General features: G+C 33.4%; 3 protein-coding genes and 3 non-coding genes across 14 annotated transcripts; 2 read left to right on the top strand and 4 right to left on the bottom strand.

The window, feature by feature from the left end:
• Positions 1-170,470: 170,470 nt before the first annotated feature.
• Positions 170,471-349,081, bottom strand: da (transcription factor daughterless). Of its 6 annotated transcripts, none has more exons than XM_035353356.2 (19): positions 348,951-349,081; positions 332,144-332,208; positions 331,857-331,965; positions 329,511-329,536; positions 329,315-329,353; positions 239,449-239,533; positions 235,208-235,362; positions 225,129-225,365; positions 224,938-225,016; positions 224,776-224,858; positions 221,733-221,792; positions 211,585-211,782; positions 211,406-211,496; positions 205,696-205,942; positions 192,420-192,503; positions 189,225-189,370; positions 186,257-186,402; positions 181,341-181,476; positions 170,471-172,935 (listed from the first exon to the last, which is right to left on the bottom strand). In XM_035353356.2, the coding sequence occupies exons 1-18, from the start codon at positions 349,030-349,032 to the stop codon at positions 181,390-181,392; spliced, it is 2,019 nt and encodes a 672-aa protein (XP_035209247.1). In that variant the 5' UTR covers positions 349,033-349,081; the 3' UTR covers positions 170,471-172,935; positions 181,341-181,389. The 6 variants fall into 6 exon arrangements, with proteins under 6 accessions (XP_035209247.1, XP_085663995.1, XP_085663996.1 ...); XM_085807869.1 differs by having other exon boundaries at positions 211,585-211,779; XM_085807870.1 differs by lacking the exon at positions 221,733-221,792.
• A 29,294-nt stretch (positions 349,082-378,375) lies between these two features.
• On the top strand, positions 378,376-603,002 carry LOC118182316 (uncharacterized). Its single transcript, XM_035351660.2, has 10 exons — positions 378,376-378,787; positions 388,283-388,363; positions 391,935-392,009; positions 400,267-400,413; positions 511,795-512,001; positions 590,781-591,260; positions 591,495-591,760; positions 594,180-594,260; positions 596,853-597,024; positions 599,692-603,002. Exons 1-10 carry the CDS (start codon positions 378,590-378,592, stop codon positions 599,896-599,898), a joined length of 1,914 nt encoding a protein of 637 aa, XP_035207551.1. The 5' UTR covers positions 378,376-378,589; the 3' UTR covers positions 599,899-603,002.
• On the bottom strand, positions 536,488-536,560 carry TRNAA-CGC (transfer RNA alanine (anticodon CGC)). Its single transcript has one exon. It is a non-coding gene; the product is annotated as a tRNA-Ala (tRNA).
• On the bottom strand, positions 536,727-536,799 carry TRNAT-CGU (transfer RNA threonine (anticodon CGU)). Its single transcript has one exon. It is a non-coding gene; the product is annotated as a tRNA-Thr (tRNA).
• Positions 559,813-559,885, top strand: TRNAA-CGC (transfer RNA alanine (anticodon CGC)). Its single transcript has one exon. It is a non-coding gene; the product is annotated as a tRNA-Ala (tRNA).
• Positions 603,003-611,770: 8,768 nt separating the features above from the next.
• On the bottom strand, positions 611,771-1,107,220 carry LOC118182303 (uncharacterized). Of its 4 annotated transcripts, XM_085807736.1 has the most exons (35): positions 1,106,781-1,107,220; positions 963,034-963,168; positions 956,256-956,365; positions 905,567-905,683; positions 851,587-851,709; positions 843,339-843,461; positions 838,520-838,645; positions 826,776-826,898; positions 810,790-810,912; positions 727,225-727,344; positions 725,531-725,668; positions 717,743-717,865; positions 694,610-694,735; positions 670,700-670,867; positions 667,402-667,544; positions 656,999-657,128; positions 654,198-654,400; positions 652,112-652,298; positions 649,792-649,917; positions 646,923-647,051; positions 638,760-638,888; positions 638,251-638,379; positions 636,457-636,714; positions 634,989-635,114; positions 631,403-631,531; positions 630,334-630,462; positions 630,005-630,133; positions 626,431-626,559; positions 623,553-623,681; positions 623,179-623,304; positions 622,954-623,082; positions 620,531-620,659; positions 618,797-618,922; positions 617,066-617,200; positions 611,771-612,242 (listed from the first exon to the last, which is right to left on the bottom strand). In XM_085807736.1, exons 1-35 carry the CDS (start codon positions 1,106,885-1,106,887, stop codon positions 612,193-612,195), a joined length of 4,662 nt encoding a protein of 1,553 aa, XP_085663862.1. In that variant the 5' UTR covers positions 1,106,888-1,107,220; the 3' UTR covers positions 611,771-612,192. The 4 variants fall into 4 exon arrangements, with proteins under 4 accessions (XP_085663862.1, XP_085663865.1, XP_085663864.1 ...); XM_085807739.1 differs by lacking the exon at positions 634,989-635,114; XM_085807738.1 differs by lacking the exon at positions 810,790-810,912.
• Positions 1,107,221-1,153,433: the final 46,213 nt, after the last annotated feature.

Genomic DNA, 1,153,433 nt, shown 5'->3' with positions numbered 1-1,153,433 from the left:
GGGTTTTATTTCCTCTAACCTATGGGTGTGCAACGAAGCTGGATTTCCAGACCATTACATAACAACATGCCTACTCACAGAGGAGTGGGGCATTAGGTTGCCAGACACTGATGACCCTGATTATTCATGAAACAGCCGGCCTTCCTTAAGAACTTAAGAAGTATAATAGAAAAACTAGAGGCAGGGCAGGATCTGTCATACAGTTTAGTATGCACCAGTTTATTGATTATGTATTTGTATGCTGTCTATGCAGTATCTATATATCTATGTATTACGCAATATCTGTGCATCTGTGTAACGTCTGCATAATGTATAGTGTCCGAATCAGTACTTTGTATCTGTGTAGTATGTAGGAATGTATTTAGGCTCTATGTTTCTGCGTTCTGTCTTGTATTGGTATTTAGTATTTGTGTCTGCATTCGTATTAAAAATCTGAATAGTATGTTTAATATCTGTACAGTTTGTATAGTGTAGTTTAATGTTTGTGTATTCGTATTTAATATTTGTACAATAGTGTAATTAGTATCTGTATACATGCTTTCTTTCGTCATTTATCGAACCTGTATGTCTGTGTTAGTATATGTATATCTGCGTAATGTCTTGCATTAGTATTTGGAATATGTGTCTGCATAGTATCTATGTAGCAATGTGTAAAATGTATAGACTAATGTCTTCTTCAGCATATTTCTAGCATCTTAATAAACTCCCCATGCTTTCCTTGTGGGGCACCAGGGGTGTTTACTAAACAGTTGCTGGATCCGGACAATACCCGATTAGTCTATGTAAGCCACCCGGGTGTCCGGCCCCACTTTCATCTGTCACCTGTGACTTGCGACTGTGTTTGAAATAAACTGAGAAATTGCTATTTCCTTTATATAGCATTCATATGACTTATTTTAACTGCAGTTTATAAAATAATTCTAAGTAGTAAGAAATATCTATGTTAAATTGTGCCTATATGTTTCTACTCTTTCTTAAATTTATTAATTTGATATAATTTTATCTTTCTGCAGAATCAGCAGATTGTTAAAAGCCTTTGAAATCAACTCTTGTTTTATGAAAGCATGTATATATGCAGTAGTATCTCCCAGTGCGGGACACCTCTATTTAAGGCATAATTAAGTTGGTCTAAATAGGGATCTAAATGTATTTACCTCTTATTAAGAGACACTCTATTTAAGGGACTCTGAAAATTAATTTCAAAAACAAGATTGAAGTAAAGAAATAAATTAAAATAGAAATACTCTTTGTTAGTAATCGTTTGAGGTTTCACAGGCAAGTTCGTGCTCAGTGAAAGATACTTTTGTAGCAAGAGAAAAAAGATGTGAAAACTTAATCCCTCTATTTTGAAAACTGTTTTCAGAAGGGAAAAGGGGAACAATATATTGGGGAAAAGGAAGTTATGGTAGAAACAAAAGGATATTTCATTCACAGAATTCAAAGTCCAGTTATTCTTGATACAGTTCTCAGTAGGGGCAAGGAAAGAGTGTTAGCAAGTTGCATATCAATCAAAGGCAACAACTAGTGCGAAAGAAATGGTGGTGTTGCGATTGGACCACCTGCCAAGGACAGGGATTTCATAATGTGAATAGAGTAAAAATTTCTACCATTCTTAGTTCTTGCTAAGACTGGGAAACCAAAGAAATGTAGTTTTGTACCTGCGTGTTATTTTTATATAGGTTATTTATCATGGTTTTAAAAAGGAAAAGCCTGACATTAAAACAAAAAGTTGATTTAATTCATGTAGAAGAAACTGAAAAGCATAGTTTGAGAGATTTAGGGCAGAAATTTGGAATAAGTGACTAATTAAAAACCAAGTAAGTCATGTGAATAAAATTACTATGGATTACTAATGTAAACGAACATTCCAAGACTGTAAAATTCAGAAAACCTGAAGCATGTGAAACTAATACATTAGTGTTCAACTGGTTTTATTCTGTAATAGCAAATAACTTCAAATCAGCTTTTATTTGTAAATGGTTGGTTAGACAAATTTATGCAAAGACATTACGTTACTATTTGTGGTGAATAAATATCAGTAGATGTGCAATATATAGCAAACTGGATAAAATTGCTAAATAAAATTTGTGAGGGATGCGAGGCTAAAAATATTTAGCAGATGAAACTGGATTATTTTATCGAATAAAACTCTATGCTTCAAAGGAGAAAAATGTACTGGTAAAAGCTCCAACGAACGTCTCATTTTGTTGTAACATAGAAGGAGAGTTTGAGCAACAACTTGTAACTGGAAAAGCTAAAAAACCAAGATGCTTCAAACACATCAATCAAAATCTTTATCGGTTCGTCGGCATCACAATAAAAAATCGTGGATTATGTAAAGTATAATGTTAGGATGGTTGATTGCTCTTGATAAAACAATGTCTAAAAAAACAAGAAGATTCTGCTATTTCTTGACAAGTCGCCAGCACACCCACCAAATGTAAAACTGAGATCAGTGAAAATTAGTGTTTTTCCCACATAACACATCAGCATTTCAACCTTTGGACCAAGGTATACTTAAAAGCTTTAAGGTTCATTACAGAAAAATGTTTTTACGGCATGTTCTTTGTCAAGCTGCTTGCGGAAACACGATTAGCTAGCAAAACGTCTCAATGTATCGAATGCCATTCAGTAGATAACAAAAGCTGTTAGTTCCATATCACAAAGTTGTGTTCAGTACTGTTTTAAGAAAGCAGGCTTTGAAATTTCAGTTTCGAGTGCCCTCATGAAAATGAAAATACTAACCAAAACGAATTGTTTGAACTTTTCAAAATCTGTGGCCTTGTTCAAATGCAAGAGTATTTAGTGTGTGTGATTATGGCAAATCCGTTAGTGTGTGTATCATGGCAATATCCGTATGGAAAAAAATGCTTCCAATTCACAGATTTTCAAACGAACCCGTGTAACGGATTATTTTCGATAAATTTTTATAAGTACAAAACTTTATTGTTCATTTCATACATTTTTGCAATAATTAAACTTTTTTAATTAAGAATTTTCATTTTTCATTGATTTCAAATTTAAATAAATGCCTATGACTATGTTATTTATTTATATATCATTTATTTTAAGCTTGATACAACCTGAATTTCTAAATAAATTACATATTTTTAATATGTATCCTCTGAAGAAGGGACACCTCTGCTTAAGGGACAAAATATCTGATCTGGTGGCTGTCTCTTACTGAGAGGCACTACTGTAATTTATAAATCGATTTGGTATTTTATTGTCTTTTTTTATCACGTGTTTATAAAATTTTACAGCATTTTCATTTGCTTATTTTAACGAAGATTTATTTTTTATCGCTGTTACATGAAAATCTCTAAACTTGTTTTAATATTACAGCCAGGACTTACTATTTAAAATTAGAAATGCTGGAACTCTACCGAAAGCCATTAACAACAAGAGCATAAACTAATTAAAAAATAATAGATAAAGCAATAAGCAGTGAATAATTAAATAAAATATAAAGGGACAAAATATTAATAACTTAAGTTATTAATAATGAAGTAAATAATGAATTAAAATAACCTAAAAGTTAAATGAAAATGAGTAAATTATTAACAAATTTAAAATAAAGACTAAACTTTTAAGAAAAATAATTAAACAAATGAAAATTAATTAAATTTATAATAACAAGGCCTAATACAGAAGATAAAAGCTATGTTTTCTCCCTCTGCTTCCTCAGTGACCAGATACTTACTTCTCAGGCATTAGGAATAGCCGAATCGATCAGTCATTTAGCTGTCTATTTAACAAGAACGTTGCACGGGTTTGATATTACGTCAGAATCCTAAAGGACACATAAATAACTCAGGCCTGCACAGGATTCCAAGCCTAACGGAATCCGCTACGAGGGACTTGACGTCGAAAGGGGCAATTCTCAGAACCCGCACATTACCAGAAAACCCACGTAGCTAGGTTACCATTTTCACTTACTACAAAGACCTGAATGCCAAACAGGAATCGGTTATCGCTCAGATAACCGATTATCGATCAGATTATCACTCAAATCATCACTCGATTATCGATCAGGCGCGTGATCCTTCAGAAGCAGAACTTTCGTCTGATTGGTTGACCTCTACACTGGACAAAGCTGCAGGCGAAGCACTTTCGGCGAGGTTTTAAAAAATCCCGCGTAGTCGGTACATCATTTCCTAGCTAGGCGGAACTACGCTTCCAGCGGAGCTCTTTTTTCTAGGAATCCTCCCGTTTAAACCAGTGCTACCAAAATCGCGTTTCTTAGAAAAGTCTCGTTTAGCAGGGACCGTCGCTAGATGTGATAAGGACCTAAGGTGCTCAAGGCTGCGACAGGTATACCTTGCGTTCCTTGTGACGTGGAATTCCGTGGGCTTGGGCTGATGTTACTGACAAGTGAGCATTAGTAACACCAACAACATTTGAGACTACCAGACAAACTCTCCTAACCACTATGCAGTCAAAGCAGGCAATAGATTAAAAAAGTAAATATTCTTGTTTGTATTCATTCGCTAGAGATAAAAGCTTCTTATTTTGGCTTCAAATCCGCTTAAAGATATTTTGATCAAATGAATATGGCCTATAAAATTCTTCTTCCTGATGGAATTTGATAAGGCGGATTTTTTCTCCTCAGTTGCTGAAGTTTTTCCACGCATTTTGTTCTTCCCAGTGAAATGAAGTCGTTCATTCCGTATCAGTATTTATATCAGTTTTACGAATTACTAAACAAAATACGGCATTTGTATTGTACTCTCTTACTTAAAGCTCATGTGCACCCTGGGTAGGATTATGATTTTACTCAAAAAAATTAGAAGTACCGAAACCGGACATCGGCTGAATTCAAGACTTTAAGTTAACCAGTTTTCTTGCATTTTGTAATTTGTATATGTGGGGTGTTTTAAACTTATATATTACTGCATATGCTCGTTAAGTTTCATTGTTTTGAAGTAATTTTTATTTTTCAGAGGACAATCAAAATATAAGCATCGGTTGAATTTACGCTCTTTAAAAGTACTTCTGTTTAGTTTTCAGTCACGCTTCTAAAATTTCTTCATTATCATACGGAACTATACAGAAGCCCAGAAATAAAAGTAAACATCATTAAAGTAAGCCAGCTTTAAAGTTAAATACACAGTACAATGTATACTTCGAAGCAGAAAACTCACTTTTGCATTACGATAAATTCATAATAATAATGCCTAAAACGTAATAGTAAATTAAGCCTAATTTAATAGTTAAAAACAAACACTTGATGCGGTAAGCGCACCGTTTGTAGACAGGTAAAAATTTGGCCCCTTTTTCTCGTTGCGGGAGGACAGAAGGAAAATGGTTTCTCTTTGACCTTGTAAAATGTATTATTTCGTAAATGATGCCGGTATCTACACAGAAAATCGGCACGATAGCGAGCAATTCTTGTTCTTTTAACTTTCTGATTTTAAATAAAATCAATGACGCAATGCGAAAATTGCTTCATCATTACATTTAAAGTAATTAATAAAGATTTTATTATAAAAATGAGTTAAAAATAATAATTCTTTTTTCACAGTTTCAGATTTATAATCATGGGTCTCATACATAACATGGCCTAAGCATGCATCGCATGCATCGACACCCCTGTCATCAAGTATTTTTATTCATGTGTCAATTTATTACAAGTTTATTTACAATATCAGCCATATTTTCGAAGATGATTTTCGTTTAGATTTAGCATATATAGTAGTTTTTACCTCAATTAAATACTTGTTTTTCAGTCCCGAGGAAAGCTATTAATATTTAAATTTTCTTTAAACTGATCTAAAGGCAACTGGTTTTTGAGCTCTGTTTCTGAACAGAAAGTTAACGAACTGAACAATATCGGAACTCGTAAAGACACCGCCCAGTACTAGTACTTTATTCTTTGTTCAGAAAATCTGCATTTGCTTTAAAAATTTACTATACTGTGTGAAGTTCTTGTTTGCTTTAAGGGATCTGTTTGTATAATTCCATTTCTTATATCAATGTGTTTTCAAAAGCTGTTCAGGAGAATTTTCTTAAAATTTTTTATTAACATTAGGAATGGGAATACAGTATTTTTGTAAAATCTGGATGAACAGTTTTGCTTTGTCTTCATCATACATTTTCTTTTTTTAGGATGAGATGGATCTGTGTATGTAAATCACTGAAATGCTTATTTTCAAATTGCTGCATACGATCCAAAATCAATTCCACAGCAAATTTTTTACTATTTTCTGCGGATGATAAAACACTTATTGCTGCAGGAATCAGGAAAACTAAGGAAGTGTCACCTTTTTGAACCAAAAGACGTCTCTTCTAAAATATACATACCTTTTTTATCAACTAGTTTCCAGGTTCTTAATTTAAATAGAATTTTACCAGCAAATAAAATCTGTGAAATGTGACTAAAATTAATGCTTTATTACTAATTTGGGAACCGTATACAGCCCCAAACAAACACTTTCAAAGATTACAGTCAAGGTATTCTATTAGGTATTCTTATTTTTTCTGTTATTTTCAAAATTTGGTTTTTTTCCCCTCGGGGTGTCAAATACTGAAATGTATGCTAAATTTTATTTACACAGCTGCCCCAGATCATCGAATTTCCGGATATTTTCTTTTAACTTATTTTTTTATAAGCCTTCTAATAACTCGGGAACAAATTTTACCAAATAGTTATGTTGGTTGATTTAATAAATATGGCACGTGTTTGGAAGATTCCGCTTCAACAACACTAGCACTTAAACAAGAATATTTGAAAGAAAATGGAATCCTTTGTATGTTACAGTGATCGCTTAATCTCTGATTTATTCGCAGGTAGCCACACTTCACGTGGACTTTGATCCTTTTCTTTAAGTTATAACAATCACTGCTATATATTACTATAGACTTAAAGAAACATTATGTACTATTTATTCCTATTTCATGAGTAGCATCTCATTATTTTCAAATATTTAGCATGTTTTAATTTAAAATTACTAAGAGAATAAAATATATTACTTTGAAAAATGTTTCTCTTCGACTCAAACATTACTTCTTTTACCCTTAGAAAACCAAAGGCTTAGCTAAACTGTATGCTTAAAATACTGAAACGTCCGAAATTCTTTTCGAGATTCACATTAATTTCTTATCCTCCCCGCACAAAGAAGTGAGCAAATGACATCATTTTTACTTCCTAATAAAGAAGCTTCCATTAGCCTTTTAGAATAAGCTGGCTGCACTGAACTAATACAATGCATTTGGGGAAACTGCGCATGCTACTGCATACCTTAAGAGGAGGGAAGAAAACAACATCGCAATTTTGGCCATTTCGAGAGATTGTGATCGTTTGGATGATAGGCCGTCTCGGGCGCTTTGGGCTTCAAAAGGTTGACACATTCGAAACGCACAGTTAAACCTAAAGTTAGTTATGGTTAACTGTTTCGAATTTCATTGTACTGCACTGGTGGAGAAAGACCATGTTTTAAATTTTTATTATCCTTTATGCAAATATTTGAAAAATGTCATGTTTTTCCTTCTATCTGCACACTTTCAAGCAGTATTTCACTAGCATACAGAGCTCTTTATCGTGCTTTTTAGAGAAATCTTAAAGACTAAATTAAATGTTTCATTACTAATTTGGAAGGTTTTTAACTACATTCTGCTCAAAAGAAAATATTAGCAATTTATAATTCAGATAATTTATAGGTTATTTTTCAGACTACTTGCTTACGTATGACATTTGATTTTTAGTCAATAATTAGTTAAAATGATTACTAACTTTCGCTTTTCCAATGCATTTCGTAGTCACAATACGCTCAGCACACAAACTTAGCTATCAGTATTGAAAACAAAATAGATGTGAATATTTTCTAACGTTCTATAGTCCTATATATAATGTTCTGCAGCGTTTTTGGTTTTTTTATATGAAATATATATGAGCATTCACATGCAATCATGTATAAATTTACTTTCCCACATAACAATAGCATCTTCGTACGTAAGATTTTAAACGTTTTTATGTTCCACGAAGTTTATGAATTTGTGATGTCGTTATGTTTTCACAAAAGTTTTGAGGACTGCATTCTCGGTAGGCTTTTAGGTATTTAGAAATATTTTCTCTTTGCTATCATTGCACGTCAACCGTAAATTTTTCGGTTTACGGTATCTGACAAATGCTATTGATCGTTTATGCTGGTTACTCGGATGTTGAGAATAAGTATTCATTTTGCTCATGTGAATGCAATTAATAATTTCTTTAAATTTTGATTGTTCAGAGTATTAGTCAATCTACGACAAAAGTATGGATTTGCTATCATTATTCAAAAGAAATTCAGAATTCCAAAACTTTCGCGTAGTGGTAATAATTTTTGGCAATAATTAAAAGATAAGTGGAGTAAATGCAGGATATATAGGACATGAAGATAAAATTTTAAAGTTAAAAAAGTTTTGCAGCTATAGGAAAGCAAGGTTGTTCACATGGACACGTTAAATTTACAAGAAGGGAAAAAACGGACGACACCTGCTCTGCTTCTAAAACTGATTATTTTGCTATTTGTCTATAAAGGCCTGTTCTAACAAAGATAATATACTTGCAATAACTTATTACTTCTTTGTCTAAATACTGGCTCTCCAATATATCTTCTGTCCCACTAGCGCCTCCCCCCCCGGGGGTTGACTCAGGAGAATTCCTGTGAAGTACTGGCTAGAATCTGTACTTAGGCAGTCTCAACCACAGCGGCACAAAATCAGTCTTCACAGCACTAGAACCGCCGATTATTAGGTGGTAGGTTTAGGCTCGGCAGGGAGCATACTGGTATTGTCTTGTCCGCTTTGTTGGCCGTGGTCTTGCGCTATATGGTGGATGGCAGCGGCGGTTCGAAGTAGGAATATTTCTGCCCGGCTCACGATTGGGTTTCTGCCCATCACATGGCCAAATGCATTACAGAAAAGAAGACCGTATTCGTATGTGATATTCTTTGAGCGACCGGTTGCAAAGGTGTCTCTGCTGGACTTTGTTAAGCCCCGCACCAAAGTGGTGGACCGTCTGCTGGGGCAGTCTTCGATATATTTGTCACGGTCATGGGGTCGCGGACCTCCTTTCGAATGCTAAACCGTAAGGGCTGCGACTATCTGATCGTCCTCGGCGGGTGGCTGGTATCCAAGTTAAGGTTGATTATTCACGTAGGCTTTGGGCCTCCGGCTGAGCTTATCTATCCCACTAGCGGCCGAGCAAATAAAACCTCTAAAAGTTCGATCTGAGCTCAAATCCCAGAAAATGAGCCAGCTGCACGGATGTTTTCGCGACTTTCCCAATACATGACGAGAATATGATTCAGTTTTCCTTCGAAAATCTACCGCGAAGGCACCCCTTCCCTCGTATATAGCTGTAGTGTGCTTTGTTATAAACTGGTGAACCCAATCCAATCTAATATACCCTTTAGTGCCGTAGAATTTCGAATGTGGGAAAAAAAAAAATGCAAACTTTTAAAACAAAAAGCGAAATATACTAAAGACTCCTGGAATTTATATTTTGATCCACTCTTGACACTACGAGCTTATAAGAATTAAATAGCTACATTAAGTTCATACGTGAATTCAGAAATGTATTAAAACTAAGACACGTCGGAAGGCTAAATTACATACATGGAACGTGATTTAAGTCAGTGAACTGCAATGAAATGAATCATAACAACAAGTTTATCAGTTATACCAATAATTAAAAAAAAAAAAAAAAAAAACACTGTTAGGTTCATTCTTACCTCTATAAACAAAATATAAGAGTGCTTCAGATTTTATTTTCCTCAGCATGACAGTGCATATTCTTTCACCTTTAGATATTAAACTCTCTCAAATCTGTTGCTAATAGTTGCTAGTTAATCAGTTTCTTGCTGTGTGTATGAATATATAAAAAATGTCTTAAAGCAAAATGAGCGCAAAATATAAATTAGTGAAATAAATAAAACATCTAAAATAATTTAGTTCCGTGTAATTAAGTTCAGATAAACTACTGCTTTCATTAATAAGGAAGGAAAATGTTTTTAATTTTCGAATAAATTTATACAGTCGCCGACGTCAGATGCATTGAAATGACACCAATGTTATGCTGTAATTGAGATAGACGTCTTAACTTGGAGACTCAATGTTGTAATTATGTTCTGCAGAGCCCACATTAGTTGGAAATGATCCATTAGTTGGTTCCGCCAACCTAAAGATCGTTAACAATGCGTGGCCGAGAACACGCCTTAAGGCTGCCACCTTAACTACTTTTCAGGCATTCAACACAAATGAAGCAATTTCTCCTAGCAATTTACTCCTAGCCTGCTACGCAACGGACTGCAAAAAATCGGAAGTATTATTTAATATCTCATTTCTAGACATGTAAAGAGGATAAAGTAAAGAACTAATAGAAAATGGATTTTTAGATGAGTATAACGATAAGCATTCATTCTAGATGATCATCTATAGCACTAGCACAGCTGCTGTTACTTGATATTTTTTCTATTTCGTTAAACTTTTTTATTAAATTTAAGTAAATATTAATTACATAAGAAAAAAGTAACGGTTTCCAAAAGATTATTGTTTTTTCGAGAAATTAATCATCATCAGTGGACAGATATTATTTCTGGACTTCAATAAATGATTCTATTCTATTATGAACCAATAAACAGAAAAACCTCATAAAATAAAACGGCAGAACTGGCTTAAGAAATATTAAAAAAGTAAATAATTTCTGCAATGAAGTTTATTTTTATATATATTAATTTTCAAGAAAACAGATCGAGAAAATCAAAGGAGAGTGCATTTCTGATATTTGGAATAAACAGAAAAGCCAGTAAGAGAGAACTTCTATTGTTTTGAAACAGTATGAGATAAAATTAAAAGCTGTTCATAACAGAGGTTATTCCCAAAGGGTTTTTGATCCACCAGCCGAGCGGCAAAATAGCTGAACACTGGTTAGTTCTGACTTAAGTTCGAATCCAGCCGAACGGGCTGTCTGTATTGACATTTTTGTGGTTTTTCCCATGTGTAACGTGTATACGAGTCAGTTTCTTTCAGAAGGACCTCCACGAAGGCATTCCTCCCCTTACACAGATAGTGAGTATGTTTTGTCACAATAAAGCTAAACCAAAGGGGTTAGAGCCGTTTCGACCCTTCCCGTTTCATCTCCAGCTCGAAATATCGCCGTTTAATCAGCTGCCTTCCCCTCTCCCCGATTTCCTCCTTCCCGTTTCATCCGCTATTCGAAAATTCCTTTCTCTATAAAGTGAACACTTGTTTCCGTGAGTTAAAACCGTTTAAGTGAGATGGCCCTTACCACATTCACCTCACTTAGCATTCGATTTCTTAAAATATTTATAAAATATTTCCTCTAGACCAGCGTTTCTCAGTCTTTTTACAGGCGCACGCCTTGGCCTATCATCACTGCTCCCCGCATACCCACATTACATATAATTACTGACATCTACATGTACAGGTGCAGTAATAACACTAAAACACGTAGACAGTTTATTTTTACCAGTTACGAAAAATAAATATACGCATTGAAATTAGATTTAAAATGCACTGGTGAAATAAGTTAAGAGAATTTGCATATTTTATCGAATTGCATGAAAAGAAATGAACTGAAGGAGAAACCACTGCTTCTAGATAAAAATGCAAATCTTGTACGGTAAATGCGTAAACGTATACGTATGTGTAGGCGGAGCCAGCTGAAAAACAGGCTTTATAAGCGCGTGGAAGATAAGACGAGTTGCGTTCGCTAGCACACCTCGGCGAATTTCTTGGTGTTATCTCGCAGCAATTGGTTAAATTCACATCGGAACAGTAAAAATGAGTAACCACCAACGTTTAGATGATGGAATGAGGTGACGAATTGTGGATAGGCTAGAGGCAGGCCAATCGAAAGTCCAGATATGCAGAGAGTTAATTTAACGCTCAGCGGCGTGTGTAACCTATGGAAACAGTTCCCGGATACTGGATCCATCGAGAGAAAGCTTGGGCAAGGTCGTCTAAGAGCCACGACGGCCAAAGAAGATCGCTATTTGTGCATTTTAAAGAGGCGTAACTGAGGGGCTACAGCTTCTCAGCTCTCTCGGGACCTCTTTGCAGCCACAGGAACCCGTGTAACAAGGGTGACTGTTTCCAAAAGACTGAATGAGAGAGGGTTGTTTGCCAGAAGACCGGCTGTTTGCGTCCCGCTCACGTCTACAGCCAGGAGAGTCCGATTAGCATGGTGCAAGCAGCATAGTGATTGGAGTACGGAGCAATGGGCGACTGCTCTGTTCACCGACGAATCCCGTTTTAGACTAAACACCGATTCTCGCCGTACTTTCATATAGAGAGAGCCTGGGACCCGCTACCTACTGTCCAATGTCCGCGAAATCAATAATTATGGCGGTGGCATGCTGGATGGCCGCACACCTCTCCACGTCTTTGACAGAGGCTCTGTGACTGGTGTGAGGTATAGGGATGAGCCTTTGAGCCCTATGTTCACCTTTTCTGAGGTGCAGTGGGCCCCGATTTCATCTTACAGGACAATAACGCGAGGCCACGTAGAGCTCTTCTTGTCGACGAATTTCTCGACAGTGAGGATATTCGCCGAATGGATTGGCCAGCCAGGCTCCAGACATCGACCCTATAGAGTATGTCTGGGAAGCTCTGGGGAGGACAACTGCACCTCGCAACCCCACTCCGAAAACCATCCAGGAACTGAAAGCAGCGTTGCTGAATGAGTGCGACCATTTGCCACAGGCACTGATAAACTGCCTTATTTCCAGTATGACATCGCGCTGCGAGACCTGTATGGCTGTAAGAGGGGACCATACCCCCTATTAACGCTGTTTCAGACATTTAGACTCCCATGTATTTTACACACGAACTTGTGTGCCTATTATAACTGTTGAATGTTTATTTTGTTTGTATTATATCAACCTATGTTCACACCAAATTTTATTAAAATATGTCCAGTAGTTCTCGAGATCTTAAATCAAATATGAAAATTCTCCTAATTTATTTCACGAGTGTCTTTACATTTATGTGGAGGCAGATTCTTCGACTACTTCTACTTCTACTTCTATCCAGCAAGCAATGACGTCATCACAGCTTAGCGCAGCTTGCAGAACGGCAGACGAACGCTGGAAGTGCTGAGATTAAGAGCTGTTCTACGCGCAGAGGTGGCTTCGAGATGGAGTGGAAGCAGGCAGATGGCCTGCAGATCCTCCAAGATGCTTATATCGAGTTAGCCGTATGAGGGTAAGACATGCCCCTTGAATGTAGTTATTGAGGATTAATAGTGTGTGAGAAATATTAGTCACCGTTACATTAATCGAATCTTGTAGAACTGTTTGGACTGAGTATAATTATTGTGAGACTACCAGCTAAACTATTAACTTTTACCTATCTTTTATTTCATATTAGTAAAATAAAGCAATTAATTATACTTAAGTTGTGTTCTACTGTGTTCTTATTGAAAGGTAATCCAACATATATATGAGCACATTTAATGGGAACCTTGAAGTTGTTTTGCAGCATTCAGTAATTTAAAATCCTGAGAGGAAGATGATAAGTACAGTCTCAAATCTGAACTTACGCTGAAAAATCTGTTCCTGTACTTATTTTTTAAGTAAGTATAGGACAAGAGAGCCCTCTCCACGAATACAGTGCTTGTGAACGGTAGTAAAATTGTAACTGCTTTGTTGAACAGTTCAAGAAACTCTTTCGTCAAGTCCGTCCAGAATGAGCCGAAGGATTTCTTTCGAATTGTAATTTAAGCGACAACAGTTTTTTTTATCTTTTCTCTACTGTTCAATCCATCTATCAATTTCCTCCATTACAACTTTTTTTTTTTTTTTTTCCACCTATTCCCGAGACTATGTCAGGCACCTGTGAGAAATAGCGCACCACAGGCTGAGAAAGTTCATTAAAGAAAATAACAATGTAACAAATGCATAATTAATATACGTGCTTTATTGAAAGTACAGTGAGTCCTCTAACTATACAGAAGAGACAACTCTCCGTGAAGCTAGTTGCACAAGAAGTGATTTCCTCTCCTCAGATATCAAGTATATTAGCACCTTCAAAAAAAAAAAAAAAGGATTTTAAATTCCCCCTTCCTTTTTTTAAAAAATTAATGGGTACAATTAAAATCTTCTTTCTGATGCCAAATTCTAACAAAAGAGCAAAACAGGAAAATCTTAATCGAATATAATCTTACTTGAATTAAAATCACTTTCTAGCAACTCTGGTTTAAGCTATTATATTTACTTGTGAATACGGAGATAACGAAACGACTTTTGCATGGGTGATTTTAAATTTAAGAAAACTGAGTTATTTCCCAACTATATTAGAGCTTTTAACTCATCATTTTGCTCGCCTTCCCAGTTTATAAAAATTGAGAAGGTGAATGAAATATCCCAACTGTAGCAAAGCTTACAATTTTATTCTATTCATGAGACCTCGTATTCATTTTCAATGGCGGGATATGGACATTGACGTTCTTTGGAATTCTGTTTATGGTCATTGTCATCAGGTTTTTATTTTTCAAAACATTAAGATCTCTCCCAAAGTAAGCTACTCATCTGAGTTAGAGTCTCCCTCTTACTTTGATTCCCACGGTTCGATTCCCGCCGAAGGCTTTGTTAATTTTTCATCTTTCCTGCTTCCCCCCCCCAAAAAAAATACCTAATGTCTCTGCAGTGGCGCCCGAACTAAAAGGGTGTTGAATGCTGATTCTCCTCACCCAGGATTTGGCGAATGAGTCCCCTCAAAACGCCAGTCGCCCTTTAAAAGGGTGAGTATATAAGGTATTTCTCTTGCCTTTCTAGCGTGCCTTCGTGGTGTAGTGGTTCTGCACGCTGGGCCGGTATCCAGAGGTCCGTGGTTCGATTTCTGGCGAAGGTTGTTGCTAATTTTTCATCTAGCCTGCTTACAAAAAAATACCCAATATCTGATATTATAAGATAAGCCAACATAAGCAGAAGATGTGCCAAAAGTTATCAAGTCATATTTATGACGACTTCATAACTTTTGGCATATCTTTTGCTTATGTTGCGTTAATTATGTGTTTAATTTTCTCAAAATATATATTCTCAAGCCTGTCTAAATTATTCATAAATTTTCTTCTTATTTTTTAAAAATTAAACTGTTTTTTTAATTTGAGAGATTTTACAAAATATTCTCTGTTATATATTTGTTTACAAAGAATCTAATATGTTTAACGGGGTTTAGCTTTTTGTGGTAATAGAATAAGTTTGATTTTCTTCTCTTGTTCGTATACAACACTTGCAGGAGTTCTAGCAATGGAATTAGTCATACAAACTAAATTATTTTTCGTTGCTCGTTACCTTTATTGTTGAAGATAAATATTTTCAAAATGTATAGTTAATAATCTGCTATATAAGGAGATAAAATAAGTTAATATCATAAGGCTGTCTTGAAGAGGGCTCACTAGCGGTCGAGCGGTAAAATCGCTGAATACTGGTATTTCCGGCCTGGGCTCGATTCCTTGCGAACGGGCTGGATATGTGGGAATTTTGTGGGTTTTCCCTTGTGTAAAGTGTATACGAGCCAGGTTCTTTTAGAAATCTTCCACAAAGGATCCTTCCCGTAGGCAGATAGCCCTAATGTGCTTTGCCGTAATCAACTAAACCTAACTGTCTTGAAAAGAATGAAATAATTCTGTTATTTCTACTATTTTGCTGCAAATGTTCCAGAACTCTCCAAAAACAGCAAATTATGTGACAATAGCTAACAGAGGAGAATTTGAGACTTTTCATTTTGAGACATTTGATACAAAGCATTTTTTTTTTTTTTTTTCAAATTCAGTATGCTCAAATATAGAATAAGTTTTAGACTGATTAAAAAACCGGAATTATTAAGCCCTAGTAAAACTGAAGCATAATTCTTTGAAAAGACTATAAAAATCAACAAAATATTGGGTTCTAATTTTGTGGTAAAGGAAAGAAAAGTACGTTTTCAGTCTTTGTCTGGTTATATGATTATAAGATATAAAGCATATATGATATAAGCATATAAGATATAAAGTTATATGATATAAAGCATTCTTTAGAATGCTTAGTTTTTACGTCTTTTAGAATGTGTATGAGAATGCTTCATTAAACGACTGAAACTATTAATAGATAAATAGAAGAGATATCACTTTATGTCAAACTTTTAATAAAAATAAGAAACTAAAACAACAGCTTAAAACAAAGCATTGTCAATGAATAATTGTGAACAGACAGTTATAAGAAGTGCATTTAGCTTTGCTTTACTATGATCATAAACATAGATTACGTATTATGGAATGAGATATCGTTACATCAATAGTAATTAAATAGCACGTTAAAAACAATTAACATTTGATAATCCTCATAACTCTTTCCTAAGCTATATAATTTCAAAATTCTATTAAAATACACTAAATTTGGGCTGTAGTATATCATCAATCATTAATTAAATGACGATGGTTAAAACAATGTTTCTTTCACACTTTAAGGAGACAAGCAAAATCTCTCTCATAACAAATATCTACATCTCTAGTGTTAGGAAGTAAGTGCAATGTATGCAAACTGAATAATAAATAATACTTTATCAAGGTAATCAGACCATACTTTAAAAGTAATTCTAATAAACTTAATGTCTCACTTGAGAAATTTTTTTTTTTTTTTTTAAGTCTAACATTTTATGTGCGTGCGTAATAAAGTAACCGTATTTGAAACATCTTCAATCACGCCGGCTAATAAGGTTTCCAGTAAATCTGATGTACTTTTCAACTGCAATTATTTCCTCTTCATTTAACATTTCATCATTATATCAGTGTCATCATCTTATCAGGTTGCAATGCCAAGCTACCAATTTCTCTGTCCGTAGACAGAGGACAGCCGAAGTATCATTATCTGCATTCAGACATTCCATGCTTCTTCTGCTGATAATTTTTCTTCCTGACATGTTGTTTCCTTAACATATTTCAACCAGTCACTCACAACTTGTTTTTCAAGTAAGCAAATCTCAGAGGACTAAGGGAGGTATCATGGAATAATGTGCAAAACTAACAAAAAGGACCGCGAATTCTAACAACTCAGACATTGTTCATAAACGTTAGGCTTCTAAGATTGTGAAACTGGATGTACTATAGCTAACTAAAAAAAATTACCTAGCATAACCAAAGAAAACATTTCCATTATTAAAGTACGAAGCAGTATTAAAATATCTCTTCTCAAGTTCATAATAACTAGCGCACAGACAATATTACTACTAAACAAATAATGGATAGTTGGTTGTGAAATAACCAAAAAGTAATTACAAAATCATTTAAGAAATTCTTCTGCTCCTGTTCAGATGCAAGCTTAGTATCTATGCTTTGGATTATACAGAAGCTTAGTATCTATGCTCTGGATTATACAAAAGCTTAGTATCTATGCTCTGGATTAAACAGAAGCTTAGTATCTATGCTCTGGATTATACAGAAGCTTAGTATCTATGCTCTGGATTATACAGAAGCTTAGTATCTATGCTCTGGATTATACAGAAGCTTAGTATCTATACTCTGGATTATACAGAAGTTAAAAGCTTCGTATTTTATTTCAGAAATAATGTATTGTTCATTTACGTCAAGTGCTTACTAACACGCGCTTTAGTGCAAAGTTAGCAGACAGAGTGTTTCGGAATATCTGAACACCAAAGCAAGATTGCTGCAGTAATCTTTCTTTTGTATTCAGCAATTCAGGTTGGCTAAAACAACTTTATTTTTTTTTCCTATCTGAAATAGATGTTTAACTATATAAAAAGGAATTTTAATTCTGTATGCTACGTATTATATTTTAATCAGTTTTTCGGGCAAATTATGTAGCATAATTATACTAGTTATCACTTATTTTCAGATCCTTGATTCTAGCTATCAATAGTTACTCTTTTAAGATTTAAAAGTAAAACATGTTACTTCACCTGTCATATTTACAAATACAAATGCAGAAAACCATCCTGGAAAGTAAAATGGGAATGCATTTATCAAGCACTAATTTCTATTCATACTTTGATGGTTAATTATAGATGTCTGTTCTGCCATGCGCAGAGGACCAGTTTAACAAACTTTAAACACAGTTAGATACATTCCACATTGTTTTTCAAGGAAACAAGCTTATGTAACTTGGGTGGATGTCAGAGTGAAAAAGCTTAATCAGGTTGCAGAGCGACTATAAGTATTTTTCGAGCATGTTAACCTGAAAAATTAGCAGTCACCAAGATTCGAACTTTGCAGCTCCCATTAGCTAGCCGGACACGCAACCAATTCCACCACTAAGTAAAGGATAAAAGTAAAGACAATTCTTTACAAAAATTTTAAGATTTGAGGGCTGCAAACAATCGCTTTGCGACTGCGTTTTAGAAATTATTCACAAGTGAAAATAAAGGGGCTACATAAGTCGCCATTTGATGATATTTGAAAATTAATTTTACTTTTTTATTAAATAGCTATGAATTTTTCAAGCATTTTCACTAATTTAAGGATTTATTCAACATCTGTTTTATAAATTGTTCTGAGTTAAGAATAACTATTAAGCCTGAGGAAACAAAGAGTGTGAAAGAGATTTTTAACTCTTTGTTTTGTTGCATTCAGTGTGTAAAAAAAAGAAACATAAATACATACATATGTGTTACTTGAGAATAACAGCATGATTAAAAAAAAGGGGGGAGAAGAAAGAAAAGAAATTATCTTCATTAATACAGTTTTTTCAATACTGTATCAAAACTACTTTTTTTCTTCAGAAACGTAAGGCCGTCAGAAATTTCTGCAGCAATTTTTTCTTGGTGCTAATTTGGCCATTGGAGAAATTTTATTCAGGATTTGGGTTAATAGCCTAGCAGAAATGCCAATAATTTTACAATAATATACTAAAACTAGACATAATTTTTCCTGGAGTTGCATCATAATGCATACAATATAGCTATATGCTTTGCGTTTTGTTTGTAACCATTATTGCCAACATCATATTTAGAAAAACGACGTTTTGATGCTAGGATGCTATTCACATTATGCCTAGCTCATCTCTCCCATTGCTTTAGTTTGTTTGATTACGGCAAAGCCCACTAGGGCTATATGCCTAAGAGTAGGGATGCTTTCGTGGAGGAATTTGCAAAGGAACTGGCTCATTTCCATGCTACACATGGGGAGAACCCAGAAAACACCTATGCAGCTAGCCGGTTCACAGAGGTTTGAGCCTGAGTCGAATTACTAGTGTTTAGCCGTTTTACCGCTCAGCCACTAGTGAATCCGTCCATTCCATAGATTTAAATGCCAAAATATTATTGTTGTTCTAGTAATGCCAACAATACTGTATTGTACGTTTTTACTATTCGTGATAGCTTGTGTTATATATAATTTTTATTACAAAGAAATCAACACATTTTTTACTTATGTTGGTAATTTTCGTAAAGAAGTAATTAATGTTTAATAGTTCAATCTTTTAAAAGAAATTAATTAACTTTAATTAAATTCAATAATTAAACAAAATTATATTATTATATTTCAATAATGCATTTAATTAATATCAATGAAAAATAACTACACATATAATGCTTAGAAATGAGCATAGAAATAAAGAATAATAAAAATCTACTAACAGTGGCAAGCTATTTAACATGAAAAAAGCAAAAACCGAATAACTTAAAACATAAATCTCGAAATAAATCCAAAAAGAGAATATAAATGATATATATGTGTATATATACACATACAATACAAATTGATAATTCTTTTGTCGTTGCCAAGGAGCAGCCAAGAGAATCATAAGTAGAATAACGTTTCTGAATTCGTCCACGTATCTAGAATTTTATAATCATAATTTTACACGATATTAATAGTTTTTAATTAAATATTTTCCAAATATTGATCTCTCTTTTTTTATTCATATAAATGAGTAGGTGCAGAAATATTTCAAATAACGATTGGTGACTCCAAACAGTATGAGAAAGAATGGTCTGTAGTATATACAGTCGTCAAATAGCTGCTTGTGAGCTGCATGTGGCTTATTGTCTTGTTAAATACGCCTCACACTATTTTTATAAGCGGTGGCTTTTTTTTATATAAAGTTTTCCTTTTAAACATATATCGTTCCACAAACTCTTTTTAATTAAGTTTTGAATGCAATAATTTCAAAACACACGGCTTTCGCTATCTTCAAAGTAATAAACAAAAAACATATAATTCCCTTTAAATGAGCTACTGCTATAGTATTACCATTCTTAGAACAGGTGGTAGCTATCTGAATAGCAGAAAAGACAAATACATTGCCAATACGTTGCTTTAATATTATACCTTAACTCTTACGGAAACATATTACAAATATACATAGCTGTTACTTGCATCGAAATTGGAAAAATCAAAACATATCTAATGATTTAGTTCGTATATAATGAATAAATTCGTTAACTTACAATTATATGTAACGAATGTTTTTTTCACATTAATTATAAGTTGAAAAACCTGAGTTGTTATTTTTCGTACAGAAAGCTAGCTAAAGGTGATAGTTTAGTTTAAAAAATAAAATCGTATTTTAATTGTAATTTTGTCGCAGCGTGGGCTTTACACGTACTTTTATTCTTTCCAGAGAAAGACATACGTATTTCGATTAAAGAAAATTTCTTGTTTGCTTGTCTTTATTTTTCAAATTACTGCGCTATTTTTCAATGTAAAGAAAAACATTTCACATTATTGTAAACATCACTGTTTTAGTTTACTCCTATAAAAACCAGATCAAGTTCTTATTGTTAATAACTATAATAATTCGCTTTATAACAGAAAAGCTTATAATTTTTATGCATGGGGATTTATTTTCCTGAATACAGAATAACAGCATTAATATAGATTTATTCATGATTATAAGTAACCACACTTAAAAACTGCAAAATGCTTGTTAATTTATTTTAAACGTTTCTTTCCAGTCAAAAATTTTTCTGCTACTATTTTCTGTACGCTATAACTATTCGGTTGGCACTCTTAAAAAACCTAATTCCTGGTTGTATAAAATTTAATTGTGGCTCTTAAATACCTCTTAAATCTAACATGCGGCTCCTATTGAGAAAAAGTTTGGTTTCTTCTATTCTGCAGTATTCAATTGTCTAATTTTCCTCACTGCCCTCCCCCCTCCCAATCACGTTTCGTTTTGCTGCCAGACCACTGCCCACTCGTTTAATCAGAAGCGTGGCCTGGTAAAATGCAGACTCGAGGACCTGTTTTAACTATTGTTATTCCATATCGCATTAAAATTTTAGCTCATTTTTCAGATTATAAAAATGTATTATTTATCTCAAATCTACGAGGGTAAGTTGAAAAATAAGTTTCCTCTGTCGACTGTGGTCAGAGTTGTGTATGAAAGTCAGAAAATAGAATGAGGCATTAAAGATATGACATACCTTTATTTTTCCACATAGGTACCAAGTACATTGAGACATTTGTCATATCGCTTGATAAGCTTCAAAAAGGCCATCCAGGAAAAAATCAGGGCTTTGCATATGGAAGAAGCGTTGAACGGCTTGTTTCACTTCAGTATTGCTTCCAAAGCGCCTTTCCCCGAGATTTTTCTTCAAAGCCTGAAACAGATGGAAGTCGCTTGGTGCGAGATCAGGAGTGTATGGCGGATGGTGTAGGCGCTCCCAACCCAGAGTTGCAATATGGTTTTGCATTGCCGTCGCCGAATGTGGTCTGGCATTGTCATCCAACAGCAGAACGCCAGATGTGAGAAGGCCAGGCCGCTTTTTCCGAATCGCCTCTTTCAATTTCGACAGGGTGTCACAGTAGCACGTAGCATTGATGGTTCCAACCTCCAAAACGTCCAGCAAGAAAACTCCATGGGCGTCCCAGACTTCTTTTGGACAGGTGATGACGGATGTTTCCACTCCATAGATGCGGTTTTCGATTCTGGCGTGAAATGGTGGACCCATGTTTCATCCCCCGTCACAATCCGAAACAGAAAGTCATTGCTATCTTCATTGTAATGCACGAGATGTTCCAGGCTGACCCCCATGCGGACCCCCAATCTCGGGTGAAGGCGCTTTGGAAGCAATACTGAAGTGAAACAAGCCGTTCAACGCTTCTTCCATATGCAAAGCCCCGATTTTTTCCTGGATGGCTTTTTGAAGCTTATCAAGCGATATGACAAATGTCTCAATGTACTTGGTACCTATGTGGAAAAATAAAGGTATGTCATATCTTTAATGTCTCATTCTATTTTTTGACTTTCATACACAACTCTGACCACAGTCGACAGGGGAAACTTATTTTTCAACTTACCTACGTATTTAAAATTAACATACATGCTTTTTAATTATATTGATTGCATTATAACGTCAGTATAATTAAAAAAGAAATTTCTGAAGACGCAGATTAAGGATTTTCGCATCAGAATTTATGGTTTTAAATGTAAAAATATTCTCTACATTTTATTTTGCAAAAATTGCAAGATATTTCCCCAGTTTAGACTTTGCGAAAACTATTTAAGTAAATATTTTGCTATGTAAAATTCAAATGATTTAAACAATGAGGGGAATTAGCCAGAATTCGAATGATATTTTAACAATGATATTTAATGAGCTATGATGCATTAACAGTTATAATTAAATACGGAAACTTTAAATACTTATATCGAGCCAAAAGTACAAAATATTTACGCACGGCTCTATAAACGTCTAAAAAACAGAAGTAACTGTCTGATGCAAGCAAGTGATCATGATATTAAGATATGATGCATAGTTATTTTTAAAATATTGGTATGCTATAGAAGTGTCTTAACCTATGAACATTCTGTGTATAAAGAAATATCAAGAAACAGATTGAAAAAATTGTAAATAAAAGTGAATTATGTGCATATGTTACGGTGAAACACCGAAATCTGGAGAATGTCGACTTTCACCGGTGAATGTCAACATTCACGTAGTCGCTTGGTGTATGTCCGAAATATTTTCCAAATACCCTTATTTCTGACTTACACCGGTGAATGTCGACATTCACCATGTACTAATGGTGAATGTTGAACATATAAGAATATTATATTTTCTTCTCCGTCAATTCAGTCGCGAAAAAACGCACTTGAGACTTAAAATAAGAACTTAAGAATATAAGAACTTAAAACACACAGTACATTCAAAATGAGAAAAAAGAAAATAATAGAAGTTAAAAACTTACTAAATTATGTGATTCAAATCTTATTTATTGCAACAACTTAAACTATTATGACACTTTGAATTGCACAAGAGGCCCTTGCTTTTACAACTGCATTTATTTGTGGAACACTTCCTTTTGGAATGGCAGCGTGTACATATACTCCTCTCATTCCGACCTACACCAGAGCATATCTGTGATTGTCGACATACACCGGTGAGGGTCCGAATGTACAAGAATGTAAAGAAATGTTCTATCTTTCACCGACGTATTTGGTGAATGTTGACATTCTCCAGTGAATGTCGACATTCTCCAATTTCAATCTTTCACGGTAACACATATAAAAATTTATTGAAATGGTTTCAGAGACATTAAATATTATTAATTCGAACAACTTTCAAAAGTCATTTTTGGTAATAATAATTTTTTTTAGTATAAAACACTAACTGTATAAGAACCCTAATGGTATAGTTCGATCATCCTTTGAGCCGCTTTCAAAGTTACAGTAAATGATCTGTTGTTTTACATCTTTAACATATTGTCATAGCCCCTTTGTTCCCTATTACATAACACCTGAAAGATAATGTGATAATACAGAGGATCAAATAAAGTACACAATCAAAGGATTTAAAATGTACATTGAAAAAAAGCAATATAAAAAGACTCACTATAAAATGAACACAGAAAGATGTTACTTATTCCACAATTCCAACAAATGTTAATTATCTCCGTAAACAGACTACTATAATTTGTGCAAAGATGGAAATAATATAAGTACTTTCTTCATCCCTCCCCATTTGGCCTTGATAATCTTTGTTCATAATGAATGCTGTAACGCCTTGGAAAAACAACGCAAGGCTGATACGTCGTCGTACAAAACATAGTGGGAGAAAAGAAGACATGGAGAAAACATCGTGCCACAAAATATTGTCATCGAAAATAAAGCGGTTCAGAAACTTGCCAATTTAAAACATCGTCGTCGAAAATAGCGTGGGGAAAGAATAAAGCAACTGCAAATCATCTAGGGACGATAACATCGCAGATAAGTATTATTCAGGCTTTAAAAGTTGTAAATACATATTGGCATAATGATTTGTGAAAGCAAGAAGGAAGGAGGATTATTTTTACTTTTATATTTCATTTTTTAATTAACTAAGGAATTTTTTCTGGAAAACTGGGAAAGGAATTTAAGCATTCAAAAGCTGTAAATGAGTACAGTTAGCAGAGTTTTAAGCTTAAATAATTAACTAATAAATGTCGTTAATTAATTAATCTCTTTTATAAAGTTTTACTGGTAATTTTTTGTTAAAAATATTATCTAAAAATGTTTAGAAAAAAGACGATAAGTAATTGCATGAGGTTACCTCTAATTATTTTCTTTCACCTTTGTTAATCTGACGTTCTTTTAAATGAAAATTAAGTCTTATTTTGTTTCAGTTTATCGTATTCTTAAAGCGTCATTAACGTATCCTATAAACAGCGTGCAATTAATCGTTTGGATGTCGGCTTGTTAGTTATGATGAAAAATGTCATACACATAATATTTTAGAAGGGGATTTAAATTCTTTCAACTGCTATAAGTAGCGTTTATTTTCTATCCATTTTCAGTTTTTTAATGCTTTTCTTTTCTTATTTTTTCAGCAAAAATTTATCAGTTAATCCAGAAAAATGAAATATAAAAATAAAAATATTCCTCACTCCTTCTTGTGCTCAGAAATCATGATGCGAATATGCATTTACAACGTTTAAAACCTGAAAAATGCATATTTGCGTTGTAATCGTCATGCGATGTTTTAATTTTTTTTTACGATATTTCGACGACGATGTTTATAAACTGCCAAGTTTTTTAACAGCTTTTCAGAGACCGATGTTTTATACCACGATGTTTTAGAAATGCAATGTTTTTCTCCTTGCCTTCTTTTCTCCTACGATGTTTTTTGTACGACAACATTTTCGCCTTGCGTTGTTTTCTCTGCCACGTTTTCGGCGGCACCTTACAAGTGCCATATTTTAATATTAGAAACATTTAAATACTTACTTTTTTCCCAATTACTCTAACCGATGTACTTTGATACGCATTTAATTTATGACATACATTTAATTAATAAAATCTGATAATTATGAACATCTGCAGCAATTTGATAAATAATAAAAAAAATTCGAACTACCTTATATTACTATCTTGGGATTTTTAATTCCGTTTTCATTCATTTCTTTTTAACTCCACGTCATATATTATATGCGTATATTTTTGTATTGTATTCATGCCAATTTATATTTAAATAACATTTTTTTAAACTTTTGCATCATAATTCTAGCTAATGGAAGATGTTTCTAACGGTATGTTCAGATTAATGTTCAGCATGTAGCTAATTTTCCAATCTAGTTTGAGGCTTCAATGAAATTATTTGTAAAGACATTTGGTAACTAAATTACGCTAATAATATTTCTAGTTGTAATTTATAACACAACGAGTTCATGTGATTTACAATATACCTCAGTTATAATTTTTATAAAATTTTTCAGCAGAGTTCGAATTAGTAGCAGGTACTCTTATTGCTACAGATTTAGGTTATAATGGTTTTGATTGCATTTCCTTCTTCATTGATATTTTTATGTTATATTCGTAATGTTCTATAATGGAGTACAGATACATTTAACTCACTTACAAAACATATAAATCTTATAATATAGTATACTTTTGTGTCTACTAGTATCAAAACTTATATTTTCTTTAATATATAAACACATAGCACATTAGACTAATTTCAAGAAATCTTCAGCCCACCAGCGACCAGCGGTAAAGTCCTTAAACATTGACCCGGGTTCAAATCCCGGTGAACAAGCTGGCTCAATAAGTTTTCGTTGTTTTCCCTCATGCGGTTTCCCATAAAATTTCCTCCACAAAAGCATCCCTTACCGTAAGCACAGAGCCTTCTTTTGATTCGCCATGATTCAAATTAAGAACTATTATTTTTTCATTACATAGCTTAGCTAATTTCAACAATTTAAAAGCAAAATGCATTTTAGTTTATTTTTAATACCACCGCTAATGTAATTTATAACATATCTAGCTCGTAATAAACAAATATATCTAAGTGATAATTTCTACGACATTTACATGCTAGCACACTTTTAACATATACTTTGATATCGAATAATCGTTTGCACGCCGCTTAACTGTATTCACTTTTCCAGTCTAGTTCATACTTCATTACAATTATATGGTTAAAGAACGATGTTAAATTAATAATAGCATTAAGTGATGCAATTTATAAGAAATATAATTTATATGTTTTATAATAATCTAAATTATAACATTATTATAATACTGTTTGCTCTAATATTTTAATTAATGAAATATGTTTTAAATGCTAATATTTGTGTTTACTAATAACTTTTATTTTCTTTGTTTGCTATCTCTTGCATTACTTACTGTTATTCAAGTAATTAGCCTACTTATTAGCTATTTTTTACTTGTTCGTAGGATACGTAATTCTATTTTTCTGTTTTTCATTTGTTTTTGCTGTTATTTAAAAATAAAATTCAGTAGAAAACCCTTCAGTTTTCTGAAAGGGGGGGCTTGTCAAATGTCTTTTTCGGAAAACGTGAAGACTTCAGAAAATGTGAAGAAATTAGAGAATGTGTCTAAGGGGAGAGCAAAACTTCTTTCGCTTTATGAGATGGTTAAATTCCCTGGGCAAATGGATCACCCCCCTTGATTCGCGCAGTTGAGCTATACCGTTTGTAGTGTCATTAGGGTTTTTGAAGCAGGAAGCGTGAAAAATGAACTATGCCCTCACTGAGACTCGAACCTGGACCTCTCGAATACGCGCCGAGCGTGCTACCATTACACCATGAAGGCATGCTGGAAGTTTGAAGAAAATACCAGGGGACCCAAATGGCCAAATCCTTGTGGTGACGAATTATCGTCCACCTTTCAATTCGAGTGCCACTGTAGAGTCATTAGGGTGAAAGAGAAAGTCACTGTAGGGCAGTGGTGCCCAACCTTTGGTTTCTCGTGAGCACATTTTGGCCTATCGCGAGCACATTTCCAAAACATCAACATTTTTGTTAAACATATTTCCAATCTTATGTGATACATCTGAAATATTAATTTCGGAAAGTGGATTTGAGATTAATAATAATATTGGTTGAACTTAATGGAAATCAGAGAAGCTGAGTTCAAAATTATTTTTCAGTGCATTTAGGTTTTCCGAGTATTTCTCTTTTCAATTGCCTTGTGGTTATTAATATGGCTTGATAAATTCTGAAAAATGGGTGAAATATTTATTTTTCATCTGATTTATCCACAAATTTAACTTTATCTGAAAAGCAGTTACAGTACCAGTCAATTGAAAAAGGGTTTTTTTCTTTTCCCTGGAGATCTTCGTTCAGTTTGTTTAGTTTAGCTGTTATATACGTGAGAAAATACAGATCGGATAATTATTATCGTCCAATTCTTTATAACTTTCGTTTCCGGATTCCAAAAACTGCTTTATTGGCGAAAGAAATGGTACAAACCGTTGAAGTACTTTTCCCCTGCTGAGCCATCTAAACGTTGGAATGAAGCAATAAGATTCCATGTTCGCTATCAAGTTCTTCAATCAGCAATCAATTATTTTATAACGTCTTGCAAGATATCTCTTATGGCTATAAATGCTTACCATATGTTAACAATTAAGAAATATAAATGAATGGTTGTTTTAAAAATATTTTTTGTTCGTAGTGCCTAATCGGGCTGACGAGCACAAGGTCGGGCACCGCTGCTGGAGAGTCATTAAAGCAGGAAACGTGAAAAATGAGCAATGCCTTCGAACTTGGACTCCTCGAATACGCGCCGAGTGTGCTACCATTACACCACGAAGGCATGCTGGAAGGAGGGAAAAAGTACCTTATACATTAATCCCAAATGCTTTTAAAACAAAACCAAGCAACAGCAGTTACTTTTAAATTAGTTTCATATTTGGGCTACATGATTATATCTCTGCTTTAGAAATAAATTTTTGAGTTAACATGTAAACCAAATAAAAACATCATTTAAAAATTTCCTCAGAATGCTTTAATTTTGTTCCCTTTTTAGATACAGCCTCACGAAAACCAACTGATTTCCTATAATCTATTTTCCTTACACTAGACAAAACTGCAACCGAAATATATAAAACTGCAATGCTATTATCACCCCCTAGAGTTGCTTTATTGGCGGCAAGCTGTAGAGTTTGACAAGGCCACTCACTGATAGAGATGTCTATGTTACGATCGGCAGTCAGGCTTGGCCACACTTACAAAACAGCCCACCTCTCCTCGCGAAGCTGCAGCAATTACGGGCACGAAAACTACTTCTAAGCTGTAATCTTGATGCCGCAAGAATCAGTCTTCTTGGGCCGCGTTCACAAATACACACATATTATTCGCTGAGGAGGATTATCACGAGTCGACTGCTCTAACCACAGGTACTCGCTTCACGGATATATCCAGTCCCCACTCCCTCCCTTCCTTTACTTGAAACCAGGGTAGGGCTGAGTGAATTAAATTCTGCTTCTTGGAGATTTCTTTTGAATTATTCCCTGCCCCTTTTAATGAATGCTACAGAAGGCTTAGGATGCAGAACTGGACATTTAATGCACGTGATAATCAGGATAAAAGGATTAATTTGGAGAGGAAATTATCGGGGAAATTTGATGCTCTCAAAATGCCTAGAAAGAAGCTTCTTAATCTTTTCTTATCCCCCCCCAATGTAAGATGTAATATGAAAAATCTTCAAGCAAATTAGAAAGCTAAATTAGTGCAAGTAAGCATCTAAGGTCAAATAGTATATTGTTTGAATTTGATTCTGTCTTTAAGTTAAACAATAATCACTGAAGCAGATACCTAGCTTGTATTTTAAAATTATAAAAATGGTTTCTGTCTAAAAGTTCTTATAGACTTATCATTTTAAACTTAGTATTTCTGACTAGTTTAATCATAAATTCATAACGTTTTTAAGCAACGTTTACGTATCTATTGATATCAGCGAAGAAGTGATATTTTTTATGCTTCGATTTAGTTAAAAAGAGCTTTGATGTTTCACAGGATTTTAAAGCTTAAGAATGCATTTGCACGTTTCGATTATTATATTGCTTTAGGGAAGTTCCAAATGCCCAATACTGTGTGGAACAGAAAGAATAATAGAAAAATAATATAGTTCAAATGCCAGTTACTGTATAGACTAATAATAATAAATCACCTAGTGTAGATAGTAATTTTCATTGATGTAAATTTATCGAAGTTGCTAAATTCTCTTCTTTAATTACTCCAAACTTGCGAGTCGTTTCAATTACAATGTAATGATACTGTCAATGGATGATACTGTCAATGGAGTCAAGTAATGGTCAAGTAAATGATACTGTCAATGGAGGAGGGATCAGGAATTTGGAGTTCATCGTGGGAATATTTTTTTATGATTTACTCAATGCGTTTGTTAAAATTACAGCCTTCCAATTGTCTAATTTTTTTCGATGTGAGAAACTATTTCAAATGCTTTTCTAAAATGATGGTCAATCTGTGTGTAATTATAAGGATTCGTTTTTCAGTGCATCGAATAATAAAGTTTTCAGTTTAAAAAAAAAATATTGTTTAGCAATTTTTTTTTTTTTTTTTTTTTTTTTTTTTTGTCCGATTTGATATTTCATCAACACAAAAAAGTAATTTCTGAGCTAATTTGGGCATATAATAGGAATTCAGATGCTGCTGCCTGGTATTTACGACTTAAGTGACTAATTTAATGATCTTTTTGTTTCTTGCTTGATAGAATTCCTGAACTATAAATCCGCAGTGTCCAATGTATCTGCCATTAAGTATTTTAGATATTGAACTACTATAACAAAGTATAAACTCAAGAATTTATCGGCAGCGGCACTTTGGCGTCGATCCCCTTTTGTGCCTCTCCCAGCTCCTATTTCACCCCTTGCTACGTTGAGTTCCCCCCACAGCAACCTCTGGTATCCGCCCAGTTCCCTTTACCCTCCAGCAATAAGCAGCGGGGGAAAAAGATGGAGAAGAAACCTCATACGCACACCGTGCATGAAAAACAGTAGGCGACTTTAGAAGTATGGGTGAAAATGACGGCTGAAACACTTGGCATGTCTGCCTTTGATAGAATTGTCAAGTGGTAATTGTTGGGCTATGTTGCAGTCACGCGAATTCGACCTCCAAAGAAGATAGCTTTTTTCGAGTTATTATTATTGTTATTGTAATTATTATTATTATTATGCTCCGTACCTCAGCTTGCGTCATTAATTCGACAAAACCGCAATCCTAACGCGGTATGTACTGCTCATTTATTAGGTCTAGCTTTAGTGTTTCAAGTGCCCCCCTTTTCTTTGAGAGTTTTTTTTTTTTTTTTTTTTTTTTTTTTTTTTTAATTGTTCGCAACAACCGTTGTTCTATTGTGTAAAACTTTGGAGCCCCCTGCTAACAGATACTGTGAATACCATCAAAAGGTTCACATCCGCGATTTCGTCGTAATAAATGAACACAATAATTCGAAGATTCAAGTGAATAATGTTCTTTGAACGCAACTGAAATAAATAAATTAAGTTTTTACAAAATTTTTTCTTTGTTAAATCAGCAGTATGATGTGATGGGTAATCGAAACAAAAAAAAAAAAAAAAAAAAAAAAAAAACTATTTTTAACTTTTGATCATACACTTATTGACAATTAATTATTCATCAACCTAAAAAGTAATTTAATATCTAACGAAAAATGCATAACTGTATTCTGATTAATTTGAAAATTCCTTATTTATTTCTTTCAGTTCATCTTCCACACTTTTATCCACATATCTTTTTTTTCTTTCTTTTTTTTTTTTCTTTTTTCTTTTTTTTTTTTTTTTCCTTTTTTTTTTTTTTTTTTTTTTTTTTGTTGTTGTTGTTCTTTGAAAAGTAATGATCTTTTCAGGATTTATAATAATGATATATTTTCTTTTACCTTGATTAAACCGTATGAGTCAAACAAGTTTGTACGAAATGTATTGCTGTAAAAAAATTCATAAAGTGAGTTATACGTACGGTGACCAGACGTCCTTTATTTCAGAGGACAGTCCTTTATTTGAAGGCTCTGTCCTCTAACTTTATTTATTTCCTGAAATAAGCATATTGTCCTTTATTTTGAGAAATTTTTAGTACATTACAAGCCAGCATAGCTGTAAAATTTAACTTTGAAATGAATTGCCTTGAATTTCACGACTTTTTGAAGCGTGAACCGGCACTTTTGCGAAAAATCTATACATCTGGAAAGTATGAGCAATAAATTATTTAATATGCTATATTTACATATTACATTATTTAAAACTCGTTGAACATATTAATGTCTGCTTCTATTGTTTTAATAAACCTTTTGAATTACTAAGTTTTTTGGAGTTTTTTTTTATCAGGAGGTGTCCATAAATGATCGCAATATTTGGGATAATTTTGACCCTGCCCATCCCCAATCCCCATGTCACAATTTGTCACACCTTGGAAGACCCCAAATTAACATTTGTGACGTCACACGAACGCACGAACCCCCACCCCTAACACAAAATTATTGAGCACGAATTTAAATTACCATAACCCCCCCCCCCTCATGTCACGTTACAAGTGTCCTTTATTTTCTCCGAAAAAATATGGTCACCGTAGTTATACGGCTTCTAATTGCTTTCATTTTTTTTTTTTTTCTCCTTTTCTTTTCATGTTTCAGAACCCAAACTAATTGCTTAATAAATGACTATTCTTTGCAATGTCAGTGCTCAAGCAGAAGGACGTTAACTACAAGCAGTTCCCCTATCCGGGTTCGAACTCAGGCGAACGAGCTGATTACATATTTGTTTTTCGTGGATTTCTCCATGTGTGACATGAACACAAGTCAGTTTCCATTGCAAAACTTTTTAAGAAGACATTCCTTCCCTTAGGTAGATAGCCTTTGCATGGTTTAACATATTTAAATAACATATTGCAACGTGAGATCCACTGGAATAAATTTATAGCTGTCATCCTACTTCTTATTAGCATGGCCTATTTTGTCTGCTTTATGCAAAGATAATTCCAACCGAGGTAAGTTCACTTGAATTTCGGAAGTTAGGCAATACAAAAACTGAAGATGTATTGCTAGATTTGTATAACTTTCAATAATTAAAAGATGGCTAAGAAATGATTTTCTGTTTTAGAATTCAATTTAAATTCGGCTGCTCAGTTTCCTATCTTCAGTCATTGAATTAATAATCCTCGATCCTTTTTTTTTAAATAAAATCTTAAATTTCGCTGTTATATCGTCCAGTTAAAATTTCATCTTTAAACTCTCAAATGCGCGTAAAGAATCACATTTCTTGTTATACAGTAAACTCTTAAATGCGGAATATAAATGTTAAAAATTTAACATACTAATGCAGTCAAATTATTTTAATGAACTGAACAGTTACTAAACAAGCTGCTTCACGAGATTTCCTTTCCCCTTTTACTGCCGTCTCCAAAACAAACAAGCAAAAAAATATATCCAAGAAATTTACAGTATCCTCATTATTTCTGGTTCAGTCGTTAGAGGGGTTTAAGGTTTTGTTCCCCTTTCAGCACTGTTTCTTCCCTTTTCCCCTCCTAATTTCCGTTTCAGGGCACGTCGGCAATAACAGTTCTCGCGTCAAGTGCAAGGAAAACCTGTTAACACCAAATACTGGTATGGCGGAAACCCAGTCCCTCAAAAATGCGAGACTGATTCCTTAAACGCCGTGTTAACGCCTCCTTGTGTGGCTTCGCAAACAATAATTGTCCTCTCCGACCACATTACTCACTACACTAATTCCCAGAATTCATCAGCTACGGAATACAAATAATTGGGCTTGTACCGAAAAGTTGAAACAAATTGCAAACCAATGGACTTGTTTACCACAGTGGTTGCAACAAAGGAATCGCTGCAGGTGGCTATTGGCGGGTAATGATGTGGTCAATGATATGAAGTGTAACATTTCGAACCAAGGAGGTGCTGCATAAACCGCGGAATGAATTGCTTTTTCACTGTATATGATACTGCTTCCGGCTGAAAAAAATTATTCTAACTAGCTTAGTGACAGCTCTATTTCTCTCCATATTTCTCTCATGAGTTGAAGCCTATTCTTACAGTCTTCTTTAGCATTAATTTTGCCAGAGTGTTGATTTCTAATTTCTTACTGCTGAAGTGCGAATTTGTAAATTATACTGTAACGAGGATTTCTCAAAGTATTTATTTTGTTCTTAAATAACGGAAAAATTGAAGAAAGAAAACCGTCTATTAACGCGATAACTACTTTTAGGTACGTTATTATTTCAATTTCTTGCATTAAAGGGAGAAAAATAATTTTTTTAAGCGCTTTTAGTTTCATTTTAAGCAGTAAATCCTACTGTGATCAACACTCGTATGCTACTGCCGAAAGAAACTGTTTCTGATACATGAAAATGAAAAATTATTATTTAAAATCATCTTATAAATATATTTTATTATAAAGCACTAACAATTAACGCCAAAATAGTCTGATAAAAGTTTTACATGACATAAAGCCTGAAAGTAATCTTATATATTCATTATGAAGCAAACCATAACTTTAAGTAATCTTTTGAAAATCGAGTAGTAAAAAAAAAAAAAAAAAAAAAAAAAAAAAAATGAAAAATATAGCAATTTTAAAATAAGCATATAATGTGCCGTTACTAATTTACTTTTAGAGTTCCCTATTTTTGACAACATATCTTCATTTGTTCAGTCTTTGCGGAAAAAAGACTCTTGGAATAAATTTTAAAAATGAAAATAAAATTTATAGAATGTTTTATTTTGCAATATACTTAGCTAAAATAATTAGGGAAAAAATTGAGGGAAAATAACTTGAAAGCTCATTGCATCATTTCTGCTTTTACTGACTCGTCATTCTACTACATTTTCTAATGCTTTACTTCATAGGCGACAGCCTAACGTTTTGTTCAGGCATTATGTTACCGTCAGTGTGCATCTGTAGAGTATTTTCAATTACTTCCGTAACTTTCATCTGCAGGCTTACACAAAGCATACACAAAGGCTAACCCAATTTTCAGAATAATTATTTCAGTTTTATTGCGCTAGGAATCTATTTAATTACTTTATGTAATTACTGTATAATTTATTTCTAATACTAATTACTAATTTAATTTATTTATAATTACTTTATTATTTATTTCTATTTAATTACTTTATATCGCGAATTCCAGAGATCAAGAATGGCGGATATAAAGCGAAATATTTTCAGTGACACTCAGAATATGATACAATAACTAGTTTATTTTTTCTATTCAATTCATTGTCTTATTTCTCCCACTTCCCTAGCGTGCCTTCGTGGTGTAACGGTAGCACGCTGGCCGGTATTCCAGAGGTCCGTGATTCGATTCCCGGCGAAGGCGGTTGCATATTTTTCATCTTTTCTGCTTCTTATTAACCTAATGACTCTACAATACAATAAAATCCTGGATTTAGTATGATTTCTGTCTAAAACTACTTTACTGTCTTAAGATTCTAAAGATGTACTGAAAAGAAGAGGAGAAATAATGGAAAAGGATTTACAAACTTTACTGAATTCCCTTTTCATCCTGAATAAATGATCCTCGAGTTCTAATCCGTTTAACTCTATGCACTTTAACCACCTTTTAATTTGATTCTCCCCCGAACGGCAGGCACTATTTTGTCATTTTTCGACACTGGCCCCTGCCCAGGCCAAAATTGGTGGCCATTTTATTGTGAAGGCAGCTAACAGGCGGTCCTTGTTACCTCCTATTAAAGGACGGATAGTTACAACCATGCCTTCTCCGGGATTCAAACCCGGTCCCTTCGGTACCGTAGTCTGCTCTTCTAACCGCAATATCGTCTGCGCGGCTTTCATTTGAATAGGGCTCAGAAGAGTTATCTGTTTCAGGAAAAGGATGCCTTCCTGAAGGACTTTCCAAACGAAACTGTCTCTTATTCACGTTACATATGGGGAAACTACGAAAACCAGCCATGCAACCACCGCATTTGCCTTTATTCGAACCCGGGGCGAACTACCAGTATACAGTATTCAGTTATGCCAACCACTCGTCCCACTGGTCGAGCAATAAAAAGATATACTACTCTTTATTTCACATTAGATCTAAAATGTGTCCCATTCGAGCATTTTTGGACATTTCTACCTATTTCATAAACTTCAAAAACGCTGACTTGCCTCAGAGAAGAAAGCAGTCGGGTATTAAAAAAAATTAGGATACAAATGTTATTGCAATATTTTGCTCAATAAGCCTATTTTCTACTCCCTCAACTTCATAGCATTTAGTGCAATATGTTATTCATTAAGCATATACACAATATAATACCTTTTACTAATCAATGTAGATATCATTTTTCCATTTGCACAACTGTAATATGGATATATTGCAAGAAATTTCATTCTTTTTACACCTTACAGCAGGGCTTAATTTCTAAAGGTAGAAGGGCCGGAGCCTTATGGAAGCCAGTTAGGAAAGCAAACAAGAGTAAATAAATAAATAAAATGACTATTAAAATCATTAATAATTTAAAATTAAATAGTTAATGATTATAAAATAATTTAATAATTATTTAATTGATATTAATTTTTATTAATCATTGTTTAATTGATAATTATTATTTAATTAATTCATAATTAATTGTTATTATTTATTTAAATAATTACAGATTAAAATAATTAAATAATTAAAATTAAATAAAACGTAAAGAGATAAATTAAAATTTAATTAGCGATTTTTAATATAATTTTATTGCTAAAAATAAACTTTTCGAAATCAAATTTCTACTGAAATTGTTGTTCCGTTACATAAAAGAAGTGCCGAGGGCTCCAGCTAGAATTGGAATTTATCCCAAAAACTAAGAAGTACCGGAGCCGTACTCCTATGGGCTCCGGCGCAATTTAAGTTCTGCCTTACAGAGTATATTATTAGAATTACAATGAGATTGTAACTGTAAGTTCCTAACTTAGATATTAAACATTTTTTAAATTAATTAATATCTAGCCATGATTTTAAATTTTTGTATCATGTCTCCAATATGTATGAAATACAGATTAATTATTCTATTAATTATTAAGGCGGTTGTATTTCAAATTCTTTAAAATACTTCAGATACTTAGTTAAGTTACGTGCGGCTGACTGTAAGAAAAAGAAGTATATTCAGATGTGTTGGAAAAATTATGCATTCTGATATAGCAGATTGAATTTTAAGTTAAGGTTAAATTCAATTCCTGAGCCTGTGATCTACAGTCATTTTGCATTCTTCGTTCAGTAAAGAAAATCTTGGTTGCTCAGGTGTTAAAAATAATTCACTTGACTGCCTGAACACGAAAGAAATAGTTCTCTGATAGCCGAGAAAGAACCGCTGACGTTGTTAATAAAAGTAAGAAAAATACCTGGATGAGTGAAAAGCCCTTAGGGTAAGTGAGCAAGGTTATCTCAAATCCTTTCTTTGATAACGTCGTCAAGAAAGTACCTTGGCTTAATTATTTGGGTGTGACGAATGGGGGACTCTCAAAGACCCCTTATCAGCAACCTCCTAATCTGTCTTTAACTCCCCTTTGCCCCCCTTTGGTTTTGATTTGAAAGTTTTTCTATTGCTGTGATTTGGAGATGGATTTGTCTGTTCGTAGAAATTATTTCTGGTACTTAAAATTTTTTTCTTTTTGGTTCTTCCTTTTTCCCTTCCCAAAAACGGGCACTATATTTTCTTGCCATTTATATCTAAAAGCTTTTTTCTTGTAAAAGAGGATGTTCCTTTCGGAATTTCTTCCTTGTTTTTTCTGCTAGTGAATTACTCCTTGTGGATCTCCCCCCCCCCGTCCTCAAACTTACCAAATCAGCCCTCTTGCTATAGAGCTTATAGCCTGGCTACGTAAAATATGGGAAAATAAGAAATCCTTTGATATGTATGTGTTGTTGTTGTGGCTAATCTAACTTGTTTGTCCTAATTAGAACAAGAAATTTAATTGGAGATGGATTTGTCTGTTCGTAGAAATTATTTCTAGTACTTAAAACATTTTTCTTTTTGGTTCTTATTTTTCCCTTCCGAAAAACGGGTACTATATTTTCTTGCCATATATATCTGAAAGTTTTTTTCTTGTAAAAGAGGATGTTCCTTTCGGAATTTCTTCCTTGTTTTTTCTGCTAGTGAATTACTCCTTGTGGATCTCCCCCCCCCGGTCCACAAACTTACCAAATCAGCCCTCTTGCTATAGAGCTTCTAGCCTGGCTACGTAAAATATGGGAATTAATAATATAGGCTACGTAAAATATGGGAAAATAAGAAATCCTTTGATATGTATGTGTTGTTGTTGTGGCTAATCTAACTTGTCTGTCCTAATTAGAACAATTTTACCTTGGAAAGTAGTTCGAGATTCGAACTTGGACCCATCGCTACGGTAATCAGATTATTAACCACTACCCACTGACTTAGTATGTATATCAGACTCATTAATATACTGTTACGGATTTTGTATTTATTTAGCTATTTTTTAGTAGAATTTATAATTAAAATTGTTTTATATTCCGGTGCAATGCAGCACGAGACTTATTTGAAGAGAAAGCTACGCCGGAAAAAATAAAATACTGGAGCACGCGCATATAAGATTTTAATAAATAAATATCTCGTAATTGTACTATTTTGCTATCCAGAAAAATCGAGGAAATACCAGATTGTTCTCGTGCTGGATTTGAAAAGCTTATAAAAGCTGGAGGAAAACATCTCAATTCAGTAGTTGTTTACTTGGTTCTTGTTGTTGATTGTAGCGAATTCGCGCTGAGATCGGATTTTTGAATTGAGTTCTTTTTTTTGCTTTGAATTGAGTTCTATTCAACGTTGTAGTAGTTTAAAATATAGCTACTGTGAGATATTGCGATACTGTACGAATATCTCTGAGGAAATTTCAGTAGCTTATTTTATTTGTTGTGATAAGAAGAAATTTTATTCACTTTTCATCGGACTTGTGCATTCAATTTATTACAAACCCGTACGCACTTATACATTCAGAATACTTATATATTCAGAATAGGCGTTGAGCTTACGCCATTAAAATCGGAGAGGATGATATAAAATTCAAATGAAGATTACAGTTTACCTTAAGAATTTTAATGCGAATTTCTTTCACGTTCTTAATCGTGTAGGTTGTTCTTGGAAAGCTGTTGTCTCCATGGAAACTGTAGAATGTTCTACCATCAAACTGAAGAAATTTATTTTATACCTTATCCGAATCAAAGACAAGAAATTTTTATAAAAATTCAGGATACATGATGTGCACATATATCGTGCATGCTTTACGGACACGCCGCCCCGACAGTAAAGTCGTTAGTGACTCTGACTGCCGCAACAAAGGGCCCGGGTTCGAGTCCGAAGAAGGTTAGGTTATTTAATTACGGCAAAGCCTCGAGGGCTATCTGCCTAAGGGGAGGGATGCCTTCGTGGAGGACTTTCTAAGGGAAACTGGCTCGTATACACGTTACACACGGGGAAAACCGCGAAAACACCCATGCAGCCAGCCCGTTCGCGGGATTCGAACTTCGGACCGAACTACCAGTGTTCAGCGACTTTACCGCTCGGCCGCTGGTGGCCGAGTCCGAAGAAGGCATAGATGTAAATTATTTGTCCCTTCACAAGGTGCAACGATGGACTTATTAGGTGCCTCCATAATAAAGTGGACGCCGCTTCCGCCCTTAGTAGTGGTCAACCCAATAATGATTAGTTCCCGCCACTGGCGGGGGAAAAAAAATACTTTACTGACTTATCCTGCGAATATTTAGTTATTAAAAATATTGGAGTCTGCAATTAAATTCGGCAAGAAATTTCTGCCGAATAAACAAAAATTCAGAGCAGAAAGTAAATATTTTAGCATATCAAGACACACAATTATAGTTTTAATATACAGTAATAATTTAAACACAAAAGACATTCATTTACCCCTTACGAGTAAATTAGGTCAAATTTCCGAATTTTTAAAATCTTACCGAGTTTGAAGTTATGTTGTACGTTATGCTTACACACTAAATCTTGTATTTTTATACTGCGTTTCGGTTTTACATTGTTTAAGATAAATAACTTTATAAGGTATTTCTCCCGTCTTCCTAACATGACTTCGGGGTGTGGTGGGCTGCACGCTGGGCGCGTATTCCAGAGGTCCGCGGTTCGATTCTCGGCAGAGGCGTTGCTCATTTTTCATGACTTCTGCTTCCCAAAAATACCTAATGTCTCTACAACTTAAATAATTCTAACATATTTATACATGGGGCAAAGCATCTTTGAATTTACTTGCAAAGCATCTTTGAAAGAAATTACATCCTATAATTCATTGTTTAAGTCATAAGAGGTCTAACAAGCGGGTTGATAAATGTTTTATAAAATTGGACAAGTAAAGATTTAGAATGAAATCTTATAACTTTCATTCTTTAAAATTGCATTTAGTTTGAAGGAGCAAAATATGAGAATCTATTCATCCATTTTCTAATTGCATAATACTTCATAATATTTATATTTTATTACCTGAAATTTATTGGTTAAATAAAGTAACTTTTTTTTTTTTAATATATGTATATATATACACTCTTAGACAGAAACAAAAACGGCGCACCAAGAAGGAGTTATCCGAATGGGACGAAAATCGGTAGAAGTGATGTACATGCACAGGAAAACAAATGATTACATTTTTGAGAAAAATTGGATGATTTATTGAAGTCATAGAGCTTCAAAAAGTGAAAAAGTCAGTAACGCATTGTCCACCTCTGGCCCTTATGCAAGCAGTTATTCGGCTTGGCATCGATTGATAGAGGTTGCGGATGTCCTCCTGATGGATATCGTGCCAAATTCTGTTCAACTGGAGGGTTAGATCGTCAACATTCTGAGCTGGTTGGAGGGCCCTGCCCTTAATGCTCCAAACGTGCTCAATAGGAGAGAGATCCGGCAAGCTTGCTGGCCAAGATAATGTTCGGCAAGCACTAAGGCAAGCTGTAGAAACATGTGCAATGTGAGGGCGGGCATTATCTTGCTGAAATGTAACCCCAGGGTGGCGTGACATGAAGGGCAACACAGCGGGCCTTAGAACTTCGTCGACGTACCGCTGTGCTGTAAGGTTGCGACGGATGTCAACCAAAGGGGTCCTACTATGAAATGAAATGGCACCCCAGACCATCACTCCTGATTGTCGGCCTGTCTACCGGAAGACAGTCAAGTTGGTATCACACCGCTGTCCGGGGCGTCCCCAGACTCGCCTTCGCTGGTCATCGGGTCTTAGTTCCAAGCGGGACTCATCACTGAAGACTATTCTACTCCAGTCAGTGGCATTCCAGTGAGAATGAGCCCGACACCACTGCAAACGGGTCACACTTCAAACGTTGTACAGGGGTCAATAGTAGTCGGCGCAAGGGGCGCCGTGACTTCAGCCCCCTTTCTGTGAGCCGTCTATGAATGGTCCTTGCGCTCACTGAAGCACTAGTTGCATGTACAATCGATGATAATGATGCATCTGGGACTGTGAGTGCCGCTCTGAGGATTGCTCGGTCTTCACATTCCGTCGTTTCTCTAGGCCTACCGCTTCCTTCTTGACGCTGTGTGCGGCCATGGTTCACCTACTCCTGCCAATATGGTCTAATAATGGCATCGCTCCTGCTCAAATGTCGAGCTATTCGCCGATAAGGCCAACCAGCTTCTTTCAGCCCAACTACACAACCTCTCTCAAATTCTAACATCTGCTCATATCGTTCGCGCACCTGTATGCGAGGCATAGTTACTGTCTACCAGAGTACACGGAATGAAATTCGTGAAGAATTCATGACCTTGAATCGTAATTTCTCCTCTTAAATATCCTGCCAGTTGCGCAGATCAGATGCGCTGTAGGGACAGCCGTTCATTCATTGGCAGCCAAAATGTAAAATTTTGCATTTTCCATCGAAACCTGTATGCATATCAATTTGTGTCCAATTTGCTTTATATCTTCTCTGTGCTTTATAATGCGTCTCTCTTTTTTTTTTTTTTTTTTGTCTAAGAGTGTATATTTATCATTGCGTTCATTATCGTAAGTTATTGCTCACAGCAGTGAAATTGTGATATACAGTGTGTCTAAAAGTCTTATAGGATATTAGTTATCACCAGCATTTCATAAAAGGTATTTTCGCTATATTAATATATTCTACTGCAATTAAAAGCAATTAGTTTCCGCAAAATTGCATTTAAATCTACTTATATGGGCATATGAAGTCGACGAGAGTTAATTTTCGTTAAAGGCAATGGCATTAAATTTCTGTTATATAAGTGTCTTTGAATAAACGATTTTCGTGGCGGTAATTTAATTCATGTCACGAAAAATAAATTCCGTCGTCAAAACACTCTAAATGAGCATATAAATTACGAAAAATGAGCATATTCAGAGAATAGCTTGCATCGCAAGCTGTTTAATCTCGAATTTACATTCTGAAACACGTATGATAAAAGTGCTTTTACATTCCTTAGACAGAACGCAAGCTCTTTATGATCAGTTTATAAAAGAGCAAGAAAACTGTATTTTAAATAAAGTGCAAAAAACTGATGTCATGACTCTAAAATAAATTTTCTTTATGCTACAAAAACGTTTCATTCCGCTTCTTGTTCATTTTGTATACCCTAATCTGTGTAAAAATTTCTTTACAATATCTTGTTTCTGCTCCTGAACTGTACATTTGAAAGTGACTTAAAGCATGAGATAATGTTTAAAATAACAATTCTTCTTCTCTAATTTCTATTGTCGTATTCAATTAAAGCAGCCCATAAGAAGATCAGAAATTCATGTATTGCTGCTGAGAAGAAAAAATGATCACATTTTAGCGCAGTATGTATTTTAACACGTATATCTATTTTATATCTGATGTGAATGTCAGCTTCTAGTTGTAAATTCATTGCTTAAAGCGGAATGCATTCTGATGATGATTTCTGAATTAGTTACAATTCGTGCGAAGTTTTCTTATTTAGATTGGATTATTATACATAGAAGAATGATTACAAGAAAAAAAATCTTTTAAAGCTGAAAAGTAGAATTCTTCAATTCAAGAAATTCTCTAAACAGATTTAAACAGTACTTGTTGTCATTTTTACCCCAAAACTAGGTGAAAATTAAAAAAATTAAATGGGTAAAATATTACTAGTCACAAAAATAATCTGCAAAAGCTAATCAGACTCTAAGTGTCAGTACGTTTTTATGATGACATAAAACTGTTTTTATTTTAATACATTTTTTGGAGTTTCAAACAAAAGAAGAAGAGAATATTAGGGTTGTAGGAAATGGAAAACATGAAAAATCAACTAAACCGTAGGAAAACAGACCCTCTAATATAGACGACCTCCTTCTAGGTAGCTGATGTTACCACGAACGCACGTAAGGTGGTAATGAGATAAAAAATTTTAAAGTATCTGCGGTAATTATACAGTATGATCTGTTCTTTTTAAATAATTGCAGGTTGATTTTTTTAATATCTTTCGAAGATACAAAAGTAAATTTTTGTTACGAAAGTAATTCGCTTGTACATTTTACTTAAGCATTTAGAACTAAATAATATATTTTTAGTCTTCGGGTCATGGATTACTTATGTCTATTTAGCGAGCTTACTTGAACTACAGAGCAGTTTATCTATATAGATGAAGAATTATTTGTACTGAAGATTTCTTATTCATTATTCCACATCTATTCATCTTACGTTCTTCATATGAGTATAATGCATCCTATTTCCGGTGATATGGTTGTCAGCATATCATGCGTTGGTTTTCCTCTCCTGAAAGACAAGATGTAAGATAAACAATTCACATTCGTATATTTTTTATACTTGTTTAGTTTTATTCGTACAACTTCACATATTTACAGTTTTCTGTTTGTTTGATCAAGACTGTTCTTATGTCATTTGTTGTTGACTCCTATTCCCAAAAAATTGGATTGTTGGATGGTATACGTATATTTTATTTGATTTGAATTAATTTATATAAACCCTGCTGGCCATTTAAAATGCATCACCATAGAAAAAAAAAACATAATAATAGCCAAACCATGTTTACTGAACAAATAACCTAAGATAAAAGGATGAAGTGACTAAATTTACAGCCCTCTTTCTACTAGCGGAATATGAAAGAAATCAGTGCTTTGAGTAGCTGCCATGGCTGTAAATAAATATTGCAACAAGCCACAGCTATGAAAATATGAAGCTTTGGAATGTCAGTGCATGCTATTACGACACGTTGCCAACGATTATCTGGCGTAGTCATGGATGGTGCGTGCGGAACCACTCGTCTACCGATCGTTGGCCTCACGTATTTGATGGTATTCTATGGAAGAATGGCCAAGCCAAGGTAGTAGACATGGTGGTTAATGAAGAATTGTTAAACTTTGCGTGCCACATTTGATCGCATATTGTCTTGTTGAAACTTGGCTTTAGGTACGCTTGGAGATTATGGGAAGATAACATACTTCAAATTGTCAGACACACAGCAGAGGCTGTTGAGCGTGCTTTCAGTGCACATGTGGGCACAGGAGTAAAATCAGTCGCACTTCAGATAAAGAAGGTGATATGGCAATGCTTAATGCATGAGTTATGTTGTCTATCGCCACAGTGCCGCTAGACTCGGATACGATCATCGTGGTGTTGTAGGCGGAACTGGGATTTCTCTGAAAAGATATTGTCATGCTATTCGTTTGTCCGTATCTGACGTTCAGCTCATTATTTCAGCCACGTACACCAATGGTAATAAAATCAATGGTAGTTGCAGCAATGCACGCCTTGCAAAAATGTCTCTTCTGTGCAAATCATATCAAATGATACGTGTTGACAGTGACTTTTGTGCAACAGATGTTAATTCTTGTGCTATAATTCATAATAGAATTCACACTACATGCATATCCCCTTTCTCATTGGTGCAACGAAGCTGGTGCAATCATTCTTGTCATTCGATCTGTGCCTCCTGCGTCTACCGGTTCCATAGTCACATCACTGTGACTTAATTTCATTCAACACAAGCATCGATTTCTCGAGAGGATATTCTGAAATTCTTTAAGTCACAATTCTTCCTCCGTCAAATTGGGAAACTTGTTCAAACGATAGCTGTTTCATCCGATGAGGCATATTGAAAGTTCTCAAGCAACGGAATAGAAGGAAAATATAAAATTCCAGTATCTAAAACAGTTTCCATTTTTATAGTGCTTCTGGGTAATGTTATTGGCCCATATGATTTATATATGCTACAATTCAATGGTAATTATTTACATATACTATCGACGTCTAAGCATGGAGAAAATTTCAAGCCTATTAGATGTTCAACAAAAATAAATGATAATATATAACTCCCTGTAAAACGTGCTTTATACATATGTGCATATAGGAGTTTCTCCGTTTAAGAACTGCTTAACATTCGAATTTTTCGAGATACGAAATTTATTACATGATATGTTTTCCTTCAGATACGAACTTCTTTTCAAAATACGAGATTCTTTTGTATCCCATTTTGGTCTTCAGATTTGAAGAGCCAGAAGATTATAGGCCAGAATAGAGTTCAACGTGATGAAACTGATCTTTTCTCGGGAGGGGGGGGGGTAATACTTAACATTCATTATTTAAAGAGGAAATCAAATTTCCAGGACTGAGGCCAATAAAAGATACTTTTTTTGTGTGGGCGCGTATGTTAATGAGAATGGTGATTTGAAGATTAAACCTCTGCTGGTCTATCACTCTGAAAATCCTCTAGTCTTCAGGATCTACGAAAAAATGTCCACCCGAGAAAGTTCTTATAAAGGATCCACCACAGCTGAAGAAGATTCGGATTAGAGTTTAATTTTATCAAAATTAAGTTCTTGCTTCCTAATATTGCATCAGGTCTTACAAAACATTATCGATAATTTACAAAACTTTATATTAAATCTCTTTCCAAAAAATGTTTCGAGTTCCACTGACATTATCCACCAAGGAATTATGGAAAAGCCATTCAAAACATTCTTCATTGTTTGCGTATTATTATTAACCAGGTATAGGATGATGTTCTATGCGAATACTAAAATCAGTTTGGAAAAAGCCATGGCCTGACTACAGAATTACTTTGGAAGGATTTGAAAGGGAGCCTGACCTTGCACATATTGCTGTCTCCTTAGGTACAACCATGCATTTGGTAGTTAAAAAAGCAGATGTGGAGGAATTGGTAGAGAAACACAACATTGAATTGACTACTGGAAAACTACAAAAGTTAAGACGGGAATTGGAAAAAAAAATACGAAGAAAAGCAAATGTCTTCAGAGAATGAAGAAGTTAGTAGCAAAAAGGAAGCAATTAAAACTAGTCATGTGAAGTAAATCTTGCAGCACTGGAGAGAATTAGAACTGATTGTAGAGTCGTTAGTTTTATTTCAGACCAGGAAAGAGGAAAATCAGCAATGCCTAATTGAACATGCTTCCAGTTATACCACAAAGGCACGTATTAAGGAAGGCAAAATGAATGTATTTGCTTCCACTTATAGGGTGACTAGAACCCAGCCGCCAAATCCAGGTGGTGATGAATTACTGTCTATCACATGTTTGTTCTGGCGCCACTTGTAGAATCATATACAATTCTTTTGAAGCCAGGAAACAGGAAGAATCAGCTGTACCTTTTTCCGGGATTCGAGCAGCTCTGGGCCTCCCGATTGTTAGCCGAATGTGCTTCCAATTACACCAAAAAATTTTAGTTTTGGCAGTCAGTTTTATCTGGTAGATATAATTCAACTTCTTTTATTTTTAATATTAAAAGATAATATGAAAAACGAGTATATTTTATGCATTTTATTGCAGTACTTTGCATTATACTCTGCTATTATTCAAAATTAATTTCACAAATTAATTACATGACAAATGATGCCATACTTCTATAACCAGGTTCTAGTTATATATAATACGTTTTTATAATTATTGGAATTTTACAAAGGGCATATTGCTTTTCAATGCTGAACATTTTTACATGTTTCTTTCTTGTACATCTCTGAAATTATTTCTAAATTTACTATATTAGTTCTTTGGCTTTGCGAGGGACTTTTTAAGAGAAACTAGCTTGTATTCAAGTTACATATTAAGAAAATCATGGAAACCAAACATGCATCAACCATTACTTGAAAGATTAAAGTAATAAACTTTATTAAATTTTTAAATAGTAATCAATTATTTAAATTGCAACAATATAAAAATAAGGAATTTACATTTCATTGGTTACTTACATAGGAATGAAGTTAAAACCTCACAGGTGACTAAAGAGTGTAAATTAATATTAATTCGTGCCCAAAAATTCAAAATACTTCATTTTGTAAAGAATTTGAATTTAAAACTGTATTTGAACAGAATTTAACACATTGCAGAAAATTTTATAAATGTAATGAAAATTACTGTAAATCGAAATGTATATTTATATCACGCTGACAAATTTTATCCGAAATAATAATTTTATTTTAAATGAATGTATCTCGTTTCTGCAAACAAGATATTTCATTTGGAGAAGAAAAAATGGTATTAAAAGCCAAACAATTAAAAAAAAAGTACTGCAAGCCAAATAGGCCAATAAAAGTTTTTTAAACAATTATTCGAATCACCTCTCGAGAAATTATACAAAAGACCTCCCAGATAGGAAACGTACAGTTTTCAAATGATTTAATCGAATCAGATTCACGACAAATCGTATGGAAGATCGCTCTGGTATTACAAGTTATTTCACGGCCCTTGGTAATAGTAATAATAATAATAATAAAAAATTACGAAAACTCAACAAGTAAACTCACGAATTCAGTGACGAAAACGAAGCATGGTTGTTTGCAAGCACTTTTTTTCTGTCTTAAGATGAAGTAAAGAAGATACGTTTTTGCAATGAATTATGAGTGTGGATGAGAAGTGGATATTCTGCGAAAATCATAGCCATTTCCTTGCATTGACTAGAAACGAAAGACGCTCCAGGAAGTACTCCAAAAGCACTTTTCCATCCAAAGATTTTGCTTATTTGGTGATGGTCTTCTGCTGATGTTATTCACTTTTCTTTCCACTAGATGGAATTATAAATTCAGTTGGATATGCGAAAAATGCTTGAGAAATTGTGCCATAAACAACCAGTACTTGTGAAGAAACATGGAGTACTTTTTCTACAGGATAACGTCCGATCACATACGGTATTGTCAACAATCTAGAATAACGAAATTGTGCGTCGTCATCTATAATCTCCTTGCATTTTCCCGACAGATTATCATTTATCAGGCACTCAAGTCATTTTTTTTGTCCAAACAGTACTTTCCCATTGGCGCATCAATTTATCGGGCAGTGGAGAATTTCTTCACTTCCAGAGGCACTCATTTTTACAAACGTAGTACAAAGAACCTTGAGACATGTTAGCAACAAAGCACTAATGTTCAATTTACTTTTATTAAGCAGGTATTTTTCTCTTTTTTACTACCTTCTTCCCCTACTGTCCTTAAACATCGGAATTTCATGTGCAGCAAGCACGTAATGAAGTATCTGCTCTCAATTTATGCATTTACAGCGTATCTATCTTAAACACTTTTTTTTTTTTTTTTTGATACTTGTAAGTTTCGTGATTTGTCTGATATTACCCCCTGCTCCTCAAATTACTATAAATCTTCAAAAAAATTTAAATACTTTAGCTGAAAAAAAAATAAACTTGCACATAAGGAGAACGATGTATTTTAAATAAGCCTACTTCAAAGAATCATATGGCTTGTTAAAATACAGATTAGGATTAGAAATCAAATACCGAATTTATAGAGATTATTTTTCTTATCAATTTTTATATCGTCCTTAATTAATCTTATTTCATTTATTTAAACGGTTCTATAATTACACTGCTGGACAACTGCTAGGTATGGACAACATAATCAACCACAGCAACCACAAAATAAAAGGAAGCAAAATGTGAAAAATAATCAGTAAGTATGGGGTTATAGTAAGAAAAGGTGTGCATATGCAAATTTTCATTTCCTCAGCTGTTTATCATGTGGTAGCGCTGATAAACGATTGAGAGCATTTAATGCTTGCGAGCAGCTATTGTACCCATGGACCTTATAAGAGATTCTTATAATGGTACATGGGTACAACCTTATAAGAGATTCTCATAAGGTCCATGGTTGTACCAAGCAGGGCTTAATTTCTAAAATTAGAAGTACCAGAGTCCAATGGAAGATTGTGAGGAAGAAAAGAAAAAAAAAAAAAAAAAGCTAAAAATTAACATAATTAAACAATAAATTTAAATTAAGATGAATCAATTAATTATAATCAAAATTAGTTAATTAAAATTAAAATGAATTAATTAATTACCAATTCAGAAGTCAAACAACAAAAATCAGCGTTATATTTACCAAATTTTCACAGGACTAGTTTCGATGGTTTTACTTAACCAGCATCCTCAGCTGCAAAACCGCAAATGAACAAGATAGGAAATAATGATTAGATAAGATAAGAAAGCCTGGACAAGAATAAGCAAGTGGCGCATGTGTTGGTGAAACCAGAACTAAAACATAATTTCTTTAAAGGCCGAAGGCAAATTTGGATTGTAATTAGGATCGTTAACTAGAACAGAAAGATTTTTATGAATGTGAAATGCCTCTAGAAAATCCAGTTCTCCAATGGAAGATGTTTTTTGAATAATTTTGGCAGCAGAAAAATTGAAAGTGTGATTTTCGGACCAACAATGTTGAGCAACAGAAGACTTCTGTGTTTCCTTTTTTCTAACATATGCCTCATGTTCCTTGACGTGAAATTTTAAGGCTCTCTTAGTTTGGCCAATGTAAATTAAACCACACTGGCAAGGAATCCTATAAATACCCCAGGAATTCATATCCGGAATGGGGTCCTTGAGTATGGAACTCGGAATTTTATTGATGGGAGAATAATTGATGGGAGAATTTCCTATCTTGTTCATTTGCGGTTTTGCAGCTGAGGATGGTGGTTCGGTAAAACCATCGAAACTAGTCCTGTGAAACTTTTGTAAATATAACGCTGATTTTTGTTGTTTGACTTCTGAATTGGTATTTGTTCGGCGTGTTATTGTGTCTTAATTATAAATAAAATTTAACTAATTATAATTAATTAATTAAAATTAATGTTAATTAATTAATTTACTTATTTAAATTAAGAAAAATGTAAAGAAAGAAAGAGAAATCTAATAAATTTTAAAATTAATTTTAAATAATTAAATAGAAAAAAAAAGTATCGGACCTTGCCTTATTTGGGCATCGGCTTGAATTCAGTTCCACTTAGATGCTTTGAAGCAGCTCAGCCGATTTCTGTCTGAGTTTAAAAAGTGATTATACGTATATGTTCTATTCTAAGGGATGACAGATACCACTCTTTTTTTGCAGCACACCAAGAATAAAGGATTGGATTGTATTATTTAATTATGGCAAAGCACACGAGGGCTATCTGCCTAAAGGGAGGGATGCCTTCGTGGAGGACTTTGTAAGGGAAACTGGCTCGTATACTCGTTACACATGGGGAAAACCACTAAAACGCCCATGCAGCCAGCCCGTACGCGGGATTCGAACTACCAATGTTCAGCGTCTTTACCGCTCGGTCGCTGGTAGGCCCCCAAGAATAAAGGACAAAACGATTAAAAGCAAAATGACTACCTTTTTACTCTTTATTTTCAAAGCTACATTCTTCCGTTACATTTCTTTCCATATCCTCATCCTCTAGAATTCTCACTATTCTGCTTAGTAGAGCTTGAATCTTGAAACTATTGGGGAATCTGTAGGCTGTGACCGGAAGGCCTTTACTACCATAACTTACGATTTCGGTGACAAATTTCTTTCTATGGACTGCAAAGCACCATACCATTGAATACTCGCTGTTCAGGAGTAATTAGACAGCGAAAGTATTCAACGCCTTGTACGACCAGCAAAGCCATTCTCTAGATCTAAATCACAATGAAAATGTTTGGGATACTGTGGGAAGGTGATTTGTTTGTCGAAAATATCCTCTAACGAACAAGAATATTCTCATCTGGGCAACGATAGAGGAGTGAGATCAATACCGTCATAAGCTGCTTGATAATGTTGCGCAAAATATGCGTAACGTGTGGAAAGTTGCATACCAATACACGGCAGACATACTGTTCCTCACTGATTCTTTCTCATTCTGCCGTCGTTCATATGCATTTTTACCTTTGGATGTTTCAAACATTTCTCTGTTTTCCTGACTAATAAATGTCCTTTATTCTATTCTTCAAACAGTGTCGCAACACTGTTTTATTCTGCTTATTAAGCTCCACTTAATGTTATACTATCTTGCAATTTGAGATCCGTCCTTAGCAATTGTTCAACAGTATAGAAATTTTAAGAAATTGACATGGCTGAAAAATATTATCTGTAATGCTGCACTAGCGTTTCTTCTCTCTCTCTCTTTTTTAAGAAGCAAAAGATAAAAGTGAGTAGTGCCCGTTGTTTAAAAGAAATAAACGAGTTACAGCAAAACTGTGCTAGGAATATTTAAACCCTCTTCTAATAACTGTTCATGGCCGATGGGTATCCGTTAGTTTCTTTAAAGTACTTCATTAAGTGCACAAGCCTTACCTATTACCATTTCTAATGCAGTTTATATAGACTTCGCTGGAATCGTGATGACTTTATTCACAACTCTGAATAAGTAGCCATATAATTTTCGTTATCAGCATCAGTTTCATTGCGTGCCAGTTAAGATAACCTTTTCCCACCTCATAATACAATTTTTTACGCTCGCAACTCGTGCATCAATCTTGTTACGCATCGTTTCCGAAGTTAAAAAAAAAAAAAAAAAAATGACTTCATCAATCCGCAGGTCGTAACTTATCGTATGGTTGACTTGTTCCAAGAAGTTGCCTATTTTACGCTTCGTAGAGGATGGAATGGTATATTTCCACAATCAATATAACGGGGGTCTAAACTCAATCCGAAATCTCAGAAAAAAATTATTTTTGAAAAATCAGACCTATTTTTTTTTTACTCTGCTAAAGAACTTGAATTCTGATGAGTTTAAAATTTTTTTAGAAATATGCAGGGAGTATTTTAGTACACTATAAAATAACGTAAAAAAATTCAGGGATTTTTTTTTTCTCACTCATACATCTACAAAATTTTCGCCTTTGTTTTATATCAGCTTTTCTGATATTCTTCGGTTTACTTTCTCATGAGATTTTTATAACTGTTAAAACAGGAGAGAATCCACACTTAGAAGCAGCTAAAGAATAATAAATATATGACAATTATAGCTATTATGTAATAAAAGGAACATGATTGTTTTATATAAAATAGAATATCACGTTTAAGAAATATATGTAGTCGCACGTGCGATGCTCATATACTTCCTAAATGGTTGAGCACTTGCGGATTAGCTAGTAAAATGGCCAATCACATAGGTCATTTAACCACTTCAGCAGCGTTAAACACTACTCAAGGTGAATCGCAGAAATATTACTTACATTACCACCCATAAGGAGGGACTTGGTTGGTAATAACACTTTATTCGCAATTCCCAATCTAAACCTACCGCTAATATGATTCCACTAATAACAAAATCGACTAGTATCGCTTTTTTCATGTTTAAACAGTTGGAAAATTATATGCTCATTTACAGAGCTGCTTCAGTTCTCATGTTATTTTATGACGAGAATTAATAAAATTTTTTAAAACCATTTGTCGGCAAAAGCAAGAGATTATGTATTTTAAAATTATCAATAATAAGCTGTTTAAGGTACATTAAACATAACTTTACAGTTCTGCTTTTAAATCAGTATTTAATCATTAAAATGCCTGTGGTAATTAAATGACGACGTGTGACGTAATCAAAATATAGACAAAAGTGATCACATTTTGATCATCTTTCTTCTGTTTCAGTGTTCAAAGTTTTGATTTAGATACTTTCATGTAAGATTGAAATTACCTCTTGTAAAATTTGAATAACAATGTTTTGAAATTCGATTTCTATTTTCTTCGTATAGTTTTAGAGATTAAACTAGCTTCCATTCTTTTGTTCCAGAAAAGATATATTTCAGAGCCCTGATTCATTTCACTCTCTTCCCATATTTATTTTTAAATTATATAATTAATTCTTCATTGATGAAAAGGGAGCAAAATATCAAAGAAAGGAGTTAGACTAAATGATGCATTCTGGATGCTGAATTTATAATAAGCAACAATAATGACACTGACCCTGTATTTTAAATCATCTCCGACCACATTTTAAAATGCCTCAGAATGGTAAAGCTTATTAATATTCAGCTTCATTTTAATTAACTAGAAGAAAATATCCATGCTTTCTATCTTTGTCTCGAGAATGTCTGTGGAAGTCTATGATATTAGTCACATTTTTGTAATCTCAGCAAATAACTGATGTTATAGAGTCATTAGGTTATTTTGAAGCAGAAGACATGAAAAATGAGCATTGCCCTAGCCGGGACTCGAACCTGGACCTCTCGAATACGCACATGTAGCACACTCGGCAGTGTGCTACACTGTTACACCACGAAGACATACAGAAAGGAGAGAGAAAATACCTTATTAAACCCCTTATTAAAAGGCGAAAATACCTTATTAAAGGGCGACTGAGGATTTGGGAACCCAATCGCCAAATCCTGGTGGTGATGAATTATCGTCTACCACCTTTTTTAGTTCGGGCGCTATAGTGTTGTTAGGTTTTATGTTTTTTGATGCAGGAGACTTGGAAAATGAGCAATGCCCTCGCCAAGACATCGCGAACTGGACCACTCGAATACGCGCCGCTGTGTGCTATCGTTACACCACGAAGGCAGGCTGAAAGGAGGGAGAAAATGCCTTATAATGTGAGCAGTGAAAAATGGAAATACTCGATTATAGAAGAAATAAAATCCATTTTCCATTTGTAAAGTTTCTGAATCCAATACAGTAAATTTTATAAAGGAGCTTCAATAATATGGACAGGAGGACTGCATAAATATAAATCTTAACTTTTTATGCAGTCCCTGAAGAGAAAAAATTCTGGAAAGTATTATGTTTAACAGGCTTTCATAAACTGAATGCAAAGGCCCACCAGCAACCGAGCTGTGGCTGGTGGGCTTTTGCATTCAGTTTGCATTGGTAGTTTGACATGAGTTCAAAACTTGGCGAATGAGCTTGGGTTTTTTCGTGTTTTTCTCATGCATAAGATGAATGTGAGGCAGCTTCGTTTAAAATATCCTCCAGGAAGGCATCCTTCTCCACAAGCAGACAGCCTTCTAGTTGCTTTCTTAAACTGTTAATCTAATCTAACCAAGGTGAATGCCAAAAAATTCTGCCCCTTTACGAACAAATTGCACAGAGAAAAGATAATATCGGAATCAGCAATAAATTTAATAGTGAATGCTGTTTTATCGAAAACAGAATCCGTAATCACCAAAACAGGCAACTTTGGCTCTTCAATTCCTTCTAAAATTTCGATCAGTAATAGCGTAAAGTCATGGCTACCGGCTGCACGTAGCTCACTTTCGGCATTTTCTCTGAAAGACTGGATATGGTTAGCTTAATCTCATCTGCCCATTCGAAATAGTGAATAGCGACGTAGACTGCCGTACCGAAGGGCCCAGGTTTCAATCCCGGAGAAAGCATAGATTTTTGTAAAATGAGCAGTGTCTGTGCGTCATGGGGCACTCTAAGAAGGGTGAGAGATCCTCGGATTCGTCCTCCCCTTCATCAAAATTGGGGGCGGAAATGAGCAAAGTCCTGTTGTCGCTTGGATAGGACTTAGGACTCTTGGCAACAACAGGAACAATCTTGCACTCCTTTCCACGATGAATTTCGTGGGCTTGCTCTGATGTTACTGTCAGACAAGTGAGATAAATCACAACAGTTTAACTTCAGCAGTCCGCGTGCTTGCACTGAAAGCTCATGTGGGGTCCAAAGGTCATGTGGAGTATACACCTAGCTTTTCAGATTTTAAATGGACTGCCGGGAAATTTTACCTCTCTCTTTTGTATGCGCATGTGTAAGATTATCAAGAATTTTTTGCACAAGTAGATATTGCAATGTTCAGCAGTTTTTTGTTAATTTTTCATTCAATTTTTAAACGTTTTTGTGACAAATCATTTTTTTTTATCGGACCAGATGTAGCAAACAAAACTTCCATTTTCGATCGTGGAATTCCCACTGCAAGATCAAAAGTTTCTACCAACTCCTAAACTCTTAAACTTAGAATGTATGGGATATCAGCACGTGTATTGAAATAAGACTTTCACCCCCCCTCTTTTTTTTTTTAATCTTGGGTTCTGAAAAATTTTTTCACCTAAATGCAACTAACAGGTAAATTATTGCAATCAATATGCCTTTTCGCCCAATGACGTTACGTCCAAATTCCTTCCCACAATAACGGGTAAGAATTCGACCTCCCTTTGATGATTCTCTCTCTTCCCCTTTGCTATTCTTTCGCCCAAATCACTTCTACTCCCCTTCATTTCGATATATACCACTCCCGAGCTGTGACTCCGAGCGTGTTGGACGCACTTTGGTTTACTGCTCAATTTATTACGAACTGACCCAGTCCCGTAGGCGGTCAGTGAGTTTACTTTTAGTCCTACTGAGTATATTTTAGACTTCGGCGAGTGATCCCTTAGGGTTTCACGGCAAGTATGTCCTTTTTTAGGGCAGTAAATACGGATGAGGAAGCTAGTGACTGCACGGATTCTGGACTATCGACTTTGTCTCTGCCATCTACTTCAAAACGGGAGGAATTTTTAAAACACCCTAGACTCAGGAAAAAAAGAAAACCAAAAAGGAGAATGTGAATTCGGAGAAGGAAATTACGAATGCGGAAAGAGTCAGAGATGAAAAAATACAGAAACTTATTCAGGAATTCAGAGCTGCCTATCTGACACATCACTTGGAATTCGAACAACGACTAAAGGAAGCTAAAACCCCCGAAAAACAGAGCAAACTCACGTTGAAATGTGCAAGGAAAACTAGCCAACTCTTCAGCAAGAGGCAACGAACGGAGCAAATCGCCACTATCCCTGATAATGAAAGATTTTCGATTACTCCAAAGAAGACTGCTAAAATTCAGGAAAAGCCGATACCGATGGAGATACCGCATTTGAACCACTTTCAATTACTCAGGAAAATCGCCAAGGAAAACCCCGAAGGAGGAGCCAACGCTGACAACCTGTCCCCACCTATTGTATTTTCAGAAGACGAAATCGATTGGATGACTCTGGATGAAATGTTCACGATGATTGTACAGATCCCCACGAATGCCAAATGAGAGAAAAATCCATCTTGGTATACACTAAAAACTTGAAAGATTACAGCGCGATGAATGAACTTGAAATAAAGATTCCCTATCACTCCTACCAGTAAGAATTCGAAAAACCGATTTGGGTCATTACGAAGAATCTCCCCGCTACTATCAAAGAAGGTGCCACACATCAAAACCTTAAACTGAGGAACTATACAGTCGAAAACGTTAAGCAGTTTTCCAAAAATCATGAAGAACAAAAAAATTAAGCTTCCCATCTACATACTGGAACTAAAAAGATCCCCCGAAGGAAATAAGATTTACCAGCTTAATAATATGTTCAGTTTCAACGTCACCATAGAAAAACTCAACCCCAAGAAAAGGCCAGTCCAGTGCTACCGCTGCCAGCAATTCAGTCATACTCAATTCTGTTGCAGTAATCCTATTAGATGTGTGAAGTGCGGGCAACAACATCGAAGCAATCAATGGACCATGAAACCCGAAGATAAGCCAAAATGTATTTTCTGCGGACTCTGTCACGTGAGCAGTTATAGAGGTTGCAGTGAGTATAAGAAAAAATCTGAAAAGAAAGGCAGCCCACCCCAGCCTAAAGTTCCCGAACACTCTGAGGAAAACTTCCCTAGCTCAAAGACTGCCTTGATCCCAGCGCAGAAAAATCCCCTTCAAGCCACATACAGCGAGAAACTGAAAGGAAAAATTACTCCGCCACCGAAAGACCTAAACGATGTTATTAAATGGATCCAAGATGAAAAAACGCGTTCCTAAGGTAAAACTTCTAATTTAGTCACTTTTGATTGCGAAGAGATCGTAGGCGCTTGATGCATGGCCCATTCAGTTTCCGAAATCATCAGAGGGCTAGGATTTTCAAAATCGAGAGTGTCAAGAGTATACTGAGAATACACGGATGGTGTGGAAAAAACTAGCGATCGGGCTAACTGCAAAGGACAACTAGCCTTGAACAAGCGTAATGAAAGACGGGTCAGCCGTATTGTAGATAGCCAGTGAAGCCAAACATTAACACATATTAACACCGAGCTGACTCAGCCATATAGCAGCAGTCATATAGTCAGTAAGCAGATTATTCAACTCTTCGCTTCACCATATGGGCTGCGGGAACCGTAGACCCACTAGACTAACCGTAGACACATAACCGTAGACCATTGCTCAATGCATGCCATCGAGATGCACGTCTTACCTGGGCAAGAGAACAGAGAGAATGGACTCTGTGGACTAGAAACGAGCAGCATGGAGTGATGAGTCTCGATTCCGACTACTTAACACTTATGGAAGCCTGAGAATATGGTGAAAGGCTCATGATGCCATAGATCCTGCATGCCAGGTTGGAACTGTACAAGGCCATGGCGGTTCGATCATGGTCTGGGGTGTTTTCTCTTGGTACTGTCAGGGATTTTTGGTAGTTGTACCAACCTCCCTCAATATGATTCGGTACGTAGAGTTGTTGGGTGGTCATTCCATCCATTTACGTTGTCCTGTTATTCACACGAAAATGGAGTATTCCAACTAGACAACTGCATCTCTAATAGCTCCCAGTTGGCTACTGTCTGATTGTATGAGCATTCCTCTGACTTCTCTGTCATGAACTGGCTACCAAGAAACCCTGACTTAAATCCTACTGAGCACCTTTCGGATATTTTCGAGAAAGGTATGAAAAGATATCACACAACACTAACGACCCTTTCTAAGTTATGGATAGCTCTATCTGATGTTTGACAAGCCATTTCCGTAGAATGCTTCCGCAAACTTATTGAATCTATACATTGTCGTGTGGCAGCCATTATCAAGGTCACAGGAGACCCATCTCGTTATTGACTTTCTATCTCTAATTCAGTGGCACTTCAGTATTTGAAAATAAGCATTATTTTATGTATGTTTGTATATACAAGCTTAATTTGTGAAACTAATGGATGATTTAAAATTGTGCAAACTATATAAATAAATAAATGTCTAAACTAAAGTTAAAATTGTTATGTTCAAAGTATTAAAATATTTATGCTAAAAAAGCCTTTTTCTGCTATACTATGTTACAAAATCAAGTAAAGTTTGAAAACTGCATATATAAAGTTATGACATGAAGCTAAAAAATAACTTCATTTAACATTTCAATATTTAGGCTTCTAAATGAACGTAGCTCACAATACCGATATAATTTTTTAACAAAATTTCATTGCATAATAATTTTTCTTTTACATTTTTAAATTTTTCATTTAATCTCTACTATTAAATAATGAAGAATCTATATGTTCCTCGCACTGCGGAAAAACAGCGAAAATCTAGAGCTTCCTTCACTCTAATATGCACACCTCGAAGCCAGAATTTTGGATTTCGAACTTGTTTTTGATTTATTTAATATTTTGTACGAATGAATTTTTATAGTCTTTCATTTAGTTCAATCATCGTGTTTCACTGTTTGTGGTATTTTGTCATCGATTTTTAACCTACTTCCTAAAAAGCTATCGAGATAAAATTTTGTACATACACTGTTTCTCGATAACAATGCACTATGGTGAAAAGATTTTTTTTTTTTTTTTTTTTTTTTTTTTTTTTTCAAAATTCAATTTAGATTTTTTTTAATGTAATGTTTAAAGGATTTTTCGCACATATCTTCGTTCAACTAACAAATATAAATATCGGAATTTTACCGTTTGCACCATAGAATGTAGCGGGCGAAAAAAAATCTCTTCAATGAAATTTGCATGAAAATTATAACTTAATTTTTTAATTTTTGCAATTTATTCAAAATCGCTCAATAAAGTTTTGAAATTTTCCCAGATTATAAAACAAACTTTTCGCAATCTTTTAAAACAAGAATGTTAAAAAAATATTAATTGAACAATTTTCTTAATTTTTTAAATGTGTTGCAGTCTGAAGTAGACGGAATTAAAAAGCCTTTTGAGTTTGCCATCTCTGCGCATTTAATGACGAATTCGCGATATTCGTTCTTTTATTTTAGCTTTAAATAATATTTTGTTTTAACACTGTTATCACTCCAGTTTCCGAAACAGATTATTCAAAGCTATTTCTTCATTCACTGACTGGCGTTATTTTTCTTTATTTCATAATTTTCTTATTTATTGCTAGTGTTTTGCTAATGACAAAAAATTTTATCATTGACAACGTGTAATAGACACTAAAAAAGAACAAAAAATAAAATACAATGAAAACAAGGTTTTTGCACAATAAGCTTTTGTTTAAAATGTATATGATAACTGGTACACTAAAAGGAGAAAAACAATTAATCATACATTTTAATGGGAGTAATACGTAGATTAAATAATTCTATTTACAGAATTCATCTACAATTTTATATCGCGAGTAATAAATGCGTGCGACGTCTAAATAATGAATCTATTAATTTAATTGCATTGTCAAATGTATCATTTACAATATCTTTTTAAATTTATCATAGGCGACCCACACTTATATTATTTGCGATATAAAATTGTAGATACCTTCCAGATGGGAAAGTGGTTAGTGACTCTGACTGCTGTACCGAAGGGCACGGGCTCGAATCCCGCAGAAAACATGAATTACCTGTTCGTTCAGAGGAGGCAACGGGTGACCCTCCTATTAGGTGCCTCCATAAGAAACTGACCACCGGTGCTTGACTTAGTAGTGGCCAAAGCCTATGATGGCTAGTGCCCGTCAATGCAGGGGAAAAAATATAGATGAATTCTGTAAATAGAATTATTTAATTTATTATTTCCATTATATTTTATGATAAATTATTTTTTCTTTCAGTGCCTTAATTAATATTTTAAATATAAGTTTATTGCACAAAAAACTTTTTTTAAATTTGTATTTCATTAATAAACTCAGTGGACTACTAGAGGCCGAACGGTAAAGTCGCTGAACACTGGTAGTTCGGTGCGAGGGTCGAATCCCGCGAACGGGATGGCTGCATGGGCGTTTTCGTGATTTTCCTCATGTGTAACGCGTATACGAGCCAAGTTCCCTTGGAAATTTCTCCACGAAGGCGTCCGTTCTCTTAGCCAGTTAGCCCTCTAATACTTTACCATAATCAAATAAACCGAAACCGTCAAATCAAGTAATTTTGAAAGCGAACTGTGGGAAATCCGTTCGAAATAAAGCATTTTTATCTCCAGCGAGCGAGACTGTTGCCATTCGGTAAAATGTAAGACATAAGGCTTTCAATTTTTATGCATGTTTGCATGTTCCTCGCATTTTGTAAAAACGGCGACTCTCAGAGCTACTAAATTTTGAACATAGGTACTCCCCCACCTGACACATATACTTCTCGAAGTCCAAATTTTGAATTTCAAATTTGTCTATGTATTCTGCATTTTGAACGCATTTAATGAATATTTGATAAACTCAGTGATTTGGATTTGAAAGCCAGCAGTGGCAACAGTGATCGAAATAAAGCATTTTTATCTCCAGCGAGCTAGGCTCCTGCCATTCAACAAAATGTAAGATATATTAATCTTCCAGTCTTAATCAATAAACTCGGCTACTGAAATGCACTGCTTAAAAAAAAAAGTACTTTTATTTTCCGCGCACCATTGCGTTGCCATTTAAATAGATAGAATACCTTACATACTCCCCCTTTTAAAATATATACCTTACATTACCGGGAGAAATACCTTACATACTCCCCCTTTTAAAGAAGGGCCAATGGGGTTTTTAGGGGACCTAATCGCCAAATCCTGGGTGAGGAGAATCATCATCCAACACCCTTTTAATAAGATAGATATAAATCTGAAAGTAACCTAAACTATGTTACTTTCAGATTTATATCTATCTGCTATAGTATAATAAACTAAGGGATTCAAACGCAATAAACGCGGCTCATTTTTTATTTATTTATTTATTTATTTTCCTATTTTTCTACCTATTTCTATTTCTACCTATTTTCTATTTTTTTATCAGATTAATTTAAATGAAGATTCATATAAATCATAAGTTGTCTTCTTAGAAATATTAAATACTTTTATGAAATTACCCTGGCTAGTCTCATTAAAAATCCGTATATATATGGGAGCTTTTTTTTTTTAATACAACTGTTTTAGGCGACTGGCAGCTGAAGCAACTAGTTCTCTTTATTTCACTTGTAATCTCCGTGGTTTATTGTCGCAGCTTAGCATCAGTCAACATGACTGATTTATTTTCTGCTTGGTCTTGCTACAGAAGGTTGGATCAATGAAAAGTACGTTTAAATGGAGATGGGCATGTTTTTTATTTAACTCGAAATGCCACCCTTTAATGTGATTATTAGTTCTGGCTCCAACATTTGAGAAGTGCCATTTTCGAAAAAAAAAAAAAAAAAAATTCTCTGAAAGCTTTCAGATTTTACATTACGCCCAAAGGGGCGTTTTCTAAAGTTTTGCGTGTTACCTTTATTTATTAAATATCATGTTCTTCACACTTAAACCATAAAATTCAGTTCAACAGCAATATCGCAAAATAATTTTAAAAGGAGCATATTTTTAGAATTTTCGATACATAGTTTCGCGCGCTGGAGATAAAAATGCCTTTTATTCGTATGTAGAATCATTAGGTTAATTGAAAGCAGGCAAGATGAAAAATATGCAACTGCCTTCGCCGGGGATCGAACCACGGACCTCTGGAATATTGGCCCGGCGTGTAGAACCACTACACCACGAAGGTACGCTAAGAAGGCGGGAGAAATACCTTACATACTCCCCCTTTTAAAGAAGGGCCAATGGGGTTTTTAGGGGACCTAATCGCCAAATCCTGGGTGAGGAGAATCATCATCCAACACCCTTTTAATTCGGGCGCCTGTGTAGAGTCATTAGGTAATTTTTGGAAACAGGCAAGATGAAAAATGAGCAATCGCCTTCGCCGGGGATCGAACCACGGATCTCTGGAATACCGGCCCAGCGTGCTGACCACCACACCACGAAGGCATGCTAGGAAGGAGGCAGAAATATTTTATATACTCCCCCCCTTTTAAAGGGCGACTGGGGTTTTTAGGGGACCCAATCGCCAAATCCTGGGTGTGGAGAATTATCATCCACCACCCTTAGTTCGGGCGCCACTGTAGAAACATTAGGATTTATTTTAAAGCCGAAGAGATGAAAAATGAACAATCGCCTTCACCGGGAATCGAACCACGAACATCAGGAATACCGGCACAGCGTGCAGACCAGCACATTACACGCTAGGAAGGCCGGGAGAAATACCTTACACGTACAGTGTTGCCATTTCTCGTTTTGAAGTCGTTGAGTTTCTGAATCAAAAATTGTTTAATGTCTGAAAAGATATGAAATAGGTAATAAAACAAATTCCAAATTAGGGCATCCAGATGCCCATATTCGCTGGAGGATTACGTTGTCCAAAATTTGATGGCGCTAGGTACCGTTGTGTAGGTACCGTTGTTTTATCACAATGCGAGAAACATACATACATTTATGCAGATTCTTCATTATTTATTTAATTTCTTTGAATATAACACAGGGATTTAATAGCTGGTGGCAACAGTTTGACAAGTAAATCGACGCAAAATGCCAAAACGAAATTAATAGCCCTTCTGGGATAATGCCCTTTGGGCTAATAACATTAAACTTCATTTACATTTTTTTTTTTTTCATGTAGAACACTTGTGCCATTTTTAGTTAATGCAAATACTTTTAATTAATGAAAGATTTTCCTAACTCCATATATTACGTACCATCATACAGAATAATTCTTAATAATTTTTTTTAAGTTCACTAAATTATTTTTAATTACAACTGAATGAAAATTAAGTGATATATGTACTCACCATCTGTCATCTGGAGTTAAGATTAGGAAGACGAGGGGGGGGGAGGAATTAGATAAAAGACACTGCGCCGCCGTTGATGGGGGAGGGAAGAAAAATTGGCCGAAACATCATTTGGACGAAAAGACATAAGCCGAAATCAAAGTCTTGTGAAACAATACTGCATTTTCTGAAATTTTAGATTAGTTCAGTTTCATTTGTTTTTCAGCAAATATGATATCAGCATATTAAATTTCAGCGAATATGATATTATTGTATTGATAAAAGAGTTTGATTTTCCATGTTGTTCTGTTAATTCAATCACATTTGGATTTCATCAGGACGCTCGAAGCGAGACCTTTCAGAAATAATTAATATTCTTCCACATCCACGACAATAATAAACCAAAATTCTTAACTTTTTACGTGTTTACTGAGTCAAGAGCATTGAAGCGTGAAATTTTCAGAGTTATTAAGAGAAACTTTGCTATCTGCAAGTTGTATTAAACAGTGACGTCAATTTCAAGTTTCTTGGGAAATTCGTTGTTTCTTACTCCTTCTATCATGTTTTCACTTTTCTTCGTTCCATACTTCCATTATTCATTTCACGCATCTCTAGTTGTACCAAGAAATGCTCAGACGTGATAACATTTTGTCATAATTATACCCTTTACAGACCAATTTCAAATACCTTAGAAAAAGAAAAAGTCCAATACCAAGAAATGGACTTTGTATTCCCTTTCTAATTCTATAAAAAAAGAAAAGAAAAAATTCCGTAAAAGTAATACAAATATTTATCGTGTTTTCTTCTCTCCCTTTTTTTCCCTTTCTTTTTTCCCTAGCATTAGGCAAATAAAATAATGAGAGCAGCCTCCATAAGCGAGTGTATGGAATAGATGAGTGATGTCAGCAACTTTACATTCTAAAGACACTACAGACAGCTTGTCAGTAAATAAACATAAGTTTTTCCAGTCACGTTCTTTAAGGATTTTTTTATGCTCACAGGTGTTCGACACAGAATGTGATGCACATCCTCCCAAATATGTTAGAAAGCTTACTTATACTTGTTTGGCAAAAAGGAAAGATCCATAAAGTCAGCCATTTTCCAAACCAATTTCAATGGGATGATGAAGTCTTGAGAAAAATTTTGTGTTTGATGGCTTTATAAAACAAAACACCAACACGCTACCAGCATTTTTATATACAAACACTTTATCATCGTTCTTTTTGTCTACTGAGTGTTTAATAATGCATAGTCAACATTAAATGTGAATAACTCAGGAATGGCTTAGTATAAACCATTCAACTTTGTTATAACATTCCAAAAGACTCAAAAGAAGATAAAAACAATGACTAGTTTATTTCGTGATCAGTTTCAAAAATCGGTTATTGTGGACCTGATCGAGCGTTTTCAGTTAAAATATAGTATTGCTGCGATGAATTTCAAACTGAAACACTAAGCAAATGGTCAACAAAAAAAAAAAAAAAAAAAAAAAAAGAATATAAGTCACGACATTTTGGCTCCTACTTACCTTGATTCGAAAACTCGAAACAGGTTTGGTTTTCGATCGAATGAAAAGACGTATTGGTGTACCACTTACATAACACTAAACAAATGCCATCTCTCCACCTCCATTATCAAGCAGTTTGGGACAAATATCTTCGCTTATGTTTAATCAGCTCCTAAGTCCACTGAAGATTTGTATACAAAGAAAATCTATTAAAAATAGCCTTCAAACTCTTAGAGTTCTCAAAAGTGATCTCAATCTGCGATGCATATCAAGCAACTGCATGTGAAAGGTTGGTCAACATATACGAATTTTTTAAACCAGTTATCGCCATGACGACAACTGGTTTACATGCATAGTGTTATTGCCCACTGATGGCAAGCACTTCAAGAATCTTATAATTTAACTGAGAGTCCCACCAGTGGCCGAGTAGTTAAGAACGCCACATACTGGTAGTTCGACCTAGCTTGGGTTGGATCCCAGGCGAATGGGCTTTCTGCAGGGTTGTTTTTCGTAGTTTTACCCATGTGTAACGTGAATGCGAGCCAGTTTCCCGTAGAAAGTCCTCCACGAAGGCATCCCTCCTCTTACTCAGATAGCGCTCGGGGCTTTGTAATATTCAAATAGCCTAACCTAACCTATAATTTAACTCTCGAAGGGCGGTGGTTGTAACCACCTTTTCTATTGAACGTCTTACTCACTCGTGGGAGTGGTTTTCAAGACTGACCGTTTCTGAAGCTCTCTTGTGGCTCAGTACATGGCAATCAAGAAACATAAGCCAGTAGTTGATGCAGCAATTCATCTTCAAGAAAATAAGCATCAGACAACATCACGACGATGTGCACTCTGCAGCCCCAAGAAAAAGCCTGTAAGAACAGTGTGGGAATGCAGCACATGCAAAGTTACACCCTGCTTGAAAAAGAAAAACTGTTTCCATGAATTCAATAGAGACTGTTTTGTCGGGATCGATCTGTGGGCGGTGGTCACTGACACTAACCACCAGAAGTGTTATATGTAGGACAAAATATGTGTAATTGTCGCAAATAATTTCGTTATAACGCCTGATATAGTAAATAACACAAGAGTTTTGCTGAAAAATTTAATTGCCTTTTCCTGCCCCTCAAAGAGTTAACTAAGTTTTACAGACACTTTTGAATCAAAGCAACCAGCCTGAGTTGCTCCGCTTGCCTCCATATATACATCTTCTGACATTGTATATTTTAAATCCAGCTTAAAAATACGATTTTTATCTAGCAACATTGTCAGGAAAAATTTAGGGATTTTTTTTGGCTTTGTTTTGTTTGTTTGTTTTGTTTGTGTGTGTGTGTATTAGAAACGTTTATATTGCAGGTACATGCACGATGTTTCCGTGCTTATTACCGCTATATGAGCACGGTAACTACAGCCCTTGTTATTTCCAAAAGAATTTATCAAACTATAAATTACTCTTTTTTTTCTTTAAAGCTTACAAATTCGTCAGCAAAATTAAAAGGAGAGGGCTCCTAAAAATAATTTATGCAGTGATATTTTTGTCAATGGGTTGGATAAAAAAAACTTTAATATCTTATTGTATAGCAATAATAAACCATAATTATTGCGTAAAAGTGCCGGATTTTTTAAGTATTTTTATTTGATGGGAGGTAGATAAAAGCAGCCACCCCCCACCCTTTGAACAAACTTCTAGGAAATGACATGTTTATTAAAAGGGGCTGGTCTTTCTCAAGGCTCGTAAAACAGGGTGTGAGTTTTGTAAGGTGACCTGGCAGACGTAATATGAGTAAAGTAATAATATTGTGCGAAATCCTTTTGTCTCCGTAATGGAGGAAAGTTGAAAATTAGTACTATGTTTTTAAGGGTTTAATAAGTTCAAAGCCAATAACAGCATAATGGACTGTAAAAATGTTAAATCCTTATTCACAAGTAAATTAACATGAACATCATACACTCACGTTTAATGTTTCTTGACAAAAATCTTGAACTTTATTAGTCTTTTGAAACATAACTCTTTGAATTCACATTATTATAAGTCTTTTCTATGGAAGAAAAGGATGCATAAAGTCACTTAAATTCAAGTTATTACTTTGTATATTCATGCTGAATTATGTTGGTTCTCTGTAACAGAAATGGATTTTTAACTTGTTAACATGAAGAACGTTGTACGAATTTTTAATATTCATTGATCAAATGACTTAAATTTAGTTTTCAGTGAAAATATTCTAAATATTCTTTTAATGTTGTTATTGTGCTAGTTCGAAGAGAAGTTTTTTTTCTTTTTTTTTAACTAAACGCAAATATGAAACAGCGTTTTGGAATAATCTGCAAGGAAACTGTCTTACAGCCGTTCGAGAACTAAGTAGCAATCGAATGCTTTGCCTAAATTCGAGTAACCTAAATTTCAAAATCTGTCATGTTAATAGTAGACAAATATAAATTAATGAACCATAAACTTTTCATTGATTACACCTACCAGTGGCCGAGTGTATAAAATTCGTTGCACATTAGTAGTTCGGCACGGATTCAAATCTCAGGGAACAAGCTGGCTGCATGCGCATTTTCGTGATATTCCCATGTGTAAAATGAAGACAAACAATTTTGCCTGAGAAAGTCTTAGACGAGAGCATCTCTTCAAGCTTCTCAAACGGATAACTATGGCGTGCTTTGCCACAGTCGATTAAACATCCAAACAAATATATATTTGTGAAGTATAAATTAAGAATATAATATATGTTTAGAAATAGTGAAGATCAAATACTCTGCAAAATCTGGACGATAATTATGCAAAATTAATTATATTGCAATATACTGGCAGTCTCCCGAACCTTTAAATGGGCATCTGATTTTCGCTGTTACAAAAATTTTAGTAGAATTGTAAATGCTAGGTAAGAGCAAAGATCAAATGCCCACATAAAGTTTCAAGTGACTGCCAGCATATTTCTTTTGCTGGAATTACCTTTTATGAAAAATTGGTCATCAATATTTTCTTTAGTTACTATTATGTCGTCCAGACAAATAAAGGTTGATTTTTCAAGGACAGGTTTTAAAATAACACCCAGTGCGATATGGAAGGTCGCCGGGGTTCCACACAAGCTGAAAAGCATTCTGAGAAAGGCATAAGTGTCTAATTTTGTTATGAATGCTGTTTTGAACATCCTTGGGTTTCATAGCCATTTGAAAATATCCTGGGAAAGATCTAACGTAGTCAGGTATTTAGTTGATTTTATCTTCCTTATAATTCCTTAAGATTTAACGAGGTCATGTATTTAGTTGATTTTATCTTTCTTATAATTTCTTCGATCATAGGCAGTGGATAAACGAGATATTTCGCTAAGCTATTTAGCTTCCTATAGTCAGTAGCAAATCGCCAAGCTCGAAATTTGTGGGTGGTGTGGTGTATTTAATTATGGCAAAGCACACGAAAGCCATCTGCCTAAGGGAAGGGATGCCTTCGTGGACGAAATTTGTGGGAGGTGAATCATTCTTTTTTCGGCATAACACTACCGGATTAGCATACGGACTGATGATAAGAATAATTATTTTATTTTTTAACATGTCCTCAGTATATTTTTCAATTACCTGTTCTTTTAATCTGTCATATCTATAGGGTTTTACTTTGCAGGGGCCGTTGTCCTTTAATTCTATTTCGGCTTGCACAATTTGTTAATTCTTGGTATATCAGAAAATAAACCAGAAAAATTTCTTACCACGTCTCGTAGTTTCTTCTTGTCTTCAGTTTGCCCATATGGTCCTATTTCCAAAACTGGTGGTGGCTCTACTTCCTCGGGCTTGGCTTGTATTTGTAACTTCAAAGTTTTATCCTGCAAGTCTATTTCTGCTCTGGCTGTTTTCAGGAATTCCCTGCTTTAAATTACTGAAGCCTGGAAATTTCTGACAATAAAGAATATAGTTTTTTGGGACTCGTTTTTGACTTGAACATTAAGCGTTGCTTTACCTATACACGTGTAATGTTTTCTTCGAGTGGCCAAAAACCTGTGTATTTTATACACTAAATAGTCGTAAACTTTTAAAATTTTTTCGAAAACATTTTCAGAAATACAATTTGCTTGCACCCCTTTCTCTAGCAAAGCCTCTGTTGGCACATTATATAGCAAAATCTGAATGAGCGGCAAGGTTAAATTTTTATGGCCGCAGTTTTAGCAGTAATTTAGAGAGATTTCTATACGAGCGGAGTAGTTACACCCTCCTTTCATCAGCACCCCGGGTTACCCCGGGTTGTAAGCGTACTCTCGGCCACCCTCGGACTTTCCAATTCAACAAAATCTTGTAATTGGGAAAATAGTAGGGGCAAAATAATCTGAATTATTTCATTATCTTGCCTTTTCCAGAACAGTAAATTGATGACTTGAATTTTCTTAAAATAAATTCTGTTAACTACTCGACTTTATTTTTATACTTGCTGAACAATTCAGCTTCTAACTTTCCTCTGTCTTTGACCACAGGAAAGATTTTAGAAGAGCGGTTTTGAATCTTTCAAATATATACGCCTTACTGCCCATTTTTCTTAGTAAACATTTACAGATCTCTTTGCTCCAGCTTAAAGCTTGTCCTCGACGGGCGGTGGTCGCTATGGTCATTCTTCGAACTTCTGGGACCGGGTACAGCAAAAAGTGGTTGCTCCAGCTGTTCTAAAAAATTAGTGACCGTTGTTCTTCCATCGGATGTCACTGCGGGTTTCATGAAGGACCGCGTTGTATCCATTAAGAAGCCAAACCTTTCCATTGGGTTTGTTGGAGCCGGTGGGGTCTGCGACGTTGGTGGGGCTAGCGAGAATGTGGGTTGATCTTCGTCCACTTGTCCGGATTTAATCGGGAGCCAGCTGGAAGATCTAGTTTGCTTAGTTATCATAAAATGTGACTAGATCTACTTAAGTGTTGATCTTTGAGAATTCTCTCACAGGCTTGAAGATGAATACAACCAGGGGAAAGATGTAAACGATCCTTTTATTGAATGCAATATAGTTAACAGACGGCATGGACTTACACTTTGTACCCCAAGTAGCCTAAACACCGACCACTTGCAGTGTAAACTTAAAAGTTAGCATAACACTAAATTTAGAGGCAAAGAGTAGTGCAAGACTGCACAATTCGGTTTAAGCTAAGAGGTTAACTCAGTAAATAGACTGCCAAAATAACTAGGCGACAAGGATGCGTAGCCGATATTAAATTAACAGCTGGAAGGAACTAGCAACGTGAACTCCCAATAGCGAAATCACGCTCTGTCTAACCTTTTCCCTCCAACAGTTGAAATGCTCTCGTTCACCCTAACTCATTGGGTATAATCGGCTCTTTCTCTTAAATTCTTATCTGGGAAGGGGAGGAGAGGTTAGCTGTAATTGAATATTTTTATAGATCTCTTTACCTGAGCACATCGGTTTTTATTCGCTATCTTTAACGTATGCTCTTTCTTATCCATTTGATATTTTATTAACGAAAATGTGGAGGTAATTCCCTTTAATTGCAGAGGTACTCCGTAGCAAAACGCCTTGGTCCTTAATTCATTTGCATCCTGGCGAGGAAAAGCTAGGGGAATAAGAGAAAGCAGGAAAGATTCACAAATTATTAAAAAAAAAAAAAAAAAAAAAAAAAAAAGAAGAAGAAGAAGAAGAACTGTTAGTAAAGATAAATAAAACCCTACATCTTTCCCCGCCAGAATTTATATATTGTCACTAAAAGGTCTTAAATGACCTTGAAAAAGATAATTAAATTATAATCCTAACCCTGAGTCAACCTTCACAAATTTTTGTGTCTTAGGATTAATTTTATTTTACAGACGAATTTCTGCCTTCCATTACATACAAAGCCTTCTTCTTATAGCTGTTATACCTCTGGAGGGGTCTGGAAGGAAAATAGTTTAGAAAACGGTCGCATACGTTTAATATAGTCACATAAATTTTAAAGGTTTTACATAATTAGATTTATTTTCATTTAATATCACACGGGGAAGCGTTTGCTCATCAGATTCTTTCCAAATTTGAAATCTCACTCCTGCTTTAAAGCAAGTTGTATTGATACAAGAGCGCGTGTTCATGTAAAACGTGTCCCACGCTCCCATCTAACCAACATACTGAATGTTACAATTTAGACATACGAGACCTCAGAAATGCACCCTACATTCAATTCTCAGCCCTCAGGCGCCAATTCTAATGAAAAATTAACTTAATATTGGCCGGAAAGCCTAACTTTAATTTTCATGCATTCTCAAGCTAGTTTTTCACTTTTAACGTAAATTCTACTGTTAGCTTGACTTTAACTCTTTCATCTACACACTTTTATTTCTGTTTACAAGCATGCAAAAATACTTTTAGCTTTAACACATATTTCACAAAACATTATATTCACAAAATGTTCTAGTTTAAAGAGTAACGAAGTTACTTCACTTAGTTGAAAACATGCAAACATTTCCTAAACTCAGTCTTTGAGACTAAAAGTGAACATTTCGTTCTTATTTTATCTTGGCGAGGCGAGGAAACATCCTGGCGAGGAAACATCCTAACTATACTGCTAGAAATGATTAAAGCTTCTTACTCATCTTGCTTCATCTCTTCTTTCTTCTTGCTTAATCGGCACATTTCTTTTGCACGTCGCTGTTTTTTCCCAAGCCACATACCTCTGGCGTTGACTCGAGCTTATAGTTGCTGGCCGCTTCTGGGCTCTCACCTTCGACGTTTCTTGTTCTGTGCAGGAACTGCTGACCTGGTTCATCTGAGGATTCCACTGCTTCCAAATACTTTCTTGCGCTGGGGAAGGTTGTTCCTCCAACCACGGCTTCCGTTGTCGAATCTGCTCTACCATCCGGTCGATGCCTTCTTTTTGTTATGTCGCGTATTTTAATTATTAATATGTGTTTTAAGTTATTATTATTCTAATATTTTTATTTGTATTCATGTGTATTTTAATCTGGAAAAAAGTATTCTTAAGCTCTTAAGGTTTTATTTAACTCGTTATTCTTGAGTAAGAATTGTAACAAAGGCAAGAAACGGTTGCAAGGAAACACATCTGGTTTATTGGGTTATAGCCTTTTTACTAACAATGGAGGCAGTAGGGTGTGTGTTGTCGCCTTTTAGCTAATGGCGTTTGAAACGGAAATTGTCTTGCTTTCGCTTTGTTAAAGTTGCAGTTTTGCTTACTTCAAGACAGGGGGGTGTGCTAAGTTTAGGTAATTGGATTCTCGTAAAGCTTAGTTTCGCTTGTTATTTGGGGGGTCCATTTTGTTTTCTCACGTTGTGTGTACAGATGTTTTTCGGACTGCATTGTCAGATTTTCTGGTGTTTGATTCGTCATGGGTGTGTCATTTCTCAGTTTAGATAACGTAAAATTCCGGCATTGGTGTAATTTTAATTTTATGATTTTTGAAAGCCTATGAATTCACAAAGGCGGAGAAACCGAGATTTCCTGGGTGCTTGCAGCAGGCTAGAGTTCATAATTCCTGATTCTGATTTTGAAGCGAAGAGTAAAAGGAGAAAGAATGGCGGGGCTTGACCCCTGCGGGTCTTCCTCTCGCGAGCGCCGTGTACCAGCGGGCTGCGGACTTGAATTTCTGTCGGCTTTCAGCTGATGAGAATTTTGCTCGAGTTGAGACAAAGGGCTCTATGCAAAATATAGCTGTGCTGCTTCTTCGTTATATTTTTCCAAGAATTTTAATTAGACCTTCTCGAAGTTACCTTAATACAGGTGTTCGTCCCGGATCTCCATACCTTTTCCTAATACCAGTATTTTTTCCTGGGGGTCTTGAATTTATTGAAGTGTTCTTGATTTAAAAGAAGCATCTCGATACCTGTGTTTTCCTTGAGTCTTGATTTTGTTGAAGCGTTAGCGTTCCTGATAAAGACTGTTCCTGGTTTAAAAGAAGCATCCTGATACCTGTGTTTTCCTTGGGTCTTGATTTTGTTGAAGGCGTTAGCGTTCCTGATTTAAAAGCAGCTGGACTATCGGTTGAACTATATAAAACTCCGTATTAATCAGTCGATGATGGCATTCTCGATTTCTTCGAAGGATCAACGAAATGAGTTGGACGATCTGTTGAGCAATTAACACTCCCTATTAATCAGTCGATGATGGCACTCCCGATTTCTTTGAGGGGTCAACTAAATGAGTTGGACGATCTGTTGAACTATTACACTCTGATCAGTTTACCGAGTTGTCATATGTTTGAATATTCTAGAAATTAATAAATGTGTTTGATATATATTCTATGTCTCATTTGCTTAATTTAGTGTATAAGTTACTGTGGTCTGTAATGTCCCTCCATTTGTTTGAGCCGGGAGGCTTTTAAGAAACATGGAGTTTAATTGAATTGGGGTTATTGATATTTCCTTTTTCATAGGTTTCTCACAACGCGAACCTAAAAGTTAAATTGTACTACCACTATACGAATGTTTATAAGAATGTCGATATGATATATGAATGTTTTGAATTATTTGATATTTGAGTATTTTGTCCGGCACCATGAATCAAAGTTTAAAGTTTAAAAAATATATAAAACGATAATTTTCAGATATTTAACACTTTTTTCGATACTTCCAATCCGGATCACTGGTTCCTTGACTGGCGTTGTTGTCCTTCATCCGCTCGCTATATCTTATAGGTGGCTTGCTTCCGTTTCTCGTCGACTTGCTCTTCTTTCGTGCTGAATCCGGCCTGTTCATGCTGTTTCCTTTGAACTTCTCATGCCTGCATCTTTTAACTTTTGTTTCCCCCATTCTGGCCTCCTTTCGCTTCTTTTCTGGAATCACCATCTTTGACGTAGGAGGCCCATCTTTAGTCTCTGGCATTGTTGCTTCCTTTCTGCCAGAAGTTGATTCCTGCAAAATGTTTTTAAACATTATATATCAAAGCGGTCGTAATATTTTTTCATTTGGTCTACGTTCGCAGAAATATTTTCGCCTTTATTTCCTTTAAAGTAACATACGGTACTACAAATTCTTTGTATAATGAACTGCCCTTCAAATCTTCAAATTTTGGACAGAATTTAGGCACTTTTCTTGCGACGCGTAAGACAACGAATGTTTTATCTTAAAATCTTTGTCCCCGGGTTTTAAAGTCCAAATCCTTTCCTTTCCGGTGGTAATATAATTTTTGTTTTGCTCTTGCAATATCCAAATTTACTATTAATGTAATTATGTAATTATTTTCCTCCGCAAAAATAGTTCTGCTGGCGTTTTTCCGGTAGTGTCGTGTTTGGCTGCTCTTAGGACAAAAACCAATTCGTTTACGAATTCATCCCAGCGTCGGTAGTATCCTTTCACATAGCTACGAATAATTTTAACTATATTCCTGTTTACGCTTTCGCAGTATTCGATTGTGGTCGATGAGGAACCATCTTTAAATGGAGTATGCCAGCTTTTCACATAGATCTTCGAAAATTTGGCTGATAAACTGGGGTGAGTTGTTTGATATAACCTTAAGTGGCGCACTATATTTTAAGACAGATTGATTTAAAAAGAATCAAGATACAATTTTAGCTGAGGCTCTTTTAAAGGAAACTATTTCTACCCGCTTTGAAAAATGATTGACAATAACGAACAAATATCTATTTTTATTACTTTCACTATGTGAGTATGGGCCTAACAAATCTGTTCTATAAATTCGCTTGGAAAAGTAGCTCTTGTGCTATTTAGATACCCGGCAGGGCTTTGAAATACATCGTTAACTAATTAACACATATGGCAGGACCTGACACATTCCGTAACAATTTTTTATTAATAGATCTATGGTACTAAATGATAAAGTTAATTTCATCAATAATGCAACAAAGATAAATTGCGTTAATAATATTGTATCGGGTTTTAACGAAAGTTTACCGCCACCGTAAATATCGGCTGCACAAACAGTTTGCCTTGGCGTGTTTAATCATATTTTTGCAAACGATTTTTGGTGTTTGAAAGAAAGAGACTTGCTTACGACACTGTGTTGTGAGATTTGTAAAAAATATATCGTTGCCTTTAAGTACAAGGTGTCTGAAATGGAACTATCAAGCTACCGCATTAGAACCATCACTTATTTCCAGTTTTGCTGCAAAAAGTCAGCTACAGAATGTCATTAAGTCATGTACACAGCTTTAGGTACTAATGTTGTATCATATGACACTGTGAAGGTTTAGTACAGAAAGTTCAAAACAAGGACTACGACATTCAAAAAAGGAGAGCGCTCTGGCCGGCCTACTGATGTTGATGTGGTCCGTCTGCGGGAGCTTGTGGAAGAGATCAGTATGCAACCACTCGAGAGCTTGCTAAGGAGACTTTAGTGCCCTGTCATTTAGTCGTGCTATGCATTGCATAAACTTGACGTGCAAACTTTATCGCTGTGTGCCACATGAACTCACTCAAGCAGATGAGAGCAGACGTGTTAGGGCCTGCACTAATCTACTCGACTATCAACGCAAGAGAGATCAACGAAAGAGAGATCAACGCAAGATAAGAACTACAAAATTCTGGATCAGATCGTCGCTTGTGATGAGAAGCGGATTTACTTCAACAACACAGGCCGAAAAGGGGGGGGTCTACGCCCAATGAGCGCGTCGGCAGCGTTGCAAAGAAAAATTTGACTAAAAGGCGCATGCTTTCTGTCTGGCGGGGTTGCCGTGGTATTATCCGCAAAGGGTATTTGGAAAAAGTAAAACTTTGGACAGTAAGTTGTACAGCGAGGCTAGTCCGTGTTGACGCTGCTATCAAGGAAATACGTCGAACTGAGTTTCAGCGCAAAAAGATAATGTTTCATCAAGATAATGCGATACCACATGTGCCTGCATTCACCGACTGAACTCTGTACGGACTCAAATTGGATCTTTTGCCACACTCACCATATAGCCCCGACATCGCTCCTTCTTGCATCTACCTTTTTTCGCAGCTGCAGCTACACCTTGCTGGTGTTATCTTCCATTCTCCACAAGATGTCCGAAATGAGGTTTATCTGTTTTTGGACTCGCTATCACCAAGTTTCTGGGCCGAAGGCTTTGAAAAACTACCAAATCATTGACAGAAAATCATAGATTTGGGTGATGATTACCACCTGCGCTAAAGGTATTAGCTTTCATGTATTCCCCCTAACTTTATTAAGAACTGTTTTGGCGGAAAACTTTCGTTATAATCAGATATTTCATTAATGATGTAATTTATTTTATTAATGAATTTATCATTAATTACATTAATGATAAAATAAGTTACATAAGTAGTTTATTACATTATATGTCTTCATGATGTACCCTTTTTTTAAAGCTTATATTTGGAAGCTACGTGGTTTATTGACTTGTTTTGCAAATGCCTGCAAATCTTGAAATGTAAGGATTCCGCTTTTAAATGGCCCCGCTGAATGTCCCAGTTCTTCAAGGTTCAGTTGTTACCCACATAAACACATACACTCGCAAATTAAAAAGCGAGAGGAAGAGAAATTTCCCCTTAAGACTTCAAACTGAGTATACTTAATGAAAAGTGTTAATATGTGTAGTGACTTGGAAAAGATTAATCTAAGTATTTATTGAATTACAGCTTTCGATTTGTAGAGTCATTAGGTTCTTTCTAAGCAGGAGACGTGAAAAATATGCAATGCCTTGCCAGGACTCGAACCTGGACCTCTCGAGTACGCACCGAGTGTACTACCGTTACGCCACAAAGACATGCTAGAAGAAGAAAGAAAATACCCTATATACTCCCCCTTTTGACGGAGACTGGGAATTAGGGGACCCAGTTGCCAAATGCTGGTGGTGACGACTTATTGCTCCCTTTTAGTTCGGACGCCATTGGATCTTAGTTTTCTTTTTTCTTTTCTTTTTTTTTTTTTTTTTTTTTTTTTTTTTTTTTTTTTTTTTTAAAGCAGGAGACCTGAAATATATACAGTGCTCTCGCTGGGACTCAAACCCGGACCTCTCGAATACGTGTCGAGTGTACTACCTTTACACCGCGAAGAGATGCTGAAAAGCAGGAAAAAGCACCTTATAGAAAGAGCGATAATCGTGATTTGTCCATAAAATGAAAAACTTTGAAGTGAATGCTAAGGAATAAAATTGTATGCAGAAATTATTCTGACTTAAAATCTTGATGGGAAACTTTAAAATTTTAAAATTGTATGCAGAAACTACTCTGACATAAAATCTTGATGCGAAAATTTAAAATTATATACGATATTTTTGCAAAAAATAATAGACAGTAGATAGCTCTAATAAGCAAATGTGTAAAAATCTCTGATGAAACTTTCTAGTGCCTATTTCAAAATTTAAACACCGAAATTTTAATTGAACGAAAATAAATCCTTATAGTTAAAACGTGTTGATGTTATTAATTTTTTGCGCAACTCTTTAACGTTTATGCACAAAATTCTGTCGTGGATTATCTATCCTGTTGATCAAGAGATGTTTGTAGTCAGAATATGGCAAAGCACGTTATTGTTATTAGACTAAGACTCACGAAGGATGCTTTCGTGAGTGACTTTGTATGGGAAATTAGATTATATTTAGGGCTGAGAGGAATTTCGAAGCAAAATACAGTAGAAAAGTTTTCCGTACTCTTAAAAGGAATAAAACTTGGAATTACTAGATCAATGGCTGACGCTTACACAACAAAAGATACACATACAAAAGGAAAGCTTTAGTTCATTACAACAAATTAACAATCGTTATTTTTCTTACTTCTCCTAAAGAAAATACCCATCATGCATTTCGCAAGCATTAACAATTTAAATGTCGAATTGATTGAAGCTTAACATTTAACTAATTTTGTTACCACTTTTATCTTAATTTTTAAAATAACAATTTCTAACGAAATAAGATAAAATATACACTTTTTGTGAAGGATAAATAATTGTGCGTTTTCCTCCTTCTTCTTTCTGCTATTCGAGGATACGAAAGCAAATCTCTTCTTTACAAGTTCCTTGGAAGCTTTGCTATGATCGGCTAAGATGTAAGGTGCATCCTAAATTTATAACAGTTATTTTTAGTTTCATTAACCTTTCCTATCTCTTCTAACTTCAGCTTACAATTCCTTACCAGAATGAGTTTTTAGAAACGTGTTAAATGCAAATGAGTAGTAGAGAGTATTTAAGTCAAAGTTCTACTGACTTCCGCAAAGAGAATTAGACTTCCCAAATAGCGCATGTTTGCCTTTTGGCTACGTCTCTCTAAACTGTTATTACGCTCGGACGTATTAAGTGCCCTTCATAGCTTCGACAGCCGATTTAATATTACGGACCAACTGGTTTAGAAACTGTGTAAGCTTCGGCTAAATCTCTTTAGTTAATCATTAGTTAAGTTCTTATTTCTTACATTTTTGAATTTAAGCCGAAGTGGAGGCTTTGTTGCACGTCCTGAGAAAGGAACCATTTGTCAATCTTGATTTTAAGCAATAAAGCGTAATTAATCCTTCTTGAGTTTACATTTCTATTCCTGAATTTAAGCGATAATTCGCTTAGCTGTTCACTGGGTTCCTCAACACTTAGTTTATAGGGATTCTCACTTGTGTAATTAGGAATTTTCCACATAGTTCGTGTAGATGAAAGTTCATACACCATAGTTCGTGTAGATGAAACAACAAGCGAAAAGGGTAAAATAACCCTTTATTATTCAGGTAGGAGTTAACAGAATTCCGCCTTGGAGTTTTACAATAAAGCCGAACACTCGGGCTTTGAACTTAAGATATTAAGAACTAAACTAAACTAAGCATAACTAAAAGATATAGCCGAAGCTATCAAAGTGTTAACGTAGTTGGCCCCTTAAACACGAGATGACTGCGAAGCTAGCAAGAGCCTGAGTACGGCCGAGCGTAATAACAGCTTTGAGAGAAAGTAGCCAAAAAGGAGCTCTAATCAGAATCTATGTTTCTCTCTAACTCAGCAAGTAACTCAGCAGTTAAATACCACTCCTTCTCATTATGTATTCAGACGTGATTCTAAAACTATATTCTGGGCGGAAGAAGTAAGTTGAAGTTAAGAATCTGACAGGAAAGAAGTTTAACTCAAAATTTAATTGTTAATAAAATTAATATAATCCTTACAAGTTAATAAAATTAACATAATCCTTACAAGTTAATAAATAAAAGTGGAGATCCCTACAAAATGAAACTAAAACAAACCCATTTGGAATATTTACATCCTGCCCATACATGCTTTTCTCACTAATAAATTAATTTTTACACTGCATATTCATTCATAATTCTAAATCTTTATATTGCTATTAAATAATTATCGAATATTTGAATTTTTTTCTATAATTTCAACATCAAGAAATTAAAAGATATCAGAAGTGTACAAAACTTTGAATTAAATCCTATATATATATTTCTGCGTTAAACTATTTATCAAATTTGTAACACTCTAGTAATTAAAATAACTGTGTTATTACGTAAAATATATGTAATTTAAATAATCTTTTTAAATGTATCTAGTTGGAAATATTGGCAGGCAAATCAGAAAATACCTTTCCTTTAGAGAATACTTTTAAGTTCATTCATCTATTTTTCAGTAAGCGAACTATGGTCTTTTGTCCTGAATGAAAGCAACGAACACTTATAATAGTATTTAAAAAAATAGCGTATTGAGGTTTCATTAAATTATTTTATTTTTAGCTTTTATCCTTACGTTTTGGATAACTGTGATCCCCCTGTTTTTCAATATAAATGTACATCTTGTGCTTGTCATACATTCATGCTACCTGAAACGACAGCAAACTATATAAATGTTATTTACTCATAAAATTTTATCTGTTTATTTATGAAGCAAAAATATAGATATAAAACCTTTATTAAAAAACTTTTTCACTTATCTTTTTGGCCATGCTTAATACAAGATACTAAGAAAATGAATGTTATGATATTTAAATGGCTAACGTAAAGAGCAATTATGTGTCTGGTGGAAAGAAAACCTTCGCGTAAGATTTCCTGAAGAAAACTCGCTCATATTTTGGTTACCCACGGAGAAAACTACAATAACTCGCTAACTCAATGAGATTCAGTTATTATTTGATTCGAAACTTATTACTGAATTCAAAAGACATAAAAATAAAATTCTTGTAAATAGTACTTATGTTGAGCAACCTTCGCTTATTTTACTGGAAAAAAAAAAAAAAAAAAAAAAACGAAAATAAAAACTGTAAATTACATCCGAACAGTTGCAATTCTTAGCACAACATCTGCATTAATTCCAGTGACAAAGTCTCAGTCTTTAAATCGGGGGGGGGGGAGAGAAATAGCTTTTTCTTCTGTGATGTGAATGTGTATTTGTAAATGTTTCGCAGCATATTATCCTGCTACGCATTTCCAAAAACTGAAAGGGACTGCAACGAAGCTCAACGCAGTCGGAGGAGAAATGACCAAGAATTGAATAAGAGGTCAGAGAATTCGTATTATTGTCAAACCTTGATATTGAATCTGGTCAACAAAATTCAGGTTGATCTTCCAAATGAAGCCAAATGCAGAACATTTGGCGAGAAAGGGAACCGAGGCGAAGTGAAAAGAAATGGCAGCCCAAAATAACGAATGCTATTATAAAAAAACTAGACAACTTCATTTATCGCAGTTGAAACCTGTTTCTTGTTTTCACCTCCGGAAAGGTTCTTTCAATGTTCTTTTCCAGGGATTTTGAGATTCTTTCAGATTATTTATTTCTTGTTCTTGTTTCGCATCCATCTCTATTTAGTAAACGCTTCATCGGTAGGACCGTTTCATTATGAAAGGAAAACGTGATTCCAATTCAGTTGTGTTTCGATCATCATCACAGTCATTATTTGCCTGGAGGGTATGTACGGTCTCATCACGAATCTCAATGAATTTGGGTACTAGCATCTTTGAGCAACTGCAGATACTCTCTTTAATGAGCAATAGGCTATGCAAACTCCTTTCTTTCTCAAATTATGAAGACATAATATCAGGATTTATTTTCATAACGTTCACGAGCTTCTACTTCACTATATATTACATACAACAGAAATAACAGATAATTAAAAAAAATCGAACAATGCAACGAAGAGAATGACATCCTTTCATATAAAATTTATTTTGATATATATATATATATATATTCCTGATTCATTTATTTTTATCATTCATCCGTTTGTATAATTGCATTATTTGATCCATAGTTGGGTTACCTAATTTCATGCGGTCTTTGAACAATCATACGAAAAATTTAAGGAGCTACTAAACAGCCTATTTAACATTAAAAAAAATATTCGCTAGGTATCTAGTCAGAGGACTTCCCATTATGCAATGCCCTCGGCAGGACTCGAATCTGGACCTCTCGAATACGCGCCCAGTGTTCTACCGTTACATCACGGAGGCATGCAGGAAGGAGTGAGAAAGTACCTTATACCATTAACAAAATACATCTCTAAAATTAAAAGTGCTAAGACTAAGCCGATGGTTTAGTTCAATTAAATCAGGAGTTCCCAGATGATATGATTCCCAGTTTGATTGATTATACGCCACGGCATCGAAATGCGAAAGATTAACATTAAAAGGGAAAACGCTGAAATAATCGGTATTGAATAAAAAGACAAAGCTGTTTACAAACAATTTCAGGCCCCTTTTTAAGTGTAAAAACGCCTAGATTTAAAAGTTACTCAAAAATAAATTAAGGAAATAAAATGATCTAAACACGAATAAATAAAAAAATTAAATGTTTTTGAAATGTGGCAAATGTATCGGAGGCGAGGTTTCAAAAGAAATGTGGAGAACGGTGTTGAAATGCAATATTTTTGCTGATTTTGGAAAACCGTTTGTTATAGAGAAGTTCTTAAAGTATACACCAAGGGTTCTCATCCAAGGGAGAGAACGTGATCAGCCTTTTATTTATCTATTTAGTTTTACTCTATGAATATAAAAAAACTGCTTTTATTCAAATTTTTGCATTATCTCTACTATGTATTTGTATTAGCATTATCTCTACATTTTCGTTATTTAGTTAATAAAACAATTTTTTTAAATAATGTAAATCGAAATAAATGTATATTTATTTTTCGAGTTTGAAATAGGGAGGGATAATTTTCTAGATAAAAGTTGTTTGGAGCGAAAAAGACTGAGAGCCACTGACGTAAATAAAGGAAACCTAAATTTAATACAAATCTGATTTGATTTCTAGAGCTTCGAGACATTTGTACTATTAGAGACCAATAAGAATAATTCTTTTATAGTGATGTTAAGTGTATTGCGCAACATATAAATACTTTTAAGATGACAACTACAGCAATATTTAAATAATTTGCAAGCTGAAATGAATATTTAAATTGTTTAAATAGTTCAATATTTTGCGCTGAATAGGACTCTAAAATTGAGATTTGTTGACCTAGCATTTTGCTCACTTTCAAAATGCAAAAATATTATTGTAAAAAGTGAAATCGAAGCATGAGCAATTTTTCAGTCACGAATGCATTAATTTATACATCGCAATTAATATTATTCTTCTACTGTTAAAATCTTTTTTTCTTACAGTTTAGTTTCTTTGATCTCCTTTGTGACCATGAATCACCACTCAAATTAAATTTCTACTTCTCATAACGCAGTGCCTTATAAATATCTTTTAAATAATGAAACTTTCTTCCTTCAAAATATTCCTAAAAGGAAGCAGTTATAGTTGCTGATAAAAACCGAATGAAATCATGTTTTTCACAGCAGATTTCAGAGAAATAAATATAACTTTCGTTCTAACGAGCTAAGAACTGAAACATTCACACAAATCTTATACTTAAAAATTCAGCTCGATTGCACTTAGAAGAGATTAACAAAAGAGTTAACTAGAAAACAAAAAATCTTTATATTTTGCAAACACATTTACCATTGTGATACATGGCTAATTATGTAACCAAACGTGCTATATAAAGAAAACTTTTTTAACCTTCTGGACGTTAAAATTGCAACACCACTAAAGAAGCAGCCAATCAGCAAGAAATTTACGTAACAACAGAGCATGGTCAGAAAGAAAATGATTAGCATTGCAACACATATCCAAATACTAAACTCCGGTAATGCGTCCCAGAAGCAGCGTAAAAGAAAGGAGAAGGCGCATTTTCCATACAAGAATCACGTTTTCTTTCTTTGTTTAACTAGAAGTGTAGAGAGTGTGCATGGAGTTAGAAGAGGGAACGTGCAGTAATATGTGACGAAATCTGACTATGGGAGAATAATAAGGTAGCGTGACTGCGGATCATCATATGGCCAAATTGCTGCTCGTGTTGGTCGAAATCTGATAACTCTGAAGGGAATATGGAAGAGATGTTTCCAGTAAATAGACGGTTGTAGGCTCACAACGACCTTAACACATCAATGCTCGAGATGACAGACATCTTAGGCGAGTGGCTCGAGTGAAATGTAAAGATACAGCTAGCACTTTAGCCCAGAAAATAAGATGTGTAAACGGCATGCCGTGTCTTCACATACGGTGAGACTCCTCTTGAGGATTATTTGAATGATGATATTGCTTTGCTTACCTTTAAGGCGTCTGCTGCTGCATTTGGTGCGCTGAATAATGCCCATGGGAGCGTCAATTATGTGATGTCATGTCCTCGTTTCTATAATAGGGTATCATGATAGACGTGTGTGCCTGTTTTGCCGTTGTTGAAAGCGCTTGCTAGATTCTTTTGTTGCCGCCCATACGTTTACGAAAGCCGACTGCGATACCAAAGGGCCCGGAGAATTTGGCAGGGTTGTAATTGTCCGTCCGCTCATAATAGGCAAAGGTGGCTCACCTATTAGGTGACCATAATAAAGTGACCACCACTTCTGGCCTTAGTTGTGGGCAGATTGAGGGCCCACCATTGGAGGAAAAAAGATTCTTTTGTATTTATGCATTCTGATCTCGCCCTAACACCGGGCAATATGATATGATGCGCAACGGGAAGAATTATTAATGATTGCCGTTTCAGCACACTTTTAGAGGGAACTTAGATTTTTTTTCCAAGAAAACAGTACACGATTACGCCCTTAACGTTCGACACTTCCTCATTCTTATACCTAAACTGTAACTATATTGTAGGTTACCATTTGTCTTGGCCAGCGCATCCATCACATCTTCGCCTAATTGAATCTGGTCTATGGTGTCACACACACTCCTACGACAAAGACAATTAGCGGCTATAACAGATGAACTCTGGCAACGATTACAGCTACTAAGATTGCAATGTCATCCAAAGTCTCTTCGGTTCTGTGTCTCGACGTATAGCAGCAATTATTTTTGCTTTTGATAACGATATTCGGTGCTGATTATAGCCTAGTCTATTTGTTTAAAGTACCTGAAGTTTTAATGATTGCATTTCTGTATAATAAGAAATCTGTAAAATAAACTTAGCTGTGATATATTTTATCCTTGTTTGGTGTTACTTTTCAGTATATTTTGCTTTTAAAGTATAACAAAACATTAGACTTAGATTACATTTAAATTTTTGAAATATCTGCTTACTTCATTTCAATCAAAATTTTACTTCAGAAATTTTATTAACCTAAATTTGTACATCAAATATTTCTAGCTATACATTGGCTGTTCATAACTGCGCTATTCTTAATGCGGTTGCTGTAAAAAAGCCATTATTTTCTATAAATGAATATCGTATACGAAAACGATTGACTTTACCAGAAAACTACGTCACATCAGCCTAAGTACAAAAATAGCAGACATTGTGTTCTTTGTTCTTGACATCTGCGTATTTTCAAACCTTTCATTGAATTGTAAAGTCATTAGATTTATTTCTGATGCGGTAGACGTGAAAATGGTGCAAAGCCCTCGCTGAGACTCAAATGCGTGCCGAGTGTTGTACAGTTACACCACGAAGGCATGCTGGAAGGAGGGAGACAATACATTATAGAATACTGGCTAATATATGCTTTCAAAGAAGATCACGTATATACATGTGATATTTTTCGGCAGTCGTGAGGAAGCTTGGCATGAAAGTTCAGGCATTGCTGTGGCTGAGTGTCAAGGCAACATCAAATAACGACACAATAGGATTTAAGTTTATAGCTCCATGCTTTATTTCAATTCAAGAAGCAGATCAATATGCTTCACAAAATAAGATTACTTTAAATTTAATGCGTCATACTTTGAACAAAAAAAAGGCAGAAAAGCAGCGAGGTTTGATAGCGCAGGAGGAGAGAAGCTTCTGCTGTATCGCTAAATGGCGCGCATTCGTTATTTATAGTAGCGGTTACGTATTAGACTAGAATGTTCTGGAAAGTACTGGTCTAGGGGGAAGATCCTAAATTGCGGAAAGTTAATTGGAGGTTGCGTGTTCGCGTAAAGCAAAGCCATCATATTTTGAGACGACAGGACACATGTTCTGTGCGTTGGAATTCTAGTGGAAATGTCGGTGTCCGCCGATAAAATCGCGGCAAAAACATCGCGGACGAAAACGTCGCGGAGAAAAGAACGCAAGGCGAAAACGTCGTGCTACAAAACATCGTGGGAGAAAACATCGCAGTTTTAAAACATCGTGGTATAAAACATCGTCGTCGAAAATAAAGCGGTTCAAAAACTTCGCAGTTTAAAAATATCGTCGCCGAAAATATCGTGGTAAAAAATAAAGTATCTATAAATCATCGCATGACGATAACATAGCAGACATGCTTTTTTTCAGGTTTTAATAATTATAAATGGATATTCCCATAATGATTTGTGAGCACAAGGTGTAAAGAAGGATAATTTTTACTTTCACATTTTTTTATTAACTAATAAATTTTTGCTGAAAAGTAAGAAGGAAACTTAAGCATAAAAAATTAAATGCAACTTATAGATTATACTTTTCATGAAAAATTACCAGTAAAAACTTTATAAAAAGGATTTATTAATGGCCTTTGTTAGTTAACTATGTCGGTTTAAAATTCTATTAAGTGCTATAAGTGGCATTAATTTTCTATGCTTAAGTTTCCTTTTTATTTTCTCAGCAAAAATGTATTAATTAATAAAAATATGAAAGTAAAAATTATCCTTCTTTCCATCTTGCGCGCACGAATCATTATGGGAATATCCATTTACAGTTATTAAAGCATGTCTGAAAAAAGCATGTCTGCGATGTTATCGTCATGCGATGATTTGTAGATACTTTATTTTTTATCACGATATTTTCGACGACGATGTTTTTAAATTGCGAAGTTTTTGAACCGCTTTATTTTCGACGACGATGTTTTGTACCACGATGTTTGAGAACTGCGATGTTTTCTCTTTGCGATGTTTTCTCCCACGATGTTTTGTAGCACGATGTTCTCGCCTTGCGCTGTTTTCTCCGCGACGTTTTCGTCTGCGATGTTTTTGCCGCGATGTTTTCGGCTGTAACCGAAATGTCATCGCAGTGTTCTGAAATAACCCATCATCTCTTCAAATGTCCACGTGTAACGGAAATTCATAATGGATATCGAATACCTGCAAGTCCAAAAGTGCTAACGTCAGTAAAAACAAAGTGTAATGCCATGTCTTAAATGTTTAGAAAAAAAAAAAAAAAGTGTTTTAAATCATCAAAGTTTGCCTGTGTTTAACAGAAGTGTTATCATCGAAATTGTGGCTACGATTGTGAAAGCGAATTAGTTAATTAATGCCTTCCATGTTATAATCTTCAAAATATCTTCGGCTCCGTCAGTCTATGTGCGCAGCCTGGAACCAGAAAGTCGTGTTAAAAATTTTAAATGTTTTAAGTCAAAAATCCATTCTTCGAAATTTAATCTAGTATATACGGTGATTTAATAAGTGCAACGTCGTAATTCAACAGCAATATAAAAATGTGAAAAAAAATCGAATAATAGATTTGCTGCGAGTGCTTAAAAATGAAATCTAGTGCCAGCCTTTCGAAACTAATTCAGCGTTTGTTTACAGTAAAATGACGAATGTTTTCCGAGTGTTAACTTTTCAAATCATTCCAGTGCTTTCAAAGTCATCGAACAGCATATCTTCTCCGGCTCTTATGCGAATAAATTCGCAGTTATGGGATTAAATTTATACTTAAAGTAGGTGCCAGAAAATTATTTTCGCTTCTGCTTTTGCGTAATTGAATCTACATTGGGTACTGATATTTTTTTCTTAATAAAGTGGATATTACAAAATGTAGCACTGTGATATGAAAAGATACAACTTAATGGTATTAGAAATTTGAATTCTAATAATTTAGTAAAGCAAGTAAAGAATTCTTAGATTTTTAATTATTTTCAGGGAAGGCTGTTAAGATAAGTTTTTACATTTTTGAAATTTTGTTGAAAATTTTGAATACGAATTTTATAATTACTCTAAAAATGAAGTAGATGTAAAAAATAAGTGCAATTGGTACAGATAAGTAATATGAAATTATGGTAAATGCATGTTAAAATTTATGGGTGATTGTATGTTAACCCTTTGTCGCATACAAATAATCTAGAGAAGTTAAACGAAAATGTTTGTATTTTTTCTTCTTAAAATAACCTTAGTATTAATAAAAAAAATAATTTTATTCAAATTTCGTTTTAAATAATTGCTACAGTTTGTTCACTACAGTGGACAGCATGCATATACGTACATGCGTACAAATCTGTTCGCAACGATTTACAGTCATTGCATTTGAAATCATTTCCTGCTTTATTTGCAGTGATCATTAATATCTTCTAAATGGTAAATCTACAACTGACATGTACATACAGATTCCCCAAAATACCTTCATTTCGTCGATTATGATTGAATTCATTTTGCTACGATTTTGTAACCTGTACCTGTTGGATTCAAATGTCAAATGTTCTAGAAATTCCTTGCCAAACATAAACATTTCCAGTGGTGTTCTGGCTTGATAAGAAGTAAATTTGGGTTTCAATTCACTCTTTTCGGTAAATCTTTATCTACCCACTCCACAATTTTCTCAAACTGACATTTAAAATAAAATGTCTAAAATTACTAATTATGAATAAAAATGGCAGTATAAGAAAATGTAAGCAATATTATATAATGTTTACTATGAGAAATTGTACTAACATGGAAACAGAAGTAGCAGCCAGTTTCCAAATAGCAATGCTTTACTTAGTGATGCTATACGGCCAGGTATGATCGACAGTTGAAAGTTCTAATAATATAGAATGAATAAACACAGGAATGGAATCTGTTAAGGCATTTACAAAAGAATAAACAAATTTAAACTTTTGTCTACTAGAGTGGACATGATGCAACAAGGGGTTGAGTATAGAGTATATTGAGGGAGTATGGGTTCCTAAAACAGAGGCCTGTACCTCTGTACAGTTGTTCCTTTTACCCTCTTCACGTAAGATAATGTTGGAGGCTCTTATTTTATGAGTGTGTATAATTTTTTTAATATTATTATACTTTTTTTAATTGTGGAATGTATTAGTGCAGTTCTCAAGGGCCAGTTACCTTATGCAAGGAACGGAGGCCTTTTCAAGTAACTGCCTAGGCACCCTGGGCCACCAGTGCAGAGAACACACTGGTTAGCTCAAGAAGACAGCCCTATTGATGAATATATTTGTTTAGAAGTATTGTGAGGCCTTTCAGTTTGGTAAAATGAGGAATTGTAAATGAAAGATGATAACGGTGAAACCATAATTTCTGAAAATCTTACTCCTATTATTTATGGTGTTAAATTATAATTTATCAATATGGAAATTAGTATTATAAATATTTATGTGCATTACGTTTAATTATAAGTAATGATTATGTAAAAATTTTATTTCGTGATATTCTGTGCTAACAAGAACCTTCCCTGAAGAATTAGGATTATGTAAACTCTCAAACAAAAAGACTTTTGGACTGAATTATTGAAAAATTCAATAGGACTCTAAAAATTAAAAATTTATTTTTAAAAATTGATATATTTATAAATTATACTTTACAGTTATTTATTTAATTATTTCTGGTCAAAATTTTATGATTTTTTTTTTTTTTTCATTTGCTAGTGCTTTAACGCTTTTTCTTTTTCTTCTCTGTCGCTACGTCTTTTTCTTCTTGAAGGAGGGGGGGATATGTAAGAAAAATAAAGAAAAACAAAATATTAAATTAGCAACGTAAATTTCCCTTCTCAATTCTAAAAATAGTAACCCCTCTCTGCACTGCGTCATTTCGAGAAAAATCTATGTCATATGGTTCTTACGTAATTATGATGATGTAAATGGAACTAAAACTCAATCAGCCAATAGTAATTTTACGGCAATAATAACTATCCAATCAAAATGCTTTGAGAACCAAAACTAACTCAGTTTGACTTAAAATTTCATTCTGAACATTACACAATTGCTTTCCACGCTTTGGCCTAGCTACACTGCTGTCTGTCTGCTCTACTTTCTTGCTTCAAAATTATCAAAAATGTAAGCCTTTTGGAACAGGCACATTTAATGTTCCGACTTGTGTGTAGCCGCAACATGTTGCCGAAAATAAAACTGAAGATTTAATCTGTCTTCGCCTCCAATTTCCTAATCATTATGGATGAACACTTCTACGACATCAAAATTCTTGCTCCTGGTCATTGCTTCTGTGTTTGAATATATTACATACATATACACATCTTTCCGAAGGAAAAAAAAAAAAAAGATTTCATCCAGAAAAATTCCAAACTCTGCCGTACAATAGCATGACGCATATCTATCTGAGTTCTGTCTGTAAATAAGCTGTAAACGTATGCAAAGATATGGTTGCTTCCAAATGTGTATTTCAATAACTTCGTCGACTGAACTAAAATGCAATTTCTCCAATGAACCAACTGTCCATGTAGATAGCAAAAAGTCAATCAAAATATCATAAGTACTTTGCCCTTTCAGTCTATAGGAGGTGTTGAGCGTGTCCACAATGTTTCAAGGTATGTCTTTACTCCAAATGTCATAATATTGAATGATCAGCCGAATTACGAAATCCTCTGATTTTTTAGCGTTTATTTCAATCTTCCATACTGATTAGTTGTCAGTTAAAGCTTGAATAAATCACTATACTATTTGCTTTACATTCTTGTATGCCTGTCATCCCACATGAGTGAATTTAGATTACGGCATATCACACGAGGGCTATCTGCCTTCATGGAAGAGGTAATTGGTTGGTACTGAAGGCACACATAGGGAAAGCTATGAAAACTCCCATGCAATTAACACGTTCAGCAGGATTTGAACCTTAGTCGGAGACCCAGTTTTCAGCGATTCATCTGAAATGCACAATGATGTTCCCGAGGCAAATAAAAATGTCATCAGGTAAAATGCAATGCTTGGATTCCTACCATTCAATATGAATAATAGCTTTCAGTATTGATAGTTGATTTACTATTGCTAAGTTACTATAAGACGGAGATCTCTAATTTTCTCTTTTATATCTTTTTAACTGAAGATATATACCGTATATAAACCGCACTTTTTTCCACAAAATAAAAAGGAAATCAAAATCAGGAATGCGACTTATACAAACGAATGATTAGAAATAGGTGTATACAAATATGTGGCAGCTTAGTAGTGCGTGCAAACATACCAGAGCGTATTTAACGATTGAATTTAAAATCCATTGTTATTTGGGTGAACGTTACATAAGATTGTAAAAGTATAGTAATGGTTTCTATGTAGCTTTCGTTTTCACGTAACTCCTCCAGTGAAGAGAAAGTTAAATGAATTAGAAACTTACATTGTTCTGGTTTCTAAAGGCTTAACTTCTGTGCTTCAGCCCCTTGATTTTACTGTTTATCTTGCTTTAAAAGTTCATTGCGGAAGCTTTATAATGACTACAGGAAACCATGACCTTATACCAAAAGGAATTATCAAGCTTCCGAATGCGCATCGCGTGTGTGAATGGATTTTGGCAGCCTGGGAAAGTGTCAAGCCTGATACAATCTTTAAAGGATTTTTGCAGTATGCAATATCCAGCACTCTAGACGGCTCTGAGAATGACATGCTATCAGATACCGGCACTAGCGATAGTGATACTAGTAGTACATATAACTGCTCCAGTGGCACCCACAGTGATAGTGAACAAGAAGTGATAAATACAGAAATATGTTCCTTTTGACCGATAATAAAAGCTTTATCTCAGTGTATGGTAAGTAGTATTTTTCATTTTAGTTGCTTTCACACCTCCGAAGAAAAAAAAAAATGTAGATAGTAGACAGGCTATCAGTGGCGTATCCTCGATAGTCTTTTCTTTCTTTCTTTCTTTTCTTTTCTTTTTTTTTTTTAATTAAAAGTAAATCCAGTGTTTACATAACGTAGTAGAAACTATTCTAAAACGAAGTATCTAATTATCTTAAATATTGTGGCGGGTTTCAAACTTAAATTTGACGCAAAGAATTCAGGTAACGAGATTCATCATTTCGAGGCAAGTGGTTAAACAAGTTGAGTTTTCTAATTATGACTTTAAAAATAACTGGGTTCCCCAGGAATCTTGCGATGAAGTACTGTTTTGTACAAGCATTTATTTATACTAATATTCTGTACCATGAACATAGTAGTGTTTGCTTTTTTTTTTTTTTTTTTATGTGACTTAAGTTTGAAGTCCATTTGAAATTATTTTTGTATCAGTAACTACATAGCTGAATCCCGAGAGACTCTGAAATGTATTTGTAAAGAGTCGAAGAAATTAGGAAAGAAAATTTTACAATTTGTACTATCCCTGAATTCCGTTGTTCGGAACTGAAAAATGTATTGCGCATGTGCAAGATTAGGAAAAAGAGAATTTGATTTGTGCATGGACCCTGTAACAGTTTCGTTTCAAAGAAAATATCGCAAGCTGCCATCGTGTGGGCTAATGACACCTGCACGAGTTGGTTGTCGCTTCAAGACAATGAATGGGAAGGGAAGGCTAATCAGCGTCGTAATTGGTGCACAGCCGCCGTTCCCCACTGTCATTTGGGGAAACCTGAGTCCGGACCACGTAGCAGAGGATTTTTCTTTTTTTCCCCTTTCCATTCCCTTATTCTTAATGACTTTATTATCTTTCCCTCTCTTCTTTTTTTAATTATCGCATAATTCATAAAGAGACAGCTCACAATAAATAGCCGAAGAGGATGTTCATGTAATCACTGCATTCTTCACCATGAATTGCGTTACGTTGCACTCTCATAAAGGAATAAACTTTAATTATGAGTAGAATCCAAATTAAGGATTTATTTTATTGTTTTACCAATTAGGTAAAGAAACTGGGCTTTCTCATTACTTATATTATTTAACAAAAAGCGCTATTCATGATTATGCGGCTGAAAGAATACTACTACTTGAATTTATTCACAAACGATATAGCGCCTATAATCAGCGACTAAAAACGGAGCTCAAGCAAAAATGAAGATATTAATCTGAAATTTTTATCAGAGTAGAAAAGATAATGGAAAGTAAAGACAGTCATCTGATTTGTCCTATATTTTTGATAAAATATGTATTTACAAATTACTTCTATTTTGAAGTGTAATTATGTGTATTAAAAATTACACTATTACAAATTTACGAAAATTACAAAATTACATGTATTAAATACAATTATTAATTATATGTATTAAAAGATTACACAATTTCATGTATTAAAAATTACAGTGTATTAAAAATTACACTTCTGTTCTTCTTTCTTTCTATCTGAAGAATTTAATTTTCTTTCTTTTTATAACGGAAATTTCGGAAACTCGGCTTATTAAGTTGTCTTGAAAGTGATTTAGAATTATATCCTGAAAGTATAAAATATTCTACAAATAAAAAAGGTAAAGATAAACTGCCTATGCAACAAGATGAATAAAAAATTTTCATATACATGAAACTTCTCTGTTATTTACTTTTCTTCGCACATAAATGTTCCATGATATTAGTACCAACAGCGGAATTCTTTTCATACTTTAGCGTACTTTTTGTTCATTTATTCTGTCTTCACTTTTAAGTAAATGATAACCATTTTGTCCTTCCAAACAATAATAATGCTAACTTAGTTTTACTTAGTAAAAAAATTGTGTAAGAGGATTTTTCATCCTTGAAAGTTGTTCCATTTCAGTGGTTTCTAAACAGAACCGCTTTAAATGCTTTCAATGATATTTACAGAAACAGAAGCAACATGAGTGAAAAAATTTAAGAAAAGAAAATAATAGAAGTTCACGTTCTCCGTTCTTGTTTCTCAATATCAGTAGTTAAATTAGCTTTCTTTCTAGATTTCTAGCAAATGAAGTACTTTGTTTAAGAGCACTAAATAAAAATAATACATGGATCTTAACTTTCAGTTCAGAGTGCATTTTAATTACATGTTTCATTACTGCAATTTTTCACACAGAACCTTCCAGCATATCAGGCTGCCAATAAGCGGATAAGATTGCTTGGAAGCTAATATTAATTTTTGGCGACTGAATGCGCTGGTTGCAAGGAGGTTTCGATGCTATCTTTATTTATGATGAGAGCCCACCAGCGGCCAAGCGGTAAAGTCGCTAAATACTGGTAGTTCGGTCTAAGGTTCGAATTCCGTGAACGGGCTGGCTGCATAGGCGTTTTCGTAGTTTTCCGCATGTGTAATGTGTATACAAGCCAATTTCCCTTAGAAAGTCCTCCACGAAGGCATCCCTCCCCTTAGACAGATAGCCCTCGAGGCTTCGCCGTAATTAAATAAACCTAAACCTATTCGAAATGTAAATATGAAATAATTACTTTCAGGAAGTCTATAAATGCCTTCATAATAGGGAAGGTAACCCTCGAATGCTTTGTCATAATTTACTGCTTATTTGTCTCTTAAAAAGAATAACACTGGAATTATAATAATAATAATAACGGTATGTTAAAATATCTTTCCCATCATCGTATTTCTTTGTTTCGAGGATTCATTTTTTTTTTTTTTTTTTTTTTTTTTTTGGTGAGCGCAAGTATTTACTACTTACATATAATGTTGAGAAATGAATCAGTAATTTTTACATTCTGCAGTCATAAAACGTTATCGGATTTAATACACATAGGCAACTAGCCGTTTAGCGTTTTAATTTTTACATTCTGCAGTCATAAAACGTTATCGGATTTAATATACATAGGCAACTAGCCGTTTAGCGTTTCAACTGAAACCTTATGCTTAAAGACACAAATTTGTTATTATTATTATTGTTTTTATTAATATTATTTTTTCAGTTTTTTCCGCGTGTAATGGAACAAGTTATTATTATCCATTATCATTGTTAGTTTTATCATTCCTATCTTAGAATGAATAGATAAGCAGTTATCTAAATAGAGGTACTTAAAAATTGCCTTCGCACCTTTGACTTAAAAAGGTAGACCCTTAATTTTCAATAATATTCAAATTATATTTCAAAATAAAATATATATTATAAAATTATAAATATTCACGTAATAGTTGAGGCATATGTCAGAAATATTTTTGAATATCTGTCTGCATTAAAACCGTTAAATCGGAAATTTAAATGCCGTTTTCTGAGTTTTGAATTTTAATTGATTGAAACTATTACAATTCTAATTACTCTGAAGATAACTGATGACATGCTTTGGAATTTTTTGTTTTTGTATATATCTAATAATGTGTATAAAAGTTATTTATCTTTATCTTGGGATAAAGCTAAATAACTTTATCTTTATCTTGGGAAAATTTTATCTTGGGATTTGTTTATGCTGTTGTTGTGTTGTTGTGACTTATGTCACTTGTCTGACAGTAACATCAGAACAAGCCCACGAAATTCATCGTGACAAGGAGTGAAAGATTACGCCTGTCGTTAAAAATTGCCTTGAGCCACCATACAGGTGACAATACGACTTTGCTCAGCTCTGTCCCCCAATTTTGAAAGAGAGCACCCCCTGAGGACGGGTCCGAGGGTCTCCCATCCCTTTTCCTCCAGCACCAACCTCTTGTGAGGACTTTAGGATCGTTTTATATTTGGAGTGCCCCCAAGCAGCACAGACACTATACGTTTACAAACATACACCCCTTATCCCGGATTCACATCCGAGCCCCTCGGTACGGCAGTCAGCCTGGATTTGCTTATTAAATTATTAAAGCTTGCTCATAAAAATATTAAAATTTTAAAACACAGTACTTGTTCCAGTGCTGCACTTAATATATAACATTTGAGTATATAATAGTATAACATTTAAAAAATATTGTTAATTAAAAATAAAAGCAAGTATTAGCATTGAAAATAAATCTGCACTAATGTTTGCTGGTATTACTTATCTTCAAAAATAAGTTACTGAGCAACTGATGAGTGCTACAAAAGTAAACTGATCAGTTATCAAAAATCCATATTAGCTTGAAATGTAATAATATCGGTTTTCAAATTTATTAATTTTAAGTTCATTTTTTTTACTTTTAAGAGTAAGAATTTACTTGCATTAAAGAATATTTTTCATTGTAATTTCTTGTAAAATGAAGAAACAACTTGAAAAGTAAAAAAAAAAAAAAAAAAAAAAAATAAGAAAATAGAAAAATCAGTATTCGGATTAGTACTCGAAATTCAATAAATGAAAAAGAAAAAAAAAATTTACGCTTTTCCATACAAATTAGAAATAAATCTACAAATAACTGTTGCATTTTTCTATGCGCGTTCTTGGGGTGTAAGTATTCCACTTAGCAATTAGGCACTTCCGCTTAGCAATTAGAAGATCCACGGTTTGAATCCCGGCTACGCCGCTGTTGACATTCATCGTCCGAAATTCCTAAAGATCCGTATGTATATCTCTATGAACTAGTTAACTGTCTAAACATCTTTAAAAACAACAGCCATATAGATAAGAATTTTAAGATGCTTAGAAATCGCGCTACATCTAGTTTAAAAAAGGAAAAAAACTCATATTTTATAAGGTTTTTTAATCCCTCCTTTCTGCATGCCTTCGGGGTATAACAATAGCACACTCGGCGCGTATTCGAGAGGTCCAGGTTCTAGCCCCGTCAAGCGGATCGCACATTCTTCATAATCAAAATTCCTAATGACTCTACAGTGGAGCTCGAACTAAAAGGTGGTGAAGGGGGATTCTTCATCACCAAGATTTGGTGACTGGGTCCCTTAATCCTCCGTCGCCCTTTAAAAGGAGGAGTATATAAGGTCTTTTATCCCTCCTTCCTGCATGCCGTCGTGGTGCAACGGTAGCACCAAAGAATCTCTGAGGAGAAGAATGAAAGCTTCCATAGACGCAATGTAAACCTGTTTCGCCTCTGCGCAGCTATACCGAAGAGCCACGGCTATGCAGTGAAACATCAGCGCAGGGTGAAATTTAGATAGCGCCGTCCGAGGAAATAGTAAATTTTTTACTTCGAAATAACTCAAAATGTTTTATTTTCATACATATCTGAGTTTTATGAGCAAAATGCTGTTAGTTGGAATTTCGGGTGAATTATAGGAATCCTATCCAATTTTTACTTTCAATTTAAACAGCGAGCCATACGAAGACAAAATTTAAATGAAATAAATTGTGAAGTTGATCTTTTATGTTCTTATCTTTAATTGTTTCGCATGGAACATCCTAAAGTTCAATTGCAAAATGAATTGAAAAAAAAATGAATAAATTTTATGAGCCTTATTTTTCCCCCTTAACCTTCCTTTCTCCTAACATTTAATTGTGTAAACTTAAAAAGGGGGGAAAACACATGCCATACAATACGTAATAAATTTTTATGAATCCATAGTTAAAATTTTACAGTGAAATTTTAAAAGCAAAATTTGCATACAACTAACTTAAACAGAAAAAATAATTAAAGACAATCAAAAGCACCCCAAAATAAATTGAAAACACTGAAATACATTATAATTATCCGACAATAACTTAAAAAAAAATTACCATGAAAACGTTTAGACAATTATTTGGAATGACCATTATGAAAACCAAGAGCAAAGTTTGCACCCAATAGCCAAAGCCTTTTCACTTACAGCATTACATTTAAAAAGTCTTCTAAAGAATTTCACATGACTAGAACCAAGTACCTTTGACTACAACAAAGAACCTTTTCGAACAACGCGGTAAAAGATTGCTAATATGGCCGAAGACAAACTTCTTCTGTGCGCTTCTCCTCGGATTACTTCTTGCTTTTCTAGGGTGCGTTTTTGTGCTGTCTTTAGTGTCTCGGCGCTTGAATCACCATGGAAACGTTGAATAGTGCGGCGAATATTTCTCCCTCGGAGGAAAATTTTCCCCCGCTTCGTGATACACCGGCTGCTATCGGCGAAGAAGCTAAGCCTACCTCGTGGTCCGATGTGATGGACAACAATGATATAATGGATGCTGGAACGGACTCGATGGAAAACGGATCATCTGAAAAGGAATCGTTGGAATTTCTGCGTAATGTAAACCGGCTAAATCCCACGAATATTAACATCATCAAAAAATGTGTTTCAATTAACGTGCAAATTGTTAAAAAGTTAGACCAGGCTCACGCGGACGCAGTTATCAAGTTCTACGGTGTGTGCCTAGAAAAATTACAAGCTGCTATCCAACGGGATTGTGCGCTCTTGGATACTCCAGTGTTTTTAGCGGATCACATAATTAGTGAAATTAAACAGAATGTGAAATTGTATCAAGAATACTCCGTGGACCTGCAAGGTAAGTGTGCATGGTTATGTTATAATCTGTACGACTCTACCAAACTTGTTTTAGATGTAACCTGTAATGAAAATGCTAGTAATTCTCATGGTACCAAAATTGTTAAAAATAAGAGAAAAAATTGGGCCAAACACGCTAAAATTAATGATGATGATGGCTTTCAGAAACCATCAAAAACTGCAAAAGGAGTTCGGCTGACTCAGCCTCAGGCTATCCTGCCTTTGCAAAACAAATTTGCTAACTTATCGGTTCAAAATCCTAATACTGAAATTTGTCATGATTTAGTAGATGAACATGTTAATGCTTGTATAGAAAATGTTGTTAAAAATTCTGATGTTGTATGTACTAATACTTCTTATGATAATAATGATGATAATGTTAATTCTGTAAACCAAGCTGGTGATGTAAATCCCCAGTCAGGAAACTCGCACCCGCAGTATGACCTGCAAGCCCCCCCCCCTCCTATTATGGTTAGGCCGAAAGTCGGCACTAAATACTATGATTTTTTGAAAGAGGTAGCGACAGAACTACCAGACTGCAAGTTCTTTGGCCGGGTCACTGGCGAATTTTTAAAAGTACTCCCTTCCACTGCCGAGGATCATCGGACTTTAAGCGAATTCTTCCTGGCTCACAAAATTGAGCATTATGTAGTTAACCCAAAAAACAAAAAACCAGTCAAGGTCCTTATTAGAGGCCTCCCTATCGACGCAGATGTAAATACTATTGCAGAGGCACTGCGTGAACTAAATTTCAATATTAACAAAGTCGTGCAATTAACGAAGTATCGTACCAAGGCACCAATGCCGTTATATCAGGTACAAATTTTCCCAGATAAAAACTTGGATGATATTTACAAAATCAAGCATCTAATGTATTTTAACATTACAATAGAAAAATATATTAGCAAAAATCAGGTCCCGCAATGCCATAATTGTCAGAAATGGCATCATTCTTCTGACAATTGTCATGTCGCACCTAGGTGCGTTAAATGTGCGGGTTTTCATAAAACTGGAAACTGTGACAAGCCAGGAAAAATTGAAAATCCTGTTTGCGTGAATTGCCTTGGGCCTCACGTGGCTTCGTATAGAGGGTGCCCCAGGTTCCCTACATACAAAAAAGCTAATAAAACCAATAATACTAGGCCAGGAGTCAGTTATGCTCAGGCAATTAAAAATACTAACAAAGTCAGCAATGCCTCTGCCACAAGTGTCTCTGCGGATGCGGGTCAGGCAAAAATGTTACACCCAAAAAAAGCTGATTTACCCAGTTATGTAAGCAAACCAAGTCTCAGGCATGAAAATGCTCTTAAATCTACTTCTGAATATATAAGCAATGATAAGAAAAATTTTAGTCATGGTTCAAATGATATTTTTGAACTCATAAACATAATGAAGGAAATTGAACATATCTTCGGATGTAATTTAAGTAAAATTATTAATGTGTATAAAAGTAAACTGCCTGAACTCAGGAAATGCGAGCATATCCTGGACAAGATCCAGGTTCTGCATATTATGCTTGAAGAAATACACGGGCTCGCACAAAATGAGTGATTATGCATAATGACCTTATAATTGTAACATGGAACGCAAACGGATTGCACCATAAATTAGATGAATTACGCATTTTTGTAAATGAGCACTGTCCTGATATTTTACTCCTACAGGAACACAAGCTTAGTCCACACACGAATGTCCAAATCGCCAATTACTGTGTCTACAGGCTCGACCGGGAAAGGACCAACAGCCATCCAGGAGGTGGACTTCTAATCCTCGTCAAGCGCTCCATCACCCATCATCACACAACACTGCCACAGCTTTTAGGCCTTGAAGCCATAGCTATTACAGTCACTACACTCACCTCACATCCACTCACTGTTATCTCTGCCTATACACCCAGCAACAAAAGATCACAAGCAAATATTGCGCAGGATTTTGAAGCGCTATTCAAACTTAACAGGAAAACAATCATAGGCGGAGACTTCAACGCACACCACCGCGCATGGAACTGCAGTAGATCAAACTACCTAGGCTCTGTACTTCACCGATTTGCCACTGAGGCCGGTGTTACCATTGCAGCTCCAGACACACCAACACGCTACAGTGCCAGATCAGCGAATGTTCTGGATTTCTTCCTTCTAAAAGGTTGTTATCACAGATCCATTCAAACCCTCACCGAGTTATCCTCTGACCATAATCCGGTCATGATACAGGTGGGAACTTCTGTCTGTAGCACACCACACAAAAAGGCCTTTATTACTAACTGGGCAGGATATGCCAAAGCCTTAAACAACACCACATTACACATTCCAACAGCCACCACGGGTGATGAATTAGATGCTTTAGTTCAAGATTTTACTGCAAATTTAACAACTGCCTTGGATGCAAACAGCATACCAGTCACCCACAGGCACAAAGCAACTGATCCAGAGCTTAAGAAACTTATACAAGAAAGAAACGCTGCCAGAAAGGTCTGGCAAAGGCATCGTTTCCCGGCAGATAAAACCACACTCAATAGACTGAATCATCTGGTCAGGACTCGAACTTACAAACATACACAACGCGACTGGACCAACTATCTCACGTCCCTTTCAGCAGATCCTAGCTCTGTCTGGAAGGCGACTGCTAAACTCAAGAGATGCTACACAAACATTCCGCCCCTAAACGGCCAACAAAATATTGCCCTCACAGATATTGAGAAAGCTGAGTCACTAGCTGATCACTATGCTTCTCAATTTTGCACAAACAACATTTCTCACCCTCAAACAGAACATCTTGTTAACACCACACTCACAGAATTTCTTTCAAAACCACGCACAAACAACATCACTCCTGTCAGACCCTCGGAGGTCTATGGCTACATCGAAAAACTGCTGATCAAGAAAAGCCCTGGCATTGACAAGATCTCAAACAAAATGATCAGAAACATGGGAACACTCATGCTGCTGAAACTCACTTCAATCATCAATGCCATCCTAAGACTTGGACACTACCCAATGCCATGGAAGATTGCTATCATCGTGCCCATCCTTAAGCCTGGAAAGCCTCCAACAGAACCAGCCTCCTACAGACCAATCAGTCTTCTGTCCTCGCTCAGCAAGGTGGCAGAGCATATCATCCTGACGAGAATCCAAGCCTACATGGATCTTAAAAATCTTATTATCCCTCAACAACATGGTTTCAGGAAGAAACATTCCTCTGTCCACCAGCTGTACCGGGTGACAGATTACATCTCCAAAGGACTGCAGGAGCGGCAGACCACAGGTGCCATCTTCCTTGATGTAGCTAAGGCCTTTGATCGGGTCTGGCTGGAGGGCCTCATGCACAAAATCATCACTCTGGGTTTCCCAGATTACATCACAGCCATCACCTACTCCTATCTTAAGGATAGACACTTTGTCGTTCGTGTAAACAACACATACTCAACCACACGGGCTATCAGGGCTGGGGTCCCACAAGGGAGCCTCCTTGGGCCCATCTACTATAATATTTACACGAACGATATCCCACAAACACCACACACCACCCTGGCTATGTACGCTGATGACACGGCAATACTCTCAAAAAATGCATCTCCTGGTCCAGTTATACAAGCACTCCAATCTCACATCCACACACTTGAGTCCTGGCTTACTGCCTGGAAATTCAAAATCAACGTAGACAAGTCGGAGGCGATCTGGTTTACAAAAAAAGTACATATCGACTTGGAGGATATCCTCATGTATAATACCCCTATACAGTGGACTAGGCAAGCCCGATACCTAGGCATCACTTTGGATAGGCGACTCACATGGACCCCACACATTACACAACTTATTGCCAAGTTCCGTGCTCGTAAACGAACACTTACCCCCTTAATTAGCCGGAACTCCGTTCTCTCTATTGATAATAAGTTGCTCATTTACAAGACCCTTTTGCGTCCCATACTTTCTTATGCCTGCCCTGTTTGGGGATATACCAGCAACACTAATATCAACAAACTGCAAGTCTTGCAGAATGTCACCCTTAGGCAAATTTCCAGAAGCCGATGGTTTATTAGAAACACGGCAATCCATGAGGAGTTGGAAATACCAACAATCCCAAATTATTTTGCACTCCTCGCAGAAAAATTCTATGAAAACATTCCCAATGTAAATAACAATTCAATTACTGTACCTCAATATGACTATACACTTGATTTAATAGCAAGCGCCCGCTTGCGATCCTAAGACATCTAAATTAACCCCTTTTTCCTGTTAACCAAATTATGTAAACACCTTTCCTTACTTCAGCTTTGTTTTGTTTTTTATGATCTTATGAATAGATCTGTACTGCTGCCTGACTCTTATTTTTGTAAATAATGTACATAATTCCTATTTTATATTTTATATATGTTTTCCTACTATGTATTATTTAAGTATCTCTGGATTTATTTTGTATTTATGTATCTATGTGTGTTATTATGAGTTACCCAACTGTGTTATTATGAGTGGTCACACGGACGCTTGTTCGGACTAGCAATAGGAAATTTCTTTTACATGCCATTGCACACTTACCTCCGTCTAAAGGCTTATCAGTTCACTGGTTGTTTCTTCTGGACTCTGTCACCGGTTCGTGTATGAACTGTCATAGTGTTCGAATCTTCAAGTTAATTGCTCGATGTCTCAATGAATCGAAAATCGCACGCATATTATCCCGGGATAGCGTTGTCACGCGGGCACCCACTTTGCGATAACTCATCGAGTTTGCCTGAGCCGAAGACATGCATGCTGGATGTTATTTCGCACATGCGCAGTGAGGTACGGAGGGTGGATGGATTGCCCCTTTAAAATAAGCTTCAGGGATATTCATAATTTGTCTCTTCGGTCTGACGGAGCCACATTTGCCCCGGGGAACCTTTACTTCTTCTCCTTAGATATTCTTTGGGTAGCACACTCGGCGCGTATTCGAGAAGTCCAGGTTCGGCCAAAGCTTTTCTCGAAAGAAACTAAAAAGGCAGAAAAGCACTTACAAATTTTAAGAAATCAATAGCTTTAAATTCATTTTAGGGCACACTAAACAAGAAAAAGCTAATATATTAACAAATATCAACTAAAAATGATATTTTAAGAACGGATTTAAAACGGATTGTTGATTTGAATGTCATCTATATCGTCTCCGAAACTAAATTTATTATTGTTAATGCCCACACAAAAGCATAAAACGGGTTTAAACAAGCATAGATAACTGGTAACTAATTTTCGTGCCATTAAATAGCCTATAAATTTCACGTCATGCTCGAAATTCAAAAACTCTAACCACTTAAATCTATTGCAACTGCAAGATTGCAAATTTCATTTTGATACAAAAAGAGCACTAGTTATAAAATTTTGCATGAAAATATCATTCAGCTCAGAATTAAGTTACAAACTCCAATGCTTAAGCAGTAGAGCAAGGAGCCCTGACAGTTATAGGTGGAGAATTTGATTTATTTGCACTCCAGTTTATTATACGGAAGTTACGAGTAAAATGCGTTAAATAGCTGTGCTTTGAATCCAGAGTTAAAATGCGTTAAATAGCTGTGCTTTGAATCCAGAGTTAAAATGCGTTAAATAGCTGTGCTTTGAATCCAGAGTTAAATGCTGAACTTGAGCAATCCGGTCGCATGACTTGCTTGACGATGCTTCATTCAAAGCAAGTTGGGGGTGTGCAGCCTTCTGTGGAGGTTAGTCTTCGGAATTTTTGTCTCTTCTCACATCATTTCCGAGCTATCTTTCAAAATATGCAAGTTCCTTAAAAGATGATTTCTTGTTCTGAAAGGATCTTACTTTAATATAGACAGCGTTTTGATAATCGATTGGAAGCACATTTTTCTTTCATGGTAAACATATTTGTGTGTATTTGTGTAACATCCCTCATAGCAAATCGAAAAGTTGAAAGTGGCCTGAGGTGTCCGCGGAGCCATCATCTACCGGTTCGTCCGGGCTTCATTACTCATTTTTGTAATCATAGGTCCCGGCTGGCCACTGCTCGTCCGGGAACACGTGGAGAGGAACGGCGAGCACCTGGGGGGCCCCAATCACCGCTGACCTCGCAGGGTCAAAGAGGCCGCTCGCTTTGGGATGCCATTAGCTCCATACCCTCCACCCTACCTGTCATGGGGTTGCCAAATATTCAGAGCATCGCCAAATTTTAGATCCTGCTGTAGTATTTAAGTAGGTCCTAGGGAAAATATGTATATATATATATACATTAAAAAAAAAAAAGAAAAAACCATCTTATCGATTAAGTGACAGCCAGATCCTTAAATAAGTACAGTATGAGGTACAAAGTAAATACAATAAAGTACAGTAACAGTATGAGGTGCAATTAATGTAAAATCATGTCACTAATAAAACAGCATTATTAAATTACTCCATTTGCATAGTTTCTTAAAACACCATCTCAGAAATTTCGCTGTAGAACACGTTTCTGATTTGAAACAAACTTCGGTAGTAGCGAATCACTTTTTATGTCTTTACTCCAAATTCATTAAAATGCATTCTAATCCTATTACTGAAATATAACTGCACATACGAACATAAATAGGGGAAGTGTAATACAGTACCACACTCTTACGGTATTACACTTCCCCCCCCCGTCTTTCATAACACTAGTTTCAGCTTTGACATTTTGGCTTAAAAATTTGAAAATCCTAAATTAAATACAAGTAAACGTAATTCTTTTGAGTACGTGACAAAATCAATGAAAACTATGGAACGCTGGCTTATGAAACATAGTTAATTTTAGTTACAGGTTTCAAGAAGTCAGTTAAACTTAGTTTTTTTGGTCTGAGACACTTTTTCAGAATACCTTCTTCGCTGTGGTTAGGGAGCTCTCGCAATTTTTATCAAGACAGCTTTGGTAATTTTATTCCCCCCCCAAAAAAGGGAATTTTACCTATTTAGAAATAGGTAAATAAAGGAGAAAAGGACTCCTTAACAATTTTAGTAACATTTGGGAATTTGAAAAGAAACATTTTATTGATCGAATTCTCATGTATGTTTTAATTTTTGAAACTTACTATAGTTTCTGTCAAGTTAAATGTTTAGCACAATTTTTTGTTTTTTCCTACTTAGCACATCTGCCTAAGAGCGGGAAGCCGCCGTGGAAGTTTTTCTTAAGGTATGCTATTTCATATTTACAATACACGTGGGTAAAATTGCAAGAACATGCGTATAGCTGGCTTGATGCGTATGAAAGGAATTCCAGCAGAAAATACCAGTTTTATCCATGCAACCACTGATAAATCACTTCCCTTGAAAAAGAAGCAACTTTCCAAGCCCATTACAGAAAATCTACTTAGTTTATTAAGCTCTTAACAGACTTATTGGAATTTTCTTCTAATTGCAAAATATTATTAAGAAAAAAAGTTTAACATTCGTGTTATGCTGGTAAGTTTCCTAAAAAGTGACGAAAAAGATTCTTACTCATTATACTCAATAGCATTGAAAGTCTATACTATTAAAATCTGTGCGCGTCTGTTTGTTTGTTTGTTTGTTTGTTTGTTTGTAACATCATCTTCTCAAGAACGGCTGGGTGCAGAGCTTAGCGGAAGGTACCGTTGGATTCGTCGTGTCCGTGGGAAGCCATTTTGACCATTGGCATCTTTGTGCGATTATAATTAGGCGAGATATTAATTAAAAACTAATTTTCTCCCTACTTTCCCTACGTTTTTCACTTTCTTACTCGAGTTTTCCCAATTTTAGGGATTTGGCTACGTGCCAAATTTGTTTTTCTCGAATATCTCCGGAACGGCGCCGAGTTGGAATTCGAAACGCATATCTCCGGATGCCAAAAAAATCAACGAATCCATCGATACCGGTCCCATCTTCGTACGACAATAATCGGCGGAGTTATTAATTAAAAACTGCGAAAACGTTATTTCATTTTTCGGAGTGGCAACTGTCTCGGAATTAGCTGAGATAAAATTGCTTTTTCCAAAGCGCCGGGGGGGCGGAATTGCTTCCGTTTCAGATTTGTGCTGGCGAAAGGTCACGTGTCAATTTCTTTTTTTTTCCAAATATCTATGGAACCGGGTCGAGTTGGAATTCGAGAGAGGTATCGCCGGATTGCAAAAAATTCTCGGAATCCATTGATGCCATTCTCATCTTCGTACGACTTTAATCAGCTGAGATATTAATTAAAAACTGTGAAAATGCTAATTTTCCCCCTCATCTTTCCGAGTGGCTACAGTTTCTTGAACCGCTAGAGATAAAAATCAAGGTTATATTCTGAAGTTTTAATAAAACACGCGATTTCATGTTACCTCACGGTGTATTGAAAATATTTCGTTAATGTCAGCATTTTAAACTAACATTCTTTTAATTTCAGGTTTTTATAATTGCCACGATATGTTATTGCCACGTTAATTCTTTTATTACTATTGAGTAAAAGTTGTTATATTACATTAAATTTAAATGATGGCGTTCTTGAAGTTGTACAATTTTAATCAGCTGAGATATTAATTAAAAAATCTGAAAGCGCTATTTTTTTAAAATATGTAATTTTTTTTGGAATAATAAATTTAATCTTTTTGAATAATATATTTTTTCATGGTTTTGGATACGTCTACTTAATTTACATATGCTTTTTGAATTTAAATGATATCGTAAATTAGTTCGCAACAATAATAATTATTAATTTTTTTTTACGATTCAAATTTCTTAATTAAATTTTAATTGAATATGAGCTTTTCCTTGCAGCAACGACGCAAAAGAATTATTTAAATTTAATTTAACTTAACTATATTCTTGTGAAACAACTTTGTTGAAACTTTGTCCGGATTCTGTAAATTTAAACATTTTTTTTTCGTTTGGATTTTAAATTGAACATGTGACCCTTGGAGACGGTATATGAGAACTTTTTTTATTATAAATAATTATGAATTGATAATCGCATTAATATATATATATTGATACAATTTTGTGTGTGATTATGTTGAAGATTATAAAAAATAAAGGAATTTTAATAACGAATCTATTGTTTGAATAACAAACCCGAAAATTTTCGTGATTTCTCTTTCTACAACGGCCCATTAGCGGCACCGTAAAGTCACTGAACACTGGTAGTTCGGTCCGACTTTCGAATCCCGGCGAACGGGCTGGCTGCATGTGTGCTTTCGTGATTTTCCACTTGTATATAGTATATTTAGTATCTTCTGGATGCATACATGAATAAAGAGGGCGCAGCCCGCTAAAAACCGCTGAACACTGGTAGTTCGGTCCAACTTTCGAATCCCGGCGAGCAGGCAGGTTACACGGGTGTTTTTGTGATTTTACACATCTCTATCGTGTATGCAGTGTCTTCTAGATACATAAATGAATAAAGCGGCCGCAGCCCGCGCAAGAAAGCAGAACACTGGTAGTTCGCTCCAACTTATGAATCCCGGCGAGCAGGCTGGTTGCATGGGTGTTTTCATGATTTTCCATATGTGTATCGTGGAAGCAGTGTCTTCTTAATACATATGTGCATAAAGCGGACCCAGCCCTCGCAAAACCGATGAACACTGGTAGTTCGGTCCAACTTTTGAATCCCAGCGAGCAGGCAGGCTACGCATGTGTAATGTGTATGCAATGTCTTCTGTATGCATAAGTGAATAAAGCGGGCGTCATAATCACTGAACACTGGTAGTTCGGTCCAATTTTCGAATCCCGGCGAACGGGCTGCTGCATGGGTGCTTTCGTGATTTTCCGCATGTATATAGTATATTCAGTATCTTCTGGATGCATACATGAATAAAGAGAGCGCAGCCCGCTAAAAACCGCTGAACACCGGTAGTTCGGTCCAACTTTTGAACCCCGTCGAGCAGGCGGGTTACACGGGTGTTTTTGTGATTTTACACATCTCTATCGTGTATGTAGTGTCTTCTAGATGCATAAATGAATAAAGCGGGCGCAGCACGCGCAAGAAAGCTGGACACTGGTAGTTCGCTCCAACATACGAGTCCCGGCGAGCAGGCTGGTTTCATGATTTTCCGCATGCGTATCGTGTATGCAGTGTCTTCTGGATACATATGTGCATAAAGCGCGCGCAGCCCCCGCAAAACCGATGAACACTGGTAGTTCGGTCCAACTTTCGAATCCCGGCCAGCAGGCGGGCTACATGGGTGTTTTTGTGATTTTACGCATGTGTATCGTCTATGCAATGTCTTCTGTATATGCATAAGTGATGCATAAGTGAATAAAGCGGGCGCAGCCCGCGCAAGAAAGTTAAACACTGGTAGTTCGGTCCAACATACGAGTTCCGGCGAGCAGGCTGGCTGCATGAGTAGTCACCGCTGGACATTGTTAGTTCGTTCCAACTTTCGAATCCCGAAAATTTGCCTGCTGGCTGCATGGGTGTTTTCGTTGTTTTACGCATGTGTATCGTGTATGCAGTATATTCTGGATGCAAACTTTCATAAAGCGGGGGCAGCCCTCAAAAACCGCTGGACACTGGTAGTTCGTTCCAACTTTCGAATACCGGCGAAATTACATTAGGAACTCTTATGCACACGAACAATGAATAGCGGCAAAGGCGCTGAACACTGGTGGTTCGTACCAAATTTAAAATCCCCTTGAGCGGGCTGGCTGCATGGGTGTTTTCATGTATGTGTATCGTGTATGCAGTGACTTCTGGATGCGTATGTGAATAAAGCGGGGGCAGCCCGCGCAAAACCGATGAACACTGGTACTTCGGTCCAACTTTGGATCCCGGCGAACGGGCTGACTCCATGGGTGTTTTCTTGATTTTACGCATGTGTATCTTTTATGCACTATCTTCTGCATGTATACGTGAATAAAGCGGGCACAGCACGCGCAAAATCGATGAAAAATTGTATTTCGGTCCAACTTTCGAATCCCGGACAGCGGGCTGGCTGGAGGGGTGTTTTCGTGATTTTACGCATGTGTACGGTGTATGCAGTATCTTTTGCATGCACACGTGAACACTGTTTTGCGCGGGCGCAGCCCGCCCAAAAGCGCTGAACACTGGTATTTCGGTCCAACTTTCGAATACCCGCGAAAGGTGCTGGCAGCATGGGTGTTTTCGTCATTCTCCGCATGTGTATCGCGTATGCGGTAACTTCTGGATGCATAGGTGAAAAAAGCGGGGGAAGCCCGCGGAATGCCGCTAAAAAATGGTAGTTCGGTTAAACTATTCAATACCGGCCAAATTTGAACATGGGAATTCTTTTAAAAACGAACAATGATAAGCGGGCTTCAGCCCGCTCAGCTGGCGGGCTTGCCCGCTAGTCTATACTATTAAAATCTGTGCGCGTCTGTTTGTTTGTTTGTTTGTAACATCATCTTCTCAAGAACGGCTGGGTGTAGAGCTTAGCGGAAGGTACCGTTGGATTCGTCGTGTCCGTGGGAAGCCATTTTGACCATTGGCATCTTCGTGCGATTATAATTAGCCGAGATATTAATTAAAAACTAATTTTCTCCCTACTTTCCCTACGTTTTTCACTTTCTTACTCGGGTTTTCCCTGTTTTAGGGATTTGGCTGCGTGCCAAATTCGTTTTTCTCGAATATCTCCGGAACGGCGACGAGTTGGAATTCGAAACGCATATCCCCGGATGCCAAAAAAATCAACGAATCCATCGATACCGGTCCCATCTTCGTACGACAATAATCGGCGGAGTTATTAATTTAAAACTGCGAAATCATTTATTTCAGCGCTAATTCTTCCAAGTGGCAACAGTCTCGGTAGTCGCTTCATATAAAAATGCTTCTAATCGCCAAGGCCCTTCGCCTCTAAAAAACTGAGAATAAAAAATGAAAATAACTTAAAGGAATAAACTAAAAATAAAATAAAACTAAAAATAGAAACATTCTCTTCATTTAGTTGTCGTTAATTGATTGCAGATTGGTTTAATCGACGTCAAACATAAAATAAAAGTTTTGCTTTCTGGTTTGGCAACAGATCAAATAGAATCAAAAGTTTTGTTTCCTGGTATGGCAACAAAAAAATTTATTTACGAATTTGTGTTTCGGAAGGATAGCGTACGAAAATTTTCTCTGATACCAAATATCGTAAATATTCATATTATTACATATTGCACCTAATCTTTAATTCTTTTTACAGGACATTTGATTGTTTTTTGCATTTATATTTGTAGTTTTAGTACTTTAAAGTAGTATTCTAGACTTTTATATGCTTCTGTTAGGTTAGAACTTGAGAATTCTTAGGAACATCAATTTTTGTGATATATTTAATATTTTCTTCGTATTTTTTTAAAGATATATTCATTCGTATTATATATTTGTGTTTTTGTTGCTTAAAAAATTTCATTTACGTTTTATATTTTTAACATTTTACTGTGTGCGGTAACAACTATCGTTTTAAGGCGATCGAATGTTCTTTTATTAGATGTAGTAGTTCATTTTTGCTTTTAAATTTCAGAATTGATTTCATAGCTTTTTAATTTATCTTTGCATTTATACTTTTATTTATTTTGTGTTTATAATTTTCATTTTGTTTTTACGTGAGTTGTTGTACGATAATAACTATCGTTATAAGGCGATCGAATGTTCTTTTTTTAGATGTATTAGTTCATTTTTGCTTTTAAATTTCAGAATTGATTTCATAACTTTTTAATTTATCTTTGCATTTATACTTTTATTTATTTTGTGTTTGTAATTTTCATTTTATTTTTATGCGCATTGTTTTCAGATTAGCTGAATTATTAGAAATATTTTCATGATTGTTATGTGTGCTTAGAATTTTCATAGTATTACCCATATTATTTGGTATTTACCAGCAATTTTGTAATCGGCAAGTTTTGGTTTCAGAATTTTTGACTTTTTTAAATTAAGTAGCTCTTGAGCGGATAAGTTTTCATTTAGTCTGGAATTATTTACATTTAGAATGCATTAACTAATTTTCAGGAGTACTGTTTTAACGAACAAGTTTTTTTCTTTCATCTTTTACGTTCGATTATTACTTTTTTAGTTCAGTTATTGTTTTAGTAGAGTAGTATTTTTTTTAACACACTGAAATGCCGAAACGGAAAAGAAGCATTACGGGAGATGCATCGAGAAGACGAAGAGCTGAAGCACAAAGGTTACGGCGAGCTACAGAAAATGAAGAAGAAACCGCTAGCAGACTGAGTGCGCAAGCAGAGCGCCAAGCAAACCTACGTGTTCAAGAAACGGAAGAAGAAACCGCTAGCAGACTGAGTGCGCAGGCAGAGCGCCAAGCAAACCTACGTGGTCAAGAAACAGAAGAAGAAACCGCTAGCAGACTGAGTGCGCAAGCAGAGCGCCAAGCAAACCTACGTGGTCAAGAAATGGAAGAAGAAACCGCTAGCAGACTGAGTGCGCAAGCAGAGCGCCAAGCAAATCTACGTGGTCAAGAAACAGAAGAAGAAACCGCTAGCAGACTGAGTGCACAAGCAGAGCGCCAAGCAAACCTACGTGGTCAAGAAACGGAAGAAGAAACCACTATGAGATTCTGCACGCAAGCACAACAGCAAGAAAACTTACGCGCTCAAGAAACGGAAGAAGAAACCAGTTCGAGACTCTGCAGGCAATCACATCGGCAAGCAAACCTACGTGCTCAAGAAACGGAAGAAGAAACAAGTAGGAGACTCAGCAGGCAAGTGCAACGTCAAGAGAACTTGCGCACTCAAGAGTCGGAACAGGACGCTACTACACGAAGAACGCAAGACACTGCACGTCACAGACAAGTCAGATCCGAAGAAACAATGTCTGTACGAGAAGACAGGCTACGCAGGAATGCAGCACGACGTTCGCGTAGCACTCTGCACAATGCAGGAAGATGTGCACTCGAAGTTTACGTTGAGCAACACACCGCCGGTTCAATGGAAGCTTCCTGCGATCTCTGCAACGGATTGTTCTTTACGGGAGAAAGGAACGCAAGGGGAAGATACATGCACTGCTGTAACAATGGGAAAATTGTCGAAGCTGAAAGAAGATATCCAGAAGAATGGTGCAATCTAATGAATGGGAACCACCCGTTTTCTGAAGAGTTTTTTGCCAACATACGCACTTACAACTGCCTGCTGAGTTTTGCTTCATTGGGTGCCAATATAGAAATGCCTACAGGTTCGGGTCCCTACTGTTTCAGGATTCATGGTGCCATATATCATCGGACGAGCCACCTTCATCCGCCTCATCCCGGTCAAGAACAATATGCTCAGCTGTACATTTTAAATTCGGATCAAGCGCTCAGGCAGAGAATGAACATATTTGGAAATGTTGCCCTGAATGCCGAACTGCTGAGACAGTTGGACGCAGTTTTGAGGAACGTTAATCCATATGCCGAAGCCTACAAAATGCTGAAGGAATTCGAAGAAGAAACTCTACGAGAGCAAGGCGCCGAAACTGCTGCGGATATCCGCATGTACATCAAGGGTGAAAGTGTAGGTACGGGCGAACACAGAGGACGTTACAATGCTCCGAAAGAAAATGAAGTTGCAGTCGTCTTCAAGAGTACGGACGGCGCTCCTCCATCGAACCGAGACATCGTGATCCATCCAAGAGGTGGCGGTCTCATCAACATCAGTACCTTAAATCCCAACTTGGAACCGATGACGTACGTGCTTTTCTTTCCTCACGGCGACCAAGGATTCAGAGTCGGACAGCAATACACAGAGCTGCAGTTTTACAGTCACAGGGTGTCCGTACGACGAGATTGCTACAACCCGATTTTGTATGGCCGGAAATTGTTTCAGCAGTATCTCGTGGATGCATACGTAAAGGTCGAAGGCAACAGGATTGCGTACCTCCGGAGTCATCAGACGAATCTGAGAGTGGAAACTTACATGGGTCTTGCCGATCACATTTACAGAGTTGGTCAAGAGACGGGCGTCCGCCCTGGAATACCGGTTATACTTCCGTCAACGTTTATAGGAAGCCCTCGCTGCATGCAGCAAAACTATCAGGACTCGATGGCCATTGTGCGCGACTTTGGTAAACCGGATCTGTTTTTGACTTTCACGTGCAACCCTAAATGGCCGGAAATAACAGAAAACTTATTCCCAGGACAGAAGGCTCACGATGGCCCGGACATCGTTTCGAGGGTATTTGACCTGAAGAAAACAGCTTTGATGCATGATTTGACAAAGAATCACATCTTAGGTGCGACCATTGCAGATATACATGTCATCGAATTTCAGAAGAGAGGACTGCCTCATATGCACCTTTTGTTGTTTTTAGCGGAAGAAGATAAAATAAGAGATGCGGAGTGCATCGACTCGCTGGTGTGTGCTGAACTTCCAGATGCTACTCGACATCCGGAGCTACACGACATTGTGAAGTCATCGATGATTCACGGACCCTGCGGTGAACTGAATCGAAACTCTCCCTGCATGAGTGATGGTGTATGTTCGAAAGGATTTCCGAAACCGTTTCAGGCAGAAACTAAAGAGAACGTGAACGGCTACCCACTCTACAGAAGAAGGGACGACGGAAACTTTATCGTGATCAAGGGTCATGCCGTCGATAACAGATGGGTTGTTCCTTACAATCCGTATTTATCGAAAAAGTACAACGCCCACATAAACGTTGAAGTATGCAGCTCCATAAAATCGGTGAAGTATTTGTTCAAATATGAGTACAAGGGTCATGATGCAGCTAAAGTTGTTCTGGAAGAATCTGGAGATAGAACTTTAATGTGGGACGAGATCAAATGCTTCTTAAATGCAAGATACGTGTCTGCCCCTGAAGCAGCATGGAGGCTGTTTGAAAAGAGAATGCATTCCAAGTCGCACTCCATCATACGACTACCGGTTCATTTGGAAAACCTGCAGCCCGTCTATTTTGCCGAATCTGAAGAAAGGAATGCTTTCCAGAGAGCTGCCGAGAAAAATACCATGCTCACCGGATGGTTTGAACTGAACAGGACAGTTCCCGAAGCGAATGGTTACCTGTATGCCGAAGTGCCTAAACATTTCACCTGGAGGAATCACGCCTGGCAGACACGAGTTAGACTTGGAGATTACATCATTTCAAGAATGTATTCTGTTAGCCCGAAAGATGTTGAGCGTTTCCATCTGAGGTTGCTGCTGTGTCACGTTAAAGGAGCGAAGAGTTTTGCCGACTTAAGAACTTACGAAGGTGTGGAGTATTCAACGTTCAAGGAAGCCTGCCGTGCGAGGCATCTACTGCAAGACGACGAAGAATGGAAAAATACTCTGGCAGAAGCATCGGCTTTTCAAATGCCACCGCAGCTAAGACAGCTTTTTTGCTTCATCTGTGTTTTCTGCAACCCTGCGGAACCCGTCGCTTTGTGGAATGAATTCAAAGAGTCCCTTTCTGAAGATTTTGCGAGATCTTACTCCTTAGAAGACAGTTTCAGCCTTGCACTGAGAAGTATAGAAGACCAGTTAGAAGTGCACAATGTTTCGCTATGTTCTCTTGGTCTCCCGCAACCAACATTGACTGATGCTGTTTCTCTCGAAGTCCCGCAGTTCGATGTCCAATATGAAAACGAACAAGCCGAAGTGTTGAACGGGATGTTGAATCCTGAACAGAAATTAGTTTACGACTCGGTTTTGGAAGCTGTACGAGATGAGAATCCTAACACACCGAAGACATTTTGTGTTAATGCGTTTGCCGGAGCTGGAAAAACTTTCCTTTTTAGGACGATCCTTCATGCTGTTCGAGGAATGGGCCACGTTGCCATTCCCGTTGCGTGGACAGGTATTGCTGCTGTGCTGTTGACCGGTGACAGACCGGAAGAACTGTACACTCTACTTTCAAGTTGCCCGTTCCACTTCTGGAAACTTCTTCGTGCCGTGTGAGACAAGATAGCGCTGAGGGAAGGTACTTGAAGACTGCGAAACTTTTCATATGGGATGAATGCACCATGACGCCTCATTATGCTTTGGAAGCTGTCGACAGATTGCTGAGAGACTTGACCGGACTGGATGTTCATTTTGGCGGTAAAACCTTAGTTTTAGGAGGTGACTGGAGACAAACATTACCTGTTGTCCCACACGGAAACCGAACTTCTGCGATCGAGAGCTGCATCAGGAATTCCTTTTTGTGGCCACATTTCAAACAGTGCACGCTTTCCACCAATATGCGATTGAATCCGGAAGAACAAGAATTTTCAGAATGGCTTCTGCAGTTGGGAGATGGTCGTCTTAGAAATGACAGTGGCTTGGACGAAGACGTTATCGAAATTCCATCTTTGTGTGTGGTCAACAGATCAATTGTAGAAGAAATGTTTGGCTGCGGTAATGAATTCGACTTACAAGACTTGGCCAGTAAAGCGATTTTATGTCCAAAGAACGAGGAAGCTCTGAAGCTTAATGAAGAAATTCTTTCCACGTTTCCAGGTCAAGTTTTCACGCACTACAGTGCAGACTCGGTTATTTGCGATGACGAAGAAGAACAAGAAACGTATCAGCTGGATTTCATCCACAGCCTGACGCCTTCTGGAATGCCACCTCATCGTCTGAATTTGAAAGTTGGAGTTATAGTTATACTTCTACGAAATCTACATCCATCGGTTGGACTCTGCAACGGAACAAGGCTCATTGTGAAGAGAATTATGCCAAACGTTTTAGATTGTGAAGTCATCTCTGGACAGAATGCTGGATCGAGAGTTTTCATTCCACGTGTTGAACTTTCACCATCAGATTCAAACCTCCCCTTTCAGCTCAAGCGAAGACAGTTTCCCATCAGGCTTGCATTTTGTATGACTATTAATAAGTCACAGGGACAGACGCTTAAGAAAGTTGGAATTTATTTACCGCAACCAGTTTTCAGTCACGGAATGCTTTATGTAGCTTTTTCAAGATGTTCGTCTATGAGGAATGTTCGTGTTTTAGTGAAAGACACCAAGAAGCAAGGCCGTTTGATACCCGCATGTTCTAAAGTATTCACAAGAAATATTGTTTACAGGGAGGTTCTGCAGTAAAAAAGTTACTCGAGACATTGAAACAGTGAGATTTTTGCAACACAAAATGAAGTTAATCAAGCCAAAGCAAAAATGAAAAAGATTTGAGGTTTTTGGATGACTGGGATAAATTGAAGCAAGTCAAGATGAAGCTGAAACAGTTTGAGAATGATGCATTAGTCGGCTTTTATGTCTGTTGTTACAAAGTGGAATTTTGGAGTAGTTAGGCAATCGGAAGCTGTATTATTTTTTCAATGTTGTAAATATTTTTTATAAATTTTCCTTTTCAGGTCTACATACAATTGCGTTAATTAATTTTAAAACATTTTATGTATTTTTCTTTTTTAGGTATGTATGGAACTGATTTCAATCACATAAAAATATTTCTTTTTCAGGTGTATATAGAAATGATTTGATTCAAATTAAAATGTTTTTATACATTTCTTTTCAGATGTACATAGAACTTGTAAATACTTTTTTTCAGGTGTATATAGAAATGATTTCATTCAAATTAAAATGTTTTTCTTTTCAGGTGTACATAGAACATGCTAATTTTCCTTTTCAAATGTAAATAATTTTTCTTATTCATTGCATGCATTTTTGTAAACACACACAAATATATATATATCTTAATTGTGCGTGTGTGTATATATATGTATATACAATTGCATCAATATATATATATATATACATATTTATATATAGTGATGCAATTTTGTCTATGATTCTGTAACAGCAGACCAGGGAAAAGGCTGATACCTGGGAGAAAAAATAACCCCGTGGTCGATGAGATTGCAGAGGAGACCCCAGGTGTCAGGCAGTTTATGCCGTCAAAAGCCCACCAATTTTTTTCTGTTTAATTTTTTTTTTTTTTTTCTGTGCAAGTTTTTGAGTTTAATATAAACTTATAACTAAGAAATTATTATTATTATTATTATTTCTTTTCAGATAAATACGGATTGTAGCTCGCCCATCTGGCGTACTTACTCGGTAGATTTTAAAAATTATTTTCTGTTTTTCCTTGAACTATTGACGCAATAACTGATTTCATTCATATAAAATATTTTGTTTTGCATGATATTTAATATACTCAAGGGATAGGCCTGTAATGTCTTTCCCAAAGTTGTGTCTTTTATAGACATAGGTACAGTAAAATATTTTACGGGTTCACACGACTGACATTTTATGAAACGTTTGGAAAAGTTTCTGTGTGCTGCCCTACTGTGTTATCCAAAGAACAACAGTTGCAGTAGTTGATGATAATGTGTGTACAGCCCCAAATAATTGGAGACAAGGACATTTTGGAGTTTGTTCAAAGCTAAAAAAATATCATTGATGCAGATTCCGACAAAGAAAACGAAATGAATAATGCAGTTCTTGTGAATGATTTTGTTTCATTGATTTTTTATTAAATACATGCCTATATGCATATCTGTGCAAATAAAATGTACTCTAATAAACTTAATTTTGTTGAAAATATGGTTTTTTTTTTTTTTTTTTTTTTTTTTTTTTCCAATATCCTTTAACACGAAAAAATTCTTCAGTCCCTTCAGTTTCGTGTTAATAATAATGAAAGTGAGAAAAACAATTTTAATCATAGATTTAAAATTATTTTTCTGTTTTTGATTTAAATATAAAATATTTCCACAAATTTCACACAGAAACTATTTTAGACACCAGCAAAGAATTGAGTGGGTGCAGCCCGCCCATCTGCAATACTTACTCGGTAGATTTTTAAAATTATTTTCTGTTATTTATTTATTTTGAATGCGATAAAAACAGGCGACTAACTAATTTGGTTTATATGTATGTACATATATATTTTCAAATGTATATACAGGGGATATTGGACACATAAAACACTATTGACACAATATGAGCTATATCCACGCAATGATGGAACAAGGTGTGCAGCAGATGCAAGACATGGGCATGATTCACATGGTATTTGATATACTCGAGGGATAGGACTGTAATGAGCAAATGAGTTTGTTCCACAAAGTTGCGTCTTTTACAAACACCCAACATTCGAATCCCAGTGAACGGGGTGGCTGCATGGGTGTTTTTGTTATTTTCCCCATGCGTATACGAGCCACTTTCCTTTAAAAAGCCGACAAGAAGGCATCCCTCCCCTTAGGCAGATTGCACTCGAGTGCTTTGCCGTAGCTGAATACGTTACACCACTACTTTACACACGGAAGTAAAAATGACGCTTCCTGTGGTCGTTACCTAATTATTCAAAATATTTTGATAATTGTTATCTGTTCTTAGAATTTCCATAGCATTGCACATATTATTATTTAAATTCTGTTATTTACCAGCAATTTTACAATCTGAAAGTTTTGGTTTTACAATTTTTGATTTTTTAAAATTAAAACCTTCTTATACAATTTGCAAATGAGTTCATTGCCAAACATTCCCTTTCATATTACATCTGAAGAACTGTTGTAGCATTATGCAACAAACATTTCGCTGTTCATTAAAATATAAGAACACATTTCACTCACATTTTGATTAGAATTTGATGTAGATTGAAAAGTTGTTTTCAACTCAGCTGCCTTTACACTCGCAGTTGTATTCACAATTGATTTTCACGCTGGACTTTCATCATTTGTCATATCCACTAAAGGAGATTTATTTTTTAAGTGTCAGCAATTTTTTCTGCAGTAACAGCATCTACAAATGACCATCTGCCATGAATATTCTTCACACATGCACGAGTTTTATTTTAGAACCACTGATGCTTTGGGTTTATGATACTACTTGCTAATAGTATGCATTATGATAGCATACGTAAAACGAAAGAAATTTACCAGTATAATCAAAATAGAACAAATTCACGACTAAAATATTATCAAGAGTCTTAGAAGACCCTTCGAAGAACATTTTTAGAAGGTAAACAAAGATAACTGACGAAAACCCACGCTTGAAAAATGTAAACAAACGCCGCCGAAAGCAGTTACAGTTACGACTAAGATCAAAGGTTTGCTCGCAGTTAAAAGTATTACTTCCGAGAATGAGAAAATTGTAAAATAATGCTTTTAAATGTTTTCTACAATTTTACAGGCATTTAAATGCCAGTATATATTTACTGTTATGAAACATAATTACGAAAGAGATGTCAAGTATAAAATTTATAGACAGAAGTTGGAGTTTACCAAAAAGCATTTAAATAAAGGAATTTTAACGAGTATACTGTTGGAATATCACGCCCGAAAATTTTCGCGATTACACTTCGTACAAGCGGCTAAGCTGTTAATTCGCTGAACACTGGTAGTTCGGTCAAACTTTCTAATCCCGGCGAGCGGGCTGGCTGCATGTGTGTTTTCGTGATTTTCCGCATGGAGAAAATACTGCATGCATACTTTAATAAAGCGGGCGCAGCAAACGTAAAATCGCTGTACACTGTTAGTTCGGTTCAACTTTCGAATACCACGAAGGCATCCGTCCCCTGAAGTAATGGGCTTCAGCCCGCTCAGCTGGCGGGCTTGCCCGCTAGTATTGCATTAAATTCTGATTACCATTAGTGTTGAAGTGATTATCTTCAGTAACCGTAACATATTAAACTCCTAAATTCCAATTATTGTTAAAAAAATACTTAGAAATTAATTACAGAGCCAAAAGAGCGCTAAATAGTTAAAAAAGTCTGCCAAGCACCGTAAATGTGACGTTGCGTTACGGGTATGGCCTGTCACCAGTGACGTCACGAAGAAGATGGCTTAATCAAAGCGTGCGTGCCGGCTATTGCGTATGCGAAGCAAGGCTTGCTATTTGATTATAGACACGACTGCGAAAGTAGATGATGCAACTTTTTTATTATTATTATTTCAACTTTTTTTTTTTCCCCTCTTCCTCTTGCAAGAACCGCCTTTGAATTATACTTTATGCTTTTGTCAACTGTTGTAAATACAACTTTTCATGTTAGTGTTTTTCTTCGCTAGCTGTATTATCAAGTATTTTTTTTTTACAATAACTGAATTATTTGGAAAAAATAAATAAATTCTTTTTTAATATTTCTTATCCATTCATGCCAAATATAAAATGAAAGAAAATTTACTTGCTGATAGCTGGTAAGAGGTTAGAACCCAAGTATTTAAGATAATTAATTATAATTTTTTGCAACATTTATTAACGATATTACGCAGACGATTTACAGAGCGGAACAAGGTGGTAATCAGTTCTATACCTCTGAGCGTTTTGCATGAGCAAGTTTGTTTTAGAGTGTTTTGAATAGAAGGACATTATTTCCCAAATAGTGACAATAAATGCATTTTTCCGACAGAGCGGTTTTTAATAAATGAATAAAACTAAGCTCTCAAAATGGCCTTGGATAACAGCTGTTTTTAAATTAAATATCTACAAGCGCAATCAAAATTTTTAATTCCTTTTAAGAATAGGAATTTTGAACTCTGAGCAGCATTAATTTGAAAGTTAAATTTTATTTGTTAGTTACGTTATCAGAAATAGATTTTCAAATATAAATGCATGTACATTTTTCAGTAGTGAAAATAATGTTCGGGACAATTTAGGGTGTAGGCGTTATACAATATAGTATTGTAAAGATACCGAATTTCAATGTGTTCTACACCCATGTGGAGAGCTAGGCTTAAACTTTCTACGCGGTTAAAGCAAGCTCACATGGAGAAATTTCAGGAACGTTCCTATAGCCAAGTCGGCTTCCCTGGGAACTAAGAGAAGAATCCACACGTCCAGTGGATTGCGCCTAATTAATCAATAACTGAAAATTTTCTGTGTCTCTAAAAATTTCCAAGTCCCATATTTACGATGTCATGAGCTCAACATGTGTGCATTCCACTGTTCTGCAAGAATAAAAGGAGCTAGCGCATCGAACAATGGAGATTTTTTTCGCTTCTTGAGAAAGCTATCTTCTCATGGGAACTAGTGCCTAGGAGCTGGGTGAAAAAGCGAGAATCGGATAATGTAACAATTACAGTCCTGATTTGATATCTGTCTGTAGTATTACAGTATAAGCAGTTATTGCTTCTGCTGTTCAGTCGTGTTTGCTGTAGTCACCTCTAAGTGAAATATAGCATGTTAAATCTTATGTTCGTAAATCTTAGTTCAAGAAGTTAAAAAAACACTGTATACTAATAGCTGTTGGGAAAGACAAGAATTAGCTTTACGAACAAGCACTTCTCGAGATGCTCTTGACCAGACTTAAAATAATATGTTATCTGTATAAGGTTTATCCTAAGTTTCAAGTTTAAACTTTTCTCCTATCCATCCTAATTTCAGCTTACAATTTCCTACCAGAATGTGTTTTTAGGATCGCGTTTAATTCAAATGAGTAAGAGTAGTATTTAAGTCGAAGTTCCACTGACTTCGAGAGAGAGCCTCAAAGTTTCTGATAAGCGCACGTTTGCCTTTTGGCCACGTCTCTTTAAGCTGTTACTACGCTCAGCCGTATTAGGCCCTTGACAGCTTCTCTAGCTAATTCAATATTTAGGGACCAACTAGTTAGATTTGAAACTTTTCTTGACCTAATGAAGATCTTATATAATTCTTGTATTATTATTTTAAATTAGATGAAGCTTTTTTCGAGGCTAGCAACAGTAAATGGCAACGTTAAAAGTGTTTTTAAGGCTGCTTGCCGATTCAGATAAGGTTAAAATAAACTATCTTCGTTAATTTTTCTTAAAAGGTATACAATGAAGAGCCAAAACATTATGACCACCTACTAAATTACCCGTTGCAGCAAGGTATAAATACTGCAGGTGCATTTATACCTTTGGCCTGCAAAAATGCTGCAACACTTCTTGGCAGTTTCTTAGTAGATGACTGGAGACAGGTTGTATCAAATGCCTAAGCAGTGGTCACGCGAAGTCCAGATATTGCGACATGGTGGTGTCTGAGCTCTGAGCTGCTGCTCCATAACATCCTAAATGTACTCTATTGGGTTAAGATCTGCCGAGGGCGTTGCCCTGCTGTAAAATTCCATTTTCAGTTGGGAAGAAAGACGCCATGTAAAGGTGCAACTGATCCGCGGTCATGTTCAAAAAGTCCGCAGCTTTCAAGGTCTACCACAACTAAGGGTGCACCACCGGCCTGTGTATGATCTGTTGTACAGGGAGGGAGCAACTGTTCGCCTGGAAGACGGCGTACCCCGACACGACCATTGATGTGATGAATGAGAAATCATGATTTATCCGACCAGGCAACTGTTTTCCACTTATCCATAGCCCAGTTTCGATGTTCCCGGGCCCATTGTAAGCGTAGTTGGCAATGACGCTTGGTCAACAGAGGTACACTTGGTGGGATGTCTGCTGCGCAGTCCCGTATCCAACAGTGTCCTCTGAACTGTGTGTTCCAAAACAGTTACACTTGGACCTGCATTGTATTGGGCTGTTAGCTGAGCCACTGTCTTACGTCGATTTTTCTGTACTGTAGCCTTCGACGTCCTTTTTCATTAATGACGCGTGGGCATCCAACACCTTGGCGTCTACTGCTGGTTTCACCGTAATTTATCCACTTTGTATAAGTATGAACTACAGCAGATAGTGAACAACCTACCAATAGTGCAATTTCGGAGATACTTGTTCTGAGTCCTCGTGCTATTACAATCTGTTCTGTATCAAATTTGCTTAGATCAGCAGCCTTTCCTATCATTGGGAAAAATAAGTGCAAGAACGATTTCTAACCAACCAATACCAAAATAAAATTATTACCGAATTATCGCGCGAAGCGCGATGTCACCAGCTCAGTTAACAATACTGCCGTAAAACGGCACTTGATTATAGCATATCTATGGTGATGGATATCCGTGAGGGCGGAGGTGTGATGACGAAGGAGAACAGGGTAACCATGAGTTACTGTGAAGTGTACACCTCGTGGCGATGTCAGCAGGCAAATAACAGCAGAGAGTTCGTGGATCTTGGATCGTATCTATACTTCTGACATCAGCTTCTAGGAGCTATAACGTGGCCTTCGAGATTAGATGGCCTGGTCAGCTGCAGAGTCACGTGATTTGACGTCACGTAAGGCGTCTGAACTTTCACCCTTCGCCCTGCATTGTGTGGACACTGCAAGCGAAGACTTCTTATTACGTTGATCGCGTGCTGTATTGTTTTATTATTCGTGTCTTTTTTATTGCTAAATTTAAGTAATGTTGTTAAGGATATTTTCGTTTTTAAATTGAGATTACTAGTTAACTTATTTGTTAACAAGAATAACGATCGACGTCTATGTAGAGCTGTCTTCATCATGCCTGCAAGATGTTGCGTTCCAGCATGCAAATCCAATTACGATGGCACCAACGAATATGTATCAGTATTCAAATTTCCAAAAGATACAGTAAAACGGGATTTATGGATCAAAAGAATTTTAAGGAAAAATTTTATTCCAAGTGATCGCAGCGTTGTGTGTGAAAAATATTTTCGAAAAGATGATATTATTCGCTATGATTATTTACCAACAAACGAAGGTACTTTTATTCAGATGTGTAGAGGGCATCCTAAATTAAATAACGATGCTTACCCATGCATTTTTTCTGGTTGTCCAAAATACTTATCTGAAATTCCAACCCCTCAGAGGATGAGCAAGAAGGAAAAAAGAGCTAAGATGGAGAAGCATATTTTTAATGAATTTTTGAGAAAGAACAAAACTTAAAAGGAAACTTAAAAAAGTCAAGAATACGTGATGGAAAAGATATGAGTATGTAAATGACATTGTTTCATTTTTTAAAAATAGTGTACTAAATATGATGCAGTTCAAATATATTTTCAATAATGTACCTTTTACATTTAAATTTATTAATGCTTTTGCTGTTTCCTTATTATTTGATAATACTTCATAATTTTCAAAATAAATTATCAATTGCAATTAATTATTGCTTCAGTATACTAGTACAACTTGCACAGTATTTGCTAATTAGACAGAAATGATGGTTTGTTCTATGTATAGTTGTTTTGAGATTTTCGTTGGCAAATTTATTGATTTTACGCTTTTGTGGAACATTTTATGGATGGCTTTTATTTGCAAATATATTATTTATTATGCATCTACATATAAGTAATAATGTAAATATTATTAAATGACGTAAATATTATTATAATTATTGCTATAGATAACATATAAATATGTGAAAATTATTCGTTTTCTGTAATGTTGCAGGAAAATTGTAATTTATTTAATTTACAAAGTTTTGAGGTTTAAATTTTTTCTGTGGCTTTTGAACTGCTTTTCATTTTATTAGATAGTAATTTAAATGAATTAAAAATGTATTTGCATAGTGTTTGGAAGCCCTGAAATATTTATAGTTTCAAGGAAAAATAATTTTTTATGTCTTTTAATTTGCTAAATTATATTTACTTTTGTTAGTTTCTAAATCTTTATATTTCTAAATCTTTTCATTCCTCTCCTTCTCCAACTGTAAAGACATTTTTATGTTAATAAATAACAGCCTTTTTATTTCCTTATTTCAAAACTTTCTTTTTTGAGTGTATCCTAACAAATTATTACAATACAGTGTAAAAAAAAATGCACAAGATAACCTAAAACATGGCATAGAAAATTTCGTGAATATTTCTTAAAAAATAATATTTATTAAGTTATTAATCTTAACTGCAAATGAATATACGACCTTTTATATACGTTTTCCCGTCAAGTCTCTGGAAATTTAATCATTATGCATTATTAAAAACAAAACACTCTAAACATCGAACGAAACGCTCGCATTCAATTCTGAAGCAAAGAAAGTCACGGAAGGATCGGACGCCTTTCGTGACGTCACTCGCAGCTAACCAGGCCATGTTATCTCGAAGGCCACGGCTATAACCAGTAAATTAAATGCAGTGGATAATCGCACCGACGGTGCGAATAGCTAAGAAGCTATTCACACCACCTACGTTCGCGCATGCACACAATCAGCCCAGGTACCAGCATTTTACGCCGATTTCCGTAAGGCAGGCGAGAGTGAAGCGAAGGCGGTAGCGAGAGCGAAAATTGTTAACCCTAACTCAGCAACAGAAAGGGTTGTTTATAGTTCACCAGCAAGAGAATAATTTGCAAGTAATAATTATCAGTTACAAAGACGAGGTCAATTTATATACATGATAATGTTCAGGAAATGATTAGATAAAATAGATTCAATGATGGTTCTAACTGCAAGCGAGGGCGTGTAATTAGTTAAAAAATCTTTAATGTATTGACAAAAAGGCTACAGAAATTACTTAATTTTTTTTTATTTAACAGAGAAATTGTTATGCAAACTTAGACCCTAGTCTTATGGCATAGGACTGTCAGAATTTATTATTCAATAAGAAAACTTACTGAAAATTATAATATTCTTATATATATTCATCACCTTTTCTTTATCCACACATATTTATAGGTTCAAATGCCATATTTCAAAATCAAAGTTATTTATAAAGTAAAACCTTATAAAATCTGATACATCATTTGTTTGTGCAAATTTTTAAATTTAAATTTCTTACATTAAATTATTTCTGTCTTAAATTACATCCCATTATTTATTTCAATTTAATTTATTAATGTGTTTGTACTAATATTTCAAAGTTCTTTGAAGTACTTTTTGTGTCCTGAAAATGCCAAGTATTTCCATAAAAAAAAATAAACAGGCATAAAAAAATAAACAGGAATTCTTAATAACCAGTATTATAGGATTTATTGTTCATTTAATAGTTGATTTAATCGCTTTTAACTTATTTCATGTCTAAATTTTCTACACAGAAATCCTCTCTAATTTTTATTATCTTTTCTTGGACGAAAATTTTCAAAGAGGAATGAATTAAAGTCTTGATTGCGCAAAATACATCTTTGAAGCTAAATGTATTCTAAGAAGTACAAAAAATGTAAACAAGATTCCCCCCCCCTAAATCAGCCATTTAAACTATTCCAACCGTTCTGGAAAACGATAAACATTGCGAACATAAAAATCTACCCTTCTTTATATATACTTTAATAAGAGGAAGTAAGGTAAGGTAAGTTGAGGTGAGTAGGCAGCATTTAGTAGTGCTGGCTACTTTAACTGCCTCTTTTGGAGAATTGCCCTTATGCGTTGGAGTACTAATTTTTAATAAGGCGATTACGCGGCGCCAAAACTAGGCGAAACTTGTCAAATGCGTATTGTTTGTAAGTGGAAAAGCATCTGCCGTTCGAGCTGTGACAGTATTGAAATGAACTATTTGCAGGAGTCTGTCTCGTGGTGGTTGCCCCTCCCCTGAACAGACCCCTAGAGATTCATCGAAGCCAATGAAATAGTGAATAATTAATCACAGAGCTTTGAATCAAGTTACTTAGAATTCTTTTAACACTCTTTACCCTAGAAGATGGTGTAGTTCCACAAATGAGGAATGACAGCAATATGAGTAGCACTAACGGTTTACTAGTGAGAGTATCTGAGATTGGACAGTGGTAGCCACGTGAGGAGTCAGCCTCCCACGAGCTAACCCCAGCCAACAAGGACTTAGAATTTCACATCACAGTGAAATATTGGAAATGAAGTTACAGCACAGTTGCATTCATTGAAATTATATACACTATTTACAGTTCGCGATACACTAGGTCTTGAGATTGAGTTCACACTTGCACATAGCACAACAGCGAGCGGTGGAAACGCACACATTATTTAAATACATTTCAGTTATATTCCTAAGAGCTTAGGCTTGAATCCACAAGTCCGCTTTAGATAATAGTTCTCTGTTAGAACACACTGTTATTAAGAGTATACACAAAATAATTGATGAAAATAAGTAGGAGAATAAAAGTTTGCCGAGCTTGTCAGTGGCTTGAATCCACAAGTCCAATTTAAATCATTGGCTTGAATCCACAAGTCCAATTTAAATCAGTGGCTTGAGTCCACAAGTCCATTATAATAAGCAAGACTCATTCAAAAATAACTATATACAATATTTACACATTAATAAGAGGAAATGTGTTCCTTCTTTTTATAAGAAAAGAAACCCAATTTCCTTTCTAAACTTTTGAAAGTCGCCAACGCTTCACTACAACACTTAGGCAGTTCACGTATGTAGAATCCGTTCTTTTCGATTGGGTTCAAATGACGGATCTGACAACTCAATGCGCATGCATGGTTAATGTTGGTGCGAATAGCTTAAGCGGCTAATCGCACCGCTGGTGTGAATAGCATCGGCCTAAATTAAACATTATACCAGAGGCCATTAAGGTTTTAAGTAATAAAAGGTGTATGTTTTCAAAATAAAAGCGATAACATGAGTAAACTCAGTAGATAGCAGTATAAAATTGCATTAATTTAAAGCATGTCATGGCGTGGGAGATAAGCAGCATACTTCAATGGTGGAGACAGGCGGAATGAGAAAGTCTTGGTATCGGAATGAGGCGTTAGGAGTTCGTGGACCAATACCAATACCAATATTGAATTATTGCTGAATTATGTTACCAGCTCAATTGAAATTACGGCCACAAAAGGCTCTTGATTTTGGCCTATCTATGGTGATGGAGATCCGCGAGAGCGGAGAAGTGATGACAGAGGTTCGGGGACCTTCTCCAGTAGAAGTTAAATATCATTCCTATTTAATCACATGCTCTCCACGCCAACCAGACGAGTTCATTGAAAAATGTAGGGATGATGATAATGTTTTGGCTCCTCCAATGCAAGCTTGTAGATGCTTTAGTTTCCTGAATAATTGAAAATAGCGTGTTTCTAAAGCTAGATATTTTTGACTGAATTTCTGCAGCATTTATATCTTTCGGATATTTAAGAGCACAGTTATAAGCTACTGCCTTTAAATTACCTAAATTCAAAGACATTATTTTTTTACTAGTTTAGAAACTGAAAATTCGAAGGTATTGTGCTCAGTTTTTTGTAGCTGCTTATCAATTGTGAAATTAAAATGTCTGCCCCCTTCTGTTAGATTAGAGAGTGTTTGGGTTATTGCAGCCATTACAGCTAGCTCCGTGGGTTTTAATTATCAGGCGCCTGTAATGGAATTGGTGTTTCCAGGTTCATGCAGACAACTCAATACGATTTAACTTTAATTAGTCTCTTCTTGATAATTAACATAAAAAATACAGATCCACTTGGTTATGCTAAAATTCACACTTCAGTTTTACCCTAAGAAGGAAGCACGAATTCTCTCTAATCTTCCACCGTTAATCTTCCGCCGCGGCTTACCGATTTGGAAAAGACTTTTCTGGAATCAGCTACACTGGGAAGGATTTAAATATCAATAATCATCAGCTGCTAATAAATCCTTTAATACAGACCTTCTCATATCGTTTCGAAAAGTACACAAGTACATCCCATCAACTTGTAAGATACCCCGCCTCCTCAAAAAGTAGATTTTTTTATAGTTTTCAAAAATATTAACATACTTGTTTTTGTAGAAGGGGCATTTATGCAGGTTAAATTTAAACTATAAAGCTGAACATACATTTAGCTTGATCATTTCTTTCCAAATAATGGCTTGCACACTTTTGCATAGTCCATGAGTCCCATTGTTATATCCTTGACCTCGAACTCGATGTCGAGGCCATCTTTTTTTTAACATATAAACGATTTCGTTTGCTAGATTATTATTAATTTTATCCTTTATTTATATAAAATCAATAAAGCTCCCCTTAGTTGTTGTGAATTCACATTTTAAGTGTATATCTAATGACGCAGTTGTTTAGGATGCGAAACGTGTGGTGTACAGTTAAAAATGAAAGAAAAGTATTCGTTCCTCATTTTCCAGAAAAAAAATTCAAATCGAACTTTCTACTCCAGATCGACCCTGGTAAAAATTTTCTAAATATAAAAAATATTAAATTTAATCATCTCCATTTACAATGAACGAAACAGAATGACCCATGTTCAATAAACTTTTCATTGAAAATATTCACTTTGAAAACAAAAAATACCTTTATAAGAGATAAAAATACATTTATTCTATCAATGGCTAAGAGGCCGACGCATCTTTCTATAGAAAATTGTTTAGCGCTTTTCGTCCTATAACGGAAAATATCCAATACTTAATAAGTGTCAGGCTTCGTTATATGATGTTTTCAATAACTTGATGACGCAATTAACTTGTTAATGCCTCAAAATCCGTAGTATCTCTTAATTAAAACTAATAATCTTATATGGATCGCAGCACTGATGCCAACCAAACATCATTTTCATGTTAAAAACGTTTAGCATTTGAATTATCCGAGCCTATTTGAATCATTGGTTCGAATTCTGTTAAATGCAATGAATTTTATAGATTCTTCATTTATTCTTTTATCCCCAGTCCTTAATATAGAGCAACAAATAATTCCTTTCAATATAATTAAGTAAAACTTCCAATTTTCATTTTAAGAGATATTCCCGATTCCGAAAATTTTGTTTAGCATCTCTTAAATACCGTATTTATGCGAATCTAATGCGCATCCCCATTTTAAAACTTTAAATAATAAAAAAATTGTTTGTCGGCGAATGTAATGCGCATCAATGGTATGAGGAATTTATTGAATCTTATTTTATACAACAATGGATTTGTATATAAACTATCAATCCATGGTATGATAATTTTATTTAAATTTAGATACCATATTTTATACAACAATGGATTTATACATAAAGTAACAGAACATAGAATTAACCTATTAGTGGGCTATTGTTATGTGAAACAATCATTGTTAATTACCACTACCGTATATACGGTACATATCGTAAAGTATGAACATGAAATAAATGGTAACATTTCTATCTAGTTAACAGTTTCTACAAGCAGTGATTAATAGTAAACGTCTTTATTCACTATTTTGATGATAACTTTTTTAGTCCCCTTCTCCGTAATGGTGTAGTTACGAGGCATATCAAACCAAATTGGCGTCTTGTCAGCGTTGCCAATTTGCCCCATTGAAAAATTCTTTTCCTACCGAAGTGTGATGACATACCGCTAAAATGGTAGTAGTTTTCCCTCAAAATCTGCAGGAAGCTTTTGGCATATTGTTGTACGGCGTTTTAGAAATAAGCCCATTCGCTTCATTAACCGATCCACCCATCGACGGCTAGCTTTAAACTCTCGTTTCGGTATTCCAAGAACTTCAGCCTCCTCTTTTGCTTTATTTCTTATAGTGTCGCTAGTCACAGGTTGTCCATTCTTCCTCCTTTCACGTACAAATTCCAAAACTTTTTCTTCAATTTTAGGGTGTCTTCCTTTGCGAGGGCCAGTGAATTTCTTTCTACTAGTTTTAATTGCAAACAGTGCCAATTTCTGTTGCCGCCACAAGCGAACATTGCTCTCAGCTACGTTTAACTCTCTCCCAGCCTTTCTATTGCCATTTCTTTCAGGATAAAGAATTACTTTACGTTTGAAAGTAGCGTCATATGACATTCTTCTCAGCTTGTTCTCCATCTCGTGACTACATACTCTGCAGTTTGTATCCTCTATGCAATAATGTGTCAACGATAAATGTAACGGTAAATGTAGTCGAGAAATACAGTACACTGTAAAAAAAAAAATCTGTAAAGTTACTAAGAAAAGTCGTGGAAGCTGGGATGCCATGGATTATTTGAGTAATCAAAACAGGAATTTTCTTAGTAACTTTACAGAGATTATACCTGTAATGGTTACAGATGTTTGACATGTAATGTTACAGGAAGTTATTCTGTAGGCATAACAAAGTTTTTGTATGTTGATTACCGAAGCATATGCCTGTAAAGGTTACAGATTTTTGATCTGTAATGTTACAGGAAATTATCGTGTAAGTATAACATGTTTTTCATATGTGATTTACCAATGTAAACATCTGTAAAGATTACAGGAAATAATAGTGTAAGTAGATCGTAATTTTTGAATGTGAATTACTAAAGGGAATATTTGTAGATTACTAGTGTTCTGCTTGTAAGGTTATTGCAAGTGATTATGTAAGAACATGTATTTTCATGTGAAATTTTAAAGGATATATACGTAAAAGTTGCAGATAATTTACTTAAAAGTTCTTCCAAATAATTATGCATATAGAACATATTTGTCTTATACAAAATACAAAAATGATGTATTCCTAAATATTAAATATTTTGATTGTAATATTACTATAAATAATTACACATGTAGAACATATGTTTTATGTGAAATGTCTACAGCTACTGCTTGTAACAAAATATGCTGCATTTATTTATTTGTGGGGAAAGGGAAGTTATGTAACTTTAAATATTAAGTTTTTTTTTTTTTTTTTTTTTTTTAAGGAAAAATACCTTAGATTTTCTAAAAGATATACAACATTTTCTTTCAAAATATTTCCAATGTTAAAAAGAAGCTCAAATTTTATGTTTTTCTTACATCTGCATTACTTTCCTTTATTGAATTTTAAGACATCTCAAAGTTACATATGCATCACGAAATAGCTGGAAAAAAAACTTGTGTATTAGACTTAATGGTTTTTTGACAATAAATTAGTAATGTTCTAGAATTCCCCCGCTGAACACTGGTAGTTCGGTCCGAGGTTCAAATCCCGCGAATGGGCTGGTTGTATGGGTATTTTCATGGTTTTCTCCATGTGTAACATGTATATAAGTCAGTTTCCCTTCGAAAGTCCTCCACAAAGACATTTCTCCACTTAGGCAGATAGTCCTAGTGTGCTTTGCCATACTTAAGTAAACTAAACCAAATCATTCTCCTTATACCCAACAGTGTAATCTAAAGAGACTGCAATTGGATATGATTACAGTAAAAAAATATTTTAATGAAATTGTTTCAATAAACAATTCTAAATATTTTTTTTCAAATTCTAAAAAAAATTACTTATGTAACTCAACAATGAACTTAAATTCAGTTATCACAAGTTATCCAAAATTATTTTCATGCTTAATTGCATTATTCATTTTAATTACAACATATAATTCTTTTAGGCATAAATGCTTTTTAATCTCTTCTGCTACTGACCATTAATTGAAATAATAGATTAATTAATCGGACAGTTGTACAGGTATTTTCCCAGATTTAAAACTTTATTAATAAATTACATTCTTCTCATTGAATACAAAACTGAAGAATTAGTTAGTCCTAAATTTAATTTTTCAAGTATTCCTTCTACTAAAACATTTATTGCCTACAGGCAGCCAGACAGTAAGCTGAACACTAGCATTTGGCTCTAGATTTAAATCCTAGAGAATGGGCTGCCTGTGTAAATGTTTGTGTAACATGAAGTTTTCCTTAAAATATTCCTTTCCTTGGACAGATGGCCCTCTCTTGCTTTGTCATATTTCAAATAATCAATTCAAGCATTTAATGTAGGTATGACTTCACAACTTCGTCCCAAATTCTAACTGAAAAATTGAACAGAATCCCCTGATACTGTGTCTATAATACATGATGAATATAGAATGATCTTAAAAATTTAAGGAAGAAAATATAATGTATTTGGAAATGCCTTGATCCTATAATTATATTTTTCTCTGCTATGCCTAGAAAATTAAGAAAAGAATGTAAAAACTGAAGATAAAGAATTCAGCATTAATAACTGATATGATAGTAGTAATAAACTAAAAATTTTTAATGAAAAATTGATAATGCATAATGGCTCCTTAAAATTTTAATTTTCTATCCTACTATTAATGGAACTAATTTATCACTATAATCAAAATGACTCAGATTTTCTTTCTTTAACTGATGTCAAAAATACGATGATTATTTCAAAATTCCTGTGGATGATTTAATTGTTCTCAAAATTTTCTATTCATTTATTAAATGGTTCAGATTAATGTTTTTGTTATCATTATTTCAAACGACTTTTTAAATCTTCGGGAAAAATGTTTAAATCGTCATTCAACAAAATTATATTTTTAGATAGATTTTTATGGAATAAAAAATTCTGTAAGATAATATTCATTCACACAAGATATTAACTTAGTATTTGCTCATTACTTTACAAGTATTCGATGAAGCCTTTTAGTGTAACATACAGGTTACATAAGGAACCATTTCATTTTAACGTAATATTCCATAATCATATATTTTATTTCAAAAAATATCATATTTTGAAAATATTGGATATTGCAATGGATTTCGACTCTTTATTCCAATACACAGAATATAGAAACAAAAATAGGTTTATTTTTATTTGAAAACTATCCAAAAGGAAAATAAAATAAAAAATAGGTAAAATTTATATTATTGTTATTTTTAATTAACTAGTTGTGAAGGTGCAGTCCTCTTCTTCTTAGGATTCAAAGCATGGCTCCTAAATAAAGAAAAAATCACATTCGTTAGAAGTACATAACATATTCTAAATTTGTTATGTGACATTTTAATTTAGAATCTCTTCATAATAATTGCATGCACTTGCACATATTCCAAATGATTTAAATCTTTTTTTAAATTAAATAATTAAATTTCAAACAAGATTCCTTTTGGTCCTTTCATGAAATCATAAATTGCATGTATCATCCATTTTTGAAGCAAAAACAGTACAAATTTAAATAATTCAGAAATATTGCAGAAAATAATTTGAGGTTTATTAGATATTTACTATATTTATTTGTAATATAAAATAAATCTGTAAAGTAGTTTTAATAATGATCAGATTTTTTTTAAGATTAATTTCTCTACAAATTGAAATGTATTAAGGTAGCACTTCTCAATCTGTGGATCATACAGCTTGCCCTCATGGTCCTCCGAAGTTTCCAAAGGAGACAAAAAAATTTAGTTGAAAAATCTCAGAGTTTAAAAAGTTACATATGACAATCATCTATCACCTTTTCTCGTAAGATAGACATTTTATGAAATTTATTATTGGTTACCCTACTTACAGACTTCCCACTCAGTCTTAGCAGTAAAAGATGGATTTAAAGCACTATAACTGTGGTACTTACCACCATATATCCAAATATACTATCATATATCCACTAAAACTGTGGTCTTACCATCATATATCCAAATATAGAAGAGCCATGCAAGAATTACAAATCATCCTTCTCATTAATAATCTTGAAATATTAGAAATATAACTTTTCTTCAATGGACTTAATTATGAAATATAACGGATTTTAATTATATATATTAAAATATAAGTGTACTAGTAGTAATATATGCTAAAAAATTGCTTTCGAAGGGAACAGCAGCAAGGTGATTCACAAATTATGATAATTCACATAATCTCTATTCGAAAAAAGTTTGAGAAACGCTGAAACAGGAGAATAATTAAATTATGGTTAATACTGGTAATTTCAGCCATATGCTTTAAGCTTGATGATCAACATTAAAAAATTCTCAGAAAGTGTTAGATCAAAAACTACTTTTCCACATAATATGAACTTATACGTAACAGCATTTAATACTTAGCTCACTGGCAAAATATACAAAATTTTGAAATGCAAGTATATATATATAAGGTCAATAATATAGTTATCAACAATTAACGCATGAACTTCAATACTTACACAATTAACAAACACATGAACAATGATGTTACATGCATTCATCCTCTGAATTAACTAGTCAGTTTGGGTATTTTCTATCTTAGATGTCGCAAAAATTGATCGTGGATTTAATATTTTAAATGTTCCTCTCATAGACATTTTAATACTTGTATTTTTTACATAGAGTGTCATCTTTAGTTTTACAGATATTCATTTGTTCACTTATTACGATTAAGTTTTACAGACAGAACAGATGATACCTGATTACATTAAGTGGTATTTAAGACAAACTTACTTACTGGTATTTAACACAGTTGCTAGAAAAATATTACATAGTGAAAGACAGGGTACAAAGTCAGAATCTGAAAACTTATTGACTTACACTAAGCTATTTAATGCTTGAAATATTTATGATTAGATAATATCTTTTACATCATCAATATCTAACAGTGATATGATATACTTTAAGTATACAGTAAAACCACTCTATAACTTTTCCATAATTTTGTACAATTTTGATATTTAATGGAGGTGGTTACTTCACAAAGCATGATTCTCAGTGATAATTAATATCAATGTTTGTATCACCAGAATACTTGACATAATCACTTAAAGAGGTATAGTTGCTAAGGAAGGTTTTTCTATACTTCAAACAATGGTTTACATATTTTAAAAAGTATATTTTTCTGACACTGTTATTTAAAAAGTGTATAACTCCTTCGACTCTTAAGCATAAAAATTTCAAATTTTTATGCTTAAGAGTCATTCATTTAGTTGTAACTTACAGGAAGATATCTTAAATGCCTAAAATGTTTTAATTTATGAAAAACAGCAGTTAGAGTATATTGAAGGGTGCTCCCTGTATTATCAAGGGAGCGCAAGTTTGTGCAATTCTCTGATGTTTTCTTAAGTGAAAATAGGTCGATGATAAAGTCAAGGGAGTGCACGATGCCAAGTTTGTACAATTCACAGATTTTTTTTTTAAGTGAAAATAGGTCGATGTGTACATGGATACCGAGTATGTGCAATCTGTCTTCGTGTAGCGGCGTTTTTTGGCACACAAATCGTCGCTACACAAGCCAAAATAACATGGTCAAAGAACTGCACAAACTCGGTATCCATGTACTGCCAAAAATCGCCAAATTTTGCCAAGGGGCACCCATAAATATGCTTTTACCAAAACAAGCTTTAAGGCATACTGTCAATTACATTTTAAATTCCAGTGATTTTTCAACACTAGTTCAAATACTCTAAGCATATGTTTGCATAAGTTACATAACTTTTGCATCAGCAAAATTTATAACTTAGCAAATATGAACTATGAAAAAAAATATTTGAGCTTACCTTGACCCTTGGATTTACTAAATCTATGACACTTTTAACGCCAAAGAAATTCGATGACCGAAAATACGCGATGATTTATTTAATCTGGTTTTAAAATGGGTCATTTTAAGTTTGGCTATATCAACAACATATTACTCAGTATTGTTGGATAGTGAATTTGTAATTCTTTTTCATTCTTGAAATATATACACATGACAGAATTGGAATAAAAATTTTAGGTTTTTCAGATGAACTCATAGATTGAACTAATTTGTTGAATTTTATCAAGTAGTTCTTAAAAATACAACCAACGATTAATTAAAACCAACTGCAATTCAAATGGATACTCTTTGTCAAAAAGGAGCAGTAGAACTTATTTTAAACATTCAGCAATAAATAGTTTTCTGAATATATTTTTTAGCGTAACGGCAGTTTCAAACATAATAAAGAGAACAACATTCATTCTAATGAGGATAATTTTGAAAATAATTCACATTAAAATATATCTGAAAGAGATTTTTAAATGAAAAGATAACACAAAATAATTATTTTCAAAAAATACATGTTATCTCAGATATAGAAGAAATTTGGCATTGAGCTGATATAGAAGAAATTTGGCATTGAGTATTGAAATTAATATATGCAACTGGCGTATCATTACTAATATTTCCATGATTTGATATTGAATGCTATAACTATTAAATATTAGCAAATGCATCTTATAATGAACTTTGCACCAAAATTTATAGTAAATTTGTATGTAAATTTACATTGTAAGTACTAGAATGAATGTTGTACCATTTTATTAATATTTTACTTTTCAACAAGCATAAAGGAAAAAATAGAATTTTTTTTCTTTAATGTTCCTAGTATGTTACATCATAGTTAAAAATATGTCAAAGTCACGGCATTTCGATTGCCTTTTGTAAATGTTGGTTATAATGTAACTTAATAGATGCTTTATAAGTTGGTAAAGACTGTCCTGGATTAAAACTATCTTTAACACAAAAAATAATATACATTGAATACTTTTACAAATATGTAATTGCTATCCGACTATATAATCTTTTAAGGCGAACTTATCGCATGTATTAATGAAATGATATTCCATTTTTAATGTATGTTAAGTTATTTTGTCGAATTTTTTAAATATATTACATTTATTTTTTCTTTTTCGTTGAGATTAATAATAACATACATAGTGTAATAATGCTCTGAAAAATATTCTAAAGCAGTTCACGCTGGGATTAATGATAACATGTATGGAATAATAATGTTACATCTGTCAACAAAATGAAAAATATGAATATTCTAACGCGATATGTTTTAAAAGATACATAAATATTTAACATGAGAAATTATTAGACTATAGCTAGAACATTAATATTAAGCTTATTTGTTTTTAAACTAACATATTAACAAATTTGTTTCTGTTTATAAATATGAGCAGTTTAACTGCAGACACCTGCAGATGTAACGAATAAAAGTTGTTATTTTACTAAATGGAACACAAGCTCTGTGATTTGAACTCTAACAATAATTCAACACAGGTTTATTTAGGAGCATTAGAATTATAAGCTAAACATTAAAAGAATTAAATTATAGATAGTGTAAAGAACATAACAAATACATTACATAAAATTAGTAAAATACACGTCAAACACTATTTCGAACTTACCTCGACCATAGCAAAAATAATGGCTAACATGGCGACTATCGTTGAACTCTCCCGCTAAGACGCTGTTTTTCCACCTTCTTCCTGATTGGTTCTTCTCTCTCAGCAGTTTTAAGCCACGTGATCACACGCTACGGACAAAATCCAAGCAAAACTTCTTGATAAACTCCTGTAGAGTTTACAGTTTCGTTTGGTTCTGTGTTCGTTACAGGTATTTCCTTCGTAATTGTTCGCATTTCTGTAACTATACAAGACTTTTGTCTGTAAACTTCGAGGTTTTTTTTACAGTGTAATCCATTGTTAAGATTTAATTCGGTTGACGTCATCGGCGAACTGCTGACGTCATCAGCGAACTTTGCACTCGAATCTAATGCGCCATCGAATCTAATGCGCACCCCAATTTTGAGTACTACATTTGGCCAAAAACGATGCGCATTAGATTCGCGTAAATACGGTAATCAGTTCTATGTTTCATGTTTTCATGATAATATTCGAGTCCACAAGTGGCAGAAATGATAGTAATGTCTGCTTGATATAGTAAGGTTTAGGGCGAATGGGTTGGCTATGTATACGTTTTGGATATTTCTCATGTGTAATTGAATAAGAAACTGTTCCCTTAGAATATCCTTATGAAAGCATTTTCCTAAAACGAATAGTCTCGTGTACTTTACTATAATTATTAATTAAGCAACGTCTTTAACATTCGTACAATTTTTATTAGTCAAATGTATTTTTATTTCATGCAAGGCTTATTTGATTCGTTTTATATTCCAGCTAACTCAGATTTCAATATGGCCAATAGATTCGCTGTCAAATAAAATTTTTAAACTATTGTTCTCTTTATATATATATATATATATAATATATCCAATATATTTTAATATAAAAGTACCAATATAAAAGTACAATTTTAATATTATTTAATAAAATTAATAAACGTTTATAATGCTTCCTGTTTTAGTGTTACCCAATTTCCTCAGTCAGCTCAAAGGAGCTTCAATAAATTAACTTTCGCGAATATGATACGTATTATCGCGAATGTGACTAATTTCAAATTTTCGCGAATATGGCTAATTTCAAATTTTCGCGAATATGGCTAATTTCAAATTTTCGCGAATATGGCTAATTTTCGCGAATATGATACGCATTATCGCGAAAATGACTAATTTCAATTCGCAGTAATTTTGACACCCCTGGTATAATTTCTTTTGATGTTTTAATTTCAGTTTCTTTAAATAAAAAAGCTTTAACGTTTTCGTATGTTTCTCTTTCTTCAAATTTCATTTTTTCCAAATTTGTATTTCTTAAAATTTTATTACAAAGATCTGGGGCAGATCGTAAATCTGGGGCAGTACGAATTTAAATTTATGCAAGCGTAATTAAGAAGGGAACAGAATGCGATCATTTCAGAACCTTACAAAATTTCAGAGGCAAATAGCTGGATAAAGTGCATATAGGAGTGGAGTAAGGTATGGCATGAAAGAGTTTAAGAGCAAGATAATTATTTGCAACGTTTTATTCTTGATCCCTTTGAGCATTGCGTACCCGTATCTTATCAGCGGAGTCGATTACTTTCATGTCAGTTTTTTTAATATGTATATATATATATATAGAGAGAGAGAGAGAGAAGTGTGGCAATCTAATGTTCGACTGCCAATCCACGTCACGTCCACGTGCGCAGCCAATCCACGTCATGTGGTTTATGTAAAAACTGCTAGCGCGGCAGTGAACTCGCTCACTTCGCCCTTAGCTGGAGCATAGGATGTTTGAATTTTAGTTTAGTGGTTTTTGTTATTCGTTCTGTTATTTCAGTTGTGTTTAAAGTTTATGGTATGTGTGAATAAAAGTTATGTTTAAAGAAAAGGAGTCATGTCAATTCAAGGATATACACCAAGACATAACCACCACGCCACCATAGAAGTAATTCCCGTAGAAGTGAGTTGTCAACGATATCTGAAAGGTTTTTCATTATTCAAAAGTTTGGTGATTTATACCTACAGGCAATTTGATTTTAAGATAGATTTGGAGATCCATGAGTTTGATTGCTTCAAAAGAAAAACTGGTTCAGTTGAAACAGTGTTTGGTGCTAGGAAACTCGCTTGCACCAGCTTTCGGAGGACTAATGATTTGTGCAAGTTTGTTCAGTTTGCTGTTATAGTTTTAGTTTCGAAAACGTCGGACAGTTAAGAAATTGGCTGGATAGGGTAATCAACAGACAAGATTATCATAATCCATTGCGTTGCGTGGAGTAGAGTGGTTTTCATCAAAGAGGACGATATATGAAGAAACAAAAATGTAATAGCAATATTAAAACCACTTAACGACCGCACCCGAGATATCTCGGGAATAGATGCCATTTCGATTTTCCTATGAACGAGTTAACTCGGGCGCTGAAAATTTTACAGATATTTAATGTCATCTCCCTTAATACCGCGTGGCAATCGACACCCTGCCATGCACATGTTTTCTTAGTAGTGGGAGGGGTCCAAGCGGCTTTTGTGTTATGTTCATCGACACTCTTCCATGCACATGTTTTCTTAGCTGTGGGAAAGGTCCAAGCAGCTTTTGTGATTGGTTCCTCCATGACCCGGAGCTGCAGTCGGCGACGTGGCCGCATTATAAATAAACTGTAAATTCAGTTTGTTTTGTTATTCGATGCAGATTACCAGATTATCACGCTGATGTGATATGCCGTTATGTGTTACACCATCTTTCACAATGTATCATGCAGTCAATGACAGCTATAGATCGTTAAATGCATTTACTTCATTTTTACTTTAGCTCTTATTACCCAGACTACAGGTTTGTATTAGTTTTGGTTAGAATTTTTTTTTGGGGGGGGAGCTGCTTCATTGAAGACCGAGTTAACTCGGGTAATGTCACGAACCATAATAAATATTAATTCAGAAGTCAAACAACAAAAATCAGCGTTATACTTACAAAATTTTCACAGGACTAGTTTCGATGGTTTTACCGAACCATCATCTTCAGCTGCAAAACCGCAAATGAACAAGATAGGAAATAATGATTAGATAAGATAAGAAAGCCTGAACAAGAATAAGCAAGTGGCGCCATCTGTTGGCGAAACCAGAACTAAAACATAATTTCTCTAAAAGCCGAAGGCAAATTTGGATTGGAATTAGGATCGTTAACTAGAACAGAAAGATTTTTATGAATGTGAAATGCCTCTAGAAAATCCAGTTCTCCAATGGAAGATGTTTTTTGAATAATTTTGGCAGCGGAAAAATTGAAAGTGTGATTTTCGGACCAGCAATGTTGAGCAACAGAAGACTTCTGTGTTTCCTTTTTTCTAACATATGCCTCATGTTCTTTGACGCGAAATTTTAAGGCTCTCTTAGTTTGGCCAATGTAAATTAAATCACACTGGCAAGGAATCCTATAAATACCCCAGGAATTCATATCCGGAATGGGGTCCTTGAGTATAGAAGTTGGAATTTTATTGATGGGAGAATAAACAACCCGAAAGTTAAATTTCTGCAAAATATGTGCAACTTTATAGCTAATTGATGGAAAGAAGGGAATGACAACAGAATTTTTATAATCTCCTAAAATAAGAGTGTGGCTTTTAGTGTGTTCAGATGAGAATTTTTTAACTGCTTGATTAATAATGTTGGGTGAAAAGCCCCTGTCAATAGCTATTGCTTTTAAATAATTTAGTTCTTCATCAAGGGCTAGTTTGGAGGAGCAAACTTGAAGAGCACGGAAAACATACGAATAAAATGAAGCTAACTTTTGTTTAGTCGGATGACATGATTTAAAGTGTAATGGAAGGCAAACCGATGAAGGTTTACGGTAAACTGTAGTACTGAAGTTGGATGTGTTACGTGTGACCAGAATGTCGAGAAACGGAAGAGAATTGCAAGTCTCAAGTTCAAAAGTGAACTGAATAGCAGGATCAATAGAATTCATTGTTGAAAGAACTCTATTTAAATCATCTTTATTACCTTCAAACAGGGTAAAAGTATCGTCTACGTAGCGGAACCATGCCGGGAAGTTTAAAGTTTCAAACAATTTTGATTCATAATAATGCATGTAGATATCAGCCAGGATGGGACTGAGGGGGCTTCCCATGGCTAATCCCTCAGTTTGCTTATAATATTTATTTTGGAAAACAAAATGTGTTTGTTTCAAACAGAGTTGAGTGAGAGAAATTAGCTCATCAATTTCGATGCAAGAGAAATGAAATTCGCGAAGTCTGGTTTCTAGACATCTTAATGCACCCTCCACTGGGACATTGGTGAATAATGATTTTACATCAAAAGAAACCATGAGTAAATTACTAGGAGAAATGTTTTTAACCTTTTTTACAAACTCTATTGAATTTTTTATGGTGTAAATGTTATTGTCTAATAGAGTGGAAAATCTAGAAACTAAATATTTAGCTAAAGGATACGAGGCAGTACCTAAATTTGATACAATAGGGCGGAAAGGAATACCACTTTTATGAATTTTGGGAAGAGCATATAATCTGGCACAATTCGCAACAGATGGGATAAGCGAATGTTTTAAGTTGCTTGAAATGATTTGCGAAGATTTGATCGCAGTTTTTATTTTGGATAAGTCCGAAGGTGAAGGATCTTTAGGAATCGGATTATATGGTCCTTCGTTTAAGAGTTTAGTGACACCATCGATGTAAGTGTTCTTATCCATGACGACTATCTGGCCACCTTTGTCGGCCATTGAAATGATAATATCCGGGTTAGAATGAATTTCGCGCATTGTAGCTCTTTCTCTCGCAGTTAGATTTGGTTTCAAAGGTTTATTATTGAATTTCACATTATGAGCGATAAGATGCCTAATCATTTCTTTCTGTGAATCTGAAACTTTACTGAACTTGAAAGCTACATTGGCCAAACTAAGAGAGCCTTAAAATTTCGCTACAAAGAACATGAGGCATATGTTAGAAAAAAGGAAACACAGAAGTCTTCTGTTGCTCAACATTGCTGGTCCGAAAATCACACTTTCAATTTTTCTGCTGCCAAAATTATTCAAAAAACATCTTCCATTGGAGAACTGGATTTTCTAGAGGCATTTCACATTCATAAAAATCTTTCTGTTCTAGTTAACGATCCTAATTCCAATCCAAATTTGCCTTCGGCTTTTAGAGAAATTATGTTTTAGTTCTGGTTTCGCCAACAGATGGCGCCACTTGCTTATTCTTGTTCAGGCTTTCTTATCTTATCTAATCATTATTTCCTATCTTGTTCATTTGCGGTTTTGCAGCTGAAGATGATGGTTCGGTAAAACCATCGAAACTAGTCCTGTGAAAATTTTGTAGGTATAACGCTGATTTTTGTTGTTTGACTTCTGAATTAGTATTTATTCGGCGTGTTATTGTGTCTTAATTCATAATAAATATCTTGTTTTTCCCCTCTAAAAAATTTTTTTTTTTTTTTTTTTTTTCGCCTTATAAAGCTACACCTAGTGAGTTATATTTGTAGATGTTAAAAATGCTATTAAATAATTCAGGGATTTTCGGCATGATTTTTAATATAAATTCGGTCATTAAGCGGTTAACTCGTGAAACTAATTCTGGTAAAATTGTGAAAATCGGAAGGGGAAATGTACTCCTGCCATAAAAGTAGCAACGAAATATTTATCTGTCTGTCTGTTTCTCTCTACGTATATTATATATATCAAACATATCATTTTTGGTTTATTATATCGTTAATCATTTTCAAATGTATTAATATTTCTCTTTGGAATGAAGTGTATAATTTTTTATTTTTTGTAGGAACCAAAGTATTTGTTACATTCATTATTCAGACATTTGTAATTATTTCTTTTTAAAGTGCAAGATCTCAAAGGCTATGGAGGACAAGCAGTTGAGACCAAAATAATGTAATACTAACAACTGATCAGCTCTTTGCCATAAAGCGGCTTAATAGCTTCTCTGCGCTTGTTTCGCAATGACAGCTTGATAGGAACTTTTTCGCCTTTCTCCCTAGATCAAATTCAGAATTACTGCATCATTATACTTCACTACGAATTCTTTCACGTTTCACAGGAACACATTTATTTGCACGAATTTAAATATAGTATTAAATTTAAAGTAATATTGTTTATAATAACCATCAGGAGCAGATATGTTCTGACGACCTACAAAATAATAGTGTTAATCGTTAGTTACTAATAGCGAATTCAGGTATAAACTTGATGGTTCCTGAAGCAGAATAAATGCAACCACGTTACTTTCGATTCGCAAGAAAATGCACTCAAAAGACAACGCGACCTCATAAAAATATGAAATGACATTTATGTAACTCTTTCAAAAGCTGAGAAAAATTACTTAATTGATCGATTATGGCAAAATACGCAACTACTTCCTATATAGAGAAGGGCTGCTATCTTGGAGGACTTTCTAATGGAAATTAATTCCCATTCATATTTCATATGAGGGAAATAATGCAAACGCTTATGTAGCCAGCCCAGGGCCGTACTTATGAATAAGATACAAAAGCTATAGCTTAGGGCCCCCATTTTCTTGGGGGACCTCCCAAAAAATTAAAATATAGTATAAATAGTATTAAAATATTTTATAACGCACTTAAAAAGGTCCCTATATCTTAAATAGCTTAGGGCCTTATCAAGTCTAAATCTGGCTCTGAGCCAGCTCATTCACCGGGACACTTCACGTCCACTTCTTCGAAGGCTAGGCGAATTTTAAGCAAAACTTTACTAGAAAGTGTTATTACTAAAAATGTTAGAGAATTTGCCGAATCGCACTCGTCTATTGATAGCACTACAGCGGAATATGAATTATATCAGGTATGGACCGCGTGGTACAAATTGCATTCTCCACCACTATATCGTTTGTGGGCTGATGTGCAATCCACCTGCTGTGGCAGAACTTTCCATTCCATACTACTGGCAGCATATCACTCATCAGTACATCTCAGAGGTCAGTTTTTAATTCTATACTCTGAAGCATATTTTACATATTTAGATTTTAAGAAGAATTTGTGTGATGAATGGTGGGCGTCCGGACATTCGTGACGTTCGGGGAACCGATGTTTGGATTTACCTTTTCTTGTTTCAGCAATAAAAAGTAACAGATATTTGTTTTTATAAACTTTACGAATATTTTTATTCAGTACAAGTATGATCTGAAATATTAGAATACGAACTTGTGAAGTATGGTGAGTCGTACGACTTTGTGTACTTAAAATTTTCGGCTGGTAAGAGCTTCAAGATAATACTTCTGATTATTTCTCTATGAAATGAAATAACAATATTTTAAAAAATAACTTTTTTCCTTATTTCTTTAAAATTTAATATATAACTATATTTTGTAGGAAGTATGTCCGACAAATATAAATTTTTAGATATCATTTTTAATTTCAAACACAAACCAAATAGATTTAATTTCCGGTTGTGCCATCTCGTGATAATAACTGTAACGAAACTTAAAAATCTTAACTTGCGAAAAGAAGTAGAAAATACAGTGGAAGAATTTATTAAAAATTACTGGACAACTTTAATTTTTATAAATTTTATTTTGAATAACTGGATACATATATGTGTGTATACCAATGTGTGTAAATATTTTTTAAAGGAAAAGAGTGAGTGATGTAAATAATGAAAATGATTTAAAGTGTGTGGTAAATAAGCAGAAACAAACACTCTGCATATGCTTGCAAAAAAAAAAAAAAAAAAAAAAAAAAACTCATTTCTGCAAAATTATGTCACTTCTAATTTGAATTAATACACCTTTGAGCTTCAATAAAGAAAACAGAAATATAGTCTTTAAAAAATCTGATTTACATGTGAATGCAGAACTTTTACAGAAGGAAATTGTACTGTTTCAGACAGGATTTATTTATAGCATAAGAAATACGTTAAAAAATAACAAGTCTTTCCACATACATTTGTTTAATATGAAATAAGCGATTTTATATAACTAATGTTTATTATTTAATGTTAGACTGTAGATTTAATCAATAAGGCATTATTATTACTATTTAGAAAAGGTACATCTTAATTTTTATAGAACAGTAAAGCACTGTTTGCAAGAGGTGCTTAGAAATTACTCAGAAAAGGCGTATAACTAAAATTTTAATAAAGTACTTCACAGACTAAGTGATATATATATATATATATATATATAAAGCTATATATATAAAGCTATATATATATAGCTAACTGGTAATTAGACGTAAGACCTATTTGCATAAAATATTATCTATATTTAATAAACTATGCAGAGCTCTTAAATTTTTAGATTTTTTTCTTTATATTTATATGTCATGTTATGTATTATTCCACTTATATTCATAAAATTATATTTAACAATTTGTGAGAAATTCATGATTTGATGCATGTAAAGACAGTTTTTTATGTGAATGTAATTCATCATTTTCAAGTTGGGATGTATACGCTGTTAAGATAAAGCTTGCAAATAATGATGCACAGTTGTTTGAATATACTTTAGAATATTGCCCATACCATGCAAGATATATACTAATATATGTGTCAAATTCAATCGCAAACTGCACTGTCATGGAATATATGAACATGATACTGAAATCAAGATGGCCTTCCTTAGTTAGTCTTATCTTAAATGCAGAATTATGATCCAAGATGATTCAAAACGTAAATAAAAGGTAGTTGGTTATGCTGTTAATCGTATTTTCAAAAAGTTAAGAAGGTAGACCTAATATTAAATTCTGATAATCTTTTTTTTTTTTTTTTTTTTTTTTTTTTTTTTTTTTTTTTTATTTACGACTGATGGTACTCGATAATAAGGCTCTTCTTCCATGCAAGAAATCAGAAGAATTCACAAAAATTAATTTTCCAACCCCTTTCATTACTCTCATAAAATCTTATTCTTCACAACGTAATATTTATTCATTTTATTCTTCTAACAGACGTCGCTTGTATCTGGAAAAGAAAACTCTGTAATTCAAAATCCTGTAGATTTAGATATCAACAATACGAGTCAATGTATGAAACAAATGAGCAATAAAATCATAGAAAGGTCCTCAAAATTAATAGGTTTAAGTCATCGGTATTCTAAAAAATCAGTTGCTTTTGCAGTTTTAATATGCTGCTTAAAAAGGCTTTAACTTGATACGCCTCACTTGTATCACGAAATTTGAGGTCTACTGAAATGCACCAGTATCAATAATATTGTTGCATTTGAAAACTTCCTCCCTGTCTGTCACTTTCTTGTATGTTTCACACTGCTGAACTGAAGTATGACATTTAATTTTTCATTAGCTTTCACCAATTTAAGTTTATTCGATCATTTACGACAAAATACCCGACGACAACCTAGCTAATGGAAGATAGGCCTTCATGAGCGATTTTCTAATGAAAACTGACTCATATTTATATTACATGCTAAGAAAACGACAAAAATGCTCATATAGCAGCCCATTTGTCAGGATTAAAACTTTGGTTAAACAATCAGTACTCAGTGTTCTTATCCACTCAGCTAATGAGCCCCAAAAATCTTAAACTGCTATTCCACAACACTTCATCAAAAGTAACTTTTCGAGGACTCTCCCGTTTACAGGAACTTTTTAAATGTTTTATTCTTTTTTACTGGTTGACCCATAAGAACTCAGCATCGAATATAGACCTCTTGTCATCATAAAATACTGCCATTAGAAATTTCGCATTCAAACTAGTTCTGGAAGAAATCATTTCTACGAAAATTTTCTCACTACATTTTCTGTTCGTAAATATGATGCGAGTTTCAAAAGAATCAAGAAGCTAAACTCACTTGTATCAGAAACTGCTTATAAAATCTTTTATCGATTTCAAGTGAATTTAGAAGCTGAGATAAACAACCCCTTTTTGGCATATATTTTTTTTCATCATGCGCGCTATTTTCAAAGCAGCATTTATGATGTAGAGGTTCCCATTATTCAACTATTCTATTTGCATCAAAATCATTCTATGAAACCTACTTGCAACAAATATCAGTACTACCAAACTTTAGATCAGCGCACAGACTCCACTGATTATGAAACAATATTCAAATATGTTATTAATTTCTTTTATATTTACAACAGCAATAGAAGGAAATCCATTCACATTGGGAAGTAAAACTGTCTTAAAAAGTCATTTTCAATGAGTCTGAAGAAAAAATCCTTTTTTTCGAGTTTGTAGTTTATTGTATTTCATGTTACGTAAGTTTAAGTTCAGTCATCCATCTTTGACCGTCATAACAATGATGTTCTCAGTCAGTGTACTTATTTTACTTGACATGAATGCTATGTGTTGGGATTCTTGTATAAGTAATCACAAAATATTCGTAACTGGCATATGAAAAAAAAAAAAAAAAAAAAAGAGTATACTTCAATGGCAGAGCTTCTCCGCTTAAATGCTGTCTTTTTTCCTCCATAAAAATCAACTTACTAAAAATAAAGTGTGGAATTCTTAAGTCCAGTTTTGGAGAAAATGGGGTCTGAATTATACAGAATATCAATAAGTTTCACAGGGAGGATTTTGGTGCTGGACTGTGTAATGAGGGGCTGGTTAAGCCAGTTGGAGTCCCCTAAAGAAGTATTTACTTACCTATATGCTTTAAACGCAATTTATAGTGAAGTGTAATAAATAATGGTGCTTTCGTATTATCGCAATCACCTTAGTACAAATCCCGAAATTTTCAGAAGTCGTCAAACTCTGGCAACCATATCCATTCTACGTTGCAATCCGAAAATTCACCAAATCACATTTTTCTTCTGTAAAACGACAACCCAACTGCGCCAGGGTGGCTGCGCTAATACGTGAGCATCTAAATAATTAAATACACATAATTACATAAAATTATGAATATTTGAATAAAATTGTGATATTATATTTTTTATTTTTAAATATTCTTATGTTATTTGCTTTGCATATCGAGATTAAAATACATAAAAGTTAAAATTACATAATAAAAATTAAGTACTGTGATGGAAACAAAAATAAAGCATCAAACTGCAAAAGAGCTTTCATGGAATATTTTAAAATTAAAATAATAACTTATTAAATTAGATATTGTTAAGAAAATTTAATAACATTTTTGATTGACTTCTTTCGATCAAATTCAATTATTTCCGAAGTATCGATTATTGTTTAACGTTTCTTATTCCATGCATAACAGAACCATGCAATTTAACCTTTCTTCTAATTTCTGACATCGTACTTCTTTGATAGATTTTTTACAACAGAGCAAGATCTTTCTCCATGTGCAATAGAAATAGGAATATTCAAAGAAATTTTTAAATAATTTCTACATTAGGAAAAGCAGATATTTCTCACGCAGCATGATGTATTTGTGTGGCAGGAATAAATTTAGCTTCATCTTCTATTACAAATAACACTGTTCCAATTCATCATCAAAATACATACATCTATATTATTTTTGTAGAACTATTTTAACTTTTTTACTCAGACATTTCTTCTCCCTAAATTCAACAAATTAAAGCATTTTTGGGTTATTTTTATATATTTCAACGAGACGTTCTACGAGAACCTTTGACTGTTGTATTCTCGCAAGTAATATTAACCCATTAACTGCAAAACTTTTTTTCTCTCAATTTACATTTACTTCTGGGTGTTCAGATTGACATAGGGACGGGAAACTGGAATATAGATGGAATCTGCCATGAGCCCCAATTGAGGATCCACATTCAAGTAGTCCTAACAGGAAAATAAAATTCACATTGACAATAAATTGTTAGTAAATATATTCTAAAACCATTAGAAAACACGGCAGTACACAGGACTTGGAAATGATGCACATAATAATATGACATACCGTTGAAAATGTTAAAATCTTACTTCTTCTCGCAAATCAATCTCTCCAACTCTCTCATTTAACAACTACTACTCAACAACTCATGCAAAATCTTGAGACTGGTTTAAACAACAATATAAAAAAGTAAGCATTGTTGCCAACCTAATTAAAGTTACCAAATTTCCGGTACTAAGACAAATCCCCAAATAGGGATCAAGGCAGTTAATAGGTTAAAAGAATTCACAGTAATTTTCGCGCTTTGGAAGTGATTGAGATCCTTCATTACATTAATAAAAAAAAAAAAAAAAAAATGTATCCTTTCTTGGGAAACTGCTTCTTTTTGTATGTTAAGATTTTAATCAATTCTTTTAAATAGAGTGCACTCAACTGATTGGGGGGGGGTTTGGATGGCATGCATTCTGTGTAAAATGCATTCCAACCTATTTTCATGAGTATCGTTTCATACCTGCATATTGTTTTTTAAATAAAGATGTAGCTTCCACTACAAGTACTTTCTTTTCTGAACTTGAAGCACAGATGTCAGAAATTAGGCTTCTTTTATATAGTTGTTTCAATGCCAAGAACGCATATTCTCTTGTCCACTATCTAATATCGTATTTATTTATTTATTTATTTATTTTTTCTACCCTCAAACTATTTTTACACTTTTTCAGCTTTCAAGTCAAAATTTGCGGTGATGAGCGAATGCAGGAAAAAAAAAAAAAAAATCTGATGTGTACACCACATGACTTCCTTGTACGGAATATTAAATTATACGCATTTTTTCATGCATTTTGTTTAAACTTATTGGATTTAATTATATCTACTTCGCCGACAGCGCATAAACCACAATAGAATAATTGCATTCTTTAAAATTCACTCTATTTGTTTACCATAGCGACACTCTGGCGCTAAGTTCACTTAACAGTATTATATTTCGTTCATATTATAACTCATAATGCACAAAATTTGTATCATTTAAAGAATTATCTAATCGTTGCTACATGTTCTATTCAAATACTATAATAAAGCTAGAACGATGTATAAAAGAAATTAAGCAAACAAAACAAAAAAGAAACAGTTTTTCACAGACGATTGAGTATTTCTCATTCAATTAATTCAGTTTTCACTTCGCGACAAGGCAAAAATACATAAAAACTCAAAATATCTCTACTAAAAATTACTAATTATTAAAAATTAAATTATTAAACATTAAGTAAATCTTAAACACTTATTTCCTCGAAAAAATTCCAGAAAGGATTAAGCATGATTTAAATCGCAATAATAAATGAAGGCGTTTATCTTTGTTGTTGCGAAGCTACGTTTCTCTAGATTGGCAACAAATTCACTACTCAGCTGTTTCAAATGTAAACAAGCAATGGCCGCCATCAAAATAGGCTTAGCGGCACTTAAACAACTTTTAAATTGTTCATAATTCTAAAAATATTGCATACATATTTACTAAAGGCATAAAACCCTTAACCGGAAGATAAAAACAACATAATTTAATCATTTTTAAAGAAAAAATTGTACAATTATAAACATATAAGAGTAATGAAACTGAGATCACTGAGCCGGGTAACAGAGTGGATATATTTATAAATATATTTACATACGTTTGGCGCGGCCGATTGAAACCAAAATACGAGGTGCACATCTACATGTTATAGCAGTCCTATATACAAAATTTCAACGTTCTGAGGCTACTCGTTTTTGAGTTATGCGAGATACGTACGTTCGTACGCACGTACGTACATACGTTCGTACAGACGCCACGAAAAATTCTCTTCAGAATTCATTTTGAAGCAGTTTTAGAATTTTTTTGGAGGAAAAGAGTCTTTTATTCTGTCCTTTCGTACAGATATCCCGCAAAAACATCGTTAAATTGCATTCGAAAGCGGTCAAAGTGGATATTTTCGTTGAAATATGCTGCCTGAAACTTTTCGCGATTACAATACTTCCTTTTTACTTCGTACAAGGAAGTAAAAAGTAATAATTCATATAACTTTTCCCAAACTTAAACTATTGAACAACGGCATTACAACTTTATGCAGCAAAATTACTCACTATATTTAAGGTTTGGTTTATTTAATAACGGCAAAGCACACTAGGGCTATCTGCCTAAGTGGAGGGATGCCTATGTGGAGGACTTTCTAAGGGGAACTGGCTCGTATACACGTTACACATGGGGAAAACCACAAAAACGTCCATGCAGCCAGACCGTTCGCGGGATTCGAGCTTCGGTCCGAACTACCAGTGTTCAGCGACTTTACCGCTCGGCCGCTGGTGGGCTCCTATATTTAAGGAATGATTAGCGCAAGAGACATGGCCTGGTTAGCTACAGGGTGACGTCACGGAAGGCGTCTGAGTCTTCCCTGATTTTTGCTTCAGGTTTGAATATTGAACGTTTCATTAAATGTTTAGATTCTTTTGTTTTTAATAATGCATAGAAATTAAATTTTCAGAGACTTATTGAAAAACGTATATAAAAGGTCGTTTATTCATTTATAGTTAAGATTGATAGCATAATAGGTATTATTTTAAGAAATATTCATGAAATTTTCTGTCTAGTGTTTTACGATATTTTGTACAATTATTTTTATACTGCATAGTAATGACTTTTTAGGATTTTCTGAAAAACAAAGTTTTAAAATAAATAAATAAATAAAGGTTGCTATTTATTAACATATAAATAAAGCTTTACAGTTTGATTATTCGTACTTCCACTAAATACTAAAATAAAATTCTTTAATAAATACTTCGAAAAATATTTTTACAAAATTTACTGTTGATTTATTTCACTGATCCCAAATTTTGCAGGTTTAATTTCGCAGATGTGAAGAAAGGGGGAAGGAAAGGAATGAAAAGATTCCAAAGTATAAATAATTAACTGACAAAATATAAACAGTATTTAACCAATTAAAAAACATAAAGACGATTTTTTTGATTGTCTTATCACAATATAATTATATTTTAATCATTATTGCAGTTTTTAATTTTAAGAATAACTTGAGCGATCAGTAATATACCCAATGCTTTAAAACTATAAATACTTCCGAGCTTTCAAAAAGTATGCAAATTTATTTTTTATTCATTTCAGTTATTATCTAAGAAAAAGAACAGGAGATCAAAAGTCATAGAAATATTAAAATTTCCTAAAATCCTCTTGGGATTTGCCAACATAAACTAAATAAAGCGCAATTTTGTGCAACATTACAGCATGCAAATTATTACTAATGCAATGATATTCTTATAATCTGATAATAAAGAAGAAATCATAAAAGACTCAACAGATCTTGCTTCAATACTTTCAAGAATCTCAGAAAAGCAAATTTCCCCCCCCTTTCTATGCCACCTTTTTCACTCGAACTTCATCAATATATAAATTCAAGAATTGTTTCATGTTCGAGTAATTTTTTAACTTTACCTTTTACATACTTGCAATTAGCTTCATTGTTCGTTGATACATCAAGCTTTAACAGGTCTAGGATATTTCAGAGATGGTCAATGGATGGAAGGCAGATATAGTTGCCTCTATGACAGTCAACTAACTAAACAAGCAGCTTACTTAATGTATAAGGATTTGACTTTATTTAGTTTATTATTGGCTATCTGTCTGATGTATGCCTTCGCGGAGGACTTTCAAAGGGAAACTGACTCGTATACACGTTATACATGAGAAAAATCACTAAAATGCCGTTGCAGCCATCCCCTTCGCTTGGATTTAAACCCAGGTCGGAACTACCAGTGTTCAGCGATTTTACCGCTCGGTGGCTGGTGGGATAATGTATAATGAGTAAGCAAAGACCACTACCTTCTAGCCATTTTATTTTTATTAAACATCTTCATTTGTTCCAAAATAAAATGTTCTATTCCTCAAGTAAGATTCTCAAGTGATTTTTATTCAACTTATGCGTCCTAGTTATATACTGATAAGTCATAGCTCGATTTTAATGTTTATAATTACTATTCTTTTGACATAACTATAAATGTTTTCATATTCAGTCCATTAATTTAGTATTTCCATTTAATATTTTTACATACTCCCAGTTCAACTGCTTCTTGTCCAAAAAACATCGCTGTATTCATATGAAGTGATACACAGATAATTTTCCCAGTTTTAGGCTGTAGATTAAAACTGAACAATAAAATTTAAATTTCCATCAGCAGATTTTTATGTGAAATTAAATATGAATCATCTGAAATGTTTAGTTTATTCCATAATGTAGAAGAAAATCTGTAAAAGATGCAGTTTTATCCTTTTTCAAAAATTTATTAAAAATTTGTTTATCCATGTTATGTCTTTTTTCGCTGTGCTCATCCTCAGAGATATCGGATTCTCAGAAAAGTATTTTGGATAACCAGAAAAAATGCATAGATAAGCATCGTTTATAATTTAGAGTGTCCTTTACAAACTTAAATAATAGTGCCTTCGTTTTTTGATAAATAATCGTCCCGAATGATATCATCTTCTCAAAAGTATTTCTCACATACAATGCTCACTTTGTTTTTTCTCGGTTTTTTTCATCCAGAAATCCCGCTTTAATGTAGCTTTTGGAAACTTGAATACCTGTATATATTCATTGGTTTTATCGTAATTCGATTTGCAACCTGGAACGCAACATCGTGTCGGCATGAAAGTAGACTTAACTCATTTTAGCGCTACATAGAAGTCGATAGCTATATTTATTAACAAATACTAAAGAAATAAGTAGAATTAACTATCAGTGTAAACTTAAACACCAAAACAGCATAACAACTTTATTTAAATTAACTCAAATTTAGTAATAAAAAATACACGAATAATGAAAAAAAGCAGTGCGACATTAATGAATAGCACACAAACTAACGTAGGAATTCTTTGCTTGCAGTCATGGGCGTAGCCAGGATCGGAGCATGGAGGTAAGAACCTCCATGATACTATGATAAAACACGAATTCGTCAATGGCAGAGTATATAAAATTGCATCAGTAATTTGATTTGAAAGCGAATTAATTGGTTGCTTGCATAAGTGTTTTTGTGGGTTTCCCCCCTTATGTATTATAAATTCAATACGAGCCAGTTTACCTCGGAAAATTCTCCTCTAAGACAGCTATTCTTCAGGATAGCACTCACATGCTTTGCTACAGTCGAATAAATGAGCAAATAAATAACGGAACTGGAATACATGAGTTGAGAAAGATCGTTGAAATGTTTGAGTTAGGAATAAGAGACTTCTGAACATTTTTTCTTGGTCTTTAATTTATATTGCAACAATTTTTCTGCTACCTAAACTATCGTTCTTTAACTTGCTACCTAAACTACCTAAACTATCTTTCTGTTTCTATTCTTGTTTCTTGAACAAGCTTTCGATGCACACTTGATATACACAGCACATTTAAGCGATTCTCTGTCGTTGTACAGAGCAACCAAGTTTTTACTCCGCGCAGGGTACTAAATGAGCGCTGAATAGTACACGCAGTACATGGTTGATGCAAAGATATAAGAGCACGTTTCGTTTCTGGGAAAAAAACTGTCGCTTCTTTTACCAAATCTTCCATAGTTTACTCCTTCATGTTGTCGATCTGTAGTTTCTTCGTTTTCCAGAAATTATACGAGTTCTCTGTCAAAATTTTTCAAATTATAAAAATCCCGAAAGCACTCCGCTTTTTTTGGTAAATTCTTCCACTGGAATCTTTAGCATAGCCACAGAATGTAATAACAACAAAGAAAATGCTGGTAAATTATTGCCGGAAAATCTTTCTTCCCGTGATAGTATTAACCCTTTCGCCGTCCTCTCCTGTCCGCCAAAAATTCTCCCCAGCGGCCGTCTGTTTTTCGTAGCGTGTAATATTGTTTTCTCTGTACATCATAACTTTCCATACATTACTTTCGTAGTGGATGAACGTCAATGAATATTAAGTAAAATTATATAAGGAAATAAAGCATAATGGAAAACTAATAATATCTCTGCTTATTTCTAACAGCAGGATAATTTGATAACATCTGATCCAGGAGATCCATTCTTCCTATTTTGCTGTTGTAATCTTTCACAATTATTGGTTTTTTTACAGTTCTTTTCCGTGTTCCAATATCAATCATCGAGTCATTATGGATTGTACTCATCAAACGTATATCCTTTTTGTCTTTCCAATTCACAACCTCATTTTTTATCTTTTTCTGCTGAGTAGACGTTGAAGCCATCTCTCACTGTCTTGTGTCTTATGTAAAATGGCGCGAATATTCATAAAACCCGGGGCAAATTTAATTAGAAATAGAATGTCTGATTAGTGCTGCCCTCTAGAACAAACAAAAATAAAAACTCAAACAAGTAAATATTTAGAAAGCGTTTTAAACGTTTAAAAGTTTTAAAATGTAGAAGAACGCTTGAGGCGCGTTACGGCCGCCCTGCGGAAGTTTCACTTGAACGCGCTAGACGTGTTACGGACTACGAAAAGGTTAAAGAACCCAGATAAGGGATAATAAGAGACCTTTTCCATGGTGGAGGATTTAGGCGATGTTTTTGCAGTTTTAAAATTCTCGGTGCTTGCAATTCAGTGCCAATGCTCTCAGCCATAGCACTTGCAAAAGACAGAATTTACCGGCATAAAACATCTGTTGTTCTACGATGTTCTTTTACAAGCATTAAAATTATGTTTATGTGGTCTACACATTGTAGTATATTTAAATTTTTTGACTGTAAAATATTAGCCACAGTTTCTAGCATAGCAGAATATTTTGCAATTAGTTCTACGCACACGATAAATTCAGATTTCGTCGCAGCACAATGTAATTGGAAAGTAGTTTTCCTGGTAGATGCCTTCTTTTGATAACTTTCCAGTCCCTGTTTATAAAATGCTCTTTAAATTTGCTAATACTTCCGAGACGAGCGTGTGTCACGTAAGTTTGGACTATTTACTATATATCTTCTTCGTAGAACAAATTCACGAAAAACATTTATCACACCCTTTACAGTAGCAATAGCATTTCTGTTTTTCGATACGCAGTTCAAATCGTTCACAACTAAATTTAGATTGTGACTGGCGCAATGGAAAAACAAGGCTTTTTTATACTTCTGCACGCCACTAATATTCCCTGCCATGGTTCAACATCCATCGTAATCCTTCGAACACATTTATTTGGATAAAAATCCTTGCCTTTTCAGAAAAATGTCTAATTTATTTGCTACAGTACGAGCATCCATTGCATTTAATTGAATAAATCCTAGGAATTCTTCCCGGACATCCATCCTTTCTTCATCAAAAAATCGTATACCAACTGACAATTGCTCCATCCCAGATACAGATCCTTGTATATCGCTTGTTTCGTCTGCCATTATGCTGTAAGAAGCTTTTCTTGCACCTCGTACTATAGTGTCTTTCACCATCAATCCACACAAATTGATCAATTCGTTTTGGATTTGAGGTGACATATAAGTATCATTTTTACTACCTTTTTCGAAATGCCTTTGCAAACTTTTACCTCCTGCTTCGATTCTTAGACAAATCAGGACCTGATAATTCTCTTCCTGTTTCGTCTTACCCCTTAGAGAGAGGTCATGGGTTCCACAAAATATGATTGTGGAAATTATTGACGCTATTACGTTTTGATTTTCTTCCATTACTTTTTTGTGCCCAGAAACAAGTCTAACATTCAAAGGTTCATTTTCTAGAAAATTCTTGGCAGCCATTACTGACGCTTTGTGCTACTGATTTGAAAAGTGATTTTTACAAGCTTTACGCATGACATGATAACATGTGAATGGCTTAATAATAAAGGAGCCCCAAACACCTTTCATTGATGCAGGAAGGTAAAGAACACAGTACAAGCATAATGTTCCTTTTACACTTTTTGAAAATACGAGCCAAGGAGCATAAGTCTTTAGCCATTCATGTCTAAACTTTCTTCTCGAATGGATAGCAGATGCTGCAAAATCATAATTTTCATCAGGTGTCCAACAACATTATAATATTTCCCTCTTTAGATGTGTGGCCATTGACGACGAACACCCTACCCAATCTTCCCAAATCATGGTTGCAACCTTAAAGAATAATATAAGAAACCTGGTCGGACCTTAAAGAATATAAGAAACAGAGAAAACATTTCGCTAACTTATTAGTTGAAATATAAAAGAGTTACATTCGTTTAGGGAGGTGCCCACCTGGCTACGCCCGTGCTTGCAATATCCACAGTGCAGCGCGAAGTATGAAAGTTCAGACTCCTTTCGTGACGTCAAATCACGTGACTTTGAAGCTGACCAAGCCATCTAAATTCACGAAGGGACGTAGATCCCTCACGGACTCTATTAATTAGTATTAGCCAGCAAATTTGAGTATTTCTCTGATAAATTTATTGCATTGTCATAGTTCGCCCTCAACGAAGTTTAATGTCTATGTCTAATTTCACCAAAGCGGGCAATATCTGTTGTTCCAAAAAGGATTCTTTATGTTCTTCAATCGGCATAAGCCTTTCTTTTATACCACATTTGGCAATGCGTATCTTATAGCTAATGTCAATTTATCAGTATGTGAACGGACAGTTGTAAGATACGCATCGAGTATAAGGAATATAACCCTTATTGAGTGTTTCTGTTGCTATAAGTGTGTTGTTCGTTTTGTGTGAGTCGATTACCTATTCTCATGTTTTTGACTTATTGTTCATGTTCCACTTTTAGAACTTGATTAAACCGAACTTCCAAATTCTCAGTTTCGAAACTTTTTATAAGATATTTGTTTTCTTTAACTTGTTTTGTTTTTATTCTTTTTACATTTTGTGAATTTGTTATTTGACATGCATTAGTTTCATAATTTTGAAAGTATTTTCTCAGACCGCTGTTATTTACATCCGTTTTAAAGGAAGCGATGCATTTTAAATGAAAACAATAATTTCTTGTATGATTTTTTCTATTACAATAAGTGCAATATCATGTATCAATATACTTTGATTTTCCTTGGCTTTTACATTTTAAAGCAACTGAATAGTATTTTTGAACTTGGTTAGTTTTCACAATACTACTGTCTACAATACTTATCTATTAATTTATTAACATATTCTAGTGACAGTTATGCTTCTAATTTACTCCCTGTTGCGTTTAGTAACAAGTTATACGAGTTTATTAAAGAGCACATTAAGATTTCTATTAAGTTATTTTCCTTAATTTCTTCACCTGTATTACGCAGCTTTTCAGCATATCTAACAGAATATGAAACCAAGAAACAATTTACCTGTTAAATTTACCATACTTCTTCAGCAGATCTTTTGCGTAAAACATTAATAATTTGCGAATCCGAAATGTTTAGGCATATTAAAGCTTTAGCTTTACGATTGCTTTATTAACCACGTATCACAGTCAGTTTTTGGTTTTTCTTCGAAAACAATAGTATCTAAACCTTCATTTATTAGAAGTTTGGTTCTATTTTATATTTCCAGATTAGATTGAATATTTTTCATTTGTTAACTTTCTTCTATAAACAGATTTCTTTAATAAACTTTATCACCCGTTATAATTATTTGTTTAAACTTTGTAACTAGTATTTTCACCAACAAGAAAAAAGTTTTTAATACTTTTTTGCCCTTGAAATCCTAGAAAAATATAACATTTCCAAAAGCCAATTTTCTCAAATTTATTAGTCTCATAATCACTGGTGTGTTGTTCATTAAAACAGATAAGGCTTTCTGAGTATGTATCCTGTACATAGCTCAGACTCATTAAAGAATCATAAGTCAAAACAACTATGAAATCTTTATTTAACAAGTAAGAGAGTTTTACTTAACTTGCAGAACACAGATTAAATTAATAATTTTAACAGACATTTAAAATTTAAGGTGTTGAAAATAACGGTACTATTCGGTTTCGAAGGCCGTAAAAAGTCGCTAAATTATTGCTGATGCCAATGCTGGCAAAAATAATTGCAGCAACCCTAATAATTGTGGCAAGAAAGGAAGTATAATAGTAAATAACTATTTAAGATTGGTGTTTTAATTTAGATAAAAGGTTAATTTCATATAATACTTTTTTATTATTATAATTTATATGAAAAAGGCTAAACATGACTGAATAGTAGCATAAGAGTAAATAACTATTTCAGATCATTATTATAATTTATATAAAAATTGCTAAACATAACTGAATGGATCCCTGCATCGCTATTTCGCTAGCGACTTATCGTTAAAGCATAATTTCATCTTGTTGGTTGTTCAAACGTAATTTTTTATAATGAATGATGCCTTTTCTTTGAAAATATTCTCAGCAAAGTGCAGAATCGCTCACTTATTTGTTTGCCGCTTTTTACAAGGGTAAAAACAATTGGATTTTTGTCAATTTTCTTTTACTTTTTAAGTGAAAATAGGTCGATGTGTACATAGATAAAGTTAAGGGTGTGCGCCGTGCTATTTTTGCGTAATTGTAGGATTTTTTTTTAAGTGAAAATAGGTCGATGTGCACATGGACACCGAGTGCAATTCTTAAAAACACGTCAAGCAGTGGGTGATTCTGCAGTTTACCCAAAATTCTATTGCCGATTTTTCGTCAAGGGAAATTCCCAAATTGTTAAATCCATAGAATATCAAAAAGGGATTTAAAAATTAAACTAGTATTTTAATGGCGTCTTAAGAAATATAAACTATATAAACTTACGCAATCTGAAATCAGCGCGTTTGCTAGATTTGGCGCTTTTGCGCGTACATTTTCGCTGCAATTTTTTTACGGCCCTCGAAACCGAACAGTACCAAAATAACTTACAACAGACTCATTCATCAGAAATAAATATTTTCAGACTTACCTATTAGGCAATAGTTGCAGGAGTAGATATCAGGATAGACGGTAACATGGCTGAAAAAAATCTGATTGACTGGACACTCTCTCTCAGGTATAAGGCATAGGGTGAATCCTCTCTCGCCAATATATAGCTTGGCGGATGTTGGTTTTTAAGCTTCCCAGTTTCATTATGCAAATGAGACACTAATTTATTTTAACGCGCCTTAGGCCCATGGTTTAGACGTTCTTGCATGGAATTACAGGACGATGTTGATGTCGATGGCTTCTCTTTATTGACGATGAGAAACCCGTGAACAGTAATTTCCTGCTGTTCAGAAATTTCTTCGAATTTTTACAATTTTTCCCCTTCTCATAACCGATATCGTTTCACTATTTTCTCCTAAAACAATTAGCTATTTTTCATGCTTTTGATTTTTTATATATGAATTTTAGTTATATTCACGCATGTATGAACTGCAGCGAGTCCATCAAAATATCCTATTTAATATTTTTATAATTAGAAATATCAACTCATACCTTTGGTATGCATACAAAGTAAATAAATAAACAGAAAAGTAAAAATATAATTTTGCGTAACGAATACCTATTAAACTCTTACATACGCATAATATGCTCACTTTCTAGGTTTTACTAAGATTCTGAATTCTCAGCAATTAAAATACAAATTGACAGAACAATAAACCAAATATTTCTTTTAGAAACTACACTCATTTTTTCTCATTTAATAAAACCAAGTTCTTACTGTTAAAATGTACTTAAAGAAGTATGTAGACCAATAATTGCCAAATAGTTTTCCTCCGATTCTAAGGGTTTGAAAAACACTCTTTCCAGATTACTCTACACATCCAGATTAAAATATTTACATTACTCTTATATCTAGTGGCCAGAAAAAAGTTACAGTCAAGTTACTTTACAGTACACATGCCAAGCGTACTAAAATGTTTTTATGTACCTGAGTTGAGCTTTCCCTTCATGTACTTAAATACGCAATCCAAAATTTCGACCCTAATAAATCTCCTGGTATGGACCTTGTCTTTGGCGCCATGGTCAAACACTGTGGCAAAAACGAAAGGCTTGCCCTTCTCCAGATTCCTGAATTACAGGAAAACTGCTTAGTGCATGGAAGAAATCCATCATAGTTCCAATTTTAAAATAAGGCAGAGATGCCACAGACTGTACTAGCTATCGGCCTATACCTTTGACTAGCATTCTATGCAAGCTGATGGAGAGGATTATTCACGCCAGGATCATGACTTGGTTTACAGAATACAGCGTTCAGATCGCAACATACCACCAATGACCAACTTTTCTACTTGTTTCAATCGATCATAGATGGACTTCAAAAAAACCTCATAACAAAGAAAACTGCCGTTTTCCTTGATCTCACTGCAGCCTTCGATAGAATCTGTAAACCGATAAAATCTGTTGACCTAACGCCCAAATCTGTGCCCAAGATCCTAACGCACAGGTCTTGGGCTGGCGTCCCACAGGGCTCGCCCTCTATTATATTTTCTTTATACCAGCGTAGCCGGCTATCTGTTTCATTGTCGATGTACCATTCATGGGTTTACCGGCAATGAAGCTAAGATAGCTTGCTACGCTGATGACATTGTTATTTGGCATACACACTCTGATATCAAGGTTCCGAACGTGGCTTGAATGTCAGTTTGACTGGCATTGAGGCTTGGGCTAAAAATCTTTAGTTGATGATTAATCCCCAGAAAACCAAACTGTGCTATTCGCAACTAACCGAAAAAGCAGACACACCTACCATCCTGAAATCAAGATTTGCAATTTTGCTATCAAACATCCTAAATACCTTGGACTTACACTCGATGCAGAACTGAGATCAGACATTTCAAGGAAACCTCACATACAGCCTAGAGAAAACTCAGCTCCTTAAGTAAACTCTTCGGATCAACATGGGATTCAAGACCAATACTTATACAACAGTCATCAGACCGATCCTGGAATACGCTGCACCCATTTGGGCTCTGGCATCTTCTCCAGCATAAGAAAAGATGGATTCTGTCAATTCAGAGCCTCCAACATTATTATTGGAGTTGTCTCGTCCATAAACAACTCAAAGGCTAAGGCCGAACGTGAACTAACCCTGCTGGAAAACAAAAGGAAACTTGTCACTCTGAAATTTAAGAACAAAATCAGGAGCAGTGCTGACGAACACATCTCAAATGTCACCTAACACGCTTTGACAACAAAGAACAGGTTGAAAAGATCATCCCGCTTCAATACGACAAAGACATCAGGCAAGAAATAAATCTGGAACACTCATATCTTGACATTCCACTGAAACCAATATTCCCTCATCTTTTTTTATCTATCCGGATGGCAGCACCCCCAAACACAAAGTTTTAGTAGAGAAGATTTGCTTCCAATTTCACGAACGGACTTGTTAGAGAGGCCTTGAACATCCATCTTATGTTTGCCAGACCAGTTCCCTTCGGTGGCATTGGTTTCTCGGAGTGCAAATCTGTCCTTGAGGCCATCCAAAATGTCAAGATAAAACTCTCCCAAGACATCAACACACTTTTGTACTTAATTGCGGAAGAGAGGAAATCATGCACCTTTCAATGCATCCCAGCCCATATGAATATCCAGGGAAATGGGCAAGTCGACTGTCTCGCCAAGGAAGTCAGAATAATCGAACCCGCCATCCTATCTACCACACTTTCTGATGCTAATGCTGTCGCAAAGCGGAGGCCTTTTTGCCCATCCTCGGCCGAAATTTTCAATACCTGAGATGTCGCAACCACAATCGCAAGACTAAGAACGGGGCATGAAGATCCTGCCTGATGGTACCAGGGTATACACGGAGTGTATTCACTGCTCTATCACTCAGCTGGATCCCGGACATCTCCTGCCGTCTTCCAAATCGACGGACTAGAGACATTCTTTTCACGCAGAGTCGAGGACGTGGCCAGGGCACTGCTTCATGTCTTTGGCCCTATTTGACTTCCTGTCCCTACTCCTTCCTATGCTTTTCTTTCTCTCTCTTTAGCACTTGGCCCGGACAGTACATATTCCTGAACTAACATATCTTATATTCCTTCTACACGATAGTACTACACGATAGTAGTCTTCCCAAAAGTACCCGCGGAAATAATTGATTTGGGTTTCATCAGATGGGATAAAATAGGGGAAAGGGGATTTTACTAAATAAAATGCATATTAAGATAAGCTTATCTTATCAAGCTCATTTGCACTTTGGCAGTTGAGGGAGATAGTTCGGTAGTTAAGCCATCGAAACTAGGCCTGGAAAATATGGAAATATAACGCTGACTTTTATTGTTTGACTTCTAAAATAATAGTGTATGTATTTAAAGAAAAACACATGTGACTGACAGAACTTTGTAGGTTATTCATTGGTCTTATTGACTTATACAAAGAGCCCGAGTAAAGAGAGAAATGTTTTTATTATTATAAAAGCGATGATAATATTTCTTAACCAGTTATCTGTGATTGACGAGTATACTCGTCCTGGAGAAGCGGCACGATTTTGTGTATTGACGAGTATACTCGTCATGCGTATAATGAAATGGAAAGATAAGAGGGAGGTTTATTTAGTAAGCACTGTACATAATGACTATGTAAGAGAAACAGAGAAAAGAAAAATAATAACAAAGAAACCGGAGCCAGTGATTGATTACAATAAAAAAATGGGTGGACTGGATATGAGCAATAAAATTATCCTAGAGTACTCCACAGGAAGAAAACGACTCAAAAAGTATTACAAAAAGATATTTCTCTATTTCTTAGACATTATGCGTCTGAATGCATTTATATTATATAAAAAAAATAATGGAGCATTATCGGGTATCAACATTTTGCTCAAATTTATTGAAGACACTTTTGCGACGTATCCAATTGAAAGAAATAAATCAACACAAACTCGGCCATTTAAACCTAATATAAGCCAATTAGGCGGGAATCATGTTCCAGATTATATACCTGAAACATGGGGAAAAAAAAAAAAAAAAAAAATTCTATGCGAAGGTGTCCGCATTGCTACAAACGTAAAATCAGGAAGGAATCGCGTTACTGGTGTTCGATTTGCGAAGTCCCATTGTGTGCAGTACCCTGTTTCGCTGAATCCACAGCAGGAATTTAAATTCTTACTTTTATACGTATATAATATTTAATTTAATTTATTGCGTTTTTAGTTTGGTATATATGTAATATATGCTTATGTTAACCAAATAAGAAAATATTAGTAATAAAATTTTCAATTTTATAAAATAAACCCATCTTTTTCATCAAATATCTTACCAGCGTAACTTACTCTGTGATTGACGAATATACTCGTCATGGCTCGATTCTGGCGAAACAAAACGGTGCGCACTTTTAAATGAGGGCGCCACAGTTAACTGGTTAAATAATAATTTTGAAAGCTGTTTGAAGTTCATTTTAAAAGATTTATTAATTATAAATACATATAAAAATTATCAAGGGAAATAACATATACGTATCAGCAATTACAACAGTAAGTATCTCTTATGTATGCAGCACGTCTAAGAAAAATATTTAAATAGGATACTTACAGGGTTTTCCTTGACCTGGCAAAAGTTAATTTGTCTAAAATCTCTAACAGATGTGAAACGAATTATCGCTAGGACTGAAGTAATTACAGTCAGGGATAGGTTTTAAATAACCTTTTTATTTAAACAGAATTTAGAAATAGATGCACTTTCTTGGGCTAAATGAATCAACCACAGCTCACGATGTAACTAAACCGAAAAATCAATTTCAAGTTAAAATGTGGAATAGTAGACAAAGACTACAAAAATTAAATATACTCTAAGTTGGCTCAGTAACTCCACCAACTGCTGGCAGTGATATATAGAAAGCCAAATGATTACAACTTAATTAGGACCAAATGCAGCATACATGTGAAGGCGAGAACAAGCGCTGTCTTACAATTACAAAACCTCAGTTTACATACTAGCAGCACTCATTTATATTCTGGTGAGAAAAACGGAAAGCAGAAATTATAGTAACTATCCAAATCCTAAAAACATGGTTAATTTAAATAATAATAATTATTAGAACAGACCGATCTCCTCAACAAATGATAACATCCTAGCCTCAAATCCCATTCAGATTCTCTAATAATGATTAATAAAATTTTCTGAAATATCAGCAAATAATTCATTCATATTATAACTCTTTACTGCTTAACAGTATAAAAGATGAGCTACTTTATAAATAAGCTTTTTAATAATACAGTATATAAGCATCAATAATAAAATTTTAATAACAATTATTTTTACTAATAGTTTCTACAAATATTTACACCATAAACATAATTAATGAAAATCATTTGAAATTAATAATGGCTCCATTGTTATGAATAATATAGGAACAATTTGAAGATTAAATTCTACCATCTCTTAACATGGTTTCACACAGGAAAAAATTAAAATATAACTCGTAGCATTTAACCTTTCTTTCCTTTATAAACATTGAATATTACTTTGCTATACACTTGATCAAACAGTGAATAAGTGTTTTATCCAGATGATAATGTTAAGTATTGATTAATATTTCTTATAGCTATTTTTTAACTGAGGCTTCCTATCAGCACCCCCCTTGATTTTGACTCTAAGCTTTTATTTTTGGACCAGGATATGAGCATAATATTAATCTATTTTTAAATAATGGGATTCTTTTGAAGCACTGACATGATATTGCTTAATACGGCCTGAGTAAAAACTTTAAGGCCAGTAAAAAGTTTTGAGAAAATGTAAAATGAAATAAAAGGGATTCAAATAATATTAATTACTAAAGTTCATTGATAAGAAATAAATGCTATAAACATAATTTGGAAATACATAATTATGAGAAACATGTGGTTATTTACATAGTATTTCTGCCTGAGTAAAAACTTTAAGGCCACCAGTCATTTTTTAAAAATAAATATAATATAATCGTGTAATTACCATTGCAACTACTAGCTTGTGACAACGCTGTAATTTTCATATTTATCATACGTTTCTTCGAAGTATTGGTGATCTTTGTGAAGATGGTGAAGGGTAAGAAGTTAACTGACCGTGAAAGAGGAGAGATCGAAGCTTTGTCTTCAACAGAAATGAGTAGTCGTGCTATTGCGATAAAGATAGGAAGATCAAAGACTGTAGTAAACAATTTTTTTTTTTAAATTGAAAAACAATTATGGTAAAAAGAATACTGGGGGAAGACCTAAAGCTTTGTCCTCGCGTGATGAAAGAGTTTGCCAACTTGTATCTACTGGAAAGTATTCAACCAGGAAACTGATTCCGACAACAGGTTTAAAAGTTTGTAAAAAAAAAAACGATTTATAACACAATTAGAAGGTCTAGAAGGTTCACTTATACAGCAAAATTGACTAAGCCTCAGTTACTGCAGAGACACAAAATAGAGCGTTTGAACTTTGGTTAGAAAGTCATGACCTGGGACAAACAATGGATAGGGACCATTTTTTTCTGACGAAACAAAATGGAATTTGGATGGACCAGATGCCTGGAATTTCTACTGGCATGATATAAGAAATGAAAAAGAAATATTCTCCAAGCGCCAATTAGGTGGAGGGTTTGTCATAACTTGGGGCTGTTTTGCTTACAATGGTGTGGGGTCAGTTGCATTTGTTTCAGGTAGAACGAATTCACAAGGATACCAAAATGTCCTAACAAATCATCTTTTGCCAAATGCTGAATGTCTTGCTGGAGAAAACTGGAAATATCAGCAAGACAATGCATCGATCCATTCGAGTAACAGCACAAAAAATTGGTTCCAAGTCAACAATGTTGAAACTGTGAAATGGCCGGCTAGATCACCTGACCTCAACCCAATCGAGAACCTTTGGGGTGACTTAGCAAGAAGAGTTTGTGCAAATGGGAGACATTTTACATCAACAACAGAGCTGAAATCTACTATCAAAGATGAATGCTATAAATCCGACCCCACCCTTTGTCAAAAACTCGTTTCATCCATGAAAACAAGAACATTTGAAGTGATTCGAAGAAATGGCTCCTACACAAACTTCTAAGAATTTGTAATTTTTTTCTTATATGTTATTTTCTATGTTGGCCTTAACCCCTTCGCGCCGACTGTCACATATACGTGCCAGCAACGAACACACTTACCTACCGGCCGACACGCAGGCGTGCCAGAGGATTGTTCCGTTCTCTACCGACTGTCACGTATTTGTGCCAGTACTTTGGAACGTTTTTCAAACTATAATTTCTGCCACAAGATGGCACTGTATGTCCATATGGTTTCAGATACATGTACATTAGACCTTCTATTCGAAATGAGAGAAGCATGACTCACATACACGTGTTTTTGATTATATAAACAAACGGGGAAATAAATGTTTCCGAATGGCGTGATTTATGACATCTCTTTAAACGCACTTTATTCGCACGTGGTAGTTGTTTACTGTAAGTAGAGAAGTTTTATTTGCTCTAAAGCGTTGGGTATTTCGGTTTGCTGTTCAGTTTTTAGAAAATAATTAGATCTTGTTGGACGTGAATTCTTTGTTTTTACCGTTGCAATGTCGAAGTGTCAAAAATGTTTAACAGAGCATGAAATAGCAGAAATGATGCAAAATATTTCAGATATTGATTCTGAAAGATTAACTGAAAGACATTTTCCAAAACTTTGTTCAGAAGAGACTGATAAGAAAATGAGAAAAAATGTTTCAATTTTTTTCAAATTCAATTCAATTCAATTCAATTTTTCAAATTTCTGTTTTCAAATTTTTCATACGAAAAGAGAATTTTAAGTAATATATTTAGTTTTCAGATGTATAATGTTAAAATTCATAAAATGGTGAGTAATTAAAATAAAATGTGTAAAATATGCATTTAAACAAGAAATAAGGTAATTAAAGTATATATATAAAAATATCTATAAAGCATAAGCCGTTTAAATACTCTATAGAGCATTATTAAACAATGCGTTGATACTTCGGAAATTTCATGGATTTAGGCTTAGTAGCAAAAAAGCCCCCGGCCCTGGAGAGACGCTTGCGTAAGACACTGCCGGCCTGAGCGATAAGCGCGCATTTTCGCTACCCGGCTCTAAGGGGTTAAAGTTTTTACTCAGGCTCAAATATTCATATGTGTGTTTTGTAATATTTTCTAATAAAATATTTGCAAATTAATTTTTCTACTTTTTTTACTTTTATTTAACCTCAATAATTATCAATCAAATGGTATTTTAATTCCTCAGTTTAAATGTTTCCATTTTCTCAAAAATTTTTACTGGCCTTAAAGTTTTTACTCAGGCTTTAATAATCTTAGCATCGCTAGGAATCATTTTCGAAATCTCACACTAATTTTTTCTTGGTGATGTTAAAAGTTCTGTGACAAGTGACAAAAACCCGTGTAAAGTGACAAGTATGAATAACATACAACATAAATGAACTATAAAAAAAAGAACCCCCCCCCAAAAAAAAAAAATGCTAATCAACTTCTATTGAATTCTAAAGAGGAGTGTATCAAACGGAAAATGATACTTAAAATCAATTAAGCTTGTAGAAAAAAATATGCATGAACTTCCAGGTTTTAATCCTCTGAGCATGAAATTACAAGATTTTACTCTCATGTCACATATTAGCTTTCCTATTGTAATACTTTAAGCAGTAAGGCAGTTTTTTACCTTATTTCACTAGACAACAACCCCATTGAAATTTCTCCTTTTATGTTACTGAAGTTTTTTTTCCAGCCAAAGAAAATGCAAGGACATGTATTATGCATGTTTCTGAGTTAAGCAATATTTAACCAAGCAATAAAACAGCATTTCTGAATAGTAAATCTGTAGTTGTTTCATAGTGATAATTCTGGTGGAGTTATGCTAGCTGGCATTTAATATGACGTACAAACCAATGCCTTATTTGTATGCATCCCAATTTCTTATTCAGATAGTAATTCTGGCAGTAATGTTTGTCACCCAACTTAGTATAGTGATGCTGGCTGCCATCCCAATGGGTCTGGAGAAGGCATAGAATGTTTGTACACATACAACATCTCGACAGAAAAAGGGCACTTGAAATACACAGTAAGCAGGGTTGCCACTCAAACATGGGAATGAAATTCCCTGACTTTCCAGGTTTTCCAGGTGTGTTTCAAGAAAATTCCAGTCTATCCGCGTAATGTACGTTGGCTGTGCTAAGAGGTAAATTAATTATGGTATTACTTGTATTGTGTAACAAATTCACTTAATTATTCAATAAATCCCAAAGGACATTTATTCTTAATTATTCTTGGTATACTTTGTTTGATAATTTTGTTTAGTTTTCCACTTAATAAAATTTAAGATATATACATTGGATAACAAATGTATGTTTTATTTAATTATTACTCATGATCATCACCAGTTCAACACGAGGCTAATCCGATCCTTATAAATCACAACGCAATGCTAAATAGTTAGGTTAGATTTTAGGTAAATTTAATTTGCGTGAGGTATGTTCTTAAAAGGCACCTTAACACTTGAAAACACAAATATAATTATAATAGTTGTTGTTTTCTCCACTGAAGATTGAGATTAGAATCTTCCCAATCTGAAACAAAATAAGGCTTTTTTTTTTTTTGCAGACATTCTGCAGCTAAACGGAAGAAAGAAATCTATTTTAATAAATTGAGGTATTTGATATTTATTTCGCAGCATACATAATGAAAAAACATGTGCATTAAATTTCGTGATGGTATGCCATCATACTGCTATAATGAATTTCTGGATTATGCCAGAGAAAATTTCCTGAAATTTGGAAATATTATTTACTAATAATAAATAAATTTAGAGGGAAGAAGCAACATTAAATTATATGAATAACATAAAAATAATTACTTAAAAATTGAATTAGAATAATCAACGATATTTTAACGAATATAGTTATATTACATGGCTAGCCTAGATGACTGATTACTATTTTTTTATTTTACTGCAAAATGGCAAGGTATTTATTAAAAAGAAGAAAAAAAAAAAAAAAAAGGTTTAAAAAGATTTTGCGGTAAAATTCTAGTATACGGTAAGGCTTTGGCACGATTTTGAAAATTGTCGCCAAGACCAAAATGACCCGTTTACTGCGCATCATGATGTCGCCAAATCTTATTATTATTCTAACCAAAGAACGTCTATGTAAAGAAGAAAAGGTTCCATACAAGTAAAATGCTATTACGCCGTTAGAATGCGGAGGAAAAATTTGCCAAGGGATTTGGCGACGGAACCTGGCGGCCAGAATTTCCCTCTCCGCGATGTGTACAGGAAATTGAGAAACACGTGTTAACAAGAAACGCTCTTTGACAAAAAGAAAACTACGAAAATCCGTTTTTAAAATTATTGAGAAAAATCCACGCAATAATTTTAAAAGTGGATTTTCGTAGTTTTTTTTCCCCTGAAAATAACTAATCCATGAATTAATTTACTTGCGCCAAAAAATATTTTCTTTTCCTTTAGAGTTTAACCACTTGCGCTAAGACTAAACTTCACGGTTGCGGTGCCGTGCGCTACAATATAACAAGCGGTAAAGTGTCTCATTTACGCCGCTCCGCATCTACGAGTGCAATCCAGGGCTGTAACTCGAGAAATAAACAATCTCGTTGTTAGGCGACGTGTGCACCACGTTATTTTCATTTTTGCGATAAATGCTTATCGACGTGGTGTTCACATCGCTCACGGTTTGAGACAAAAGCATCTCGACGTGCGTGGCACGTCTTTTTAGCGCAAGTCGTTAAAGAAATTTTAAACGATATTCATTTTATGAACTCTTGATAACGTGACCTTCGAACTTCGTTTCAAGCTTTGGCAACAGATATATCAGACATGCACAGCTGTTTCCCTCTATGATGGAACGGAGCCACGTCTGTTGCAGAGAGGTTTTCCTTCTTTACAATACATATTCTTTGATTCTAACCTCCATGGTACCGTATACTAGGATTAAACCCATTTTGTTTTATACGAGAACAGGTACTTTCTTTAGTTCATGCACTGCACATGCGATTCTCGAGAATACTGGAAACCAAAAGTTGCTTTGCCTTTCTAAAAGACAATCAAATTAGAGCTGCGAAAATTGGCTCTATGCCAGCTACCCGAATGACACTCACGTGATACATAATTCGCCAAAAAAGTTATCTCTTCCGACGTCGGCGCAAAAATCGCTTTTTTTTGCGGGATCGTTGTATGAACTTCCCTGAATATTTTGGTCAATTTTCGAATTCCCTGACATTTCCCGGTTTTCCAGGTAGCGTGGCAACCCTGAGTAAGGCGAAACTCCTCATTTGAGGTTGCTAGTAGGGGACTCTTGGACCACCCCCCGGGGTTTTCTTCCTCAAAATTGGAGCAGAACTGGACAGTTAGTGAAGTACGATTACACCTGTACAACCAATGGTAAAATTATGGTGTGCTCTCCACTTCTTCCTACTCCTGCCAGTAATGTTTTTTACCTTACATTCCTAGAATCTTTAAAAGGCAGCCAAGAAAAAACTATCATTGGTCTTGTTTCCTTTCAGAATTAAACACCCATATTAATTCCAACACATATATCTTAATACAATCTTTTAATATTTTCAACGATAAGAAATTGATTTCTTCCTAAATTTAAAAAAAAAAAAAAAATTGCTACCCCTCAATTCTGAGACTGGTTATGCCCACACTATTTGCACTGTCTCTGGCATTGACATAACAAGAATTAATAGTATCTTGTAAGCAAAAATAGCAAGCTTCAAATTTCTGAAAACTAAAGCTTTTCAAATTTTCTAGGGATGTCTGCAATGTTTTAAATTAAGCATTTAATTTCTATAGATCCTTAGAGTATTTGGTGCAAATATGGTAGTAAAATCATAAAATGTGTTTACACGTGTGATGCTTATCAACAGCCTTCAATGTACGAACATCAGGTGTATTAGTTGATGTGCATTAGTGAAAGATGTATCTATAAATGGGAACATATATCAGTGGTTCTTAAAACTTTTTTGTTCCATGCATCCCCCTCCATTCCAAAAATATATGTACATTTATTTAAATTTGTTTCATAAATTAAACAAGAAAAAGTAGATACCAAAATCTGAATAAAAGTAATTTCATACATTAAAATATTTAACAGGTAAATAAAAGGCTGATTGCATTCCCTCCTGAAATTAACCTCCTAATTAAGAACTGATGGCTTGTATAAAAGGAGATGAATTCTAATTATTACAATTCATTAAAATAAAGATTTAGGAAAAAAACTTTAAGCAAATAAATAAGTCAATTTTCGCTTCAAAATTAAAAAGAAACACTGATTTTTTTTTTTTTTTTTTTTTTTTTTTTTTTTTGCAAAGGTTGTTATTTCATTATGCAATATCTAAAATGGGCAAAAACTACCCATTTTAGGTAAATTCTATTTCAACAAATGTGCACCCCCTGATCTAAGGCTGGCTGCACCACAGCTTTTAATGAATTTTCCTACTACATTTCTATTTGTTTTCTCATTGTCAACTTTAATTCATATTTAGTATCTATAGTGTAACATGAATGATATAATCACACTGATAGGATAAATAATGCAGTTATTTTACTTAATATACATTCCTATTGCATTATCTGATTATTTATAATGCACTACAGATATGAATATCTGTAGTGTAGTATAAATAGTAATCAGATAATACAATATGAATATACACATTAAAGTGTCAAGGATGAAAATTATTTTACATCAAATTCTTATAGATTAAATGTTTTTAATGTACATGTTTTTAAATGTAAGAATAACAAAAACAACTTAAGTAGTTTCGGCAGAGAATAAAAAACTAATTTTATTTTATCATACACACTAAAAGAATTGAAAAACAATATTAAGAAAGATGGCACCATTTATATTCGGATCTCTCCTCTGCCAGGAGAGATTGTGCAACAGGTGTAAAGAGTCAACAGTACACACCATCTATACTGTAACCAAGATGGTGTGTGACAAGAGGCCAGTAGAAGTTCCACCACCCTGCGCTGTTTCCAAAAGTAGTTAGTATCACTACAACAAAAACAGTCTGTACATTTGTCCAGATAGAAGCCCAGCAGACATAACATAGCTTCTAATGATGATGATGAACCGTATAAAAATATCATGATCATTGCAGAAAGTATGTATAAAGTGCAAGAATTTATCTTCAATGATTTTAAACTATTTGTACATCAGATCTGATACTTTTACATACAAGTTTTTAAATTGCATTAGACAATCTGCCATGAAGAACTTTTTAGAGTATTGCTAACAAAATATAATTTCAACAATAGAAGCATACAGTTAATTGTACAAGATTCTTATGCACGTTACTTTTGTACTAAAAGGAACTTTTCAGTTTTCCACCTACAATAGTGTAAAATCACCGTCATCATTTCCTGCATGTAGATTCAGATAAAAGTTACTTTATAAGAAATTTTATTCTGTACAAAATATGAATAATTTAAACAATTAAAAAACACATGAGAAACGCATTAAATGCAAGTCAATAAAAAATTACATAACTACTTCAGAGTCTAAAATTGTCAGATGGATTGTACTGTTTAACTAAAACAAAACACTAACACATACACACTATTTTCTGCAGTGCTCTGAAGCCTCTTAAATGAAAATAAACATTTACTTTGAAATACAGTCAATACTTTTCATAGAGTCTGATTTTTATCAACTTTCAACTGGCATGTAATTTATTAACTCTATTAACTATACAGAAAATATTTACATGACAATTCTAAAGGGAACATAAACAGAGCCATATTCACTAACTTGAACACAAAATCCTCAGAATATCTATTCCTTTAATGGATTTTATCTGATCAAGAAGCTAACACAATGGTTAACCATTATGTTTACAGAATATGGCTACAGTCATGAATAACACTTTCTCACTTTAAAATAGTGAAATAATATATATATTTTTCATAATTTATACCAAATGACACAGCAAGCACAACTGAAGGAGATGTTTCACATCATACAAAATCTCTCCAGAGTCCACCAAGCAGATTTTTCTGTTTTTCTCTACATGATGAATAACATTTTCATTTATGAAACAAAAAAACAATAACATAGCCTTCTGTATTTAAATAACACATAAAATGACACAATGAAAGGACAACTGCATAGATAAGGGAACACTACAAATCTCTCAAGTTTTCTTTTATTAAAAATATAACAAATTAAATAATAGGTACTCTAAATGTTTAAGGCATTTTAACAAAGATAAAATATGTGTAAAACTAAGTCATATGCAGATAACATTCAGAGTAACGAGACTGAGAGGCAAGTTAAATAGTAAAATTAAATGCCTGAATAGAAAGATGCTCAGCAGATGGAAAGCTGCAAGATAAAAATGCATATATGTCTATAAAACATCTGTACATGGAACTTTGCTGCCTGTACAAGTGAACAAACAAATTTACTCAGAAGCTACCTTCTGGTACTTTTGCGATTAAGAAGTAAGCAGGAAATTCTACCAAAGGCAATGTTATAAAAGTTCCATTACTGGCAAAGTAAGCACTATCTACAGCATTATACAAGCTGAAGTACTGTCTTTTCATATTTGCCAATGACCAACATGACATGCTTGTATGGTATCCAAACACATTCAAGTAAAGAGAGGTTTTCCTGGCCTAATTTAGAATTAATATACCAGTGTAAACAGAATAGCTACCACACAAATGAAGTCAAATAAACGAATAAAAAATTAGAAATATTAAAAAAATATTTCTGCATCTGACATTTGATAGACAAAACATAACAAAATATTTTGGCAACATAGTGCATATAAACGACTCCTTTAACGTGGGCGAGCATTAAAAAACATAAATATAATGGAAAACATAAATGCAACTGATCATAAAAATAATCTGATGTGAACCATGGTAAGATATTCATACAGACTGAAATAAGTTCAGTTAACACAAATGGCTGCTAACTTAATGCTAACGACAATTTACAACTAATGATAATAATGATGATACAAAATTGATGGCTGTTTCCATGTACAATAATGACATCTACATCAGTTAAGGGCAACATTTCATGTAGCCACACCGAGTCAAGTTAATGTGGTGGTTTATTTCCTCCTCAAGAAATGCGATGAAGAAGAGCAACTGAAGGGTCAGCAAGTATGCCCATGGAAGAGTTAATTGGCATCTCCATTGAAGGAAAAAATGGCTGGACTGAGTTGTTTTTACAGAGGTGGCTGACCAGGAGGAAGAAGAGCTTGTGTTCCCTGGTAAAAAGAAAATAATGTAAAACTGCTTTAAAAATATACGCAACAAAATTTTAAAAACTGATGCATTCAGATATATTACTCTTATATAAAAAGACAAAACTGACAAATTGCAGTCTACGTAACCTCACATGAATATATTTCCGAAAAGCAAATCACCTTACAAACTTTAAAAAAAAACCCTTTAGGAGTTATGGACATTACTGTAGTACTTTTTACACACAAATCAGAATTTATGATTCACCTACATTACACACTAACTCACAAATAAAGTAAATTTATAAAAAATAAATTAATCACAGCTCTGGAGATAGGAGACTCTTTTTAATACAAACATTTACATGAGATGGTTACTCAAAACTGTAACATTTAATATTTAGTAATTCATAAATGGAAACATTTAACATTTAGTAACATGTGAATGGCAACACTTTGGAATACACACATAAAAACAGAACTATGATGGTTTTGCAGTTCTCTGAAACATATAATATTTTATGATTATAAATAAGTAGTTTAAAAAGTCAAAAAGTGAACCCTCTCTATTTTATATGGTGTCAGGACTATTTTCCTTTCAAAACGGAAAGTTTAAACCACCAGAGCCATTGAAATTTGATGAAATATTGCTTTAAACTGGCAGATGGCTGCAATAGTTTGAAATATATGAAGAAGAAAGTAGCTGACACAAGAAAGAAGAGAAGGTGAGAGTTAATACTTTTCTTCATGTAATAGGAATTCATGGTCTTGAAATATTATAATACATTTTCTGTATAAGAAGGTAAAGATACTACGACAAAATTTACGGAATGTTGTATATCTAAGAAAAATATTACATATGAAAGACATTTATTCTTTACTAGAAATCAAATTGTGTCGGAAACCACAGATGAGTTTGTAACCGGCCCTTCAAAATAAAGCTAGAACATGTGAGTTTGCAAAATTAAAGAACAGGTTAATAAAGGATAAAACTGTTTGTGGTATTAAAGATGATGTAGTGAGCACAAGATTATTACATAAACAGAATAAACATTAGAAAAAGATCCTGATATAAGCAGATCTGCAGAAACAAGTGCACATCAAATGAAAATAATAAAAGATGAGGAAATTGTTGTAAACACAGTGAAAAAGAAACTTAAGTAAACATGAGAATGCATACAAAGAAGTAAATATTGACAAACAAAAGCAACAAAAGTCTGTTCTAAATGTGGAACATCTCATGAGTATTGAAAAAGTCCAGCATATGGAAATATCTGTATTTTAAAAAGGTAAATCCTTTTGCAAATCAGTGTAAAAGCTATAAAATAAAAAAATGAAGCCATCAAGGTAAACAAAGAGAACCTAATTAAATTAATAAATCATGGCTCCGAGGAAAGGTTAGAATTTTATGTAGGTACATCAAACTTTAGTTCGGGTAACAGAGGAGAAATGGAGTGTTGACATTAATGTAAATAAATATAAACATAATTTACAGTTAGACACACTGGAGCATTGTGCAATGTTACTTCTAAAAGCAAAGTGAAATTGTGAGATGTTCTGATATAGAAGTCTGAAATTAACAAAAAATAGTTACATTAGCTACACAAGATAAAGTGAAGAAAGAGCTACAAAGAATGCAAACTTTAAACGTTATTGAGAAAGACGAGAACCAACTGAATGGGTAAATTCAACTGCTTAACAAAATCACAATATGTTCAGATCCTAGAAATTTAAATAAAGCAATAAGATGAGAACATTATCCTATGTTAACCATAGACAAAGTTGTCAGTAGAATGCCTAAATCAAAAATATTTTCTGTTTTAGATGCTAATAATGCTTTTTGGAAAAACCGAGTTGATGAAGAAAGTAGTAATCTGTGTACATTCAATACACCTTTTGGCAGATACAAACTTAAAAGTTTACCATTTGGCATATGTTCAGTTCCTAAAATCTGTCAAAAAATAAATAAATAAATAAATAAATAAAAAATAAAAATAAAAAAAATAAACCAAACAATAGAAGGACTAGAAGGCTTTACAGATGGTATCTTAATTTGGGGATCTAATGAAGAGGAACATGACCTACAGCTCAAAAAAGTATTCCAGACAGCAAGAGAAAATAATCTGAGGTTAAATAAGGCTAAGTGTAAAATTAAAGTTAATAGTGTTTACTATATAGGGCACGATTAAAGTGAAATTGGGTTCAAAACCAGATTTTTCTAAAGTGGAAGCAATTGATAAAATGCCATAACCTACAGATGTCCCTTCTTTACAAAGATTTTTAGGAATGATTAATTAGTTAGCCAAATTTATTCCTAAGTACAATTAATGCACCATTAACCCATTCAAGACCAGCATCCCGTATACGAGACGCAGCAATTCCACTCCTACCAGCGTTGCGTATACACGAAGAGCTCCGACGGATCTCTGCAGCCCAGCATAACGTAACATTTAAACAGAACAATTTATTTGAATTTTTAAAAGCCATTAGATGAAGCTAAATGGCAACTGTTTTCACATGGCATTTGACCATCATGTACTGCCATCAGTTTCTGTTCTGTGCTTATGGTTTTGATAGATTTATTGGTATAAACAAACTGGGAATCACGGCTTTTTATAAGTGCGCCTATGAATTAAAAGGGCACAGGTGTTTCTGTTTATTTCGTTGGGAATTTTTTTTTTTTTCACTATTGTTGTTTGCTTTTTTCGTTATTAGAATGTGGGTACGGGCGTCCAACTCCTTGTTTTCGTTTCTGTTATTTGCTTTTTCTTGTTAGAAAAGTGCATTCAGCTGAGTATAGAAGGTGTAACGTCGCCGAACTTCTGTGATGGAAAAACTCAAAACCAATTGCCCTTTTTCCCACTTATTTTTAAACTTAACATAAGCTTTCTTGGCTAATTCAAAAGTATTATTATTACTGAAGGGGAAAGACCATCAGCTTTCTCGAGGCGTAATACGTGTTAATCGCTTGCATTTCTCAGGAAAGAGCCAACGTTTTTGTTTTTCTTACTCAATTTAATACGTCATTATATTATGATATATAATGTATATATTGATGTGACCAGTAACAAATATCCCGCCAATGGGGGCTCTTTTGATCTAGAGAAACAGGAAGTTATCTACTATAAACCTGATGTTAAATAGGGTTTGAGGGTGAAATACACTCATGTCCATAAATTTAGGATAATGGAAAATCAGGCAAAGGAAGAGTTAGAAGCAAAACAAATTTGACTTATTTGTAAAGCTTATTTATTAAACAAAAGGTAAAGAGCAAAAAAAAAGACACTATATGTTTGATATTATTAAAAAAAATTAGCGATTTTTTCTCCCTGGAGCAAATTACAAAAAACAATTATTTACAAAAAACCAATATTACATGGTTGGTATGATTGTTAATACATTGTATGTCTCCCAGACGATGCAACACAGTCCGTACAACGCCTAGGCATGCTGAGTATCAAATTATCGATCTGATCTAGGGGGGATATTACACCACTCAAAAAGCAATGCTCTCCGAAGTTTCGGTAGACATGGAGGAGGTTGATGGGCAGCAATTTGTCGGCCAAGCATGTCCCACACGTGCTCTACTGGATTCAAGTCTGGTGAGAATGCTGGCCAGTCCATACGGGTGATATCCTCTGATTGAAGATATTCGCTTACGATGTTTGCTCGGTGAGGACGGGCGTTGTCATTCATAAACACAAATTGTGCGCCCATGGCGCCCCAAAACAAATGTACATGTTGTTCCAGAATGACGTCCCAATAGATTTGGCTTGTCATAGTTCCAATTTGAACATGCAGGTCAGTTCTGGAACCCAGAATAATTCCACCCCAAATGAGCACTCCTGCACCACCGTAAAGGTGTCGCTCAATGATGTTTTTCTTGGTGGTAACAGGTACCTGGAGCTCTCCATATGAAAGTCCAACAAGAATCAGACTGCAAGCTAAACCTGGACTCGTCGGAAAACATCACACAAGCCCACTGTTGCGGTGTCCACAATGCATGCTCTCTACTCCAGGCTAACCGCAGGCGACAGAGTTGTAGTAAGTGGAACACATCTGACAGGTCTACGAGCATATAAACCAATCTGCCCTAAGCATCTGTACATGGTCTGTCTTGAAATTGTCGAACCAATGGCTGAAGAGAGCTGACGAAGGAATATTTGAGTATGGTCTGAGGCTGTGCTCCGCCTGTTTCTTTTGGCAGTAACTGCCAATTACCGGTCCTCATTCGGCGTTGTAACTCTGGGGCGACTTGTGCTGTAACATCTACTCACATTACCATCATCTATGAATCGTTGCCAAAGCCTGGAGATGACACCTTGGGCAATTCCAAATTCGTCTGATACTTCCAGTTTTGTACGCCCATATTCCAGACGGCCGATAATTCTACCACGTAAAAAATCATCCAAATGCGTCCTTTGTGTCATAGCTATTTGGTTATTGCACTGAAATGCTTATAAAGTGCCTGCGAACAATTTTACTTCTTTGCCTGTATTCCTTACATATCACTTTCTTACACCCTCGTCATTGTGACGTACCATTGGTGTCATCTGGTTACTTCCTGAAATTTGCATATGATTCTTGAAGATATGTAGAGTGATTTTACAGGTGATATATTTATTTTAGAGTTCGATTTCCACGTAACTCCGAATTATCCTTAATTTATGGACATGAGTGTATTTCTAGGTGTCTTTTGAAGAAGTTTTGAGACATGTGTTGAAGTTATAATTCAGTTTCATTCCGTTCGCCATGGATAAGAGACCAAGATATTTAACTGAGAGTGAAACATGTCAAATTATGAATGAAAGTGATTCTGAGATTAGTGAAGACAGTGATAGTGATATTAGTGTTTACATGAATCAAAGTTTTTTACACTCAGACACAGAGGAATATAATCCTGGAGAGATGTTGCCATTACATGCTTTCTCTGAACCTGCAGCTAGTTGGTCTTTTCCCTAAAATTTATGTTGACAGAAAAGGTAATAAAGGTAGAAGATGTGTGTGCGCTAAAAACAAGGAAAAGCAAACAACGTATTTTTATTGCAAAATATGCAAGGTAGGACTGTGTGTCGATCTTTGTTTTGAAGTATTCCATGCACAGCAGAATTTTTAACCTGGAATTGAATTACTTACAGGTAATTCTTGCTTAGTTTTCTTTTTTTAATTTCATATTTGTAAATTTGTTTTCATGTTTATAGTATTTATTTCTATGTATATAAATAAGATTTTAGTATTTTGCCTATTTTATTTATTTCTATTAATGTGATGTTCTTTATATTTAATACATATTAAAAACAAGTACATTAAATACACAACTTCAAAAATTGAAGTCATTATATCAAAATGCTGATTTTATACGATTTTCTTTTTTTTCTTTTTTTTTTTTTTTTTTGTAAGTTAGGCTTAACTACTGAAAGTGCGCAGGCCGGTGGCGACAATCCATTTCAGCGGGTCTGGTCCCGTGACTGCGCTTCGTTCTCCGTGAGCTGGTCCTTAAGGGGTTAAGACATTTACTTGAGAAAAACGTTCTCTGGCACTGGACATAAAAACATCAAAAAGCTTTTAAAACACTTAAAGGATTGGCCACAAAATAACCCATATTAAGATTCTATGATGTTAATAAGGATGTAACTTTTTCAGTGGATACAAGTTCTGAAGGATTAGGTGCTGTCTTACTACAAGAAAATCAACCAATTGATTAGGCTCTTCAGAGCTCTAACGAAAAGTCAAAAAAATTATGCTAGATAGAAAAAGAATTTTTAGCTATTACTTTTGGATGTTCAATATTTCATCAGTATATATGTGACAAATGCACTACAAATGAAATTGACCTTTAACTAAGAAACCTCTTTTTAAGGCACCTCAGCGATTGCAAAGAATGTGTTTAAATTTTCAAAAATATGATCTAGATGTAGATTAAAAAATGGGAAAAGACTTACTAAGCAGACACTTTCAGTAGAGCATATTTGAATACAGCAAAAGATGATGATAATGAAGATACAGAAATTTGTACGCTGACTAAAGCATCTGATTACAAAATTTATGACCTCAAGAAAGAAAATTTATGAGATTCTACACCACAGTGCTTAAAGAAATATATTCTGAGAGGTTGGTCAGAAAAGAAGCATCAGCTGGAACATCATTTCAAAGTATTCTGGAACTACAGAAATGAGCTAGCAATGGAAACTGACTTATTTTTCAAAGAAGGAAGGGTAATTATCACCTGATCTATGCAAAAATGGATGCTAAATTTAATCCATGAGGGTCACTTTGGGATAGAAAAATGTAAGAAAAAGATAAAGATGTTTTGTTTTGGCCACTTATGAACAAACAGATGATAAAATTTCAAAATGTCCTTCCTATACGCAATGAATATCAGAACAAACATATACAGGAACCTATGATACCACATGAAGTTCCTAATTTACCTCGGTATTAAGTTGGAACAAATTTATCTGAGATTAAAAAGATATACACTTATTGATTGTAGATTACTATTCTAACTTTTTTGACATCTCCAATTTATCTGATCAGACAGTCGAAGTACTCGAAGTCAGACAGTGATTAGTTGTTATATGAAATCTCATTTTCAAAGATATGGTATACCACTAATAGTGATATCAGATAATTGACTATTTGCAACTAATGAATTTATAAAATTTGTCAAGAAATGCCAATTTAAACATATAATGAGCAGTCAACACTATCTTAAGTTGAACAGATTAGCAGAGTTTCATGCAAATGGTGAAGAAATTATTAAGGAAAGCTAGAGCAGATCATGTTGATATTTACGAGGGCCATCCAGGAAGTAGATTACGTTTCCGTCTGTGTCCGCTAGGGGCGGGGCTAGCGCGGCCATCTTGGGGTCAGAGCGTTGCGCAGCTCAGTCTGCATCTAGCCGTGCTAGTGAGAGGTTCGTGCTGTGCTCCGTTCAGATACTGTGACGGTTTGAAATGTCTGCGTTAATTGAAAATCCCGCGAGCTGCGAGGTGCGCTCAGTAATAAGGTTTCTGACTGCAAAAAACTGTAAACCAATAGAAATCTATCGGCAGCTTCGTGAAGTGTATGGGGACAACATTATCACTGAAGGTGGAGTGCGTCAGTGGGTCATAAGATTTCAAAATGGCCGAACCAATGTTCACGACGAAGATCGAAGTGGGAGACCCAGCATAGTGACCGCCGAACTTCTCGAAAAAGTCGATGCTAAAGTCCGTGAAAATCGAAATTTCACAATAACGGAACTTTCTTTGAGTTTTCCACAAATTTCGCGAAGTTTGTTGCACGAAATCATCAGCGAAAAGCTTGGTTACCACAAGTTTTGTGCAAGATGGAAGGCAAGAAGAGGTAACGAAGTGGTTGAAGGCGCAGGCGGCCGAATTTTTCGACGAAGGAATTTCCAAGCTCGTACATCGCTACGATAAATGCCTTAATTTGTATGGTGACTATGTAGAAAAGTAGTATTTGAGTGTGGCTTTCATCTGTATATAATAAAATTTGTTTCCTATACTTTGTTTATTTTTTTATTCCAAAATGTAATCTACTTTCTGGATAGCCCTCGTATTTAGCACTGGTAACTCCTAGGAACACTTCAATTACTGAGATGTTAGGATCACCAGTTCAACGACTTACGAGTAGAACAACAACAGCGAGTCTTCCTACATCAGAAAGATTGAAACCTCAAGTTGAGAAAAATCATAAAAGCAGAAAATCAACCGAGAAAGAACTAAGCAGAAGTTATATTATGATCGTCATGAAAACATTACTATCATTAAAAAAGGAGATTGTATTAGGCTATATCAAGATAATCACTGAAAACCACCAGTTGTAGAAGTATGTAAGATGCCCAGATTTTCTGGTCATATACTAAGACCAGAAGGAACAGTATAAGACATTACAGACACTAAACAAAACAGTTCAGCTACTGAAGAGAATATCAGGAACAGGAGTTAGGCACAGAAAACAGATATTAAAAAAATATGATCCTAGATATTCTCAAGAGCAAAGTTTAGAAGATCAACTACTAAACTCCACTAACTCAGAAATAAATGACGGTGAGCAAAGAACTAGAAGTGGGAGAGTGGTTAGTAAGGCCGCCAAGGATTTGGACTGATTTTAGACTCTTAAAAAAAGAAAAGTTCAAAGAGGTAAAAACAAGAGAAAAATTAAGAGCTTATCTATTGAAAAGAATTACCACATGATTTTCTTCTATTTTAGCACAGGTAAATTTAAAGAACAACAAAAGAAGTGAATTTCAAGTAATATTTCAACGATTTTATATATATTTTTATTGGTTACTGTTGCTTAACAACAGCAGACTTCAAACAAAACTTTTCAAAAAATGTAACTAGATGAAACTATTAACTAGTGCTTAATTATTAGAATCAAAGTATGATTCTGAAGAACTTTACCCTGAATATGAAACATACCCATATAGTTTGGCTTTTTTCTTCTTTCTCCCACTGACCCACAAGGGTCTTAAGGCAGAAGTGGCGGGTCAATGTCATGGCCATCGGCAAATGTCGTTGTGCACTGGCTTGATAATGTCATCGGCGCGAGGATTCCCTGTATTTAATGAAAAAAAAATTCAATTAAAAGATGTCTTACTATGCTACACAAAGCAATGCAAATTTCTCTTAACTGCTCAACTGTATTTTACTAGCACTGTATGAAAGTTCCATTGCTGACAAGGTTTAACACCATTATACATTTTAAAGTACTGTCTCTTCATATTTTTCCATGACAAATATGACATACTTGTATGGTATTCAATCATGGGAAATGCTGAAAAAAGAAGTGCTCTAGGCACCAGCATAATTAACCCCGGAGATTACAAGAGTCCTAATTCAACAAAAAAATTCACATTAGAAACAATTTTAAATTTCATTCACTGCTTTTAACAAATTCATCTGATTATCTATGATATAACGTAAAACTTTCAGCTCTATATTTAGAGGCAAAATCTGAAATTATCTGTACAAGTAAATAAGAAAAAGTCTGAAACTTCTACATAAAATCACTCTAGGAGGTTTTCAAAGAAAAAGAGGATAATCCTCTTGCTCTGGTCTGACCTGTGACAGTTATCTGATACTTAAGGATCTTAAAAAGCTCTTGATATTTTTAATGGTCCTAGTACATTATTCCTGATGAAAATGAAACTCTGAAGCAAGGAATTTAGTTTGATAACTCAGTCACAAATATAGGAATAATCAGATTCTGCATAATATTCATAATATTCATATTTTTTTAAACTTCAACTGCACTTGCAAATGTAGCATAAACACAAAATGCTTCTCAACTGAATAACAAATAAAAATTCCAAGCATCAATTATTTCAGTATGGTTATACCTTCCAGCCCCCCCCCTTTCGCATTTTTAATGAAGTTTCATGCAATCTTTACTTTATAAGCTTATAAGGTATTTCTCTCGCCTACTAGCACACCTTCGTGGTGTAATGGTCAACATACTCGACGTGCATTCGAGAGGTCAAAGGTTGAGTCCTGGCAAGGGCATTGAACATTTTTCACTTCTACTGCTTCAAAAAAGTCCTAATGTCTCTACGACGGCATCCGAACTAAAAAAGGTGGTGGATGATGGTTTTCCACCACCAGGATTTGGCATTTCGGTCTCCTAATCCCCAGTCACCCTTTAAAAGGAGGAGTATATAAGGTATTTCTCCAGCCTTCATAGTGTAATAGTCAACATACTCAGCAATGTATTCGAAGGGTTTGAGTCCTGGCAAGGGTATTGCACATTTTTTATTTCTACTGCTTCGAAAAAGTCATAATGTCTCCACAAGCTTTTAAAATAACTACAGACAAACTTATTGTTGATTACATTTAACACCAGATGTGAACTGAACTGAAGTATGACTGTCTTAGTGAACTACTTCAGTGATATTCAAACTATGGGTTGCGACCCCATAATTTGTAGTGAGGCTACGTGGTAAGTGGCCTTTGTAGTAAGGCTTTCAAGATTTCAGTGCCATTCAAACAGAATCGGATATTTTTACCATGCCTTTCAACGTAAATTGTGAAGCAGTGAGGTTAGATTTGCAGGTTGAGTTGCAATTTAACAAGTATCTCAAGCAGTTTCTAAATATGCCAAAGTTAGAGTTTAACAAAACATCATCGAAAGCAAGTTTCCCAAATTTAATATTCCACGCCCAGAAAATCAGTGCTATGTTTGCTTCATCTTATATATGTGAACAAGTGTTTTCAACTATAAACCTTAGAAAGAATTATTTCAGTAGACTGACAAATGAGCATTTAGACTCGCTCCTTAGAATCGGTACATCTCGCTTCGAACCTCAATATAAGGAACTTTCAAAAACGAAATTGCAATTTCATTCATCTCATAATACTTGTATATTGTTTTTAAAACTTTAAAAAAACTTATCTTGGCCCGTGACCGAAAAAATGTGCCTAAACAAAAGTTGCATATGATTTTGTGACAAACAAAAATCAGAAAGAACTTGATATACTAAAGGGGCATGAAAACTTTCACCTAATGAAATGCACAGCTTTCAGTATATTACTAAAAGTTTGATAAAAGAAACTTTTATACAAAACTTATAAACCAAGTAAGGTAACAAATGTCAAACCAAGCTGCAACACAAATTTTTATTAAGAATTTCAATTTGAAAACTGCCAAGTTCATCATAAAACTTCATTTGTGTTTGCGAAAAACTCTGCTAAATTTCATTTCATAGACTTTTTAAACTGTCTAAACTGCCATATTTGCTTGCAAAACTGAGAAGAAATTAAAACCCGATTTTAAAAAATACACAAGATTTTCAGTTACGATTATTATTATTTTTAAAAAGTTTACTTAAATTTCAATTCACTTTTGTTTCTTCTGTTTTCTCAGACTGCAGTTACCATACATTACCCAATCTCTGTATGAATCAAATGAACTTTTTATAGAGTCTTATTACAAAAAAGTTGAAGAGGCATTAGAACTTTTTTAAATAACTGAAATTAGCGGAAAATTGATAAAATTTTAGGATTACTTTAATGATCGAATTGGGCAAAATAAATATCATTTCTTATATATAAAAAAGTAAGAAATTAGAAATTTTTTAAGAATTCCACTCTTTAAATTTCTTCAATGAAATTACAACTTATGTTTATTTTACAGTAGTTGCCTAAAATGGAATTTATAAGAATGATGAAAACACATCGCCAGAGATTAATATATCGTGCACATGGTCTGTTTGTGGCTCATCAGCCATATGAAGCTTTATGCTACATTTTAAATGTGGCTTGCACAGAAACAAACAGCAGTTTTACTTTTGAAATACAGGTTGATTCATAATTTCTTCTGTGGTATCAGAAGTTTGTAAAGCATTAATAACAAATGAAGCAGGAAAATACATATCAGTTTATGAAGTACCTAATGCATCTTTTATTCTATTTGGCTGATCTATTTGATTGAACGACGAGTAGAATATTCTAGGCTAAGATACAATCAATTAAAGTAGGCAAGTAGACAGATACATGGAAAGGGAATTTAAAATATTTTCCCACGAGATATTAATAGTGAAATGAATAATTATGTTCACTTGTTTACATTCTATTTTCCTTAGAACTTTAAATAAATTAAGAACACAGAACTGAGAAACTTACAAGAGTCATACAGTAATGCTACATTACATATTAAGCACAGAGCACCAATTATGCTAGTGCTCGATATAAATACTAATACAATAATATCAAACCCCAAATATTTGCAGATACCAGGGAAGGGAGCTTGTAGTATTTCATGTAAAGGTTTCAAATAAGGTATGCTAGCTATTATAATTAAGAGTCCAAGCTACATATTTCATAACAAAAAACAGGTTTTTCTCAATGTGAAGGAACAAGAACAGTGGGAAATTTTGAAAAAATAAAATCAATACATTGAAAGTTAATGTTAAAGATTTGCAAAAACAGATGTGTCATGTCCTTTGAACTGTAAGAGATTACCAAACAAGAAATTACTGGAGTTTTAAAAGTATTCGCAAATGTACAATTCTAAATGCATTCATAACAGCAAGTCAAGCAATAATTATAACAATAAAAAAAATTTAAAAAGTCCTAAAAATATTATGAAAAATGGCTACCCACATATTCTTGTTTGGTTTACAAAGCGGATTCTATACAAGACTAGAACTCCTCCATTCTACTAATAATCACTCCTGCATATAATTTTCTCAGGGATCATCACATAAGGATTTGACTATAATAAAACATTTAGATGGGACTTTCAAATACTTATATGGAGTACATCCACAAGACAAAAACCATTATCAATCTTAAAGAAAAGCTTCTTAGGCTTGGCGAAAACTGATATGACATGGATTGTTTATCAGTAGATTGTTCTATGGTCTGGTAAATCCAAATTTTGCACGATCAAGAGAACAACTTAGAAGCATTCAAATTTGAGTATATTCGGACAATTTTACTTAACAGAAACATGCTTTTTAACACTTAGTTTGTTCCAATGCTTGCAAATTAGGTCTATCAGTACAAATGGTTTAAACAATAAGTCAGCAGGCTTATAAAGAAATTTTAAACAATCATGGGATTTCTTTCTCACATCATTTGCAAAAAGTAATACACATGATTTAATTTATCAGAATGACATTTTAGAAATAACTAAAACTGTCCCCACAAGATATCCGAGAATATGGCAGAACCTCGAGAAACTTGCAATAACTAGTCAGTTAAATTGTCAGATTTAAATCCCATCGAAAATGCATTGGACTATTCTCTATAAATCTAGCAACCAATATACAACATCTTGGGAATTCCAATGAGCTGCAAGACAAACTTTCTCAGAATAGTAAAAATAACTGACATCAATTACTTAAAAATAATCTTGTTGAGTATCATGTATGTTTGGATTTCTGTACATGCAATAAAGTATTGAAGACAAACTTATGGAGAATTTTTTCCAGATATATGTATATGAATATTTACTAATAACTGACACTTTTTTGTATGAATCTACATTATTCAGTCAATATTTTTAACATTTAAAATCATAACACTATCCAATAACTAAAGATTTTTTGAAGCATTAAAATGTTTGTTGCTTTATTATTTTGTTGAACTCTAAATCTCAAACCTTTTCAATGAAAATTATACATTATGCTACCCATGGTTATTTTTTACACCCAAGAGATGAAGGAAGGTATGAAAAATATAGCAAACATAAACTTACACCATAAAGAGTATATAAAATGAGTTGTAAATGCTCAAATATTTATACAACACTTTTAAATGTAGCATAATATGCCTCAGAAAATTCTTTTGCTAAACACAAAAACATTTTTCTGTATTTAAAAAGTATAAAACTATACCGGTAGAGAAGTAGCCAACCGCTGATGCGTTAGAGAATCCAGAGTCTGAGGATGAGGAATGGTGTGCATTCCTAATTTTGGACCTTCTTCATTTTTCTCTTCTTCCCGTCTTTTTAAGCAAGCTGCCTTGGGGTTTAAATTCCTTTCTGAAATAATAAATATTTATTATTTAAATATATGCATACATGTATCACAGGTAAGCTACCTTACCTATGATTCCATAAGAAAAGCAAACTCATTTTTTAAAAATGGGGCTCATCAGTAGCCAAGCACTAAAGTCACTGAACACTGGTAGGTCGCTCCAAAGTTTGAATCCCACGAACGAGCTTGCTGTATGGCCATTTTTGCAGTTTTCCCCATGTGTAACATGTATAAGAGCCAGTTTTTCTTAGAATTAGTCCAGAATCCCTTAGAGCCAGTCTCCCATTAGGCAAAAAGCCCTCGAGGCTTTGCCATAATCACATAAACAAAACCATACCATTTTTAAAGTGCATTTCTGAGGCAGAAATGAATTAAAACATAAAATATGACTATTAATTCTCCCCTTTTTTTGGGAAAAAAAAAAGGTTTCTGAAGACCAAATTCTAGAGCACGTGACACACATATATGCAACATAAAAATTTGCAATAACTTCTTAACTCTTGATTTTAATTTTGACATTTCCTCTTTCGGTTCTTAAAAAAAAAAAAAAAAAAAAAAAAAAAAAGGCTTATAATAAATTTCTTTGGACTGCAGCATTTTAAAATTAATAGCAGCATCAGGTAATTTTGCATGATGCTGGCAACACTGCTTTTGCAAAATGAAACTCAAGCAGCCAATAATAATATTAGACAGTTATTTATTAGTCAATCGAAACTATTCTACTTTGAACTAAGATATCATCTTGAACATAACATGCTTCCTGCTCATCTGTCTACCTAGTACTAGTCTAGTAGAGATGTACTGCTCTCTTACCAAAACAATATTAAAAACATAAAAGTTCTGGAACAGGCATGATTAGAGTGCTAAGTTATTTTTCGTTGCAAATGCCAATTAAAATACAAATAAAAAATTTAAATCTGCCATGACCTACTTGTTATTGCATCTACATGGCTGGCAAGTTTCTTCTTCGATTACACTTCAACATCTATTTTCAATGAATCTATATTTATCACCCACACACATGAATTTTTTAAGGTAAATTTTCTTTTTCATAATGCATCCTAATTCAAAATTAACTAATTTTAACTACTTGCACCATAGATACATAATGAAAATTCACAAAATAAAGAAGCTTCAACAAATGCATATAAACTATTTCATAAAAAAATTTCCACTTTCTATTTTCTTTCCGTTACCTCCAAAACATCAGATTTTGATGTTATATGGCAATATTTTCTGCTTATTAAGCACAACTTCAAGAGTGTTCTAGATATGCATTAATTTTTTTAAAAATTTCATACAATTCTAAACATTAAGCATAAAAAATAGAGATGGCAGTAAAACAAAAACTTGAGACACTATATTTTTTCAGGAAAAATAAAAACACAATTTCAAAACAGATATGCCAGTTTCAGGGAATGCAATCTGTACCCATTAAATTTATGTTAGGGTACTTAAATAAGGAAAACTGGCTCATATTTACGTTACACACGGGGCAAAACATAAAAAATGCAGCTAATTTGCCAGCCCATCTGCATCAGTTTCAATTGAAGTCAAGATATCACTAGTCAGCATTCTTAAATACTCAACAACTGGCTCAGCCATTGCACCTCTTAAATCCCATAACATTAGGACTTGTCCCCATTGTTCAAAGATAGAAAATGAAAATATGCTTATGCTATAAGCCTGCTGCTGCTTTATCAAGATGCTATCATTACATGAAACTCTTCCTCCTACTCCATTTTGCAGATAAAAAAAACTGGGTTCACTTTTTTGCCTTTTTCCTTTTCCTCTAAAAACAAGGGCTTTTTATTGCTCCTTCTGAAGTCATTCAGTTCATTCTTAAACTATTACACAATTCTTAAATTTAGTTACTGCAATGATGCAAAATATTAAAACTGATGAGAAAATACTTTAAATGTTTCCTAAAACTTTTACTTACTACTTTTCTCATTAATTTTTCAATTACTTTGTCTTTTTAAATTACTTGTGCATTTAAAGTGAATAAAAAATAAAACTGCTTACAGAAAACTAGACCCTCTTGAATAAAATAGTATAAGATGAAAAATTTTAAACACAAAAATGAATAATCAGTAATATGGTTATACTTTATACTACAAATACACATTGGGTCAAAGAAATGTGTATTTCACACATACTAAAACATGCCATGCCTGTTAATACATCAAAATGATTTCTGGTTCCTTAATTATATAACAAAGTAGGTCAGGGCTATTTGAGTTCTGTGTAAGACTTCTTTACAATGCTCTTTTGATCAATGCCCCTTTTGTTCCATACGATTTACTTTACTCAGATTTAAGAAGAAAACAGAGATGTTAAAGACTGGGTCATTTTGAAAATAGTTTTACTTTTCCAGCAATAGATGTTACTTCAGTTGTACTTCAGTTAACATTACTGAATGAAAAAAAGCAAACTGAATATTATTTTTGGTTTTCGTTTGTTTTTATTTCTATAATTTACATTATTGGAAACAATATAATTGCTTACAAAACATTTTAAAACACAACATAAAAGTTTTTTTTTTAAAACATCAAAAATCTTAATGACATATTTTTTCCAAGGTACAATGAAATATAAATTTTATATGCTGCTTGTTAAATTTAAGACAATATTCAAAAAGGTTTTATTAATTACATTTATGAATGTGTGAAGATAATTACAAGAGAACATGAAAAATTAACTTTTAATCATAACCATGCAAATTTGACAGGCTCTAACAGACTTAAAAATGTGATATATTGAAACGAATTTCATAAAGCACTACACTTATTACAGAAAACTTTAACTTATGTCAGTTAATACTTACCCCTCACTTGCTGTTCTAAATTTGTTATAACATCAACAGCTTGATGTAAAATATTTAGCTTTGTTTGGGCTTTATCTGCTTTGAGATGAACCATACACATTCTACCCAGTTCTTTGAATGCTTCATTTATATCCCTAACTCGAATTCTGGAAATAATACCAAAAAAATTAATAATAAAGAACTAAAAAGAAATATTTCTCTATAAATTTATTAATGGCAGTAACAAACTAATAAAATGTCTTAGTTAAAACTTCAAATTTTCATAATTTTTCTGTCCAAAGTTATGAGTAATGCTTTGTATGCAAATGGAATATTTAAAAAATAAATAACACCATAAAAATTTCTTCAGATCTTTGTCATATAGATATTTACCACAAAAGTGGTATTTTGTGGCCTCTATTTACCACTGAATCCTATGATTTCAAAAAGATATTGATTTTGTATTTTCTGTTCTTTATGACTAAAACAATAAATTTCATCATTGCACAAATTCCCAGAAAGAATTTTGTGTACTTTATGGAATTTTCTGAAACTTCCCAAATGTCATATTTTCCCACAGTTATCGAATAAATTTTTGGCTTTTAGACATTGCTTTTCCCATTATTTTTTTATTTCCCACTATGACTGCTGTGTTACTATCCATATTAAAATAATTTTGTATATTAATTAATATAATAACATAAATGAAAATATATTTTCTAATCAAAAATCCAACTCTTGAACCTTGAATTGCAGAACTTTCATCACTATGGACGAGATATCTCATCTCCAAAGGATATATGCTGAGCGCTACTGATGAGATAAAGCAGCCTCTACACAAGGTTTCTCTATATTACTGCAGCATGTCGACCATCTTATTTAAAAGCTTTTCAGCAAATCCACATCCACATTATATTGTTTTCACAAAATTTACAGACAGTAGGATAAACAGGATCCACTGCCACAGTGAATCCATTAAACTGAACTGTGAAATGACATGAGGAAAAAAATCATGCATTATTGTTTGAAAGGTAAAGATTTAACTCTTTTTAGTATAGAATGTTTGATTTTGCAAATTCTCAGGTAACAAATTGCAATGAAGACTTTCTTTCTCATAGCAACATACTATTATTAAAAAAATGTAAATAAAACATTAGGTTCTGTGTGAAACAAGTATATAATAGTTTCATATTAAAGAACGTTTACTAAGCTTTTTCAAATATAAAAACTATTTAATTAAGAAAATCACCATCTATTGTTTATCAGTACTCACAAAAAGTACCAATGCAGAAGTCGTCTTCTACTTCTTTTTTTAAAAAAAAAATTTAGAAAATGTATTACAGGACTCAACACCAAGTTAATATTAGGAAAATTTTCAATGTTCAATTTTCCAAGACACTGACTATTGGGAATCTACTAGGATTCAAATGATTGGGAATCGTGATCTTATGTAACAATAATAACATCGTGATCTTATGCCACTGCCAGAGCTAGATTAATTTATAAAGATATGCACCTACTTAAGAAATCTATAATATAATATTTATTAATTATTTACTAATTATCTGAGTTACTACTATTATAAACAAGACTTATTTTTGAATGTTACTGCCATTTTTCGGCGATGAAAATTTGATGGAATTTCACAATTTACCAGGTAACTGCCTCATAATTTGGATTTTTCCCCCTCTGATAAAACTGCTCCTTATCTATGACTTAGCCCTTTAACTGCCATGAAAAGCGCACTAGATTTACTCCACAATGCCACCGTTGTTTTTACATAGGGGTGCATAGTTATGCGATATATTAGGGGGGAAATAAATGAAAGTCTTGCTGTCTAAAAACTGTTTACTTTCACTAAATAAAGAATTAAAGAAAAAATGAAAATACAAAATTTAATGTTTAGAGTTAAAGTATAATAAAAATGATGTTTACATAATAAAAAAAATTTTAAAAAAATGGAGTTTCAATCAATTTATTTTTAGACAAGTAAAGTGTAATATCAGGCTATAATGTTATACCTTGTAAAATCAGTATACCTAAGAAAAAAATATATTTCTTCTGAATTGGTTGGATGCCGTAAGCAAGTTTTTCATATCAAGTCGTCAGAGAATAGTCGCAATCCTTTTTATAAGATATCATATTCTGAGGTGTCCAATCCTGAAGATGACGGAAAGTAATCATCTATTTCACTGTCAGACACTCATAAAAAAAGCACCTACTATAAACAGTAAATGAAAACGGAAGACACAGAATAAAAAAAATACATATTACTCAAACAGAAATACGAGCAACAACCACGCAGTCATTACTTTCACAATTTCAGAAACACCCAACTCTTCTCTGAAATAGCATCCTCCTTCACATACTCTATCAACGTCATTAAGGTGTTGTATTCTAAAGCGTTGCCAATAACTTTACTGGTAGTAGTATAAAGCAAATGATAGTATTAAGGACTGGCATATATATACACCTGGGGCAGTTAACGCATCGGCTGAGGAAGGCATATAAATATGTATATATGGCCACAGCAGTTAAGAGTTAATATATATCTAAAAATATCAACATTCATTTATATATACATATATATACCGTATTTGACGGCATATAAGACGCACCCTTATTTAGACGGCCACACACAAGGAAAAAAGTTTCAATAGCGTGGTTTCTTTTAGTTCTCACGTTTCGTAAAAGCCAAATAAACAATTATTGAATGCAATTACCTTCACGTTTAAGATGCAGGTAACTTTTTTGAGACCAAATTTAGGAAAAAAAAGTGCGTCTTATATGCCGTCAAATATGGTACATCACTATAGGTATCTGATTATATAATCTACTCATCACAACTGCTGTAATTAAAATAAATACAAAACATTTTTATACACTAAATTAATGGATATATATATATATAAAGCAACACAGCAGTCACTAAAATGGAACAAAATTCATAACTAATCATTTTTATACTAAAAATAATTATTAGATCAAAGCAATCACACTATTTCTAGAAATATGCAGTCAATACATGTAACATTTTTTAATCCTTTGGAATTATATATTTCTTCTTCAGAAATCAATTTAAAGCTGAAAACACTAAATTGGCTGACTGCAAAGCACCGAATTTTAATAATGTCATGAAACACAAGCATGTTATGGATTTTGATGGATTAATTAGCAAATCAAGGTATATTTTTAAACAAATGATTTATTACTCACCTTTCTCTAGCATTATTTGCTTGCCTTCTTTCTTTATCCTTCTCTGCTTTTATTTCAGGTACTTCATCTTCATCACCAGAACTACTTTATAAAACAAAAATGAAAGACATTAGGTTTGAGAAAAATTATACAATTTTCAGATGCAGTTTTATTAAACTTCTACAAATGAGAAAAACTATGCAGACTGATCATTTTTCGGAAGATCTGAAAGTGCTACTTGAAGTAAATAACCCCTTTTCAGACATCCATGCAAAATTAACTAGTTATTCAGATACTTAATAGCAATATTTTACATGAAATTATCTTTTAAATAAGAGGCATGCACACTATAAGCCATGTCTCAATGATACTAAGTTATTATCTAATGTATTTTTGGTAGCTGTGCAAAAGGACCTCATGATTCAAAGCCTAGATTTTGTTAGAGATTTACTCTGCAGTATTTATTTCAAGGTCATTTCTCCCTTCTGGCTTGCCTTGTAATGATACTGCTGCAGAAATGTAATCGAGTTTTTCAGTTTTCTAAAATCGCATAACCCCATCTGTGCAATGATGATGACATGATTCTAAAGGAAAGTCACAACTTTGAAGTGCACATTTTAAACAGACTGTAGCGATGCAAGCGTGCATCATGTCTATCAGATAGTAGCACTTAAAGGAAAAATCCTATATTACACTGTTAGAATGTTTCAGCATATTTCTGGTTGTATATGAAGAAATATACATTTTATCTGAAATAAGTTCAAAAGTCTTAGACACATAATTAAACTTAACCTCTTAGCAGTAACTGAATGTTAAGGACTCAGGGTCATGAGAGGCATCAGTGACGCTGATAAACTGTTGCCAATAATGACGAGACAACTACAGCAAGTTGCTTAGCAAGAGGTAATATGGTGTTGATATGACATGTCGCTATCACAGTATCAGTACTTTGAGGAAAACTTTCCATTCAGTTTTCTTCAACATCTGCAGGTATTTTCAACTATCTCTCCAGAATTATTATATAGCAAACATGTCTACAACACTGCTGAACGGTTCTGAACCAACACTAATTATGCATTGAAATAATTAAATGCATTTAAATCAGCACAAATACTCACACTTCATCAAACCACTGGGTTATAGCTCATGGTTAATGAATGGATGGATGAATTGTTGAAAATGATCAGGCCAGTTCCAAATTTTTGCTACAGGGTGACTATCACAGAATTGTCTGATACTGCACCACAAATTTTGGAACTCAGATTTCAATGCACAAAATCAGTAGTCCAAGTAGTTCAAACCAAGAAAACCACTTCATTCCTCCCCCTCAAACTTCACAGTGAGAACGAGGTTACTCTATCAAATAATGCTAACTTTCCTTTCATCCCATCCACATATATCGATCAGAATATTAAAGCATGTAATATGATTCTTCCATTGCTCTACAGCGCTCAAATTGGTGTATTTTGTATCAATGTAGTTAGTAATGAACATTCACTTTAAGTGATCACTGGCTGCACTACAATGTCAAAAGCCTCCACAACCAAATGCCTTTGGATGAGTATCATGAGTAGGTAAAACTTCCAGATGCCAGTCAGTAGTCTGTGGTTATTAATTCTAATGAAGTTTGCCACTTTGATTTCACCATATGCTGGAGACATCGATCTCAATATGCCATTTTTTGCCTTCTCTGGTCAGGAGGCTTTAACTCTCTGGCTGATCATCCTGCGATTTCCACGGGCAACTCAAATGCAGCAAAATTTGCTCATTCCGCGGGCATATGTTTTTTTCCCTTTATTGAGGAGCGCATCCCGCTTTTTTCCCCGTCTAACCATTGAAAATAATTATATATAGTATTAGGAGCTTAGTTTATGTTTTGGCCAAGAGATATCGTTAGTTGTCCACTAAATTGGGGCATTTGAAGGCACGTGATATTACCGCTCAAATTTCACTTTTTTTCTTACAGAAATGGCTGCTAGAAAACGTTCAGCGATTATCTTGATTATTTAATTAAATTATTGAATTATTAATTAGATTTATTGATTAGATTAATAAATAGATTTATTGAATCTGGTGCAAAGACTGTGAAGTTGGACTTTGCCTGTTTTGAACTCTATGATACTAAACTGCATTTCTAAGGTGTTTTTCCCTCAGCGCTTTATATTTTCTTTAATTTTATACATTTTACTTTTTTATATCATGCAATAAATAGAAATTAAGTGTAATTTGACTGAAATTTATTTAAAAAGAGATTTTTTTTTTGGTGATAACATCTGAAATTGGTTTTTCTGGCAACTTCTTTTCTCATGATAAAAATCTATATAAAAAATATTTTCTAGAGATGAAAATGTGCATTTTTCAATTCTCCAATATACAGGGTGTTTATAAAGTCCTGGACCCATTTTGATGTTTAATAACTCATAAAATAATGAAGATATAAACAACTTATGGCATTTGATGGAATAACTTACATATTTTGATTTTCAGGTTTGAATATCTTTACTTTTGTAAATATCGTCTGCGCGTGTGGTTAATTTCAGATAATTTCATTTTCCAGTCTAAACATCTGTACTTTTCTAAATATCGTCTGCTTATTAATTGCATTTTTCTTTCTTTTGTTTTTGCAACTATTGCAATGTTATGTTTACTTTTGATGTGTTTGTTCTAGTACTTTTGAAAGGCTCACCAGCGGCCGAGCGGTAAAGTCGCTGAACACTGGTAGTTCGGTCCGTGGTTCGAATCCCACGAACGAGTTGGCTGCATGGGCGTTTTTGTGGTTTTCCCCATGTGTAATGTGTATATGAGCCAGTTTCCCCCAGAAAGTCCTCCACGAATGCATCCCTCCCCTTAGGCAGATAGCCCTTGAGGCTTTGCCATAATCACACAGACACACTAGTACTTTTGTATGTGATGTTTTATTCGACCAGATATTAAGGAGAATGCATACACCATAAGAGAAAGCACAGATTTTATGGTGGTTCAAAGAAACGAAATCCAAAATGCAAACACAGAGAAATTGCAGAAAAATTTATTACAAAGATCCTCCATCCAAAAGCAGCATCTTGCGGTGGAAAAAGAATTTTCTAGAAACTGGAAGTATCGCAGATAAGAAATGTTTCGCACGTCCCTGCACATGTGATTTTGATGTTGAGCATGTCAGAGAGACATTTTTACACAATCCTAGAAGATCTGTGAGATCAGCTGCAAGAGATTTGGATATGCCAATTTCGACGGTGTACAAGGTTATTAAGAAAAAATTAAGTCTGCATGCATACAAAGTTCAAATTTTTCAAGTTTTGGAACCAGACGATAGGCCTAGGAGGATGGCCTTTGCAACAGATATGCTAAGAAGGATAGAAGATGATGCTGAATTTCTTAAGCGCATAATGTTCTCCGACGAAGCATCCTTTCATCTTTCTGGCATTGTTAATCGCCATAATGTACGCATATGGGTATCTGAAAACCCCCATGAATACCGTGAGGCGCAAAGGGATTCCCGAAAGGTTAAGGTGTGGTGTGGACTAATGTACGACCGAGTCACTGGGCCTTTCTTGTTTACAGAAAAGACGGTCTCATCAGTCGTATACTTAGACATGTTGGAAAACTTCGTATTTCCACAACTAGAAGAGCTTTAGCCACATGTCTTTTTGCAACATGATGGTGCACCACCTCATTGGGGTACCAACGTTCATAGTTCATTTTATAGGAAGATGGATTGGGCGAGGAGGTCGAATTTCTTGGCCATCCAGATCACCTGATATAATGCCATTGGACTTTTTCCTTAGGGAATTTGTAAAGGACAATGTTTACAGGAGGATCGTGTCGAACATTGATGACCTAAAAGCCAGAATTACAACCGCAATAGCCTCTGTGGATGCCGACATGCTTGCCGGTACCTGGCGTGAAATTGAATATCGACTTGATATATGACACGGATATTCACTTGACCATGCGACGAAGGGGGCACAAGTGGAAGTTCATTGACAAGGGTCAGGAAACTTTGCGAGTCTATCTAACCATTTATGTTATTAATTTTAATCTATCTTTATTATTTTATGAGTTATTAAACATCAAAATGGGTCTGGGACTTTATAAACACCCTGTATATAGATTTAAAATAAAATTTAAAAAAAAATTGAAGCGATTTGTGTCTACAAATTGCGCAGTCAGAGGGTTAATAACTCCCTCATATTTCCATTTCACCACTTATACTGTTTTGCACAGTATCTCGGAACTGACAAGAATCTCATGGATGGAATGACTCTACTACTGGGGATCACCAATCAAGCTTCTTTTAGCATCTTTCAGGTCTTGGCCCATAAGTCCATTTCGATAGTTATAGCTAGCATGTATTTCTGAGGAGCATTCGTGGTTTTTAACAAAGCTCATTACATGTATTAGAGATGTATGGATGATTTTCCTTTCTTTTCAGGGTATGACTAGTCATTACTGGCAGCACAAAACACCTAGGCTTCCAATCTGAAGTCCTAAGTTTTTAACACTGGTTGACTTCCTATAGACTGGGTATAAATAAGATCATTATATATAATTAGAAATGAAGTACACTAAAATGATAAAAAGATTCTCTTAAGTTGTCCATGGAACACTGCACAACCAACTGCCTACTGTTAAAATTGAATGATATTGTGATAAATAAGCCCCACAGCTCTTTTTTCATGTAAACGAAATTTTACAATATACTAACAGAAAAAACTGCAAATAAATGCACTTTTCAAATATACAATTAAATATGTAAAAATTTGCTTGGAAACTCAACTAACTGTAATACTCTGGAATAACAAACAAACAAAAAATTAAACATGCAACTAAAATGCAATGAACCAAATGCATTTTTACAAAGAAAAGGGTAAAATGTTACTACTAGGAAAATACATATTGAATTTCAAATGCATAACTTTTCTTATTAGTTTAAAAGGATATCATATCACAACTACTAATTTTGAAATATTAAGTGTCAGGGAGGGTTTAGCACTCATCAAAAAAATTCTGGGAAACAATGCTAAAAGAATTTTACTTTATAATGCATGACTTGAGTTATTGAATTATTACTATGAATCTGGTGATTAATGCGATTTTGAATAATATGATAAATTATGTTAATATTTAACTACATCTAAATTTTATGTGCATATATATTTTATATAAACAGAAGCTGTTTAATCACTGTAATAGAAATGAAAACTAAGCACGTGACAAACGAAATGCCATTTGAATTTGAAAAAAAAGTGATCCCCCCTTGTTTCATGAATAGCATTTTGTAATTTTTTATGCTTTTATACTTAAAAAATCTTGAGTATGGAAGGAAAGATTTTATTCATCAAAGTACTTTTAAGCACAATGAAAATAAAATTATTAATTAATGCACATACTATTGTGTGGATAAACTTAGTAATGTACTACATATTAATGAACAACAAATAGATAGAGATATTAACTAATTACACAAGAGTGAAATTTTTATAAAATGTCCTAAAAATGTCTAAAGTATAATTAAGAAACAGAAATTTACTGTCTCACAAAAGGCAAAAGACTGGGAAACAATTACAGTATCAACACATGGCTATAATGAAAGATAAAAATTAACATAATATTTCTTACAAAGACTTCTACTACAAATCACCATACTGTTTTTGGTAGTGCTCTGTTATCAGGACCGGATCCAGAACTGTATGTATATATGAAGGTATGTGTTCATGTATGCATGTGTATGTATATATATATATATATGTAAGCACAAACATGTGTGTGTACATACACACATATATGCACATACATACACACATGCATACATTCATATATTTCTGAATCTGGTCCCGATAACAGAATAGGACCCTGTTTTCTTGCAGCAACTGAAACCCAGTAATAAATCCTCCCCCCTCAGACACTAATTCGGAGCAAATAACTTCTGTGCATTTTGAGGGTAACATTATTTTATATGTCTACCCAACACAATTAGTAATATTTACCTTACATTAAAAAATGCAGATTATTCATTATTTTCATTATCTCATTTACTTGAGTTCCATTTTCCTTTATGTTTTCAATGTAACTGAAATAGTCTCCAAAATTATAAGGGGTGTTCAAATGAAAAGGTACCAAACTTTGCAACAACCAAACTGGTTGAAATTTGAATATGCCACTTTGGCATAACGTAGTGAGACATCCAAGGACGTGAATGCAATATCTGACATGGTTGTGCACATGTGGAAGCACTTGCACATGATGCCAGGGTGAAGCAGGCAGTTGTGTATTTGGTTCAATTGATGCGACAGTGCATGTGATGACATCTTGGCGTTCACAATGCAAAATCAATGACTGAGGAGCAGTGAGATGTTATCAGATCTCTGACTGTGGAAGGAGTTAAACCAGCAGATATCCATCACCGGATGGTGGCCATATACAGAGAGGAAGTGGCACTCCACTTTTTCACTGACTAGTCGGACACACAGCCTGCTCTGTAAATGGCCACCATCCGGCGACGAATATTGGTCAGTTTAACCCCTTCTACAGTCCGAAATCTGATAACATCTTGCTGCTCTTCACATGTCAAATTTTGCACTGTGAACACCAAAATGTCATCACATGCCTTCCTGCATCAATTAGATGGAACACACAACTGCCTCCTTCACTCCGGCGTCATGAGCCGGTGCTTGGGCATGTTCACAACCATGTCGGATACTGCAATTGTGTCCTTGGTTGTCTCACTACGTTATGCCAAAGCGACATATTCATTTTTCAACCAGTTTGGTTGTTACATTTCATACCTTTTCATTTAAACACCTCTTACACATACATAATGATATTTCATGAACTTATTTACTTTTCCATGGAATGAGCAATAAGAACTAATGATCCAATGATAGCTACATTATAAAAAATACAAAATTAAGCAAAAACTTGGTACTAGATTATAGAAAACGGTGACTTTAAATGTTCTGGGAAAACTACAGAGAAATTAATATCACTAACCTTAATTTCATAGATTTAGGTGAACATAAGAGTGATTTCAATAGTTTAAATCAGCAACTGAAACTTGTTTATGGATACTTTTGGCTGCACTGATATAATTCAAGAACCAATGTAGTTAAGGAAAATTTGTTTATTTCCTTTTTTTTTTTTTTTTTTTCCTATGACCATTGTCTTTAATGCAAAATTTTAACATTTCTTTTAAGTTGACTTAAAATATTCTAAATCGAACCAACAAGGAATGCTGCAAGTTTCCAAATAATTAAAATTTGGAAAAGGATCTTCAGTATCTCACTGTGAAAATACTTAATACAGTTTTTCACACAAAGTACTGCAGCCACTGCAGTTAAATCATCATGTAAGGAAAATATCTTTTTCTATTGTCAAAAAAGTGACAAGAATGGTAGCCCTTTGTCTATCCTTGTCAAGCGAGTCCTTTAAAAAAAAGTCTTAATGTTATTATCCTGGATCAAGGATCCTAAACTAAGGGCAAAAAATTTTTTTTTCTTCTTCTTAACATTTCAAAGGAAAGAGATGGCCTTTTTTTTTTTTTTTTTCCTGAAATATTCAATATAATGCCATTTGACAGTCTCAGAACTTTAGTTCATTTAACAGGATGGAGGAGCAATTTGAAAGAAAATTTGGATGCTGATGCATCTTGATAATATTGGTTGGTTTAAAGGTTAAAGATAGAATGACAAGTTTTATCAATAGGATACAAAATAACAGTAACCTTACACTAGCACAGAAGCCATGCAATTTTCTAAAAAGGAAAAAAATTTGACATGATGATTATACATGTATGTGAATGTGTCTGAATATGCACAATTTCCCCAACTTTCGATGATGAAATGGAATAATATCTCCGAGTAAACATAATAAATTAGTTATAGAATTTCGTGTAATTAACTGAGGAGCAAAACACTACATTAGATTGAAACTGAGTTCAATTAATGTATATTGTACAACTGCACCATGTATAGACTTCTAGATTACAATATTCTCTAACAGCAATTCTAGTTCTAAAAGAGTACCGTCATATTTCTCCACAGAAGAGTGGATATGAGAGCTATGTTCTGATAAGCCTTGATTAGACGTGAGAGTAAAATATTTCCTGTAAGAAAAAAGATCTTACATTCATTTGGTTTCTCTACGGGGGATTTTTGTTTATGATTTAAGCATGAGCGTCTTTAGAGAAGGGGGTTGAGCTGTCCTTTTTTTTATTATTATTATTTTAATGTCTTTGAAGTTCTAGAGGCCCATGATTTTCCAGGTGAATGGGAGCACTTTATTTTATGTTTAAACATCAAGCATTATGTACATGCTGTAGTCCTACGCAAAAATCATGGGAGCACTTTATTTTTTTTACATTTAAACATCAAACATTACGTACATGCTGTAGTCTTGCAGAAAAATGCTTTAAATATGTTCATAGTGGACCAGATAAATTTTGCATGCTTTGAGTTCAACTTATTTAGAACATTCTCAGTTAATAACAAATATCAGGAAAAAAATCAAAGGAATATGGAATCTTTTCTCTAAAAATAAACTAATTTTGAGGGGTATTTACAGCATAAAAGGGCAACAGGTTTCACAATTTTCAATATTATCCCAAAATAAATAAGAATTCCAACAAGATGTAAGATCTAAATCATGTCATACAGCAAAGAAAACAAAATGAATATAGGAATTCAGAAACATTAGTAATAAACAGTTTTATTAATTATACAAATAAATAAGAGTGTGGTGCTCATGGATGAAAGAAGGAAAAGAAAGGCACCAACCAGTTTCTAACCATTCTTTCTCTTGTTGCGGGGTACATCCCCAATCTTGATCAAAACATTCAGCAGTCATTCACCCTTAAAATGCATATATTTTGAAATGTTCTGAGGTAAACATTTTATAATTACATCCTAAATATAACTACAAATGTTTATTTTTTTCTTTTCCTACAACGCTTCAGAGTCTTAGTTGTGTGAAAGAATTGATTTTTAAACAGTATTTTATTCTGAACTGAACTAAGTGTCATTTTCCTGTGTTCAGAACACTTTTAATTTGAATGAAATGCTTTCATGAGATTTTGATAATTACATCAGAAAGAAATTTGCAGATTTGATTTTATTTGGCTACCGATTACAAAAATTTCAATCAAAGTTCACTGTTTTGTTAATATTAAAAAAACTTTTTCCCTTCCTATTCTAAAAATAAGTCCATTTTAAACGTTCTATGATACCTTTTAAATCATAGTCAATCTATAATTAATGCTCTGTTTTGTTTATTTCAAATTAGATCTTTTTTGTTTTAATAGTTAAATACAGTAAATATCGCAGTTGATTTCTGATTTTCACATACTTTACTTTCTATGATGATTTTGGGAGGGGAAATTTAATTTTTATCCTTTAAGGATAGCAATTAAATTACTATAAAAAATAAGTAAATCTTTTAATACTCATCAAAAATTTGTTCTGACCCTTCTATTTAACAATACACAGTCTAAAAATTGTACTTTACTACTTCCTTATATTTCGTATACTGCACTTTTCAACAGTCAAATGATATATTTAAAAATTAGATTTCTGCACAATACCGTTCACAGGAGTTTGTTGTAAATGAATAAATTCTTCATTTCCAAATACATTTATAAATAATTCAGTATTTACATATTTACTCCGAAGAAAATATGTTTTTTAAAAGGATGTGTATAAATATTCATATTATTTAATATATTTTTTTCGGTATGTACAAATCCTTATTTTCTGTGCATTCATATTTTTAGTAAAGTAATTTACAACAATTTAGCACACATCGAAAACTTTACATGCAAAATATGTAAAAATTGAACAAAAATTACATGCGTTAATACACACTCAGAAAGTAGGTTCTGTTCTATAAAACAATATATATATAACATGGGTCCCACCAGAGGACAAATGGCTAAGACCACTGAAGGCTAGGAGTTCTATCCTGGTTTGATCCCTGGTGAATGAGCTGGCTGCATGGTTGCTTTCCCCCATGAATAATGTAAATATGAGCCAATTTGTCTTAGAAAAGTGACAAATTGGCACCCTCTTGAAAGTGCTTCACAAAGGATTCTCCCCACAGACAAGATAGCAACACATGCTTTGCAATATTTAAAAAAACCTAACCTTATGTAACAAAAAGCAAATATTTCATCATGCGTAATTTTGTATTTACATTTAGACGCCAAGTTCTGAAATTTTGACTTGAAACATGTTTCCGTATATATTCATTATCAAATTCAAATTTTCTAGTAAATAAATTTTGGATGAGCACTTGCTAGATCTCTTTTAGCAATTTTATTCTAATTAATAGTTTTCTGAGAATATAATACATAACTATGCATTCCACATTCAACTATTCACCTGACTGCCATCAATCACAATCTTGATTCCCTTACTCTGCATACCAACATTGCTTCATTAATAATCAAAGTTTCAAAAGATAACTAACAGAATGAAAACTGACAGATAACACTATTTGTGGAAGTGACACCTAAGTATGCAAACTGCTATTAATTATCCAGCAACGAATATTTTTCTGCGTGGAAGTATCACTGCCTTTCTATTTGCAAGACACTGTCGTGTGCAAAAGTGCCATTAAATTACTGTCAAAGAAGCATGTAAATTAAAGTGAAACACCCCCTTAAGCTATCAAAGCTCAGCAGCACTGTATTAGCTGTGGCAGAAGGAACAAGTCTCCCATTTTTTCCCTCTGTGGTGCTGCTTGTTATTTACCAGGCTTAAAATGCTTATTAATACAGAAATGTGGTTGATGCAATTAACTTTTAATTTGCATCACAAAACAAACTTTAAACGAGAACATAAAATAAACTTTAAACATGTAGATAAAATTCCATCCTGTTACTCACTTTCTGAGCTATTTCAATATTCACTCTCTTATATTTGTATCCTATCTAATTGAGTGCAGAGGGATGCATGAACTCTAGACAGCGGGGTGATAGCATTGAATTTCAAACACTATAATTTTTTTCTAAAATTTTTTCATTATTTCCAAAGTTACTTCAATAAATCCTGAAATTTAATTTCCTTTTGAATAAATAGCAATGTTTTACATTTTAAGTAGCTTATATTTTTTTTTAAAAAATTATTTTATTTTATTTTATTATTTAATTATTTATTTAAATTGGGGGGCATTTTAGTTTGATTTTATGAAATTTTAAGTCATTCAAATAGATCATTCATTATATTATAAAAAAAGTGGAATCCTTTGTCAAACAAGATCTGAACAGTGAAAAATAAATATTTTAGACAATTTTTATGCTAATCAGATGAAGATACATCATCTGTACTGCTGGTTCTTCAACAAATTCAGACATGAGGAAAATGACAGCCATGTGCATATATGCATGAAGAAGAACCAGGAAACATTTAACACAAAACTCAGCAAAATGAATTATGATATTTAATTAAAATTTCAAATTATACAAATACCAATGTAATAGAAATTTCTTTTAAGATATTATAAAACAGCAAACGAAAATGAGACAAAGTAGCAGGTCAAATCAAATTTACAAATCACTAAAAATACCTTAAATTGTTATATCATTAACAAAAATTAATTTCTAAACATAACCCAGGATTATCATTACAGTTAACATTAATAAAACGTCTTTTAAAAAAATCAAGCAATACACTGACTGTTGTTACATTTTGTTGTTTTTATCTTGGGGTAAGAAACTATACTATTCTAACGAAGCTGATATAATTGAATCCTTTAAGAAATACAGAGTTTTTTTTACCAATAAAGACATAAAAAACAAGATTACAAATCAGAATTTTCATCATGCAGAGAAAAAATGTTTCAAAATAATAAATTCTTATAAGTAATTGCTGAAATTTTAACAAAACATAATAATAAATCCAAAATACCAAATAAGACTTCAACACACCCAGGAAAATGTTACCCATACATAAAAATGTGCTTTTAAAATAAAATAATATCAAATATTTCATACCTGAAACACCAATCCCTATAACAAAGGAATAATTTTTGAGAAAATAACATACAAATTAAATGATAATTTTTTTACATATAATTTTACAAAGTTCCATGAATATATTACAGTGGTTTTCAAATAGTATTTTCTTTAACATAAGTTACAGGGACAGCCAAACATTTTCATATGCACATCTGGAGTTAAAGTTTTCAAAATCTGAATTATGAAAATAGGTTCACTCTCTTCATATGGACTAAAATTATACTGTGCTATATTTCTAAGATTAAAAAAAGGACTGATGATGAAGTTAGTTTTTTTTTTGGAGGGGGGAGAGGGAACTTCCTTCTACAGAATTATTTTTAGGACAGCTCTACTTAAGCACTGATTTCACAAATATATTCCTATTTCACCCCATTTTATGTATGTTATTAACTGCAAGATAAAAATTTTTTTAAACACAAAATGCATACAGGATCGTGCATTAAATTTCATCATGTAGTACTTTCATATTCATTATTCTTTCATGATATGATGCAGCTTACTTGTTATTCAACGTTATACATTAATTTTTGATTTTCAACTTAAATTACAGAAAATGCATGATGTACATCTAACTAAAGCTTTTAAATAATCCCATAAAATGGAATAGGGTGATTTAAAATTATCTCTTACAAATTTTTAAGATTTACAAAACTTGGTATATGCAGTTAAATTTTAACCTTCACTACTGAAAACAAACTATCTTAACCAACTAATAATTTTGACAACAAAACTTAACAAGGTTTTAAAAGTACTTAATAATATAATTGGGAAAATGTCAAGACTTAGCTTGCTTTTCTATATTAAGAAATTTATGAGAATGAAACTGGAGCATATGCCCGCACAAAATATCAGCCACAAAATTAAAATTATGACCTCAGTTTACAGAGTTCAATCTTAATCTTTTTACATAAAGTCTGAATTTCATAAGAAATTGGCTTGGAAAATGTTCTGATATTATTTACTTAAAGGGAGAGAAATATATTTTTATTCAAATAATTTCATATAGCTTCAAATGGATTTATTGTATACATAAAGATGAAAGCATTATTTATGTTTTCAACAATGTTTCCCCATGGCATTTATTTTTAATATAAATTCTAACAAAAAATTTGAAAACCACCAAAACTGCACATATTTATCTACACAGATGGCCTTAATATGCTACACAATATAGATATATATAAGTCTATAAAAATTTTCTGAAGTATTATTTTACATACATATATATTCACATACATACATGCAGACACACAAACACACATATATAACTATATATTTTTAAATACTTACAACCGGGTTCGTGAACGTTTAGTTCCTTTAGAAGGTGGCCCTATATTTGTAGCTGTGTTTGTGGATGATGTGGAGGTTGGAGATGAAACAGGTGGTGTACCAGACACACTATTACCAGTAGGTGTACTGACTGTTGGTGTTGAATTAGCATTTGGAGTAGCTGATTTCCCCCTACTTAGATCATTTTTTTCTACTTCTTTTACTTTATCTTTTAAAGTGGGTATAGAATCTGGAGGTAAGCCAGTAACTGCAATGAAAATTTTAAGGCATTAAAATTCAATATTTCTTAAATAAAATAATTAATAAAACAAAAAATTATGAAAATGTGAACCTAGGAATCTTTTGTCAATTCTGGTGAAATTATCTAACAATATTTGATTCAACAACATATGCAGAAATGTAACTGAAATTACATGAAGCATATTTTACAGAATTTACCATTATGCTTTATACAGCACATTTTATTTCACTTATCACAACATTACTACATATAAAATATACCGGGTGCAACATAATTGATGGTCATGGCATTAAGGTGTGACAAACGAAGACATAAAACTTCAAAACACAGCTTGGTTATGAAATAACCTTCCCTGCATGCACACATCTGCAGCTAAAAGTAATGAACAGAATGGAACCAAATTTCATATACAGACTGAGGAAGGAATAGGGAAATTAATTCTGGAAAGGAAGTAGAGAAAGCCACTGATAAGAGAGGTTTCAGCAGTGCTGTCCATTATGCATTTAAGAATTTGTGCAATCTAGGCAGATTATGCAAACTCCCATTCCTTTTAACCCTCTAAAGGGCCATATACCGGATGTTTCTCAATTTTTTAATTTCCTAGAAAATGATTATTTTTCTACACCAAAAGCTGTAATCGTAAATTTCTAGCATTTCCTTTTGATTCTAAATGGCAACATTACTCTATAAATGCTCAATATTTTGCAGTTATGAAATTACTATACCTCGTTCAAAAGTATCATGTTTGAAGATTCGTAAATTCTATTGGATGGGACGAAAAAATTCAAAATCTGCAAATATATATAACACATACATGCTGAATCATATATATTTACTGCATTTCAGTCAGAAGTGAAAATTAACAGAAGATTATTTATAAGATTTTAAAACCGGTATATAGTATTAGTACATAGTATTATACCAATGCCCCTATTGAGGCTACCACGCCAATAGATGGCAGCACCAGTCTTCTTTTCTATTCTGTGAGATGACAGAATTTCTTTATATTATAATAGTTTATGATGTAATACTTTTTTATGATTAATTTACAAAGGTTTAGGATTTAATATTATGTTCATGGGAGGGATGGGGAGTTTACTGACCCTGTGCTGACTGAATACAAGTATATTACTTTTGTTTTATTCTTTGTTGACTTCACGAGTTTCTCATTTGTCTCTGTTTAACAAAAATTTTAATTTCAACACTTCACACTTTCCCAAGAGAAGGATTCATCAGTTTCAAAATTGTCGTCTGGTGTCAAAACCGTACACAATTGTAGGAGTTAAATGTGGCATGTTAGCCCCAAAAGACACCTGTTGCTTCATGTTTTCCAAAATCCTATAATGCAGCGAAAATGAAAAGAGGTGATTGACAACTAATTTGTCATTCCGGGGTCACGCCTTCTTCAATTTGGGATAAGATCACACAAAGGGAAGCTTACTTAAAAATATGGGAAACAGAAATTCACTTTAGGCCCATCTCTTAGTGGAATGGAAAAACTGCTGATTTGAAAGCATGCTTTTATTCTTTAAGATATAGTATTTGTTAATATCAGATGACAGACTAGGGAACACGAGAGAACTTTTTCCCCTAGGTTAGGATACAAATAGGTGGTTTTCGAAATAAATTTTCACAGTTGGCGAAAGGACAGAACATATTTCCAAGGCCAGTTTTAGATACGCAAACCAAAATTTATCCAGAAGTTGAAAAGGGGCCACTAGGAGGACAAAGGGGCTGAAAATTGAAATAAGAGCTTTGAGGTATATCAAATAATAAAATCGCTTAACAACATTTCTTCCTGAACAAAATGATATACTACATCATATATTTCAAAAATAAATAAATAAATAAAGGGGCCCTTATGGTCCTCGATAATCGAAAGTTTGGGGGGGAGATTCCTGGTATCACAACATGAAGCATGCTCTTTTTTATACATTATTTAAAGCATGAAATATAAAACTTCAAAAATGCAACATATTTTTTCAGCTGAGTCACAGTGTTTCATTTTTTATTTTTCGGCTGAGTTACATCTCCTTGTAACATTATACTAGTTCAGTTACAGCATGATACGGTTTACACAGGCAGTGTTATATTTGTTAAGCTTTTCCATAAAATAATAATATTGAATTTAAATCAATTTCAAAAGCTTTTACCCATATTTTACATAGGTATGTTCAGCTGCGTTGCATCAAAGTACATAAAAACATAAATTTTATTTAAAATTTTAAATTTCTAGCTAAATTTTAAAAGTTTTGGTCTTCAGATTTACATAACTATATTCAAGCACCCATCTCTATAAACACACATCAAAAGTCAGCAAAATTAATTTTAAAAACAAAAATTAACAATTGGCAGCTGCCTGGAGAAAGTCTTAGAGGGGAATGGTATGAAATATATATACCAGCTCTCAAAACTCAGGATTTCACTCTAGATTTTTTTTAAGTCTTAATTTTGTGCTCTTAGGGTCCATAAGCTACAATTCACGCAAAATTTGACTACAATTTAAATTATTTTATATAACACCTCTCAAAGGGTTAAAAAAGACAGCAAAATTTAGTCAGCAGTTCTTTGATTGTTGATTTGTGTTCAATGTGCATCTTACCTTACTTGAGTGTACTTTACTAGCAGTTCTAAGGGATAATACCAGGAGAATAGGGTGCATAAAGAATCAAACTTCAGTTCATGAAGTTTTGCCGTTACAATGAGAGCCTTGTAGATGGGAGTACTGTTCTGGTGAAACAGGACCTTCTTGGCCAGACCTAGTCTTTTTAGATTTTGGAATGCAATTTATCCAAAAGATTAGCACAATATTCAGCATTGACAGTCCTGCCTTCTAGATAATCCAATAGTAAAATTCCCTTAGCATCCCAAAAAAATTTTGCCATTACCTTTTCAGCACTTTTTTCTTTTTGGTGCTGATTTGTCCTTCACTGTCTACTGTTTTGATTGCTGCTTGGTCTCTGGAGTATAGTGATGGATCCATGTCTCATCCACAGTAATGAAATGGAGCAAAAAAATCAGTTAGGTTTGAGCTGGATATTGCCAAACATTGTTCTGATATTGTCATGCGCTGCAGTTTTTTATCCAAGGCTAGCAATCGTGGCACTCAACTTGCTGACAACTTTCTCATACCCAAAATATCAGTTAAAATATGATGTGCTTGTTCTTTGGATACACCAACAGATTCAGCAACCTCTGTCAGTTTCAGTTCGCAATCATTCATAATGTTTTTATGAACTTTTCTAACAATTTCATCTGTAGTGGTCTTCCAGAATACTCTCCACCCAAAGTGCTTGTACAAACAAGTTTTAAAATCTGCAACCCATGTTTTAACAGTCGTAAACGAAGGAACAGATTCTCCCAGTGTAGTGTATAGCTCAGTTTAAATATTCATTTGAGATAAGCCTTTAATAAAATAATAATATATCACAGGTCACACTTCAGTTTTCTCCATACTTGGTTAAAAACAAAAGAAAATTTTAAAACAACACAGGATAAAAACAACCAAACACAAATCCTTTGAAATATGCAAGAATTATTAAACAAAGACAGCACTCTGAAGTGCCTTTGTCAAAGTAACTCCACCAGCACCATCTGTAAGTGAGGCCAGAAACTTTTCATCCCACCATTGTAAAAGAAACTTGGGATGGACGGAACTGAGCTACTGATGTTTTTGAATACTGTCAAGATTTGAAAGCTCTGAAACTGAACTTCAAGAAACAATTTCAAGGTATTTTAGAAATGCATGCATTCAACTGCCTTTTGGATCTATTTCCTGCAAAATTTCAGTAGCATTTTGAACCTCAGAATTTGCTGAGCAAATAAAGAGCTGAAATTTAAATTTAGGTCTTGGTACCAACAATTTCTGGCACAGAAGCAATTACTTAAACTTCATCCTAGTTTACCAATGCCCAAACATTTCTCATACCATTTCCTTTCCCTTATTTAAATGGAACACTGGTTCAGTTTAATAACAACTCTAATAGCTTAAAAATGAAGGGAAAAAGAAATTGATTGCAGGTAACTAATTGTGGAGATTTTAAAATGTTGTTAACATAAATGCCACTTTCATGGCAGCCACCATGAACAATGTCAAATGCCAGCACACTGGCAAGATAAAAAACATTTTATTTCAGGCAATGGCAACACATTTCTTTTCAGTCACAGAGTTTGTTGATTGAATTTGAAAGAAATGAATATCTCCCGCTCTGCTGCGAGGTGACACACTTCTTTTAAATCACTTAGTTTTCTAATTAAATTTGAAAAATATATATTTTACACTTTACCGAGTGGTCACTATTCACTTTTAGTTTATTATACAATTTCATTATTATATATTTAAATCAACCTCTCCATAGCTGCTTTATTCTCTAAGTAATAATAGATTCATAGATGTGTGTTCCCAGAGGACATTAAGCAATCAGTTTTTTTCTGAAATTGGACAGTAAACCAAAGAAGTTAGAGAAACACTAGTTTAAACCAATTTTCTCTTGTCTGCTCAAACTCAACTGAAAGAAATAATAGTTTTGTTCTCATATGGAAGGACACTAGTGAACACCTGGGAATGTGATATTGCAGTCTAATTCACCAAAGGCAAGTGAGAAATGAAGAAATGCAGTTATCCTATGCAGTCCTCCTATTATAAACCATTTCAAAGATGGTTTTAATTTTTCCAGCATTAATATTACACTACTATATTTCAAGAACTAATAGCATCACCATTTTAATGCTCTGGGGCATCATGGAAGTAAACTGACTTTCAGCTGCAATTTACTGCCAACAAATTTATAGCTATTGAATTGATATGCCAGCTACGAAACATGAAAAACCTAACAGCATATATATTCTGTAACTCTGTAACTGAGCATATATAAAGTTCCATATGGTCATTTTTACCCATTCTATTTAAATAAATGTATTTGAAATGGGCATGCAAGTATGCAATTATCATTAAAGACTGTATTGAGCATGTTTTTACATGCTGTATTTCATTAAGAAATAGTTTATTGTTACTCGGCATGTTTTGGAATCAAGCTTTCTTTTGGGAGGAGCAACAGCGGGAGTTCCACTACAAAACATACTCACCAAATAGTACATATGGATTTGACTCCTAATGCTGACAAGAATACAGTATGATTGCTTACTAAGTAAAATTTTTAGTAAAATCAAACACAAGCTATAGTGCTTTTAAAAATTAATTTTCAACTACCCTATCAAACATGAAAATTAGTTTGAAATAGGCATAAAGACCATAACTTTTAAAGAAAGAATCATCTTATGAAATATTTTTTGTTCCTAATCATGCAAAAACTAAGCTCTAACAATAGGAGACTGTTTTCTTCAACCAGAGAAAATCAGCAACACTGAACTTGTTAAAAGTTCACTTATACATAAGTCTACCAATGAAACTTTCATTAGAGACATAAAGCAAAAATTGTGAAATAGTCTATTTGACAAGCAAAAACTCACCAAAAGGTTGAGAAACAGTTATGGGTCCTGTTGTGCCTGACTGAGACCCTCTACTTCTCAGAACATTATCTGGAAGGTTAGTTGGACCAGCCTAGAAAGAATTTTTTTGTTAGAACAGCAACATTAAGAAAACACGATGAAAGTAATTTTTTTTAATAATTTGTTTAAAATGTTCTTACCACATGAGGATCCAGAGAAATAATTGCTACTCCAGGATAGGACTGTGCAGCAATAAGTCCATTGGAATGTGCAGTAACCGGGGAAATATCATTTAAACTGGTTGTAGGAGGCACTGGCTGAATCCCTGGTCCTTCTGCATGATTCCTCAAGATATTAATTGCATCATCTAAACGCTCCTCCATCACTCCTCGAGACTGCTAAGTCGCATGGAAGAATTTATAATTCATATAGAACTTGATATTAGGGTAAAATATTCAGCATATAACAGAAAGCTATGCATGGAAATTATATATATGTACATAGATATAATTAAAAACATAAAGTAAGATATGTAGAACTAATATTTCACAAAGACCAAAAATTGAAATTCATAATTAATAAATTTCAAATAATTGCAACAAAGAATTTAAAAATGTTTTTGAAATTCATTAATTATGAATTATCAATTTTTGGTCTTTGTGAAATATTAGTTTAAATTTCTTACTTTATGTCTTTAATGATAATTTTTCTGAAGCTTAATGCGCGAATATACTAAGCATGTTTATATTTTGTTTTCAAAAGAATTGCTTTGTAATTATATATATACACTGGTGTGCAAAAATTAAGGACGAGACGGTTTTTTCAATATAACTTTGTACAAAAGCTTTCCAAATCAACACGTTTAATACCGTAAGATCCCCAATACGTAAGGACATGAGTAATGTAAGCAACACTAAATAAAAGAGAAATCAGAGGGAGAAAAAGAAGGTTTATTGAAAAAATAGCATGGAGCGCATCATCCCTGTGATGGGTGTCTAGCAAGAAACATCCGGTCTTTAACCTTCTAAAACCGGGCCGAAATTCTCATAATATAGCCTTCAGACTGGCGCGATCCAAAACAGTTTTGCCCCCTCTTTGACATTTCCTAATGAGAAAAGTCGTTAGTCCCCCTCCATGGATGAAGTAAAATTTACATGTTTGTCAGACGTTTATGTCCCATAGTACAGGAGTTGCTAGATTTGCAATTTTTTCGATAATTATTTCGCTTTCATTTAAATGAAGTTCTAAATAAATAGTGCATAAATAAATATGCAGTACTGGATGCATATCCAGTGCACAATTTATTTAGAACAAAATGTACACAATGTTTACATTTCACTCACTATTTCTAATCAATCTCGTAAATAATTTGTGAATTTTTTAACTTTGTTTTCACTCTTCATTTATATTCGTGTATTTTCATATTCGAAATTAGAAAGCGAGAACAAAATTTAACAAAATATAGTAAATACGGACTAGATTTGTAAGTCTGCAGGCTGGAATGCGATTTTTAGTAACATATTTTCATTAATAAAATAATGGTAATGACTAATTTAATGAAATAATAACAATAATATTTATTACCAATAGATGATTAGAATGAGATTCAATACAATTAGATTTTGAGATGAACTTACAGCAATAATAAAGCTTTACATAACAATAACAGAGATTCAAATCTGCTTTTTTCGATAATTTTGTTATTATAATATAAAAATCCGAGATACATTGGTTGCGTTTAATCATTTAACTTTAACAAATATTACATTGGACTATCAGGCAAAGAAGGTATATCTTTAACGAGAATTTTTCTTTGTAAAATTGGCTTTTGTTTATGTTAGCAGAGAAAAAAATCCGCGACCTATACATGGAATCATCAAAAGAATTTTGAGAACGGTTTTAAATGTTCATGAAGAATTAATTATACGTCAATTTCTTTTCATAGGTAGAAATTTCGTCTAAAACCATCGTTATATCCAAAGGCTGAAGTCTATTTCATTTTCAACGAATATTCTATTTGCACATAATATATTTTCTAATTTATTTTAGAAAGAGTAATCTTTCCCGTTTTCAAAAGAATAAGGACATACTGGGTGTTGACACAATGTAGTAAATCTGTTTTTCATATTTCTTCCAGTAATGAAAACGATTACCCTGGAATATTTTCAAAGCAAAATTAAGAAAACCGTTTATGCCAAATTTTGCATAAGTATCTTCTCGTGTATTTTTTAAATTTAAAGTGTGGAATTTTCTCTTTGAAAATATCAAAAATCATGAACGAAGCAAAATTAATTCATGAGAAATAACTTTGAAATGCAATAATTCCATCGTAATATGAAATAGTGGAGAAAAGTGCAATACAGTTTATCATATGCGTAATTTATGTACTGTCGATTGAGAAATATAGGTTAGTAAATTAAACCGGTTATTTCAATACTTTTCCTTTATCAATATTTTTACAGGCTCTTCAGTAGAGCAGTAAAGATGGCTGAACACTTGTAGCTCGCTTGGGTTTGAATCCCGGCTAAAGAGTTGGATTCACGGTTTTTGTGTAACGTAAATGCAAGCCAGCTTCTCTTAGAAAGTCCTCCGCGAAGGTATAACTCCCCTTATACAGGTAATTGATGTGTGCTTTGATGTAATTCAGTAAGCGAACAAAATTAATCCAATCAAACCTGATGAACGGGTTGATTACATGTGGAGTTTTCCAACAGGAACGTAAATGCGAGCAATTTTCTCTTAAAAAGGTTTACACGAAAGCATCCATCCCCTTAAGCAGATAGCGTTCGCGTGCTTTTCCGTAATCAAATTCTAATTTTCATACATTTAATAGTAAGTTGACATACATCTTATTACAGACAAAATAACAACCTTTTTTTAAGATATTTTTTTATTAACTTGTCTGAATTGCCTTTATCTCTTGAGGAGTATAAGAATTTCAGCAAATAAAACTGGCCAAAATTTTATACAATGTAACTGATGTTTTGATTCAATTTAGAAGTAACGTGAGCTTTACTGATATTTAAATACTTATTGGCAGATCTCATCCTAAAAGAGGGTCTAAAGATAAATTGATTTTATTTAATTTACAATCAATGAAAATCATTGAAAGCAATCACTGAATGAATGAAAATCACAAACACTATTATGCATACAATTGTCTCTTATTTATCTCCTGATAAATCAGACAATATTGCCTACATAATAGAAGCACTTTGAAAGAGTTAACAGTTCTTAAGGGTTTTATGCACTCCATAAAAAATGTCAAAATAAAATATTATTCATAAGTATGAAAAGGAAGTAAATGATAAAAGCGGTTTTACCTATTTTCTAGAAGAGCATTAAATCTAAAATATTAATCTATTCTTATTTGTTATGATTAAAAAACACTAAATATGGTAAGCTTAAAGAGCGTGCAAAATCGCTGACGTAATAATCACAGCAACAGTACTAAAAAAATTACCATTAAAATTATGAGACAGATTGAGAAAGAGATGGCCTCTATTTGGTTTTCAAGTATATTGGCGCGAGACGAAACCTGCGGTTTTTGCCTAAATGTAGCCAAACTGATAAGAAGAGGAAAATAATGCGTAGCCAGCGGCTACTCTGAGCAGCGACAATGGACCACCCAGAGATCTACAGATAGGCGATTCTCTAAAATGGGGAGGGCATGGATGGTACGACAGTTGTACCAATGCCGGCGTCTGAGAAAGTCATTCTCCTGGTACAACTGCTGTACCAGCCGGCTTCAGAAAGTTAATAGGGGATATGATCTCCCCTGACTGCTAGGCAGGTTCCACAGCGTCTGCCCATGCTGAGAATGAGGGTGTCAATGAGTTGTTGAGGCATTGCTGCCCATTCGTCTTGCAGCGCCAATCGACGCTCCGGAATCGTTACTGGTGGTAAGGTACGAGCTGTCAAGCGTCTGCCTAGAAAATCCCATACATGCTCGATGGGATTGAGATCCGGAGATCGTGCAGGCCAATCCATACGTTCAATATCCTCACTCTCTAAGAGCTGTTCGGCAGGTACTGTGCAATGACATGGTGTATTGTCGTCCATGAAAAGGAACTGCGGACCCATAGCGCCTCTAAAAAGATGCACATATGGAAGAAGAATCTCGTTACAATAACGGGTCCCGTTGACTGAACCTGCGTCGAAGATGTGAAGGTCTGTACAATTACCAAGCATGATGCCTCCCCAAACGAGAACACTGCCACCTCCATACCTGTCTCTTTCAATGATGTTCGAGGGATGATTGCGGCTTCCCCGCTCTCTCCAGATGAGTATGCGATAAGAATCGCTACTCAGACTGAATCTGCTCTCATCTGTAAAGATTACTCGTCCCCATTCATTGTCTCTCCAATTCCGGTGTTCCCGGCACCACAGAGAACGCCTTCTCCAATGGGCAGGCGTTAGAGGTACACACCGTACAGGGCGTCGTGCAAACAGACCACCAACGTGCAGTCTTCTGGCCAAGGTAAAACGTGATATCGGTCATCCAGTCGCCTGTGTCGTGTGTCTAGCGATTTCTCCCGCTGTCTGCCGCCTGTTTCTTCCGGCCTGTAAGGCAATATACCGGTCATCTGCGGGTGTGGTTCCTCGTGGACGACCACTACTAAACCCCCAGATAGCTGTTTCTGTAGTTTGAAATTGTCTCCAAAGTCGTGAAACGATGCTGTGAGCAATTCCGAACTCTGCAGCCACACTTGTCACACTGCGGCCTTCCTCCAACTTCCCAATGATTCGACCTCGGGTAAAAGCATCCAGATGTCGTCTAACAGATTGATTATTCGCCATTTCTCGCTTAGGCAGCAACTCGGTGTCATTTTAACTGCTATACGGCGTGCAATCTCTTTGCCAGAAATACTGATCTTACAACGACAACATGCTTTATACTACTCAGACACTCCCCCATTACGTCTACCTGCATATCTGCGCATGTGCTACCGTACATCACCTTACTTAATCTCCTGATTGGTCTTTCTGTCCGCTCTGCCTCTTCATTCAGCTGATATGCTAATTTTTCGACTTCGTCCTTAATTTTTGCACACCAGTGTATATATATGCATATGTTTCAAACTAAATACTCCCCAATCACTCCTCAAGACTGCCAAGTCACATGGAAGAATTTATAATTCACACAGAACTTGACATTAAGGTAAAAAAAAAAAAAAAAAAAAGAACATATAACAGAAATCTATGCATGGAAAAATTCTTCATACATATCTAATGTGTTTCAAACTATAGGGCTGAAAAAAACAATTACTATAAAGATAATTGTACATACAACAAGAAATCATAAGATGCATTCAAGTTAAAGCAAAACACACAAGGGCATTCTGTTTAAACTCCATCCAAATTTAAAGTACCTAAAAGATTGAATCAGAGGATCTTGCATCTCTCTTCCCCTACCATTAATTTTCAGATAGGACTTTCAGACTGATAGAAATTTAAAGTTTATATTTTTCAAAGACATTATAGTCACAAATGTTCATGCCTCATCTGGGACTCAACATTGTTAAAGTTAGATTCAAACACTATATCATTTAAGAAGGGTATGGTACATAGAAGAAGAATCATGAATGAAGACAATAACAGATCAATTAATTATTTCTACAAATATGTGAATTCAAACTCTGATCAGAACACATCAATTTGATACTAAAATAAAGCAAAATAATAAAAAGATGCACATGGATTACAAAGAAGCAAATCCAGTAAAAAGTTTGAACACAACTGTAAACACTGTTATGTCATTGTAGTTATGGTATTATTGTAGATTTAAGATGTACAGATATATCATTCATGTGAAAACATCCTTTACATCCACATACATTCTGTCATTTAACACTAACTCTGGAATCATACTTTATATGCACAATCTGTGAGATACTTAAGTAATAACAGTAAGAGAAAACAGATTTTAGAATTTTTATAAGAACGGTTGGAGAGAAAAACATCTTTAAATATCAAAACAAAGTTACCATTCACATTATACACTATCTTCTACTCTCTTAATTTTATTTATTTATAACATCCTGAGCTTAATATGTGGCATACTTCACAGTATATCACTAAACGTTATTCTTTCATTATGACAAGAGCATTAACATACACAGCAATGAAAAGTGTTGACCTTTTAGCCTATACATGCAGGGATATGCCAGAATGATAAACCAACAACTCTTTGAGTTCCTTTCCTCTCTTTTTGCAACAGCTGACAATAAGTGGCATGATCACAAATTCTACCCAACATACTATCAAACAAGACTTAATCCAATTTCTGAAGTCCCACTTTGTGTGTGTATGTGTGTGTGTGGGGGGGGGGGGGCAATGATCAGGCTCTTATACCATTTAAGACCCTTCCACATGCAGCTGATTGGAATTAGGCGCCTAAAATTTAATTCCCTGATAAAAGTGCATGTGAAAAAAGCACACAAAAATAACACCGCTGAGATAATTGCCCCAAATGCATGAAAAATTATTAATTATTATTATTATTATTAAAAGCCCACACGAATAATAGGAGACATGGTTTTTACCAATATAAAATGTCTTTATGGGTTTAATATAATAAATGGAGTAACTGAGCCTAATTTTTGATGTCTTAAAATTATGTGTGTTTATATATTTTATCACCATTTTATTTACATATTTTATTAAGTCAAAAACAAGCTTTTCGGTTTTCTGATTACGTGGTTAACTATTATGCTTTGGTAAACAATCTGAAAGTTTTATTTATTTAATATGTTCTATTTTCATTTATTTATTTATTTTGTGTATTTGAGTGAGACTGAAAAATATCATTAAGTTCCTCAAAAGCTATTTAATGTTACATGGCTATGATTACTTAAATTATGTTTCAATATTACAAAAAATGGGATATATATAGTATTTAACCAAAGAACAAAATTATTTGTAAATTATACAAGAATATTTTTAACCACTTGCGCTATGATTAAACTTCACGGTTGCGGTGCCGTACGCTACAATATAACAAGCGGTAAAGTGTCTTATTTACGCCGCTTCGTGTCTGCGAGTGCAATCCAGAGCTGTAACTCGAGAAATAAACAATCTCATTGTTAGGCGATGTGTGCACCACATTATTTTCATTTTTGCGCACAGTTTGAGACAAAAGCATCTCAACGTTCTTGGCACATCTTTTTTGCGCAAGTGGTTAAGTCTCATAATTCTTGAAATACAATGTAAAGCAACATCTTCAAGGACTTAGTTAAGCTAACTAAAAAAACAGTTTCACCTTTACAGTTATCATTTTAAAATCAAATTAGATGCCTATACCAAAAAATGAATAAAAGAAATCAATCTTCATGCACAAAAATTATTTTGTTTTAAAGAAAGATTGTCTTTTTTAATGTCTCATATTTTCCTTTCATTCCCGTGCAGCACTGAGCTGTATGTTTATGTGAAAGTATAAATTTGGAATGCTTGTAAAAGTTAGGAAACAAAACCTTATCAATGCTACTAAAGCTTCTCTTTTAAGTTTTATTTAAGTTTAAAATATTTTATAAATAATTTTTTCTATTGCTCAGATTTACAATGTCTTGCAAAGGGCTAGAAACAGCTGATGCATTAGCTTCAATAATTACTTTCAGATCCACAATCAGTGGTCTCTGAGGATGAAAGTGATAGAAACAAAAATGCTCCTTTACCCCCTTCCCTCCTGCTTATGAAAATACAGAAGATGAAAGTGATGATCAGTCAGAAAATGATGATATAAATTTACCATGTCACCAATATAAATGCCTTCATTATACGCATCCAGAAAGTGATCCCAGTCTAAAAATATGCAAGTCATTTAGAATTGATATAATCAGCATTATGATATGAATGGGAAACGAAGGATCCATACCAAAGCAAAAAGGACCAATCATCTCTCTGCCCATTAACATAAAAAACCATAAACTTTATATGCCATATGAAGACAGACTAAACAGTGCAGAACAGTAAAATGGAAATCCCAGTAATATACATTTTGTAGAATGAGAGAGAAACTTTAAAGAACAAGATACATGTGCGAAACGTGCAATGTTGGTCTATGCAAGTACCAAAAACACAAAACATGCTTTGAACAGTTTCACGAGAAATAATTTTGTTCTTTGACATTTAAAAAAAAAAATAATGAGTTTCTTTTATCCTTATTTAACAGAGTTGAGTTTTTTAAATCTATTTATCTGAACATCCTTATTATGTAGGTTCTTATGTTTTCACAGCTATAGAAAAATTACATAAATTTTTATTTTTAAATTTTTTTAATGATTTACTTTGTAAAACAACATAAAAAATGACTGATCATTTGCTCTGTAAAACAATGTAAAAAATTTACACACAATGCAATTTTTAAATAGAATTTTTTTTTTAAATTCACAAATTTTATCATTTATTGGAAATGTGCACAAAAAAAAAAAAAAAAAAAAAAAAAAAAAAAAAAAAAAAAAGATAAGTTTTCCCCCCTACTAGCTCATATGTGCTTGTTTCAAAGTGCGACCACCACCCACAAATCAATGGGGGAAAGTAGATTACTTTAAATTCATATATTATATATCTATAGGATCAAAATATTTGTTATCTAGGGTTTTTTAGTTAAAACATTATAAAATATGTGTTCTTCAGTATTATTATGTAACATATATTCCCTTCAAAATAGTCTACTTCATTATGACACTGTCATGAATAGATGTTTATTTTATAAATTATGATCTCATACTATAATGCATTCCCTTAAGATTTTATATGACTGTTTATATTGTCTATTTCTTTCATCAAAGACTGAACAGTTTCTTCGAAGTCTAGGTGACATATACATTTTTATGAACTAGTCATATTTAAAAAAAAATCTGATGTGAACACCACAACTTCCCCGTATGGCCTATTAGATTATACAGATATTTTGCTGCGCTTCATTTAAACTTATTTCCTTGAATTATTCTAAATTAACTAATCCCTCAAGACAAAATGTAGTAAAAAATTGCAAATTTTGAAATTAAATATCGTGGTAAATTTTTGTCACATGGGAGTCAAATTTCTTCTAATTTTATTTTTTCATAAAAATATAAAACTTTCTCAAATATCTCAAACATAACTGTATGAACTGGAGACCGGCATTCAGTTAGATTTCATTATTTGTTCAAGATTATTTTTAAAAAATCTGACATTGCCAAAACATGAATATTTTTTTCATCATTTAAAATACTTGTTACTGGATGTATGACTATGGCAAAACAATTGTGAAAATAAAGGCCAGGTAAGAACTTTTAAGCTGGGTAAGGGTTTGAATATATACTATAAATATAAGTTTGGTACTGCCAACTGAAATAAAAAAGGAAGGTAGACAGCTGATGTTACAGCAGTCCCATACATAAAATTTCAATGCTATGGCTAATATTTAAAAAAAAAAAAAAAAAAAAATTTTTTTTTTTTTTCCCAACATTTCTTATTTGAAAAATAATGCTATGACAAAAATGAGTTAAAGAACTGGACCTAAATGTATTCAGCACTGCAATTAATAACATTAAGTCCATTATCAAAGCAAATATTCGATAGATTACATTTCATGCTTAGAACATGCTAGGAGACAATACTTCTGAGAATTTAGACCATGAACAACAAATAACTATATTTACATAGTCATCTAACGTAAATACACAGAAGAGAATGTTATGACAAACAAAGGAAAAACAAAAATGTTGGGACAAGCAGAGAAGAACCATTGAGTGAGACAACAACTGCATTCTATACTCACTTTGAGCTAACTAAACGCTTTAATGAACACATGAATACAGATACAGTAAAATATAACACATGATGACCATTTCTAAAAATTATCCGTGTTTATGAGATCATAAACACATTAATGATAATTATACTATTCTTAAAGTCAACCCCTCTCTACTCTAATAAGGACTATGACATATTTCAGATAATCACCTAAAGGTTTAACATGAATATTAAACTTAATACATTTTATTATACTAAATAAATCAAGAAGTCTGCAAGAAGTTACATTTAAAACACTTAAAAATGAAACTATTTATTTAATGACAACAGTTAATCATTCTGAATAATTAATTTTAACCTTTTATAGTGTAGCGTAATTTATGACAAAAGCTTGATCCAGCATTTATGATACAGTATTTGACATGACATCCTATTCCAGCTAATTTTTTTTAATAAAATATTTTTGTTAGAATTTAGTTTTAGAACTCTGTTCTTAAAATTTAGTATATTATTAAACTAAAATTATTTCTAAGACATGACAATGCTTATAGAGAAATATGCTAACCCTCAAAGTTTTCAGTTTGAAACCATAAAAACAAAATCACTGTACCTCAGCATGATCTCTGAGAATATGAATGGCTTCATCGAGTCTGTCTTCCAGTCTACTTTGCTACAATTTTAAAATAATACAGGACAAATGCAAAATATCAATGAGAAGAAAAAGCATGCAAATCAAAAACAAAATATACATACATTCAAAAAATATTCAAAAACCCATAAAATTATAATTTATGTTTTAAAGTTGATCAGGCATTCATAAAACATTCAAAAAAAAGTAAAGGGCAACAATAACGACCCAAGAAAAGAAATTCCATGCAATAAATAATTTTTTAACAAAAGAAAATGCAAGAATAATCTATTAAATGCCACTTCAAATATTTCAAGAATAATAACATAGTGCTTTTCTAAGATAATTTAAATTTTTATTCTTTCTGCACAATTTTATTAATTTCTGCACCCTTTGAAAATGTCATTTTAAAAGAAAAAAATGAGGAGAAATACATAAGACTAATATTTTTAGTTACTCCATTTAGACATAAGAGCAGAATAGGGTGCAAAAGAACTTATAAAACACTTTAGTCTCACTATAACATGCCAATGTATGCCACCCATACATACATAAACATATGCAATCATATTAAAATATTTAACATACCATCAAATATTAATGGCAATGATTGAATTAAGAGTTCATGGCCTTGTTGTTATTTTCTTAGTACAATATATTTATAAATATTCTATGTGCAATTGTCAGAAGTGCAAAGAAAGCAAGATTAGTTTATATGAATAATTTAAAAATTACTCCTCTTAAGCTAGTTTAAAAAACACCACACAAATACTGCAACAGTGTTCTAACACACATGCTTGTAAATATTACCCCCTAAACTGGAAATATGTCTTCGCATATTTCTTACACATTTTCGCATATATAATTTGACAAGATACTGACTTCATGAAAGCTTGAGAAATAGCCCATTATGATAACCAGCACACAGCCTCTGGACCCCATTTTGGCAAAGCTTAGTAATAGATCATTGTATCTGCCATGGGAAAATTTGCCTAGTGGATGAAATCCAACTGTTAGTACCAAAGGCTATTAAAAATTACCTGGCACTACTATGCAATTACAGTCCCCATCATACAACAGAAAATCTCAATGCCTCCCTTAAAACTCTACACTTGCCCATGGGCTGGAAACATCTTGCATTATACAATTTTGGATGTCTTAACTCATCATATCAAATTAACACTTTGCTGTGAAGTTTCTTGCTCACATAGAAGGACACATGCAAAATGCATCTTTTGTTGAAATTGAGTCACCACAGGCTTTCTCTTATTTTTGTACAAGAGCCTATATAATAAAATATGCTACCCGATTATTGTAGACATAAGCTTCATGTTTCCGAGTTTCCATAAAAGTATCAGGTTCATATCTCATGACATATAAACACAATGTGACGTTCCTTGGAGTTAGAATCCAAATACAACTGAATGAATTTTCTTACAATGTTTGAGCAATGTTCTGAATATAAATTCGTTCAAATTCTGAAACAACCTTACTTACCTGCTACCTCAGTCTCATCTTTCTTCCCCCTTTCTTATCTTGTGAGAAATAATGTAAAAATATGGCACCCTAAATAAACAGCAAGCATCATCACTGTTTAGAGATTGTTATGATTTTACATTGAATGTGCATGATGATTAACTGAACGCCTTTCAGTTAAAATGTTACAAGACTTCTTACTCAAACTGTGCAAAAAAAGGGGGGGACAATTCTATATCTCCTGTTCTACTGGGACGACTAACAAAATTCAACTTGCGTTTTTCATATCTCGAAAGCGCGACTTAGGATATGTATTAGATTTATATATAGCATCATTCTAATATAGGTATTTTGACACAAAATCGGACTTCTTCTGAAATAACACTGAATTTCTGTGTATACACTGAATGTCTACCAGATGTCATGAGATATCATCCGAGGCTGCTAGTGATAAAGAATCTGCTATTCCTCCATCACAATGTTTGTCTATACATTTCTGTTTCTATTTTGGAACTCTTCCAACAATTTTGATAGAAGTTGTGTGATTAACTATCATTCATTTCTGACATTTGGACCAAGAGATAGTCACCTAATCCCAATTCTCAAAGCAATATTCTGCTAGCTACAAATATCCAACAAAACAAAGGTGATATGGCTACTTAGCATGCACAATGCCAAATTACTTAAACTGGGCATGAAAAAGCCACTCTCATGTCCAAGTAAATATGTGAAAAAATAACATATGTGTCAAACAATTATGTGCAGCATCATGTCCAAATATAATTTGGTTCTGAAGATAACCCTTGTAAACTAATTTTCAGGATTTCATATATATTTACAAGAAACTAAGAAATAGGTGTAAGCAAAATTTAACTATTAAGATTAATGATTTGTACTGACAAAAAAATTAAGTAACAGCTATGTAAAATATCTACTGTAAGTTTATTTAAAGTCAAGAAGATTAATTGATCATTAAAGTATGTTTGGATTGAAAACTGCTACAATATAGAACACTTTAGGAAAAACATATATAAAAGATCACATGTATTGGGGGTTCCTTCCTAGCATTAAATCAAAATTTTGTACACAAATATTAGGCACTACTTTGCTTTCATGAAAGTGTCATTAATTAAAATACCTTTCTTACACATGAATTTTTTTTTCAGAAACTTATTTTATGCACTATGTAAATGTCATCAGACAAATTATCAAATCCATCTTTGATGGTGAAGTTTATTCATTAAGCATAAAGCAGCAATTTGAAAACACACATTGCCCCCTTTAGTAAGCATCTACTATCAGAAGTCGCAGAAAAATTTCACTTACAAACAGCTGTACAATCCATAGAGAAACATGGATCAAATCTTACAGCATCAATTTCATGAATTTGAATCAAAGCTCAGAATTATTAAAAAAAAAGAACACTGCCCATTGAATGGGAGGAATGCTTTTAATTCACTGCACAAGAAAAATGGCATTTTTTAAATCAAATTTTATTGCAATGTGAAATTAATTACTGAGAGCTTTAAAAATAAATAAGATGTATTACCAGTGGAAGTAACGTCCCCTCAGAGTAACCAGAATTTGGTGTAGGTGCTGTATGAGTGCCACTACGAGACCAATGTGTAACCCCTAAAATTTTTAAATAATTAATGTCACTGAAAATTAAACAATATGACTACCAAAATGGAAGGTATTAATTTCTACTCACCAGAGAGAGGGGAAGGTGAACTAACAGGTGTAGCAGGAGTAGAAGAAAAACTATTTCCAGGCGGCTCAGCTGAATATATCTGTTGATTGGAAGGGAGGGAAATGTACATAATACAACACATTTATGTACATTATAGCTCTCAAAAATTATACATCATACACATCATAATTAAGTCATTAAATAATACTTACCGAGGCAAGAGCCTTTCCTAATGTATCCCCAGTCTGTGTCGGTTGAGCACCTCGATTTACAAGTGGGTCGGAGGAACTCAACGGACTTGGGGGGCTTGTAGTTTGGCCATAAAGAGGAGAGGCAGATGAATGGGCCATAGGTGTTCTATGGCTGGACGGGTCCCTGAAACTAGACATGGGTGGAAGACTATTGGCCATCAAAGATGGGTCGTGGCTAGTTGAAACTGTATTATAACCCTAAAAACATACATATGAAACATATATTCACAAAATGCCAATAAATCTGAAACAAACATATTCATGCAGAATCGGTGAAGATCTACTTTACAAGCCTTTATAATATCACTAAAATATTTGCATCTTTCCATATTACAAAATTTTAAGTATTTTTGAAATATATCTGCCTTTTGAAAATACTTGCTGCGAGAACAATTAAGATTCAGCTGCTTTATTTCTCACAAATTTACTGAAGATTACAAACAATATTTTTTTAAGTGTTACAGTTTTATTAAAACAAAAAAATCAGAATAGTGAAAAGGGCAGATTAAAAACTATGGAATCAAATTTCTGATAAAAACACTAAGAGGCATAGTTATAGCTAAACAATGCAATATAATTTGAATTGACTTTGTGCTCCCATGTTTTTTAAAGAGTTGATCAACTATTTGTATGCAAGAAATGCTATAACTACTACTCAGCACTTCTGCCATTATACACTTAATCATCAAAGTACTTTTTCATGTAAGAATAACTATTGTGCATATATTCCAATTTATGTAATGGTGGAACATTTCCAAAGTAATTTAAATTCTCAGATAAATCTTCATTTTTCAGGAGGTTTTTATAGTTAAGAACACAGAATTTTCAAATCATACTGCTCATTACATGATAATATTGTGTAAATAATCAATGCATTAGTCAAGGAGATAAAGAAAACACACTCTTCTTTACCCCCACTGCATTTGAAATGTCAAACACAATAAATCTTGTAATGTATTCCTCCTGCAAAGTACCGTATTTGACGGCATATAAGACGCACTGGCACATAAGATGCACCCTTATTTAAAAGGCCACACACATGAAGATATAGAAAAAGTTATGTGTGTCTAGACCTTTATCCAGGCTAAAAATAGCATTCAGTATTGAAAGTTAACCTAAGTCCTTCACATATAAGACGCAGGTTACTTTTTTTTAGACCAAATTTAGGAAAAAATGTGCATCTTATATGCCGTCAAATATGGTATGTTTTTCGTAGACTTTGTGGTTACCTGCTAAAAGAACAACCTGATGATTTCTTTACCATGAAGCTCTAAGTAAAACATTTGATACAATCTCTGTAAAATTGTGAAAAGGTAAAAGATAACCACATAATAGATATGTTAACATCAGCAATATCTTCCCCAAAATTTTGTTTTCCTCTTAGCAAATATTCACACTTGAAGGCCTGTTTTAAAATCTTCTAAGGAATTGTCAATAATGGACTACGAAAGTTACATTCAAATAGGAGTACTGTCAACACTTCTGTCTTGTTACCAAATAAAGATGAATAACATATGATCCTTCACAAAAAATGTTCTAGGAAAAAAGGCAAAATTACTTTGTGTGCTTGTTATCAGTATTGCACAAAGCTTTGTACAGGGAAGCACTCATGAGAAAACTCATGTTTCACTCAAAGATATAGGTGAAAAACCTGATTCCAATATGATAGGAATTGGAGAACTTTTACATGCATAAAACCTTAAGTTATGGATTGAAATTGGAGTGACATACACAGTAAAAAAAAATGCAAGCTCAAAGTGAAAAAATAAATATTGATGCATAGTGACATTAATGAATGAAATATAAGAGAAAGGTGAATCAATCTGATCTCCTTTAACATGTTTCATCATAATAGAATTTCATGCTATCATTAAGCTAGTTAATTAGTAATGGAGAAAGCAAATTTTACACCTCACCAATAGCCTTCAAAGCATTGAGGTCTTTCAAAAAATTTCATTGTAAAACAACTTTTCAAAAGCTGTCTGCCAATAAATTAATTACCTACCGGGTGTAAATGACAAGACACAGATGCTAGTTTATTTGCTCATTTTAAGAAATTCATTAATTAGGTTTGCTCAAAATGGTTGCAAGTAATGACTAAAAAGCATGTTAAATTTACATGCACCTCTATGAAACCGTATATAAGGTTCAAGACACCATTTCAGTATCTCTGAAAAGACCACGATCATATTTGTCAAAATATATGCAGGAAGAGCATCTTAACCATATTATCATATTTGCACCAGCATAATAGTTATATTCCTTAATATTAACATGTTCCTAGCTAAACTTCTTAAATATATTTAGAATTTGATATTAAAAAATCACAATATGCTAGGGAAAAAAATCACTGTATCACTACTGCTAGTTTCATAATTTCTTGTTGCCGATATTGTGCTGAATTCTCTTTTAAATTTTGCATATTTTTCAAGATAAAACTGTAGATAAAAAGGGAATTAATTATTTTAAATCAAAGACAACTTCTATTATTTAAATATGAAGCAGTCAAAAAATCAAAAATTAATTAGCATTATATATAACCTGGAGGTCAACCTGATGACTCTTTAATTTTTCGTTTCTCCACCAACCAATTTATATATTTTCACAGGCAATCCCATATTACTCAGTTACATAAATTAAGCATTTCATGACAGTTTTATGTTACGAAGCCCATTTTTTGTCATATAAATAAGACTTAGACATGGATTGTATTATTTAATTCTAGAAATACACATAGCAATTACCAGTCTAAGAAGTATGCAAGCATAAACAGGAAGGGAAGGCATTGCTTTTTGAACTAAACCTTGTGTATTAGGCATGCAAGTTCAGGAATTTTAATAACATAATTTAGCAACACAAGTAAAGGCCTTTCTATGGACAACTATCTTGTATTTACAGTACATGTAAGAAAAGAATTACAGATAGCTTCTATTTTTTTTTTTTTTTTACCCATTACATTACACCTTTCAGGAAGCAGGAGATGTATCCAACAATATATCTTATTTATGTTCTCTTGAAGTTCAGTAAAAAAGTAATACTGTTGCTTGCGTATATGGGTTCATAATAGACTGAATGCACACAGAACTGATGGCAGCTTGATAAAATTTATTTTATCAAAAAAACACTTCAGACTTTGGTAATCTGCCACAAAAATATTCCTACAGCTCTTCACAGTATCACAGAGTACAATCATTAGTTACACTTCAAACCATTAAGGACATTAACTGCAACTCAATGCTAAGTGCATCAAAAGAGTGAAGCTAACATTCACTGAACTAAACAACCAGGGCCAGCTCTAGGCAGTAGGGATGGTAAGCAACTGCCTACAGTTGCAAAAACCAACTGAACTTAAATATATATATATTCTGATTGCCTGAATCTTTAAGAAACTTTTTTTCACCCTCTAGTAAAAGAGTCAATATTTAAAACAATGCCTTATTTATGCAATAATGTCCATAAAGTTTATATGGATTGTGGTAGTGATGCAGTTTAAGTAACATTTACAGTGTAGTGGATGTGAAAAATGCTTTTAAGTTAGTACTGTTTGTTGTACCCGTTTTAAGTTAGTATTGTTTGTTATATTAATCTGCTAAGTCCGCTCAACTATTTTTTTTCAATCACATTGGCTTATGTATTTTTAAAGTTTAATTGTAATTTTCTGGGGAATTGTTAAACCAATTTCAATACAGTTTTCTGCTATGTTTATTGCTATTAACTTTGGAATTTTAAAGAGGAAAACTTCTGGATGGTTGCTCTGTGGTATACCTGAAACGTATAATATTTTCTTTAAATTCCTATGTTTCAATATAAGGCATCTAAGTTATTTTTTTTTTTTATCATTCTTTAGAACTTTAGACCCCAAATAATCGATTTAAAAAAAAAAGACTGTTTTGTGGACAATATTAAAAAGAGGTTAGAGGAGCAATCAAGAGCACTGCACAGCTTATTAAGGAGATGCAAGTATTTCCAAAGCAAAAAATTATGTGATGGTGAGATACAGACCCTACTATCAATTCTGATTTGGATTATCAAGATGGCAGCAGCATTAATAATAACATTTACAGTTCCACACAGGAACAGAGCTCAACAGGTTTCAAGGTAATAGATATTACTATGGGAAATGAAGGATGCCTCAACCAAACTTGGTCTGACCCAGGATTATGGCCTGATAGCATAAGTGACTCAGACTGAACATTTTTAGTTAGAAAATGTCCATTATCTCCTTTATTTGGTTACGGTTTTAAGTTTGACAATCAAATTTCAAATCAAAGATTTTGCGCAAAGTACTATAACAGAATTTTTAAAAATGCAGAGCATGTGTCACGAGATTAGTTAGTATATTCAGTGTCAAAAGATTCTGTGTTCTCTTTTTGTTGTATACATTTTGGTCATTCATAATTGAGTTCGATTTTAAACGAGGGTTATAAAATGTGGAAAAATATTGGCAAAATACTAGGAAAGCATGAAGGCTCGAAAACTCATGTAAATAATTTGGAATCATGGTTAGAAACTTGTCAAGACAGTAGATCCAGCTGTAAAAAGGTTAATTAATTCTAAAATTAAATACTGGCATGAAGTAATTCTATGCATAATGTCACCTATTAAATTGCTTGGTGAATTTCTCTAGTTCTTCAAGGTACAAGCAACAGACTTTATGAACATAACAAAGTACATTTTCTGAAGTTAATTCAATTATTAGCTGAATTTGACCAAATAATGGAGGAATGTGTTCATAGAATCCTCAGTAATGAAGAAAACATAACATATAAAAAAAACATTCAGAATGAAATTATTGAATTATTACATGATAATATAAAGTCTAATATTATAAAACAAGTTCAAAAAGTGAAATATTATTCAGTTATCCTTGATTGTACTGACGATGTGAATAAAGTTGAACAAATGAAATTTGTAGTAAGATATAGTACTTCCATTGACCAATTAGAAGCAGGTTTTGAATGCAATACTAATGAACATTTTCTAGGTTTTCCTCTTATTGAAAGATTACTGGGAAGAAATTATGTCAAATTTTATTAGAATTGGGGGAAAATGGATTAAAATTAGAAAATATAAGAGATCAAGGTTATGACAATGGTTCAAATAGTAAGGTGACAAAATGGGAGTAAATTCAAGAATTAAAACTTTAAATCCCAGAGCATTTTACATGGCTGATAACAACAATTCATTAAACTTAAAACATTTAACGATATGGCAAAATCTTTCTTCAAGGCAGTCAATTTTTTTAATATGGTTCAAAAGCTATATACATTTCTTGCATAGACTTTCCTGCGGGCCATATTAAGAAAACATTTCAAAACTCTTATACAGAAGCCATTAAGGACAATCATTGGAAAATTCCCGAAAGCTCGGTTTTGAAATGGAAAATATTCACAATGGTTTATTAAATATTTGGGAAAATGTAAGAACAGATAATATGATTCAAGATGAGGCCAGTGGTTTGTTCAGCACAATAAAATAATTAAAATTTTTATGCTTGATTGCCATTTGGTATAAAATTTTGAATCATATTAATCCAAAAAGTAAGCTACTTCAATCAAAAGATTCTGATTTATCCCAAGCCACTGATTTATTAAACAAATCGTTAACTTTTTAAAAAAAGAACTAAGATCGGCTGAATCTTTAACCCTGTTTTCTTGGAAGCAGAAAAGTTAACTAACAAAACAGACATAGAAAAACTTTGAAGTGTCATCTATGTGGATTGTGTCCATCAACTATGTCATTCATGTCAGCTACGCTATCGTGTCTGATCTAAAAAATTAAATTTTTCATATGAAAGTGTAGATAAACTTATACAAGAATCAAAAGAGAAATACAGTATTGTTTTTCTTTACTATAGATCAGGCAATCAGTGCCACGTTACCTAGCATACTTTCGTCAAGATCCCCCGCCATTAATGTGTTAATGCTTTAGTATTGGCTGATGAAATAGTCCTTGTTTCTTTTAAAAAAGGAAGAAGGTTCAGTTGATATTCTTGTATTCATTAATTCCCTTAAAATTAGGCCAAATTTAAGCATTGCTTGAAGAATTTTGCTAACTCTGCCCATCGACTTCCCTGTTGTTGCTACTGGTGAAATATCATTTTCTAAAATAAAAAAATAGAAAATAACTTAAGAACCATGTCTACTCAAAACTGTCTTAATGGGGTTAGCCATGATGGCCACTGAATATAAATTGAATAATGAATTGAAAGATATTATTTTAATTTAGTTATTAACTTGTTTTAAGCTTGTTTTTTTTGTTTCAACTTTGTGTGCTTTTTCATTTTAAACAAATTCGTAGATATTCTACAAATGTTAATGTTTTTATTCAATTAAATTCTGACCGTATTTTACTAGTTATGTTTCTTATAAATCAGTTTTATTTTCATTTTAAAGTTTTTGAAGATTGGGGCAGCACTTTTGAGGTTTACATATGGCAGAAAAAGTACTAGGGCCAGCCCTGCAACAACTACTTTTAATGCGGATGCTACCTCCAAGGCTTACATGCAGTTTTCCCTAGGTTGCCAAAAAATCTCTAGTAGTTCTTAAAATTACTGAAAGGCACATACAATTAAACTTACATCTATGGGCCAGATAATTTTACAGTTACGTACGCAGAGTAATTACAGTTATTAAATTACAATACCCACTATAAATATACAGAACTGGACAAAAATGTCGCCAAGTTTGGCGAATTCTCACCAAAACCATCGCCAGCTAAGCAATATCCCGCCAATTTAGCAAAATAGCCATTTACTCATATGACCACCTGTACTCTTATTTTTCTGGCAGAGTATCTTTTCTTTACATTATAAAGGAAAAATGCAACAATTTCATCTAACATTATATATACGTACAGAATTCGTAACAAAGTTTCTAAGATTTATACACAAACGGCTTTAGGGCTTTCCAAATTTCAAAAGCCGTCTGCAAGTTCCTCCTGCAGACTTATCACTTATAAATTTATATAAATAATGTAATACATATTTTCCAAAAAATTATGGGATTAAAAAATAGAAGATCCCTTTTAAAACTGACATGAGAACATTTTTAGGTTACACAAGGAAAGCACATGAATAAAAATTGCGTGTTAATTAACAAATTGTCACCTATTTTGTAATTTAATTTGTAATGCTTATGATAACCCATATATAATTTAACAATAGCAATGTCAATCTGTCAAGATGATGGGTTTTCCCTTTTGTAGATACGAGTATGATGTTCACTATCATTGGTAGATATAGTACTAAGTCTCTGACTGAATTTTAGACTACTATCTTTCATTGCTTCCTGTTTCATCTTCATTCATAATATACCTTTACACAAAGCCAAGAATGAAGGAAATGGTACATTCTTTTGAAAAAAATACACAATCAAAAATAAGTTTATGCATATTTCAATAACAGCATTTCAAATCATAAATCCAATTCATTTGTCACTAGCCAAATTATAAACTACAACAAAAACATTCCAAAATTTCCATTATTACCTCCACAGCCACAAATTCTTCTTGGGTACTAATCCAGAGGATCAAGTAGCCAAATGCACTAAGCAGCCAGAGGATTATGACAGAACATTTGACATCACAAAGAATCATCATCACAGAAATATTAATCAACTTTTATGAACAGCCAGTGTAGAAAAATGCAAAGGCTACATAAAAACACCTGAGTAAAAATATGATTCTGAAGCTGCAGTCCTTAGATAAGTTAATGTCATTATAGCATTCTAGATCGATTTTTGCAAGAAAGAGGAACTGAAGAACCCTCAAACCCCTTCCTGACTTTAAGCAGGTGGAAAATCGAACTGGGAAGAAAAAGCAGCTTTTAGACTGATAATGAAAATGTATTGGGCACACACACAGTAACAGTCACTTCCTCCAGTATGGAATGAATTATTACAAATGAGAGGGTAAGGACAGAAAGACAATGACAACTCAATTAAAAAAGATCTTGAGTCCCTAATAGTCTTTCAAAACTTCATAACGGACATACACAGAGGCCATTTGGACGTTACAAAAAAGCCTCAATAAAGTATATGAATGATTCTTCCAACACAACAGCAAGGCTAATATAGAGAAATGGTGCAAATGCTCTCATGCATGTAGAATACATAAAGCCCAGCAAAACATTCATGATGACAGAAATGCTTTGAGCACAACAACAATAACTACCATATTTTAAACAACTACCGTATTTGATGGCATATAAGACGCACTTTTTCCCTAAATTTGATCTCAAAAAAAGTTACCTGCATCTTATACATGAAGGACACAGGTTAACTTTCAATACTGAATGCTATTTTTAGCCTGGATATAAGTCTAGACACACATAACTTTTTCTACATCTACATGTGTGTGGCCTTCTAAATAAGGGTGCTCTTATATGCCGTCAAATACGGTACCAAGTGTACTAAAAACTCCTAAAATTACTACTCTTTGAAAACCCACAAGATGTGTCTTGTCTGACCAGCAAGCATATTTATCAATCTAACTAAATGGATGATACACATACTGCAAGTGAAAGGATGAACACCTGATACAATAGCAAAATTTAAGGAAGTAAAACAAGTTTGCTCTTAGAACCCCAAACACTATCAAATGAACTGGTTTGAGCTATAGACATTATGGAAAGGCAATCCACATGTGATTGACATGTGGACATAGCCTGAATGACAATTCAGTTTAAGAACACTGAACACCTCCTAAGATTAAAGTGCAAAATTATGACGGATTTGCTCATTATTATGGAGCATTGACCATCATACATTTTGGACCAGGAAACAAGGAAAAACTTGTTAGGTTCTGAAACTCAGACCTTTTACTTGTCAGCTACATATAATAATCACACTATGAAAGCATGCATGGGAGAATGCAATAATTCCTTACAATAGTAACGAGTATAAACGATCCCTGTTCTTGAGGTTCTATTTTTTTACGACCTCTGTTGTTTGGGCACACAAACATTTTCCACAGGCATTCAATACACTGCTTTCTTTACAACTCTTCGCAGAAAAAAATTCTAAAAGCCTCAAGTCTGATACACACCAGTCTATCCAGCAAACAAATGATTCTGAGTTTTTCTTTCTAGCTATATACTGCAAGGTAATGAATACAAAGATTTTACCTACATGTGTTCATCACTTTATTCTAGGACATCCTGTAATGCGATGTAAAGAAGTTCAAATCTTTTTTATTATTGTACACTAGCCGCTAAGCGGTCAGCCTTCGTCTGGCTTTTAAATGTACCGGAAAACAAACGCCGTATCCAAGTACCTCTCAACAAATGTCCAGTATCTAAGAGAGACAGTAAATTTAAAATTGCACAGAATCATCACCCTTATTTTTCTTAGTGGCAACAGTGATATTGATGCGATTTCATCAAAAAACATAAAATAAAAAAAAACTGAATCGAATTTTAAAAAAATGGCTTTGAGGTGCACTTGCCTAGATGCACCTATGTACTAAATTTTGTAGCCCTGGGTCTGTTAGCTTACGGCCAACACGAACAAATGAACAAAAGACAACACAGACTTTTCCTTTTATTATATGTAGAGATTTCATTTTGCTCATTATTTATTTTGCATTACTCAAATCTTACAACATAGTTTAACATAATTTTTTATTTGTAAACAGATATTTTATATGTATGCTTTATTATTCTGAAATACATGCATTTTTTTCTCTTTCTAATATTTATAACATTTATACCTAAAATAAGTTCATTCAAAGCCCCCCAAAAGTTATAATAAGCTGATTCTGACACAGATACTTCCAACTAATAAATGATTTTTTTAAGTGGTAAAATACTTTGAATGAAATCCATATTCATAAAGTTCACATTGAGACTATGAAATACTTAATACTCACTAGATCAACATTAAACATAATAAATCTCAATTATAAATATACTAGACCTACCAGTTTTAATCATGGGAAGCAATTACTGAGCACAATTAACATGTTAATCAGAGTAATTTCTAACAATTTTATTATGTGTCAAATTTTAGTTTAAAAAGGGAAAAAAATCTGAAACAACTTACCAAAGGCTCAGGAGGAAGATGCATAGTGGAAAAGGCAGAAGATGTGGGAGGTGGATGAGAGGCAGGAATGCCAATCACAGAATTTGAATATGAATACGAGGAGGATTGCAGGCTTGGACTAGTAGACCAAGGATCTGGAGCTGCATGTGGACCATCTATAAAAAGGGTCAAAACAAACAGAAATTTTCATTAGTTTTTAAAAATGCTTGGTGTTAAAAGATCCTCTTGTTTATTTAACCCTGTTAACATCATGGCCTTTTAGACCTACTGATGAAAAGCTGTATTAAACAACATTTATTAGTTAAATATGTTAAATTACTTAGTTTTATTATTTATATTCAGAATCTTCTCTTCATTAGGACAATATTTAAACATTAAACAGAATAGGTAAAAATATTCTAAATAATATGCTAAATGGCCAAAAAAAACCCCTCATAACTGGATAAAAGTTAATTTAGTTTAAGTCAAACAACAAAAATCTACTACATAGCTGCTGATAGGGGCTTTTAACTCAACATTATTAACAAAGCAGTTGAATTTTGTTGTCATTACTCTCTTTCTACCAATCAGTTATAAAACTGCACATATTTTACAGAAATTTAATTTTCGGGTCGTTTATTCTCCTGTCAATAAAATTCCGAGTTCCTTACTTAAGGAACCTCTTTCTGGATATGAATTCCTGGGGTATTTGCAGGATTCTTTGCCACTGTGGTTAAATTTACATTGGTCAAACTAAGACAGCCTTAAAATTTCACACTAAAGAACATGAGGCATATATTAGGAAAAAGAAAACACAGAAGTCCTCTGTTGCCCAGCATTGTTGGTCCATTTTTCTGCAGCCAAAATTATTCAAAAAAATCTTCTATTGGTGAATTAGATTTTGTAGAGCCATTTCACATTTAAAAAAAAAATCTTTCTGTTCTAGTTAACAACCCAATTCCAATCCATTTTTACCTTCAGCCTTTAAGGAAATTAAGTTTTAGTTTTCTTGTTTCATCAATGCCAGTAGCTTAACTCCTGTCCAGCCATTCTTAGCTTATCTTATCTCATTCCTTTGCTCTTTGGCAGCTGAGGATAGTGGTTCAGTAAAACCATTGAAACTAGTCCTGTTAAAATTTGCAAATATAATGCTGATTTTTGTTTTTTGACTTCTAAATTAATATTTGTTCAGCATGTTATTTTTATCTAAATGTGATGAATTTTTTTAAATTATTTATAATTTTGTAGTTCTAATACAAACAAGATTTACACAATTTACTTGAACGGGGTAATAATAAATAACTTTTCAATATTAAAGGGGGAAAAAAGACTAATTTCCTATTAAATCATTAAATACAAATTTGTAAATTTTACTATTAATTCAGATACATTCAGGCTACTGAGTCAGAGTATTCCAAAAGTTAAGTCTTTGTCAGAGCCCAGAAAAGTATACTATACTGGAATATAAACATAAATTTGACACAAGCAAACCTAATTTATATCATACATTGCTCATGCACCTTTTTACTGGTTTTTGCAGCTAAGAAACTAAAGCCTAGATTTTGAAAGTATATACAATAGATGCTGCTGAATGCAATCATAGTTAATGTTATTTTTTGGATACTGTCATGGAGTTGCTGAAGTCCCATCTGCACACAAAAACATGGAAAATAAATCATTTACCAGCAATTCAGCTAATATGATCAAAACACTATGGAATGAGTTTCTTAAACTGATCCAAAGTTGAAAAGTAAAAAATAAGGTCAAAATATATTTTAAAAATTGCCAAAAGATAAAGAAATGACACCACATAAGGGATTAAGTCGCCAAACAGTTTGCTTTTGATTTTAGCCACCCATTTAAAATTAATCAAAAAAGAACCTTAGTTCGGCATACATTTCAAAATAACTCTTTACGGTCATCAACTCGCTCAGCCCACATTCCAGTTAAAGACCGCAATGGGTGCCAACAAACATAGCTTCTATCACAAATTTCCAAAAGATATATCACATGCATTTGGGAAGAACTTGTTATCTTTGCAACCACTGAGGGGTCAAAAAGGCTGGAATTCTAGATATGCTTGCTTTTATGCGTTATTGACAGATAAATACGTAAAACTTTTTTTACAATAAAATAATGGCCCATTCAAAATGTATGCAGCTAATTTCTTCAAATTTACAGCGATTCAAAAACTGAATTATCTGTAAATGAGTCTGGGAGTAGCCAAAGTTCTCTATATATGACTTCAATACTAGTATAAAAAAAACATAGCAGTAAAGATATGAATTTATGGTTTCAAATGGATATTATCATTTGACTGATTGAAAGGCATGCAACAGCAGATGATAAAAGAAAGGTCTTCCTCGGTGAGACATTTTTTAGAGGAAATTTTACCGAGCGGGAGAGGGAAGTAAGATCCTAATACATGTAAGTTCACTGAAAAAAAAAAAAAAAAAAAGACCACAGCAAAAGAATTAGAAGACAGAGTTGGTATGTCTGGATTGTGCCTCTAGCCTTGTTTTCAGATATAGCATACTAAATTCCCCCCCAAAAAAGAAGCTAAATACTTATTAATTGTAATTAAACAGATAAGTACAGCAATTGAATTTTTTATACATATAACTACAAATGTAACTTCTCTGTTAAGTGCTCATGTAGAAAGTAAAGAAAACTTCCAGGGACAATATTTCAATTTTATTTGCAGTAAAAAAGTTGTTCTGTATGTTCTAAAAATAATACAAATATTAATAATATTATCCATCTTATAAAAGTAAAATGAACAAAATAAAATGCAATAAAAATATGAGAATTTAGGGATTGAATTGAGGAGGAAAATATGTTATGAGGTCAACTACTATGAAACTCAACAAACTTTGTGTTAGATCTCATCAGAAGTTTATAATTTAGAGAAGCCAGGCTGTTTCATGTACTAAACAGTAATAACCAGGTTTTCCTGTATGTAAGAACTCCCAATATTTTATTGCTAAGCTGTTGTCTTGAAGGTGATTAAAAATAGCCATTTGTTACTGACAAGGATGATTAGGTACTTCTTGTTTATGCAGAAACCAAAGCAGTATCTCAGTCATATCATACAGCAAATGCCTGGTGACCTTGCCAAGAGTTGGAAAAGTAAATATATGGAATCTATATCGAGCCATGACTCCTCATCTCTGAAGAAATATTACAGCCAAGTATCAGAAAGGCAATGGAAGAAAAGGATTTGATGAAAATATTTAACTAAAATAATTTGAATTGCCACACCTGTATGGAAAGTCATAATATGCTATATCTAAAGACAGATTACTTCTCTCTTAATAAATGTAAATGTAAATTTTAAAAAACTGTCTACGAATTTGGCATAACATCAGAAAACTCTGTCTGACACAACTTTCAGTTTGGTAATGCAAAATTAGCACAATAAACATCATACTTTGCACAATACATTTGTCAGTAATACAGAACAACATTTTTAGGTTATTTAATTCTCCTTATGTTAACTTCTCTGGAAAGAGAAGTTTAAAATTTAATTTTGCCTGCTAACATTTCCACTAAAATTATATTTCCTTCCTGATGTATTAAAAAAAAATTACATGTAGAAATTAGTGGATCTTTTTTTGCAATTTTGACATCTTGAACTACTTTTAAGCACAAGATAGAAAGCAATTATCACACTTTCTTATAATGAAGGTAAAGCAACTCATAAATTCTAGTTTTAATACAACATCTTTAAATATTATTCAGCTTATAGAAAGTTAAAATTTTCTCAGTATTTCAATACTGCACCTAGATATTATAAGATATTAACTTCCAGTAACAGTTTCTGAAAATAAAATGAGGAATTTTATAAAAGCAGATTTAGCATTGCGCTAAAATAGGTTCTACGAAGAAAAAAATTAATTTCCCTATATTCTTTTACATAATAAAAATTCCAAACAGTAAAACAGTCACTATGCTCTAATTAGTTAAAAACAAGAAGTTCTTAATCATTACATGTAAATTTTGCAGAAGCATTAAAAAAAAAAAAATAAAAAAATAAAAAATAAACTGGTTAGTTTACACGTATCTCAGCAAATTTTGCTGGAATAATATATATATATATTTTTTTTTTTTTACACTAAAAAAAAGTTTATGTTTTGTAACAATTATTTAAGTAAGTACTTAAGCTCTTTGTAATGGGAAGCATATGCCTCACATTAATACTCAGCTAAAAAAGCCAGAAAACATTTTCAAACATTATGTCACATGAAAAAAAAAAAACTTACCTATAAAAAAAGCATCTGAATATGGGCCAGGCTTTGAAGAATTAAACCTAGTGGAATCTTGGTCAAAACCTTCAGAACTAAATGGCTAAAAAAGAAAAAGAAAAAAAAAAAAAAAAACATGGTTAAAAATTTAATAATTTAAAAACAATGTGCAGAAGAAATTCAAATATTTGTATTCTAACGCTAAAGTCAAGCTATTTTCTTTTCTACAGAAATCATTCTAAACTTTATAACTGAAATTTTTCACTCGATACATCTGTTTTCACCTTTATAATACATAACTTCTTTAAGTGTGATAAAAATGCTTTTTAATTTTTTTTCACTGTGTTAAAAAAAGCACACACAAGCACAGATTTAAAAGTCATATATGCAAAAACAGCACTAGTAATTACACAATATAAACTAGTAAATGCTGATCCAGATTAGTCCAGCAAATGTTCAAAATATTCTCAAATTTTTTATAAATAAAAATTAAAATGAGTAAGATTTTTGGTTCTTCTAACAGTTATGGCGATAAACACAAAGACTAGTTCTAAGTTGTAGCTTTTCACCTGTCAATAATATTTTTGTTCAATAGTTTTCTTTTCTTTCCTCCATTTTATTTATTTATTCACTTATTTTTTAAATGATTTTTTTAAGAAACTGAGAAAGGATCAAGCCATTCAAACTTCTCATCCTCTTCCCCCTTCCCCACAATTTTAATGTCAAAGCAGTTGTATATCAAAGTCATCCTGTTCCTATACGGCGGAAAAAAATTATGCATTATATATATATATATACACAATTTTACACTTTACATAATGATTTCAGAAACGAATTTTCCTTCTCTTTAGCATATTAATTCGAATAAATACAAAAACTAATAAACGAGAAAACAAAGATATGTTTCCATAATTTGATACACACTTTAAATTAGAATATGCTTTAACCTCTTTGGATAAGTTTAAATTGATTCGAATAAAAAATAAGGTGGATCATAAGAAAATTTGCAAACATTCCCTTATTAGAAACATTTGAGGCAAAAGAACAAAAGTTGAACCACACATTCACTATCTCTGAAATCAATAACTTACTCCCGTTATGTTTTCCCATTTGGTCCTAACGGAAATAGCATAGAAAGAATCTGAAGAGCTTTTCTCTGGCGGCATCAATAAAGTCACACAAGGGCGATAATAGCTAACGTTACCCTCCTTCTCCAAGCATCTCTGTTTAGCGACAGAGTTTTCTTCGCGCCGTCATTTACGCTACCCCGTTTATCGATATCCCCTTATTTGCCACATGGAGGTAGGAACTTCCTACCTCCATGATTTGCCACTCACTGCAGACTTCTAAGAAACACAAAATAGGAATACTTTATTCCTTCCGAACTGTGGGGAGAAAAAAGTCAACACAAATGGCGCGCAATGATGAAAGGAACAAAGACATGGAGGAGAAATGGTAACCAAAAACATCGCTTTTTATCTCGTAATTTTTATTTTCAAAAATAAAACTGCAAAAAAGCTGTTTACTTTAGCTCTAACCCCCCTTTCTAGATACGCACTAAACGTTACCATGTTGACTTAAAACACAGCTATACAAAATTATGCATAAAGCATACTTGTGCAACAATGCGGTTGCCTAATAACAGCATTTACGATATACACGTTCGAAAGATGTAAAATGCTATTACAGTATAAGAACATTAAACGCTGAGTGTGTTATAAATCAAATACTACACCATTTAAGAAGCAAACGTGGGACTACGTAGCTTATGTATTCTGTTTCCTTAATACCTTATTTAGTAAAAATACTATTACATATTAATAAAACAAATGATGATTTGAATAACTTAAGCTGAAAACAGCACATCTTATATTTAAATCTTATATATAATATGAACTTGTAGAGTTACTCTCATAACCGGAAACTAAAACTAAGTCCTGCAGACCCCACTAGACAAGATAAAGACAGTCAGTTATCGCTACATCTTAAATACTCACAGATTACTGAAGAAGATTTTTAAGATAACCCTTTTTATTTTAATCTAAATTGAACATAAAGACCCAACTTGCGCAACAGACAAAACCACTACTCGAGGCTATTTAAATTAAGCAATAACAAGCAAATGTAAACGCTGATACATAGTCTAAAATTAACATAAGCTAGCACAAGAAATAAGCTGGATTAAAGTATTTTACCAGTTAGCAAGTTTAAAGCATTGGCTAGCGAGAATACCAAAGCCGGAAACAGGGCTGGCGAAAATTACTAACAGTAAATGCGATTCCTTAAAGCTCTCTCAAAGATTCAAAACCGTCAGCTAAAATAGTTTCAAAGCTAATTTGCATTCTGGTGAGAATACGGAAAAGCGAAGTTAAAGATCAAAATCATAATAACTGGTTAATTAACATAAGATACCTTAGGAACTTCAACGAAATTAATATACAGCAATTTTATTATCCATAACACATCAGGTTCTATCGTACTGTAGATAAAATCTCGAACGGATTACAGCAAAAAAAGACAACTAATGTAACTCTTGCTGGATATAACAAATGCTTATGATCCCGCTTGACTGAAGGCCCCGTTATTTCAGCAGCACAAAAACACGTCCACTAATCAAATATCTAGATCTTCTTAGAAAATAATGCCCCTTGGAAATTTATTTACCAAAAGAAAATCAATGCACTTAATACCAAATGTCTAACAATATATCCTCGTCATACATAGCTTTTAAACAAATGCCATAGGGAGCCGCAAAAAATAACGGGTTTTTCTAAGTTACAAAACTTCAATGATGTTGGCAAAATTACTATTTTGTTGGCTTACAATTCCACTTAATCATGAATTCGAATAGCATGATTCCCCCCCCTTCGTAAATGACTGAAATGAAAATATAGTAGAACTCTACTTTCCCGTATTCCTTGTTATATCTAAGATTTAAGTAAAACAATTTTATGTAAATTTATTGTTTTCTTTTTCACTTTTTCAACAAAAAGAATAAATTAATTGTAAATTGAGAGTAAAATTTAATAATACTTATATTATACTGTTATAATTGTATTATTTTATCTCATTTTATTCTTAGTTAAATAAAAATAGGTTATGTGTTCTGCTCCCTACAAAAATGATTTTTATTGATAAAATTAAAGAATGAAATAACTTTGTGTTAGCCTCAACATTTTGCATATTTCTGCTTAAACTGAATCATCGACATTATTTTACTTAAGTCGGCTCTAAAACTAAACACACAGCCTTTTTTCTAATTTTCATAGATTACAATTATGCATAATAATAAAAATTATGCAAAAATAAAAAGTACGTATTTTTTAACTATGCTCTAATGTTTGTTACAACAAAAGTTCTCCCTTAGCATTATCTTAAATTTGTACGTAAAAGTACAGAAAAAAGACAACCCAATCACCCGGAATTTATAAATATCCGAATGGGCTGCAGTCCAGTTAATGAAGATATTTGGAGTTCTAACATGCATCTGTTTTCAGACTGATTTCATCACCCCAATCACAAAGGAAACATCCTTACCTTACCTATTCGGATAATACTCTACAAGCAAATATCTGAAGCTTATTACTAATTTATACGGGTCACAATGAAAATCAAATGCTTAATGTTTATTTAAAATCAACACTTTCATACTCAATATATACTGTTCAATTAATGCATAAGCCTACTTATCATACTAGCCTACATTCCGCGAAATTCAACTTTCAAACGTTTCGCCTCGAAATGAATAACAGAAGGCACAAGCATCAACGGGCAATTACGAAATGTCATCATTTACGCGCTGTAGAAATATGAATACTCTGTTTACACACCTGCCGGTTAAGCAGTGACCATGCAAACTTCGCTCGACATGAGAAAACTATTCTAGTAGATAAAAGTTTCTTCTGAGGCATTTAAAAAAATTCACCAAATACCAGGATTTTAAGCGCATTTTATAAAGTGAATTTGCCGAAAAAGGGAAAATTCCCCAAAATATCATATTTATAAACTGCCTGCAATGTCTAATGTATACAACCCAAGGCATATTTATACAACCCTAGATAAGCTATTAATTTCTTTGTATTTAATATTTTATCCTCGAATCAAGGTTTCTAAAAACCTGGAATGAATTACACCTGGTATGAATGCTAAACTATTCACTGAATTAAACTGCTATCCCTCTAAGACGACAAGGATGGCATTCATTTCTAAATTTGTTCATATTTACGAAGGTAAAAGCGCATTTTGAATTTCATGTCTCCAAAGCAGAATACACAATTCTGACTTGAGAAGCCTGTGAAACATCAGATGTACGAATTTCATCGTAATGTGGGAAGGACAAGATACTTCATTATTATTTTTAATTAGAAATAAAACTACTACTCGATTCGATATGTAAAACATTATAAATTTCTTTTCTGAAAAAACATCTACAATTCATGTCTTAATAATTCTACCTGTCATGCCAATCGATACGTTTAATACGTTTTATATAATTATCATCATATATGAATTTTATTATGTTTGAAACTAATTTACACTAATAAAAATATGGCACGTTCTAAAAATTGCAATACCAACATTAGTCTATGCATTAGATTCTAGGATTCTGTCACACGGTGTTTTTTAAAATTAAACAGTAATATAAAAAGGTAACTCTTCGTCATGTACATTGCTACTGCTGGACATTAAAATTGTTGCATCACGAAACAAACCTGAAATTTGCAAGAAAGGTAGAACGTACTGCATACACAAATGACCATCATTTCACGACAAGTGCACATGCAAGTGTGCAAGTACAATTACACCCCAAAGCGCGGGGGGGGGGAAGAAAAAAGGGACTGAAATGCTCAGTTTTTTTGTTCGAAAACCGTATTTATTCCTTTTTGGGGTAGGATATTGGCCATTGTGTCTTTTGCAAGAAAGAGCAAAATATAATATCAGCACGTTTCAGTATTCGGTTGCGAGAGTTGTATCATATCGCGACTGCGAATAATCGTACCGCGCAACTACTGCTCGCGTAAGTCGTAACGTACGATATCAACAGCTCCTACTCACTAACGTACAAAAAGACAAATATCTTCTCCACATCAATGTTAGGAAAAGAAAAATCACATCACGGACTCTGGGTCAGGAAACTGCGGGTGATGCACAACACCAAGTGTCCGTACGCAAGATGCGATAACGTCTGCAAAGCCAGACTGTCAAGCAAAGCGACCATTACTTCTGTTTTCCTTGACGCTACATCACTGAAGTCGGCGACTACGCAACAGTGCTATCAACGATGCACATAGACGCATCAGCTATGTGAGGTCGTCTTTCCTGAGGAATTTTGCCCACAAAATCACAATGGCAATACCTGTGTATGGTGACGTCGACGGAAACGATTATTGGTAGCTTGGATTTCTCATCCTCATAGCAGCCCAGCATTAGGTTTGAAGGTATGGGATGCCACTCGGCACACATCCACCCAGTTCACCTCTAGTCCACATTATTCGATACTTTGACCAGTTACTGCTCTATTAGTAAGGTTTTAATATTCGTCGTTAAGCCATATTTTCAGAGTCTCCGTCGTCTCACTTTTTAATAGAAAGATAGAACACATGTTGCTCATGCTAGCTGTTTTCTCATACACAGGTACAGGCAGAAGCTAGACTAGCCCCTCTACAGTATTATACGTGATTGAGGTATTTGCTGTACCCTGCTAACTAGCTGTCCGCCTCGATCTGGAATTCCGAGAGAGAACGCCCGGTAGGTAGTCAGAGGGTCTCCCACTTACCCTAACACCAACTTCTCGACAGGATTTCGGCTTGTACTGCATTTTGAGTGTCTCTTTGCAGTACCGACGCCACACATTTACAAACATGCATGCTTTTTCTGAGACCCAAGCCCTTCGGTTCGAAAATCAGCGTCACTAACCACTTCAGGCTAAAACAACCACAGATAAGCTTCTGGCCAAAATGGTTTCAGAACCTAAAACACAACAAAGTTGTCCGGCAGAAACTAAAAGCTATAATAGATGCCTGTGCCTGATAATAAACCTAGTGTATAAAAATATTCGAAACTAAATCCATTTTCCTGCATTTGCATTTAGTATTCGTATTTGTAATTAGTAGTAACAGTGTTTAAGCACTAATATATCTTGAATATTAGAATATTATATATGCCTATTCAGTATTTGTATCAGACGGTAACCTATGCGTATTCTGCATAATATTCATATCCTGCATTTATATTTAGTATTCGCACATTTCATTGTGTCTTTTACGTCAGGTTTTTATCTTAGTTACGTTTTAATCTGTGTACGGATGTATGGTTTAATCTTGCCGTACGGAATTGAACGTCATTTCTGCGGAAATCAGTTACATTGGCATACAAGGCCTGTTGTTCAGTACATATTATTTTCTTTTGTTACAAGATATTTTGAACAGCACAGTTGAATTAATAAATGTCACCTGATCTATCGGCCTTGCATCGGGCTGTGGTTTGGCAGATAGTGGTTGACATCTGCTAGGTGGGTAACCATTTCCGCACAGATAGAGGAAATATACTTGAGTCGGTAGCTAACGCAGCAGTTTACGTCACTAAACATTATTCCGTTTGGACCACTTTCACAATAGAAAAGGTCTGCAACTACTTGCTTCGGCCGGTATGTTCTCCTTATCTCCCACGAACTCAAAACGACTGCCTGTAGAGAAACTGGCATGACAAAAATTCAGTGGACAAATGAGCTCTAAAATAGAACTGATGGCTACATGGACTGCAATATCGTTTGAAGTCTATTCGACTACATACCCAAATAGAAGAATGTTCAGGGTACCGATTTCTGCCCGTTCTATACCTCAAAATGACTTGAAATTTTAATCGTTTTATCTTTCTTTTATCTATGCATTTACAGAATACATATGATTCTGCTAACTGCTTTCTTTCATGGTAAAGTCTTTATCAGAGTCATAATCAGCATTTTCATCCCATCATTTCAATATCTTTTTACTTCCCTCGATTTTAAAAATGTGCTGTTTTCTTTATATTTTTTTCTTTAGTTTATGTTAAAAAGGTGTGAAGTTCAAAATCTATAATTCAAAATATACATTTATTGACAAGTTTATTAGTAAATTTAACTCAGGTACACAAAATTAAAAAATAAAATAAATATAACGGTTTCTCAGGGCCTCAATATAATTTGTCTGACAACGAATTTACTGACTAAATAATTTTTCCTTATTTACTGATAATCAAAATTAAAAATTTTTTTGAATCAGATCTAGGGTGTAACTACAAAACAAGAATCCCCTTTGATTAAGAAGTAAAACAGCTCTGATTATTAAATTTTCTACTGGCCCCATAATAATATTGTTACGAAATGTACAGGCGCGGTGAGATAGCTTCTCTGCAAAGCAGGTTTAGGGCTGCCGTAAAATGTCAAGGGAATGCAGGGTTCCCACATTTGGCGAGAAATCGACCATTTGGCGATATGCCATGGACGGATGGAGAACCTTCTGGAACGAATTCTTACCGGTTTAGTCCAGAAAGTTCTCGAACACAAGCCGAAAGCTATATAAACTCTGCTGGTCCGCAGTCAATTAATGTGCCTCGTCTAGCGCCGAGTTGGTCGTCAAGTGCGTCGAAGAGTCAGTGTACAACGGTTAGGGCATCGTCGAGAGAGTGTGTTAAGCTCAGGGAACGACTGAACCGAAGAGTCGGGAGCTGTGCTCTATGTGTAGTCGAGTGCATCGCGAGTTGTAGCGTGGAGAGCCTCGAGAGTACGTGGAGTTCCGAGAGCGACCGAGCAGAGTCGGCAGCTGTACTCTGGTGCTTTGCAGTGAAGCTGTCGCCACCGTTATTGCATGACAGTGTGAAGGCCGTGTCGCTGATTGTTCCAGCGTGTTTACAGTAGATCTTCGACGACTGTAAAAGTGTTTTGGAGCTGCCCTGATTAATATTGGTAAATAAAGTGTGTTTCGATACTTCATCAAGTGTCATTGTTATTCGCTCCAAATCTACGAACCCCGTACGAACGTGAAGGAAGAAAATAACGTAACAACTGGTGTCAGAAAAAAAAAAAAAACGCAACAATATCAATTATCAATACTTCGGCGAATTTTGCATGTAAAGTACTAAACCAAGTTATTTATAGTATAATACATATTTCACTAATTTGAATTTTCGCTCTACGAGAATTATACGAAAAGTTACATTTTATATATACAAAACTACAATAATGAAACCCCTTTTCATAAAATTTTCTACTTTGTTTTAAGTAACTTATTCGAAGTATGATAAAAATTTAAGGAAATACATTTTGCAGCCATCTTCTTCAAACATCCTATCTGTATGTAAGTACGAAAAATACACACAATAACGAAGGTGCCGTAAGAGAAGTATCTACCGCAGTTAAAAAATAAAGGGGGGGGGGTCCGAGGCGCGAAATGAAAATATTTTAAATTAAATAGTAACGTGAATGTGTGTGTGTGATTATGGCAAAGTCTCGAGGGCTATCTGCCTAAGGGAGGAATGCCTTCGTGGATGACTTTCTAAAGGAAACTGGCTCATATACACGTTACACATGGGGAAAACCACGAAAACACCCATGCAGCCAGACCGTTCACTGGATTCGAACCTCACACCGAACTACATGTGTTCAGCGACTTTACCGCTCGGTCGCTGGTGGGCAGTAACGTGAAAGTCAAATATTTAGAAGTCACGCTTTTGAGATTTGGCTCTTTGTCATTCAAACTAATACAGACGCTAGCAGTTTTTGCACGGGAAGAAAAAGAAAAAAAAAAAAAAAAAAAAAGATCTGGATTTACCGCTTAAAATGGAATGTCAAACATTATGTAAACTAATGTCCTAAATGGGTTTCGGAAACTGGCATTTAACTAAAAGACAAGAATATTCACCGCCAAAATTCACAGTAATATTGACAAATAAGTTTACATTATGGTATAAATTCAAGCATTGCGAAGTACTCAGTGCTATATTTTAAGATATAATTACACTGTGCGTGTACACTCCCCCCTCGAACTTCATCATTTATAAATATTTTCAAACGTCCCAATAAGGCATACGTTTTGCAGTAAAAATCAAGCCAAATCATTCTTGTACATGAACCAGTAAAATAATATTCACTTTAAAAAATTATTCCACTATAATATCTGATTAAACATGGCTTCCAAGTGCCTCACAAAAGTTATCCAATATGCGAATTCCACAGCTGCTCTAGTGTTAGCTTTCATTTAGAGATCATGTAATGAATCCTCCCTAAAAAATTACCCACGGTTCCGTATGACTTCAGTCTCCTGCGGAAGCGGATTTTTAGAGAACCTGACTATCGGTAACGTTTAATAATATCATTATTTAATTATGCTGTTATAAATGCTAGCTCTTTTCAGAGAATGTAGCCACGAGAGATTTTACTGCAATTATTTTATCACACAGCACGAGTCAAAAGTTCCGTATTATGTAGACCACTCACAGATTTTGCAGTCTGAACTCTTATGTATCATCACTTAATAGCTGCTTCATGTCAAATAAATTATAAAGAGCATTACTTCCTATCAAGTAAGCTCCGAACGAAGAAAACATTAACAATATATGAATAAATATTTATACTAAGTTGAAGATACGGGGGTGAATGCTCAATCCTCCGTCGTCACTCGTCGACGCATGACAGGAGTCGTGTGCCTTACTAACTAGAAGCACAAATCAGACAGTTAAAGATAATCGTTGGCTTAATCATAGAAGGCAGCTGTCGATGATTACAATCCTTGAATTAATCTGATAAGAGATCTAACATGATAGCACTCAGTACAGATTACAAGGTGCTGAAATGTGATAAACCAAAACCGCCAAAAATACTCATTAGATGGCTCCTTCTTAATCTATAACCTAATATTTATTTTAGGAAGATCAAAGAATATCAATAAAATTCGGAGAGAATTAACAAAACAATTGCGACATATCTTAAAAAAAAAAAAAAAAAAAAAAAAAAAAAAGAAAGAAAGAAGAAGAATTAAATAGGTAATGTGAACATAATTTTAAAATCAAAAGCATTTTTCTGTGCATTTTAGTCGGTGTACAATGGATACGCAGAGGTGCCACTGTGTCTTCCTTGAAGTCAAAGAACATTTTCCCTAAGAAAAACATGGTCAGACTTTCCAACTCTAAAAAGTATCGACATCTACGTTTTTACAAATGGCACTTTTTTTAACTCCAAGCTAACAATAAATTAATTTAAGCAAGCAATAAAAAAAAGGTTCATATACACCCGAAACTTTATATCTCCCCCCCCCAAAAGGGAGGAGATAAGGATGCACTTTCTTTTAAAATTCTAGTGCAATAGCTATAGGGTTTGCTGAAATAAAAATAAAAAATAAATAAGATACAATTAAAAAAAGGATTCAAAACCTCCTCTACTCATCCTTCCAGACGGTATAGTGGTTAGGGGAGCCTAAAAGCGATACCAAAGGCCCCGGGTTCGAATCCCGGAGAAGGCATGGATGTAAAATTGTCTGTTCCTTCAGAGAAGGAACGGTGGCCGCCTATTAGGTGCATCCACAATAAAATGGCCATCACTTCTGGCTAAGTAGTGGCCAATGCCGCTATCGGCAAGTGCCCGCCATTGAGAAAGAAAAAAATAACTCCTCCCATCAATACGTTTTAAACCCTCGTTACGCCAAAGGACAAAATCTGCCTTTCGAGGCATTTTTCAAGAAACTCACGATTACTATTTTGCAAAATTATTTTATGATATATAAATTTATTTACCGCTGTGCTTACAAGTTATCAAGTTTCGTTTCATAAGTACACCATAAATATGAAAGGTATCTTCAATCTTATGCATTAGTATTTAATTATAGTTTGCTAACGGAAAGATCTAAAAACGAAAATCAGATATATGATGGGTGAAGTATTATGTATCCCGCTACTAAATTAAAACGCAGACTGCACCAGAAAATTAAATTTTTTATGAAAAAATATTATTATTCTTTGCATGACATTGTTAGGAAATAATATGAAAGTACAGAATGTTATTTGAATAAACCGCTAACTATAACAATCGAATCTCTGATCTCAAAAATCCAACAAACCGAACTAATTATGGTATTCATACTACAATTATTTGCTATGAAAAAAAAAATATATATTTGCATCATATGTCGTATTTCACAATGAGGAATTCTGCACAAACTTACCGAAGTTGCGAACAAAAATTTCTTATCGAATAGTCGCCCACCACTGGTCAACTAGATAAACAACTGAACATTACGGCAAAACACTCGAGGGCTATCTGTATGAGAAGGGAGATGCCGTAAACGGCTTTCTATGAGAAACTGGCTCGTGTACACTTTAGACATGCGAAATACCACGAAAATGCCCGCGCAGTCAACCCGTCCGCCGGAATTCGAACCTCGGACCGAACTATCAGTGTTAGCGACATTACCGCAAGGGCGGCTGGTGGGTTTCCCTCGACCCGGATTCGAATTCCGGAGAACGGGCTGGCTGCATCGATCATTTTCGTGATTTTCCCTACGTTCTACGTGAATACTAGTCAATTTCCCTTAACAAATAAATAAATAAAAACTAAATTATTACATTACGACATTTTTTCCATGGTAGATAGTTTTTGTATACCTTAAAAAAAAATTTTTTTTTAAATAAAAAAAAACTTAAACCATCTTGAATTTTCTTTTATGATCATAAATTGTTTGGTTTATGTAATTACGGCAAAGCATCGAGGGCTATCTACCTAAGAGGAGGAATGCCTTCGTGGAGAACGGTTTAAGGAAAACTGGCTCGTATACACGCTACATATATGATCGTAAATGAAATTATGGTTTATGTTCATTTCATTTATAATCGACAATCCTAATATTCAACATAGTACTCTTTCAATAAGTCTTTCCACTTTCCAAGAAGAGGGTATCACACACGACCATAAAACGGGTTCATATGTCTTGTTTTGTTCATAGTTTTTTTGTCTGGGGAAAATTCTAATTTTACAAATAAAAAAATGGAGACGAAAACTACTAGACACAGCACAAATGACAGACGGTGCTTAACTAGTCCCGTCTATCATTTATACTGTGTGTGTATGGTAAAAAGAACATAGAAAATTAATGATTGAAACAGGAGTTTTTATTTCTGCAAATATTAATACATGAAAGACTAAACAAGAAACGATGCTTCAGAAATAACTCGTTTTGCTTATACTGACACAGTTTATTTAGCTGCGGACAGTTGTTCCCCTCCCTTTACTCAAGACCTTCCAAGCCCTTTACCCACCCACACACTAGGTGGGGAGGCGGATTACTAACGGCACTAAATATGACCTCCTCCCTACAAAAGGCTAGTTTTTACCCCCAGAATGCATCTTACGACGTAGACAGACGAAATGGGCGCTGCCAAAAAAGAAGGGAACACTGAAGGTGAATAAAGGAGCTTGAAATAAATATTTGGAGGCACTGTATTAATAAAAGTTGCGTTTCCTTACTGTCGGTCTTAAAAAGTAGCATAGTGGATTTTAGGGGATCCAGCAGTACTGGGTGCAAAATTCTGAAAGAAACTGCTTCAAATAACAGGTTTGCAGTTATCAAGAATCTTTAATCTTCCTAGGGCAATAACTTTTTTTTTTTTTTTTTTTTTTTTTTTTTTTTTTTTTTTTAACTGATAAATGTTTACACGAAAGATAAAAGGTCGTTTGGTCTTATTAAATACTGAAATAACATTTTTTTGAAATAAAAAAAACTCACCGAATATTGCTAATGGGAAGCTTAAGTAAACAGCTTCTTGGAGACCCACGGCCGTCGACCTGATAAGCCACGGCCGTCTTAACTGTTAATGTTGTTCTACTTTCAGTTGTTTAAGAGGCTGTTATTTTCCGACAGTTAGAATTCTATGACCTCGAGCTGATTAGAATCAAGGTACGTAACTAGTAAACTGAGCTCACAAAAACTAGCTCATCTGCATCACATCTTTGTAAATGCGCTACTAACTTCACTGAATAGAGACGCTCTACTACTGTTGGTCCGCATCAACCATTTCCGATTTTATATCAAAATCTCGCGTAATATTTAAAATTTAGATTAGAAATACTTATTATTAACCCTTTCCGGCACGCTACCTTTTAAAATTGGAGTTTTGATTTAAAAAAAAAAAAAACGGGTAGGCAGTCGGCCTAGAGGAGTACACAACTACAATTTTGTGAAGACAGCACTTATCTTGGGTGTGCCCAAAGTGGCACACTGATTGAATAGAGCTTCGAAAAGAGTGCCGAAACGAGCATTGTTGTCAATGAACTGACCGATGAGATGCGGAGAAACAAAGAATACAGACTCTCAGTTGTCCTAGATTATCGGTGATCCTGGTCTGGGCAAACCTAGGGTTTGAACATGCCTAAAATATATGGACTGGTTTGTGCTGTGCTGCCATCTACTATAAATAAAGAAAGTTCAGAGTAACCTATAAATCCTTTTTCATTTAATTTTTCTGTGCGTACAGAAGGAAATTTTTAGGCATGTCCAGACCGGACACACTATGCCGCAAAGGGTTAAAGATGAGCGCAAAAGCCTGAACAACAGTTTGAAAAAAGTTTTTACTAGCAATGCAGTAAAAACTTTGAATTTTTTTATTTATTGCTTCTGAACTGCTGGTGGATTTTTTTTCACAATTGGCAAAAAAAGAACATAGCAGAAAGCGTATGTGACATAAGCATGCAGTCCGGTCTTCTCTGACTATGAGACTGACTAATGTGCCTATTCAATTAATCTGTCCAACAATATGTCTAACTGCTCTAGAAATAATCGCAAACGAAACCAACTTTCCGTGCAAATTAAATATGAATACAAGATGACCTCGAATTATGCGTCTTGTTCAATTACACATATTACACAAAAAAATGAAGCAAAATATTGAATAGATGATACATACACCGCTGGCCATTAAAATTTCAACACCAGGAAGGAATGATCTGGGCTATGCAAATAATTAGTATTTCAGCCCATTTAGACGACGGAGGAGGGAGAAACGACATCTGAAGTACTGCATTAAAGAAAAGTTGTTTAGTGGATTTCTCATTCGGAAAGCGCTTTATAAGGTCGCAGTTTGCTTAGAATATCGTGTTATGCCTCGAATAATATGAAGAAATGCTTACCAACAAGTGTCGGAATTCGATAGACGCAGGATCGTTTCCTATCGAGAGTGTGGATTCTCGTTCCTTGATTTCGCCTGTCGCACTGGTCGACATCCAACCACTGTCATGCGAATATGAAATCAGTGGGTTGCTGAGGGTCATACTGAAGGCATGTAGGATCTCAGCACCCTCCCATGACTAACACCCGAGAAGACAGACATATTGTGAGGTCAGCCCTGCAAAACTGTACAACCGCATCATGAACCATTAGTCAGGAATGTTTGCAGCACGCCCAGTATCCGCTCGTACGGTGCGTTGATGTTTGCAGCAGCGTTGACTATCAGCACCGCGACCATTACTTCGGCTTCCCTTGACAATGCAGCATAATGAGAGACGGCGACTCTAGTGCGCTGAACGACAAAACTGAATACAAACAATGGCACAATGTTGCCTTTTCAGACGAGTCCCGGTTCTGCGTTCAGTATTGCGATGGCCTTATACGTGTCTGGAGTGTCCGAGGAGACCGCATATCATCTGCTGGCATTCGATATCGGCATAGGGCCCCAGCACCTGGTGTGATGGTTTGGGCGGCCATTGGGTAAACGACACGCACATCTCTAGTTCGGATCGATGGTAATCTGAAAGCAGATCGGTACATTTCTGACATCTTACGTTCAATGGTTGTGCCCTATCTTCGAGGCCTGCCAAACGCCATCTTCCAACAAGATAATGCAAGACCACTTGTTGCACGTCGTGTTATGACCTTCCAGGACACACAGGGTATTCGATTGCTGCCTTGGCCTGCATTGTCTCCAGATCTGTCACCAACTGAAAACATCTGGTCATGTGTTGCTGAGAAACTGGCCCGCCACCCTTCTCCAGCTAATACGGTTAATGATGTGTGATATAGACCTGAAGTAGCATGGAATGAGTTTCCCGTTTGTGACATACAAGCCCAGTTCGACTCCATGCTTACCCGGGTAAGGGCAGTTTTAGCTGCCACGGCTTACAGCTATTTCTACTAATTTCGCGTTCCTGTAAAACACACATATTGCTTACTAATTTGATCATCTTGTTTTCATGCAACAGTGTTTACACACAATAAGTATCTTTTTTGTATTTGCTTTCCTTCATGGTGTTGCAATTTTAATGACCAGCAGTGTATTTTATTTTTGAACAGCCTTATTTAGTCTCTCAGTGCTGTTCTAATAAACTTTTACGTGGAAAGTCTGTTACAAATGGTAGTTGTGCTGCCGTCCATATTCAGTCAGTGGACTTCAGAAATACTCATATTGTTACGGCGAACGAAAAGCAATAAGACCTACAGTTCAAATTAAAAGGGAGATAGCACAGAATTACTGATGCCAGGAGCATGATGCTTTCTAGTAAAGTTTAGACTATGCAGCCCAATAGATTAGTGCAAACAAGCGCAAATTAGCTTCAATACATTAGTTTCAACAATAAATTTTAATGCTAGAAAATAATATATATGGCACTGTGTAACATCAACAGTTTTGAGGAAAAATTAACTTTATTAATTCATCTCTTGATTCAGCTGGATTGCTTTATAATAAAATTTTTTTGATACCTTTTTATGTGTTCCAAAATTTAAAGTTAATAGGCGTAATTTCTTTCTTAAAAATGAATTTCTAAATTTTCCTTGCTTATTTGGCGCCCCTTCTAGTTGTTCACCCCAGGCAAGTACCTCACTTTCCTAATCCTTGCCTCGGCTCTTGCGATTGGTGACAACTGAATGGCGTAGCTAGTGGATTATTATTGGTAACAACCGACAAGCATTATGTCTGGATTATTTCTCTTGCGAAGAAAATGAGTCAATATTTATCCATGCAATGAAGTAATTTTCATACCCTTTAGCATTAATGAATGAGCTCTTTCGAAATACATGCCCTTGCTCAGTACAAGAGAAAGATATTATGAATAATTTTAACTTCCCATTTCTAACGCCAAAATAAAATTAGACCCAAAGCGCGAGTGTGTGAAACTTCTGCAAAACAATTTGCTTTTACCTTTATTCCCAGCGGATCCAGCATATTCTGATATAATTTAAAAGGATATGTATCGCTCGTACAATTTGAATTCGGAAAGCCGTATCGGTATACCGATCATACAAGATTTGAGAGGCAATGCCAAACTTCTCCATCTTCTACAATTAATAGATTAAACCCTTGGGTACATTTGACGTCTGAGACACGTCATTCACTTTTTTCCCCCTAGGAGAGGTTGACGTGTCTAAGACGTCAAACCAAAAATTAAACTCTTGGGTACAATTGACGTCTGAGAGACGACATTCATTTGTTTTCCCTAGGAGCGGATGACATGTCTAAAACGTTATTTGAGGTTAGGCACAATTCTGTTCATTTCATTGTAGCTTGTATCAGTCATAATAGAAGAGGCAATTACAGTATTTCGGTTAACATTATTTGCGATACGCTGCCCCATTATGTCAAAAACAAGGAATATATTTTATAATAGTGATAGCGAAAGTGACTGAGAAATCTAAAGAAGAATTGTTTAGTGATCCTGAAATTGACAATTACAATGAAATACAAAGCGAAGGTGATGAAGACGATATTGAACTAGAAAATGATGACAATTGTAATACAATATCAAGGTTTCGAAGACGCACAAGACGTCTATCGAGCAGTGATAGTGAATCTTTTCGTGAACCAGTATCAGAGGAATAGATTTGGGAAGAAGAAGAAAATGTAGCCGATATAAAAAGTTTTTCTGAAATATCTGGAATTAATCCTTTGAGCCTGCGTAGACTAGGTAGTAATCCTACGCCTTTACATGTTTTGAAAGAAGTCTTGATTGAAGATTTTTGGGACACTATAGTAGAAGAGACGAATAGATATGCCAGACAAGGGATAGAAAAAGAAGGATGTATTAAAAAGCAAACAAGAAAAGAAAAAGTGGTTTAGACGAATAGATATGCCAGACAAGGGATAGAAAAAGAAGGTTGTGTAAAAAAAAAAAAAAAAAAAAAAAAAGTGGTTTCCTGTAAGTTCTGATGAAATGAAAGCTTATATTGCATTATGCATCTTGATGTCGCACATGAAGAAGCCAAAAATGCATATGTATTGGTCAAAACGATATGCAGGCCCACCAGCGGCCGAGCGGTAACGTCGTTGAACGTTGGTAGTTCGGTCCGAGGTTCGAATCCCGCGAACGGGCTGGCTGCATGGGCGTTTTCGTGGTTTTCCCCATGTGTAACGTGTATACGAGCCAGTTTCCCTTAGAAAGTCCTCCACGAAGGCATCCCTCACTTAAGGCAGATAGCCCTCGAGTGCTTTGCCATAATCTAATAAAACCAAAAAAACCAAACCAAAACGATATGCAATAAGTACTCCAATTTTTGCCAGCACTATGGCACGCGATAGGCTTTTGATATTTCAAGCTTTCTACATTTTACGGATACTGAAGAGGAAAATAAAGATGACAGAATAAGAAAGATTAGAAATATAGTGGATTACCTAAATACTAAATTTTGTTACATTTATACTCCTAAAGTGAAGTTGCTATTGATGAATCGCAACCAAAAATTATATCCGTTCACATGCAAAAATTTTCTCAAATAAATCCGTACCCAAGGGGTTAAGATTATCCAGCAGCGAAATGTTTACAATACGAACATCTATGCGACTCTACACTTTTAAAAACTTTTTTTTTTTTTTCCCTACGCATTAAAACACAAGCATGGTCGCCGCAATAAGGAACTTACTCGTCTAAATGGAACACTGAGACTGCGTCTATCAGATGACGTGCAAAGAAATTGCACACAAAGTACTTTCAATGAAAATTTAGCACAAGTTGAAGTTGTTGACATTTATAATAAATACCGCCAAGAGAGAAAACAAAACGGACGTGGCCCAACAGAATCTCGGTACAGTATCGGTACCCATGTCAGTGATGAGAAAGCGGTGTTTGGCTACTGTGCATAATGCCCCCCCCACACACACACACGACTCCTCACTCAAACAACTGCATATTGTTGGAGACGAGTTCCCGTGTAAACTTTATGTAAAATGATACAGATATAAGGTGGAGAGCTATGCACACTACAAAGAAAGCTAAGCTCAAATTCAAAGAATCAAATTTTAAGTCGCAATATTTTATTTCGGTGCATGCGCGTAGCCCAGGCAGATTGGATGCCCGACCAGTCGCTTGAAATTGTTCCCATTCAAATTTAATTTTTCGCCTAAGGATTTTAAATTATTTCCCGCAAATTTTAAGTTTTTCCATAAGCGCCATATGAAAATTTACAATAAATGAATTAGTTAAAGGACAGTTTCAGCTAGAAAAACGTATCTGTCAAACACATTTTACAGTCCACTCAGCTGCAAATTAAGATTTCCACCATATACAGGCAAAAATTAAATAAAGAATCTGCGAACTCGAATAAAATATACCTATACGAAATTTCTTGAATATAATAAAGAAATCAAGCATCCACATACTGACATGATGAGAAGGGGATATTTAATTCACCCTTTCAATCCATATTTAATGCTATTTCAATGCTCTGAAATAGATGGAAAATAATTCATTGCCCTTGAAAAGCAAATGTATTGCATGCATAATTCGCCTCATAATCTTTATATGCATACACAATGAATTATAAATTCTTATAGCATTGCGTGTATAATTACATGTAATGCTTTCTAACGTATACCTCAAAATAATTTTTTTTTTTTTTTTTTTAGATGCAAATTCTCCCCATTTTTAGGCCCTAACGGCCGAGTTGCCAAAGGCCATTCAACGCTCATAGTTTGCCCTAGATTCGTTTCCTAACTACGTGAATGGGGTTATCGTGTTTCTTAAGGTCTAGGCTAAATTCAAGAATATTTCTCTTAGAAAATCTTTGAGGAAAGCATCACTTCCTCTACGTAGATAGCCCTTGATAGTTATCATTTCGAGTTCTGAACGAATATTTGTAAATACCACCATTTTATACTCGAAAAATTATTAGAACATTTACTGAATCATTTGCATGAAAAACCGTAATAGCAGCTGCGTTTATTTAAATAATGAATGAGCAGAAGATAATGTGCACTTTTTAATGTTCACTTTTAATAAATAATGCTTATAATGGATTTGCAAAGGAAATTTAGTTCAAACGAAACGCGAATTTAAACGATTTTTTTCTTATAAAGAAAAGAAATCAATGTGTACAGACGACAATACCAAGCACAAAATACAGTAAAGTAACGTCGAAGTTTGCGAAGTCATACAATATAAATTAATAAATTATATATCTGCTTCCTCGCTCTAGAAATTATCATTTGCAGAGATAAAATTGGATTATTTAAAACTGCAATAAAAAGCTAGTATTCCAAAATTTTTATGAAACGTTTCTTAAAACGTACAGTAATTCAAATATATTTATCCAAATTTATTTTTTATGTCAAAAACCAAATACAGTACATTTTATAAAGGAAAAGTGAAAACGAAACAAAGAAACAAACAAAAATGGAAGAGAAATCTTTTTAAATTTTACTTCTAAATAAATTATTATAAAAATATAATTAATATAAATGGATCAAAATACAGAACTGATAGTATTTAATACAGACTGAACATGCTTTATAATAACGGACTGCCTTATTGAGAAGCCGCAAACTTCATACCGAGGAACACCTTATAAAGGTTGCATTAGAAATTGACATTTAGTACACGCACCTTTATGCGGGGCAACGTTTTGAAGGTTGCTAACTTTTCGAATTCCGAGAGACCAGCATAAGGATGCGGGCATGTTTATAATGGGGCAGGGCATCCTCATAAAGTGGTTCCGCCTCATCGAAAAGCTGTGCATAGCTCATACACTAAACTGCATGCAACACGCTATATTTTGTATATATATGCACGTGCGTGTGTTTTATATATAGAGAGAGAGTTTTAAAACTCTGATGAGACGAATTAATTGTTCCTTATACTACGATTTGAACAGAGGAGGAGGTAGAAACTAGTGCAGAGGTCATTAAACAACAGTGAATTGATTTTACAGTTTAAAACATTACGAACTCTGAAATGAGTCAATAGAAATTCAAAACTAGGCTATTAATTAAATGCAAAGTTAGACTGCTTAAATTTGCTTCGCTCGTTTACAAGTTATTTTTAGCATTCATCTAATTAAAGTATTTTTAACATTCATCTAATTAAAAGCAATATACTAATGTTTCTAAAATAGCATTCTAATAGAATGCAGTCTGGTCTCTCTCCCACTATAAGAAAAAAACTAATATTTTCTACAAAAGCCAAACAATTTTATCGGATTTATAGCTAATATTGTAATACGTATTGATCTTTATGGTAATTAAAATCTGAATATCTACTAGAATTCAACAAGGAAATATTTCTGCAAATCAGAAGTGTCGAAAGTAATGGACTGTTAATTTCTTGCGCATTTAAATACAAGTCATGAAGTAAAACGCTTACTGCTTGCAAAATTATACTGGCATATTAATTTTTCTTTCACAAAAATGGTTTACAGTAAGTTTCGCTTCCAGTCAACTTTGGATCGAATTCCACCCTAAAGGAAATTCCTCTGGTTCAACAAAAGGAGGTTAAATGAAGCCGATTTAGAGATCCGATAGCATGTGAAGTCCCTAAAGCGAGAATACAGCTTTCATAAAGCTAAAATATACGAAATGCGATCTTTACACATGTGAAAACTACGTGAAAAACTACTGAAAAATTAAATGTATAATCCAAAAGGAATCATTGCCTTCCAAAGAAGATGTACATCATAAATATCATTTCAGGTCATGATACCATTTTATTGCTAGGAAGAAAGAAGAGCTACACTATCTTTTATTCGAAATATAAAATGTATTTCAATAGATCGCAAAATGGGGGGGGGAATCGTATAAAAAATTGAAAAAAGATATCCTCGATTATAATGAAAAAAAAGAAAGAAATGGCGTTTCTAATTTTAAGGTAAGTGAAACCCAATTGTAATGAAAAAACACCCCAAAAATCGAACCTTCAGAAATGGACCAAATCCGGAAACCAAAATAAAATTTAAAAGAGCTCTAGAAAAAGTGTTCAAAGCGAGAATTTATGCAAGGTATACCGTCTTCCCGCGTCTCGTATTCGATTGTAGTTTCCATAAAATATAATCAGGAGGGTAAATCAAGGGGTCCCGATGAAAAACCTAGGCGGAGCCCAACAGATAGGTAGAAACCTTCAACAACACCTGGCCAAACGGAATATGGGAGAGAAGAGAAACCCTGGCCAGGCCAGTTCGAACAGATGGCGGAGCGGCAAGCCAACCAGTATTCAGTGTACAGGTGGTTGAGGATAGGCTCTCCCGTAGAGAGTTGAGCAGCATACACAAAAAGGTTTCAACGCTAACTCAGTAATTAGTTCACAAGAGACGAAAGGATTTGGAATGGGGTTGCGGCTCTTTAAGAGGTTCAGGAGTGCAACAAGCGGAGCGCGCGAACCGTTTTCCTTCTCAACCTTTCACGTTTTCAGGATGGACATTTTTGCAGCACTTTCCAGTTTTTTAATAACCCAGGAAATTGAAGGATATATACAAATTTCAAAAGAAAAAAACTTAAATGCCACTCTTTAAATATCGAAATAATTGCAAATTTTGCTGTGGTTTTCAGGTAATGCACAACATATCTCAAGACTTGCGTTCCTGCGTGGAAAAAGAGACATTTCATTAAGATAAGGGAACTAATCCAGACTGATCGGTGAACATTACTTAAGCAGACAAGTGCAACTTAAACTAAGGTATGCTCAGGCAATTTAAAATCTGCTACGCAATTGTTTGCTTGGTTACAGCAAAGCATATAAGCGTTATCTGGAAAGGATGTCTCTGTGGAGAATTTTTAAAAGAAACTTGCTCTTGCTCACGTCACACATACGGAAAACAGAGAACATACCAATGCAACCTGCAGGCCGGGATTCAAAACAGATTAGAACATCCAGTATTCACTAGATTTAATTACTCGACCGTTGGTAGGCCAAATTAATTGTCTTAATTTATTTTACAGACTGGCCCACCAGTGGCCGAGCAGTAAAATCGCTGAACACTAGTAATTCAGTCACGGGCTCGAATTCGGTGAACGGGTCGACTGTATGGGCGATTTTGCGGTTTTTCCCATGTGTAAGCGTGTATATGATTTAGAACGTCCTTAAACTAAACCAAACTAATAAAACCACCAATTAATTGATAAACATTTCCAAATGCTTTACGAAAGTTACGAAGGTTTTCTTATTTTACGGACTGCATTAAGATGAAATAATTTGAAAGCCAAAACACGTAATTAAATAATTACTTGACATAGCTTTTCTTTGAATCTAAAGAATTTGTAAATTATTTGTTATTTATAAATAATAACTATTATTAAGCGAGAAACACATCAACATATAAAGCATCTTCCTTCCTTATAATGGAAAGGGGGTGCATAAAATAGGGTTTCACTTCAAACTGGCAGTAAAACATAAAATTGGATTTTCTCACTTCAAACGAATCTCGAAATCCAGTATTTAATCGACTCCATTCGATCAGTAACCTCAAGACCACAGTAATAGATAACTCGAAAGAATTATTTTGCAATCTCTTCAGTTTGCTACTTCCAAACATTTCTTGCTTACACACACACACCCACACACACACATACACACATATATATATATATATATTTATTAAAATAAGACTTTAAAATCGAAACATAAGAGAGCCATTTGCCAATATAAAACGCATTGGAACATATTTGTTCTCATACTTTTCCTAAATAACATTTAGAATATCCAAAATTGAATGTGTGTTAATAATTAAATTGAGAATTCCGGAAAAATAATATCATAAACTGATATTAAATTTCAGTGCTTCATAAAAAATATTGCTCATTAAAACAAAAGAAAAAAAATCACTAAAAGACGAATAGACTGGAACTCCTAAGCTAGTTGATCACATGATTGAAGGGCCCACCAGCGGCCGAGCGGTCAAGTCGCTGAACACTGGTAGTTCGGTCCGAGGTTCGAATCCCGCGAACGGGCTGGCTGCATAGGCGTTGTTGTGGTTTTCCCTATGTGTACCGTGTATACGAACCAGTTTCCCTTAGAAATTTCTCCACGAAGGCATTCCTCCCCTTAATTGGATAGCCCTCGAGGCTTTGCCGTAATTACATGAACCAAACCAGCTGATTGAAATAAAAAAGAAATAAGTTACTCGTGTTAGCAGTAAAATTCGGCATTAAGTAAATAACAAGATATTTTATATTAACTGTCAACTTTGAAATATGAAAAACCGGGAGCTGATGGGGGATTTTCGAGCTGCGTAGTGATGCTATTTCAAAAGAACTCCAAACTGGCTTGACTTCACTTCATAATGCCCGATTTAGGTTACTGAACTATTTATATGACTCTGATGTAAAGTATATTAACAGCCCAGCCGGTATAGAGCTTAGTAATTCTAACTGCCGTACCGATGGCTCCGGCTTCGAATACCGGAGAAGGCACAGTGTCTGTGCGGTAAAGGAGTACTCAAAATACACGTTAAGCCAAAGAATCCTCTCGCTAGTAGAGGAGGTGGAAAACCCACGAACCGACCCCCTAGAGTCTAGCGCCTAGAGAGCTCTTCCTCAAAACTAGGCGGAACACCGTGCGGCAGGACTGTAACTGCATGCGCTAACTACCAATGATGAAATTCTGGTGTCAAACCCACTTCTACCTATAAAGTATATTAATATTTAATTAGATATTCTAAACTTAATGTTGTTTGATTAATTTCATCTCGTAATTTTTTTACGCTTTTACACTGTGAAAATCCTGAGTAAAGAACAATCTTTTATTTATCAAAGTATTTTTAAATATGATGGAAAAAATGAAAAATTAATGTACATACAAATGGATAAACTTCGCAATGTAGAAAAATTAAACACAAATATTAACTAATTAACATAGCTTGAATCTTTCCAAACATACTATTAATGTCTACAAAGCATTAAGACTAGTCAAATCAAGCCAAAATTAAAAAAAAAAAATTATGCTGAAAATCACAAAGGGGTGAAGAACGGAATTTTCACTATTTAACTTTCATTAAATTCAATATAGTTCGGCGAAACATTTACTCTAGCAAAGGCTAAAAATTAAAAACATCTGCTTTATTACAATACAAAACCCTGTAAGGAATCGGGGGGCAGGGGGTTCTCAAAGTCCAGGATCGTTTTTAAACCCTATAATAGAAAACTTAAGAGTATTTGAAGGAATATACATCACATTCCTTCACCATAAAGATAAAACATTTTATATCATACATTTAATTTCTCTTGTCACTCAATATTTTGCTGAAGTAGCACGTTTGAAATTTCCCCATATTAGCTCATTTCACTCCACACATCGTGCCACTCGCTCACTTTTTCCTGTGCTCAACACAGATCCATCATCTTCCTCGCATTACAATATCCTTGTGACTGCAAGCAGTCTCAAAATCTTAATCACATTATCGAAAGCAAATATTTTTGTACAGTTCAAAATCATCTTCACTTTCACTCATTTCCAAATTCTCGAAGTATTTTTCTCCCTTTTTATCCACAATTTATCGGTTAAAACAAAGCCACATAATAATTTATGCTTGACTGCTGAAGTAGTACGTACTATATAATTTTTTAAAGTTTTACGTACATAATTCTTACTGCCCACAGTTTGCGTCTGTCTGCAAATGTCCCCTTAGTGCAGAAATCGGAGCTATGACATTTGTCTCCTTTATGAAAGTAACGGAATGCAGAGGGTTAAAGAACGAAATGAATTCTCATTCACAGAACATTCTAAAGAAAACCTATATTCAGTATTTCACCCAGTACTTAATTCGTTTTAATTTAAACAGCCCTGTACACTAAATACAATTAAATATAAGCATCACAAAACAAACAAATGTAAGATATGCTATTTGGGTTCACTTACGTAACCTATTAACCTTTGCGTACAATCTGCTGAGCGTAAGCGCTATCTCATGAACGTAATCACCATCAAACAAAACAGCTACACAGTCTTACAATGTAACAGGGGGTGGAAACAGATTTACACAGGAAATACTCATTTTTTATTAAGATGCCCCGCCCCCCAAAAAAACTTTGATTTATGCGACACGAAGAAAGTTTCTAAAATATCACTTAAGTCCTAGCCCTAAGGATTGCGCCCGCACACGTCCGTCTCGCTGCAATGATACTGTCGAAGTGAAAACCTTACAAAACTTGACGCACGCAACTTGCAAAGCACCACTTGTAAAACATGGTCGGTAAAAGTTTCTGATGTTCTGTGTTTTATTACGTAAACATAATAGCAGCAAAAGCTTACATGAGATGCAAATCACATACTTCATTTAAGAAATTTAATTATCATTTAATTCCTTCAATAAAAAAATAACGATGGCTGTCTTGATAACTAAGCGATCTTTAATACTTTAATAAATAACGTTTAAATTTTAAATTTATACGTCTACTTAAAATGCTAGCAATAATGAAAATTTTCCCACCTACTTAAATCATTTCTGAACCCGAATATGGTTGGTTATCTGCAACACATACGCCATTAACTCCGAACTGGCAGCACACCTTGCAGAAAGAAATAAAATAATTTGCAAACATCATAGCAGATTTACATGCACGCATATCGTAACCGAAAAGCTGGTTACAACACTTATGTGTTTCGAAAGTAATTATACTTATAAAATATAGGTAAGCATTTAAAAGCTTACTAAGATAAATTTAGTAATCCAATCGTGAAGAATAAGTTAAGACTCACGGTGTATTACTGAAGGCACAATGCACAGTAACAGTTAGGTTATTTGAAAAACGCAAAGCTTATGAGAGCTATCTGCCCAGGAAAAGGGATGCCTCCGAGAAAGATTTTCTAAAGAAAGCTGCCCGGCATTCACGTTACACACGACGAAAACCAAATATACAGCCAGCATTTCTGCCCTAGAGTAGAACTACCAATATTCAGCTGCCTTAACCAATCGGCCACTGATGGTGCGTGGCGAGACTCGTGAATGCAAAAGTTGGCCAGTTTTTATATAACCGGCCCATATTACGAAGTATTTTCATTTGTGCCGAAGTACGGACAAGCATAAAAAGTGATAGTCAGAGAAATGCCTAAATACTTTTTCACCTGAGGCAAGTACGCGCCCCAATATATAATCAAATTAACTGTATCTTTATACTTTTACACTTACCAAAGTTTACTATTAAATCATACCATAACGCTAATAACATTTGTAATTATAACTTTATGCATTTAATAAAATAAATATGTGTAATTGTTTATAATTTTTAAATGAAAACATTAAGAAGTACCTTTCTGATAAATAGTAAACAACACTGAAATAATTTTTGAAACTTTGCAGTAATAATCAAGCTTTTTTGTAAATTAATTTTTCTTGCTTTCGACGAAGTGAAAGTCTTTTGGGGCAAAAAGAAGATTTTCTATTTATTATTAATATTTCAAGTTTTCTGAAGCTTCTTCCACCTTAACAGTAGTAAAAATATTTTGAATATGATTTCTGAATTCAGATAAGACTGAAATAAACTATATTCCTAAATTATATTTAAAAAAATCTGATTATATTTTAGTGATTAGAATTGCCGAAATAGCGTGATTTTTAAAATTAGATATTTCTGATGGAATATCTGAAGCATTTATATCATTTGGATATTTAAATGTTAAGCTGTTTCTTTTTAAATACCCTCAGCATTCTTGGCCTTAAACAAATAGCCCGTGCATGCCCACACTAAACTTGACATAATCTAGAAACCATTAAAATACAGTTACCTTAGTTTTTTACTGCTCAGAACCTGGAAATCGAAACCTATCTCGCACAATTTTTGTTATGAGATTAAAACAATTTTCTTTCATTTGTACTATGAAAAATTAGTTTAGTAATTTAGTTCTTTAGTAAATTAGTTCTTAGATTTTTTACAGTCTGATTTATAAATCTTTTTAACTTCTTTTCATATATTCATCTATAAATCTAAATTTCCACATTTCTGAAAAATATTTTTTTTTCATTCACCATAAAGAAAATAATAATTTTATTTTGTTTATTAAATTCAATATGGCAAACGTACAAGGGCTGTTTGGCTACGGAAAGGGATGCCTTCATGCAGGATTTTCTAATGGAAAGGTTCATATGTTTTACGTAAAGAAAACAACTAAAACATCCATGCAGACAATCCATTCATCGGCATTCGATATTAGGTTAATCCCTCATTAAGCATGCGGCTTTATTTATTTATTTTTAATTCACACTTAAAATTTTTTATTACAAGGCTTTTTTATCTTTTCCTTTTATTGTAATATTAAATTTCACGAATATATAAATATAATTTAAAATTGATTTGCTAAAAGAAGCTATTAGGTTCAATTTGTTGTAATGATTCATCACTCAATGCCTTATATAAGTTTTAATTTTGTATAAGCAATATAATGAGTTGGAACATTATACACAGCATTTGGTAATTATTTTTTGTCCCATTTTAATCGATAATAATCGATTGAGTTTTTGATTGGATTGGATTCAGTGATTAATGAAAAGCGTATAAGTTGAGGAAGAGTGCTCAAGGACATAGCGCTTTTTTTATTGATTTCAATTTTTAATTTAAAACAGTACTTTTCGGTACAATTCAGAACTGAAAGTTAACTGTCATAATTTAATTTTAAAAATATTTCTAAAATTCCGCTGCTAATTTGGGCCTCTCTTAGCCGTGAAGGCAAGTACCTCAACCTTATCCCTGCTCTGAGATAGTGTCAATGATGATTTGATTTACGCTACAGAAGATGCTCAGAGGAATAGCATAAAGTAATTTTTTACTTACAATGTGTGTGTGTGTGTGTGTGTGTGTGTGTGTGTGTGTATGTGTGTGTGTGTGTGTGTGTGTGTGTGTGTGTGTGATTATGGCAAAGCCTCGGGGGCTATCTGCCTAAGGGCAGGGATGCCTTCGTGGAGGACTTTCTAAGGGAAATTGGCTCGTATACACGTTACACATGCGAAATACCACGAAAATGCCCGCGCAGCCAGCCCGTTCGCGGGATTCGAACCTCGGACCGAACTACCAGTGTTCAGCGACTTTACCGCTCGGCCGCTGGTGGGCCTTACTTACAATGAATGTACGGAATATGTGCATACATCATATCGCAAAATTATATTTTGTCCAAAAACGTAGTATAAAATAAACAAATATACAAAATACTGCCAAGCGAATAGGTAAAAGATCCAAAGCTTTTGGAAAAAACTGATGAAATCGAATTCAATGTTCTTGTCTTACTGCTTGGAAGAAACCGAACATAAGCTTTTAATACAATCCATTTCATTCCAATAATCCAGGAAACATGAGGGTTATTTATATATACAGAAGAAAATTTTTAAACAGTGTTTATTTGGTTTTGGATAGAATTTTATTAAAGATTCCGAAGCTTACAGTATGTACTGAAAACATACGGCACTGTAAGCAACAATACAATACTCCTACCTACCCGATTCAATAAGATATCAAAGCCACTGAAAATTTGTCTTGAACACTCGAAACAGAAGCACAAAAAACATTAAGTAACATGGTAAGATCATTTCGGACATATCTTGTGAAATGAAAAGCATAAAATATATTCAAACGTAATTGGAACTCAGTTTTTGCTTCAAAAACAACTCCATATTTCACGAACTGTCGTGAGCATACAGTAAGCTCCAGGCTGACGCCGAAACTGTTGAATTTATGATCAGCAGGTGAACGTATACGATGCAACCTCTCGGCCTATTATAAAAGAAAAGTGAACGAGGACGTGGAACTAATCAATGAAAATGAGGGTTGACTTCCGTATAAAGTTTTCACATTCATGAAGTCACGTTACCAATTAAAAGCACAAAACTTGAAAATTTAGGCTGTTACGGTAAGAATTATTATTACCAAAGCAAGGTCAAACAATTATGGCTCTTTTCCCCTGTCCTTTTTCTATGGGGGGATAATTTTAAAGAAGCTGATTCAGAAAAATGAAAAAACATCCACCTACAAAAACTGTTTTCTACATCATAAATTTTTCCTCCACTTTCGCATTTGGAACGACTACTGATCGCATATGTAAAATTGCTGCTCACCAACATTTCGATCGGATGGGACTCTAAGCAAAGTAATTATAAAACCGCGCGGGATTAAGTCTGATTTTGACAGATTACCTATTACAACAAAGAACTCGATAATTATTTATCTTAAAAGGGATATCTTTCGTGGAGGACTTTTTAAGGGAAACTAGCTACTGTTCTGTTTGCTACACATGAGAAAAACTATAGAAACCCATGCAGCCAACTTGTTCCGAAAGTTAGGAAGCAGTTATTTACAGAAAGGAAAGTTCACATGTACATATATTCTGCGCCAAAATTTCTCTACGAACTCCAGTCCTCTTCAAGAACAAACAACGTCGTGTCTTCTGCTACAGTTAACTAAACAACCAAGAAAAGACAGATTAAATATTTGAATGCGATGCAAAAATATGCCCATGTTCAGAAGACAATCAACCACTGGCACTTTCGTAAATACCAGCAAAAATCAATTTAGTCAAACAAAGCACGCACACTACATTCCAATACATGAGGTGTGCATGTTGCATCATCTCAGTTATGTACTTCACAACATTTGAAAATAAAGTTTTTCAACACTTACGTGTTTCCATACCTGCTTTCAAATTAAGAAATCGGAAAATACTGTCGACTGAAAATGGGTTACAAGTTATCCATCTTTCGAACATCACAGCTTAGCTTAGTTGGCGGTCCTCTAAAATTCATTCAAAAGGCCTTCTTTGTTGCATATTCAGAAAATCAAAAAAACTATTTTATAATACTGTTGCATATTCCAGCAAATCAAAAAGTTATTTTATAGTAAGTGCTGGGTACCTCATGCAATTTATTAAACACTATACTCAAAAACAGCAGAACTGTTAAGAGTAATCACTCTTTAATGAATACAGCTGGAAATCGGGAAATACGGAGTAAACATTTTCTCGAGAAATAACGAGCATCGAGAAATAAGACATAGTCTATCGACGGCCGAGCGGCAAAATAGCTGAAATATGGTAATTGGACCTGGGTTCGATTCCATCCGAACGGAATCTTTGCAGGGGCGTTTTCGTGGTTTTTTTCACGTGTAATATGGATACAAGCCAACCAGCACTAATGCGCCTTACAAAGTAATCCAATCACAAGTATGCAACAGACGTTATGTAACACGATCGTCTTAGAGCTAAACATAACTCAGTTCCGTCGATTAGAAAATCGAAAAGGTCACAACTACCCTCCCTAACACTTACTCTACTTTTCTGTGCGGCCATATTTTAGGCCAACTTTTAGACACTACCGAAAACGTGGATCCGCATTTCCATTTTACATTTGAGTTGCAACTCAATCTGTATCTACATAATGCACATGACTTAAACATTCTGCAGTTTATATACTCTCCCCACTTCAGTATATTGCAATTTCCATGAAAAGCAACATACGTTCGCAAACGTGATGTCAGAATCCAGCCTTAGGGAATTTTTCCCTCAGCAAACTGCAAGCATATCCATATTAGAGTTGCCTACATATTTAAGGATAAATATAAATAAGTCAACCACCGACGAAATCTAAAGACATTTACCTCTGAATCCAAAATCTATGTCATATCCACTAACCTATAATCAAATTACTTATATTCTATTTGAATAGATACTTCTTGCAGGCTTCATGATACCTCTCAAAATGTTTTATCATGCTTAAATTGTTTTTAAAAAGTTCTTCATAAAGCTATGCTACCCATATATAGTTAAAATTCTTCATTAAATTATATAAATGAAGCAGAATAGATTAGCTATTCTTTCGATTCTAATGGGATTTAAGAAATAGGTGTCATCAATTAATGACTACGAAAATTATACCGACCACTAATTCTAATCTAATATTACTAGTATGAGAAACAATTGCAGGAGTTCAAAAGGAGAAAACTTCTGCAAAATGCAAATAAAAGTTGCAAAACCTCTGCAAAATGCAAATAAAAGTTACATAGATAAAATGCAATGAAGGAAGTTATATCCGTTATACCAATTACAGGCTAAATAAAAAGAATTTAATGCGTCTGAACTACAAGGAACGAGATAAGGTCGCGTAATCTTTCAAAAAATATATATACTGTAAATATATTATTATTTGATTGGCATTATTATTTGAATTCGATTTATTCAAGATCAGCTGGAACAGGAAACAGCGTTTATATTTGCTTTAGGAAAAGTAATTTCTATAGTATTTAACCAAACAATATCGTATAAATAACGCATATTTAAATACAAAATATTATACAAGAAGAATATTTTTTTTTTTTTTTTATATCGAGGAATGGGTTTTAAAATGATATGATAACCAATTTCAATCTTTGTTTTATCATTATTTTTATATGCCTATATATTTAATTTTTAACATGCTATTTGTCTGAGTAAAAAGATAAAGCTACAAAACAGTTTCTCAGAAAATGATTTCTTTGTATGTGCGTGCAAACTTAGCAGGATCCACCGAGTTACAGACAAAAATAGTCTGGGAAGATATACTTAAAAAGTAACTTGATTTTAATATACATATTTTGAAACATATCTAATGCACAACGATTCGTCTGTAGTAACAATAATTCTTCACAAAGTACATTTTAATTTTTCTATTTTTAACATACCGTACAGAGTCAGCTGTGCTGTACATAACATATATGCAATATTAGTTTTCATCATTACTGGTATTAATGATAATTTACCATTAAGAAATGGACATACGTTCAAAATCACATTAGAATTAACCAAAAATATCAACCCTTAAAAAAGTGCATTTAATACCAGCGGAATTTAAGAAAAGCAAATTTCATTAAATTTTAATACGGGTGTTCTTCACTTTTAACCACTACAGAAACATATTATACACTGAACAACCATTATTACACTTACCCGAACATAAGATATTCTGCCTCTTAAAATGCCTATCTGACAATTATGTCAATCTTATACGCAAAATTTAATGGAATGCTATATTGGGGGGGGGCAGGAGTTTGATCATTCTCTTAAACTTACAGCTCAAAGGAACTATAGCTACTTGTACTGCCTCAAGATATAATATTTGGATCATCTTATTACACATCGTGTAAAATACCTTCAATATATAAAAGATACACAAGTGCAAATCCTTTTCATTTCATCTTTCATTTTTAAAATTGCGGGTTAGTCTTATATTTAGATGCCCACCGCCGCATCACTCTGTATATTTCAACACCTTCCAAGAAACGGGATAGTTCAGATGCTAAGCAAGAATACTTGGACCACCAGTACCCGACAGGCAAAAGCCACTGAACACCGACAGTTCGGTCTGGGATTCGAATTCCGGCGAAAACGGGCTGGCTGCATGGGCGTTTTCGTGGTTTTTCCCATGTGTAACGTGGATAAGAAAGCGTTTCCCTTAGAAAGTCCCTCACCAGGCATTCCTCCCTTTCCATATAGTGCCGAATGGCGAAGCAAGTAATAAATAAGAAATAAATAAGCACGAATACTTACAAGCGATTTAAATGTACGTTAGACTGAAAGGCACAATGAATGCTATCACTAAGCCGTGACGCAGTTGCGTATCTTTTCATATACGCTCTTATACTAAAATTAAATTGGCCGCCCAGACGGGAAAGTGGTTAGTGATTTTGGCTGCCGTACCGAAGGGTCCGGGTTCGAATCATGGAGAAGGCATGGATGTAAATTGTCTGTCCCTTCATAATAGGCAATGATGGCCGCCCATTAGGCGCCGCCATAATAAAGTGACCACCGCTTCCGGCCTTATTAGTCGCCAACGCTAGTGCCCGCCATTGGAAATTTTTAAAAATTAAAAAAATAAAATTCGGAAGTTTTATTCAAAAATGTTAACCAAATCGATATTTGAAGAATTATAATTTTACGTTACAATGCAATAATTCAGAAAAATTCCGGAACATTTTGTAAATAAACAGTATAAGACGGGATTTATTTCTCACGATATCCCAAGCCGAAAACTAAAAACATGCAGAGGATATGCAAAACATTATTGTCCTCCCCTAAAATCTTCTAGGGAAAACTAAAATAAGGATATTACATTATTTAACACTTTTAGTTAATCTACGCACAATTTACTTTAAATAGTTACAGGAATTTTGATTTACCTTCGAGGTAATTCCAACAGAAGAGGCGGGATCCACCTCACTGCCATTAACCTCATTATTTTTCTAGAGCTCGATAAAGCCGCGAGTGATCTCTTATTTACAAGTTATAAAGCTAGTAAAAATTCTACACCATTTCTTCTGGCATGCTCCCATTCGGAACCACCTGCATTTTCTCTTATTACCTTGTTTTCGACAAAACATATATATGAAGAGATACAAGCGTGTACAAAAAGAAAATTAAGAAGGCTGTAAAAAAAAAAAACTGAAATTCACCAAAGGGATAAAAAAAAAGTGTTATAAAGGAATATACTAAATATGCGAGTACAGCAAAATTATTAGAGAATTGTATTTCATCGAGTTCTATCTAAACGGAATATGTAAAATGAAGTATTTCCCTCACTAATTATACGAATTCTTTCTTTAAATGTCAATTTCTTAAAATGTCTTTCAACATGGTCATTTTAATTCATATTGAAACATCATAAAAGATCAACTTTGCGCAGTTGTCAATGAACGTTTGTAAATTTTCATTGAAATTACTATAGCTGGACAAAAGACTTTCTTTGGAGAAGCACAAATTACAAACACAGGGTTGGACATATTCCTTGAAACCCGATTATTACCAAGAAATAGCACACTGAAACACGTCACGTAACAGCTACTTCAGAGCTTCATATGTACAGAATTTTTTAAATGATTTCTAACTTTTACTAAAAATTAATTAAAAAAATTTTAAATGCTTCAAAATATTTAGTTCCATTATTTATGAAACTTTTAATTTATACTTGAATTCAAACATTTAGCTATTTAGCGGTGCAATCACTGAACACGAATTCATATCCAAGCGAACTGGCTGACCACAAAGGAGTTTTTATGGTCTTCTTCCTCCCCGTGTAACGTAAATGCGAACTACTTTCCTTAAAATAAAACTCCAAGAAGGCATCTCCCCTTAGAAAGATAGCTTTTGTGTGTTTCATCATAATCCAATCCAATGTGCGTTCACGTGAAAAATATATTTTGTCATAACACGACATTAACTTGACATGAATTTTACAGCTTCTAGTATTAAAAACGGCGTGCATTGATAACCATCTTAATCGGGTTAAATAAAATATGGATTATTCAACAGAGGAAGTTGCGCATGTATTAAAAAAAATTATGCTAAGTGCAGTCACTCAGTTGTGTATGGTTGAGAAGAAGCTGCGTTTAAAAGCATGTGTAAACATGAATAAAGAGTAATGCATTAACTATTAAATTTTGTTTCAAACCGGAAAAATGCGGTAGAGAAAATCGTGAAATACTGATATTAATTTCTGTTATGTTAATGAATACGGCTTATAATGCTTGCGTGAAAATGCCCATCATTCAAGATCCAAAACCAAAGTCATGTGAATTCTATTTTTTATCTTGATGGAATTAGGCAACCTGGGTTTGTATCTAAGAACAGTACGATGAACTTCGAATATTATAGGGGCGTCTTACAGGCGATAAAGAAATTTTGCATATAATCAGCCTGCAAAAAAATAAATAAATATAAGGGCCAAAAAATTCATCCTTTATCATAATAAAGCTGTAAGTCACCATTTCTGAAGTGCCAGTTTCTATCATACACAAATATTACCGCATGTTCTTAGCCACTTCATCGTGCGATTTATGGCTCCTTCCCAAAGTTAGGATAACCGTGAAAAGTAAAAGTTTTTGAATCGATTCAGAGCATCGAGAAAGCCATGATAGGCATATGAAACATATGGGGGCACTCATTAGAAGAGGACCTAATTACTTCAGAAAGCAACAAGAACATGGGATAAGTATCTTAGAACCAAACAGAACTATTCTGAGTGAAATTAAGGACTGTGTTTATATATATGTAATGATTCCGGGAACATAGAAGAGGTCGTCGTAGCTGAGTGTGAAGGCTTACAGATAAAGATAACAAAATATGAACTTGAATTTCCAGTCTTTATTTTCACACATATAAAATCATCTCCATAGATGCTTATCCAATCATAATGAAATCCGATAAATTTCTATGATGCAATCATAATGAAATATGATAAATGGATATTTACATTGAATCTTAAAATTAAGACGCAGGCACTTTAGACGGGGAAGCAAAGCGAGGAGATATAAGCAAGGTGGGAGCTAGCAAAAAAAGGTGACATAATTAAAAAAGTGAACATCATGCAAGTTTTCTCATGATTCCTTGTATGAAAAGTTTCCAAGAACATCCGTACAAGTCAATTTTTCCTTAAAATATCCTTCGCAGAGGCATACGTACAAGATAAAAAAAATACGCAAAATAAAATGCTAGCATTAATTTGTATAGCCCCTTAAATATTCTATTTAATCCGGTCATTTGCCCTTTCTACCCTAAAAATAGTAATATACTTACTTATACATCTCCCTGAAGGGCGTCACTTCAAAATTAATACCTTTCATGTGAATTCTCTATAGCGTTACTTACACAACACACCAAAATAAATAAAAAAAAGACTTTCGGTACTATTCCGTTTTGAGGACCGTAAAAAAACTGCAGCGAAAATGTATCCGCAAAAGCGCCAAATCTAGCAAACGCGCCCATTTTACAGCGCGCCAAATCTAGCGTACGCGCTGATTTCAGATTGCTTAATGCGTAAGTTTATATAGTTCTATATTTCTTAAGACGCCATTGAAATACTAGTTTAACTTTTTCTTTTTTGATATCTTATTCTTTTTTGTTATCTTATATTATTCTTTTTTGTTATCTTATATTATTTTTTTGATATCTTATATTATATATATATTACATATATTATAGATTTAACAATTTGGGAATTGCCCATGAAGAAAAGCCTGCAATAGAATTTTGGGTAAAGTGCAGAATCACCCACTGTTTGACGCGTTTTTAAGAATTGCACATACTCGGTATCCATGTACACATCGACCTATTTTCACTTAAAATAAAAAATCCCAGAATTGCACAAAAATGGCACTGCGCACACCCTTGATTTTATCTATGTACACAAAGACATGTTTTCACTTAAAAAATAAAATAAAAATTGACAAAAATCCAATTGTTTTTATCTCTGTACAAAGCGTCAAATAAGTGGGCGATTCTGCACTTTAGAAAATTATATTTGAACAACCAACGAGATGAAATTATGCTTTAGAGATAACTCGGTAGCGAAATAGCGATGCAGGCATCTAATCAGGTATGTTTAGCAATTTTTATATAAATTCTAAAAATGATCTGAAATAGTTATTGACTCTTATGCTTCCATTCAGTCATGTTTAGCCTTTTTTTATATAAATTATAATAATAAAAAAGTATTATATGAAATGAACTTTTCATCTAAATTAAAACATCAATTTTAGATAGTTATTTACTATTATACTTCCTTTCTTGCGTTAGGGTTGCCGCAATTATTTTTGGCAGCACTGGCATCAATAAAAGTTTGGCGATTTTTTACGGCCCTCAAAACCGAATAGTACCAGACTTTCAACCAATAATATTAAAATCTGCTAGCCTAACCAAACTACTAAATAGGGATAAAGTGAAACCATAAATTGACTATTCTTAACCTAACCTTCAAAAACTGAATCTAGGCAATTTTTCTCAGTTTCTTTGTCTTGCTAACACGTGGTCTCGTCCTCTTTCTTACATCAAATTTACTGAAATATACTATTACAAAAATGTGAAAAAGCACATATGTTAAAGAACGGACGCATATCTTCTGCTACCTTAGCTGTGTAGGGTCTGCTTCAAGAATGCTCTGGCAAATGTGCCGAACGGGCCACGACAGTTTCTATATCTTCATGCATCATGTCACCCACACCCGAAATTTTCATTTTATACAAACACGCTGCAACAAACAAATAAATAAATAAAAACGAAATATATAAAAATAAATTACGCAACTAGCACATTATGACGAAACTGGTTCAGGTTATGGGGAAAGCAATAAGGAAAATATAAGAACAACTGAAATAACTTAACCCCTTAACTGCCGCGGGCGTATATATACGCCTTGCTCAGCCGATGCGTTAACTGCCCCAGGATACGTCCTTCCAAACTGCTATCATTTGCTTTGCGCTGCTACACCTAAAATTATTCGCAAAGTTAACGCATCGGCTGCGCATCTGGGGCAGTTAACGCATCGGCTGAGCAAGGCGTATATATACGCCCGCGGCAGTTAAGGGGTTAATTAAGCGCAGGAAGAGCGGTCCGCCAAAGTCGCTGTTGTTCGACTTGGGTTTGATTCTATGCGAACTGGTTGCATGAGTGTTTTCATGGTTTCTCTCATGAGTAACGTGGGTACAAGCCAGTTTCCCTTATAAAGTCCTCCACAACGGTACCTTCCCTTATGCAGATAGCTCTCGCATGCTTTTCCATAATCAAGTAAACCAAACCAAACATGCAACGGTCTGCATCGTTACAGATTAATTTAGCGTCCGGCCGCATTAGGCGTCGATGCATGCGGAAATGCGGTCTGACATACATGCCTAATGCAGTTGTGACAGATAGATGTGCAGCCAGATTCAGTGCGCAGTGAAGTCGCATACGTTTTGCGATGACTGGAGCTGGCGACTGACCATATCCGTAATAAGACCTTTCTTATAGTCAATGGGAGAGACGACATCACAAGACAAATTTGAATTAATGGTAACACACACACACGCACATACACACACGCCAAAAAAAAAAAAAAAAAAAAAAAAGAATTAAAATTCTGTATAAGCATGTAATGAAATTTTAAAGTACTACTCAAGTTATTTTTGAACCAGTTTTTTAATTATGCGACGAAATTACGTCCACAAATAAGTGGAAAGGGGGGAGAGTTCCTAACACCAGCAAATTATTTTTGTCCACGTACATATCTTTTTATCACAAAAATCAATAACAGAAATGTCTCTGAGCACTATTACATACAGCTTCATGAGTGCTAAAAATTGTAATGATGATGCCAGGTATATTTCATTTCCCTAATCAATGGTATAAGGTATGTTCTTCCTCCTTTCTGTATGCCTTCGTGGTGTAACGGTAGCACACTCGGCGCGTATTCAAGAGGTCCAAGTTCGAGTCCCGGCGAGGGCACTGCTCATTCTTCGTGTTTCCTACTTCAAAAATCCCAATGACTCTATAATGTGAAAACAGGAATTCAAAAGCTTTCTTTTGAGCTATTTCTGATAAAGTTACATTTTACCCAAACCAATTATTTGTAATGAACAATAAAGCAAACTGCATGCAAGCCGTGATTCCATGATAGCATTGCAATAATCTGCAATAAATATACTATATAATTACCTATTATGAAAAGTTTGACTGACGATAAATCGATTTCAACCATAATTGCCTGAATTTGACACAGGAATCTTAAATACCCTGGAATTATCCTAGAAAGCTTATACTACATACATATGAAATTTCCAGATGAACTGTTATAATTAAATGCTTTAGAATAGTTCATCAATTAAATTCTGGATACAGAAACGCAGTGGTTTTCAAGTGGAAAGGGGAGTATAATTGAGTCTGGTCTATCCTCCTCTTCTTTCATACTTTTTTTTGGTTTTGGTATATTTTTCAGGTTCTTGTAATTTTTAGGTTTTAGTTTAACATTTCTTTAATTCTTACTTGCATATTTATAGGATATTTTGAAAATTATTAGCACTGAATTTCACTTCTTTTGGGTCTTTGAGTAAAATTAGCTCTAAATTTCTACTTTCTCTCTCTCTCTCTCTCTCTCTCTCTATATATATATTATACACACACATATAACTGACAGCTCTTCTGTGCTGTCATTTATATTATTACTATTAGCCTAAAATGATGGTATGTTAAATTTTTACTGCTTAAGGAATAAAAAGGCTACATAGGTTCTTGCGCTAACGATGGGGGCGCCCTTTCTGCCAGAGAAGGGAATAGATAGGTTTGCCATCTTCCCGTTAGCTTTTTACAACTACAGCAAAAAATTACAGAAATATCTGTTTTCAGTCTAACCTGTTAAGCCTATTTTTACATACGATCGATATAAAACAGATATCAAACAGGAAAACTGGATTCTAAACAAATAAAACGTACTCCTGAAAAGTCTGAAAATGAAAAAACTATATTTTCGCGATCCCGCTTATTCAACTTATCTTGGTATTTCCGAAAGAGAAGATATATAAACGCTAGAACAATGTTTAATTAATTTAAACTTTAAAACGCTTCAAAACGGTAAATAGAAAAATCGTGATATGCTTAGTAATAATTCCACAGTATCACAATAACAAGAGTTTAAATTTTAAATGAATTTATAGATATTTTCGGAGTTATACGAAAGAGTAAATAGTGCGCGAAGATAACTGTACGCGGTATACATTTCGAAATACTTGAAAAAAAAAAAAAAAGGCTCAAATTATTATCTACATAAAGCAAGGGTCAAAGCGAACGTTCTATCATACCTGACGCATTACATGACTGAAAAACAAGCCTAAATTTATTTGTTTCGTCAAACTAAAACAGCTGCTACTTCACGGGAGTGATAAGGTCGTCATCATCAGACCGGTTTCCGGGACTGCTGCTTCAAAAAACTGTCCACAGAAGAGTTATGAACGATTGCAGGTATGAAGGGTTACGAGTGCGGAAGTCGCAAATGGTCTTGATTCATGTCCTTCTGAAAGTAGTCACTTCAAGTGTATAAAAATTAATGATAGCTCGAATGACTAGCAAAATATCCACGCTATTCCAAGTTGTAAACAAAATACTCATAGGATTACTTGGTGATGCAAAATTACAACAACCAGTATCTCATTCGGGATCTTCCGGCAGCCCTTCAAAACACAAACATTTTACTTAATATTTTATTTGTATTAACTTGAAATATTTTGTAAGGAACATCTGTAGTAAAAAGGTCAGTTACTAATTTAAAAAAAAAAAAAATGAACAGAACGATTTCATGGAAAATGTACACTTTGGTTAGCATCTCGGAACATTTTACAAGACGCATCTGTTCGCGTAACCTCTCTGCGCATATCAATAAAAATTAGTCTAAGATTGTGAAAAGCATGCACTAATAATGATAAATTTGTTCTTTGGAAATTAACATATTCTTGAACTATTTTAGCTTATTCCAAAAATGGTATCGGTTTTAATTTCAAAACTACGAAATAGCCAAGTCGGATGCAAATAATGTGTTAATAGCTCCATACCGAAGCTCTCTATAAAATGGAAACAAATTAGGTAATAATCGGTCAACCCGACAGCATGAAAGTAATTTATAGTTTAATTTACTCTTGAAAAAGGATAAAGTGTCAAGAACATTCATAGATGACTTGCACAAAGCTAAAATTGACAAGCTTTCACTTTGACCGACAAAGTAGATACACAAAATAACCACTAAAATCACTGAAACAAAGCAACACAAAACGAAGAATGGGCTTCAACAGAAAGTAAAATAACTAGAGAATAAAATGTAATTACAAACGTTCAATTACCAAAAATAATATTATCATGCCATAATTACATATTAAACTAGAGCTCATTAAATAATGTGTTATTTATAAGAAAGTTGTGCTTTTATTTATTTATCAATTCCTTGAAATGACCACAGAAAATTGAGAAAAATTTCTATTGCTCCCCCATATAAAAAACTCACGCGTCATATATTAAACCGGACATGATTACGCGCAGTCTTCGTTTGTTTTAGTTGCCAGAAATCTTGTTTACAAATTAAAGTCAGAAGATGCTCTTAATTTTCACACTAGAAAATGGCGTAAAGAAGTTTTTTTATGAGCTAAATCATTTTATGCAAGTCTGAATCTCAGATATTGTTAAGTTTATTAAACTTTCAATGTATGAGCTTCTGTAAGTATGTTTCGACGTATAAGCTGGCTACGCTATATCTCATATAGCGTATCCAGCTAATGGGATAAACCTGATACCAGTTTTGAAAGCAGCAATGCAAATATATCCAAAAATATGTATAAATTTAAAGCATCTATTTATTATGACTATTTTAAGCATCTATCATCAGTACTTTTGAGACGAGCAATAAGATCGATTGGTTTGTTAGTTTACGTGATTACGGCAAAGCCTCGACCGGCTGCCGGATGAGAACGAAGAATTACCAGTACACAAATTTCTCGAATATTTTTCACTGCCCTTTTGACGACTATTACATTCATCTAGACCAAGGGTTCTCAACCGGTGGTACGCGCGAGAAAAATAGGTGGTACGCAAAGAAGCAGCAAAGTATTTTTAAGTATTAAATTCAAAAATTAAAACCCCAACATCCTAATCTAACACTTGTAAATTTATGCGATCTGAGCACTGTTCAAGAGTGGTGGTGGTGGTGGTGGTGTGGTGGTAGTAGTACTTTGTAGTGGTGGTACTAAAAGTTTTCAGTTTTTGTTTAGATAGTAGGCGTTAGTCAAAAGGTTGAGAACCGCTGATCTAGACAAGAGTTTCTTAAACTGTGGGTCGCGACCTGCAGTAGGCGGCCGCCAAAAATTTTAGTAGTTTTGATATTTCTTTAACTTATAATAATTTTACAATTACGAAATATTTTTACGTAATGTGTCTAAAAATAGATAAAGTTAAGACAATACAAAGGAAATCTAAAAAAAAAAAAAAAAAAAAATCTGAAAGCTTTCAGATTTTACATTACGCCCAAGAAGGCGTTTTGTGTGTTCCCCTTATTTATTAAATATCATGTACTTCGCACTTTAAAATTCAATTCAACAGCAATATCGCAAATAATTTTAAAATGAGCATACGTTTAGAATTTCCGATACACAGCCTCACGCGCTGGAAATAGAGGGGAAAAAATCACCCCCCCTTTGAGATTGTGCTACGGTAAAAGTTCAGCTTTCGTAAATTTATCCTTACTATGATGGTTAAGAGTTCTAATTCGATAAATCACAACATAAAAGGTAGTCCAAATAACAAGATAAAAAGCATTTTATTAACAGAACTTTTTTCATTCAGAACATAGAAAACTTCTAAAATGAACACGTCGTAAGAAGTTTTTTAAAGTTTCATACAGCATTCCGTTTTACCATGTTCCTAAGTTTCATTTCAAAATTTCAACCAATAAGAAAACTGTTATATATATGATATGGAAAACCTGCTAATAATCTACTGGTATAGCACAGAAAAAATGTAGACACAAAAGAAAAAAAAATATGCTGAATTAAAAAAAACCTCCTGCAGATTCAGCTTTTTTTAAAGCCACTCCAAAGCAGAAATATCGATGGTTATAGGAATACGGAAAAGCATATAGGGGCTATCTGCCTAAGGAAAAAGAAGCCTTCTTGGAGGACTTTCTAAGGCAAAGTGGCTCGTATTCACAATCGACATGGAAAAAAATAACCACATATCGATAAGCGATATACTTTCGCAAATTCATTGGTATAAAGAGAAAAAGGAAAAGTAAGAAAAACATTTGGTTTAGCGAAAAAACCCCCCCTCTTTTTTTTTTTTTTTTTTTTTTTTTTTTTAATTCTTGACAAATAGGAGGGGCGCGAAATTTTCAGTTGTCCCCAGAAGCTGTAAAGAACCTGTACCAGACTTACGGCTCTGATCCAAGTTAACAGTTATTTTAACAGACAGAAATGGCGACACAATGGGATTAAAAATGACTATCTCTAAACTGAAAAATACCCACAAAAGTCTTTATTAGTCTTTTCAGAGAATATTTGCTCAAATAAGTATTCATCGAATGTGCAGTAACTCGGCAATATTACTATAAAACTATCGGGAGAACAATTCGTGAGCAAATTCGATGTCGCAATGTTTTGACTGTTGTACGTTCAAGCAAACTTTTGTCTTCGCCGAAAAAATCATTCTGTGAAAGAACCAATGGAGAATATGCTAAAAACTTCACTGGAAATGGTATCGAATGAACGCCCATTTGATCTCAGATCTTAACCTCTGTGAATATTTAATGGACGATTATACTGCAGACAACAAGTATTCTCTTTACTCATCCTCTGATAAAGACATAGCTTCTGATACCCTAAATCAGGGCTGTCCGCCAAATTATTTTTACGGCCTGCGAGTACATTTTACTATGAATAAATTTATGTTACTAAATTATTATTATTAATTTAATTATTTTACTATGCGAAAATTTAAATATAATTTGAATTTAAAGTAGGTACTAGTAGGTACTATTTAGTTCGCGTAACTTCACTTAACCTGGCTGAATACAGCAGCAATCCGTTTAACGTCTGATGATGATTGGCTCAACGTTGGCGCCACATATTATATTTGTGGTTGGTTGTTGTTGTTTATCTATGGTTGGCGTACGTGATGCGAACACTACCCTGCGTTATTTGGTTGATTCATGCAATCCCGCGAGTGCAGTCTTGTCTAGAATTTGTTGAGGGGTGACTGTGTTATAATATTATTAACTTAATTTCATATTTATTTATTAATTAAAATAATTATTGAATATGAGTGCTACTAATAAAAGAAAAACAGACCTCGAAAATCGAGAATTTCAAGATCGCTCGGAGATAGACTATTTATTTATTCTGAACAAGAATAGTAAACCAGTGTTTGGAATGTTTACAAATCATAGCTGTGTGTAAAGAATATAACTTGAAGCGCCATTATTTTTCCATGCATGAAAAAAAGTATCATTCGTACACGTGAGACATGAAAATACCACTAGTGAAAAAAATGAAAAAGCAGCTGGATCATCAAACGATTTAGTTTAATCAATAACCAAAATTTCAAGAAGTATCTGTAGCTGCATCGTTTGAAGTTTGTTTTAGAAATAGTAAAGGCAAAGAAGACATTTTGGGATGGGAAATTCATTTAAAAAATGTGCCATAAAGATGGCTCAAGCATTTAATGACAAAGAAATGGTAAGAAAATTTCAAACAGTATCACTTTCTCACCAGACTGTGAGCCGACGTGTAAACGAGATTAGCATGCATGTCACTAATAAATCAGAAAAACCTAATCAATAGTTGCTGCTATTTTTCGGTAGCACTGGATGAAAGCACAGACATTTCCGATAGAAGTCAAATGTTTATCTTTTATAAGAACTGTAAATGAAACCTATAATTAGTCAGAACTTCTTTTAAAAATTACAATCATCACAGGGAACAATAAAAGGTGAAGATACTTACAAACAATTAAAATGTTCAGTAGAGCAGTACGGCGGATTTGACAAGTGCACTGCTATTGTAACCGACGATGCTAGAGCTATGACGAGCAAATATATTGGGCTCGCCAGACTTCTGCAAAAAGAAGGAATAACATGTCGTATGTTACACTGTATTATCCATCAGGAGGCATTATGTGGTTTATCCCTACAACTAAAAGACGTAATGGACAAAGTTTGCAAAATTGCGAATTTAATTCGCGGCGGAAATCGCTCTATTACACACCGAAAATTTAAAACATTTTTGGATGAACTGGAATCTGAGTATGGAGATATGCTTTTACATAGTAACGTTCGTTGGTTAAGTGCTGGAAAGTGCTTGAGGAGATTCTTTACACTTCGAAAAGAAGTTAATCTTTTTCTCACAGAAATTACCGTCGATGAAAATCTGACAGCAAATTTAGTTGATAAAAATTTTATTTATTCACTTGCTTCCCTAACGGACATTACAAATTATTTAAATAAATCCTTGCAAGGACAAGATCAAAATGTGTGTTGCCTTTATACATATGTTACTGGATTTAGATACAAATTAAAATTGTTAAGATTTAATTTGGAGCAAAATAATTTACTTCATTTTGAATCTTGCACAGAGATCTATGAAGAAATGAAGGAATGTAATACAGAAGCCAATTTAAAAATATTTCTACCAAAATTGGATATGCTAATTACAGATTTCAATGAAAGATTTTCTCAATTTGATAATCTTAAACCGTCTATTGATTTATTTTGTGATCCAATTAATATTGATATCAACTCCGTTGATCTTAAATATATATCAAACAGAGTTATGCGACCCGCAGGCTGACCCATTTTTTACATCTCGTGGAGTAACTGCAATAGAAATATTCAAATTTTTAGATAAAGAGAAATATCCAAAATTGAGAGATTTTGGACTTCAAATTGTATCAATGTTCGGAAGTACATATATCTGCGAGCGAGCATACTCCGATATGAAATATAGTAACATTTTAAAAGATTCCGCTCTTCAAGATATAATTAGACTTGCCACAACAAATATTGATGTGGACATAAAAGATACTGTTACTAAACAATTACGGCCACAATGTTCTCATTAATATATTACGAATATTTTAAAGTTTTCTTTTTAATATAAATAAAATATTTTTTTTAATTAACATAAACTGACTTTTCATTTATCAACCTTCTTGGCCCCCGAAATGTTTGTTGAAGAAAATATGGCCCGCGGGCTATGATAAGTTGGACAGCGCTGCCCTAAATCGTGTAATTATTTAATTTTGAATCAGAGTCTATATCACAACTGCAGATGGCAAACCTTTTGAACACATCCTACATACATTTTTAATATTTCTGATCTGACTGAATTATCTTTCGCGGTTTCCAAGTAGTTAATCTTTTATCATATTTTTGAGGCATCGTGCACCTATAAGAACCACTTCGATTCCTCCTTTCTCCACCGACTCCTTAGCTTTAGAATAATTGATTTGCTCGACAGGTTAAGATTTCTAAATATTTAATAAATAGCATTATATTTTAATAACAACTGAGCTAGGATCAGGTTAAATTCCCTTAACATACGCAGATGTAATATAGTAATTTTCTAATTAACTATTGTTTGCAATTTTTTCACATACTAAATGGAAAAATTATTAAAATTAAATACTATTAAAATGAAACCCTTAATCAAAGAGAAGTAATTTCAGTTTTTCTTAATACTGCGATTAATCTTGAAATCATAATATTTGATCTCGAGAACAGGGTAACAGTCGCTCTACCAAATATATCTTAAGTGAGTTACAGAACAGTTTTAGTACGCCTCACTTCAAACATTAAAGACAGAAAAAATTTGAACAGATAATCGGCATAAATATCAAAATACGATGACTAAGCAAAATAAAAATTGTAACAATTTCCCCATTTTATTCCGCCACAGGACGCATACATTGTTTTATAACAATGTAAACTAGCGACCCAGCAGCTAGGTACTTGCTCGCCTCTGATTCGATTCCACCTGGAAGCATGGAATTTTGGTCCTCCCCCACCCCAGGTATAGCGCAAACACAAGCCACTTTCCTTCAGTACTCAATGTCGTCCAAAACAACAGTATAATCATATCAGCGACTTTGACAGAGGGTGCATTATTGGCACAATATAACTCGATGCTTCTTTCCGTATTACCTCTTGGAGATAGGAGAGGAATGTTTCTGTGGTTAAAAAAGTATGCAGAAACTAGTTCAAAGAAAGATGAACATTAAAAGAAGGTTCTGGACTTCGCATGCAGACAATGTCAAGAGATGTCTGGCATAATGTCTTTGGCTGATCGTTCTACATCAGCGATAAATACTATTGGAGATGCAGAACAACAATCGGGCAGAGAATGGCGCTACACTGGAAAACAGTAACAAATTCACCATTATTTTTTTACAGCACATCATCGTTTGTTATGCTCTGGATTATGGAACAGTCAACCGCTACTTCCGCTATTTCTGACATCTTAGCAACATACTGTCAGGCTCCAAAGGTACATCAAACTATAAAATACAGAAGTCCCACAATCGTGAGTGGAGTGAGAATACAAACTTGTCTGACGAATTGCAGTTTTATTTAGACGAAAATCCTGGCAGCACATGTGTCCGCACCTATGAAGTGACAGAAAACACGACCGCATTCCGATTCAGCACACAACGACAAGCAGTAGTAAATAGCATTCTTTTATGAGGCGGTATTGTGCTTAACAGTAGATTACCCTTCTCACGAGTTCAAGCCACCATAAATGATGTTCTACAAGAAGATGACACTTGCATTTCTATTGAGTCTCTCGAAGATAATTTTCCAGAAGGACAATGTCATTACTCATACTGCAAACAACGCATCATTCTTCTGAATTAATGAGTAAACCAGTTAAACATGGGTAGTTAACTGGGGCTCAAACACCATAGAAAGGTCTGGTTGTTCGAATGTTTCACGATCCTCCGATGTTTAATGTAATACCAGCCAGTTTCTATTACAAAGTTCTCCACGAAGGTTAACATTCCCCTTGCATGCATTGCCGTATTAAAAAATAAATAAAAATCCACAGTTTACTGTGTCCGACTTCTTCCGCCCGGTTTATTTCCCTTTGAAAATACGTAGGATGTGGCCAAACGAGGGGGGATAGGGCAATCTTCAGCAAATCTTGATAACTTTAATGCGGCTTGGATGACACTTGCATAATAAACCATTATTTTAAACTAATTTAGTACCACTAAGCGTAGAGTAAGTAGTATAAAGAGATGGGACATATACTAACTAAGCCTACAACTACGATGCACATTGTTCAGAAATGCTACTCAGTTGTTCGGTACTGCCTATTTTACATAAATTGCAAAAATAAAAGTTGTACCTCCTAGTTCAGCAGTTCTCAACCAGGAGAATCCACCCCCCTGAAGGGGAATTTCATAGTTTCAGGGGAGGGAATCCGAAAGTATTTAGTTTTAGTTCATGAATATTTTTAAAAAAAAACCACTAAAAAACTACTTTTGTTCAAATTATGATATTCGTGAGTATTTTCTATATTTTTGTGGTTTAATTTAAAAAACACGTTAAAAAATACTCCAAATCTATACACATGCATATGTATTTTTAACTTTTAGAAAGGGGGGGGGACGATATTCTAGAAATGGTGAAAGGGGCGCACGTGACAAAACAGGCTGAGAACCACTGTTTTAGGTTTCTTCTACAGTAGTGTAGAAATATTCAGTAGTCTTTTAGGAAATTTGAACAAAGGAAATGAAGTCGGAAAAACGCACGTGATAATTCCGTATATCCTGATCAACTGAAAATCAATATTCCGACAAAATCCCTTAACCTTCAAATAAGAGAGATAAGAACTGACAAATGCATCATTGTTTTTTAGACTAAGAGCAACAGTTACCACGCGAGCATAACATTTTATCAACTTTTTATACGAGTTACAGATAATGTATTGACACAAACTTAAAACTTATCTTAAGTGGAGAATGATTTCTTTTTGCTTAGCCATACGATAAAGTCTCGGCTCCACGTTTTCCCGGATATCTGCCTGTATCTAAAAATGAATATTTTGGAGCACACGTAAGTTAATAAAAGAGCTAAAAAAAGTTTATTAACGCGGAGAACGCAACAGGGATCGTTCATAATGGGCTTCCATTCAGTGTGGATTTGACTATGACGACAGAAGCTACTTAGTCCCACCACCAGTTTTTATAAGTAGCAGCCGGTTCCCTAGTAGTCAGTCATAAGTGACCATGCGAAACAAACGCCATTATTGATAAGGTTATATACTTAATCACATAGTCAATATATATTTATGATAAAAGAAATGTTAAAATACCTAAACTTTCCTGGACAGCCAACGTTCATAAATCCTCTTTAAAATTTATTGACCACCAAATATGCAGAAATAAGTAATTTTTCTTCTAGATGCACTAAAATGCAGTTTAAAAGAGCTAATATATATATTATTAATGATTTATATAAAAATTTATTTTAAAATCTCAAACTATTCTGCAAGAAAGTAAGACGTTCATTTTATGGGCAAGAAAGTAAGTTACAAACTACAGGCAGTTCTGCCGTGAAAAACAAATCAACATACGAGAATTACATGGTTTTTAAAAATCCTACTAAAAAAATAAAACTAATGGTATTCATTAAAAGAAACTCTCGAAATAGCATATATAATCTCGGTAGATTCTAACCATATTAAATAATAAAAAAAAAGGGTGCAAAAATAGTGAAAAATATTAGGAAAATACCTTGAAATTACGTACTAGTTTGCTCCTAGACTGACGACATAAACTAAAACAAGTTGACGACTATGCGTGATACAAAGATTATTATTAGTCACAAACGTATACTATGGTGAGTCTTCGATGACTAGAAGAAATTCCGGTTCCTTACTTCACTTTTCCTTTCAAAACACAGAACAGCAGGATTTAAAGCAAGTTCTGTAACTCCAATTGCAAAAACCTTCAGTATAGCTTAGATAAGATTTAAATTTCCGTATAATTTGAAAAAAATAATAAATTCCTTTTTCTTATTGGCATCAACTTTACCAAGAACTCGCTTCGTTTCAAAAATATGAAAATTCTGAAGACCGTCGAAAGCGAGTTCCTGATCTCAGAGAAGGGTTTCTTCCGAAGGACCTGAAACGGAACAAAAATCCCTCTTTCTCATTACATTTTTTTAACGTAAATGCGGAGTGAAGTAAAGCTAGGCCGGTATTGCTTCTAAGCATACGAATTAAATTAAAGCACAGGTATCGCAAGACAATTTTTAGCCAAAAGGAATTTTTTTTTAAATTAAACTACGACAGAGGATATTAAAAATTCATCACACATAAATTTGCAAGCTACAGTATAAAATGAAATAGTATAATATATTATTTGTCACAAGCAAATATTTTAGCAAACAATTTTTTTTTTCAATCTTCTACTAGTATACGAGTTTACAAATTAGCTGACAAATAAGGGATTAAAGTATCATATATAATCAAACACTCAAAAATTATAATTTTTAGAGTAAATGATTCCATAAACCCTCGGGGTTTTTAAGTGAGAAAAGAACAGAAACTAATAAACACAACAAAGTGGACACAACTGACGAAATCCATTAAAAGAAAAAAACTCTTCACTTTAAAAGTCAAATACCTAATCATGATTTCTAGCATAAATAGAAAATTAATTTTAATTTTATAAAAAATATTGCGTCATCAAAAAAATAAAGCAACGCTTTCAAAATAATAGTAAGTAAATATCTAAGCACTGTCCACACATTTAAAAAAAAAAAAAAAAAAAATTGGCAAGATGCTTGAACTTTTCAAGTTCTTGAGACAATAATATAAATGACGTTCAGAGCAAAATATCCGCTTTCTAAAGGAATGCGGCATATTAATGGGACAGGATAGTAACTTGTAGCTTGCTGCTGATGTTACAGCTGGTATTTAAAAAACAGGTTGCAATTTTTTTAAGCAAAAGACAAACGCAGTTTCGGATGGAGCCAAGTGGATTCCAGAAGCCAGGTGCAAATTGGAAGGCCAAAACAGCACCTGGCTTTTTTCACTTGTGGCGATAGTAATCACGCAAGCTGCAAGTGAATGCCCTTTCCTCTCTAGACCATCCCCCCCCCAAAAAAGCAGAAATTAACAGTATGAAGCACATGTGTTGCCAATCTTCCAGGCAACGAATTCAAAGCAGCTTAGCAAGTGCAAAATTGGGCCAGATAGCGATCCGAGAGGAGGAATTAGATGTCTCAATCCCGGGCACAGAGGGAAATGAAGGAGAGAATTCAAAAAGTATACTCGATTTCTCATGATGTACGAGAAAAACTTTAAAAAAAAAAAAAAAAAAAAAAAGTTACAGATCGATTCAAATGCTGAACACAAAGAAATGAAGACAGCCAAATACAGCGTAGAGGACAAAAGTAAACTTACGATGAAAAACATTCAAAAATCAAAACAGAAGAGACACAAGACAAGATAAAACATAAAATTAGAGCCACAACATTGTGTTTGGAGTAGATGTCAGGCAAGACTCTAACGATTTCGAGGCCAAACAGTTAGATGTCCCTCTTCATAAGGTGAAAAGAAATCGGCAAAGGGAAAGCCACAGTTACATTTATACCCAAAAGGAGTAAAGCGAAAGAGAAGATTGCGCCCTCTTTCGGCAGAAATAACGCTTTCAGACGGTTTTAAAATTCTATTAACTTTTCAATTTTTGCTATTTCTGCCGACAGATGGCGCTAGCTTCTCGTTCGCTCTTCTCCTTTTGGGTTAAATACAACCGTGGCTTTCGCGGCACAGATTGAACAGGTCAAAACTCAAAGTAGTTGTATACCTGAGGTGAATCAGACTTAAAAAATGCTTTCGTTGCAGATTTCTTTGCTCTTCATGAAGAGCCTGTATCTGTCTGCCCTCAAAATCGATAGAGTCTTGACTAAAATCTATGCCAGTCACAAGATTTTTGCTTTGAATAAATTGATGATTGAAAAATACTTCCGACAGCATTTGATGCATGAATTAAAATAACTCTCGACTTCACCGCGAAATAGAGATACTCTTGGAATACAAAAGCACAATGTTTTAACTTAATGTTTTAGCGTCTGAAATTCGAAATATTTATTTTTAAAAGACATCCATATAGATCGCCTACGAGGTACATTTAACACAGGGGTTCTCAACCTTTTTTGCCCCATTAACCCCTTTCACTAATGTTAGATCATTCCTCGCTTTCCCAAAAGCAGAAAATGCTGACAAACAAAACTTGAATAAAAGTAATTTTTGATATTCATTAAATAAATTAAATACTTAACAGCTACATAAAGGCTGACTGCATCCCCCCCCCCGCTGAAACTTAAAATTCCCTGACTGAAAACCCCTCCGATATAACCTGTAATTTCCATACAGTTTTCACATCTACCAGAATGGTTTAAAATGATTTCATGCTATTGAAAATAAAGCAAAACCTAGGAAACAAATGAAGGAATATAATTTTTTGTAGAGGGAAAACTATATATATTTATATTTATCTTCTTACTATTACATGACAATAACTAGACGGAAAATCAGTTTACAAAACTAAAATTTAAGAACTGAAATAATCAGAGCTTCATGTAGAAGGCAGATTTCAGACTGAAATTACTTGCTCAAGTTCTCGCATATTGTCTGTGACGTATCGGGAAGCCAGGCCAAAAGCATTCATTAACCAGTTAACTGTGGCGCTTTCGTTTAAGAGTGCGCACCATTTTGTATCGCCAGAATCGAGCCGTGACGAGTATATTCGTCAATCACAGAGAAGTTGCGCTGGTAAGATATTGGATGAAAAAGATGGGTTTATTTTTTAAAATTGAAAATTTTATTACTAATATTTACTTATCTGGTTACCATAAGCATATATTACATACATATTAAACTAAAAATGAAATAAATTAAATTAAATATTATACACATAAAGTAAGAATTTAAATTCCTGCTGTGGAGTGATATTCAGCGAAACAGGGTACTATACATAATGGGACTTTGCAAATCGAACACCAGTAACGCGATTCCTTCCTGATCTTAGGTTTGTCTTAATATTCAATACAACTTTACTTGTCCAGATTATCTGCGCAAAAATCACTACTTTGGACTTTCTTCGCAAGATTCCAAGGAATCTTCATGATAAGTAACGTTTTTCTTTTTCCTCCTGGAAACACTTCAAACAGGCGTATGCAATTTTTAAAATATAACATTGAGGTTAGTTATCACTGATCCTAATTTTAAGGATAAAACAATATACGTTTGCTCATATTACCTCACACTAAAGTATTTACATTTAAATATTTAACCATGCTGAATATTTTTGAGGTCGTTCCATGCGAAATCCCCGCCTATAAAAGTCCTAAAAAATTGTAGTACCGTTTAAGTTTTGGAACAATATGATTAAAAATATTTACTTTGCACATTAAATTTCATTTTCCTTTTACTCAATACAAGAGAAGTTAATACGTTCCTGAGCAAACTTATGCAACATTTCAATCAAGAACATAAAATTCTTAAGGAAAAATAATCTTTGTGCAGCACGGGGCTTACTATCATTCGAAAAAGAGAGAGGAGAGTGATGAAAATTCAAATCACTAGCGGAAAAATCGCTAACACTGGCAGTTCGATCAGGGTTCAGGCTGGGTGCATGGTTTGCGCAGATTTTCCGACGTACAACATGAACGTGAGTTGTGTAGTATGAATACGAACAGATTTCTTTTAAAAAGTCCTCCACGAAGGCAGGCAGTCTTTAGGCAGATAGTCCTCTGTGCTTTGGCGCAATCCAAATAATCCAATATAATCCGGGGATAATTTACCATAAAGAATTCTCTTTTCTAAAAGACTCAGCAGTAAAATTACACAGGTACAGGTAGAAGCTAGGCAAGCGCCTCTATAGTACCACAGGTGGGGGGACTGAGGTTTCGCTCGATCTAGCTCGGTTGTACGCCTCAGCCGCAATTTTGAGGGAGAACACCCCAGAAGGCGATCCGAGGGTCTCCCATCCCTCTTCCCCTCCAACTAGCCTCTCGAGAAGACTTTCAGATCGCCATGTACTTTGAGTGCCCCCCTTGCCAAACAGACACTACATTCCTATAAACATACATGGCTTCTCCAGGATTCGAACCCAGCTTCATTGATATAACACTCAGCGTCACTAACCATAACATCGGCTGGACGGCGAGTAAACTTTACACATGTGTACACTGCGAAAAAAAATAAGAAGATGCAGTTCGATATCTCCCGTTCTACTTGAACCGATTGACGAAATTCAACATCCGTTTTTCATGTCTCGAAAGCGTGACTTGAGATATGTATTAGATTTATATATAGCGTTGTTCTAATACAGATATTCTGACACAAAATCGGACATTTTCTGAAACGGCATGCCAATGTTTTACCATATTTCGATACTACGACTGAGATTATGACAAACTGCCACCTTTTGTAAAAACCGCACAAGCAGTTTTTAAAAAATTAGATCTCAAAATTTTAACTCCTCAAATGTTAAATTACAAATGTTAATTGAATTTGGTATATATTTATTAATATCTTTTTTTTATTTAACTTATTTAATTCTTCCTTTCACATTTTGAAATTTAGGTTCATTCCAAATAACACTGGCCCATTTTTTACGATATATTTTTAAATAATTTTTATAATTTTTTTCGAAAAAATTTTGAATTATAACCTATAAAATATTTACCATCATCTCAAAGTAGATGCATTTCTAAGCATATCCGCAAAAAATTTAAGTTTTTTATTCAAAATTTCCGAAGACATACTTGAATTTATATATTGAGCAGTTTTGCAATTTGGCATATTTGCTGAAAGCGATAACAACATCAAGCGTGTTTTACGCACTTCGTTTAAATTATTTGAAAGCAGGAACGATGTAACTCCCCCCCCCCCCGCTCATGCACAATATAAAAAAGCAAAAGAAAATAGTTTGCCATAAAGTAAAATTTTAGCCAAGTAAATTATTCTTGGCAAACTGAAAAAAATGCGTTTGAATTTCTCCGTAAATTTCGCACCAAATTTTACAAAATTTTATATTTAGGCATAATTTGAGTTGTAAAATCGAAATACGGGGGAAAAAAAAATTGGCACGTTATTTCAGAAAAAGTCTGATTTTGTGTCAAAATGCCTATATTTGAGCAATGCTATATATAAATATAATATATATCCTAAGTCGCGCTTTTGAGACATGAAAAACGCAATTTGAATTTTGTCAATCGACCCAGTAGAACGGGAGATACAGAACTGTCCCCTCCCCCCCCCCGCAGTGGACCAGTATTTAATTACCAACGGCCGTCAAAAAGTAAAATGGCAGATGAAGAGAGAATGTACCAATTTACCTCCTTTTCGCTGCTGGTGTCAATTACTAATAATTTTTTACCAGTGAAATCGATATTTGCCGTATAAGACCATTCGCGGAAGTGAAGTTATTTTAAGCTGTAGGAACACCTTGCCCGAAGGCGCAACAAGAGTCCATAGTAGTGCAATCTGCCTAAGGTTATCAGTCGGTACCAAAGTCAAGTAGGCGAGTCACATACGAAAAGTTTTGAGTTCAGAGTGAATGATATACTTAGTATCTCGGTCAAGTTATGAAGAAAGAATGCAGTGCTAATGATTAAAGATGACCCAAACAGCCACGAGTGGTAAAGTTGTTGAATATTGGTAGTCGACCCCGATTCGAATCCCGGCAAAGATGCAAAGCTGCATGGACGTTTTCGTTGTCTTCCACAGGTTTAACGTTAATAAGAGTCATTCCCCTTCCCTTGGTTCAAGGAAAATGTCCCTTGTGCGGTTTGCCATAGCCAGGTTAACAACACCTTTCAAATGCCTGGAAAACTACTCATTCTAACTTATATTACATTAAAATACTTTGTTTTTTAAACAGAATATCCGCAGAATTATGTAAATGAGAAGAATATATATCTATGATGATTGACAGGGTCATGATTAGCACTCTCTTGTCCGCACCTTATGTGACAGATAATGACTCTTATTTTTACATCTCGTTTTTCTTTCGCAAGTTAAGAAACAAATACTCAATCAATCAATCATGCTAATATGCATGCGATCAAGTTTATTCCCTCTCCCGTAACATAATAAAAGAATTTTTGCAACAATTACAAAAGCTGAAATACTGTCTCCCACATATTCTGAAACAATTTCTGCAGGCTGAAGGCTAGAGTAAGAGGGTATTAAAATTCCAGTCACGGTATTATATTTCGTGGAAGCGCTCACACTAACGGCTGAGTGTTAAGACCGTTCGTCTTGATAATATGATCAGTGGTCGGATATTAGCAAAGAGGCTGGCTGCGTGGGTGCTTCCGTGGTTTTCCTATGTGTTACATAAATATGCGCCAATTTTCCTTAGGCTCCAAAGGCCTTCGTGAAGACATCTCTTCCATTATAACTCTCGTATCATTTACCTTATTCAAAAAATACTCCACAAAGAGAACAATTACTTCGACTTCCCAAAATAAAAGATAATTCCTTATTACTTATAAGAATGCTAGTCACTCATACTATGCACAACTAGCTGAAATTACAACTAAGCTCACAAATTAAATAAAAAACGAGAGCTAATATTTTAATTTCTATCTTTTACATTCATTATTTAAATATTCTTTTATGTTCATTCTTAGTTACAATAATGACTCTCTAATTTTAGGTAAAGAAAGCAAAAATAGTAAAATACGGAACAAAGTTGCACGATGTAGGCGTATCTATTTTAGTCACAAGTATCTTCAATTTATTCATCATAAAATATTTTTTTCTTACAAATGCTTTTTAAACTAATTCTCACACCAAACATTGACAGCTACTAAGAACAATAATGGAGATTTCATATTCCACGATTTCCCACCGTCCGAGGTTCGAATCCTGCGAACGGGCTGGCTGCATGGGCGTTTTCGTGGTTTTCCCCAAGTGTAACGTGTATACGAGTCAGTTTCCCTTAGAAAGTCCTCCACGAAGGCATCCCTCCCCTTAGGCAGATTGCCCTGGTTTGCTTTGCTATAATTAAATAACTTGAAAAAACCCAGCATAAGAAGGGCTCACCAGTAGCCCAGACTGCTGAATACTGGTAGTTCGACCCGGGTTTGAAACCTGACAAAAGAGCTGGTTAGATGGGCGTTCTCGTGATTTTTCTCATGTATAGCACAAGTACAACCTAATTTTCTTTAAAAAGATCCTCCACAAAGGCATCTTAATAGAAGCCCTCGTATGATCTGCCTTAATTAAATCAGCCAACACGATGTATGGTTTCCGCAGATCCCAAAAGAAAATGAAATGGAAGTCGGTTATCAATTATGCGTAGGAGAGAAGCACTACTACGATTCGAAAATCATATGAAAGGTTAAGTTCATTAAACGGTATTTACATATTAATGCAACCACCTTGGCGCAATTTGACGAAAAGGTACTTATTGGGTGCAAGACGATGATTTTCGCAACTTTTTTAAAAAAAGATTTCCAAATTACGAATATTTATTGTAAGTTGGCAAACATTATCAACATATGAAAAGGCAGCATACTTTAGTAATATAAAATACAAATTTTAATTATTAAATAACTATTATGTGATACATTAAAAAGTAAAACAATTTTTCTCCAAATCTTTCTGTAATTTTTTGGTGCTCTTCTCTCTTAAGTACACAGTGATCTTAAAAAAAAAAAAAAAAAAAAAAAAAAAGAGAGAGAGAGAGAGAGAGAGAGCTGCATATATACGGCACTGTGCAAACTTCAGAAACATAGGCTATCTACCAAATCCATCTTCCCGTTGTGCCCTTCAGAAATTATGTGTCAAAATTCTGTGTTTCCTCACTAAATTTTAAGGCAATTTCTTCCATCGCTGGAAAATTCCACAAGCGCATATATTTTAAAATTAAGTAAGCCATAAAATGCCATGATTTGTTTATAAAAGCCATTCGAATACGAAAAAAGGAACTCATGCGAAAATGGCGACGTTAGTTGATTGAAGGATTTTTATGAGCATGGTTGCCTAAAGAGTTATGTGCATGGTAGCCAGAGTTTGGCACATGCTGAAAATTCTTCTAAGGTGGTTGCGATAATATGTACGTACCCATCGTATCAGGTGTATTTAATTTTAAGGCGCATCACATGAACAACACGTAGCGACTCAGTAAAAGGGAAGAATTAAAAACAACGAAGAAAGGAGTCTGCTAGAATCCTGAAGCTTGGTACGGAGAAGTTTTTAAGGAGAACTGGATTTATTAGACTATTGTATAGTATGGTATGGTTTGCTTTGTTTGTTTGATTATGGCAAAGCACTCGAAAGCTATCTGCCAAAGAGAAGGGATGCCTTCGTGAAGGACTTCCTGAGGGAAAATTGCTCACATTCCCGTTACACAAGTGGGAAGCCGAAAACGCCCATTCGCCTGGAATCGAAACTACACAAGGTCGAATTACCATTGTTCAGCGACTATACCTCTCAGCCGCTGATCGGTACATCTATTCGTACAGGATAAATAAGAGCACAGAATAGACAAGATTATTCTTTACTTGTTTAATTTATTAGATTATGGGGGGCACAAATACGGCTAAGTGCTAAAGAGAAAGATGCCTTCGTGAAGGAGCTTCTTAGGGGAACTGAGTGCTATTCACGTTGCACGTGGGGAATGACTTTCAGCCAGACAGTTAGAGGGAAAATCAGCTATGTTTTTCAGAACATATTTTCTTCCAGTCTTGAAATATTCATCTTATGAAAATCATTATGTGTATCTGAAACTTTCCTTTTTTTGGAGAGCAATAGAAAACTGTCTGCTACAACTTTCCTTAGTTAACATTATCTACCGAAATATTTGTGTCGGCATCCATCTAGGAAAGAACTACTACGTAATTTCAAAGTATTACCTTACTTATTTCTTTCAGCAGTGCAGATAGTTGCAATTTAAATTTCAAAAAAGTGTTACTCTTATTCAAATTCCTGAAAATGTGCATCAAAATGTCCCCAGTAAAGAAGATACAAACAGATTACTACCCGTCCAAGGCGTTTGCGTGCATCGCCACGCACTGATTGGTCTGGATCTGCACAGGTGCTTTCAGTTCCTACGCACACAGGCAACTGCTGGACATCTCACACACGCATTGAACATTCAATGACAATTTTCACATATTTAAACTTGTACAAGGATTTCTGTCTTGTACAGGGTCTGTTAACAGACATATCAAATGGTCGGAGTTGACTAGTAATATTTGCTGGTATTAATTACCAAATCGCAGTTTTCTGTTCTTAGTTTAATCTCATCAGCTAAGTCCTCGAAATGCATCCATAATATAATAATATAAAGAATTAAACTATTCGCTTTAAGTCGCCCTCTAATTTTACATCTTAAAATTTTTAATAAAAAGAGCGGCTTAAATTTGAAGCATCATAGTAATGATATGCACGATTTTGGCCAACAGAGTGAAAGCCATGAAAGTACCCTTTTCACCACAATACTGTATTTGGGAACTTACTTTTCCTAAATATGTAGGAACACGATTTAGACCTCTCAAAGAAAAAAAGTAAAGCTTATATTTCTAATTATTTTTAAAACACTTCCATGTTAAAAATTAATCATAAGAGAAAATTAAGAGTTTTAATGCCAGTTTTAATGCCGAACTCGATACGAAATGAGCTCAAATAAAAAAGCGATTAAGCAATATAAACAACCATATTTACTACCAAATCACTTTGAAAATTAAGGCTACCACAATAAAAAATAATTATAAAAGTTTTAAATAAATAACTTATATACAGTTCACACTTCAGTGGCTTCTTTTTTAATAGTCCTTCAGTGATTCGGTGGCAAAAGTAATTGAATATCGAACAGTTTCATCCTTAATTCGAATGGAGCAAATTAGCTGAATAAGCTTTTCTTTACAGAAATGTTTTCTTCACGGAAGTCCACCATAAAGGCACTTACCGAAAAGCAGATGCCCTTGCATCCTCTGACACAATCAATATTAAAACGATCATATGTTTCATACTCAGTAATATAATAACTTCATAATAAATGTACATGGCAGCATTATGTATTTCTCTTCACGTACATTTATACCTTCAAGAAAATTTACAAAATTAATTTTTGAATAAAGTACAGAATTTATATGCTACAGAAGACTCGATTTTCAGGTTCTAAGACTCGTATTGTATTTTAAATTTTCCCTCTCTTGACGCATTCCAAACTGGATCAGAAATCAATTTACGCTAGTGCAAGTTTAAGATGATATTATGCACCTTCAGCATTTATTTGTCTGCTGTGCATTCCAGATAAGTTATATTATTACTTTTACATATTTAACATTATGCATATTTTTCTTGTACGATCTGTGATAATTCTGTTTTATGTAATATTATGTTCCTAAGAACACGGCATATTTTTACTTCTCAGAATTTTAGTTAAAAATGACAATAATTACTGGTCCATGAAAATTTATGCTCTTTTGTTTCATACCACTGATTCAAGAGACTTCTATCGAACTGCAGGAAAGGAGCGCCATGCATTCCGGCTATTCATTAAAGCCAAAGCCGCAAACATAAATACAATTAAAAACGGTCCAGTCACTCTTACTATTATTTATATGCCCTCCCTTGCATCGGTTCAGTGGCCTAAACACCGATCCCGCCCAAAGAAATTAAAATTCCCTTGCACGTCCGTTCCGATTAGAACCGACTCAATAGACCGGAAGCCTGCGTCTGTTTGGAAAAAAAGGGGGATTTCGGGGAAAAAAGCGGGGCTCGTTTCTATAGTGGTTAGAAACCATCTGGCCGAGAGCTTCTTTCAAAGCCGGCTTTCAACCGCATGACCTTGAAATTCACGAACATAAATTGAACATTAAATGATAGGAATTCCATCAAAATCGAAACACGAATTGACAAGCTCATATTTCTCTCGATGTTTTCGGTTTTATATCCAACTATCAGATTTAAATCCCTACAAATGAATATATGTAAAACAATATACATATATGCAAATTTACTTTCAAGGTTAAGAAAAGCCTTTTTAACATAAATAACTTTGACAGTAATACCCCCAAAACAATTTTTAGTAATATTTTAAAGCAATTATGTTCGATGCCATAAATAGTGTTTAATATTATCAGGTTACACATTCTCTAGATGTGCATGCAAACATACACACTACCGCCCCCCCCCATGATGCACACAATCCTTTAAAAGTGGACACCTGTTCAAAAGCAATTCCCCCTTTTTTTACGCAACTGTCAATAATGTGTTCATTAAGTTTTAGATCTACAAGTTGTTCACCTATCATAACTGGGTATGGGTGGCCTTCATAGACATGTTTTACTGCGCTTGCGTATATTTTTAGAGAAGTCAATGATTCAATTACAGAGTTAATTTTTGAATGCTGTTATAACTGAGTAAGCTGAGTGAAATCCAGTTTCTCTCGGAAAGTTGCCATCCTTCCTCGTGCTTTACCTTAATCTGCTACCTACATAAACATAGCCAGATAGTGACTTTTTTTAATTAATGAAAAGCAGAACCCGCTCTTTAGCAAAAACAGTAAACTAAAAACATTAATTACTAAATCATATTGCCACCCAATTTTTTCGGAAAACAGAGCAAAATACTAAACGTTGATCCAGCCACTTGCAATAAGCTCATATTTCTCTCGATGTTTTCGGTTTTATATCCAACTATCAGATTTAAATCCCTACAAATGAATATATGTAAAACAATATACATATATGCAAATTTACTTTCAAGGTTAAGAAAAGCCTTTTTAACATAAATAACTTTGACAGTAATACCCCCAAAACAATTTTTAGTAATATTTTAAAGCAATTATGTTCGATGCCATAAATAGTGTTTAATATTATCAGGTTACACATTCTCTAGATGTGCATGCAAACATACACACTACCGCCCCCCCCCATGATGCACACAATCCTTTAAAAGTGGACACCTGTTCAAAAGCAATTCCCCCTTTTTTTACGCAACTGTCAATAATGTGTTCATTAAGTTTTAGATCTACAAGTTGTTCACCTATCATAACTGGGTATGGGTGGCCTTCATAGACATGTTTTACTGCGCTTGCGTATATTTTTAGAGAAGTCAATGATTCAATTACAGAGTTAATTTTTGAATGCTGTTATAACTGAGTAAGCTGAGTGAAATCCAGTTTCTCTCGGAAAGTTGCCATCCTTCCTCGTGCTTTACCTTAATCTGCTACCTACATAAACATAGCCAGATAGTGACTTTTTTTAATTAATGAAAAGCAGAACCCGCTCTTTAGCAAAAACAGTAAACTAAAAACATTAATTACTAAATCATATTGCCACCCAATTTTTTCGGAAAACAGAGCAAAATACTAAACGTTGATCCAGCCACTTGCAATAAATACTCTACACGATAATTGGGAGAGCTTCCATCTTTTTCTTTGAGCAAGTATTTAACAATAAAGTATAATTTATGAGTATCACAGAAAAACAACACATTTCACACAGGAATTATATTTCTATAAAAGCCAGTTAAATTCTTTATAATGGATTTATATAAGAACAACTTAAACTGCACTAATAAGAGAACATCTAGTATCAAATACAAGATACAGAAAACTCTGTTTGAAATAACATCACTTAGTTACAACACTTGAAATTTCTGCTAAATACTGGTCATAATGTCACTCATCCAAGCGTCTCATTCAGGTAAGATTACATTCTTAGAGAATGAAATCCAGGATTCTTGCGCATTCCTCTTCCCCTACCTACAAACTCTCGAGAGGACTCTTGTATCGAAATATTTATTCCTATTTCAAGGAATCGCAAATATCCATGAACAGCCCTAGATTTGAATCCTGGATCAAAAGTGTCAGCAGCCATCTTCTATTAAAACATCATGTTCGGGGCATCCTTATTCAAGTAGAAAATAAGTTATTACAACGCAGTAGGCCGTGGTTACCTACGTTCGAAGAAATGGAGTCACTGAACTCCCTCCCTCCCACAATAAACTTTTTCGTATACTCTTTACTTATGTTTGTAGCAAACTACAAAACTTTCATGTTACTAATTTGTTCGGTTACAGGGAATCGAACTGGTAGCGGTCCAGCAACATTCAGGGACCTTAACCACTTGACGGCACACTAGTTGTCAATTGCCAAAGACACAAAATGTACGCAGTGCGTCCCGGATATGGTTCTCAACAACGGAAACGGCAGACTGCGTGAAGATTTGTAAAGTTTTTTCCATATTTAAGGGAGATACCTAGCCTGATTTCCTCAGAATGCATTCCACAAAAGCACACCTGTTGTGAGACAGATAGCCCTCAAGTGTTTACCATAATTAAGCAATTAATTTTATCCATCAGCTGGTGAACTGTTCCACAGCGCATATAGAAATTAAAATTACCTAATTACGATGACCAACTGATTTAGTTTATACCAGTAAGTACTAATTTAACTTTAATATTAGTACATGAAAAGATAGTAATGAAATATGTTTATTAATGAAGCAGTGATTAAAGCATGCTCATGCAGAGATCACCATAGATGCAATAAGATACGGAAAGTACACCGCTAATGATAAATAAACCATCCATGCTGCTGGGTTTATATGTATATAGCCGCTTCAGGGGGCTGTCGTCGTGAAGGACTTTCAAATGGTTTTAATATACATTACACGTGGAAGGAAACAAGAAAATCCTTACAGACAGTTAGCTCCGACCCCACATATGAAACTAAGATGAAACTAACAATGTTTCGAATTTCTGTCATCCTCTCATGTGATTGTAAGGACTTTAAATACGAAGACTGAATTTGAGCAGATTATACTTCGGATTTAATGTTATCATGCACCTTTAAAAAAACGTATTATACAATCAGAAACAAAATATGCGACATTTATTTGTTTTAAGCTCGATAATGATGTCTATGTGAATACTATGTTATAAATAGCTTGAAGAGGATGTAATTACAGTATAAAGATTTAGGAAGTTAACATTATAACTACAGTTCTACATTTTAAAAAAAGAATTAGCAAAGTTACTAGGTCATTTCACTATAGTATTCTCAAACACGCATTACTGATAACAGATAAGGTAAATTTAGACAGAAGAAATGTATGTGGATGGAACCGGCGATAATTGTGCAGATTCTTAATTTTAATCCGAGTTTTCATCCAATTATACAGATCACACAAAAGAAAATTATCCTTCGAGCTAAATATAGTATGGCACAAAACCACTCAAATTTACCATAAGGAACGACATAAAACTGACATTCCAAAGATTCCCTACATAACACTTATTGAAACAAATACATATATTTAATTAAGAATTAGTTTGAGAAAAAAATGTGGACCTGGAAGAATTGCAAAAGTGATTTTCGATTTTTAACGCATGACAGAATATTTTTGCTCCTAGAATGGTATGTCGAAAACACAATAAAATTGCATTCACCTTTACATTATGAACATATACAATTTCCTCAAATAATGAATCAGAGCGATCAAATTGATTTAAACATTTATAATGATACTACTTAATGCTAGTTATGGATACACTCATGATTTAAAAATTTGATCCACGCTTCCTTGCACTTATAAATTTTCATTTAAGGTGAAAAACAACTTTTTCAGAATTTTGTATTACAATTCAAAAGATCAAGCACGAAAATGTATGTAATTCTGAGAAGTAGTCTGGGATCAAAAGTTATATCAGTTATTTACGTAAATACCTTATTACACCTTAAAAAAAAAAAAAAAAAAAAAAAAAAAAAACAATCTTTTAAATCTAGATGTCTTACCTGAAAAGGCAAACTGTAGGGTAAGCTATTGTTACATCCGATGTCAGACGTGCCAGCACTACCCCGAATATCGGGGAAGTTTAGCTGGCCCATGTGATTCGGCGCACCACTCTCAAAAGTAAACATTAAGAAAGATTGATACCACGAATACTCCTTTTATCCTCCAGGAAACGCAACTCCCACCATCGAATAATTACGCGAAATGAAACGCCACAAAATGCTCACGAACTAAAAAGTCGGCGTTTAAATATCCAATCATATCCAACGGCGGCCAGTAATGAGATAAGCGCTGCTCGCGACGCGACTGGGGATTTCTGCCTTTGGGAAAAATTAGCCATAACCCAGAAGCATCAAACGAGGTTGCCAGATTGAAAATTCCCGCTCGCCGCCAAAATTCTCGCCAATGAGAGATAACCAGAAATAAAAATCGCAGCGGGGGAGACATTTTCTGCTCTCAAAAATGATCAACTTACCGACAACCTGGTACCGAAACTGCTTAAAAAACACGACTCAAATGCTATTTGAAAAAAAAAAAAAAAAAAAAAAAAAAAAACTTTTTTAAGTTCACTGGCAACCACAAAAGTTTTAAAAGCTGGTATAAAATGCATAAATATGGTGCATAAAAAATACAATAAACCAAACCATTAAACCCAACATTAGCTGGTTTCAATACTCCAGTGCTGAAAGGTATTAAATAATTTTATTACGACAATTCATGGGATTTTTCTTATAGTATCCTTCAAAAATTTAATGTAAAATTACTGTTTCTCTATCCCATCAGCAAACCGGACCCTGTAGAAAATGTTCAGAAAATCAGAAAATGTTCCCTTAAATCAGAAAATGATAATGCTAAATACACTATAAAAAGAAGGTACATATAGTCATTTACAATAACAAAATACTCGAAAGCATACGGGGTTAGAGAGAATGTCCTTCGAAAGGATCTAAGCAGCAGCCAGATTTTCCAGAAAGTGAAATAAATACCAATAGTCTTTCATACACTCGATCGCTGGTATGGCATATAGTTATTAAACTGCAAGTGATTGTTACTCTCAGTTCTCTGATATTTTTAAATCAGGATTTTTTAGGGGGGTGAGGAAAGAAGATGGAAAACAAATTAGAACAATAGGTGGTAAAACGTAAATAAAAAAATAAAAAAAATAAAAAAATAAAAACCCACTAAAGCAAAAAAAAAAGTGTAAGCTAAATAATCGTCATCATTTATTATAACAACGTGCAAAAAAAAGTCTGACTCTTCATCTTATTTATTTTCTTAGATGCAACGAGAGGTAGGCACGGATGAAATCAGGAATTACGAATAAACATAAGATTTGATATGCATTAATAAATAATACATATCCATCAAAACGAGCATTATTTTCAAATAATCAATTAACACAGAGAGAGAGGGGGAAAAAGGGGGGAACTCCACTCTGAATTCTTTTTAATAAGACACAAAAAATAATGACACATGCTTCGACAAGAAATCGAAACCGGGATTTTTCAATGCGCAGGTGAATGATCTAACATTACGCTATCAAAGCTCAACTGACCAATTCTCGCTTAACTCTTTACTGCATGATTTTTAATGCTTCTAAAAGTTTTTTTAGCACGACAAGTTCATACATATCGCAAGCTTATGAATAGCACGAGATAGTGCCAGAACATGAATTCCCTTATTCTCACCCCCCCCCCTCGAGTGCGCTGTGCGCTATACTATCGTAGAAAGTGGCATTCTCTTTACTGCATGATTTTTAATGCTTCTAAAAGTTTTTTTAGCACGACAAGTCCATACATATCGCAAGCTTACGAATAGCACGAGATAGTGCCAGAACATGAATTTCCTTATTCTCACCCCCCTCGAGTGCGCTATACCTATCGTAGAAAGTGGCATTCTAAAGAGTGTTCTTTCTCAAAGCATTGCCTTCTCTTGGAATTCTTCATATTCAACATCCAGACTATTATTTTTCAGTGTTATAAATGAAATGTTACAAATCATATCAAGGCATGGTTCTGTCAAAACGTAATGCTTAAAAACGATTTTATTGTTACCTCCTCTTGATTCAGATTGTGAAACTTGTAAGGAAGAGTTGATTCAATTTCCCCCCCCTCCCTCACGTGTTTAATGCCCAATCTAATTCTACGCAAACCTTTCTTTCTTCTCCCCCCCTTTTTGAAGCAGATTCCTCAAATTACACAATTTTTCTTTCTCTGAGTATCAAAAACTAACATTCCTGAAAAAAAAATTAAAAAGTGGGCATTAAAAAAAAAAAAAAGGACAGATAATTAATACTCACGAAAAGCTATTGCTCACACTTGAACACAAAATATATTACAAACCTCTTTAAATATAATTCATACTGATAAAATTAAAATCATCAAATTCAGTATCAAATCAAAACAAGATCAAAATTCTGAACGTGAACTTCCAATGAATTGGAACCATCATTAAATCTGATAGCTTAAACAAGCAAAAATCAGCAACGTTTTTATTTTCAGAAATTTAAGGGCAGTAACTCGTGTAACAGAAATTGAACCAACATCTAAATTACATATCAAGAAGATTATGTGAGTATAAAAAAAAATACTTATCCTCCCCTCTGTTTAAGTCGAATTGCTGACTTAAAGAGAAAATCTAAAACGTTATTTTTTTTCTTTAATTACGCCTCAGAAATCTAATACGTCACTTTAAAATCCATACCAAGCCACGACGTATTTTCAAGGTTAGACTGGTCATTAAAAGAAATTCTGTAATGCATCAAAATAAAATTAAACCGCACTTCAGCTTTTTATTAAAGTTTAAACATGCATTTCCTAAATGCAAGCTTTAATGCCCGTAAAAAAAAAAAAAAAAAAAAAAAAAAAAAAAAAAAAAAAAAAATTAAGTTATTCGACTATAGAAAAGCACACAACGGCTATGTGCCCAAGAGAAGAGATGCCTTCGTGGAGGACGTGATGGAAAGTGGTTCGTATCCATGTTACGCATAAGGAAAACGACAAAAACTAACTATGCAACCAAGCTCCTTCGCCTGAGATCGAATCTAGGTCAAACTTCCAATATTTAGCGGTCTTAACCACTCGGCCACTAGAACTGCTCTCCACCTTTGAAAAAAAAATTAATAAAACTTACAGAAGTCTCATATGAAGTTGTAGGAGGATTTTTCTTATTACGAAATGCGATTCGTGCCGCCTTTATCGACTTATGTGCATAGCACTACGCTTCAAAAGTAACTCAATGGATACAAATAAATAGCGCAGACGAAAAATTAAGCACTGACAGAAAAAAAAAAAAATAATAATTTTGATATAGTACACAACGAAGGATTAAATTTTACGGATTAGGTGTGCTCTTGCTCGTCGTCTTTAAATTTATTTTATTTATTTAAAATCCTCGTCTTTAATTTACTTATTTAAAATTTATTTATTTAAATTTATACAACAACAACAAATTTATGACCATGTCTCTTCCCCTCAGCATCACCGAAAGGTCAGCTTTCCGGCCAAAGGACGTTAAGAAGGTCTTCAGAAGTAAAATTTATTCACACAGCTTGAATGAATTACATTCAAATCTTTGTCCTGCCTCGGCGAAAAAAATTGTTTAGGCGTTATTTCAGGCGAGACCTGAAGAGTTTACATAAGAAATGAAGGAGATTATAGAAATACTTGGAAATTATCTTGTTCGAGTTAGGAAGGAAATAACACCCCGTTTTATTAAATGTGAAAAACAACTTCCCAACAGAAAGATTCGAAGATCAAAACTCTTCCTCAATAAAAAATTTTTCTTCCTCAAATTTAATTTTACATTTAAAAAGGCTAAAAATTCTACAAAGAATACCTCTTATGGAATGGGACTTGTATCCAAACAGATATTTCACAATCACAGCTACAATTCACAGTGAAACAACTGGATGATAAAAATATAGGGTTGGTTTTAGTTTATGTGATTATAGCAAAGCTTCGAGGGCAAGCTGCCTAAGAGGGGGTTTGAGGGAAGGGTATACACGTTACACACGAAAACGCCCATGCAGCCAGCCCATTCGTGTGATCTGAACACTGGACCGAACTACCAGAGTTCAGCGACTTCTCGGCCGCTGATGGGTCTAAAACTACAAGGAGAAAAGCTATAAAATAAAGAACAGTAATAGGATGATTTCGTTTGAACAAGAAATTTTGGGCACTGGAATTAAAAGAGGGGGAAGAACTTTTAAACTGCCATTAAACAAAAAATGTTAGGGATACATTTTAATCATTAAGTGAATCAGCTCACCATGAGTTCTTGCTTAATTTGGAGTTTGGAGACGGATTTATTTGGGTACATTATTAGATTATGGCAAAATCCAAGTCTAAGGGAAAAGGTGCCTTTGTGGAGATCTTTCTAAGAGAAGCCGACTTGTATTCACGTTACATACAGGGAAAACCATCAAAAATTGCATGCAGTCAATCCATTCGGAGATCAATGAAGAAGCCAAGTCGAACTAACAATGTTCAGCGGTTTAATCCGCTAAGCTACTGGTCAACCGCAGTTTTGAAACGAGCAGATGTAATAAACAGATACAGGCCTAGTGATTCCATTAGTTTTTGGAAGACATAATACAGAAGCTTAATGAACTACTATAAACGTCTCCTAAAGAAATCATAAATACGCAAAATTTAAACGCACGGAATACACAAAATCCAGCTGAAATACAGTAGGTGTTACTGCAGTGATTTGATTATAGGGGACATCAGTGGTCGAGTGTATAACACCGCTAAACATGGTAGTTCGACCCGGTTTAAATCCCGGTGAAAAGGTTGGCCGCATAGCCTTACCAAAAGTCAAATGTAACGTGAATACGAACCAATTTCCTTTAGAATGTTTTCTTAAAAATTCATCCCCGAAGGCGACTCCCCTTAGATAAATAGCCCTCGCGTGCTTTACTATAATCAAATTAAGCACACTAAACCCTTAGAATGTTCCAAAAGGGCAAGCCTCCCCTTTAGCAGATAGCCCTCGCCGTAATTGATAAAATAAATAATAATCCATTATTGCAAAGCAAGCAAGCAACGACTGTGCCCTTTCTAGGAGAGCTTTCTAAGGGAAACTGATTCGCATCCACGCAATGCAGAAACATCATACAGCCAGCCGTTTGCCAGGAAGCATATATCGGTGAACTGCTATTTATTGTTGAGCAATTTACTTGGCCCGAATAGGGTAGAAAATGAGAGCCAGTGAAATTACTTTTTAAATCAATTATAGTTCATTTTAATGCAAATCAATCTATTAGCAACTAATAATGTGTACCTTGCTTCAAAAATCATTAGAAATCGGAACTTATCGGTTCTTTAAGTCCATGCACTGGAGCTATACTCATTCACATAGCTCCCCTTAGGTCGGTAAAAGAATAAAAAGCGATGTTTCGCGCTACTATGAAATAAAATATCTTTATTTCACATTATGTAATATGTTTTTATGCGCTCTAAGGTTTCAACATTAATGGCGTCATAACTCTAAATTAGAGATATTTCTCACTTGAAGATCGAGCAATTACACTACACAAAAAATGCTCCCAAATGCTGATAATATTCTGTACGCTGCACATTTTCCGAATAAAATCCATGTAAGCAGTTTATCTACAATAAAAGAGGATGGGATACATTCTATAAACGAAAAGCACACGAAGATTCATTCTATAAAAGGCAAAGCACACGAAGATAACCTACGAAAACTTTCCAGAGGAAACTATACCATTCACATAACACACAAAGAAAACAAGAAACCTAATAAATCTAAATTAAAAAGATCTAATATATCCACAAAGCAGAATAATGTCTCTTATTTGATAAGAATATAACTGGTTTTCTCTGCAGCTCTTATGTGGTCAAACACGTTACAATACGGAATATTCTTCCCCCAGCTGTACAAAATCACATTTATTGGTGAGTACAAATATCCCACGGTTCTTAGTGCATCATGGTCACTCACACTGATCTAAAAATAGAATAATATTAGATACACCTAGATAATATTATCTGTAAGTCAGCTTACAACCTATTTGTAGCGACAGAAGCATCCTTAAATAAGGAACTATCTAATTTATCAAATTAAGACGCTTCTATTCGTCTTTCTTATAGGATGATAACAGTTCTATACTCATCGATGATAATTATTACAGCAAGGAATACTGTACAAACAGGAAAGCTGATCGCTTTTTCACGATAATCGCTGACCACAGATAACGAATAATAACTTCCAAATAATAAAAGCAATAAGCTGATGACACTTGTGAATTGTACGTATTCATGTAAGTGCCATTTGATAAGTTCAATAACCACTTGTCTCGGAAGAATTTATTACAAGTAATTCAAACCCCGAAGGGCTGCCTTGCAGTCCTAAGCTAATGTTAACCCAATTTCACTACCACAGAACGCTGAACTAATTACAGTAATGCCGGAACAACGAAATACAAAGGTCGCAATCGCAAGATTGCCCTTAAAATCTTGACTAATTTATAACGGTAAATAACTCCACTCTATCATTACTTCCGCTCGTAAAGGAATTCAGTCCCCTGAGATGTACAGGAAGATAACGCGCTTGAGAAATAAATGTGAACAGTATTGTGTTTAGGGTTTTTTTCTTTCCCCCTCCCTATTCCTTTCAAATGGGATACTTAAAGCAATTGCAAATAATCTCAAAGTCTGCGATTTGTATTTGCGAGTATATTTAAATAAATCATGCCGATATGATGAAAAAAAGATTTCAACAGAGAATATCTGGATGATGTTTATGAAACATCTTCCGCACAAACTGTGTATTTTAAGATTCATTCCTTTCGCAAAATAAAAATTATTCAATATATGAAGTGACAGTCGTAAATTAAAGCTTAATGAAGCAAGACGCAATTTAAGTTTGACGGCTCAGTTTCATCGAATCAATTTTGCAATGCTTATTAAATGCTTACTTGATTTCGCGTGATTATCGCTAGTCAATTGGCGAGGCAAAGTATTCTCGTTCATACTCCTCCGCTCCCCCCTTTTTGTAAGAATTCGTCTTTTGGGGGGGGGATGGACTCGAGTAGGGTAGGAATGAACTTAAAATAAAGGAAAATGAGAAAAGCACGAACCCTTGAATTTAGCTTGGAATATTATGCACAATTGTCTAATCAAATACTGATGAATGTATAAAAAAAAAAAATAGATATCGCACACAAAATTTAAAATTTGCATGATCTGGATAAATTTCCCTTTGCAAAGAAAACAAAGTATGAGGAAATATGTAATCCTGTATCTGTGGGCGAAAGAAAAAAAAATATTACTTGTGCGCATAAAATTCATTATAACTGAAACAAAGATTCAAAACGCCCACTATCGTGCATACGGTAAGAGTGAGTCCCAGGCAACTGTTACAACCGCCGCATAAGTCTTGCAAACAGATCTTGAATATTTGAGCTACCTGAGTTCTCTGAATGGAAAGTTTATATTACAATAAATTACTCTGTCGGAAATTTTCGGATTTATCGGGCGCAAAAACAAACTAGCTCAAGATAGTATGAATGCAAAATTTCGTGTACAGGGTATGCAAATGCACAATTTCATGCATCGGGTTTAAAGGGGAAAAAAAAAAAAATCACGAATGCATGATGCAATTTCAGCAGCTTCTCTGATAAAATTAAATTGAATTTTACACACATAAATAACTACTTATTTGCTTATGCATTCATGAAAAGCTGCTAAGCATTTGTGCTTAATGAGAAATGTCGTTTTGAGTATCATAGATTTATGATGCTCTCATTTTCTCCAAATTTAATGTCTTTATAAGAAACAAAGAAAACAGTTGGATTCGCTAAAAGAATTATGAAAACCTTCCCCAATATTACAGAGTTCGTGCCAAATTTAGCAAACTTTCAATAAAATGTTTTCCTCTCACCAATCCTATGTCCTTTTGAATGTCTTCTCCAATAATGGAAAGCCCTTAAAATATGGTAACCTTTGCGCTTAAATCAGCAAATCAAAGAAAGGGATTTCCTAAAGCTGATTCGTCAAGCTTTAACTGCGGAGTTCTTCATTACATTTGAATCTGAACCACCTCAATCTATACAATGGATAATCTTTGTAGTGAAAAATGAAACTGTATAAGTCCAGCCTTAACCATAAGTATTACCCAGAAGTCCTTCATTTCGTGACCCAACAGCGGCCGGGCGGTGAATTTGCTGAACACTGGTAGCTCGAATACCGTCGAACTGACTGGCTGCATAGGAATGTCAGAGGTTTCCTTCACGTGTTAGTGAATACACATGAAGCTTCCCTTAAAAACTTCTCCACGAAGCTATCCCTGCCAATATGTCGACAGCCCTCGAGTTGCTTTGCGCAATTAATCAAGCAACCAAAACCTTTGTTGCAAGAAGTTTTGAACTCTTAGCTCCTTAGGCAAAACATTCTAACAGAAGAGAATAAATAAGTCAACCCGACTTCACAATTTCCTTCCGAAAACATAATAAACGAAGGTCATATAATTTTAATATGAAATATGGTATTGTCCAGCAGTATGCTATCGAAAATAAAGCTTATTATAGAAAAACACTCCTTTGAAAGTCTAACGACAATCATTAAATAAAATAACAATACACTTGCGCTGACAACCATTTTTGTCCCATTTTAACTAAAACTATTTTTTCCTCACAATTACATGCTTAACATGTAGCTCATAAGCGTACACAGAAGCTAAAATAGAAAATTATGCAGTAATTTATTACCCTAGAGACTCTCAATATGACAAAAATTAATAAAAATCTCAACATGTTTTCCTTAACTTGTTAACCTTAGACTATCATCGGTTTACGTCAAAAATGCAAACTCAATTTTTAATTGAACTTACGTAGGCGGTATCCACTAACATAACATAAAAAAAATAAATAAATAAAAAAATAAAAAATAAAAAAAAATCAGAAACTGACCAATAGGAAGCAATCGATTTTTGAGTAAAAAGACACACTGACTAACGAAATAATGCGCTTTCAAGATCAAGCATTAAAATGATCTATTGTGTTTTTTTAGCATGCCCGATTTCGTGATAAACACAGATATTATGATAATGAACTCAAAGACTTGAATCAATGACAACATAGAACCGTTCCACAACTGGTACTGAAACATCATCACTTGTCAGTTCGAGTGACAGTATGCAAACATGACCTTAACAAAGACACTGCCCGGAAAACTGCTGTGGAAGATTTGAACAAGGAAAAAAGTGCCCTGGTTTAGCGCGGCATGTATCTAATCGGGCTGCTGCAAATTATTAAAAGAAACTCATGTAGAAGGCTAAATAAAGTTACTTAGTTCAAAACTCATTTCCCCTTTATTTCTTTTACTGTAACGAATTCAGTCTTAAAACTCTGTAGATGAATTGAGTATTTACAAGTTTATGAGCTTTTAAAACACCTTCCTAAAAAAGTTTTTAAATAAATTTTAGTAACAACTATACAATGCTTACACCAATAAAATATTAATTTTACAAAATTGTCAAAAAAAGAATTAAATATATTAACTAACTAGTCGCTACGCGGCCAGCCCTCGTCTAGCTTTTAAATGTACCGGAAAAATGCCTAAAGGGATTAAATTTAAAAACTGCACACAATTTTACTCTGCAAAACAACTTTATCAAAAAAAATAGTTCAATAAAAATGTATTACATATAAAAAAATTACAATGAAATAAGCAATATCCCTTAATATAAATATTACTAATAAATAAATTAACCAACTTCTTGTTGCCTTCTCTCGACAAACATCCAGTATCCAAGAGAAACATTAAATTTAAAAACTGCACAGAATTATCGCCTTCATTTTCCTGAGTGACATCAGTGCTGATATCAGCAATAATGGCTGCATGCCATTGTTGCTGATATAATGAGAGAGAATTATCGATTTTACGCGATTTCATCAAAAAACATTTTTTTTAAATCTGATTCGAATTTTGAAAAAATCGCTTCGAGGCGCACTGGGTCTATTACAGGGGTGGCCAAAGTGCAGCTCGCGAGCCTGATACGGCTCTCGCACGCAATTTGTGAGGCTCATTCATATAAAATATATGTATGAAATATCTTAAACTAAAACTATTCAGTGTCCAAAAAGAAGTAATTAATTAGTTTAGACTCTTTTTACAAAGTTACCTCCTCCACTACTTCTATAATGATGTAAATATGAACTTAAGGCTTTTAGAAATTCTAGATGCGGCTCTCGAACATTCCTGAATTCAAACGTGCGGCTCTTACTGACATGAAGTTTGGCCAACCCTGGTCTATTAGCTTACGTGCAGCACCAACGAAAGACACACACTCACTGACAGACTCTTCCTTTTATTATATGTAGAGATTACATTAAAAAAGACACGAAACAAGAATCAACGGCTCGAAAAGGAGAGATGCTCCTTTGCTACACATCTAGGAGAGCTGAAATTTTTTAATAATAAATTAATATCATGCACTTAACTATTTACGAAATTCATATTACTGGAAGAAAATCCAAATTTATAATAAAAAAAAATGACCCAACGAATGCTGGATTTAATATTTTCCGAAACCTACGTAAAAATCAAAACAAATATTTCCCTGCTAAAAATATATCACTAAAAGAAATAAAGTCCTTAAAAAAAAAGAGAGAGAGAGATAGAAAGAAAAAGAAGAGGAGCAGGAAGCTTCCTGAAAACAAATAAGAGGAAAAGAACATTTTCGGGAAAATGCATTTTTTAAAATACACACCAGTTAGTCACCGAATTTTGCCCTTTAAACATATCGCACGGAGTGTAAAAGAACTGAAAAAGTGGTACGAGGGGGGGGGAGGCAGCACCTTCCTCTCGTATAACGGATTGAAGCCCCTAAACGGAAGCAGAGCAGCAGATGTATGTCACGCTTTGTGGCCACACGCAATATTATCCCAGGGATGCCTTTTCCACCTGTTTCACATTGGGTGCCACAGTTTGCAAAAAATGTGACGTTGAAAAACACAATGGGATGGTGTCTGTGGCTCTAAAAAATTGAAATATAAAAAGAAACAAACTGGTTGGTTAAACGTTTATTTCTTTTTTTAATCCTAGACAGTGAATTCAAACTTACAAGAGGCAGGAAGAGTACGATGACGCAAAGATGAAACTCGGATGAAATTGTTCCACGTTGAGAAAAAGGGGTAAAAGTGTTAAGTTAAACATGAGTGTAAAATTTAACCGCAATAACTATTTATACGAAGTATTACTTTGCGGTGGCATTTAAAGTGATGCCGATATTTTTCATATCAAAATAAGCCTCAAATTTTCAAAATAACAGAAACTATAAGTAATAATTGCAAAATGAAACAAAATATCAGACAAATAAATCATATTCATGTCAATGAATGGTGTCTCTGACTACCTCCTTAAAATTAATACACTTACAAGAGTTGGAAGTGATGTGGATGATGCCCAAGAAGCACGCTAACACCTGATAAGTGATAATAAAATGAAGCAGATACGCAATAATTATGTATATTATACAAAAGCAATGCATGAAATCAGTTTTGGCTATATTCTGCCCAAATTATATAGAGCTTCCTTAAGAAAAACGCGAATAAATAAGATAGTAATGGATCCAGATACTCCAAATACAAACCTTCCCTTAGATGCTTTGCCGTATTCAATTTAAAGGAAAAGTCCGCTCATAATTTTGCTTAACTATTTTACACGCAGTTATTTGCATCTGAATTATTTTCTGTAATGCAAGCCGCCTGTAACAAAACTTGTTATAAAAATTCATTGCAAATACGTGTTGCACTTAATGATTAGCTCGTAATTCATACTATTAGTCAAGTTGACTTAGCCCTGTTTCCGATCCCTTTTGTTTAAACGGGCTGTCAAATGAAGTTTTCATGATTATCTCCTGTGAGAGGTAAATAGCTTCTATTATAAACTGACAAACCCTGCACTACGGCATACCATCCCACAGACATAAGTCCATACATCCGTCAGCGTGCATTGTAAATACACATTTATTTCTCCTTATCAAAGTTACGCGCAGGCCCGTTCCTGGGGGGTCGAGCGTCTGCGTCAGGTTTTTCATGCGCCCCTTTAAAATTATAAATATATAATTTAATAAGTTACTTTGGACATAAAAGCCTTTTTTACCGCCGCAAAATCGTTGAATAATGTATTTGTCCTCGCACAGATAACTTCCACTTTACAGGATACGACCGAATTTAGTGCTCCTTAATTTATTCGCCAGCATGAGGGGCATTCACTGCATACCTGCCGAGAACGAGCCTGGTTATGTGCATTTACATATATCTTTGAAATGGCCAAAATTAATGAGTTAGAGAAATATAATGAAAACTGCGCTTTCATTATATTTCTCTAACCCATTAAAAATATATGCAGTTTTTAACATAAGATTACTCCATAGTTTGTTTCACTGCAACAAACTGGAATACATGCAGAATGATTTCAAAGTGGATGTCATATTAAATTGTTATCCACAATGGTTACGTATATGTGGTACACTGGGCTTTACAGAAATTTTTAATAATGATCACAATTACATCTAAGTAATTCGCTCACCAGCGGCCGAGCGGTAAAGTCGCTGAACACTGGTAGTTCGGTCCGAGGTTCGAATCCCGCGAACGGGCTGGCTGCATGGGTGTTTCCGTGGTTTTTCCCATGTGTAACGTGTATACGAGCCAGATTCCCTTAGAAAGTCCTCCACGAAGGCATCCATCCCCTTAGGCAGATAGCCTCGAGGCTTTGCCGTAATTAAATAACCTAACCTAACCATCTAAGTAATTATAAGTTTCAGGGCCAGTTACTTTCTTAATTACGCAATTATAATTACCGGCCGCAATTAAAATGTAATTTGAATTACTTTGTACAGGTAACTTCCACTTTACAGCATTTTGTGTATTTAATTTGCAATTGAAAATTAGATTACGTGATTATAATGCGACTGCAATTACATCGTTTTTGTAATTACACAAAGGCAATTAAACTCTAAGTATAATTAATTACGAAGTAATTGTAGAATTTTATTATAACTACAATGTTATTGTAAAGCAATTAAATTTCGTCCTACTCTACTACAAAGGCAAGATGGAATAATGACTAAATGAAACCAAAAAAGTAAGATAATACTTATTTCTCCATCAAATTTTTTTTTGCTTTTAATCATTTTCAATTACACCCTCGCGCATTCAACTGCTACAGTTACATTACTAGATTCGCTAAAGGGAACAATAAAAAAAAAGTGTCAGAAGAGGAGAGAAAAAGAACAGAATAAATACCTTCGTCAATTTTCAATTACAAATTTTCAATTACACCCTCGCGCATTCAACTGCAACAGTTACATTACTAGATTCGCTAAAGGGAACAATAAAAAAAAAAAGTGTCAGAAGAGGAGAGAAAAAGAACAGAATAAATACCTTATTATTAGAAAAAAAAAAAAAAAAACATTTAAATGGTAGCTGGGTTCTTGGGTCGATTTTCTAAAAGAGAATAGCTACTGGCGACACTAAAGTTCCATGGCGAAAGACGCATTTCTTCCCAGTTTCTACTTGCGTCCTCGAAGATAACTGGCACTGGTGTTGGTGACACTTTAAAATTTACGAGTGTGTCTGCTCCCAAATGGTTCTTAAATATTTCGCTTTTTACTATCATACGATTTTACGAAGTGGACGCAGAAAATGGGGCGCAAAAGGCAATAAAGGCACCGAGCTGGGATTTTAGGCAGGTTACTGCTGAACTCTAAAATGTTATTTAGCGCACCGTAAAAACGAAATGGAAAGTGAGCCTAGCTAACTGAGAACAATTACATAAGAGTATTGATCGATAGTTATGAAATTTGAGAAGGCTACGGCATAAAATAAAATACTCCACGGCGCACAACGTTATTTACAGAATTAGAGCTTCAAATATATTTATATTACACAAAGCTATTATATAACACAAGACACTAAAATATATGAACGAAAATAAATGCCCGAGATCAGAATTTAAAGCAGAACAACCCTTGACTATAGCCTAGCAAAAGGAATTAATTGGCCTCTTTTTCCTCTTCACTCTCCAAAACATCACTCCCGAAACTACGCAAAGATAAATACATAAACAATAAATAATTTGAGATTTGATTACAGAAAAATCACTGCGTCGTAAATAACAAAGATAAATAATTTAGGCTTCTCGAAATCCGTTTAACGTTTCTAGTTTCATATAGCATCTAACAGAACGTTGATTTTAACAACTTATAATTTGAACTGGCAAGTAGTTTATACCAGTGGTTTTCAACCTTTTCTGCCCTAGACACCCCTTTCAGCACTGCCGAGGATCATTCCACTCCTTTCCAAAACTCGAAAAATGCATAAACATTTATTCAAATTCAGATTATTTTTTAAAGTGTTTCATAAATTAAATAAGAAAAACTATAGAAAAAGTTTATAAATACAAAAAAACTTGAATAAAAGTAGTTTTTTTACATTTAGACATGAAAAATGAATACTTAACGGTAACTTAAAGGCTGACCACATTCCCCCCTCCCCCAGCCTGAGAAACCCTGTTTTAAACTAATACTTTTTTAATATAATGCATTCTGGAGCATGTTATCTCTGAATTCATTTCCTCTTGGCTACATATGCATTAATATTTACATTGTATTTCTTCGATTCTAAGATGATGTGTACTATATATAAGACACGTTCATGACAATACTATCAACAGAAACCGGAGGGGTCTCAATATCAATACCATCACCCCCCCCCCCAAAAAAATAAGAGATCGAGACTTATGCAAATAAAACTTTCATATTTATGTAGCACATATTTTTAAATAATTAACTTCAGTTCAATTAATTAAAAGCAACAGACTATCTATTAAAATTAGCAGCTTGAAAAAATTAATCACTCAGGAAAAATCTGGCATGCCTAACACACCATTGATTCTACCATGCAACCCATTTTTTATGCCATTTATAAAGGAAAATTCTCACCTTAGAATTGAAGAAATACAGTACATCTTCTTTAGATGAAAATTTGTCCTTACGACATAGTACTTACTGACAGAATATTACTGGCCGAAATTTTATTTTTACATGTCACAATTACAGATGCTGCTCAGACGGTATACTGTTTAGGGGAGCCTACAGCGGTACCCAGAGTCTGGGTTCAAACCACCCCTTGGGGTGCTCTCCCTCAAAATTGGGGTAGAAATAGAAATCCAACCTCCTTGAGGTTTTCGCAACCATTTTTTGATGAAATACAAGGACAAGACAACAACAACAGTTACTGATATTTAAAGAATTAATCCTGTCTTTGCAATATTCAGCTGGTAGCAAAATTATAATCCCGCCCTTAGTTTTGACAAAAACAATACCAAAAGCACTTGCATACAAAGTATCTAAAGAAGCATTTCCCAACATTAGGCCCATGCCCCACAGGAGGGCAATTCAAAAACGGACTTATCCAGAGTTTAAGAGGACAAGGGATGTCCAAATTTTCATTATTTTCTTGAAAACATCAAAATGGCGACCACCTGAATATATAAATAGTATGTAAATTCAAATGTGCCATACATATTTAAATATGCATTTTTTGTCTACATTTACTCCAGTTTACATTAATTTTATTAGTTTTCAATTAATCTTATATTTATTTCTTTCAGCCCATAGTGAAACGACCGGTACGAGCAAAGAAAAAATTTGTAAGTATTTGGAGGAATATTTAAAATTTGTTTTCATACCTAGTGCCCATGATGAACAGTCATCTTTTTCTCTTTAAACATGATTAAATAATAAAAAATTTTTATTATTTTTCACTTTTGAAATTGATTTCTAAAATATTTTTTTTTGGTTGGTTGGTAACAGTTTACATTATTTTATATAATTATAAACAAAGGCATTTAAAGTAAGAATGTATTTATACTTACTGTATACCATTTTTTAATCTGAATTTTGATTTTCAAAAAATTATGTTGGAAATTCAATCTAGAAATGGTGATAATCACATGCAGTAACAGGAAGAGCAAGAACTACCATTACATTTTACAAATTAGTCTACAAAGATAATAATACTGATATTGACAGTATTAATTCTCTTCAAAATATGTGAAGACGAGGTTCTGAGACGAAAACAAGATGTATAAATAAATTCCTGATTTTTTTCCTGATAATAAATTTCTAAATCATCTGCAATTTCACAGCACAAAACAATGCAAAATTTAAAATAAATATTTCATTAGTTCCTCATGAAATCCTAACATCAAACAGTAAAACAATTCATAAAATGATGTGAAAATGCAATCATCTCACAATGCACAGAGTTAAAAAATATGCCAAGTGAGAATTCACTTATTATTTCCTTGTGAATAGTTTGAACTACCTTAAAATACAGCAAAAATGGATTTACTTCATTTAGATGGGGACATTTCAGATAATTCATGGTCAGCATTGCTTACATAAAAAATTGGAATTTTTGAATGGCTAGGGAAAAGGTACTTTATTTTTGGTAATTTCTTAACATATTTCACATAAAATAAATGTTTAAAGTTTACCTTATAAACTTTTACTTTCCTTTAACTGATATAAAAGAAAAATTATGCATTTACAATACAAAAAATAATTAAACTTTTATTTTTATTAGAATAATATTATCAAACAACCGTCTCACAGATGAAGTTAGTAGTAGCACAATTTAACAGTATTAATAGACATTAAGCATGACTGCAACATTTAATAGCATAAATAAATGATACAATTCCCGACAAGACATATTCACAATTTTATTAGCGATGTACAATTTCACTGGTCACTGCCTATGTTTTTTTATATAACATATTTACAATGCTTCTGCAATTCAATAGCAGGGAATAAAGATGAGAATTTTACTGCTTTGTTACTCTAAGATATTGGCTTTTTGCTTCATCGTCAACAAAACTCTAAAACTAATCTATTCCTAGTTTGTCACATTCGTATTTACACGTGCATTTTGATACATTTCCCTACTTTTCAGTTAACCAGGCATAAGTCGCAGTTGGGCACTAAATTGATAAATATGATAACTTGTTAATTTCACCTCATGAGCAATTATGCAATAATATCACTACAGATAAAAAGAAAGTGAACATCAATCCAGTAATTTTCCTTCCACAATGCTCAATTACTAAACTGCTGAAATTTTATTATCATTTATTTCCATTTTTTATTTATTAAAGAAAGAATTAATATTAAAAGAACCCCATTTCAAAGCTGCCTACAGACGAAACCAGTCATCAGAAAAATTAGTGGTGGACTTAATGAAAAGATATGAATGTCATGTAGATAAAAAATTTGTTACTGCCACCAGTGAGCATTGCATTAATGAATCTAGACACACATTTACAAAATTTTACAAATTTTATTACAAAACATATTCAACATGATGGCCATCATTTTCAGCTACCATCTGAAATTGCAAGATATATTTAACAGCTGACTGAAATGTAAGTTGGGATATGTTAACAGATGACAAAGAATGTTGGCTTTAGATCAAGTAAAGTTCTTGGACTACCATAACTTACTAGTTATTTCAAATGCCCCAAAGCCATAAATTACATTGATTAAAGTCTGCAGACCAGGGTGGCCACATATTTACAAAAGTTCCAGTTGACGGCACATTCTTATGTACAATGACACCACAGAACATTCATAACACACCGTGCAATATGTGGAAGAGATCCATCTTGCATAAAGAAAAAAAGACACTGACATGTTTACAGAGCTTAAAACATTTTGTTCTCTTAGAACAATGCATATCGATGCTCAGTGATCAAGCATGTCACTGGACCTGTAGAACTTAACTCCTTGAAGAAGTATGAGCTGAGAATAAATGATGCAAAAAATCCATACCATACCATCACTTTTGGTGAATGCAACGAAACGTTTGAGATAGGGTACGGATTTACTTACAAATTGGGCAGTTGTGGTAGTCACTGCACCGTCTAAATGAAAATATGCTTTTTCTGTCCAGAGGATATTTCAATGCCATTGTGAAACAATCTCAAAGCAAGAAACTGAAGTGAGAACCGGAGTTGAGCATCATAATCATGTGCACGCAACTTCTGCACCTGTGAAGGTTTGTAAGGATAATATTGGATGATATTCCACTATTCCACAAGATATTATGGATAGTTGAATGTAGCCTATCCAATGCTTCTGCTATATGCAGGACATTGGTACTGAAAGTCTGAAGCTGTGTCCTCTACCACCTGAAGAGCTACCTCATGTACTGCTTCTGCAGAAATGGGTTTTCTTCCTCTTCCAGGATGAACTGAAAAACAATCCTGTTTTATCAAATTTCATTATTATTTTCTGAAAGTTTTTAATATTCACTGGACCTTTTGAATTTCCTTGTAAGTCCGAAATTTCCATACGGCAACTACTGCAGAATTAAGGCTTTGGTAAAACAATTTTACTAAAGAAGTAAACACTTTTAAATTTCATAAACTTATCATTGTGAGCAGCAAGCACACTGAAAACAAAATCTCTGTGAATGTTCCTAGATTTTATAACAGCTGCTACATAACATCAACAGATTTACATTTTTACTACAGGTTTTGCAAAGTAAAATGCTCTCAAGTGATTCTATTTGTAACTTTTCTTTCACTGAAAACATTCCCATCACTTCATTAAGACTGCCACAAAAAATTTAATGATTTCCTGATGACTGGTTTTGCATGTAGGTAGCTTTGAAGGTAATACTGTTCTTTAATTTTGGACACCCTGTATGAATAGTCACAAATTCTTCCACGACAAAGAAATGATCCATTCTGAAAAATTTTGTTTGAAGAACCACAAAATGAAATTTATCTTACTACTAACTACTAAAGCATAAAAATGGCCCTTCAGTGAAAGATTATATCATGAGAAAAAAGTCTTACAAAACACATGCTGGTTTAAAGGTTCACACATTCTTTTTCTGACAGTTATTCAGTTTATTTACTTCTGATGTCAAGAGCTTAGAATGGAAGTACTTTGACAACAGCAACTAAGAAAAATTACTAACAACTGCTGACTGAAAGAATAGCACGCATTCTTATTTGTGAATTTCTGCATTTATCTTCCCCCCAATATCTTTTGGATTTATTAGAATAACCATTCTAATTTCATGAAGCCCTGTATACCATTAGTGCTGTCTTTCTCATTTCTAATTTACTTTCACTAGAACATTTACATGACATCAAGGGGCTCTTCATTCTCCAAGAAACACCTATAATCCTAATATTGCTTAAGCTTTGCACTATTTCTCTCTTCACCTATAAATTAAGTTCTCCTTCTAAAAACCACTCATTTCAAAATCCCAATCTTTTTTCTGTTTAGGACACAACCCCATTCATAATTAGAAATCTATTGCCAGGGCTAATGTTTGACACCTCAATGCATACATACTACTTACTATTTTATATTACTGCAGCTTTAGTACATAAAAAAGTCAGTTATATTGCAGAAACATTAGCTTTTTAAAAAAAAAAGAGCAGAAGAGATGAAAAATGAGCAATGCCCTCGCCGGGACTCGAACCACGGACCTTTCGAATACGCACCGAGCATGTTGATCACTACACTATGAAGGAAATACCTCATAATATGTTCATATCTCTGCAATTTTGATTTATTATGTTTCTCTTTGAGCAAAAAATAATCTACCTTATTTTCAGAAAACCTACAATAGGAATACATGTCTAAAATCAACATTTATTCAAATAAAAACTTGTGGGCAACTGCTTTGATCCACCTGTATGCCATACATACATACACATAGGAAAACAAAACCTGACAGGCATATCATTAAAAAAAAAAGTTAGCAAGGTTAAAAATAGGAAAATGGAATTGCATATATATGTCCCCTTATGAGACACATAATTTCATTGTCCACTAATTTTTTCACTTTTATATTTCTTATGTCTGGATTTTAAATTATAGAGAAACGTGTGAATTTTTTTACTTACTTTATATTGGTTTTGTTATATTGGTATTTACTTCAACATTCACACATCTCCAATTTTTTCCCTCATTTATTCCTATATTTATGTGTAGCTTCCTTTTTATAAGATGCTGACTAATTATTACTGTTATTTTAAGCTCATATATTTTTGAAAAGTATGCCAAAACCATCACTAAGGAAATAGATGTGTTAGTGTATTTCATAAATATAGTCAATCAGGATTAAATGGGACACATCCGAAAAGAAGTTTACTTCAGGACCAAAAAAATGTACTATTGCAAACCACAAGCATTAAACAAAACTGTCTGCGGAAAATGCAAAAAAAAGATACACAAATTTGCAGAATAACATCAGCAATAACAGATATTGGTTATCTATACGATAGTTTCATCACTTTTAATATTTATTTTTTGTTATTGATAACGCATATTAATGATTTAATTTACATAATCAAATGAATCTATTCTCCATATTAAACTGCTTGAAAATACATGTTGAATTGTTAATTGTATTTTTCTGTCAGCTATAATATGGTTTATTCTTTTCTCCTATGTGTTTAGTTGCTCTCAGCTTAACCATGATTTTGAGTTACCTGTCAATAGCTCTCTCAATATTAACCCAGTAAATCATGAGTTGACCATAAACTGCATACAGGAAAAACAACAAAATTATCAGGCAATCAACCCATCGGTTCACAGGAATCAAATATCTAAACTGCACACTTGATTCAACATTGCAAGGCAGCTTTGCAATCCCAGAGCAAACTTCTCTTTTCTGAGACTTCTCAATTCAATCACCAGAGGACACTAAAGTTTTATTATTTCATTAATGGTTTTGTAATCGCTTTCTGTCGTTTTACTTCAGTCACTCGAATTGGAATTATATAACTGAGCAATTAAATATAAGAAGCACGAAGTTACTCTGATTGCTTGATTAGATTAAAAGTAGCAGCACTTTGATCTATTAACCAGCCTTACAGTTTACATTACACACATTGTTGAGTTAGTTCATAGTTAACACTATAGATAGGAAATATACTTTAGCTAGGTTTAAGTGAGAACCACGGAAAAGAGAAGTTCCTTCCAGTTTTTCTGTTAACTTGTTTGCTTTTGTACTTAGTCAAATTGAGGTAACCTTCAATAACAAAAAATCATATGCAGTACTCACTCTATTCACCAAACCTTCGACCTAGTAACTTTTCCCTTTTCTGAAAAACTGTGTGGCTAATAAAGGGAATCTTTGTGATGAAAATGCTATAAAAAATTTAACAATGCTGCAGTAGTTCTGAAATTTTTAATTGCCTATCACATGTTACATATACACATATATTATATACGCTAGTGGTATGTAATACGCAAAGTCCAGTAGCAAACTTAAATACCAACACTGTTTAAAAGCTCAGATAATATACATTTTATTAAAAATTAAGATATGGTTTGACAAATATTAAAAACTTAATTTGCTAATAAGAACTGCCCCTAAATACTATTAAAATTTTTCGAAAGATTTGAAAAAGCTGCATTTACAGTAACAGCTCAACTAACCAGAGAGCTCAGGTAACAGGAAAATTTTAGAATTTAATTTTCTTAAAACATCATTTCCAAAAAATTAAACAAATAAGAGAAAAGTCATCAAAACGCATGTAAAACGCTTGAAACACTACTGATAACTTCTAAAATGTGAATGGAATTACACAGCCAACTTTCAGAAGATGTTGCTTACACCTCTCCCCCACTGTTGTATCTGCCTTATTGTTCTAAGAATTCATCCTTGGATTCGGATACCCCTCACAGAAATGAGTTGTATGTAAACCAGAGTAAAATCAGAGCGGGAGAGCTCCAGTAATTGCATACTAATTTGGATTCTATCCAGAGGGGCTGGCCATGTCCAGAGCATTTCTAATAGTGTCAACTGAAGTTCTAAATGTAACTGCTGGTGTTTTGTCCCTCTTTTTGGTATAGAAGTTATATTATGATAAGTTTTCACTGAAATGCAAATATAAAAATGCTACTTTATATTTGCATTTCAGAGCGCACACTATTTTGATATCTATTGGCTGAATGATGGACGTACAGTTTGGAGGAAAGAATAACACGGATCTATTATCTTTCACTAAAACTTGAATACAATTAACTAAAATCAGATCAATTTTTGCATCATTAAGTAAACTAACCGAATTCAAATGTTGCCGAGCCTTGGGTATGACACGATTTTCAAATCAATCATCCATTAACGCTTGTCTTATCAATGTTCTTCTACTTGCACTATACATAACGGGAAAATCTTTCCTCCTTTAAATGCTCGACATCACGTTTTCTTTAGGATTATGAAAAGTTTACACTTGTGCATTTCTGCAGCATTTGTACATGCTAAAATTGTTAGTCTGGCTTTGGAATCTTTGACACCAGTTGGAGACTTTTCTGTAGGTCTCTTCTTGTAGAGGTTGCTATGGTAGTTGGCAATACATATTGCTAGAAAAGAACAGTTTCATAAGCATTGTAAATTTGTTCTGGAGATAAATTTTCACTATTAGCGAGTTCAATAAGTTAATCTGCAAAGAGCTCAGCAGTTTTAGTTTCAGCTATCATACTATTGGCAACGAAAAACACATTGTTCCACTAAATTTTGTCTTGCTTCTATCACACAATGAGACAATTAAGCCTGAATTGTGTTATTTTAGCTATTTATTATACTTACGTCTATTTCTTGTACATGCTTAAGGATTACTTGAGTCCTGAATAAATAAATTCCTACATATACTTAAGGCTTATCGAGGGCCAATGCTAGATATTTTACTGCCTGATGCAGTCTTTAGAGGTCCTAAATTATGCTACCAATTTCCTCCCTAAGTTCTAAAATGTTGCCACTCCTAAATTCTGGGATTCAGTGCTTTCCTAAATTAAAAAATTTTGTCATCTCTTAATTTTGTTGCTCGGTGCTTCTCTAAATTCCTAAAATTGTACTTCTGTGCAATGCTTTTCTAAATTCCAGAAATTTTGTCTAAATTCTGCCACCCCAGTGTGACCATACCAGCTCTGGCGCCGGTTTGGGGTTTGTCTGAATAACGAATCAATTATTCTTAATTAAAATAGCATTAATTATAATCTTTTAGCCTATGAGTATCATTAACAAAATCTATTTTTAACATATGGCAAGAAATTTTTGTTAAAATTTTTCTTCAACTACATTTGTTAGAGCATTTAACTTAAATTTGTAATCATCGCCAAGCATTATGTCAGCATAAATGGTTACCAAATTCTTTGTTATTCTAATATAAAACAAATTGTTTAGGCATCGCTGCATTAGTCATTACTCAAGTTGTCATGTGCCAATAAGCATGCAGTGATGAAAGCAAAATATAATAAATTATTCGCTATATTGCCGTCAGAGATATAAAATATTAGTTAGTATAAAATCATCAATGTTTCTATGTAGAATCTTTTGGTTTGAGATACATGCCAAGCAGATACGCAGCTACAGAGTCAAATTATAGGTCACACAAATTTATGCCAAAATGATTGTTTCTTCAGTAACGACATATTTTATTTAATGCCGAAGTGAAATTAAGAATTGGGACTTTTTGCATGCTTTATTATGGGGGCAAATGAAATTCGCATGCGTAAAGCATACCAAAAAATTTTTCCTAAAAGAAAAAAAAAATTGTTGATGGCTTCGAGGTTCAGATTTTAGATCATTCCGAATATTCAATGTCCGGATCTCGGACTCTGCACTGTAATATACAGACTTTATCTGTTTTGCAATGTCTTTCCAACTCCGACCATAAAAATTTAGAAATACAGATTTATATACTCACTTATGAGAGACGCATCATATTCAATTAAACTGGGTTAGGGCACACATTGGTCGCATAGGAAATGAGAGGCCTTAGCAAAGGAAGTTGTTATGAATGATATAGGTGAATATACAGATGTACAGAGCTCTAAGAAAAAGACTATAACAATCAAGAAAAATTATTTTCAAGAAAAATGGAGATTGGCTTGGAATAGCTCGGACAGAAAAAGACGATACTTGAATTTGCTAAATATTTTGTCAAATATGAAATAGATCTCAACCAAATTATTACAGGACATAGTGGTTTTCCTCAATATCTGAGCCGTTTCCTGTTCCGAGAAAATGAAAATTATCATATATGTAATAAAATTGGTGATTCGCAACATTTTGTCAAAGAATGTTTACTGACTAGAATTGTTTCAGGGGCTACATGTGAATTTTGTAATATGAACATTTATAACAAGAAAACTAATGTGATAGCAAAATGTTACATTGATAAATTCAAAGAGAGCCCAGATTGGCATTATATAATGATAATATGGAGAGAGTATTGCATGATTTGTTTATTTTCGTGTAACCTGAGATATGTTTGTTGTATGTATGTTGCAATCATAAGGTATGTATGCAAGTGTTTTCCTTATTTTAATTTTGTTTATTAAAAGCTATTTTATTCATTTACATATTTTTCCCTGCTGCAATCCTTTAGATGTTTTAAGATCAATGGTAAATATACGGGGATACCACTGAGTTTTTTATATTAATTTGTTTTTTGGTTGCTTTTTACTAATATTTTAGTTACTCAGCACAAGGCTCGGTTTTTCGGGAGCTAATTTAAATGGAAAAGTTTTGTTTTGGGAGATGCATCTTCTAATACATGGCCGGATTGCTGGATGACCTTGTTTGTGGTTTTGAGCTGATTTGGCCCATCGATTTAGCAACGAGGCAATTTTTTGCTAGGAGGGGCAGGCCGCATCATAAAAGCTCCCCCCCCACAAAGAAAGAAAAGTGGGGAGTTACAACAAAAGAACTTCTAATGAGAGTTCAAATTAGAAGTTCTCTATTACAGAACATGAAACAGCACAGAAACATTATGACAGATTCCAAAATTCACAACAGGCATTTAGTTCATCTATCACATTCACAACTGTCACCAATATGTTTAAAGGGGTGGTTGCTAAAGTAACAAGCTGCTTCAGTTCTATTAAATGTATTTTGCACAAACATTTTTCCATCAACTACTTTAGACAAACAAAAACTGTCACTAAATAATGTGATTTAGCGTCAATAACATATAAGTGTAATGTTATAACTCAATCATAAGATCTTCACCTCAATGTTATATAAATTGAATTAATTCTTGATGAGTTGGTTTAATTTCTTTTAAAAAGTTAACTGTTATTTACCTGTTTTTCCTTATAGTTTGAATAAATAGTTACAATTAGGGATCTTCTTTTTGTGGAACAACATGGAGTGTTTTCAAACTTATGGGATTTTGGAATCAAGAAAAATGCGTTTTAATGGCCATGATATTGAGCTTTATTTTAAAATGGATAAACAAAAGCGATACAACATGAAAAATTATAATATGAAATTTAATTTTTTTATACATCATATCTGTAACTTGAATCTTATGATTCTAATTAAATAAAGAACAATCTTTTTTCCTTTAAACTTTTACTAGAAAGACTGGCTTAATCTGTTCCAACTTTATGGTCGATGGCTATCTACCTGAGAGGAATGCCTTTGTTCACATTATATATGGAAAAACCACGAAAACACGTGCAGCTGGCCTGTTTGCCAAGAATCAAATCTCAGATACAATCGGCATTTATTACTACTAAGTCAACAAAATGAGTAAAAACCTTTGAATACTTACAGGAATCCAATGCCCATCTAATTCTTTAGGCTCGGGACCCTGTAAAAAGTACATTGATAAATAAGACTTGCTGAAAATTTCATTAAAATATAATTTATCTCACAAAATTTTTAGATGAATGCACACTGAATTTTAAATTTGATAAAGACAAGTTCCATAATTAAGCAATCCATATAATTTTAAAAAGCCTACTTACTTCTCGTTTTCTTTTTGCAGGTGGACCTGCAAAATATAAAAATATAAGAATAGATGTCTTAAGCCTAAAACAGGAATGAACAAATATACAAGGTTTTATAACCACTTCTAGTACTCCTTATATTAAAATTAACAGCGTGGTTTTGCTCTTTTCTCAAAACAATACTTTCTATTACTAGCATTTAATGAAAAATATTGGATTTAAACAGTGCTGAGAAGCCATAATTATATATTTATCTAGAGTTTCTACACATTCCTGCACATTGAAATTTAGGTACTTTTAAAGATCTTTAGTGAAAAAAATTACAGACGAATTAGCAAAGTGAATTGATTTAACTATGCAATTATCCATACCCAAACTTTGCTTTCGTAATACCATTCTAAGAATAAAATACATTTGTAAATAGGATACTTTATTCTTAAACATATTCTAATACTTAACTATGAAAGTAATTCCCAGAATAAAATCCATTTTATAAAACTTATCATGTAATTAACATTAAATTATTAAATTCCTCCAAAATTTACACTTATAATTGTCCCACATATTTTGAAGATGCTTAGTGACATGCAAGTTTTACTAACAATTAGTTTTATGTTGATTCTTTCCTTTATGCCTTGTTCTGTCATGTTCTCACTCAGTCCAGAGGTTATGCAAATTTTATGTCAAGTGGCATAAGTTAAAATGAGAAGTAAAATCATAACCAGCATAATTCGTATTAAAAGCTTGGCTGCTGCCACCACTGAAGCTTGCTAAGAGAGAGAGACAGATGCTGATCAGAACAGACATCAATGCCCAACACCAGCAAGATTGGTATGTGTTGAACGTTAGCTGCACTTTGTCTGTCTGAATCAGTTAGCATCGCACATTATGATTCTAGCACAGAGTTGCTAGAATCATAATCCAGTTAGTTAATACACAATATTTAAAATAAAATTCCAATAAACTGCTGAAGCACCAGAGGTGCTAGGTTGTTTTATAGTATTTAAAACATCATTGGCTGCAGGGAATAAAGTGTTATGCTAATTTTTATCTTTTTTTATGTTCACAGTACGGATTAAGGAAAAGTGGTACCTCATATAACACAAAAAAGCACTATTCAATCATAATCTAAGAATATTTTATTGTTTAAAATACAGATAAAATAAGCATGTAAATTATGATATTGATTCTAAAACAATATTACAATAATTACATATAAAAAGCTACAAAACATTCACATTACATAACAACAACACAAACCAAAATATTTATGCATCTTAATAATATTAAAATTTGTCAAGACATTTTAGCTAATTTAAATCAATTTTTTTGTTGCAATAAAACAAGCCCACTACTTCATCCTCTAATTTGTTAATGTTTTCACAATACTCCTTTGAAGAATAATTTTCTTTCTCTTTATGTAACCAATTTCTTTCTCAGTAAGGTTCCTCTACATTTTAGAATTAAAAATTTAATATATGCAGATATATTTGTTAATGCTGTTGTTAAGAAGTGCTTCGGAAACTGTGTTTCACAGCGTTTATTACCTAATTTTTTTTTTTTTTTTTTTTTTTTTTTTTTTTCAGAATCAAATCATTCTTATATCTCCAAATTGGAAAGTAATGCCATTTCAAAATATGACATGGGAAAATTTAAATGTTTAATTTTAATGCCATTTCTTAATTATGGTTTTAATATATTATCATTATGATATTAATCAATTTTATTACATTTGCAAAGAAGAACATTGAAAAATTTGCAAACATTTGGATAAAAATTTTGAATACAAACTGATCTTGCAATCACCAAAATGTCAACAAATCGCTATATTTAGTATGGTCTAATAAGAGAAAAAAAAAAGAAATCATATCTCAGAAAAGGAAAGTATGCTTCTGAAGTAATATTTTATGAACTCTTCATTCTCAAAAAAAAAAAAAAAAATCGAAATGTCAATGTTTCAATCAAGGCAGGGGCCCAGTGCTCTATTAAGCAGTAGGAAAGAATTCAGATAACTTATCAAATACATACTTGTCAATGAATTGTTAATTCACACTCAAAATGGCAGTCGTAAAATACAGGCAGAAATGTCAAATGAGTAAAATTAAGGACTTTTAAGGACCAAAAATTGTTACCAAAAGACCTAATGATTTTTTAAATACTGTATGAACCCAGTTATCAATGTCAATAATTTAACTATACAAACTGCCCAAAATGTTATTCCAGCATTTGGAAATTTTTAAAGAACATCCTTTCTGATTTGTTCCGAAGCACTTTAGTCTACTTTAAACAATAACGTAACATCAATAAGCATCCACTGTAACTGTTGCTCTTATATAATAAAAAGTAAAAGTTCCAATACAATACCTCTGACTGCTTCACTGGGTAAAAGCCTTTGCTGAACTGTGCCAGAATACTGAAAATATGCATCACCGACAGGAAGAAGTTCTACACCAGGAAAGGGATTTATACACTCCTATAAAATAAAAAAATAAAAAAAATCCCATCAGATTATAAATTCTTGATCATTACAGAATACTGTAAATCACAGTAAAATAATATGGGTTTTATATATATTTGAATTACAAGTACTTATTTTTGCATATACACGTGCATTTATTGAGTTTGCAAGATTTAAAATAAAAATAACATACCTGTGATAATCCATCTGTACCAGGATTAGGATATGCCATAGGATATGTCATATCCCTGGACTTATCTGAAAATAACAACATAAAATCAATGTTTAACTAGAAATTAACTTTAAGATTGGTAAATATTTTTTAATCAATTTCAGTTCCAACAAAAAAAAAATATGTTTTTAAATACTTGTTTCCAATTATATCAGAAAAAGACACTGGAAAATTAAAACTGCTACATATGCCGCACAACATAAATGCAAACAACATGTATTTAAATTTCAGCATAAACATACTTTTTGGATCAGGGAAGCACTGTTTTTGATAATGCAAATTAATTTTAAAACTACATTTTCAGAAACAACTTAAAAAAAAATTAAGTTGGTAATTAAAATCCATAATAATGAACCTATATGCCCACGATCTCTTCTAATGGCTGAAATGTAAAATCACCAATCACTGGAATTTCCAACACGAGTTTAATTCCCTGTTACCGAGTTAACAAATTATGACAAAGCTTATAAGAGTTATCTTGACTTCTAACATTGAAAATTAAACAGATAATGAAATAAACTATACATCCCCAATACACTGCCAGCTATTAAAATTGTTACTACATGAAGGAAAGCATTAGATTAATGTTTATTTTAAAACATATTATTATGGAAGCATGAAATGATTAAAATTTCAGTTAATTGTGAGAGGTAGAACATGTAGAAATGAGTATCCTGAGATTCTGCCTCTGACATCGTGAGCAGCTGTTATAAAGTTAGGCATTACAATTTAGCATCACAGACTCTGGATGGATGTTACTGAAATGGTAGTCCATGCACTTTTAATTCATCTGACGTACTGGCTGGCAGGTGTTGTTATGAAAGTCTCTCTGTAACTATAAGCCCGATGTTTTAAATTGGTAGGAAATGAGAAGCACGTGCTGGTCAAAGCAGAACAAATTGATATCGAAGAAAGAGGACAGCAGAGGCAATATATAGTCTCATTCTATCCTAATGAAATGTGAGACAGCAAAGGCTTGTAAGATATACAGTCACAGGTATTAAAACCTTAGTAATACGGCAATAGGCTGGTCAAAATAAGCTTCTTGTATGAACTAGAGGTGAATGAGATGTGTATCTAGTGGCAACCCACATCATTAACCTAGATGCTAAGCAGATATGTCAGTGAAGAATTCTATATTCCATATTCCATTTGTTCTCAGTACTTGTATACAAGGATACAGCCATCAAGATGCTATAAGGTAGGCTTCCTGAACCCAATAATTCTAAACAGTCATTATATCTTGCCCAAAGCATGCAGCAGTTGTGAGATGCAATAATTTATAGTCACAGTGGGCCACGATTCCACTGTATGCATAATCTCAAATGTGCCGATATAAGCTCCTTCTTCTTGCATACGGCATACATAACTTCCAACACATACACAATAAATAAATAAAATGTGATTTCCAGATGAAAAACAGGCATTTTGCCTTTATAATGCATCGAAGCATCATCACTACTCTCTGCAATGTGCGTCAATCTAAAAAATGTTAATCATTTGGATATCCCAGCATGTTCTACCTTTAATGCAAATTTTCAGGTCTGTTGTGCACATTGTTCACAGTTTAGTAATTTTTAATACACACAAATCAGATTATTTTCCCTATTTTCCCACAACTTTTAAATTCTATAATGTTCATACGTTTATTTAGAATAAAAGACATTAACCTCCTTAGCACCTAAAAAGGAGACACTCACACCAAATTTAATAAATAATCATTTCTGCATTTATTACATGCAATACAAATACTACTATTTTTTCTTCTATATCTAAATTTTTTTAATTACTCTCATAGAACATGACTGCAATTAATGTCTTTTAAACTAAAAAAAAAAAAATTATAATATTTTTTAAGTGTTACCCAATACCGGGCTTTCTGATGGCATTATGATTTTTTAGACATATTAGATATTTTTTAGAATATTTTAATGGTTTGCAGCACTGAAAAGGGATGTATAGTAGCACTGAGAACAGAATTTACTACTCAAGAAAGAAACTAAAAGATGAACATGCTAAAAGTTTCAGAACTGATAATTTAATTCACCACTAAAAAGACTAAGTCTACATCAGCTTGCATTATAATGATCTTTTAAGTAGCACTGGTGAATTCTGATAATTGCACTATTTTAATACAGTACAAAATCCATAATCCGGACCTCAAAGCCACAAACTTAATCATGCGCGTTTAATGTGCGTGTTCGCTAAGCATGCACGTAAAGAAAAGAGAGAATTAAAGAGAAAGTATTAGCACAAAAAATGAAGCAACTTAAACATCTTACATTGAAAGAAATGTTTAATAAAGTAAACAAATAAATATTAAGCTTTTTTTTTTTTGTAAATTTTGATACCCTTTACATCATAATTGCTCTTTATTTCATAAATTACGGTTTCATATTTTTAATTGTATAATTTCTGCATGCCATCTTACCAGATTTAAATTGATGATCTATAATCTGGAAAAACCCCTAATCCGGAATAGCTGAAGTCCCGAGGAGTACGGTTACGGACTTTGCACTGTATTTATTTCAAAAATGTTACTCAGTCTGTAAACATTTTATTAACTAAAGTACTTCAAATAACAGTTACAGTAAAATCACAATTCACAGCATTATTTATTTCTAAAGGCTGATCATCTTTCAAAATGTTTGTAAATCAACGCTTTTTTTCCTACAGAAATTAATGTAAAATGCATTAATCCATTTCCAAATCAGATATAACTGCTCTGCAGGGGCGTAGCTAGGATTTCCAGCGCCCGGGGTCAATTAAAGAATTTGAGCCCCTTTCTGTGCGCAAAGAATGGAAAACACTTCATTAGAAAATTTCGTAGCATCAATTTGGCGCCCCTTGGATGCTGCGCCCGGGGACAGATGTCCCCCCTTGCCCCACCCTAGCTACGCCACTGCTGCTCTGATGGATATTATCAAATCTAAGATAAAAGAAAGATAAATATAATATTAAAAAGATAAAATAAGATTAAAATTTGATTTTATGGTTCGGTACAAAGTCGGATGAACGACATTAGTGGAAATTAATGAGGAACAGAAATGGACAAGTTTACATTTTCAATGACAAATCCATTTTCATTTTAGCAACACGTCTTTCTACAGCATTTTCTATCTTTCCTTGTCTCTTAGCACTACTTGGAACTCACTTAAATTTGTGCAGCATGACTTGTTGCTGTCTACATTTTAAAATATTTCTAAAGTGAGACATACATTGTCAGTGAAAATGCTCATACTGCTGCCTGTTACTGCTTTATAAGAGTGATATTATTACACGAAAACATTGAGCCTTATAATATTTTGTATGAATTTCACATATAAAAGAACTACAATATCTTCCCCTGCTTCTTTTTCTGAAGATATGCCCTGCACAATCACATTTTGTTGTTGCTCTTGAAACTGTTCCAGTTATTTCTTCTTGAGATCATTTTTATGATCCTCTAGTAACTTCTCCATGTCTTCACTGCTAATTTCCAAGTCTGGCTTTGCCTACACACAGTACAATAGATAAAAAAAAATTTCCTGCCAAAGCTCTAAAAGTCTCTGTCTGTAAACATCTGGACATAACTCCGTCTATGTCAGTTATGTCACCCTATTAATCATTTGCTGCCACACATCATTAAATAGTAAGCGCAAAACACTGAAACAAAGTTTTAAAAAAATCCCAAAATGTTAATAATCTCTCAGAACTCCCCATAAAATACACTCATGTCCATAAATTAAAGATAATGCAAAATCAGGCAAAGGAAGAGTTAGAAGCAAAACAAATTTGACTTATTTGTAAAGCTTATTTATTAAACAAAAGGTAAAGAGCAAAAAAAGATGCTATATGTTTGATATTATTAAAAAAAATTAGCGATTTTTTCTCCCTGGAGCAAATTACAAAAAAAAAAAAAAAAAAAAAAAAAAAACCTATTTACAAAAAACCAATATTACATGGTTGGTATGATTAATACAGTGTATGTCTCCCAGACGATGCAATACAGTCCGTACAACGCCTAGGCATGCTGAGTATCAAATTATCGATCTGATCTTGGGGGATATTACACCATTCAAAACGCAATGCTCTCCGAAGTTCCGGTAGACATGTAGGAGGAGGTTGACGGGCTGCAACTCGTCGGCCAAGCATGTCCCACGCGTGCTCTACTGGATTCAAGTCCGGTGAGAATGCTGGCCAGTCCATACGGGTGATATCCTTCGATTGAAGGCATTCACTTACGATGCTTGCACAGTGAGGACGGGCGTTGTCATCCATAAACACAAATTGTACGCCCATGGTGCCCCGAAACAAATGTACATGTTGTTCCAGAATGACGTTTTGATAGATTTGGCTTGTCATGGTTCCAATTTGAATGTGCAGGTCAATTCTTTAACCCAGAATAATTCCACCCCAAACGAGCACTCCTGCACCACCGTAACGTTGTCGTTCAATGATGTTTACTTGGTGGTAACAGGTACCTGGAGCTCTCCATATGAAAGTCCGGCGAGAATCAGACTGCAAGCTAAACCTGGACTCGTTGGAAAACATCACGCAAGCCCACTGTTGCGGTGTCCACAACGCATGCTCTCTACTCCAGGCTAACCGCAGGCAACAGTAAGTTGCAGTAAGTGGAACGCATCTGACAGGTCTACGAGCATATAGACCAATCTACACTAAGCGTCTGTACATGGTCTGCCTTGAAATTGTCGTACCAGTGGCTGAAGAGAGCTGACGAGACAGGTCTGAGGCTGTGCTCCGCCTGTTTCTGCTGGCAGTAACTGCCAAATACCGGTCCTCATTCGGCGTTGCAGCTCTGGGGCGAACTGTGCTGTAATGTCTACTCACATTACCATCATCTATGAATCGTTGCCAAAGCCAGGAGATGACACTCTGGACAATTCCAAGTTCGTATGATAGTTCCAGTTGGGTACGCCCACATTCCAGACGGTCGATAATTCTACCACGTAAAAAATCATCCAAATGCGTCCTTTGTGTCATAACTATTCGGTTATTGCACTGAAATGCTTATAAAGCGCCTGCAAACAATTTTACTTCTTTGCCTGTATTCCTTATATATCACTCTCTTACACTCTCGTCATTGTGACGTACCATCGGTGTCATCTGGTTACTTCCTGAAATTTGCATATGATTCTTGAAGATGTGTGTAGTGATTTTACAGGTGATATATTTATTTTAGAGTTTGATTTCAGTGTGACTCCGAATTATCCTTAATTTATGGACATGAGTGTACTTCTGAAAATTATTGGAAATCACTACAGCAGCGATTTTATCACAGCATGAACTTCTCTGTTTATTTTTTGCAAATTTAGTGAATTTCCCGAAATTTTGCAGAGAAAGATTTTTTGTCACAAATGCCAAGTATCTACAAATTTTCAGATTAATTTTTATTTTAATTATAAAATCACTTTTTGTGTCAAGTATCTTATTTGAATATTATCTCTACTAAAAGTTTTGCAAAAAATACCAAAATCCACATCAGAACTTAGAATCTTAAAATTACTATTGCTCAGTTTTGAAAGCTTCCTAGAATGCTACAGAATATTGTTTCCCAAAGCTTATAATAGTCCCTTGTTGCCTTTCGTTGCAGATAAACAGTTCTCATGAAGACTTTTTTTATATGAATAAAAACACATAACTACGAAAATCTGTGTATATATATATAGCAAAATTTATCTGTCACCCATATTCTTGGATGGAAATTTTAATCTTAAATAACAGCACTGATTACATTAAGAGAGTTTGGCCAGTTACAAATTTACAATATAATGCTTATTTAGTTACATATCAACTATTTCTACATAGCTAGAAGAACATTTTGCTTTTCCCACTTTTTCAAAAAATGTTAGCACAAATCCTCAACTGCAGCAAAGTTTTGCATAAACTTATTAAAACAAATCCTTTAGTACAAAAGTTTCACGAAATTTCAAGAGTTCAGCGAGTTTGCTGCTCCCTGCTATAACACAACTGCCTTAACAATCCCATATTACAATCATTAAATGAGTCCTCAATCATTATTAACCACATGCAAATGCCTAAAATCTCTGAAGGTAATGCAGAAAGTATTTTCTACTTCATTTGTTACAGTTATCATACAAACTAGGTTTAGATAAAAATAAACTTGAATGGACTATAGAAAATGTATATCATATTTACAGCTTTAATTATGTTAGTTAATAACTCATACAAGATTAGATTTACTTAAAATATTTCCAAATTTTTAAGATTTCATCATTCGACTTTACAAAAAAGAGACATTAAAACATTCGATAGTTATATTCATTTGATTATATTAATAAAATCAAATTGAAGCTGTAATTGGTGCAGAGTGCATGTGGGAGAAAAATTGATAAATAAATATTTTTTTAATACTTAAAGCAATCACTAGTGCAACAAACTGCCTGTTAAAAGGGTGGTGTCCACTTTTATCCGTGGATTTTTAGCCGAAAATTCTGCCCCCTACTTAACCACTTGCGCTAAAAAGATGCTTTTGTCTCAAACTGCGAGCGACATGAACACCACGTCGATAGGCATTTATCACAAAAATGAAAATAACGTGGTGCACACGTCGCCTAACAACGAGATTATTTATTTCTGGAGTTACAGCTCTGGATTGCACTCGGCAGACGTGGAGCAGCGTAAATGAGACACCTTACCGCTTGTTATATTGTAGCGCACAGCACCGCAACCGTGAAGTTTAGTCGTAGCGCAAGTAGTTAAGGAACACGTGCAAGTAACCCGTCCCCTATCAGCTGTCGCCTGACTGAACAGTTTTCTCTACTCCAAGTTATCCATGCGCAACTGCACATTTGCGATAAATTGCTAAACTGGACTTGTATACAGAAGTTGAACAAAGGTGAAATAAATTTATATGAATTTAACCCTGTTTAAAATTAATTATAATTTAAAATTAAAGAGGAAGATAAGAAATAAGTTTTGCTTCTATCAGGAATAAAATTACACTATAATAGTGACATAAATTACACAAATATACTGAAAACTTATATTAAAAACTACTAGTGGGCTACGGCCAAAGAAAACTTTATAAGTTTTATGTATACCTGAAAAGAAAATGCTAAAAATAATGTCAATATAAAAGAAATCAGTTCATTCTTTCCAAGCAACAATTAATTCGTAAATAAATTTTGTTTGTTACTAAACTAGAAAACAAAAATTTTTCACACTTCAGATTTCATGTATATGTACGATGTTACGATAGTTAATAGTCTATTCTAAAAACAATTCCTTTAAAGTCCAGAAACAAAATTGTGTGTCTTTCGTTTATTACTTTGATTTTATTTAAAATGTTCCATACATTTTGAAATTATTATACGCACAATAATGTTATCAAAAAATTACGTTACTGATACATAAAAACAAGAGTTGTAGCATGAAGATATTTTCGTTAAATTTTAACTATGTTCTTCATTAATAACACTAATGCTTATTATTACTTTATAAATAAAACTACTGCTTATTACAAAATTATAAAATTTCTGACCATACCATAATAAATTATGATAAAAACTTATCAGTGCTTTGTATTTTCAGTTTGTTTGTTTAACAGCTTGTGGCAAAGCACTACTTGCCTAAATGAAGGATGCCTTAGTGGGAGACCTTTTAAGGGAAAATGACTTCCCTTTATGTTACACATGGTGAAAACTCCTATGCAACCAGCTAATTCGAGAGCTTCACATTTTCCGAAATGATGAAAATTTTAATAAACTGAAATGCAGTTTTGGAAACATTGCTGTTGGAAAATATGCAAAAAGATAAGTTAATTTTATCCCTTAGAAACATATATGTTATTAACTTTACTACTCAGTCTTTTGAGTGGCTTTCTCATTTTATTGGAATGTTTTGTATAATTAATTAAACTTTTGTGTGCGTGTGTGTATAATTAATTTCCTTTTCTTGAGATAAATTACTTCGAATCAATCTTCCAAAGTTTAGTTTTAGAATTTTTTAAAAACTATTTTCAGTGTCAAAGCTTCATTAATGCTGATTGCAATTTCTGTGCCTAATGCTGAAATATCAAATATGAGATTCAGCTAAAAGGTCAGAATGCAACCATTTGTCATACATGTTAAACTTGTTGATTTATTTCCTTACTAAATAACAATTAGAAGTCGTAACACATATCAGTGAAACAATTTTCATGTTTTCTGCTATCAAATTTAATTAACTAACTGTAAATTAAAATGAAAATGCAGTCTTCCAAGGATAAAATATGAAAGCTTTACCAAAGTACCCTTTTTTTTTTTCCTAAATATTATGTCAAAGACAGAAATATCAATCTAACCGAATAAACTAATTACTTTTAATACTTATTAAGGAAAGGAGTTATTTATAAATCCCCATATTTTAGTTTTCCTTAACTTAATTTGTCTGGATTTTTTTAAAAATCAGAATTAAAAAAGACATTTTTAGTCTTTCCAATTCCAAGTTTATTTCAGTACTTAGTTCTTAAACACAATCAAATCAAAATAAATGGTATGCTGAGTAATTTGGTTTAAAATATGATAAAAAAAGAAGAAAAACGTTAAGCAGTCTGCTCCGTGGAAGTTAGTGCTATTAATTAGCAAGCTAATTTGGCAAACGGACGCCAAATTTGAGCCAGCTACGGACTTCCGACTTTTAAAAAAAAGTTTACGCTGGAACAAGGTGGGCAAAGTTGTGAGGTCTTGGCTAAGTGAAAAGCGTTTATTTACTTGCAACCTGCTTCGTTTCCCCCTCCTGTGTAGAGGAAAGAAATTTCGGCTCAAAGTCAACTATTTTCCCTCATGGCCAAAAGGATACCAAACCGTTAAAAGATATAAATCTACCTACAGTGGGTTACTTTGCTGGTTACAAACACAAAAATGATAGTAAAATTAACTTAATAACAGTTCAAATTTACTTTCAAAAGATTAGGAAATATAGATATGTAAAAGAAAAATATGAATATGTGTTAGCATTGTTTCACATGTACACAAGGCAGAAAAAATATCCATACACCCACAGCAAAAACGTTGTTGTACTTACCAAAATACCACTTTGGTTTGATTTTTTTCTTATGAACACTTATTCATTTAGCATTTTCTAGATTCCATTTTTTTTTTTTTTTTTACAATGCTCATTAGTTTAAAAACAGTGTTTTCAACACAGAAATATATACATGGCAACACTTTCCATGCGAAAGAAAATGTTTCTATGCGCAACAGAAAGAGAAATCCCCGTATTAGCGGTAAAGCTTAACACTCACAATAGTGGTTCTATTTTAGCTCATATTCAATTTTTGTTTAAATAAATTACCCTTTGTAGTAGTTTAAGGTTTGTGTGTTAAAAATTTGGTGATGTCCCCTAAAACTAAAGAAATCACAGCTGATGAGAGAAGAATTATCCTGAAACTTAGAAAAGAAGGCAAAACTCATTATGAAATTAGGCAGGTTGTAGTAAGGATACATTCTTCTGTCCAATATGTCATACAATCATTCAATTCCACTGGTTCTATTTTATCAAAGTCATATTCTGGGTGCCATAGCAAACTAGCCATATGTAAAATTAAAATATTTATTGGTAAAGTGTATTATTCTCAAACAAAAGCAAATTTTGCATATTTGGAATCAAGGGAAGGAATTTAATGTGGCTTAGAAGCAGTACTGCATTTGATAAAGAAAATCTCATATTAACAGTCAAACGTGGCGGAGGTGATATCATGATCTGGAGATGCATGGCAGCAAACGGAGTTTTGAGCACCAATTATGAACACCAATAAAAATACCAATACAAAACACCAATTGTGTGCACCACCCCAATTCCCAGACCTCAATCTCATTGAGCATTTGTGGAATTTACTGGAGCACAGGATCCGACAGCACCACATAACCTCTAAAGAAATACTCAAAAACAACATCATGAATGAATGCAGCAAAATAACCAAGGAGGATACTACGAAGCTGGTTCAATTTACGTCAAATCGACTTGCAGAGGTCCTCCAGTGGAAAGATTATCCTACAAGTTACTGAAACTACCTATATTTTAGAGAAAAAATGAGTATTTTAAACTAACATTGCTATGTATGGATACTTTTTCTCTTCCAGTGAAGTTCCCCCCCCCCCCCGGTAACAAAAAATTTGGTACTTTTCCGTTTTGAGGACCGTAAAAAAATTGCAGCGAAAATGCATGCGCAAAATCGCCAAATCTAGCAAACGCGCCCATTTAAACAGCGCACCAAATCTAGCGTACACGCTGGTTTCAGATTGCGAAAGTTTATATAGTTCTATATTTCTTAAGACGCCATTAAAATATTAGTTTAATTTTTAAATCCTTTTTTGATATCCTATCGATTTAACAATTTGGGAATTGCCCATGACAAAAAGTCGGCAATAGAATTTTGGGTAAAGTGCAGAATCACCCACTGTTTGACGCGTTTTTAAGAATTGCACATACTCAATATCCACGTGCACATCGACCTATTTTCACTTAAAAAAAAATCCTAGAATTGCACAAAAATGGCACTGCGCACACCCTTGACTTTATCTATGTACATATCAACCTATTTTCACTTAACAAGTAAAAGAAAATTGACAAAAATCCAATTGATTTTACCCTTGTAAAATGCGGCAAACAAATAAGTGAGCGATTCTGCACTTTACCGAGAATATTTTCAAAGAAAAGGCATCATTCATTATAGAAAATTCGTTTGAACAACCAACGAGATGAAACTATGCTTTAGCGATAAGTCGGTATCGAAATAGCGATGCAGGCATCCATTCAGTTATGTTTAGCAAATTTTATATAAATTATAATAATGATCTGAAATAGTTATTTACTATTATGCTTCCATTCAGTCATGTTTAGCCTTTTTCATATAAATTATAATCGTAAAAAATTAAAACATCAACCTTAGATAGTAATTTACTATTATACTTCCTTTCTTGCCACAATTATTAGGGTTGCCGCAATTATTTTTGGCAGCATTGGCATCAACAATAGTTTGGCGATTTTTTACGGCCCTCGAAACCGAATAGTACCAAAAATTTCTTAACATACATGTATGAAAATATGTATTAAAAAGTTTCTAAAATTACTAAATTATTGAAAAAATTCAAAAATTGCAGCTTCTAGCAATAATTTTTTTCAATATTTTCAAGTGTTCTCTCTTGTGTATGGATATTTTTCTGACAAGTGTATATATGACACAAAAGATGCTAAGATTGTCAAAAGCATGTATAATTACGGCTGTGCAGAAATAACATATAACAGATGACATGCTAAACAATATTCTCCGCCATACTAACTAAAATAAGGGCAAAACATAAACAGCCTCTTCAATTTTTGATTTAAAGGACCTGTAAGATTCCAACCTTTGAGTTACAACTAAGAATGAAGAACCTTAAGAACTGGTAAGCGAAGTATTGCTTAGTTCAGTAGACAGAAAGAAGAACTCAAGAAGGGTTAAATACCCTTTATTATCCAAAATAAATTTAACAGACGACGCCTTCTTAGAGTTTACAACAAAGCCTCCACTTGGGCTTGAACTCAGGAATACTAAGAAGTAAAACTTAACTATAAAGATATAGCCGAAGCTATCAAGATTATAAGAGAGTTAGCCCCTTAACCCTAACTAAACAGTGAAGCTATCAAGGGCTTAAAGAACGACCGAGCATAATAATAGCTTAAGAGAGAGTAGCCTAAAAGGTGAACACGCACTGCTCAGAATCTCTGGCTCTCTAACGAAGTCAGTACAACTTCAAATTTAAATGCTTGTTCTAACTTCATTTGCATTAACCACACTTGTAAAAACACGTTCTGGCCAGAAGTTGTAAGCTGAAATTAAGAAGCAATAGGAAAGTGGCTTAAACTAAACATTAACTGTTAAAAACTGAAGATAAACCTTACAAGCCCAAAACATTTAACTGTTTATTTCATTTATACAACATCATGATATGAAAATAATAAGTGTTATGCCACTTTTACTGAGGATAGGAAGTAGATATCCAAAATTTTATGCCTAAAATAGATTTCCCCCCTCTTTTTTCCACAAATTTAACCTTTATCAAAAACTGAATTTTTAATCCCTAATGGCACAGAAGTTAAGAAAATTCGCTGCCAAAAGACTACTAATAACGCACAACTACATGACACACATGTGCACGTAAGATGACTTCATGCCACAAAAAGCTTGAACATTTTGTCAATGAACAATGTTGTAGAAAAAATGTTTGCAGATGTAAAATGTACAAACAAATACTAAAAAAAAATTTTTAACTCATAGTAAATTTCCTGCTAAATGACTATTCTGAAGTATATTTCATTTTCTAGATTTCCCCCCTTAAAGGATATTGGTATTACCCATGCAAGAAAAGGATATAGATAATTAATTACAAACATCTAAACCTTCTCTGAGATTTTATTCCAAATACAAAAATACAGCATCCAGTTACATTAACCACAAAACCAAAGCTTGCTAGAAAATAGTCGGTTCAAAAAAAAATTTTTATCGAAACTGAAAATTCCACATAATTATTTTTTACTTGTAACTTATGAAGGCAAAGTACAGATGAAGTTTAATGAACAAATATTGAAGGGAAGAAAATAATTACAAGCAACTGAAAACTCAACTGGTGAAAAGTTAACATTAATTTTGAATTTTATGCTTTGACATTCAGCTTGATAAATTTTAAATATCTAAATAGTAATTCATTTAACTAGGAACTAGCTAGGAAACTAAAAAAAAGGCAGAGAGACTTTATTCATGATTAGCTAATTATATATAATGCAGTCAGATTAGCACCTACAACTTTTAAGAACATTCATAACTCTCCCTATACAAAGGTTTCAAATCCATATTTCAATCCTGAATACTTAAACCCAATTAAATATTTCTGTAAATTGAAATTCCAATGATGAAAATTAAAAAGATATAATCTGAGACAATAAGTAATCAGGAGGAAGTAATGAAAATATCAACTTTAGTTATAAATTAAAGCCAAAATCTTAGATAAAACTTTCCCTTCAAAATGATTACAAATTAAACATAGAAGCTTATAGCCAAAGTCATATCTTCTGTATATTGCAATATGCAGTCTAAAGTCACATCTATCCAGGGCCAGCACTAAAGACGGTACAACCAGTGACGCCGCCCAGCGCAGCAGAATTTAGGAGTGCCAAAATGTTTAGAATTTAGTGAAGCACAAAGCAAAAAAATTTAGGTGTGCCGAAAACTTTTTAAATTTAGACAAAAAACTGAGAGCAGAATTTAGATATGGCAGAATTTTTAGAATTAAAGTAAGCATTAAGCAGCAGAATTTAGGACTGGCTGAAATTGCACAGGGAAGCAAAATGTCTAGCACTGACCCTGCATCTATCTAGAAATATGCTGAAGAAATAGATATTTTTCAATGCGGCTACATGAGTAACACCATCAAAACATTTTAATAACTACAAAAAATACCCCAAAATGGGAAAATATGCTCTGCTAATCTTTGTAATATGGTAACACGTAGTTTGGCGACATTTTGGTTAGGCGATAAAGGTTACTAGGTAGAACTTTAGCAATAATCTGAGAAGTACATAGTTCGAATCGCAGATTATTTTGTCTCAGAGAAATGAGAGATCATGAGACATGTCACGTGACATTTTCCATAAAATTCCGATCGTGATTTTAGCTAATAAGGACTAGAAACAATTTCGCTGCTAACGTGCAAAATCGCCCACTTATTTGTTTGGCGCTTTTTACAAGAGTAAGAAGAATTGGATTCTTGTCAATTTTCTTTGACTTTTTAAGTGAAAATAGGTCCATATGTACATGGATAAAGTCTCTGGGATATTTTTTTTAAGTGAAAATAAGTCGACGTGTACATGGATACCGCGTGTGTGCAATTCTTAAAAACGCGCGAAGCAGTGGGCGATTCTGTACTTTCCCCAATTTCGCACCTAATCTTCGTTGTGATCAAGCACTTTTGTTCGTGAAAACAAAATGGGGTCCAAAAAAAAAAAAAAAAAAAAACTAGCAGGTTGCTATAGCATTGTTGGTCGCCAAATTTTTGTCAAAAAATCGCCAAGTTACCATAAATCGAAGATTCAGCACATGTTCTTAACCTTTTACGATGTTATGAAACATCTCTGGAATACTAGTTTAAAATATAATTTTATACCATAAAAACCCATAATTTTCCTATCTATCTTATATTGTTTCATAAAAATCCTTAAGAATAAAAACTGCAGAATGTTCCTAGTTGAACTACTTCACACAGTTTGAACAAAATAAACAAAAGTAAAAAATTAAATTTATATGACATTGGCCAAAAAAAATAACATTTCAAGTAAAAATGTCTTTCTATAAATCTACTATACAAAACAAATTTACGTCCATATTTACATCGTTAAACAAAATATATCTGAATATGCACCTGGAGGAATATTAGGTTAGTATTTAAAATCATATTTCAAAATGTTATAAAGAAACATATATGTAAGGGACCCAAAAGATATGAAATTGTTACATTTCATCTTTGTGGTTATTCTAATACTGTTTGAATCACAATATATGAGAAAAGTAACACTTTAAATTTAATGAATACATTTAAATTAGTAGCCGTTGTGAGATGGAATTCAGAATTTAAAACACACAAATCTTTCTCATGAGATGCATCTTAAATTGAAAATCTTATCAGAATTAACACTTTCGTAAAATTCAATACTGATCAAGTAAGTTATAACATACAGTTCAAACTTTAACAGTATTAAGTTTTAAAAATATAATAACTTTGAAAGGTTTCAAAAATTTATATACTCTAAATATTACTTACTATGGCTTATCCAAGACAAAAATTATTCATGCAGATAAAAATTGCAACGTGTAAATATTACAAATAAAAAGACAAATTCTAGCATTAATTACTTAAGCTAAAATTATAGCATTAATTATTTAATTAATCTTTAAGACTATAAGAGAAAGTTATAAACTAAATATAAAGCAAATATGGTTCAACTTATATTAAAGCATCTACATTATTTATCAAATATTCAATATCTAACATTTTACTTGATAAAGCATTTTGCAATAAATCTCAAAAGGAAAATGTTGCTACTATACACACATCTAACTTCCTATGAAATTTCTCACTTAAATCATTTCAGATATATGTAAATTAAATGAAGATACAAGTATTACCTAATAATTAGATACAAGCATTATCTAATAATCAATAAAGACAATTTGATAATTGATACTTAAGTATAAATTAATATGAGAAAGTAAATGGATTTGATATATACAGGTCCTAAATTATACCACATCCTCAGATACTGAACAATTCCTGATAAACAGAAGATAATCCCATTATGGTCTCTGCCATTTATAAATCTTTTCTCAAATAAGAACATGTAACACTTCTTTTATTACAAATATCTGCCACGCATTATTTTATTACACATATATTTACTTCTGTGATATATGCATTCATAATTTTTCTGTCTGAATTAGATTCAAGGAGTACAATTTATCACACTACATGAATATTGTTTGCTTAAAACAAATATGAATGTATAAATAGACAAATCAGAACTTAATTTGATTACCTATTATTAATGTAATATGATGTGAGAGACTGCTCTCACAAAATTTTTACAAAATACAGTTATAAATCAGTTAATATATTTTTAATTTATTTCATTGTAATATCTACACATTACATAATTTTATACTTTGTATTCACACACAAATTTTGAAAAGTTTGGGCTTACTGAAACTCTAAAGTAATCACTACTAAAAGTGGTGAAATACAGAGAGGTATTTACAATACAATGTATAATTCCTCACTATGTAAAATAATGAATGAATACAAAATAGTCTGCTATAATCGGATAGCTTTTAACAAAAATTATACCTACATAATCAACAAATATCACTAACATAAAATTTATGGTAACAAGAAAATTACAATAAGAAATGGATAATTAATACTGAAGAACACAGTTCCGAATTTTACTTCACTATTTTTGTATTTCTTTTTCACAAAATCAAATATTTAATTGAACGAAATATTTACTTTTTCGCGTATTTATTATATGAGCGACAGAAATTTCGACTGCTAACATAAAGAGGAAAATTCAGGCCATTTAAATATCAACTAAAATGACAACAAGCATCATTACACACACCAAAACATTAAGAACAATAGACACCATAATAATACACAGTTCACAATTCAATATAAATCTATTCGTAACAATACAAAACAGAAAATGACTGCTATGGGACTAAATTTAGGAACAAAAGGTCCACGTACAGATATTACTGCTTTATTTGCAAGTCCTTATTAAATGCAACTAACTATATCCTACCAATTATATGATTAAAAATGAACTTTAGTCTCTCAACAAACTAGCTGCAAAAGAAATTCACTTGCCTGACTGAATGCGTTGAGATCTCCGTGTTTAAAATACACATGTGTTACACTTAAATACAGGATTCCGATTTGAGCGTGTCAGTTTAAAACTTTTATGTTTAGGAAAATAATAAAATGCTTATGATTAGTAGGTATCGACACATAAACCGGTTTCGCTACATTAATTTCAGATAAATATTTTCACTATAACACATATCACCAACAAATCCATCATTTAAAGCATATTAGCAACAAGCTTTACCGTATAACAACAATGAAGATGGAGGAATGATCCCCACTAAATCTTTGAAAAAATTACTGGTAAACGAGAACAAAAATATGTACTGATTGCATTGGTCAAAAGCGAAATGAATATTTAAAGTCCATACCTTGTTGTTTATTCGCTATCTTATTGAAGCAATTTTGGAAAACTTCATATAAGTGCATCGGTTCATCATCATTTGTCGCCATGATACTACATGTACAACAAACATACTCTCTAACTCTCAGCAGAAAAAGAACTTTTTCCTGTGTTGCTCACTAGATGTCGCTAACAACGAATACAGAGGAAAAACAGTTTCGGTTAGCGAAAAGCAGCTCTTGAAAAGTATTCTCAAAAGTTTAAAAATAAATAAATAAATAAATAAACAGATATCCTAACCTCTCTTAAATATATATATATATATATATATATATATATATTCTCAAACTATTTTTGAATGCCTTATATTTTACAGTATAATGCAGTTTTACAGAATATTCACTATTACATAATGAGGAGAGACACTGATAGCGAAAATCTTGAAAAGAAGGACTCATCCCATCAAAATTTGTGTTCATAGTGAAGTGTCATATTTATATTCTGTAGCCGAAAAAATTGTTCCTCGTGGTGATAAATCTAAATCTGTACCAGAAGAAAGCAGAAATATTACCAACAATACCTTATTCTCCGCTAAAACTTCTGAGATAATAAAAGCCCCAGTGAAAAAAAAAAAAAAAAAAAAAAATGCTAAAAGTTCAGATAACATATCTGCTACTTTAGCGGGTATGCTTAAAGTTTATTTCGAAATTAAGGTAATCTTTTTTCAAATTCCGGATTCTTAGTGTAATCAAAATTATCGCTAGTAGACTTGGGAAATAATGGAAACCCCTACTTCTGTTGATGAGATGTTTGTATTATTTATGGTACTTGAAGAAATCTTCAAAGGGAAAACTTTGGAGAGTTTCATTTAAAATATTTCTTCCCTTAATATGTTAACTTCACGTATGGTGAATTTGTCAGTAGTTAGTTTCTTTTGCATCGTATCTGGTAATTTAGTATGTTGTGCGTATTTGTCCGTAGATTTTCCGTTTTGTATTTTGAACCCATTTATGATTTTGTATTATTTTAAAATTTGTTATAATGACCTTAAGACTCTCACTGCTTTTATATGTGTAACTTTATTTTTGTTTACGTGCGCACCAGCTCGGCAGCTCGCCTTACATGTTTCATTCGTAAGAGAAGTGCTATGGACTGCTATGTGTTCGCGGTATTTTTATGCTTAGAACTAATGTCATTCTTCACCATTTAGAAGCACCTCTGCTACTTCGCAGTAAATAGTAACTATTTACTAGATGGAGGTAGGTCGCCACATACCAGGTACTCCGGTGTAGCACCATTCGAAGAAGACTGAAGATATTTATATTTTAGTTGAAAGCAACAGTGAATAATAACAATAATTCTTCATGAAAAATATTACATTTTATAAAGTATTAGAATAACACAGTAAAATTAAATAAAACTACACGTAATTCATCCAGCAAGTTCCGTAAATTCAGTCATATTTCAGTTCGTACCATGGAGGTAAGAAAGGGCCAAACCTGCCCTACGAGTGAAGCACTGCTCCGACGCTTCGGTCTCCAGATGGGGTGTTTTTTGTTTACATTCAGAAGCTCCCTTGACAGCCCTTTGATAGGATTTCGAAACGCGACAGTTCCATACAAATCAAAAACGGGGACACTTCCGCATAAAAGAAACATTCATTGTGGGATGGATAATAGCAATTTGTATAGTTTAGTGACATTCGCGCAAAAATCACAACTTTTATTGTTGATGACATTATTACTTTATTATATTATCTTGGTCAATTTTCGATGACTAACAACAGAGATTTTGATTATGAATTTGTTTTATAAAATTATAATCTGTTGAATTACAAAAATACAGATTTTAGCAAAAATGTTATGCTTAAAAATGAAAAATACCTTACGGTACCTTTAAAATTGTATACGTCTTTCGATACGTCGTCTTTAATAGAGTAATCGCTACTTTTTTTTTCATGTCTCAAAGGCAAAATGATTTAAATAAAATCTTTTTTTGTCATCCACATATAATTGTAACAGCTACTTTTTAAAAATTTTTACTGGAAAGGCTTTATAGTTGCTCATTTTAAGCTCATCATTTTATTTTTATATAACTGAAAAATAGTCACTTTGAGTTTACACTTTTTACTTATTTGGGTTAATTAAAAATAAAATTACCTCCAAATGCTGCAATCCTCGTCAAAATTAATACATATACACACAGATATGCCAATAAGTTTATTTTCCCTTGATTTGTAACCACGCATTTGTGTAAAATTATGTACAGTTTCGCACAAATCTGTGGAACAGAAGACGGATAATGTGCTAGTTACTGTGAAGAAATCTAGTTATTAAAAGTTTCTAAATTTATGATTATAAATATTATCTAAATATATAATAACCTTAACATTGAATTGTAAACATAAATTGAAATCCTGTTGACAAATACGTTTAGAAAACTATTTAAGCAAGAACTGCTTATACTGGAAAGCAATCTGTTAAAAGGTATTGCAGAGCAAATTCTATGAGATGCGTACTTAAGGAGGTAATAAACAAGAGTTTTAGAATATGTATTGCTGAAATTAAGGGTAAAAAAAATCTGATAAATATAATTAAAAGAAGTATTCCTTTACATTTTATAATAACGCAGTTACAAGTTTGAAATAATATTTTTTAAAAAATCCTTTTTTTATTCCTTTTCAGAAATATTCATAGAATATTTCTGAAAAGGAAAAGGGGAAGGGTAATAAAATAAGTACATGAAAATGAGCACCAATATTTAACCAATAACGTATTTCGCTGTTAAAATAAAGGATGCTGTAATATAAAATGGACCGAATAGAGTAGTAATTATAAATTGGCTTACATTTTTCGATTTAAAAAATGGATCGGAAGCTAAAAAAAGCCATGTCATATTTGAGAAAGTATTTTAGGAAGAAGCTGTCTAAATAATAAAATAAAAAATGCTGTAAAATAAATAATGCATAATTTTAATATTACTAATACAATAAACTTTGATCATAATCTTTGTAATCCTTAACCGACTAAAATCGAATTAACTTCATTTTTTTCTAATGTAATTAAGGAAAACTTGTGAAAATATTTCATTCAAATTAAACCGTTCTGAGCAAGCTGTTCTGTGAAAAGTATGAAATTTAATTCCGTTCAAAATTAAATGTTGTTTAAAAATGTATTCGTTTCACATACTTAGGACTCTAAAATATTTTAGAAAAAGAAAATATATACATTTATATGTATGTTTAAGACGTAATTACATCCGATCGTGTCGAAACCTTAACAATCCCCTTAATGGTAAGTGACTGAATGTTTTGGTCACTACGAAGGGATCGCCAGTCCTTCAAAGCAAGTGTATGCGGAAAACCGGTTAGGGCCTCTCTTTCTTATTTCCTACCTTCATGTTTCGTACTTACACCAATTTTATGTCTCCCAGCTGATGTAACGGTTAGTGACCCTGACTGCCGGAGCGATAGGCCGGGGCTCGAATCTCGGAGAAGGTACAAGGAGGTTAGAATAGAAAGAAGGAAAGTTCAACTCAAACCGTGAATCTTGGCCGCCATGTTACTACAACTGCTGTCACTTGTGCAAGGAAGTCTGTCATTGCAATATTTTTCATCATGTAGTACATTTAGTAAAGGAAATTATAAAAAATTATCTCTGTGTAAGATATATATATATATAATATTGGGGGGGAAGGGTAATAAAATAAATGCTCCTGAATCTCTTCGACAGATCTACTCAAAAGCCATTTTATTCAAAGGGCAGTAGAAAAAAAATACTGTAATACACATGATATATAATTTATGGAAACAATCATGCCTCTGTTTTTGGATATATAAGTTAAAATAGTATATCTCCTTGGATATTAAAGCAGGAAGGTATGTAAATTTATATCTTTACATAGTGATTTATTTCTGTGTAAAATGTACATCTCGAAATATGCTGAAATACATGTCAATTTTGTAAGTCCTAGAAATATTAAAAGCTAAGCCAAAATACTTGCCATATTTAACAATTTGCTTAATTAAATTTTATATGTATGTAAGGTTCAGTAAATAGCCTGAAGTTAAAAAAATATTTGGTTGCATGTTTCCAGAAATGATAAATATATATATAATGAATATCTTATTACACTTATATACTATTTTATGAAGAAAACGTGTTATAAATGTTTCTAAATCAATGAAAGGAATTTGCTTCAGAATGCCATAAATTTACTGATTGATGTTGTTTCCTAAAACTTGTTATCGTGTATGTAAAATTATTAGGATATTGATTCTCTTTTTATACTTTTCTTTTTTATTGTCTTTAAAAAATCCTTTTTTTCACTTAAATGGCCAAGGGTATATTTAAACTACAAATGAATATAATTTATTTTTTATAAACATCTTTAGATAGTTTTGTAATATATTACGGACACCTGTACTGCGGTATTGCGCATATTGTTGTAATTTTAATAAAAAATGGCCATAATTTTTCTTCGCTTTTGTATTTTTTATTCGATGTCAGACAAAGACTTTTCTCATTGCACGTAAAAATTTTCTGATCAGGAAAGCATTAGAAGTAAGTTAGAATAGAATTTAAATAAGCTTTTAATTTTTTTAATGGAACTTGGAGATGCACTGAGCTGAGCAACCATCTAAATCCACTATCCCTTAATTAGCTATCGCTTTTGATATGTAAGTTGCAAATCTATTTGCTGTTTATTTTTCTCTCTCTTTGTTTAGCATTTTAGATTTTTCTGATTCCATGAAGTTATTTCATTTAATGTAGCTGAATCAAAATTAACGCTTTTCTCAAGTTTCCACAAAACAATCCCCCCCTAAAAACTGATAAATGGAAAAAAGTTAAAAGGTATTTTTAATTGAAATTAGAATTATTTAAATTTTTAAAGTAAGCCAATAAATGCTTTAAGAAAAGTAAAAGTATAAGTCTCCTTAAATTAGCTATTTCAACAATTGCTATAGCCAATAAAAAATATGTGAATTTCTGTTTTAGTGTATTACATCTTAAAGCGGAAGTATTAAGCATACTAAAATAACTTAACTTTGTCTCTTAAACACTTGTATAACGTACACCCAACAGGTTGCTAAGAAAACCTAAACAAATATTTGAAGCATGCAGAAAAATCATTTTTAAAGGTTTTAATGTCATACACATGCATTTAGATATCAAACTATTTCTTAATAATTTTCTGTGCATAGTAAATTATGGATATCATCATTAAACAAAACTTCAACAATAGTGTGGCATTTCATTATAAATTTAACATATCTTTACCGGAAAATTCATGCACGGAACAGCTTGGAAACACGTACGTTTCATTGCTGTAAGGCAATGGTTTGACATTATAAATATGGACGCCGCTTGTTAGGTAGGGTTGCATTTCCCGATAATGGAGGAAACTACGAACCTTCCTTCTATGCTAACCTCCTTGAGAAGGAATGGTTGTAACTGTCCGTACCTTCATAGGAGTTAACGATGGTCACCCATTACGTGCTTCCATAATGAGATGGCCCGCACTTCCGGCCCTTGTGCCTTAACTGGTGCAAAACTAATGGCTATTAATAAGGCTCCCGGCCGTTAAAAAACTTGCACCAAATCAGAGCACGCTTGCAAGAAGAAAAGCAAGAAATCTGCGAAGCGTCTCTCCAGTGTTTGTTTACTTTTTACAATTTAGTTTTACTTATTTTATTTCTTACTCATTTCTTTATTTATTTATTGCATGAAGTTATTCGATGGAAGAAATATGTTTTCTCTTCATTTAGAGAGGGTACTATAATCTCCTTCCTTTCTGAATTTACAGTTCCGTCATTTGGCACCAGTTCGAAATCCAGCCACTCATATCTTGAATATTTTAACTAGATAGAACGTTCCCATCATTTTCCTTTAACTATTTTTTCCGCCGAAGATCTTCGAGATGGAAGATCAGCTGGTACATAATTCCATTGATCGGTTGATGTCAAACTTCTGATTTGTATCACCTTATTAGAAACAAATACGCCCCAGTTACTCTTCTTCTTGATCCAAAAGACGGCATCCAGACCAGAAGCAATCAAACCAGAAGACCATTTCTTCGTTGTCTAATTTCAAATCCTTCCTAACTGTGTTGGCTAATCCAGCACCGATATTGCACGCAAGTAATTCTAATCGGAGTATACTTGCATTTTTAAGAGGAGCAACCTTGGATATTGCTCGCACTAGCTGACAAATTGCTGAATTTTTTGCTTTCAAACTCCAGAAAATGCATGTTGTATATGACGATTGACATGCGCCGCAAATCGACATTTTCGTGTTGAAGTCCTAAACCTGATAATATTTCAGGAATTTTAACCTTAATTTCTGATAGTTTATTTTCCATGTCCTGGCCCATTCTTGAGATCTCTGATGGCAATTCCATGTCCCAAGAGACTTTAAAGTAATAATAATTTTGGTACTAACATAAAGTGACAGCTGAAACGTATAGGATCGAAAATTTTATGAACCAGAGGGAGAATCTTTTAGTTATCGGAATCATTTCTTCGTCAGTAGATATTTTTAAGTCAATCATTAATGTGTCATCATGCGGATTCCAAGATAGTCCTAAAATTGCAACTTCTTTTCCTTCTCAATCATTTTTTGTCTGTGAAGATAGACAAGTGTACTACACGAGCGGATAAGATTAAAGTTTATTGTACAAAGATGTTAATAACAACTTTTCTTTTATTTGAACAGTTATGATTAATTTAAATAATTCTTTTACGCATACTTCGACTAAAATATCTTCAATATCAAAACGGGATTTTAAACTTTCCGCAGCCTTGTCATAATTAGGCCTGTTCTCGGAAGACTCTCGACAACTTTCCTAGCGCGGAAACCTGAAACAGTCGCTTTAATTAAATACTGGAATTTATCCCCTGGCGCAATATTTTCATCTTTATGAATTTGCTCCAACTGACTCCAGAAGGAGAAAAAAGTCACGGGAAAAAAAATTGCTGCTACATCTTTCTAAAACTTGAATATATATCACTGCTTCAATACACAAATTACTAAACTACACTAATAAAATTTAATTGAGGCTTGTTTATGAGCCAGGAAATTTAAAATGCAAAAATAGACATTAAAATAATTAATGTATCCTGTAAGGTATATCCTAAATTTTATAACAGTTATTTTCAAGTTAAAGCTCCTTTCCTTACCAGAATGAGTTTTTAGAATCGCTTTAAATGCAAATGAGTGGTAGAGAGTATTTAAGTCAAAGTTCACTGACTTCAAGAGAGAGAGAGAATTAGATTTCCTGAAGAGCGCGCGTTTGTATTGGCTAAGTCTTCTAAGCTGTTACTACTCTTGACTTTCTTGCTAAGCCGCAATACGTGCTCTTGACAGCTTCGCTAGCTAATTTAATATTAGGTGCCAACTAGTTAGAAATTGTGTTAGCTTCGGCTAAATCTCTTTAGTTAGTCATTAGTTAAGATCTTATTTCTTACATTTTTGAGTTTAAGCCCAAGTGGAGGCTTTGTTGTACGTCCTGAGAGAGACCGTCTTTCAATCTTTTTTTTTTTTTTTTTTTTTTTTTTTTTTAACCAATAAAGGGTAATTAACTCTTCTTGAGTTTTACGTTTCTATTTCTGGACTTAAGCGACTATTCGCGTATTGGTTCACTAAGTTCCTCAACACTTAGTATACAGATAAAAGGGAGGTTCCCTACAATCCTTAAAACCAAATAACAGTTTCTTTTTCCCGTCATATTATGACAAAAAATAAGCATATTTTTGATAAACATTTTAATGAAGAAATTCATTATATAAACTCAAATCAGCGGTCAGAACTATTACAAGTGTTGAATTTATTGATTTATGCTAATTTTTATTTTCATCGTAAAAAGCACATTTTCCCTTAAAGTTGGCTTTTTTCGAACCAGTAAGCGAACTGGAAAGAACACTTTGCAAAAATAGATGTCAGAATTTAAAATGTTTTATTGTTATTACATATCTGCTCGATTCCAAAGAATAATTATTAGTATCAAGAAGGAAGTATTATTAATATCAAGTTCACAAAAGTTCCGAATTTGCGTTAGATTATCTATACTTTCCGTTTCTTCATCACTAGAGAAGTCAGACAACAAACTGTCATTACTTCCAGAATCATTTAGTGAAATTTCAGATTCACTATCTGAGTCAATATCAGAGTTATCTTCAGTTATAATCTGCTCATTATCATTAATTTCTTCTTTTATTTTAGCTCCAAATTTAAAAGAAATAGTATTCGCAGTAGCCGGAACACAGAGCTAGTGAAAAGAAATTTCGCGCCTTTAACTTGCGTAAAAGAATTCAGTAAAATCTAACCTTGAAACTAGTTGTTTTGCAATTCTAACTTTATTGGATTACTAGCGCCATCTGTTATAAACATTGCACACTAAACAAGCAAAAAATTCGAGCAAATCAGTGTATTAGACTAAAAAAAAAAAAAAATGTTGCCCGAGCGCACCTCAGGAAAATAAAAAAAGTGCCATTTCCAAGTACCCGAACGGCGTGGCGTTCAGGTAAAACTGGGAAGTGGTTAATACTATTTATGTCAAATAAATGAATGTGGCTAATCCCTTAGATGGAAAGGAATGAAAATGCCCTGATTTTCAATGGCTGGATTTTGCTGTTGGCTGAATATGGAAAAAATGGGCCTTTGATCCTCCATCAAGTGCTTGCATGAAGCTTCAATAATATTGGGTAAAAAAATTCTCAATGAAGACGAAGGTCAGTTCCGTGCACTAAGTCAAGTTGTACCTTTGAACGTAGTATATTCATATTTTACACAGGAGGCAGAAACGTCTACCTGCTCCTAAATATACAGCAAAGCAAAACCTCTTATTGAATTTTATCAGGATCATTTAAAAAATGTCCACAATTGCAAACAATGATGCTTTCAGACATTCATTCATATGAAGTGCTGCAGTGATTTACATATTATGATTAACTATAGATAAGGATATCTTATATTTTGATTTACAAATAATTTAAATATAGGTGCGTTGCGTTTTGAGCAAGTTATAGTGTTCCAACCTATAACTTACAGCTAAATGTGGGGAACTTTAAGAACTGAGAAGCGAGTAATCGCTTAGTTCAGAAAGATAGAAACGTAAACGTACAAAGGGTATGAAATTAAGAAGTATGATGGAAAAACCAGAGGCATGAAGGCGGGATCTGTGTCATGCACCAGTTTATTGATTATGTATTTGTATGCTATCTATGCAGTATCTGTATATCCATATATCTGTATATTAAGCAATATGTGTATATCCGGTGTAACGTCTGCATAATGTAAAGTATAATGTCCGTATCAGTACTTTGTATCTGTGTAGTATGTAGTCATGTATTTAGGCTCTATTGTATCTGCGTACTGTCTTTGTATTGGTATTTAGTATCTGCGTCTGCATTCGCATTAAAAATCTGGTTATAGTATGTTTAAAATCTGTATAGTTTATATAATGCAGTTTAATGTTTGTGTATTTGTATTTAATATCTGTGTGATTGGATAATTAGTATCTGTATATCTGCGTTCTCTTGTCATTTATCGTATCTGTATCTCTGTGTCAGTATCTGCATATCTGTAAATCTGCGTAATGTCTTGCATTAGTATTTAGAATTTGTGCTTGCATTTGCATTTAATATCTGTGAAGTAAATAATAATTTATATAGTAGGTGTTTATCAGTTATAATTTAGTATTTGTGCATCTGTATCAGTATTCAGTATCAGTGTAGAATGAAGTAGTGTATTTAGTATTTGTGGATGTGTGTAACGACTTGCATTAGTGTATTTGTACGTAATATCTGTGTAATAGTGTATTAAGTATCTGTATATCTGCGTTCTTTCGTATCTAGTATCTGTATATCTGCCTAATAGCTTGCATTAGTATTTAGAATTTGTGTCTGCATTCGCATTTAATATAAGTGTAGTAAATAATAATGTATGTAGTATCTGTTGATCAGTATATTTTAGTATTTGTGTACCTGTATCAGTATTTAGTATCTGTGTAGTATGGAGTAGTGTATTTAGTAACTGTGGATTTGTGTATAGATTTGAATTAGTGTATTCGTATTTAATATCTGTGTAATAGTGTATTTAGTATCTGTATATCTGCGTTCTTTCGTATCTTATCGTATCAGTATATCTGCGCTAGTATCTGTATATCTGCGTAATGTCTTGCCTTAGTACGAGGGCTATCCAGAAAGTAGATTACGTTTTGGAATAAAAAAATAAACAAAGTATAGGAAACAAATTTTATTATATACAGATGAAAGCCACACTCAAATACTACTTTTCTACATAGTCACCATACAAATTAAGGCATTTATCGTAGCGATGTACGAGCTTGGAAATTCCTTCGTCGAAAAATTCGGCCGCCTGCGCCTTCAACCACTTCGTTACCTCTTCTTGCAGCTGTGCGTCGTCATCAAAACGCTGCATAGCCAGCCACTTCTTCATTGCTGGGAATAGGTGGAAGTCGCTCGGTGCCAGGTCGGGACTGTACGGCGGATGAGGAAACAACTCCCACTTAAAAGATTCAAGAACTTTACGAGTGACATTTGCCGTGTGGGGCCGGGCGTTGTCGTGAATCAACAAGATCTTAGAGCTCAACATTCCTCTGCGCTTGTTTTGAATTGCTCTTCTGAGTTTTTGGAGAGTTTGGCAATACCTTTGAGAGTTTATTGTAGTACCTCTTTCCAGGAAGTCCACCAAAATTACACCTTTTCTGTCCCAAAAAACAGTCGCCATCATCTTCCTTGCCGACATTGTTTGCATGCATTTCTTGGGTTTTTGGGGAGAACTTGTGTGCCCCCACTGCATTGATTGCAATTTCGTTTCACAGTTCACATGTTTCACCCATGTTTCGTCACCAGTAACGATGCGATCGAGTAAAGAGTCACCATCCTTATGGTAAGCGTCCAAAAAGTTCAACGCTGCAGCCATTCGCTGATTTTTGTGGTCCTCTGTCAAGATTTTTGGAATCCATCTTGCACAAAACTTGTGGTAACCAAGCTTTTCGCTGATGATTTCGTGCAACAAACTTCGCGAAATTTGTGGAAAACTCAAAGAAAGTTCCGTTATTGTGAAATTTCGATTTTCACGGACTTTAGCATCGACTTTTTCGAGAAGTTCGGCGGTCACTATGCTGGGTCTCCCACTTCGATCTTCGTCGTGAACATTGGTTCGGCCATTTTGAAATCTTATGACCCACTGACGCACTCCACCTTCAGTGATAATGTTGTCCCCATACACTTCACGAAGCTGCCGATAGATTTCTATCGGTTTACAGTTTTTTGCAGTCAGAAACCTTATTACTGAGCGCACCTCGCAGCTCGCGGGATTTTCAATTAACGCAGACATTTCAAACCGTCACAGTATCTGAACGGAGCACAGCACGAACCTCTCACTAGCACGGCTAGATGCAGACTGAGCTGCGCAACGCTCTGACCCCAAGATGGCCGCGCTAGCCCCGCCCCTAGCGGAAACAGACGGAAACGTAATCTACTTCCTGGATGGCCCTCGTATTTAGAATCTGTGTCTGCATCCGCACTTAATATCTGTATGATAAATAATAATGTATATAGTATTTATTTATCAGTATAAGTAGTATTTGAGTATCTATATCAGTATTTAGTACCTGTGCAGTATATAGTATTGCATTTAATATCTGTGGATTTGTGTAACGACTTGCATTAGTACATAGAAGCTGTGTTAACATTCGTTTTTAATATCTGTGTAATATGTAGCAGTGTATTTAGAGTCTATTTATCTGTATAATGTCTGCGTTAATATTTAGTATCTGTTTCAGCATTTGTAATTATCTGTGAAATTTCATTTACTTAGTATCTATATTTAAGTTAAGTAGTATCTGTAGCAATGTCCAAAATGTACAGTTTAATGTCTTCATCAGCATATGTAGCTGAATTAATAAACTCCTCATGCGTTCCTTGTGGGGCGCCGGGGGTGTTGTACTAAACAGTTGCGCGATTCGAACAATATCTGATTACTATGTAAGCCGCTCTGGTGTCCGGACCCGCTTTCACCTTAGAGTTCAAAGAGCACAGAATTAAAGCAAAAATAGTTTTAAATAATCTAAGCTGAAACATAATCATCATTTGTAATTAATTCTTTCATTACATTGTGTTTAATTTTTTGCATTTATTTATTTATTTATATATTGGTGAAAATACAAGTATTTTCAAAACTTAATTTTGATGTATATACTTAATTTAACACCTTAACTTGTTGTGTTGCGTGCTTCACCGGTGGATCATGACAGGTTTGTTTCTGGAGTCTCGCGATCCACCGATGAGTCACAGCAACGCTCACTTTTGTAGCCTCATGTAAAACTGGTGTGTCACCTTTTCAGCAGTTTTATACGGGAATATAAATTTCTTCGGCCTCCAAATCACTCGGCTCAAATTTGTCCTTATGCGTGTCGATTGTCAACATGTTACAGATAAATAATTATTATTGTATAACAAGTTTTATTATAATTACTAAATTGCTATATTTTATTGCATAACTTCTATTATACTATTAGTACAAGGAATTATAATAATAATATTAACATAATTGACAAGGGCAAATAATTATTATAATTATATTATAATTGATATTTATTAAGTATATTTTTTATCTTTTTATTCAAACGTACGTACATTAGTTCACACTGAAAAAAAAAAAAAAAAAAAATTTCTTGATAATTGGTTATAATAATTACACAATAGTAAATGAGTAACATAGTTATTTAAATAATTATAACAATTATACTATAATAAATAATCATGACACTTCTTTGCGATTTTCGTGCTAAAACTTCTATGCATCATTATTATTCATAACGACTGGGAAAACTGCGAAATTTAATTAAAAAAAAAAAAAAAGAAAAGAAAAATATTCCTGTAATACTCACAAATGTCACGTTGCAATACTGGTAAATATTACGATTACAATACTGGCAAATTTCACATTAAATCAACTACGATCTGGAGGTGTCTCGCTCAAATAAGGTGAAAACTTGTTGACCATTTTTTTCTATACTACAAAAAATGTACTTTTGCTAAAAATATAGTTCCATGATTTTTAGTGATATTACTTTTTTAAGTAAGAGATGAAATACGTACTGTTCATATAAAATTTATTAATCATGGGGTAAAAATGAACATGCTCAGTTTCCAGGTTTCAAAATTAATACGAATCTTTATTTCTGCTCAAGGATCCCCCAGATGACACGCGCGTCTTTCCCTCCTTCGGTAGTAAATTCCCTCTTTCCGGGGTAGAGAGGATCCTCATGTAACCCCTAGCCCTACAGCACGTAATTAACATCACCCTTAGAAGAATCTAAGTGTTCTGGCAGAATAGCAAACAAGGTTACTTTGGCCACGCCTGAACTATACATTGTCCTTTGCTCCTTGGCTGAATTTTGCTTCAGCTGAAAGTACGAGACATAAAAATGTTTCCATGGTCCGTCTCGCTTCCATTTTGCGCATAAAAAACTCTTTAGCTTCAAATAAAACTTCGTAAGTCTCGGTGAAACTCGTCTCTAATTACTGTTCATTTTTATCTCCTTTATAATCCTCCTCCATTCGTTCTTAGACCCAGGCCCACCAGCGGCAGAGTGATAAAGTCACTGCATACTGTTAGTTCTGACCTGGTCTTTTTCACATATGGAAAACCACGAAAACGTCTATGCAGCTAGCCCGCTCGCATGAGCTGCATAGACGTTTTCGTGATTTTCCATATGTGTAACGTGTATACGAGCCAGTTTCCCTTAGAAAGTCCTCCACGATAGCCCTCTTATACTTTGCCATAATTAAAATAAAAAACCAGACCTTTCTTAAACTCAGTAATAAGCCACAGGAGGCTTGCAGGGCAAGACAGCACTTTATTAAATGTGTTTTCAACTTACGAACTCCTTGTTTATTTTAAACAAATAAAATTAGGTCTATGTTAAAAATCAAAGTAATTTAAGGATTAATAATTGAAAGCAAGAATAAATATAATAAATGATTGCGAGAAAAATTACTGAACTGCATCGTGATGGCTTTACAATTTTTTTTTTTTTTTCAATGGGGGGTGCTTGCCTATGCCGACATCGGCCACTCTTAAGGCCAGATATGGTGGTCTGTTTATTATGAATGCATCTAATAGGTGGGCCACCTTTACCTCCTATGAAGGAACAGACAATTTTACATCCATGCCTTCTCCGGGATTCGAATCCAGGCCCTTCGATATCACAGTCGGGTTCCCCTAACCACTAAACCGTCTGGGCGGCTGTCTTTACAAAATAAATTATTGCGACAAAGCAATTACCGCTTTGACTGCTATGGGCGCATATATGCGTCCAGCAAAAACCGTCGGTGTGGCCTATGGAAGCATATGTGCGTTCAGCGCAAGCCAATGTGCCAATTATGGACGCCAATGTGCGCTCTGCTATTTGCTGCTACAACTTTCTCTACGGAAGATCTTAACAAATATGAAAGAAGGAAATAACGTGCGGCAACTTCTGGCAGAACTTATTGTGCAAGTTACTCGTTAATTTACATAATTTTTGTAATGCTTCTTAATCCTTTTTTTTTTATTTTTTTTATTTTAAACACTTCCTTAAATTTTTATAAATATTTTCGTTTATGCACAATTATTTCTATATTCTGTTTCTGTAAAATGTAAAACATTAAATTAGAATTTTATATTTCGTTTTTACAAGATAAAGAGCAACTCCTTTCCTAAAATTTTCATATTTCACCACTGCTTAGACCCAAACTAAAAAAAATCTCTAAATCTCCTTCAAAAATACAGAAATAAATTTATTGCAAGTTGCAGTGGAATAACTTTCGGAAACAACGCTAACGCGGATGTGGGGATCAGGACCACGTGCGAAGTTATACAGAGTAATTAAGTCGTTTCAAATAATAAACACATATTTCGCTTCATACTTTTTTTCCCAAAAAACAATCTGGGTGAGAAATACTGAGCCAGAAATTTGATTTACAAGTGGTTAATGCAATCAGAGAATGATAGAATCGGGAATAAATAACTTTGTTAATACAGAATTTTATTCGATATGTAAAATGAAGAAGGACACTCGAGGGAATGCGATCCTTGCGGCAATGATAAATCAAGAATTACGGTAATTAAAAATTAATTATAAAATAATTGGAAAGCTAAATTTTAAATTAAATGAACGCAAGGTAAACGAATGAAATAAATGGTATAAAAACCTTACGGAAAACGGGAAAATATAAGCATTTTGCAGGGGCTTATCCTAAATTTTGGTTAAGGTGATGCTGCTGAACAGCAAATGTTAAAAAATCGCGTTAAAGAATGGAAGTTAGAATTGCATATATTCGAAAGTTGCAGAGGAACACATTTAATGCAGTTCATATTTGTTTATTAATATATTATTAAGTCTTGCATAACATGTAAAACAATGAAATGCACATATTCATCAGATTTAAATTCGTAATTCATTTTTGTTTGATTTACTCATCGCATTGCAATAATTTTTCTAGTGTTACGAGTAAATAAATTATATTAACCTATTATTAATTCATCTAACGGCCAGGTAAAAAATTAACTCTGAAAACACCAGGTACACCAACACACAAGATAAAAGTTGAAAATCTTGGTAGATAAAAGTTTACCTTGTTACGAATACTACTGGTATTATTTATACATGGCATAAATTTACGTGCAAGTTTATTTTCAATCTCAAAAATAAAACAGAGAACATCCAACTCAGATAATTAACATGACAGTATTTTACACTAAAAAAAATTTCGAAAATCTGGAAGTAGAGAAAGAAATCTCTTTGAATTTAGAAAGCTGGGCAATTATAATTAGAATCAAGCATTTTGCATATTTTCTTGGACATATTACGTTCTGATTTTACATTTTTCTGCATACATTCTGTTTGGGAGGCGAGGAAAACTGTTATTTTTGTTTCCCTTGGGCTTTTTGTGACTTCGACTGTGCCTGAAACAGAGAAATCCTCATTTCCTTTATATGGTATTCGTATGACTTTTTTAACTGTAAATTATAAAATCATTTTAAGCAATAAGAAATATACATACTAAACTGCGCCCGCATTTTCTGCTATTACTTAAATTTATCAGTTTTATACAGTGTCTCACAAAAGTGATGGGACACTTGTGCTTTACAAAAGAAAACTGTAGTAAAATATGTTAAAAAACATGTAAAAAATTTTTGTGGGTCTGTTTCATACTTAAATTTAGTAACAATTATTACATAACATACATTTTCTCTAAATATTAAAATATTAATTTAATAAAAATACAATTGTTTAGAACGGAGCAAAAAATAGCTCACATAAGTGACGGGACACTAACTTTTCCATCAAATATTTATCCAAAAATTTTACTTTTCAAAAGGTTTTAAAAAGTAAAATTTTTAAATTAAAAAAATTAAAAAGGAATATTTTAATAAAAATACAATTGTTTAGAACGGAGCAAAAAATAGCTCACATAAGTGACGGGACACTTACTTTTCCATCAAATATTTATCCAAAAATTTTACTTTTCAAAAGGTTTTAAAAAGTAAAATTTTTAAATTAAAAAAATTAGAAAGTAATATTTTGTTGAATTTCCTTTTACTTTTAAAACATGATTTAATCTTCTTGGGATGGATTCGACTAATTTTTTTGTGATTTCTGGAGTGATTTTACTCCATTCTTCTTGAAGCACCGATTTTAATTGTTGTTTTGAAGAAATGGTGTGTTTGCGAATTCTTGATTCCAATTCTTGCCAAATATTCTCTATGGGATTTAAGTCTGGAGATTGTGGTGGTGTTTTTATTATTTCAGGACAGTTATACAGCAGCCAGAGTCTAACGTTCAAAGCAGTGTGCTTGGGGTCATTGTCCTGGTAGAATTTAAAATCGTTATGAAGGTTCAATTTTCGTCCTGAAGATTTCAAATTTTGATTTAAAATGTCAATATACTTGTACTGATCTACTATACTGTCAATAAAAACAAGATTACCAACTCGACCGGACAACATACACCCCATACCATAACTCTTCCTCCACCATGTTTTACTGTTGGCACCAAGTTCTGTTTGCGAAATTCTTCCCTGGGTTTTCTCCACACCAGGATTCTACCGTCAGAACCAAATATATTAAATTTACTCTCATCAGCAAATATAACTTCATTCCAGTCATCAGAATTCTTATTTATGTTGGATTTTGCGAAAGCCAGTCTGAGTTTTCTATTCCTTTCACTTACGAAGAATTTTTCCTGGCTGCTCTACCGTGATATCCAGTAGATCGAATTACTCTTCTAATAGTCTCAGAATTAACAATTACTCCATATAATGTTTGTAAATCAGCAGCAACTTTCGGAGCACTCATTCTTGGATTTTTTTTTAATATTTCGAACGATAATTCGCTTTATTCCATTGGATAGCTTTGATGGTCGGCCAGGTCTTCTTTTATCGTGAATCATATGATTCTTTTTATATCGTTTAATGATCTTGAAAACTGTTGAATGACTCAAGCTAACTGTTTCAGCAGTTTTTCTTATAGATTTTCCACGTTCAATATGCAAATTAATACCTAATTTTCGAACTTCAGACAAAGTTTCTTTTCGTTTAGCATTCATGGCTGCACAGAGCTAAAAGACACAAAAATTCCAAAAAAACTAGAGAGAAATACTGCAGACGATTTTATAAATTATTGCCAATTGCTTTTGAGTAAAAATAAAAACCCAAAAAATATTTTTACGTAGTAGGATCTAATGGTGTCCCATCACGTATGTGAGTCATTTTTTGCTCCGTTCTAAACAATTGTATTTTTATTAAATTAATATTTTAATATTTTGAGAAAATGTATGTTATGTAATAATTGTTACTAAATTTAAGTATGAAACACACCCACAAAAAATGTTTACATGTTTTTTTAATTTATTTTGTAAACCACAAGTGTCCCATCACTTTTGTGAGACACTGTAGTTATCAATTTTATGTAATTTTTACTATTTGTTGAATCAGCAGACTGATCAAAGCCTCAAAAGGTAGTTCGTGTTTTATGAAGGCGTGCGTATAACTTATCAGTCGATTTAATATTTTACTACTTTTATTATGGCAGCTTTATAAAGTTTTACAGATATTTTCATTTCCTTATTTTACTGTTCTCTATTGCTCGCAGTTGAGAAGGTCTAAACTTTTCCCAATATTACACCCCAGGGTTTAATTTCTAAATTTAGAAGAGTTGAAACTCTTTAGAATATAACGTCAGGAACAGGAACGAAAATAAATAAATAAAATAATACATAAATGAATAAATGATGAATTAAATAAAATATTAAGGGATGAATAAATTAATAAATGAAGTTAGTAATAGTTAAATAATGAATTAAAATATCATATGAAAATTATAAAACATTTTCTCCCTCCCTTTCGCATGCCTTGACGCGTATTCGAGCATACTCGATGCGTATTCGAGATGTCCAGAGTCCCGGCGAGGGCGCTCACCAGCGGCGGAGCGAAACGGATAAGTCGAAGAACGGAAAAGTCGAAGAACACGGATAGTTCGGTCCGAGGTTCGAAAACCGCGAAGGGCCTGGCTGCATGGGTGTTCTCGGTGGTTTTTCTGCACATGTTATGTGTATAGGAGCAATTTTTCCTTAGAAAGGTCTTCCACGAAGGCATCAATCCCTCTACGCAGATTACCCTCTAGGCTTTGCCGTAATTACATAAAGCAAACCAAACCCGGGAAGGGCACTGCATATTTTTAACGTCTCCTGCTTCAAAGAAAAACCTAATGATTCTAGCAAATGATTAAATTAATTCCAAATTAATATAAAATCGGAAAAGTAAGTGAAATAATTAATCAAATGATGGGTTAGTAAGTTCATAATAACAAAATATGATACAGAGGATAAAAGAGAGTTTTTCTTTCTACTTTTCCCTACCTCCCCACCCGGCTAATGGCCTGACACTTATTTCTCACGCATTTGTAGGAATTATCCGCATTGATAAATCATGTTAACCGTCTCATCACAGAGAACTTTCTACAGGGCACACTGCTAAAAGTGCTATGACGCTTACTAGAAGGCAGAGCTCATAAACAACCAAACTTTACATGGGACTCAAACTCTCGCAATTCCCGTTGCACAGGCTACGGAAACGAAAAAACAAAAGAAATATTTTTATTAGTATACTTTCACACTGAGATATGCGTGAATTTTTTATTTTAGTTTTTAATCTATTTAAATACATTTTGATCAAATGAATATAGCCCATAAAAGCTTCTCTTTCTGATGAGTTCGTATTTTGACAAAAAGGATTTTCAATTGCTGATCGTTTTCCACGCCTTTTGCTCTTCCCAAGAAAATTTAATCATTTATTCTGTATTTAGTACCATCAGCTCCAGTATCAGAGCGTGTGCCGCACCAGGCAGCAGAATCTTTAGAATTTAAGATACAATTTTTAGACTTTAGGAAAGAACCAGGCGGCAGAATTTTGGAGTCACGGAGTTTGCACCTGCTGGTAAAACCCTAGAGACAGCCCTGTGTACGAATACCAGTTTTAATGTGGCATTAATTTTTACGTTAAAAGTATTTTTTGTTAATATTGAGTTGTACAACGGGATTTGTCTCATTTAAAGCTTCAGGGCATTCTGACTAAAATTCCGGTTTCACTTAGAAAATTGAGAAGTTCCGGAACCGGGCATTAGCTGCAGTCAAGCCTTAGTTACACAAAAATTTTTCATATTCTAAAAACAGATACTAATAACATAATGAAATTGTTAAATTCATAACTTGCAACTAACTGTGGCAAAAGAAATGCTTTTGCCACAGTTATTAATAATAATCATAAGCTATTACTAGCTAGTTCCTCTTGCATTATGTAGTCTGAGAATGTCTAGTGTTTTTACCTTTATTTATGCTGCATTGCACATGACAGTTACGTTTTGTTATTTTCCAGTAAATTTATTTTTTAGAGGACAATCAAAAACTAAATACCGGTTAACTATGCCATTTAAGAAACTCTCTCTTTCCTTTTCAAAAATGCTTCAGATTTCTTTAAAAAAAAAAAAAAAAAAAAAAAGCTTTATTTAATATTACAGGTTTAATACATTATCATATGGAAATTCGAAAGAAATGTGAAAACTATAATAAGCCAGTTTTAAACTATATGTTAACTTCGAAGTAAAGTTCTCGCCTTTGCGTAGTAATAAATGCTCAGTCATAATGCCTAGAACGTAATAATAAATTCCGATAAATTAAATGCTAAATGACTAAAACTCACCATTTTCAAGCTGCTTGCTATCAAATGATCACGTCCAGATAGAGAAAAATTCACCCACTTTTTCATGTTACTGGAGAAAAGGCAGAAAAAGGGTTGTAAAATGCATTATTTCTTTAATGATGCTTTTATTTGGACAGCAAATATAAGGAGAATCAAAGAAGGTAAGAACAGCACTGAGTTTGTTTTGTTTAAATTCTAAATAAACTTGATGTGTCAACGCAAAATTGCATGTAAAAGTAATTAATGTGGTACTATAAGCACACGATTGCGATAAAAATAATATTTCTTTTTCCGCAATTTCAAATTTATGGGCATGTGCCACATGCATCACATGTCTTAAGACGAAACCCCTGGTATTTCGGGTTCCTAATGGTTGCCTTGTCATAAAAGTGTTGATGCCTTTATGCGGGTGGGCATTCTCCTTCATGAATATATGGTTTTTATTTGAAAAAAGTCTTTATAAAAGTGTATGCATCTTCCTGCAGAGGCTATGCTAAGCAATTAGCATTTTCCCTTGATTTACTGATTAATAATTGAAGGGATGAAATAAACCATAATACATCCTCAGTCTTAGATAGGCCCACGGTGACCGAGCGGTAAAATAGCTAAACACTAGTGGTTCGCTCTTGGGTTTGAATCCCGGTGAACGGGCTGACTGCATGGGCATTCTCGTGGAATGTGTTCCCTGTTCTCGTAAACTAGTTTCCCTTAGAAAGTCCTCCACGAAGGCATTCCCCCCATTGACAGATAGTCCCCGAGTGCTTTGCCATAATCAAAATAAGCCAAACTAAACTAAACCAGTTGTATAATACATCAGCTCATCAATTTTACGAAGCCATAGCTTTTATGTATAAGTGATATCACGTTTACGAAGAATCTGACACTGCACATAGGTGTAAGCACCTTTATGAAAAACCTTAAACTTTTGCAAAGATGGCGAAATTTTGGGGCTCATTGTAGTGAACCAGAATAACGCTATAAATTGTACTTACCGTTCGGAGACTCATATATTGCAATGATTACATTATACTAAAACACTAATCTTTCAAAAGTTGCTGTCATCTTTATGGAGGCCGTTCTAAGTTTTCGAAGTTAAGTAAAGGTTTGCATAAAAAGGAAGCTTTGTTGATAGTATGTTATGTTATAGTTATTTCTCTGTTTACACACACACACACATATATATTATTTTTTATTCTTTTATAACAGCGCAAGATGATTCAGTATTTTAAGTTATTTTATTATCCTTATTCCTGCTGTTTGTTTAGTTTTTGCATTCTTTAGCGTTTCATCAAGATATGTCTTCTAAAAATTTCTTTTGAAGCTGTTTATGTGCTTTACGCAATTAGTTTAAAATTTACACATAATGGTCTTATGGAGTAAATGGTCTTATGAACCATTATTGGATCTATTTACACATAATGGTCTTATTGACCATTAAGGGTCGTCCACACTGGGGTTTATCTGTGCTAACGCAGACAACTGACGTAGCCGACCCATATCCAAAATCATTTTTTCCCATAGAGCAGCAAGTTGAAAAATCTGAACTGCAGGCATAGCGGAGCTAGTCGACACGTGAAACTGATTCCGTTAGCTCAGATAAACTCCAGTATGAATGGCCCTTTATGGAGTAAATGGTCTTATGGTCCATAATGGTCTTTGGAGAAGAGAACTAAGTTCCACTCAGCAGGTCTCAGTCACAGTGTTCTTCAGCACAGTTTATTTGAGTCCTATGATACTGGAAGGCTACTGAAACACAAACAAATGACCTGCCTGCATGCAATCCTTCTGTTTGAAGGCGTCTGCGAATTATTTGTGTTGATATTCTTGTTCTGGTTGCATGTCGGTTGTTGTTGTCAAAAAGTTGTCTTTGCATCTCGGTTGCATTTTAACACCTTTCCCAAAGGGTTGTTACTGAGAAAAAACAAAAACCAAACAAACAAACAACCCCCCCCAAAAAAACAGTCATTATCTAAGTTGGGAACTCGTGAGTACCCTCGACCAAGACATATTGGAACTCTTCTCTTTTTTTTGCAGCAAAATTCATAAGAGTTCATTTACACTTCGGCTTACTTCAGTATCGGACGTACGATGACAAATGCAAAAAACTGCTTATCCCACCAAAAACAGTACAAGAACATACTTCCGAAAGAACTACCCATTTCATGTAGAGATGGACTATTTACTCAAGAACTGATTCAAACAAACAATTCCTTTTACCAAGCGAACAAGCATGGTTTCACAAAACAGAGAGATAGCTCTTATAATGTTCACACACCGAGAGCTCTTATTGGAAGCTTACTAGAAAAGTTCGATTCCTATTTCAGAAAGAAAAAAATGTTTCGTTCCATTTTAAAGGCGAATTTAATTTTTATCATTTGCCAACATTTTGAGCAATTTTTTATTCCAGAATTTTATTGTTAGACCTGTGTAGGAAGAAGGTTTTTAAGTAATCTCAAAACTACAGTTAAAAGATATCACTCCAGGGAGTTAGCGGTTCGATCCTTCCGATCTTGTTGATCATACATTTCTTTTCTCTCTTCTCTCCATTCACACCTTACATGATTTATTCCGTTTCCGATCTTTTTCATCAAAGGTACTCTTAGTGTGCTGACAGTAGTAAAACAGAACCTATACAGTTCAGTGAGGAAACGGTTTTGATCTGATCCTGTATAGAAAAACGGTTTTGTCCAACTCTAGGTTCATGTGATTTTCTCATTGATTTCAATTTTGATGTGATTTTTTGCTAATTTGCATTTCAAATTGCTTTCTGTAGCAACCGTTTCAAAATTTGAAGAGATCTTTTGACCTTTTCCGTAAGCTTTTACTTGATTGTTTGGAATAAAACCGTTTAAGAAGCATTTCCCTCTAATTTTATTGTCCAGTGTACGTCCGAAGCAGAAATATTAAAAATAATAAATGTATAAGTATGAGATGGTAGCATTTATTGTAACAAGACTTGACCAAACTGTCTTTCAACTGATGCAGTGCCTAAAACGCTACCCCAAGCTCCTTGATATGACACTTTGAGGGATATTCAAATCTCTGTTTGTGTTTGACCTCTTTCGATTCTACCAATCATTTGCCGCTTTTGGTCTTCGCTTAAATGATGCCTTTGAACCATACCATAGCTAATGAATTCTATTCACTCTCAGAAACTGCATTCACTTTAAACAACACTACAGACTCGAAATCCAACATACGTCCATTGCGCACCACACTGTCAATCACCGAATTTGCATATTTCCGGGGCTAACGTAGGCGCGGAAGTGCAATTTTGTGGGCAATTAATTTAATTAACATAAATAATTATAGCATTGGGCATTGGTTGCAACATAGTGAGCATATGTTTACTTATTATCCTTTAATTTTGATGACCAGTGTACAAAGGTGCATGCCACTCTACAGAATTTCAGCTTATATGACAGGAATGTAATCTTTATCAAGATGTCTGGACGCCCATGAAAAGATAATGGTTTATGATAAATATTTATCTAGATTCGCCAAGTTTATCTTGGAAAATAGTCACCGACTTACAGCAACGTGACTATCACCTTTATATTTGTGTACACAAACGTGATTATCACCTTTGTGTAAGCCGGTGACTGTTTGTCCCTTGCATCGTTATGAAATCATCGGGTAGTTGGAATAGGAAAATTTCCTGCTTTAGTACAAGTTACGAATTTGCGATGAGCTAACGACGACCTGTTTAAGACTATGAATTTAGTGCGTTTACCTTTAGCTAATGACTTCTTTTTGGGAAGAGGGTTCCATTAAGTATTTTTCTTCCTATGAGTTTTTTTATTATTTAAAAAAAATTTTTTGCATGAATCTTGCAATTATGATTAATGTTTCAGCCGTTTTTAAACCATCCATATCAGGTCGGCGCATCTAACAGTTTTCCGAATTACCAATAGTTCTATTCATCCTTGCTTTCAACTTATATTTTGCAACTTGTCACACTTGTTAAAACAGAAATTCAGAAAAAGACTCAATAAGACATCCAAGCTAATGTGTTTTACGCAAACCACGGAGCAATGCCGAGCATCCACTTAAATGTAAATTTTGCAAAGATGATACACTTTTGGTAAAATTTCACAACAGCAAAATAGATGGATTTAATGATCTTCTGAGTTATAGATGCAAAATGTGAGGAAAGGAGTAATGGGATGAATGTCGCCTATGACATTCTTCATCCTAGCGCACCTAGGGATAAAAATAAATAAAACGAAAAGGGAATTACTCGGTAGCTTAGTCTTCTTAGTATTGTCTTCCCATAAATAAAGATTTTACAATTAACTGTTTCGCAGCGCACTTCCAATGCTTTTGAGACAAAACACATTGGTTGGAGCACACATTCGCAACACATTGGTTGGAGCACACATTCGCAACACATTGGTTGGAAAGCACTACCTTAGGCAATCAGTACAATTGGTGTCTCGTATAATAAAGTATTTAAACCTATTAATAATTCACAGCAAAATATACCTTTATTTAATTGACGTTTGCAGTGGCGGATGGATTTATTAGGAATTCGGGAGCTGCCGCTGCTTGTGACGCTGCTTTATGGCCTGATATCAATGGTTTAAAATGCTGAAACATCAATCATAACTGTAGAACTCACGCAGCGGAAAACGATAAATTAATAGGAAGAAAAGGGTTAATAGGGTCGCTTTTTGCGATCTACTCGACAGAGAGCGAGTCTGATGTCATCGTCTCGATCATTACAGAGATCGACGCGTCGGAAATTTTTCCGTCATCTGGACAGCTGCCGTTTAAGTGTCTGACTGTCGTTTTAGAGCTAAACTGAGGACGGCGGAGGTCACGGATTGTTTTTGAAAGTGTACGTAATAGATATTTTAATTTCTTAAGATTTGTGAAAAACTCGAGTATTTCGCTATAGAAATAACGCATTTGATGCTGACGATTCTACATTATTTATTTATTCTACATTACCAATGCCTTAATTAAATTTTAGTGAAAATAATATATTTGGTATTTTCCTATTTCACAGATAAAGAAGGGGTGCATACTTTTAATTTAAAATTGTAATTTTTAAACTAATGTACTTAATTAATCAATGTAATTAATTTCATGTTTTGATGAGTAATTTATAAATTTTGAAATTTTATGTTTTAAATTACCGTAATTTCCGGAAGAAAGGCTGCATCAGCGTAAACGCCGCACTCGAGAAAAATGGCGGGAAAAAAATTAAAATTACACAGAAACGCCGCAATAGATTAAATTGCGCGTGACATTTTAAAATGTGATCAAGGTGACATCGTCGTGGGCCGTATAGATGCAAAAACTCAACCTAAGTCCTGATATATGACATACCAGTTAAGAAAAATGCATGAAATGAAACCATAACTCAAAAATAAATTAAAGGTAAGAAATGTATAGCTTCTGTGCCGTTTAGAGACATTTTCAAAAATTTTCCGCTCCCTTCTTACTTAAAAACTATTCAACAAGTACTTGTGCCCAAACTGATGGGATCTGTATTTGGAAAGAAAGAAAGCCAAGAAAAATCCATTCATGCTCAAGGGGAAATACGTCAGAGTTCGTTATTGCGAGGCAGGTGGAGTCGTATCCGCCTTTTAAAAAAATTGCAGAAAAGGCAGGGGTGGGGAGAGGATGGGTCCTGGAAGATTCATCGAATCACAGAGGAGAGAGACTATTCAAACTGATGAGAATGTTGATTTGAAAGGGGGAAGAATGTTATTGTTCTGAGATCTCGTTTAGGGTGAATAAGGCATGTAGGTCCGTTCAAAGGAAAGAATGTAAACAAAATAACGTTCGCAAAAAGCAACTGAGTGGTCTTTTGTGTGGGAACAGCACCAGTCTATGCACAATGACAAGGCCATCCAAACTATGTACAATGACCATCATAGGAAATATTTTATTTTCAGTGCACCTAAACGCCGCATGGGTAGAAACGTCGCACCCGCTGAAAATTTAAGTTTTAAATATGTAAACGCCGCGGCGTTTCTTCCGGAAATTACGGTATAATATATTTTCCTCTACTTTTATTTGAATTTGTAGTGTACAAAAATATAATACATTAGACATGCATTAAAGAAGATGCAGTATGTAATTCAAACTATGCACATCCTTTAATTCAACATTTACATTAAATTGCTTTGAGTTAAAAAATTTATTTAAGTAGTTTTAACTGTACCGATATCAATGTCAATTTCCAATAGTTTCTAGAATCTCCTGTATAAAACAAGTTAAATTCCTGTAAAATTTTTGGTTAAATTCTTGTCAATATTATAATGCAAAATTTATAATTAGTTATCAGATTTTTTAATGGGGTCTACTTTTAGATATTACATCAGTTTTGTGTATATTTATTCAGATAAAAAAAGTGCTTAGTTTTGGTTTTATGTAATTACGGCAAAGCCTCGAGGGCTATCTGCCTAAAGTGAGGGTTGCCTTCGTGGAGGACATTCTAAGGAAAACTAGCTGGTATACACGTAACACATGGGCAAAACCACGAAAACGTCCATGCAACCAGCCCGTTATCGGGATTCCAACCTTGGACCGAACTTCTAGTGTTCAGCGATTTTACCGGCCGTTGGTGGGATCGATTTAAAAAGGGTATAAATATATATGTACTGCAATTTCTTTCACTGCATCTGTTAATATATTTATACAGTTTTTTATATATATATTTAAAACAGATTTTCTGTGCCTTAAACTTCTATGCTTCTGGAAGTTACCAATGATATGACAAATACATTGGTAATGACGCCCATGCGTCTAGCCCGTTTGCGGGATTCGAACCTCGGACCGCACTACCAGTGTTCGGAGATTTTACCGCTCGGCCACTAGTGGGATCGACTTAAAAAGGGCATAAATAGGAACATGTACTGCAATTTCCTTTCACTGCGTATATTAATATATTTATAATATAATATATATACATATAGTTATTTATTTAAAACAGGTTTTGTATGCCTTAATTTTTTATGCTTTTGAAAATTACGAGAAATATGTTGGTAATGACAGATATATTGGTTATCAGAGATATGTTGGTAATGCAACAAACCCGTTCACAGTTTTGGACCTCGGACCGAACTACCAGTGTTCAGTGATTTTACCACACGGTCACTGGTGGGATCGATTTAAAAAGGGTATGAAATGGAATATGTTTTGGAATTTCCTGTCACTGCATATGTTAATATATATATATATATATATATATGTGTGTGTGTGTGAAGTTAATATGTTTCATGATTTAACCTATAGTTATTTCATTTTTTTTATTTTTCTTCCTATTACTTTTGTTAAAAGTTTGTTATATTTTTACTCACTTCTTATTGGTATCTACGATACATAGTATATTTGTAGCTACGTGATACGTATATTTCCTGAATAAATAAAATTATTGATATAATCATGGGTTGCTAAAAATGATACTTTTTTTATTCAAATTCATTAGAATATTAAACACGCGTACGCGGTGCTATATTTCAATGATTTGACTTATGACGTTGTTGCATAACCTTTTCAGACAAAATAATGTATTTTAATCATAAAATTCCTGTTAACAAATAGTTTACAAACATGTAACCTTTTAGAAAATTTCCATCTTGCAAAAGATCATACGTAAAATTATGCTTACGTTTCTTCACATACCTGAAGTTTTGAAAAGGCCATTTCTTTCCGCGTTTAAAATATCCATTAACGTTCCGCATTTCTTTTTTCCATACTCTTTACTAAATCCAGCAGCGTATTTTTTCGAAAAATTTCACCATTTACTCGAACTCGATTTTTGTTTTCTACCGCCATCCTCAGTAATAAGCACGTGCCAAACAGCCTCTTTCACAACAAACTACCCCCTTTCCCTGAGCCTGGAGCAATGTAGAGGTGAGATAGACTGGTTGCTATGCAATAAACGTCCCTTCCGCACGGAATTCCACTTCACTTTCCGCCGAAGGAATTTGAAGGGGCCAGACTCGCTCTCCCTTCTGCTGTCGAGTGGAAAGAGAATCCCGACTGGCTTTCCGATATCGATCTCGACCGGTGTCCAGACTAGACACCTTAATGTCGGTTGAAAAATATCGAAAGATAAACTAATGGTAACCTTATTAAAATCAATAGCTTAACCCCGCCGTTTTTAGCTCATCGCAAATTCATAATCTTTGGATCTAATCCATTGCATAAAAGCGAAGAATTTTCATGTTCGATCATCTGAATTATTTCATAAAATGTTATAAAGATGCCAGAACCTTTATGCAAGTAGACAATTGTTCGCCGAGGTTAAGACTTTTATATGAGTATCACAAATCCTTGACAAGGATGAGTTCCTTCATGATCCCAGACTTTATAAGAGTGCTGACTCAATTGTGCTTTTATGGCAGGGTTTTTGGTGACTGAAAAGGTGACTGCACATTTGTGCAAGTCGGCAGTTGTTTGCCAAGATTAAGACTTTCACATGAGCTTCCTGGCAGCTTTGATGAGGTCTGCTTTTCTTACAATACCAAACTTCATAATGCTGGCACCTATGTCGTTGGCGAAGTACGCGTAACTTAAATATATTTTTCAAGACGCAGGAATTTTTTTCGTCACGCGCCGGCTGGTTACACCAATCCCGTCCGCTCCTGGTCATTTTTGAGAGCAACTTAACTAGCAACGTACGAACATCGATGCCCCGATTGCCTCTTTAAGCATATTTATCATTTTTTATTAGGAACGGAATAACATTATCATTTTTATCAAATCGACTGGACGGCCAGGAAATGTTAGAGGAAAAACAAATGAGGCGTAGATGATCATTCTATTTTGAAATCTGTAATAAAAATTTAGCAATTCATGTTTTCTTCGTTTGTTTTAGGATGTTTCTGAACTGATATGGTGATGTTTATTTTTAATTAAATAAATTCTGATGCACATTTGAAATTCACTTTGTCATGTGTTTCAAGTAACACATTTAAAAAACTTTTTGGAAAAGTAAATACTAAGAGAATCATGGTTTCATTTTCCTAGCTTTTAGAGTAGGGAATTTTCCAGCTAAACTGAAACTCTAAAAGCTAGGAAATGGTTTCATTTTCCTAGCTTTTAGAGTAGGGAATTTTCCAGCTAAACTGAAATTATGAGGGATTATTTATGGCAGAATAGGGAAAAGTAAGCTCCTGGCAACACAGTTAAACTTAAGCATGTGTTTTTGTTGATGTCAGCAATGGTCAGCATGTTTTTGAGTTTACTGTGATTTGAAAGCGATCGTAGAAGCTGACAAACTAAATAAACTCTTGTAGATGCCGGTAGCTTTGTAATGAATCGAGCGAATTCTGTATAAATCACACATTAATGCATAATTAATTATGCATAGGCGAAAAGACAAAACTTAGAAATAACTTAAATCATTTAGAGCAATCTACTTGAACTTAAGTTTCAGAATGAGTGAAAACAGTTTCGCATCCAAACTTTTTGGAAAATTTCATACACACGGCCAGGAATCGGTCTGTAGTAATAAACAAATCGATAGAAATTATAATTTTAAGGAAGATCTTCCAGATGGATCATGTTTCAGTCGAGTTTTAAAAATTGAACCTCATTCTAATATGAATTATGAATCTGCTATTAAAAAGTGTGAGGTGAGTAGCAGTATATTATTTTTTGTATGGCGTGAGTACTCTTAATACTTTCTTAATATTTAAAGGGGGAGTTTCAAGTTGTTGGTTATGTAGTTGGCTATGATTTGTGTTGCAAGGCAGTTTGATATTTTTTGTTAACCACCTTAGCATCATATTTGTAATTTTCATGCTAATATTCAAGGGAGTATTTATCTAAAAACCTCACCTTAGTAGAAACTATTTTTGAAAGCTTAATACTCAGAATATAAATAATGATTTATGATAAGTATATATCTAGGTGGGCTGTTTTATGGTGCTTAAGTTAATCACATTTATTGTTTTGAACATGAGATAATATAAAGTTTTTTGGTCGTAGGCTTGTCATATAATTTTTCTTACTATATGACAAAAAAGTGTAATATAAAATTTGACTAAGCTTTTGTTAGTTAGAATTTGGAGACTGTTGATAGGTTTCTCGTTACTTGATGTGCTGAATGTAAGAGTTCTGATGTAACTGAGAGTTATCTGACCTTAGAAATTAAAGCATTTATGTATGACCTTTTATAAATTAAAATACACCAAAATAAAACTGCCTACAAATGATCTTTTTGCTGTATGAAGCAATAGAACATGTTTTCACGAAATTGCAGAAAAATTTTTCTCACTGAAATTTTTGTCAAAAATAAATTCATATGGGAATTTTTTTAAAAGTATTTCTAGGCCTTTAAAATTAACTGATGAATGATATCAGTAGTGAAGTATGAAACCTAAATGATCTAGATTGGTGTGATAAGTATAGTGCGAAATGATCGGAAATACTATATATAATTTAGTTTTCCCTTCCCAAGACAGGGAGTTCAGTGGAAGATGTATAGGTAATGGCAGTGAGGATGGTATGTCTCTGGAGACTCTTCTGAGGTCAGTAGTAGAAGCTTCACAAGACTATACTGTGAGAAAGAGATTATTATCACATTTAGCCATTGGGTTTTTACAGTTTCTCTGCATTCTTTTCCTACTTTATATGTCAAGGTTTTTTGCTTATTCTGGCCAATGTAAAAGGCTTGAAATTTGGCAACCTGCTTGGCTAGTTAATTTAACAATACTTATTTAACAATTTAAAAGTACTGCTATTCATCAAAAATTAGAACATCCTGAAGAACTGCTTTAAATCATTGTGGTCTTCCGTAGTTGCTGTTTGAAGGAAAGTAATACTTTTCTTCAAATATTGCATAAAACAAATAATGAATTATGTTTTTTCCCTTTTCCCCCTTTCTTCATAAATATAAATACTTTCTTCAGAGTTCTTTCATAAACTGAAAAGCTAATAAAGTAGGTCTTTTATGCAAATGAAGTGGCATAAGTTGGAGGATATACATATTGTTTGATGCTATCATAATTTGAATAGACTGTTAAAAACTTGGGTATTTTAATGTGACTTGTAGTGGAATGTTTTTTAAATTCAGTGTATATTCAACAGGATAATAATACGAACTATAAGATTTCATTTTCTTAATGCTAAATCTATTATATGGCTCTAAACATCACTTATTTAAAAGTACTGAAGTTTTGTTCTGGATGTTTGTAATCTTCTAACAGAAATTAATTTTTGCTGGAAAGATTCATAATCCAGAAAGCTACGTTACCTCTTCTTTTATATTTGAATGTTTTAATATTAATCCTCTCTAATATTTATCTTTCTATATATGTAGTGAAACCTTCTTAAGGTGCTGAAATTATTTTCTTGAGTATCTGTCTCTGGAAACAAAAGCAGCTGTCATATGAGTGAGCACAGAGGCAAACAGACTGTGGATGGCAGTTTGGGATATTACAATGGTACTTACGTATTATCGCAACCAGGTTGGCGCTATTTGTAACTTTGAGTAAAAAGTATGAATAGAAAGAAAATGTACATTTATTAATTACAGATAATTTTTAATACAGTTTTTTATATTATTTTGTTTTAAAATATAAAATAGCAATTAAACCCTTCCGGTTTCGAATTTGAATAAGTTGAACCCTACTTACGGCAACCCTACGTGTTATACGTAGTTTTGTAAAAAGAGCATGTGGAGATTCACAAAATTTTCGTGCAAATTTTTGTAATTTATGAGAAAATAGTAGTGTACATGGATAAAGTCAAGAGTGTGCACAATGCCATTTTTGTGCAATTCTGGGATTTTTTTTAAGTAAAAATAAGTCGACGTGTACATGGTTATGGCAGATACGGTTTTCAATCAGTGCTAAAAGCAATAGCCAAAAGATTTCCGCCGAAAAAATAATTCTGCAACTTATTCAAATTCGAAACCGGAAAGGTTTAATAAGTTGCAGAATTATTTTTACAAAACTACGTATAACACGTAGGGTTGCCGTAAGTAGGGTCGCCAAATTTGGCAATTTATGCGAATTTTGGCCTGGTTGCGTTAATACGTAAGTACCATTACAATATATATGTTTTGTCCCAGAGTTCATCTGTTGTACTGTCTTGAGATTGGTAGGGATTGTCATGCCAGTCTGTCTTAAAAAAATTCTACCTTTCATTAAGATAATCAGTGGCTTCTATCTCTCTTGACCCATTTCTTATTTCTCACTCTGAGTTTAAAGTTTTATTCCTTTCAAAAAATTTTTGATTCAAGTGGTATTTTAGTAAAAATGCACAGAAATAGATAATATTTAAGTATACTGTAAAGTTATGTATGAATTTAATCTTTATAATGTCTAATTAATATGCATACTTAAATTATTTATTAATATTTAAGTAATATAAACAAGGAAGTGCTTCTGTTTATGAAGCTTTTAGAAAATTTTTCTTGCTGTTATGAGATTTCGACTACACCATATCTGAGCTTTACTTTGAACCTTTTGTTACAGTTTGACTTTATACCTGTTTAAAGTCATACACACTGAGAAATTCTGTTAAACATGATTAGTGCTTAATGGTTAGTGATTATCTGTGGTTTTTTTCGGAATTTTTTTCCATATGGACCACACTGACTAACTGTGTGGATATTATCATAGTTGTTCTATGTGTAATGTAAATATGAGCCAATTAACCATAGAGTGTCCTTGAGGGTGTCCTTTCCCTCAGGTAGAAATCTTGTCATCAATCATAATTTACATTTTCAACCATATTTAGAGATGATATTATATGTTGTAGTTTTGTCTCTTTTAAATATTCTTTGTACTTATATATTTAAGAATGTGAATTGATATTGAACTGAAGAATCTCAGCATTTTATGTTGCAATGATTACTTTTATTTGTGATCTGTTGTGTATGGTTATTTAACTAACATTTATAATGTACCTGCTAAGCTGTTATCACAAGCGACAACTAAATAAAAGTATACAGTACAAAGTCTTTAATCCGGACTCGTCGAGACTTTGGCGATTCTGGATTAGGGGTTTTTCCGGATTATGGATCATCAATTTAAATCTGGTAAGATGACATGTAGAAATTATAAAATTAAAAGTACGAAACCATAATTTATGAAATAAAGAGCAATCATGATCTAAAGGATATCAAAATTTAAAAAAAAAAAAAAAAAAAAAAGCTTAATATTTATTTGTTTACTTTATTAAACATTTCTTTCAATGTAAGTTGTTTAAGTTGTTTTGTTTTATGTGCTAAAACTTTCTCTTTAATTCTATAAACAGACATAATTTCTTGTTCAGTTACAAAGTTTCGCTGTTCAAGTCCTGTAATTGCTGTGCCGAGAATACCGACTAACTTGTCAATCGAAATTTTTTTTCGTTTTCACTAACCTCTCTGTCACTTTCTGCATGCATTTATCCATTTTTTGCAGCAATTCCACTGTTTGTTTGATGGACATCGAAACATGCTTTCGCTTTGTAGATCCTTTGGCAGCTCCAGAATCGGAAACTCTTTTTGACATAATATAAAGTTCTAGCTTACTTTTTATAAAATTGCTCTAACAGTCTGCAAAAAATAATAAGCCGGATCCAATTAGAAGATCAAGAAACAACACAATCTGCAACATTAACTGAAATAGATAATTAGATAATTTTAGCCTAGTTTATACCATCTGTTATACATTAAACGTGCATGCGTAAATGTATTATGTGCATGCGTAAAGGTATTATGTGCGTGCATAAACGCATATGCACATGCATAAACACTGCACATGTGCAGAAAGTTTGTAGCTTTGAGGTCCGGATTATAGATCATTCTGGATTATGGACGTCCAGATTAAAGACTTTGTACTGCATTTCATTTTGAGTTATGCATTTAGTTTATATGTTTTTTCAACTTATGTTGTCCACCTGCCAAGCAATATAGTGATTAGTGATGCTGACTGCTGAATCGATGGGCCTAGGTTCAAGTCCTGGAGAGGGTATAGATGTTTGTAAGCATATAGTGTCTGTGTAGCATGGTTAGTCATGGCGAGCTGAAAGTCTTCTTGAGAGGTTGAGAATAGGGAAAGAGGGCTGGGAGACCCATGGAATGCCCCCAGGAGTTCTACCTCAAAATTGGAATGTAAACTGAACAGTTACTAAGGCCGAAAGGTAATTAAGATATAGCTATGGGAATGCACAGGTACCAGCCTTGCTTCAACTTGTATCTGTACTGGTCACCTATTATGTGATTATGATACTGCACACATTGGTATCTGCCAAAGGGAGAGATGCCTCATTAGGTCTTTTAAGGCAAACTGGCTTGTTTCCATATTGCAGATGGGAGAAAACCACAAAAAGGCTCATGCAGACAGTCCATTTTGGGGAATTCGAAACCCGAACCAAACTACTGGTGTGAGCTATTTTACTGCTTGGCTATTGGTGGGAATACTGGTCACGTAGAGTATGAAACATGTAATCCATTTAGTAAATTTAAGCATAGTAATCGAACTCTTAATTATTGACTGTATTTAAAGATGTCTGCATGTTAGATTTCAGTAATGAAATTAAAAAAAAAGTTTTTATTGGGTTTTAATGAAAGTTTCCCACCACCGCAGATATCGTCTGCACAAACAGTTTGTGTTGGCATGTTTAATCATATTTTGTCAAATGATTTTTGGCATTTGAAAGAAAGAGATTTACTTCAGAACACTGTGTTGTAAAATTTATTAAAAAAATATTGTTATCATTAAGTACAAGGTGTCTGAAGTGGAAGCAGATTAGAACCATCATTTACTTCCATTTCTTTTGAAAAATGTCAGCTACAGAATATCATGTGCAGAGCTTTAGGTACTAATGTTGTATCATATGACACTGTGAAGTTTGGTACCAAAAGTTCAAAAGCAACGACTGTGACATTCAAAAAGCAGAGCACTCTGGCCAGCCTACTGACCTTGATGAGGTCCACCTGCGGGAACGTGTGGAAGAAAATCAATATGCAACCACTCGAGAGCTTGCTAAGGAGTTAGACACTAGTGCCATGTCCATTAGTCGCACTGTGCATTGTGTAAACTTGATGTACAAGTTCAATTGCTAGGTGACTCAAGCAGATAAGGACAAGCATGTTTGAGCCTGCACTAATCTGTTCATATCAATGCAAGGACCAAATTCGGGACTGGATTGTCACTTGTGAGATGAAAAGTGGATTTACTTTAGCAAAAGAGGGTTAACCCACTGGCAGTGTCACAAAGTGCAATTTGATTAACAAAAAGATCATGCTTTGCATCTAGTGGAATTGCTGTGGTATTGTATGCAAAGAGTATCTGTAAAAATGTAAAACCTCAACAATAAGGTGTACAGCAAGATGCTAGTCCATGTTGACAATGCTGTCACGGAAAATCATCAAACTGAGTTCCATTGCAAAAGGGTAATGTTCCATCAAGATAATGCAAGACCACATATGTCTGCATTCACTCGCTGGACTCTGTGTGGACTCAAAAGGGATCTTTTGCCACATGCACTACATAGCTTCGACATCGCTCGTTCGGATTTCTTCCTTTTTTCACACCTGCAACTACATCTTGCTGGTGCTATCTTCCATTTTGCACATCACGTTCAAAATGAGGTTGATCTGTTTTTGGAATCTTAACTACCAAGTTTGCTGAAGGCTTTGAAAAACTACCGAAACATTGGCAGAAAAACATAGATTTGGGTGGTGATTACTACCCACACTAAAGATACTGTTTTCATGTTGTTTTCCCTAACTTTATTAAGAATGTTTTTTGGTGGAAAACTTTTGTTCTAACCAGATATTATTCAGCCATAACGTGAAATGTCAGATTAACAAAATGGTGACATCAGGTGCTAATTAGCCAAATAAAAGTTTTCAGGTTAGAAACTTCTGTAGCTTAACTTTTCTGTTTTTGTGAGTATGTTACATGACATTATACTATCAGGACATTTGTTATTCACATTGCTTTGCACCACAAGGGATGAAGTTTTACTTTCTCATCCATGTGGCCTACCAAACTGCCAGTTTTCAGAGGTGATATTGTTCAGTGTGCTATAAAATTTGTAATTATTCTGTTCAAGTTAAAAATCTTATAATTGCGTAACTCATGAAGAAATTTAAAAGCAATATACACACTTTTTACTAATTTTTATCTTTTTTTTTCTTTTTTAAATAATGTCTGTAATTGATGTAATTCATAATATGTGCTTTGTGATGTAAGTAACTGATTATTTTTTTTTAAATATGTGCATATTTATTTTAATTTACTTTAATTTAAAGTAATTCTAATTCCTTCTATTACACATCTTGATTGTGAGAAAAATATTTGCAAGCCACTTAATGCACTTTTTTTAAAGGCTTGTCAGTCATCTCAAGAACTAAGATGAAATATGATTCTAATTTCACAGTATTAAATTATATATGTATATATATTTAAAGAGAAAGCAAACTGTTACTAAAGAATGTTATATTGCCAAGCAGTCTGATTTAAATCTCATGGAGATTTTCTGATATATTTCAGTTTTTGTTAATTTTGTAAAGCTTAATATAACTGCAAAATTTTGTTGATTCTTGAAAGCTAATATGAGAAGTGTTGATATTTATTCTTCATTAACAAAATGTAAAATCCACATTTTGCACATCTGAGAGCAAATGTGGTATTTATATATAAAATAATATTTTATATCTGGGATGTAAAATGTCTACTATGAGATAATGGCTTTAACAGAAATGAAAGTTGTATAGTTCTGATAGAAACATCAGCAATCTAGTCTTCCCAGTTTCCATGCTATGTTATATTATGCTTCTGCAGCTTTAATCATCTGCATAGCCTGGTAAATCAGCAGCTCTTGCAGCTGTTGTCTTTCATCCTATAGAAAGACTTAATTTTTTTCCCTGTCTAGTTTCCAATTCTAAGATTGTTGCCAAACTTCGAGGGAAGATTTCAGATTTATCTTTCGGATTATAAATGTGCATTGCATACAGGGCGATGTTTTTCACAATTAAAAGTAATATTCGTACTTCATAGTAATTTTTTGATCCTTTTCTCTGCAGACAGTGCATACCAAACAATTTTCTATAGAAAGATATTTGGCCGAGCGTAACTAGTAATATTTCATTTGATTTCTTTATACACGAATTGTTGCCTAAGCCATTCTAAAAGTAATCAGAAATTTGTTTTCCTCCTCATTGTCTTATAATGAAAAAGAGCCCTATTTCAATAGGATTTTTGATAATATATTTTCTTGATATAATTTATAATATACCTACTGATAATTTTCATAAATACATCACAAATATAGTGAAGTTTTACATCATAATTTCATGAAAGAAAAATAGGACTATAAGAAATTACCAATAATTTTTCACACGCCTAAAATATGAGATCGTGGCCAGTAATAAGGCTTTTTTCTTGAGAGCTTTATGTAATTGCGCTCAGCCTTAACCATTTAACCAGTTTAAATCATTAATATTTTCCACTTATTTCATTTAATATCATGTTTCACATATTTGAAAAATTTTGTATAATTATTTAATATTACATATATGTCAATGCCCTTTTTTACGTATTTTGCTGTGAATTCAGTGTATAACTGGTGTATTAAATTCCTGGGCTGTCTATTTTGGTATAGAGCTTAAAATGCTGTGAATAATTTTCATGGATATAATTCAATAGTAGATCTATTAGTTTGGAAACTGCTTTTGGCATATCATGGAAAATATTGAGTAGTTATCCTGAATATTGATATATTATATAGAAGAATGATATTTTTTTGTGTACTAGCTTCTTTTAAACTATGAGTAATTTAAATGCTTTTCATGTGTAATAAATCATTCAGTTAATATAAATCATGCAATGCTAACAGTAATTACTGGCATTGTAAAGAAGAGCAAAACAAAACTAGACATATTTAGAAATTTATGCATTATGTATTTTAATATATGAAATTTATAGTAATTTTCTAGCAAGTTGTTAGAATGTTTCTAAATGCTAATAAAAATATTTAATATTGCTATGACAAGAAGAATTTCACCTCTCAAATCAGAGGTAGTTAATGTTAAAGGATATTCGTATTTTATTAGCATTTTACATATCTGAAAAAGGTTATTAAAATGAATATAATCTGTTCAGCCAGTAAACTAATATTCTGTTTTAACTCTGAGGAGTAAGAACTAATTTTTCAAGATTGTGATTTTTCTTTCTTGTAATTATCTTATTTATAAAGATTTGAAAAAAGTAGAGACTTCAAAGCAAATAAAAGTCAATGTTGTGCTTTAATTTGGTTAACTTTGTCGTAAAGTATTTTAAAATTGACTGCCTTTGTCACTTGCATCTGACTTTCTGCCCCTTTATAATATGTTATAAATTTTTTCTGTGCTTTCTTCTTACTTATAATCCTCTTTTATAGAGGTCTGTTATCCCTCTGCTCATTTCATCTCACTAAACTGTGAAACATAAATCATGAACCATAGATCTGTAGAATTTGTGTACTGATTGGTGGTTATTGTGCACAAATAAGTATGATTTAAAATATAATCAGAGATTTATTTGTGCCTTCTTTAAGTTAAGTAATTTAGGGGAAAAGGTAGGTAAGTCTGACATTCTGATAGCAATATGTGCAAGTATATTTTATTATATGTAGAAATACAATAAATCTGTCATTTTAAGGGACCTGACTTGCTGTTAATGTGAAATTTAATTAGTTGTTCTAGCCTACATTATGAAATTATTAATTACATAGATAAAGCCACAAAATATATAATCAGAAAATTCTTCTCAGAGCTTTATAAAAACTAAAGACATAGATCAAACCAAATAATATCTCATCCAGTACTTAATGAATTTTGTTCAGTATTTTATTTATAACTGCAGTTTGTAGCTTATACAGCATACATGTTTGTGTAATTAGCTGTTTGCAATTTAAATTTCTCTTTCTTTCCCTGAAATGAGTGAGGGTTTGGAACAGGAAGGAAGAGTATTTTAAACTAAAGGTGTGAAATTGTTGATATAAATGATGAAACTTCAGATCCTTAAAATTCATTTTGTGATTTCAGTATTTATAATGATTTTTATCTCATCTTATATACTGTGCTATCTAAAATTCATTTTGTATTGTTTATTAATCTTAAGTGTTAATTATTTTTTTGCCTTTAGTATGTTGGAAGTTTTCCTGTTTCTGGCAATGATCATAATACAAGAACCGAATTTGTCAGAGCTCAACTAAAACAAATGAGAGTAAGTAATTTTAGCATAATATGCAGAAGTGTTAAGCAAAAAAGTCTTGTGTTTAGTATATCTTTTTTAAGTGAAAAATAAAATCCTTGCTTTTTATGTGCAGAATTGTCAGGTTATTTTCTAGAAGACTTTTGGGATGTTGGTATTCATATTACTATTAATCTAAAAAATTATACCTTTATGATTATATTTTTAATGTAATTTTTTCCTCTTCCACATTATTATTTTTATATAGCTTGTGCTGAAAAACAGCTAATTAGACTTCTGTACTCAAAAGTCATGTTTTAATATAAGCTAGTATTATAGGAAAAAAAAAAATATAGAAAGAAAGGATGATGGGACTCGGTTTTCTGCCAGAAAAGAAGATATAACTAAAGAAGGAAAAGTTTTTAGAATTAAAATGAACAAAGAAGACATAAAAGTAGAAATTTTAGAATAAAGGCAGAAAACATGTGTTTTTATTTCACTAATATCTTTAATAATTATTAAATGAATAATTATTGTAAACAATATACACCTAATTCTATTTTTACGAGAGTTCAATGTAACATAAATTTCACAATAAATGCTGCATTCTCTTCTTAAGCATACCATTTTTATTTAACATCAGTAAGCCAATCCAATTTCTAAGAATTTACTTTTGCTGAAATTCTACAAAAAACAAATTTGTTTTGAACCATTACAGTACAACAGCTAAGTGGAGGAGAATGAAATGTCTCCTCATGGTGAGTAGTAAGTCACGTGACTAAATGTATTAGTTTCTTTATTTGTTTCTAAGGTGTGTGTATTTAGAAGTCAAGTTTGAATCCAACAATTTGTAAAAATATTTCCAATGTGAAAAAAATCTTTAGTGTGAAATTTGTGCACATATAAATTTACAAATTTTTCATATTGTATTTTATTAATAATAAAGGAAATATTTTTCGGTATTTTGAAGATGGAGGATATACTCCTGATTAAGTGCAGAATGCAGATGAATGTGGTCTCTTCTGGAAACAAATGCTGAACAAAACATATGTAGCCAAAATGCAGGAAACAACTTTTGGTAAAGTAACTGTGGATGGTGTGACTTAATTACCCTGCTGCAATGCTCCAGAAGATCATTTCTTGAAACCACTGCTGGGAAGTTGTGCTTTAAACACAAATACAATGAAAAGTGTAGATATCAATAAACTGTCTATTCACTGGATGGCAAACAAGCAGACCTTGGTGACCACTGCTATCTGTACTGAATGGTTCAATGAATGTTTCGTCCCAAAAGTCAGACCTTCTTATATGGATGTGAATGGTCTCAAATTTAAATTTCTTATGTTTCTTGACAATGCACTTATCCATCCTGTCTTAAAACACTCAAACGTTGAAATTTTATTTCTGTTTGTAATTCTGCATCTTTGTTACAACTGCTAGATGAAGGTATAATTGTTACACTTGAAGTATACTATGTAAAACAAATGTTCCAGCATGTTTTAGACAAATTGAATGACGGAACACTGTCAGTCATATAGATCTGAAAGAATTTCTGAGTTATGGATTTTATCAGTAAAGTTAGATTAGCATTGAGTGAAATAAGACCAACAACTTTGAAATGATGTTGTAAAGTGTTTGACTACAGTGTGTAAAAAGCAAAGATTCCATGATCCTGGATACAATTGAATGTCTCAGCATCATTACATTGATACAAACAGTTGGTAGAGAAAGGTTCAATGACCTATCGCTTGAAGATATTGAATTGTTAATTGACAAAGCCCTAGAAATATTACAGTTTGTCCTTGAGGCTTCTAATCCCAAAGAAAGTAGTGCTAATGAAGAAAATGATCCAGTTCTAAATGCACATTTAATAAAAGAAAGTCTGCGATTGGTCAGGAATATCATTTTGTTGAACATGCCCATAATATGGAATGTGCTATGAAGTTTTTGCATAAAATAAAGTTGCTGAAAACCTCATACAGAGAATTATATAATGGCCTAACCAAAACATGAACATAATGATTAATAATTGAATTCGTTCCTAAAGCCAGTGAAACATAATACAATAGGAGACCTTGGGCTGACTTTGATCAAGAGAGCACAAAAGGAATTTCATCAACAGAGAAAGAAAAGGATGTCCATAACATTTCTAGTGATAGCAGTGATATTCCAGTTATATGCAAACATATGCACAGTTTATTGCCAGAAAGTGTAAATGAGTGAAATCTTGTTATGCACAATGCAGTTTTTTATTTTTTTGTTCATGAAAAATTTTGTCCATTTCAAATGTAAATTTACTGTAATGCATTTTCATTACATATTGTTGCATGTATATTTTGTTAAAACAAGCTTAAAAAAATATTTTCAGGTGGTTTCTTTTAAAATTATTTTTGTTGATTATTTAGATCTGAAATGAATCCCATTTTCTTTCATAGATAGAATGTCATTTTTTACATGTTTTTTTTAACCCATATTCTTCAGAAATGTAGCTATCGTGTAAAAATAGAATTAGGTGTACACTTACAGTTATATATGTAGAGACACAACTGAATTGCATGCACATAAAGCAATCAGAGTGGAAAAAAATCAATAGCTTTTTGAAGCGAAATTCTAGCCTTGATATGATACTGATAAAATGTGAAGATCACTAATCAGAAATTACTTATTTTGCATATTAAATGCCATTTTATATTGATAACTTATAAATTACTCAGATGACAAGTTTTTAACTAATTCCCCAATCAGATGATTAAAATATTACATTATTACATGAACTTCCAATTTATTTTGCTTCTGACTTTTGCATTGTTTAAAATTATTATAAATTATTTAGTAACTGCTGAATAATTTTATGATTACTAGATTTTGGATCATAAGTGTACTTTCTGATTGTCTGCGCTCCCACAAAAAAATTGCCAACTCCTTGATGATTTTGTGAATTGGTGGAAAATATTCATTTTATTAACTTGATGGCTCATTGTTATTGTTCTGTTTATACATCTTAATAAAAAGATGCATTTTATAGGAAACAAATTTTAGGAGAAGAAAATTTTGTGGCTAATTGATAATAGTCAGCAGAATGACAGTTAAATATAAAGCATATAAATCCATATGCACTTACACTTGTGTGTGGTATGTGCATGCATGAGTAGTTCATTGTTGTGTGTGTTCTTGAAAATATGCCCAAAACACAGCAGTTTTACCTTATGTTGAAATCCAGTGTGGATCAGAAAGTACCATTATATCTAGTGCTTTCTTAGGTTAGGTTAGATTATTTAATTACGGCAAAGCCTCGAGGGCTATCTGCCTAAGGGGAGGGATGCCTTCATGGAAGACTTTCTAAGGGAAACTGTTTCATATACACATTACATATGGGGAAAACCACGAAAACACCCATGCAGCCAGCCCGTTCGCGGGATTTGACCTCGAACCAAACTACCAGTGTTCAGCGACTTTACCGCTCGGCCGCTGGTGGGCCCTAGTGCTTTCTTAAAAATCATTTATAGTAACTGTATTTACAGGAAGGTATGTTAGGAGTTTATAGTACTTTAATGAAAGTTATACAGCTAAATAAGTTTTAAATATATATATATTTTTCTTGTAGGATATTGGCAGAAAGAAGAGTGTTTTGCTTGTTGTCTCACTTACTGGAATTAAAGTGTGCAGTTTGGATGGAAAAGTAATTATTTTCTTCTTTTAAGTAAATTTCTTAGTTGTAAAGAGGCTGTTCACACATTTTTTAGACGATGTATATTGTATTCACAAAACTAAATTACATAAAATTCTTGTGTTTTAAATGTTCTATTTGATATCCCTTATTCTGAACTATCTTTCAACACTGCAATTTCCAGGAAAATAATGCCTTTTGAAGTGGCAGAAGAGGTATTCTATTCCATTCCTCCCAAACAGCTTTCCAGAGTCCTGTTAGGGTTTTGGGACAACATTTGGATAATGCACTTTTTAAAATTCCGAAAGCACAAAAATCCATCGGGAGATTTAGTAGGGATATCAGTGAAGGGTATGGCCTTGATACCAGTTTTTTTGTTCCATTTCTTTTAGGAAATTGACAGTGAATTTTGATGTGTGACTGCTAGCTTTGTCCTGATGGAGTCTCACAGATTGATGGCACTGTGAGTAAAGCGATGGTATTTCATTCAGAAAAATTAGTGATAAAATATGTTCCTGATAGTATTTGGAGTTAATCTTGACATTTTTTTGCACTCTCTTTATTTTTAACTTGCCATTATAAGAAAAACCATCAACAATCATGAATCCCTTAGAAAAACTTTCTTTCGATTCTTTGAACCATGTACTTACATTTTTTTCCCCTCCCCTTTTATGATAATAAATGGCTCTTTTTTTGTTACAATCATTTAAATACACCCATTCTTCATCTGTTGTGACTATTGTTTTCCATTTTTCGTTATAAGTGTTTCTCATAGAATTCTGCAGCGTGTCCTGCGTTGAGTGATATGCTTTGGAAGAAGACGATGCACATTGCATTTTTTCACTTTCTTAAGATTTAAATCAACTTTTATCATTTTGTTTACAGTGGACACCGAGCATTTTAATAATTTTGCAACTGTGCTTTGACTAGGGGGATTTTCTTTTAACATTAAACAACGTACCTTTGCAATAGTCGAAGATGTCCATTTTTTCCTTGGATACTTGTTTGGAATTTTTGTCCGACTTGAGGCTCCAATTTGGCGTTTTTTTCCTTTCTTGTTGATGATATTACCTTTCGACGCTTTAGATATCACAAAACCATGACTCTCACATCGTTTTTGGATAACAGAGTATGCATATTTCTCTTCGGAAAGAGCGTAAATGTAGCCTTCGAACCACTGCTTAGTTAAATTCGCCATTTTGAATAAAAACAAAACTTTCAAGCCACAGATGATAATTTTGACTTTTAAAAACATAGTACAATTGCAATTACTTCTTTTGCAGCAAACGATTTTTTATTACCGCTTACCAAAATCGTCTAAAAAATGTGTGAACAGCCTCTGTATGCATTCAAAGAATGTGAAAATTTAAATTTGTAGCAATACATGTATGCCTATGTTATGTAGTTGCATTTTCTCTGACTAGCTCTAGCACTTAGCAGATGTAAGTTTATGAATTATCTACTGATATTTTGGGCAACATGCATTTTTAGTTGAACTGGATATTGTGATTTTTTTCATTTCACACTTTTACCTTTCTTTTAGCATTAAATTTGCTGCTGCTGCATTAAAACTGAAATTTTTGTAAATGTACTGTATGCTGACTGATTTCCAAGCGATAATTTCTATGATGTCTATGAAACTTGAAGAATGCAGTTAAGAAAACCTTAAATGAAAAAAAAGTAGAGAACTTAGGAAAAGCTAGAAGAAGTGAGCTGTTGTGAAAGGGGGAAAAAGTGGTGAAACAGTTTTAGCTTGTAATTTAATTCTTGTGAGGCAGGTTTTTTTGAAGGTGACAAGAAAATGGCTTTATTATAAACTAAAAGATCAATTTTCTACTGAGGAGCATGGAGTACATAAAGATGAACCACAGTCTTTTTGCCGTTAGATTTAAAAATGAATTACATGTATATAAACAGCAAAAGAAGGCCTTCAGATTCAGTTCATGGACATTTTATATAAGAATCATTTGCAGTTGTAAATGGCAGTAAATACAAAACCAAATTAGATTTGCTGGATTCTGTAAGGAAAATGATTTCAAATGAATGTTTTATAACCAAAATTTGTATTAGGATATTATTTACGTATTATCTGGAATATGTCAAGCAGTGCCATACATGGAAGAGCCATTGAACCAAAATGGGATTGATTTATTCAGTTTGCTAATTTTCTAAAACAGGGCTTAAATAAGCTTTTTATGTGGCCTGTACTAATTTTTTGCTTGTGGTTAAAGTGACCAGACCTTTTGGATTGTCTTGTATTTTTTTGCAATATCCCGTTTGAGAATATATTCCAGATTCCATAAATATTCCTGGATTTTGTAAATAATCAGCATAAATGATTTTAGTGCCATTCCATGGAGATATATTTGTGGGATTAGAAATGCACTCGATAATCAATAATTTATATGTTCTAAGTGTACATATTATATATAGAATATTCACAAAGAGTGGTTTTTGAAATTACGGTTTGAGTTTTTTATTTCAACTTCATTTAGTACTTGTCAAAATTTACAAAGAAATTAAATTATTTGCACTGATTTTAAATGGTTAACTTTTAAAAAATACTATAAAATGAAAAAATATGCAGACTAAAAAGCTGAAATTAAAAAAAAAAAAAATCGTTTAAAACATTAAAACATTCATTAAAATAAATAATACTGTATTTAGGAAGACATAAACAGTTATAAAATTGAAAATTTATTCGAGTATAAAGCTGATATTTAACTAAAGGTAGGAAGGTTTTTTTTTTTTTTTTTTGTCTTTCCATTTTCAGAACAATTGCTTGTTGATTTTAACATATTTATTTGAAACAGTTATTGCTTTCAAACTTATAACATTAATAATTAATGTTTGTTATCTAGGACCAAATGCAGCAACAATCCATGTATATTGATAATAAATTAATGAATCCTTTCATGATACTACCTCTAAAAGCAATTAGCATCCTTGGAAGCACACATAATTTTAAGCACTAAACATTACCAATTGTCATATTCTTTGAGGCATCCATTTTCTTCTACAGCCAAGATTTGTTAGTTGTGTCTGAGAAGTTTCAGTGCAATATGTGGGCAGTTAGCAGAGTTCTCCAAAATTGTGTAGTCTTATTTGGTGTCGGAAAAATCTAGTCATTTCACTTTAGGAAAGTTTACAGAGAGAAAAATGATAATAATAATCAGGAAATTTAAGAGGCCTGTAGTACCCTAGGCCCTGTGGCTCTGTACCTGCCTAGTTATGGCTTTACATTGTGAACCTCATGATCTGTATGCAAATATGTTTTAGAAGTTGCTGTTTATTAGTTATTTTCCTGTTATTTGAAAGTGGGAATCATAAACTGCCTGGAACTTAGTAAAAAATGGACTGGAACACAGACTCACAGCAGTTTTTGTTCTGTGTGTATAAAAGGAACAATGGTTTAACGTTTACTAGAGAAAAAAAGGTTTGAAATTATATTGAGACCTTTTATTTAATAATTGATTCAGAGTGTAACCTTTTGTGTTTGTAGTTTAATTGTTGCAGATCTTGGCTTTTAAAAGTGGATAGTACTTTGGCATATAGTGTTAGCAAATCTGTCAGTATGATTTCTGTAAAAAAACTGGGTATAATTGGGAATGGGAAAAGAAACATTTAACTTTGTATGCCAGTTGGCACAACACTGTTAATATTGAGTTTTTAAAAGATCAAGTGAAATCAGAAACCAGCAAGTTTTCATTATTGATGTAAAAACACTAAAAAAAATTCATTTTCAATCAGCGGATTGAATGCTGTTAATTGCAATTTGTATTCAGATTAATTTATTATAAAATTAAACAGAACTATGACTTAACAGTAACATAGCTGAGTGCAATTTAAATTTAGATAATTATTTACAATTAAAGTTCAGTTTTAGCTTGCTCAGTAAATAAAATCTTAGAGGTGGCTTTTCTGCTTACAAAACTTTTGTCTTAGCCAGATAACTGGAAAAAATTCAGTAGTTACAGAGATGATTTAATCCACTGTGGTTTGAATCTAGTAGTCTCTGTCATAGTTCAAGCAGTGTTTAGATATAATGGTAACCAAGGTTATGGATAAGTAGAACTGTACTACTCAAATAACTATCCCACTATGACTTGCACCAGTTTTTAAGTTTCATAGAACTTCTTTGTTATTTATATAACTTGTATTTCTTGAAGGAAAACACTTATGGAAATTGAGAGGCTATAGGACACTTTGGAATTAAGATAAAACTGTTAGCACAACTAAAGTAAACCTTAAAAGCTTCCTGAGATTTGAATATTATTATAGAGATACTTTAGGAAATGGGTTTTTTTTTCATTATATCATTTTCTTTCTTCTGTAATGTTATTAATTTAAATTAGGGTCTCCAAAGTTAAATTCTGTAAATTTGCTTATGGTAATAAAATTATTGGAAGTATTTGAATAATTTAAGAGTTTTGGGCAATGAGCTGACTGCTTCAGAAAGTAAAGAAACAAAAACATCACATCAAGTTGAGTAAAATTGAGCTAATCAGGTATGGTAAATGGTTTCGTTTGAAAGGGGATTTTTGTATGTGTGACATGCAGGATTAATATTTATTTTTATCTATTACATTTTATATGGGTAACAGATCATGGAGTTGCTCATGAAAATTAGAGAATGTTGTTAGAGAAACAAAAATATTTCATGAACTTAAGCAGACTAAAATAGAGACAATCAGATATGGTAAATGCTTTCAAGAAAAAGGCAATTTTTTTATATGCAAGGTTAGTATATATGTTTATTTTAAGGCATAGAATATATGCAACAGTCATTATGAGATAGTTCATGAAAAATTACAGAATGTTGGATACATTAGTAAGATTTTCTCTTTGATTTGGGGTGTAATTTTATTTTTATTAAACAGGAATGTTAAGCAAAGTAAAATTGAGCCAGTAAAGTATAGTAAGATTTCAGTGCAAAGGGAATCTTGTATGTATGATACAGAAGGTTTATATTTGTATTTATTTAAATTCATCTTATACACGTGACTGTCGCTATGAGACAGCTAATGAAATTAACAGAATGCTAGGGCTCTGTATAACATTCTCTTACAATGGTGGATATGATAGCATTATCTAAGGAGTAATTTTGTTTTTGTACAGAATTTCAATGAGGTCATCACAGCATCTAATTTATATAAAGGAAAATGCTGGAACAATTATAGTAAAGGGCAATTAGGATACTTAAGGATGGAAGAAACTTTATTTAAAAAGAATGTAGAGAGAGAATGTTATTAGCTTCACTGTAAGCTTTAGTCTGTCCAGTTATAAACTAATAGATGTAGTACTAGAAGCAATTTAATTTATTAAAAATTACAATTTAATTTAATTATGCTAATAAAACAGAAATTGTAATATTCACCAATGGGGTCATAACAGGATGGCAAGGAGTTACAAGCTGAAAATAACATAAGAATCCTAATTAATGAATAAAGTATTGTGCCATACAAGTTGATGGATAAATGGAATGGACCAGTAAGTCTGATACACCTTTCCACAAGATATTGTAAAACCTCTTTTTAAGTTTGGAATTTGAGCAGATACTGCAGGATGGCCTTTGAATAGGAAAGATCAACAGTTGGTTTGATAAATGAATTAGTGTTGAGATTCTGCTTATGGCCTTTTTGTATTTATAATTAAATTTGTCTTTTCTGATTAACTTGTTGTATATAATTTTATTATTGCAACCTGTTGTAAGTCTATGAATTTTTCAACAGTGAAATCAAAAATACATATTCGTACTATGTTTGTTTCTTCTGCACATTAATTAATTACGGACAGAATATTCAGCAAATATGCAGAAAAGTAGAACAAAGGTTAAGCAAAATATATATAAATTGTTGCTGCTATCAATTAAAATGTTTAGTTTCAGTAACACAATAATATTTCATATAAAAATAATTAACTGAAATATTTTAGTAATGTAATTCACAGAATGTTACAGAAATATTTTTCTCTCAGTGCATCTATGTTAGATTGCTAGTCAATGAACTGTGTTGTCAGTTCATTTTTGTTTATTATAGAATTGATGTCGGTTGCAGGTAGTAGCTGCTAATGTTATGCAATACTTTGTTTATGGGCTAATATTTTTAATGTTCTGTGTTAAATATAATTACAGTGCTAAAGTTTTATAATTATAATATAACATTAAACTGAAACATCAGTTTTATAGAAAAACTTAAGCAAATTTTTATGAATCTAGTTTAGAAAGTATATTTCTAAACAAAGTAAATTAAAATGTATGAAAGAGTAATTTTCTTTATGTAATGCTTTCTGGCTAAAAGTATTTGCATTTTGGTGAAAACTATTATACTGCAGTGTTCAGTCAGTTTTGCTTAGTATTGTTCTTTTTGCTTTGCAAGGTGCTTTAGAAAAGGCATTTAATAATTTTCATGATCCTTTTCCCTATGTTTTAAAGTAACTTTAAAATATTCTTTTCCTGGATGATGATTGACATTAATGTGAAAATGTAATTTTACTTTTCTTTTGTAAGCAATGTTTATCAATGAATCAGCAGTAATATATATTATGAAGTATTTTTTTTAAATTGTATTATAAATTAAAGATCAACTTAAACAAAACTGCATATTTTTATTTTATTGATTTAAATTTAATCCCTGCTTATTGAATTAACTTCATGGCTGTAGTAGTTGTCTTATCTATTTAGTTCAAGTATAAGTTTTTAAGATAAATAAATAGATAGGATTATTGAGCAATTAATTTTTTATACTAACTGAGCATATATGAATTTTTTTGAAGTTGTTCATATTTTAAAATTAAATTCCTCTTTTCCATATTATTATTTTTCTTGTTACATGTCTGTGCTGTAGGTATTGTTTAAAAGTAAGTCCTTTCCTTTTTTGAATTATTTATGTATTTATGTGGCTTTATCAAAAATTCATATATTATAGGATTTCATAGCTTATGAAGCTATCCATTTTCTTTCCAACTTTTTTGGTTTTGATCAGAAAAATCCTCATTTTCTAAAAAGGAATGATATGATTCATATAATACAAGCTCTTTAAACAGTATTATAACTCTTCAAATACTGCTAATGCTGCAGATATTATTTTGGTGGCATAATATATGATATCTAAATGATAAGTGAAACTTTGCAAGTATGTTTGATAAGTTAAACCAAGGATTATGATATTAAATTAATACTATAAAGTAAACAAATATAAGAGGAATTTTGCCTATTAAAATTTATTAAGTTATATTGAAAAATCTAATGGTATAGTTTTCAATATAAGATTTCAAGTAAGTAGTGTTCAGAAATACTGTGTTCCAATTGGAAAAAATTTATTTATGCCTTTCATAACGTTAGAAGAGCTGGACATTTCATTCACTTTTCATAGAAGTGTAAGAATCTGTAGTCAAATACGAGACATGGCAAACTGAATTAAGCCGATAATTATAATTTGATATTTTTGTCCGAATTTGGATAAATTAAAAGAAACTGAAATTGTTTTAAAACTTATAATTTGAGTTGAAACTAAAACCTATGTTATTCTCTTTTTGAATATCTTTCATGAGTTTTCAGTATGTAGGATAGTGCCACGTAATGCAGTTGAAACTTTTCATAATGACCCCCTGATGTCATTTTTATGAAAACTGGAAAAGGGTTAAGTGTATTTTCTTTAGTTTATTTTATACTGGTAACAAAATGTTTACAGTAGTGATAAATGTTCACTATTTATCTATTATTAACACTAAATGATAAATATTCACTATAGAAGACATTTTATGGTGAGTGTTAATTGTGTATACAAAGTAACTGAAAGCCATCAATACTTAAATGACATAAATTTATGTTTGAAATTGCTGTTTTATAACTAGATAACTATTTAAGTCACAGCCGTTTTGTGTTAGCTAACTGGCAAAAAGCTGGTTTAGTCAAATGCAGGATTTTTATGTTAATTCCTATTATTATTTTTAATATGACAGAGAGTGAAGTTATATTTCTGAAGTACAATATAGCATTTTTTACTCATTTCATTGACTGTTTACCTCTAAAAAAATTCAGGTTTTCTTGAAGTTAAATTTAAATTGTGATAAAATTTATTTTTGTAAGTTACAATCACTTCTGACTAAATCAAGAAAGATTGTGTATGATAAATAGTGTAAATATATTTTAATGAAGTAAGGATGTTCAACATTTGTGTATTAGTCACTTTATTAAAAAGTATGCATATGTTTAATGAGATGAAATTAACTTTCTGAAGATTTATGGATATATTGGACTTTATTTTAGAGTGTTCTCATGGCACATGCGCTTCGCCGAATATCATTTGCAACTTGTGACCCTGAGCACTGCCAGTTTTCATTTCTGGCCCGTGAACCAAATGGACACTTCAGCCTTCAGTATTGTCATTCATTTATAGCTGAAGATTCCAAAACAGTAAGCTGTATTTTTTAAAAATTATAATTTTTTGCTATTTTTTTCCATTTATATTTTACACTTTGTAAAAACATGTTTGAGAGAAATTCTAATTTTTATTTTTTGCATTATTTTAAACCTGCTATTATAATTTATATTAGGGGGAAAATGTATTATTCTGGAGTAATAATGTTTAAAATTCTTTAATAGTAATTAATTCTGTTCCAGATTATTCTGAAAAATCCCTTTTTTTTAATCTGAAAGAAAGGAAAATCTTTTAGAATCTATAAATTTTATGTTCTGCCCAGAGGAAAAAAAACTATGAACATTTTTTCTTTATTTCTTCAAAAATTTTAATATTGAATTAAACTATAATAAAAATTTAATTAGTATTTTAAATTTGAAAAATTAGTGTCATTTAAAAAATTTCCTTGATTTGGGGGGGGGTGCACCGAATGTCTGACATAAAATGGTGTATAAATTCTTAGCAAAACAGTATGAAAATGTGTTATTGCAAAAAGTAAAAGGTTTGAGATACTTCAATATTCACTCTTTTTTTTCTTCTGCAAATATAGTAGATATTTTTGCGTTTAGATGCAAAAGTTGCATGTTTCCATATTTCAACTTTGCTATAGTAGAGGTTTGAGTTTTACTAAAAGGGATCATCTAATTTCATGAGACTTTAGGAGACTTCTATAAAGACGAATTCAAGATGAATCCGTCTTTATAGAAGTCAAAATTGTTCTATGCAAGTATGTTGATTTGATCTTTAAGATGGTGCAAAAGATATTTAACATTTTCTCTGAAGAAAAGATGTAAAAAAGAACAAATTAATGAGCTAATGTTTATAAAAACACACTGACAGTGTGCACTCGGTATGAAATTATTAACTAAGAAGAAGTCTCTTTAAAGAAGCTTTGGTTCAAGAGATTGTTTCAAATGAGTATATAGTTTTATTTCAAATATTATTATGTGCTTATATCCTGCATTTGTCCAGTTGATACTATCACTGTGCTATTTATAAATTAAACATATGTGCATAAAAATCTTTTTTTTATTTAACATTTATTAACTCATTGCTGAAAATTACCAATGAAGTTGTAGAGTCATTAGGTTAATTGGAAGCAGAAAAGATGAAAAATATGCAACCACCTTCGCCGGGAATCGAACCACGGACCTCTGGAATACCAGTTCAGCATGCTGAACCACTACACCACGAAGGCACCTAGGAAAGTGGGAGAAATACCTTATAAAGTTAATAAATAATTTAAATTTTGTCACAAAATTTACATGTAGTATCTTCAAACATTCATCACTAAAACTTCATCTTGCAAAATAGGACATTAAGAATGATATCGGTAATTTCTTTATAATTAATCATAAAAAAGGGCAAGGCAGAGCAATAATTAAATTTTTAAAATCTTTTCTCTCTAGAGTTTTTGTAAGAACAATTTCGGGTAAGTATTTTCGAATTTCAATTTCTCTTCAATGAAATCTTCTCCACTATTATAAATTGGACAAAATGATTTATTTTCCACTTCAGTATTTCTAATTAAAGTTGGTCAGTTAACATTTCCTTGCATATCTTTATGCAGCATGTGTAACTAATTATAAAAAAAAAAAAAAAAAAAAAAAAAAAAAAAAAAAAAACAGAGGTAGAGTATAATCATTACTTATCGTCTTTTAAAATTTTGACCAGTTTTAGTAATTCATAGTATCCACATCATTCCAAATCCCGTTTACAAGCAGTAGTTTTTAAAAAATAAATGCCGAAATTTCAAACTGGACTGTAATAAGTTATATTTTGTCCCTGGAGTTTTATATTAATTGCACAAACACATCTGTTAAATGTGAGCTTCCCTTGCTATTTCATCTTCCCCTTTATTTTCCTGTTTATATTCTCTTTTAATTATATCATCAAGAATGTTACAGTTCGATGAAATCCTACCGCTTTCCTTGTTATTTCTTTTCCCATTCACACATTCGTGTTTTTTCTTTTATGTTTCACAGGGAAGAGATTATAGTTCAAATTATCTCTTCATTTAAAATGCACCATTATATACTCGTGCGCAAAGTACTCATGATTACCAGTATTGCGCAAGGATGTCTAAAATTCACGTTGTGTTATCGAACTGGAAATAAGTTTAATATGTGGTATAGTCCCCTTATCACAGCCAGGCAGTTTGTGCAGCATGACAAAACTGGCAGTTCATGAGTCTCTGTGACATTAGTCCCACTCCTGCCGGAAGGCAGTTTTCAACATTGGGATGGGCTTCGGAGAGGGAGGGCGAGATGAAATTGCCCTCCCAAGATCGTCTTAGAATACTGTACAGGCTTAAGGTCAGGAGATCTGGCTGACTGGGATAGGAGGAGGAGCTGCGAATAACCTCACTTTCCAAGGAATTGTCGATGAGCTTGAGCCCTATGTGGATGAGCATTGTCTTCCATTAACAGGAACCCAGGACCAACTGACTTTGAAAATTCGAACACAGGGCTGTAAGATATCCTCGCTATACATCATAGCAGTCAGAGAGCCTTTGACAAACACATGCAGGGGTGTGTGTCCGTCCAACATACTGGCTACCCCAAACCATAACCCCTATACCACCATAATTATCCTTTTTCATCGATGAGGGGAGGGATGGTATCGTATTCCAGGCTTACTCCAGGTGCAAGTATGCCAAGAATCAGTGTCCAGACTGAATCTTGATTTATCTGCAAAAAGGCACACTGCTCTACTGAACTCTGGTGTAAGGTGCATGTTGTCTGCACTATGCTAAACATGTTGTCTTTTGTGCTGCAGTGAGGGAGATGCAAACAGCTTGCCTTCTGGCATACAGCTCTGTCTCATGAATCTTTCAGATAGAATTATGATCTTAGCTAGAATCGATCAGGGATTGTCTCTCAGCTAGAATTATGATTTATCTCAAAAACTAGAAGTACCAGAGCCGGGCTTCTGACGGCTTTATCGCAGTTTAAGCTCTGTGTACAAACATACATTCATGCAATTTTATTAATATTCCCAAAGGCAGTTATCCTTAACTGCGGCTATTTTTGTCAACTGCTGAGCTATCATCTCTATGTTTTACTATTTTTGTTACGCGGCTGTCGGCTGTCAGTAGTAGTATTGCATTCAAATAATATCATTCCTTATTAGTATTGAAAGCAAGTAAATTATGTTTTTATAACTGGAGTAAGTACTGAATTACGAAACATTTTAAATCTTATGAGTGTGTAAAACCTAAGATTCTGCTTCTGTTTATTTTTTCATTTACTTAAAATATGCTCCATATGATTTACTTAAATAAAACTTGTTATAAAAAACAATGCATTTTTTAGGTTGGAAAATGGGTTTTATTTATTCTGTTGTTGCGATTTTAATATAGCAGCACTCCCTTAAAATAAGTGAGCAGTTTTTAAATTGCTAGGTCTCTAAGAGATGGCGCCAGTTATAGCTCTTTCTCAAAGCTGCAGTTCCTGTGCATATTTATAACGTACGCATGGCGATTAGCTTTTCGCGTTTATGCGAATGTCTGAGCCTGTTGTGCCATTTTGTATATTGGTATATTGTTTCTGTCATGTTTATCAGTATTTTAAAATAATAAAGTCTTCGTTAGACGGATTTACGGTATGACATATCCGAGAAAAAATGGCTTTTGTTGGAGGTATAATTATTAAGTACAACGTAGTTCTGCTATTTTGCTGGATGTGTAACTGCGATTGGAGAGTTTTAGACAATGTTCAAAGCATAATATGAACAGTATTAAATTCTTTTGTGTCAAAAATGCGTTTGAAATGAAACATGAAAAAAATTTTCATGACCTTTCTTTTAATAACAGATTTCCAAAATTAGTGTCAAAATGCGTTTGAAATGAAACAATTTTTTTATGCGTTTCTTTTGACAATAATTTTTAAAAGTTAAAAATACTGTCAACTACGAAATTACTTAATTTTTTTTGGGGGGAGGGAAGGGTTTCGTCTTTCTTCTTGGTGAAACACGAAATTGCTTCTAACTTGACAGTAATCTTTATTTATTTATTTTTTTGTCTCATCTGCAGTTTCCTGTGAAATGAAGATCTTCAGGAAGCGATGCAATTTTTGTTAGTTTAAACATAAAGATTATGCAAAATTGGTAGTAGAAATGTTTCTAAAACATTATGCAGTATGTTGGAAGAAAAGCACATAAATTATTTTGAAAGTTGATCCCGAAGTTAAAATTTATCTCATTTCCATATAATTTTAGACTATTTTTTTCGTACATCATTACATATACGTTTTTAGGAGGGATTAATTTCTGAATATGAAAATGCCGGAGCTTAAGGACAGTTGTCGGAAATGGTGAAAATATAGTTAAATAAAATCAAATCAAAAAGTATATAAAAGTTAAATTTAATTAAAATTAAAAAATAAATAAAATAAAGTGAGTAATAATAAATAAACTGGAGGAGAAACCAGAAAATAATAAATTGAAATAAAGAAAAAATGTAACCATAAAAATTTTAAAAAATTAAATAGAATTTGAGAAAATTAATAATATTAGTAAAGGAATGTAATTAATTTGAACTGCTTTTCTTTCCATTCAAGCCCATAAATTCATATATTTTATGAAAAATATTTGCTTTCATGTTTTTTTTTAAATAAAAGTATTCTATGTGGAGAGGGTCCACCAGCGGCCGAGCGGTAAAGTCGCTGAACACTGGTAGTTCGGTCCGAGGTTCGAATCCCGCGAATGGGCTGTCTGCATGGGCGTTTTCGTGGTTTTCCCCATGTGTAACGTGTATACGAGCCAGTTTCCCTTAAAAAGTCCTCCACGAAGGCATCCCTCCCCTTAGGCAGATAACCCCAGTGTGCTTTGCTATAATTAAATACACCACAACACCATCTATGTGGAGAATTTCACTAGAGGAACAGGAAATTAGTCCCGAAATTTAATTCTAAAATTCAGATACTGATATCGGTAGGCAGATAACTCTTCTGCGCTTTGCTGTATTCAATAATCTAACTAATGCTGATATCAATTTTCGCATTATATATAACATGAACAAGCGAATTTGATGCTAAAGCATTTCTTAAATTTAGATTTTAATTAGGAACATTCACCGTGAATTCTTTCAGCTGGCGCACTAAAACTATCACTAAAATTTTGTAATTCTGGAGCAAAATAGGAAAGTCAATGACCGAGTGGATAAGACTTCTGAAGAATGGTTGTCCGATCAAGGTTCGAACGATGGCGAATGGGCTGCTGCATGGTTAGTGTCGTGTTTTCCTCATGTTAAAAAAATTTAAAATTTTTCATTTTAAAAAATTCACTGTATAAAAAATTCCTGAACTAACTCTGTTGACAAAAATTTACATTCTTACATTTTGTAAAATGTATTTTAATTTTATAACAGTTATTTTTAATTTTTAAACCCTTTCCTTTCAATTTTTGTTTCCCATTTACAGCTCCCTCCCAGAATGAGTTTTCAGAATCCCGTTGAATGCAAATGAGTTAGCAGAAGTATTTAAAGGAAATTCAACTTGCTTTAAGAGAAAGAAAGAGAGAGAGAGAGAGAAAAAAAAAAAAAAAAAAAAAAAAAAAAAAAGAAAAAGAGTCGCTCAGAAGCCCTTAGTGACGCGGTTTTCCTTCTGGTTACTTCGTTCTTGAATCTACTACGCTCGGCCGTGTTGTACGTTCTTGTTGATAATTGCCGGCTAGATTAATTTAAGGGCCATCTGCGTTAGGTATCTGTGCTAAAGTCTATTCAGTTTAATATTAGATTAGTTTCTTATTTTCTTATCTTGATTTAAAAGCCCAAGTGGAGGCTTCCCTGTAAGCCCAAGAAGGGACCATCTGTTATTATTTCTTTAAGTGAGTAAAGTATTTTAAACCTTCTCAAGTCTCTGTGCAACTACTTAGTGATAATTCGCTACTTAGTTCACTAGGTTTTTCGACATTATAGCTCGACAAAGTATTGAGGAATATTATAATTTAAACATCATCTTTCCCAAAATAGTCACCTTGTGCAGTAATGCATCGGTTCCATTATGCCTGCCACCGCTGGAATGCCGATTCGAAGTCATTTGCTATAATTTTTTGCGATTCATACTGAATATTCTGAACGTGAAGGTTGGATTATCTGCCTCATGTTCACGAAGATGTAGGCACACTGCGACGCAAAGTTCCTTCTGCTCAGGAATCAATAGTCGGGTGACAGACTTGGAAGAGACACACCGCGTGTTCAGTTTCGACGTTAGGCTTGTCTGCACTGACTCGTACGACATGCCAACTATGTTTGCAAGTTTTGTTAATCCCACTCTGATTATCCACATCCACAGGTTCCTAATTTAAGTCCGCATTTTTGGGGTTTGATTGCTCATTGAAAGTTTTCTAGATCGCTCGTCGTCTTCAAGCAACTTCTTTCATCTTTGAAGCGCTTGTGCCACTCGAAACACTGCGTACCGTCCATTGCTTCATCACCGTAAGCTTTTCGAAACGTTTTCAATGTCTTTATGGCTGATTTGCCTAGTTTTCATGTTAGCATGTTGTTCCTACTTTTTGGCCATGTTATAATCGTAGTCTACATCATATATGCAAATATGAAAGCGTCACTGTAACAACTTTGGATATTAACACAGCAGTGACTCTTAGCACGGTGCCTTATAGAGTTTGACGGTTACTACAACAACGACCGCATCATTATGCTGTTATTTTTTGACTCACTGCATAGTTAATATGAGAATTTTTAAATACATACTATACAAGTCAGTTTCCTGTAAAAAGATCTTCCAAGAACGCATCCTTCCGCTTAGGTAGGTAGGCTTATTGTGCTTTGCTATAAACATGTACGTAGATGGCTCAAAAAAAGTTACAAGCATCTGATTTTGGAAAGTAAGAGAATATTCCCCCCCCCCCGAGTGGAGGCAGATGTCACTAGTTGTCTTACAGCGGTTGTGTAAGGCAGCGTTAGATAGTGTAAGTTCGCAGACACGTCATAATGATTAAAATGGCAAGACGTTTAGAAAAGTCTCGCTCGGAGTGCGAGACGTGATTCGTTTGTTATGGACAAAATGTTCATCCGAAATTCATAGTCAAATCTTGGAAGTTTATGGTAAAGAAACAATGAGCAGACAATATGTAGCAAAATATTGTTTCACTTTTCAGTCGGGCAAGAGAGATTGCGGAAAACCGCAATAGGGCAGAGAGGGGCCGTCCAAGCTCTTCATCGACAGAAATTAATACGAGTTGAAGAAATAATTCAAAATGACCGACGTGTTACTGTGCGTTCAATTGCATCAGAGATGGGAGTGAGCTATGGTAGCGTGCAGCGTATCCTTCTGATGTGTTGCGATATTCCAAGGTTCGTGCCGTTTTGGGACCACATGCGTTATTCGAAGAACACAAAGCCACACGAATGATGTTAATATAAAAAGAAGAAATGATGTAAAAAGAAGTTTAAGGTTACACCTTAAGATTAAGACAAACATATTCTAGGATTCATAACGTGTTAACCTGATTGATTATCTGAAACGTGGCCATACCGTTACTGCCCATCGTTTTTGTGGCATTTTGACAAGGTTACGTGAAGCCATCCGGCGCAAACGCCGCGACTCGTTCAGTGATAGTATCATCCTCCTGCATGACAACGCCAGGCCCCATACTGCTCGCCAAACTCAAAAATTCAAGTCTGGAGCCATTCTCCATACAGCCCAGATTTGGCGCCCAGTCACTATTTCTTTTTTCGAAATTGAAGGAACATTTATCTGCAATAAGGGTGTTTTCAGACAGTGATGTGAAAACAACATCCGAGATCTGGCTTAGTGGGCAGGACGTGATTTCTACGTAGCCGAGTTAAGCAAATTGGTCCTGCGTTCATATAAATGGCTAAATAGGTTTGTTGATTATGTGGAAAAGTGATCGGCAAGTACGCCTCTTATTTTCCTTCTGTCTATTGTTAATAAATAATTATTATTACCCTTGTAACCTTTTTTTTTATCCATCCTGGTACTAATCGATTAAGAAGCATCTAAGACCTAAGCATAAGTATCTTGGTAATTAATAAATACTTTACTGTATGAAACACACTTTTCTAGAATGTTGGCAACGATTCTGCGAACACTAAAACAGGCATAGCAAATTTTGGAATGAAAGTTTAATTTCAGAAATTAACACAGATCTTTTATTTATTTTCCTGTACATCTTTTTGACATTCTATCGATTTGATTGCTCGGGTCTAGCTACGCCACTCAACAAGAGAACTCCAGGAAATTACTCTCCGGACCATAATTCTACGTTCGCTAGCTTGAAGATTTATCGTTAGGTAAGAAGAGTCTATGAATTCGTTCTGCTTTCTCTATATTCTGACTCTATTATCTGCATGTTGGTCCAGGAAACGAGACTCAATCAGACCAAGTAGCTTTTATCCATTCGTCAGAGGGCCAGTTTCAGTGCACTGGGGCTCACAGCAAACTCTGTTTCCTGTTTATCAGTGATAACATAGGCATCCTTGACAGTCTCCTGCTGTTAAATTCCTTCCATTGCGAAGTCCTCCGTGTTGTCCTTTTGACCTAGCTGTATGGTGCTCTTGAACTGTACTGAGCTGCAATTTCTCATGTTGTTTCCCATCTGTTGCTGCGGACGGTTCGTGCCAGCTCTGTCTTTCACCTCTGTCGTCAGCCAGAATTTACTTTACTGCTTGAATTTTTTTTTGCTCAACTGTCAATATCCAAGATAATGTTGCACAAGAAAATCTTATAGTATTAACCGTTTCAGAGGTATTGGAACCAAGTTGGTGTCCAAACGTTAAAAAAATTTGAGTCTCTAATTTTTTGGCCTCTCGGTATATTTAAATATTCTGTTTATTTATAAACAGAAATTACTCTAGAAATTTTCAGTTTTAGTAAAAAAAAATTCTTTAATTAATTTTTACTTGAAGTGCTTTATGTTCAGAGTTACATTTTCAGCAAATTTTTCAATTTCCTTCCCAATTCCGCATTTGTGTCACTAGCCGGTTATTTAACGCATGATTGTAAGTACTCGCATATTTGTCATTTCCATACTGGAAAGGCCACACCATCATGTTTCCATCATTACAAATAGTCTCACTTTCATTATCAGTTTTATTTTTAAAAATCTAATAAATAATATTAACTTTCTTGAAAGATTGTAGGATCGATTGCAGTGTTTTTTGCAAATGAACATTATCATCAAAATTCATAAAACTTAGCTCTTCATTTACGGTTTATAATTTGAATGCAGTTGATCGGAAATAATGCTGAATGATTGAATCTAATTTTCTCAGCATCATATTGCTTGATATTAATCGCAGGCTGCTGAAGAAATCCATGTTTTCCAAAGCACTTAGTGGAAATGAACGTTGGGTTCCGAAGACTTATTTATTTATATATTTAAGTAATCAGTATTTTGATATCTAAAACAGTTGTAGAAAGGATAGCTACATTTGTAAGTCCTTCATACCTCGGTATTGCAGTTTCGAATGAAGATGATGAGGTTTCGAATGAAGATGTAAATGGAGGGCTAAGTTTTAATTTTCGTAAGAAAGCTTGAATTACATATTGATCTAGGTACTATAAGTGTGGCGATGTATTTTTTAAAATGGTTACCTGATATAAATGATTAGAATTGACGCAATTGTTACATTTGAAACAAGGATGACATTACTTATTGTATTGAAAGCAGAGATTACAGTACTCGTTATATTAGAGAGCTTGTATTACATATAAATAATTTTTTAAGTCACCAGGATGAGCAACACAGGTTCAAATAAAAACAAACAAACAAACAAACAAAAACCCTCTTTTCCCGCTTCATCCTTTTATCTTTGTAGCTTATCTGTTCCATTAAATTAGGGTTGTCATCTATTCTTTGCTAAGTGTGTCACAAAACCTGTAAGTTTTTAAATCACAATTCATATTATTATTAGTAATTAAAATAAAAAATATGGTCTTTCATATTAGGTTATTATTGCAAATTAAACTAGAATCTTGACTATTAGATAATATTAAAATTTGATTTTATCATAATCCCTTAATTCTTTTTCTCAGTTTGGTAATTTTTCTTTTCTGTTTTTAAAAGTAATAACATGTTTGTGATTTGTCTTTCTCATGTATACCATTCCTAAATTAATACTTTCATGTGTTACTTATATAACGTTGCTGACTGACCTAGTTATATTACAGAGGAAAGTGAAATACTTTATCTAATTGTTTTCATACGAAAGTTTAATAAGTAGTAATAATAAAGCTGTACTATATCTCTCTATGAAGACATAAAATAGCTTCTCCGTATGAAATCTACCCCTTTTCCGACATAATTTTTCATTTTCTCTTTTGCCTGCTTGAAAAATATGCAGATTCTTTAGTTTAAATTTCTTTAAAATAAACCTATGCTTACTACTTTTTTTTTTCTTTTTTAAACTTGCTTTGCCGTCCTACTACAGCCTATTCTAATTATATTAAACGTGCTTAAGTTATGAAAAAACTGTGTGTGAAACGAAAGATGACGTTTCAGATACAAAACTGTTCGTGGAATTTATCAGTCTTTACATCATCTTGTATATTCTTATATATAATTTAACGGAAGTACAGAGCAAATAGTTTTATGAAATCAAACAATGAGTATATCTCCTGTAAATATTCTGTTATTTGCAGTTTAGGAGGTTAGACATGTAAAAAAGATTAGAATGCGCGATTGCACTGATATTTGGGTCAAAGTGAGAACAAAAGATGACGATAGAAACGCATTGAGCAGAAGAGGACAGTGAACATATAAACAGTAATATACCCACGCACACACAAAAGAGAGACAATAAAACACGCACAAAATACTTTTACAAATAAATTAAAAAGGAATGTAAAATTTTAAAAATAAAAATAAAAAATGAAGGTAGAGATTTTTGTATATTCAGATTTTATAATGACTTTCTGATATTCTAAATGTGTATATAATCTTTTTATATGTTTAATTCACATCTGAATTGAATTGCAATATTGGATGACGAAGGAAGACAAAAATGTAGGAAAAGGTCCACGGGTCAGTAAATAACATGTGAAATGAACGGTATTCGAAAATTTTTCGAAACGAGCGTACGCCGCATCCCTTCTCCATGTTGTTGTTAAAATTGGACTTAAAAGAGGTTCACGATTGACTTGTCAAATTGCAGTGCATGTTGACCTTTAATCCATCTTCAATTAGTCGATGTTAGTCACTGTGGTTGGCGAATGGGTTTGCGAATGTCAAGAAGTGTCTGGTAGAATGTGACAGACCTCCCATGCGAATATCCTCTGAACACTCGACAGGTTATGATATACCTGTCATACTGTCAACCATTTGACGACGTGCCTCTTAGTAAACTGTCTGTTTATTTAGGAATACTTTCTGGAACGTATGCTTTAGAGCACTGGATTGCAATCGTAGCTGTCGTTTCATCGTATTTCCGATGTTCAAGGTCAAAAGTGACTAGATTAGTGTGAAGCTAATTAGTGTAAAGTTGCTTTAGGACAGGAATAAGGATTTTCATTGATGGATAACGTTTTCCCTTTCTGAAATGTCATGCGTTCTTCGCTACTAATTTAATTTCCTTTTGTGAAATGCTGCAAGAAGCAGCCGTTTAATAATATACATAAATTGTAGTTTAATTAATGTGATATTTTTTCAGTTTTATTTGAAAAAATTCTTGTTGTAATGAAATAAAGGAATGAAAAAGCGGGAGCCGTGTCTTAAAAGTTTACCTTATTTAGGGTTACAGTTCTTGTGTATTTAGATATATAATGTATTGAATTTATGGTGGCGTCTCGAATGCGGTCAAGAAGGGGACTTTGGCGTTAATTGCGAAGGGGAAAATAAACAGGTGCGTTAGGGATCATAAGGGAAGATATGTTATTAAAGAAAAGTGTTTTTAGGTCTCATTCAGTATCAGTATATCAGGAATAAGAACTTGAATGGAGCTACAGAGCTCTCCTCTATTCTTCACTTAAGTCAGTAATGTAGTATACAAGGATGTACATGGTGCTAGAATGGAGCAAATTATTCAGGATGCGATAAGTTTTGAAGTGCTCTCTTATGTATTTATTAAACAGTTTAATAGTATTAGTATGCACTTTTTTTGGATTATTAATAACATATATCTCCTTATAACTGCAAATTAAATTATAATTATCAAATGAATATAATGATAATATTTATTTGTTTATTAACATTTCATTATTACATTATTTTCATCTATTAATTTCCTCCCCCCCCCTCCTGAGCAATACATACATGTAAGTCACGAGGCAGAAAAGCACTGCTATAAACAAATAATCCGATCTAATTCCAGTTGAACAGCACTAATTAGCACCAACTGTTTATGGAAAGTATCCTAGTTTTGATTTTGTGTGCTTATTTAATTGAATATGGCAAAGCATATAAGGGTTGGTCAGGCTTGATTCCATGGAGAATTTTCTAAGGAAAATGGGCTCATATTTATATGCCATAAGGAAATCCACGAAAATGCTTATACAACGTGGCAGGCTGTAGGAGGGCTCGTTCAATCCATTACGGCAAAGCACACTAGAGCTATCTGCCTAAGGAAAGGGACGCCTTCGTGGAGGACTTTCCAAGGGAAACTGGCTCGTATACACGTTACAGATGGGGAAAACCACAAAAACGCCCATGCAGCCAGCCCGTTTGCGGGATTCGAACCATATTTATATTTCATAAGTACCAGAGTTCGGCGACTTTACCGCTCTGCCGCTGGTGGGCCTAATTTTGGGGAAAAAAAGAAGTCTTTAGATGTGAAAAGGTTGAAAGCCATTTGTGTTAAGACTATTTTCTCAGATACTCAGATACTTCGCATGCATGTAACATAGCATTCGAAATGAAAATCTCAATATTTACTACAAATTCATTGATGTAACAAATATCTGTCTTTTTACTCCTATGGCTTTAAAAAAAGATGTTATTTGCCTTACAGTTTATCTTTCAATAATTGTTCTTTAGTCGAATATGGCAAAGCACCCCCCGCCCTCATTTGCTACCTACTTAAAGTAAAGGGGGCTTTAAAGGAGGATTTCCAAAGGGTGAATAGAGAAGTTTTAAAAGTTAGCTTGTGATAGTACGTGAATCTTCGAAATAGTCGATTTTATTTATGTTTCGAACGTCCAATCTGTGTTAAGAATCAAGTAAATCAGTTTTATAAATTTTTATTGTTTGTGCCAGTATGAAAAATCATAATTTCTTTGATAATTTCCATAGCAATTGCTTAATTTGTGAATCTGTGGCGAACTGACGTTTGAGAAGTATCCACGCATGTTAAAGCTAAGGAAGGGAAATAAAATCCATGCAGAGCAAATTTTGAAAGCTTTGAAACGAAGCATTTTTCTTGTTAAGTTGATGACTTTTCGAAGACTATACGATTTTTGTGTTTTCATAATGAAATGCAAAGCATCAAAACTTTTTCATTTAAAATTTGTTTTCAAAAAGTTAAATTTAACCACAGCAGTTTTTTATTATATTAATCTAATAAAACATATTTATTATTATGTCCTTCTAAGAAAGCAAGTTTATTATTATAGTCATCTCAGAAAAGTCTATGAAATGAAGATAAAACGTGAATGAAGTAGGAGATAGAAAATTTGGGGCATGAGTGATGAGTACCAGCAAGGATATCAGTATTTTAAACAGTTGTGTGAAAGGAAGGAGGATAAGGATTTGTCTGTGGTTTATTACCTTTATGTGATTTCGTGATTAACTGTAAAGAGCTTATCACTTCCATTAAGATCTCCATTTAAGAAACATACTGAGGTCGTATGTTTGATAAAGGAAAAAACAATAATCCTACACTTAAACTGAATGAATGTTGTGATTTTTTAAATTACTTTGATTCACACCACAGTTTGTCATTCGTAGAGTGTTCGTACTTTCTTATTTCTCGAGAAAAGACTATTCTGAGAAAAGAAATTTTATTCTGCATTTCTTGAGCATTCTAGAGAAATTAATTGATAATAGTATATATATATATGTTGTATGATCTTAAATTCACTTAGTGCGAAATCGAGTTATTCTACTACTTGCGGAATTGCTGCAAAGTAAGTTAATAATAATTTATTTACTAAAGAAATATTGGTTATATTATCTCCTAATATAAATTTAGTAGAAGTATCTAAATAGAGTGAACCCATATGTAGGAATTTTAATTCCGAAAAATGTGCTTTAAAGTAACTTGAATGTAAATTCTTAAAAATGTTTAACGGGGACTTGAATTAAACCAAGACTAACAAAATTTCAATTGTAAAAAGAAATAAATTAAAAGCAAGTAATTAAATTAAATGCAAGTAATCATTGCCATTGATCGGAAATTAGTTGGCTTTTCAAGGGGAACAAACCAACTGAGGTAATATAATCAATATTTCTTTAGTAAATAAATAAATAAAATTTTATTTTATTTTTAGTGGATATTTAAAAAAATCAGGCTTAGATTCTGACTACACGCTGCAAAATAATAAGTGAAAAATACGTAAAATATTAAAAGTAGCACAATTAAAAGATTAATTTAAAATTATTTTTCTTCGAGATAACGCTCTGTTGAAAGTACTAGTGGGCAACATAAGCAGTTAAATTCTACGATTAGAATTATCGTTTTGAATGCTTCAATATGAAAAATCAAGGTGGATTGTAATCTATAGAAAACAAAATAAATAAAAAACGAGATCCCGCATATCGTTCTCAACTTAGAGGGGGGGGAATAGTGTGTTACTAAATTGATACGATGGAGCAAGTCATTTCGCTTATACCAGAGAAACTTTAATAACTAATCTCTTCAGAACTGAAACAAAAGTCAAAGTGGCCTGGCAAACTGCCAGTGTTGAGAGCTGTTGCAGTTCCACACACAAACTTCATTTAATTCATTTATAAATATCTTAGTTTATCTTTCATTAGCGTAACATGTGAAAAATCAAGAGATTTAAAAATAGTTTATCAAATCCTTGATAATTCTCATCTTTGTTTTTTAATATATTTAACTCATTATTTTTATAATCATATACATACCCTGTTAGTTTAACATATTTTGTTTATTAAACTAACAGGTTATGTTTAATTTTTTTTTTTGTTTTACTTTGTTATTGGCTATGCTTTTATGTTTGTATTTGGCTATGTTTTACTTTGACGTGTTTCTCTTCTGTGTTAATGGGTATGCTAGTTTCATTTTCTTACTATGCATATTTAAGGGAAGATTACTGAAATAAATTTTTGTAGAAGTTTCTTTGCAAATTTCACACTTTCTCAGTTTCTAAGTTCTTTTGTAATTGTGATTTTTTTTCGAGAAATGAGAAATTAAAAATTATACTTTTTTTCTTGAAAAAACACTAGTCATTATTCTGAACGTCGATGTGTTCGGACGAAGGTTTTTTAGTAAATTATGGAAAATATAAACGAGGCAAAAATATTTTTGGTGTTAGATTTGTATGTAAAATCATGGGTTCCACTAATTTCTGTTTTTTCATAATGTTTCAGCAAAGACTGATGGAAGTTTTTAAGTCTCTATAAGGGTATTTTAGAATATTCGTATACCGTTACGTTATCTTAGCATAAAAAAGTGAGAAATGCAGAATATATATTTCAACAATTAAATTATTTACTAAAGGAATATTGATTATATTATCTCCTAATATAAATTTAGTAGAAGTATCAAAAAAGAGGGAACCCACATGTAGGAAGTTTAATTCCGAAAATTGTGTTTTAAAGTAATTTGAATGTAAATTACGAAAAAAATTAAAAATAAAAAATTAAAAACAAGTAATTATCGCTATTGATCGGAAATTAGTCGACTTTTCAAGGGGAACAAACCAACTCTCGTTCAATGAACAATAATTAATAAATGCGAAGGTGTTTCGCCTTTTACTCAAGTAAGAATGATGATGCCAAACTGGCAAATTAAGTTAGGCCAAAATTGTAGTTCCTTGAAGTGATGGGATTTATAACCAAAGAACTCATTCTGAATGAAGCATTTTCGCTAATACAAGATTCTTTATAAATTTTGAGTGAAAAGCAATTTATGTAGTAAAATTTACAAAATATTTGAGTAAATGTCCTCGACACCTTTGCTTTTATGCATGTTAATTCAAGACTATTTGTAATAAAAATAAACAGTAGTAATCTTAGTTGGAATTATGAAATAGAACTCAAAATAATTGAAATAAACATGAGAAAATTAAGAAACATAACAATGCTATCTTTGCAAAAACAAATCAAATAAAAATTGAAAAATTGAAATATATATAATAAGAAAGTAAAATGTGAAAGGTACATGAAGATATAAAAGGGCAGAAAATGCATTAATTAACTTACGTTCTTTCTAGTGGGATATCGGTAAAGTGTTGTCTTCTGTGTTTTACTCAGAAGGGGTGTGTGTCCGAAATTCCGTTATCGGCAGCGGGGATACTTTGAATTATTTCAGGCGGTGAAACTTGTGAGAAGTAATTTATGGGCCGTGGGAGAGACTAGGAATGTTGGAGGGACGTTTGTTGCGGAGTTCTTATGTGAGTGAAAACGTCTGTTAAAATTTTGAATATCCTAACTAGTGAATGGAAATTAATTAATTTCTGGCTAATTGTCGTGTCGGAACGAGGAAGAAAATTAGAAAAGGAAAAAAGGTAAGTATTTTCAGATATCATCTCTGAATGAACTATTAAAGAGTAACCATTTAGTCAGCTTTAGATTTTGAAAAGATTCCAAATAATCAAGTGAATTATCTTCATTATCATTTTTCTTCTTTGCTTATATGTTTCTGAGACGGTATTTCTTGTACATGACCAGGTCTTTTATGTACCTGAAATAATTTATTTGATAGATTTTTATGCAAATAAATTAAAATTAATGGAGATAACTTTAAGGAAGAATATATATATATTATATAATTACAAAAACTTTTCCTTTAAAAAATTAATGTAAAGAATATACTGTATTATATGTTTTACGTATATTGAACCTGTTCTCACTTTCTTTCGAGACTACCGATGTTGCTTTCATTACCTCAGTCGATTAAATATATGAAAATGAGAAAACGATGACATTCTAGGCGTAAAATTGAGTCCACTTCATAACTACTTTCGCCTATATATTTGCTAAAAACTGGTTTCTAGATTGTTTGTTTTACTTTAATTTGATTGTAGAAATTGAGTAAATTCTCACGCTCGTTATTTATCACCTTTTTTAAAACTTTCAAATTTGTTTTAGCTCACACAAACCCTCTTTTACTTATTTAACTGTTAATAGTGGCGCCGCGAAGCAGCAGCAGCCTACACGCCGGGGCATTTCTGGCACGCAAGGCATTCCATTCTGTCCCCCGGGCTGTTCCCACTCAAGAACGGACTTACCCTGTTTTCACATTTCTTATTTCTCTTTTCCATTCCCCCTTGCATCTATTAACCACTTGTTCCTCCACCCTGGACCTGACTTCAGTTCCTCTTCTGCTTTAGTTGTGAGTAGACCGGTGTTGCGTCTTGTTCTTGTAAAAGTAGTGCCGGCAATCCGTGGGATACACCTTTCATAACTCTGAACTACAGTGAGTGCAACTGGACAATGTTCTCATCTTAATCAGGAAAAACCTTTCTCCAAAAGCGTCCCGAGAATAAATTCTTCACCTGATCAACGAAAGTACAACGATTCGTATATAGAAATTTATTTGTCAATAACTGGTGGATTAAATTCGCGGCATAGTATTTTATCTGTTAATCACTGGTGGATTAAATTCGCAACATTTGCTGGTAAGTTTTTAAAATTAAAAATCTGTGTTTTAACAATCCACGTGTCTGCATGTTTTTCGAGTATGTGCTTTTTGTTTAGGAAATTAAATTATATTGAATAATTTCAATGTGCTTCAGATATCTGACAAGACTTTTCATACGCATATAATGCATGAAAGTAAGACTTTTCCCGTTTCTCAGCCTCAAGTCAAAGGAATGTTAAGAGTAATTTCTTGTCTCTTTGACTGCAGTGCATTTCTGATACTGGTTATTATAGTATATATTGATATAATCTTAACATTTTCCTGTGGAGTCAGTTTAAATTAAAATTTATTTCACGGTTCTTTTGATTATATATCACTTCGTTGGAGCGTAATTTAAATGCTATGAAATTTTTCCGTGTCAATAATAATGTTTTTCTCCCGGAATCACGATTTCCTCCACATTTTATCCAATTTTGTATTCTATTATTTGTTGTCTTCAATATTGTAGATACAGTGAACTTTAAAATGAAGATTTTTAAGAATAGCTTTTTCTCTTATAATTAATTTTGTTCTCGTGAAACATTTTAATGAACCCCAAATTGTTTTCCTTCCCTCTCTGAGACTATCACACTTTCTGAAGGGAAGACGTGTAATAAAATTTTCCCTTTTAAAAAAGTTGAGGGTTGAGGTTGTTTTAATCTGTTTTAATCTTCAAAGTCAAATTATAGCTAGAGTGCTTGAAAGAAAGATTTTAATCACATACTCCCCGGAATCAACTTGTACTCATTGGAAACGAATTATTCAGCCTGTTAATGACATTTGAACAAAAGAGATCACGGAAAAAAATTAAGGAAAAATTTGAATAGTTTGCTTTTTTTTATATAGCATTTATTCGATTTTGCAGTTTTTTAATGTTTAATTTGTATTTTATTTAAATAACTTTTCTTTCCTTTAATAAACTACTGACTGTTTCTGTCTGGTATGCTTACGTTACTTTTATGTTTTCATAACATACAATATGTCTTTGGCTGATGTTAGGCTATTTAGCTCTTCAGCTCTTGAAATTCGTATTATGTGGTTGGTATATATATATATATTTAAAGTTTTTTGAGAGAGAATTAAAAAAAAGTCTAGAAAAGGAAACAGTTTCATCACTTCCTATTATATAGTGGTTCAATTAAATTTTCTGTGGCATTAGGACAAGGCGAATTTTGGACTACATGTTTTATATGTATAGCATATAGCAGTGGATATCATGCAACAAATCTGGGATAATTTCAATACTTATTACTGTAGTATTAATAATAAATATTTTCAACATATGTAGTCTGTAGCCTTCTGTATAAGAATATAAAGTATGGTAAAAAACACAAAGCAAAGATTATGAAGAAATAAAATTTAAAGAATAATTGCTGTAGAATATTTATTCTACTGTATTCTTGCCATTCTGTGAGGTACTTATATAAGTCAAATAATGAGAAAAAGACGAACATTTGATATTACTATTATATGATAAGACATCTAAATTTTGGTGATGTTAAGTGAATATGATCAGGTGCAGTACTAATAAATCAAACTTCTTTTAGCTCATAAATTCAATCATTTTGATACTCTGCTGAACAACTGTGCAAAAGGCATCGTCAGCCATTATGATTTGATGGGTGATAAAAACAAATAACATTATGTTTATACACTTGTGTAACAACCAACCAAGGTAGGGGCATTATTCAACTGAATGTTTTCAGCAGAAATCTAAATAATTAAATTTAACACTATAGAGATTTAGTACAGAAATTAAAATCACGAATAATGAATATTTGTGTCAAATTTAATTGTAATACTATCTTTTTATATATGCAGGTTGTCTATCATAACGGAGAAAATATTAGTGGAAAACGTTAAGAGTATATGTCGTAAATTAGCGATTGGTGCTTAATTTTTTATAAAGCAGACGAGGGTTAGGAAGAGAGAAATTCCTTAAGAGAACTGGTTTTTATTTCCTTTACGCATAGTGAAAACAGTGGACACATGCATTCCGTTTCGTTCCCTACGCCTAAATCGGGATAAAAGTCCGTAGTGAGTGGTGAATTTATGTTGCCGGGGAAGGGATTAGTTCTCTTAAACTTTTAGGGCCCCTCATCTCAAGATACAGATAAGATATGTTTATTTTAAAACTAAATTAATTAGTTGAGGGACTTTTGAAATGCGTGACCTCTCGTGACTGCGACATGCATGACCCCGGTGACAGGCCGGTTAGCTAACAAAAACAACTTGAGCATTAAAATACCCGTTATTAGTTAATTACTACAGAAACGGATTATCATTATCTATAGCCCTAAATCTCGTATAAAATATTCCTAAATCTCGTACAAAATCTAAATCTTGTACAAAAACAACTTGAGCTTTAAAATACCCGTTATTAGTTAATTACTACAGAAACGGATTATCATTATCTATAGCCCTAAATCTCGTATAAAATATTTCGTTTTATTACGCAGTGTTTATTATTTTTGTATCAGGTAGCAAAAGTTACACCGATGTACTTCTGATCCTTGGAATAAATTTTTATAGTTCTGTCGCAGTGGTAAATGAAATTTAATTTTCGCCTTGATTATAAAAGAAAAAGAAAAGTTTTAAGGAAAAGGTAGTGTATCATGCATTTTTTGTTTAAACAATTGCAAGAAAGCATGCGGGGACTGTTTGCCAGAGAATGAATGGCTTCGTAAGGGCCTTTCTAAAGTAAATTACCTAATAATGGTAAGAACCGCAAAACCCCCCCGGGCATTCAGCCCGTTCGCCGAGATTAGAAGCGGAATTTCACTACCAGTGTAGTATCTGTGTTCTTATTAACTTGACAATTAGTGGGCAAATTGCCCATGAAATCGTCAGATATTTATATAATGTCTATGCTAGGTTATGATTGTTCTTTCGCCTAATTTTACTGATCGTAATGTATGCCTGTGACAGAACAAGAATTTCTACTTTCCGTAGTTTTCTACAGAGTTTTATATGGAATTGTTCAGCCTTTGAATAATTTAATAAAAAGGCAAGCCAGAACTGAGAATTTTGTTTTTCTGCTTTGAGTCTCCTTTCCATGTGTGAATTTGAACCATGAAGATTTTTCAGTTTTGATTTTGACTGACCTTTTCCCGCTATTTAGTGTTCAACTGTGAGATTTTGAACCGGTTTTTATCACATCCGGTTTCCAGATGAAGGCTTGGTTTTTCTTTCCAATTTGATGTGATCTGACCTTGCGGCATTACGTATGCACTACTTGGCTTTTGTCCTTTCATATCTTCCCCCTTCCGCTGTATAACTAACTGTACTTCTTTCATTGTTAGTGATGAAAATTTTATTGACTGACGATTGATGTAGGTAACTGTGCTTTGCCTGGTATATGATTTAGATAATTTTTTTTTTTTTTTAAGTAAGAAAAAATACGTTACGCAGTTCTTTTTCTCTCCCGCAAATTTTGTACCGGAAAATGCTTTGAGTAAAGTCTTGTTATTCAAATACAGATTGTTGCGAACTTCAGTGTGGGGAAGTTCGAATTGATATTTATCAACTGTCAAGCACTACTTCTTGCTCAGATTATTCGGTCGCTTAAGTTACGAATTTGCTTTCGTTCTGTTAATCTTTTTTGTTCATATTTTAAATAGTTCCTAAGCGTTTTTTGTAAAGTAGTTCTTGGTAAAATCCTAGTATACGGTGCAGCCTTGGCGTGACTTTGAAAATTATCGCCAACACCAAAAATGATCCAAAGAACGTCTATATATATACCATACACATATAGTATATGTATATACACACATAGTATATATACTATATACATAGTATATACTATGTTTAACTGTATATTTTCTTTGAATGACCCGTTAACTCCTCATCGCATATGTCCCGTTTTTATTGCTCATCATAAAGTCGCCAAAAGTAGCCAAATCCCGTGTGCGCCGGATACTAGGATTAAACCTAGTTCTTTTTAAATGTACACAGTCACAAAATTCTGCACACGACTATCAAAACGCCTTTATTTGCATTTACACTGATATTTTAAAAAGTAAATAAATAAATAAAAGCATGGCAATAAATGAGTCTAAAGATAATATAACAAAAATCGATACTTTGCATGGCATATAAGTCTAAATAAAGAGAGAGAAATAATTCATTTACTGTGGTCAAATGAATAAAAAACTATCTTGTGGGTCCACCTTTAACATTAATCACTGCCCGTAATCTGTCTGGCATCGACAGAACCAGATTTGTTGTCGTATGTAATGTAATTTCAGACTATGCTCCTTCAGTTGCTGCCTTCAGAGTTTCTTTGCTTAAAAATAGTATGCTGGTGTTTTCGCTGATCAAGTTCATCCCATATATGTCCTATGGGGTTTAAATCTGGCGGTTAGAATGATGAGTACAGTTGACTAGGTACTTTATAGAGAGCTATTTCCTAACAGTCTTAGCAGTATGTTGCGAGTCATTGTCTTGGAAAAAAAAAAAAAAAAAAAAAAAAAAGCTGCTTTCTAGTTCTAATTTTCCAACAGATGATTTCAGATTACTTTACAATAGGTTCAGATACACTGTAAGGTATTTCTCCCACTTTCCTAGCGTGCCTTCGTGGTGTAGTGGTTCTGCACGCTGGGCCGGTAGTCCAGAGATCCGCGGTTCGATTCCCGGCGAAGGCGTTTGCTAATTTTTCATCTTGCCTGCTTCCAAAATTTCCTAATGTCTCTACAGTGGCGCCCGAACTAAAAGAGTGTTGGATGAGGTTTCTCCACACCCAAGATTTGGCGATTGGGTCGCCTAAAAAGCCCTTTAAAAAGGGGAGTATATAATGTACTTCTCCCCCTTTCCTAGCGTGCCTTTGTGGTGTAGTGGTTCTGCACCCTGGGCCGGCATTCCGGACGTCCGTGGTTCGATTCCCGGCGAAGGCGATTGCTAATTTTTCATCTCTCCGGCTGCCCCCCCCCAAAAAAAATTCCTAATGTCTCTGCAACACGAATCGATGCCGTCCAGACTGTATAGTGGTTAGGGGAGCATATTGCGGTACCGAAGTGCCCGAGTTCGAATCCCGGAAAAGGCATGGGTGTTTGTAAATGTATAGTGTCTTTGCGGTATGGGAGCACTCTAAATATATGACGAGTCGAAAGTTTTCTCGTGTGGTTTGATGGTAGGGGAGAGGGATGGGAGACTTTTGGACCACGGCCTGGGGTGCTGTCCGTGAAAATTTGGGTGGAAGTAGAAGTCCAACCTCCTCGAACTTTTGGCAATCATTCTTCCATGAAATTCATCTACAAGACAACAACAAAAATAACAACACGAATCGATTTGTAGTGCAATCTCTGAAACTAATTTACCTATGCCAGCAACTCCCATTGAGCCGCAAACCATTACACTCCCCATTACTCAATGTTTTTTTTTTTTTTTTTTTTTTTTTTTTCTGTTATGATTTTTTGACAGATGTTTTTTAAAGCATTGAAGGCTTCATGGCTTCATTTGTGAAAAATCTTTTGACATACTCTGGCAACGTATTATTTAAAGGAAACTGAGTGAAACCGTATTTCACATAATCAGCATTGTACTGCCTGCATTTTTGTCTTAGGTTCAAACATGGCAATAACTGTAACAAAGCAAAAAGATTAAGGATATTTATTTTAAGAATTAACATCTAAAATTTTTTTATTCTGATAATATCTTTATCAGAATTATCATTATTATTATATCTTTCTGTAAAAGTTTTTCGTACGAGTTCTTTAACTGCTTTTTACTACTCATCATATTTTTTTTCCAATAAAAAACTTGAACCAAAGTTCTTGGAGTCATTTTTAGGAAGTCAATTCATTTTTTAGGAAGTTAAAAACCAAAAGAAATATTTTTAACTGTCTATATAACAGAATGCATATCAATTTTTTAACAAGCTTTATATTAAAATTTATTTAAGTTTTTTTAACTTTAAAAAAATTAAAAGTATCTTGAATTTCGATAACCAATCTGTGATAGTTTATTAACACTATTTTTTTTTCTGTAAGTGTAATAGTAATTAGTTTCATTATCGAGCAAAAAAAAAGTCGTGAAAAATTATTACTTTTCTTTTAATGGCCTTTTGATTTTCAATCATTAAACCCTCTAAAAATACATGAAAATATTATAATTTTTTCGATAACTAACCAAATATCTCTTCAGTTTGTACTCTGTATGTAATAAGTAATATTTTTTTTTTCATATTATTCCAAAAAGCAGCACACACTGGTGAAATTTTGATTGTGATATTACGTTTACAATGACAACCAAATTTCCGATGAATCCTTAGCGAATACAATCTTACCTTAAATCAGGTATCAGTCACTGCAAAGATTCCGTTCTCACTATCGTGACCTGGCGATCCTCGTTGACCAGTTCACGATGGAGCATGAGATATATTTTCTTGTTGGCAGAGTGCTCTGTATTTATAAGCATACTGTGTATATATTACGGTGAAACACTGAAATCTGGAGAATGTCGACTTTCACCTGTGAATGTCAACGTTCACATAGTCGCTTGGTGTATGTCCGAAATATTTTCCAAATACTCTTATTTCTGACTTAACACTTTCTGACTTAACCATTAGTACATGGTGACATTCACCATGTACTAATGGTGAATGTTGAACATATAATAGTATAATATTTTCTTCTCCGTAATTTAGTCGCGAAAAAACGCATTTCAGCCTTAAAATAAGAATATAAGAATTTAAAACACACAGTACATTCAAAATGAGAAAGGAAAATAATAGAAGTTAAAAACTTACTAAATTATGTGATTTAAATCTTATTTATTGCAACAACTTAAACTATTATGACACTTTGAATTGCACAAGAGGCCTTTATTTACAACTGCATTTATTTGTGGAACACTTCCTTTTTCAATGACAGCGCGTACATACATATATACTCCTCTCTTTTCGACCTACACCAGACCATATCTGTGATTGTCGACATACACCGGTGAGGGTACCGAATGTACAAGAATGTAATGCAATACTCGATCTTTCATCGACGTACTATCTGGTGAATGTTGACATTCCCCGGTGAAAGTCGACATTCTCCAATTTCGGTCTATCACAGTAACATATATATAAAATGTGCAGTGTTGCTGAAAGTTTCTTAAACTCTTTTATTGAACTTTTTTCATGTCATCAAATCTTTTCACGGCAAATTTTAACACTTCTAACACACACTAACCAATAATCGTAAAGACTCCTAACTGTAAAGACGTGTGCCTTCGATGACACTACATTATAATACAATAACTAAGGTTACTATCCTTCTCCTTGTACGTTAATGAGAACGAAGTTGGATTCAAATTATATGCAGAATGAATGCATTTCGATTTAAGCCTTTGCTTCATCGTCCAGCTTTTAAAATATATTAGACGATAAATCAACACAACAAACGGATGATATTACGACCGCATATATTGGTTGTGAAAGATATATTCCTGGAAAGGTAAGCGGAGGGAAGACCTGAAAAGAGCCATATAAACAGTATTTTACATTGGCTCAGAATTTTTTACTATTTATTTACCAAACTACCAGAAGTTCATGGATTTTACAGTGGACTAATTTGAATATGCGCATAACATATCATTTGTAATTTTTCAAAGATTTGTGATATATTTTTCTGGTTAAAATAAAGTACAGAAATCCAGTAAGGAACTAGATCCATTTGTTACATGTGGATCCATTTCCTTGGTGGATCTATCTTTCCTAAAATGCCATATGAATCCAGTAACGTTTGAACGTAAATGCATTGTCACCGCAAGGAAAGTAAATGTATAACTACCCATTTTTATTTGAATATTACTAACAATTTTACTATCATATTGAATTGGATCGAATCCCCGCTAATGGGCTGGTTGCATGATTGAGTTTCGTGGTTTTCCCCACTTGTAACGCATATACGAGCCAATTTTCTTTAAAACGTCCTCTATGAAGGCATCCCTTCCCATGGGCAGATAGCCTTCGAAATGCTTTGCTCTAATCAGTTAACCTAACGTAACCTAATCTATCATACTGAAACATTAAGTTCATGCATATATATATGTGTGTGTGTGTGTGTGTGTGTAAGAAAAATAAAGAATATGTAAAAGATTAAATTAGCAGCGTAAATTAATTTTCCTTCTCTATTCTAAACATAGTAATCTCTCTGCACTGCGTCATTTCGAGAATTATCCGTGTCATATGACTCTTACATAATTCTGGTGATGTAAAAAAAAAAAAAAACTAAAACTCAAACGATCTATGGTAATTTTACAGCAGTATTAATTATCCAATCAAAATGCATTGAGAACCAAAACTAACTCAGTCTGAATTAAGATTTCACCCTGAACATAACGCATTTGTTTTCAGCGCTTTGGTCTAGCTGGACTACTGTCTGTTTGCTCCTTCTATCTTACTGCAAATTATCTGAAATGTAAACTTTTGGGCATAGGCACATTTAATATGCCAACTTGTTTGTGGCCGCAACATGTTTGCTGAAGTAAAAAAGTGAAGATTTAATCTGCCTTCGTTTTCAATTTCCTATTCATTATGGATCAACAACACTTAGCGAAGTGTTTTCTTTCTCTTATTTATGGCTGGGAACGAAACCAGATTTTTCGGCCAATAGGCTTATGCCGTGGGAAAGTTCTTGACCATTATGGGAATATCTTTTTCTGTATCGCTTATTTCAGTTTAGAAGCTACGACTAGCAACATAGCCAGTATAAAAAATTGTGTTTAAATACGCCAGTATAAAAAATGTGTTTGAATACGCCAGTATAAAAAACGTGTTTGAATTATATTTGGTAAGTGTCACTTCCATACAAATCAAATTTTAATATGTGTGGTTTAAGGTGAATTTTAAGAAGCATTAATCGTCCTAGACAAGCTGCAAAATAATCTTGTTGCTTTTCAGTATTTATGGCATTGTGTCTAGCTGTTGCAGGTCTGTTGATGTGATATGCTTCATTTTATTTATGTTAAATTCGCATTTATTTTTATTTCTGTTGTTCTTACGGCTTGGATTACCGCTTCCCCATAATAACTATGCATTGGATTTTTTTCTTGTTTCATGATTATCTATAATTAGTCTGAGAGTTTGGGTGAGATTCGGCTAAATTTTGGTTTCCTTATCGCATTCCGATTCTTATAGTAAACGTTCATCCGCAGAGAAGCCCACTAGCGGCCGAGCAGTGAAGTCGCTGTACACTGGTAGTTCCACCGAATGTCGGTGAACGGACTGGCTGCATGGACGTTTTCGTGTTTGTCTTATGTGTAACGTGTATATGAGCCAGTTTTCCTCAGAAACTCCTCCACGAAGGCATCCCTTTCCTTCGACAGATAGCCCTCGAGTTCTTTGCCATCCACAGAGTAAAAGGATAGAAGTATGTTTCAAAATAACACATTATTTTTTGTCACACATTCAACACGAGACTTATTCGGTAAATAATTCGTCTTTCTAAACTGACTGCAGGTCATGCAGCAGAGAATATTTAGGTGTTAACAGATTTGCATTAATTATAGTTTTTTTTACAAAACGTATAAGCTAGTGTATAACCTCTAAATTAGACGAAATTTGTAAAACGATATAATTTCACATAAATTATAATTTATTTTTTTAGACTTAAACCTATTCCCCCTCCCCAGATGTCTTATGTAGGAAATTATCCCATTCTTTTCAGAAAACGTATCTAGTCGTACTTCGTAGACCATTTCTTAACTTCTAATGAATTACTTTTACCTATCATGGCCTGGGGAAGTTTAGAGGGGCAGTAACTGAAACAACCGGTTACTCAAGGTGGATTTCTGTTATTTCTCGATGTCAATGATAATAGTTTTCATTATTCTATTGACTGTCTGCAAGTCATTATATGGTCATCGCGTTCGAAATTTCGTAAATATTTAGGAATAAGAAAATGCATTTTCAGAGGTTCACATAGCTCTTCTGGAATTAACTAAGGGAACTGGTTAACGGTCATAAAAGAAACCCAAATTTGGTTAAATTTTTAATTCTTTTGTGTCAAAGGAAAAAATAGAAAGAAAACTTCTGGTTTTCTGCATTAAAAGTTTACAAAGTGTTTGATAGTGTGACCCACGTGCTTTTTATTTTTTATTTATTTACCTACGCAGTTTTCATGCGTATGTGTTTTATTTATTTGTAACTCTACGTACATTAAAGTTTCTAGTTCTGCAGTTTTGGACAGCCCATTTAAATCCCTTTTCGTGTTCCATGCTCTTATTACGTAAATCTAAATTAGGCATTTTACTTTTTGTGGAAGTTTAACTTTCACAATTTAAAGCTAATTATCCTCAAATTTTTTTTTTAATTCCTTCAGTAGACTGCAAGCAAAAATTGAAAAATTATGTTCCAGCTATTTGTTTAAATCTTATTTACGAATGCTACAGGTATGCTGAATGTAGCACTTTTAAATTCTAAAATTTCATTATTAGCTTGTAAATCAAATAGTGTAAAACTTTAGAGGAACTTAAAAAAACAGAGATCTGAGATGATTTTAGACCTTGTTTGGTGTGTATGAATTACATATTTTCTATGCTGATTAATGCTCTCACTTCATTATTTTGTGATGTTCTAGTTATAAGGTGGGTTGATTTATGGAGACGTCGGATTGATTAGATTGCATTGTTTAATGTAAGCTAAGCACACAAAGGCTATCCGCTAAGCTGTATCCATGTGCTGAATTAGAACACCCTCCCAGAGTTCACTTCCTATCATCAGTCTCTTGAGAGGATTTACGGATTTCCAAATGTTAAGTTCTGTATTCGGTAAACGTGAATGTCTTGTACGCGAGTTGAATCTGAGACTCCTAATGGCGCGAGTATATTCATCCTCTGCTAGCCACCTTACTCTCCGAGTCGCTCTTGATTACTCACCTTACTCTTGAGTTGATCTGCGGCATAATAGGGTTTCCGTTCTAATTGTAATTCAAAATATTAAAGTCTTTCTGAAACTTATTTGCGTAGCACTTATGAGGAAGTATGAGACAATCTAAGCGGGATAAAAAGATGTCCTTTCCTTCAGGCTGTTATTCCTCACGTGCATTGCTATGAATTCGAAGTATTGAATCTTTGCCTTCTGCTGATCATTATTCATTAGAAGGTGTTTTAACCGTTCAAGTTTTAAGTTGTTAACTAAGTATTATGTTTTGTTAAGATTGATTTAAAGCATATTAAGTAATATCTCACTTGACTTCAATTTATGAGTGTTTCCCATTCCGCGCATAATTTTGTTCGGCGAAAATTGTAGAACTGTTAGGTTTTTCGTGAGTAGAAATCTTGAAAATCAACTTCCTCCAGAATGAACCCAAGGCACCTCAGTTGCTACATGGATATTCTGACCGCTATGCCATAAGCCACGTGAAAGGAATGCCTTTAATTCTTTATAAAATTTTAATAATATTTTTTAAATATCTTCACTAAAAACAGCTTTAGAAGAATTGTGTTTGCGTTTATTGAAACATACATTTTACTCTTTAATGGTTATACTTTTGTAGTGTGTTTCGCGTTTTCTTTTAATGTGCCTTTCAACCTGTTGATTTGAATGCTGAATCTTCAGAAAGTTATTTTAAAAAATAAAATACACTTGTCTGATAACCGATTTGAGTAAACGTTCATTGAGATCTGATATTCTATTAGTTTCTAACCATTGAATTTAAACTACGGGCCTATGTAATTTCTAATAATCTTTTATATGACGCATTAGCCAAGTCTGCAGTCTGTGATCTAATAACTAATTAGTAGTAACTCAGATGATATGGAATTAAAATTTTATTTCCACATCTTGTGAATTCCAGAAGTAAGCAGGATTAGATTTGGGATTGTTTGGATTACAGCAAAGTATGCGAGTGTTATTTTCTTAAGAGAAGAGATGTCTGCGTTGAGGTCTTTTTAAGGGAAATTGGCTTGCATTCACGTTACACCTCGAAAAAACATAGAACATAAAGGAAAAACAGGGCGGGAAACCTCCCAGCCAGTCTGTTCGCCGGAGTTCGAAACTTGATTGAACTACCACTTGGCCGCTGATGGACGTATTTAATAGGAACTTACATGTATTTAAATGTTGCTGTTGGAGAAGATCATGTTTAACACAGAATTTCTAATGCTAGAGGGGAAGTTGATTTACATATGCTCATCCGGAATTATTTCATATCGGCTTATCAAATAACGATTTAAAGACCATAAATTATCCTTTATCAGTCAATCAAGGATAGTCAGGATGTCAAAGACTGACATCTTTTGAACGTCAGTCTGAATTTGACAACAATAGTGCAGCAGAAAATAATCAAAGATGTGTTTCATTTCAGTGCAGTTAAATCACACGGTTTTCGATTACAAGTTTATGCGCCCTCCTTGTGTTATATGACTAACATCTTCCTCGCTTTTCTAATATAGTACTTTTCTGGGGGGGCATCCCGTTGTGTATGCGAAATCAGAATAAACTTTGAAAATTAAAAATTGCTGTTTAGGAGTTTACAGTAAGCTTTAAATATTAAATTTTATGTTTATTTGGTTTGTTGGTTTTGGATTAGGCTAGGTGTTTTAAGTGTGGAAATGAACACATACATCATCGTAACAATTATAGGAATATGACGGTATACTGGATCTAATTAAGAAATTATTTTTCATCCTCATGAAGTTTCTTGGTTTGAGGTTACGGTGGGTATTTGACATGCAATAGAGTCTGTCGTAAAACAACGTTTAAAACATTGAAGTATATTAGATCAACTTAAAAGTTTTATCTATACACGCACATATACACACACACACACATATATATATAACTTTCCTCTCTCTGTATATATATATATGCCGGGGGAGAGACAAAGCTTGATTAAAACAAGATCACTGATGAGGAACATTTCCATCAAGACTTTAATACTAAATTCTAAACTTCATGTATGTATTCCATCTGGTTGATTATTAATTATGGCCAGCTACTCAAAGATTAAGGCCCAGCCTTCATGGGATAGGGACATGTCATTCTCTTGCTGTGCGAACTGTGGGAATAAACTTTAAATATCCATGTCTTATGGAAGATCAACCTTTTCCACACCAAGTGGACTGAGTAAGCTAAGCTTATATCTGAACAGGACATTGATCTGATTAATTGCAAAATCTGAATCCTACAGAGAAAGATCGATATTTTTCATCAATTACGGATCTCACTAAGTGGGGGTCGCCCCAGCTCTAGTGAAGTCTACTACTCAGATGCACCTTAATTAACAGTAGAATTACTTGTAATTCAGATTGCGATGTTCGGAGATAAGTGTGAGCTTCGTTTTAGGAGCACATGTCATCCTTTATATAATACAGAAGTTAATCCCAATAAGTTAATATCTGAAGGGGTAAAGTTTTAGAATCAGAAATCCGGCTGACGGTTTCAGTAGCATATTAACCAGATAAACATCCCCAATGAAATTATTATTTCAAAGAAATTTCTAATAATTTCTTAAACATTTCCGACTTTTTGTGGTTTAGGACTAGGCTGTGATTCTGAAAAAGAAAAATCAGTCAACTGCTATAAATTCCATGCGATCTTTTAAACCCTAGGAAACGTTTGCAGAATACATTAAAAAACTCCAGAGAGCTGGTTATCTTAAGTTTTATGATGGTTATAGTTTTAAGATGGATGTCAAATGCTTTCGAATAGGCGTTGGTGTAGTCCTGAGTCTTCTAACGAACAATCATCTGGAGGATTTGTGTTTCTTAAACATCTGGAGCTTCTGCATCGATTACATCTCTTTTCTCCGATCCACTGTTTTTTTTTTTAAACCGAGCAACTACCTTAAAGCTCCGATGAAAACAGCTTGCTGATATGTTTGTTGGACCAATCCTTTTTTTCTCTTAGGTATACTTCTGCTTCTTTCTGAATCAGGTAGTTGTTCGCAGCGCCTTCAAATACGTCTCAAAGGCACCTTTGTGCACAACCTACGTATCTAGTATCAACGCGTGAAATCTAGTTGAGTGAGAATGCTAGTCTTATTAAATGCTGCGTAGTGCGCCTTTTTGTGTGCTTCGAACGAACCCATTTACATCATTCACGCTGAAATTCTAATCATTAATAGAGTTCCTCAGATGTCATTTGCAACCTAGTTTCACATTTGAAGCTTAGTTTTTATGGTTGTGTATACCTTTTTTTCAACAGAATGTTTTATATCTGAATACACAACAACGTTACAAGTAAGTAAATGTGATCTTCACTTTGGGTTTTAAGCAAATCCAGGAGTAGATTAAACATTGATACAGTGTGAGCATTAAAATGAATTTCATTTCCGCTTTTTGTCTAGTCGTTATGAGATACCGAGTAAAGTAATGCTTCAAATTCGCATGGCTCTATTTCCGTATTTTTAATTCTGTAAGGTAAATAATTAAATTATGTGCATTTTAGTTCGTGATTTTTCACGTTGTACGTTTTAATGAACAAGCTTTCTTCATTTATTTTGTCATAGGAATGAAAAGCATCGGTGTATCACATATTGGGATATGGACTGCCAGGATATATTTAGAAAATGACTAAATGAAAAATTTCGGAAGCTCTACCTAATATTTTAGTGACTGTGGGTATATACCTCATTAAATAAATATCAAGTAACTTAGAAATTCATTTAGAATACTTCATCATGAAGTGATGTTATGATGCATAATGACAAACGATTGGAATTCGACTCATTTCGTTTCACTGCACTTCCTTCGAAAGCACCACTCGTATAGTTTTCTTAACGCCAGTTGTGTGAGCTTTTTTTTTTAATTCATCTTTTTTGTCCGTTCCGAAGTTGTTGATAGCGTGCACGGTCGTCAACTTGTTCGGTCATGTGGAGCTGTTGGTATAAGGTCACGGCCAAAGGCTAGTACCTCGAATGAGTGGTTTTTCGTATTGTAAAAAAAATTATTATTAAAATTCATTTAAAAGGCATCTTTCGTTGTTGCCATTTATAATATATGTAATTATTTGTTTTAATTCTTAAGGGTGTGGATGCTATCTTGCGTAAAAATTTCAAAGAACTTATTTTTTCAATTTTATTTCTTAACTTTTTTGTTGATTTCTGAAAATCATTTTTGCTTTTGTTTTCTGTTATCAAAGCTACATTTATCTCCCTTTCTATTATATGATATGTTTTTGTTTTTGCGGTGCTAAATCCAGATGTAATCAACAATTCTTTTAGCCATTTCAAAGATTTTTGGTATCATTTTCCCCCTTTATCAAATGTTTGGGCGAAAATACTTTCCTTGGTTCTCACTTACTGCACCGATGTTTTTTAGAAAAAGCCATGGTGCTTGTTTAAAGTGTAAAGTCGTATAATGATTGATATTTGAATTTTTGAAGCATGTCTTCACTTACGACCAAAATGTCGGAATGTTCTCTTAGCAATGATATCCTTAGCAAGACCAATCATCCTTTTCTCTTTCATCGGAAAAATTCATAGTTTTCATCTGCCGTTAATTTTCTATTGATTGGTTCGACGAAAATACCTTCGTTCAACTTGTTTTGATGGGAAATGGAAATTTTCCGAGAGGTACTCAAAGAATTTTCATTTTATATTATCAGGTTCAATGTTTCTTCTAACCTTCTTCGGAAACATACAATGACCTGACTAGAACAGAGAGCTTACTAAAGCTATGTTCACTAATTGTAGTAAGTAGACAGGATACAGACGAAGGGTATACAAAACCCTTTATTTTTTTTCTTTATATACAATGACTTCCGTACTTCGGAATACAATGACCCTCCACTCGGGGTCTAACTTAAAAGATATCAAAATAAAACTAAACTCTAATTTAACTTTAGAATAAGATTGGCCTTATAATAACAGAAAGCGTATGTAGCACAGAGACTGTGAACACTACAATACGTTTAATTTATCAAGAGGATTAAAACCTCTGGCCTGGAAGGCAAAGTAGCAACTGCGTAACTTCTAAGGTAAGCGGCCTGCTTCGAACTCACGGCTTCCTCTCTTCTGCTTGGCAAAAAGGCCACACTTAAATACTTGGCGTTCGCCAGACAACTTTGCATAAACTCCTTCACGCTTATAATTCTGGCCGGAAGTAGAAAATAAGAAGTGATAGTAAAGATTTAAAATAAAATAAACGTTAGTAAAACTTAAGATCCTTACATACTTCCCGCCAGAGTTAATTAGTTTGAAACTGAGGTCTAAAACGACCTTGTTGAAAACTTTTAGCTCTAGAAACTAACGCGAGGCCAACCTTTTACAGTCATAACTTAGCTAGAAACTAGAAAATTTTAAAAGAAAGAAATTTGTTACAATAGCAGCTCCCGGAATATACAACAATCTTTTTTCTTTTTCATCTGTACTGCATCAAAACAGGAGCTTTATTCAATTCTGGTTCCTTCCAGAGATCTGGAAGGAAAACTAGTTTAATGAAATGTTACAGAATGACATTGTAAATAACATATAGAATATACTTTTCTTAACATTCTTATTTCATTCATGACTATTTTAATTATCTCTCCCCGTGCTCTCTGACATGTGTTGTAAAAACACCAAACACGAATGTGTTTCTGTCTATGTGTTCAACACTTCCTCCTACAATCAAAACACTAACGTGTTAAAATTCAACATACGAGACCTCTTAACACACCCTAATTTCAACTCTAGACCCTGAGGTACTATTCTGAAAGTGGCTAACTCTAAAGTGTAGCGTCAGAGAGCCTAACTACATCATTCAACCTTTAACACATATTCACCATGATTTAATCTTTACAGTCACACGAATAACAAATTTTTTAACATTACTTTCACTTTTACCATATCACGTTATTTCTAAACATTCAAAATAACAGTTCACATGTATACAAGAACATATCAAGATGCCGTTAATTTTACACATTTGAAAACATACATTAGTAGTACATTGTTAACTTCTATTCTTTTCAAAGCAAGTGCCAATTCTTTCTACATTGAAATAATACTACATTTCAAAAAGTCTTTCAGACTAAAACTTCTTTCTTGTTAGAATGTTTTAAATAAAATTTATACAATAACTTTTTACAATATTTAAGTCTTTATACAACGCTATTATACATCAACTTTAGTTTTACGCGCGAGTAATTGAAAAACATAATAAGAAAATCGGTCACAACTCATTTCTCGCCCTTTTGGCGATAAAGGTAGACCTCGCATGAGGTAAAACTTCTTGAAATCTGCCACTTGCAGTAAGAATGAAAGATTAACTTAAGTTTGTAAAGTAACATAAAATTTTACTTATCTTTGTAATATTCAGACATCCTTTTCTGGGCCCAGTCTTTAAAGGTGCTGCAGACCGTAGCTTGGTTGATCCTCCTTCTTGTACGGGCTCGCCCTTCAGTGCTTTCCTCTGGAAGCTTCCGTTTTTCACCACTACGGCCACCCTTGAACATCTTCCTTCTGTCCTCTGCTTGTGGTCTTGGCCGTTTGAAGGCAGCTGGTCTTGGTGGAACCGGGAAACTTCTGTCGTGATCCTGCTTGGACCTCGTTGTTGGCCGTTCAAATTTTTCTTGTACTTTTTCCTCCGCCGCTGATGGCCCTTCCGCAGTTCGGCGACTTTTGCTGCGGAGAGTTCTGCCGGATGAGTCAATCTTCCGTTTCACAGCCGGGTTATAGTTGCCGTCCTTTCTCCCGGTCTTTTCCACATACGTCGTCCTTCTCCCTTCTTCATTCTGGGGGTGTTCGTGAACTCTGTTTTTTGGACGGTGGAACGGCTTCTTTTTCTTTGTACCTTCAATTTTTCCGCGGGGCAATTTTCTTTTCACTTGCTTCTGTCTCTCATTGGCTTGCCCTTGTACTTGTCGTTTTCCCACCTCTGGAACTTGTACCTGCGGTGTCTGCCGTACCGGATCCTGCAAAAGTCTGAAAAGATTTGCATTTTATTACGGTCATAGAATGGTTTTATCTGGTCAATGTTTGCGGAACAGGTTTCACCATTTCTTGCCTTTAACACTACAACAGCGTGAGTTATTTTTTCTATAACATATGGTCCTTCAAAGCGTGGAAAAAATTTGGCAGTTTTATCTTCTGGTGCTGAAGAAAGTGAATGCTTAATTTTTAGTACTTCATCCCCTACTTTATAAGTTACTCCCCGTCGTTTCAAGTCATAATACAATTTTTGTTTTCTTTGTGCTACTTCCGTATTCTTTTTTGCTTCTTTTATTAGTTTTTCTATATCACCCATTTTAAATTCTGGGGCTCTTTGTTGCACGTAAAATAGTTTATCTAACGGTGTTATAACCTTTCTGCCTAGAAATAACTCAGCAGGAGTTTTGCCCGTTGTATCATGTTTTGCGGTCCTAAGGGCGAAAGCAAATTCATTGACATAGTTATCCCAGCTTTTATGAAACTTTTTAACATAACTACGGATAATTTTCACTATATTTCTGTTGACCCGTTCCGCTATATTTGATTGCGGCCGATACGGGACCATTTTTAAATGACGTATGCCCAGTTTTTGGCACATGTCTTCAAATATATTACTTACAAATTGAGGACCATTATCCGATATAACTTTTAGGGGCGCCCCGTATTTTAAAATATATTTATTTAAAATAGAATCGGTAACTAATTTCGCGGAGGCTCGTTTTAAGGGAACAATTTCGGTCCATTTACTAAAATGATCAACTATAACAAGGAGATAGCGACTTTTGTTTAACTGACTTTTTGGGAAAGGGCCCAATAAATCGATGCCGATTATTTTATTTGGAAATTCGGATTTAATACTATTTAGAAACCCGGCCGGGCGGAAATTAATATAATTAACGGCTTGACATGTTGGGCAGGACTGGACATACGCCCTTGTTAACTTTTGCAGTTCAGGAAAGTAGACTGCCTCGCGTACGCGTTGAGTAGTTTTTCGAATACCAGCATGAGAAGCTAAAGGGCTGTCATGGAGCTCTTGCAGGATATTTAATCTAAGACTAGCTGGGATAACAGGTCGAAATTCGTTGTTGGAATTCGTAGTTTTTGTATAAAATAATAGACCATCTATTAGTTCGTAATGGGCCGCCCTATTTCTTATCGCCACAATATCTTGGTGGCTAAAATTTTCAGGATCCTTCAAATACTCATAAATGCTTCCAAACTCAGGATCCTTACCCAGTTCGGTTATTACAGTTTCTCGGGAATTTATTGTACACGCTGTCAGCATTGCAACTTTTACGGTATTACCCTGTTCGTCTAATTTAATTCGTGACAGGGCATCTGCTACGATATTTTCCTTTCCGGGGGTATGCTTGATTACCAGATTATATTCTTGCAGCTTGAGTGCCCATCTTATTAACCTTGGGGATAAATTTTTTCCAGAGTACAATCTAGTTACCGCCGCATGATCAGAATATACTGTTATCGGCGCCTTTCCAAAATAGACTCGGAACTTTTGCACTGCTAACAGAACTGTAAGTGCCTCTCTCTCGGTCGCGGAATAGTTTCTTTGTGTTTGATTTAAAGTTCGGCTAAAAAATGCTACTGGCTGCTGATTTTGCGAAAGTACCGCTCCTACCGCATAATCCGAAGCATCCGCTGAAATTTCTAAATTTTCATCCTTTTCAGGAAATTTCAACACAGGGGCTTGCGTTAATGCTTGTTTTAATTTTTCGAAAGCTCTATTGGCTTCGGCCGTCCACGAGAATCTTGCCTTTTTCCTTTTTAATTTTAACAATGGCTCAGCGATAGCCGCAAAATCTTTTATAAAGGACCTATAATATGAACAAAGTCCTAGAAAAGAAGAGAGCTTCTTTGCCGTGTTTGGAGTCGGATACTTTTGTACAGCGATTATATTTGATTCATCTGTCTCGATCCCTTTTTGCGATATTTTGTAACCTAAATATTTTAATTCAGGGGCTGCAAATTTGCATTTTTCGACATTAACTTTTAGACCGGCCTCATTTAATAAAGAAAACACCTGTCTTAAATCCTGTACATGTTGGTCTAGATTATCACTAGTAATAATGATATCGTCTAAATAGATAAATGTGGACTTTCCGAGAACAGGTCTTAACACAATGTCCATGCATCGCTGAAATGTTGCTGGGGCGCCTGAAAGGCCAAACGGCATTCGCAAAAATGCATAAGTGCCAGACTTGGTTATAAAAGCAGTCTTAGGCACGTCCTCAGGCCTGATCCCTATTTGAAAATAACCATTCGTTAAGTCTAAAGTTGTCATAAATTTGGTTGATTTTATGTTCCTTAAAATTTCTTCTATAATCGGTAACGGATATACCGGATATTTCGTTATGGAATTTAATTTACGGTAATCAATAGCGAATCTCCACCTTTTTGGATGCTCCAAAGGATAATCATTATTTTTCTTACATAAAACCACCGGACTAGCATAACTACTTGAGATAGGCGTTACGATCTTTTTACGTAGCATATCGGTAATATGCCATTCTATAATTTTTTCTTTATTCTTATCATACCGGTATGGTTTTTGACGAACCGGCAATGCATCTCCGGTGTCAATACTATGGTTAGTAACCTGGGTAAATCCTGGAATATCACTAAATAAGGAAGCAAATTCACTTACCACTTGTCGGATTCTATCTTGCTCGTCATTAGGCAGGTGGTCAAGATTTAACCTCGGCGGTTCAACCTTTTCTACACGCACTGGTTTCATCGTCAGCTTAAGAGACGCTTCATTAAAATCCAGTGTAGCTTGTGCGTCTGAAAGAAAGTCTATTCCTAGTATTAAGTGTGCTTGCAAATTCTTTACTATAAAAAACATCACCTTTACTTGTTCGTCCTTGATACGGATGTACAAAGGTACTTTACCTACGCACTTACATTGTTCTCCTTGCGCCGCTAATACTGTTGTATTATCCGCATTATATATGCGGTATTTGCGAAAATACTTTCTAAAAAAGACTTCTGCCACACAGGAACACTGCGCGCCGGTATCCAGGAGTGCGGTGGCCGGGATATTATTTACCAAGACTTCAATCTTCGGAAGAGTTAAATTTTTCACCATTACTGTATTTAACTTGTAGGAAGAGGGGTTTTCGTGGCCTTCGGATTTCCGCACCCTCTCGTCAGCAGAAATCCGTTTTAGTTTAAATTATTTTTCCTTTCGGTGCTTTCCTTCTTTCTCCACTGGCCTTGAGACTTTTTTCCTGGGTTGCTATTGAACTGTCGACGTTCGCCGGCTGTTTTTGAATGCTCGGGTTTCCTTGCCCACTGATTCGCTTTTTCTCCGTAGCCATGTGCTTGAGTTTGCTGTAGTCTTGGCGTACCAAATTGGTTTCGCTGTTGATATTGGCGTCTTCTTTCGACGTCCGCCGTTCTTCTACTTTCAAACTGGATTGCTAGCTCAAATAATTTTTCCAGTGTAGTCGGATTTCTCAATTCAATAAAGTCTTGCACTTGGGGTAGTAACCTCGGCAAAATCACTTGAATTATTTCAGGATCCGGACGGTTTCCATACAAGAGCTTGAAAACGTGAATTTTTCTTAAAATAAAACTCGAGATGTTTTCCATTCTTTGTTGATATATACTGAAAAGTTCTGTTTCTAATTTCGCACGATCCCTTACAACAGGGAAGGCTTTTAGTAGGGCAGTCTTGAAATTTTCGTAGGTATAGGTGGGACTTCCTGCTTGACCCAAGAGACTTCTGCCGATACATTTGAACCAGTTAAGCGCTTGGCCCCTCAAAGCGCTGGTAGCTAAGGTAACTTTTTGAAACTCGTGCACGGGGTAGAGCATGAAGTGGTCATCCAATTTTTCCAAAAAACTGGTTACCTGTGAGTTTCCATTAAACGTTGCTTCTGGTTTCATCGAAGCGCGCATGGTCTGGACAATATACCCAAATCCTTCCAGGGCGGCAGCTGGCATTTCTGGATTCTGAGCTGTTTCTGCAGGCAGCACAGGTTCTTCTTGAAACTCGGCCATGGTTATTCTTCGTCGGGCGCCACTATCAGGTTCAATGTTTCTTCTAACCTTCTTCGGAAACATACAATGACCTGACTAGAACAGAGAGCTTACTAAAGCTATGTTCACTAATTGTAGTAAGTAGACAGGATACAGACGAAGGGTATACAAAACCCTTTATTTTTTTTCTTTATATACAATGACTTCCGTACTTCGGAATACAATGACCCTCCACTCGGGGTCTAACTTAAAAGATATCAAAATAAAACTAAACTCTAATTTAACTTTAGAATAAGATTGGCCTTATAATAACAGAAAGCGTATGTAGCACAGAGACTGTGAACACTACAATACGTTTAATTTATCAAGAGGATTAAAACCTCTGGCCTGGAAGGCAAAGTAGCAACTGCGTAACTTCTAAGGTAAGCGGCCTGCTTCGAACTCACGGCTTCCTCTCTTCTGCTTGGCAAAAAGGCCACACTTAAATACTTGGCGTTCGCCAGACAACTTTGCATAAACTCCTTCACGCTTATAATTCTGGCCGGAAGTAGAAAATAAGAAGTGATAGTAAAGATTTAAAATAAAATAAACGTTAGTAAAACTTAAGATCCTTACAATATCAGTATGCTCTCATGAGACTCAATTTTATGTGAAATGATGATAAAAGAACTTTTTCCTGTGCTTTGAGCTGAAATGTTAGGCCTTGAGCTAAAGTGTTTTTATGCCAAACTGAAGAGACTTTTTAAGTATTTTAGCACTCGTTGTTGACATTTTGCTGCAGTGTTCCATTCACATGCGAAAGGGAAACTGTATAACCATCCTGCTGACCAAGAAGCATGCACCGTAAGTAATAAGAATTCTACATATCAGTTATTCAAAATCATTGTGTTTTATATGCGGGAGGTTTAATTTCATAATTTTTTTGAAACTGCGCAGAATGATCAAATGGTAACAGAAGCAGACTTATTCTTACTTTGAAAGCGAACAGTTTAAGCAGAATCGTCATTAAGTTTTATTTTACTCGAGGAAAAGAGGTAAATTCGCGCACATGTATGCTGTGAAATTAACTAATAAATGCTGTGAAATTAATTAATAACGAACGCTTTGTGGTGACCACCGTACTTAGACGACCGCCCCTGAAAGTAAGCAGTATTTCTGAAAACGTAAGTGGGCAACGATATTGAGCATCACCTAAAGAAATTGCATCTAGAGATGACCACAATTGTCTGAAACGGTAGGTTATCATTTTATTTTCGCTGAACCAATCGAAATGAAATTTCAGGTATTGTTATTTGAAGGTATGCGCTCGAAATTATTATAATTTAAAATAATAGAGCTCTCACAGTTACGGTTACAGTGAAAATAATTTGACATTTTTGAATGGAAACACTCACGTTTTTCCCTGCGCAAATTGGGCATCGCATTAGAAACCAAAAATAGCGTAGGATTGATACACGTATCATGAAAATTGATGGCAAAAAACATCTGCAAAGAGCATTGTAAAGGACCATTGATAACATAAGAGTGGAGAAGGGAAAATAACTTTTATTAGAATTACAAGTTTTCAATGTGCCCACGTTCGCAGGAGGAATCTGTATAACTTCACATTTTATGGTATCTTTCATATAAGGAAAACTATTAAAATTAAACCATCAGTATACTGAACATTTGCATGTCACTATTCTTAACTTTAAAAATTTCTCCTTATCAGTCTGTGGATTCTGTTTGACTATTGTTATATGTAATTCGATACTGCGTTGAGAATACCTTTTTAGGTCAAACAAACGTTTATAGATAAGTCGTACTTTGTCCGTGAAGATTTTGAGTAATAGGTATATTATTGAACGCTGTGTACTAAAAAAGAACTTTTTTTGGTACAGTGTCTCTTAGAAGTCTTTACAAAAATAGTGATTTTTCCTGGCGAAGTCCTCAAGCTGAGACTGATGGAAAAGCCTTTACTGGCAGATAAATGAAGTAATCTTGAAGAAGGCGGCTTCAGTTACAAGAAGAGTAAGTTTTAGATTCATAGTTTAACTCTAGGAAAAAGATAAGAAGGGACGGGGAAGGGAATGATGGCTTGTTAGTTTCTAACGGTTTAGCGCATGCTCCGTAGAGGAGAAAAGAGAAAATGGGGAGGGGATATCTTTTCTATATGACCTATTTCAGTTTCTTCTGTTAGAGTAGATATTCATGAATTACATATTATAAGTTCTTACTTTCCGAGAACAAGAACTAAGTGGTTGCATATAAAAATTAATGGGTAATTAATTGATAATGGCATGAAATCGTGACTTGATTGTAGAGAATGATTGCTTTAGAAATACCTTCACTATCGATATATTTACGTTAATGAATGTTTATATGTCTGCCATTAGCGAAAATTTCATTTATTTTATACATGTCATAGCAATTAAAAGTATTTAGAAGAACATTTCAAGATCATGAATATTTCTAAGCATCGACTGTTATCTTCATATAAGATGAGAAAATAACGTTTGTATTAGCTCAAAAAGCTGTTGAATGAATTGAAAGATATTCTGATGAGTTTGTAAGTATGTGAGTACATTTCTTTATGCAAGGGTTATCTAGACATTTATGAATATGAAGGAAAGGGGCTGTAATAAGTACTTATGTGAAAAATATGAAACAAAAAGAGCACTGAAATTATTTTTATACGTTTCAAATACTGTGTAGGGAACTGCAAATGAAACTGCATGAGTATAATACAGTAATAGGCGCAACGCAGGTTATGAAATAAAAATTGCTTAGTATTAAAAGACTTCGTTATTTATTTTGTTACTTTTCATGCTTTTTTTTGTTTTGTTTTGTTTTGTTGTTGGGGTTTGCATTAGTTGCATTTGCTCATGAGCAAGGCTTTCGTTCTGCAACTAACAGCTCTTTTCTGAAAACTTATTATTTAATATTCAGGTGAAATTTCTATTGGTGTAATTATGGTCGTAAGCTCTAATTTTTTCTCATACTCTCTTTTAGCTTCATTAATAAGATATGCTGGGAGTTCACAGATTTTGCTATTTTTTCATTGCATTTTTTGAATAATGCAGAGGACACCGTCAGTTATAGGTGCTATTAATTTTATTTCAACAATTTGCCTTTAGTGTCAATACATAGCTGTACTAAACAGGCTTATAGTGCGTGCCATCTACCAATAAGCTTCTTCTCAGTTTAAGTTCGAGTTCCGTGTAATCGCAATTATCGCTCGTGCATCTGAAGGCATAGATAATTTTTGTCGCATTCATAGTGAATTAGTTTTTTTTTTGCTGTTGCGTTAATTCACTCATTTATTCTAAATGCAATGTTACTTTTATTATAAATATTATTTTTGCGTTAAGTCTTCTTGTTGAAAGTCAGTTCTGGATATTGCATCTCCTAGGGTTCAGCGCTGTGGAAAAAAAATTAAAAGGTGATTTCTTTAATCTGAATTTTATATTTGCTTTGTTTGTTTGTAATCGCTGAACGAGAGCTAAATATGTATATAAATAAAGGAGACCTTCCTTGGTATTGATAGGTTATAAACTCATACTTCCTTTTTCCAAGACAGCCAGAATCGATTGGCGTTGGGGACTCAATAATCCCGAATGCCGCAATTCATCCATTCCCTTCTTTCTAATCTAATTTTGGCTCTTCGACGTAAATCGCTCAATTCCTTGGGACAGTTTTATAACGTGTGTTTGCAGCCCTTGGTTGCATTAGCTGCCTTTAATCTGTCGAGCACACTCCTTTTTATACTGCTTTAAGCGTTGACGGACGCGCCGCCTTGGCGCCTGTAAAAGGGGCACATTTAATAGTCTGTCGTGTTTTCTCTCATCCTCAGACCCCCCTCCCCCCGCGAAGTCAAGTGATTTGGTTGATGATGAGTATTTTCCCTTTTATGTTCAGAAGATAGATTTCACTGCACTTTTTTATCCTGTGGTAATCGTTTCATAAGTATTTTTTCGTTTACTTGTTTAATCTCATTAATGAGTGTAGCGAATGTGGATTTAGATATAAATATCCGAATTTGTATATTTTTTATAATAACATAGTCGTTTAGAAATCTCTCTAGTTAATGATGCGGCATGAAAACACAGACCACGTGGTCGCATTTTTACTTGCCATGTAAAATCATATTTCGATTATCTAATGCGGTTGAACTGCAAGCACATAACAACAAAAGCAGCATAACTCCTGAAAAGCCAGCACAGGAGAGTCATTTCAGATAATCAGCTTTAATTATTTTGGGCACATTAAAGTAGAAATAAATATACAAGGTATCAACAAAGTTCTGGAACAATTTTAGTTGCTTAGTGCTTGGGAAACTGTATACAATTTATACCTTTGTTGCTGGTCACACTTTCACAAGCAAGGTTCGAAGTTTTTGTGACTGGTGACACAAGCTACATAACCTCGGCATGCGATAAAATGACCTCTGGTTGACCATCCTTAAACTGGAGGCAAATGTAATTAATCAATGTATTGAGGTGAACTCCGGCTGTTATTGCTTGTTCATTGAAAAAAGATGGTCCTAAAGTATTGTCTTGCAGCATCCCACACCAAACATTCATTTGCAGGCTGTCCTGCTTTGACTTACGCGATATTCGTGTAACATATAAAGCCCCTAAAGTTTAATTGATAAATTACACAGAATATAAGATTACTGTTATTTAGTAAAATAATAATAACGAACGCATAAAATAATAACGAAAAGAATTCTTTGCTGCTTAGTACATTTACAGTGTAGTGTCTCTTTCTTATTCGTATGAAATTAATGGATTCTGAAGTTGTAGCTTAACCAAGAAAGCAACGAAAAATGCTGTTATTTTATAATACAATTTATGCTTTCAAGGGTTGATAGCACAACAGATATTATGTTTTCCATTCACTGCATGCGCAATGAAACATTTTAACCGCATCATGGATGCGTATTTGTGCTTTTGAATCTATAATCTCTTGTTGTCCGCACTGCAACGGGAGAATAGTAGTGGACGCTGTATTTCACCACGCTGTATTTTTTAGGATGCTGTATTTCACCACGTTACTCACATGGCGCATTTTTTATATCTTATACACCGGTTTGTTGTTTTATTTAGAAAGAAAAGGGGAAAATGGTAGGCTTCAATAACCGTGGATAACTGAAACTGCGGATATCGAATGAGCGGATGCTTGAAGCACGATTCCTCAAGAAAACCACTTCCAAAATAAATAGTTTGCAGTTTAATTTTTTCCATAACAGTAATCTGAGAAATGAAGGTATAGAAGTTAATTAAAAAAGTAGAAATTAACCAATTTTCGGATTCATTGATTCAGTGTTATGTTTATCCGCAGTTTCTATTAAACCGAATTCCAGTTTATTATGCGAGGCTTTACTCTTTACTGTGTATTGCAATATCGGCAGCTCATCAGGTATGACTTCCCCAATATTCTGACAGCTGACGAATATCGCCTTCAGTGCTTGCATGCCTTTTTAATTTCTCTGTAATTTTTCCTCAAGATTGTCTTCGAGAAGTTACGTCTTTGTACAATTTTAATCTTTAGTTTCTTTCCCATGGTGAATCCTGCGGTGTGTGATTCCATAAACTGTCACTGAGGGTAATGTAGATTTTTAATTTTATTTTAGAAATTTATTTGGAATTTTTGATAGTATCTTTTCCCTGTTTGATTTTTGAAACTTCTCAGATGTACTGCATGACACAAAAATGTATTTAAATCCTAATTAAATGTATTGATTGAATTTCTAATTAAATATATTGATTTTTTCGACTGATTTACCATAAATTTCTTTTCCCTTTCATTTGATTAATTAATTTTATTATTATTACATTTTATGCAACGTATCGCCGTTCTTTAAAGATTTACTTTTCATAATAATTTGCAACTTCTTATAACTGTAATTCTCAGTGATGTGACATTTGCTGACATGGAAATTCCGCACAAGTGGCATTTGGCACGTCATTCCCGCGTAAACATGAAGTTTTTTTCTAACAGGTATAACCAGCTATGGACACTTCTTGCTACACTTCCGCACAGCTTGTCAGAAACAATCAGTCATCCTTATGATTTATTGACATGATTTTTCTTAAATAATATCCATTCCTGCTCTGAGTGTTTCTTGTGTATTATTAGTTTTTTCCGAGTTTTTCATACAACATTCAAATAAAATGAATTTCACCCTTATTGAAATATCTAAAGGAAAACCAACGCAACCTATATCCACTATCGGTATGCATGCAGTGTTATTTAAATAAATAATTATGCATACTTACAAACTTCATAATTTCCTTACTTGCATTCACGGTTTCTGCGAAGCCATTAGTCAGAAAGAAGAACTGTATAAACTTTTAAGTTGAACTAATACTAAGCATCTCGTCTGAAAGCTTAAGAAATTATCTTCAATTATGTAAAAATAATCGATTTTGGTATTACAGAAGTAAAAATTTAATAAATAAAAAATATAATTTTTTTAAGAAACTAAATTTCTATTACTTTTAACGTATGTTAATTTAATTCTGTATTATTTTTCTATTTTGAGGGAAAAAGGGCATCTAAAAATACTGATTTTTTTTTAATATGATACTGCGTGCAATAAATATTACAATATTATGTGGTACTATTCGGTTTTGAGGGCCGTAAAAAATCGCCAAACTATTGTTGATGCCAATGCTGCCAAAAATAATTGCGACAAGAAAGGTAGTATAATAGTAAATAACTATCTAAGATTGATGTTTTAATTTAGATGAAAGGTTAATTTCATATAATACTTTTTTATTTTTATAATTTATTTGAAAAAGGCTAAACATGACTGTATGCAAGCATAAGAGTAAATAACTATTTCAGATCATTATTATAATTTATATAAAAATTGCTAAACATAACTGAATGGATGCCTGCATCGCTATTTCGCTACCGACTTATCGCTAAAGCATAATTTCATCTCGTTGCTTGTTCAAACGTAATTTTCTATAATGAATGATGCCTTTCTTTTGAAAATATTCTCGGTAAAGTGCAGAATCGCTCACTTATTTGTTTGTCGCTTTTTACAAGGGTAAAAACAATTGAATTTTTGTCAATTTTCTTTTACTATTTAAGTGAAAATAGGTCGATGTGTACAGAGATAAAATCAAGGGTGTGCGCTGTGCCATTTTTGTGCAATTCTGGGATTTTTTTTTAAATGAAAATAGGTCGATGTGCACATGGATACCGAGTATGTGCAATTCTTAAAAACGCGTCAAGTAGTGGGTGATTCTGCACTTTACCCAAAATACTATTGCCGACTTTTCGTCATGGGCAATTCCCAAATTGTTAAATCCATAGGATATCAAAAAAGGATTTAAAATCAAAGAAGGATTTAAAAATTAAACTGTATTTCAATGGCGTCTTAAGAAATATAGAACTATATAACCATACGCAATCTGAAATCAACGCGTATGCTAGATTTGGCACTCTGTTAAATGGGCGCGTTTGCTAGATTTGTAGCTTTTGCGCATACATTTTTGCTGCAATTTTTTTACGGCCCTCAAAACCAAATAGTACGTATTATGTAAATGACAAAAGATATTTTATTTAAAGTATTTTAATATTTGGAATATAATATAAAATAGCAAGTACGTTATTAAATACCGAAATAAGTATACAAATTTCACGCTTATAAGCCAGTTTATAAAGCCTTAAAATATGTTGATCGAAATAGATCGGAAGGGGAGTCGAAAATGTAAGAGTGGTACTTATAAAGTGATGGAAGAACCGGAGGTGACTAATGTCATGCCTAATCTTCCTTTAGAATAAAATTTGAGGTATATGAAGTGGATATAAATTTTATTTATTTTCTGGTGAAAGTTTACTTTGATGTAGCTTGTTTTTCTATAAATTTATCTGTATCTTGATCTTTAAATACCGAAAGGAATTGCACTACAATTTGAGTGATTTGAATCGATTACGTCAGTCATTTGTTGTTTGGTTATGAAAAATTGCGATAGTTTTTTATGGTTAATGTGGTTAATATTTTGCCCCCCCCCAAAAAAAAAAGTTTCAATCGCAGATTGATGAGTTTAGCTGATAAAAGAGAATTTATTTTTCTGGTTGTTTGGTTCGGGGTTCGAATTCCGTCGAATGGGTTGGCTGCATGGACGTTTTTGTGGTTTTTCCCCATGTGTAATGTGTATACAAGCCAGTTTCGCTTAAAAAGTCCTCCACGAAAGCATCCCTTCCCTTAGGCAGATAGATTTTGAGTGCTGTGTCATAATCAAATAAACCAAAACTTAACCAAACCAAACCAGAATTTATATATCTATAATAGGTAGCAAGCATATGATGGTTTAATTTATAATAGCAATAAAGCGAAATAATTCCAAGCTCGTAGCAGGGAGGTAGGCGGTCAATTATTCTTAATTAATTATGCTTGCTGTTTTAAATGATTTTCTTCTCGTATAAGGTCAATCGCATGATTGACGCTGCTTCCGTAAATGATCGACGTTCTCAAACCTTTGCTCGCATATGACGGCATAATCTTTCGCTCTCAGCTTTCACAAATTGGGTTACGTTTAATTGGTGGTTATGAAGAAGCTCCTCCCTTGTGTCTCTTGTGTCGCGTTGATCATATTAAATTTCTCTTAAGGAACTGCTATGTTACTGCTGTTGCTGCGCATTCGGTTTGAAATAAGTTCTTAAAGGAAATAAGAACAGAGATTTTCTGTGCGTAACATTGTTCTTATTTTATTGTAATTCATTAATCCTCCTTATATGCAGGCCTTTCTCATAGAAGTCCTTATCATTTTCAAAGTTTTCGAAGCTGATTTGAACGTGAGTGAATAAGGTAGGTGAAGACTGGTAGTTCGGCGAAGCTGCACGGAATTTTTCATGGTTCCCCTTCCCCCTAAGTATTACGTGAGTATGAGCTTACGAGCTTCTCCTCCCCCCCCGGGAAAAAAAAAAGCTAACTTGCTTCACATCTGTTAGGATTATGGGCAGGGCTTAATTTCTAAAATTAGAAGTGCCGAAGCCCTATGGAAGACTGTGACGAAGGAAAGAAAAAAGTAATAAATAAATAAACTAGCTAATTTGAAATAATCAAATAATACATTTAAACTAAGATTAATATTGATTTAATTTAGCAATTAATTAATTAATTAATTAAATTTAATAAATTAAATAAATAATAAATTTAAATTAAGAAAAAGGTAAAGAGATAAACAGAAATCTAATAAATTATTAAATTAATTTTAAATAGATGAATAGAAAAAAATGTTTAGGACCCTGTCCTATTTGGCGCATCGGCTGGAATTACAATTCCACATAGATGCTAAGAAGCAGCTAAACCGATATCCATCTGAGTTTATAAGCCCTGATTAGACGTATAATGTACTATTTCAAGGGATGACAGGTACCACTCTTTTTTTTTTTTTTGCAGCACACCAAGAAAAAAAGGTAAAACGATTAAAGCTCCACTAAAGAGAATAGTGAGAATTCTAGAAACAGTATGAGGATATGGAAAGAAATTTAACGGAAAATTGTAGTTTTGAAAATGAAGAGGGAAGAGTTCAAGACTTTCTGATCACGATGCCCTGTCGGTATAATTCTAGCCGTCAAGTAGAAATTTTCCCTGAATATGTTTCGTGAATAAATTTACCTAAATACAACGTGAGAATAAACATAAGAGTTCTCTGTACAAGTGACAGCAGTCTCAACCTCTGTGCAAGGCTTGATTGCGAGGGAAAGACAGGCCTGCATTCAGAAGTTAAAATTTATTTTCAAGGTATGTTTACCAATAAAACAAAATTTATGTCTTAAAACTGTGGTTCACTTACACGAACGAAGTGCCGGAGCCCTTTTATTTAGGGTTCCTGTGCACTCTGGCTGAAAATATAATTTATCTCGAAAACTAAGAAGTACCGGAGCCGGGCTCCGGTGGGCTCCGGTGCAATTTAAGCTCTGATTATAGGATAAAGTATCATTACCAGAACAAGTGTAACTCTATAAAATTATTAATTATTCATTTTAACTGGCTCATTCTATAGCCTTCGTGCATTAATATACCGTGTAGTGTCTAATTGTAGAGAAATCAAATCTTGTTATGCTTATGTAATATTGAAAATATCATACTGTACCTCGTTTTTCAAGACGAACGTTCTTAAAATTTGTTCGAAGTTTGAAAAGTGGCGCCGGAACATCATTAGTCATCTTTTGTTGGCCTTTGCTTTCTGGTATTAAAGCAGTGAAAAGTAACATTGATCTGTTACAGTATAAAATAAAGTCATTTGAAATAATTAAATATGTATATTTGTGTTAGACGGATCACCTACCTTTTTTTTTCTGTTATTTTAAAATAAATAATTGAAGTAAGAAGACAGTGAAAGTTTTTGATAATTAATTGCCTTCGAGCTCTAATGCTGAAGGCAATTCAGCATTCAATATTACGTAAATTCTACACGATTTGATATCAGGCCCTCAATTCGTAGCACTATGAAACTATGAATTCGTGCTATTTAAAAAAATGGTTTATTAGCATTTTTTTTTTTTGGGAAAATGTAGATTCTATTAAAAAATAAAAGTCTTGGCTCAGTAGCTGGGAGATTTGTAAATTTATTGCATCAGGAAATCAGATTAGGATCCCGGGTTTATATGTGGTCTAGAAATATGGCATTCAAAATACAATCCAGGAGACTTGAATTTTAAAGCGTTTTTGACTTTTCCCGTTAGTTCAATTAGAATATATTATTTTGATATGGATTTTGAATTCGTAATTGTCAAGGAAAAAGCAGTGAGATTATATATATATATATATAAATAAAAATAAAAAATAAAAATAAAAAAAAAATTAAATAAAAAAAACCTCTTTATTTATTTTTTTAATGATTTTGCCATTCGTGACTCTTTTAGTACTCCGTTAAGTTATTCAAAATTCCTCCTGTACGGTTTTTGATAAATGAAGAGTGTCCAGATTGTAGTTTTATCGAGGGAATTTTCCAGATTTTCAGTCAGGTTCAAGAGAAGTTATTTTTTAATTTTTATTTTTTAAAATTTCTTAAATTTGTTAGCTCTTTTTTTAACCAAACATCTTTTTAATAAATTTCTAAACGTTAAAATAAAAATAACCTTAACTTTTGAAGGATAATATGCATATATTTCACTTTTTTAAGTTAGTAACATGGTTCAAGCCCATTAAACAATGCTGCTGAGTTCTGCATTTAAGAGTCAAAACCTACGGTTTAGTCTACAGAAGCTAACTAAAAAAATTCGTTAAAAGTTTAATTGCTGTTTTGGTAAAAGCTTTGAACGTTTCTTGTTTTTCATTTACAGATTCACAGCTGAATGATGCAAACAAAAGAAAGTTGTCCGAAAGTTTTCTCGTGAGACAATTCTTAATCACTGTCTGGAATTTGCGTATTCTGTTTATTTCGTTTCTTCTTTTTTTTTTTTTTTTTTTTAAATATAAAAGAAACGAAAAGTAATCACTGGTCCCTATATCCTGCGCGTTTGTAAGTTCGAAGCAAAGAAACCAATGCGAATACAGTCGTCACAGTCTACATTTGTGAGCTTGGTAACTCCTGCTGATTGTTAAAATTAGGGATTCCTAACCTTTTTCTTGCATTGATCCTTTTAAAAAAAATGGTTTTCTTCATCGACCATCTCATATTTTCCTCTATAATGTATAGCGTACAACCATAATGCAAATAATTGCACATAAATAACTTCAAAGATAACAGACTAAGAATACCAACAAAAGTTTAAAGAAATGGTTTATTAGACCATTTTTCAGTCAAATACTAATTTTCAGTCAATAATATTTTCAGTCGATACTAATTTTAGGAACTTAAATATTAACCAGTCAGGATAAAACAAACTGAAACTAACTCTTGTGAACCAAAACTCAGATAACTTAAGTGTATGTCATCGAGAAGAAAAGAAAATATTGAAATAGGACATGAACGAAAGCTTCTTCTTTATGCGTCAATTACTGCTTTCAACATTTCAAATTATTTCATATAGATATATATGGTATAATTTATTTCGTTTTATTATTAGGTTTATGTTCTGTTATTTTTTGTGTTATTATTATTTTTACAGATTTTAAACAGGTTTTCAGGGAAAAAAATCGCGGATTCTAACTGCACATAAGTTCGGTTTTCATTAATGTTATGGCTTTTTTTGATGTATTTATTGATGCAACTTTTTAAATTTTTGGTATAAAATTCCTTAACTTTTAATCATCTCGTTCAAAAATATTCAACTCTTCCTTGTTTTCCGTAGTAAATTATTAACTTGATTAAAGCCTGCTTCTTGAAAATAGGATTTTCTGATCAACTGTGTTTAAATCCTTGTTTCATCTTCTGCTGGCGAATCAGATTTTCTAGAGGCATTTTACGTCCATAAAAATCTTTCATTTCTAGTTAATGATCCAATCCGTCTACCATCAGCTTTTAATTAAATTATTTCATAGTTGTTTTAATTTTTTTATCAAAAAATGGCATTAGTAGCATGACTTCCTCCGGTGTTATCCCCTGAGCACAAGCCTCTCTTTCATCATTTGTATTTTTGCAGCTGATGAAGAATGTTCTATGAGTAAACCTTCGGAACTAGTCCTGCAAATTTATGAATATTACGCTGATTCTTGTTGCCTTAATACCTCCAATAATCTTTACTCGGCGTGTTATTTTTAACTCAGATAGTAATTATTGCTTACTTACAATAATTATAAATATTTTTTGTTTTTTAGGGTTTTAGGGTTAAACAACTTACATTGAAAGAAATGTTTAATAAAGTAAACAAATAAATATTAAACTTTTTCTTTTGTAAATTTTGATACCCTTTAGATCATAATTGTTCTTTATTTCATAAATTAAGGTTTCATATTTTTAATTGTATAATTTCTTCGTGTCATCTTACTAGATTTAAATTGATGATCTATAATCCGGAAAACTCCTAATCCGGAATCGCCGAAGTCCCGACGAGTCCGGACTTTGTACTGTGTGTATATATATATGTATATATTATTGTAACGAAAATGTAGTTTAACGAATCTTTCATCGTTTCACTGTGTCGTTTACAAAGAGTAGCAGCACTGCCTCTATGCCTGAAATAGACGCCATAATGAAAATTGTAATAAATATAATGAATTTTATCGTTTCATAAAAACTGATATATAGATAATTTAAAACCTTGTTGGATAAAAATAAAAGAAATCATAGCGCCTTTCTTTTGCATACCTGGGATACGAAGGTTAAGCACAAGGAAAAAGTTCTGAATCTTTTTTTTTTTTTCTTTAAATTTTTTAAAAAACTTATTTTACTCTGTTTATGCCAAGAAATTGTCTTATTTTTACAGGGAAACAGTAAATTGTATAGCGAACTTCAAAATGATGTACGGTGGTATTTTTTAGCCTTTCTTGTGTGATTTCACATGAAAACTGAATAATATCAGTCGTGATTAACAGGGTGAAAATAAAATTAATTCACAGGTGGCAAATAAAGTCTTTGCTTTTGAAGAGAAACAATGTATTACTAGGGAATATAAAAGCAAATACTGCAGAATTTTTTCACTGTAGCGAAAACTAGACAAGATGGTATTCTATAAGGTATTTTCTCTCTCCTTCCAGCATACCTTCGTGGTGTAACGGTAGCACACTGGACGCGTATTCGAGAGGGTCGGGTTTCGAGTCTCGGTGAGGACAGTGCACATTTTTCACTTGTCCAGCATAAGAAAAGTCCTAATGACTCTACAAATGGCGTCCGAAGTAAAAGGTGGTGGGCGGTGATTCGTCACCATCAGGATTTGGTTTCCTAATCCCCATTCACACTTTAAAAGGGGAAGTATATAAGGTATTTTCTTCCTTCTTCGAGCATGCCTTCGTGGTGTAAGAGTAGCACACTCGGCGTGTATACGAGAGGTCCAGGCTCGAGTCCCGGCGAGGCCATTGCTCATTTTTAACCTGTCCTTCTTCAAAATAAATCCAATGACTTTGCAATTTAAATATCTCCCGAAAAATATACAATAATTTGAAATTGTTTAGTTGCCTTATCCAATGAATTTAAGAGCAAATTTCAAGGTTTAAGAAATACTAAGAACTGTTTGTTGCTTGTAAAACGTCTCTGGAATACAAAAGCAGCAATTATTACAAAAGTAGTTGCATTATGCAATGCCGTTTAACGAATTTATCGAGGTATAAAATAATGTAAATTTGGTGGTTATTTTCAAATAAAAGAAAAAGACGAGTATGCTGGATTTTTGGAAATCAGTGCTTGAAAAGTACTAGACTGTACAAAAATACTTGATTTTGTACAAAATACTTGCACAAAAATTTGCTTACGTTTTGTGCATCAGCATGGCTTTGGGAATCATCACATTCTAAAATCAAATTTACGAAGAGCTTATGTAGAAGTCGATTTATTGATTCTCATGCTGATTATTTATTCTTTATTGATAATTCATTCATTATTGATTCTCATGACTTTTATCTTCCCTTATCTCGGACCTTCATGGTATAATTGGAAACACGTCCGTTTAGTAATGTGGAGGTCCGGAGTTCGAATCGCGGAGAAGGCATCGCTAATTCGTCATATTTCCCGCCCCCTTTTTTAAGAAACCCTGAATAACTGTGCGGTTGGCTCTCAGACTAAGATGAAATGGACGCTAATTCGTGACCACTTGGATTTAAAGGCTGAGTCTTCATTTCCACTCACCTTAAATGGGGAGAATGTAAAGAGTTTTCTCTCGCCCTTTGTGGGCCTTCATGGTGTAATTAAAAATAGGTCCGGCTAGCAGTAGTGAGATACGGAGTTTGACTGAGCTGATGGAGTTTGGAGAGCTGAAGTATAGTAGTTTGTAAACCTGATTTGTCAGAAATAATAAAAGATTTGTAATGATTTAAAAAATTACTTTAATTTTAAAGTAAAGTTTTGGATGCATTAATTTTTATTTTTATATGTTATTAAACCATGGGGTATTTCATACTATGCTGCCTCTCGCACAACGTTGCAAACATATGCATATAACCTGAAATTTAAAAAAAAATGAATATTGATCGTTTAAAAAGTGTTAGCTGTACTCTGCTTTCTATTTTGGTCTTGCTGGTCTCAATTTTAACCGTTTTAACCAATTTTAATCTTTTAAATATTCATATAATTGGGGGAGAATCAGACATCCTTTCGCTCCCCCCCCAAAAAAAAAATTGAGAGGGGGATGGTACAGTGCAGCAAATGATTTTCCTTTTCTCTTTCAGCATTTCGTAAATCTCTGTTTTCAAAATTTTATCTTATCCTGAAAAAGGTGAGCATATTTCCGTACACTTTTCACTTGTTTAGTTATTATTGCTTATATTACTTTTTGTTAGCACAAGGAATGAAAATTTTTTTTACATTGTATTCTAATATGACTGTTTTAGTTCCGTAGATACTTTTCTATGATGAATTTTTTGTGCGTGTGAGCTATTAAATTTTTGGTTTATGTCAATTTATTTTATCTGTTAATATTAGTTTTCGCAAACTGAAATCATGTGGGGGGAGTCTGCACTTTCAAATATCGAGCCATTTGCACTAAAATACATACTCCATTTTTTTTCTCTACCTTCCTTGGCATACAGTTGAATTATTTTTCGAACTTTTTGCATAGCTGTGAAAATGGGAAGTAAAATTGCGCGTTCCAGATAGATAACGTCTCTTATAGATTTATTATTTTAAGCAATGCATCATGCGGCTACTATAAATCTCAGTTCTTTGCTTCTATATATTCACCTATTACGACATTTCTTGTCCACTGCTTGCGATAATTGCGAGGCCAAGCAATAGAGCTTAATGAACAGGTCGAGTGTGCCGCTTTCCGAGTATAATGGAGCGGGGTTAGGAATTTCATACCAGTTTGAGGAAGGGGGAGACAGACTTTTGACTGACAACTGGTGATTCTCACTTATTAAATTCGCATCCACATTTTCTCTTCTATGTCATTGTTTGACGTCATCCATATTACGCGCATATAATTTTAAGGGATGAAGGCTGAAAGCAGGGAATTTTTGGAGTGATGATCTTCGTTAAAATGTCTCATACCTTCAGTTTGTGTCATTTATTTTAGTTCACCATAAAATGAAACTTTGAAGATCCTCTTGCTACTCTTTTGTTTCGAAAAAGGGCCATAAAATTTAAGACCTTTTGTTAAGTATCACGTATTGCAAAAAATGCCCTCACATGCGAATGGTTTCAAAATGTTTTTCAATGGGTTGTTATGCAATTTATTTGTATAATTTTTTTTGTGAAAAACTAGTTTAAAAGTTTACTGATAAGTATTAATAATAGATTTTATTAACGTGAGGGCTAATTTAAGCTATATTAAATTGAGAGCTAATTAATGTAAAGTTCGCTGAATATTATGTACGTTTTAATGTTATTTAAAACTTTAAAAAAAATCTAATGTTGTGTTAAAGATTTTGAAACTACGGAGTAATGCAGTTTATTTTACTTCTGCTAATAATTAAAAGTACTAATTATTAACTGTTTTCAAGAAAATGTTTCTGTGTGCTGGTATCAAAAGGTACTTTTATATATTTTTATTCCGTAGGGTTTATGCATGAAAACAAATTGCAAAGGGAAGGGAAAGTTTGGAAACCTTTCCAAGAAAAAGTTGTTAATTTGAATTTTCTTTTAGCTTTGCACATCAGTACTGGGTGGATCTCGTAGTACTCTATTTCTCAAATACTGAAGTTGTTATTTTGTCATGGGTTCGCTTCCCTGAGGTCAGACGCTCTTTTTTCATGATTTTCTCTATGTTTATATCAAATGCGAACCAGCTTTCCTTATTATATTTAAATTACCTGAGTTAAAAGTTTTATATTTAGATTACCTTCTTACTGTCTGTCTACGGTAAGAACAGCTCTCGCCAGTTTGTCTGCGGCTGTCTGTTGCCATAGAAACGAGCCGTGACCCATTTTTCGTAGGGGTGTCTTGAAGATTTACTTCTCAGTTTGCCAACTTGGCATATTTAAAGATGATTTGGCGATATTCACATTTTGTTTTAGTTTCAAGTAAAATGCTTGTTGACCCTTTGCGTCGACCCCGACATTAAATTTCCGAAAATGAAAATTGATGGCGTAAATAAAGTTTTTGCAGTTAAGGAACGGTCTTTGATTTTGCCGAGTGAGGTGCGAGTCGCTGAATTTGCCATCTTTCTAGATGTACAATGAGTAAAAATATATCAAAATAACTTGTAGGGAAATGCATTTAAAAATCCGTGCTTATTTTTGAAGAAAAATGCTCTCAATAAATACTTTTTGTACTTTTCTATCTACCATTGTTTCTATATTACCTGGATTTCAAGATGTCAGACGAGGCAGTTTCCCTTTAAAAGCCTTCTACGAAATCAGTATTCCTTAAAAACTCCATTCTTCTCGTAGGCAGATAGCCCGCGTGTGCAATACATCTAAACCATAATCCAATACATCTAAACCCGATTGCCGAAGAGTTTATTCTTTAGAAATAATTATATCCTGTCAACGTGTAGAAGAGTAAAGTGTCATTTTGGCGTAAGCAAGTTAGTAACTATACAGTTTTGATTATTAAAAATTGTTGTATTTTCCTCATGAAATTTAGAAAAAAAAAAAAAAAAAAAAAATTGAAAATAAGAATTAAAGTAACTAAAAACGATAATCTTTAAAATCTTATTCCTTACTCAAGCTTAGTCAAAAAATCGCTTTAGTCTCAAATACGAAAGGCATTCTTAACTTTTCATACCGGAAGTTTGTGATAAACGTTTCAAACTCTTTTTTTGGGTAAAGTCGAATAGGAAGTAGAAAAATGTTATTTATTATTTAATCGATTACGGTAAAGCAATGAGGGCTATCTGCCTAGAAGAGGGATTGATTCCTTTTGGGTTGGTTTGGTTTTATTAGATTACGGAAAAGCACTCGAGGACTATCTGCCTTAAGGGAGGGATGCCTTCGTGGAGTACTTTCTAAGGAAAACTGGCTCGTATACACGTTACACATGGGGAAAACCACGAAAACGCCCATGCAGCCAGCCCGTTCGCGAGATTCGAACCTCGGACCGAACTATCGATGTTCAGTGACGTTACCGCTCGGCCGCTGGTGGGCTCGGATTGCCTTTGGGGAAAACGTTTTGAGGGGAACTGGCTCGTATTCATTTTACCTATAGGAAAGCTATGAAAACGCGCATGTGGCCAGTCCTTTAGCTGGGATTCGAAGCCGGATCGAACTACAGTTGCACCGCTCTCTTATCCATTTGATCATTGATGGACCTGCGTATAAAAAATGGGAAGACTTAATTAATCATTAATTGCTATACTTACGTGAATTGGACTTAATGCGTAAGTACTGGTAAGTGTTGTTCCGTGGAAAAGAAAAATCACCCAGTAACGGAGTTTTTGAAATTGTAAATCAAATTATATCATGTTAATGTATCTGGAGTTATAGATAACTTTGTGTAGAGGTTTTCTGAGACTTGAAATTTATTTTCAGGGTCACCCTCAGAAAAATAGAGTTGAAAAGATCTGCTCTTCATTGTTCTGTTCAAATATATCGGCTTAATTAAATTAATTAACCAATTTCAGGAGGGTGCAGCCTTTTAATACTAATGTGTGGAAGTAATATTGCAAAATTACTTGGCGTGCTGCCTTGAATCTATCATATTTTTAAATATAGAAAACCACTAAAAACATTAACTTTATTTAGTAATAACATGTTTCCAATAAAGTAGTGTATATAGTCATTTTTTCCTTTATTTGTTTCAGAAGCAATGTCCGACCATTTAGGGGAGGCGAATCTCTTTCTTTGTTTAATATTAATATAAATAGGGAAAAACACGAAAACTGTGTTTTGAAAATTGATGTTCTGAGCATATTGTTTTGAAATTTTATTTAAAATCCCGTGAAGTCTGATAGTTCGAAGAACAGAACAGTTAAATAAATCAAACATAAAACGAGTTATTAAAATTTTAATATGGGTAATCATCGATTGCTATTGATCTGATTAATTAATAAATTAAAGAAAACCTCGTCCTTGCTTCTCTTTAGTTAATTGTCTAGTATCAGGTGTATTTTGTTTCACTTTCAGCTTCTTGTTATGCTTGCGAATGCACGTTTTTGTGCATACAGTTTCTCAGTGTAATAAAAGTAGCATTCATGTATCAAAAAGTGCATTTCCAAATGCCGAAAACGTAGTAAAAGGTGCTTTCTTCAAATCGGTGAATGCTTGGAAGCAACGATGTACAGCAATGATTTTGGCAACTGCTGACAGTTTCCTCCAAAAGTTTGCCACAATTCCGGGATTTTAAAAGTGTTATTGTTTTTAAAGAGATCAGAATACCCGTATTTTAGTTCACTCTGCGTGCCAGTAAATATATTTTTGTACGTTCGACGCTTTTGGCGACCCTTGTCTATTTTACCACATGCGCTTTGTCTGTAGTGCGCCGGATTTGCGTTAAACTGTCTCAACGCTTCAAAGTTTTACGATTCGTATAATTTGAATGAATATGTATTCCATTTCATACTAATAAATTACCTCTTCGTATGCGTGAATAAAATGAACAAAAGGATGTTTGAAATAATTATTAGCATATTATTTACTAAAACTGTAATAATTTAATTTTTAACAAATGTCTCATGAATTGCAAAGAAAGCAGTACGTTACCTGTTAATTGCGGATTTTTTTTTTTAAAGCGAAGAAAGAAAAGAAACAGAAAAGATAAAAAATATTAATAATTTATAAGGTATTTCTCCCACTTCCCTAGCGTGCCTTTGTGGTGTAACGGTAGCACGCTGGGCCGGTATTCCAGAGGTCCGTGGTTCGATTCCCGGCGAAGGCGGTTGCATATTTTTCAACTTTTGTGCTTCCAAAAAATCCTAATGACTCTACAAGTGGCGCCCGAACTAAAAGGGTTGCGGATGATGATTCTCCGCACCCAGGATTTGGCGACTAGGTTCCCTAAAACCCTAGCCGCCCTTTAAAAAGGGGAGTATATAAGGTATTTCTCCCACTTCCCTAGCGTGCCTTCGTGGTGTAACGGTAGCACGCTGGGCCGGTATTCCAGAGGTCCGCGGTTCGATTCCCGGCGAAGGCGGTTGCATATTTTTCAACTTTTGTGCTTCCAAAAAATCCTAATGACTCTACAAATTAACTCAGGTACGCTTAAACAGCGATGAACTTATAAAATAGAAAAGTAGAAGTAAAAAAGTAAAAGCTCATCGGTAAGTAATCATCATTCGGGGTTAGTGCTTTTTGTATCAAAAGGGATTTAGAATGAAACTATGTGGCAGAGCTTATATTGTAAAAATGAAAAGGATTATGCATGCAGAAAGGTCAAATATCTGGTACAAAGAGGTAACACACCGTATAATGGAGGAAAACGCGCCTATTACTGAAATTTGAAGTATTTGAATAGTTCGGTTTTGTTAACGTATCAGTAATTTTGAATTCCTTATAAATATAAATTTCTTGATGTGATGTGGCGTTGTTTGATATTGGTTTATACAATTTTATATGTGTTGTATCCTGGAGCTGGTGGTGGTGGTGGGGGAATGAATAGCTGAAGTTAATAAAAACGCTCATAATTGCTTGACACTATGTATATGTAAGTAATTCTGTTCCGTTTCATTAATAACTATTTAGTTCAGAATTTCGATCATTTTAGAATAGTAAATTTTTTCCGGTTGTTTTACTATTTTAATTTTTAGTAATTTTGATCTTTTCTTCGCAGTATTGTGGAATACTCATAATTTCTTTGGCAATCTGAATCTGCCTGTCATATATTTCGCATTTTACTCTCGTTTTGTATTTGCACTAAGTCACTATGCTTCAGATTTCTTAAGCATTAACGCTTAAAAGCGTTTCTTGCTTTTTTTTTTTCCTTCAAAATTCTTGAGAGACTTTTAAAGGTCGGCAACTCAGTCTGCAATGTTTGAGGTAGGCCTGTCTCACGTGTAGTATCATCTTTCAAAATGCAGAAGGGCTGTTAAGATAATTACCAGGAGAACATGCTATCTCTTTTATCAATCGTGCCCGTGTTTTTGCCTTGCAGACTAGTATTGCAATTATGGCGTTTAAGACCCGAGTAGTTTGTTAAAAACGAATTTTTAACGATCGTGGGCTTTTCATCTGATTTATGTGGGCGAGACTGACTTATCAACCGTCATTTGTGCGTTAGTTTAAAACTTGTTCCGTGGTAGTTCTAGGTTCATTATAAGGAGAGCAATGTTGCTGTGTTTTGCAAATCCTCAACATTTCACTCCCTCCTTTTACACGCATTTCAGTCATTTGAATTGTGTATCGGGAGGGGGTTCGGATGTGATGTACATACCTGCATAGTGAAATCACGAAATACTTTATCCCCCTCCTTTAACTGGCCATCCCCTCTTGTTGAAGTTGATGAACTATTTCGTGGAATTTATTGCACAAAAGTGAAGTTAACAGCTTTAGTAACAGGTGCGAACACACCATGTTTCTGGTAACTTAGCTTTTGTCTCCATGCTTTGTGTCACTGTGAATTTGTTCTTATGACTTTTATTTATTTTTATAAATATTAATAGTTTTGTCTAAAGCAAAACGCATTCCTCATTCATTAAGCAGATTTAGTAATCGTAGCTGTTTAAATATAAATACTTCTATTTATCTTACTGTTGTTGAGGGTTAATTGCAGTAGTTTACAGTTTTTATATTTGTTTCGAGTTAAGCTTCAAAGATGTAAGACTTTTCATGCGTAGTACTTCACCAAAGATAACTGATTATAGATTTTGTTCACTTACCGGAATGTATGGCAAGTCCCGTCTGTTAGTGAAAACATTCTAATGTAACTTTTTATGTGTGCATTAACTGTATGCCTTTATTGCATTTTCCGAAAAAAATTTTTCTGAATAGCAGCCCCTCAAATTTGGTATAATAATCATTTTAATTTCTAAGTTCGGAATCTTAATGTTATTCATAAAGTAGTCCAAAAATTCATGAAGTAATAGAATTTATCAGGAAACTAGCTGGAGCACAAGTAACTGATACAAAATGTCACTAGTGACAGACACTCCCGTTAAAAAAATAAATTTCAATTCTTAAAAGAATTTGATGAAAATACTGGTTTGTCAAATGTTGAGTCAGCAAAGAAAATTGGGTATTCCTGTGACAACACTATAAACTGTTGTTTATGGTAAAAACAGCCTGAAAAACATGCTTTATTAAGATATCTCACTACAAAAATAAATAATTTTCTTTACCAAGATTTCAAAAAGTTTAAAGTACTAACAAAACGTTAAAAAATATTAATTCTTTTTCAGAAGAGCACGAATAAGAGTATTATTCTAGGATGCATCTGTATACTATATTATATGTTTTTCATTCGGCGCTAATACATATAAATTCCTAGCTTTGGATACACGCGAAAAGGCAACATATAGTTGACCATGGGAAAAACACGACTTTTCCAAATGCAAACCCTGCTACCTGTAATTTTTGCGTTTGAGCTTTGTTAATAGTAATAGCAAAACTAAGTTTGATTGGAAACTGCAGTTTTTAAAGTGAAATGGTAGGTCAGTGGTGATTATTGGGATTCGAGGTATCATAACATTTTCCCCTTTTCCTACATCTGTTAAAATAGTGGCACCGATTATATTCTGCTCTAATTGTGTGATCCGAAGCCTCGTTCCATTACACAGTCGAAGTGCATCTATATTTCGCATAAGCATAACCGGTATATTAATTTGAGTTGGAGTGTACGTGAGGTTACACCTGATAGCTCTAGTAAAGAAATAAAAAAAAGCTATATCTTACCTCTAAAAATTAAAACAGAAGTTTGGCGCGTAGCCAAATTCTTTTAATAGGGAAAAATCCAACAAAGTGAAAAATGTAGGGCAAAAGTAGTTTTTAATTAATATCTCGGCTAATTAAAGTCGTACGAAGACATTTTATAGCCTATAACCTTTTCTAATATATCAAAAATATTTCTTGAAAATTTCATGATGATCGGTTAAGTAATTAAGGCGTGAAAGCGTAACAAACAAACAAACAAACAAACAAACTCACATTCGCATTTATTAGTTAAGAAAGAAAATATCTAAATTCCGTTTCAAATGGAGGTGCAGAATTATGGAACGGTACTGCGCAGATTTGGATTTGGCAGGATTTTGATTCAATTTTTCTTCGTCTGGCAAAGAGCATGTTAAAATCAGAGAAAGTTGTTTCATTTATTAATTGTATATGGCGTACTGTTTATTTCATTTATTAATTGTATATGGCGTACAGTACTGTTATTGCTCTCATTCCACTTAATTCAAGAGCTAAACCGCATGCAATGACATAAACAGTTTGTGAATATTTTGTGATACTTAGCTGGCTTGAAAAACGTTTATTTCCAATGTTGAAATTTCATAATTCGCGACACGCACAGCGGTATTCGATATTACATAAACGATACCATACAGCGAAAGGATATGCAAAAAAGATTCTCTTTTTTTTTGAAAGAAAATTTAATTGTTCCATATTTCTTAGTTCCGCTTAGAACTGAGTGTATCCTCGTGCCGCAGTTATTTCTGATGTCTGATCTGAATCAAAAATTCTTATTCAGGCTTATTCTCAGTGGTTCATTTCAGTTAAGAGCCAGCGTATGGTAAGAAAAAGAATTTGACGAAGTGGATCCCACCCAGATGATTTAAACGACATGACTCCATTGCCTCTATGGTACTGTACGTGTTAAAGGAGAAAAAGCCAAAATTCGACAAAAAAAGAGTGAATTGTTGCCAACTTTGTCACCGTAACACAAATTAAATCGATATTTCAACCGTATGGCGTCGCTATGTTTTAAGAACGCCTTAAGCCGCAGTTTTAAGAACAGAGTTAATTGTTCGATCGTGACTCTATGGGATGTACGAAACAATGAAGGTGAAGCTATTATTTTCTATGATATGTTGCCGAGCAACCTTAATGTTTGTATTTTCACGAAATGAAGTTTTATTCGTATCAATCGAAAAGTGCGTGGCGTATCTCAAAAGAGAAATAATCGGTGGGAATACGAGTCGGCAACTAGTTTGCAGCAAGTAGATTGCCATTTCTTATTGCCATCAGGTTCATCTACTGCTGGATTAAGAAAATGACATTAATAAAATTTTGCATTAAAGTATTCAACATGGATACTACTGTTAGTAAATGAAAATAAAAAATAGGCGGTGAAGGCTTAATCGTATAGATTGATGAAACCCTATTGTAGAAAGGAAAATAATAACGTTGGCCGCGTTCTGCCGCCTCAATGGATTTTCGATCTATTAGCCGGGAAACTAAAGAAAAACTTTGAATGAGGCTGGCTTAGAAATTAAAATCTCTCTGGAATCATTAAAATCTATTGTAATTGCATCCAGAGATTAAATAATGTTTCCTTAAAATGAAATTAATCTTATTATCAGTATCTTACACTGACAATAATACAATGTCTCCATTTTTCATTATGAAATTTGCCGTTGAACGAGCCTTATTCTTCGAGTCTTTGTCCTGTTTTATCCATATTTAATTTCCCTCAGAGAAACTGCATAGTAATTTTCATTTACGGTTATTCGTGTAAAAGCTACAGTTACTGTTAGGTGGATTAAACGAATCGGCACCTCATATTTTGTTTTTCTGCCGAAAGGTTTTTAAAGTGATCGGACAAGGGATGATTCTTCTTTCCTGAGCTTTCTATTGTTTACAGTGCTATACTAAAACGAATTATCTAATATCAAAGAAATAAAGAAAAGACGATGTAAATTTTGAATTTTGTTGTGGAGCAATTAGAACAAACCCTTTCTGCTAATTATAAGATAACAGATATTAGAAAGCTCATAAACACTAAGAGTTTCCCCAATACCGGATAAAATATTCCTAATACCAAAGAATATCTGTTATAAGGGTACTATTAAATAAAAATTGTTTTGAAAGAATAACTGTAACAAAATAAATGTTCTCGTTATTAGCAACTTTTATTGTAATAAAAATTGGCTCCACTATTAGCCAGGTGGTTAAAGCCTCTTAAAGCTGGGAATTCGACTCGGATTCGATCCCAGATAAGTGTTCTGGCTGCTCAGGCGATTTTTCCCATATGTAATACGAATACGAGCCAGTTTTTCGTAGAAAGTCCTCCACAAAATCCTCCCTTCCCTAAGCAGATAGCTCTCGTGTGCTTTATCGTATTCAAATAACCTATCATAGCCTAACTTAAAGAAAACCTAAGTTATAAAAAGTCGGTAGTACTCGATAATAAGTAAGGTGTTTAGGAAACAATTGTAACTAAAGTACTTATTTGCCTTCTGTTATTTCAGTGCCGTAGCTAGGGTGGGGTAAGGGAGGACATCTGTTCCCGGGCGCAGCATCCGGGGGCGCCAAATTGATGTTACGAAATTTTAGAATGAAATGTTTTGCATTCTTGGAACGCAGAAGGGAGCGTAAAATATTCATTTGTTCCCGGGCGCTACAGCTCTGCACTTATTTGTCTGATAGCGGCCGAGTTAATAAGTTTACTCAATGCTAGCAGTTCGACCAGGGTTCAGATTCTGTAAGCGGGTCCGTTACAATCGAGTTTTCGTGATTTTCGCCATTTGTGATATGAATACGAAACAGATTTTCCTCAGAAAATCCTCCACGAAGTCATCTCTGCCCTCAGACGGTTGATCCTAGAGTGCTTTACCAGGATCTAATAATAAATTGATAAAATAAAAATTCATATGTAACGTAAAATATGAACCAGTTCCTAGAAAGTTTTCTACTAAGGCATCCTTCCTCTCTTAAGCTGGTCTCTCTTGCGTGCTCTGTTTTTAATAATTAACCAAACCAAGAATTTTTATGATTAAGCGGCTGCGTCGATGTCTTCGTGATTTTCTCCGTATGTAACGCAAATAAGAGCTTATTTGTCTTAGAAATTTCACTATAATATTCTCCGTATTCTTTGTCATATTGAGTTAAATAAACAAACAAATACACGGTCTGACAACGGAAATGCAACATCATAAGAATTTAGTTGCATGATCTGCAAATTGCAAGGAATACGCTGCTGAACAATTTGTGTAAAATAACCTGAAATGCAAGTTTGACACATAACGAGCTAGCGAGATAAAAGGTAACAAAACATCAGAGAAGTCGGCAGTTTGCGCAATCTGTCGCCTTGAGGAACTCGGTTTAAAAAAAAAAAATTTTTTTTTTCATTCAGATGACGTGTAGTTGAAGAATGTTTCGGTAATCGGACGTTTACAAGAGGAGTTCCGTTTTAGACCTAAGAACGGCTGGTTGGTCTTTCCTTCGCATCGCAGCTGAAACGCACCTACATGAGTCCATTGTGGAAAGATGGTGTCAATTTAATCATGTCAGGTGTATTGAGACAACTGATACAGTTTTAGATAAATTTCAGAACAATTTTCTGATAACTGGTAGAAAGTGGCGTGCACTTATGCCACCCTTTACCGAAGGTTCCCATTGAAGCAAAGCCACCAATGCGAACGGATTGCAATGGTGTGGAGACAGAGCCACTTGGACGTCTGAATAGCAGAGGGGTACAGTGATGAGTCTTGCTTCTATGTCCCCAATGACAGCCGTCGATTAAGAATTAGAAGGCGGAATGCAGACAAGTCCAGTCTTTCTGGAACTTTGAATGCCGACAACGCTGCATCTTGGTTTGTGGCACCATGGCCATAATAGCCGGTTCCTATTACTAGATGCACACTGAAAAAAGAACATGATGATACTTAGGTTACTGCCCTACGTTCAGTAGACAAGCCCTACAAGGTACGCAGATGCTTTTTTGGCCTCATAGATTTCCAGATCTCACACTATCCAATATATGTGAGATACCGATTTGCCCTTGTTTACTTGATTTTCGCCAATCTCAAAAGGAGGACGAACTGGGGCTGAAAGCATATGGTCAGCCATCCGTCAGGCACTATCCGGACGCTGATTTCATCGGTACCTCGGAGGGTTCCTTTTTTATTCATTGCAAGAGGTGGTTCTAATTCGTAATGATAACGCTGTATATTCGATCGCCGTGCTGCGTTATCATTTCGAAGTTTAAATCACTTATTTATATAAATGCCATCTCTGCCTGTCTGCGAACATTCTTCTCACTCATTCACACATGCTGTTGAATTTTCTTTGTCAAGCAATATGTAAGACAAGAATTATCTTTTTCTTATACCAGACGAGAGAAAATACTTCTGAAAACATTCTTGTGAAATGGGAAAATTTAACTTTAAAGATGAATATAGTAATAGAATTTAAAGAGAAATGAAAACGAAAGGTTAATGGTTTTAGGTTGTAAAGAATTAATAGATAATAAAATAAAGAGGGGGGGAAAAGTCAGATTTTTTTTTCTGATGAAGAAAGTGATAGATATTTTGATCTCGCAAATAAAATGGAGATATGAAAAATCAATGAGATATAGCCCGATCTTCGGTTTCTAACTTAAAAAAAACCGAAATCTTTGTATTTCGGTAAATTAATAGAAGTAGTTTATCTTAGTAATTAAATTCTAAATGATATAAATTCTGAAATTTTGTCAGAACTATCTGATTTAATAACTTAGCTATTCCAATAATGTCGGACACTAAAACAAGTAAAAGTTTAGGTCATTCAAAGAAAATTCACGTATTTAATTTACTTCAACCGTATCCGAATATAGAGTATGAATTAAGAATATTCTTAACGTTGCTAATAACTGTTGCTAGTGAGAAAGAAGCTACAGCAAACTTATAATAATAATAAAAATTATGAATTACAGAACGTGAATCAAATAATCAAATAAATTTTGAAAAAAAATCATTAACGATTTAGTTTCGCTAAAATTTAAAAGAAAAAGTGCTTGAAAATTAGTGTAACACTTCATATTAATTATATTACTGTTTGTAATCTTTCAGTATTATTTGTCAAAAAAGATAATTTTTAACTTTTTTATTTTAAAAAGTATAATTCATTATTCTGAATATTAAAGAGCTCGCTTGCGTTTATTTCTGTTTTATGTACTGGAAAATGTTTTCCTTTCATCTCTTCATAAACGTCTTTCGTTTGTTCAGAGAAAGGGAAGAGCGTTCGTTGGAGTTTAATTTAATTAGAGGATTAATAAGGCTGGATCGTACGGCGAGGAATTTGTCTGTAGGATTCCATGTGGGAGGAGCTTGATCCTTTGTGCGTAGCTCGGTTACGCCCTTTTCGAAAACCCTGTATAAACCGACCCAGAGCAATAAATGCTAAAATGGAGCGATCATATACCCCGAGCATCAGGAAAAGTATCAGGTTAGGTAGGAATATTTGAAAGTTGTCGTTGAATATATATATTTTGAATGTTGACTTTGATCTCATTCCCCATATATATATATGTGTGTGTGTGTTGTATGATCTTAAATTCATTTAGTGCGAAAACAAGTTACTACTACTTGCGCAATTGCTGCAAAGTTAGTTAATAATAATTTATTTCCTAAACAATATTGATTAATTGATTATATTATCTCCTAAGTTTAGTAGTATTAGATTACTCCTAAGTTAAGTAGATTATTACTCCTAAGTTAAGTAGAATTATTTTAAAACGGTGAATCCATACTGGTAATTTATATTTTGAAAGATGTTTTGAAGTAATTTGAAAGCAAAATGTTAATAATGTTTTAACGGGGACTGGAGTTAAATCATCATGAAGAATAAAATTTCAATTGTAAAAGGAAAAATTAAAAATGTGTAATCATTGTCATTGATCGGAAATTTTATCAATTATTGTTCATTGAACGGGAGTTGGTTTGTTCCCCTTGAAAAGTCAACTAATTTCCGATCAATGACAATGATTACATGTTTTTAATTTTTCCTTTTACAATTGAAATTTTATTCTTCATGATGATTTAACTCCAGACCCCGTTAAAAAATTATTAATTAACATTTTGCTTTCAAATTACTTCAAAACATCTTTCAAAATATAACTTACCAGTATGGATTCACTCTTTTAAAATAATTCTACTTTAATTAAACTTAGGAGATAATATAATCAATTAATCAATATTGTTTAGGAAATAAATTATATATATATATATATCTTAAAAGAAAAGAACAGTTGTTTTGAACATTCCACTTAATTTATGTAATGAATTGCCTGTTGGGCTTATTCTGGGAAAATAAGGTTAAAATGTTTGTCTATAACTGAAGTATATTTAGCATCCTTTTTTATTGTAAGTTCATCCTCTGTTGCTGATTCCGTCCTTTACACGTCAGGTATTGTATTTTGGAATTGTATAAAATTTGTAAGCTGCTGTTAAGAAACTCTGTAAAAATTCTTTTGAGATAATAGATCACGATTGTTATTTTTGAAACCGACAATTTTACGTAAATCATATGAATTTTGAAAAATATTATGTATGTGTGTTTTAGTATTCATGTAAGAAAATTTGAAGTATAAATGAGTAACATAAGTAAAAAACTGAGTCATCTTTTATTTGTTTTCTTAAAATGATATTTATTTATTACTTAAGACTAGTTTTGCAATATTGAAATTAAGAAAAAAGTCTTTTTCATCGAATTGAGATAAGGATTACAAGAGTAATTCATTTTTAAAATTTAATTTGTTTTGCATAAATGCCTGCTATTAAAATTCTTCTTTAAAGCAAGAGTTTTAATCAATTCAAATACAGACGTCACCCTGAAGTTATACTAATTTTGTACTTAGTCATCCTAAAGTTATACTGTACTGTACGTTAAGTGGACACACCTTCACATTCTCATTTAGTTTCAAGTTTCTTCTGCTTTTAGAATTTGTTCTTATTATTTTTCTTGTTAATTCTGAAGAAGTCTTATAAAGTAATTGCGACTTATGTTAATCAAGAGGCGCGTCCACCTTTCCCAGTGTCTGTTATTAATAGGATATCGTTTTTGCAAAGTTCCGCCCTGACTTCATTTTTCTTTTGATCTTTACCAAAGAGACAACTAGTCTGCATTTCTTTTTTTTAAATAATGTGAGAGACAATTTCCTTTTCAAAACATGGGCATTTATTGAAATAGCTACTTTTGTGTAGCATTTATTTCTTCTCATCTTATTGATTTTTAGTTTGCTTATACGAAATGGACATTTTTGCTTTAATGCGATAGATTTCTTTATGTAATTTATTTACATTCTTCGAAATTAAGGTCCTTCTGTTCCCTAAGTTTCCGTTTCGATGTTGTTTGTGCTTGCTTATGAATACACGCACACATATGTGCATGTCTGCTAGAAAACTAAATGCATTTAAGGAATGCAATTTTTGGCAAATAACGCAGAAACTTATTGTACTGTGGTTCCCGTTTCAGAGAATTATTGTGAATAAAAATGTACGGTAATTAAGTGCGTTTAAATGAATTTTTTTCATTTGAAGAATGTTCTGGCTCTCTTCCGTTTCATAAGTTCGGCAGGCTGAAGTTTAGGAGGGATGTCCAACCTCAACCGGCGTATTTTCTGAACTTTTCTTTTTCAAGCTATCCTTTGCAGTTCTACGTCGAGTTTCATTAATAGAAAGAGATTTGATTTTTTGGACCAGGTCAAAAATAATTTAGGCCGCGTTTTTGCTTTAAACACTGGAATTACCGAACCGAGAAGATGGCATAATTTAGGATTCTCGCATAAGAATTACGAAACGTATGAAAATGATTTTGTCGAAATCTGTGTTGACTTTTCATCTGCAATAAAAATCAACCTAGTAACGTACGGGGAATGGTATAATTCCTTTTAAAGTGATTATATGTTTTTAATTATTCTGTATTAAATCATTTAAATTTGATTTACAATTTCTTGTATACCTAGGAATTCATTTAAAATTCGTCAAACAGCTTAGTAGTTTCATTATTCATCGCAAATATAATTTGCTTTGTTCTTACATAAAATACACAGCACTGTATGTTGGGATTCATTTGTGTCATGTTAGTAGTTGAACTTTTCGCTAAAAATTGGAATTTGCATCGTACAGAAAAAATTCTTGCTGCTTTCTTCATCCTGTTATAAACTGCTCTCTATCAAATTATGTGACCCACCGTTTAGCGCGCGAGTTTGAATTTCATATGCTGTTCGAAACTGAAAACAACCACGACATGTAAATAAAAGTATTTTTGTCGCTTGACAGATAATGACGTTCTATTATTGAAAGTCTTAATTGAAAATACGCTATTCAAACCAGTTGGGAAATATTGGGAGTTTGGTGCGAAAGAACCATTTAATTTACTATTTTTAGCCATAATCAAAGAAGAACGATTAAGAACGAAAATTATCACATTTAAAAACTGAGGGGAAATGCAAATTTTCTCCGTGATGTCTAAAATGACTTTCAGCATTCTTAATCTAGGCTGAGATTACAAACAAGTAACATGCTTTGATTGCTCCGTAGCAGTGAATATGATGTCTCAATAGCATGAGTTAGCTGAATCAGTAGCATGGAAGGCCGGTATTCTTTTAGAAGCGGGCAAACTCTAACCGTTATATCGGAAGCCTTTGAAGTGTGCCAAAGTGTCATTTCCAAGATCTTGAATCGATATTTGTATTCTGGAAATGTTAAGCGAAGATAATGAAAAGGTCCTAAACTTGCAACAGCACAAAATTGGGAGGGATATTTAACGATAACGGCCAGAAAATATCATTGATGTGAAAGCCATTTTTTTAGAACGTCATCCTTAGAGTGCTGCGGGCTACACTAACACAAACTTTGAATTAACTCAAACTGTTTGAAACCGACTCCACAGGGTTGGCTCATATGCTGGCAAACTTATGGTTTGTGTTTCTTTTACAGCGAGCCACTGTACTGCCTGCGGAAGATCGACACAAAGCATCTCATATGGAGACGAAATGGATAGAGCAGTATTCTCTTCACATAATGAGCCTCACTTTGCTAGAAAAGGGGTGACCTATCATTGGGATCAAGGAACTTAATTCACGGAATGCGCTAGGCTAGGCCTTTAACTCCACATTATCAAAGATTTAAAAAAAAAAAAAAAAAAAAAAAAAAAAAAAAAAAAAAAAAATGCATCTAAAGAGGGATTCATCAAATACGGTACAAATTTTGAAAGCTAAAAATAAAATAAAAATTTTTTAGATGATGCCTTCTGCATGAGAAAAAAGGTAAAAATTAAAGAAGATCTCTAAATTAAATTTCGTGTCGAAATATAAGGACCAGAATCAATTTTTGATAGGGACAGTCATCGTTCAAAAATTTTGAAAAGAAACCTATCATTTGGAGAGAATGTGGCACACGGAATAATCCTGCATTTGTGAACGAAAGGGTGCGATTTGGAGGAGGTATAGTGATGGCCTGAGGCGGTATTTCTATATTAATGGTCGTAACAAGGTGTAGATAAAAAATAAAAAAGAGGTCACTGACGGCTGAGCGATGTGTCGATGATATCTTCTGACCTTTTGTGGTTCTTTACGCTGCAGGAATCGGAGATAAATTCATTCCCGTGGAGGATAATGCCAGGCCAATCGTGTTCTGTTTATGGACGACTTACTTTTCGTCGAAGGAATCCTCTAAATGGAATGGCCAACGTGTTCCTGAAACATTAACCTCATTGAACATGTTCTTAAGAGGAAGGTTTTTTTATTTAATTAACACTTCCTGAAAACTGTTCCGCAGCTGGAAATCGCTTTTCTTCAGAGGTCGGAGTGAATGGTCTTGTACATCTCCCTCATAGCAAAATTGACTCCATGCCCCATATGTGTGCGATATTGCTTTCGGCCAGGAGGAACAATATTCCCTGTTAAAAGTTATTTCCATCCGAGAGATCCTATTTTTTGCTTATGACATGTACAAAATTAGCGTTTTTTACTCTCCCGATAAAGAAACGAGAGTGAAATTTAAATATTCCTTGTTCTGTTAAATTTCCTTTTCCTTAGCTTACAAAACTTATGCTTCATGCTTCAGCTAACAAAATATTTCTTCTTTCGCAATTTATAAGCAAAATTATAATATCTCGTCATTATTTTGAGCAGTGTTTTGTTCTTCTGCATTGAAAGAAATTTTATTGATTCAGCTGAAATTAATTTGTGAGATTTAAAATGTAGTTCAAAGAGCATACTGTTGCTTTTTAAATGACATTTCATAAAAATTACAGTTGGATATGTTTGTTACTTCTACTATAGCATTGGATACATACGGCAAATATCAGAAAAAACGGCAAACTGTTTGAAAATGTGATTAATATGAATTGAGTCTGTTTCATTATGAATTCGGATAAAAAAGATTCTAGCTATCCCTGAGTGACTAGAAAACTGAAATTCTAGGTTCAGAAGAAAGTTCTGAAGCTGAACGACCAGATGCGATAGGGAAAATCGTCCAGTATGAGCAGATCGCGGGACAGAATGCATACTTTGAAATACATACATACATAGTATCATGCATATATGTACATGCATATGTATACTATAGTATATCATACTTTGAAATTGAAACTTAATTTATTGATATGTCGCATAGAGACCGCTAAGCTGGTAATTTTGCTGACAAAAGTATGAGGTCAAAATTTATAAATGGTAGTTTTTCCGCTAAACTGCAGTTCCTTGATTCAAAAAGATTTTAGCTTTAGCTGTGTATACCAAAAGAAGCTTTGCGCCAGATAATATTAGCTGCATATTTACACTTATTGATAACAAAATGATACATCAAAATACATCAAAGTACATCAAAATGTCCGCAGAAACATGTATATATGTAAGTAAAATAAAGAATATGTAAAAGATTTAATTAGCAGCGTAAATTAATTTCCCTTCTCTATTCTAAAAATAGTAACCTCTATTTGCACTGCGTCATTTCGAGATAATCCATGTCGTATGACTTACATAATTCTGGTAATGTAACTGGAACTAAAACTCAAACAGTCAATAGTAATTTTATTATTAAAATATTAACTATCCAATCAAAATGCATTGAGAACCAAAACTAACTCAGTCTGAATTAAGATTTCACCCTGATCATTACGCACTTGCTTTCTACGCGTTGGCCCAGCTGCACTGCAGTCTGTCTGCTTCTTTCTTACTGCAAATTTATCTCAAATGTAAACTTTTTGGAGTAGGCACAATTAATGTGCCGTCTTGATTGTGGCCCCAACATGTTTACTGAAATAAAAGTGTAATTAAAAATACCCCCCCTTTTTTTTTGCTTATTACGTGCTCCGCCCTTTGGGCACTACACGGAAAGGGAGGGATGCCCTGTGGAGGTCTTTTTAAGGGAAACTGGCTCGTATCCACGTTACACATGGGGAAAACCACGAAAACGCTATTCAAATTACCTTGACTGCCAAATTTCGTTTTTACTGTGGATCGGCGTTCCAGCATTCTACGACATCAAAATTCTCGCTGTTCATTATGGATTCAACCGCCTGCGTTCTAAATCTATTTACATATATATATATATAGTTGTAAATTTTTAATCGAAAATTATAACGACTGCTCTAAGAGTTAAATGATATGCTGGGGTACATACCAAGGAATAAACGTAAAGCTGTTATGATCATAGGAAATCCGGTGACACCCCCTTTTTTACGATTTTATAAACTTAAACAAAAAACAGGGAAATTTATTTTGGATAAAGAAGCAAGTGAGAAAAAATAACAAGAATATTATATTTAAAACAAATAACTAAAAGCGGCTCTTGTATGGTAATTATTTATGCTTAAAAGAGTATGAAACTGACGGATGTGATAAAACTAGTTTGATATTGAATGCTGGTAATTCTAGACCGTTAGAACTTTTGCATAAATACTTCAAATAATATGCAACTCTATTAGTAAAAGATGAAAGGGCAGGATGTTTTTCGGCCAGGTATTATAAATAAAAGATAACTTATTTACGTAGTGCAGCAACACATAAGTCAGGATAAGTAATTAAGCAAAGGGAGAGAGGTGTTTTTCTACATTCAGTTGTTACAGAGAGTGCTTTCGGGAAATGCTAACTAAATCGGATTAAAATATTTTAGGTGTTTTCATTTTCTAGTTAGCTCTTGAATCATTACTTGATACGATTTTTTTTTTCCCTTTCAAAAGAAAATGAATACAAAGATATTAGAAGATACTAGGATGAGCTTTTGTTTACCGAAATGATGCATGAAAAAAACTGACTTACATTTTAACGCACATTTTGGACATTTGTCATCATCCAAAACTTTTTTTTTAATTGTTGAAGATTTCGAATTCAATTCTTGCCCTGGCATTTCATATTGTTTTCGATAAGAAATGGAATGCTAGCAGAAAGACTATTTTGAATTGTCTAATGCACCGTAAAAAGGAAAATATAGTTCTCAAAATTCCTATTACCGCATTTTCGGAAGTGTAATAGTAACTATAACAGTGCTTATTTGTTTTAAGAAGCAGTCGTCCATTTTACTTGCATTTAAAACTTTACCCGCAATAATTAGTGTTATCATAACTGGTTTTACATTATACACGTATAGAAACACATTTTTGGAGATAACTCTTCTGTTGGTGCTGTAAAACAGTTTCAAAATAAATGTAATTTTCCCAAGTTCTTGCATATTTTCAAGATCGTGAGATGACGTAGCTAAGTTCATGAGATGACAGCTGACATCTGCCTTTCTTCCTGTTGGCTTCCTTGACGATTCTTATTTTATGCCCTCCCTTCAAATGTCCGTTACCACTTCTAGCGCATATTCAAGAGAGGCTTCTAGGTGTTTCTTCATTCTAAAGAATATTTCTCCTCTTTTGTTCATCTTGTTTTTTCAGTTACCCTTTTAGGGGTGTACCAACACCACTTATATACATTTCCTACAAGGAATACATTGCAGATGCATGTAAAGACGTCAATCTATTGCATCTGTTTATGTATATCACTTTTTAATGACAAGTCCAAAGAAAGGGTAAATTTACCTTTTATTCCAACTCAAAATAATTGCACAGATGGCCCTTTCTCGGGTTTACAATAAGCCTCCATTTGGGCTTAAACTCAAGATAGAAAGATGAATGATTTGGGCTTAAACTCATTTCCATTTGGGCTTAAACTCAAGATAGAAAGATGATAATCTAATACTAACTAAAATAAAACCAGCCGAAGTTGCACAGAAGTAACTAACAGAGTTGGCCGTTATTTAAGATCACCGGCGAATACTAGCAGGCACGTAACAATTCAGCCGGATAATAGTAAGATTTAGATGTTTAGCAACAACGTGGCCCGAAGGCAAAACACGCAGTCCTAGCGCTCTACGAGGCTTTTTCTAGTGAAGTGACCTAGACTTCAACTTAAATACTTACTTCTAAAAATCTCATTTACATAAAACGTAATCTTAAAGACACATTCTGGTAGTTAGACGTAGATGGAAAATGAGAAAGTAAAGGAAAGGTTTGGTTCATAATAATAATAATAATAGGAAAAAAAAAATCTGAAAGGTTTCAGATTTTAAATTACGTCCAAAGGGGCGTTTTTTTTTTAACGTTTTGTGTGTTACCGTTTGTGTGTTTTGTGTTTAACGTTTTGTGTGTTTGTGTATTAAATATCATGTTCTTTGCACTTGAGCTTTTAACGTATTGATGTTTCAAATATGTTATATCTTTTCCATAGAAACACGCACGCGCTCGAAACTAAATTTAAAAAAAAAAAAAAATTAAAAAATCATTTTCAAACGCGTTTTTTAATCTGAATGTTTATTTTTTTGTTTAGGAAGGGAAGATGAAGTATAATAATCGACTTTATATATGGTTATAATAGTTAGCGAAATGATTGGAGTTTCAGTGTTCAAGTAGGGATATAATAAAAGGAAAGTAGGCATGAAACGAAATAGTCATCGCTAAATTAATTAATTTGTTCATTCATGTTTTTTACGTTCTCTTTTTTTTCTGTTTAAAAGTATAGCATAGATTTATTTTATTTGTTTATTATTTTATCTCTTTCAGAATCTAATTACATAAGCAAGAGGGTATTTGAAAACATCTTTTTGCCTTGCTTCAACTTTAAACGTTTCTGCGTAGGGGAGGGAGAGGGCAGCCAGTTCAGAGCTATCAAAAATTCAAGTCCGAAACCAATTCCCTCATCTAGACATCTAAGTCATCGGTTTAAGAAGGGTGACTTCTTCATTAAAAATAAAACTGCATAATTGATGAAGTTTCTCTTTGCAATCTTTTCCTATGCGAGAAAAATAACGTGCTTTACTTCAAGTAACGATGCATAAGTTACCATAGCAACCATGTCTGCTGGTCTTTTTACTGTAATAAGCTTATATCCTTTTAAAGGTAAGGTAGCTTCAAAAGTTACCTCTGACGTGTGGTGCATGATAAACTTTCCAACTTACTTGTTGAATATACATATAAAATCTGTTTGTTGTAAACGGTGAACGATGATGTTCTGGGGCTTTAATAATTTATTAACAACAAAAAACAGAATTACATCTATCTGTGTTTAAGGTAGCTTATAACACTGTCTGTGGGATTTATTTCAATAGAATTTATCATGGTTACTCCATGTCCTCCCACATATGTCATGCACATTTAATCTTATCTAGAACATTGCGTATTAGCGGTGTCTAAGGGTTTAAAATTGCATTTTCAGTATAGCCGTCGCAAAAGAATCGCATATTTTTTACCTTTTGGATGCACTAGCTGAGTGATGTAATGGTTTAACAATAGCAAGTTCGAAATGCTAAGGTTGTAGCACTGTGCATTAAAAATGTGTCAAAAACTTATTTAACAGTTGTTGGTGTGGGCATTACGTCTGAAGAACGCTTTCAAATTTCATTTAATGTAAGTCGGCAGGAATTGGTTTTATTACAATCCGAAATTTTATAAAATTTTGTCAGTTTATACAAATGACACTAGACTATAAGGTATTTCTCACGCCTTCTTAGCATGCCTTCGTGGTGTAGTGCTGAGCACACTCGACGTGAATTCGAGAGGTCCGTGGTTCGAGTCCCTGCGAGGGCGTTGCTCACTCATTTTTCATCTCTCTTACTTCGAAATAACCTAATGTCTCTACAAGACATGTAAATATGAGCAATATTTTTTATTTAGAATTTTCAAATTTCGGGGAATTTATTATGGAATTTCTGTTTTTTCTACACTACATAACGTAAGTCATGTAGTGTATTCATTGATTTTCTTCCATTGATTTAGTTTCAGAATGGGATGACTAAGGTCGTCAGTATTTTATGTAGTAAACATGGAAAAAATTTTAGGAATGGAGCAGTTTTTAAAGATTTCAAGCTGGGTATTTATCGAAAAAGCATAACCACAGATTTTTAGCAGGAAACTGGAGTGTATTCAGATTTTGGATTTGCAACTTTAAACAATAAAAACAGAAATTCAAGAATTCTTATCAGATTACTTAAAACGGTGAATACAGTCGTTACAGACATTCTAGGAGTTTCATTCTGTATTTCATACATCAAAATAACTATCTGAAAAAAGTACATATGACTTCACACGAGGTAGAGCATTCGCCGTCTCTAGTATTGTACTGTGTCTCTGGATGGCATTCAAACAGATACGGTTGATTGACGGAGCCGCTCACGGACAACCCCCAGTGATGATCACTTTACAGTCTCACAGGCCAAGAGAGATCGTTCCGCAAGCAGCTGAAGCCTTTGCAAGCCAGCTGCTTGACAGATGTAGTCTCTAGATGTCTCAATTTACTATATATAGACGACTCCATAAAATGGACCATTTCCCGTGCAAGTATACTGTAACTTTTTAACAGCTACCCACCGGTGTTACTGCTTACAGTGGTGCAAAGAACACAATAATCCAGCCACTGTATTCTCAAATTCAGGCCATTCCAGTTTAAAACTTTAGATGGAACCATGGTTGTTTCTTCAGTTTTGATTGCCTGTGTACTTTCTTGATTTTTTACTTGTTTTCTGTGCGCGGAAACTTCGCGGTCATTTCGTACCCTAACCAGCTGAGTGCTTTTTCATATTGTTCATAACTACCAAACTGTAATTCCGCGCAATCAAAGGCTTCTGCTCACTCAGCATTTTTCCAAGGTTACAACACGACAGTCTCTTCTATATACACCGTAAGTTCTGTACTCTGTTTCTGTACTTAAAAAGCGTATAACGAGTTGGACTCTCATGCTGCATAACGAACAACATCGATATAAGGAACCCTTCTTAAATTTAGCAGTGATTTATAGAGACATTATATATACATATAATAATAAGAGCACAAGGAAAGCCGGAGCAGTGTCGATGCTTGCTTAGATCCATATTGAAGAAGAATTCTTATTGCGTAGTATGCTAATAATGCTAACTTGGTAATATTTAAAGAACTTGGCAGTCGAGGCAGTTTTAATTCCATTTTTATTTGCAATTGATATTTGTGGCCACAATCACTTGGCACTCTAGTCGTGCCTTTCCACAGAAGATTTACATTTTTGATATTGTTGAGATAGAAAGCAAGTCAGCGAAATTACATCTTAGCACAGTAGAGAGCAAAGCTGAAGTGCGTAGTTATGCAAGATGGAAGCACGCGAAGAGAAAAGTTTTGGTTTGCAATTTGGTGATTAGTCAAGAGGCATCTGCATTAAGGGTTACGTAAAATCGCATGATTAATTTGAATGACGCAGTTGATACTTACAGCGCTATTTTTAGGACAGAGAGATGAAGTTCCCAAATGAAATAAAAAATAAAAGAAGTTATAGTGAATTAAGTTTAGAAGTTTGCTTTCATATTTTTTATCTTACACATGTAAAAAAATAGGATGGCTGTGCTCTATGCGAACCAGCAACCTTTAATTAACTTTCTGCAATTCAGGATCTTTTCCCTAGATCAGTACTTTCCAGAACATTCGAGCTTATTACGTAACCGCTTCTATAAATAGAGAACTTGCGCCATTTTGCGTCAGAAGCTCTTTTCTCCCTCTGCTGCTAAGACCTGCGCGGCGCTTCTAATCTTTCTTCCCTTTGTTAGAATACTTATGACTTCAGAAGCCTAGATTTCATCGTTTTTACTTTGAAACTTTGTAATTAGGAGAATTTCATGTAAAAGAAAGATTATATGCCATGGGAATTGAATAAAGATGTGCAATTAAAAGCAAAATCTTTTTGCGTCATCATTCTGCTGCCTTAACACTCAGCCATTGCAATGCCCGGACTTTGATGCCAAGCTTCGTCATTTATGTCCACGACTGCTAATATATCACATATATATATGTTGGTTTGGTTTGGTTTATTAGATTACGGCAAAGCATTCGAGGGCTATCTGCCTTAAGGTAGGGATGCCTTCGTGGAGGACTTTTTAAAAGAAATTTTCTCGTATACACGTTACACATGGGGAAAACCACGGATACACCCATGCAGCCAGCCCGTTCGCGGGATTCGAACCTCGGACCGAACTACCAGTGTTCAGCGACGTTACCGTTCGGCCGCTGGTGGGCCTACGTTTCTGTTGTAAGAGTAGAATTTAAAAAATAATTGGAATAGCTACGCGCGCACTGCGTACTTGCGGAAATCAGGTAAAACGAGTAGCCACGAACGTATGGATGGCAGAATGAGATGGAGAATTGTCGGAAGATTGGAGGCAGGCCAATCACAACCATTGGTGACAGCAAAGCTCAATGTAACGCCCACTTTCGTCTGCAATTTGCAGAAATATTTTAGGACACTGGATCCATATCAAGGAGACCTGGAGAGGGTCGACGAAGGGTTACAGCCGAAAACATCGCGGCAAAAACATCGCGGACGAAAACGTCGCGGAGAAAACAACGCAAGGCAAAAACGTCGTGCTACAAAACATCGTGGGAGAAAACATCGCAACGAGAAAACATCGCAGTTCTAAAACATCGTGGTACAAAACATCGTCGTCGAAAATAAAGCGGTTCAAAAACTTCGCAGTTTAAAAACATCGTCGTCGAAAATATCGTGGTAAAAAATAAAGTATCTACAAATCATCGCATGACGATAACATCGCAGACAGGCTTCTTTCAGGCTTTAATAACTGTAAATGGATATTCCCATATTGATTTGTGATCGCAAGATGGAAAGAAGGATAATTTTTACTTTCATACTTTTTATTAACTAATAAATTTTTGCTGAGAAAATAAGAATGAAACTTAAGCATAGAAAATTAATGCAACTTATAGCACTTAATAGAATTTTAAACCGGCATAGTTAACTAACAAAGGCCATTAATAAATAATTTTTTAAAGTTTTTAATGGTAATTTTTCATGAAAAGTATAATCTATAATTTGCATTTAATTTTTTATGCTTAAGTTTCCTTCTTACTTTTTCAGCAAACATTTATTAGTTAATAAAATATGTGAAAATAAAAATTATCCTTCTTTACATACTGCGCTCACAAATCATTATGGGAATATCCATTTACAATAATTAAAACCTGAAAAAAGCATGTCTGCGAAGTTATCGTCATGCGATGATTTGTAGATACTTTATTTTTTACCATGATATTTTCGACGACGATGTTTTTAAACTGCGAAGTTTTTGAACCGCTTTATTTTCGACGACGATGTTTTGTAGCACGATGTTTTAGAACTGCGATGTTTTCTCTTTGCGATGTTTTCTCCCACGATGTTTTGTAGCACGACGTTTTCGCCTTGCGTTGTTTTCTCCGCGACGTTTTCTTCCGCGATGTTTTTGCCGCGATGTTATCGGCGGACACCCGACGAAGACCCCCAACGACGAATGAGTATCATTATTTGGCTACTACTTCGCAGCTCTCAAGTGAGCTCTTATGCTACCCCTAGAAGCCAAGTTTCATGGTCTATAGTTGCCCGAAGGCTTTATGAGATAGGGTTGTGTGCCACAAGACCCGCTATTTGTGTCCTGTTTGTTCACTGTGCAGCACACAAGAAAGCGCTTTTAGCATGGTGCAGACAATATGCGCCTTGGACCAGATTTCAGTGGAGCGCCACGCTTTTTATAGAGAAGTTGAGATTCAGCCTGTATACTGATTCTCGACATATCTGTATCTGGAGAAAGCCTGGAACTGTATATCCCCCTCTTTCATCAGGAAAAAAAGATCATTAGGGTAGTGTAGGTGTAATGGTTTGGGCAGGCATTAAGATGGACGGCCGCAAACTCCTGCATGTGTTTGACAGAGGCTCCCTGACTGCTATGACGTATAGAGAAGAGATCTTAGAGCCCTAAGTTCGACTCTTCTGGGCACAGTTGTTCCTAGATTCCTGATAATGGACGAAAACGTTCGTCTACATAGGGATCAAGTGATCGATGATTACCTGGAAAATGAGAATATTCGCCGCATGGATTCGCTAGCGAGATCTCCTGACCTTAACCTATAGAGCATGTCAGGGAAGCTCTCGAGAGTTGCAGTTTCATCTCGCCATTCTTTCTCTGTTATAAATGTATATTGATATCAAATTTCATTATATCTGTTAGAAATTCGACATAGTGTGCTAATTTTCTTAATTTTGCATACTAGTGTATTTACGGTGCGCTTTATAATGAAATAGCTTTTTTTTTTTTTTTTTTTTTTTCTTTCTTCCCCCATCCGTCGGGTGCGAAGATCTAGTCTTGTTTAAGTTATGTGTGAGATTATTTGGTTATTTTTTAATCCAAAATATGTTGCGTTTCTCTACGTTGGGCGAGAGATGCCATCTTGGAGAACGTCCTGTAAGGTACAGGTTTGCGAGTGAGTCAAAAGTAGATAATTGACGTAGAGATTGAATCAATGAGATACTGGATATTTTTGAAAAACATATGTTTTGAATTTGCATATTAAGAAAACTGAAGATTTCCGTGTAGCCAATCCTTCCTTCTAATACCCGGAAGCCGGACAAAACTATCAAGACGCGGTGGTTTCATTGAATGGGTAGTTACTAGATCATTGTAGATTTAATTAGGTTATTTGAACATGGCAAGGTAAAGAACGGCTATCTGCCTATGGGAAAAGATGCCATTGTGAAGGGCTTTCAAAGGGAAACTGACCCGTATTCACGTTACGTAGGGGAAAGCTATGTGTAAACGCACATGCAACCAGCCTTTTGCCTAGATTCGAATTCAAGTTGAGGTACCAGTACTGAATGGTCTAAAGCATTCAGCTATTAGGGCGCAAGATCATTGTAATTTGGCTTCATTTAAACTAGAGTTCCGTTTTAGTTAGCCTTTATGGTAAATAGTGATTTCGAATCATAAATAGAAGCTACTGTTGTTAAGAGCAGTCACTTTTCCAGTATGTCTGTAACCAAAGCATTGACGTGTCGTGAACAAAAACACAAATTTGCGCAGTCGAATGACTAATAGCCTTACAGTGCAGTTGACTCTGAAGTGTAGGAAGCGAGGAAGTTTGGAAATGAATGTAGGTGTACAGACAATGCGATGTGTGTAAATTACCGTAACTGCAGTTTAGTAGTATCAGATACCCCATGTTTCAAAGTTTAACATAGCACTGCGTGAATAGTATCATGCATGAGCAAGTTTGCCAGTAGCTTCGAGTAGGCCGTTAGCTAAAAATGAATTCTGAATTATAGCAGTAAGAGTCATCTTTCAATCATCTCATCTCATCTTCAAATGTCTCATCATTTATCATCGGCCTTGATAGCATTATTCACACATTATATTTAAAGATAACGAATAGTTTTATTTTTCGTCTTTTTTAGATTTAAAATATATAGTACTAATTGAAAAAAAATCATGAATTTTTGTTAATTATTCATTATTTTAAACAAAATGTGATCTGGGCATGCAGAGGAAATAATGAGTAAATCAAAAATATGTGTTTGAACTAGGAAGGGGGAAAAAAAAACTTGAATTATTTTTAATTATTTATTATTTTAAATGAAATGTGAAAATTTAGTGTTTCTGATTTATTGTCTATTTTATCTTGCTTTGTGTAGAGATAAAGTTAATTTTTGTTTAATTAATTTTAAATATCATTGCGGAGTCAAAGTGAATGCATAGGAACTCATTTTATAGAAGAAAACTGAGTGTTCAGTGTTTAACATATCTCCTGAAAATTAACTCGACTGTTGTGCGACTAGATTAAAATTTTGTCTGCTGAAACATTATTTATTGCTAAACAACAAATACATTAGTCGTCTTAATATAATATATCTTTTGGCATTTAAAAATATAAACAAAGAAACAATGATCCGAGGAATCATAAAACTAGAGTTTTCCTCACTTCATTATATATGTCTCCAGTTTCTTTTCGAGCTTTTGCATATTGATGCTCTTCACTACTGTCTCATATATCATCCACCTGGTGAGAAAGAGGTGTAGCGTAATTCCCATCTGACCAGCTAGAATAAATCAGTACTTGAATCGCTGATGCGTAAGTCACACGCAACTTGATATACTGGAGAATTCTTTCCTGATCGAAAAGTCGGCGTTTGCAAATAAAGCTTGGCTTTTCTGTATTTATATGTTATGCCATAGTAGCTCTTTTCGATCAGAACCTCGTTTTTTTGTTTCGGAAAACCATATGAGCTGCACTATTACAGTTGCATACTATAAATCGATTTCGTAGCAAGCGTTGTAAATAAATAATATATGTTTGACTGAGACGAGTGGAGGAAAATGAAATGGTAAATATTATTTATTTTCTGTACCATTAATTCGTTATATGAAAAAAAGAAAGTCAGGAAAGGGGTATTTGCATTTTATATATCATGTTTCTGTCTTTGGGATTTTAATTAATTGATTTAATTAATTGACTTTTATAAATTTTGTCTATATTTCAACAAAAATTTTACCTCCTTTAATAAGAATATTTTGAAAAAATTTAATCTGTTAGGTATTTATGTGTAGAGATCCTAGACATTGGTATTTAGGCATTGGAAGTGTGATAATGATTATATTTAGCAAATAATTTATTTCTATGTTTTATTATAGATTGTTTTTTCAATGCTTTTCGACTGATAATTTAGCTGTAAATTAACAGTAGTGGATTTTCTTAATTAATTAATTTAGAAGAAAACTTGGTACGGTTAGCGAAAACGTTTTCTATGATGAACATTTGGATGGAAACTCATCCATGTTACATGTAGGCAAAATCATAAAAATCTCTCCACATTGTTGCGGTAGCAACGCTACGAAGTTGCTAGTGCCTCAGTAGCTCTTACTTGATCACTGTATAATCAAAGAGGTTAACTTTTTTTGGGTCTGTACCAGATGTGCTACCACTTATGCCGCGAAGGCCTGCAGTGGGAAGGACGAGACCGCCTCCTAAGTGTAATTAGAAATGCATATAATTGATAATATATTTTATCGAAGATTCTAATAAACCATATAAATATTTTGCGCCATTACTGCAATTATTGAATGAGTTATTTTTAGCTTACTTCGGCAGAGAATGCTTTGTACTTGTGGCTTACACTCGTAATTGGTGCTTTTATATTCCTTTAGAAAGATATAAGGGATAATCAAAGACAGTAATGATGTGGTAGACAAAAATGTACATGTATTGCTTTTGTAATAGCATACTCATTATTTTTTAATTGATCTTCTAGCAGCAATATAAATAAGAATACGCGATAAATCCTCCCTTACATTGACGGTTAAATACGATTTTGATCTTCTGCGGAGACAGTTTTCTTAGGAGAGAAGTGTGTCGGTGATGCAGGTAATCAATTTGCATTATGATTTAACCATTTCAAGGTTACTGGTGTCTATTAAAGAAGAATAGTGACTTCAAACAATGGTTTACTGAATTATGAATATCATTACATTAGTAAAATTACAAATTAATTACAAAGATAAGTCGGGAACAATTAGGGGGCAGAACAGCACAATTTGATTTTTGTCTTCAGTGTCCAGTTTAACTCTTAACACAGTGTTAAGCTAACCAGCTACGATAATCCTACGAGGTTAAGATTCACTCCACGGAAATTCAAGAAGGACAGTATAAAATCAGTTAATGTAATTGAGCTGTTGAAATTGGAGTTGCAAAAAAGCAGAACTCTTCTAAAGAATATATGGAAACATTTCAATGAAAACTGAAACGCGTAAGATGTTTTAAGTTTGTAAAATTTTCAAGACGCTTATGGATAAAAAGCATGAACTTCCCGGGCCATTACCATCTAGTTAGCTGAAAAATCTAAACTATTATTATCAACAAATATTTTCTATAGAACTTTTCCGTCATATATTGCTTTTCTTTGAATCATAGAACTTTTGAAGTGATTGGCGCACTCCAAGGGCTTGTCGTATCGTTCAGAGCAGCTAATATAAAGGCAGTGTTTATGCAATACATCCACGTGTCTCCGTACGACGTCCCGAACAACTTGTTTTTGCGACCCAGGTGATGACCTCAAACTTCCTTTCAAATCTATGAATTCCCTTATCTCACGGTTACGAGATCGTGGTACTTTGCTATTCATTATTGGATCATTTCTGTTAAAAACTAAGGTGCTCGAGTTAAATCATTTCTCCCTTCCAGTATGCAATCTTCTACAATTTTTGTAACTGGTAGGATTGCATTTTTTTTTCGATTCTGTATGAATCGAAAAAATTTTCCACTTGAAGTCGTCTTTTTTCTTTCTTTTTTTCTCTATTTTCCACTTGAAGTCGTCTTTTTTTTTTTTCTTCTTCTTCTTCTTTTTTTTTTCTTTTTTCTTTTTTTTTTTCTCTTGCTGATCGAATCCACTAGTTGGTCTAGCAGATAACACGCCTTCATTGAACACATAGTTCAATTCGGATTCGGTTTCCGAGCTTCATCGGGGTTTTCCTACGTGCAACCTAAATACACGCGAGTTTATCTTAGCATGACCTCTTCGAAGATTTTCATCGGAAGGCAGGCCTTCACACGCTGTGCTGGAGTCAGTTATCCAACCTTTATTAATCGGAAAATAGCCGAGAGTAGAAACAGATATTTATTTATGAAAACTCATTTTGTGACGCGACGAATTTCCTTTTTTTGTAAGGTGTTGCATAAAAAACTGTATTGCCTAATTTTGTATAAGTTTGTTTTTTCTTTTAAGTGAAGGGAAAATAAATAATAGGAATATTCATCAGTATTCCTTTGTTGTTTATCTTTTCAACATTCTGTTTTTAGACTATTCATTTAGTGCTTATCCCTGAAAATGCAACTGTGAATATACAGCGATGGACATAAATGAAGGCACACTTTGCATTTTCTCAAAAAAAAAAAAAAAAAAAAAAAAAAAAAAAGGCGGGGGGGGAATTGTAAAATTAATTACTTTACAAAACACACGTAATTTATATAACCTTTAGAATTTTATAAAAGTAACTACAAATTGCTAAATTAAAATTCAAGTTAATAAGTTTGCAAAAATAAGTAAAACATTTCAACCTTCCAAAAAGAAGAGCAAAGTGAGGGAAATAACAGAATAAAATGTGGTCAATAATTTTTTTATTGAATTCTCTGTTTTGATAACAGCCTTGTGTTTATTTAGCATGGAATTCGCCAATGTTTTCGTTGTTTTAGAAGACATTTCGTCCCTTTCTTCTGGAAGAAACCTTTTCATATGGTTCTTATTTAGAATATCGTGTTTCCTTACCCGGTTGCAAGTTCTTTACATAAATGTTCGATTCGATTTAAGTCAGAGAATTCAGCTGGCTGATGTGAGGCGTGTGATAGAGCAATCACAAACGGACAACATATGCCGTATGTTTGGGATCATTGTTTGCATAAATGAAGCTTACGGGCGCTTTCTTGAAGATTACTTATAAAGGATATTCAAATAGACAAGCCTGTCCATTGTGCCATTAGTGAACTCAAAATTGGCGATACCTGCATCCGATACGCAGTCCCATACCGTCACACTTTTGCCGCCGTGTCTTACTGTTGCTTGAACATGCTTTCCTCGAAGTTCAGTTTTCGGTTGTTTCCAAACTAAATTCCATCCATTACAACGAATTAACAAGAATTTACTTTAAATTACGGTACCTTAATCATGATCTTATCTTTATTCAAATACTCCCTTGCAATTCGGAGTATTAATTTTCTTTCGATACGTTTTGTTGGTATATTCTTCTGACTACTGTAAGTTTGCAACTATCCAATGAAGAATTCCGCTGGTAGTTTTTGGATGAATTATTTTGTCAAAGTCTGCTTGAGTGTTGTTAGGATAGCATTTGAAGAAATTTGTGAATTCACTTTAGCAATATTGACAACTTTTCTTTCTTCCCCACGAGTCAGCTTTTTTGAATGCTCACTTCTTGGTGCAGGTACGTTACTACTGACAATTTGAAATTTTTTATCGCAGTTCTCACTTTGTATCAATTCCTACTTACTATTTCACCAATTTGTTTGAGTGATTTATTCTGATTATATAAATGGATGATTATTTTTCTTTCTCCATTTACAGTCTCCACAACCTTACTAGCCATTTCAAAATTTCGACGAACTAAGCAGAAATAGTTCAGCTATTATCTCTCTTTTAAATGAAACTATTATCTCTCTTAAATGAAACTATTATATCACGCTGATTGGCATATACAGAATAACGTAATATAACTTAATTTGCATAAAACTCAACTTTGCGCTTTCACTTTTGTCCTTCATTTTCATGGGTTAAAAATTTCTATTTATTTTAAAGTTAAGTTTATTAATTCGAACTAATTATTTAAGTTTAAAAATTTAATTATTTAAGTCTTTTAATTCGAATTTTTATTTAACATTTTATATACATTTTTATAATATTCTAAAGATTATATAAATAATAGGTGTTTTGATAAAAATAATGAATTTTACAGTTTTTCTCTCATTGATTGAGAAAATGCGTAGTTTGTCTTTATTTATGTCCGTCACTGTATATAGTTGAACAGAAAATAGTTGCCAAGTTGCCAAATCTGGTGGGTGAGCAATACAGAAGTTGATTTTACTTTGCAATGAAAAAGTTAACGATAATTGCTTTGTGGAAGGGGCTAGAAAAGTCTGTTCTGGCTTACCAGAATTTGCTGGATGGAATTTGCTGTATTGCTCTTCAAAAATATTCTCTTTGAATTACTGTCTACCGGTTAGGAGAGAATTAGCACCAACATTATCTTTAAGGGAAACTTCAAAATTTTTCTTATCAAAGCTAATTTTTTTTTTATACCTATGAAGCTGGTTGGCTATTGCTTCTGGGTGAGTGAAACACCAGTTTCTCTAGTAATGATTCATTTAAAAAGGTCGAAATTACTATTCTCCATTATCGCTTTTCTTTCTCAGCCGTTCAGCTGCAAAAACTGAAATAAAAAAGTCCCGTTTAAACATCTTTTGACGACGATATTTTAAAGAGGGAAAAAAGGGGGAAGGGTATATTTTAAAGAAAAGAAAATTAAGAGTGTATTTTAAAGAAAAGAAAGTGTGAGATGTGTTCGCAATAGTTGCCGTTAATTATTATTTGGCAAGTTCTGTAATACTAATTGAAAAAAAATAAAATCAGGTCTAAAATTTGTTGATGCACTGTTTGTATTTCATATAAACTCATAACTGCAAATATGTATGTTATGTTTTACACATTCTGTATGTGTACAAATGTTTACAAATTTATGTTTAAAAATTTGTTCGTATCCGTAGGCCCGAAAATAATAGCTTTAAGTATAAAAATGTGTTTTTCAAGGTTATACTTTTGTTTTCATCAAAGAAAAGTTCTAAATTTTAGGAAACTGATGTCATTATTGCGATTTAGAAGGTTGTTTAGTAAGTGATCGTAGTTTTATGTTTTATGAAATAAAGGGGAGAAAAAACAGCAACAGCTAATTTCCGTAGTATTTATTAAAATGTATTAATTTTTTTCTTTGATTGTTTATAAATGTTCAAAGGATAAAAAAACTTTTATGGTTAACTGAGTGATCCTTAATTAGGTTAATTATCAGTTAAAAATAAACGTATTAATAATAAATTAAATGTTTTAGTAACTTTTATAATTTAATCTTTTATGACTTAATGGGTGTAAGAAAAATTAGTACTGTTTCACTTGATAGATAATAGCGTTTATGCTGAGGCTTCCTAAAATACGCATGTTTTTGAGTCTATCTCCATTGCATTAGCAGATAATTATCTTTTAGCTCCTCTCGCCGTGGTAGATCGTGACGTAGTAGCTCAAGATTGGGCAACCGTGGTTTATTAATATAATATATTCTTAGAAAGAAATGCTGCTTTTTCTTGCATGTTGAGAAGCATAAAGACTTTTTACGGTAGTTATTGGGCAATATTTATCGTCTGTCCTTATACCACATACTTTGCACTGCTGGAACTTTATATAAAAGCACTCAAAACTAAATTATGTAAGCTGTGGATTTTGTTATCGATAATGCACGTTTATTTAAGAGAGATTTTTCTGTTTACTTGCTTTTATAAGCAATTGTTTTAAAAGCAGCTTTCATCTTCGTACTTGCTGAGTTAAACAACGCACTCAAACAAAAATTGTGTAAATACGCCAGAATAGCGTTTAAAAGTGATATGTGATGTATTTTTAAAGCCTTTGAGACAGTGAGAACATGCCCTAAAGTCTGACGCAATAGCTTTGGGCGGAAGATTTACTTCTCTTTTACGTGGGCATCTTGAATCAATACTTTTGGTGGATTCACATAGAAGACGCATTAAAGTGGCTCAACTCTCAAAAGACAGCAGTACATTTATATCTTCAGGATGTGAGTCGCGAGCATCTCACTCCACAGGTATAGTTTCTTCTTTTATGAACAACATGTGTAGACAATGGAGTATTTCATTTTTTCTTCTATTAACCAATATTTCTGAAAGCTGATGTATGCATTTTTTATCTTTATTTATGAAAGATTGAGTAATACTCTGCTGTGCATTAAAGCGTAATGTCTCATTTACGATTTATGATGGAGAGCCAAAAAATGTCCACCAGTTTTTCTGTGTAACCTGGCCAGAATCGCGAGGCTTGTATGTAGTTATATATTAAGCGTTTCCACTGAATGTAGTCCGTGACAAATTAAAGATTTAAATGTTCAAGAAGATAAAGCATTTTTAATATTTATAAATGATAATTTTATTTTTTTGCCCTAATTAATGAAAGTTTGGAATGTTGCTTTACGTATAATTAATAATAGCTTAATAATTTGGCCGTCGAATCATTTTCAATCTTTAATTTTCATTACTTATCTCTAGATTATTGTCCAGTTCTTATATTTTTTGTTTAGCACTGGGTGGGAGTTAGAATCTTAGAATAGTGTTAATTTGGTCTTGAATTATATTTCCGAGGGTAGAAATGATATGTTGCACGAATGAGTATTTTTGTGGTTTTCTCGCTATGTATCGGATAAACGAACCAGTTTTCCATGTAAAATTCTCCACAAAAGCACTCATTCTGAAACGGGTAACATTCAGGCAATTCCGAAACAGCTTTCAATTAGTTAAATCAGTAACCCAACCTTTTATTTATCATGAAGTTTACTCCAGCATGAATGTTAAATTATAATTTTACAACTATAGAAAAGAAAGATTTAGATCTGTCGTATGACTTAATAATAAATAAATATATAATAAATGAATATAATAATAAATGAATAAATATTCCATTAATATTTATTCGAAGCAGATTGTTCACTTGGAAAAATGCCAGAAGAGTTTCCTAATTGACTAGCGTGTTTTGTACACATGATGGTATTTGTTAACCAGTCAATTAGCTTCCACTTCGATGTCAAGAACATAGCAGGCTTAATCCATATTTATATAGAAGTTTTTTGCCACTTTTGTGCTTAGAGTGCTGTAGTTTCTCATTTGTGGAAGAAAAAGGGCTTTTTAAATGCCAGGAATCCTGCATAAGCTTTTAGTATACGGTTTTTCGTCAGCTGTGGTTTGCAGATAACGATCGCTGTTGTAAGGATTATGTTAATTTTATTAACAGTTAAATTTTAAGTTAGAGCTCCTTTCCTGTCAAATTCTTAACTTCAACTTACTACTTCCGGCCAGAAAGCAGTTTTGGAATCACTCTGAATACTTAATGAGGAGGAGTGATATTTAATCCGCGAAGTTCTACTTGCTGAGTGAGAGAGAATCAGAGTTTCTGATTTGCGCGCGTCTGCCTTTTGGCTACTCTCTCTCAAAGCTGTTATTACGCTCGGCCGTACTCAGGTCCTTAAGCTTTGTAGTCAAATAGAATTAAGGGGCCAACTCGATTAGAATCTTGATAACTTCGGCTATATCTCTCTAGTTAATCTTAGTTTTAGTTTATTTCTCAGTCTCTTAAGTTCAAGCGCAAATGTCGGCTTTTATTGTACACTCCAAGACGGAGTTTTGTTAAATCTTATTGGAATAATAAAGGGTTAGTTGCCCTTCCATCTTGTTGTTTCTTGTTACACGAACTTAAGCGATTATTCGCTAACTAGTTCTTAAGGTTACTCACTTTTGACTGCAATTACACTGTGGTAAACCTCACACTGTGACAAATCAGAGTGATCGGAAGTGGCAAGTCAAGCACAAATGTTGCTTGCCATATGCAGTATAATATGTACAACTCGTCTTATCATTCATAATGCTCAATTCTGATTTGTGGTCTGATTTTTTTTTTTTTGTTTCAATGCTTTTCAGCGAAAACTAGAAAAGCAAATTTATCTGATTTATTAACATCATCTTTTATTTTCCTCGTGTCTATTATGTGACCTCGCGAAGTAGAAATTGTTGCCACTTCACTTGCTGCAAGTATTTTAGGCTTTTGGCAAAAGCGATCCGGTGAAAATACGTAGCTGCACGTTGAATAATTTTTTTCTTCTTTATTAAGTATGTGCAAAAAATTTCACCATCGATTTTTTTTTTTTTTTTTATTTATATTGGTATAATATCACAAGCCTTCTCCTTAGCTTTTGGCATTACTACTTTGAACAATTCGCTTTAAATACACGATTTTGTGTTTTTCTACCTGAATTTCTAGGAATAAATTCTTAAACTATGAAGGCCGTCTTAACTATTTAGCGTAAAACTCTTTTAAGTCTTGGACTGGAATGTAAATACACAGATCAGATTGTAGTTTTGTTCCCCCATGTTATTTCAATCGCGCAACATTTTAAATGTAACTAAAAATGCATCGAAAAATTTGTTGCGGTGAAGTATGCTGTAAGCTTTTATCTGCAAATAAAGATTTGCAGCTTTTTTTTTTTTTTTTTTTTTTTTTTGCAGGATTTCTTCCGTTTAAAAAATTTCTGACGTTTGGTATGTTTTTGAAGGAAGCTGAATATTAGTAATAGCTAAGTGCTTATTCTCTCAAATTAAGTTAAATTCCACTTAGTGTTAGCGAGTTTTGTGCCCTTTTAGGCTAAATTCCGTTTAACTGTAGGTTGTCAGAAACGGGAGTGGACAACTGGAGATTGCACTTCTGATAAGTGGCTGAATGTGCATTAGTCATCTTTGAAATAGAATTGACAGACGAGACGAGACGGACATGAAACTTCCATCAAAGCACTATAAGTAAGGGATGTGGCTCCGACAGTTATCAACAGGTTGGTTCGCTGCTTTTCCATAATGACGTCACTGTATCGATTAAAGACCGTCTGTTTACGCTGTCGTCAAACCACTTGTGATGAAATATAAATGGTAGTGTTTGACGATTGTCTATGAGGTGGAAAAGATAATGAAGAACAAATTCTTTGCTGATATTTTACGCCTTCAGTGTGAAGGAAAACGTTTTCTTTTTGTGAGGGTTTATTGATAGTTCTGTTGCTTCAGGAAAAAGTTTTGGCTGGCTAGTTCCCTCATTTGTTTTGGGAGGGGGGATCACATTAAGAAAAGCAGCATATATAAATATATGTTTAGTACCTCCGGTAGGAAAGTTGAAACATATATTCTTTGTTAAACTATCCAACTTTTCTTCTTTCTATTACTACTGTACCTCTTTTGTTTTGGGTGTGTATGTGAAGTTTTTAGTTTTTGGAATATTTGATCAGAGAAGCGATTTTTTCTTTGACATTAAGATTGCAGTCGGTGCTTAGCTTCCTATAGCGTTATTATTAATTGTTTTTAATTAAAACTAAATGTTTATAAGAAGTCTTTTTTTACTTTAGGAAGGTGATGAAACTGAATCTGTGCAAAATAAAGATCATTAATTAGTTAATGAGTGTTATCATTATAACCTGAGTGGGAGGTTTAGTTGTGTAGTTCTTACTACATTACTGTAACTTTAAAGTGAAACACCTGTAAGTCTATTAACTTTTAAAGTGAAACACCTGTAAGTCTATTAAACAGTATTGCAATTTTTTTCTATAGACTTCATTGGTACGTTATAGACTTCATTGGTGGATTTGTACAGTAAACAACTTTAATTTTATAACAGAAATGTTAGTAGAAATGTCAGATATAAAATTTCTCCTGATATTTTGTTCTAAAGCTTTGGTATAAAAAATTTTGTTATTAAGTTTTAGACCCTCGTCTTGAAGACTTGAGAAAGTTTGGATTTTTGCTTTATTAAATTTGCATTTCGACTAATTTAAAATATACTTAAGTCAGAACTGAAATCTTCCCTTTGATAAAAATATTCATTTCGCGTTGCATATGAAATTCTTTGTGTCTTTGAGTTTTAAGTGGATTTTACTTCTTAATAACTTTTATGTAACCGGCAATAAATGCTGAAATATATCCATAAAGTTGTAGGCATTGCCAGGCAAACTGTACAACAGAGATTGCTGCTGACAGACATTCCTATTTTGACATGCAGATGTGCAAGTTGAAGCACTCTACTTTTTTAAGTAAGTAAAGTAAGAAAAGTCCTTTTTTTTCCTTATCAATACCGGATTTATCTCAATCATAATACCGTTAGTTACACTGCTGGGCATTAAAATTACTGCACTATAAATGAAGCGCATAATAAAACCTGAAATTTGCATGGAAAATAGAATATGGGAATGATTAGGATTTCTCGACATTAGCACATTGCAAGCAAGAATTATAACACCTCAAAGCAGTATAAAGCAGTCTAGAATGTCGAATTTTCATTTGGAAATTGTGTTTACTCGTTGTTTTTTACATTGAAGGACGGGTAACAAGAAGGGACTCATACTAGCACGTCTCACATTCGGTTGCCAGATTTACATCACACCGTGACTGCGGACTATCGTACCTCGTAACTGCTGGTCGCATTGGTCGAGATTCAGTTATTTTATGAGAATTTTTAGTTGATGGGTTCATGAGAAACACACAAGAACGTAGTACGAACCTTAACGGTACTCCCCCTGACCTATGCGAGAAGCGTCAGACATCTCCGTACAGTTGTTGAAGATAGTACAGCCGCATCGGGTTAGTCAGAAAATTGGGTATATTGTACAGCACCAAGGATATACTCGTACGGAATGATGATGTTCGCGTTACCACGGGTTGTCAGCAAGGTGACATTGCTTAAGCTTCTCTGATGGTACAGCATAGGAATAAACGCATGCAATTCGTACCTTCAACGACGTTATGGAAGCATCAATGGCGTGGGTCGTTTTTTCTATTCCCATTTCTGTTTACAGCATTGTGATGGCCGTATCAGTGGGTGGAGAACAAATGGAAGTGGAGCCTTATCTTCGGGATCTCCATCGCCCCACCTTTCAGTAAAATAGCGCGAGACTGCACGACACCTGGCTCAGCCACTGCGTTCTCCAAGTCTCTCGTCATTTGAAAGCTTGTGGTCAGTAGTTGCAGACACTAGCACGGGATCATCCACCAGCATGAGATTCGAACTCTGGCACAGAAACTGAAGTCGCATAGTGTGCGATATCTTAAAAATGCTATCCAAAGTTTATTCATCCCCATGCCTAGCCGTTATAACAGCTACTAATGTTGCTGGGATGCTCGGAGTACTGATTTCCACATATTTTGTACGTCAGAATTGCCGAAAATTTGTGTAAGTCTATCTTTTCATTAAAATGTATTTATAAAGTAACTACAATTATGTTAACTGCTATCATGATGCAGCAATATTAATAGGAGCAACGTATTTCAAATTCCTTTAATGTCCTTCCGCTTTTAAAATGAATTTATTGCCTTTTTGCAATTGAAGGAATTGCGTAGCCGTATTTATTAGTTTTCATTTTTAATTATAGATGTTATGCTTTGGTATTGGAAAATCTTAATAATTAATTTATTACTTATCCAAATGAATTGTGCACTCATGTAACAATAATCATAACGATTTTGGCAAATCATATTAGTTTAGATTTTTGCTGCTTTTCGTGAAATTTTAGTCCCCCTTTTTGCTTCTGCATATCCGACGCTTTATCGAGCAAGGTAATCACCGAGAGTTTTATGCTATACTTACCTTAAACAAATTACTGCACAACTGAGTATTATTATATACAAAGGATTATTTTTTCATTTAACGTATTTCTTACAGAGTTGTTCAAAAGTCGTGCTAACGCGCAACATTTACTGAACATTTATAACTGATTTCATATATGCTTAACATATTTAAAGGGATTAACATTTACCTTTTTAATTAATTAGAAGAAAATTGTAGTCATGTTATAAATGAAAAATATCTGACATCTTAAGTTAAATTACCTAGCACTGCATGGGTTCAGATTCAGACGAACGGGGCTTGTTGTATGGTATTTTTTATAGTTTCCCACATGTGTAAGGTAAATACGAGCTAGTTTCCTATTAAAAAGTTCTCCGTGAAGGATTAAATTTGAATTTATTAGATTATAGCACAGTAGGCTATGGGCCAAAGGGAAGACTACCTTCTTTATTAGGAAAATTGGCTCGTATTCACTTTAGACGTTTTGCCTGAAGGTGTTTTTGTTTTACTTAGACAGACCTGGCGTGCTATGCCTCTATCAACCAACCAACAAAATACTTTTTGACTGAGATGAATAATTACATTAACCACGAATTAAAAAAGAAATAAAATGAAATCGCATATCGCATTGTATTTGCAGAAGCAGTTTCTGTTTCAAGTATCCGATAAGAATGGGGATTTTGTGGTTTCTATTCGCTGTAGCTACATTTAGAAGCCTAATTTAACGTCCCCTTTCCTTCTGAAGAGATGATTTTGTTTTGTTAAATGCAATTACTTTTCTCTTTTAGTTTCTTGAAACGACTACTTCAGTTTGTTGTATGAAATATTAAAAAAATCAGATTTATTTGATTAAAATGTTGTTTCACTTTATTTAAATCATATTTTCTTTTTATAATTTAAGTTGGCTCTTTGCTTTTAAATAATTGTTTAAATTAAAATCTAACTTAAATCAATGCTGATTAGTGTAGTAGCTTCTAGTTATATTTATCCGATATCAAAATTATTTTTATGCTGTGAGCTTGCTTAGTATTACGTTAGGTGCAACAGAGCTTCTTTTAATCAAGGTTTTTGTTCACGGAGCCAACAATCAATTTAAAGAAGTCATCGGGAAAAACGTAGAAATAATTAGAAATGATATAGCAAACATCAGTAATGTAAACGAATTCTCTTATCATTTTTTTGGCTTTTTTCATCTGTAATGGGTCTTTTAACGGCTTTCTAGTTAAGCCATTTGCGATTCTAAGGATAGGAGAAAAGATATAAAAATCGCAAGGATTGAGTCTCAACTTTTGTTTTGCAGTAATAGTGGTAGGGATAAACTGCGATTGCTTTTTTTTTAATCGAGAAATACGTTATTCCTAGAGTAATCCATAACATTACTGTCAGACTCTGTGCCATTGCATTCACTATACTGATCAAAAGACTGAATGGATGAGTGAATGCATTTCTGAAATGTGGTTAAACTCAGAGTTTTCCCCGTATAATAAATAAAATAAATCTGCTTAAAAAAGCAATATTCATCATCAGAAATGCCCCATGTCATCCAGATCAAGAGATGTTGATTTTAGGCGAAATACAAGCTGTTTTTCTACTCGCTCATGTCACCTTTCTCATACAACTGATGAATCACAATTGATGGAAGATCACAATGGAATCGCAATTGATGGACTATACTTGGAAAACACTGGAGAACATTATGGTAAAAATAGCTGCGAATTACCATGTACCGTCAGGCTTGGGATTTTTGTGGATGAAAAAGCCAGCTCTCGATATTTTAATAAAATTTAGAAAGAACCAAAAACCAAAAATAACCTTTACAGTCAGACACAAATTGATATTGAATTTGTGTTCCAAAAGGATAAAAGGTGTGAAAACATCGCTCAAGATGGAATGGGTAAGCACAGAAAATAGCGAAACAAGTTTTGAATCTTTGTATGACGTATGAATTATTCACATTATAGGTCCGGAAAAACAGAATTTCTGTGGTGAGGCTGATGCTGAGGATAACGATAAAATAAAAACCGGGCGTGATGAGGGTGATGTCGAGGATGACGATAAAATGAAAACCGGGCGATATGAAAAGTAGCCTTCCTTGAGGCAGCTGAGACCTTGAACTCTTTAATATTTAGAGCAACATGCTAATGCTTCTACAGTGGATCTTTTATTGATCAAAAACTAGGCTATATCTTTCTGTTGCTCATTCAATTAAAGGACAAAAAAGTGTAACAGACTTTTTCAAAATAATAATAATAGTAATAATCATAATAATAAGAAGAATGCTTTTTAAGTAATTTCTCCCTCCTTCCAGTATGCCTTCGTGGTGTAATGGCGCATGCGCGTATTCGAAAGGTCCAGATTCGAGTCCTGGCGAGGGCATTGCTCATTTTTCACATCTGCTTCAAAATAACCTAATAACTCTATAAGGAATTCCCTAGCGTATTTTCGTGGTGAGGTGGTTCTGCATATTGGGCCGGTATTCCAGAGGTCCGCGGTTCGATTCCCGGCGAAGGCGTTGTTAATTTTTCATCTCTCCGGCTTCCAAAAAAATCCTAATGTCTCTACAACTCTACAGGTGGCGCCCGAACTAAAAGGAGGTGGACAATAATTCGTAACCACCAGGATTTCGCGATTGGTTCCCTCATCTAACAGTCGACATTTAAAACGGGGAGTATATAAGGTTATTTCCTCCCTCCTTTCAGGATGCATGCCTTTTGGTGTAACGTTAGCACACTCGGCGTGTATTCGAGAGGTCCAGGTTCGAGTCCCGGCGAGGGCATTGCTCATTTTTCACATCTCCTACTTATAAATAACCTAATGACTCTACAGCCTCAATGCAAAAAAAATCGACAAAATTTTTCAGTTTGCCTAAATTTTGATAGAGTTTATTTATTCAAATTTTTTAATGAATATTTTTTTCACGAAATAAAATTTTGTATGGATTATTGGTTTAACTGAAAGAAAAACAATTATCTACATAAGTAGGTAATTGGTTTTTTTTTTTTTTTTTGTTAAAATGCTAATAGTAGTATCTGTGCGCTTATTTTTAGAGTTTTTAAATAAACTATTCCTAAAAGTTGTGCCCTAAAAATTTTGGTATGATTTCGTAGTCATTAGGTTATTTTGAAGCAGAAGACATAAAGAATGAGCAATGCCATCTCCGGAACTCGAAGCTGGATCTCTCGAATACGCGTTGCCGTTACACCACGAGGCATGCAGGAGGATGGAGAAAATACCTTATAATTTCAAATTTAGTCTGTTAACCGAGTTTCTGATGACCAGATGGTTCCAGTTACCTCGTATGATGGAGATTCTACTGTAGATGTTGAGCTTTTTCTGATGGTTGAAATTGAAAATAATGATGAAGTAGGTCGCATAGAAACAAACAGAAAGATTAGATTTCTGCTCGTGTTAAATGTATGATTTATGTGGAATAGCGTTTAATATAGTTTCTCTCTCGCTATGTTTCTTGTATTGTAGAACTTTTCCTTCGTTACATTTGAACAGTTTCTTTAAAACAGTGAAATATCAGCCTTTCAGAGAAACTTCTGAACTTGATTAGTTGAATTTCATGGAAAATTATCTTTCAGGATTATCTTGGAATTATCACTTTTACAATTTGATAGTCTATTTAGTTATAGCATTTTGTACAGATGACTAATACGCAAGCACATTTCACATTATCCTTTATCATCTCTTCTGCGGAAAACTGTTCTTTCTCCATTGTAGCCGTATTATCTTTTCCTTTATTGAAAAATAATTAGTTTTTAGTGAGACGATACTTCGATAATGCTTTGCCAATAGATAATAGATAATGCTTTGCCAATAGAAACGTTATTTTAATTGCTTTCAGCGAGAGGTGAAAGTACTCATAGCGTATTATTTTTAGTGGTAATTCCTTCAGCATATTAATCATATATTCTTGGCACGACTGAAGTCGCATAATTAGACTCATGCTTGCTTGTTGTATTGACTGATGTTATGAGGTCACACATATCTAATAATGACAATAATAATAATGATGATGATAATATAACAACTTCTTGTTTAATTGCAAGATACGTGCTGTTAAGTGCCGGAGGCTTTTGCTTAAGCGTGCGAAAAACGTCTCTGGATGAAGTTCCCTGCATAGAATTATAGTTTTTTTTTTTTTTTTTTTTTTTTTTTTTTGGTCACGGAAGTATGAGATTTACTGCATATCAGCCCGTGTATTAATTCTGAAGTTGCTGCGAGGTATAATTTTTTTATCACTTTTGATGTTGATCAATGTGAGGTTTTCCCCGTAAATCAGAAATAATAATAATAAAAAAATGTTAACTCTCATCTGTCTTTTACCTGAAATCTTGTTTGGTAGTTTAATCAAACTTCAGCTGCGTTTATCTTATAAGCTAAATTTAATTGTATTTTATTATTAATAAATTTATGAATTTCATGGAGTTATTTTGTTTATTAGTTTAATTTGTTTTAAAGTTGAATCTTCGTGGGTTTTGAAACTAAGCTTCCATGGTGATTTTCGCACATTCTTCTGCTAAAATTTTCCTTTTTTGATGTCACATAAAGTAAGTGTATTTTATGATTCTTTCTTCTAATATGGTGACGGCTAATTAAGATTCGTCATATAATCCGGACGTTACCTTTTGTTATTGACAGACGCTACCTTTTGTGGATTTGTTATAATTCTTTATTAATTGCTTCTAAAATTCACTGCTGAAAAATATATATTGATGATGAAAATAATGTAAAATGGGAACAAATCATTAAAATCTTATAAAATCTTCCTTCAAATTCTCGTCGTAATAATGCTATTTTTCTTGCATATTGAGATTTTTCATTTGTAATAGTAGGTTGGAATTTAAGATGGAGGCAGTGTACGAACGCTTTTTTATTTTCGTTGCGTTTCCCGTAATTTTAATTTATAATTGTGATTTAACATTTTAAAATCTTTAAAACAAGCATACAAGTGTATTCTTTCCTTGCAGCTCTGTGTATAACTGGCCGCTTAAATCATCGGGAAGCGCTAAATCGCAGTCACATGGCTCGGCATGTTAGTATTGCAGTGACAAATACGAAGCCCCAACCAGTCCATCTCTTTTTTTTTTTCTTTTTCTTCCAGTAGTTTTTCCATCTCTTTTTCTTCCAGTAGCAGTTGAGCGCATAAACTCAGTTTATATCTCCATGGCTTTGAAACTAGAAGTACCGTATTTACGGCCAATACGTTATAAAAATGCAATCGCGGATCGTATAAAATTGCTTCAGGTGCTAAATGCGACCTTAGAATACCAGTATGGGATCACTGCTGTAGATTGCTATTTGGCAGGAGTGATAATCCCAAGTTTCTAAGACTTTAGTGGCCTAACGTATCAAAGTACTTGATACTGTTGTCAGCGTGTGATTGTGTAGTACATTTATTTTTAGTTTCTTACGTACGTGATGTATTTCATAGCGATGTAAATATCTGATTATGCGATTGTTTCACAAGTTCCTGTGGATTTGATGTAAACGTGAGTATTTTCTTTGGAAGATCCCATTAGGTTATCCTTCATGTGGCTATACCGAAACAAAAAATGGTAGAGCTATTAGAGCATTTTATAAAATTTGTGTTTTTTAACAGTTTATTTTCATATACATTATATGATGAAGTTTTTAATCATTTATTTTCTGTGTTAGACATTATGTTTTTTTCTTGTAGTATAAAGGAAATTCATTATTCTGTTTAAGTTGGGATCGTTACTTGTGATATCCATCCTTATGCTCCCACCAGCGGTCGGGTGAATAAGACCCTGAAAACTAGTAGATTGCTGTGGATTTTGCTGCAGGGGAACAGAAGACCTGCGGGGGATTTTCGTGGTTTTCTATGCGTAACCTTGAATATAAGTGAATTCTTATTAGAAAGTATAAGGTATTTCTCCCGCTTTCCTAGCGTGCCTTCGTAGTGTAAAGGTCAGCACACTGAGCCGATATTTCAGAGGTCCGTGGTTCGATTCTCGGCGAAGGCGGTTGCTAATTTTTCATCTTTCCTGCTTCCAAAATACCTAATGTCTCTACAGTGGCGCCCGAACTAAAAGGGTGCTGGATGATGATTCTCCACACCCAGGATTTGGCGACTAGGTCCCCTAAAACCCTAGTCGCCCTTTAAAAAGGAGAGTATGTAGAGACATTAGGATTTTTTTGGAGGCCGGAGAGATGAAAAATTAGCAAACGCCTTCGTCGGGAATCGAACCACGGACCTCTGGAATACCGACCCAGCGTGCTACCGTTACACCACGAAGGCACGCTAGGGAAGTGGGAGAAATACCTTATATACTCCCCTTTTTAAAGGTTGACTAGGCTTTTAGGGGACCTAGTCGCCAAATCCTGGGTGCGGAGAATCATCATCCACAACCCTTTTAGTTCGGGCGCCACTTGTAGAGACATTAGGTTAATTGGAAGTTGGAGAGATGAAAAATTAGCAACCGCCTTCGCCGGGAATCGAACCACGGACCTCTGGAATACCAGCCCAACGTGCTACCGATACACCACGAAGGCACGCTGGAAAGCGGAAGAAATCCTGCTTTTTAGCGTTCCTTCGTGGTGTAGTAGTCAGCACACTGAGCTGGTATTTCAGAGGTCTGTGGTTCGATTCCCGGCGAAGGCGGTTACTAATTTTTCATCTTTCCTGCTTCCAAAATACCTAATGTCTCTACAAAAGTCTTCTACGAAGGCAATCTTTGAGCAGCCCTTCCATGTTTTCCGTAATCAATTAATTAATCATCTTTGTGCTGTAAATCTAGTTGCCTCCCCCCTCCCCCCACAGCCTGAGTATGTATATAATGTGCTTCGATCGAGCTGTTAAAATATGACATTTATTCTTTCTTTATAATATGATTATAAATATTCTCAGAGGAATTGTGTAAGTGTTTTACATATACCAAGTTTAAAGCTGGTAATTAGGAAGAGTTTCAATTGAAATTTTTGGGTAAATAAACTTTTTCGCCATCTATGATTCTGATTTGATGATTTATATTATTTTATCTGCTTCAGTATTTGCTAAGTAGTTTTTAGATGGATGAATTCGTTGATATTTCCCGCTTCTAAAATGCATCGCGAAAAGCATCTGTATGACTGCGAAGGTAGCCTCTAAATAGTATAATAGAATGTCTTGTATTATCTACCCTACCTTGTATTATCTACCTCCCTTGTATTATCTACTTCCTGCATACGAGATCTGTTCGAATATCAACAGCGTCAGAGGTTATACATTTTAGTAATATTGATTTTATATAATCGTCGCACAAAATAGATTAATCGAACAGCCAGTGTTCTATAGCAAATGCAAGAATTTTCTTGCAAAATTTATTTAAGCACAAAGGAGTAAATATAAACAAAAGAAAAATGTTCTTTTTTGTAACATCGAATCGTTGGTAAATAGCGAGATTTTATTATTTTTCAATTATCATTTTTTTTAAAAACATTTTCTACATTTATCGTGGCAACACTTTATTTTGTTGATTTGTGCCGTTTAAATTCTAGTACGATGTAGGAGATTCGCGGTATGATTATCTCTGATGCTACTCGTGATTTCCCACTGCGTTCCTTGTGAATTAATTGCTTGCGAATGCTACATTTTAAGTTTGTTTTTCTTTCTGAAATGGACCTTAATGAATCCCCTTGTATTTCGTATTTGCGGTCCTCCATTCACAACCATTTTAAATCTCCAATGAAGAACTATGCTTGCGGCAGAAGTAAGAAGGGTAATCCAAATAGTAACATATTCTTAAACTCTATTGGCTCTAAAGCATATTGGATCTTTTGAGCCGCATGGCGACATCAGCATATTGAATTAATCATGTCTTCTGCCGAAGGCTTTTATCTCTCTACCACGAGCCGTGCACGGTAAACACTTCCGAAGAATGTTGCGCGATCTTTTTTCTTTGATATTTTACTTTGCTGTCAATGCATTGGGTATCGATGGGGAGTTCAGCGCAGTGTAATACCACCATTTTTCAGGATTCGGCTCGGTGTATAGATTGGTTCTGCTTTTTACGAATGGCGCAACCCGCTATGTATACCGATATTTTATGATTACTTTTGCCAGTATTGAAAGGAAACGTATTTCATTTTATGTTTATTCCTCCCTTTTTTGGTTTCTGTGTATGTAACGCTAAACATGCTTTTTGTGCCTTTAAAAATTGCTGTTCTGTATTTTGCGCTAAATGGCATCGACGAATCATATTGAATCGTTTTGACAGTGCCAATAAATCTGTGAGCCAAACATGGTTCTAACCTTTCTCGAAGTCATAATTTTAATTAATTTCTCATTTATGTGAGTGTATGAATTTATATTTGATATCCAAAGTAATCCTTTAAAGGCGACGTTAAACATGCGCTTTTAAATAGAAATATTCACAAAAGGAATGCTTCATTTAAATGGAAGTAATAAAAGAGTGATTTCTTAAATTTGTCGTCGGTTTCTTAAAGAAAACTTATAAGTTTAACGACTAAACAAATTAAATGTTTGCTTCAAAGCAATTGAAAATTCGGCGGAATTGAATTCTTCAGACTTTTCATTTTCGCGATATTTTTGTTCCTATTTTATTTAAACGGATGTGCATATAATTAAATAATGGTGCGTTGTTCAGTGTCCTGCCTTTCTTCATTAATCTTTAAATATATGAACTTTGCTGTTTATTACTGGAAACGAATGAAATACTTTGCTTTTTGCATAAACGGGGAAAAAAACTTTAAAGCTCTTAATTGCGACATATGAGCTGCTACATAAATGAGCGTTGCAAGATCTGAGTTTATTTCACTTTTATTAAATGACTTTTATTTTTTTTTGTTACTTTCTTTCCCTTATTTAGGAATTTATCTTATACAGCTCTGAGTAAATGTTTATTAAACCAGGCGAACATTTCTGCGTGTGTAATTGCTTTTAAATTCAAGTGTAGTCTTTATGAATTTAAGTATGCGAATTTTTGTTTATTTAAATGCCGGCAAAATGATCCAGAATGTATGGATAAAAAAATGTACTTCTGTTTCTAGTTAAAGTGTTTTCTCTGTTACCCTATGTAGTAAATATAAATTCTGTCAATAAATTCATGTTTGACTTTTTGTTACTTATTAACGTCAGATTTTTTGGTAGAAAATGCCACTTAATTATTTACAATAATAAATAAAACATTTTACATAAAATTAAGAACGCGTGCTTAGTTACCCAGAGAGACACCGAATCTTGTGTTAATTTATTGCTTGTATACTATTTCACGCTTAATAAATAAAACAAGTTAGGAAACTGAAACATTACCTGTATGACATTGCCGGATTATTATTGTGAAGGTTTATGATATGGTGTATGAACGTACTGGAATCTTTATGAAAGTTATCTAGCGAACTATCAAGTGATTTTTATTAGAGAACTTATACCTACTCTCAAGTAATTGTAAGTTCTTTTGTAAAAGTTGGCAATCTAATCAAGGCTAGTTCATTTTCATTCTCTAGAAAGATGAAACCATATTACATTTAGCCGCTTTGGAGAAATAAAAATCAGAATGAAACATTAAGTATTTAATGCTCATATTTTTAGTCCTAAATATTAATTATTCATGGAAGAATTTTACTAAGAGTTGTCAATTAGCTATGATAAGAGAGAACAATTAGCTATGATACATGTTTCGCCATTGCGGGGTTCTTCCCGACTGATTTTCGTGTTTTACATGACAAAGAGTTTAAAAATAGCATCAGCAAACTTATGCTTGATACCAAGGTGTTGGTTGAAGATCATCACCTTGCTGATCATTTGGCAATCCAAATTATAGATTGCGATAATTCTGCTGAAGATAATTTCCTAGTTGTGCGTTTTACAGATGATAGTAAATTTAATAATCCAGTTGGGCTAGCTTATGTCGTTCTTCATCATGGTTCTCAACTGGAATGCACCTCTTTAGAATTCCCTATGAATCCAGGGTTTTTCAAGCCGAATTACTGTGCATTAGTTAGTCAGTTAAATGAGTATCAAATTACTGTTTTAACTTTCTTATTTGCTCTGATTGTTTTCCTTTATATTAGCTTATAGATATTTTCTTCTCTAATAAATTGTCACTTCTCATGCGATTCTTAAAGATCTTAATAATAAAAGTGTTGATGTCATTTTCTGTCATGCACATGGCCACACTGGCAGTCTTGGAAATGAAAGGATTGATTGGTTGGCAAAACAAGCTTACGAACCTTCAAGTTAACCGCACTGTGACACTGTACTTAAGTCATTCTTCATGAAACAAAAGTTGGAATAAAACAATTCTTGTGTGGAATGAATTGTACAAATATTCTTCTACTGCTTGACTAAATTATTTTTTCCTTCTATTTCTCACAGACTTTTATTCCTTCTATTCAAAGACTTTTATTCTTCACAGAGTGTATTGTGTTTAATAATAACATTTTTTTTTCTGCAATTTTAAAATTACTAAGTTTCTAACTGACCATGGTAATTTCAACTCTTATCTGAAGAGATTTGAGCTATCTGATACATACTTGTGTTCCTGTAGCTTTGGGGGGAGGGGAAAGTGTCGAACATCTGTTGTTAAACTTAGGAAGGAAGAAAAAAACCAATTTCTGAGTTAAATTCTTTAGACATTGTCTCCCCCTCTCCATGTGTTTGTTCAAGGTTAAATGTCATTTTCCTTTTTTCTGTGCCTTTATTTCTTACGCTACTTATGTGAATTTCTGACTCTATTTTATTTTTTTTTGCTTACCTCTGTAATACTGAATGGTGTAATACTGTAATACTGTACCTTTGCCTTGTGTAATACTATATGGTGTACAAGGAGTTTAAATATAAATAATAATAATCCGGGTGGGCATCAAAACCCCATATGGCTATCACCTCGGATGGAGGCTGTCCCGGCTGTACTCAATCTTAACTTCTTTAAGATTCTCTGAAATATTTATTTCTAAGAAGTGTGGTATAAGTTACCTGAAACCTGTTATCTACCGAACGCAAAGTAGAATTGTAGAGTCATTAGGTTAATTGGAAGCAGAAAAGATGAAAATATATGCAACCGCCTTCGCCGGGAATTGAGCCACGGACCTCTGGAATACTGGCCCAGCGTGCTACCGTTACACCACGAAGGCACGCTAGGGAAGTGGGAGAAATACCTTATAATAATCCCCTTTTTAAAGGGCGACTAGGGTTTAAGGGGACCTAGTCGCCAAATCCTGGGTGCGGAGAATCATCATCCACAACCCTTTTTTTAGTTCGGGCGTCACTGTAGAGACATTAGGTAATTTTTAGAAAGAGACAAGATGAAGAATTAACAACGCCTTCGCCGGGAATCGAACCACGGACCTCTGGAATACCGGCCCAGCGTGCTACCGTTACACCACGAAGGCACGCTAGGGAAGTGGGAGAAATACCTTATAGAATGCATATGATTCTTCTACTGCCTTTGGGTGTTATAAGGATTAATATCGTGAGGATTTAGAAATTTGAGATTGCGCAAAGTGTTTTTCTGTAAGCGTGGGTTTATTATTTCGGCTGCGGTTTCTCCATCTGTTTTTCTGCAAATAAACATTCGATAAGAAAACTAAACCGTATCTTATACAGTGAGATATTGTTTTGCAAATACTTTTAGCAAGTGTTAATTTCCATTTCCTATTAGTTAGCTTCATAAGTTCTCAGCTTTTATGCCCACCAGCGGCCGAGCGGAACGCTGGTAGTTCGGTCCGAGGTTCGAATGCCGCGAACGGGCTGGCTGCATGTGTTTTTTCGTGGTTTCCCCATGTGTAACGTGTATACGAGCCAGTTTCCCTTAGAAAGTCCTCCACGAATGCATTCCTCCCCTTAGGCAGCCCTCGAGGCTTTGCCGCAATTGAATAACCTAACCTAACCTAACCTTCTCATATTTTATTTTTTTATTCTTTTTAAATTAACCATCATAACAGTGTATCATTTTTATTACAGATAGTTATTATTTATCGAGTTCCTTGTTTGGTATTCTGCATTTAATTAAATATCCTTCGAAACGCAAAGTGGTTTCCAAAGGCTTCATTTTAAGTGTAATAAAATATTTAGTGAGAGAAGTCACTGGCCCAGAGAAATTTTATAGCGACATTAAGTAAAGTGTGTAACATGATGCAGTAACTTAGCACCAGTACGGTATATGTGAAAACACATATTTAACGTAAAATATTAAGCAAATCATAGCAATCAGATTTTTATTGAAAAGCTATAATAAAAGTATGAAAAGGAAAGTTTTTAATAGGAATAAAAAATAACTTGTAAAATATTACTAACCTTTCCTCCCTTCCCTTCTAGTTATAAACGAATAGAAGAATGTTCTTAATGTAATCAATGAGCAAAATAAGTAACTGCGGTAACTTGTAAAATCTGTTTTTCTGCAATTTTTTTGCGGTAACTTAATCCCTAGTTAAAGCCGTGTCTATGTATGTTTGTATATATAGTTCCAGTGTAGAGTTATTAGGTTATATTGAAGCAGAAGACATGAAAAATGAGCAATGTCCTTGCCTGGACTCGAACCTGGATCTTTCGAATACGCGCCGAGTGTTCTAACCGTTACCTCACGCAGGCATGCTGGAAGGAGGGAGAAAATACCTTATATACTCCCGAGTCGGACTGCGTCCACTTCTGGTACTTTATATACTCCTCCTTTTAAAGGGCGACTGGAGATCAGGGGGGACCTAGTTGCCAAATACTGGTGGTGATGAATCATCATCCACCACCTTTTAGTTCGGGCTCCACCGTAGAGTCATTAGGACATTTTGAAGCAGAAGACATGAAAAATGAGCAATGTCTTCCCCGAGACACGAACCTGGACCTCTCGAATACGCGCCGAGTGTACTAACCATTACACCACGAAGGCATGCTGGAAGGAGGGTGAAAATATCTTAAGGTAGACATAAAAGGCGGATTGAGTGAAGTAAAAGTTAAAGCCTAGAAAGAAAAAGATGTTTTTACTGCTGTACTAATTATGATTTATCGATAATTTTATATGTAACTATTTTATTAACATGGGAAAAATGAGAATCAGAAAGAGATTTTATGTGAATTAAAATGGTGTTACGTTAGTCAACATTGAAAGTTTGGTAGAACTGGGAGTTAATAAATAAATAAATAAATAAATTTAAAAAAATCATTATTTGAATTTTCAGTTAGCGGCAAATAAACGGCGGACCAAAAGCACATAGCTACAAGTTTATGGAAATCCCTTACAATATTATTTATTTTACTCATTAGGGATTTCTGGTATGGCGTATTTAAAAATTTTGCTGCCTTAATTCCATTGCTACTGATTATAATGATTTTCCTGCACTGAATGAACACTAGAATCATTATGTAATTTTATCAATTTTTAATTTTTTTCAAGTATTTTTATAAAGGACGTTACTTTATGATTTTATGTAAGAAAATGTCATTTACAATAGCCATGAATTTTCTTTCGCAAGCTGTGCTCGCAAATGAAATTCAATAAAGCATGTGATCAAAGCTTCATGCGGCAAAAATAACCTACGATATATTTACAATTTACACAACCCGTACACGTGCAGGCATAGGAAAAGAGATTAACTTTAGTTTTGAAGAAAAATATATGCATTGCTTTACAAGTCTGTAGGTTATCAAAATCGGTAATTTTGTCAGTAATTTTTAATTTATGTATTTTATGTTTTGATATTTTTTATTTGCGATAAAAATTCTACTTATTGTAATATATGTTAAATTTACTACTAATTATCGTATTATTTTAAAATCTTCCAACCTAAATATTAAACACACCTAAAAGATAAAATACACCTAAAAAAAATCACCTAACATCACTAAAAGATATAACACACCTAAAAAAACATCACCTAACATCACTAAAAGATATAACACACCTAAAAAAACATCACCTAACATCACTAAAAGATAAAACACACCTAAAAAAACATCACCTAAAAAAACATCACCTAACATCACTAAAAGATAAAACACACCTAAAAAAAATTTGGCATTAGAAAACATTATTCTTGAAAATATTGATTATGTAGTACATCAGTACATCTACCGTATTTCTTTAACGTAATAAACCCATAGAAATTGATGTTGAGAAAAATTGTACGTTATTTAAGGGCGCATGGCTATATTATACGGCTGGAAGTTTTTAATTTTTGATTTTGTGTCTCAGAATAAATTTAGTCGATTAGAAAAGTAGATTGCTTACTGAGCTTTATGAGAATTCAACGCAGAAAATACGGTGTTTTAATACACAATCGTGCGATGTCCGCTGATTTAAATAATACGTTTCTTTCTTGAAATCTTAATTTTGTCGACAAGAGTTCCTTCTAGGTTTCGTTCCTTCTGTGAGTTAACTGTATCTTTTCCTACAAATATATGTCAATAGTCTCCCTGTCTGTAAATCTTAACTTATGCGAAGACATCTGTTGGCTGTTTGATTATAAAATAGATGACGAAATTTGCCTATGTTTGAATTCAAAACCCGAGTTAGAGATTTAATCATTGCGTATGGAAACAATTACTAAAAACGGTTTTACCATTTTAGCTGCTTTAAACCTGCGATTGTCAAGTGCAGTAATCTGTTTCCTTGATGGTGCTAATATTCACGGAATACTAAACATGATTATGGTTTCTCTAGTGGTAATAGTTTAATAAATAAGTAAGTAAAGGAGAAACAATCATTAGCTAAATGCTGCTTAAAGAAAATAGTAGGAGACTACCAAATCAGGTAAATTTTTTAAGAAAATATTTAGTAATTTGAACCCGGTCATTATATAGAACATTCATTAAGGATAATCGATTGTGCTGGATTTCGAGAGGCTGTTTTAAGTTTGTAAAAACTGTATAAATCAGCAAGAAGAAAACACAAAACGCTAAAAATGAAATGGTATGATACAGATAAAACTGTGCTTAAACCATGATGAGGTTGTAATCTAGTTTCCGCGCTGAGCTTATTCATTTTCGTTTTTCTCATTTTATCGAAGAGTTAAATTTAGTGTAGTTTTTCTCATTTTATTGTAATTATTGTATTATTGTTTCTCATTTTATTGTAATTATTGTATTATTGTTTCTCATTTTATTGTAATTATTGTATTATTGTTTCTCATTTTATTGTAATTATTGTATTATTGTTTCTCATTTTATTGTAATTATTGTATTATTATTATTTCTCATTTTGTCATAGTTATTATTTATTTCTCATTTTATTGTATTCCAATTAATTTAGTTTTTCTCATTTTATTGTTATTACATTTATTTGCGTGCACATTTTCCAGAACCTGTTTAAAATATGCAGTTGAAATATTCCTCATTTTTATTAATGGCTCATTTTCAATAACACTTGAAATTATAGTTTTAGATGGAGAAAAAATGTAAATAACGAAAATTGTGTTTTTAATATTTTTCCTTTTCCTCTCCCCATTTTGAGTTTTTTTTTTTTTTTAAGTTTTCTCTGAAAATATATGTATTTCTTTTTATTGCTAAATGATTTATTTTCTGTAGTCATACCATATTTATTAAAAATAGATTTGATAATTGTTTTAGAAAACTGTACCAAATTATTTACGGTCGAAACATTTTTCTGAGAGAGGAAAAAATTAAATGGTTATAGCAGATTAAATTCTGAAAAGCATTTATTCATATACTGCAATGCATATATTTTTGACGAATTATCTTAAACCTCAAACTAAATGCAAACCTTGTCGACCTGTGTCGTGTGTCTTTGCGCTTCCTAAATGTGCTCCCTGCCTTTGATTGGTTCTTAGCTTATTTTTGTCCCAAGTCCTTCGTTGAAATAATCCGCTCATGAACGTTTTCTCCCATTGCAGGCGGAAGAACTGAGCGGAGTGGTTGGCTCCGCTTTCCGCATGGCGTACGCTCAGCAGCTACAGCAGAAGGCGCCGCTCTCTCCTGGCCATCAGCTGGAGCAACCGGTGAGGCGACGGTCCCCAGGTCCAGTACTCCTCGGTCCTGCTCCTCTCGTGACCACGTGCGGAGATGATATTTCGCCACGACCTGCCGCCAGAGCTTGTTGGGTAAGTCTGAAGTTTCAAGTACATATTAGGGTTGATTTAAATTATACATTTTCAAATTTTTATTTAACTGTCATATTTTTTATCTAGATATTGTAAGTGCTAAAAATGGCTTGACTAAAATAAAATAACTGGTTCCACTGAAATTATTTTTCTGTTTGAAACGCTAAAAATAACGTAACGTTGGAACCTGAAGTAGGTACCATTTTCACAATGCACTAAATTGAAATTATGGGGTATTTAATATTGAAAAATATTTCTAGAAACAAAACCCGTAGAATAATCAGATTCAGAAATTCTAATTCTTCCTAATTCAGAAAAATGATATTTTAAAATTCGCGTGTTTAATTAATTTTGCTTATTTTTGGTTACCGGAAATTATTTTGTAAGAAGCGCGTAAAAATTTTAATCAAAGTTCGAAATGTTAATTTGTAAGACCTATCTCTCTTTTCCCACATAAACTAAATTAGATCCTACAATGAACCTGGCGAATCCTCGCACAGGTGTAAATTAAATAACAGCACAGAAGAGTGCAAAATAATCCTACAGAAAGTCACGGACTTCGTGCGTTACAAAACCACCGTTCACTTGCGGTGGTAACTAAACGTAGGTGGTAACTAAAGCCAAATCTGAAGAATAAATAGTGCAAGAAACGTACTTCAATTTACGTTTAAGAGGCGGACTTACAGAAATCTAACCGGCGTGATACTAAACTGATAAGGCCAAGAGCGTGCCTTACTAGCGTGACCGCGAAATAACAACGAAACGTGCGCTTGGCTAGCGAAACACGCTCTGAATAGACTAAGATAATCACACGTTTAAATAGCACTTCACTTAACTTTAAATTTACATCCTGGCGATAGATTGTGAGGGGAAGTTGAGAAGTTTAGAACAGGAAAACTTAAAATAAATTTGTTATGCAAAATAAGGAAAACCCTACAAATTTTGATGCGAAAGCAGTTTTTTTTTTTATGAGTGTAATCTGCTATAACCCTAATTTGAAATTTGATCGTATTAAATCCTCGAAGAGACATAATTTTAAAGAGATAGTTAATGTATTACAACGACATTCCGGAAATTCATTTTGATGTACAATTATGAAGCTTGAGTTAACAAATTTATAGAAAAACTGCTATAAGTGTTGCTATTATGGTTTTCGAAATTTTAAGTAATAACGCTTCAGCTCTGGAATCCTTTTTACAGGGTGTGAAATGCCAGTTCTTTAAATATTTAACCTTCACATTCCAATTAAGTAAGAACCTCAACATAAGGTGGAAAACTGTATGACAGCAACTTTAACAGTGGGTAGGAGAGTTTTGTAAAGACAAAATTTAACATTTTATAAGGTTATCATAAAATTCAATTAATAAAATGTTCCATACATTAAGTTAAATACAATGAGTTCCATACTTCTATCCACTATTCTAGAATTCTCGGAGTTGTTAGTAATTAATTGTTTCATGGGATCATGTGCAAAGTTAATACAGAGTGCTGATTTCAATACATGCAATTATTTATTTATCCACAAAACGAGAGAGCGCCTGCATAAGGGTGTCCTGCCATAAAGGTACCGGAACCTTTATAAAGGTAAGTTTTAATTTGGAACCCCAGTTCCATAAAGGTTTCAACATGGTAATGCCGGAATCCGATTATGGATGCAGTGTTTTTAATTTCCATTTTTGATAAATCTGCTAAACTCAAAAATGAAATAAAATCGTGCATCTTTTTCCAAAATCAGTTCAATGAGATAATGGTACCAGTAACTTTATTCATAATTATGAAAATTACTAATGGTGGTTATATGGTGGATTCACCGATATGGGGCAGGGCTAAAGGGCTAGTTCATCAGCTTCTCGCGGCTGAAACCGAAAGAAGAGACTGATGACGTAGTTGGGTTCGCTTGTTCGCTGCTGTTCAGTTTCTTAAGCATTTGCTTGAGAATCAAAACGCTTTGAAAAATAGTTTAATAACGAGTATGAGCCGAGATTTTAGCTCATGAAATTGCAATATACATGCATTTATATATGAACTAGAAATGTATTTACGTTAAACTCTAATATGCGTAAAACGTAAGTAAAACATGCATAAACATAACTATTTTTTAATTAACACATATGCGTAAACATAACTAATTTTTTAGGTCGAGTGTACCCTAAATGTAGTAATTCTTTTTCATAATCATCTTTTTAAATATATGTAAATAATAACCCACCGATAACATACGTAAATTTCTACATTTACGAAGAATTCTTTTTGCGTTAAAATATAAGTTAGTCACAAAGTAATTTGCATTATAGAAATATTAAATAAAAATATGCAAATACATTTTGAGAATACATGCTAAAGACATTAAACATCTATCTAATTAAAAATTAGTTAATGCTAATAATAGATTTTATAACACATTAAAACGAAACAAATTTCACTTCTTCCATTTTTGCTTTTCAATTAGCGTTGATAATGAGTAGTAGAATTTTGTAAGCTTTTGCAATGTCTATTATGAAAGCATTATTATGGAATATCAGTATCAGTATTATTATTTAATGTCAATTACTCAAAAAATAATGAAAATATTTTAAAATAGTATTTATATATTTTGGAATAATAGCATGTATTCTTACATTTTAAAAGTATATGCTCTGATACTAATTTATGTTTATTCAGAATTTCATGGTTTATTTTATATAGTAAAATTTAGCAGTCTAAATTAGTATATAATAAATATAATATTTTATATAGTAGTCCAAATAATTAACTGAAACGTGCATAAATTAAGTCACAAATTAAGTGAATAATAAACAAAGTAATGATTCAAATTATTATTTTTGATAGGAATAATATGAATCAACTTACATGATTATTTTTCCTATACAGTTTGGTTCGATAATCCTCTATTACTCTTTATCTATTTATTTGCTTTCTGGTCAGCTTTTCTTGCCGATACAAGGGTTGCATTCCTATTCAAGTGCCGAACCCTTATAAATGTTCGTAAACGGCAAAATAAACGAATTGCACTCTTATTCACGGAGGGAAAACGTTTCTCAAGTTCAGAAACGAGATTCTGAATTACACCTCTACCTTTTCGAAAAGAACTGCCATGAAAAGAACAGAAAGCATTTTCCATTTTCATCATCGTTTCCATCCAAACTGGTGATGGTACAGTTAATCCTCCTTTAGATAATAAAAATATCCAATTTGAGTCGTTAGGAATATCTACGAATTTTTTTGATATTTCACCCAAAGTAGGATCTTTATCTTTCACACGATATGCAATATAACCTGCCACATAAGCGAGCGATTCTTGTTCATATGTAGATATATCTTTCGTTGAATCATAAATTTCGGTTTCCCAAGGAAGTGACGTACATTCATCATAGATGTCTTTAATTTATTAAATCATCTTCGTATAAGGAAGACTCAAACATTTGTGCTTTTTCATTTGAAGAAAAAGCTGTTTCCAACAGCTCTTTTGTCAAATATGCTTCAACTTTCTTCACAGTCATTAGCATTTGTCTTTAACGACAATTTAGGCAATTTGTTTGCCAATAGCAACTTTTTCAGACGAATTATTACGTCTGATGGAGACGGATGGTCATTAAAACGCCCTAGACCCCGAATCTGGCTGAACAAGCTTTCTAATACATCTTGAGTCAGTCTTGAAGTTAAAATATATTTCACATTTATAGATTTTACGTCGTCAAATAAACCGAAAATCGAATTTATCGATATGATAATACCTTTCTGAAAAGGTAGCATTGTCTTCTTTCCTCATACTCTGAGATCAAAAATCATTTGCTTAATCTCATTTAATTTTTCTTTTTGTACTTCATGTGCTTTCTAGGCCGAAAGCAGCTTTTAAAGGCTTATTGCTAGGGGGTAATGGTACACTACTATTCATAATGTCAAAAAAATCATCAACCATTGAAAAAAAATTACTTGTTGCAGCATTACCAGTCAAATGCTTAATTGCTTTAGCCGTTGTGGAGGAAAATAATGCTTTTGCTGGTGCTACTTTCTGTCTCTCGTTCCCTTTTACAGATAAAAATTGAGGTTTCAGTTTATAGCACAGTTTAATTTCTCCGATATCTTTATTGAGTACTTCATATATAACGTCTTTGTTTATAACTGTACCATTTCCGAGCATAAAACCTTTATCAAGAAAATGGTTTCTCAAAAGCTTTATGCAATGCGGCATATCAGCGAAAACCCATATTTTGGTGCTGAACTTGGGACTGTAAAAGAAAGATTTATCTGTTGAAATTTGTAATTCTTTCCAAAGGGTCTGACTACCTCCCATGTCAGATACAATTGCTTTGACTCGAAGCCCAGACGATTCAAGTGCAAACAAAATGGAAGACAGAAGATTTTCCTTCATTTGACGATCAAAATCAAAATAAATGGGCTGTTTCCATTGCGAAATGAGTCCTCGAACCAATACAAATTGAGTCTTTTTAAAAGGACCTAATATCTGATCCAATTTTGAATCATAACAGAGTCTTGAATCTATATGAATTTCATCGAAACTTAATACGCATAATCTTTCTTCGTCAGTTGCATTGTGGCAAGTTTTTTTAATCAATAACAGTACATCATTTAAAATTCCAGGAATGCAACTGAATCTTGAGCACCATCTTTTCAGTGTACTTGTACTTGGAAGCGGAATACCCATTTTTTCTTTCCAGAAGTCGTATGACTTTACGGATAACGATCTGATTACTATGCTTTTTGAAATGTCGTCTGGAGACCATTTAATTCGCTTTTTTTTTCATTAATGCATTTATTTGAGTTTCGGTAAATATGTTTTGAATATACGTTTTCATTTTTCTTAGTTTTCATTTTCTTGATTCACTTTTTTAATGTCTTTCCTCAGTTTCTGAACTTCTTCTAATATTAGTTTTCTATTCCTTTTAAATCTTTTTCTTTGCTGGGAGATAGTTTTTAAATGCTGCTTTCTCTCAGTCTGTAAAACAGAAACCTTATTCTCAAGAGCTGATAATTTTGTGATTAAATCATTCACATTTTTCTGGAGGTTGGAACAGTTACAACATTGCTGAGTAATATTATTTTCAGTGAGCTCCTCATAGCTATTACTGTTATCGTTTTGAAGTTCCAGACATGCCTTTTTAGGACTTAAATTCTGAATTCTTTCGAATGCACTTTGTAAATTTTTTCTTTTTTGTTGCCTTTGCTGCCTTGGTGTATTCTGATAAATAACCAAGTCAAGAATACAAGCAGTTGGAATAGAAGTTGACTTCAGTATCTTTTTTGTCGGTAATCCTAGCAACCTATTTTTCATATCATCCTCATAATCAGATTCAGTGAAGTGAATGCTGCATATTCGAGCACTCTTTGTGTTAACAATATCCGCTCTTCGACACCTATGCAACCATTCTTTCGTTAACTGAATATTTTTGTACGGAAATCTATGAAATACCACGCTAGTTTCTTTCGTATTATGATACGTATTGCTACAGGTAGCAACGGCACACGATACCATTTTTTCAATGATTTCTCATTACAAGAACTTTCGAAATACAAAATCCCTTTAAAAGTATCATCAGTTATAACTTTCAAGTAAAAAAAAAAAAAAAAAAAAAACCACTCTTTCTCTGAAACTAACAGGGCTAAAGAAAGAGAATCCAAGACTAAAGATTCAATCTTTCGCACTGATGCTCTGGTCAGTCGACGACGGGACGAACCCAGTGACGTCACATAACATCCGGTATCCTCCCCAAGAGGGGTTCGTGCCGGCATCGTTCTTCTCAAAGGGATGACCCAGCCCTTCTCTTTCTTTAGCCCTGGATATGGGGGTTCAAAAAAAAAAAAAAAAAAAAACTATGAACTTCGTCAGCAGTTAAGAAGAAAAGATTAAGAAATTAAAACGATAATATAAACTGATATATGCTGATAATTGTGTCCTTTCATAAACATGCTGGAAACTCTATGAAGTTTGTCCTGTGGACAATCAAGGTACAAACCACGACGGCGGCTACCTGGCATAAAAGAGTTTGCACCATAATGATGGGTGCTAGTCTCAAGATGAAAGCTGACTTTGTAACCGTTCTGTTATCATTGCGTAGGTCCATCAAACTGATTAACAAACTGAATTAATTCACTCCCCGTGGCCGGTATAGTGTTTAGCGGAGTCGACTGCCATGTAGGTGGAGAGTCGACTGCCATGTAGGTGGACTCGGACTCGAATCCTTGATCGGGCATGCATATTTGTAAACACATTAAATGTCTTTGCGACAAGTTTCCCCTTGAATTTCATCAAAATGAAAGTCCCACCGAGTAGCTGATTGCAGGAAAAGAGGGTGGTAGAGAATGAAAGACGATCGCCGTGAGTGCGGTACACCAGGGTGTTTTCTAGCTAGGCAAAGTCGTACTGTCATCAATAAGATGCCTAAGGTCTTCGCTAGTAAGGAGGTGATCTCTTGTCCTATCCATTGTCATTTGTAAAGATGCTTCGGTAGATATACACCCGTCAACGACAATAAGATGTTGTCTGCATAATATGTGTGCTGCCCAGACGGGATTAGTGTCGTTGACTGCCGTACCTAAGAGCCCGGAAATACCGGAGAAGGTATGGGTGTTAGTAAGCGTATAGTGTCTGTGCGGCAAGGAGGCATTCAAATACACGGCGAGCGGAAATTCCCTCGAGAGGTCGGTGGTACTGCAAGAAAGGTGGGGGAGACTTTTAACCCCCCCCCGGGATGCTGTCCCTTGGAATTCCTTCCTTGGCAGTTAACAGTTAGCAAGGCCCGGCGATGCCTAATATGCCAGAATGGATGTTCAGGTGTCGACCTTGCTTCAACCTGTACCTTTTTTGTGTGTTTGCAAGAGGCATATTGGACATGGCGGTACCTAATATGCCTACTTCGATGCATGAGGGCCGGCCTTGCGTCAGCCTTTACCCCTTTGCATAATGCTGCGACCCCTTGATAGTTGCTACTGTCAAGTTGATAATTGATCTCTGTAAATATGCTGTCATCTTTATGCCGGGACGTCGTTGTGAAGGTTTATAACATGGCGTACACTGGGGAGCCTTTATAAAAGTACAATGCTACATAGTTATGATGGGGCACCATTATGAAGGCGTTTCGCTTTCTTAATCTTTACCTGCCATAAATAGGTTGCAACCTTTATGAAGCTTGCAGAGCTCACACGAAGGTAAAAGTCTTGTCGCAAAGACATTTAATATGTTTACAAATATACATGCCCGATCCAGAATTCGAGTCCGGGTCCACCTACATGGCAGTCGACTCCGCTAAACACTATACCGGCCACGGGGAGTGAATTAATTCAGTTTGTTAATCTGTTTGATGGACCTTCGCGAGGATAACAGAACAGTACTGCATAAAAGAATAGTACTGCATAAAGAGAGCTGTACTGCATAAAAGAATGTGATTTTCAACTTAAATATGGGAATCTCCAACATCGTAATGTCGTGGCATCGTTATATAAGTAGAGTTTAGTTTCCTTATGTGATTCATGTATATATGGGAATGTAATAAAATTAAGTCACCTTTCTTGCAAAATCTCCTCCACTTGCATGACTATAATGTCACTGTTATGAAAAACGCCCGGAGTTGCTCAATAGGGACGGCACCATTATGATAAATATTGATTCTGCATTTAAGTATATTTTTACGCAAGTTTCCCCTTCCCGTATCAGAGGTGCCTGCATTTTTATGTTGGTTGTAATAATTCTCCTTTAAAAAGTTTGATTTTTAAATTGTCTTTCAAGTAAGGACCACGTTTAATATCTCATAAATTCAATCTTGGTATTGAGCCCACCAGCGGCCGAGCGGTAAAGACGCTGAACACTGGTAGTTCGGTCCGAGGTTCGAATCCTGCGAACGGACTGGCTGCATGGGCGTTTTCGTGGTTTTCCCCATGTGTAACGTGTATACGAGCCAGTTTCCCTTAGAAAGTCCTCCACGAAGGCATCCCTCCCCTTAGGCAGATAGCCCTAGTGTGCTTTGCCATAATTAAATACACCACACCCACAATCTTGGTATTAAATCTAGAAATGTCATTTAATTTTTGATACTGAAAAAGTGTCAATACGAAATTAAAGAAATAAAAATATCTTTTGACGGCTGCCGTAATCTTTTACACGCGTTTTGAATGATTTTTTTTTTAAATTCTAATCTCAATGTACTAATTACCAATTATGTGAGCTATTAAATCTCTAATCTATTATTTGAAATAAAAGGAACTGTATCCTGATTTGTTCTTTGAATACCATGTTAACTATTATTATTTTTATACAAGTATAATTAATCTTTCCTTAAATGAGATTGGAGTAGTTTTTTGGGCTGCTACACTCATTTTTAAAAAAATTTACTCTAAACGTTTTAATTATTAATATAAACAATTAAATGCTACTTTCTGCCAGAATTAACCACCAGTGGTCGAGTGCTTAAAACTTTGAACAATGGTAGCTCGATTCAGGTAAGAATCGCAGCAAACAGACTGGTTTAGACTGGCGTAGGTGCCTAGTAAGTTCACATTTGTGAAGTTAGTAATTAAGATCACCGAGTTTTTGGTGATGCGAAAGTAAGCCTTCTAAATGGTAATTTGATATACTACGTCACTAATAAATAAATGCATATATATGTACTTACACACCCACATACGCAGATACATACATAGTCACACATATGTAATATAAAATAAATTTAAAAAAAATAATGCGTTTAAAATTCATCCCCTATTCATTTAGGGGAAAAATATGTAAAAACCAAATACCGGAAGCACAGTGGCAAACTGCAAGAAAAAAAGGTGAGGAAACCATGCCAAAACCAAAAATAAGAAATTTACATCTTTCGCTATATTTACGCGCGTGCACTCAAATTTTGCTGATTTCTTTCAATCATTTTATCTTTTACTATTCGTTATGAAAATATTTGACTTTTCATATGTGACATAATATTACATTTATTTAGTTATCTTTTTTATTTATCTTGAAAATATTAAATATTTATATGAAAATATTTGACCTTTTTCATAAGCCCACCAGCGGCCGAGCGGTAAAGTCGCTGAACACTGGTAGTTCGGTCCGAGGCTCGAATCCCGCGAACGGGCTGGCTGCATGGTCGTTTTCGTGGTTTTCCCCATGTGTAACGTGTATACGAGCCAGTTTCCCTTAGAAAGTCCTCCACGAAGGCATCCCTCCCTTTAGGCAGATAGCCCTAGTGTGCTTTGCCATAATTAAATACACACAATTGACTTTTTCATATGTGACATCATATTACATTTATTTATATCTTTATCTTATTATCGTTATCTTTTTTATTTATCTTGAAAATATTTGTCTTTTTCATATGTGACATCATATTACATTTATTTATCATATTACATTTATTTAGTTATCTTTTTTATTTATCTTGAAATATTGAAAAAACGTTAAAAAGTAATACCGTGCTGCTGTACTTACTCATAGACACTGATCATTATATCTTCTGAAGCAGATACAGTGATGCATGAATTCATTCTTCTGTAGTAATCGAAAGACTTTTGGAATTCTGTGAACGTTTTTACGCGTTTATCAGCTGTAAGCATTTCAACACTGCATTTAGCATTCTTCCAAACGGTGTTCCTCTTGAAAACTTATTTAAGAGCATAGAATTAATTGGGATAGGAAAATATTTAACAGCTGTGATCTTAGGCTTTATTAGACGACTGTAAACTGTATTTTCTTTGGAGTTTTCCGTGTTGTATTTTAAATGTTTATTGAATTTTGGAGCCCACTGATGCTTAATTGAGAATAAGCCTTGAAACGTATTTGGAAGTTTTGTATGTATGCGTATTGTGAATACGGCAAAGCACACTAGGGCTATCTGCTTAAGGGGAAGGATGTTTTCGTGGAGGACTTCCTAAGGGAAACTGGCTCGTATACACGTTACACATGGGGAAAACCACAAAACGCCCATGCAGCCAGTCCGTTCGCGGGATTCGAACCTCGGACCGAACTACCAGTGTTCAGCGATTTTACCGCTCGGCCGCTGGTGGGCTATTTGGAAGTTCTGATTTCACACCTAGAAATATAAACTGCCGTCTTTTTGTAATTAATTCCATTTTAAATCATATTTACTTCGTTTGAAAAAATCATATTTATTAAATTCAATAATTTGCCATTTAGCAGGATTTTCTTTCAAATGTAAAACACTTATACTGAAAATAATTTTTTTGTGTTTTGAAAATTGTGGTATTTAATCCCCTGCCACCTTTGAAACATTTCGTACTTCATAATATTTCGGGCCGTTTTGCTTTACAAATTTTACATTTCGGTAAAAAAGGACTTACATTTTGGGTAAACCTTCTTCTATAAAAGCTGGTTTTCCCCCCTTCTTATTAAATATTCCTGCGAAGTTATTTCTAATTAAAATTTGCATGCTTTTAATGATTCAAATTTAGAATGTTTTTAGGATTTCTTTGTTTTTATCATGGCAAGTTCAAGAATCTTCGTGCGAATGTTTGCCCTTTTGCTGTATTTATTTCCTGTTTTCATTCGTTTGTTCCTCTCCGTTGATCCAAACAACTGTACGCTGCTGTCAGTGCGCGTAATCATTCACCCACACTTTGCTTGTGAGAAAATTTCTTGTTTTGTTCAATTGCATAAGCAGATTTATTCCACGGTTTCTTAATTTTCCTCATCTATCATCTCCAAATAAAAACTGAGGATTCTTAACTCAAAACAGTAATTTAGTTCGTTTTGATAAAAAAGAAGAAAACGTTTTTGTAACGATACGTCTTGAGTGTGAGCCTGAGTGATTGTTACGCAGTCGAGAACAAAAGGTCATTTCTTCCGGAACTGCTACAGCGCCACCTCTCGGTGAGAAATGTATTTTTTTCCTTGAATACAATTTTTCGTGATTAAAAAAAAAATTCTATGTCTTTCTATGTATTTCGGCGAAAATTGCGTCTGCTACTGTCTGTACTTTTCAGATTATCAAATTTTTGCTTTTTCTTTTACATTTGGATCACCTGGCATAAAAATCAAACTTTTCATGAGCCTTCAAAGATTAAAAAGTCCAATTTGAAACTGCTCATTATATTTCGATAACATAAACAGCAAGTGTTCCAAAACCTTTACGTGAAACATTCATGGAGGTATTCACGGTCGAATTCTAGTATTAGCTTGTAGAAACACTAAAATATTTCGAAGCAGGAGACATGAAAAATGAGCTTTGCCCTCGCCGGGACTCGAACCACGGACCTCTCGAATGCGCGCCGAGCGTGCTGACCCAATACCTCCTACATACAAAGCCAAGGTGCTTGAACGCTCTGACGTCACGAAAGTCGTCTCTCTACGTAAGTCGTTTTGATATTTTACATGCTATTATATATAATTTTATTGTTGTGAAGAAACTAATTTCAGACGAATATGAGCAAAACTTTTTATTTTCGGCTAATCCACGAGATACAGTGTGTAAAATTACTTTAAATTTACTTCATGAAAAATTTTTTTGGAACTGAATAACTGTGCAAAACTTCATAACCCTCAGATTATTTTGAAAAATATCGTAGAATCATCAACAAATACTTTTCTAAATAATTACTGCAAAAAGTTAAATGATAATCTTTTAAGCAATAATTTAACTAAGCAACGGAAATTGAAAACATTAAAAAAATAGTTTATATATGTAGCAGAAATGAAATATGTTATGTGTTTAAGGTACAAAATAAGAGAGTGAAACTAACCTATTTTTTCTTAATATTTTTCAGACTTCTAATTCACTTTTTTAAATGAATATTTTCTGCAGAATGTGTATAATATGTTGAATAAAAAAGTGCTTTTTCTATTTGTGTTGTGAAATCTTTGCCACCTATTCTAAAATGCATGCACGCATACACACACAAAAAAAGGAAATATTTGCAATTATCATAGAAAAGTGGTAAAGCTTTAAGGTCTGTTATATAATATACTAAGCTTTTTCATCATAAACTAAAGAAATATTCATTTTTAAAGATAAAATACTTTGTCAATTAATATTACTTTCGTTTATATTTTAAAATCAATATCTTAAAAATTTTCTAATCTTATTTTAATTGAAACAGACGTGTTTGTTACATTAATTTTAAACTGTAAGAAGGAAGTATGTACAATTTGTAGTCAAATACAATTCCAGATGACTAATTTTTATAGATATTTACTAATATATTATTTTCAGTTTATTTTATGTTTAATTCTGTCAAAGAAATAAAATTTCTAGAAATATAGTTGTACGTATACAGGGGAAAGTGCATCTGATAACTCTATAAAAAATAAACTAGAATAAAAAAGTACTTTCATTTCTTCCCAGCTGTAAGGCCTCATACATTTGTACTAAGTTATTTTTTCTCAAAGGGATTAACTGTAATAAAGAGTAATGGTGTACATGATGTCATTTCCTATTATTTCTAGTTTTTAATTGTACTGGTAGAAAAATTTCAGGTAAAAAATAAGTCTTTTTTTTTAATGCGTTTTACACCCTAGTTGTGCTACTTTCTTAATAAAGATCTGAAATTATTCTGAAAATTTTAAATCTTACCTTAACACTAAACTCCTTATTCCTTACAATTCTAAAAATTCAGGGCATTTGATCTATTTAGATGTTTTTAAAGTTTCTGCTGATTATCCTGATAAAAAAAATTCCAGTAAGTGCATATCAATTATATAACTTCATATTTATCATTTGCTAAAAAATTCTTAGATAAGTTACAATTAAATGATTTTTAGGAACAAAAATTTACTAGTTACAAGAAAATTATATATGTACATATTAAACAAAAGGGATGTTACAGACATTAAATGATAAGAATGAAACTTGAGAATTTTGAATTCCAAACAAGTGTAAAGTTTGTTGAATTTTTGCAATTTTCCTTTTTTGTTATTGAGAAAGATGCAATTACATATTCTTCAAAAAATAGGAATCTAATTGAAAAAGCTTAAATGTATGGAATTTTTTGCGCCTATATTGAAAATTAACACAGAATAAATACCAATATATGCTCAAAAATAGTATTTTTCATATTGCGCAAAAATGGTATTCAAATCAGAATACTCCAGGTTTATTATATGTTACGAAATTCAATCCTACAGTGAAGTGAACAAGATCAAAACCGGAAAATTACTAAACAAATATGTGTAAATAGCAAATGTTGTTAAAGACTGATATTGCAAAAATAAAACATGATTAATAAATTTAGGATTAGGGATTTTTAGTTTTAATCAACTCTTAACTTGTCATTATGCATTATTGTTGCCTTTTTATTAAGGAAGAGGATATTTAGTAAAATATATATTCAGAAAAACAAACCAGCAACAGCCAGATCTTAAACATGTATTTTATTACCACCATCTGAAGTATGTTAAATCAATTTCTGTTCTATTATTTTAAGTGTAAAATTATTTAAGAAAAGTTAAGATACGTATTTCAAATTAGGAAATGCAGTCGATGAAGGACAAATCGGATATACATAATTATTTATTTAAAACCAAATGACATAAGCCTTTTGCAAGGGGGGCGACTACGTTTAATTTTCTTTCGTCTTAAGGGAATAACAGTGATAAGTGGCTTCATGTGGCAACCATGCTGTCTGTAGATAAGGACGACTTTAGTGACGTAGTGTCAGCCGTGCCGTGGCTTTGTATGTAGAAGGTACTGGCTGACCATGGGGATTAGGGGACCCAGTCGCCAAGTCCTGGTGGTGAAGAATCACCATCCACCACCGTTTTTAGTTCGGGAGCCACTGAAGGGACATTAGGATTTTTGATGCAGAGAGACGTGAAAAATGAGCAATGCTCTTGCCGGAACTCGAACCACGGACCTCTCGAATACGCGCCGAGTATGCTGACCACTATACCACGGAGGCATGCTAAGAAGGCGGGACCTTACAAACTGAAATTCCTTTTCAGTGCCCGTTACTAAGCAGTTTCTAGCAGATATAAGAGAAGAAACTGTAAAACAAAAATTTTACAGCACGGAGTATTTGTATAGGATCAGTGTTAAGGAATTGAAGCCTGTAGTTGCCAAAACATATGACATCGTCCCAGTGTTTAAGATAGGTTGCACAATAAAAGGACTAGGTAAATGAAATCATAAATAAATTTCTGCTTGAGAGATTTCGCATCAATTTAATATGCTGATAAACGTTCATCCACGCTGAAAATAATAATAATAATAATATTGTTGCGTTCTACGGGTTTGTGGATTTGGAGTGATTGATGACAGAATTAAAAAACAATTTATTTAGCCAGTATTACTCAAGACAGTTGCAAAAGCACGTTTACAGTCGTCGAAAAACTACAGCAAACACGCTGAAACAATCAGCTACACAGCCTTCAGGCTATCAGGCTATAAGAGTGAAGACAGCTTCACGGCAAAGTACTGAAGTACAACTCCCGACTCGGGCGATCTTTCTCGAAGCTCAACACATTCAAAATAAAACTCAACGATACACTGCTATTCCGAGTACAGGCAGGGTTTATATAGATTTTTTTTTTTTTACCTGCCTTCGAGAACATTCTTGGGGCAAACCGGTTAGAATTTGTTCTAGAATGTTCTCGCTCCGTCTGTGGCAAATCGCCAATTATGTCGCCAAACGGGCGATTTCGTGCCAAGGCAACCTTAAAACCACTTTGAGAGGAAGCTATTTTACCGCGGCTGGGCATTTCGTAACAATATGTTGAAAAACGTTCCCTTTCATATTTTAGATTAGAATCGTGTTACAAGTTTTTTTTTTTTTTTTAAATTTTTATTTTACTTATTTTACTTTTACTTATTTTACGTTACTGCCTTTTATTAATACGGAAGTGAAAGTTCAACTGAAACTGCCTTTTGATCTGAACTTTAGATCTGTGGCTGATCAACTGAAACTGCCTTTTGATCTGAACTTTACTTTAGCAAATTTAATGGTAGCAGTTTCACAAAATTTTCGTAATTTAATCCACCTCTTGTACATGAAAAGAAAGGAAAAGTGCGATTAAGTATTTATATGATGAAGTCATATTTAATAATTCACTGTAGAATATTTTGGTGAACAATAAAATGAAAGTGTACAATTAGTCTTAGAAGTTTTTTATTTACTTTATTTAGATCACTTACTTTGTTTAGATCAAAATCATTCCTGAGACTTATATAACATTAGATTGCTTAAAAATTTCTCTGTAGAGGTAAAGTAGCTTTTTTTTAAAAAGGGTATACTTGCTTTAATTTAAAATAAAGAAATAAGCAAACAATTAAAAAATATAACCAACTAATAACTTCAGTGTTTTGTTACTGTGTTTATTCAGTCATCCCCCTCCGGCAAGGCAGTTTTTTTCAAACTATATCTCTTTTGTTTTATCCAAAATATATATTTGCATAGCCCTTTGTAGAATCACGCTTATCAAAGAAAATTCATTGCCGATGAAATGTAGTTTTAATGTATGTCCTTACTACGAATGTGGGATTCAGACAAGCAAGAAGTGAATTAAAAAATAAGAATAAAGAAAGTAAAGCTTTCTGCAAAGACTGAAGTACTACAAGACTTAAAGCTTTATCACTATCGTTATCTGTGGGAAAATAACGTGTTGACGGCCTAATCCGGATTCTTCTCCGAATAATCAGGTTACGAAGTGGATCATGTCCTACGAATTGTGCCCCAGATTTAAATAATAATTGTTCATTTGGTATTAATCGATAGCACGTTCGTTTCCTTCTTCGAAATCGAGAATGGCAATCAAGAACTATAGTCTGATCTAAGAAGATGCGAATTATAAGAAATAAAAACTCATTAAAATTTATGAAATTTTTTAAAATCTAAAATCTTGTAATGAATTACGCTAAATTTACCATTTTTTTATTAAAAATAAGACGCTATTAATAAAACAGCTGATAGACATGAACGCAGTTATTATTAAAAATGAATAAGTATTGATTGCAAGTTGAATTTCAGAGAGGCTTTTAAATTAATTGCCTGCTATTTTCGGTCATCACGAGAAACTGAGCTTTGAAAGGGGATGGAATTTCACTTTCATAAGTGCTCTCGTATTACGCATATATTGAGTTTGCTTTTATCCTTAATTGTCTAATAATTATCTGGCGGTATAAGAGTAGATAGCTGGGTATATTTCTGAGCAATAAATTTATGATTCGAATAGAGATTTTTAACTTTTGAATAGAAGTTCCTTAGACTTTACTTGTACATCGTAATTTTCAATAGCTGTATTGCTAGCATGCTTTGCCATAATTTACGTATTTATCCAGGCTAATCCTGTAGTATTATGGTTTGCTTTCCTGACTGAAGGGATAGTCAAGAATTGAATGAATAAATTGATCAAGGTCAAATTAAGTGAATCCGATAGTTAAATGGAAATAATTCACATCTAGTTATCGACTTACCAGTTATCGACGGGTAAAGCACGTCATTTGAAACCCGTTCTGAACTCGTTCTCCAGCTAGAGACCAGGTTATTGAAGTGACATCTAACTACAGTAGAATCCTTGGAAGGGATTGGGGAGGCTGTCTACCGTTGCTGTGCTTGAAAATAACTTGTCCCGACTGAAGACGCTTAGGAAGATCGAGCAAATCCCGTCATATAAGCTGATAAAATCAATATTACACGATTCTTATGGTTGAATAGAAACTACTTGGTGCTGGCTATCGGCTTCTAATATCCCACGAGGAAAGCTATTGGACTTTCTGATTACAATCGCCACGAATCTTTCAGGGATGATCAAGGATGTTTCAAAACAAATAAAAAGTGTGGCAATTTCGCAGTTGCCCGCTAATCCATAAAAGGACGCAAAAAGCTGGCTTACATTCGCAACTTTGGCAGCCACAGATTTTCAAATATAAGGAATTACAATATTAGGAACATTCCTTGAGTAGTGTGATACGGAGCACAGGAACATTCGACCGTTAACAAATAGTGATATGCAATAATAAATACATTATATGATTAGCCAAATGGCTCGTAGTGTATTACAAATATTAATGTGGGAGGTGACACAGAAATGCACAGTAGAGAACTTTATTCTAGTGCCCTTTGATAAACGAGTTGTACGGGAATGTTTACCCTGTTAGGGCAGTAAAATTCCGTAGCAGCAGGTGCCCGATTATAACAAAACAACAATGAACAAAGTTGCAGCGAATTGTGTTGACTCTTGAGACAGGTGACATAATGGAACGCAAAAAGTTCAGCGAATTCGCCAGCATATGCCCATCAAATTCTTGAAGGCGCGGAACATGGGACTCGATTCCGCTTCTTGTGTTTAAAGAAGTAGGACAAATAAGGAGCAGTCTCAATTTTAAATCCAGCACATCTTTCCTTCACCACCTCAAGCGCTTGTCCGGTTGTAAATTAAAATGTGTACGACATATATACTTATTACGACTCTAGTGTCATCTTTACCTACTAGTAATGTCTGCTTCAACTTTGCTTGTAACCCTTGCCTTATCCTACCACATTACTATGCCGAAGAATGGCATGTGTATGACCTATGGCAGCTTTATGATACTGTTCAGAATATAAAGCCTTAAATCGCGCAGATAAATTGCGTTTGTCAATCTATGGCTGCAGACATAATGTCGGCACGTGTCATTTTGCACGTCCTATGTTATGTTATGTTATGTTATGTTATGTTATGTTAGGGCGTAGCCTGGCCCACTTTGCAAAACAGAGTTTGCCCTATGGCCCTATACGGGCTACGTCCTATGTTTTGAAGTTATGGGCGAATGGGAAATGCCAGATTTGCGCATTTCGTTTTATTGATATGCTTAATTATTATCCCTTAAATTTCGTGGCGATTGCCATCAAGAAGTCCAGTAGCTTTCTTCGTCAGTTGGTAAAGACCAATTACTGTGTCCGATTTCCCTCTGTGTCCGATTTCCCTCTGAAACCTAGGTTACTGTTATAGTCTTGCCTTTAGGACTAAATGAAAGGCGCACGTTCTTTCTTTTTAATTTAAGTGTTTGAGTCGCCTTGAGCGGTTTTATAATTAGTGAAAGCTGTTTTTTAGTGTAACCTCCAGGTTGAAGATTCATCTCCTGCGTAAGGGCTTGGTTGTCTGTGTCAGTCTTTCTCCTCTTTTCAGGGGTACAGTATCGGTTTGCTCGATGATGAGATGGCTGCAAAAACGGGTGGGTTCGGTCTTTTCTGACAAATGGATCTTGAGCAAGTGTTCGACCAATTACGAACATTAAAATAATTAAAATTTAAAATAAAATGCTGTCTTAGTCAATCGGCCCATTGGTGGGAATTTTTTTAGGGGTGTAAGTCCTGTTGTGCTGTATTCACATGCACGTTTTTATGTTTGTATTCGAAAGTGGAATAATATTTTACCACTCAGCTTTTCTCTTTTGTACATTCTGATGTGCATATATATTTTCCTCCAATTCTGATGTGAATATCAAAATTCAGTTTGTCAACAAGCAGCTAATATTAGCAGATAAGTATTATTATTTCTTTTAAAACAGTGCTCATAGTTCTCATACACTGCTATCCCTTTCCCTTCCCTCTAAAAAGTAAGTATACTGTTAGGATATGTACAGGCGCGGTGAGATAGCTTCCCCGCAAGGCACTTTTAGGGTTGCCACATTTGGCGAGAAATCGCCCATTTGACGACAAAATAGGCGATATTCCACGGACGGTTGGAGAACCTTCTGGAACGAATTCTTACCGGTTTAGCCCAGAATGTTCTCGAACACAGGCCGAAATCGAGTTGACAGCCGGGCAACAAGTGCCGAGTGGGTCGTCGAGTGCACCGAAGGAGTCTCTTAGTGTATCGCGGTTAGTGCATCGTCGAGAGAGCGTGTTGAGCTCCGGGAACGACTGAACCGAAGAGTCAGGAGCTGTGCTCGTGTGTCGTCGAGTGCATCGCGAGTTGTAGCGTGGAGCGTCTCGATAGTACGTGGAGTTCCGAGAACGAACAAGCAGAGTCAGGAGCTGTACTCTGGTGCTTTGCAGGAAGCTGTCTCCACCTTGATAGCCTGATAACCTGAAGGCTGTGTGGCTGATCGTGTCAGCGTGTTTATAGTAGTTCATCGACGACTGTAAAACGTGTTTTGGGAGCTGTCCTAACAATACTCACTAATAAAGTGTGTTTCGATACTTCATCAAGTGTCGTCGTTATTCACTCCAAATCTACGAACGCCATACGAACGTGAAGGAAGAAAATAACGTCTAATATAAGAAAGAACTGGTGTCAGAAGAAAGGAAGAGAAAAACGTAACAACACGTTACTTTCATTAGCATTATGTAGCGATTATGAAAACATGCTTTCTTGTTTAGCATCGTTCTACTTTTCATTCATATTATTTCTTTACCTGATTTCAAATCAGTCATACATTACTCACAAATAATTGGATACTGAATTCATTGTTTAATTTTCCAGCTGTCTGATATTTTTTAATTTATAAGAGGTTGATCTTATGTGACATGTCAAAGATCAGTCAATTGACTAATATGCTATCAAGGTACATTCTGTTCTCATTTTTATTATAAATTTATGATAATTTATAATATTTTAATCGGCTTGTGATGCATTTTTAGTATTTATTCCCGAATGAGATTAGTGTGCTATAAAAAATTTCTCAGTTTGTAATAATATTTAGTACTGCCTAGAAGTATTAAATATTGGCTAAAAGTCGAGGATTGATAAAGCTATTTGTACTTAAAAAAAAAAAAAAGAAAATCTGTTAAGTTTATTCGTTTTTAAATTTGAAATCTCCCTCCTCCTTTTTTGTTAGCAGGTGTAGGGTATAATTTAGTTTCAGTCGGACAAAATCCTCTCAGTGTTTGTTTTCTCTTTTGAAAATGATCCCGTAAGGGATATTTATTATGAGCTGCAAAATTAAATGAAAGAAATGTTCAAAATTGGAGGTAAAGTAGTTTAAACGGAATTTGCTTTTCTTAGGGTCATGTATACGTATTAAATATTTTCATTACTTATAAATTATATTATTCTTAATGCGAGGTGTTTGAAAACATTATTTTCAGCAACTGCATTTTTTTAGTGTCTTTAAATTAATAAATTGAACAATAAATTGAAAAATGTACCTCTGTCGCGGATTTTTTTCGTCCTCCCGGTGGAGAAACATTTCATATATGAAAGAGCGTGCCTTTTTAGAATTAGTTTTCTTAGATGTCCCTTTTCTGTCGGTTTTCTTTGTTGTGACACATCTTTTTATTTGAATTTGAAAATACCTTTGCTCGTTAGAACACATTAAATACATTTTTCATTTACCCTGCATTTTTTTTTTCTTTTTTTAGTCTCGAAATGAAAATTAATTTTACCGTTTCTCTCCTCCCCCGCCAGGAAGACGTTTTCTCAACATTTATTTAAATTTGGCACTGTTTCCCCTCTTTTAACTTAGTTCGAAATAATGAATTAATACTCTATAAGGTGTTTTCTCCTTCTTTCCAGCATGCCTTCGTGGTGTAACGGTAGCCTGCCTGGTGCATTTTACCTTTACAGCACGAATACCGCGTATTCCATAGGTCCAGATTTGAGTCCTGCGGAAGGCATTGCTTATTCTTCAGGTCTCCTACTTCAGTAAAAGTAAAGACTCTACAGTGGCGCTCGAACTAAAAGGTGGTGGACAATAATTCGTCACCACCAGGATGTGGCGATTGGGTCCCCTAATCCCCAGTCGTCTTTTAAAAGGGGAAGTGCGTACGGTATTTTTACCCTTCTTTCAGCATGCCTTCAGAGTAACGGTCACACTCCGCGCTTATTTGAGAGGTCCAGGTTCGAGTCCCGGCGGGGGCATTGCTCATTTGTCATGTCTCCTGCTTCAAAATAGTCTAATGACTCTACAACTATGACAATTGCCTAATGAATAGTAACTGTTATAATGAGTTAATGGTGTTAAGATTTGATTAAAATGCCATATTTTAGCTTTAAATACAATTATATGATGCGTTAATTTAACGTAGATTTAATAACAATGATATTTTCCTTTTTTTCCATTCTGTAATAAAATGTTTTAGTTTGACTTAAATAAAAATTGAAAACTGTGTGTAGCTGATTGTGTTCTTTTTTAAATAAATATAAGTATAATATTGTTACGTTTTTTCCTGATACCAGTTGTTACGTTATCTTCTTCCTTCACGTTCGTACGGAGTTTGTAGATTTGGAGTGAATAACGATGAAGAACACACTTTATTTAGCCAATATTAATCAGGACAGCTCCAATAACACGTTTACACAGTCGTCGAAGAACTACGATAAGCACGCTGGAACAATCAGCGACACAGCCTTCAGGTTATCATTCACTGCGAAGCACCAGAGTTCAGCTCCCGACTCTGCTTGGTCGTTCTCGGAACTCCACGTACTCTCGAGACTCCCCACGCTACAACTCGCGATGCACTCGACGACACACAGAACACAGCTCCCGACTCTTCGATTCAGTCGTTCCCGGAGCTTAACGCATTCTCTCGACGATGCACTAACCGAGATACGCTAAGAGACTCTTCGATGCACTCGACGACCCACTCGGCTCTCGCTGACCGGCTGTCAACTCGATCAACTCTGCGCTGAGTGACTAACTCGAGACTAACTATCTTGCACTCTAGACGAGACACCAACTATCTCGCACTCCGACTGTCTGCAGGTTTATATAGTTTTTGGCTTGTGTTCTAGAACATTCTGGGCTAAACCGATAAGAATTCGTTCCAGAATGTACTCCAACCGTCTACGGCATACCGCCAATTTTGTCGCCAAATGGGCGAATTCTCGCCAAATGTGACAACCCTGCCTTCCCTTGCCATTTTATGGCATCCCTAAACCTGCTTTGCGGGGAAGCCATCTCACCGCGCCTGGACAGTTCGTAACAATATATATGAGCATTCCGAATCTACTTAAGTTTGCGTTTTATGTAATAGAGCTATAATGTAATTTTATAGACCTGTCCTATAGGGGAAAAAAATGATACGGATGAAAAGGAATTTTAAACGGAGTTTAGTGACTTTTTGCAAGATAGTCTGCTTCGGATGGGTTCTATTATCAATTAGTTAATTATTAGACAATCTTCCACTTGTATTATAAAATTTCCACTTGCGTTCAGTATTAACAAACTCAAATAACTCAAATTGTCGTGTGACTTTAAATAGTGTGTTTTACATAGATTTGACATGTAGCTTTTTAAAAGTTAAAAATAATGATGAGATTTTTCAAGCAGTTTCTCTTTTAGTTATAACTAGTAATATTTGCAGGAATCATCCCTACTTATTTCTGAACAATAAATAACATATCTAGATGAAAACGTTCCGAAAGATGCGAAAAATAGATGTAGCATAGTTAATGATACTATAACAATTTAGGCCAGTTTCCTAAGGATACTTACATTCAATTGAACGTGTTCACTTGACTTTACTCACTATGTAGAGACTTGAGTTTTTTGGAGCAAGAAACTGTCTAGCCCTCAGCAGAATACAAGCAACTTATCTTCCTACTGCTAGTTGGACTTGCCACCACTTACATTACAAGAGCACATACGGAGAAACGTGATAATTCATTATATATTCGCCGTTTTAAAGGAGGCACGAGATTAATCCCACCAAATTCAGATGGTAGCGAGTTGTCGTGCTCCACATTTAGTTTAGGTGTCACTGCAGAGAAGTCAGGAGTTCTTGGAACGAGAAAGATGAGGAAGCATGTATGCCCACACCAGAACTTGATCTACAGATCTTCCAATTTCTAGCTGAATGTGCCACCATTTACATCACAGGAACACATAAAGCGATAATTCATTATAACTACTACAGCCGCGTGTAAAACATATACTTTGAAATGATTATTACCGACAAATTTGGATTCTGACCAAAGATCAGGAAATCTTTGAAGATCTGTAAATTGCCGACAAATTTGGCGTTTGTAATTAATGAATGTGAAATAAATATTTGACGACATAAATTGAGCAAAAGGAAATCAAAAACAATTTGGAAAACCATCGACCGGAAATAATGGTTGTATTTAAAATCATTAACTAAGCTGAGCATTGGGTAGACTTCTAAATATTGAGAAAGCAATAAGGGACTTCTAAGTATTGAGAAAACAATAAGGAAATACAGCCAAGTAGCTAGTTTGAAGAGTTTTTAATTACTTATTTACCATTTTTAAAAATAATTCTGGCAGAAGAAATCTTTTGTAACCTTAGATTAGGAATTTCTGATAATATCATTTGATAGGTCGGTCGACCAAATAATAATTAAATAGTGGAACTCGAGAGAAAGGTAATATGTCACATCTTGCAGAGAAATGAATTTGAGTGTTCGATAACAGTGTGAAGATTCTACGCCATTCCTCGCCAGTGGCGAGATGAGCTAATACATTTCAGCGTAAGCACATTCAGGAGTTTGAAATGCTATATTTAGTTTTCCGTGTCATCGAAGACTTGAAGTAAGACTTTAATGAAATAGGTGACTGATGGTTCTAGATTGGATCTTTCGTTGACAATGTGACCATATTCTTCGCTCAGAACAAAGGCCTTTGGGTTAAATAAAGCTTTATAAATGAAAGATCCTATGTTATGTGTATAGGACTGACATTTTCTCTGAAACATCCTAGTTTATTTCTAATTCACTTTAAATTGTATGAAAAGAATTAAATTTGTTGTTAATTAGAGCTTTAAGATGAAAATCTTTTGTCGTCGGAATTTCATTTGTTATTTATTTTAAGCACTTTTCTTCATTGGAATAAAATTTGTGCGGTTTTACTTTCTTTCATTAAGTAAACGAAAGTAAATACTGAGTTGATTTAATTTTTCAAAGCTTAAATGATTTCTCTTTTCCGTTTCCATATATGTTGTGTCCTTCCTCTCTTTGTGGAACATAACGTACGATAGAAAATAAACATTAGTTTTCAAGCCTTTGTGCTTTAAATTTCCATGATTTTAAATATGTTCTTTTAAAAAGCATTCTGTTTACATTAGGCCGCCGACTGTCTTTAATATTATTTCATCTGCTATCCTTCTTTCAATAGGTAGTTTTTTAGAAGTTTCATTATCCCGTGTTAGGAGTATTTGATTTGTATATTACTTCCTGTTCAGTCATGTAATAAGAGCACTATTGCCTACGGAATGCTGTTACCTTTTCCAAGTGAAGGATTGCACCACTAACCAAAGAACAAGATTTAAGTCTTCCTGTGCTTACCGTGCTTCCCTGTATTTTCATCCTGTGATGTTTCTTAAAATTAAAGGATATATTAATTATTTTTTGACCCAGGGCACCATTCGATTTATTACATGTTTTTGGTCGATGCTTCTTTTTATTATTTTATTGATAATTTCGAAGTTGAGTTTATTAGTCTGTTTATTGCCATTGTCTGTTAGATAGCTATTTACCCTATGAAACTATGGTAGTATTGAAAGGTTAGACACACACATACTAAAAAAAAATTGAGACTTATATTTGAATATTTAGTACAAGGTCTGTGCAAGTAAATTTCGATAATACAAATGTGAGGCTATAGAAACATTAGGTTATTTCGAAGCAGGAGACATGAAAAATGAGCAGTGCCCTCGCCGGGACTCGAACCACGGACCTCTCGAATGCGCGTCGAGCGTGCTGACCACTACACTACGAAGGCGGGAGAAATACCTTATATACTCCCCCTTTTAAAGGGCGAGTAGGATTTTAGGGTCCCAGTCGCCAAATCCTGGTGGTGAAGAATCATCATTCTCCAGCTTTTAGTTCGGGCGCCACTGTAGAGACTTTAGAATTTTTTGGAACCAGGAGACTTGAAAAATGAGCAGTGCCCTCGCCGGGACTCGAACCACGGACCTCTCGAATACGCGTCGAGCGTGCTGACCACTACACTACGAAGGCATGCTAAGAAGTTGGGAGAAATACCGTATAAGGCATAGTGCATAATATTGCTGCCATGCTCGAAATTCTTAAAATCAGCATTTTTAGTCAATCGTAGCCTTTTCATTCATGCTAAATAATTAAAGATGTTTTACAGCAGGCAGAGTAAAATTGTTCATTCAGTAAATTTTTTTATAAATCATATACAGTATTTATATTTTTTGTGTGACGTTTTATTTCGTTATTAAAATTAATAAATAAAAACATATTCAAAATTCTTTTATGCGTTGTATGATAAAATGATGTATTTGAGAGAACAACGTAAAAGAGCTGATGAGGTGCTGTTTGTATGTCTAGATACCAGGCTTTATAAATTTTATCATGTATGGAGAAATTTTAAAACTGAACTTTCCTGTCGTTCATTTACATAAATAAATAAATAAATAAATAAGTAAAAAATAATAATAATAATAAAAAAAAAACAACTAGATGCAGTTTTAAGGCAGATAAAATGCCTTTCAACAAATATTCTATAAAAATTTCCAAGTGCCATTATAATTTTTCTCCGATTTTTCTTCTCCTCAAGTTTTCGTAATCTAATGTTAGCTCTCTAGAGAGTTCATGTCTTTTCAATATTCTGCGGCAAATTAAATCTGCTTCGTAAGAACTGCATAAATAGTGTAGTACTTTCGTTCAACTTCAGATTTAAATAGGATTAAGCACTTGACATTTCATGCAAATTTTTGAGTTGCTTATTTATTCCCTTATTTTTTATCGTTTCAGTTGTGTTCGGTTTAAAATATACTTAGATATCCTTTCCTTGTTCATTAGAATACTTAATTCTTGTCTTGTTTTATTTGCATGGATCTTGTAGTTTTCCTTCATTTAAAGATAGCATAGATTAAACTTCATCAATATATATATATATATATATATATATGATGTACCAGCTTTCGTCCGGAATAAATGGATTGGTGAAGAATCATAAATGTAGTCGTAGCTTAAACTATCAGACGATAAGTTTAAAAAACAGGATCCATTTTTTATTATTCAAGAGAAATAGCAGTTACAAAATCAGATATCCGGAGTAAATAAAAAAAATTACTAATAAATTTTTGTATGAAGTTTACTGCATCGTTACATTAAAGAAAAGCCCCCGATATTCCTTTGCGAGTCCTTTTATAGCCTCTGGAAAGGCGGAGCTTCCAAGAAATGACGTCAGCCACTCCAGTTCGCTTTAAATATTTCCAGGACCATTCTATAACTGTACGTGTAGAAAAGGTGGGAAAAACAACTTGACTACGGGGCTGTGGATTTAATTCCACGTACTTTCAAATAAGAGACCATCGCCATTAAAAATGAAAAAGAACATACAGTTAGAAATTTAAGTGTAATTTTGACTATGGAATTTTATTATTACATATATATATATATATATATATATAATTAAAGGGGAATATTCCTGTTAAAATTTTTATTTTTCAAATTGTATTAAGAAAGCTAAGAAAGTAAAAGAATTACAATTTGAATTCTAAAAACATTCCAATTTACAAATTCGTAACTCTTCGTCTAAAAATATTATTATATATTAAATATTATTAGTAATATTAAAATTTTTCTAAACTGTTTAAAATTTAAAAAAGTTAATATTACTTAAAAATTACGAATTTGTAAATTGGAATTTTTTTAGACTCCAGTTTGTTATTCTTTTACTTTCTTAGCTTTCTTAATTTGAAATATAAGAATTTTAATATTAGTATTTCCATTTAATTATAATTGTAATTAAATCATTGCAGCCTAGGCGCAAGGATTCTTAATAGTCCTTTCTTACATTTGATTATTTGTTAATATTTTTATATATATACATATATGTCTCCAGCTCTGTATTGGGTAACATAAACACTCTGTAATTTATCTTCCATTCAAAATTAATTAAAATTGTTCATTTTTAGATTTTACTTTTGAAGCATTGATATACGTTGCATGGCCTGATAATGTAGAACTGATATGACCATTCATTTAGTATTTGTTGCGTAAGTAGCGTTAATGTAACTATTTATAAATTTATTATTGATCATAGATAGAATGTAGTGATAAATTTCCTGGACATAAATAATAATGGTAACAATATTTGTATATAATGTTGATGTAGAGCGTGAAAGTTATGAAAAGAGTTGAGGTTAATAAAAATTAAATGCTTTTTTATATTTCTGTTTGACGAGTCCGCCATTTCTGTCATACCTTTTCTTTCAATCTTGCTTACCCTTTTCCTTGATTGGCTGCGGCTATAATGAATTGCCCCGATATTTGCTACAAGACATTCCTCTGTTATCCCCCCTACACCTATCTGTCTTTCATTGTTTAAAAGAAGCAGGTGTACAGCTGCATTTTAGTGGAGGCAGAGTTCCTTCTCGTGGTATTCACTCGTGAGAATTTTGCTTTGTTTCAACTTCGCGTCTTCTTTCTTTATTGCTCATCCTCTTGTAGGTCGTGGTATTTTTTCTCTTCCTTCTTTTCCTTTAACAGGTGCATGAAACTCTTCGATTGCTTGAACACCCTCTTTTTTATTAATCTCTTATGTCTTTTGTTGACTACTACTTTCTACCTCAACTGCATCATTTCGGCTTTGTTCTTTATACATACCATGTCATCTGCCAAAGCGCCTTCTAATTCCTAATTCTTCAATGAATGCATTATGCATTCATTGAAGTTGAATGGGAAAGAAGCGTGATCTCAGTAAAATATGGCAAGTTTATTGGTAATTTTTCTAATTTCTGTTACAATTTTATTGGTGAACAGATAATTCTATCCACATTACTTGCTGTTGTAACAGAAAGAACACACCGAAGATCTGAATTTGAAAGAAAGTAATAATAAGCAATACGAGTCGGCGTAACATCAGTAAATTCGCGGGACTGTTGCTTCGGATGATGATGATAAATAATGGATGAATTATGCATTTCTTTTTCTGGAACGTAAGTCTTATGCTCTTTGGCGCGAAATTTCATTGCGAAACTTTTGACCGATGTATTATTAATTAACTGGCAAAGAGTGAAAGCGCATCTTGCTTTCGAGCAACTGTGGGAGATAAAAGGTTAAGCATCAAAATCGGAATTTTATTAGTAGGAGAAAATGCTGTTCAGAAAGTTAAACGTTATGTAATGACATGAAAATTAAACTTGTAGAATTGCATTCCGGAGCAAGAAGTTAATCTCAAACCAGTCTAAGAGTCCGAGATCTTAGTGTACAGTACAATTGTTATTCAAGATTAGAAGCTTTCGCAGTTTGGCCGAAATTTCTCCATCATCTTCAAACAGTTCCACGCCATCCATGCTAAACAATTAGTTGGTATGAAACAGGAATCATTTTCACAATTTTTAAGCATCATACTTTTGAGATTTTCCAGTTCCCAATAGACAGTTACACTCCTTGATGTTCATACTACAAATTTTTATGGTAGACAGAAGAACTGGGATTCACATTTTGGCAGTTTTCGCCAGTGCATCTTTAGTCGTTAAATATCAACATCTTACGGATTAGCCTAACCTTATTGGAGTTTAAAATTTTTCCTTTGTAATAGCAAGAAACATCATGCCAAGCATTACCCCTCTTTTTTTAATATTTCTCTGCATCAGATTTTGAAACACGACTTCATTCAAATTCATAGGCCTTTGTCTGAAGAATTTCTCCAGATATTTGCAGACTGCGGCTTCTGTGAATGGTGAATCATTCACCAATGTTTCTTCAGTATCCGTATTATCGGTCTTTGTCAACTTTTTCTTCATAACCAAAATTTTTTCCAGCAATAGAAATTAACAAGGTCTCTTTTTTTTTTTTAACGATACCAACTGTACGGTAGGATAAGCCGTTTTCCCTTCAGATATTGGTTTAAATATCTCCATGCTCTTATATTTTTAACAATACTTACCTTATTTTGAAAGCAGAATGCTTTACGTTTACAGCTCGCCATACGCATGAATTTTCGACCCAGAAAATTTTCATCAATATAACGAACGTTAAGAGAATTGGGTCAGGATTATACAAAATTTTGACAATCTTGAAAAATTAGAAAAGGAAGAGGATTTCATCGTTAATATATCCGATCCAGTGACGGATAAGAACGCATTCGTTTTCTCCAAGAGAAGTACTTTGCTTCAAAGCAAATGTGCAGTAGCCGTTATAAAAATATCCTAAATCTTGCAAAAGAATGCACCTCCTACAGAACTTGGGAGAGCATTTAAATACTTGTTTAAAACAAACCAATAAAGATAAAAAATTTCTATTCTGTAAAAGATGAATCATCTATATATCCCTCACCCTCATAATAATCTATTCACTCCTTCCTCAATACCGAAAATTTTCTTCATAGTATCAGCCATTAACTGACCTCTTGTCTTACAGCTGAATCAGGGTTGAAATGGAAATTGGAGAGCTTATAAGGTATTTTCTCCATCCTTCCTGCATGCTTTCGTGGTGTAACTGTAGCGCACTCGACGCGTATTCGAGAAGTCCAGGTTCGAGTACTGGCAAGGGCATTGCTCATTTTCCACGTCTCTAGCATAAAAAAAAAAAAAAAAAAAAAAAAAAAAAAAAACCAATGATTCCACAAGCTCATTTAAGTTCCCTGGCTCAGTGGTCAATGTGTGACACCATATAGGCTCTTAAAATATGGTTATTGCATGTTTTAGTTTTCTGAGGACTGATTTTCACCTAGCTCCCCTAACCTTTGCTTACAACGCAGTGAAAAATGAAGGTGGAAATAAAAGAAGAGTATTTGTGTTTCTCGCTATGCTAGTAGCCTAAATATGGGCGATTTTAAGAGTTGATAATTTTTCAATTAAAACTTGCAGAAATTCTGGGAAATAATTATAAAAAATACAAAAAGTAAAATTTCAGTTTAAGATATGTATGAAGTTCCTTATATCTGATTTCCATAAGTTTGGAGTTTTTTATAGCCGTATAAAATAACATTAATGTGTAGGAAGTAGGACGGGAAAGGAAGGTTCATTTTCGTTATACCCAGTGATTCGTTACAAACCGTATGTGTATACACCTTAATGTGTCAATATATGCGGACGCGTCGGGAAATTGGAACAGAGAATTGAGACTAAAGTTTTTTGACATAGTTTATTTAATTTATTAAAAAATTGTCGCGCAAAGTTTCAATTGTGTGTTTCAGCAAAACGCGTAATGGAGTTAGCTTGGTTTGAAATTCATTTAAAAAAATTTCCCTTGAAAAGGCAGAATGAACTTCGAATTGGGCTAATTAACCATTTGCCGCTTCTTAATTTTAATATTTGTTATATTTTACCTTGATCAATTGATTAGTATTTTACTGTGTTTTATAATCTACTTTTTTCGTTTAGCATATAGGCTACTATCTTTATTTTATCTCGTTCAATTTTTTTTTTTTTTTTTTTTTTTTGTGTGTGTGTGTGTACTGTGTTAAAAATTACCCAATTTGTTTAGCATATAGCTTTTTTTATTAATTTAACTTGTAAATATTCAAATATTTTTTTTTCTCCTATTTCACACATTTCATAGTAATTAAATATGCTTATGTTGGAGTTTTCACGGAGCCACAGTTTATGGTAACTTTTTGACGTGCGCACTAAAATTTATCTTCTAATTTCCTTAATTTTGCAGCACAATGCGCAAAATTTTGACCAAAATTGGTGTTTTTTCATTTGTTCTTACAACCTTACTTATAATGCATGTGTATAACACGCGCAAAGAGAAAGAGAGAATGTTGCCAGATTACCATGCTTTAAAGTTCTTTCAGCAAAATAAATACAAAAATTGATTCTAAGCTCATTTAACAAAAATCTAAGAAAAGGTGCATAGCATTTTTCACACATACATACTTTAACAAATTTTATGGCTACAGTAAATAAATACAGCGAATTAAACTGAGATTTTTTTTTATTTTTTGAAAAAAATTAAAACAAAGATTAATTAGACCCTAAAATTCTAAGATGTATTGGTTTAAAGGAATTTGCTAATTATTCGTGCACAATACACACATAGCTATAATAAAAATGATCAGATTTTATGAGTATGCTAATGCATATGTTAGTAAAATCTCAATATATACTTTTAATGGTTCTTAAATTTATTTATGAAAAAAGTAAAATAATTCTTGCTGTGGTTAAACTTTTTTTTTTCTTTTGTAAACTGAAGGATTTATAAATCATTTCGTTAATTTTGTTTTGTAGCACTCTTTATCTATTAACTAAAAACTGTGTACTTGTTTAATATTACACATTTATATCTTAGAGATGCTTCTTCCGCTTATCTTAAACTTGAAATATTTAATATGCGTATTTTGACTATTCGTTAGCTTTATGATGTCACATAATGTAATTAGAATATGGTATTTTAATCTTTTATTGTTGTATTATGGTACTGGCATTATTTGTGTACCTTTTATGTCATAAAGGAAAAAAAAATGTTTTAACCGAGTTTCATTATTTATTTATTAATTTATTTTCTGTTTTTAGCTTAAGTCTGTGTAGCATACTAGATATTCATTTCGTCCAAAACGCTTTGAGCGATTTTCCTTCCAATTGATTCATTATCAGTAGTCTCCGTATTTTGCAATTTTGGCATTTTAAAACACGTGAAATCATTTCTCAAACTTTTAAAATAAATAAGTAGCAAGAATCTCATTTAGTATTTTTTCAGTATATTAGTTTGTATAATTTTGAGAACATTTACACACGTCGTAGTCAATGAAAAAATATGCTAACTAGTGCGGTAAAAGGGAAAGAAGATGAGAGCACCGATTCAAATTACTTTCTTGAATAATCTAATTTGAAACAATATATTAAAAATAAAATACGAACTTTTTAATGAAAAAAGTATATGACTTTTGCCTTAGAATTTTAAGTCTCCCTTCAAAAAGTAGTAGTTGAGAGTATTTGAGAGCGATTCGTTAATCGCTAGACAACCACTCATTCAAAGTCTGATATTGTTAGTCGCTTACTGGTAATGAGCAGCAGGAAATTTCTGTGAAGACTAACTGAAAGAAAGAAGGAGAATTTTAAAGGGGAAGTAGAAGCATTATCAATCATGCCTCACATGGTCTTTAAACAAGTCTTTGAAACAGCACGCATTGTTTCAGTTGACAATGGATTGCAATGCAGGCGTGGCTGCTGAGGAAGTTAGCTGTGAAAACTTCAGTAGGTGTATACTGGTATACTTTGTGAATAAAAATGTTTTTTAAAATGCATATTATTGAGTAGCCAAACAAAGGTAATGTTTATTGTTTTCATAAAGTTTCGAATCGATGTTTATCCTCTTATTCTCCCTCCTCCTCCTCCAAGAAGAAAAAAAAAGTGTTGTGCGTATTATGCAATCAAAGCTTAAAAAGGGGTTGGCACAAGAATCCTTATTGAAAATAAATGGTAGAAAGATACTCAGATACATATGCATTGTGAGTGATAGAGACGATGTTGGTAACTTACCATATTTACCATCTTACCTTTTAGGTGTTAATTGTAATTTTAGATTGTAACTGCATGTTTTAATAACAGCAACAAAAAATAGGTACGTACAAAGCTTTTACAAAATCTCAGTGAAATAAATATACAGATTCATCCAAAATTCATATTTTGCAACTGAATAATACGATAAAATGCGTGGAATTTTCTACACGTATATAATTTTTTGAATTTTGCAGTATTGTTAATTTAGTTTCATGGTACCCTTATGTTTCGTAACGCACTTCGTTTCATAGCTAAAACTCTGAAATGGCACAGCGTCCCGGTTAGAGTCTTTGAGATATTTATTTTGCTGATCTTCCGTGCTTAAATATTTAACATGCATATTTTCAATCGCTGTAAATTTACGAAGTCACGTAAAAGTAACTACAGTGTAATATTTAATAACGTGGGTATGAACCAATTTCCCTTAGAAAATCCTTCACGAAGACATCCCTATTCTCAGGCAGATAGCTCTTGCATGCTTTCCCATAATCAAATAAACTAAACCAAACCGTTAATATGGCTCGTTTGGGAATTTGGCGATGCTAGATTGTTGGATAAAAATCATATATTGCCGTAAAGGGATAGTTTCGCATTACTGAACGTACTGAGGAATGAAAAAAATTATATATAATAACTATGCAAACTTATTTAATGAGTAGCACTTATTATTAAATAAATTTTCTCGTGGTTTGATTATATATTTAACCAGTCTTTGTGGTGAAGTCATCAATATTGTCATTGTATGAAGTTTTACCATGTCGTATTTGAATATCCTCATAGATTCCGCGCTTTTTAGGGGAGGGTAAGAGAGAGAGAGAGAGAGAGGAAGAAAGTAGGATATGAATATTTATCCACTATCATATTTTAAGTTTTTTTGTTTTCGGCGAATTTTCCCACTTTATGAGACTTACGCTAAGTTATATCATTGTTGAGTATTCTTTGGTACTTTTCCATTAAAGATGTACCACTTGGCGCCTTTTTTTGTTGCGTTGTGTTTTCTTGGCGCGAGGTTTCGCCAGGTCTTGTTTGGCTTGTCTTCTCTCCTGGTGGATTCTTTTTCACTGGAATGGATTCCACGATTTGGGATTTGCCATGGAATGAAGAAACGGCTGTCCTGTTCCTTCAAGAAAGAGGTGTTCTTCACAAAGGGAGATCGTGCTTTATAACCACTGCAGGAAATTAAAACGTGACTCAGAGCCGAAATAACTATACATCTTTCGTTCATGTCGGGATGGAAAAGGTAGTCGGTCACAAGCATTATTTTTGGATCACACATTTTTTTTGTTACTGACGTACAATAAATTTAATTATGTTGTCAGGAGATCACATTACTGAGTTTTGCGAACCAAAGCTTGCTTCAAATGAATCACACAACACAACGGTTGAATGGTTCATACGAGTACGTAAGAGTCATATGAACCAATAGCTTGTTTTCTTGTCGTAAAGTTAAAATCGATGGATGCAACACAATTGCGAAAATTTATGAAAACGTATTCACAAAGAGGAAAAATTTTGCGTGAGCCGCTCTCTTCAAGATGGTTTTTTGAAGATTTTTTATGAAATTAGAGCGTGTTACGTGTTGCTGTTTATATTATCATTCCGTTTCGTATAGTATTGAGCCAAAGGCAGAGTATAAGTCAAAATGCGCTTATATGGTCCTAAAAATGCGTGGTATGACTCTAGTGCATTGTATGGCTTTTAAGATGCATTTCTAAGTTCCATTTCATGCTTTTGCTTTTGATCTCGCGCATAGATTCAAAAGTTATTTTATGAATTGCTCTTGCTGATTGTTATTATAAAAATAATTGGAATGAAAACTTCGTGTTACAGGAGTGAAATGAAATGTATGAAATCTTAGATCTCTAGAAAGGCTAATTGGAATACAATCGATAGTATTTCAATTCTGCCGCTGCTTTTGAAGAAAAATGTGTCAGCTATTTTATAGTAAATCGTTAATTAAGTTTAATTTGACTTAAGAACTAACGCTATACAAAATGTCCGAAAAAGGTGTTTGCGAGCGGTGTTTCCTTAAAAATTGATCTTGGATTCAGTTGCGAAATTTTCCAAAATAAGGTATACTATTGAATGAGAACAGTTACAGCTGAGGAATTGAGCGGGTTGTAAATACAAAAATTTCTTATATGATATTTCCCATACAGCAAATACACTGACTACCAATAAGTATTTGGACACCTATGCAAATGACGATAACTGCGGTCCCAAGGTACGCCACGGACTCCGTCGGTATATATCGTGTAGGAAACAGCATCAGCTTTAGTCGCATGCAAGATGCCTCGCAGTTCGGAGCTCTCTGATTTCGAGAAAGGTATAATTATCGGGTATCACAAATGTGGCCGATCCTTAAGGGACATATATAGCGATCTGAAGTACCCAATATCGACAGTGGCCTATGTGATTAAGAAGTGGAAGGTGAGCGGTGATTGTCGGATGGTGCCCCGTGTCGGCAGACCAACGAAACTGGGAGATAGGGACCGACGAGTGCTGTCCAGAGAAATTCGGAAGAACCGCACCCAACCGATAGCCCTCATCCGCGAGGAGTTTCAACAGGCATCCGGGAGTATTGTTTCAATGAATACCATTCGTAAGGAAGCACATCTGCTTGATTTTCATGGTCGTGCTGTTGCCCATAAGCCTTTGATCACAAAGTCCAACCGTGCTGCTCGGTTAATGTGGTGCAAAGCACATCGAAATTGGACCGTAGATCAGTGGAAACGGGATCAGTGGTTCTTTGGAGTGACGAATCAAGGTTCACCCTTTACCTTTTGGATGGCAGGGTCTGGGTCTGGCGTCTACCTGGAGAACGTCTCCTGCCAGAATGCATTGTGCCAACAGTCAAGTTCGGCGGAGGTGGAATTATGGTCTGGGGGTGTTTCTCCTGGTATGGGCTGGGACCCTTGGTCCCCATTCATGGTAAGCTCAACTCCGATGCCTACTGCACTATTTTGGATGACTACGTTGTGACAGTTTTACGGGTTGGACCCCTGTTACTTTCAGCACGACATTCCAGTTGTCATGTTTCGACGTTAACCAAGGCTTGGTATGGTGCCAATGGAGTTCATCGAATGGACTGGCCTGCCCAGAGTCCAGACCTGAACCCTATCGAGAACCTCTGGGACGAGTTGCATCGCCGAATTCAGGAGTGCACTACCCGTGCAAAATCGGTGAAGGAACTTCTATGTCTTTTCCAAGCCGAGTGGAAGAAAATACCAATAGCTGTCATACAAAGACTTGTGGAAAGTATACCCCGGAGGGTCCACGCTGTAATTACCTCTCGTGGAGGCTCTACCAACTATTGATTTTGAATAAAGTTAGTTTTTCTTTTCTATCATAGGTGTCCAAATACTTATTGGTAATCAGTGTAATAAAGTTAGTAAAAATTATGTTAGTTAAGCACAAAAAATATCACACTCTTAGCAACAAAATTCGGCGAGACGAGTAATTAAAGTTTGTGTGGGGACAGCTACAAATTAAATAACTAGTGCTTTTTTCCTGATGTTCAGTTTCAGCCTTTCCCACATTAGATTTTCTGCAGATGGCAACAAAAAATAGTATTATTTCAGGCATTTTCTTTCTTTCTGTGGGTGTTCTGGGTGTGTGAACATCAAAGCTTGTCCCATTTCAGCCTTTCTTTCTATTTCCTCCTCTTCGCTATGTGTAATGGAGAGAGGAGCAGATGCTCAAAGTAAAAGACAGCGAGTTGATAATACGCTTTTTACCATTTCATATAAATTCAATGTTCGCAACTGCCGATTTCTAACACTATGAAAATATTCTTTATCTTTTTTACAAGTAACTGCAAAAAGATTGAAGCACATCATATCTTGAAACTCTATTGTGTGCATATCAGAGCTTTCAATGAATCCACACTAAATGACCTGTTCTGCTTGTTGGCTGTCTACCATCTATTAGTGAGAGAACTCTCTCATTGCTTGTTTTATATATAGAACTTCAAAAATAAAATTCATATTCCGAAAACATTTATGCGAAAAACAAGTAAAACCCATAAAGGACGGTTTCTTAAGTAAAAGAAAAATTCTTACTTCAGGCGGAGAAAAAGAGGACATAACTTATATATAAATAACATATTGTAATTCCGTTTGGCAGATTAGCAGTAAAAATCCATTACTTTGCATGAACTCTACGATGAACGCACCTCTTGAAAACATTAGTCATGAATGTTTTATTAAAATCTGCTATCACTTAGATTTTCAGGAGTCTGTGAATGCATTATGTTTTAAAATTAGATTTAATTACATAATCTTCAGAAATTATAATTTTTTGCTACAATTCAAGTTTACGGCGTTGATTATCATTGTAGTGACTTTGATGTTGATTAAACAGTGTCTGAATACGAAATTCAAATGACAAAGCGTCATTGTGACATCATTGCCTACTACATATATCATAGTCACGTGACTTACCATCGCGTTTTCGTATTTATCTTTGAATCAGAATGTTAGCGAACTAAATCTGTCTTTTTGCGAACACTTTGTATGCGTCTGTTTGAAAAAGTAAATTTATTGTCGTGACTAATCTCGCTTTTGTGACACCAGAGCAAGCCCACGAAATTGATCACGTCAAAAAGTACAAGATTACGTCTGTCATTGGCAAGAGCCTTGAGCACCATATAGATGACAGTACGATTTTGCCCAGTTCCACTATCCGCACGAGAGGACTTTCGGCTCGCCATATGTTCAGAGTGCCCCCATGCCGCAAAGACACTATACATTTACAAATATCCATGCCATCTCCGGGATTCGAACCTGGGCTCTTTGGTACGGTAGTTAGAGTCACTGCAGAGACATTAGTATATATTGGAAGCAGTAGACGTGAAAAATTAGCAATGCCCTCGCTGGGACTCGAACCTCGGACCTTGAATACGCGCCGAGGGTGCTGACCATTACACCACGAAGACATGCAAAGAAAGGTGGGAGAAATACCTGATACCACAAACCACTGTCTCGTTTGGCTGCAAGTAAATTTATACTTCATATGTTGTTCGTTAAGTATAAATTCATAAGAAAGAGGTTGAGAACTGCCTTATTATTGTTCGGAACTAACCCTTGGATTCCTCACAAAACTCAGATAAGATTCATTTTGCATTATAGTTGCGGACATTTAAATTACTACGCCGGTGAGAAGTTTGAGACAACTTCGCGTCAAATTAAGTCTATAGCCTTTGGCTACAAGTCTTAGGTTTTCAATCTTGATTTTGACAGTTACTTTAAGTTACCTCGCCACAAGTGGTGACTGAGATTGTCAAGCACGAGTCGTGCATTTATGTTAACATTCTGATTTAATAAAGACTTTAAATCTTTCAAGACTCTGTCGTTAACTTAAAACCAAGCGATAATTCGTTCTACCTCAGCACGGAGTTTGGAGTTTATAGTACTAAAGAAACCAAACGCTATAATCTTTCAGTTCGGCACAATTATCCACCAGTGAATTTGCGGGTAATTAAATGACTTGGAGATGAATCTTTGGGTCAGAGATTTCGCAGCCCACCGCTTTTGCATTTTTGCATACTGCAATCATTTATTTATGCGAAAAACAAGTAAAACCCATAAAGGACGGTTTCTTAAGTAAAAGAAAAATTCTTACTTCAGCCGGTCAGAGATTTTGCAGCCCACCGCTTTTGCATTTTTGCATACTGCAATCATTTATTTATGCGAAAAACAAGTAAAACCCATAAAGGACGGTTTCTTAAGTAAAAGAAAAATTCTTACTTCAGCCGGAGAAAAAGAGGACATAACTTATATATGAATAACATATTGTAATTCCGTTTGGCAGATTAGCAGTAAAAATCCATTACTTTGCATGAACTCTACGATGAACGCACCTCTTGAAAACATTAGTCATGAATGTTTTATTAAAATCTGCTATCACTTAGATTAATAAGATATATATTTGTTTTTGAGATATAAAGAAAATGACTTTTGATTGTCATGATTTTATATTCGTGTTTATTTATTCATTCATTCATTTTATTAAAAAAGTTTAAATGACTGGTTTGGGTTAACGGTTTTGATTACATGATATTTAGGTTAAGCGAAATGTGGTTGAGTTAGGTTTTACTGTATTATCTATCTCTTAAATATTTTTATTTGAATTAACTATGCTTAAAGTGAATAACTTCTAAAATTGTAGTATTTTTGGTAATTTTTTTCGTGATAATCGTTTGAAAATAGTAAAAATAAACGGACTGAAGTTCGAAGGTTAGTGGTTTTAGATCAAGAGATGTCCGAATCCTTTCGTACGTACTTCCTGTCATTTTACCATAATCCCGGAGTACCGCATTGTTCGTAGTCAAGGCCATGACATTCTCTGAAGACTTTTGAAGTTGGTATTTAATTTGATCGCCTCTTCTATCCTCATATTGTGTTATGTTCCCGAAGAAAGCCCCATAAATTACAGAATATTTCTGCTTATGTATGTACTAGTTTGTTTATTTCTTCCTATGTTTAGTGCTTCATTTTACGGGATTATTTTTAAATTCGCTTGTTGTTTGCCTAAAGTAATTATTATATATTTAATTCTGGTAGAGTGATATTTAAGAGTAAAATTTGTCAAATTAAGCAATTTAATCTCTCTCCTATAATCATTTAAAAAATAGCTCCATGATATGGAGAAAGAAAACGTTTCTTCTTTAATATATATGGATATGTGAATTGGTAATAGCGAAGCTTTTGTATAATATCTACTCGAGAAAGATACCTCGTAGATAATTCTGTAACAGAAACTATGTCATTTTCTCACGTTTGTTGCCCATTGGGGGAAGGGAAGGAATTCAATTAATAAGTGTTAATACAATTTCTGATATATACATGTTGCACTAATTTGTAAAACTTGAGCCTATTTTTAAAAATTAAGCTTTCAGAGCAAATGGTTTATTTTCATTTATTGCGCTGGAAATGGGTTGCAGTAAAAGTAAATTACACTACCCGGGAGCGTAATGGCAGACCGCACATTGAGTTGAACAGTGTTAAACGAATGTCGCATACTGCGCATGCCCAGAAAACAATTTGGCGTAATTACTATGTTGGCGCGATTTGAAAAGAAGATAAATACGGTATATGGTAGATGTATCGCCATCTAATTGTAAACAAATCTGGCGTTTAAATCTTCGTAGAGTATAATGTAAATGTAAATTAATTACTGTGTTAAAATACTATTTTTTGCTATACTGCTCAAACAACTAGAAAGCTGAAATTATTGCGAAGTAATGTGAAGCAGTGCTTACATTCAAAATGTAAAATATAATACTTATGAAATTCTGCACATTCCTTTGGAACTGTACAAATTTTCGTTCAGAAAAAGACTGAAATTTAGGATATATTAGTTGAAAATTTATTCATTATACTTTTAAGCAATAAAAACAATTCAGGATTTACCATACGTTCCATTCGTACATACATAAAGAAACACTGAGGAATATAACAAGTGCTTGCAAATAACACTGAAGAAATTTTACAATTCTTTAATGCTAATTATTAAATTCTTTGAAATGAGAAAATAAAAGCGCGAATGTACGCTAACAAACTAAGCGAGATACTCCAGTTTACAATTACTGAATTGCAACATGTAAACAAATTACATTTAAATAACGAATTATTACGAACATATGTTAACAAATATTAAATGCACTGTTATTGACAAATTAAAATGAAACATATATTAGAAAAATAAGCAAGTGCAATCGGCATGGACGTTAAAATAACTAATAAGCAAAGTTCCACAACATTGCAGTTTTAAACATCACTCGAACACACTCGACAGCCATGGGGATCACGAATAAGCTAACGTAGGGTTGCTTAGTCGCCAATATTTCTCCCCGCGCCAAAGGTACAGCATCAAGCATGCGCAGTAAGCGAAATTCGCTTACACTGTTCAACTCAATGTGCGGTCTGCCATTGCGCTACCCGCGATGGAGCGAGGGGGGGGGAGTGCATCTGAAATTTTCAAATTTTCTGAACAGTACTGAGCTGTTAGAAAGCCCTTTACGAAGGCATCGTTCCCCCTTCGACAGATATCCTTCGTATGCTTTGCCTTAATTATTTTACCGACTTGTCAACACTGAGCTGAGTTTTATATGTAGAATTTTGAGAGTAACTCTGAATGGAAACTCTTTGTGATATTCTCTCATCAGTACTTTTATGCTTAAAACTCGTAGTAAAATTTAACATGCCAGATTGGTTAGAGCACAACTTTGAAAAGTAAAATATAATTATAAGGAAGTTGTCAATGAATAGCCAAACACTATGCCAAAAAACTCTAGGCTTAGATAACCTCGATGGGGCCTTTTGACCATGCTGCAACGTCTGATATTTTTAATTTCTTGAATGCACCTCTAAAAAAAAAAAACTGATGTGGACACCACGTGGCTTCCTTGCACGCCCTATTAAATTATAATCATTTTTTGTTGCACTTCAATTAAACGTATTTCTTCGAATTATTCTAACTGATTCCTCAAGTTGAAAATGATGTCAAAAATTGCAGATTTTAAAATTAAATATCTCTGTTAATTTTGGTCATACTGGAGTCAAACCTCTTATAATTCTGTGTTTTCATAATGAAGATAAAACTTTTCCAAATATTAGTACAAGAAACGGGAGATCTTATTAACAGTTAAATTTATTGAAAATCAATTTTTTTTTTTTTTTTTTTCAATTTGTCTTTACCCGAAACATGAATATTTTCGTCATTTAAAACACTTGTGTAACTGGAAGTGTATGACTACCAACGATTGCGAAAATGAAAGCTGGATAAGGGCTTTTAAACCGAATTACCCGGCTTATGTATATATATATATATACATATGAGTAATCTATATGAGCATATATATGAGCAATTTATATGAGTATTTATATATTTATATACTCATATAAATGTATATATGAGTTAAAATTTAAGTTACTTATATATATGAGTAATTTAAAAACCTACTAATACTTACGCTACAGCTGCTAAGTAATAAATCAATTATTTATTATTAAAAATGTTTTTCGTATATCATATCCAAGGAACAGAAATTTAATTAAAGCGATGACTTATTGGAATAAATTTTAGTCAGTATTTTAAAGCGAAAAATTATTAAATTTTAGTCAGTATTTAAAGTTAATTAGATTTCTATTGGTTATTTTGATAGTGCATTGGTTTTGTTCCCCGTGGCAAGTCAATTAATCTAGAATCACTGACAATAGCTACCTTTTTCAGTATTTTAAATTTTACTTTTTATTTTTTGCGGTTCAAAATGATATTTCTATACAGCTTTTAAATATTTTTTACTACAATAGATATTTAATTAGCTTACTAATAATACTGACTTAAAATTTATTCCAATAACGTTTCGCTTTAAAATACTGACTAAAATTTATTCCAATAATCCATCGTTTTAATTAAATGTCTTTGACTTAAAAAACGATATACGAAATATTTTTTAATAATATATATATATATATATATATATATATATATATATATATATATATATATATTTATGTAAACGTTTTGGTTGTGCCGACTGCAATAAAAAAGGGAGGTGCACAACTAGATGTATAGCAGTTCCACATATAAAATTTCAACATTCTACGGCTGATCATTTTTGAATTATATGAGATACATGCATACATACGTACGTATACAGACGTTATAAAAAATAATTTTTTAATCCATTTTACAATTCGTTTTGAAAAAAAAGGAGTCCTTTGTTCTGTCCGTACGTAGAGACAAAACGCAGGGGGGAAAAAAATCGTCCAAATGGATTCGGAATGGTCCAAATTGATATTTCCGCTGAAATGTGCTGCCTGAAATTTTTCGCGATTACAATAATCCCTTTACTTTATACAAGGATGTAAAAATGCAGTGGAGGAATTTTAACTTCATCTTCAAAGCGTTCCGTTTGTGCACTTCACTGTGTCTCAGATAGGGTTTCCATTTACAAAAACAGGTCTGGAACGTGTGTTCCGGAATGCTGTTAAAAATCTTTCTCGCATTTTGTTGCATATCAGTTATATTAAAAGATTTTCGTCCCTTCAGTGCAGTTTTGAATTTTTTAAATAGTCAAAAACCGCAGGAAGTTAAATCAGATGGATAGGCAGAGTTATCTGATTAGGTATCACTTCTCTTCCAAGACGATCGCACGCAATGAGCTGACTGTGACTATGAATAAGGCGCACAAACTTCGCAGAAATCTCTTTTTATACCCGCTTTCTGTTGAAATTACCCTAAATTAAATTGGTCCACCTTGTACTTACGGCTGTGGTCAAACTGGAGTTAGAAGGAAATTTTAAATTTGAAGCCTTTTGAAATATGCGATTTTAATTTGTGATTAAATGATTTTGAAGTAATACATAAAATGAAGATTTAAATTTGTGGCAAATTCTTCTTCATTATGAAACTGTACTGGTTAAATTGATTAAGTGTTGTAATTTATTTAATTGTACATGAAAATTCAGACTTGAAATTTAAATATAGGCCACTTTCGCGTACTAACGCATACGTTTATAAAGTACAAATTAATTTTTTTGTGAACTGCTACATACTGTGTTACGTTGCAGCTATTTGATGTATATATAATTTATAAATTATGCGAGAAGAGTATTGTAACAGTTTTCATACTTGTTCATTTGCGAAATTTTGGATTTTTTAAAAAACTGTTGCACTGTTTTACTGCACTATTAATTTATGGAGGGGGAAAATTAAAATTTCGCATAAACCTAGTGTGGAATTCAATTTTCGAAAATTGCGTTAGAACAAATTTTTTTTTTAACATCAATGTAGTTACCTAAAGTACTAATAATTTCCATGCATCTTTCAAATTGGGCTATTCATTAAGTTTTAGCATTAAAATCCCGAACTTAGAGTTTCATTTCCTCTCGAAATAAACTCCCATATACGGTGCAGAGTCCGAGATCCGGAATCGTCCGAACTTGGGCGATTTCGGAAATTTCCCGATTTTAGATCATCAGTGTAAATCTAGCAAGGTGATATGTAGACATGGCAACACTGAGGCTTCACTTATTGGTTAGGTCAGACAGAAAAATACTAACCTCCCACAAATAATCTAGGGCTGAAATTGTGATTATGGTTAATATTAATACAATGTCAATCAATGTTTTGTCATTGGTGATGGTCAGTTGATCTTTGAAAGTAACATGCAGGACTCTAGATAAGACGAGAGGAAAATCGCATTTACGGCACACCTGTTTCCTTTTATTGAGTATTGTATTCTATATTCCTGAACTTTGTAAAGGAAGAGGGGAGAGATTTTTTATATTATTTTATTTATGTATTTATTTTTCGGCCGGTAAGAAAATCTTCCATGAAAGTATACATTCCACGAGGCGCTTTGTTCAATCAATTAACCAACGAGCTTTCGCTTGCTTTTGTTCAATCAATTAACCAAGCAGCTCGAAATATATTTTGAAGCGCTGCTTTCTGTAGTTGATGTTTCTCCGAACTGACTACAATAATAAAAGCGCTTTGACATTTTGAACGAAAATATTTGTTTGAAATCATATTGTCTAATGTATATGTACTACAAACATGAATATTAAATAAAACAGTGTGTAGTTTATTTTTTATGTATAAAGTATTCAATGTCTTTTATCAATGTTTTCATGTAGTTATTTGAAACTTTGACTCTACATATATGACAAACACAGTAGTTCTATTCTGCAACGCTGGTCTGAATCATTAAAAGAATCCGACCTTCAAGTTTTTCTCCCACCTAGTTTTCCATTTTAAGAACTTTTGCGCACACTTCAATGCATTTATATTTATTTTTGCTCATCACGCTAGAGATAGAACGAAATGCGAAGGGGGTGGTTACAAAACGACGGGTCTGTGCATGGTAAAGGAACACTAAAAGTGCATTTGAAAGAGCCTGTTATAAAGGTATGAAGTGTAACCCATAATTTATTCAAGTAGTGGATGATGGAGATGATTACGCCACACCAAGTGTCTTAGATTTTTTTCCGACCTCTCCAGAAAATTAGGACATTGAATGAACAAAAAGCATTTAAGTTACCTAAAAGTGGAATATCTTAAAAAAAAAAAAAAAAAAAAAAAAAAAAGAAAAAGCATTTTCCCCTCCGAAATTTTTTTGTGATTTTTCTTGTGAGAAATGTAAAGGTCCTCAGCAAAGACTATAAGGTATTTTTCCGGCCTTCCTAGCGTGCCTTCGTGGTGTAGTGGTTCTGCACGCTGGGCCGGTATTCCAGAGGTCCGTAGTTCGATCCCCGGCAAAGGCGATTACTCTTTTTTCATCTTGCCTGCTTCCAAAAAATACCTAATGTCTCTACAAGACTTTTTAAAAATTTTAGACCATTACATTGTTACATTCATTTCGTTGTGTATCCATGCATTAAAATTATTCACGCTGATTAGCAGGTGTAGTTTATTTCCCACGTAACTCACCAGTTGCTAGTTTTCAGAGTATTTCCTTTCTGCAAAGCATAAGGTCTTTAGTTTATTTTTCAAATTTAATGTGTCTGTAACTGCTCGAACTGGTGGATTTAAAAGCAATAAATGCACTTCTTTGTAATTTGAATCTTTATTTTTTTAGTAGTTTATCTAATTGTTATAATCAATAATGTATTTAATTTATAATACATTCAGATCATAATTTTTACTAACATTTGCAACATTTATAGTAAATTCATGAAAGATGCTACTAACGCAAAATATTACGCACGCATTGAATCATTTCGTTCTGTTTTTCATTTAAAAAGGTGGTGTAAATTAATTGCCTTTTTTTTAGTTAAGCAGCTTAAGACAAGAAATATATTATTCAAAGTTCCCGCTGATTTAACCAATAGATTGCCTTTTTAAAAGGAAGCAGATGGAAAAGTCACTGCCGAATGTAATTTATGTACAAACGTTTTAATGTAATATGTATGAAGTTATTTTCACATGTAGTTTGATTAGTTTTTTTGTTGTTGCTTATGCTCACTTGTCTGACGTAGTCAGTCCAAGCCCACGAAATTCCTCGTGCAAGGAGTGCTAGATTACGCCTGTTGTTGGCAACAGCCCTTGAGCACCTAACAGTGCGATTTGGGTCAGTTCCGCCCCCAATTTTGATGGAGATCTCCTTCCACCAAACCACGCGAGAGGACATTCGGCTCGCCGCACATTTAGAGTGCCGCCATGCCGCACCGACACTATACATTTACAAACATCCATGCCTTCTCTGGGATTCGAACCCGGGCCTTTCGGCACGACAGTCAGCGACGCTAACCACCATACCGGCTGGGCGGCTTAATTAGTTTTAGTGAATATTTTTAAACTGAAGTTAATTTGATAGATGCAAATAAAATCACAGACCTATATTCTATAAATATGTCTAGATCGTAGAATCTTTGATAATTTACCAGTACTTTAATATATTACAATGAAAATTACATTCAGTGCACTAAAAAACTGAGCTCACGGAGCCGAGTAACATAGTGAGTATATACATATATATATATATTTAGATACTTTCGATTGCACCAAAAAGGGAGGTGCACAACTACATTTAGACATTTCGCATTTTTCTGTTGTCCTTCAAATGAAAATTTGTTGTAGAGTAAAAGACATCACTCACTAGATATAATTTTGTTTAAATCTGTTCAAAATAAATTTTTATGTATTTAAATTTCTTCAAATGAATTTTAAGGAAACTTAAAAAGCAATTACAAGAATGTGTATAAAAAGTTTAAAGCATCTAAATCATATTACGGATATTATGTTAAAAATCCTGAGTTGAACGATTGTCGTTCATATCTGTAAGTGCTTTATGGTAGCTATGCTTATTGTGTGTTATTAAACATATATGCAGGAGATAAATATGCAAGGCATCTTAAATAAATATGCATCTTTGTCTTTTCATGTGTACTTCGTCTTGATTTATCAGACTTATTTTGAGTCACCTTATCACTTGAGTGGGGAATGGGGATTAAGATATTCATTTCATTTTATTACTGATTTTTCTGAGAGTAGTTCATAACCTTTTTTTGCTACTGCTTAGTGCATGTATTTAAGTCTTAGAAACCTATTTGACTTGTTTTATAATGCGACATTCCTGTTTACCAGTGCCATGTGTAAAGTGTATATGAGCCAGTTTCCCTTAGAAAGTCCTCCACGAAGGCATCCCTCCCTTAAGGCAGATAGCCCTCGAGTGCTTTGCCGTAATCTAGTAAAACCAAACCAAACCAAACCAAACCAAACCAAAACCTGTTTACCAGTGGCTGAGTAAAAGAAATCGTGAGTTATTAGTAGATAGGCCCAAGTTCTGTTTTGTCGACTGAAAAAGGCTGGCTGTGTGGTATTCATAGTTCTCCCCATGTGTAATAAATACAAGCCAATTTTACCTTAGGAAGTTCTCCATGAAGGCTTCTCTTTTTATAGGCTGGTGGTCCTCTCGCACTTTGCCATAAATGTAATATGCGTAATCCTTGTTATCTAAGATATAAGAGAACTGTTGTAACTGTATCTTTAGCTGTATTATGAAAATACTGAAATATTTCGAGATTCCAGAATGTATAATTTTTTAGTTAATGTGATATTGTTTAAAAATACATTTTTGATAGATTATCTGGCTATTTTTTTTAAATGCAACAGATGTAATCAAAATGTAACCATAAAAGCTAATTATGTACTATTGTGCTATGATGTGATAAATTTGAGTATGATCATGAAACAATGGAATCCCTTTAATTTAAATTAATTTTTAGTGTAGTGTTTATTGAACACGAAGTGGCTATGCATTTATTCCTTTCAGAACTTTATATGCACTATACAATTTTATTTAAATTTACGAGTTTAAAATTCTTCTTGGTTTTTCCGTTTTCTTTCGAATACTTGATTGTTAAATACTTTTCAGCGAGATGACTCATAGCTATGAAAAAAGTAATGAATGATGATTGTTATCTGTTAAAAAAAAATACTTAGGAAGTTACTTTGGTAGATGATGTAGTCTATTGTATTTTGTCTAAGCTTTCAAAGGAAGCATCTGATGCGTGACAAAAGTGTTGCTGTTGGAACTGTCTCGATCTCTGAAAAAAAAAGAAATGAATTTTTAGAGGATGTTACTCGTTTAACCTGCTTGTTATATACCTCTTCCTATAATTTTCTTTTTAATCTAGTTTTCATTTCTTTATGCTGTGGGAAGGTTGCATTTTTTCTTTACATATTATGCACTTGCTTTTCTAGTTGTTTCTAATTTTAAATAATATGTGTTTTCACGAATCTTTTGTCGAGAGGCGAATTTACGAATCGGGAGTCTTTTTCTCACTCAAACTTTTAGCACCTTTTGTCTTAAGATATAAGGTATATGTCTTTTAAAAATTAATTTTTAAAAGACATATACCTTATATTTTAAGACTTAAATTCTTTTTAAAAATTAATTGGTAATTTGTAGGACCTTTGAGATCGCAACTTTCACGAGCTGATAAACCGCTTCTTCTTTTATGCATAATATTTGATTACAATAACATTTTAATTAATTTAAGAAAGGTATAAGGTATTTTCTCCCTCCTTTCCTCATACCTTCGTGGTGTAATTGGAAGCATACTCGATTCGCATTCGAGAGGTCCAGGGTTCGAGGCCTTGCGAGGGCATTGTATATATGTCATGTCTCCGGCTTCAAAAGAACCTAATAATTCTGTAAATGGCATGGCGCCCGAGCTAAAAGATGGTGGGCGATAATTCGTCAGCACCAGATTTGGCGATTGGGTTCTCTAATCCCCAGTCGCCCATTAAAGGGGGGAGAATATAAACTATTTTCTCCCTCCTTTCCGCTTGCCTTCGTGGTGTAATTGGAAGCATACTCGACGCGTATTCGAGAGGTCCAGGGTTCGAGTCCCGGCGAGGCCAGTGCACATTTTTCATGGCTCCTGCTTCGCAATAACCTAATGATTCTACAAAGGGATTGGAGGCATTTATTGAACATATGTGTATTTTTATACGTTGAGTTTTACGTTAGTTTACGGTGTGTATTTTTATACGTTGAGTACAAGTCAGGAGTAGTTGTAAGAAAATAATGTGAGAACATATTTTATAGAAATTTTTCTTGGCATTAAATTCAACCAACCTCAAGCCAAGCGGTTGATATTTTTATGTTGAGGTATATGCATATTATTTCTAAATTCAAAACCAGTGTAAAACTGTGTAAAATATTCCGTAATTTGTATTGAAACATTTTAATGGTAATAAGTTTTGACATTCTAACACAAAATATGAGAGTTTTTTGACATACAGCTTCATTATAAAGATATTAAAACAGAATACTCCTTGACTTCTTTCCATTTGGGGGGGGGCACATTTTGCCCATCATGTAGAAATATTGGTTGTGACATTACCATACAAGCGTGTATTTCTACACAAAAACCGTATGAAGGGCTCTTTGACTTTTAGATTGTTTTTGTGGCTGTGTGTGAAAGAGTAAAACGGAAAATTTTGTGATTTCCGTCTTTTTGGTTTGATCTGAAAAATACGAGGAAATCATATGTGTGCTTTAAAGCTGTTGGGTTTTCGGCGCGAAAAAGGTGAAAAATCTATTATGGCCTCGTCAGGATTCGAACCATGGATTTTCCGATTGCTGTAGTTGGACATGCTGCCGGTTATGACACGAGAATACGCATGGGAGAATGCCGTGATTCGTTATAAGTTAATTTGCTGAATGCTGTTATCTCTTTTCACCATTACAGAAAAAAACAGCATTTTTAATGGCAAATAATTATATTAGTTTAAGTAAAGATTCATTGAGAACTCAGATTTAGTTTGTCACATTACGACAAAGCACAAGAGAGCTATCTGCCTAAGGGAAGAGATGCCATCGGAGAGGACTTTCTAAGAGAAATTAGCTCGAATCCACGTTACACATGGCGAAAACAACGAAAACGTCCATGCAGCCAGCTTCTTCGCCGGAATTTGAACTCGGATCGAATTACCAGCGCTCAGCGATTTTACTGCTCGTTGCTGGTGAACTTTATTTGAAAATTAAGACGTCTGTTTTCAAGGAAAAATAAATGCTTTATGACTTACTTTGGAAAACTTTGTTATCGGGTAAGCATGAGTTATAACTTAAAATTAACCGTAGCTATTTGAAAAAAATTATCGGCATTTTTGTGCATCCAATCGTGGGATAGAAGATATGAATTCAATAAAATATCCAAATGTTTTTGGACAAACACCGATGACAGCTTCTTGCATGTGTGCCTCAAAGCCACTATAGGTGGCTGTTACAGATATTAAACAAAACGCTTTGAAGAAAAACATGTCTCATCTGTAAAAACCCGAACTGCTGAAAACTGTGGATGCGTGTTATGCTTATCCAGAAGCTATCGACAGTTATTTGGGTATCAAGTAAAATAGAAAAGCGATATCTTAGGATGCTAGTTCGATCTTTGTTGGAATCTTAGCTGACTGGTTGCGTGGTCACTTTCGCGATTTTTATCATGTTATAATAGGAGTATGATATAATTTCTTTTAAGGTTAGGTTTAGTTATTTAATTACGGCAAAGCCTCGAGGGCTATCTGCCTAAGGGGAGGGATGCCTTCGTGGAGGACTTTCTAAGGGAAACTGGCTCGTATACACGTTACACGCGGGGAAAACCACGAAAACACCCATGCAGCCAGCCCGTTCGCGGGATTCGAACCTCGGACCGAACTACCAGTGTTCAGCGTCTTTACCGCTCGGCCGCTGGTGGGCTCTAATTTCTTTTAAAGAGCCCTCTACGAATGCATTCCTTCCTTTAGATAGGTATCCTTTGCGTGCTGTATTGTATCTACTAAACAACCGTATAAACAAAAACCTGATCGTACGTTTGGTGGTGACTTTTATGCAGCTGCAATTTATATGCCAGCAGTAACCATCTTGTCAAACTTTTACCAGTCTCGAACTGATGGCCGATAAGTAGCTTTAGTGCACGTTCATGGCTCTTAATCGGCGATTTAAGAATGTTAGTCCATCTTCTGCATATAATATTCTTCATATATCTCCTTTATTCCTGCAACCTCAAATGAGAACTGGTATTTGAAGAAGCTTAATTCAGCTTACGAGTGCTACGATTTTTTTTTTATTGTTTCTCATTTTGAATCGATATTAAATAATGATGTCTTCCTTTGACTTATCATTAATAATTTAAAATCATTAAAAATATCCAAAAACAAAAAAACAAAAAACGAAAACAAAACAAAACAAAACAACAACTAAACAATAAAAAACACCCACCCGGGGGAAAAAAAAAGAAAAGAAAAAAAGAAAGAAACTTCTATTTCCCGCACTGAATATATTTTTCGAATTTTATCGCCTTGCAAAATAGAGCCTTTTTTTTCGGGGGGGGGATATGGCGGAATTTTAGCGTAGCAAATTGAAAAATTAATTAATGCGGCTGTTTTGTTAATTCAGGTTGACAACTCTGTTTTATAATCTGCTGAAAACAACGTTCATATTCCATTGGGAACAACGCTACTTAGTGTCTCTCGCTCCTCCTCCCCAAATAAACCAGGCCGAATAATGAAAGTAAAATTGATAAAGCCTTGAAGGAACACTTTTAATTTTGCTTACAAATTAAAATCCCCCCAAAAGTGACTTGTGTTTTACGATATTAAAGCTTATTGTTAATTAAAAAGCTTTCAATAATCAAAAACTGTGGATCTGTGTATTATTACCAAGTATGTATTAAACGAAACATCGACTGATTATCCAAAGCAGTAAGCAGAATATTGTTGTCAAAGTTAAGTAACCAAAGCGTTTGTCAATTTGCTATTATAACCGCAGACGTGAGAATGATGCTAAGACTGAGTGCAGGTTTAATTTCGCGTTATTATGTGAAATTAAAATAAAATGCTAGATAAATGAAGCTGTTTTGTGCTTTATACATTTACTCTAGAAATTATAAACTTTTTTGTTTTATTTCGATTTCTCTTTTTGCTATTTATTTATTACATTATTGATTTGTTACCTAATTTTATTTAATAGTTAAAAGATTATTTTGCTTTTATATGTTACAATTATTTTTTTATACATAATGTTTTTTGGAAGCACAATTTTTACTGAATTTTCGATTTTGTTTTTAGGTTGCATGAAGAAAACGCCTAATTCGTTTTCTTTCATAAAGATTGATTATGAAATACCACATTAACTTATTAGCTTCAAAAATCATTGAAACATTTTGTTATGTGTATGAATCGTTCATTCTTAAATAGTAGTGGCGTAAGTACAACAGATTAAGAAAAATACGTAATGTACTTCGGAGTCCATTTGGTGATGAGAATAAGATTTAGGTCCATTAGGTCAGTGATTTCAAACTGGCGGCTCACTGGCCGCATGCAGTCCTATAATCGAATTTATACGGCCCGTGATTACATTTTAATTATACATTTGTTGCAAATACGGTGCTTATACATTTAGAGACGCAGAGATAGGTGCGTAACTGCTATTGAAGGAAAACGGTAGAACGAATAAGTTTGGGGCTTTGTCTCTGTGTGCTTGTTCGTAATGTGTGCTTGTTCGTAATTGTTTGTAATGTGAGACAATATCCCACGTTGGTATACTAACTTAAAACCCTCTAAGCGGCAAGGCCGTATATATACGGCCTAGAATATTTTTTGTGATATCTGTAAGAACGTATATATACGTGCATATTAAAATATGTCAAAGAAATTAAGGCAATATATGAAAAGAAAACAAATTCACATATGAAATACCAGGAGAGTTTTTACATTAAAATAAAAAAAAAATTTTTTTTCTCATAATAATTTTGGGAAGTTTGTGCTTTCTTAGCAAAACCCCTGGCCGCTCAGAGGGAAGTTAGCTCAACATCTGACAGATAGTGGCGCTTCGCTTGAAATTTCCGGTTAAGGTTAAAAGTAAATTATTTAGTGGTTAATTCAACGTATTGAAATTATCTGATAGAAATGCCAGTCTAAAATTTTATATTTAGCCGTCGATACGTTTGAATTACGAAGTATAACTAATAGAAATTTCTTGCAGGTACCAACATTTTGACGTCAAATAGAAAATAAATATAAATTTAATTTTTTTCCCTTTGTGTTGTTATCATCATTGTTTATGTATGTTTGGATAAATATTCAGTAAGTGAAATTTAAAATTTATTTATTTGTTTAAAAAAATTTCTGTACTTCGGCAATTTCCTTCCCGTCAGCTACTTTTAGATCAAGCATTTTAAGACAACTGCATTAGGTGGTAAGTGTAAATACTAAGAAAATATGCTGTCTCATATATATGCTGTAAAATCCCTTTTTCTACACTTGCATCTAAATTTTTCCCAGTAACATGAAAACAGTTTGTGATAAACAAGGACAACGTTTCAGTGAAGGTGTTAAATTAATGAAGAATGTGCAAGAAAAATTGTATGAAGAAATATTGTATGAAGAATAGATAGAAAATATATCGATAGAAAATATTGTATGAAGCACTTTTCATCTATCAAAGAATGTTTTTTCGTAATGAGCTCTGTAAAAATGACCTAAATGTTTGAAAACACTTTAAAACTCAGTTAAGAGCTTTTCGTTTTGCAGTTATATTTTGCATTGGGTTTATTATTATTATTACAGTTAGCTATATCACAAAAACTGCACATAATGGGAAAAATGAGTTTCATTTTTTAGTTCAGGAGAAAAAAATTAGTTGAAAAATGTTAAATTTTATTTTTAATGATTAAAATAAGACCTTTGTCTTGACCATTGTTATTGGAGCTGTTGTCACACATCATCATTTAAATGTCTCATCCTTATAATATTCCGGAATAAATCACTACTCTTTCCTTCTTGTCATTGATTAAATTTCTAGTAATGGTCCGTTGATTTAGAGCGACTACCTTTTACTGTCAGAATAGCAATGCAGAGTAGCGCTATCGTTTCTCCAATGACAGCTCGCAGTCGGAAATTATCCGTGACTGAAAACATTTCCAATTCTGTGTGGCATCCATCAGGTATGTGATAAAGGTGGGCTCATCAGTTATCTGAGCGCGTACATGTTAGCATAATCGGTGACTGCAATTCTCCTTCATTGAGATTTATTCTCTTTTCTAACTGTTAGATTTAATTATTCGTACTGAGATCATTCGCATTCAGTTGTTATCACGCTCAGTTTCGGTACCTTATTGCTGTAAGTTTAAATAATATTTACATTATGTAGGTTTGCTTTTTGGTTGGACGTATTTCATTTATTTTTAATTATAATTGTTTGTAAGAACTCAATAAAAATTTGTCTCACCTTTGCTTAAATGCATTACTTTTTAATATATTCGAATAGAAAAATCTTTAAAACTGGAAATTGAAAATAAAAAGTACCTTAAGCTAAAAATCTGAGAAAGTGAGAATATCTAGAAAGTTCTTTTGTTTTTTAAGTTGTTCTATTTATCTCTGTTTCTCCTTTTTTAAAAAAAATTCACAGCTGCTATTATTTTTGGTGTTTTGTGCTGTTTGAAGGCAGTATATCTTCAAAACGTCGCATTTTGTCAGAGGTTACTTTTCTGAGCTTTTTATTGCTAAGTTTAAATTGATCATTAACTTAAAGATAAAATTTTCGCCAAGAAGTGTGAACTGCCATAGATATATACAAATATTTGCAAAACCGTGTGCAGAATACAATAAATCATTTTTTAAATGCAATCGGCTGTTATTTCTTTACATAAATTAAAACCTAAAACTAAAAATTTTCATTCACATTTACAAAAGGCTCCAAGTTCAAACCTTCTTGAGAATGCTTTAGCGATAAATTTTGGCATCAAACTGCCAACTTGAAGTAAGTTTTTTGTTGACTACACCGTGAGCGTAAACACTAGTTTTTTTTTTTTTTTTCTTTAATGAAGGGGGAAGAAAGTAAGTATTTATTCAGGATTACAGAGTTTATTTATTAAGTATTAAATATTAGTAGTCATCACTTCGTTGAAATATAATTTAACTCGAAAAATATCCTACATTTAATTATTATCGTTATTTTCTGTAGACGATATGCAATGTAAAAATCTATGAAAATAACGAGCAAGTGTAATAACGTTAAAAAGAGCTCTGTTTTAAAAGAAAATTTACTATTCTAGGAATTCGAGGAAAAAAGTGCCTTTTAATAGTTACAGGATTCATTGCTGTATATAAACAGTAGAAACATGCAGATCACGTTTTTGTTTATTTGTTTATATTTTTATGTTCGTGGTAGGGAGGAATTTGGTGTTCTTCCCATCACTTTGGCTGATATGGTCTAAGTCAGTGTCAATAATCTGTAAATGCTATCCTTGGTTCTATTTGGCAAACGCCAAAAGTGCAGATGCCGTTTTCCCACAGAAAAGTGTGTGGAGCTGTCTTGATAAGACCTTCTATAGGACGTCTGAGTGATAACTGACTCTGCCTCTACCATCATCAATCACAAATCTTTTCCTTCAGATTATTTGACGGTTTCTTCCCTGTTTTGTTGCGGGCCTTGTTATTCAGCTACTTTTGCGGCTCTTACTGGTTTATATCATACTAAAAGACTCTTATTTTCTTCTCCTGCGGGTCACTTTACGCAGTTATTGCTTTTCTTCGTCTTTCTTTCTTATTAAGAGATCAGACTTATTGAGTGCTTTATTTATAAATGGACGGGTGTTGTTGAGAAGTTAATGCGTGTCCTTGTTTTAGGAAAGGTTTATCGGTTTAGGAGAGGTTTTTAATATTAATCTTTGATATTTAAAATTTATATAGTAAATACTATATAAATCAGATTTCTGAATTTACTGATGCACAGTCTGAAATTTATCAGTCTAAAATGAAAATAATAAATGGCAAAAAATTCTAGTTACTCATATAACTGTTCATGTTATGTAGCTACTTTAAATGATATAATTAGTTCTCTTTGTTACAACATGTTTTTTTTTTTTTTTTTTTTTCAAAGGAAACCTATGTAGTTATAACGAGGATTTATTATATCATTTAACATTTATTAAAAAATTGCTCTATTTCTTTGTATATTATATGCAAGAAGAAAATTTTACGTTAATTAATTGACCATTGTCACAGGTAATTTTCTTCATATAATACTTCAAAGCACGAAATATATTCCTTCTATAGCCATCGCTTTGGAATAAAAAACGCTAATTTTTAGTTTACTAAGAACATCTACATTTTTAAGTTGTCGAAGTAAAAATTATGCGTATCATTAGTTTATGGCAAAATATTCGTAATAAACGCGTCTCTGAAAAGTGGAAATAAATTTTATAAACATATGCTTTGAATAAGACATTTCATTTGATCATATGTATATGTTCATTAATCGTATTCGGCAGAGCTTATGATCTTCAGGTTTAGAACTTTAAATAAATATTTCTTTAATTCATTTTTTTTTATTTGAGAAATTCACCCATAAATGGAAAGGAAGTTAATTTAAATTTTGTGTTTTTAAATGTCTAAAGCGTTTTCGTAGGTATTATCTTAGGATAGAAAGTCACGTTTAAGATGTCTCATTTTTGTTTTCGTAGACATTTTAAGATAACTTTGAATCGTTTTTTGTAAAATGCTGTAAGATTCTTCCATCTTTATCTCACTTCCTTTAGTTAGTCACTTCCTTTAGCTTCGTTTTTGAACTACGCAAGGATACTTTACTCCACATATAAAGACTAGATTTGTTATTACTAAAAGGAAGACTTTCTCAAACTCTTAATATGCTCAAACTCTTGGTTGCTGACTGTTGCATATGAAAGTCCTTGTGTCGGGAATCCGCGGAAAGTAAAGAAACATCAGTTTGCAGCAATTACCTGCATGACTTTCAAACCTAACTTAGCACCTATATGTTTTACAGCATGGTAATGACTTAGCTTCCCCCATCCATCCGCTTCTAGTCATGATCGTTTGAGGTGTATGGATCATTAAGTAGCAGTCTGACTACCTTTTCTGTTGGCGAATATTGGCGCTGGAGATTATGTTTACTGTCATCCTAGAGAATTTGATGATTTTTCGGGTATTCTGATGATCTCTGTAATCACTCTGTCTTTTGATTGCGTAGTGTTTGAACTGCGTAGCATTTGAACTAGTATGTTGGGTAAGTTACATGTCCTTAACTTCCGTATGTAGGCTGAGAGCTGAGCGCAAGCTTGAACCATTGATATGAGGATTTTTGCAAGCAAATATTTTGAAGTTTGATTTATCAGTTTAAATTTTTTTAAATTACACTGGGGAGAAACAGAGCATGGTTTTTATAATATGCTTCCATTTCATATTTCTCAAAATTCTAATTTGCTGATTAACAGTTTCAATAATTATATATTTTTTAAATGTATATTAACTTGATTCTGTGTTTGAAACTGTTATTTCTTTCGTCTAATCTCGTTTTTCAATTGCAATTTGGAAATGTCAAACATGTTTTTGATTTTTCTTTTGACACATCGTAAATTTCTTGGAAGTGCTAGAAAAAATACCAAAAGTATATTTTAAAGTAATATCTTTCTTGTTAGTCTCTTCTTTGTAATACTTAAGCTAGCTTTACGCTTTTGAAATGCAAAAGAATTTTTATTGTCGAGCAAATAATATGAAGCGAAAAGAAATAAGCTTTAAACTTAAAATTCTTTATGCATGTCTTTTTCATGTTTTTTACGTGTCTTCCTCTCTATAGCGAAGCTGTTCCCATGTTTTTAAATAGTGCGCGTGTGTGTATTCCTTTGTTCGTGATCCGATCTTTTTCCTTATATTTTCCACATTCAGTATTAACAAAGATATTTCTTAAATTGCTTTGTATGTGTGTAGGTAGGTGTGTGTTCAGTTCAGATATATAAAAAGCGCCCTTATAAATTTTTATTAAGAGAAACTGGGAATAAATTGAAATTTTTTCTTTTAATATGTTTACAGTATTCTAACTGAAAGAAGTTAGGTATAATTTTGTTTATTTCTTAAAAACTTTCAAAAGCAAATATCTATAAACTTTAGAAACGTTTTTGATATGATGCTTAGATGCTGAGTTTTAAAATGTAGACAAATATGAAGGCTTTTGTTGCTGTTAGTTTATATTTAAATGAATACGATTTATTTTGGGAATTTACTGATAGCTTTAAAATTAAAGAAGTATCGGAAGTTCTGAATAGAGAGTTATTGCTATTTGCATATCTCTTATCACAAATATGAGTAAAATCATAAAAAAATTCATTTTATGTCAAATATTATTGTATACTAAATTACTGGGAAAATTATTAATAATCAAATTACTCCTTTTTAAATTATAGTATCATATCAAAGGTATAATTTGGTTTCATCATAGTTTGCTTGAAATTTCAATAAAAATATTACTGCTTTATACGCATAGCTATTAGTATTAAGAGGAAGTCAACATTTGTGGAAACCTAAAATTACGAAATTATCATACCATGCTTTATAAATTCTGAGATGTACTTTGCGTGCTGTTTTACAATGAGATGTCGGATGTGTCGGGATAGAACTAGAACGTCTAAAACTTCCGGGCGATCATCAATTTAATTATTTTTGTTCGTTGAAGGCAAAGCTTAAAAAAATATTTTGGTACTGAAAGAGACTATAATTTATTTTTTCGTAATGTAATTCTAGATTTATATGCAGGTATGTTTTTAAGTTTTCCTATAGCTGACGTTTTTATACATGCAGGTTCAAGTCGGTTCAGTGTTCAGCATTCGTAATAATCATTGTATATTTTAAAGCAGAATACGCTCATTTGCTAGCAGTGCTGGGTGTATATGAATTTGTATAGCTAAGGCGTATGTAAAAATTTAACATTAAAAATTGCTATCTTTCCTCTGTGCATAAATTCAGTGAAGTTTTTAATCTTAGAAACATATAATCAAACTTTTCACTCTTTCTTTTCCCCCGTTCTCTTTCTTTTTTCTGCATTTTTATTTTAACCACCTGATTTAAAAAAGACCGTATTTGCCTGAGTCCCACCAGTGATTGAGTGGTTAAGAGCACTGATTATTGGTAGTTCGACCTGGTTTGGTTTCGATAATAGCCGAAGCGGCGCTGGCTGCCTGGTTAATTTTCGTGGTTTTCCCCATGTGTCACGTGAATACGAGCCAGAAAATCCTCCACTAAGGCATCCCTCTTAGGATAGGCAGATAGCCCTTGTGGCTTTGAAATAGTCAGGTAACAAACCTAATCGCATTTTGCTGCTTTCTAAGTGCATCTATATATTACTTGCAAGCTAAACAATTTATAACAATTTATATTATTTACAAGCTGAGTAATTCATAATTGATTGATTAATTATAGTCTAACGATATAATAATAATACAGTGTCATTGTTATTGCAGTGGCTAAAAGGATATATTAGTATTTAAACGATATAATGGATAAATTTAGTGAAAAGTTCGTGGTTTATCAATTTTAGGATTAAGGCCTGTTAGCAGAACTCTTAAATCACCTCTCTGAACAATTTGTACGCGGTTTCTATGGTTCGTAAAAAGTCAGCGAAAAACGTCCTTCCACCATTATGTATGATGCTATTGGGAGCGGAGGAGAAAGGAAAAAGGTTACACTTTCCTGTATGTAATAATAATGGAAGTTATCTTGGATAAATTAGGTTTTAATCTAATTATGATATTATTGTAAAACTGTGAAACTTCCGTGAAAACTGAAGCCCCATGCCACCTCTTTGATTCGCAACAACCCTCTTTTCCCTGGGCAATTAATATGTTTCCAAAAAGACGGCATAATCGTCTTTAAGAAACGTTGCTCTACTCGATGTTACATCAGTTTAATTTTATTTATTTATTTTGTATTTATAGATTTATTGCTGCTTGTTATGTTCGAGGAAATTGCTGTATATGCATAAGAAAAAAACACTAATAACAAAGACTTTTTTTTTTAAAGAATTTTAGCTGAATTTCTCTGATCTAATTAAACAATTCGAAGTCCATTTTAATTTGCCGTATTTAAGGAATCTTGGGTAATTTTTCTGGTTTTACTATTTTCTCTCTTGTCTTCTTGGTCTTAAATGAACTGCTTCAAAGAGAGCAAAATTTCGTTACCGTGGTATATTGCATTATTTATCGGTGATTAAAACGTATCCTATACCAATAATGGTATTAAAATTATTGTCAAGAAAATGTGATCTTACGTATAGTTTTATTTTCAAGAACTTTTATTATCCGAATTTATAACAGCAGTGCATTTCCATCTGCATTTTTAATGAACTTTAGCTGTATTATATTAAAACTGTATCACTGATATATACTTACAGCATGTTACAGTTCTTTGTTACAGTTCTTACAGTTCCTTGGTTAGAATGATTCATATTTACATATAATTCAGAAAATTTTATTTTTTAACATGCTATCTCAACAGTAAAATGCTGTAAGTAATGTCTGCTTAAGAAATTTTGTGGCAATCAAGTATGGACTATTTGTTTCGTAAACAATAAATTCCTTGAGAATATTTCTTTTGTTACACAAGTGCGAAGTATTGATTCTAAGCATCCCCTGCCTAATAGTCGGGTACTTGCTTGTTAAGCATTCTTTGGAGATATTCGAACCCATCATTTACTTTGCCGTCTTAGCACTGAGAAAGCGCCTAAATTGCGTTACGGGGGGTGACCGATATTACACTCCCAGACGGAGTGGAAGAGGTTACACAACTGCTAACATATATGGTCAACGATATTTCGGCAGTTAACCACATGCCGAACAGGTCAGCGTGATCCTAAACATGTACTTTCATCGCAAAGTTTTTGGAAATAAGGAATTTTATGAAACCACTTATAAACATTTTTTTCTGGGAATCTTCTCTAAATTTAAAATCTAGCCTTTTATATGGTCTACATAAAGTAAAAATTCCAATTGTTGTACTATTATTATACTTTAGTAAGTCAAATATGAAAAGTTTCACACCTTTACTTTGGGAAATTCGCAAAGGTAACAGTAATTAATCAGTTTCATGGGACGAATTATAATTTTTTTCCTTTTAAAGCCCAGTTTAATCCAATACGGGACCGCTAATCGTCAAAATGAGCAGCTCTTTTTTTTTTTTTTTTTTGAAGGGGTGTAATTTCTTCTTAAATCTGGTGTAAATCTAGTCAAATGTGCTTAAGTATTGAAGGGTTTCTTGAAGTAAATGCATTCAGGAACTTCTTTTGGACTTTATGATTTTTGAGTCGTTGAAATTTTCCGTGGTGATTAGTCTGTTTTACTCAAGATAACGATCATTTTCCATAGCTTCGGTTAAATAAAATAAAAGTGCTTTAGGGTTTCTGTTTGTCTTTCCGCCTTCTCGAAATTTTATTGTATCTACTGTGACTACCGTATTTTAGTGGGCAAAAATCAATAAATCGAGGCTGATGTTTTTCTTGATTAAAAATGAGTTAAGAAGCTGTATTTGAGTTCCGAGTTACTTAAAAGGTCATTGCATTTTTGCAGAAATCCCTTCATAATGGTCTACTGGGACTCAAACTCATATCCTAATTAGCAAGAACCAATAAGCTGCGACGGCTGCCTGAGAGACTAATCTCTGCTTGATAGTGTTATAAGGTTGAAGCTGATGCCGGTGGTTTATTGTCTTAAGCCCTTTTCTGTCGTCTCGGCTTGGATTTGCTTTGAGTGCATTACGACATTGATTCCCATTCCTTTCTAACACGTTACTTCCTACTGTAATAAGATTATTCATTGTACGCTTTCCAGTTTATGAGAATTCTTGTCTGTTCCGGATAGGGGAAGGATTTGAAACTTGACAATTCATATATGTCTAGTTTTGATATCGTATATATCTTAATTGTTCATTTGTTGTTATTATGTGTGTTATTTAATTTACTGTAAACTGGATTAAGAAAACTGAACTTTAATATTACTTTCATTAGCTACACACTGAGAAATTTAATGGAAATTTATGCATATAAAAGAAAAGATTCGTTAAATAAAAATAATTAAAAAAAAATAACGTAACAATTAACAACACCTGATCTATTTTCATATTTACAGTTTTACGTTTAATTAACCCTTCTCGGCAAGCTACCTTTTAAAGTCCAGTCTAATTAGGCCTAGAAGAGTACACAAGTAAAATTTTGTGAAGGTAGCACTTATCGTTTAATTCTGTGGGTGTGCCCACTTTGGGCACACTGATTGAATAGAGCTTCGAAAAGAGTGCTGAAACGAGCATTGTTGTCAATGAGCTGACCGATGAGATGCGGAGAAACAAAGAATACAGACTCTCAGTTGTCCTAGATTATCGGTGAGCTTGGTCTGGGCATACCTAGGGTTCGCCGTTTCATTTTAGGCAAGACTTCAAGGTAAAAATTTAAAACTAATATAGAATAAGCAGATTAGCATACAGCCAAAAAAATAACATAGACATTTCTTTTCAAACAATTACTTTTATACCCTAAAAAAATTTGGAAGATTTCTTTGAAAAATGAGGGTCTTCAAAAACTAAACATGGCTAAAATATATGGACTGGTTTATGTTGAGCTGCCATCTACTCTAAATAAAGAAGGTTCAGAGTAACTATAGTAACCTATAAATCCTTTTTCATTCAATCTTTCTGTGCGTACAGAAGGAAAATATTAGGTATGTCCAGACCGGACACACTGTGGCGAAAAGTGTTAATGTATACATGTGCGCGATATCGAAATATGTTCCTTTATAATTTACTCGCGTTGGCTTTATTCTTATGCTGTGTCGCAGTAATAGGTTTTTTATGTTTGGCAGACATATTATAGTTACCGTAAATAATTGTAATGTAAATAATACAGGCTGAAATTTTAATCAATCTTTGTACAATTAGCATCACTTTGACACTATTCTTGAACATCAGTGTGAGAAGCTAATGGAGGATTACGGAAGTATAGATTTTTAAAGCTGTTACTACTGTTGTTATTTACTACTGAGAGGGTTACGTTAATGCTCGGTAATACACGGTGTCCAGAAAGTGTTGAAAAACGTCAACAGCTTGGGAACGGAACTACTTATAACTCTGGTACTGGTCACATTTTCAAAAGCAAGGTTAAAAGTTTTTGTGATAAGTGCCCAGTCTGGTGGCACGCCATCCTGCTGAAAAATGGCCTCTGATTGACAACCTTCTAACTTTGGGCAAATGTAATTAATCAATGTATTGAGAAAAAAACTCCGGCAGTTATTGTTTTTGTCCATGGAAGAAAAATGGTTCTAAAATCCTGTCATGCAGCATTCCATACCAAACATTTCCTTTCGGGCTATCCCTCTTCAACCCCCTTGTGACATGAGTATTTTCGGATTTCCAGATCCTCACATTATGTGCATACCAAATCGAAAAAATAAATAAATAAATAAAAAGTAAAATAATAAAAAAAAACTGTTATAAAAAACATTGGTATACATGTAATAACATCACAGAAATTCACAGCATTACCTCTTATTGAATGCCCACAATAATTGGGTAAATTTGTTTTAAGTGTCTTTGGGGACACCCTATGCTTTCATTGAGTAATTTCTGGAATGTGAAAACAATCCCAAAAAAGTCAAACAGTTGTCTGCTGACATGTGCCCGGTCGATCAAGGTCTACCACCCCTTCCAAAAATCGACGAGCGACCTCTACAACGGTTTCATCCATGGTTGCAGTGTCATTCTTAAGACAATAGCTGCCGGTACTGGGCGCTGAAAGCTTCTCATAAAGGAACTGTACGCCTGAATATCAAGTGTTTATGTTCTACTAAACGCCCAGTCTAAGGAGGGGGGCAAGATTCAAGTGGTGTTCAAATCGCAATTGGACTATCTCAGATTGGTATAATGTTCTGCTCACGGTCGAGTGCAGAGTTGCTTTGGAGTCGAATGATAAGCGTGTAAGAATATGGAAAGATTCAGGCACAGAAATTCACGCATTGAAAAGATTCTAATTATGACCGCAAATTTTCGGCTGGTTTTTAGTATATTTCCCCATAGGAAGCATGACTATTAAAAATGCTTTGCTTGTAATGAAATTGTGGGTGAAATGAAAACGCACATCTTGTATTAAAAAACTTTGCTTGCGCGCGTCATCACTTTAAAAAAAAATGACCAAATATAACCAAATAATAATAGATAATAGATTTGAAATAGATTGACCTGAAATATATTGAAATAGATTGAAATAGATTTGATAATAGATTTGATAATAGATTTGACCAAATAATAATAGATTTGAAATAAAATGCGCTGAATCACTTGTAATTATAACCAAATTGGCAAACAACGAAGATCTGATCTCCTGACGGAGGGCGAGCGTTTTGCTTTGATAAAAGTTCTTTCGTGAAGGACATGCTTAAGCTGCCCTGGAGTATTTAAGCAAGTCGTACCGTTGCCGAGCGTTTAAAAGAAAAAACGGGGGGGGGAACGTCGAAAATACTGTGTGCAAACCTCGTTTCTGCTATTTAGCTTCCACACGTCATCTGCGTTATGACCAATCACGAGATTTTTCCTATGTTCGCGGTGCGGTACCGTATGGTTGAATACCACCCCTGCATGGTGTAGGAGTTGTGGAGGTTGCAAATCTGATCACGTTCGAATCCGCTATTTTGTTTGGGTATTTCCTTCCGTTTTCTCACGGGCAACCCCCTATGGTGCACCCTGAGCAACGCTGTCGGCGATGACACTTAAATGACCGCTGGGTTCAGCCATTCCTGACGAATGCTTTAAATTGCATCTGGCTATTTTTGGATTCTTGTTAGAATATAACGCGGAAAGAAAATCACAGAATTTCTAATCAGACTGTTCATTCCAACTAGAATTGAATCCGATTAAAATTGTCAGGGCTAGCGGCTTAAAGTACTAGGTTACTACAAGGCGCTAGGAAAATTGTGAAAATCTATTTACGGGGCGCGATTTTTTTTAGTTCAGTAAAGTGTTATTCAAGAACGTTGTATCCGATTTTGTTTCCCTGGTGTCAAACATAATGATACATAGTTTCTATCATTTTTGACATACGTTTTCTATCCGCTCCATGCAGGTTCTTGAATATATGATATAGGGCGTGATTTGATATTTAAAACCGTGATAGTGGTTAGTGACTCTGACTGCCGTACCGAAGGACCCGGGTTCGAATCCCGGAGAAGGATAGATGTTTGTTAAACGTATAATATCTATGCGGCATGGGGGCAGTCAAAATATGCGGCGATCCGTCAAAGTAATGTCGGGAGATTGTGGTAAGGAAAGATGGCTGGAAGACCCTTGGAGCCGTCGCTGTGGAATTGCTCTTCTTCAAAATTGGGGTCAAAACGTGATGAATGTCGGGCTTCTTCTGATATCAGACAAACGAGATTAGTCAAAACAACAACAATTTGCAGTTTTCTGTTACTTTTTAAAACCCCTCATCTTTGCTAGGCTTTTTTTATAACACGCTTCACTAATATTTTGTCCTTGTGCATATTTTTATGAGGGGTATTTTTTTTTTCCTTTTAAAAACTAATTTTTGCGTTCTTTTCTCATTAATCACGAAATAAAGACGCTTCAGTACATCTTTTCTGGTGGAGGAGATGATACAATACAAGTAGGATTCATTTTCATTCTTCCTCCTACGAAGTTATTAATCTTTCATTTTATGACACATAAATACCGTTCCAGCCCACCAATGCAGCATCTTCTACGCCGTAAACCAATTACATTTGTTTGTCAAACAAATTCATACTCTTCGCAAAGCCATCCAAACGCAAGAATTAGTTTATATAACTCTTCATTTACCAAATATATTTATGATCTTTACCTCGTTGAGTCGCTCTACGTCTCCTCCTGGCTCTTGTTCGGTCTTAAAGTACGATTAATGTTCTCTTGTCACACCGGGAGACAGTTTTATCTTTCTAATCCCGCATAATTAGAAATTCGCGAAACTTTAAGGTGGTAAGAATAAAATAGCAGCTAAAATTCTGGGCGCTTAGGGATGTAGGCGTTCTTTACAGTTAAGAAACTGTGAGTACCTGTGATCATTAGGAAAATAAAATTTATCTCGTGTTTGCGGTTATTTGGTCTCAAGACGGTATTAAATGAGCGTTAGCTGGGGAGGAAATTAGGTTTTAATTTGTGTAAGGAAAATAATGTCCCTCCACTCCCTCCAAACTGTATTTCTTTCTGCCGTTATTCGTAGTCATGGTTGATTAACCTGTCTAATACCGTGCTGCTAAGTTTAACTGCATATGCAAGTATTGTTCATTCATGTGTGTTTTATTAATAGTACACTCTGAGGACGAATACAGTAGGTGTCCCAAATTATATGGATATAAATTCGTACATAAAAAAAATTACTATTGGTGTCAAGAAATGATGTATTTTTATTCTTTCATTCTTTTTTCATAATTCTGACCCCTTTTTCTGCACTATTAATAATTTGATGTCTCATTTCTGGAGTGATTTTTATCTACAGTTTACACCGCTTGTCTGTTTTCGACTGTAAAAACACTTTTTTGTATTATTATTATTATTTGTACTTAACTGTTTTACTAAATTGAGATGACCTTTTATTGTAATGAGAGGGCCCACCAGCGGCCGAGCGGTAAAGTCGCTGAACACTGGTAGTTCGGTCCGAGGTTCGAATCCCGCGAACGGGCTGGCTGCATGGGCGTTTTCGTGGTTTTCCCCATGTGTCACGTGTATACGAGCCAGTTTCCCTTAGAAAGTCCTCCACGAAAGGCACCCCTCCCTTTAGGCAGATAGCCCTCGAGGCTTTGCCATATTCACACACACACATTTACTGTAATGAGTTAAGTCAATTTCTTTTAATTAATATCAAAATCTTTTTCGACTGTTAAGTATTCGGTATGTTAATGTTACTTAAAAGCTTGTTATCTTAATTACCGAATTAGAAAGTGCCATTTATTTTGACCTAGATAATATTATAATCATTCACCTTTAAGAGGTCTTGAATTTCCTGTTTTTTCGCCTTTTATATCCGAGTTTTAGCCTTACAGTTCTACCCTGTTCCATTTATATTCCATTCCTGTGATTTTATAAAAATTTTGCAGCAAATTTCAACTCGTAACTTTTCCATCGTACATACGTTTAGTACAAATAAATATTGTTAGGAAATATTTAGCTTGAAACTTTATTTGATGTAACTGTGGTACTTTCTTAAATGATGAAAGTTTTAGCAAAGCGTGTGTAATATTGTAAGAATTAAGAATTTTTGGAAATAGTTAATGGATTTATCTAATGAAGATACATTACTCATTGATAAAGTTCTGTGCTATTACTGAAGTGAAATATATAATCTTCATATTTTAAAGAACTAAGTAATGCAATAAAATCAAGTTAAGACTTTTGGTAAGTGTCTTTTTGGTATTATAGACTTTTGGTTAATGAATTACTGAATTAACATTCAAAAGATTGAAAGTGAACAGCAATGCACGTTGAGCAAAACAATTAATCACGATAATACAAATATCTGCGGTAATGTTCCCAGAGCAAGTGATAATATGTAGGGAAAAAAGAAAAATACAGTTGAACTGCAAAAGAAGAACTTCAGATGAATAATACAAGAAATGTACCATTTACCGAGTAGAAAAACCTTAGTACCTTAGTGAAGTAAATTTTATTAGACCTAACTGTCTGTACTGTGCACCTGAAAATAGAGAATAATAAAACATTTCTTAAACGTAAACTAAAAATTAACTTAAAAACCGAACTAAAAAGATTTTAAACTTACCATGTACTATAACACAAAGTTCTTTGTATGTTTCAAAGATCTGTGCACGTCCAACCTAAAATATTTGTAAACTAATTTAATACAAATGTAACCCAAAATTATGACTAAAAACATACAAAGAAACAGAGCTGTCCTACTATAAAAATATATGCGTGTGTTTGTGTGTATACAGCTGACTAGAGAAGACACCAATTATTTTTCAGTCGTGGCTGGTTGATGTTAGAAGATAGCATTAAGATTTTGCGTGGATTGAATGATGGAAAAGACGCACGTGCCGCGTTCAGCACAATTTTTTCCTGGACACGAGATAGCATGTTCAAGGGTACCGAAATTTTGCCTATGAAAAAACGTTTTTGAAATAGCTTCCATAAGCTAGGTTTTTCAAGAGCAATTATTCAAGGCCTGAACTTCAAATAAAAGGGCTTTTATAGTATTATTATTATTTTCATTTTTTTTAACTAAACATTGGTTTGAATCATTCTGGTTTTCTGTTGTGCATTGTTAGTTCTGTTAGATTTGATTAGAAGAAAATGAAGAAAGAATAATACCCGTTTTACTACAATTTCGTATTCGAACACTTCTAGTTTTAATTCTTTCTTTTCCACCATGCCATTACACGAACCTGTTGATCGCTGGAAAAGCTTCCTTTACGTGCTCGGACCGCTTAATTATACTAAAGTGGAATAGAGGATTACTCGAAAAGGTCAATAGAACTTGTTTACGATGGTTGTTGGTGATCTTTTTAACGCTTAATATGACCTCTGGTTTAGTTTGAGGTTGATCTCCTCTATAATATGTTAAAAGTTTCGTTTTTGTCACCGATGAAGTGGTAAATTAGTGTTTGTATGGCCTTTTATAGGCATATTTACTTCATCTGGTATATATAAGAAGATCTGAAGGATTTTTGGATAGAACAGCTCAGAAAGAATTAGTGTATCACATGCCGAATTGATGAATTTTGAAATATAGTTAAAATTGTTGTTAATGATTTTGAAAGTAAGTAAAATTACTCTTGTCTGTTTTTTGGGGGGGGGGCATTTTTCCTTTTCATAATGTACGGCAGGTACGTATAAGTTATAAATATTCTTACTTAAAGCTATAACTATGGAGTAAGAAACCAAACTTCATATTGAAAATCCCCAAAACTTAGAATCCAACATACAAGGCCGAAGTTTAATTTTGGGTAATAGTTATCTTAATAAAAAGAATACTTCCCATGTTAGAATGCTGTTTAATTTAACAAAAGCTTACTTAGCAAATTTCAGATCCTAGCCTAAAAATAATTATGAATTTTTTAAAGTATATTTCTTCTGCCCTTAGTCAAATTGAAACACAGTATTAAAACATTAAGTTTCAAGTCTCTATCTTTAATGCAAAATATAAGTGGGTTTATAAAAATTTGTCACCTTAATAGCTGCTAGAGAATTTAGCATTCATATTTAGTATTTGTTAACACAGATTTACTTGACTACATTGTGTATTTACAATGTACATTTGTAAATATACATTACATTTTTTAACTACATCTACATTTTGTTAAAGTATTCCTGCAGTTGCAATTCATAAAGATATGTGATTCCTTTTCCTTCATATTAAGTAATTTTATCTAGTAAGTTAACAGTATTTATATATTGAAGTTATAATAATTCGTGATTTTTCCTAGAAAATATAAAAATAGTTAATTTTTTTTATTTAAATTTATGTTCAATGTCAGTTTTTTTAAAATTAAGTCTCCATGTATTAAACCAAGAAATGTTGCATCTGAAATATTTATACGTTTGTATATAATGATGCGAGGAAAAGCATATAAATGAAACGCGGGTATTTTCAACATTGTTGACTGTAGTTCACTGCATTCGGTTTTAAATGTTAGGACATTTTAATGTGAAGACTCGATTTATTCAGAAAATTTTGCTTTTTAATGTTATAAATTCGCTATTTAAAAGTATTTAAGGAAAAAATTGCCAAAAATAATCCTTTCAGCTGGTCACACACGTAAGTGAACAGCCGCGAATTTCAGACATTATGATATGAAATCGTAATTATTGATGTGTGTGTGTGTGATTATGGCAAAGCCTCGAGGGCTATCTGCCTAAGAGAAGGGATGCCTTCGTGGAGGACTTTCTAAGGGAAACTGGCTCGTATACACGTTACACATGGGGAAATCCACGAAAGCGCCCATGCAGCCAGCCCGTTCGCGGGATTCGAACCTGGGACCGAACTACCAGTGTTCAGCGACTTTACCGCTCGGCCGCTGGTGGGCCCGTAATTATTGATGTTATTGCTATTAACGAGTATTATACCTATATAGGAAAAAATACGCTTGGTAGGCTAAATCTTAATCGACATTGCTTAGTGCGAATCTGACTGAAAGTAAATTTTTATCATATATTCTACCTAGAGAAAGAATACATGTGAAAATAATTACACCTTTCAATTTTTAGCTGGGCTGCATTGATATATATTCAAAGGTTAAGGTAGTAATGCTATTCTCACTATCTTATAAATTAACACATTTTTCTTTTTCGTTTGGGAACAAAACTAAGCATTGTACAGCTTATCTCAAAAATAAAATGAGTTTTTTTATGAGAAATATTATGCTCTAGAACTACACATTAAACAGAATGAGCAACCTTGCGTGCCTTGCCAACGATTTAGTAGATTTGATTTCAGAATAAAATGAATTCATGGCTTCATGGTAAATGTTTAATCGGAATTCATATAGAGGCTTTCTGAATCACATGAAATGCATGTTTAAATTCTAAAATTTCATGACATTGATATAAATTTTGATATATATATATATATATATATATATATATATATATATACCTTTATTGCTTAATTTGAAATAATTTATTGCTTTTATAATAACAATTTAGGTAAAGTAACCTTTATTAGATACAAGACATAACAAATTTATTTTAATAAGTTCAAAAATTTTGCCTTAGTTTGGCTCTGATTTCAGTAGAAAACTTTCATTTCATTGACTTTTGCATGAACTAATATTAATGAACCCTAGCAATTTTTTAAAAATGTGCGAGTAAAATAAATATCGAGTGGAGGCTGAATTATTTTTTTAAAATTATCTTTTTAATAATATGGAGATTTTATAGTTTCTCAACTATCTCAACAATCAACATTTTAATTCTTACAATAAAATAGTAAATATATTTCTAATGTCTCACAGTTGACACTAACTAACGTCGTATTGTAATCGCAAAGAAGCAAAGAAAGATTGGATTTTTTTTTTTTTTTTTTTTTTTTTTTTGTAATTACAGAAAAAATGTAGAGAAGTTTAGAGAAGCTTGCTACGTTTTGATATAGCTAAAATAGTCATTCATATGTATTATTTTATAGCTTAAAATTTAGATATTTTCAGTAACAAAAAAATCCTTTTGACAAAATTTCTCACGTGTAAGGAGTATACGAGCCAGTTTTTCTTAGAAAGTCCTCCATGAAGGCGTCCTTTCCTTAGGCAGAGAGCTCTCGAGTGCTTTGCCATAATTAGATAAACCAAACCAACCTCCCAAAGTTTCACAATGAAGCTACAAATTCATTCATGTGTATTAAACTTCTAAAAATTAATAATTGGTTTGTTTTAGATTTTTGGAAACTTTTTGGGAAGTCCGAAACAAGTCAGCATTTGGCCTGCTTCCTATGTCCTGTTTCATGGCTGTACGCGGCGTGCGTAACATCAAGTGGGAGCCGCCCACGACCTTCGATCGCATGTACAAACGCGTCTTAGCCCACCAGCAGCCGAGCAGTAAAATCGCTGAACACTGGTAGTTCGGTCCGGGGTAACTTTACATCCTGGGTTAAAGCATCCTTCGGCTTAGGGACGTAGCCTTCGAGGTGCAGAAAGCAAGTGCGTAGCTATCCAGTATGAATGATTATGTAGGGAAATTTTTCGGTTCTCAAAATGTTTAGTTCCGAATTAGCTACGCCATCATTGTTAAGAAAAAGGCATAGGCTAAAACCGATGCAGTTCAGAAAAAGTTATTACTATTTTTGGAATAAGGAGGGAAAATACCCAAGTTAAAATGAGGAATTATAGGGCTATTGATAATTTATATTATAATTTTGATTTACGTATTTTTATCTTATATATATATATATATATTAGATAGATAGATACAAGCATGCTATGTTACGAAATCCATGGAATGATTATTTTTGTTAGACGGGAGTATTATAGTGCTGATTTATTCAAATAAATGCTTTTTTGTTATTTTCATATGCATATTATAAAGTTGCGTATTCCTAGAAAATGAATGCTTATTGAAAACTTGTCTGGAAAATAATAATTTTATTTAGTTAAATCCCCTTGTCTGGTTTCTAATGATGTGTTTCCGTGAGCACTTTCCATCTTGGTACTTTATAGGAAGGCTACGTATGTGGTAATTTGCTAGTTTATATGTCCTGCTTAATCTAGTTTTCTTTTCTAAAAGTTTTCTCGAATAATTTTCGTTTCTGTTTTGAGAAATATGCGTAATTGTGATGATAGATAGATTATCTTAAGGTTTTTCCCCTTTCCATTGTTCATCAGTTATATGAAATATGTGGAGATTAGAAAAAAAGCAAACTTTTTAAACTGAACTCATTTATCGTGGCCTTATAGCTTTGGTTAGTAAACAAAAATTTCCATAGCAGCAAACTTTATTCGTTTTATTTTATATGATTTGCGTTTTAGTCTGTAAATGGGATTTGCATTTTATTCGTATTGAACCAGGAACAATGCTAAGTTATTTGACTAGCTTGTTTTTTTTTTTTTTTTTTTTTAAATAGTATGTAACAAAGATGAAAAAAACTGTTTTAAAAAGGCCTTCAAAGCCTATTTTTCCGTTCCTTAAGTGCACAAATATACTGCTTACAATTTTAAAATATGAAATATATGTTATAAGGTTATTCTCCCGCTTTCCTAGCGTGCCTTCGTAGTGTAGTGGTTCTGCACGCTGGGCCGGTATTCCAGAGGGCCGTGGTTCGATTCCCGGCGAAGGCGTTGCTAATTTTTCATCTCTCTTGCCTCCAAAATAACTAATGTCTCTACAATGTAAGCTACTACATTGTAGCTACAATGTGTCTCTACAATGTAAGCTACTACTATTCATACTACAATGTATGCCACATTTTACAGTACAATGTAATGTACTGTAAAATGTGGCGTACTCTAAAATGTGGCAACAGTGAAACCCTTTTTGTGTGTAAACGTGCGTACGAACCCCGTACCAGTTTCGATTTGTGTGTGCGCAGTTTTCTTTTTAAACGAATGTTGTATTTATAGATCAGATTTGGGCAATGTTTCGCCGTTTCATTCTAGTCTGTAAAAGGAGCAGAAAATCATACTTTCTCTAGTTTCGTATGATTTTAAATTCCGTTTCATCAGTGAAACTATTGTAATCTATACAAAATGATAATAAATTAATAATAAATACACTTATTATATCCTAAGAATCTAATTGTAAAAGGTTCGTTCGAATTAAACTTGACTGTTGTACAGGTGACAATGTAAGTACTACATTGATATGACCAGGGCATAATTTCTAAAAATAGAAATGCCGGAGCCCTATGGAAGACCGTAATAAAATAAATAAATAAAATAAATAAATAAATAAAATAAATGTTAAAATCTTTAAAAATTAAATAGTTAATGAGTAACAAATTAATTAACAATGATTTAATTTGTATTAAAAATCAAGGTTTATTAATTATTGTTTAATTAATTCATAATTAATTTATTAATATAATTAAAGATTAAAGTAATTAAAATTAAATAAAATGTAAAGAGATAAATTAAAATTCAAGAAGCGAGTTTTTATATAATTTTATCGCTAAAAATAAAATTTTCTAGATCAAATTTTTACTGAAATAATTGTTCAGTTACATAAAAAATTGTCGGAGCCTTCTTATTTAGGTCTCCAGTGCGCTCCGGCAAGAATTAGAATATGTCCCAAAAACTAAGAAGTACCGGAGCCGGGCTCCAGGGCAATTTAAGCTCTGGATATGACACATGCACTTAATAACATACTTCCAACTATGATCGAACGGCCGTGCTTATACAGTCACCCGTTTTAAAGGATGCTGCCTCAGAGTTCGACAGGTTTCTGTTTCTTACCCCAAAACGGTTGGCGGACTAAGACGAAAACATTCGCCCACGTCAGTTCTAAGCGCAAAATTAAATTTGGTGTTCTATATTTATGACTTTTATACTTGAAGTTTCGCATTAATGTCAAACCTAAAAAGATGTATCTTTTCGTATTATTCAAAGGAAAGCTAACCATACGGTGATAAGTATTCATTCAGGAAAGGCCAAAAGAAATGGGGCTGTGGAATAAGAGGTCAGGCAGAAGTAGGTTACTAATTAACGTTGGGTAATGAGTCTGAAGTGATAGTAATTAAATGCGTCTCTAAAACTGGTGCAGATTTTTCAGGAACAGATTTAAAAGAAAGGTTATGAAACAGCTCTTAGAAGATATTCTTTGGAGCCCGATCATCATGATGTAGTAAATGGAACTTTGAATTAAGCTTTTATTTGTAGACCATACATAAACAATTCTGTCTTATATTTACGATTCAAAAAAGTTAAAAGAGGTGTCTGAAGTAGTTGAACCATTTCAATGACAAATCGTGGAGCATTTCGCCATGGATCCTTTTTCGCAGTGTTTTATTAGGTCATCGTTTTCTTCAAAAGTCATTTTAAAAGTCAAATCATTTTCAACTGCGGTCTTTAATTTGAACCGAAAGCATAGGGGAAAAGGTATTCAAACCAGCTCTTCCATTCCCTTGTCGCCCTAGAACTCAAGATATTCATTCTCTTTCTCTCCGAGAGCCATTAGCGTTTGCTGCTAATGATGCTAATTATTTCATTTCAAATATATGTATCCGGACGGGCACATTAGTTTCTTGACCGTCATGAAAAGTAATTACTGGAATCGAACCGTTATCTTCTTTCTGTTTTGTGTATTGTTGTTAATTGTGAAAAGGAAGAACTCTTAAAATCTTAGCTATGACATAAATGTCCCTGTGAAAATTATATCTAAAAGAATTTTATATCATAATGGAATATGCGAAAAGCTATGGCGTAGGTAATGTTTTATTCCTAAAAATGTACTCTTATGTTTTTATTACATTTGAATAAAAAGTTATTATATCTTTTATAAAATGGCTTGAGGGCAATAATTATACCCGCTCTGTTCCAAGAATGTACAATTATACACTTGGCAAATAAAATAATGATCCGAAAGAAAAATGAAAAGATCAAGGCTGTTTTGGAGCTAATGCATGCATTTAGTTTTATTCATTCCAAATTTTTTATTTATTCCATTATTTATCATTTATTTGGATTGTAATTGCGTTTATTCATTAATTTATTCTTATTTCACTTTCTCATCGTTGAAATGTATATGCGAAAGCATATGTTTTTAAATACAAACTATTTTATTCGCCCATTAGCTTAGCTTGAGCGAAGTGAAGCAATTTATACATCTAAGCGACACTTATTCAAAGACATCGTGGTTGCTGTTTTGGTTGATTTTAATGAAGGCAAAGCACACGAGAGCTACCGGTAAAAAAGGGTTGCTTTCGTGGAGGACTTTTAGAGAGACAGTGGTTCGTTTCAGCGGTCTTATCCATTCTGTTACTGATGGTTCGAAAGAGCATCGTGAAAACTACACTGCTGACGCTTAAATTTGCAACACCGGGAAGGAATGATCTGACGAACATCAAAATCACGTGAAAGGAAGTAGAGGTTCGGATACGCAAATGATTAGTATTCAAGCGCATTTAGACGACGCAGGAGGGAAATGATATCTGAATCATGGCACAAAAGACAAGTTGCGTAGCGGATTTTTCATTCGGAAAGCGTTTTGTAAAGTTGGAGTTTGCTCAGAATATCGTGTTATGCCTCGAATAATAAGAAGAAATGCTTACCAACAAGTGTTGGAATTCGATAGAAGCAGGATCGTTGCCTATCGAGAGTATGGATTATCGTTTCGTGATATCTCACGTGGCAATGGTCGACATTCAACCACAGTCATGCGAATATGGAATCAATGGGTTGCTGAGGGTCATACGAAACGGCACGCAAGATCTCATCGCTCTCCCATGACTAACACCCGAGAGGACAGACATATTGTGAGGGCATCAGCCCTGCAGAATCGTACCACATCAAGGACCATTAGTCAAGAAATGGGAATTTTGCAGCACGCCTAGTTATCCGTTCGTATGGTGCGTCGGTGTTTGCAGCAGCGTGGACTATCAACATGGCGATCATTACTTCGCTTCCCTTGATAATGCGGCATAGAGAGAGATACGGCGACTATTGCGCGCCGAACGACAAAGCTGGATACAACAGTGGCACAATGTCGTCTTTTCAGACGAGTCCCGGTTCTACATGCAATGTTGGCCGTATACGTGTCTGGAGGCTCTGAGGAGAGCGCATGTCACCTGCTTGCATTCGATATCGGCATAGGGACCCTGCACCTGGTGTGATGGTTTGGTCATGACAAGCACTTCTCTAGTTCGGATCGACAGTAATTTAAACACAGATGGGTACATTTCTAATATCTTACATTCAGTGGTTGTGCCCTACCTTCGAGGGTTGCCGAACGCCATATTCCAACAAGATAATGCAAGACCACATGTTCCACATCGTGTTCTGACTTTCCTCGATACACAGGGTATTCGATTGCTGCCCTGGCCTTCGCGGTCTCCAGATCTGTCACCCATTGAAAACACCTGGTCATAGGTTGCTGCGAGACTGGCTCGGCACTTTTCTCTTGCTAATATGGTTGATTAAATGTGGCGTAGACTTGAAGCAGCATGGAATGAGTTGCCTGTTTCTGTCATCCAAGCCCAGCTTGACTCCATGCCTAACAGGGTAAGGGCCGTTTTAGCTGCCATGGGTGGCAGTTGTTTCTACTAATTTCGCACCATTGTAAACCCCCAAAACTGCTTACAAACTTAATCATTTTGTCTTCATGCCATATTGTTTACGTACAATAAATATATTTTTTGTATTTGCTTTCTTTCATGGTGTTGCAGTTTTAATGGTTATCAGCGTATAAAAGCATGTCCTTTATTATTGTTATCATTATTGTTGTCTTCTGAATCATTGAGAATCACCATGATCCACTAATCGGTGGATGCGGGGGCACTACTCATATTCCCTCGGAACAAAAGTTATGCAAATATTCATAAAAATTATCTGTTAGGTATATTATAAATGTATGAATTATAAAAAATGCTGTTTTTAAAAATTCAAGTTAGGATTTGATTATTAATAGGTAAATTGCTTTTAAATTCCTCAGTTAAGAAGCGGATAGTTTTAATTTTAAAGAAAAATTATAGGACTGATGCCAGTTCGCAGTGTACCTCTCAGTACCTCTGAGAGGTACACTTGATTTAAAAGGCTGTATAAATGATAAATGCCTTTAGGCTCAGAATTAGCTACAATTACCAGGCCCTTTCATGTCATAATAATGTATGGAATTTAGATGAAGTCCATGTTTACCATAGTTATAAACCACGCGTTAAAGTGATAGCCTCTCATTTTTAGTAGGAGCTGAAAGCTTTTGCTATTTAACTGTGTCCATATCTTATTAGGTTTGTCAAAGAATTTTCCCCGAAAATGGGGGTATTAATTTTTTTTCCTTTTACCCTTTTCTAATTATTTATTATTATTTGCTCTTATTTATTATCGTATCATATTTCCAATTAATTGTTGTCTGTATTCATTTTTCCCCTCCCCGTTATTATTGAGTTTATAAAATTTGTTGTGATTTAACGAAGTTCCATTCATTTTAATGAATCCTACATTTTTTAATACTAGAAGTCTCTTTCCTTTTTAGTTGTTCATACGAAATGGTTGTTTAGCTTATCGAAATTCATGGTGATTTGCGAGGAACGGTTTTAAAATGATGTTCATTATCTGCAATGGTTGGGCTCTACGTATGCAAGTTCAAGCATAACTGGATTTTGTGAAAAGAATTACGACTGAAACATAAATTAGTCAACAGAAATGAAATCGATTCGATCGAAGCAATAATGAAATTTCAGCTTAAATTTTCACATATTTTAAAAGTATCTTTGCATTTTCTAGGGGGGGGGAAGTTATTATCTGAAAAAACACAATAGTTCTTTAATTTGCTTTCAGTTATTATGAACGCTAAGTCAGTATGTTTCTTTGGCAAACTATAAAAACTTTTAAGTGCGTATTAACGTTGAATTTTATTTTGCTAAATATACCGCTTGTAAAAGTTAATGGTGGCCGAAATGCATTTCCGACTGAAAATACGCATCCACTGGCCAACAGATGGCGACACTAGACTTTTCGTGCTTATCAACGATCTCGTAATAGCATGGTTCTTATTTCTTTTTCGAAAAGGAATAATTGTTCATTAAGTAGGAAAAATTAAATATAAGGATTATCAGAATTTATTCGCTACTACTGTACATTTCCAGCTGGTATTAACGCTTTACTTCATAAGTTTCATCCTTTTAAAATACTCATATGAATGTAATAATATAATGTTCGTTTATCACAAGTGAAACCATTTTTTAACGTTTATTTAATATTAACTCACCTTTTTTATTTTTCGTTGATCAGGATTTTTTAAGCCGCTACATCCAATTATATTTTACTAAAATTACTGAATTTTAGTTTTAATTTGTTACAGGAAAAAAAAAAAAAAAGTCTGAAAGGTTTCGGGTTTTAAATTACGTTTATAGAGGCGCTTTATTTATTTATTTATTTTTATTTTTTTAACGTTTTGTGTGTTACCTTTATTTATCAAATATCATGTTCTACGTAATCAAACTATAAAATTCAGTTCAACAGCAATATCGCAAATTAATTTTAAAATCAGCTATCTTTAGACTTTCCGATACGGAGTCTCGCGCGCTGGAGATTTTTTTTTTTTTTCGTATAGTGTTGCCATTGCTCGCTTTGAAATCGTATAGTTTTTTAAATCACAATGCGAGAAACATACGTTCATTTATGCAGATTCGTCATTATTTAATTTCTTTAAATATAAGACATGGCGATAATATATGGCAGCAGCGATTTGAAAAGTGATATAGCTTTTTAAAGTTTTCGACACAAAATGCCAAAACGAAATTAATAGACCTTCAGGGCAAATTCTGGCTTTTAACTGATTTAAATTCAGAATTCCAAGCTTTAGAGTTTATGAATATGAGCGGAGATTAACAAATCCTTTTTAAGATAAATAGAAATTACTGTTCAAAACAGAGCGAAAACTGAAATGTAACCGAGGTAATTAAATGAAGCTTTCAGCCAGAGTGCAGTTTGAATGAACGTTAACTTGCTAATCTTTAATTTCAGTATAAAGAGTGGGATATTAATACAGGAGACTTTTCTTGTAATATAATTCTTCATGTTTATAACCAAATATTTCATTACTTTTTTTTATTACATGTTCACGTTACACGTCACGTTCTGAGACGTCATGTCACGTTCTGAAAACACGTTACGTTCTGAGCAGTGAATACAGTTAACTTTTCTGCTGTTAATTGTTTGGTGACTGAGGAAATGGTTTTACAGATTTCGTTCTTTATCAGATTATCTTGTAAAAGTACCGTGTTTCATAGCTTTCAGCTTCTATTTTTTAAAATTATTTAGTTATTCATGCTAAGTCTATTACTTGTGATATTTTTGAAATTTTATGCGTGTTATGTTTTCGAAAGTCATACAAGAATGCTGTCATACTGTATTTTTTAGTAAAGGGGGGGGGAGTATTGAAAAATAATAAAAGTGATCCGAACTTTCTGAGCATTTTCAATTCTTTTATGAAATCTGCCTATTGCTAATGTGTTTCCTAAAAATTGTTGAAATCCTAAGTGCTGAGCATACTTTTTTTTTTCAATACCACCGAGAATAAAGTTCATAAGATTTAATTTTGTTTTTACAGGCTAAGAAACTTGCTGGTAAAACTAAGCACAATGATCCAATTGCCAATCAGGCAATAGAATTAAGCAGTCGAGCTTTATCACCTGCAGCTGCTGAATGTTCAGCTTCGGCATCTCAGCATTCATCAATGAATCATCGGAGTTCTAAGAGGTCTCATGCAGCTCAAAACTTACCTTTGGGCTCATGGTCGCCCTCAGGAAGTTGCAGAAGCAGTGACGGAGGCGGTTGTAGTAGCAGTGAGGAAAACAACTCTCCTACTGATTTAAATTCCTGCAAGCAAATGAAAGACAAACCTCCACTGCTGAAAAACCTTGAAGTAGTTCAAGAAAGTACTCCAGGGGATGATTCTTTCAGTAAAGATCTTGCACGACCGTCATCAGGTGGTTGCATACGGAAAAGTTCAGCATGGGAAGGTGCTCCTACTTTACGTATTTCAAAATCCAGCAGTCGTCGTAAAGCAGATGGATTCTCACATCATAAAGTAAGAAATTGTTTCTTTCCGTGTATTAAAGCACGTTGTAATTAACCGAATGCTATATTTAACCAAATGTCATATTTTCATTCATATGCCAGTCTGTATGTATTTTTAATTTGTTTGTAAAATATTTTTGATAATTGAGCCCGTCAGATTTTTAACTGGTTGGTATCGATTAGTTTCTGATTCTTTACTTAATATATTTATTCACGTTTCCCCCTTCTTCTTTTTCTTTGAAAGAAATATTCACTTGGAGCAAGCAATCAAACCCCTACCGCTCCCCCTACTGATGAAGAAAGTCCGCTAGAATCATCAACAGATCAAAGCAAAAGATCTTCAAGGTCTTCGTGTGATCATTCTATGCCATCATTATCATCCTCATTATCCGATACAACAAACTTCAGTGAGAGATCAGAAGCATCTAGTTGTTCTAAGAATAAACGAAGCAGCCATAGTTGTTGTGCATGCAGTAGATCAAGCGTTACACCGCCACCACCACCTGAAAGGTATCATAAATTTTATATCACTTTGTCTGCTTATTCAACGTGTGCATATTCAGCATTCCTCTGCAGTTTAAAGTTTTTAATTTTTAAAATTGTTTTTTCCTTTCTTTTTTGGATGTGGGGAGGGGGAGGGTAGTTGTGTTGCAATGTAGTTAGAAGAAAGCTGTCTGTTTGAGAATCTTAAATTTCATGTGTCCAAGGTCCTGTTGACCATATTTAATTTTAGTTTGTCGTCTGAAGTGAAACTCAGAATTCTTACTGTATATCTCTATGGTGTATCACTCCAGAAACCTTTCAAAAACACTTTTGTTGCTTTCAGAAATATGGTGTTCCTTAAAATTTTTTCTTAGATGATTTATTGAAATTATAAAAAGTATAGGAACATGAGCATGTACACACTACGTCTGCAAAGTTTTAGAACTAAATTAAAGATTCAGATATTAAATAAAAAAGACAAAAGACGGCGGCATACATTCGTAAATTGAGCACAAATGTACACTGAATTTACGAATGACTGACTGTTCATATAAAATATGGGAATATTCCATGCAAAAATGTAAGAAGAAAGAAAAACTTCTTTATTAGTTGGGAAGCATTTTTCATGAAGGTTTTATTGTACCTTAGATTTCATTGCCATCCTTAGAAGATTTTTTTCCTGTATTTAAGAAGCTAGTCAGTCCCCCCTCCCAAAAAAAAGTTTATTCGAAGGTTTGAAGTTTATTAAGGCTTTGCCATATTTGAAATTATATATTCTAAACTAATTTCTTCCTTTTCCTCACTTCTTTGTACAATATTTTAGTCACTGTAAGCTGATTCTCTTTAAATCCCATCGTCGGTCTTGACATAATCTTTCAGAGAAACAATCTTTCAGAGAAACAACGGTGTGAATAATTTTATTGTAATAATAATAAATATAAACCGTGCCTTATTTTATAAAGTTTGTTTTATACCAGAATGATAGAAAAATTACCATCACCGTAACAGAAAATCTTATGCAGGTAATGCGAAAAGAAAAAGAAAATTCCATTGATAATAGGAGTGGTGTCGCAATATTTAGGATTTTATTATTCACATCAGTGCATAATTTAATTGTATGTAATCTGAAATATGTAAGCATAATTAAATCTTCTGTTAAAAGTAAATTGCTCAGTCGTATCAATAACCTAAATTTACAGTTATTAATCTTCATTTTCTTTGACTCTTATATAAATACAATGGTATGGTAAACAAAAATGTTTTTTATTTATTTATTTATTTATTTAATTAATTTATTTTATTATTTTTATTTTATTTATTTATTTTTTTGAGTACTCATTTAATTTACGTACGTACGTTATATACATTGTTGAGAGAGCTGCGCAATATGTGGACAAGCGTTGTTTTGCTGATAAATGGCACCTGGGCGACTTGATAGTATAGGCAGTACAACAGGCATTAAAATGTCGTCCACGTAATTGCGACCCGTCATAGTGCCTTGAAGGAGAATTAGAGTTGATCGTGTGGCCCAACAAATCGCTCCCCACACTGTCACAGCTTGTGTAAATAGCGTATGCCGCTCGACAATAAATGCCGAATTGGACCGCTGGTCTGGCCACACGCGGTCATCAGCACTGAAACTGAATCGGGATTCATCGCTGAGGATCACACGCCTCCAGTCGGTCACACTCCAGCTTGCCGGAGTTCGGCAAAAATCCAATCGGCAGTGCTTATGGTGTGGGGTCAGTGCCAGGCGTCTTAATGGACGTCGGGCAGTCGTCTCCGAATGTTTTCCCTTGATACCACCGGATGTCTGGAAAGTGGTTAATCACGTCGAATCGATGCTAGTGACGCTGTTGGTACGGAAGTGGCTGCTCTTACGATTGCGCGATCCTCGCGTTTATTTGTGTTCCTGGCACTCCTTGACTCTCAGCGACGGTAGACTATCACTTCCGTCATCGATTGTCGCCAACACCGAGCAACTACCGTATCACTCCGACCAAGGTGACGGCCGATACGCCTGTTCGACCAACCTGCTTCTCTGAGTCCTATAATACGCCCCTTCACAAAGTCCGACAACTGTTACTTCTCAGAGGCATCTCTAGTCACAGTATCGTCCATCCAAGTCGACACATTCGCTGAGACTTACCCAAGTCTCACTGGCGTCGAAATTTAAATCACTTGCATATCTTTTACCAGACTACAGTCCCCCCCTTTTTTTTTTGTGTGTGTGTGTGTGTGTGTGTGTGTGTGTGTGACAGAGTGTGTCGCGAAAGGCAGACAGACACACGCTACGTTATAAAGTCATAAAACATTAGCTTTAATATAATTTCTAACCTCATTTACATTCTGGTCATGAAACGGAAAGGCGAAGTTATAGTAAAAGCTTAAATTATAAAATAACTGGCTGTTTAAATACTAACACATTCTTTAAATTCAAATTTAGGCATGATTCTTTGTCTAATCCCGATGATGCTGAAGAAGATGCTCTGAAGACTGCAGCGTGGTATCAAGCTGGAATTCCAAGGTAAAATGCATTTTGAAAATTAGGTCTTTAAATGTATTTCAAAGAAATCGATATCCTTGTAAATGATTCTTATGTAAATACTGTTCAAAAACGTATCATTTTGTTGACTTGGTTATGAACTGTGGGCGTAAACAAATTATTTTACTTATTTAGGAATTTGATAGCAAATATCCTATTTTTTAATCTTTCAGTTACCAAGAACATCTATTGTTTTCTCTAAATCTTTGACTTTTGTACTTCCAATAAAATATTCTGGTATTTAAAATGATTTTTATAACGTAAAAATAATGGCAGTTCATGAACCAACCAAATATTATGATTCATTATTTCAGGAAATGAGTGAAAAGCAAAATCTAATTATCAGCATCTAATCGAATTCTGTCAGTCTATGGCTATATAGTGGCCTGGCAAGCATTTTGCACAAGGTTTGGTTCACCGTGAACGAGTGCAGTTTATGGTTTGATTTTAGTGTGTATTCATTCACAAGGACTTTTCTTTTATGGTCTACTATATGAGAGAATCTTTGACATGAAGAGCTGTTGGCCATTTGTTAGAAGTATGGCAGACAATTATGGAAGTGGCTAGTTGTTAAATGCTTAGACACAGACAATATCTGCCTTCTAGAAGTGATTTCAAAATGTACTGCTAAAACACCGGGACAGAAACTGCTGAAGAATTCGCAAGTTTGATCTTTGTTCTTACAATTAGATCTTTGTTCTTCAGCCCGTTATACAGTAACTTGACTGCTAGGCAGCTAGCTCACAGCTGCTTCGGGAACTTTTATGTTTCCGAAGCAGCTGTACGAGGTTTAATGAGTAGGAAATTAATACCAGAAAACCAGTGGTTTGTGTTTCACTGACTTCACAGTAAAAGAGGGCCCGATTAAATAGTAATTGAGAATATTATAATAAGAAAATACCAAAAAAACATAAAATATTGTGTCGCACATTGCCAGATACGGTGTGTCACTGGCTAAAAATATCTGAGAACGCTGATGATATATGATCTGTACTAAAAGTATAATTTATATAATTTTAACAGTGAACGCAATGTTATGTTGAAAGGAATATTGAATTCCTTTCAACATTTTTGCTGACTTTTTATTGCTTGCTGTATTACAGTTTTTGGTTATGTAAACTTTTCAAATAAAATTGTGCAATATTTATATTTTTTATGTCGATTTCTAGAAGGTAGAAGAAAGAAGTTATTTTTTTTTTTCATTTTGTAATAAGAGGTGTTTGTAATAAGATTACAGGAAATCTTTGACATGCGAATTTTTAATAGGATGGCAAAAGACACAGATAATATTTTACTTATCTGCATTTCAGAACTTATGTCCGGAAATGTTAGTTCATGTGTATTAAGAACTGACAAACTGTAATTTTTAAAACATATTATTTTTTATAGTAGTTCTTCTGCCAATCAGTTTTATCAATCTGTAGTTGAGCTTAGATTAGGTCCAGACTGAAATGTGTAGTTGCTTTCATTTTTCAACATTTTGTCATACTAGTTTTGTTGAGCATGATAATGTATCATTATTGTCAGGTATTTAATGCCTTTTTGTCAGGGTGATCAACTGATGTTCCGCAGGATGTATCCGGCTCACGACATCAATTTTACTGCCCAGGGCAAGTTTAATAAAATTTATCATGCACGTTAGTACCGTCTTTACCCAGTACATCATAAGGAAGTCGACAGCGAAGTATTGCAATTCTGCATTTCGTTATTTTTTGGCAGCCTCAATATATGTAGCAGGAAAGTGATTATCCCTTTGATATATGTCGATTTACGGAAGATGTGAGTATAGAATACTTGATAAGCAGTTTCATCTTTTTACTATTAGGTAATGTTTGACACATTTTCGTACTGCCAGGAATAACAATTTTCCAAGTAGGTAAATAAGATCGATCTTCTGCAGGCGCACTATATTATTGTATTTTCCCTTATTTATATGCGAAAGCCGCGTGGGAAACATGAATAACCAGAATTTTAAAAGTGAAACTGCTGTTCAAGCGCAGCTTTTATATAAAATAATCTTGTTACTGTTGAAAGGCGTCAAAATATTATTATCAAACATAGATGTTTGAATTGTTGTTAAACATAGCGTTTACTGAAAGATTAAAAGTTAGCGTCTGTTTTATTTTGAATAACCAATTCCGGATGCTTACATGACCCCCTCCCTCCCCCCGCTGCCGCAAGCGTCTTTCGTGACAATTTTAAGTTCAGTACCTTATCTAGAATATATATGTGTATGCAGTAAATATAATTTTAGAATTTAGTTCAAAATTTTTCTCTAAATAAAATGCATAGTGCTGCTTGTATAACCGGTAAATATCTCCTCCTTATCTGCAGAAGTTTGGCAGACGCTGCTTTTTTTGCATTAGTTTATTACAGTTAATGTCTTAAAAAGGGAATTTCATGAACCTCTAGAACAATGATTTGGCAGGTACTTGGATGTCATTTCTTATAACATATAAAAGTAAATAATAAATTAATGACCTGCAAAACTTCCCGGTGTTGAGAAACTTTATTCATGTCATGGTATAAGTAATCATTATAATTTAAAAAACATGAATAATTTTTTAATTTTAGAGAAATAACTCTGGAAATACTTGCAAAAGAACCTGTTGGAGCATTTATGGTTCGAAAAAGTTCAAGCAAGCCTGGGTGCTTTGCCTTAACTTTACGTGTGCCAAGAGATTTTCATCAGTCAGGAACAGCTCATTATCTCATTATGCGGACAAATCGAGGGTATAAAATCAAGGTATCTATTTACTTATGATATTTAGTTTTTATATTTGAAGTTTGTGCGAGGGTGAATGAAAAATAAAGATGATTTCTAAATTATTTCGTAACCGAAACGAAGAGAAGCGGGCCCATTGTAGCCAGTTTATATTCTCAATGAACGACGAATAGTTCGACTGCGAAGAGTGAGCACTTTTAGTTGCAACCCCTTTATAACATTGCTTCGTCATAAAGATGTCTGTACCTTTATTTAAGTTGGTCTGTGTTCGAAAAGGCACGAACCTTCATAAGCGTGTTCTAGTATAAATTCCATCTACAGCTTTATTCAGATAAGTTTCCAGCTTAAAAAAGAACCAGTAATGTTTTTTTAATACTTTTATGCCCTGGCATAAAGGCGCGGGAATCTTTATGCAGGAGCACCGGCATGTAAGTAGAATTTTGGTTTACTTTATTAATTACAGTAGCAAACTGAAACCCCACTTGCTTTGCGCGTATTGATTTAGTGTAGATTGAAGTTTTTGCTGGGATGAACTTGCTTGAGAACTTAATTTAACAATCTTTAAAATTTTGCAGAGAATCTTTTGAGAGTCTTAAATCTTGAATGAGCTTGCAATTAAAATATTAATTTTGTTGGAATCTCTTCGGTGCATGCGCAGTAAAGAATTTGTCAGGATTATGAAATCATCTTTTTGGTCGTTGGCATGCTTTGCTGTGCGACATATGATTCTTGCTCTCTGAAGGTTCCTACCTCGTGGTTACCATGGGCTCGCATGCTTGTTCAGATTTGCAATCCCTACTTAGAGTTGCGCTCTTCATGTATGATCAAGCAATTGTAACCTAGAATACAGCATTTTTCGCAATCTGCCAACCTTTGAAGCAGAATGACATGACCTCGCCAAACTTGTAAAGGCTGTACCAGATGTTGGAATCCAAGCGTGTAATCAAAAGGAATTTGAAGAAACTTTAGAAATCCTTCGCCATTGTCAAGAAGTCCTGTTGATGGAAGATATGCTTGAAACTGAATTCCAAAGCCTGAAAAAATGGAATTTCATGAATCATTAAGTAATACGGGACAAGAATCTATGGATTCTACTCTTCTAAAATTCATAAATTGTTGTACACTAGGGAAAAACAAGCCATCACGTACCATGCAAGGTAATGGTACTGCAGCTCTCAGGTACTGGGAGAAGCTGAAGAAATCAAACTCCAAGAGAAGACTGCGCAAGATTCTACTTTTGCTCACCGTAACAGCTTTGCAGGTATTTCTGACAACGATTCAAATACTGAAGTTACGCAAATTGGCCTACCGGAGAAAAAGCATGTAAAATTTAGCCGATCCTGTATCCAAGGCCAATATCGTGGAAATTTTTAGTAGAGCTTCTTCGACAAAATGCGATCGAAAGTTTTAAGGAAATTCTGACAAAAGAATATATTAAGATTTTCTTTTCGTGTACGGCGAATTACGAGCAAGCTACTGCCATACTGAGTAAGAATGAAATCCATTTCAGCATTTTATTGGTTCTCAAGACGTTCCAATTAAAACAATTGCGTACGGACTTCCAGTTGAAACCTTAGAAAAGACTATTATGGAAGAATTGCTGAATTTAAAATTACCTGTTTCCAAAGTGAAGCAGTTTTCTAGAAGGAAAGAAGGTACAGTAGAAAAACTTTCCATGTTCTTTGTGAAAATTTCTCGGAATGAGGAAAGACGGAAATTTTATTAAGTTAAAACGCTTTCTGTCGAAAAAATTCGCATATGGAAATTGAAGCTGGGAAGGCGTCCTAGGATTTGCTCCAAGTGCCTGCACTTCGGTTACAACCACTTCAGTTGTTTTCAGTGTGCGAGACCACATTTGACTTGTAAGTTACCGAAAGAAGGGAAAACAACTTATCTCAGATGTCAAAGAGAACATCCCTGCAACTCAAAAATATGTCTTATGTTTCCAAAACTCATGGAGCCCAGAAGAAAAAAGAAACTAGAAAAGAAAGAAGAAATCTTTCTGCCCCGTCAATTTGTGTCAGCAGAACAGAAAATTTTTCATAAAGTACTGAAAAACTTACCTCGATATTAAAAGACAGGAAACTACTAAGTCTTCTCAAAAAGCGTAAAGATCTCTCTAAGAGTTGTAGGAAGGAAATCTCCCTTTCGGAGAATTTAAAGATTGGAATGGAAATTGTTGAAGTACTATCAGAACTAGACTCTGATAGTTCTACTTGTTATATTACTGAACATATTTATGAGATCTGTCGTTGGAGTAGTTGATCTCACCCCCCTTTTCCAGCCTGTCTCAGATTTCCCTCTTTGGGTCAGTACTTGCTAGAACTTTGTCATATACCCTTTGGGCTTTAGCTTGCTATAGCTTTATTGTAACTTAATTAATCAGAAACATTTCGCATCTAAGCCAAGATTCTGGAGTTTCTTCTTATCTAATGTTGATTTGCGGGGGGAATTCAGAATTTTCACGGGAATTTTAATTTTGGCTATCTTCATTTTCTGTTCTAAATTTTTTATAATAATTTTCCTGGTTTGCATCTTTCCAAATTATTTCGTTTCATGTTTTTTATGTAATTATGCTGTAATGCGGATGGTTCTCGTGTAATCATATTAAAGAAATTTTGTATTAGAAATACCGCTATTATTTGTGTATATTTCATCAGAAACATTGAAGTTATTGTTATTTTGTAGGGCTTCACTAAAGAATTTGGGACGTTAACGGCGCTGATAACACATCATTCAGTGATGCCAGAATTGTTGCCTTGTCCGTTATCATTATCAAGGTGGAATCCTTCTTTCAGGAATCACGACTCTGAAGATTTTGTGGATATTAATGAAGATCCCGATTATGATACGTTGTCTGATTTCAGGAAGGTGTTAGGCGATCGAAATGGTTAAAACAGTTTGCTGTATTTTTAACCAGAAGAATGTTCAAATGTTTGAAACGGTTTATTATATCTTTTAGCAGAAGAATGTTGAGATATTGAAAATTTTGCTGATATTTGCATTTATATTAAAATGATCATGTGTTTTTCATCATGTGTTTACATCATGTGTTTTTGAGCAAGAGCTTTTGAAGAATTCCTGTTAGGAAATAGTTTCCAGTTGTTCTCAATGATTTGTATTAACATTCCTAGTTTAAATTCATTAAAATCTGTAAAGCAGCTTTGTTCAACTGATATATAACTTTGATACCTATATATATTTGAAATTTTCTCTCATAAGATTGTCAATATATTACATAGCTTGAAAGTTTTTCTCTTTTGCGTATTATCTTGATTCTTAAAAATTCTGTATTTCGTTTGTTTTTCTGACACATGTTATGGCATGCTCATTGCAATATTATTAAATTCATCAAAAGAAAGTTTTTCAAATCTGTATATATATATATATATATATATAATATTGTATGTATGTATTTATACTCTGAGGAAAAAGTAAAGTTCTTGAACTATGATTTTTTATTGCTTTATAATATTTCAAGTAAATATTTGAATATAGGGGGTTTTTAGAATTTATTTTCTAAATTATTGTAATATTTTTGAGAATTTCTATTTTTTTATATTGATGAATACAATAAAAAAATTAAAATTTTTCATATTTAAACAAATAGAAATTTTATCATAATAAAGTAATATCTTTTGTCACGAATCACATATCAGATCTCCAATATAAAACTCATAAAGCTATTCTGTGAAACTTTAATGGCATCTTAGAATTTTTGCTTTTATTAAAATTTACTATTTTATTTTATATGATATTCATAAAACGTATATTTATATATGCTACACTTAACATTACTCTGTTGTTTCTGCCTTTCCCTCAAGATTATCATTATATAAAAAATTATATGTTTATGTTATTTTGAAAATGATTATGTTAACTAAGTTTTGTGATAGTTCTATGTATGTGTTACCGGCAGTGTGAAAAGCCAGGTATTTTATTCAAGTCCGGAATGGATATTATTTCCTGTATTTCACATAGTGCCGATAACATATACATTTGGTGCATAAAGTTTGTCCATTAATTCAGACTTTATGTAAGATGCCTGTGATATCCACTTCTATTGTTTGTTGCTAAAGCAGTTACGCATTCTAAAACAATGAAGCAACAAATGAGACCGATGCTTTTTTAAACATTTAAACATACCGTAAATATATTAATATATAATCCAAGTATAATAAATGATAGTGAATTTTTTAATTTTGGAATTTTTAGTTATTTAGTATGAAAGTTTTTACTTATTTATTATAAAAAAATTTTCATTGCATTTAAAACTCATTTCTTGTAAATGATTTCTGTATAAAACTGAACAGCTGTTTCAGTCATTATAAATGTGAAAGTTCTACTTTACAGATCAATAGTAAATATGGAATTAATTCAAACTGTAAATGAGAAGAGAGAGAGAATATTAATTTCTTGAGTTATTGTAATTTGAAAGTATTTAATGAAAGTATCTATACCTTATAAATTGTTATGCAGTTTTTTTTTTTTTTTTTTATTTTCAGTTGCATGATATGTAGCTACATGCATAGTGCCCCACTAAAGTCTTTAGTCATGCAAATAATTTCAAATAAAGATAGCTTGAGCTCTAAAAATGAGATACTGGTGTAGAAAAGAGACACCACGGTACCAAATAAGACTAATGAAAGCATTCCCTAACAGCATAAAAGTTAGCAGACTCAGAAATTATTAGAGATACTTTTTTTTTTTTTATAATGGTTGGGCATTTGCTGGTTAAGCATTCGTCTTGTACTCATTACTGAGAACATGGCTGATTGGGCTCCACAGGGACGATCACCATTACACTCGCAAAAAGAGAGAAAATCAGCACATATGTAACCAAATCTCACGCAGGAGTCAAACCCATGTCCTTGGTTTTGGACTATAAGTTAGCCTAGCCTTTGGTAATATTGTACCATCTAGGGCAAATGTAAAGGTTACTGGAAACCTGTAAATTATAAAATTATCCAGTCTTATTAAGTTAGCACGAGATTTTTCTAAAATAAATGGTGCAAATAGGAAGCTATAATGCTATTTTTCGAAAATATCATCTTACGCAAAAGCATTGTTTACATGACTTTCAGTTTAATGCAGAGGAAGTTCAACTTGTAGGAGATTGCAAGTCATACTAACAATGCAGGTTTCTTAGCATTTCTCCCAAATTTTGTATTACACATAGCCATCTGGCAATAATCTTTGTTTGAATAGGTTGCCATTACATTTTACCTTTACTCAGAACAATAATGTTTACTATCTACGAATATCTCCACTTTTCACCTCAGTTTTACCTGGAGGAAGAGTGTCCAATCACTGTTATATGTTTGCTTATGCAGTTGACAGGAATCAGGTTTAGAAAAATAAGTGTTTATAGTATCTTGCGAAATATTGTTACTTATTCAGATGCTCTTCAACTTTCTGATTTGCATTTTAAACGTATAGTAATTTGTGAGACTGTATTCCTAACTTCTAAATATTGCCATTAGAGGCAATATTTAGAAGTACTGTCTTGTTTGTATACTGTCTTGTTTGTATAGATTATAAGGTATTTCTCCTAATTTCCTAGCGTCCTTCGTGGTGTAATGGTTCACCACGCTGGGCCGGTATTCCAGAAGTCCGTGGTTCGATTCCCGGCAAAGGCGTTTGCTATTTTTTATCTTTTCTGCCTCTAAAAAAATCCTAATGACGCTACACGATGTAGTGTTATATGTGTAGAGTATTGGATACTTTTACATATAACTTCTGTTGTTTAAATTTATCAATATTTTTACTGATTTTAAATTACATTTATTAATTGTTATAATAAGCTATAAATTTAGAGACCTTGTAAAAGTAGTATAAAAGATTATGATTTGTAATGTTAGTTTCTGTCATTTTTGCTTGTGTTATTGAACATACATGACTATTTAAAAAGGCAGAATATGTTTAGAGAACAAGTACTAAACATGAGTGAGAGAATTCAAAAAAAAAAAAAAAAAAAAAAAAAAAAAAAAAAAATTAAAGTAGATCATTTACTAGTTTTTTACGAATTTTCTTTTGAATTTTATACATGAAATTGTATTACTTTTCCATGTTAAATAAGCTGCAGAATTTTTAAATTTTAATGGGAAACTTGCAAGATATGTTCTAAGTTCCATTTTTCAATGGCACAATTTAAAATTGATAGTGTTAGAACACATAAAAGTCATAAAGCGTAATTTTTTAAAAATTTCAAAGATGTTCATGAATATTCTATATTTGCTTAGTGATAAATTTTGTGTATGATATTGTGTATATTTGTGTATGATAATTCATTGTCTTTACATTTTAAGAAATCTCATTTACTAATTAATAGTGTGACTTGTCTGTCATATTGCAGTATTTTATTTATAGCAATTCTGGACATTGTTTATATTACATATTTTATAACTTTGTGCATGTCAATACTGATTGATTTCACGTTCTTTCTTGTCAGTGTGTATTTAAATTTCTTTTCTCTGCTAAAGGATTAGTAGTTTTCATTAAATAATATTTGCTACTAGAATTTCATCACTTCATTATTTATGCATTACTGCTAGCACTATTTTAATGCAATTATATAGCTAAATATGTTTCATGATTTATCCCTGAAACTTAATTGATCAGCCTCTTACACTTAATGTAAATTTCAAGAAATATCTATACATAATTTTTATTTAAGGAAAGCATTAACACTTGAGAAATTAGAAACTGGTAATTGTTTTGAGGTTCAATCTGCAGCTAATTTTTATGTTGTGATATCTTTTAAAATATTGCATTTTATGTCTGAAGTAAGTGAACAGGAAATAAAAAGTAAAGTTGCAACATGCATTTTATTCAGAACTGGCACATTGTGTTTGTTAGTTTGTTATGTGCTACTTAAAATTTATATGCTTTTACAATGAATGTGCTCAAGATGACTGTAATCTGTTTACAGTTTCACTCACAAGAACCTTACAACATTTTTGATAAACTGTGCTGTGATAAAATGCCTTTTAATTGGATTAGCATTATGAATAATTTTAATGGAAGGATGTTAAATTGGACTGGATGAGTAACAGGATGGATTTAGTTAAATATTACAATAATTCAGCTATAAAGGATGAGCAAATGACAGATAACAACATAAACCTTAAACATCTAGTGATCTTTTGTTTTAACTCTAATGAAGTTTAGTTGACTTTGCCAGATTTCCAAGTTACCTTTGAAGTCTAGAGAAATTAATTACAGTAATATTTTGATATTATAGAGCATTAAATGTGATATCGACTTTTATAAATTATCAGATAAGCCAGGAAAGTGTAAAACAGATTGTGAGGTATTCGTCTGCTCTTTCTGCAGATGCATTTGATAACCTAAAATATAAATTTTAAGTGTATTATATTATTATTTTTTTATTAATGTTAAAAGAGCATTGTAATACAAAGCTACTTTGCTACTTTTTAATAAGATGAAACATCATAAATAAGCATTTATTTCTGTACTTTCTTCTGAATCATTTAAGATTCAGTCATCATGCTATTAACACTATCATAATGATAGCATTAATAATGTTACGTGTAAGTATGCTGAAATAACTAGAAGGGAGAAAAACTAAATTCTGACTGCAAATGCTTTTTTGATCTTGACAGAGTAATTGAGTAGAGGCTATACAGATCTTACTTTGCTTTTTGGCATACTTAATTTTATGCATGTAGAATTTTATTTATTTATATATATTAAATAAATAATTCAACAGAAGCTTTGAATTTATATGCATATAAGTATTACATTTCTGTGCATGCAATTAAGTCATTCACATGTATTTAACACATTAGTTAATAAAGGGTAATAATACCTTGATTTATACCAGTATACTTTAAAGTAAAAATTAAATTAATTTTCATCTGGAGCAAGTAAAATTGTGTAAGTAGGTAATTTATTAAAATTATCTCAAGGGAAAATGTCTGCATGGAGGACATTGTAATGAAAACAGATTGATATTTAACTTACAAATAAAGAAAAGCAGTTTAAAATACTCACATAAGCAAAGCTGTATTATCAAAACCGTAAAAAACAACCTTATATTTAGCGTAGGTATAATGAAACACTCAATCGATTTCGAGGGCAGCTAAAGGTCCCTCCTCATCAGGAGAAAGAAATACATAGAAAGAAGAAAATAGGAATCACAGAAACACGTGGTGCTTATCAGCACTGCATGTGGTTATAACTAGATTTTTAATCAGAGTTGCACTGGCCGCCTACTTTTACTGAGCCAGGCTGTCTGATCAAGCATAAAGAAATATTAGCGAAGTTAAAATAGGGAGCGAGGGGCAAATGCACATTACGCTCAAAATCTGAACTTCAAATAATGGAAAGCAACCACTGAACGGATTTTTATACCCTCTGGTAGTACCAAGTGCGAGGAGGTAACGCCATCTATCGGCAAAAATAATTGAATTAAGACAGTAGAATTTTAAAGGCATTAGGAAGGACTGGATTGGACTTCAAATCATTAACTAAACTTTCTAAATCTTTGTGAATGTGAAAAGCCTCAAGAAAATCCAATTCGCCTATGGAAGAAGCCTTTTGGATGATTTTTGCAGACCCAAAATCAAAATTATGGTTAAAAGTCCAGCTATGATACGCTATTGAAGACTTGTTAATTTCCCCTTTTTTGACATAAGATTCATGTTCCTTGATACGAAACTTCAACGCTCTTTTTGTTTGGCCAATATATCTTAAACCACACTGACATGATATACTATAAATTCCCCAAGAATTCAAGACAGAAACGCAATCTTTTAGAATCGAAGGGTGAATTTTATTAATAGGGGAGAAACCGACTTGAAAATTGAATTTCTGGAGAATCCGTGCAATTTTATAGCTAACAGAAGGATAAAATGGAAGCACGACAAGGTCACTGATATTATTTCTAACAGTGGAATGTCTTCTTTGACGGGAATCTGAAAATTTTTTGACGGCTTTATCAATAATCACGGGAGAAAATCCACGGTCAATCGCAACTGCTCTCAAATAATTGACCGTGGATTTTCTCCCGTGATTATTGATAAAGCCGTCAAAAAATTTTCAGATTCCCATCAAAGAAGACATTCCACTGTTAGAAATAATATCAGTGACCTTGTCGTGCTTCCATTTTATCCTTCTGTTAGCTATAAAATTGCACGGATTCTCCAGAAATTCAATTTTCAAGTCGGTTTCTCCCCTATTAATAAAATTCACCCTTCGATTCTAAAAGATTGCGTTTCTGTCTTGAATTCTTGGGGAATTTATAGTATATCATGTCAGTGTGGTTTAAGATATATTGGCCAAACAAAAAGAGCGTTGAAGTTTCGTATCAAGGAACATGAATCTTATGTCAAAAAAGGGGAAATTAACAAGTCTTCAATAGCGTATCATAGCTGGACTTTTAACCATAATTTTGATTTTGGGTCTGCAAAAATCATCCAAAAGGCTTCTTCCATAGGCGAATTGGATTTTCTTGAGGCTTTTCACATTCACAAAGATTTAGAAAGTTTAGTTAATGATTTGAAGTCCAATCCAGTCCTTCCTAATGCCTTTAAAATTCTACTGTCTTAATTCAATTATTTTTGCCGATAGATGGCGTTACCTCCTCGCACTTGGTACTACCAGAGGGTATAAAAATCCGTTCAGTGGTTGCTTTCCATTATTTGAAGTTCAGATTTTGAGCGTAATGTGCATTTGCCCCTCGCTCCCTATTTTAACTTCGCTAATATTTCTTTATGCTTGATCAGACAGCCTGGCTCAGTAAAAGTAGGCGGCCAGTGCCTACGCTCATTATACCTACGCTAAATATAAGGTTGTTTTTTACGGTTTTGATTGTCACATTAGCGTGTTTCTCTTCTAGTCTAAAGCTGTATTATGTTGCTAAGTTGTTTCAGAAGTGAATCAAAAGTGTATAAGAATGTTTATATGAGTAACTAATTTAGTAATAGCAAAAAAGAAAATCCTAAATGTTGTCTGCATTTGGAGGTATGCCTACATAAAGGATTTGTATTATTAAAGAAATGTGTTGCAGATGTGTATAAAACTCAAATAAGAATGTGTAGATAAGTATGTAATTTATATATAATTTATTATAAAAGAGCATTAAGTTCTATCTATATTGGGGAGGATGCATGTGAGGAGTTTCTTTGAAAATCAAATTTGTATTTAAGTTACGTATGTGAAGAAAAACAGGGTAAACTTTTCATATAAGTAATGCTGTATTATTTCAGAACTGCGTCAAAATTATTTTTCGGAAATGGGTTCGCGAAATACGTGACAAATATGCATTTATTCACTTAGTAATTAAAGTTTTGATGTTAAAATTGATTTAATACATCCTACATTTGTAGAGATATTAATGTGTATGTTCACAAATTCAACATTTGTACAGATATGGTTAGCACTTCAGGAATCCCTTGCATATAATTTTAACTTCATCCATACAAGTATTTTTTAATCTGTTCATTATTTTGTGCTAATATTACTGTTATAATTGTATTTTTACTTATGTGTAACTTTCCTTTCACAGTTCTTCAATCTGTTCCATTTATTACTACATATATTCAAAAATAAGTATCAAGAAATGATATTCAAAAACCAATACACTTAAAAATTAAATAAATCAAATTTATTTTACTTATTTTTCTTATAATTTTGTTAAAAATCTATTCTAAGAACTTCCCGATCATACTTTGATTTTGTAAATTTTTTTCCTTCTTTATCTTTTCTGAGATGATTGATTGCCCTGTGTCAAGCAGAATATAATATCTGGAATAGCATAAAGTTTTTATATTTTCCCCCTGTTGAATTAATTGTCATTATATAATTTGTTTTCCCTGTCAAAAAGAAATTCCTTTCTTAATCAAGAATGTTACATCAGTTATATTCAAAATTTTTCTTTTAGTGCTGTTCAAAACCTTAGGTTCTATATTTATGTCATCAATAAGTCTCATATCATTTTTTGAAGTGATGTAATTTATCATTTTATGTAGCCGTTTAAGTTTATTCTCATATGCAATCTCTGATGTTTCAGATATATAATCCTATCAAGATTTAGGAGTTTCATTATTCAAAGGCTACATTTCATTTATTGTCATTGAACAAAAATAATGCCTTTGGATATTCTTTTTTTTTTTTTTTTTTTTAAGAGTACAATCTATTTTATATTTTTATTTATTTTAGTAGAGTATGGAAATTTTTTTAATAGTATTGTCTTTTTTCACAGGTTCCACATTTAATTTTGAGCCTTCAATTAGATTTATTGCCTACTATTTTAATGGATCCACTGAAAAACATTTCTTTGCTATAGGGCAGTAATAATGTTGAAATTTCTTCTACAATGATCTTTATTAAAGTAGTCTTTCAGTTGCTTGCTGTAAAGATATGAATGATTTAATTTCCGTAATTTTGAATACAGTGCCACTTACGGCATTCTGGTTGTTAGGAAAGGACTGAAGGCATGCGTTCAATTCCTTCCCCCCCCCCAAGGAGACAGACTACTGTTCGCCTCCTATGGTGCACTCAAGTGATCATTTTAGTGATGAGATGGCTAAAAATTATAGGTTCGCCAGTAACTCCTGGTGAATTTTTGATCGGCTGTGCCGTTTGGAAGAGAGGAATAAAGGGAACTTGCAAGGCATAATATGACTTCTCATTTGCTTTTGTGGATCATTCTCATTTGCTTTTGTGGAGAGGCTGTTTCAATCCTATGAAATTATTAAGTTAACTTTTTCTTTTCTTTTTTTATGGTTACATAAATGAATCTTCCAATAATTAATATTAATTACAATTTTTCTTTAACATATATTAGATCTTAACTTTCCGTTCCATTTTAGCATTGTATAATAAGAATAATCATATAGTTCTTTTAAGTTATCTTTTACTCATTTGGTAAAATCTGTATGAACCGGAATCAATATAAAAGATGTATTGTGATTTTTTCCCCTTCAAAACTAATAATCAAATTCAAAAGCAAAACTGAGTGATAGCCTCCTTTGTCAATGACTGTTTTTGCAATTATACTACTTGAGTATTGATATAATTTTGTTGCATTTTGATATATCCCTCTTTTTGGATCAGAATGCAAATGTGAAATATGAGTATAAAATACTTATGGATATTCATTTGCAGCTTAAATGATGGGGTTCTAATTTTGGTATCTGTGATATTCCTTTGTATATAATGCAGACATTTTTCATGTAACATTGTTTAAAAAAGCAAGCGGTATTAACATATATATAATAGATAGGTGCAATTTGGGTCAGGAAGACATGCTCAAGAATTTTTTTTTTTTTTTTTTTTTGGCTAAGCTTTCGAAAATTAGTCATTATAGTTAACTTAAATTTAAGGAAATATTTCAGTTTTTTTAGGAATATCTTATATATTTTTAATCATTCAGTTTGGAAGTTGATTCATTTTTAGCATGAAAAATCTCAAGAACAAGTATTATTCTAGAACAAGTATTATAATGACATGTCACTTCAGAATACTGCATTTAGTTTCTTTGCTTTAATTTTGAGATTACTGCATAATCTTTTCATTTTTATAATTATTATTAAATTTAAGCTCATAATTTTTCACATTTTTATTTTGATGATCTGTATGTTAAAATTGAATTCTATTATTTTATTCACGCAATTTGGTGCTATTTAATGTCTAATTTATTGCTTATTTAGGCAGTGAGCCAGTTCTTAAATATTTTATCCCGCCCTATAAATCGGTAATATATATTTTTCATAATAGATTGGAATAGTCAAGCAAAATGAAGTTTTGTAATGCTTGATAAATTCTATCTATAATATTATAAATCAAGAGATATGTGTTTATGTTATGATTACATGAGCTGTTTAAACTGCAGAAATTTTTATGAATAATCTCTTGTGATCTGTGTCAAATTGTTGAAGCAAAGCATTTGCTGATCTAATTATGTACTGACCTAAGTGTTTACTGACCCACTGTTTTGTGAAAAAAAAATGTGTACTGCCCTGAATGTTTTTGGTGGAACAAAATGTTTACCGATCTGACTGTTATGTGGAACTGCTTATAGATCTGATTGTTTTATGGAATAAAATGTGTACTGATCTGAATGTTTTGTGGAACAAAATCTTTACAGATCTGATTGTTTTGTGGAATAATATGTTTAATAATGTGGTTGTTGCAATCTGATTGTTTTATGGAATAAAATGTGTACTGACCTGAATGTTTTGTGGAACAAAATGTTTACAGATCTGTTTGTTTTGTGGAATAATATGTTTAATAATATGGTTGTTGAGATCTGATCGTTTTATCGAATAAAATGTGTACTGACCTGAATGTTTTGTGCAACAAAATGTTTACAGATCTGATTGTTTTGTGGAATAATATGTTTAAAAATATGGTTGTTGTTTGTGTATTGTAGATGTTTGTAATGACATATTATGTGTGCTTACAAGCATATTTATTACTGTATATGTGAAGTCACTGAGATTTAAAAAAAGCGTGTGTCTGGTATGTGAAAATTAACTTCAATAAGGAATCTATAGTCATGTATTTATTCGATATTTGATGAGTATTTAAGAGTTTGACTTTAAAATAATTTGACTTAGCAGTGTTCTTTCAGATGATTCTTTTGCAGTAAATGGGCTTATTGTTTACAGTATTCAGAGCATTACAATTTTTACTTAGTCAGTTCTACCTAGTCACTATAAAATCTGAATTATCAAACTTCCTATAAAACTTAAATCATTGATTTTAGTTTGTTCTTCTTTTGAGTATTTACATTTTTTAAAAAAATAATCTCATCAACTCATGACTAATGAAGTAAATATGTGTTAACAACAGTAAATTTTAAATTTATATTCAGTCTTTGACCTACTCATAAAGTTGCTTTGTTTTCCAGCTGAGGTTACTGTGCTAACATTTTGTTTTCAAAATGAAATCCAGAAATGTAAATAATGATGGAAGTTATAAATTTAGTCTCTTGATGGATTTCGGATTTGATATGTTGTGTACTGTTGGCCTTTGCAACAAAGACTGTAATGTTTTCAGACTTTTCTCTTTTAATGAGCAATGTTTAGCTCTGTTGTTTTTTGTGATATCTCTCTTTTATTAAAGTCTACTTAATATTGAGTTTGTTTCCTTTAAATATACCTTCACATTTACATATCACATATTTTTATGTAGCCATTTAAGTTTGAGTTTTAAGCATATGTGTTGATATTTGGTTTCATTTCTCTGTAGATATTTTTTAATATAAAATAGCTTATAATCGTCTTCTACTGAAAGAACCTTACATCATATTTTTATACATATTGAACTTTTTTTAAATTAATGCTTATTATACTTTACCTATGCTTCAAAATATTTAGGTGCAACTGGAATAAACTGTTGAAAAGAATGTTGTATGGTGAATATCTAAAGATACAAGTTTAATAGTACTTATTATTCATACTTTCACCATAATGAACCTTTTATAAAAATATATTAATTTATCAACTAGCTTTATAGTATTTAATTCTTGACACAGAAATTATCTGTCCATATGAAAGGAATCAAGTCACCTTCAGGGTATAATGCAAAATTATTATCTTCCTTAATATTGCCAATGATTTCATTTTCACTCCTGAAGATGCATTTTACATAGTTTGATGCTGTAATACAGCATAAAAATTTCATTATCCTAATTCCTGACTACATAGTGGAAAAATGCATTTTTCTTGTTAAATATTTTTGAATAACTTGATATAGTGTAATAATTCAGGTGCAAGAAATTTATCTCAACTTGAAATACAAGTACATCAAATTTTTAAAGATCAAAATAATACACATAATTTGCTAAATGGCACTTTCATTTGTATTCACAAAGCAAAATGTGACAATATTTGACAAAAGAATGCAATAATTCTTATAAATAAAAAGAAATTGTATATTTTACACAGCAAAATGTAGTGTTTTTTTTTATGAAGTAATTTGCAATCAGAAAAGTAAGTTAAGTTATTATTTCATGATCCATATCACCTATTTTTACTTCTTTCTCCTGAGAAGTTGTCTTCCAAAATGCTGAGATGCTGTGTATTTTCCTGAGAAATAATCTTCTTCCTTGGTTGACATACCTTGGCTTTCAGCCATAAGCACAGCATAATTATAAATGCTTATAATGATGACTTGAACTAAAGAGTTCTTTTCAAAATGTTTCATAAGCTCATTTGTTTAACTGATGTCATTGGCAATTTCACTCTCTGCAACTGCAGCAGGTGATCCTGTAAGAAATATTAAAAAAAAGTATGAATTTCTGAAGTTTTACGAATGAGCTACTGGACCTGACTGGTAGTAATAAAAATGTCCTGGGCAGGCACTCTCACCTCCTGTCGATGAGAAGTGAACAGCAAAGGTAGTGTCGCCCAACTGTACGAAATAGTGCAGAAAACCGACCACCTGCACTAATTCCATAAAACTAGCTTTGCAAAAAATGTTCGTGTGTGGGTCTGAAAGTTAATGGGTGAAATGGTGTTAAACACGTGGGTTCCCGGTCACGAGGCCGTATCCCGAAATGAATACAATTGGGATTGCCAATTAACCAATGAGTAACTGATGTAATATGCAAACAATGAGTTTAAAACGTCAAGAGATTGCAAGTTTCTAATAGTTTTTAAAGCAGAAGCTAGTAAGTGGTGATAAGTAAAGGATGAATTACACACAAAAGATAATAATAAAAAGTATAGAACATGAAAAGGTTTATTAAACAATTGTTTGGAGATAGGGAATGGCCTTTGGCCTCTTGCTGTTTACAGAATTGTTGTAGTTGTAGTTGTAGCTAGAAATTCTAATTTATGAGTTATTAATTTTCCTTTGGTTATCATGAAAATTCTAGGTGAAGTGGTAGTAATATATTCGTAACTGAACCATTTTTAATACATGTGAAAGAATTCATGAGGATCATCCCCAAATAAGAGATTTGGAATCTCCATAGAAGAATATTCCCATAAAACTTGAGGTTTTCCACTTCGGACTGAATATGGTAACAACAGTTTTATCGATTTTGACCGTAATTTTCTATGCCTTTAGCCAGATGTCTCAAGAGCTTGAATGTAGTTTTGTAAATATTGGATATATGGACTAAGAAATGCGTTTTGAGCAATGATTGCTGTGTCATTAGTGTACCTTGCAAGTGTGGTGTTTGTGGAATGTCATCCACATAAATATTGAATATGGGGGGCCCAAGAAGAAACCATTGTCACACACACGGTAGAATAGGACGGTGTGTAGATAATTCATTTGAAATGTGAAATACAAGGTAAGCAGCTAGTTTCTATTCCTATTAAAACAGCACAAGAGTCTTCTAGAACTTTCAAAGAAGACATCTAAAGGTTCGCTTGCTTTGCAAAAGTTTGTGTAGATAGTAGTTCTTAATGCATTTATTTTATTTTATTGGAATCCCTTTCGCCTTTTACGGAGATGTGTATCACAACTGAACGAGCCTAAGGAACAATATGCAACTTTTGCTTCACTTCTTAATAGGCGACGGGGAGCTCAATAAAAGGAAATGCTTAGCAAATACCAAAAAGTTTTATTTAATATACGATGTGCAATCATTCGTAAACTTTAATAAATTCATTTGATCGGTTGGATGGGATTAATTAAATATGAAGAAATACTCGAAGATTTTCTTTCAAAAAGGAAGGTTACCTTTGGGGAGAATATTCTAAGGCATGGTCCGCTCACCATCGTGTTATGTATGTTGAAAACCACGAAGCTTCCTTGTAGCTAATTAATTGTATTGACAGAAACAGAATCCAAAAGAATTGCTAATATGTTACTCGGCCACTGCTGTTTCGGTGACGTACATAACTATGATTGACGAATTTTATTCAGTGAGAAAGGTTCTGAGATAGTTAGAAATGAGAGTTCTTTCTTGTTTCATTATACAAGTTACATTATTTTCATTATCCATTGTGTTATACTCCTTGTTGAAAAAAAAAAAATCTTATTATTCAGATTTAACAGTTTTACATGTTGTGCCACAAAATTTCCAGGTTACAACTGCTTAAGCTAACCATTACGTGCCCAGAGATCGAATTATATTCAGGTTAATATAATTTTATTCAAGCATTTATAAAAATATGAATATGTTACATTATTCAAAAATCAACCTTATATTGATTTTATAAAATACTTATTCATTTCGACAAAGACAGGATCATGATGACCAGGTAACGAATTTATTTACCCTACACAATGGAAAGAAAGGTATGACGTTTACACTGGTGGACAATTTTTAAGGACGGATCACAGTTGGATGCCAAGTGAAATAAAATAATGCCAGAATACTAGGATATAGCAATAAAGATAATTTAATGTGCTCTGAAATTCAAAAGGCTGAAAAATGTTCATATTATGCTGAATACGTAAAAGTGTAAAAAAATGCAATTTCCGTCCGCAGGCATTCTGACGTAAGGATGTCAATACTGGAAATGGTCACCATGGAGGAACATGAGGCAGCACAGCATCCTTAATGTATACTTGGCCAGTCATAGTCCCAGTTGAAAGCACATAGAGCGATGTACGGCCAGCTCCTACCATGACACTACATGTACTGTCTGTCTACCAGAAGAACAGCTCACGCCACACTGTCCCGCTATAGCAACAGGGCTGAGGAATATTTCAAACAGGGGCGAACTAAGGGCTGCTTTATTGTTATTTTGTTTTAGGCGACTGTTTGCTGAGGGTAAAAGAGTTTATCATTCCTCTTCAAGACACCCGTATCGAAAATGCTTCAAGGCTCGTTTTTACGCCAACAGACAGCTGCAGACTAACTGGCGAGAGCTTTTCTTATGATAGACAAACTATAGGATATCACTCCCTTTCCTGTATGTTTGCCGAATTATATGAAGTACTACTTTCACGTCACATCAGTTGTCATTCACAAACAGACGAGAGACTGAACCTACTTTCATCTAATAACAGTACACAAGCCCACTCACCTTCCTTCCAAATGTGATGCTGACGACACCATTGCAAACGGGCGGAACGGTGACGTCTAGGAAATGGCATGCGCACAACAGGACGGCGGACGTATAGTCCTCCTTGATACAAACGTCTAGTTACAGTTTTCCGAAAGATTAGCAAATAACTGATCTGATACCTCAGTAGATGTGTTGCGCAGGTTTCTTTTTCTCGATATCATTAGGTACCTAACTTCTACAGGCGTCTTACTGCGAACACGACATCCCCCGTCGCGTTTGCTACACATTCCGTTTGTCTGAATGATTTTCAAAGTCTTGAAACAACACTGTGGCTGACGTCGAACTCCTTAACAACATCTGCTATTTTTTGCCTTTCTTCAATCGTGCCAATTACGGGCACGCGAAAAATCATCCAAGTGATGTCGGGAAGACAACACAAAAGTTCATGAGTTGATTTTTTTCCCGTTAAATTTTGCTTTTGAACAACAACAGTCAATACGCGTCAAATCCGTTATACCTCTTATCAGCGCTATAAAGTGGCGAACAACTTCGGCAAACCAAAATTTGCATGCGCACTACATGTCTTCCGCACTTATGCTAATTTCCACATTTTCCTGCCTTTCATTTTGTGATTGCTGTCGTTGCTACTGTCATTCGTCCTAGCAATTGTCTGCTAGTGCATTAATCATTCCCTTCCTTGCCAGATTTGGCATTTTGTGGATTATTTTTCTGTTCCTCAAAGTGAAGTGATATTATGGGAAAATATACGAGATTAATTTAAAGGAAAACTTAAGAGCATTGCACTTCTACGAAAGCATCCATCATATGAACATCCCAAAAGCTATTCAACATTAGACGAAATGTATGGTCAAGGTTAAATAGTGTTGACCATTGTTTCACCAAATATCTGAAAGTTTATAAATTCATTGCTAAATATGAGCAAACCTGATTCATATTACTAAGTTATTATTCATTGCTATTCCAGACAATGTACCAAGCGTTCATTAATTAGTTCTCTGGCATCAAGTGATCAAGCATATTTATTTTACCAGCATTAGTACAGGCTGAAGAGTGCATTTTCAGCTACTAAGCTACCATCGCTTCTCCGATCGGTATAGAAGTTGGTACTTGTAGCTGCACTATCGTTCGTTGGGCTCAAGTTCGAATTCCTGAGAAGGCATGGGTGTTTATAAGTGTATAGAGTATGTGTAGCAAGAGACAGTCGGAATGCACGGCAAGCCGAAAGTTCTCTCGAGTGGTTGGTGCTAGGGGATCAGGTGATTAGGTGAATGCAAGATAGGACACACGGACGGCTTTTTATGACAAATCGGGTATCCGCAAGTACCTAGTTGAGCCACACCCTCCAATAAAGACCGCATCGGAAGTTTATTGATAGTAACACTATACATACATGGTCATACAGGGTCTGCCACTAAACGTACATTTACATTGGTTTGAAGGAAGTGCGTTGATATAGTTTTGGGTGAACAGAGGGTGGTGGTTTTATGTTTCACCGCGTACCACCTCAGTTGGCTGAGTTTAAAAGTAAACTATCCGAGTCTTCCTGTTAGAAATTCCACGTTTAGATAGCCTTGCGCAATTTCGCACTACATTGGAGGTACTCAATTTTTCTGTTGTACCTTGTTTGAATACAAATGGCATTTTAGAAGGAAAGCGAAGTTTATTCTTTTGTGACAGTAAGTTTAGTTAAAATAAATAAATGAAAACTCAAAGAAACAAAATTAATTATTAATAAAATATATATAAATTTTGTCCTTTAATTATTTATATTCTTATTATTATATTATTTTTTTTAATGCGCCGTCTTCTGGATTACATTTTGTTTTCTTTCGAAAATGTGGACTTACATCTAAAATATAACTCCTCAGTCATTCTCTAAATATTTGCCACCCCCAAAATGTCATGATAAAAATAAATAACTGAGTACTTATTTTAAGCTATCAGTAACTTTACGACTATCAAATGAATTGACTTCATCTCTAAACTTTTAGATCCTTATTGAAAATAAAATTCTTAGAAATAATAAAAATAAAACGCTTAGTTTTGATTTGACAAAAATTAACTTTCATCAATAAATGCTGGAAAAATTAATTCCGTACCATCTTCAACGCTGCATGTGGATCCCATCCATCCGGGAGGGCAGGAACATTTTCCAGATATTGCGTCGCAGGTTGCTCCATGTTGACACTCGCATCGCAGCCCGCATCCTGGTCCATACTTTCCAATATTGCAAGCTACATACACATAAAAAATTAATACTTAAAAATAATTGAATATAAATCATAAGTAAGAATTAAGATTTTGAACTCTGATCTCTAATATAACTACCGCTATGGTAATAGTTTTGTTGATTCCGCTCCGTAAAATTTTATTTGTTACAGAAAATGTAAAAATATTAGATTATAGCAATAGAAATAGTTGATTCCTTCAGCGCACAGGAAAGAAGCATAAAACAGGAGCAATCTGTATGATACATGATTAATCAAAATAGTTTACTATTGGCATAAATACATTTCTATCACTATGTTTTAGAGTTGTTCATGCAAACATGCAGAATCTCATTTTTAATAAAAGGCTGACCATTACGGAATTTTCTTTCTAAACCTTCCCTAAATCTGTGATTTGATGGAGGGTTCTTTCCTGTTTAAAGAAAACCGAGACAAATAATAATCCTTTTGTGAATGTCCGGACAAAGGGCAGGGTATGAAGAATTTCATATCCTAACTTATTAATGTTCTATATTATTATTGTAAGACATATTCCTAAGCTTTACCTTGAAGCATCAGAATGTCATGCCTATTGAGAAATGTCAGCTGTTTTATTTACGACAATAGTGTCACATGTACTCGTTGCATATTTAAAAACATTGTGAGGTTTATCTATTTGTTTTTCAACTAATGGTTAATTTTAAGGTCTATAGTGTATGCTCCCTAAAAAAATTAGACTTTATAGCGTCTTTCATTATTGTTTTTATAACCATAATGAAGGAAGGAGGAGCGATGGGAAAAGTAAATTGTTTCTCTTTTGATTTATTGGACTTTCAACCCGCACAATAACTTAGAGAGTAAGTTACGATGCCGTAGGTACAAAACAGCATTCCAGATTATTGCGTAGCTCAAACAATTAATGGACTTTCAACCCGCACAATAACCAAGAGAGTAAGTTACGATGCCGTAGGTACAAAACAGCATTCCAGATTATTGCGTAGCTCAAACAATTAATGGACTTTCAACCCGCACAATAACTGAGAGAGTAAGTTACGATGCCGTAGGTACAAAACAACATTCCAGATTATTGCGTAGCTCAAACAATTCTGCGGAATATTACAGGAATAAATTAATTTATATAAGAAGGGGAAAAGCATAAGGCAGATCAACATTTATATGCAGTATAATGAAATTGTAAAAATTTAAAAGAGCTGTTATAAATAATTATTATTTTATTGGTATAACTTAAATATTAAAAGAAGGGAAAGCTTTAAAAGAAAAGTTAATATCTATATCTAATTTGATGAAATTTTTTACTTAAGAGCTACTGTAAATAATCCTTATCCTCTCTTCATATGTAATAAATGTAGGCGGAGATTTCTGGTCAGGTCTCATGTACAATGAAAGCTATTTTAACAAGGGTTGTTTTCAATTTAGCTTAAAAATATAACATTTATTCCCTAAATCGTCATATCAGATGAATAATATCTGAATATTCATTAGCATAATTTACACAGTTGACATTTTGAATATTTTATAGCATTGAGATTTTTCAGGTTTTCATATTTGTGAGCCATAAAGAAAAATGTTAGTTTTATTTTAAGTGTGAAAGTCGTATCTTACTTTCATTACATCGTGGTCCACTAAATCCAGGAGGACAATTACAAATTCCAGTCACTGGATCACAAGGATGAATTCCACAGTTGCATTCTTCTTGGCAACCGTGTCCATAAAATCCTGGTAAGCAAGCTAAAAGATATTGATGGATGCAATCAGTATTGAAAAGAAATTTCTATTCAAATGACATTAGTATATACATATGTCAACAAAATTAGAGAGGGCTTTTTTTTAAAACTATTTTATCCAAAGAAACTGAGTAAAGCTATACTGAACTAGCAAAATATCCCTTCAGGTAATAAAAAGACAGTTACAGAAATCAGTTCAAAACTCAAATTACGGACAAGGAAGTCAAACCTGACCTCCATGCAAAAATCACATGAACGGATAGTTCTTTCTGAAATGTAATCTTATATTGCTCCTTTCAGGAGAAGTAGTTTTTTACGTTTGTTTCTCGTTAGCATGTCGAATTAATCCAAATTGCCAAAAAACAAGACATAATCCTGTGAAAATTAAGAGATAATTACGTTTGTCACTGAAGTGAGTCGAAATATAACTGTATGCTTGTGCATTTCGTTCAAAGAGACGGGAAGTGTCCGACAACGTCCTGGTGAAGGCAGCTCACGAGCTACCACCAGACTGTTATTTGTTAACAACAGCCTTTCAGAACAAGTGCCAAAATGCTACTCAGATGCAAAAACAACTTTTAACGGAAACCAAAAGAAGAATTTCTATACGAATAAATTCGCAGATGCTTTCACACACAAATATTATAAGCGCATAGGCATGTCCTTTTTGTTCCAATGGCCTCTCAGCGTCTTAGGACTCGAAGAAACAGGATTAAAGAAAACTGTAATCGAGGATCATGTTTCCATCTCCGAGACATGTATAACATGTACAAGAGCCAGTTTCCTTTAGAAAGTCCTCCATGAAGGCATCCCTCCTCTTAGGCAAATAGCACTCGACGCTTTGCCGTAATCACATAAACCAAACCAATCCCTTCTCCGGCGAGTCCAGATTTAGCCTAGAACCAGATAACCGATAAATTCTGATCTGCGGAGATCATGGCACATAATACAGTTTAAAAAAAATCACGTTTTCTTGGAGAAAGAGTGCTTTTTTTTTGGCAAGGATAAGATTAGTTGGATGTATTGAACTCTGCATCATTCATAACTGTTCGCTAACTGCTCACAGACATATGGAAGACATTTTTAGATTATTGGCAAGCCTTATAGAGCTGCCATCGCGGATTTAGCCTTTATTAGGCTTGACAATGCCCAAACTCATTCAACACTTGAACCAGAGACTTGAAGGAGAAAATCGAACGTATGGAGCGGCAGACATACTGCTCGGTCCGATGGGCCTCGATGTTTGCGATACATCAGGCGCTCGCATTACTGCTAAGTCTCAATCTCCATTGACGCACATTCGGTTGCAAAATGGCCTTCTTGAAAAATGAGGAAAAATTTCTAAGACCTCATCGAATGGCTCATTGTAAAATAATCCTTGTTTATATCGAAACATGATTTTTCATCTATTCGAATTTTTATTCTTTTGCACTTTTTCACAAGTAGATTTTTTACGTTGTGCTGCATATTTACTAGCAACAATAAGTTCTCGTTAAATCACCTATTTCTTTAATTTTGTTGAGCAGTGTATATGTATAACAAAATATTGGAGTGACTAAGTGGAAAAAAGCAGTACGTAAAAAATTAGTTTTTTAATTGATCTCTTCAATACCTTTCTCACATTTAATACCATATTGACCGGCTGGGCAGCTGCATACACCTGAAACAGGGTGACAGGTGGCAGTACCTGCACAATCACATTGTCTTTCGCAGGACTTTCCAAACCATCCTTCGGGACATTCTGGAAGAAAAAAAGTACGCCTTAAGGAATGCTAAATGAGCAATGAAAAGTTATTGAAGTATTTCAACTACCTTTTTGCTGCAGTGATATTTGAAATGCCAGAAGTTCATAAAACAACACAAAATTGTTACTTTCAGACACAAAATTGTTACATAGTCAGATCAAATATGTAATTTATTATAATATATATAGAGAGCTATTAGGTTTGTCGAAGCAGGAAGCATGAAGGTTTAAGGCTCCAAGACTCCTCTTCGTGTAGTCTACACGTAGACTTGGTGAAGATTACTCTTCGTGTCTCCAGGCCTTCCCATCGCTAGACAGAAGTTCTTCCAATTACATCACGAACACACGCGAAGGAGAAAATTCCTTACAAGTGTAAGGAAAGTTATAAATATAAAGCATTAGCATACTTTTTGGATATCATTTTTGATTGTTTATATGTGAATCTAATTAAGAAAGATCTTTAATTAAAATTAAAATTAAATTCGATTAGGCATTATTGGTTAACTTAATATTGCCTCTTTTTATTTTTAGGCATTATTGGTTAACTTAATATTGCCTCTTTTTATTTTTAATTCAGATTTGATAAAGAAGAAATAGTTCTAAAATATTTTACCAAGAGGATGGATAAGCTAAAATGTTTTTCTAAAACTAAAAGAAATTTCCTCAATCTGAGAGAAAATCAGAATTTACAGCTTAAGATATTAATTCATTAGGAGATATTAATTAATCCCTCCTAATGAACATGCTCGGGGTATTATGTCTTAAACTATTAATAACCTGAGTCTTAAATTCTGACTACAAATACCTAATTACATTCTGAGGGCTACTGGTAGTTGTTTCTGAAATTTTTATTCTGTCAGTCTGGAATATACCTACCCAGATAGTTATAAAATATAAAGTATGAAACAAAATTGTTAAACTTAATTGGAATCAAATGGCAATAAATCTTCGAATTTATCAATTTTAATGAAACACAGTCCCGCTTCAAAGATACGCATTGCACTATTTTGCGCCCCTCTGCAAATAACCTAAAAAAAAAACCATATGTTACTTCACTCTTTCCCTGCAACTTCTCTACACTGCAGCACATCCCAATAGTTGCTCAGGATTAACACAAAAACTTTCCGGCTATAAATAAGACCGAAGTAAGTGCGCATTTTTTTTTTCCGGCTGCTGCTTGAGGAAACCACGTTTCTCGCTTCGTCTTTCTTTAATGTCTTTAATTAATTAAATTCTTTAATATCTAAAATGTAAACTGCGTATATCGAAATTGTGGGGCACGCTTAGCACTCCTAGTGTTGCACCAGTTTTAAGCAGAAATGTATTTCTGAATAATTATTCCCGTGCAAAAATAAAAATGATGTTTTAACAATCAAGCCGGTTCTAGTTTTCGTACCAGTCGTCATCTAAGCAACAGTCTTCTCGACCATGACTGAAGATTGTACTGTTTTCATCACCCGCAAAAACCACAACATCATATATATAATATGATGAAAAATTTGATGTTGATCTTGATTGAGTTAGATGCGTGATTTTAATGCTTGCTGCATAAAGATATAGTTTTAATCGTGCCCGGTTTAATGCTTCTTTACTTTGTTGACAAACACATTCTTGAGCATAAAATGTAGAGCTTAATTAGAGCAATCTGCGCTTATTTTTTATCAATTTACGCTTTTTTATATCTTTATAATAATATATCTACTTGATGAAAGAAAGATAAGTGGCTGCATTTTAGCAAAGCAGCAAGCAAAAAAGGAATTCGAAGTTCCCAGTTAGAAAGTCTAGATAAGAATGATTCAGTTATATTCACATTAATCGTATCGGATAATTAAGATTTTAATTCTCGAATTTTACTATTACTATTAGCTGAAGCGTTATGTAAGTACCCGCGCCTTTAGAATTGTATAAGAATTACATGACAGGCATTAATTATGAAATGACGCACTTCAGAGAAATTTATTAAAATCATGTTACTGTCTTCAGGACAGAAAAGGAAATAACCAAGTTAAATAGGAGACTTAAGGAGCTATTAAGAATTAAAGCTAGGATTTTTAATTTACATATTTTTTAAATTTACATATATAATATAAAAAATGAAAGGAATCAGAAGTAACAAAGTACAACTTAGTTATGCAAAGAAGGAAGCAAAAAGAAAGGAAGAAGCTATATTGAGTTTAGGGATAAGATAATACATAAGACTGAAAACTTTGAAACAACATTAAAGCAATAATTCTTCTTCATTTGAACAGCAAAGTAATCATTAACTAAATGAAATTTTAAAATATAATTACCGTATTGGCAAAGTCCTCCGATATATCCATTAGGGCAATTACAACAACCAGTTACAGGATCACAAGATGCGTTATGTTTGCAGTGGCATTCTAGATCACAGTTCGGCCCAAAGAAATTGTGAGGGCAAGCTGAAAATTTTAACAATAAAAAGTAAGCGAAATCAATATCTTGATGCAATAGAATATTATTCGTAAAAAAAATGTGTTATATAAAATTCAAGGTACCTTCTGTACAATTATTCCCTGTTGTACCAAGCGGACAAAGACATTTACCAGTCTTAGGATCACATTTACCATTTGAACATTTGCAATCATTTTGGCAATCTTCACCAAACTTTCCCAGTGGGCAGGCTAATTAAATTTGAAGAAATTTCAGCATAAAACATTTTACAGAAAAACATTTTTTATAGTCTATTCATAAGTTTTATGAATTGAAAATGGTATTCTGTATTTTACAAATTTTTAACTAATGAAAGAAAATGTGGTTAAATGCTTAGAACTTAACTGCTTTATCTCAGACGATACTTAAACTAAAATTTCGTTCTTAACTTAATTAGGATAATATCAAATGATTTCAGATTTTAATGAAAAACGCTCACCTTTGTCACATGCATTTCCGGTATAACCTGATGGGCAAATACATTTTCCTGTTTCTGGGTCACAAGTTGCTCCATTTTGACACTGGCATGTGCTTCGACAAAGATCCCCATGATATCCTGAAGGACATTCTACAGTGCAAGAAAGAATATATGCATAAGTTTTATTTGTAAAATCATCGAACTAGACAAAACACAGATTTAATTTTCTTCGCTCCGCAAATAATGATGGCAGGAATTAGTTTCACGAATATCCTACGGATGGAAACTTTCATTTTATACGCAGATAGTTCAAAAATAGGGACAGGCTTCGCTTTAGGCATTCGCTGAAGGCGTTAGTCATATATCTGAACAAGGCGCATAAGTGATAAAAATAGTATCTTTGAGGCAGAACCTTTAAAAGCAACCGGAGAAACTTTTCATTATGGCTGCAATATATATAAGCAAAAGAGTTTGTTCTATTCGACAACGCATTAAGGTTAACACTATAATCCGCACAACTTCCGAAAACTCTTGTTTGACATATAGCTGCTTAAAACTCACATTGTGCTAGGTCCACGCCAATGGGGTATATTTGGTGAGCAGTTGGTTGATACTCCCAGCAAGGTAAATTACAAACTGATCAATAAAGCAACTTCCTCATATGGAGAATTACTTCTCCGCCCTCACATTCCAAAAGTTCCCTTACAGAAGCGCCAGGAATAGATAGTAGTAGGAGTGAGACTCTTCAGTAACTGGCAGATGGACTTAGGATTTAAATCCTTAAAATTTTTTAATGCGCTTGTCAGATTCAACATTGATTTGATTCTTGTCAGAGCAGGGTACGATCCCTGACTATTAGCAAGATCCTTCAAGAGGTAAAGGCTTAAATGCCTTTTTAGCATTGCAGAAGATTTGAATTATTATACTTTTCAGCACCTTCTAATAGACAGACATACCTATGCCAGCCAAATGCAGGTCTACAGCTCTCCTGTTTCACAGTAATTTTAAAGAATCCCAGTCTGTACCGTAAAACGCAAGGACTTCTGAAGTCCACTTGGCAAACATAAATGAAGTACTAGCTGCAATATAAAAAAGCTCACACATTTACTTCATTTCGTAACTCAAACTTTTGTATAGCACCATATAATTTTATGTTACTGCATGGTTGTTACTGACATACTTTTCTCAGCTTTTTTTATATTTATTTTAAATGCTTACTTAAGACCATTATTCTGGCACTCCAGCCGTAGATTAAGGTTAGCGGACTATAGTTTCTTACCGCTGGTAGACATTGAGTTTAAAGCCATAAACGGAACAGTTGTCTGTTTCTGGCGTTAATAATAACAGTACAAAATACTAAAGGAATTTCCTATTGGTCATTAAAAATTAAAAACGGTGAAAAGAAGAAGAATTAAGAAAAATATATAAAACTATGAAATGAAAAAAAAAATCGTGTGGACGTAACAACTTTCTAATAATCTTATTCTCATGAATAAAAACTTTAAAAATTCTTATTTTTCAACCTATGCTTTTCCTAATTATGACAAATCTATTTTGTGTTGAAATTTTAAACTTAAATATATCTAGACTAATGACTAAAATTTTCTGATATGAATAAACATAAAAAGCCCGATTATCTTCTAAATTTATTTATGCAGTGTTGAACGGCATTCACAGATTGCTTCAAATATCAATAATTGTATCGGGTTACGTCTACTAAAGTAACTAATTGAATTTAACGAAAGAAAATTTAACATTCAATACTGTTACGGCCAGCCGATTACACATAACTTTTGAACACAGGGGTTCCCAAAAGGGTCGATATTGATTATCTAGGGCCTCAATGATGATCAAGGGATCGATTGGAGATCTATATTCGAATATGCACCGACAATTAATTGGTATAATCAAAATCCTATTCATTAAAAAGTTCTTAATAAAGTTGATATCAATTGTTTATTGACATAAAGTTATATCATATAGTAAGGAAGAATTCATATAAAATAAATATAAGGGAAATATACACTAAAATTATTTAATGCATTTTTAAAGTAAATCATGCACCTTAAAAATATGCGACATTTTATGCAATAAGAGGAATATAAGAAATGAAAAAGTAAAACGCAAGAAGTATAAAAAGAACACTATTAAAAAAAACGAAGAATGCGAAGCAAGAAACAGTTAAATAGAGCGATATAATTCCAAAATTAAGGAGTTTTATGCCAACTGTTAAAAAAATTGAATCAATACATCGAGCGACACCGTTACATTAATTAAAATCGAACTTCTGTGCAATTAGAATCCGTGATTTTGTTTTTGAAAACTTGTTTATATTTGTAATAATAAAAATAATAATAGACGAAAATTCATTAAACACAAATCTAACAAACAGATTTTTCAAAACTGTTGTTCATCTTGTTTATCCATTGTCACCTTTAAGTAATTTAAGTGCAGTTATCTTTTTTAGTATTTATATTGTGTACAGAAAAAAGTGTAAGGCGCTCGATGAAGAAACTCATTCATTTAAAAGAGGTTGATGCAAGAAAAGGTTTGGGTATTCGTGATTTAACACATAACATTCGAGGCCATTTGTTCATCCCTACATAGTACCGGCGAAACATTTTTAGAAATTTTTATTTTTCATCGTTCCGTAACTACCGATCCGTGGAAGTTTGATCCGTGGAAGTTCATGCGATGATGCCACAAGCAATTTTCTCAGTGTTACTAAATGAATACTAAAAATCATAGAAAGGAAAAACTTTGCGTCGATTTTCAGAACATTGTATCATAAACTAGCTCATTCCATAACATTTAATGAAGCTTCTAGGAATGACTGTTATTCATAAACACATTGAACGTTTTGAAAAACTCTGATTGATTTTGTGAAAGTATTTCTTACCTTGGGAACAAACTGTTCCGATGTATCCTGGTTTACAGGTGCATTCTCCGGTTAAAGAATTGCAACTTCCATTATTTTCGCAAATACAACGCTGAGAACAATTGACACCATATGTCCCATCAGGGCAGACTGCAGAGAAATGAATAAGAAATCATGATTAAGAGAAAAGTTATAATAATAACAGTAATCATGAAACGAAAAATCCCAAAGACACTGGGAAGTGGACAAAACTTTCGTATACGTGATTACTTACATTGACATTTTATGAGACGGGACGAAAATGTAGTAAACCAATTTAGAAAATTATGTGCTAGATTTCAGAAAATGATATGGTCAAATAAATATAAAACTTGAAGCTGAAATTTGCAGCTCAAACGACGTTTTGGCAATATTTAATTTTGTAATCTGCATAATCCTATTATATGAAGTAATTGGAGTATTAGTTGTATGTTCATAAAATTGCTTTAAGTTTGGATTAACGCTTTTCTCACCTAAAGCTTTCCCCCTCCCCGGCAGCTCGGACTTTTGTTTGCTGTATCTGGCTATGTGATGTAGGATTTTTTTAAAGGTAAAATTTGCATATAAAATTTAAAAGGCAAGATACTTGTAACGCTATTATTTTATTATCATAATGTGAACATTCTGTAAATCAAAATTTTTAATTATAAATTATATGTAATTTTTAAGTGTATGATACCTTTTAAACCAATTAGGAGTATGTAGACCTGGTTGACCCTCGCAAGTTTCACAAAAATAAACGGTTTATCTTCTAGTCTTTGGGGTTGAACAGACAAAGCAGTTTTCGCTAACACTACCTAAATTTTCTGACACGTTTTCATCACTTTCACTAAAATTACAATACCTTTCTTTTTTTCCTTCGCTGGTGGAACAATGTTGCTGTCATCAGAATCACTTTCATATTCATCCATACTAAATTTATCATCATTGCTATCTTGAAACACGCTTCTTCCATCACATTTTCCGCCATGGTGAATAGTATTTTCTTATTTTTATCGGCCAAACAAATAACTAAATACTGAAATCAATGAAACATTAAATCACTTGCAACTAAAATTTAGCTGTAAATTACAATTCCGTGATCTTCCGTGCATTCTGGATGATAACGGTGATGTGTATTTTCAACTCTTCTAAGGTATGTATGTTGTTTAAGTACATAGTTTGTTTTAAGTCTTACCCTCACCTCAAAATATAGTCTGCGTCATGATGATATGAATGGTGGCCGTACTCTTTAGATATGGTTATGTGATGATCTTGGTGGCCGTACTCTTATGATGATCTTGGTATCAGTACTCTTTAGATGTGATTATGTGAACAAAAACTGTTCTAGCATCTTCATGGTCGAATAGGTCGTATGACACGTCGCCCCATTCCTTTGTAAGCAAGAGCTCTAGAGTCTCGTTCTTTTGGGAGGCACAAAATGCAATAATGCGAAATAGCAAATTCTATGTCTTGTTAAAAAAACATATGACTGCCGATGAAGGTTATAACAACATTTTAATTTTAACTAAACTGAACAGAACATGCACTCACTCGGCGCTCACAATTTAAGCACCACTTGTGGCTAAGTAACTTAACACGAAATAGTATTTATAATGAGAATGAATTAAATTTTAAGTACACGACTGGCTCCTACTTCAATCTAAATCCGCTTTATCAGCTGAACACAGCAAAGCCGAGTCTAGAATATCAACAGAAATTAAAGTAAGAGGTTAGCACCAAATATTCAGCAACACAGCTACTTGCAAATACGCGGCATAAACTCGTAACTAACTCTTCTACTGAGAAACTCTTAAATTCTGCTACTTAAATACTATTTCCGAACTAATTTAGATTTGCATTTACGTCATTTACATTTGTATTCTGATAGAAAATTGAAATCAGAAGGAAGAGGAAAGTTTCTTAAAATAAAAATACACTATTAGTACAAAATTAGGTCTTTACAGAGTGGTGTTCTTTCTTCTGCCCTAAAGCCATAAACTTCTAGAAAGGGTCTTGATAGGTTATAGCCATGCTGTTTCAAGGAGCACACACATTATTATTCTTCGCCTTTACTGGCACACAACACGCCAGTTTTTGAAAGATACGTGATAGAGGCAGGTTATCGGAGCTACGTATATGATAATTTTTGATGCAGCTGTTATTAAAATAATAATCACTGACGCAAGGGCACTATTCCACCCTCTTTCCCAAGGAAAAATAAACTTACCTTATCCCTTTCTGATTCCAAAGAGTTTATCTACCTCACATTAAACTGGTTTATCAGTTTCTTACACATAACGGAACTATATGGAAATAGAGCCACTACTGCAAAATATGGACAAAATTATATATTCCTAAACGTGCAAGATAAATTTTACTTTCTCTCACAAGAAATTAAGATTTAAGGAAGAATTCAAAGAGATGCATGAATTTATTTCTTACACGGTGAGTGAAGCAAAACAAAAAATAAGCAAAAACGTATTAAATCTCATTTAACGGGAGTTAATGATTTCCATGGTAAAATGTTGAAGATTCTTGTTAGAGATTTTACTTAGCTTTCCCCAAACATACTAATGACGATGCATTCTCATGGTGATTCAAATAAAATATGATCTTCTTCCTAGCTAGACACTATCAGGGAATAAGTTGATATATATTATCGGAATTGGATCTAATATAAGATGCAAGGGTGGAATTAAAGCATGGTTTTCATTGCTGCATAAACGTACAACTCAGTCCTTGCCTCTCGTAAGAACACATTTTCCCAGTATGTTAGCTTGAGCAATAATGTGAGTATTATTAATATTTTGCATATATTTTGAACAACAAAAAGGAAGAAAAAGTTCTTAAAAACCGAATTAATGTTTTCAAGTAAATAATTTTATCAGGACTAGTATGTCTTTTGACTTGTTTAGGGAATATGATGTGTCTTGAATAGGAACAGGGAGCTTACTAAAGCTACGTTAAAGTATGTGTTGAATGGATGACACAAGCAGGAAGGGTTTACTTTATAACAAGATTTTAAATAATATTAAATAATTATTCTCTATAAGATTACAGAATTAATTATTCCCGCACTTCGGGATACAGAGACCAACCACTCGTGGTCTGAACATAAGAATATAAAACTACTAACTAAAATTCTAAAAAAGAGCTAACTTTGAATTAGTTTACAAATGCCTAACAATAAGACTGGCCTTTTTAAAAGGTTACGTATGTAGTACGCAAACTGCCGAAACTACAATACGTTTTAAATATTAAGAGGATTAAACCTCTGGCCTTAAAGGCAAGCAGCAACTGATTGAAAACTCGTACAGAATGCAGTGGCAAAGCGGCTCACTTTCCCTCTCTCTCTAACTCTTGGCAAAAAGCCACAACTTAAATACTTAGGCGTTAGAAAGTACAATTTGCACGAACAAGTTAAGTTAACACATTTAAGTGGAAAATAAGAAGTGATAGTAAAGTTTTAAAATAAAATAAACGTTAGTAAAATTTAAGATCCATACAATTTAAACATTTGATGTTAATCATTTAAATGACTGAATTTTGAAATGCCGATTAAATTATAACTTACTCTGAGAGCAGTCTGGACCTGTGAATCCTGATCTGCAGAAACACTGTCCATTAACTGGATCACATAGTTGGTTTTGATGGCAATCACATGTTTCTTTGCAGTCAGGTCCAAATTTACCTTCAGGGCATTCTATAAGTAAATCAAAGCTCTGGATTAAATAATATGTTTTGCACAGATGCCAATTAAAATATTTTAGAAAACCATCGGCACTAATATTATTACTAACATTAACAAATATATACGAATGGTTATTTTTCGTACTCGTCTGACACTAACTGAATGAGAAAATTTTTCTATAGGCTTTGCTTAAATAAAAAGCATACACCTACTGAATTCGCATCCTTTCCCCGTAGTACCGGGCGGGCAGCGACACTCTCCAGTTATATGATGACAAGGCTCTCCTTTCGTGCATAAGCACATTTTCGAACAGTTCTCCCCGTAATGTCCAAGGAAACAAACTATAACATATGAAAAGTAAAAAAAAAGGGTTAAATGAATTTTTATAAAAGAAGCGAAGATAGAATCTAAAATCAATGGAAAGTTATGTAATTTCTACTTCAATTCCACTACTACTTAATTTATTTCTAATTTTTCTTCTTATTACATATAAATTGTCGCAGTTTTTAGTGTTGTATAAAAATTTTCTGAATATTCCTCAAAAGTCCCAGCTTTAGACAAAATATTTTCTATAAAAAGCCATTAATAAATTTTTTATGCTGAAAAGAAATAAGAAAACCTCGATTAAGCTACACTTTTGAGTTCTTAAAACTGCATAATCAATTCAATATTACTGAAGGATTAGATCACAGCTCGAGAGAGATTCAACAGTGTCGTTCACTGTATTCAAATATAATTGTACGGAAGATTTTGGAAATGTTATATTATGCGATCATGTCGATGTTGATGATGATCATCACAATCATTTATACTATAAAATGTTTGCCAAAACGAGCGTTTTTAGAAACTTTTTCCTTGAATGACAACTAACGTTTTCGAATAGCTGATCTTTATTTGAATGTGTTCACATGTTACTTCATAAGCAAATTTTCTTAGAGTATGTTTCAAAATGAACACTAAAATTTGTTCCGTTAAAATATTATTTTTCAGTTTTTCTCCTTAATTACTTTTAAATTTTAGTAATATTCCTCGTGTAATTAAAAAAAGTTTTTCTGTGTAGTTTAATAAAGTTCAGTACCATCAGAGAAAAAAATATTCAGGGGCTTAGTAAATAAATAAAAAATAGTTAAAATGATTGTCAATAACAGGAGCATTTATGCTTTAAGTCAACTCAGTAATATAATCAGTTTTAAATTTTCATACTTGCTTTCAATTTAAAATAATATAATTTTGTCAGATATTCTTCTGAAGTGCATGATTTAATTTATAAACTATAAATACCCTGGTCACAGTATCGTCCTCTGTATCCAGGCTTGCATTTACAACGCCCATCTTTGGGTTCACAAATAGCATCGTTCTTGCAAAGGCAAACTCCTTCGCATTTGTATCCATAAGATCCTTTCGGGCAAGCTGAAAAACAAATAGAATTTAAAATATAAATATGAAAGTCTGAAAATCTTCGAAAGAAATTAATAATATTTTTTAAGTACGGAATGGCAATATGTAGCATTATGTATAACGAAAATATGTAGCATTCATTGAATTAAACAGTTGTGTTAAATGTCCTTGTTTTTTCGCAAAGTCCAATAGAGATTTTAAAAATAAATTTTTCCTTCGTATTTATATGAAACTTCTTTAACTAAATAAGGTAAGATAAATGATTCTAAAAATCAGGAAAACATTGAAAGAGACAATTTAAAAATTACAAATTAAAAAGATGTAATTTTATCATACATATAATTTAAAATCAATACATATAATTTAAAAGTAAAAAATGAAATTCCAAAAGAAACAATAAAATATAAATTTAAAATCATGCTGTAATGCTGTTTAAGATTTAATTAAACAAAAGTTTAAAATTTATATACTAGAAGAAAAATTCGTAGATAGTAAAATTCTGAAAACTGATGAGCATTATTGGATCATGCCATGGCAGTTTATTGTTAAAAAATAGTACGGCATATTTTTAACAATTAAAGGATTAAGTTTCAACATATATGGCTGCAAGATGTTTAGTCGAGCACCAATTTGAATGAAGAGTCTCAGTCCACTAAAAAAAAAAAAAAAAAAAAAAAAAAAAAAGATCGTCAACACCTACGGAAGATATTAAGTCACAAGTTTATGAACGTACCGTAAACAGCAACACAATGCTAGTATAGCACATAAAGATGACGCAAATAGTTAGACTTCAAAATTTTGTGTTGAGAAATTACCTTCTAGTTCTGGGTTTACCATTGCTCATCGGCCTTATAAGAGAAAGCCTTGTCATCAGAGTTTAGGCAGAACAATTTTGAGCATTCATAAACGGCAGACAAAGGCATTTCACTATCGGATGTAGGCCCATTACCGTGTTTGGTGGCGTAGGATTTTGTTTTCCCTGACTCTAGATCAAACCTGTGAGGATCTTTAACAACTAGTAATTGATACTTTTAGAAGACAGATGCCCAATGGCTTACAGTGCCCACCTGCTAGTTAACTTTTCAAGCAAACTTTCTCAGTTACTCAGTGTCCTATTGTTCAGTAATAAGCCACTTAATAAGACACTTTGTTCTCGCAGTATAAACATTTAGAGAACACCGAAAAGATTGATCATTAAAGATTTCATCTCACATGTCTAACCGCTGACTACTGGGAGCTTGACTTTCGTTCGATCCCAGGCAACTGGTAGGCTACATGGTTTATTTTCATGATTTTTCTATGTGTAACGTGAATATGAGCCAATTTTCCTTAGAAAGTCCTCCATAAAGGCGTTCCTACTTTTCGTCAGATAGTCTTCGCATGCTTTACCATACTCAAATAACCTAACTTAACTAGACATGTAAGTATAATATTCGTTATTTTTCTCATAGTTGTCAATTCTATTAGAAGCTTTAGTTTCGACGTATAAAAATGTCATACTGTGCATCTGACCACAATAAACTATAAGACAATTTTTCTGAAAGGTTATTTATAAATGTAAATTTTAATTTTGCAATGACAATTTTTGCACCAATAATCGCACTAGGGGCAAAATCTCTTTAAATTCTGTATCCTGTATCCGTAGCAAAAGGGAGGCAAGGAGAAATAAGCATCCAGCGGGCGGCAAACTGAAACGAAACGAAATTTTAGAACTAAATGTTTTCCATTCTTGGCGAACATGAGGGGGATTCAGTTGTCCCCTGACACTGAAAATTCTAGCTCCGACATTGAGCGGATATTTCTTTGCGCATAACACTACACTAACCCATGTTCGGAATTATAATTGGATTACGGAAAAGCTCACGAGCGCTATGTGGCAAAGGAAAATTATGTCTTCGCGGAGGACTTTCTAAGGAAACTGACTCGCATTCTCATTTCATATGGGTGAAACCAAGAAAACGCCGTCGCACACAGTCCGTTCACCGTTCTTTGAAGCCAGGTCAAACTAATAGCATTCGACGATTATACTGCTTGCCGCTGGCGAGCATTCAGACTTAATGAAGAGACTGACACTTTGTTATGTCTTTGTTTGTTATGTTTGTTTGTTTATGTGGCAAAGGAAAATTATGTCTTCGCGGAGGACTTTCTAAGGAAACTGACTCGCATTCTCATTTCATATGGGTGAAACCAAGAAAATGCCGTCGCACACCGTTCTTTGAAGCCAGGTCAAACTAATAGCATTCGACGATTATACTGCTTGCCGCTGGCGAGCATTCAGACTTAATGAAGAGACTGACGTTGAACTTGCTTGCAGAATATTGCATGTCTGAAAAGTATAATCATAAACGCTATGTAATTTTACTTAACATTTTTTTGTTACATTCGAGTTCTCAATGTTACGTCGAATTAATTTCACCATTTAATTTGAAATTTTCCAGCGTTTATTCTTTGGGATTTTTCTATTAAAATTATGCGATATTTTATTTTATTTTGTATGCGTTTTGGTTTTACAGTTCAGAAAAATTTGGCATTTGTTGCTATAAGAGACCATGCAGATTCATTTCGTACAGGAAAATCTTAATAAGGAAAATCCAGATTTCAGTTAAAAAACCCAATACTGTAGGCTGATATTAAAATGGTAGGTAAATATGTTCTATTTATCCTTCTCTGATAATTTATAAATGCAACACCAAGAAAAAGTGGTCAAAAAGGGATGAAATTTGGAAAAAAGACAGAGACAGCAAGCAGCAATAAGTGATCTTTATTTCAAAATGATAGTCAGAATACAGAGCGAGAACGGCGTCAGCTCAGTAGGATGTAGGACCACCGCGGACAGCGATGCATACACGAAGAGTTTATTCAGATTAAAGTAGTATGAAGTGCCTATTTAAGCAAGATTTTCGGAAGTTATTTTTAGAGCGTGTTTGCCTATTCCAGGCCACGCTGTGCTGCGATTTTTTTTCTACTCAACGCTGCGACTTGTGTTAGCCGCGTTGAGTGTTCTAGCCATTTAGCCTGTCTCGCCGGTTTATTATAAACCAGAGCTCTTCCTGCGCGTTAAAGCATTCTGTAAGGCATTAGGCTAAAGTACCATACCTTGAAATTATCTTTCGTTACGTATTTCTGTTAAGCCAGAAGTGCTGGCTTCCTGTAACCCAAGTTGGGTCATTTGTTAATTTGGATGCTTGAATAAAAAGGTCTTATATACCCTCCTTCCAATTTATGTTTGTTTCACAAGGCTAGAAGATAATTCTTCAACAGACCTTTTTAAAAGTTTATGTTTCCAAAGCGACATAGACTTTACAAAGACAATATTAGAATTAACTATAACTAATTTAACAGACTTCAACTATCACACTTTCAAAAGCAAGCGAGTTCGGTAGCAAAGGAAGGATGGTTTTCAGAGAAGGAAGTATTAATACAGCATGCGGTTCTTTCAAAAGGCATTCAGGAATACTTCACCACTCACCCAGATGGCACTGTTTGCCATGCCAACCCGGATGACAGATACACTTGCCGTCGTCAGGATCGCAAACACCATTCTGGCACTGGCACTGTTCTTTACAGAAATTTCCATAAAAACCAGGAGAGCAAGCTGAGAAGCAAAGAGTGTTTCAAATGGCAAGCGAGACATTGAAAGCTAATGAGAAAGCTTAGATATAGTACTTTATATCCTCACACTCTAACAACTCTATAACAAGAAATTTGTTCTTCTTGTAATTTAGAGTAAGCTTTTCATAGTATTAGTTAAAGTATTAATTGCATTCAGACTTATTTTTAATTAAGAGAGTGCTCGTTGCAGTTTTTTTCTCTTTTTTCTCCCTCTGTTTTTTTAAGTAAATTAAAATAACCTCTTGCAGAGGAAGAGAATACATTCCTTTTCTCGAGATAAAGTTTCAGTGTCTGTACCTCAAAATTATTAAACGATAAAACACAGTTTGTAAATTAAAACAGCCTGTTAAAATTAGGCATTGTTTTTAAAAATATTCTTTATATATGTAAGTGCAAGATCGAGATAAGCTCACAAAAATATCAATCGTTAAATTTGGCTGCATCATAAAATACTGAATTATGTAAATACTGCATATTTCTGAGATTTTCAATAAACATATTCTTTATATATGTAAGTGCAAGATCGAGATAAGCTCACAAAAATATCAATCGTTAAATTTGGCTGCATCATAAAATACTGAATTATGTAAATACTGCATATTTCTGAGATTTTCAATAAACATATTCTTTATATATGTAAGTGCAAGATCGAGATAAGCTCACAAATTTGGCTGCATCATAAAATACTGAATTATGTAAATACTGCATATTTCTGAGATTTTCAATAAACATATTCTTTATATATGTAAGTGCAAGATCGAGATAAGCTCACAAAAATATCAATCGTTAAATTTGGCTGCATCATAAAATACTGAATTATGTAAATACTGCATATTTCTGAGATTTTCAATAAACATATTCTTTATATATGTAAGTGCAAGATCGAGATAAGCTCACAAAAATATCAATCGTTAAATTTGGCTGCATCATAAAATACTGAATTATGTAAATATTGCATATTTCTGAGATTTTCAACTAAATAAAAATTTTAAATAATATTTGTTTTAAATCTGATTAGCCGAATAGTTATTGTATATTTGTTTTTGAAAAACCGAATGAGGGGACTGTTCTTAGAACAGAATTCCTCTTTATAGCGTTTAATCCCATTATTAAGCTTTTCCCTAAACGAAGGTTGTAAACTTTTTATTTTAATTTGTAGCTTATTTAAAAACTATTTATAAAAAATTTATCTATATTCTTTCCAGTCGTGGCGTAAACGCACTGCGTTTGCATTTCATCTGGGAGCTGGATTTTTTCTTTTACATGTGCAAGATGTTTAAAAATTCTGACGAAAACTAAAATTTGAAACTTTTATTCATACTTACTTTTGAGACATCCATTGCCATACTTTCCTTTTTCGCAATGACATATTCCAGTTTCAGGATGGCAAGATATCCCATTGCCGCAGTCGCAAGTGTTCTTGCATTCGATACCATAAAAGCCTGGAGGACAGGGTTTATCACAATAAGTGCCTGACCAACCAGGACCGCAGATACACGCCCCTCTAATGTGGTCACAAGTTGCTCCATTTTTACATGGACAGTCTTGTTCGCAGTTCCAGCCATATTTCCCTTCAGGACAAGCTAAAATAATGTCAGAGAAGACAGCAACTAATAAATATATGTGAAACAAAGAACATTGATTAAAAATAAGAATCAATTTCAGAGACATAATTTAATAACCACAGTGTTGGCATTCTTTGAGAGATTCTGCTTCCAATCCCGAGAAAACTATTACTGATTATAAAGCAGCAGCTACTTATAAATTCTGAAATAATGTAAAAGTATCATTTTTTTAATATTATGCGTTAATGTCATGTATGGAATGTAAAAAATAGATATGTGTTAAAAAGAAACACTACCTCGTGGGTTCGCTTTGACATAGCAGCATTTGCAAATTATTCTAGGAAATGCATTCTTGATAATATAAAATCTAAACAGTGATAAATTTTAAATAAAATCTTGTTAATCTAAAGAATGAATATGTACATTATGAAGTAATTAAGTTAAAATGCATCGTTAATAAAAGAATGTTAGGCGATATAGTAAAATTAAAGTAGGGAAACAAAACTGTTTGCTGGACGTACCTGAAACTTTTATGAAGGTATAGGCTAAACTTAAGTATACGCTTAAACGTGATTGACTGGACTTATATGAAACTTATATGAAACTACCTATATGGACTACATGAACCTATATGGACTACCTGAACCTATATGGACTACTTACTAACTATATGACTACCTGAAACTTATATGAAAGTATACGCTAAACTTAAGTACTATATGCTTAAATGTGATTGACTGGACTTACCTCAAACTGATATGAAAGTATAGGCTAAACTTAACTATTATACACTTAAACGTGATTTATAAAAAGAGAACATAGTGCTTTCGAAAAGAATCCTTTTTTCATTGCTACGAAATAACTCTTAGCACTGAAATGTTTAGAAAGAAGTTATTTGTAATGGCATTACAAATGGCATTACAAATAAAGAACCAGATTTAAAGCCATTATATAGATTTCCATTGTTTTAAATTAAATGAGGGATTAGACCCTAGAAGGTAGTTTTTTCGAATTAATAACAGTAATGACAGCAATTAGGTGATACAAAATATGAACAGACACATATTTTGTTTAGTTTATTTGATTATGGCAAACGACTCAAGGACTATCTGCCTAAAGGGAGCGATTTCTAAGGGAAAATGGCTAGCAGGCACGTTACCACATGGAGAAAACTACGAAAATGCCCATGCAGCCAGCCTTTTCACTGGGATTGAACACTGAACCGAACTACCAGTATTCAACAATTTTACCAATGTTCAGCGTATCCGATATTATCAAGAATACTTTTCCTAGACTAGTTTCGAAGGACTGCTATGTCAAAAAGAACCTTCCAATAGTGTTTCTTTTTAACACATATCTAATTTTTACATTCCATATATGACATTAACGCATAATATTATAAAGGTAATACTTTTACATTATCTCAGAATTTATAAATAGTTCGGCCGCTTGTAGTCCACATATTTTGTAAGAAAATAAACTATTGGTATTTAATACATAAACAGCAAGCTAACAGACGAGTAATGTGATATTTTGTTATAGAGAAGTACTTACGCTTATCACATTCCTTCCCAGTCCATCCTGGCTGACAAATACATTCTCCGGTGTATTTGTCACACTCTCCTCCATTTGCACATTCGCAATGATGCTGGCAGTTGGGACCATAACTTCCAGGACTGCAAGCTTTGGGAGATTTAAATAAACTGATTATTAAGTAGCCATAAAATTACAATACATATTGAAGCTTGAGTACTCAACGTATACTACTGTTCATTTTATCACTTGTGCCATTCATTTACAACAGCACTCTTCATTGCACTTCAGTATTATCAGTTATTATATAACAACATTATACACGCACTGAATATTCAGGTTTATTATATTTTAAGGAGACTTAGCTTATAATTTAAACACAATTTTGAATAATTCATATAATATCATATTGCTTAAGTAACCGAGATTAAATTTTTTAAAAATCTTTTCTAGTTTTGTTCCATGTTTCCTTAATTCTATGCGATTTCGAATGTTTTAATAACTAAGAAAAAAAAATCTTAAAATCTTACGCTGGTCACAGTGTATTCCCGTCCATCCTGAAGAACAATGGCATCTACCATTCACTCGATCACAAGTGGCGCCATTTTTACAGTGACATTGGCCCTGGCAGTCCGCTCCGTACTTATCAGGGGGACATTCTGCAACAAAATTACAGTAATGCAATTTAAAAAGCAAAGTGTTCTGCGAGAATAACAGATTTCTAGAGTTCCTTATTTGAGTACAAATAAGAAACCTCATGGATGAAAAATTTTATTTAGTAGTGTGATTTATTTAAACAACATGGAATTGCACAATACATACAAATAAATAGCATAATATATACTTTAGTATGGTGATAGACCATTAATGAGAATACTTACTTACAGATAACATTACGCGTAAACGTAATAACGCGTAACGTAATAAAAATAATTTATATTATCTAATTTTTATATTCTACACATTTTATGTGCTGAAACAGAGATCTTTGATTACAACTAGATAAAACTTCCAGAATATTACTTTTCCATCTTTTGATAAGTAAACCGGTTTCTTTCTTTTAAGATCAAAGAACAGAGATTTCATTCATAAAAGATAATGTCTTTGAGTTTATATGAGAGTAAAATTCGAAATATTTCTAACATCTGTGTATGTTTTTTATTTATGTGAAGCAGAAGGAGTTTGCTCAATATTTTGCTTTTAGCTATGATAAGTATGTTGGATTATAATGCCTACTTTTAAATAGAGAGATAAATTGGCAACTTTATGATGATAAAGATCAAATTTCAAAAATCCAGTGTTATTAATTATTGAATCCAATAATATTTATTATATTGAGATACATTCAACATTAATCTTGTAGAAAATATTCACAGAATTATCTCAGCGCTAAAACAAATTGATGTAGTATTGGTGAAATAATGTCTTTATGAAATTTTAAAAATTAATAATTGCGTCTGAAAGGAGCAGTTTACGTAGTTAACTCATGAATCTATAAAAACACCATTAAATATTCGGGTTTTATATCCTAAAATTTATAAATATTCACCTCATCCTAAATTAAGGTATATGACTTTTGGCAACGGCAAAAGCCGTAAAACATCCAGATTATAATGGACTATACCGGTTATCAGTTTATTTCTTTTTTAAATTAATTCAATAACGATGTGGAAAGTATAGTTTACAGAATGAAGCTTACGTTTACTTAACGTGTTTATGCTGAAGCGTTTTATGTTTACTAAACAGTTATCACATTACTTTTGCCTTTCGTTGACTCCCACCAGGATGCAAATTAGCTAATGCATTTAAGGACACAGCTTTTGAGTTTGAAAGAGAGCTTTTGGCAGCTTTCGCTAATCGTTTCGATACTATTTTCACTCCGCTTCTATATGTTCGGCTGTACACTTGCTGGCCGTATTCGTTCACATGAGTTGAGGGTCTGAGCAAAACTTTTGGCACACTTTGTTTTATAAATTTCATATTTTAAATACTTGAATTTCACTTTGTTTCTGTCAGTCTCGCCAAGTAGCAGAGACTGTGCGGGTTGTTAACTAGGTTATGTAAATTTTTAGGTTGAGGAGCTAATTGAAAGGTTTATTTTATACGTTCTATGTTCAGTGCTGCTTCGCTAGAAAATTACGATAAGGCGATAAGTTGCCCGACTGTTTTCCTAAGGCCAGAGTTAACATTTGAAGGAGTTAGATTCCATTACTTTTTTTCGTTTTGAAATCCTCAAAACTGCAAGAGGATCGAGAGATTTCCTTTCAAAATTGCAAATTGGATGATTATATCAAGTGACTAACACAAGAAAACCGTTAAAAGTAACAATTGATTTTTAACTCCTAACAAATTCACTAGATTTCACTACTTCCCTACATAAAACATTTACTTTATACTGTCGATTTTTCATGGAGAAACAAACTCTATTGATTATTAATTTATCAACAGTTTTCTAAAATGCTAAAGTTTTATTTTAATTAGTCCTGTACGCAATCACAATTTGGCTAGTAATCTCTATATACATATACTACTGAATTTTGCCTATTACCTAGCAATTTATATTACACACATATAATTTTGCCCATTAACTAGTAATCTGTATATATACATATATTTTGTCCGTTAACTAGTAAGGTATACATACTATATACATACTATACATATATTTTGCTCAATGTACTATTACTAGGTAGATTATACCGTTTTCAGCATCATCTGTAATCATGTTTTAAAATACATATTTCTTTTACAATTGCTTTTTTTTCAATTCTGTAATTAATGATATACCGCGTAAATGAAATACTTGCCATTATGACTATAATAATCAGAAAATGAAAAATTGTGAATAAGAAACAAGCTTATTTTCCTCTCTGAAACAAAAACAAAATATATATATAAATAAATATAATGCAGCTGTTTTCGTATTCAATATTCAATTTCTGAGGTCCTTTTTTGTTGACTTCCAAACTCTTCAGGAGGTAATATTCCTTAGTAATATCTAGTTATTGCACATTTACTGATCATCTTGATATGCGATTATCTTTCAGTGATCTTTTGCAGCAGTCATAATATACACATTTTATGTATTCCAGAACTGCGTCGAAAATCTGGAGGCTTCTTATGGAGAGATTTTAAGTTATCATCATTTAAAATAATTGGCGTAATAAAAAAAACAACTGTTGTCTGTAACAAAAATATACCCCCAAAACAGGCTTGCTTAGTCTAAGAGGTATTTATAGTATTAAAATAGCTGCAAACTGTGCTGCTTCAGAATGTCCACGTGAAAGTGTAGAGATTTCATTAATATATAAACGGCTATGTTCTCGCCTCGCAGGGTTTATATAATTAAAAAATTCGGATTCAGTTCACGGGAGACATGAAAAGTTTTTAAATGTCATAATACATCTTAAAAGACAATTTTTTGAATGGGGGGGGGAAAGGGAATGAATGGTGTCTTCGACCACATAAGACCTTATACATTCCAGAGATGTTCAAACCGTCAGTTTACCCTTCTACCCGATAATAAATTGAAGTCTTCTGAGAATAATGCGAATGCTATTTTATGCCCGTTTTCATTCACTTGACCTTTATAGAAATTGTCATCAACAGTTAGTTTGGTTTGTGGTTTTTATACCCATTATACTAATAGTATTACGTATTCCGAAAACTTTGCGACATAGCTATCTTCAAAAGAACTTTTGATCATAAGATTTATTTTTACTACGAGATATCAAATTGATCTCTATGCTTACACACAAATACTCTTTCACAGAAGCCATATATTACTATTTGTTAAATACTGTGGACTGTATCTATTATTACAAATTTCAGAATATTCTCTGTCGCTCTGAAATAGTAATAATATTTTATGTGCCATGTTAATGGTTTAAACAATGCAATGGTTATTAAGCTTAGATACTGTGAACAATAATTACCAACTGTGGTAAGATAATTTTTGTTGCCTTGTGTGGCTATCCATTTTCAGCACAATAATATTGTACATGTTATATGATACGGCTATGCCTATAAGCCATTTCTGGTCGGCTGAGTGTTTATTTAGCTAACAAGTGCCTATACATTTTTATCTATTCATTTTATTTCTTCTTATAAGATTTATTTTGATTATTTATAATCTTTAATGTCGTTCGTTTTCATATAAGCCGCGTATTTTTAATTAGTTTTATATTTATATTCTTGCCAATTTCTGTGCAAAATTTTACTCTTAATTAAAAAAATAATCATACATTTATTTCGGTTTTAAATATAGTTTTGTTAATGCATGTCCTAGTGAGCAACGTGTTACAAAGCTTAATAATATGGATTAGACGCACTATAAAATATCTGCTTCCGACGGGGGAAAAGTCTTCCCTGTAATGCTTTGCGTTGTTATTTCATGCATATCACCATAAAAGCTGTCATTAAGAAGTCTATCGTGTGTAGCTTCTTAGTAATTACTATCTTAGTCTAATTTTTGCGTATTTGCTTAATCGGTAGCTTTTATGCTGTTATACATACTAATAGTACAATCAAACCCTGATAGAGTGAATCCTGCTTATAAAAACCCGGATATAACGAACGAACATTTCCGTCCCGTCCAATTTTCTATATACTTAAATGTTATTTCATACGGCTACTCGAACCTCCAGAGGTATACAAAACGGATATAACGAACATAGAAATACCTTCGGTTGAAGCATTTTTTTTTTTAAATTTTTAATTTTTCAGAATTTCTGCAAGTTTTAATGAAACAACACGGGGTTTTACTTGATCTGGAACTGATAATGAGTCCCCAAACCTTTAACAGACGTGAAGCGAATTATCTCTGCGTAAAGTAATTACATTTCTGCAAGTTTTAATGAAACAACACGGGGTTTTACTTGATCTGGAACTGATAATGAGTCCAAAAACTTTTAACAGACGTGAAGCAAATGACCTCTGTGTAAAGTAATTACAAAGCCATAGAAAGTTTTTAAATTTTTGTTCAAATAGAATTTAGAACATAAATGCACTATCTTGAATGATATCAGCCACAGCTTTTGGTGACGTAAATGAACAGAACAGTGAAATTCTATTTAAAATGTGGACTAGTAAGTAATCAAAGACTATACAATTAAAATATATTCGAAACTGCCTCAATAATTCTAACCGAAACGTCAAAAATTAAGATGTCGGTAGCTACAGTAATGCAAAGCTGAATATTTACAATTAGCTGGCAAGAACTAAACGTAGAGTCCATGCATAGCCAAAAACACGCTCTCTCTTAAAAATCCCCAAACCCCAGTTTAAATACTAGCTAACTCATTTGCATTCTGGTGAGGAAAACGGAAAGGAGAAGTTATACTAAAGATCTAAACCATAATAACTGGTTAATTTGAATAATAGAAACCTTACAAACTAACCTTTAAAATCATCTGTATTTGGGATGTTAAGATCCATCCATGTGTAGAGATAGGAAAACACCTTTATGTTACTGTTCTTTCATCTTCACCCCACCTTTCTCTGTGTTCTAAAAAGGATCTAGCGAGACAAGTATAACACCCAATTTTTGCTAAACGAGGGCGCAGAATAAACATATCTTAGGACATCATATGGTGCACATGACCATTGAGCTAAAGAACTTGAAAGAATTTTCTGATTCCTTTTAAGATGTTTGATTATGAGGTCAGACAGAATTCTGTTGAAGGCTGATGCTATGATGGAAATTTGAAATTTCTGTTATTCAAGGAAGAGGAAGTAGCGTCTTATGAGCTATACAGGAGGCTCATAGTTTAGAAAATGCAAATTTTTATATTTTTTAGTTTGTTTTATTTGAATACAAATGCTCTCCAAATTCTGACACTTGAATGGGAGATTTCGTAATTTTTAGATATTTTGCAAGGTTTAGAATATTCTTCATAAAGGCTATTAAATCCTTTCTATGCAGCCATAATACTTTAGAAATAAATGAATGCGTTCTCAATGGATATTGAATAAGCCAGACTAACGAAGACATTATCTTCCTTTTTCATCTTTTCCAGAAGAGCAGAATTTTACATATTCTTCGATCTATTTCTCTGCAGTCTGTACTGGTGAAATTTTTCCATGTCAAAAATTCATACATTTAGCTAGCAGTAAAACCAAAATATTCAGTATTGAAGACAAGGGAAACATTGCTCGGGAAAAAACTACAACAACAACAACAACAAAAAAAAAAAAAAAAAAAAAAAAAAAAAGGGGAATGGACGAAGCCAAATCGATATCTGCCCACAACAGAATTTATCGAAATTTATAGTTGGCAATTTCTGCTCATGGGAAAAAAAATGGATACTAGGAAAACGTTGAGAAAGTCTGGCCATAAGGATGTCGAAAAAACATTTTTGAAATGGTTCACCATTAAAAGAAGCCGCAGTCTGCCCATATAGGCCGATTGCTTCAGACCATTAAATTTGCCAGACACTTTGGAGATACTTTCTTTTCTTATGCCGAAGTAGTTGGTTGGTTAGGGTTTTAGAAGGGAAAGAATATTTTTTTCTTCAAGAAAAATGGGGGAAGAATCAGATAGCATTTAAGAACTAGATATCGAGAAATGGGAAAAAAAACTGTTTGGAATAATACACGTTTTCAGGATTAAGAAAAAGACATTTTCAACATAAGATTAAGTTGGGCTGTTTTACAAGAGGATGCGAAATCAAACTAATAATTTAATGACAGAAGGAGCACTGACGGAAAATTTTCGAAGGGTTGAATCATAATTCTTGGCAATACGATTGGCACCGAGTGTCACAGGCTTTTGATGATTGGAAAATCTCCAAAGCCAAAATGCTTAAAAATTGTGAAAATTATTTCCAATAAAACTAACTGTAGGGTATGGATGTCAACAGGACTGACTGAAGAAGTATTACGGAAGTGGGATGAAGAAAGTTCGGCCAAAAAGCGGAAGATTCTACTCTTGACTGATATACTGCACGCATATATGTCGAAAGATAAGAATAGATTAAGATTATTTTCCAGCTCTAGAATGCAGCTTCGATGTTGTAGCTTATATGGACTTAGGCACGTCAGAATTTCTAAAGGAAAGCTGTCGTTTTAATCAGTTTGGAGTAGTCGGAAAGCAAGTAGATTATAATGTTTCACTTGTGATACAATGCTGAATGCTAGTGTCTTAGGGACTTGTTACAGAATCAGACATCCGAAATTGTTTTCGGTATGCTGATCTAAAAAAGAGTGTTAAAGAAGGAGATGACAAAAATGTGGTTTTGCCTAACACTAAGCCGCTAGGAAAAAAAGGCACTTAAATATTGAGAATGTGACATGAAACGTTTCCAAGTATGTGATTATGATAACGTTACATATCAAAATGCAAGTGATGAAGATTGTGACAGAAATTAAAATGAGAAATACTGATATCGAAGATTCTTCTCTTGATGCTTATGAAAATGCTGAAAAGGTGCAACCCACAGAAAGTGGACGTCCTACCACTACGGATGCCAAAGCAACGACGCGCGACATTAATAAATTTTCTTTTTTTTTTTTTTAACATACATGCAAAATATGAAGAACCGAAAGTAGTGGAGTCTTTTTAGAGTCTGGTCAAAAATATTCGTTCGTAAACCCGTCATTTGTTTTCGTTATACATTTTTAGTGTTTTTACATAATGGATAAAATAATTATTTATAATTATAAATGCGCATTTGGGAAAGAGTAATTCAAAGGAAAGGTCCTAACCATGATAATTTAAGGAGACAGGAATCTATCGCATAAATTTATAAATTACAATGAGTTTTGAAAATAAAGAACAACATATTAAAAAACTGAGGGTAATTAATAATTACTAAAAATACATTTTTAAAAAATTAGATTAATTCTTCTAGTAGATGTGACATTGCTAATCTTTTTCTTTCCTTCCCATTCTTTCTTTTTTCTTATTTTTTTTTTAATTCATTAGTGAATCTTCTTTAGTTTTTTGTGAGATAATCCATTTTCCTTATGGGACAGGATACAGCAAACTAAACTTTCGGTCCCTTGAAGTTCGTCCCAGAGATTTTCCACTATAATGGCATTAGTATAAATAATAATATAGCATTCTGAAACACTGGATGCATAGCATATTTATTATCACTACTGTCACTATCACTGTACTGTACTATCACTTTTGAAGTGATAATAAATAGTGATAATAAATATAACCAGTAGGGCAATATTTATTATCACTATGCATAGCATATTTATTATCACTATTTATTATCAAATATGCATAGCATATTTATTATCACTATTTATTATCACTTCAAAAGAACTACTAAATATTCACAAAGATTAGTTTTTACTTCGAAATGAATTCAAATCTCTTGGCCCGTAAACGAATGCTCTTTCATTGAGTTAAGGAAGCCGTATCTTTCTTTGTACTTAAACATAGTGGACTTTACAAATTCTCCGAACAGTTTACTCTGCAATCTAATTCCTAGGCAATTAACTACTTTACAATCAGATTTTCAACGTTCTTCTAAAAATCACCAAATTAGAAAAAATAATATATTTAAAAAATAACTGTAATGGTGTCACTATTAATAATTCAATTAATTCATTAATAACAACTCACGTAATGAATGGAATGGAATTTAATAGGAGACAGAAATAAATATAAATAACTCTGTAACTCTTTCTTTATTTGTAAACAATATTTTGATTCCATGCAAGCAAAATACTCAACCTACTTTTTTCACATGATTTTCCAATAAAACCAGTAGGGCAAGTACATTTTCCATTTTTCGGATTGCATATTCCTCCATTTTCACAAGTGCAAGTCTTTAGACAACTTTTATCGTATTTTCCTTTAGGGCAACCTAAAATATGGAATTTTTTAAAGAAAGCTAAAACACAACTGAATTCATTAACACCAGAAGGTGTTTGTTTACTAGATTCTTGCTAGTAACCGACTTTGTGATCAATTCATCGTAAACGTGAAGGATAATAAATGAATACAAATAACAATATTAAAAGTAAACATATAAATAAATGCAGAAATTAACACCATAAAAATTACTTACCTGATTGAGTCTCCTTATGGTTTATTGTGAGTTGACAAAACTGTTTTACGATAAAAAAGATGTTATTTTCAACTTTTATATCACATGAATTAACTCTTTTTGATTCAACAACAAACCCACGATTATTTTAAATGGGTGGAATGAGGGCGAGCTCAGGTAATCAAATGCTACGTAAAACAATTAAAAAAGGAAATTAAGGCATTAAGCTTTTATAATGATCTTTAAATTACATTTTTCATCTGCAGGACGTGGGAGAGAAGTAGTATGCGTAATAAATATCATCATTAAATAAGACACAATAACACGCCGAACAAATATTAATTCAGAAGTCAAACAACAAAAGCAATAGCTATTGACAGAGGCTTTTCACCCAACATTATTAATCAAGCAGTTAAAAAATTCTCAACATATTAAAAGGCACACTCTTGTTCTAGGAGATTATAAAAATTCTCTTGTCATTCCCTTCTTTCCATCAATTAGCTATAAAGTTGCACATATTTTGCAGAAATTTAACTTTCGGGTTGTTTATTCTCCCATCAATAAAATTCCGAGTTCCATACTCAAGGACACCATTCCGGATATGAATTTCTGGGGTATTTATAGGATTCCTTGCCAGTGTGGTTTAATTTACATTGGACAAAATAAGAGAACCTTAAAATTTCTCGTGAAGGAACATGAGGCATATGTTAGAAAAAAGGAAACACAGAAGTCTTCTGTTGCTCAACATTGTTGGTCCAAAAATCACACTTTCAATTTCTCTGCTGCCAAAATTATTCAAAAAACATCTTCCATTGGAGAACTGGATTTTCTAGAGGCATTTAACATTCAAAAAAATCTTTCTGTTCTAGTTAACGATCCTAATTCCAATCCATCTTTGCCTTCGGCCTTTAAAGAAATTATGTTTTAGTTCTGGTTTCACCAACAGGTGGCTCCACTTGCTTATTCTTGGCCAGGCTTTCTTATCTTATCTAATCATTATTTCCTAACTTGTTCATTTGCGGTTTTGCAGCTGAGGATGGTGGTTCGGTAAAACCATCGAAACTAGTCCTGTGAAAATTTTGAAAATATAACGCTGATTTTTGTTGTTTGACTTCTGAATAAATATCATGATTGCCTGATCCCCCTTCCACTATAATTCGCAGTTAAGACACTTGCTGTTTCTTGTCTCCCTTTTTTTTATTTTATTTGAAACAAGTATTAGCTATCTTTCCCTGAAAACGCACATTTTTTTCTTTTTCATTTAGCTTTGAAAATTAGAAATAATTCACCCAGAAAAAAGACATTTCGTTCAGATTCAAAGACTAAAGTAGAGTGAATATAATGAAGGAGGTCGGACAGGATGCATGAAATAAAGTTAGATCTAAGAACTACGAACTTAGAGATCTACGTACTAAATTACCAAGTACTGACAGAAAAGAAATCGAAGGATTTCGAGGAATTCTCCTTGTTACACATGTAACTTGTTTCCGGGTACATGAAATATACCTTTATGCTTGCCGTCCGTGTGTGATTGCAGGTCTATCAGATGGACTTGATATCTCGAGTTAACGCCGAACTGAACATTGGTTTCTCAATATTGCCTTTTTTGCACTGTGTTTCATTTGTTATTGTTTAAGTAAATTTAAATACAACATTACAATTTTGTGTGTAATATTTTTGAATTTAATTTTAAGCATACGTGTTCTTCTTTCGTGACCAATTTCGATATGAGTTTCGGATAGTATACTGATCAATTCATTATTGGTAACGTAATACTGTATATTAGTTTCTTTTGGCTTTAATGGCATAATGAACTTCTCTTCGTCATTAATTTGTAAAATGTTCAAAATTTTTAAATCGTCTGTCATCCAAAGGAGCACTGCACTTAATTTTAGTAGGAGCACTGCACTTAGTTTCAGTAAAAATCACGTTAGAATGTATTTTAGAGTACTTTTTTTGAGAAAACTAGAAGCAACTGTCTTCTCGTTTACTTGAAATAAGCGTACGTAATTAAAAAAAAATTAAAAATTAAGCAAATGTTGCTCGCATCAGCAAACCTTATGTAAGACTGATAAACAGCAGAGTGTTCGCGAGTCTAACAAATAAATGCCAAGTGACCTCAATCACGACAGAACAAAGGATTTGACTTTTTTATTTCTTCTCTCTCGACTTGTCGTTTCGGCCCGCACCAGAGTTTATCTGTGCTTGTCGACATATATCAATGGTAGTCTGAATGTATGATAATTCAACCAAATTTTCGGTCTTTCACGGACGTATTTGGTACATATCAACATTCTCAAATTTCGGCCTTTCATGGTAACACTAACATACACACACACATATATATATATATGTATGTATGTATATATATATTATTGTCTTAATATTTCGAATAATCACTTATTTAGAAAATCGAGGTTGTGGTTTAATAAGACAAATCTATTTCTATTTTTGCTATTGAAATATAAACATCAGATTGCAATTTTGTATTTATTAATTCATTAATGCGATTAGAAGTATATATTTTTAATTATAAGATAAGTGCAATTTTTCTTACTTTGCATGCACAGTGGTCCCATTTTTCCTGCGTCACACAGACAAGTTCCCGTAATGGGATCACATTCCCGCATTCCGCACAGACATATTTTCAGGCAATTAGCTCCATAGAATCCTTCAGGGCATGCTAAATAAAGAAAAAGTACACATTATGCTAGTTCTCGATATGTGCATTAGAGGTACAATATGTTCACATTACTTGATTGTCTCCGAGGTCTTTTCATTTTAATGCCTGTTTCGGGGAAAATGAGTATTATGAGCTTATATTCTTATCAGTACTTAAATACAGTGCAAAGTCCAAAATCCGGACGTCCAATGTCCGGAATGATCTAAACTCTGGACCTCCGGATCACCAACAACGTTTTTCACCCTAGAAATCTTTTTTATTCTTTACGTTTGCCCATTTGATATTTTTTCATAATAAAACGCGTAAACAGCACTGGTACTTAACTTCACTTAGGCACTGATGCCCACCTGGTGAATCAATATTTACTTTTATCACCACATGACTATCAACACACTGAAGCTTTAAAAATGTCTCACGCAGCACTGCTTAAACAGTTTTTTTTCTACTTTTTAATACTAATAATTGAATACCAAAAAGCATGTCAACTTTTTATGTTGACATTTCGTTTAGCGATGATTACAGACTTCAGCTAACTCGGTACGAAGCGTTGAGGCGCTGACGAAGAGAAATTAACATTTTTTCTTTCTATATGCAGAAAAATATTTTGCAAATGATATTCATACACGGGAAAATTATAATTAGTGCTGTTTTAATAACTGATTTGCTATTCAGTTCAGCCCAGGACCAGTGTCAGAGATAGTGCGGCCGCACTGGGCAGCAGAATTTAGGGTAGGCAAAATTTTTAGAATTTAGATAAGCACCGAGCAACAAAATTAAGGGATTGCGAAATCTTCAGAATTTAGGGAAATCTCTGGAAAGCAAAATTTTGGGGCAGCAAAAATTTTAGAACGTAGGGAAGCGTTTCTAGCAGAATTCCGTCCCCATAGATACTGAACCGGGCCGCAAAATGTCTAGCTTCGGCCCTGGATAAACCTTAAATATATGTAGGAATTTATTTTTTGGGGGACTCAGATAATCGTTAAAACTTGTGTAGAAAATTTTCATATCTACACGGTATTTCATATTGAAATGGAAAAAAAAGAACAACAGAGTACAAATTCTGTAACTGATTTATTAAGCAGGAGCAAATTAATTCTTAAACTACAATTATACAAGTTTTATCTGGCAACGATGAAAGAGTCTCAGATAGAGGCACTGTTAATCAAAATGGCATCATTCATGCAGGAGAAAGCGCCCTGTGTTTTGGAGTGCGGCAAAAAGTAGGCAGTGATTAAAAAAAGTAGGCAGTCTAATTAGGCCTATAGGAGTACACAAGTAAAATTTTGTGAAGATAGCACTTATTGCCCCGAAGAGGGCACAGTGATTGAATACAGCTTCGAAAAGACTGCTGAAACGAGCATTGTTGTCAATGAACTGACCGATGAGATGCGGAGAAACAAAGAATACAGACTCTTAGTTGTCCTAGATTATCGGTGACCCCGGTTTGGGCACACCTAGGGTTCGCCGTTTGATTTTAGGCTAGATTTCAAGGTAAAATTTTAAAAACTAATACAGAATAATTAGATTAGCACACAGCCAAAAAATAACATAGAAATTTCTTTTCAAACAATTCCTTTTATACCCTAAAAAATCTGGAAGATTTCTTTGAAAAATGAGGGTCTTAAAAAACTAAACATGGCTAAAATATATGGATTGGTTTGTGTTGAGCTGCTATCTACTATAAATAAAGAAGGTTCAGAGTAACCTATAGTAACTTCTAAATCCTTTTTCATTCAATATTTTTTGTGCGTACGGAAGGAAATTTTTAGGTGTGTCCAGACCGGACACACTGTGCCGCAAAGGGTTAACTCAGCAAATAACAAAGATTATGTATGGTAATCCGAATATGCAAGGCTCTGTAATATTTACTACATATGTCGTGTAATGATGGTGGGCGGGATTTCTAAATGCCGCCCACCACCATTACACGACATAATGTAGCAAATTGTATACGGCATATGTAGTGTGCTTTTGAAGAAGAAACTTTAAGAAACTTTTTTCTTATTTACAGCCATCTGCTGAAGATGTGTGTAGTTTGTAGATCCCGACAAAGTATTTCATACTAAATTTCAGAGTGGATATCATTGATTATATTTAAATTATGAAACAAATTAAAAAATTTAATCGGGAAGGAAATGTTACTTACCGATAGATATATGAATCTAGAAAATGTGATTAATTATGCTCTGCTTACCTTGATCGCAATTGGTTCCATTCCATCCTCGAGGGCATTCCTTCATGCATTCCCCATTTGCAGGATTACAAACAGTTCCAGAAGGACAGTTGCAAGGATTTTGACAAGTTTCACCCCAACGATTAGGTGGGCAAGCAGTTTCACATTTAGGGCCTGTGAAACCCACTTTGCATTCACATTTTCCTGTCTAGAGAATAATGGAAGTTGCAGTGCCGGAGAAGGTTAATAGCAAAAACATAATTTTTAAAGAGAATTTTATTTTAACATAGTTTAATCAATTAAAATAAGAATTGAGTTATGGCTTAGATTAAAGCGAAATACTTCACCTTGTTGAGAGAATAACTTATTTTTGAAATTAAAATGTAGTGTACTTTTTGAATTAATCAATGCATGCACTGAACAGAATTTTCAGCACTTCCGCAAGGTAACTGCATATGCTACAGAGCTGATTATCGGAACAAAAAACTATAAAGTTATCATCGTATTTACATCTGGATGCAGTTGGTAGGTGTAGCTTGCGACAGCTCTGGTGTCTATATTGCTTCCACCTGTTTGTTGAGCCTTGTCTGAGAGCTACAGTACTATAGGAAATCAAAGCTTGAAGAGAAAAGAAATCTGGATGGAATCCATTATGGCTATATATTTTCCATAGCTTGATCATGTTTATTTTTGTACTGCAGCAGGAAAGGTGTATAATTTTGTTTATTTGATGGGAATAAGGGACCGATGTCTTTTACTACTGTTTTCAGGAATATAGAAATCCCTTGTGAAGTTCCTTGAGAAGAACCTGAATAACTCGAGCGTAATTGCTGTTAACTGCATCGTATGGTACACAGGAATTACGCAACGGCAGTTGCTAAAATCTAGAGTAACTTCTGTCAGTATTGGAAAATTGATTTTAGAGAATTGGAATAATGCTGTTAAAACACACTTTGAAAACAAGTTGCATGATGCGCCCATATTTAAGACACAATGATACTTATAATTTAATTAAGCAATTCTGCAATCGGCACAGATTTCATTTCTCAACAAGCTAACATTATCCAACGAATTTAGTTAACGCTTTATCTACTGAATTAAGCCTTCATTCGCCTGAGATTAACATAGCTGGAAAAATATGAAATTGTCTAAAAGCAACGCTGAGCAGTATACGACAATCAAAGATCACAACGGAGGTTTGGCAAGCTGCTGAATGAAACTAGATATTAATATATCGATTATTAAAAGGATTCGACAGAGAATCGTAGTGAGCAGGATCTTTTTAACACTACTTGTAAGAGTTTTAACTCCCGACTATTGACAATATCGTTGTTATTTTCTAAAAGCTCTGCTTTTCCACTGACATTCTGCTTTTCAGCATTTTCACGTATGCTAAATGTTTTCTATTTGTTGAGAGAAGCAGAAAACATTTAACGGAGACTTACTATAAAAATACTCAATAAAGTTTAACTAAATAATTGCTCTGGTCCTTTTACGAAACACATATTTACATTTAAAAATCCTTGCGAGATGAGCTAATGTGTAGGCTGACAGTGGGCATTTTAGCTTTAGCTTTGCATTTCCCACGAATGGACAGACTTGCGTTCAGAAAGATATGGGTAGTAGGTGCAAAACTCTTTCGAATTGAAGAAATTTCCCTAGATGAATAAATGAGGTTTTCTTCCATCTACTCGCTGCGAGTTTAATTATTAACATTTAATTAGATGTTTGTTGTTTAGTTATACTATCATGGAGTAAATCAGGAGTGAAGCCAAAAGAAAGAAGCTCATATATACACTTACCAGTCATATATAGGCCATTATTAATAGATTTTACTGAAAACTGCCCGACTTCTATACTGCATAAACTTACCTCGCAAAGAGGGACTAGAATAAATTTCAACCGAAGGTTCCATGTACATACGCATAAATATATCTATTTAAAATCAGTTTTTTTTAGCGTTGGGTTAAATTCTATGCATGATGTTATTTATCATTTGACTCTCACCATAAATATATAATGCATTGTATTTGTTATGCTACAGAAATAAATTTTAAATTCTCAATTATTTTAAGTATTGAAATGACACATAAGTGAAATGAATTACCTTAGAATTACACTTCTGAGTGTGTTCTTTGAAGCATTTGCACTGGCTTCGGCAGTTCGGTCCATAAGTATGATCAGGGCATGGTAAGTTGCATTTTGGTCCGAATAAGCCTGGTTCGCATTCGCAGTAGCCAAATATCTTGTTGCATTTACCACTCGGACAGCGCTGAGGACACCGCTTTTCACACTTGTCGCCGTAAGTACCTTTTATTTAAGAAAGGAGTTTGTTAGTTGTGTTGTTTATGAATAAAGAAAATACTGAGGTCTTAAAATGAACTGCACGGTACAAAGCTTAAATTTAGTTCTGCTTTTGAAATCTTTCATTTTCAAACTATGAAAAGAGTTAAAGAAAATTAATAAAATACAGTTGTGGAGTTTTACTTTATCTGGAACTGGCAATTAGTTTAATAACCAACCCGAAGGGTCGTAAAGTAAATTTTTGTTATGTCTGAAACACGTAAAAGTTGTCAGAAGGTTTCAAACAAGACTTTTATTTAATCAGAATTCAGAATATAAATGCACTGGCAAACCTATCAGCCATAGCTCGTGGTGATGCAAGTAAACAGAACAGCCAAATTTAGGTTAAACGTGGAACGGTAATCAAAGACTACACAATTTAATGTCACTCGAAGCTGACTCAATAATTCTATTGGAGCGTCAAAATCAAAGAGTCGGCAACAATATAATGAAAAGCCGAATAATTAAAATTATTAGAGCTTGCAGGAACTAAACTTAGAGTGCACCAGCTGCCAGAAACACGCTCTGTCTTAATACTCTGAAAAACCTCAGTTTAAATACTAGCTACCTCATTCGTATTCTGGGGAAGAAACGGAAAAGAGAAGTTACGGTTAAACGGACTAATGGTTGAAATTAAAAATAACTGGTTAATTTAAATAATAACCTTATATAGTTTTCATATATTTATTTTCATTTTGCAAAGTATTTATTATTACTCGATTGTATTACAGGGATATTCAGACCATTTCGATGATTTTAAAAGTCGGATGAGCTGATATCCTTAATTAGTGAACTTGGATCTTTATTCTGAGTACAAAAAAATCCTAAAATAATCTGCATCCATCAGAAGCTAGTGTATACAGAACAACAAAACCACCGATGTTTGCATTTCTTTTTTCAAAACTCTACCAGTCGTTTTTCTGGCTTTCTAAAACTAACATAGTATATTAAAAACAAATGAAGAATTCATGTTTATACACTTTTAAACGTCCCGGAACATAAAAAATGACAGACTTGTTACGGAATAGTTATGCAAATAAACATCGCCAATGTAAGACAGCGGAAGCATGCGTTGGGTGTATCTTAAAAATTTTAAATGATTCAAATTTTTGGATTTAATGTTACTTTTTGATTCTGTTTCGTAATGCGTTAGTTTGAGTGGCCAATGATACTGTATGAGATAGAAGTTATTTAACAGTGGAAATAGTGTCGTTTCTGCTGCCCAACCGCATAGTGATTAACGACGCTGATTGCCGGACCGAAGCGCCTGGGTTTGAATCACGGAGAAGACATGGATGTTTGTAAATGTTTAGTGTCTGGTATGGGGGCACTCTAAATATGCGGCAAGCCGAAAGACCTCTCGAGTGGTTGGTGGTAAAATTTGTGGTGGGAGACCCTCAGACCCATCCACTCCGAGGCGCTCTCCTTCAAAAATGGGGGCGCAGCAAAGCAAAGTCGTGCTATCACCTGTTATGGTTCTCAAGGCTCTTGCCAACGACAGATCCAATCTTGCACTCCCGGCCACGATGAATTTCGTGGATTTGCTCTGATGTTATCGTCAGACAAATGAGATGAGTCAAAACAATAACACAACAGGTGTTGTTTCTACGTGTCAGATATATGAATTATTCGTACAAGTACTCCCAGACACCAACAGCTTTAAGCCCTTTAACGAAATATACAGATGGTGCCATTAATCAAATCTTTTGGGTTTTATGCTTTCAATCCTACTAGAAGATGTCTTATGTGCACTGAGAAAATTAGCAGACGTGGGCATTTTTTTGTGCAGAGAAATGCAAATGAACGCAGTCGTTTCTCATAAATTAACTGTTTTATTGTATGAATTTAGACGTATGTATGAATACGTGGGCGAAAAGTCAGCTTAAAAGCTGCCTTAGCAGCACAGGCAAACACTTAATATACGGGGTCTGACAGAACACCGTATATTAATTAAAAGTTATAATCTAGCAATGCTTTTAGATTAGACCCCTAAACACCCATTGCGTGTCTCACAAGAAGTCATACTCAACCTAAACATTCGGTGTTACTGAGAACTTATTTGTTGCATTTATCATTAAAATAAGGCGTAATTTCTGGAGGGAAACCACACTTTAATCATATTTTTTTCATTAAAATTTTTTAATTTGAATTACTAAGGGGATAAAATTGTTCTAAAAATCAAAGAGGGAACCCTATGAAAAGATGGAATTTGCCAGAAATGTCAACTTGTTATTGGTCCAAATTAATTGCTTTCGTTAATTTTGTTTATTCTGTGGATAAACGTCAATAATAGATTAAGAAATGGTACAGTTTTATTGATATTAAATTTTAAAACCCTTTTATTGTTTCCAAATAAGCAAAGACATGGATTGACTGTTAGCTGTGTATGCATGTATTATGTATTAATATTTCTTGGAAATATATATATTAACCTGATAATTCTGCCATACCTCTTTGCATTGGAACATATACAGATAAAAATCTTTTTCAATAAGGCATGTGTATCAGAGTTTATACAGCCTGCTTAATAGCAGATATTTATTCATACTATTTTAAGTTACTCACCAGGAGGACAACTATCTTCACAAGGTTTCCCCAGAACTCCAGAGGGACAGATGCATTCTCCTGTAACCGGATCACATGTAGCTCCATTCTGGCATTTGCATTTTTTATTACATTTATCCCCATAAGTGCCCTGTTTGAAAGAAGACATATTTTATTAAAATAACACTTTTTGCCTTAAAACAATAAACTTTAATATATGTTACATAAGAAATTCTGACTCTGAAGTCTTTCATTTGTATTTCACTGATATTACGAAACTACCTCATGTGCAAGCAATCCACAATACACTGAAGTGACAAAAGTCATGGGATAGCAATATGTAAATATACAGGTGGCAGTAGTATCGCGTAGAAAATGTATAAATGCGAAGTGCTTTGGCAGAGCTTTCATTTGTGTTCAAGTTATTCATGTGAAGAGGCTTTGACGTGATTATGGCCGCCGCACGACGAGAATTAACAGACTTTGAACGCGGAATGGTAGTTGGAGCTAGACGCATGGGTCATTCCATTTCGGATATCGTTAGGGAATTCAACATTCCGAGATCCACAAGAGTGTCAAGAGTTGGCCGAGAGTATCTAATTTCAGGCATAACATCCCACCATGGACAGCACAGTGGCCGACCACCTGCACTTAACGACCGAGACCAGCGACGTCTGCGTAGAGTTGTCAATGTTCGCAGACAAGCAACACTGCGTCAAATAACCGCAGAAATCAATGTGGGACGTACGAGGGACATGTCCGACAGGACAGTGCGGCGAAATTTGTCTTCCTTGGGCTATGCCAGCAGAAGACCGACTCGAGTGCCTTTACTGACAGCACGACATCGCCTGCAGCGACTCTCGTGGGCTCGTGAGCATATCGGTTGGTCCCTAAACGAATGGAAAACCGTGGCTTGGTCAGATGAGTCACGATTTCAGTTGGTAAGAGCTGATGGTAGGGTTCGAGTGGGGCGCAGACCCCACGAAGCCATGGACCCAAGTTGTCAACAAGGCACTGTTCAAGCTGGTGGTGGTTCCATAATGGTCTGGGCTGTTTTTACATGGCATGGACTCGGTCCTCTGGTGCAACTGAACCGATCATTGACTGGAAATGGATACCTTCAGCTACTTGGAGATCACTTACAGCCATTCATGGACTTCACGTACTCAAACAACGATGGGATTTGTATGGATGACAATGCGCCATGTCATCGGGCCACAATTGTTCGCGATTGGTTAGAAGAACATTCTGGACAATTCCAGCGAATGATCTGGCCACCTAGATCGCCTGACATGAATCCCATCGAACATTTATGGGACATCATCGAGAGGTCAGTTCGTGCCCCAAACCCTGCACCGTCAACACTTTCACAATTATGGACGTCTATAGAGGCAGCATGGTTTGTCATTTCAGTGTAAACAAGTACTATGCTTAATTCCATCTTGTCATAACTATTAATGAAAAACAAATAAAGGGCTTTTAATAAAGAATCTCAAGGTTAGGATTGCTTTGACGTTAGTTTCAAACTAGTCCTCTTTTAATTAAGACACAAAAACACGCCGAACAAATACTAATTCAGAAGTCAAACAACAAAAATCAGCAAAAAACTGTGAAAATTTGAAAATATAAGGCTGATTTTTGTTGTTTGACTTCTGAATTAGTCCTCTGTTATTCGAAATAACATTCTCGGTTAATACCTTAAACTATTTATTGGCTTTTGGTATTCCTTTAATACATGGTATCCTAGAATAAAATCACTAAATGCCAGCAATGCGTTTTTTAGCCAAGGATATGCAAAATATTTCTCATAAATATATAGCCGGAAATAAATACTATTATCTATTATCTATTATAAATACTATTATCTATTATCTATGAAATGCTGATTATGAATGAGAACAGGATAGGAAGGCTAGCTCCCTGACCCACTCGAAAGAGATAGAAACACAAACTCAGAAAAGGAATAACTGGCCATTAGAATTCCAGGTTGCCAAGATTAAAAGAGGACATCTCGTGTTGCTCAGTTAAGTTTCGACGTTGGTAGTTTATCGAGGCCAACAGCTATGAAAATTCGGGTGGCATGTCTTCCAGAACAGATTACAAAGAGTAAAATATATTACAAATGTATGCAGATATTTTAATAAATTTTGGATATATGAACCATCATTAGTAACAGAAGAGGCGCAAAAGAGACTGCCAACGTGAATTTTGCATCAGCCCAGTTGCGGTTAATTACACTAAATAGATTATTGAGTGCAAAGTTTCGAACAGAAACGTGCCGTTAAAATTTGTTTGGAGAGTCATGCTTTTCTCAGAAAAGTTTGTTACTGCTTTTCACGTCCGTAGGTCCTGATAAAGCAATTATTTGCAAACTACGCATTTTCTGTTATATATGTATATACACACTTTCTGTATAAACACACGTTTTGCTTATCTTCACCTGGAGAATCCCCTGCTAGCATTTGGAGACATTTTATTATTATTATTCTCTCCTAGCATTTTATGCTGGGATAACCTGTGCAACAAGTCATCAGACCTTTCAGAATTTTTATACCGTAGAGATAATTAAATACAAACAGCCTGCCTTGATTCCCTAAATTTTTACTTCAACAAAACTGATTTAGTTGAATTTAAAAATAATATTATTTTTAATACCTTTTATTTTTAATAGCCGATTACACAATTTATATTTTGGAAGTTCTTTTTAGTCTTTCGCTTGATATGGCGTTACGGTAAAGATGCCTCATAAAAATGTCTTGTTTTTAGCAAACCACGCAATTTTTTTAAATATAAAGTTCCCCTATTTTTCTTGCAGTGCAGATTGGTTGAAATTTCCCATACTTTTAAGTTCATTTGTCTGATGTGTACTTAAGTTGCCTGCGTCAGCTTTTTCCATAATTTCAATAGTTCCGTGTTTTTGTTTTCTATTGCTTCAGACAATACCTTTTTTGATTCCGACAAAGCACTCGACGGCATAATATATCGGATATATATTTTGAGCCTAAGCGCCATGATTTAATTCCTTGCCTTTTCTCTAGATTTCCTTGGCGCATAGAATTTCTGCCTTGTTTGCTCTTAGCTTTCATTTCAGATTTTCTAATTAAGAATAAAACCCCTGGGTTTTACGTGAAATCCCTGCTAAACAGTCGAATTTGTACCCAAACTGAAATATTTTCTCTGATGTATGCCAAAATTTAAAAACTGTTTCTGATAACATATATATATATATATATATATATATATATATATATATATATATATATATATATATATGTAAAATATAAAATATGAAAGAAAATAACTAACAAAATTACTAACTTCATTCGCATATAGACCTTTAAATTCCTAATTTCAATCTAAATACAACCCACTTCAAGGCATCTGTACTGCCTTGAAGTACTGCGAATGCTCTTCCCCAGTTCGTTCATTCGTTCGCCGCCTACCAGGCTTCCGTCCTAAGGTGAAACCAATCGGAATTAATACCTGAACTCTTCCCCAGCCATTACTCAAAGCTTAACGAAGAGACATGATTTATCAGCAAGTGGCGAAAGAGGATGCGTATTTAGTTTGCAGTAATATTTATAAGCTTGGTTTCTTTGTTTTAGCTCTTCATCAGTCATTACTCAGGTTTAAAACAAAGAAGCCAAGCTTATATATATTACTGCAAACTCAATACGCATCCGCTTTTGCCGCTTGCATTTGCTGATAAATCATGTCTCTTCGTTAAGCTTTATTTTTCCTACTATTTAAAATGTAAGCTGCGTATATAGAAACTGTGGGGCGCCTTGCGCCTAGTCTTGCATCAATCAAGGATATATCCTAGGAAATTAATAAATTATGCATTGAACTCAGCTAGTTTGCAACTCCATCTTTCCATCTATGCAACGTCTTCAAGCTATCTTAAATGAGGCGTTATACTTGTGTGCGTGCTATATGGGGGAGGTACCCGGGAGCGCTAGGCATCTTCCCTGGCTATAAAATTTACCGATCTGCTTCCATTTTTGTTTTAACTTTTCTGAATATTTATGAAATAATCTTCCACATGAAAAAAATTATTTCTAAAAAGTTTAATTTTTTATTTTATTAGTTTTTTTTTTACAATACAGTAAGTTAGAAACACGAGTGAGAGTTTCTTATCATTGCTTCTCCAGAATAGCGAAGTGTTTATTCTTTCAAATATCGCAATGGTGAAAAAATAATTTACCAAATTAGCTGAAGTGATCACTTTATTGCAAGATCAATGCATATTTGTACTAAATAAATTTACCGAATTAGCTGAAGTGATCACTTTATTCCAAGATCAATGCATATTTGTACTAAATAAATTTACCGAATTAGCTGAAGTGATCACTTTATTGCAAGACCAATGCATATTTGTACCCAAACTGAAATATTTTCTCTGATGTATGCCAAAATTTAAATGATAAATTTACCGAATTAGCTGAAGTGATCACTTTATTGCAAGATCAATGCATATTTGTACCCAAACTGAAATATTTTTTCTGATGTATGCCAAAATTTAAATAATAAATTTACCGAATTAGCTGAAGTGATCACTTTATTGCAAGATCAATGCAATTCTCTGAAGAAGACAAAATTTTCAAAACTTTATTTTTTCCAAATAAAAGACAGTGGAAGTAAATTATTTCACGACTGTTTTATATTAATATCTCTTACATTACAATTCGTATTGAAATTTTCATTAAAAATAATTTTTAAAATAGAGTTCTCATTTAATAAGAATTTGACATAATTGATATCGCATATTTACCGTTATTAGCAACATTTTATTTATATCAACAATTAAAGCAATTTTAAGTAAATATAGCACTGAATTCAAACAATAACCAGAAACAATTTTGTATCTTTACATATCTTAAAGTCATAGGATCTAAATTAAATGATGGGGAAAAAGAAGTATTCTGAGGAAGGTATTTTCTAAATCGCCATTTTATAACTGCAGAGGGAAAGAATACCAAAACGTAGATTCAGTCAATAAACTTAGAAACTAGTGCTGCCATCTTTCAGCAGTAAGTGGAAACATTTCTGAAAGACATTAATTAAACGAAGGTGGGTAGAATATAATGCAGAGCTAAAGGTGTTGGTGTTGGTGTATTTAATTATGGCAAAGCACACGAGGGCTATCTGCCTAAAGGGAGGGATGCCTTTCGTGGAGGACTTTCTAAGGGAAACTGGCTCGTATACACGTTACACATGGGGAAAACCACGAAAACGCCCATGCAGCCAGCCCGTTCGCGGGATTCGTACCTCAGACCGAACTACCAGTGTTCAGCGCCTTTACCGCTCGGCCGCTGGTGGGCCGCAGCAGAGCTAAAGGAAAGTCGTTTATATGTTGCTGGATCATGGAGGTAAGAAAGGAGGTTACTTCTTACCTCCATGTTGCTGATGAAGGCGGGGGAGGGGGGGGCGGGGGAAGAAACTATTTTAACTGAACTAATGAAAATTTATATTAAACAATATTTCTGCATAAAGGTATAACAATAAATAGTAGAACTACTTAGCGCAAAAGAAGACTGCAAGTTTTTATTCATTTCTCTTAAAATTAAAAAACTTTCTAGAACACTAATTCCTGGACTTAGTGAAACAAATCTTGACTATTATCTTGACTAAAATATTCATAAAATATGCTTAAGAGATTCAAGTCTTCCAAATTTGAAAAATTCCAAATTTGAAAACTGCTTAATAGTCCTTAGTTTTAGGGGATTTTTCTCGATGTTAAAATTTCATTGTTCAATATTTTAAGTGCCATTACTTTGGCCTCGTTCAAATTACCTGTAATTAAATACGATTCTGCAGTGTTAAAAGCAGCAAGTGCATTTCTAACACTGGATTGCATCAGAGGTGAAATGTTATTTTCTTCCTCTTCACTACTGCTCTAATTCTTCTATCATTATATTTCGTCAGTTCTTAATAATGATGATGAACAAAAGCTGTGAGTCACATTCTAAGCATTCATCAATTATAAGCTCGCAAACTTATCTAGTATCAATGAGCAACAATGAGCATAAATAAAGGATATCGATATCCTAGGCCAGATATTAAATTCAGCCCCTCTGTCCCAAATATAGTACTGCAAGTGAGAAATTTAAGCCGATAATTTCAGAGAAAATTTTTTCCTAAAGAAATCCTAATTCTAATATCCGTAGCTTATAAGATGCCGATCTTCGTTATCTCCCTTTGCCCTTGATCCGATGCCTTAATCTAATGGCTGAAACTCGCTTATACTCTTACAAAGCAAAATGATTATTATTTGGGAGGATTTCAGTATCAGGACTGTGCGTTGCATACTTATTAACAAGTAGCATCATGTGCCATATTCATCATCCATTTTCCTTCTCTAATTGTTCTATCGAAACCGTGAAAGAAGGCATAATTGTCTTTGCATTTATGATTTATGTTTCTAGCGTATTTGGTGAGCAAAATAATGTTGACGTTTTTTGAAACAACTGGGCTATTGAGATTCACAAATAGCAAATAATGGTAATTTTTTTAACAACACCTATTGGCATATAATGGAACACTTTTTTTTTCATATCTTGGCAACATAATAACGCATTTTTATTTAATAATCTCTGCTAGTTTCCGCTTTAATGTTTCGTATGGGAGTAAATTATAAAATTATCCTTAATTCTATCAATCACATTTGCATTTTAAGCGTCTTTTGACTGGTATTCATTTGTTAAATGTGATAGATCATCAGTTTCCTATGACAGAATTGCTCTTAAGCACACATTTGTGGATTTTGTATTCACTATTTCTTCCATCACCGTCATTTTGTTTAGCCAAAAGTGAAGCAAAAATTCCCTTCTCCGTTTACAGGTAACGAATAATTCGACCTCTTCATGATTGTTCTTTCTCCCACTTTGATACGTTATTTATGTTTTTTAAATTACTTTTTATAAAAATTTGCAGGCTTTTGCAAAGCAACATTTTTGAAATATTACTGTTTTAAATTCAGACAGAGGAAAAGAAATTCTTATCATCTTAATTCATTATTAAGAATTTTAAACAAAAATCAAAGTATTCGTCTAGAAAAATAACTTTTTTTATGACCAATAAGTGACTCAGTTGCGATATTAAAAAAATTCATATTATACTACTCAAGTGGTCCATTTTTTAACAATAAATATCTAAAATACCCCATTCACGAAATGTTATTCCGCACTAATCACATACGACATTAAAAAGGGAAAAGACTTTTTATTACTGCATATAGATGTTTTATTATAAGCATTATAAATAAGCATTAATTTTAATGCCTGTGGAAGTTTAATTTATAAAAATAATGTTATGACACGTATTTAAACATGATAAGGAGCAGATGCTTTTTAAGTAATGCTTATAAATAAAATTGTACATAAAAAGTAAATAAATGTAAAATTAAGATTAAAATTGACACGTTAAATGTGTTAAAATATTTATCCTGGGGTTATTTTTCAGTTATAATACATTACAAAAATCAAGTAAAATAAAAAATGTTATATTCAAAGACATGAAATGAAACTAAAAAATATACAATGGACTTTATTTATATGTACTGACATAAACTTTGTTGCATTTCAATAATAATGCTTCTAAATTAATGTAGTAATTTACAACATCGATGTAATCCGCTAACGAAATTTCATTAATTAATAATTTATTTTAAGAATTTTAATCTTTCTTTTAAAATTCCGTATTTTAAATTTGATTTCTTCGGTGCCCTAACAGTAATGAACTGAAATCCGTTTTAACAGTCATGAATCAAAAATCAGTTAAAATAATTTATTAATAATTATAGATATCAAGATAAACTAGTTCTAAAGGTATACATAAGAATTAGAGATTAATGAGATAAGGAATGAAAATATAGACATAGATGAAAGGGTAGATATCATATGGTACGTGGAGCCGAGATTAGGAGCACAAGGGCGGCACAACTGGAAGAAATGACACTCCTTCGCGAGTGACAAGGGGTAGGAGAATTGAACGAAACGTCTCGTTGGCTGTGTCAACTACTTAACCCTTTCCTTAAGTCACGCTTCTCCTTAAATTTATGGGACCGTCACATCAAACATGATGTATTATCTGTTCCATTTAGCTTACCTGCAGTTTCTTTTTCTGCTGTATGAGCTAATGAGCTACACCCTTAGTTTGAATAACCAATTATTCTAATTTTTTGTTGTCTTTCATGAACTCCTCAATTTCGCTTCGCATTTCCTCGCCAAGATGCAAATTAAGTTAAAGTGAAGGAGAGTATTTAAACGGGGGGAAAAGAGAAAGTTAGAGCGTGATTTCGTTATCATAGCACACGTTGCTATTTTGTTCTTCTTTCTGTTACTCTGAGTTGCTGATACGCCTTCTGGCCGCTTATGTAAAAGTCTATCGCCGATGTATGTTGCTGATTTAGCCTGTTAGTCTTAGGTAGTCCAGCACAACTCTTTGCCATTAAGTTATTGTTAATTTATTATCAAGTTTCTACCGCGAGTAGTCGGTGTTATTGTGAGCACTAGGTACGCACATTTTTGGTAAAGAGTTAATCAAATAAAAGGGCATCTGTGAGCGTGTGAGCTATTTCTTCACGCCTCGCCTGGCTTAGTAAGATTGTTTCCTTGCATGATAGCTAAAAGATCTTACAATTTTTCCATTTACGAAACGATTCAGTGGATTGAGAATCTTTTTCAGTACTCTTGTGTCTGTAAATAAGCGTCGGGAATGTGGAAAGCGGCATCTCCAGTTCTCCACCCTTTGCGATGTTTGATGTTGTTATCCACTTGCCTTAAAATCTCCATTTTATCTTTTAGGATAAAGCCTGCCTTTGCCTGGTATATTTTAGTCTGCAAACGACATACTTGAGGTTTACGTTTATGGAGATCTATAACGGGGAGCTTCTGTCACATAAAAGTGATAAAAGGTGAAAAAGCTTTTTGAGCAAATAGTAGACGCGATCTCATACGGTCGTTCGCTTGGGGGAAATGCTTTCCTAGACAGTCGAATGGGAGCCGAAGAATGATCAGTATGTACATAAAAATATGTTGGAAAATCGGAATAATCTGTGTACTCCGAGTTTCAACACAGTTTGAAAATAAATGATCCTTTTCTTAATCCTTGATGGACTGGGAGGGAGTATCACATCCTTCTGAAGGTTTGATTTGATAGACAAAAAAATTTAAATCAAGCAGCTCGAACCAAACTTGTTTTGGTCAACTGAAAATTACGCGTAAAAATGAGATATGTATTAAAACACTAACAAACCTTAAGAAATATAGATTTTTTACAATAAATTACTCTCTTTCTAATACATTCACACTCCGAGAAACGTGTGAAGAAGTTCAGAATGATTTTAGGCAAAACAGCTAACCCAGGGGAAAAATAATTCTTTTCCTTTCTCCTAGTCAGGAAAAATACGTATAAATGAAACATAAGCTGAATTCAATAGCATTTACAGAAATAATTTTAGCCTTATTTTCATTTGAAGCTTTCTGGAGATTTGAAAGTTTACTTTTAACCGTAAAAAACATGCACGTAAAGAAATTCATAATTGATATTTTACTATATTTGCAAAACATTCAGGTGATGTTCATGTGAATTTTATACTTACTTTGTAAAGAAACAAATTGTCGCCCAGACGGTACAGGGGTTAGGAGAGCCTACTACAGTACCCTAGGGACCAGGTTCGAATCCGGGAGAAGACATGGATGTTTGTATAGTGTCGGTGCGGCATGGCGGCACTCTAAATATGCGGCGAGTCGAAAGTCCTGTCATGTCGTTTGTTGGAAGTGGAGAGGGGTGGGAGATCCCCGGATCTTCCCCCCCTGAGGTGTTCTCCCTCAAAGCTGGGAGTGGAAAATAGAAGTCTAACCTCTCTTCGGAGTAGGAGTATTTCATTGTTCCATGTCATTTCGGAGTATTTCATTGTTCCATGTAATATGGACTCGAAAACAACAGAAATAAATTATTCTTACAAATGCAACAGTAAAAAACTTAGAATTTTAATACGTAGTTATCGTTCAATATACCAATTGTCGCTACAATAGAGCAACAAACTGTTATAATTGTTTTTAGATGTGTGCTGAATACTCAAAAATAATCTTACAGTGTTTTGCATTGAACCAAGAAAATATGAAAATGCTTTATGCTAAATGCACAAATACTGTACTTAAGCGAAAAACAATTAATTAAAATATATTGGTAATGCATCATGCAAATATTATTTGCAAAAATTAAAGAGAGAAAGGGGGATTTTTGTTTAAATGTTTTTTTTTTGGTTGAAACTTCAGTGCAATTTTTCCTATGTTAAAAATATATTTTCTTTAAAAAACGGAAGATAGTTTTCTGTAGAAGAAATCGTTTATTTTAACAGCTAAATAATTCTAAAAGATAAAAGAGACTAAATTTCAGGCAAGAATTTATTGTTTGCTTACTTTGGGACACGTCTCATTGCAGAGTAGTCCTGTGAAACCAGGTTGGCAGGCGCAGCTAAGAGCTCGAACATCGCAAGTACCTCCATTCTGGCAGTCATCACAATTGAACCGACATCCGGGACCGAATGTACCTCGAACACAAGCTGTTTTGGAAGAAAAAATGTTGTTCTTGAATAATTTAATTTGAAAGTTACCAGGTCGCAATCGACTGGTGACTTAGTCCAACTTTTGTTTTTTTTGAGATCAGATCTTGTATGTTAATTTTCTGCTCCAGCCCATATGCAGCTTGTCGTAAGGCCATTGAAGAAAATAAAATAATAATAATAATAAAAACTTTACGAAATGTAAAAATTTTATTTAATTTGTTCTTTTAATTGTAAAATATACCTGAAAAGGTAAAGTTTTGTGATCATTCATGTGTTTCTTACTGCCAAATTACAGTTTACAGTGTAAGGATCCTAAGTTTTACTAACGTTTATTTTATTTTAAATCTTTACTATCACTTCTTATTTTCTACTTCCGGCCAGAATTAAAAGCTTTAACTTATTTATGCAAATTTGTCTTGCTAACGCCAAGTACTTAAGTTGTGGCTTTTTGCCAAGCAAGAGAGAGGAAGGAGTTATTAGAAGCAGGCCGCTTGCCATAGTAGTTTTACTCGGTTGCTGGTTGCCTTCAAGGCCAGAGGTTTAATCCTCTTGATAATTTTAAACGTATCGTAGTTTTAGCAGCTCTCTGTACTACATACGGATTTTTTGTTAAATAACGGCCAATCTTAAAGTTAGGCACTTGTATATTAATCCAAAGTTAGTTTTAGTTAGAGTTTTAGTTAGTAGTTTTATATTCTTACGTTCAGACCACAAGTGGTTGGTCTCTGTATTCCGAAGTTCCGGAAATCTCTGTAAAGATAGAAAAATAAAGAGTTTCGTATACCCTTCCTGTGTGTATTGTCTACTTCACAATTTATTGAACAAAGCTTGGGTAAGCTCCCTGTTCTGAGTCAGGACAGTTCATGTTTCCAAAGCAAGTAAAGAGGAATACAAGTCCTGATAACAGTTATAAATTAAAGAGCCAATTTAGCGTTGAGCTCAATTTGATTAAATTATGATTTACATCAATACTGCGGCAACTTTTATATTTCAGGTAAGTGGAACCAGGTAAGTAAGAAGGATCTAAAAGGCTACAGATGCATAAATTAAGACAACAGTTTTGACTTTGTTTTAAAACATACGTAAAGAATACATGGAAACTTATTAACTTTTCAAAATGTTGAACTACGTGTAATAATTTTCAAAATACAATTACTGGTTTAAGTTAATAGAAAATATTTTTATGTTTCTAAGGTAAGAAATACGTTACCTTATTTGTTACTGATTTGTTTTGTCTTTCTTGATACTTGGCTGTTTATTTATTTATTTATTATGAGTGAAATAATATTAATTACTCTTCACTCAATAAAGAGTAATATTAACTATTCTTCACTCATAATAAATAAATAAATAAACAGTCAAGTATCAAGAAAGACAGACCAAATCAGTAACAAATAAGGTAACAAGTAACTAAATATAAATTATAAAAATTGACATAACAATCGTAAGATTTAAAACAATCCGACAACTGGCTGGTTCAGAATTTAGTTTTCTTCAAAAGGAAGGAAAAAATAATCGACGGCTTTTTAAATTACTGAAAACTTTTCGAATACAAATAGGGACTGTGTATTTTATGATTTAAATTTACTTCACAGTTAAGAATATTTGCTTCACTATCAACAGAGTACTATTTTGAAATATACAATTTTCTACTCGCTTTTGATTATATGCTGTAATTTAAACACGCTTCTTTTCAAACTTGTATGTTCAGTTTCCGGTCCTGTCTATAGCATGGTACTAGGACTGCATCTGCAGACGAAATATTTGAATAATAAAAAAGTAATTGTATCTCAAAGACAAGTAATCATGAGAGCATTTGCGTTAACTATCAAGTAGGGAAACTCATCACATAAAAACATTAATTTTCCTGTCGTAATATGCTATTACATTTTAATAAAATAACCGTACACTATAATGTAATCTGATCTTCATATAAATCTTGAAATTGTACCTTTATGAGAAAGAGTTGTAAAGAAAGGTTATACTACTATAAATTACACGTGATTGCCTAAAAAGGGAATATTCGTGTGAAATAGGGATAAAACGCATAATATTACAATATAATCTAAATATTGCTTTACATGCGCATAATAAATCTATTGTTTTTCTATTAGATGACTATTCATAATTTTGGGTCAGAAATTACTGATCACTTGTTTGAACATAAAACTTGCTTAGAATAGAAACTAGCGGCATAACATTTGAAAAAAAATTATTTTCAACGAATAATTAATCAATATTTATTAGCAGTGACTTCGCAAACAAAAAACATTTATCTACGAAAAAAAGACTGTACTAATGTATCATGTAAAGTAAAGACTATACAAGTAAAGACTGTACTAACTTTTTACTGTAACTATACGTAAAAGAATATTGCAAAAATAAACTGATAGTTTAAGCAAGTGAACTTAGAGGAGGAGGAGGGGTGAAAAGATGGAAAAAGGAAATTTTGAGATTTTTCGGTCATGACTAATAAAAACACAATTCCCTCATTACCTCCAATTAATTTTTTACCGAATTATGCAGCATAAATGCATCGAATTAGTTATCTATTTGGGCTACTGATGTTGGAACTTTTCATAGTATAGAGGGCGCTGTTGCGCCAAAGGAATTCTGTTGTTTTTTACATTATGTAACTGTAGTTCGCCATTGCGATGTATGTGTATTGCTGTGATATATTTTGGTGTTTTCATTAAATATAAATGAAAGATATCATCATGAATTTTTTGTATCCAAATCAAGATCAAATTTACCACTGATGCATATTCGTCGAACTACGCATTAGAATCGTTATTCGCTTCGTAACAACTGATAAACAATTTTCGTAAAATCACACAGCTGTATTTGTGACTTTCTTTCAGTTTTAAATTCTTTCAGAAATTTAGTTTCAACACTTTGGCACACATAATTAACATTAACGTTAATTTAGTTATGATGGTACTGAGTGAGAAAAGGTAGAAAAAGCAGTTTTAAAACATTTAAACATTTGCAGCAACATTGCGTGAGTATATTAGAACACAAAAATGAAGCAAATAGGTACAAGTAATTTTGAAGATATGTTGTACAAAAGAACACATTAGCAAAAAAAATCCAAAAATATCAAACTAATAAAACAGATTCTTATGTTTTTAAATGAAAAAGCATACTGATACCTTGCCTGAAATCTAGTCCTTCGAGAGCCAGATATTGATGAAACTCTTGATCTAATAAAGGAATAACTGTTGGATTGACTTGGAAACGTAATCTGGGGGCATTCTGGTGCGGAGGAGTGTCAGATCTGCTATGTGAAGTTTCGGAAATTACGACTGGTCGTTGAGGCACTAGAAAGAAACATACAACTTCTGAGAAAGATTTAACGAGAAAGCGATAAAATAAAACCCATATGAATATAATGCACAATCACATGAAAACTCATATTGTGGTAGTAAAGTACCCTGAACAATGTATATAATCTTGTGCCATTGCAACCGGTTATAAAAATGAAGAGAAAGGTGAACTACTCTCCTTCATATAATCACGAAGAAAATCATTCTTGGTAAAAATACCCCAGTTTGTAAAACAAACAGTTTTATCCAAGTAATTGTTACAAGAACCAATGGAATTATTCTCAGACGTCTATAATGATGGTTTTTGGACTCAATGAACTCAGTACTGATCAGGGAACGTTTCATTCCTTCTATTCAATGACCATAACTAAATATGTTGAAACGTTAGTATGAGTCACCCAGAGATTACCTGAAGCAGAAACCCTCATGCACATTTTTCAACTATAATTAGTTATTACCATTTGAGCTACGTTTGATGAGCTACGTTTGATACATGCGGGGCGATTCGGAACAAGGTGACTGGAAAATGCATACCAACCTTATATGAATGAAAAGAAATTAAGGAAGGAGGACGGCTTCAATAACTTAATAGTTAGAGCACTCGTTTAACCGGCAGTTCTGGTAGACCCAAGTTCGATTCTCTTACCGGGACGGAGTTTAGTGAACCACAGTCGAATTAATTCACAAATCATCTCTAAAGAGCTTTCTTGATATGCTTTCTTGACTGGATATCTGGAGATGAAATTGGGCTCTGCTGTCATTTCAGAGACTTAATCTAGTTATCTATCAAATGAGCTTTGTGCTTAAAAGAACTCATTTCAATAAGCTCAAATAAAACCTTGTCGTATTGGCACATCTGCCTGGCAAACGTTTGAAATCTCACGTCGATAACGTAGAGTTCAGATAACTTTTAGAGCTTCACGTTTTCGAGGTAAGATTAAGTGAAGCTCTAGTAGTTATTTGTGTTTCACATTATCAAGGCAAAATTTCAGAGAGAGGAGACGAGAAAATTTGAATCTCGCGCAAGTTCATTTCAATTACTCAGTCAAAAACACAAACATAGCTTGAAATGCTTTTTTACCCCATTTTTTATGGACGGTCGTGTCTAGTATATTGCTACTGATTTGCCCTTATCCTGAGCAGTTTTATGTCTAACATCTAGGTACTTTTCTATGTTGTGATCATAGAAAAAGCACATAAAAGACAGCTGCATGTGGGAGCTCAAAGTTTGCTATGACGGAAAAAGGTCTTTGAACATGCATTCTGAAGGCAGTAAAAGGCACTTAAGTGTATGAAACTAATAAATAGTAAAGTGCGTATAAACGTAAGGCAATAATAAATCGCAAATTGCTCCGTGGGTCCTAAGGCAGCGCAATGAGTTCGGTTTAAAAATTATGCTTTTAAATAATAAGAGAAAGGTTTAGTGAAAATGTACTTAGCTGTAAACATTTTATTATTATAGCTACTAGCATTTAGGGAATGCATGTTGCTCTTTATTTATAGTGAATTTTAAATACATTTGATTAATTTCGTATCTTCTAAATAACCACGAGACTTCCATCATTATTACGTATTAAAAATACAAAAGACGAAGTGATACTTTAACACTTGTAGTTCTATTAACATTATTCTATTTGTGACTTTATAAATGTTAGCTGAAAAGCGGATTTTAGTATAATACAAAAAAAATTAGATTTTAGTACAATACAAAAAATTATAATTTTGTTAAAGAAATGTATTTTAGGCATTTGATATTTTCATTCAAATTCATTAAATTAAACATCAAAAGTAATTACTACCAAAATATATGAATTTTGAATTTTCTTTCCACATTTTGTGATGTTCTTTGTTGTCAACCGCTTTTCTACGAGCTCAGAAAATACCTTCCTGAGAATAAACTTTCTGTGAAACTATTCGAAACAAAAGTTAAAGAATTTAGTTGAAACATTTAATATATTAATATTTCATAGTTTCTGTCTTTCTTCTTAACAAAAATTACAAATTATTGTCAACATTTAAGAATAATGCACTTTTGGGGAATAATTTGAGAAACGGAAGTAAATTAAGAAAAGAAAAAGTTTACAAATTCAACACTTTTTCTCCATTATTTCAGACGTTGTTTTTTTCCCCTTCAGCTCAAAGGGAATTCTTTATTCATCCACCCCTTCTAAAAATGGCTTTTATTTCCTAACTACTATCTCATTTTGATTTTAGTTTATACAACGCTAAAATTCCAAGAATTTTCATAAGATTGCTTTTTTTTTTTTTTTTAATCTTTGTTTCGTAAAACATGTTAAAATTAAGAGAAAAAGAGAAAACTATGTAAAATATAATTGCATTCCTAAAATATTCTCATTTTCATCCCATGAAAAAAATTTTAGCTACTTAATGCCATAAATTTTCCTGTACAAGATTCCAAATTTCTGAATTAGTTTTATAGACTGGTGATTTTGAAGAGCTACAACGCAAGTTCATGTGCATACAGTGTACCAGCTATTTGATCTTATAAAGAAGAGGAAAACTAATTCCGAAGTTTTACATACAACAATCAAATCTTAACACTGACGGAAAGATAAAACAGACACTTTGGTGACATTTAATCAAAAAATGTTTTTATTCGTTCGAAACTTGTTAAAGCCAGATAGGAAGTACACTGATGAACTAAACAAATAGAAAATTGTAGTACATGGCTATAAATTGTTTTCATAAAGACACACACTTAAGCAGATACTAAAAAATTGATTACCGGTAAATAAAATTTTAGTGAATAGATTTCACGCCCCCATATCCGGATATTCGGTACTCTAGTGTAAAGAAAAAAAGCCTTTTAAATTTGAAACTATAAGCCAACTGAAGAAATCGCAGTGTAAAGATATATAGCAACTCATAACCACACAATTATGTCTTCTTACAGTAATCGGGATGATGATCACCTGTAACTGTGTTTCGGACGGTTGCAACGAAATATTGGAGAAGAGGGATCATTGAAAGTAATCCTAGAAAAATGAACTTGAAATTTTTAGATTCCAAGCCATCCGTCAGAGGTATATAGCTTTGTTCCTTAACTTTACAGAATGGACGTAAATACGATTTCAACGGACAGCGTCTATTCATGACTAGACATGCTTAATCGATCTTTCTTTTTCTCAGAGTTCCTAGGTATGAAGGGAAAAAAAATCACTAGGTTTCTGACAAAATTCTGACATTAGGTTAAAATGTCAGAATTCTGACATTCTGACATTAGGTTAACATTCAGATTATCAGATTCTGACATTTTAACCTAATGTCTGAAAAAATTCTAACATTAGGTTAAAATGTCAGAATCTGATATTCTTAACTGTTTTTGGCTTTTTAGCCTAACAATTAATCTCTCGAAATATTAAGTAAAACTTAATTTTCAAAAGGATTGGTTTAAAAGTTCTAACCTACAGTTTACAAGAGAGGAAAAGAGTATACAACAATGTTTGGTTTAGTTGATTAAAATACACCTGGGCTATCTGCCTAAGGAAAGGGATGCTTTCGTGAAGGACTTTCTAAGGGAAACTGGCTCGAACACACGCAACACATGGGGAAAAACGCGGAAACGACATGCTGCCAACCCGCTTGCCTATAATCGAACTCAGGTCGGCTGGTTTGGGTTAGTTTAGTTGATTATGGCAAAGCACACTGAGGCCACCTGCCTAAGAGGAAGGATGTCTTCGTGGGGGACTTTCTAAGGGAAACTAGCTTGTATACACGCTGCACATGGGGAATCAAAAAACGCCCATTCAGCCAGCCCGTTCGCCTGGAATCGAACCCAGGTTGGAACTACCAGTGTTCAGCGATTTCACCGCTCGGCCGCTGGTGGGCTGTATAATAATATCAGCATATTTTGCATTACTTTAAGTGGTAATCACAGTACGTATCGTAAGGTATAGTACAATTTATTATAATTTTATTTAACAATGTTAATGCTACTGTGTTTAATTTATCAATTAATCTATATTATAAAGTCACGCTAATATCACGATAATATGGCATTCGCTTATCATTTGCAGTTTCACGTAATCTCTTAAGTCTTGAAATTCATTACCTGAAGATACTTAAACTCTTTGTATGTGAATCTGCATTTATGAACTGTTGTTCGTATAATATTCAATGAAAAAATATTCCGTTGTGTTTAATACTCGTTACCTTACTATAACTGCTTTGCGAATGAAGTTTCTGCGACTTTTATTGTATTAAATGGTTTCTTACATCTCATAAATGCTTTTTTATAAAAAGTATTCTATAATTATTATAAAAAGAATGCAACAACAGGAGGGTGGGAAGCTAATCAAACGCAATAGTCACTGGGTTCACATGAACTTCTCGAAGACTAACTTGTGGAATCAATTTTAAATATGCAGAAAAGATAAAGCATTATAGGAATAGAAGATCAAGGCAAAGTTTTAAGTTAAAAACAACACTAGAGAAGGGTATTTATATTTTATAATTTCTGGTCGCTCACCGGCACAAACATGAAGCAGGAATTTATACCCAGAGATCACTAATATGATTTATCTTATCGATTAATGAACATAGAATTAAAAGGTTTGGTTTGGTTTATTTAATAACGGCAAAGCACTCAAGGGCTACTTGCCTAAGGAGAGAGATGCCATCGTGGAGGACTTTTGAAAGGAAACAGGCTCGTATACACGTTGCACATGGGCTCAACCACGAAAACGCAAATGCAGCTAGCCCGTTCGCCGGGATTTGAACATCGGACCGAACTACCGTGTTCAGCGACTTTACCGCTCGGCCTCTGGTGGGCCTAGAATTAAAAGGTAATGGGTATCAAGAATACCGCGAAATTCTGTTTACGTATTAGTTGAGATTTGCGTGCACCGTAATAAATCTCATCTTAAGTTCACATTTGTCGCCAGAGAAGAATCTGAATAGCCATTCCTTTCGTGGAGTTCCATTTGTTTGTTATAATTTTGGTTAAAGAAGGTACAAGTACTGGTAGTCGTATTAACCTCTTACTAGGAAAAATTATGTGACTGTAGCAGGTACAAAGAAATGCTACGACATTTAAGCGGAAAACATTTTTCTCTTATGGACAATAACGCACTTCCAAACAGAGCACACTAATTACGGATATGCTGTAAGATGAATATGTGAAAAGCAAGGGTCAGAGAGAATTTACTTACTTTTAATCTGATTGAACAGGACTGAGACGCAATAAAGAGAAAAATTGCTGATTATCAACCATTTCTATATAGTCTCACAGAGTAAAATGATTTTTCAACAGCAGTAAGCAGTCTGTATATCCTTATTCAACAAACATGTTATGTTACATTATTTATGTAAGTATGCTATGACTTTAAAACAAATTATGCATCCCATTGTAGGTATATTTTGCTGCGTTCTTCAGTTGTTTATTTATATACATCAGGAAATCCCTAACTTAACTCTGGAAAGTTTGTAGTTATATATAAATTTAAATAAAAGCACAACTTAGAATTAGCTTTCCTCCTTGCACTTCATTCCACAGTTTTTTATTTCTTCATGAAATTTCAATCATATATCTATCAGACAGTACCTATCAGACGTATGATTTTTTATGTATTGTCTTACCTTCTAATTCAATTGACTAGTACACAAATCAAATCAAAGACAAAATCTAAATCAAAAACTTCTAATAGGCAGCTTCCCTTTAACGTTTCAAGTTAATAATCATGCTATATTTGATAATTAAATCTATAGAAAAATAGAGTGAGATGACTGAACGCATTTCGGAAGCCACACATATATCTGTTTAATCTAATGCATTTTATGATAGACTGTAATAGGCAGAAAAGCTCACAAGAGCGATCTGTCTTTATAAGCGTTGTCTTTCATGGAGGTTTTTTTTTCAAGTTAGCTAGTTTACCTAATCCCAAAGTAGCTAGTCCGTTGCCATTAGAATCGGCTTTGCTGCAAGGTCCATGGGGAATTTTGTCCACTAAATCACTGGTGAATCTTTTCAAGGGAAATCCTTTTGACTGGCTTGCGAGTTTAAATTTTTGTCGAAGATATTAAATTGAAGAGAATGATTTAAAAGCTATCATTAGAACTGAATTTTCAACGAATTTCTCTATCATTTATAGCAAAAAGCTTTTATGACATAATACTATGTTAAAACACCCTTTGCGGTTTGAGCACACCTTTCAAAATTTCCTTCTGTATCCACAGAAAAATTGAATGGATTTTATAGGTTACTCTGAACCTTCTTTATTTTTACTAGATAGAAGAACAACACAAACCAGTCCATATATTTTAGCCATGTTTAGTTTTTAAAGACCCTCATTTTTCAAAGAAATCTTCCAGATTTTTTTTAGGCTATAAAAAGAATTGTTTGAAAAGAAATTTCTATGTTATTTTCTTGGCTGTATGCTAATCTTATTCTATATTAGTTTTAAATTTTTACCTTGAAATCTTGCCTAAAATCGAACGGCGAACATCAGGTGTGCCCAGAGTGGGATCACTAAGAGACTAGGACCACACCAATAACTGTATGTATGTATTTTTGCAGCTTTCCGGTCAGCTCATTGATAATAGAAAGGTGGGTCCACATCTGTGTTTCATTTCCTATTTTTCTCTTTCTTTCTTTTCTCTCTCTCTCTCTTTCTTTTTTTTGGGGGGGGGGGATATGGGAGGTTTGGTTATCAACTAAGAAATTGTTGGGGTGATTTTCTGAAGGTCAGGGGTAATTTTATTAGTTAGCTGTTTGGTTTTTCACTAGAACAGTTCACATTTTTGCTTTCGTTCAGAGAAGTTTTATAAGCGCTACGTTTGATAGTTTTGAGTTGTAGACGTTTTTTAATTTTATTTTATAGTTTATAATTTCTAATTGTAGATATAATATTATTTTTTTCGGATTTTCAATTATTTTCCAAATGGATCAGAGAGACCATTTCTGAATCACTGAAAATGCTGCACGAATTGTTTTCAGATAGTCAATTTGATACTGATCCCGGTACATGTGCAAAACATGCAATATTGGGCTGTGGTTCTTCAAAGATGGTGTCACTTTCTTCGAAAAGTATCACCATGAAAACAGTAGACGAAACTTTAAATAAGAAATGTAAATATCATATACCCAAGTTACTTTTTTTTAATAATCATCGCATGTAATCATCATATACCCGAGAAGAGCTTTTTTTATTGGGGGTGGTGTAGAGTAGCAGGCCTTCCCGTGGCACACCCTGGATAATGCTAAATCTGCTACGGTATTCAGTATCTAGTGTTTTTTAATGATAGGCAAAATCTGTTACTCTTTTACTCGCTTCCCAGCAATGCTCGTTTCAGCACTCTTTTCGAAGCTTCTATTCATTCAGCGTGCCCGCTTCGGGAACACCCACAGAATTCAAACGATAAGTGAAATCTTCACAAAATTTTACCTGTGTGCTCCTCTAGGCCTGATTAGACTGCCTACCTTTTTTTTGGGGGGGGTCTAAATTCTTACTTTAAAAGGTAGCGTGCCGGAAAACGTTAAAACAGTGTTTGAATTTAAAAGACACATTTTTTTTTTTAAAAAAAATCATTGAAAATTTTCCACGGTACATGATTAGATTCTGCTAGTTCTAGTTAAATGTAACTATCTCGGCTTTGAGTTATCTCGCCGCCGATAGTTTATTCTGACCCGCCGATAATTTATTGAGCCAGCTTATAGTTTGGTATTTAAGTGTGTATTTTTAGTCTAAGGATCAACGTTTAATTTGAATTTACTGTTCTAATTTTAATTTGCATTTCCCCAAGTAATGGTTATTTGTACCACAAAGTCGCTCCTTTATGTACAAAGTTCCGTTTAAATAAAAAGTTTCTTTTAAAATTTCGTAGGATTTTGTCGTACTATCTCAGGAACAGCGATGACTCGCTATATGTCTGTTAAGGTTAAAAGACTAAAGTTTCAGTACAAGATTAAGTATAACCTTATAACTTAAGAAAATCTTTGAAGAATAATTGTAGGCCAAATGAAGAAAATCTGAAAAAAAAAATAATTTGGGAAAAAACTGGAAAACAAAACAAGGTTAATCTTTGGATTATGGTAACTTGGCGATTTTTTGGCGAAAATTTGGTGACCAACCCTGCTACAGCAACCTGCTAGTTTTTTTTTTTGGGCGCCATTTTGTTTTCACGAAGTAAAAGCATTTTTTTTTTTTTTTTTTTTTTTTTTTTTTTTTTTTACTCAACATTTTTGTCCAACAATCTGCTAGTCGAATTACGCTCATGCTAGAACTTTTATGGAACAAAAGTACTTACTCATGACGAAGTGTATAGGAGCCAGTTTCCCTTAGAAAGTCCTCCACGAAGGCATCCCTCTCCTTAGGCAGATGGCCCTCGAGGCTTTGCCATATGATTATGGCAAAGCCTCGAGGGCCAAACACACACGTTTACCATTCCAAGAGGAGCCTCGTTGTCTTTACAGTCTTACACCCTGTGCACATTTTAATATTCAGAGCAATTTTAGGTGAGCAAGAATTAAATTAAAAATATGTGACTGCAGAGTAAGTTATTATGCAGCAAAAAATATTGTAAAAACGTTTTGTTGCTAATGGGCTATATGGTCGTTATGTAAATGTAAACAGATATTTTGTTCGAAAAATGAATTAGGAAATAAATAGTGAGTTAAAATAAATATCGCTTTGTGGCTGGAAAGCTTACATTTTGACATGAATGTTTCTGAAATCGCATTTTCTCCAAATGACATAGAATTCCAACTCCTCTTTTCTTATAAGTTTATATCTTGAAAGTTCTATTCTCAAACTGTATATATTAAAGTTTATTTTTGGAGGCACTCAGTCCTTTTTTTTCACGGCGTGATGAATAATAGCTAAGTTCATTTAAAGAGGAAGGAAAATAAATTGAATTAAAAGTATTTATCGATTATTCGTAGAAGAAAGACTGGAAAAACTTTTCTGCAAGAGATACTTAACTTCTTTTGCAGAGGAAAAAGAAATAGCAAATAAGCCGAATTCGTTTCATTTTTGCTAGGCATTTGATTCAACAGAATTAGTTTATTTTTAGTGACAGAAAGATGAAAACGAACTTTACGTGTTTCCTTATTTAGTTGAGACGTTCTGCTTACTGAGAAAATTTATACGCAACATTTATACATACAATAGATTTCTTTTAAAGGAATACTGTTGGTGTTTTTTCTAATTAAGTCATATCTGTCAATGACAAAATACACTCAAACCTGTTTTTGTGCGGTCTTCTTTTGTGAGATTTTTTATTTGTGCGAATTTTTGCGCTGTATATGAAAAGTTCAATCAAATTAGAACATAACTGACGAAATTATCAATAAAAAAATAAATAATCAAAGAAAAAGAGCTTCAATCTTGTATAGCTGGCTACCGATGACGTATATAAGCGTCTAGTGAAAGAATAGTCGTAGCAAAAAACTGATCACCGACTACATGGTAACTGAAAAATAGTCAACTCTAAACGACTCTGTTTTTTTTATAGCTACTCGTGAAGTTTTGTGTGATTTTTTTAATGCGGTCCCTATTCACTGCACAAAAACAGGTTTAAGTGTACCATACATTTCGAAATATAAGCCAATCCGTATATAAGCCGAGAGTTAAGATTTTGTTGCAAAAATTCAACCAAAACTGAAAGACCGTACAGAAGACGAATTTAAAAATCACCCTAAAAATTCCAGCTATCTCTGAATTGCTAAATGTCCAAATAATTGACTTCCTAGCTTAGCCAAACTGTCATTCGCATTCAGCCTTCATTTGACATGAGGAAATTTACAGAATGAATGGGCACTTTGGCTCCAGTAACTACTCTTTCTCATTGCTCCTAAATTTGGGCATGTTCATCAGTTGGCATTAGGATAAAACTTGGTGCTGAACCTTTTTACTTTTTATTCATGATAAACCTTTGGTTCTCAGTTCTGGTATCAGTTTCCAAGCAGTCTTAAGACCTTTTTCTTCCCCCTCATTTTGGTGCCACTTTATGTGTAAAATACGATTCTTTATTTCTGTTATAAAGATACCCGGGCAAACAAATATTCCGTCTTTTGCTAGTTTAAAACTAAAATTTATCACTGTTGCTGAGCTTTGGTAAAAGTATATTCCAAAGCAATCGAAAGGATTGATCAGATTTTCAAGATGATGTTGTGTATCAGGCGGATGACAATGGTCAAATAGAGGGCGATGGCATTCATCTGGTCTCGCCTCTAGCAGAGAGACATCCAAGAATTTCCAGAAAATTTCTTGTTGGAGATTAGTATTAAGAAATTTAATAACTATATATTAGAATCGAGTAAAATAACAAGAATACTTTTTAAGTTAGTGACTTATCATATATAATAATATTACTTCTCCGATAGAAATAATTAAAAATAATTTTGATTTCATATATAAGACAGCATCTAAACATTTGCATTAAAAATTTTGTTGAAATTTTCGGCTTACCTACGGAAATATAAAATAATCAGTCATAATTTCTTAAAAATAGTGAAAGGTTCCAAAATTTCAAAAATATACAAATTTGCTCTATTTTAGATTTAATGTCAAAAATACACAGAAAGCATATTTAAAAATTTTAAACGAATCTAAAACATTTATTGGCTCAACAAATGTGCTTGATGTCAGTTATTTTTCATCACTGTCATTGAAAATGTAAATTTAAATAAAGAAAAAAACGAAGCACGCAATAATCGCGAAGGGAAACACAGCAAAAGAACGGTAAATTTTTAAAAACAGCTAGCAATTTATGATAATTTCAACATAAAATAGATTAAAACATTTCGATAATAAAAAGTAATTTCTCTTCAATAGTAGAGAAAAAAAATTTAAATTTTGAAGAAATGACATGTAATGCCATTTGCTGAAAGAATGTGTAGCTTGGTTATTCTTAATTGATACTGGATTGGTTTGTTCCCCTTGACAAGTCAATTAATCTACGTTCAATGACAATAGTACAGTATTTTAAATGCACACTAAATAAAAATATACTAAAAATTTCATACTAAATAAAAATGTAATAAACATTTCATACTAAATAAATAAAATAATTCTAAAATCTGCTAATATAAAATGCGCTAATACTAATAAAAATACATACTAAATAAATAAATTTCAGTACTTTAAATTTTACTTTTTAGAATTTTTACGGTTCAAAATATTATTTATTTACAGTTTTAAAAAAGTTACTACAATAGAAATTTAAGTAACTTATATTTAAAATGATGACTAAAATTTATTCCAATAATCCATCGCTTTAATTAAATTTCTGTTACTTGGAGATGATATACGACAAACTTTTTCTAATAATAAAGCATACATATGTACGATAAAAATATGTAAATCAAAATTATAATTTTAAAAGCCTCTTAACTGCTCATTATTAATGTGGGTATTTCCTTTCTAGTAATAACTTTCTGGAAGCTGCGTCATAACTGAAAACTAATTCCGCATTATGTCATCTTAAACTTCTGCATTGCCTACAAGTTTTAGCCAATCAGATTAATTCAAAATTATAATTTTAGAAGCCTCTTAACTGGTCATTTTTAATGTGGGTATTTCCTCTCTAGTAATAACTTTCTAGAAGCTGCGTCATAACTGAAAACTAGTCATTTTTAATGTGGGTATTTCCTCTCTAGTAATAACTTTCTAGAAGCTGCGTCATAACTGAAAACTAATTCCGCACTATGTCATCTTAAACTTCTAAACTTCTGAATTGCCTATAAGTTTTAGCCAATCAGATTAATTCAAAATTATAATTTTAAAAGCCTCTTAACTGCTCATTTTTAATGTGGGTATTTCTTCTCTAGTAATAACTTTCTGGAAGCTCCGTCATAACTGAAAACTAATTCCGCATTATGTCATCTTAAACTTCTAAACTTCTGAATTGCCTATAAGTTTTAGCCAATCAGATTAATTCAAAATTATAATTTTAAAAGCCTCTTAACTGCTCATTTTTAATGTGGGTATTTCTTCTCTAGTAATAACTTTCTGGAAGCTCCGTCATAACTGAAAACTAATTCCGCATTATGTCATCTTAAACTTCTAAACTTCTGAATTGCCTATAAGTTTTAGCCAATCAGATTAATTCAAAATTATAATTTTAAAAGCCTCTTAACTGCTCATTTTTAATGTGGGTATTTCTTCTCTAGTAATAACTTTCTGGAAGCTCCGTCATAACTGAAAACTAATTCCGCATTATGTCATCTTAAACTTCTGCATTTTCTTCAAACTTCTTCTTTCAAACTTCTGCAAGTTTTAGCCAATCAGATTAATGAAACGTTTTACTATAAATACCGTTGCAATCTAACCTCCTTCATTCTAAGATTTATCCATGGTTTGAAGCTTGGAAGATAAAAATCTACTGTTGTTTATTTTCAAAAACACGCCCAGAAAGCCTCTTGAAAATATAAAACTTAATAATATTGAAATAGCACGTGATACCTCAGTCAAATACCTGGATGCTCACTTAGATAGAAAATTAACCTTTCAAAATCACATCAATTATATCTGCAAGAAAGCAAACCAAGTTATTGGAAGTGTTTATGCATTAATAGGAAGACACTCAACTCTTAGCATCGCTACTAAAAAGAATTTTATATTTACAAGCTATAAGACCTATACTACTCTATGCTTTTCCAGCCTGGGCGGCTATCGCTCATACGAACAGATTGAAAATTCAAAGAATACAAAATAAAGCCTTGAGAATCATAGCAAATGCTCCCTGGTTCCTAAGAAACTCCAGTCTGCATAATGACCTTAGGATTAAACCTACAGATTCAGAAATTCTAAAATTCTCGCATAAATTCTTCCTCAAATGTGATCAACACAACAAGGAAATCATTAAGAAATTAGGCAATTATGACTACGTCATAGAGAAAAATCATAAAAGACCTCGCACTATCCATCATAATTCTAAATGGTAGGGCTTGTTTATATTATCTAATATTTTTTCATTTACTTCATTTAAACAAGTTTTATTTTTTATTCATATTTAACTAAGTTTTTTATTTCGTACCTTGCAAAGAAGATTTTTGTACCTGATATAGCAGGTGTTGTGGACTGTATTTGTATATGTTACCGTGAAAGACCGAAATTGGAGAATGTCAACATTCACCAAATACGGCGGTGAAAGATCGAATATTGCACTACATTCTTGTATATTCGGACCCTCACCGGTGTATGTCGACAATCACAGATATGCTCTGGTGAAAGTCGAAAAGAGAGGTCGAAAAGAGAAGTGCCATATTAGTTTAAGTTGTTGGAATAAATAAGATTTGAATCACATAATTTAGTAAGATTTTTATTACTGTTATTTTATTTTCTCATTTAGAACGTACTGTATAATTAAGTAAGTTTTTAACTTCTATTATTTTCCTTTCTCATTTTGAATGTATTGTGTGTTTTAGGTTCTCATGTTCTTAAGTTCTTATTTCAAGTTTCAAGTGCGTTTATTCGCGACTGAATTACGGAGAAGAAAATATAATATTGTTATATGTTCAACATTCACCATTAGTACATTGTGAATGTCGACATTGACCGGTGTAAGTCAGAAATAAGAGTATTTGGAAAATATTTCGGACATACACCAAGAGACTATGTGAATGTTGACATTCACCGATGAAAGTCGACATTCTCCAGATTTCGGTGTTTCACCGTAACATATATATTGTATTATATTTTGTATGCGATCGCTTTATGGCATAGTAGATAAGACAAACAATTGGAAACTTTCCATGACGGGTTCGAGTCTTGATAGAATTATTTACGTACATATACCTGTACAAAATTGTTTCCCTTTTTTGAAACTTATTTTTATGCTCTTCACTGTATTTATGCCAAATAGAATTTGTCTCAAGAAATTATCTCAGGGAAAATCTACTTCTTCAAAGTTATGCCATTGCTTTATCCCATGGCATCAGATGGCGCCACAATTAATTTACGTTGCTAATTTGATCTTTTACATATTCTTTATTTTTCTTACATATATATAATCAAGAGATGAAAATTAAATCATGACACCATTTGATAAAATAACATGCAAATACATAAAACAAAAATTGTTGTTGAAATTCCTTGGTCTTCTTCAAGAAGCATCCAAAGAATTTTTGACAGAGCCACGTTCGTGAATTATATGTGGATAATTGTGAATTCTTAAAATAATTCAAAAGAAATAATTAAAAGAAAGTTCCAAATAAAAATAAATTAAAAATTATAAAAGTTCTTTTAAATGCAATATAATAAATTAAAAGAAATCTAAAATTAATCATCCAGGTTTAAATTATTAGTATTTAAAGGTATATAATTATTAATTACAGATATAATTATCAATTATTATTATTTAAAATTTGATAGTGATAATTATTATGATTACCATTAATTTGTAAAAGTGTTATCCAAAATTTAATATCACTTCATAGCAAATTGATAAACATGGCTAATGTTTAAAGACTAAATTTAACCTTTTTTTTTTATTCCAATGATTTTTTAAGGGTATTTTGCTTCGCTTTTCCCTCAAAAATGTTCATATATTTGTGATTGGTACGTACTTACCTATTATAGTTTTATTTTATTTGGTTTTAATTTTGATCATTTTGTTACTTTCTTTGCAGTTCTTGCCCTCTGGGAGAGAAGCCATGACTTAATTTGATGAATTTCCCAATTTCTGTTTTAAGTACAGTATTAACTGTATGAGCTTTAAACACGTTTTTAATTGAAATTTGCTTACATTCTATAAGCTTTTAGGATAATACGTATATATGAAGATATACACATACAATTATTTGTATATCTAAATCTATCTCTATACACACATTCATAAAATTGTAAGATTTGTAACTATAAGCATCAGTAAATAAAAAAAGGAGGCAAAGGCTAGTGGGTAAAGTTTATGTGACTGGGAATAATGCCGATTGCTCGGAAGGTAATCACAATGGTAAGGGAAATGAAAGTGTACACATGGAGCTAAAGGGCGGAAGTATTCCATCACATTAACGAAAAAGGGGTTAGCTTACCATACGCTTTGACCATGTAGAAATTGCGTAGAAGAATTCAGAAATTAATTCATTAAAGAAGGAACAGCTAACTGCACTGTAGTTTTGGATGCATAACTCCTAAGAAGAATGAGTGGAGTTTTTTACAGGCCAATACTCATTGCAACTCATTATTCCTGCTTCGATGAGTCCATTTTTTTATCTCGTTTGCAAAAACTGACTGAGATGGACATACGTGTGATAACTCCATTTTGATTAAGCGATGCAATAACTTTTCCTTTTAGCGTCATTAGGGTACGTTCATTATTAAACTCAACTACCATCGACCGAACGGATGAGACCACTGAACACTAGTAGTTCGACCTGAGTTCAAAAAGTCGCGGCGAAACAGGTTGGCCGTGTAAAGAGTTTTTGGAACATGAGGAAATCGCAAAAAAGACCCAGTAGCCAGCTTCAATAGAAACGACAGTAACCCGCATCCCTATTAACGAGCCAGGTAGGTTTTCGTAGAAAGTCATCCACAGAGGCATCCCTCCTCTTAATCAGATACTCCTAGTGAGCTTTACAATAATATAATAAGTTCATAGTTTTTCTTACTACTGTGGCTGCATGTCTGGCAATCAGAGTTGTAGCTTATCCCATACATTTTTCCCAATAGCCTTCGATTATTTTTCTATTAAATTATTATTTCTACCTCACATATTTGACTTGCTGTTTCATACTTTCTTAAAAAAATTTGTTTCAATAAAGCAGCATTTATCTTTAATGTATTAGACAAAATAAAAACGTACACGTTGGACTTCCAAGATGTTACTCTGGATCTGCATCAATTCCTTATACTATTACAGTGTTTGATGATTGTTATATAGGAAGATATGGAACCATGCTGCATCGAGTTCTCTTCCAGCATTTTTCAGAGTAAATAGATTTATACTACTAAATCAACAAAAGTATATGCCAGCAATTATAATTCTGCACTACGGCACTATGAGATAACGTAATGGGTCGTAGCTCTGATACGTTGCTGTGTAGGCAATGTATCAGAACTACGGCTCATTGCATTTGCTTGAGCCCACCAGTGGCTAAGTAAAGCCATTAAGTGATGGTATTTATTTACTAGTTCGATTCCAGGTAGTTTGAATTTTATATATGACTTCAATACGAGCTTATTTCTGTTGGAAAATACTCCACGAAGGCGTCTCTTCGACAAAAGATATCCCAGTAGTGTGAACGGCTCCAAATAACTAACCTAAATGTTACAAAAGTTGTTTTTTTCACTTATCTCTTTAATGCTATACTTTTTTGATGCTACAGTTACATTAACAAACAGAGACTAGACTCCTGTTTTAATCATTATTTTTTGTTTGCGGCTTATCTATTTCTTAAGCTTTGCTACCACTACTCTGTTATAATCCCGAGTAATACTTTGCTATCTGTAAATGTTTTTTCTTTTAATTTGCTTTTTTTTCAGTTTTGTCTTATTGAAACAAGATTTTTTTTCTTGCTTTTAAAAACTGTGTTTCTGCATTACTTCACTCATTTTTATTTCCTTGAACAATCTTTCGGGTAATATTTTTCATGACATTTCTCTTTCGTTGCTAACTCTATTTTACTTTTATTTACCAACATCTTTATTTTTTTGCCTTTACTTTAATTTTACGCTTCCTTACAGATACTACATTTATATTATCGATTGCTTTCCTCTGAAGCGAAATTGCTTCTGTCTTTTTACTAAGCCTCTCTGCGTTATGTTTTCCGGCTTCACTTGAAAAGTTTTTCCATTCCACCGATATCTACCTAAAGGATTACTCTTAATGAGCTGCTGAAAGCTTCCTTAAAGTAATCCTTCAGCTAAATGAAGATAATATAAAATTCAATTCAAAACTTTAAACTTTATTCTGATCAACAAATTAGCATATTTACTGTAATTTATATTTACTCAAAATCCTGGCATTGCACCAAGCTGGATTTTAGATAAATGTTACAATTTTATCTTTTTTATTACCTACAATTTTCATATGAGTTACATACACGGTACTTTTATACTACAGCACAAGCAAGGAAAGTGAATACTTGCAGCGACCTAAACAAGGAAATAGTTACTCGACACGTGTTTAGGATAAACATTATTTTGCATTATCTATGTAATTATTTCCTGTAATAAATTCCTGGTAGAATTATACTCCTGAAGAGTATCAAACAAAAAATATTAGACATTCGAAGTGCATTGGCATAGAAACCAACACCTTTGCATAATTTGCAATATTACGATGTTTGTGACGTTTCTTTGGGACGATGTTTGGGACGTGTGCTAAAAATCCACATCAACATATGCACTTTATTATAATGGCCAGAGGTTTAGAGCCCACTGGTGTTCTGCGTATCTTCTTGTTTTCCTTCTCAATTATTTTCATTTGCCAATTCGATAACGAATAGATACAAAAGTATGTACCACCTCGTTTCTAGATGAATCATATTTTAAGCAATCTAAAAGTTAGACGTAAAACTTAGACTTGCAGCCAGTAACATTAAAAAAATGTTGTCCTTTGGTTTTCTTTATAAAGATTTCTTAAAATGATTACCAACAAAACCTATGGGAAGGGGTGAAGAATTCATGCACTGCCAAACACCGAAATATAGCAATTAGTATTGACCACGACACACAAAATTGAATATTTGGAGAGAAATAAAAATTATTACCAAATTAGCGATAGAAAGATATTTTTCTATTGTACTTCCCCCTTATTATCTAGTGGAGAGCGTTACATCTGAATTGAGCGCGTTGGATACAGAGAAATAGGAAAGGAGCGACGGGAGGAAAGCCGAGAATCTGCGCGGGGGGTGGATTCCCCCTAAAGGCTGGAAGCGAATTCAGTGCAGGAATCACAATTATTGTTGCTTTCAAACATGCAATTATTTAAATAATTTAATAACAGAGTGTTAGTTATTAAGTATTTGTGAAACAATCACTGAAGCCTTCCGACAAATGTATTTCTAGCTTTTCCATCCCAGTATGCACTGACGTTTCAAAAAGCCCGAGTACTTTAATTCTTAAATTTAAATTACTATTAGCAAGTAAATTAATACTTGTTGTCTCATGATGTAAAAATATTTTCTGCGAGGATGGTTACTTTCACTAAAAGTAAATTAAAATAATAAGAACACACCGGCTATATGATTTTTCGTGGTTTTCTTCGTAAGTAAAATAAATACGACCCTGTTCATTTTAGAAAGCCTTTCACAAAAGCATTTCTCCTACAAGCATATAGCCCTCTTGTGCTTTACTTCTTTAATGGACCAACCAGCTAATATTGGCTCCTCTTAGATGGTGTTTCCGTTATCTTAAAATGCTTGAAACCTGATTATCCACTTATCAGAAAGGAAAAAAAAAATCGAAACTTTGGTTCATCGCTCATCTTGATAGCATTTTTTTTTATAAAAATGCAGATTTATTTGAACTTTATGAACAAAATTTAATACTGTTGTTCTGATACCAATGCGTTTAGCTTGCGTGGATGGAATACTCTAGAACAGCCATTCTAGTTCTCAAACAGGATTATTCATAGATGTATTTTAGTTTTATTTAAAAGGAATCGAAATTCTACTCCATCATATTTTTGACATAACATGCATTGTTGAAATAAGAAACAGTTCTGATAAATTTGCCATTTTTCATTTCCTCATTTTATTAGATCTATTTGTAGAAGCTAAACGTCTCCTCCGAGCCGTCGATGAAGACATGAAGGCTCATATTCGACATCGTTTCTATGGAAATGCTTATAAAAGAATTCTATCTTAGGACCGAAACTGATCTTTCCCAGCCTGGAAATGTGCTTTTTTACAGACCTCTCTGTCTGAGAAGGATATATACATAGATCTCGACGAAAAAAATCGATGGCCGTTATGCATTCCTCCAAGTGTCACCATCGCTATGAATATCAAACTACTTTTCTCTCGCTAGTTTCTTTCTTGCTTCTTTGACTATCGGCAGTTAAGTTTGCAATAAAAACGTCACATTGCGCTTTGATATACTGTAAACTTCGCCCTGGTTTTTCTTCCTAAAATATAACAGTGCGCTTTATTAATATTAATAGAGTAGAAGTATCAGTATGGGCTATTTCTGGGTAGAATGTTTTCAGTTTAAATACGGGAGAAACGATTTATTTTCGAAAGTGATGTAAAATGTTTCCGAAATTATCTTGAAATAGGAAGATTAGAGTTTAAGTGTATTAAAAAATGTTCTCCTTAATTTTACGTTTTTAGATATGTGAATTTAATATTATTAAAGTTAAATTAATTTCATCTAGTGCATAAAGATAGTTTAATCAATGTAAGAAGTTTTAGGTAAATAATTGATATTGTAAGAGATGAAGAGTATTATTCAGGCTGAAAATAAATAATTGGCAACAATACAGCATCTATTTAATAGTAATCATAATTGAAAGCTCAGTGCATTTCGAGAAACAGGAAATTTATAGTTTATCTTTAGAGAAAGGTTTTACGTTTTTGCCTTATATAAATCTTTTAATGCAGAGGAAATTCTACTTTGAAAAAAATATTAAGTTATTAATAATGCGATAATTATTGCATTATTAAGTTGTAGAGACATTACGTATTTTTTGGAAGCAGGAGACTTGAAAAATGAGCAACATATACGCGCCCAGCGTGCAGACCCCTACACCACGAAGGCACGTTAAGAAGCAGGGAGAAATACCTTATATACTCCTCTTTTAAAGGGCGACTGGGGTTTAGGGGACCCAACTGCCAAATCCTGGCTGTGGAGTTAATCATCCACCACCTTTTTAGTTCGGGCGCCACTGTAGAGACATTAGGTATTTTTTGAAGCAGGAGACTTAAAAAAATGAGCAACACCTTCGTCGGGAATCGAACCACGGACCTCTGGAATACGCCCACATCGTGCAGACCACTACAACCCGAAGGCACGCTAAGAAGGCGGGAGAAATACCTTATAAACTTATTAATAATGAAATAATTTACTTGCATATTTTCCCCTCTTTTGTTTTGCTAGTTTTATCTTACGAAAATCGGGAGGAGAAAGTCGTTATCCACAGCTATTCCAGTCGCCTTAAATCATTCAATGCTGCTGGAACTGCTGTCTGTGTCGTCTGCGATAGCTTGCAAGTCGTCGCCATCGTCACTATTGTAAAACGTTTTCATCACTGTTATTCTGTCTTCCTTCGTGAAATGATCTTCAAAATGATCAAGACCATTAGCATCGCTGTTTTTTCAAAGCTCTTGATTACAAATGCTTCATCAGTCGCAGCCCATACACCCAAAATTGCAGAGCAAATCAATTAATAAGACGGCAACAACAACTACGTGGGCGAATTAATTCTAAAATTTAGGAACCTCGCTTAACTTGGGGAAGGGGAAAATTAGGTGACTAATTAAAAAAATTTAGAACCTTATGTTTAAAAGTTAAGGGAGGGGAATATGTGAGGGGGAAAATACGCGAGTAAATAAAGCATTTTCTTGTATTAATCATCAATTACTCCTTTCCTAAATTTTTTCTGCTTTCAGAAATCTCTTTTCCCAGGTATAATTTCTTCAGGATAAGATGCGTCTCAGTCCGGAGTTTGACTCTGACAGTTACAGAGGTTGGACAAAAATATGGAAACACTTTTAAAGAAACATGTTTCTTTGCTTAATTTGGTGTAGGAAACCCGTTGGCATCCAAAACAGTTTGCAGTCTTCTCGGAATGGATAAATACAGTTCCTGTATGTTTGCCAAGGGAATATTATACCATTCTTTTGCAAAACGGTGGCGAGTTCAGATAACGATGTTGGCGGTGGATAACGAGAACGCACTTTCCGTTCCAATGTAGACCACAAAGGTTCGATAATATTCAGGTCTGGTGACTGTGGTGGCCAGGGGAGATGGGACAACTCATCCTCGTGCTCAGAAAACCAGTCCTGGACAATGTGAGCTGTGTGAACAGGGGCTTTGTCGTCTTGGAAGACACCATCACCATCGGGGAACAAAGTTTGTACCATGGGATGAACTTGATCGGCCAAAATGTTCACATAAGTCTTGGCAGTCATGTGCCCTGACACAGTTATCATGGGGCTAGCAGAGAACCACGATATGGCTGCCCATGATGAACCCCCGCCATGTTTCACTCTTGGCAACAAGCAGTCTGTATTTTAGGCTTGAGATGGCGTTCTCCAGACGTAAACTCGGCCAGAAGTGGGAAACAATGTGAAAGAAGACTCGTCAGACCATATTACTCGCTTCCACTGCTCTATAGTCCAGGCTTTATGACTTAAACACCACCTTTTCCTGTTACGGGCATTAGCATCACTGATGAGTGGCTTCTCAATTTCAGCACGGCCAGCAGTTCCCTGTTTATGAAGCTCCCTTCTAATTGTTTTGGTACTCACAGGGTTCGGTAACACAACATTCATTTCAGCAGTAACTTTTGCAGCTGTGGTCTTCATGTTTTTCGTCACAATTGCCCTTAATGATCGTCTGTCACGATCACTCAGGACACACTTTCGTCGGCGCTGTGATTTAGAAGATGATGTTTCTCCGCTTTTCAAATATGCGGAATAAATCTTCGATACAATACTTCTTGAAACACTAAACACCTCGGCCACCTTGCTTACGGAAGCACCTACCATACGTGCTCCAACAATTTGCCCACGTTCGAAGTCTGTTAACTCTGACATAATGCAATGACAACCTCGCATAACAGTACTCCGACAACAACTGAACTGTTTAGCACATTTACGAAGTTGCATAGGTGGCGTCAGTAGTCAAAAACGCCAGCCCCACCTACATATTTCATTAAAATCAATCTTTCTTTTCAAACATGCATTTCACAAGGTGTTTCCATATTTTTGTCCATCCACTGTAAGTTCAGAAAGCTTTTTGGTGCTTAATAGAGAGATGAACACAAAAAATTCTCGAAATGTCATTCATTTACGGCCATTAGTCTTTATTATTATTACATGTTACCCTGAAATTCAATTAACTCGTAACAATATAGTAACTCAACAACGCATTTCATACAAAATATATCCCATTTTTAAGTAAGATAAATGAAAAGTTTAACAACAGTCTAACCTTAACAGTTTTTTCAGCACGAAATTGTTTAGTAAACTAAAACTCGCATTGAATGTATAGCTTTGATACATTGGTTTATGTAATTTATAATTTAAAACCATGCAACAGCTGTGCTTGATGAATAGATTCTACTAAGTTTTCCTGTTGCTCTGTACCCGAAATTTTTCTTTTCTGCATTAAAATGTATCTTTATTTTTGTGCTTTGACGTTAGTTTGTTCGTATTATTTTGTGAAATATCTCTATTTAAATACTCATACACTCATTTCGCTGTAGAAATGAAATTATTTCTACTATTCTAATATATCTTCAGAAAACGGCAATAATTAAATTTATTTTTATCTGCAGCAAATAATATCATAAAATAAAATACTGAAGTAATATAGATAATTTTGTTTCTGGAAATCCAAAGCTAAGAATGATTTGTTTTACTTGGTCTAACAAAAACTGAAATACTGGAGTTAGAAAATAATTTTGATGAAGATTTCCGCAATGGACACTGCCCGGCAGAAACAGCCTACAGAAAAACTAAAACTCCCGCAATGTTTCATTATTATTATAAATTAAAACTATAGGAACATAATACGTTTATAAAGTTTGTAATCGATTTTATAGAGTAAAGTGGTCATATAGAGTAAAGTGATCAAAAGTTCTACATTGTGCAAAGAATCCTGTTTTTTAATGCTATATTCCACTGCAGGATATATTTCTAATCTCATGTATCCTGTAAATATTCACGGATTTTGCAAAGATAGCCAACGTATACTTTGTCCCATATGATCATGGAAAGATTTTTTGTTAATTATAAATACATCCATTGATCAAATACTTATGTTTTCTGCACTTGCGTTTTTGCGTTTTATACACTTCTTCTTTTTGTAGATTTTGCCATGCCAGTTTTAGAAAACTCGCAAAATCTACAAAAAGACTGGTTTGTGAATTAACTTCTGGTTTCCTTTTCGAGCGGTATTCCATATTTGAAAAATGGACCATGAGATTAAATTATCTGAAGAATTTTAAATGAATCAGTTTCTAAAAATGTTAACAAGATCTAAACACGTAGAAGAAAGCTTAACTTCCAAAAAATATATTTTAGAGACGGATAATTATAAAATAAAAATTAATCAATGATATATTATATTTAACAAGATATAAAACATCTAAAAAATTAAACACTTAATGAAACCTGAAATTGAACGAAACGTAATGAGGCTTTATTCATAATCCGTGAATCAAATTTCTTTTAAATTCGTAATGTTAGTAATTGAAACCTGCTTAGTGGGAACAGCTACAGCTACGCAGCGCATACTTCATTAACAAAACAACAACAACAAAAAAAGCTTCTTTTGGCAACCACCTCTAAAAGTGGGCAGTACATCTGGAGAACATAAAAGAAGACTAGTATTTGCCATCACCCCCAATCATTCCATTTTCCAAGGCCTTTGCTGAGAGACATTGGGTCTGTTTGGGTGATTTAACAACAACATACGAGCAACTTGAAAAAATACAGTTAAGCGGCATTAATTTCACTCTTATTTCATTTCTTTAATATGAATATATATATATTCGAATTTAATAGTACATAATTTACTTATTATTAGAAATGAATTATGTGGAGACGAGAGAAATTCATGAAATTGTCAATTAATCAACTCAATATTTAATCAAAACTTTTCTTACCAATATCACAGCTTTTTCTGTCAGGCAATAACTTGTACCCTTCTAAACAGCTGCACTTATAAGATCCGGGTGTATTTTCGCAAGCTTGGTCGCACCCTCCATTACTTTTTAAGCATTCATTGACATCTGGAAAAATGAAGAATAATATTTAATCAAAAGAAAAACGCAAATCAGTTTTTTTTTGTTATAAAAATTTGGTATATACATGGCTTGCAATTCGTGTAAATGTCTTCAGTAGTAATCGATGCAAAACCCCTTTTTAAAAGAAAATATATTAAGATATTACCAATATATATACAAATAGGTTTAAAATATTACACCATCTTGTGTTTAAATATTGCAAAGTAGTTTGCGTATTTTACGTCATTGATATACGCTATTGGTGAAAACAAAAATGAACAGATCTGAAATAACATCCATGATAAAATACTTTAGAAATCTCGTTCTAAAGCTCAAGTTCAAATAAAAAAACACCCCTTGATTTTATGATACTTTGCTCTAAGATTTTTATACAAATAGAGAGCTTACACAAAATTTTGTATTCAATCAGTACATAAATAATACGTATTCGCAAAATCCAGGAAAATTATTCATAAGATATCCCTTTCATGCTGATATCAGGGAATCATATGCAAATAATAATCTCCCGATTCTCTAAAAAACCGAATAAGGGAACAACTTCAAAACTGTAAATGTATTTTGAGGCTTGGTGATAAGCTTAAACAAATATTAAACAAAATTAAATAATAAATGAATTATTTTATTGTTTTACTTTACAACTTAAACTTTGCGCAACAATCAGCAGTAAAGTTAGCAAAATAAATAAACTTATGAAATTAATCAAAAATTTCCCTGTGCCCAATGTTTAGGATAAAAGCATAGTTAAACATTAATAATGATGTCTAAAACGTAATAATAAATTGCGCCAAGTTTAATACTAAAGAATGTATTTCTACCTGATGCGATAAGCACATCTCAGACAGAAAGGGAAAAATTTGGCCGCTCTTTCACTTTGTAGGAGGACAGAAGGGAAATGCCTTTCCCTTTGACATCTTAAAGTCATCTGAACCCATCCACGCCACACACACATTTTTCTCTTCACCTTTTTCTCATATAAGATACGCAATTCTTGTCATATCAGTATTAAATGCGTGTATATGCATTCAAAAAACGCTTCTTACAAAAACATTGCTGACATAAAGCATATCGTTCATAATTTTAGTGAAATACAAAGAAAAATTTTCATCCGATGAGACTTTGCATTGCATTAAAAAAACTGTAAAAATGATACTGGGGGCAAAGCCAAATGAAATAACAGTTCATGAAAACAGTACATGTAAAGAAAAAATTAAAACAGCTTTTTGTATGCATTATGTTTACTGGACTATTCTTAATTACCATAAATACTTTTGAAATATCTTTGCCATAATCGTAGTTTACGCTTCACAAACATATTTTGCATGATTATAAGTGAGTGGTATTTAAATAACAGTACACAAAATATTATTCATACAGTGGCACATTTCTAGTGCATATTACAGATACGGAAGTCACAATGGAATGCTATATCATTAACCCCTACCTTTAGAGATAAATGAGGCGCACGTTACGTAAATGCAATGACGAAACATCTGATGTGACACAGTTCATAATGAAGTTAGATTGTCTCTTTATTCGAGAGCCGTTAGCTACATTACAGATATTCTGCATTAGTTACAGTGTCTAAGTTGCTTATGTTTCTGTATCCTTTGAATATCTAAATGCTTATACAGTAATAAAGAAGATATCAGCGCAAAGAAAGAGAATGATATAATAAAATATGCTATTGGTGTATATATTGGTGTTAAACGTTCTTTATCCTATTATAGCAACTAGATTGGATTATTTTTAACTGTGGCAAACAACCTTAGTGTATGCTCACAATAACTGAGTGATCATTTCATTCTTTATTATGGTTTGACACGCAATCAACACGCCTTTTATGAAATAACACTTGTTAATAATTTATTATATTAATTTGTTATTAATTATTGTTATTTACATTATTGTTATTATTAAATTATTAATATTAATAATTAACAATAATATTAATAATATTAACAATAATATTAATAATTTATTAATAAAAATTATTAATATTATTGTTATTAATAATTTATTAATGACAATAATATATTTTGTTATAAAACTTTAATAACAATATACAGGGATCAAAAGACAAAATAAATTTTATATTTGAAAGCAATATCGAAGATTGAAACTCACATTAAGAGAAGTGAAATATTATATTTACACTGGTGCGCAAAAATTAAGGACGAAGTCGAAAAATTAGCATATCAGCTGAACGAAGAGGCAGAGTGGACAGAAAGACCAATCAGGAGATTAAGTAAGGTGATGTACGGTAGCACATGCGCAGATATGCAGGTAGACGTAATGGGGGAGTGTCTGAGTAGTATAAAGCATATTGTCGGTGTAAGATGAGTATTTCTGGCAAAGAGATTGCACGCCGTATAGCAGTTAAAATCACACCGAGTTGCTGCCTCAGCGAGAAATGGCGAATAATCAATCTGTCAGATGACATCTGGATGCTTTTACCAGAGGTTGAATCATTGGGAAGTTGGAGGAAGGCCGCAGTGTGACAAGTGTGTCTGCAGAGTTTGGAATTGCTCACAGCATCGTTTCACGACTTTGGAGAGAATTTCCAACTACAGGAACAGCTATCCGGGGGTTTAGTAGTGGTCGTCCACGAGGAACCACACCCGCAGATGACCGCTATATTTCCTTACAGGCCAGAAGAAACAGGCGGCAGACAGCGGAAGAAATCGCTAGACACACGACACAGGCGACTGGACGACCCATATCGCGTTTTACCGTGGCCAGAAGACTGCACGGTGGTGGTCTGTTTGCATGACGCCCTGTACTGTGTGTATCTCTAACGCCTGCCCATTGGAGAAGGCGTTCTCTGTGGTGCCGGGAACACCGGAATTGGAGAGACAATGGATGGGGACGAGTACTCTTTACAGATGAGAGCAGATTCAGTCTGAGTAGCGATTCTCATCGCATACTCATCTGGAGAGAGCGGGGAAGCCGCAACCATCCCTCGAACATCATTGAAAGAGACAGGTATGGAGGTGGCAGTGTTCTCGTTTGGGGAGGCATCATGCTTGGTAATTGTACAGACCTTCACATCTTCGACGCAGGTTCAGTCAACGGGACCCGTTATTGTAACGAGATTCTTCTTCCATATGTGCGTCTTTTTAGAGGCGCTATGGGTCCGCAGTTCCTTTTCATGGACGACAATGCACCATGTCATCGCACAGTAGCTGCCGAACAGCTCTTAGAGAGTGAGGATATTGAACGTATGGATTGGCCGGCACGATCTCCGGATCTCAATCCCATCGAGCATGTATGGGACTTTCTAGGCAGACGCTTGGCAGCTCGTACCTTACCACCAGTAACGATTCCGGAGCTTCGATTGGCGCTGCAAGACGAATGAGCAGCAATGCCTCAACAACTCATTGACACCCTCATTCTCAGCATGGGCAGACGCTGTGAAACCTGCCTAGTAGTCAGGGGAGATCATATTCCCTATTAAAGACCGGATGTTTCTTGCTGGACACCCATCACAGGGATGTTTCGGCCTTCAGTCGCATTGCGCTCCATGCTACGTTTTCAATAAAGCTTCTTTTTATCCCTCTGATTTCTCTTTTAGTAAGTGTTGCTTACATTACTCATGTCATTATGTATTGAGCATCTTACGGTATTAAATGTGTTGATTTGGAAAGCTTTTGTACAAAGTTATATTGAAAAAAACCGTCTCGTCCTTAATTTTTGCACACCACTGTATAGCAATATACAGATTAGAAAACATCAGATATACATCTCTCTTCATTCCATTTCATAACAGCATGCTTCACAATACACATAAAGTATTCTTGAACTAAGCATTGTGAGCCACATAATTATGGTCTTTCTCAAAACACAATAAATATTCTGCAAAAACTTCAAATATTTTCTAGACGCTTTGATTCATATCAAGCTAAGCGTTGAAGGCAAATTTGTTGATAGAGCACCTTCATGTAAACTATTGGTTTTCCAGGAAAGGAATATAAATGGCAGTTCCTTCGCTGTAAATTACATTTTGTAGCAGGTTATTGATTTGCTAGTATATGAAAAACCAGTGTATGAGTGTATGTAAAACGCATGAAATGAATCCAAATATTTCATAAATTACAAACTAGAATAAAATGTCTAGAACGAAAGGAATAAACCTTTATGTCAAAACTGAAAAGTGGAGGCGCTTTTTTAAGCTCTTTTCTAAAATCTTATATTCATCTCGATTCTTAAAAGTACAAGTTGTATACATTAGGGTATGGAAATAGAAAACTTTAAGTTTACACACATGTAAAATATCTGCCTTTAAAATTGAACAATTTCTATTCGCTGAAGATCGCTTCAGTTTCTTGATTCAGGATATTTGAGTAGAGTTGGTATCTACAAAATCAAATTTGGAAAAACTTATATTTGAATTTGTATGCTAGAAAACTTGAGGAAGATGATATTTTTTACACCAGGATATTTTAAGCATTCAGAATAAAAAATTCAAGCCATGAATACTCAAGTATCACCTACAGAAATAAAAGCATGCAGCCATTAGTTTGAACCTAAAACTTAAAAATTAGGCAATTGCAATGGCAATTTACGCAAAAATTATAAAAAACAAAGATGTGAGCTTTCTCATTTTGTAAGACATTCTTATTTTGATTTTAGAACAGAAGACCTGAAAATTATGTAATAGCCTAGCTGGAATTATGTAATAGCCTAACTGGAATTCGAAACCCTAACCTTCCAGTTGGTAGCCGAAAGTGCTTTCAATTACACAACGAAGTTATGCAGTACAAAGGGAGAAAAACTTTACATTCTTGTCGACTGGCAACTGCATACCGGCACCAGAAGCCGGTATGCAATTGTCAAATCTTGGTGGTGACGAATTATCTACCCATTATCTTTTATCCCACTATCGTTTAGTTCGTGTGCCAGTCGTAGAGCGATTTTGATATTTTAGAGCAGGAGATATGAAAAACGTACTCTGTTTTCGTCGAGATTTTCAACTAGATCTTCCGATTGCTAGCTAGACGTTGTAGGGACATTAGTTTATTTCGAGGCCGGAAAGATGAAAAATATGCACCGCCTTCGCCGGAAATCGAACCACGGACCTCTGGAATACGTGCCCAGGGTGAAGACCACCACACCACGAAGACATGCGAAGAAGGCGTGAGAAATACCTTATATACCCCTCCTTAAAAGGGCGACTGGGGTTTTCAGGGGATCCAATCGCCAAATCCTCGGCGAGGAGAATCATCATCCAACACGTTTTTAGTTCGGGCGCCACTGTAGAGACATTAGGTTATTTCGAGGCCGGAAAGATGAAAAATATGCAACGCCTTCACGGGGAATCGAACCACGGACCTCTGGAAGATGCGCTCAGCGTGCAGACCTCCACACCACGAAGGCATGCGAAGAAGGCGTGAGAAATACCTTATAACGTATTTTCCAACTATACCACTTAGATATGCGGTAAGAAGCGTGAAATGGCTTACAAATTAAGGAAACGAACAATTTATTGGTCTATCTTAAGACGAGAGAAAGAAATTTGAGCACATAAGTTTCTCAGAGTAATACCGAATCTCCATGCCTACAATATTTAGGCTGCCTCATTTTCTTTGTCGGTTTTGAAGCTTCCATTGATATAACCAATTATCACCTTTGAGTAAAATGATATAAGAATTATATAAGTATAATAACATTTTAAATAAGAGCTTTTAATTGCCTCGATTTTAAAATAAGCTTCTGTAAATAATGAAAAGTTTGTAAATATTTTTGAGAATGAAATTATAATCTCAAAAGATAAGTAATCATAGTAACAGAAGAAAATATAAATAAAAAACTAAAAATAAGCACGATTTCCCTTAGAAAGGAAAAAACACTTTAGTCCGGAATCCTTCCCCTTAAGTATAACAAGCTTGTATTTTAACTTCTATTTTTAACAATCTTTTATGAGGTTCAGACGGTAGGATGTTACATTTTCGTCGTTTATTTACAACTTATAAACAAAGAAATTGATGTGCCAGGAAAAGCATCATATATGCTTAAAATATTTAAAACTTATTTGCATTTGAGAGAGAATTTCGGCAAAATGCCAAGATATTTCCTACGTAAATTTTGGCAGAGCTTCGGAGAAGCTCAAGTCATCACACCAGCTATATTTCCTGCACGGATTTTCAATCGAGTATTCCCCTTCAAAGCTGCATGAGAAGACGTTCACTGCACGTCTACTCTTGCTATTCATCATTCATCTAAAACTGCGCTCGCACGAAGAAAAACACAAAACATGCGAATGTTTCATCTTTACTTTGAAAAATATTTGATAAGGCGGATATACATTTTTAAAGGATTTTCAACGAAAAACTCTCTTTCTCTCTCTCTCTATATATATGTGATGAAAAAGGAAATAGCAATGTTGATGGCGTAGAACAGGGGTCTCCAAACTACGACCCGCGGGACGAATCCAGTCCGCCAGTGTCACCAGTTTGGCCTGCCACCAGTGTTATCAATCCTGCTCCCGACAGCTTATGGCTTATTGTTGCTAAGTTGGATAACAAAAACACAGAATAATAATAACTAGGTTTTATTTACTTGCTAGGTAAAGCTTAATGACAAGCGTCCACTTGCAAAAAATACTAATGAGATTTATGTAATTGCGATATTCCACTGACAATAGTTTGCAGTTGTGGACCAATTTTACTTGTAATAATTATTAAAAGAGATTTAAGATGCTCATCGGTTAACTTAGACATGTGAACATTCTTTGTGTACTTCATTTTGGAGAATGTTTTCTCATACAAGTAATACCAAAAACAGAAAACAGCCCATGGGCAAATTTATGCAAATTATCAAATTGTACCAGTGGAAGACTTTTATAAAATTCCAACAAAGATGAGTTTGGATATTTGTCCTTCATTATATCATGGCAATATAAATCATTAATTTCCACTTAAAGTTCCTGGGCTAGGATATCAATGTCAGTATCAAAAGGATTTTGAAAAATCTTAATTTCATTCGCAATGACATCAAAAGAGAATTTATCTTAGAAATATCAAAATTTATCTTCAAAATATTCAAAGCTGCTATCGCAAAATTGACGGGAAATTCAGCCTCAGTAGTGTGGCTCAATATTTCACAAGTTTTAAAATGTGTGAAACATTTTTTTACGTATTTGTAACTAAAACGGTATTATTTTCTGCTGGAAAGATTTGATACTAGTGTATAAATCAGGGAGAAGCTGGTTTTCTCCTTGCAGTCTCAAATTCAGTTCGTTCATATTTTTTGTTAAATATACATAGAGTGCTAACTAAACTGCTATTTTGTAATGAGAATATTTAATTGTTATGCTGCGCCTTTCGAAAGTACTACTAGAGCTATCTGTTAGCAGTTAGCGTACTAAGGGTATTACCTATTTCCGCTTTTGACCACCAGATGTCCAGAAAATTAAAATGGTTTTGGCCCTTGGAAATTACTCCAGTAATCAATAATGTCATAAGGCTGGAAAATTTGGAGATCCTTGGTTTGATATATAAATTTAGGAACAATTTGAACCCCAAGTTCAAACTTTTATTGCTTCTGAAAAACAGGGACTTGAGTCTGATCACCCTAGGGGTGGTTAGAGTTTTAGTCAAAATTTACACCAAACAAAGGGTTTTTTTGGTCTTTATTAAATTTTACTTCGGCGTGTTGCTTTTCTATTTGATTTAATTACAACAATGCTCATTATCCTCTATTACAGCATTTGAAATTTGATTAAGAATTCGTGCCCAATAGACGGAATGTTACTGATGCAATGTAACTGAGTATTCTGAAACATTCATGTCGACGAACATATTGTGTGAAACTAGAACACCCAGAAAATGAAGCTGGCTTCATTTTCATGATAATGAGTTTCGACACAACGGCTCATCGCATGAGAAATTTTGCCCAATGGAAATTTGTGAATTTTGTCACATCATGCTTATTTTGTACGTATAGCTCCATATGACTATTTTCTAGTTTTAAAACAAGTGCATCATGTTTTACAAGGATGCTGTTTTAATCACATATCCAACATCAAAGTTTTTCAGCAGTCAGCCTTATGCACGTTAATGAACTAGAAAATAAGTTTATTTATATAAATGAGTGTATAAGGTATTTCTCCCGCCTTCTTAGCATGCCTTCGTAGTGTAGTGGTCAGCACGCTGGGCGCGTATTCCAGAGGTCCGCGGCTCTATTCCCAGCGAAGCCGTTGCTAATTTTTCATCTCTCCAGTTTCGAAATTACCTGATGTCCCTACAGTGGTGTCCGAACTAAAAGGGTAGTGGATGATGATTCTCCACACCCAGGATTTGGCGATTGGGTTCCCTAAAAACCCCAGTTGCCCTTTAAAAGGGTGAGTATATAAGGTATTTCTCCCGTATTCTTAGAATGTTTTCGTAATGTAGTGGTCCACACCCTGGGTGCGTATTCCAGAGGTCCGTAGTTCGATTTCCGGCGAGGGTGTTGCTCCTTTTTCATCTCTCCTGCTTCGAAATTACCTAATGTCCCTACAAGTGTTAGTAATTTACAACAGCATTTTTTTAAATCTAGCATTGGTTTCCCTTTCGAGTTGCTACACTATGCATGCATTAAGTAAAATACGTAGTATATACTGAAATAAAAATTTGCATCAGGTTCTAGTAGATGTTTAAAAACTTTTAATTAAAAACGAAAGTTTATTCGAATAACACATATTACGCTACATAAGGAAATGAAACTTTTCGTACAGTTGTATAGATTTCTTTCAAAGTACAGAGTTTTTAAATATATATAAAAGCTATGAAAGGAGCTACAATCAATATTTTTCGTTATTGTTATACGTATAAACTTTAAAATTGATATTTTCAACTCCAACTTTGTTCTGCTCTGAAGAACATCAAGAAGCATAAGCGAAAACATAAAAGGACTCTGATATTAATCGAAAGCAAAGGAATTGCCTGTTACTAGGCAAAGCAACTGAGGCGTTACTATAGCAAACGAAACTGAGTTCTCTTTGGAGACAAATAAAGAATTTTTGGAATTCTCAGGACACCATTTTTTAGATATGTCGAATTTTGTAATATCGAAACAGCTACGATGCTCTGGAATGTAAAAGTAACTAAAATATCCTAAAACGGAATTTACCGAAATTTTAGAAATATGAAATTCTCTTATGTAGCTTTTTTTGAACTAAAATTGAGGAATAATAAAAAATACATTCTAACATACAAAATGAAAATTTCTTACTGTGTGTTTCATTAAATGGTTCCATCCTCTGCTCCAACAAGTTTTATTAAAGTTTGTTGTATCGAGATATTAATACCTTCCTTTTTCAAATTTTGATGCTCTCTTATTCTCCTACTCTGCTCCAAAGAATATTTTGAAAAAAATGTGTTGATTATCTTATTAGATAACCTTGGAATGGAATTTGCAGCAATTTTAGAAATACGAAATGCTTTTATGTAGTTTTTTTTAAACCAAAATCGAGGTATATGAAAATTATATTCCGAAATACAAAGTGAAATTAAAAATTTTTACCGCGTTTTTCATAGTCTCATCCCCTGCCGAAAACAAGTTTTATTGTAAAGTTCATTGTATCATGACACTAGCATTTCTTCCTCTTTCAGATTTTCTTTCCTATCTGATTCCCCTATTCTGCTCCTAAGAGTATTTCGCAAATATATGCTGATTATCTTATTAGATAAAAGCAACAGGCAACAGAACAAAAACATTAAATTATTTATGATACATCGCTTTCCCTAACTCTCTACGTGGAGAAATCTGGAGATTCAGTGATAAAGCTTTCAGAGAACTTCAGTGATAAAGCTTTCAGAGGACTTCAGTGATAAAGCTTTCAGAGGACTTCAGTGATAAAGCTTTATGCATGTGAAGAATTGCAAGTTAATATAAGTAGACTGATTTGGAATGTTGAAGGAATAAAGTCCTTACAGAGTTCTTTTATTCACTTATTGGGAATTAGTGTATAATAAGGCATTCCTCCCATGCGTCTTAATGATACACATTCGGTTCGAAACTAAAAGGTCTCTGAATCCTTTTCCGGAGATGGCATGGTTGCATTTTAAGGATTTCTGATTTCTTTAAAGACCTTATAGTACTTGCTAAGTTTACAGTACTACCCAAGCAAAAATGTGATGGAAGGTTGTAGAGACATTATGTCATCTTTTGTAGCTAGAGACATAAAAAATGTGCAATGCTGTCGCCGGGACTCGAACCTGCACTTCTCGAATACGCGCAGAGTGTGTTACTGCTACACCACGAATGCACGCAGAAGGGGAGGGAAGAAATAACTTTTAAAGGGCGACTAAGGATTAGAAGACCTAATCTTTAAATCCTGGTGGTGAAGAATCATCATCCACTAACCGTTTTTAGTTCCAAAGCCACAGTAGAGGCATTAGCTCTTTTTTTAAACCTGGAGATAAGAAAAATGTGCAATGCCCTCGCCTAGACCTAGACCTAGAACCTAGAACCTAGACCTAGAACCTAGACCCTAGACCTCACGAATACGCGCCGAGTGTGCTATTGTTACAACACAAAGGCATGTGGAAAGGCGGGAGAAAATACCTTACATGGTAACTCCTCATCAGCTTGATTTGGTTTAATGAGTCTCGACTCCTCTCTCAAGTCGCTCTTTAAGGTGAAGCTAGAAATGTAACGGTATAAAAGTATCTCCCTGTGCCCCTTGCTGTTGCAGTGGTCATTATCGAGCTAGCAACGGTAAAGTTTTGGGTTAATTTCCCAGCGAGGGCACTAATAATTTTTCAAGGCTTCTTATGATTACACGCTATTAAATGCGAAAAACACTGCAAACTTTAGTTCTTCAAGTTTCAGAACGGAGAACACGTTTACATACTTTGTTTTGTTTTTGAGACGGTAAATAGTTATGTGACCTATAAGTTTCAGTTCTGAATGTAGTAGCAATCTAAGCACTCACATCTCACTGCTACAAGGCGCGCATTATTTTACTGTCCTGCGTTAGCGACCTGAGTGAAGTTCTATAGCAGCTCTGGAGAGCCATACGTATACTTCGCTCTCGCATCGCTTTGGATATATAACATTATAGTAGCATTTATTTAGCAACAACAAAGTTCTATGGTTGTTACAGTTACCTAATTTGCATGTATTTCATTTCAATTATGCAAAGTCTCAATTTCAATTCTCCAAAGCTTAGCCTTTGCGCAGGTTACTCTTATTTTCGCGAAACATTATTTCAGTCAAACTAAGCAAATCAGAGGGGTGTTCGAGTCACAAGGAACTTACATAACTGGAGCTGATGTGAACGTACTGAATATTCCTAGGAAAAATGCTAGACCTTCTATTTCGGGGTTAGCAAATTCTCAAATTGAAGCAACAAGAAATTAAGCTTTCCGTATTTTACAATATCAGAGCTATATGTCTAAAGGAAGAGATGTCGTCACGGAAATGTTTCTAAGTTCCGAAATTAGCGTTTACTTTCCGTACGGAGTACATAAAATAACGAAAAGAACCAGGCAACTAGGCCATTAGCCGGAATTCTAACACTGGTAGAGCAACTAGTCATCAGCAGTCTTACCATTCGACCGCTGGTGTTATAATAATGCAAAAGCTCGGATTAAGTTTTAAATTAATTAACTGCACCCCTTCTCGCTAAAAACTTAAGATATATTCAACAAATTACAGTCCTTTAAACAGGTTATTTTCCGATGCCCGATTTTACTTGTAATTATGGGAACAACAGCTGCATAAAAAGGTCGAATCGTTTAATTTTTTCATCGCTTTATTTCAATTTAGTATGTTTCCATTCTCCACTAAACAAAAATTTATACATTGTTACGAATTTTGTACAAAGATAGATAGTTCTAGTGCAATTATATGTGATATTGTTGTATTTTTCTGTGTAATGTAACGCGAAACAAATTTTTAAGAGAAAACTATACCGGAAAAGTAAGAATACAGGAACAAGTGCATTTGACATTGAGTAAATGGGTATCTCAGTAATTTAGCGAGATATCGCCAAGCTGACCAACGGTTTTAGCCAATTATATTGTCGCCGAATTCTGCCAAAATCGCCAAAAGTCACCACATTTGGCGACCACTTGGGGCTATTCCCTGTATCATCGTAATATGTATTGAATATGAATAAATGTAATTGACCACTATTTTAGCTGTAACCGTAATCCCACACATTGCTTTCCAGTAATTTCGAGAAGCAGAAAGTACTAGAAATATCTAGGCGCCCGATTGAAAACTATAAAAGCCCGGAGAGAGAGCATCTGAATGTAGTTGCTTAGTTATTGTTGTTGCGTGTTATAGTTCCACGTGAACTGAGATAAATCCGAATTAGTTTTCTCTTTAGACGCGCTTTGCATTGCCTTGTGCTTAACGTTCTTAGTAGTTTGAAGTGTAACTACTGATTATACTGTGTGATACTGGGAACACTTGTACGAATATTTCTATGGAAAATTCCAGATTTCTGAAATATTTGTTTTCATAAAAATAAATTTTCATTGATCTATTATCGGACTTGTACAGTAAATCTACAACGAACTCGTACGCACGCAACAATATTTTGCTTTTACCTAATCTGTTTCTGTATATTAAGTATGAGTTTAATTAATATTGCAAAGACTAATAGTATTAGGCTCTCAAATATAACTTTAAACTACGATTCTGTTTTTAAACAAGATTAAATTAAAAAAGACTTCTCTTCTCAGTAATCTAAGTATTAAAATTTGACACAAATGCTGCCTTATATAAATCAGCTTTGAATTGCACGGGAAGAAATCCGACAAAGCGTGTGGATGATGGCTTGTTTGAACTACAGCCTCACATGATGTGAAGAAAATGAATGCTGGCGGCGATGACGACACGAGTTAACTAACGCAACTGGGGAAGAGGGTTGTCAATGACCTTGAAATGCCTATTCTAAAGTAATAGACAATAATTCTCATTCTAATGCGCTAAACGATATTGACATCATAATAGGACCAGGAAGGTTTTTCCTATTTCATTACCAAGTAAAGAGGTTAGCATCACAATAAAATGCACCTAATTCAGTATTTAGTTTTAATATCTTCAGAAAACTGTAACGTGTTTTCTCCTTCCTTGCCGCTTGCCTTGTTGGTGTAACTGGAAGCACGTCTTGCTGGCAATTCAGAAGGTCGAAGCTCGAATCGCTACGAGGGCATTACTCATTTTTCATGTTGATTGCTTCGAAGTAAACTACGTAGGCAAGCGAAGGTATATACTGAACCCATGCAATTGGACAGTCAGTCAGTCGCAGTGATATATCTTGGAATATTCCAATTACTGATTTGAAGAATGTCTCTTGGAACTTCGGCCAGTTTACCTAAAATTCCCGAAAAAAGAAACTTTTTACTTCTTCATCACTCACTCACTAAATTTTCAAGTACCAGGACAAAATTAAGAGTAATGTCTGATGAAGCCAGCAAATCTGAAAGTCATTTATCATTAAGTTCAGGTTTAGGAGTAGGTCTGAATTTACAAGATTTTCCGAGATTTTAATAAATTTTCCATTTCTTAAAACAGCTTTCCCAGCAGGTGAGAAGAATGTATTGTGAACATATAGCGGCTGCTGAAGAATATAATTATTAACTAATATTTCGAAGATATAACTCCAGTGGTGAGATACGCTGTTATAAATTGAAAATTAATACATATAATTTTTCTTCAAAATAATTTTTTACTGTTAAGTGTCTGAAATAGATTGCTATGATTCTGAAGAAATATCAGATGCATCGGGAATACTGAAAGAAGACATGCATAAAGAAAATTTATTACCAGGTGCAAACACATTTAATGAAGCATTATCATTTTCTAAGAACTTATCTTTGGTTTTGCATGCGCATGGTTTGATTTGAGAAAAGAAAATTCAAATTCGGCAGTATTTTTGACGAGTATAAAGAACATTGCTCACAGAATTTCGACTTCCAAATCACTCTTGATGAAAACTGGAAAGTCTTAGGACTTTTACATGCTTTCAGTTTCAAAGCCACGTTGTAGCTTACCACATCCCTAAGAAATAGGTAAATGCTGCCCACATTTTAGTTCCTTCAGGATTTTTATTTCCCCGCATTATACTGATCAATATATTCTATAAAAAATTATGGCTGATTAAGGGTGACTGCAATTCAGCTATTCCTCCACACCTTTCGGACGATTTATTGAAGTTTCAAGAGGCATTCATTGTTACTATGGTGAGTTAAAGGTGTTATTATGGTGCAGGGCAAAATTAGTCTTTTGGTCTTAAAGACTGATTCAGTGCCAATGAAATTCGAATCTATTCTCTGACTAGAATTTTGGTGCATTATTGGATCTTTTAATAATAATTTGAGTTAAACTGTTAAACTGAGTAATGTGTTAAAATATACTTCAAACAAATTCTCGAAACACATACATAAATATTAAAAGCATTTTCCCATCAAAATGGATGCAGCTTTCTTATTTCTCAGGAAGATTTCATATGACAGGAGACTGTGGACTCGCTCATGAATAGCCTTTTGCAATTATTCGTTGCTGACAAATGGACAATTATGCAGGTTCTTCTTCATCTTGCCGAAACTTGCATAGTCCGATGCAACAATTCTTGGCACACGTTGTTGTTTCTGCAGGTCAGCGAGCCTTTAAGGGCACCCACTGAGCACAAAATTTAGGTGAGTATGGTATTTTCAACTAGCTTGTGTCGAGTTCCTCAGCTGATACAGTACCTGTTTCACAATATACCTTATGGTTCAATTTGTGGAAGTAAAGTTGGTCACCAGCTGTACAGCGGCTACTGATCTACCACTGCTCATATTCCTTTTCTACAAGATTTCATTTTCTATGTTAAAGTGCCTAATCCAGTTAAAAAAACGTACTTCACGCAGGAGCGTGTTCATTACATTCAGCCATTAGTTGTTTTAAATTAGTGTTACTGATTAACCTCTCTCTCCAAAGAATCCATTAAACACTGGTTCGACACGGATTTAAATCCTCGCGGACAGGATGGTTGGATGGCCGTTTTCGTGGTTTTCCCCTGTGTAACATGGATACAGGCCCTCTTCCCTTAGGAAGTCCTTCAAGGAGGCGTCCATCCTTTTAGCAGACAGCCCTCACATACTTTGCCATGATCAAGCAAAACAAACCAAACTCCTATGTAGTCCATTTTTACCATCCGCATCACCCCCACTGCACCACGTATACACTTGCCCACGATCTTCTGCAAAGAGCCGTACCTTATGACTCACTGCTGTCGTACTGAGATAAACGATCCAGTCTATGGCGGAATGTTGAGCTAACACCCCCATCTGAAATAAACGTCACTACGACATCTAGGCGCTGTTTATAATGGAAGAGCAACACGAGTCCAAATCAATATGAAAATAACAATACGTAATTGTTGTTATTTGATGATATGACATCAATTTATATCTGTAAAAAAATGAAGAAAGTTATTTTGAAATAAAAAATTTAGAAGTTAAAAAAGTGTGATGACTATCTATAAAAAGTAACCACTTTATTTATCGCTAATAAACATGATTGCAAAGTCATTGCAGTGTGATGGGAGTGAGAAAATTCAAATCTGAAACAAGAAAACAAACGAAAAAAAAGAAATTTGGAATGTTATTTCATATCGAATTTAATATACAAATTTCAGGCGAGAATTTAAAATTAGTATTTCCCTGCAGTTCGTCCTAGTAGTAATCTCGGAAGCGTGAAATCTATAAAGGTGACGAAATGACGCAGTGACTCAAAGTGAAAAATATAAAAGTAAATCCTTTCAGTACATCCAAAAAGACTGTGAGAGGGGTATATAGAAATGAGAGAGGAAAGATGCTGACGATGAGACAGGCAGGAGAAAGATTTAAACTTTTACACGATTTTTTGTTTTGTTTGTCGAGAAGGAATAACTAAGAATAAAATGTAAAAGTTTAAAAGCAATATTGCGGAAATGAAGAGAAAAAGACTGATTACAAAAATACGATTAATTAAAACATATAATTGAGATAATCGTCCAGGAATTGCATCAGTTTTTACTCCTAAAGAAAAAATTATCTATGAAAGAATTTCGTATATTCGTGATACAATTATACGAATATTAATATTATAAGGAATTACTGAAGAATTATTTACAATTACTAATCCAAATAGAGGCTCGTCCTCTCTTGACTCTATGTAAGACTAAAAACTCTTCGAATTTAAATCTGCATATTATTATATTGAAGATTAATAGTTTTTTGGGCATTTCAATTTGTAATTTTTAAAAACTTGGTTTTAAAGCCTAATAATTTTTGCCTATTAGGATCTCGAGAAATAGTAAGATTTAGTCTTAAAATTCTGAAAAATCAACGGTATATGATTGACAGCCTTTGATTATTTCCTGAAATAATAACAATTCTTGCTTAAATTCTATTAGTGTCTCTTTTAAAAAGGCAATAAAAATATAAAAGCATTTAGTTCTGCGTTTACTTATCGATTTTATTTGTTCTCCTATTGCAAATAAACGTGACGAGATTTCAAAATTACTGCAATAATGAGGACATAAAATTTAATTATTAATTTTCGCAATATTAGTAAGCATGCATTAACTGCAATCAAGTATTGAATCCAATATTATTCGGAATGATTTAGAGTTAATTGAATTTTATGCTGTACAAACTGACTTTCGATATATTTCCTGTTTACAACAATATAATATGAAATAAGTCACAAAAAGAATTTTTTAACTTAAGAGAGAAAAACGCACTTAATTAGTTTCGTGTTTGAGTAAAGTAAACCCAAAGAACAGACATAAACAGAAAGAAACCCTAGTAGTACTAACAACTAATCTTACCATAATTTTACCGAGCTTTTGTTGGGTAATCTGACTTCTATGTAAATTAGACGTCAAAGAAAGAAGCCGCAAGAATTGGAAATTTAAAGGTTTTCTGAGAGAAAGGATTATTTTACTTTTTTTCAAGGTTCTGCTGTATACTAACACTTGCTTAACTTAACCCACTCAAGGATTTTAGGCATTTGCATTCAAAACAAAACAAGAAACGCTGTTAATCGCATGTTTGTATGTAATCTCTTTTTTTCTCTAAATTTTGAAATATGCTTTAAGAAAAAAGACTTTTTGCATAAGAAATATAATGTTTTGTGTAGATTTACCAAGATAATCGTATTACAAATACACAATTCCCTGTCAGTGAAAATCTGAGAGACTTGCTAGAAAACCGATGCAACAACGAAGGTTAAATGAAAAAGCATTTTCCTTTCTTTAAATGTATGCAAACGTTCAACCTACAGCACTGTGTTCTTTTTACACAATCAGTCAGTATGCTTTCATACTGATTTAAATCCAATGAAATGAGTATAAAAATACAGCTTCATAGAAAGCAAAGGTATAAATTGTATTGTTTTATGCTAATTAAATAAATGATTTACTTTTATTTAAAAGATTCTTATATATCGGTATGATCTTTCATAAATTTTGCTTCGGTTTTTATAGCTAATATACTGTTGGCCGTTAAAAATGCAATACCATGAAAGAAACATCCAATATGCTTGACATTTTCATTCTATGTAGATTTCGATAAGACATGCACATGATGAATATTGCAATACACATGCAAATCATGCACACCAATAATTCCACTTAGAAAAACAATGAAAGGGGGAGAACAGTAGACCGTTTTAATTACTGTAAGTATGTTTTCCTGCGGGAGAAGCTTCAATATTCCTCGTCGTAAAATCGACGTTGTTTGCGGGAGAAGCTTCAGTATTCTTCGTCGAAAAATCGGAAGACGTTCGAGTAAGTTTTTGAGTTTGATAGAGAAAGATTAGTGAGAGACTGTGGTTCATTCTTTCAAAAACAATCAGTGCTGGTATTGCACGAAACTAAGCCACAGTATGTGGGTATGGTATCAGTGGATACAGGAGGAGAGATCCGACTAAAACGGGATCAATTGCCCTAATCCACGCTACTTCTCCGAACAAGAGAACACTCATATTGCCCGCATTGCAGTGACTGTCACTAAGAACCATAGCGCAAGAAGTAGGGTTGATTTCATAACAACATCTGTCAGCGCATTCCATTCGGTGTTGTCTGCATAGACTAGGGGAACCTATGCAAGGAGGCTACTGCAAAGATTACTGCTGAATCTTTAACACACGTGTCTCCAGCAGCAATAGTGCATTGAATGCCGGACATATACGAACAGATGCCACGACACTGTCTTTTCAGACGAATCTCCATTCTGCGTACGATACCACGATGGTCGTAACCGAGGCTTGCGGCACCATGGTGACAGACATCCTGACCTTTGCATTATGCTTCGCTATACTGGTACGTTACCTAGAATTTTAGAATTTAGAATAGTGTCATAGAATTTTACATTCGCACCGACTTAATGCGCATTGCCCTCATACTCAACAGCCACTGTATCTCCGAAGTTTCCAAGTCTATTGTCCTCCATTATTGTACTCTCCGTCAAGTTTCAACAGGACAATGCGCATTATGCGCAACATGGCACACAAAGTTCAACAGCTATTTTCGTTGCCCATCACGTTGCACAGCTGCCTTGGCCATCTCGTTTTTCTACTCATCGCACCTGTTTGGCCGATATCATCGCACCTGTCTGGCTTAACATACATCATCCAAGACTACGCCAGATGAACTCTCATACGTTAGTGACACTGACTGTCTCCTCATAGTAGTTATAGTTATGACTCCTCATAATAGTTAGTGACACTGACTGCCATACCAACAGGCCTGGATTCGAATCATCCCTGAGAAAGTATGGATTTTTGTAAGAATATAGCGTCTATGTTCTAGGGGGCATTCAAAATGCACGGCGAGATGAAAGTTTTCTCGGGAGGTTGGTGGTAGGGAAGTGGGTGGGTAATCCTCGAACGGATAGCTTTAGCTCAAAACTAGAGCGGAACTACAGAATTAGTGAGGCGGGACTATACCTGTAAGTCTAATGGTGAAATTATAGTGTTCCGCCCATTTCTACCTGTACCTGTGGAAATAGCTTGGACTGATACACCGTGAGTGCATACCTGAAACTTCATTTTTCAGCACCGAATTGCGCCGCACAGCTACTGCCAACAGTGCAGGTTACATAAAATGCTGATTTATTTGCGTTCAGTAAATCGAACAGGGCTGTAATTTTAACTAATTCGCCTTTGTAAAAATGTTACTCTATAAGGTATTTCTCCCGCCTTTTTCGCATGCCTTCATGGTGTGGTAGTCTGCCCGCTGGGCGCGTATCCAGAGCTTTGCGGGTCGATTCCCAGCGAAGGCGTTGCATATTTTTCATCTCTCTTGCTTTCCCCAAAAAATACCTAATGTCTCTACAACTCATTAATACTTTGTCCAATAAATATGGTTTTGTTCTTCTTGGAGTTGCAGTTTACATGGCTAACAGTGTAGCTTGGTAACTGCAGAATCCGTAATTTCAGAATTTTATAAAATATTATGCATTTCCATCTTTAATCGTATTTCTTTAACCCTTTGACTGCTATGGGCGCATATTTGCGTCCAGCAAAAAACCATCGCTGAGGCCTGTGGGCGCATATGTGCGTATGGCGCAGACGCAAATGCGCGCTCGGCACTTTACTGCTGTCTTATGTGTTACGTTTGGAAATTATTTCTATCCTATACCTCCAACACTGGCAGAAACTACATATATTGTTCGTTGCGTAGCAACGAGAAAAAAAAAAGAATCTGGTTTATTTTGTCAGTCATTCTGCAGCCGCACGTCGCTCACGCGAACCGCTTCAACTTAGGGCAGTTAGCAGTCAAAGGGTTAATTTTTCAAGAGTTTATGATAATTTTAAGAACCATCTAGGCATCATGAAAATAACTGGTACTGATACCTTTGTTAATTCTCAGAAGTAAAAGTAATCACTGAAAGAAATCACGACTTTTTTCGTACCATCTTTTTGCACAATGCTTCAGTTACAGTCTTTGTTTTGAAACTCTTTCACTATTTGTTTTCTATCTCTCCAACAGTACAGTTGTAACAATATACAATTTTTTATTGGTTTGTTTTTTAGTTCTTTTCATTTTGGAAAATAAGTTTTAATATTTTGACGTACAAATGGAATTTTAATTAGCCTAAAACGCTGTATCCTAGTCTATTTTAAGTTTCTTTCTCTTAAGTCACACTAATTAGCGCACAGTAACTTTGATATTTCCATAAGTACTTTTGTTTTTCCTTATGTGATGTATGTCGAAATTTGCTCGCTATACTGCATGAATCTGTGGTTCATTCAGAATAAGGCAAAGGTGTGAAATTTTTGCCATGCACAAAAAATTTTGAAGATTCTCATGAGGCCATTTTTAGGATTTCCACCTGAGAGCGTAAGACGATTAAAAGTGAATCCAACGTCCAACAAACAGTTTAGCTGTGATAGCTTTGAGATTATCCTTCATGTGTAATGAAAATAGAAACATGTTTCATTTTAAAATTCTTCAAGGAAGAAAATTGTTGCAAAGATACACCTCTCGCGTATTTCGTCATTAATACACTGTATAACTATCTTCTAAACGTACTAAATTATTTTATAAAGCTTTCCCAAGGTTTCATGTAATATTATTCGGTAAAATCCTAGTATACGGTGCAGCCTTGGCGCGACTTTGAAAATTATCGCCAACACCAAAAATGATCCAAAAAACGTGTATATATATATACTATACACTATATACTATGTGTGTATATAACATAGTATATACTATATATATAGTGTATATACATATATAGTATATACTATGTATAACCATATATATTCTTTGAATGACCTGTTTACTACTCATCGTATATGTCGCGTTTGTACTGCTCATCATAAAGTCGCCAAAAGTAGCCAAATCCCGTGTGCACCGGATACTAGGATTAAACCTATTATTCTAAGAAATACATTTAGAGCATTGAAAGACTTAAAAATCTGAAGGAGGTGAAATGCTATTTTTATGAATTTATTGTCATATTTTTAAAATTAAATCTGCGAAAGCGAAAAGTGTCTATCAAAAGATGAACTATATCAAAAAGCGTCTATCAAAATACGTCTATCGAAAGGTGTCACAATTTTCAATTTTTGGTGGTTAACATTTGTAAATTGTTTTTATTTTAGTTTCAATTACGAACTGGGTCGAGCGGTTGAAGCCGCTGGATACTGGTAGTTTGAGCCGGGTTGGCGGCATAGCTTTCGTGGTATTCCCTATATTTAACCTGAAATAGGAGGCAGTTTCCTTTAGAAAGCTCTTTACGAACGCATTCTACCCTATAAAGCGGATAGCTCTATGTGCTTTGCCATAATAAAAAAAAAAATCCTTCGATTACTAGCTGAGCCGTCGGCTTCCAGCTAGCGCAAGATCGTACAAATCCAATGCCTATGCGTTTTTCATGCATGCCTAGCTCAGTTCTTTCAAATATTTTTGAATTATCTCTGTCCCTAAATATTAAAAAATTTTTATGAATGCTTTTTGTTTTTCCTTTAAACTTAATGTACTTTAAAAAAACAATAAATTCACAACTAAATTTTAAATTTTACTAAAATAAACGAAACAGAAAAAAATTAATCAAAAACGTGTTTAATTATATATCTAGCAAACGAGAAATATATGAAATCTCTAAATATTTTCAGTTATGTAAAGAGAATGAAGTAGCAAAAACTCAGTAGTATGCTGGTGGTAACGGAGGGCTCAGTGGTTACTAAAGTAGAAATTCATTGTCATTTAAAATGCATTAATAAAATTGACAATATTAAATATATTCAGTATGCATTTCACGGATGGGTACTAAGTTTGTTTTCTACTCGATCTTTCATTATTTTTAGTAGTAAAGGCCAAAAATTTTCCAAAATTTTTATGAAATATGTAAAGCAAAATTGATAATATTCTGATTATAAAGAGCCTGGAAATAGTATTTGAATTGCAAATGCAAGATTTCACACTAATGAAATATCTCATAAATTGTGTATAAAAAGCAATATTTTGCGTACAAAAGCCAGTGTTCTCAACAGCAAACTTGCATCTGTGAATCGTACAGTATTAGAGTTTCTGACTCAGCAGATACAACGGTGACGTTTGCACTCCTTATCGACTCTTCTTTAGGAAAATAAATAATGTTTCTGTAACGCTCTTTAAAGTTTATTTGCGAGTTTCGTTGCATTTTCGGAAAATTGTACTAAGTTGCAAAGGAAACACCCATTAGATAACTCATAGTCATCGATAACGCCCAAGTTATGACCCAAATGCTAATCATGAAACATAAATTATCAGAAGCTTGAATAGGTACCGAGAAAGGTTATATATTCGAGTCTAGGTACCAAGATTTTAGAGTGGTGCTCAACTTAAATGTTAGATATGTCAGATATTTAATAGACTTTTCATTTTCAAAACGTGCACAACAGATAACACTAGATAAGATTTATGCAAAGTTCAATGTTAGATGAATGAATGAAGTCGAGATTTAGACAGGATGGGTCGTCCTGACTTCTTTTAATGGCTCTAAGGTAATTTAATATACAAATCTGAATATAAATTCAGTCCTACTACAAAGCTGTCATTTACCAATTTGCAGTTATTTTTTATACTCGAAAGCTACTTATGATCGATCTTATTGCTTACAGTTTAGTTTAATTAGCATTCAGACAAATACATGCATAAAAATGGATGGAATTATTGTACGTAGTTCTTTCTTAACCGAGATTCAAACCAAGCACTGAAATGAAAATTCGCTGGAGAGATGACTTATTACTGAACAACCAGTTTCAAAACAAAGCCTCATTTGAATATTCTTGATGGTAACGATGCCGAAGAAAAATTTTGATTGTAAAATTTACCCCATGTAGTGCAGATAAAAACTATTTTACTTTACAAAGTCCACCACGAAGATATTCTTCTGAATGCAGAAACATTAGAATTATCTGGAGTGAGAATTAATCTCACATGTCTTGTCAGGGTAAGTCTGTTGAAAAAAAAGTATTTCTACAAATTTACTAATATGAAATAAAATTTTATAATAATTGAGAGGCTTCAAACCTTACCGTTGCAGGTTATACCATCTCTATCCAATGAGTAACCAAAACGGCATGCACAGGAATAGCCTCCAGGGCTATTATTGCAGTCTTGCTTACACTGAGACAAGCCACGAGAGCATTCATCTACATCTGAAATACAGCACATATACAAAATTACAAATATCAGTATAATGAATATGTCATAACGTTTCATACTGACTGACTGAAAATGAATGAAAACACTTTTTTTCTTCCTAAATCGAACATTAAAGCATGTATGTTAGCAACATTGCCTATTTATAGACATTACAGCGCGGGGATTGGCTTGCAAGTTCACATCGATATGGCAAAACACCCGAGGGGTATCTGCCTCACCAGAGGGAAACCTTCGTCGAGGAGGACTCTCTAATAGGATGCACATTTAGAAAGGGTATGAGCAGCATAAGAACTTGCAGCGCATACCAGTTTCCAATACCCATCCCCAGCTCACCAGTGCTCAGTCTTAAAACCTCTGATCATTGGTAATTCGCCAATACTTGAGTCGGGAAAGGCTTGGCTACACGGATGTTTTCATGGTATCCCTATGTGCAACATAAATATGAGCTAGTTTACCTTATCCTGTCTTGAGTACTTACCTGTCTGTAGTGTACCTGTACTTACCTGTTACTTGAGTTTACTTATCCTGTTTTGAGTAAACTAGCTCATATTTATGTTACACATAGGGATACCATGAAAAAATCCGTGTAGCCAGTCCTTTCCCGACTCAAATATTGGCGAATTACCAATGATCAACGGTTTTAAGACTGAGCACTGGTGAGCTGGGGGTGGGTATTAGAAACTGGTATGTGCTGCAAGTTTTTATGCTGCTCATACCCTTTCTAAATGTGCATCTTATTAGAGAACACCTTATATATACCAATTAAACTACAGTCGCATAGTCTAAAGAACAGGACAATTCCATTTGCATTTATATGTAAATCCCTTTTGCATCTATAATTCTAGATTTAAAAATTCTCTTTGCATATGGATGTAAATACTAATAATAAGAAGTTTCATGTCATAAAATTAATCACTGGACGAATATTAAGGCCGTAGTAATTAATTTCTGCTCCTGGCAATTGAAGGGAGTGGCTGCAGGAAATGCTTTTGGAGTTTTCTCCATGTGCTATGCAAGATACAAACAGCAAGTTCCCAATGAAGAAATCTTCATTTCAGATTAGCAGTCTTGAAGGCTTTGTTATAATTAACTCATCAATCTCCCCGTCCAAAACACCGACTATTCTACCACACCACTTTCACATTTATTTAAATTTAATACTGCCAAGTCTTGTCTCTTTAAATAATTACTTAGGATGAGCAGGAAGAATGTCACTTAAATTGTGACATTCTTTACTAATAAATAATAATGATATGCAGAAAAGTTAGCTGCAAATAGTTCAAGGCAAACGCGAAACTAGAAGTTCATCATCAGTGCACTCGAAATAGCGTAAATTCTAAAATCATTCGCAGAACAAACTGTAAAACGCAACTCAGCTAACTGTCTTTGTAACCTTAAATTTCACAGGGGATTGACAACGCTTTCATCGTGGTTCTAAGAGCCTATTAATATGGTGCAGCACAAGCTTCTAGAGATTTTGGAAAACTTGGCAGCAGGGTTTCGAAACTGCGTTTTTCCAAATCTTCCGGAAAGTCGTCAAGACCCGTTTGGAGCGCAAATTTGCCTATATCTTGAGTTATTTTACAAATTACGTACAAAATATTGATGGGTTCCGAATTCGAAAGATTTACGGTTCTAACTTATGAGAAATAAACACTTATACTCAAATCGTATGCACACAAATTCAATTATAAATAAAATAAAACCTAAAATTATTATCTCAATATAAACAAATAACTAAACAGTACATAATATTACAACAATTTAGAGAGAAAAAAACTCAATAAAATGACTTTAAATCTTTTAAAAAAATTTACTAGTCTGAAGCCTGAATATCCTGAAGTCAGAGCATATAAAATATGCTCTTTCTTCAGGCTTTGGAAATGAGCTTTTTGATAAAACCCCATGATTCTGTGCCTTTATCTTGCAACGAAACGCTCATTTTATTACCCTTCTATAACTTTGAATTAATTAAAATATCTAACTCATTTTATAAGCAAGGTGGATCGCGTGAATGAATCTTAATTTTCATGAACATTTCGAAGTGACAATGATATTTGGTAACCCTTAAGGATTTCTCATATCACCCATACACAGCAAAACCACGTAAAGCCATTTCGTGTTAATTATCATTTTTGTTTTATCATATAATATTAATACAAAAGATAATTACTCATATGTAATTAATGAGGATCAAATTACTTTTCCAAAAAAATGCGAGTTCCAGTGAAAAGCATTCTAACTTCTTTCTACAGTCGCAAACTTCCATTTGTCACCACTGACAAAGAATTTCAAAAACCCATTCAGAAAGAGCCATAAAATTTGATTTAAAAATATTTATTCACTTTATAGATTCTTTATTACTTTTCAAGATTTGAAAAACTTAAATCATGGACTGAAAAATCATGCGATTGAATTTCTAGCTTTGTTTGGGACATTACTGTCTGAAAGAACATTCTTTACTTTCTAAATGATAGCAGAGAAAAGAGAAGAATGACCTGGATATAACTTTTTAATATAGGTTCTTTCTTAAAGGCAATAACTGAAGACCAAACTAAAAATTAACATCAGCAGACTCGGTGAAAAAAATTTGTAATATTTATTTGTTAAGTTGCCTTGCCATTCTTACGATCATACATTACTTCTAGAGAAAATTCAAAAGCAATTTTTTTTAAAATTCAGATGGTGTATGAAAGTGAAAATCGTCAACGAAAATGCAACTAGTCTCGCGACTACTTTACGATGAGTAGGTGATTACAAATAGATAGACAACTTGTAATGAATTAAAGCACTTCTCTTGTGTGCTATCAATATTACCTGTTATTTTATACCATCTTTCATAATATTCTCATTACTACGATATAAATTAAAATTCGCAAAGATGATTATTCAGAATTTCATTGAATATTATGTATTTACTTCTTACTGCTATTCTTTCTTCAACCCGAAAATATCAAACAGCTAGTACACATAAATTAGAGAAATTCGCGATTACTCTCTTCATATGAAATGGCAACGAAGGAACAATCTCAAGTGAAAAAATAACAAAGCTTCAGAACTGAGAGGAGAATCTCAAAAGCAAGTAATATCAAACTAGGGAAAATTATGTCTACAATAACGATGTGATAGGTGATCAGAAAGAAGTTTTCAAAAAATGTTAGGAGATGAAACTAAGCTATTAAATACTTTAGTTCTTTATATGTGGTATCTGAAAAGACAAAAATATAGGCATGAGAGACATCAGCGACATTAGACATACTGGTAAAATCTTCACATACTAACCCTCCAGCACAACAAAAGAACAGTTAGTTTAGACTATTTGAATATGGCAAAGCCACAATGGTTATCTGCCGAAGAGGAGGAATGCCTTCATGGAGGACTTCCTGAGGGAAACTGGCTCGTATTCATGTTGTATAAGGAGGAAACCACTAAAACCAACCTTTGCAGTCAGTCCACTCAAATCCTGATGAATGAGGTGCTGAATTTAATACTTCTTCCACGAAGGCATTCTTTGAGTGTTTTGATGTAATCTGAATCCTAATCCTAAGCAGATAAAATATTTGCAAGTGCTTGCATATGTACATCGGAAAGACGTTTCAGACACCAGTAATTTAATTTATTTCGTGATTAGTGGTTGGATATTTGCCACATTCTCACGGCTACTTTTCACGGAAGAATATTTATGCACAAAAGCAATAAAGTTAAATTCTGCTGACTGAGTGATTAGCAGAGAAACAGAGACCGAAAACATTTCCAATATACTTAGGGTTAAAATTTTAAGTTAAATTTTGTGCTGTATCTTGCGTTCACAGTCAGAATATAACAAAGGCGAAGAGTCAGCAGTATATAAAGTTAGCATCAAAGAATGAGAAGAGCAAAGGTATATAGTTAGGTAGTTAAGATACGCTTATGCGGAACTGGAGCATTTCAAGCTAATTTCTGGTTCCATGCAGACAATCAATCGACTTATCATCCTGGTTTAGACTTCCATAGAAATAACTGGAAAACTCAGAAGATTTGAAATAAACTTTTTTATTGTGACTCCAACTTAACAGATTACACAGCTTATGTATTATGAAACAATTCAACGCAGCTTGCGGATTTTAAACCGACATAAAACTTAGAGTAAAATTTGAAGTAGTTAAAGTGTGCAGTCACGCGGCGAAGTCCGATATAAGCTTAAGCTGATACCCTCTGAACACAAGAGCAAACACGGCTAGCAAGGACTAAACCCGATTTGGTTAACTCTTAAGTGCTGGGCTAAAATAGTACTAAGGACAGCGATCGCTGCCGAAAGATCACCCTAGATTTCAAAAACACCATTCTGATATACCAGGGATGGCCCGGCTATAGCCCGGCTTACGATCAAACTCTCATTGAATGATTGCTTAGAATTACATGTTTCTTTCCATTTGAAACCTGTTTCACTACTTTTAAAATGATGTAAGTATACACTTGTGGCTTTTGGAAAACCTAGCTGCGGCTCTCAAACATTACTGAATTCCAACATGCGGCTTTTACTGACATAAAGTTTGGCCACTCCTGTTAAATACATTAACTAATCTGCACCCTTTTCGGAGCCGACGAAGTAGAAGTGACAGTAAGGATAAAAATAAGAAGATATTGGGTCAAATCACATATCATGCATCCCAAATGAACTGATCAGGAGTCACATTGAAAATCGCAGGCGATAAGATTTTCGAAGCTTGTGTAAATGTTATCCGTTTCGGTTATTCACAAACTTTACGAAGAATTACTCATGTTTTCAAAACGTTTCTTGGATATTTATGGAAATGCAATTTTCAGTGAAAATCCTTCCACGGAGCACTTACGGGATACATAGGATTTCACAAAATGGTTTTCTTCAAATTATAACGGAATTCCAGATCCTCATCAAAAACAGAGCGAATGTTCCATAAGTTTTAATCCTAACTCATTTATTTAAAGTAATGTCTCAATTGCTTTCTAAAATTTTTACATAATGTCCTTGACTTCAACGCATTTAGCACAGTGATACGTTAAGCGTCGGACTGCAGCAGAGGAAAGGATTTTATCCCACGCATTCCTGTACGATATTTTTAAAACTATCATCGTCATTATGATGCGATCCTTACAGAGCTCCTCCGCTTTTGAAACAAAAGTGATTCCCGTGGGGACAAGTCTGATGGATGGGTGAAAGGTTGCGCAACCTGGAAAATCTCAGCTTGTGTAATGGACCACTGTCATGTAAGAGCAATGCATTTCTGCAGAGTTTGTCACGGCGTTTTACATTTGTAGTTTGTTGGAGGTGAGCCAACAAGTTAGAATAATAAAACCTTTTTATCTTGATATCATAAGATACATAATCGATAAAAAGTGATGCCTTTTCGTCTATAAATATGGTGCCCCAAATCCTTTCATCAGATTTTTGAGTTCTGTACTTGGTGTGGCTAGGCAGATCTACTGAGTTCCCCATGCTTCTTTGTCTTGTTTCTACGTCATAGTGGTTTAGGCATATTTCCTCTCCTGTCATGAGTTGTGAATAAAACTATTTATCGGCGTTCGTATAAATAGCATTTATGAAAGATACTCAACCCAGTGGTTCTTCCTTTGTCTCTTCAATATACAGGGGATCCATCAACCTACGATCTTCTGCGTCCGCAGCTGTTCATGCAAGAATGTTTTCACCGATTCCAGTTTCCGTAGCAATCTGAGAAACTGTCATTCATCGACTTTCCTTCACACATTCCTCAACTTTAGTCGACATTTCTTTAACGGTATTATCACCATCACGTCCTACGCTGGGATCATACTTGAGTGACGTTCTTCCATATCTAAATACATTTGCAGCCGTTTTGATGGCGTACAGAAAAAGGCACATCACTACAGACTGCAGCCATGCTTTTGTGAATATGTTTCGGAATTACATTTTATTTTATCAAAAATTAATCTTCGAATGATGTTTGATATTTTCAGTATTAACAGTCATAATTCACTGACAACATTTAGCAGTTTCTCAAAACATCCCATGTATGCTTTCTAAGTCCTGCAATCGTTTCGCAGCGATTCATCATCCTGTAACTATACAATCGCAATTAGAACTTATTAAACAACCTTTGTACACGATGTATTTGTCTCTGGTATAGGAAGATATATCGAAACTCCATGCATTAGAAATACATTTCCGTAAAGCTCACCAATTAACATCACTATCAACAACAGTTTAATATTTTTTGTACGTAAGTAAATAGCGTATATTTTAGAACATTAATTTATCTCTGTCTGATTGGATTTTGTAAGTTTTGATAGAGTGCCTGATATGCTAGATTTAACTGAACAGGCATTAATGGTGTCTACTGAAAATATTTCGGACTAAAATGTCGAGGAAAAAACAATGCAAGGAAGAATCGTCGTCGTACAAAACTTTATGAGAGAAAAGAATGCAAATAGAAAACATTGCAGATGTCAAATATAGTGGCATAAAATATCGTTCTAGAAAATAAAACGGTGTTAAAATTTTGCAGATTTGAAACGTCCTTACAGAATATATCGTGATAAAAATAAAGCACTTACAAATCATTAAATGATGATAACATCGCAGAAACGCGTTTTCTGACTTAAAAAATGTTTTAAGAGAATTCTTATGCATTGATTTGTGAGCGTAAGAAGAAGCAAGTAATATTTTTTCCTCTATGTTTCATATTGATGTATTAAATAATAAGTTTTTACTGAAAAAGCAAAAAGGAAACTTAAACATTAAAAATCTGGAAATTAATAATACTTAATGCTACTAATAGTAGTTAATAGAATTTTATGTTTATGTTGCAAACTATTAAAAGTCATTATTTAATAATCTCTTTCATAAACACTTTTCATGAAAAAGTGTCATATAAAAATGATTACAAAGAGAAGGATGCATAAGTTTAAAATTCTATTAACTGGCTATATGTAGCATTAATTTTTACTAATTTACAGATTTTGAATGCTTAAGTTACCTTCTTGCCGTTTCTCTCAAAATGTATTAATTAATACAAAAATATAAAAACAAAGGTAAAATATTACTTGTTTCTTCCTGGGGTCACAAATCAATGTAGCAGAGAAAATTCGCCTAAAATTTTTCCAATCAGAATTCTCATTTGTGCGCTATTATCATCATACGATGATTTGTAGGTGCTTTACTTTTTATCACGATAATTTGAACGACGATGTTTTAAATCTGCAAAGTTTCTGCATAAGTTTATTTTTTATCGCGATGTTTTCTTTTTGCTTTCTTTTTCTCCCACGATGTTGGCGTGATGTTTTCACCTGTAACTGTATTAATTTATATTAGTTAACTCATACACGCTTCTTCTAACGCATTTCTTTTCTCTTTGATGTGCATTTTATCCCATATTACCTTCTTGGTTTTTTCTAGTTTCCATTTCCTAAATTATGTTTAATTCCTAGTCAGTAGTTTTTTACAGTATGCAATTCTTCACATATAAAATTTTTAATATATATATATACTTTTTTACTCCGTAGGAATATAAAAACTTATTGAATGTCATAATTTAACAATATTCTCAGAGCAAAAAATTGAACTGAAATTCTACCAAACAGAGAAGAGGTAGAACTCATGTGAAAATGAAAAATAAGTTTTAAAAATCACCTTGAATTATCTTCTCATACTCTTTACTTACCATTGCATGTTTTACCATCAGCATCAAGTTCGTACCCTGAGTAACAGCTACATATTGGTCCCCCTGGTCCATGGCGACATTTTTGATCGCAACCACCGTTTTTATCCGCGCATGTGTTCACCACTTCCATTTCAATTCCTGAAAGGATAACAATTTAAAATGAAAAGGTTACAACTGACCAAATCTAACAAGTGGAAAACTTACAAAAATTAGCTTGCTATGTATGAATTTTATTCGTTAATAGGCAGTACTTTGTCTATCTGTACGTGCATTTTTAATTTCAAGTCTCCTTTATGCAACATTTTAAAAATTCATGTACGTATGATATTTTAAGTTACTGATATTTTAAAGTTATTGATATTCTGTTTCAATCCTGTATATTGTTTTTAAGTTATTCATATTTGTAAAGGGTTTCTTTGAAACCGATTAATAAATTAGAAAGTAAGGAAAAAAAAAAAAAAAAAAACCCGTCATTCTAAGCATCTATTTCTGGCAGATATTTCTGAAAGTTTCATATTTGGAAGTAAAAAGGTATGCTTTCGGAATATATATATTTTCCGCTTCAGTGAATAAAAACTACTTATAATTATACTATAAGGTATTTATCCCGCCTTCGTGGTGTAGTTGTCACAACGCTCGGTGCGCATTCGAGAGGCCTTTGGTTCGAGTCCCGGCGAAGGTGTTGCTCATTTTTCATCTCTCCTGCTTCTAAAAAATACCTAATGTCTCCACAGTGGCGCCCGAACTAAAAGGTAGCGAATAACGATTCTTCACCGCCAGGATGTGGCGACTGAGTCCCCCAAATCCCCAGTCGCCCTTTAAAGGGGGAGTATGTAAGGTATTTCTTCCACCTTCAAAGCATGCCTTCGTGGTGTAGTGGTCAGCACTCTACACGCTATTCGAGAGGCCTGTGGTTCGTGTCCCGGCGAAGGCGTTGTTCATTTTTTCATCTCTCCTGCTTCCAAAAAATACCTAATGTCTCTACAATACTATGCATACTTTTAAGCATAATATTTACTTTACATGTTTTAAAAGTAGCAAAATCTATTTTAAAAACAAACTATAAAGCGCCTATCAATTCTAATTAGATAGATATCCCTTTTTTTAAAATGTCTTTAAAATAAATGCATTTTTTATATTATTGTGTATGTTAAAATATCTTCGAAATTTCACTTCTTCTGCATACGTTATCTTTTCTGGAATTAATATAAAAACAACTAGCTTTGAAAACCCCCAATAGAAGTAATTTAAAATGAATACACAGTTTACGATTTTTGCCTGACATTTATTGTTTATTATTGATATTAACTGGTATGAAAATTTATTAAAGGACACGGAGTTTTTTTAAAGCCAGAAATAGACACACAAGCATTATAAAGAAATATATAACTGTTAGAAGGTTGCTATTCCATTTTAACGTTATTTATATTTTTTACAAAGTGTTTTAAAAATCTGTATTCTGCGTTCAGATGAAAACTTTAAAATGCTTTCGCTTGTATTCAAAATATTTAAAAAAGAAAAGGTAAGAAATGGGGAAAAAAAAAGAGAAAGAAACAAGAAGACTGAATAAAAGGTCTTAATAAAGCTGTCAAGGCAGAACATATTAAAATAAGGACAATTACCTTATAAAAACTAACTGGAAAATTAAAGTACTTTTACAATTATTATAAGAAATGAAAAACAAATTGACTTACGGAAACAGGAACGACCATCATTTCCAAGTTGGAAGGATAGGTGACACATGCAATTATAAGAGCCAGGTGTATTATGACAGACATGTGCGCATGGATTGTTTGTGCTGCACTCGTCGATATCTACAAAAACAATGAAATAAGGCATATCATTGAGATGCATATTAAATTGATTTCAACAGCAAGAAAATAACAGCAACAATTTTAACACATTTTCTTTCTCTTTTTTTAAAAAATCTGATGTGTACACCACATGACTTCCTTGTACGGAATATTAAATTATACGCATTTTTTTCTTGCATTTTATTTAAACTTATTAGATTGAATTAAACCTACTTCGCCGACAGCGCATAAACCACAATAGAATAAATGCATTCTTTAAAATTCACTTTGTTTACCATAGCGACACTCTGGCGCTAGGTTCACTTAACAGTATTATATTTCATTCATATTATAACTCAGAATGCACAAAATGTATATCATTTAAAGAATTATCTAATCATTGCCATGTTCTATTCAAATACTATAATAAAGCTAGAACTATGTATAAAAGAAATTAAGCAAACGATACAAAAAAGAAACAGTTTTTGACAGACGATTGAGTATTTCTCATTTAATTAATTCAGTTCTCACTTCGCGAGAAGGCAAAAATACATAAAAACTCAAAATATCTATATTAAAAATTGCGAAGTAAATCTCAAACGCTTATTTCCTCGAAAAAATTCCAGAAAGAATTAAGCATGATTTAATTGGCAATAATAAATGAATGCGTTATCTTTGTTGTTGCGAAGCTAAGTTTCTCTAGATTGGCAACAAATCCACTAGTCTCCTGTTTCAAATGTAAACATCAATGGCCGTCATTAAAAACAGGCTTAGCGGCAATCAAACAACTTTAAAATTGCTGATAATTCTAAAATTATTGCACACAGATTTACTAAAGACATAAGATCCTTAACCGGAAGATAAAAACATCAATCATTTTTAAAGCAAAAAATGTACAATTTACAAACATATAAGAGTAAAGAAACTGAGATCACTGAGCCGGGTAACAGAGTGGATATATATATAAATATATTTATATACGTTTGGTGCGGCCGATTGCAACCAAAATACGAGGTGCACATCTAACATGTTATAGCAGTCCTATATGCAAAATTTCAAAGTTCTGAGGCTACTCGTTTTTGAGTTATGCGAGATACGTACGTACGTACGTACATATGTTCGTACAGACGCCACGAAAAATTGATATTTTCGTTGAAATATGCTGCCTGAAACTTTTCGCGATTACAATACTTCCTTTTTACTTCGTACAAGGAAGTAAAAAGAGGTACCGTATATTACGTCGTATAAGGCGCACTTTTAATACAAAACATGAGATCGAAACTTACGGGATACGTCGGATATCAAAATGATAGATTTAAAAATAAGGAGAAGATAAGCATACAAAAATTACATTTCTGTATGTATCTAAATATTGTTTGTTTATAAGAAATGTTATTCCTAATAAACTTAGAAAACTTCCTTATTTGACAGCATGAAAAATTCGTCATATTCGCTTTCCGTTATATCTTCAGGAACATCATCGAATTCTGTTTCATCTTCACTGTTAGATGCTGTATATTTCTTTAATGACTTTTGCATTAAATTGGGTTTAATTTCCTTCCATTTTTGTATTATCTACTCAGACACTATTTATAGACTGGCGTGACGCACTTGGATTCCTTTCCCTTCGATGTTCACTTCAAAATCACGGCTTCAGTTGGCTACAGAAAGAGAAAACATCTAACTGCTAATTCCGCGAATTCTTTCAAGTCGGAAGTCCATTATTTCCTCAAATAATGTTCCCCCTTCTCTCGAAACACTAGAATAGCATTGTTGTGCACACCTGAATTGAATATAACGCACACTATTTGCAGAATTATTTATCCCTCCATCATTTTCCTCACACGCACATCGTTCTCCTTATCGCTTTATCAATTCAATACACCTTTGCTTGAAAGGCCTGGGATAATTCTTTGAATGAATGACTTCAAAAGATTAGAATATCGCGCATGCATCTTTCAGGCTTCTACATAAAGGAAAGAGTGCACGTTATACCTCGAATATACTTAAAATCTAAAAAAATATAGCTTGAAATTATAGGTACGCGTTATGCACAGGTACGTCAGAATATATGGTAGATCTGAAATATTTAATCTGAGTGGACTTACCTATATAAAATGCGATGAACCGAAGGATTATCACGATACTATATAATCGTACTTTGTCACGCATACTTGAGTATGCACATATAGGGCACTTCATTTACCTATTTAAAATTGATTTTAATTGTTTCGGAATAACTTTAATTATTTCCTTTAATCATTCATAAGCATATTATTAGCGTAGAAATGAATATGCCTCAAGTATAGACACGAAAATTGGAGTGAAATTATGTTAACAAATTGAAGCATATTATGAAACTTTAATATAACTTTACAGAGAGATTAGGTTATTTCGAAGCAGGGGAGAAAAACTGAGCAATGCCCTCACCAGGAATCGAACCACGGACTTCTCGAATACGCGCCGAGTGTGATGACCACTACACCACGAAGGCATGCTAAGAAGGCGGGAGAAATACCTTATATACTCCCCCTTTTAAAGGGCGACTGGGGTTTAAGGGGACCCAATCGCCAAATCCTGGTGGTGAAGCATCATCATTCAACACCTTTTTTTTAGTTCGGACGCCACTGTAGAGACAATTAGGTTATTCCGAAGCAGGAAAGATGAAAAATGAGCAATGCTCTCGCCGAGACTCGAACCACGGACCTCTCGAATACGCGCCGAGTGTGCTAACCATTACACAGCGAAGGTATGCTAAGAAGGAGGGGAAAATATCTTATAACTTTTTATATAATTCATGTTATTGGGACAAATCTATAATCGCAAATGAACATTGACAAAGTGTTACATTCCTCGATAATTTATTCTGATAACTGAAAATAATGTAAAATAACAAAGGTACTTGTTTTACATATTTGGAATAAATATGTAAGTCTTATGAAGTAAAACTGGCAATGAAAGCGTTAACAATATCATACGTAAGTCTGAAGAAAATTAGTTATATATCGCCCTAAATATAATATGGCTTCATATACGAAACTATTTCGCACTTTAAAATGTGTGCAAGAAAAAAAATAGGAGTTAGAAAGTGCAAAAGGGCGGCCTCAGATGAGTTTGTTAAGCTGATGATATTCCACAAGATATGATTTCTTTTAAACTTTAAGAGATAAGCGACAAAAAAAACCTTACTGTATTTTTTATATATTGGGTTGCGCACGTAAGTTTTCAGAAAGTCATTTTAAAGGATAAATTATTTTTATCATGTACTTTAAAACGGCATTGGAATACTCTTTCTCGAATTTAATTATAGGAAATTAAAAGCGTAAAAAATCCTAATTTTTAAAAGAGAAGTTTGTAAAAAAATATTTGCTTTGAATTATTTTTGGAACGCATATACTTGTTGTATAAGCTAATTGATCACTGAGTTGAAATTACCAACTGAGAACCAGTTGTAAACGCCATGTATTCAATGATTAAATAGCCCAATCATCTCAATGATCAAACAGCTTATACAGATTTGGCCATTCCTAGTTTAACTTGCATCCAAAATGGACACAAAATAATATTTTCTACTAATAAAAATTATTCAAAAATTGTTTTAACCAAATTTTAATACTAATTTAAAATTTTTCTCATTTACAAGTGAAAAAATTTGATTGCGACAACAACCGATTTCATAATCCCGTCTGGTCATAATCAATAAGAAGTTTTGGTTGGAGCGGTGGCATTTTTGGAAGACCTCCAAGACCCGTGATTTAAAGAATTAAAAATGAAACAAATCAGAAATCTTAAATACTAGATAAAGATTTTATATCAGTTTTAAATACTCTACTTAAGAACATTAACTGCGCTTAATTCCTTTTTACAGTAAAGAAAAGTTTAAAGAAAAAAAAAAAAAAAAAAAAAAAAAAAAAAAGACGAGCCCTTTTTTTATGAATGCAGACACTTTACGCATTCAAGTATGTGAGGAATTTTAACATATAGAATTTGTTTAAAAAGTTGAAAGTGCTAAAATCAGCAAAATAAAGCAAGGCGTTGTTGAGAAAATATTAATTGTTGCAATTATCAAGCACTGAAATATTTAAAAAAAGCGTGCGTTTCATATATAGGATATTCAATAGGGGTGACCACAGATTTTAATTTACCCTAAACATGTATTTCTAATCACAAAATTTTTTGGATAAAAGGTAGAAAATTTTATGGAAAAATTTAAACACTAAGGATAGAAAGGTTTTATATAAACGTAAAATTTAACCTTTTTTATTTTACCATACAGAGCAAAACGTCGAGTTAGTATAGAGTTCACTAAGCTTACATAAATCAAATGGAAAACATTCCATATCTTGACGTATCGAAACATAAGATATAAGACATACAACCTATCGAAACATAAGACCTAAAACATAAACATAAGACCTATCGAAACATAAGACCTAAAACATAAACATAAGACCTATTGAAACATAAGGCATAAGACATAAGACCTATTGAAACATATTAAATAAACATAAGACCTGTCGAAACATAATACCTAAAACATAATCATAAGACCTATCGAAACATAAGACAACGGAGTGAAGCTATGCTGGAAAAATATTACAGAGGCAAGTAACATTGAGCTAAGTGGCTACTCGCTAAATTGGCGAGATATCGCTAAGCTAGCAATGTTTTTGGCAACTAATTTTTGCCGCCAAATTTGGCGATAAATCGCCAAAAGTCGCCAAACTTGGCGACCATTTGGTGATTTTTCTATCCGGTTCCTATATAATTATAACTGAATAACTCTAATAGATCCCTGTATCCAGCCTTATATGCAACTTTAACTGTATGTGCGTTCCAGTAATTTCAAGAACTGGAGGATACTAGAGATTTCTCGGAGGCCGACGGAAAACTATATAAGCCCGGAGAGCATTAGTTCTCAGTTTTTAGTTCAAAGCTGACTTCGGAGTATTGAGATCTCCACACGAGCTTCGCCTTTTAGAGGCTCTTTGCATTGCGTTGTGTTTAACGTTCTCAGTAGTTTTAAGTGTTATTACTGATTGTGCTCTGTGCACTGAGAAGAGCTGTACAAGTGCTTTTGTGGAAAGTTCCAGAACTGTAAAGTGTTTCTTTTTGAGCAAAAAAATTTATTTTGAGCAAAATAAATTATACATCGGTTCTGTGTGCATTCAATCCATTACGAACTTGCACTAACGCACCAATGTGAATATCTTCGGTACAAATTTAGCTGGATACCACTGTTGAGAACATATCCGCGAATATTTTAATTTACGAAAGTATAAGGTATATTTTACTATTCGGACGTTTCGCTCTAATAAAAAATTTGAAATGACTAGTATTCAATATTTTAAAGAAATGAAACCTGTAGCCACCCTTTTCGAACACCCCGTATAGTCATATTAACGGTCATTCTATTTAATGTTTTTTCTATGTTAATACTTCAATACAAATGTCTAATTAGCTTTTAAAATAGGATTTCAAAACGTTGTTTTTAGCTAAGGATACTATATAGTTAAACGGAACAAATGTTTCAATCCCAGCGCCATGAGGTTAGAATTAACTCAGTTCACCGAATTGTTTGTATTAAGAATTCACTTATTGAGAAATAAGACATTAAAAGGAGAAAACAGAAATTAAATTCCTGTAATATATTTTAATTTTAGAATTCTTTTTAAAATCACATCATTCGATCGAATACAATGTGGCATTGAAAAGTATGATGATTTTCTTTGCTTTTAAAAATACATAAAAGTAAAATTAATTTTATGTCGTAACATATAAAATTATTATCTATAGCTAGAATTTTAATATTAAATAAGGAATTACATTTGAAACAACAAATTTTCAGCACACTGAAATATGGCATTCAGATCGTAAGGAAACTGTCATGTTTCAGATAGTTTAGTAAACTTTGCATATTAACATGAAGCACAAAAACTAATGCATACGAATTTAATGACATACGTAAACTTTTTAAAATACTGGAGGAATCTATAGGAATAAATCTATGGGAGAAATGGACAAGAAAATTTCATTTTGTTCGCAACAATTATGCTAAATTTTAAAACATTAAATCCGTCTCCTCAACTCGGGGCTTTTTCTTATAACCTAAGTAATCTCCAAGACCAGTACAGCCCAAACTTACGATAGATTTGCGTTTATTTGCACCTTGACCTGCAAATTAGTAGAAAACAGCAGAAAAAATGGAGGTAAAAATCCGGGCGAAAATATAGCATTTCTTTCAAAAAGATGTGTAAGGTTACTATTATTTTTCATAACCAGTTACTTTATGATTTCGATCTTTACTGTCACTTCTCCTTTCAAGTTCTCTACCAGAATACAAATTTAGTTTAAGACTATTAAAGTCGACGTTTTGGGATTGTAAGACAGAACGTGGTTCTGCTTCTAAAAGCAACGTTACTAGGTTTCGTTAGCTCAGATAAGATCGTATTTATTCGGCTTTGCGTTAGTACTGCCGATATTTAAATTGCCACACAGGTTAAGTTCTGCGCCAACTTAATTAGATTAAACTGTGCAAACTTTTGACTACCAGGCTTAGTTTCAATTATTGAACTTGACTGTTGCCTTTGAGTTGCATCGCCACGAGTGGTGGCTGATGCTGTCAAGCACAAGAAGTACATTTATGTTCAAGTTCTGATTTAATAAAAAGGTTTGATTTAAAACCTTCTTAAGACTTCGCAGTTCTTTTCAGACGCAGCGATAATTTGCTCTAAGTCTGTTAGGAGTTTGGACTTAGCTTGTGCTACCAAATAACTCCAAACTCTAGAGATATCTCTCTGTTTCTAAGCACTCCGACTGTCATGTATTCGAGACAGGAAGTGTTGTTTATTAAGTAATGATGAAACATATTTAAGCAAAAACGGTAAATTGGTTGCGAATTCGAAAATAAGGTGACTAATATTTACATAAAGAACCTGAATATATTTCTTTGTAAGATTTCCTTCAGAAAATTTTATAGGTTAGCATTACAATCATATTTTTCTTTAAAAACATTTTCATAATGAGTAATATTTATTTAGTGGAACACTATTAAAATTTCCTATGGGGTATAAAATTTAAAGCAAATAATCGGAGAAGAGCAGAAAATAATGAGCAAAAGAAATGTAACAAATACTTTATAAATCTTACGTGGATATAATTTCTTTATTTATTTTTTTTTCTTTGATTTAAAATAATTTTTCCCTCAGTATTGATCTACCACAAAATTCAAATAACTTGAATTAAATCAGAGAATAAATGCAATACGTAACATCAACAAGAACTTAAATAACCTTCAGCTATGACCTTAAGTTAAAAAGCTTAATTAAGATGTTTTTGCTGTAAGCTTTTGAGTCACTCCATGTTTCCACGAATTGACTGAGAAGAATCAGCAAAAAAGATATTTGATGCTTTTCTGGGCAACCGATTTAAGTTCTTAAACATTTAAAGAGAAACATCATTTTCTTTAACCACATTTAAAGTTTCCTAAAGTTTTCCGATTTAAAAGTATTTATTTTGAAACAGTATGAACGGCACAAGATCTATCTTTCTGATAGTGGCGCACAGTTACACTGACGCGAAGGATATGAATATTAAAGCGATTTTAACGAAATAGGAGTTTGGGAAACTTAAAATTTTATATTCTACGATCTCAAGCATATCGAAATAAATCTGCATTATTATGACAGTTGCAATGAAACATATCCAATTTCGTAACAAACATTAGTACTCCGATTTCGAAAAGCCCTCGTTTTCAAATATGTAATTAACAAACACAATTTCTTGGAAGAATCATTTTAACAAATGCAGAGGTGAACGCTTTTGGAAGTTCGTATAATAAGGAAATTTGGCATTTTCTGCAGTTTAAAATTCTATGAGGAAGACTACTAGATTTACTAAATATGAGATGCTGCATATTATTTAGTGTTATTTCGTGTAAAGGATGTAACTCAGAAGTATTTACTAATGAATTCAGCAGTTGTAAACTCAATTGAAGCATATGTCTTTCTAAATTGTAAATGAAATTTATTACTGACCTTTCAGGATACATTCAATATTAAAAAGCTTAATATTTCACAATATTCAGCCAGCTTATTTTACACTTTAGATTTTAAAGTACATTTATAAAATCCGACTAATATAGTTTCAAGCAGATATTCGCCGCATAATGTCAAGTCAGTTGTCCACAGTCAATCAAAGAAACTTCCTCAGCCGTTTAATTGATTGAATAGTTTTTTCTCAAAGTAGCTTACACAACTGTAATCTAAAATATTTCACAAGAACGTTATGAAGAGGGTACCGAATGACTACCCAACATAATCTAAACTCTCTATCCCATTTTATCAACTACACCGAGGCACACCAGCGGCCGAACTGTCGCTGAACCAGTCGCTGAACACTAGTAGTTCGGTTCGAGGTTCGAATCCCGCGAACGGGCTGGCTGCATGGGCGTGTTCGTAGTTTTCCCCATGTGTAACATGTATACGAGCCAGTTACCCTTAGAAAGTCCTCCACGAAGGCATCCCTCCCCTTAGACAGATAGTCCTAGTGTGCTTTGCCATTATTAAATAAACCAAACAAACCAACTACACCGATTAATAAAATATAGTTAGCCTTTCTTCTCACTCACTTTTTTTTGGCTGCATTGTTAATTTCTTCTGGTTAAGTGGATAGGCGAAAATAAAAACTGGACCTTGTCTTTTCATCGTATAAGAAAGGTCTTGCCATGTTTACGTGGAAATTGATTTCCTTTTATGAACCTCATTTTTTGAATATCATTATTTAATTTAACTTTACGATAAGAAAGAAATTTACTTAAACAATCAATAAAGATTTATATGATATTATAAATTTATATGTTCTTACTATTAAGGGACATGCGACATCTCGACTGGCGAAATACAACTGTTTATAAGGGTAAAACGTTTCTCGAAATAAACTTACTCTAGACTCATTTTTTAGCTTAAAATAAACAGACTGTAGATTTTTTATTTAAAACTCTTTCAAGAAAAAAAGTCAAATACAAATTCACTAAATTCACTTTCACTCCAACTTGCTTAAATGTAGTCCTCTTCGCTAAGCCTAACTGCAGTTAGAATTTCGAAAATCTTGCACTTTTAAAAACAGTGCATACAAATACAAAAAAATTAATAAAAATGCAAACCGGAGCACTTAAGCAACACAATAAGTGCATTTAAAATATAGAGTGCAGTCTATTTACTAAAAAAAAAATTGCTCAAATGTAAACATTGCGTTCCTCATCAGGGCCAACCACAGCTAGAAAATTTAAAAACTGATGCAGAAGAACAAAAATAGGCAATAGGCATGTTTTTAACCGTATCTTTCTTTTACGTAATTATTATCATTTGTTTTAAGTAATTATTAGTTACGTAATTATTATAGGCCAGCAGAGTTGCAACCAACTCGTATTATACATTACACTACATTGAATTATTTAAAACGCATAAAATATAAATCAAATGCCTAAGGATTTAAAAAAAAGTTGTTTAAGTTCACGTACCTTTTACGAATCTCTTGTGACAGGTGATACACATTTTTTAAAAAATACTACACCAAATTTCTTCAAATATTGCTTATATCAAATATAACTTAAGAATAATAGGCAGTATTTTACATTCCACTTAAAAAGAAAAAGTATTAAAAATAAATTAGTAAAATATTTTGGAAATCATAAAAAGTATTAAATATTTAATATATCCAGTACTAAAGATCGCGAATTTTATATCCTGCATAGTTTTAAAGAAATAGGTAAGATAAATAACTGTAGAAGATATAAATCTTTCAAATTGAATAGCTTTTAAGAAAAGTATATCGAGAGTTAAAAAAAAAAACAACATATTTTGAGAAAATAAAAAAAATCTAAACACTAATAATTTATTAAAAAACATTTTATTATTTGTCTGCACCATAATTATCTTTAACTAACATTTCTACATCAAGCTGCTTTTGCATTATTAATTTATTTTTCTTTCTGGCCATTTTAGAAAGATTTTGGTAAGTGAGATAGGCCTCACGAATTCTATCGTAATTTATTTTCGCAAAGATTATAAAATTCTGCTTGTATTCATTAATAGCTCCATTGCTTTACTGTGGCTTTGTATACCATCATTAAAATATATTACCTATCTAATAAAACTAATTTTAACGTGATGACGCTCAGAAAAACAATTTTTGGTATGTATGTTCAAATGCAATTATTAAAATTTTCATTCGGGTTTTGAATTCTTCCATGAATGCACTTTGACAGTAGTTTTTTGACCAGAGAAACTTCCAAACACACTTTTAACAGCTAATAAAACAGGTTCTGGCAAACAACATATTTTTTACCAATTGATGTGACTTTACTGTAGCCACACCAAACATCTGTCCCTTTTAAGCTGGTAGGCGTTTACATTTACAGTGCTTGTTTACATTTTTTAATGAATGATTTCGATCTTTTAAAATTTCGAAACATGAATGAATTATATATTTTTGGAATCGTCTTAGTCTACTTTATTTTTTTTTTAGCCCAGAATTAAAAATTTTTGTCATATGTCCCCTTAAGCATATAAAGGCTTTCAATTTCTGGTTTCTTTCTTAAGCAGAATTTGAAATCACAAATGTATGAAATTTATATATTGTTTTGAAATGAACTGAAAACTTGGTTAAGTAAAGACAGTAAGAAGGCGATGTGTACAAACGAAACTGAAAGCGAGCATTAGTTTTAGATTTCAAATACATTAAAAAATTTAACAAAAATAATACATTTCTTTCTAAGTGAAGGTTTGAAAAATTATTTTGATAAGACTGTTTTCGAAATAAAGTATCAGTCGCATCATTCAGGAAGATCACCGTATTATACTCAACTTTGAGACTACGCTTGAGAAAACGCAGATGCTAATTCTGTTGTTGGGGTTAAGCCAAAGAGGGAAAAGTTTCACGCAGAACGCAAAGTTCTCCTCCACAGGTTGGAAAAGAAGAGTTAGTGAAAAATGCGAATAAATTAACGAATCACGCATGCACATACGGGGGCATATATGCATACAGCGTACACAAAATCATGTGTTCTTTTAGTTAGCTAATTAATTTTACGTTAATTCCTTTTAAAAAACTAAGAAATAAGTTGCATTAACGCTAAACAGTCTGTCAATGTATCGCTCCATTTAATGCACATGTTTGAGAACATTTCTTAGTTACAGAACTTTGTGTAAAGCTCGCCGGCGATATTAATGTTCTAGAGCTCAAAAATTTTCTTTCGCAGTAGCGTTCGCCGTCCTTTATTTAATTACATCGCAGTAATTATATTTAACGCAAATTTACATTTTTCTTGTCCGATAGCATGAATCGAAAGATGCATAGCAAACTTATAACACATATCAACTCGTAATATTTCTTTACAACTATTAACATAATTTTACATGACTAAGCACAACGTATTGTGTTTAGTAATTTACAGTCATTATTTAATAATCATATCTTTCATCCAATTAAATTGGTGGGTATTTCGACGACTATGGTGAAGATAGAAAATATTCTGATAAAGAGAACCAGTTTAGAGTATATGCAGAAAGATATCGTTAAGCAAATTTAATTCGTTCTGTAAAGTTTGAAGGAAAATAGTTATGTTAGGGAAAAGAATTCGTAAAATGTGCATTTTATTCTAAAAATACACTTTTACAAAGAAGATGAATTATATATATATTCATCCAAATAGTGTCAGCCGAAAACTTCGCGGCAAAAACATCACAGACGAAAACGTCGCGGAGAAAACAACACAAGGCGAAAACGTCGTAGTACAAAACATCGTAGGAGAAAGAAAGCAAAGAGAAAACATCGTGGTACAAAATAGCGTCATCGAAAATAAAGCTGTACTGTATTTTTAAACTTCGTAGTTTAAAAATATCGCTGTCTAAAATATCGTAATAAAAAATAAAGTAGCTACAAATCATCGTATGGCTACAACATTCCAAATATGCATTTTTCAGGTTTTGAAAGCATTTACAAATTGAAAATGTGTAGAAAATTAATTCAACTTATAGCACTTAATAGAATTTTAAATTTAAATAGTTAATTGACAAAGGTAATTAATAAATTACTCTTTCTTATAAAGATTTACTGGTACATTTTCATGAAAAATACAGACTAAAAATGTTTAGGAAAAGGAAGATAAATAACTACATGAGGTCGCCTCTGTAAAAATTGCTCAATTAATTATCAAATTACTTTCTTTCATGTTAGTTAATCTGATACTGTTTTGGTGAAAATTATAGCTTGTTTAGTTTCTGTTTATTCTTAAAGTGTCGTTAGCATCTCTTGCGCTTTTAAATCTTTATGCTAATATACATTTACAGCTTTTAAAACCTGAAAAACGCATGTTTGTGATGTTATCGTCAAACGGTGATTTGTAGATACTTTATTTTTTTACCACGATATTTTCGACGACGATGTTTTTAAACCGCTTTATTTTCGGCGACGATATTTTGTAGCATGATGTTTTAGAACTACGACGTTTTTTCTTTGCTTTCTTTTTTCCCACGATGTTTTGTACCACGATATTTTCGCCTTGCGTTGTTTTCTCAGCGACGTTTTCGTCCGCGATGTTTTTGCCACCATGTTTTCGGCTGTAACCACCCAAATTAAATTCTCAATCGCTTTTTTTTAAATTTACAGCCTAATTTTGATAAAGAGATAAAATATTCTCTCTAAATTTCTTGGGGATTGGCTTCTGAAAAATTTATTTTGAAACGTGCATGTCTGAAACATCTGACAAATAGGTTTGGTGGAAATCATACTTCAGCTTTTCGCTGTGTAAAAGATCGCATCAAGTTATAAATGGGAAAGAAGGATAAGTCATCAAAGACAGTTATAAAATTACTCCACGAGAAGTTTTCTATAGTTTAATTTAAAATAATGAATAATCCCTTGGCCCATAGTTTGCGATACACTAATCACATTTGGAGAGATAGACCGTTTTTTATGGCTTCTAAATTCCTTACTCTGTTATCAGCTGTACAATTGTCAATAACTAAAGCCTTTTTCTATTTTTATGCGAAAACTTTGCTTCTAAATTCTTGACTCTTCCATAGTTTTCATAGGTTTTCTTCTTCCATAGCTCTGAAGTCAACCAACTTTGGAGTTGGCGTCTTAGCTCCCTGGTGAAATTTTTAAAGCCCTAAAACACCGGGGGTTTTGGATTTTACGTATAATGACAATAAGTTTCAACTTCTCACTGCCATCTATGTTGAATTCCAACCATATTCCCCCTACCCTTAAATGTATTTTTTCTTTTTGAAAGAAAGATTTGTCAGGCAGCATTCTGTAAAACAATCTACATTTCTACATTAAAAACGTCACTTAGACCCTATTGTTTGCATATTTCATTAATCTTCGTGTTTATCCAGTCCACAACAACTTTTTGATCAACGTCAGATGTTCATTCCTTGAATTTTTTGAATTGTACGTCATGCCTTATCTTCATACTTTCCAACTATCTGTTTCTAGCTGCAAAGCTTTCTTCTGCAAGTTCGGCAACAATTTGAAAAATTTTCTCCTTCAAAGTTAAAGTGGAAATCCGCACATTTTGTATCTTATCGTATTTTATCCAGGTAAATAGAACTTTCTCTATTATATAGGGAGGCACTCGTTGTCATTTGATGATGAAATGTCTTTTAACGATGTTCGAGTAATTCCATAAGCTTTTGTAGATGACGCTTTCGACTAATATGTTTTTTAAAAGTCCTTGATACTTTTCCTTTTTCTAAAAATGCTTGAATTTTACGCTTTCCTAACATTCAACTGAAAAGTACGAATGTTCAAGTTTCCGCTTTCGAACTAAAGAAAACCAGGAATGACTCAGAAACACTTCGAGTTGAATACGCCGAGAACTGCCAATCTGTATGTTTTCTCACAAATGCCGAAGGCACAAACAGGCGTCCAGTTACTACGTGCATTGAGTGGAAGGACTGACAATGTATTGTTAACTCCCTTTTTCTAAGGCTACAGTAACTTTTATCTGAAAATATCTAAAAAAAAGTAACTTATCTTGCTCATGAAAACTGACGATTTAAACCGATATTACACTTTAAGATAACGGTTTATCAGACTTCGCAAAACTGATGGTTTAACAATTATTACTAAAAATAAAATACAGATTTAAAATGGTAAGAGGTGTATTATTGTTCATAAATCTCTCAGTTTGCTACGCAGTAAAATTTGTAAAATGGCAGATCTCTAGAAACTGCTAGCAGCTAGACGTAATGTAATGTAACGACTCGAAAAGCCTGGAAGGTTCCGTTAAAAAAAAAGGCTGTGTAAAAAACTGCTTTAGTCTCACATTAACCACAAAACTCAAATGAAAGAAAAATCATAGTATTCAACTGCATTAATTCATCTGATATGATAATGGGATTAATTGCTGGTTTCTCATTTTGTACTTTAATTATGAATTTCTAAATTTTGGTTTATAGAAACTTCCTACGCAGTGACAAACAAAACCAAACTGCTTTACAATCCCAAGCGAAGGAAGAAAAAGTTAAAAAATTCCTTTAAATGCCTTTTTCTTATATTTCGAGTGAAACGGAAAGACAGCTCTGAAGCTGACATTATTTTGATGCTTATTCTAAACACAATAACAATTTTAGATTATTTTTAGAAGATTTTTAGATAATGTTCATCAAAATTTATGAAATTATGCAATTAGGATTACTTTATTAAAATCACAACAATACAAAATGCAACCGTAGAAGATTACTTTCAGTAAAACTTCAGTAAATGTCTGCTATAAATAAATAACTAAATAATAAAATAATAGATTCCAGAATATGTACCGGTTTTTATATTATATTATACTTGGTATTTAGAATGTAATTCAAATTATCATTTTATTAGCAAAATATCAGTTTAGATACCGTCAATGAAAGGTGTAATTTATTTCAAAAAGAATTAAGAATTTAAACAGAACTGTGCTCAGTATTATGAATTTCATACTTTCAAATGCAGTGTTCTCAGTTACATCTACAATAGCAACTTAATTATAAAATCTATTTCTCTCCCTCTTCAAATAATGCCCACCAGCGGCCGAGCGGTAACGTCGCTGAACACTGGTAGTTCGGTCCGAGGTTCGAATCCCGCGAACGGGCTGGCTGCATGGGTGTTTTCGTGGTTTTCCCCACGTGTAACGTGCATACGAGCCAGTTTCCCTTAAAAAGTCCTCCACGAAGGCATCCCTCCCTTAAGGCAGATAGCCCTCGAGTGCTTTGCCGTAATCTAATAAGCCAAGCCCTCTTCAAATAAGATTTGTTAAATTATCACTTTGATGTTGCAAATCGAAAGATTTTATTAATAAAGATTTTAAATTAAATAATATATTAATAATACTTACTTGCGATATTGCTACTTAATGGGACGACGATATTAACTCATATTATTTAAACTTTAATTTCCTAAGTAAGCAAAATCAAAAGCTTAAATAATAATAATAACCAAAAGGAATAGATACCGAATAACTAGTTCGTTTTAAGAGTTTGTTCGAAAAGCTTTGATCTCTTGTGGTTTCCGTGCTGAATATATAAACTAATGTTCTTAACTTTTATTGCTGGGAGACTAGTAAAAATCTAGTTGAACTTCATCTAAATTCTGTTCTTGAACTCCTCTTCTAGAATTACTAACTTAATAGTTTTAGTGAATGCTATGTTCTCCACAGACAATATCAGAAGAGGTTTCGTCTAAGAATCTTCTCCTGAATCGTTTAAATGCCGCTTATCCTCCAAGTAAACCGAAATTTATCCAACTCCTCCGTTGATTCAAAGCTGGGAAATCGGTCGCCGTCAAATATAAGGACTCCACTTGTTCCGGTCCCCGAAGCACACTAAGGAACCAGAGAGTAAACGAATCTCTGGGCCCCATAAAAGCCCTTTTGTGTCTCATATTACAGAGGGCGTAAAAAAGGAGAAAAGAACGAGAGAGGGAGAGGAAGATGGAAAAGAATTCGGCGCGGAAAGAATGGAAATGAATTCTGATGCGCACTTTCCTGGAAAATATTTTCTTCTGCCATATTGAATTCTAAATCAAAAAGAATTCGCAAACAAATGCAACGATTTTGTGGCAAATCTATTGGCTAGAATGACAGAATTGGAAAGCTGAAAATTGTTTATTGAAAAGAAAAAAAAAATCACATTCGTATTGAAAGGCCTCTAGTAGATGTTTATCTCGGCTCGCTCTTTCTGTCAGGCCTTTTGTGAAAATTCTTCTATTTTTCTTCCTATGGCAGCAAATTGAAAAGAATTAATACATTTAAGAACAAATTCCGTTTCATGGTAATGTATGTAAAATTAAATAAACTGTCTGAAATTGAATTCGCTGTTAATGGAACAAAGTAAACATATTTCTACATATTTTTTGAACATGTTAACGAAATAAATAAATTGAACATTAAATAAACATGTTAACGACAAAAGTATACCAGAGATTCACTGCCATCGGCGCATTGTCGCAAGCTTTAAAAGGCTTAGACTGATATTCGTTTTATCTCGACTGACGTTCTTGATATTCTTGTTATATGATAAACTCTTGCTCGTTAGGGCTAAATTAGACAGGCGTTTACCGCTTTCAAGTCATTATAAATCTTCATTCGTTCACGGAGATCCGAAAACAAAATGTTTAAAAAAGAAAGCAGAAAGAACTAGATGAAGTAAAAAAATAACAAAAATCACAGAATAAGAGAAAAAAATAGATAAAGAAAAATAATAACAGAAAGAACTAGATGAAGTAAAACTTTCAAGTAAGGAAAATTCTCCTTTATTTTATTTTAGTAGTTTGTCGTTTTTCTACAAATTTACTGGCAAGTAACGAAGCGATATTTATGATAAAATCATTTAAAATATGTCTACATTATAAGCAATGAATATAGATTTCTGTAACGTGTTATATTCCTTTCAGAAAGTTTTATCTTTCAAATGCCAAATTCTTTAATCCTTATAAGCGCTTATCTATGTATTGCTAACTTTGATGAGAATCGCACAGTTTCAGTTTTTGCTCTAAAATAGATTGTCTGTTGGTTATAATTTTGTAATTGGTTATAATTTTGTAATTAATTGATAAAGTCACTGTATCAAAGAATCAATATTAGTAAAATCTTCTTGACAGGTTATTTCCTAATTTTGATATCCTTGTCAGGCTATTTTCTAATTTCGATAACCTCGTCAGGCTATTTCCTAATTTCGATAACCTCGTCAGGCTATTTCCGAATTTTGATAACCTCGTAAGGCTATTTCCTAATTTTGATAAATAGCAAAATTACCAGTTTTGTATTTAATTGACAAAAACATTTTATTCATATACATCTATTTTTGACTTTATTGTTTACGTAACGATTGTTTTGTTTACGTAACGAAACTGCTTAATATATGATCTCAATAACAGTATTAAAAAGTACCATGGATAATAACTGGAACCTTGAGGAGTTGAGGTTGCTTGATAATGTTAAAAAATATACAAAGCATATTTCTTCTATGTACTAAAGAGCATTTTGAATTCTGATACATGTTTGACACCTTTTAAAAGGACTGCATTTCACTCAAAATATAAACAGAAGGATAATTTGCACAGTATAAAATAAAATGTTAAACACATTACTAAGTACAGAGGCAGTATTGTATTATATGGAGTAAGTACTTATTTCTTCAATCAGCTAAGACTAAATACTCAAGGATCAGTGAAAGTGCAAAGATCCATAAATTTGTTCTCTATAATATTTTTTATTTCATTTAAGTTTTTCTCTATTTCCTAGCTCTTACTTCTGTTCTGAAAATCACGCACAGATTTTAAGCTTTGTGAAGTTACTTAGGCAAGGAACTTCGGAAATAGATACAATAGACTGACTTTTTTTCCTGCCTCACTTTTGTTGGCCAGATCGTTTTCAAGAGCTTGTTTTCCGTAAATCAAATTTTCGTTGAAAATTAGGGAAACATACATTGTAAGCTGTTCTGAGATAACAGATTACATCTAGAAAATAAAGGGAGAAATAAGTGTCCTGCTAATCATAATTTTGGAAGAGCTCAAGCTTATGCATCAGAAGTGTTTGATACAGCTTTACTTTCTGAATCGTAGTCGCTTGTTTCACTCACTTCACTTGAATCGAAGTCACTCGTAAGTACTTGTTTCATTTTCATTTGTTTACATAAATCTGGAATGATCAACTCGAATGTGGACACGGAACACGTTTGTTACTGAAATGATGCTCAAAGAGTTGGGGCAAATTGATAACGCAGAACTTGTGTAATAAATACACAATGAATTGGATACTGGAAATAGTGAGGAGAAAGACGCGCAGAACAACAAAAAACCCTTCAAGATTTTAGTAAGTGTGTAAAAAAATTAGGTTATTTCGAAGCAGGAGACATGAAAAATGAGCAATGCCCTTGCCGGGGCTCGAACCATGGACCTCTCAAATACGCGTCGAGAGTGCTGACCATTACTACACGAATGCATGCTAAGAAGGCTGGAGAAATGTCTTATAAGTGAATTTAATGGGAATAGGTGCTTTCGAGAAAATACTGTGAGAAGAACTCAAAAAGCGAAATTACTGATGGTGGACTTTGTATATGTAAAAACGGGAAAATTATGCATCGATTTGCAAAACAGTTTAAATGTCATTGATATTAACTTTATGAAAAAAGGTTTGAAATTATTTCAAAACAATAGCTGCGGAGAAAAGAATAAGATTTTTTTAACTAAACAAATAAATACTTGATAAATATTTACACTTTTATATAAACACAAATATACATACATATTTTGAACCTGTTTTACAGCATATAAAATATGATTTCCTATAAGTTTTCAGATTAAACGGGTTTTTATCGCAAGAAAATGTTTTTTGTCAGATTAAAAGGAAGTCATCGAAACTTTATTTATATAATATAATATTCTAAGCTTTTATTAAACTGTTAAATGCTGCGATTCCTGAAAGCATGAATTCCTTTTGTTTATACCAAAAAGTAAACCTATAAATTTAATTGGAAGATTCTGTTATCTATTAGTTTTCCTTTATTTTTATTTGTAGAAATCTTATATGTGATTCAGAAAGATACTGAGTTTGAACCACTTTTCTTTTCCGCCATGAAAGATAAGATTCTCTTTCCAGTTAAGCTACTCTTCAGGCTGGAAGCATATTACTTAGGAGTATATAGATAAGGTATTAACAACTAATAAATGAATCGGAATCGCATTACTTCAGAATTCCCCTTTGAGAGCAACGGGCGTTTCCCTTCTAACAAAATGTTATCTCCTCTTTCTTGTGTGAAATATTTGTTGATCCTAAGGGACTAATTTGCTCTATAATTACAGAATTATTTGATTACATTATGAAATGTAATCAATAAAGTATACATTTTATACTTAAGAACTTTTTACTTTAATTATACATTTTATACTTAAGAGCTGTATCTTTGTTATTAATCTATTACCATACATTTCCAAATTGAATGAAAAGCAAAAAAGCAAAGTTTTCAGTCAGGATACTGAAAATCTGAATTCTATATTTCAATAAAAAAATCAAGCCATGCTAGTATTTTTATGCTATGAGAAGTATGAGTGAATATTTCAGAAAATTAAAGTACATTCAGTTTATACTTTTATCTGTGTGAGAAACTCTGCGAATATCATGTTGTTGATTTTTTGTTGTATTATTAGTTTTTGATTATATATTTCTTCTTTTCTGCGATAATTTATTTATAACTATATTCTTTTAATTCAATAAGATGAAATGTAAGACTAATACCTGTTCTGAAAGGGGTAGCTTTTAGGTTTCGTGAATGAAATTGACTTATATCATACATGAAGAAAAATTTATGTTGAGATGTCATACAACTTAAAATCTACATTGGGACACAGGGACTAATATTTAATGATTTTACACACTTGGTCATTAATGGACACTCTTAAATTCCAAGTTTGCTACTGATCTGCAATGGCGGTTAACATAATCGAAAACTTTATAACACAATCACTATTGATGTACCACATTTTTAGAGTATCGAGTTCATTACGCTATTTTAATTTTTGGTTTACATTTGTTCATTAGGAACTTTTGGTTTTGATGTTGGGAACTGAAAGAGTAGATCGATTTGAACAGTTTCTTTTCTGAATAATTGATGACTGAAAGAGACAAAGACACCAATTCTTAATCACGGGCAATTTATGAATAAAACCATTGCACGGATAGATCTAGCTCTCTTTTACATGAATAAAAAATCTGATGTGTACACCACATGACTTCCTTGTACAGAATATTAAATTATACGCATTTGTTTCTTGAATTTCATTTAAATCTACTTCATCGACAGCGCATAAAACACAATAGAATAAATGCACTCTTTAAAATTCACTATATTTGTTTACTATAACGATACTCTGAATGCACAAAATTTATATCATTTGAAGAATTATCTTATCGTTGCCACATGTTCTATTCAAATACTATAATAAAGCTAGAACGATGTATGAAAGAAATTAAGCAAAAAAATCAGAAAAGAAACAGTTTTTCACAGACGATTTAGTATTTCTCATTCAATTAATTCAGTTCTCACTTCGCGACAAGGCAAAAATACATAAAAACTCAAAATATCTGTATTAAAAATTACGAAGTAAATCTTAAACACTTATTTCCTCGAAAAAATTCCAGAAAGGATTAAGCATGATTTAATTCGCAATAATAAATGAAGGCGTTATTTTTGTTGTTGCGAAGCTTAGTCTCTCTAGATTGGCAACAAATCTACAATTCTGCCGTTTCAAATGTAAACAAGTATGTCCGTCATGTTATTTAAAACTTAACTGCACTTAAACAGCTTTTAAATTGTTGATAATTGTACAAATATTGCTTCCAGAATTACGAAAGGCATAAAAACCTTAACCGGAAGATAAAAACAACATAATTCAATCTTTAAATTGCAAAAAACATAATTGAATCTTTAAAAGCAAAAAATGTACAATTTACAAACATATAAGAGTAAAGAAACTGAGATCACTGTGCCGAGTAACAGAGTGGATATATATATAAATATATTTATATACGTTTGGTGCGGCCGATTGCAACCAAAATACGAGGTGCACATCTACATGTTATAGCAGCCCTATATACAAAATTTCAACATTCTGAGGCTACTCGTTTTCGAGTTATGCGAGATACGTACGTACATACGTTCGTACAGACGCCACGAAAAATTCTCTTCAGAATTAATTTTAAAGCAGTTTTATAATTTTTTTGGAGGAAGCGAGCCTTTTATTCTGTCCTTACGTACAGATATCACGCAAAAACATCGTTAAATTGCATTCGATAGCGGTCAAATGGATATTTTCGTTGAAATATGCTGCCTGAAACTTTTCGCGATTACAATACTTCCTTTTTACTTCGTACAAGGAAGTAAAAAAGTTTCTCCGAATTTAACTGTGAGAAATTAAATTAATTTGGCGTCTATATGAAAATGTTGAATTAATACATGTACGGATGTATACAAATGTATGTAGATATATATAACATTATGTATATGTATGTATACATATATAAGATACATGTATACATACATGAATATAATACGTATGTATACATATATAACATCTATGTATACATACATATATATGTATACATATAATCACGAAGTTTAGTTTGAATGCAAGTATTTAACCAACAGTATGAAAATAGAATTGCACAATTTAAGAGAGTAAAAAAGAAGTTAGAAATTTTGAAATAAATAAAACATTTGTTTACTATTTTGATGCTTATTTTGAGCAGCAAAAATATGCGTAATTAAAAACAATTGAAAGCGACGATTTGTAATTAAAGCGTGCTATAATTAACACGATTTCATTTAAAAGATTATAATTAAAGCGCGCTATAATTAAAAAAACATCTTATAATTAAAAGTCATGGCAATCTCTTTCGAGAAAAGGTTCTTATTCATCATCTGTAAACAACTATCCTAACTCTTTATTTATTAAATTAAAATGAAATATTAATAGACTTAATATAAGTATGGGAAGTGCATAAAGTATATCAATAGAGGACTATATTCACTGCCAATTAAGCGTTACTTTAGTAAAAACATTGGAAGTATTTACATAAAATTATAATAACATAACTATTTTGATTTTTAGCAGTTTAAATAACCCATAAAATTAAATTTCATCCATGTTTTTCAAATATTTGTGTATCATGGTTTAATAATTTTCGAAACTTTAATAAAAATTTTCAAATTAAGCAATCAGTTTATTTATATTCAATTAATTATGCTACAATAAAATTGTTAAAAAAGGACTTTTCTTGTATAACAGAAGCAATAAGAATGCACAAACAAAGATTTTAAACTAACAGTTTATTGCCTTTTATGAGAAATATGCGAAAAAAGTTTACCTAATTTTGTTGTCTTATTGGCGGCCGAGCGGTAAAATCGCTGAACACTGGTAGTTCCGACCTGGACTCGATTCCAGGCGAATGGGGCTGGCAAAATGGGTGGTTTCGTAGTTTTCACCATGTGTAAATTGTATATGAGCCAGTTTCACTTAGAATGTCCTCCACGAATGACCTTCCTCCCCTTAAGCAGACAGCCCAAGTGTACTTTACCATAATCAACTAAACCAAACCAAGCCAAACTAATCGTATTTCCATACAGTTGTTGGTGGAATGATTCTAACAGTGAAATAAAATTACTCGAAATTAAAGTATTTCGATTTTATGATTTTTGTTTGAATTGCCCTATTTTCAGAAGGATTGGAGTGCATTATTTGATTACCGCTAATCGGACTATCTCAGAACGATTTAAAAGAAAAGTCATTTATGCGCCAGAAATGCCACTAAACGCAAAACAGTTTTCTATTAAGTAAATAAGTGAAAACGTGAATATAAACCATGCATTAAATTCATGAAATGGAAAAAAAAAAAAATAGTGGCAAAATAATGCAGCAACATCAGTATTCAGAAGAGTTTAAAAGTTTACCATATTTTCTCTAAAATTGTTTTCACTATTTTGCAGTGGTAGGTCATTTAGTGGATATCTATAAAATACCAAAATCCTTATACAAGGAAACAAGATTATATAATATTAAAAAAGCAAAAACTAATTTTCCCATGTTATCGATTCTTCTCATATCGATAATTATATTGTTGTAAAACTCCCTAAATGAATTCAGCACATTTTTGTAAATCGTTTACATACTTGCAAGAAATGTTTCACATATATTATTGAATGGTGAAAATGTATTGATTTGAAACCTGCAGGGAAAGAGTATAGAAGTTAAAAATAATATAAAAGAGAATATTTTAAAAAGGGAACTGAAAATAATAGCAGCCCGCATCGAAATGAGTTCTAGAAGGTAGACGACGGAGAATTTAAAGGTTTCTTCCTCCTAGAGATACTGTCATGAACTCCCTTAATTAGAGTTTTTTGAAATCTAGATTTATTGGAGATGATATTATAAACTTGCAGTTTCTCAGAATCAGTAGTTATATATATGGAAAAGAATAACTTTTGACATACGTCAAACAACTATACGGGACTTATATACTTCAAAGATAAATTCTAGCTCAATGTAGACAATCAGGTGATTTACAGCCTTATCTTACACTAAAGTAAGACAGAACTCGATGATGTTTTAAAATAAACCTTTTTATTAGAATTTCAATTTATAACTTACACGGCTTATGTAATCATCACATTTCACTGCATCTTGAGATATTTAGTAAAACTTAAACGTTCGCATAGAAGTTAAATAACTAAAATGTGCTATTCACACTGCAAATACCTAAATGACTCAGTCCTCTAATCACGCAAGCAAATACGGCTAGCAAAAGGCTAATGCGAGTTCAGGTAAATATAAGAGCTGGGAAAAATGGATCGAAGACAGTCAGCGGTCGCTGCCAAAAGCTCTTCTTTAACTTGAAGAACTCTGTTCTTATATGCATTAACTAATTCGAATCCTGATCGCCCAAAGTATAAGTGGCAATAAAAATAAAACAATTAAATGATGGGTTAATACACATAAAATCGAACTCAGTCGCATTTTATTTTTGGAATAAACGGACAGATGATATGAAATAAAATATTTCATTTTCGGGTTCAAAAAAGTAATATAATGCATATATGCTATCAACGTTTTCTAAGACACATTATGTGAACGCCTATGAATTCTTTCATAAAATTTAACAATTAAACAGATTTAATTATCTTGCATTCAACTAATTTAAACAGCATTTAAATTATCTTGCAAAATTTTCAAGTATGTACCAAACAAAAAATTTTTAATCTTTGCTTTCTTATATTCTGTAATGTCAAGCTTCTTTCTATTGTTTTAACGATCATCGTGAAAGCAATGTATTGTAATATATCTTCTTCCTTATTTTAGATAAAAAGAAGACATCGCTTAATGTGATCGCGTTTAATGTTATCATTCGGATAATATTACCGAGCTGGCAAAGTCCTACCCGTTTATAGACGAGAAAACGTGGAAAATGCATAGCTTATTGGGATCAACAATTTGGTTCAATCAAAATATTACACGAATCAAAATCTTATAAGAGAAATCAAAATATTATAGGAGAAATTTTCTAAGCTGAAGTAAAGTTGCCAAATAAGTTCAAAATAGAATATAAACCTTTTTAACTGACAGAAAAATGTCACCAAGCGAGTGATTATGTCGAAGCAACTTAGTTTGGATTTTAGTCAACTACTTAAAATTAAGCTCCCCCCCAAAAAAAAGCCTTATTTTGAATTTTGATGTAGATTTTTAACTGTATCGATTTTTAAGGCGAACAGATACCTGTTCTTTAGAAGGAAAAAAAACTGCAGAATATCTCCTTAAAAAAAGAAAGAAAGAAAAAGACCTAATTTTAAATTCTACATTGGCATGTTCCCTTCCAGTGAGGGATGCTCTCCGATTATTGCGATTAGGGGTATAGCATCAGTCAAATAATTTCTAGAAATGTTATGAACAGTTCATTAATGAACTTTTGCATTTTTCTAAACAAATGCTGTGAATATACTTAGTTATACTCTTTTGGTTATATTTATATTAAATTAGTTGAATTCTATTGCTATTTTAAATGCTATTTTTTCTTGTTACTTAACCGTATCTTACGGTTTATGCTATAAGGTATTCCTCCCGCCTTCTTAGCGTGTCTTCGTGGTGTAGTGGTCTGCACGCTGGGCGCGTACTCCAGAGGTCCGTGGTTAGATTACCGGCGAAGGTGTTGCTCATTTTTCACATCTCCTGCGTTCAAAAAAATATCCTAATATCTCTACAGTGCTATCAAAATAAACTCAGAGAAACGTTATCATCTTAAGCAGCGACTACTGTTTCCTGATTATCCTATAAAATTTGATATGTATTTAATTCTTCAGCAGTTCCTGCATAGAGAAAAATCTGAAATCTGATAAAATTTGTCATGGAATGAAAGCACGAGATTACGAAAGGACAGTAACTTTCATTTACAATCCGCTTTTTACCCATAGTGATAAAAGATAACTTGATACATCCGAAAGCATAAAACAAAAGAGGCAACAAATATAAAAAACTCCTTTTCAAAATGTCTTAGAAACAAAATTGGTAATGCGTTTTCGTTTAAATCGTTAAATTCAAATATTATCTTTTTGATATAACCAGCTACAGTAAGACCCCGCTTAACGCGGGGGATACGTTCCATCAAAGTAGAGCGTAATGCGAAACAGCGCTAAACGAGGCTATCTTTACATGTAAATATTGGGGTTAGGGGAAGATGGCTAGGAAATTGGTTAGGTATTAAATTTAAAAAGTATGTTTTTTTAATAAAAATAAAACCAAACTTTTATTTCTTAAAGCCCAAATTAATACCACATTATTATTTCTTGCAAAAATAAAAACAAAATATAAATAACAAAACGAATATTCTTAAAAAAAACAAATAAAATTCTCAGTCAGTCATATTTAGTTAGCCTTCCGCCTTTTTTAGTGTTCTGCCATTTTGTGACAAAAGCATCTAATGTTGTTTGCCTTTTTCTTTTGCGTTGTTCTCTTAAAAGTTCTTCATAAACAGATAGAGCATCTCCAACACCACGCCTTACTTTTGAGCTCCTGTCAAAATTCGGATCATTTTCAATGAATTGATCCATTATTTCAGTTATGGTAGACAAACTCCTTTTTACAAACGCCATCGAAAGTTCTTTTTGCTCTTCTTCTGAATCACTGCTGTCAACATTTTTGTTTTCTTCTTGGTCAGTTAATTTAATTCCTTGAGCTCATCATTAGAAAGACTAGCCGCTGCTTCTTGAATTATTTCTTCGACATCTTCCACATTTACCCCTTCAAAATATGTCTGTACAATACCACACCAAACAAGACATACAAGTACACTCTTTCGGATATGTATTTGAAACCTATCGCTGCATAATATTTCGGGGAATCCCCGTATGCTGCGAGCGATTTCGTGGAATCCCCGGGTTGAAATAAAAGAGCGCTAAACCGAAACAGCGCTAAACGAAACAGCGTTAAGCGGGGTCTTACTGTACTCTTATTTCTGACTTACACCGGTAAATGTCAACATTCACCATGCACTAATGGTGAATGTTGAACATATAAGAATATTATATTTTCTTCTTCGTAATTCAGTCGCGAAAACACGCACTTGAGAACATAAGAACTTAAAGCACACAGTACATTCAAAAACGCACTTGAGACTCAGAATAAGAACTTAAAACACGCAGTACATTCAAAATGAGAAAGGAAAATAATAGAAGTTATAAACTTACCAAATTATGTGATTCAAATCTTATTTATTGCAATAACTTAAACTATTATGACACTTTGAATTGCACAAGAGGCCTTTGCTTTTAAAACTGCATTTATTTGTGGAACACTTCCTTTTGGAATGGCAGCGTGTACATATACTCCTCTCTTTTCGACCTACACCAGAGCATATCTGTGATTGTCGACATACACCGGTGAGAGTCCGAATGTACAAGAATGTAAAGAAATATTCGATTTTTCACCGACGTATTTGGTGAATGTTGACATTCTCCGGTGAAAGTCTACATTCTCCAATTTCGGTCTTTCACGGTAACATATATATATATTATATTATAATTATATAAGTCAATCAAAGGCCCACCAGCGGCCGAGCGGTAAAGACGCTGAACACTGGTAGTTCGGTCTGAGGTTCGAAACCCGCGAACGGGCTGGCTGCATGGGCGTTTTCGTGGTTTTCCCCATGTGTAACGTGTATACGAGCCAGTTTCCCTTAGAAAGTCCTCCACGAAAGGCATCCCTCCCTTTAGGCAGATAGCCCTCGTGTGCTTTGCCATAATTAAATACACCACACACCACACCATAAGTCAATCAAAGGTTACTTTTTGTTTCATTTCAAATGTCATATTTTTATGTAAAGTAGGTTAGAAATTATAAATGATTTTTTGAGAAACAACCTAATGAAACATCTTGTTTTTGTTATTTGATGATGTCGTATGAAAATTTAGAACATTACTTGTAATACTGTTTTCAAAAAAACATAATCAGTCACCTTTGTTGGAAAAGAACGCAATCAATTAAACTTTAGTGATCAAAAACAAAAAAGTTGCGCATGCTAAGTTATCAGTAAGTAAAACTGAATATTTAGTTTACGGAATATGTATTAAATGTACACAAACAAGATCAAAACTTCCAAAACCACTAGTCGGAGTCCTGATATTTCAGAATTTTGTATACTAACACTCGTACACCCAAAGAAATTTAATCATTAGAAAGAACTATATAGCGTTAGGAAATCTCAAGAAATTAAATAAATGACCAAAAACAAATAAGTACAAAAAAATGTTAAAAGTTATTCAGAGTAATAACGGTCAAGAGTTTACAGAACGTTAATTTTATAAAATTTTATCCGATGAATTTAAAAGAATATACTTTTTGTGCCCTACAGACTGCAACGAATTCAAAAGAATATAGGTTTTTGTGCCCTACAGACTGCAACAAAATATAACAGTTAAAAGTGCGCATCGCAGGATCCTTACGGGCATGGATCTCCAGTAGCTTACTCAAGAGATAGACGTATACAGGAAAAGTAAACTACAAATACCTACAATGGATATGGTTAAAAATGCTTTGTATATCTCTTTTATGAAAAACTGGAAAGTAAAGCTTTTGCTTTAACAATGACAAAGGAAGAGTAGGCAAATTTCATGAAAGAACATAGTTTTATTCGTATATATATGAAATATATTATGTATTATATATGAAAATTTGGAAAGCAAAGAATAATTCGAGTGGACGACTTTCGATCAATTTAACTGAGCAGTAAGATAAGTGATCAACAACTGATTAAATAGACAGTTTTTATACCTGTAAATAAAGATGCTTCTGGCAATGAAAGTAAAGAAATGCCAAACGCGGGGAGAACAATTTCTGTGGAAAATTGCAATCAAGATAAAAGCTTGGTAAAAAAGACTTCGTAGATGTGCCATTTAAAGAAGTAAAATTCTCGGTAGACCGAGAAGAGAACTATTGACAACAAGGAGTAATAGCCGGGAAAATCTTCCAGATCCAAAATATCCATTACGTGTATTAATGGGTATCAGTTAATCAGAGAAACACTTCAAAGTATGCTTTTACTCTTTTTTTTTTAATTTACTTCAAATGTTTTTCCTAAGTTTATAAGAAGTCAAGAGTACTTAATTTCATAAGAAGTGGGATAATATTTAAGATTTAGAAAAATAGAATAGCATGAAAATTGAGAAGTATTTGTTTAATAATTTTATTAATTAAGCTTGACTGAAACTGCATTCTTACATACCCGCGTTTTCCTCCACGTTTACTCTCATTAAATATCAGTCCAATATATGACTGTATAAAATGTTTCATTAGTAATTTAGCATGATTATTAAATTTTCCAATGATTTATAAATATCTTGTAGAGACGTTAGTTTATTTTGAAGCATGAAACATGAAAATTGTGCAATGCTTTCGCATGGACTCGAACCCTGTACCTCTCGAATACGCCCCGAGTATGCTGGCTATTACACCCCGAAGGCATGCTAATAAGGTGGAAGAAATACCTTATATACTCCCCCTGTTAAAGGGCAGCTGGGGATTAGGAACCCAATCGCCAAATCCTGTTGGAGGAGAATTATCACCCACCACCTTTTTTTAAGTTCGGGTGACACTGTAGAGACATTAGGTTATTTTGAAGCATAAAACACGAATTTGTGCAATGCCCTCGCCTGAACTCTAACCCTGGACTTCTCGAATACGCGCCGAGTGTGCTGGCCATTACACCACTAACGCGTGCTAAGAAGGCGGGAGAAATACGTTATAATCTTACATAGCTATTCATCACTTAGAGGAAACCAGAGGATTACTATCTTAATGGAAGACAAAGAGAAAATTAATATTAATTAAAATTTACGTTTTACTTCGTTACGTTGCTTCACTTTGTCACCTTAGTAAACCAAAGTTATCTTTTACAATTAAGTTCTATCCAGCAGATTATTTGGAATTATTTACGTGTAGTTGTTTCTATGTTCAAATTTACACACTTTTTTGTTAAGATGCTACTCAATTTCAAGGTGAAAGAACATCGAGCTTAATAACGTAAATTAAACTTTCAATACACATTAAGCCTCATATGTGAATTTCGGATCATGAGCCTGATTGATTTAAAATTAACTTCAAATAACTTCATTTCTAACACTTAACTTCAATTAATTTCTCTTTAAATCAATTAACTTTAATTAACTTCTTTTCTAAAACTCTATAATGTGATTAAAGCGAAGGGACTTAAATGATATAGATATAATTAGAAAATAGATTGGAGGATGATACTTTCCATAGTCTGACATTATGTAATGCATTCAAAATATGGATATATCAAAAATGAACAAGCCCATACCCAAAGACAGAGATTGCGAAATGATTAATATAATATAAATAGCTTATAATTAAATAATTTTTTACTTTGTTTAAAGGTATTCCTGCACATCAAGCGTTCAAGCAAGTGGTTACATCATGCATCTGCAGATGTCTCGAAGGAAATTGTCATAACTTAAAATTTAATTTTCCCATTTTAAATATTTAAATTTCTGTCTGCTTTTATATGTAAGAATAAAGGACTCGAACAATTCAACATCTTCTGAGAGAATAATAAACATATTTGTTTTGAAAATGCAATTGAATTGCAGTAGTTGTTTTTTTAAACGCATTAATACTGAAAAATGAGGTAAAAAGTAATTATCATTGCATTATAGTTTAAGACAAAGTTAAAAAGTTAATTAACGATATTAACTGTAATGATTACAGTTAAACAGAGCCTTCTAAACACGCATTTAAGCTAATGTACAGAATGATACCAAGTCGGTGTTATTGCACTATATAATCATAACAGATATAAGTTAATGCATTTGTCTTAGATTCCAGATATAGAATAACTTAAAAACTGAAATTTGCTTTTGTAAGAACAAAGCTAATCGCAATAACATTAAATATACAAATGTTTTTAAATCCTATACATTCATTTCAATGATTATTACACTATAAAGCAAAGATTTGTTTATTTAAAATGTTTCTCATGAACAAAAAAATCAAACTACAAAAGCACAGCATAGAGTTTGAACCATCCTAGATTCACAGTTGAATTAGAACTAAATTCTATTTGAGCTTTCATATGTTAAAAAATAAAGTTAATAAATTATATATATATTTTATATATGAAAGAAAGTCATCTACGCAAAATACATTTTACTAAAATGCAATCTAAGTGAAAGACTTGATTATTTGTAATGGAATAAAATATTCTTTTATTGCTTTAAATATCACTTAAAATAGTTTTCAAAACTTAAAAAACTGTTAAAACGGAAGGAAATATCACCAAGTTTTAGCTTTTCATTATTTAGTAGTAATAGTCTTGTAAATAAGCCATAAACGAATTAAAATTTTATTAGTATTGAAAACTTACATGAGAACAAATGTTCAGTCTTCGAAGGAATCTTACCACATTTTCATATATACATTTACATATGTAACCATACTGAAGTATAATTATGTAAGTGTATTTTTAATAACATAACATTTTACTTAATGAACTATGATAAAAAATGTGTCTTTGCTGACATGATGATATTATACATACACATAATGCCAATATGTGAAGTGAAATAAGGCAACATTAATTAGAACGGGTTTTTAATAAGCTTCTTTGTTTAAAATCTATTTTATTTCTTAATTATCATTTCATAAAAATTCGTCGGAATACCGAGTTAAAAATGAAACATTTTATACAGTTTACGAAATATATTATTTATCTCTAAACGAAATGTTATGTATTCAAATTTTAAATGGCACTGTAAAGATATATTACCTGAAAGCAAAGACTATAAACATGCTTTGCAGGGAAAAAATTCTTTGTTGAATAAGCTGATAAGTGACATTTCGCACAAACATAAATATCACATAAAAGGATACCAGTTTTTAATAACTATGAACAAGTAGTATAATTCTTAACAAAATTCATAGCTTGAGTACATTTGCAGACGTTTGAAATCTATACTCTGAATTTTATATTTTCTTTCAGAACAATTCCTAATGCTGAGGATTATTTTTCTTCATATCAGAATATAATTTTCAAAGAAAGTATAATGCTCAAAGAACAGCCTCCACAGAAAAATAAAAAGCGTGCAGAATCTAAGTTTTCCCCATGATCAACGTGCTTAAATAAAGCATTGCGCATTAACTACACAAGGTTTTCAATAATTCTATGATTCAAGTTACAGAAACTACTTACTTCTTTATTTAAATTTTTTGAAGAATTATGTCTATGATTTTATGGCGTATTTTGCATAAGAACACGCGTGCTGCTTGGTCCACAAAACAGAGTTCACACCATGCTGAAAATCTTTCTGAGAGCTCTACCACAGTGCCGTGCACTCAGTGAAACCGCCACTCTTCGAATGTGAGCCGAGGAGAAAGGAGGAAAGCATCCTCCCCCAAATGATAAGGAAGAGCAAATGGGGACCGGGACAAGGCTGTGGCGCCACTCGGACCAACTGCAAGGTCACCAACCAGACAGGCGCTGGGTTCTCACTGTTTTTGAACCACTGACGGTGACTCAGATCTCAAAAACTAAAGTACTTTCTTAAGCTTCAGGTGGCGAAACTTTGTAGCTGAGGTAGAAAGAAACCTTTTCTTTTCCCTTTCGGCGTCTTTAGAATAAAACGGAGGCTGGTTCGCTTTATGACTTTAGTTTTCATAGGAAGGTGGGAAATAAACGCTACTTACTCTGTTTATGACTTTTTATTTTTACACCTGCTCGCGCTAAAGAAAAGTACGAAATACATTATCCTTTTTGCATAGGTAAGTTCGGAATATTATCGAAGAAGAAGTCAAAGCTTCGAAAGATAAAAAGATTTAACAAAAGTTTTCTCATTTATTACATTTTATTCCTTTTAAAATTATCTTTTATTAAAAAAAGCATGAAACACATTGCAAAATCAGACAAAAACTGTATTTTATAAGAGGGGAAAAGTTAAAATCTAACGTATTTTCAGGAATTTGAGTACGTTAAATACTGCTTTCTAAAAATATTCGTTATGCAAACAAAGCATACTTTCAGTTTTCAGAATGAAATCTGAAACCTATTGGTACCATAAATTAATATGCAAATAGAGACTTGTATATCCCTAGGATTACAAAAAATATATAAACTATGCTCCTAAGGTTATTTTCCTTTTAAAATACAAAACTGTGTTTGTATTTTAAGGTGAACTCTCAGAATTTCAAATAAAGTTACAAATAAATACGTTACAAACAATTTATAATGTTATAAGTTTTCTCCCACTTTCATAGCGTGCCTTCGAGATGTAGTGGTTCTGCACACTGCGCCGGTATTCCAGACGTCCGTGGTTCGATTCGCGGCGAAGGCGTTTGCTATTTTTCATCTTACCTGCTTCCAAAAATATCCTAATGTCTCTACAGTGGCGCCCGAACTAAAAGGATGTTGGATGAGAATTCACCCCACCCAGGATTTGGGGACTGGGTCCTATAAAAACCCCAGTCGCCCTTTAAAAAGGGGAGTATATAAGGTATTTCTCCCGCTTTCCTAGCGTGCCTTCGTGGCGTAGTGGTTCTGCAAGCTGGGCCGGTATTCCGGAGGTCCGTGGTTCGATTCCCGGCGAAGGCGGTTGCTAATTTTTAATCTAACGTATCTGCCTGCTTCCAAAAAATTCTAATGTCTCTATAATGTATAAAAAAAGTACTATGCAAGCAGTTTATTACTGCAGCCGAACAAATTGCCTCGAATGTCATATGCATTTATTAAAAAAGATGCATAAATGAAAAGATTAAAGCGTTTGCGATAATAATAGCAATTTTGAACGTCATTCATTAAGTTAATCGCATTTTCTACATGTTCCCGGTAATTCATTACATAAACTACTTCTATCTTTAAAATAAATGTTTTCAATTTTCAAAGAGAAATTATTTGCATAATTTTAATTCAGTAAAATCAAACTGCATACTAATCGCGGTTAAAGGAAATTGGAAAGAACGAAGCTCATTGCGGAGACTCGTTTTGGCGAGGCAGCGTCAAGGAGTAAAAAAAAAATTGTTCCATAAATAATTTTCTTCATGGAACACGTGTACACCAATACTGAGAAACTCAGTTCATTAATTGGAATAGATTATTTCCTTTGTTAAAACTTGAACAAATAAAGAGATATAATAATCAAGATAGCTTGTTTTGATGTTTATTCTTTGATAAAATGAAACATTGTTATGCACTCGGGGAGAAAAAAAAAATAAATATATTAATGATAGTGCAAAATATCTAATTAAGATATTTTAGATAATAAGAATATTACCAATAGAAAGAATGAAATTATAGAATTTAGATGATAAGATATTTTAGAGGAAAAGAATTACTTTTGTTAATAAATATTACCTAAAAGGTAAGATTAAACTGAGTAAAAATTAGCGAATAAAGCCTTTAAAATTTAAACATTTTACAAATTTTTTTAATGAAAGAAAAATAATTTTAGAATTAATGAAAAAATATGTGTTTCGTGTATTCTACCAATTTGAATATTGTTATTTAATATTTGTATTGTTATTACAACAGCTAATTTTAAATTAGCATATCTGATCAAAAGAAGCTCTGCAACAAACAGTTTAACGAACTGAAACATTTGTTCGTATAAAATATAAATTTTAAGGAAGTAAGAAATTAATAATTTTTTTCTGAATTTTCTCCTCTGGCTACATTAACATGTAATTTAAGAAACAGTTTTTTATAGATTAAACTATCTTAAAACCATTTATTACAATTAAAGTATACTCATGTAGTATATGATATAGTTCCTTATTATATTTATTCAAATTAGGAAGTGATCATAAAATAAGTCCCTTAATTTGTGAATTTCCTTAAATAAGTAGAGGAAGTGAGGCTATAGTTTTGAAGTCAGATGAAAGAACAAAGTCTAGGTACTATAAAATAACTATCTCCTTACTTATTTAAAATTTAAAATTAGGGAAAATTCAACCTTTGATGTTAGTTTATAGAGTCCTACTGTGTCATACTAACTAAAATGCCTTTCAGACCCTATTAGACTTTCAAACGAATAATGCTCGGCTTGCATAAAAATGACAAGTCCTACGCAGGCCTTTAAATAAACCTTTTCACTAAAATTTGAATTTAACATAAGGTAAAACTTGTGCGTACTTCCATAATTTGCGGTTATTAAAGTAAAAGTAACAGAATTTACAATTTAAAATGGATTCATAGTCTGAGACTAAACAGTGCGGCCAGACTATTCTGGCTCAGACTTCAATGGCGCGATTTAACTTCGACTAGCAAACGGCTAATGCCGGAATACTAACTGCAGAGCTGGGCGATAGAAAAAACGAGTGCGAGCGTCACCGCCAAAAGCTTTATATCTAAAAATTTCAAAACCCTTGCCTTAAAGTAACATAAATTATTTGCACCCAGGTGAGGGATAATGAAGAGAGAAGTCATACTAAAGATCCAAATCACAAAAATGGGTTAATTATCATAAAATAACTTACAAGTTTCGCATAATTATTTCATACATTTAGACGGAATCTAACACAATACGCTGTCCTACAATAAGCAAAATTATTTTTGGCTGTTTAATTTGAAATACTTGTACATCATTTAAACAGATGACGCAAAACCAAAAATAAACTCCTTCAAGCAAAAAAAGGTCCTTTGCGTTTTTGTAAGAGCATGACATCTTATTTTAATGTTCTTCGTAACACAGCAGTTTTATTAATTGGAAAAAAAGTTAAATAAAAAATATTCCCAATTGCAGCTAGTTATGCTTAAATTCTTGATAATAATAAAAAGACAAAAATATGACGAAGCGAGGCGAAAATTAATGCTGTAAAACTTGGTCGAATTTTATAGTAGATATTTTAGAAAGTGTCTACTACATTTTTACAGAATTTACGACGAAGAGAAGGCTTAAAAAAGGATTTCGCTTGCTTCTATAGTTCGAAGTTAGGTTAATCTATAGTTCGAATTTAAGCAAATCTCTTCAGAATATTGTTCATCTCAAGTTTCGTAAAAATGTACTTTCTAGGAAATGGTTTCAAGCGAAATTGATTGAATTTGACAGAAAGTCTACACATCTTAGTGCATGCTTGAATATGCCCATAGTGAAATAATTAACTGTTAAGTTACACCTGAAGAGTTATTTAATATTATTTAAACATATGCCAGTATAACCATAAATATTACATTAACGACCTTTGATGACTCTCCTGTCTCGAAAATTTTTATGGAATATTTTCTTTATTATTAAAATATATCAAGTATTTTAATACGACATTGTTCTCTCAGTGAATGGAAAGTTGGTTTTTAAAAAAATTATGCATTTAAAATTTGCGCTGCTTTTGCCTGTCTAACCCTGCTATAATGAAGTTCAAAGGACCGAAAGTTTGGTTCACTATATCCGATCTGATAAGGAATGAAAGGTATTATCTCACAAAATAGTGAAAAAATTGGTGACTAAACATTGTCACATCTCTCAAACGAAGTGAATAATAACGCTAATTTTAAACAATCATTTAATAGTAAATTACAATTATTGTTCAGGGGAAGTGATAAATTTCGTTTACTTAGTTTTTCAGTTTCACCAAACATTAATAATTTTACATGGTAAATTGCTTAGCATAATTGTCATGGTTTTTACTTATCCGTCCAATTACAGACATTCATCTAAAATATACATTTGTGATTAGCATTTTTTCAGATAATTTTTGCGGCTTCTTTCTTTGGATGGTGAACTAGTTCAGCAATGTTTCTTCAACATCCTTATGATCGATCTTTTTAATCGTTTATCTGGTATCCAAATTTTTCTCCGCAAGTAGAAATTATCAAATCTCGATTTTCCCGAATGACATCAGCTGTAGATTTGGATAAACTATATTCCAGCCAGATACGGTTTCGGCTATAGGCACTGCGTATTTTTCGAATAATACTCACCTATTAACTAATATAGAATGCCATGCGTTTATTGCTCAGTATACGGTTGAATTTTTGACATAAAAAATTTCTCCATTGTAAACTAAAGGATTAAAAAACATTTAAGTTTGGCAGTTCTGGAAAATAGGAAAAGCGAATGTAATTTCATCACTAATCTGTCCTATGTTCAATCAGCCCATATTCATGTCCTCCAAGATTTGTGAAGTGCAATAACCCATGTAAAGAACATACAAAATCCTTCAAAACATCTAAAGAATGAAAAATCTCGGTACCAAGAGATTTGTTCGTTATACCTAGCTTTCGTTAAAAGACGGGTTCGCTATAGCGGGATAACTGATAAAACGGTGTTCTACGTTTTAATGTTACGCCAGTATTGCGCCACTACTTGCCTAGTACCTAACGGAATAATTTTAAATCTAATAGTTTATTAGTCTAACCTGTTAACTCGTCAATTTTTAATTCGTTATGAATGATCTCAAAATATATTTCTACATCCGATTACTTGAAATCTATAGTCTATGGGAATCCACTGTTAAACTTAGGTAAAATTTGCATGATATAACACACAAATAGTTCTATTTTTAACTGTATTTTTTACTTCCGTTACATCAGTAAAAAAATCAGTTCTTTAACACTCAATTCCTGGTAAAGCATCGAAATGTAACGTTAAATACAAGGCTATGTTTTAAGTAAGGTTCGTTTTGGAATAACAAATGAAACGAATAATTTTCTAAAATAAATTTTTTTTCTGAATTTAAATACAATTCTGCAGTTTTCTATAAAGATTCTTTGTTGGTTTAAGCATTTTTCGTAGAGATTAACGAGATTTCATTTCATTCCTCTTAGCTCTCTTTTGCCTATGGTGATATCCCAATACTCACAGTTTGTTTGACGCCTCAATCAAAGATTTTCACTTTTACATGACATTTGCGCAAATCTCTGTTGGTCTTAAATGTCTGTACTAAACTGTCAATGATTCCAGATGGAGAATTATCATGGACGTTTTTCCAAATTTCTTTAAAAAATCTCCTTTTCACGTTTTACATCCACTCATTGCATTATCCGCCTACACCTCATATATCTGGCGATGAATATTTGCAGCTTTCGTGTTTCTTGATGATTAAGAAACACGAATTTCTTGATTGATTCATTTATAAGCAAATTTATAACACAAATATTATTAACAAACATCTAAATCACTTAAACCTTATTTCAAATGATTTCGATAGTGCCAAAAGTAACTAGAATGACAAAACGTTAAATTCAAACGTAAAATACACTCATGTCCATAAATTAAGGATAATTCGGATTCACGCGGAAATCAAACTCTAAAATAAATATATCACCTGTAAAATCACTACACACATCTTCACATCTTCTTTTTACGTGGTAGAATTATCGGCCGTCTGGAATGTGGGCGTACCCAACTGGAAGTATCAGACGAACTTGGAATTGCCCAGAGTGTCACCTCCAGGCTTTGGCAACGATTCCAAGATGATGGTAATGTGAGTAGACGTTACAGCACAGGTCGTTCCAGAGTTACAACGCCGAATGAGAACCGGTATTAGGCAGTTACTGCCAAAACAAACAGGCGGAGCACAGCCTCAGACCTGTCTCGTCAGCTCTCTTCTGCCACTGGTACGACAATTTCAAGGCAGACCGTGTACAGACGCTTAGGGCAGATTGGGCTATATGCTCGTAGACCTGTCAGATGTGTTCCACTTACTGCAACTCACTGTCGCCTGCGGTTAGCCTGGAGTAGAGAGCATGCATTGTGGACACCGCAACAGTGGGCTTGTGTGATGTTTTCCGACGAGTCCAACCATGTAATATTGGTTTTTTGTAAATAGGTTTTTTTTTTGTAATTTGCTTCAGGGAGAAAAAATCGCTAATCTTTTTAATAATATCAAACATATAGAATCTTTTTTTGGCTCTTTACCTTTTGTTTAATAAATAAGTTTTACAAATAAGTCAAATTTTTGCTTCTAACTTTTCCTTTGCCTGATTTTGCATTACCCTTAATTTATGGACATGAGTGTATTACGAGCTGGTATGATATGCTTGTACTTTCCAGAGAAACGCATGTAAGCTTTTGTTCTCATGATGTTGCATGAAGTCTCATGTATTTGTTTAACAGTTTTTCTACATAAACTCGCCAAGTAGGATTTCATTTGGCGTTGAACATGTTAATTTTTATATTGTTATATTTTACAGTTATTAAATTTCGGTACCTAAACTTTTCGAAAAGCACAGTTCCGCGCGCATTACACATGCTGTATATTTTCTGACTAGATTTGAATTTTTTGAATAAGAACGTTTACTGGCGAATCCAAAATAAATAAGGTTTCTTTAACTTTCTTCTTAATGAGTCTAATGACTGTTGATACTTTCTGTAATCCCCTCCCAAAAACAAGCGGATAAAGTGATTCGGTTAGTTTTTGTTTTCCTCTTTTCAAGTCATTTGCGTTTTAATGGAAAGCATCATCATGGGAATGACAAGTAAAAGATTTTTTTGGTTCTCGGTGCATCATTCAAGTAATTACCAATCTCGAAACTAATTTGATAAGAATACAAGTAATAGTTAAGAGATTGACCATAATTGCATTAAAGTTTTATTGAGAAGGACAAATTTTTATCTTACTTTCAAACATTTTCAAGATTGTTTCTAGGAAAGTCTTGATCATAGCAAAGTTTGAAAAGTTGAGCATTCGAAAAAGAACCCTTCTTTACTTGAAAATTTTATTCTACACATCAACCCAATACATTTTGAAGATAATTTATAAAATAATGAATTGCATGTATTACTCGCATTATATTTTTAATACTTAATCGACAAAACTGATTGTTTCAATTTATGAAATCTTTATAGTGCCGAAGCAAATTTTAACTTCTTTACAAACGAGAAAATTAGAGCGTAATTTTCACTATAATAAAGAAGTGGAGAAAATGTTATAACTCAGTATCTTCTGGTTTATTAAAACAATTGTTTTGGAGAAAATATAATTGTGTAAGGACAGACAACGTATCTGAAAGTGTGAGTTCCAGCAGTCTATGTGGAGTACAAAGTTCTGGATAATCCATTGGTGATGCATAAAAACTCTAAACAGATAAAATCCGAAATTCCATAAATTTTTAATCGTTTTAGTTTTGTGAAAAGGAAAGAAAATACTCAGTAAGAGTTTTATGAAAAATATCTTATGCATAGCTATGTTTTGTAACTGTAGTCAGTTCAGAAAAGTGTATAATTCCAGAAATAATATTCAGTATTTATAAAACTGAAGAAGAATCAAGTGTTTATCTAAGTAACCTGGATTTAACATGACTTGATGGTACTTTTCTTTCATCACGTAGATGAAAAACGTTCAAAGAAACTCTTGAAACAGTCTCGTGAATAAATTTAAAAAAAAAAAAAAAAAAAAAAAAAAAAAAAAAAAAAAAAAAAGGAAAATATTTTTTTTAAGTAACGGATGAAAAAAATCGTAATTAACTCATTCATTTGCTATATTTACTCATATGAAGGCCTTTTTTACTCATTAAAAGATTTGTAATGCACCTCAATTCAATTTTAATGTCGAATTAATTATTAATTACCTACACAACCAACCAAAAATTTAAGGTTGAAGCTTCTGTCTGCTTTATGATTTTAAGTTACAAGAAATGATTTGAGATTTTAAACAGTACTTATTACAGTTAATTAAAATAACATTTGACTCAAAATCACGTACAATAACTTTTAATTAAATAATTTGCTGCAAAGGAAGCAAAAAATAAATATATCCGCATAAGTTTATCGAAAATCTTTGCGTGCATTTTACAAGGGTATAGAAAAGTATACAACTCTCAGTATGCACTTTATAATAGTGAAACATTCAATCATTTCCACCTCTAACCATAGCTTATTCAGCATTAGAGAGAAGACTTAATAGTTACTATTCTTACCAAATGACGTTAGATTATAATTATTATTTCAACCGACTGCTGACTAAGTTTTGTGGCAAATATATTTCCAACATACCATATCCTTTAGATGTGACTCACGCATGTAATACGAATCCCGTTAAAGAAAAGAGACCGGATAATAATGAGAAAATTTTACAAGATAAGTTTTATTAATAAAGTCAGGCGTGCTAAGAAATCAAAGCAAAGAGAAACAACCAAATATTTATTTTAAAGGATGAATGAGAGCACAATGCAACTGCAAACTAATACAATCATGCTAAACAGTGCACAACAAATTTCGCACATTACATTATTATATGAATATTTATAGTCTTAGTCTTCGAAAATCGAATGATATGTGTAGTTACATTACCTTTCATTTTATTATTGCAATTACTACATAGAGTTAGTTAAAAATTGAAAACGCCTTTGGAATGTTTCTGCTTCATGATTTAACATGCTTAAGAAGTCGGTTTGAACAGCAAAATTTGCTATGCATTAAAGTACTTGCTTTCGCGACCAATCAAATGACATTACGCTCAGTATATCGTGTTACAATTTGAGGAAATCAGTTTTAGTGTCTGTTCCACAGATAAAGATGATTAACGATGCAACTGGAAAATATTCTGTAGTTGCATAATTATTTTGAACAAACTTGCATACTATTTATTACTTATTTTCGTATTTATTCTTAAAAAGCAGCAAAAGCATTTAAAGATTAAATAATAAACAGACAAATAGTATAAAAGAAAACAATTGATTGAACTCAAAGGAAAATTAAAATTAAATTGTTGCAGTACAAGAATCTGGTCTTTGGCATGCTGAGAATGCAAAGTAGGACGGTGGAACACTGATAAAACCTCGAATGCGGAAGGTTTATTTACATTAAAAGAAAACAAAATCATTAAGAAACAAGGCGGGTAAAGGAAAAAGTGTAAAGCGTCTATCGATGATTAGAAGAAAAAAGTTTGTTTTAAAATATTGGACAGAAAAATTTCTGCCAGGCTCGCGAATATGGATGGAATATGCATTTCTTTAAATTAGGAACATGCCTATCAAATATTAAATTAAAAGTTTGGATTCCAAGGAAAAAAGATATATATATATATATATATACTTGCACAGAAGAGGAACGTAAAAATTAGCTAATGCTTTAAAGCATATTTGATACTGTATTTCCAGAGTAAAGAAGTTACACCAAGTATAAATAAGAATAGAATATTAAAGCAGCAAAAGTTAACGCAAAAAAAAAAAAAAACCTACTGCAATATTTACAACAATATATACTTCAAAAACAAAAATGGAATAAGTAAAGACTTAATTTTTTTTTTACAATAAAAAATTTTATATAATGCACGCAAACAAAAACATTTTAAAGCCAAAGAAATTATATACAAAGAATTGCAAAAAATGGTAAATTAGGCCAATTCGAGGTTTCGCACGGACTTATCAGGAAGAAAACTCCAATTTAGCCAATTTCCTTGGCGCGTTTCGTCAAACGAAAGCAATTGAGACAGAAAGCGGAATTCATTAATAAATTTATCAAATTAAATTATCTTAATAAAGCAAGTCCCAATGGCTTCGCTTCTTTTCCCGACGCGTCTGCAATCGAAATTAAAATTGTACATAATGAACAAAATAGAATACAAGAAAAGAAATTGGTTAAAAAATTATTTAAGACTTGCAACTGAAGCACGAAAAATCTATACTAGGTAGTCTTGGTTGGCAAATGTACAATTTAAAACAAATAGCTTAAAAGCTATTAGTCGAAAAAATGTACAATTTTAAGAGTAAGCCCTATAAATGCGAAGTATAAAAACTTTGTTAAAAAGAAAATTTAAATACGAGGAATGACTACAGCGGAAAAACGAACACATTGAATAAACAGAATACCAAGGGAAGAAAATTCGTAAGAGTTTTATGTCCAGTTATTCACGTTTATCGTCCTGGAGGAAAATGAGAGAAATACTTCTTTTAATGTCGGACAATTTTTTTTTAGGTTGACCTGTATAAAATGCAGGTTTTTTTACCTCTCTAGTGCAATATTCTTCTGAATAAAATAATAAATTAAATTTTCTATTTTTTTTTTATTTATCTGCTATATTTCCAGTAATTTAGGTTCCTTGTACAGTACCAAAATTTTCGAACTCAAAATTTAGTTACTATGCCGTCAACTTCTCTCCTGCTTTCAGCCTATGAAAGACCAAATTCATGCATTATAAGTCTCGCTGATGTTCGCCAAGTCAGGTGTTTTCTTTTGCGATGCTTTTCTGTTTATTATTTATAATTCTTAAAATGCAGAAAAAGAATGAAAGCAAATAAAGTTATTCTGATGTGAATAGAGACTATTATTAACATTGAATGCAAACAGATACACGCACACAAATCGCTTCGAGTATAGCAGTCAGCATAAAAAATCAGAAAAATATACAAGAGATTTTTAATCTTTTATTTTCTTTTATTGTGGAAAGAAACCGAATCCTCTATATATATCTCAATTTTTAATCATTATCAGTTTGCTCGATTATTTCTGGTGGCGTTAGTGTGTGTATGTAATGGTATGATCTCGAAAGTGATAATGAGATCCCAAATTTCACATGTCCAGTTATAAGGTATTTTTTTGCTCCTCTCCGCATGCCTTCGTGGTGTAAATGGAAGACCCTCGATGTGTATTCTGGAGGTTTTGAGTTGCGCATTTCTTCATCGAAAAATTCTAAAATACTGTATGCAGTCTCTACTACAATACATCTCAACATTAGATAATGGGCATTAATTAAGCAGCAGTGCAAGGCATAATTTTTATTTTCAAGTAATGGTGCTCCGATAACTTGTTATATTAAAAATTTTAACAAGCGTATTGGAACTTACCAGAAATACAAAAGGTTCACTGGAAAAGTTAATCTTAGGTGAGTAAATGAAATATATTTCCTTTCGCTTACACATGCTTTCACAGAATACATGTTTACCAGGTAGAAGTTACGCTCATGCACCATCTATCACACAATTTAAAGGAACTAATAAAAACTCAAAAGCAAAATTAGAGATACAGGAAATAAAAATTGTATGCATTTTGTAAAAATTATTTCAGTCTCTTAACGAGTTTAAACATTGCTGCATCCAGCAATGAAGAAAGAGTTTTTGAATTACTACAGCACTGCACAGCGCTAGCAATACAGCACTGCACGACGTGGCCCCTAACTGTTTTTAAATATGCAAGTCAACTTGCGCAGGGATGCATCAGGTTTTAATATTTTCAAAAACAAGTATTTTTAGGAAAACTAGTTTCTTTGCCTGAAATTTCTTTATGGTAACTTTGTGATCTTAAGTATTTGGTATACAACTTAATACTATCGTCCGAATGACACTTTGAATACTCTCCTTTAACAAACAGTAAGTCATAAAAGACCTCAGTAGAGAGTTTAAAGCTCCTCAGGTAAGAATGTATTTTATAATATTACACCATGTTTTAAGGAAGTAACCGAAGTATGCGAATAAAGAGGAGAAAGCATCGCTAAGGGACCATAGTTGTTCGCGGACTACGTGCGAGACATGTCCAATGATAAGCGCGTTTCTTGAAAGGCAATCGATTAGAGAAGTTTGTGTCGCTCATCACTTACGCGCCAAGCGAGCGTGACTATTTTAAAAGGAGAGAGTTACGTGAAGCTATATCGATCAAAATCCTAATGATGAAAGAATGATGAATATCATCTAAATTTATCTATGACGAGTTATGACCGTATTATTTACAGTATGAACAAAAGAGATTTTTTATAAATCCCGTAAAGCATCATCTTTCATTTTTTCTATGAGATATTTCTGAGATTCAAAAAAGAATCTAATCCAAAAATACTTAGAATTCCAAAAAGAGTTGGTTAATTCTTTTAATGCATTCAGTTAGTTCCCATACTCGTTTGTTCTCTGAAGTAGTTAAAGAAAACGAACAATTATACTAAGAACATTATGTTAAGAATATATTAAGAAAAAGCAAAGGTCTTTTTATACCGTTAAGTTCCTTTGATTAAAGAGATTAATATAATGAGTTAATAGAAAATGGGTTTCTTTTTTTTTCATAGACACGTACCCTGCGAAAACAAATGGGACAGTTCTATATCTCCCGTTCTACTGGGTGATTGAAGAAATTCAAATTGCGTTTTTCCTGTCTCGAAAGCGCGACTTAGAATATATATTGGATTTATATATAGCACTGTCCTAATATAGGTATTTTGACATAAAATCAGACTTTTTCTGAAATGACATAAAAATTGTTTTCCATATTTCGATTCTACGACTCAAATTATGCCAAACTGCTGAGTTTTGTAAAAATCGCAAGAGAAGGTTATAGAAAATTAGCTTTCAAAATTTTAGCTCATCAGTGTTTAATTGCATTTATATATATTTATTAATCTCTGTTTTTTTTTTTTTTTTTTTTTTTTTTTTTTATTAAATTCTTGATTCCTTCTTCCAGAATTCGAAATTTAGGCTTAATCCAAATATAATTCGCCCATTTTTTATTTTTAAATATTTTTTACAATTTTTTCCAAAAACGTTTTGGATTATAACCTAAAATGTTTTTAACATCATGTTAAAGTAGATGTATTTCTAGGCACACCTGCAAAAAATTAGAGTATTTTGTTCAAACATTTCTAAGATATACATGAATTTACATATTGTAGAATTTTGAAATTTGGCATCTTGTTTTTGAGCGGAAATAATGCCAAATAAGGTTTACATGCTTCGTTAAAATCATTTGAAAGTATGAAGGATGACTTTTTTCCCCACTCGCCTGCAATAAAAAATTCTGATGTGTACACCACATGACTTCTTTGTACGGAATATTAAATTATACGCATTTTTTCTTGCATTTTATTTAAACTTATTAGATTGAATTAAACCTACTTCACCGACAGCGCATAAACCACAATAGAATAAATGCATTCTTTAAAATTCACTTTGTTTACCATAGCGACACTCTGGCGATAGGTTTACTTAATAGTATTATATTTCGTTCATATTATAACTCAGAATGCACAAAATTTATATCATTTAAAGAATTATCTAATCGTTCCCACATGTTCTATTCAAATACTATAATAAAGCTAGAACTATGTATAAAAGAAATTAAGCAAACAAAACAAAAAAGAAACAGTTTTTCACAGACGATTGAGAATTTCTCATTCAATTAATTCAGTTTTTACTTCGCGACAAGGCAAAAATACATAAAAACTCAAAATATCTGTATTAAAAATTACGAAGTAAATCTTAAACGCTTATTTCCTAGAAAAAATTCCAGAAAGGATTAAGCATGATTTAAATAATAAATGAAGGCGTTATCTTTGTTGTTGCGAAGCTAAGTTTCTCTAGATTGGCAACAAATCCGCTACTCAGCTGTTTCAAATGTAAACAAGAGCAATGGGCGCCATCAAATTAGGCTTAGCGGCACTTAAACAATATAAATTGTTGATAATTCTAAAAATATTGCATACAGATTTACTAAAGGCATTAAATCCTTAACCGGAAGATTAAAAACAACATAATTCAATCATTTTTAAAGCAAAAAATGTACAATTTACAAACATATAAGAGTAAAGAAACTGAGATCACTGAGCCGGATGACAGAGTGGATATATTTATAAATATATTTATTTACGTTTGGTGCGGCCATTGAAACCAAAATACGAGGTGCAAATCTGCATGTTATAGTAGTCTTATATATAAAATTTCAATCTTCTGAGGCTACTCGTTTTTGAGTTATGCGAGATACGTACGTACATACGTTCGTACAGACGCCACGAAAAATTCTTTTCAGAATTCATTTTAAAGCAGTTTTTTAGTTTTTTTGGAGGAAAAGAGTCTTTTATTCTGTCCTTACGTACAGATATCATGCAAAAACATCGTTAAATAGCATTCGAAAGCGGTCAAAGTGGATGTTTTCGTTGAAATATGCTGCCTGAAGCTTTTCGCGATTACAATACTTCCTTTTTACTTCGTACAAGGAAGTAAAAAGAAAGGGAAAATAGGTTGCTATAAATTAAGAAGTTCGCAAAAGTACCTTATTTATGGCGAAAACTAAAAAAATATACCAAGATATGTTTTGGAATTTCTTCACAAATTTCGCACCAAATTTTACAAAATTTAATATTTAGGTGAGTCGTAGAATCGAAATATGGAAAAAACTTGACATGTCATTTCAGAAGAAGTGCAATTTTGCGTCAAAATACCTATGTTAGAATGATGCTCTATATAAATCTAATATATATCCTAAGTCGCGCTTTCGAGACATGAAAAACGCAATTTGAATTTCGTCAACTGTCCCCCCCTTTTTTTTCTTTTGCGCGCAGTGTACATAGATTTCCTAATGGAAGTTCAATGAAGAAAATTTTAAATTAGACAAGGACACATTATAAATATTTAGATAATTACAGACGTAATGAACCGTACATAAAACAGCCACTATTTCATGCCTATCGCACATCTTTGCCTTAGTGCCTGTATTATACTGTAGACAAAACATGTAAATATTTCGCCAGAAAATACCTGCATACATTGCCAGTTAATATAAAAAACGTACACGGATGTCGTGAGCAAAACATCCATTCGGAGGTTTCACACATTTGGCACATATCATTTAGTAAAAAGAAGAAACAAAAGCTCAGAGAACTCAGTAGCCCAGTTGAGCATACTCGTTACGAAGTCAAGAGAATATTTGAAGAATTCAAACTCCATGGAATTCGAGTTACTTTATTGGCCAAAGAAACGCCTTCAGAAAGATAATAATCTACTCACCAGATAAATTAAAATTAGTAAATAAACTGACTTTTCAATCCTGATATTGTTCAGGAGAACAGAGCAGTCTGAACTAAAACGGTACACAATCTAAATCTTACATTTAGTATTAGAGAAAAAGACAAAAATCTCATTGCATAGCTTCTGAAATGATGACAAGCAACTTTCTAACTATATAAACATAATATTAAAAAATAATGAAGTTTCTAATCGAAAGCCGCAAAGCAAATTAGTTTTTCTATCTGTAGTCTGGTGGCTATTTTTAATTTAAATCATAATGGATTTCGCCTGTAATCTGTCCGTTCTAATAACGCAGGATGTCACGTGTTACCTCGTAAGAGATAATTCACACACGTTAATTCTTTAAACAATATGTACGTTAAAAATAGGATAGCTCATTAACATAAAATAACTGGTTAGAAACTTAATTGATACTTTATATAAAATGTTTTAAATTTCTTTCACCTTGTTTCAGTTAAATGGAAATATTTGAGTTTATCAGACGTGCAGGATCTGGCAATAAATTTACTGTTATAGAAGAAAAATCAAAGAGAGAATGTAAAAAGAAGCATGTTTGAAATACAAGTAAAACCAGCCATTTTACATGAAAGGCTGCACTGCAGTTAGGAATATAAAATATAAAGAAATCCATCAGAAAGAACAATAAAATTTACAGGATATTTTTTGTACAAAATATAGAACTATCACACACCGGCACTCAAGAACACAGACATTGGAAGAGTTATATTACGTACATACTTATAGGCTCATAAGCTCGTCATTCAGTATGATTTATGTTATACTTCTGCAATAATTTATATCCTTCATTAAGATATAATTTGTCTCAGAAAAATTCCCATTTATGATAAACTTTATACTGCAATCCGGGCATTCTGTTTTTAAATATTAAAATTTACTAATGTACTGAGATATATTTGCTAAAAATCTAAAGTATGCATTAGTGCTGCTGCATTAGTTAGAAACTTTATACTGCAATACGGGCATTCTGTTTCTAAATATTAAAATTTACTAATGTACTAAGATATATTTGCTAAAAATCTAAAGTATGCATTAGTGCTGCTGCATTAGTTAGAAATAAGAGATAACCTTGTTTATTCAGAAACCTACTTTACGTCACTGAAATTGCAGAAAGCAAATAGTACTTCAAAAACTCTGTACCGTATTTCTGATTCATTTTTTAATAAGTTTAAATTTCTTCGATGAAATAGAAATCGCATGATTTACGGTTTCATCATTTCTAGCATCAAGTTTGGTTACAAATTACTTAAAAATTATGCTTCCAAATTATTTAAAAAGAAGGAATTTTCTGAGGAATTTTCGAACTGCACTGAAATAAATCTAAGTTTATGAGTGTTGGAGTGACAACTAAATGTAATTTCGCGGAGTACTGTATTACTTCGAATCACAACTGATTTATAATTCTGATACGCGATTTTAAGGAAAATATTAATTCCATCATAACTAAATCCGAAAGCGAAAACCAACAACAATATAACAGTTATAACACCGTAGAGAATCTACTTTTGTTACTTTAGTTAAAAAAGCATATATAATTGTTACTCTTACTGAATAAACGAGTGGAATCCTACTTTTAATGAATGACATTCATTTTAAATTTACAATTTAAGATTTTAGATTTAAAAGATACCTTAAGAGCACGTACTACTGCAGCTCAAACCATTTTCTGAAATATGTAATTAATCAGCTTATAAATATGAGTGTATGTTTGAAAGAAGATATATAGGACATTTATACATATTTACATGATTTACCAATAAGATTAAACAGATTGAGATATTTATATATTAAATAACCTAATAAGAATTTTATAGCAGCATTTACATAAGAATTTAGAGAAAGAAAAATAAAAAGATGTACTTTTTGGTTAGTTGCATGCATAATACAAGTAAAAGTGCAAAGAATAATCATCGAATACCATTTCATTTAGTGTAATAAACAGTTTTTACATTACAAATATATTGGCATTGAAAAACAAAGACGAAAATTTGCGATGAGAACTGGCGTGATGAACGAAACATCAGCGAGACAAATTTCCTTTTTGGATTCTGGTAAATGTATAAGGTTTAAGTCTTATGAGAAAGTTTTTTATTAGTCCAAAGGAGCAATTTCCCAGAAAAAGTATTAATTTCGTTTTGGCATTTTGCATCGATTCACGATAAGCGTTGTTTCACTTTTCAAATTGTTGTCACCAAATATTATCGCCCTGTATTATATTAAAAAAATAAATAAGGAAGAACCTGCATGAATGTATGTATGTTTCTCGCATTGTGATAAAACAACGGTACCTAGAGCCATCAAAATTGAAATAACGTAAATTTCACATGTCCATGTGGAAGCCCTAATTTGAATTTGAAAATTTTTATTATCGGTTTCATATTTTGTAAAACTTCAACGAATTTTTGATTAACAAACCAAACGATTTCAAATCCAGCAATGGCAACACTGTACGAAAAAAGAACATTTTTTATCTCCAACGCGCGAGACTCTGTATCGGAAATTCTGAAGGTATGCTCATTTTAAAATTATTTCGCGATATTGCTGTTCATCTGAATTTTATGGTTTGAGTACGTAAAACGTGATATTTAATAAATAGAGGTAACACAGAAAACGTCTAAAAAAAAAAAAAAAAAAAAAAAAAAAAAAAAACGCGCATTTGGACGTAATTTAAAATCTGAAACCTTTCAGATTTTTTCTTATCTTTACATTTTAATTATTTATTTTTAATAGCCGGGCGCTTTATTTAACCCTTTCCGGAACGCTACCTTTTAAAGTCTGAGTTTTGAAAAAAAAAAAAAAAAAAGGTAGGCAGTCTAATTAGGCCAAGAGGAGTACACAAGTAAAATTTTGTGAACTTATCGTTTTAATTTTGTGGGTGTGCCCAAAGTGGCACACTGATTGAATAGAGCTTCGAAAAGAGTGCTGAAACGAGCATTGTTATCAATGAACTGACCGATGAGATGCAGAGAAACAAAGCATACAGACTCTCAGTTGTCCTAGATTATCGGTGAACCCGGTTTGGGCACACCTAAGGTTTGCCGTTCGATTTTAGGTAAGATTTCAAGGTAAAAATTTAAAACTAACATAGAATAATGAGATTAGCATACAAACAAACAAATAGCATAGCAATTTCTTTTCAAACAATTCCTTTTATATCCTAAAAAACTCTGGAAGATTTCTTTGAAAAATGAAGGTCTTAAAAACACTAAACATGGTTAAAATATATGGACTGGTTTGTGTTGAGCTGCCATCTACTATAAATAAAGAAGGTTCAGAGTAACCTATAAATCCTTTTTGATTCAATTTTTCTGTGCGTACAGAACGAAATTTTTAGGTGTGTCCGGACCGGACACACTGTGCCGCAAAGGGTTAGCCATTAGCCTTGCACCGCTACAAGGATCAGAAGTGGTAGCCATTACATTACGCACACACCTAATAGGTGCATACCGTTGCTTCCTGTGAAGGGACGGACAATTACAACCATGCCTTCTCCGGGCTTCGCACCCGGGCCCATCGCTACGGTAGTCAGACTCACTAATCACTATATTGTCTGTGCGGAGCCATGTGAAAAAGTAAAGTAACTGAACAGCAGCAAGCAAGAAGTAAGAGTAAATAACTTCATTTTTCAAGTTTTGTTTTTCTTTAAATCGTACTGATATAATATATATATATATATATATAATAAACAAAAGTATTATAGTTATTAGCAATTTGTAATAATTGTTTTGAACAATCCATTCAGTGAATTATGATATCGATTGACAGATACAAAATCCATGTTAATCTAGGAGTTTTTTATTTTATTAATTTCATATTTCACACTGGCGCGTGCTCTCTTTCGTATATTTAACCAAATACTTTCTATGAATTTAAAAGTCAAACAACCAAAAATTCAGCGTTATATTTGCAAATTTTCACAGAACTTGTTTCGATGGTTTTACCGAACCATTTTTGTTGTTTGACTTCTAAATTAATATCCGTTCGGCGTGTTATTTTACCGTAACCAAACACCTCCTATTTAAAAGAGAGGCACCAAAAGTGCAATCTGAAATTTGATATTTAAAACTTAGCAATAGATTACGCATTGCAAGATGTATAATTATTAAACCAGAGAATATATTTCGTACATACATATAAAAATATATTAAGCTATTAATGTAAATAAGACACGTATAATTAGATCTGTAAATAGACAAATGTTGTTTGTTCAATCTATGTACTGTTACAGATTAATGCTATTGAATTTTCTAAGCAAAATCTCAGTCCTTAACAAAATACAGTCATAGTCTAGGTCATTGTAATAAAAAATTCGGTAAGATATGTAAAGAAGATTTAAATGTTTCAAGAAAGAAGGCCAGTGTTTTACTATAATGTAACTCATACAAGATTTATGTACTGGAATTGGATAAAATTAGCATATTTCCGTACCATATTTATTATATTTTTCTACGTAAAATTAAACTGCCTTTTTATGATGTTGAGGTCTTTGAATAAAACTGCTGCTTATCCTAGCCATAAAAATATAATTAAACTATACTAACATCTTAACATTTGTATGAATTATTATACATCTAATTTCTGTTTCAAGGGCTATTTGCTACATTTCTTAACCTACTACAAATGCAAGTCATACTGAAAAACAGTCCTTTTGAAACAGTACCTGTTATGAAACTCATCAGATTTTATTTTTCATTTTATAATACTCTATGAAGTGTGTTAACAAATATTATGATTTGTAGTTATAAACCTTTAGCTAAATCACATTTCTCGGTTTTTCCGAAGTACCTACTTGGTACTAAGTATACACTAATATTTATCTTCAGAGGTACTGAGCTGCTATTAAATTTCTTTCAAGCAATTTTGAACTTCGAATGAATGAGATCTGACTATATGTATTGCAGTATTAAGCGTATATGCCTGGGTGTAACGGAGTTAAAGCAATGATATTCTAAAAAAATTCATTGATTAAATAATTCACAAGTTTGAGCAGTAATCAAATTCTTGGCTGCTGTTTCTGTATATTCCTGTTCATTAAAATAATAATCGAAAGCAAAATTTAAAATAATTTAAAAGATTAAAATGATTTTCTGAACTTTATTTATACGAAAAGTATTCGAAGGAATTTTCACTTAATAAATTTAGTGTTATTTTTATTTATTCATCATACGTGAAGCGATATTAAACTCCATTTCCTGATCAAATATGTGTGATAAAGTTCCTGATCAAATATGTGTGATAAAGTTCCTGATCAAATATGGGTGATAAAGTTCCTGATCAAATATGTGTGATAACGCATGTGATAAAGTTTCTTATGCCGTTGTTATAATATCGATGCATGACGGTAGGAAACAATCCCGAATTTAAGTAAGATGAAAATTTTTTTTATGGTACAAAAGTAGATTTGGGCTGTTGATTAGATAATTCTAATGCAAAAATTAGGCAGAATTAATAATTACTCATTGGGCAAAACAGCAAACTTACTTTAGAGAGATATTTAAACAAAAATGCTGTCGATTTCAAAGGCGATCAGACAGTCTTATTTCTTGAAAAGATTCTTTAAACAATTTTTGATCTTGAAGAAGAAGGATCTGTGTCTGATCCTCCTCAAAATCGATAGTTTTAACGAGATGGAGACATAACCTTTCTTTTACTTGTTGTGATTTAAATGTCACGAAGACTATGTGCATAAGGAGAGATGTCTTCGTAAAAGGCTTCTTCTTGTGATTTCACTGTCAGTGTAACAGAACGGTCGAAAACTATGCACATAAGGAGAGATGTCTCCGTAAAAGACTTCTTAAGTAAAGGTGGTTGGTTCGTAATTAAGTCACAAAATAAAATTTACGAAAATGCCCTACAGATAACTTGTTCAGTTACCAAGACAGAAGAGTAGTGCAAAATCTACTAAACTAAAGAATTACTAATAAGAAGAAAGCTAAGTTTCAGTTTTTATAACTTTGAAGTGCCTAAAAGTAAATCGTTTTTACTATAAGCATCGGGTTTTGAATCGCAGGGGGGGCAGTCTTGTTTGGAAGGGTTTGATTTGTTTGGGAAATAACTTCAGGCATTTATTTCTCTGAACTCGAATAGCAGACAAAGTGAAAAAAGTAACGGGGAAATTAGATTCTTTTCTAAAGATTTTAGGCAAGACATATTTGCTACACTTTGAAAAAAAGCTGAGTTGTCACTGAAAGGCAATGGAAAAGCAATGGTTTGTTATTTTCACGAATAGCACAAGAAATAAAGAATTTCTTTTGTTAACAAGCACTTTTTTTAAAATTATTTATTTATTTGTTTGCTGCCTTTTTGTGTGTGTGTGTGGATTGGGAATGGCATCTTAAAGCTTGTCGTAAGAGATAATAACCTACAGCGCTTTGAAAAAAGTGCTGACTCATCACAAAATTGCATCTCTGCAGCATGTTAGCTCCTTTGCGCATTTTCATCGAATAAAATGTTCTCTCGCATCAGGTTTTTGTTGTAGATGCTGTTAGTTACAAAATGGAATTTTTTGTTTAAATGTTTACATTTATGGTATTATTAGGTAAATTCTTGTATAAATATATGCTTTGTACATGTGTACATACATCACACTTTGTGTTGATAAATTGAGTTTTGTTCAGTGCATGCATTCTGATTGTCATGCCTCGCGCTCGTTCAAACACGAGGTGGGTTCTTCTGTGTAAGCTTACCATAGTGGGAAAATAACACTTGTCCGCTTTGACATTTTCTTCACTAATTTATTACACATACTGCACTATGGATACACCATACAACGAGTACACTGTAAAATAAACTATATACAATATATATATACAAGGCGCGCAAAAAAAATTAAAACATATTTCTTTTCTCTACGTTCTCACACGGCATGCTCGCCGGTCCAACTCCCAGTGCCCTCTCCTTCCAGTCTTTCTTCCCCCCACCAGCCTGCCTCGACCGGTTTTTCCGGGGTAAGTCACTTCCGTTCTTCCTCTTTCATCAGGGGAAGGAACTTCACACCTCCCCTCTGGTTTGTAAATATTTACGACTGAGTCGAAAAATTTGAAACCCATATTATTTTGGCACTTACCAGGTAGTCCCTCTTTTCCGGGACACAGCACAAGGAATCACAGTAAAATCAGAGAGCAAAAAAAAAAGGGTCATGCTACAGTTATAAACACTAACACAAAAAAGAACACTTAAAACACATAAACATAAAAACTGCACATGTTCAAATTTCTACAGCGATACAAACAAAACATTGCAATATCAACTCACTGACACTTCTGTAAGGAATAATTCGTTTACTAATATACCCTAATAACACAATCTTTTCTAGAGTAACCACAATAATACAAAAAAAATAATAAATGAAAATTACAATATCTATATACTTTTTGCCATACTAGCATTGAACATTATCCTTTCTAGTGTTACAATAATAAACAAACACACACAAAAAAATATATGATACCAACATTAGTTTCTTTTTTTTTTTTTTCAATTTAGTTCAGATTATTGGTCACTTAAACATTCGTGAGGGATCCTCGACAATGCGTCTGCATCGGAGTTTTTAGCTCCTGGTTTATGCATTACAGTGACTTGGAAGCGGGATAGAGCTAATGCCCATCTCTGTAATCTAGCATTCCGGGGTATCCCTTCTGTTAAGTACTTTAATGGGTTATGGTCTGTATGCAACAAAATTTTATTTCCGTATGTCCAAGTTTCGAACTTGTCGAGAGCCCAAATAATTGCATACGCCTCTCTTTCTATAGTGCTCCATTTAGACTGAGCGCTAGTTAATTTCTGGCTAGCAAATGTTATCGGTCTAGCTTTCCCATACTCATCTCGTTGAAGTAAACACGCTCCAATACCTATTAGTGAGGCGTCTGTGTTAATTTCAAAAGGTTTCCGTATATCCGGCATATATAAAGACGATGCCGTGCACAATGCATCCTTTAATTCTTTGAATGCCTTCTCGGCTTCAGACCCCCAAGGTATATCATTAGGTATAGATTTTCTCGTGAGATCAGTTAACAGCCTAGCTACTTTTGCATAATTCGGAACGTACTCTCGATAGTAATTATATAACCCCAAAACTGATCTTAATGCCTTTTTGGTTCTAGGTGGCTTCAAATTTTTAATGACCTGCAATTTCTCTGGATCTGGGCCATGTCTGCCTGAGCCTACTATGTGACCTAAATACTTTACCTCCGACTTGCCAAAAGAGCATTTCTCTAAATTAGCCGTAAAGTTCAATGTCTGTAAAGTACTGATTACGGCTCTTAAATGTTTAAGCTGTTCTTCCCACGTTGACGAATAGACAATTATATCATCGATGAAACTTTCAGCATAATCACTATGTGGTCTAAGAGCTTGATTCATAACTCTTTGGAAAGTTGCGGCAGCACCTGATAAACCGAACGGCATCACTTTCCACTGATACTGACCCTTCGGAGAAACAAAACTCGTCAGATGTCTACTTTCCTTCTCCATAGGGATTTCCCAATACCCCTTAAGAATATCTAGCGTAGACAAATAACGTGCTGCCCCTGCCTTATATCGAAGCTCTTCTGCGTTTTGCATAGGAAATGGGACAATCTGACTTTCCGCATTAAGCCCTCGATAATCACAACATAAACGTACGCTTCCGTCCCGTTTCGCTACACACACAATAGGGTAGGCAATCTCTGCTGTGGAAGGTTCAATTAAACCTCTTTCTAACAAATCAGCAATTTGCTTTTCCACCTGTGGCTTCAACGCCTCAGGTACCTTATAAACATGAGGTTGCTTTCTTTCAACTCCCGTTTTTAACCTGATACTGTGGGATCCTACCTTCGCACATTTAATCTCCCCGTCAAAAACTACATGGAAAGATTTGATTAATCTGCTCAACTGATCCCTTTGTGACCTATCTAAATGTTTCCATTCCTCTGAAACACAGATCCTATCTAAAAGTTTGTCTACTTTAGGGTTTCTTTGAATAGGCGCGTGCTGCACCTCCCCAAATTCGGTGTCAGCCTCATAGATCATCCCTACTGCATTTATAGGCTGTATATATTTCCGTAACTTATTTTGATGCAAATGGCTAACAGATTCATCTGGCAATTTTACCAAATATGAATGTGGAGACTTTTTCGCAACTATTTCTCCAGGTCCTGTCCATTTCGAGCAAAGTTTATTTGTTGACGTTGGTATCAGTACTACTACCTCATCTCCTATCTCGAATTCATTTTCTTTAGACCTCAAATTATGATGATGAACATATTTCTGCTGTTTAGCTTCCGAATTTTCTTTAGCGAATTTCTCTGCCTCCTGTAACGTATTTCGAAGAGAAATTAAATATTCAGTAACTGATTCCCCAACTCCTTGTGGTAATACCGTCTCATCTACCCAACTTGATTTAAGTATCGCCAGTGGCCCCACTGGCACCCGACCATACATCAGCAAAAATGGTGAGACTCCGGTAGTTGAATTCGGTATCTCCCTATAAGCCCATAACAAATATGGTAACTGCTTATCCCAGTTTCTTCCTTGAGTATTTATCGCGTGATGCAACATTGACTTCATTGTTCCTATCCACCTTTCCACTAGCCCGTTTGACTGCGGATACCCTGGCGTAGAAAATTTTGGCGAGGCCCCTAACCTAGTTAAAAATTCTTGTGTTAACTTAGCCTTAAAGTTCGTTCCGTTATCCATGGCTATCATTCTCGGAACTCCTGTTCGCATGAAAATATCAATGAAAGCGTCACATGTAGCTTTCGCTGTTATCGCTTTTAGTGGAATTGCCTCCGGCCATCTGCTATGTTGATCAACAACACATAACACATACTGGTGCCCTCTTGAAGATTTCGGCTCAATCGGCCCTAAAACGTCCGCATTAACCACTTGAAATGGAAGTTCTGGCCTCCCTACTGCTGTAATTGGAGCCCTATCCTTCACTTTAACTTTCCTTCGTAGCTGGCATTCCTTGCAAGCTTCGCACCACTTCCGCACCTCCTTTGACAATCCTTCCCACCAAAACGACATTTTAATCCTTTCCGCCGTCTTCTTTGCTGCGAAGTGCCCCCCTTGTAAGCTTTCGTGAGCCAACTTCATAATTTCTTTCCTGCGGCTTTGAGGAACAACTAACTGACTACATCGCTGCCCATTGACACTTCCCGTATGGTACAAAATTCCTGACTCCAGCCAATACCCATTCTTGTTATTACGTGCATCCATGAACGCGCTTTTCAGCGAAATACATTCCGCTTGCTCCTGCCTAAAACGTTGAGTTTGCGATAAGGGTGGGTTATCAGCTGACACTTGCTCACTGCCTCCCACTTCTACTTCCCCCTCATCTTTACTCCTTACCAACGGTGTAGTACGAGCTATTTCCGTTTCACCTTCGCCCTCGTGACTGGCTTTTTCTGTCGATTCCTTTCCGTCCAAGTTACTCGATACCTGACCAACTCCCAATACTAGTTTTTCTTCCTTATCTTCTCCCCAATAAATATCTCCTTGTTCCCTGAGAAGTCTAAAATCTCGAGGTGTCACCAGCGCCTCCTCGTTCAAATTATGCACTACTGCTGCATGAACGTTTACATAAGGCTGTACCTCCTCTTCTCCTGACCAGATACTGATAGGTACTGTAACTAATTGGGCTTCTACCTGGGGTCCCACGGCGGGTTGTAACCATATCTTCCCTCCAGACTCCAAATATTTCTGTGGAACTACCGATTTCCGGATTACAGTAACTTCTGCTCCGCTATCAATCACTCCTTTGAATCTAGCGTTGCCTATCTGCAGTTCTATCCTAGGTAATTCCCCACGTGCCCTAGTTAACGGAATTTCTTCTGCATAGTTAGCTAACTTCAACCCTACGCATATTTTATTTAATCCCTTTGCTTCCACCTCATCCGTATCCTCTTTTTCGCTTCCTCTCTTGGGTTTCGCTATCAGGTTTATCGCTGGACAAAAACGCTTTATGTGTCCTTCACCCTGACACTGAAAACATTTTAGAACTTTCTTATTTGCCTGCATCATTCCTTGAGGTTCTAAAGTTTTTACCCCTTTGTACTTCTCCTTATCAACCCTGTAATCAGAACTGCAATTATCCTTACTCTTATTTGGTCGTCCTAATTTTTCCCCTTGTCTTATCAGTTCCTGTTTTGGTCCCACTTTATTTACTTCCTGAGCACTCGTATTGTAATTTCTAGGCATTGCTGCAACGTAATTATCCAAATCATTTGCAAGCTCTGACGGAGATAACCAGTTTTCTACCTCTTTTAACAGTATATGCGCCTTAACATTTGCGGGTAATTGATCTTTTACTTGATCGACAATCAATAGTTCTCTTAATTTATCAAAAGTCTTAACTTTTCTGGATTCTAAGTAGAAATCAAGTGCTGCCTCAACCCTCGCTATGTGCTGAGTATACGTTTCCTCATATCTTTTTACACATTTTTCTAAATTCTTTTTATGTTGCAATGGGGTAATCTGGAATTCTTTTAATACTGTATCTTTAATCTTAATATAATTATCCAAATCCCTTTCACCCAGAGTTGAAATCAAACTTTTAACTTTAGTTTTTAAACTCTGCAAAATAATTTTCCCCTTATGTTCTTCAGGAATTTTATAGAGATTAAACATCATTTCCGCATGATGGAATAAGAACGGCCATTCCTCAGCTTTAGATGGCGGGTCAATCATAACTCCTTTCATTATTTTTAAATGTTTCAAGAAATCATTTCCCTTGCTCTCAGCATCTGAAACACCTTCATCCTCTGAGCCCGATTTATTTCCTCCTTTATCTATTTTCCTACTCTGAATTTCTAATTCTTTAATTTTTATCTCGTGTTCTCTCTCTAATTGTCTTTCCCGAAATTCCATCTCTTTTAATCGGTCTTTAGCCGCATCTGCCTCTAACTTACACCTTTCTAGCTGCAGCTCCATTTCCTTTAACTTAATTTGAGCCTGCATGTTCTTAATAATTTCATCAGATTCTTCTGACACCCTATTTCTCCTTTTAGGACCCATATTAACTTCTGGTATTTCTTTTTACAGCTTTACCCATACAACACATAAATAACACTTAATTTTACAGGCAAACATACATATTTCACTACTACTGAATACTACCATTATTCATTTAGCAAACATTATCATTAGTGAACACAATCATGAATACCTTTCTCATATTACTATTAACATATATTTCTATTAACATATATTTCACCATATATTGTTAACACATAAATACCAAAAATTATATTAGCTTTTGAATTAGTACAAAAAAATAGTTCTGAATACTTTGGCCTTACGCCGTAATACCTTACATATTCTGGAAATGAAACAAACATTTACTTATTGTTCTCAAATCCTTAAACTAATTAATTTTTAATCAACCTATTAACTTTAATGACTAAAACATTTTGCCAAAACACGGCAACAACAAAAATAGATAATTTCTACCTTAATTAGTAACATGAGCAGACAATTAAATGTTTCGAAATTACTGCTGACATATTTTTGAACTATTTTAACATTCATTTAGCATACATTATCTCCTTAATAACAAAATTAATCATAATTCCTTATTTGCATATAAAATATACTTTCTAAGTGTCTACTGGCTTTAACGCCTGGCATTCTCATCATGTTATTAACCGACCTTAACACAATTTTAATTGTCTCCGATACTATAGTAATTATAGGGAGGGAGCTCTCTTCATTTATATATTGTGCTTCCCAAGAAATTAAGAGGGACTTACCTTTGATCCCGATAGTAGAAAATGACGAGTTGTGCTCAATTCTGTACAATTTCCTCATCGCGCTGCATAACAATTCATTAATAATATCACCACGGTAATACTGATGATCACTTTTACCATCCACTGTTTCAACACTGCACGAACATTTCAATTAATAATATCACCCCGGTAATACGGATGATCACTTTTACCAGCCACTGTTTCAACACTGCACGAACTTTTCAATTAATAATATCACCACGGTAATAATGATGATCACTTTTACCAGCCACTGTTTCAACACTGCACGAACATTTCACTTAATAATATCACCACGGTAATACTGATGATCACTTTTCACACGACGAGGTTTCATACACCCTTTCGTTTATTTGCACGTGTAGGCTTACGCGTGCCACTTTCCGTCTTTCATGACCATCTTTTGTCATCTTCCTTGCTTTCGTGAATTATTTCCTTCATTTAAACCACGTTCACTCAAATCACTTTTTACGATCTTACTTCCTTCGTATTTTTAGTGATTTCATTTTTCCCACTATCCTATACGACTGCGACATTTGTCATGCCTCGCGCTCGTTCAAACACGAGGTGGGTTCTTCTGTGTAAGCTTACCATAGTGGGAAAATAACACTTGTCCGCTTTGACATTTTCTTCACTAATTTATTACACATACTGCACTATGGATACACCATACAACGAGTACACTGTAAAATAAACTATATACAATATATATATACAAGGCGCGCAAAAAAAATTAAAACATATTTCTTTTCTCTACGTTCTCACACGGCATGCTCGCCGGTCCAACTCCCAGTGCCCTCTCCTTCCAGTCTTTCTTCACCCCCCACCAGCCTGCCTCGACCGGTTTTTCCGGGGTAAGTCACTTCCGTTCTTCCTCTTTCATCAGGGGAAGGAACTTCACACTGATCTTTTTTACACTCATTATATTTGAGGTGCTAACTTTTAAAGAACTACTTATATGTTAACGTGTTCATGACCTCACTAAGCTGCAATTGTGATAGTTTGTACCCAGTGTTTTGGGAAGTTTTACATATTTCCCTCCATATAGGAGGTTCCAATACGATAATTAAATAATTAAAACATACTAAAAGTGAATAAATAAACAAATAAAGAAATAATAATAATAATAACAATAAAAAATGAAAATTTGATCTGTATTCTCATACGTGTTCTAGTTATAAGGTATTACTCCCACTTTCTTAGCGTGCCTTCGTGGTGTAACGGTAGCACGCTGGGCCGGTATTCCAGAGGTCCGTGGTTCGATTCCCGGCGAAGGCCGTTGCATATGTTTCGTCTTTTCTGCTTACAATTAACCTAATGACTCTACATAGTAACATCCATTGTATTTCAGTAAGTTCCATATAAATATACTAACAGCTAAATGGACAATTGTCTCAACTAAAAAGCACTCTAAAATTATATAGATATAAAGCAAACAAGCATTAATAATTGTTATTATTAATCATTACGAAAATGATAGTGTTTACCCTATAGTTTTGTTTATTAATTATACGTTTTAAAAGACAGAAAGTGGAAGCTGTAGGTATTAAATATTGCTAATAAAAGTGAAAATCTTAAATGTTGCTAATAAAAGTGAAGGTGTTAAATGTCGCTAATAAAGTCTGAAATATAAATGTCAATATAAATAATATAAATGTTTTTAGACAAGAGCCAGTGCACCTCGAAGCCATGTTTTCAAAATTGGAATGAGTTTTTTTTTTATTTTATGTTTTTTGATGAAATCGGACCAATCGATGGCACACAGCGATTGTTGCTGATATATCCACAGTTTCCATTGTTGCTGGTATCGGCAAGTTCACCACTCGGAAAAATGAAGGAGATAATTCTGTGCAGTTTTTAAATTTATTGTTTCTCTTGAATACTGGACTTTTGTCAAGAGGTACTTGGATACAACATTTGTTGAGTTTTTCGAGAGGACGTTTGTTTTCCGGTACGTTCTAAAGCCAGACGAAGACTGGTCGCAGAGCGGCTAGTTTGTAATATTTAAAGTAGGGCAGCATGTAGGATCTGAAGGGCAGCATGTAGGAAGTATTGTAGTTCACCTGAAAGGAAAAGACTGTGGACTAGATCAAGCTATTCTACAATCCAGCTGGTATGACTTCCATAAAGGAAGCCTCTGTAGAAAGTACAGCCATATCAATCTGTAATTAGTCAACTCAGTGGGAGAGACCAGGTCAAACAATCAGTGTCACTATGCGCTGCAGGCATACCTAGGGAAAGAAGGCAGACGATCGAACGAGAAAAAAAAGCCAGACTACCGCTACAACAACAAGAATGGCCGAGGAGACACAAACAGAAGCAGCACTAAAGGCCAACAACCCAGCGAGAAAGGAGGTGCAGCATCCCGCCCATATATCGCACTGAACCATCTAGCAAGCTAGTGAATAGTAGCGCTAGATGATGTATCGAAACTACCACGGAGAAAACCGACACTCCCAATTTTGTGGAGGCGATTAAGACAGCCCGAGGACGCGGAAATGTTAAGCAGATCCAAGGGATTACGCGAGGAACCAAGGAGGACGAAAAGCCAAAGAGAAGATAACCATTATGATGAACCGTGGCAGCAGCTGGGCAGACTCTGCTTTCCAAACTTGAGATGGCTTACGTGGGATAACTCCTCAACAGAAGAATGGCACATCATAACGAGAGGAAATAGCTCAGCTACAATCCAAACTTACGTAGAAATACGTTTAACTCAAGTGGAATTTAAATTTATCTATATGTTTGCAGGTAGTTCGAAGTCCCGATGTTTTAATCTCAAATGAGGATTTTTTAGTTTTAAATTATAGCTAGGATGTTCTTTTGTTTAAAATATAAAGCTTATTTTGTTTATTACCACAAAAGTCAGTCAGAAAATCACAATGAGACTATAAACAGTATGAATGGTGTTTTGTATGGTGTATGCTTGAAATGGTGCATTGCAGTGTAGAGTTCCTCACTTTGTAAATGCTAAGTTACAGTTGAACGTGAGGAATCTTAAGAACTGATAAGCGAATAATCGCTTGAGTTCGTGTGACAGGAAACAACAAGATGGAAGGGTAAATAACCCTTTATTATTCAAATAAGATTTAACAGAACTCCGTCTGTGTACAATAAAAGCCTACACTTGGGCTTGAACTTAAGGGGATAAGAATTAAACTAAAACTAATCTAAACTAAAGAGATATAACTGAAGCTATCAAGATTCTAACTGTGATGGCCCCTTAACGCTAATTGACTGCGAAGCTATCAAGGGCCTAAAGTAAGGCCGAGAGTAATAATAGCTTACGAGAGAGCAGCCTAAAAAGGCGGACGCGTGCAGACAGAATACCTGGTAAATCTCTCATTAAGACCAAAGAACTTCGCGGTTAAATACCGCTCTTCCTTATTATGTACTCAGACGTAATTCTAAAACTACGTTCTGGCCGGAAGTAGCAAGTTGAAGTTAAGAATCGACAGAAAAGGAACTTAAAATTAAACTGTTAATAAAATTAACATAATCCTTACAGCAGAATAGATGTAAGAAGAGAGGTAGTGAAAATTAAATATATCAGAAATTCCGTGAAGAGTTCTCCAAAACCATTTTGCCTTTAGTATCAAATTACTATAATTAAGACATCAGCTAAATTTTGATTTAGACTGTTTTTGAGCTCTAATGTGTCGTGTAAACGAGCAAATTAGGAGTTGCAATAGGAGCCTATACGGTAACACAGGCCATGCGGCTGTATCACACACACATAAAGCTAAGGAGTTTGAAATGTTACGTACTATATTTAACTTTTATATGTGTTAAAATAAATTTTTATGCAATGTCAGAACGTTTATGAACAGCATCCAAGTGTGGAGGAAAGAGGCATATTATAGGCGCTTTTACTGTTTGACTGGAATCTTTGTTCTGTTTCCTGTAAGCAGCGTGTTTTCCATTATTGTAAATGTTTGAAGAACCATCAGGCTGACATGATAATAAACAGGCATTTTTAAACCTTCATCTGAATTTGTGTTATTGCACTTTTAAAGGACGACAGGAAGATAAGTCAGCTGCCCATCTTTACGGTTTTATGAGATGATATTTTAGGGTTGAACAGTACAATGTCAATTTTAATTAATTTCAACATCTAACAGAGACTGGTCTTTATTATTTAATTTGATCTAGTTTAAAAATAATTTTCTGTATTTTCATGTTATCACGTTTTAAGAGTTCCCTCGTTTTAATCTGAATTTATCTTGTCAAGTTAGGTTATTTAAATATGACAAAGCATGCGAGAGATATCTATCTAAACGCATGGGTGCCTTTGTGGAAGAATTTCTAAGGGAAACTGGCTCGTATTCACACTGCATGTGAGGAAAACCACAAAATCCAACCATGCAGCCAGCCCGTTCGCCTGAAATCGAATCAGAGTTGATCTCCCAGTATTCAGCAGTCTTAACCACTCAGCCACTGGTGAAGCCTTGAATTAATCTTAGAAGTTTCATGTATCTGCTCATGTCAACATCAATCTGCATCATAATTACATTATTTTAATTTATTTTATTGGTCAATTTAGGTATTTAACAAGGTAAAATGTGTTTAAAGCATATATAGTGTATCATGGCCTTTTCAGATTAAGGACTAGTAAATTCATCACCACCCCCATTACCACTACCATAAACATCGAACACTGACAGACAAGAAAGAATTCTCATTTATTATTTCCCACATCAACTAATTTCTCCAATGCTAGTTACATAATTTGTTATTTAACAATCTATGTATTTTTCGTATCTCTGTAAGGAAAAATTAATAAAATGATAAGTACCATTTCGACAATTTCTAAAAATAGTTTTTATAATAACTTCTTGCATTCGAATCTATGAAATTAATTTAGTTCATTTAGCGAATACATTGCAAATCGCTGCTTTAATTATTTAAATGACAGAATTGAAAGAAAGAAAAAAAGATCTCTAATCCTATAATCCTGGCATCAGCTGCGAGAATTTGTGATTTTACTTCAAAATACCTCGGAAAGAAATGTTTACACACACGTGTAGAAGAGGAAGGACAGATTTACATACTATTTTCAAGGAAAAAATGTTTTCTGAAATAACTAAATTGGTGGAGGAGAGTGATGATCTGAACAAAGAATGTAGTGCTGTGCGTAATATTTATTTCGTACAAATATGTTCTTTTAAAAATTACTTCCATTATAACAACTGTAACTGTTTTATTATCTTTATCGAATATATTAAAGACTTAAAGAATTTACAAAATGTTTTTTACAATCACTCTTTCGTGAAAAGTTACGACTTTAAAACCGTTCATTACAATTCTGTAAAAGGGATAAATATACAGTTCTCAAGGATAAATTTTCTATTAGAAGGACATGCTTTATCTACGTATCTGGAAAGATTTAAAAACTATGAGTTGAGTCAATTAATTATTCACTCTTGTTATGTCACGGTACCAATTTGTCAAACAGAAAATTTATTTGACATTTTAAATTTTAAAAAATTGGACGTAATTTAATTTAAATTAAGCAACGATTAAGAACTGTTTTGTATAATGGTTAGTACAACCGTATCAGTATAAGTTAATTTAACCTAAAGATATACGAACAACCCATCAGTGAAACTTCTACTTAAATACCATATTTCATTGGTTTAACATTCATTTATTATTTCATTTAAACAGTACAAAAATGGGAATATTATTTTTTAAGATACCTGGAATAGCTTTCTAAACTAAACTAAACTCAGTGAAACAACAGCCTTAGTGGGCCATGCCTGCAGTGCACCGATATCTGCTTTCCTGACCATGGGCCCTAGGGTGCTAAAAGCATTTTGTAATAACATGATTTTTTGTTGTTCTGGCTATTTAGATTTGACATCAGTGCATACAGCACCTAAATATATTATAGTTTGCAAGTATACACTTGCAAAAGTGCACTGGTTGTTAGAAAAGTTTTGCTAACAAATATTAATGACATCTTACCTTATATTCACAAAATCCAGATCTTACTTCACATTTCAAATCATTATTCTTTTGTATGATTCATAGACTATTCATATAAAAAATTATGTCTAGTTCCACAATAAAAATAACTTTTTTGTTGTTGTTCATAATAAAAGCATTTTGTAATAACATGATTTTTTGTTGTTCTGGCTATTTAGATTTGACATCAGTGCATACAATACCTAAATATATTATAGTTTGCAAGTATAAATCTTACCTCGTCTCATCCTCATCACATTTTACTGTCTTCCTAATGATTCTGTTGATGAAAGATAGCTGATAATTCTTATGAACCCGCATGAAATATAAGTGATTCAATACCATAAGAAATCTCTCATTTAACACGGAAGGTAACGATTAATTTTACTATGCCTTTCCTGTTTTATCGAATACGAATCTCATGGAAATATATCTAAACAACAGATGTTCTTGCTCGCGCATTCTTGCTCGCCATTTTAAGTTTGAACGTGAAAGATATTTATTATAGGTGGTATAAAAGGTTTTATGTAAAATAACCGTGAAAACAGAAATTGATTATTGTTAACGCTGTTACTCATTTAGTGCACTTAAATATCATGCAACAATTCATACAATTTTAATAAAGGTAATGCCAGCAAAAATGCTTAATGTCAGCATGTTTTCATTCCTCTCCAGAGGTTGTGTGCGAATTTCATCGTATTTAAATAATGGTCAAGATAGAAGAATCAAAAGTAAATTACAAAGCCCAGCATCAGATATCAGATTTGCTTGCATTGCAAGTCATGAAATGGCAAGTGTCTATATTCTGTGACAATAATTGTGACTTAATGAATTCGTGTTTAGGTAATTTGTTCTTCTACTAATTAGCAAGCTGAAAGAAGAGACAAAGAAAAGCTTTTAGTAAATAACTTTGCAATAGAAGGTGTATATAACTTTTAATAAACTAGCCATTCTGTAACTTAAAATTAGAAACTTGTGTTTGTACCGTTCATAATAATAAACTTCATGTTAGGAACGATGTTAATACAGCTAATTACTTTTCAGATTTTAATTATTTACTTTTTCAGGGGAGCACTTGCGAAACATGAAAGCAGTGCAGCAGAATTTAAAATGAAATTATGGTATTAGTCCGAATGTAAGAAGATACTTTTTTTCTTTAAAGTACCCTTTCTCTGTCTTAAAATTATACTATTCCTATATCCGAAACAAAATATTTATTTTTTAAATCTGGGGAAATAAAAATAATTTTTCATTTATCTCTCATCTTTTGCATTGTAGCACAACATACTTAATTTTAAAATGACAACCGTGACCGGAGTCGTGCCTATATTATTTTTTCACATGAGTGTGTGGGTGGTGATTATGGCAAAGCCTCGAGAGCTATCTGCCTAAGAGGAGGGATGCCTTCGTGGAGGACTTTCTAAGGGAAACTGGCTCGTATACACGTTACACATGGGGAAAACCACGAAAACGCCCATGCAGCCAGCCCGTTTGCGGGATTCGAACCTCGGACCGAACTACCAGTGTTCAGCGACTTTACCGCTCGGCCGCTGGTGGGCTTTTTCACATGATACAAAGAGGTAAATGCGCGCCTCTATATGCAATCAAATAAGCTATACTTGTATAATTTTATATCGGAAACGTAACTGTATTAAATCATTATATCATAATTCTTATAGCATAAAGAAGCTGTATTAAATCCATATATGACAATTATATCATAATTCGTATAGTAGTTGTTAAGTGTTACTTTATATATTCGGAAAACTAATAAATGTAAAATTCTATAATTTTCAAATGAAAATGTTAAAAAATACTTTTTTGGTAAATAACAAATAACATTGAGATAATATAGAACGTATTGCATTAATTTTCATGTCTTTCTGTAATTTAATTTGTGTTGCTTTTAACGAAGCAAGTCGATAATAATGCTTGTAATGAATTCATTTCCTACAGAAAAAATAGCCCTGTTCAAAAGTTTTTTTCTTCTAACCCAGGAAGCTTTTGAACATTTTTACATCCTTGTACAAAGAAAAGGAAGTATTGCAATCGCGAAACATTTTTGGGTATCATAGTTCAACGAAAATATCCATTTTGATCATCCCCGAATCCATTTGAACGATTTTTTTGCGTGACTTCTATGTGTACGGACAGAATAAGGGATTCTTTTTTCCAAAACGGATTGAAAAATGAATTTCAAATGTATTCAAAAGAGATTTTTTGGCGGCATCTGTACGTACATATGTATGTGTGTATATGTTACGGTGAAACACCGAAATCTAGCGAATGTCGACTTTCACCGGTGAATGTCAACATTCACATAGTCTCTTGGTGTATGTCCGAAATATTTTCCAAATACTCTTATTTCTGACTTACACCGGTCAATGTCGACATTCACCATGTACTAATGGTGAATGTTCAACATATAAGAATATTATATTTTCTTCTCCGTAATTCAGTCGCGAAAAAACGCACTTGAGACTTGAAATAAGAACTTAAGAACCTAAAACACATAATACATTCAAAATGAGAAAGGAAAATAATAGAAGGTAAAAACTCACTTAATTATACAGTACGTTCTAATTGAGAAAATAAAATAACAGTAATAAAAAACTTACTAAATTATGTGATTCAAATCCTATTTATTGCAACAACTTAAACTATTATGGCACTTTATGACCTCTCTTTTCGACTTTCACTAGATCATATCTGTGATGGTCGACATACACCGGTGAGGGTCCGAATATACACGAATGTAGTGAAATATTCGGTCTTTCACCGACGTATTTGGTGAATGTTGATATTCTCTGGTGAAAGTCGACATTCTCCAATTTCGGTCTTTCACGGTAACATATATATCTCGAATAACTCAAAAGCGATTAGACGTAGGACATTGAAAATTTGTATATGGGATTGCTATAACATCCAGTTGTGCACCTTCCTTTTCTATAGCAATCGGTAGTATCAAACGTTTTCAAATACTCGAATAAAATGGCGTTAAAATTTAACCAGTTAGAATTTAAAAACTGAAAACTAACTTGTTTAATTTTTTAGATCTGCATTTAAGTTGCGAGATTAAAATACCTACAATTTCTTTTATTTCTGCTATGAAAAAATACTTGTTGAAAAATTTGTTTTATCAATTGATTACTGACAGTCTAATTTATTAACTTCTCTTTTTTTTAATCCTGTTCATGTATTCATATTGAAGCTAAGTTTTCACATGTCTCAAGAATATTTCCTTCATTTTCTATAAAGAATGCGATAATCATTCTATTACAGTTGTTCGTTTAAATTTAGTATGGAGAAGCTTGCGAAGAGTATTTGCCCAACAGAAGAGTATTTCACAGAGCACATTCTACGGAAAAATCGGCTCATATTTATGTCAAACGGAAAGAATACAGGAAAATTTTCATTCACTCATAGATTTGCCGAAATTTGAACTAGGTTTGAACTGTCAGTATTTGGAGGCCACTGGTGAAACATATAAGTTTTTAATTACAATTATTTCATAAGAACATTAGTTATTACCAACTATTTACTGATCTTTTTTGATAACTTTATATTTAAATATCTATTTCCATTAAAAACGTTAATAAAGAAAAACTCTAATTTTTTGCTGCAGTTACTTCATCGGAACAACAATTATTACTATTAATACTTAAAATATTAGGGATATTTTGGGGAGGCTAACTTTCCAGCATTGAAAATAAATCAGCGTTTTGTGATCTCTAATAATAAAAATTATCTTAAAGTATCCGCAGCGGTTTTTGTTAGCCCCTTCATAACAAAATCCAAAATATTAAACCTTATTTAATTTCTTTGATGGTAAAGAATTCAAGAAAAGTAAAAAAAAAAAAAAAAAGGTTACGTTATCTCTTTTCAATCCAGACTTTAGAGAAAATTAAACTAACGTATCTATCTATTCGCTTAGGGAAGTGGACTATTCGCCGTGGCCGTTTAGCCGCGGCTGTTTCGCCGTCGGGACATTTCGCCGTAAAGACATATTTTTCTTTACACGACTGTTAGTTTGCCGTATTATATTAAGTTGATTAATTTTAATAATTTTGTTTAATTTAATAAACATTTAATATAAAATTTTTCTGTGTATAATTTTATACAAATACATCGTTAAGCATTACGTATTCATTTTAAAAGAGTAATGTGCTGAAAAGATTCCAAAGTAATTTCGTTTTCAATTCAGATTTCATAAAAATGTCAATTTCCTGCTTGCAAATTGATTTCTCTGAAGTAGTCGATTAAACTTTCAAGAACTTTTGACGAATCATGTATATATTGCACTAGCATAATTTTAAAATCGATAATATAACTTCTGTTATATGAAAGCTTTAGCCCCGATTTCTCTTTGATACTGACGTGATTTTCTAACTATGTGTAATTTCTTTATATCTCATACTTGTAAACAACTATATATATTACAAGAAACCTTTATTAAGTAAGTATACAAAAGGTAAACAAGATTATTAAACTAAAAAAATTTAATACGGCAAGATATAATACAGTCATGTAAAGAAAAATATGTCTTGACGGCGAAACATCCCGAAGGCGAAATGTCCCGATAGCGAAACGGCTAAGGTGAATGGCGACGGCGAAAAGTCCTTGACTCTATGCTTAACCAACTGGCAGTACTTGAGGTTATTCTTCGAATAAATGAAATCAGCTGTCTATTTCTGAGGAAATACAGAAATAATAGGACAAAAATTCGAACTATGACATTTAATGCCAGTTTTGTAGTTAAGAATGGAACTGTCAGCTTTATGAAAATTATGAAGCAAGAAATTGGTTTTTATAGTCTGTTTCGTTTTAAGACAGTCTTGTTTAATTTTTTGATGCCATTAAAAAGTTAAGTCTGCTGAAATACTCAAATGGGATTTCTCAGAGTGAAAATAGCAGTTGAAACTACGATTTTGGCTTATGGGAGACAGAAAAAAATCACTATTGTGTGCTGCAAAGCGTTTTCTGGTCAAGCTTTCTCTATGTAGTTCCATTATAAAAAATGCAAATCAACGTCAAATATTAGTTCCAACAATAAAGTTTGAAAACTGTGTATATGCTACAGCTTCTAAGAATTATTGTTATTAAAGTTTCTGTTAATTCAGCCGAATTATTTATGGCAACAAAAACCAAAAAAGATAAGCTTTCTTAATTCCGTTCTTGAAATGAAATAAAACAATGCAATGAAAAATGTGCTTTAAAGCTTAATTGCAGGAAGGTAACAAAGTAAATCAGTTAATTCGTATTTAAATAATTTTGCTGCTTTACGTTGACACCAAGCTGTGTCCAGTGTAAATTCAGAGAAGCTATCCGACCAAGAAGATAGCTACGAACGACAAATAATGGGAATCAGACAGTCAATTAATATATAGCATCGAGAATGAATCAACATCGAGAATATAATGCTTTTAAATTATCAAAAATTAGCACCAACAATGTTTTATTACTTTGGGTACATTTTAAAACTACGCCTCTTGATGTGGCTCTAAGTTAAAAACAACAATAGCCTTGTTTTTTAAGTGAGTTTCCAACGTTTCATAGCCAATTCCTTTTTAGCGCCCTTTCTAGCTACTCGCACTTGCCTCACTTTTGTTTCCGGCTCGGGTTGTGAAAATCAGCAGAAACGTGCAAGCCAATTTATTTACGAAATAGAGTAGGTGGATTCGATTCGTTCGACAGAAGTAAGATCCGTCGAGGTAACACGTTAACTCCTTACCGACGCGGGGTTTTTAAGTAACAACCTTACCTGAAACTGAGTCGAACTGTTTTGCAGAGTGCCAGACGAAATTGCGTTAGCGGTGGTCGTACTTATTTATTTATCACGTGCTCCGCCATTAGGCACTACTTGGAAATGGAGGGATGCCTCATGGAGGACATTTTAAGGGAAAGTGGCCCATAATCCACGTTACACATGGGGAAAACCATGAAAACGCCCATTCGCATGGACTCGGAAAACCGGAACGAATGAGCGGCTTTACCGCTCGGCCGCTGGTGGGCTTTACTTTACTTTGGCATAATACATATTAAGACCCAAGCCTCTGCAAGGTATTAAGACCCAAGCCATATTGCAAGGTTTGCTCTTCTTGACCAAAGTCAACCAGCGTGGTGTCGTCAACGTCCTCGACTCGTAAGTCTGGCTGCTCCAAAGTAATTACTCCCTAACGCGTAGCCATAAATGTGAAAGCACTTAAAAATACAAAAGGATAATTACTTTTTAAAATTTATATTTGATAACTTCAATCACACTGTTTCCACATTAAATTTGAATTAGGTAATAAAATAATGAAGATAATTTTAATCTTAAGGAAAAATTTCAAATACATCTTACCTTAACTAAAATAAATTGTCACCTTTTTTCTCTTCTTTTGAAATATTAATATTTCGCATTCTCATTACAGTTTTTAGCTTTAACAATCAAATTGACTGCTGACTGGAATTGTTCAGAATACTTCAAACTGATTTCTTTCGCTAAAATTAGAGCTATTCCTTTTATTTTTCTAAGTTCATTCTCGTGAAATTAGTTGAAAATTTTTTCCAACTCACAATAAGGAATCCTTTGCTTATTATTGTTATCCTATCGGGTAGTACTTTGTTACTGGCAGACAAATCCAAAGGTTCATTATTTTGATTTTGGCCAAGGAAAGAGGAAACATTTTTTAATTCATGTGTTTTTCGGAGACGAGAGAAAATACGAGCCTTCGGATTTGATGATACGTGCATTTTTGTAAGTAGAATGAATGTATAATGGAAAATCAAATGCTGTTAATTCAATTTTATGTGAGAAAATTCTTCGTTGAAAGTTTACGCATGTTTGCTGCGCATTTCTTATTCAAATAAATGCATATCGTAAAAGGTGCTACATTTACTTTCCACAGGCAATTTTTATTGGTTTAATCTAATTATTTAGTTTCCACATTTGTGCAAGGGAACGAATGGCTGTTCTCTTTACATGCGTATCTTAATGGATGGCATCAACAGAAATGGAGTCTTTCAGTAAGCCTTTTACACGTGACAGTAAACTAAGAGCATTCAGTTGAACTGAAGTACATCGGAAAAATAATGAATAAGAGTGGAAAGTAAAACCACTCAAAGTCTACTAACACTTTTGGAACGCGCCCAAGAACACGGTAAATGATTTTATCTAATTTCTTGTTGCTCGCCAAGGATGCATGTCGTATTCAGCTTCCGATGCTTTCAGTGAAATAAACGCACTCAAGCAAGACATCATCGAATACTTTAAAGTATAATTCGTTATTATTTCATTTACAAACGATTGATTTCCTATTTTCAACGATGTCTTAATGAAGTTTCTCTGCATTAATATTATAATACCTCACTTTAAACTTTCGAAAGTTGGCAAAGTTCTTTAGAAAGTCATAAACAGAAACTAGCATCAGTTTATTGTAAACCAATGATTTTATATTTAATGTCAACTAGATTTTAAGAATCAAGAGTTTCGTAATGCAGACACACCTAGACGTAACATTCCGAAGTCTGAAGATGAATGCTGTAGAACAGGGTTTCTTAAACTGTAGAACAGGGACCTGCAGCAGGGGGTCGCTAAAAATTTTAGCACTTTTGATATTTAACATATTATAATAATTTTACAATTACCAAATATTAAAGGAAGAAACGAAAACGTTTCGACGCATCCTTTTTATAATATAAACGTTCATTTTCCTTGCTTTGCACATGACGCTGTCATTTCGTCTGTTACTTACGTATTTAAAACGTTCACATTGTTCTGTGTCTTAAAATTAGAAATTAAAGTTAATGACCTAAAACTGCAATAGTATATTATAGTACAAGTGAAAAAATTGACAGTTTCAATCACGCGTGTGTTGGATTTGCGCAATACTAATGGGGTCCCACAAAATTTTTGTAAATATTATGGGGTCCTGGGGGTCGCAAAAAAATCTCAGTGATAAAAGGGGTCGTGGTTGAAAAATGCTTAAAAAACTCTGCTGTAGAAAACAGTTATATTTAAAGCACCCATGTTTCGAACTAATGCTGTATTACAAATAACTCCACACAGTTTTTTTCTAGTCAATAAGATATCATCTTGCAAAAGTTTTGCTTACATCTGTTTCAGCTTTTGTATAAAGTAACAAAATGCACAGAATTGAAAAATGTTTCTGAAAAGCACGCATAATTACAGCTTTTCTTTCCATCGGTAACAATGATTTTAATGATAGAAGAGTATAAAAATTGCAATATAATTTGTAGAAGCTTTTGAGTATACCTTATGTTTGTAAAATGTCTTTATATTATACTAGAAAAATGTTTTAGGGTTCGAAATTATGATGTTAAAAATCCTTTTTTTCCTCAGTGAAAAACTGTCTAATTACTTAACTAAGATCAATGATTTAGTAATTGAATATTAAATCCATAAATAAAAATTAACAGAGTTGTAACAGCAGAAATAAATAACCTAAATAATTTATTATTAATCTGCACGTGCTTTATTTATCAATGGAAATGATTATCACCTTTCAGGCTCGAAACATATCCTTGAGATTAATTATTACTCTCAGATTTATTACTCTGACAATTATAAATAAAATTGAAAATACTTCAGCTAACTAAAAATAAGTTATGTTTTAGACACAAAATATTTCACACATAATTGACATAACAATGAAAACTTTTCAAATACTTGACATAACTATTATTTTTTTTTCTTTTTTCAAAATTCCAATTGCTTATTCAGGAGCAAGACAGCTAATTACGAATAATTACTTTAATTCTGAAAACAAAATCCTAAAATATTTCCAAATTTATTATTGAAAACTCATTTGAAACTGAAATTCCTAATTAACAATTTAGAATTCCTATTTTTCAATTTAACATACATCTCTTGTCATCGATTCCAATTTAACAATAAGCCAAGTAAATTCTTATGAATTTTACATTTCATATATTTGCGAGATGAGTACGAATCAATGATAAATATACGCTGTAACGAACTATGATACAAGAAATAAACATAAGAATTTCCCGAAAAATATTTTTATTTGAAAGGCTTCGAAAAAGTTATTTTTATCTGAAGCTTTAGGTAACTGTAGACAGTAGAAAGAAAAAAAAAGGTAACCAGGAACTGCTGGCTGTTCTTCAGTCCTATATTTGCTTAAGAGAAAACTGATCGATAAACCATAACGCATTCTTGGTGAAAGAAATGTTTCCAGGTAAACCAGGGAAATTAACGAGCTTATTAACTGCCGGAAAGACAATACTGTGACATTTCAGTAGTCGGGGAAGTTTTATGGCTGCTAAAGGATAAATTTTTTGCGCTTAATGGCTCAAATGACAAAATATTTGTGGCCATATCAGCCAAATAAGCATTAATAACTGCAAAAAAAGTTAACAGAAAAGCCATCATAAGTGAAGTAAAGCAATAAATACATCAGACTTTCTCATCGTTTAATAGAAAAATACGAGACTACTTTTAGTATTCAAACACAGCTGAAACTTTATATAGATACCACGTTAATCTGGCAAAATTTTATTCGGAAAGGTTATAAAACTTCAGTTATATAGAATAACTACCAATAAATCATTTTTATACTTCTTGATTACATCTCTTACATTACGTTTTCGGGTTATCCATTTTTAATTCCAATGGTAAGTCCGAAGGTTTGAGGAATTAATCAAATTTCTAAGTTTAATTTTTCCCCAAATCTGCAACATAATTTACTACATCACCTTAAACTTATATTTGAGTGTATTTAAAAAAATGAATTGTGAGATGAAAATCACTTTTTATGTTAAGAAGAGCAAACACTGTTCTTAAGACAACCTCCGGGAAAATGAGCATTGTATTATACTCATGAATATCATCCAAGCATCCAAGCATGTTTTCATCCTACTTTGGGAAATGATATTCTGGCCAATTCATCCACTGTCTGTATTTCATTGTGCTTTTTTTTGGTAACTTCAGGAGCAGTCCTTTCATGGAGAAATTAGATACATGAATGAAGAAGGCAGTATGGGATTCATCTCTGTTTCCGTGCACTTTAATGGGACGTGAGCTATGTTTTATTAATAAAAGTAGCCAAATACTGACAGCAATATCATCAGTTATATCTAATTTGGCTGCTAGATAGCTTCTCATAGCAGAATGTTACAGCAAATATTTGTATAGGACTTTTTTGTTGCACGTTGAGCAATTAAAATCTTCATATCTGCATTATACGAAGTATTAAAAAAACTTAATTCTATCATTGCTTCTGTCAGAGTTTTAAGAATAAAAATTCAAAAATAATAAGTTTTTCGTGATTAAAATATGCATCGGTTACAGATGTGAATTTTTTTCTGATTTATTTTCAGAAAGGAACTGTTTCCTCTTGAAAAAGGCACTCGTTTCCTTCCTTTCATGAGAAAGTTTTCTAAAGAGCTAAAATAAAATAAATATCAAATTTTGTCAACGCTAAAAAAGACATAGATTGCTGAAAATTATCTGCTGTGGTGTACTTAGAAGAATATGTGTCAATGTGGGCCATGCATTAATTAGGGGGGGAAATGCAATCATAGAAATTTGAGGTACTATTAACTTCTTCAGAAACAATTAAGGTTAACCAGCATGAGATATCCGTCACTAATTTGTAATAAAAATTGCGTTTTATATCAAAATTGTCACTTTGAAACATTCTGAATGTCAAGGTGATTTGTACATATCAAGCCTACAAATTAAATTCATTCAATATTCTATATTTTGAGTTTAAATATAAAAAATATTAATGTTTAAATATGTCTATAAACATTAATGATCAAGTTTAAATATGTCAAAAATCACTAAATAAAGTATATACAAATAAAAATAGGCAAGAAATAATGAATTCTTAAAAAATTATAACTTTATGCGCCTGAGTGATACGTACAAACATTCTAGTGTTAAAATAGTTACGAATAGAATTATCGTAAAATTTAAGCATGTTACACATTCACGAAATTTGAAAGCTTAAAGTTTATTTTATACACTGCAAAAAGCATTTGCCCTGAAATTTAAACGATGAATGAGCGTCAAAAACTCGGAAATGACAGGAAATGAGTATGCGAGCTTGTATATTAAGCTAAAAAATTCTATAAGCGTCCAATACAAGGAAGAAAGAGTATCTTAAAAAACATAATAAAATATACACGCTTGTATACTTTCGGTTTTTCAATATAATAAGCTAATAAGTTTAGGAAAATTTTAAGAGCTCTTTGTAGGTCTTGAAAAAGCTAATTTTTGAGAAATACTACACCTTCTCAGTATACATAATTTAGTAATATGAGTGGAGTAGATAAACTGACAATTTTCCTGAAATTTACCTAGCTTTAGTATAGGTAATACTGCTGAAAATAAGTCACATAATATCTCGCAAGCTTAGCTTTCTTTTTCAAACATTTAGGTGAGTCAAAAGTTTTGCAATATTTGAGTAAAAGCATGTTCAGTGTCAGATATATCCGCATTTATCTCGTTTAAAGAATAAGAAATTAGCATTAAGAGTATAGATGATTTATTTACTTTAAGTTATGTTCAATTTACTAGCTTCATCACTGATTCAGACATCTAAAACATAAACTGTCCCCAAAACCAGATAATTAGAAAATCTTTGCTATAAAGAATGAATCGTGTCATGACGCTAAGGTAGTAATAAGAAACATTTTCACGAGAAAGGGAAAAACAGGAAATGAAGTTTGCTTAGGACACAAATAGCAATCAAATCGTTCAAAATATTTCGAGTCAAACACTGATTATTGATTGATTATATAATGTCTGACAGTGCTGGAACAATAGATCCTGATGTTGTGTGTCGGACCGTAATGACTGGTCCAACATTCCTTATGAAATGATGCCGAATAAGAAAAACGGAGACAAGGAGGCGTGGAAGAAATATCCAAAAAACCTATAAGGTTATGTGTTAATTAAGCCAGTTATCTTTTTATGTTTGCTGTACTACTTTCTTTCTGCTAACTTATATTATCGTCAGTTCCCATCAGACTGCAAATTATTATGATTAAATTAGATGAGCCTAGAGTTCTTGAGTTTGAGAGAGAGCTTTGGGAAGTACCTCCTTTCTGATGATGAAATGATGTATAGGCTTTAACTTTAATAAGCCGCATTTTTTTTACAATTACTTTAGGCTAAGTTAAGGCTTATTTAGGCCCGTGTTAATTTTTGTTTTACATTTCAGTTTGACTTTACTGTTTGTTCTGCATTTCCATTGAGCTGCGGAGATTGTGTTTCTGATTATTTTCCTGAGTTTTATGTAACCACCAAATTGTTGCGCTAATAAATATATTTAATTTAAATCGTTACTTTGAGTTCTTGATTTATGCAAATAGAAGGCAAGATGATAAGTCACCTCGCTATCTTTATAGTTTTAATAATTTGGAAATTTACAATATTGTAGAACCGTTCAAATCCTCGTGATATATGCTTTTATCAAGAGATGTTTTACGTGCTGTGAAGAATGGGTCAAGCTCCGTAATTGTAAGTCTCTCACACACACACAAACGTCTCTCATTTGCCACCAAAAAGCAGTGGTTGAACCCAGGCTAGTTTCTTGAACATATTGTAAAATGTGTATACTTTGAACATAAGGTGATTGGGGTTGCTTGTGGGAAGCTAGAGGGGATAATAAGAGTTCTTCCGAATGGTTGCTGTTCTTATTTACGTTGTACTGTAATATGAAGAACGGAAGCGAAAGTATGTCATTTTGGAACAGAATCAATTGGCAATGGAGAGTAGAAAAGCGTTTTCATTGTCAAATATCATATTGCTATATGATTAAAAAAAACTCCAGTAGTTTTAGTGAATAGAGTTATTCCCACATTCAGAATTTCATCCGGACATTGCCTCTTCGGATTATAGTTTGTTGCCCAATCCCTTTACGGGCGGCAACCTTGAACAGGTTATCAAATAGAAATGTGTTCGTCTTCGATGAAATAGTACCTCCCATGGCAGCGAAGATTTGGCTCAAGAAAGAGTTAAAACGGCGCAACAAGAGGGCTTGTATTTTGAATTCCAGGCAGTTTTCGCTGTAGGGTAGCACATTATTAAAGTGGCCAAAATTTTGCTAAACTTATGTTTCTCAATACATTAGTTCAGAAAATTTGCAGCTATAGGTGGTTCAAATTCAAAACAATTTTAAGCGTTTGCAAACATTAAAAAAAAAAACGAGACAAACGCTTGCACGAAAGATTACACACTGGAGATTCAGTTTTCACGCTTCCTCAGTTCTGAACATTAACCAAGTTTCGCTGAACATTTGACAACCAAAGCTATTCAGGAATTTCTTAAATTATTTCTGTGACAGACATATAGTGCTAATAAATCATTAAAAGCTAATTCGCAGTGACCTTTGGGAGTTCCCAGGTCAACTGGCAGAGAATCAAATTTATACACATCGTCTCTGCTTCCGGAATTCCGTCAATACAAATTTTTCTAGTTGTTTATGCACATATTAAACAGAAAATACACTCTCAAAACGAAGATTTATAAATTTAAATTAAACATTGCGCACCAGAAAACATAAAACATTTACTGTTTTTTCGTCGGGATTCGAATCGTGGTTCTTTCAGTTGTTTGCTGAACATTAATCATTTGACGCTATGCACAAGAGATTGAGAAATTCCTTACAGATTTCTTGCTAGAATGTGCATATATCTAATATAATTAATAATTTGGATTATTTCTTAAAATTCCTTAATCTCCGTTTTTTTTATCAGGTTGCACTTCAAAAACAGAATTGCGCCTTCATCATTGTGGAAACCGACAACTTTGAAAATAGCCTCGATCTGCGTGCATTTCAGAATGAACTGGTTCACATAGAGGACATACAGATATTGGTAATTAGAAGATAAAGCCAGGTGCTGCTCATAAACATTTAACATAATTTTGTTTCAAATATTTTACCTATAGCCGATCATCACATATCATCTAATAAAATAGAACTTAAGTTAAATGCACAATTATTAGTAGTTTGTTGTCAATCTTAAAACCTTTAAATAAACTCCTTCTGAAGAACTAGGTTTCTTAAGGAGATTATTTGCAAAGTTGCTATAAGTTTAGGTGGCGATTCTCTTTTATGATAGAAAAATTAAGAATCAGCTACAATTTGCTTCATTTATAAGTTGTTATAAAGCATTCCCTTTGTGTTTTTTAGTACTGATCTTGAGAAACGAAATGTTTCGTGTACATTTAGGAAAATATCAAACTTTAGAAAAACGGTTGCATAAACTCTATCATATTTTTTAAAAACATTTTATAATGTTTACAAAGACAACGCCAGCATTATAATTTTGTGAATGATTGTTATTATTTTCCATAGACAAATGAAAATATTTGATCCTTAAATGTTTCTCATGAATGATGAAAACATTCAATTAAACATTTAAATGTTTCCTAACATAATTTCAAATCATGAAGTTATTAATGATAATACATTATTTACAGAAGTAGAAAATTTACTCATTTGCTTAAAATTTACATATGCTTATTAATTTACATTATTTCATATGAATTTCAACACTTCCGTCAAATTTTCATCAATAAATGTAACCTTATTTTTATTTAAAAAGATCAGAAAAACTAGCATGAAAAACCAGAAAAGAAAAAGCAGCTTTTATGAATTTTTGAATGAGTAAACTAAAAACAACCTACTTTCTCTTAGAACATCTTATGTGAAGCGAATACACTCAAGACAGGAAGCCCTCGAGAGCTGTGTGTTGCAATAAATTACCTCCTTAACTTATCATGTAAACATTTTAAAAAGATAGATTTTTATAAGCAGTTTCTAAAGAATAACTTGAAAAGTTTCTGACTGAAGAGTTTTTAATGATGATTAGAATACATTGTTTCTGAAGAAGAGAGGCATGTTTTTAGTTAAGTGAGAGGTACTGAGCTTTCCGCTTGAGATTAATGCTAACATTATACAAATTATTAGAACTTAGTTTGTAATTCCTCTCTTATAATTGCTACTACCGTCTTGTCTTTTTCTGAAAATAAGACATCCTCCGAAAATAAGCCCTATCGTGATTTTCGGAACTTTTTGTAAAATAAGACATCCTCCGAAAAAAAGCCCTATCGTAATTTTTGGAACTTTTTGTAAAATAAGACATTCCCCGTAAATAATCCCTAGTTAAAAATAATGTGACAAAAAGAATTCGTTAAAGAAAGTGGGTTGATTTTATGCTGCCACCACTGTTGAGGGGTCAGAATAGAGGTTTACTAGTTTGGGATTCAGCCAGTACTCACCGCGCTAAAGACATGAAAAACTTTCTTGCTGAGAGGAAGATTGATCAAATAATGATTCCGGTTACCTCCAGACACTTGACATTGCAATAAACAAGCCATTCAAGGATCATTTGTGGATGGAAATCAATGAATATATTGAAAACAGAATGGTGAGAAATCATCGAGGAAATTTTGTAAAACCAGGCTTACAAGAAGTTGTGAATTGGGTAAAAAATTCATGGGACAAAATAACTGATAGTGATGTTTCCAATGCACTACGAACAGGCTACTTAGACAAGAAGTTTTCATTTAACGATAGCTATATCGCAAGACATGAGAGATTCGGACCAATGATTCAACAGGAAATGGATTTGGAAGAAAATCAGAATATAATTCAGAATTTTATTTTATGACAATGTTCCAGAAGAAGATGACATGACTGTAATTGAATCAATTTAAATTTCTGTATTCTGTGTAAAATAAATATTAAATAAAAGTATATAAATATACTTTTATTTTTGCCCTCACCCGAAAATAAGCCCTAGCGCGTATTTTGAACCAAAAAAGAAAGTAAAACAGTGTCTTATTTTCGGAAAAAGACGGTATATAAGTAAACGTTTTTTATTATGTCTTATCTGCATTAAATTCTAAATCAGCATGCAAAATTGTGTTAATGTTATTCACAAATTGAAGTTTAAATTATTTTTTAGAAAATTTACTCACATCGCTTTTGTTGCGTGTATAGGTATATAAATTTACTCACATCGCTTTTGTTGCGTGTACAGGTATATAAATTTACTCACATCGCTTTTGTTGCGTGTACAGGTATATAAATTTACTCACATCGCTTTCGTTACCTATATTACTTAACTTCATCTCTTTTAAGCGGTTACCAGAAAGCACAGATGCAGTGCTACTACACTGATCTCAGGAAAATCTCGTTAAGATCTTCCAGAGGAAAACAATATTTATGATATTACTGCCTTTTTTCTTTCAGTTTCTGGGAATCGGAATGAAAGCAGTAAAGATGATTAGATCGAGGAAAGTTCGGGCCTTGCAGCCTCACTTTTCCTAGCATAAAACAGCTCCTGACAAAGAAAGAAACTTTCTACGATTCATTATTCCTTTTCAAACTCAAACGGATATGAAGCATTAAGTTAATGATTGATCTTTAGGGTCATTATTCTGAAATGCGCTTAGGGTTGTTTAGCCGGGAACGAAAGCTGAATGAAAGGACGAAGAATGTGTCGTTCGGAGCTGAATGACAAATGTTCAAGCCCGCTTTTTTTAATGATGATCGGTTACATCTCAGAGAGCACTTTCTTCCACCCTCTCTTCTTCTGGAATGCAGTGTTTGTGTTTCCTTGTCATTCGAATAGTTTAATGATGTGTAGTATCTTCAGAAAGTTAATTTAATGCATCTCCAGATGTAAATGATTAAACTACAAATGTATAATTGATTTTTTTTATTTCTTTTTCAATATAGGATGAACAAGTTTCCATGTAACTTGCGGCTATCGTTTTAGAGGAACATTTGACATTTTTCTGTAACATTAGCTTTAATACAAAATTGTTTACGAACATATTAAACACAAAATATGTTCTCGAAGTGAAAAGCAATTTAATTACTAACTTGATTTAATTAATTTAAGATCTTTTAAAATTTTACACATGCTGTACAGGTGAATATCACACCATATAGAATGCTATTTAAGTGATATTCTCGTAGTGAATTGTTGAAGTTTCCTAAGAAGCTTGCAGTTTACTTTTTTTCAACTTATAAGGGAAATTCAAAGAAGATTTCTTTTAAAAATTATTCGTGATTACAAGACTATTAGTTACGAGGCGCATTTTACTGTAGCTGTTGTTCCACACACAGATATTGAGATTTTAAGCAATATTGAGATGCAGGAAAGCATTTGCAGGCACTCCACATCAAACTTTCTTAATGACAATCTTCCAGTTTTTTCTTTGCAATACAGTTTAAAACTTTTGCAAGATTTCAAGCTAACTAAAACTTAAATTATTATAAACAGTTAATTAACAATTTTACATTAAACTGTTGGCTTATAAAAGCACCAAAATATGATGGTATTACATAGCATTACTCTTTATTATAATCACTTAAAAATTATTTTGTAAAAAAGCGAACTTCTGTGTTTTATTCGTATTATAAATGTTTTCAAGCTTGTAAGATTTTATATCAAAATTTATATTGTGTTCACATAAAATTGTTTCAAATTTCTATCACATACCTTCGCAAGTTTTACCATCTCTCTGTAATTGGTAGCCGGACAAGCAACTACATACAGCTCTTCCATTGACACTTTGGCATACATGAGAACATCCTCCTTTATCTCGAGCACATGCATCTATCTCTGCCAAAAGTACGCAAAATTTTACTTAAAAGAATACTTTTATAATTCTCAAATACTCTTATAATTCATTCAAATTATTAAATCACTTAAATTGCATTTCAGTTAATACAAAAAATATTTCAAATCTTTTGAAAATACACTGAAAATATATCTCCGCCCCGAAAAAAAAGCACATTGTTCCAGAAACTTCGGAAATGTTATTTTAGTGTCAAATTAGTATTAAAATCCCTTGCCAAGCAGAAAAAGTTTGCAAACTTTGCTTTAAAAGTTAAGTTGGCTCCAAGGTTTCCTACAGCCACTCTGTAAGCTTAACTTACACTTAGTTGTCACTTAACAGAATAATCTAGAACAGCAGATCCCAACTTTTTTCATCGAAGTACTCATTGACAATCTATATACATTTACTGTATTCTCATACTAGCAGTATGTTTGTAATTAATATAATTGCTGCTGTAAATATATCTGACAATAATGCAATTAAAAAGCAGTGGAGTACAACACAGACACATGCGTTTGCATTCAAAGCACAGTTGATAAAATGGATTCAGATAAATATATTGTAGATCTCATAAAAAAATTATATTAAGTCAATCACTACACTGAATTTATTTTCATTAATTTATTTACAAGTGAGAAATTCATTAACTCATTTTTAATATTTTTGTGCCACATTTTACTTACGGATATATTAACTTTAAATAATACTTACAAAACTCATAACAAATACTAAGTAAATATTTGGTGAGTTCTTTGAGAACTTTTTAATAAGCGTAGCTTCTTGGAGAAAGGTTAATCTGATGCAAGTCGCAGTCTTAAATCTGGAACTGCATTCAGCTTGCTTTGATATTTAATTTTAAATAAATTCACTATATTCTCCTTTTTAAGTTAAAAATGCACTGGTGGACGGTTGCTAAAGACGGATCACAAACGGCCATAGAGCACGTAAAAAAATAAGTGCGTTTGGATGAAATCAAATGATTCCAGAATACTAGGACATAAAAATACTAATTTATTGTGTTCTGAATTCTAAAAGGCTTTGAAAAGTGTTCAAGGGACAAAATACTCATATTGTGCTGAATAAGAAAAAGCGAAAAAAATGCAGTAACTATCCGCAGGTATTCTGGTGTAAGATGCAGGTTCTCGATATGGTCTCTATGGAGGGCGATGTAAGATTCCACACGTCGTGTCATACTCTAAAGAACATTATCCGACAGATGCTGAGGGTAATTTATCCGATTCCTATACGAGGACGAGGGTGTCCCTGTTTATTGGAGGGCACTGTCGATCAGCAAGACTTCTCCCAAAACATCCAAGACACTTTTAGTGGCATTCAGATCTGGAGACCATGCTAGTCATCATAAATATCCTCACTATCTACACACCTGGATAGCAACTGTTCGATGACATGCTGCGTTGTATATGAAAACAAATTTGTCCCCAACAGCACCACGGGACATGCGAAGATGAAGCAGCAAGACATCATTTAAGTACCGTTAGCCAGTCATAGGCCCAGTTGGAATCGCGTGTATGGACGTGCGGCCGTTGATCATAGTGCTGGCCCATATCATGATACTGCATCTCGGATATCGTATCGATCCTTTCCTGGATATTTTCTGGACAATAAGCAGTACTACTCTCACACCAGATCAGTTAGCGTCTATAATGCGGTAACAGACTGAACCTACTCTCGTCTAAGAATAGTACATAAGACCAGTTCTGTCGAGTCCAATTACGATGCTCGCGATACTATTGCAAATGGGTGGTACGTTGCTGCCTGGACAATGGAATGCGTATAGCAGGACGGCTGGACTCCTTGATATAAGCGTCTGGTTACAGGTTTTCGAAAGATTCGCTTGCCAATAGCAGCAACTACTTTTCTACCTCAATGGTTGTGTTGAGCCGGTTATTTTGTCGATAGCTCTATGTACCTATCTTCTGTAGGTAGCATACTGTGAACACGATCCCCCGTGATGCTTACTGTACATTTCAATTGTCTGAAATGATTCCTGAAGCCTTGAAACTGTACTGTGGATGACGTCGAACACCCTAGCAATATCTGTTATTTTTTGCACTTCTTGAGTCTTGCCAATAATTCGGCCACGCGTAAAATCATCTAAGAAACAAGTAATGTCCGGAAGACATACCGAAAATTGCAAGTTCGTAAACTGATTCCTTCCTGCTAAATTTTACTTTTGAATAACAAAGGTCAATACGCGTCAAATCCTTTATCTCTTTTATCAGCGCACCACGTGACGATCAATTTCGACAATCCAAAATTTGCATACGCACAACACTTTCTACTCGGTTCCGCTCTTATGCTAATTTCCACATTTTCCTCCCTTCCATTTTGTAGCATTTTGTCCTCACCAGCGGCCGAGCGGTAACGCCACTGTGTTGCCTAACTAGACTGCAAGCTGAGCTCATTGATGACCTACATTCATTCTTGACTCAAGCGCACCAGCGGCCGAGCGGTCGCTGAACACTGGTAGTTCAGTCCGAGGTTCGAATCCCGCGATCGGGCTGGCTGCATGGGTGTTTTCGTGGTTTTCCCCATGTGTAACGTGTATACGAGCCAGTTTCTCTTAGAAAGTCCTCCACGAAGGCATCCCTCCCTTAAGGCAGATAGCCCTCGAGTGCTTTGCCGTAATCTAATAAACCAAACCATTTTGTAGTCGCTTCAGCTGTTACTAACATCCGTTCTTAGCAATTGTCCAGCAGTGTAAAATTAAGCTCCTTTTACCTGAGAGTTGGTCGTATTTCTTTCTGCTATCTGCCCAAAAGATAATAAAGGATTTATCTCTGAATTTGGCTTTTAAAATAACATCATTCGAAAGTTTGATCAACTTTTCTTTTTTCTTGAATGGTAATCTTTGAATCAGGACAGAGAAATTCTTCGAACGGTTTTGTGATCCAGTGCTTTTATTTCCATGTTTCGAGATGCATCTCTTAAAAGATGATTTTTGATTTCTTTTAAATTTAGTTATTATAACATTCATTAAAATGGATAGACAAAGTTTATTGATTGGAATAAGAATAAAACAGTAAAGAAGTGAAACACTTAACCTAAAGTGCTAACCTAAGCCTTTTCCAATGAACAAATTGCAAAAATTGTAAATTTTGATGCAATTTTTTCCGAAACCGCTCTTATAATAAAATGCTAAATTTAGATTTTTATTTCCCAAAAATACTTGGTAATATTTAGAAACTTTAATCTAGTCACAACCTCTATGATTTGAAAATTGGGAACAATACCCTTTAAATAAAAATTTACGTTGACCAAATTTGAACTGCCGGTTGAAGAATTTACCACGGGGGAACCACTTTACATCTTATGAAGGATAAAAAAACATAGAATGAAGATTTGGTTTCTCTTCGTGTAGTGTTTTGAAAATTTTTGTGTTTTTAGGTTATATAAAATTACTCAGTTTAATAACGTTATCAATATCGATTTTTAATTGACCACTAAAATGCTTAAATTTTAGGCTTTGCTTGCACATGCAATAGTTATTCAACGTCAGATGGAGGCTTTTTACAACATGTACGCAAAATATTATCTGAAACCTTCATTCAGGCTTAACTCTACAAGTGCATGGCTTTCAAAAGTAAGTACAACTACGGCATTTTCATTTAAATAGCAATTAAACACATTAAAATACCCTCATTTCTTATACGTTATGATCGACGATGATGAAGAAAAATGTCTCCTTCAGCTTCACTAGCTTTGAAACTCTCTACAATAATTTAAACATCAGAGAAATAAGCAACAATCTTCTTTCAATCTTTGCAAAGAGTAAAGAAATTATTATTTTTAACTTCACCTATTATTATCGAGATACTATCCTCATATATGATACTAAATTGTTTGAGAAAGGGATAGGTTTTGATTTTCTTACTTATTCTTTTCCAAGCATACATAAAACAGCAGTTTTTCACAGAAGGAAACGTTACGGCATTTTAGCAATATACTAATTAGTATTCTAGAAGGTTTCAAGCGGATGTTTTTGTCTTTTCAAATAACTACAAGAAGGTTTATTCTGGTGTTTCACTAGGCAGTGATAAAACAACATTCTGTATTTTGTATTGAGAGTTTAATATAATTGCATTGTCTTCACCACGGTGTAACACTTCACCAAATGCAGTACGCTGAGGGACAGCCGTCATGCCCGGTATATGAAAATACTTATTAGATGTATTTATCCGATAAGTTTTATATAATCAAATAACTGAAGTTTTTCCTTTTTTTATATGTTCAAGGACTTGAGGACCGGCTACATAATTACCACATTTTGCTCTAAACTGTTAAATATGCGCCAAAAAATTCTTGGTCAGTTGTCGATATCCACACTACATTTCGAGCTTTGTATTTTTGCAAATTTTCTTCCTCTGCTCCTGATAATAAACGAGATGAAGCATTAACAAACAAAATGATATGTAAAAGGTACGAGGAACTCAAATCGAAATCTGTGCTCACCAGCGGCCTAGGGTAAAGTCACTGAACATAATTCTGGTGAATTCTGGGTTCGATTCTAAGAGAATGAACTGGCTGTACGGGCGTTTCCGTGGGTTTTCCCTATGTGTAATATATACACCAGCCAATTTTACTTAGAAGGTCTACTCGAAGCATCCCTTTTGAGTGGGCAGGTGGTTATCGCGTGTTCTGCCATAATCAAATAAGTTAAATCGAAATCTACTCACAGGAGCGAAATGTAATCACATGAATCACTAATCTTTTCGTTTGTACGAATATTCACTTGTTATAGTCAGGCAGCTGTTGAATAAAGCAATGATTGCAAACAGAAAATTTCTTGGTGGATTTGCATGGTTATAAATCACATTTAGACACTTGGGAGTTAAGAGACTAGCATTGTTGCCATCATTGTTTCATAAATTTTTGTGAGTTATGAATTTGTTAGCAACTCTTCAGTTTGGGGGTGAAATATTTTTATGCGTAACTGACGAAAAATAGTATAACTATCTAGGGAAAATGTTATAGAGAAATTTTATCGGATTTTATTAGAAATAATGTTAATACGTTAAAACGGTCAGTGAAAACGAAGAAGGCGAATGAAATGAAAATCTCAGAAGCAAACTAAACTCGGATGATGGAACCAGAACTTAATTCGAAATGATGTATCTAGTAGCTCTGGTTGCATAAGTTTTCTGGCAAATCTTGCTTTTGCTTACAGGATCAGTGTGCAGAGGCATCGAGAGCAACAAAAGTTGAAAGCCGGTTCAGAACCTGGATTGATGGTATGAGTTGCCATTGGGTACATAGCCTGTTCCATCTAGTCAAACGTACCTTGTGCTTTGACACGCCATTATTAAATTACCGAGGTTTAATACTCTTGGAGCTTGCTTCACTACACCTTTCAATAGGATAGTGCGAAACCGCGTGTTTCCCTGGATATTCTAAATTTCCTTAATACATAGGGCTATTAGCTTATGCCTTGGCAGCTCATGTTCCATTACCTCACATCAACTAATATCATCTGGTATATGGTTGCGGATAGACTGGCATCTGGCATATAATTCAAGCGACATGGTCAGCAATATGTCAAAATGAAATCCAAAGTATTTTCATCTCCTTGCCCAGCTATATAATAACTGCTTTTGTTATCATACCTCGAAGCTGCCTGAAATTTTAATTATTTTATCCTTCTATTAATGCATTTGAATAATAAGTATTTTTCTCCTAATTGTATTCATTCATGGTGTAGCACTTTTAACAGCCATAATAGTGTACACTGATATTATCAGGCATGTTACAAGAAATTATATCATACAAAATATCTCCTGGTTTTAATCAATTCGTCCCCGAGTTAAAAAATAATATTTTCCTAATTCTTGAGTTATGACTATTAGAGAGATAGAACTTAAAGCGAGGAAAAAACTTTAGTCTTCAAGTATGCAATCTTTGCTGAATATCCTGTTTGATTTATCTTAGTTGTGCCATGTAAAATACTTGAATGCTACAGTTTCTCTGAAGATCAAAATTAATTGCGTTTCACCTGACTAATACCTGATTTTTTCCGCTCATTTCGTCGCAGACAAACTGCGGATTTAAAAATAATAACTTTTAATATTCTCTGCTTTTCTGAAAAGATCTGGAATCTTTTCAGAGAAAAGCAGAACGACATGATGACAAGATAAAGAAGCCAAAAGAAACCTTTAATGAGAAGGGGATCAAATATTCCTTTGCACGCTGTCAGTTTTTTATTAAAAAAATAAAGTTATATTATGACAGGTATTTACACCAGAGCAATTAACATCGCACTACAGTATTTCATTAACCGAAAAAATTCCATTTAGGCAAGTAAAATATCATTTAATTACTTTGCATATGATTTCTTATTTAATATTCTCTGAATTCTGTAATTTATGTGAAAAGTGTAAGTTTTCCTGTAAATCTGTGATAAATGCACCACGCAGAAAGTAGTCGTAAATTTCATTCAGAAACCGATTTATGGTTGGTCAGTCTTAGGTAGTCTGGTTAAGCCAACAAAGAGATAGAATATCTGTTCAAGTGACATCTTATTAAATCAAACGAAGTATTTAAAAAAATAATATTGTTTTAATATAGTTTCTAATTTAAGAATTAGCCGATATTGCTTCTTTTTTCAATACCTACCATTTTATTTAATCTCAAAATTAAATATTGCATCTTAAGCTACATACTGAAAACATTGCAGTATGGAATATTTTTTGAAAATAAAATTGTCTTTACAAAGCATTTTATATTTCTTCATCCATTCCCTAAATAATTGAATATAATGTCTGAGTGTAACTTTGCGGAGTATATTCGCTTAAATGTGATTAACAAGAAATTGTATCTATGAGCTACAATACCTTTTAGGTGTGAATTACGAGAAATAAATTAAATCTCGTAGAAAAACTTGATTTCTTGTTTTTATACACTTGCATGTGCTCTTTTGACTCAGCGAAGAGATACTTTTTATGACCAATTCAATTCTTTTTGCGTTTGAGCGTATATGATTGAAGTTTTCAAACTTAAATAAATGCTTAAGCAAGTTAGAAAATGTCCTCAGTTTTATTTATAAATTTAATCTGCTGCAATATATACTGTTCTAACTTCGCTAATATCTTAGCCTATTATCAAGAGCTTATAAAGCAGGTAAAATTATGTAGATGAGCAGAAAGGAAACATTTTCTGGTTTTAACATAACTGTACTGTATACTTCGGAAATATGGCAAACGCAATAGCTTTTGAATTATAGGTCGTAAATTCGTGGGTACAATTTAAGAAATGATCCAAGATAGGTCATACTAGTTTTGATCACGTGATACCGCTTAGAAAAAACGCCCAAAATTCAAATACTTCTGCAATGAAATAGTAATTATTCAATTTTAGTAACAATTAGTAGATTTTTCCTTATCTTGTTGCAAATGTCTTAGGAAAAGAACTCAGTAACGCGCAAAAAATTGGCTCTGTATTGAAAACTGATGACTTAAAAAATTTCATAACAAGGAAAGAATGTTATTTAAGGGTCTTATAAAGCGGAATTTCATTAAATACCAACGTGTATACGAGCCAGTTTCCCTTAGAAAGTCCTTCACGAAGGCATCCCTCCCCTTAGGCAGATAGCCCTCGAGGCTTTGCCATAATTACACAAACAAACATTAAATACCAAATTATGAATTTTATCATCACTATAGTTGTTGTTTGAAATCAGCGCTTCCAAATTAATATTTTTCTAGCATAAAAGATAAATCTGCATTCCAAAACTCGCCATGCACAGCTATTTTTAGCAATGATTTTACATGGCCCTCTAAAAGGTTTAATGATCTCAGGCAATTTTCATCAATCTTTCTGATAAGAAAGCATCACTCGACTAGTTTGGCGGCGATAAATACTTTTCTCATTCACATTTTGTATAAAATTATTTAGTTATTGTATAAAAATCCAGATTACTTAAATTTTTATCAAAAGGTGTCGTGTGTTTCGAACTATCTCAATCTGAATCTCTTACACTAAAACCATGGATCTGTAACTAACCATTCAGGAGAAATTTCGTCAGGCAATCTTTCTTGAAAAGAGCAGTAAAGTTTTAGAGGAAGGGGTACCTAAATTGACGAATCAATGGCAAATGCTTCCCGATTAAGAAACAAAATTAGCGTTTTGTCCATTCCTTGTCTCAGATATCAGATGAAATATTTCCCTAATGACAGAAATAATAAAAAATATTTCCGCTAGATGGTTGAAATTACAGCCCTGAAACATTGGTCTATTATGCTTAAGCAGTTAAATTTCGATACACTACACAGTTTATTGCCTTTAACAGATGATATTTCACCTAAAATTAAGAATTATATTGAGTGTTTTAAGTATGAAATGTGAAAATGTTCAGAATTGAAGTCTAACTTGTAGAGGCATTAGTTTTTAGTCCAAAGGGACAATTTGCCTAGAAGGACTATTAATTTCGTTTTGCCCTTTTGCGTCGATTAACGACAAGCGTTGTTTCACTTTTCACATTATTGCCACCAAATATTACAGCCCTGTATTATATTTAAAGAAATTAAATAATGAAGAATCTGCATGAATGTATGCATGTTTCTCTCACTGGGATAAAACAACGGTATCTTGAGCCATCCAAATTTGAATAACACAATCTTCCATAGAATATGAGCATGTGGAAGCCCTAACGTGAATTTGAAACTTGTTTTATTATCGATTTCATATTTTGTGTCACTTCAACGAATTTTTGATTAACAAACTAACCGATTTCAAAGCGAGCAATGGCAACACTGTACGAATAAAATTTTTTTTTATCTCCAGTGCTCGAGACTCTTTATCGGAAATCCTAAAGATATGGTCATTTTAAAACTGTTTTGCGATATTGCTGTTGAACTTAATTTTATGGTTTGAGTACATAGAAAATGCTATTTAATACATCAAGGTAACACACAAAACGTTTAAAAAATACCCCTTTGGACGTAATCTAAAATCTGAAAAATTTCAGACATTTTTTTTTATGTTTTATTTATTTTTTTTTTTAGTCCAAAGAACCAATTTGCCCAGAAGTACTATTAATTTTGTTTTGGCATTTTGCGATGATTCACTACAAGCGTTGTGTCACTTTCCAAATTGTGGCCACCAAATATTATCGTCCTGTATCATATTTAAAGAAATTAAATGATGAAGAATCTGCATAAATGTATATATGTTTCTAGCATTGTGATAAAACAAACAATGGTACCTAGAACCATCAGATTTTGAATGACTTAATCCTGCTGCGAAATATGGGTATCTGGAAGCCCAAATTTGTAATTTGTAATTTTTTTATTATAGATTTCATATTTTGTAAAACTTTAACGAATTTTTGATTAACAAACTCAAGGATTCCGAAGTGAGCAATGGCAACGTTGTACAGAAAAAGCACTTTCATCTCCAGCGCGCGAGACTGTGTATTGGAAATTATAAAGATATACTCATTTAAAATGTTTATTGTAATATTGCTGTTGAACTGAATTTTATGGCTTAAGTGCGAAGAACATGATATTTAATGAATAAAGGTAACACACAAAATGCTAAAAAAAAAAAAAAAAAAAAGCCTCTTTGGACGCAATTTAAAGTCTGAAACCTTTCACATTTTTTTTTTTATAAACAAGAGATGTGAAAATGTACAATGCCCTTGCCGAGAGTCGATCCTGGGCCTCTCGCTACCCGCTGAATGTGCTACTGTTACACCATGAAGGTATGCTGGAAGGAGAGATTTTATACCTTATAAACTCACTGTCGATGCAAGAACAACCATTTGATTGCAATCACTATCAAATAAGCATGAAGAGATGAATTTAAAAGACGAGATTTCCTAAACATGTCAGTCAAACCTGTAACAATGCATTGTAGGTTACCAAAAGATCTTTTTCTTGGAAAATAATTCATTCTAACCTTTTCTGAATTCCTATTTGTATACCGGTCTCGCAGTAAACAGAAGTAAGCTGAAATTAAAATTCTGATTACTCATGTTTGAAAAAATGATAAACCAGTTAAGCTGAGAGCTGATACTCTTGATTAGCTTTCAATTCATTCAGGATCCATAAAGCAATTAAATTAATTAGGGAATACTTAGTGAGTGAAAACGTATTTTAAGTACCTGTTGTTGACGAAGGGTTAAATTTGAATGAGAAAAACATTTCATTATGAATGAAACTTAATTCTTCTTAACATGCCTAATTAGCTGGAAGTAAACTCTTTTCGTGTAGGAACTGAATTATTACTGAATAGCTCTTTAACTCTTTTCTTAAAACCTAACTCAATGGATTTGACTTGAATGCAATTCACGGAATGCTATTTGAACTGAAAAGGAAATTTAATTAACGTTCTTTAAAAATGTTAAAAAAATTCAAATGAAACATATGAATGTTTTACATTAAAAATTAAAGTTCCGGTTTATTAAACTCTTTATTTGTTTATAGTTTTATGATTAATAAATTTTAATTTGTTAATAAAATTTTTAAATATCGAGGATAGTCTCATTTGTTGATATTTTTTGTCAGTTTCAGAAAATTATAATTAGCTGCAAGAAAGAATACGTTAACTCATTTTTAGGAAGCACAAAAGCTTTCGCATTTTCTTTTCTCTACCTTTTAAAAGGTAGAGAAAAGAAGGTAGAAAGGTTTTTTTAAGGTAGAGAGAAGAAAATGCAATTAAATTTCACAAGACCTCAGAAGCAGTATTGAAGTATTCCAAAAAATTATAACGCAAAACTTGAACTGAAGCTAAAAGCTATGGACGACGGTAATTCAGTTGCAGAATTTTTGAAACGTCGGTAAATATCATAGAAATGGAAAGACCAAAGTAGTCATAAAATGATCGTAATTCATCTACTTTGTACGTAGTATTTATTATGCAGCATAATTTTAACCTAGTAAGGCAAGTAAATTTGTAACCTAGAAAGACAAAGTGAGAAAAAAAGATTAATAGTTCACATGTTTTGCTTTTGTGCTTCCAAAGAACTGAAAAATTCCAAAAAGTGCATCTGAATGTTACACGGAGAAAAAAGTATAAAATTCCAAAAAGTGCATCTGAATCTTACACAGGATAAAATTCTAAAAAGTGCATTATAAAAGAAATGCGAAAAGTTGATTAACATTTCAAGCGTTAGATTAAATTTGGTTGCTTGGTTAATTATGCTAAAAATCATGGAGGGGTATTTGCCTAAGCCAATATTCCCAGTCTTTTTAGAAAAGGCATCTGCTTAACAGAACATCCGGGATTCATTACGCTGTGATTTGGATTTTAAATTACTATTATCAATTTTTAAATCTAAAATATGTGCACAGTGATCTCCATAGAGTTGCTCAATAGGTACTCTTACAAGGTTGACAGAATAACACGCAAATTACATTGTAGAGTTTACATTTAGTTTCTAAGCAATTATGCTATGTTAATAAACTTTTCTAACTTCCTCATTTCCATTTTACCGCCAGAATATAAATATATAGCTTTCATGATATTTAAATGAGGTAGAAAGAAGTGGGTATTTAAAGGAAAGGTATTTAAAGGAGGAAATCCGAACGTGTTCTTCCTGCTGAAGGCAGCGTTGCTAATTTAATTTCATTGCGAGCAGTGTTCTGTGGAGTTGCGTTATTATCGCCTTTAGACTTGTTACGCGGACCTTAGGCCAGGGCCAGCTTTCGCGTCCTTCTGGCTGTGTAGACGTTAGGCTAATTTACTTTTCTTAGTTTTAGTTAATCCATTATTTTTAATTTAAGTCGTAGTCGTTGGCTTCTGTAAGCACGAGTTGGTGCCGTTTGTTAACTTTTATCTGAACCAAATAAATAATTTACACCCTTTCCATGTCTCTCTGTGGTATTTACAAGACTTAGCGATAATTCGCTTTGAGTGTAACAGTTTTTGCACATTTGCCGTTACCTAAGACTGCGAGATTTTATTTAAAGGAAATTTTATTTCTGAAATAAAATTAGTAAACATAATTAAATTATTAAAATTATTGAAATTACTAAAATTAAATTAGTAAAATTATTGAAATTACTAAAATTAAATTAGTAAAATTATTGAAATTACTAAAATTAAATTAGTAAAATTATTGAAATTACTAAAATTAAATTAGTAAAATTATTGAAATTACTAAAATTAAATTAGTAAAATTAACGAAATAAAATTAGTAAAATTAGTGAAATTAAAATTAGTGACCTCTATTACTGGTGCAGTTTGTTTCTCTGTCAGGACTATTTTCACCGCAGAAAATGCTGATTTTCAGAAATTTAAAGCTAACAGTAAAAATGTCATTGCATTATTATTAATTAGCACCTTCTTAGGACAATCGTGATCCCTTAGCACAGCTTTTTTTGATGCCCTGGAACTCTTTCTTCCCTAGCTTTCATGATACAAAATAAGGTTATGGAAAATTACAGAATGATTTCGGAACTCCATAAAACTAGGGGTTCTATGCTCAGATTTTACGGGTGTAGTCTAGGTCTACGTGAGATAGTGACATCACATACAAATTCAAATCAGAGCTTCCATGATAAAACTTAAGTGCAGTTCTTTGCCATAATGCCTAGAGTTACTATTACGCTTAGCCTTCTTATGCGACGTTTAAACTGACTAAAACCGACTTCCTATCATATTACACGCTCAAAAATGAAATCTTACAAGAAGTTATCTTCGCAAATTATTAACTTCATAAAAGATGACTTGCTATCACAGGTGACAGGTGAATGCAGGGCCCGGACACTCGGACGGCTTAATATGACAAATCGGGTGTCGTCCGGTACCCGCACCTATTTAGAACAACACAACCCTGGCGACTTCCTGAAAGGACTGCATCGGAAATATATTAATGGAGAATATGACTTGCTATCACAGCAGGAGTAACTAGAAATCAGTTGTTGATGTCCTGTCCTTGTTGCTGTTCTTGATATGATAATTAGCATCTTCCTTTGTACGAGGCCAAATACAAAGAGCAGATTAAACTTGCAGTTTTGTAGTGCTTGTCATAACTTAAAATGGATTAATTTCTTTGTGTTAAGGGTACTATACACCTTAGAAAACGAGATTTTGGTAAAAAAACTCCTTTTTTTGTTCTTACGCTCGATGAAAGTATTATTTCTTATGTTTCCAAAACCGTTTGAATTTTGTTCCTGCGTTCATTTAAACCGGAGTTATGATACTTTATTTGACACCTTGTCCTCGAAAAGCATACCGGAAGTGCACAAGACGTAAATATTAAAAAGGCCGAAATGGGTGTGTCAGAGTTGTTTACTTTTATTTTGGGGGCTTAAAACTTTATTTAATTGCATTTTAAAGACCAAAAATTATTTTTATGATAGCAACTAAACAAATTTCTGGCATATTTTCAAGCTGTGAGCTACGAATTCACTAACGCATTTTCGCTCGTGTTTTGATTCTGTGCTGATAAGCGTTTTTTTTATTTATTACTGAGTAATATTCATTAATTTTTATACGTATAGATAGATATTGGTATAGATATAGTAAATCAGGTATAGATATTGGATACTACACTGCAAACGAGTATGACAGGTTTGATGTTAACCATATCGACAATGCAAAACAACATTACCTGATTTGGCTTAAAAAGCAGAGAAAAATTTTAAAAGCTGCGAGAAAGCAAAAAAAAAAAAAAAAGAATGTAAATTCTGAAAACCAAGAGGGTATTAGTTATGAATCAGTGAAATTTTAAGTTCACAAACTGATTAAAAGTAGATAATCGAATGTTTGAATTCTTTAAATGCGTTTATCTCGTTTTTCATTTTTCGTGTTTTAATGCTAACAAGAAACACAATATCTTTAAAACGTATCATTGAAATCTTATGCAATTTGGTATACATGTTTAGAACACTTCATGTAAAGAGACAGACTAGTTAATAATTGATAAATACATTTTTTATAAAGTTATTATGTGTTAAACATGAATTTTAATGAGAAAATATGCTTTTACTTTGTTATATTACACATTCTAGCTTAAAAATTTTTTAAATAACTTCTTAGCTTTAAAATAATAGTCTATCTTCTTGAGAATATCATTATGATGAGTTTGCATTTTACAAAACGTGAAAATATATAATACTTTTTGTAGCACAGTGTTTCTAATTTACTGTAAATATTGCTGTTTTTTTGCTTGTTTTCTTACTTTACTCCAAAAATACAAAATGAATGGTCATTAAATAACTCAGCTTCTTCATTTTTTTCATCATTAATTAAGCATATGGTAGGCTTTTGAGTATAAAGAGTAAGTTAAACATTCTTATTAACTTACTTCTTGCGTCTTTAAAATTTAGCGTAGCATATTTTTATTGTAAAATTCATTAATAATCTCATGGTAAATATGCAAGAAAATTTCTTTAGAGCTTTTCTGAATAAGCTAAAGCATATATTTAAATTAAAAGAATTGCAATATATCTCTTGAAACTTCCCGAAACAACAATGTACCATAATCTTTTTTTTTGGGGGGGGGGGTTATTTGAAAGCCCTGGCCTCTTCTAGAAATGCGATAATGGTGGAATTTCTACGGATAACTATATTTACTTCGAGTTATAATCCAGGAAGATACGAAAATACTCGTACAAATCAGACCGTTTCACTACGGTAACAAAATTTGGAGTGCAAATACCAGAGTGCCGCATAGATTTTAAACCGATGAGTATATATACAATCACGCAGTCTTTTTTAAACTTTCGCTGTGTAGAGTCCGCTAGAATGTTTTATGAAGAAAATACAAAAATCATCTGTGCCTTCGCTAGCATTCAAACCGAGGATCATCCAGTTACCAATTCCCATATCAACTACTTATATCACGAGACAATGCATAGGGAACTGCGATAATTCTTTATATTCTCTCCCACTGAAAGGGCGACCGGGAAGTGGTAAGCGACCCACTCGACCAAATTCAGATGTTATTGCTCAGCACATTTTAGCTCGGACACCATTGTAAAGAACACTAGGCTGCGATGAAGAATCAATTGAAGTTATCAACTGAAGAATCAGTTACCGTGAAAAATCAGTTGTATGCTTGCTGAGATTCGAACCACATATCTTCCACTTGCCAGTCGGACGTGCTTACCACTTAAATTACGAAAGCACGCACGGGGTAATGTGAAAATTCTCAACAAATTAAGTCACAAAACAGTAATATTTCACTTTTCAGTTTTATTTCCGACAGAAAAGAGAGTTGACAGTAGGAGGGTTTCGTGCATTTTCTCACGTTTAACCTAAGTAATTTCCCTTAAACATTCTTCATGAAAACGTTTCTCCACGCATGTAAAAGAGAGCTCTATCACTCCCTGGCATAATTATTTCCCACCTAATACATTTTCAAACACAAAACTAGCCGTGAAAATATTTTTACGTAAGTTTGTAGAGTCATTAGGATTTTTTTATAGCAGGAGACGTGAAAAATGCTGAATGCCCTCGCCGGGATTCGAACCTGGACCTCTAGAATACGCGCCGATGTTACACCACGAAGGCATGCAGAAAGAAGGGAGTAAATACCTTATAAGTTATCTTGGAATCCTGCAAAAGTTGCGTCAAAATTACAATTGCGTAAGAATACAATTAAAAAGGCAATTTTAAAACCATTTGCATAAAAAGATTTACGAGCATTAGTAAATTAGTTTTACTAAACATTTTAGAAATATCTGAAATCTGCAAAACATTCTCATTCATATAAAATTTTCTACAAAATATTATAGAAACAAAATTTGTAACAAATTTGAATATATGAGGTAATAGCCTGAAAAAGAAAAAAAATATTCCTTGTTTATGAACTCTAGAAATACTTAAATTTTATTATTTTAAAATATAACTTTCTGTTCTGTTCATACAATGCAAAATTAAAAATATTTTCTTAAAATCTTACCGACACATGTTTTTCCATTTCTTTCCAGACTGAATCCAGGTAAACAACTGCACACTGCTCGTCCCATAACTGTATCACATCTTTGGGAGCATCCTCCATTATCACGGCTGCAAGCATCGATAGCTAATAATAAAAAAGGGACATAAATATATTTTTTTCTGCCATTTTAGCTAGGTAATTTGTTTTAACCAAGCTTTAAAAAATAACTGGGAAACAAATTTCCCAATAATTTCCAACCTCTTTTTTACTGGTAAATCTTCATCCAGGCACGCCTGAAAAACTCAATTACAGATTTAAAAAGAAGAGATGCTGTTTTCTCCAATAAAGAAATGTGTCAACCCCAGTGGACGATACCGGATTGTTTATGACATTCGTGGCAGTAATTATACTGGAATTTAATTGCACTGAAGCACGCTGAAAAGCATTCTCCTATAATTACGCCTATCAGGAATCGGGAACTATTTTGGGACACTCAATTACACAAAGGCTTTTTGCTGACAAGATAATGTGTTTTATGCACGATTAACACGCTTGATGTGAAGAATGTTTCATTATGATGTGAATAAATTGAGCTTTATGTTTAATCCGCTGTTTGTTAAATCATTACGATAAGAATAGGTTGCCAAGAATTTATAATTGCGGTTACGTTAATTTTTAAATAAAAGCTACAAAAGTATAAATGATGTAAGATATAGAATTTATGTCCGAAATATACATTTTAGACTTTATACATGCATTACAGTAAAAGCATCATTAGGAAAATAATATGACCAGAAAAAGAAACCGACGAACAGATTTAAGCATTATAATCAAGCGGACAAGCCATATAGCTAGGAAAGGAAACCGACAAGCATACGCAGTCATCGAATGAAGAGAATTATTTAAATTTAGACACAAATGAAATTTTTATCTGCCGTAAGTTTTGTATAAAACTCTATTGATAATCAGACCTTGGTTCCTGTTTTCCAGAAGGAAAACATTTCTGATCTTTTTCCAGTTATTTCTCTCTGATGCTATGATGTCTGATCTGCAGTGTCAAGAATTATTAGCTTCTGAGGAAGAGGGACCTATGTGTGATCACCGTCGAAACTACTGGAGTTTTATTCAAACCTAAGGCTGCTTTTTTCACTTATCTTAAATTCTATTATGGTATATTTCTTTTCCATTCCGAACAGAATTACAAGGTATGTCAAAAGGAATGCCTCTGTTATGCATGATTATAGCAAACAATGTAATTGGTGTATATTTATCTTCGATACATTAATTTTATCTTTGATTATCCAAATTTCTTGTCATAGATAACAGTTGATTTATGTGAGATCCTTCTGGTAGGCGACACATACCCATAGGCATACATAGAGTCTATTTCAATGCGCACACTCAAAAGTACATTTGATGTAACTGAAGAAATGACATCGATAATACGAAATTTGTGTTTACCAGGGTTGGATGGCAGTGATAAAGAAAAGCAATATTTTTTAGTAGTAAGTCAGGTGGGGAATGTATAGCGGTTTACTCCTTTGTACTATTGGCTGGATGTATGTCGCATGACAAAAGGATTAGTGAAAAGAAACTTGAACAGTCAAAGTTTAATATTATATACCACCGTTTGTAACTAGATGATTCTGTTTGATAAGCCTAAACTAACTGAAAACAGTATCAAATTGAAAACCTGTGCATTAGACTGGCTGGCAAAGAAGCAAATCCTATTACTTATCCTATTACTTATCTTTAATAAAAATTCCAACCCATAAAAAGTGCAGATGATTACAATGAAAATTACGTTAATTTAAAGAAATTACGTACGCATTTACTACTAAAAGATGAAAAAATTTCCTTTTCACTATTACGTATCTAGACTAGTTTGCTTCGTTTTAAGTCATTCGTAATGTACCCCTTACTTTTCTCATAGTCAATTTGTTTTTACATATCTTAAACCAGTATATCTTAACCAGATTACTAGAGATTATGGATTTCAAGCAAAATTTAATATCATAGTATTACCAAATAGAGAAAATTGGGAATTGTTTGATTAAGGAAACTATTCTCAGTTGCAATCAGTTATCCAAATGAGTAAAATCTACACACCTGCTAATTTTAAAAGCATCTGTATATGTTTTTGTGTTTTTGTTAATGTTAATTAATTTTAAAGAAGAGTATGTGTTAATTTTATAAAATATATATGTATGCACGGCATAAGCACAGGTATTCAAATAATTTTTATGTAAATGTTAAGTCAATTTACATATCTTTAAACGCATTTAATGTTAAATATAAACATAATTTGTAAAGAATATTATCAGAGATACCAAGAATAAAGTAAGTTCCTGACTTAACAATGGTACTGCTGGACTGGCACTCGTGCTAAGTCCGCTACTACCTGTGTAACAAACTCCGAGTGGGATTGCATTTACCAATGAAACAAAAATAAAAGTTTTAGAATAAGCACATTTATCGAATAGAATGGAATGAGACTGAATGAATGCTATGGTTTAAGAAAGAAAAACATATAGCGATTATTGCTTAAATTAATGCCAAAAAATATTTCTTACCAATAACTGTATTAAATAAAGGAAGTAAATGAAGTTGTACTGGGTAAGTAATCGTGCGCGTGAGCATTCATTAAGCTCCTGATAGAATGAAGACTCATATTGATTAATTACATCTACCTAGTTAGATATGAATAACTGAGGACAGGACTTCTTCAAACGAACTGGCGTATTTAGTATATCATATAAAGAGAAACAAGATTACTTCTAAATTAATAAGATATTCTTGCTCATTCAGCGTGTTTCTTAGCTAGGAATTTAAGATGATAAAATTACCTATGGTCTTATTCCATCGGCAACAGATAGGTCAACGTATGCTTGATAAAAATAACTGTTGTTTCTTGTTAAAATCTAAATTTACGTTGCTAAAAAGCATATTATAGAGGCCATGGAGCACTTATAAGATAACCAATCGCTTTATGTGATGCATACCCACAGTGTTCACGTAAGTCCTTACCCTGCCTTTATTTTTGCAGCCGCTGGTCAATGATACATACTTCCATTTACAAAAATGTTTAAATGATGAAAAGATTCATGTTTTGTATTTTTAAATAAAATACAATTTTGTACGAAATTACTTTTTATTCGTTTTTCCGGTTCCGATATTCATATGTAGGAAGCTTTTGTACCCATTATAAGAAATGAATTCATATAAGGTTGACTCCCGTACGAGGAAAATTGACTAAGAAGTTTATTTTCAGAATTTGAGGTTTTGACGTTATACTGAATTTGCATTGAGGGGCAGTTAATTGAGATATTAAGATAAGTTGACGTTGATTTTTTTCTCCTTAATTGCGATTCAGGGCTATTCTTTTGTGGTTTACCAGTCCCTTTACTTATAATTTTGTTACGTTTGTTAAGTCAAAAGAATTTTCACGTAAGAAATTTATAAGTATTCAAAGTCTAAAAATATATTAATAATAATCTCCTGAAGTTTTATTACTTTAGAATCATAATCTGGAAATCGGAGTACAAATAAGCCTTAGCCGTTTGACATAAAATAGAGCCAACAGTAAGTTACGGTAAAAATTGTCCGATGTAAAACGTCATACCGCAAGACTGGACGTATTATAAAAACATAACGTTGAAATATTAGTGATTTTGTATCGGCATCGGCAAGAATGTCGCGTTTTGAGCCGAATGAGCCTCATTTGCGAGAAGTTGTAGTAAGGAATTTTAAAAGTTTAAAAACGCTGACGTCGAAGACAAAGAATGGGGCGGAAGGATGAAAGTGTGCTAAAACGCAGAATTAGAAGCATTATTGGATGAAGATTCGTTTCAAATGCAAGTAGAACATGCACTTACATTAGGAGTGACTGAATAAGCAATTTCACAACGTTTAAAATCACTGGAATGCTCCTTGCCGGGTATAAACGAAAATGTTCTTTCTTGCATTGTGTAGTTACTGGTGAAGAAAAACGGATCCACTACGACAACCCAAAGATTAGTGATGGACAATACTTTGAATAAAACATAACGTAAAGTTCTTTCACAGTAAATGGCCAATTTTTGATGAAAAAAGATGAAGACTTACTTGTGCTTCCGATACAAATATTTTGCATTTTTAATCAATTCAAATAATATTACGAGTTGGCTACTAGCCAAAACTGAAGCAGGTTAGTGTTTTCTAGAACACGAATTCTACAAGATTCTATGAATATGATCTTCTTTTCGTAAAAAAAAAATTATATTGAAAAATTTTTTTCAATATCTGCATAGAAATGCTCATTGTATAATCTGGAAACATCAGAAACCTTTTCTCTAAACGATATTTCCTTTTTACTTAAGTACAAATACAAATAGTTCGTTCTTCAATTTGTGTACTACCCCTAAATGTGATTCCCGATTTTAATTTCAAACATCTCCGTTAATTTTTGTTGTATGACAGTCAAGAGGTTTTGTGTTTTATTTTTTATAACGAGTATAAAACTTTCCAAACTATAAGGATAAGTACCGGAAGAATGCAAAAAAATTAAGATTTCTGTAATTTTTACGTATTTGATTCTTTAAAACTAAAAATGTCAAAATATGAGTCTTTGCGTCATTTAAAATATTCTTTAATTCGAAATATATGTCTATGACTAATGGTTGAGGAAAAAAAAGACTGGGTACTGACTTTTGTGGTCACGGTGTATATACGAGAACCAAAGCATAACCAATTTCCTTTATTCCGAATTTTCATCCTCTAATTTAAAACAAACCCTACCTTGCTTCTGAAATTACATATCTGAGTGGAATATTACGCAAACTAAAAGGAAATGGTATTTTCTTTCGCTTTTATTTTTTTTCGGAAACATGAACTTTAATTTTTCTTAATTTTCTAATAAATTTCTTTTGTTTTGTATCCATTAAAATGCTCAAGTTATAAAATGAGAAAAGTTAAATTATTAGCCTTTGTTTCGTTAACATTTTCCAAATACCAGTGCTGTCAAACTCAAATTGCATGTACGATCTAGAAATAAGTGAAGGCCAGAATTTTTTTAACAAAAGGAAAACAAACATTTTTAAATTTTACATTTAAAATAAAAAATATTTTAAGGGGTGTTGGAACCCCAAAAACTTCAAAAAATTGTGATTTCGGATTTTTGCATTTTCAAATTCTCTACACTTTTATCTTTCTAAAAATACCATTCTTTAATCTCTATGAAAATTAGAACTGTAAAAAAATCTAGTTTTAATTTGTCATCTACTGCTTTGATCAATGAGGATTTTTACATAAAAACGCGTTTTTCTCCAAACGTGATTTTTTTATACTCGTTGTACCTTTTCTCAGGAACTACTGCTCACAGGTATCTAAACTTTTTATACCTTATTTATTAGGTTTCCTAACATTTACTGAAATGAGCTTTTTGTAATAAACTTAGAAAAAAATTTTTTAAATTTTTTGTGTGAGAAAAGTGCTGAATTTTACTATGCCTAACAAAATATTCTGTAATTTACTCTAAAATTCAAAATGTTTCAAAAGCTCATTTCAGTATAATCAGGTAGGTATACTTTAATTACAGATAAAATTTCAAGCTTGTATCTACAGCAGATTTTGAGAAAAGGTACATCGAAAATGGCCAATTTAACATTGTCGGTATAGGGGTTTCTGATACCCCTTTAAATGTGTAACTACTGATTTTACTCTGTGATACTGCGAAGAGTTGTACGAATATTTTGGAAAGTTCCGGAACTGTTAAGTGTTTCGTTGGGTAAAAATACATTTTGTCGAGCTAATATAGGTTCTGTATGCATTTAGTCTATTACGAACCCGTAAGCAGGCAACAATATTAATTGCCTGCAAATAAATTATAAACTCGTTATTTCTTACTACACCTTGGCACTTGATATCAGGTTACTTGTACCGCATCTCATTTAAGGACGCACAGCAAGGCAGCGAAGAAAGACCGACCGTCGCATCCTTTTAAGAGGTTATCACACATGGTTACAGTCCCTGCTAGAAGGGACTTTTCTGAGAAACAAGATTCTGGTTTAACGAGATTCTGGATTCCTAGAAAAAGAGCCCCGCCTGAAGCGAAGTCCCGCCTAGGTATGGAAGCAATGCTGCGGCTACGCGGGATTTTTTCAGACCTGACCGAAAATGTCCCGGGTAGAGACAACCAATCAGACGAAAGTTCTGCTTCTGAAGGATCACGTGATCCCGATTTGAGCGATAATCGATTAGTGTTTGGCGTTCAAGTTTTTGTAGTAAGTGAGAATGGTAACCTAGCTACGTGTGTTTCCTGGAATTGTGCGGGTTCTGAGAATTGTCCCTTTCGAAGTCAAGTCCCGCGTAGCCGAAACATAATGTGATTGGGACCTAAGGTCCCAAGTTAAGTCCTAAGGTTCAAGGTTATAGCGGAAGGGCGAAAGCCACCTGCCTTCCTGGACCTGATGCTCATTATACAAAGTGCTCTCCATGCTGCTGTGCACAATTCTGTGCACATTGAACTCTATGCACAATGAACTCTGTGCAAAGTAAACTCAGCAAAATCTGTGCACAATTACACAACGATACCACCAACAGAAAAATAACATAGCATTATAACTCACATCACATCCATCTTCCCAAATGCCAAGGCATTCCTCCAAGCACACCAACAAATGTCAAACTGCAACACCTAATTAATTGTAACATGTTATCTCCATATTGATTCCTGTATACGAATATATTTGTACCTCGATTACCTGTACCCCAGTTTATCTGTATAATTGTTCTTCCTATGTAAATAACTTGTTACTTTAATGTAATTTATTATGTCAACTACATAATGTAATGACTTGAAATGTAATCTTTTGTCTTAATAAATGCCAGAAAAGGTTAGTGCAGTGGGGCAATACCATTTTTGTCTATGACGATGTCGTGGTGCCCCCTGCACTTTTTCCTGTCCTGTCCTGCCTTCCTGGACATTATAGACTATCCCTTTTGTACCAGGAACCGGATTCGTGTATTTTGTACCTTCGGTGCCAAGGCTATCCTAGACAGAACACTAGTCAAACCACGGAAGAGGTAATGATATTAAATTCTGGTAAAGTTTATAGCCTTGGAGAGAAATTACTGGAAATTATCTTCATCACGGATTGTAAGATGCTTATCGGTTAATCAAGTTATTTTTTTTATTAATTTTCAACTGTGAAAAAAAAGCTGCTCATATATAAATGCATTCCCAAACAAAACGATTATTCTTAGCGCAAAAGTTCGTAACTGAGTTTATTTATTTTTTGACAAGTGCGAAAAATAAAAGTTAATGAAGTCTGTATGTTGAAATCTTTGAATAAGATTTATATCATAATGTAAATTAATTAACTAAATTTACAGACTTTCCGGAATATTGTTCATGTTCGTTTTCAATGGAAATGAAAATAATATAAACTCGAACTTCAAATAACTAATATTGACATTGATAATGACATTTTTTATTACAGAATACTCCCTGTGAATATTTTATTTAAATATAAATGAGTAAATACCATTTGAGAGGTGTAACGCGTGCGGTAACAGAAAATTATAGTTATAATTTAAAAAGATTGTTCCCTTATCAATCATTTCTGTTCTCTATAGGGCACAAAATACCTCTAATAATTAGATGTTTAAGTCTATGAGTAGATTTTTTATTACAGAATACTCCCTGTGAATATGAAATTTAAATTTTATTTAAATATAAATGAGTAAATACCATTTGAGAGGTGTAACGCGTGCGGTAACAGAAAATTATAGTTATAATTTAAAAAGATTGTTCCCTTATCAATCATTTCTGTTCTCTATAGGGCACAAAATACCTCTAATAATTAGATGTTTAAGTCTACGAGTAGATGACACTACTAGTCTGTTCCAGCTCAAAATTTTTGCAACGTGGATATGCCTTGAATCAGAGTCTTAGCATCAACAAGCCTTGGTTGTGAATTACAATATTTAATTCAAAATAAATGAACTAATTTGAATAATTAACCTAGCATAATGTGCTACTTTGATTGCTGATTATTACTAGCATCCTCAATTTCTTCGTCGACAATGACTTGTGATTGCTATTGATGTAAGGTTTTCTAACACATCGTAGTTTATACTTAGGTAAGTTGAAAAATAAGTTTCCCCTGTCGACTGTGATCAGAGTTGTGTATGAAAGTCAAAAAATAGAATGAGACATTAAAGATATGACATACCTTTATTCTTCCACATAGGTACCGAGTACATTGAGACATTTGTCATATCGCTTTATAAGCTTCAAAAAGCCCTCCAGGAAAAAATCAGGGCTTTGCATATGGAAGAAGCGTTGAACGGCTATGGGCGAAAGGCGACACAGCAGGAAAACGCGCAAGTCACCGATACACCATTGGGTAGAGGTTGCTGCAAATCAAGCAAATGGCACTGTTGCAGTGCCTGCGCAAAGCGGAGACCAGCCTCTCATTTGATCCCCGGTAGGTGTGGAGAGAAGGTGCGTTTTGAATTCGTGGTCAAAGGAGGGCGGTTATCCGCTATGAATGGGCACGTGGAGTATCAGGAACAGAAATTCATAACCGCCTCGTGGAAGTCTATGGGCCAGGTGTGATGTCGAAGCAAATGGTGCGGAGATGGTGTCGCACATTCAGTGATGGACGTCAGCAAGTGGAGGACATACCGAGAGCTGGACGGACGCGCACGGCCACTACAGATGCAAATGTCAGGAAGGTGGATGACATGATTAGAGTGAACCGGCGTATCACCATCGATGAAGTAGCGGAAGAACTTGGAATCTCACATGAGCGAGCTCAAAACATCATCCACGACATTCTTCGATGCAGAAAAGTGTCAGCACGATGGGTGCCCCGACAATTGACCTCGACACACAAGGAACAACGCATGGGGGTCAGCCTGGAGCATCTCGTGCGTTACCATGAAGATGGTAACGCACGAGACTTTCTGTTTCTGATTGTGACGGGGGGGGATGAAACGTGGGTCCACCATTTCACGCCAGAATCGAAGGTCGCATCTATGGAGTGGAAACATCCGTCATCACCTGTCCGAAAGAAGTTCAAAACAACTCCCTCTGCAGGTAAAGTGCTCCTCACAGTTTTCTGGGACGCCCAAGGAGTTTTGTTGCTGGACTTTTTGGAGGTTGAAACCATCAATGCTACGCGCTACTGTGACACCCTGTCGAAATTGAAAGAGGCGATTCGGAAAAAGCGGCCTGACCTTCTCACATCTGGCGTTCTGCTGTTGGATGACAATGCCAGACCACATTCGGCGACGGCAACGCAAAACCATATTGCAACTCTTGGTTGGGAGCGCCTACACCATCCGCCATACAGTCCTGATCTCGCACCAAGCGAATTCCATCTGTTTCCGGCTTAAGACAAATCTCGGGGGAAGGCGCTTTGGAAGCAATACTGAAGTGAAACAAGCCGTTCAACGCTTCTTCCACATGCAAAGCCCTGATTTTTTCCTGGAGGGCTTTTTGAAGCTTATCAAACGATATGACAAATGTCTGAATGTACTTGGTACCTATGTGGAAAAATAAAGGTATGTCATATCTTTAATGTCTCATTCTATTTTTTGACTTTCATACACAACTCTGACCACAGTCGACAGAGGAAACTTATTTTTCAACTTACCCTTATTTTATTAAGTGCCCGTACTGGCAAACATTTTCAGCGATTACAGCTCTCATTAGCTATAAAATTTATTACTAACTCAGGGACAGCTTCTTATTTAAATTTTATCTACTGTCAAGTGAATATGCAGTGAGATTGAACATTTTCTTACTAGCCGTTTTTGAGATACTCTTCATAAGCTATGGCATCCATTTATGGCCACCCTATACATTTCTCGAGAAAATAAGCGGGAATATTTATTTACATATTTCACATTTTTTAAATGGCACATTTCCATATTAAAATAAAGAGCTATTACTCCTACATCCTTGTTAAGAGAAGTTAGAGGCAAGGATGAGAAAGTCTTTCAAGATGCTCCTAAATTCTTCAGAGATTTCTTCTCAGAAGGACAAACTGTCGTTCTACTGAAGTAAGGTTTGTTTGTTTATTACTAAATAAACTCAAATATTTCCTTTAACTTTTGTACAATTATGAATTTATAGCTAATTATCTACCTAACAAAGCCATTTATTTTAGAAACAAGAAGTCAAAGAGATCAATGCTTTAAATAAAATTATGACAAATTAACTGTGTGCCTGAATGTAAAAAAGGAAAAAAAATGTATTAAATGAAAAAGTTTTAGGAACTTTTATATTAATTTATACATCGAATACTATACACATATCACATACACATATGTATAGAAAATGAATCATCGAATCTTGCGAACTTTTACTTTTCTACTGATGGCAATTCTTGCCTATCTGTAAAATAGTACAAGGAAAGTTAAGCTCAGCGTATAGAAAATTTTAATTTTAGTACCAGGGAAAACAATACAGCATGGCGATCTCCCTGATTCAATTTTCACAGGACTAGGAATTGTATGTTGATTATTGCAAGTTAGAATTAAGAAGATGAAGATTTGCGTGAAAAGTATTTCAGCTAATGAACAGCTGTAAGAACTTTCTTTCATGGTACTATGATGGCATTACATTATTGATTATTGATGATGTAACTGTCATGCCGGATTGAAAGACAGATTCTCAACCTCTGTTAAAGGACATCATTGAAAGAATTTTTGATACCTAATAAAAGACAAATGTTACGGTCCTAAAGAGAGAAACTGGTCTCATAAATGAAATTAATGTAATTTTATGGAAATATGTGATTATGTGATTTTTAAGTTAATACTTTTTTGGAGCAATCATTGAAAGAAGGCGTAAATTTCGCCATTGTCAAGTGAATTCAAATTAGAGATGAAGTTTTCAAATTTCCCAGAAAATATACTAGAAATGATACATGTTAAACTAACTAAGGGTAATAAAAAATTAATTTCAAAATCTAAAATAGAATTAAGAAGTGATGAAATTATAGTTAACATTCTACGTCACACGCATATACTGTAAAGAGTTTTAATGAAATCTCTGAAAATGCTACAGAACAGTAATCTTAATAAATAGAGAAGCACTTTTAAAAATTGCATCCTTAGATTTGCTTTACATTTCAAATTCTGTCTCGATTAAAAATTTTTAATATTGAGTAACATTTTTTCCTTCTTATTTTATGATTCTTACATGAAGGTTTCGAGAGAAAATCTTTTAGGATTTGGTTTTCGGAAGGTTTAGTATTCGTCCCATCTGAAATATGTATTTATACATACATACATCTATGCATACATACATACATCTATGCATACATACATGCATAATTAGTTCTGCTAACTTTTCCCATTTAATCATTTCTGGTTTTATTTTTGTTTAAGGGATTGAATTTTTATTTGATTACTAAGTTAGATACCTTAGATTTAAGTTTGAATTTAATATTTTTATAATTCAGAAATTAATCATTTAATGACTTTGTAGAGTCATTAGGAAATTTTTTAGAGGCAGAAAAGATGAAAAATTAACAACCGCCTTCGCCGGGAATCGAACCACGGACCTCTGGAATACCGGCCCAGCGTGCAGAACCACTACACCACGAAGGACGCTAGGAAAGTGGGAGAAATACCTTATAACTTAACGTTAACAAAAGTTTTACTTTTTACTACTGCAATTGAATTAAAAAGCAGCATTTGTGTTTTGTGTTATAGGTTTTAGTAATGATTTTTAGTTTCATCAGATTTTTCTAATTTTGATGGACACTTACCTTCGCACGTTCGGCCGTTGAGATTCAACACATAACCTGGTCGGCAGCGACAACGAGTCCTTCCGTGAGATTCGTCGCATATATGCTGACAACCTCCATTGTTAATACTGCATCGATTCACCATATCTGAAGAAAATTCCAACTCACATACATTTCATCCAAAAAAATAAAAGAGATACAGTATTTATACTTTCTCAGTCTATATATAAAACTGGAAAATAAACTGATGACAATTTTAAATTTAAAAACAAAGATGAAAGTAGGAAAAAAAAAAAGATTCAACTTCAATAATGAGCAACATATTTAAATAATGAGCAACATATTTAAATAAACCATTTATAAAAGATAAAGTAAAAATAGATTATAATCAATCAGAGATAAAAAAAAAGCAATTTTTAAAAAAATAAGTGCTCATTTGATTATTTTCAAAAGCTTTCTACCGAGATTTACAAAATGCAGATTGATATTGTTGCGTTTTCCTTTTCTGACACCAGTTGTTACGTTATTTTCTTCCTTCACGTTCGTACGGGGTTCGTGTGGATTTGGAGTGCATAACGATGACACTTAATGAAGTATCGAAACACACTTTATTTAGCCAGTACTAATCAAGACAGCTCCAAAATCACTTTTACAGTCGTCGAACTGTTATAAACACGCTGACACTTTCAGCGACACAGCCTTCACACTGTCAGGCAATAACGGTGGAGACAGCTTCACTGCAAAGCACCAGAATACAGCTTCCGACTCTGCTCGGTCGTTCTCGGAACTCCACGTACTCTCGAGACTCTCCACGCTACAACTCGCGATGCACTCAACGACACACAGAGCACAGCTCCCGACACTTCGAGTCAGTCGTTCCCGGAGCTCAACATGCTCTCTCGACGATGCGCTAACCGCGATACACTATGAGACTCCTTCGGTGCACTCGACGACCCACTCGGCACTCGCTGCCCGGCTGTCAACTTAATCGACTTCGCACGGACTGACTAACTCGAGACACGCTGACTCGTACTCTAGACGAGGAACACACTAACTGACTGCGGACCAGCAGGGTTTATATAGCTTTCGGCTTGTGTTCGAGAACATTCTGGGCTGAGCTGGTAAGAATTCGTTTCAGAAGGTTCTCCATCCGTCCATGGCATATCGCCAGTTTTGTCGTCAAATATCGCCAAAGAGGCGATTTCTCGCCAAATGTGGCAACCCTGCCTTCCTTGCTATTTTGTCGCAACCCTAAAACTGCTTTGCGGGGAAGCCATATCCACCGAGCCTGTACAATATGGAAACAATATGGAAACCAAAATTCGTTAATGTTATTAACAAATTCTGCTTTTATTAGTTTGCATGCATTGAACAACTGCACGAATTTTAAACTGGATAATAATTTATATAACTTTTATGGCATTACATATAGATTATGCCTCATGCTTTAGTTTTATTTTGAATGCTTAGTTGGGCTTTGGGAAGGTGAAATTACTTCAAAGATTTTTAACTCATAAAAAAATGGCTTAACGGCCTTAAAATTTGCAATTTTCTAAATAATGGGAAGTTACTAAACGAGATTATACTTGTTAAAAGGTCGATCTAAGGTGTGTAACAGCTAATTAGAAGACAATCTTCCGTAAACCATTTTGAAAAAGGTAACTTGTGCACGAAGGATCTTAAAAATAAAAAGCTGATTTCGACTTTGTTGGGCATGAAATCTGGGACGAGAGTCCTAATCATGTCATTTACATCGGTCCTTTTAGAGGCGTTAAGAATTTGAAAGAACAATTTCGTTTTGCTAAAGTAGAACAAAGCCTAAATTTTTTTCAACGCGAATTATATAAGATTCTCAAATTTGTTGAAATTTTCAATTTAGGAATTATAAGAAAAAGATAGAAAGATATAAACTTCTCATTTAATACTGCAGTTTTTAGTTAAAATTTAAAAATCTGTTTTCAGTGAAAAACAAGTTTAAGAACACAGTTTTTAAATATACAGCTACATTTATTAGGAAGATATAAACAAAATTATTAAAGTGCATAACTTGTGAAGACCATTAGACATTTTGGAACAGAAAACATGAAAAATCAGTAGTGCTCTCATCTGGATTTGAACCATGGACCTTAAAGTTATTGGCTGACTGAGCTACGGCAGTATGCACAAGAGGATTAAGATAGCTTTTTTTCTATACTCCTGCTCATTTAAAGGGTGACTGAGGAGTGCCTCGAAACCCATTCGACCACATGTAGGTGAATTATTGTCCACCACATTTTAGCTCGCGAGCGAATGTGTACTTTTATAATTTCATGAGTCAGGAAACTTGAAAAAACAACTGTAATCTCTCCAGGACTCGATCTAGCTGGACTTATACGATGACAGCGCGTAATGTCATATTCCTTACAAGTTAAATCTCTTGAATCCTAAGGTTCACTTTCTCAATATACCGGGTGATCAAAAACTCAGTATAAATTTGAAAACTTAATAAATCATGGAATAATGTTGATAGAGAGGTAAAAATTGACACACATACTTAGAATGACATGGGGTTTTATTAGAACCAAAAAAAAAAGTTCAAAAGTATGGGTTGGATTTACCACATCTACTGTTATCGGGCCTTTTTTCTTCGAGGAAATGCGTGATTCTGGTTTTGTAACTGCTAACGTGACGGGTGAGAGGTACGCCGATATGTTACAGAATCGCATCGTCCCCAGCCTTTCTGATAAACACCTGCTGGAACGTACGATTTTTATGCAGGATGGCGCTCCACCCCATATTGCTAGACGCGTGAAAGATCTCTTGCGCGCGTCGTTTGGTGACGATCGTGTGCTCAGCCGCCACTTTCGTCATGCTTGGTCTCCCAGGTCACCAGACCTCAGTCCGTGCGATTATTGGCTTTGTGTTACCTGAAGTCGTGATCAACCGACATCTCTAGAGATGTTGAAAGACAACATCCGACGCCAATGCCTCACCATAACTCCGAATATGCTTTACAGTGCTGTTCACAACATTATTCCTCGACTACAGCTATTGCTGAGGAATGACGGTGAACATATTGAGCATTTCCTGTAAAGAACATCATCTTTGCTTTGTCTTAATTTGTTATGCTAATTATTGCTTTTCTGATCAGATTATTGCTTTTCTAATTATTGCTTTTCTAATAAAACCCCATGTCACTCTAAGTATGTGTGTCAATTTTTACCTCTCTATCTACATTATTTCGTGATTTAATAAGTTTTCAAATTTATACTGACTTTTTGATCACCCGGTATTTTGAAGGACAAGTCTTTGAGTTACAGAGCATATTTTTCATCCCTGTCCCCAGTTTTTCTAAATCATAGCAAGTACGGGAGGTGAAGATTATTTCAAGAATCAACACAGATATACACTATACATTGAATGCTAAATTATCTCTAGAAAATTAAAAGCGCGGAGCTCAGAGTAGCTACAAGATGATATTTGGTTAGAATTAGTAAGATTTGAATAAAGAAATGTTTTATCGAATAAAGAAAGTTAGTTCTTTCAGGAACATTTAAAAATATTATAGGTATAAAATTAAGAACATAAACTAGCTAGCCTCCTCCTTCCAAATAAAATCTATAAAATTCTGAAATATGATCCATAAACTCCGATAATTTCATCTAATGAAAATAAAATTCGACAGAACTGATTGAGGAATCTTTCATTTCATTTGTTACATATTTATCTCTTTGTTAAACGGATAAGATAGTACTTTCATACTTACCTACACAATATTTTATACAATTCAACCAAACTATTTTTTAATTTACATTTTTTAAATTAGAAAAACCACAGAAAATTTGACAGAATTAAGGAAGTTTATTGACTTTCGCAATTGTATAATCAGATCTAGTAGATGCAAATGTTTAGTTGTACAGAAATTCGCCTCTGAAAACTTCAGCTATGCCATTTTATTGTTTGTTAAAACTTGGATGCAGAATGCTATATAACTACTCTTAAATATTAAGTACTGAATTTTCAATAGTTGCATTGTAAGTTAGATTTATTAAAAGTATTAGACACAGAGAAATACTTCAGAACTCGATAATAAAGGCTTAATCAAACTTAATTTGAGACAATTCATAAACATTTTATCAAAACATATTATTTTCTTTCATTGCATAGTACAGAAAGCTTAAATTTTTTTCAGTTGACAATCAGGAGGCATTTGGATTTACTAACAGATATAGCATTTTAGAGATAAAAAGGTCTTACAAAAGATATTCTTTTTCTTTGCATGAAGTTTCAATCATGACTTCTCAGAAACATTTAGACGTTTTTTTCCCTTCCACATAACCTTAACTGCAGTAAGAATGCACTGGGGTAAAAATTCCATCGTCATTGGAATCAATTGAGATCATTGATCGAAGAAGGGAAAAAAAAATCTGCCATACATGTTCAAAATGACCTTGCTGAACACAAGGGTCCAATTGTGAATAAACGTTAAAGAACTTAAAAGGCATGAGTAACGTAGAATATGCACACACACATGCAGGCAGACACAAAGCCATTTCCATCGCAATACAGATATAGGCATAGAAAGAAAATAAAATAGCAAGCTTTTAGGATGCGGGTATTCGTTTATTATTTCTCTTCTATCCTAAAAGATAGCTACTCTAGCCATTAGACAGAAAGATGCTGAGTTAATCGATTTTTTTTTGGTGAACTCAAAAGCTTTTCATTGGGGATTCTGATATGACTTAAGGTTCGGCGGAGTGCCTTAAATCATGATTCGCATGAATAAAGACATGCGTTAGGATTTCTAAATCGTGGAATGCGTGCTTATTCAACATCTAGACATTGGGGTTATTTTCCTTACCAATGCACGTAAGACCATCTGTATGAAGTCTCTGCCCTGGTTCACATTCACAAGAATAACCTCCTTCATAATTAATGCATTTGTTTTGGCATCCTCCGTTGTAGTTTTGGCATTCATCGATATCTAAAGATGATAACGTAATGGACACAGTTAGTATTAAAAGCAAAAGAAAAGCAGAGTGAAATAAGATGCAGTCCTTAAAATCAAGTAACGTTAAGTATGCTTTGCGGGGAAAGATTGCTTAAGCATATAACGAGAGAATCTGCAAGCAGCTGGTCTATTTAACTACTTTGAATTATACATTTCTTTCGGTTAGGATTACTTACTTATCGCAGAACTTCAGATAGCTATACACTTCCCTCTTAAACATAGTTAGGATTTGAATGATTCATCCTTCTCTTCTTTTACTAAATATTTGTAGTTGAAACTGCTATTTTGGGAATTATAAACATAAAAATAACGTTTTTCAAAGCTCGAAAATCTTATTTAAGCTGACGGATGACACATATTTTTTATAACCAAGATTTTACTTTATTTTCTTTGCTTATAGATTTACTTACCAAATTACAATGCGCTATGGACTTTGTTCCTGCCAAAGCAGGTAGACATTGTATGTAAGTAGTTTTGACGCTTGTGAAACATTTCAATGTACAGCAAATTGTGTTTTTCATCATTTCACTTTCCAATTATTGCTTATCAGAAGAATAATTTTTATGAAATTTTAAAAATGCCTTACAATACATCCTGCAAGAGATGGCGCAACCAGAGCTCCCGTCAACTAAAATGCTTTTCATCCCTACTAATAGATGGCGCCACACGACGCCTCATTTGTTCAAAGCTTACTTATTCTACGGACGGCGGCACAGGAGCCTCCGTCGCTAGTAATCTCTGAGTTCAAGCACAGTATGTGCACAAGTACTTCCATATTATTGGATGCAACTTACTCGATTCCTCAAGCATTTAAAAGCCAAGTATAATATATTGGTAAAGGCCGTACATGTTCAAAGTGATAAGACACAGACAAAGACATATTTTTTATTCAAGCAAACATGCGTATACCTCTTTTTTATTCCAAAATGAAAAAAAACTGATAACTATTAACACTGTAGAGTCATTAGGTTATTTCTAATCCACGAGATGTGAAGTAAATGGGCAATGCCCTCGTTGGTCTCGAACCTGGATCTCTCGAATACGAGCTGAGCTTACTACAGTTACACCATAAAGGCAAGCAGGAAGGAGAAAGAAAATGCTTTATAACATATTCTTGAATCTTCTTTCAAAGAATTATAATAAGGAAAATGTTAAGAAATACATTTCTAGTAAATGAGGTAAAATTATTATATTGTGTATTGGTTGATGCTTAATAATAGCATCTAATGTAATTTCTATCAGATTTGACAAAATAGATATACACGTTTTAATATTTTATCAACCTACCGGACTGATGTTTTTAAATTTTTACATAACTTTTGTATGATTTTTAAGAAATACGTTTTAAACTGCAGTTTTAAAAGTAAAAAAGTTTTGAACCATTTATTTTCAATAAAGCATGCCTTTGCTATGAATGCTTTACAGTCGACAGATAATTGTGCCCTCATTATTTGTGTTAAATACTTGTCATATAGTTTTATTTATTATCTAATTATTCAAGTACATCCTATTCTATTTACTAAAATAATTATCTTTAGACTTAGCTGTTTCATACATTTAGAATAAAAGGACAGGAAACGCACTTTCTGCTTAAATGTATCAGAGAAACTTCTTATGATTTATGATAGTTTGATTTACCTTTACAAAAGATAATGCAAACATTGAGATTAAGGCATTTAATTGAGTTAGTAATGATAGGGCAACAGTAATTAATGACAAATATATTTAATTAGAATTTATCATTGACATGTTAGGCAATGAGCGGGAGCTCGAAACTCATAACTTCCGCTTTACGGTGTTATATGCATTTGCACTGCCGGCACTGCCATGTGCACAATGTTCCTGCCATCACGTGAAGCGGTGCACTGAGGTAGATGCGATCGAACACGCGGATTCGTCGTACCCGCATCCAACGGTCACATATCCGTATTACAGTTGTTTGATTTTCGTCCAACACGACTACGATTTCCCTGAAAAATACTCACACTCTCGGTAGGCCACTATACTTTCTCTGTCGAACTCTAGGCCCACCAGCGGCCGAGCGGTAACGTCGCTGAACACTGGTAGTTCGGTCCGAGGTTCGAATCCCGCGAACGGGCTGGCTGCATTGGCGTTTTCGTGGTTTTCCCCATGTGTAACGTGTATACGAGTCAGTTTCCCTTAGAAAGTCCTCCACGAAGGCATCCCTCCCCTTAGGCAGATAGCTCTCGTGTGCTTTGCCATAATTAAATACACCACCACACTTCCTATGTCGAAGTCGGACACTTGATCAAACGATGATCGCTGTTTACTACGAGGCATAATTGATCGTTTTTTTTTTGAAAAAAAAAAAGAAAAAAAAAAAAAAAAAAAAGGAAAAGAAAAACACAATTGCCGAACTTTAAATCGTCGTAAACTCCAAGCCTTAAATAGCGCTTTGAAGGGGCACGACAGGCGCGTGTGATGTGCGTCTACCTTGAAATTCTAATCATTTGCATATCTCACCTCCGCTCCTGTACGTTGTAAATTTCATGTTATTTGCATGCTTCCTTCAGGGTGTTGCATTTACGGTGGCCAGCAGTGTATGACCCTATCTATCTAACACGACCCCTTCACAAAGTGGCGCCCAACGTTAATGTTTAGCTTAGTTAGTAAAGAATTTTCCTTGGCTTTTGCTCACTTTCTTTTTCAGAAATAGTACTTGCATCCACACCCGCTGGATGCAACTTTAGAAAAAGAAATACCTCACCCATCAAGTATGAATTTTTTTGTGTGTGTGCCACTCCCATGGCTTATCAGCAACAAATAGTTGTCGTCAATGATATAATTTGTTTTACATTTAAACACTAGTGTTCTATAATGTGTTAACTCTTAATGTTGAACACCTGAAAGTAATTAAATATGAAAACGTAAAAGTACTTTACTGTGTTCTTAAAGTATATATGTATATCTTTTATGAATATTATATCAAGCCAAGTGTCCCACATGATAGGTTGTGTCAGACTCTTGGTCTGTAATTTTCTTAAAGTTAAATGTAATCTCCGTGTGTAACTTAAAACGTGTTAATAAATACTTGTTACGATATACAGGACTCTTCTACGACCCTATCTAAAACAACCCCTCACAGATGTATGTTTCCCTCCGAATACACGCAAGGCTTCTAAAATAGGTAACATACATTTGCAAAGCAGTGTTCTTAAATACTGTTACGAATAAACAATCGTGTTTCCAGATTTCGCTGTTTTGAATGATATATTTGATCTATACACCACAAGAACAAAACATATCGTGCTTTTCCGTTTTGTTTTCTAAGGTGAACATACGAGTGGAAATATAATCCATTTTCGAACCATTTTTGAAAAATGGGAAGAGTGAATACATTTTGTGATTCTTTCGAATCATTCAGTCCTGTTTCATCTTTCGTTCAATTCACTAAGCGTATTCTAAACCATGTTAGGAAATGGAAAAGATGAGCGAGTTCGCTTGACAAGAGGAAAACCTATTTTAAGAAAGTATTCCCACTTTCAACGGAAAAATTCCCCGTGGCTCACTACAAGTAGTAGCTTTATCACGAAATTTCTTATAAAAAAGGTTATTTCTTAATATTTTATTTGCTTTGTAATATTCGCTCAAGGTTTAGTTGTAGAATTGTTGCTATGTATCAGTTTTCGTTTAGGTTGAAATGTTTTCATATATACTTACGTTCTGTGTGAGAATCATAAATGCTAAATAATAATAAAAATTAGCGTACATAAAATAGTCCCTTCTTTATTTATGTAAAGATTTTCCTTGTTTATTGCTAACATTTTGAGAGGGGTCATAAGTGTGAACGTAAAAGTAAAGTCATACAAGAAGCTTGTACAAAGTAAATGTATCAGTAAAGCGGTATCCTGAATGTAAAGATGCTCAGTTACTATCTTATATTCACAGCTAAGAAAATTCGTATTCTTCTTTATGAGATCATAAATATTTTATTCAAGCAGAGAACTTTTCGGATTAAATTTAAATTAATAAATTTTAAATTAAATACAAATAATCCCTAAACTATGCAAGTTTTCAAAAATTTTTTACATTGAATATAGTAAATGAAGGAATACGTACCCCCTACTGAAAATGTTATCATTTCCATCAATTTCATCAGAATATTTTGAATCAGTTCTTACTGATTCAAAACATTCAGTTTGATTTTCTGTCTACAGTTAGTGAAAAATGAATAAAAAATAGTTCAGCTTGAGGAATTTGCCCAAATTAATGATGAAAATATCGCCAGCTGCAGTTTCGTTGCAACTACTCAAACGTTGTCAAAACGTTGTTGAAATAAACATAACGGAAAGTTTTAGTGTTTAAATGCAGTTTGGAATATGAAGTGGAAGAAAGGAAAGTATGGCTCAGAACAAGTTTTTTTTTCACGCTTTTGATAGGAACGGAGTGGAAGCTACGTCACCGACCAGATTATCGTGTAAAGAGAGTTTTAAAGTTTCTAGGAAATGCAGATTAATGCGAACAATAATTTGGCTTCTAAAAATGAAAATTCTGAATTTTATTATGCTTCATGTCTTAATGTGTTCATTTAGCCTGAAAGTTAAAGGTCTGCGAGTCTGTCCAACATAAGCAAGCTTGCTTTACGAGGAACTTCGTAAGTATTCCCATGGAAAAAGGTCTGGTATTCCGTCTTTTATAAATACGAATCTGATTTTACAGGTAGGTTTAAATAAAACTATAAAACCATTCTTTTTTTAAGCATTTGGAAAATTAGGACTAGATTCAGGGATGGATGGAAGAGAGAGAGATAGGGAATTTATAAAATCCTTCGTGGCTATATAGGACTATATAGGACCTTGGCTATATAGGACAAAACCGTAGATCTTTTAACTTTAGGGTAAAGGAGCACATTAGGTATGTGAAGTAAAAGGAAATGAAAAGGTTTTCAGTTGCTTCTCATTACTAGGATATGAGCCGCAATTTTCATTTTCCGAAGCAAAAATTATTGCTCGCACCAATTTGCTAGAAACTGCATTTCCTTGAAGCTTCGAAAATCTTTTTACATAACACTCTGATCGGTGACGTTCCTATCGATTCTTGGAAAATCTGTTCCAATTCCCATCTTCCTTCGTTTGACTTTATATTCTAACTTGCACGTGAAAAACTACAATTTCCCCTGTATTTAATGTACAAGCGACGCTTTTACAGTGTTGAATTAATTACAACAAAATCATAGTAAGCGATATTTTGATCATTATTTGTGCTAATTCTCACTTTGAACTACTTTATCTTTATTTTAAACTGAACAAAGGTATTTTCCTCAAGTATATGCAATTAGAGAAACCTTAAAAATTAGAAAAGAAAGTTTATTGATATGAAATCAAACTGAGAACAAAGCAAAACGTTCAAGCTCAAAAAGCTCAGAAATGTAACATAGAATCAAACGAGTTACAATTATAGCACTACGGCAAGGTTCCAGGATATTGTGTTACTACACTCGGATTATCTTTGCCACAGAGGAATGTCTGTCATTCACTGAACATAAGTGAGTGGCTCCAACGTGCCAGATATTTCTTCAAAAATTTTGGCACTTCATTAACTCTAATTACTTACAGGAAGATGGGAAGGAGATTCCTTTGTCATCATCGGACGTCAGCCTTAACAGAAGACAATTGGGCTCCATGTGTGTGTGTGATTATGGCAAAGCCTCGAGGGCTATCTGCCTAAAGGGAGGAATGCCTTCGTGGAGGACTTTCTAAGGGAAACTGGCTCGTATACACGTTACACATGGGGAAAACCACGAAAACGCCCATACAGCCAGCCCGATCGCGGAATTCGAACCTCGGACCGAACTACCAGTATTCAGCGACTTTACCGCTCAGCCGCTGGTGGGCTCAATTGGGCTCCATGCAGCGTCAATCCTTCAATGGCGTTTTAATAAAGAGTAAGGTATTAATGAAGTCCAAATAATTAATAGAAATTCTTCGACCAGATTTGTATTTTAAACACAGATTTCTCTACAGAATGATATTCTTAAAAGGGCTTTTAATTTAGATTAAACAACGATTTTTTTAAAAAAATTGAACAGGAAATACAAATTTTGAAAATAGCTATTTTTAAAATTATGGGGCGCCTAGTTTGCAGATTTAATGGAAGAAGGAGAAATTTTGAGTGAATTTGAGTTTGATTTATAACAGAGAAAGAGATGAACCATTCAAAAATCATTGTAGTGATATTTGATACATTATATAATGAAAAGACGGCAGTTCAGGAGTCCCTGTGGCAGTCAATCCCATTCCTACAGCAATGCAGTTTTCAACTCAGAGATGGTTCTCGGAGAGAGGTGGCGAGATAAAATTGCTTTCCAAGAACGTTCCAGACATGCTGCATAGGGTTAAGATCAGGAGATCTAGGTAGCCAGTCCATGCGGCGAATATCATCACTTTTCAGGTAATCGTCCACCGGCTGAGCTCTATGTGGACGAGCGTTATTATCCATTAATAGGAACCCAGCACCAACTGCGGCCCTGAAAAGTCGAATATGATGCTCTAAGATCTCCTCTCTGTATATCATGGCAGGTATAGAGCCTTTGTCAAATACGTGCAGGGGTGCGCTTGTCCAACATGTCTGCCAAATCATTACACTTCAACCGTAGTAATTTGTTCCTTGATGAGAAAAGGATGGTATCGTTTTCCAGGCTCTCTACAGATACAGGTACGCGAAGAATCAGTGTCCAGCTTGATTTCATCTGTAAAAAAGAACGATGCTCCGCTGAGGTCTGGTCCAAGGCGCATGTCCACTTTGGTAAACGCGCTTTCTTATGCGCTTCAGTGAGCAGGGCGCAAAAAGCGAGTCTTCTGGAATAATGACGTATATCAAAAAGCCTTCGGGGAGCTGTAGACCATCAAACTCGGGTTACAGTGGCAGCATACCGTTCAGGTGAGAGCTGTGAAGCTGTAGTAGCCCTGCGTTACACTGAGCTCTGTAGCCACCTGTGCTTATGATTGGCTTCCTCGAATCCACCGAAACTCTTGAATATCATTCCCTCATCCATATATTCTTGGCTTCTCATTTTATATGATAGCTTTTAAAATTTCCGCTACTCTTGCGAGAAACGAGGCGAATGTCGTGAAGGAGTACGAGCACACAAATTGCCGAAAACCCCTCGTGGGTTTATATCCACTTCATAGTCACAGCCCTGCAGTCACGCAAATGTATGCTTAGATATTCAACTCTCAATATTTCTATAATTGTTCGGCGAAATAATTAGTAATTACCTTTGGTTTAATACTAAAATTATGTCGTAAAATTTACGATAAATTATGTCGTAAAAATAGACACAATTCATAAATTCTCTTAATTTTGCACATGAATGTATTAAGAATATCAGCTTAAGTCATTTATGTAAATTGATCTCGTACTCCTTCATATTTCACACGGTAAAGCATATTTCAGATCTCTCGCAATATTTGGCTAGTAAACGTTCAGTAAGAAACTGACTGACCAATAGTCTCGAACCTATTTACATGGAGATTTCCTGATACTTGTTTCTTGATCCGTAATGGAAGACAATCTATCTTAACCGGATTTAAACTTGTTAAATTTTGCAGCTGTGCAGAAACAAATTTAAAGAGTTTGTACTAAAAACAGGAACCGTTCAGTATTTTTTAATGATATTATTCCCCGAAGTATAATAAGTTCCATGTAATTAAAATATTTTTTTCATTAAATCAAGTAAAATACATTACTGAAAATGTGAGTTCGCAAGAAGACAAAGATTATCTCAGAATGTTTAACGTTCATGAAACATTTACCACTAAATTACACATGGTTTCATACGTCCAAGACCATAAAGCAGTCATATGTCATATCAAAGGAGACAAATTTTACTGCTTGCAACGCATTTTTTCATTTATAATAAAGATGTTTAAGAAAATTGAAATCAATATAGAAAAATATTACCTCGTATTTAAATAACATTTTACCTGCAGTTATGGGACTTGAGTCTTATAAATTATTTTAAACAAAATGCTAGATAATTATACATCTTTATATTTATATCAAGAATTACGCAAGAAAGTTAAACTTATTCAATGTAAAAAAAGAGAATAAATTATTAAATTTTAGTTATGCTAACCAGAGCACGTTCTGCCATCAGCATTCAATTTATAACCATGATTGCATCGACAGTAGTAACTTCCTAAAGTATTGCAGCAATGTTGTTGACATCCACCGTTATTGACAATACATTCATTGACATCTGAAATAAAATTTATATTCAATTACCACTTGCAAAAATATCATAATCGGTAAAAATAATATAATTTAAAAATCTCGATACATTCTGACAAACCAAGAGTTTCAAATCATAATTTTAGGTTTCTAGAGATCATTTAAAGAAAAGAAATAAAACATTACCAAAAGAAAGAAAATAAATAAATAATGAAAAATATATTAGTATGAAATTAAAATAAATATACAAACAGAAGAAATATGTAAATTTCTGAGAAATAAAATTTTGAGGTATAGTCATTTATTAAAACATCATACAGAGTTGCAGAAACAAATTATCATAAATTCAAATAATTATTTTTAATGAGAGAATAAAGAGGATATTTTAAATGTCTAAGAAATAGAATAAATGTCGAAGAAAAATAGCATAAGCAAAATTATTATATAAATAAAGATAAATTGTTTATTTAACTCTTTTCATTCTAATATCAGTCTTTTAAAAAAGTACATAATAACCGAAAGACACATCTTGCATCAAACCATTTAAAACAGAAAAAGGAGTAATTACTTTTTCATGTAATCAATAAAATTCTAGCTCATTTATTGTCAGCTTACGAGCAATTGTCTCAATTCATTTTATCAGGGGTTATTTCCAAGTTAAATCTCTTTATTTCTTTTCTAGATAAAATGTGTTACTTTAGTTAAGAAGTGCATGTTCATATTAAAATTTATTCAGTTATTGTTTAAGCATGATAATTGACTGCTAATATTCTTCTACTTTGAAGCTGAGCTTTTATCTGTATTTGCCTTTTGACATTTATCAGGCTCTATTAAATTTATGACTGTACTTGAAGAACTGCTCAAATACTTTTCCATACTGTACAATGGATAAATATAGTTGTTCGACGTATTTACTCCGATTTTAAAGTTTGTTTAGCTTTTTATAGAATTATTTCAGTTATTGTAATTTCATTTTTATAATACATTTTTATATGTAGCTTTTGCTACATCCATAGCTTTCCTAAAAATTGCAATTCCAGTATATTAAACTATGACAAAAGCACATTTATTGGCTACAATTTTAAATTTATTGCCTGCCAAATACAGCCAAGAATGGAATTTGGGAATAAGAATGGCACGAAACGGGAAATAAAACAGAATTTAAACTCACATTGCAGCTGGAAATTACAAAATATACAATTGAATACTTGTCTCAAAGTGAAAACGTTAAATCGTTATCAGACGAAATTACTAGAAAACCAAAGCCTATGTGTTCTGTGCCTCATAAGAGTAGTTTTATAATTTTTTGAAGTATTTGATCATCATTATGCCTTAGAACATCTATGCCTAAATTCAAGACTTTTGCTTCAATCATACTGCATAAATGGAGAGTAAAACTTGAAAAAGTCCCCTAATTCTTGATATTAAAGTATAAAAGACTGATGTGCATGGAAACATAGATCAAGAATCAATATATAAATTGAGAAGTTATGTAATTAATAAAAGGGTAAGATAGCTTTTAAGTATCACCAATGGTGGTGTATTTAATTATGGCAAAGCACACTAGGGCTATCTGCCTAAGGGGAGGGATGCCTTCGTGGAGGACGTTTTAAGGGTAACTGGCTCGTAAAAGGCTCGTTTTAAACTGGCTCGTTTTAAGGGTAACATGTTACACATGGGGAAAACTACTAAAACACCCAGACAGCCAGCCCGTTCGCGGGATTCGAACCTCGGACCGAACTACCAGGTTTCAGCGACTTTACCGCTCGGCAGCTGGTGGGCGTATCACCAATGGACAGTTAAAAACAAAATACAAAAAATTTGGTTTTCTTCCACCTACCTCGGATGAGATATCATGAACTTTCTGTTCATAGATTTATGGTCGTGGCATAAAACTTGTCCCGATTTGTTTAATTAAGACTCGAAGATTGTAAATAAAGTGAATCGGATTGCCTTTTAAATAACTTTAAAGTTCAGTTTTCTTAACTTCACGTTTTAGAAACCGGCAAGGCAAAAAGCAAATGGGCTAATCTTTAGAATATGGTAAAAGGTAGTTTGGCGACATATTGGTAAGGCGATAAAGGTTACTAGCTAGGACTCTAGCAATAATCTGAGAAGTACACAGTTTGAATCACAGGTTATTTTGTCTCAGAGAAATGAGAGATTATGAGACATATAATGTGACATTTTCCGGAAAATCCCGATCGTGATTTTAGCTAATAAGCACTTAGAAATAATTTCGCTGCTAAAGTGCAGAATCGCCCCCACTTACTTGTTTGGCGCTTTTTACAAGAGTATGAAGAATTGGATTTTTGTCAATTTTCTTTGACTTTTTAAGTGAAAATAGGTCGATGTGTACATAGATAAAGTCAAGAGTGTGCGCAATGTCATTTTTGTGCAATTCTGGGATTTTCTTTTAAGTGAAAATAGGTCGACGTGTACATGGATACCATGTATGTGCAATTCTTAAAAACGCGGCAAGCAGTTTGCGATTCTGCACTTTCTCCCAATTTCGCACCTAATCTTCGTCATGATTAAGCATTTTTGTTCCATAAAAGTTCTAGTGTAAGCGTAATTCGGCTAACAGATTGTTGGAAAAAATGTTGAGTAAAAAAAAAAAAAAAAAAAAAAAAAAAACATGTCTTTACTTCGTGAAAACAAAATGGCGTCGAAAGCAAAACTAGCAGGTTACTGTAGCAGGGTTGGTCGCCAAACTTTCGCCAAGAAATCGCCAAGTTACCATAATGTAAAGATTTACCAGCAAATGTTTACTGATATCATCATTTAATTGAAATTTATGCAATTTTTTATTCGAAAAATATAAGTCAGTTGCAAAATGATTGGTGCTTCAAAATACGAATATGTTTTAAATTCTATTATTAGAAATCTCCCAATTTTGATATATTTTCACACGTTGAAATGAATCGATGTTTATTAGAACTCTAGGTAAACGTGGTCCTTCTCTATATCTTTCACGACAGTCGAGGAAAGGAATTAATTATTTTTTCAACTAGCGCTTTAGAATTTTCAGATTAATTCACGTCCCGTATTTCAGTGTTTTGGGAATGTAAAACTGATAAAAAAAAGCCAGCCAAATTTTCAGAATATACTTAAGTTAATACAGTCTGTAACCACTTTAGAATAGAATCTTTCTCTGTTTGTGCATTGATGCCAGTACTTGCACCGTGATTAAAATGTTTTCTGAAATAGTTTTAATTGAAGTGTGTCCTCTCCGATTTAGTTTAAATATTTTTTACAGAGGCTATTTCTGAAGCCATAACAACATGGTTGATACATACCTATGACTTTGAGACTAAGAAAGAGGCATTAAAATGAAGGTCTCTAAGTTCTCTAAGCACAAACAACTCAAGGAAAACAATGCTGGTAATTTTTTCGATATGGAATTAGTTGTTGTACAAGTATTCGTCCTCCAGGTCAGATAACCATTGAAGCATTTTCTTATGTTCTGAGGTGGTTAAGTAAGGGTGACGTAAGTGAGTGAATTACTTCCCCATTTGTTTTTTTTTTCTAAATACAGTTCTCCAAATAGCATCATTTAATTAAATATTAAAAGAAAATTAAATTAACCTGAGTTTAAAACTATGAAAAACTCAACCCATTTTAGAGTTTGTTGACAATGGTTTTTATGCTCTGTGCAATTCGAGATAAAATGGAAATGGTTCTTCCCTCTTCTCCAAGAAGCAATGGCGTATGATCATGATTATGTTAATGAATATTATTTTATTTCTTCAAGCCATATTAGATTATTATCCTTTCTCCTTGTAAAATGAACTTCCACCTAAAACTGAATTTGAAATTCAGCTTTACTTAGTTATTAAACTGCTCTAATTACAAAACTGCTCCGATTTCAAGCCACATAAATCCTTCCTGATGATAAAGACCTTTGAAAGCTCTTCACTGCATCGCTAATTTTCAAATAAATATCAAGGGACAAGCAGCGATACTTTAAATTTCGTATTATAATTAAAATAAGATATTAGCTTTACACAGAGAAATGCAGCGTATCTCTTCAATGGCATCACTACATGAAGCAGTAACAATGCAGAAACAGAAATTCAATTAAATAACTCGCAAGGAATTAAATGACGTTTATTGCTAAAATTAGCAATTTCACTTGAAATATTGGCTTCTAGGATTCTCAAGGGCACATAACAGCAAGAGTTTCCCATTAATCAAATAACTGTTTGTAAAGAACTAGAAATTTGTTTATTTCATGAAACGAGACGCTCTTAAGTAATATTACATTAAAAAGAGACGATCTTAGGAGACACTTACGAAAGAGGATAACGAACCATAACATATATGTGGGCTTGAAAAGAAAAAAGTCTTTTTCAATATTATTATTATGCATTGACTACGATACTGTTAACACTGAAATTGTATTAACATTAAACGTTTTATATTTTCTTTTACTCCCTTTTATATATTTGCGCACAACAAAGTAAAATCAAGTGATGAAGTTTATGATCATCATATGCGTACATTTATAAGATAGGTAAGTTATCAAATAACTGATAACAATATTAATCAAATAACTGTTTGTAAAGAACTAGAAATTTGTTTATTTCATGAAACGAGGCGCTCTTAAGTAATATTACATTAAAAAGAGACGATCTTAGGAGACACTTACGAAAGAGGATAACGAACCATAACATATATGTGGGCTTGAAAAGAAAAAAGTCTTTTTCAATATTATTATTATGCATTGACTACGATACTGTTAACACTGAAATTGTATTAACATTAAACGTTTTATATTTTCTTTTACTCCCTTTTATATATTTGCGCACAACAAAGTAAAATCAAGTGATGAAGTTTATGATCATCATATGCGTACATTTATAAGATAGGTAAGTTAGGAATAAGTTTTGCTGGCTGTTATACGAATATTTATTTTTTTAAATGTACTTTTATCTTAAAGTCAAAAGAAATAATTTTATCTAAGTGCTCATATATGGTTAATAGGACCGATTAGTTTGAGAATAAAAATAAATATTAAAGAACTATTTTTAAATTCCCTAAGCTTGTAGCTGCTTCAACGTCCAGAATGATAGAAATTGCGATATTTTTAAAACTAAGTATTTCTGACTGAATTGCTGCAACATTTGTATCATTCCCATTAGTGTGAAAATGTTATGCGCTGTTATCTTTTTTTTACCTAAATCCAAGATTAAATTTTAATCACTTCAAAAGAGAAAATCGGAAAGTATTTCGTTTAACGTTTCGTACGTCCATTGCATTTGCGAGTTTAAAATATATAACACTTCTTTAATTTCTAAAGTGAAGAAATATTTTTCTGAAAAATTAGTTTTTTATTGATTGGTATTGGACAGTTTAATTTATTTACTTTCATTTTTCGTTCCTCTTCAGATTCGCCTAATGCATTTATCTCTAAACTTTTACATTTTTCAACAATACAAGCAAAATGTTTTCCTCAGCTGTTGCAAAGAAAGCCGTAATCCCTCTTGTAAACGTGCGACGTTGTAGATAATTATATTTCGCGGCTGTGTTGCTAAATGTAATTTAATGCAGTATTTTTTATTGCATGTAGCATGCATGCCATCACAGATTTATATCTGAGAGGACGACTTTATTAACTTTTATTTTTCATGCAGTATTAAATTCCACCCATGTACAATTTTACATACATAAAAATTTAAACTTATTTTGCTCCAAATACTCTCTCCACTGCAAGAATTATCATTTGATGCATATCTTGCATTAATATTATTGGAATATAATGAAGTACACTCATGTCCATAAATTAAGGATAATTCGGAGTCACGTGAAATCGAACTCTAAAATAAATGTATCACCTGTAAAATCACTACACACATCTTCAAGAATCATATGCAAATTTCAGGAAGTAACCAGATGACACCGATGGCACGTCACAATGACGAGAGTGTAAGAGAGTGATATATAATGAATACAGGCAAAGAAGTAAAATTGTTCGCAGGCGCTTTATAAGCATTTCAGTGCAATAACTGAATAGTTATGATACAAAGGACGCATTTGGATGATTTTTTACGTGGTAGAATTATCAGCCGTCTGGAATGTGGGCGTACTCAACTGGAAGTATCAGACGAACTTGGAATTGCCCAGAGTGTCATCTCCAGGCTTTGGCAACGATTCCAAGATGATGGTAATGTGAGTAGACGTTAAGGTCGCCCCAGAGTTACAACGCCGAATGAGGACCGGTATTTGGCAGTTACTGCCAAAAGAAACAGGCGGAGCACAGCCTCAGACCTGTCTCGTCAGCTCTCTTCAGCCCATGGTACGACAATTTCAAGGCAGACCGCGTACAGACGCGTAAGACAGATTAGTTTATATGCTCGTAGACCTGTCAGATGCGTTCCACTTACTGCAACTCACTTTCGCCTGCGGTTAGCCTGAAGTAGAGAGCATGCATTGTGGACACCGCAACAGTGGGCTTGTGTGATGTTTTCCGACGAGTCCAGGTTTAGCTTGCTGTCTGATTCTCGCCGGACTTTCATATGGAGAGCTCCAGGTACCTGTTACCACCAAGAAAATATCATTGAACGACACCGTTACGATGGAGCAGGAGTTCTCGTTTGGGGTGGAATTATTCTGGGTTCCAGAACTGATCTGCATGTTTAAATTGGAACCATGACAAGCCAAATCTATCGGGACGTCATTCTGGAACAACATGTACGTTTGTTTCGGGGCGCCATGGGCGCACAATTTGTGTTTATGGATGACAACGCCCGTCCTCACCGTGCAAACATCGTAAGCGAATGCCTTCAATCGGAGAATGTCACCCGTATGGACTGGCCAGCATTCTCACCGGACTTGAATCCAGTAGAGCACGTGTGGCATATGCTTGGCCGACGAGTAGCAGCACGTGAACCTCTTCCTACATGTCTACCGGAACTTCGGAGAGCATTGCTTTTTGAGTGGTGTAATATCCCCCAAGATCAGATCGATAATTTGATACTCAGCATGCCTAGGCGTTGTACGGACTGTATTGCATCGTCTGGGAGACATACAATGTATTAACAATCATATCAACCATGTAATATTGGTTTTTTGTAAATAGGGTTTTTTTTTGTAATTTGCTCCAGGGAGAAAAAATTGCTAATTTTTCTAATAATATCAAACATATAGCATCTTTTTTTGCTATTTACCTTTTGTTTAATAAATAAGCTTTACAAATAAGTCAAATTTGTTTTGCTGCTAACTCTTCCTTTGCCTGATTTTGCATTATCCTTAATTTATGGACATGAGTTTATATGAGGTCTATGTGCCTAAGGGAAAGGATGGCTTCGGAAAGGACTTTCTAAGCGAAACTGGCTCCTAGTCACGTTGCACATGGGAAAAACCACGAATACCATCTATAAATACATCCACCCCGTTCTTCTGGAATAGAACTCAACTTTAACTACCCCTGTTCGGCATTTTTAACCACTCGGCCACTGGTGAGAATCATATTTTTTAATAAATGATGTGCTTCGGGGATTTGGAGATACAATACTTCAGCAGCGTTAATTCATGATGCCCACTTTGAAAACAAGAACACTCTTATAATAGTAACAACACATTTAACACCAGCTTCCAGGCAATGAAGAAACCTGTATGTTCCTATGGAAAACTGTCTGGTGTGTGTTGACCTAAAACAGAAAATTTCCCATACTTTAATATGAGTTAAGGTTTCGTTATATAAAGGTTTGAATAATTTGGTGCCACAATTAATTTATTAAACTCTGAAAATGCAAAACATCTCCTAATCTACACAAATTATCTTATGTAGAATGTAAGATCGACTGAAAAGAAACATGAATTTTATGCTGAAACTGCTTGACTTTTCTAAAATTATCCTAGCATGTTTCCAGTTCTGTTGAGTGGAATGAATTTATAGCTTTTCCATGTCTATTTTCTTCACTTTTAACACAGATCAAAGTATAATCCTTTTCAGTATGAAACAAAACTTGCAACTTTCATTTTAAGAGATATTCCTGACAGCGAAAATTCCTAAGTTTTAAATTATAATTTTTATGATCCTGTTTTTTATGTTACAGTTCATGTCTACGAGTTTCCGAGTGGGTAATGCTGGAAGAAAGTTCATGGCAATCAAGCTGGTTGCGTATGGCCAACAGCTTGGTCTCACTGATAACTTGATTATCCAGCCCACTAGTGTTTCACTATATCGATTAATCAATAAAGTATTTTTAACATTCTTTTACCTTTCATTAGTCAAATGAATTTTTGGGATAAGAAAAGCTTATTTGAGTTTGAATGAAACTTATGTGACAGCTAAGTGATTTAAATATGGCCAGTAAATCCCTATCAGATAATATTTTTATTGGTTACCGCTTTTATCATATTTCTACATTATAATTTTAACATTAATAATATTTAATGATGCTTGGTGCTTTACCCAGACCTTTTACGTCGTCTCATGAGTTAGCTCAGAGAGCCCTGAGTTAGCTCAGAGACTCTCTGAACTAACTCATGAGTTAGCTCAGAGAGTGTATTAAATTTCGCGAATACGATAAGTGTTTTCAACTAATTTTTATTAGAATCAGTAAAACATATTCACCGCTCTTAGTCAAACTAGTGTTTCAATTTTTTAAATCTTGTTCTCTTATTTCTCGTTCTTCACATTTTAGTCTTTCGTAACTATACTGCATTAAAATTTCTTTAGCCCGAAACATAGCTTTCGTAAGTATAATTAGCTTAGGATTAACAGAATGAAGTTAAACTTTTTAAAACGCGTTGTTATATACCAAATATCAGTTATATTAGAATTACCCGAAAAGGATTGTCTTAAATCTTCTATAAAATATTAAGAAAGCTAAACCTTCTTTTCAGTTTTTGGAACTCAACAATTTAGTTTATTGCTTCATCCATTATGAAGTGTCCAACACAAAAATGAGAAGCCATGTCATATCTTACATACATGTTAATTCCCAGTCTTAACAAAGAATAAGAGATAATATTGTACCGATACATCAAATCCCTCTAGCAATATGTGTAACTCATTCAAAAGTAACCATAATAAAACCAACTGTACTGTTCCGATACAAATTAGATAACGAAAAAACAAGAAGCCAAAATATTGATCCACGTATCTCAATCAATGGTTAATTTTGCACAAAATATAAAGCAAAAGACTGATGATACGGTACATTTAAAATATCCTTCTTCAGTCTTATGGTATTACTCCAGTGAGCCATTTTGCATTATGTTTGCTGCAGTAAACTGTAGGTATAGGCTATCGTGCCACCGTCCGTACTTAGTTCAAGAGCTTTGGAAAAACATGTTATGGCGAAATGAGAGCTGTTATGGAAGACTGTCTGAAAACAGTTATATACCTCAGCACTTATAAAACCTCAACACCTTTGAAAACAAATTAATGTTATTAATTCACCTCTTAATTAAACTGAGTCGCTTAAAGGGAATTATGCTATAGAACAGCGACTCTCAACAGTGGTAGGCGTACCACTGGTGGCGCGCAAAAGAAAAAATAGGTGGTACGCAAAGGAATAAAGTATTTTTAATTATTAAATTCAAAAATTAAATACCCAACACCCTATTTAAGTTTTTTCTCTAACAATCGTAAATTTCTGCGATCTGAGGTTTGTTCAAGGTCAACAGTCACTCATAGACTAGCAAAATAATCCGTTTTTATTTTCACAATTTTTTTTTCAGCCGTAGATATAACAAAATTTTGCCGTTATGATACCAAAATGAAGTTTTTAAAAGGAGTAATAGAAATGTGTGTTGTATTTAATAGGAAATAAAAATAAAATTCCTATAAAATGATAATAGCATCTTATTAATTCTTTTAGATTTGCTTTATTTATATCTACGCTTTATATCGCCACCATTTTCCGGCTGATATTGCACCATTTTCAATTAAAATATTTTTACGTCTCTAGCAACAGGTATTTTGTCTTCTTGTTTCTTTGTATTCCTTATTTTTCTACTCTATTTAAGAATATCGTTATTTGTTTTTGAAAAAAACCTTGTAATATATTATGCATTTAAATATTTATGAAAAATAATAAAACAAAACTGGATTTTTCAAAATGGAAAAATGGAAAAAAGTGACGATTCACAGGTGATTTTTCCAAGACAATCTACTAGCACTAAAAATGTTGAAAAGAAAGGAAAAATTATTTACAGAAAATATGATTAAAGTTATTCATCATTTGGGTTTACTTAGAATGTAGATGACATGGACCCTGAATCTTAATGTGTTGTTTGCGGTGAACTAATATCCAATCAAATTATGAAACCATCGTCTTATAAAAGACATCTTGAAGCTAAGCATGCCAGTTTAAAGGATAAATCAGAAAAATATTTTAAGCGGAAATTATCGGAGTTCAAAATTAGTAAACATATAATGAAAGTTTTTGTTACTTCAAGTGAAAAAGATTTGGAAGCTAGTTACCTAGCAAACCTAAGAATTGCCAAACTGGGCTGGCTCACACTGTTAAAGAAGATGTTGTATTACCAGCAGCTAAGGATCTCGCTTTAACATTATTTATTCGACGAAAAAGCGGCTAATGAACTTACTATTATTGAAATTCTTAATTGAACTGTTAGCAAATGTCACAGGAAGTTGACAAATTCATGAAATGGCAAATTCCATGAAAGAGACATTTATTCAAAAAATAAAAAACAGTGAAAATTCCTCATAGCAGTTGGATCAAAGCACTGATATAACGAACTATGCTCAATTATTAGTTTACATAAATTTCGAAGAAGATAAATGAATTGCCGAATGAACTGCAAAGGAAATTTTCAAAGCGGTTAATGAACTTACTATTATTGAAATTCTTAATTGAACTGTTAGCAAATGCCACAGGAAGTTTCAAATTCATGAAATGGCAAATTCCATGAAAGAGACACTTATTCAAAAAATAAAAAACAGTGAAAATTCCGCATTGCAGTTGGATCAAAGTACTGATACAACGAACTATGCTCAATTATTAGTTTACATAAGTTTCGAAGAAGATAAATGAATTGCCGAATGAACTGCAAAGGAAAATTTCAAAGCAATCAATAATTGTATGTCTGAGAATGATATTTCTTGGAATAAGTTCATTCTCTTATGCAGTAACGGAGCTAGGGATTTAACAGGAAAACGTTCCGGTGTTATTTCAGAAATAAAGAAAGTCGCACGTGAAACTAAATTTACTCACTGCTCCACTCATCGTGAAGCTTTAGTAGCCAAAATAATCCCCGAAAACCTGAAAGCAGTTTTGAATCAAGCTGTGAAAATTCTTAATTTTATTAAAAGCCGAGCTTTAAATTCAAGAATGTTTATGATTTTATGCTAAGAGAACGGCAGTGAACATGAAACGCTTTTGTTATATTCCAAAGTAAGGGGATTATCCAGAAGCAAAGCTCTAAATTGACTTTTTGAACTTCCATCAGAAATTCGAATTTTCCTCTGTGATTCAAAATCTGAATTGTAAAAATATTTGTTTAGTGAATTATGGCTGGGGTATTTAGCATATTTTGTGGCAATTTTGTAGAAGAACTAGCCGGGGATGGTGTCCAAGAGTTTTCCAGTCCTCTTCCCTTACCACCAAACCATTCGAGGGAACTTCCAACTTGCTATGCATTTTAAGTGCCCCAAATACCGACAGTGCTAAATGATATTTCTGGTATAAATTAACGCTACTGCCCCTTACTATTTAGTCTTACGAAAGGTATAACTACAAAACATAGCCGAATGAACCTTTTGCCCTGTTTGCTAGCAGTGTAATTTGAATCCTCTAAATTGGGTAACTAATTGAACGCCGTCGAAAAATGCACCCAGGGTTCTGGAGATCAGAGTTGTTTTCCTCAGTTTCGAAGCATATTTTTTATCTCAAGGCCGTTTCTCAGTAAATACGCAAAATGTTGCTGATTAGATGCGTTGGTATGCGGGGCAACACTTTCCAGCCAAACAAAGTAATGCGGAAGTTGGCAACTATATAATTCTTGTTATTTATTCTCGTCTCACCGCAAATTCCTGTCACACGCCACTCATACTTTCCCTCCTGTAGTATTACTTTCACAGCACTCTTTTTGATTAAAGACAGGTTCCTTTCCACCAATAAAATTATCAGATGGCTTCGAACGTAGCGCCTGAGTGGGGAAGATTTACTTTCCATGAAAACCATCGCAGCCTCGACTGTAAATAAGGTGTCGAAGTGGCATTCCGGGCTGTGAAAGAACACAACGGGAATTAGCGCTTTCTTCGTGGCTGCTATGTTTGCATTTGAGCTTTGCCTCAAAATTAATCAGAATTTCGTGGTAAACTTAGTGACGTGTGTTCCAACTAAATATTTATTTATTTGACATTTACGCTGCGTGAAGAAAAATATGTCTTTTCCGAACTGAGAAGCATTAAAAATGAGCTGGATAAATGAGGAATGAAGCAAGACTAGGCATTTTCATGAAAGTTAAACGTTTCGATATTTTGAGGAGGGAGAGAAGTCAACATTTATTTATGCGGTATATATATATATTACACTCTGACATGACATTCATTTCTGATTTATGATAGTCGAAACAAATGAAAAAGTAAATATAGGAATTAGGAGGGATAAAGTTTGAAAAGTCAGAGAGACGATGACGTGCGATACTCATGAAGAGTTTGTTATAATGCGGGATGGTGTGCGCTTGTTGAACCAAATTAAGGGTTACGATTTCAGAGAAAGAGTAATGAAAAATTGTAAAATACTACTACTTTTTAAAATTACAAAAATTTTCTAAACTTTAGATTTGCTAATTGAAAATAATTAAAAAATGGGACGGAAAAGCCCTTTGGACATTAAAACTATGATGATCAGTTTTCAAGGGAAAATTACGTTTCTTTCGCCTTCTGATTAATACTTTGCTCCACCAGTAATCGAATGGTTAAGACCGTTGAATACTAGGAGTTCGACCAGGGATAGATCCCAAGCGAACAGACTAATTGTATAGTTTGCTTTCGTAGTTTCTCTCGTGTGTAACATGAATATGAGCTTTCCCTTAGAAAGTCCTTCAGGAATGCATCCGTACCCTTAGATTGCCCTTGGGTGTCTTGCCTTATTCAAATAACCTAAACTAACCTGGTGTTTACTGGTAAAAGGGAAGCAAGTTTTAGCGTGTAACAACACGTACAAATAAATAAGATAAGTTTTATTTGTAGTTAAGCAATTTTTAAATTCCTTAACAAAGCATTAAAAGATAAATAAACATAAAATAATTAAAAACGTAGATTTAAATCAATTGTTCCGTATATTTAAACAGTTAGTAATTTTGTTTATACAAAATATAAATAAATAAAAATCTCTTTTCAGTTAGTCAAAAAAAAAAAAAAATAAGAAAACTTTAAAAAAGTCTCTCTTGTTGCAATGGAAGCGTCAGTTATACGAACAAAGATAACTAAAAATAGCTTCTGAATATGACAAAAATCATAAAACTTTCATAATTTTTAATTACATTAATGCGAATTTTAATGAAACTTTAATTAGATGGTATATATTTCAGATATTTATTGGCCTGAAAATATTGAAAATTAGCGTATTCAGGCAGTGATACTACACTATTATGAACTTGAAAAATTAATTTCTAATGAAGAATGATTAAATAGTTTTAATACACGCCATTGGATAGAAAAGTCTTCGAATTATGTGAAGGTTTTCTGATAAGTTTCCACTTTATCAATTTTATATCCTTTACATCATTAACCGCTATTTGTGATAATGATTAGTGATAAAGTAAAACGTACGACAATTCCTATACAAAAACCTTTGGAAAGCATAAAATAGAATATAGTTTTTTATTTCAATTTTACTTCTCTTTTTGTGTTGCGTTTTGTTTGCCTTTTCCCTCACAGAGACTAGCGGCCGAGCGGTAACGTCGCTGAACACTGGTAGTTCGGTCCGAGGTTCGAATCCCGCGAACGGGCTGGCTGCATGGGCGTTTTCGTGGTTTTCACCATGTGTAACGTGTATACGAGCCAGTTTCCCTTAGAAAGTCCTCCACGAAGGCATCCCTCCCCTTAGGAAGATAGCCCAAGTGTGCTTTGCCATAATTAAATACACCACCACACCACACCCTCACAGAGACACATGGTTTGATATGAGCTTTAATAAATAGGAACTGACATCATTCTTAATCTGCAGCATGGAATCCAGAATTCACTGCCAAGAGTAAAATTAAAAAAACTAAGGGAATTATGGTATTCAGCAGAGAGACTAAGGAAGACTTAAGTATATAGCTCAAAACTGCTAGGGCATTTGAAGGAATTTGAAAACACAGTAATCTTCCAGTTTCCTTCCAATCTCCTAAATTCACATTTCTTTCTCAAGTAAAAGAGCTGACTGGCAATATAAGTAAAATATTCGTCGTTAAAACTGAATTTTTATCTGACTTTAAATAAAAAGTACCTGACATTTTTCTTGGATGTATGAAATATGAGAAAAACGGTGGCTTAAATGTTACCCTGGACTTTGCAATTTACGTACTGGTGTGGTGATTCTGGACTTAGAAAATCCATATTTTAGTGCAGTATTAAAATGACAAAAGGAAAACATTACTGTTAAATATTGAACAAATATCTGGTTATTTATATCATGAGTAAACGATGATATCTTCCTTAACATAAATCTCATAAAGTTTCATAATGAAGCAAAATAAAAATATAAATTTAATGTTTTTTAAATAATAAATATATCAATCTCAAATAGTATTAAAAAACATATAATGTTTATTAGGTTCGATTAGATGTTGCAGCGCATCAGTAACGATTGAATTCTACAAGAAAGGACTTTTCTGCGATTGACACTCAGTCGCTGATACACCACCTTTTTTTATTTAGCCGAAAGTTTTAGCACAATGAACGAAATGGGTCTATCATTACAAGGAAATATTGCCATAGGTTTTGATTAAAACGTCAAAGTACCGTCCTTTAACAAGAAATTAACGTATTGGTATGATGGAAAGGGAAGACATCCATTGGTTTCTTATTCTTCTACAATGAACCTAACATGATGATTCAAGAAAAAATACTGAGAAACATTGAGGTGAAGTTTTAAAAGACTTGCTTAAATATTATGTTTTGACAAATGAAGAAAAGGTGCTTGATAACGTTAATTTCTAAATGTACTAAGCATGAACAAAAAATCGCCCTCCTTAAACTGAGAAGAATATGAGGTTCTTATAGATCTCACATTGAACTAAAAACTGCGTTGCCAAAATCTTGTGGAATTTTGGCTGCATTTATGAGATGATTTCCAAAGCTTGTCTGAGATATCAAAATTAGTATTGCTTGATTTCTGAACTACACGTTTCTGTAAAGCAGGAGTTTTCGCTTATACAAGTTACCAAACATAATACAGAGTCCGCTTAATGTATGCAGAAAAACATAATGCAGATATCTGTTTCCATACATAATACAGAACCAAACATTCATCTGCCACTATCAATAACTGAATCTCAAATAAGAAAACTGTGCATTGCGTCCTGCGTTATAATTGCCCTACAATTATTAAAATTAAACCGAATAGTCTTCTTTAATGAATATTACAAATTGTAAATAACAGTAACTGGAGTAATTGAGTTTGTTCTATGTATTTCTTTACGGTTGCTCTCACCGGTAATGTAAAATCCTTTGCTACGAAAATGATTTGCTTGATTAAGATTTGAGTGCATATTTGTGTATCGCTAATTTTTTCCATATCCTGTGTATCGGTGGTAGTTGGAAATAGCCTGAAATATTATATTAGATACTAATTTTTTTAATATAGTGGTTTTCCCTTCATATATATCACACCATTCAAGTTCAGTACACTGATAGTTTGTAATGTTGAAAGAAAACTATGAAAATTATATTTTTTAATCTAAAAATCTCGGTAAAACTTTGAATTACCTTAGAAATGCTACTTAAATTTTACATGTAAAATTTCAGATCATCATTGCATTATCTGCTGTTTGGTAAAACATGGTTGCAGGCAGAGGAAATTAAACAAGAATGAGAAATGCGATCTGGAATGAAAATATTTCTCGACGGCATACTGAAGATGTAAAAATGAAAATTAATAATTACATCGATGAAAGGGTAACTATCATACCTTTAATGATAATGCTTTGCTCATGAAGCATACTTTAACAGTAGCATGTTACATTTGTTCGGTGAACATGAGACACAAATCATGATTCTTATACTATAAATGATATATCTTCTATGTCAATGCTCTTTATGTCAGTCCAGGAAATAAATCTCTATTTCAGTAATACGGGCTTGTTTGGGATAATGTTCAGCAATGGAAACATTTTCTCTGCCATAACTGCTAACGAATGATGCAACACGATGGGTAAAAAGAGAGATGAATAGAAGATCCTTTTCTGATAAAAAAAATCATGCCGAAATTAACTGCACCGTTTATGTATAAGAAAGTTATGTTTATGCTCTTTGCACATTGTGTAATCTTTTCGAGGAACCGATTTTCTACATTACGTTTATCAAACCGTCGGTATTCAATTATTTAAACATAGAAACTGAAAAAATCTGATCCTGAAAAACGTGGTCACCCGGAAAACGTCAGAACCCCCGGATTGGGTGAATGAAAAGACAGGTTGTCTTTTAAAATATTTATTTTAAAAACTTAATAAGAAATACTTGAATAAATATTAAAATAATTGAATCATTTCAGCCATAATCCATACAAAGGCCGCTGACGCGGCGACGACGCTAAATGAGTCTGATTTCACTCGTTTACAGCATCAAAAGCTTTTTACACAAAGATCTCTCCTCGTTTTTTAAAAACCTGGAAAGGGAATAATCAGTCCCTTATGTCCGGAAACCACACTAGGGGGGGGTTTCCGCTGCACTTTTCTTCCAAAGGTCTGCTGTTCATTCTGCCGCTGAGAAAAAGATAGTTCTAATTAAGCACCTGGAAGTCCGAGGGGTGCATATGTCTGAACGTCACAACGGCTGCACAATTTGCTCTGCTTGCTATCAAAATTCCTTCTCATTTTATTCCGAAGATTTCCAAAGAATGGAAATTACGTTATTCATTGAGCGCTTGAAAAAATATTTTATGCACAAATAATTTATAATTTAATAAAAAATAATACATCAATTAATGAATCTGATGCCCCTGCATCCTATTTTGTACTTAGAACCTTTAAATGTGATGTTAAAGAGTAACTCAAAAGTGTCGATTGTTGATTGCTTTGAATACCTAAAAACATAAACAAATATATACTTACATGTTCTATGTAAGTAACAAATAGAAACATGGCACTAAGTTACTGTAATACAGGTGTTTAATGCAGATAGACATTCTATCTAATATATCTAAGAAAAAGAAGCTCTCGCGTGCTGTGCCGTAATCACTTTTATATCGATCTTCCTTAAATCTTTTAGATTCAGTAACATGTGCTGAATTTCAGCTTCCTTTTGAAGAATAAATCTTCATTTTTGGTGCTTTGTTTAAACCGAAAACAGGAGTTAGGTCTGATTTCGTTGCTTTATTTCAGTGAGTTTAACAACTTTTCAAAATGTGACTAATGCAAATAACAAATACATGAATAAATCTTTTCAGAAGAACTCAATACGAATTTAACTAGTGCTCCCAAAATGTTCGTTTTGCTGCATTAACGTGTTAACATTAATAATTTAAGTTTTCTGTAGTTTGAGATATATAGTGAGAAATAATTAGCGAGTAAATATGTAACATAAATTATTAGTTTATATTAATGTTGAGGAAGTGTTATCTTTCAAATAATCTTATTAGTTTCAAGGTGTTGGTAATTGGCATCGGTAGTACATAAACTTTCTGACGGTTCGTCTTCTGTTAGAGGTTACCATGGTTACGACTTAGAAAAGTCTTCTAAAGGCATACAGTTTTCACTGGAGCGAACCGCAGATCTGTAAATTAAAACAATTTGTTTTTAAGTAGAAATTAGAAAGCTTGAGCAATAAGCGAACAGTACTTCATGCCTTGTGGAGAATCTAAATACTCGTTTGGAATTTAAAGTAAGAAGGCAGAATACATTAAATATTAAGCAAATGTTTAGCGTTCTTTTAACGGTTTTTAAATATAATTTATTAATATGCACATTTAATGAGGCTTATCAAGTTTCATTATCTGAAAGTACAAGCTCAAAAATAATAATTTTTCTTCCATTCCAGTATTGTAGAACGATTATTAATTCTTTTCTAACTTGGAAGCCTGTAGCATTATCATTTATTAAAAGTTGTCTTTTATTTTCACGGTATAGGGAACAATATATTTTTCAGTCACCTTATCGACGAAGAGTTTATCAGGACTTGTATTCCTCTTGATTTGCTTTGGGAACATGAATGGTCCAGAAAAAGAACAGGGAGCTTACTCAAGCTATGTTCAGGAAAGTGTGAAATAGACAACACAAGCACGAAGGGTATACGAAACCCTTTATTTTCTATCTTTACAGGTATTTCCGGAACTTCGGAATACAGAGACCAACCACGTGTGGTATGAACGTAAGAATATAAAAACTACTAACTAAAACTCTAATTAAAACTAACTTTAAATTAGAATACAAGTGCCTAGCATTAAGATTGGCCTTTATTTAAGAAAAGTACGTATGTAGTACGCCGAGCTGCTAAAACTACGATACGTCTGCAATTATCAAGAGGGCTGAACCTCTGGCCTTGAAGGCAACCAGCAACAGAGCGAAAACTCGTAAAACTACACTGGCAAGCGGCTTGCTTCCAATAACACCTTCCTCTCTCTCGCTTGGCAAAAAGCCACAACTTAAGTACTTGGCGTTAGCAAGACAATTTGCATAAATAAGTTAAAGCTTTTAATTCTGGCCGGAAGTAGAAAATAAGAAGTAATAGTAAAGATTTGAAATAAAATAAACGTTACTAAAACTTAGGATCCTTACAAGTTTTCTTCCGAATAATTTTTAGGCGTAATGTTTATAAAGTGATTGATTTTAGTCCAAAGGAGCAAAGACCAGAAGGACTATTAATTTCGTTTCGGCATTTTGCGTTGAAATGCAGGTTCACTTTTAAAATATTTGACAGCAAATATTACAGCCCTGTATTATATTTAAAGAAATTTAACAATGAAGAATCTGCATAAATGTACATATGTTTCGCGCAATGTGATAAAAGAAAGGTACCTAGAGCCATCAAAATTTTAATAACGTAAGTTTCCACCCGAATATAGGCATCTGTAGGCCCAAATTTGAAATTTGTTTTATTATCCATTTCATATTTTGTAAAACTTTAGCAAATTTTTATTAAAAAAATTTAACAATTTCAAAGCGAGCAATGGCAAAACTATACGGGAAAAAAAAAAAAAAAAAATTCTCCAGCGCGCGAGACTGTGTATCGGAATATCTAAAGATATGCTCCTTATAAAACTATTTTGCGATATTGCTGTTCAACTGAATTTTATGGTTTAGTGCGAAGAACATGATATTTTATAAATAAAGGTAACACCGTTAAAAAAAAGGCCCCTTTGGGCGTAATATAAAATCTGAAAGCTTTCAGATTTATATTTTTTTATCGTTTATTTTATTTATATTTTTAGGGATTATATTTATATTTTTAGGGCTGTAATATTTACGTTACATTCAAAATTACATGATTATTTCTTTTGTGAACTATGTAACTACATAGAGTTTGATCTAATATCAAAAAAATTAAAACTAAAGACAGGAAAAGGTATCAATCGTTGCGGTGCTATATTTCGTTCTAGGAGCAGTTATTACGATTTCTTTCATGAAAAGTTTACGAAAACCAATTTCTGTTACGCTGTAATACCTATCCCTATTCTTCCACATAAACTAAATTAGATCCTACAATAAACCTGATGAATCCTCGCACAGGCGTGAATTAAATACCAACACAGAAGAAGGGTGCAAAATAACCCTTTATTAAATCAAACTAATTTAACAGAAAGACTTCGGGCGATACAAAAACACCGTTCACTTGCGGTGGTAACTAAACGTAGACTATAATACAAGACAAACCTGAAAAATAAATAGTGCAAGAACGCACTTCAATTTACGAATAAGTTCTGTTTTCTGTTTTTTCTGTTTAATTTACGAATAAGAGGTAGACTCACAGAAATCTAAACGGCGTGATACTAAACTGATAGGGCCAAGAGGCTTACTAGCGTGACCGCGAAATAACAACGAAACGTGAGCTTGGCTAGCGAAACAGGCTCTGAATAAACTGAGATAATCACACGTTTAAATAGCATTTCACTTAATTTTAAATTTACATCCTGGCGAGAGAATGTGAGGGGAGGTTGAGAAGTTTAGAAGAGCAAAACTTAAAATAAATTTGTTATGCAAAATAAGGAAAACCCTACAACGCATAGACTGAAATTAAGCCCTGTAGACTACTGTATTCATCATTTTCATAATGTATAGGATAAGCGTTTTTATTTGGCATCCAATTGTTTATTAATTAAAGACTGAAATAGCATTTCCTGTTACGCAAATAATAACAGGGCTCTCAGTTAGAGAAACACACATTCCTTGAATTTTATTAATTGGAATTGGTCGCTATCTTTATTGCCTTCCTTAAGCCTCCTCAAGACCTGCTTTCAAGCTCTTTGTGGTGAAGTATCATATACTCTATTTCAATATCATTCGAAAGAATAAGATGTTTTTTTAGATTTTAGTCACTGGAGATTTTTGACATTTAGTTATTTTAACGCTTGAAATAAGCTTTAAGCTCAGAAACTAACTAAAAAAAGGTTTCTTAGGTTTTTATAAATAAATGTAATTCTGCCATGCCTATGTATTATTTATAAACTTTGAGTTCTCTCAAGGGTTGAAGTTTCTTTGACAAGTACATTTAAGCAAAAAAAAACAGAAGAAGTCGGAAAAATGATTTATATGGCATTTCAGTACGTGTAATGACGCTGAAAAAGCGAGTGAGCATCGTCACGGGTAATTCGCATAAATTTGAGATTGACAAACGACAAAAGTGCATCGAGAACACCGAATAAACAAACAAACAAACGAAACTGAAAGCCCAGGAGACAGCACGGAGGTGGATAGCTGTTTCCTCGTCTTTTGAAAAAAGATATGGACGTATTATTTTTCACTATCTTCAAATTTTAATGTCAAAAATAAATGGCTTGGAATACTCTCTTTCCTAAAATGAAAGGGAAAATGCATTAAGCAAAGGTAGATTTCGAAGCAGTGTAATGGTTTTAGAAATTCATAGGATGGAGGACTTCAAATATCTATAGCATTCTTGCCCAAATGCTACCGATCATATAATCAATAAAAGCAATGATTTCACATGCACGGAAAAGATTTGAATAATCATCGAATTCCCATTTGTGCCATTTATCCGTTCGAAAATTTGAGTAGTAGAATGGAGACGAGTTACGCTATTTATGATCAAGCAGCTAGGAAAATTGATTTTAGTTTCATAAATTCTTATCAGTGACATCTCTTTATTAACAGAGTTTAAAACAATCTTGAAAATTGTAATATAATACAAGGCTTTTATAAGCAATATATTGAGGGATTCAATCTGTATAGCAAGAGAGAAAGACATTTCAGAAGACTTGCACACAGATTTGAAATAATGACGTGAAGTATGGTTCGTATAATATAATGGTAAATAATATTCTGCATTTGCTTCAATTTGAAGTTTCTTTTGTCTGAGAATGGTACGTCAGACCGCATCTACCTCTTAGTGTTGATACCCAGTTGGAAACATGGCTCTGAGACTCGGTCCAAGAAATATCATATAGCGTTATGTAGAAGAGCTGCAAAGATTTCTTGATGAAGTTGAAAGTGAATTTAGCGATTAAAATGAATGTCAATGAGTTCACAGTCCACGATATCAGAATCTTATAAGGTATTTCTCCCGCCTTCCTAGCGTGTCTTCGTTGTGTCGTGGTTCTGCACGCTGAGCCGGTATTCCAGAGGTCCGTGGTTCGATTCCCGGCGAAGGCTTTGTTAATTTTTCATCTTGTCTGCTTCCAAAAAATACCTAATGACTCTACAAGTGGCGCCCGAAGTAAAAGGATGTTGTATGATGATTCTCCTCACCCAGGATTTGGCGATTGGGTCCTCTAAAAACCCCAGTCGCCCTTTAAAAGAGGGAGTATATAAGTTATTTCACCCGCCTTCCTAGAGTGCCTTCGTGATGTAATGGTTTTGCACGCTGGGCCGGTATTACAGAGGTCCGTGGTTCAATTCCCAGCGAAGGCTTTGTTAATTTTGTATCTTGCCTGCTTCCAAAATTACCTAATGTGTCTACAATCTGACTGTGAATACACTAAATCAGGGACTGAAGCTATTTCATCTACAAAATATTATTAGGGGAAAAACCGCTTCAGGCGTTTATCTGTTCAATGAAATGTGAGAACTCCGAGCATAATATAGTTCATCTACCAGGATTAAGAGCATATGGAAATTTCGGTGGAAATGCGGATCCGAAAAGCGTTTGGGAACTCCTTTTCACAAATAAAATATTAGAGAGTATTGTGATGTGCGCGCGATTTGATAACCCTGATAATGATTTCGTAAAAAATATGATCCCGCAGCTCTTAGTTTCGCAGTGCTAAATTAATTTATTTTGAATCGTCAGAAAGCTTATACTACAGGCACTTGTGTTTGTATAAATGAAACGCTTGTTGGTTTCAGACGCACACGTCGATTTAAAATGTCTATGCGACAAACGCAGTGAAATATGGATTGAACGTCATATGCCTTTTAATAATTTGAGTTACAGAAGCACGTATATGTGCTCGATTCTTAATTAGTGTCTTCTGTTCCATTTTAATAAATTATCAAAGGAGACTTACCGTGAGAAGTCTTCGCTTACAAAGCTAATCCAAAAGGCGAAAAACACAAATTTTCAAATTAATCAGATTCTTTTCTGGGGCCGATGCACCATTATGTAACGAAAGTTCTATATCAAAGTCGAATCACTCATAATCCAAAGGACGAGATGCATGGTCTGGAGGGTTTTCTGAGAGACTTGTTAGATCTGTTAAAGAATGTTTAAGAAAAATCGTAGGAAAAGCATTGTTGACTTTCGAAGAAATGTCTACACTACTTGTCGAAGTGGAGTCAGTTCTTAATTCACGACCTCTAAGTTACGTTTACAACGACAATGACGAGCCACAACCGTTGACTCCAATGCACTTCTTAAACATTGGACAAACTGATTTGAAGTATCCTTTGACTTTTGCTAGAATCATCGGTAGCGAAACGACAAGAGAAACGCTGTTAAAAAGAAAGCATACTTCAAATCAGTTTGTCAAATGTTTAAGAAGTGCATTGGAGTCAACGGTTGTGGCTCGTCATTGTCGTTGTAAACGTAACTTAGAGGTCGTGAATTAAGAACTGACTCCACTTCGACAAGTAGTGTAGACATTTCTTCGAAAGTCAACAATGCTTTTCCTACGATTTTTCTTAAACATTCTTTAACAGATCTAACAAGTCTCTCAGAAAACCCTCCAGACCATGCATCTCGTCCTTTGGATTATGAGTGATTCGACTTTGATATAGAACTTTCGTTACATAATGGTGCATCGGCCCCAGAAAAGAATCTGATTAATTTGAAAATGATAATTAAGAACTGACTCCACTTCGACAAGTAGTGTAGACATTTCTTCGAAAGTCAACAATGCTTTTCCTACGATTTTTCTTAAACATTCTTTAACAGTTGTGGTGGAAATGGAAGCAACAATATTTATTAGATCTTAGAACTGCCCATTTCTTGAAGAATCCGCAACTTCAACCAGAACTAAAAGTAGGAGATGTTGTTTTAGTCGAAGGAGATAATAAAAACAAACTCTTATGGAAACTTGGTAGAATCATAAAAATTATTCCTGGACGTGATGGTAAAGTCCGATCATTCGAATTAAAAACTGGTAATGGGACTTTAAAACGTACTGTTCAACATCTATATCCTCTTGAACTTTAGATATTTTGAACTTTAACGATTTAGTTATGCTTTTTTCTTTTTTTGTCTATTAATGATTAAATTGAATATCCTTAGTTAAGTTTGTTCAGCTAAGTGGAAAATATTTTAAAATTTAGTTCATTTATTAGTTATAACATTTATTATTTGATACATGAAGTGATACCTGTATTGGAATTGGAGTGTTTGACTAATTAATATTTTTTAATATTTTTATAGAATAGTGATTTATGTACTTGATTGTATGTATAACTGAGTTAGATGAACTCTTGTCAGAGTTCAGGTGGGGAGTGTGTTAAGGAATATTCTTTGATATCGCCAAGAGATGGCGTTAGGAGTCCATCTATTGGCTTACTTGACCTTTCCCCTTCTGAACACGTGACTTGAAAAAAATATTCTTCTTCTTGAAGGTAGAATTTCGATGCACTACGCAATAGAATTCGATACTTCTGTAGATGAATTATTTAAATTCGTGTTGATATTTTGAGTATTGTATTTCCTTAAATAACGGTTGATTTTAGACTTCGCTATTATTATTTTATCGTTATATTCCATAGAAGTGTTAATATCTGAATCTAATTTTGATTCATCTTCAATTAAATTTTGTATTTTTTCATTTAAATCATGTAGTTCCGTTTCTTTACTATTTAACAATTCCAAACAATTTTCTAACTCTTCTTGTTTTTCTTCTTTTAAATACTCATCTACATGCCTAACTGAAGCGAGCACTAGCTAGTTATACAATGCTTATTTATATTGCGGAAAAGATTCTAACAGTATTGCCATGGAAGATAGTCAGAAAAAATTCAGCAAACCAACGCAAGCTATTTTACTGTTAAGTAAACCATTGTATAGTACGAACAACCACGCATCATTCCAAAAAAATTGACTATGAAACCCAAAAGCCAGAAATAACAGGACCAAAAGTGGAGTCGATTCGCTGGATGAAAACTCTGTATTTTCCTGCAACAGATGAACAACGCTTTGCCCTAAGCCTGTTTTTTACAGATTGTTAGAACTGAGCACAGTAAACTCGTACATTTTACATCGAAATGACTCCAAAAAACCAGTTATATCGAGATTACAGTTTATCAAAGCCCTTAGCAAGAGTTTTAGTCCATCCTGAAACTCGCGTAAGAGTTGGAAATTGAAGAATAAATTTAGAATTGCTTATGACGATGAAGCGCATTTTGGGAAATGAAGCGGATATCGTGCAGAGCTCAGAATTAACAAAATTGGAATCAAGAGAAACATGCCGTCTGTGCCCACAAAGACAAAACAAAACAAAAAAAACGGAACAAAACAAAACAAAACAAAACAAAACAAAACAAAACAAAACAAAACAAAAAAAACGGAAAACTTTATATTTATCCGTAAGCTATAAAACGCCAGTCTATTTGGAATGTACACGAAAATTATGTCACGAATGTGCTCAAGAGTTTGATGAATAAGTTGATATTTCCTTGCAAGGACACAATGGTATTATTGCTAGTTAACGTACTATCTTTTTTATGTTTTGTGCAATATTTATATTTTTCATATGGGTGTATCTATCATACGTTACGTTAATGGAAAATAGTTATTAATTATAAAAATAGACAGTATTCTGGTTTATTTGCATAATATATGTCTTCAAGTGGTTTATCATAAAAATAAACCATGTTGTAGAAAATATACTCATTGCTTTGACTTACGTCTTCGCAAAATTTATTTTTTTCTGTTTGAGGGCAAGTGCTTATAGAATATATAAATAAAATAGCATTTTAATATTTTGACTACACACTTTTATTTGAATCAAAACGAAACACGGTCTCCGTGACCGCATGTCAGCGATTATATTCCACTGTTTGACCTCCCGTGTTACGGGTTTGACAAAACAGTGAAAACATAACCTGCAGATTAAAGACTCCTAAAGTATACACGAAAGCTTTAAAATATTGAAGGCTTCAGAATTCCTTTTAAAAACAGTTATTTAATGATTGTTGTGTAGGGTTTATATTTATTTTAACTAACATTTATTTTAAGTTTAAACTATCTTTCCTGTCAAGCCTTAATTTTCCCTGGTATTGCCAATGCCGAAGTATGTAAATTTTAGTAGAACGCGCAAAGTATTCAAATTGTCAGCGGAAGTAATTTGAGTTAAATAAAAGGGAAACGAGTTCGAAAGTGTGCTTTCTTGCTCCACAAGCGTGGAGGTGGCTAGGTAGAATTTGAAGAACCACGCGTTTCGGCTTGTGTGCTTACCTCGGCAGATAGTTGAATCTTTCAACTTAATATTCAGAAGTTTGCTGAAATAGCAGCGGTATCTTAGAACGCGGTTAGGTTAGTTACGTTTAGAGAGCCTCGTAGGTAGTAACTTGTTATTATTCATTTTTAGTTTCTTATTTTTATTTTACCGCCGGGTCGGCGTAGTTTGTGAGCGTCAAGAGCACGCATCTGTAATTTCTAAAGTTGAATAAAAAGGGATTTAAACCCTTCTCAAGACTTTGTGTACTTTCCAGTTCATAGCAGTCACCACTATTGTTGCGTGCAGGTTGGGGCCGCGCAACATAACAAGTTTCTTATTTTTATTTTACCGCCGGGTCGGCGAAGTTTGTGAGCGTCAAGAGCACGCATCTGTAATTTCTAAAGTTGAACAAAAAGGGATTTAAACCCTTCTCAAGACTTTGTGTACTTTCCAGTTCATAGCAGTCACCACTATTGTTGCGTGCAGATTGGGGCCGCGCAACATAACAGTTGTAAAAGGCAAATCGCACAAGAATTTCCTTAATATCTGCCCAATGAAAGGGATGCCACAGTAAAGAAAACCTTTTAAAGGTAAACTTCTAAGATATTTCTCCCGCCTTCTTAGCATGCCTTCGTAGTGTAGTGGTCAACACTCTCGGTGCGTATTTCAGAAATCTGTGGTTCGATTCCCGGCGAGCGCGTTGCTCATTTTTCATCACTCCTGCTTTAAAAATAACCTAATGTCTACAAACTTGAAAGAAAAGTAATGAGAATAAAAGATGACGGCACTGATATGCTCATCCAAATATAACGCACCCACTTGCAGTTGTCAATGAAGTTACCTGATTTTCAGTGACGAAAAAAAAAGCCTTAAATTTGAAAAATACTTTATGTAGCGCATTTAAATTCTAGAAGGTTGTATAACCATTAGGTATTTTTTGGAAGAAGAAGAGATGAAAAATTAGCAACCGCCTTCGAACCACGGACCTCTGGAATACCGGCCTAGCGTGCAGAACCACTACACCACGAAGGCACGCTAGGAAAGTGGGAGAAATACCTTATAAGGTTTATAAAAATATCTCGCAACTTATAAGTCACATGTTGAAGGAAAAATTTATTTTAAGACTTTATTTTTTAAACCTTTATTTTTACACCTTTATTTTTTAAACCTAACAAAAATCAGTGTTTAGTATCATAATATTTGCTGTAATAAATTTTAAGAACGTACGTAGTTAAATCTCTACAGTATATTACTCTGGGAACTGTTGAGAAAGTGACACAATAAGCAACAAAAATTCTAAAGTTGTGATAAAAAAATTAAGTTGTCATTTAAGATTTTGTTGAAAATATGATCTAGATAAAAAAAAAATTGTTGGAAATTTAATAAAAAAAGCAAATATTTAACTACTTACATACAATTTTTACTTTTAAAAAAAGACAGCTCTCGATTCAACCACATTAAACAGCATATTAAAGTTGCTCAGTTTAGTAACTAGAGTGTGCATTGAAAGGAAAGATTAGAGAATTGGATTATAGCATTGTTTTATACCTTGTAGAGACCTGTTGGGCGAATGGGCTTTAAAGCTAATACATACTTTGAAGCAAAGAAAATAGTAGTAGAATGGCGTGTAAGGAAAATTTTCTCATTGGAAAGAAAACGTAAGCTTATAAGGTATTTCTCCCGCCTTCGTTGTGTGGCGGTCTGCACGCTGGGCGCGTATTTCAGAGGTCCGCGGTTCAATTCCCGGCGAAGGCATTGCTAATTTTTCATCTTGCCTGCTTCAAAAAAAAAAAAAATCCTAATGTCTCTGCAAACTATGTTTTGAAAATGAGCAACCCAGATTTTAAGACTTAAGAAAAGTGACGTGATAAGCGGACTGACGTGTTATCCAAGGAATAACTAAGGTCCTTTGACTGTTTTATAAATAAACTTTTGCAAATATGAATAGCTTATTACCTAACTGTAAGAACTGTCTGATTATAATGTCGAAGGCAGCGGCTGCATTTTCAGCGGGGGAAAAATTGCCTGTTTAAATTTTTCTTTAGAAATTATTTATTAAAAGGGCAACTTAATTAAGAAAGATTAAAGTATTGTTCAGAATTAAAATCTTTCTGCTGATAAAAACTTAAAATTTCTGCTTTTACTTAGGTTTAATTTGGTAACGATAAAAGTAATTTTAAATGCATTTTAGTTACTTAAATTTGATTTTAGAAAATATGAAGTCCCCCAAAATAATGTCAAAATATATTACAATTAATAGCGAAACATTCCGATTCGTAAGTATACGTCCAATGGTCACATATGTACTCGATTGATAAAATTTTTAATGTATTGGTGAAAACATTTGTCATTAAAATAAAAACAAAACAGCTAAATCAAAACAAAATAACAGTTTTTTACTGGTTTAAGATATATCGGCCAAAATAAAAAAGAGTTAAAGTTTCGTATCAAAGAACACGACTCTTATGTCCGAAAAGGGGAAATTAAGAAGTCTTTGACAGCTAATCATAGTTGGAAATTAAATCATAATTTTGATTTTGGGTCTGCAAAAATTATTCAAAAAGTTTCCTCAATTGGTGAATTGAATTTTCTCCAAGCTTTTCATATTCACAAAGGTTTATCTTGTTTAGTTAATGAATTTAAGTCCAATCCAATCATTCCTAACGCTTTTGAAATTCTATTGATTTAATTTTTCAATTTCGTCACTTTTTTGTCGGCAGATGGCGATACCTTCTCGTTCGCTTTACTACCGTAGGGTATAAATTTCACAGTTGTGCCCGCTGCTTTCCAGCCTTGCAGATTTCTTTGCTACTGATGAAGAAGGACCTTAATCTATTTACCTTGGAAATCGATCGAGTTCTTGACTAAATCTACGCCATATCCAAGGTTGCTGCTTTGCTAATTTTATGAAAACAGCTAAATGTTTTCAAATCCATATAAAAGAAAAGATAAGATGGCACTTGAAAACAAGGTACATCATCTGTCCGTAATATTAATCATTGAGAAATTCACAACAGTAACAGTAACTTCAAGATGTAAAAATATATAAACATGTAAATAAAAAGTTAAATGCATGAAAAAAAAATGAGAAACATATATAAATGTAAAATACAAAACACAGTGGAGTAATAATATCAGTATATTAGAATGAAAGGGAAGTGTGGCAAAGTAGTTTCCATTTTTTTTTACTGGTTACAGTTTTATATGCTTTTCCTTTTTATTTAAAATAGGAAATTGCCTAATCAGTTTCGAAACAACATAGACTTCAATTACAAATAATCATGTTGCTTGCATTCGGTTTACGACTGTTTTATTTTAATTAACGAGGAGTGGATGAAAAAAAAAACTTTTAAATCAGTTTGATTAGCTATTAATATATGCTTTTTCAAGATTAATCTATTTGAAATGACATGAGGAAAGATACAAAGAAACACATTTTGGCTGATAAAAAAGTGCATTTTTAGTATTATTTATAACAACGATCTAATACTCATTGTATTAATGCTTTTGATCTTTGGCTTCATTTGTGGGCTTTCATTTGTGTTTTTGATGACTTGGCATTCTTTACTTCCTGTGTCTGTGTCATGTTCATCAGGTTTTTGCGGTTACAGTTGTTTATACAGCTTGAATACACTCTGCGAGACATCACAATATTCACTTCAATTCACAATCTGACTCTTGTGTATAAATTTAGTCCTAGAATGTTGAAATGCTATCTAAATTAGCCCCAGAATGTTTGAATGGGAGCCGTTCCAATACCTGAAATTCCATATTACGTTTACCGAACCTTCAGTAATTAGATATATATCGGACAGGTAAATATTTGATGGAATGTAGAATGCATGAAGGCGTAATGGTATGGCATTCCACTTCAATATGTAGTTAGTTCGATGCACAGAAAGTTATTATAATATATTTGTAAAGACAATTATTACATTTAATAGTAAGCAAGTCTTAAGGCAAGGTACACAGCTTGTCAGTCCAGGTTGAAGACAGAAGAAATAAAATATGATTTTTAAGTTCATTCCACTTTACTTCTGCCATTTATCCAGTTCCTATACAACCATAATTTTTTTGATTTATTTAGATCTAAAAGTGACATTTGGATAAATTTTAAAGAAAAAAAAAATAAATAAATTGGAGCAATAAGTAGACAACTCAAAATGAAGTAAAAATATATAAACGGGCAAAGAAGAAGTAAAATATGCAAAAAACGAGAAAAACAAATTAAATGTAAAATATAAGAAAGAATTGAATATTTTTAAACTAAGAAAGAGTGTTTACACTGAAAGCAAAACAAATCCACACAGCGATATTTATTAATTTCTTTTATTTGAAGATAAAATTTTTGCTGATTGCTCTTATCATCATCTATTAACACAGATGAGACATGCGGCTTATGAGTTCCCCATGTGCTTCAATGTTAAACGACCTTGGAGTTCGACCTTGGGTCCGCTTCATGCGAGTTAAAATATATAATTGCTCTCGTAAAAGTGCACTTTTGCTATAGTTTCGGTTGTTTGAACTGTTTTGTTGTGCAAGTGTCGGAATTGAATTGCTACATGTGTATTTCTGATCTCCCCATTTCACTCACGAAATAATTATAAATTTAAGAGATTTCAAGTGACAAATTAGCGTATGAAGTGATGCAGCTACAGAATGGTTGTAAAAAACAGAAATTGATTTATTTTTTTTTAATTTATTCTTTTTCATTAAATTATTTTTTCCTGCTTACTTTTATTGATTTAGATTCACTATGCTTGTATTTTTGAATGCACATTCATCGTTTTCTCCCTTTTTCTGAACATTCGCTTAAGAGTAATTGTGTATTTACGTATCGCCGCTGGTAATTACGTGAAATAAGACATATTTATTCAAATTTCGGAGTTCTTTTCATACCGTAAACAACATTTTGAGACGTTCCGAAAAAACGAAAGTGAGGAAGATAACAAAAACGGCTCGCTTTAGTAACTCGGACAACTTGCATATTGCAGAAACAGCTGAAATGAAATATTTGTATACCCAAATCAAAATGTCGTCGTAAATAATATAGTGGAATCTGAAGGAGCAGAGAATTCGAAAGCCGGTTATAAACTCTTGTCACATAGTTGCGATCTTTTCATAAAATATCCTTTCGTCAAGCGGTTGTTTCTTAGTTGTAGGATTTATGACAAACGTCGTGTCATTTTTCTCAGTTGTTTGACACTGGCATTTATTCAGCGCTCAAGGAGTGAAGTGTCTGTGGCCATTTGCACCCAACCACTTAAGAATGTAAAAGGAAACGAATGAAACCACAAAATTATCGCAGTCATATTATATTATGAGTTTGTCAGTGTTTCTCAAGCCAAATTCGGATCTATAGCTAAGAGATTTTGTGTAATAGCAAATAAAAACTATACCTGTAATCATGTTTTATGGCTTCAAAAATGCATGCGAATAAAGTACTTTTATCATGAAGCGTTTTAAATTAATTCTTTCAAAAGATAATGCACGCCTAACACCAAAAGAATTGAAAAAGGAAATTTTCACATTAGCTAGATTTCAGCAATATTTTGTAGGCATTGACAGCACATAATGAAAAGAACGGTCAGATCTCGATTTATCTGGGCAATTCTAGAGATAACATACACGGGTAACTCAAAAGTACTATTAATCCAAGGCAAATTAAAAATACGGGAAAGAGAAATAGGCAAATTGGTAATAACCAAAAAAGCACTGTTAACTATTGACCAGTAATATTCAAACAAATTAACTTTCCTAATACCAAGTTTTTGTTCTTATTTCATTAAGTACCAGAGGCCTTATTTGATCATCTAATTTTTTTTACTTCCTTGTACGGAGTAAAGGAAGTATTGCAATCACGAAAAATTCCGGGTGCCATATTTCAATGAAAATATACATTTTGACCGCCATCGAATGAAATTAAACGATATTTATACGTGAACTCTGTATGTAAGGACAGAATAAAGGACTCTTTTCCCTCAAACAAACTAATATAAAACTATTATGTATGTATCTCGCATAATTCAAAAATAAGTAGCCTCAGAACGTTGCAATTTTGTTTACAGGACTGCTATAACATGTAGTTGTGCACCTCGTTTTTTGGTTGCAATCGGTCGCACCAAAAGTATATATATATGTTACCGCGAAAGACCGAAATCGGAGAATGTCGACAGTCGCCAAATACGTCGGTGAAAGATGGAATATTTCTTTACATTCTTGTACATTCGGACCTTCACCGGTGTATGTCGATAATCACATATATGCTCTGGTGTAGGTCTAAAAGAGAGGAGTATATGTACACACTGCCATTCCAAAAAGAAGTGTTCCACAAATAAATGCAGTTGTAACAGCAACGCCCTCTTGTGCAATTCAAAGTGTCATAATAGTTTAAGTTGTTGCAATAAATAAGATTTGAATCACATAATTTGGTAAGTTTATAACTTCTATTATTTTCCTTTCTCATTTTGAATGTACTGTGTGTTTTAGGTTCTCATGTTCTTAAGTTCTTATTTCAAGTGCGTGTTTTCGCGAATGAATTACGGAGAAGGAAATATAATATTCTTATATGTTCAACATTCACCATTAATACATGGTGAACGTCGACGTTCACAGGTGTAAGTCAGAAATAAGAGTATTTGGAAAATATTTCGGACATCAATCGACTATGTGAATGTTGACATTCACCGGTGAAAGTCGACATTCTCCAGATTTCGGTGTTTCACCGTAACATATACACCCATCTGTTACTCGGCTCAGCGAGCTCAGTTTTTTTTATTCTTATATGTTGGTAATTGTTAATTTTTTGCGTAAAAAAATGTAGAATTCCCCACTGTGTAATTCTAAGTTACAGTTGAATGTGAAGAATCTTAAGAACTAGTAAGCGAATAATCGCTTGAGTTCGAGAGACAGTAAGTAAACTTGGAAAGGGTTAAAAGACCCTTTATTATTCAAAAAGATTTAACAGAACTCCGTCTTGGAGTCGTACAATAAAGCCGACACTCGGGCTTGAACTTAAGTGACTAAGAATTAAACTAAACTAATCTTAACTAAAGAGATATAGCCGAAGCTATCAAACTTCTAACCTAGTTGGCCCCTTAACGCTAATTGACTGCGAAGCTATGAAGGGCCTAAAGTACGGCCGAGCGTAATAATAGCTTAAGGGTGAGTAGCCTAAAAAGGCGGACGCGCGCTAACTAGAATCTCTGGTTGTCTCTGAATAAGACAGTAGAACTTCGTGGCTAACTACCACTCTTCCTCAGTTTACATTCAGACGAAATTCTAAAACTACGTTCTGGCCGGAAGTGGTAAGTTGAAATTAAGAAGCGATAGGAAAGGAAGTTTAACTTGAAATTTAACTGTTAATAAAATTAACACAAATCCTTACAGAGTGATTTTATTAGGTTGGTCTTATATTCCGGTTAACTTTTTTATGCCTTAGTTAATCTGCATTCAATAATTGTAGAATTATCAACAACGTAAAAGCTGTTTAAGTGCGGCTAAGCCTAATTCCTTTTTACCATAGCAGCCATATTTGTTTACATTTAAAACTTAACAGAATAGCGAATTAAGTCAGTTTATTTTCGATTTTGCACCTTCAGCGTCTTTTTGCTGAGTGGGACCAAAACTCAGCCAAACTCGTAAACTTTTAATTTTGTGCACCAGTAAATCTATCTCCTTACTCGCTGTCTGAATTGTTGTTTTTGCGTTAGCGCAAAGGGGTAATTTGGCCAGAAGGGCTATTAATTTGGGTTTGGCATTTTTGCGTTGATTCACTTTTGAAATTCTTGAAAATAAAATCGTCATGTGATCTTTGGCGATCTTGCGTTTGCAATCGTCTGATATCTTTTTCTCGGCAGGCCTTGCAATAGACGCTTATATAAATAAATATTTAGATTTCGGAATGAAACGGATATTTTTTGCTTACTAGGTTAGTTTAAGACTTATAGCACTTAATAGAATTTTAAAACGACATAGTTAACTAACAAAGGCCCATTTTTTATAAAGTTTTTACTGGTAATTTTCATGAAAGGTATAATCTATAAGTTGCATTTAATTTTCTATGCTTAAGTTTCCTTCTTACGTTTTCAGCAAAACATTTATTAGTTAATAAAAAAATGTGAAAGTAAAAATTATCCTTCTTTACATCTTGCGCTCACAAATTATTATGAGAATATCCATTCACAATTATTAAAACCTGAAAAAAGCATGTCTGCGATGTTATCGTCATGCGATGATTTGTAGATACTTTATTTTTTACCACGATATTTTCGACGACGATGTTTTTAAACTGCAAAGTTTTTGAACTGCTTTATTTTCGACGACGATATTTTGTACCGCGATGTTTTAGAACTGCGATGTTTTCTCCCACGATGTTTTGTAGCACGACGTTTTCGTCTTGTGTTGTTTTCTCCGCGACGTTTTCGTCCGCGATGTTTTTGCCGCGATGTTATCGGCGGACACCAGCTACAGTAGTTACTGATGAGTTAATTTCTCCTTTTATTGCGTATTATAAACTCACGAGATAATTATTTGTGATTTTTTCGTATTGTACTCAAAAGTGTCAGTTTCTTCTTCTCTAGTTTTTTTGCGGTTCCAAATTCATAAAAAAATTTCTGCTTCGATATTTGTTCCACTTCTGCCGCCATATTCAAAACCATTCACTTTCTTTGAATGACTTCTGTAGGCGTATTATTTCCCATTTTGTATATTTACTTGAAAATTGTATGCAGTAGAAAGTGTTAACTATGAGAAGCAAAAGATAGCTATAGTCTACATTTTCCTGGTTTTGGTGAAACTCATTATCTGTATCGTCATTTTTGCACATAGACGAAACATTCTCACGTATGCATCTTGTTAACGTGTCAGTTCAAGACAGAAATGCATTTCTAATCGGTCATAGTTTATTATCCGATCGATTTTGGCACCTAACTCAACATAATCAACATAATCAAATCAAATGCATCAGGATATTGAGCTAATCTGTGTCTAGCCATAGACTCATTAAAAATCGTATAGCCCCCATTTTCATTAAATAAATTCTTTATTCCTTCATTATGTGCTTTGCATAACATATGCCATTGTACATAATTTCAGTAGTTTTATCTATAAAGAGAATTATATCACTTATTTAGCTATAAACAGAATTATGTGACTTATTGCTAACCAATTTAAAATAAAAATAATACATAAATACAGTGATTTCTATAAAAGTGTCATTGTTGTACCTAAGCATATGATTTTTGCAAAAAATATATTTGCAGTTGTACAGTGGTACCTCGATATTCGTCATTAATTCTTTTCAGATCCTTCTAATAATACCAAACTGGTTGTATAAAAAACAAACTTTCCCAATAAGAAATAAAGGGAAATAATTAATTCCTTATAAAAAATTCTATTGTTATTAGTATAACAGTATTTAATAAGATACAAATACAATATACATGAATGAAATACTATACATAAATGTTTTTCTGTTATCCATATCAAAAGCAGTTTTGCAACATGCTCTGATGTCTCTAATTTTAGAAACCGATTTCACCCCTTCGCAACTTTAGACTATCTAATAGCATACTTGTTTTCCAAATCAGAGATACTTTCGTTCTCGGCATAACGGTATGCAATAGCTAAATCCCTGATACCCATGTTATCTTTATATTTTTCAGCAATATCTTTTTTCACCTCCATGGTGATGTGATTCTGATAGTTTTCTCCTTGGCTTGACTCTTCCATTAACATGTTTTTAAAACTCAGTGTTAACGCAATGACAACAAATTTATGCGAGAAAAACGCAAAATCACCTGAAAAAATCGAGTTACATAGCGGTTTGTTTTCTAAATAGTAGCAAAAGGCGTACAGGTGGCCATGGACAGTTATAGCATTGTCTCGAAATAAATAAACAAGGGTAATCCGTGTAGTCGTGATTCATTGAGTCATATAACAAACAAATATTGTATAGCAAACAAAAACTTTCGCTTCGAAACAGGACATATACCAAGTTGGAGTATTTCAAAGTAAACGTATACCGAGGTTTTACATTTTATTTCAAATGTTTCACTCAAATTTTATAAAGCTAAATAAAATAAATAGGCTTTGTTGCTGATTAATGTTTTTTAACATTAACCTTTTCAATAAATAAATTTCAAAGTATTTTAAAACAAACGCATACCGAGATTTTACTTTTTATTTCAAATATTTTACTTAAATTTTATAAAGCTAAATAGAAAAGGCTTTGCTGCTGATTACATTAAGATTTTTAATAATTAAAAGAGACAGTGTTTGTTATTAACTAATTTATTATTTACATCATCTCTATTGATACAAGCCTCATTTTCAGTAACCGAACGGGGATTTAGGTCTCGTGAAAAAGAACGATCTGAATAAGAAGTCATCTACATTATTTTCTACCACGTTAGTCTGCAGTTTCAGTTTCTGATTTGCTACCTGAACTACTGCAATCGTTTTCTTTATTCATGATTCTTTGAATTTCTCCTTTAATAGGTAAACTTGCTGACTTATTGCCATTCTCAAAATGCTTAGTAAGCCGAGATAATGGATAAATAATAATTTTTGTAATGGATAAATTTATTTTAACTGTCAACTGCAGTCATCTAATGACGAATATACAAACCTTTTACAATAATTTTCATTTTTATATTACCATTATTTTACACGTATTTTTTGCATATGCACACTAGAATTGTTACGGGGTCACTAAGATGCCAACGGTATTTAGTGACTAAATTGGTAAAAATCAATTAAAATTAATGCATACAATTGAATTACTGTAAATCAGTGAAATTTAAAACACTAAATAAAAAGTAAAAATTTTTTCAGGATTTTTCAAATAATAAAATAATGCTAATTCCTCCACAGACATGCAATGGGATTATAACGTCCCTTTTTCTCAAATAACTCGGGGACAAGAAGAGAACTCCCCTGCCTTAGTTTCATCATGCTTGGAATTTTGTTTCCGGCAGTCGGTCATAAATTTTCGTAGTGCTGAGAACTTTTGGCCAACCTCAGAAAGGGTCAGAGGGACTTCTCCTCACCTCTGTCGGAAGGGCGGACGTCTCGCTCCGACATGGGTGTCGGAAGTTGAGAAGAGAATGGAATTCGAACAGGAAGCAGACGGAACGTCTGGCATCTCTCGTTTCGTCGTGGAAAAGATGTATTTTAAAGTATCTTAAATGTAACTACTTACATATATTTTTATATATAATTTTATTTAGAATAGTCTAGAAATGCAAATCCAGCCCTTGTTTGCTGGCTACGTTACAGAATTCTTGATGACCCGATGGTAAAGGCAGGATTAATTTGGAGACTTATTTTATACGAATGTGTAAATTAAAGCATTATTCAAAACAAAAAAGGATGCTGTAGATAATCGAACATCATCAGAAATGGCATCATTGTAAATAATTATCATTAGAAATGAAGAAAATAAGTTATAAATGGAATTAATAATATTAAAGGAAAAAATTTACAAAAAAGTTTGCGCAATAATATTGAGTTAAAAAACTCGCGAAAGAAAGTGCGTTAGAACATTTCGATTTTTTGTCAAAATTTTAAAGATCGACACATATTCTGAAATGCGTACAATTAAATTATGCATTCAGTTAAAGAGAAACACTCCAATAAAAATTTAAAAGGTACATGCGTGCTATCCTGTCGACCGTGAAACTGTCGCCAAGCAGCACGATTTAAGGCCAGTTATGGATAAGCGTGACATCAAAACCCACACATAATTTATGTTCGCATTCCTTTAATGTAACCCGATTGGTTCTTGATATGTAACCTTTCTTTACGAACAAGGATATAAATTAACTGTTCATGCTTTATTTATTTTTTTCATTTTGAAAAATGCTGATTAAAATTTGGGATCTGCCTTCTAGGGAACAACAGGCAGTGGATTATTTTAAATGCTATGGGATCCTGCCGACAAAAAATATATGCATTTGGACACAATATGGTACTGTATTTGAAAAAAGCTAAACAATAGCAATGCAACGTAATAAATCGTAATATAAAGTAATTCCATTTACTTAATAAGGTATTTCTCCCACCTTCCTAGCGTGCCTTCGTCGTGTAGTGGTCCTGCACACTGGGCCGGTATTCCAGAGGTCCGTGGTTCGATTCCCGGCGAAGGCGGTTGCATATTTTACATCTCTCCTACTTCCAAAATCACCTAATGTCTCCACAACTTCGTCAGCAAAACATGTTCAATTAACGAAGATTTACTGATAGTCCGAAGCTGAAGATTTTTTAATTAACCGAAACGCAGGAAAGTGTATGAAAATAGCTAATAAAAGAACATTTATAACTCATAATTAATTATGAATTAACTGTGTGTTTGAGATGGTAATAGAGTTTTTCTAAAAGACATTTCACGCATGGTTTCTTTTTAACTAAGAAATGAAAGAACACTTGCTTTTTATGGGAAGCGCGCTAAAATGTGTATAAATCAGATAACGAAATCAAAGTGCTTTGCTTCCAGATTTTATTTATGACTTGGATGAAATGCTTCAATTGGTCGAAGGTCAAGTACACTTACTTTGCAGTACTCCCTTAAGTCCCACACGTGGGCGGTTTTAGGTGGGATGTTAGTAGCAACTTTAAAATGCTCTCACGGTTAACATACTCGAGATTTAACAAATGTTTTTGTTCTATTTACTGAACTATCTTATCTCTTTCGTATAATAAATTTCACATAATAATTTACTTGTTGGAACAAATTCTACATATCGGTAAATATTAAAATTTAAGACTGCAACTTAGGCTAGGTTTGGTTAATTACCGATGGCGATGCACACGAAGGCTATTTACCTTAAGTGGATACCTTTGCAGAAGTTTCTGAGGAAAGGTTAGATCGTATTTACGCTTAGACGTCGGGAAAACTTTCAAAATACCATACAGTGAAACCCGTTAGCTGGCAAACTAAACTAGGGTGAACTATCAGTGATAATCATTTAACCCACTCGGGAATACTGGTGAGCAGTTAATTCATAATAGTGACCAAATTAAAAGTCGTATTACTAAATAATTTCGAATAAATAAAATATTTTCACACGACTTTTGATGTGACAAATTTAGCTTCAATACATTTTACGTAAAATATTTGACCAAGCAAGAATAGTTTGCCCAGTCATTTGCTGAAATGTGTGCGTATTCGAATCCGGAGTAAGACTTTTAAATGTTTCTGTGACTCTTTCTTTTCTTTTTGCGGGTGTGATATTAGTCCACTGATGCATCCTGGATACGTTCGATGTGTTCGGCCTGTTTTGAGAAATTGCTCCAAAGCAAGTGGCAGGTGATAAAAAAAAAATCATTTATTTGAAAGTTTTCTTGACCTCCCGCGTTTATTGCATTTTAAATCCTTTTTGGTTTGGTTTTCAGTTAATGCGTTAATAACCGTCCAGAAAATAATTTCAGGTAGCAAGAGTCAGTGAAGAGGCTGGATATTTTTAAGGAAGCAGATAACTTTCATTTCTGTAACTTGCGAATTTATAACGGATGTATAAACGAATGAGAAAATATAGAACTTTAATGAAACATTTAGATCATAACTTCACTGAAGTCACTGAATTTTTTTAAGCATACTATATGAAGCTTCATTTTGGGTATAAACTGTTAAGCTTTTTTTAAAAAAATTCTGGAAATTGTGACAATATTTCAGACCGTATCTTGTCACTAGGCGGTCAGCTTGCGGTTTGTGCCTCTGAACGATTTTGTGAGCTATATTTTTCTTTACTCAGTAACATCAAATATGTGATCGTCAGATGAGACTCAGGTTTAAGGTGCGAATTGTTTTCAGCAGAATTTTCCGGAATTTTAAGACAGTTACATTACATTGCATTACTTATCTTGCATTCACCATACAAGCGACTTAAAAAGCGTTGTGAGTGCATGAAATATACGATAATTATCTTCACACGGCCTCGCAAATACTCGGTTCTCAAAGTGCTACAATTAATCAAAGCATAATATATCATTCAAATTTAATCAATATAGAATTCAAATTTAATCAATATAGAATTCAAATTTAATCAATATAAAATTCAAATTTAATCAATATAGAATTCAAATTTAATCAAATCAATTCAAATTCATTCAATATAGAATGCGTAATAAATAGAGCAATAAATAATTTAAAAACAATAAACGCATTCCTTAAAAATTTAAATACTTTTCTTTTTTAATAGCTAATTAATATAATTTAAAGTTCATTTGCTTTACCATATATTCATCTGATCATTTTATGAACTTTTGCAACATTATCATAATTAATTAAAGATATTTCTAAAGTGACATATTTACGCACATCGCTATGCACAGTTTATTTGTTAAGTTTTTAATATCCTTTTCTTCCTCCCTCCATGAATTCAAAAACTAATTTAATTTCAAAACTGCTTAATATTTCATATACAGCGTACGTTTCTTGTGCTTTAAAATGGTATTATAAAAATTATATTGAAAAAAATAGTTTATTGAAATTTTTTAATACTAAGCTCTTTACATACCTTCATTAGCTAATATTAAATAGTTTACTGATTTCAGTTTGACGTAAATTATTTTGACTTCTATACTTTGCTTGCTTTCGAGGTTTCTTCTCGTTTTTTGAGTTGCGTTGTTGTTGTTGCGACTTACCTCACTTGCCTGACAGTAACATCAGAACAATCCCACGAAATTCATCGTAGCAAAGAGAGCAAAACTGCACTTGTCGTTGGCAAGAGCCTTGAGGACCATACAAGTGACAATAAGACTTTGCTCATTCTCCCCCCTCCAATTTTGACGAAGATCGCCCCTGGAGGGTCCGACGGTCTCCTACCCCCTCAGCCCCTACCACCAACTTCTCGAGAGGACTTTCGGCTCGACATATATTTAGAGCACCCCCATGCCTCAAAGACACTATACATCCATGCATAAGTACAAATATTCAAGCCTTCTCCGAGATTCGAACCCAAGCCTTTCTGTACCGTGGTAGGCCACCCCTAACTACTATATCGCCTGGGCGAATTTTGAGTTGTAGATGATTTAAGTAGCGACAAAAAGCCATCAAAGATGTTTCCTATCGTGATTTGTGGAAGTGTTCTTTGAGCCTAATTTTAAAATATCTATTCAAAAGCTATTATTTTTATTATCAGTTTCAGAAGTTATAAAGTAACTCAATTGAAAGTTGAGATTTCGGTAATAAGAAATAATATATCCCTTAAATCCTTTCTGTTATTGAGAAAATGCCATCGAGATCAGATTCCAAAGTTTTAGTTTCCCTCATGTATTCAAAGTACATCTCGTCAAAGTATAATAATTCAGGATTGTTTTCAACTAATTATTGTTTAACTGTTTTACCGAAGCGTAAATGTTATTCATAAGTTAGGAAGGTTCCTCCAACTACGGTTGTCTCCTAGCGTACTTTAAATATTAGTGTAAGTTGGAATAATTACTCTTGCATTTTTCTTAAATAGCTTTACCGTGAGAACCTTGCCTGACAAGCTAAAACAAATATGGATAGTATACAGTACTATAAGACGGAGAGAAGAGAAAGAGATAGTATACAGCACTGGAATATTGTTTGCTTTAAGAAAGTATGTCTTCGATAAAGGAGGAAGATAGTAGTTTGCAAGCTATCTGAATGTGTATGTATGAAAATAAAGGAACACATAAATAGACATGCTCACCTGCTAAATACCATATCCAGGACCCAACTATCCTCATTTTTTTCGGTTACAATAATATATATTCTTCGTTTTATTTATATAACAGTTTCTTTCTTTCTAGTTAGTGAAAATGTTTGCAAGTATTAGATATGCAATGTTTGAAAGTATTAGACAGACATATGAAGGGGAAAAACTAATTCTTAAGCTGCCTTACAAAGCATTATTCGGTATCGAGGTTCATTACATGTGGCACTGGAAACATCATTACTTGTTCAAATAATGGAGTAAATGTTTATAAAAAATAACAAATTGATACAATTTAAGTCACATGAATTATATGTGTTATAATCTGCATCAAGTAGAAATATTATTAAAAACTATAAAAAGAAAAATATAAATTATTGAGAAAAATGAATGGATTTTAAATCTCTTAGTTAACTACTCTACTGTCTTAATTTGAAAAATAAGGATGTTATGAAACTTCGAATGAAAACTGGCGTACTGCCAGACAAAGTAGTCGATAAATGACTTGGTTAAGTACAGTTTGAAGTATCAGGTACAGGTACAAGTTGATTTGTTACAAGCACAGGCCGACACTTGTGCATCTTTATATGAGCATATTAGGTATTACCGGACCTTGCTAAATACTAAGCTTCCGCCCCATGCCGAAGCACTGGATTTTCTAGATAGAGAACACTGGGGGGGAGGCAGTCTGAGGAACTCGCACTTCTTTTTTAGAAACACTAACCTCTCAGGAGGGTTTAGGTTCTTTGTGTGTGCCAGCTTTCCACAGAGACACTTACAAATTTGCAAATGACTTGGTAGTAACGTAACATAACGGTTGAAAAGAAATGGAAGCATTTTTGACGTCAATAAGGCTAACGGTACATTGTATAAAATTAATGGTAGCGTAATGTAATGTAATTAAAAATGTTCTTCGTTAGTTCTATTTGCATTATGACATTTTCGGATAACTTAATGATCTAAGTACACTTTCTCTATTTCAGAACTGCGTACAAATGCATTAAAGATGTTTATCTTACGAAGAAAGCTGCCAGGCCTCTCTATGACAGTTGTCACGAAACTTTCAGGGAAGATTAAGCATGGGAATAAAACAACAGATGCAAAGTGTGCTGTTTCATAATCGCCCTGAAGGCCCACCAGCGGCCGAGCGGTAAAGTCGCTGAACACGGGTAGTTCGGTTGGAGGTTCGAATCCCGCGAACGGGCTGGCTGCATGGGCGTTTTCGTGGTCTTCCCCATGTGTAACGTGTATACGAGCCAGTTTTCCTTAGAAAGTACTCCACGAAGGCATCCATCCCCTTAGGCAGATAGCCCTAGTGTGCTTTGCCGTAATCTCAATAAACCAAACCAAACCGTAATCGCCCTGAAGCCCCGGAATACGACACACAAAGTGGTACCCGCATTATTTGATACCATAGATTGACAAACATGATATATTTGTGAGGATTCAGACATGTACGCCATGATCCCAAGCTCCGTATCTGCTGAAATTAGTTGTACATACGAGTATGCTAACAAATTCGTGCCACTTTGTGTTCCGTTGTATCCCTATATGTCTCAAGAGCCTTGACAATGTATTGCATATTATTTGGCGTTGTCTTTTATTTTTGGATATTTGCTGGTAAGGACTTTTATGCTCCGGTAAGGTAAACAGTCCCCATATGAAGCAAATGGCACTATAACTTGGAAACATGTCGTCTGTTGGTTACTTCTGTATCATTTCGTCACTAATATTTGTGTTACAACATGTAGATTCCAAGTGATTTGGCTAATCCTGCAGCATACGTATTACATCAAAGCGCTACTTATTAGCAATCGAACAATCCTGTGCACACTATTACGCTACTTAAGCGATAAAATAATTATGACCTGTAGGAGAGAAATGAGTATTATCACACAACGACTTTGTAACTCACAGATATATTACGTTTGCCAAGAATAGCTGCAAATATTGCGGCTCACAAGCTTCCTCATCGCTAAACGTTTTGTAGCGGTTATCATTGGGAAGTCCAATAATTTTCTTTGTTCGAAGAAATGAAACTTCTTTCAGAGCTGACAAATTACTATGCGGGCGTCCTTTTCCTAGCAATCCTTTTCAAGTTATAGCTGGTTTTGATCAGCTCGAAGGCAACAGTTAACAATAATGTAGCAGAAGTTCGCAGCTTAGAAATCTGTAAGCTACAATTCTAATCTGGAATTACTAAACTAAAAACAAACAAAACAAAAACTTCGTTTATCATAATGGGTTTTAAAATTCATATATTTTTGTATGAAATGTTCAAAAACAAATTTTTTTTTCTGATACTAAAATAAGAGTGACACTGCATTTCTGTACTCTGCCAGCATATCCCATTTTACCTGCAGAAATATTTCGCATTTTGCAGCAAAAATTTTAAGAATGTTTTGAATAAATAATTTAGCAAAGTGCGTTTTTCATTCATGTTTAATTCGAAATATTCGTGCTTTTGTTTCTGCTTATGCTCACTTGTCTGATGTATAGTCAGGTTAAGTCCACGAAATTTCTCGTGGCAAAGAGCGCTACATTACGCATGCCGTTGGCAACAGCCTTGAGCACCTTCCAGGTGACAGAGCGATTTAGCTCAGTTCCGCGCCCCCAGTTGTGATAGAGAACACCGCGCGGGGGGTTTCCGATTCGAACCCTGGCCCTTCGGCTCGGCAGTCTTTCCTAATCTATAAGCCCTTACCGGCCTATCCGCTCAACCAATCAAAATGAAAGTTCAGATATTGCTATTTGTATATGTAACTTATTCATTCAACTTATCATGCGCCTTATATCAGTATCCTGGCATTAGCATAAATTTGTATTTCCAGCACCTAGTATCATATATCTCGCAAAATCTTAGTTATGTTACTTATTCTGGATCCAGTATCAGGTATCCCGGCATCTGCATATATAATCTCGTATCATCTTGTAGCATGTAACGTATTCTGCACCATGTATCATGTATCTTGGATCTTGGTATCTGCATATATTAGTATCTTCCGCACCTTGTATCATATATCTTGTAACATTCTGCAATATGTAACCTATGTTGTAAAATGTAACCCTGTACGTTTTAACAAATATCTTGCATCATTGTGTAATATATGTCATATTTCTCGTATCTTCCTGTAATAATTATCATATATCTCGTATCATCCTTTAATATGTAACCTATTTTGAACCTTCTTTTCTTAAGTATGTGCATGTCACCTTATGCATGTCCTTATATTTGTCACCTTATGTATCTACCTCACCTTATGTTCTACGTATCATGCATCCTGGCATCTGCCAATATTTGTATCTTTTGCATATTGTAATATATATCTCGCATAACCCTGTATCATGCATCTTATTTCGCACCTTCTACCATGTATCCTGCCACTTAATCACTCTGCACCTCGTATTATGTATCTTGGCATCTGCATATATCTGTATCCACAGCATCTTGTATCACATATCTCGCAACATCCTGTAACATGTAACTGATTCTGCTCCTACATATCTTATATTCATAAGTATGTGTACGTCACCCAATGTGTGTCACCTTAGATATGTTCTTATGAATGTCCTATTATACATCTCATGCACCCCCATGTTCCTACGTAAGATGTATTTAGGCATCTGAATATATGTGTATCTTCTGCACAGTCTATCTGTAGCCACCGTATATTCTTATGTATCATGTATCTAGGCAATAGATAAAGGTGAACGTGGCGCTATACCGATTAGCCGTATTGGTAGAGGGATGGTGACCACGTCCTCCATCGCATGTCGCATGTTTGAAGGTATTCAGTCGAGATTGTGACAATTTAAAACAATAGAGCTCTCACGGTTACGATAACGGTGGAAAACTTCACCGTTATCGTAACCGTGAGGCGCAGTAAGAAAGGTTAACGGCAACATTAACCTTTCTTCCTGCGCAAACTGGTCAGCGCATTAAAATGGCATTGGAGTGATACACGTATGATAAAAATTTCCGGTGTAAGACATTTGCAAAGAAGAGCATTGTCAAAGAACAATGGCAATGTAAGGGAGGGGAGAGAAGAAAACTTTTATTGGAATTACAAATTTTCAACGTGCAACACCTTCGCAGACAATAACGCATTGCATGCATGAGATCGTTGATAAAATGATGAACGTAACATCCTAAGAGGAATCTATATAACTTCCCATTTTATGGTATCTTTCAATTCTGATAAATCTCGTGAATTTGATGTGTACACCTTAGATTTCAGATAACCCAGAACCAGAAATCCATCGAAGTGAGGTCGGGAGATTGCGGTGGCCACGAAACAGCAAAGTTATGGAAGATGCCTTCTATCTTAAACTGTTCACGTTGAAAACTTGTAATTTCAATAGAATTTCTTTCCCTTATACTCTCTTATATTGTTGCTGGCCCTTTACAATGCTTTTCTTAGCAAACGTTTTACGCCGGAAATTTTCGTCATGAATGTATCGTTTTAGCATCTCTTATGTATCTCTCAGTGGTCCAATCAATTTGTGCTGGAAAAAAGCGTATGTTGCCATTCGAAAATTTCGAAATGGTGTCACTGTAACCGTAACCGTTAGAGTTCTGTTCTTTTAAACAATTTCAATCTGGAGCGCGTACTTTCGAATAACAGTATCTGAAATTTAATTTCGATTGGTTGCGCGGGTAGGCCGCTAAGGGTTCGTATATCGGGGAAGCTTTTTATGAACACTCAGTATTAGTAAAATAACCTTATTAAAATAGGTTAGGTTATTTGCACATGGCAAAATATGCATGGGTTATCTAATGGGAGGAATACCACTATAGAGAACTTCCTAAAAGAAATTGTCTCGTTTTCATGTTAAACCACGAAAAGCCAGCCCATTCGCCTGGGATCGAACCCAGGTCGAACTACCAGTATTCAGCAGTTTTAACCTCTCAACCACTGATGGTCCCGCTTACTAAAATGATGACTAAGAAAATGGGTATCAGAACTCAAAGCACTAATAACACTGTTTCAAAATTAAACAGTGAATTTTAAAGAATTAAAGAGAGAAAATCACAAAATTAAAAACAGTATTAATCTTGAAATTCAGACTTTCATTATACTTAGAGGAAAAGGTCTTTCCTTTAAGTCTCAAATGTGATCCATGTCTTGATTTCGATTAATGTAATTAGCACACTGGAATACCTAAGTTCAAATGCCTTTGCTTTGCGTCAGCCCCTTGGCAAACCCTTTCGCAGAAAGAAAAGGGGAAAGTATTTGGCAGTAGTTTCACACAGTGTAAGCGACTGAAGTTCGGTTTTCGGTGCCAAATTGCAGTAAACACAAGAGAAGTGGGAGGAAAAAACGAAGCCAGCAAGACTTTGCATATTTTTGTAATGAATACTGCGCACCACAATCACCACATAAAAAAGTAGCTTAATTGAACTTTCTTTCCAAATAACTTGCTGTTAGAAAACTAAGCCTTCTTTTTACCTGTTTTATAGCGACTTTTTCAAAGAAAATAATTTTTTTTTTCTGTGATAGTTCAGAATGCTCGGTTCATCCTGCAATCGATTTATCTTTCACGAGTAATTTAACTTGCACTTTTTTCAGATAAAAATATCATAGAACAAGAATACTTATTACTTACCATTATTTTAAAGTTAAATAGAAAGACTACAGATGGCAAAGAGCTGTGCTACACAATGATATTTTACAACATGGGAACAATAAATTTCTGTGTTTGAATATGGTAGCATTATCAAGTTAGGACATGGTATGCGTTATTACACAATTTCACAGAGAAGAACTGATCTTTCTTTTCTCACAAGAATAAACTTAAGTGTTTAAATTTTGCTGAATTCAAGAGAAGTATGACAGACGAATGTTTCATCACCAAATGATATTTATTTATAAGTCTTTTCAAAAGTTAGTTAAATCTTGTTCTTTAACACGTCGAGCGCGGCGCCGAATTTGCTGTCCTTTCCGTTCAGCCGGCAGCGAGCTAAGCCGTATTTTTGTTTAGAATGTTTCAATACATTTCATTAAAACTAAATTTGATCACATTTCATTGAGACTATATTTATTTTTTAACTTTTATCCTGTCGGTCCCGGGGACCGACGCCGGCCACACGGAAAGTTCACTGCCGGTCCCCAGGGACCAAGTTTTTTCAGTTAACACGTTCAACATGTTAACTGAAAAAAAAAAAAAAAAAAAAAAAAAAAAAAAGAAAAAAAGAAAAAACGCCCAAACAACCGAGCGGATAAGATCACTGAACATTGTTAGCTCGTACTGGATTGAAAATCTGAATGCTCAATGTGCTGGTTGCTTGACGGTTCTATCCTTTATGTAACCCAAATTCAAAGAATATAGGATACCATTACTTTCTTAAACACACGTGTGGATAAATAAATTAACGTTTTTGCCAACCCCCTGTTGATTTCAAAATTTCTGTCTCCTGAATTATGTTCTTTAGAGTTGTTGTAAGAGTATTCGTCTGAATACCAAGCCTGGCCATAATTTCATTCATCTTCAACATAGGATTTCAGTCGAAAGTTCTGCAGTTTTGAATTTTTTATTCAATCCAGACGAGACTTCGACATCTGAATCCTTTGGATTTTCGTAAGCTGAGTAGAATAGTTTATATAAGAGGAAAGGGTTGTAGAGACATTAGATAATTTTTGGAAGCAGGCAAGATGCAAAATACGCAACGCCTTCGCTGGGAATCGAACCACGGACTTCTGGAATGCGTGCAGACCGCCACACCAGGAAGGCATGCCAAGAAGACGGGAGAAATACCTTATATACTCCCCCTTTTAAAGGGGGACTGGGATTTTTTAGGGGAGCCAATCGCCAAATCCTGGGTGAGGAGAATCATCATCCAACACCCTTTTAGTTCGCGCCACTGTAGAGACATTAGCTAATTTGGAAGCAAGAGACATGAAAAATTAGCAACGCCTTCATCGGGAATCGAACTACGGACCCCTGGAATACGCGCGCCCAGTGTGCAGACCACCACACCACGAACGCATGCCTTCTTGGCATGCGTTCGTGGTAATACCTTATAAGGTAAAATTCATCATTTACATATCATTTATCCCTTACGTGTTAAAAGGGTCACAGTAACGGTCTGTTTTAATATTCCTAAGGAATCCATGACCTAGCTCTGTCCTACTACACATGTCACAAATTGTTTATACAATGAATATTTTAAGCTATAGTCTGCGCCGCGGGAAAATATGCTCTCGTTGTAGAGCTAGCTTTGAATCTGTAATTCGTTCTTCAGTCCATAATTAGAGGTATAGGCTTTGAGCTACAAATTGTGAATTACAAATTATTATTATTTTGAGTTACGAAAACGCACAAAACAGACATGGAAAAGTATAATAGACTGAAAATGCAAGGAAATAAATAAATTTCAAGATGTAGGTATTTGAGAGATAAGCAATGTCTAGATGGACGTTTTCTACTAATTTTTTGAGTAAATGATAAATTTCTTTTCATTGTGAGCCTTATAACATGCTACAGAGTCATGGAAGTTTAGGATACATGAGAAAACACCTGTAATCTTCGATTTGAAAATTGAAAACAATATGTTGTTGCAATTAAGTTTTCACTGCACATGTAACTCAGCTGCTTTAAACTCTTCCGAAACACGGTGCAAAATAAGGAAAATTTCATTAGCTTTACTCGTATGATTATTCTTTTATTCACTTACAGACTCTTCTTTAAAGTAAACAGATTTCAAAAGACGTGGAAATGTCTACAGACAATGGTTTATTTTGTCAAAGCTCCAAGAACGTTTAGCCAAACAGAAGTGGGACAGTATTTGCAGAAGTTTCGCGAATAACATTTAATATTTTTTGTTAGCAATTATTATTATCATGAGAAAATTTACTGCCACCTATATAGTGATATCAAATTTAATTTAATTACGTTATTTAAGCTTAGAATGACACACTTCCGAAAATTTATGTGTGTATTTTGTGAATTTATGAAAAGGAGGGCTTTTGAAGTCAAGCGAAAAAATGCAGAAATATTTTATATTTTATATAGAAATAAATATGCTTAAAATTTATTACTTGATTACTTAACTATTGTAAAGCACTCGGAATGCTAATATATTTATTTAGGAAACAAGATTTTATTCAACTATTTTAGTTTTAAAAAGAATTAAAAAGCGTCTTCATATTAAATGTACTGTATGAAATCAATATATATACTCAATAGTTTATAAAAACGCAAAATAACAGATATGATGAAACCTGAAGGAAACTATACATGCATATATTACTCGCAGGTTTCTTAACAAGTGGTGAAGAAAATACTTAATTTATAAACTTAGCAACCAAAAATAAAACTAAAAAAAATCGTTTTATTTCATCATTTTTTATTTGTAAAGGAAAAAAGCTTTTTCGGGTATGCCATTTAATTGGATGAATTAAGTACTCACGATTTGACTATTTAAATTACATTTCCAAATTATGTTTCAAATTCATGTTATAATTTAGTGCCCCTTAATATTAATTAAGTCTATCCGCTTCTGAAAGAGTTTTGCTGATTAACCCAGTATTCTTAATTTATTTTTTGGATTTATGCATTTGATGCCTAATTATTGGTCACACTCTTTTTTATTGTAGCATAAAAAATTCTTTACAGTTAATTTCACTTGATTAATTATTTTGAATCTGTTTTCTAATATTTGGCTCAATGACTGTAATGAAGAATTGGAAAAAAAAATATTGGCAATATTTTATGCTGAGATTGATTTTTTCTTCATGCTCTCAAAATTAAAGAATTTTTTTTAGGAATTTCATGTGAACTTACATATAGACACATTAGGTATTTTTTGGAAACAGAAGAGATGAAAAATTAGCAACCGCCTTCCCCGGGAATCGAACCACGGATCTCTGGAATACCGCCCCAGCGTGCAGAACCACTACACCACGAAGGCATGCTAGGAAAGCGGGAGAAATACCTTATAATGTATGCATATATATTTAAATATATATGCATACATTATAAGACACGCAGATCCTGTTTAAAAAAAAAGAAAACAGGATCCATTTATTATTATTCAGGAGAAATAGCAGTTACAAAATCAGATATCCGGAGTAAATAAAAAGAATTACTAATAACTTTTTGTATGAAGTTTACTGCATCGTGACATTTAAAATAAAGCCCCCGATATTCCTTTGCGAGTCCTTTTATAGCCTCTGGAAAGGCGGAGCTTCAAAGAAATGACGTCAGCCAATCCAGTTCGCTTTAAATATTTCCAGAACATTCTATAACTGTACGTGTAGAAAAGGCGGGAAAAACAACTTGACTACGGGCCTGTGGATTTAATTCCACGTACTTTCAAATAAGAGAACGTCGCCATTAAAAATGAAAAGAACATACAGTTAGAATTTTAAGTGTATTCTTGACTATGGAATTTTATTATTACTAATATATACAGGGTATCTCAAACTGTGGTTTCCAAACTTGCTGGTCTGTTATACCATGACAACAAGATTTACATAGGAGCTTCCGTCCGAAAATGCGAACGGCGACCGCTAGAGGGCAATGTTCACAAGAGGAGAAGAGAGAAAGCCTGTCGAAAGATGTGTTAATAAGACTTTTTAATTCTTTTACTTATATTTACTAAAGAACATACTTAAATCGTAGAAGATGTTCAAAATTCCTTCCATTCACCACAACGCATGCTTCACAACGCCAACGCATGTATTCACGGGGTCGTTCAAAAAGTGGCAGGTGTGTCACGGACACGTACCGCCGCTTCCAAGATCCTGGCGACGAGATCCAAGTCCGATGTTACAGGTAATCTCAAACACCATGGACTTCATGTATCCCCACAGGTAGAAATTCAGGGCAGTCAAGTCGGGGGATCGCAGTGGCCACGTGACTGGTCCGCCTCTACCAATCCTGAGATCAGGATACGTCCCATCGAGCTATTCCCGCACAGTGCTGCTAAAATGTGCACGCGCTCCATCATGCTGAAACCAGATGTTTAGGTTTGTAGCTGCTGGAACATCAATCATGAGATCCGACAACACTCTTTCCACAAAATGTCACAGAAAATGTCCATAAAGAACTGAATTAGTAAACCGATTCATCCTTCTTCTGTAATGTCCTCGCCTGAAATCATTACACTTCCTACTCTCCTATTAGCCTGCGAACACTGCCCCTAGCGGTCGTCGTTCATATTTTCGGACACAAGTTCCTAGTTAAATATTGTTTGTTATGTATGACAGATCCGCGTGTTAAGTTTGACAACGACTTATTGAGACATCCTGTATATATACATATATATGTAAGGTAAATAAAAGGTTTCAGGAGCTCGTGAAATCCCCTCTTATATATATCGCGATTACTGCTATAGAAGAAAGTTGTTTAATTATTTCATGTATGCATTCATCATACGCATTTCTCTGCATAAAAAAATCGCAGTAAGCTGAACCAAAGGGATTGCTTTGTATAAGGACAAATAATCTATGAAAATTCTTTCAGATATATATAAAAATGTCAGAGAATCGATAAACTAAAATGTATTATGAAAGTGAAACATTTAGGGCAAATACTTAATTGGAAAAGTCGAATCCAAGTAATCCGATGACATGCTAACATAATGAGAATTATGTGATATAATTTGATGCTTACACTTCAGTAGAGAAGTACCATGAAAGAACTGTGATTAGTTACATAAATATGATTACTTTCAAATAAATGAAGCTTAGTTATGAAATACTGTTTAGTTGAAAGTAATACGAAATTGTTAACCATTTGTGCGGTTGTTTAAATCATACTCATTATACTCAAAGGATTATAATGAGAAAATCTGTAAATTATGCGCACAGTTCTCTAAAACGATTTTATGTGAGTTTAATCTTAAATCAAATATGAAGTTAAAATAAAGCATGAAATTTCAACCTTAGGTTAATACATTTGATAAAAACACGGAGATATTTGAGAATATAAGAAATTACTAATATTAAGTACAATGGTGCCATTATGATAACATTCATTTCCATTTGGAGATAAGTATGTTTTTAATGTTTCTTCCTATATCTGTGCATAAAAATGTTACAATATTAAACTTTATAAAAATAGTTTCATTTTAATCCATGCAAGTTTCTGATTATTTGAAATGTATCAAACGTTCACTAGCTCTTTGCCTGAGTTATTCTTTTTGCCATAACGAAGTGCTTTAAATTGCTGAGCAAAGCAAATACAAAATGCACTGGACACAATCCAATTTACTGTAATGTAGATCAGAATGATTCATTTAGTTTTTTTTTTTTTTTTTTCGGAAAGTGGATTTTTCGTTAAGGTTTGTGATTGTCGCCATGCTGTCTGACTGTCGCGGTGTTCACTCGCTTCCTTTAAAATATCTTATTTCATCTTAACGAAGCGTTTCGTTTCGAAATGATTTGCGTGACTTACAGAATTCTCGTGTATTTGAAGAGGGCAAAATATTAAAATAAGTAGCAAACATAAGTAGCATTTCGTAGGCTCTTAGCTTTTAATGTAATTGCATATGTTGCCATGGACTAGTTAAAATGTCGTCAAGAAAGGGAAAAACATTTATTTGCAACACAGGCTTTTTGGCAGCTACAACCTAAGCACTTGGTAAATTTATTCAGCAACTAAAAGAATTCTCGTGTATTTGAAGAGGACAAAATATTAAAATAAGTAGCAAACATAAGTAGTATTTAGTAGGCTTTTAGTGTAATTGCATATGTTGTCATGGACTAGTTAAAATGTTGTCAAGAAACTGAAAAAAACATTCCTTTGCAATACAATGCTTTTGGAAGTTACATCCTAAGCACTTGATAAATTTATTCAGCAACTAAAAGTATTAATATTAAACAACAATATAAAGCAAGGATACAAAAAATGGCCGTTTAAGGACTTTGGAACATTCAAAAAGTAATGCTTTTTGACATCATGGCACTTGCCATGCAACTGATTAAATAATTCCCCTTAAAACCGGGCAAAATGTATAATAGTATAAATAAAATAAAATCTGGTATATAACAATGCATTTTTGGTGGGAAACAAAAAGATATTAAAAAAAAAGAGTTTTACTTACCATATTGGCATCGATGGCCTTGATAACCGCTTTGACATAGGCATCGCAAATTGAAGCCATTTCTTCCTCTTCCTAAGCACCGGCCGGAGTTGTAACACATTCCATCGTTACACTGGGCTAATATCATAAGAAATAAGAGAGTCACTTTCAGTGGACTAAAAAAATTCATTTTTTCTACTGAAAATAAATTACGTAACTCAGAACAAAGACGTCATAGATTTTTAGCAAAAATGAGGACACAAAATGTTTTTTGCGAATATCAAAGCAGAAAAGAAGATGCTTAATTATCTGGATACTTTTCTCGCATAAAAGAAGATATCGATGAAAATTACGATGTCCTTAATCCTAAACGAAAATTACACGATTGAAAAGTTAATGAGTTCCTCGGAATCATTTTCTATTCCTCTGTTACACTCTTGTTTATTTAACGTATTTCAATCGTTTTGTTTCTAAATCTTCAGATTTTCAATACAAATTTAAAAATTATATATCAGTCTTTGATGTTGCATCTGAAATTAATTAGAGGTATGCATAAAGGAAGCATAGAAATATGGAAGTAATATTATTCAGTGGAAGATAGTTCAATGAATAAAGATGAAGTCTAAAAAATTACACAAAGTTAATTATAAATTACAATCACCTAGAATAGAAGGAGTATTAGTGAGAAATAGTAAGAACTTTAGCATATGATATGAACATCTGACAGATATCTGAAAGAAATATTTCACAAGGAAGTAGAACAGATGCATTTATGTTATATACAATGAAGCTATCGATATTCGTTCCATGGATATTCAGTTTCTCTGACAGCCAACAGTAACGAATTTTTTGCTTAAAAATTTGAATCTAAATTCGCAGAGACGTGCAGACAAAATCTACAGATCTAAAAAAATATAGAAGGCTGGATGCAAAGTAACACGTAAAATGTAGAGATAGAATAATCAAAAGTCCGAAAACCAGTCATCAGCAGAGGATAATATTTGCTCGCCTCAGACTGGAAAAGACGATAGTAAACAGTAGGCGGATGCATACGATTACAAAAGAACAGCTGAAATACTGTCATGAAATCTACGCCACGCTGTCACACAAAGAGCTGCACCCTTTATGCACAACAAATTCTAACCCTGGGTGGTAACTTGCTGATGAACCGAAAGCAACTGATTCTTCTTTTGCTCATCGGGATGTGTTTAGGAAGAGATCTGGGAGAGACTAATGAAGTTGTTTTGGGCCTATGCTCACTTGCGCGCGAGTTGCGTCACTGCATCCATGATTCACGAGTAAAAAGGGCGGGGAAGGCGAGAAGTAAAAGAACTGCTTTATACAAACTGGAAGTTCCTTTGAGCAAAGAAGAAATCTGACGAAAATTAAGTCCTCCCCCTCCCCCAGATGAATGACAATCCATTGGAGCTGTGATACTCTTCGTTTACTATAAATCTTCCTCACAGAGGCTCATTTGAATGAAGATTGGATCATAATGTAGGAACATTTATTTCCGCATTTCTAAACTAATAAATAGTTAAGACACAATAACACGCCGAATAAATAATAATTCAGAAGTCAAACAACAAGAATCAGCATTATATTTACAAAATTAGTAATAATTTATTAATAAATAGTTAAATGTTTAAGTAAGAGGGTGCTTCCGGTATACATTTTCTTTATCATTCTTTCGTGTAATTATTTATTCTCAGTTCTCGTATTATTTCTAACAGTTACTCTCTTTATACACAGATACATTCAGTATCATTAACCAGTAACATTAAAAACTGTAAATGGAAACCATTATAAAGCAATGAAAGAAATGTGACAGCATATATATGTTCTGAATTATTTACATATGAGAGAATTTAAACACGTGAAACTTCAAGATATTACCTTTCAGTTAAATATAAGGAACTTTTATAGGGAAAACTGTGAAGCATATTTACTCAAATGGAAGTTTAATATTGCTTAATTTTAAAAACTAAATAGCTGACACTATAAAATATTACATTTGCAAATTTACATTTTCTTCGGTTAACAGAAAATTTAAAATCCAAAATCTAGAGCTTTCCATTAAGGTAAAAATTATATACTACAGTAACTTCCTTTAATGTAACTTGCAATTCAAAAACATAATTATAAAGAAAAGGAGAGGGCTTTAATATGTTCGATAGCGTAATTAAATGTCTTTTGATATATTAAGAATTTTAAACAACGTAAATTGATTAAAAATATAGAAAAATCTGAAATTTTTGAAAAATAAAGTACTAACTGCTTAATATTTTGTTAGCCTACATTTTAAATTATATAATACTGTACTTTAATAGTTCAAATTTTAATTTGTTTTCTAAGTAATATAATTTTACACTTTGAGAAAAATGAACTTATATTAAGATGATATGGGGATTGATCAAAAATATATTCTAATGTTAAGAGCAGGCTTTATTTCTTTAAATAATCACAATAGAATGTACTTCCAATGAAAATGGTGCTTAAAGATGATGATTTTAAGAAAATGATTACAGAGAGAATCTAAAGTTGCTATAAATTTAAGAGCTAACGTTTTACATGATCATTGCAGATTCACGTTTTTTCAGTTAGTAAATGTAAAGGTATTTTCTCCCTCCTTTCTTCATGCCCTCGTGGTGTAACGGTAGCACCCTCGGCACGTATTCGATTGTTCCAGGTTCGAGTCCTTCCAAGGGCATTGCTCATTTTTCACTTCTCCAGCATCAAATAACCCTAATGTATCTACAGTGGCGCCCGAACTAAAAGGTAGTGGAAGACGATTATTCACCACCAGGATTTGGCGACTGGGTATCCTAATCGCCACTCGCTCTTTAAAAAGGGGAGTATATACGGTATTTTCTCCCTCCTTTCTGCATGTCTTCGTGGTGTAATGGTAGCACACTCGGCACATATTCGAGAGGTCCAGGTTCGAGTCCCGGCGAAGGCATTGCTCATTCTTCACTTCTCCATAAATAAAACCCTGATGACCTGCAAATGTTCATTAAGCTTTACTAATTTAAATGCAAAATCCTTCACATCTTTATGTGTAAAATTCAGGAAAGTATTAAAGAGCAAATTTATTGACTCGAACATATTATGCTATGTGACTTCAGCAATATTTGATCATATTTGTAGATAACTGAGAAACAAAAGTTTCTCATTTGGCTTTAATTGCTTCCATATTGGATAAAACAACATTTATTACTCCGTCAAAGCCGCCTGAAGCTATTAATTGATAAAACCTTAGCGAATTTCGTTGATGAAGATATGAAAACATTTGTGTTTAACTTATGAAAGCAAAATAAACTTTTGTTACAAATAAGACTTTCTCATCCATAAAACTTAAATTTTGTGTTTCAGAGCCCTCTTATCCGCGCCCTGTGTTAAACTTATTTTCATACAATTCTTAATATTATTTTGCGAAACTGTATATTTGGAGTTACATGTCTAGAATTAATATTCAAAGAAATAAAATCTCTAAACATCGCTTTTGAGCTCTCTGTATGCTACAAATTGAATATATGTTGCAACATTTGTAGATATTGTTATTCATAATTATTATTTATTATACTAATTATATCATTCTACAGAGTTGTTTCTTCACATTAGAGTGTGATATATTTGTAACAGATAACTGAATTACAGAAAATAAAACTTCCCTAAGACTTCGGAAATATATTTTAAAATATTTGAAATAAATTAAACTTTGTATTTAAAATATATAACACTTAAAATTGATCTGAAATTCACATATTAATTCTTCAGAAAGAAAATAATTTAGCCAATATAGGCAGTCAGTAATCACTTCTGGTCATGAGCAATAGACGATGGTAAGCAGTATTTAACATGGCACAGTGTACAGTCCTAAAGAAGGATTATAAGTCCTCTAGACCGTTAATGAGCTTTTAAATCCCCCCCCCCAAAAAAAAGTACATATTTATTTTTTAAGTGTTCATTAAAAACTGACCAGTAGTAGAATGTGAAAATTACGCTTTTTTGATCATGGCTTAGATAAATCAACATGGTTTTTGATTTTTTGATTGTTTTGTTGAAAATAAGAAGACATTATTATGATTTGCCCTGAAACGGTCTATCGGGGAGGTACTTCTTAGGGAAATTGATTTGCATTTAAGTTTTACGGAAGGTAGAAATAATGCTATAAAGTATGTAAAATTAACAATCTCTGCAGACATTTTAAGAATTGAGAAAACTGAACATGAGCATTCTTTACCATTAAACGTCACACATTCATTTATATGTCAACACATACGTACGCCCTATTTTCTTCATAGAAACAAAAAGGCAATGAAAATCAAGACTTTGAAAGTAACTGAAATTGTTACTGAACTGAACACATTTGAAAGTACCTGAAGTAAGATAAACAAAAATTCCAATGTTTACAATAAAAATGAAAATTTTAAGATTTTAAATTTTGCTCGTGATGCAAATGTAAAAATAGATAGATGACACACATACAAAAATATCTGAATGAATAACGTAAAATATTTTAGTTTAGTAAAAATACGTGACGCTAAAATTTGCTGTTATCTGTAAAGACATCAAATAAGAAGTCACTTCAAATGCACAAAGTTTTTCACACGTCCATTAAAAAGAAAACACATGTAATAGTGTTTATTGGAAATTTTCATCGGGAAAAACAGTTTTAATTAAATTAACATACTCTACGATGCAAACCTGAGATATTTCCAGAAAATTATGGACATAATTTTTGCTTTTGCAACGTATTTTTTTCAGTAGTATAGTTGGCTTTATTTGGCAATGCCATCCGAATCTCATTAGTTATTCTTTTAAAGCCTTATTTAAATTTCAGATTCGCATAAAAGAATCATTCATGTTTAAAAATACAGAACCGTCTAATTTATTCTAAACTGATTCACTTCAAAGGCACATTTGTGAAGAAACTGGCAAGATTAGCATTTTTATGAATGGGTTGGAATAATTATGCTTATGGGAAGGAAATTTTTTTTAGAAAACAGATGACTGAAGTAATTGGTTATTGCGTAATGTAAAACGATTTGTTTCACAATTTCAATTTTTGAAATAACAGATAATAATAATGATGAGAAATTATAAAAAGGAAAACTTAGTATTGCCTTTAATGTCATATTGTCTTTTTAAGTATGAAATTAGATGATTCAAAAAGCAAATTTTTATCGCAAAAATGGATGCAATTTTGAAGATTGCTTCATTGTGAAAGTTATCGTTATTTTGTTGTGCTTAAAAATGTGATAAAGGAACTGAATATGAATCTCGTTTTTAAATTTCTTAAGCGAGGTTTTGAAACACGTGATAGCTACATTTATGAACTGATCACATAATAACTGCATTCGGTTACATTTAATAAAATAATTAAATAGCATATAATTTCTAATAACTGTGTTCAGTTGTATTTCATAAAATAATTAAATATCGTATAGTTTTTTTATCTCATAATTTGTAAAACAAATATGAATATTGTTGCTAAGTTTGGGCTTTTGAGCATCACTAACCAATATGCGTATGGTGTGTATAGCAGAAAATATTACTAACCGTCTTTGAAGGTTTTCACTAATTTTTTCTTTTTTGAACTACTTAAACAAAAATTAACGCTCATTACGATTTCTGTGAATAATATAACATAGCAATATCATGGTGTTTATCTTCCTCCGAATGTTTTCTTTTTTGAACTACTTAAGCAAAAATTAACGCTCATTATGATTTCTGTGAATAATATAACATAGCAATATCATGGTGTTTATCTTCCTCCCAATTTTTTCTTTTTTGAACTACTTAAGCAAAAATTAACGCTCATTATGATTTCTGTGAATAATATAACATAGCAATATCATGGTGTTTATCTTCCTCCCAATTTTTTCTTTTTTGAACTACTTAAGCAAAAATTAACGCTCATTATGATTTCTGTAAATAATATAACATAGCAATATCATGGTGTTTATCTTCCTCCCAATATTATAAACTACTTACTTTTCGTAATTTTTCTATTAAAATAAAAGTTACAGAATTAAAGTGAAATGGCATTGTCTAATATTTCTTCACTGTGAAATAACCTTCTAATCTATCTGAAATCAAAGAAATTAAAAAAAAATGAGAGCAAAACATTCCTCAGTAATTTCGAAACTAAAGAAAAGGATCATGCATCAGCCGAAACTGATTTATTTATTGAAATCTGAAACATGAGCAAGTATTATTACTTAAAATCCTTCTGCAGTAGGTATTATTTTTAAGATTCTGTAACGCAGTCATTACACATTAATTATTTCAAATAATAGACTGATCTTTTTGTTTTGGCCAAAGGTTGATTCTAAGCTAAATGACGGTCAAAAAGTTAACTATATTCAAGGTTTTCGTCAGTGAAATCATGTGTATCAGGGCAACAGATGAAGTTAGAGATAAAATTGGTCCATTTAATAGACGCGAAAAACGCAGAGTTCTTTGTTCCTTTCTTTTATGGCCTTCTTTTTCGACTCAGTTTTAATAATTGGTTTTATTCTAAAACATGCAGTGGTTTGGTTTGGTTTGGTTGACTGAAAACAGAAAAGCACAAGAGAAAAAATTGTAGTGGGTTTTCTTTCTCAATTTTTATTTTAATATGATGCGCTTTCTTTATGTGGTTTGATATTTATGCGGTGTACAGAACGACAGAAAGTTCCTTAAGTGTGAACTTAAAATATGCTGGGTGTACTGTAAGCAAGCCTTTTGACAACAGTTTTAGAGTCTCTATTTTAGGATGTATCAATTTATAGTGCGCACGTGCATGTTTAGAATATTCAAGCGTACAGTGTACAGAATAATTTATCAGAATTTCAAAATCGCTATTTCAATGTATACCCCGAATTTGAATTATTTTAATTTCCACTTTGATCTGTGGTAAACAAGACAAGGGCTTGATGCGGAACCACGAAATTAATTTCCTTGTGTCACGCTTTATAATGAAAACTACGACCAATATATTAAAACTTAAGAGAAGGCCCGCAGCTAGAGTTCAAATGGAAGCAAATAAGGTGTAGATGCGCTTGTCTTATGCAAACACTCATTTGGTTTATACCGAAGCTGCAAAAATGCTTATTTGCTGAGATAACCAAAAGAGAAATTTATTAACTAAATGCTGTGAACATTTCTTAGCATCTTTCATCATCTTAACTGTTAACAGAACTGGAAGGGCAGCACCATTTTGAGTTTTTGGAAATCGAAAATACTATATGTGTGTTATTGATTTATTGACCATATAAGCAGCGAGATTTCTACCGTCCTTTAGTACTCCGTTAATGAAACTTCATTACTTAAAGGAATGAAGTCTTGACCTCTACGGTAGAATTATATCAATTAATTTTTATTTTATTGTTAAAATATTGATTTTAAACTCTCCAAATTTGAAACATATTATATGAAACTGATTCTCTTCTCTGGCAGTCTTCCAAATTAACTCTTACAGTGCACAGAACAGCCATTATGACCTTGTCACGGCGAGTATTTCAGTTGTACTGTTGCTTAGAGAAACTTTTCACACGGAACACACAATACATTTTAAAATCGCTACGTTTTATGAGTACCTTGTAGTTTTAGCTTGCTGAGATAATTTTCTCTGACGCGTTTTGGCCTCTAGCATGCGTGTACATGGCTTATAGAAGTCCACATGTGTATAGTTAATCCGAAAGGAGGAACAAAAAGAGACGATAGAAATAGAAATTCCCAGATGGACACAATATAATAATGAACTAAAAATAAATAAACATTTGTAACAATTAAAAAGTAATAGAAATCACAAATTCATTGAAATTACAGGTAAATGTAGATAAATACACAAGAAGTCGATTACTTCGAAACTTTTCGTGATCTACAAAGATAGAGAGAGAGAGAGAAGATTGTCTCGGCACCACATTTTGGGAATTGCAATAAACGATCAAAATGCAGTCATCGTGCCTATCGTATCGTTCGGAGGCGTTACAACTATTGTAGAGACATTAGGTATTTTTGGAAAAGCCGGAGAGATGAAAAATTAACAACGCCTTCGCCAGGAATCGAACCACGGACCTCTGGAATACCAGCCCAATGCGCAGAACCACTACACCACGAAGGCAAACTAGGAAAGCGGAAGAAATACATTATATACTCCCCTTTTTAAAGTGCGACTGGGGTTTTATGGGACCCAGTCGCCAAATCTTGGGTGTGGAGGGTCATCATCCCCAACCCTTTTAGTTCGGGCGCCACTGTAGAGACATTAGGTATTTTTGGAAAAGCCGGAGGGATGAAAAATGAACAACGCCTTAGACGGGAATCGAACCACGGACCTCTGGAATACCGGCCCAGTGTGCAGAACCACTACACCACGAAGGCACGCTACGAAAGCGGGAGAAATGCGTTATATCGATCCTTCTGACAGAAACGTATCTTAAAAATTGGAATTAGAAGCAAGTTTTATCCCTTTCAAAACTACGGATAAAGTTAAAAATCCATAAAAATTACTTTTCATGCGATTTCGTAGGCGATAAATATTTTAATCTATATAATCTCTTAAATCAAATGCAGGGAAAAAGTTTCTATTTGTAAAATTCGTAAAAATATGAGCTCCTCAACTATTCTCTCGTGTTGTAAGAATTTCAGAAAAACATGCTGTTTTTGAATTTTTGTATTTCGTAATTAAAGAAAGAAAGAAAACAAAGTGTAATATAATATTAGCATTATTTACTCTGCTTTTAATTTATCCAGAATTTAAAGATTTAATTTCTTTAGAATGCTATATGCTACTTGCTAGCCTTGGTTGTTTTGAAAATGAAATTCACATAATTTTTGCATCATAGCAATGACATTCTCAACTAGTGAAAGCTATGCTATTTTTAGATTACATTTACCTATGGTTATTTCAAGTGTAATTAAAATCTGAAAAGTGTAAAACAATTCCGTTTGCTTGCAGCGTAAGCTAACTGCATTACATTTCCCCCCTAATGCATTTCAGCTGTCTTAAGCCATTCAAATACAAATTTAGATCTATTTTTAAAATTCTTCTAATAGTCAGAAAGGAAACTGCTTTCAAATAAATTGCCTTCATAAAAAGGAAATTAAATGAACAGCAAGTTACACTGCATATTTATATGAACATCTGTACTATCAAATGCTATTTATCAGAATAACGAAAGGACTATTCAATAACGAAAGGACAGAATAACGAATTAATAATAACGAAAGAATAACGAAAGGACAGAATAACGAAATAATAATAAAGAAAGAATAACGAAAGGACTATTTTAAATTATTAGGTTCAGGCTTGACAATCGGAATCTCATCTAAGCTTCGATTATTTGTGAGAAAGACTGACAATAGTTATTAAAGTCATAGGACGGATCACGAAATTCAGTGAAGCATCGAACCGTAGGGATTTGATTCAAACGCGTGGGTTGACGTTAAGGCTAATTACAGGCTGGGAACCCAATCCTTTAATGTAATTAGCTTGAGAAGAAGATAAACCTTTGAAAATTTTCTGCACCACCCTAAAAGAAATTGTTTTTCGCGCAGGTAACATTCGTTATATCCTGCGGCTAAATGGGCTGTGGCTTTCATTAATGACTCATCCTTTTTCAGTTTTTGAAAGGGAAAAAAAGTAACAGTCAGAGCCATTTCGTATTTTAAATCATAGTAAAATTCGTGATATTTTATTATTATTTTTAACAACTTGTCCTAATTGTTTTACCATTTTGTGACTTGCTTTGTAACTGAGGAGCTGATACTTTTCAGCAAGAATGAAACTGACTGCTAAGAAGTACTTCAGATCATCATTTTAAGAACACAATGTTTCATTCATAAGCACAAGACAGATACTGTATTTTTTCAGTGTTTCCTTACTGAAATGCTGTGCATGATATATTACATTAGTAGTAAAAATAGTAGCGAAAAAATCAAGCTGAACAAAAATATATAAGCAACTTAAGAAGAACAAGGTTACAAAAGCTGTTTATACTTTGTAAACCATCTATTATTTCTTTGAACTGTAGTGTTTCCCTTATTTTGAATAACAAATTTATTTTAAGTTTGATAGCATTACTGAACTTCTCAACTTCCCCTCACATTTTTCATTTTTCTCGCCAGGATGTAAATTTAAAGTTAAGTGAAGTGCATATTTAAACGGGTGAATCTCTGAGTTTATTCAGAGCGGGTTTTCACTAGCCAGCGCACGTTTCGTTGTTGTTTCGCTGTTACTCTAGTAAGCCTCTTGGTCATTTCGGATTATCATTACGCCTGTTAGTTTTTTGTATGAGTCACCTGTTAGGCGTAACTTACGTGCTATCCAGCACTACTTATTTTCGGTTTTTGACTTGAATTATATTCTACGTTTTAGTTTCACCGCAAGTTGACGGTGCCATTGTAAATCACGAAAATCGGGTCTTTCTGTTAATTATTTGAATTTAATAAAGAGTTACTTTCATCATTCTTCTGTGCTGGTATGTTTTCATGCCTGTGCGAAAGTTCGCCAGGTTCATTGTAGATCATTAGGATCTAATTTAGTTTATGTGAAAAAGTAGAGACAGACGCTACAGAACTTATTTGTAGGACAGATGAATAAAAACTGCGTTACAAATATATATATATATATATATATATATATATATCAGCTTTTGTCCGGAATAAATGGATTTGTGAAGATGTAGTCGTAGCTTAAATAATCAGACGATAAGTTTTAAAAAACAGGATCCATTTATTATTATTCAGGAGAAATAGCAGTTAGAAAAATCAGATATCAGGAGTAAATAAAAAGAATTACTAATAACTTTTTGTATGAAGTTTACTGCATCGTGACATTTAAGAAAAAAGCCCCGATATTCCTTTTGCGAGTATTTTTATAGCCTCTGGAAAGGCGGAGCTTCCAAGAAATGACGTCAGCCAATCCAGTTCGCTTTAAATACTTCCAGAACATTCTATAACTGTACGTGTAGAAAAGGCGGGAAAAACAACTTGACTACGGGGCTGTGGATTTAATTCCACGTACTTTCAAATAAGAGAACGTCGTCATTAAAAATGAAAAGAACATACAGTTAGAATTTTAAGTGTATTCTTGACTATGGAATTTTATTATTACATATATATATTACGTATTTATGTGTAAATATTTACGCAAGGAATCTCACAGTATCTCTACTGTTGCATGATCACGTCTGGAAGATACCAAATTTTAGAAGAACATAGGTAAATAATAATAATAATATTCTATAAAATGACCGCTTCCGAATATATTTTCAGGATGAAAACTCAAATATTTAATTTCGTTAACAAATTTAAATGTTTTATGCACTAAACCAATTAAAAAGCTGACAAAGAGTTTTAAAGTTTTAATTTTTACTGCAACAGCAAAACGTTCTTACCGAATACAGTAAGTAATTATAATTTACAATAATTTACTGTTTCACTGTATCCAAAAATTTGACATGCTCATTTGAACAGATATTTATGACATGATATTTCAAAAATTCCTTACTCATTACATTCAGATACAATTTATAACCTCCAATTACTTTCATAATTTCCTGTCTGCGCTATTGACAAAGAAACGTAATGATATTAAAATGAGCTAAAGCAGTTCCATTCTAACATTATTGCAATCGGTCACTTTTCTTCAGTTAATTCAGTTCAGTTCATGGGTAATTCAGGGTACTTTTTTATGCTTTTAAAATGTGTATATGTGTTTTTTTATTTTAGCGTTAGATTGCATTAACCTGCTTGCGTAAGATAACTGCGAAACATTGCAGTTGCAACAGCAGTGTGAAACGTGATTCCTCGTGCAAAAATCTTAAAATCCGTGCACAAAATCTTAAAAAAAACGTGCAAAATGTAATGAATGATACCATTTTTTTACTTTTAATATCATGAAAAATGATACCTGTGCTTTAATTTCATTAAGCCAGCTCCATTTGTTTTATACAATAAGATACCAGAAAATAACTTTTAACGTCATATAAATTATTTCTATGAGAAAAAAAAAGAAAAACACAATTTAGACAAAAATTACTGTCTGATACTTAGTATCGCTAGTGAAAAGGTTAGAAGACGGTATAGAAAAAAGAAGTAAAACAGAAAATGAGAAAAACAAAAATGCACTAATAATTAGCATAGTCTAAATTAAAAAAATTTCAAGTAGCATCATAAATTAATATGTTTAAAATCTGTTGAGTATATAAAAAAAACTTTTGATTTAGAATGACACGCGGTAGTGATTGATCTAGAGTTTAGTTTAATGCATATCCACTAGTCTACTGACGTCATACTGTTACTACAAATTAACGAAGTGCTTAAATAGCAAGGTCTTGGGCGTAATGAGGAACAATGAGGTGCAAGGAATTCTTCATTGCCCTTACTCCTACGCATCTAAGCTACTAGAAGAGGAATCATAATTTCTAAGAACTTAGCTGAGATGTCATAGAAAGGTCTTAATCTCCGGCAGTTGTCATTGTTTAATGGATTACGATTATTTAAGTATCATTTTGCTTCGATGATACGGAATAAATTTATATGCGCAGCTTCAAAACTGAAATAATAGCAGAACAAATTCATGCTATAAAAGAAGCATTTTCATCAAACAGTAGCCCGCAGAAAAAAAAAGAGAGAGAATAGTGATCCAGTGAAATTTGTCGAAAAATATACCCGTTTACTGCAACCGAATTCGGGTAATAAGTAATATTATGTTGGTTAGCGAGCTATGTTTTGTATGATATGGTGGCAAAAAGATTATATTATTTTCATGATTGTCCACAGTAAATGAATCTTAAGATTTAACTTTAAGATCTTTGAACCGTCAATAGAAGTCCTAGACTACATACCGTATTTGCCGGCGTATAAGACGAACATTTTTCTTTGAAAATAGGTCTGAACAACCGGGTGCGTCTTATACATCGATACTCAGTTTTTGATTACCTTAATTTCTGGAAATTTCTTCTATTTGGAGTTACACGATTTTTTTCTTGTTTCCTTGCGGACTGTGGGAGTATTACAATTACGTAGTGTTCAGTGAATGCGCATGCGCTGACATCGATGATCACACTGGATGATACAATTTGTTGTATGAGGACTCAGATGCTGATTTAGAAGAGAATTCAAGTGACATTTCAATTAGCTCTGGATATTAGTGTCTGGGTTCTGACGAAGAAGATTAACCAGTTCGCCGTTAGGAAAATCGCAAACATTTCGTGCCATTTTTCGCATTCAAAGGTAAACTTTTTGTGTTTAAAACTGGGCTCAGAGTATTTCCCTCTTTCACCACCTGTGAAAGACTATTTAGAAGTTCTGTTCAAATCAGATTGAACAGCGTACCTGTCACACTGAAGGATGGTGAATTACCCCAAAAACTATTAGAAAAGCTAATGTCGAGTATCGACAGATGATGCAAAGCAACTGCTGTAGTTAGGGGAGGTCATATCCCATACTAAGGCTCTGAGAGTTTTTGTTCTTCTTTTTGACCAGACAGTTTATTGTATCAACGCCTTTATATTCGTTCCGTACTGTATGCGTCCTGTTCATTTTTTGCTACGGTACTTTCCTCATCCTTTAAATGCTACATTTTGCCTCTGTAGTAGGAATTTCATGCCTTCCGGTTGATATTTTGCGGAACTACGTCTCAAATCGGAAACTTTACCTAAGTTTCGCACACTAGTGTATTTTCGTTCTCTATCACTAGTGTGCGAAACGTAGGTAACGTTCTTTCGCACATTAGTGTATTTTCGTACCTCGTTTAATTCATATATGACGCTTTTGGCATACATGTTATATAAAGATCAAGTAAAAGTAATATTCTTAAGTTGCAAGTAATATGCCAAGTGGAGCCAAATGCTCAAATGGTGCAAGTTTACTTAAAAATCACCATCATTTTCTGTGGATTTGTAAGTTTTATCTGTATTTCGTTGTTGGTAAGTTTAAGAGTAAAGTAAGAAAAACATTGCTGTTAAAAACAACTGCTACATTTTCAAAAAAAAAAAAAAAACTTTTCGTGTCTACTGTATTTTTATAAATAATACCATTAATTTGTATGAATTCACTTTTAATCGTTTTTATTTTTATGAATGTTTACAATTAATTTGCCAAGAACCTTTTCATATGATTATATTTGTTAGAAATACTTAGTTATTTCTCTACTATCATATATCACACCCCGCTTAATTTATATTCTACTGTAAGAGGCATAAGGTGGTTTTCAAATAGGAGAAGTGAAAAATGTGCAATGCTCTGGCCGAGATTCGAACCTGGATCTGTCGAATAGGCGCCGAGTATGCTACCGTCACACTACAAATGAATGCAGAAAGAAGGGAGAAAATGGTCCCTTTTAAAGGGAGACTGAAGATTAGGGCATCTAATCGCGAAATCCTAGTGGTGGCGAATTATTACCTTCTCTTAGTTCGGGCGAAATTGTAGAATCATTAGATTATTTTTGAAGCAGGAGGCTATGTTAATCTAATCGTCTTGAAAGCCGTCATTGCAAACGTTCTAAACTATTTTATGCTAGAACGTAAGAAAAGTCATTATAATTTTTCTAAGTATTATTTGAAAGATTAATTTTTTGCATAATATGTAAACAATTAATTTCTGATGTTAGAGTCTCTTGCAAGCTGAAATAGTTTAACATTAACCATATTGTTTACTGCAGAGAAATTTCATCTGACGTGTTTAAAAGATTAATAAAAATTTAGGATATTAAGGTAATAAAATTCGCTCTATCTAAATTTATGTAAAAACAGGTATTATTTTAAAAGTGCTAATTCGTGATTATTAGTTTTATAAAATTCTCGGCCATACAGTTAAAAAATTACTTTTATGGGCACTATAAAATAAAATACTCATAAAATCACTGATCAAACATTTATGTAAAGAAAAGATGTCTAGATAAAATCAGGCATTCGCAAAGAAATAGGTACAAAAGTGGATGGAACATATATATTTAATCTCCAGAATGAAAGACAAGACAGCCTATGATATCCTTAAATCACGAACATTCTAGCCTTACACATAAAGCAAAAATAACTTTCACAAGAAATGGATTTCCCTTGAGAAACTTTGCTCTAAGCAGTTTCTTTGCTTTATTAAACAAACAGAAGCAGAAGCTTACAGAAAATCAACGAACGCTGTCTAGCTTATCTCATAATGACTTCGGGTTTAACCGTTTTGATAAGTTCCGAAATAACTAGAATAGCTGTTATTGATAATTGGCTTTTAAAAGATAAAAACCGAAAAATTAAGTTCTTTTTCTCAATTAGCTCGATGTTTACTTATCTTAGACGAAAACATATCGTAGTTCAGGAAAGAACACAGTTACAATTAAATCCAATTACAACATTAATGTTTGATTGTTTTTTTGTTTAGGATAATTAAAAAATTCAAATGGGGACAAACGCAAGTTGGTGAATAAATAAATGACTTTTCTCCTTGAAAACTGAAGTTTTATGCTTTTTGTAGTGCAACTTGTTTTTTTATGGATAAGCCTTAAAATGCATGTAATTTTTCATTTTTACTTCCTACTATTTTCACTTTTTTTTTTTTTTCATTTTATTTCCTTTTCATTTTTACTTACCTTAGTACTGTAATCACGAAAAATTCCAGGTATCATATTCAACGAAAATACCCATTTTGACCACTATCGGATGCGTTTTAACGATGTTTTTGTGTGACATCTGTACGTAAGGACAAAACAAATTATAAAACTGATTTAAAATGGATTCAGAAGAAATTTTTTCTTGGCGTCTTTACGTACGTACGTGAGTATGTATCTCGCATAACTCAAAAACGAGTAGCCTCAGAACGTAGAAAATTTGTATACAGGACTGCTATAACATGTACTAGTTAGCACCTCCTACTTTATTGCAATCAGCATCCCCAAAAGTGTATATATTATATACATAACCACTGTGTTACACGGCTCAGTGAGCTCAGTTCTTTTATTCTTATATGTTGTTAAATTGTGCATTAGTTTCTTTGAAAATGATCGAATAATCTTATTCTTATCTTCCGGTTAAGGTTTTTTTCAAGCAATAGTTGAAGAATTATCGACAATTTAAAAGTTGTTTAAGTGCGGCTAAGCCTAATTTTTTTTACCATAGCAGCCATAGTTGTTTACATTTGAAGATTAGCAGAATAGCGAATTAAGTCTTTCTGCACCTTTAGTGTCTTTTTGCCGAGTGAGACCAAAAGGAAACTTAGTTTTGTGCATAGAAAAATCATCCTTGTTGCCTGCTGGCCGAATTGCTTGTTTTTAAGAAGAAACTGTAATTTTAATTGTAAAAATTGTTTTTATTTGTTTTACCTGTATTTGGTGTTTTACGTTTTTCTATATCTTTCAATTTTTAATGACGATATTTTGCGTTTTTATGTATTTTTGCCTTGCCGGTAAGTGATAAATGAATTAATGGAATGAAAAATACATCTCTAATGAAATTCGAAGAAATAAGTTTAAATGAAATTCGTATAATTTAATATTCTGTACAAGGAAGTCATGTGGTGTACACATCAGATATTTTTAGGTAGGAATTTTAATATATATGATATATTATACTGCTATATATCAACTACGTCTAACTATGTTCAGCGAATATTGATATTATCTCAGAAACCGTTATGGAAAAGCGAAAATAAATATTGTAGAACAAATAATATTACAATTTACGTACATCTAATACATCAAGGTGCACACAATGTTCAGAATTTCTGAATTTCCATTTATGTGTATTTTCACTATCATATACTTCATCGTATTCATTAAGTCCCCACAGTAATTTTTAAAATGTTTTTATACTTCCAATAAAGCAAACAGTTTCAGAACAAAAATAAGCTCCCGCGGAAAAGAAAACAGTAGTTCCGAAATTTATAGTTTACCATGCGTTTCGAAGAAGAGGAAAACACTTCAAAAGTAAAATGCTGCTAGCAAACAGTGCGGAGACAAAAGATTAAGAGCCGTTTTCTTGTCTTCAGAGACCGTCTGAGAACTTCTTTAGAACATAGAATATACCCCAATGAATTAATGTAAACAAAATGATCGAAGAGAAGTCCCGTTTGAGAAGAACATACTGCTGAAACCCATTTCTTATTTTCTGTGTTTGGCATCATCTTGTTTTCCTTGGATTTAGAATTATCTCCAGCCACAATTCTTGTCTTCAAAGTTTGACACGGATGTTTTCTTTTATTTGTATTTGAAAGACTTGCATTTGTATTTGTGTCGTCATTAGTTATGTTTCCACCTGGAGAAAGTTTGTTTAGAAAGAAAAATACTTGAAACTACAAATTAAAAAAGTAAATTTTTTACTAAATACGGTTAGCTTGAAAAAAACTTGATGTTTTCATAGGCTGTATAACTATATATAATTTCATTGTCTGTATTCTTTGCTTGCCGATGGGAGTAAATATAATTTCTCAATAGTTGAAGAGGAACACTGAACATTTATCATACTGAATGACATAATGCAAATAGGTTCAAAAGATTAGATTATGGAACAACACGCGAGGGCTATCTGCCTAAGCGCAGAATGCATTTCTGGAAGATATTTTAAGAGAAACTCTCTAGTGCTCATACTGCACCAGGGAAAAACACGGAAACTTCCATGCAGACGTACTGCCCACCGGGATTTGAATCCGGAATTCTTGTCTTCAAAGTTTGACACGGATGTTTTCTTTTATTTGTATTTGAAAGACTTGCATTTGTATTTGTGTCGTCATTAGTTATGTTTCCACCTGGAGAAAGTTTGTTTAGAAAGAAAAATACTTGAAACTACAAATTAAAAAAGTAAATTTTTTACTAAATACGGTTAGCTTGAAAAAAACTTGATGTTTTCATAGGCTGTATAATAAAACTGTTTAATAAAAATTTCATAGGCTGTATAATAAAACTGTATAATAAAACTGTTTCATAGGCTGTATAATAAAGGCTGTTTAATAAAACGTGCAATATATTGAATGCTGATTGTTCTTTTATTATGGTTTGCAACACTGCAAAATGAGAGTACTTAACTTCAAAATCACGATCGCCCTTTTTATCTTCAATACTTCGGATTTCAGTCCAAAGTGATAAAGCAGGTTTCATACCTATATATTAACAAATTACTAATTAGGCAAATTTATTTATATTCATTTGAAATTTTTCAATTTTTTTATTTATGCTCATTATTGTTGATATCTTTCTGAATTTGCTCCATATCCATCAGGGATTTTTGTATACGTTGTCCGTATGAAATGGTTACCAAACTGTGAAAGGAAATAGCTGATATATTTCGAGTACACGCAGTTAAAAATTTTGTTCTGAAATGCTCATACTTCGGCCCACGAGCGGCCGAACTGGTTAAAGCCACTCAACACTGGTAACTCGAACTGGGGTTAGCGTTCTGTTATACCTGCTGGCTGTATGAACGCTTTCGTATTTTTCCCCATGTGTAACGTGGATACACGCCAGATTCCCATAGAAAGTCCTTGACGGGGCATCCCTCCCTTTTTGGTGTAGTTCCAAAAGGCGGAGCAAGTAATAAATAAAAAATGCCCATACCTCTATAAATATTCCCAATTTTCATTTTGAACTTCAATTTAATATTTCTCTTTAATATTGTTATAAATCCGTTAAATCTGAACACTCTTAAAATCTGCATGTTATAAGAGGAAGGGGGCAACGGAACTTTAAAAAGTAACCTTTATATCTTCGTTAATATACATGTTATTTTTACGAAAGTGTAAAATTTACAGATCATTTCCTGATTTTATGGTACAAGAGGATCAAACATTTTTTCTTAATTATTTTTTGTTGGTCTCTCACCCACTCGTGGCTTTCAAGAATGTTACCTAAATGATCACAGTTACAGAACAATTTTTAAAGCATTTCCCTCAAAAATTTGCAAACATGTTAAAAATCCAAAGAATTCGAAGTCTTTTGGCCGTATAATGTACAGGCATTAGTTATAGAAAGATGATGGTTCGGTTTATTTAATTATGGCACAACCCTCAAGGGTTATCTGCCTAATAGAAAGATGTCTTCGTGAAGGACTTTCTAAGGGAAACTGGCTCGTATACACGTTACACATACGAAAAATCCACAAAAACGCCCATGCAGCAAACGCGATCGCCCGGATTGGAACTGCGGACCAAACTATTAGTAGTCAGCGCCTTTATCTTTCGTCCGCTGGTGAACTGTATAAAGATGACATAGTTAATAAGAGAATAAAATGAGAATGAAAAAAAAATGGGTAACTTCATACAAAAACGTTTAAAGAATCTCAGAAAATTTCTTAAAATATGTATTGTTAAAAGTTTTCTATGTGACTTTGTAGATATATTTTCGTTTAACTTACAGGGAAAGCAGACATAAAAGCAAAAGAAAATTACTGTATCATTACATCCTGTACTCAACATATTGTAATTTTTACCGGTAACATAATGTAATATACGAGTGTCCTGCAACCCTCCTGGCAGATAATAATCGTCCTCATGGTTAACGCAGCACATCCAACATAGACAAACAAAAATACAGTTAAAAGATTAAATCAAAATATTAAAACAGAAATACAGTTACAAACAACAAACCAAAATTCGCAGTATTTTTCTATTACCATTTGTAAAGTTCATCAAATCCTTTGCAAATCTCATCAAATCCTCTTCATTGCGACAGTAGAATTCCTTTATGTTACCATGTTTTTCCCTAACATGTCGCAATATAACGCAGTCTTCGACGAAATGTCGCGCATTGCCTTCGGCACTACAAAGACTATTATTTTGTAAAATTAAATCTTTTCATGTACTCCGGAAAGCGCCCGTGTCCAATAATTATTTGATTGTAATCAAAATCACGTATCATTCTCATATTTTTAGAAACTTCAAAGTTCACCAAATAATCTTTCCTTTTTTCCGGAATGTTCCCTTTTCTCTTTCCAGCAATCATAATAGAAATCCTTGATTTTACCAATTACAATTCTTTTTTATGCTTGAATATCGAGCGCATCCCCGGCACTACCCATAGCAGCTTCTTTGGCCAATATATCGGCCCCCTCATTGCCTATTACACCAATATGGACTTTCACGTAGTCCATTTTCACTTCATGTATATTCTCAACTTTTACAAGGAGATCTTCTATATCCGAGACCAAAATATTAGTGTTATTAACATCTGCTACTGCTTTCAATCAAGATCATGAGTCTGTATACATATATATATATATTAATAAATGTTTTTACAGTCAGGTTTTCATCAATCCATTTAAGAGCAAATATGATAGCAGCCAATTCGGCTTGAAAAACCGAATTGTAAGGTTCAAATCTAATTTTTCCATAGTCTAGTTCTGTACCAAACAAGTAAACTATATATACTGCACCAATTCCATAGTCATAACCCGAACAGTCAGTAAATATATCCAATTCTCCTACGCAAGCATCTGGTCTCCGATATTCCACTGCTTTTCTTAATGCAGGATATATACTGTTAAAGACAAATTTATTAATTTTTACTGATAGAGGATGGAACCGAAATAATTCATATTTCTGATAATCGGCGATTTAATATTTTATTTTTCTAGAATAATAATGCTATAGGGAATTTCCTTACTACCAACCTCTATATCCTTGTTTTCAAGTTAATTAAAAGTCAATTAACTTAGTGAAAATTTAATAATAAATAAGTCCCTTTCTCGGCTCCTACAGTATAACTCGCTTAATTTGCAATCAAAGAGAAGATATAACTTAATACACCATAATGTTAAACAAACAAATATTAACCATATAATTTCAAGCATAATATACATATCTAAAGCTTAGTAACTAACATGTTTTTAACCAGGTTTGTTAGCAATCCAAGTAAACGTGAAAGAATATTTCGGCCTAGTAGGAATAAAAGAATGTTTTAAATATTGATTTTCTTCCCCCTTTCTCTCTACACACACACATATATATACATGTAATAATAAAATTCCATAGTCAAGAATACACTTAAATTTCTAACTGTATGTTCTTTTCATTTTTAATGGCGACGTTCTCTAATTTGAAAGTACGTGGAATTAAATCCACAGCCCCGTAGTCAAGTTGTTTTTCCCGCCTTTTCTACAAGTACTGTTATAGAATGTTCTGGAAATATTTAAAGCGAACTGGATTGGCTGACGAGGCTGACGTCATTTCGTGGAAGATCCCCCTTTCCAGAGGCTATAAAAGGACTCGAAAAAGAATATTGGGGGCTCTTTCTTAAATGTCACGATGCAGTAAACTTCATACAAAAAGTTATTAGTAGTTCTTTTTTATTTACTCCGGATATCTGATTTGTAACTGCTATTTCTCCTGACCAATAATAAATGGATCCTGTTTTTTAAACTTATCGTCTGATAATTTAAGCTACGACCACATTTATGATTCTTCACCAATCTATTTATTCCGGACAAAAGCTGGTACATCACATATATATATATATATATATTTACATTCAAGTTATTTAAAAACATCTTTCGAAATAGAACTTACTAAGTATGAATTCACTCTTTTCAGATCGTTCTACTATAATTAATCTTAGGAGATAATATAATCAATATTATTTAGTAAATAAATTATTATTAACTTACTTTGCAGCAATTGCGCAAGTAGTTGAATAACTTAATTTCGCACTAAATGAATTTAACATCATACAACATGTTATATGTATATATATGTGTACATATATTTCAATACATATTTAAAACTCTGAAGGCGATTTGAGGAACTAGAAATTCATTTAATAATAAGTTTTTTAAAAACTATATATATATATATATACCTTTGTGAAACATTTCTTTTTCCGAAATCATATAGATAACTTACAGATATTTCACTAAACCGTTTGTATAATTTTGCTTAAGTATGGTTTGTGCAACAAATGAAGATTCCTGTTTCTTTGTCTTCAGGTTTTTCTAAACTGGACACACAGAAGAAAATAATGATTATAATATTAATTGCTGTTTGTTTATTAAAAAAGGTTCATAAATTTACTACTGCCACTTAGGTTAATAAAGTAATTTTTGTTATAATATGAATTATTACAGTTCATCAAAGCACTTATAAACTTGATATGTGTAAACTCTATTGTCATACTACGAGCAATCATAATTATGATGGACATCAGTATGATCATTATGGGGACAGTTGCTATAGCACCATTAACAATCTCCTAAAAGGAAATGATTACACTGATTCAAAAATTTGAAGGAATAAAAGTCGCTTTTCGATATCACTTATCTTAACAAGGACTATAAAACTAGAATATCATTAGTAATTTAAGAGTTCTCGTATCTCCAAAATTAGGGAAAATACCGCATATTCTAGAAAATACTTTAACATTTGCAGAACCGTCGTATAGTAAGACATTTAAGTTTTCACAAAAAGTTTTTAACACCCTCAAGATTTTCTATTAGTTTCGCTCACAAGAAGTAGGTTAATTAGCTTTCTCTTTGAAAATTTTTCTTTTGAGAATGCACGCCTAATTTAGAAAGACTTTGAATAATTTACAAACAGCAGAATACTCTGCTGGTAGGGGAAAACTCCTTTTCTGTAGCATTCCTTTCTCTTTGACGCTTCCCTTTTCAGTACAGAGACCCGATTCTTGGAATTATTTAGACGTTTTCTACGCTACAAACTTTCTTAAAAGTTGTAACCATCTATAATGCAAAGCAATTCTCAATGTATGTTTTTATGTTTAAATACGTAAGGCAAATGTATAAAGTAATGAAAAGTATGGTAAAATGTAGTGTATGGTAAAACGCACATTGTAATTCAGGGAAATGTACAAAAGTAAGGTATCATATATAATGAGTGACGTAATATAAGGCACAGTATAGCGCAAAGTATGTATTATAGCGTATTATATGTATTATTGTAGTATGTATTGTAATATGTATTATTGTAGTATGTATTGTAATATGTATTATTGTAGTATGTATTATAAGTATGTATTGTATACAATATATAATTGTATATATTGTAATGCTTATACCTATGCATGTTTATGTAGGTAATATCCAAGAATGCCTAGCAGGTCATCGTCATGTAAGTCCTATGTAACAATAACAACAGTCTGTCATACCATGTTGACAAAGTCCTTGTATGGCCATATATTGATTGATATTGTTTCAATAAATGCTGGGCCCGGGCGATTGGATGAGGGTGAATTCCCGGGGGCATATTGGTCTGTTCGAATGCCCACCGGATGCTCTAGGCGCTGGATCTGGGAGTCTTGTGCAAGGCTATGATGGACCTTATCTAGAGTTGGCCAGTTGGTGTAGCCACACCAACTGGCCAACTCTAGATAAGGGTGGACGTGGTGCTCTATTGATTAACCTAATGGCAAAGGAACAGTGCCCACGTCCTCCGTCGCTTATCGCTTATTATGCAAAGCAGCTGTTTTTGTTGCGAATATCAGAAGCTAGAATCAGACTAATGCATAAGTGTCGTATCTTTAATATTTTCATTCATGTCAGGACACTTCGGAATATTTTTTGCTAACCAAAATCACCTAATCATTGCTGTTAATTTAACGTTATAACGTAAAAATTATTTTTAAATTTCCAATGGCAAGGAGCTTGACATATAAAAAAGAATATTTAAAATACATAATATAAAATACATAAACAAAATATAATACATACATACATCCTATACAATAAATTATGGAGTACTATAAGCGTAAACTTTTAAACGAACTTCGCTTAAAAGGAACGAAGAAGAAAAAATAGCATTCAATCGTTAAGCCAGTCATTTCGAAATGTTTAAAAACGATTTTCTTCTATTTCTTCATTTATTAGAGTTAAATATATATTTATGATGAAAATAAATCTCTGAATATTTCGTTCAAAACAGTTATATATGAAATAAATCTCCGTTCAAAAGATGAATTCATATATCTACGTTTTTGATGCACTGCATCAATTAAAACTCAATTTTGTTACCAAAACAAATTGCCTGAAATTTTCTGAGCTGCTAAAATTGAAGACACTAATGATTCAAACAAATTATAAAATATTTTTCGTTTTATCACTACTGAATTTCTATCGCTTCATGAGAATGTTTATCAGTGGCAACCACTGATGTTTTCCAGTAGTTTCAGAAATTAAAATCTTAATGTTTACTAGTAAGACATCACATAATTTTTAAATTAATGCTTTATAAGTTGCTTACTACTTTTTAAATCACAGTATTATTTATTTTTGCCAAGTTTGTTTACATTCAAAAGACACTGGTCCAGTAACTTATAAAAGATAATGATAATAAAAAAAGTTAGGCGTCCTTTATAATTTCAAATCCATATTTTTAGCAGTACTATATGCATTGATTTCGACCTAGTTAGTTCGGGTAAACGTGGTTCTATTGCGTAGGAACAGAATTTGAATTTTTTGAAATTTGTAGGAATTCCGCTCTTTTTAGGAACGAAGAGATAAAATATTTTTTAAACAGACTGGTTAAGGATTTAGAAAGGGTTTTTAATTAGTACCCATTACGAATTGTGCTTTAATTGAGAGTGATTGCATTGAAATGGGACACTAATATAATTTAAAGTTAATTTGACATACCTAGGAATACTTCATTCGACATATCATGCAACAGTGCACTCTGATTGGCTCAAACTCTTACATGAAGCTGGAAAATTCACTTAAATATTCAGGAATAAATATCGTTGTAAACCAAATATATTTAGTAGCACTGACATCCAAAAGTTAAGCAAGCAATGCAAGTTAGCAATTTTCGAAAGCGTAGTTGAATTTGAGATATTAAAATCTCTGCGGATGTAGATGGCAGAATGTAGATATCGCATGGTACGGCTAATTATGATTGACTGTCCCAAAATATGCTAATTGGGCAGTTATTGAAAATGCCAGCATTCCGAAGGTTTTAAGGAGGTCAACTGAAATGCTGATGCGGAGTGTTTATTACATTCGAAGGATGAGTTTCGGTAATATTTGTGTTTCTACGGCTGAAACATTTCAGTCTAACTATCTCAAACTGGAGCAATGTTCTGTTCATGGAGGAGTGCAGATATGTCCTAGAATCAGATAATAAGCGGATAGAGATCTGCACAGAAAGCGGAGCACGGAGTCAGGACCAGAGTATCATCGAATATTACGCATTCAAAAAAAAAAAAAGAAAAAAAAAAAAAAGAACATGTAGCAACATTATGGTGTGCGTTTGAATTTCAGTCGGATGGTAATTAGGAAATATTGAAAATCGAAAGCTAAGTTAGGTGAAAACAGTAAAGTCTACGCCTTCTAAACAGTTTTAATTATGAAAGCGTGTATTCGTTGTTTCAGAAAATGATGTTTCGAAAATAAGATGAAATGAAATAGGCGGGATCGATTGGGGGGGGGCAGAAGAGGATGTAACCAATGTAATTTTGAGCAGAGGATGAATCGGCACTAAACCATACTTATGATCAAAGGGTGCGTTATACTTAGATAAGTAGAAAAAATCATCAGACAACTGACCCATTCGAGTTGAACTTTTCACAAATCCGAGAAATTACAAAAAAGTCGATATCAAAGAATTTAACGGTATCTTAAATAGATTATTTTGTTTCAAGTCGGTCAAATGCACGTCAGCGTAGAGAATAACTCAGTCATCTCCTTGAACTACAATTGATCTTATCTAATCAAAATTAACTATTTGAAAAATTTCTACCAACAGTTAAAATCGTCTAATCAAAGGCTTCAGAAAGGTGTGTTAAACTAATACTTTATTTGCATATTTGTAGAGTGTAATTACTAATTTTTCGCATCATGTTATGTTTGCATGTTTCTTTCTTTCTAAAAACTGTAGTTAAGTTTCACCTGATGAATCTGAAACACACGTCTAGAAACGCGTACTTTTAGAAAACAGTGTTGGTGATTAGAATAAAAATCCATCAATACTGGGATATTAGAACTGCGTAAGATCTTTAACTAAAATGCTGATGGAATCAGCAAAGTATACTCGTGTTTCTCTCTATAACCATAGATCTGTCAGAAGTAAGAAAGACAGCGAAAATAATATCCTTTTGCATATTTGATACATATGGTGATTGGATTTTGGATACTGAGGTTCGTGTGAGAAAAAATATACGTCTGCGCTGATTATTTATTTGAAATTAATAAAGAATTACAATATAAGAAAACGGAAAAGAACTTCAGCATTAAATAACGATATTTTATCTGTTACTTAGAATACCAGTGTTCATATCATTTGAAAATCCGTACAATGTTGTATATATTCTCCCCTGAAAGCTGAATAGAAGAAATGTTTCAAATGAGTGACAACTTGGCACGATGCTGATTTTAAACTTAGAATCAAAGAGCGCATCTCTGGTGATGCTGTCACATGGCTTGTTTCCTGGGCGATATTCTTATTTACGTTTATTTTACACAAGGCCGATTCGAATCCTTCATGCATTTTATTTGAGGTTCTAACACATTTTAAGAATGAAGAAGATATTTCAAATGTAGGCCGAGAATGCTGTCAACTAACTCAAATTTATTTTTAGGCAGATATTAAAATGCGCTGCTCATTTAAGATGACTGAATAAAATAAAACAGGAAGCATGACATAACTGTCGGTTTAACTGAATTTATTTAATATTGAAATTTGTTATTTTGCTGAATATTGCTATTTACCATTGCTGCAAACTGTAATAAATAAATTTGTTATGACTTTAATTTTTCATACTCTGATGACATACATTGCAGAGACATTAGGTTGTAGGGTTTATATTTATTTTAACTAACATTTATTTTAAGCTATCTTTCCTGTCAAGCCTTTACTTTCCCCTAGAATTGCCAATGCCAAACAGAGTATGTAAACTGTAGTAGAACGCGCAGTATATTCAAACTTTAGCAGAAGTAAGTTGAGTTTAAATAGAAGGGAAACGAGATTGTATGTTTTCTTCTTGAATCGCTAACGTGAAGGTTGCTAGGTAGAAATTTAAGAACCGCGCGTTTCGGCCTGTGTGCCTATCTCGACAGTTCGTTGAATCTTTCAACTGCTTAATCAGAAAGCTTGCTGAATCTCAGCTGTATTTTAGAACGCGATTAAATTAGTTACGATTTCAGAGCCTCGTAGGTAATGATCTAGTTGTTTATTCATCCTGTCATTAATTTTTAGTTTCACAGATCTGTTTTTGTTGAACTGCCGAGTCGGCGTAGTTTGTGAGCGTCAAGTGAACGCAGCTGTTATTTCTAAAGTGGAATAAAAAGGGATTTAAACCCTTCTTACGAGTTTGTGTAATTTACAGTTCATAGCAGTCACTACCATAGCTGCTGACAAGCTGGGGCCACGCAACACTACAAGGTTAATTGGGAAAGCCGGAGAGATGAAAAATATGCAACGCCTTTGCCAGGAATCGAATCACGAACCTCTGGAATACCGGCCCAGCGTGCAGAACTACTACGCCACGAAGGCACGCTAAGAAGGCGGGATAAACACCTTATATACTCCCCCTTTTAAAGGGCTACTGGGGTTTTTAGGGGACCCAATCGCCAAATCCTGGGTGTGGAGAGTCATCTCCCACAACCCTTTTAGTTAGGACGCCATTGTAGAGACATTACGCTAATTGGAGAAGCTGGAGAGATGAAAAATATGCAACGCCTCGCCGGGAATCGAACTACGGACCTCTGGAATACCGGCCCAGCATGCAGAACCACTACACCATGAAGGTAGGCTAGGAAAGGGAGAAATACCTTATATACTCCCTCTTATTTTAAAGGGCGACTGGAGTTTTAGGTGACCCAATGGTCAAATCCTGGGTGCGGAGAATCCTCATCCAACATCCTTTTAGTTCGGGCGCCACTGTAGAGACATTAGGTATATTTTTGGAAGCAGGAAAAATGAAAAATAGCAAACGCCTTCACCGGGAATCGAACCACGGACCTCTGGAATACCGGCAAAGCGTGCAGAACAACTACACCACGAAAGCACGCTAAGAAGGCGGGAAAAGCATCTTATAACATGAAAGAGAGCAAGAATATATTTCTTAGAGACATTACATTCATTACTTCAGTATAGCGAATTTACGCTATTTTATTCCATTCATGGAAACATTAACATATTTTGCACTTTTTTATCTTTAATAATTTGCAAAGAATACTAAATTATATTATTTTATTATGCAGTGACTGCTAAATTTTATTTTGACCCATTTCATGCTATGCTTTCTTACTTCCTTCCGGTAGTATCATGGCGGGAATTAAAGAAACAGCTTTAAAAACTCATATAACTTAAATGATTCCGCAGCTCAAAAAATGGGACTTGCACAATATTTGTATTTTGTCATGTCTGAGATATCCTGCAAATGAAGAATTGTCTATTTCTGCAAAAAATGAATTTAATTAAAAATTAAGCTTCACTATTTATTTTGACTGCTAAATTTTTGAAACTACCTCAAGCACGCTGATATTTCTATGAGGATTAAAAAAGTCTTAAGTATTAGTAAAAAGGAAGTAAATTAGATAAATCTGCATTTTATTTTATCACGGAAAAATGACTTAATAAACTGTGCGATAACAGAAAACTATAAAAACATCACTTTCATTTACATCTTCTTTAATGTACGGTAATAAAAGTAATCTGACGTTAACAATATATTTAATAAAAACGTAGTTCTTTAATTAATCAAGAATTGCACTGCATTTGTATCTAACTTTTATCTTAATAATCTTTAACTGTAGTTTTCTTTGCAACTAGAAAAGGATTTCCTGCCATAAATCGTAAACTTTTATAATTATTCGTAAAATCCAAACGTAAGCAAATCGGAAGCATCAATAATCTAGTTTAAATTTCCAGCATGTAAGTTAAACTAAAACAAATCATGTAACTGTATATTACCTTTCATGCATGAAATGAATGGTTATGAACGGAATAGAGGATCACTCTATTCCGTTCTATATATTAGGATACTTAGGATTCTACTATTACTTAGGATTCTATATATATAGGACTATTACCTACTATATATAGGACTATTACTTAGGATTCTATATATTAGGAATACTATATAGGATTCTATATATTAGGATATATATTAGGAATACTATATAGGATTCTATATATTAGGATATATATTGGGAATACTATATAGGATTCTATATATTAGGAATACTATACTTAGGATTCTATATATTAGGAATACTATACTTAGGATTCTCTATATTAGGAATACTATACTTAGGATTCTATATATTAGGAATACTATATAGGATTCTATATCTTAGGAATACTTAGGATTCTATATATCAGGAATACTATAATTCAAATATATAGGACTATTACTTAGGATTCTATATATTAGGAATGGAAATAGAGGATCACTGGTTTGAGTATTAGAATTTTCTCATTTTTAAATGATTTGAAGATAAAACTAAATCAAACAATGACGCTATTTTTACCTTATTTCGCATAGTACTCATATAATAGAATATTAGTTTGTCTTCACATAAGATGGAGTATTGCTTATTTTTGTAAATTTATTGAGCTGTGATTTTATATGGGTACGCTACAAATGTACTGGTATGCGGTTATGGCTTTCCACATTTTTGAATTTATATTACGACTTTGGTTCACAAGTAGACGAGTGTAAATGCGACCATTAAAGTTTAGCAAATCGGCCCTGCTTCGAATCCTAGCCAACACGACGGATGAATGGACATTTCCGTAGTTTCCTCCAAGTGTAGCAAATTATTTTTCTAGTAAGCCTTCCTTGAAGTCAAAAATTTATTGAGCTGTGCTTTTCTATAGGTGCGCTACAAATGCACTGGTGTGCGATTACGGCTTTCCACATTTTTGAATTTATGTTATGACTTTGGTTCACAAGTAGACAAGTGTAAATGCGACCATTAAAGTCTAGTAAATCGGCCCTGCTTCGAATCCTAGCCAACACGACGAATGAATGGACATTTCCGTAGTTTCCTCCAAGTGTAGCAAATGATGTTTCTAGACAGCCTTCCTTGAAGTCATCTCTCCTCTTAAGCAGAGAGCCCTCGAGTTTTTTGTCGTAGACAAACAGATACTTTGTTTTATAAAAGACCATTACGAATATGAATTTGCTTTGGAAACGTAAGTCTTGATTTCTAAACATAGATGCATGTACATGAGTAAACACCAACATGTTTTGACGAGATTTCATTAGATCTGAAGTTATTTTAAATTGTACATTTTTCCCACATTTTCCGTTGAATTTTACGTTCTCAGGCTTTACCGAGGAAGCAGGTTCAGAGTTGTTACGTATTATTTTGATATTATGTATGAAATATACATTAATATTAGAAACTGAATCGGAAACATCAAATGTCACAGTATTAAATAAGTATAATACGAGGCCACTAAACACGCTATCGGAAGCTGGTCATCAATATTCAAACCAGTTTATTTCTACAAAAACAAGCAAGTAAAATTCTGTACTGAAAGGCCACTTGCTTCTTTTAAGGCCTTGCATCACGTAGAAAACATTATGTCTATGCCTGAGAATAAATTTATAAAAGTCCCGAGAGGAACCTCACTCTTCACTTGAGGTTTCCCACCCACTCTCGACTGACGAAAGGATTCCAGTAGCCCAATGTATTTAATATATTACAGCCGCTGATACAGAGTCATAAAAAACATGTTATCAGGTATATTCATCACACGTCAAAAACGCGAAAGTTTTTCTTTCTCTTGATCCCTCTTAAAAACTTCGAGGGTGTAGAAGTAGGTTATATTTTAAGAATATCAAAGTCAGTTTCCATCAGTGTAAGGACGATGGGGGAAGAAATCTCGTTGCGAGGGGCGCTGAGAAGAGGAAAAAAGATGAAGAGAAAAAAAGAAGACCACTTAATCTCTTGTCCTTCCCCTTCCGCAGCGACTTCTTATGACCGGGGACTATTAACAAAGCAAAGAAAGCAATAATTTTAACATCTTAGAAAGTTTATTTTAAACGCATTACCTCCAATTCAGAATTAATGTGACTAGGCATTTTAAGTTTTTAGTTATTCCAATATCGCTGGTAATGATATGAGAATAAAGGTTGCTTTTATAGGAAAATCATTATTCCTTTCATTTGAAATAAATCCTTCTTGCAGTTTGATTGAAAAATTTAAACATGAAGTTTCATGGACTTTTATTAAAGCTTCGTTTTCCTTACCTGTAGTCATTAAATTATTCAAAACTCGAAATTTTCATTCGCCTTAGGGCTTTACAACACACAAATTCACTGACATGCCAAATGTTTGGCTTCAACGGAAGTGTTCCCTCTTTTAACTCCCGTGCAGAAAATACCACAGGGAAAGAAATTTTTCCAAAAGTTTTTATCTGATTTTCATGACTGAAATTTATGTAGCGTTAAACTAGCAAATTTCCCAATAGTTCAACAAGAATCAAAATGAGAGTAGTAATTGTTAACTTAAGACTTTAAAGATGCTTTAGTTAAATGTCAGATATATGGGAAAGCATTGACAGATATTAGCGTTTTTCTATGGAACTTAGGTGAGTAGAATGTAGTGAGAAGTAGATTATACCAACACTCTTTGAAAATTCTTGGAATGTTAAATGTGACAAATGCTTTAGAACTATATTATTCACTGCTAATATTATTTAAAATCGGCAAGAATTTTTTTGTATAGATCAAGCGATTGAAAAAATTGCATTGAAGACTTAATCCGAATATCTTTCATTCCTTATCGAGCTGGTTTTATTTTAAATATTTGGTCTTACGCCTTTCTTACGACTTACAACTTTCCGTCCTCTCATTTATTGTCAGCGACACGAGGTTTTTCAGTGAAATGTGCAAAAAATTAGTTAAAAAAGGGAAAAGGAATGAGATTCAAATAGACTAAGCAAACAAAGATGAAATAATATAATAATTCAAATAGACTAAACAAAGATAATAGCCCCGTCTTTCTGTGGGTATAGGCCAGTGCTCCTTGGACTAGAGCTCGTAATCCGGTGAACATGTACGTAAAATTAATTTTATTTGCGAGAGTGTATCCTAGATAGACAGTAGTGGTAAGAATCTCATATATAGAAATTAGTACAGAAACTCATGACAGAACTGTGTATACTTTAAGCCATTTATGCTTGTTTATACCACCGTTTACCTACGTCACTAGTATATTAGCCACAGCATAATATAATGAATATTTCCCTTTTTAAAGTTTGCCATGTCACTTTACATAACTGACTTTCTAAGCGTTAATTCGTCCAGCTCAGTTAGATATCCACACATAAGACAAATTAAATAACCAGTCTCTCTAAGTAGTTTGAGTTAAATTAAGAGTTCTCATGCATGTTCTTTCATTCGATCATTTTCTTAAATAATATAAACGAGCACAGACATTTTAACCAAGTAGAAAACATCAACCTTTTATCTCCTCTTTCAAACTGCACTCTTAACACTGAACCTTCCTTTTGATATATCCTATAAGGTTCTTTTACTAATTAATCAGTTATTATGATTTTGATCTTGTAGCTTCTTCCTTCCGTATTTTTCAGCGCAATGCAAATCAGTTTTGAATGTGTATAAACTGAAAGTTTTAATTCTTAGGGAGAGAGTTTCTGGCACTTGGCGGTCGTGCTGCTGAAATTCCTCGCCAGCTCTGTCTAAAGGTGATTATTCCGGCTTTTGCATTCTTTGGCTAACCGATGTTTTAAACTTAAGATGATAAAATTTTAAGCCAATTTATAGCTTATTTTATTGAATGGGCAGTATTAGAGTACATTACCAAGGTTTCAATTTAACAGACTCTTATTGCGTAATTTATATCACCGTAAGTAATGCGTTTTCTGCAGTACAAGTCGCGACTTTTACGTCCAAAGTTCTGACTAAATAAAAAGGTTATTTAAAAACCTTAATCTTATTTTAGCACTTTGTGAGTTATTAAGACGTAGCGTCAACTCGCTGTCTTAATAGAGCTTGCATGACTTAACTTTAATTTTAAAATCAATAGCAATCTTATAACCTAATTAAATATCGAAATTTGTTTTTCTCAAAGCAAAGCTTCAAACACATGCGTTCACGCTTTGCTTTTTTCCTTCCTCCCGGTAGTATCATGACGCGAAAGTTAAAGACACAACTATAAAGACTCCTATAACTTAAATTATTTCGCAGCTCAGCACATGGGACTTGCACCATATCTGCATTTTGTCGTGCCTGACATATCCTACAAATGCAGAATTATATATTTCTGCAAAAAATAAATTTAAATAAAAATTAGGAAATGTGGTATGAATTGGGTAAGGGACGTTTGTATTGCAACTTTTTAGAAATACATAGAAACAAATTAATAAGATATATATTCATCCCTGACCGAAATCCAAACATTACAGTAACTTTTTATGCTGTGTATTAGATTGTCCAAGAATTTCTGCAATAACAAAGTATATTCACGATGAAAAACGCATTAAAGATCCTGAAGGGCGATAAGTGGGTGCTTTAACGATGAAAATTAGCGTCTTAAACCTCATAGATCTTCCACTGTATTTAAATACGGACAATAGGCAAGCCTTTCCATTCGCTTGCTTCCTTTCGTCCTCAAGATGATCAGTAACAACTATAATGTGATGAGGATGTAAGTTTGTAAGTTATCGTCCTTTGGGAAGAAGTTATTTCCAACTGTAGCTTTAAACCACTTGATATAAGGATCAAGAATCTCATCTCTGTATATTTTAGTATTCACAGTTACACTGTAACGATATGTAGATCATCCACTTAAAATGATTACGCTGTGATTATGACCCCCTATCTTTGTATGTATGCCTTTCACGGATCTTTTCCGGCTTACTGTGTGCTTCGCACCCTCCAGATTGTAATATGCCTCAAATCACTCGCCAAATTAAAATGAGACTCGTCAACAATAAGAACTCGGCTCCAATCCGCGGTACTCTCATATCTGCTACTTGCACCAGTATAACCGGGTGCATTTTGCATACTTAGAAAGACATTAATCTTGTGTATTCTTTGCATACAATCCTCTTTTATGTTGTTGTTATTCATGGAATATCTGGATAATCCCATGCCTGTGTTGCAGAACCCTTTCGCAGTCTGGATTGATGTCAATTATGCATTTCGCTCAGCAGTCGTTGCCAAATAACAATCTTGAAAGTCAGTTGTGGTACATTTTCGATTGTCAACCGGCAGCCTACACCACCAGTGTTTTTAATTCACCACTATTTCCGGGTTCTTGTTGTGAATCTCAGGCTTTAAGTCTTTGCAGACATGAGTCAGTACCTGTTCTGCTTTCATTCTTCCAATTGCAGCCATTTCCGTATTGCATTATATGCTCTCTCAACAACATGTTACCTCCCCACACACGAAACTTTCATCCAACTAATTGTACAATTCTTAAAATTAGATTTTGAATCAACCCTTTGCACCCTTCACGTATGCTGGAAGAACGGGGAAAATTACTTGCTTATTTCCGTGTAGCAAAGGTTAATTCTATTGAAATACCCCATAACATTGACTTTGAGCTACTAACGAATTACATTTCATTAGACATAATTTAATTAAGACAAAGCATCTTTTTATAGTTCGCCTTTAATTTTGCCAGCCAGTGTATATTGTCTTTGAATTCCAAAAAAATAAAAGGATTAATAACAACTGATAGCTTAATGTTAGCACCAAGCATAATTCTCTTCATTTCACTGTTAACGTTTTAGTCATTTGAATAACATTTACACTATTTCATGAAAACAAGAATATTTTTTTTTGCTTGAACATCTTGGTAAAACCACAATACATAGTTTGTGAGTGCAGCTATTTATTTAATCAGCAAGCCTTAATCATTATAAATCAAAAGTAAGTAAATTTCATAAACCTAATTGCAAAACATAGGACACTTATTGAAATGAAAGTTAAAAAGAAATCTTGATTACACATTCCCTTTAGACGTTTTAAATACAAAAATCAAAGAAACAAAACTTTAAAAGCGCAAAGCTGCTAAATAATCCGAGCATTATGTTTTAACGGTCGCATGGAAAAGTACGCTTATAATTCAATTTGTAGTAAAATTTAAAGGAAGAGAAACAGCCCTAAGCACATACACCGGTATTAAAAATAGATTTATTTAAAAGCTTACAATAGAATAACAGCTGGAATGGACGGATGGCAGGATGAAAATATTACTCTTTCAGAAATAGATGGAAAATGAAACGAATTTCTCAGCATGCTTCTTGAATTTGCCATGAGCATATTTCCCACAAAAATAAATGATTCTTTTAAAGGTTATTCTCCATTGTTTTCAGTTACAAACAATCGAAAGAATTATTTTAATTTTTTTTTCTAACAGAAATTCTGCCGACATGTTAAGCATGTTCTTAAAAGTGAAATAAATGTAAGCAGAATGGTATGTAATTCATATATATATATATATAATTTCAACTAAATAACATTTTCATAATATTTCGGGTAATTTTAATGGGTAATTCTATTATTAATTACAACTGCTATCTGATAAAAGAAGAGAATTCAGTTTTCCTGCAGTTTAAACTTGTAAAACAGAATACGTGCATTTCTAAAAACAGTTATTCCAAATACAGTTTTTAATTAACTTGCTCATATTTAAAAAAGTATATACCAAAACTGAACAACAGCAGCAAGAAATGTTTCTTCTTACTAAAATTTTACTGGAGAATGAAATTCCAATTAACTTAATAAACAGTCAACTAAAAAAAGCTGAAGTGGTCTACCCCTTATACATTTTTTTAAGGTAATGGATTTTTTATCTGAAAGCTCAAATTAGAGAAGGGCAAAAATGGATGGATTAAAAGAGTTTATAGTGTAATCTGTAATTATGTAATTACTGTGCAATTTTTCTTGACTATACTTTCATTAATTGAGGTGTGGTGTATTTAATTATGGCAAAGAACACTAGGGCTATCTGCCTAAGGGGAGGGATGCCTTCGTGGAGGACTTTCTAATCATTAAATGAGCACCCACTCTATTTTAAGTTGTCATGATAAGCCCATGGAGTAAAAATTTTATTCTTTTCTAACATTTATTTCCCTTTCATTTTTTTCTTGCATTTTATTAATACTTTCCAATTTAAAATAAAAATATTTAAAAAATTCTTACTGTAAATTCACCTCTTAGGAGATTTAAAATTTGTCATCGCCATTTTTTATCTGCATTTGGCCCAACCAGGCAACATTAGGCATCTCTTTAACCATTTTGAATCAGTTTCCTTTATTCTGCAAAAAATAAGTACTAACTTTTTTGTTCTCGTTCTTGTTTAAATGTTATTTGAATTCTCTAGTTCTAGTAAATTTTCAATTTTAGTACTAGTAATTTTATACATATTACTTTTTGATTTATTATGCAAATTGATTTTATTACATTTATTTCATTTAAATTTGCTTTTATGTATTATTGATTGGAATTCTACTGGGTAGAAGAAGCATTCGGAATTTTTCGGATGAACTATAATGATCAAATAATTCAAAGTGGTTCATGTGCTAATTTTGGGGGAACAGAAACACAGTGGGTTTTCTAGGAAGTTGAATCATTTAAGATCTGATCGACCTCCTCTTGATAACGCTGAATCAGATCTTGGTTGTTTTCCCTTTTCCGTTACTTTTTTATATAGTTTTGTACGTCTTTTGTATTTGAGGTTCCTTCTGGTTTAATACTCTGAGTTCATAGGGTCTTTTCCCAATTTTTACATTTTTATTGGGAGATTTAAGGATTCCTCTGATTCAAAATTCATTTCTTTCATGCCTTTGTTATTTAGGATCTAAATTTATAATTTTTTGTCTATAATTACATATATTATTATATAAATTAAATATATGCAATCAAGAAAGAGGTAAATTACAGATAATTAATAAAATGTATATAATGAAAATCAAACCATAGCTGTTGTTTTATTGTAAGCCTTTAAATAAATCTATTTTTAATACCGGTTTTTCAAAATTTCGAGAACCGAAACCTTTCTCTTAAGAAGCTTCCATATTGGATAACTACGTACTTTGCTTTTACCTCTGTTGCCACTTAGAAGCTGGCGTGATGTAATCTTCCTATTGCAACAATAACAAAAATGTAAATAGTAGTCTGGAAAATAGGTACGATCAGAGTGCCAAGTGAATTATGCTGCAAATATCAATTGGTATAAAAATGAATATTTCATCTGCCTTGGCTGCCAGTTTACTCTTCATTACGAATTAACACCTACGCTATCAGCATTAGTACGCATATATGTAAAGGTAGATGTTTATTTTTACATATACGAAATCAGAAACAAAAGTCAAAGTATACTGCATAACACACATAGCTGAAACACGTCTAAAGCTTCAGTAAGGCAAAGCAGTTGATAAAAGTTTAAGTTTGCTTGTGCAGGCTAAACGGAAGTTTTAATAATATAAGCTTTTTCACAGCTACAAAAACATATAAACACAGAGTTAAAAGCACTAATTATGCAAACAAACGTACGATGATTTAAAATACATGATTAGTAAGACATTTTTAAATGTATATTCTCCAAGGAAAAATGGAAAAAAAGGGAAAATGGAATGTGTAATTTGCATAAGGAAACATAAAACTTTACTAATTTTAAAGATTGAATTTTCTCATAAAGCATTTATCATAATCTGACGCTCCTTATTTTCATTGCATTTATCTGTCTTCTTTAGTTTAAAAGAGTTTTCGACATAATGTGGGCAAATTATTCCCTCAAAAAGCTGCGAATTCAAATCATACTAAATCCAAGTAAGAAATGTCTTTTTTAATTGATTTAACAGTTAATATAACTTTGGCTTTCCACTCAAAAGACTATGAGTTTGGCCAATGTGTTGTTGTTCACAGTAGTTCGTAAGAAATGAATTCTAATCTAAACAGTTCTATTCAAATTCTGATCTTACAGCAAAAGAACCTTGAATCCAACCTTTCTAAGTGAGAATAACTATTAAAGTTTCTTTTTTCTCCGTAGATATAAATAACGGATAGTTTTACAAGTCTTTCTTTGGAATCTTTTTCTGACATTCTACCATAAAAAATTTAATGGCCGGTTGGTGGAATCAGTTTTAAGCTTGTAATCTGCAAAATAAATGCATTCTTCACTTTGCAGCATGAAAAGCATGCAGACTTGCTGTGAATTTTTGTTGCGCTGAAGCTAGTGTAATGAAGTCTGTAGAAATAATAATTTAAGAACACGTATAGAATATGTAGTAAATGTCAAAAGTTCACTAACTCCATAATTTTGCACATGCCGACTCTTCATCTTTTCAGTTTGGAAGAGGAAAGAGCATTTTTAGAAAAGAAAGCAATAATAATTATGTTTGAATTGTTCCTTTCCTGCTTTGGAGAATGCGGATGTTTAATTTCGAGGGAGCACTGTATTAAAGAAGCCTGAATGCTGCAAAATTGACAACGTCCCGATCAAACGAATTTATTGAAATTTAACGATACATGGAAATACTTCAACCATCTAACGAGTTGTTTCAAATAATAAAATAAACAAGAAGTCAGCAATAATGCCTCTTTCGTAATGATTCCTTTATTCATTAAATGATGTAAGTAAGTAATGAAAAACAAAATAAACCATCCACATTTCTAAGTCTTTTAAGTCTCACAAAATCAATATTTGTAAAGCTCTAAACGCAAGATGTTTCTATTTCTCTCCCCAGTTTAATAAGTGTGATATGGAAATTAAGTAAAAAAATTAGGATTTCTTCACTAAATGGCAAAATCGCAGGTAATGATAGGCATTATACGACATTTTTTATGTTTCAGTCTTATTTTGAATATTTTCAAAAGGAATTTATAAATCAGTAAACAAGGAATATTTTTTTCCTAGCTAAAATTCAGAAAATTAAGAATATTACTACCTTGCCCTGTGTAATAAGAGGAATTCAAACTAAATTGGGATTTAAAAATCTACTAGATAGGATAATTACACACTGAACTCGAGAAATACTTTAGTTCAGGTTCCCATTTAGCTAATTATTTGTGGAGAGCTATTGGTCCTACTTAAGAGTTAAAATTTGAATGCGTCATAACCTTTCATTATATGAATAATTTATTTTAACGTAGACTTAACACATGTGTTAAGAAATGTTATCCAGAAAACGTTGGTAGGTACGGATACAAGGATTTGATATGGCATGTGTAGTACAAAATATAAGAGTTCTGTATACCGTAAATTAAACACGAAAAACGCAATTGTCGAAGCTTAGATACTTAGTTCTGGGATACAATCATCTCATCATAGGGGCTAACTCTCTAATTAAAATGAACGGAAAAATTAAATGCTTCTTAGTACTTAAATTAACTTATAAAGACATATTATAAGAATATCCTTAACTTCCTTCATGAAGATTTTGTTTTCTTTTCGTCCCTTTATATCCAAGCTATTTAGATATAGAAAACAAGGAGTATAAAATCACCTAAGTACTGTATTACTCGATTTTTGCTTCAAAGAGAAAAACGCGGTCTTAATTTATCGTTAGTTAAAAACTAAACTCATGGCGCTACAGTCCTGGAACCATGGACGGCAGTGCCCTGATATCTGCTTTCTAGATCGTTGGCTCCGGGGTACATGAGCATCTATGTTGTACAAGTGGTCAGCTTGTTGTCACAGGACACCCGGTGTTTGGCATCCATGTGAAATTGGTACTCCTTTTATCGACCCACTCACAGAATCGAAGCCTTGCCCAGCCCAGGCGTCGAGCCCCGGACCAGTTGTGCTGCTGCGCGACGCGCTAGCCACTAAGCCAACAGGCCTCCTTTTTTTTAGTTAATGTGTCTAATAAAAACGATTTCTGCATATTTAAGTTGTAGAGACATTAGCTTATTTCGAACCAGGAGACTCACCGGGAATCGAAACACGGACCTTTCGAGCACGCGCCGAGCGTGCAGACCACTACACGACTAAGGCACGCTAAGAAGGCAGGAGAAATACCGTATATGCTCCCCCTTTTAAAGGGCGACTGGGGTTTAGGGGACCCAGTCGCCATATCCTGATAGTGGAGAATCGTCATCCACCACCTTTCTTAGTTCGGGCGCACTGTAGAGAAATTAGGTTATTTCGAAGTGGGAGACTTGAAAAATGAGCAGTGCCCTCACCCGGAATCGAACCACGGACCTCTCGAATACGCGCCGAGCGTGCAGACCACTACACCACGAAGGCACGCTAAGAAAGCTGGAGAAATACCTGAAAGTATTCAGATTTTAAGCAGTCAGTATTAAGATTTGTGTTTGATAATTATCATTCCATATATGAGAATTTCCTATACGGTAATGTTTGGTGAACATGTTACTTTGCTGGTAATATTGCAGCATTATTAAAAATCATATAAAAAGCGCGAAACTACTTTGTACATTAGCATAAAATACATTTATGAGAGAAGAATGAAACGACATCAAAAAGCAAGGTAAATAAAAGTATGCTTTGTGAAATCTAAGAAAGAAACTTAAATGAATATCTTCTTCTTCAGTCCTGGATTTCTGCCAATAATTTCATATTTTGATACTGATCACTGAGATCAAATAACAAGCATAATTTTTGTCGCATGGATGTCTATGTCAGGGATTGTGACTACATGCCATCTTTACCACCTCCTGCCAGAGTTATAACATATCCAAACATCATCGACTGGGATATATTACAATGTGTATGGCAAGAACCATACAACGTTGGACACATACAACGTGACTTGCATTTCTCACTTAGCAAATTTGTAAATCTTCGAAATACAAAGAAAACGTGCCATTTCTCATTACCCTAGATGCTTCTGAATGCCTGTATGCGTAATTTCCCTACTGGCGAAGTAATTTTATGCTTTTTGAACTACATTATTAAAATTTTTATTAACGTCCTATACTTTTTAGCACAGTTTTTCTATAGGCTTAATTAATTATTTGAAGTACCTCACACCATTAATAAATTAAACTTTAAGCGCAAGAGAAATGCAAGATGCAGATTATTTACATGGAAGTTCAGAGAGAAAAGATCGTCAGAATTTTACAAAAGACCATGTCCTTAATTTGTTGAAGAAAATGTTTTTATTGTATATTATGGTTCAAATTATATATAAAATAAAAGCATCTTATATATATACATATTATAGAAATTTATCATTGATGAATCAAAATTCAATGTACGCGTAACATTAGTTATTAAGTTGTAGTATATTAATTTTAATTATTAAATTTAATTATGTTTTTGAATCTGCAGACATCATTCTGGATTGAAATCCTGTACTTTCGTATTATGCTTCGATATTTACTTCATAGAAGAAATACGGCCACTTCTGTTGAATTTACAAACTTCAGTATACTAACTCATTTATTTCAGCCCCAAATGCAGTGCTTAGATAAGTTCATCTACTATCGCTTCTAGAATACTTTTTTTCAGAAATTTATTTTCTTTTAGTGATTTTTCTCATTTATTCTATATTAGATGAAAATATTTATTTATTAATAATATTTAATATTATTAATAAAAAATAATCATATTAATTAATACAAGTTAATTAATAATAACATTTACATCAGTTCTTCTGTTAAGACTTTTTTACAAGGATTTTATCCTATGTAATTAGAATGTCTGGTTCATTTCAACCATTAACATACCACCCCAATATAGTTACTGTTACATACGAGTTGCCTTTTTGAAGTAGATAGAGCTTATGTGAGATAATTCGCGTACCCCACACTTATAACATTGTCGGCTTTTACCTTTCTCCCCCACATATTTCAGCATCGACACTGACATCACGTCCGTGTCACCAGTTTAAGGATTTTATATGATTATTAAACACCAATTTGTAAAGAAGAAATGCTATAGATATATATACATATACCAAAAGATATACGTAGCGTTAAGATAACATTAATCTCATTGATGAACAGAGTGTGTAAACACGAACTTAGAAAACAGTTCTTTTTTTGGAGTTGAAAGGGCAGTCCCGCAGATTCGTGTTTCTTAGCAAGGACGCACGTGACGTTAACGCTGAAGAACGTAATTGCGTGTGGGGGGGGAGGGTGATCCTACAACATGAAATATCCCACCAAAAAAATCACACTATCCCGGAAATTTGAAATTATTATATCTCCAGAGCCGAGACTATCAGAATATATAACTGAAATGATACATCTAATTCTGATTTTATACGAATCTTTTTTACACGGATTTGATTACCACGAATTCAAAATAAATGTTTTAGTCTCTTTTTATGGGTGTCATTCCGATTTTAATTGGAGTAAGGTAAGAATTCTTTTTGCCCAAGTTCTAAGAAAAACAACTTTTATTTGTGGGCATAGTAGTAACCACACACAACGAATAGATTGCATAAGAGCTAGTGGAGGAAAATGAAGCGCCTCCCCACGGTGTGTAGTAAATCAAGTGACTAAATGTATTAGTTTTCTCTTTTGTTTCCCAACTGTGTGTAATCAGAATTTGGAATTGAAACCTACGTTTTGATCTTCGGAAAACATTTAGTGCGTAATTCTATTTCAAAGTGAAAGAATGTTTAGTGAAATTTGTGCACATATAAATTTATTAATTTTGCCGAAAGTCTATAATTGCAAGTTTACAGAATTTTCTGACCTTTTTCTATTAAAAAAACGCAGATATTTTTCGGTAGTCTTTATATAACGTCACATAATTAACCTGTTACCAAACGAAAAGGAAAGCGCTTTCTTTGGAACCTAAGATTTAGATTTTTAGATCGTTTTGCAACTACACAAAGTGTAGAGAAATATTTTGATAAACATGACGATACCATAAGATTTATTAAGAAATATGAAGATGCAGTTGGAAAATCGGCATTTTCTAGAACAAAAGTAAGTCTTAATTCATCATCACATACAAGAGATACTACAGAGAAAAAAATGGAAAATGTAACAGGGTTAGAAGGGATAGAAAATAAGTGAGAAAAATAGCACCCGTAGATGGAAATTCCATCAAGCAAGTAAATCTAAGAATTTATAGTCAAAGGGAAAAAAAAGAGCCAAACACGTAATCTCAGTTAAACCAAAAGCATGCATTTTTGCAGGCATAGGTTAGATGACAAAGTTTCTTATTCATTCTTAAATTAAAAATTAAAAATAAAACTGCTACTAAAATACTCCAGCAGGAAGCTTTTAAAATTACTTAAGCTAGAGAAAACACTCCTCATCAAGTGTGAAATGCAGATGAAAGTGGTTGGTCTCTTCTGGAAACGAATGTCAAACTGAAGGAACGTAGGTAAATCGCAGAAACCTGTTGGTGCTTCAAAGGTAGCCAAAGATGATATAGCCTTATTTCTTTGCTACGACGTTTCAAAAGATCATACTTTGAAACCACTGTAAGTAAATCGAGCCCTAAACTCACGCTGAAGGAAAGTTGTAGATAAATTGCCTGATCACTGGATGGCAAACAAGAACTACTATGTTTACAGAATAGTTCAACACATATTTCGTCCCAGAAGGCAAGCGTTAATCCCAATATGAAAGGTTTCGAATTCTTTTTATTCTTGAAAACCACCTGGTCTGTCTTGGAACACCGAACTGTAAAATTTTATTTGTGCCTCCCAATATTACATCTTTATTACAACCGCTAAACCAAAGTACAGTGGCCACATTTAAAACTACGTAAAACGAACATTCCAATACATTTTGGTTGAAGTCAACAATAAAACACTAAAAGCCACTGATGCGTGGATGAAATTCTTAAATATGGATTATATCAATCAAGTTGAATTAACGGTAACTGAATTAAAACTAGAAATTTTGAATGCGTGTCAGAAAACGAGTTTGGCCACAATGCGTTAAAAACAAAGATCCCGTCATTCCTAATTCGAAGGAATTTTTAAATTTCCCAGAATCATTACACTGCCACACACAGCTAGAGAAAAATTCGAAGCTCTTTCATTTGAAGATTTTGATGAATTGTTAGTTGACAAAATCCTAATCGAAGATGTAGTAGATGCAGTAGAGGTTGCCCTTGAAACTCGTAATCCCATAGAACGTAGTGATAATGAAGAAAGTGATCCAGTTCTAAATGCAGATTTAACAAAAGAACTTCTGGAACTGGCCAGAAAAATGATTTCACAGAAAACTGTGAAATCATTTTTACTTCATTGTACGAAGTAAAAAGGAAGTATTGTAATCGCGAAAAGTTTCAGGCAGCATATTTCAACGAAAATATCCATTTTGACCGCTATCGAATGCAATTTAACAATGTTTTTGCGTCATATCTGTACGTAAGGACAGAATAAAATACTCTTTTCCTTCAAAAAAATTATAAAACTGCTTTAAAATTAATTCTGAAGAGAATTTTTCGTGGCGTCTGTACGAACGTATGTACGTACATACGTATCTCGCATAACTCAAAAACGAGTAGCCTCAGAATGTTGAAATTTTGTATATAGGACTGCTATAACATGTAGATGTGCACCTCGTATTTTGGTTGCAATCGGCAGCACCAAACGTATATAAATATATTTATATATATATCCACTCTATTACCCGGGTCAGTGATCTCAGTTTCTTTACTCTTATATGTTTGTAAATTGTACATTTTTTGCTTTAAAAATGATTGAATTATGTTGTTTTTATCTTCCGGTTAAGGATTTTATGCCTTTAGTAAATCTGTATGCAATATTTTTAGAGTTATCAGCAATTTTAAAGTTGTTTAATTGCCGCTAAGCCTGTTTTTAATGGCGGCCATTGATGTTTACATTTGAAACAGGAGACTAGTGGATTTGTTGCCAATCTAGAGAAACTTAGCTTCGCAACAACAAAGATAACGCATTCATTTATTATTGCCAATTAAATCATGCTTAATTCTTTCTGGAATTTTTTCGAGGAAATAAGCGTTTGAGATTTACTTCGTAATTTTTAATATAGTTTTATGTATTTTTGCCTTCTCGCGAAGTGAGAACTGAATTAATTAAATGAGAAGTACTCAATCGTCTGTGAAAAACTGCTTCTGTTTTGTTTTGTTTGCTTAATTTCTTTTATACATAGTTCTAGCTTTATTATAGTATTTGAATAGAACATGTGGCAACGATTAGATAATTCTTTAAATGATATACATTTTGTGCATTCTGAGTTATAATATGAATGAAATATAATACTGTTAAGTAAACCTAGCGCCAGAGTGTCGCTATGGTAAAGAAAGTGAATTTAAAGAATGCATTTATTCTATTGTGGTTTATGCGCTTTCGGCGAAGTAGGTTTAGTTCTATCTAATAAGTTTAAATAAAATGCAAGAAAAAATGCGTATAATTTAATATTCCGTACAAGGAAGTCATGTGGTGTACACATCAGATTTTTTCAATCATGCTTCTAATGAGGAACGCGTTAGGAAGTTTCAAAGTGAACTAAATTTGTTGACAGCCTCTTACAGAGAGTCATGTGATTGCTTAATCAAAACACGAACACAACGATTAATAACTAAATTCATTTGTAAACACTGTGAAACATCAGCACCAGAGGAAACTTATGCTGCTTTGGTAAAGACATCACAAAAAGAATTTCCTTATTAAAACAAGAAAATGTCCACGAACGTTAAGCTAACTTTATTTAAACTAAAAGTTCAGCTTAATCACTTAACCGGAACGCCAAAGAAAATCAATAGCGAGTAAGTATATAAGTATATAAGTAAACGTAAGTCCGAAAACCAGTCGTCTCCAATTTTTAAATCAGCTTGCCTTTCATTTTTCCTTTATACGAAAGTAAATGCATGTTTTATAATATAGAAAGGTGATTGCAGTGTATTATATGCAAAAATAGAGTACTGCGAAATTTATGGTTAGGAGTATGCACATAAGTACGTGCTGTATGTATAGATGACAAGTATGTTTTTAACAAAAACTATTGTTTTATTTAAGGAAATGACTATATATTGAAAATCTTCGTGTTAATGAATATAATGGAAAACTTTGTGCAAAATATAATTCTATATTCATTCCAACGTTTGGCTCTGAGTCCAATAAAACATTCGCTGCATCCTTACTTGAAGTATACTTAAGCATAATGAAAAGAAAATTAAGTTCTTGACATGAGTATTAGCTGAAAGAAAATATGTTATTCAAGTTGAAATTACTGAGATTATTAGATATTATAATTAGCTCTTTGTGGAACTTTTTCTGGTTTAAACAAACGCGCACTTAGTGATGGTTCAAAAAGCATCCTCTTAAACAACGAGAATCTGTCTTGTTTACTGTGAAAGAATCTATTCATATGACCACACTCGGTATTAATAAATCACTCCATACAAGACTTAAATGGCGTTATCAATGTTCATTGACACTTCATTTCATATTGGGTGTATCTAGTGATGCTAATTTTATTCTATTTATGCACCCGTCTATATATATATCCTTCTATATAATGTCTGCTTTTCAGACATGAAGATCCTAATACCATTTTTTATTTTTACTGAAAAGGAACTAACTTTGAAAAATAAGAAAAATATGAGTAAGTTGACGGTTAGAGGCTGTTTTATTTACCCGTTACAATCATCTACTAATGGTTTATCTAATAATTATGCAATTGTCTATGCAGTCTCGTAGACTGCTAAATATATGAATTAAAATTTTTTTTTGCAAAAACAGAGTGTGTTTTGCAGTGTTAAAATATATTTGTTTATTTAGACATCAGAAATTAACTCTAAGAAGACTCTTACAAGAATTCGCAAGGACTTTGTCAGTCTCCAAAACTGAAGTTCCCTTTAGTTATGCATAATTAAGGCATGTCTCATGAAAAGAAACCATATTTTTGCAGAACGTATACAATTAAGTTTCCTTCATTACATTTTCCCCACGACATATGAAGCTCTTTAAAGCTTTATTTACTTAAAACAGGTAGGTACAAGTAGGCACTATTAAGGGCTAGGAGAATTGACTAAAACGGAATAGAAATAACTATGGGAGCAAGTAGCTATGGTATATGTAAGCTTTCTAGAATTATTTCTTTTCTATTAGATCACTTTCCTGATACATAGCAAAGCGGCATTTGATTTCATCCAGAAGAATACATTCGTAGTTAAATGGCTAGAAACTCTTTTACAGATAACAATTAATTGCCCATCTGCATACAAAGGCTTGCTGTCAAACAGATTTCATAAATAGATCAAGCTTTTCCAAGACAAATTCTTTATGATTTTTACGTAAAATTGGGGATTTAGGCTAAGGAATCACATATTGGAATATTTTGTTTTAATTTCAGCTATTCTTCGAAAGGAGTACTTTTCTTGCAGCATAATTAGGAAAAAGGAAGGAAAGTTATTCAGCTAATAATTCTTCAATGAATGCAATTTAAACTCCAGTCGCTGAAATATTTGTGTTAGTATACATAACGGAATTTTTCCGATTATAATGTAATCAAATCAAGATCAGTATTAATGTATGACCAAGACGAAATCTGCGTGAAGGAAGAACATAAAATACATACTCATAATACAGAAATATTAAGAATACAATCACTGATGATCAGTGATAATCTAATTATTCACTCTATTTCAGTCATAATTTAATTATGTTACCTTTTTGTAAGATAAATAATTTCTTGATAATAATAATAACAAAACTAATCACTTAGTCTGAAATTTATGTACCACAGGTCCTGTTCTCAGAATTGTCATCTCAAACCCTGTTCGTCAATCGATAACGATGGAACGTTTTAGTAACAACTTGGAAATCACATAATATTTCTAAAAAATATTGTATTATTAAAAAAGTAAATTATAAAATTAATAAACTAAAAAACAAAAAAACTAAAAAAATATTGTATTATCGTATTATTAGAATTGCATAAGATGCGGAGGTAGGAATGCTTTTCGTTATTTAAATTAATGATATTACGTAGAATTTTACAGAAATTTATTTTAAATCATTCGCAGTTCAAAAAAGTTTGTATACATTATTTGTTTACGATCATGAAACATGATATCTTTTAGATTTCTGTTGTTCTATCTCCCTACAAAATAATTTATATATGTTTTTATTTACTTCCTTGTAGTATTTCCAATATTTTTAGATATGAAATCAGATGTAATTAGATAATTCTATGTCTTTATAGAAAAAACCGCATTCCCAAGGAATTCATAAATGCTGTCTGAATGAAACTCGGGTAGACCATCTTTTACGCAGGAGAATTTTAGTTTGTTAATTGGTAATCACAATATATTTGGGTGAACTCGCCGATTAATGAAATTTATGATAACTTAATACATTCCATATGTTAAATAGAAGAAGTAAAAATGTGCAACATAACTTTCCGCTGATGGGATAAGAATCATATCTTTAATCCTCGAAGGTTAGATTTATTATTCAAGCTAATTCATTCCATAATTTATGTTTTGTCTGAATCTTCCAAAAATTTTCTTCATATAGACTTTGGAATCAACCTAACTTCTACCCCATTTTCGTCGAAGGAGTAAGAAATTTGTTTCGAGCTCCACCTCTGTATTTTTGACCAAGCACTTTAAATACCACGGGTCTTAGCAGCAACTCCTAAGGCGTCTTAGCAGTGCTTTCCGCGTTTCAACAAAATTACCGTCAGCAATGAAAGTTTATATTCATTTATGCTAATTATTAGGGAGAATATCTTTCTCATTTTTTTGAATTCAACTCTTACAAAACCGTATTTTTTATAATGATCGTATTATAGTATAACTGTATCTGAACTTAATTCCCAATTATTACCAGCAATGTATTCATTTATACATGAAGTGTTTACCCCCTATTTATACGTACTACAACAGACAGCTACATTTTATATGTAACGAAAAATTAACGTAAGCGAAACAGATGTATGCAATTAGGTAAGATAAATTAAGCCGTTAAAGAGAAGGATTTTGATAAAGAAGACACATACTTTTGAGTCAGTTCTTGAGTCTATCGTTGGAAAAATTTTATTTTATTTTAAAAATTTTATTTATTTTAAATTTTAAGTCTTTTTTATGAGAAAATAACAATTTTATTTTCAATTCTGTAGGCTATCGCAGTATTTTATGCAATTATTTTTACATGCAGTGTTTTATGTTTTAAAAGAAAAATATTTGCATAAATAGTTATTAACATTATTATTATTGCCAATTAATTGGTGAAACATGCAGATCACCGACACGAAGATAAGTAAAAAATTATCCGCAATTTGGACATGACTATTCTTACATTATTCATACTGAGCTCTGTGTACGTTTATTTTATTTTCATACTGTTGTGGTCATGGCGTAAAAGTTTGATCCTAATTCCTACATTTGTCTTCCTTTTGTTCCACATAGCTCATGGTCGCCCCATTAGAAGTTTGCACGAAAGAGGAACAACGAGAAGTGATCCAGGTTTTGTGGTCAGAAGGTGTATCAAGCTACGTTCTATAAAGGGCATAAGTGGTTTAAGCCGAGCTGGCGTTAGGCATAAAGTTCGAAGTTTTTAACTTTATGCCGACTTGGGATAAGCGTCGACCAAGCAGAGCGAACGCGCGAAACCTGAATGAGAAAACAGAGCAAGAAATCTGTATACACAAATTCAACGCATGCGAAAATTTAGCTTTTCTAAGTGGGTGCGCCTTAGACCCTGTGTCTCGCAGGTGTGTTTATTCCTTGTGAAAATGCATCTGTGACATTTGCATCGCCGTCTGAATGCAGCGTGTCAGAGGCCGCAATACGCATGAGGCAGAAGCCGGATGACCATTTACGGCCACAAATGATAACAACATTGATCGTGCATGTGACATGGTTCTGTTAGACAGATGGGTGACTATTGATGAAGTGGCCCATAGTCTGCAAATTAGTCATGGCTCTGCTTACGAAATTATCCACAAAAGACATGGGTTTCATAAAGTATGTACAAGATGGGTCTCAAAATAACTCACAATTTTGCATAAATAAACGCGCTTGGACATCTGACAAAACCATTTGGATCACTATGGTAACTAACGGCTTCTTAGAATCATCACTGGTGACGAAACATGGATCCAACATTACGAGCCAGAGAGTAAACGGTAAAGTATGGAATGGAAACATTCACAATCACTCAGCAAGAAAAAGTTCAAAACCCAACCATTCGCAGGAAAACTGATGCTTAACGATTTTGAGGGCGCACAAGGTGCAGTACTGGAACATTATCAGGAAAGTGGCACAACAATAAATAGTGCGCATTTCAGTCAGATGGCTTACTGACAGGCTAAAGCCTGCAATTCGAAGTAAACGCCGGGGGATGTGCTGTTGAAATGTATTGTGTTGTTGCATGACCATGCCCGTCTACATGCTGCTGCCCAGACTGCTAAAACGCTCCGGAAACTCAAGTTTGAAGTAATGGCTCATCCTACGTATAGTTCTGATCTTCTTCCTTTTGACTATCACTTGTTTGGTCAAATCAAAGAGGTTTTAAAGGGACTTCGATTCACCTCAGACCAAGAAGTGAAAGCCGCGGTACACGCGTAGCTCGCTGCACAGCCAAAAACGTTTCTTTTCTGAGGGCATCAGGAAGCTTGTGCAACGATGGACCAAGTGCATTGAAAAGCAAGAAGACTATACTGGAAAATAATAATAACGTGAGCTTCCTGTTTGTGTTGCAACTTTACATCCACGTTGGGGATAATTTTTGACTTGCCCTCGTACGTTTGAACTAGCACGATCCGAGTTCAGTAAGTGCTGGTAAGCAATGGTTAAAAGTAAATTTTGTAAACGGTCATCATTGAATTATAAAGCGCAATAAAGTAATTTACATAAACCAGTTTTACACTATTATACTTTTAAGTATGAAATAAAGTTGTATTTATGATTAGATATACACTAAATCAATAAAATATTCTTACGGTAAAAACATCCAGGTTCATCATTCTTCTGTGTCCAACCTTTACAACATTTTGAAACTGTATTATATTGTGTTTCGTATGATTCAGTAAATCCTGAGTAATAAACCGTTCTGAAAAGAAAGAAATATAAAAATATAACAGGTACACAAATAAATGCACTGTCGTTATTGTAGTTTTAAGTGAAGCATGGCACAGTAATGTTTACGTTATAACTAAAGTATTATGTATGGCATTCGAAAATGTTTGCTCATTTTATGTACGCGTCTCTTTAAGCACAGCTCTAGATAGATATTAATTAAACAACTTTTAAATATTAAACAACTATTAAACAACTTTTAAATAGAAAGTTTCTCAAAAGGTACAGAATTTTATGGAAACATTTTCAGTGCTGTAGATAGAATTTTCAGAAACATGGGAAAACAGAAATGAAATAAAATAAAAAACAAAATAAAAAATGTAATAAAATCTGAAGGATTTCAGATTTTACATTATGCCCAAAGGGGAGTTTTTTTAACGTTTTGTGTGCTACCTTTATTTATTAAATATCATTTTCTTCGCACTTAAACCATAAAATTCAATTCAACAGTAATACCGCATGAGTATATCTTTAGATTTTCCGATACACAGTCTCGGGCGCTGGAGATAAAGATGTTTTTTCTTGCAGTACAGTATTGCCAATGCTCGCTTTGAAATCGTTGAGTTTGTTAATAAAAATTCGTTAAAGTGTTACAAAATATAAAATCGATAATAAAACAAATTTCAAATTCGGGATTCCAGATGTCCATATTCAGTGGCAGATTACATTATTCAAAATTTGATGGCTCTAGGTACCGTTGTTTTATCACAATGCGAGAAATTTGTATACATTTATGGAGATTCTTCATTATTAATTTCTTTAAATATAACCCAGGTCTGTCTAATATTTGGTGGTAACAATTTGAAAAGTGAACCGACGTTTATAGTGAACCAACGCAAAATGCCAAAACGAAAATAATAGCCCTTCTAAGCCCTTTGGGTTAAAAATATTCAAAGCATTAAAAATGAAAATAAAATTGATAGTATTGTTTAGATTGAAACAATACTATTTTTGACTGCATAAAATGCAAAAATTATTGTATTGTATAAATCGTAAAAGAACTTAATTTTATTAAAAAAATCTAATTAGCAGAGGCAATAGGAAATATTCTGTCATTTCGGTTTCCTAGTTATTAGTTTTAAAATTTAAAATTCATAAAGTTTCTTTCTCACTGTGGAGTAGGTTGTATCTTAAAGAGTGATTTCAGATAGCAGCAGATATTATCCTTATAATATTAAAAAAAGTAAGTTTCTTAAAATAGTATTAAATACTTTAAATTTTGTATAGTTATATTTGTATAGTTTGTTTTATTAGTTTAAATTTTAATTCAGTTATTTTAAATTTAACAATTCTTTGATTAGTCTTACAATTCTACCAGATGTAATTCAGAAATGTGAATCTGTTAATAATTCTTTCGTTTGCTTCTTGACAAAGACCACAGATTTATCAAGTATTAATTAATATTATGTGAATTTTATTTTATTTTGTATCAGTTCCTTTTTTTTCAGTTTTGTTTACCAAGGTTTTAATTCAATTGCTTTAATTTATTCCTTCCTGTTAGAAAATTTACCACGTTAGGTTTATTTTAATTATATAATAATTTTACCTTTTTCTTAATATATTATTTTATTAATTTTGTAGCAATTTTCGCGACATTAATAGTGATTATTAATTAAATTTTATCCATTTTCTGATCTGTATATAAATATATGCAGATGTACTTAATCAATGCCTAAGCACGTTTTAAATTTCCAAAGCAATATAAGTATAAGGTTTCCTCGCATGGCATAGTCTGTCATAAAATATTAAAAAAAATAATTGTGCATTTGACTGTTGCACAAGACTTATTACGTTGGAAAAGGAAACACATGTCTGGGAAATGGCCAAATCAGATAATTACCAGCGGAAATGCTTTTGAGATAAATTTAAACTAAAATAAAAATTTAGAGATAAATATTTCTTTTTTCCTTCGATTACCCAATTACTCCGTTTTTCTGCATGAACTCTGTCTACTTTTAATTCTTTCATGGCCAATTCTACTCACGTGTTTTATCTTCGCCTTTGGCAGAAATCTAACTAATCTGTCGAACAATAGATGGCAGCAGGGGACTACTAAACTCCGAAAGAGCTAGAAATCAACGCGGAAAACAAAATTAACGGGGTAAATGGATTAACGTCAAATTTGTGCCAAAGTCAGATCCCATATATATTGTTTTAAAATTATTCCTGATTCACCTATTTTTATTTCATTCAAAAGAATGTTTCACTGATTTTGAAATTCAAATTTTAGGATTAATATTCTGAAATGAATTTTATTTCTAATGCTTTAATATGCTTGAAAAAAATTGCTCAAAATTAAGTTTATTCCTTGATTATGATACATCAATTCTAAAAATTTAAATGTAGTTAAAAATTTATTTTTAGTTACAAATTGGTGCAACGATTAATGAAACTTGATTTCAATTCAACTACCATGCACTTCTCTGCCAAATGACTTATTTCATCACAGCAGCTTCGAATAAAGTTAATATAATTTACTAATACAAGAAGCAACACAAGAACTAGAATTTTATTCTAACGCGACAGAGAGAAGCTTGCTGCTCAAACAGTGATACTTGCATCTACTCTTAAAACGATTCATTGAGCAAAACTGGATAACAAAGAAAGCTAGAAATATTTAACCAGTAAGCCAAAAGAATTTACATCTAACATATGCACCGTTAAAAAAACATGTGCTAGCTACAGCCTGTATATCTAGGACCATAGAATATTAAAGTTTAATAATTAGTTTAACTCTGTGGTTTACACAGTATGCAATAACTTGAACTCTACCATGCAGCAGTCGTCTAAATTATTCCCTCTGGTGGTGCTATCCGGTAATATATTTTACTTCCTTAAATAGGGAAGTTCTAGATTGTATGTCATATTTTCTAATTAATAAAATTTGTTATTTCAGTGCAATGCTATTTCACTATTATTGAAGCAAAAGTAAAGAAGAAAGAACTTTATTCTGTATTATTATAGTAAGAGAAACATACTTTATTCTGTGTCTGCAAATTCTGAATAATGCGAAGTAAGTTTACTTTGGAAACTTGCATTTGACAAGAAAGACAAAGAATACGTTGAGGTGATTCAAAAAGACGTTATGATTCCTAAATGAAAGCGTAAGCGAAAAGAAAATTGCAAAAAAATATAGTTTATTTTTTATGTAAACACATAGTTGATAATGTGCCAGGCAATCATCTGCCAAGCAACAAATTCAAACTGAAAACCAAACACACATTAACAAAAGTATAATAAACTCGGTGTAAAATCTTTTTTAAAACGTAATGGGTTTAAACAAATAAATACCGTCGTCGTAAATTTTCCTTATGCCAAAATGTTTTATTTTTGTCTTAAAGCTGAAGAGGCAATAAATATTTTCATGGTATTAAAACTTCCAGGAAAAAATTAATAATATACTTCTAAAATTGTATTTTTGATAACAACTAATTAAATTTAACTTTCATTTATTCAAATTTGGTCGCTTATATTAGATTATGTTGTTTCAAATTATCACATTGGAACTATGATCTTGCGTCCATCACTAAAACTTTTTATTATTAGGTGCTCAAGTTAATTTTTATCGTGGTATTTGAATAAATGAATACTTCAAATTTTTAATGTGTCTATATGTTATGTACAATGATATCAGTCATTGTAGCAATTTGAATACAGCAGTTTCTATTTAAAATCTGAATTTACTAACACTATCATCTTATACCAGTATCCATTGATCAATTTAATTCCTTCAAAATGCCACAGGAGTTTAAGGGAAAAAATTTAACAGCCTTCGACTGCTTGCATCATATTCCTCGTTTTTTATATGTCATAACGTTAGGTGAGGAACATTGTAAAGTGCACCACCTGGATTCATCTATGAATGTACTGAGCACCAGTACTCTCTGCTCCCACATTTTCTTGCGCATCTCAGTCACTGCGATCTTGCGGTGGAGCAACAGGAAAACAAACAGCGTTTCTTCTCACATCTAATCTATCATTCGTCTTTTTGCTAAGGAGCAGATATTCTACTTTTTTCCGTCACGAAATGACTACTAATGTCACAAAATTATTAAATTACTTAGAATAATAGTAATAAGCTGAGATGTCGTGGTCTTGTTGAAATAGCCAGGAAGAGACTGTTAGTGAAGAACTCACCGATGAATGATATAAAGTTGGTCGTTTCGATACTACACTTTCTGAGAGTTGATTCTTGAATTTATGGATGACACTACAATGGACGCTTAGTCGTCTTCCTGCTGGCCATCTAAAAGAATCTAGTATTCGGTTTCTTTGGGTTGGCACTGAAATCAATCCTTTTGCATACGTGAAATATCGACAAGCATCCCTGAGTTTAGATTTTAGCACAGATGTTTCCTAAATAAACAGTGCTACTTTTCAATTGCGCAATTTTTTTATTATTTTTATCTTTTACAACTTTAACAAATTTTATTTAATATCCTTACATTAATTTTTAAAATACTTCAGAGGAAAAAGCGCTCATTTCTTAGTTTTAAAGGGCATTTGTTTCAGCAAAGTTGCTTAGTCATGCATATCGTAAAACTTCCCCGTTTAGTACCTTCATAATATTGACAATTAATTAATTTAGAAACATTTATCCTGGATTATTTCATTGAGGGGGTGTTTTGAATTATACTACTCTCCATTATGGAAATATTCTTGAGAAAGTTTCAAGTATCGTCTATTTTGTTTTCTTTTCCTCATTTAAGTTTCCGTTTTGTAATTAGTATAAATAAATTACATCTGAATTAAATTTTTATTTGTCTATAAAACATTCCCAATAATTGAATTACGAATATAGATTGCCGTAATCTGATATTCTAAAAATACATACTTATTATATAAAGCACTTTTAACGTTCATCATTATAATGGAATAATAGATTACTTATATTTTATCACATTCAGTATGAATATTGTTTATATGTTTTTAAAAATTCTCAAATTTCTGAATTATACTGAGGCAAAAGAGTAGTAAAGCTTCCTTAGTATGGCAAAATGTATATGGTTTTCTGGTCTTTCTATAGGTTTCTGAAAGTAGTTAAAATAGTCATTCGATTTGTAACGATTCCATTTTTACTCAAAAGCGATTGAGGTTTATGTTTAATAACGACATAATATGGATGTGACATTTTCCAGTACCCAATTTTAATAACGAATTTTGGGTAAGTATCATTCTAGAGCAGACAATCAAAACTTAGTTTAGAGGTCTTTACAATGAAGGTATTATCAAAGCAACCCCATGTGAGCGATGGTCTAAATCTATCTGAAATAGGATTATTAAACGTTTCGCAGTAAGTTTCATTCATATATCAAATTTGGGAGTTTAATTTGCTTAAATTAATTCTATAAAAATTAAAGCACTTAATGTTATTAATTAATAAAAGGGGAAAATATTAAATACCTCGTTTGGAAATATAACTCTCTCAATGTTAAGTTTGAATTTCTTTCAAGTTTTAAACCTGAAGTTTTGGGAGATAGTAGTTTTCCCTAGCTTAAGCGTCATTTGAAACGGGTTATTTTCTGTGTGATATTGACAATTAAAAATGAAATTATTAATTTTATATTTAAAATTTATACACAATTTATCTGAAAACTTTACCTTTATGATATGACTGGAACTTTGAGTTTCGAGCAAACAGAGAAGGATATGATTTAGCTTTTATAATAAAAATCTCGTGGATATTTCGGGGTTAGTTTTTATCTTTTACTTTTAGCTCTTATTTTACGGGGAAAAGCTATGCAGTTTTTTTTAGACACAGTTTTTCCCGGCTTCGTCCTTTCTTCTGGAAAACGAGAGTAAATTTCTTTTAGTATGTTTGCCGGGTTAAGGGTGAAACATTTTCGGCTGTTTTATTTGATTGTTTCTAAGGAGGTATTTTTCTGTCCTTTTTTCACCCTTGTGGGGCAGTTCAAAGGAACTGAGGAAACCTCTCTTAAACGGGAAGTATACTCTTTCCAGGTAGGGGGGGGGATCTTTAGTAGGTTCAGGTTTTGATGTGCAAGTGAAAAATATGAGGAAAAAAAAATAATACTCATGTACTTTATTGTAGCCGGTTTAACTGAATGTGTTGATTAAGTTTAATTCAGAGAATACATTTCTTAAAAAATGTCTTGAATAAACTAAATAAAAAGTACTGTAACATTTCATTATTCTATTTCCAGTGTGGGATTTTATTGTCGCTAACAAATCTTGCTGATCAAGGTTGTTTTTTTTAAAAGTTTTTAGCACTTTCTACACAAAGCAATTGTAGCTATTAAACTATTATCTCTTTAATGTAGTCGGACTCAACAGATATTTATTTGTACTTATAAGTTTACTGTTAACACAAGTCTGCTCAACTTTTAATTAGACACTCTTCAGTGATTAGAACTATTCAAACGGAAAAATAACACGCTTGAATTTGCTAAATGATACATAGATTTAAAACGTATGCTGCGACAAATAAAGAAAGACCTTTTACTTTGAAATCAGCTACTGAAGCATATTTTACTTTTATTTCTCTTAAACATCTAAGAGATTCTCAAGCTTTCTCCAAATTATATGCACTTGAATAAAAATCACTGAAAATGGAAGCATGAAAACCATTAAAGTAATAAATATTATACACATTTCTATTTACAAGATTCTTTACCTACTTACCTAGGCTCGTAAGTAACACACCAGCTGTGGTGGCCGCAGTTCGGTTTCCAAACTTTGGTCATTTGCGTGTATGCTCTCGTACATGGTTTCTGTACTTTGACTGACTCCATCTGGCGCTCCGTACATACATGGGGCCTGGAAAAAAATATTATCGCTTTATGATGCTTAGTGTAATGATAATTCGACTTTGGAACATAACGACTGTAACATTAAATATTAGTGCTGTTAAGAAGTATTTAAGAAGATAGCTCAATGTATATATTTAAATTAATTTGTATTTAAGTAAATGCATGGCGATTTGGAAATTTTTGCTGAAATCAAAAATTTTTATTAGGGTAATTTATTTTATATGAAGCTGTTGAAGATTTAGTGTTAAGAAAAAATAAATTGTGTCATAAATTTATGAAAACAATCGCATGAACTCGCGTTTCAAGTTGGTATGCTTTTATACCCAAGTATGGGTATCGTATGCTAATTCGACATTGTGCAGTTTCTTAGTTTTAATTCTTGACTTCCCTGTTTAAAATTATCTCATTTGACCATCAATCATTATACTATTAATAATCTTTTCATGAGACAATAATCATAAACATTACTTCTGTAAGAAGTTAATTATTATGCTTTTATAGTTGTGAAAGCAAATTAAGTCTATACAGAAGAACATTTTTGTTATGCTTCTTTTGTTTTTATATTTTGATATTCAAAAATGCTACTTCCATTTTGAATAAATTTTCAACTTAAGTTTTTAATAATTATGTATTTTACATTTAATACATAATTAATGATACGTTTTGAGAAAGTTACTTTCAGCAACGTCATATTTTTCTAACCCAGGCTAATCATAAACACGTAGTTCTTCTCAATATAAAAGCCATTTGCAAGAGGAAACATTAATGTCATCACGTTTTTATTTGTTTACTAAATACTACGAATCAGGTACAACTAATAAAAGCCTTATATTTAGAACTCCCATTCAGATTCAATGAGTATTTCCACAAAAATGTTAGCCTTCCCAACCAGGCAGAACACTGCTGCCTGGTTGGTATGCTTTGTATGTTAAATAACAGAAATATTTAACATACAAAGCAGTTAGGTGAATTTAACTTCGATATATTCCAAATATTTGAGAAAAACGGCACATCATTCTTAAGTAAATGAATGAATAAACGATTGAACTGAAAATTTATTCTTTAGGATCAGAAAACAGGCTAAATCTAAAGCGAGTGTGAAAATTACAGCTATGTAAATAACTAAGGTTTTGTTTAAAACTGCATATGCTCCTTTTTGAAGCATTCAATCCAAGCATGAGGCTAGTTTGGTGGTGTTTTTTTACTTTCGTGACATTTTAAAAAATGTTAGGTTTTTATGATTCTTTGTTCAAAGAATTTTAATTTATTTTCTTAGACTCTGAACAATGGGCGTTCTAGCATAGTAATATTAGCAACCTTGATTCTTTTCCTGTTTTGTCTTTGTTAAGCCCTGCCAATACTAGAGAAAGAGGAAAGAAAAAATATCTTTTTTTTATTCCCTCTTTCAGACTTTGGTAGCATTTGTATTGTAATTTTATCACTTAAAGCAAGATTCAGTATATTTTTTTAACTTTTTGTGCAAGATTGAGACAGCTTACCTGGACTTTCTGTTCAATTGTAAACATCTTTTTCGAGAGGATTTCCAAAAAGAAAGGGTGAGGAAAATTACTTTTTAACCCTTTCGCTCGCCGTCCTCTCCTGTCCGCGAAAATTCCCCCCCCCCCCGGCCCAGCGGCCGTCTGTTTTTCGTAGCGTGTAATGTTGCTTTCTCTGTACATCATAACGTTCCATACTGTCAATGACGTGGATGACTGACGTCAATGACGTCAATGAATATTAAATAAAATTATAAGGAAATAAAGCATAATGGAAAAATAATATCTCTGCTTATTTCTAACAGCAGGATAATTTTATAACATCTGATCAAGGCGGTCCACTCCTCCCATTTTGTTGTTGTAATCTTTTACTTTTATTGTTTTTCTTTTTTTTTTTCTTTTTTTTTTTTTTTTACAGTTCTTTTTTAATGTTCCAACATCAATCATCGAGTTGTTATGGACTGTACTCATCAAACGTATATCTTTCTTGTCTTTCCAATTCACAACCTCATTCTTCCTCTTTTTCTGCTGAGTAGACGTTGAAGATCTCTCACTGTCTTGTATCTTATGTAACATGGCGCGAATATTCATAAAACACGGGAAGAAATTCACTTAGAAAGAGAATGCCCGATTAGTACTGCCCTCTAGGACGTATTAGAACAAACAAAAATAAAAACTCAAACAAGTAAATATTTAGAAACGTTTTAAACGTTTAAAAGTTTTAAAATGTAGAAGAACGCTTGAGGCGCGTTACGGCCGCCCTGCCGAAGTTTCACTTGAACGCGCTAGATGCGTTACGGACGGAGAAGAGGTTAAGAAAAAAGACTGTACGGTCTTACGAAAATTAACCGCTTATGTTATTATTATATCTGTACTACTTCCGTCAGCTCCCACCAGGGTGCAAATTAACTACTACGGAGTTCATTTAGCTAACGACAGAGTTTTCATAGCGTCACTAATCTACGTGATATTTCCTACCCGAGCTCGTAGAATACTTAGTTCGGCTTAACATTTTATACCGTTATTACTCGCACATTCAAAGAGAAGTCTGAGCAATGCTTGATAAAAATTGGCTTTGTGAATTTCGAGCTCTAAATACTTAAATTCTAAAATACTTAATTATACAAGATGATACTTTGCATTTTATATTAGCTTAAATCCCGCAAACAGCGAGGATTACTTGTAAGCACTACCTGTGCATTTGCTATGTTTAGGTTTTAATATAACGGTTACTTTAAATCTGAGTCTATTGTTGCTTTACGGAGACTGGACGATAAGTTATCTGAAAGTCTCACAAGAAACCAAAGTTACTTTATTAAGTTAGGGGTTTTCTATAAGATATGATAATTTTTTTAGTAAAAGTTTAATGGTACAGTATATCTTCATTAGTAATGACAGAAAACAAGAATTAATTACAACTAAGTCTCTGCAGTATTTGGTTTTATTTCAGTTTCCAATTTTTATAGGAAATCTGAAATCCTGATCCATTTTTTTGTAGTATGAATTTATGAAAAGAACTTAGAGTAACATCTTAATAATTACTTAATTTAAAATATCATTTTTTGTGTGGAATGCTGTGAATTTTTGCTTCAATCCTTCTTGATTTGTAGCTGCCGACAAGTCCCCCCAAATACACAGTATTTTATTTAATCCTACCAGCTTCTTTCAAAATTTCGTTGCATATTTTTATTGATCACACTAAACTTTTGTAATTTATTTTTTATCTTAAGTTGACTCTAAATGCTGCAACGTTTTGATGCAACTGAGAAGACTGAATATTTTCGCATTATGTAAGTAACATTTTTAAGTTTGTTAAGTAATTTATTACTGCGTGATATGTGTGTTTAACCCTATAGTGTAAAGATTAAAGCATTTGCATCACTAATCAGTTAAACTAAAGAGTGGTTCAGATAGTTTAACAAAATTACATTAAGAAAACATTTTGCATTGATCATAGCATTCAACGAAACTGCGTCAAAATGGTAATTTAAAATACTGATATAAAAATTCAATGCAGCATAGTTTTAAGAAACATTATAATATAAACATGATGCAGGAAAATAAAAATGCTAAAATCTTTCAAAATCTTGGCAAAACATTTGTTGTCGTTATTTCTTGAAAATGTTGTTTCTTATTTTAACGTTTATAGCTTTATTTAAGTTTTCTTTTATTAAGGATATATTTTTAATCTAAATTTATAATACGAGAAACCTGAATGAATTTTACCCACATTTCTCTCGCATCTTGTCTTTGTCGCTTTAATATATTTTTTAATATGTCTTTAATATGTCTTTTAATATGTTTTTTTTTTTTTGTAAATAAAGTTCTTTTTTTTCAAGATTAGTATTGCGAAATAATTGTATTCCTCTGTAACATTTCTTATCAAAATTTGGAAAATTTCGATATAGTTACTGCATTTATTGCATTCTGGTATTGCACATTTTAAAACAAATTAGTGATTTGTTTTCTCTATTTAGTACTGTTAATTGAGAATTCTCTAATCAAGAATAAATGGAGGACATTTTTATTCAATTCATTTCAGTGAAATTGTTACAAAAGAAATAGAGAGATAAATTGTTGCTAGAGAAATAGTTGAATTTCTGTTAAAGAGCAGTTTTCACTACGTCATCCCTTTCCTTAGATTACAAAATAGCCATCAGTTGCGTAGTGATAAATTAATGGCTCCGAGGGTTCATTAGAGTTTTTGAATGATGTAGATGTGAAAAACGTGCAGTGTCCTTGACGGGATTTGAACGCTGGACCTTCCTAACACGCATCGAATGTGCTTCCAGTTACATCCCGAAGGCATGCGGAAAAGAGGGAGAAAATACTTTACATACTCCCCCTTTTAAGAGGCGGATGGGGATAAGGGGACCCAATCGCCAAATTGTGGTGGTGACGAATTGTCGTTTACCACCTTTTAGTTCTTTCTCTACTGTAGAGTTATTAGGATTTTTGATGCTGGAGACGTGAAAAATGCGGAATGCCCTTGCCGGGATTCGAACCCTAGGCATCCCGAATACGCGTTGAATGTGCTTCCATTTGCACCACAAAGACATGCGGAAAACAGAACGAAACTACTTTATTCTTTTATTTGCTTCACTCGATCTGAGTTATCGGATTTTAAAATAGAAGAATATTTCAGATTTTTTACGACTTTTTCTAAGGAAGCTTGTTTTACGTTTGCTTATTTCAGTGTAACTTCGAGCAAAAGAATTAACGTGAAAGCACAACATAGCACATCAGTTTTATAAGACATCTGAGTTAAATATTATCCTAAACAAGAAAACGTAAAAACTTTTATTAAGCATACAAGAATGAATTCTTCAGTCTTAAAATAGTTTTGAGAAATATGTTGAAGGTCTGAATAAGAATACGAAGGATAATGATATATAGGATAATGACTATATAGGATAATGATATATAGGAATTTTTCAACGTTCAAAATAATGGGAAATGGCGTACCTTTCGGATTTCTATGTCTATGGGTAGAATAAATTAAAAATGGAACGATATATCCTGTTAGTATGTTACATAAAAGAATGCTGATAAGTTTTATTTCGAGTTTTATTGAATGCAAAATTCCATAAATGATCCAGGAATGGAGGAACTTAGCTCAACCTATCGTTGCTAAAGATACACAAAACGTTATTTTATTAAAAGGTAACTATGAAAATACTTTTTATGATTAAATCGCTTGTGTTCCTCGAGTATTTGATATAAAGAGCAAACACTTGAGGTAAAAAGTTTTACAGGCAATTGATTGATTATTTAGACGCTACAGGCAAGCTAGCCTCACAAGATGTGCAATAAATATGCAAGTGACTTAGTAAAAAGTTAGATTTAGTGCTTGTAATTATTTGAAAGCTCAATAATCGCTGAAAGCTCAGACGAAAGGTTACCAGTGACCCGCTGGCGATGATAGAGCTAGAGATGTCGCTCTATCACCGCCAGCGGTATGTTAAACCATAGACCTTGTATTAAACCATAGATGCTCCTCGCTGTCCCGAGGATGCTGCAGGAACCATCAGGTGCTCTTTCTCTAAACAACTCGTGCACAGGGTCTATACCCAGTCATTTAGGGTAAAATGGCCCCTGCATTTATACATTTTATATGTTCCTCGATTACAGCGCATGATTTAAACTTATCAGAAAATTGTAACTGCTTTGATGGATCATAGTTTGAAAGCTACCACACTTAAGTCAAAAGGACAGACTCATTGCGACGTTCGTAATTAAACTGTATACTTATTTCTCTAAAAACTGCATCGGATTTAAACCATAGCGAATGAGCTCTAGATCTTTAAAATTGCACAAGAGCAATCAATGCAAGCTGAGACAGCAATGGTTTTGATCAGTAACGAACAGGTCCGTGTTAAATCGAAACGAAAAAGCAGGATAAATATGTACAGTAAGAATTAGCACCATTTGAAATATCTGAATTAAGAAACAAAACATTAATTAGGGTATGGAGCATGAAATATAATTTAATACAGATTACTGTTGTTTGTACATGTACCTCTAATTACACTCTTTGAAGAATGTTTTGAATCCCACTGAAGGAAAATAAAATGTGCATCTCCCAAGAAATTATTCACGCTTGGGATAAATAAAGCAGTATTATAATAAGACAATTCTAGCTTTATAACAATTGAGTATAACATTTTCATTCATGGAACAACCATCTTAAAAATGACACATATTATTTAAACTCATTAAGTTTTTTTTAGGATCACAGCTGCATTTATACCAGAATCAAGCTATTACATATGGCATAGATCAAAGTAAGTAATCTGACTATCAGCTGTTTCATTCTTCAATCCGACAGTTTTAAATACCTCCCACTTAACGTTTTAAACTGCTTTAATAGTTCTAACGTTTTTTTTGGAGGGCAGTAGAGTGAACTGACTGATTTTTATTGATGCACAACATACATTTAAGCTGTATTTGACATTTCTTTTTGGATGAGAAGCATTTTGAGAATTTTGAAATATTTGCCAGGTTATACGTTGTGGCTTTCCTTGGAAACAGAAGTATGCTTTTGCTGGCAGGAACACGTTTAAAAGTAAAAAAAAAATAATAAAATAACCCGTCACCGCTGTTATGGATCTTGTTGTTTTTAGATGTTCTTGTTGTTTATGGATGTTCAGTTGTTGTATCTAGGATTTATTTCGATGGTTTTGGCAATTGCGGCAGTAAATTTTACAAGGAAAGACCACAGCCGGATGTAGTTTTAAATCAATAATCTTGCATCACAGCTACGACAAAACGATACAGCATTTTGTTTTACAGGAGCAATGTTAATTATATTAGGCAGTTTTCCTTTCACATAAAAATATATCCAACATTTTCATTTAAAAGTATCGAATCAGCAAATGATTTTATTACTTTATTACCATCTCAAGAAATGGAATTCATTTTTCCTTCATATGAGGTTGAAATTGAAACTGATTCAATGCGTCAATCAGTTAAAGCAGAGGTGGCCAAGTGCTGGACCGCGTATGGTAACTCAGAACAACTGCATCATTAGAAAATGTTTTTGGTGAACTTGTTTTCTCGCATAGTAACAGCTCATAATTTTTTATACATTTAAGAGCACAAGAGCTTCACAAAAAGACAAATGGCATTTTAAAATCTATACAAATAATTATATTTGGTGTAAACGGTGTTCTAGCTGCAACATTGATAACAAATGTAATATGAAATGCACATTAATGTTACATATATAAGAGCAATACATTGATATAATGTATAAAATTAAGGGAATAAGCGCTTCATTCTGATTGACGAAGCTTTTATATAAAGCTGTATCAACTTGGAGGGTGACTGGAATAAGTCTGTCTTCTTCGGAAAAATATAATATTTCACTTTTATACTTTTAAAGGTATTTTAATTACCAGTTCGCTCTCAAAACAACTAGAGATTAAAATAAGCATGTGATATAGAACAACATATTACATTTATAAGCATTAAATGTGTTCAATGCAACTAGAAAAAGAGCATTATGAAGACCTCTCTTTATGAAGCAGTTTAATGTGTTAGCCGTTATCCTCAGTGTGTTCATTTCACATTTGTGGCGAATTACTTTCCCAATAAAAGGATGCTGTTCCTATGTGTTATTTCTATGCATTATTTTTAAAGAGATGATATGCTAAATATAAATAATATACCGACTATAAAAATAAATGTTTGATAACACTTAACGCTCTGTCGGGTATTCTAAACATTTGTGTCGAATTACATTCCCAATAAAAGTATACTGTCCCTATGTGTTATCTTTATGCATTATTTTTAAAGAAATGATATAGTACAATACAGCGCGTGAGGAGTTTTAAGAGAAAGCTACGCAAAAGAAGTAAAACCTTCAGGAGCACGAGCATTTAATAACTAGATATCTGGCAATTTTGAGATCGGATTAGCTTTCTATGCTCTTTGAAATGTGTTCTGTTTAACGTTTTTGAAGTTTAAAACATAACTACTGTGTGATATTGTGATATTGTACTAATATCTGTGAGGAAAAATTTCAGCATTTTGTTTTATTTTTCGTAATAAGAATAAATTTTGTTAACTTTTCATCAGACTTGTGCATTCAATCTATTACGAACCCGTACGCACGCAACCATGTATGTAATAAAATTGTAAAAATATGCAGTAAATTTTAAATTCATATTCTATTGAAGCAAAAGAAACAAATCAGTGATGACAACCACTGCATAAAAATGAGAAAAGTGGTGCAGAACCATTCAAAATCTTAAAAAAATAATTTTATATTTCTCGTAACATCTCCATGAAAGCGCTGGCGTTTGAGAAAATAATAAAAATCACAGCTTGTTTCTAGAGCTAACCAATGTGCAATACAGCAAAGGCAAACAATTTTTTTAATAAGAAAATTTGGCCTCGGGTCTTCAGCTGATTAAAATGCCACGAGAAATGTAAAATTACATCTTTAAGATATTTTACATTTGTATATGACTTTTCTCACGTTTATGCAGTGCCTACGCTCGCTACGTACGTTTTTCTTTCGTTCCATTTTTTGCTGTTTCAATGATATACGAAGTTAAAAATTACTATTTATTTTTTTTATTCTTACATGCGCATGTTTACCGCTTTACATGCGTTTTTCTTTATTATACAATTTCAAAGTGCAGTTCATTAGTATACAAATAAGATGTGTAATTCAACAAGTATATACAAACAAGTGTATACAAACAAGATTCACAATTAACAGACGGGCGGCTAACAGTAGTAGAGAGGGTAATGCCAGTAAATACTGATATCCATTATCGTAGGCGTATAACCTGACTGCCTCGATGTACTTATGATTTTTCCGGTATGCAACCGGTATCTTCTTCAAAAAGCCATCACTTCCCTTATGTAGATACACCTCCTGTGCTTTCCATATTCAGTTAAATAAAGAAACAGGCTGGCTGCAAGGGGAACTCTTATTTTCTTCATGTGCATCTTTCCTTAGAAAGACTCCCACGAAAATCTTCCTTTCCTTGTGCAGAAAACTAGAATGCTCTAGAACTTTGTCTTAATCATTAACTAAAATGTAAAAACGCAATTGGTATGCAAACTATTGCTAAATGTTTTTACCTTGTAGTGGTGTGCACTACTAGGAGGCGTTGTAATGTGACAGTCTAACCAAATATCTATCTAGAAATCCTTAATTAAATTTACATGTGCCCAATACTTACTGGCCTGAATTCTTAGTGGTAGTACTCGGTTCTGTATACATTGTTACGCACCAAAAAATAATTTACTGAAGATGTATTTTTCTGATTCCCCAGCGATTTGTCACCTGCAAGACAGCTTTTAACTCACCAGCCCGAATTTTAGTCTTCGGTGGCTGAATGAAACTGCGTCTAAATATATCTTTGCATTTATAAACAGTAATCAGTTATTGGAGATATATCTTTGACCAGTTGCATTGTTTTGTTATTATACCCATGAAATATAAATTTCTTCAAATTGTAGACAACTTTCAATGGCAAGAAATTTCTTCCCCCCCCCAAAAAAAAACAAATCCCTCACCACCCCCACTGAGATACTTACTACTTCTTTTGATAATTCTTTTAGCTTCATTATGAAAAATCGCAGCTTAAAAATACGTTTTTCAACAGAACATCGCATTATAAAATAATTAGAAGCTTCATTTTTTGCTTATTGAGCTTTGAATTTTTTCTTTCCAAAGCTTTTTGCCAGTCATTATTTTCTGGAGACTAAAAACTTTTGGTTCTCCGCGCTTAAAATTTCTTGTGCATGTCTTGTCTTCTTAGAAAGGTCCCTTATTTGAATACTTTCAGTAATATGCAAGTACTATTAAGAATATAAGCTATCTGAAAAATCTGTATTGTTTGTAATATTTCCTTTTACTGATAAAGAACTTCTCTGCCTAATGTATAGATTATACATTACGCATTTACTTTCATATATTTTGTTTACAAAACTCACTATGCTTGTAGCAGTAAAGAGACTTCAGCAGGCCTTCAGAATTTGATACTCGTCTGAGAAGTCAGATACGTATTTATCTTGCGCTTAATACTTATGTAAGTATTTGTCCATATAGACATATTTTTTCTCTTGGTGTATGTCTCCCACCAGCGGTTGAGTGGTCAACACCCCTCTGAATACTGGTAGTTCGACCCGGGTTCGAAACCATCTGAAGATTCTGGTTGCATGGTTGGTCTCCGTGTTTACCCCATGTGTAACGTGAATACGGGTCAGCTTCTTTTAGAAAGGTCTTCCCCGAGGCCATCCTTTCGCTTAGGCAGATAGTTTATAAAAAATGCGCCCGACTTTTTACAGCTTTCTGTACACACAGAAAGAAACAGATCACACTTCAAAGAAACCCATTAATTAAAGACTCGCGTTATGGTTTTAGGTTTTTAAACAGTCACTTGAACAACAAACCATACCTACGGTGATTGCATGCATCTTAAAATAGAGCTTAAAACACATCCAACATCGTTTGTTGTTTTGTAAATATATACAGCTGTTGCCAATCTTAAGTTTCTAAGCTGTATTTTCAAAATTAGGTGAGGCTTACTGATAAACGAAGAGTCATTTCTTCATAATTTAGAAAAGCTCGTCTTAACTTTCTCTTAAGATCTTAAAGATCTTTCGATATTCTTATAAATCGCTTTCACGAGCCGCTCCACTATGAGGCAGTTGGGCGAGTTAAACTTCTACTTAATTGAGTTGAAAATTCAATCTTTCTGTGTACGATATCTGTCTAGCTGTATCAATGAGTTGGTTGCTCTGACAAAATTAAAGCCATTGTCACATTATACAGTGGTACATATTTGCCTGAGAACTTAAATTCTTCTAAATCTCATTAAAAAGTCATCTGTGGAGGCTCAAAATATACCGCTGTGTACAACGCACAAGTGAATATTTGAACGCAAATCTTTTTTTTTTTTCCATGAGTTTTTTTTTCCATTTTATCAATACCTCTGATTTGGAATACAACAGCATATTTCACTCGATTTTCATGAAGTGGCCCAATTATATTTTCCAGGTTCCTTGAACTATACCTTTTACAAATCGTGTTGTAAAGACATTCATAGCAGGAGTCCGTACGAGGTTATTTCGTAGCAGGAGATGTGAAAATTAGTAATGCCCTCGCCGGGATTCGAACCACGGACCTCTCGAATACGCGCCGAGGGTGCTGACCACTACAATACGAAGGCATGCTAAGAAGGCGGGAGAAATAACTTATAGTGTAATTAGCTACAACCTATTCTTATTTTTATTTCGTTATGTATCTAAAAGATTCCCTAAGTATCTAACTACCTGCATGACGATTCTTCACATGAACAAGAAAAATAAGTCATTTTACAACAGGAAAATAAGTCATTTGTAGCACGAAAACGTGTGTTTTGTAGCACGGAGAAAACATCGCAAAGAGAAAACATCGCAGTTCTAAAACATCGTGATGCAAAATATCGTCGTCTAAAATAAAGCGGTTCAAAAATTTCGCAGTTTAAAAACATCGTCGTCGAAAATATCGTGGTAAAAAATAAACTATCCATAAATCATCGCATGGCGATAACATCGCAGACATGTTTTTTTTTCAGGTTTTAATAATTGTAAATGGATATTTTCATAATGATTTGTGAGCGCAAGATGGAAAGAAGGATAATCTTTACTTTCATATTTTTAATAACTAATAAATTTTTACTGAAAAAGTAAGAAGGAAATTTAAGCATAGAAAATTAAGGCAACTTAACAGAATTCTAAACTGACATAGTTAACTAACAAAGGCCATTAATAAATCTTTTTTTTATAAAGTTTTCACTAGTAATTTTTCATTAAAAGTATAATATAAAAATGTTTAGAAAAAGGAAGCTACGTAACTGCATGACCTTATCTATAAAAAATTGCTAATTATGAGATTATTTTCTTCACTTTTGTCAATCTAATACTCTTATAATGATAATTATTTCTTGCTGTGCTTCAGTTTATTCTTAAGTATTAAGTTTTCTTCTTACTTTTTCAGCAAAAATTTAATAGTTAATAAAAAATGTGAAAATAAAAATTATCTTTCTTTCCATCTCGCGCTCACAAATCATTATGGGATTATCCATTTACAATTATTAAAGCCTAAAAAAGCATGTCTGCGATGTTATCGTTCTGCGATGATTTGTAGGTACTTTATTTTTTACCGCGATATTTTCGACAACGATGATTTTAAACTGCGAAGTTTTTGAACCGCTTTATTTTCGACGACGATATTTTGTACCACGATGTTTTAGAACTGCGATGTTTTCTCTTTGCGATGTTTTCTCCCACGATGTTTTGTAGCACAACGTTTTCGCCTTGCGTTATTTTCTCCGCGACGTTTTCGCCCGCGATGTTATCAACGGGCACCGACGTGAACGTGTTTAATACACACAACTGTTGCCTTTTACAAGTTTCTACACTATACTTTCAAAATTTCGGTGAGGTTTGCTTATGAGCCACGAAACATGAAATACAAAGAAAATAAACATTAAAAAATACATTATTAACAAACAGCCTTCGTTTGCTTTGCATATTCAAATCAAATAATTTAACCTAACCTGCCTTTAAGTATGTGCATGCATTTACACTCATATTTTAAGAAACATTTGAAGCATTAATATATGTATTATTTCCTTGTCTCACGTATTTGTAGAGACAGATAAGATGCATTTTTATTCCAATCTCAAAATAACACGTCTGATAAAATAACACGCCATAAAATAAAACCAAATTTCTAATTTAAAACTGGAAAGTGAGTAATTTACGTAAATAAATAAATGAGACAAACGGTCTTTAAACAAATTGCACTACAGCAAAAATAAGAATAAAAAAGCAATTTCCCCGTGTACGGAAGACATACGTGAACTAGTCGTCGGCAGAAGAAGCTAAGCATCCACCCACTATTAATTTAAAACTACGCACGTGCGTTGGTGTCTTTCTTAATGACACACGTGTGAGGCTGTGAACTAGCTCATTGTATTTATTTTGTCGTGTCAAAATAGACAGGCTCTGCAGTCGAAATCGCGCGTGAAGAGCGTAATCAGCGGAATAGTGGAATTGTGGAAGAACGAAGCTTTTCCTTTTTTTTCCGCTACTCACACATTTCTTTTAGTTAATATGGAAAACTACATTACCATATTTTGAATCAAATGTTAGACAAATCAGTTATGTAAGAATTTAAAAAAAATCTACATCTTCCCTTTTTACAAATACCAACAATAGTTGGCCTGTTTGGTGATTGCTTTATACAGATACAATTTTTTTTTTTTTTTTTTCCCAAAGGAGAAAATCAGCTATGTTCTCTCCTGAATTTAAATCACTGTTTCCCAGTTTTTAGGTGAACGTACCTACCACTTACGCCACAACAGCTTGAACGGAGAAATAGGCAGTTCTTTGCAATTTGAAAGATCATTTATTGTACAACACATTATTGCCTACTTGACGAATACTAAACATATAATTAACAATGAAATTTTATAAATTACTCCTTTTTATATAAAATAACCTATTAGCAAATAAAAAGCATAATTTTTAACAAATAAACAAAATATTCTAATTACGTTTGACACAGAAACGCGTATCCGCCCCCCCAAATTTAGTAACAAGCTATACAAGCATACATTTTTCATTCGTCATATATTCATCATTATATGTATTGTTCCCAAAGTAAGAACGGTTTGAATGTGGGTCAGGAAATAGTGTAGCTTTGGAGTGAAATACAGGGTGCTTGATAATGCTTGATTAATATTCACGCGTCACAGTGAAAATTCACACTGCTTACTATCTGTTCAAGAAAATTTTGGGATTCGATTTGTTCTTTCTAAAGAAGTGCATGCAAGCTGTGCGGGGTTCCGCTCAGAAGATCCGTTGACTACTTCCCGTACCATGTACTATCACAGACAAGGTTATTCTTCATGCAGCTCAGCCTTATCCGGGTGAACATAAATGCTCATAAAATGAACTATGCAAATAAAACTTCTCTAAACACTTATACATTGTTTTAAGATATTTAAACAGATATAAATTAAATCTGAAATTTGAGGAATTTTTGGAGTGGTCTATCTCAAAGTTCAAGTCAAGAATAATCACAAGTACACAGAACGCATTATTTTCAGGAAAATTAAAGCTAGAAACAGTCTCGATAATTCGGATAGAAATAAAACAGATTGGTTTGCTTCAAATAATTCTTCATTTACTTCGAGTCATGAACCAGAGAAAATAAAAATAAGTTTGCCGTAATTACATATAGAATACTTTAAGAGTTACTTCGAAAAACTAGTGATTTTGGGCCCAGTTTGAAAATGGTATTCATAACAATGAAATTTTATTTAAAACAGATAAATACAATCACCTTAAAACTTTCCTAAAAGAACAAGCTTTAATTACTATTCAAGGATTATTCATAGCAGAAAATAATTATGATCTAGCAGAGAAATTGCTTAAAGAAAAATATTGCAAGACAGAAATTATTGTAATATCCCGTATTGACTATCTGTGAAATTTAAATACTGTAAAATCGGCTAGCTATTTGAAACAATTAAAAGTATACGATACAGGAGAAATACTATTGAAAACTCTTAGAGCTGAAAGGAATTCATATGAAAATTTGCTTTTCCCATTCCTTATTAAGCCAAGTCCTTCATGAAGGCGTCTCCTTTCAGGCAGGTAGCACTCGAGTGCTTTGCTATAACTATATAAAACAAACCAAATCTATTACAAACTAAATTTATTACAGATTCTATTGCGCTAGAAATTACAGACAACATGAAAAAGTTGATTCCAGGAAAAGTAATAGAACTATAAAATTTCTTAGGTGAGAAATAGAAAAGCGAGAACTGATATTTCAACAGAGCTTTGTCGACTTTTATTCATATGAAAGTCGAATAATATAAGTCGAATAATATAAGTCGAAAGTCGAATAATAAAGAATATATATTTATTCATATTTGTCGACTAACATTCGACAAAGGAAAATAAATCTCAAACAAACAATTCAGTTAAAAGCGTAAAAAAATGTCATTTAATAATTTTTCTGAAAAAGGCTGTAGATTCCAAAAGTTTAAAGTTTAAAGGGAAAAGACGATTGAATTCTAAGCGCAAATGCACTAAGTGCACTTCAGGAGATTTTCATTTTTTTCAATAGTATTTCTCAGTACAGCGCTGAAAATTGCGATAAGTACATGGGGAGAAAGTCCGAAAGTTTGAAGCAAAGTGGCAAATGTTTTTTGCGATGGTTTGGTCATGTAAATTAAAGAGATATGGTCAACTTGAAAATGTAAACACTGCAGCCTGACTTGCGACGCCAGACATCCGTAAACATCCAGACTGATAGTAACGTAAGCAGGTGCCGAAAACTGTCATAGATTCTATTAACGAAGTTTACAAGCAAAGCACACTGTTACTGATAGTTCGAGCAAATATTAAAAACAACAACAATAAACAACTGATGTCCAGAATGCGCGTTTTTGCTCGAGATTGGATCACAGAAAAGTTTTATCAACAGAAGCGTTGTTTCCGAAAGAATGCATTTGTCGATTATCTGCGGCGAATTTCTAACAGTTTATGCTTTCGGTCAGGAGAAACAAAAAGCAGAAAAAAAGAACAAAGTCACTTTCGTTTTGACTCACTCATTAAATAGAAGAATAAAGATAAACATAAAAGCTTAAAAACAGAACTAGTAAGTGGCGGGCTCCATTGTACCAATATTTAATAAACAGACTTGCAGATTCCGTGCAGAAATAGACTGCGAAGTCATCTTTCCCCTTAGACTGATTTCCATCGAATTCGTTGCCATTGTCTAAGTAATCTTAATCACGGGTATTTATACAGTGGAATTCTGGAATGCCCGCCATACCACAGTTAAATACAATAAAGTGAACGAAGATTTTCAGTTGAAAAACAGTCTTGTTTATTTCTAGGCTAATTTAAATTCTTATTATAAAATGAAAAATTTGAATTCTGTTATTTTAAATCGTAAATATGATTTTCTTACATAATATAGAAAGTAGTTCATTAATAGCAGAATCAAGGCGAATTACTTTTACCAAGTACATTTTTTCTGCTTTCGCGATTCGTTTGACAATAAAAAATGCGAACCTGAATCCTAGTCTAAAAATATCCCCATTTTAAGGAAACAGCGTGAAACTAAGTAAATTTGTTCATAAACTTAAGTACGTACTGCGCGTCGCAAATATTTTCAAAAAACGAATCAGTTTACTTAAAAAAAAAAAAACCTCTATGTTTATAATTCTGTTTGAGGAACTATACGTGACCTCCAAACGAAAACTCAGTACAATTTGCACACTAAACTTGAGTACTTCTTAAACATTTCTCTATTATTTTTAGCTATTTGTTAAGCAGTTGGATAACTTACAGAATGTAGGTCACAACGATCATTGAACATATATAGATCGACGAGGATCCGAAGGGGATGTAGAATCCGCCTAACTGTAAAAACATAAGCAAAATTCTACCTCTCTGTTTGTCATCAGGATGCTCAAGGAAGTTTCCTTGAACATGTAATCTGTTATTTAGGTTTTTAAACAGAAATTCAAAATATCTGTATTTGATTTTAACGCATTTTTCGCGCTGCATTTCTAATTTGACACTGATGCCCCTTACATAAAATACAGAATAGGTAATGCCTTTTACTGCTTCGATAACATAATAGAAGAAAATAGTCCAATTTAAAATAGAAATTAACATAATGATCGTGAAGAGTACAGCAGAAAAGTAATCTTATGTAATAGGTCTTCTTTTTCGCTATTCATATTACTTGGCTGCGAGATAACTAAAATTGTGATATGAATCATTTAGTTTACCTAAAAGTGTTGATAACCTTGCGGTATAAGTAAAAGGTCAGATAAAGATGTTGTTTTAAAATTTAGATGGGTACTTATAATGTAATGAAGTGTATAGGGAAATATATTTTTGTTTATATAACTCGCTTATTTTATTGTGATTTAATATCCATAACACCTAATATAACAAGATTAGATTTATTTTAATGCATTTATTTGTCGCACAGCATGTAATATGCTTTATTCACTCAAAGAAATTAAAAGTGTTTTAACGTTATTCTTAAATTTGTATGCATTTTAGAAAAGTATTATAAAAATTACGTATGTATATGTTACCGTGAAAGACCGAAATTAGAGAATGTCGACTTTCACCGGAGAACGTCAACCTTCACCAAATACGTCGGTGAAAGATCGAATATTGCATTACATTCTTATATATTCGGACCCTCACCGGTGTATGTCGACAATCACAGATATGCTCTGGTGTAGGTCGAAAAGAGAGGTCATAAAGTGTCATAACAGTTTAAGTTGTTGCAATAAATAAGATTTGAATCATATAATTTAGTAAGTGTTTTATTACTTTATTTTTATTTTCTCATTTAGAACATACTGTATAATTAAGTAAGTTTTTAACTTCTATTATTTTACTTTCTCATTTTGAATGTACTGCGTGTTTTAAGCTCTTATGTTCTTAAGTTCTTATTTTAAGTCTCAAATGCGTTTTTTCACGACTGAATTGCGGAGAAGAAAATATAATATTCTTATATGTTCAACATTCACAATTAGTACATGTTGAATGTCGACATTGACCGGTGTAAGTCAGAAATAAGAGTATTTGGAAAATATTTCGGACATACACCAAGCGACTATGTGAATGTTGACATTCACCGGCGAAAGTCGACATTCTCCAGATTTCGGTGTTTCACCGTAACATGTATATTTGTCTTCAAAGATCGTATGATTAAAATATTTTTACCTCAGAGTCCAAACTCATTAGAGTTCGAATTCAAAAGTTTCTAAACGAGAATAATCACAGAGTAAGAAAGTACCCCTCCCCTTCAGAAAAGACAAACGTTCTTTTTAAATACATTCAAAGGTAAAAAGCAGAAGTTAAGTTTCTTGATAACAAAGTAACCTTGACAGACAGCAATGTTCTTGTTTAACATCATTTTCGACACCCTGCTGAGACAAAGGCTACTGAGTGCAGATATATATATGGGCGAGCTTAAGACAAAATAAAATTATGTGCTTGAAAATGTGCTACCTGAAACTGCCCAAGAATGAGATTCAAACAAATAGCACATTTTTTATTTCATGAATATTAACCAGCTTTGTTTGTATATTTGTCAGATTTAAGACTATGTACAAGCATTACATCGCAAATTAAAGATGAATCCCTGTTTAAAAGGAAAGAAAGCGTTTCAATACGTTGCGAAATCAGTCCAAAACACGTTTCATGTGCGTTGTATGTTCATTATTTTAACGTCACCTTAGTGTGTTCAAATGTTAAATTTCTATTTATGTTTTATGGTAGTAGTATAATTTAGAAGCATTAAAAAAGCAGGTTTTATGTTTCATAACTTGTGAAAGTTTTGCAATCTAAATGAAATCTTCTAAATTAGTCGCAAAATTTAGGAGACCATGATTTTAAGACTATAATTCAGTTATCTGAATGGTAGTTTTATCCGAAAAATTGCATTCTTCATGAGAAAACTTGAAACTAATCTGCTGTTCATATTATTATAAAATTTCATATAACAACTTCAAATATTAAGTAAGGAATATGTGAAGTAAGGGTAAGGTATGCATCTATAAGCGTATTAATTCTCATTTGATAGATATCTATAATTCGTTTTGCTTAAATATTAATAGGAAATTTTTAAGAGAAAATGGACTATAATGGCAGAAAACTATTAAATCGTTAAACTAATGCTGTTAGTTCACTTAATAGATGATGATAGCTTTGATGTAGAATGATGTTCTGAAATGATAGCTTTGATGTAGAATGATGTTATGCAAACCGAAGACTCAAAGGGGGAAAAATTGCTAATTTTATCTGCAAGTCATTTTTATGTTCTCATCCTTGTCATTTCTCTTACTCTAAAATTATTCAAAAAGACACTACCAACTATAAATTAAATTTCCTTGGCAGTTTCGACATTCATTACAGTCTGTAAACTTTAGCTAATGATTTTAGTTCTTCTTTTTCTTAATCTTTTTCTCCTTCTAACTTCCATTTCCAATTATACCTTCACATCCCGCATCTCATGAAACACCTTTATCACTTTCTATTTCCCCTCTTTTCGTTTTATCTCAGAATATCAAGCCGGTACAAAAAGATTCGAATCTTACATCATCAAGTTGCGTACAGATAAATCAAATATTGTTTTCCATTAAAAGAAAATGAAGACAAATACCACCTCAAAATAATTTGATTTGTTGATGCATTCAGATTTCCGCATTCGTTTTTGTGGAGCTGCGGCCATTTGATACGAATTGGATGAATTTATTAAGGCAAAGGATAATTTTCAAAAGAAAATGGCCCGTTATTAAATGACATAGGAAAGCTTTTATCCGCCACTAAACAGAACATAAGGAGAACTAATAGTGTTCAAGGCCTTAACACTTGGCCACAAGTGGGCTGACTAATCAATTAAATTAAGCCTGTAAATTATTGCCTCACATAGAATCGCATTTCGAATATTTGAAAGTTCACTGGAGCTTTCCTGCTCTTTTCAGGATGACTTTTATCAATTCCAAGACAAAATTTCCAGTCATTTGTAAAATGAATGTAACCATATTCTTCTTGGTTTAAGAAATGACGCTCTTTTACAGAATGTAAGGGTTTTATGTACCATATGATGTTAGAAAAATACAAACCATAGGTCATATTGACCGACTTGACTAGTTTTAGGATGTACAATTTCACTAATATAATTATTTTAAGGCTGCAGAGAGTCCTGATGACAAACAGTGGACTGAATAAAGCTCTTTAAACCTTGAAATGATATGATGGTTCTAATAAAGTTGTGCTTTTATGACTTTCAACAAGATTTCGTGATATCTAAAAAGGGTTTTTTAAATTGATGCCTTTACAAAGAAACCATTCTAAGACAGCATTTTTCTAACCTTCCCACTAAGATTAGCCAGATTTCATCCTATTTACTAGTAACCGTACTGATTCTAGTAAGTAGTATGAACGATACATACAAGGCATTTTTGATCCGAGGAGAAATGTCTAACTGCACTCGACACAAGAAATCCATGTGGGTTTAAGTACAAAACTCATTTTTCATATTTCGCATTATTGGCTGCATTAAATATCTATTTCCATTCGGATACACATTGCATAAGTCTGTTGTAATATACACTGAAAATAATATTGCATTTTATTTAGTGATTTAGATAATATACTCAAAACGTGCTGAGAATTTTATTCTAGTCGGTAATTTATATATACATTAACTCCAATTGTACACATCTTAAGTACACTGCTGGTCACCTTAAATGCAACACCCTGAAGGAAGCATGAAAATAACATGAAATTTTCAACATGCATTAGCGGAGGTGAGATATGCAAATGATTAGAATTTCAGCGCAGACGCACATCACACGCGCCTGTGGCGCCACTTCAAAGCGCTCTTTAAGGCTTGGAGTTTTCGACGATTTCAAGTTCGGCAAATGTGTTTTTCTTGTGGTGTTTTTTAAAAAAAAACGGTCAATTATGCCTCGTAGTAAACAGCGATCATCATTTGATCAAGTATTCGCGTTCGACAGAGGAAGGATAGTGGCCTACCGAGAGTGTGGATTATCTCTCAGGGAAATCGGTAGTCGTGTTGGACGAAACCAAGCAACTGTAATGCGGATATGTGACCGTTCGATGCAGGAGGGTATGACGGACCGACGTGTTCGATCGCATCCACCTCAGTGCACCACTTCACATGATTGTGCTCATGGCAGTGACGGATCGCTCAGTCACATCACGAACCACAGCACAGCACAGCACATTCAGTCCTCCAGTGCCTGCGCGTACCATTCGACGCCGTTTACAGCAGAGTGGTCTGTCCGCAAGACGTCCATTGCTTTGTATACCCTTGACGCAGAACCACAGACGTCTCCGCCGCCAAAGGCGCGATGAAAGAAGGATGTGGACGGCAGAATGGAATGAAATTGTCTTTACTCACGAGTCACGCTTCTATCTGCAATACCACAATGGTCGGATTCGAGTCTGGAGACACCGTGGAGAGAGGATGCTAAACAGCTGCGTCATGCACCGCCACACTGGTCCTGCACCGGGTATTATGGTATGGGGCGGTATTGGATATCACATCTCGCACTCCTCTAATACGCATTGCCGGTACTTTAAACAGCCAGAGCTACATCTCCGAGTCGTTGGAGCCAGTTGTCCTTCCTTACTTTCAGGGCTTGTCCACAGCCATATTTCAACAGGATAATGCGCGACCACACGTGGCACACATTGTCCAAGGGTTCTTCGTCAATCGCCAGATTGAATTGCATCCCTGGCCCGCTCGCTCTCCGGATCTTTCGTCGATAGAAAACATGTGGTCCATAGTTGCTGAACGATTGACCCAGATTACATCCCAAGCTGCCACACCAGATCAACTTTGGCAAAGTGTGGAAGCTGCTTCGTCTGCTGTACCCCAAGAATACATCCAAAGTCTCTTTGAATCAATGCCGAGGCGTGTGGCAGCGGTGATATCCAACAATGGCGGCTAATCTGGCTACTGATTCTGGAAGGAATCACACTTCACAGAAGTCTATAAATTTAATCATTTGATACTTGGTCAACATGTTATCTACTAAATAAATTTTGTTGTGATATCTCTTGTCTTTCTTGGTGTTGCAATTTGGGTGGCCAGCAGTGTAAATTTTGCTTTAGAATGTCTAATGTTTTGCCTTTCTAGTGAAAAGTATTTCATCGATCCAGTTAAAATAGATGGAAAATGCATTATGAATACAGGTACAGTAGGTATAAGTGGACTGGACGCCATAATTTCAGCATTGGTCGCACTGGTGTAGTCCCACCTTATTAACTATGCAGTTACACTCTAGTTTTGAAGGAAAACACTCTAGGAGATGGATCCAAGGATCTCCAACTTCTCTACCCACATGCTTAAACCACTGGAATGGGCTTTCGAATTGCCATTATTTTCGGCTCAGCAGTAGACATTTATACTCTCAAACATCCACATCTTCTTCGGGACGGTAGGTTCTTGGCTATGGGGGGTGCTATTATTTTTGGTTATGGCTATTATTTTTGACAATTTAAATGAGTGTTTTTTTTCTGTGATACGCATCCCTGCTGGGATAAAAACCGGGACTTTTAGAGATACACGAATAATGGCGAGAAAAGCTATAATAATGGATAGAATAAGAAATATCAAATCAAATTGTTATGAAACATTTCAATGTGATAGAGAGAAGCGAAGTTATGTTTCTTCCCCAGAATAACAAATCAGTCAAAATGAATGTGTTTCCCATTTTTATAGAAATAGGTGTGCATTATTGTAATTATCACTTTGGTTGAAAGAGAAAGTTCGAAAAGTAAACGCCAAGAAATATCCTATTAAAATAAAATTCTAGGTATTTAACTTTTTCTTTTTTGTTTCCATTAAATACTTCAATTCGTTTGACTTCTTGGATTTTGCTGTTCTTTTTAACGCATTATAACTATAGAACTATTTGCATAAAATTCTCATGTATTTTTTATAGTGTTTCCTAAAGGAATTATTTAAGGAATGTATTGCAAGTGAAAAACGGTTGACAAACGCAGATATATACCAAGGCTACTCTCATTTTATGCATACAAGTCTATGTCTTATCAGTATTAAATGTTTTGAAGGCTTTTTAAACAGGAATAATTAAATTTCCAGATCTTATTTTCGTATGGAAATAGACGTTGCATTTCATTCCTCTACAGTTAAAGCACTTCATGCAGTATATTCATGCGTGAGAAATCGAATAACAGAATAAGGAAATTTATGAATTGAAGTTTCCATGGCTCCACCTGAACGTTCCTCATGCGTTTCCCTGTTTCATTTGTCATGAGTTATGAAGTCTACGCGGGGGGTAAGACTGTGGGGCGATTTCGAGGAAACGATTTTAAAACCATACCAGAACTAGTATTTAATTTCCTTTTAGGTTTAGTAATATAGGTTGTTTTTAACGTAACATCATCTGCAGTTTTTGAGACGTAAAACTAATTTTTCGCAGATAAGATCAGAAATTATTTTTTTATTTACATTTGACTGCAGTTTACATGTTACATATTATCCTTACCAGTCTGCAAAATTCATTGCATGATTTGGAGGATTAGCACAAGAAACATCACTCCATATTTCACGAAAACTCAAGTTTAGTATGTGGAAGTCTATAAGAAAAAGACATGTTTTTTACAAATTTTGCCCTCAACTGGTATTGGCTAATGGTATTAGCCTCAAACCATCAGGCTTCAAAACACACTGTTTTATATGAGCAATTAGCAAGCAGTTTTTTTTCTTTCATGGTAAGAGCATATTGTGAAGCTTCATCTTGAAAAGTACAAGGATCTTACATCTTGAATATGAAGAACTATGAAAACTTGAACTACGAACTTGAATATGAAAAAATATTATTATCATGTTGACAATGTTAAATTTAACTTGTGTTTCAGACACCCAGTATGCGATGCATTAGAAGACTGAAGTTTCATAAATGAGGAAAACTTATTGTTACAATAGTAGAAAAGATAATATCATCCAAAGACAAAATAAGAACCTGAAGAATCTATAAGCGCATACGAGAATACTTTGGAGTGGCATTCTTTAGTTGAAGAAAGAAGTAATATTACTTTACATAAATGTGAAGACATCACAGAAAGCTGGAGGGATTATTAAGTACCCCGAAAATTGCGTTATATGTGAAACACCTAAAGGAAAACGAAAATATTATCAAGTATTTAATTATAGTATATCTAGAATTCTGTTAAAAATAAATTCAGAACAGCAAGGCATATGCTTCCTTATTTAAATAAATAAGAGACCCAGATGTGTGGAAGCGGAATTAATGAGCTACTAATTCTACTATGTAGTCATCTGTTGCATTGAATTTAACACGTCTTGAGGAACAAGGCATTGCTCCCCAGATAATTCTAGGAGAATGCGAAGGGAAAGTTTATTTCATTTGAAACGGAATGCGGAAGGAACATTCTTTGTCAAAAACCTCTGGCAGCGAAAGACAGTACTTACAAAATTATTGATGTATATTACTGTACTTAAAAATTATTGATGAACATTATTTGCAGCGATTAAAAGTTAGATAGTTGGGATATCCAACTGTCTAACTTGAATACGTATAAAATCTATAAATCTATAATCACCAGAAAATCTATAAATGGAGCTAATTGGTTTACAATGTGATATAAATCTTATTCAGAGATTTGAAGATACAGATTTAATTAGCTTTCATTCGTACAAGTCAAAAGATAAATACCCTCATTTTGCAATTTTTCCAATAAGAATTTTGCTCTTGAATTTTCGCACGTTGTTTGTTCGTTTAATATTTATGCAATATTATTTATTTATTCGTTTAATGTTTGCTTAATTTTATCGCCAAGTCTCATCATGCATATATAACTTTAAGTGGACTCATACACCTTAAAATTCATAAAATCTACGAATATGTGACTAATGCAAGAATTGGGATAACTTATTGATTTTAAAGGATATTACTTCCAACTTTTTACAGCTGGCTACATAATATAGCTGCTTTCTGAAATAGTAATCAGAAAGTTTGTGTTGCCACAAATATTTTTATAATTTAATCCACTTTGTGACAAAAGTTTTCGTCAAGTTTCTACCTTGCACGCACAGTTTAAAACATTCTGTTGCATAATTTAATTCCATATTTAATATATAGCTTTTATAACATTTGGAAACTATTGTGAACCTAAAATTCTAAGAATTTCATGTTAAAGTTTTATTTTATTTGGAGTTGAGTTTATAAAATGTATTTTATTAAAAACATTTGTAATGTTTTCGTGCATAATTTTTTTAATTCTAAAATATTCATCAAAATTTTGGTTCACGTAGAAAATAGTGCCCATATAAAGAATTCCATCCAATTTAAAGTACGTACCGTCAACCATTTTTAAAATATCATGCGCGCGAGATGGAAACATGACGAAATATTTTGTCACAAAGCGGATTAAATTACAAAAATATTTGTGGCAACACAAACTATCTGGTTACTAGTTTCTAAAGCAGCTATATTATGTAGTAAGCTGTAAAAAATTGCAAGTAATTGCTTTTAAAATAAATAAAATATTCCAATTCTTGCAATAGTCACATATTCGAAGATCATAAGGGGTTTAAGGTGTATGAGCCCCCTTAAAGTTGGATTTATTCTGTGTTTTTTTAATTCTCCCAAGTACGATAATAATATATAAAATTGCAATAGCTGGTGTAAGCATAATTAATGTAAATTAAGTTAAACTCACGAAAGCACAACAAGATAATTAAAAGTTACGTGACACTAGTGCACAATTAAAACTACAGTTAAGATTTCTTTAGAAAATACGAACGTGTAGTTTAGCACATCAAAACTTTGAAATCACAATTGTTTGGTATTTATACTCTATAAATCATTATTTAAACTAAATATACTATTTTATTCAAAATAATTTGAAGTGGATTATTGTAACCTACACTGAAATTGCATTAGATCTCACTGCAAAAACTATAAATTATCTACAAAGTTTTTCTTCAAGAATTGAAAATGTAACAAAAAAAAAAAAAAAAAAAAAAAAAGAAAGACATATTTATTATGACTGACAGCTCCAGAAAAATCTCATTCTCTTCCATTTATTGTGAAAAAGACATATATTGGCCATAGAAAGCATCCAAGAAATAATCCGGTTGTATTAAATTTGTCTCCACTCGTTTGGAGTTGGGTTGGCTGTGCCCTAAACTGTCTGTTTCATGACGGCTGACTCCTGAGGACCAGGCCTAACGTCGCCAGGAAGTAACAATTTCAAGTAGAGCAAATTAAGCTATTTCACGAGGGCACATATCAGCTTGCTTCGAACAGTATAATACTAAAGCAGGAAGAAATAGAAGTATTATGATAGAAACTGGAAACAGTGTATTATTGGGCGGAGACCACTACAGAATTTCAGAGCAATTACATGAGGCGGTTTATTTTTCCGTTTTCAATGTATCAAAGGAAGCTTGTCATTTTTGTTTGTGTTACATCCTGTCATTCTCATGTGAACTGAGATATTTCCGAGCAGCTTGTATAAAAGACGATACATCGTAATCAAGAAACAGACGGCACATTTTTGGAAATATTAAAGAATACAAAAGAGACTGCTTTCTTAAATTATATTTATTTGGAGATTTGTTTCTAATATGAGAAAAAATGTTATTGCTTTCAAATGCTTAAACTTGTCTTATTTTGTTTGCGATTGTGACTTGACATACTGAAAGTATATCTTACGTATAAATTATTTCATGTCGCTTCCAGATGTACTTTTAACATATTTTAAATCCATGAACACAACTGCAAAGAACGTGCTATAAGAAAAATTAGTTTTAATGCAAATTATTAAAAACATTAATTTCCGATTACGAAGTGGATCGATTATTAATTCTCTCAACAATAATTAATATAAAATAAGTCAAATTCAATACGGTTCGAAAACGATAGAAAATGACACTTGTTAGTGAGACTCGTTAACGCTGCATATAATTATCATGCATACTGTACAAAAGTTTAGAAAATCCCAAATTTTACTTTAATAATTAGAATGTTTTCCTTTTAAGCAGCTGGAAAATCTAGTATCCCAATAAACGTTTTTGGGGTTTTTTTTAGTCCATTATAGTTATTCTGTTTATTCAGATTAATAAGCAGACGGTTAAAAAAGATGGAATTGTGTACTGATAAACGAAAATAGATATTGGGAGGTAGGTATACACATTCAGAAATACTGCTCTATGTTTTAGAAGCCTAAAATATGCAGCTAGATTTTGAATTGTGCGTACTGCTATTAATTACTGATAATCAATAATTATCTGTACTGCTGATAATCAAATTTCTGCACATTTCGAAATAAATAAAAAACAACGTGTTCAGCGTTGTTATATCATGATATGCATGTCATACTTGGGAACATCTTTTTTGCTGATATTTTTGTTGAACTCATAATGTGATAAAACGAATCATTGTTCAGTCTCACTTACATATTTCACTTACATATTTTCGATTCCCTATAAACGTTTTCAGATTTTTCACTTTTTAATGGACCTATTGTAATAGATTTTTCCCTTTTTGATGTAAACAGAGGTTAAGCAGTACGCACAATTCAAAATCTAGCTGCAATTTTAGGCTTCTAAAACATAGAGCGGTATTTCTGAATGTGTATACCTACCTCCCAATATCTGTTTTCGTTTATCAATACACATTCTATCTTTCTTAACCGTTTGCTTATTAATCTGAATAAACAGAATAACTATAATGGACTAAAAAAAAAATCCAAAAGCGTTTATTTTGATATTAGATTTTTTCTGTTTAAGGCTAAAAAATAAATAGGGCAAGATATTAATTGAAAAGTGACTTTCAATCATTAATTTGTTTTAAAAAATGATTCAAAAACTCAGTAGCTGATAAAATATTTAACATATATCAAATATTATATAATTCCCGGGTCATTCGGCTAGAGGGCGTTGTTTGTGCTCCAATAGTCAGTGGCACGCAAGATGCCGAAAACTGAGATAGCTTAATAATATATCCTGAACTATTTAATTATTGTTATGTTTTTGTTTTTAATACATTTTGTTGCTATTGTTTGAAGAAAAATATATGCATCATTAACCACATTGAACTACACTGCTCAAAACAATTAAAGGATATTGCGGTTTTAGGTAGATCTTGTGGCCGAAAAACGTTTTAGCTGATTGATACATGGTCGACAGACGTAGTAGGTTATATGAGAATAAATTACACATGGCAGAAAAAAATGCATTTTATTGCGCATTTGTGTACAAAAGGAAAAAAAAACACATATTTGTGCATATGAGAAAAAAAAAAGAATAAGAAAAGGTGTTTTCTTCAAAGGAAATCATTTTCAGTAGGGGTATTGTTTCCACGGATGGCCAGCAACGTTGAACACCTTTGAGGCATGGAGTCAATGAGACTATTAATCACAACTTTGGGTATTCTGTCCCACTCTTCCAGAAGAGCTCTTTCCAGTTCTTGGAGAGCTTGTGGTTGGCGGCCAGCAACTCGTCTTTCTAGAACGTCCCAAACGTGCTCTATTGGATTCATGTCTGAAGAACACACTGACCATTCCCTTCGTACGATTCCTTCCTCGAAAAGGAAATCCTTCACCAGGTTAGCATGATGTGGCCTGCAGTTATCGTCCATTAAAATAAAGTCATCTCCTATTGCTGCAGCGTAGGGGACTACAATAGGTCTGAGGATCTCATCCCTATATCGGTGACCAGTCAGAGGTCCATCTCGCATGTGCGCCCGTCAATGGAGATGCCACCATACACCAACACTCCCACACTGCCAAATCTGGCACTTTCGTGCACGAACGCAGAATTATTCCTACTGCCACGGTCCCTTTAGATGAAAATACGCCCATTATCAGGATGAACAGAAAAACATGACTCGTCAGAAAAAAGAACAGTGCTCCATTCATTTCTCCTCCAGTTCACATGCTCTGTTGCCCACTCCCTGCGGTCGCGACGATGTCTTGATGTTAGTCTAACACATACCATCGGTCGGCGAGCATGCAGACCTACACCATGGAGTCGGTTTCGGACAGTCTGAGTTGAAACCGTGGTGCCAGTAGCCGAGCGAAGGTGTTGTTGGAGAAGAGTAGCATTCATATTTCGGTGTCTCCGAGCCGATAACACTAAATAACGATCTTCATTGGGCGTTGTTGCCCGTCTACGACCTTTCCCTGGTCTTCGGCCTGCACTTCCAGTTTCCAAAAAACGGTTCCAGATCCTGGAAATCACACTTTGTGACACTCCAATGGCTTGCGCTTCTTCGGCTTGAATTTGGCCCCCTTTTAACCTACCAACAACTCTCCAAGCTTCTGAATCGGCTAAATGCTGAGACATCGTACTCATCGGAACAAAGCAGTCACTGAATGCCGATCATCCTTGCCTTCATTGTCTTTTATACAGTTGAAAGTTAAATTTCATTAGCTGCCGCTGAAGCGACGTTTTTGACGTCGAAATCAAAATTAGCATACTCCACAGTTTGAAAATCAGAAAAATTCAATTCTCTTCTTCCATTTTCGGCAAAACAAATTTCGCTTAGCTTATATCTTTCTTTTATATAAAACTTACAATATCCTTTAATTGTTTTTAGCAGTTTATTAGATGCAATATCAAATCTGTGCATTGAGAAGATAGCATTTTATTAAAAATATTATTGATTATTACGTTTTAGAAAGACAGATTTATTCTCAGTCGACACAATTAGTTCGTCAATAAACTTTATTACTTAGAAATAACTCTCCCGAAGGTATGGCATTAGCTCAGGTGATTGGCTATCGTTCCAATCACCTGAGTATACCTCCGAATCTATAGAATTATGTGATTCTATTGTCGTTCCGTCATGGAGGCATTTAAAATCGTTCCTGACGAAAGACCTCTCGAGAAATTGATGATAGGGGAACAAAGTTATGAGATCCTTGGATTACTTCAGCTGGGGTGCTCTCCGTCAAATATAGCTCGGCGATAAGTGTCCAGTGATTACAATTTAATCCTTACGCAAAACCTTGCAATACTTAAACCAACTTAGCGTTTACAATAAGTTTTTTAATTATTAATACTGTTGATATAAGAACAGTAGAAACGGTTAAAAGACGAATTTAATTTACTGCTGTTGATTATTCTTGTTATAATTTCAAGAACACGGTACTTTGTTCCAAGATTACTGCTAATGTTATCTGAAAGAAATATCAAACATTTAGTTACAATTTTAGTTTTGAAACTTTACTTGTAAAAACATTTTCACTAGTAAATATTAAAATTAAACCGCACACAAAATAGTATTTCTAATTGCATTACCTTTCTCGACTCATGATTTGTACTACTGAAAACATAATTGTTATTACTAATATATAAGTTTTATGGCTTTACATTTACCCAAATATTGCTTGATATCTAAAACACTGCGTATACATAAAACGTAATACACGTTTACTTCTGCTAGATAGGTTTCTGAGAGAAAAAGCAGAATAAAGTCGGTAGCAAATACGTATTAAAATATGGGATGAAATCAAAAGTACAGATTTGATTTAGATATCAAATGAAAATATCGTTGCAAATGTTTAAACTTTTGTGAATAGTATATGATAATATAAAAGCACTGGAATGATGATTGATCGTATGAAGGGGAAAGAATTATTTTTCTTTATACTCTGAATTAACGTTAATAGTTATATGCAGTACTGCATATGATCTGACAACCTTGCTAGGGTATAGGCTGAAACAAAATGAAGTATTTTTAGTTAAATTTATTTTTATTCGACTTTTTCGGAAGAACCAACTAATACACTAAAATGTAATCCTGACTGTTTTATTGGCATTAAACCCTGCTGAAAGGGTTTACAGTTAATGTTTTCCTATAATGAAATAACTATTTGCCTCTTATAGCAAAGGCCGAATAATTACCCATACCACACACCCGAAAATATGTATGCTTTAAACGAAATTGATACCTGCAATTATTAAAAATGAAGCGCTTCTTCCCCTTAATTTATAAGTACAGGCATAAAGAAAGCAGAAATTAACCAGATCCATTTCCATAACAAGAATATTCATTTGTATAACAAGAATATATGATATATTTTTGACTTACGAGGCTAGATAAATTCCATGATATTACTTTCAACAATGAATCCATATATTACGTTAGAAAATAATTATTCTGAACACTCAATTGGATTAATTAATTTTTCTCCTCAAGGAAAAGGAAGAACGTTTGCATCAATGGTCATAGAAACTTAAATTATTTATTATAACGTAAGAAAGCAGAACCCGAAGGACGGCTGAAACGCAAGACTTCACTTGAAAGCAAACATGGCTTTGCAGTTGATTTTATTTGGTTTTGGAAAGCAAGAAACGTAAAAATGCCTATGCCACCTCAAGAATTTGAATTACGGTTATCCCAGCGCAAGCTAAACGTACTATCACTTATCAACACGGGCACATGAATGGAGGAATGGGATAATTCCCAATATCCTCTTCAAATTAAAGGGTGACTGGGTACCTAGTGCACTAAATTCACGTGAAGACAAATTATCATCCACAATATTTTATTTAGTTCGGAGAGAGATACTTATATGTTTCACAAGGAAATGTAAAAAATTAAATATGCCTTCCTCGGGACTCAAGCTACGAATCATGAGATGCTAGCTAAACATAGTAATTATTTACATTCATTATTCTCAAATAATGTTTTTGTTAATATTTTCATTTATATTAGTTCTTTGAAGGTCTAGCACTTTTACGTACTTTCCTTTATGTCATTAATTTCTCAGTGATTCTTTCTTATCATGTATATATTTACGATTTTAATATCAAATGCAACATATTTTCTTGTTCTTCTCTTTCGGCAGCAAGACTCTAAGTCTTGGTCTCTCAATGCTTTGTGCAATCTATTAAACCTTTTGGCAGTGCATCTGCTTTCATTATAGTACTTCTTAAATAGATTATATTCTTCTGTACCCGGGATCATGGCAAATTATAATTGTTAAATAAATTGCAGATGAACTTTAAATAAAGTCACTCATATTTCATCTGGAGTGTAACATGTTAGCGTGCTCTTTATTATTTACAGCTCTCACAATTTAAACAGTATTAGTATTGAAGCCTGCATCCACTGCGTAGCTATTCATCTAGTAAATCCGTAGAATCATTACGTTTATCGGAGCAGGAATCATGAAAAATGAGCAATGCCTTCCTTGGGAATATAACTCCGGGACTTTTGACGGCTAGCTGGTCGTGCGTTCCAATCACATCACGAAGCCACGCAGTAAGAAAAGCGAAAACATTACAAAATGTGCACACATCAAAATAACAATTAACACACACTTATAAACGTTTCTTGGCGAAATCGTCGGAGCACATTTCCACTGATGTTGGATAAATTTTTAATCTCTTTTTCCCAATACATAAAATGGCAATTATATTTAAAATTTTTCAAAAACTTCATTTTTTGTTAATAATATGTTTATGTTCTATAAACATAAAGGCAATGAAAGATATTTAGCAATCTTTAAAAATTTATTTTTTCGAAATTCATCCCTTTCCCTCAAACTGCAACATCTGTTGTTGACATTTAACAGCATTATGTTTTGTGCTATTAACATAAAAAACTTATTTTGAGACAAAACAAATTCACTATAATATCAGTAAAAATTAATAAGAGATACTTTAAATGAGAAATAAGCATACATTTTTGAAGTTTTTGTTTTTAAACTTGTCTTGTTGCAGCTCACTTAAATATTTGGATGGTCTCTTGATGGCTTATTGCAAAATAGAATGGTTGTAATTTCATTCATTATACTTACACACAGAAAACTTAATGTACTTTTAATTATTTTAGAACATACTTAATAGTGTGACTCGTAAAATTCTGAGAGTAACAAATGAAAAAAAGGCATATTTTTCTCTTCGGAAAAGTACTTATGTTGCTTACAGGTCTGCATTTTAACTTCTAATTAACTGAAGAAATATATATATTTATGCTTGGGAAAGAGCATGAATCCTCAGAAATGACCTTTCTTTTCTTAAGGCTGAAGTAAATTTGGCAAGTGATAGCTAGAAATCAATTATATCCCGTACTTTTCAGACATGAAACAAATCATTATTTTAGTTCTTTGGGAAATACGTAATCCTTCGCCTCATCGTAAGTAAAACTATTCATTCACACATGAATTTTTAACTGTTTTTCTAGCGCTGAAAGCTGTTGGCAGACAATTACTGGCTGCGGCAACTGCCAAAGTATCTGAGAAGTAATTTGGGCCAGACAGTAAATCAATCACAGAGTTAGGTGATGAGCAGCTATGAGTTTGTTTTGAGAAGAAAAAAAGATTTGTTAAACAACAAGTGATTTCAACATATCAGCAACAAAAAAAGAAAAAAAAAACAGACTTTTGTCTTTTTTAAATTTTATACTTACCTTCCCTTCCTCAAGTAAAAGAATCGCATTATTCTATTAAAATTGTTTCACTAATTAAAATTTCTTCACTAATTAAAATTGAATTTTAATTAGTGAAGCAAGTTAACAAATATCTAATCTCATTTACGTGTAATAACTAAATAATAAAAATTTTTATTTAAAGGATTTAAAAGATATTTGGCAGAATGTTCATTTATGCAATATTATAATATTAATTGGCAATAAAATTGACTTTTTCGATTAGCATACACTTAATATTTAAAAGGTTTAATTTGTATGCTTTTCTCATAAGCAAAAATTTCCAAACTTTAATTTCAGAATACTAATTTCTACAAATAAAATCCCTTTTTCAATAGTATCTATTTCGAAGGAAATATAAAAATTATTATTTTGTAATAGATAATACTACTCACAAGCTCTTTCTCTTTTTCTATCTCGACCGCTAAAATTTCATAATAAATGTGTTTTCACTAAAGTGCTTCATTAAATTACTCATTTAAAAAAATAAAATTGTGGATTTACCGTTTTTTAAACTAATTACAAATAAAACGTTTTGATTGAAATGCTCATTCTTAGTAACCGATAATTAAAAATATTATCTTGCATACTAATTAGCATGCATATAGACCAAAAAGCTCTTGAAAGTTTTAATGAAAATTCAAGCTTTCATAAAGATAAAAAGCAAAAATTCACGATCTCTTAACAGATGCATTCATGAAGAAATTGTTTAGGGATATATATACTTACGATAATATGAGGATTAAAATTGGAAAGATACAGAACTGGCTGTTTTGTAGGGTAGTATATGGCAAACTTATAGTACACGTATTGCATTATTTCTGGTTGTACAATTTTTGAACAAAAGATTTAAATGAATTTTCAAAATGAATGTAAAACGGTGCATTTGTTGCTACATGACGGTATGTATATTTTTTATCCTTATTTTTATGGTACAAAATTTAAAATGCTTAAGGTTTTAGGGTTTCTTCTCTTTTGTTTGTCATGCATAGAAAAGCACGAGTTGAGTGAACGTAACTCCATATATTAATAAAAAAAAATCTGATGTGTACACCACATGACTTCCTTGTACGGAATATTAAATTATACGCATTTTTTCTTGCATTTTATTTAAACTTATTAGATTGAATTAAACCTACTTCGCCGACAGCGCATAAACCACAATAGAATAAATGCATTCTTTAAAATTCACTTTGTTTACCATAGCGACACTCTGGCGCTAGGTTTACTTAACAGTATTATATTTCATTCATATTATAACTCAGAATGCACAAAATGTATATCATTTAAAGAATTATCTAATCGTTGCCATATGTTCTATTCAAATACTATAATAAAGCTAGAACTATGTATAAAGGAAATTAAGCAAACAAAACAAAAAAGAAACAGTTTTTCACAGACGATTCAGTATTTCTCATTTAATTAATTCAGTTCTCACTTCGCGAGAAGGCAAAAATACATAAAAACTCAAAATATCTATATTAAAAATTACGAAGTAAATCTCAAACGCTTATTTCCTCGAAAAAATTCCAGAAAGAATTAAGCATGATTTAATTGGCAATAATAAATGAATGCGTTATCTTTGTTGTTGCGAAGCTAAGTTTCTCTAGATTGGCAACAAATCCACTAGTCTCCTGTTTCAAATGTAAACATCAATGGCCGCCGTTAAAAACAGGCTTAGCGGCAATTAAACAACTTTAAAATTGCTGATAATTCTAAAAACATTGCACACAGATTTACTAAAGGCATAAAATCCTTAAACGGAAGATAAAAACAACATAATTGAATCATTTTTAAAGCAAAAAATGTACAATTTACAAACATATAAGAGTAAAGAAACTGAGATCACTGAGCCGGGTAATAGAGTGGATATATATATAAATATATTTATATACGTTTGGTGCGGCCGATTGCAACCAAAATACAAGGTGCACATCTACATGTTATAGCAGTCCTATATACAAAATTTCAACGTTCTGAGGCTACTCGTTTTTGAGTTATGCGAGATACGTACGTACGTACATACGTTCGTACAGACGCCACGAAAAATTCTCTTTAGAATTAATTTTAAAGCAGTTTTATAATTTTTTTGAAGGAAAAGAGTCTTTTATTCTGTCCTTACGTACAGATATCACGCAAAAACATCGTTAAATCGCATTCGATAGCGGTCAAAATGGATATTTTCATTTCATATGCTGCCTGAAACTTTTCGCGGTTACAATACTTCCTTTTTACTTCGTACAAGGAAGTAAAAATATTGCATAACATTTAAACTTATACTTAAAATATAGTACTTCTCATAAACGTTGGCACCAAAAGGAAGAATGATGTCAGAGTATTATGCTGTATACACACATCGTTGCTAAATTAGCACTTTCCCTATCGTGTAATTCTCAAGTCATGTTTTCGGGTAACGCATTGTAGTTTGGCTATCTCAGATTACACGGAACTATTCACTGTTTGCGAACTGATGCATAGGTTCGGCATGCCTCTTTTTAAGGCGTTTGTTGTGACTGCGGGATTGCTTTTTATTCTAATTTCGGTTGTTTATTTGCATTCGTTGATGCAATCTCTACTTCATATGTTAACTGTATGTTTTATTTCCCCTTTTTACATTTGTACCCTTTATTTCAGCGATTGTTGCTTATAATTTGAGCACGAGTGTATTTAAAGCATACGATTACTTTACATTAAATATTATACCAATTTCCATACCTTCATCGGTTTAAATCCAACAGGTCAGAATCCAAGAACAGCGCGTTTACACTAAAGTGTCTTCTGATGTTAATGAAAATATTTGTATAACTGCTGAACTGGATCCAAAAGATGACCACAAAGGATTCGAAACCGTAGCGGGTTTTGGTTTATTTGATTACGGGACAACACGCGAAGGCTACCTGCCTAAGAGGAGGGATACCTTCGAGGAAGACTTTCTAAAGAAAATTGGCTCGTATCCACGTTATACATGGGGAAAAATACATAAACGCCCATGAAATCGGTCCGTTCGCCTAGAATCGAACCCGAGAAACAGCAACGAGTAAAATTATTTTTTTAAATCTACGTAGATATACATTAACTGCTAAGAATATAACTTTTATCATTCCCACAATTAACATAAATTTACATTCTGGATCTTCTTGGATTGAATTATATTACTGCAGGGTATGTTTGTTAATGTATGACTTTGTGTAAACGTGACTTTAAAGACGTGTTTAGGATAAATAATTATTCTTTAACGAAGTACCCAGTATAGAGTGTTAGAAACTGTTACATTAAACTGTGACTTTAAATGCTTGTATTAGAAACTGTCATACAAAGTATTATAAACTGTTTTATCTGTCACACTAACCGTGGAAATATTTTCTTAAATGCACCAGTTCAGTGGACTATAAGACACACGAATTAGAAATAAATTTAGTCAATAAGAGATGCTATTGAAAAGTAAAATAAAACTGAAATTTATTAAGTAGTAGGTACATTGATATAAATCGTTTAGTTATTTAACCAATGCATTGCTTTAATCACATCGAAAATCAAACGAGAGATGGCAACTTATCAGGCCGTGTGGATCGTAAATTAAAGGCTTTACGCTTTGTGTTAGAACTGCAGTACTTGCCAGAGCGCGTGGATGATAAATGAACTAACAGTGGAGCATCTATAACGAATCTAACTCTGCAGAATAGGATTCAAAACTGTAAAGCTGAAGATATTTGCCACGCCAAAAATATTAAGAAAAAAAAAAATCTGAAAGGTTTCAGATTTTAAATTACGTCCAAAGGGGCGTTTTTTTAACGTTTTGTGTGTTACCTTTATCTATTAAATATCATGTTCTTCGCACATAAACCATAAATTTCAGTTCAATAGCAATGTCACAAAATAATTTTAAAATGAGCCTATCTTTAAAATTTCCGATACACAGCTCCGCGCGCTGAAGACAAAAAGGCCCCCCCCCGTAGATTGTTGTCATTGCTCGCTTTCAAATTGTTGAGTTCGTTACTCAAAAATTCGTTAAAGTTTACAAAATATGAAATCGATCATAAAACAAATTCCAAATTTCAAATTTGGACTGCGACACGCCATATTCGCAGTAGGATTACGTCATTCAAAACTGGATGGCTCTATGTACCGTTGTTTTATCACAATGCGAGAAATATACATACTTTTACGCAGATTTTTCATTATTTAATTTCTTCAAATATAATGCAGGACTCTAACATTTGGTGGCAACAGTTTGAAAAGTGAAACGGATAGTGATTCAACACAAAATCGCAAAACGAAAACAATAGTCCTTCAGGGATAAAGCCCCTTTGGGCTAATAAAACACATTGGATGCAAAAATAAACTTTACGCCTATCAAAACGTATAATGTAAATTTCTTTTATGGGAAGATGAATAAAAATTTTGGATGTTTAGAGGTGAACAATTTGGAAATTCTAGGTTATGCCTGGCTTGGATTAAATCTCAGAACCAGACAAGATAGCATCTGAGCGTTTTTATATGTAAAGCGTGCGAAACGATTTAAAAATGTTTATCAAACAAATGAAGGTTTTCTCTCCCATTATATACTCAGGGTTCTTCTGGTGTCGTTTCTGCTTATGACAAAATAGCTGAAATATATTGCAGATTTCAAGATAAGTTTACGAAAGAGAAGATCCATAATTAACAGATCTTTAAATTTGATGTCTTTCTCTCGGTTCAAAGTTTAAAGCTGTTAAAGAAGAATGATCCGAAAGTGCTTTCTTCAGCCATTTACTTGCTTCTGACCCCGAAAAACAGAAATAGCGTCTCCGTTTATTTTCTTCCGCGTTTATTTAACCCTGAACATGACTGATGTTGACGCCGTTGTAAGAACTCATAAAAGAAAAAAAAGGCAGCCACGCACATAATAAATTTGAGGCTTAAGTCTCCTCGAAGGAACGCTGGTAGTGCTGCTGAGCTGCGCATACAAATTAAGCAAAATAGGAAACCATTGCAGTAAAAAAAACATTAGATAGAAATTTAGGTTGCAGTTATGTATCAATTTCATACCGTTTATGATGTGAGAAAAAGAATGGCTTAAATGAATTCTTTATTATATCGTAAAATTTCGAATCTTTGTTTTTATACATCTCATGGCCTACCTACAAATCTTTATACAAACTGGCTTTTCTTTTAGGAAACAATTTGTATTTTTTTACCTGTAAGAATAATAAACAAAGGTATTATACCTTGACAGTTCGTTAGTTCAGGTTTGTTAATAATATATACTAATCAAACAAGTTCTAAAATCAGTTTAAAATATGTTTTTAAAACCAAAGTTCATTTCCAGAGAAGAAAGCGTGATCATAACTGGCCTGAAATATTTTTAACATAGTCACATCTTGTCCCTAATTGAAGAAGCTTGTTTTATTTTAAGAACTTTGACATATCATGCGCTGTTCGTAAAATAACTGAATATTTAACCTGCTTAATAATCAAATATGTTTGGGGTTCGATTAGTTACTTTACAGTAAAAACTTGTGATCGTTTTCTAGATCACATAGAAGTTATTTCTTAAAAGGCATTCTTTAATGCTTTGGATAACAACTTGTTTTGCTTAAAAATAGAAATCAGGGCAGCATTTCTAGTACTCAATGGCTTTATTTCATATATTATTTTCAAATCGAACACCAAATCAAACTCTGCGACTAACTATATTAGAGGCTCATTGAAAATATACTATAACAACACAAAGCTCTATATGCATTATCTCACATTAAAGTATTCAACCCTTAGCGTCTGAAACGTAGCAGAGCCATTTAATGTGATTTACTTGTAAATTATAACTTTTGTTCTTGTCGTTAGAATGCGTTTAAAACAATTGTGAGAGAGATTTAACATTGAAAAACGTTTTATATCCTGTCAATTTAAGTAAGCAGCTCAATAACTCTTACTCATACTGAAAAACTATTAGTTCGATTCGAGGTTCGAATCCCGGCAAACGGTTTGGCTGCATGGACGTTTTCGTAGTTTTCCCCATGTGTAACGTGTATTCGAGTCAGTTTCCCTTAGAATGCCCTCCACGAAGGATTCCTCCACTTAAGCAGATAGCCCTCCTGTGCTTTGCCGTAATTAAACAAACGAAAACAAGCAAAACCAAACGATACTGAAAATTTTTTAATTAATTTTTTCACATTCAGTTTTTAAAAGTTTCATTCTTTCATCAGTAGCATTGATTGGTGTACGACACATAAACTTTGTAATAGCTTATTCGTCTCACCTTATTTAGGTAATTTGAGTTATAATGCCATATTTTAGCATTATTTAAGTTTATCTAATGATTTTAATCATCTTTGCTTTCAAAATTAAAATTCCCCTTGTTTTTTACTTGATGATACATGACTTTTGAATTTAGTTATTATGAAAAGAAATTATCATGTTTAGCTTTTGAAATTTAAGAAACTGTAGAAAATGCTATAATTTCAGTAACCTCAAAAGGTGAATGCTCTTAAGAGAATAAAGGTTTAAGCAGTATGAAAATTTCGAATAAACTATTATCAAATCACTTTTTCCAGTTACAAGCAATCGTAAAATCGCTCATCTATAAACAAGGAATTGCCCCCTTCATTATGTATGGCTCTAGAGTCTGGGGTATATCGCTCAAGAAGAAGATAAATTATAGATATTTACGACGTGTTCAAAGGCGGATACTTCTGCGGGTCATATGTGGATATCGTACCGTAAGCTATGAGTCTGTTTATGCAATTTCTGGCTTTCCTCCGATTGGCATTGCCATTCTTCATTCTATTGCTTATAAGGAAAATATTTCTGCTTCTACTGTCTGTCAGTATGATTGTATATTACCTCTATCTGATTTCCCTCATCGTTCAGAAAGAAATGCTGTTAATTTTATTCAGTTTAGCAATAAAATCGTAGATGATTCGCCTGTAACTTGCTATACTGATGGCAAGGTTGGTCTCGCATTTGTTGTCTTCAAAAATGGTCTTGAATTTGAGCACTTTCAATTTAGAATCAGAGATGAATGTACCGTTTTCATAGCTGAACTTTTGTACTTAAACTTCGCCGTCAAATGGGTCTCTAAACAAAACAGTGCTGTTTCAGACTATCTCATTTGTACTGATTCCCTTTCATCCTTGGAGATCTTAAAATGTATTTCTTCTTCTAATAATATCATTATCGAGATTCAAAAAGAACTGAAAAATCTAAAGGATAAAAATATTTCGGTTTCATTTTCATTTGTTCGTGGTCATACAGGTGTTGTTGGGAACGAACGAGCCGATTTCCTTGCTAAGACTGCGACTAAGCGGGAAATTGACACTTTTGTCAATATCCCCAATTCCTTCTATAAGAAGGTCATGTATGAAAGCATTGTGGAGTCGTGGAATCACGAATTCATTACTTCAAATAAAGGGAGTTTAACTAGAAGATTTTTCCCTTCTATTAAAATGAGATTGTCGTGTCATCATTTCTTCACAAATTATAAATTAACGCAGTTTCTTACTGGACATGGGAATTTTAAAAGTTATTTGAACAGATTTAAGTTGAGTCCTGAGTCTGTCTGTGACTGTGTCCTCGGCGGCGAGGAGAATGTAGAACATGTGCTTCTTCTATGTCCTAAATATGAGAGCGAAAGAAAAGTCTTGAAACTGGGACTGAAAAATTTTAATATTAACTGGCCTCCAGAGTTTTACCAATTTATTTCCGAGAGAAGTGCTTTTAACACTTTTTGTCAATTCATTGTAAAACTGTGTAATCATCCTTAATTTTATTTCAATTTTCTCTTCTGTTTAGTTTGTATTGTGTTTCTTACTTACTTCTGTAAGCCCCATGTGATACTATGTGGTACATGGGGAACTTGTTGTGTTTCTTTTAATTAAAAAAAAAGCAATCGTAAAAAAGATGAAAACAGTCATCCTAATTAAATCTCCTTTATGTCAAATGTTAATATGTAAGGAATGTAAATTAGAATCAATTTTACAATACTTTTTTTAGCACGGATATTTTTATATTAACAAAGAGTGTGAAATATCGTAGATTATGGGTAACAAATACTGAAATACACTGAAACTTTACTTGGCTTTGTTGTTTTGTTGAATTTTCTTCTCTGACACTTCAGAGCTTTTTACCTCACCTCTCCTCCCCCCAAAAAAGAACCACCTCACATCATCCAGAATTTTCCCTCAGTTAATTTCTAGACACATCAGGTTATTTCGAAAGCAAGAGATATCAAAATTGAGCAACGCCTTCGACGGGAATAGAACCACGTAGCTCTGGAATACGCGCCAAGCATGCAGACCACTACACTACGGAGGCATGCTAACAAGGCGGGAGAAATACCTTATAAATTAACCTTAGATATCATTATTAACATTTCTAGAAATGATACAAAAATGGTGGTCAGTGGTACCCGGAAACGAAAAGGCTAATGTTAATAATGACGAATTAATCATCCCTTGGGACGACACCTTTCAGTTTAAATGATGAAACCAAACTCATATTATGTATTTAGACAGAGCTTAAAACTATGCAAAAAAACTTTGGGCTTTATTTAGATTTAAAGTTTCTTAATAGACCGTTGAGCCTTAGTTCAAATTCTAAAATAATTCTATACAGTTAAAGATAAAACAGGCAACAAAATCCTTAAAATTGTAACAAATGCGTCAACTCACATTGATATTCATTTCCAATGGATGCCAATCCACTTTCTCGCAGATGTAGAAGAGAAAAGGTATTGCGCACAAGTTGCCCTAAAAAGTTCTTGGACACTCTGAAGTCATCTAACCTGCTAACCCATCAGGAAGTGTCCACAAGTGATGACGCTATTTGAAAAACCTTCCCTGATCATGATTAGCACCCAGCAAGAATTTCAAGACGGGTAACAGATTTCATAACCAAGAAGAAATCTTAAACTGCCCTAGCAAGATTTCTCAGGGGCCACATTCAGACACTTAACTCTGTGAGCAGGCAAAAGGTCTTTCCGGAACACTGAAAATACACGAAGCTGCAGGCTTCTGTCAGAATTCTGTTAATTAGTTCCTTATGATTACGAAAAATCTACAATTTTCCCTCCTTATAGAGCTTTGGAAATATTAAAAGGCCGAATGAATTTTTGGTCTGAGCTTAGCACTGGTGAGACCAAGAAGAATTAGCAACGCAGGAACAAGAATTGATAATGACTTTGTAAGAAATCTCTACTGGAGGTTATATTTGTTGGATAAATATGGTAACTGACAACAGTGAATTGTTGCTATTCAATGGTAACTGACAACAGTGAATTGTTGCTATTTACTTACGACATAGTGATTTTAAGCTTATAATCGCTAATAGCTCATATAATGTATATATAACGATGTGAATATAATTACAGAGGATATACTTGCATGTTACCAAAACATATGTACTTAGTAAACATTTCCAGAAAGTGGAATGATGTATGCACTTGGAATTTTTACTAAGTAAGTATCACTCTTAAATGTATTTAAGAGAATTTTTCTCCGTATGTTTCCCATAATTTCATCACAGCATTCCATAAATCATTTGGGAGTAAAACATTATTGCCAAAAACTCGCTCTCTGTTTATTAGGTAGAAGGAAAAGAACATTTTTACTTCTTCGAAAAAAAAAATTATTTATTTTTTAGTTTTTATGTTCCTTCGTTTAAGAACTTTTTTTCTTTTGACTGCTCCCTTCGTGGAAAGACTCTCAGAATAGTCGGCCTCTTCAATCTTCTCGGAAACATTCTTCTTGCTGCGAAAAGTTTCAAAAAAAAAAAAAAAAAAAAAAAAAAAAAAAGAGCGCAAAATTGAGGTGGTTACTTGCGCGATCATGATATCCGACAGGCGTTAACTACATCAGTGGCGGCAACTTAAGAAAAACGCCTAACCCTGACAGCAGATTTTTACGAGACAGTTTGCAGAGAGCACCATTCCTGCTTTCGTGCATTTGTCATACTGTTGACAAATGCAATCGTTTATCATATATTTTCTCTCATGTGTACAGATTTAAAAATCCTATCATCAAATTAAAGTTAGTAATTTTGCTTCATAATTATCGATTTTCTAAATTTTCGAAATCTTGCAGTTTTTTCAGGAATTTGGTTACAATATATATCAATAATGCTATTTATAGTCGACATCATCTTAGAATTAAACTATCAACTCTTAATAGTATCATTAGATTTAAATGGAATATTATATTAATTAATAATATACTGGGTTCAAATATCATTACATCCAAATATTTAAATAAATTTTCAGAAAAAATTATGAATTTATTATTGGAATGTTCTGATAGTTATAGTGAAAACATTTTCAAAAACTCTTAGCAAGATAAAAATAAATATAGGAAAATATCAGGGAATATTTAAACAAATTATAAAGCGACTGTTTTTGCGATCACTTTAATATCTGTTAACAATGGAATATAATTAGAATTTAAGCACTGGTTCTATAACTTCATATTTAATTACTTATATTGATACTGATAATTTTAACTCTACGCGTATCTAAAAATCCAAATGTTTGTTAATTCAGATATGCAGTTGAACTTAAAAATATTTTATTCCATTACATATGTTCTAAATGTTAAATGTGTTCTAAATGTTATGCACTAATAAATTCTCTAAACAATTTTCCATAAATTCTTTATATTTGATTGCATGTCTCAGCTGGCTTCGTTTGCTCCGATAATGTCCAAAAATAGTGTAAAATTGTTTAATTCATGATATTTACAAGTACGTTGCTTAGCAGTGCAACTGCAAAACCGAGCATTAAAGGCTGAGAGGTTGCTCAGATGTGCTAAGACATGTAAAATGTCAAATGTTGACGCTCTTAACTCGAATTAGCGACACATAAGAGGCACTTAAACATAATGAACGCCTGACAGAAAGCAAATTTGAGTGCCACATGAGACTTCAGAAATCGGATTAAGTCAATAAGAGATTTAACATTGTGATGTCTCAAGTTAAATCACCTACCGCAAATGGTGAGGGACAGAATCCTTCAGCTTAGAGATGTTAATTTATCATTCTGAGCAGACAGCTACACGTTTAAGACGAAGTGTCAAATTGTTCAAAGGTGTATATCTCAGCAGTTACCAGAACAATGACGAAAACGGATAACAACAAGCATTTGGAAGGGAGAGCGAATTGCTGCTGAGACAGATATTCAGATTAGAAGAACTGCACCTTATGCTCTGTGAATGAATTTGAATGTCAAGTTCAGGATGTCAATATCTGTCCGCACAAACCATCTGAAGGCGACCGCGCAATAATGAGCTACTGGACAGATATGCCAGCGATAGATGTTCCATTAACCTCAAGTCATCGCTTTGAAAGTTTATCATGGCATACATCCAAGAACCAATAAAAGTCTTGAACAGAGAATACACGTTAGAATGAAGAATGCTTAAAGATCACGTCGCGTTAACTGACCTCATCAACGATGGGTCACACTTCTGTCTCGAAAACAGTGATCATTGGAGATCGGTCTGGAAACTAAAAGACGAAAATCAAGAAGACCTCACGACACAGTGTCATACCGGCCCTACTTCAGAAAAAACGATGCGAAGCGCCATAAAATATGGTACGGTTAATCTTTTTTCTTAGTACCTGACAAATCTGGAATATCATTGGTCGGTTATTGCAAAAGGGAGAATCAGCTGCCAATCTAAATGTTTTACGTGCCTACATGCTTGCAGCCTGACAAATTAGTCCTCAGAAAATGATTAATGACCTCACTGATAGCATGCGAGGCGTTTAAACGCGTACATTTTCGCGCATGGCTATCATTACCTGCTGATAAAATCGGGATAATTTGAATATTTGGTTTCCACTTTTTAATAATTTTCACATGTGTAATATGTCTATCGATCTCTTCAATCTTCGTGCTACAATTTCAAGTCTAAGTAATGAATTTCATTTCTTAGCATACTTACAGAATTTGTATCCTAGCTCGGAGCATTAATGATGATTTTGTTTCGTCTACAATGATTAGTTTATGATTTGCAGTTAAAGCCTAATCTAAACTGCATCTTTCTTTGATTTATTTGCATTAAGTCTACTTTTGGAGAGAATCCCTTAGAGATAATAAGCTTGCTCTCATTTAGGGGGAATACCTTCAGTACAATATCTACTAATCTTTTCTCATGTGCGGAACTCTTCACCTTGTCCTAAAATTCTCTCAAGAGATAACGATCAGATTTGAATTACATTTTAATTTAAACTTTAATATTTGTGCCTTAAGGGGACTCATACACCTTAAAGCCCTCATGATCTTCGAATATGTGACTGTTGCAAGAATTGGGATATTTTATTTATTTTAAAAGCAATTACTTCCAACTTTTTACAGCTGACTACATAATATAGCTGCTTTGGAAACTAGTAACCAGAAAGTTTGTGTTGCCACAAATATTTTTGTAATTTAATTCTCTTTGTGACAAAATGTTTCGCCATGTTTCCACCTTGCGCACATGATATTTTAAAAATGGCTAATGGTACAAACTTGAAATTTGATGGAATTCTTTATATGGGCACTATTTTCTAACTGAACCAACAATCTGATGAATATTTTAATATTGAAAAATTTTATGGACGAAAACATTAAAAAAATTTTTAATAAAATACATTTTATAAACTCAACTCAAAATAAAATAAAAATTTAACATGAAATTTTTAGAATTTCAGGTTCACAGTAGTTTCCAAATGTTACAAAAGCTATATATTAAATATGGAATTAATTTATGAAACAGTATGTTTTAAACTGTGCGCGCAAGTTGGAAACATGACGAAAAATGTTATCACAAAGCGGATTAAATCGTAAAAATGTTTTTGGCAACACAGACTTTCTGATTACTATTTCAGAAAGCAGCTATATTATGTAGTCAGCTGTAAAAAGTTGGTAGTGATTGCTTTTAAAATAAATAAGTTATCCCAAGTCTTGCAACAGTCACCTATTCGAACATCTTATGGGTTTTAAGGTGTATGAGCCCCCTTAAGAAGAACTCTGTACAATTAATGTACAATTAAATACGAAGGCAGATGTGTATAATAATATTTACAACATTCTTAGCAGCCTTGAACTGGTTTTCAGTAATTACTGGATGAGTTTTCAATTCAGTATTTTCTTTCAATTTCAGAAATCTGGTACTCTCCTTCTTTGGTGACCGATTTTAAATCTATAAGTATGTCATTAATTTATTTTAAATAGTGTTACTTAATAATGTTATATTTAATGAAGAATGTAATAGGAAATCGTTCATCTATGAACCGTTTTTCCAAAACCTTTAATCATTACGACATTCGTTTTAAATATGAGTTTTTCCTAGCTAACTGCATATTAGACAACTTTAACATATCAGGAAAGTTGCAACCCTTACAAGAGAAGCAAGCCGCTGATTCGTCTTGAAGTTTTTCCACAAAATGGCTAATACCAAGTAAATAGCAGCAATTTGTTCTAATTAGGAGTTAGCTAAATATTTAGTAAGCAATTATTTGAGATTGGCCTTATTGAATACCTTTTATAGGACAAATTTATAGGACAAATTATGTTTTATAGGACAAAATTTTAAATCTGGAATATTATTTTATTTAAAAAACATTCTTTGTTAATGTGATTTTTAGGTATAAAATTTGATTTTTATGGTATTTTTAATTTATTATTAATGATATTTCAAAATAAATTCAGGTATTTTTCCAATATTTTTACAGATTTTTCTTCTTTTTTCTTCTTTCACAGATTCTTAGATTCTAATTTGCAGTTGTTTTGAAACAGATACCAATAAGAATAATAATTCTTTGAGCTTAATTTTAAAACACCTAAAGAGGAATTTGCCATGACTTTTATATTTAAATTTCATTAAAAATCTTCTTATAATTCATAACGCATTTTTATAAGACACAATGTATTACATAAGGCTTCTGTAAGGAGTTCATAAGTAATAAGATTAGAAGTATATCATCCATAGCTATATCTTTTAAACATTTGTTTTTTTTTAATTAAAATTTGGATCTCTGAAAGTTAACTTGACATTTCATCAGTCTTAAATAAGCTGTTACAAACATACGTGGCGTAATTTAGATTTGATATAAAATTATAATTTTTGTAATTTCGATAAAAGTAACCATATTAAAGATAAGATAAAATAATATATCTCTAAAATAATGTATCATATTAAAGATAAAATAATATATCTCTGTTTAAGGAAACAGATATATATTATTTTTACATTTTTTATGAAAAGTATTTATTTTACTCAATTTAATATGTTTGGTGAAAGATGAGTGAGAAAACTTAAAGCTACATGAGGCAATCAAGGTGAATTTTTCGTTTAGTTATGTTAAATTTTACTCGACAGAATAATCCAGTTTTATTTAAGAATAACTAAAGATCTGTTAATGGTAACTTAAAAAACAACTTTAGAAACTGGTCTACAATAAGTTTCATTTTTGCATGTATACATTAATACTTGCTTTACTGAAGATAGGAAAAAAGTACGGGATATCTTACGCGATTACTACTAACTGAAGCGAAAGGAGCTATTTTTCCCGTCATGAGAGGAAATGCTGATGACGGGAAAAACAATTCCATTCAAAAAGGTTTTAAATATTATTTTCTACTTCATAAAAATGGCTGAAATCTTTTACACCTCAACATGCTTTGTTTCACACTATAGTAAAAATTCTGAATCAAACCGTATTTAACATATGGCTAAACTAAATTATTAATTAACGAATAATGGTAAGCTCAAAATAGCTTTATATTTTTCTAATTTTGTGCTATAAAATTATTACTGTTCAATAGTTCTCGTTTTCTATAATGATAGAGCTTGCTTTCAGCTTTCGTTTTCCATATTTTGTTGTGTTCAAATACACAGTTTTACCTCCTATCTATATTGTTTTAAGATATGTAGTCAATGAAATGAGGACTACTAGTTTTAACTACTACAGATATAGTTAAAAGTATTGTAAGTGCAGTAATAATACATGCGTTGCCTTCTTTTGACCATTTTATATATAATAAACCAACATCAGTTTTTTTCCAATGATAATTAGGCAAAATAACTCGATAACTAAATGGTAAGAGTTACTATGTTCTATTAAGATTTGAAAATAAGTGGAATATACTGATTTGTGGATAAGCAAGAAACCATAGCTGAGTCAAAGTAAAGGTAAAACAAGTACTATGTGTGATACGGCTAGCAAAGTAAAGCTATGCTTATTACACATAATGTTCTAGTTTTGAACGTAAAAAAGTATGTGTGATACGCATAGCATTATGTGTAATACGCATAGCAAAGTAAAGCTATGCATATTACACATAATGTTATAGTTTTGAACGTAAAACACAGATCATCAGATATACGCGAACTCATATATTAGGGAAATTCTTAGCTCTGGCTTTTAAAGAATATTTCTGTTGAAGAAGGCAAGTGATCTCCTTCATACTTCAACCAAGAATTAATTATCTTCTTTCGCCCACTTGGGTAACCGAAACGTTGATGGAAATAGTGCGCAGGATGACAAAGCTGTTGATTTACTATCGTCTATATCAACAAGTGTTTTTTTTTTACTCTATGAACATACTTTCCTGATAGCATTTGAGTTATGTACCGTTGATACACTACAACTACATGTTAGTGACATAAAACTTGGAGATATTCTACAAAAATGATATCATGAATAATGATTTATTTCAAAACTAAGACGAATGGTTTAGTACAGTGAAAATATAACCATTTCAATTGACAATCTTAATGTTTGGGATAAACTACAGCTGACAAAATGCAATGAAATCTTTCTAAGGCGATCACCTATATTTTCACACGATTTTTGGTTTTCCGTGGAGGAGGTCGTCTTAGAAAACGTGATTGTCTGTGATAATCAATACCGATATGTTTTTGTTCTTTTGGAAATACCGACAAATTTCAGTGATAACCACCAAAAGCGGTTTTACAGCAATTATTTCTTTCGCGGAGCCACACATTTAAATTTTAGTAATTTTTATTATTGCATTACTTTCTTCATTGATGCTAAACTGCGAAATTTTGTCATTGGTTTACTTTCTACATCGATGTTAAAACTGCGAAGTTTTATTATTGCTTTATTTTCTACATCGTGTTATAATAGCAGTGTTCTAAAACTGTTATATATTGTATTTGCTTTCGTTTCTGCCAAAGTTTTGCTCGATGTTCTCCCCTTTGCGTTGTTTTCCGCGACATTTTCTTCCGCAGTTTTCTCGGCGGATACAGTGTAAGGATTATGTTAATTTTATTAACAGTTAAATTTTAAATTAAAGTTCCTTTCCTGTCAAATTCTTAACTTCAACTTACTACTTCCGACCAGAACGTAGTTTGGAATCTTGCTGAATATTTAATGAGGAGGAGCGGTATTTAAACCACGAAGTTACTTACTGAGTGAGAGAGAATCAGAGTTTCTGATTTACGCACGTCTGCCTTTTTGGCCACTTTCTCTCTCAAAGGTGTTATTACGCTCGGCCGTACTCAGGCCCTTGCTAAGCTTCGTAGTCAAATAAGTTAAGGGGCCAACTCGATTTGAACCTTGATAGCTTCGGCTATACTTCTTTAGTTAATCTTAGTTTTAGCTTAATTCTTAGTCTTTTAAGTTCAAGTCCAAGTGCGGGCTTTGCTTGTACACTCCCAGGCTGAGTTTTGTTAAATGTTATTGGAATAATAAAGGGTTAGTTACCCTTCTATCTTGTTGTTTCTTGTCACCGAACTCAGGTGATTATTCGCTTATCAGTTCTTAGATTCTTCACTTCCAACATTAACGTAGAATTCCGAAGTGAGGAACTCTACAACAGATAACAACGATTAAGACACAATAACAACAAAAATCAGCGTTAATTTACAAAATTTTCACAGGACTAGTTTCGATGGTTTTACCGAACCCATTTGCGGTTTTGCAATTGAAGATGATGGTTCGGTAAAACCATCGAAACTAGTCCTGTGAAAATTTTGTAAATTAACGCTGATTTTTGTTGTTTGACTTCTGAATTAGATAACAACGATATTCAACCAAACTTATTAAAGTTAATTTAGAATTACTAATTCTGCTACGGGGTTCGATAAGAAAATAAAAAGTGCCTTAAAGTTTGTAACGCAATTAAAACAGAGCTGGCTTACTGAATATCTTCTATTGCAGCCAAGAAGTAGTGTAAATCCATGCCTAACTCTCTCACGTTATTTTTACTCTTAATTATTCGGAAGGAAAGCAACACGAGATCTGATGTAACTGTGACGGAACAAAACATGTTTGTAAATTACACTAGATATGCGTCAAAAATACTAACATTGGTCATGCTAACTTGCTTTAACCAGAAGGTGGATGTCGGTAGGAGCGCAATGAGTTAATCACTAGGTCTAACCCATAACGTCAAGTTAGGTACATCATAAATTTTCATCATTTTTCACACTTTCCATTTAGCTGGTATCAAATACTTCCGAAGTCAATGAGTAAATTGAATGAGAAGACTAGATAGGAAAAAATGAAACTAAAGGCTGTGAAATGTACATAAAAAGTAACAAAACTTTACATGGACTAACATAAAACATAAAATGACAGCCATCTTAGCACAACTATAAGAAAATCTGAATGCAGATTTATTTAATTCGATGAGATGCGAAACACAACGTGATAAAATAAGAATCCAGAAAAAGGTAGAATTCTATCAACTTTAAGCCCAGCTTCCTTTCCTTTTTTTGCCTCCTTCCAGTGGCGTTACCCGCAAGGTGTTAGTATTCGCGTCGAAAGACAGTCTGAACATCATATGTCACTTCGTCTTACTTTCGAGATGTTGCTATAACGTAATCGAGCTTCCGAGATGGAAAATAATCAGACAAGTGGTCTTTTAAATATTTATTTTAAAACTTAAGAATAAATAAAAGTAAAACATTAGCACAGTTACAGAAAGAAAAGTCGCCCCGCTTTGCCGCTTTGCCAGGACACGACTTATCCTTACTAAATTTCTCAGACAAGAGCCCCTTTCTTACCTTTTTTCGTGTGCTTCGCTAGGAAACTGCACAAGGGGAGGTGTCCTTAATGAGGTTTTCTCTTGATTAACTTTCCTGACATTTAGCGGACATTCGGAGTAAGTTCCATTAATACAGGAACTTGGATGTTTCATCAAAACTGAGGTTCGTACAGTTGCCCAGGATTCATTCACCATTGGGGAGAACCGATATTGTGTCCACAAGGGAGCGGAATAAAAAAAAAATAAAAAAAATAAAAAAAAACAGCCGTGCTTTGCAGAAACCGGTATCATCCTCCTAATCTGTCTCCGCCTAACAATCGATTGCTAGGAGCGGGGTAAGTCTCGGCAGTTTGCTCAACTGCGAACTTCCATTGGCCAGAAGAATTAATTTGTGCATCATATATATTTTGAGCAAAACGGATAGTAAGACTATGTGTTTAGATTTATCATGAAAAGTGTTTACTTCATCTTGTGTAGGTTAAACAAACATTCATTTACTCAGCATTAAAAGGGGAAATAGTAGAAGTGAATAATGACATTATGGGTACACAAATCTTTTAAATTTTAAAGGGATTTCATGGTTAAGGTTATAAGTGTTTAGGTCTTTGTGAACACGTTTGTAAAAGAATACCGTTAAATTGTGCGTAACATTCCATATGACGTAAAACCTACGATGTAACCTTACTTGAGATCTTGGCTAGCTTCCAGTAAACTCCAACGGCATCAAATCATTCCAAGTAAAAGTCATGAACTTTATCTGATCTTGAGAAGCATATGATTTCATACCTTCATTAGAGTGGAAGTTCATTAACCACAAGTATGTCGGACTTCATTTACGTCGCTAAAGTTGCCGCTTAATAGTTGAAGTGAGAGAAATTAACTACCCGGAACAAAGTATAAGAAATATCCTTTTTCGCAATCAGCCTCACGGCACGTTTTAAATAAGCAAAAAATGCTTATCATTGTTGAAGCGCTTATTCATGACTAATCTTAAAATAATTATAGAGTGCGTTTACTTATAATTCATTAATATCCAAACTCTGATTCAAATACAGTAGAATCACTCGGTTAAAACTAAATATTCTAAATAACATCATCTCCCCCCCCCCACACACACTTTCTCCCGGATTACAAATGGGAGCTATTTTCGGTAAATAAAGGTAGAAATGGTGACATGTAGCGTAGCTGAGGAATAACGTATATTACCATGCCTATGATAACTAAAATAACGAGTGTTTTCAAGCGTCCCTTCCTACTTGCAGCATCTAAGAACAGCTACATAGCAAACTACTCGAGAGACGATTATGGATATGGTGAAAGTGTGGTGGACACCCATTGTTTAACCATTGGGCAATGCGGGTGTTGTCCAAGCAGATGAAAGTTTATCTACTGAGACACGGTTCCTCACAGTTGCATCTACAGTAAGACCCCGCTTAATGCTGTTTCGTTTAGCGCTGTTTCGGTTTAGCGCTCTTTTATTTCAACCCGGGGATTCCACGAAATCGCTCGCAGCATACGTGGATTCCCCGAAATATTATGCAGCGATAGGTTTCAAATACATATCCGAAAGAGTGTACTTGTATTTCTTGTTTGGTGCGGTATTGTACAGACATATTTTGAAGGGGTAAATGTGGAAGATGTCGAAGAAATAATTCAAGAAGAAGCGGCTAGTCTTTCTAATGATGAGCTCAATTAACTGAACAAGAAGAAAACAAAAATGTTGACAGCAGTGATTCAGAAGAAGAGCAAAAAGAACTTTCGATGGCGTTTGTAAAAAGGAGTTTGTCTACCATAACTGAAATAATGGATCAATTCATTGAAAATGATCCGAATTTTGACAGGAGCTCAAAAGTAAGGCGTGGTGTTAGAGATGCTCTATCCGTTTATGAAGAACTTTTAAGAGAACAACGCAAAAGAAAAAGGCAAACAACATTAGATGCTTTTGTCACAAAAAGGCAGAACACTGAAAACGCGGAAGGCTAACTAAATATGACTGACTTAGAATTTTATTTGTTTTTTTTAAGAATATTCGTTTTGTTATTTATATTTTGTTTTTATTTTTGCAAGAAATAATAATGTGGTATTAATTTGGGCTTTAAGAAATAAATGTTTGGTTTTATTTTTATTAAAAAAACATACTTGTTAAATTTAATACCTAAACAATTTCCTAGCCATCTTCCCCTAACCCCAATATTTACATGTAAAGATAGCCTCGTTTAGCGCTGTTTCGCATTACGCTCTACTTTGATGGAACGTATCCCCCGCGTTAAGCGGGGTCTTACTGTACTTTACTGAATCATTCAGTATTCTTCAATTCTTCATGAACGTAAGTGGCCTGCAGACGTAAGCAGTCCGCCGTTATGTTAACAAAATATATTATTACTGGACGAATTGCCAAATTTGGGTATATTTCCACATTTCTAACCGTCTTAGGTCTAATTTCATGCAAATATTATTTGAAATTAATGCTACAAGGATCTTAAAATAAACGATTATTTTTAATTTGCAACATATTCCTAAATATTTGCTCCACTAAACGTAACTTAAAGTAGTCCTCAAGAGTACAAAATTCGGCTGTCGTTACTATAAATAATACTGACAAAACTATTGCTTCAGATCACATTGATATTATTTTGATAGTGCTGAGATACGATACGAGTCCGAAGAAAGCAAAAGATTTGTGATCGAGACGAAAACAAATTATTTGTTTATTTCAGTTTTTACAGAAAAACTAATTATTTGCTTATTTCAGTTTTTTACTCAAATTTCACCAGAATAGAGAGTTTAGTGAGAAATGAGAAGCAATGACACGCTTTATTAAATATTTTAATACTGCATTTGAGTTTTAGTACGATTCAAATTAAAAGTTTTAATTTCGATAAACAGAATCTGTATTATTAAATACTTACTACCATAAACTATCTCAATTTAAAATGCTTTATTTATTTAACATTACAGTGTAGCTATTTCGAAATATAAATTTCAGACATCGAATAAGAAAACTTCGATGTAGAAGAATGATAATATTTTGAAAGGGCGAGGTTTTTTAATTTCCACAATCAGGGTTCACAGATTAAAAAATACATATTTGTGGTTTATTTATGTACAAGTTCCCGCTATACTTAATAATTCACTTTAAAAACGACCTCATGTCTCTTTGGAAAGAAACAAAATGAAAATGTATTTCGCAAATAAGTCATCGAATAGAAAAATCATCATTACTATATTTCTTAGATAGCAGTACTACTAGTTTTATAGGCTTCTCTTTGATTTAACCAATATTATATTCACATCTTGAATATTTCAGGTAATTATTCTTCGTTCTCGGTTTAGTTGAATTTTCAAACTGTCAGTATTGTTTTTTAATTAAAAGTTTTCCTTTGAAATTCCTTTGAAAAGTCTTTGCTTTGTAGCATTAAATTTACCTTTTGGGAGATGGCGTTCTCGACTACGGTTTTTAATTTCGCCAAAGGCCAAACTGGCAATCCTAAGCGTCTCAGTTTCTAACGGTTATTTTTATTGTTTCGAACTGATGTTTGAAGGTGTTTCCCGTAAAGTTTTGTAAAAAAATCTTTTGCTACATTGTTGATTATTCTCAATTTAAATAATTATTTTACAGAAAGTTATGATTTTTTTTTACGTATTATGCGTAAGTTTTCAATCTAAAGTTCATTTTAAATTAGAAAAATTTTCATCAATGATTTTACTTTATATTTTTGGCATTTTTCTTGCTTCATATATATGTATATAACAGAAAAATAATATATATATGGAAGAAAAATAAACATGTAAAAGATTAAATTAGCAGCGTAATTTTTTTTATCTCTATTCAAAACCGTGTTTTTTTTCTCTATTCAAAAAAATAGCAACATCTATTTCCATTGCGTCATTTCGAGAAACATCTATGTAATATCACTCTTACGTAATTCTGGTGATGTAAATTGAACTAAAACTCAAGCAGCCAATAATAATTTTACAGCAATATTAACTTATCCAATAAAAATGATTTGAGAACCAAAACTAACTCTGTTTAACTTAAGGTTTCATCCTGAACATAACGCACTTGCTTTCCACGCGTTGGCCTAGCTAGACTGCTGTCTGTCTGCTACTGCTTTCTTGCTACAAAGTTATAAAAAATGTAAGCCTTTTGGAACAGGCAGATTTAATACGTTGAGCGCCACGTCAGCCATCTGTGGCTGACACTAGAATTTCCGTTTAGGCCGCGTGAGCCATCTGTGGCTGACACTAGAATTTCCGTTTAAGCCGCGTCAGACATCTGTGGCTGACACTAGATTTTCCGTTTAGGCCGCGTCAGCCATCTGTGGCTGCACTAAGCTTTTCGTTTAGGCCGCGTCGACCGCCGCTGGCTGGCAGCGTGTAACTTGATATATAGTAACTATAAAATTTACACTGTTTTATGAAATTACACAAACTTTATTTAAAATTTACTTAATTTTGATTCATGATTTGATTTCGATTCATGGGATTTCATTGAAACACGGTAAATATATAAACGGTTCTCCATTACAGCTATTACAAAATGTGACAACACTCTTTTAGTCTTTTTTCTAGCCATTACTCTGCCAGCTTCTGTTGCATTTTTATTATAACATAATTTACAATATTTTCGTACTTCAGAGGCTTTTCCCGGTTTTCTTTGGAATTTATGTTGTCGTTTTTTAGATATTCTTGCATTTTGGGTCGATGGAATGTCTTCTTTTTCACAACTTGTAACTATCTTCTACCGCGATACCAATCACTGGCCCTACAATACCAGCGCTTTTAAGCGGCCCGCGTGGCCTGAACGGGATTGCCTAAAACATACGAATCGCGCTGAACGTGTTAATGTGCTGACTTGTGTGTAGCCGCAACATGTTGCTGAAAATAAAACTGAAGATTTAATCTGCCCTTATCATTATGAATCAACACTTCCACGCCACTAAAATCCCTCCTCCTGCTCATGGTCATTGCTTCTGAGTTTGAATCTATTACATATATATATGCACAAATTTAAATACTCAACACATATATACAAAACCACATACTTATGGTTAACATCGTATGAAATACTAGCTGCTAATCTGCGATAAAAGCTGCAAATTTAAACTGTGTCATGTTAACTAATGTACAGCAAAAGATTTAGTAGATATATTGCTTTTAAACCCCAAAAACTTTATTCCTAACATATTTAAAATTGTAAAATTTGCTATGAAGGCAATAAGTTTCACTAAATGCCTTATGAAGATAAAAGATTATCAAGTATTAAATCAAGATTTTCTTTCACATACATTTTCAAGAATGATACGAATTTCATTTGGTTGCGTAAGGAATTCACAGGTGCGTAGAGTTGAAAGAACATCAAACTACTCTTTTAGAGGAAAGGCATGTTGAGAAATATGCGTAGCGTCTGTTCGTGCCAAAAGATATTTATTACACCAGACACCATGAAGTATGAAGACACTTTTAAATTTAGAATCTTTTTGTGTGTTTGTACTAATGACTTTCTGAGCTCGAAGTCATAGATAGGGTTAATAGCACTTGAAGGTTTCTGTGAAAGGCGTTGCAAAACAATAAATTAGTGGGCGGACACATTACAGAATTTTAAAAGTATGTTTAATCATTTTTGGGTTATTAGTCAAACGAAATTACACTTTTTCCGTATTTGTGTTTTACGTTTTGTGGCATCCGAAGCTTTTTTTTTTTTTTCAAGTAAAGACAAATAAAATCCTATACATCAAGTTCTAGTAAAATATTTTATTTATTCTAGTAAATGACATACATGTTCAATATAATTATGTTATTATTAAAAATACTTTAGTTACCTTGTGAGAAATTATCTTTTCCCCTGGGCGTACTCTCGCGATGTAAGTGGTTATCACATCCACCTAACAATCTGAAGATCCGTGGATTAATTCCCTTTCGAGAGCGCGACCGACTTCTCATGTTTTTCCTTTTAGAAAAAATATAAAATGTCTCTATAATGACGTAAAATATGGCGGATGGTAACTCATCATCACTTGCAGTGAGTCGACTAGGATTAGTGCCTCTTCCCAGTTGCCCTTTAATTGGATGAGAATGCAAGAAAGCATGACATTCCCCCGTGCGTACTCTCGTAGTGTAAGTGATTAGCACATAATACAATTCATTTTTATTTGGTAAGCACTTTTATGACATTCAAATGCAAAAGCTTCATGACTGCGTACGATCAAACACGGGAGGCATATACCGCTGATTTAATAATACGCTTCTCTATATTATATAGTCAGCAGAAAAGCGCGTAAATAACTAGTCTTAATTCATAGTCTTCCATTTCTTGTCAAACATTTATTTAGAAATTTGTGGTTTTCGAAAAACCCTCTGAATTTTCTAATGTTTTTAAAGCCATTAATTTTTTTCCCCCGGATAATACATGCAGTTCAGTTCGTAGATGAGTAATTCATCCTAAGATAGTAAGTAGATGAGTAGCTCATCCTAAGATAGTAAGTAGATGAGTAGCTCATTCTAAGATAGTAAGTAGATGAGTAGCTCATCCTAAACGATACTGAGTTTGATTCCGTCGTAAAAGTGCGTAGACACGGTTTCAGTTTCTCTTGTCTTCAATAACTCAATTAATAAGTTAAGCTAACTCGTTCTTTAAATTAACATACTAAACGTAGTACTTAATGCCATCTATGAAGCGTCAAGGAGGGGGAAAAATCACGAAAAATGTTTATGAAAACAAATGGACAGGAGGATTCAGATGAAATTCGTTCGCCAAAATCACTTTATGTTAATGACTGTAGAATTCTTCAAGAAAATGTACTTCACCAAATGATATTTAAGAACGCCTTCCGGATATTTTAAGGAAAAAAGTCAAAAGTATTTATAAAAGAGCAAAACTGGTGAGAATTGAAAGCTTTATCAATTCCTCTATAAGGTATTTCTCCCGCCTTCTTAGCATGCCTTCGCAGTGTAGTGTCCTGCACGCTGGGCGTGTATTCCAGAGGTCAGTGGTTCGATTACCGTCGAGGACGTTGCTCATTTTTAATCTCTCTTGCTTCCAATTAACCTTATATCTCTACAGTGGCGCCCGAACTAAAAGGGTGGTGGATGATGATTCTCCACACTCAGGATTTGTCGACTGGGTCCCCTGAAAACCCCAGTAAAGGGGGAGTATATAAGACATTTCTCCCGCCTTCTTAGCATGCCTTCGTGGTGTAGTGGTCAGCACGCTCAACGCGTATTCGAGAAGTCTATGGTTCGAGTCCCGGCGAGGGCATTGATAATTTTTTCATGTCTCCTGCTTCCAAATAATAACCTAATATCTCTACAATATAAACAGAATGATTCAAAGCAATAGCTATTCCTATGAGAGCAGTTCTAAAGATATTCAGTCTAGAAATTTAATGCGTGTAAACAAAATATTTTATCATTCAAAATACTGTAAAATTATGCCTAGTTAGTGTGTCTTATTAGTTACTTTAAAGTATGCATTAAAATTTTAGCGCCTTCCAAACAAATGTATTAAACTTAAATTTTATAAGTTTACCCTTTTGTTTTCATATTAACAAAGTTTACTCTACGATTTTGAAATGGCATTTTGATAGAATCTGCGCGTTTGAATATCAATCATAAAATGTTCTCAAAATTGGCTGCAAATTAAATACTGAAGATGATTTAACTCAGTGAACCCTAGGACATGACCCTGATAAAACACTTGATCGGGTAGCAAGTAGAGTTCTGTCACCCAAGGTGATGGTGACACGAACTATTTAAAGAACGTTAATTGATGCCCACTGGATACCATTAATATATGTACTTTTTTCTTCCCTTCAACGTCCTCTCCATCTTAAGATGATCACGTTAGTGGAGTGTTTTGGCCGTCAATGGCAGTTTGGACAGTCTCAAGTTATTTGTGGATATTTCACTGAGCAGATGCGAGGTATCTTAATGACTCATTTGCAAGGACGTTGAGACTAAAACTGATTTCGAAATCGGAAACCCTCGAACGAAGTGGATAGTCTCTCAAAACTGAAAGGTTCTTTTGCGATTATTTATCTTTTTGAAGGTTAATCAAATAAATACTCTACAAAGAGTCATTGTTTCACAACGCGCTTGAAGTTCAATAGCCAACTTATTGGAAAATGTCTTCTTATAAAGACAATTACAATGTAATCTTAAATCAAGTGTTCTGAAAGAAGTTTTCTTTTATTTATAATTGTTATCCACTTTTAGTATCATGAAGTGTCAACCATTAACTATTTAAATGAATTAAAAACTATAAGAGACTTGCCTTTGCAGATAACCAGCTTCTTAGCACCAGTACTTTATGAATATTAAAGCAGTTTTTCCAAGTCCCTACGTCACGGGGATCCAAGAATTTCTCAACGAAACAATAATCAATTTAATGCCATTCAGAAAGGTTTTACACAAAATCTTATAGTGTATTCATCATGTTGTTCTATTTATTATCAGACTGACTGCATCTGTTTCACTTCGATCAGGTGAGTGTCAATGCAATATTAATCCAGGCAGTAATAATAATAATAATTCAAAGTTCAAGTTATTGTGCCGTGATATCACGGGTGTTGACTAAAGTTACAGAAAAAATTAGGCATTTAATTTTAGAGCAGAAGACAGAAACATGTGCCATGCTCTCGTCAGAACTCGAACTCCAGACGTTGCTGGCTATGATATTCATTTACACCACGAAAACACACGATAAGAACGAAAACGCCAGTTCTAAGTATGGCATCAATCGAAAACTGTGAGAACTATTGATATAAAATAAAGTGAAACAATCTCATTATGCTCCTTTAATTTCCTAAATTTCGGTTACTATTCAAGGAATGTTTTAGACTGGCATATGTTTATTATCAACAGTAATCAAATTGAGTTATTACTCTTTAGTTTTAAGTTTTAGCTATTTGATAAATCAAAGCTGAATTTTAAAACTAAATCTTCTTAGCCTGCCGAAATTATTATATTAACCTGTGGGACAAAATTAGGATTTTATGACTTATGATTATTATCGTACTGACTGATAATTTAACAAAAATGCTTCGTATTTTAAGATATTCTTATACAATTCTTATATTCAATATTCTTATACAAGGGCTCAAACATTACCGTGTTAAAACTTAAATATAACGTATTTTGATTAAACTTTGAATCTTCAAAACTTTATCCAAGGTGTCTTATAAAGTTGGGAACTTTTCGGAAAATCAAAACGGGCCGCACAGATATATATATATATATATATCCATTTTGGAATGAATCGAACACCGTTACTCATACGCCAATGTATAATCTGTTTGAAATAACATGTATGTGAGAACTAACGCCATTTCTTTTCCATTTATTTCAGTTACCATGCCGAGTGGTAAGTTACCATGCCTGAGTGGTAAGTAGAATATCGGATGTTTACGTACGACTGCGAATGCGAAAGGCGGCAGTTCGGTTGTGGCAGCTCGGAGGTCATTCCACTGTCATTTCAAAGTTGGCCAACCCGGAGCAGTTACAACATGGAAAATTATACTGAAAAGGGCTGAACTTTCCCGAAACATAGGAATATATGATTTCAATAATGGCACCAGGAGTTGATCATACTGTAAAAACAAAAGAAAATGTGGATAGAGTGAGAGCAGCAGTTCTCCACAATCCACAACATTCGGCACAGCGCCCCACACAAAAGCATTATGATTGGAACTGGAATCGGTAAGGAATTTTTGAAAAATCGATCTTAAATTTCCTTCATACAAGATCGCCTGTGGGAAATAATGAATAGCGGAAAGAATTTGTTGTAATGATGCAAATCCTTCGCGAGAAGCCAGATGCAAACTTGTTTAGGAGCGATGAGGCGCGTTGCCGCCTAAACGCGCACATCAACAGACAAAACTGTAGGTACTGGTCATCAGAAAAGTCATCAGAGGATAGGTGTATGAGCAACCTTCTGCTGAAACATGCATCAGGAAAGATGGTCATCATCACCTTGCAGATGTAAGTTTTGCCACCTAACATAAATGGCATCTTTTTCTCCAGATGTTCTAGTCAACGTAATAAAGTTTGATGAAACATTGCTTATGGCCTGTTCATTCCCAAAAAAGGATATATATCTTTCTGTCACCACGCACAAAGTAAACCAAACTGACATATCAGATTCCGGTTTCCATGCAAAGACTTATCACTGAAGCCGTTTATTTTAGCTAAGAATACATCTTAATTCAAATTGACGCTATTCGTATCACACAATAGGAACAATCTGACAAACATTTATATTGTATAACATGCATTCTTTTGCTTAAGAGCATATTACAATACTACTAATATTGTAGAAGTCCCTCTTGTGTACTCAATTGCGCATAATCTTTAAAGGATTTAAATTTTCAGATTTTTAACGGTACACTCTTATCTGTCGGTGAAGGGATGATAAAACCCAAAAAATTGTGGTTTCGGATTTTTGCATTTTCAAATTCCCTACACTTTTATCTTTCTAAAAATACCATTCTTTAATCTCCATGAAAATTAGAAGAGTAAAAAATCTAGTTTTAATTTGTCATCGGCTGCTTTGATCAATGAGGATTTTTACATAAAAACGCGTTTTTCTCCAAACGTGATTTTTTTGTACTCGATGTACCTTTTCTAAGCAAATACTGTTCACAGGTATCTACAAATTCCATGGCTTATTTATTAGGTTTCCTAATATTTACTGAAATGAGCTTTTCGTGATAAACTAAAAAAAATTAAAATTTTTTGTGTGAGAAAAGTGCTAAATTTTACTATGCCTAACAAAATATTCTGTAAACTACTCTAAAATTCAAAATGTTGCAAACGTTCATTTCAGTATAATCAGATAGGTATACGTTAATTAAGCAAAATATTTTAAACGTAAGAAATTTCAAGCATGTAACATCAACATCAACATCATCTCAACAGGAGATTTTGAGAAAAGGTATATCGAAAATGGCCAATTTAACATTATCGGTATAGGGGTTGCTGATATCCCTTAAATTTTAATTAAAATACATTTTCCGCTAAAAGAAACCCTTCTCTGTGATACGTATTTGGATGCAAGAATCAATTCAATGAGCAAATTCCCTGATTTTCCCGATTTTTCAAATATGTTCAAATTTATATAGCACTCTGCGTATTTTTTCAGCAATATTTGTGCCGATATTATAGAACAAGGACTTACATATGTGAATCTTGAAATGAATCTAAGACTTAGAGACAGCAATATATTCGCGAGAAAGTCCAGGTACATAATTTCAGAGGTGTTTTGCGATTACAATCCTTTTCATAGTCTACTCAAAAACATAAGGTTTTGGGGGAGGATTTCTATATGCTTTAAGGGAAACAATATGCAAACAGATTTTTCATGTACATAAGTTTTAAATTTTGAACGCAGAATGATTTTATATTTATTATATATATTAATCAGGTCAGATAAGCGTAATAGTATTACTGCACTGATAGAGCATTTATATTTTTCAACGTAACTTGCATAAAAGTTTTCATTAACACTAGAAAAGCTGAAACTTAGTATATACTTATATTGACCAAAAGCAGTCAAAATGACTGCATTGTGAAAGAATAACTAATGTGTAAAGAAATTTGTTTAAAATTATTTTTAAATATTTTTTATATTATTTACAGTTATATAACAAGTTATGAGTAAATATTAACAATAAAATATTACTTCACTTGGAAAAAAATAATTTATGCATTATTATTTACAAATTTTTCGCAAATAAGAATCTTTTATGGAAATCTTTTTATGTGTACATCTTTCGAAAATATACTTTTGACATTTTTCACATATATTTTTTGTTTTGTTGTGGCAACGTCGTACTTGACAAATTTAGCGTTTGTTAGAATGGGTTCCATTTGATGATGTTGCAGTTGATCTTTGTGGGTCTTCATATTCTGGTGACTTTTTCTGTTTTGCTGCTCTGTATTCGGTGGAAAGCTGTTCTGCTAATTGAAACAAGATCTCTTTTCGTTGTATTTGTATTCCTGTCGTGGTTTTGTAAAGGATCCAAGCATTTATAGCAGCCAAACCTAAAATATTGAAAAATATTTGGAGGGGCCATCTACGAGAACTAGCTTTTCCTGTATATTTTCTGGCCATTTGATCCGTCATATCAACTCCAAATTTTGTGCTGTTATAAAATTGAATAGATTCCGGTAACATTTTCATTACTTTTATCAATTTTCACAAATTTATACTTAGAACTTTGAACAGTTACTCTTTTATTTGGTTTGCTTTTATATATTGTAAGAACACAATTCTCTGATTTATATAGCAGAGTGGAAAAACGAGGTATGTTATCCTTTGTTTGTTTGGATGATTTGGGTAATTCTCTTTTGTATCCTGTAATAGTACCAACTAGAGCTGTTTTTTTTTTTGCCAATAACTTTGTCGCGAGTGACATGCTTAGTGGAAAAAATATCGGTCGTGATATTTCTTCCACAGCTTGTATATGGCAAGTTTCAGAACAACGTGTTCAATGAAATTCGAATAACAAGTACTACTTTAGCTTATTGAGAAACTGCAACTTATCAAGTATACGCTCAAATCGAGAATTTATCATGTAATTGTATGTTATCATGCGACGATAATCGAAAAAAAATCAAAACTGCTATTTCAATACAAAGCTGAACTAGTTATATAAGAGATTTACTCAATTCAACAATAAGAGTCATATGATTATATAAAATTTCCCAAGCATTCCCAAAAGCAGTCATTTTGACTGCTTTTGGCAATATAGGTATAACGTATATACCGGAAATGAAAGAAGAGGGGGTAACTACAATTTTTAATAAACGCATTTATATGTTGTACAAAAAGTCCCAAAATTCTAAGAAATTGTGTCATTATTACATAATTGTTTTTCTAATTGAAATTAAAAAGCAGTCAAAATGACTTCCTTGGGTAATCTAGTGTTAATGGTTTATAGAATTATCTACATGAGGTTGAAAAATAATTATCCTCAGAATAGCGCATCATTTACTCAATTTACTATTTTAAATGACGTCAGCTTTCGTTATAAATAAACAAACTAATAAAACATTCTATAAACTTCCATATATGAATTGCAAGTAAGTCCCGTACAAGACCAAACCTCTTTCCCAGCAGTGTTAACGCGACCTTGTAACTGTAGGCGGGTGGTTTAAAAGAAGAACAAAGTTCGTTTTTACTAATTAGGACTCATAGAGGCAGGTCTTTGTGGAGATGCTCCTTACGAAGGACAAATGTGGTGAAATATTCTATTTTTTATATCATTTATGCAAAAGAATCTTCAGTCATCTTCCATCAGGAAGAACTTGTACTGAGCTGATCATCTTTATGGCATATAAACTTTCTGTCTATAAACTAAATTCGATTCGGAATACTTTTTTGTGATTTCGCAAGATGCAGTATATGCGTCACATAAAAATAAAATGCAGAAAAGGAAATTCTCAATTATTCCACAATACATTTGCGATAAACTTTACCGAAGAGTGCACGTAGCATTGTTTTAATAACAAATCATTTTGATATATCACTTGCTGCATTCCATACGTTTGTAAATTTATAATTTGCGATTTTAGTGACTTATATTACAGATATATTTCTTAATAGCTTACTTCAATCCATTTTTACGTAATACAATTACCTGAGAATCTGCCAAATATGCGCATTATACTGTAGAAATGACACAAGATGCGCATATTTAATACAAATCTAGTGTTACAACTATTGTAGTTGTTAAGCTTTAAATCTCAAGCTACCTTGTCAATTATTTTCTTCATAAGTTTTCATCAAATAATGATAAAAACTGTAATTATTTTAATTAGAATTTCAAGGGTTCAGAGTAGTACTACATCAAGAACTTTTATGTAGCATTTTTTACGAATAACTCAAACACGCAGAAACGAAGGTTAAATAAGTATTTTTGGATGTATGACAGGTGCTGTAATCATCAGGTAAATAAGAACTTTTGTTTAGATCGTTAATCACTCGGAAGTATATATCGTAACGAACGTATGTGCCTTAAATGAGTATCCTAATAATGAGTGTCATTCTTCTCATTTTTATCTGAGTACTAGAATAAAAAGTGTAGAGTTTTAATGAATTTTCATGCTCTGGGTTTGGAGTTTTACTGAGCAATAAGATTCTGATATTCATGCTCAATCAAGTTATTTTATCAATAGTACTTTATTATTGTCTATTTCAAATGCTTCTTTTCCATTAATGAGAAGTTTTATTTCTGATACATAGGTTGCCTTTTCGGTTGGTTTAGAGCAGCGATTCTCAACCGGTGGTATACGTACCACTGGTGGTACGCAAGGTAAAAATAGGTGGTACCCAAAGAAGCAAAGTATTTTTAACTATTAAATTAAAAAATCTGGTGAAAAAACATATGATAGAAACTTCCTAACTGAAGATTTCAAAAATAACACACATTTGGCTGAACCGAAAAAAGAATTTAAAGGCATTTCAAATGAAGATATTAAATTTTTAGTGCCCTTTTGCACAACCTATTTATGTGAAGAAGGATTTTCTTCGATCTTATATTTGTGAAACAAATACAGAATAAAATTAAAAGTGGATCCTAATTTACAGTTAAAACTAAATGAAATATGAACAGACATAAAGCAATGGATCTCTCCTAAGCTGGCCCAAATTTCACACTAAATTTTAGAATTAAAGTATTACAACTTAGATTTTGACAGTTAAAATGGTAACCAATTTTTAATCAAATTCTTTTTATGTGTGCATATTTAATATAAATAGAAAATAGGTTGTGCAAATGGAAAAATATATTTTTTTGTAATATTTATATTGAGAAATCGATAAATAATCATTGAAAAATGTAGTGGTGGAACTAAAGGTTTTCAATTTTTTGTTTAGGTGGCACGCAGTATTGAAAAGGTTGAGAACCGCTGGTTTAGAGAATCCAATTAAAGTGCTGTTTAGCTACTGGAAATTTGCGTTTTTTAGGATGTTATATATGACAATTTCCTTGCTTTTGCGTAAATTATGAAGCATACAACGTATCTCTGATCGTGTAATCTAATTTAACTAGGATTGATTAAAATTATAATTGGGTTGCACAGCAAGAGCTGCACTAATAGGAAATATCCTTAGGGAAGGTCTGGCGGCAGTCTCCTTAGTAGTTGGCTAAAGCATCCTGGGTTCAATTTCTACTCAAACGAAACTTTACAGATAAATACGAGTATAACTATTCTTTTATACACTTTTAAAAAATTTCTACTTACTTGAAATACAATTTGAGGACAATTGCGAAAAAATAGCCTTTTTTTAAGATCGGATTTAGCAGTTAAAAACTAATCCAGCTTGTTGCAAGCTAATTGCTTTTCAGTTTAAGGAAAAACTTCTTAGAAAGCTAAGTATTGATCATTTTGAGAGCGAGTTAAGTACTTATGTGAGTCATAGGAACCTAAATTATTGTTTTTAATATTTTTTTATTTAATTTTACATATAAAGACAGGTTTTTTTTTGAACAAAATCGATAAAATAATTTTTGAACTTTTATCAGCTTACTTTCTATTATCATTCTGTAAAAGGCTCTTGTACATTTCACCCTTTCATATATTACTTTCTTTCATATACTTTTTTGTGGTTAAAAAATGTAATGATGATTGTAATAACATGAAATACAGCTTGGTAAAAAGTGTGCGTTCATGCATTGAATACTGATCCTAGATTGTATTTTCAATTATAATTTTTGCTGGGAATGATGATTGTAATAACATGAAATACAGCTTGGAAAAATGTAATGATGATTGTAATAACATGAAATACAGCTTGGTAAAAAGTGTGCGTTCATGCATTGAATACTGATCCTAGATTGTATTTTCAGTTATAATTTTTGCTGGGAATTTAATGACACTTCATTACCAGGAATAAAATTCAACACTGAGAAGACAAAGTATTTATAAAGTTTAGAATTTTATACTGTCTTCGTAGTGTGAAAGATTTAGTTAATAAAATATTCATTTTACATTCGCAAGATAAATACAAAACGTTCCCTATCATTCAGAGCAAAATTCAAGAAGAATGACAGAACGGATTTATTGACTGTGTAGATTATTTTGCAAAGCAAATTTCATTCGAATTAGCTATTCCTTAACGGCTTCCCTTACAAATTTTTTTTGAAAAAAATTGCAAAAAAATCATCACATTGTTTTATTTTATTATTAAATACAACAAAACGAAACAAATCAAAATATGTAGGTTTTAAGTTGAATTTTTAATTTTTTGAAGGTGTAAAAGCATTTATTTTTAATATTAGTTTACTATCCCGAGTTATCTCGGGCAAGCGAAAATGGTTAAATATTAATCTTTGTATAATTGTTTTTGAAACAAGGGGCATACGAACAGAGTGAACAGTTTGAAACAGAGTGATACCTGACTTTCTACACTGGTATCTGGTCTCTTTTCTTACTGGCTTACCGCTGGAATCTCTTTCACGGGAGCACAGAGTACACTGTCTCGTTGGATTTGATTTTTTTCCCCCACCTCTTCATAATCACTATCTGAAAAATCATTGCTTTCGCTATCTTGCATCATCGACATTATTTTATTTGTTTCCCAATGCATGCATCCTTCTTTATACATTACTAATCCACAAGCCAACGTATACTATACAATAGGGAAACACGCGACCAGTCCCTCCAAAAGAACCGCGCAACCAACAAAATTTGGCAAACTGCCAATCAAAGCTGAATATTTCCTTTCATTTCTTCCAGACCGAGTAAAACCGTGATAAAAGAAATCATAGTAACAAATTCTGCTTCGCCCGAGTTTTCTCGGGATAATAATTAACTGCAATATATACGAACCCGAGATAACTCGGGATAATCAGGTAAGCGGTTAAAAAAAGCCTTAAAGGTCTCGATAATTTAATTAGAAAATACTCATTTGGCAGTTTTCCATCCACAGTAGCCAATAAAGATACAGTCACTGCCTATTAAGTCGAAATATCTTCTAATGCTGTAAAAATCTTTCTGTTTCTAAATCATATGAATCCTTTTATATCAACAATAAGTTATCAAGTATTCCTTGTTTTTGCTGTGCTTGTAGGGACTATGAGATCAAACCTCAGCTACAAAGCAAATACTCAGAGCAGCTTTATTGCCTGCCTAATATTTCCATTAGTGATTTCATATTTTAATTATCACTTAGTCTATATTCGCTGAATATAGGTTATAATTTTACCGTGATGCGAAGGTCTAGACACCTCACACGAATGGTAAGTTTTGAAATTTCTAAGCGATGATAGTTCTAAATCATGATAATCAGATGACAATTCAGTTTATGACATCGAATTTCGCTCTTAAAAACGAAATAATTTAATGTAGAAGATATAAGGGAATATGATGTTCAAAATGTGAGAAACGAACAATCTACTGTTAACGTGAGTGATTTCAGTAGCAAACACTATTAGACAAAAATTTAGTGGCAGCACCTAGACAGTAGTTGAGATCATGTAGTGTGGAAAATTCTTGAGTAACCAACGCATACAAGATTTTTTTATCAAAGCTATTTCAAATGCTAGTTTAAAATTTTAATATATATTTTAAGATGAAAATTTTGTATTAAACAGGTTTCAAATTTATAACTGTTGCTATTACTGAAATTTATTACCTATTATCTTATAATCTACGTAACTGAATAGAATTTGTAATGTCAGAAGTGCAAAATATAATTTTATTGCTAAAGTAATTTAAATTAAGTTAAAATCCATTTCCCATTTTATGCAAAAGTCACAAACATTTTACTTACGTTTAGATCATTTGTGTGGCTAGCGATCAACCGTATGGGCGAATATTTACCCAGAGAAGGAGTAACAAGTAAAACTTACGATCAGACAAATTGATTAATTAAGTTTGGTTAAAACTATGTAAAACAATAGATGTATGAATTTCTTTAATTCCCATTTTAATACAGTTAAAACTCTTGATTTAGGTAGTTTAAATATTAATTATCATATCTTAATTATCTTTTCCGATAGCTTCATTAATGTTAAATATAGCTTTCATATTATTTTTAAATACGGACCGTTTACGAGACTACAAAGTCTTGATTCGTAATTTGATGAAAATCAGCTGCGTAAATGTGAGTCATATTAAAACAACGTACATGTCGCTTTAGCTTCAACTATTTATAAACGAACTCTCAAAGAATCACTTTAAGAAACGCTTATCTTTAATGGTTTTTCTAGTTTAAGGGCTCTCATTTATTATTATGTCATAGTCTTAAGTATCTCAAGAAATTGACACTGGGAAGCTGAAGGGCCCCAAATAGAGTTCCATTATTTTTTGAGGGGAAAATTTAACTTTTTGTTCTCTGCCTGTCATTTTCGCACGTGCCTTTCGATTCAGAATTTGATTTACATTTTAAGATTTCATATTTTTTCGAATATTCGAAAAACTTATTTTTATATTGTCTAGATTATATGCTGTTGAGTGTAAAATTTCAATTTTAGGATAAAAATCAATCAGTGGTATTTGATTCAAACAGGTATCACAGTTTATATACGCACTTCATGGTATGCCAATCTAAAATACTGTTCGTAATACACTCATGTCCATAAATTAAGGATAATGCAAAATCAGGCAAAGGAATAGTTAGAAGCAAAACAAATTTGACTTATTTGTAAAGCTTATTTATTAAACAAAAGATAAAGAGCAAAAAAAGATGCTATATGTTTGATATTATTAAAAAAAATTAGCGATTTTTTCTCTCTGGAGCAAATTACAAAAAAAAAAAAAACCTATTTACAAAAAAACAATATTACATGGTTGGTATGATTGTTAATACATTGTATGTCTCCCAGACGATGCAATACAGTCTGTACAAAGCCTAGGCATGCTGAGTATCAAATTATCGATCTGATCTTGGGGGCTATTACACCACTCAGAAAGCAATGCTCTCCGAAGTTCCGGTAGACATGTAGGAGGAGGTTGACGGGCTGCAACTCGTCGGCCAAGCATGTCCCACACGTGCTTTACTGGATTCAAGTCCGGTGAGAATGCTCGCCAGTCCATACGGGTGATATCCTCCGATTGGAGGCATTCGCTTACGATGTTTGCACGGTGAGGACGGGCGTTGTCATCCATAAACACAAATTGTGCGCTGATGGCGCACCGAAACAAACGTACATGTTGTTCCAGAATGACGTCCCGATAGATTTGGCTTCTCGTGGTTCCAATTCGAACATGCAGGTCAGTTCTGGAACCCAGAATAATTCTACCCGAAACGAGCACTCCTGCACCACCGCAAAGGTGTCGTTCAATGATGTTTTCTTGGTGGTAACGGGTACCTGGAGCTCTCCATATGAAAGTCCGGCGAGAATCAGACTGCAAGCTTGTAAGGATCTTAAGTTTTACTAACGTTTACTTTATTTTAAATCTTTACTATCACTTCTTATTTTCTACTTCCGGCCAGAATTATAAGCGTGAAGGAGTTTATGCAAAGTTGTCTGGCGAACGCCAAGTATTTAAGTGTGGCCTTTTTGCCAAGCAGAAGAGAGGAAGCCGTGAGTTCGAAGCAGGCCGCTTACCTTAGAAGTTACGCAGTTGCTACTTTGCCTTCCAGGCCAGAGGTTTTAATCCTCTTGATAAATTAAACGTATTGTAGTGTTCACAGTCTCTGTGCTACATACGCTTCCTGTTATTATAAGGCCAATCTTATTCTAAAGTTAAATTAGAGTTTAGTTTTATTTTGATATCTTTTAAGTTAGACCCCGAGTGGAGGGTCATTGTATTCCGAAGTACGGAAGTCATTGTATATAAAGAAAAAAAATAAAGGGTTTTGTATACCCTTCGTCTGTATCCTGTCTACTTACTACAATTAGTGAACATAGCTTTAGTAAGCTCTCTGTTCTAGTCAGGTCATTGTATGTTTCCGAAGAAGGTTAGAAGAAACATTGAACCTGATAGTGGCGCCCGACGAAGAATAACCATGGCCGAGTTTCAAGAAGAACCTGTGCTGCCTGCAGAAACAGCTCAGAATCCAGAAATGCCAGCTGCCGCCCTGGAAGGATTTGGGTACATTGTCCAGACCATGCGCGCTTCGATGAAACCAGAAGCAACGTTTAATGGAAACTCACAGGTAACCAGTTTTTTGGAAAAATTGGATGACCACTTCATGCTCTACCCCGTGCACGAGTTTCAAAAAGTTACCTTAGCTACCAGCGCTTTGAGGGGCCAAGCGCTTAACTGGTTCAAATGTATCGGCAGAAGTCTCTTGGGTCAAGCAGGAAGTCCCACCTATACCTACGAAAATTTCAAGACTGCCCTACTAAAAGCCTTCCCTGTTGTAAGGGATCGTGCGAAATTAGAAACAGAACTTTTCAGTATATATCAACAAAGAATGGAAAACCTCTCGAGTTTTATTTTAAGAAAAATTCACGTTTTCAAGCTCTTGTATGGAAACCGTCAGGATCCTGAAATAATTCAAGTGATTTTGCCGAGGTTACTACCCCAAGTGCAAGACTTTATTGAATTGAGAAATCCGACTACACTGGAAAAATTATTTGAGCTAGCAATCCAGTTTGAAAGTAGAAGAACGGCGGACGTCGAAAGAAGACGCCAATATCAACAGCGAAACCAATTTGGTACGCCAAGACTACAGCAAACTCAAGCACGTGGCTACGGAGAAAAAGCGAATCAGTGGGCAAGGAAACCCGAGCATTCAAAAACAGCCGGCGAACGTCGACAGTTCAATAGCAACCCAGGAAAAAAGTCTCAAGGCCAGTGGAGAAAGAAGGAAAGCACCGAAAGGAAAAATAATTTAAACTAAAACGGATTTCTGCTGACGAGAGGGTGCGGAAATCCGAAGGCCACGAAAACCCCTCTTCCTACAAGTTAAATACAGTAATGGTGAAAAATTTAACTCTTCCGAAGATTGAAGTCTTGGTAAATAATATCCCGGCCACCGCACTCCTGGATACCGGCGCGCAGTGTTCCTGTGTGGCAGAAGTCTTTTTTAGAAAGTATTTTTGCAAATACCGCATATATAATGCGGATAATACAACAGTATTAGCGGCGCAAGGAGAACAATGTAAGTGCGTAGGTAAAGTACCTTTGTACATCCGTATCAAGGACGAACAAGTAAAGGTGATGTTTTTTATAGTAAAGAATTTGCAAGCACACTTAATACTAGGAATAGACTTTCTTTCAGACGCACAAGCTACACTGGATTTTAATGAAGCGTCTCTTAAGCTGACGATGAAACCAGTGCGTGTAGAAAAGGTTGAACCGCCAAGGTTAAATCTTGACCACCTGCCTAATGACGAGCAAGATAGAATCCGACAAGTGGTAAGTGAATTTGCTTCCTTATTTAGTGATATTCCAGGATTTACCCAGGTTACTAACCATAGTATTGACACCGGAGATGCATTGCCGGTTCGTCAAAAACCATACCGGTATGATAAGAATAAGGAAAAAATTATAGAATGGCATATTACCGATATGCTACGTAAAAAGATCGTAACGCCTATCTCAAGTAGTTATGCTAGTCCGGTGGTTTTATGTAAGAAAAATAATGATTATCCTTTGGAGCATCCAAAAAGGTGGAGATTCGCTATTGATTACCGTAAATTAAATTCCATAACGAAATATCCGGTATATCCGTTACCGATTATAGAAGAAATTTTAAGGAACATAAAATCAACCAAATTTATGACGACTTTAGACTTAACGAATGGTTATTTTCAAATAGGGATCAGGCCTGAGGACGTGCCTAAGACTGCTTTTATAACCAAGTCTGGCACTTATGCATTTTTGCGAATGCCGTTTGGCCTTTCAGGCGCCCCAGCAACATTTCAGCGATGCATGGACATTGTGTTAAGACCTGTTCTCGGAAAGTCCACATTTATCTATTTAGACGATATCATTATTACTAGTGATAATCTAGACCAACATGTACAGGATTTAAGACAGGTGTTTTCTTTATTAAATGAGGCCGGTCTAAAAGTTAATGTCGAAAAGTGCAAATTTGCAGCCCCTGAATTAAAATATTTAGGTTACAAAATATCGCAAAAAGGGATCGAGACAGATGAATCAAAAATAATCGCTGTACAAAAGTATCCGACTCCAAACACGGCAAAGAAGCTCTCTTCTTTTCTAGGACTTTGTTCATATTATAGGTCCTTTATAAAAGATTTTGCGGCTATCGCTGAGCCATTGTTAAAATTAAAAAGGAAAAAGGCAAGATTCTCGTGGACGGCCGAAGCCAATAGTGCTTTCAAAAAATTAAAACAAGCATTAACGCAAGCCCCTGTGTTGAAATTTCCTGAAAAGGATGAAAATTTAGAAATTTCAGCGGATGCTTCGGATTATGCGGTAGGAGCGGTACTTTCGCAAAATCAGCAGCCAGTGGCATTTTTTAGCCGAACTTTAAATCAAACACAAAGAAACTATTCCGCGACCGAGAGAGAGGCACTTGCAGTTCTGTTAGCAGTGCAAAAGTTCCGAGTCTATCTTGGAAAGGCGCCGATAACAGTATATTCTGATCATGCGGCGGTAACTAGATTGTACTCTGGAAAAAATTTATCCCCAAGGTTAATAAGATGGGCACTCAAGCTGCAAGAATATAATCTGGTAATCAAGCATACCCCCGGAAAGGAAAATATCGTAGCAGATGCCCTGTCACGAATTAAATTAGACGAACAGGGTAATACCGTAAAAGTTGCAATGCTGACAGCGTGTACAATAAATTCCCGAGAAACTGTAATAACCGAACTGGGTAAGGATCCTGAGTTTGGAAGTATTTATGAGTATTTGAAGGATCCTGAAAATTTTAGCCACCAAGATATTGTGGCGATAAGAAATAGGGCGGCCCATTACGAACTAATAGATGGTCTATTATTTTATACAAAAACTACGAATTCCAACAACGAATTTCGACCTGTTATCCCAGCTAGTCTTAGATTAAATATCCTGCAAGAGCTCCATGACAGCCCTTTAGCTTCTCATGCTGGTATTCGAAAAACTACTCAACGCGTACGCGAGGCAGTCTACTTTCCTGAACTGCAAAAGTTAACAAGGGCGTATGTCCAGTCCTGCCCAACATGTCAAGCCGTTAATTATATTAATTTCCGCCCGGCCGGGTTTCTAAATAGTATTAAATCCGAATTTCCAAATGAAATAATAGGCATCGATTTATTGGGCCCTTTCCCAAAAAGTCAGTTAAACAAAAGTCGCTATCTCCTTGTTATAGTTGATCATTTTAGTAAATGGACCGAAATTGTTCCCTTAAAACGAGCCTCCGCGAAATTAGTTACTGATTCTATTTTAAATAAATATATTTTAAAATACGGGGCGCCCCTAAAAGTTATATCGGATAATGGTCCTCAATTTGTAAGTAATATATTTGAAGACATGTGCCAAAAACTGGGCATACGTCATTTAAAAATGGTCCCGTATCGGCCGCAATCAAATATAGCGGAACGGGTCAACAGAAATATAGTGAAAATTATCCGTAGTTATGTTAAAAATTTTCATAAAAGCTGGGATAACTATGTCAATGAATTTGCTTTCGCCCTTAGGACCGCAAAACATGATACAACGGGCAAAACTCCTGCTGAGTTATTTCTAGGCAGAAAGGTTATAACACCGTTAGATAAACTATTTTATGTGCAACAAAGAGCCCCAGAATTTAAAATGGGTGATATAGAAAAACTAATAAAAGAAGCAAAAAAGAATACGGAAGTAGCACAAAGAAAACAAAAATTGTATTATGACTTGAAACGACGGGGAGTAACTTATAAAGTAGGGGATGAAGTACTAAAAATTAAGCATTCACTTTCTTCAGCACCAGAAGATAAAACTGCCAAATTTTTTCCAAGCTTTGAAGGACCATATGTTATAGAAAAAATAACTCACGCTGTTGTAGTGTTAAAGGCAAGAAATGGTGAAACCTGTTCCGCAAATATGGATCAAATCAAGCCCTACTTCGATCGTAATAAAATGCAAATCTTTTCAGATCTTTTGCAGGATCCGGTACGGCAGACACCGCAGGTACAAGTTCCAGAGGTGGGAAAACGACAAGTACAAGGGCAAGCCAATGAGAGACAGAAGCAAGTGAAAAGAAAATTGCCCCGCGGAAAAATTGAAGGTACAAAGAAAAAGAAGCCGTTCCACCGTCCAAAAAACAGAGTTCACGAACACCCCCAGAATGAAGAAGGGAGAAGGACGACGTATGTGGAAAAGACCGGGAGAAAGGACGGCAACTATAACCCGGCTGTGAAACGGAAGATTGACTCATCCGACAGAACTCTCCGCAGCAAAAGTCGCCGAACTGCGGAAGGGCCATCAGCGGCGGAGGAAAAAGTACAAGAAAAATTTGAACGGCCAACAACGAGGTCCAAGCAGGATCACGACAGAAGTTTCCCGGTTCCACCAAGACCAGCTGCCTTCAAACGGCCAAGACCACAAGCAGAGGACAGAAGGAAGATGTTCAAGGGTGGCCGTAGTGGTGAAAAACGGAAGATTCCAGAGGAAAGCACTGAAGGGCGAGCCCGTACAAGAAGGAGGATCAACCAAGCTACGGTCTGCAGCACCTTTAAAGACTGGGCCCAGAAAAGGATGTCTGAATATTACAAAGATAAGTAAAATTTTATGTTACTTTACAAACTTAAGTTAATCTTTCATTCTTACTGCAAGTGGCAGATTTCAAGAAGTTTTACCTCATGCGAGGTCTACCTTTATCGCCAAAAGGGCGAGAAATGAGTTGTGACCGATTTTCTTATTATGTTTTTCAATTACTCGCGCGTAAAACTAAAGTTGATGTATAATAGCGTTGTATAAAGACTTAAATATTGTAAAAAGTTATTGTATAAATTTTATTTAAAACGTTCTAACAAGAAAGAAGTTTTAGTCTGAAAGACTTTTTGAAATGTAGTATTATTTCAATGTAGAAAGAATTGGCACTTGCTTTGAAAAGAATAGAAGTTAACAATGTACTACTAATGTATGTTTTCAAATGTGTAAAATTAACGGCATCTTGATATGTTCTTGTATACATGTGAACTGTTATTTTGAATGTTTAGAAATACCGTGATATGGTAAAAGTGAAAGTAATGTTAAAAATTTGTTATTCGTGTGACTGTAAAAATTAAATCATGGTGAATATGTGTTAAAGGTTGAATGATGTAGTTAGGCTCTCTGACGCTACACTTTAGAGTTAGCCACTTTCAGAATAGTACCTCAGGGTCTAGAGTTGAAATTAGGGTGTGTTAAGAGGTCTCGTATGTTGAATTTTAACACGTTAGTGTTTTGATTGTAGGAGGAAGTGTTGAACACATAGACAGAAACACATTCGTGTTTGGTGTTTTTACAACACATGTCAGAGAGCACGGGGACAGATAATTAAAATAGTCATGAATGAAATAAGAATGTTAAGAAAAAGTATATTCTATATGTTATTTGCAATGTCATTCTGTAACATTTCATTAAACTAGTTTTCCTTCCAGATCTCTGGAAGGAACCAGAATTGAATAAAGCTCCTGTTTAGATGCAGTACAGATGAAAAAGAAAAAAGATTGTTGTATATTCCGGGAGCTGCTATTGTAACAAATTTCTTTCTTTTAAAATTTTCTAGTTTCTAGCCAAGTTATGATTGTAAAAGGTTGGCCTCGCGTTAGTTTCTAGAGCTAAAAGTTTTCAACAAGGTCGTTTTAGACCTCAGTTTCAAACTAATTAACTCTGGCGGGAAGTATGTAAGGATCTTAAGTTTTACTAACGTTTATTTTATTTTAAATCTTTACTATCACTTCTTATTTTCTACTTCCGGCCAGAATTATAAGCGTGAAGGAGTTTATGCAAAGTTGTCTGGCGAACGCCAAGTATTTAAGTGTGGCCTTTTTGCCAAGCAGAAGAGAGGAAGCCGTGAGTTCGAAGCAGGCCGCTTACCTTAGAAGTTACGCAGTTGCTACTTTGCCTTCCAGGCCAGAGGTTTTAATCCTCTTGATAAATTAAACGTATTGTAGTGTTCACAGTCTCTGTGCTACATACGCTTCCTGTTATTATAAGGCCAATCTTATTCTAAAGTTAAATTAGAGTTTAGTTTTATTTTGATATCTTTTAAGTTAGACCCCGAGTGGAAGTCATTGTATATAAAGAAAAAAAATAAAGGGTTTTGTATACCCTTCGTCTGTATCCTGTCTACTTACTACAATTAGTGAACATAGCTTTAGTAAGCTCTCTGTTCTAGTCAGGTCATTGTATGTTTCCGAAGAAGGTTAGAAGAAACATTGAACCTGATAAGCTAAACCTGGACTCGTCGGAAAACATCACGCAAGCCCACTGTTGCGGTGTCCACAATGCATGCTCTCTACTCCAGGCTAACCGAAGGCGACAGTGAGTTGCAGTAAGTGGAACGCATCTGACAGGTCTACGAGCATATAGAGCAATCTGCCCTAAGCGTCTGTACACAGTCTGCCTTGAAATTGTCGTACCAGTGGCTGAAGAGAGCTGACGAGACAGGTCTGAGGGTGTGCTCTGCCTGTTGCTTTCGGCAGTAACTGCCAAATACCGGTCCTCATTCGGCCTTGTAACTCTGGGGCGACCTGTGCTGTAACGTCTACTCACTTTACCATAATCTTGGAATCGTTGCCAAAGCCTGGAGATGACACTCTGGGCAATTCCAAGTTCGTCTGATACTTCCAGTTGGGTACACCCACATTCCAGACGACCGATTATTCTACCACGTAAAAAATTATCCAAATGCGTCCTTTGTATCATATCTATTCGGTTATTGCACTGAAATGCTTATAAAGCGCCTGCGAACAATTTTACTTCTTTGCCTGTATTCCTTATATATCAATCACTCTCTTACACTCTCGTCATTGTGACGTACCATCGGTGTCATCTGGTTACTTCCTGAAATTTGCATATGATTCTTGAAGATGTGTGTAGTGATTTTACAGGTGATATATTTATTTTAGAGTTCGATTTCCGCGTGACTCAGAATTATCCTTAATTTATGGACATGAGTGTAATATCAGTAACAGAATACGCAGACAGAGCCGTGCCTTGATTTTTTTTCACCTGAGGCAAAGGCGTAAACATGCGCCCCTATATAGAGTCAAATTAACTATATTTGTAGACTCTCATATTCATCGAAGGTAATTAATTTAAATCATAAGATTATAATTTTCATGATATTTTAAAATGTAGCTTTATATATTAAAATAAATGATGCAAGTAATGGTTTAAATTTTAAATGATTTCTGATAATTAGAAAATATCACTGAAATGGTATAAAAAATAATGTAAGTATTGTAAAAAGTGATTCACTGATTTTTTTTTTATAATTTTAATTTTTTTGCTTTTAATGAAGCAAAATCGTCAATCTTTTTTTTTCCCAAAATTATTTGATTACTTAATTTATATTTTATAAAGAGATACATTTTCTTGACTAAGTGAAGATCTTACAGAATTTTTAAATTCTTAAATCTGTTGAAGTTTCTCTCACCACTAATAAGAGTGACTTGGCAACGCTAATGCAATCTTTAACGCAACTTCTAAGTCCCGATAGACTAAACTCTATTCAAGAATTATTTCTGAAAGATTTATACTTGAAGCAGCTTCGTGTCCAGAAACAATTGGTTATTAAAATTACACATTTCCTAAGCAATATTTGAAGCATTTATACCATTTGGATATTTAAGAGTTGCTAAGTTATAATCTACTTCTTTTAAATTACCTAAATCTAATCATATTAGTTTTTCATCGGTTAGAAAATGAAAACGGAAAGACATATGGTTTAATTTTTTTATATCTGAAATTTTTTGTGGGTTAAAATGTCTGCCACTTCTTTTACTTCTACAGTGAATTATAGTAATTAACTCTTGATTATGCGATTTATTAATTTTTCTTTTTCATTTCTCTTCACTTCTGTCGATATATTTATCTCTAAAGCTAAATTCCTGCATTTCTCAAGAATATATTTTCTCATTTACTGTAAATAAAATGTTTATTCCTCTGTTATGATTGCTTCGCTGTTTAATTCAACACTGCAAACAAGGCTATCTGCCTGAAGCAACGAATGCCGTTATGGAAACCTTTCTAAAGGTATGATTGACCCGTTTTTACTCTACACTTGGAGAAAATTACGAAAGTCCGTTTAATGATATTCGAACTCAGAATTGAAACTGCAGCTTTATGTGCAGATTCAGTTAAAAGTTTTGATTGCAAAGCTTTAATTGACCCTTCTTTTTTGCAGTATTAAATTCGATGCAAGTAACAAACATGACACTTTTTAACTGATTTGCACCAAGATGCTATTATTTTGAAATCACTGCAATACTTTAAGCATTCGTAAAAGTGTTAAGCTACAATAGGTAACGAAAACTGTATAAAATACAAGATATTGACTTTTCTGTCTCACTCTAAATGCTAAATAATTTTAACTCGTAAAGGATTTAATAAATGTTTGATTTGGTTAGGTTAACTAAGGCAGATCAGGAAAGAACTATCTGCCTAAAGGAAAGAATGGCTTGCGTAGAGAACTTTCGGAGTTAAATGGCTCGTGCTTGCATAACACACGGAAAAAAACACGGAAGCACTCATGTACTGATCCTAATCGAACCTAATCAAACTTCTAGTACTTATATGCACTTGGCCGCTGTGGACAAATAAGTCACTGACTTCTTCTGTAACTTAGTACCGATTACTTTAGTATTACCCCATACAGATGTGCAGTTCAGTTGTGTGTGTTTTCAGATTTCGTGCGCATAATTAGTGTGGTCCAGCGAGATTTTCCATATCTAATTTGGATTTTTTTAAATTAAATGTTCAATTTTTTACATATAACCGTTTAAAGAACCATCTAGTATTTTGTTGTTTGGAACATTAGCTAGAGCGGAAAAAATCTTTTAAATGAAGTTTGTATGAGATTTTAACGTAATTTAGGACTTTCTCGCAAAATCGTTGGATTTTGTCAAACATTTGATGAAACAGAATTTTTGCAAGTGAAAGTGAAATTATTTATTGTTGAAAAACGATTTCTCAATTGAATAATTTGATAGATATCGTGGGATTGAGGCTAAAATCATGAAAATGAATAGAAATAGATTTATAAAATATGCTTTTATTTAAAACTCATAAAGTCATTACTGAATTAAAAAAGGAAAGATAATTTATCATCCAGTTTAATGGGAATAAGCGATTAAATAATTACATTTACAAAATCCTTCTACATTTTCATATCACTAATAATAAAAGCGTGAGCGTCTAAAAGAAATAATCGAATTTCATTGTCAAAAATATGTCTCTTCATAAATTTATCAAGGTCGCCTCAACTTTATTATTCATGATATGAAATTGTGGATGAATTTTCTAAAGAGAATTATGTAATCTCTTGCTCCTCTTCTTTTAGTTCATTACTGATTTTATGAGTTATTTTAAACAAAAGCTTATTTCATAAAACTCTTTATATTATGTTTTATTAGACTTCCTATATAAACTTTCGATGTTCATTCCAATGATTTTTTTATTGTTGTGATTGCTGAAATAATCTTAGCGGCAATACCCTGTTCGTGGTCTTTGATAAACTTATTTTATTGTTAGGGCGAAACGACAGAGGTAAGAACTACAATTCAAATTAGTTGGTGTTGGTGTATTTAATTATGGCAAAGCACACGAGGGCTATCTGCCTAAGGGGAGGGATGCCTTTCGTGGAGGACTTTCTTAGGGAAACTGGCTCGTATACACGTTACACATGGGGAAAACCACGAAAACGTCCATGCAGCCAGCCCGTTCGCGGGATTCGAACCTCGGACCGAACTACCAGTGTTCAGCGACTTTACCGCTCGGCCGCTGGTGGGCCAATTCAGATTAGAGTGAGAGGGTACAGAATTACTGATATTCGCAGTAAAAACAAATTATTCTATGCAGCTGATTATCCCAAATATAAACCAACTTCCTTACGATAAATCCATAAATAAATTATAGTGCTAGAAAGCTGTATATACAGTACCGTGTAGCCGTAGCACGTTAGGAAAGCAAATTGCGGAAACGTAGTAAAGTAAATAAATTAACTTATACTTAATTAATTTTGCTGATCATTGTACTCACACAAGGATGCGTCAAAATGTGAACTGAGAGCCGTTATCCTGACTAAGAAGATGGCTACGAAAAGACTGCCTAATGAAAATCAGATCTGCGATTGTAATACAGAGAAGGAAAGAAGCATTAACAATGCTTTAAAATTATCATAGATACAGCTAATAAAGTTTCGTTACTTTAAATACGTTTTAGCAATAAGTTTTTCGGTACATTTCAGAGCCGAACGTTAACAATCATAATTTCTTTTTTAAACGAGTTTCCGATTTTTCATGGATAATTTGGGTCCACTTCTAATTTTTTCACCTGAGGCAAGTGCCTCGCTCTCCTCACTCTTGTCCTGGTTCTCTATGCAGGCATATATAATTAGGTGAAAAGAAACATATTTAGGAGGAAACAAATAAAATATCTAAATCTGTGCTGTATTTAAAGAAAAGAAATCCACATATAGCCAAAAGAAACTGGTGTTCTTTTTAATCAGCGCCTTAAAATTTGGCCTCAGGGAATATGAGACGCATGTTCGAAAAAAAAAAAGCATAAATCTTCTATATATACATATTATATTTGATAGATTACATGTTGCTGACTACACAGTTACTGTCATATGCCTGTCCTATAATGCAGATGTGGCATGTGCATGACATCGACAAGCATGCTAATATGGTAAGCCATCTTTTCACTACTGAATTTTGTTTCGTAAAATACCGAGATTCAGGGAGTCCTTCTTCTGATTTTGGTCATTCTACAGTTTTTCGATGACGCTGTTATGTTTGCTGTCATTAATTTGGCTTCTTTCTCTATATTTATTGGGTACAATTATTGTAACAAAAAAAAAAAAAAAATTCATTCAGAATGCTGAACACTCATTGAAAATTGAAACTCATTTATTGGCCAAGTAAAAAAATATAACTATTAAAATGCACAAACAGTCTTGCAAAAATTGTAATAAAATCTGTAACGAAATTATGATAATAAACACACTTCACTTCTTCCAGTCCCCTAATTCATTTCGCAGTCCAAGCTAAACTGTGTTAAAATTCATTTAATACATTTGCAGTCCCAGCTCACTCACAAAAACCGACCTAAAGCATATCCCGTAGAAAAACACAGACACCACTAATAAATTTCCAGCTGGCAAGATCGCTCTGGCCGAATCGCTGAGGCGACAGGTAATAGTGACTTTTAGAAACTGTAGAAATTTAGAGAATGGTTAGAAAGAGGGACTGAAAAGTTAACCGTTAGTTAAAATAAGTCTTATAACTGCTTGCATAAAATCGTTTTCAACCGGGCTTCTTGCAGTGGCTGTATTAAAAATTTAAATACCGTTATTAAAAGCGAAATGGTATCCGTTACACCAGTTTGCACCTGGTGCTAAACTTAAAAGTTATTACTCTTTCTTGGAACTTTTTGCCTTTATCATTCTTTCTTGACACAGATTATCATTCTTTCTTGAACAAAAATGATAAAAATTACACATTTTTTTTAAAAAAAGGTATATATGACATTTAATGGCTTATGTAATTAAAAGATTAGCTTTCGCTTTCCCTTTGTGAAAGATTTGGTTTGGTTTGGTTTGGTTTGGTTTGATGTGATTTCGTTTCTCATGGCACAGCACACTAGGACTCTCTCCCTAAGAGGAGGGACGTCTTTGTTGGAGGATCTTCTAAGAAAATCACGTTACACATGGAGAATACGAAGAAAACTTCATTGCAGCTAACCCGTTCACCTGGATTCGAACCCAGGTTGGAACTATTCAATGTTCAGCGATTTTACTACTCGGTCTTTGGTTAGCCCCCTCTGTGAAAGAAAGTGTTCAGCTGTTACACCAGTTGATCAGAAAATGATGCCTCTTGTTAATTAACCGACTGCCATACCTAAAATTGCTTCAGGGGCATTTTCTCATTTAAAAAATTGTAGAATTGTGTTCCATCCCCAAAATAGCAATTTTTATTTGCTTCTGAAGATTACAAACTTCTGCAGTAAAATTTTTGCACTTTAACAAAACAAAAAAAAAAAAAAAAAAAAAAAAAAAACTGTTCTTATAAGTATTTCATAAATAAATTTATTAAGTTCCCGGAAGAATTATTTTAATTTCTCCCGCCCGCTAAGCAAAGTAATACTTCATTAAATGAACTTTATTCGCTTAAAGATATTTTTAATAATAGGATTTAATCGCTAGTTAGAATAAACATTTTATAATAGAAAGTTAGACGAGAGAAAGTATTTCAAGCCACCATAATTAAAGGGCAATTTATTCGTTAAATTACATGAGCGATTATTTATTCAACTTCTGCGCCTGTTTTACATCTTGTTCCAATTAGTAAGACAGGAAATGTTGATACATCTGGAGTTCTGAAATTAAGAAATTAGAATGAAACGACGAGAGATATTAATTTCTGTAGAAAGTTTCATCACTTGATTTTATTAACAAAATTTTTAACATTAATTCTGTCCAGATAGGAAAGTGAGTTGCGTTACATTTCACATGTATAATAAATCTTCTCTAATTAAGTACTATTAATATATACTATGAGTTAAAATGTTCAAAATCAGTTGATAACATTTTTGTGTGCATGTATTTGCTCAACCATTGATTACTAATAGGGAGGTTGCTAAATATGCAAGAACGTAGTCGTATCTATTACTTACATTTTGAGTTCAAACGCAATATGTGTGGAAAACTGATAATTTTGCACATTGCTTCTGAATTTCTTTTTCTTTTTTTATTTGAAGATTCAAACTGTGCTTTCATCTGCTTTTGAGATCAAATGCAAGGTGTAAGAAAAATTGATAATTTTTCACATTGCTTCTGAATTTCATTTTGTATCTGAAAATTCAAACTGTACTTTCATTTGCATTTTGTATTTTAGAATTTTGCACATAATGAAGGTAACAGCTGTACAATTTAAATTAATGGTGTAAAATCCCTAAGGAATTTAGATGATTTGATCATGAAAGTTTAATACGCAACCAGATACCTTTATAAATTTGTAAGGTTATTTTAATTTTATAACAATTATTTTTTTAATTTTGAAACCCTTTCCTTTCAATTCTTGTTTTCCACATACAACTCCCTACCACAATGAATTTTTAAGGGCCGTTCCCACTGGGATTTATCTGAGCTAACGAACACAACTGATGTAGCCGACCCATCTCCAAAACCAGTTTTTTCCCATAGGGCAGCAAGTTGAAAAATCTGAACTGCAGGCATAGCGGAGTTAGTCGACACATGGAACCGACTCCGTGAGCTCAGATAAATCCCAGTGGGAACGGCCCTTTAGAATCGCGTTGAATGTAAATGAGTTAGAAGGAGTATTTAAGGAAGGTTCAGCTTACTTCAGTGGGAGATTTTAAGGGCTGTTCAGAATGGGGCTTATCTGAGCCAACGGAGTCGGTTCCGTGTGTCGACTAGCTCCGCTATGCGTGCATGCAGTTAAGATTTTTCAACTCGCTGCTCTATGGGATTTTGGAGATGGGTCGACTGAGTCAGTTGTCTCCGTTAGCTAAGATAAACCTTAAGTCCAAACGGCCCTTTAGCAGTCCTTAGTAGCGCATGTTTTCCGTCAGGCTACTTCGTTAGTAAACCTACTACTCTCGTCCGTATCGCATGTTGATAATCGCCAGCTAAGTTAAATTAAGAGCCAACTACGTTAGGTATTAAGAGGTTATCACACATGGCTACAGACCCTGCTAGACGGAACTTTTCTGAGAAACGAGATTCTGGTAGCACTGGTTTAAGCGGAAGGATTCCTAGATAAAAGAGCTCCGCCTGAAGCGAAGTCCCGCCTAGCTACGGAAGCAATGTTGCGGCTAATCGGGATTTTTTCAAACCTCGCCGAAAATGTCCCGGGTAGAGACAACCAACCAGACGAAAGTTCTGCTTCTGAAGGATCATGTGATCCCGATTTGAGTGATAATCGATTACTGTTTGGCGTTTAAATCTTTGTAGTAAGTGAGAATGGTAACCTAGCTACGTGCGTTTCCTGGAATTGTGTGGGTTCTGAGAATTGTCCCTTTCGACATCAAGTCCCGCGTAGCCGAAACATAATGTGATTGGGACCTTAGTGTCTAGCTTCAGCTAAGTCAGTTCAGTTTAGTATTAGATTAGTTTCTTACTTTTTCTTATCTTGATTTGAAGCCCGAGCGGAGGCTTCCTTCCGCGCACAAGAAGGGCCGACTGCCTTAATTCTCTGAATGAATAAAAGGGAATTTTGTCCCTTCTTTGGATTTACATTAACTTTTGTTGTTACACTTGAACTCAGAGATAAGTCGCTGCATTGTTCAATATGTTCCTCAGCAATTATACATATCCTCAAGGAACATTATAAATTCTTGAATATTTTAAAATTCGCGGATTTTATTCTGAGAAAACAAAAGCATAATTCCTAACCCTAGTGATATGCTTTTATGCAATAATACAACTATTTTCTCTTTGAAATATTATTTATCATCGCAGCATATTAAAATTAATGTGTCCTAAGGAAACGTTACAAAAGTTTCTGTAAAGATTTCACAGCAAAATTTGCTTTCGTCACATTATTGCTTTAACAGATTCGGTATACTGTCCACAATCTTCAACATATCAACAAATATTTTAAGACTTTTAACTACAGTAGCAAAGCATGTCTTAAAATAACTGATGTAAATCATTTTATACATGTTAAAATTCTACTGCAAAGTATTTGAAAACTGTAGATATCGTTTTTAAATATTTTGTTTTAGTACTTTATTAACACTGAGTTGGCGATTCGCTTTAGTTTAAATTGAAATTCAGTTTCAATATTATTATACGTTTCGTTATAATGAAGATAAAAGCTCCTTGAATCATTAAAACATTAATTATATTTATGCTGGGAATTTAAATTATATTTTAGCTGCGCCTTAAGTATTAATGGTTTTAAATAAAGAAATAATCCTATTTTGTAATTTGAATATCAGACTGTGGAAGGAAAGTCTAATTATTTTAAGAACATTTGTTTAGGGTTTAAACTTACGCAGTGTAGGTAAGTACATATTCCCTTTTATTCTTCCTGGCATGTGATGTCTGCTGTAAAAAAAAGGTGAATAATAACCTTACATTCTATTTGCACCCATGGGGATCTAATGACGTCATTGAGGGAGTTATGAAACTATTTTCTTCACATGTATGAACAAGATCGAAGGCTCCCTCCCTAGAAGTGAAATGAGAAAATTGCGGGTCAACTACTAATTTCACCTGTTTGAACTCACCAGTAATCATCACCTTGAAGGCAGTAATGAGATTATGGAACTGATATGAGGAACACGGAAAGGTTTTGATACTGTGTATGTCAACTGTGTAATCATCGAAGTTCGGTAACGGGGAGTGTTCTACAAAGAAATAGATTTAAAATTGTTCAAGAATTTTCTGCACCTGGTGTATCAATTTCAAAATTACTTATCTCAGCCCACACGTGTAGTATTTATACAGTATTAGAGATACGCGCATGCGGATGCCAGATTGCTTTAAAAATTCGAATTAAACTCATGGGGTGTTTCGTTTTTTCAACAATACTTTATCTGGCAATATATTAAGAAGCGAGTGACTGTAACAGTTAAGAAAAAATATTTCAGAAATAACTACATTATGCTTCTTTTTGGATTTAGAATTACTGAAAAATTTTAACTCAGCATATATCTTACGCTGTAACTTGGAAGAACTTCTGTTTGGTCAAATTAAAAACCCTCAGTGTGTGAGGTTCCTTTATGCTAATTAACCAGTGATTTTATTTTTTGGATCTATACTGTCACTTCTTCCTTTCCGCTTTTCCGCCAGAATGTAAAAGAGCTCGCGCATGTCTAATGTTGAGATTGTAAGACATAATGTGTTCTGCCTGTCGTGGCCACTTTACTAAGTTGGTATTTTAGATAAATGTTATTGTCTTCGATTTTGCTTTATACTTGCCGACAGTTGAATTCCACGCCGGCTACGTTCTGAGCCAACTTCGTGTTAAACTGAATGTATATCCATCGGCTACTAGTTTATTTTAATTTAAATTTTACATTTGGCTTATGGTTAACTTAAGTTATCTCGCCACAAGAGGTTGGCTGAGTTGTAAGCACAAGCTATGGCTTCTGTTCTTATTCAGTTTTAATAAAGGGTCTTTTACACTCTTCTGAAGTTCAGTTGTTACTTAGCGATAATTCGCTTAGTCTATCTAAAGTTTAGTTACAGTGCATGGTTGCCAAGAAGATATCTAAACTTTCCAGCTCATCTAAACGTGACAGTAATAAGAGTATTAATAAGCAATTATACTTCATAATCCCATATCTCTTATATCTCCAAATGAATCAGTTGAAAATGTACGTCCAAATGAACTCACTGTTTAGAAGAATGTAGTACTGAAAACTGAAAGGTGTAAAATTAGAGAAGAGAAAATAAATCACTTTTCATCATTTTAGAGTGTTTATTATCGCTAAATGATGATGTAAACTAATTTTTTTTGCTTTTGTTATAGATTAATCTGTCGCTTTCCGAAAAGCAATGAATAACCTTTCCTCAGATTTATCACAAGTATAAGAACAGCAAGTTATGATTTGATTTAAAAACCTGCTACTTATGTATATGCTACCAAAATACGCAGTGTTAAAATTTAATTTTGAAGTAGGGATCTCATATAATTTAGGACTGTCTTCATGTTATTAGTTTTAATTACTTTGCACGGATCCTAACTTTTTAAAAATGTTAGTATGTGGATCCGTGTAGACAGAAGCGAGGGTTACATGACGTAGGCTATTATTCGCATCATAAGTCTGAAGCAGAAATTCTATTTGAAGTAAACTTTTGTTAGAAAAATCTTCCTGAGAACTTTTATCAATGTTATATCATGTTTCCTTATTTAATTCAAATCAATATAATAACTGGGAATGCAAAATAAATTTAAGAATTTCATTTCTGCTTTTAACGTTTACACATACTTTTAAATGAAAAGAAAGCAGTCCATACATTTAACAAAGGAATAAGAAAGGGAACGAAGCACGTGGTCATTAAAATATGCATTACATGCTCTATTAATATTCCTTTTTTCTTTATTTTCAGTGGAAATTTATTTTTAAAGATAAAAAAAATACTGCTATTAAACGAAATGGCTTAAGGGATATGAGAATATTCTTTACAACAAAGAGTTATATACATGAGAGAGAGAACTATCTTCAGAACATACGCCAAATCCCGAAAAAAGATTCGGTTCATGAAATACAGACTTAATTCTTAGCTGCTTTGAGAAAGTGTAAAAAATATGGCTCACATGTGCTGACAATTGTTACTAAAAATCAATAGCTTAGTAGTAAGGAGATTCATGTTGGTGTTTTAAAGAAATACAACCCATCCTCAAGTTAAATAATCACGAACATTAACGTTAAATAATTCTATGTTACAAACGTACCTTCATGAAAGGTTCGAGTACATGGTGAACTCATTTCTCCTATGAATGAAGATCTTTAGAAAGTGGCTATGATTAATCGGCAGCGACTGGAAAGTCAGAACTACCTTCATAAGAGCAAAGCCAAGGAATTGAAAAAAAAAAGTCCAAGTTTAAAAGCAGTAAAAGAAAGAGGCTGTCGCTCTTTATCCTTTAGCTGGTGCATGAGATCAAGTTCTTTGCCAATAATATTTATAGCATGTAAGCTGTGGAGGCACGTTTCAAGGCAGCCAAAATTTCAGGTGACTTCTTGAAACAATCTAGTATTTTGTACTTGCTAGAAGCACTTGCTTCTGTTCCCAACGTTTAAGTTTTTTTTAAATATGTGTCTGTGTGTTTTGCTTGTAAATTGTTGCACAATTTAAAACAAAAGTAACTGAGACTGGAAACAAAAGAAATGTCATGGAGACTAAACTAACAGCGAAAGTGAATCCTAGATTAATGATGTTCACTTTTCTCTGACAATATTTTGTTTTTTATCTTTATTACCTCTGCAGCAAATACAGGTCGGGAATGGTAGGTATTCTAAATATACGCACTTGTTTTTACAACCAGCGAAAAATGTTCCAATTCCCGCCTCTGTATGTTTATAAACATCATGGTATTAATATATACATAGAATAACTTAGTAATATACAAAAGGGAATGATATATTGTTATGGCACCAATACAAATAGAATCTACTGCCTTAATGTTCACAATACGGCAAGTATATCGAAAGCTGGGAAAAGCATAAGGTAAGCAAGGCTCTCTCGCCTTTGGTGGAAAGACACTAAACCACAAAAATGTAAAATTATCCACCATTTTTGTACTCCGTGTGATATATAAAATGGTACAAATTTATCCTTCTGTCTCAACCTATGAAACTTTTTGACATACTTTATATCCTTGATATAATGGCATGTAACTCATAAATATTTGTATATGCTAATTCAAAGACCGTTTAAAAGTATTTTCGTTCTTTATAAAACGCTAGAAATTAGAATAAAATCTAACGTAACTTAGCAGAAGTACATTATTTACAAGTGGCCATCCGTGGCCAACTGCTAAATACTGGTAGTCTGATCGGAGTTCGAATCTCGGTGAAAGTGTTAACTGCATGGGTGTTTTTATAGATTTCCCGATGTGTTATCTGAATATGAGACAGTATCCTTTAGAAAGTCTTCCACACATAGAAAAATAGACCTTACAGGCTTTTCCGTAACTGATTAAATGAACAAATATTTATAGACAGTTGTCGTTCAAGTGATTACATGCTACTAGTTTCATACAATTAATTTGTTTCGTTTCCTATAAAAAATTACGAAATTGCGTCTTTTCCTTATTATGATATGTGCACTGTATTCAGTATTTACATATTTCAACACTTACAGAATAAATTATGTAAAAACCTTGAAGAATCTCAATACTTTATGCACCATTCCTTTACTTAGCTATTTCCTAATGAATTCCAAGAGGAATTTGAGCAACAAGGATGCTGCCAGAATTCGTAAATCTTTTGGACTTACTAGATAACAGCAAAGATCTCTAGACCTATCTAGGGTGTTCTTTAGAGGAGTATGCCTTTATCGAGGCAAGCCCTTTCCTGGGGGGGACTTTCTGATGGAAATTGGCTCGTATTCACATTGCAGGCGAAGGAAACACTTACCATCTCGTTTAATGGATTTGAACGTGGGTCAAACTGTCAGTATTCACCGAACTTATCCGTTCGGTCACTGGTGTCCTTGGAAATCGTGTTAAGAAGATCTGTATGTTTAACACGTGTCCAAAATCTTTAGAAGAAACTCAATTTCAATAGAATTTCTGAGGCATTAACGTCCAAGTCCTCTTTTACTGATTGTCAATGAGCTGCAAACAGTAAAATACATGCGGAAAGTGTTTGCTCATTTTTCAGTAGTAGAATGCACTCACGCAATATATATATATATATATATATGTTACGGTGAAACACCGAAATCTGGAGAATGTCGACTTTCACCGGTGAATGTCAACATTCACATAGTCGCTTGGTGTATGTCCGAAATACTTTCCAAATACTCTTATTTCTGACTTACACCGGTCAATGTCGACATTCACCATGTACTAATGGTGAACGTTGAACATATAACAATATTATATTTTCTTCTCCGTAATTCAATCGCGAATAAACGCACTTGAAACTTGAAATAAGAACTTAAGAACATGAGAACTTAAAACACACAATACATTCAAAATGAGAAAGGAAAATAATAGAAGTTAAAAACTTACTTTTATACAGTACGTTCTAAGTGAGAAAATAAAATAACAGTAATAAAAAACTTACTAAATTATGTGATTCAAATCTTATTTATTGCAACAACTTAAACTATTATGGCACTTAATGACCTCTCTTTTTGACCTACACCAGAGCATATCTGTGATTGTCGACATACACCGGTGAGGGTCCGAATGTACAAGAATGTAGTGCAATATTCAATCTTTCACCGACGTATTTGGTGAATGTTGACATTCTCCGGTGAAAGTCCACATTCTCCAATTTCGGTTTTTCACGGTAACATATATATATATGCGTGTGTGTATATATGATTTTGCATTTATTTGTTATAATTTTGAATTTAAAAATTCCCTGAAGTTAAATTACTGAAATTAGGATGATTTTACTCTATTTTCAAAGATAAAACTTCCACAGGGATTGAATGTGGAAAATGAAAGTTCCTTTTTTGTATTCAGTGGCACGAAAGAAATTTTGTTCATACAGGTAATATTATATACGAGTGTGCTGCAACCCTCCTAACCGATAAGAATCGGCCTCATGTTTAAGGCAGCACACCCAACACAGATTAAAATAAAAATACAGTTAAAAACCTCAGATCAAAATTCCCAATAATTTTCTATTGCCATTTTTAAAGTTCATCGAATCTTTTGCAAATCTAAACTCTTTCCTGCTGCAAATGGGTATGGCAGATTTATGAACTGGCACTTATTTCGGCTCGCCGCTTTAGTCACTACTTTTTAAGAATTTCACTGTTTTTTAAAACTCTCTGGTTTCGAAGAATTTTTCAATTATATTTGAAAAAATATTACTTGCGTGCTCAATTGAAATCGAATTTCAAAATGACTTTTTGACTCATACACAAAATGCCTTTCATTGTAGAAGATATAATATTTTATGTTGTTTAAAGACAAGAGTTTGAATTCCTGTTAAATATTTTCTTCTCGAAAATAAAGCGAATAACACCAAATAAAACTTTTTCTCTCATTTGGTAAGGTGCGAAATCAAGGTACATTAAAAGAGGCAGACTCTAATAATGCATGCTTATTATTATCTGTTAAGTGAGCTGTCTAATGTCATATATATTTTAATTGGAAGCCCTAGGGTCAAAATCAGCAATCATTTTCTTTTGGCATTTATTACAGTAACACAGGATAATGATACGTTTACCGACAGTAAATGATAGACAGGCTTATAATGACACACCTCAGAAATTTACCAATTTTTATTATTCGTTTAGGAAGTTGCAGCCTAATGTGTCTGACTCGACCTAATTACTGAATTATTAGAATGAAGATGTCACTGTATGCCTTCAAACAGGAAATACTGATTCAGGAGTATTGCTAGGGGGACTATTTATGACAGCTAAAGAATAGAAGATGACCTCAAGTAGAATACCCGTAATGGGTTCAAAGTTTACTCTGAAGCTAAGGTTCATGTATTAACTTTTCATGCAAACTTATTTCCAGCTTAATAATTTACATTATACTTCATGCATATCTAGCATATATACATATCTATCAAATATGGGATTTAAAGCCTATTTTAGATGATAAATAATATGAATACAAATAAAGCTGCGAAAATATAAGAAAAACGTATATACTCGAGGGTAAACCTAATGTAAAATCTCTAGGACAGCGGTTCTCAACTTTTTGACCAACGCGTACCATCTAAACAAAAATTGAAAAGCTTTAGTACCACAACTACATTTTACAATGATTATTTTTCAGTTTCTCAATAGAAATATTAAAAAAATATATATTTTGCTATTTTCACAACCTATTGGCTATATTAAATGTGCGCCCATAAAAAATATTAAATTAGAAATTGGTTATTATTTTAATTATCAAAATTTAAGTTATAATACTTTAATAATAAGTTATAATAATTTTAATAATAAATTTAGTGTGAAATTCGGGCCTGCGTAAGAGAAATAAATTTTTTTATGTCTGGTTTTATTTTACTTAACTTTAACCGTAAATTAGCATCCACTTTTAATTTTGTTCTGTATTTCTTTTTCAAATAAAACGTGGAACAAAATGGTAATAAAAATTTAACAGTTTTTTTTGAAACGCTTTTAAAGTCATTATTTCAGCCAAAAGTTAACAAGTGTGTTACTTTTGAAATCTTCAGTTAGAGTTCGATCACAGGAAATTTCTATGAATTTTTCTTTTCCTTCACGAGATTTTTGAAATACTTTGTTTCTTTGCGTACCACCTATTTTTCTCTTGCGTACCGCCAGTAGTACGCGTACCACCGGTTGAGAATCGCTACTCTAGGAAATGCTCAAGTAAAGCCGAATAATGTACTCAGTAAAAATATAGCAGAAATATTTCTTAAAAACTGCTTTGAGATATAACGGTATAAATACACTACCTTGCAAAGTATAAATAAACCATAAAATTTTGTATTTGTTGAGTTCAATATAATTTTCGATTGATCTTTTATTTTGTCGTCAGAGCAGAGTTCATCAGTTAATGTAATTTACTTTGACTCACCTGGCCGCTAATTCGTGTGAGCAACTTTAGAGATAATTTCTTCTTCCTCCCCTCCCCGGTCTGACTTCCACTCCTAATCTTTGACACTTTTTGCTAGTAAACTTTATCGCTAACAAGCTCCTGCTAATTTTTTTAATGCTTTGGAAACTGAAGGAACGTGAAAAAACTACTAACTAGAATGGTACACGGATTCCACATATTTGTTTAGCCACATAACTCTTGGAAAAAAGAGACAAGTTAACGCAAAGCGATTAAAAAAATGGATTGGAAGTTTCACGCTGAGGGAAATAGAAAGAGCAATAAATATCCAAACCTGCTACATCATTTCCAAAAACAATGCGTAACGCAAAGAAGTACATTGAACAGTAGATGTAATTAAGTTGCTTCAACTTTCTTAGTAGTCTTGCAGCTTTGCCTGGGATATAAAATGCAATAGAAGGAATGATGATTTAATGCGTTTGCTAAAAACATGATTTATTTGTGTATTAAATGCATAAGACAAAGCATGAGATGTGCTGTAGAAAGAATATTTTTCTAATCGAATACGTTAAAGCACACGAGAGATGTCTGCTGTAGAAAGAATTCCTTCGTGGATGATTCTTTAATGAAAACTTTTTCGTATTCACATACACACGGGAGGAAAAGAAACCACACGACCAGGAAGACGAACATGAAATGTAAATGCTTGTAAAAATAATAATATTGAGTTGGAGAAAAGAAACATTTAAATGAGGAATTGTTATCGGAATGAGAATAATACATAATGTAAACTCACTTTAAATACTTCCAAAGAATTAAAATGTTGAATACATGTCGGAAAAGTTGTTGCCCTCAGGATATATTGGAATTCTTTGCAAGCATCAAAATAAGAATGTGTTTCCCTAGTGTTGAATACATATAATTTTGTGGCAAATAAATCAATAAAATACATTTTTCTTATAACCAAAATCATTTATAAAGCAAGTCATATTAAGATAAAAAGATACACGTCACGAACTCGATTATTTATTATTTAACAAGCACTGCTTCAAAACAGAAGAGAAACACGAAATTAGTAAAGCAACAATCTTGTGTTTGTAAACCAATCCGCGAACAGGTCATCGAGGTTTGTTTGATGTATTATGTATACACGAATTTATATCACTCTTAGACCAAAAAAAAAAAAAAAAAAAAAGGCGCACCAAGAAACAGTTATCTGAATGGGACGAAAATCGGTAGAAGTGATGTACATGTACAAAAAACAAATAATTACAGTTTGAGAAAAATTGGATGATTTATTGAAGTGATAGAGCTTCACAAAGTGAAAAAGTCAGTAACGTGTTTGTCCACCTCTGGCTCTTATGAAAGCAGTTATTTGGCTTGGCATCGATTGATAGAGGTTGAGGATGTCCTCCTGAGGGATATCGTGCCCAATTCTGTCTAATTGACGCGTTAGATCGTCAACATCCCGAGCTGGTTGGAGGGTCCTGTCCATAATGCTCCAAATAGGAGAGAGATCCTGCGGCCTTGCTGGCCAAGGTATTGTTCGGCAAGCTGTAGAAACATGTGCAGTGTGGGGCGGATATTATCTTGCTGAAATGTAACCCCAGGGTGGCGTGACAGGAAGGGCAACACAACGGGTCTTAGAAAGGGCCGCTGTGCTGTAAGGTTGTGACAGATGACAAGCAAAGGGGGCCTAATCTGAAATGAAATGGCACCCCAGACCATCACTCCTGGTTGTCGGCCTGTCTGCCGGAAGACAGCCAGGTTGGTATCACACCGCTGCCCGGGGCGCCTCCAGATTCGCCTTCGCTGGTCATAGGGGCTCAGTTCAAAGCGGGGCTCATCACCGAAGACTATTCTACTCCAGTCAGTGACATTCCAGTGCGAATGAGACCGACACCACTGAAAATGGGCTTGACGTTGTACAGAGGTTAATGATAGTCGGTGCAAAGGGCGCCGTGACCTTAGCCCCCCTTTCTGTGAGCCGTCTTCGAATGGTTCTTGCGGTCACGGAAGCACTAGTTGCACGTACAATCGATGATAATGATGCATCTGGGGCTGTGAGTGCCGCTCTGACCATTGTTCGGTCTTCACGTTCTATCGTTTCTTTAGGCCTACCGCTTCCTTTTTAACGCTGTGTGCGGCCATAGTTCACCCATTCCGGTCAACATCATCTAATAGCTGCATCGCTCCTGCTCGAATGTCGAGCTATTCGCCGATAAGACAAACCGGCTTTGAGCCCACTATACGACCTCTCTCAAATTCTGACATCTGCGCATATCGTTCGCGCACCTGTATGCGAGGCATAGTTACTGTCCACCAGAGTACACGGAATGAAATTCGTGAAGAATTTATAACCTGGAATCGTAATTTCTCCTCATAAATATCCTGCCAGTTGCGCTGTAGCGACAACAATTCATTCATTGGCAGCCAAAATGTAAAATTTTGCATTTTCCGTCGAAACATTTACGGAAATCATATTATGGAAATATGTATATTATGTGTTCAATTTGCTTTATATCTTCTCGGTGCGTCGTGATGCTTCGTTTTTTTTCCTTTGAGAATGTACTTAAATATGTAAAAAAGTGACAACGGAAATATCTTTTGCATGGATTTACAAAATACTGCTGTGGCCCTACAGAGAATGAGCTTCGCTAAACACTGTTATTTTGGTCCAGGGTTCGAGTCCCGGGGAACAGGCTGGCTGAATGTGCGTTTCCGAGTTTTTTCCCACGTGTAACGTGTAACGAGCCAGTTTCCATTTCACGCGGCATCCCTCCCTTTGGCGGATATCATTGTGGATGCTGCCTTGATCAATTAAAAGTTCAATTAAAAATTAATAAAATAATCAATTAAAAAAGATGTAGAAAATACAAATTGTGTATTACTGCCAATCTTAAAACCTGAGACATGGTGCAGAGAATCTAAGCCATATCAAATTCCGAAAATTTACATAATCACACTAATTTACAAGCACAAAAGGCTGAAACCCTATTTAGTAAGCTAGCTGATCCTTTTAATGCCCATAACAAACAAAAACACTGCATAATATTCATGCTTAAGGTGGGCAAAATTTTAATGCCGATATGGTAATTTAAATTTCAGTATTATATTTCCCTTGTAGAGTTTACGTGTAGTTTCTAACCAGTTATTTTATGCTAATAAAAACTTTCTTATCTCTTTTATTTCCATTTTTCTGTCAAAATGTAAATTTCTAGCTCGCGTGATATTCAAATGAGTTAGAAAGAAGAGAATATTTAAAGGTAGGTTTTAGAGGGCAAAATCAGAGCGTATTCTGCCTGCTGAAGGCCGCGCTGTTAATGTAATTTTTCTTGCGAAAAGTATTCTGCCGTGTTGCGTTGTTCTCGTCATTAGGTTTGTTATGCCGACCTTAGGTCAAAGCCAACTAGCGCGTCATTCAATTTGTGTAGCCGTTAGTCTAATTTACCTTTCTTAGTTTTAGTTATTCCATTATCTTTAAGCCATAATTGTTGGCTTCTGTAAGTATGAGTGGTGACGTCTGTTAACTTTTATTTGAATCAAATGTAAGTGTCCTATACATCCTTTCCCTGCCTCTGTTGCACTTGCAGACATAACAATAATTCGCTTTTAGTTTGACAGTTCTTGTATGCTTTATATTACCTAAGAATACAAGACTCTATACCTTAACACATTTTTTTTAAGTACGCGGCATTTTAATGTTCAAAAACTGATTAGCGTTACGATGTCATACACTTTCTATAAGAAATATGAAGAGTTGATATAAATTAATATTTCTCTCTTCTGCCTTAGTTGAGAAAGATTCAGTAAAATTTTGATTTAAAACATAAAATAAATATGTAGTATCTTTCGAGTTACTAGTATCCCTGAAGTATTATTTAAATATTAACTAGTTTTAGCTAATACTTAACTAATACTAATTGGTTTGGTTTGGTTTATTAGATTACGGAAAAGCACTCGAGGGCTATCTGCCTTAAGGGACAGATGCCTTCGTGGAGGACTTTTTAACTAATACTAATTGAACTTGAGTATTAGTTAAGTATCTTCAGTATTAGTTAAGTACTTAACTTAGAGAGCATAACTTACAGTAACTTAAGTATTAGTTAAGTGTACCTTAAATATTAGTGAAATAATTCCTATTTAAAAGCACAAATTTTAAACACTCACAATTAACTGATTAATTTAAGAAAGCGAATATAATATTACAAAACATGCCTAACCATACGCGTGCTCGCGTTTTAGAAAGATACTCCTGATTTAAATATTGTGAGTCAAACTGCACACTGAGCAAAACTCAGTTCACTTAAAAATGGCGCAATAAAATTCATTTATAGAATAACGCAACGCAGCTGCTTGCTTAATGTCTTTTTTGTACTATTATCTGATTATTGATGTGTATAGAGTCACCATGTCATTAACATCAAAGATCAACACAAAGGAAACATTCCGGCGTTTAAATGTCAATTTAATACACCACTGGCTTCAGGGAGAGGTGTTACAACTTTTCAATTGCACGTTCAGTTATCAGGATAAATACTAGCTTCTTTCGGAACAAACGCTTATCATCGAGAGGATCTCTAATACTTCCACAAAGCGTGACGATATGTGGTTGGTACGATCAGACGGTACATAGATTATCCCTACTGATGCAAATGTTAAATTGATGACAGTGTATTTCACTAATGGGAGGTCGAGGTGAAACTATTACTGGATAAGGGTTCACAACCTTGGACTATTATTACAAGAGAAACTATTCTTCGATTGACGCATTCTTTTAAGTCTTACGATCAACTAAATTCATATTTATTTTTTATTTTTCCAGAGCTTTATTCGTCAGGTGTTGAACACACTTTTTCCGTACTTTTACAAGGATAACAATTTATTGCAAAAATAAGGGTCATACACCTTTACCAATGAAACGCACACATGTTTTCTTAATTTACGGAAACTATTTAATAATTTTAAATTTGTATCGTATCTTCGTAAATTTGCATCGTATTGTATCTTCGTAAGTATATTAAAGTCCTTTTTTGGGATACGCATATCATCTGAAATATAATGGCTCTGCCATTGCTACTATAAAAAAAAAGAATAGTTACTTTGCGAAGCTGGGTGTGTGTGGACGTCAGAAGGTCTTCCTCAGATATGAAAATAAAATGATAAAATGCAATTAAATAATTAATCAGTCACAGTAGATTATTTAGGAATTAGTCGGACTAGGCGAGAGAAAACTTATGCTGTTAAATAGGTTAATATGCGAATATTAAGAATAGTTATAAATATATTAACGCGTAAATTTCAAAGCTGTCAATCTGACTGAAATGCAACCCAGTAACAAGGGTTGTAAATTTTTTAGTGAAACCTATTGTACTGTTAAAGGAAACGAACGCTGAAATTTATTAATCTAAACGAATATGGAGACGAATGTACGGAGGAGCCAAACGGCTGTGAAGCTACAAGAGGAAAAAATCTGATGTGTACACCACATGACTTCCTTGTACGGAATATTAAATCATACGCATTTTTTCTTGCATTTCATTTAAACTTATTGGATTGAATTAAATCTACTTCGCCGAGAGCGCATAAACCACAATAGAATAAATGCATTCTTTAAAATTCACTCTAGTATTTGTTTACCATAGCGCCACTCTGGCGCTAGATTCACTTAACAGTATTAATAATTATATAACAGTTAACTTATATAATAATTATATAACAGTTAACTTATATAATAATTATATAACGGAAACTAAGTTAACTGTTATATAATCCAATAATTATAAAACAGTTAACTTATATATTTCGTTCATATTATAACTCATAATGCACAAAATTTATATTATTTAAAGAATAGAATTATCTAATCGTTGCCATATGTTCTATTCAAATACTATAATAAAGCTAGAACTATGTATAAAGGAAATTAAGCAAACAAAACAAAAAAGAAACAGTTTTTCACAGACGATTCAGTATTTCTCATTGAATTAATTCAGTTCTCACTTCGCGAGAAGGCAAAAATACATAAAATCTCAAAATATCTATATTAAAAATTACGAAGTAAATCTCAAACGCTTATTTCCTCGAAAAAATTCCAGAAAGAATTAAGCATGATTTAATTGGCAATAATAAATGAATGCGTTATCTTTGTTGTTGCGAAGCTAAGTTTCTCCAGATTGGCAACAAATCCCCTAGTCTCCTGTTTCAAATGTAAACATCAATGGCCGCCGTTAAAAACAGGCTTAGCGTCACTTAGACAACTTTAAAATTGTTGATAATTCTAAAAATATTGCATACAGATTTAATAAAGGCATAAAAACCTTAAACGGAAGATAAAAACAACATAATACAATCATTTTTAAAGCAAAAATTGTACAACTTACAAACAAATAAGAGTAAAGAAACTGAGATCACTGAGCCGGGTAACAGAGTAGATATATATATATATATATATATATACGTTTGGTGCGGCCGATTGCAACCAGAATACGAGGTGCACATCTACATGTTCTAGCAGTCCTATATACAAAATTTCAATGTTCTGAGGCTACTCGTTTTTGAGTTATGCGAGATACGTACGTACGTTCGTACAGACGCCACGAAAAATTCTCTTCAGAATTAATTTTAAAGCAGTTTTATAATTTTTTTGAAGGAAAAGAGTATTTTATTCTGTCCTTACGTACAGATATCAAACAAAAACATCGTTAAATTGCGGTCAAAATGGATATTTTCGTTGAAATATGCTGCCTGAAACTTTTCGCGATTACAATACTTCCTTTTTACTTCGTACAAGGAAGTAAAAAGGAGACAAGATAGAAAACGTGATTATTATCATAATTTTTAACAAAAGTTATCGGTGGTAACAACTAGATGATAAAAAGTTTTGAAACTTTATAAAGGATAAAAGAACAAACATATTTAATGAGCAGTGGTTTATTAATAGTGGACTAAGACCAGTAGTGAATATCCTAAATAAAGTAAACAGAATAGGCAAGATTAGGATTTTTTTTTAAGATTAGGATAAGATGTTTTGAGCTAAGCGGAGTAACAAAATTCCAGTGCTTCAAGGACTTCATATTACTTGATAATCACTTATCTTACTTGATAATCACCGTTGTTATCTCAATTATTCTTTCAATTTTTCTTTCAATTTAAAATTACTAAGAAATTTCTTCAGCTAATGTAATAGACTTGAAGTCAGTCACAAAAATCTGTCCACTTCATCCAATGATTTTGATTCTAATTAGTTGAAAAAAAAACCTGTATCGCTTTCTTGCTCTTTCTCATTTCAGTTATGCTCTTTAGGTGGAGTTAGTCTCTTATTCATCTGCATTTAGAGCGATGTAGTTGAAAATGCATAAGCAGAACTCTGCTTCCAAAAAAAAAAAAAAAAAAAAAAAAAAAAAACAGAGGATCATGACAGATCATTGTTCGAAATTCATAAAACCATAAATAAAATTACAGCCGTTTAAGACAGAATTTTTCTAATTTTAAAGTTAAGTTGGACTGTTTTTCTTAAATATTTCTTGAATGATAACCAGTGATGATCTACGAAATTTCTAACAAAGGTCTCGCACTCTGTCTTATTAATAACAAAATACTGATTTCTAATGAATTTTATACTTTTTCTAAAAATAGGAACCACAAATAATTGTACACGAACAAGAAAACATCCAAAAAATCTTTAACATCAAAAAATAAAAATCATAATTATAGCATAAAATAACAAGTAAATGTATCTATGATGCACAGTTTCTGCCAGAAATTGCCAAACATTATTATCTTCTTCCCCCTCAATTGATATTCTGGGAGTTTTAAGGCCAAGCTACAATATTTCATAAAAAGTTTTTTTAAGGTTTTTGATTAAATCTTATTATTATTTAATCAGAAATATGTTGTACAGTAGAAGAAGATTTTTGTAGAAATATTTTTCATCAAGCTGAAGCTCAGCGGCTCTGAAAGGTCTCCACAATGATTTTAGCTTTCTCTGCACTGTTACATATTCTGTTATGAAGTTTTCCTGTTAAAGCCAAGCCCACCAGCGGCCGAGCGGTAAAGACGTTGAACACTGGTAGTTCGGTCCGAGGATCGAATCCCGCGAACGGGCTGGCTGCATGGGCGTTTTCGTGGTTTTCCCTATGTCTAACGTATATACGAGCCAGTTCCCTTAGAAAGTTCTCCACGAAGGCATCCCTCCCTTTAGGCAGATAGCCCTCGTGTGCTTTGCCTTAATTAAATATTCCAACCCTGTTAAAGCCATTTAAACGAAATACCGAAAGTTCTACATTTTCATTTGTCTTTTGAAACTTAATGTTTGTTAAAGTAGGATTATAAAACGAAATCATCTTGGAATAAATCAACGAGAAAACAAAATTAATAAGGGCTAAACAATTAGAGACAAATTAAAAAAGCGTTTTAAAGAGTTTTTCTAAAGCTCACGGTTGATGATAACATTTTTAAGTTTATTTGTTTCTTCTTTGAAAAAACTATGAATTTTTAGACCCGAGAAAAAACGATAGTTAATGTAATTACACATCAGATCTTAAGCAATATAGTAAGTGTTTCTTCTTTATAGATTTCATGAACTACTATATACAGTGCCGATAAATATTTTTAAGAAAGTTTTACGCATATATTTCTTAATATTCTTGTCCAATTTTTGTGCATCTTAATGTAGCCCTTACCACAGTGCATTTCATTGGTTTTGGAAAAAAATATAAATTTTTAAAGAAACCAGGTATAAGGTATAAATAGTTGGAAATTTAATAAGCAATATGATATTGCAGCTAAAATTCTTCCTTTCGACTAAGCGCATCTTGGCTCAGTGAGTCAAATGTAGGCGTCGACAATCGAAGGTTCAGATTTCGAAACCCATTAAAGGCAAGTTGCCTAAAAAGTAATTTTTGTTTAAATTTCCTTCCTGTTAATTTGTTTCCTTTATATTCGATATATTGGAGAATTTTCTTCATTTTCTAGAACGTTCATTCCAAATCTAGAACGTTCCAGCTCGTTCATTGAGGTTATATACAAGTAGTTACTTAATTCAGTTCGAATAGTTTTGAGTTCATACTTAAGTACTTACCTCTTCATCTGTACTATCACTTCATCTACGCTACAATATTACACGAGCATTGATCAAAACTTCTTAGATGTACTGCAAAGGAAATCTTGGAAAATGTACAATTTACTATTCATCCAGTGAAAATGAAAATAAAATTTACTACTGCATACGGTTGCAGTTTAGAGTTTGACTTGTTATTTTTAAAAGCAAAAGGATACACTAAAGCTGATAGAAATCTTTCTCTCAGTCTCTTTAAATAATTTTGAAAATTTATGCATTTTAGATGACAAATATATTTTGCTAAAGCAAAATAAACGCTTAGAAAATGTTTACAGGACCTTTGACCATATTGACGAAGTATCCAGTTAACCTATAAGTATTTAGAAAGGATCAGTAATCCCTTATGATAACATTTGTTCTTTGCAATGTTAAACGTTTATCATGAAAGAACGAGTGTTCATTCCATACTTGGAAGTCTCCACTATACTTTAAATTTCTCTACAGACACTACGACTTCTTTTGTAAGGCATGAGATGTTTAAATTAGTGTATATTTTCAATTCTGAAAAAAATATGGCATTTTCACAGTTAATCGAGAACACTGTTATATTTATATTTATCACCTAGAATAAATAGAATTATAAAGAGATATGAAATAAATTCGCTTAATTTATAGTGAAGGCTAAAAATTGCATCATTTCTTCAAAAATAAAAGCGCAAATATCTACATTTATTTACAGATGTAGTGTAATTCATCTTTTAGTAACTAAGCATATGATAAGTTTCGTAACATCTAGTATATTCAGAGAAGTATGATTAATTGTCTAAGCATAACTTCTGATCAACGTATAATACCTCTAATTAACTAGACTCCTGATATCAAGAGCTATAATAATTCAGATTTATTCTTCTTTCTAGGAAAAGGAAAATTAAATATATTTTTAAGTTATGTAAGTATTTTTAATTTATCTTCTGTAAAAATAACATGTGTAAAGATAATGCAGTCCAATATATATTCCTTTTATAGAAACTGTCAAATTAGCTTAAAAATGGGCCTGTCATATAGATGGTCTACAACCTATAAACGTAATCGAAAATTAATCACATAGCTGTACAGAAGCCTATTAATCTTCCTTTAGTTCACAAACCATTGCTTAATTATAACAGATATGTCTTTACTTTATTAAAAACTGATTGCAAAAGCTGGGAAAGTCACACCAGTTACCTTTCCCTGCCAGTATAAATGCCGTCCATTACCTTAAATTAGATTTTACGTGTAAATTCCTCCTAACCTCACTCCTGAAATAAATTACTATACCTTTCCCCTACTTGAGTATAAAGTGAAGTGCTAATTTATCTAGTTAATATACCACTGAAAGAGAAATGCATATTTTAACAATGAAGGGCGGATTAATATCATCAGAGAAGTGAAAAAAAGAGACAGTGCAGCTAAATTTACGAATATAGATGACTGTAAAGATGGCATGCCAACGATTTTAGACAAAGAAAATTTAGAGACGTTTTCAAAGCGCAGCTGCAATTTGAAAAAAATAAGATTGTAGAGACATTAGGTATTTTTTTGGAAGCAGGCAATATGAAAAATTAGCAACGTCTTCGCCGGGAATCGAACCACGGACCTCTGGAATACGCGCCCAGCTTGCAGATCACCACACCACGAAGGCACGCTAAGAATGTTGGGGGAAATACTTAATATATACCCTTTTTAAAGGGCAACTTGGGTTTTTTTAGAGGACCTAATCGCCAAATCTTGTGCATGGAGAACCATCATCCAAACACCCTTTTAGTTCTTGCGCCATTGTACATTAGGTACTTTTTGGGAAGCAGGCAAGATGAAAAATTAGCAACGCCTTGGCCGGAAATCGAACAATGGACCTCAGGAATACGCGCGCAGCGTGCAGACCAGGCCACAACACCACGAAGGCACCCCAAGAAGGTGGGAGAAATACCTTATGAGATAAGCAAAAAATATCGATTATCTAAATGACTGTGATTCGAATGAATAAATTCGAATATCTGAATGATTGTGAGAACTAAAGCTAGGCAGGATATTAAATGTTCTACTCCATGCGTATATGTACACGCTGTTTCAAAAACAAATTCTGTGAAACTGGCAAAAAAGAAATTTAACATGAGCGATAAAGCAATGAAGTGTTTTTTCTTAATTGGATCTGCACTTTAATCTTAGCCAAAAGGTCGAGAAGCGTCAAATAATCAATTTATTGAGCAAATTTAGATCCAGAGAGGTTAATTATCAATATGATGTGCAGCCACATCTGAAGCAATGCATACCAATATTCAGTTCTTGGCATAAATTCAAACAAGTATTCGATATCGATGGCTCTCCTGCTGAATTTGCTTACAGATATTTTATAACCGTTCTCGGATATTGTGAGACGGTTTGATCGACGTTTTAAGTAACCCATATGTAAATCGAAGTTATGTATATCTAATAGGCCCAGAGAGGGTTGAAACACTACGCAGGATTCTTTGTAACATGCGTTAATGGGCACTATTTAGCTGAAAATCCTAAAGATAACACACTATTGTCAATACAACCGTCTAGAGTGTGTCTTCGAATTATTTTCGAACCGTTAAGGCGTTGCGAAGAATTGTTTAATATTATCGGGTAATACAAGCAATGCCTTTCCAAACGGTAATGCAGGTGTGGTAAACGTATACCATCCCACAATGAAGTTGGACGAGCAACATTGTCATGAAGTGCCGCACACAAATATGCTGGTCATTCGAGCCAAGTGAAAAACACGATTCGTTCTTGAATACGACGAAGCAACAATCCAATACATTTCAAATTTCGGCGCTCAGACAACAGAATAAATTTTCATCTATATGCCTAGGAAATAGTAGTAGATGTTGCAATGGATGCCGACTATGGATCAGGCTTCGTGATATTGTACATACAGGAGATTTTAACTCTCACCTACTGCATGATCATTGTCTGCTAGGCCTGCTACTAATCTCAGACGATTGCCGCATTGATACAATGTCCGTGAAACTACTTTATAAATATTTTAAAGCGCAAATTTATTGTGAGCATTTCCATACGCCCTGTACATTTTGTGCCTGAGAATTTTCTATTATTTACAAGGGCGGTTAGCGGTATTCCTATGCTAATTTTCGAGATTATTGGTCGATTTTACTCACTGCAAAAACGTTTTACAAAAATTGTAATTTCAGTAAGTGTTAGAAGATATCTATCTCTTATATACACATATATAATTTAGGATAAAGTAACTGAGTAAATTAAATGTGAATTTCTCAGCGAAGGTATTTATTGGAGGAAATCAGGTTCGTTTCACAAGACTAACAGGAAGCACTTAGTTGACACTGAAATTACAAAATTTTCTTAATATGATGTCTTACTTATTTGTCATTCTCCATGAAATGATCTATTTTTTGTTACTGAAATAAATAATTTGCATAAATTATGAGTATACATTTTTATAAAATTTAATTTCTATTTACAATATTTGACCGGAATAATATTAGCACATGTTCAAAGTTAAAAAAAACTTTTAAGAAATATTATATCGATGCAAATTATAAATCAATTAGAAGTTGTTCACACATTTCTATCAGTTGTATGAAGTAAAACTGTTATTAAATTTTGCATAGCCCACCTCAAATAAGTGTCATTTTCTTCTAGATCAATATATAAAAGCTAAAGCCTTCCATAAGCAATTAAATCATTGCAGAATGTAAAAGCATAATTGCTTGAAATAACATATAGCTGCTTATGAAATCAACAATAATAATGCTGAATAACACATTAAGTCAGAGCTTCTGCATTCTTAAAATTATTAATATACAGATAACGAATACTTTAAAAGGCAGTATCTTCTTTTTATATATTTATCTTAATTTTTTTTCTCATATGGCATTAAAAACAAACAGGCATTAAAAACGATAGATCTGTAAGATACAACCTAAAGAGGTTTTAGAATTTTAAGTTAAAATTTAATGGTAAACAAATACGTTTAGCTTTAGCGCTATAGTAGATTTTAATATTACTAAATAACGTGCATACAAAGTGTATCTGAGTAGCAAAAACGATGTTTTGCACATTTCCTTTGTTTCTAGAGATCTGCTAATGAATCAATGAAAGTGTTTAAGACTTCTTGCCACGGTATCTTCCGAGGTTCTTAAAAAGGGGGAAAATGTGAAGCAATAGCATTTTTTTTTCTAAATACAACTCTGAATTAGAGAAAAATTTCTGGACTATTGAAAGGATGATGAATTGATGTACTTAATCAGCTGTCTTCTCCCGTTGACTAGTGGCAGTAATACACTTCGGAATGTGAAGTATTGATGACCACTAATCCTCTAATTTCGCACCTATCTAGCTTTAGATGTTAGAAGACTCTAGAAATGTGAAAAAGCTTATTTTCTATGAACTCTTTTACTTGGTTTCTTTTTCATTATTTATGACCTGAGAGCGTTTTATGCGGATAATTCAGCTTGCAAATTCGATTTCAAAAAAAAAAAAAAAAAAAAAAAAAACCATGGAACTTACAATGCAGCTCAAAGCAGGAAAATAAACGAAGGTCCTCCAAAGAAACCACTCAAAGAATATAAAAAAACATTTTCTTACAAAAAGAATGTAATCTCCAGATTATCTCCAAGCTCATTTGAATTATGATTCCAGAGAAAGCGGACAAATTTCGAGTGCTTCTTTGAAGTTAAATATTATTTAAATATTATTATTATAAATATTATTTAATAACATGAAAATCACTAGCATTATATTACATAACTTATGATGTGCATAATGGAGTAGGACTTCCCAACTAAGAAATAATATGAGAAAGAGTGAGTGAGTGCACCGCTATGATGGCTTCCGACCACGGACATGAACCAAACGGAATTATATACCATCACGGCGGGGAAGACTCCAAAGTAACAAGGTTAAGTATTACATTCTAATAAAGAGTTTTTACATATTGATAACTGCGAGGCACTAAGCGTTATTCTGGTTATCTGCTTTAAGTTCTGAACATTTGAAACATAATATTACCCACGGTTGTTTCTGCTTAGGCAGTGTCTTGAGATTTTCTCTATTTTAACAAGGGCTATTCTGTTTTTGAGTGTGTTAGACGTCCACATTGCCCAGGCGCAGTCCGCTGGTTTCTTCAAGTGCCAGGTTCTTGTATGCACACAGTGGAAGTAATAATGGTTCGTGTCGCCTTCCTCTCCGCATTCGCAGAAAGGAGTATCCCAAGTCTGAATCTGTTCAGGTATACTGGGAATGGTCCATGACCTGTCAAGAACTGTGTTAGACTAGCACAGTGGGTCTTTATTTCCATGTTAACTTTTGGCAGTAAGCGAAATGTCCTTCGTCCTACCTCTGCCTCTGTCCATCTACTTTGCCAATTTTGTAGCAGACTTGTCAAAGTTGTTCGCTTAATATGAGACCAAGGAAGTTTAGTTGGTCTTTCTAATATATCCGTGCAGTTGGCTGCCTGCTTGGACAGTAGGTCAGCGGCTTCATTGCCTTGAATCCCTGTGTGAGCGGGATATGAGGAACAGAAACTAAGGTAAAGATGGTGTTTGATTGTGGCCAAATTAGTCATGACTTGAACATCAGATGCCCTATTTTTTAATTACAATTCTTCGCCATCAAATCGTTACATGTATTGATCAAGACTATGCGTAAAACGATAAATCTCCCAACAAAAGGGGGAAATGTGAGATGTTAAGCTTCCTAAATCATAGATTGTCGTACATTCTTGCAATGAGCTGGATAGATACCTTCCAAGAGATTAAATTAGATTTTAACAAAGGCCTATTATTTGATCTATATGAAAAGGCAATTCGATATACTATAGCAAAAGCAGGCCATGACAGACAATATCCATCATTTGGCTATGTCAGAAGATTTTTAGTTTCTTATTGACTATAAGCCACAGGAAAGCTAAACTTTAGTTTACATAAGAATCTAAGTAGTAGAACGGGGAAGGCTGGACATGTGGTGACTGAACTAGTCAATTATATGTTTTCGACTCCATTCAACTAGTGTACAAATTTGCATATGGTACAGCTTACGTGTAGTTATGATCCGTCTTATCACTGGGTAATACAAGCATAGTAAAAACAGGGTACAACACCTAACGTCAATCACTTAGTTATGCAGCTCTTCTATATTTCCGATTCACCAGCGGCCGAGCGGTAAAGACGCTGAACACTGGTAGTTCGGTCCGAGGTTCGAATCCCACGAACGGGCTGGCTGCATGGGTGTTTTCGCCGTTTTTTCACATGTGTAACGTGTATTCGAGCCAGTTTTCCCTAGAAAGTCCTCCACGAAGGCATCCCTCCCTTTAGGCAGATAGCCCTCGTGTGCTTTGCCATAATTGGATAATCTCTTCTATATTTCCTTGACTTTAAAACATCGGCAGATTAGGCTTCAGTTTCTACAATATTACGGCAAATAGGTCTGGGGGGTTAACAGTGAAAATATGCTGTCCGGTTTAGTGAATCGTAGTTTCGACTTCTTTAAGTAGTGTAAGAGTTTGTGCATAGACAGACTACATGCATCTTCCCATTTGAGGTTATGCAAGTGGACGGTGATATGGTGTCCCAGCCTGGTATAAATTTACATGCAGCTCCGTAGTACTTCTACTCACCGATATCTCAATTTCTAATAGAAGCTACTATGTAAACGTTCTCACTGATTGTTAAGAAGGTTTATTTTCTCTTTGACGATGCCATATTCAATAATATTTTCAGCCATTTTCAAATCATTTGAATGTTTGTTTAACTAGTTGATTATTACGCCTGGTTAGGTCAGGTTACGGAAGCCTTTTTAAGGGAAACTAGCGCGCATTCATTCTACACGTGGGGAAAACAATCATAGAGCCAGCCTGGTTTAGGTCAAACACCCAGGATTCTTCGGTGTAAATTTAGGTCAGGTGTAAATTTAGGTAATTTAGGTCAAACACCCAGGATTCTTCGGTGTAAACCCCGCAGTCGCTGGTGGGGCAATTATTGTAATGCCGGTAATAATAACTTCTCATTCAGAATATCTCAAATACGAAAATACCCGGCTGCTGTTATTACAGAAAACGCTAATCTACATTTTAATAGATTGGAATGTGTTATATTTTGTCCTTTCAGTGTATGTTTTAATTCCTGTTAAATTGTAAAATTATTTAATAAGCAAGTAATTTAATATGTAAACATAACATGTTATGCTCTATAAGGTATTTTCTCCCTCCTTTTTGCATGCCTGCGTGGTGTAATAGTAACAAAATCGGCGCTTAATCGAGAGGTCCAGGTTCGAGTCCCGGCGAAGGCATTGCTCATTTTTCACTTGTCCATCATCAAAAATACCCTACGACTCTACAGCTCTGTTAACATATTACGCTCTACAATCCCCTTCCAGAACAAACTGGAAGGACAAAGTAAATGCGTATATGAAGTTAACACAATCTTTTTTCTAAAAGCAACAGAGTTTGTCAGAATATGTTTAACATTGTATTACGTAAGACATTTAAATGCATCAATTTGACATCACATTTTCGATTTTTTAATGACAGGTTTACGTTGAAATAGTTAATAATGTAATAACACGAAGATTTGATACAAAAGCAGTGAAAAAAGAGCAATAAAATTCAATTAATTATACTACTGACTGAATTTATCGGATATATGATAAAACCCATAAGCTATCATGTTATAACTACTTGTTACTTTTCTTCGTGATTTTTTTCATAAATGCATTTTTCACTTACATTTTCCTTTTAAAAGTCTTGTATTTTATAATTATTTCATTGTATAGAAAATGGTTACAGTAAGAAAGCTAAGCGTAAATGCGATTTAGTATTCTTTTCGGAATGCATGCAACACATTACTGCGCGGCTCATCCTGAATCCGGAACACATGATGATGATGCAAATTAATGAATCCTGAAATACATAACGGAAATACATTAGTTGAACACTCAAAAGGATAGTAACATTCGAACCAAAAAAACCCTTCAACTGCATCTCAAAAGGACTGAAAAATAGAAACCGTCAATTAAAGTACAAAGAATCCTCTGTACTAACGTCGTTTGAATGTAATGGCGAATGATGACCTACGGGTCATTGCACGTTGAAAGATTTTACGTTCATAGTTAGAAAATATGAGATCAAGAATCGGCTGCTTCGAAAGACTTTCTGAAATCTCCTCCTTGGAAAATTTGCTTAAGCGTTTGGAAAGTTCTTGCGGAGTATTTCATTTGCCTATATGTAGATTCCCCAGTTTTTTACTAATGAATGTAGAATTTTAGATTCTGAGTTTAAGAATGCAAAGATAAAGTTATTTAAGATTTTTATGTATTGTGCCATGTTTTGTAACGTTAGCATATGAAATATGGCTGAACATATTAACGAAGAAAACAAGGCATTAATATGTCTAAATATGAAGCTCTTTTAAAAGAAAGAAAAGGAATTAATTACATTTTCCTAACTTTGTTCGCAGATAATGTAATTGATAATCAGAGCATATGTGTACCAGAATGATATTTAATGAAGAAATTATAAGTACATTGAATCCACTAAATAAAAGTTAACTTCTCCTATTAAACAATAAAGATGCTGTAATTTGAATAATATTCAGAGTTACGAATTGCACATGTTGCATTCTGTCATGTAAAAGTGCCTAAATCTCTATACCACTAGCCATATGTACCATACTGAAATAAATAAAAAAGCCTTTTCAAGCAATAAATACATACTGCATATCTTACCTATAAATGTTGTGACTGATATACATACATATAATAGTGGTAAGTAAACGAGTTTAATTTTCAGATAAGGTGTATTTTTACCAAAAAATAGTAACAGCAATATAGTAAGGACTTTTCTTTTATCGTTTTTTTTTTAAATATGAGAAAAGCATTATGCCGTTGTCTGTTTCGAAGGGTACACCGGAACAGAACCGCGTTTTCTAAACATCTTAGTTAAAAACATGTTTTGCAATTAAACTTTCACAGATTGTAGTTATGTTTGAACAAGTCAGAGAATATACTAATTAAGTAAACCTGAGATAGTATAAAGAGTTTTAAAAAGAATAATTTGGCGGTTTTTTGAGCTACTTTTTTTTCCTGCTGAAAAGTCTTAATGTATTTATAGATGAGGTTTATTCAGCTTCGACCATAAAGAGACATCAAATGAAGAGAAATTAAAGAAATGTTCCTTATTCAATGCTTTTTACTGGATGTTTCTTTAGCTGATTACAGCGAGGCGCGCAATGCTATCCTCCAAAGAGATGGATGCCCCAAGAAATGCTATTGAGCGAAACTGGCTTCTATTTACGTTATACTATGGCAGCACGTACACAGCCAGCCTATTCTCTAAGATTCGAATGCCAGACCGAATTACCAAGATTCAGCAAATTCCCTTTATTCGATGATGAAAGTGTAAGGCAAAAATGTAAGGTATAATAAATATACTTCGGTAACACTACTACAAAATATCTAGCACAGCACTCTCAATTTGCACAGTATTTTGCTACACATGGATTGCAAAGTAGTAAAACATTACAGGAAATTTATAGCATTTTTAGGCGTAGGTTCAGTACGAAGCTTACTTAGGAAAACTGCAACATTATCCATGCAGGAACGAAATAATTCTTCAAAATCATGTTGCAGTATAAAACAATCAGTCCTAAAACTTAAAAGCGTGTCAGTTTATTTTCTAAAATTATTTGTTATCCTAGGATAAGATAATATTAAATGCCAGAAAAAAGTAATTTCCGATTTCTGTGAGTTACAAAATTATTTAAAGAGAAGAATTTTAATTAACATAAATCTATTTAATTATTCAAATTTCTCTTCATTCGCTTTTTGTAGAAGAATTACACTGGGGAACAATTTGTAACACAGTTTCTGTTTAACTTGATTTTTGAGCTGTTTGAAAGTTAAATAAGCATACTGATTTGCAAAACTGTACTTAGTTTTCTTCTGCCACGTCAGGTTTTCTCGCTGCACTTTATACGAATGTGACCACTCTTCGTAGCATCAAGCGTGGATCATAGGAAGTACTACTGTTCTCCTCTGTTAAAGTGTGTCCTACTGCACAATGAAAAGGATTTAGTGCGATCCCAGTAGACAATTCACTTTGTTTATGTGATGAATATGAAGACATAAAAAGAGTCATTGACTTGTTACAAATTACATGCATCAATGGATCATCTGTGTTGACCTTACAATGATCTACGCTTCCTCCTTTGTCAACAACGCAGATACACCAAGTATCTCCGTGTTTTGTGTATGTGGGCCAGCAGAAATCGTGAGAAGCATGTGGTCGAATTAGCTGCTAAGATCTAACTCGAAGCTTTGTGATCCAAACATTCTACATCAGCCACTTGTCGACTGAAAGAACATTATATTTCCATCGCTGCATATAAAACTGGGTCTCATGAAGCAATTTGTTAAAGCTTTGTCGACTGAAGGAGACTGTTTCAATTATCTCATTTCGACATTTCTCAACCTGTCACTTGAAAAGACAAAGGCTGGTGTGTTTTGATGGTCCGCAAGTTAGCAGCTCCTTAAATACGAACATTTCATTGGAACTATGATAGAACTTCAAAAAAGTGCTTGTTCAACATTCAAAAACATTGTAAAAAACTTTCTTGGAAATACACGATCATATAATTACAGCGAAATAGTACAGCAACTTTCGGATGCTTGTTTGCCAACATGAGCATCAAATTGCATTTTTTACATCGCCATCGTGATAATTTCCCGAAAAATTTTGGTACAGTCAATAATGAGCAGGTTGAGCGATTTCACTATGATTTGAAGGTTATGGAGGCACAGTACCAAAGTAGATGAAATATATATATATATGATAGCTGATTATTGTTGGAGCACCAAGTGAGAATGTCCACAGGTTAAACATTCCAAAAAAAAGCCATAAGCGAAAACATTTATCTGTATATTCACCGATTGGTAAAAAAAACTTTATTATTCGTATGAATAAAATTTAACTTGACATAGTCTTTGTGTGAATAAAACTACTTTTTGTGAACAGCATATTTGGTAAGTTTTCCTTTATTTTCATATTTTGTATGACTTTTGAGACAGAGTAATCCTGTAGCTTAAAACGTTGATGTGGTAGACACCAACTAAGGTTAATTTTGGATTTAGAAACTTAAGTTTTTTATGAGAAAGATTGACAAAATATGTAAATTTATGGGTACTATTCCCTTTTTATGACCGCCAATTTTTAAATGCTGCCAAGAATAGCAGTAAATCCTGAAAATCAATCCTAATGTAGAAAAATGAAGCGTATGTGCTACTCGTTTATACACTGCGAAAGTAAACTTTTGACCGCGTTAAGAAAAGGTAAAAGCATGTAATTAACTCCTTTTCTTTCTTTTAAAAGAGCTTCATATTTAGACATATTAATGCCTTGTTTTCTTCGTTAATATGTTCAGCCATATTTCATATGCTAACGTTACAAAACATGGCACAACACATAAAAATTTTAAATAACTTTATCTTTGCATTCTTAAACTCAGAATCTAAAATTCTACATTCATTAGTAAAAAACTGGGAGACCTACAATATAGGCAAATGAAATACTCCGCAAGAACTTTTCACCGCGTTAAGAGAAGATAAAAAAGATAAAAGCAGATAGGTTTGAATTAGCTTTAAGATATATACTGCAATTCACTAGGATGATTACAGATCGGTGCGATGTCGTTTATTTTGCGATATAATTAAATTGCCATGTAATTTTATCCACCATTATCTATGATTCTTACGTTTAAAAGATGGACTGACGTTTACTCTAAACCTGATTATTTAATTAATTTATTCGTTACGAGAAAAAGCTGTGAGCTGTAAGCAAGCCGAGGATTCTTTTTAAAAAAAGTATATTAACAATTTTTGTTTTACTGACGACTGAAGAAGATAAGAGCGTAAACAGTCCGCATTTTAATATATTTCCCCACCCCCAATTTTAACAATTTTGTGTTTACCGAAGATAAAAGCTGTAAACAGTCCGCATTTTAATATATTTAACCACCAAACATTTTTAACAATTTTGTATTTACCGACGATTTAAGAAGATGATACAGTATTCTTTCAACAAAGAGTTTATATTATCGCACATTCCAATACATAACAGCAACAAAATGAAACTCTTGGATGTGCAATGCAAAATGTTGCAAGAAAAAGAAAAGCTTACGCTCTGACAACAGTTTAAATGTCTCCAGAATATCGTTTGTAATAATACTATCATTTATTTACTGTTGGGCAGAAGAATTGACTTTGATTAAGTGATATGAGAACCAACTCCAACCTTCAAACTTTCCAAAAATATGACTGAAGAAGGTAAAACCTATGAGTAGACCGTGTGTTAATATATATATTTTTAACTTCCTCTTTTTTAATATTAAAAATTTTTGATTTACCGGCAATTTTACCAGAAAGATGCATTTTACTTCATTTCAGGTGAACTTCGGTATAGTCTGTCTTTGCTATTACGATGGGAGCCAGGAAAAGTACCATTTATGGTATTTAAAATAAATCAGCTTTTAACATTGCATAGGAATCATTTTCGATTGCTTAACAAACAAAGATTGTTCTTTTTTTCTTATTGTGACAAACCATGCGAGCGTTATCTGCCTAAGGGATGCCTTCATGGAGGACATTTTAAAGAGGCACTGATTCGTATTCTCATTAACATTGGAAAAATACGAAACCTCTAATTGATTCTGTCTGTTCGCATGCATCTGAACCCGGGTCAAACTACCAGTGTTTTGCGATTTTATCGCTCGGCCCCTAGCGAGCACATAGGACCCACAAAAATGTAAACAACTTTATTTCTTTCCTCCGACATTATTATTATTAGGTAAGTAACAGTCGGTAAATCTAAGAAAATAATAGGAATTTTTAGAAACATTATTCAAGAAGATTTAGGAGTTTGTTCATTATCAAGCATCTGTAAATTACTAATGAATACTTTTCTTTCTTCTTTTCTACAGAAGATATAGTTTAATGTTGTACAGTCATTAGGTTATTTTTAAGCAAGAGACGTGAAAAGTAGTCTGGCTGAGATTCGAACTTTGACCTCTTGAAATACGCGACGAGTATGCTACCATTACACCACGAAGGCATGTTGGAAAATGGGAGAAAATACCTTATAATATGATCGCAGTTCATATTATCATTTTGACGCTTTTATCGATGCGCTGAAGTAGACATATAAAATACATCGCTTATTATGATCAATTCGGTTAATATGATCAGACTGTTATAGAGTGATTTTTTAAACTAATCTATTAAACTTAAATTAACTCTATCTATTAAACTAAGATAAGAGATAAGTTCGCCATGTAAGATGGAACAGATAAAAATTGCCAAGTGACAGAGAAATGTCGCCAAGTGAGGTGTCAAGTCGTAAAACAGATTGGTTTCGATTTCAGTCAACCATTTACAATGAGGGAAAAAAAAAACTTTAGTCTGACGTATATTTGGAATAACTCTTGATTTTTAAGGGGGATTGGATACAAGTCTCTTCTTCAGTAGCAAAAAAATAATTCTGAGAAATTTTTTTCTTTCCCATTAAAGTAAATTTCCTGAAACATCTACGACTGGATGAGACTGCTTTTTTGCTTAATTTAAAATTTTACATTGACATGTATTCTTCCTGCTAGAGATATTTTGTATCAAGATTAAGAGTACAGCACTGGTCGAATAATTTCCACAAAAGCTGAGAACCGTTCATAAACAAACTTTTGCATTTTCTCAGTTATAATGCTGTCTCAGTTATAAAGTACCTTTTCATGTATTCTTCATATTCGTAAATTAAATTAGTTAATTCTATTGCCATTCCACAGAATATTTTTTTCACTGTTTAATGTTATCATTCGGTTAATGTTATAAAAATAGACACGGATAAGCGAGATCACATTAATCGACACCTACTGTATTGACATAATAGTGATACTGAAATCTTAAAATATATTTCTAGACAGTTCAAATAAAATATCGGTTATAAAAGGCCAAAAACTATGAATATGAACGGAAAAAAATGTAAGGTAGCTTAACAGTTTTAGCATTAGCCATTCGAATGTCTAAACGATTACATGCTCTAATTTCAATTCCTTTTCGCGCAGATTTTAAACGTACATACTTTAAAAAAATTACCTTGCAGAGACTATGCATCATATGAATTGCATATCATTGGGAAAAATCGTCACGTGTGTTAGAAAAATAGTAATGATTCATGATCTATTGCTAGTAGGAAGTAAACTGAAAGAAAGTAATTTGGCATTTTAGTAATTACAGGACTCCTATATACAGAATTTAAAAACTCGAAAAAGAATTTCTCTTCGAAATTTTGTTTTAAATTGATTTTTCCATATAATGTAGATAACTAGATTTCTTCCCAGATGAAAGTATTATATTCACGACTCTGCACACAACAAGGCTATTTTAGGCTTTCGCACTGTTCAAGAACATAATATAGATAATTATTTAATATCAAATTTTGCTCTTGACTTTCAAAGCTTCAAAACTTTTCTGGCCTTAGGATGTCTGTCTAAATACGGAAATAAGTATGAATAAAGTAAATGACTATGCTTTCATACGACGGGGTGGGAAGATTTCCTACAAATTTCACGTGAAAAGAGTAGCAAATTATTTCCAACGGAAAATTATTGAGTAATTAATTGTTTCGACCACAGATTTGCGTCAGAAGCTAAAAAAATGTTTGTTTTTTCTGTCATTAACTGGATATAACAAACAGACCTGGAAGGAATTTTTCCAGCTAAAAGCAAATAACTCTGATTTAGAATTTATGAAAATTTTTTAAAAAAATATAACAAATTATTTCTTATCTATCTTAATAGTTGATTGAAACGTATGTAAATTTTTCATAGCGTAATACCACTTTTCGCATAAACGGTACAACCACATTTCAAATTGAATTTCTTGGTTTACTTCTGTTGGTATTTTTGGTTGGGCCATTTTCCCCTTTCATATCTGCTTGCTAAACACAAGAAAAAATTTGAATTAGGAATTAACATGCTTCACTTTTTCTTTTCATATGAAATAAATTATAATGTGATACCCTTGCTTCCACCAGACAGTAAAGTTACTTATATCAAATAAGATTTATAGCATGTGTAATCTGCGCATTCTATTTTGGGTTCTAAAGTTATAAATGAACAAATGGTAATCAAAAGTATCCACTTAATAACGAAATAACTTTTATCGCTTATTAAAACAAACAGAGACGTGAAAAAATTGCTTTGACTTGTATATGTGTATATAGGAGAACACTGTTTCTGTCAGGAGTATTACCACTTAAGAAAACAAATCGTTGAAATAACGCTTCATAACGCCCAATTTTCAACACTGAGCGCAAATCTATTTCTGTCGTTGATGCAATAGAACAAGCTGTCGCCTGCTCTATCCTCTTCATGAGAGGAGAAAAAAAGTACATTTAACATCATTGTCATCTATCACCGTAAGCGGGGAGACACCCAGCTGATGTTAACTAGGCACGAATAATAAGATATTTGTGCTGAAAAATTCGATTTATCACAGATAATGCTCATTTGCAAGCTTAATGTGTATTACTCTTATCTGCCCACATTAGTTACAACTGAATCGAGAAGATAGTATTCAAGGTATGTGTGTTATTCAGAAACATAGCTTTCCTTTATTTTCTGTTTTTCATTGGAGAATTTTTTTGCGTGTATTCATCGAATAAAAGCCGCCAGCCATGGGTGGCATAGCCCACAGCAGAGATCATTATCAACAGGTTTTAAACGTCCGAAAAGGTCGTTGTACTGATTGTTCATTACAAAGCATATACTGGACATTATTATGAAAGTGGTGACAAAGAATGATTGTAGATTTTCTGAGGTTGGGTGCCTTTTATCTCAAACAGATGTTTATGTAATCTTAAGTGCCCGAACTGAAATGTTGGAATGTGAAACGTTTGCAGCTGTGTTCTTGAGCCCCACAGGATATAAAAGCTGTAATTATGTAAAAGCGTTTCAATCAATTTTTTTCACGTGCCTTCGGCTACCATATAGGGCATACGTGCTCTTCTACTAACTTAAATCTCCTAATGAGTATTTAATAAAAAGGTAGAGAAAGATGATCAATAATAATAGCACGAAGCTCCGGTCTACCTAAATCAAAGGGAAAAAGAAATCATTTTCACAATTTAAGACAATAAATAACAATAGCTTTCATGCAGCGCAAATATATATCGGAGAAATCTCAACTGAGAGTTACTAAATGTTACTAACAAATTTTGTCTTTGATTCCTTTGGATACGATTACACCAAAGTTTCATCAAATTAATTTAAAAGATGATTTTAAGTACTCAAAGGACTAGAAAGTTTTTTGTGTCTGTTCCTTTAAAATACATGTCATGCAGTCAGGTTAAAAGTGTCGCGAGATGTCCTTTTTCATTCAAATAAAATTCAAATCTTTTGAGACTGGTGTTCTAAATTAAAGGATGTTTATTAAAATATTTTGGTATAGGCTAAAACACATGTAGAAATTTTTCCTAAACATTTATAGACATATTACTTTGTTTGCAAATAATGCCAAAACATTTCTGCTAATAATACATAACTATGCGCAAAATTTAAATAACAGAAATTGCATCACCACTGTAGTTCATATAATCATTTAATGAGGGTATGCATGCTCTTCTGTAATGGAACGCATATTTTAAAACGTCTTTTCATACTGTAAGGATCCTAAGTTTTACTAACGTTTATTTTATTTTAAATCTTTACTATCACTTCTTATTTTCTACTTCCGGCCAGAATTAAAAGCGTTAACTTATTTATGCAAATTTGTCTTGCTAACGCCAAGTACTTAAGTTGTGGCTTTTTGCCAAGCAAGAGAGAGGAAGGAGTTATTGGAAGCAAGCCGCTTGCCATTTTAGTGTTACGAGTTTTCACTCGGTTGCTGGTTGCCTTCAAGGCCAGAGGTTTAGTCCTCTTGATAATTTCAAACGTATCGTAGTTTTAGCAGCTCTCTGTACTACATACGGACTTTGTTAAATAACGGCCAATCTTATTGCTAGGCACTTGTATATTAATCCAAAGTTAGTTTTAGTTAGTAGTTTTATATTCTTACGTTCAGACCACAAGTGGTTGGTCTCTGTATTCCGAAGTTCCGGAAATCTCTGTAAAGATAGAAAAATAAAGGGTTTCGTATACCCTTCCTGTGTGTATTGTCTACTTCACAATTTATTGAACATAGCTTGAGTAAGCTCCCTGTTCCGAGTCAGGACAGTTCAGGTTTCCAAAGCAAGTCAAGAGGAACACAAGTCCTGATAATACTATTACTTAAAGCGCTAATAAAAGCCCGTGAGATGATAAGACCCTTTTTCTAAAAAAGATGGCATCTGGTTAATGTCATTATTAACATATAATGTAATGAATATTAGAAAGTTTTAATGATTTATGAAAGTGAATTATTATAATGGAATTGAATATAAGTAAGGGAAAATGAAATATATTAAAAAGAAGTAATCTATAAACATGATGAACTATGTAAGTTGTGTAACGGGTAATTGAATATTAAGAACTGAGTATAGTTAGTATTGGTTCAAAATCATGGAGGAGTATTTTTAACCTCCGAATTAATTATTTCTCTTACCCTCACATTCACGGAAAAATGAAGGCTAAAATTAAAAAAAATAATATAATATTTTTTTTCAGATTTTGCATTTATTTTGAAATATTTAAAGGTAGTTTTCAAAAGAAACGAAGTCCTAATTAAGCAACTTCTGCAGCACCTTTAACCCGTGGCATCATCCAGTTAAAAAGATTATGCCTAGTTTTTGAACAAAAATGTTCTTTTTTAGAGAATTGAGATGCCTTCGGTTAATATAATGTAAGAAAGTGAATAGAAAAGGAAACATAAATAAGAATGAAACCGTAATTCGGTTAAAAAAAAGTTAAAAGTTACATTAAAAGTTACAATATTAAAAGTCATTACAATACTTACAATATTAAAAGTTATTACAATACTTACAATATTAAAAGTTATTACAATACTTACAATATTAAAAGTTAAGCTAGAAACACAAAGTTAGAATGTTAAAACAATTTTGTGATTTGTATAATTTATCGAAATAAGTAATGCTTATATAAATTTTTATATTTTGGGTATACTTAAAAAAAAACACCTTTCCTGAAGAATTTATGACTATTATTTTGACACTCGAAAACAAGGATGTTTTCAAAATTGTACTGAGTACGATTTCAATAGGATTAAAAATTGTGCTCATTTAAAAAATGTAATTCTAAAATATTATGTTCAAATTATCATTTAGTTCATTATTTCATGATTAATATTTCCTTGCTTTTTCACTGCCTTAATGATTTTTTTTTCGTAAGAAGAGCATTTCTGTCGCCAATCAGTTTTTTCCTCTTTGAAGGTGGATAACATATTAAACACAGTTATTAAAACACAATTGATGAAAAGAGATAAGCGGCCGAAAGCGAGAGAAGAATGTGTAGTTTCTAAACAAAGGTTTTGTAAAATTAGAGCTTTGTTTTTTTTTATTGCCTGATAGTGGACTTATATTTTGCACATTGTAGTATTATGTTAGTCTGAGCTTTGTATCAGTCATTAGCATTATATAAGAATCATGAAAGAAGGATTAGTTTTAGAATGACGCAGTTTACAATAATTTATTATAAACAGTAACTATTTTTAGGATGCTAAGGGGAAATAACCAAATTAAAAAGAACAATTAAGGGTATTATAAATAGTTAGCATTTTATCTCATCTATTTATTTTGTACTTTACATGTCTTTCTACCTTTATATGTATATATGTATTTGTGTGTATGTATGTATTTTTGGGGGGGGACAGAACTCGGTGAGTTTTATGTTAATGAAATGAGAACCACAAAAGAAGCTGATGTGAAAGATATTTTAATTTCAAAATTTTAATTGTGGCAAGTAATGCAAAAAGAATCATTAACGAAAACTGAGAGCATATACGACAAGATGAAAAATCCGCATATTATAAATTAAATTAAATGTCAGAATAAATGTTCAAATATTTAACGCAAAAATTATTTTAGAGCTTGTAAGAACTAGCTATTCTAGAGAAAGTATTTAGCCTTTCTTTCGTTTCATTTTCTTGTTTTTTGAAAATTGCTATTAAGATAAAACGTTTACCTCTTTCACCTTCTCTTCTTTCATTTTAATGACTTATACAGTCCTGAATCGTCGATATTATCACTTTCTATTTCTTTTTTCGATCCCTTTTTTTTTCAGTTCAGTACTACTTTTTTAAAATTTCTCCTCCTTTCAGAAATTCTCAGGCTTCCCGATTTTTCTACTGTATTTCAGTCTGGCCCTGATGAAGAGAGACTTACTGAATAGCGCATTTAAACCTTGGAGTGAAAGAATTTATTTATATGGAACTTATCTTAATTTAGATTCAAATAGACTTCTCATGGATCACTTAAAACATGTGTTATTAGTGTAGTTTTAAATGTAAAAGCATATTTTAGAACATAATGCCTTTGGTTTGACTAAGAACTTCAGCATAACACTACAGTTGCAAATATATTTCCTAAACAGTTGAAGTTTTAGTACATCAAAGGATTTAAAAAACCTTAAATATTCAGCCACAGTTGCATACTCTTACTAGATTTGCATCTTTCCAAGAACATAAATGGAGCATAAAGCGGTCTTTTTACTTAGCATAAAATTCGTAATACGCTACAAGTAAATCATTAGTCCTGCCATACTTGTCAAATGTGATCAGAATTTTATCTTTCATTTACGAACATAAAAAGAAAAAAAATAATCATCCCCACGACCGAAGATCAAGCCGATCATTCGAAATACTAGTAGCATAACGATTTAATTGGCGAGATGTTATCCAGTCTTTACTTGTGTTGCCCACACAGAAGTCAATTAGTTTCTGGCTGCGGCAGATTGAAAGCTACGTGTGGCTCAACCTCACGAGTTTCATTAATTACGAAGGTTGAGCCGAACAAGGACCCCTCCCGAAATAAAATGTTTTACGTCATATTATATAACTCACGCCGTCACGATACAGAAATTAGTAAAGAAAAGTAGAACAAGTTTTCTCATGGAACAAATTAAAACTACCTGTGTAAACTGGCTGATATTTTTAAAGACCACGAAACCTCTCCGTAATGGATTACATTTTGTGATAATTCTAAAGAGTTCTTAGTTCATTTGTTCTTGGTAATTTTAATAGCTAGTAAAATACTATTAGAAAACTCTCCTTACTAATTTGTAAAATCAAAGCTCTAAATCAGTATCTTAATAAAACTTTAGCTTTCCAGTATATCCCAGAATTTGGTTTTCACCATTTAAAAATTTTTCTCATCTCAGAGGAATGAATGATAACGTACTAAAATATTAAGTGTTTTGTCATTTAACATCATTCTTCAATTAACTCAATTTGACACAACTGAAAAGTACAAGTTTGTACAAACGGAAAGCAATAGTTCTCTGACTTTATTATGAACAGTGCCTAAAACCACATGACCTAACAAAGAGTGATACGACAAATGGTATAGAAAGAAATGCGTAATTACCTAGTAAAGATTTAAGACTTTATAATAATATGAAACTATAAGAATATGAAGATTTTTTGAATAAATATTTAATGATTAACTTTTAATTAAGGTTCTAGATAATGCCGAAAATATGAGTTTTAATTTGTAATTTTAGATGAATAGGTAAACGAAATATACTATTCATTAGAAATTATCTAAAAATTTATTAGACAACTTAGAAAATTACTTTCTATAACGAAGGCAGTATGACACTTTATTAATTAATTTTGGGAGGATAGATAATACAAAATACTAAATGCAGACATTCACTCATTCACAGGAAAAGAATGATCATCGCTTTTCCCTTTATTAAAACTTCTAGACTTTCATCTTCGAGCTGTCAGTTTAGATTACTGTTTACTAAAGGATTTAAAGGGCAATCTTTCATTTTAAGATTTTTAAAGATCAAGTGTCTTTATCTGAATAATTTCCTTTAGCAATTATAATAAACCTAGATAAGTCAGGGAGACCTTGAAAATTTAATGGTTTAATAAATTTCAATATATTTATTGAAATTTTAGACCATTCAGAAGAAGAAGTATATCTATCAAGCATTCAGAAGTACTATAAAGGATCAATATCTGAAATCCTTTTACTGTGGATCTCTAGTTAAGTTAAAGTGTTTATTAGTGCTAGAATAATTTCAATAATGATTAAGTGGGAAAATTTTAAATGAATTTATCTCCAGTTTATCTCGAATATATGGGAATATTCTGTTTTGTTTCCGACACAAATTAAGACAATCAACTTTACCAATTAAAAAAGCCAGTTTTTAGCGATTAAATAATCTGGGATTTATACTGATAATTTCGTGAAACATTGACTGGCAGCAGAGGGTACACACTAGAATTTCACGCTAAAAGAATGCTTCCTACGTTATAGTATCAGAAGTAATTAAGGCATAACTATATACGTAGTATAGAAAACTCTCTTTAATCATGCAATTCATAGAAATGTAATGGATGACATTATTTGAAATTAAGTTTGGTTTGGTTTATCAGATTACGGCAAAGCACTCGAGGGCTATCTGCCTTAAGGGAGGGATGCCTTCGTGGAGGACGTTTTAAGGGAAACTGGCTCTTATACACGTTACACATGGGGAAAACCACGAAAACACCCATGAAGCCAGCCCGTTCGCGGGATTCAAACCTCGGGCTGAACTACCAGTGTTCAGCGACGTTACCGCTCGGCCGCTGGTGGGCTATTTGAAATCAAGATTTGTATTAAAGTAGGTAGATAAAGAATATATGCTTTCAGACATATACACACTTACATACACACATATAGTAATGTCTAATAATAAATAATTAAATGTACACGCATTGCGCTCGCATCGATTTTATTCATTAAGTGGCATGTTTCTAAGTTTAAAATAAAAAAATAGTTATGCTACCACGCGGTAATGAAATGTAAGAGACGGAAATTTTATATGATTTTGGAACACAATCTTTTATACTATTCTAGGAATCTAGCAAAATTGGTGAATAATAACACTTATGGTTCAAAATTCTAATTTTGATCTGGGAGACAGGATTGTTTACAGAGCAGTTTTCGAATAAAAATAGTGAAATGAAGCATTAAATTTATTTTAATGCGAAAAATAATCTAACAATTCAAATGCAGATTTAAAACAGGAAACTTTTGAACTTTGGATATACTTGACATTTGCAGAAAAATTCGATATTCTCGAAATGACAGAAAACCTCTTAAAACTCCTGAAAATATTCCTTAAAACTCGCGCTGCAATCAAGTTATCCTAGTAACCAGATAGAAAAATTTTCGGTTTCATTTGTATTATTTTTCTTACTTTTATGAGGAAAACAATTAAAGCATATGTCTTTCTCTATATTAATGCATCAGACGTTAGTTAAAGGGTAATCGAATAACATATAATCAGATAGTAAAACTACCAGTTATCGCTGCGGTTGCTTGGATACGTTGTTATAGTATTTGAAAGTTATAGTAACAAGATGCTGTTCATTCTTATGATATTGAATGCATGCATTCTATGAAACAATAGCTATAGATAAAAATAAAGATAAATTATTCAACACTGTGATAGTAAAATGATAGATAAAATAAATCTTAAGAAAGACTAGATATGTTAAAATAAAACGAAATGTATGTATTAAATATGATTAAAATGAAATGCTTCTTATTAATATAGTTTATTACAGGAGCTTATAAAAAACTATCGTATGTGTAAATAAATTGTTTTAGTGCATTAAAAAACTAAGAAAGAGGCAAAACAATCATTAAATTTCCCTGACGCCAAGAAAAATCAAAATTGTACTTTAAAAAGTATACCTAAAGGCATGTAATATTGTATATTTAATTATGGCAAAGCACACTAGGGCTATCTGCCTAAAGGGAGGGATGCCTTCGTGGAGGACTTTCTAAGGGAAACTGGCTCGTATAAACGTTACACATGGGGAAAGCCACGAAACCACCCAGGCAGCCAGCCCATTCGCGGGACTCGAACCTCGGACCAAACTACCAGTGTTCAGCGACTTTACCGCTCGGCCGCTGGTGGGCCATCCTAAAGGCATGAAAAAAGGCATAAATTTATCAAACCAACTAAATTTACATTTTATATCTACCGATTTTTGCATCAAAAGAAGCACAGAATACGACACAAAACATAGCAAAGGCATCATGTTACGAAATTTACAACGATTTGTAAACGCAACGCTAAAACAATTGCAGACGTTTTTTGGGAGAATGGAGTATAGAAATTGAGATGCTGGCACAGGAAATTTCAGCAGATGAAGGTAATTCGACAGAAAGAAACGCTCTGTTTCAGTATTTCTTAGCAGTAAAAAAGATGGAACACTAACATGCATTATTTAACAAACTCTTATTTATGTTACATAGTATAACGTTGATCAGTTACTCAGAATTTACTTTTCTAATATATATTACTTTTGTTCAATATTGATATTTTAATAAGTTTTTTATTGCATTTATACTTTTATCAAATGTTGACGCTTTTAGTAAATTTGCTTTTGATAGGAGTAAAAATAAAATTATCTTGTTCTTTTATTTTTGAAAAAGTAACCCATTTTTTTCCGTGCTAGTTTTTTGTTTTACATAACTCAAATTCAATAAGAATTTTATAAGGAACATGACGACAATATTATACAGGAGATAACTGAACTTAGTTACGCAACGCTTTTCTCGAATGGATTAAAGTGTATTAAAAATAAAATAAAAATAAAACTTGACTACACCACACAATGATTTATTTGAGGCTGAATTAAGTGTGATTGGATTAAGCAAATTTCGAACGTTTTACATGACCAATCTTGGAACGCAACCAGCCATTTCGCATTGAAAAGAATGTTTTCAAATAAACTTTAAAATCCGATTCTTACTGAGTAATTTACTAAGAAAATTTATAGTTTAACTAATATATTTTTAAAACTTCCTAACCTTTTATTTAATCAAGAAGAAGAAAATTTATATAGTCACTGTATTCTATACAAGAAAAAGCATAATTTTAGTGAATTGAGTAGAAAAGCTTCTTCAAAGATGGAAATAAGTTTTAAAACAGGCGTACATATCCACCCAGAAATTTACATTTGGAGTAATTTCATCAAAGCGTATTCACGTAATATATGATTTGGTGTAATATTTTTAAAATGCAATACTTAATTAAAGTATTTAATTGTGATATCAAGGTCCTTATAAAAAAGAAAGTGAAAGTAGAGCAAGGAATGCTTTACTATCTCTTAACTCTAAGTTGTTCCTTTAAGCACTGAAAACGTTCCGAATGGAAACGTTTCTTTAAAATGTATCGGACACAAGAGAGATACAAAAATAATTCAAGCCTTACTTTTAGCAGTTTATTCAAATACTCGCATTACAGGCTAGTTTCATTTGAGTGCAGCCTATTTGCATAATGAGTGCAGCCTACTAAAGCATAATATGTGACGCGCTCGTAAAGATGCTACTCAAGTCCTGTAATGACTTCATTGCTGGATCTAAACCCGGTGTTTTCATATCGAAGTCAAACTTCTGAAATTTAAGATAACAGCGGTGCGGTACTGGCTTTTACGCTGTAGCTACCAAGTCTTCTATACATGTAACATTTGCGCTTCATCTCACCGCATAAATGAGAATCCACAAAGTCCGCGGCACAAACAAACTATTAGAGATATGTTCAATATATTCCTTAAAACTTAAAGTTTTCTTATTGCGATATGCAAGTTGTGTTTCTGTATTAAGATGCGGATGATCTTATTTACGATGATGGATAATTGTGGAGTGGCGCACCGAAATTGTGCACAATGATCGAAACTGAGTATTATGAAACCTGAAAAAGGAGATTTTGGATTGCAATTATCGACAATTGAAATTACGTTTAAGATTTTGTTTGCATTTACTTCTTTTGGGCAGATACAATTATATCATCAAATATGCGGAATCACCACCGAATACGAAGAATACATTAATCGGATTCTGTTAGCTAACTGCTTTATACATTTCCTCTAGGTTTATGGCATATACATTACTATCCTCTGCCCTTAAAAATACAGAGTTTTTTTTAGCTATTTAGAGAAACGTAATTAAATTAAATACATTACAGTCCAATTTTCTAATGCGGTAGATTCTTGCAGTGATTACATTCTCATCACGTTATATTAAAATGTGAATTATTTCATAGCTTTCTCGGTAAATAAATCCCTGGTTTGATTTGTTTATCTATTTCACGAAAATTAATCACAAGTTAAAAAAAGGAAAATATAAAAATGCACACAAAATAGTGTTTTTCAAAACCGCTTAGTGCCAGGGTGTGTACATAAAATTCATTACTTCTATAATTTAAAATTATTAATAAACTCGTTAAATATTTTAAATTGATGCGCTTCAAAATTATTAAGGTTTTGTAACACATTAATTCTTGAGATATCTTTGCGATGTTTTTAAATTAGTAGAGCTCATTTCTCTTTTTGAAGTACGACTAAGAAGCATGCAGCATTTTTAATGACGCTTAGTATAATGTGTAATTAGTTATATAGATTTTGAGCTTTCGTCCAAATAAATAGAGTGATCATTTCTTCAATAATTAATAACATCAAGCAGTTACAGACTTTCTATGGCAGGAAAAAAATAGAAAGTGAAACGAGGTCGTTTTCTGCTTTACATGATTCTGAAAAGCTAAAATTAGAGATGAGAGACATCCTAAATTTTTTCGAATCCGAGTCCAAATCCAAAAACTGTTTCAGATCTTTCGAATCGTTCATATAATACCAATAATAAGATAAAAACTTGCCCACCAGCGGCCGAGCGGTAAAAGCCGCTGAACACTGGTAGTTCGTTCCGGGGTTCGAGTCCCGGCGAACGGGCTGGCTGCAAGGGCGTTTTCGTGGTTTTCCCCATGTGTAACGTATATACGAGCCAGTTTCCCTTAAAAAGACCTCCACGGGGCATCCCTCCCTTTCCGTGTAGTGCCTAAGGGAGGAGCACGTAATAAATAAATAAAAAAATAAAGATAAAAACTTTTACTTAATATTATAAGTTATTCATTCAAAGGAATTTCGATATTCATGTTTAAAGAAAAATAAATTTTAGAACATTTTGAAAAATTCACCTATATTTATAAATTAAAGAAAAATGAAATTTAATAAATAAAGTACACAATTAACTCTTAAATCTTAAAGCTAATGTTTTAAATATTTTATTAACAATTCAAATTTCTTACATTTTTTCAGGTTATTTTTTAAATCAAAGCAAGTGTATAAGGGAGATTATTTTTTCAAGAGTTAGCATAAAACTGAACACGAAGAGCCAAATTCTTTAGAAATTTCAAACTATTATATTCAAAAACCTCCACAAGTTATAATAGTGATCCAGATCCAATGGAAGAAATGCTATAGCGTTATTTTCATATAACAAGCTTCTACTTGGTGTCAACAAAAGTAATCCTTCTAAAGCCTTGAATTAAAACATTTAACCGTTTTTCGGATAAAGTATCGAAAAACTTAAATAACGGAAAAACACAAAGATTCGAGGTTTCGAGTCTTGAATGTTTCTAAAGATTTATAAGGACTGGAAATTCAAATACCCCATGTCTAAATAAAATGTAACGTCTTTTGCTTTTAGCCTTATTTATGAGGGCAAGTTCCTAAATATGAACAGATTAAGCTTCAGTTTTATGATTTTTCTAATCTTCTTCAAGACGTTTTCTAAGTAATAACAATACTAAGTAATTTCTAAGTAATAGTAATCTCTAATTCACGTCTGGCATTATTGATTTTATTTTCAATAATCTAAGTAATCCGAAAGAAACTGAACTACGAAACGGTTAAACGGGTTTAGAAAAGATGGAATTATTAAAAGATGTAATGCGAATCCCTAAGCTGATTATTCCTTTTTCCAAAATTATATTGGAAACAACGGTACCGTAACATAAATTAATCATATTAGATACATATACGTATAAATTTAATTCTTAATTTTGCTCTGTCTTTCTTTTTTTAAGTTGAATTTTTATTAATTGAGTTTGACTGGATTCATTTAAAGTTTCTGGAACCGAATTTAGAAAATTTTGCTTCCTAAATTCATCATACATGCAGTGCAATTGTAGTTTAAAAATTAATATCTTTCTAGCAGTCGAAAGAAATGCATTAATAAAAATTAGGTGGCTTGTTTCCATTTACTTGCAGTGGTTTTGCTTATTTCCAAAGCTGTCGGTCGTGACATTTATTAATTATATTGCCGCAAAGAAACATTTCCAACAATTTTGTAATAATTTTTTATCGAATTATAGATGTCGGTTATCGTGTACAATCGATAAAAATTATGAGGTAAGAGCAGCCACTTTTGAATGGAATCAGACAGTTCCCAAAGGCAGGAATTTCTCAAAGAAAAGCAAATAACAGGAGAAAATTCATTCACCCCCTGAGGGCACGTGAAGTCGAACCCGGCGCCATCTTAGTTAGAGCAGCGGTCGTATCACGTTGATGAAAATCGACGTTTGGGAGTATGTTCAGTCAGGATAATTCATGATCCTATCAGAATGTGACTTGACAACGTAGTACCAGCCCCCAGACTTCCTTAATTTTCCATGACGCGAGGGTAATTTGTTGGTTTCCTTTCATTTCCCCACCGTTTACTCCGGGAATAAAAGTCTCGCAATCCGTAGTAACATGACATGCAGTGATTGTCTTTCCTGCAAAGGTTCGTTACGTAAAGTGTTGTTTCTGGGGGATGATCTGAGAGAAATGTTATCTATTCTTTTCCTTTGGGGTAGAAACATTGAAGAGAATGAAAAACTTTCCACGAATTAGGTCTTGACTTCCTGTCTTATAACAACAGTTTTATAAATAATTAGCAGAATTCTATATAAGTAAGATGTTTAATGTTTATAACACAAATTATAAGTAAGATATAATTCCAACTTTAATTTGTAATAGCTCTAAAGTCTCCTTTGCCATATGGCTATTTCCCCATTCTATTTTGAAAATAGTAAAAATCTTAAAATTAGCTTTACTGAATAGCATCAGTTCAAAATTAATACTTGTCATATGATTCTTATATAATGCTCATGGCACATATATTCAAACAAGGACAAAAAAAAGACATTTTGTTAATAATAATGCATAACTTTGTAAATCAAAGTCTTAATTAATCAAATCAAAATCTTAATTAATATGGAATTATTTTTCACTGACATCCATACTTAATCTACACTTTTCTTCTCAGCTTCTCTCTCCTCTTAACATGTAGAAAGCTGCATCATTTTTTGATTTATATTATAGTCTTGCAAAGATGGCGAAAAGTACGAATATAATCATTGAAAAACTAGCGAGGATGTTCAGCTAGTTAAGCTTATAAGGTATTTCTCCCGCCTTCTTGGCATGCCTTCGTGGTGTGGTGGTCTGCACGCTGGGCGCATATTCCAGAGGTCCGCGGTTCGATTAACGACGAGGGCGTTGCTCATTTTTCCCCTTGCCTGCATCCCCAAAATACCTAACGCTGCAAGCTGAGTGTTTTTTATTAAAAAATGTGTTGTCAATAGAAAAGATGTGCTAAACTGGCGCCATGATTGCAATTACATCTTTAGACATCTTCTATGTCACCATCTCCTAATTTTTTATTATATGCTCTGTTTTAATTGCCAACATCTACGACCAATTAATTAATCAAAATTATCATACATATATATATATGTAAACATACTAGGCTAAAAGTTTTTAAAAAATTAAACTCCTCCTGCGCTATAGCTGCAGGATGGAAGCAGAATAAGCTTAAAGTATCTAAATTTATTATTAAATTGGAATCAAAGCAAGGCAATTCCTCTACAAAATCAATAATTGCAACCGTGTATAAGACGTTTAACGCAATATCTAGACAAATCAAATTTAAAATTTTTCCCTTTCGCGTTTGCTCAACTATGAATTCTTATTTTGAATACTGGGCTGGCTGCATGGGCGTTTTCGTGGTTTTCCCCATGTGTAACGTGTATACGAGCCAGTTTCCCTTAGAAAGTCCTCCACGAAAGGCATCCCTCCCTTAGGCAGATAGCCCTCGTGTGCTTTGCCATAACTGAATAATCCAATCTAATCCTATTTTGAATACTGAGAGCGGTCTGATGATGAGCGCCGTTGTAAACCCGCCGTGGTAGGAATTTTAGGTACTGAAGAGGCGATTTTTGCAGTGCGCATGGAAGAGCGTTTTATGAGAAAAGTTTGTCAATAACAGCACGGGTTACTGGAAAAAAAAAAAAAACACTTTAAGGCATGTAGTGGAACTAATCTTCCCATTTCAAACAAGTGAATACAAAAAGAGCATTCATACAAAATCTAAACTCATTCTGATTAACAGTTACTCTTGTCTGGTGTTTCTCAAATGCGAGCTATAATTATGTGTGATCTTTGTTTTAATATATAAATATTCTTCATAAAATATTTAAGAAGTAAAAATAAAGCTATAAAATTATACGTAAATAATGTAAAATCTGTAATTCTGAAGGAAAAAGAGCATTTGACAAATAGAATATAATTAGGAATTTCATAAGTTAATAATAACTATTTTTTATTCCAATGGCAGGCGCTAGTGTTTGCAGGTGCTGTTGACTACTAAGGCTGGAAGCGGGGGTCACTTTATTACGGAGGCACCTAATAGGGGATCCGCCATTGTCTCCTATGAAGGGAAAGACAAATTATATCCATGCCTTATGCGGGATTCGAATCCGGGTCCTTCATTACTACACTCAGAGTCATTAACCACTTTCCCATCTGGACTGCTTAATAATAAACTATCTGAAAAGAAATTCGGTAATTGATAAAGTAATCCATCCCTCAAGTTTAATACAGCCTTTAATTTTATACTGGTAATGATAAAATCTGAAAATATACAACATATATATATATATATATTCTTCTAAAAATGCATTACCTCTCTCCAGAATACTACATGGAATTCGAACTATTTCTATTTCAAATAAAATCCGGATTATTTTCGGAACAGAAATATTTGTGGTGAGCTAAAAGAATTTCCCAAGAGAGCGAGTATTCAGATAGATCCAAAAAGAAACTGAAATGACCTCCAAGTTCTAGAAATAAAACTCTTTTTGTATGCCTTTATATTTAAAATAGCCTACACTTTCTTGATTACGAATCCTTCCTCGCTATGTGACATCATTACAACTCCGCCAGGTGACTAATTCCTGATGGTTCTTTATACCAAGGTCAGAGACTGCGGAATTTCGTATCCGAATAGTCTATTTCTGATACCAACGTAAAATGAAATGAGCAGCCAGTGCACTGCACGGGGAACAGTGCAAGCGCTCATTATGACTTCGATGGAAGTTTTCCAAGTTGCGCAGACTGCTTGGTACAAAACGTATTCACCTTAAGACATATAGTTGCAGCAGATCGTGCCAAAACTACGCTTCTTGGCAATAAGAACAGGCATGATAAAAACTATTTGTACTTAATTTTTATACCAAAACCAAAACGATTCAGTTATCAGCTGAGTACATTATCCTCTATTTAGCGTAGTTTTATTGAATAAGTTAGAATAACTACGAAATCTTTATTTAACAAGTTAGAGAGCTTGCTTAGCTCAGATAGAACACAAATAGAATACAAATCAAAGTTAACAACCTTTACAAATATTTAAATCGAGATGTTGAAATAAGAAATTGCAAGAGATTCATTTATAGGTCTTAAATAGCATCAGGCTTACCTATTAGGCAATATTATCAGTATATTCCATAAAAGAGGGTAACATGCCGAAAAGAATGACGCACAAATACCACATCAGCACAAAATTTTCTTAAAATTTCTGCATCTGAACATAAATAGAATCCTCTCTCGCCAATATATATAGTCTGGTGCTCGCTTGTTGTTTTGACGCTGTCGAGTTTCATTGTGCAAAAGTGACTCTAATTTATTTTAACAAAAGCCTTTTTTAAAATAAAAGCATTAAAATTAATCTTCGTATTCGTAACACGTAAAATTAATCTCAGTAAGAGTCAACCTTTCTGCAGTCTGTGTTTGAAAAATGTATATGAGTTAAGTGCTGATCACACATGCATAAGCCATTAAAACTATATATTTGTATTAAAATATAGGCAAGTAATTTACTACTGTTAATAATCCTAAGGCTATCTCTCTTGCGTAAAACGGGACGTCTTGAGAGACACTATTAGTGGAAATTGCCCAATATCGCTGCGCAGATAGTTATGTTATGGAGAGACATATGAAAGTCATTGCCATAGAGGCAGCCCGTTTGTCCAAAGTGAACCGATGAGCTATCAGAGTTCAACAACTTATATAGGTGGCCGATGGTGAGCAAGCAAATTAGGCTTTAAAGCTAAATTTGTCTATGAATAATCTTGTACTCTTTTTCGTTCAATATCACTTTCAATTTGTGTTCCATACACTAAAACAGAAATGTAACATACTAGAAAATGCAGTCTGCTTTGAACCGAGTTAAAATAATGCCCTCATACCTGAGGGTAGATTCACCACCGATGCGAGGTATTTCGAATAGCAGTTAAAACTAAAACGGGATAATCGTGTTACAAACATAAATATAACAAAGTTTAATTTATAACTTATACATATAAGACGATATCAGTGCTAAATTAAGAAATAATAAAGCATACTATACATTACAACGCATTAACATATAGCACTACTTGAACAAAATAATACAAAATGTATATCATATACTGTAGCACATGCTCTTTTTCGCTCTCTCTCTCGTATCGTAACTTTAAGAGATTTTGACATTTTAACCTAGTATGCAAAAAATGAGAGAAAAATGAAGAAATGCAGTTCATGTATTGTGCAATACAATGCATTGCTTCAAGAGGTGATATAAATAAAAATCATTTTGTAGCCAATAAAGCAATACAAAAATCAATATGGTTAATGCGGCATTATGAGAATAAGAGAATGCTCGAAGCAGGTTGAAGGCAAACTTAACGAAGAAATGTAGGTACGAAAGCAAATAAACAATAAAGAAAACGATTGTACTCTGTAACCACAGTTAGTTGTGATCTTTTGCAAAGACATTTACAGCCATTCGAAACAAGGTACGAACAAGACACGGTACGAAGTCATCCGAAGCAAGGTACGAACAAAGAAATACGTTAATCTGAGGTGTGACCTGTACGCTCAGATCAGTCCTAAGATACATCATTGACTTCCCCCCCCCCATGTTCAGTTACTTCTCTCCGTAGGAAGGGTGCAGGTGTCCGTATCCCTATTCTGTAGAAAGACGAAAATATTCGACCCATTTGAACTTCTGCACTTAAGCTAAATCACAACCCATTCTCATTTGGCATGCGTTTCGAAATTTAAACTTCTTTGTTGTTGTTGTTTATTTGTTTCGTTATACGCTAAACTCCTAACACCGAATTAGCAGAAAAACATGCACCGTACTACTAATAAAATACTGTATTTGCTCGTGTATTTTTTCCCTTAGCCTTTTAGCCCAATGTTCTGAAAATTTTAGAAGTATTCAAGTAAGTTCCTTTCTTCAAAGAGTTTAGAAAGCGATTTTCGCCAAATTTTAAAATAGATTCTTTCCTGTGGTAATTGTTTACGTCTTATTAATTGATTTACTCGTGGAAGCATGGGCTCTGACCTATTAAGCAATAATATTGAAGAGCTTCAAGAAAACAGACGTACCTAATGCTCTTGATAATTCTGAACCTATAAGACGTGGAAAGGCACAGACAGAAGGCTAAGATTCGCAAGCTATAGCAGACGACGCAGACAGCAGCATTAAATCAGACCTAAGGAGTGGCAGTGGACAATAATAAGAGCGGAAGAGATGAAAGGTACAGAAAATATAAGTAAAGATATCTTATTAGATACTGGTAATGTTAATATTACTGTGTATTTTTATTGGAATGCAAGTTTCTTTAAATTAAATAATATTATGGCACTTACTGGTTAGCTGATCCAAGAATAATTTTCATTGCGCCCTTATTGTAATCTCATCTTTCAGAAGTGATTATTCACATAGTTTTCCCTCTTTCAGGTTTCGTAAATTCATTTTAAAATTAGTACAAAAAACGGAGAAATATACGCAAGTAAATACGATAATATGCAGAAAAACTGCAAACGAAACTCGATTTTCAGATATTACTTAATTTAAAGATTCAGAAAGGGATTAATTAATTTTAATTTAGCATTACTAATTAAAAATTAATACTTTTTAATTAAATTAAATCTTAAACCATTCCTTATTGTAACAGAATAAGTATAAATTTAAGCCTGCATTTAGAGTTATTTAATTAACAAATTGAGGCTCGATGCATTTCAAAAGAAATCCAAAAATGGATTAACCATTAAACAAAGTTTTACATTAAACAAAATTTTAAATTAAAATTTCATACTTAGCGCATGAAGTAAAGGAAGCATATAAAAAGGTGCTCAGGAATTCAAGGAAAGAGGGACTACAAAAATTTCCCACTGCTGGTTTAACCATGGTTCAGATAGCCAAGACCGTATGGTTCAGATAGCCAAGACCGTATGGTTCAGATAGCCAAGACCGTAGTAAAGCTATGGAGAAAACCCGGCATGAATATATATGAGGACACTGCTTAGAGCCCCTAGAGAAGTTTTAACCCGCTCTAGAAGGAAGTCCAGGTAACCTTCATGTTAGCCATCATGGAGAAAATCTAGTATAAATATATATGGGGGCACTGTCTTAGAGCCTCTAGTAGTCTTAACCCGTTCCAGGTAACCTTTATGTCAGCTGTCAAAATCACTGCATTCAGAATCCCAGATTCTAAAACTGGATCTAAGGACAATTACTGCCATCTGCTGGAATAAAAGGAGGACTTCAAATTAAGGAAATAAGTTAGTAAAAACCAGGCGAAGAAGATTAAAATAAAATTACAAAAGTTCGTATAGTAAAGAACGAAACCAGAATCTTAATTTAAAATTGATGAGATTTTGATGAATTTGATACAGAAATTTAATTCAACAACTTTTGGGATTAGTTGAAAATATATTAAAATAATTTTTGACAGACTAGCAACGTTTAGATTCAATAAGGGCTATTATAAATTCTTCAAAAATTCATTTGCAGCAATTGGTCTTTACAGACCGAACTTGCAATTTTAATCAAAGGGAAAATAGTTCCAAAGTATTACTTATGGAGATTCCGTGCATAACTGAAAAAAACGAAAGGTATGAAAACAATATTATGAAGACAGTAAATGTTTTTAAATATTTGATCGACGATAAAACGGGAAAACTATCTATGCGTATTAAAACTTTTCAAATTAATTCTTTAGAAGCACAGAACTGTAAAAATGTACTAAAAAGTACAGAGGAAAACATTTTTTAAAACAAAGATTGTTGTTGTCTTGTCGAACGTAATGAATTTGGCATGAAGGGCAAAGAAACAAAATGGGAAGGAGCAGAAAATGTGTGAACGCCAAAAAGACGAAAACAATAAAAAAATAAATCAAAGTGCACCTGCAACTTAGGGGAAAACAAGTATCTCGACGGGTAACTAACTATTTGTAGCTCCCGCACCGTGGTAGCCTGTTGAGTTAGCTGTTTAGTACTTTGTCACACTCAACGCATTTCATAAGTGGGGGAAGAGGGGTGACTTTGCCCTATAGTTATGACTGTATGGGTTCGATTTGAACTGCTAGTTCCGTGCTCTGTAAATTTGTATTCAATTTTGCAACGAAAATATGGAGTTAATGTATTGTGAACAGTATGGGAAGTACAGAACAATTGGAAGCTATTTCGTATTTTTGTCTTCATTGATTTTAACACTTTACTCATTTATTTTAATACATCTTATCCATTTTAATATACTTTATCATTTTTCATGAATTACTGAGCAGAAAATGATACATAAAGGTATCAATTAGTTCACGACATAGTAAACTTGCCCCTTCTTTTAATAATTTAACCGTTTTCTAATTGATAACCTTATTCTTAAAAGTAATGTTTTTAAATTTTCCTCTAATAGCTTAATTAATTTAAGAATCATGTAATCCGTAAGAAATCGTTAATTAACTAATTTATCATTTTTACTTCTTTTCAAAAGAGCAAGAAAATCTTTTTTCTACGTATCATTTTACTTTGTTTTAGTGGTAACATTAGAAACCGCCATGCGAGTTTTTAAGAACACATTTAACAGAAAATGTGGTTGTATTTGAACAATATTTTGAACCACTCATGGAGGGGAATTTTTTATATTAATCTCGGGAATTCGCTTTACTATAAAAAATTACATTATATTTATTGGTAATTTTCATAGGCCCGTATTTAAACTTAGAGCTTAGCCATAATTTTTGTAATTCCCACATACTTTCATCGGTAGAATTCATATTACTTATACATGATCTCCAGCTAATTAACTGTGTCCTTCGACTACTAGTTCTTGAATAACTATGAATGCCATCGCTTTGAACTGTTGGCAGAGTGCCCTAAATCTAATGAATGTAAACTTTACGAAAAACTGGTATATGTTGTTAGTAAAGAATACGCTAAAATTGCAGTGTTCCACTCCTTAATTACCTTAACCTCTTGGCCCCTTCTGAGACTGTCAAACGACCTATCGCCCCATCTGTACAACAACCGAGAACAGCAAAAGCTTTAAGCAACATTTTTATTTACAGCTTGAAGCATAACAGATGCACAGATTATGTTTATAATTAAATCTCCCTAGCCTGTGGGATTTCAGACAACATAAAATGGGAATTTAAATTCAAAGCAAGTTAATGCTGCAAATTCATAATGCAAAAGTTATTACGCTTTGAATAGTTCTAACTGCGCTAGTAACTCGGCTGGCGAAATGTTAACGCCGGATAATTTTTAGCATTTTATTTTAGTACTATTTGTATCATATATATATATATATATTCGTAATCTCTAGATATTATGCATTATTGTACTGTATTACATCTCTTTTGTATTATTGAGTTGTTTACTTACTTTAGTAAGCCTCGTTGCACAACTTGCGAAATACAAGAAGTTTTGCATTTGTTTCTTAAAAAAAAAAAAAAAAAAAAAAAAGGAACTCAAGACTTCACGCGGGTAGACAGACGGAACACAAGGAATTTTTTTAAAAAACGAAATGAAAAAATTTATTAACAAAAAATATTTTAAACTTCTCTTCCTAAGTATTTAGCAAAGCATACATAAACAGTAGTAATAATATCGCAAAAGATAACATTCAAATTTATATTTATTTTCTACCCCAAATCTAAAGTTTTGTATTTGAAAGACATATTTGTTGGTTACAGTTTGTAATTCAAATTTACCGACAGCTAAATATAAAATTCTTAGACTGACATTTCTTTCAAATAATTTTTCAAATAATAGCAAGTTTAATTAGCCATTAAATAACTTACTTTAGTTTAAACTAAAAATAAACAAATTAGGAAAACTTTTTACGTTTTCAGAGAAATTTTACCAAGTGGGACAATACTTAATGATAAATAATAAATACCTAGTCGCTTTCATTCCTTATTGAATTTTTCTTAGACGCTTAAATAGAAAACATATTTGCATGCAAATAATTATTAATTTGTTTTATTTCTTACTACAGCTTGCACTTGAAGGCGTTTCGATTCTGATAAGGTCTGCAACCTCGGAGAGAAATTCCTAGAAATTACCTTCATCACGGATTGTAGCTGATCCTCGGTCAATCTGGTTTTTTCTCTTTAATTTTCAACCGTGAAAAAAAAGGCTGTTCACATTTTCCCGAATAAAGTTATTCTCAAACGAAGTGATTATTCTCAGTGCAAAAATTCGTAATTGAGCTTTATTTATTTTTTGACAAATAAGATTAAAAGATTATAAAATTTGTATTTTCAAATACTTGAAGATTAAAAGCTTATATAATGTGTATCTCCAAATACTTGAATAAGATTTACACATCACACTGTAAATTAATTTACACCATTTATAGATTTTATGGTACGTTATTAATGTCTGTTTTTGATGAAAATGAAAGTAGTGTAAACTCGGACTTCAAATAACTAAAATCTTGATACCCTTACAACACCATAATTGAAACGTGTTCGCGGCCGCAAAAAGGGGTTCGGGAGCAACAAACATACCACGGCCCACCAATTGGAGACCAAGTCTGTAAAAACTTAGTGCAAATGTTGGTTTCTAATATTTTACTACTAAAAATTAAGTTACTAAGTAAAAGAGTTTTTTTACACTGTTTATCAGTAGTACAATTTGTTTTCTATACATTACGCACTTCAAATTCTATTTGCCAGCGGAACCTGCCCTGAGCGACTATGAAAAAAACTATACAATCACATTGCAGGTAATTGCAGGAATCCTGGTAGTTTTAGAGTATGCTATGTTGCATACCTGCAGGAAATGAAACAGTTTCAAATAATTTCTAGAAATAATAATATTCTCTTTATTTATCAGAAGTCACAATAAGAAATTAGACTTTAACATTTAGAGTTATAATATTATTACGTCATTATTCGTTGAACAATTTAATTTTTAGCGTACTTGTTATCATAAAAAAAAAACGAATTGATTGCGAAAATTCCCCTGAACATGTCTTTCTTTCTTGGTTTGGTTAATTTAATTATGGCAAAGCAAGCAAGTACTATCTGCTAAAGGGAAGGGATATCTTCAAGGAGGATTTTCTAAGAAAAATTGGCTTGTATACACGTTGCACATGGCGAAAACGCGCGTGCAGCCAGCTCGTTCTCTTAGAATCGATTCAGGTCCAAACTACCAGTGTTTAGCGATTTTACCGTTCGGCCGCTGGTGACCTTTTTGCCTGTTTCGACTTATCTGAACTGAAAGTTATTAATTGATGACATAATATCTACCCATCTAAATTAATGAGCAAGTTTTAATAGATTATTATTGTGACTAAAACAATATGTTAAAATGTATAAATAACATGAATAATCAATATTTTAACTACCAAATATTGATAACACGAAAGAGCAATTATAACAGCCTTTATAAAGTACAAGGAAAGTTATTAATGTTATACAATAAGGGAAAGTTACCAATACAGTTTAATGGTTCATTGATGAAATCTTTCTTTCATTAACTATAATAAGTATATTGTTCCCGATACATTTGGTTTTAAAATTTTAAATAGCTTTCAAAATCTATTTAGCTTAATTTTTTCACGTTATGAGGTATTCTACTTCGATATATTTGACTGAATAACTCAATACTTTCAATGAAATTGCTACAGTCTGGGTTTGAAATAAGATTTATGAAATGCCGTTCAATTCTACTGGCATTTCAGGTAAAGTCCTTTTGTTTACCACCCTTCGTTTGCCTAGTGGGGTGAACAGAAGGAAAATCCCCTCTCAAAGAACTCGATGATAATGCTGAATGATGAATGATGGTGTTATAGAATTTTTATCATGTAAAAAATCATTGTATCCGTTTGATTCTACTCTCCCTATTGAAAGAAATTTTTAGCAGACACTAGATTTAAAAAAAAAAAAAAAAAAAAAAAGAATGAATTTTCCATAAAAGAGTAGATAAGATAAGAAAAGTATAAACTATATCTTCCAACCCCAAGATGTGAAGAGCTCCGAAGAAAAATTTATTTCTGAACTACATAAAACTATTGACACACGAAAAGGGATAATCGTTGTTTTCTAAACTCTATGCACAGCATTATTTATTTTTTGTGCAAGAAGCCTTCTATGCACAGCATTATTTATTTTTTGTGCAAGATGCCTTTCAGAAATTATCAGTTTAATTGGCAAATCATTTTGTCAAATAATTGCATATTCTAAAAAATAAAGATTTCATTATCATAAGTTATTTTGATTAATATTTTATTGCTATAATTTTAAATTGATTTCCAAACCACTTTAAATAAAGAATGAAAACTGGGTTAAGATAACTTTCCCAGGCTCTCTTGGAATCATCAAAAGGTATATTTATCAAGAGCAAAAACGTACTATCAAAAAAAAAAATTAATCTCCTTCTGTATATAGGCACAAAATATTTCCCACCTAAGGTTTGAGAGTAATTAACTGTAAATTTAAATTAGGAAAGTAGAGTTATTTTTTTTTTGCCTTTACATGTATTTTTAGTACATACGTATACTAGTATTATTTTCAATATGTCCCTTTACTATCATGCATTTACAGTAAATGAAATAAGTAATTTTATAAACTTATTACAGCAAAAAACTTATTACACCAATACGTAAATTCCTTGCATCTTCTATTTCAAATGTATTCGACATGCAGACATAAGTCAATTTCAACTTCATTAACGCATTTTTATCCATTGCGTGAGATACAGCATAAACATTCTCTTTCTCTCTGTCAAATGCACACAATGCTCCTTTCCTTCAAATCTCCTCTGATTGCAGACTGCCATCAGTTTGATTGATATAAATGGTAGCAAAGCTGATGAAATTTTAAACATTAGCTTTCTTTGTGGAAGTGTTTGTTAAAAACATTCCAGTACAACCAGGAAAAGAAGTGGGGTGTTTTCGTTTATTGTTTGTGTGTAGTAACAACACGATACTGTTAGCAAATTTAATGTTGTTTTCTTTGAGTTATGGATTGTGTCTTTTGGCAACAGATCTTTGAATGAATCAAAATTTTAAATGAAAGATATTTAGACATTTCAGCAACAAATCTCAATTTTTTAAATGCAATGCAATTAAAAATGTAATGACAAAAAATTCATATAACTTTATTATAATTAAAAAGCAAATTCTTAATTAATTAGCATTGCCATCCTATTAAAAACTGTAATATTATTTAAATTTTATACATTTACATTAATAGCCACGCTATAAGAAATACAGTCGTTAAGCGGAATAAATATTCTGAAATATTTTTACTAGTAATGCTGTACAATTTACAACTGAAAAGTGTTCAGATATTTCGTCATTTCACAGAACTAATATTCAAACGTGTTTCCTACTCAGAAACATGTCTGTAAAGTCTTCTGATTTGGTTGAAAATTTAACCAAATTTTTCGTCAAAAAAGTACAAATGATAAAAAATAAGCGACTAATATCTGAACTACTACAATTTGGATGTTTGGCATATTATTTACTTTATTATATGGTTTTACATTCTGTTGTAACAGAAATATGAAGATCAATCTTCACACATTTTTTCTTCTTCCATTTAAGATCCATGAAAATTTCTCTTGGAGATTCGCGGTTCTATTTAATTAAATCATTATTTTTTAATAAATTTATATTTTACTTCAAAACTGGATCAACTAAACTGCTACATTCTGTGGTTATTGAATTAAAAAGCGTTTTCAAAAATATTTTGTAAAAGAAATAATTATTTAAAATTATATTTTTGTATACTTTTATACTGCTTATTTACATTTATCCTAAACTGAATTTATATAAGAACTGCAGAGTTTGTTTTGGCTTGCTTTCAGTATCTTTTTAAACGCTTTTCATATTCTAGCAAGATAAGTTAAGACTAACTTCAACTCTAGCAGCTCTCAAAAGAATTATGTCCCATTATTCCCACATTAATTAAAAAATAAAAGTAAATTACGATTAAAATGTTATTAATTAAGTAAAACATTAAATAAGCAAATACGAAAATTAAATCAATTTCGAAAGCATTTGGTTTCACGTATTATAAGCACTTGAAATAATTTTTAAAATACAATTTTAATAAGCGTACAAGAAGCAAACGAATATTGTATAGTGTGGAAAAAGTGAAACGTAATTATGACAAAATCACAACACAGATAAAATTCTTACAGCACAGATAAAATATTTACATGTGTGGGAAAAAGGAAACGTAATTATGACAAAATCACAGCACAGATAAAATACTTACATATCTTAATCTTATTTGAAACTTCTTGAAATATATTTTTGAGAGCTAGACGTTAATAATTATTTGAAGTATAAAATAAAATTTAAAGATTCCTATAGAAAGTTTCAGTTAACTGCGTTAGCAAATCAAAATTTAAAACCAATTTAGTTTCATAAAATTGTTAATACAATGGAAATAATATAGAATAATTACTAGCATAAACTAATATTACAGTAACTAGCACAACTAATTATTGCAGAATACCAATTATACACGAATAATGCAGATGATTTTTATGATTTTTATCAAACATTAGTCAACTAACATTAATAGTTCGGACGAACGTTTTTTTAACCAAGTTTTAGCAGGAAGGAGTGTTGCTCATATTTTTCTACGTGCAATCATACAATAAAAATGCTACAGTAAATATTAATATTTCAAATAAAACAAATCATCTTACTCACATGTGAGGCTCCAGACTTGAGCAGTCTATGAAATGTATGAGACTTGATAAAAACAGTACTATTGAGAACATCCAGATATTTATATCTTGAAACACTGTCACAAACATATTTATGTAATGAGTTTAAAAAAGCTTCCTGAGAATCATATTTTATAAAAAAATTACGTAAATAAACTGAGAAAGGTCTTTTGATAAATGTTACTCAAAACACAACTAGAGCATCACAGCACATGGAAAAAAGGTAAAGATGAAAAATAAAATTTTAAAAAATCATGTAAATGATTAAATTAATCTACGTAGTTTTTTTTTTTTTTTAATATAAAAAGTTTGAGTTTCGACAGTTTGACATAGTGCCCAGTTTATAACATTTTTGTATTCATAAATTGGAAGTATAAATTTTGGAATAAAAAGCACATGCTCAAGGCTTGGTGTGGTTGCGACTTGTCATCAACTCTGCGGTTGCCAAGCAACGACTGACGCTTGATTCTTCCTCCTCGTGGTCGTGGGTTACTTGAAAGTTTTCTCGCCAAGAAAACGAATGAAAAAGTAACAGCACTTTTTTCTTCACGCTGTTTAAGGAATTATCGGCGCCAAATACCCATGGTAAAGGTTTTCCTACGCTCCCAGAAATTTCTCGGGTTATTGAGAATGAGTGCTTTATATTAGGTTATCTTTAGTAATAAAATTACACATCTGTTTAAACTATTATGTAAAACAAGTAAGGATACGTATCAGAAATATTAAAATATGTGATACCTTTGAAGTGAGAAAGTCGTTAATGTGCACATTACCTAGCTAATCTGCAGATTAACAGATTTACTCCTTTTAAACATCCAGTAAAATGGTGTCTAAACATCAGGGTGCATAAGCACAAGGCTAATATGTTAGGAAATTGCGAATGCTGTGATAAACTAACCATAAAAGCAAGTAATATTTTTTAAACTTTTAATGATAATCAAAGTAATGAAGGGAGAGATTAATTAGGAATTAAGCCAAAAGTATCTTAAACATGAAAGCCCAGAGCCATCGAGCTGGTGAGTAAGTGATAAGTTCATAGTAATGAGGTAAGGCAAAAAGTACTTAATCCCAAGTAATGAAAAGGCAAAATACATACATAATACATTAATACGTATACAATACATAAGAACAATACAAGAGTAGACCATGAAAAGCTCCGTTAAAGTGTGGAATCAAGGTGGTGTGTATTTAATTATGGCAAAGCACACTAGGGCTATCTGCCTAAGGGGAGAGATGCCTTCGTGGAGGACTTTATAAGGGAAACTGGCTCGTATACACGTTACACATGGGGAAAACCACGAAAACGCCCATGCAGCGAGCCCGTTCGCGGGATTCGAACCTCGGACCGAACTACCAGCGTTCAGCGACTTTCCCGCTCGGCCGCTGGTGGGCCAGTGTGGAATCAAGAGTTTCCCGCATTTTACTTAGGGTAATGTGCACTTTAGTGGCTCCCGTATCTTTAAAGTTCAAATGTTTGTTTCTCTCATTTTCTTTCCCTCTACTTTGCACATACCTTCTTAGGCACTCGTTAAACTGAAAATAAGATCTTTGCTGGATGGATTGGATTATTCAATTATGGCAAAGCACACGAGGGCTATCTGCCTAAAGGGATTGATACCTTCGTGGAAGTCTTTCTAAGGGAAACTGGCCCGTATACACGTTACACATGGAGAAAACCACGAAAACGCCCATGCAGCCAGCCCGTTCGCGAGATTCGAACCTCCGACCGAACTACCAGTGTTCAGCGCCTTTACCGCTCGCCCGCTGGTGGGCCAGATCTTTGCTGGAAAAACAGCTACGTTTTTGTACGCTTAAATTAGCGTACTATTTTTTATTTATTTCTCAATACCTAAAAAATAAAGTTAATGCAATCAAACAATCAACAAATTAGTTGATAAAATCAAAGATCAATCAATTAGAAAACTATACTACAAAGAACGTAAGGTTTTAAAATATTATTACAATTAAGGAAATTCATTTCCAAAACATATGATAAAATTCTGCTTATTTATTAGCTGCTTATTAATGACACTTTGAATTACACAGCAACTGAATTTTACAACAAGCCACCTATTTATGGTACATTTCGATTTGCAGTAACATTTTCTGAAACCCTGCCCGATGGACAATTTAATAGTGTAATTGACGACTTCTGAAACGTTGCTGTTGTTCCAGCAAATATCTTATATTTACTTTAATGAGTGCCTAGTAGGTAATGATCAGATTATCTAGGTAATTTGAGAAATGAAACAATTTTCCTCACTTTAACGAATCACTCTAGTTAATCTGCAGGTTAACTCATTAATACGTTTCCGCAAAGGTAACAAATATACAAAAATTCTATAATTATAACGGTGTTTATATATGCATAGCATTACAACAGGTGTTGAAGAGAAACGGTGGAAAAGATTATGCCAATAACATTAGATTAAGAATGGGGAATCTAATCTCTTCCTCAAGAATTAGATATACAGTAAGACCCCGCTTAAAGCTGTTTCGTTTAGCGCTGTTTCGGTTTAGCGCTCTTTTATTTCAACCCGGGGATTCTCCGAAATTGTGCGCAGCGCTAGGTTTCCAAATAACATATCCGAAACAGTGTAGTTGTGTTTCTTGCTTTGTGGACGCATTTTTATCATTTGAAACATTTGTTGACATTATTGTAAGTTTAAATTTGTATAATACTATAACGATTAATACAGTGACAAATATTATGATCTTTAGTTTTTATCATGGGTGATAATAAAAAACAAGAAAAGAAAGCAACCAGAAAAAGCATTTCACTGGAAACTCAAATGCAAGTGATTAGAAGATTAGATTCTGGTGAACGTCAATCTCAAATTAGTGCTGCATTGATTTTGGCAATTTCAACAATAAGGACAATTCTTAATAAAGAAAAAATACTGTCATCGGCAACTGCAACTACGTCCAGCTCTGCAACTAGAATTACCCGTTCTAGAAATAACATTATAGAGGGAATGGGAAAACGACTGTCTATATGGATTGACGACGAAATTGAACGCAATATGCCATTAAGCCAATCTATCATAATGCCTTCTTGACAAAAAGGCAGAAAATTGGAAACCCAGAATAGACTGAATGATCTGACTGAGAATTTTGTTTTTAAAAGTATATGCGTTTATATTGTTTTTATTTTTGTAAGAAATAAATGTTTGATTTTATTTTTATTAAAAAAAACATTATTAAATTTAATGCCTAACCATTTTTTATCTGTCTTTCCCTAACCCCATCATTTACATGTTAAGATAGCCTCGCTTAGCGCTGTTTCGCATTACGCTCTACTTCGATGGAACGTATCTTCCGCGTTAAGCGGGGTCTTACTGTAATATCTTTTCTTTTTTATTTTTCCTTTATGTTTAGTTAAAATGTTATTGCATAAAAAATTTGCTTTAACTTTTGCAATTATGAAAGTACTCGCATCGTTAGTGAATCAAGGGTTTATTTTTAAATTATTAAATGAGCAGAATTTGTTACAATGACTCATAATTTTGTTGAATTTCATAATATCGCGGCGTTTTATTAGACTAGATAACTTCAAAGATTCTTGTAATAACTTCAAAGATTTTTAAAACCTTTTCCTGGTAGTTTGTATTTAATTAAGCCTTTAACGTCAATAATTAATATTTACTGATAAGTAAGCTTAAAGATTTTAGGAACGCATTTTTTATAATTTTTCTAGTAATCCGTTTTCCAATTAAATTAGAAATTTTTGAAGATATAAGTTTTGGATTTACGCTATTTTTGTTGCTTCTGCTGCTTCCTTTGGTGATCTTTTTGAAAAAATAGCAAGTTTTTATAGATACAAGAGTTTTCATGAACTTTTCATTTTTCTTGAAATATTGTATTAAATCCATACGTTTGAAATTTGAGTATAACTAGCGTTCTTGGTTAACTCATTCTTTAGTATTAGAGTAACGTTTGTTTAGTATTATGGATTATTCAATTATGGCAAAGCACACGACAGCTATCTGCTTAAACGGAAGGATGCCTTCGTGGAGGACCTTTCTAAGAGAAACTGGCACGTATACACGTTACACATGGGGAAAACCACGAAAACGCCCATGCAGCCATCCCGTTCGCGAGATTCGAACCTCGGAGCGAACTACCAGTGTTCAGCGTCTTTACCGCTCGGCCGCTGGTGGGCTTTAGTATTAGGAGAACAGGGTTCTTAACCTTTAATGGAATTTCTCCCTCTGAGGAGAATTTCATAGTGGCAGGAGGGGTGCGGACAGCCTTTTATTTAGCTGACAAGTATTTAGTTTTAGTTCATGAATATAAAAAAGTACTTTTGTTCAAGTTTTGATGTTTAGTTTTTTTTGTTTAGTTTATAAACAAGTTAGAAAGGTTATCTTAGACTAGATAAATGCAAATATGTATTTTTCGAGTTTTGGAAAGGATGAAGGATGGGAGAATGATCCTTTAGCAGTGGTTAAAGTGGTGCTTGGGGGCGAAAAAGGTTAAGAACGTTTGGTCTAAAATTTCAAGTTTATATTTGAAAGTTGCTCGAGCTAAAGTTGCTGAAGCGTTCGTATCCTACAACGTTACTTATATTATTGTTACTAATTTTTTTGCTATTGAATTTTTAAAATTAGAACTACAATAATTATTGTCGAATCTTAAATTAAAATGATTTGTCATTTGACTAAGATATTTCTTAGCACAGGTATTAAGAGTTATGAAGGAAATGCAATTAAACTTCTTTACGAGACTTTTTCCGATTTTGCATTACTGCAGAGAGCAGTCGCGTTATTTGCAGGAATGGGGTAGTTAGAATTGTTATATAGTTTAAGTAATTATTAATAGAAGCTATGGAATACAGCATTAAGGGGACTGGCCTGACTACAGTGTTACACTCATAATTTGTTGAAAGTTGGATTTCAGTACCAACAGCACAAGCCCACAAAATTTATCGTAGCAAGGAGTGCAAGATTGCAACTGTCGTTGACAAGAGCCTAGAGCACAATACAGATGGCAGTACGACATTGTTCAGTTCCTCGCCCAATTTTACTGGAGAGCACGCTGAGGGTTCGAGAGTCGAGGGTCTCCCACCTCTCTTCCCCTACTACCAACCTCAGGAGAGGACTTCCAGCTCGCCTCGTAATTAGAGTGCCCCCTTGCCGCACAGACAGAATACATTTACAAACATCCATGCCTTTTCTGGGATTCGAAACGGGGCCCTTCGGTACGTCAATCACTGTCGCTAACCACAACCCCGATTAGGCGGATTAATGATTATTTTATTAGTGTATATTTATTATTAGTGTATTATATTATACTAACGTGACGGAATTTTATCAACGACATTACTGCAAATTATCTTTATTACTCTAAAGCAATCACAATCATTCGCGAACTAATAGCAAACTACGTGAATATTTAATTTATAAATCAAACAACAAAAATCAGCGCTATATTTGCAAATTTGCACTTTGGCAGCTGAGGATGATGGTTCGGTAAAACCATGTCCTGTGAAAATTTTCAAATATAGCGCTGATTTGTGTTGTTCGACTCCTAAATTAATATTTTAACCTAAATTACATGAATATTTGCTAATTAAAATTTTCACATGGTCTTTTCATTTGCGCATATCCTTGTCAACTGAGAATTAATAGATTCAAAATTTAGAAAATGTACAATTTACTCTTCGACAATATTTATTCTAAGGGAATTTGAAATGTTTTTGTCACAACGCATCTTTCAGTTCGAGCGCATATCGCTTCCTTCTTTAATAACATTCTTTAAATAAAGAGACATGATTGCTTCATTCTTGTTTTTGAAACCGCAAGTTATAATTTTTAAAAAGGAAATAGTGCCTTAAAGAGGAGACGTCAACCTTCGTTTCTGTATATGGAAGTAAGATTTACGCTTTCTCCCCCCCCACAGGCATAAATGTAGGAAGCCATGCATATTTTTTACAGGAAGCATTTCGTCAACATGCACGTCTGCAATACGTATTATACACTAACCTTAATCCTGAAAAACACTGCTGAAATTTGGCACGTTCATGCCATTTTTTCAAGAAATAAATAAAACACAATAAAGCAATTGTCTTTATGTGCTCATAAAAAACATAACGTGCCACAACCATGAGGTAAATATGATAAATCTAGCATCTGCGTATTTAAGCACGTCTTGTGCGTATGAATTATACAGTCAAGGTGTTGGAAGTTTTAATTGAAGCACGCTTCCACTAATTCTTTTTCGTGCAGACTTTTTTCTACGCAGTTAATTAAGAAAAAGCACGAGCAGCTTCATAAAACGATTTACATTAAACATGCTATCCAAGAGTTGGATTCGTTTCTAATTTTTTTAGAATATTTTACACATTATCTTACATTATCAACTAACTTTTTAAAAATAGTCTTAATGAAAACCTATTTATTTCAAACAGAGTTTATTCCTTTTACAGAAAGCTTATAGCGATGGGTTCTCATTTGTCTTCAGCTTAAGTACGTAGCCAGCATTGTCTGTATATGCTTTTTGCTTGGGAACAAAATGGAATATGCTACCGAAATTTGCTTTGCTTAAAAGAAATATTCTATATTTAATTAAAATTAACTACATTCCTTAATTCCTTGTAAGCTTTTCCATGTATTCTGACTTATCCCTTCAATAGTGTAGAACAGGGTTTCTTAAACTGTGTGTGTGCGGGATCTGCAGCAGGGGGTCGCCAAAAAGTTTAGCAGTTTTGATATTTCTTTAACTTATTATAATAATTTTACAATTACAAAATATGTTTACACAATGTATCTGAAAATAGATAAAAATAAGACAATACAGACAAAGAAAAAACGAAAACGTTTCAACGCATTCTTTTTATAATATAAATGTTCATTTTCCTTGCTTTGCACGTGATGCTGTCATTTCATCTGCTACTTATTTAAAATTTTCGCATTGTTCTGTTTCTTAAAATTAGAAATTAAAGTTAATGATCTAAAACTGCAATAGTATATTACAGTACAAGTGAAAATATTGACAGTTTCACTCACGCGTGTGTCGGATTTGCGCAATACTTATGGGGTCTCACAAAAGTTTTGTAAATATTATGGGGTCCTGGGGGGATCGTGAAAAAATATCAGTGATAAAAGTGGTCGCGAATGAAAAACGTTTAAGAAACCCTGGTATAGAAAAATGAAAATAAAAACTACTAAGGGGTTTCGAGCTTCGCTGCTAGGTGACCAGAACTTTCTACGTCACAAAAACTAGTCCAGGAATTTTGGCATAAAGTTAGAAGTTTTCAACTCTGTGCCTACTTAGTATAAAAGCCAACCAATCAAAGCGGACGTCTGAAACCTACTGAGCCGGAAAACAGAGCAAAAAAGCCATAGACACACCCACGCATGCGCAAAATTAATTTCTCTAATTGGCTACGGCTTAGACCTGTCTCACAGGTGTGAACGGAACTTCCACCTTTTATGCCTTATGACTATACCTCAATGACATTTATACCACCATCTGAACGGAGCCTTATAAAACACTATTTTTAAACTTAAAAATGTAACTGTTTATCCATTAAATGAAATAAATTCGCAATGTAATAGTCAATTTATTGGCAGATATCTCTTTTTAATTAAATTTTTCTTTATCAAAAAAGAAAAAAAAATTCCTATTTTACTTTCAGATTTTATGTGAGTAATACAAATGAACACCTCTTTTATATAGGAATACTAATACTATATAAATGCAGCTTGCGCAGCAATCGAAATTTAGAACCGTGCAGGAGAACACGATTAAGGAAATCTTGGTAATTCGCTGGTTTAGGGGCTAAAATAGTAATAATTCCGTCCTGGTCATTTAATTCCGTTATTGTAGTTAGAACTTAATGTTATAAATCTTTTCGTGAGTATCTGCATTTAGAGCTATTCTAATTTGAAACTTTTAAGTGATATTTTGTTAGTTTTGTATTTTCGTACTTAAACAATTTATATTCTTATAATTCAGAATATTAAAGATGGTGGTGTATTTAATTATGGCAAAGCACACTAGGGCTATCTGCCTAAGGGGAGGGATGCCTTCGTGGAGGACTTTCTAAGGGAAACTGGCTCGTATACACGTTACACATGGGGAAAACCACGAAAACACCCATGCAGCCAGCCCGTTCGCGGGATTTGAACCTCGGACCGAACTACCAGTGTTCAGCGACTTTACCGCTCGGCCGCTGATGGGCTCGAATATTAAAGATGAAATGCTTAACATTTTAAAGGTTGCTTTTTAATATATAGGACTGATTGAAAAAAGTTATTTTATATTTCTTTATTTATTCATTAATGTTTTTAAACCTTAAAAATTTTGAAATACAACAAAATATTTAATTTAATTTTTACTAGTTTTCAAAACTAAATGTTTTGAAATATCAAAAATGTTTAAAATGTGCTACCGATTAAATAAAATATAAACAATAAATTGTATTCCAATTAGAATTCAATTAAAATAATATTTTCAGATATTATTTAACATTAAATGACCGTTTAGTACCGGAAAATAATGTTATATTATATTAAAATGTATAAATTGTTCGTTCCTTTTTTAAAATCGAAAAAAAGCGAAAATTCGATAATAGAAACAATCAGCTAAAAATTACTTTTCATTGTCATTTCTGCAGCTCTGAAATTGAAATAAAAACGGTTCTTGTTCATTATAACTACTGATTTTTCTGAAGAGGAAATTAGAACGTGGAAAAACTGCGCCTCCCTAATTTTTACATTTCTAAAATGTTACATTTTTTATGTGTACGACTTATTTTAAAATAGTATAACACATTTATTTTTAAATTAAGTTTTTTACGTATACATAATACATCGATCAGCAGAAAAATAAAACTACACTTTTACGCACATCTCTCTCTGAAATTGAATATTCCAAAAAAATTTGACATCAGTGCATAAACAATAAATATCTCACAATCCTTTAGAAATTTTGCTATAATTTCTAAGCTTGTAAGGATCTTAAGTTTTACTAACGTTTATTTTATTTTAAATCTTTACTATCACTTCTTATTTTCTACTTCCGGCCAGAATTATAAGCGTGAAGGAGTTTATGCAAAGTTGTCTGGCGAACGCCAAGTATTTAAGTGTGGCCTTTTTGCCAAGCAGAAGAGAGGAAGCCGTGAGTTCGAAGCAGGCCGCTTACCTTAGAAGTTACGCAGTTGCTACTTTGCCTTCCAGGCCAGAGGTTTTAATCCTCTTGATAAATTAAACGTATTGTAGTGTTCACAGTCTCTGTGCTACATACGCTTTCTGTTATTATAAGGCCAATCTTATTCTAAAGTTAAATTAGAGTTTAGTTTTATTTTGATATCTTTTAAGTTAGACCCCGAGTGGAGGGTCATTGTATTCCGAAGTACGGAAGTCATTGTATATAAAGAAAAAATAAAGGGTTTTGTATACCCTTCGTCTGTATCCTGTCTACTTACTACAATTAGTGAACATAGCTTTAGTAAGCTCTCTGTTCTAGTCAGGTCATTGTATGTTTCCGAAGAAGGTTGGAAGAAACATTGAACCTGATAAGCTGTAAGTATATTTTCTAAATTAAATTTAAGATAAACCATAAGTATGGAGTAAATATCATTTTAAATGTGTAAAAACAAATAATGTTAAAGCAGCTTTTTTTATTCAAGCTTTCTGTAGGTATTACGATGCTTCAGTTATTATTCACCGATTGAGACTAAATTATCTAAGACTGCTAGGATTATTTGTGTGAAAGTCGGCAATTTAATACTAGCAACTGAAACGGCGTCTCAGATAAATAGTTTATTCAAACTTAATCGCACAATTTATTGAACTTCCTAATAATGTTTCCTTATAGTGTTACATACTATAAATCCTTAATCAATGCTAAGTTGGTATTAAGGTTCTTAAATTTCAAATATATACTTGCTTATTTTTCCGATTTAGTTATAAAAATCATAGATAAAAGTTAACTCATATGTAGGAAAAACGTTGTGCTGATAAAAATTTAAAGAGCAAAGCAATCTTATTTAAAATTGAATTTTCGTTTACATTAAAAGTGAAATCCCCTTTATATGGTATATAATATAGAGAGAGTGTTTTTTTTCCTACGAGAAGATTATTCAAATCGAATAGATTAGGTTTCAAACGAAATTTTATTCTTATATATACATATATTTCCGCTACCTATTAAATATTCCAATGCAGAATTAACTGCTTTGGAATATTTAATAGGTAGCGGAAATATATGTATATATTTAATAGGTAGCGGAAATATATGTATATATGAATTGCAACGCAAAGCATGACTTAAATACTTAGCAAATACACCCGCTAGTAACTGTATATATATCATGCAATTTTTGTGTGAAAGTAAGAAACAGATGACTTATCTCTAGTAACTTCAGGTTTTACGCATATATTAGAGTTTAACGTTTGATATTAACCTGGCGGTCTATACATATAAAAAAGAGACGTAATTAGAAAAAATTTATTTCTGTTTAAAAATTACCGTATTTGTTTGAATGTATAAGTAGCACTTTCCTACTCTATTTTTTTTATCAAAATAGTGTGCGACCTGTATCTTACTCTCTATCTCTGTTCTCGATCTTATGTTTTGCATCTCTTGCCGTCTTTTATCTACATAAAAGAAATTAAAATTTAAACGGATTTTATGATAATTAATTACTGAGGAGGTACTTAACAATTAGCATTAACCTCTATTCCATTTTTATTTGGAATTTTTGAAATTCCTATACTTCAGTATTCCCATGTCACTAATCCCTTGGCGGAATTCTAAGACTTTTTTCTTTTAAGTGTACCTTTCAAGAAACGGGATATGGGCGATACATGTTTAAGTTCAGTAATACAAATTCTACAAATCATTGTACATTTTAACTCAGTCTGCCATGTCCTTTCTAGTATATAAATTTTCTCTTGTAATATTTGATGAAGGACGAATAAAAAAAAAAACATTAAATTAACTCTGTTGTCGTATTCATTTATTTGTACTTCGCGTAAGTTACGTCTTGATATTTATTTCGCACTTTAGGTCATTAAATATTACGTAAAGTAATAATCGGAAAATATCCTTTTATGATTCGAGTTGTTAATAATCTTTGACAAGAGATGCAAAAAATAAGATATAGCATCATAACGTAACTGCGATTATCAGACATCCTATCATTTGCAAAATAGAGAAGTAAAAGAGTCTTAGTTTCATTACCTGCCCTATGAATCGACTCTTGTGTTAATATATCATCGCATGAGCTCGAATTCCTTTTAAAACCATCCTACGAAATCGGAAATGTAATCAAATCATTATTTCGAGCCCATTTAATACCATATTTCCAACAGGGATCCTCCCGACAGGCTAACTTGATACTGAAATTGCGTGTGAACACGCAAGAAATACCAAAGGGAAGCCGAAAGAAAATACATAGATGTTCAATGGAACTCACATGGGACATCATTCAGATGTCACTGGAGGCTATGGTCGTGACCAGATAAAAATTTCGTGACAGTTAACATTTCGCTTATTTCAGCACCTATCCATAGGTTATCTTCAGAAATGAAACTCGTTAAGTACCTGCCTCTAGTGTAAAGTTACAATTGATAACAAATAATCAACATTTTTACCTGAAGCTAGTCATCTTTTTTGTATGTATTTTTTATAGACAAGTACATGAAAGCAAACGCTTTACGTGGGTTTTAAAGATTATACGTTTGAAAGAGATTTTTCTTATCAGGATGTTTCTCACAGTACAAGAGAATGTGTGATTTTAATTTTGGAAGCTGTGTTCGCTGAGTGTATTTTTTATTTATACTTTTTGTAGACTGAATGAAAACATATTGGTTAATCTTTGCATTATGGTAACTTGGCGATTTTTTGGCGAAAATTTGGCGACCAACCCTGTTACAGCAACCTGCTAGTTTTTGTTTTCACGAAGCAAAGGCATTTTCTTTTTTTAACTCAAGATTTTTTCCAACAATCTCCTAGCCGAATTACGCTTATGCTAGAACTTTTATGGAATAAAAGTGTTTAATCATGACGAAGATTAGGTGCGAAATTTGGAGAAAGTGCAGAATCGCAAACTGCTTGCCGCATTTTTAAGAATTGCACATACACGGTATCCATGTACACGTCGACCTATTTTCACGTAAAAAAACATACCAGAATTGCCCAAAAATGGCATTGTGCACACTCTTGACTTTATCCATGTACACTGCTAAAGTCCTAGCTAGTAACCTTTATCGCCTTACCAAAATGTCGCCAAACTACTTGTTACCATATTCCAAAGATTAGCCAACATATTTAATATGTTTTATATTCTTTTTACTTGAATGTAGATATTAGACAAATCATCTAAATATTTTGCGATTATGACTCATTTATCCTTTGCTGCAATGCAGTTTCTGTATAACTTTCAAATGCAGCATTCGAGAAATTAATCTGAAAAATATATCAGTCTGAACATTTTCCTTCTGATGCATTTTGTTAAATTGTTATTCGGCAGTTGCAAAGTTGCTAAGGGGTTAAACTTCAAACAAATCATACCCTAATCCAGGGGTTCTCAGCCGGTGGTATGCGTATTACTGGTGGTACGCAAGAGAAAAATAGGTGGTAAGCAAAGAACCAAAACATTTTTAACTATTAAATTCAAAAACTAAAACCCCAACATCCTGATTGAGTATTTTCTCTAACACTCGTAAATTTATGCGATCTGAGCTTTGTTCAAGAGTGGTGGTAGTAGTAGTACTTTATAGCGGTGGTACTAAAGTTTTCCAATTTTTGTTTAGGTGGTACGCGTTAGTCAAAAGGTTGAGACGCGCTGCCTAACCCATTTCCATATTTTTTGAGAAAGACGTGAATAAAATTGCAACAAGATGAATTAATGCAAACTTCTGAAAACAAGTGCATTTTAAAATTTTAGATTAAGTGCATTTTAGATCAAGTAATACAAAATTACCAAATCTATGTAATCGTAATAGATGCTAATGTCTGTCCCAGGTTCTCGAATAAATATTTAGGTATTAATATGCAGTTTTTCCTCTTTTTTTTTATTTATTTTATTCATGTCTTACTCTTTTGTATGCCAGTACTATCTGTGATCGAGTGATAAAAACCAGGTAGAGCAATACTATTAATTAAAAATATTTACTTTTATAAATATCTCTTTGTAAGGATTTTAATCGCTTGGGAATGGGAAATACAATGGTTTTTTTTACTAATTTCAGAACTATTTGAATGAATAATAGGAAAAAATCAAAGATATTCCAAAAAATTGTTTGGCAACAGCTCATCAATTGGAAACTAAACCGGCTTCAGATGTAAATAAGTACAACCTTATTAAAAAAATTCTCATGTAAAGAAGCATAGAAATGAACAAAATGTTTTCCTTTGGCCAAAAAGAAATATTCTTATTTTGCAAAGAAAAGACGTTATGAGAATCGCATATAATATTTCTGAAAGCAAAATATGTATATTTATTCATAAGAAAAAGGAAAGCCGCAAGCCAATTCTGTTACGCAAAAACCAAGTCAGCAAACAAATATCCTAAACAGATACGTGCGTTCACCACTATTTTAACTGTAATGCATCTAAACTCCAGCGACTCAACAGCGATTATAATCTCCTTAAATATTTCTGAGTCAAGAATAAACTTAACAGACTTAAATATAAAGCCTTAAAAAATATAAACAAACATAATAACTAACTATACGAAAGTATGTGGTTGAATGCAAATCATTTTATATAGCACTCTACATTTACCCGGAAATGTGTTGCGAGTTTGCATGAAGAAGGGGTTTGTCTAAATGAGAATAATTATAAAGAGCTCAATTCTGGGACGGCTACCTTCTTGGAGGGCTTTCTAAGGAAAACTTGCTCAAATTCAAGTTATTCATGAAGATAACCAGCCAAGCTGCTAGCCCGTTTACCTGAGATCAAACTCTGATCAAATCCCACTATTCAGCGGCCTTTACGACTCGCCACTGGTAAGACCAAATTCCTCCTAGAATGCATAGACAGTCTCTGTTGATATTAAGATGTGTGTGTGTATTTATGGCAAAGCCTCGAGAGCTATCTGCCTAAGGGGAGGAATGCACTCGGGGAGGACTTTCTAAGGGAAACTGGCTCGTATACACGTTACACATAGGGGGGAAATCACGAAAACGCCCATGCAGCTAACCCGTTCGCGGGATTCGAACCTCGGACCGAACTACCAATGTTCAGCGACTTTACCGCTCGGCCGCTGGTGGGCTCATATTGATTAAGGTTATTATTCATTGAAAGAGTATCGTCTTATAATGAAATTATGCTTAACCAAGGAAAGCTTCGCCTTCTAATATCTCGTTAGGAAAAGAAAATTTTCTTCGAATTTCTTTGTTCTAAGTGAGCTGGATGTATTAGCAAATGTTACATCCAGGTATAAATGCTTTTGCTCTTCTGTTACATTTAAATTTTATCCTTGTCATACGTAAAAAAAAAAAAAAAAAAGCCGAAAATACAAAAAACGCTAACACTAGACAAGCAAGCTTCATTAATGCATTTTTTTTTTCTCGTTAAGAATAAAACAGTCTTAAGTTTTCGTTTTTAGTACAAAACTTGTCGGTTCAAATTTTCAGTTGAGTAGAAATTTTTAAGTAATCAGTTGCAATTAAGTAATCAGCGTATAATTACTTAAAATCAGCGTATGATTTTAAGTAATCAGCAGTTTAGTAGGAAAAGTAGGAATTTTTAAGGAATCTTATCATTCATCCTAACCATGAGTTATTGGTCAAATATTTTAAACAGAACCTTAACAAAGTTTAAGGAAGGAAGTTCAGACAGCTACGAAAACAGTTTTGATATTTTGTTACCGTTTGTATCCCATAAAAACTGCATAATTATTTTTTAATAAAATCTGTTATAGTGCATTTTAATTCAGATAATTTAAATAATAACGAATTAAATCTTAAGCGGCATTAATAAACTTAATTGACAATCAGATGTATAAAACTGTGTTAAAATGATTCTTTTTGAAATGTTTATGCTAAAACTTAGTGGACGTTTACCTCAGTAACTTAAATCTTTCATTTTTAAAGCTAATATTAGCATCCACTACAGCATTTCTTCCTTTATGTCAATTAGTACAACGCCTTTAGGATCCCGCTTTTGATTTGGTTTTATTTTTATTTTCTTCCCTAAAACGATTGTGTATATTGTGTGTTTGATTACGGAAAAGTATTACGAGGGCTATCTGCCTAAGGGAAAGATGCCTTCGTGGAGGACTTTCTAAGGAAAACTGGTGAGACGTATACACGCTACACATGGGTAAAAACCACGAAAACGTCCATACAGCCAAGCCTGTTCGTGGGATTCGAACCTCAGACCGAACTACCAGTGTTCAGCGACTTTACCGCTCGACCGCTGTTGGGCTGCCCCTCAAACGAATAGAGGGAACGGAAACGAACGCAGCTTATAAGCACTGAATTTTGATGGGAATTTCCTCATTCAAGCATATTCCCTAAAGAAAGAATTTGAAGCACTCTTATTAAATTGAAAATATTTACTGCTTTTAGGAACAAATAAAGATTAGGTTTTAAATATTTGAAAATGTGTTAAAAGGCTTGGGACGTATCGACTTATGGAATTACGAAAAATATAGCTATATTTGTAAATGTATAATCAAACCCGAAATCAGTTACTAAAAAGCAGTTAGAAATAAAAAGTAGTAAAATAATTATTAATGAGCAATATATCAACAGCCTCTTAGAAAGATAACGCTTGGTGTGATAACGCCCTTTAGTACGCTACCGTAGAAAATAATCATATAAATGAAATATAGAATATAAAAATACTTCAATGGTTATTTACACTTGAGGTATCCATTAAAATAATCGTACATGTAACTATAGTAGTACACGGGTGATGATAACCTGTATTTAAAGCCTTGACCTGGGATTAACGCGAATGTAGATCTTGTTGATAAATCCTCTTGAAGGTCGCGCATGACTTAACGAACGTGATTGATTTTTAACACAAGATGTTTTTTCTCGCTAATTTTCCCAGGAATTTGGAGAATGTCTTAACATTTTTGTATGCGCAACTCATCTTTGTGAATGATTTGACGAAAAAACTTCGTAGTCAGCAAAGTTTTTCGTTATTTATGAAGATAGAGTTTACGATGCACATGAACGTTATTTAGTTGTAGTCAATATTTTCTTAATTTTCTTTTCTGATAGCATCTACACAAAATTATGGAAACTTAAAGATATATTAACATTCTTTATTGTATTAGGCTGTAATGTAAACAGACCAATGCGTTTATAAGCTTATGAAATAATATCTGAACATTGCACGTTTCCGTTAACTACAAAATATCACTAAAAACTACATTTGTTTATAACTCAATATAATTATTTTACCCCCAAAATATTTTATGTTTATTACATAATACAACAATACTTTGGACCAAATTAAATAACATTAACCATATCATTGAAGATAACAATAGCGATCGCTAATTTCCTAGATTCCTTGGAAATAACGTAAAACACTGGAAGTAGAAATGCAACAAAGCTAACAAAACTTAACGTATTTTTCTAAACTTTTCATGAACATTTCTGCGTCAGAATTGGAAAAACAGAAAAAGAATAATTGATTCATATGAAAGATTAGATTTTGCATTGAAACCACTGAGCATTGGTAGCTAATTTCGGGCCGCCACTGACGATATAGTGGTTAGGGAAGCCTACTGCGGTATCGAAGGTCCCGGAGAAGGCATGGATATTTGTAAATGTACAGTGTATTTGCGGCATGGGGGCACTCTAAATATATGGCGAGTCGAAAGTCCTCTCAAGAGGTTGATGGTAGGGCAAAGGGAGTGGGAGACACATGGACCTGTTCTCTCAGGGTGCTCTGCATCAAAATTGGCGGCGGAACTGAGCAACGTCGTACTATCACCGGTGTCCGCCGATAACATCGCGGCAAAAACATCGCGGACGAAAACGTCGCAAAGAGAAAACATCGCAGTTCTAAAACATCGTGGTACAAAACATCGTCGTCGAAAATAAAGCGGTTCAAAAACTTCGCAATTTAAAAACATCGTCATCGAAAACATCGCGGTAAAAAATAAAGTATCTACAAATCATCGCGTGACGATAACATCGCAGACATGCTTTTTTTCAGACTTTAATAACTGTAAATAGATATTCCCATCACAATTTGTGAGCGCAAAATAGAAAGTAGGATAATTTGTTTTCATATTTTATATTAACTAATTTTTGCTGAGGAAATAAGAAGGAAACTTAAGCATAGAAAATTAATGCAACTTATAGCACTTAATAGAATTTTAAACCGACATAGTTAACTAACAAAGACCATTAATAAATAATTTTTATAAAGTTTTTACTGGTAATTTTTCATAAAAAGTATAATCTATAAGTTGCATTTAATTTTCTATGCTTATGTTTCCTTCTTACTTTTTCAGCAAAACTTTATTAGTTAATCAAAAAATGTGAAAGTGAAAATTATTATTCTTTACATCTTGCGCTCTCAAATTATTATGGGAATATCTATTTACAGTTATTAAAGCCTAAAAAAAGCATGTCTGCGATGTTATCGTCATGCGATGATTTGTAGATACTTTATTTTTTACCACGATATTTTCGACGACGATGTTTTCAAACTGCGAAGTTTTTTAACCGCTTTATTTTCGACGACGATGTTTTGTAGCACGTCGTTTTCGCCTTGCGTTATTTTCTCTGCGACGTTTTCGTCCGCGATGTTTTCGGCTGTAACCCTATCACCTGTATGGTGCTCGAGGCTGTTGCCAACGACAGGCGCAATCTTGATCCCCCTGCTATGATCAATTTCGTGGGCATATTTTGATGTTACTGTCAGAGACGTGAGATTAAGTCACGAGACACACAACAGCTAGTTTCTGTTTTGTTTTTGATCGCTAACCGATTATCAGCTTGGAGGTTTTATGCTTCCCTTATGTGCAACGCGAATCGGGGAAATGGTTGGTACACCACGCATCCCTTTTAGGAAGACAGACGGCCCTCGAGAATTTCGCCAGGCATTACTGTAATGAATTAATTATCGGCAAATTAATTTTAAAAATGATGAATTAGTTGAATGTTTTACATACATGATTTCACTAAAATAATTATTCTTAATTTGTTTCCGAGCCCACCAGCGGCCGAGCGGTAAAGTCACTGAACACTGGTAGTTCGGTCCGAGGTTCGAATCCCGCGAACGGGCTGGCTGCATGGGTGTTTTCGTGGTTTTCCCCATGTGTAACGTGTATACGAGCCAGTTTCCCTTAGAAAGTCCTCCACGAAAGGCATCCCTCCTCTTAGGCAGATAGCCCTTGAGGCTTTGCCGTAATTAAATAACCTAACCTTGTAAGGATCTTAAGTTTTACTAACGTTTATTTTTATTTTAAATCTTTACTATCACTTCTTATTTTCTACTTCCGGCCAGAATTAAAAGCTTTAACTTATTTATGCAAATTTGTCTGGCGAACGCCAAGTACTTAAGTTGTGGCTTTTTGCCAAGCGAGAGAGAGGAAGGAGTTAGTCGAAGCAGGCCGCATACCTTAGCAGTTTTACTCGGTTGCTGGTTGCCTTCCAGGCCAGAGGTTTAATCCTCGTGATAATTTTAAACGTATTGTAGTGTTAACAGTTCTCTGTACTACATACGGCTTCCTGTTAATATACGGCCAATCTTCCACGTAGGCCCTTGTTTATTATTCCAAAGTTAAGTTAGAGTTTAGTTAATATTTTTATATTCTTACGTTCAGACCACAAGTAGTTGGTCTCTGTATTCCGAAGTACGAAAATTATTGTAAAGAGTGAAAAATAAAGGGTTTCGTATACCCTTCCTGTGTATCTTGTCTACTTCCCACATTTATTGAACATAGCTTTAGTAAGCTCCCTGTTCCGAGTCAGGTTCCTCAATGTTCCCCAAGCAAGTAAGGAGAAACACTGAACCTGATAACCTAACCTAACCTTAATTTGTTTCCGATTTGCGTAATTTGGAATTTCACTGTGAATTTTTATATTTATTCTGCTAAATTCCTTTTGCTTTAATTTTAATTAGTTCACTTATTTAAAATAAACTTACTCATAAATGGACAGATTACATCCGATTATTGTTTTCATGTTCAAGGGTACATGTATATTTTTGAAACTCAGATTGGTACTATTCCGTTTTGAGTACCGTACAAAAAATTGCAGCGAAAATGTATGCGCAAAAGCGCCAAATCTAGCAAACGCGCCCTAGCGTACACGCTGATTTCAAATTGCAATAATATAGATAGTTCTATATTTATGACGCCAATGAAATACGAGTTTAATTTTTAAATCCATTTTTGATAACGCTGTGGATTTTGACAATTTGGGAATGAAAAGTCTGCAATAGAATTTTTTCAAAGAAAAGGCATCATTTATTATAAAAAATTATGTTTGAACAACCAACGAGGTGAAACAATGCTTTAGCGATAACTCGGTAGGCATTCAGTTATGTTTAGCCTTTTTTTATATAAATTATAATAATTATTTGAAATAGTTATTTACTCTTATGCTTGCATTCAATTATGTTTATCCTTTTTATATAAATTATAATAATAAAAAAAGTATTATATTAAATTAACCTTTTATCTAAATTAAAACAATAATCTTAGATAGTCATTTACTATTTATACTCCTTTCTTGAGTTAGGGTTGCCGCAATTATTTTTGGCAGCACTGGCATCAACAATAATTTGGCGATTTTTTACGGTCCTCAAAAGGGAATAGTACCCTCAGATTAAATGTTTAGATATTTAGTTTGGGAAGAGATCTGATAATCTAGGATAATGTCAAAACTGAAATCGAAAAGGTTAAAATGTAGCCTTTCTCTGATTTAAATAAACCTGTTTGAAACACCGCAATTGTGTTAATGAATGTTTCAGACCTTCATGACTCTTAATAAATTAAGAAAGTAACTTATCCAATAGCCTTGCCGTTTTAAGATGTTACTTTCTCTTTAAATAATTAAGAGATTTTTATATCACTAGTTAACCAGACGTTCTCTGCTGAGGTAAATTTATTGAAAGCGTTTTATTTTATTAAATACATACAATCTTAGCTCTTTTATTTCTGAAGAGCCTGTTATCATTTTAATGGTGTAACATGCCCCTTTTAGCGACTTCCTTGCTTGGTCAGTGCAAACAATTTATTACGGACGACTGAAAGATTATTATAGAGAAATGCTATGAAGATTATGACATATTATATAACATACAAGATACTAACATATTAACAAGTCTGTTGCTGAACTAGCGATGAAAGAGTTCAATCAAGCCTGTCTTATTTTTAATTTTGATTACTGAATCAAAGCACGAAATTCGAATATTGCTTCTCTCGTTCTCATCAGTTTATTAGTATTCCTTACCATGTTAAGCTTTTTTAATCTTAAAATGAATGATGTTCAAAGAATGGAAAGTAAAATTACATTTCCTATCATGAGCTTTAATATCAGCGAGATTGGAAAAACGATGAATGATCTAGAAGGAAAAAAAAAGTCAATCATTATTCCACTTATATGAACGAGTGTTACGAGTATCAACGTGTCATCCATTTGATTCCTTGAAATAAAAACTCCGTGTACGACTTTATCATAAAACACTTGACAAATATTTAATACCGAGCACCTCCGATACTCTGCTGTGTCTCATGCATCATTCATGAAAGCTTTCGCCTTTTGCATCTTATAGAAAAAGAGAGCCAAAAAAGGAAAACTCAAAATCCGGCTATCCTCCAACGCTTATTAGTTCCCGAAGATATGCAATGCAAGACCACTAAGACGCGTTTAGTGCAAGCATCATAGCCTCTCAAATCATTCACTGCTTAAGCCGCTTGGCCTTCAGAGGCCAAATAAAGGCCAAAGGCTGAACAAAAGACTCTCTGTCGTTCAAGAAACCTACAGGGTTGATAAGTGCCAAGCACACAGACCGCAGAGCGTACACCCACTTCTAAGGTACAATAAACGTTCTGTAGGATCTTAACTCTAATAGGAAATGCGGAGGTTCTGCATCGCGCAAATGATTGGTTTCACTGTAAATGCTTTTAGCGACAGGAGGCTTTTAATGGTTTGATTTCGTATGCTAAGTTTAGTAGGCATTCATGTGCATCTTTCATTTTTCAGAACGAAATGTTTCTATTTTTTTAAAGCTTTCACGCCCATCTTAGAATAATATCTGTTCCTTGGATAAATTAAGTAACAACTTAAACATTAAGCGGACGGTGGACTTTAAAATAGCTAAAAATGAATCTAAATATTGAATTTGATTTTTTACTCTCGTAATATTCCAAATCGTATGCAAAAAACCGAATTCAAATATTCTAATTTTTAAAGAAGTTACAAGCATTTAAAACGTATAAACAATGTAAACTTTGCCCTTTAAATTTTGGAGAAAAAATGTAAAAAAAAAAATAATGTATTTCAACAGTTATAATTTATAAAGTCGCCCAAAAGAAGTGTTTATTTCTTAAAAAAGGCTACAAATGTCAGGATTGACAACTATTAATGAATTTAACTTTGGTTATGTAAATGCTATATGTGTAGATCATGGAGAAACTCGTTTTCCCTATGCGTTGCAAAAACGCCGGATCAGCGTCGCTTGAACCAAAGCAAAAATAGAAGTTTTACCAGCTTGCAAAAAAATCAGAAATAATAAAAAATATTGTAAAGCATTAAAAGATAATGTAAATGTGACAAATGAAGGTAAAACATATGGTGCGGGCGAATTTTAAGTTTCATTGGATATGATGCATAAATTGTTTCTCCCTACAACTTTGAATCACATACCAATTTGAGATATGTTTATATTTGTTATATTTAATATTATGAGATTAAAAATAGTTAAATGATACGAAAATGTGGCTAATCTTTGGAATATGGTTAAAGGTAGTTTGGCGACATTTTGGTAAGGCGATAAAGGTTACTAGCTAGGACTTTAGTAGTGTACATGGATAAAGTCAAGAGTGTGCGCAATGCCATTTTTGTACAATTCTGGGAGGTTTTTTAAGTGAAAATAGGTCGACGTGTACATGGATGATACCGTGTATGTGCAATTCTTAAAAACGCGGCAAGCAGTTTGCAATTCTGCACTTTCTCCCAATTTCGCACCTAATCTAAGTCATGATTAAGTACTTTTGCTCCATAAAAGTTCTAGCATAAGCGTAATTCGGCTAGCAGATTGTTGGAAAAAAATGTTGAGTAAAAGAAAAAAAAAAAAATGCCTTTACTTCGTGAAAACAAAATGGCGTCCAAACATAAACTTAGCAGGTTGCTGTAGCAAGGTTGGTCGCCAAATTTTCGCCAAAAAATCGCCAAGTTACCATAATCCAAAGATTAACCGAAAATGTTATCTAGCGTTTACAAATTCATATTTAAATTTGCTGTTTCTCATGACCATGTAAGGTAAGTTTGAAGAAAAGCTTTAATTTCAGTTTTCACAAAACAAATTTTTTCGCAGGTCCTATGTCTTGAAAATGCTCCATGCGACTCATTTTTAGTTCAAAATGAATATTTGGAAGAAACTTATCTTTTTATGTTACAGTAGAACTGTGTATGCATTTTTGAATATGAGTATATTCAGAAGTTTAAACTTGTGATAATGTTTAACAAAAGGTGGTATTTTTTCGAAAACTGAGTTTAAGTTCACAAAAGTCCTTTTTAAAACTTTTTGGTTCATCATATTTAATAAAGGATACACAAATATTTTGTTAAGTCTTTATAATTAACTAAAAGGAAAAATTAGGAAAAAATATTGAAAATAAGAGCGCAAGGAGTATTTCTAATCTTTAAATGAAATAATTATTTGTTTAAAAAATTTTTTGTTTAAAATAAATTGAAATTTTGAATATATATTTTATAAACTGATGTTATAATATGTATATGTGTAAAATTTCTTGTTGAAAACACAAAAACTTAAAAAACTAATTTTTAAAGTCCACCGTCCCCTTAAATCTGATTAGAATGACAAGCACTTAAATCTTGATTTATTCCATGTAAGGGTTTATAAGTTAAACAAATATCCAGTTTACTTCTTTAATTTAATAGTGATAACAATACTTATTTGACTTTTAGATTAATTAGAAGACTGTAATTGAACAGCACGCTTTACATGATCTACATTTAAACAAAAATACCCACTTAATGATTTTCTGCATTATCAAAATTACTGTGCAATAAATCTAAAGATGAATTTGGTTTAAAAATAATCTCGAAATATTTTTCTTTATTAATTCTTTCTTTTCTTGTTTAGAATATAAATTTAGAAATGATTTATTGCATATAAATTAAAATGTTTGTTTCTCAATATTAATTAAAACAAACGCAGGATTATCTTAGACAAATATATAAATTTTGAATCTCATTAACGAATGCGATGTTCTTTCCATTACCTCGCAATTAGAAATAATCCAATCCACAGTCACAAAAATGAAATCAAAATGCATGATTTTCCATAAAAATACTTTCCTTAAAATTATTTTTTTACTATCTCTTTCTGTAAATAAGTTAAAAATCAGTTAAAAGGTGGACCACAATTACCTTCTCTGAAGATACGATCAATTAGAACAACAGGATTCAACTTCAGGGGATTCGAATTCGGGTCCTTCGATTCCGCAGTGGACTTCCCTAACCACCATACGGTCTGAGCGGCATTATGCTTAACTGTAAAGAAATCACTTTCAGGCTGATAACATTTAAGATTAAATCTCATTTACCAGCAAAAGCAAGTACTTTTAAGACATCTAATTATGCAATTTTTTTTCAATATTAGCGCTACTTTATTTCACACTAAAGATTTTTGCGAATTGAGAAATGGATGGAATTTCAATAAAGTCAGAAATCTCGTTTTTCTGACATAAATATTAAAATACCTTTGGCAGCTTTAAGCATTTTTACTCTTGTGAAAAATTAAAAATTATCAGATAACGAATTTCTCCTTCGTTCCCCTAGAGAATGTACTCAATAATAAGACACAGAAAATTTACTTAAATTTCAATTGAACTACACATATTTAAACTTTTTCAAGAAAATTTAAGATTTTGTATTTTTATTTGTATAGTATTTCTTTTGTGCATGATATTTAAATATAAAATTTTAATAATTTTAACTGAACTCGATTGCTATGAACATTAGATATCAAGCAAAAATTAGGGGTAGTTTCAATTATCCCAACGAAGCACTCACAGGCGTTTCTAAAATTTCTAAAACTGATTCCAATGAAAACAGAAGGTTCGAATCTTTAGTCCTCTCTTTTCATTGATGTACGACACTGTTTTAAATTACTTTATTATTAGAAACTGAAGATATTAGCCTACGGTCATTTTTATGCTTGAAAACGTTTAAAAATTATTTAAAAATTTTAACTAATTTAATAACGGATTTATTTGTATATAAGATGTCTCAAATAAGATCTAATGTTAAGACATGAATCGCACAAAATATTTAAGCAAGTACATGAGTCATTCTTGCAAGTACGTGCAAAAGTGTTTAAATTATTTATTGAATAAGGAGATCTTAGCTTTCCGAACTACTATCAATGAATAAATATGACAGACAAACACAGGTAGCGTATCCTAAGCTCCATTCTAGTAACCAAATCTTGCTGATCTCCGAAGCTCAGCGCTTCACGTCCTTTTATTTTGCAACTTATCTCAACTGAAGAAACTTCATTTTTGGACTTTGACATACGTCGGGACTCTAAGCGGACTCATTCAGGAATCTAGAAAGAGCAGGAGTAGTGCCATCTCCCGCTGCATGCCAGAATAACCAACAAAGTATCAAGGCAGACGCCAAGATTGTGTTTCGTCCTAATACTGCTATCCAGGGTACGTGTCGCTCACGTTATCGACATGGCCAGTAGTCGTGGTTATCTTCTATGTAGTGCGGCGATGTGATGCATAGAATCTATATATGGAATGTAGCTGTAGAAGACAGAAAGGAGAAGAGGAACTTAACAGAGTATCTCGGACAATGCTTATTATGAAATAACACACGGAATTGCAGCCAAGTATCTGCCGAACTAATGTAATAGGAAAGTAGACTCTACTGATATAACGCAGCAGTTAACATTGTCAAATATATCAAGTTTAACCTGTTTTCCATCTTATGGTCACATGTCATAGAATGATACACATGCCTTTTTCTCACATGCCATACGTTGACATAACCTGCTCGTCTATTTTGTAAAGCTCAAGGAAAGTACATATTAATATAAACTTCCGTTTCACTTATTCCCATATCCTCCTAAAATAAAATAACATTCTTTTATTAAACTAAAAACAAGGACTTATAACCAATTATTCAAGAGACATAATACTTCTGAAATCGCTTTTTAAAACATGCCGTACAACAATAAGTGAACTATGCGACATATTGGTATTCGTAAAAAGTAAATGTTTTTGGATGCAATTAGTTTCAACCTAATTGTTCGGTGTTTCAAACTCTGTAGACCCACAGTTTGTGGGTGACGATGCAATGTGAAAAAGGTTTATCAAAATTCAATTCAGACTTTTTAATTCGAGTGTTTTTTTCTCATCTATCCTCGTTTAAGGGGAAAACAAAATCTCAAAAATTTACTGTTTCGACCACCACCGGATAGAGTGTAAAAGAAACCTTTAAAATTATATTTGTGTTAAGCTTTTAACGTCATTTCTGTTTTGGGGCAAATTTTCGAAAATCGCAGTTTTTTCCCCGGCTATTTAAAGTTTATGATTTTAAAATTTCAATATATAAAACTTTAGAACACACTTTTCGCTCTCTTTTGAAATAGGAATGAAATAAAATATTGAGTGTTTTTTTTATAAATTTTTAGAAATAATAGGTTGCAACCTGAACACAGAAGAATATAAACATCTTGCTTATCATGACTTTGAAACGTAGTGCATGGTTATGATGTTATTACGTAACAAGATTCTTTTTGCTTTGGTACAGATATCTCTAAAATTGATTTTATTTATTTATTTATTACAATCACTGGCGACGGGGATATTGCATGATTCCTATTTATTAACACTATTTAGCCCTAACTCACATAGATCTTCTGCTGATCTTTACATTTCTTATACTAAAGCTACTGAGAATAAAATGAGTATTCGAGCGAACTTTATTATTTATGAAAGAAAGAGAATAACTTTTTCCGTGAATTCGTATTGCCGCTTGTGCCTGCGGATTAAAACTTTGAGATGAATATCTTAAACTATTTCCCGGTAAGCAATCCAGCTTAAATTTTGGGCCCACACCTGACATTCCTTTCTAACCGAAACCAAAAAGGATTGTATGAAGTCAAATTGTTTCATCTCTTGGCTTGAAGCCCGCATAGCAGAGATCCCAAAGTCAAGAATCTAAATATTTCCTGATAACATTTTGAACTCCATTTAGACTTATGATGGCGGGTAAGGCGTTGTCATTGACAATACTATATGTAGCTAAGGAAGACAATTGGACTTTCTAAAAGATGGCCCGAGCAGTTTTCCTGTAATTCTCTTACTCACAGATTATTGCCTTTATATCTTTGACTAGGTGAGAAGGAATATAATTTTATTAATTTCATTTATCAAAGCTCACGATTTTATATTTTAACATGGATAACAGCAGTAAATATTGCATTAAAGTTTTTCAGTAAAATCTGTAATATAAATGTGTTACAAACTGCGTACTGTGGAAAATTTGTCATGGAAATTTCGAAATAATATTTTGATTGTCATTTAAGCTAAGTTTTATTAAAGTAAAAGGGAAATACATTGCTTTTATCTCAACCCTGCAAATGTAACGTGGGGGTGGAAATACTTATTGATTATTAAAGGTTATTAAAATCAAAACTTATTGTAAAAAGAGCTACAAATTCATGTGTTTGAGCCATATGTCCTCTATCTGCGCAGAGTGTCTTCAGCCTCAAGTGACAGATGGCGAAATCGAGAAGCAGGTTTGGAAGGTGTGAGTTTTTAAAAAAGTTTTTTTTGTTCATTTATGTATGTTATAATACGATTTTAATTGGGTCATTCACACTTAGTTCACATTAAAGTTTTGAAAAAAAAGTGGGTACTTTTCCGTTTTGCCGGCGTAAACGATAAAGTCGCCAATAATGGTACAACTGATGCCAAACGGAATATCTTCGCTGGTAACCTTTTACGCCTCATTTTCAAAACAAATCGCAGCCATTTCTTACCAGATTGAGTGTTTCTTTCAATACTGGCATACAATTACACAGAATATTTACAAAGTTAATTAAATTTTATGTCCTAAGACCACTCGCGGTAATTAAGTTAATTAGGATGCAATCATTCTGCTCACCGGAAGGCGAAAATTTAGAAAAGGCAAAATCGAGGGTTAAATTCAACCATTCTAATGAGAATGCACTAGCGAAGTAAAGCACTGCGGTTTTACATAATTTCTCAGTAAGCTATTCGTACGAATTGAAATAATTCTTGCATTTAAACTTGTATTCCAAATTAAGATTTAACTCGAAATTGATGTAGATAATGACTGAGAGAATTATATTTTTGTAGCGTAGTTTACGTGAGATCACTTGGGGTCACATCATACAAACCGGCGAATCAGAATGTTGGACCATGATAGAACACTATATTCTTAAATTAATGTCTTTTTACAAATTTATTGTCTTTATTTATTGTTTTTTTTTACAAAATTTTAAACCATATTAAAATGTTTATGCCTTCAAAATAAAAAATTCTTAGAACAAAAACATTTGTTAAAATCTTTTATATGAAAGTCTCCTTGGCGAGATTTGCGCCGGCGAAACGGAAAAGTACCAAAAATGTTTTGGAGCAATGGCGTTATGTTATTCTGTCTTCAAATACAAATTTGGTAAGCTTTTATCATGGGGGTGTAGGGACACCCCACGTTACAGCTTACGAGGGAACTGTCTACGTTAGAGCTGCAGGGTTAAGACCATTTCACAGGAATTTTTTTTTTTCCAAAGACTCGCAGTTAGTGAAAGGAAAAGAAACATTTCGAAAACAGTTTCTTAGAATAAATAGGAACTCAACTAAGTATCTTTTTAGTATATTATCTTACATTCAAACCTGTACTGGAAAGAGATTCTAACTTTAAAAGGAAAAACCGATATTTAGGAATTTCGGAAAAGTTTGTCTAGTTTTAGTTTTCTTTTGCTCTTTTTGCAGATTTATTTCCTAAGCACTGCTTCGCCTAAATGGTTTCTTTCGCAGTAAACAAAACCAAAGTCACGTATCCAAAAGCATGTATTTAACTTTCTTTCATTGTTAGTCTTATGAAAAAGAACTTTGCTTCCAAGGAATTTTACGTACCAACTTCATAGCAAATTTCGTAGTAGTTATACGTCTTTATATATTACATTCAAACCTATACTAGAAAGAGATTCTAACTTTAAAAGTAAAAACTTACCGAAACTTAGGAATTTCGGAAAAGTTTACTTCTAGTTTTAATTTTCATAGCAAATTTCGTAATAGTTAAACGTCTTTATCATAGTGTATGTAATCAAATTAAATATTCATTAGGAATTAAAGCAGTAACGAAACAAATATTCTAAATTTTAATAACACTTGTTTGCATATATAATTTGCTCAATAAAGCCTGCATATGTATATTATATATTTGATATATGCATACATATATATGTATATATACATGTAAGATATAAAATACATAACTAAAAATTATTAACTTTAATTTGGCAGTACTCCTTTTATTCCCCATTTTAATTTGACTAAAAGTAAATAATAATTTGTCTTGGAACAAAACAGCTGAAATATTGCAAAGATTACTACAAAATTACTTCATTACGTAAGCTAACCTTTGAACTACCGAAGTTCTGAGATATATTTCAAGAAATTAATGAATGATTTGGAATCAGTCATTTGAAGAGTGAAAAGCAAACAGGAATCTTAAATTCCTTCATTGCTTCTTCTGATACAATACAACAAATATTTCTATAAAAATAATAAAATATTCCCTCTTATTGAAACTTAATGCAAAGAATTATTTAATGACTCTCTTTTGTTGTCAGTACCATTGGATTTCTTTCGCCAGCCAGGTTTAAACAGTTCTACTACTCCTTTGTTTATGCATTTGATGTCTTCATATATTTCACTTCGTGTTGAAGGTCATAGACCACCTTAACAGACTCTGCGGGTGATCAAACAGAAACTACCGTTACCAAATTCTAACAAAACAGAGACTGCAGGTCATCATAGTTGAAGGAAGCTTAAATTAATGCTAGCTTGGGATGGCCACCTGCGCTGCTTTAAAATCTTCCTGGTACGTGCACTATTGTTTCCAGTTTAGATCCTAATCCTAATGATTTATAGAGAAGTTCTAAAATCTGTATAGAGATCTCAGTAATATTTAAAGAAACATTTACACCAAGGAAAATGTAAAGATAAGGGGAATGCTGTCCAATTACTTTATTTTACTGCTAGTCACGGGCAATTTCCTTGCTGTGAAATACTTTAACCTATGCGTTCAACAAAGCAGCTCTAGATATCCATCACGGAGAAACTCTCATAAAAAAAATCTACGATCTTTTGTGGATTGTCACTCCCCCACCCTGAAAACAGCTACAGCCGTGCCTAAAAGTTTTGCGGCTTAAAGTTCTTGATTCTCAGCCAAAGAAATCAGGGTTATATTTGTCTTTCCGAGTGGGAAACGGGATTTAATTTTCAAGATTTTTATTACAACTAGCTCTATTTCACCTGCTGTTCATAATCTTAGTATCATAATACGTAAATATAGCAAATGGGAATGCTTAAATCTTGATCATTGGAGCACCAATGCTAAGCATTAGAAATTTGCTTTCGAAATAGTGGAAATTGCTTGCCTATTTTTACTTTAAATACTATGTTATAGTTGTTTTAACTCGGCGCATCAGTAGTCATACAGCAACTTTTGATTCTTGTCGAAGTATTTTTTACAGTTTAAAAAATGTGCTGGTTTTATGATGGGCATCCATTTAAAATACACTTCCGTAAAAAAGAGAAAAATCATATTTTGGTGTGGGGATTAACTATTAAGGGGACTCATACACCTTAAACCCCTCATGATCTTCGAATATGTGACTGTTGCAAGAATTGAGATATTTTATTTATTTTAAAAGCAATTACTTCCAACTTTTTACAGCTGACTACATAATACAGCTGCTTTGAAAACTAGTAACCAGATAGTTTGTGTTGCCACAAATATTTTTGTAATTTAATCCGCTTTGTGACAAAATATTTCGTCATGTTTCCATCTCGCGCGCATGATATTTTAAAAATGGCTAACGGTACATACTTGAAATTTGATGGAATTCTTTATATGGGCACTATTTTCTAACTGAACCAACAATCTGATGAATATTTTATTATTGAAAAATTTTATAGGCGAAAACATTAAAAAAATTTTTAATAAAATACATTTTATAAACTCAACTCAAAATAAAATAAAAATTTAACATGAAATTTTTAGAATTTTAGGTTCACAGTAGTTTCCATTTGTTATAAAAGCTATATATTAAATATAGAATTAAATTATGAAACAGAATGTTTTAAACTGTGCACGCAAGTTGGAAACTTGACGAAAAATGTTGTCACAAAGCGGATTAAATTATAAAAATATTTGTGTCAACACAAACTTTCTGATTACTATTTCAGAAAGCAGCTATATTATGTAGTCAGCTGTAAAAAGTTGGTAGTAATTGCTTTTAAAATTAATAAGTTATCTTAATTCTTACAACAGTCACCTATTCGAACATCTTATGGGTTTTAAGGTGTATGAGTCCCCTTAAGTACATTTATAAACTAAATGAGGAATGAAACATTTTTAATAAGCTGTTAGCTACGCCTTAATAACGGCTGACCAGTACAGTCGCTAAACACCGGTAGTTCGACGCGGGTTCAAATCGCGACAAACGCGATAATTTCATGTGCGTTTTCATGGTTTTCCCTGTGTGCAAAGCGAATATGAGCCAGTTTTCCTCAGAAAATACTCTATGAAAACCTCTCTTCTCTTAAGCAGATAGCCGTCACATGCTTTGTATAATCAAACAAACGAAACTAGCTACGTCTTAAAAATATTTCCCCGAAGGTGATAGTCACCAAAAATTATAATAAAGAATTTATTCCTCAAGTATGTACTTGAGAGCGGTTATTTTTGCATTAAAATCATCTTCAAATGGTAACAGAAATTCCCTATTAAATATATAGTTTCAATCCAATTTATTTATCTTGTCTTTGGCTAAAAATACACTTCATTATATTCACCTAGTATTACAACATTTACTTTACAACTTACTAAACCATGATACTAACCAGACAATAGAAAATATACAAATTAATAATATGTAGAATAATAATTTGTAGTAATAAATAATACGTAATTACTTACAAAGAAGATAATGGAATCAACCAGGATAAATAGGCACAATAACAATAGATATTCGATCTTACGTAAATCCTGCAATACAATAAACCAAGCACAAATACGTACGTAGTATATAAGCTACAATATTACATACATATGGTGGTTTAATCCTAGTATCCGGTGCACACGGGATTTGGCTACTTTTGGCGACTTTATGATGAGCAGTAAAAACGGGACATATACGATGAGTAGTAAACGGGTCATTCAAAGAATATAGTTATACATAGTATATACTATGTATATAGTGTATATACACTATAGTATATACTATGTATATAGTGTATAGTATATATATATATATATAGACGTTCTTTGGATCATGTTTGGTGTTGGCGATAATTTTCAAAATCGCGCCAAGGCTGCACCGTATACTAGGATTTTACCATTAAAACTAGTAACCCGATGATGTCAGTCGATTCATGCATTTGTAGCATGATAGCATCTGATACATCTGATCTGACTATGTCTGTTTCACATCATCAGTCATATCACTAAACTAGTGTTAAATTATGTGACCGCTTGATTCATATATTAAAAGAATGCGTTGTTTTAAATCAAATTAACATTTACGTTTAGCATGAGTGGCAAAATGATCTTGCCAATGTTTCCGCCATTTGAATTATCGAAACCGTGTCTGTCTATCGACGATTAATCGAATTTTCCCTCCTCCAAATATCTTTTAAATATCTAATTAATTTAATGATTAAATATCTTTAAAAAGTGTTTTGTGATTCGCTCAGCTACCTCTTTATCATTTTCTTGAACTTTCCACTTTCTTTTATAAGAAACGCATTGCCAAAGTTTCACCAAGCATTTTAAAAGCTGTAATTAACCGTGTAATGCTGATATTTCAAATTGCCTTTCGAATTTTATTTTTCTGTTTATGATTATGTCGATGGAATTAAATTTTTTAATTTTGCGCTACAAGTATAGAATTGCCAAGCAGGTAAAATATCACTGATCGAGTTAAACGTACTTGGTTATTAACCAGCGTAGTTTATCTTTCGTAATGTAAGATATAATTACGTAAATTTCTTTACCTATTCTGTTTTTCCTATCACATTTTTTATGATTCTTTAATGAACTCTGTTACTAAATCCTACACACCCTTATACCAAATTTTTGCAGACTTACTGCTATCAGGGTCACAACGTAAAGGAAGGGCTATAATAAATGCCATAAACACAGATGAATCGATGGGTTCAGATCCATGCAGTATTTGTTTGTAAGAACTGTCCTGAAGTGCCATCGAATCCGCACTTTGTAATTAAAGAAAATTTATCAAATCCTTCTTGGCTATATTAATTCATATTTTCCTGCACAATAATAAAAATTTTTATAATTCAAACGCAATATTAATGTGTATAAAATATTAATATACTAAACTACCTGTAAGTAACCATATGAAATAATCCGAGTGGTCAAAAGAAAAGTATTATGAATAAAATCAAACATCATTCTACGAAAGCTAAGAATTTTCGTACAACAAACAACGGTCGCACGAATAACCCTATCTACTATTTAAGGTTTGAGGAGGGGGAGTATGTTTTGGGATGCAAAATATTAGCTTTCCTGTCCTTTCACATTATAAGCAGCGAGATTACGCGGTGCCTCCTAGCAGGCAACGTGTCGTTTGCTAGAATAGATGTAAAACTGAAAAGAATTCTGGGCAAAATGTAATTTCTAGTATTTTTTCTTTTTAATTTTGACTCTGATTTTTGTTTCTTATTATTTTTTATTTCATTTTTCTGGAACTGCTGCGGAACACAGATTGGGAACCGCTGCCCGAAAGAAATCAAGTAGAACAGAGGTTCTCAAACGGTGGTACGCAAGAAAAAAGTAGGTGGTACGCAAAGAAACAAAGTATTTTTAACTATTAAATTCAAAAATCTCGCGATGAAAAAGAACAATTGATAGAACTCTAACTGAAGATTGTACAAATAACACACTTGTTAACTTTTGGCTAAACCGCCCACCCCGAAAAAGAGTTGAAATGCGTATCAAATAAAGCTGTTAAGGGGTATCAGAAACCACTACACCGACAATGTTAAATTGGCCATTTCGATGTACCTTTTCTCAAACTCTGCTGTAGATACAAGCTTGAAATTTTTTCTGTAATTAAAGTATACCTATTTGATTATAGTGAAATGAGCTTTTGAAACATTTTGAATTTTAGAGTAAAATTGTTAGGCATAGTAAAATTTAGCACTTTTCTCACACAAAAAAATTAAAAAATTTTTTTTTCTAAGTTTATTACAAAAAAGCTCAGTAAATATTAGGGAACCTAATAAATAAGCCATAAAAAGTTTGGATACCTGTGAGCAGTAGTTCCTGAGAAAAGGTACATCGAGTATAAAAAATTCACGTTTGGAGAAAAATGCGTTTTTATGTAAAAATCTTCATTGATCAAAGCAGTCGATGACATATTAAAACTAGATTTTTCTACAGTTCTAATTTTCATAAAGATTAAAGAATGAGATTTTTAGAAAGATAAAAGTGTAAAGAATTTGAAAATTCAAAAATCCGAAATCACCATTTTTTGAAGATTTTGGGGTTCCAACACCCCTTAAGTTTTTATTGCCTTTTTGCACAACCTGTTTGTGTGAATAAGGATTTTCTTCCACGTTTTATTTGAAAAAGAAATACAGAACAAAATTAAGATTGGCTCATAATTTACGGTTAAAGTTAAGTAAAATAAGCAAACACAATGAAATTGATCTCTCTTAAACAGGCTCAGATTTCACAGTAGTTTAGAATTTAAGTATTGTAACTTAAATTTTGATAATTAAAATGGTAACCAATTTTTAATCTAATATTATTTTATGTGTGCACATTTAATATAGCTAATAAGTTTCGCAAATGGCAAAAAATATTTTTTAAAAATATTTCTATTGAAACATTGAAAAATAGTTATTGTAAAATGTAGTGGTGGTACTAAAGTTTTTCAATTTTTATTTAGACGGTACGCGTTAGTCAAAACGTCAAGAACCGCTGAACTAGAATATATGGACAATTCTTTTCGACAATGCAAAACAGAGAAAACTGGCAGCGAGAAAGAGGAAGTAATCCCAAAAGACATAGCACTTGTGGTTTAGATTAAAATGTGCTTGTGTGGTAAGTTTTAGACGGAAGTGTTCAACATGTTTTGTCAGCGGCGATGGAGCAAGTAAAAATGAAAGTAGCCACAATAGTGCGTTCTGATGACTATCCTAATAGTAAACAAGTAAGCAGTGATTATGATGTTTAGTTATTCCATCTTTCTCCGGCTGAAATGAAACCTTCTCGAAACCCATAGCTCTCTCTCTTACCATAATACTAGAACCAATATTTCAAATAACGCAAAATGACATTTATTTCCTCATAATTATTTTGTATTAACAAAAGTAATAAAAACGCGCTATACAATTTTCATTCAGAAACATTAATTGCATAGTGTATCCTAAAAGGAAAATTAAACTGATCCAAGAACTGATAGCTGCTTAATTCTCAGGTTTAGGCCATTACTCTTGTACGAAAGTCAGACTTTAGAAACTAAATTCCGGTTCCGTATAGACTCTCGGGCAACTTATTGTCAGCGACTATCACCTCGTTTTAGAAAAACAACTATATTCAGAAAAAAGATTTAAAATAATAATGTAAATTTCAACATAAATGCACACCTCGGCCTTTATAAAACCATCTAGAGCGGCTTGTGGGATTTAAGCTAACACAAAATATCAAATTTAAGGAAGTAACGGTTGGAAATTCACAAATTCTAATCTGAATTTGGAATCAGGATTCTAAACGCAAGCAGCACGGCTAGCAAAAGTTTAAAGCCTATTCATGTAATCCTAAGATCTCTGTGAGAAACATCATGAAGGTGAGAGTCACTTTCAAAAATTCAATTTTTAGCTTCAAGAATTCTGTTATTATATGCATGTTAAACAATTTGCATCATGGTGAGAGCCGACGAAAGTAAGAGTAAACAGTAAAGATAAAAATAACCAGATAACGGTTAATTAACATAAAATCATTATTCATCGGAATTCATAACAGCAATAATCTGTAGAGAAATGACTTGAACAACCATTCAAATTGTAAATTCCTAAAGCCGTATATTATTAAAAGCGAAGAAAAAATACTAATCTATCTATTAATCTCAGAATTGTTTTATTTTTTCTATTGAATTTCAAAAGAACACATAAAATATTATATTGTAAGCTATATTTTCTGTGAATTCTTGACGGACAGAGACATGGAAGATTTCCTCGTCCTTTCAGCATGGGGGAACACCCCACGTATCGTAACTACAAGGCCTGTGTAAAGATCTCCAAAAAAACAGTTTAGTCTATTCATTGCTTTGACAACAAATTAGTACCTAATCTAAATTACCGAAACTTTTATACTTTGCTCAGAAATTAGTCCATTCTCTTCCATTATATTACATATGTATTTGCTACTTTTTAAAATAAAATGGTGAGCTGTTATTCTACTCTTAGAACTATCTTAAATGGTAGTTATAGATATGGAGCTTTTAGACTTGTTTAAAACTGGGAATGGTAGAATACCCTTAAAAGCTAACATCATGTTTATTTATAACATTAGTTAATTATTTATTTTTTAAGTAGTTTAAATTTGATTAATGCATTTTGTCTGTGATTTTAAATAAACGCTTCTTTATCTTTAATTTTATCTTGAAAAGCATGCAAAATCTAAAACAGAATAAGAGAATTAGTCACGATTTCATTAAGGGAAAATCGCGAGAATATTAAAAGACTTTATGCACGATTCACCACTATTCAGATGCACAAAGCAACATTTAATAAAAGCGAATGAGTTCAGTTCGTGCTGTTGTTGTCTTCGATATGTACGAATGGTTAGGTAATTACGTCTGATCGCTCAAACTATTTGTCTAATACACTAGGAAGTGATAAGGTGGGAGGAGTATTGCACGAAATGCGTTTTGTAATTGGATCATAAATAGTAGGGTGGAGTACCTCGCTTTCTTTGAATTGGAGGTAAGAAAGGCAGTTTTTAAAATATCGTGAAAATTCAGCAATACAAAACTAACTTTACTGCAGAGAAACCTGCTTTTCTATGCCATTGCACTTACGAAACTTATCCGGATGTGAAGCACATTAGAGCTTGAACGATCCAGAATAACTGTAATCACATCACATTATTCCAATAATTGGAAAATCCCGATAACTGGAATTTCGTTTATTATGTAGATTAAATACAGTATATTTATTAATTATAATGCAAATAAGGGAATTTTATTTTTCAGTTACTCGTTTTTATTTCAGAAAACATTATACTGAAGAGCCAAAATATTATGACCGCTTTGGCCTACAAAACTGCTGCATCCTTAACCACTTGCGCTAAAAGGACGTGCCACGCACGTCGAGATGCTTTTGTCTCAAACCACGAGTGACGTGAACACCACGTCGATAGGCATTTATCGCAAAAATGAAAATAACGTGGTGCACACGTCGCCTAACAACGAGATTGTTTATTTCTCGAGTTACAGCTCTGGATTGCACTCGCAGACGTGGAGCGGCGTAAAGAGACACTTTACCGCTTCTTATATTGTAGCGCACGGCACCGCAACCGTGAAGTTTAGTCATAGCGCAAGTGGTTAAGAGCCCGAGATGTCTTTACCCAAGAGCAATTTTTAAAGCCTTAATTTTCAACCAATTTTGAAAACATAATTAGAAAGTGTTATGTATTCAAAAGCAAGTTTGGGTGCAATCAAAAGTATATTTCACGTTCATAGAAACAAGTATCTTGGATTGCCTAGCCGTAGGTTGTAAGACAATCCAAGATAGGACCAATGGGGAAAAATTGTGGTGAGATGACTAGACCACCTGCCCAAGGTACAGGAATCTCAGAATATGGTACAGCGAAAGCTTTTATCATTCTTGGTTCTTGCTAGGATAGGGAAGCCTAGCAAGAACTGTTTGTACTTGTGTGTTATTTATCATATCTGTTTATACATATGTTATTTATCATAGCTTCAAATAGGAAAAGATTAACATTAAAACAAAAAATTGATTTAATTCATGTAGCAAAAACTGAAAAGCTCAGCATGAGAGATTTAGGGCAGAAATTTAGAATAAGAAAAACCAAGTAAATCATGTGCTAAAGAATAGAGAAGAAATAAAACTACTATGGATTACTAGTTCAGATGAAGTATCCAAGACTGTATGTTCAGATGAAGTATCCAAGACTGTATGTTCAGATGAAGTATCCAAGACTGTATGTTCAGATGAAGAATCCAAGACTGTATGTTCAGATGAAGAATCCAAGACTGTATGTTCAGATGAAGAATCCAAGACTGTATGTTCAGATGAAGAATCCAAGACTGTATGTTCAGATGAAGAATCCAAGACTGTATGTTCAGATGAAGAATCCAAGACTGTATGTTCAGATGAAGAATCCAAGACTGTATGTTCAGATGAAGAATCCAAGACTGTATGTTCAGATGAAGAATCCAAGACTGTATGTTCAGATGAAGAATCCAAGACTGTATGTTCAGATGAAGAATCCAAGACTGTATGTTCAGATGAAGAATCCAAGACTGTATGTTCAGATGAAGAATCCAAGACTGTATGTTCAGATGAAGAATCCAAGACTGTATGTTCAGATGAAGAATCCAAGACTGTATGTTCAGATGAAGAATCCAAGACTGTATGTTCAGATGAAGAATCCAAGACTGTATGTTCAGATGAAGAATCCAAGACTGTATGTTCAGATGAAGAATCCAAGACTGTATGTTCAGATGAAGAATCCAAGACTGTATGTTCAGATGAAGAATCCAAGACAAGCATGTGAAATTTATACATTAATGTTCGACTGTTTTTATTTCTTGTAAGTACAAACAATATTCCTGTAAATGTAGTAGTATTGCAAGAAAAAGCAAAAGAAGTTGTGGAAAGTCTGGGACTATAAAACTTTAAAGCATCAAATGGTTGGTTAGACAAATTTAAACAAAGCCATAACATTACTTTTGCGACTATTTGTGGTGAAGAAAAATCCGTAGATGTACATGTAACAGACTGGATAGAAATGCTAAATGAAATTTGTGAAGGATGTAAGGCTAAAAACATCTACAGTGCTGATGAAACTGGGTTATTTTATCAAACTTTGCTGAATAAAACTCTATGCTTCAAAGGAGAAAAGTGCTTCCTCAGTTGGTGAAAGCTCCAAGGAACATTACTACGTTAGTTTGTTGTAACACGGAAGGAAAGTTTAAGCAACCACTTGTAACTGAAAACGGCAAAAAAAACCAAGATGCTTCAAGCACATCAATGCAAAATTGCTATCACAATAAAAAATGCATGACGCAAAGCATAATGTTAGAATGTTTGATTGCTCTTGATAAAACAATATCTCAAAAAATAAGAAGATTCTGCTATTGCTATTTCTTAACAATTTGTCAGCCCACCCACCAAATGTAAAATTGAAATCAGTTAAGTTAGTTTTTCCTACACAATGAAACATCAACATTACATCCTTTAGACAAAGGTATAATTAGAAGCTTCAAGGTTTATTGCCTTAAAGACAGAAAATGGCATGTTCTTTGTAAACTTGTCTGCAGAAACAGCGATCAGCTTGCAAAACGTGTCAGTTTATTAAATACCATTAACAAAAGCCGTTAAATCCGTATCACAAATTTGTGTTCAGCACTGCTTTAAGAAAGCAGGCTTTGAAATTCCAATTTTGAGCACCCTCAGTGAAAATACTACTGATGAAATTGAATTGTTTCAGCTTGTCAATGTCAATGGCTGTGCTTACTTGCAAGAGTATTTGGAAATCGATGTATAGGGTATTTCTCCCGCCTCACTAGCATGCCTTCGTGGTGTAGTGGTCAGCATGCTCGGCGCGTATTCAAGAGGTCTGTGGTTCGATTCCCGGCGAGGGCATTGCTCAGTTTTCACGAATTCTGCTTCCGCTCTATAGTGGCACCCGAACTAAAAGAGGTGGTGGATGATGATTCTCCACCACCGGGATTTGGCGATTGGGTTCCATAATCCCCAATCGCTCTTTAAAAGGGGTAGTATATAAGGTATTTCTCTCGCCTTCTTAGCATGCCTTCGTAGTGTAGTGGTCAGCACGCTCGACGCGTAATAAACCCAATATCTCTACAAATGAACTCTTGACTACTGAAGACACTAATGACAACATAAAATCTTTTATTTCAGCTATAGTTAATGATGTGAACCTTAAGAAAATTATATTGGAAAGCAGTGAGGAAGACGAAGAAAAGCCAAAAGAAGAGTGTCATTTAAAAACTATACACATGCTTTAAAATACACCTCCCAATTAAAACAATTCATGATTACTATTGGTGACAGTGAAGGACTTAAGATCATCAGTGATTTTAATATCCACAAGTACCTGCACTTCAGACTTGTGTAATGAATTATTTTCAATAAATTTAAGTAGAAACCTCAGTTCATTTCATACCCTTTTTGCAAACATTTTTTGTAGAGCCATTAGGTTATTTCGAAGCAGGAGACATGAAAAAGGAGCAATGCCCTCACCAGGACTCGAACCACGGATCTCTCGAATACGCGCCGAGTATGCTGACCACTACACCACAAAGGCATGCTAAGAAGCCTTCGTGGCTTCGGGAGAAATACCAAATTCAAATAAATACCTGCGACAATGTTACTAATATATATATCATATATTTAAAGCTCTAGGCTGTCTGAATTTCTAATGAAATTCCATATTTTTAGTATGTACTATCTGAAGAAGAAACACCTCTATTTAAAGGACAAAATATCTCATCCGGTGGGTCTTTCTTATTGGGAGGTACTACTGCATATGTAACTTATCTTTGGGTTAAAATAATAAAATTAATTTCGCCTTTATTTTCAATATTTGTTCACTGAAAAAGTGTTTTTATTATTCACATTTCCAATTTCAGTTTCTCGTAATTTGCTGAAAGTTAAATACCCTTGCATGCAAAATAATAAAATAATTTAAAGAGGAAAATTATTTCATTCGGTTATACATTGTTAATTAAATCTTACTAATGAATGAAAAGTTTCGATTTAATTTCGAGTAAGTAACGTTTATTTATGTAGCTTATTCGTCATTTTTTCTGCGTATTTGATTCTTTTTATTGTTAACTTACAGTTGCTGCGATGTAGGTCACATGTAATTAGAAACATGCTTTATTTAAGAGAATTTCTCATTTGCTTAATATGTGCGTCTTGGTACCTGGAAAATTCGAAGCGAATTCTGGGAGTGCCTTTTGTTTTAAAATGGAATTATTAGTTATTAATATCAGAAATTACTTATATACTTGAACAGAGTTTGAAAAGGTATCATTTCACTTAATGAGTGTCGCCCACGTATACGAGTCACGCGCAAAATTTTCACCAGACCAGTGAACCGTTAATCACATCAAAGCGCATAAGAGTTATCTCTCTAAAATGAAAGATGATTCTGAACATGAACTTTAGGTGAAAATGGATTATTTTGCATTATAATCGTATAAAATTTCGGAAAAAACCCTTTCAGGTCAGTCAGTCCATCTAGCCGCTGGTAAACAAACCTAGAACAAAATACGAGTGGTAGGAAGACTGCTACTTCATTCCGGGTTTGCTTTTTCAAACGGAACCGTATGTTTGAAGCCTCCCGCTCGTAATATCAACATTAACTCGCATTTTACTAAAGGTTTGTTGCACGAAACCTAGAATCTTGCATAAAATAGTGATAAATATGCTGAAGGTGACCCATTAATTTGGGCGCATTTTTTTTAACTTCTTTGAACGAAGTAAAAAGGAAGTATTGTAATCGCGAAAAGTTTCAGGCATCATATTTCAAAGTAAATATCCATTTTCACCGCTATCGAATGTAATTTAACGATGGTTTTGCGTGCCATCTGTATGTAAGGACAGGATAAAGGACTCCTTTTCCCCAAACAATTGTAAAACTAATTTAAAATGAATTCTGAAGAGAATTTTTCGTGGCGTCTGTGCGTACTTACTTATGTACGTATCTCGCATAACTCAAAAACGAGTATTCTCAGAACGTTGAAATTTTGTATATAGGACTGCTACAACATGTGGATGTGCACCTCGTATTTTGGTTGCAATCAGCCGCACCAAAAGTATATAAATATATATGTATATAGTATATATCCACTCTGTTACTCGGCTCATTGATCTCAGTTTCTTTATTTTTATATGTTTGTAAAATGTGCATTTTTTGGTATAAAAATGATTGAATTATATTGTTCTTATCTTCCGGTTAAGGTTTTTATGCCTTTAGTAAATCTGTATGCAATAGTTTTAGAATTATCAACAATTTAAAAGTTGTTTAAGTGCCGCTAAGCCTAATAATGTTTTCCATGGCGGCCATTGCTTGTTTACATTTGAAACAGCAGAATAGTAGATTTGTTGCCAATGTAGAGAAAGTACGCACTGCTCAATAACGCCTTCTTTTATTATTGCGAATTAAATCATGCTTAATCCATTCTGGAATTTATTCGAGGAAATAAGTGTTTTAATATTTACTTCATAATTTTTAATACAGACAATTTGAGTTTTAAGATTTTTGCCTTGTCGCGAAGTGAGAACTGAATTAATTGAAAGAGAAATACTGAATCGTCTGTGAAAAACTATTTCTTTTTTGTTGTTGTTGTTGTTCTTTGCTTAATTTCTTTTATACATCGTTTTCGATTTATTAAAGGATTTGAACAGAACATGTGGCAACGATTACATAATTCTTAAGATGATATAAATTTTGTGCAGTCTGAGTTAAAAAATGAACGAAATATAACGCTGTTAAGTGAACCTAGGGCCAGAGTGTCTTTATGGTAAACAAATATAGTGAATTTTAAAAAGTGCATTTATTCTATCGTGGTTTTTGCGCTATCGACGAAGTGGATTTAATCCAATCCAATAAAATTAAATGAAATACAAGAAAAAATGGGTATAATTTAATATTCCGTACAAGGAAGTCATGTGGTGCACACATCAGATTCTTTAAAACATATACAATCAGCAAATGGTCATATCAGACTGATTTGCACCTTAAGGTACCTACGTTTTGTTTCAGATGCATTTTATATCAAGTTTTCAAGAAAGATAGCTCTTAGCGCTGTACAGCTAACATCGAAAACATTTACACCAAGCACAGCAAGAAGATTAATTCTGAAAGAGAAGAAGTGACTGTAGAACCCCGTAGAGCAATAAGTAGATTGCTTTACAAGCATTCTCTTTCCTCTTTTGAAGTTGGAAAGAATCAATTGAAACTTTTCTAACATGAATGTTCGTCACTGAGACAGAAATACTTCTAAGTTTTAATTCTGATACTACTTGGGAAAGCCAAATCAAAAGTTGGAAGGGTTTGCTTTGAAATTTTACAGTTTATTCTAAAATACAGTCTATAATAGGAAATTCTAAATATTGTCATTCTACTTCGAATTTTTCTCGCAACAACTGTAAGTTTTACTTCTTGTTTAATTTTTTTCGTACAAATGAGTTATAAAAAGCACCTAAAACCAAAGAGTATCTTTTATTTAATAAATGCTGAACTGTCTAGATAAGAGCAATTGGAGTAATGAAACAAACTTCTAGAATATCATCGACGATTTCGCTTAAAAAAAAAAAAAAAGCAAAAATAGGTATTTAAAAATGTTAAAAATTTACGTTTTTAGATACTCTTCTGCTATCGGGACCGGATTCAGGAATGTATGTATGTTTGCGCGTGTGTATGTGGTGGTATACACGCACATTCATATGTACGTTCATGCATATGTTACCGTGAAAGACCGAAATTGGAGAATGTCGACTTTCACAGCAGAATATCAACATTCCCCAAATACGTCGGTGAAAGACCGAATATTTCACTACATTCTTGTATATTCGGACCCTCACCGGTGTATGTCGACAATCACAGATATGCTCTGGTGAAAGTCGAAAAGAGAGGTCATAAAGTGCCATAATAGTTTAAGTTGTTGCAATAAATAAGATTTGAATCACATAATTTGGTAAGTTTTTTATTATTGTTATTTTATTTTCTCATTTAGAACGTACTGTATAATTAAGTAAGTTTTTAACTTCTATTATTTTCCTTTCTGATTTTGAATGTATTGTGTGTTTTAGGTTCTCATGTTCTTAAGTTCTTATTTCAAGTTTCAAGTGCGTTTATTCACGACTGAATTGCGGAGAAGAAAATATAATATTCTTATATGTTCAACATTCACCATTAGTACAAGGTGAATGTCGACATTGACAGGTGTAAGTCAGAAATAAGAGTATTTGGAAAATATTTCGGACATACACCAAGAGACTATGTGAATGTTGACATTCACCGGTGAAAGTCGACATTCTCCAGATTTCGGTGTTTCACCGTAACATATGTACCCGTACATGAACACATACATCCATATATACATGCATGCATTTCTGAACCTGCTTTCGATAACAGAAGAGTATCAATTTTTATTTCAATATCAATACATTTCTGCATAAAAGCATGATATGGACTGGTATGCTATGCATTGTAATATAGTACTTGTAACTGTAATGTATAAATGTTACACAAGCTTATTTTCTTTTTTCTTTTCCTATTGTGGGAGCTTAAAGGGGCATCTGTCGGTGAAGCTTTGAACTAACCTTAATTCTTATTTGGGGAAGGTAAGATTTTTCTCTATCCAAGACTTTCTGCGCAGATAGCGCTTTGAAAACGCCAGTTTGTTGATTAAATATGTATTTTTGTAAAATATCCACATTTTGGGAACCTTTGAATTATGAAAACAATAACTCATTCATTTAAATAATAGTTTAAGTTTAAAAACAGTAACAAAAGATTAAAATTCGAATTGACAAATAAAATAGTGAATCATCATAATAACAGACTTTTACGATTGTTACCGAATCCTAAAATTGGGTATTTCCATTCAGATACAATAAAATAAGAACAAATTTGACGGTTTTCAGTATCATCGGAATCTTTTTTTCCCCTCTGAAAAAACATACACGCTGCGCATTGGAAGCTATGGAAAATATTTTGCTTCGAAATGATGGGTACACATTCGTTCTATTACAAAGCCTTTGAAGGTGTACCTTTTAAGTATCCATTTTAAACGATTTTTTGTGTATTTAGAATCTTGAAAAATTCGGAAAAGTGCTATAATGTGCAAAATGAAGAAAACACGTATTATGGATTTGAATTAATTGATAATGTTTGCAATATTAACTGTCCATCGAAAAACGCGCATTTAAGAACTGGCTTAAAATCTAGAAGTATTAATATTAATTAATTGTTCACAAAATTTTAACTAAGCGAGTAAAATTTTCAAGAATGCCGAAATGTGTTTAAAATTTTATATTCTCTAAATAAAAATTTTATGTTCTCTATAAAAATCTTCACTCATTTTGCTGAGATTAATTCATCAATGTTAGATAAAGTCTGCTTCGTAAGCATACTTCGGAGAGCCTTAATAAGCCTTAAATAAGATAAGGATAGATATTTTATTATTTAGCTACTTATCATTAATTTAATAATTTATTAAATGTTTATTTAAATTTTTAACTTTAATTAAAATGCTTTAATTATTAGTTATTTTACTTATTTATTTCTTCTTTCTTGTCGGCCTTCTATAGCGCTCCGGCACTTCTAATTTTAGAAATTAAGCCCTGATTAAATCAAAAATATTTTCCTCTGTATTTAAATTAAAATTCATTTATTAATGAAACCAGTATTGTGACCATTATCCACTCTTCTCATTTGAGGTTATACTATCATAAAATTTATATTTCTCATGCTTTAATACAGTATGAATTTTATATTTGCATGCCTTAATGTCTTAAATATCAGCATACTATTTTGCATACAACTCGTTTCTAAATTGTATTCTTAGAGTCTAGCCGCACAGCTGCATTAAATCTTAATAAATGGATATTGGTAATTTAACACCAAATCATAGTTTCTTTTTCGAAATGTCAGAATTGAAAGGCCTTGGAACTACGTGTTCCCTATGACGCAAAGTGTCAAACACTAAAAAAGAATTATGTGTACATATCGAATCAAGAAGCTAACGTTCCTTGAACTGTGGGAAAAATTCCTGATGGAGTCATGGATTTAATTACGAAACAGCTGCCTTTGCTAGTCTGGAAGATGAAGAGAAAAATATGTCTATAGTTAGTGCTGCCATCTGTTAGCGGAAATCATGTTCAATATTAAATTTTTCTTACTACCTAATATACATTTTTGGGTAAATAAACAAAAAGTATCAAAGATAAAGTAAAAGTTTGGAATTTTAATGAAAGTATGTAATAGCAGAATGGAAAATATTGCTAGCACAGAAATATTTCAGGAATTTTTTATTATTTTTAAAATAGTCTTGAACCCTCCTGAAAGGCAAATTTTTTAAAATAAATATATAATTAATACTACTGAAAATTTTTTATTTTTTATTTTCACAATTATGTTATATTTTGTATAATGTGTTTATTTTCTTCATAACCAGAAAATTTACATTTTTGATAAGAATGGAGATAATATATTGAAGTGGCGTGCCAGAATTAAAACGTAAAATTAGGCGGGATCATTTATACAAATTTCTATCGATTTCGGAAGAAAAATAATGTAAACTCTTTTTCTGCCATTAATTTAAAGTAATAAAATTTCATAAGAATATTAATAACGTGGACTTTGAAAACTTAAAATTTACTTTCGTGAAAATTCTTTTAGCATACCAAGTGTGACAAAATTATAAATTAAAGACACTAACATATCATAAAATAATATCATTGAATGGCATTTAATGGTGAAAAATCAACTTCGAATTGTTATAACTTATTTATGAACCGACCCTTATGACGTCAAAAATCGAAAGATTTGAAATTAAATATCACGGTCTATTTTTCTCGGACAAGAGTCAAACATTTTGTGTTTCATTTTTTAAAATGAGTGTAAAAGTTTCTTAAATATACCTTATAAGTTTCTTTAAAGCTAGAGGAACGCATCAAAATTAAAATTTCGTAAATTTTACAAAACTGATTACTTTAAATTTAAAAATGCTAAAATGCAAATATTTGGGTTATTTAAATAGATTGTAAGTATTTTTCCAAGTTGAAATTTGTAGCATTTTTGTAATTTGATGCGTATTTTGAAGTCTACTATAAGTATTTTTGCTCATTTTTATTTTAATATATTCTTCATTTTTCTTTTAGAAAAGTGGATTCGAACATTGATCATTTTATTTTATTTCTGTTTAAGGAAAT

Source organism: Stegodyphus dumicola, chromosome X1 (genome assembly GCF_044657685.1).
Source record: "Stegodyphus dumicola isolate Sdum_Otavi_A_Nest chromosome X1, ASM4465768v1".
Taxonomy (NCBI): Eukaryota; Metazoa; Arthropoda; class Arachnida; order Araneae; family Eresidae; genus Stegodyphus; species Stegodyphus dumicola.
Note: the sequence above shows the minus strand (reverse complement) of the source record. Positions and strands in the feature narration are given on the sequence as shown.

What these genes read in the sequence shown, in the direction of transcription:
- da (XM_035353356.2), bottom strand. Translation starts at nt 349,032, where the DNA reads ATGGCGACAAATGATGATGAACCGATGCACTTATATGAAGTTTTCCAA. An exon ending in GATAGCGAATAAACAACAAG is followed by an intron (nt 332,209 to 348,950) that starts GTATGGACTTTA and finishes TGTTATTTTCAG; the next exon opens with ATAAGTCCAGGGATATGACA. An exon ending in GTACAGATGGATTATCACAG is followed by an intron (nt 331,966 to 332,143) that starts GTATGTTATTTT and finishes TTTATTTTATAG; the next exon opens with GAGTGTATAAATCCCTTTCC.
- LOC118182316 (XM_035351660.2), top strand. Translation starts at nt 378,590, where the DNA reads ATGAGTGAAAACAGTTTCGCATCCAAACTTTTTGGAAAATTTCATACA. An exon ending in CTGCCGCCAGAGCTTGTTGG is followed by an intron (nt 512,002 to 590,780) that starts GTAAGTCTGAAG and finishes TTGTTTTTACAG; the next exon opens with GCTAAGAAACTTGCTGGTAA. An exon ending in ATCGAGGGTATAAAATCAAG is followed by an intron (nt 597,025 to 599,691) that starts GTATCTATTTAC and finishes GTTATTTTGTAG; the next exon opens with GGCTTCACTAAAGAATTTGG.
- LOC118182303 (XM_085807736.1), bottom strand. Translation starts at nt 1,106,887, where the DNA reads ATGTTTGTGACAGTGTTTCAAGATATAAATATCTGGATGTTCTCAATA. An exon ending in CTCAGAAGTGTAATTCTAAG is followed by an intron (nt 652,299 to 654,197) that starts GTAATTCATTTC and finishes ATTATTCTCTAG; the next exon opens with ACAGGAAAATGTGAATGCAA. An exon ending in TGGACCACGATGTAATGAAA is followed by an intron (nt 617,201 to 618,796) that starts GTAAGATACGAC and finishes ATGTGTATGTAG; the next exon opens with CTTGCAATATTGGAAAGTAT.